The sequence below is a fragment of the Stegostoma tigrinum genome, chromosome 1 (assembly GCF_030684315.1).
Source record: "Stegostoma tigrinum isolate sSteTig4 chromosome 1, sSteTig4.hap1, whole genome shotgun sequence".
NCBI classification, from domain to species: Eukaryota; Metazoa; Chordata; class Chondrichthyes; order Orectolobiformes; family Stegostomatidae; genus Stegostoma; species Stegostoma tigrinum.
In genome coordinates this window covers 152,987,111-154,140,543 of record NC_081354.1, presented here as the reverse complement: position 1 = coordinate 154,140,543, position 1,153,433 = coordinate 152,987,111, and the positions used below count along the sequence as shown (strand labels likewise).

General features: G+C 41.9%; 2 protein-coding genes, 1 long non-coding RNA gene and 1 pseudogene across 9 annotated transcripts; 2 read left to right on the top strand and 2 right to left on the bottom strand.

Moving 5' to 3' along the window:
* Positions 1-16,039: 16,039 nt before the first annotated feature.
* LOC125456167 (uncharacterized) lies at positions 16,040-62,672 on the bottom strand. The gene is made up of 4 exons (XR_007248404.2): positions 62,610-62,672; positions 26,438-26,556; positions 22,186-22,253; positions 16,040-16,743 (listed from the first exon to the last, which is right to left on the bottom strand). It is a non-coding gene; the product is annotated as an uncharacterized LOC125456167 (long non-coding RNA).
* Positions 62,673-373,947: 311,275 nt separating this feature from the next.
* On the bottom strand, positions 373,948-415,088 carry txnl1 (thioredoxin-like 1). 2 transcript variants are annotated; one of them, XM_048535599.2, is made up of 8 exons: positions 414,787-415,088; positions 398,693-398,789; positions 390,653-390,823; positions 386,766-386,888; positions 384,591-384,660; positions 378,111-378,283; positions 377,327-377,431; positions 373,948-374,427 (listed from the first exon to the last, which is right to left on the bottom strand). In XM_048535599.2, exons 1-8 carry the CDS (start codon positions 414,879-414,881, stop codon positions 374,398-374,400), a joined length of 864 nt encoding a protein of 287 aa, XP_048391556.1. In that variant the 5' UTR covers positions 414,882-415,088; the 3' UTR covers positions 373,948-374,397. The 2 variants fall into 2 exon arrangements, with proteins under 2 accessions (XP_048391556.1, XP_048391566.1); XM_048535609.2 differs by having other exon boundaries at positions 415,014-415,088.
* Positions 415,089-440,196: 25,108 nt separating this feature from the next.
* On the top strand, positions 440,197-1,067,140 carry LOC125455412 (WD repeat-containing protein 7). 6 transcript variants are annotated; one of them, XM_059649557.1, is made up of 29 exons: positions 440,197-440,306; positions 484,187-484,358; positions 487,835-487,941; positions 491,390-491,468; positions 494,448-494,622; positions 504,583-504,659; positions 505,917-506,036; positions 506,206-506,351; positions 510,699-510,801; positions 532,226-532,363; positions 543,306-543,453; positions 544,464-544,712; positions 548,737-548,957; positions 561,160-561,355; positions 579,867-580,081; positions 594,113-594,873; positions 603,493-603,581; positions 625,541-625,609; positions 627,181-627,299; positions 632,542-632,665; positions 676,589-676,702; positions 793,979-794,203; positions 855,944-856,130; positions 920,435-920,552; positions 926,347-926,496; positions 935,370-935,452; positions 937,826-937,925; positions 1,045,546-1,045,650; positions 1,054,514-1,067,140. In XM_059649557.1, the coding sequence occupies exons 2-29, from the start codon at positions 484,200-484,202 to the stop codon at positions 1,054,715-1,054,717; spliced, it is 4,581 nt and encodes a 1,526-aa protein (XP_059505540.1). In that variant the 5' UTR covers positions 440,197-440,306; positions 484,187-484,199; the 3' UTR covers positions 1,054,718-1,067,140. The 6 variants fall into 6 exon arrangements, with proteins under 6 accessions (XP_059505540.1, XP_048393281.1, XP_048393301.1 ...); XM_048537324.2 differs by lacking the exon at positions 440,197-440,306 and adding an exon at positions 478,341-478,445; XM_048537344.2 differs by lacking the exons at positions 440,197-440,306; positions 532,226-532,363 and adding an exon at positions 478,341-478,445.
* LOC125455422 (small nuclear ribonucleoprotein G-like) lies at positions 818,866-819,077 on the top strand (annotated as a pseudogene).
* Positions 1,067,141-1,153,433: the final 86,293 nt, after the last annotated feature.

Below are 1,153,433 nucleotides of genomic sequence, written 5' to 3'. Positions count from 1 at the left end.
GGTGCAGTGGGGGGAGGGGACGAACTGGGCTGGTTTAGGGATGCAGTAGGGGAAGGGGAGATTTTGAAACTGGTGAAGTCCACATTGATACCATTAGGCTGCAGGGTTCCCAGGCGGAATATGAGTTGCTGTTCCTGCAACCTTCGGGTGGTATCATTGTGGCAGTGCAGGAGGCCCATGATGGACATGTCATCTAGAGAATGGGAGGGGGAGTGGAAATGGTTTGCGACTGGGAGGTGCAGTTGTTTGTTGCGAACTGAGCGGAGGTGTTCTGCAAAGCGGTCTCCAAGCCTCCGCTTGGTTTCCCCTATGTAGAGGAAGCCGCACCGGGTACAGTGGATGCAGTATACCACATTGGCAGATGTGCAGGTGAACCTCTGCTTAATGTGGAATGTCATCTTGGGGCCTGGGATGGGGGTGAGGGAGGAGGTGTGGGGAACAAGTGTAGCATTTCCTGCGGTTGCAGGGGAAGGTGCCGGGTGTGGTGGGGTTGGAGGGCAGTGTGGAGCGAACAAGGGAGTCACGGAGAGAGTGGTCTCTCCGGAAAGCAGACAGGGGAGGGGATGGAAAAATGTCTTGGGTGGTGGGGTCGGATTGTAAATGGCGGAAGTGTCGGAGGATAATGCGTTGTATCCGGAGGTTGGTAGGGTGGTGTGTGAGAACGAGGGGGATCCTCTTGGGGCGGTTGTGGCGGGGGCGGGCTGTGAGGGATGTGTTGCGGGAAATACGGGAGACGCGGTCAAGGGCGTTCTCGATCACTGTGGGGGGAAAGTTGCCTTCCTTAAAGAACTTGGACATCTGGGATGTGCGGGAGTGGAATGTCTTATCGTGGGAGCAGATGCGGCGGAGGCGGAGGAATTGGGAATAGGGGATTGAATTTTTGCAGGTGGGTGGGTGGGAGGAGGTGTATTCTAGGTAGCTGTGGGAGTCGGTGGGCTTGAAATGGACATCAGTTACAAGCCGGTTGCCTGAGATGGAGACTGAGAGGTCCAGGAAGGTGAGGGATGTGCTGGAGATGACCCAGGTGAACTGAAGGTTGGGGTGAAAAGGTGTTGGTGAAGTGGATGAACTGTTCGAGCTCCTCTGGGGAGCAAGAGGCGGCGCCGATACAGCCATCGATGTACCGGAGGAAGAGGTGGGGTTTGGGGCCTGCGTAGGTGCGGAAGAGGGACTGTTCCACGTGCCTGTGTAGGTGCGGAAGAGGGACTGTTCCACGTGCCTGTGTAGGTGCGGAAGAGGGACTGTTCCACGTGCCTGTGTAGGTGCGGAAGAGGGACTGTTCCACGTGGAACAGTCCCTCTTCCGCACCTACACAGGCCCCAAACCCCACCTCTTCCTCCGGTACATCGATGACTGTATCGGCGCCGCCTCTTGCTCCCCAGAGGAGCTCGAACAGTTCATCCACTTCACCAACACCTTCCACCCCAACCTTCAGTTCACCTGGGCCATCTCCAGCACATCCCTCACCTTCCTGGACCTCTCAGTCTCCATCTCAGGCAACCGGCTTGTAACTGATGTCCATTTCAAGCCCACCGACTCCCACAGCTACCTAGAATACACCTCCTCCCACCCACCCTCCTGCAAAAATTCCATCCCCTATTCCCAATTCCTCCGCCTCCGCCGCATCTGCTCCCACGATAAGACATTCCTCTCCCGCACATCCCAGATGTTCAAGTTCTTTAAGGACCGCAACTTTCCCCCCACAGTGATCGAGAACGCCCTTGACCGCGTCTCCCATATTTCCCGCAACACATCCCTCACAGCCCGCCCCCGCCACAACCGCCCCAAGAGGATCCCCCTCGTTCTCACACACCACCCTACCAACCTCCGGATACAACGCATTATCCTCCGACACTTCCGCCATTTACAATCCGACCCCACCACCCAAGACATTTTTCCATCCCCTCCCCTGTCTGCTTTCCGGAGAGACCACTCTCTCCGTGACTCCCTTGTTCGCTCCACACTGCCCTCCAACCCCACCACACCCGGCACCTTCCCCTGCAACCGCAGGAAATGCTACACTTGTCCCCACACCTCCTCCCTCACCCCCATCCCAGGCCCCAAGATGACATTCCACATTAAGCAGAGGTTCACCTGCACATCTGCCAATGTGGTATACTGCATCCACTGTACCCGGTGCGGCTTCCTCTACATTGGGGAAACCAAGCGGAGGCTTGGGGACCGCTTTGCAGAACACCTCCGCTCAGTTCGCAACAAACAACTGCACCTCCCAGTCGCAAACCATTTCCACTCCCCCTCCCATTCTCTAGATGACATGTCCATCATGGGCCTCCTGCACTGCCACAATGATGCCACCCGAAGGTTGCAGGAACAGCAACTCATATTCCGCCTGGGAACCCTGCAGCCTAATGGTATCAATGTGGACTTCACCAGTTTCAAAATCTCCCCTTCCCCTACTGCATCCCTAAACCAGCCCAGTTCATCCCCTCCCCCCACTGCACCACACAACCAGCCCAGCTCTTCCCCCCCACCCACTGCATCCCAAAACCAGTCCAACCTGTCTCTGCCTCCCTAACCGGTTCTTCCTCTCACCCATCCCTTCCTCCCACCCCAAGCCGCACCCCCAGCTACCTACTAACCTCATCCCACCTCCTTGACCTGTCCGTCTTCCCTGGACTGACCTATCCCCTCCCTACCTCCCCACCTACACTCTCTCCACCTATCTTTTTTACTCTCCATCTTCGGTCCGCCTCCCGCTCTCTCCCTATTTATTCCAGTTCCCTCTCCCCATGCCCCCCTCTGATGAAGGGTCTAGGCCTGAAACGTCAGCTTTTGTGCTCCTGAGATGCTGCTTGGCCTGCTGTGTTCATCCAGCCTCACATTTTATTATGCTGAAAATACATAGCAGGTCTAGCAACATTTGAGAATATTGAAATAAACTTAAGATTTCTGGTCAATGACCTGTCATCATAATCGTCAGGGTCAGGGTTGATTTTGCTCCTTGTGCGCACAATTTACATAGAAACATGTGAAAAGTAACTCCTGCAAGATAATTTATTTTAACAGTGACTGCAAACAGTCAGATACTAGCCTTCAGGACAATATTCTTAATCCATCAAAGATGACACTTTCGCAATATATCACTCCATTTATTCTGTTAGGATAGCTGTCGCATAAGAAATATATTTTGATGATGAAGTTTTAGTCTCAAAAACATTTTTGTTATTAAAGCCCTTAAAACAAATTGAATTTAGTGGAACAATTGAACTAATATGGCCCAATTTACATTAGTACTGAAATCAATGCATTTCAATTCTGGAGACCAATTCTTGGAACTGGCACAAAAAAAGCTATGAAAAAGAATTTTCATACCATTTTTATATTGGAAGTTTTATAGTAGTCTTAACTTTCACTGCAGACTTCAGAGATAAGGTTATAGCTCATTGAATAAATGACACAGTAACAATATGGACACAAAATTGGCTGAGGTACAGGAAACAATGAGCAATGGCTAATGGGTATTTTTGATAGTGAAGAACGGGTTGCAGTGGAGCTCCCTCAGGGTCAATTTGCGGTCCTTTCTTTCCCTCAAATATATTCATGATCTAGATGCTGGTTTGCATGGGCCAATTTGCAGGGTTCTGGATGATACATAATTTGAAAACGTTATAAACTGTAAGGACAGCATAGAACATCAAAAATACTTCAACAAGTTGATGGTATTGTTGGAGAGGTGGCAAGGGCAGGTGAGTTCAATGCAGAGAAGTATGAGATGTTACATATTGGAGTTGGGATGACAGATTGCAGTTGTACAGGGCACTAATGAGGTCACTTTTGGAGGACTGTGTACAATTCTGTTTGCCCTCCTATAGGAAGGGTATGATTAAATTGGAGACGGTATAGAAGAGGTTTACAATGATGTCACTGGGACTCATTTAAATTATAAGGAGAGGCTAGATAGGCTGGGACTTCTTTCACTGGAATGTAAGAGGTTGAGAGGTGACCTTATAGAGGTTTATAAAATTATGAGGGACGTAGATAAGGTGACTAGCAAAGGTCTTTTCCATAGGGTCAGGGAATTCAAAACTAAAGAAAATAGTTTTAAGGCGAGAGGGGAAAAATTAAAAGGGATCTAAAGGGCAAAGTTTTCACACAGAGGATAGTGTTTAAATGGAATGAATTGCCCAGAGGAACTAGTGCAGTGACCACATTTAAAAGACATTTGGACAGGTGCATGAATTGGAAAGGTGTGAAGGGATATGGGCCAAATGCAGGCAAATGGGACTAGTTTAGTTTGGGAAACCTGGTCAGCATGAATGAGTTGGACCAAAGGGTCTGTTTCTGTGCTGTATGACTTTATGCTACCCTAAAGGGTATGCAGAGCAGACAGACCTGGCTGTATATGTGCCTATGTCAGTATAAATTGCAGTACAGGTAAAGTAAACAGTTAATAAAGCAGACAGTATCATAGAGGAGTAAGGAGGATAGACCAAAATTACAAAAGACACATGGTTTTCCTCAGCCAGGGTATTGTGTACAGTTCTGGGTGTTACACTTTTGAAAGGATGTGAAGCCAATGGACAGAGTGCAGAACAGATTTAAGAGAATGATTTCAGGGATAAGAATCTCCAGTTCTGGAGATAGATTGAAGAAGTTGGTATTGTATCCTTGGATTGACAAAGGCTAAGGGGAGATTTGGTACAATGTTTCAAAATCATGAGGAGGCTGGATGGAATAGAAAGGGAGAAACTTTTCCACTTGGAAAAGGATTGAGAACAAGAGGATATAGGTATTAAGAAATTTGTAAAGTAAGTGATTTTGAGCTGGGAAAAAATGCAATTTTAAATGATGAGTAATTAGGCAAGATGAAGCCAGATTCATTTTTAAATATTGAAGACTACAAATAGAAGGAATAATCTGGGGGATTGGAAAAAGCAGGAGAATGGCATTGTGTCGTAATATCATTTAAGGCGATGCTAACATGATGGACCAAACAGTCTCCTTCAGCATTGTAACAATTCTGCAATTCTTTGACTAATTGAATGCCCACTCCAGTGCACTTAACTCTGTTTAAAAAATTGTCTAAATTTGGCACAAACACAACAGTTTCCATCTCAGGGGAATTTGCAGAATTACTGAATCAAAAAGGTTGAAAATTGAGACAGATGTCAAGTCTCTGAAGTTGAATTTGATGAGCACAAGATCCTTGATTATCAGGAAGATGTCAGCCTTTGCAACTTGGCTCCAGTTTCGTGATCACTTCAAATTTTGTATCTAAAGATCTAAACTTTGGCAAAGGAAGCCAATGTTAGATTTAGATGTCACTGTACTGCAAGTCTGTATCACATCAAAGGCACTTCATCATTAGCTATTAATTAGAAGGCAGTTGTGAAAATGTTACGCTGAAATTTACCAAGGCTGAGGCAAGTGGGGATGGCGTATTCCTCATATGGTCAATCAAGAAAAATGGGTCAGCTTGACAAATGTAAAATGTAGGAGGGCCCTTCAATGCACTGGGGGCAGCTTTACCAAGGTGAGAGTATCAAGTAATTCCTGCCACTGAGAGCTGTCAGTGAATCTGAATAGAGTCTTAGAGGTATACAGCACAGTAAAAGCCCTTCGGCCCATCAAGCCTCTGCCTGTCAAAAAATAATCATTATTCTAGTGCTATTTTCCAGCACTTGGCCTTATATATTTTGGCATCACAAGTGCACATCTAAATACATCTTTAGTGTTGAATGTTTGTGCCTCTGCCACACTTGCAGGCAGTGAGTTCCAGATTGTCACCATCCTCTTGGCAAAGATATTTTTCCTCCCACCACCACCTCTAAATCTCTTCCCTTTAAATCTGCATCCCTGGTCATTTTCCCTCGAGGGGAAAAGTTTCTACACCCCTCATCATGTATACATCTCAATCAGATGTCACCACATCCCTCCCCACTCTCCTCTGCTCTAAGGAAAACAATTCCAGTCTGTACAATCTCTCTTCGTAACTAATGGGTTTCAAGTAACATCCTGGTAAATTTCCTCCACACCCATTCCAGCGCTATCACCACCCTCCTTTAATACTGCACACAGGACTCTTATGGGACCGATGGATCTTGTCGAGATGACACCCTTGCCTTATAAATTTAGACACAGGAATAATTCATTTTCTCCCATTGCTAATTTAATTAACTCTTATATTCAATACAGTGGCCATTATTAGATCCAGGCAGCTAGCCGTGGAGGGAATTGTTGTACGTGTTGTCTGCCTCTCTTTCATGGTTATGTCTGCACTCAGGTGTCTGTTGAGAGAAAGTATGTTGGCACAATAGAAGTTTTTACAGATTGGTGGATACCACAGCAGCATCATTGTGAGCAATGTTATTTGGTTTTGATGAGTTTCAGCTCTATAAGGTTCCATTTGCCATTAGTCATTTCCTTTACAGTGACCTGTAACTGACTGTGGAATCCATTAATTTTTTTTGTTTTAACAGTAATAAGGAGGACGCAGGGCTCTTGTGGGTGCAGAGTCCCCAGGTGTGGTCGGGAGGGCTTGGTTCAAGTCCCATGTACTCCAGTAGTGTGTACAACACAATACAATATCCTTTCATTGCCACACATGCTCCATTGTATGAATACAGTGAAAAATTTTTACAACATCTGCCTGCTTATGGCAATGTCTTAGGTACACATACCTAGGTATAATTCTTGGATGCAGTACAGGAATAAAAATATTTGCATTACTTACAGAGTTTTAAAATAAGTTGAAAAGAGGAAAATATTAAAGGGTTGACATTACAGTAAGGTAGGGAATTTTAAATAGACATTACAGTGCAGCAGCTCAGCGCAGGGCCTCTGCATGTGGTCTGACTGGCTGCGCCAGACTCCAGTCCAACAGCCATCCCTGTTCCGTTCTCAGCCCCATTCCACTCTATATCAGCACTCAGCTGCTCTCAGGTAAGTGGTAGGATTGCAATATCACATGAGTCTCCATTAAGGACTGGCTGCTATAAGCTGCTTCCCATGTGCTGCTGCGGGGCTTCTTCCCTGCTCTGCTCTGGGCTCACAATCCACATGCTGTTCCCGGGCTCGCCGCTCGCGGTGTTCTGCCTGCAGGCCTCAGTGCACAATGCCATGCACCCCATGCTGGCTCTGCCACAGGACTCAACCCATGCTGGCTCTGCTCTGCCCCCACCAGTGCTCGTTCTGCCATGGGGCTCAGCCCATGCTCACTCTTGTGTGTTCTCAACTCACCATGGGGCAGGTCTGTGCTAGCTCCGGTTTGCCACGGGACAGGACCTGCTCACTCTGTGGCTCCCTTCTTCCACACTTCAGGTGAAAATATCTGGACAGGAGGATTCTTGCATGATTGGTGGACATCTTAAGGAATGGGGTGCACCATCACCTCTCAAAATGATATTTTCATTCAAAATTGAGGTTGTCAACCCCAATCTATTGAACAAATTGGGTGACAGATGTTCACTTGTTTATTTGTCAAGCATTATTTTAACTAATTAAAGTCAACTTGCCTGGTTTAAAGTTTAGCCAAAGCCTAACAGTCAACTGTTAGTCTTCATTAACTGGTGCATTCTCCATGACAATGCCTCAATCATTCCGATATCACTTACCAACCAATCAACACTCTCGTCTCATACAGTATCACTGTTGTATTCCCCTTAAGTTAATGTTCTTGCAAACTATCCTAGAGGACGAAAAGCTTTTACAAAATAGGTCTATGTTTCAGAAATACTCATGTTCTGTACCAGCAAATTATTGTGCTAACTTTATGCGATTCATGTATGAAGACACCCAGATCCCTCTCCCACACACTCCTGTGTTCTTACTCCATTTAAGTAGTGTACTGCTCTGCTCTTTGCATCCATTTAAATGCATCTCTTTTGGCAGCAGCCTTGCGTTTCTTTAACCGTTTGGAATGACAGACTGCATTCCACGCAATGGTTAAGGGCATTTCTGCAGTCAATATTAGGAGGGCTGCAGAAAAATGAAACACTCTGGTTTGAGATGGTTGACATATGCAATATACTGTATCATATTGTACAGGAAAAAAGGTGATGTTAGTGAAACACTGTGAATGTGGAGGAGGAAAAACCTACAGTGAATGGGTGTGCAACAAACATTGAATGCGTGTGCAACAATAGGATGAACTGGGAACGGAAGTAATTAATATATGGTCAGGGAGAAGGAAAATCCTACTGTGCTGGGGATACAGCAATTTAATAATAGCAATTTCTTCAAGAGAGCTTGTAGTTAAATTTCCTACTTAACTCTGAATATCACAAAACAGTGACAGTACCAAACATTGACTCTTTCATAATTTGTATGAAATACTTGCAGCTCTCTGCAAAAAGTTTCAAAGAAGAAAACTCAATTTTAAAACAACCAAAACGTCAAGGCCTGAAATGTCAGCTTTTGTGCTCCTGAGATGCTGCTTGGCCTGCTGTGTTCATCCTGCTCCACACTTTGTTATCTCAAAACAAAGATAAAGCTCTTTTCTATCCTGTTGCTAAAGTTAAAAGAACAATTCCACTGGCAAAAGAGTAGGTAACCAAACACAAACAAATGTAATTCAAGTGGTAGAGGATTCTTGGGAGGGAGAAAAGACTTTTCAATATACAGTAAGTTGCATGAACACTATCTGAAAGGGTAGGGAAGATTCAATAATAACTTTTGAAAGAGAATTGGATATATAGTTCTAGAGTCTGCAACAGGAGTAACAGTGAGATTATCATTATTAACTGTCTGGAAGTAAAACAGGTTGCAACTTCTAACTTCTGTGCGTTCACAGTCAAATAGAGAAATCCTGAAGTTGCTGTCCATCTACCTATGCTTGGGACTGGTCAGGAATGGCTTCCTTTATGTTATGTAATCTAATGACTCTGAAGAATGTGAAGCTGTCACTTTAAGATTGAAAGCACCTAGACAGTAGCCCAAGATTTACTCATTTGGGTTTTATGGGTACAGTCTGCCTTTCATCAACACCTGATGATATTGAAGATGGTCCGATGATTCAGCTTCATTTGTATGTAATTTGCATTCTTGCGCCCTCTACAGGTGTAACCATCTGGAGACACAGGCATACATTCAGAGTGAACACAGTCCGAATCTGGAGTTGGGGCAACGTTTAGTGGTACCTTTTCCTTCTGCATTAAATCTGCAGAGCAGCCACCATTGATAAGCAGGACAGAAATAATTAATTAAGACAGAACAAAGGAGGCTTGTTGACAAAACGAAGACTCAAAGGTCCTGATTTTCCCACTGTTAACACATCAGGTGCTGTGCATGCTGATGGTGCAATTTGCAAAATGGAACCAGCATTTCTACAGGTGCATCCAGTTACGATGTTTTCAAAAAGCCGCCAGGGCTGACCAAATGGCAAGGAGCAGCAAATCTATTGGATTTCTTTTGAGAACGGTGTTGTCGGTCGTTTTGACAAAGGCAAAGGCAAAGGCAATTCAGCTATGCAGATCACAAGGACAGCCGTTTCCAATCAACAGCATGGATGAAAATCAATCCCACTACAATTAAGTGAATTTGGGCGTGAGGATAGAATTCATGCTTGAAAGATTCGAAGGTTTAAGAGGGATATCGGCCGAATGCAGGGAAATGGGACTGGTCATTTTAGGTTATCTAGTTGAGTTGGACTGAAGGTCAGTCTGCGAGCTGTAAAACTCTATGACGCTATGACAGAAGACAAATTAGGGATTAATGTATAAGGGGCACAATATTAAAATTAAAGACAATCCAAAGGAAAGGAAACATGACAGTACATAATAAAAAGGAAAGATTAAATTTAATACAGTCCATTTGGCTGACCTGTTTGGTCTTTAGGTTTTTTGCAGCATTGTCACAATTTGCCATAGACACAATTTAGAACCATCAGCAAATTTCTGTACATAATTTATTGGCATTGTTAGTAAATAAGGGAAGCCTCAAAGTAAATCCCAATGGAAAATCCAAACCACATCTTTCCCATTAAAATGATTTCTTTTTATGTATTTTGTTAGCTTTCTGCATTCCTGACCAGCTTCTGGGAATTTAGATACAGGAATGAGGTACTTGTCCCTTTGAGCCCAGTCCACAATTCAAAGAGTTGAATGATCTTATCTCCTACTTACCCAACTGGATTCCATATCCCTTTGTACTCCTTCCTGACAAAAATCTACCAAGCTGAATTTTGACATTTCTAATTTACCTAGTTTTGGGGGCTATAGTTTCAATCACCCCTGTCTTTGTAAAGAAGGGACATGGAATTTGTGATTTACTGGTTGGTCCAGTACTTATTGTTCATCTGTAGTTGCCTTTAAGTTGATGGTGTTGAGCTGGTCATGAAAGGGTGTGGATGGTGGATGTTAGCAACATGTGCAATGTGATTAGGCATGAAGTTTGAGGATTTTGACAAAGTAACACAGATGGAATGGTAAAATTGTTCAAAGTCAGGATAGTGCGTGGCTTGGAGGGAAACATGCATGGCTCGTGGTGTTCCCTCGCATCTGCTGCCCTTGTTCATCTAGATGGTGGAGGTTGTGAGTTTCAAAGGCATTATCAAAAAGCCTGGATGAGTTACTGCTGTGTATCTTGTATGCTGCTGCAGTGAGTCAATGGTGAAGGGGTGCCTGGATGGAAACAAACAAGACTGCTTCATTCTGGATGATGTCAAGCTTCTTGAGTGTTGTTGGAGTTGCACCCATCCAGGTAAGTGGAGATTATTTTGTCACACTCCTGACTTGTGCTGTGGTGGGCAGTCTCTGGAGAATCAGCAGGTGAGCTATTCACTGCAGTATTCCTTGCCACTGACCTGCTCTTGTAGTCACAACATTCATATAGCTGGTCCAGTTCAGTTCCTCATCAGAAATGTTTTCTTTATTCTGTTATAGCAACATGGCTACTACTGGCAAAGTCAGCATTTATTGCCCATCTGGAATTGTCTTTTAACTGAGTGACTTGTTCGGCCAATTCAGAGAGCAGTTAAGAGTCAGCCACAATACAGTGGGTCTGGAGTCTCATGTGGAACAGACTGGGTCAAGCCAACAGATTTCCTTCCCTTGTGGGTATGAGGTGTTGATAGTATGGAACTGAAAAATGGTAATGCCATTCAATGTTAAGGGATGATGGTTAGATTCTCTTTTGTTGGACTTAGCTTTTGCCCCGCATTTATGCAACAAAGTTGTTACTTGCCACTTATCAACCAAGCCTAGATATTGTGCAGGTTTTGCTGTATATGAACACAGACTGCTTCAGTATCTGAGGAATCACAAATAGTGTAGAAAATTATGTAATTATCGAATAACATCCCCACACCTGACCTTCTGATAGAGGTAAGGTCATTTACATCTCAGCTGAAGATGTTTACCCTGTGGACCTTATCCTGAGTAAATCATGCTGAGATTTCAAAAGCACTGAAACTTTTGATCTCCAACAGCCACAACCTTTCTACCAGGTCTCACTCCAACCAGTGGAGAAATTTCCACGAATAGCCGATAACTCCAGTTTTGCTTGGGCTCCTTGATGCAAGAATCAATCAAAGACAGCCTTGATAAAAGGGCAGTCCCTCTTACATCTGTGGAATTCAGTTCTGTTGCTATCCTGAACCAAGGCTGTAATGGCGCCAGGAGCTGAGTGGCCTGGTTGTAATCCAAACTGAACATCCGTGAGCTGGTTAAACATTTCAAAGTGCCCCTTAAAGCACTGATGATGGCCTCTTCCATTACTTCCCTGATTGACAGTGGGCTGATACGGGATAATTACCTGGGTTTTATTTTGCTTTTTAAGGACAGGATTCACCTGGGCAATTTTCCAGACTGACAGGTAGATGCCAATGTTTTAGCTGTACTTAAAGAGCTCAGTTAAAGATGTGGCTAGTTCTGGATCGCAAATCTTCAAGTACTGTTGCCAAAATGCCATCCAGTTCCACAGCCAGGAACCAGAGTGTTCAATTGTTTCTTCGTACCATGTAATATACAGCCCTGTGGCTGCTGATGGCCCACAGTGCCTCATCGCTGCCCAAGTTTGTGTTGCTCAATGTTCAAAGTGATAGTCTACTCCAATGATGGAGGTTATCCTTATTGTGAATAAAGTTCTGCCTCTTCTCAATGACTGTGAAGCAGTTGTCCCTACCATATTCCATGGACAGATATATTGGTGACTGGTAGATTGTTGAGAACAAAGTCAAAAAGATTTCTTGCTCGTATCGGCTTCCTCACCAACTACAGCTAACCTACGTATTTTAGGATTCTTAGTTCAATCAGTCTTTGTTCTGTCCAGCCACAGTTAGGCATGGACATTAAAATCCCTTTCCAGAGGTGTGCTCTTGCCACCTTCATGCTTCATCCAACTGGTGTTCAATATGTAGGAGTACTGGTCCAGTGGCTTTACCACTACCATGTCAGGATGGTGTGTGATTTAATGAATAGCTTGCAGGAGGCAGTGCTCCCCATGTAATTTGTGTCCTTCTGGGTAGTAGACATGTATGGATGATCCTTTGGAATCTGCTTTGGTGAACTGGTGCAGTACAACGTGTAAATGGTTTCACTGCTGCTACAATTCACTAGCGACAGAAGAAATGAATGGTTAGGGTAGTGTAATGCAGAGGATGGGGTGCCTATCAGGTGTGCTGCTTTGTGCTGGATGGTGTTGAGCTCCTTGTGTTGTGGGAGCTGCATTCATCCATGCACACAAGGAGTATTCCATCACACTCCTAAATGGTGTATTGCAGATGGTGGACAGGCTTTGGAGAATTGAGGTAAGTCATTCACTCCAGAATTCCTAACCTCTTACTACTTCTTACATAATTCATAAATGATTGTTCGTGTTGGTGCAGTGCCATGTTTGTAAACTATACAACCCAGTGACTGGTGGATCACCTGAACAATGTACCTCTTCGGCTGTTTGAACAGGTAGAGTCCTGAGTGTGTTCAACCAGCCCATACTTACAAAAGCTAGAACACGATATGAAATGTTATATATTATTCCACAATTTGACAATACGTCCTGAACAATCCTGAGTGCTCTAAAAATTAAATGAACAACAAATTTAAAATTATTACTTGGCTCACATTATTGCTCATTTATGCCAATTTGAAGCTGCATACATTCACACACAGGGACCTGTCTAGGAAAAGAGAAACATGTCCAACAATTGAATTTTGCAAGAGCAAGCCAGAAGCTAGGAATAATGTGGCAAGTAACTCATCTCCCGACTCCCTAAAGCCTGTCCACCATCTACAAGGCACAAGTCAGGAGTGTGATGGAATACTCCCCAGTTGCCTGGAGGGATGCAGCTCCAACAACCCTCAAACTTGACACCATTCATGACAAAGCAGCCCGCTTGATTGGCGCCACATCCAAAAGCATCCACTTCCAACGCTCAGTAGCAGCAGTTTGTACTTTCCACAGGACACACTGCAGAAATTCACCAAAGATCCTCAGACAGCACCTTCCAAACCCATAACCACCTCCATCTGGAAGGACAAGTGTGATAGATATATGGGAATACCACCATCTTTAAGTTCCCCTCCAAGCCACTCACCATCCTGACTTGGAAGTATATAACCATTCCTTCATTGTTGTTGGGTCAAAATCCTGAAATTCCCTCCCTAATGGCGTTGTGGGTCAACCCACAGCAGGTGGACTGCTGCAATTCAAGAAGGCAGCTCACCAGCATCTTCTCAAGGGCAGCTAGGGACTGACAATAAATGCTGGCCAGCCAGTGACACCCATATCCCACAAATGAATAAATTTTAAAAAGCATGGCAGATATATTTCCCTTGTGCATTTCCAATGATAATAGTCAACCAATCAATTTTTCATGCTATATAAATTGCTAGATCCTTTCAAATTTGCCTTTCTTGTGTCTTTCTTAATGAATGCAATGAATAGAAAACTAGAAAATTTTGCTTTTTTATAAAAGAATACTAAAATACTGTACTACCAAGGGACTACTTTCACCATCCTTCGCATGAAAAAGTGTTTCCTTACTTCTCCTCTGTATGGCCTAATTAATTGTAGGATTATGTTCCTTATTCTGGACTCCCTCACTAGATTTCTTTCTATCTCCTTTGTCAACTAGACTGCCTACATGCATCAGCCTTCCTCAAAATACCAACCTTGTTGATAACCTCTCAGTAAACATAATGAGTTTGACTAATAATATTCCTTTGATAAGGCTCTTGGACTGTTGTACTTACAGACTTTCAGTAACTTCCCAACAATGGAAATCAAGCTAATGTGCTAATAATTTCCTTACGCTGCTTTGCTGTTTTTGAATATTGACACTGCAAAAATACAGAACAGGTTCAGAAGATTATGAATCATTTTTACAACCATGAACTATTTATTTCAGCCTTTGGCTCTAGCTACTCTAGGAACCAGAGGCTTCTGGGAGAATTACTTGTCTAGAACATATGTTTTTGATTGCAACAATTTTCAAAATTTATATTTTTCATTGATAAATTAGTTCTTTAAAGCTCCATTTTAAGGCTTGCTTTTTAAATCAATGGAAACTTTTATATATTTGCTCAAAACAAATCTAAGTGTTACAGATAAATCTTTATGGGAAAATCATTGTTTGTTAAAAAAAAATCAGGATTGATCGAATTAGGATGTGGGGAAATAAATCAAAGTTAACATTAGAGTTTGGGAGAAATGAATAGGAAATACATAGGTTGTTTTAGCATTGCAAAGTATAAAGGAACTACCAGTCAAGGTGAAGGGAGAGGTTGACTTAATTGTTAATTTGTCAAATAATTCAGTCAAAATAACTGGTTCTATTTTATAAATGCACTTCTGTTATGCAAAATAATAATTTAATTTACATTTCTATAATAGTTAATTGAATACAATTTTAAACAATTCAAACAAAGTAATAAATCTCTGCCACTAAATGTTCCTTGAATGGTAGGTGACTGAAATGTTATGAACCTTAGGGAGATGAGCGATTGTATGACATGTTGTTAGCAAATTTAAAAGGCAAAATTAGCCGAGCAATCATGAGAAAATAACGTTAAGCTTCTATTCCCATCTGTCATATGCATTTTGTTAGATGATTAACTGGCACTATTTTGGCCTGCCCTTGGGCCCTCCTGAGAGGCATGCCCCTTGACATGCACCTGCCACTCTCTCCAAAGAAATACTGACAAACAGCTTTGCTTTTCTTGCCTTCAGATAACCTGAAACAATTTATTCAATTCCTGGATTGATATTTATATATTTTTAAAAATTGAAATATGTACTTCAAGGCTGGATATCACCTAAAGCAAGACAGTACCCATTGAAATAAATTACACTTATACATATTTTGCGATCACAAGTTTTTGAAATCAATATTTCATGTTTACTTGTGTTACGGTTATGTGTATATTAGTCTTTTAGTGTTTTTAGGATCCATTTTATTTCAGCTCTCTTTGTGTGATGAGGTCAGAGGATAACGTGCCAAATAAATTCAGTGCTATGTAAGTGGCTGTTGATCTGCAAGTGAAACCTGATGTGACTGCACTCTAATTCTCCACCTCTTCCCCCTGGGGAAATGCCACTCCTCCTCCCATTGCCTTTCTTGCGTGTCCATCTGCCATCACGAGGGAAATGTGACATTTTATTGCCACAGCAATTCCAGAACAGCGAAGAATTTTGGATATTAGCTCCGCACTCCTGATTTGGATCCAAGGCATGCCATTGAACACGCACATGGAATGCATCCTCAAATATCTAAATTTTAAACACAGCTTTGCAAACTTAATAGTTTTATTGAGACACACTATGGATGTGGCTGGCATGAAAATGTATAAACATCACTAAAATTTTGTAGACCATGTTTCCTGGATTTGGAGCTGAAATGAATGGTAATTATTTTTATAATACAATTGAGTTATGTGTACTGCATGATAGAATTGAGAAGCATTATTTTCCCTAGAATTTTTGTACTTTATATCAGTAAAACATGAGACAATAAAAACCACTCCCAAACCAATAAAAATAATCTAATCATAAGCATATCTCTTATCTTTTACACAACAGCAATGCCAGCAAACAAGGACATTACCAATTAATTACATTTTGATTTCCAGAAAAAAAGCCAACTAGTAAAGGTGGGAAGATATGAAAAATAAGCGTTGAAGAAATATTGGACAGGAACAATGGAATTAGAAGTATATATGAAGAATATGTTTTTTTGTGATATTAGACTCAAGCAACTTCTATTACTGTGCAAACTGTACACAGTGTGAATCAAGATCATAGTTTTATGAACTCATTCCACATCAGTGTCACTGCAACATCTTTTATAACAAAAATGTTACAAAAATATTTAGATTTCAAGTTGTATTAATAATTAACTTTAAACAAATTATATTAAGAAATAGGTATTGGCATTTCTTTGAACACATTTATCTATGTACAAAAAATATTCACTAAGAAGTTGCTGGCATTGATGGAACTGTATTTCAACATGTATCAGTGCCTTCAGTGGAGTATTGGAAACAGGAAGGAAGAATACTGAGTAACTATATGTGTAAGCATCTATTACTGATCTCAGTAACTTCAAATGCTTGCTGTATGACAATTTAAAGTCAAAATCAAAGCCATTTAAAAGGTAAATGGCTATGGTCTCTTTCTGCTCCACAAAACTTCAAACCTTCTTTAAGCAATGAAACATTCTCTGATGTTAAGCAGCATGATTTATCAGCGCATTCTCCCAGCAGAATTCCTTACGACAAGTGGTCTCCACTGATGTTATGCAGTCCAATTCTGAAAGCAATTTTTTCTCTTGTTGTTGCCGGTAAGTTACTAATCAGGACGTAAACAAATTAGAAATAAAATTTATTTTAGTTTTTTCTTTCATTTTTGGGTAAAGGAAGAGATAAACATTTGCAGCAATTAGAGCAAAGGGTGTCAATGCTGGTCAATGGAACATCTTCACCATTTCTGCATTCAGTCTTAGCATAATATGCTTGCAGGTTATATGCTGGCATTATAGAAATAAAGGAGGAAAATTTGCATTTTTACAAAACCTATTTATTTTATAGCTATGGTCAACCCAATATGTTGCATTTAATAAACCGCATCCATCTGGATTTTCGGTTTTATCCCTAGCTCTTAAGTGAATTCTTGTCCCCATAAAGTACATAATTTATAAGAACTACATACAGATGCACATAATACAAAGTCATATGACAAGAGGCTAAAATGGTGAGCTGTTGATAAACTGAATGGGTTTGGATTTGAATTAATGGGCACATGCACTTAACCCAAACTCTGAAAAAATTCAGAGATAACAAGGTGTGGAGCTGGATGAACACAGCAGCACAAACAGCATCAGAGGAACAGGAAAGCTTAAAGGAGTTAACCCTCCTCCCTCCAGAAAGACTTCAGTGGATCTCTCTCTCAGCTTTAGTGCTCCTCTGATGCTGCTCAGCCTGCTCTGATCATCCAGCTCTGCACCTTGTTATCTCAGATTCTCCAGCATCTGCAGTTCCTGTTATCTCAGAAGAATATAAATCTGCTGCACCAGGGTATACAGGATGCGAAAATAAGCTGGGAAAGTTAATGATGATATTCAATGCATGACTTTGAATGAGTCCTGTGAACATTCCTTTATGGGTTGAAGACAGCACAAGCAGCTTGTTTTTCTGTAGCTGTTTTTCTGCACTAGCTGTTTGTTACACTGTATGAGAGAGAGAGAGAGAGAGAGAGAGTTTCATTCTGAGAATTGGGCTTTGCTCGGACCGAGATTGCAAACGGTGCCAGGAACAAACCTGAGCTTCCAGATCAGCCATCAGTCGAGGAGTCCCTGATGGGCAGAAAGGCATGAGACATTTTTTCCCTTTCTTTTCCTTTTTTTACTCTTACTTTATCATTATTATTACTTAATAAACTTAATAAACACTGACATTTAAGTAAATTGCTGTTGTCAAATCTTCTCTTAACTATATTTAACCAAATCCAAAAGAACCACATGGATACACCCTATGATTCAAGACACTTTTTAGTGATGAAGCTAGGATTCAGGAAAATATTTAAGAGAAGGACAACCTGATGCTCTGGAGACATTTCGTATTCCAGGATGGAATGCAGACTCTGGATTCAGGCCTATAACTAACTTGGTAACACAATTAAGACCCCCACAAGAATGGGCAATCATTATAACCCAGAAAAAGAGAAAAAGGAGGGTTAGTCATACAGGCTGATGTACACAAGTGCTTGTGGGAAGCAGGCCTCCCCAAAAGCAAGGACAGTGTACTACAAATGGGATGGATATGGTTACCAACTTCGCGGTCTACACGTAGGGATTTGGAAGAGCGCCAGGCCAAAAATAGGCAGCTTGAGATTGCATTGAACGGGATACAACAGCATAACATCATTCTAACAGAGGCAGTTAAGACAGTGCAGGAGAGAGCTGAGAATGCGGAGGAGAAACAGAACTGGATAGTATGCTGCCTGGCAAAAAAGGGAACAAAATGACACAGTTGGAATATCATCCCAGTCAAAGTGTGCACGCTATTAACCTCACAATGGGACCCTGACCATTTTTTAAAAATTCATTTATGGGATGAGGGTGTTGCTGGCTAGACAGCATTTATTGCCCATCCCTAAGAGTCAACCACATTGCTGTGGGTCTGCAGTCACATGTAGGCCAGACCAGATAAGGATGGCAGTTTCCTTCCCAAAAGGACATTAGTGAACCAGGTGGGTTTTTCGCCAGCAATGGATCACAGTCATCATTAGATTCTTAATTCCAGATATTTATTGAATTCAAATTCCACCATCTGCCAGGGTGGGATTTGAACCTGGGTCCCTTTTGTGCTCCTGAGATGCTGCTTGGCCTGCTGTGTTCATCCAGCTCCACACTTTGTTCCCCAGAATGTTTACCAGGTATCTGGATGAGCAGACCAGCGATAATACCACTAGGCCATCACCTCCCCTATGATGGAGACATTCGGTATTTATTTGGTATTAGTTGCAGATGGGGTAGGTTCTAAAGTCTGAATGGATGGACAGGGAAGGGATGTTCCATTTATGGAGCTATCTTCAGAAAGGGTCTCATAACATGATCCCTGGTAACAAATAAGGCAAAGCATGTAGGAAAACAGAATCTATAAAATTCAAGAATAGTGAGCGATTACTCTATGTCTGAATTGCTTTGAGCAGAAATCGGGTGAACCCTTGTCCTCTTGGTTGATGTGGTCATGGGACCAGGGCGCTGCCCACATTATACTGAGTGCCACTGAGTGAGGGAATCTGGGAGCATTGTTCCAGACCGTTTAGCATTTTTTGAAACAGGGCAAACTGGATCGTTGTGGAATGCAGTAGGAAACAAGTATCCTTCTCCAAAGAGTGTGAAAGTGGTTGAAACATGGGAGAGCATACAAGGAGGTGTAAAACATTTGAGAGATTTGGCTTCGTATTCTCCACAGTTTCAAGGTCTAGATCAGGAAGCTTTCACAGCTGGAATGAGGAACCAGCTATTGCGAAGTGGTCTGGGCTGGATGATACGTGCCCTATTATCCCTATTAGGTCCAGCCCAGAGCCAGGCAGCGGGACAGGTATGTTTGTTGTTCGGACAGTTCGAGGATGTGGAGGCTGATAAGCGAAGAGTGAGGCCCATCTGAGCAAATGACAAACAGGGACAAAAGTTGAAGATGGGGTGGGTTCTAAAGTGAAACAAAAAATAACCAGGAGGAAAATGTTTGTAGCATTATTAAAAGCAGGAATAAAGAGGAGGAGGATGGATGGAATACATATGGATGCCATGTACAACGTGTAGAGGATGCACTGTTCTCCAAAGGGTGTAGAATTAAGAGAGACTAAATTAGATGTGGAAGGAGAAACTGACTGTGTCCCCTACATCAATGCTTTACCCGAGCCTGGAGGAGGTCAGGCAGTTGTGGCAAGCCAGTCAACCAATTGATAAGGAGTGGGGCTGGGACTCCAGGGTCTAGGTAAGGGAGTTTGGTGGGACAACCGGAGACCCAAGATCTCATGCCCCTATCACGGTTTATTGGAGGAAAGGCAACGTACAATGAGACATTGCATTATTAGACACTGGAACAGAAGTTGCTACTATACATGGCAATCTACACAGACATGTAGGGCACAGAAGAACTATTAATGGATTTGGTGGGGCAATAACACTGGCGGTTCGAACAAATATGAGAATGGCCTTAGGAAATGGACCCCCAAGAGTTGTCCCGGTATTAATATCCAATATACTAGAAAATATTATTGGCATGGGCTTATTAAGAGACACCACCTTGCAGACCCCACTGGACAAATTTTCCTTTGACATACGAGTTGTGACAGTTGCTATTGGTCAGGCAATGGGAACCCCTTATCATTCCTCTGCCCACAGGGGTGGTTTCGATGAAACAGTATCGTATCCCAGGAGGGCACAAAGAAATTGGGGATATTATATGGGGCCTGTTTGCTGCGAAGATTGCAACACATGCAGTGTCTACATGTGATAGCCCCATGTGGCCTGTAAAGAAGCCTGATGGAAGTTGGAAAATGACAGTGGATTATCACCAACTTAATAAATATGCTCGTCCTCTGTCGGTGGCCGTGCCTGATGCAGTCGCTGTCATAGAAAGTTTGAGACAGTGGGCCAGATGCCCGGTATGCCATTATTGATTGAACAAATGCCTTTTGCTCGATACCGATAGCCCTGGAATCACAAGCTCAGTTTGCTTTTGAGTGGGAAGGTCGTCAATATACCTTCTGTCAGCTACCACAAGAGCACCTACACAGCCCAAACTTATGCCATGGGCTGGTAGCAAGAGACTTAGAAACGTGTCCGTTAACATTCATGTTGCACATTATATTGATGACATCATGATCCATGGACCAAAGGGAACTGCGGTGTTGGGAGCTCTAGTCACACTGGTGCATCACATGCAAGGCAGAGGCTGGGAAGTGAACCCAAAAAGGCCAGCATAATCTGTGTAGGTTTTAGGCATTCAGTGGACAAATGGGGATAGAGTCATCCATGAAAAAGTAAAGAATAAAACACAAGAAATAGCAATTCCAACTAGCAAGTCTGAGGCACAGAAATTTATTGGTCTGTTCAGACATTGGTGTAGACATATACCTCATATGAGCACATTACTAAGACCTTTGTATGCCATTACTTGTAAGAAAGCTCAGTTCAAATGGGACAATGAACAACAGAAAGTATTTATGGCTGCTAAAAAGGCCGTAGCACCAACACTTGCCCTGATCTCTCAGGGATCTGACCTACCCTTTGAATTACAAGTGCCAATAGTACAAGATGTAGCCATGTGGAACTTATGGCAGAGACAAAAGGGGAAAGCCATACATTTGGGCTTGTGGTCCAGACAACTGACTGAGGCAGCTATATGTTACACACCATTTGAGAAGCAACTTATGACCTGCTACTAGGCCCTAGTAGAAACTGAAAGGTAGATGGGTTAAGAACAAAGTTCTCCTTAGATCTGATTTACTAATTCTGACATGGGTGTTGCCTGATGTTGCGAACCACAAGGTCGGTAGAGCTCAACAAAGCTCCAACGTAAAATGGAGATGGTATAGAGCTGATTGAGCCAAGAAGGGAAAGGAAGGGGTTACTAAGCTCCATGAACAAATAGCTGAATACCCAACAGGTCAACAAACTCCAAGTCCTGACTGACCATACTAGCATCACTCAATGGGGCATCCCATTCGAGCAACTGCCTGAAGATACTCGTCACTGTGATCGGTTCATTGATGGCTGAATGGAAGAATGGTGAAAGGTGGTGGTGTGTGGCTGCATTTAATCCCTCCACACAGATGATTATTTACACTGAAGGAGATGGGGGATCAAACCAGTATGCTGAACTAGCAGCTGTATAGTCTTAGCGCTGGTAGAAGAGAGTCAGTGTTTGCACATTTATATTGCCTCATGGGCAGTGGCCAACAGAATGGACTGTATGGATGCCAACCTGGCAGTGACATGACTTTCCATTGCTGGAAAGCCCCTTTGGGGAACAGAACTTTGGAAACAAATATGGATGAGGGCACAGCATGTGAAAATCACTGTGTACCATGTTGATGCTAATATGAAGGATGGTTCAGAATCTGCTGATCACAACAATACCATGGATGGAATAGTAAAAGCCGGAACGGTTGAAAATGCAACTGTAGAGTATTACCCTCGAAAATGGGCTCATGAAAAATCAGGATATTTAGGGTATCACATCACTGTGCAATGGTTAAGAGATCAAGGTTTGCACTTACCTGCTGACCAGGTGAAGGAAGTCATTGGCAGGTGTGAAACGTGTCAAAGGGTAGAACATGTATCACTGCTGAAAAAGCCAATTAAACAACTTATGTGAGGAGATTAGCTTGCTCAAAGCTGGCAGATTGACTATGTTGGCCCATCACCATTACAACAACAATGTCAATATCTTATACTATAGTGGACACTTACTCTGGGCTAATGCTAACGATCCCGACAACCGAAGCAAACCAGAGTAACACTGTTAAGGGCCTAGAACAGTTGATATCCTACTATGGTGAGCCATCAGAAATATGATCAGATAAAGCACGGGCAGCACGGTGGCTCAGTGGTTAGCACTGCAGCCTCACCGTGCCAGGGACCCGGGTTCGATTCCTGCCTCAGGCTGTGTGGATTTTGCACATTCTCCCCGTGTCTGCGTGGGTTTCCTTCAGGTGCTCTGGTTTCCTCCCACAGTCCAAAGATGTGCAGGCTAGGTGGATTGGCCATGCTAAATTTCCCATAGTGTTCAGGGGTGTGAGGGTTATGGGGGATGGGTCTGGATGGGGTGCTTCAAGGGGCGGTGTGGACTTGTTGGGCCGAAGGGCCTGTTTCCATGCTGTAGGGAATCTAATCTGAAGGCTCACACTTTAAAAACCAACAGGTGTAGCAATGGGCTACAGACAATGGGATACGTCGGATATTCCATATTCCCTACTTCCCTCAAGCAGCTGGCCTTGTAGAACAAATGAATGGGCTACTAAAGCACCAAGCTAAATCATTGGCTCCTAATCATATGTTACAGGGGTGGATCAAAGAACTGCCGCAGGCATTGCATAATTTGGAAAGGAGGGACACCCATGAGTAGAATGTTTCAAGGGGTAGCCAGTTACATCCTGCCAATAAACGTACAATGCCCAACAATCTTTGTACCAGGGGCAAAGTATGGGTATACCACCCACAGAACCCACGTAAGGCTGGTGAGATACTTGCCCATGGACAAGGTGATATTGGATATTAATAATGGGACAGGAAGCACCAGATTGTATAGACAGAGGAAAATTAATGGAAAGAGAGTGAGTTTTCAAAACCTGTAAACATAGAACATAGAACATTACAGCACAGTACAGGCCCTTCGGCCGTCGATGTTGTGCCAACCTGTCATACCGATCTCAAGCCCATCTAACCTACACTATTCCATGTACGTCCATATGGTTATCCAGTTAAACTGATATGTTTTCTTCATAGAACTATACGAATTTATTATAGATGGATACTGCTGTGGCATCTGCTGTACCTAATTTCAAGAAAAAGGCCACTGTGGCCATTAATTTGATGGTTCACCCTATTGTTAGATTATTCGTATTGATGATGTTTATTTTCATTGTAGTTTTAATTTTTTGATGTAGGTTATATGCTCTTATTATACGGTCTCACATGGCTGTCGCTGACTTGCGTCTGAATTTGCAATAGCACTGTCAAATATCATTGGGGTGAATTGTATAGGATGAGCAAAAAAAGTTAATGATGATATTTGACAGCTGCATGACCTTGAATGACCTATATGAACATTCCTTTATGGGCTGAAGACAGCACAAGCAGTTTGTTTTTCTGTAGCTGATTTTCTGCAATAGCTATCTGTTACACTGTATGAGAGAGAGAGAGTTTCATCCAGAGAATTGGGCTTTGCCTCAGACTGGGATCGCAAACATTGCCAGGACTGAACCTAAGCTTCCAGACCAGCCATCTATCAAGGGGTCCCTGATGGGCAGAAAGGTGTGAGACTTATCGTTTTACCTCCATTCTTTGCCTTCCTTTTGCCCTTATTATTATCATTGTTAATACATAATAAACATCCTCATTGATGCAAATTGCTGCTATTGCGTCTTCTCATAACCATATTTAACCAAATCCAAAAGAACCACTTGGGTACACCCTGCGATCCAAGAGACATGATAATATTTCCAATTTCAAAGCTGCTATTCTTAGATATTCTCAGAGTGAAATTGCCAAAGGTGTGGCATGACCTTGTGAATCATGGTGCAAACAGCATTTCTTGCTTGTCTTATCATCTATAAGGAACATGCACTTATTCACTCACATGTGACAAAATAATTGACAAGTAGGACCCCAACTCATTCATAGAAGTTGAAAAATTCCAATTCTACCCCACTCCAACCAACATCTATTTGAAATAATTAAATATCACCCAGCAATGCCATTTATCTCATTGTGCTTTGAAAAGTTCCTGGCTGCAAAGTGTTGCCTATTCTATAGGTACTTCCATATGCAATCCTACACACAACCTGAACAACCCTGACAGCGCTGCTTTTGATGATGCACCAATGACGGTCCACACAGATCACACAAAGGACTACAACAACTGATGATTTTTCTGAGTCTGGGGCAAGTGTGGATGCTTATTAGTTTGAATCATAGATCCATTCAGTTTGTCAACAACTCATTATCTTACTTTCTCCCTCTTGTACTATGACTTTGCTTCTGATCCCAGAGCACATGGATTAATAGTTAGGGATCTACACATTCTTCAGAATATGTGCATCCCTATGTAATTCTTGCGTCTCCATAATTTTAAACTTCTAAATAGGAATTTATGGGGAAGGGATTCACTTAAGACCTAGTGATAAAACCTTGTCACCAGATGGTTGTTGTTTACTAAATGCAACATAATGGGTTGACCATAGCTATAAAATAGCTGGGTTTTGTAAAAATGCAAATTTTCCTCCTTTATTTCTATAATCTTGCATATAACCTGCAAGCAATATTAAGCTTGCAGAAAAATGTTGAGCCTGTACTGTGCTGTACTTTTTTATGTTCTATGTTCTATGTTGCATTGACCAGAATTGACATCCTTTGATTTATTTACTACAAATGTTTACCTCACCCTCTTCCCCAAAATGGAGGGAAAATAACTCAGAATTTATTTCTGATTTGTTTACACCCTGATTAGTAGCTTACTGCAGCAACAGAAAAAAGATTTTCAAAACTGGATTGTTTAACATCTGAGAAGATCACTTGCCCGAAGGAATTCTGCTGGAAGAATGCACTGATAAATCAGGCTGTTTAACATCGGAGAAAACTTCATTGTTTAAGTATAATTCAAAGTGGGTCCCATATTCGTTTAAGGCGACTAGAGATGGGACAATAAATGATGTCCTAGGCAGCAACAACCTACATCCCACCAATGAATAAATAAAGTAAATATTTTTCAATGGCTGTTTAAAAACTCAGCACCCCAATCACTACATGTTAATGCCAAAAGCAGTACTCTCCAATCTGTAGCCTTATGATTTGCCTAAGAACTAGGAGCAGGAGTAGACAATTTAACTCCTTCAGCCTGTTCTGCCATTTGACATGATCATGGGTGATCTCCTGTCAGCCTCAACTCCACTTTTCTGCCTGTTTTCCTCAATCCTTCAGCCTATTATAATTAAAAGTCTGTCTATGTGCTCCTTAAATTTACATGCTGTCTCAGCATTCACAGCATGCTAGAGTAGTGAATTCCACAGATTTTCAACCCTTTGAGAGAAATAATTTCTCCCATCTGCGTTAAATCTGCTACCCCTATCCTAAAACTATGACCCAAGATACATTGTATTTCCAGCGCACAGAAGCAGACTTTCAACCCCAGCATTTCAGTATCCAGCACAATATAATCCTGACATCTTAGTTTGCAAACTATTGCAACGTACAATTAAAGATGAAAAGATTATTTTCTGTCTACTGTGGTGAGTATATTTGAAAAATGACACCATATTATAAATTCTTTAGAAGTATGTTTACGTTATTTTCTGTTGGATTTTATACTTTGCCATCCCCCGACTGCTAATCCTTACCCCTTTGTCCCTCCCTGCTACACACGCCGTTTATCACAGTGATCAGATTCGTAACCTGAATCCAAATCTCGTGAGGCAGCCAATAGAAAGTGCTCAGTGCCAGCTTAGGGAGAAAAAAAATGACATTCAGATTATAACCTCTCTGTCTGTTTATTAAAAGCCCAGTCTGCAATAAATGTCATCCATTGACTTCATAATTTATTGTGTACAGAGCTGAGGGCAAGACCACACAATAGCATTTTACAGTTCGTAACAGGCAATTCACCAACGGTCTGCGCCCGACCAAATTATACGGTTCAACCAAAATTTGCATTGGCACGATTGAAAAGAAGCTCATTCACAATAAATCTCCAAAGTCCTGCATATTCAGTTTGGCAGATTGCAGTTTATAATTTGAAGTTTATAATTTACTTACCAGAAAAATAATGCAATTGGTTAGAAACAGATCCTCAAGCACACACATATTTGTTTACAAAGCACATTGCCAATCTGCTCTGCATCTCTTTCTTGGCTCAGTCCATACGGCAACTGATTCTGAAAACGCAGTCAAATGACAGTCACATTATTTGATATAAACAAACTATTTAAATTTCTGCAAAAATGTCACTTTCGATTAAAAAGTGCCCCTCAGTCTTGCTGTAGTACTATTCAGCTTTCACTTGCTCATGATTTCACCTATGAGGCAATGCAGGGAGGTGAGATGTTCTGGTGGAATTAGGATTGTTCCTCAACATAACTCCAGGAGAGTACTGTGTAAATTATTTGTGCTGTTCTGCTAGAAGTTATAAGTGATGGGTTGCATACACGCCCAATTAGTACCAACTATATTACAGTTATACACAAAGCAGGAAGTGCATATTGCCACTCAGTTTATTTCCCATTATTCGTGGCCTGGCAATTCCAGGGACAACAGATTATATAGGTTAATTCTTTCCTTCAAAAACACCTTACATTTTTGTCAGTTTGAGTTATGCTGTGAAAGCCTGTTTGTGAAAATGCTGAATGGTGGAAATTCACCTGGTGGTAAGGCAGATGCGTGCCTGAACTAAGATGTGCTCAAATTCCAGAAATTCCACCAAAGTGAGACTAGGCTGAAAGGCGTTTTTGTTATGACTGAAGAAGTCATTACGGTTCACCCAATTCTATCTCGCTCTATGTAATTTGGGTTTCCGAAGGCAGTTTGTATACCAAGTGTATCATCAGGAGCCCTCTGAAAAATTTAATCTTTGCCTAAACAGATTTTGGGATGTATTTTTGTCTACTAGAGGAATATAGGTAATGAATTAACAATCAACTAAAATTAATTAATTAAAATGCTGTAAAGAGGACATTTGTGAAATTAATTTTTAATTCAAATACTCTGTGGCATTTTCGTTGTTGATTGATATTTTGAGTAATTCTGGATTCAGGAAGACAGGATATTTCTTTTTACAATGGCTAAAGGAATATAATTTAAAAGAAAAGTTTTTTTTATTGACTTATTTATGAATACATTAGATTCCTTCAGTTTTTCACTCTTTCTACCCAGGTCATGCATATGCAGCAGTTGAGATGTTAGGAATTCTCTACCAGGGAATTTTGATTTCACTTGTTTAAAATCAAGCTGTTCAGAGTTACTATTATGTGCCTCTGGAGCAAGTGGGCTCTGAATGGGGGACCTCCTAGCGCAAAGATTGGGACACTACCATCTTGCCATGAGGGCAATTGAGTTCATTTGCATTCTGAAGCATTCATCAGACATTGGTTGCAATGATTTGTAATCATCTTTGTTCAAAATGGACCATTAAATCATCATTTGACATTATTTGAAGTCAAAAGTGATCATTTAGCCATTATTGACATCCAGAGTAGCAATCAACTGACATGATTAGTCTCAATAGACATCAAAAGCACTTAAATAGCATCATTCCTGATCATTTGGCAGCATTTAATTATCTTCAGATTGCTCGTAAGCATTCAACTAACATCAAAAGTGATCAGAGCTTACACATGAGAAAAAGTTCTAAGTTCTAGCAACTACAACACATCAGGTGACATGATTCCTTTTCTAATTCCAGCTAATACAATATGTCTTGGAGGCATTGTGTAGATTTGCTAGCTCTGCACAAATCTCTAGTGGGTTGCAAACATGTCTTACATTTCCCCTGCAACAGTGATTTTAAGAGACTCCTGTCCTTTTTGATGATAAGAGATTTTACTCACTTTTTTACTCATTCCTGAGATGAGGGTATCACTGGCTAGGCCAGCATTGATTGCCCAGAGGGTAGTTAAGAGTCACCGACATTGCTGTGGGCCTGGAGTCAGATGGAGGCTAGGCCAGGTAAGAATGGCAGTTTCCTTCCTTAAAAGACATTAGTGGAAACCAGATGGCTTTTTCCCAACAATTGGCAATGGATTCATGGCCATCATTAGACTCCTAATTCCAGATTTTTATTGGATTATGTGGCAAGATTCAAACTCAAATCCCTAGAACAATACCTGAGTGTCTGGATTAACAATTCAGCAATAATACTGCGAGGCAATCAATGTCTCTTGCTCATGGCTGTTCGGCTCCTCCAACCCCATTGATATTTCTAATCAATTATGTTTCCAGGGAGTAGCCCACTAAAATCCTTGTCAAGCTTCTTTTCACAGTCGCACTGGATGCACAAATTGGGCTCACTGGGCTAAAGTTATACAGTTTTTGGCTGTCACCACTATAAGGGATAGACTCATTCACTCACGGACACATTGACACTCTCACTCACACACATGGTCACATTCACATGCTCCCACAGAGGAAAGAGCTCCATTGACACAGGGGCCCCATGAACATGAGCAGCCAGGACAGTGGGAACAAAATGGGTTAAGATGGGATAACATGGGTTGGGGCCTCACCTATGTCTAGGCAAAGTAGTGAAATGCAGGTAAGAATGAAGTTCAAGAAAGATGAGAAGATGAGTGGGTGGGAATAGGAAAGAGCTAAGATGTAGGCCTATGTGTAGAGGAGGGTGTTGGGGCACTAATGATGACTTTTGAGCTCAGTGATCATTTGGATCTCTAGTGATCTCTTCTGGGCCTTTAGAAAGTATATTTGATGGCCAACGATTGCTTTTGATACCTTATGATTGCTATTTATACTTAATGAACAGATTTAAATCACAGTGAGCTCTTTTGATGTAAATGATCAATTTTATCATGTTTGATGTCAAACAATATCAGTAAGATTAGATTAGATTCCCTACAGTGTGGAAGCAGGCCCTTTGGCCCAACAAGTCCACACCGCCCCTTGAAGCATCCCACCCAGACCCATCCCCCTATAACCCACACAACCCTGAACACTACGGGCAATTTAGCATGGCCAGTCCACCTAGCCTGCACATCTTTGGACTGTGGGAGGAAACCGGAGCACCCAGAGGAAACCCATGCAGACACGGGGAGAATGTGCAAACTCCACACAGACAGTCACCCGAGGCTGGAATTGAACCTGGGTCCCTGGTGCTAACCACTGAGCCACCGTGCCGCCCCACTGATGATTGATGAAAAATTGATTTCAAATTACATCTTTTGACGTAGAATGATCACTGACTACCTTTTAGCACATTCGAATGCAATCTAGCACAAAATTACATCAACATTTTCTGGTAGGTTTGTCCAACATGCAACCCTTTATCATTATATGATTTCCAACCAGCCGCTGTTCCAAGTGCATCTAGCTGCTGTTTACTGACAGGTTTTTCTAGCTTTCTCTGTCCATATCAACATGGTGGAGACCTCTGAAGTACAGTGTATGAGCAGGGCCAACCAATTGCCTCGGATAAGTTTTCAAAATGTGATTGCAACCATGAATCTCATGATGCCTTCTGCCATTTCTACAAAACTCAGTCAAAGATGTTTAGTTTTGAATTTTCAAGACGAGTGGATCTCTGTACCGTTTCTCCACAGGTTAACTGTCCCTGGTCCAGAAGGAAAGGTTTCTACATCATCCTGTCTCTCTGGGAAATGTCACCTGGTAAAGGACTCTCAGGAGGCCTGGATGTTAATTGCAAGGCAGTGTGTAGGAGGAATTCCCTAGGTAAAGGTGGTGTACTGAGCCAATTTCTTAAATGCTACATGATGTGTGATGAATTTACGGTATTCCCACAGGTTGTTATTCAAAGACTTGTAAATGAACCCACTATTTAGAAACAAGAAGAGGCCATTTAGCCCTGTGAGCTTACTCCACTTTTCAATAAAAACATTCCTGGTTTGACTGTGGCCTAAGCTCCACTTTCAAGGCCTGGTAAGTTCTCTCACCAAATGTTACCAAACAGGCCTCATTAGCTACTGAGATAACAAGGTGTAGAGCTGGATGCACCCTGCAGGCCAAGCAGCAACAGAGGAGCAGGAGAGCTGACATCTCAGACCTAGCACCTTCAGTCCCTATTATCTCATTAGCTACCTACCATCTTCCTACAGTGTCATTCTTTTATAACTTTAGTCCCATTTTGCCAGTCGCCATATCTGGAACAACTCACCATGGCCAGGATACCCCAGAAAGAATCGACATCCATGGTTCCTGTACCATCTTTCAAAGTCACTTGCATATCCGGTCAAGCACTGTTGGCCCAGAGTCACCCTGTATGGTGTCCAGCTTTGCACATATGTACCTGGATATCCTGGTGGAAAAGGTGGTGCAGGGGCAGAATGTTCTCTATCCCCAGGACCAGCAGTGGAGACCCCAATACCTGAGCATGCCAATCTGTTCTGAGGCCGCCCCCAGCTCAGCTGTCTGGAGGAATGCACAGCTCTGTAGAAAGAGAGATGATGACCTTCTCCACTCTGTCAGTATAATCATCATCACCTTCTCTCCAATGCCTCACAGTCATTCTACCTCTACTGTTGCATTAATCTCCCACCAAATCTCATGGCCACTCATTCTCACTATTTCCTCCAATATCTTCACTCACTCACTGACACCCACCTCAACCTCCAACACAACTCACCCTGCATGCCCTCTGTGCCATTTACACACTCACTCATGCCACCCTTTCCATCTGCACAGAAAGTAAAAGCTGTGTCCCCTACTTTTACCTCCAATATTTCGATTGAAGTCAATTTTTGAAGTGCAGATTAGCCCTATAAATGGACAGGAGGTATGCTATGAGGGTTCCTAGGGGCACACAGAAATCAGATGTTGATATTTGTGCATGTGCGTGGATGTCACTGATGCCCATGGTATGTGCCCTGAGATGTTGACACCTGGTATCCAATGTGGAGGTATTTTTGCCCAAAGTCAGGTTATGTGCTTCCCTCCATGTCATCTGACAGAGGAACAGTGCTCTGAAAGCTTGTGGTTTCAAATAAACCTGTTGGACTATCACCTGGTGTTGTGTGACTTCTGACTTTATCCATCCCATTCAACACCAGCACCTCCACTTTGAGCTATTTTGGAGCAAAAATCTTCAGGTATCAACTCTGACTGCTATATCAAGACTTCTTGACAGCCATTTCGCTCATGAAGAATGGGATAATAGGAAGCTGCACATTAATGAGATGAGATGTGTAGTAAATAAGGCCGTTAATAAGCATAGGTAGTGGGCCACTAAGCAACCTGTAACTAGCACAATGCCCCAGGAATCAGTACTGGGATATATAATTACAATGTATATTAATGACTTGGATGAGGAAGGTGAACTAAGAATCACCAACTAAGAATTTTGGTTCAACACCAAGAACTTAGTTAAATGATGCAGTGGGTTGTTTCGAGCTAGATTTCTCCTGTGATTCTGCTACATTTCCCATAGAAAATGCCAGCCAAATTCTTACAAAATTCCTCCCCATGTGTTTTATTTTTAATTGACCTTTAATACAAATCAATCCCATGTCAAAAATCTTTCAAACCTAAGTCCACAAAAATTGTTAAACATTAAGCCATTATAACAATCTATGCCCATTTACGAAATCTTCACAGTTATTTTCCCACCCACCACTTGGTCAGCACAAATTTATGAACAGTCAATAGCACCCACCAGGCAAGCCATTAAGATAAATTGTATCATACATTTGATATTATCAACCAGAATTCTAAGTGCATTGCATCCATTGGTTCCCCTTTCTCTAGATTTTTAGATACACCCTAAAATAGCCAAACATTTATTTCCCTTAAATAAAACCATGTTGACTTTACCTGATCACATTTAGATTTTCATAGTATGCTGTTATGGCATCTTTAATAATACATTCAAGCAATTTCTTTATGACAAATGTTATACCAACTGGCCTGCAGTATCTTGCATCTTGTTGTTACCCTTTCTGAACTGCAGAGTTGTATTTACTCTTTTTCCAGTCAAATGGTAACTTTCTAAAATCTAAGGAATTTTGGAAAATTAAAATGAATGCATCTCTGCAGCTACCTCTTTTAAGACCCAAAAATAAAATTAATTAGCCCTTGGGAACTTGTCATCTTTTAGTTTTGATTTTCTCTGTGGTAATTGTAATTGTTTTAAGTTTGCACCTTCCTTTCACCTATTGATGAACACTTATTTCTGGGATGTCATTTGTATGCTGTATTAAAACAGATGCAAAATACCTACCTGATTCATTCATCATTTCTTACTATCCTCTTTTATCTCCCAGGCTCACTTTCTAAAGGATCATCGTTCACTGTATTTGTTCACTTGCTTTTAAATATTTGTAAGAAACTTTTGCTGTTTGTTCTCATATTTCTAGCCAGCTTTCTCTAATTTCTTGCATTTTAGGATAGGTAAGGATGACAGTTTCCCTCCCTAAAGGACATTAGTGAACAGAGATAACAAAGTATGAAGCTGGATGAACACAGCAGGCCAAGCAGCATCTTAGGAGCACAAAAGCTGATGTTTCGGGCCTAAACCCTCTCAGATGAAGGGTCTAGGCCCGAAACGTCAGCTTTTGTGCTCTTAAGATGTCGCTTGGCCTGCTGTGTTCATCCAGCTTCACACTTTGTTATCTTGGATTCTCCGACATCTGCAGTTCCCATCATCATTAGTGAACAGATGAGTCTTTACTAGCAATTGACAATGGATTTATGTTAATTATTAGACTCTAAATTCCAGATGTATATTGAATTCAAATTCTACCATCTGCTGTGATAACAAAGTGTGGAGCCGGATGAACACAGCAGGCCAAGCAGCATCTTAAGAGCACAAAAGCTGACGTTTCGGGTCTGAAGGGTCTAGGCCCAAAATGTCAGCTTTTGTGCTCCTAAGATGCTGCTTGGCCTGCTGTGTTCATCCAGCTCCATACTTTGTTACCTCAGATTCTCCAGCATCTGCAGTTCCCATTATCTCTACAATCTGCTGCCACAGGATTTAAACCCAGGTCCTTAGAACATTACCCAGGTCTTTGGATTAACAGTCCAGTGATAACACCACTAGGCCATTGACCTCCTCACCCCAACGGAGACCACTAAAAGTCTTGTTTATTCAATAAGATCACTTCTCATTCTTCTAAATTCCAGTGAGTATAGACCCAACCTTCTCACCAACCCCTGAAAAGACAGTCTCTCCATAGCCAGTATCAACTTATTAAACCTTCTCTGGACTGCCTCCAATGGCAATATATCTTTCATTATTTAAGAGGACTAGAGCTGCTTGCAGCATTCTAGCTGTTGTTTGACCAGTGCCTTCTATAGTTTTAACAAAACTTCCCTACTTTCATACTCCAATCCATTTGAAATAAAGGCCAATATTCCATTTGCCTTTGCTATTATCCTCTAGGTGTGGACAATAGCATTTTATGCATGAGGACTCCAAAATCTGTCTGCTCTGTAGATTTCTGCAGTCTTTGTCTATTTAAGTAACAATCAACTCAGTGATTCTTTATGTCAAAATACACAGTCTCATAATTTCTCATATTATATTCTGTCAAGTTTTTGCCCACTTGCTTAATGTCCGTATCCCTCTGCGGACTCATCATGTCATCCTCACCACATGCCTTCCCACTTAATTTTGTGCAATCTACAAACTTGGCTATATGTTCACCTTCCTCATCCAAGCCATTAATATATATTGTAATTATATATCCCAGTACTGATTCCTGGGGCATTGTACTAGTTACAGGTTGCTGTACTGAAAAATACCCTCCTTATCCCAACTCTCTGTCTTCTATTAGTTAGCCATTACTCCATCCATGACCTAATACACTACCTTCAACATATGAAGTAGCCTGAGATAACAAGGTGTAGAGCTAGATGAACACAGCAGGCCAAGTAATATCAGAGGATGCTGCTTGTTCTGCTGTGTTCATCCAGCTCTACACCTTGTTATCTCAGATTCTCCAGCATCTGCAGTTCCTACTATCATATCTTTTTGTATCTCATCAAATACCTTTTGAAAATCTAAACACATTTTATGTCCACTGCTTCACCTTATCTCTCCTGGTCATCTCACTCCCTTTTTAAATAAAAATATTACATCCAGGACTTTCACTGAGTCTAGGGATTCCTGGAAGTTTATTACCAGTGCATCCATTATCTGTGTGACCACTTCCTTTAAATCATAGGATACCCCTCAATACATCCGGGGACGGACCAATCTTTAGTTCCATTGGTTTCACTAACATTTTTTCTCTGGAAATTGTGATTGTGCTTATTTCTTTTCTCCCTTTACCTCTTGAATATTTAGTGATATTGGAATATTATTGGTGTCTTCTTTAGTGAAGACTGATATAAAATATTTACTAAGCTTCTGTACCATTTCCTGCTTCAACTATTATTATTAATCCAGCTCATCTTCAAAAGGGCACATATTCACTTTGGTTTCTCTTTTCCTTTTTATCTATTGTATTATATATCTAAAAAGGTTCATTCTGTCCATTCTGATAGTACTTGTAAGTTTACCTTCAAAGTTTGCCTTCTCCCTTTTTATTACTTTCTTTCATGAATTATACACTTATTCTTTTAATTTGGTACCCTTTAACTTCCTTAGGGTGCCATAGATAATGCATCTTTCCTCTGGAGTCTTCTTGCTCACTGGAATGTATCTTTGTTAAGTGTTATGAAATTTACCTTAAATGTCTGTATCTGTATCCCTAACGTTAACTAAGTTTGGATGACACTGTGACTCAGCAATTAGCATTACTACCATACAACACCAGGGGACCCAGATTTGATTCCAGCCTTGGGCAACTGTCTGCATGGAGTTTGCACATTTTCCCCATGTCTATGTGGGTTTCCCCTTGAAACTCCACTTTCATCCCACAATCCAAAGATGTGCAGGCTAGATGAATTGGCCATACTAAATTGTCCATAGTGTCCAGAGATGTGCAGGCTAGATGGTTTAGCCAAGGGAAATACAGGGATAGGGTAGAGGGTAGAATTCTCTTCAGAGGGTCTCTGTGGACTCGATGGCCTGCTTCAACACTGTAGGGATTCTATGGTTCTAGTTTTCCAGTGCACACAGTCAGCTTTGTACCCATCCCCTCAGAATTGCTCTTATTCAAATTTCAAACACTAGTCTTTTTTCTCTTAAACTGAATTTCAACAGGTTACTTAACAACCTACAAATACACTGTCCTGACATCAGTTAACAGATTTGTTTGTGCAAAGTGTGCAACTTTCCACACCCATTGGCACAAATTTTAACAAGCATTTCAAAGATGCCATTAGAAGTTAAAACCAATTGTTGTAAAAGGGTGTGTTATAGGTTAAGTTTGCATAGGAGCTACTGGGAAAAAAAACATGAAACAAATGCAACTGCTGTGGTTGGATCCCATTGTCATGGGGTTGTTGGCCTGAAGTTTGTCTATTTGGAGTTGGGAAATTGGGCAGTCCACTTATTTTGTCAAGAAACAGTTGAAAAGGAAGGTATATTTCAGGGATAGTAGTACCACAAAAAATACAAAAATGTGTTCATAAAACTATGAAAGCAGAAGAATTAATTAAGGTGGAAACCTTACAAGGAACCATTAGGAACATGTATGGCTGTAGCTGAAAATGGTGGAAGGAACTCAAGGCAGTCACTTGACTTCATTTTCAAGCATTCTTGAGGCCTCATGTGTTTATGGCACAAATAACTAACTCATTTCATAATCTGAAAGGATATTAAAACCTGAGTAAGTCAGTTAAATGAGAATCACTTTGATTTGTTCATGTCCTATTTTTGAGCACAAAAAAATGGTATTGAGCCAAAAAAATGAGATCCTTTCAACTTGGTCTAACATATTGAGTAGGAAAAAACTCTAAATATTCAATGCAAGTTAACACTGATGTTGCAAAAAGATGTTAATGCACAGATAAAGAGTTTCTGCTGTTCTGTCTTTGACTGTCATATAGCAGTAGGAAAAATGTGCTCTATTTAACATATGCCTATAATAGGATTGAGACATTTAATTGTTCCATTCTTTTCTTCCACTGGCTCTCATTTAAATAAGATTTATCAGCCTTTGTTTTTATGAGGATTGAAATGAGATTTCATGCTCAAAGAGTCTGAAATTGCTTTTGAATAAATTTCAATGTCACACAAAGCTTTGGTCTGTTAATGAAAGACCCTTTTATTTTTCCAGATTTGTAGGTGTTTTAGAATTTGTTTGGTGTTTCGTGAGCTTCGTAACACCTGGGTCTTAAAAGGAAAATACAACATAGCATAAAGAGGCAATGACTACCGTACTAAGAACTGGACCTCATGATGCTGATGAGAAGGTGTGTGCTGTCTGCTCTGGCCCTGTGGGCCCCTCAGTTTTATTTCCATGAAGTGCCCAACCAATATCCTTTTGAAGTCATTCATCATTTCCACTTCCAACTTCTTCATGGAGAACAGGTTTAACATCATTAATACTCAGTGTATAAAGAAGTTCATCCTCTATCTCCCCACTTTGTCTTTTGCTCCAAGATTTAAATCTGTCCCCCATAGCTCTTTCACCGTCAGCTACTAAAAACAACATTTTATCGTCTGCCTTTTCTGAACTGGTCCTAATCTTGTACATTTCCATCAAATTTCCTCTCAGTCTCCTGTGTTCCAAAGAGGACAATCCAGTCTTTTCCACGAGAACCTTCCAGGTAAAATCCCCACCAAGGAACTTGAGAAAATTATAATCACCAGAGAAATGGAACTGAGCAAACTGTTGGAGCTCTAGGCTCACAAGTTCCTGGGTCCAGATGGAATTCATCTTTGGGTCTTAAAAGATGTCAAGGAAATAGTTGATGTCTTTAGTTTTCCAAAATTCCCTAGATTTGATCCCTTCGGTTGGAAGACAGCAAATGTAGCTCCTTTATTCAAAAAGTGAGGGAGAGAGAAAATAGGGAACGACAGGTCAGTTAGCTTTACATCTGTCATAAGGAAGATATTTGAAGTTCTTATTAAGGCAGTTATAACAAGCCAATTTTGAAAAAAAGTCAAATATATCAAACAGAAATAACGTGGTTTTGTAAAAGAGAAATCATGTTGAACCAATTTATTGGATTTACTTGAAGAAATCATATATAGTGTAGTTTGCTTTCCAAAGGAAATTTGATGAAGTGTCAGAACACAGGTTATTTCAGAAAATAAAAGCTCATAATGTAAGAGGTGGCATAATACCATGAAAAGAAGAATATCTGGCTAACAGGGAGTAGATAGTAGGGCTAAATCAATAGATTTCTATTCCTAAAGGACATTAGTGAAGTATATAGCATTTTCCTGATGATCAACAGTGATTTATGGTCAATATCAGAAACTTAATTCCAGATATTTATTGAATTCAAGCCCTGCTATTTGCCAATCTGGATTTGGACCTTGGTCTCCAGGACATTACTTGAGTTTCTGGAATAATAATCTAGTAGTAATAAATAAAGCCATCTCCTCCCCACTGTTAACTTCTTCACAACTGTTATCCCTTTATCTCCCCTATGACTGCAGCCCTGAACCTGAAGAACAGCTGGCCAGGTTTCTTTGTCCCATCTCCCCAAACCCTTTTCCCTTTAGTTTCTGTGGATGGACCTGATGGACTGACCATGGCCTAACCCTTTGAGCAATTTATTATTATATTATTTGAGTCATTATTGTTGCATGTACCGAGACACAGTGAAAAGTGTTATCTTACGTGCTTTACAGACAGATCATACTATACAAGTTCATCAGGACTTAACCAGAAAGGCCCGAACTAAAAGCACCAAGACCCCTGACTAATGCCTGTCTACCCAACCTCATTAACCCTACTCCTCAGACTGTCTGCTAAGGAACTGCAGGACTGACCATAACTGTAACTCACTCAGTTGCAGAGGCATGTACCCCTGTTTGAGAACACCCCAATCAGACTCTTGACTGTGGCCAACACCCTGGACAGATTTCAAAGGGTACCCTGGACTTACTGGGCCAGAACTCCATGACTAATAGGTGCCTCCATTGACTTCAGTGAGGACTTCTTCCCTAAAACAGTGGATGCAGCTGCTTTCTTGCTGCACAGGCCGCAAGTTGACTGAGAAAGTTGCTGACGCATGTTGTGTTATGAGAATGGCATGGCACACTGCTGTACAGCAAGATGTACACTCCCTTGACTGAGAACTGCAGTCAACATGGCCTGGTTTTGTGACTGTACTAATTGGCACAACAAGGCAAAACAAGGCATGTCCATTTTGATAGGTGCAAAGTTAGCAAGTACTAAAATCAGGCAAGCAGCCCTGAAATGTAGCATGGCCCAGTCCCTGAGTTGGGGGTGCCTGCCTATGAGCACTGTGCCCCTGCTTCAACCATTTCAGCAGAAGTTGCTATAACATCCTGAAATGCAAATCTGTGCTTCCAGAGCCACAAAGATCCTGAGGAGTCAGCAAATGCTGAAAACCAATGTCTGGGAATGAAGGTTACATGCAGCTGGTGCCCATGGATTGTACCCTAAGATTCTGTTTGCTCCTAAGCAACTTGGAGATGCTTTGGAGAAAGCTACCAGCTGAAATCACCAGGTACCTGCTTTGATTTCAATGTTGAGATTTCTCAATACCTAGCTTGTTTAATGCATTTAGTAAGGTAGGAGGCTGAATATTAATGAAGTGAGTCACGGTATCAACAAGACATTTAACAAGTAATAATCCCTTGGTAATTTGCAGCTACTGATGCCTAGCAAAAAACTCGACTCACCGCTGCACAAAAGCATAAGGGATGGAGCAAGATGTTTCCAATTTTAAGATGGGCCTCACAGGAATTCTTGTCTGATTCTGCCATACCTTGCCATAGCCCCAGTCTCTCAGGCCCTTCTAAGATTAAAGATAAACAGATTGAACACATTGAATAATTTTGTTGGATCAGAGAGATCTAGCTGGATTTTGCAAAGTGTATGTCATGCCTAACAAATCTGATAGAGGTTTTTTGAAGTACAGACTAAAGTATTCGATGCAAATGTCTATGGGTGGTATTTATTTGAACTTAAAATTAGAAACATAGAGCATAACCAAAAAGTTTGATTGTAAATTTATATCTAGAATGCCAGGGGATAGAAGTCAAGTTTCAACCCTGGTTAGATCATATCAGTTGAGCAGTTCTGCACTCCATACCTATAGGAGAAAATATAAGTATTGGAGAGAGTGCTGCACAGATTTCTTTTTACCCAAGAGCCACATGGATTCTAAGGGCTCAATTACATAGAGGAATTCCACAATTCCAATTCATAGCAGAAATTCACCAAGGTTCCTTAGAGAGCACCTTCCAAGCCCACGACCATCACAACCTAGAAAAACAAGAGCAGCAGATACATTGGAACACCACTATGTGGATGTTCCTCTCCAAGCCACCTATCATGCTGACTTGGAAATGTATCATCACTCTTTCAGTGTCATTAGGTCAATGTCTTAGAAATCCCTTCCGAATGGCACCTACCTATGGCAAGTGGTCAGCAACAGTTCATGAAGCCAGCTCACCACTAGCTTCTCAAGAGCAATGAGGGATGGACAATAATTGCTGGCCCAACAAGCAATGCCTATAACTCACAAATGAAAAAAAAACTGAGAATTTGTGATCAGACATAATGGGAACTGCAGATGCTGGAGAATCCAAGATAACAAAGTGTGGAGCTAGATGAACACAGCAGGCCAAGCAGCATCTTAGGAAGATGCTGCTTGGCCTGCTGTGTTCATCCAGCTCCACACTTTGTTGTCTTGGGAATTTGTATAGGCAAGGACTGATTTTATTGAAGATTTCAGAGTATTGAGAGGAGCGGATAGTATAAGTAGAGTGAAACGATTTCACAGATTGGAAAGTTCAGGACTTGTCTAAAAATTATAACCAGAACTTTCAGGAATTAAATTTGGATACAGCTTTATTCACAAACAGCACTGGAAGTTTGAAACTCTCTTCTGAAAATGGGACAATGTATGTTAGATCAATAGTAGTGTTTAAACCTGTGATTGGTTGAGTGTTGTTAACCCAAGTCACGTTAAAGAATATGGGGCAGCTTTCGAACAAGATGGTAGCAGAGAAGGAAGACTGTGTGTGGGTTCCTTAGCCCAAGGCTTGTTTGCCCCCATCTGCTTTTTTTTTCTTTTTTTGCTTTTAAATTCTGCTCTTTTCCTTTTTTATTTCAATTTTCCCTTTTTTTTCTTTAAACACTTTTGCGGCAGGTTAGTCAACAGCATTGGCACAGCAGCAAGAAACGAATTGTGGAGCCTCCCAGCAGTCTGAGGCAGCAGTCACCATGGCTTCATTTGGCGTTCAAGGCTTGTCGTGGTGGCAACGCTCCTCCCAGGGATTGGAGGCAGCATTACCGGCAGAAAGAATACTGTTCCTCCCAGAAACCGACATGAGCTGGCTGAGACTTTGGGCCATGACTGGGTCCATTGGCCTGCATCAGCGTTTCCAAAAACCTTACTGGAGATAAGACTTAGAATTTGCAATGTGGACTTTATTACCCTTTGGTTTTCTTTTATTTCTGCCTTTTTTTTGAGATTCTGTAACCAATATGGTGCAGGAACATGGAAACTTTGTACACTTTTCACTGTACTCACGTATTTGTACACTTGCGTCCACATGACAAAAAAATCGAATTCTAAAGACAGATACATTACCTGGAGGAGTTGCTGGGAAAGCTCAGCAGGTCTAGCAGCATCTGTGAAGAGAAAATCAGAATTTCCGTTCTGGGTCCGGTGACCCTTCCTCAGACATTCCCAGTTCTAAGGAAGGACCATCAGACCCAAAGCGTTAACTCTGATTGTTTTCTTCACTGATGCTGCCAGACCTGCTGAGCTTTCCCAGCAACTTCTGTTTTTGTTTCTGATTTACAGCAGTTCTTTTGGTTTTTAGACAGTATCTGGAGTTGGTTGCAAATCGACTATGAGCTGTTTGACTGGTACAATTGTTTTGAGAAGGTTAAACAATTTAATCCTCTACCTGTGTATACTGGAAGTACTCCAAGTGCCAGGAATGGAACATTGATTGAAGTGCTAAGAAAAGCAGGCAAGAATCAACCCCTTGATCCAAGGGTTTAAAGAAGGTATAAACTATGCAAGCTACAATGAAGCGTAATGCAAAAGAGGAACAAATTGCTGCCTAAGGTCAACTTCAACAGTCTGATGAACATATGCACATTGATCCAGGATATTTATTAGCCAAAACAATTCACTGAGTTCCACTGATAACTTTATGGATGATTCGACAGTGTATCAGTTCCTAACCTGTATAAATCAACAATATGCCATCTTTATTGCATTGAGTGGATTAATTGGGTCACCAATACAGACCGCAAAGTTCATAGATGAAGAGGGACAAAAGAATGCTGTCAACTTATAACCTTTAATTGTGCCTTTGAATTAAATATTCCAAAAAATTAACTGGACATCACGTCTTATTAAGCAGGAAAATACAAACTTAATGGAACCAACAGGCCCATAAAAAGCCTAGTAAGGGTGGCACAGTGGCTCAGTGGTTAGCACTGCTGCCTCACAGCACCAGGTGCCTGGGTTCAGTTCTAGCCTGAGGCAACTATCTGTATGGAGTTTGTATATTGTCCCAATGTCTGCATGGGTTTCCCACATTTCAAAGATGTGTGAGTTAGGTAGATTGGCCGTGCTAAGTTGCCTATAGAGTCTAGTGTGGGAAATGCAGAGACAGGATTGGGGATGTGTCTGGGTGAGATGCTCTTCGGAGGCTCAGTGTAGACTTGATGGTCTGAATGGCCTGCTTCTACACTGTAGGGATTCTACAATTCAAATGATTTGTTAGCGTCCCTGTCCATATTCAAGAGTTTTTTTTAGTGTTAGGTCTTTGCCTATGTTTCTAGAAATTCTCCCTCCTGAATGTGCTGATTGATTGAGAGATTATTGCTTCAAATGATCATGATGCTTAAGCCAAAAGAAATTCCCTGGAAAAGTGAATTGAAAAATGACATGCAATTTAGTTCCTTAGGCCCTACTTAATTTCAGATTATAACACATGCTCCCACTCTTCTTTTTTCTATTTGGGCTTTCTGGAAAACAACCAATATTTATTATTGAATTGTGCAGAGGCTAAATGGAAGAATGTAACATTTGGAGTCTATTCTCCACGAGAGGATGTGAATTGTGCATCTTTAATTCAGTTATGCACACTGTTGTATTTATAGTCTGACATAGCCAACGATTTAAGAGGCAGGAAATGACACAATGGAGAACAACTTTTAATTAAAGATTTAAAAATAAAATGAAGGAAAAAATTGATGAAATATTCCTTTCAGGTCACCTGTGAAATTTAATTCACAACATCTATTAATTATTCCCCGTTGCAACCCATTACAGACAGCTATTCCCAGAACAGTCCATTATATTACTAAAAGTGTTCTTTTGTTGAGAGAGTTTCAGGCAGCACAAGTAAAACCATTTGCAGGATCCAAATTCTAGTAGCTGAATGCCTGGGCTTTATTTATTAAGCATGATCTTAATTGCAGCACAAAAGCTTACTGCATTCTGACTCTAAGCATGCTCAGCATTTTAAAACAAAGCAATCATGAACTGCTTGCCAAAGCATCCATTAACATAGTTCTGATTAATTGTCCTCACCAGATTTAGAGAGATAAAATAGCTATTCTATTAATTACAATGATTATTATTTACAGCAAAATGGGTTTCTGCACAAAATTTAAAATAGTGAACAAATTAATAATGTACCATAAAAAAGAGCTATTTTATCTTCACAAACAAGATTTGTGTTCAAAAGTTTTCCAGTTAGTGAAATTATTCATTATCATTGGTGATAAATAGGCATACTCCTCGCTCACATTTTAGATCATATAGAATTTCTACAGCATTATACCCTGTATGGGTCTCCGTAAGTTCACAAAATTCAGTAAGATGTTTAGATAATAGGAGCATTAAAAAATTCCATATTTCGTAATGGATTGCTCATTTATCATAGTCAAATAAAGATAGTTAGCAAGAGAAAACAAAGAGGCATTTTCTGGAAAAATGAAAACTGAACTTTTTGAAGCTAAAGGAAGCATTCTCTTATAACACATCATTTTAACTACTTCAGGGTTGGTATTGTGCAATATATAACACAGGAATGGAGCAGCTGCCCTCAATGATTCAGTGCGTTTATCTAACAAGTAGCTGAACCATGTAAAGAAATATGTGTTTATATCATGCCTTGGTCAGTCCTCAGGATCTCAAGAAACACATTGCAACGAATGGATTGCTTTTGACTTGAAGTAGAGTTACTGTTGTTACATTGGTAAACATGGTAGCAAAATCACACACAGCGGAATATTGAATATTTTAGGTCATCACTGTGGCTCTGTGGTTAGCACTGCTGCCTCACAGCTCCAAGAACCCAGATATGATTCCACCCTCAGGTGACTGTCTGTGTGGAGTTTGCACATTCTCCCCATGTCTGCGTGGGTTTCCTCTGGGTGCTCCATTTTCCTCCCACAGTCCAAAGATCTGCAGGTTATGTGGATTGGCCATGCTAAAACGCCTGTAGTGTTCAGGGATGTGCAAATGAGTTAGGTCATGGAGGAATAGGTCTGGGTGAGATACTTTGAACGTGAGTGTGGACTTGTTGGGCCAAAGGGCCTATTTCCATACCGTAGGGATTCAATATTCCATTCCATTCCATGATTTCACCTTAAACAACAAAAAATGGTATTGTCTGAGGGTGGGGAATCGAGAGGTTATAGAGGATAAAAAAAAGAGGCAAATTCATGTAATGCTTAGCCTGATGGTCAAGTAGTTTGCCTTGGGAAACTGGAAACATTTCAAATGGAATAAATGCTTGCTTTTCAGTGTTTCAAAATTAACCTTTCTGTGGTAAGGCTGTGAAACTAAATAAATCCTATTGGGAAAAGCAGATAATGCAGGTGGAGAGGAACACTTATTGCATCATTGAATTGTAACGGCGTGGAGAGAGGCCATTCAGCCCAATACATGCTTACGTGGTATTTGTAAGAATAATTCAAATCAGGCCACTCTCAGTCTTTTCCCCAAAGTCGTGCAAAATTTTCCTCCAGGTAATGATCCAATTCTGATTGGAACATTAAAATTGCACCTCCATTAATTATATTCTCAGCAAATATGGAGTCATAATGCAAAAAAGCATTTCCTCATGTTACTATTTATTTTTTATACAACCATTCTAAATAAAAGTCTTCTGCTTCTTGATCCTTCCAGCAATTGAAAATTTCTATCTGTCCACTTTGCCTAACTGCTTCACAACTTTGAATATTTTTCCCAAATCTCCTCTCATCTGTCACTGCTCCAAGAGGAACAACCCAATCTGTTTTGGCCTCTGAGATTCCTCAGCATCGGAGCGATTCTGACAAATATTCGCTGTACCATCTCTAATGCTTTCAGATCCTTTCTAAAATGAGGTGTCCAAAAATGGCTCCAATTCTCCAACTGAGGCTAAACCAGTGTTTTATACAAGTTTATCAAACCTTCCCTGCTTTGGCGCTTTATACTCATGTATATAAAACCTGTATGGTAGTTTAAACATAACCTAATATTTTAAAATATGTCATAACCCTATATGCTTATATGTCCCCAGGTCCCTCTACTCCTGCACACACTTGAAAATTGTATCTCATTGTATTTTCACTCTTTTCATTCTTCTGACTGAAATAAAACTCTCTGCATTAAATTTGCCTCCCACTCATCTGCTGATTTGACCAAACTATTTTTGAAGTTTTCCACTAACCTTGTTACAATTCGCAGTGGATTAAGTTTGTGCCATCTATAATGTAATGAGCAAAGATGGAGGAGTCATTGTCACATCAACCAGGTTTCATAATGATCATAATTATGGGTTTAGGATTAAAACAAAACTCATTCAATAAAGATGCATTAATTAATATCCTGCAGAAACACACACACATATGCATGTGTGTCTATATCATTGTAAGAAATACATATCAAGGACAATTTTCTTCACTTTGGACTTGAAGAAAAGTTTTATCAAGTTTGAAGTACGTCCAACAGTAATGAATCCCATACATTTGGGCCAGTGTGTTTTATTGATTTATGCACTAAAGCAGTAAATGCAGTTACAAGAAATTACGGCCATTTAGTTGAGAATGACAGAATCTAATTGAAATAATTTAACAAGTAGAGATTGTACTTGAATAGACTTGAATCAAACCATAATGAAGACATTTTGCAAAACAATAGGCAATCTGCAAATTTCAAAGTCTTAAAGCAAATAAATATTGGCCCAGAGTTTCTGTTCTCTGGATTGTGGAAGGCCCGACATATGATCCAAGATGCACATCTGGACCCCACAAAAATATTCCAACACACCAACTCCATGAGAAGTGTAAATTTTTGGGAGACAACTCAATAATCTGCAGGAACAAAAATAGAAATTGCTTTAAAGCTCAGCAGATCTGGCAGCATTTGTGAAGAGAAATCAGTGTTAATGTTTCAGGTACGCTGGCCATTCTTCAGAACTGTTCTGAAACATTAACTCTGATTTCTCTTCACACATGCTGCTAGTCTTGCGTGCTTTTTCAGCAATTTCTGTTTATGTTTCTGATTTACAGCATCCGCAGTTCTTTCAGGATTCCCTAATCCGCAGACTCCTCTATGAAGGTCTCTGACTCTGAGCTGGAGAAAGAGACTTCAAAGAGTCCAATTTATTTAATAACTGCAAACAGTTAACCAAGGTATGTTAGATGAAAAAAAAATGAGTCTAACTCCTCGGTAAATATGTGACTGATCCCTCCTCCCTTACTTGTTCTTCAAGCCATCCACCAGTATGATCTGAAGCACCCTCCAGCCTGCACATTTGATCTGACACCCAACTACACCTTATATTCACCATCTCCTCTCAGACCTGTCCCAACCTAATTTGCTCTGACTTGACAATCCCCCTACATCCAATCATCCCCTAATCCACCCTTTGACAGCTCCCTAGCCACATGCTACATTATATACTCTACCTCCTCCACTGGCTACAGCACTATCCACTCTATCCCTGCAGCCTTTTGCCACTCTTCCATCTCTTTACCAGATCCAATTGCCACTCTATCAACATATCCACTTACCTCAGCTATCCTTCCCAACATACCACACAACCCATTAACTAATTTTCATACTTGACATTTAAATTTAGCTTACGGAAACAACTGTCATAAAATGGGGCATGGTTTCTGCGCAATGTGAAGATGTATGATTCACGTATAAATATAAAATGTGTTGTTCTTTCAGAATTTGGGTGTTAATCCAGTGCCATATAGGTTTGACCCATTTTTATGAAGGGGATTTAATAATTAACTAACTTTGGAACCATGAATTTTAACTAGTATGTGGCAGAGACCAGGTGACTGTTGACCTCCTGGAATATTAATGGAGATCTGTTTACACTGTGTGGTTTATGGCAAGAGGGAGAAAAAACACAAAGCTGGTAGCTTTGAAGGAAATAAAAAGAGCTTGTTTGTTAAAAACAATAGTTAAAATCTTTAGAATTTCATTCAAAATTAACCGGATTGAAGTTGAATACAGGAACAGTTTATCTTAGAAACCGGAGCATTTTTTTCAGAACAGTTAAGGAAATAAGTTGTGTCACAGTAAAGTTTTCAGTTCATGGAAACTTCCACACCAGGAGCTCGGTTAGCAAAATGTACTGGTTTTTGGAAGTTGAGAAAGTATAAAACCTCAGGGGTGTGAGTCAAAGGAAATTGCTTTGCAAATCATAGGACTGGAACTAAAAAGAAATAGTTAAGTCAACCTATAGATTTGAAAGGTAGGAAAATGTATCTCATTTTGATTAACTGCAAAGTGATGGTTTTAGTGATGGAATAGATAAAATTTTGTTGGGTGTTTCAAATCTTCTAAGTTGTGTTATATGTAGATAGTTTGGCTTATTTTCTTTTAGTTTTCAGTCTTTTTTGCAATAAGCTTCAGTTTCATTGTTAAGACCAAATTGGTAGTCTAAGACTGACATTTAAATTAAGAAAAAGAACAAAATATGTTAAAACATATTTTATCGTGGGACCTGATGGGTCCTGTAGTGACAAGATTTCCTTCATTGTCTCAGAAACAATTTCTATCATACCAATGTAATTGCTATCCCATTGCTATCATGCAATACATAACATTTTCATGAAGGTATGAATCTCTTTTTGTTAGACTACCACATGGTTTCCTCTAATACTCTCGAGCAAACACGTGGTGGAAGCAAATCTATCACTTACATTATGATCTTATACTATGATGACCTGTGGATCTTGTCCTCTTAAAATCTTTGAGATGGAAGAGCAGCAAAAATCACAATGTAAGATCATCTAACTGAGGAGAGATTGTGAAGCAAGTCGGGGTAATTAATGACGTATGTTGTTTGGCAGAAGAAAATTACATACTGGAATAATAATCCATGGACCCAGGCATAGGATCTATGTGCATAGCTTCAAATCCCACCCACAGTTAGTGGAATTTAAATTCAATTAATAAGCACAACCTAATCATGACCATGGCAGCTATCATTGATTGTTGTAGAAGCCCATCTGGTTCCCTAACAAAGAAAATTTGCTATCCTGAGCCTGTCTGCACTCCATGTGATCCCAGTTTCACAGCAAGGTGGTTGATTCTTAAGTTTCTCCTGAAATGACCAAGTAGGTCATTCAGTCCAAGCCCAGTTAAAGATAAGCAGCAAAAGATCTTGCTGGTGACTGCCATATCCTGTGAAAACATAATAAAAATCCATATCTGCAGTATGTTCACAGAGTTGTTGGAGGAGCTTAAGACTGTGACAACATAGCATTACCAAGCAGAGTGCTTTATGTATTAGCTCTATAGTGTGCAGGAGAGTTCTTTGCAAGAAGTGTGACTTGAGCAGGAAATGGAGTTTGAACAGCATTAATCACACTGACGGCGGTGGTGGGGGTGGGTTGGTGGCAGTGGTTGGTGGGATAGGGACTGGGGGGGTGCGAGAGGAATTAAAATTACATTCTGAGCATGATTAAGTATGCCACTTCAATCAAATACTTTCCAATTGCCTCCAGTTGCTTTTGTGAGGTGAAACTACATAAGCACAGCAGGAATCAAATCTACAATTGAAAGCTGGCACAAGATAAAACACAGGGTCAAAGAAATAACAACATTTGGAAATAAAACATAATGGAATGAAGTCCTGGGTTATGAATCATGCTTTAAAGAGTTCACGACATCCAAAACTAAGCTTGCTATTCTTAATGTAATTTATGTGAATTATTGAATAAAGAAAGGATGCGTTCAGCTGCATATCCAGGCCCCATATCATATTCAGTGTCACTTTTAACGATCACCAATTGACAAATCAGTGTGGAAGCTAGCTCCATCAGCTTTCTATCCCAGAAACAATGCATTGAATTTTTGTTCACATAGGACCCTTCCTGCAAATCATTTGACAAAGTGAACTGATTGAACTGTCTTTCTATCGGGATTGGTGATAGACACCCTGATAGCCCAGAAGCGTACTATAATCTGGAAATAACTTAGAATGGGAAAGGTAAGAATCACCTGAGACTGGAGAAATTTATGATTCTGAAGACTGATAAACCTTTCGGTCTCAATGACTGGTTGCTGTGCAGTTTCGCTTGCGTCCTCAGTCGGTACTGAACCACCCACTGCCCACTGGTTGGACTGACAAATGTTGGCCTTAGTGAGAATTTCTAGAGACACATATGGTAGTCCCAACATACCTTTGTCTGCCATTTATTTGACAGGGTGAAAGATTTGATAGTGAATAACCTTTTGCAGAGAAGGCATCTTCAAGTAAATTAGTTCCATCCAGGAAATAAACAGCATGAGTTCTATGAAGATCTTCGAGGAGGCCAATGTGCCACAGGCGTACACTTCACCAAAGAAGCAACTAAGGAGCAATGCCAACCGTAAATGAGCACCTGTAACAGTTTTATACATAGACAGATGTTTTCAGCCGCTCAGGCCATGGCTATACTCAACTCGTATAGAATTAGAGCAATCTTAGGCAGCTATTGAAGATAATGTGCAATGTGGTTTAAGGTACGATCTCGGCATGTGTTCCTCGGGAGATTGAGCAGCAGCGTTCCGTTATGCCACAGTTATCCTGATCATTTTCTGATGTTCTTCCACAAATTACCATATCTTTGAGTTCAGAAACATCTATCAGTATCATTAGGTTACCATTATAGATGCATTTGGAATTTTCATAGCTGCTGTCTAATTTCCATCTTAACTGCAGTGAAATATCAACAGAATCAGCTTATTTTTGCAATTTATGTACATAGGGTATCATAATCATAGTATATATCATTTGCCACTGAACAGTTTCACTAGGCATCAGAATAATAAATCTCCCTGGGTTTCCCAGCCACCCTGGAACTGACTGTATGATTTAAGAAGGGGCATGAGAGGGAAATGCTGTCACTAATCCACCATAACAACTATACTGGGGGAAACTGGCTAGGAAACGATGTACTGAGCAAAGGACAAACAGAAACTGGCTCCCATTGTCCCATTTATTGCCAATTAACATCATAAACATACCTGCTTAGTTAGGCAGTTTCCAGGCTGCCTCCTATTTAATCCTTGTCTCCTCAATCTACCATAGGATGCTCATGCATTCTTAAGAATTTTGACCATTATTGTTGATAACTGCCAGTCTGAGTCCTTCTTGAAACAGCTTTATGTTTCATCTTCCACAACATGATTAACACTATTTTAGGGAAAATAAAATTCTTCTGCATTTCCTTTGGTTGTTTCTAATTAATAAACATAACCTTCTGTATTTTAGTCAAAATTTGTGGCTGTGGACAGGTTATTTCATTTTATCCAAAATTTTCATAATTTAAGCATGTTTGTCACATTCCCATCTCAGTTTTCACATTTTAGGATATTGAAAATGCCCCCGAGAACAACAAAAAAACCTAGAATAAAAATATATTTCAGTTGCAACACTGCAGAAATGGAAGATCTCTGATATGAGATGTTAACTCTGATTTTCTCTCCATTATACTGGCCACTTGTTGTATGTGTCCAGCATTTCCTGTTTGTCTTTTATTTTGTTGAGCTCCAGTCTTTCAGATCTGACTTTGAACTGATGCCATGTCTGTCTTTCAGGTAAATGCGAAAGATTCCAGTGTGCCTTTTGATGAAAAGCTTAGATTTCCTCCGATACCTGGACTACACCCAATACCGCCAAATAGAAAACAGATTAACTAGTCTTTCATTTTGCAGCAAGGCAACAATTGTTGTACCTTTTGAACGACTGAGATTGGCTGTTAGTTTCTCCTCACATGATTAAAAAAAACTTCAAGCATAATTATTTGGCACTGGGAGTGCTTTAGAGCACTCAGCAATTATCAAGGATGTCATAAGAATGCAAGCTCATTCTTTAAACTGTGGAAGTTTTAAGACAAAGAATAAATATGTGCTGCAAAGCACAGAAGTCCAGTCAGCAACTGAACATTGAAGACCTTTCAGTAGAACAGATCTGATTCCAACCATGCTTCTTATTCCAAAAATACCTCTCTGTTGTAATGACCTTGTAAAATTAACCTAAGGAAGAACAAGGACCACCTAGGTCACATTCCTTTCGTTTTTTGGTTAAACACAAAGAATCAGCAACCAGCAAATGCCTGTTATTAATGCTTAATATCAGTCAATAGAAAGAAAACCTTTACTTCAGATCAAAGAGATGAACTTGTGGTTTAGTATTTTCACCAAACAAATGTTTCTCTTTTTCCAGTTTCCCCATTTCTCCTCCTCCTCCTCCTCCTCAATCCAGCACAAAGATGTGTATAAAGGGTAATCAGACAAAACAGAATGATGATTTTAATTCATACCACATGTGTGGCTTGGGAATTGTGGAGGATGTTTTTCATAGCTCTGCAACTGTGGTATATAAAAAAAGCCTTTGTTTAAAAATTTCTATCTTAAACATATGGGACACATGACCATGGGTCATGGTCAACGACAAAATCAGAAAAATATTTCCGTTTGGAAGACTGATCAAAACTCATTTCTGATTGCTGCTGCTGAGTGATCATGGCAGATCTCTTCTTCCTGTGCCAAAGACATTTGAATCATGTGGGCAAAATGAACACAGCAACATTGGAAAGGCATGAAAGCAAGCCACTAATGGAGTCTGCCTGATTTTCCATCCATTCAGTTGATGTCCACGGCTGCCAAAATGACCACCTGTGGCTGGTTGTCTTCCAGAATCTGCAAACTGACAGGATCTGAACATTTTCTTCAGGTCATCCGTTATTCTTCAATCTGGCAGAGGCTGAAGCAAGGGCTGAGGGCACCCATTTCCTGGGCTCTTCTCAAGACACTTGTTCCTACTTAATAAAATACCTGAGTTGTTGCTTCATACTGGATAAAAGAAAATGAGATGGGATGACTGGCAACAACATCAACTTTCTCATTAACATGATTTTTGGTCGCACCTTACCTGTGTATTAAAGGAACATGTATCAGAATTGAGATGGTTTGTTAATAAAAAACATGAAAGGTGCAGTGCCAACGACATTCTTGGGCTGCAAAGGTTCCGGAGTGGGTGAAAAAGTGCTTCACAACCAAAAACAATGAAGTTATACACGCTTGGAAAAAAACAAACAGGCCAGGTCTCTTTTCACTTGAAAGTAGAAAACGGTGACCAAATGGACATCTTCAAATTTGTGAATTAATGTAGTCAGCATGGAGAGAGTATCTCTAGTTTTAAGGAAGAACAAAATTCAATGACAGAAATCTAAAATGGTCACCAAGAAAATATATAGGAAACTGAGATAGGACTGCTTCACATGGAGTGACTGGAATATGGAATTTGCTACCATAGCGAATTGGTGAAATATGGGGACATGTCAGTAAATATAAGGATTTAAATGGAGAATAAGTGTCAGCCATAATTTGTTGGATTGAATGCATTTTGGCAGGAAGAGTAGAGGAGCTAACGATTATTTAAATGGAGGAAGACCACAGGAAGATGTGGTACATTGAGATTTGGGAGTCCTCATGCACAAATTGCAAAAAGCTAGCTACAAGTTCAGAGAGCAATGGTGAAGCCAAATGGACTATTGACCTTTATTTCATGGGGAATCATGTATAAAAATGGGAAGTCTTCCCCAAAACAATGTAAGGCATTAGGCAGACCATATCTAGAATATCATGAACAGTTTTGGTCCCTTCATTTAAGGAATGACATACATTCTGCCCTAGGCATAGCCTGAAGAAAGTTAATTTGCGTTGTCCTTGGTGTAGGGAAGGATTTTCTTATGATAAATAGGTGAGTAGGCTAGGCCTATACTTATTGAAGTTTAGGACAATGAGAGGAGACCTTATTGAAACATATCAGAATTAGAATTACATTTTGCTATATGACTTACTCAAATACAGGGATACATGGATACAGTAAAAAAGTATACAAAGTCACCATTTCTGGTGCCAACTTAGGTACAAGGATGTCTAGGTACAAAATCTTAGGTATAAATTAGAAAAATAAAGGAATAAAGTTAATGGTTCAACATGATAGTCCTTCTAAAGCAGAAAAAGAGAGAAAGAAATAAAAGTAGATGGAGTGGATGAGTCTGCACTGGGCTCCACACCAAGGCCAGGAGACTGTGATGGGCTTCACCTCGGAGCATCTTCGTAATGTGTGAATATGGTAACATTCTACACCTGCCTCTAGTGGAGATGTTGCAAGTCCAGGAGGCAGTACCAGCCATTTGGACTGACAGGTGCTCCCTTCTCTTCCACCTCTTCCTAACTTCATTGGCCACCTGGCTCTTGCTGGTGCCAGGATGATTCTTAATGGCTTGATAGGGTAGATGCAGAGATCTTGTTTCTCTCTGTGTGAGATTAGGACCTGAGGGTGTTATCTTGGTCTAAGTGGTCATCTATTTAAGTCAGAGATAAGGAGGAATCTTTTCTCTTGGCATATTGTGAAAGTGTGGAATTCTTTACTGTAAAGAGCTGTCAATGCTGGGTCATTAGAAATATTAAAGGTTGAGATAGATTGATTTTTAATCAGTAAAGGAAAATCTAAGGTTGCAGTTGAGGATTCTCAGACCAGCCACAAACTCCTTGTATAATGGAGCAGATTTGAGGTGCTGGATGACCTACTTCTGCTCCTATGTGTTAGGGTCTCATGATGTTATGGAATAGCCTCTGTATGTCACAGTAGAGAAACAGTCACGATGAAGAGACCCACTTTATACACAGCTCTGCAATTATAACAATGATGATAAAGCCTGAGTAACAACTGGACGTAGTTGATAGAAAGCTACCACCAATCCTTCTTCTTATTCTAGACAAGGAGTTTTCTGCTAGTTTGTGTTGAATTATAAACCTCAAATAGGTCTCAACAGAAGAGGCTTGTATCTTAAATAACAAGATTGTTTAGCCATTCTTGATAAGTCAAAACATTCAACCAAGGAATCAGTCTGGTGAATGTCTATTGAACTTGCTCCAGTGCCAGTCTATCCATTCGAATAGATGGGAACAAAATATGTAGGTATGGCATTCACAGCATTCTGTACAGTGACAACATAACTGTTGTTTTAAAATTCCAACCCACAAACAATAAAGGCCAAATTCTCCATTGGCCTTCATAATTACTTGCTGCACCTATGTGCTAATTTTTGTGTGTCATGCACAGGAATACCAAAATCCTCTGGTGCTGCAATTTTTTCAAGTTTCTTTCCACGAAAATAATGGTCGGTTTTTTGATTGTTCCTAACAAAGTGCATAACCTCGCACTTTCCTCTACTAAATAACCATTAATAAGGTAAATGAAAAACCAGGCTTCGACCAACAACAAAATCTCTCATTAATTGTAGATCAGGGAGGGAATATACCTGTAAAAATACGTCTGAATGTGAAGATAATAGTTATGAATGTAATGGGCTATGTGAAAGGAATTATTTTGTAAAAGACAAAATGGTTCATAAAATTTTGACAGGTCAACTAAACTGTAAATTACTGCGTACACTATCATGAACAGTCCATGCTGAGAATTCATTGCAGATGGTTGAAGGGTATAGTCTACATAAACTAGTTTTTGGTAGGAATCCTGAAGTTCTATCATGAGTAAGGGATCAACCTTCAGCTTGGGAAGGACCTTCAGTAATTTCAACATTTTCAGATTTCATGAGTGTCCAGCATACAACAGAAGCAAAGTCTCAGAAAAATAGTTAGATTTACAAAGGAAGGCTATCAGTTTCAATGGCGTATGTATTGCATATTGCAAGAGAGAAGGGCTTACAGAATGGAGAAGCCCAGGAAAGGAACGTTTATTGGTAAAATTGGAAAAATAATAATTGTACAGCATAGGAGGAGGGGTGGGTGTACAGGTATGCAAGACATAAAAGTAAATTGACTGATGGTAGGAAAAGTAATGTTGAAAGTTTTCCTGGTTTTAGCAGCAAAAAAACTTTGCAGATCAATTAATAACAATTGTAACTTTAATATAACAGTCTTCAGCCAGAAGTGTCCAGTTAAAGGTAGCACCATGTCTCAGTGGTTCGCACTGCTGCCTCACAGCGCCAGGTGCCTGGGTTCAATTCTAGCCTGACGCAACTATGTGCACGGAGTTTGTATATTCTCCCAATGTCTGCATGGGTTTCATTTGGGTGCTCTGGTTTCCTTCCACAGTCCAAAGATGTGTGAGTTAGATATATTGGCCATGCTAAATTGTCCATTGTGTGTAGGAATGTGTGGGTTCGGAGGATTAGCATGGTAAATTAAGGGTTAAAGGATTAGGGTAGTAGGGTGGGAGGATCTTTGGAAGGGCAGTTTGGACTCAATGGGCCAAATGGCCTGTTTCCACGCTGTAGGGAGCCTGTGATTCATTATATGATCCATGTTGGCATCTTCCAGAGATCTTCCCCAGCATCACACATGCCAGTTTTCAGGAAATTCAATTTAATTCACATGATACCAAGAAACAGTTAACAGGACATAGAACAGCACAGCACAGTACAGGCACTTTGGCCCACAATGTTGTGCTGACCTATTATCCTTCCAAAGGTCAATCTACCTTGCACACCCTACAATATACTATCCTCCATGTGCCAATCCAAGAGTTTTAAGTGACTCTACTACCACTGCTGGCAGTGCATTCCACACACCCACCACTCTCTTTGGAAAGAACCTACCTCTGACATCTCCCCGTTCCTTCCTTCAATCACCTTAAAATTATGCCCCCTCGTAATCATCATTTCCACCCAGGGAAAAAGTCTCTGGCAATCCACTCTATGTTTCTCATCATCTTACGCATCTCTATCAAGTCATCTGTCATACTCCTTCACTCCAATGAAAAAAGCCCTAGATCCCTCAACCTTTCCACATTAGACCCGCCCTGCAGTCCAGGCAACATCCTGGTAAATCTCCTCAGCACTCTCTCTAAAGCTTCCACATCCTTCCTACAATGAGGCAATCAGAATTGAACACAATATTCCAAGTATGGTCTAACCAGAGTTTTATAGAAATATTAGATGTTGCAAAGACTATGGGCCCTGACAACGTTCTGGCAAAAATACTGAAGACTTATGCTCCAGGACTTGCCATTCCCCTCACCAAGCTGTTTCAATGCAGCTACAACACTGGCTTTTACCCGACAATGTAAATAAAAAACTCAGGTATGTTCTGTACACAAAAATCAAGACAAATCCATCCCTGTTAATTACTGCCCCGTGAGACCAAATTTGATTTTCAGTAAAATGACGGAAGGGTTCATCAACAGTGCTATTAAGCAGCACATGTTCAGCAAACACCTGCTCAGTGACTTGCTCATTTTGGGTTCTGCCAAGACAATTTGGCTCTTGTTTGCATTACAGTTTTGTTTCAAAAATGGCCAAAAGGGCTGAGCTGCAGAGGTAATGTGAGAGTGAACACCCTTAACATCAAGGCCATATTTGACTGGATGTGGCAACAAGGAGCCCTAGAAAAACTGGAGTTGATGGGAATCGGTGGAAAACTCTTCACTAAATGGAGTTGTATATAGTTTAAATAAAGATGGTTGTGGTTAATTGGGGTCAGACATCTCAGCCCCTGGATATCTCTGCTGGAGTCCCTTAGGCCCAACCATCTTCAACTGCTTCAGCAACAATGTTCCCTCCATCATAAGGTCAGAAGTTGGAATGTTCATCAATGCTCGCACAATGTTCAGCACCATTCACAACTCCTCAGAAAGACACTTTACAAGGGATGCAGCAAGGACAAGTCAATATCCAGGTATGGGCTGACAAATAAGAAGTAACGTTCCTGCCACACAAGTGCCAGGCTAGGACAATCGTTAGAAAATCTAATCATCACCCTTTGACATTCAATGGATCTGTTCACTATCAACATTCTAGGATTTACCATTGATCTGAAACAGAACTGAACTAGCTGTGTAAATATCATGGGCTTATCAGATGCTAAGAATTATGCAGTATGTAATTGACTTCCTGACTTCTCAAAGCCTGCCCAATATCTCCAAGGCACATGCCAGGGAATGTGATGGAATACTTCCCACTTGCCCAGATGGGTGCAGCTCCAACAACTCTCTAGGATGCTTGACATCTTCCCGGATGAAGCAGTATGCTTGATTGGCACCACATCCACAAACACTCATTCCATTTCCCCACCACTGGCACACAATAGCAGCAGTTATTGTGTTTTATGTTTTGAAACTAAGGAATAGAATTTACAGGAAATTTCAGCTTCCAGCTTTAGCCAACCAGATTACAAGATTTAAAATGCACTGCAGAAATTCAACGAGGATCCTTAAACAGCATTTTCAAAGCCCATTACCACTACTATCTGGAAGGACAAGGGCAGCAGATGTATTGGAATACCACCTGCAAGTACCTTTCCAAACCACTCACTCTCTCTGACTTGGAAATTAATCAATGTGCCTTCAGTTTCTCTGGGTTAAAACCTGGATGGTACTCTGGGTCTGCCTACACCAAATGGACTGCAATGTTTCAAGAAGACAGCTCACCAGCACGTGTTCCAGGTCAATTAAGGACCGTTGACAAATGTTAGCCCAAATAGCTAGCTCGCTTCTATTGAATGAATGATGGAATGAACTCCCATCTGCATTTTAAATAAAATCATTTATGGTGTTTCTAGGAAATGGATTTAGGGATTACATAAAGTTTCTCCAATCGTTTTTGTAACCAAATAACTTGTAAAATGTCTCAGTCTGAATTGTTTAATCAATGTTATTACAGTACTGACCAATTTAAAATAAGTCAGTTCCCATCACAATTAATGTAACAGCAAAGCCCACAATTTTTGGTTTAAATTCACATACAAAGAGCATCATTGGTTTGATTTAACATAAAGAAAACAACTGGTGGTTATAAAACTGATGCATTGCAATAATTAATATCTTAATGCCTGAAAGACAAACAAGTAGCCTCTGCCATGACATCTCACTGGCATCTGCTGTTTTATTTTTTGAAACTAAGGAAAAGAATTCACAGGGAATTTCAGCTTACAGCTTTAGCCAACCACATTAAACTAAATGAGATTTTGTAGCTATTTCTTGAACCTTAAGGTTCCTAAGACTTGTTAATTCCATGCGTAAGGATCACTTGCATTGAAACAACAATGTGTAAAAGTTGACTATTTCAACAGCCAGTTTTAGAAAGTCAGCATGCAATTCAACAGGAAGACTTGAATTAAAGATAGTGTTTTAAAACCAAACCCAAATTGTAAATTTGCAACTTTAAAGAGTCTGAACTGTTAATTAATTGAATGCTCCAGGGGTCATATTTTCTGGCACACTAGCTAAGAAACATCCTGAAAATAATGGCAGCCTACACTGTGTGACCTTTTACCAGGAGTCATTTCCCCTGAATTTTGAGACAGGAAACAACACCTAAGGTAAGTTATTTTTCAATAAATTTATTCTCACTGTCAGCAGAGCCTTAGAAATGCAAATTTGCAGAAATGAAGTCATTTACATTTTAAATGATCCAACATTCTTCCCGAGTAATTTTAAAGTGCCATTTTTAAAATCAGTGTAAAATGATCATTCCATCTGATTTTCAAATGTTATTTTTTACTTTTTTTTCTCACAGAATGAAGGAAAGGCACATTAATGCATTGGTTTAGTTACACTTCAATACAACATTAATCTTTTTGTTCATCAGAAGCCCATATCCTCATGCAGCAAGGGCAGGACAGTATAGGATCATAAGGTAGCTCAGTCATTACCACTGCTGCCCCATAGTGTCAGACGCCCAGGTTCAATTCCAGCCTTGGATGACTCTGTGTAGAGATTGTACATTCTCTGTGTGTCTGTTCGGATTTTTGTTGGGTGCTCTGGTTTCCTCCTGCATCTGAGGATGTGCAGGTTAGGTGGATTGGCCATTAGAAATTTTGGGTTACAGTGACTGGGGGTCAGTATGGACACTTCCATGTCCCATCCCCCGACCCAACACACTAGACCTTGTTACCACATAGCCCGCCATTACATACTACCTGTTATTAGTCACTAATAGCCCCCATGAGCAACTATTCACTCTACCAGCCTGATTGTTATTAACTCCTTGTCTGTCCAACTGCTCTTCTCTCTCTCTAGGCTCTGTGGTTTACTCCCTACCCCATCCCCCTCACCTTTATAACGTGATGTTTTCCCAGCCACCATCATTAGTGTTAGGATTCAACGGTTTACAGCATATATCCATGATTACAGGAAGGAAGTGAACGTATTGTAGGCAGTACTAAAATATGTGGAAAGGCAGATTGTGAAAGGGCTGCTAACAGTGTACAGAGAAATAACGATAGGTTAAGTCAGTGTGCAAAAAGTTTACAAACTGTGTATGAAGTGGGAAAGTGCAAAATTGTTCGTTTTTGGAAGGGAAAGCAAAAGTTCAGAATGTTGTTTAAACAGGTAAAAACTGAAGAATATTGCAGCACAAAGGAACTCAGGGGTACCTCTGCACACAACACCGAAAGTTAGCACTCAGGTACAGCAGCTAATCAGAAAGGCTAATGGAATGTTGGCCTTTATTTCAACCGAGTTGTAGTATAAGAGGAGGGGAATCTTTTTGCAACTTTACAAGGTGCGAGTGAGACTACATCTGGAGTACTGTGTGCAGTTTTGGTCACTTTATTTAAGAAATTATTCATTTTTTCAGCGGCAGTTCAGAAAAGGTACACTCGTATGTGCCCTGGTTTGGAGAGATTGTCTTATAAGCAAAGATTAAACAGATTGGGACTCTACACTCTGGTGTTTAGGAGAATGAGAAGAGATTTCATTGAAAGATATGAGAGTCTTAAAGAGCTTGACAGGGTAAATGTTGAGAGGATGTTCCTGTCATGGGAGAGTCAGTCCAGAGGGTACAGTGTCAGAATAAAGGGATGCCAATTTAAGACAAAGTTGAGGAAGAATTTCTTCTCTCGAAGGATTCTAAGTCATAAAATCAAAGAATTTACAATACAAAAAGAGACTATTTGACTCATCATGTCCATACTGGCTCCCAAAAGTGATATCCAGTTCATCCCATTCTGCAGCCCTGTCTTCGTAGCCCTGTAAATTCATCTGATTCAAATATATATCTCTTTTAAAACTTCGAATGAAATCTGACCTACCAAACACCCTCCCAGGCAGCGCGTTCCAAATCCTAACAGCTTTGGGGACATAGTCCTTGTGAACATTTCAGCTTGAGATAGATGGATACTTGATCAAGAATCAAGGGTTATGAGGAAACAGCTGCAAAGTGGACGTGAGGAATGGCAGAGCAAGCTCAAGGAGGCAAACTGCCTAATTCTGCATCTATTTCTTATGGTCTTATAAAGTGAATAAAAGAAATGGCAGGACTCTACCCCAATCAAGAATAGTGCCTTATATATATATATGTATCTTACACATGAACTAGGAAAAGAAATAAACCATTAGCCCCTTGAGCTGGCTCTGACATTTGATTAAATCTATTTGTGGCATCAACTCCACTTTCATATCAACTTGCATATAGACTCTGGTTCCCTTATTCATCAATAATCTTTTATAGCCTTGTTTATCTATCTAACTCAGGCTCTATCTAAGTTGATAGTCTTTGATAGATTGATAGATTGTAAATCTGTTTTCATGGGAAAAGACTATCAATTTAGATAGATCCTGAGATTTACAATCTGTTTTGTGTGTCTCGACTGCCTACTTTCAATCTTAATTCTCTTTTCTTATCAATATATTGGTTTTCTTCTGCTCAGTTCTGAAATCCTGCCAATTTTAAGTGTACTACCAGTTGCCACCACTAAAGTCTCATTTTGTAATGTAATACTTACTATTAACACCTCTTTGTTAGACAAGATTGGGCCATCTTTCTATGTTATTTTGTGCCTTCAAGACATGTGTGTATTTTCATTGCAATTTGTGTACTACTCTTCAGTTGTGAGCCACTGCTCATGCAATGTCATGTAGCAACTCATCACTTATAACTCTGTAGGTTACTTTGTTTGTGTTTAAGACTGTTTCAGATTTAACGAAATCACCTTCAAGCTCAAAATAAAATTCCATCAGGAAGCTGCTGATCAGGAATTTACATCTCTAGCAATATGGTTTTTGATGGTTGCTGGTGCAGTGGGCTCAGGCTGCTGGGGTGACCAGACTTGGGATTGTGTTGGATGAAGGAGGGCTGGGCTGGATGACGTACACAAGAAGTTGCCAGGTGAATTGTCTGTTAATGTCCAGTTCACAGCCAAAGTCATCAAGAGCAGCATGGTAGCTCAGTGTTAGCACTGCTGCCTCACAGTGCCAGGGACACAGGTTTGAGTCCACCCTTGGGCAACTGTCTATCCAGGGATGTGCAGGCTATGTGGGTCAGCCATGGGAAATGCAGTGTTACAGGAATGGGGTGGGTCTGAGTGGGACACTCTTTGGCAGGACAGTATGGACTCAATGGGCCAAATGGCCTGATTCCACACTTTAGGGATTCTAAGAGACTACATACAGTGGTGATTGTCTCTGAAGCCACTCATGGTATCTAGGCAAAAACATTTTGGGCTTCTATTTGAAACAATCTACATTCAGGCAAAGTTCCTTTTTGACCTTATGCTCATGGAGGTGCAGTCTACAATTTGAGCCACCTCAAGGAATTTCCTCTTTGTGCTTCTGTTTGCTTTGGAGGAGTTTCATGTATGGGCTGCTGGCACAGCGTTCACTTCCTTATCTTGTTAAGGGGTCTCTGTGTGGAATCCACTCCTGATCATCTGGGACCTGGGGAGGTTGTGATTGTACTCAGCAATCCTATTCAAAGTTTAAGTGGGCTCACTATCCCCTGATAATAAAATGTGAGGCTGGATGAACACAGCAGGCCCAGCAGCATCTCAGGAGCACAAAAGCTGACGTTTCGGGCCTAGACCCTTCATCAGACCCTTCATCACTATCCCCTGGGTCACTTGTGACTTTTACTGCCTTAAAAATTTCCTTGATCACATGTTTCTTTTCTGTTCACTCATGGGACATGAGCGTTACTGCTTGCCAGCATTTATTGTCTGTTCCTAACTCAGTTATGGCTTTTTTTTTGTTATTTAAAGCGGCTCTTTCTACATTTTTGGTCACCCTTCAGCGCCGCACTCCTGATCTTTGGGGCAGATGAGACAACGTCCTCCTGGGTCTAGTCTTTGTCCTGGTTGATGTGGCCATTAACAAGTCCAGACAGTAGGCTGTAGAGGGAATTGTTGTTCCTGAATGCCCACCTCTCTTTTCCCTGCCCGTAAGTGTCCTTGGAGAGAGGTCATTTGGTACCCATCAGTATTCTTCAGGTATTTTATGACCAGTGGGTGCGCAGGTGGTCATTGGGTGCATCATTGCACTTTCTGCATTGATCAATCAATTTAATTTTGATATGTTTCATTTGTGTTTTAATTTATGCTACAGAGTTCCTTGGAGGCTGTCAATATTAATTTGGCTTTGATGTCACCAATTGTTCTATTATAAAGAGTAAAAATGAGGCTTCACAGCAGCTTTAAACCTCAAACACAAGTCACCAGTGGTTGATACCCAGAGCCCCCAGTATGACAGGTCAAGCTTCCTTTTGATATGCCCAGGTTCACACTCTTTACTTAACAGCACACTGCACATAGACACAGAAAACAGCCAACACACACAAAAACAAACATTGATCTATAGAACACAACAATTGCTCCTGTGTTGCTTCTGTCAAAAATGCAACATGCAGCAAATGCAATAATGCAGGATATTAACTCAGATCTGGATTAGAGTAAGACTCTAGCCCAAACCAGTGGGTTGAATCATTGTTTGAGGACTTACATTTTCTACTCAGCGAAGGCTCAAGTTGATGTATGGATCAATTCTAACAAAGTTCCACACCAATAGTTGGTTAATATGATTATAAATGTGCAGGAGTAATACCTTGTTTCCTAGTAACCAGTGCAACAGTAATGGAGATCAAGTGACTAACACAATATACAGTGATTATGTAAACTGTAGGGAGCTTTGGAACCAAGCTGCCAAATGCAACGTCAGTCAGTAATAAGTTGCAAATTAATGGAGTCTAAGCCTTTTTATTTCATGGAGATTTTCAGGCAGGCCATAGGGTAGTAAAGGTACATTCAACAATAATTGGATGTTCTCCGAGATGAAGGAATGTGATGAAATTGTTGCTGTAGCAAACAAAGCACCTGTTTATGAAAAACAACTCACTGATGTTGTGAATAACCTATGCAGCAGTCTGGAAGGGACTACAATCAAAGAATTCAAGATCCACCATGGATAGAGATAATGGGAACTGTAGATGCTGGAGAATCCGAGATAACAAAGTGTGGAGCTGGATGAACACAGCAGGCCAAGCAGCATCTCAGGAGCACAAAAGCTGACGTTTCAGGCTAGACCCTCTCTGATGAAGGGTCTAGGCCCCAAACATCAGCTTTTGTGCTTCTAAGATGCTGCTTGGCCTGCTGTGTTCATCAAGATCTACCACGCGTTTACTGCAAAAAACAACCAAGAATTCTAATTAAAGGCATCTGCTCAAATGAAAGGTCTGAGATGTGAATGCTGTTTTCCTTCTGTCCTCAGATGCTGCCTGTCCTGTTGAGTATTTCCAGCTCAGGGTACTTTTAGTTTGATTTCAGGGCTCTGGGTAATTCATGAATCTGATTGTAGTGGTGTTCCACAATAGGGCATTGGTTTCTGAGATGATTCATATTCCAGATGTAAAGTGGATGTCCCTTGTCTCTAGGAAGTTTGATGCTATCTGTTGCCGTTGGCTGTAGCTTCTGTTTGTAGGATTCAATGCAAGTCTGTTCATACCTAAATAAAGTATCAGAGCCTTCTGATGCAGAAAACAGCAGGTCACTGTCTGGGCTTAAGATGTCTGTTTGCAGGGTATGGTTTCCTCTGAGCATGCCTTTTTCCCTTTTGCTCTTTCATCAGCTGCATCTGTTTGCACTTTTGTCCTGATGCTTCTCTCCCTTCTCCTCTGCTCAAAATCAATTCCAAAAGAGTCACCCATCAAGAAGCAACTGCACTGCCAGAAGTTTCATACAATTTCTAGTTGTACATGAGCAATTACGAGCATTTTAAACATTTTTAAGTTCAAAAGTATCCATAGATTACTGCAAGAAAGACATTTCCAAATGAACACATTACCAATTTATTTGGGAGTATCTGAGGATCCCTTTGAATAGCACATAAAATGACCACCTCAAGACCCAGACCACCCATGGTCGATGAAGAGGAATGGTAAACACTCTTAGCCCAACTGGCAATCAGCACCACAATGAAACTACTTGACTCCAATTCAGATTTATTTATACGTTTCAGGCAGGCATTTTGGATTCTAGAGTAGTCTGCTGAAAAATCTGACCAACGATAAAAGCATTGGTACAAAAAAAAATCTTAATTAATGGCCTTTTTTTGTACTGTATTGGAACCCAAGTCAGAAAGAGGGTGAAAATTTCCCACCATAAATCCAAGTCCAGTCTTCTGAGATGGGGCAAAGCTTTGAACAAAGGAATTTTAATAAAGATATTAAGAATTTTCTCTCAAATTGAATGTGTTAGCTCAAGAGCAAACACTAGAACAGAGCTGGAATAGGCCCTTCAGTCCACCAAGACTGTGCTAACATGATGCCTTTCTAAACTAAAATCCTTTTACCTCTATATGGCCTGTATCCCTGAATTCCCTGCCTATTCACATTTCTGTCAATATGTCTCTTAGATGTTGCTATTGCATCTGCTTCTACCACTTCCTCTGGCGGCACATTCCAGGCAGTTGACTTTGAGTTTGAGTTTGATTTATTGTTGTCATATGTCCAAAATATAGAGAAGAGTGTTGTTTTGTATGCAGCACTGGCAGATCGTATCATACAAATTGCATTAGGGTAGCAGACCAGAATGCAGAATACAGTGTTGCAGCTGCAGGGAAGGTGCAGAGAGAGAGAGAGAGAGATCAGAATTAATATTTGAGAGGTCTGTTCAAAAGTCAGATGGCAGCGGGAAAGGAGTGTTCTTAAATATGCTCGTACGTGTATTCAAACTTTTATTTCTTCTGCCCAACAGAAGAGGATGGAATAGAGTATAACTGGGGTGAGAGGGGTCTTTGATGATGTTGGTTGCTCTTCTGAGGCAGCGGAAAGTATAGATGGGAGTCAATAAAAGGTTCCTGATCCAAAACGTCAGCTTTCCTGCTCCTCTGATGCTGCCTAACCTGCTGTGTACCCCAAGCTCCACATTGTGTTATCTCTGACTCCAGCATCGGCAGCTCTGATTATCTCCGTATCTGTACAGGGTTCTTTTGAAGACTCAGATAATCAGTTTTAATTCCTGCCAGATATGTTCCTTAACATGTCCGAATAAAATGAGTAAAAATGGCTCCACCTTATCTGTGATGATGGTATCTATTGATGCACCAGTCTGTCCTTGCTTCCTCAATCCCTACATCAATGGAGCTGAGGTGGAGATATTCAAGAGCATTAAGTTCCTGGAGTGATGATCACCAAGAATCTGTCCTGGTCTACCTACGTTGACACGATGGTCAAGAAAGTACATCAACATCTCTACTTCCTCAGGAGGCTAAGGAAATTTGGCATGTCCAAAAAGACTCTTACCAATTTTTATACATGCACCGTAGAATGCATCCTATCTGGATGCATTACAGCATGGTATGGCAACTGCTCTTCACAAGACCACAAGAAACTGTAGAGTCATGAACATAGCCCAGTCCATCACTCAAACCAGCCTTCCATCCATTGACCCCTTTATACTTTCAAAGTAAACCACATTTTTCTGAAGAAGCGTCCTGACCCAAAACGTCAACTTTCCTGCTCCTCTGATGCTGCCTGGCCTGCTGTGTTCCTCCAGCTCCACACTGTACAGATATGGACCTTTTCTTTTAAAGGCCTTTTATTGTTTAACTTAGGCCAAGCAAATTGAAGTGTGGTAATTTTGGCAGTTAACGCTGAATAAATTGAGGACTTTTGTCTATACTTCCAAAATTGCTCTTATGGGTGGAAACATTAACACAGTGAACTTGTTAAATGCTTGTTAAGCATCAATTAATGAAAATCATGTAAATTAAATGAGGATTACTGGATACACATGTTGCATTAACTTTGCCCCTTTGAAGCTACTGTAAAAGCACTAAAGAGAGCAGGCAGAGTGAAAGGTGAACATGATAGAAGTTAGTTTACAGAAAGAGATAAATGGACGAGTACTGTATCAGTCACCATAGGCACATCAATTCTCCATACGTATAGATGTAAAAACTCTAAAGAGTTTAGATAAATTGCGGGAATCTATATTCTAGTTCAAGGTTACAGGAGGCCATACCTTCCAAACTGGCTATTACCCAGAAATAACCGGCATGAGAGCTATTAAAATTACAAGGAGGAACTCTATCTTAGCAAGCTGTCTCTTGAAGGATCATACTCTAATTCATGTCTATTTTAGAATCAGACCAATAGTTAAAAAAACAAAATTTAGCAGCCATGTTCAGTGAAAGCGAGCGAAATAAGGATATTAACTTTTAAATGATTGGGTTCTTGCAGGCACCATTAGGCATCAGAAACAAACAAACAGGAAGGCAAGTAGTATGTTAGCCTATATTACAAAGGGTTGGGAGTATAAGACTGGTGAATATTTACTGCAAATTGTATAATACCTTGACAGAACTCTGTCTTGAGTATTATATGCAATTTTGATTTCCTTATCCTGAATGGATGACTTTGCCTTAGAGGGATTACAATTGTCCAATTGCATTGGACTCATTGCTGGGGTGAGGGAATATTCCTATGAGGAGGTATTTGAGGGTGGAATAATGCTGCCAGTATTCCTCTCTGATTTACAGTGGTAAAGGGACAATGATTAATGAGACTTACCAAAAAGTTGTTTATTTCCTGACAAAAATCAGGAACAAATTATATTAACTGGTTCAACCTTATTACCAAGATTTTTGGGTGACATATCCATCCTCTGTGAGATCAGAGTGTTGCGAAGTTGTGTACAGTACTTGTGAATTAGAAGGCAGGAATTTAGAATTTGTTTGTAAAAATAATTGCAGGGAAGAGCGTTTAGCCCCTTTAAGAGGTGATGTGCTTTCCTAATCTTTGAGGTTTAGACAAAAATGTGTCTGTAAGCAGCTGAAGAGGCACAAGCGGTTCTGAAATTGAAGCGCTTAGAGATTGAAAATAAATTGAACTTAAATCTGATGGTTTTGACAACCTCGACCAATCCTATTATAAGAAAATTGACTGGTCATCAGGAGTATATAAGAAGAGGGTTTTTGAAAAACGAGTTGAGAGGAAACTGCTATCTGAGGAATAAACATCTAGCTCTCACAGAAATCTCTAATCTCTCTGAGAAAGCACCAAATATCCATAAAAGATACCACAGCACTTCTAGCCAAAAGCCTTCTCAGAAGAATTCACAGAGAAAATATCCTTGCCAGGAGGTTCTGTGGAAGAAAGGCATTTATGACTGGAAGAAATGACGGAGAAGGCAGAACATTCTGGAAAGACACATCATGTATAGACTGTGAGACTCTAAGTTTTAATTTAGTTTTCTTATTAATTGGGTTTATATAGGTGAGGCTTGTGTTTATTGGAACAGCACAACAGTATTTTTTTTTCAGTTAGGGAATACTTAGTACTAAAGAGGGAATTGTTTGATTTGTTAGCAGTTCTGTTATTTTGTTCACAGTTAGGGTTAACTATATAAATTATTAATTGTTTCTTATAAAGTGATTTTATATCAGAGATTTTCTTTTATTTAACCATTCCTTTTTAACAGATTAGGTGAGGTGAGCTTCTCCAAGTGTTTTGGATTTAATTTTTAGAAGGGGATCTCTTCTGCTACCGTAACAGATTGAGGGCTTGTGTTTCAATTTTAATTATCAGATGGGTTCAACCTCCTCTTCCTAACAACTGCTATTCTCTCAATTTTGCCGCCAAGGTTATGTGACATCGTCAGATTGGATGGAGTTTAACACAGTGTTCAATATTAATCCATTTTACAGACATTATCTGATGCAAGAATTCTCCACGGCCTTTTCTTACATTCTAGTTCGCATTTATATATCATGTATAAAATTGAAATAGATTGACTGAGAACTGAAATGTTCCCCTTGAATTTATTGCGCTGCCATCATCCAGCGTCAAAAATCTGTTCTCTAAACAGTATGGCTTCAGATAATAATTCCTCAATGAGCTGAGAGGGTTATATTGTTCATTCTTGTTGTCAACGTTTGCTTCTGTTTGAAAACTCTATTTACTTTAGCAACCTGAATGTTCTTCAATAATAATTGAAATGGGAAACATTTCCAACACTCCAGTATAAGAACATGAGAAATGGCTGGAGCAGGACTTTCAGCCCTTCAATCCTGTCCTGCCATTCTATAACATTGTGGTTGATCTGCCCCAGGCCTTAAAGTCTTTTTCATGTCAACTCCTTATCGCTCTCAATCCCCAAAATTTCAAAAATCTATTTTCTGCCACTTTAAATATTGCTAAAGATCTAGCCTCCACGTGTCTCTGAACTTGAGAATTCCACATATTTACTACTCTCCGAGAGAGGAAATCGCTTTACAATTCAGTTTTAAATAAATTTTCCCTTATGCTGTAACATTTTCCCCTAAATCCAAATTCACCTACTAGTGGAAATATCTTCTCAACATGCACCCTGTCAAGCCCCCTCAGAAATTTGTATATTTCAAAAGAATCCCATTCCTACATGTTTATTAAATCTAATGAATAAAGCCATTATCCCTTCTCAATAAACCAGCATTTCATCCCAGACATTAGACTGGTCAATTTTCCTTTGAACTGCCTTCAATGCCCACACACCATTTCTTCAAGATGGAGATAAAACTGTTTACCATAATCCAGTTGTAGCCTCAACAACACCTTATACAGCTATAGAGCCATACAGGGTGGAAACAGACTCTTCAGCCCAACTAGTCCATGCCAACCATGTTCCCAAACTAAACTGTGGTGGCACAGTGGCTCAGTGGTTAGCACTGCATCCTCACAACATCATGGACCTGGTTTCAATCCCTCCCTTGTCTGTGTGGCATTTGCACATTCTTCCTGTGTTTGCATGTGTTTCCTCTGGGTGCTCTGGTTTCCTCCTGCAGTCCAAAGATGTGTGGGTTAGGTGGATTGGCCATGCTAAATTGCTCACAGTGTTGAGGGGTGTATAGGCTAGCTGGGTTAGCCATAGAGAATGCAGCATTACAGGGATTTGATGGGATGCTCTTTGGGCAGTCAGTGTGGACTTGAATGGTCTATTTCCATACCGAGGAATTCTATTCCAGTCCCACTTACCTGTGTTTGGCCCATATCCCCCCAAACCTTTTCTATTCATGTACTTATGCAAATATATTTTAAATGTTGTAACTGTATCTGCATCTACCACTTCCTCTGTCAGCTCATCCCATGCACAAGCGACGTTCTGTGTAAAAAAGTTGCCCCTCGTGTCCTTTTAAAAACTTCCTTCTTTCACCTTAAAAACATGCCTCCTAGTTTTCAACACTGCCACTCTAAGGAAAAGGCTCTTGCTATTCACCTCATTTATTGCTCTCATGATTTTATAAACCTCTATAATTCACCGCTCAACCTCCAGTGAAAAAAGTCCCAGCCTCTTTTTACAACTCAAACAAACCTCATTCCTGGCAACTTAATAATATCCGTACCAGAACTGCACATGGTACTTCAGAAGAGACCTCACCAAAATCCTGTACAACATCAACATGACATCCCAATTCCTATACTCAAAGGTCTGAGCAATGAAGATAAGTCTGCTAAATGCCTTCTTATCCACCCTGCCCACCTCTAACACAAATTTCAAAGAATTACGTACCTGATCCCCCAGGTTTCTTTGTCCTACATGCTACCCAGACCCCTACCAGTAATTATATAATGCCTTTGTTTGCTTTACCAAAATGCAATACCTTGCATTTATCCAAATTAAATTCTATGTCTCACTCCTCAGCCCATTTATCTCTTTGTAGTTCTAGATAACCTGTCCACTATACCACCAATTTTGGTGTCATCCACAAGCTTAGTAACCATGTCTCCCATATTCTCATTCCTATAAATGACAACCATAGAAACCCTACATTGTGGAAACAGGCCATTCAGCCCAACAAGTCCACACCCTCCGAAAAGCATCCCACCCAGACCCATTCCCCTGATTTTCCATGTCTAACTCACCAAACCTAAATATCCCTAGGCACATGGGGCAATTTAGCAAGGCCAATCCACCCACCGTGTGCATTTTTGGACTGTGGGAGGAAACTGGAGCACCCGGAGAAAACACACACACACACAGGGAGAATGTGCAAACTGCACACAGTCACTTGAGGGTGGAATTGAACATGGTGCTGTGAGCCACCGTGTCAACCCGTAAACTAAAGCGAACCCAGTGGAACACTGCTAGTCACAGGCCTCCAGTCTGAAACACAACACCCCACCAGCACCCTCTGTCTTCTACCTTTGAGCCAATGTAGTATCCAATTAGCAATCTCACTCTGAATCCCATGTGATCTAACATTACGAATTAGTCCACCATGTGGGACCTTTCAAAGGCTTTAATAAAGTCCAAGTAAACAATATCTACAGCACTATCTTCATTAATCTTTTTAGTCACTTCCTCAAAAAACTCAAACAAGTTTGTGAAACCAGATTTCTCTCACACAAAACCATGCCGACAATCCCTAATCAGTCCTTGCCTCTCCAAATGCATGTAAATCCTAACTTTCAGCATCACCTCCAACAACTTATCCAGCACCAATATCAGGTTCATAGGGTTCCAGGATTCTCCTTATAACTTTCTTAAATAAAAACATGACACTAACCACCCTCCAGCGGTTATAGATAATACAAATATTTCCGCTAGGGGCCCCATAGTTTCTTAGCTAAGTTCCTACAACATCCTGGGATACATTTGATCATGTCCCAGAGACTTATCCACCTTTATGTTTGCTAAGACCTTCCTCTTCGGTGACGTGAACTGTTTTCAAAACGTTAATATTTATTTTCCTGAGTTATCTAACCTCCATTTCATTCTCCACTGTAAAAACTGACATGGCATCTTCATTTAGTATTTCTCCCATCTCCAGAGGGTCAATACCTGCACGACCTTGTTGATCTTTAAGGGGCACTATTATCTTTCTAGTTACTCTTTTGTTCTTAATGTATTTTGAGAGTCTCTTTGGATTATCCTTAACCTTATATGCCAAGCTATCCCATATCTCAACTTTGCCCTCCCGAGAATGTCCCTACACACTTTATGCTCTTCAAGAGATTCATTTAATCCTAGTTGTCTGTATCTTATACATGATGCTTTCTTATTCTTGACTAGAACCTCAATATCTTTATTCATCCATTGTTCCCTATTCTTACCAGCCATTATTCCCTCTAACAGGACAATAATGCCTCTGATCTCTCATTCCGATACTTTTGAAATCCTCTCACGTATTGGTCATCCCTTTGCATGACTTCCCTATTTTTAAACATCAATTCATTTGCCTACTTGATTACTTGCTGTACCTACATACGTTTTTGTGTGTTTTGTGCTCGAGAACATCCAAATCCCATGGTTCTGTACATTTTTGGAGTCTCTCTCCAGTGAACTAAAAGTCTGTTTTTCACCCTTCACGCTAAAGTCTGTAATTTTGAAATTTTCTACATTAAACTCCATATACTCACTTTTTTCCCCACTCACTCAACTTATTTGTATCCTCTTTCATTTCCCTAAGTCCTCATCAGCAAATTTGGATACATTACTGCCTTCCCCAGTTTCCAAGTCACAACTGTAGATTTTTAAAAAAAAATTACTAATGAGGCAGGAGTCATTGGTCGGGATAGCAATTTATTATCCATCCATTGTTATTCTTGAAAAGGTGAAGGTTAGATACCTTCTAGAACCCACTTCAGTTCATTTGGTAAATAATTGAGTCCTTGGGACCGATCATTGTGACACTAGTTTTATCTTTCCAACCTGAAAAAGACCCATTAATCCCAACTCTGTATCTTCCGTGTGTCAACCAGTACTCAATCCATGCTAAAATATTATGCCTAATAACACGAGCTCCTAATGTGAGCAATAATCTTTTATGTAGCAGCTTATTGAATGTTTTTGTTCAGAAATCCAAATACACTACATCAACCAGTTCCCCGTTATCTCCCCAACTTGTTAATTCTCAAAGAACTCTGGAAATTTTGTAAAACACAGAATCGCATTGATTCTGTTTTTGTGATTCACTTGTAACTATAATCTGTATAGTTGTAGCTTCCCTTTCTGTTGACAGTATGAATCAACCTCTTTTGCTGGCATAGATTCCTTTTTTTGAGTCTAAGAAGCCCAAACAAAAACTTCTCCAGTTGCTCCTTGACCTGTTGAACAATAGCAGTTTGCTCCCGTACCAGTTGTCCTTTTACAGGCTTCTCTGGCCTTGAACTGTTTACTCCCTCTTGTAACTAGTTGAAGGATGCCAAGGTCAAGACATGCATACAAGCCCAAAAGTGAAAAGTGTTGATTGTAAATTATGTTTTCATTCTCAATTCTGACACTATTTGTATTGACGAGTGACTTCTAACATACCTTTAATCTTGACAGTTATTCCAATTGGAACATACAGTTTCACCTCTGTAGGCTGTAGTTTCTGTTTATTTCAGACATAGGATTGGATCTGATCGGGCAGTGCTACTTACCTATGTATCAAACTTAAAATTCCTGACGTTGAATGACATAAACATTGCCATAATTCTATGGCACTCAGAGGTTTATCTTGGCCTGGCTTAATTTTTTATGAAGAAAGGTTGATGCAGAGGTATGAGTAGTCTATTCAAGGACAATAGAGTAAACAGCCGTTGAGGCCTTGGGTTTTTATTTAAATTGAAACAATAGAAGCAGCCTGACTGGGTGCTTCCCAAAGAACTAGGATTTTTAGTTTTAGCTTTTTGCAGTTGCTGGAATTTTGAAGCTGGATGTGAAAGCTCTTATTCCTTTCTCTGTTACAGTTAAAAGCTGGAGATCTCTTCCTACTACTGGAATTGCATGTGAGACAATCTGTTTTACTAAATTTGCCTTTGCCAAGGATATGTTTATGGGACATTACTATATTGGAACAGTCATAGTTAATTAATATCGATTATTTTGTTAAATATTTCAATAGAGCTACAGTTAAGCATTATTTTCTTTTTATTTTATCTCTCTTTTAAATATAGTGTAAAAACAAATTGTGTTTTGCTTAATGTTAGTAGTTTGACCAATTGAATTGCATCTGGAATGTAAGAAATAAGGAAAAGTTAGGGTTTAGACTATCTTCTGAATATATTTTTTGGGGGTCTGGGGTTTGGTCCATAACAACAGGGTCTGACAAACTCAAGCTATTCAGATCACCAATTTCCCTTAGGAATCAATTATGTATCTTTTTCTAATGTTGGTGGGTCTTAGATTCTATCTTTGCTTCTCTGTGTCATGGCTATGGGTCAGAGCTGAAGTACGATGGAGGGTTTTAGTTCTTAATCCTAAAACCTTTTTTTGAAAGAAAAAGGACTGTTACAGAGATAATAATTGAAGGCGTCAAATAAATTTCAACTAGATTGCGCTGCGTTCTCTTATGAGGGCAAAAATTAAGAACCACTGCTCAGCAGCAAGCCATCCTCCTATAAGTTCTGTACCAAACTACAGACACATTTTGTGTTTATCTCTTTGAAAAATACATAAGAATAGGGATTAAAAAAACAGCTGCACTAGAGTTAACTAGCCGGACTGAATGTTTTTGTCTGCATCATCTAGACTGCAGTACTAGCATGCTGTGAAGGGTACACTCAAAGAGCTGTTAACCATGCTGCAGGTAAAAACCCTTCCTGAGTCTGACTACTGCAAACCAGTTAAAAGGGAAACAAGACGTTAAAACACTTGCTCAACATGAACACTGGAATTCATTAATGGTCAACAGACATCAACACCACAGAACCACAAATGATCTTCAAATATACAGGTCATTAAGCTGGCTGTTGAACTAACACTGTAAATGTTACCAATTACCATCCACTTCTAGCCAACAATTCAGACTGATCTGTATATTTTTTAAACATTTATCTTTTTAGATTCTCTTTTATTTCTAATCTGTCTGTGTGCTAAAGTTTGTGTTTAGTAATTCATAAGCAATCTTTTTTGTGAATTCAAGATAGCCAAGTTAAATTGCTTTTGTTTAAAAACATAAGTTTGTTTGGGTCTCGGAGAAAAGTCTCCACATTTGAACGGATTCTTCTCAAAGTAAACTTGTGGCAACAAATCGAGGGATTGGGTGAATAAAGAGGAGCCAGTTCATCCCTTCTCACCTGGGAGCTTAATATTTTAGAGTAAACTATCTGAAAACATAATGAATTGGAGAAACCTGCACAGGGTCTAGTTGTAACATCTGCAACTACTGTTCTTTCATTCATGGGGCACAAGTATCATTGGCTTGGCCAGCATTTATTGTCTATTCCTAATTACCCAGAGGGCAATTAAGAGTCAACCACATTCTGTGGGACATACAGTCTAGGCTAAACTGGGAAAGAAGACATATTGTCATTTCTAAAAGACATTAGTGAACCAGATGAATTGACAATGGTCGTGCAGTCAAAATTAGGTCACTATTTTACGGAATTTACATTTCACCATTTGCGATTTGGATCCATGTCCCGAAACATTAACCCAGGGCTCTACACTACTACAATAAACACAGAAAACACCAGAGAAACTTGTCAGTTTGGACAGCATCCAGAGTTAATGTTACAAGCTCAGTATATGACTCTTCCTCACAACAAGGGACTTTGGAGCTCACTTGACATCTTACTACTCCTTCATCTTGAGCCTATTCAGATGTTCCCCATCTTGTCATTATCTTTTTTCAATTTAGCACCCAAGCCAGAGCCACCAGGCTCGCAGTACTTTCGCCCTAATTACTATTTAGCATAAACACCAAGCCAGGAGGGTTACATAGAAACATAGAAGATAGGAACAGGTGGAGGCCATTTGGCCCTTTGAGCCTGGTCCATTATTCATCATGATCATGGCTGATTGTCCAACCCGATGGCCTAATCCTGCTTTCTCCCCATAGCCTTTGATCCCATTCACCCCAAGTGCTACATCTAGTCACCTCTTGAATACATTCAGCGATTTAGCAGCAATTATCTCCTGTGGTAACAAATTCCACGGGCTCACTGCTCTTTAGGTGAAAAAAAAGTCTCCTCATTTCCGTCCTAATTGGTCTACCCAAATCCTCAGACTGTGACCCCTGGTGCTGGAAATATCCACCATCAGGATCATCCTCTTTATATCTACCCCGTCCAGTCCTATTAAGATTTTATAAGCCTCTACGGGATCCTCCCTCATTCACCTTAACTCCAGCAAAACCAATCCTAACCTAATCTCTCTCTCCTCATATGTCAGTCCTGCCATCCTTGGAATCAGCCTGGTAAACCCTCACTGCACTTTCTCAAGAACGAGAGCATTCTTCCTTAGAAAAGGAGACTAAAACTGCACACAATATTCTAGGTGTGGCTTCACCTGTATTACAGCAACAATACACCGCTGCTCCTGTACTGAAAACCTCTCACAATGAAGGACAACATACTATTTGCCTTCTTTACTACCTGCTGCACCTGCTTGCTTACCTGCAACAAATGGTGCACGAGACCCATTGCACACTCCCCTCTCCCAATTTACTGCCATTCAGGTAGTAAAAGATGCTGCTTGGCCTGCTGTGTTCATCCAGCTCTATACTTTGTTATCTAGTAATGTGCCTTCTTGTTTTTGCTTCCGAAGTGAGTAACCTCACGTTTATCCAAATTATACTGCATCTGCCATTGATTTGCCCACTCACCCAACTTGCCCAGGTTATGCTGAAGGATCTCTGCAACCTCATAACAGTTCACTCTCCCAACTTGATATCATCTCCCACTTCCCCTCTCCCATTTGTGAAGAAGGCTCTAGGCCCGAAACGTCAGCTTTCCTGGTCCTCTGATGCTGCCTGGCCAGCTGTGTTCATCCAGCTCTACACCTTGTTATCTCAGGTTCTCCAGCATCTGCAGTTCCAACTATCCATGACTCTGTCTGATCCTGCCACTGCTTTCTAAATGCTCTGTTATAAAGTCCTTGATAATGGATTCAAGAATTTTCCCCACTACCGATGTTAGGCTTCCTGGTCTACTTCTCCTTGTGTTCTCTCTACATCCCTTTTTGAATATTAACTACTCTCCAATCTGCAGGGACTGTTCCAGAGTCCATAGAATCCTGGATGATGACCACCAATGCATCTACAATTTCTAGAGACACTTGTTTAAGTCGTCTGGGACGTAGATTATCAGGCCTTGGGGACTTATCCGTCTTCAATCCCATCAATTTTTCCGGCACTATTTCCCTACTAATATAAATCTCCCTCAACTCTTCCCACTCACTAACTCTTGCATTTCTTGTACCTGATTTGTGCCCTCTTTTGTGAAGACAGAACCAAAGTATGTATTCAGTTGCTCAGCCATTTCTTTGTCTTCTGTTATACATTCCCTGTTTTCTGTCTGTAGGGGACCTACATTTGTCTTCATCAATCTTTATCTTTTAAGTTGCCTGTAGAAACTCTTAGTGTCAGTCTTTATGTTCACTGCAATCTTATCTTCGTACTCTATTTTCCCCTTCTTAATCAATCCCTTGGTCCTTCTTTGCTGAGTTCTAAACTGCTCCCAATCCTCCGATGCATTGTTTTTCTTGGCCAATCTGTATGTTTCTTCTCTGGCTCAAATGCCTCAACTGTCAACTGTCCTTAGTCAAGTCAAGGAGACAGCCTTCATCTAAAGGCCTCTTATTTCAAGAGCAACCCCCAATATCAGTCCGCAGGCTTGGGCTTGGTTAGTCAGCCACTGAGGGTGGGGAGGAGGTGGTTGAGAGAGATCAAGGCCTTTTCCTCCTAGTGGGTGAGAAGCTGACTGTCAGAGAGACCATGGCCTGTGTTGGCTCTTTCTGCCCATTTGTGGGCTGATGAAGGGTCTAGGCCTGAAACGTCAGCTTTTGTGCTCCTGAGATGCTGCTTGGCCTGCTGTGTTCATCCAGCTTCACACTTTGTTATCTTATATTTGTGGGCTGATGTAATTTGGAATGAGAGGAAGGGCAGGATTGAGTGAGACGCATTGAGGGTGAAGCATCTTTATTGATAGGTTTGAATAATTGATACATTTTTATATACTAAGTGAGTAATACAGGGATAATTGCAGCAAGATAAAGCTGTGGTAGAAGTCACCTGCAGTCTTACAGATTAATGTAGCAGATTCAAAGAGCCACAGTGGTTTACGCCATTTCCCATTTCTCTTGCTCTTGCATAGCAAAGGCTATTACACTATAAAATAGGTGGCCACATACTGGGCACCAGGGATGATGGCCTAATTGGAGGTGAATAGTAGAATCAGGTTTGCATTGGAAAAGAGGGACAGAGTGTGGAGCTAATTAAATGAGTTCAGGTGAGTAGCACAGGAAAATTCCCGAGGACTCATAGAGAGAAAGCATTTATAACATTCAACAAAATCAACACTTACCAAATAAAAAGTTAAGATATAGTTTTTCATGCCCTTAACCTATCTACAGATCTTGTCCAATCATTGTGGTGTTCATGTGAACAGCATTTGTTTATGCACAGCACCATATATATTCCTTTGTGATCTTAATTTCTGCAATTCTATTAGCTCACAAGTTTAAACTTATTGGTTCAAATCAGTTTTTTAAAATCTGGTATTATTTCTAAAGATCCTAGCTCCTCTAAACTATATTTAGAAAGATATAAAAACAAAATGTCTTACACCCTAAATCTTACAAGCATGGGAAGTGATCCCAGTGAAATGTATAAAATTTTCAAGAGCAGTGTGGAAATTTCCTTTGACTGGAGAGTCTAACTCAATGTCACAGCTTCAGTACAAGAGGACGGCCGTTTGAAATTGAGGTAAGAATGAATTTCTTTGCTCAAAGTGTTGGAACTCCCTACACTTTAAAAATTGATAAAATTTCATTTACTTAGTGAGGGACCTGGTAATAATGCAGCAAGATCAACTGAGATATTATGGATTAGTGCAGCAGAGTCAAAGAGCCATTGGGAACTACTCCATTTCCCATTTCTTTCATTACGTTCGAACATGAGCAAAAGCTAGCTCACTGTAGAGACAACAAGGTGTAAAGCTGGATGAACACAGCAGGCCAAGCAGCATTAGAGGAGCAGGAAAACTGACATTAAGAGTCTACACCCTTCTTCAGAAACAGTTCTGAAGAAGGGTCTAGACCCGAAATGTCAGCCTTCCTGCTCCTCTGATGCTGCCTAGCCTGCTGTGTTCATCCAGCTTTACACCTTGTTGTCTCAGATTCTCCAGCATCAGCAGTTCCGACTATCTCTGTAAATTAGGTTCCTGCGTACCTTTCTGGTCATGTTATACATTAGGACCAGGTTTTTTAGCAGTGTGCAAGACTGGAGAACATGGATTTTATTGTACCCCTAGTTGTAAGTGATGAATTGGAATTTGCCAAGAAGGATTTCTGCCAAGGAGAGGGTTAAGCATGGAAAATTTTTGATACTCTTAACTCAGAACAATAATCGGTATTAGAAGTCATAACACTTGGTGCAGAGAGCCCAGGTGTTGAAGAAATTCCATGGGACAAAAAATTTTAATTAGAAGTTACTCAAGAGTATAGAAAAATACAGTGACTGGGGTCATAAAAGCAATAAATAGGGATAATTGGGAAATTGGGACTTCATTAAAGTTTACAAACCAACAGAGGCAAACACCATTCTACCATGACTCTATTTGCTTACTTAGTCATTATTCAAAATATACTGGCCAATGATGTAAATGATGTAATTAAGATATGCACATTTTGCATAAATTTCATAATGGAAATGTTGCAGCCAGCAAATACCTGGTTGCACTCATAAACAGCAGAAATACAGAGGCTCAGTCTCAGGTGAAAAGCACCAGTGGTGTCTTGTGTGGTTGCCATACAACACATGCACTGGTTCACTGATATTCTTTATGAGGGTGCAGCTTTAATTTAAGAAACATCTGAATGGGTATAAGCCATAACACGGTGTTATTGGAATAATCATTGAAATGTGCATTTCTGCAAATTATTTTTCAGTTTTATTTGATTCTTTGTCTTACATTCCCCTCTAGTAATTTCTCCAACTCTCCTAAAGAGACTGGGATTATTGATTTGCACTGCCCTGATTTAGTCTGAACAATATGAAAATATCTTCAAAGTGAATAGTAACCATGCTGTCCTATTAACATAAACATTACAGTGTCCTCCCTTATAAAAGGTGTCCACACTTAAAAATCCAAAGTGTGTGTGCCTGGTTCAAGAGATCAACAGAAATCAGTGTTCTATTACATATATCTAATTATTCAACATTTTCAATTGGAAATGGCTGGAGCACACTGGAAACTCTGCTAGTTCCAAGTTCAAAGAAAGAAAATTTTTAAAAATTATTTTTGTGGCCCCTGAGAGCAGGAAGACAAGAAAATAATCAGGATCATTAGCATTCTGCACACTCTACTTCCCAGGATCCCAGAAGGACAAGGGCGACAGGTATGTGGGAACACCACCAGCTGCAAGATCCCCACCAAGCCATTCGCCATCCTGATTTGAAAATATGTTGCCGTTCCTTCAGTGTCGATGGGTCAAAATCCTGGAACTCTTTCTATTACAGAACTGAGGGTATCCCTACTCCTCAGAGGGCTGCAGGAGATCAAGAAGTCAGCTCACCATCACCTTTGCTTGGGCAATTAGGGATGTCAATAGATGCTGAAACAGACAGTGAGAACCACATCCTGTGAATAATTTTTTTTAAAAAATCACAGCTACAACTTATTTTCTAGTGGCCTGATTTCCTGTGTCAAACTGTAACTGACCTGACAAATTTAAAGAAGGTAGCAGCTCGGGGCTGCTACACTGCCAGATTGATTTGAAATGGTCTGAGAGAACCACGGAAAATTTTACAGCCCCAGAGGGACTCTTAGATGAAACTCCAGGCAGAAGAGGACCTGCTTGTTGTTTTATTTTCGAGGAGAGCTTCCACTTAGGCTTGCTCTTTGACACTTTATTTTTTACAACATTACCCTCCAACTTCAGGCTCCTGCAGTAGGATTTAGTGGCTACTTGACCTGGGTGTCAATTGATGAGGTGGCTGAGGATTGAGGGGAATGGGTGAAGCATTCTTTGCTCGTAGCTCAAAGTCGATCATAGAATCATAAAATTCCTACAGAGTGGAAGGAAGCAATTGGCCCAACAAGCCCACACCAACCATCCGAAAACCATCCCACTCAGACCCACTCCCTACCCTTTTCTTGTGACCCTGCATTTCCCATGGCTAATCTACCCAATTTACACATCCCTCAACACTATGGGCAATTTAATATAGTCAATCCACCAAACTTGCATATCATTGGACTGTGGGAGGAAACTGGAACACCCAGAGGAATCCCACGCAGACACGGGGAGAATGCGCAAACTCTGCACAGACAGTTTCCTGAGGGTGGAATCAAACCCAGGTCCCTGATGGTGTGAGATAAGTCCTTAACTTCTTTGCCAGTTGGTTCTTAAAGTCTGCTACAGTGGGTAGGGACTACACATCACAGCACAACACAGTCGTTTGGCACAGTTCAGTCATACATCTCCTTCCCCATTGACCTCAGCAGTCAACAGGAGAGAGTTTGGTGATTTACAGCTGTAGCTGGCTATCCTCATATGTATTCTGCTTGTGCCAAAACATGGATGGTTGGTTGGGAGCATTCACTACTGCTCCTATGATAGGAAGCTAGACACTTAGATTATTAGATAATTTACCATCTGCACAGTCTGTGTCTGTTAAAATTGATGGATGAAACATTCCAGTAACTTCACTGCCAAAATTCTCCTGAAGGATTCCCATTGTGTAATCCACAAATTGGCAAGCGGCAATATTGTTTCAGATGTTGTAATATGTTGCAATACTGGGTGACCTGACTGGCCTCCTGGCACAGGCTAAGGTATTTGAGGGCAGCTGGGGTGGGGAACACAATAAGCCAGCCCATGTTGTTTATACTAAGATCAGAGAAGGAGCACTGCTCCTCCCAGCTGGGTTCCTCTTTTACTGGAGCACTGGCTGAAAGAAGGCAGACTGAGTACATGGCATATTGCCTCCAGTACTGTCCTCAGATGGCAATTGGGACTCCACTCACAAATTGCACGCTTTGAAGAGTATATCCCCATTGTCAAACAGTCTCTCTACTCAGAATCAGCTATTGAGAAGTTGGGGGTAGCCTCATTATGAGAATAAATAAGATGGTAGACTTTCCTCACCATTACCTGGACACATTTTCACCAAGCAGGAGGTCTCAAACTCTGCTCTGTACATTTCAGCACGCTCGGAATGCTGAGTTGTGATCTTTCCACATAACAGAAAGAAATTTATTTGGCTTGAGCCATGGCCGTAATGTCAGAAGCAGGCTCTGCTTCCATAAGACCATACAATGTAAGAACAGAAGTAGGTCATTACGCTTATGCTGTCATAGAACCATACAGCACAGAAACAGATCCTTTGACACAACTCACGCATGCCGACAAAGTTTCCCAAACTAAACTAGTCCCATTTGCCTGTGTTTGGCCCATATCCCTCTAAACTTTCCTATTCATGCACCCATCCAATGTCTTTTAAATTCTGTAACTGTACCTGCCTCTAATGCTTCCCCTGGCAACTCATTCCATATATGCATCACCCTCTGTGTGAAAAAGTTGCCTCTCAGGGCTCACCTTAAAATTATGCCCTCTAATTTTTAACTCTTGGGAAAAGACTTTTGTTATTCAGCTAATCTATGCCCCCTCAATATTTAATGAATGCCTATAAGGTGACCCCTCAATCTGCTTCACTCTGGTGAAAATGTTTCAGCCTATCCAGTGTCTCCTTACAACTAAAACCATCCAATCCTGGTAACATCCTTGGAAATCTTCTCTGCTCCCTCTCCAATTTAATAATATCCTTCCTTCATTAGGGCAACAAGAACTGTACACAGTGTTCCAAAAGTGACCACACCAACTTCCTGGATAGTCACAACATAATGTCCCAGCTCCTGTATTCAGTGGTCTAAGCAATGAAGGCAAGTGTGCCAAATGCTTTTTATGACCCTGTCTAACTGTGTCACACCTTTCAAAGAACGACATACATGAACTCCTAGGTCTCTCTACTCAACAACGCTTTCCAGGGCCAGATCCTAAATTATGAAAGTCCTGCTCTTGTTTGCCTTACCAAAATGCATCATTCACATTTATACAGATAAATTAAATTAAACTCCACCTGCCACTCATTGGCCCATTGGTAATCTTAGACATTCCTCTTCACTATCAATTATTGTTCTGGCCCCCTGTAAAAATCATCAGGGCTCTTCGTTCTGCATGCAGGATAAACAGCAGAAAATAACAAGGAATGAGACAAGCAAGGACATCCTTCACATTTGTGTTCTCACCTTGCCAGAGGAGGGCTTAAAAACAAGTTAGCTCACACAATGGTCACAGAATTTCTAATGATGGAATTGTAGTGTCATCCTGGTAAGATGAGTGCAGGTACATGAAAAATATGAAGAATGGCAAAGAAATACGAAAAGATTAATCAGGATAAAGAAATTATGGGAAGCTAGCTGCCAAATTAAAACTTGCTACCAAGAGTTTCTACTGGCATTTAAAGGAAAAAGTGCAAATAAAATGTGTTGATCCTCCAGTAAGTGAGAATAAGAATGGCAGATGAAATAAATAAATATTTTGCTTCTGTCTTAACTGTAGAGGATGCATTAAATTATCCTAGTGAAAGCTGTAAATGAGCAAGTCAAAGGAAGAGAGGAACTTAATGAAATTATAATCATTAATGAAATGGTACTGAGCAGAATGATGGACTCTGGGCTGACAAATCCTCCAGCTCAGATGGTCTTTATCTTAGGCTGCTGAGGTCCTCAAAGAGGTAATAGATATATTGATGTCAATTTTCCAATATTCTGTAACTTCAGGGAAAGGTTCCACCAGACTGGAAGGGAGAGAGGCGGGGAGTAGTTTCATAAAACAGTGTAAAATGGAATTCAGTAGAATATATGCAAGAATATTGAGTTCAGTTCTGGTCACCACACTACCAGAAAGATGTGGTGGCTTTGCAGAGGGTACAGAAAAGACTTACCAGGATGTGGGTCTAGGCCTGAAACGTCAGCTTTTGTGTTCCTGAGATGCTGCTTGGCCTGCTGTGTTCATCCAGCCTCACATTTTATTATCCCTCTCCTTTACCAGGATGTTGCCTGGTATGGAGAGCATTAGCTATAAGGACAGGTTGGAGAAACTTAGGCTGTTCTCACTGGAACGACGGAGGTTGAGGGGCAACCTGATAGAGGTCTACAAGATTATGAAAGGCATGGACAGAGGGGACAGTCAGAATCTTTTTCCCAGGGTGGAGTAGTCAGTTACTAGGGGGCATAGGTTTAAAGTGCGAGGGGCAAGGTTTAATGGTGATGTACGAGGCAAGATTTTTTGCACAGAGGGTGATGGAACTCACTGCTGAGGGAGGTAGTTGAAGTAGATACGATAGTGACTATTAAGGGGCATCTTGACAAATACATGAATAGGATGGGAATAGAAGGATACAGTCCCTCGAAGAATAGGTGGTTCTAGTTGTGACGGGCAGCATGTTGGTGCAGGTTTGGATGGCCGAAGGGCCTGTTCCTGTACTGTGATTTTCTTTGTTCTTTGTTCATTACAGAAAACTCATACAGAAATTCTCCATTTTTCTTTCAGAATTTGAATTATTTGTGTTATGTCAAGTTTAAGGCGATTTCTATTTTTGAGAGCAGTTAAATTTGCACATAAACACAGATCGCTAGAACAAATATTGGAAGCACTAAAAACACTCTTTATAAAGCAAATCTTTCTGGCAGTGTTTGTATACAAACATGATGAAAAATGGAGGACACCATGTTAACAGGCTGGCAAGACAGCTGGCACTTGGTGACCTAGCTCAGTTTCAACGGCAGTTCAACATGTTAGAGACTCAGTTTATCCTTGGATCTGTAGGACAAGGACCAGCCTATTAAGTCACATGAAGATCCATGGTAGAAGCTCACAAACCTGAGTAGATGTCATCCTTAAAGCAAGGGACAGCTGATGATGGCTGCTGCATGTCTCAGGACCGTTTGTTCACTGCTTCCTCCATTGAGAGGTGGCCCTCAATGAAGACTCAGATCCAACAGACTTGTCTGCAAATGCCAAAGATGCGCTAAAAATCTATATATTATCACTTTGTCCAGGAGCTCAAAATTATATAAACATAAGCGACATAAGCAGGAGTTGACCACACAGCTCCTCAAGTCTGCTCCATCATTCAATATAATCATGACTGACCTTCAGCCTCAACTCCACTTTTTTACTCAAGGAGAATAACCCCACTTCCTTCAAGTGTTTCATGTCATTGAAATTCATCCTGCCTGCTATCATTATCAATCCTCTGGGTTAAGTGCTGTTGCCCTCTGTGCCCCTTGAAAAATACAGTACAGATGCTGGTACCCTTAAACCTACTCCCAACCATGAGCACCATTGTGGACCTCTGTGTCAGCGATAAATGGCTTCATTCCCCATTCTCTTTGAGAGCATGTGAACTTTAGAATAGCTGGCACATTCAGCATTTAAGCCTTGACTCATTGCTACCAACTTTAACCAGCCATGGCTGTGAAGACTGCTGAATCCTACGCACCACTTTGTAAGTTGTGCCATACAGTCTTACCTTGGCTAACAGTCTCCCATGTGATATCTTATCAAAAGCTTTGCTGAATTCCAAGTGGACCACATTGAATACATTACCCTCGTCATCACACTTGGTTATTTCTGTAAAAACTTCAGTCAAGCTGGTAAAGCTGCTTTCAATTCTGGTCTCCCTGTTGTGGCAAGATGTGGCTAAGCTTGAAAGGATTCAGTAAAGATCAACAAGGATGTTGCCAGGGTTGGAGGGTTTGAGCAATTGAGCCAGCTGAGGCTGAATATGCTGGGCTTAATTTCCCTGCAGTGTTGGAGGCTGAGGAATGACCTTATAGAAGTTTATATAACCATGAGGGGCATGGATGGCATAAATAGTCAAGTTATCGTCTCAGGGTTGGGGAGCCCAAAACTAGATGGCATAGATTTAGGGTGAGAGGAGCAAGATTTAAGCGAGATCTAAGGTGCATCTTTTTCTTGCAGAGGATGGTGCTTGTATGGAATGAGCTGTCAGAGGAAGTGCTGGAGACTGGTATAATTACAACATTGAGAAGGCATCTAGAAGGGTATATGAATAGGAAGGGTTTAGAGGGATATGGGCCAAATGTTGGCAAATGGGACTAGATTTATTTATGCTATCTGGTCAGAATGGACAAGTTGGACCCAAAGGTCCATTGCAATGCTCTATATCTCTATGACTCCATGATTCTATGGCCAGACATGACCCTCTCTTAACAAAACCATGCTTGATTAATCCCTGTATCTCCAAGTGCAGATGAATTCTGTCCCACGTAATTATTTCCAGTATTTTTCCTGCCACTGTGATTAGACTAACTGGTGAAGGTTGGTGAACACCAATAACCGTTATAAAAACTTTGCCTTTAAACCTTGGTCAGTTGTATTTACATTTTGGTGAATTACTTTATAAGCAAACCAAATTTATCTCCCACTCCATTGTGATTAGAAATCCATCCTTCGTTTCTCCAGTCACTCAGAAAATTCAGATGCAGCGCCCCGTTTGCATTTTTCAGCCCCATCCTCACATCCTATCCCAGGCCAGGCAAATCAAATACCCTGATTGACAATGGATGGTGTTTGTATATTCCTGTTAACATTAGATCCTTTCAACATCAAATATTTGTACACTTCTTCTTTCAGTGGGATTAGCCAAGTAAAGTAGTAATGATTTTTGATGTGGCCATTTTTGTCTCAATATTAATCTTTAATCCACAGGCAATTTTAGTCTGTTACCCAAACTTGTGATTAAACTTGAGGTTCAATAACATTTTTACGTTTACTTTATCCGATTGCAGGATCCAATTATTCAAGCTGTTCTGCACAAATATACAATTCTCCAACTGATCTACTTTCTCCTGAGAACAAACCAATTCTGTTGCACTCCCCTCAAATCAGGGGATTTACATTGTTTTTCTGTATAAGAGAAGGAATGGCCTGAAGAACACTGGCACACTCCTGTGAACTCCCTCCAAAGAATTCACACTCTGCTGCAGACCACCTGCAAATAATGGCTCATTCCCAGGGACCTCCTATAAATTCTGGTTCACTCACAGGGACCTCCTGCAAATACTGGCATATCCCCGGACCTCCTGCAATCATTGACGCAGTTCCAGGGACCACCAATAAATCTTGGCAAATGGGACTCCCCCGACTCCAAGTCCGCTTCACCCAGATTCCATTTCAGAAAGAAACTCTCAGCTATTCAAATAACTGATAGCCAAACAGCAATGAGGTTGACTCTCATCTGTCCTACAAAATAGTCTAGTGAGACACTCAGTTCAAGGAAAGCTAGGGGCAGGCAATAAGTGCTGGCCAGCCAGTGACATCCACGTCCCACAACTGAATAAAGAAAAATAACATGGCACTTTGCAGAAAATGTTTGACGTAAGAATGCAATAGGAGAAATGATGGGTAAGAAATTCACTAAAGATAGAAATCTGATGATCTTGCAGACCCCTGGCATGTCCCTATATTGATCCCACTTTATAAACATCTATTCCAAATTTCTTCTAAATATTGAATTCAAACAAAAAGGTTAATCTGTTCACACATCAGCAACTTGGAAGAAAGCGCAGTGATTTGTCCTAGCCACTGACATTTCATAAAAACAAGTGTACTTTTATGTTTTAGGTCTGATGGAATACTAAAATGATACAAATTACAAATGCAAACTCAATCCGTTCCAAGCCAACTTCCACTTTGAACTAAGGTGGAACAGATGAGGAATATTATAGTGGTGCTGGGAACCTTGTGTTTAATCTGTCTTATATCTTTCTCCCTGGTCAACCTGATTTCCCAGACCTTGGGAAATCTGACAGCTCAGGAGAGGGAGGAGCGATTTGACCAAAGCTTATGGGTTGCAAGTAATTCTTCCCAATTCACTGAGGGGTAGAGCTGTTTCTCTGCAATGAGACCATTCCCCTCCATCCATTTGAGCCACCACCTATTCATAAGTCTCTCTAGATCCACGTGTTGGTGTTTGGACCTCATCAATAGGATTGGTGATGAAAACCTCCTCTGCAAATGCTCTCTTTTCTGTTGTGCAGTGCTCATTATCTGACAGAAGTCAAGCCTGTCAATCAACCTGAATTCCACCTGGAAATTTTGCTGAAGCAAAAAACAGCAAAGGTTTCAACATTCTACAGCAGGCCGGGGCCATCTGAAACACTTCGTTCTTACAGGACCAGCCTCTGGCACTATCAGGGCCAAAGGAACTTAAAACATAGAAAGGAAACATTCAATCTATCATATTGGTTCTGGTCCCCTGTAAGACCAAACCAATTAGTCTGGCAGCATTGCTTTTTTCCCTAGTCTTCCCCCGCTTCAGTACTTAACCAGTTCCCTTTTGAAAATGACTATTGAGTTTGCTTCCAGTAAGCGGTGCATTTCCAGATCACAGCAACATACCACATACAATGAATTCTCCTCATCCCTTCTCTGGCTATTTTGCTAAGATCAATACATTTCCATCTTCTAGTTACTGACCCTTCCAGCAGTGAAAACTCTTAACTTCTCAAGTCTCACCAAATTACTGAATGTCTTTATCTTTGCTACCATTCTAGTAAGCTACCTCTGCGACCTCTTTGAGGCCTTGACATCCTTTGTAAAGCGTTGTACCCAAATTAGAAGATATACTCTTTCCGATATTTTAACCACTTTAATTTAGCTTCTTTTGAGAATAGTAGGGTTTGTGACAGGTTTTGTGGCTGCATAGAGGAGGTGAATGTTGGAAATGTGTCCTTAGTGATTTTAGTCAATAGGAATTATACGCAAACTCAAGCAAGGTCAGCTTTACAGAGCATGTGCCTGATGTGCTGACCAATGATGCAAACCATAGATTACCTGAGCCATTATTAATTAGGGATTGTTTAATATGAACCCCATCACACAACAACTTTGCTACTAAAATCTTAGAAAACTCACTTTCGAGGAAATTTATTAGGAAGGCTGTCTGCTCATTACAATGTGGTCTCAGTATTTAGATCCAACGAGCGAAAATTTAAGTGACACATTTTGTGACTTTTGAAGAATGAATGAACACGGTCAAACAGAAAGCTTGAATTTTACTTTAAGGGCCGAGTTAATTTTGCCTCCACTCCAGTCCCAAAGGAAAGTCATCCAGGGGTTTTGTGCCTAATTTAACAGATTGTTTCAGCTGGGTATGAAGTGCCAGTAAAAGGTATTAGTTCGGTAACACTAAAGAGTCATTCCCAGAGGCAGGACCAAGGTCACACCAGTGCTGCGATTGCCTGGCTTTTCCACTAATATGTGGCATAACTTGATTTTGGTGGAAAGTGGTATCAATTCAATTCTATTAGATTATCTACTTTAGTACTGTGAGCACCAAATATGTCAATTCCTTTTAGATCTTTTCAACTCACTGGCCCTGCTGCATTAGCTAAAAGTATTGCACTGAAGCAACTGTTGGACTTAGGAGACGACCTTGAAAAACTCCTGCAGTGAGGTCCTGAAATAGAGATGATTTACTCAAACAGCCACAACCAACTTTCATTTTATGACACTAACCAATGGAGAGTTCACCAATGGTTTCCAGTGACTCCAGTTTTTCTCTGAAACTTTGATGCCACACTCAGTCAAACACTGTCTTGATGTTACAGGCTGTCACTCGCACATAACCTCTGGATTTCACCTTCCTTTGTCCATGTTTAATCAAGGTTGTAATAATTCAGGAGCTGAATGGCTTTGGTTGAACCCAAACTGAGCATCAGTGTGCATGCTATTTCTTTGCAAATGAAACTTGATGATATTGTTAGTGATGCTGTCTACCAGTTTGTTGAAGTTGAGAGTAAATTAAAAGGTTGATAATTGGCTATGTTGGATTATTTTTTGGGCACTCAACATACCTGAGCAGTTTTCCACATTGTCCAGTAGATGCCTGAGTTTAAATCATAGACGTAGAGTCATACAGCATTGAAACAGGCCTTTCAGCCCACCATATCTATACCAACCAACAAACACCAAACTACACTCATACCCTTTACCTGCTTTTGATTCATAGCCTTCTGTGCCTTGCCATTTTAAATGCTTGTCCAGCAGTTTCTTAAATGTTGCAAAAGTACTTGACTCCACCACCTCTTAGGCAGCATCTCCCATATTTCTACCGCATTCTAGGTGATTTATTTTTCTCAGATTCCCTCTAAACCACCTGCTCCTCACCTTAAATGCCTGCCCTCTGGTCTTAAGCACATTTGCCATTGGGAAAAGATTATTACAATCTGCGCTGTCTATGATGCTCATAATTTTGTATCCATCAATAAGATCTTTCTTCTCCTCACAGCTGACACTTTCCATCGCAGGCAACATCATGGCGAATGTCCTCTGCATCCTCTGTAGTGCAATCACATCCTTTCAACAGTTTAGCAACCTGAACTGCAGTATTCCATCTGTGACTTAACCAATGCTTTATTAAGTTGTAACAGCAACCACTATTCAACATGGTGGAGTACTAATGCATCAGCCATGGGAGGGAAAGTTAGTAATCAGCTGGAGCTTTCCTTATCTTGTTTGACCTGGTGCCATGAGACTTCATGGGGTCTGGAGTCAATGTTGAGACACCCTGGAAAAATTCCTTTCCCTGTGCCATCACCTCTGTTGGGTTTGTCCTGCTGATGGAACATGATGAATCCATGAATTGTGATGGTGGTGTCCGGGACACTATGATGTAAGGTATGAATCCAAAGGTATGTCATGCTGTTGCTTGACTAGACTGTGAGGCAGCCTCCAAATTTTGGCACAAGTACCCAGATGAATACTCCCTACTTGCCCTGGATAAGTGCATCTCCAATAACACTCAAGGAGTTTGACGCCACCCAGCACAAAGCATCCACTTGATGTCACCACATCAACATTCAATCACTCCACCACCAACACTCAGTAGCAGTGTGTACTATGTACATGATACACTGCAGAAATTCACCCAAGATCCTTAGACAGCACCTTCCAAACCCACAACTGCAACAATCTAGAAGGACAATGGCAGCAGATATATGGGTCAGCTACTACCTAGAGGCTCTTCTCCAAGCTGTTCATGACTCTGAATTGGAAATGTGTCGCCATTCCTTCACGTCATTAGGTCAAAATCTTGGAATTCCCTTTCAAAAGGCATTGTGATTCTACCTACAGCATATGGACTACAGCCGATCAAGAAGGCAGCGCTCCACCAACTTCTCAAGGACAAAAGATACATCAGCAATGTCCAGTCTCCATGAATGAATATAAGAAAAAATTTGGTAAAGAGGACTTTGCAGGGTTGACTGGGCTGTGTGTGCCATTCTTGTGTCTGGTGTCTTGGCCAATGCCTGGTGGTCTGGTCAAATTCACTCCTTTTTTGTAGACATCATTGTATTTTGATATAACAGAGCAGTTTGCAAAACCATTTCATAGGACAGTTAAGAGTCAACAACAGGTCTGTGGGGCATGTAGGCTAGCAGATTTCCTTCTGTAAAGTAGATTAGTGAACAAGATGGTTTTTTTTATGATAATTGATAATAATATCATGCTGTCATGAAACTAGGTTTTAATTCCAGGTTTTATTGGATTCAATTTGTAACTACCTATCTTGTAGGATTCAAACCCCTGACCCCAGAACATTTGCCTGAGTCTGTAGTTTACTAGACATTACCACGACACCACTGCCTCTCTCACCAAGTTACAGTGTTTATCCCCTAAAAAGTATATAGTAGCAGAGCATTTAGAAATGCAAAATATGATTAAGAAGAGTCAGCATTGCCTCATGAAGGTGAAATCATGCTTACTAAATCTAATAGAAACTTTGAAGGGGTAACAGGCAGGATAAATAAAGGGGAATCAGAAGACATAATATATTTGGATTTTCAGAAGAGATTTGATGAGGTATTACACATTCGCAACTGCATAAGGTGTGTCCATGGTGCTGGACATAGTATATTAGCACGGAAAGAGGGCTGATTAACCAATAAAAGACAGAGAGTTAGGAAAAGAGAGATACTTTTAGGATGGCAACCAGTAACTAGTGAAGTGCCAAAGGGATCAGCGCTGCGGCCACAAATGTTTACGATATATATTAATGACTTGGATTAGGACATTAGGACAGTGAGTTTGTGGAGGATGCCACAAAATAAACGAAAAGGCATGTGGTGAGGATGAGACAAGACTCTACAGAAGGATATAAACAAATTGTTTACTATGTTTACCCAAGCTGCAATTTATAGGTTATTTGACCTTTCAGAGAAGCTATGCTATTTTTTTTAAAAATGTATGTATTCAAGGGATGTGAGAGTCCCTAACAAAGTTCATCTTTTGCCCATAACCTTTGAGAATGTAATAGTGAGCTATCTTTTTGAATCCACACAGTCTATGAGATGTAGGTCCACCTACAGTGCTGATTCCTAATACAGGTCTCAGGTTAGAATGACAGATACTGTGAGGGAGAATTTCAAGTACAGACTCCCATTCTATCATTGTGTAGCGCAGCCTTCACAGCATTCCCAAGAGAATTTTTCAGCAAGTCTTTGCTGGGACTGAAGTGGTTGACAAAAAATTTAATGAGTGATGATGCTGCTCATTTCCAAAATATCATTGTGTGACAGAGTGTTTAGTTAGCAGGCATACAATATAATTTTTGGCTTAAGACTAATTACTTTTGAAAGCCACATAAAATGGTATACAATATGAAAGGAGAAAGAGATTAATTGATACACAATAATTATTAACTGCACATTTATTTCTCCTGCCATGATTTTCATAATAGCAATGATGTTGATGAACGAAATAAATAGTCAACTTCAACACAACAGAATATGAAGCAAGAAAGAGTTTTCACCAGAGGTTCTGAAAATTAAAAATATAGTAACATAATAAAATTAAAGGCAAAACACTGAAGATGCTGGAACTCTTAAGTAAAAATAGAATACACTGGGTAACTCAAGAGAAGTGCCAGCATCTTTGGAGAGAGAATGAGAGCTATAATTTTGGGTCCAATATAAGTCTTATTTGGAAATGCAGAAGGCTGGGAAAATGATTTTTTTTTGCAGTAGAAAATGGAGGGAGGTGGAAGAGGTAGTAGAGATGGGAAAGGTGGCCCAAAGCTAAAGGCAAGGCAAGGTTAATGCAAACAGAGAAGGCCTATTGATGTTAAGTATGTTTTAATAGCAGAAAATCAGTCAGCTCTGCTGAGACTAAACCCATGGGGTGGTGTGGAGGACAGTGTTCATGGTCTGAAGCTGTTGAATATTGAGTTCTGAAAGCCATAAAATACCGAAGCAAAAACTGAAGACTTTCAGCTATATTCGCCTCATTTCCCATAATCCTGCCCTCATAATCCACAGGGCATGTGGTCATGAACACCTTAATTTCAACCCATTCTCCTTTCCCGTCTTGCCATTCCTCCCATTCTACATTGAAATACCCAAGAGCTGTGACCTTTTCGGCCAGAATGGTGAAAGATAAGAAGGAAGCTAGACTTCAGATGATTAAGCACTGTCATCTGAGCTGACACTCATAGCCTCCCAGCACTGACACTGGCATCTAGGATTGAGGATATTGAATAGGTGATGCACAGGAAAAGATTGATGGGCATGTAGATAGAAATTCCTGACTTATAGCCAAAAAGCCTACAGACTTTCTTGAGGAAGATTGTTGAGTGAATCTCCTCAAACATAGCCAGGCAGCATGTATCAGAGATAATGGGAACTGCAGATGCTGGAGAATTCCAAGATAATAAAATGTGAGGCTGGATGAACACAGCAGGCCAAGCAGCATCTCAGGAGCACAAAAACTGACGTTTCGGGCCTAGACCCTTCATCAGAGAGGGGGATGGGGAGAGGGAACTGGAATAAATAGGGAGAGAGGGGGAGGCGGACCGAAGATGGAGAGTAAAGAAGATAGGTGGAGAGAGTATAGGTGGGGAGGTAGGGAGGGGATAGGTCAGTCCAGGGAAGACGGACAGGTCAAGGAGGTGGGATGAGGTTAGTAGGTAGATGGGGGTGCGGCTTGGGGTGGGAGGAAGGGATGGGTGAGAGGAAGAACCGGTTAGGGAGGCAGAGACAGGTTGGACTGATATTGGGATGCAGTGGGTGGGGGGGAAGAGCTGGGCTGGTTGTGTGGTGCAGTGGGGGGAGGGGATGAACTGGGCTGGTTTAGGGATGCAGTAGGGGAAGGGGAGATTTTGAAACTGGTGAAGAACACATTGATACCATTAGGCTGCAGGGTTCCCAGGCGGAGTATGAGTTGCTGTTCCTGCAACCTTTGGGTGGCATCATTGTGGCACTGCAAGAGGCCCATGATGGACATGTCATCTAGAGAATGGGAGGGGGAGTGGAAATGGTTTGCGACTGGGAGGTGCAGTTGTTTGTTGCGAACTGAGCGGAGGTGTTCTGCAAAGCGGTCTCCAAGCCTCCGCTTGGTTTCCCCAATGTAGAGGAAGCCACACTGGGTACAGTGGACGCAGTATACCACATTGGCAGATGTGCAGGTGAACCTCTGCTTAATGTAGAATGTCATCTTGGGGCCTGGGATAGGGGTGAGGGAGGAGGTGTGGGGGCAAGTGTAGCATTTCCTGCGGTTGCAGGGGAAGGTGCCGGGTGTGGTGGGGTTGGAGGGCAGTGTGGAGCGAACAAGGGAGTCACAGAGAGAGTGGTCTCTCTGGAAAGCAGACAGGGGTGGGGATGGAAAAATGTCTTGGGTGGTGGGGTCGGATTGTAAATGGCGAAAGTGTCGGAGGATGATGCGTTGTATCCGGAGGTTGGTAGGGTGGTGTGTGAGAACGAGGGGGATCCTCTTTGGGCTGTTGTGGCGGGGGCGGGGTGTGAGGGATGTGTTGTGGGAAATACGGGAGACGCGGTCAAGGGCATTCTCGATCACTGTGGGGGGAAGGTTGCGGTCCTTGAAGAACTTGGACATCTGGGATGTGCGGGAGTGGAATGTCTTAGCGTGGGAGCAGATGCGGCGGAGGCGGAGGAATTGGGAATAGGGGATGGAATTTTTGCAGGAGCGTGGGTGGGAGGAGGTGTATTCTAGGTAGCTGTGGGAGTTGGTGGGCTTGAAATGGACATCAGTTACAAGCTGGTTGCCTGAGATGCAGACTGAGAGGCCCATACACCTCCTCCCACCCACCCTCCTGCAAAAATTCCATCCCCTATTCCCAATTCCTCCGCCTCCGCCGCATCTGCTCCCACGCTAAGACATTCCACTCCCGCACATCCCAGATGTCCAAGTTCTTCAAGGACCGCAACTTTCCCCCCACAGTGATCGAGAACGCCCTTGACCGCGTCTCCCGTATTTCCTGCAACACATCCCTCACACCCCGCCCCCGCCACAACCGCCCTAAGAGGACCCCCCTCGTTCTCACACACCACCCTACCAACCTCCGGATACAACGCATCATCCTCCGACACTTTCGCCATTTACAATCCGACCCCACCACCCAAGACATTTATCCGTCCCCACCCCTGTCTGCTTTCCGGAGAGACCACTCTCTCCGTGACTCCCTTGTTCGCTCCACACTGCCCTCCAACCCCACCACACCCGGCACCTTCCCCTGCAACCGCAGGAAATGCTACACTTGCCCCCACACCTCCTCCCTCACCCCTATCCCAGGCCCCAAGATGACATTCCACATTAAGCAGAGGTTCACCTGCACATCTGCCAATGTGGTATACTGCATCCACTGTATCCGCTGTGGCTTCCTCTACATTGGGGAAAACAAGCGGAGGCTTGGAGACCGCTTTGCAGAACCCCTCCGCTCAGTTCGCAACAAACTACTGCACCTCCCAGTCGCAAACCATTTCCACTCCCCCTCCCATTCTCTTGATGACATGTCCATCATGGGCCTCCTGCACTGCCACAATGATGCAACCCGAAGGTTGCAGGAACAGCAACTCATATTCCGCTTGGGAACCCTGCAGCCTAATGGTGTCAATGTGGACTTCACCAGTTTCAAAATCTCCCCTTCCCCTACTGCATCCCTAAACCAACCCAGTTCATCCCCTCCCCCCACTGCACCACACAACCAGCCCAGCTCTTCCCCCCCACCCACTGCATCCCAATACCAGTCCAACCTATCTCTGCCTCCCTAACCGGTTCTTCCTCTCACCCATCCCTTCCTCCCACCCCAAGCCGCACCCCCATCTACCTACTAACCTCATCCCACCTCCTTGACCTGTCCGTCTTCCCTGGACTGACCTATCCCCTCCCTACCTCCCCACCTATACTCTCTCCACCTATCTTCTTTACTCTCCATCTTCGGTCCGCCTCCCCCTCTCTCCCTATTTATTCCAGTTCCCTCTCCCCATCCCCCTCTCTGAAGAAGGGTCTAGGCCCGAAACGTCAGCTTTTGTGCTCCTGAGATGCTGCTTGGCCTGCTGTGTTCATCCAGCCTCACATTTTATTATCCAGGCTGCATGTACATCTTGCTGCCCATTTTTTTCAGCTTGGAAGTGGAGGCTAGCTCCATGACACTATTTGCAAAATCAGTCGTGATGCAATATTTCCAATCTTCCACTGATGCATAGGAAGAAGCCACCCAGCATCTCAGTTCAGCACCAAAACCCTCCTGAGCCCACGGCATCCATACTTGTGGCCATGCAAGCTCAGACTGCTGCTGCCCAGACTACGGATGACTGTGCTCTAATGGGTTTGTGGTCTCTCAGTAATGTCCAGCAATCAGCATTTTAGCAGATGACCAGGATTGTTGGAGCACATAATTAGGGAATGACAGTGGGCCCATTTTTCTTCTCTTTGGAACAGAATTCATGCTTCCACCATTTCCACCCTACCTTGTTATTCCCCATCAGCCAGCCAACCCAGACCACAATGACACACATCAAGATGATATAGTCTACAATCAGGCTTTCATGGTACGAAACTGCCTCAGGCATCCTGTAAGATAATCTTCATTCACTCCACTAAATACCTGCAGCTTTCCACCAACTACGCTGCAGCCATTGGGATAGTACCATAAGAGTGCCATGACAAGTAATAAACATTTAAGACTGGCAGTAGCTGTGTTCTGTGTGTACCATTGTAAGCAGTAATGATTAAGGTTGTTATAGAATCCCTTTTTGTTTTGTTTTCTAGCTCAGGAGTTGAAGATAACCCTTCGATGGAAAGGTGGAGTAATTGTGATGAGGGTGTGCTGCAGGATGAGTGAGTCAACATGGTGGAGACTGACAAAAACAGAAGTTGCTGGAAAAGCTCAGCAGGTCAGGCAGCATCTGTGAAGAAAAAATTAGCCAGGCTACTCCATGTCCCTCAACAATGTCAGCAGACTATTTGGCTATATACCAAGGCACCTCCAGTTCTAAGGAAGGGTCATCGGACCCAAAACATTAACTCTGATGTTTTTCTTCACAGATGCAGCCAGACCTCCTGAGCTATTCAACCAACTTCTGTTTTTGTTCCTGACTTACAACATCCACAGTTCTTTTGGTTTTTATGGTGGAGAGTGAGGTCCCCTGGCATTTGTGTTGGTGACGAGAACAAGCAGTCTGAGGTGGCACAGCAAATAGGCAGCCCAAGTACGCATGAGTGAGAGCTGGTTGCCCCATGTTGAGCTTGGAACGCACTGAAGGTGCAGCCTGGCAAGTCTTATAGATGAGGCCCAGTGCAATATGCTTGAAGGATTATAATGCTGAACTTATTAATTTAATCCTAAGGTTTGGTACTTAGATACCTTGTTCGAATTAGAATTAGGTTTTATTGCCACACGTACTCAAGTACAGGGATACAGGAGTGAAATGTTTACAATCTCACCATTCATTACACTATCTTAGGTACAAAGCCTGCGCTGTCTTGAATCTCTCCCTGCCCACTCACCATAGCTCTTAATTCCTTTACTGTTTAAAACTTTACCTAGCCTTACCTTAAACACATTTAGCGGGGTAGCTTCAATCGCTTCACTGGGCGGGAAAGTCCCCAGATTCATAACCTTTCAGATGAAAAAGTGCCTCCTGACCTTAGTCCTACATCTGAGATAATGGGAACTGCAGATGCTGGAGAATCTGAGATAACAAAGTGTGGATCTGGATGAATACAGCAGGCCAAGCAGCATCTTAGGAGCACAAAAGCTGACGTTTCGGGTCTAGACCCTTTTTCTGATGAAGGGTCTAGACCCGAAACATCTGCTTTTGTGCTCCTAAGATGCTGCTTGACCTGCTGTGTTTATCCAGCTCCACACATAGAACATAGAACATAGAACATTACAGCACAGTACAGGCCCTTCAGCCCTCGATGTTGTGCCGACCTGTCATACCGATCTCAAGCCCATCTAACCTACACTATTCCATGTACGTCCATATGCTTGTCCAATGACGACTTAAATGTACCTAAAGTTGGCGAATCTACTGCCGTTGCAGGCAAAGCGTTCTATTCCCTTACTACTCTCTGAGTAAAGAAACTACCTCTGACATCTGTCCTATATCTTTCACCCCTCAATTTAAAGCTATGCCCCCTCGTGCTCGCTGTCACCATCCTAGGAAAAAGGCTTTCCCTATCCACCCTATCTAACCCTCTGATTATTTTATATGTTTCAATTAAGTCACCTCTCAACCTTCTTCCCTCTAATGAAAACAGCCTCAAGTCCCTCAGCCTTTCCTTGTAAGACCTTCCCTCCATACCAGGCAACATCCTAGTAAATCTCCTCTGCACCCTTTCCAAAGCTTCCACATCCTTCTTATAATGCGGTGACCAGAACTGTACACAATACTCCAAGTCCGGCCACACCAGAGTTTTGTACAGCTTCACCACAACCTCTTGGTTCCGGAACTCGATCCCTCTATTAATAAAAGCTAAAACACTGTATGCCTTCTTAACAGCCCTGTCAACCTGAGTGGAAACTTTCAAGGATCTGTGTACATGGACACCGAGATCTCTCTGCTCATCTACATTACTAAGAATCTTACCATTAGCCCTGTACTTTGCCTTCCGGTTACTCCTACCAAAGTGCATCACCTCACACTTGTCCGCATTAAACTCCATTTGCCACCTCTCGTCCCAGCTCTGCAGCTTATCTATGCCAGTCCTACATCTGTTTCCCTTTATTTTGAGACGATGCCCTCTAGTCCTATTTTCACCTGCTCGCGGAAACAACCTCCCTGCCTCCACCTTATCTATTCCCTTCATAATCTTATATGTTTCTATAAGATCTCCCCTCATTCTTCTGAATTCAAATGAGTATAATCCCAGTCAATTCAGTCTTTTAGCTAAACATTTACTCCCCTGATCCTCACCTCCCAATGCCAATTTGCACGTGGCTCAGGTAGCAATCCAGAGATTATGACCCTTGAAAACTTGTTTTTAAATTTTGATCCTACCTTTTCATAATCCCAAAACCGGTCTTTTTTCCTGGTGCTGCCTGTGTTGTTGGCGCCTACAACAACTGGATCCTCCCCCTCCCTCCCTAGTATCCTCTCAAGCCGGTCAGAGATGTCTCGCACTCTGGCACCAGGCAGACAACATACCATGCGGGATTCTCTGTCCTGCTCACAAAGGTTACTGTCTATCCCCCATTGATGGAATCCCCTACAACTACAATCTGTCTTTTTGCTCCCCCCTCTTGAATGGCCTCCTGGGCCATGGTGCCTTGGTCAGTTGACTCATCCTTCCTGCAGCCCTGTTCCTCATCCATGCAGAGAGCAAGTGCCTCATAGATTAGATTAGATTAGATTCCCTACAGTGTGGAAACAGGCCCTTCGCCCAGCAAGTCCACACCGTCCCTTGAAGCATCCCACCCAGACCCATCCCCCTATAACCCTCACACCCCTGAACACTACGGGCAATTTAGCATGGCCAATCCACCTAGCCTGCACATCTTTGGACTGTGGGAGGAAACCGGAGCACGCGGAGGAAACCCACGCAGACACGGGGAGAATGTGCAAACTCCGCACAGACAGTTACCCGAGGCTGGAATCGAAACTGGGTCCCTGATGCTGTGAGGCTGCAGTGTTAACCACTGAACCGCCGTGCCACCCCAAACCTGCGGGTCAGTGTCAAGAGCTGCAGCTCCTGTATTCCTGTCTGCAGGGTCCCTCTACCTGCCTCACTCGCAGTCACACGCTGTTGTCACCTGCCGATCGAATTACCATTAGTTAATCTACCAGGTGTGACTGCCTCTTGGAACACAGTGTCCAGGTATATCTCTCCCTCCCGGATGTGCCGCAGTGTTTAGTGTTTGGATTCCATCTCATCAACTTTGAGCCGAAACTCCTCAAGCAGCCAACACTTGCTGCAGATATGGTCACTGCCATTCTCAATGGGATCAGCTAGCTCCCACATCATACAGTTAGAACATAGAACATAGAACATAGAACAGTACAGCACAGAACAGGCCCTTCAGCCCACAATGTTGTGCCGACCATTGATCCTCATGGATGCACCCTCAAATTTCTGTGACCATATGCATGTCCAGCAGTCTCTTAAATGACCCCAATGACCTTGCTTCCACAACTGCTGCTGGCAACGCATTCCATGCTCTCACAACTCTCTGCGTAAAGAACCTGCCTCTGACATCCCCTCTATACTTTCCACCAACCAGCTTAAAACTATGACCCCTCGTGCTAGCCATTTCTGCCCTGGGAAATAGTCTCTGGCTATCGACTCTATCTATGCCTCTCATTATCTTGTATACCTCAATTAGGTCCCCTCTCCTCCTCCTTTTCTCCAATGAAAAGAGACCGAGCTCAGTCAACCTCTCTTCATAAGATAAGCCCTCCAGTCCAGGCAGCATCCTGGTAAACCTCCTCTGAACCCTCTCCAAAGCATCCACATCTTTCCTATAATAGGGCGCCCAGAACTGGACGCAGTATTCCAAGTGCGGTCTAACCAAAGTTTTATAGAGCTGCAACAAGATCTCACGACTCTTAAACTCAATCCCCCTGTTAATGAAAGCCAAAACACCATATGCTTTCTTAACAACCCTGTCCACTTGGGTGGCCATTTTAAGGGATCTATGTATCTGCACACCAAGATCCCTCTGTTCCTCCACGCTGCCAAGAATCCTATCCTTAATCCTGTACTCAGCTTTCAAATTCGACCTTCCAAAATGCATCACCTCGCATTTATCCAGGTTGAACTCCATCTGCCACCTCTCAGCCCATCTCTGCATCCTGTCAATGTCCCGCTGCAGCCTACAACAGCCCTCTACACTGTCAACGACACCTCCGACCTTTGTGTCGTCTGCAAACTTGCTGACCCATCCTTCAATTCCCTCGTCCAAGTCATTAATAAAAATTACAAACAGTAGAGGCCCAAGGACAGAGCCCTGTGGAACCCCACTCACCACTGACTTCCAGGCAGAATATTTTCCTTCTACTACCACTCGCTGTCTTCTGTTGGCCAGCCAATTCTGTATCCAAGCAGCTAAGTTCCCCTGTATCCCATTCCTCCTGACCTTCTGAATGAGCCTTCCATGGGGAACCTTATCAAATGCAGCACATCACCTGGTCTGCCATCTCTACTTAGTTAATTATTTAAAATTAATTAGTTTTTTATTTAGTTTCGCAGTATTCACTGCACCAGTAAGTTTCCTCCATTATATACTCAAACAGACTCCGGCTTTGCCTTCCGACCCCACTCCAAGAGGATTTGGCGTCTAGGTGACCAGCCTGAAAGATAACAAAGAGATGAAGGGAAGAAATGCAAATAGCTTACCTGCTCACCACACTTAGTTGTTATTATTAGGTTAGAGGAGGTTGAAGTGTGGGAGACACAACGCATGTAGTGTCTCAGGTATCAGTTAATTCCCAAATTTATTGGGTGGAAGCTTACCTTCCCAGGCTGTCCTCACGCTTTCTCCTGGACTCCCGCCGCTGAAACAACTGAAAGCTTCATGATCATTTCAAGGCTGAGTAAGATGCTGTGTTCATTACACATTAGCATCTTGCTCCAGTGTCTCTTGGAGAACTCCCAAGTTGTTTAAGCAGTAGGAGGTCACTTGTTTGAGATTTCTGCGGCATTGCTTCACAGCCCTCCAAGTGGCAGTAAAGCTTTTGTTGTGCGAGCACTGCCCGCATGCAGTAGTGTTATGGAAAAGTCATGAGACATGTGCATAGGGAGTGGACCTTGTCTCCATTGGCATTGCATGGCAATGTGAGACTATGAGACTGGCCAGCTGGCACTGAAAAATGAAGCACCTTGGTTATGCCTGTATAGTATGAATTCATTAGCAGAATACTTTGTGCACTGTATAACTATTGGAGAAAATAAATGTACATTTATCAACATATTAAATACTCCCACATGACTGGACTTTGTGGTAACCTGCTAGCAGTTTCTCAGAAGTTAACATCAGCCAGACAGTAAACATCTCTGTAGTGACTGGATCAGGGCCAAGGAGATGTTGTGGGCTATGAGACACTTGATTTCGGTTGTTAACCAGTACCAATCCGGGAGCGCTGGCTGACAGATATTAACAGCAGATTCAGAATGTCTCCTCAGTTGAGGGCTGGCTTGTGCTGGCAGTTCAGAACCAATGTCCTGTGCCCATGTAAATAAAAGGTGACTCAGTGTCGGGATATCGGCCCCTACTCTGTTGTAAGCTGCACCAGACAGACATGTCTCCAAGGAAAACTCTTACACCGGAGAATTGCACCCATCTGATAAGGCCTGTTAAAAACATGCAGTAAGCTGCGCACAATCAGAATGGAGGATTTACATCTGAAGTGAGGCATAGCATGAACATAGAACACTACAGCACAGTACAGGCCCTTCAGCCCTCGATGTTTGTGCCGACCTCTCATACCGAGCTCAAGCCCATCTAACTTACACTATTCCATGTACGTCCATATGCTTATCCAATGACGACTTAAATGTACCTAAAGTTGGCGAACCTACTACCGTTGCAGGCAAAGCATTCCATTCCCTTACTACTCTTTAAGTAAAGAAACTACCTCTGACATCTGTCCTATATCTTTCACCCCTCAATTTAAAGCTATTTAAAGCATGAGTGAGGATATAGTTTAGGGACTCTGGAGACAACAAGGGAATTCATGCAGAAGAGAAGAGATGCTTTTTGCTATTTTTTTGGTTTATAGTTTGGAAGGTTTCTTTCAGCACAATGATTTGAATTCCAGGAAAGCCATTGATTCATTGGCAGTGACAGCTGCTAACTTAACTATCTATTACAGGTTACTTTGAGAATGAATGTAAATAAGGGAAATATTTAGGATTACAAACTAAAATATCAATACGGAGTTTTTTTAAAATAACAATTTATGAGCTAAATAACTTAAAGAAAGTTGCTGGCCAAGCAATGTTTTGGACGTGGGTGATGTGAGAACTAATGGAATCCATAAGACCAGAAGTTACAGGAGCAGAATTAGGCCAGTTGGTCGACGGAGTCTGCTCTCTCATCTGATTATGGCTGAAAAATTTTCTCAAATTCATTCTCCTGCCTTCTCACCATAACTGTCGATCCCCTTACTAATCAAGAACTTATCTTAGGCTCTCCCACTAGTGGAAACATCTTCTCCATGTCCGCTCTACCAAGGTCTCTCAGTGTTCTGTCAGTTTCAATGAAATGCCCCCTCTTCCTTCTAAACTCCATCAATTACATTCCCAGGGTCCTTAACGGTTCCTCGTATAACAAGCTTTTCATTCCCAGAATCATTAACATGCAGGTTCAGTTGGCAGTTAGGAAGGCAAAAGCAAAATTAGTATTCATTTAAAGATGGCTGGAATACAAGAGGAGTGATGCACTGCTAAGATTGTATCAGGCTCTGGTCAGTCTGCAGTTGGAATGTAGTGAACAGTTTTGGGCCCAATAGCTAAGGAAGGATATGCTGGCACTGGAGAGGGTCTAGAAGAGGTTTGCAAGAATGATCTGAAGAGCTTTTCAGAAGTGGTGAAGGACTGTAAGTTTGTACTCAATGGAGTTTAGAAATACGAGGGGGAATCTCATTGATACTTACAGAATTCTGAGGGGCCTGCATAGATCAGTCGTGGAAAAGATATTTCCATTCGTTCAAGGGAGTAGGACCCGAGAGTACAGCCTCAGAGTGAAGGGTTGACCTTTAGAACTGAGATGAGGAGGAATTTTTTCAGCCAAAAGGTAATAAATTTGTGGAACTCATTGCCACAGAGTGGTGTGGAGGCCAAGACATTACGTGTTTTTAAGACAGAGATAAATGGATTCTTGATTAGTAAGGGGTTCAAGGGTTATGGGAGGATGCATAAGAATGGGGTTGAGAAACATATTAACCATAGCCAAATAGTGGAGGATACCTGATGGGCCAAATACCCTAATTCTGCTTCTATAATTTTTGGTCTTCTGGCATTGTGGACCATAAACAGTTGTTCACCTGTATTGCAAGCCTTGCTTCTACTTCCCCAGGAGTCTTAGTCACATGGCTCACACAATAATACACCCAACTACTTCTTTAACAACTGACCTGGTCACCGGACCCAAAACATTAGCTCTTAATATTTTTTTCTTTGCAGATGCTGCCAGATCTTCGCAGATGCTTTTCCAGCAACTTCTGTTTTTGTACTTAAGGTCATTGCTGCTCCACAAAACATCTATTGACAATACAAAGTCAACAAAGAAAATGCCTCTGGACTGTGAAAAGTAGCCACCATTCTATATTTGTCCATTCTGTAAGGTAAAAAGAAATCTCTATACATCAAGAGAGTGAAGCAGAAGTTTCATTTCAGGGAAAAAAATCTTCCTCAGAAGACTTTCAATGGAATTTTTAAAGAAAGGAAACATAAATTCTGACCAACCAATCAAACCCATCTTCACAAAGTAATTCCTGACTGCCAACTCCAAGTTTGAAAATTTCAACTCCATTTATGAAAGCAATGACATTGATAAACTGATATTCGTCAGTTGTTTTACATTCAAGTTGTATTAATTGCATTACCTCTTTATCCATTCTATTTCGCTATCTCCTGGTGCTTATGTGTGTGCTGGCATTGCAAGATTTCTCCTGTACCTAAGAGTGTGTGAAATAAACCCTATCTCTGGTTTAACTTTATCACTGTGTTGTTGCATTAATTGCAAAATCAGAGCTGTAAGCAGAGGGAGTGGGGAAATATGCACCTACTGTTTAATAAAAAGGGGTGGGAAATTAAATCACCATCTGTTTATAGACAGGTGGTGAGAATAGATAGAGATTGCAATCTGTCTGTAACAATATTCGAACATCAAATGCTTGTTAATGGAGTGGAAATCTTAATGATTGTGGTATATCTCCCATCAATATGAGGCATCCACTAAACCATGTGTATGCAGTCAATAATTTCTCACACTAAACCTTGTCCCACTATCCGGTCTTTACCTTGCTCTATTTGAAGATGAAATAATGGGTCGCACAGTAAAGAGGAACTTATTGGTTAATGCTAGATAGGCTGGCTGATGTTTTATCTACCACTTGTATTATGGATAGCGATCAGGGGAGGAAAAGAATGTAGTTCACAAGTACAGGTATCTTACACTTCTATGTCCCCACCCTCAGTGAGAACACACTTGATAGAGACACTGTAAAATACAGACCAATGATAAAGAAAGATTCACGCTTATAGATGATCAATAAATTCCTCAAGTTGCTTTGGAGCAAATTAAGTACATTTGAGATACTCTTTGCTGCAACGCAGGAAATGTGGCCAACAGTCAGGGCACAAACTCCCACAAACGGCAATAAGATAATAATCAGATAATCTGCTTTTAGTAATGTTGGTGGAAGGATAACTTAAGACCAGGACACCAGGGCCTTGATGCAGTGATGGATGATCTGGAGGATGTTGTTGTCAGCTCCAGCCTGGAAACATCCTGATACTGTTGGCTACTATGGCTTTAAGGTTACTGGCAGTGGATTGCTCTGTGACTGAAGCACTGCTCGAGGGAAGAGGTGGCAGCATGTGATGACTTCCTCCTTAGTGAAGAGTAGTTTCTTCTTTATTCATTAATGGGATGAGGTTGTCACTGGCTACTTGCCTAATTGCCCAGAGGGCAGTTATGAGTCAACCACATTGCTATGGATCTAGAGTTGCATGTAGGCCAGACCAGGTAAGGATGGCAGCTTCCTTCCCTAAATGACATTCATAAGCCAGGTGAGTTTTTCTGACAATCGACAGTGGGTGCATGCGCACCATTAGATTAATTCCAGACTTTTTAAAACTGAATTCAAATTCCATCATTTTCCATGGTGCGATTTGAACCCAGTTCCCCAGAACATTATCTGAGTCTGTGGATTAGTAGCCCAGCGATAATACCACCAGACCATCTGCTAATCTCAATGTTACTGTACCGAGCTGCATATTTAAGCACTGCTATATTAAATATATGTACAGGAAACCTTAAACATTTCATACTCACCATTTGAGCATAATTATTGTATTGATTACCCATTGTTTAATTTATTATTCTCTTTCTGGCCTTTTCCTGCCAGTCATCATTCTCCTTTCAGGATGTTTAGTTGACATACCTCAGTATATTTGTTATCTACAATTATTTGGATTTTCAGAAGGTCTTCAAGTAATGTTCCAAGAAAGAGATAGCAAACAAAATTAAAGCTCATGGGACCGCCTGCAAGTTCCTTCCAATCTACTCACCATCACTCAACAGGAATTCCCTCCTTAATGGCATTATGGGTCAACCCACTGCAGGTCAACTGCAGTCGCTCACGAAGGTAGCTCACCTCTCAAGGCACCTTCTCAAGGGCAGGTAGGAACAGGCAATAAAGGCTGGCCCAGCCAGTAAAGCCCAAATCTCATAAATGAGTAAAAAAAACTTGAGCTTTACAGATGACACAAAGTTTGGTGGGAGGGTGAGCTGTGAAGAGGATGTAGAGAAGCTTCAGTACAGTTTATACAAGTTAAGTAAGTGGCAAACAAATTGCAGATGCCGTATAATATAGATTTTGGCAGCAAAAAATAGGCAGATTATTATCTGAACGGGGATAGGTTGGGAAAGGGTGAGGTGCAACAAAACCTCTTGGGCATCAGTTGCTGAAAATAGCTGTGTAGTTGCAGCAGGAAGTAAAGAAGATAAACAGTGTGTTGTTCTTCATAGTAAGAGGATTTGAATACAGGAGAAAGGATGCCTTGCTGGAACATTACAGGGCATTAGTAAGGCCACACCTGGAATGTTGCACACACTTTTGGTCTCCTTATCCGAGGAAGGATTTTCTGACTATTGAGGGATTACAACAAAGATTTACCAGCCAGGCTCAGGGATGGCAAGATGATTGTACAAGGAGAGACTGCATTGGTTTAGACTGCATTCACTGGAGATCAGAAAAATGAAATCTATAAAATTTAAGATAACAAAGTGTGGAGCTGGATGAACACGGCAGGCCAAGCAGCATCTTAGGAGTACAAAAGCTGATGTTTCGGGCCCGAAACGTCAGCTTTTGTGCTCCTTAGATGCTGCTTGGCCTGCTGTGTTCATCCAGCTGCACACTTTGTTATCTCGGATTCTCCAGCGTCTGCAGTCCCCATTATCTCTGGGACGAGCTGGGCTGGTTTTGGGATGCAGAGGGGGTAGAGGAGATTTTGAAGCTGGTGAAATCCACATTGGTACCATTGTGCTGCAGGGTTCCCAAGCGGAATATGAGTTGCTGTTCCTGCAACCAATGGGTGGCATCATTATGGCACTGCAGGAGGCCCATGATGGACATGTCGTCTAAGGAATGGGAGGGGGAGTTGAAATGGTTCGCGACTGGGAGTTGCAGTTGTTTATTGCGAACTGAGCATAGGTGTTCTGCAAAGTGGTCCCCAAGCCTCCACTTGGTTTCCCCAACGTAGAGGAGTTTACACCATGTACAGCGGATGCAGTATTCCACATTGGCGGATGTGCAGGTGAACATTTGCTTGATGTGGAAAGTCATCTTGGGGTCTCGGATGGGGGTGAGGGAAGTGGTGTGGGGGCAGGTGTCGCACTTCCTGTGGTTGCAGGGGAAACTGCCAGGTGTGGCGGGGTTGGAGGGGACTGTGGAGCGGACAAGGGAATCTCGGAGAGAGTGGACTCTCCAGGAGGCAGACAAGGGTGGGGTAGGAAAAATGTCTTTGGTGGTGGGGTCGGATTGTAGATGGCGGAAGTGTCGGAGGATGATGCATTGTATCTGGAGGTTGGTAGGGTGGTATGTGAGGACTAGGGGGATTCTCTTGTGGCAGTTATTCTGAGGGCGGGGTGTTCCAGCATCTGCAGCTCCCAATATCTCTATAAAATTTAAACAGGATTAGACAGGTTAGATGTAGAAAGGATGTTCTCGACTGCCAGGGAGTCCAGAAATAGATGTCACAGTCAAAGGATAAGGGGTAGGCCTTTTAGGACAGAAATAAAGAGAATTTTTTTTCACTCAGAGAGTGGTGAGCCTGTGGAAATCTGTGCCACATAAAATTAGGCCGAAGCTTTGAAGACTTTCAAGAAAGATATCGATACAGTTCTTAGTACTAAAGGGTTCAAAGGAAATGGGAGAAAAGGGGAACAGGATGCTGAGTTGGATGTTCAGCCATCCATTCAGCCTCTAGTTCCTAAGTTTGATGTTTTCTATCACTCTATGATTATTTGGAAGACAATTAGCACAATAAGATTGCGTCAGTTTATGCTTCTGAACACTTTCTCTGGGACAGGAGCTAGTTCCTAAGTTTGATGTTTTCTATCACTCTATGATTATTTGGAAGACAATTAGCACAATAAGATTGCGTCAGTTTATGCTTCTGAACACTTTCTCTGGGACAGGAGTTCCATCCTGGTTAGATGGAAGTGTCCTTTCAGAAAGGTAAAGCAAAAGAAGACTGAATGTCTCCAATCAAATTTCTGCTTATTCTGAAATCAGTTCGTAAAACTGCCTATAATGTGAGATTATGTTGGCAACCTCACTCAGAGATGCTATGATGGTAATATATATAGGAATTGGACATTGTCGAATTCAAGTGTTTTTTTCTAATTCACTCGTACAATATGGATATCAAAGGCTGGGCCATTACTTATTGCCCATACCTAGCCGCCCTTCAGAAGGCAATGAGCTGTAGTCAATATGCTGTTAGGCAGTTCCACAATGACTTTAGAGTAAGGAGTTACAGCACTTTGATGCAGTGACATAGAAAGAATGGTAACATACTTCCAAGTCAGGATGGTGAGTTGCTTAGAGGAGAACTTTCACATGTTGGTGTTCCTATGTGTCTTCTGCCCTCATTCATCCAAATGGTAGTGATCATGTGTTTGGCAGGTGCTGTCTAATCTTTGGTGAATTTCTGCAGTGCATCTTGTGAATGGTACACACTCTTGCTACTGAGCATCAATGGTGGAGGGAGTGGACTTTTGTGGATGGTTCCATTCAAATGGCCTGCTTTGTCCTGGATGATGTCAATCTTCTCAAGCATTGTTGGCTGCATGCATCTCCAGCAAGACTTATATGTCTCAGTGTTCAAATGTTTGTATCTGAAAGCAAGTTTTGAGGATAAAAAATGTTTTACACTGCATAAAATCCTTGAAATTCTTGATATTCACACCAACTAGCAACCAAAACAAAAGGCCTTCTGCGGTGTCTTACTAATAATCCCATACTGGGTCAACACATAAAAATAACTCACTCAGTAAGATACAGTGGCAAAAAGCTTAAACACTGTAGTATTGGATTAGAAATGAGTGACTGATGGAAAGAAATGGAGAAAGGTGATGAATTTGGAGGGACACAAGTAAAATGCCAGAAACCAAAAGAATAAGATACAATAAACTCAATGTTTGTTATCTGAAAAACAATCAAGGATGATATGCCTGACCAGCTGTATATTTTGGCTTTTGCGAATACTACTTCAATACTCCTTGAAAGTGAAGTCACTGGTAGATAAGAGGATGAAGAAAGCATTTAGTATGCTTGCCTTTATTGGTCAGTGATTGAGTACAGGAGTTGGGAGGTCATATTGCAGCTGTATGGGGCATTGGTTAGGCCACTTTCGGAATACTGTGCACAATTTTTGGTTGCAGCAGCAGCGCGAGCAGTAGCCTGTTGGGAAGCCGGTGAGTCACTGTTTTTGAATCTTTAAAAAGCTTACCTCGTGAATAGGCGGAGGGGCGCTGAGCAGGAGCCGACACGGGGCTGGTGAGTGAGTGAGGTAATATGTTTGTGAGGTTGCGTTACCCAAAACACTACCCGGGTGGTGTCTCCCACCCATCCTCCTCCTCTAACCAAAAAAAAAGGTTCTGTGTGCCTGATTGGCAAGGTAACAAGTTTATTTTTAATTCTTTATTTTTTAAGTCTTGGGAATTTAGAATAATGGGAACAGAGGTCAGGGCAGTTGAATGTTCCTCCTGCAGTATGTGGGAGATAAGGGTCACCACTAGTGTCCCTGCTGACTACATCTGCGGGAAGTGCACCCAACTCCAGCTCCTTGAAAACCGCGTTAGGGAACTGGAGCTGGAGCTGGATGAACTTCGGATCATTCGGGAGGCAGAGGGGGTTATTGAGAGGAGTTACAGGGAGGTAGTCACTCCTCACGTACAGGAAAAAGGCAGATGGGTTATCGTCAGGGGACGGAAAGGGAACCGGCAGGCAGTGCAGGGATCCCCTGTGGCTATTCCCCTCAACAATAAGTATACCGTTTTGGATACTGTTGGGGGGGTCGACTTACCAGGGGAAAGCAGTGGGGCACAGGTCTCTGGCACAGAGTCTGACCCTGCTGCTCAGAAGGGAAGGGGGAAGAGGAGCAGAGCATTAGTCATTGGGGACTCCATAGTTAGGGGGACAGATAGGAGGTTCTGTGGGGACGAGAAAGACTCACGGTTGGTGCGTTGCCTCCCAGGTGCCAGGGTGCGTGATGTCTCTGATCGTGTTTTTGGGATCCTTAAGGGGGAGGGGAGCAGCCCTAAGTCGTGGTCCACATTGGCACCAACAACATAGGTAGGAAGAGAGATGGGGATTTAAGACAGAAATTCAGGGAGCTAGGATGGAAGCTGAGAGCTAGGACGAACAGAGTTGTTGTCTCTGGTTTGTTGCCCATGCCACGTGCTAGTGCGGCAAGGAATAGGGAGAGAGAGGAGTTGAACACATGGCTACAAGGATGGTGCAGGAGGGAGGGTTTTGGATTCTTGGATAATTGGGGCTCTTTCTGGGGTAGGTGAGACTTCTACAAGCAAGACGGTCTTCAACTGAACCAGAGGGATACCGATATCCTGGGGGGGGAAATTTGCTAAGGCTATTCGGGTGGGTTTAAACTAATTCAGCAGGGGGATGGGCACCAAAATTGTAGTTCGACTATAGAAAAGGTTGAGAGTAGGGTGGTCTGAAATAATGTTTCAGGGAAGCAAGATGGCACCGGCAAGCAAGAAGTTGGTTTGAAGTGTGTCTCCTTCAATGCCAGGACCGTCCGGAATAAGGTGGGTGAACTTGCAGCATGGGTTAGTATCTGGGGCTTCGATGTTGTGGCCATTTCGGAGACATGGATAGAGCAGGGACAGGAATGGTTGTTGCATGTTCCAGGATTTAGATGTTTCAGTGAGAACAGAGAAGATGATAAAAGGAGCGGAGGTGTGGCATTGTTGGTCAAGGACAGTATTACAGTTGCAGAAAGGATGTTTGGGGACTCGTCAACTGAGTTAGTATGGGCTGAGGTTAGAAACAGGAAAGGAGAGGTCACCCTGTTGGGAGTCTTCTATAGGCCTCCAAATAGTTCCAGAGATGTAGAGGAAAGGATAGCAAAGATGATTCTCGATAGGAGTGAGAGAGAGCGGGTAGTTGTCATGGGGGACTTCAACTTTCCAAATATTAACTGGGAACACTATAGTTCGAGTACTATAGATGGGTCAGTTTTTGTCCAGTGTGTGCAGGAGGGCTTCCTGACACAGTATGTAGATAGGCCAACAAGGGGTGAAGCCACATTAGATTTGGTACTGGGTAATGAGCCTGGCCAGGTGTTAGATTTGGAAGTAGGTGAGCACTTTGGTGATAGCGATCACAATTCTGTTATGTTTACTTTAGTGATGGAAAGGGATAGGTGTATACCACTGGGCTGGAATTATAGCTGGGGGAAAGGCAATTACGATGAGATTAGGCAAGATTTAGGGAGCATAGGATGGGGAAGGAAACTGCAGGGGATGGGCACATTAGAAATGTGGAGCTTATTCAAGGAAAAGCTCCTGTGTGTCCTAGATAAGTATGTTCCTGTCAGGCAGGGAGGAAGCTGTAGAGCACGGGAGCCGTGGTTTACGAAGGAGGTGGAATCTCTGGTCAAGAGGAAGAAGAAGGCTTATGTTAGGATGAGATGTGAAGGCTCAGTTAGGGCACTTGAGGGCTATGAGGTAGCCGGGAAAGACCTAAAGAGAGAGCTCAGAAGAGCCAGGAGGAGACATCAGAAGTTGTTGGCAGATAGGATCAGGGTAAACCCTAAGGCTTTCTATAGGTATTTAAGGAATAAAAGAATGACAAAAGTAAGATTAGGCCCAATCAAGGATAGTAGTGGGAAGTTGTGTGTGGAGTCAGGTGAGATAGGGAAAGCGCTAAATGAATATTTTTCAACATTATTCACTCTAGAAAACGACAATGTTGTCGAGGAGAATACTGAGATACCGGCTACTAGACTAGGTGGGATTGAGGTTCACAAGGAAGAGGTATTAGAAATCCTTCAGAGGGTGAAGATCGATAAGTCCCCTGGGCCGTATGGGATTTATCCTCGGATCCTCTGAGAAGCCAGGGAGGAGGTTGCCGAGCCTTTGGCATTGATCTTTAACTCGTCATTGTCTACAGGAATAGTGCCAGATGACTGGAGGATAGCAAATGTGGTTCCCCTGTTCAAGAAGGGGAGGAGAGACAACCCTGGTAATTATAGACCAGTGAGCCTTAGCTCAGTTGTTGGTAAAGTGTTGGAAAAGGTTATAAGGGATAGGATTTATCATCATCGAGAAAAGAATAAATTGATTAGGGATAGTCAGCACGGTTTTGTGAAGGGAAGGTCGTGCCTCACAAACCTTATTGAGTTCTTTGAGAAGGTGACCAAACAGGTAGATGAGAGTAAACCGGTTGACGTGGTATATATGGATTTCAGCAAGGCTTTCGATAAGGTTCCCCAAAATAGGCTATTGTACAAAATGCCTAGGAATGGAATTGTGGGAGATATAGCAGTTTGGATTGGAAATTGGCTTGCTGAAAGAAGACAGAGGGTGGTAGTTGATGGGAAATGTTCATCCTGGAGAGCAGTTACTAGTGGTGTACCACAAGGGTCAGTGTTGGGTCCACTGCTGTTTTTCATTTTAATAAATGACCTGGATGAGGGCGTAGAAGGATGCGTTAGTAAATTTGCAGACGACACTAAGGTCGGTGGAGTTGTGGATAGTGACGAAGGATGCTGTAGGTTGCAGAGAGACATAGATAAGCTGCAGAGCTGGGCTGAGAGGTGGCAAATGGAGTTTAATGCAGACAAGTGTGAGTTGATGCACTTTGGTAGGAGTAACCAGAAGGCAAAGTACAAGGCTAAATGTAAGATTCTTAGCAGTGTAGATGAGCAGAGAGATCTCGGTGTCCATGTACACAGATCCTTGAAAGTTTCCACTCAGGTTGACAGAGCTGTTAAGAAGGCATACAGTGTTTTAGCTTTTATTAATAGAGGGATCGAGTTCCGGAATCAAGAGGTTATGGTGAAGCTGTATAAAACTCTGGTGCGGCCGCACTTGGAGTATTGTGTACAGTTCTGGTCACCGCATTATAAGAAGGATGTGGAAGCTTTGGAAAGGGTGCAGAGGAGATTTACGAGGATGTTGCCTGGTATGGAGGGAAGGTCTTACGAGGAAAGGCTGAGGGACTTGAGGCTGTTTTCATTAGAGAGAAGAAGGTTGAGAGGTGACTTAATTGAAACATATAAAATAATCAGAGGGTTATATAGGGTGGATAGGGAGAGCCGTTTTCCTAGGATGGTGACGGCGAGCACGAGGGGTCATAGCTTTAAATTGAGGGGTGAAAGATATAGGACTGATGTCAGAGGCAGTTTCTTTACTCAGAGACTAATAAGGGAATGGAACGCTTTGCTTGCAACGGTAGTAGATTCGCCAACTTTAGGTACATTTAAGTCGTCATTGGACAAGCATATGGACGTACATGGAATAGTGTAGGTTAGATGGGCTTGAGATCGGTATGACAGGTCGGCACAACATCGAGGGCCGAAGGGCCTGTACTGTGCTGTAATGTTCTATGCAATTCTGGTCTCCTTGCTATTGGAAGGATGTTGAGAAACTTGAAATGGCTCAGTAAAGATTTACAAGGATGTTTTCAGGATTGGAGGATTTGAGCTATAGGGTGAAGCTGAATAGACTGGGGCTATTTTCCCTGGAGTATCGGACGCCGAGGGGTGACCTTGTAGTGGTTTATAAAATCATGAGGGGCACGGATAGGGTAAATAGGCATGGTTTTTTCCCTGGGGTGGGTGAGTACAAAACTAGAGGGCATAGGTTTAAGGTGAGAGGGGAAAGATTTAAAAGGGACCTAAGGGGTAATTTTTCACGCAGATGGTGGTGCGTGTATGGAATGAGCTGCCAGCGGAAGTGGTGGAGGCTGGTACAATGACGACATTTAAAAGCATCTGGATGGGTATATGCATAGGAAGGGTTTAGAGAGATATGGGCCAAATACTGGCAAATGGGATGAGATTTGTTTAGGGCATCTGGTCAGCACGGACGAGTTGGACTGATGGGTCTGTATCCATGTTGCACGTCTCTATGGCTCTATACAGCTGAGCGAGAACACTCTGAAATTCAAACAGAGGTTGTACCTACAATAGGTCCACTCTCCTTATGTTACCATAAACAGATCCTTCTCACTATGCTGAATCTAACAGATAAAAATGATATCAATCCATGTTTATTTTTGGTTTACAGATTGCACAGATATCACAGCCCAGATCTCCCTGGGTAATACAGTTATTAGTAGCAAGTCAGTTTTTTAATTAAAAGGTTTACAATGTACATCATGAGTTCACAGAACGTAAAATCACACTATGGAAAACGGTCTTTCAACTCATTTTGTTGTCTCTGACTCTTCAAATGAATGCTACGAATGTATGTATTAGAAGCAAGAAGAGGCCATTCAGCCCCTGACCCTTTTCCAGTTAATTTCCTGGTGAATGCTTTGAGTGAATGCGCCTCCACCACACAGGCAGAGTGCAATGTTTTTCTCATATCATTTTTTGCTTATCCCTAAAATTACCAGCTCACAATTCCAGTAAAATGCGGTGCAAAGTGAATCGAAGGTGACTGGAAAATGTCCCACTAATGGCATACGACAGCAAGTTTAGGCCTATTACCATCTTGCTTATGCAACCATTTTGTACCACCACTCATGCACACATCGCACTCCTGCAATTGTGCAAATTTTCAAAATCAGGATACTTGCAAAGACATTCTTATTTCCACACTTGAGATCTGAGCAAAAGAAACTATTGAAGCCCAGTTATACAATTGGTGCTGATGCAGTGAAGATGCCACTTGAATTAATGTTTACAAACAACGAGCTTCACTTAACTTAAAGTTAAAATAGAACTGACATCAAACCAAATAGCGTGACGGCCTGAGCTGAATAATTTGAATTTATTTGCAAATGTCCAAGCTTTGGCTAAATTTGGTTGAGCAACTTGAGTGGGGAGGGGATAAAGGTGGAAAGCTCGTTGTGGGCATATGGGGTCGTACAAAACAGGAGAAGGCCATTCAATCCATCAAATCCATATTAGAATGCAGGGTTATAAAATGGAACATGCACTGCTCATAAGGAAAATAAATGTATTGCAGCCAGTAAGAATCATGCTTTGGAAACAGCTTCCTTGGAAATTGTTAAGGCATGGGTAGGTCATTTCCTCATAACACAGGGTTTAATTGTTATCGAAGGCAGGCAGGCACGTATAGTAATCAGGCCAACCCGGACCTTTTTCAATGATGTAGCAGGCTAGAGGGCCAAGTAACACATTCCTGCTCTAATTCATATGTTTGTAAGTTATTACACATACCCTTCTTACCTTTGACTCTGACAAGATTTATTGCTTTACTAGCCAAAAAATGACACCAAAAATTGTGGTGCTTCAAGTAATATCAGTATAACATGAATACATTTAAAATGATCTGAACATTATTGCTCTGTTTGTACTCCTTATTTTGTTTTCATGCAGAGATATTTCCAGTGAGTACTGAAGCCCCTTCTGATGTTGTACTGTGGTAATTAAACATGGCTTTTTAACAAAAAGGTCATCGGCCTAACGAATATTCGAGGCCACAGGAGCAATGCAGAAGGACCTAGCTGGCTCATCTCTGCTTTTCTACTCGCAATATGTCTATTATGCCTTCCAAAATATTAAGCATAGTTGTATCAGGACCACAAAATATTCGTGAGCTGCTATTAGTTGCCACAAGGTGGCGTATGAACAGCTCATTCATGAAAGTTACAGAATGAAATTAGAGAGAGATAGTAAGAACTGCTGATGCTGGAGTCAGAGATAACACAATGTGGAGCTGGAGGAACACAGCAGGCCAGGCAGCATCAGAGGAGCAGGACAGTTGATGTTGTAGATTGGGGACCCTTCTTCAGAAATGGGGCGACTTCGCAGTAGGGTTATAACTCACTCAGATATAGTAAGAACTGCCAATGCTGGAGTTAGAGGTAGCACAGTGTGGAGCTGGAGGAAATTGGTGGGTGTTTTCAGATGCTGCTTGTGTTTCTTGAAAAGCATTGTTTTTAAAGGTCACAGAAGATTTTCATAGTTCTCAGAATGTGCAAAGAAGGGTTGTTGATATGCTATGAAATATATATGAATCATTGTAAATGTTTTTCTTGAATTGCAGTTTTGTATTTTGCATATTTAAAGAAGTTTGATTAAAGCAGGAATCCAATGCTTTCCATAGAGACATTGTAATGGTTTAGAAACCCTTTCTTCTTGGGATTCTCACTCGTTCACATTCTAGTGAGATTAAACTTCCAAATTCAGTGACAATTGTCCAAAGGGAAACAATGTCTGCCCTGCTGGGTATTTAGACAGAAAAATGTGCTGAAAGAAGTGGAAAGTTGATAAAGCAACAGTAGGAAATAAACAAGATAATAAAATGTGAGGCTGGATGAACACAGCAGGCCAAGCAGCATCTCAGGAGCACAAAAGCTGACGTTTCGGGCCTAGACCCTTCATCAGAGAGGGGGATGGGGGGAGGGAACTGGAATAAATAGGGAGAGAGGGGGAGGCGGACCGAAGATGGAGAGTAAAGAAGATAGGTGGAGAGGGTGTAGGTGGGGAGGTAGGGAGGGGATAGGTCAGTCCAGGGAAGACGGACAGGTCAAGGAGGTGGGATGAGGTTAGTAGGTAGCTGGGGGTGCGGCTTGGGGTGGGAGGAAGGGATGGGTGAGAGGAAGAACCGGTTAGGGAGGCAGAGACAGGTTGGACTGGTTTTGGGATGCAGTGGGTGGGGGGGAAGAGCTGGGCTGGTTGTGTGGTGCAGTGGGGGGAGGGGATGAACTGGGCTGGTTTAGGGATGCAGTGGGGGAAGGGGAGATTTTGAAACTGGTGAAGTCCACATTGATACCATATGGCTGCAGGGTTCCCAGGCGGAATATGAGTTGCTGTTCCTGCAACCTTCGGGTGGCATCATTGTGGCAGTGCAGGAGGCCCATGATGGACATGTCATCAAGAGAATGGGAGGGGAAGTGGAAATGGTATGCGACTGGGAGGTGCAGTTGTTTGTTACGAACTGAGCAGAGGTGTTCTGCAAAGCGGTCCCCAAGCCTCCGCTTGGTTTCCCCAATGTAGAGGAAGCCGCACCGGGTACAGTGGATGCAGTATACCACATTGGCAGATGTGCAGGTGAACCTCTGCTTAATGTGGAATGTCATCTTGGGGCCTGGGATGGGGGTGAGGGAGGAGGTGTGGGGACAAGTGTAGCATTTCCTGCGGTTGCAGGGGAAGGTGCCGGGTATGGTGGGGTTGGAGGGCAGTGTGGAGCGAACAAGGGAGTCACGGAGAGAGTGGTCTCTCCGGAAAGCAGATAGGGGAGGGGATGGAAAAATGTCTTGGGTGGTGGGGTCGGATTGTAAATGGCGGGAGTGTCGGAGGATAATGCGTTGTATCCGGAGGTTGGTAGGGTGGTGTGTGAGAACGAGGGGGATCCTCTTGGGGCGGTTGTGGCGGGGGCGGGGTGTGAGGGATGTGTCGCGGGAGATGCGGGAGACGCGGTCAAGGGCGTTCTCAATCACCGTGGGGGGAAAGTTGCGGTCCTTAAAGAACTTGGACATCTGGGATGTGCGGGAGTGGAATGTCTTATCGTGGGAGCAGATGCGGCGGAGGCGGAGGAATTGGGAATAGGGGATGGAATTTTTGCAGGAGGGTGGGTGGGAGGAGGTGTATTCTAGGTAGCTGTGGGAGTCGGTGGGCTTGAAATGGACATCAGTTACAAGCTGGTTGCCTGAGATGGAGACTGAGAGGTATAGGAAATAAACGTCTGGATTCTGGTCTGAGGTCTTCATCAGGTTCTCATAGTGAAGTTTACAAATCCTCGAAGCATGGCATTCCAACCGCAACTCCATCAACAAACGCATTGATTTGGAGCCAATCTACCATCCACTGAAAAAAAGAACAGGAAATGACATCACCAATGCAGGAAATGACATCACCAACCCAAGGAAACCTAAACAGCTAAATAGAAAGCGGGACATAACACCAGCGCTTCATCGGAGGCTCACTGATGTTACCTAGAATGGTGACAAAACATCACCAGCTCAGTGAGCAAACTCACATCCAGAAGTTTACAGTGTAACTTTAACTTTAGTGACCTGGTGAAAAAACTGATGGGAGTAGATTCCTCCTGGATCTGTACTGTGTGACAGCAGCATCACTTTATTGAAAGATTTATTGGAAGAGCTGAGGGCATCCAGCTGCTGACAATACAAATGCTATTCTTCCTCTCACCATCTTGATGAGAAATAAAGCTGTCCCTTACCTGGCTACTGTCTTTTAACCACCATAGTATAAACATTTTGCTGTTCCTCTTTCCAGAGGCAGACATATCAAGGAAACAGCCTCTGAACTGCTCTGAATGGTAAAACAGAGTCGTTCCATGCATCATAAGGTCAAAGGTGGGAATACTGGATCACTATCAACAGTTTGGGATTAACATTGACCAGAACCTAAAGTGGAATAGTTGTGCAAATACTGTGGCTACCAAAGCAAGTGAATTTCTTGGAATTCTACAAGATAACCCACCTCTCGTCTTCCTCACCCCTGTTAACTATCCAAAAGTAGTGATCAGGAGTGTGACAGAATGCTGTTGTCTGTTTGGATGCAACTCCAACAACATTCAAGAAGCTCAGCACCATCAAAATCAAAATAGATTTCAGTGGCTGACAACTTCTCCAGATTGGTGAAAGTTAAGACCTCCTCATCCCAGACTTATCACTCAGAAAACAGTTTAGGGCCTGAAAGATGCTCTAAGAAGTAGTCATTGGTGGATTATGGGTATTGTTGGTTGAGCCGACATTTCTTACCCATCCCTAGTTGCCCTGGAGAGGTTGGTGGTCAGCTTCCTTTTTCAAATGTTCTATTTCTTGGAATACAGGGACACCCATGGTGCTGAAGGTGAACTGAGGCTTTCACTTGGCAACGGTGAAAGAATAGCAATTTAGTTCCAAGTGTGACTTAGAAAGGAATTTTCAGGTGGTGGATTCTTGCCCTTTTAGATGGTAGAAGTTTCAAGCTTGGAACATGCTGTAAAAGGAGGCTTGATGTGTTCTTGCAGTGCACCTTGTAGATGGCACGCTCTGCTGCCACTGTTCATTGGTTTGTTCTGAGTTGTATATCTGTTTTGTCTTAGATGGTGTTCATCTTCTTGAAAGTTGTTGGAGTTGCATCCAAGCAGACATGTCAAGAGCATTCTGTCACACACCTGACCCCTGCTTGCAGCTAAATAACAGACACTAGGGAGACAGAAGGTGCGTTATCCAGCACAGAGTTCTTAGACTATTACTCGCTTTGGTAGCCACAGTATTTATATAACTTTTTCACTTCAGGTTCTGGTCAATGGCAACCCCAAAACTGTTGATAATGATGAAATACCCCCATCTTTGATCTTATGATGTAAAGAAAAGTCAGTAATGAAGCAGCTGAAGATTGGGACTAGGTCCTAGACTCCAGGACAATACACTGAAGAATTTCAGCAGTGATATCCTGGACCTGAAATGATTGGCCTCCAACAATGACAAACATCTTCCTTTCTACTAAATATGACTCCAGCCAGTGGAAAGCTTCCCTCCTGATTTGCATTGATTCTGATGCAATACACCGTCAATCTGCATTGATGTTCCCTTCTGGAATTCAACTCCTTTGTCCATGTTTAGCCAGGCTGTAATGTGGTCGTGGGTTAAATGTCCCACGTAGGATCCAACTGAGTCTCGGAGGAAAGGTTATTCCTTTCCACGTGTCGCTTGATGATCCCTTCCACCAATTTACTGATAATCAAGATATGCTCAGGCAGTAATCGGTAGCACTGGAATTGTGCTGCTTTGTGTGGGTAGGCCATCCCTGGACAATTTCTACTCTGGCATGTAGATACCAGTGTTCACAGCATCTCAACATTACAGAATTATCAAGGTATAGGAAGACGTCATTCAGCTGTTCTCCAAATGAACGCATATAGCCATTGTCCCTCATTTTCCCCATAACTTTTGGATTTATTTAAAGTAACATCCAAAGACCTCTTGAATGCCTTGATTGAACCTACTTCCACCTTACTTCCAGACTCTACATGTTGTATGCAAGAGCTTTCTCTTACATTGCTTTTGCTTCTTTTGTAAATTTCTTCAAAAGTGTGGCCTGTCCTAGAAATGGGAACAGCTCCTCCCTGGATACTCTGCCCAGATCTCTCATGATCTTGAAAACTTACTTGATTTATTTACTTTTTGTTACACGTATTTTGTTTAAAACAGTGAAAAGTGCTGTATTGTGTCGCCACTCTACAACGCCATCTTTAAACACAGAAAAGTAAACCAAAACATCGGGTGCAAAAGGAAAAGTAAAAAACAAGTCTTCAACTTCTGTCAAGTGTCCTCTTCTGTCCAACAAGAAAAACAGTACCAACTTCTCCAAAGTACTTTCATTGATTATCTGTAGCCAGAACTTATTTATTTGTAATAAATAGCAATTCTTGTTAGGTACGGCAACCTAATCCAGGCTTTCTGTTAACCTGGTTCTAAAAGCCAGTTACATTAGGGAATTCTGTCTACTTTGATGAAAAATCTTTATCTTTTGTGGTGACTGTGGGAAAAGTGGGGTTTGTCCAGTGAGGTGTGACAGTAAGGATATGTGATGCAAGCAGTAAGATAGCCAATGATGAAAAACTTCTGACAAGAATTGGAAAAGAATAATGAAATGTGAGAATTGAGACAACCAATGATGCTGACTCATCAGCTAGAAAAGAAAGTCCGTAATTATTCAGTGCCACAAGGCTCAAATTCACTTTATACCACAACAGGGTGCAGTGGCAAGTAAGAGTTTATAAGATCTGATTCTTTGTTGTACAGTGCACAAGAAGGTTTCCTTCTGTGCTGTAACCCTTCGATTATTTCTGCTTCTATTCTTAATGATATTTCATATTTTGTATGATTTTCTGATTAAATTAAAACGCCATGCAACAGAAATAGGACTGTGTTATATCATTGGAATCACAATAACGCATCATGTCAAATTTGTCTGGGTGGAATAAACAGACTTTTAGCTAAATGTTGATCAATCTCAACAAAGTAACCCATGTGCACTCCTACCAGTTTCATCCGGCCTCGGGAAATGTGCTGTACAGGTAAAGGAGAAAAATTGCCACATATCTATCAAATCGCAACAGAACCAATCATAGGGAGAGTATTCGGAGGGATATCAAAACTCTTACATCAAAAGACAAAATTTATCTGCAGATTTCCAAAAGCAGAATCACAGAGAAAACCTGAAAGTACCATCAATGTTTTATTTAAAGGAGTTAGTCAACAGGACATTATATCTGTGGAGACCTACTTCACATTTTCACCATTCCATTGAGGAAAAATAATCTTTGACATGAGTTTGAGGGGGCTGACTAGCCTATTCCTCTTCCTATGAAATGAAAAATGTGACCCCATGAAATAACTCCATAGAAGCTGGCATCCTGTCACCAAGCCACCCCTCATCAACACATGGAAAGTCCTTGACACTGATCCAGCTTCATCACAGCCAGCTCTCAGAACAGAACCTCTGACACTCCTATTTATATCTGTCAGCACGGGTATCTCGATTGGACCAAGATAAGAGCCCTCGTCTTGGAACTCATTTTTATGATGTTCACCTAACTGACCTTGATACAATCACTACACCCTGGATAAACATTTTATTGCCCCAATCCTTCCTGATCTGTTACTTTCTACCTTATTCTACATTAGTATGATATAGTTGATTTCTAAGCTGATGTAGAGGCATTTCTCATACTTTCCTCCAGCAATCCTCAAACTGTTCTTTTCATCACACAACAAAAACTTAAAGGTCAATGCTCATGAAAACAGTCTACTGGGAGAAGGCTGCTATCAATGGGGCTAAGAATGGATCTGGGTCAAATTTATTTCAGTCAAAGATTGGCAGAAAAATAATTACTGAACAATAGGCTTCCTTCAATAAAGAGATAGCTTAGGCAGAGTGAAGGGATATTCCCCTAAAAATGTGATGTAAACTATGAGATTTTTTTTCAAATTATATAACTTTTTGTTTCCGTCAATAGTGTGGAGCTGGAGGAACACAGAAGGTCAGACAGCATCAGAGGAGCAGGAAATTTGATGTTTCTGGGTGGGATCCTTCATCGGGGCTGGCTTCCCACTACAGTCTTTCCAGAGGGAAGAGGACAACTTCTTCAAGAGAGGCATTCTTGGAAGAGGCTTCGCAGTGGAGTTTTCGGTCACTCGAAGATAGCAAGAACTGCAGATGCTGGATTCAGAGTCAATACAGTATGGAGCTGGAGGAACACAGTAGGCCAGGCAGCATCAGAGGAGCAGGAAAGTCACTGTTTCAGATTGGGGCCCTTCATCAGTCCTGATAAGTTTCTGTTTCTAGTTTTTGAGTCAGTAACTTGTGGGTTTCTGTGTGTTTGAAGTTATTAATTAAGTGTAACTATTTCTGTGGCTATGATGAATTCTTTTAAAATGTTTTTTCAGGCCTGGCTTTATGGTGAATTTTGTGCACTAGGAATGGATTTCTTTTGTTCAATCTTAGATTGTTTTGCAACTCAGCAAATTAAATAATGGGACCTTAAGATTTGTTTGGATTAGTGAAATTCACTTCTAGTTTGTGTTTAAAATATCTTTGCACTAGCATTGTAAGTAATTGGGTTATTTTATTTTATCTTCGTTCAGAATCAGGAAGTCACTGAGGTCTACAGCATGGAAGCTGGTCCTTTGGCCCAATTTCTGCATGCCACCCAGTTTTCATAATTTAAGTTAATTCCATTCGCATGTGCTTGGTCCATGTCCCTCCATGCCTATCTCATCCATGTCCCTGTCTAAATGTGTCTTAAATGACGAAATTTTACTCACTTTCACCACTGTCTCTGGCAGCCTGTTCCAGACATTCACCGTGCTCTGTGTGAAAGATTTGCTCCTCTGGACACTTTTATATTGATTGATTTATTGACTTATTGCCATGTGTACCGGTCAATGTCTGCTCATATGCTGCAGGCAAGGATTCCTCGAGGCATGGTATATTGGCAAGATCAAGCAGGTGCTCCCTCCATGATGAATGGGCACCATATAACAATCGCCAAACAGGAGTGTTGCCTCCCAGTTCATGCCATGCTACATGTAACTCCACTATAGTGATCTGTATTTGTAAAATCTCCCTTTCTATTCTGGTTTGATAACTTGCTATTATCTCTCTACCTTAATTAGGATAGGTGGATTGGCTATGTTAAATTACCCACAGTGTTCAGGGATGTATAGATTAGGTGGGTTATAGGGGGATGGATCTGGGTGGGATGCACAGAGGATCAGTGTGGACTTGTTGGGCCGATGGACCTGTTTCCACACTCTCGGGATTTATGATCTATGGATCTAAATAGTTTGCACAGCTTTGGATTACTTGTTACTTTGGTTAGACGCTTTGTGTGCAACTCTGATACCTACCAGGATATCCCAGCCATTTAGTTTGTCTCCAGCACCAGCTTATCTTTAATTTTTTGTAATTACTCCACTGTCTCAATTAATCTGATCATAGGCCATCCCAACACTTGCTATTCAGTTGTTGACACTTTACTCACACTGTCTGATGCTTTTGATCACCCGCGGAGACTTGTTATTCAGCCTGTGGACATTCCACTCACACCATTTGTACAATCTTTTGATGTCTCTGCCTATAAATTCTGTGCCTGCATGCTTCTCTTCACTTCACCTGATCGGAAAGCTTGTGATTTCAAATTAAACTGTCGAACCTGGTGTTGTGTGACTTCTGACCTTGTCCGACCCAGTCCAACACTGGCACCTTCACATCTTTATTATCCCCTGACATAGAATGCAGTTTTATTTTGAGGTAACTAAATTATTGAAAGATTAGAATTTAGGAGATGCAATTCTAATTATTGAAAAGCTTTTTCATTCCTAGTATATTTGTTGGTGTCTTATTTCAAAAGTTCTAGCTATCAGAATAATATTGTCCTTAACATGCTAACTACTAGACACAGCTTTTAAATTGTGACATGTCATTAGTGAGCCCAGGCAATATATATTGATATGGAAGGTCATGTAAATGAACTCAATCCAGCCGTCATTCTGCCTCCAAACATATTCATTTTCCAACAGAAATTACTAGATAGTGATGATGCTTATGAAACCTGATTTTTGTCCTTCTTTGTCCAGCAATGATAACACTAATTTGTTCGATTGCTGCCTTAGCTGAAATGAACTCAGTTCAACTGGAGAATTAAATGTGAAACTTACCTGACTTTAGTGGCTCAGTATCATGCCAGGTAGTGTAATTACCTACGGTATATGGATGTCTGTTCACATCACCCCTTACAATTGTTCTTGAACTTCAGGAATCACAACAACAAAGTGCACATGACAAAGAGTTTCAACAAACACAGATTTACTGGTATATTTGACTCAGAAATTCCCACCACAAAATAAATCCTTCTGTGAATTTTCCAGAATCTTACACAAAACACACAAGATCCCCCTACGTGGTTCGTTGCAATGCATATGAATTCCCACATTTCAAAGCTGTTAGGACCAGACCCCCATAAATGTTCCCCAGTTTGTTCTGGTTCCAGTTAGGATATTTCAAACCGTTAAGATCCTCAGTAAAAAAGTGGTGCTCTGGCTCCCTCTGTCTATTTACCAGTATTCTCTGTTGACCACAGCAAGGTTAATTTTAAAAGGATCCCTTGTCCTGTAGATGTCTTTCTCCAAGACCCAAATGAACTTTCATTTTAAAAGGAAGCAATTTATCAAGGCTTTCTTGAATTAACAAGAGTTTTGAGTTTATTAATTACTAAGTGCCGGATGAAGTAATAAAACAATCCCCATTCTGGTTTGAAGTCAGAGGTAAGTTCAAAAGGATAAAAGTTATTAAACGTTATCTTGACCAGTCACTGAACTGTTTGTGAAGTGTTGAACACTGCAATGATATTATCAGTAGTGTTGACATTGGCCTTTGAACAATTGAATTTCAGATTCTTGCATTGCAATTTCCATTGTCTGATTCCCTTTGGCAATAACTGAATGTTAGCCCCAAAGATTGTCTTAACACCTTCTTTTACCTGCAATGCAGGGGTGGTTAAATAATTATTTTCAATGCTGTGTCCCTAATGGTTCATTTGGCTACACAATAGGATAACAGGCCACTAATGTGTCTAAGCAAATGTTAAAACTTTTAATCCTGTCTCAATATATTCTTGAAAGGGGGGAAAAGCACAAATACACCCCTTTCTCAGACTATTGTTTTCCTTACCTTCGTATTCACAGAACATTATAAGTTCAATTTGTATTACATTTTCTCCCCTTTAAAGTTTCACACCAGGCATGACATTTCAGAGTTTCTCCCCCTGCCCCCCACTCTCTCTCCCTCTCTCTCTCTCTCTACCTCTCTCTCTCTCTCTCTCTCTCTCTCCCTCTCTCTCTCTCAAGGCAGCTGCTGAATTCGTATCTGCAGACATACATTTAGCTGCATGACCATGTCAAAGAAAAACACAAGTTGTAATTTAAAGTATGACGTGCCAAGGAGTGATCCACTGCTATGATCCCTGGTTGTGGCAAAACCCCTCCATGACTGGGATGTAACTTACAATTCTCCCAGTTATGAACTGCATCTAGAAATGACCAGGCCTTTTCTTGCAACTCCAATAATCACTCTTTGGTGGTATTCCCTAAAATCACAAATACTTCACCAGCTGTTGAGTGTTTACAAAGAACAAAGAAACCTACAGCACAGGAACAGGCCCTTCCGCCCTCCAAGCCTGCGCCGATCAAGATCCTCTGTCTAACCTGTCATCTATTTTCTAACGGTCTGTGTCCATTTGCTCTCTGCCCATCCATGTACCTGTCCAAATACATCTTAAAAGACGCTAACGTGTCTGCGTCGACCACCTCCGTTGGCCACATGTTCCAGGCACCCACCACCCTCTGCGTAAAGAACTTTCCTCGCATATCTTCCTTAAACTTTCCCCTGCTCACTTTGAACTCATGACCCCTAGTAATTGAGTCCCCCACTCTGGGGGAAAAAGCTTCTTGCTATCCATCCTGTCTATACCCCTCATGATTTTGTGGACCTCAATCAGGTCCCCCCTCAATCTCTGTCTTTCTAATGAAAATAATCCTAATCTACTCAACCTCTCTTCATAGCTATCACCCTCCATACCAGGCAACATCCTGGTGAACCTCCTCTGCACCCTCTCCAAAGCATCCACATCCTTTTGGTCAGGTGGCGACCAGAACTGTACACAGTACTCCAAATGTGGCCGAACCAAAGTCTTAGACAACGGCAAAATGACCTGCCAACTCTTGTACTCAATACCCCGCCCAATGAAGGAAAGCATGCCATATACCTTTTTGACCACCCTATTGACCTGCGTTGTCACCTTCAGGGAACAATGGACCTGAACACCCAGATCTCTCTGTTCATCAATTTTCCTAGGACTTTTCCATTTACTGTATAGTTTGCCCTTGAATTCAATCTTCCAAACACTCTCTTTTTATCCTTGGTGTTTTGTACAACCTGATCTAGACAGGTTTGGATGGACATAATGGACTGAATTTTCCCCATATTTTGGAAAAGTGCCAATTTCTTAGCATTTCATTGAGCACTGTGAAGGACGTGGACTGAACAAGGCAAGTTTGTATCCCTACTTTCAGAAATCCTGGTGAACAGGGACGTAGAAAAGAAGGTTGCCCTCTTTCTCAAGACTGCCAATGGAGACAATGGCACCAGACATTGCCAGTGTGGTTTGAAGTAACTACCCAGTGCCAATGTTCCAGAGGAAAGTGCAGCTGGAAGCATTCCACCAGGCTATGTGCTACCAGCTTCTCTCTATTTCCTCACATTCATCCTAATTCTGCTACAGGACCCATGTCCTGCTCCCGCTAAAATTTTCCAATCTCATTCTTGCATGTGGCATCTTCCTTTAAGAGCTCTCACTCACACAATCCCCAAAACTATTCATCCTTCCTGATCTCTGCACTTCCTTCTCACAACTTTTCATCTTTGAATAAAAAGCTAGCTCATGTAACCACTGTCAATTATCCTAAAAATCCATTTGGTTCATGCATGTCCTTTGGGGAAAGAAATTTTCTATTTTTATGAAAGGAATGCAACTTCAAAACTGTAGCAATTTGGTTGGTGTCTTCTGAAATCAAAGAGGTTGGCCTGGTTAATATTGTTCACATCTCAGGAGCAAATCATTTTGAAAAACACGCAAAGCAAGTGACTGCAAAGAAAACAGATTAAGGGTGTAGAGATGCACCATTTCTGATGCATGAGATGGGTACCTGGTCCTGTTTGCAATGTGTCCTGGCAGTGACATTACAAAGTAAGGTGTCAGTGAGCTTTGTGCAATACTGAAGTGTATTATAAATTTTTCTGAGAAATGTCATGATGACGTGTTGAGGTTGGTACTTTATGGATACTGACTTCCATGGACAGAGGACACAGGTAGTCACTGCTCATTGGGGTATGTGCTCACATGATGGAAATTGCTGGCAGCAAGCTACAACCTCCAGGTTAATGCTTTGACTTTCAAGTTGGGAATTGGCACCATTTAGTTTCTCATTGGTATTTCAGAAAAAAGCAAGTTGCATAGAAATGAGTCAAGATTAGCAAATAATGAGATGTTAATGCATGCACATTGGGTCCTTGGCTCTTACCACAAGATTTTCATTTCGCCTTTAAAACGTTAAGGGGGAAAATCAGATTTCGATGTCAAGAACTTTATTTCATCCATATCCGTGTTTTTCCCAACCTTCTAACCATAGCCCATGTCACTCACCTGGGAAAATTTCACCAAATGTTGTATCCATAACTGAAAACAATACCGCAGGGTGAGGGATACCTGGCTCTTGTGTATGGATGTGTGAATGCTCCTTCTGTTTCAGTGCATATTATGCTGTCTCTTCCAGGTTTTTAGTAACATTAGGCAATTGCAGTTACACTGCACCATTGTTTGTAATCATGTTAATTCCAGTTTATTTTTAATGAGCCAAAGTTCAGCTGGCTCACACTATTGCAAGATCACAATGAACTCTTTCAAGTCTGCATACCTCACCTCTGTATATTATATTGAGATTTGGTTACTCATAGAGTAAGGTCATAGAATCATACAGTAGGAGCCCTTCAGCTCATCAAGTCTGCACTGACAAAACTACTCTAAATGTATACTAGCCCACTTTCTGGCACTAGGCCCATAGCCTTGAATGTGATGACACTTGCTCATCAAAGTACTTTATAAAGGCTCTGAGGTTTCCTACTTTTATCACCCTCACAGGCAGTGCATTCCAGATTCACACCAATTTCCGAAAACATTTTTTCCTCAAATCTTTATGAAACCTTTTGAGTTTTCACTTGCAAACAATCCCCCCCCCCCAACTCTCAATAAATAACCTGAGATCCCTCTGTTCCTCTGAGCTTCCTAGTGTCCTGCCATTTATTGAATACTCCTTCACACTTATGAGGAAAATCTCTACCTCTGAGTCAAGAGATCTAAGTTCAAGTCCCACCCTATTCCAGTGCAAGCAATAAGATCCCTGAAGGCTTGATTAGAAAATATATGAAATAACCTCTGAACACCATCTGCCCAAATGACTAATTTTTCTATGTTGTCCTTAATCTAAGACTTTGTTGATTGCTGTCAACCATCCATTCAATCTTCATGGCATCCACTAACTGACTTTTCGTAAACCCATGTTCTCATTGATATTGTTCGTGTCTATTATGAAAAATAAGGGATAATAAAGGACCCAACATTGATCCCTGTGGTTCACTGGCATCCAGTCACACAATTGGCCTTTTATGACAATCTCCTTGCACTGAGCCAATTTTGCCATCAAGGACAGGTAAATTTCTATTCACAGATATCAAATCAAACATAGAATTCTATTCACATATTCTATATAATCTACATTAATAAAACAGACCGTTCAGCCCCACATGTTCCACAACATCCCAGTCCCACCCTGCTTCGTCTTAATTTATCAGGTTAGCCCTCTTAATCATTCTCCATAGGGATTGCTTAAATTAAAATTAAACATTTATATGCTATTCATCGTTATTCCATGTGATATCAGCAAAAGGGTCAAAGAGAAGTACAGCACAGGAACAGGCCCTCTGCCCTCCATGCCTGTGCCGATCATCATGCCCTAACTTAGTGAAAAAACAAACCTTCTGCGCATATTTGGTCTGTCCCTGTTCATGTAACCATTCAGATGCCTCTTAAATGTCGCCAACATGCCTGCTTCCACAACACCTTCCAGCAGTACGTTCCAGACTCCTACCACACTCTGCATGAAAAGCTTCCCTCACACACCTCCTTCAAACTTTCCCTGTTTCACCTTGCCCCAGTGCCCACTTATAATTGAAAGTTCAACCCTGGGAAAAAAACGCCTCTGACTATCCATCACATTCAAGCTCTCATAATTTTGTAGACCTCTGTCGGGTTTCCTCTCACCCATTGTTTTTCCAGTGAAAACAATCCTAGTCTTTTTAACCTTTCCCCATGGCCAATGCCCTCATGACCAGGCAACATCCTGGTGAACGTTCCCTGCACCCTCTCCAAAGCTTCCATGTCCTTCTGGTAGTGCGGGTACCAAAACTGCACACAATACTCCAAATGTGGCCTAGAAGGGTTCTATATAGTTGCAACACAGTTTGCCAACTCTTATACTCCATGACCCAGCCAATAAAGGCAAACATGCCATGTGCCTTCTTACTCACCATGTCTACCTGTGTTGCCACTTTTTGGGACTGTGGGCCTGCATGCCCAGATGTGTCTGTACGTTAATGTTCCTAAGGGTTCTACTATTTACAGTATAATTTGATCATCCAAAATGTATCACCTCTCATTTGTCTGGATTAAACTCCATCTGCCATTTCTGTGCCCATTTCTATCTATATCCTGTTGTATCCTTTCACAATCATGAGCATTATCAACATCTCCAGCATTCTTCATGTTGTCTGCAAACATACTAATCGGACCACCCATATTTTCCTGCAGATCATTTATATATGCTACAAACAACAGGAGACCAAGACTGATCCCTGCAAAACACCACTAGTTACTGGTCTCCATTCCAAAAAACGCCCTTCCACCACTACCCTCTGTCTACTATGTCCTCCCTCAACACAGATGTGATGTGATCCAAAATCAGCAATGCAACTCACCCATCCCTTTTGTTTCCCTTTCTGTCCCATCTAAAACAGCGATATCCTAGACTGTCAAGCTGTTCCTCAAATTCCACATTCCATACATTCTCTGGGTAAAGAGGTTTCCCTTGAACTCCTTACTGCATTTAGGATTGACTATCAAGTATACAAGTATAACAGACCTCATAGCCTTTGTTTCATTCTCCCTGCCGTGGGTTTCATCTCAGTGGCATAAAACAATCGCAAAACTATAATTCTGAGGAAGGGTCACCAGACCTGAAACTTTAACTCTGATTTTTTTCTTCACAGATGCTGCCAGACCTGCTGAGCTTTTCCAGCAACTTTGTTTATTATTGGAGCAAGTGTAATATATTCCAGTATAAGGATACAGTCTTCTCCTACCTACTGCAAATATGCCACAGGAGGGTGTTTTGATTATGAATTTTACTTCCATGGAAGCCTGCATTTCAAATGCTGACACTGGCATCACAGATATTGCATTGATACTGTCCAATAGACTGAAATATGAGAATACATAAATCTGAGGCCTCATTCTATGCATTTACTCCTGCCTTCCCGAACAATTAGCCATAATCAAGCACTCATTTTATTTAATATTGCAGATGATTCCTTGCTATAGATATTCTGTGGTTACCGTTAACCAGAAACTCAACTGGACTCACTATATAAATACAATGTATACAAGTGCAGGTCAGCAGCTAGGAATCCTACAGAAAATAACTCATCTCCTAACTCTCTAAAGGCCTGACAACTACCCACAAGGCAGAAGCCTGGAGTGTGATGGAATACTCCCTACTTGGCTGGATGAGTGTAGGTCCAATAACACTGAATAAGCTTGACAGCATCCAGGATTAGGCAACCAGCTTGACTGGCACCACATCCGCAAACATCCACTCCTTCTGCCACTGAAGCTCAGTAGCAGCAGAGTATACTATCTGAATATGCACTGTAGAAGTTCATCATGATTAGATTAGATTAGATTAGATTACTGACAACACCTAATCCATGACCACTTCCTTCTAGAAGGACAAGGGGAGCAGATACCTGAGAACACTAACACCTGTAACGTCCCCTCCAAGCCACTCGCCATCTTGATTTGAAAATGTATTGCCGTTGCTTCATTGTCATTGGGTCAAATTCCTGGAATTCCGTTCTTAACAGCATTGTGGATCTCTCTACAGTACATGGAATGTAGTAGTTCAAGAACACAGCTCACCAACACCTTTTCAAGGACAAATGCAATAACAGCATGATCTATTTTCACAGGAAAATCAACATAATATACATCTCAGGAAATGAACTGTGGTATATTGTACATTGACATAATACAAAAACAAAATGCAGGGTGATCAGCATCTGAAATTGGTTAATATTTCAGTGTAATCCTTCACAAGAAATTACATAGTTAGACAGACATCATTGCTCAAATAAGTTGTGAATCATTCATTAGAATATGCTAAAGGAAAGAAAAAGCAAAATAGAGAGAAGAAGATGGCTTTTTTTTAATCTGCAAATCATATAAATGGTACTGCTTTAGTTGTGTCATTTCAAAAGATATTTCCCAATATATTAATTTCTTTCTTTCAGAAGGCAGTTTACAACAGCGTGTTCTCTTTGTAATTCAGATTCCAATTTTTGTATGTTGTTTTAGTTCTTAGTTTTTATTTCCAAGGGAGAGGAGTGTAACAGTGGAACAAAACAGGAAAGTCAGGGTGAATGGCACTCCTTGTAGTCTTTGCAGCTGTGATGAGGAGATCTGAAATTTGTATTGTCTGTCAAGTGTAAGGACATTTCCGCACAGTTGAAAATGCATTTGGAGTGGAAAGGTAAGGGTCCAGTTGTTGGGATTCATGAAGGAACCAACTGTTGCGTGTTTGCCTCCAAGTGAGTGTTTTACCTGATGGGCAATGCTTATGTTATCTGTCATAACATAAGAAAGTAGGCCTGGATGTTATGGCCATGCAGAACCCAACAGACATTTGTTACAGAGATAATGGGAACTGCAGATGCTGGAGATTCCAAGATAATAAAATGTGAGGCTGGATGAACACAGCAGGCCAAGCAGCATCTCAGGAGCACAAAAGCTGACGTTTCGGGCCTAGACCCTTCATCAGAGAGGGGGATGGGGGGAGGGAACTGGAATAAATAGAGAGAGAGGGGGAGGCGGACCGAAGATGGAGAGTAAAGAAGATAGGTGGAGAGGGTGTAGGTGGGGAGGTAGGGAGGGGATAGGTCAGTCCAGGGAAGACGGACAGGTCAAGGAGGTGGGATGAGGTTAGTAGGTAGATGGGGGTGCGGCTTGGGGTGGGAGGAAGGGATGGGTGAGAGGAAGAACCGGTTAGGGAGGCAGAGACAGGTTGGACTGGTTTTGGGATGCAGTGGGTGGGGGGGAAGAGCTGGGCTGGTTGTGTGGTGCAGTGGGGGGAGGGGATGAACTGGGCTGGTTTAGGGATGCAGTAGGGGAAGGGGAGATTTTGAAACTGGTGAAGTCCACATTGATACCATATGGCTGCAGGGTTCCCAGGCGGAATATGAGTTGCTGTTCCTGCAACCTTCGGGTGGCATCATTGTGGCAGTGCAGGAGGCCCATGATGGACATGTCATCAAGAGAATGGGAGGGGGAGTGGAAATGGTTTGCGACTGGGAGGTGCAGTTGTTTTTTGCGAACTGAGCGGAGGTGTTCTGCAAAGCGGTCCCCAAGCCTCCGCTTGGTTTCCCCAATGTAGAGGAAGCCGCACCGGGTACAGTGGATGCAGTATACCACATTGGCAGATGTGCAGGTGAACCTCTGCTTAATGTGGAATGTCATCTTGGGGCCTGGGATGGGGGTGAGGGAGGAGGTGTGGGGACAAGTGTAGCATTTCCTGCGGTTGCAGGGGAAGGTGCCGGGTGTGGTGGGGTTGGAGGGCAGTGTGGAGCGAACAAGGGAGTCACGGAGAGAGTGGTCTCTCCGGAAAGCAGACAGGGGAGGGGATGGAAAAATGTCTTGGGTGGTGGGGTCGGATTGTAAATGGCGGAAGTGTCGGAGGATAATGCGTTGTATCCGGAGGTTGGTAGGGTGGTGTGTGAGAACGAGGGGGATCCTCTTGGGGCGGTTGTGGCGGGGGCGGGGTGTGAGGGATGTGTCGCGGGAAATGCGGGAGACGCGGTCAAGGGCGTTCTCAATCACCGTGGGGGGAAAGTTGCGGTCCTTAAAGAACTTGGACATCTGGGATGTGCGGGAGTGGAATGTCTTATCGTGGGAGCAGATGCGGCGGAGGCGGAGGAATTGGGAATAGTGGATGGAATTTTTGCAGGAGGGTGGGTGGGAGGAGGTGTATTCTAGGTAGCTGTGGGAGTCGGTGGGCTTGAAATGGACATCAGTTACAAGCTGGTTGCCTGAGATGGAGACTGAGAGGTCCAGGAAGGTGAGGGATGTGCTGGAGATGGCCCAGGTGAACTGAAGGTTGGGGTGGAAGGTGTTGGTGAAGTGGATGAACTGTTCGAGCTCCTCTGGGGAGCAAGAGGCGGCGCCGATACAGTCATCAATGTACCGGAGGAAGAGGTGGGGTTTGGGGCCTGTGTAGGTGCGGAAGAGGGACTGTTCCACGTAACCTACAAAGAGGCAGGCATAGCTGGGGCCCATGCGGGTGCCCATGGCCACCCCCTTAGTCTGTAGGAAGTGAGAGGAGTCAAAAGAGAAGTTGTTGAGTGTGAGGACGAGTTCAGCTAGGCGGATGAGAGTGTCGGTGGAGGGGGCCTGGTCGGGCCTGCGGGACAGGAAGAAGCGGAGGGCCTTGAGGCCATCTCCATGCGGAATGCAGGTGTACAGGGACTGGACGTCCATGGTGAATATGAGGTGTTGGGGGCCAGGGAATTGGGAGTCCTGGAGGAGGTGGAGGGCGTGGGTGGTGTCACGGACATAGGTGGGGAGTTCCTGGACCAAAGGGGAGAAAATGGAGTCCAGATAGGTGGAGATGAGTTCGGTGGGGCAGGAGCAGTCTGAGACGATGGGTCGACCAGGGCAGGCAGGTTTGTGGATTTTGGGAAGGAGATAGAAATGGGCCGTGCGGGGTTGGGGATTTCCACTCCCCCTCCCATTCTCTTGATGACATGTCCATCATGGGCCTCCTGCACTGCCACAATGATGCCACCCGAAGGTTGCAGGAACAGCAACTCATATTCCGCCTGGGAACCCTGCAGCCATATGGTATCAATGTGGACTTCACCAGTTTCAAAATCTCCCCTTCCCCTACTGCATCCCTCAACCAGCCCAGTTCATCCCCTCCCCCCACTGCACCACACAACCAGCCCAGCTCTTCCTCCCCACCCACTGCATCCCAAAACCAGTCCAACCTGTCTCTGCCTCCCTAACCGGTTCTTCCTCTCACCCATCCCTTCCTCCCACCCCAAGCCGCACCCCCAGCTACCTACTAACCTCATCCCACCTCCTTGACCTGTCCGTCTTCCCTGGACTGACCTATCCCCTCCCTACCTCCCCACCTATACTCTCTCCACCTATCTTCTTTACTCTCCATCTTCGGTCCGCCTCCCCCTCTCTCCCTATTTATTCCAGTTCCCTCCCCCCATCCCCCTCTCTGATGAAGGGTCTAGGCCCGAAACGTCAGCTTTTGTGCTCCTGAGATGCTGCTTGGCCTGCTGTGTTCATCCAGCCTCACATTTTATTATCTTAGACATTTGTTACAACTAACTGTTTACACAAACACTGCATTCTTTAAGCACAGAAATAATGGAAACTGCAGATGCTGGAGAATATATACCCGAGGTTGTGAATAGTGTTTTAAACTGAAAAAGTAAGGAAGGTGAAGAGATTACTTTCATTGAGGTTGACATAATTAAGGATTAGTAAATTAGCTCCTGGGATTAGAGCATTGTCCTTTAACTAGAGGTAGAGTGAATTGGGTCTATTCTGCCTGAGTTTTAGAAGTATGAGGGGGAATCACAAAGATTCTGAAGATGCTTGTCATAATAGACACTGACAGATTGTTTCCCTGGCTAAGGGATCTGGAATATAAGAGCATACTCTCACTACTGCGGATTAAGCATTTAGGGCTGAAAGGAGAGGAAATTCTTTCATGGAGATGATTACAAAGCTTTGGAATTCTCTACCCTGGAAACTTTTGAATGCTCTATCATTGAATGTATTCAAAATTCTGATAGATAGATGTTTGGTCCCTCAAGTAAGCTGACGGTATGGAGAGCAGGCAAGGCTGAAAAGCATCACTGATCATATTCAATGTCAGAGCAGGCTTAGTAGGGTGTACAGTCTCCTACTGCTCCTATTTATTTATGCTCTTTTGTTCTAATCTCGCATTTATATACATCAATTTGTATTTGATGAAGAAAAATGTTCCATTTCACATGAGAATTGCAAACAAGATTTGACACTGAGGTATTGGGGCAGATAGGCAAAAGCTATGGAAAAAGGTCTTACTGAAGGAAGTGAGAGTTGTGGAACATCAGAGAAGCTTTGGGAAGGAATTCCAGAGTTTAGAGCTTTAGTACCTCCGTTCTAAAATGTGATTGACTTTGGAAAGGTCATCTTTAATTTACCATATTCAGTTCCAAGAGAAATTTGTAGTAGGCATTCTGCTTGAACTACTACTGTTCACATTTTTACAATGGCAGGCAGGGAATTCCAAGAGTCTGCCTCAGTCAGAAAGAAGGCAAGACAATACATGCATAGCTTAGAATGTGGCATGACTTAGAGTTATACAGCACAGAAACAAACTCTTCGCTCCAACCCATTCCATGCCAAACTAGTCCCACGTGCCTGCATTTGGCCCAAATCTCTCTAAACCTCTCCTATTCATGTACCTGTCCAAATGTATTTTCAATGTTGTAACTGTACCTGCATCTACCAGTTCGTCTGGTAGTTCGTTTGACATAGAAATCACCCTCTGTGTGAAAAACTTGCCCCTCAGATCCCTTTTAAATCTTGCTCCTCTCACCTTAAAATTAGACCCTCTAGTTTTGAACTACCCACCTTTGCTAATCTGCATGTCTCCTGAGGACTGTGCTTAGCGAATAACAACTGAGTGGTCTTGGAGGGTATGTGGGGCTCATAGGCATTCCGAGGGAGCATGTGCTTGTAAGGTAGTTGTCTCAGGTAAGGAATTTAATTGTAGGGATTGGCCAAACACAACACAGAATTATCACATCTTGAAGAAAAATGATCCCAAGCGTTATGGCCGATTGAGGTATTGTGCCATAAATCAAGCCCTGCTGTTCCTAGAGTTGAACCGACTATCAAAGTTTCTTAACTTATGTACGGTACCAAAATCTACCTGATTTTCAGACCATGTTTGATGGAAAGGACAAACCAGGTTTCTGTACTAAACAAGAATTATTTCTTCCAAGTAGTTAGACTACCACTACAAGTAAACAGCCATGAAAAATAAGCTTGTAATGCTACTAACCAAATATCTAGGGCCCTCTTGCAGCAGAATGGTTGTGACCCTACCCCTGGACAGAGAGACTAGGGATTAAGTCCCACTTGCTCCAGAGGTAATAACATTTCTGAACAGGTTGATTTAAAAAAATAACCATTCACACCTTTAAACCTCTTATAAGCTCCCCCTGAAAACATATACATATACACACACAGGGAAAATAATGGCAGAGGTAGAAAAAAGCTGCAAAGTCAGTAAAGTGGTTTTTTTCTTCCCAATTCTGACATTGAGATAATCTTACTTTGACTTATTATTCAGGTGTTTCCATCTGGAAGCTTCCACTGCTTTGAAAGTAATACAAAGCAACTAATTCACTTCAAGAATGTCAGGGGTTTATCCTAATGTGGGGGTGCCAGTATTGGGACTGGGGTGAACAAGGTCAAAAATCGCACAACACCAGGTTATAGTCCAATAGGTTTGTGTGAAAACAGTAGCTTTCATAGCTCTGCTCCTTCCTCAGGTATAGTGTGGTTCAAAAGTCCCAGTTCACAGCAGTGCTACAGGAAAGTTATTTGATTTCCTTCAAGCTTTTGTTTTACTCGAGAGAACAGGCAGCAACTGCAGAGAACTGCACATAATTATATGTCTTTCTCTCTCTCCAAGTCTGTCTTTCTGTAACTTTTTTCCAGTTTCAATCTGCTCACTTGGTTGAGAACGAGTTTTGCTTGCAAACAAGCCTGTGGCTCCTCATCATCCGGACATTGGAGGAGCCCCTAGGCACTGAAGAGTTCATAACAGGTATTGAATTCCTTGCTGTGCCATCCCGGTAAATCCTTACTTTTTGAAAACATTTCTCTTTGCAGTCTTTTGACAAGGCAGCAGCAGCAACAGAGCTGGGGTCTCCTGGGGCATCAGCATCATCGTGGCTGTTCCCAGAGTGGGACTCTTTAAGGCCCGGACCCTGTTGAAGAGAACTTGCACAAGCCCTGGAGATGGGCTTAAGACCCCAGTTTGAAAGAAAATGAACTATATTTAAGTAATTTCTTTCGATTCTTTTTGTAACCTAAAATGGCACCAGATTGTGGTAACAAACACTTTACACCGTATCTTCTTAGATATATGTGATCCTGATTTGAGGCTTGGAGTTTGTTGGAGAATTCTCCAAAAGTATAACTCATTGAGTTACTCGTCACAGGATCTTTGATATTAAATAACATTTTCTTCACTAATTTCTCTGAATTGCAGTTCTGTTCCTCTCCCTATATTCATCCCAGTATTCCACAGTCCTGTGCAGTTGATCTAATCCAGGGCTCCCCAAGATGACCACCTAGTTGACATGCACAATGTTTGGAGCCCTCAGCTATTGTGCCCAATTTTCCCATGAAAAATGCATAACTGCAGTTAAAATCAATAAAACTGTGGAAAAAGAACTCATTATGATAGCACTTGACTGCCTCTTTGTACTCTAAATTCTAGTCCAGAGTGCATGTTAAATGTATTTTTCTTTAAGGGAACAGAACATTGACATTTTACAATCTATTTAATTGAGGGAAAATGATTGAAAAACTGACTGTAATTTTTCAGTCATCCCTAATTGCAAAACCTATTGAACCAGTGATGAAAAAAAAATCCTGGTTGAGTGCATCTGTTGAAGAGGTTCTTGACGTTATTGTTTGAACTACAGCAGTTGAAAATGGCATCAGCTGCTATGCATTGCTGAATAAATGTTGTCCATATTATTGTGGGGTTTTTTTCTCTAAACAGTTAACTAAGTTTCAATTAGAAAAGTATGTTGGATTTTTAACTTGTTCACAGGCTTTGTCTTTGTTATTCAAATTATCAACATTTTTAGAAACCTTTCTCTGATTAGTATCTTTTTCAATTTGAATAAGTAATGCATTCTATCACAAATTTCCTCTTGCTCTTCTTATTTAAAAGGCTTTGACTTCCTGATGCTTCAAAGTTCCACTGGTGCCACGCACTGAATTGGTTGTTAATCGTGGATGAGGCTTAAAGGTGATTGTCAATGGAATATTTATCTTGGATGGAATTACATCTGAATTCAGTCCTGATATCTGCTCAGAGATAACAAGTTGTAGAGCTGGACGAACACAGCAGGCCAAGCAGCATCAGAGGAGCAGAAAAGCTGACATTTCGGGTCTGGACCCTTCTTCAGAAAATGCTGGAGAATCCGCAGATTCTCCAGTATCAGCAGTTCCTGCTATCTCTGATACCTACTCAGATGTGTTTACTGCAAAAGGTCATTGGGAACAACCAGGAGCAGGAGCTCTGTTTGACTTCTTCCCTCTTCCCACTGGTGAGTGGGTAGGTTGAAGCAACTGCTAACGTCAGCTGCAATAATCCTTAATGTCAGCACCTTTCTGAGACTACCAATTTCAGTATTGACCACAAATTAAAGACAGCTTATAAAAGTAGCAAGAGCTCTTGATTCTATGTACCAAGTGCCTCTGAAATTCCAAGGTTTCACTGTGGAGAAATTCTGCCAAAACCTCCCTGAGCTTCTCTCCTCAACTTGCAAATGATTGTACAGCAAGGTTTTCTGTACAGTTCTGTTCTTACTTTGAATAAGGATAAATGCAACATTATCAATAGGAGTAACAACAAAAACACAGTGGTTTCATACCATGACTCCCCATTCTCAGGTCTTCTTGCCGCTGCTGATCTTCCTCCTCTTCGATACTTATGCAGAACATGGCCATGTCCGATTAGAAAGGCCACTCCAATCTCCAACTTCTGCTGAATATGACATCAGGTACAGGTACTCTAGCAGCAATAAAGCTTTGGTGACGCAGTGTGCAGCTCTCAGAAAGACAAAGATGCAGAAACAATTATTAAGCTGCAGAAATCTCAGCCATGCCAATATCAGGTGGTTTTTGAAACAAACTCAGTTGGTCTGGCAGCATCTATGGAGAAAGAAATTGAGATAACATTTCAAGTCTGGTACGACTCTTTCTCAGTACTGAGGTAGTTTTTACTCTGGTTGCAGCTAAATTTTGGGACACAAGTCTATTTGTATTAACTTGCATAAATGCATATGACATTTTGAGCTGATATTTTCTCTGGTGGAGTGGGAGTTCTACAAAGAGGCAGAAATTTTCAGAAAATGTGGCACAAATAATTTGTGAAATTCATACTTAGTGATACTTCTGCATAAAATCAAGGTATAAAAATTGTATGTGAATGTCAACGGAAACTCTGTAAACTTGAGGCAATTAAAAACACTGTTGTTTGCATCCTAACTTATTCTGAGTTCCAATCACCTGTCACCCTTTTCCTCCTTCACTTTGACTCCTGTCCAAGAAACACACCGATTTTAAAAAGCTGACTCATATCAAATCCTGCATCCAGTTTGTCTAGTTCTATTAGAGTTTCATAAATTTCTGATCGGAGATAATGGGAACTGCAGATGCTGGAAAATCCAAGATGACAAAGTGTGGGGCTGGATGAACACAGCAGGCCAAACAGCATCTTAGGAGCACAAAAGCTGATGTTTCGGGCTGAGACCCTTTATCAGAAAAGCTTTTCTGATGAAGGGTCTAGGCCCAAAACGTCAGTTTTTGTGCTCCTGAGATGCTGCTTGGCCTGCTGTGTTCATCCAGCCCCACACTTTGTTATCTTTCATAAATTTCTGTCAGATCCCATCATATTCTTCTATACTCTGGTGAATACAGGCCCAGTCAAACCAATCTTTCCTTGTACAACAGTCCTGCCAACAGTGAACCTATGGCAAGGGAGTTTGTTAAAATTGCACACAATACTCCAGGTGAGGTCCCAACTGCAGTAAGACATTCCTACTTCTGAACTCAGATTCCCTTGCAATGGAAGCTAACATACTATTTGACTTTATCATAGAATCCCCACAGTGAGGAAACAAGCCCTTCGACCCAACAAGTCCACACCTAAGCTCAGAGCATCCCACCCAGACCCACCCCCCATAACCACAATTCCCTAAACACTACGGGCAATTTAGCATGGCCAATTCACCTAACCTGCACATTGTCGGACTGTGAGAGGAAAGCGGAGTACCCGAAGGAAACCCACGCAGACACAGGGAGAATGTGCAAACTCCACACAGTCGCCTGAGTCTGGAATTGAACCCAGGTCCCTGGTGCTGTGAGGCAGCAGTGCTAACCACCAGGCCGCCCCCAAATTGCTTGCCAATTGCTTGCTTGTTTTCATTGACTGGAGTACAAGGGCACAACTTGTACGTCCATGTCCCAAAATATTACCACTTAAATAAAACTCTGCCTTTCTATTTTTAACACTGTGGTGCATAATTTTACATTTATTCAGGTAATACCTCATTTTCCACGTATTTGTAGACACTCTCAACTTGTCTAAGTTGCACTAATCCCATTTAGTTTTGCATCATAATTTTTTCAGCAATTGAGTATTTATTTCTACTCGAGTGGTGTTGAATCACCACTAATTAAAGCAGATATTGTTATTTAAACTGTTAACCTTTCAATCTTGATGATATTTTTGTGGGGACAATGGAGATATAAAAGGGTAAATTCCATGATTCTTTCCGATGAGGAGTGGGGATTTGGAGCTATATTGCTGTATTCTGCATCTGATCGTCTCACTCTGTAATTTTATCCTGAGACGGTGATTTCAGGTTGTTTCCTCTACGATAAATTGCAGCATCTGAAGAATGTGTTTAATCTCCATGAACTGGATTTTAAGCTTAACAGTAGGATAAGGGAGGGGAATTAAATGTGCAATCTGTTAACTTCTGCCCTGTCGTTATAGTATATCAATTTATTTTTTATTTATCCGTGGGATGCAAGCAAATTAAGTCCTCAGGCTTTGTGAACTGTAGGTCACACCTGATTCAGTTTGTAAAAGAAATTTGAGGATGTCACTAACATGTGAAGAAGGAGTATCCACTGAAGTTGCCTATTTGTTCATGCATTATCTGTAAAACCAAACCCAATATATCTGCTTTTCAGCAGAGTACAAAAGAAATCCAAAACAGATATACATGGCTGTAATATGTACATGCTGCCAATTCAATAATTATACAAACAGGTTAATAGCAGAGTTTAACAAAATCAACAGTTCGAATATCAAGGTAACACCTTGAAATTCAGACAAAGAGTGATCTGGTGATCACATACCCATTGAGAAAGGTGTTGTGCTCAGGTGTTCTTTTCTTTTGCTGCTGGTTGTCTTCGCTCAGCACCATTGCCGTACATTGGTCTGAGCTGATTTCTGTTCCTTTGCAATGTAATGCTCTGTCATTATATTGTACAGTCTGGGCAGGCTACATATTTTAGAAAACTTTGCCAGTATCCAAGTATCTAGAATATAGATACAATAGAGTCATACAGCTTAGAAATAGCCCCTTTAGTCCTCCATGTCTATGCTAACCAATAAACATCTAACCACGCTAAATCCATTTACCTGCACTAGTCCTTAATCGACTGTGTAACTAGCATTTTAAGTGCTTATCCAGATGCTTCACAAGTGTTGTGAGAGTACCTATCTCCACTGCCTCCTCAGACAGTACATTCCACATTTCAACTACCATCTGGATGAAAAAGATTTTCTTCAGATCCCCTACAAAGCATTTAATCTTCACCTGGAACTTAGGCCTTTTGTTCTTAGACATATCTGTCACATCTGTGAAAAGATTCTCACAACCTACTGTGTCTAAGCCTATCATAAATTTGTGTAACTCTATCAGATCGCAGCCCCCACCCCCAGCGTGCTCTGCTACAAGGAAAACGAACGCAGCCTATCCAGTGTCTCCTCATAACCGATACTTTCCAATTCAGGTTACATCCTTGTAAATCTCATCTATATCCTCCATCTAGCCATAAATAATGTGGTGACCAAAATTGAAGATAACATCCCACCTGTGGCTTACCAATGTTTTATAAATTTGTGAACAAAACTTCCTTATATATTCAACACTTCTTTTGTATTCCGTGCCCAGCTAATGAAGGTAAGCATCCCATATGCCTTCTTCACCACCCTGTCTGCCTGAGTTCAGAGATCTATGTCCCAGCCTCTCACCCCTCACACTAGGCCTTGTTACCACGTAGCCTGCCACTACACACCCCTGTTGTTAGTCACTAACAGTTCCCATTAACAACTATTCACTCTCCCGGCCTGATCGTTAGCAACTCCTTTGTCTGTCCGACTGTCTTTCTCGCTGGGCTCTATCCTATCGTTTACTCCCTACCCCATCCCCCTCCCTATTTTCTGCACATAAACTGATGCTTTCCCAGCCACCATCAGTTCTGAGGAAGGGTCACCGGATCCGAAACATTAACTCTGCTTTCTCCCCCACAGATGCTGCCAGACCTGCTGAGCTTTTCTGGCAACTTTGTTTTTGTTCCTTATTTACAGCATCCACAGTTCCGTTGGTTTTTATTCAGAGATCTGTGGACTTGTACACCAAGGTCCCTTTGTTTCTCAGTACTCCCTTGGTACCTACCATTTATTATGTATATCCTTTCCTTATTAGATCTCCCAAAATGCATCACTTTACACTTTTCAGAATTAAATTCCATCTGTCATTTTTCTGCCCCATTTACCAGCTGATCAATATTAAACTGCAACCTGAGTCCATCTTCCTCACTATCAACAACACTCCCAATTTTCATGTCATCAGCAAACTTACTGATTACACCATGTACATTCACATTCAAGGGACCCAGCAGCAACCCCTGTGGTACACCTCTGGTCGCAGGCTTCCAATAACAAAAACATCCTCTGGGCTGCAACCTCACCCCCGCTGTGGTCAAGAACGCTCTCAACTGTGTCTCCCGCATTTCCCACAACACATCCCTGACACGCCATCCCCACAATAACAACCAAAAGAGGATCCCCCTCATCCTTACATATCACCCACCAACCTCTGGATCCAACGCATTACCCTCCGACGCTTCCTCCATCTGCAATCTGACCCCACCACCAAAGACATTTTTCCATCCCCACCCTTGTCTGCTTTCCGGAGAGACCACTCTCTCAGTGACTCCCTTGTTCGCTCCACACTCCCCTCCAGCCCCAGTACACCTTGCACTTTCCCCTGCAACCGCAGGAAGTGCCACATCTGCCCCTACACCTCCTCCCTCACCCCCATCCCAGGCCCCAAGAAGACTTTCCACATCAAGCAGATGTTCGCCTGCACATCTAATGTGGTATACTGCATCTGTTGTGGCCTCCTCTACATCGCGGAAACCAAGCCGAGGTTTGGGGGCTGCTTTGCCAAATACCTACACTTGTTTTGCAATAAACAACTGCACCTCCCAGTCGCAAAACATTTCAACTCCCCCTCCCTTTCCTCAGACAATATGTCCACCATGGGCCTCCTGCAGTGCCACGATGATGCCACCCGAAAGTTGCAGGAACAGCAACTCATTTTCCACTTGGAAGCCCTGTAGCCCAATGGTATCAATGTGGATTTCACAAACTTCAAAATCTCCCCTCTCCTTACAGCATCCCAGAGCCAGCCCAGCTCGTTCCCACCTCCCTAACCTGTTCTTCCTCTCACCTATCCCCTGCTCCCACCTCAAGCCGCACCCCCATTTCCTACCTACTAAACTCATCCCACCCACTTGACCTGTCTGTCCTCCTTGGACTGACCTATCTTCTCCCTACCTCCCCACCTATATTCTCCTCTACACCTATCTTCTCCTCTATCCATCTTCGATCTGCCACTCCCTCTCTCCCTATTTATTTCAAAACCCCCTAGACGTCCCCCATTTCTGATAAAGGGTCTAGGCCCGAAACATCAGCCTTCCTGCTGTAATGATGCTGCTTGGCCTGCTGTGTTCATGCAGCTCTACACCTTGTTATCTCAGATTCTCCAGCATCTGCAGTTCCTATTATCTCCTCCACCATTGCCTCCTGGTTGAAAGCCAGTTTGAATCCAGTTGCCAAAACGCCTTGAATTCTATGGGCTCTTAAGTTTTGGACCAACCTTCCATACATGGGACCTTGACAAGAATTTACCAAAGTCCCGTTGGATAAAGCTGAGATATATGGACTTCAATGTTTGGAATGCATTGTAAGCCAGTTTAGAGTAAGAAAGATTAGTCTGAATATTTTTAAATGGCAAAAAGCTTGGAGCTGATTGTCAAAAAATAATTTAGAAAGCTAACTAATATAAATAGACTGGAACATAAATAGACTGGAAGCTTTGCTTTGACTAGCTCTGGTTCAGGACACATTGGAGGATTGAATTTAGTACTGGGCCTCTGATGGTATGTTGATAAAGAGAGAGAAATAATTTGTTCCTGTGAGGGAGTCGACAACAAATGTAATACTTAAAAATTTGAATTAAATGGTTCAGGATATCAGGAAATACTTAATCAAAAAAACTAAAGTAGAAATCAGTGTCCTATTGGACCTAGGCCTGAAACATCAGCTTTCCTGCTTCCAAGATGCTGCTTGGCCTGCTGTGTTCATCCAGTTCCACACCTTGTTATCTCCCACTCAAATAAGTTGTTTGTTGGCGAGGCTAATTGAAAAGTTTTACAATGTGCAATTATGTTACTTAGGTCATTGTGGGATTTGAAGCAAGGTGGTTTAAATTAAGTTTGAATATAATTCAGCCATGATCTAACTGAATACAGGTATAAACTCAAAGAGCCGAATGGACTGTTTCTGTTCATGTTCTTATGGTTTATCAATTAATATGGATCAAAGAAGAGTTAGTATATTTATGGTACATGATAAAAGTGAGTGGTGAAATATGCCTGGGAAACTGAATGGTTTGTTCTTTTGATGTGAATACAAACTGCTGAAACTGCTGAGAATCAATGGCAGAAGGCAAAGAATCCCTTTGCAACACATTTTCCAATCTTACTGTTCTGAGGAATGTGAGCACACAGAATCTTGTTGTTGAGTCCTAGTACAGTAAGGTATTAGAGCCGCGATGAAGCCCAAGGGTTTGCCAAACACAATTTCAACAACTTGTGGGCACTTCTACTGCAGGTTCAGACAATGATATCACAATGTATGACTTCTATCACAATGTGTACCCAGTGATATCAGACATCACATTACGTTCTTTTTCACTTCATCATTAAACTGGAAGCAGCAGGCTGCAGTTGAAGTGCTTGAAATGGAGCTACACCATCCCTTTTCCCTGACTTTTTTATTTGTGAGTGAATGTGTTCCACTGGAAGATTTGAATAAATTTACCTTGCAAATGGAGAATCTAGAAAGATAATATTATCAACTGGTTACAACCATCAAAAGGTTTGTCTCAGCGCAGTTAACTTGAATAGGAAATTGTGAAAGACAACACCAACTCAACTGTTTGGAACTGTTATCTTTGTTACATTAGGCAAATGTCTGTTTGCTCATTGGTAATCAGTCCCTGTCAGGCCCGTTACTAGGGTCGATGACAGACTGTCTCACTATCAGGCCATGAGTTTAGTGTTCACTTCTTGACCTATAACCATATTCAGTTCCTGGACTTCATCAGGTGTGCCAATAGGGAAGAAATGTAGGTCATATCTGATCAACCGAGTTAAAAAGAGGACATCACTAACACGTTTGTACACATCCTCCAGTAGAAAATATAGGAGCATTTTATAAGGTTCTACTCGGGAAATTATTGTAAAAAGAAAGTATATGGGATTGCAGATATTGTGACACAGGGTGGTAGAACATAGAGCATCTTAGAACAGCACAGCACAGGCCTGTATGCCCATGAAATTGTGCCACGCTTTTACCCTAAACCTCAGGTCTATCTAACCTCCACCCCTATCTTATACTATCAGCCATATGCCTATCTAATAGCTGCTTAAATGTCCCTATTGTGGCCGACTCCACTACCCGCTCCAGCAATGCATTCCGCACCCCTACCACACTCTGAGTAAAGTACCTACCTCTGACTTCTCCCCAATATCTACCTCCACTCAATTTAAAACTATGCCCCCTCATAATAGCTAGCTCCACCTTAGGAAAAAGTCTCTGTTTGTCCACTCTATCTATACTCTGATCATTTTGTGCACATCTATCAAGTCCCCTCTTCTCCTTCGTCGTTTTAAAGCGAAAAGCCCTACCTCTCTCAACTTTTCCTCGTAAGACCTTTCCTCCATTCCAAGCAACATCCTGACAAATCTCCTCTGCACCTTTTTCTACACTTCTACATCTTTCCTGTAATGAGGTGACCAGAACTGGACACAATACTACAGATGTGGCCGAACCAGGATTTTACATAACTGGAGCATAACTTCACGGCTCTTGAACTCAACCCCTCTATTAATGAAATCTAACACACCATATGCCTTCTTAACAACTCTATCCACCTGGATGACAGCTTTCAGGGAACTGTGGACCTGAACCCCAAGATCCCTCTGCTCCTCCACACTGCCAAGAATCTTTCCTTTAACCTTGTATTCTGACTTCAAGTTTGTCCTTCCAAAATGAATTACTTCACACTTTTCAGGGCTAAGTGCCATCTGTCACTTCTCAGCCCAGCTCTGCATCCTATCAATGTCCTTTTGTAACCTAGAAAGGCATTCCGCACTATCCACAACTCGACCCACCTTTGTATCGTCCGCTATTCCACCCTTCCACTCCTTCATCCAAATCATTCACAAAAATCACAAATAGAAGAAGACCCAGAACAGCCTTGTGGTACATCACACATGTCGGAGGACCATGTTGAATATTTTTCGTCTACTACCACCCTTTGCCTTCTAAGGGTCAGCCAATCCAATCTGCCACATTTCCCCCTATCCCATGCCTCCTTACTTTCTTGCATAAGCCTACCATGGGGAACCTTATCAAATGCCTTACTTAAATCCATGCATATCATATCCACTGCTCTACCTTCACCCACATGTGTGGTCACCTCTTCAAAGAATTCAATAGGGTTTGTGAGGCATGATCTACCCCTCACAAACCCATGCTGTCTATCATGAATCAAACTGTGCCTTTCCAAGTGATCATAAATCCTATCTCTTAGGGCCCTTTCCAATAATTTGCCTACCTCTGAAGTAAGACTAACTGGCCTATAATGTCCGGGGTTATCCATATTCCCTTTTTTGAACAAGGGAATGGTATTTGCCTCTCTCCAATCTTCCAGCACTATACCCGTGGACAGCAAGGACAAAAATATCAATGCCAAGGGGTCTGCGATCTCTCACGTCGCTTCCCATAGAATCCCATCAGGCCGGGGGACTTATCTGTCTTCAAGATTCTCAAAATTCCTAGCACATCTTCCTTACTAACATCCATCCCTTCTAGCCTACCAGCCTGTTTCACACTGTCCTCCTCTACAACTAGTCCCTCTCAGTGGTGAATATCAAAGTAAAGTATTCATTAAGGACCTCTCCCATCTCTTTCGGCTTCGTGCACAAATTCCCTTTACAATCCTTGACTGGCCCTACCCTTTCTCTGGTCATTCTCTTATTCTTCACTTACATGTAAAAAACTTTTTCCTTGATCCTGTCTGCCAAGGTTATCTCATGCCCCTTTATAGCTCTCCTAAGCCCTTTCTTCAGTTTCTGTCCTGGCTAACTTGTATTGAATGATGTCAGGAGTGGGGTATGTACCTATGCCCCTAAAAAGGGACCAGAAGGTAGCTTGGATGTTAGGAGACAGGTGTTGTAACAGAGTATTTTCTCTGATCGATAGCATGTGATTAATGGTGATTCAAGGAGTCTGTACTATGCCCTCAGCTTTTTACTATGTTTTACAGCAACTGCCATAGAGGAATAGTGAGCTGTGTATCCAAGCTTTAACAATGGTATCAAACGACGCATTAATGTAAGTGATGTAGGTGGATGGAGAAAGTTGTAAAGAATCATTTCTATACTGGCTGTATGAAACTGTGTTATATGGAGTTCAACGTGGGTAAGTGAAAAGTGCATCCACTTTGAAGGTAAGAAAGATTGATCAGAATATTTTTATTATAGCGTGAATTTGGGAACTGGTAGGCAGTCAAAAAATAATTTTAAATGCTGAACAAATGCTAATTTAAATTTCAAAGTAATGAATACAAATGGGCTAGAACCTGTGCTACTGTTGTGAAATATTTTCATTTACACTGCATCTGGGTGATTTAGTTCATTTCTGGGACCTTTAACCTCACGAAGGATGTATTAGTCTTGAAGGGCAGTGTAAATTCACCAGAATGGTAGTAGGGGTTTACAGGGTTTAATTTTTTCAGGACATATGAGTAAACCAAGATCAGATTCCTTCGAGTATCATAGCTTAAAGTCAATCTATTTGAAGTATTTAGTATTTAATAACAATATATTAGATTAGAGTCAGACTGTCGAGGATGTTAGGAGCACTTCATAGGCATCAGTATCAGGTTGCCAGAAAGCTGTTTTTTGGCTAGGTTACACAAAAAGCTTTTTGATAGAGCGACAGATTTATGTTACATAGTTTAATGTGGGATATGAAACAATGTGGTTTAGATTAAGTTTGCATAAAGATCGGCTATGATTTAACTTAACATGAGAAAAAGCTCAAGCTCAGTTCCTATGGCTATCAATAAATCTGGATCAAAGACTGGTTAACATATTTGAGACTCATGATTCTAAACGAATGAAGAAATATGCCTGGGGAACAGAATGATCTTCTCTTGATGTTGTAAGCATATTCAACTGTTGAACATCAGTTTCAGGAGGTAAAAAAATACCTTTGTAGCAAATCATATAATTTCTCTGTTCTCTGAGATGTGAGCACCAACAATACTGTTGAACTCGAGTGCAATATGTCATTACAGCCTGAATTATGACAAGGAGCCCTTCAATGGAGAGTTCAGACGCTGATATCACAGTGAGTGTCTCTCCATCACCATGCATATCCCAGTGATATTAGACATAAGCGTAACTAAATGAAATCCAGAGGTTTGCCAAATGCAATTTCATCATTGTGTGATCCTTTTAACACAGGACTCAAACGGTGATGTCAACATGCACGTGACCCCATCACAGTGTGTTTCCTGGTGATATCAGACATCTCCATACATTTGTCAAATGTATAAAGTAGAGGCAGTTGGGCTGCACAATCAGTTGAAGTGATGGAAATGGAACTGCACTATCACTGTTACTACCTAGGTGTGATTGTGATCCACTGGAAAATCTGAATGAATTTGTTCTGTGAAGAGATAGTGAAGAATGATGATATCATCAACCAGTGGATTTGAAGCAAAGATACAGACATTGAAAGGTTTGTCCCAGCATGATTACCTTGTATTGTAAATTGTGAAGCATTACTAACTTTAATATTTGGGAATACTTGGTTGGACTTCTTCTACTTATTGACATGAATTAATCTTCTATCTCATGGCCTTTTGTTATTCATGTCCATGGGAACATGTTGGTGTCTAGGACCAACCTATTTTACTAGATTAGTCAAATATGATCTACTCTTCGCAAAGTATGATGATTGCCCCATTGACTAATCTAGTAATGCAAGTAAAGTTTCCACAGTCTCATTAGAGAGAGATGACTGGTGATGTTTTAACCTGACAGTCACCAAGCCTCACTTGACGGGAAAGATTAAGAAGGAGACCTTCATGGAAACTTGAACTGATATGGGAATCTAACCCACATTGCTGGTATCACTAAATCCCAAACCAGCCATCCAGCTAATTGGACTAATGGATCACCATCAAACCTGGCACAACAGCCATAATATCCAAATCCCAACACAGCAAATGAACTAATGAAACAAAATCTGGAGTGAAAGGAAGTCAATTTAATGGCAACCATGCACTTACTATCTAACTATTGTTCCTCTTGGACCCTCTTGTGATGCAGTGGTATGTCCCTATCCCTGGACAGGGAGGCCAAGTCCCACCTGCTCCAGTGATGCGTAATAACATCTCTGAACCGGTAGATTAGAAAAATAGGTTAATATTTTCATATGAACCAATATATGTGACATGCAGGTAGTTCTCCTATAACACAATAGTTGTATTCTTGTGTGACCCCACTGTATAGAAAATCACATTATAGGGAAATCGCTTTAGAAAATCACTATACCAGTACAGCAGAAAGTTTGCCTTATCCAAACAGCTTCCACTATTCATCAATCGTGTTACAGCCAACTTGCACTAATGAACATATGTTATAGCAGAACTGCCTGTACATTGTTCTCATATATAATAACATAACAAACATGCCTATTTGTACATGAAGAGACATTTTATGACCCTAATTTCAGGAAATTGTAGTGAAAAAATAGTGCATGGAATTGGAGGTTTCCTTATGACATGAGCCCATATTTGAATGGGAAATTAGAAACAGGCTGTTGAGGATATTTTTTTTCTGAGTGATAGAATGTGCAAAGTTGTGTTCATTATTATTCAGTAACTGAGGTGAAGGAAGAGACAGCTGTGTATCCAAGCATTCTGATGGTACCAAGATAAGTGATGCAGTAAAGAGTTACGAAGGTAGATGCAGAAGGTTTGTGTCAGTATGGTTACTTTGCATAATAAGTTGTGAAATACGTGGTTGGGATTGTTATGCTTGTGTCATAAGTTAATTTTCCATCTCATGGCCTGTTGCTGTTCATGTAGCTGCAGAATTATTGCTGTCTATGAATGATACTCATCATTGTGAAGTATAGGTCACAATTGACCAATCTAGCATTTGTCAGTAATATCCTCAACATGTCTATTTGTAAATACAGATGCATTTTACAACCCTACATTCAGGAAATGGAAATATCCTTGTGCCATTGGTTGGTAATTAGATGGGAAATCAAGACAGAGTGTGTTGGGATTGAACATATTCTCTGCCTAAGATGTGGAAAGTGATGTCCCTAGCAATTTGTCTGATGTTTTAGTTTTTCATTTTGTTTTGCAGTAACTGAGGTGAAACATAAAAAATGGGAGTCAGGAACACAAGGTTCAGATGGTGAAATCACAATCTACGGAAGATCAGAGCAGCTTCCTGGGAACATTGATAATGACCTCATTGAATGGTAGAGCAGACTTGATGGGCCAAATAGCCTACCACAGCTCCTACATTTTATGGTATTATGGGCAGACATCATTGGGAACTCAGTCATATTTGTTTAGAAGAATGTAGACCACATCTGGAGTATTGTTCCGAGAAAGGATGTGTTATCCTGTAGGGGGTATAGCATGGATTCACACAAATGATACTGGGGATTAGGAGGTTTAATTAAGAATGTGCTGAGTGGCCATAGCTTGTATTCCTTTGAGCCTAGAAGGTGCCTCACTGATCCCACTGGGGTTTTTGATACTTCACCTAAATAAGTATGTAAACAGATGGAGTTCAGAACAATGGACATATTCCAAAATTAGAGTTAGGCTGTTCAACAGTGATGTTGGGAAATGCTTAGACCATAAGACCATAAAACATAGGAGTGGAAGTAAGGCCATTCAGCCCATCAAGTCCACTTTGCCATTTAAATCCCGGCTGATGAGCATTTCAACTCCACTTCCCTGAACTCTCCCCGTAGCCCTTGATTCCTTGTGAGATCAAGAATTTATTGATCTCTGCCTTGAAGGAAACCACCGTCTCGGCCTCCACTGCACTCCGTGGCAATGAATTCCACAAGCCCATCACTCTCTGGCTGAAGAAATGTCTCCTCATTTCCATTTTAAATTAACCCCCTCTAATTTTAAGGCTGTGCCCACGGGTCCTAGTCTCCCCGCCTAACGGAAATAACTTCCTAGCGTCCACCCTTTCTAAGCCATACATTATCTTCTAAGTTTCTATTAGATCTCCCCTCAACCTTCTAAACTCTAATGAATACAATCCCAGGATCCTTAACCGTTCATCATACGTTAACCCTACCATCCCAGGGATCATCCATGTGAATCTCCGCTGCACACGCTCCAGGGCCAGTATAATGATGAATGAGGAGGTGCATGACCTAAACCTCTTGCTGTGACTGAAGTTTTCCTTTATGATTCCTCAACACTACACACTTCTTGCTATCAATTTAATTCCATTACTTTCTAATGAGAAAACCCCACTCCTCTGCCCATTAACCTGTCCTTTCAACAGGATGCATATCCTTGGATATTTAGTTCTCAGCCCTGGTCCCCATGAATCCAAGTCATTGCACTGAAAGTAAACCAAACAGCAATTCTATTAAGGTATGTCCCTTTAATCAAGGGGTCAAATCGTGCCATCATGGGGAACTGGGGAAAACTGAACTGACAGTCATCACTGTTGAAATGATGGAAATTGGGGGACACTCAATGGGGACCGCTGGAAGAACTCAATGTTTATTTTGTGAAAGGAGCTTGAAGAATGATAACATCTTCAACCAATCGATTCAATGAAAAATTGAGGAGCTTGAAGATATGTTTGTGTCTCTATAGGATTATAAGGTTGTTGATTTGCTCGCTGAGCTGGCTTGTTTTCGTTCTGACATTTCATCACCATGCTAGGTGACATCTTCAGTGAGGCCTCCAATGTTGTTCTACTCTGCCTGGAATTTATACTGTCCGGTCCGTTGTGGTGAGTCATGTCATTTCCGGTTTTGATCTGTATATCAACAACCTCACCCACAAATCTTTGCAAAAATCTGTAGGATTATTTTGTATTCCAATTTATGTAGGACATTACAACAAACTCAGCAATATAGCTTGGAAGAAGATGGAATCATTATATTTGTTGTCAAATGTAAATCTTCCATGTCTTTGCTCGTCAGATGGCTGAAATCTGATTTCTGATGAATAGTCTCACTCTCAGGTCCTTCCTTTAACTCACTGACTGACCATCTAACTGGCTGATCTATTTAGGAGTGAATATGGTCAGCTGGAAGAACCGAAGACATTGGCATTGTGAAGGAATTGTGACCAATTATGACATGATAATGAGCAATAAATGGGACATAAGGCTGCCTACAATGAATGATTTGTCTGAACATGGTTATCTTGTATTATAACCTGTACATTTCATAATGAACATTATGATTAGTACAGTGCTCCCAGTAAGATTGATGCTGAATTGAGTGGAATAATTTAAGTTGTTGCTGCTACATCTACAATTTTATAGCTCCTGAGTAGTCTGAGTCTTGGAATCTAATTACTGATGATTGGACAACTCCACTCACAGTTATTTACTTATTGTCTCCCCACCAGCTATCCACTACTTATCCTTAAAATTGGTGCTCATTCCCTGTTCTGCAGCTGCACAGTAATCCAGGTCTGTTTATTTCAAGAGTGGGAAACAATCAAGAGTGTTATATGAATGTCGCAGGAAGCAGTTTTTTCCCCATCTTTGGTCCAAAATCAAGAAGTGATTGGAATGCTCTAAACATTGGAATGCTCTAAACATTTGTCAGCAAGATCTGGGACATGGAAAAGGCAAATATTCCTGTCACTATACCAAACCCTGTTTTTACAACATAGCCACTCATTCTGACCTACTAGTCTAAAACTTACATCAAGATGATGTCATTTAGCTGGGTAAGGGTTCCATAATGATACAAAGGAAGTCTCAGTCTCACAATAAGCAACACAATGAGGTTCACAATCAATGGAAACTTGTGGCTGGACACCAAAAGTTTTCTCCAGTTCATCACTTTAGGGCTGAATGCAAATGTGAAGAAAGTACAAGCAAAGGAAATGTTGCGAACAAGATGATACTCAGCGTGTTGCTTCTTTAAAAGTTTGTTTAAAACATATGGAGCTGCAAGTCTTCTTTTTGAGATCATTGATTGGTACTAAATGAACTTTTAGTATAGAATGAGTGACTTGAATTGAATGAATGTACTAGATCCACCCGCCTTCAGCTGCTTTGTCAATAACCTACTTTCCACCACAAGGTCAGAAGTGGGAATGTTTGCTTATGATTGCTAACTGTTTAGCACCATTCATGATTCCTTAGACTCTGAAGCAATCCATGTCCAAATGGAGCGAGACCTGGACAACATGGGGTGACAAATGGCAAGTAACATTCTTGCCACCAGTGCCAGGCAATGACTATTTCCAACAAGTGAGAATCTGACCATCTCCACTTGTCATTGAGAATCTCCACCATTGAACAGAAGATGAACTGGCTTGGCCGAGCCCTAGAAATATTGTGAATTTTATGAGCAGGTCAGGGGTTAAGACTCCTGTAGTGAGTAATCCAGCTCCTGTCTCCCCAAAGCCTGTCTACCATCCACAAATTATAAATCACATGCACGATAGAATACCCCCAACTTGCCCACATGAGTGCGGCTCATCCAGCTTGAGAAGCTTGATGCCATCCAAGACAAATCAGCCTGCTTTATTGGTAACCCAGCCACCACATGACTCATTCCCTTATCACCAATGCACAGTGACAGCAGTAGGTAACAGCCACACAATGTGCTGCAACGATTTACCAAGTCTCTATCGGTCAACACCATCCAAACTTCTCACCTGCAGTATCTAGAAGGACAAAAGTACCAGATGGATGAAAAAAGAAATGTAGATTCCAATCCGTGGCATGCATCTTCCTAATTTGGAACATCATTGCTGTTCATTCAATGTTACTGGTTAAATGCAATTATAATATTTACATTGAAAGGCTGTCTTCAGAGGTAGTCATTAACTAAACAGAGGTAACTTCCAAATTCCTGATGTTGTGATAGGATTATGACTGTCAACTTGAAATCACTGCCATCAGAATTTATATTCCAGGTGCACCACATTTTGCAAGCAAAATTATTTAAGCCCGAGAAAGAGAGTAAGATCATCTGAGAAAGTGAGAGAGGGTGCAAGAGTAGCTGAGATAGTGAGGGGGATGATGGCAATTGGGAGAAGGATGAAGTGCAAATGGGAGATGGAGGGGAGAGAGACAAGGAGAGTGTAAGGATGAGGGGAATGAGAGGAAGTTGAGAGGACGAAGGAGAGCAAAACAAAATTGAATGAGTTGTAGGAAATATCGAGTAATGGTCCAGCGATATCTTTCAGACTGGAACGATGAGTTCCCAAGCTCAATATTGGAAGCTTCACTTTTCCTTATATATTTTAGTTATCTAATATTGTTGGGTCAATTTTAAACTTTGCAGATAACACTAAACTTGGAAAAATTGTAAATTGTGAGGAGGGTGGTGTAGAACTCAAGAAGTGCTTGGACAGGGTGGTGGAGTGAACAAGTTGCCAGATGAATTTCAATGTAGAGAAGTGTGGGGTAATGTATTTTGGTATAAAAGACATTCAAAGACAATATTAAACAGGGGTACAATTCTAAACGGGGTGCAGGGACCCGGATGCACAGATCATTTTAGACCAATAAATAAAACTTAGAGTATCATTGGCTTTATTCATAGAAGTATAGAGTACAAGTGCAAGGAGGTATTGAACTTGTATAAGATGCTTGTTAGACCTCACTTTTTTTAAAATCTATATTTCTAAATATATAGTTCTGGAAGCCACATTATAGGAACATTTGAACACATTGGAAAGAGTATTGAAGTGGTTTACAAATAAATGGTTCCAGGAATGAAAACCTCAGTTATGAAGATGTTTGGAAGCGGTTGTAGTGGAAAAAAAGAGATTGAGCAAGAAAAGCAAGGAGGGGAGGAAAGCGCAAAGAAGAAGATAGTAGCTGAAGGCATACAAAGGATTGGGGGTGATGGCCAGAATGACAGGTAGAGCAGGAAGGGGAAGGGAGAGAATTGGAAAGATGATGTGATAATCTGTAATAGCGAGCGAAATGGAGCGGTCACAAGGAAGGATTTGATAGATGAATGCAGACAGGCCACATGACAGAAGATGTACAGACAGGCAGATGGGCAAAGGGTGTGTGAGGAGTGAAGGGAGAGTAGATGGGGAGGACAGTTCAAAAATACGTGATGTACCAGGGAAGAAGTGGCATGAAGGGAAGTATAGGGTAGCATGGTGGTTCAATGGTTAGCACTGCTGCCTCACAGTGCCAGAAACCTGGGTTTGATTCTACCCTTGGGTGACCGTCCATGTGGAGTTTGCACATTACTCCCGTGTCTGCATCGTTTCCTTCCACAGTCCAAAGATATGCTGGTTAGGTGTGTTTACCATGCTAAATTTCCCATAATGTCCAGGGATGTGCAGGTTAGGTGGATTTTCTGTAGAAATGCAGTGTTACAGAGATAGGATAGGAGGTTAGATCTGGGTGGGATAATCTTTGGAAGGCTGGTGTGGACTTGATGGGCTGAATGGCCTGCTTCCACACTGTAGGGGTTCGATAAATTTTTAAAAATCCTTAAGCTCCATTCCTAAAAGAATTCTGAGTACACTTACACTCCAATGACAATGAGGGGGATAGCTCGCCAGTAACCACTCAAGGGCAACTCAAGGCCCAGATAATAATATCCACATTGTATGAACAAATATAAAAAAAAATGGCAGAAGCTGAGAGAGAAGTGGAACTGAGCAAGTGCATAAACAGTTTCGCAATTTATCCACCAGCACTGGGTGGTCAGCTTTCACAATTCAAGAATGAAGAAAGGGAAGTTGAAGAAATTCTTCACATAATTAAAAGTAATGGCTATTAAGGTTGAAATTGTAAAATGTTTCAAAAAAGTTGAATGTTGTCCAAATGTAGAAGTGATGCAACTTTCTGCTTTTAATACTAAGCTGGCACAAATAAATATCAGTAAAATATTCAGTTTTGCTCCCAGAATCTCTATTCAATAATGACAGGTTAAATAGTTTTATTGATATGAGGGGAGACATACAATACGTTGTACTTCAATATGGTGTCTGATATTTCCAGTGTCTGATTTTCTTGTTTTACCACAGGTATATAGTTGTTGACAGGGGAAACCAAAATGAGGTTTTATCAAAGATAATGGGAACTGCAGATGCTGGAGAATTCCAAGATAATAAAATGTGAGGCTGGATGAACACAGCAGGCCAAGCAGCATCTCAGGAGCACAATAGAAGCTTTTGTGCTCCTGAGATGCTGCTTGGCCTGCTGTGTTCATCCAGCCTCACATTTTATTATCTTGAGGTTTTATCAAACCATCCAGACTGCTCATGAGAAAGGAGACAACAAAGGCAAGTGGATTTAATACAAAGAAGAGCAAATCCCAACAAAAAAAAAGTGAATCCGCAACTGAGTGTTGTAATTGAAATTCTCACATCATTCCTGTGTCCCATCCATTTCTTGGCCAGCTGTACATCCTTCAATTTATGGTTTCATAGATGGTTAACAGCCAGTCTCTCCGCAGAGCTTTGGAAATGACTTGGTGCGACAGGAAGTATTTCAGGCAAATTCCATTGTAACTTTTAGAAGAAAGTTGGAGAATTTTTTGATATTGTGAAACTTGTCGTTCAGATTGTCAGAACAGATTGTGACTTCCTTTAGATGTGGGTTGTGTTTGGATAGTTAAGTAGTTGAGATAGTCATTATTGTTGCCAGCATTTATACTGACATCTATATTTATTTATGAGTTTGCATTGATTTCAAGAATAAAACCTGTTCCCGATTCAGGCTGGGCTTATATTTACAGCTAGGTTTATATTTAGGACTAGGTTTATATTTGGAAGCCTAAAAATGTGGACCTAATCCATGCAGTTATCACTGACCAATACGTAGTTTTGCAAGGAGCAAGGAAATCTCAAATCTCAGCTTGCTAGCGGTCACCAAGGTTCCTGTCTGTAGGGAGGGAGCTCTCTGCAGGAAGAAGCTGAGAATTGTCAGTTTTGATTGGGAGAACAGGCTCACCATTTCCCATTCTTCCCTAACTGGTTTGAAATCTTTATACACATGTATTGTCATTAAAGCAGTTTGTTTCTATACAGCCTTCGCGTGCAGAGAAACAAAACAAACACTGGGGTTTGACTTTCCCAACAGTTCCAAAAAGCCCAAGAGCATTTCTTATTAATGGAAGATACTCGTTACATATTTTTAATGCACAAGGTCGATCCAATAGCTAAACAGACCCTTTTTTACCTTGGCCAAAAGACCTTAGATAGTGGTCTTTTCCCACTGCACCTTGGCAGCAGCTGGCCAAGCTTTAGTGTGTCCCTCAGCACGGAGTCCTGGACCTTGGAATGTGCCAGACTGCAACACTCATTTAGGCTCGACTCCTTGCACTGGAAGACCAACAGGTTTTGGGTAGACCAAAGAGCAAAGTCACTTAGTGACGAACCTATAATGATAGCAGGGCTCTAGCTCAGAGCAAAAATCAACAGGGCAGCTTATCCAGTCTTCTCTGTTGCTGGTCTTGCTCCATCCACAGGTTCAATGTACAGTTCACCCACTCTGACTTCTGCCAGTGTTAAATCCTGTCCATATGCTACAGATGTCAGCAGTGACCTGTCATGACATCCTGAGCCTCCAGAGAAATCATTTCTTCAACAGATTTAGCATGGCAGCCTGTCTAGTCTCCCTGGGCAGTAGTAGACACAGATACAGGATTCTGATGCTGTGGCTGAGGTAAAAAAATCCACAATGAAATCCATGACTTAATGTGTTCCCGACCTCCATTTGACCTCACCAATTTGTGTAGCTTGCTTGGATAAAATTCCACAATTAAACAGAGAGTGAACAGAGGAAAAGAATCTGCCTCACTATAACCCTGTCCAGTGGATAATCCACAACACAGGTGTTCACTTGCTGCAGAATATTGATGGTGAAGCTGGCTTCAATTAATGTTTTACTGACACGAGAAACATTCTCCCAAATCACTCCTGGTGTTAACTGTTTTGAAAATAGATCTCCTCTAATTTGGGGAATCCTTCATTTTCTAAACACTGCTCCAACTGGAATCACAACATGCAGAATAGTTCTGAGATAATGGGAACTGCAGATGCTGGAGAATCCGATACAAAGTGTAGAGCTGGATGAACACAACTGGCCAAGCAGCATCTTAGGAGCACAAAAGCTGACGTTTCGGGCTTAGACCCTTCATCAGAAAAGGGGGAGGGGGAGACGTTTCTGAAATAAATAGAGCGAGAGGGAGAGGTGGATTGAAGATGGATAAAGGAGAAGATAGGTGGAGAGGAGACAGACAAGTTAAAGAGGCAAGTAAGAGGAAGAACAGGTTAGGGAGGCGGGGACAAGCTGGGCTGGTTTTGGGATACAGTAGGGGGAGAGGAGATTTTGAAGCTTGTGAAATTTTCCCCCCAGCAGTGGTGAAGAGAGCCCTCGACTGTGTCTCCATTTCCCGCAACACATCCCTCACGCCATGTCCTCACAATAACCGCCCAAAGAGAATCCCCCTCGTTCTCACATACCACCCATCAACCTCTGGATCCAATGCATCATCCTCCAACACTTCCGCCATCTGCAATCCGACCCCACTACCAAAGGCATTTTTCCATCCCCACCCTTGTCTGCTTCCATGGCTCCCTTGACCACTCCACACTCCCATCCAACCCCACCACACCCGGCACTTTCCCCTGCAACCGCAGGAAGCGCTACACCTGCCCCATACGTCCTCCCTTACCCACAATTCCAGGCCCCAAGATGACTTTCTACATCAAGCAGATGTTCACCTGCACATCTGCCAATATGGTATACTGCATCTGCTGGACCGGTTGTGGCCTCCTCTACATCCGGGAAACCAAGCGGAGGCTTGGGGACTGCTTTGCAGAACACCTACTCTCGGTCCGCAATAAACAACTGCACCTCCCAGTCGTGCACCATTTCAACTCCCCCTCCCATTCCTCAGACGACGTGTCCATCCTGGGCCTCCTGCAGTGCCACAATGATGCCACCTGAAGGTTGCAGGAATAACAAATCATATTCCGCTTGGGAACCCTGCAGCCCAATGGTATCAATGTGGATTTCACAAGCTTCAAAATCTCCCCTCCCCCCACTGCATCCTAAAACCAGCCCAGATCATCCCCACTTCCCTAACCTGTTCTTCCTCTCACCTATCCCCTCCTCCCACCTCAAGCCGCACCTCCATTTCCTACCAAATAAACCTCATCCCGCCCTCTTGACCTGTCTATCCTCCCCAGACTGACCTATCTCCTCCCTACCTCCCCACTTACGCTCACGTCTACTGACTCCAACCTCTTGAACTTGTCTGCCTCCTCTCTATCTGTCTTCTCTTCTATCCATCTTCGGTCCATCTACCCCTCTCTCCCTATTTATTTCAGAACCCCCTCCCCCTCCCCCTTTTCTGATGAAGGGTCTAAGCCCGAAATGTCAACTTTTGTGCTCCTAAAATGCTGCTTGGCCTGCTGTGTTCATCCAGCTCCACACTTTGTTATGCAGAATAGTTCTATTAGTCCAAATAGATCAGTAGAGACAGAATCATGGGCAGTGAATTCAAACATTGGAGCTGAATTTCTTGACTCTAGCAGATTCTAGTTTTCTGAAATCACAGCCGTTTTATGTATGTGCGCGCATGTGTGTATGTGTGTGTCTGTATCTGTGTGGGTCTGTGAGAATTAATTGGGAGTCATTTCACATTCCTGAATTTCATAAATTTAATGTGGAATTCCCTGCTGCATTCCCCACATCACAGAAACAGCAGTTTATGCAGCTCTACATCAACCATCTGATGATGACCAAAAGGAGCTGGGACACTAACATCAACAAATCCAGCAGCAGCAGGAGTGAAAGCCAGTAACAGCACCAGCTGTATAATCCTCAGGCCACATGCTGCTCCATGAGGATGAACTGGCTAACAAATTGGTCCCATTGGATCGAGGAATCACCCAAAAACATGGTCTCCGGGCAGAGAGTCAGCATATTCAAGGAATAATGCTTCATGAGGGAGTTCAGGATTTCATGGCAGGTTGTTGTGTGTGTGTGTGTGTGTGTGTCAATTCTGGTTCAGATGAGTCTTGTCAGAATTTCTTGAAGGTCATTTCACCGGCCTTGAATTTCTCTGGCCTTGATGTGCAGCTTCCTGCTGCAGAGAACGTCCCCACAGCTTCTGTCTTTTTTTTTTAAATTTTGCTCACATTTAGATGCCACCATCTGTGTAGCTGTGGTAGGCTAAGACATGGCAATGATTGGAATCACTCACATTGGAAATAACGTGGGTGTGTGATCTCCGGCGTTAGGACATTAAGAAAAATATGGTAATTGATTTTGAGATTGTACTCGAAGGGAATTTCCTGAGATAATGTCTGATGATGAAGAGCCACATTCTGCTTCTTTCAGGCACCATAGTGCTGAAGCTGGGTCCATTTGATGGGTTGGTTCTCCAAACACTTCTCAAAGTGTGATTTCACAGTTCAACAGCTGAATCCCAATTTCCTGGATGTCAGTTAACAGTGTTGAATGTCACGGAACATTATGTGCAGTTTCATGTTGCCAGCCAATTCAATTATTCAGACTCTGATGAAGGGTCTAGGCCCGAAACATCAGCTTTTGTGCTCCTGAGATGCTGCTGGGCCTGCTGTGTTCATCCAGCCTCACATTTCATTATTTTGGATTCTCCAGCATCTGCAGTTCCCATTATCACTCATATTCTTGGTCATAGCCTTTTAGCTGACCTTAGTCGTACTTCCTGTACAAATGTCTTTTCATCCTTACCCTCAATGCTAATTTGTTGATTAAGTGTGTTTTCTTCAGCTCCCTTCTAAATTGATCCGTTCTGAAACCGTGTTCATTCCATATCTAATGCAACATTTTTTCTGTTGTTTGTTTGCGCTCCTGTCCGTGTGGGCAGTTTGTTATGTGTACCTCTCCCTCATTCGGGAATAGGTTTTGCTACCATCATCTCACTTTGTAGGAAAAGCTGTGGGAGTGCTCTACAGCATTTCAGCAACAGTTAAAATTGTGATTGAAACAGGGATCAAGTCGAAAGAGAATTTCCTGAGGAAAATTCAACCAACGAATCCCAATTGCAAGATCCATATTCTGCTCTTTTCAGACCAACTAAAATCCGACGAGCTGCAGTCATGTCCCTGTTACCTAAATGAGGCTGACAACTGCCCTGCAATCCACTCTGACCAGTAGATTACCTGAAAACGAAGTTTGAAGTTGGCGATGAGGTCTTAACTTGTTCTTAACCATGCTGCCTCCTTTATTAATATCCATGTAGTTTTAATTTCTTGCTTTGCCAAATTGACAGCCTCAATTTAAGGTCCATATATCTTTATTCATTGCCGATTCTGAATGTTCTAAAATCCTCAATGAATTAGTGCTCCTCACCTTGCTTGATAGCAATAGCAAATTGACAAATATGCCTAGTCACGAAGTTAGAAATGTGATGAAATGTAATTTTATTGCTGGAAACATCATGGAAACAGGCCCTTTAGCCCAAACTGGCTCATGGTGCCCACTCAGCTAGTTCCAATTGTCCGCATTTGGTCCATATCTCTCTAAACCCTTCCTATTCATGTATCTATCCAAATGTTTTTTTAAATATTGCTATTGTACCTACCTGAACCACATTCTCTGGCAGCCCATTCCATATATGCCCCACTGTCTGTGTGACGAAGTTGCCCCTCAGCTCCTTTTTAAATCTATCCGCTCTCACCTTAAACCTATGTCCTCTAGCTGTCAATTCCCCATCCCTGGAAAAAAGACTATAAGCATTCATCCTATCTATGCCCCTTATGATTTTATTTACCTCATTAAGGTCATTCCTCGTTCTCCTACATTCCAAAGAAAGAAGTCCAAAGTTGGCCAACATTTCCCTATAACTCAAGCCTACCAGTCCTGGCAACATCCTTGTAAATCTTCTTTGCACGCTTTCCAGTTGATCTGCATATTTTCCTACAACATGATAACCAAAACTGTAAACAATACTTCAAGTGTGGTCTCACCAACGACTTACACAAATGTAGCATAGCATCTCAACTCCTATACTCAGTACCTTAACTGTTGAAGATCAACATGCTAAATGTCTTCTTCACTACCCTGTCTACCTGTGACGTCACTTTCAATGAACTATACTTGTGCTCCTAGGTCCTCTGTTCCACAACACTCCTCAGGACCTTACTGTATAAGTCCTACCTTGGTTAGACTTTCCAAAGTGCAACACCTCACACTTATCTGTATTGAATTGCATTTGCCAATGTGCAGCCCACTTCCCCATCTGATCAAGATCCCTCTCTAATTTTTGATAACCTTCCTCTCTACCAACAATGCCTCCTAACTTTGTATCGTCCGCAATCATGCTATCATTACTAATCATGCCTTGTACATTCACATCCAGATCATTTATGTAAATAACAAACAACAAAGATCCCAGGGTCATTCTATCCTCACATGACAACTCCTCAGGACATATCCATGGTGAGCTCTGGAGCACCAAGAGATAGGCATGATTCTGTAACATGATTCTGTCAGAATCTACCTGGACTGGTCTGTGGAATGGCCCTCCCCATTTCGACATAAGTGTCCAGATCTTTATGATGAGGAGCTTCCAGATTCAGGACAGGACTTAAACACTTAATCGTAAGAAACTGGCGAGTGTTGCTGAACAAAGAGACTTAGGGGTGCATGTTCATAGTTCCTAGAAAGTGGAGTCACAGGAAGACAGGGTAATGAAGAAGGCATTTGGAATGCTTGCTTTTATTGGCTAGTGCATTGAGTATAGGAGTTGGGATGTCATGTTATAGCTGTACAGGACGTTGGATAGGCCACTTTTGGAATTCAATTCTGGTCTCCCTTTTATTAAGGATGTTGTTAAACTTGAGATGGTGCAGAAAAGATTTATAAGGATGTTGCTGGGGTTGCAGGGTTTGAGCTATAAGGAGAGACTGTATAGGCTGTGGGGCTATTTTCCCTGAGACATCAGAGGCTGAGGGGTGACCTTATAGAAGTTTCTAAAATCAAGAGTAGCATGCATAGGGTGAATAGCCGAGGTTTTTATTTCCCAGGGTAGGGGAGTCTAAAACTAGAGGGCATAGGTTTAAGGTGAGAGGGGAAAGATTTAAAAGGGACCTAAGGGGAAACTTTTGATATGAAGTAGCTTGTTTGATATTTTAGGGTGATCCAGAGTAGCATCCATTCAGGATATTTAAAAATATCAAATTCCATTCCCCCCCCCGCGGGGTTCCTGTCCCAGCTCACCATCCATTTCAACGGTTCTGGAACTCTCTCCTGGCAGCTCAGTGTACCTCCACCAATGAACTGCAGCTCACTGCAGCCTTCTCAAGGGCAGATAGGAATGGATTATAAATACTGCTTCAGCCAGAGAAGCCCAAATCCCCTGAATGAATATTAAAATAATTAGTGAACCAGTTGTGCTAGTTGCATAACCACCATTAATGATCGGAGGCTTTTTATTTGTTAAATGTCATGTTGTGACTTGAATTCACCTCTCTGGAATTTGAGGACAGTCCTCAGGATTATAAATTCAATAATACAACAAACCCTTGTGTCATTATATTTGAAAATATTGAAATGGAATCACACCTCAATGAATTAAAGGATCTTACAGCTAACACTTTTAAAAGAGAAATATTTGAACAAAATTATTTTCAAGCAATAATGACAGAGAAGTAGGAACTCTGGACAACATCGAGAGCTTTCAAGTCATCAATAAATGTTCGAGAAATAGCTGTGCTAGTACTTATCTGGACATGGATAAATGAAACCCAATGTTAAAATGGTATCTGCAACATTGGAGTGGAAAAGTAATTATCTTGTAATGCATGACTTTAATTGGACTAGACTGATCTTCTGAACTACATGCGTACCAAAGTAAATCAGACTGGAATTCCCAAGAAAGATTTTCTCCAAAGCTAACATTGGTTTTTATAAACTCTTCCTTTCACCTCTTGTTGGGATGCAAGAATTTATGTATTTTGCCACGCAATGTGAACAATTTCACATCTGGAAATAAACATTCATTGAAAATAAATACTGTGCATGGCCCGATTTCTGCAATGTTCATACCAAGAAACAGTGTAAGGGCTGAAATCTCTAATGTAGTAGGTGGGGGCAAGGTGAAGATTGCAGATTCTCATTCGCTCAGCTACTTATCAATGAACCCACTAAAACACATCCTAGTCTATTTAATTTGTTTGGAAACATAAAAACCAGGAGCACAGGAGTACATCACTTGGCCTTTTGAGGTTGCTCCATTGTTCGATATTGATGTTGGCCAACAGTCTATTCCAACCCCTTATTCCTGATTTCTCCCCATAACACTCCCCACAACACTATAGCAACCTATGACTGCTGAAGTAACATAAAATTATTCAAAGCCAGAAATACAAACAAGCACATTAACTGAAATAAATGGCACAGAACGCGGACAAAAAACAAGGTATGTTGGGAATGCCTTAGCCAAGAATATAAAGATACTCAAACAAATTTGCCTCTGGACCAACCTCAGGGCATCTCTCTCCCGCTGAAACTCCTCTCCACCTGTCTTCTCCTTTATCCATCTTCGATCCACCTCCCCCTCTCCCTATTTATTTCAGAACCCTCTCCCCAACCCCCTTTTCTGATGAAGGATCTAGGCCCAAAATGTCATCTTTTGTGCTCCTAAGATGCTGCTTGGCCTGTTGTGTTCATCCAGCTCCACACTTTGTTATCTCAGATTCTCCCGCATCTGCAGTTCCCATTATCTCTGATCACAGTTTTAACCTCACTGCAAAGCCTCTTCCAGGATGTCTAACCTGAAGAAATTACCCTCCTCCCTCCGGACCAACCTCAGGGGATCTCTCTCCCACTGCAACCCCTCTCCACCTATCTTCTCCTCTATTCATCTTCGGTCTGCCTCCCCCTTTCTCCCTATTTATTTCAGAATCCTCTCACCCTCCCCCTTTTCTGATGAAGGGTTTAGGCCCAAAACATCAGCTTTTGTGCTCCTGAGATGCTGCTTGGCCTGCTGTGTTCATCCAGCTGCTCACTTTGTTATCTCGGATTCTCCAGCATCTGCAGTTCCCATTATCTCTGATCACAAACTTTCCTTGAAGCAGGTCCTTGCAGCAAGGGAGTCAATGGCCTAGTGGTATTATCGCTAGACTATTAATCCAGAGATCCAGATAATATACAGGGATCCTAGGTTCAGGGCAGATGGAATTTGAATTCAATAAAATATCTTGAATTAAGGATCTAATGATGTTAATTGTCTATGTTGGGGTAAAACCCATCTGGTTCGCTGACGCCCTTTAGGGAAAGAAACTGCTATCCTTTCCTGGTCAGGCCTACATGTCACTCTAGAACCACAGCAATGTAGTTGACCCCGAATTCCACCTCTGGGCTATTAGAGATGGGTAATAAATGCTGCCTAGCCAGTGATGTCCTCATCCTGTTAATGAATAAAGGAACATTCAAGCCCAGACAATTGAAAATAGAGGTAATAGCGTGAAAGGGCAGTTCAATATTATATTGGACCAGACCAAATCCCCTCAAAGTATATTGAGAAGACAGCCTAGACTCGAACTTTTTCTTAATTTAAAGGAAAGTGCCAGATGTTGCATTCTGGATACAATTCGATTGGTCAAACTACCAGACTTGAAGTAAAACACGCTTTATTCATTCACTATAGTTAAAATACAAGAGAAGAAATAACTGTTGGAATATTCACAGCATACTAGATTATTTAACTATAAATAGTAACTATTCCAATATAGTAACATCTCATTCACACATACTTGGCAAAAGCCAAATTCAATAAAAACTGATTGTCTCACATGCAAGTCTAGCAGCAGGAAGAGAAGCCCTAGCTTTCAGCTGTGACCAAGAAAGGAGAAAGAGTTTCCACATCCAGCTCCGAGGGTCCAGCAGCTACTACTGAAAAACTAAAAATCCTCGTTCTGTGAGTACTTGCCCCACTCAGCCAGGCTGCTGCTATTGTTCCTACATTTTTTTAAAAAACCCAACGCGTCAAAAACTGTTTACTTTGTGAGATTGTAATGACAGATTGACGCCTCTGTCTTAAAACATCGCTTCAAAAAATACCTCGACAAAATACACCTCTTAAAGCCAAAGAATTGTTACAACTTTTCCTGACAAAACAACACAAGATAAATGTGGCAGACGTGTCTCAGTACAGCAAAAGACCAGTTGTATATTCCAGGCCAAACACCAAACATCCAGGTCCCAAATCAGAAACATCAAAGCATTCATTTTTAGCAAGCCATCAGGAGCCATTAACAGCATTTCAAGGTGATAAATCCAATTAACCCAATGCCCCTAATTATTCAAGTCCTTGGTAAATTCTAGAAGGCAGCAAGGAAGGTGTAAACAGGATTCAACCTGGCCCCATTCTCCAGCCTAGAGGCCCATCTGCACATAGCAAAGACTGGAGTAATTCACCGTCCGATGAAAAAGAGAGAAAGAGAGACCGACTGAGAGAGAGAGAGCAAGAGAGAGAGAGAAAACCCACCCATGAAGAGAGAAACAGACCAAAGATTTTGATGAATCGGCAAAAGTTACAAGTATTTGAGAAGTATTTAAGTTTCTCATGAGTTGGATAGTTAGAAATAGAGTTGTTAAAATTGTAAAATTTAATTCTTCCATTGCTGACTTCAAATAAATTCATGTATTGTGGGCTCGTGGTATGTAGAACTTTCCCTGAAACACACAAAGGCTGCTTTGTAACTGAATATGTATGCTGGAGTCTGCAGGGTCCTAGAGACACCCTGACCAGCAACACTTCATCTGGACATCCCAGGGTCTAATCTACTGCATTCGCTGCTCACAAAGTGGTCTTCTCCATTGGAGAAACGAAGCATAGACTGTGTGACAGCTTCGCAGAACATCTACGTCCTACCCACAAAAAAGACCCTGAGCTATCTGTTGCCTGCCACTTTAAAGCACACCCTGTTCCCTGACCAACGTCTCTGTCTCTGGTTTGCTGCAGTGCTCTAGTGAAGTTCAATGCAAGCTGGAAGTACAAGACCTCATTTTCTGCTTGGGGATCCTGCAGCCCTCCAAAGTCAATATCAAGTTCAATAATTTTAGGGCCTCAACTCTCCCATGTCCTAGTCCCCTACCCCGCACACCAGGCCCTGTTACCACATCGTCTGCCATTATACACCACCTGTTGTATGTCCTAACAGACCCCATTTCACTCTCCTAGCCAGATTATTATCAGCTCCTTTGTTTGTCCAACTGTTCTTCTCTCTTTCTCAGCTCTATCCTATCATTTATTCCCTACCCCACCTTCCTGCCTACTTTCTGCATATGAACTGATGTTTTCCCAGCTACCTTCAGTTGTGAGGAAGGGTCACTGGACCCAAAGCATTAACTCTGATTTTTTTTCACAGATGCTTCCAGTCCTGCTGAACTTTTCCAGCAACTTCTGTTTTTGTTCCTGATTTACAACATCCACAGTTCTTTCAGTTTTTAACTAAGTGTATTTAATAGTTAAAAAGAAAATCTCTCTCTTTCTTGAATATATTTCTATGGCTTGGTCCCCACAACATTCTGTGAGAAAGATTGCCATTGTGTTTTGTGTAAAGAAATATTTCTGCATCTCAGTCCTAAATGGCTTACCCCATAGCCTGAGACTGTCTCCCTGCTTCTAGACTCCCAAGGCATAGAGGTTTACCCTTTCTTAGAAAGGGAGACCAAAACTGTGCACAATGCTCCAACAGTTGTCAAAACTCAAATCCTTTTCAAATGAAGGTCAATTGTCTTCCTTAATTGCTTGTTAAATCCTTCAGAAGGGTCAGACCCTTCTGAAGAAGGATCTAGGCCCAAAACGTCAGCCTTCCTGCTCCTCTGGTGCTGTTTGGCTTGCTGTGTTCATCCAGCTCTACACCTTGTCATCTCAGATTCTCCAGCATCTGCAGTTCCTACTATCTTTGAAGATCAATCACTGATTCTTGCAGTTCTGCATGAGTCACTGCTTGCCAACTGGTAAAAGACCCATTTAGCCCCATTCTCAGTCAATCCCCAGTCTCATGGTTTACTTTTGTCCTCTTTGGAGATATCTTATTAAGAATCTTCTGAAAATCCAAATGCACCACATTAACTGGTTCTCTCTTATCTTTTCTACTTGTTACACCCTCAAAACAAAACCCCAGATGGTTTGTTAAGCATGATTTGCCATCATAAACTCATGTTAGCATGTTTTAAAGCTTTCCACATGTTCTGTTATTGAAATAGACTCCAGCATTTTCCACACTATTGATTTTTGTTTAACTGGCACACAATTCTATTTTATTTCTCCATCCCTATTTCAATTACTTTGTAAATACAGGGAAATTGTTCCTGATGCCCTAGCCTAGATTTATTCATCAAGGAACATTTAAAAAAATATATTTCTTACCATTATTACATTCCTGTTTTGGGACTCTGCAGTACACAAATGTGCCTCATCTCCTGTAATAACGCTGACTACACTCCATGGATTGCTCCATTGGTGGTGAAGTATTTTTTAGCTGTATAGTGATTGTGAAATTAACCATATAAATGCAAATCTTCCTTTCTTTACTGGTAGTAGAGTCATAGACTAATCGAGATCTACAGCATGAAAACAGGGCCTTTGGCCCAACTTGCCCATGCCACCCAGTTTTCACAATTTAAACTAGTCCAATTTGGCTGCATTCCGTTCATATGCCTCTATCCCTATCCCATCCATGCACCTAGATGTTTCTTAAATGATGAACTTGTACTTGCTTACCTCCAGCAGCCGGTTCCAGACACTGAATGTCCTCTGCGTAAAAAAAATTGCCCCTCTGGACCCTTTTGCATCTCTCCCCACTCACTTTAAACCAATGCTTTCTAGTTTAAACTCCCCAACCATGGGGAAAAGCTATCCGCTAGCTACCTCATCTATGCCTCTCATGATTGTATAGACCTCTATATGGTCAGCCCTCAGTCTCCTACACTCTGGGGGAAAAAGGTCCCAGCCTATCCCGCTCCTTTTTATATTACAAACCTTCCAGTCCAGGTAGCATCCTAATATATCTTCCTGCACTGTTTCTAGATCCTGAACTCCATGCAGTATTCCAAATTTGACAACATCAATGTCTTGCACTGCTGCAACAAGACATCCCATCTCCTTTACTCAATGTTCTGACTGATGAAGGCTAGCATGCTAAAAGCCTTCTTCACTGGCCTGTCTATCTATGGCTCCATTTTCAAGGAGCCATGAACCTGTACCTCTAGATCTTTTGAGGCTATAACACTCCCCAGGATCCTACCATTGACTGTATAAGTTCCAATCTGGTTTGCCTTCCCAAAATGCAATCTAAATTAAATTCCATCTGCCAATCCTCAGTTCACAGGCTCAGTTGATCAAGATCTCGCTACATTCCCAAATAACCTTCCTCACTGTCTGCTTTGCCACAAATCTTGATGCCATTTGCAAACTTACTAACTATACTTTCTAAATTCTCATCTAAATCATTTATATATATGACATAGTGGGAAGAATAAAGAATTTGCCATCATGACGAGTGAGTGGTATAAGTATCATACACATATAAGGCAGCATCTAGATAATTAATTGAAGGAGGAAACAAAAGGAAGGGTTTGTTGATGGAGTGACATGACAGATGGTGTGTGTAAAACCAAGTAGGACACAGCTCTGGTCAACACTTAATGGGTTGAATGGGCTTTTTGTATGCTTTAAATGCCATGCAGTGCCCATGATGGCTAAATATTAAATGGATTGGGTTGGGAGAACTCAGGGTGATCCTTCCGGTTGTTGTTGGAAGTTCCAGGATTCAGATGCTTGCAAAGAAATAGGGAGAGTGAAAAAAGAGGCGAGGGAGTGGCATTGCTAGTCAGGGCTAGGGTAGCAGCTTCTGAAAGGCAGTTTGAGAATAATATGTCGACAGAGTCAGTTTGGGTTGAGGTCCAGAACAAGAAAGGAGCAGTCACTTAGTTGGGGTGTTTTTTACAGACCCCCTAATAGTTGTAGAGAAGGAGAGGAGCAGATTGGGAGGCAGGTACTGGAAAGCTGCAGAAGTCACAGGGTTGTAGTCATGAGTGACTACAACTTTCTAAATATTGATTGAAAACTTTTTAGTTGTAATAGTTTAGATGGAGTGGGTATTGTCCAGTGCTTTCAGGAAGGATTCCTGACACAGTATGTAGATAGATCAACACTAGGAGAGGCAATGAATCAGGCGAAGTGTTAGACCTGTTGATAGGAGAGTATTTTAGCGGTAGCGATCTTAACTGTTACTTTTACAATAGTCATGGAAAAGGTTAAGTACGTACAGCAGGGTAATGTTTACAATTCGGGGAAGAGTAATTACAATGCTGTTAGGCAAGAACTGGGTAACATAAATTGGGAGCAGATACTGTCAGGGTAGAGCATTGTAGAAGTGTGGAGATTGCTTAAGGAATGTAAGCTGCATGTGCTCGATATGTTTGCCCCTAGCAGGCAGGGAAGGTGCAGTTGAGTGAGGGAGTCTTGGTTCTCAAGAGAGATTGAATGTCTGGTTCAGAAGAAGAAGGATACTTATGTAAGGTTTAGGAAACAAGGGATGGAAAAGGATCTAGAGGGATACAAGTTATCCAGGAAGGAGCTGAAGGAGGAGCTTAGGAGAACTATAAGGGGATATGACAAAACCTTGGCAAATAGGATCAAGGAAAACTTCAAGGCTTTTTACACATGTGTGAGGAATAAGAGAATTACCAGAGAAAGGGTAGGGCGATCAAGAATTGTAAAGGGAATTTGTGCATGGAGCCTAGAGAGATCGGAGAGGTCCATAATGAATACTTTTCTTCGGTATTCACAACAGAGCGGGACCTAGTTGTAGAGAAGGACAGTGTGAAACAAGCTGGTCGGTTAGAGGAAGATGTGCCAGGAATTTTGAGGAACTTGAAGATAAATAAGTTCCCTGGGCCTGATGGGATTTATCCTAGCATTCTAAAGGAAGTGAGGGAAGAGATCGCAGGACCTTTGGCGTCAATCTTTTCTTCCTTGCTATCCATGGGTATAGTGCCAGAAGATTGGAGAGAGGCAAATGTCATTCCTTTGTTCAAAAAAGGGAATAGGGATAACTCCAAAAATTACAGGTCAGTTAGTTTTATATCAGTGGTGGACAAATTATTGGAAAGGGCTCTGAGAGATAGGATTTATGATCACTTGGAAAGGCACAGTTTGATTTGTGATAGCCAGCATGGATTTGTGAGGGGTAGGTCATGTCTCACAAATCTTATTGAATTCTTTGAAGAGGTGACCAAACATGTGGATGAAGGTAGAGCAGTGGATGTGGTATCCATGGGTTTAAGTATGGCGTTTGATAAGGTTCCCATGGTAGGCTCATGCAGAAGGTAAGGAGGCATGGGACGGGGGAAATGTGTCAGAGTGAATTCAGAATTGGCTGATCCTTAGAAGACAAAGGTTGGCAGTGGTTGGAAAATATTCAACATGGTGCTCAGTTACGAGTGGCTTACCACAAGGATCTGTCCTGGGTCCTCTTCTATTTGTGATTTTTGTAAATGATTTGGATGAAGGAGTGGATTAGTAAGTTTGCAGACAATAGGAATGTGGGTCGCATTGTGGACAGTATGGTGGGCTGTTCTAGGTTACAAAGTGACATTGATAGGATGCAGAGCTGGGCTGAGAAGTGGCAGATGGAGTTTAACCCTGACAAGTGTGAGGTGATTCATTTTGGATGGACAAACTTGAAAGCAGAATACAGGGTTAACGGAAAGATTCTTGGCAGTGTGGAGGAGGAGAGGGAACTTGGGGTTCATGTTCACAGTTCCCTAAAAGCTGCCACCCAAGTGGATAGAGTTGTTAAGAAGGCATATGGTGTGTTAGCTTTCATTAATAGAAGGATTGAGTTCAAAAACCATGAAGTTATGCTCCAACTACACAAAAGCCTGGTTCAGCCACATCTGGAGTATTGTGTCCAGTTCTGGTCTCCTCATTACAGGATAGACGTGGAGGTATTGGAAAAGGTGCAGAGGAGATTTACCATGCTGCTGCCTGGAATGGAGGGAAGGTCTTGAGAGGAAAGACAGAGAGCTAGGGCTTTTCTCTTAAGAATGACAAAGAATGAGAGGTGACTTGATAGAGGTGTACAAATTGATCAGAGGTATATATAGAGTGGACAGCCAGAGGCTTTTTCCAAGGTTAGCGGTAGTTATTATGAGGGGGCATAGTTTTAATTGAGTGGAGGTGGGTATAGGGGAGACATCAGAGGTAGGTTCTTTACTCTGAGAGTGGTAGGGCCGTGGAATGCATTGCCAGAGATGGTAGTGGATTTGGTCTCATTAGGGGCATTTAAGCGGCAATTAGATAGGCAAATGCATGATAATATAAGGTAGGGGTGGAGGTTAGATAGACCTTAGGATTAGGGTAAAAGTTCGGCACAACATTGTGGGCCAAAGGGCCTGTACTGTGCTGTGCTGTTCTATGTTATATGTTCTATTCAACTGCCACAGCTGAATGTGAACCCAACAAACTGTAAGTTGAATGGATCAGACACCCCTTTCAGACCAATTACTTCTGCGATCACATTGAGCCCTGTGCTGCAAACTTTCTGTTGTGCCTTGGGGGCAGGGCTGATGTGCAGGCCCCATCTGCGATTGGCAGTTCCAATTTAGGGTGGGCCATGTCCTGACAGGACCCACATGGGATACAGTTCCAGACTGATCTCAAACCAGGAAGTAGAGGGGACAGCAGCCAAGACCGCCATCACCTCCACAGGATTCCGCTCTGAGGTGATATTTCAGTTTCACGTTCTTTCATCAGCAATTGGAAACATTCATGACCTAATGGATTAAGAGTGAGAGGTACGTGAGTAAACAACAAAACGAAGGTCTGTGATAGGATGAATGACAGGACAGAGTGAATGCCAGAAGAGTTAGTTCTGCAGCGTCAAAGGCAATAGCGATTGGATTTATTAAAAAATCAAAAGATTTGTCTTTTAGAGTAGATGGAGGACAGCCAGAAGATATAGAATAGGTACATTTCTAAAAGACAACAAACAAGGCGCAACAGGAAAGGGAAATCTGCAAGAATAAAATTCAGGTGTTGGGAATAATTTATTATCATCACAATCTAAATGGAGCTTTGGCTTTGTTTCATTTCTTTTGCTGGCTTTTGTCAAGCTTCTATCACTCCACATCTCAATATTATCCAGGGAGAGAGAATTAGTTAATAGATAAGAAGCAGAAATTCAGAATAAACTGAGCATTTTAAAGTTGGTTGGCTGCAAGTGGTATGGGACCACACAGTGTCAGACCTCTGCTATTTACAATGTATTTTAATGATATGGTAAAAGATTTCAAGAGCAGTGTGTCCATGTTTGTTGAGAAAAAGGTGGGAATGTGAGCTCTGAGGTCACAAAGTGTTGACGTTACCAGCCCCAAGGTGATCATAGAATTATAGAATTCCTACTGTGCGGAAGAAGGCCTTTCAACCCATTCAGTTCAAAAAGCTTCCCATCTAGACCCATCCCAACTACACTGTCCCTGTAACCCATTATTAACTATGGTTAATCCAGCTAACGTGTATGTCCCTGGACACCATGGGCAATTTAGCATGGCCAAACCACCTGGCCTAAGTGATGGGCTGGAAAGTAGAAAGGCTGGTAATATGACTGAGGAAGGCAATCGTGGAGAGGGAGTCTGAAATCTTACCGACACTGTGGCATATCACCAGCTGTGAGAATTGCAATGGTGCAGGAAGCCAACTGAGCCAGAGAAGTGACTTAGTTGGCTGTGTTTCAGTGGAGGGGAGGTGAAGTAAACCTTGTTAACCCTTCCAGTCAGATTCCATGGGGGACAGGGGGGCATTCTTAATTCATTATCCCTCCATAGCTCATGGATGTTGGCCACCTCTCCCTGTGCTCCCCTTCCCCACTCAACCATTTCCACCCCCACTCCACCTTCTGATGGCAATGGCTGCCCTAGCTATGGCTCGCTGATTCAGTATGTGGCCACCTGTCTGATCACTGGACAGTTGGCTGCCTGACCTCGGTTTCCCCAAAATAAAAAACTCACCTTATCTTCGCTGGAGGCCGTGGTGCTGCACACCCTCCAATTGGGCCTGCTCTCCGATTGAGCCTGCAGCTCTGACAGGCAGGTTAACATCCCTGATTGGATGGTAATGTCAGTGATAGCCTGTTGATTGGCCACCTCTACTAAAATGTGGCCCAAATTCCCACCGTCCTCCAGCTTGGCATCAGATCCTGTTTACATTGCTGTCAGCAGACAGAACATTGTTCATATCTGTACCCCTCTGGAGTTTAATTCAATATTTCACCTTCACTTCCTTGGTCTTTCTGCTCTGGGTATCGAATTCATGGCCTTCCAATTCAACAAACAGTACAGAATTTTTACCATATTAAAATATTTTGAGTCAGTTCAGAGGAGTGTTAGCAAAAACAAAATTGATACTCAACCACACTACACCAAATGACCAAAAGCTTAGTCATAGAGTCACACAACATGGAAATAGACGCTTTGGTCCAACCAACTCAAACATGTTTCCAAACTAAACTAGCCCCATTTGTCTGCATTTGGCCCATATTCCACCAAACCTTTCCTATTCCATTCTTCTAAATATTATAACTATAGTCAAAATGTAGGCTTCAAAGTGTAGAGAGGTAGCAAGACTAGGACAGGGAATTTCACAATTTAGTGCACAGGCGGATGGAAGCACATTAAGCAATGGTGGAATTATGCAAATTTAGAATGTGCAAGAGGCTGGCATTGAAAAAGCACAGTGATCTCAGAGGGTTGGAGGAGCTTATACAGATATAGGGAGGTAACCAGGGCGAAGTTGAAAAACAAAGGTGAAAAAATCCAACAGTGAGGTGGTGATAAACTGCAAAGCAATGTGGATCAAACAGTGCAGTAGTAATGTGAATGAAATTTAGTGTGCGATTGGGTTAAGGTAGCAGAACTTTGGACGAGCTCATTCTTTGGACAGTGGATGATGGATGTCAGCCAGGAGATATTGCTGAAAACAGAATCACTGGGTGAAGGCTTACTTCAGATTTGCAAATAACTCAAGGAAAAAGACATTATTAGCACTGAAGCCACACTAAATCTCACCAGTGCGTGCATTTATCAGGTCCTGGAGAAGGTTTTGATCAAAGAGTAAGCAAGGTATCACAATATATGTAATCTTAATTTTTTAGTGGTCTTTTGAATGTTGCACTCTCAGTACTCAATTAGGCAGCAGAAAATGTTTATCATGAGAATGCTGTAAGGTTTGAAAGGGATTTTTGCACAAAGTGCCAAATACCTAACTAGAGTAGACTTATTAGCAGAATGCACAAACTATCTCCAGTTGGTATATGGGCTGTGCTGGTGACAGTAGCTAATTATGTTTCTTTTAATTATTCATTTTGGGGGATGTGGGCATCGTTGGCTGGGCTGGCATTTATTGTCTGAACCTTGTTGCCCTTGAGAAGGTGGTGATGCTCTGCCGTCTTGAACCACTGCAGTCCATGTGCTGTGGGTTGACCCACAATGTGCCATTAGGGAGGGGTTTCCAGGATTTTGGCTCAGTGACAGTGAAGGAATGGTAATATATTTCTAAGTCAGGTAGTTAATGGTGTCGACGCTAACTTGAGGGTGGTGGTGTTCTCATATATCTGCTGTCCTTGTCCTTCTAGATGGAAGTGGTCATGGGTTTGGAAGGGTTATCTAAGGATCTTTGGTGAACTTCTACAGTGGATCTTGTAACGGTACACTCTGCTGCTACTGAGTGTCGGAGGTGAAGGGAGTGGATGCTTGTGGATGTAGTGCCCATCAAGTGAGCTGCTTTGACCTGGATGATGTAAAGCTTCTTGAGTGTTGTTGGGGCTGCACTCATCCAGGCAAGTGGGGAGTATTCCATCTCATTCCTGACTCGTGTCGTGTAGATGGTGGACAGGCTTTGAGGAGTCAGGAGATGAGTTACCCACTGCAGTATTCCCAGCTTCTAGCCCACTCTAGTAGCCACTGTGTTTACGTAGTGAATCCAGTTGTGTTTTTGATCAATGATAACCTCCAACACGTTGATAGTGGGGTATTCAGTGATAGTAACACCATTGAACTTCAAGGGGCGAAGGTTAGATTTTTTCTTAGTGGTGATGGTCACAGCCTGGCATTTATGTGGCATGAATGTCACTTGTCACTCCACAGCCCAAGCCTGGATATTGTCCAAGTATTATTGCATTTGGATACAGACTGTTTCAATATCCAAAGAGTCGTGAATGTTGCTGAACATTGTGCAATCATTGGCGAACATCCCCACTTCTGGCCTAAGATGGAGGCGAAGTCATTGATGAAGCAGCTGAAGAGAGTTGGGCGAAGATACTACCCTGAGGAACTCCTGCAGAGATGTCGTGGAGCTAAGATGACTGACCTCCAACAACCACGACCACCTTCCTTTGTGTGCGGTATGGCTCTAACCACCGAAGGGTTTTCCCCCTGATACCCATTGATTCCAGGATGCTACATTCAGTTGAATGCAGCATTGACATCAAGGGCTGTCACTCTCACCTCGCCTCTGGAATTCAGCTCTTTTGTCCATGTTTGAACCAAGGCTGTAATGAGGAGAGGAGCTGAGTGGCCCTGGCAGATCCCAAATTGGGTATCACTGAGCAGGTTATTGCTGAGCAGGTGCTGTTTGATAGCACTGTTGATGACACCTTCCATCGCTTTACTGAAATCAAGAGTAGACTGATGGGGCAGTAATTGGTCGGGTTGGATTTGTCCTGCTTCTTAGGTACAGGACATGTTTAGGCAATTTTCCATATTGTTGGGTAGGTGCCTGCATTATAAATACTGGAACAGCTTAACTAGGGGTGCGGCAAGTTCTGGAGCACAAGCCTTCTGTACTATTGCCAGAATGTTGTCAGGGCCCATAGCCTTTGCAGTATCCAGTGACTCCAACCATTTCTTGATATCACGTGGAGTGAATCGAATTGGCTGAAGACTGATATCTGTAATGCTGGGCACCACTGGAGGAGGTCGAGATGGATCACCCACTCAGCACTTCTGGCTGAAGATTGATATGAATGCTTCAGCCTTATCTTTTACACTCATGTGCTGGATGCTTCCATCCTCATCCTGTGAGTTGTTTAATTACCATTCACAACTGGATGTGGCATGACTCATTCTGGGGTAGGTGGGGCCTCTACAAACAGGGTGGCCTACACCTGAACCAGAGGGGTACCAAGATCCTAGGGGGGAATGTTGCTGGTGCTCTTTGGGAGGGTTTAAACTAATTCAGCAGGGGGGTGGGAACCTGAATTGTAGCTCCAGTGTACAGGAGGTTGAGAGTATTGAGGACATGAATAAGGTTTCAAGGTCGCAGGAGTGTACTGGCTGGAATAAGGTGGGTGAACTTGCACCATGGGTTGGTACCAGGGACTTCGATGTTGTGGCCATTTCGGAGACATGGATAGAGCAGGGACGGGAATGGCTGTTGCAGGTTCCGGGGTTTAGATGTTTCAGTAAGATCAGGGCAGGTGGTAAAAGAGATGGAGGTGTGACATTGTTAGCCAAGGACAGTATTATGGTGGTAGAAAGGACGTTTGATGAGGACTCATCCACTGAGGTAATATGGGTTGAGGTTAGAACAGGAAAGGAAACGTCACCCTGTTGGGAGTTTCCTATAAGCCTCTGAAAAGTTCCAGAGATGTAGAGGAAAGCATAGCCAAGATGATTCCGGATAGGAGCGAAAGTAACAGGGTAGTTGTTATGGGGTCTTTAACTTTCCAAATATTGACTGGAAACACTATAGTTTGAGTACTTTAGATGGGTCAATTTTTGTCCAGTGTGTGCAGGAGGGCTTCCTGACACAATATGTAGATAGGCCAACAAGAGGCGAGGCCACATTAGATTTGGTACTGGGTAATGAACCAGGCCAGGTGTTAGATTTGGAGGTAGGTGAGCACTTTGGTGATAGTGACCACAATTTGGTTACATTTACTTCAGCGATGGAAAGGGATAGGTATATACCGCAGGGCAAGAGTTATAGCTGGGGGAAAGACAATTATGAGGCGATTAGGCAAGACTTAGAATGCATAGCATGGGGAAGGAAACTGCAGGGGCTGGGCACAATTGAAGTGTGGAGCTTGTTCAAAGAACAGCTACTGTGTGTCCTTGATAAATATGTACCTGTCAGGCAGGGAGGAAGTGGTCGAGTGAGGAACTGTGGTTTACTAAGGAGGCTTATGTAAAGATGAGGCGTGAAGGCTCAGTGAGGGTGCTTGAGAGTTACAAGTTAGCCAGGAAGGACCTAAAGAGAGAGCTAAGAAGACCCAGGAGGGGACAGGAGATGTCTTTGGCAGGTAGGATCAAGGAAAAACTTAAAGCTTTCTATAGGTATGTCAGGAATTTAAAAATGACTAGAGTAAGATCAGGACCAGTCAAAGACAGTTGTGGGAAGTTGTGCATGGAGTCCGAAGAGATAGGAGAGGCACCAAATGAATATTTTTCGTCAGTGTTCACAAAGGCAAAAAACAGTGTTGTTGAGGGGAATACTGAGATACAGGCTATTAGACTAGATGGGATTGAGGCTCATAAGGAGGAAATGTTAGCAATTCTGGAAAATGTGAAAATAGGTAAGTCCCCTTGGCTGGCTGGGATCTATCCTAGGATTCTCTGGGAAGCCAAGGAGGAGATTGCAGAGCCTTTGGCTTCAATCTTTATGTTGTCATTGTCTACAGGAATAGTGCCAGATGACTGGAGGATAGCAAATGTGGTTCCCCTGTTCAAGAAGGGGAGTAGGGACAACCCTGGTAATTACAGACCAGTGAGCCTTACTTCAGTTGTGGATGAAGTGTTGGAAAGGATTATAAGAGATAGGATTTATAATCATCTAGAAAAGAATAAATTGATTAGGGATAGTCAGCATGGTTTTGTGAAGGGTAGGCCGTGCCTCACAAACCTTATTGAGTTTTTTGAGAAGGTGACCAAATAGGTGGATGAGGGTAAAGCGGTTGGTGTGATGTATATGGATTTCAGTAAAGCATTTGATAAGGTTCCCCACGGTAGGCTATTGCCTAAGATACAGTCATGGGATTGATGGTGATTTAGCGGTTTGGATCAAAAATTGGCAAGCTGTAAGAAGACAGAAGGTTGTGGTTGATGGGAAATGTTCGTCCTGGAGTTCAGTTACCAGTGGTGTACTGCAAGGATCTGTTTTGGGGCCACTGCTGTTTGTCATTATTATAAATAGCCTGGATGAGGGCGTAGAAGGATGGGTTAGTAAATTTGTGGATGACGCTAAAGTCAGTGGAGTTGTGGATAGCGCAGAAGAATGTTGCAGGTTACAGAGGGGCATAGATAAGCTGCAGAACTGGGCTGAGAGGTGGCAAATGGAGTTTAATGCGAAAAAGTGTGAGGCGATTCACTTTGGAAGGAGTAATAGGAATGCAGAGTACTGGGCTACTGTTCTGGTTGCTGCATTATAGGAAGGAGATGGAAGCATTGGAAAGAGTGCAGAGGAGATTTACCAGGATGTTGCCTGGTTTAAAGGGAAGGTCTTATGAGGAAATGCTGAGGGACTTGAGGCTGTTTTTGTTAGAGAAAAGAAGGTTAAGAGGTGACTTAATAGAGACATACCAGATGATCAGAACATTAGATAGGGTGGACAGTGAGAGCCTTTTTCCTCAGATAGTGATGGCTAGCACGAGGGGACATAGCTTTAAATTGAGGGGTGATTGATATAGGACAGATGTCAGAGGTAGGTTCTTTACTCAGAGTAGTAAGGGCATGGGATGCCCTGCCTGCAACAGTAGTAGACTTGCCAACTTGAAGGGCATTTAAATGGTCATTGGATAAACATATGGACGATAACGGAATAGTATAGGTTAGATGGGCTTCAGATTGGTTTTACAGGTCGGCGCAACATCGAGGGCCGAAGGGCCTGTACTATGCTGTAATGTTCTATGTTCTGTGCAAAGCTGAGGTCTGATCTTTCGGTTGTGGCATTGCTTAGCTCTGCCTATCACTTGTTGCTTTCTCTGTTTGGCGTTCAAGTCGTCCTTTTTGGAGGCTTCACCAGGTTAATGCCTCATCTTCAGGTATGCCTGGGGCTGCTCCAGGCATGGCCTTCTGCACTCTCTATTGAACCAGGGTTGATCTCCTGGCCTGATAGTAATGTAGTGGGGGACATGCCAGACCATGAGATTACAGATTATGCTGGAGTACAATTCTGTTGCTGTTGATCACCCACAGCGCGACATGGATCCCCAGTCTTGAGTTGTCAAGTCTATGCAAAGTCTTCCCCATTTAACACAGTGATATTCTTAATGTAAAAGTGGGGCTTTTGTCTCCACAAGGACTATGCGATGGTCACTCTTACCAATACTGTCATGGGCAGATGCAACTGCAGCTGGCAGGTTGGTAAGGATGAAGTCAAGTATGTTTTTCCCACTTGTTGCTTTCCTCACTACCTGCCGCAGATCCAGCCTAGCAGCTTTAGGATCCGACCAACTCGATCAGTAGCACTGCTGCCGAGCCACTCTTGGTGGTGGATACTGAAATCTGCCACCCAGAATATATTTTGTGCCCTTGCCATCCTCAGTGCTTCCTCTAAGTGTGGTTCAGCAAGGAGGAGTGCTGAATCGTCATCTGAGGGAGGGTGGTATGTGGTAATCAACAGGAGGTTTCCATGCCCATGTTTAACCTGAAGTCACGAGACTTAGTGGGATCCAGAGTCAATGTTGAGGACTCCCAGAGCAACAGCCTCTTGACTGTATATCACTGTGCTGTCAGCTCTGCTGGGTCTGTCCCGCCAGTGAGACAGGACATCACCAGATATGGTGATGGTGGTGTCTGAGACATTGTCTGTAAGACATGCTTCTGTGACTATGATTACATCAGGCTGTTGCTTAACACTGTGAGACAGCTCCTTCCAGTTTTGCCACTAGCCCCCAGATATTAGTGAGAATGACTAATTGAATATATCTGCAATGAAATACTAAAGGCAATTAAATATCTTCATGTCTACTTTTTAATATGTACTAGTCTGACTGAATTCCTTTAGAATATTTGCAAAAGACAAGAAAATCTTAGAGAGGCCGCATCCAACTTGTACCATCATGTTTAGGAAACTATCAAAAACAGTAACACAGGGCTGTGTTTCACATTCCTGCGCCAGATTCTTAGTGATAAATGAGGTCAGGGTAAAATGTAATCACAAGACTACAGTTAGGTTCACAGCTCATGTACTGCCTCTAGAATCTACTCTCATAATTTGGTGTGCACACAGAAAGTGAAAAATTATCGAGGCAAAGATGAGAATGTCTAACTGCATTGATGCTGAAGAAGCTCTGGTTAATTTGACCTATCAAGTTAGATAGATTAGCCATGGAAATACAAGCTTATAGGGAAAGTATAGAGGGATGGGTCTTCAGAGGGTTAGTGTGGACTTGATGGGTTGAAATGTTTGCTTTCACACTGTAGAAAATCTAGATTCTATGATTCTTGAATCAGCATGTTTAAATATGTAAGCCAATAACAGGATGTAGATTCATATTTGATGAACCATTTTAACTATTTTCTTGCACTCCCCATGCTAAGGTTATTTTAGAACTGGTATTTTACAATGAAACAAATTAACTAATAACCTGTAATAATACAGCCTTTAGGGAACAGTAATCATAACAAGGCAGAATTTTGTACCCAGAGATAATGGGAACTGCAGATGCTGGAGAATTCCAAGATAATAAAATGTGAGGCTGGATGAACACAGCAGGCCAAGCAGCATCTCAGGAGCACAACAGCTGACGTTTCGGGCCTAGACCCTTCATCAGAGAGGGTCTAGGCCCGAAACGTCAGCTTTTGTGCTCCCGAGATGCTGCTTGGCCTGCTGTGTTCATCCAGCCTCACATTTTATTATCTTAGAATTTTGTACCCACATTTTATTTTAAGACTGATATTACTGCATTGAATCTGAGCAATGCTACATAAAACTTTAGATAATAGATTTTTGAAAATATTATAGATAAGCAATCACAAATGTATAATTCATAATTCATGATTAATTGACAGTACTTAAAGACAGGAAAGATCATGTGAAACAGTGGATAGCAAGGAAACATTAAAGCAATATTTGTTTAAAGGATACAATTTATAATACTGTCGGTATGGCAACTCTGGAGATTGATAGGATTTGGTATGGGACTCCATCCAGTTATGGCAATGAGTTGCACTGTGTCATCCATGCAGCAGGCAATATTTATCATAGGACTCACAGCAAGCAGTCCATTTTAAAGCAAATAAAGTCTATCTGTTCAGAAAACAGAGTGTACTTAAAGAGTCTCCAAGGGTGGCCAAAATACCAGCAATGTTGCTCAATAAAAGAAGAGAAATTTCTCTTATGCAATATATGGCAAGTGATGGATAGTTTCATGTAAACATATGTGATTTACAGCTATCGGCTCCCCAGGTATAATTAACAAAGGAGTACTCAATCATCTCTGGACCCAAATCATGGTCTTACTACAGATAGTCCTCCACTTTCTCTCTGTGGGACTCTGTGGTGACCTCAAAACCCAGCTTCCCAATGAAAAATTAAGATCAAGAAAACAACATTAATTTCCTGAAACTGGACAAAGTGTACTCAAATATCAAACTTCATCTCACACTCTGCCTGCCTCTGCCACCCCAGTGGAAATGTAATGTGGCATTTATACCATTTGCAGCGAATTAATAGTGCCTGGAGGCCCCTATAATTCAATTCTCTGCTAAGTGGCAATTTGCAGATCCACAAAGCTCAGAGTAGCTCCTGCATAGTAATTTTTACAGGAAGGCTTTAAAGTGAAATTTAAAACTGAAGTTCAACAAAAATTCCACTGCTGCAAATTACTTCTGTAATACCACTATGCAAGTCACATCACAAAAAGGGACAGATTTGCAGAAAACTCTCAAAAAAAGTACCTCTGCTGATTTTTTTTTGACTGGTGAATATTGTTATAAGAGCAATGTGAACACACTCCCCTTCCCCCACTGCATCCCTCAACCAGCCCAGTTCATCCCCTCCCCCCACTGCACCACACAACCAGCCCAGCTCTTCCCCCCCACCCACTGCATCCCAAAACCAGTCCAACCTGTCTCTGCCTCCCTAACCGGTTCTTCCTCTCACCCATCCCTTCCTCCCACCCCAAGCCGCACCCCCAGCTACCTACTAACCTCATCCCACCTCCTTGACCTGTCCGTCTTCCCTGGACTGACCTATCCCCTCCCTACCTCCCCACCTACACCCTCTCCACCTATCTTCTTTACTCTCCATCTTCGGTCCGCCTCCCCCTCTCTCCCTATTTATTCCAGTTCCCTCCCCCCATCCCCCTCTCTGATGAAGGGTCTAGGCCCGAAACGTCAGCTTTTGTGCTCCTGAGATGCTGCTTGGCCTGCTGTGTTCATCCAGCCTCACATTTTATTATCTTGGAATCTCCAGCATCTGCAGTTCCCATTATCTCTGAGGCTTTAACTGTGTTCACTAATTAGTGTGGGTTGTTCAAGTTTTCAGACCCACCTGAACCTGCCCAGACTTTATGATAGTATCACACAAGTACATTATTGATTGATGCTTAATTGTAACAGTGCAAGGAGACATTTTGGAGATCCGCACAAAATGCAGGGAATACTGGCAGATTAACCACTGTCTGCACTAAACCAGCATCAGCAGACCCAGGAGTCAGATTCAAAAGAAATCTCTGCTCGAACTCACTCATTCTGAAAGTTGAGATATTATTCAACTTTTAGGCTGTGAGACCAAAGAAAGGGAGTGACCTGGCAGGACCATTAGATTTAGGAGCAGAATTAAGCCATTCAGCCTATCAACTCTATTCCATCATTCAATGATGGCCAATATGTTTCTTAGCCTCATCCTCCTGCCTTCTCCCTGTAACCCTCGATCCCCTTACCAATCGAGAACCCATCTATCTCCATTTTAAATACACTCAATGACTCGGCCTCCATAGCCCTCTGTAGCAATGAGTTCCACGGATTCACCTCCTTCTAGCTGAAGAAATTCCTCCTCATCTCATTTTTAAAGGCATATTCCTTCACTCTGAAGCTGTGCAATCAGGTCCTAGTCTCTGTTGCTAAACAATTTATCCACTTTCACTCTTTTCCAGTCATCTCAGTATCCCAGCTTTCAATGAGATCACCCTCATCTTCTAAATTCCATTGAGCACAGACCCACAGGCCTCAACTGCTCTTCATATTACAAGTTCTTCATTCCCAGAGTCATTCTTGTAAGTCTCCTCAAGACCCCCATCCAATGCTATCATATCTTTCCATGAATACGAGGCCCAAAACTGTCACAATATTCCAAATGCACTCTGATCAGAGCCCTGTACACCTCATGTGTACATCCCTACTCTTGTATTCTAGTCCTCTTGAAATGAATGCCAACATTGCATTTGCCTTCCAAACCATCCACTGAACCTGCATGTTAACCGTAAAAGAATTGAGAACTAGAACTCCCAACTCCCTTTGTACTTCTGAAGCCTTTCCACATTTAGAAAATAGTCTATCCCTCGATTCTTCCTAATAAAATATATAACCTCACACTTTGCCACATTGTATTCCATAAGTCATTTCTTTGCCCTGCTCACCTAGTATGTCCAAATTCTTCTGTAGCCTCCCTCCTTCCACAACACTATCTGTTCCTCCACTTATTTTTGTATCTTCTGCAAACTTAGCAAGAATGACCTCATTTTTTTTTGCCCAAATCATTCACGTATAACGTGAGTAGTTGTGGCCCCAACACTGACCACTGCAGAGCTCCACTGGTCACCAGCTGCCTTCCTGAAAAAAAGATCCTTTATCCCTACTCTCTACCTTCTGCTTGTCAGCCAACCATGTATCCATGCCAGTACCTTTAACCCAACACCATGTTCTGCAACAAAAACAAAGTTGCTGGAAAAGCAACTGAGGAAGGGTCACCGGACCTGAGGAATTAACTGTTTTTTCCTTCACAGATGCTGCCAGGGCTGCTGAACTTTTCCAGCAACTTTGTTTTTGTTCCTGGTATACAGCATCCACAGTTCTTTTGGTTACCATGTGCTGTAATCTGTTTAATAGCCTCCCCTGCAGCACATTGTCAAAGGCCGTCTGGAAATCCATATAGATCATGTCCCTGGTTCTCCTGGCTCACCTTTGTCTAACTTGCTCAGTACCTCTTCAAACAATTCTAACAGATTTGTCAGGCATGACCCCCCCCTTGCTAAAGCCATGTTGATTCTGCTTATTTTACCATGTACTCCCAAATACTCTGCCATCTCATCCATAATAATGGACACTAAATTCTTACCAACAGGCCAAGCAGCATCTCAGGAGCACAAAAGCTGACCTTTCGTGCCTAAAGTCTTCATCACCCTCTGATGAAAGGTCTAGGCCCGAAACGTCAGCTTTTGTGCTCCTGAGGTGCTGCTTGGCCTGCTGTGCTCTTTCAGCTCCACACTTTGTTATCTTGGATTCTCCAGCATCTGCAGTTCCCCTTATCACTGATACAAATTCTTACCAACTCCTGTTTTAGTTGTTCCGACCAGAAAAAACAAAGCAAAGCAACATCATTATGGGACTCCCTGGGTTTGTCAGAAATGGGCAAGTTTATTCTCCACCTTCTCTTCGAAGAGGAAGAAAGAATCTGACTCTGTCAGCTCTTGGCATTTCTAAAGTGTGTGAGTAACTCTAGTAATTCCCACTAGCATTAAAAATCAACACTGCCATTTCAGCTCTTTTAGGATCTCGGTGAGCTTTACAACATACAAAATCTTGATACTTTTGATCTTTTCCTTTGTTTCCATTCACTCTTATAGATCTTAGAAATTCTCATCAATTATTTCTCAAAAATGTATACTTGGCTACCGAGGACTCCTGTTTTGTCACTGTACCAATTCTGCACTGATGTTGTAACGAAGAGACGAGCACAACCTAGAAATGAGCTTTCCAAGATGTTTTCCTATTTTTCCTTTCAAAATCTCAGATTGATGTGATTACAGAGATGTTGAGTGGAAGATGAGGTGACGCTTCAGTTATAAGAGGTGTGGGAGTGACTGTCAATCGGAAGGAGGTTGTGTAAAATAATATAAACCAGTCTTCACTATGTTCTTACTAAATGTGCACATTATCTTTACACGTAAGGAAAATTACATGTTTTACAATTTAAATTAGTCGATGAAAATTTTATCTTGCTCACAAATGACATGTCCAAGCATGCAGTTTGCGACACAGTCTCTCAGAATTTAGCAGTGTGTCTGACAGTGCACATCTAATTCCTAATGCAACATCTTCAAAGCTGTCTCTTCAAAACTTGTTTACTCATCTCCCCTTCCAGCAAAACACAAGCTAAGGGAAAACAAAAATCCCAGTGTGTGCATTGTGGAATCTTGGAACAAATCCCAGAAATTTCCCAGCAGAGCTGCCACTGTCATGGCTACCATTCCAGTCTCAAAGCTTTTAGCCCCAAAACCTCAGCCTGGACCCCCACTGGGGATGATGACACACCCAGTTTGGGAGCTCTTGGCCTCATGAGACCTATTGTATAAGGCAATTGTTTTGACGGGGTTGATGTTACATTGGCTCCACTTATTCTCTTGATATTCATGGAATCCCTACAGTTTGGAAACAGGCCCTTCGGCCCAACAAGTCCGCACTGACCCTCAGAGCATCCCACCCAGACCTATCCACCTAATCTACACTTCTCTGAACACATCGGGTGATTTAGTATGACCAATCCACCTAGCCCGCACATCTTCAGACTGTGGGAGGAAACAGGAGCACCCAGAAAAAACCCATGCAGACACGGGGAGAATGTGCAAACTCCACACAGGCAGTTACCCGAGGCTGGTATCGAACCCAGGTTGCTGGTGCTGTGAGGCAGCAACGTTTACCACTGAGCCATCATGCCACCAAGGAATTCTACTCTAGCTTTTTGGGGGAGAAGATGTATCTGTTCCAGAGGATAGCAAAAACCACAGATGCTGGAGTCAGAGTCAATATAGTGTGGAGTTGAGGAACACAGCAGGTCAGATAGCATCTGAAGCAGGAAAGTTGATGTTTTATGTCCTGATGAAGAGTCCTGACCCAAAACATTGACTTTCCTGCTACTCTGATACTGTGCTCCTCCGGCTCCACACTATATTGATTGTACCTGTCCCAGCTTCTTAATGACCTCGTAATTATGCCCAACTAATTGAATTTTTACTTATTGCTACATTACAATACACCTTCTGTGACCTGTTGTGAGTTTGTCTCCAATAGGATGTTCTACCTGATGTAACAATGCTTATGTTATCTCCCAAATAAAAGAATCTGAATGTAGATATTTTGGTATTGAATAATCTAACAGATATTTATTACAACTATTACATACAGCCATTGCATTTCTCAGACATGTGCCTAGGCTAACATTAAACTATTAGGTTACATGATTCCAACAGTTTGCTATGCTTCAAGTGATCCAAAGTAAAATGGAGTACAAGACCCTTACTCTCATCAAATGTTTGGATACAATTATAATATCATAAGTACATTTCTTAAAGGCACACTGAATGTTAGAGATAATGCAACATTACCTAAGTTCAGTGCCTCTTCTTTTAATACTCTACAGTGGTGTATCCTCTGCCACTGCTCACTAGGTCAGCGCAAAACAAAGCAAAAACAAAGGAGATTTTGAGGAAGCGAACTACCTCAAACGTCCTTATACAGTATCACAAATTATTAGAGGGTGCCAGCAGGGTCCTCTGGGAAATTGTCACAAGACATACCAGTTTATCGATTCTTTTGATTTTACTTGATTAATTGATTGATTGATTTGATTTACTGCCATGTTTACCAAAGTACAGTGAAAAGCTTTGTTTTCAAGTAGTGTTGGCAGATCATAGTAAGGAAGGTCATACAGACCATAGGGTGAAGAAACTTTGGACAGAGTGAGGCATATAGGTTACACTGATAGTAGGAACTGCCGATTCTGGAGAATCTGAGATAACACAGTGTGAAGCTGGATGAACACAGCAGGCCAAGCAGCATCAGAGAAGCAGGAAAGTTTGATGTTTCGGGTCGAGACCCTTCTTCAGAAAAATCTACTCAGTACGTGTGTGAAGCAAGATCAATATTAACAAGATCAACTTTACTTGAAGTTGGAGAGCCTATTCATCACTCTAATAACAGCAGGAAAGAAGCTGTTCTTGAACCTGCTGGTACATGTGTTCAAGCTTCTGTATCCCTTGCCTGATGGAGGTGGATTTTTTTATTGCCACATGTACCAAGATAAGCGAAAAGTACTGTTTTTTTGTGCTATCCAGACAAATGTACCTTACTCAAGTACACCAGGGTAATAGAAAAGAATGCAGATGACAGTGTTACAGCTACAGAGAAGATGCAGAGAAAGATCAACTCAATATGTGAAAGGGTCCGTTCACAGGTCACGGGGAAGAAACTGTTCTTGAATCTGTTGGTGCATGATTTCAAACTTTTGTATCTTCTGCCTGATGGAGCAAGGTTGAAGAGCACACGACTAGAATGGGAGGGATCTTTGATTATGTTAAGTGCTTTCTTGAGGTAGCAGCTAGAATAGATGGAATCAATGGATGGAAGGCTGGTTTTTGTGATGGACTGGGCTGCGTTCACAACTCACTATAATTTCCTGTGGTCTTGGGCAGAGCAGTTGTCAGACCAAGCAAGGGTTCATCCAGATAAGATATTTTATATGGTGCATCTGTAAATAATGTACTCTGATTTCTAACTGGAGACTATTGACATTGCAAATCCTGTTGTAGAAATTAACATTAATAAAATCAAAACTAAACTTTGAGGTGACACTTTTTCATTTACATATACCAGCTAACTCTTTTTAATAAAAATGAGATGTCATTTAACCTTGCAGCAATCCTTGCGAAATTGTGAGAAGGTGAGGAGACACTGCATACATGCAAATTTATTTGCTTGTAGGTTGAAATAATTCCAGATTGCATCAACAAAAAGGTGTTTTTTTTTTACCATGTACAAGTATTAAGATGGAATTTAACTTCTGAAGCACATTGATTTGATCAAATGTGGCATGAAATGCGACAGGATAGTCTTCCATCATTCTCCTTTAACGTTATCTGAGATATATTGTTTCATGAAAGTAACTTTATCCATAAATCTCGGTTGTAGATTTAATACAAATTACAAGATAGGAAGGAAGACATGCCAATGTTTTAGTCTAAGACACTTAGAAGAGATGGGCATGGTTATTTGTTAGTGGGGAATATGAGGATGGAGATCTGTAAGTTTGCAGCAAACTCAGAAGTAATTTCAGCTTGTTCATCAGCATTTTATTAAATGGTATCCAATGTGCATCACTGGATGTGATAAAGATCTGCAGGAATGTTCTCAATGTCAGTTATTCAGTCCAAAGATAGAATTTGGAGGAATTAGTATTTGAAACACAGGGAATTTCAAGGCTGGATTTAGCATGGGGAAAGGCTGCACTGAGTTCCAATGATAACTGACTTGGGGAAGCAGACATCGTTGGATATGATCCAGGCGGTGAGCAGCATGACTGCCCTGCCATGTCACTATTTTCAATGCAAGAAGCACGAGGCCATGAAAAGTACGTGGAGTTATATTTTCACCTACATCATATAGTGGTCAAGATCCCAACTCTTTTCTTAGCCTTTCAAGTCAAATCCACACTGTCGTTCAATACACACACGCACACTTACTTTATAGGGGGAGGTGATGGGCTAGTGATATTATCACTGAACTGTTAATCCAGAGACCTAAATAACATTCTGGGGGTTTGGTTTCAAATCCCACCATGGCAGATGGTGGTATTTGAATTCAATAAATATTTGGAATTAAGAATCTAACAATTGCCACGAATCCATTGTCGACTGTCTGGTTCACTAATGTCCTTTAGGCTAGGAAACTGCCATCCTTACCTGGTCTGGCCTACATGTGACTCCAGACCCACATCAATGTGGGTGATTCTTAACTGCCCTCTGGGCAATTAAGGATGGGTAATAAATGTTGCCTAACCAGCCATGCCCTCATCCCATGAATGAATGAAGAAAAAAAATAGATAAACACATCCTTCTCTTTCTGTACGAAAGGAGAATGGATGCGTAGCTGCAGTATCACAAGACTAATAGTTCAGACTAATAATTCAGTAACTGAGATTTGTGCTAAGGGCAGAGGCTCATAACCCACAGGGGATTTAACTTCAGTTAAAAGTCAGGAATTATAAAGCTAGTCTCAGTAACGGTGACCAGAAACTATCCACCATTGTAAAAACCTCTCTGGCTCACTAATATCCTTTAGAGAAGGAAATTTACCATCCTTACCTGTTCTGGTCTACGTGATTCCAATCCATAGTACTGTGGTTCTCTTATTAACTAACCTCGATTATGGGGCAAGCTTCTCTGTTCTAGGGCAATTAGGAATGGACAGTCACTCTTGTCCTGAAGAACATAAGTCCTTGCTGGCAACACCAAACATCATCCTGAGGGTTACTATTGACCAGAAACTGAACTGGGCTAGCCAAACGTATTTATTCGAAAAGGTAGCTCACCGCCACCGAGGGCAATGAGGGATGGGCAAGAGCTATTGCCCAACCAGCGATGCCTATATCCCATGACTGAATAATTGTGTATAACAGTGGCTACAGTGTCAAATGTGGCATATCTAAACCACTGCGCTGCAATAAATTATCTTAAAATTAATTATGAATAGTTGATTACCTATTTCCTGGTATTTCTGTACCATGAATGCCAAATTTTGCACCACGAGCACAAAGAAACACCTACCCTATGAACATAACTAGCAACCACATCAATTCATGTCTTTCCAAACAATTGACAAGATCACTTCCAACTGAGCAATCAAGAATCGGCAAGACTGGAAAAATCATGCAATGAAATAATTTTACGTGCTTGAACTGAATGCTGAATGCTGAAGTATACAAACTGCCCCTCCATTTCTGAGGGTTGTTGGGAGTAGGTGGGGTGTGGGGGGTGGGTGCAAAACCCTCCTGGGCTCCACATCCCAGAGGTCATCGAGCAAGATTATCTCAGGGGACAGGAGAAGGATCCAGGCAGCTGCTCTGTACATCTACTTGAACAATAGGCCATGCACCACATAGGGACAAGGAAATAGGAGGACATGTAGCTGGTTATACAGAAAAGTACAAGATGTAAAATTGTTCCAGTGGTGAAAGCCAAAATAAACCTTGCATTATAAGGGAACTTGGATTCCATGCAGCCACGTAGGCAGTGGATGTGCATTGTCCTCACTATTTGTCTATCATAGCTGAACAGAGAGGAAACATATACAACACATGATAGTTTAGGGCTACACACAGACATCAGAGACAAACACTCAGTTGATAAAGAGCATGTTGATCACAATGGCTTCTAAACGCTGCATCCTCCTCCTTAGAATGAGACTCAGCTCGGCCTAAACCTTGTATCTCCAGCAAGCCCAATTCTCTCAGCGGTTTATTTTCTGCATAGCAGAGCGAATTATGATCATTGGGGGCATCCCGACTGGGACAAGCTTGAGGACAGCATTTCTTTTGTCCAGGCACCTTAGGTATACCAGCAGCATGCCAACGATTGGCCACATTGTGACGCTGTTGGCCTCGATTGCTTTGGCTTATGAAGGGAATCAGCAGCCAAGGTCAGCAGAGATATCCCTCATCTCATGGCAACCATGTCTTCCATTATGACGTCCCAGCACAAATACAGGCCTAGAAGTGGAATTCACTTCCTACTGGGCACAGATCAAGTTTCTCCACAGTATCAGATGATTCTTAGCTTATTTACATGTGTGTGCTCATTTTTCCAACAGCATGATGTTGAAATCTATGGGGAGGAGTGGGCAGAAAACTTTTGCCTGGACTAGTGATTTTTTTCCATTAATACCTGTTCTTAATCATCTCCACCCAAATCAATTCCTTCCACATCTTGGTCTTGTGATCAAAGTCATTTCTAATTGTTGAACAAATGCCATCCTTGATTAATAATGCATCCCTCCACCTCTATCTAGCTGCCCATTTTTCTTGAATGTCACACTCCCTTCAACAGCCAGGGCACAATCCTTGGCATTCTAAAGACATAATAGCTATCAAATGATGTTTATTTATTTTAACATGCACTATCAATCATTTACTTTGCACATTCGGATACATAGGCTGTAGTTTTGTGTTTTTGCTATCTTTGTAATAATTAGTTTTGATTATTGGTGTATTCCTAAGTATTTTTCCCTCTGCCTGTTTTTGCCATCGCCTAACTCTGATTTCTTGTGCTATTATTTTCCTTTCTTCATTGTCTCACTATTTAGTCCAGAACCCGGTCTACTTCTTTAGTTTTGCAGTCTGCAAGAAAACTGTGTCTGGCATGATTCAGGCAGAGATCATCTCAACTGGAAAGATTGAGGTCTCCTCCTCAATTGACATACCCGCCAAAGTGAGGTCCATCCTGTGTGGCCCCATAAACCAGCTCACTGTCACAAAGTGCTCAAGTGGAGTCATGAAGATATTGCAGATTGCCTGGGAGTGCATCCTGTGCACAATTGTTAAATGTGATGATAAGCCTTTTTTCTCATTCATTCATGGGGTGTAGACTTCACTGCTGCAGCCAGTTTAGTGTAGTGGACACACACAATTCTATTAGAGAGAGAATTCCAGGATTTTAATCCAGCAACACTGTAGGAACAGCGGGTTATTTCTGAGTTGAGATGGTGAGTGGCTTAAAATGGAAATTGCCGACAATGGTGTTCCTGTCACTATCTCCTGCAAACGGTGTTCACACAAAAGGGAGGTATGGTTCCAGAGAAACGATGAATTAGTTAACTTTTGTCCTAGAAATCAATGGAAATTTCTAGAAGCCGTCAATTGGCCCATTCTGTGGGCTGCATTTTTAATCCAGCAAGGATCCTTTTTAAAAAATAAGGTCTTCAGTCCAATTACCAAAATAGCCATTGGTGACAAGGCTAGTGGTATCACCTAACCATGGCATGCCACGAGATGTGGCTGCTGCTGATGTCACAACATTTCATGTGCAGTGACATTGGCATCAGTGCACGCACAGACTGTCCCACCTTTTCTTCACATGAATTAGCAGTTGAAAAGTGGTGGCAAATGGCCCGTGCTGCATCACCTTTCAATGGCAGGGCTCTTAACGAGCATCAGAATGAAACAGAGTGTGCATCATGCTCCCTCGGGAGCCACCTGTGAGAGGTAGCAGCAGCTTATGCACAGAGTATATAAATTGAGAGCATGCAGTAAACATGCTCAATGTGATTCTACAGTTAAAGGCAACCACGTCAACCCCTCAATCCATAAGAAACAGCCAACTGCATGAGGATAATTGAGACAGCACTGAAGGTGAGCAGGCTTCATAAACTTGTGGTGTTTAAACATATAAGGTGGCCTCAGCGCCTGAAGAAGCAACTTCTGGTCTGAATTAAATCTGAATGGGACTTTGGTTCCTATCACTTATGGATGATGTAGACTTTGTGTTTACACAAGTACACTCCTTGTGCCACCTAGAGGCAATGTTTATATAACCTTTTAAACTTCTATAATTTTTCTAAAGGAGCAAGTTAAGCTCTCTCTTCATGCCTTGCAGGTAAGATATTACTTTAAGAACATAGATCACTACAACGCAGTTCAGGCCCTTCGGCCCTCGATGTTGCGCTGACCTGTGAAACCGAACTGAAGCCCATCTAACCTACACTATTCAATAATTATCCATATATTTATCTAATGACCACTTAAATGCCCTTAAAGTTGGCGAGTCTACCACTGCTGCAGGCAGGGCATTCCACGCCCTTACTACTCTCTGAATAAAGAACTTACCTTTGACATCTGTCCTATATCTATCACCCCTCAATTTAAAGCTATGTCCCTTCGTGCTAGCCATCGCCATTCAAGGAAAACGGCTCTCACTGTCCACTCTACCTAATCCTCCGATCATCTTGTATGTCTCTATTAAGTTACCTCTTAGCTCTCTGCTCGCTGACAAACACAGCTTCAAGTCCCTCAGCCCTTCCTCATAAGACCTTCCCTCCATACCAGGCAACATCCTGGTAAATCTCCTCTGCACCCATTCCAATGCTTCCACATCCTTCCCATAATGTGGCAACCAGAACCATACAAAATACTCCAAGTGTGGCCGCACCAGAGTTTTGAACAGCTGCAACATGACCTCATGGCTCTAAAACTCAATCCTCTACCAATAAAACCTAACACACCGTATGCCTTCTTAACAACCCTATCAATCTGGGTGGCAACTTTCAGGGATCTATGCACATGGACACTGAGATCTCTCTGCTCATCGACACTACCACGAATCTTACCATTAGCCTAGTACTCTGTGTTCCTGTTACTCCTTCCAATGTGAATCACCTCACACTTATCCTCATTAAACTCCATTTGCTACCTCTCAACCCAATTCTGCAACTTATCTATGTCTCTCTGCAACCTGCAACATCTTTCCGCTCTATCCACAACTCCACCGACCTTAGTGTCATCCGCAAATTTACTAACCGATCCTTCTACGCCCTCATCCAGGTCATTTATAAAAATGACACAGCAGTAGCTCCAAAACAGATCCTTGCGGTACACCACTAGTAACTGAACTCCAGGATGAACATTTCCTACCAACCACAACCTTCTGTCTTCTTACGGATAGCCAATCTTTGATCCAAACCGCTAAATCACCATCAATCCCATGACTCTGTATTTTATGCAATAGCCTACCGTGGGGAACCTTATCAAAAGCTTTACTGAAATCCATACACATCACATCAACCACTTTACCCTCATCCACCTGTTTGGTCACATTCTCAAAGAACTCAATACAATTTGTGAGGAATGACTTTCCCTTCACAGAACCGTGTTGACCATCACTAATCAAATTATTCCTTTATAGGTGATTATAAATCCTATCTCTGATAATCCTTTTCAACACTTTACCCACAAACGAAGTAAGGCTCACTGGTCTGCCAGGATTTTCCTCCTCCCCTTCTTGCACAAGGGGATAACATTTGTTATCTTCCAGTATTCTGGCACTATTCCTGTAGACAATGATGACATAAAGATCAAAGCCAAAGGCTCTCCAGTCTCCTCCCTAGCTTCCCAGGGAATCCTAGGATAGATCCCGTCCGGCCCAGGGGATTTATCTATTTTCACACCTTTCAGAATTGCTAACACTTCCTCCTTGTGAACTTCAATCCCATCTAGTTTAATAGCCTGCATCTCGGCATTCTCCTTGACAACACTGTCTTTTTCCAGTGTGAATACTGATGAAAAATATTCATATAGCGCCTCTCCTAGCTCTTCAGACTCCATGCACATGAAGTAACTTTTTAAAGAATCATGCTGTAATCTTTTAAACACGTGCGTCATGCCTGAGGCCAATGTTACTGAGAACCAAAAAGTGGTAACTGCAGTTCATCTTTTATGTGGTTTGCCATATAACAATGTAACAATATGCATGTTTGAGCTTTCAAATTCAAAATGACAGTCAAGTCCAGTGCTGTTCTGAAGCCTCCTGAGAAAAAATACCCTGTAGTGACATAGCATAACTTCTGAATTATGTGTGGAAACAGGCCTTTTAGTCTATAGGCCCACACCAACTTTCTGGAGAGCATCCCACCCTGCATTTCCCATCACCAATCCACCTAACCTATACATCTTTGGACTGTGGTGGGAAACCAGACACAGGGAGAACATGCAGACAGTCAGCCAAAGGTGGAATCAAGTTTGGGTCCCTGGCGCTGTGAGGCAGCAGTGCTAACCACTGAGCCACTGTGCCACCCTGATTATAAACTATGATTGTATATAAATTGCTACTGGGATCAAGACAAACATTAAGGAAAACTATTCAGAATCTACTGGTTTTATTTCTGATTTTCAACTCTGAAATACTTCGAATTTTACAGATAATGAATGAAATCTCTCAGAAAGCAAATGAGCTGTTGCAGCACTTAAGTCTGATTTGAAGAAGTTCTTATCACATATCACTAGAAATATTAGAAATGAATATGAACAGTTATCCAAACAAATCTTTCTTGGCCAACTCATTGTTAAGTAAATTTGTGCTGAATTTCAGTTTGATCTCAATTTCCTGATTTGATGGCATACATTAAACTTAACTATGATGGAAAGAAGATTTTTCTTGCCATTCATCATAAAATATCTGTATTAAATCAAATATGTTGCAGATAGTTGAGAGTCTGATAGTGGCATTCTTAAAAGTAATAGGGAGCAACTTGCTTGACACATTAAAGTTTGGTACAAGTAAGTACCTTACCAAGGTATGTCAGAAGGATGTTGAGAGCCAGAAGCTGTTAAATTTAGGCTGTGTTGTGTAATAGATCCAGGTGTCACCAAAGACCAAAACTGCAAACAAGCCAGGTCACTTCCAGTCACTTGTAGCCGCGCTCATGTATCATTCTGACAGCCAGGGTGCTCGTGTAGGCATGGCGTCAGTGCACTGGAAACAAGCAGGGTGGATAACTCATGAATTCAAATGTTTGACTGGCATGCCAGACACAGGGGTTTTTAGACACGTGGAAAATTACAGCAATCGAGCTTAATCTCCTTAGAGCAGTGAAGACAATGGGGTAAAGTTATTGAGGTGTTCAAAATTCTGAACAACTTTCACAGAGAAAAATAGGACATTCTTTTTCCACCAGTTATGTCAGTAACTGGGGGTCTGGAATTCAAGATTGTTAGCAAGAGAGTTAAGAATGAGATGAGGAAAAACTTCTTTACTCAGAGAATTGTTAAGATTTGAAACGCACTGCCTGGGAGAGTGGCAGAGGAGGATTCCATACGAGATTTCAAAAGACAGCTGGATATATACTTGAAAGGGATGAATTTAGAGGGCTGGAGAACAGGAAAAACTGGGTAGCTCTTTTTGAAGCTGGTACAGATATGATGGGTCAAAAGGCCTCCTTTGGAACTATAAAACTCTTTGATTCTATGACTCCTTTTCAATGTTCTGAAAAAGTCACACTAGACACAAAACATTAACTCTGTTTCTGTCTCCACAGATGCTGCCAGATCTGTTGAGCATTCTCTTGTGTACTTGCTTCACATTCCAGCATCAGCAGTATTTTGCCTTTATTCTAACTTAAATTTACCTTGTTCCTTTCTCACGTAACTGTTGCTGTTGGAGTCAATGGTGAGAATGAAGGAGTGCACAAATGAGCACATTGCTCTCCAACTTCTCAAAGCAGAAAATAATGGGGTCATATGCCCAAAACTTGGTTCAACTCATGGGGTGTGCAGTCCGCTCCATAGTCAACACAGCTATGTTATGCATTACCCTTGGCATATCTTCCACATGTTACCCCAACATCTGCAGCATTACAGGCAAGTTTCCTTGGCCCTTGCCAAGGACCTGTTAACAGCTTGGGGCTGTGTTGGGATCTGATCCCTTTCAGTTCTCTGAATGGGAATTCAGGTATGACAGCTTCTCTCAGCCTATGTTGTGTTCAACAGCATATGGCTCTGAATCTAAATGTGTCTACTTCATAACCGGGTTATGTTTAAGATTGGGAGAAAAAAAGCAAAGGCTGTTTTATGACAATATGATAAAACAGTATCATCCCAAAGAAGGGAAACAACAGACAATGAACTGTTTTATTGCATATTGTCCAACTGCAGAACATTGAGCAGATTTCATGAGATAACAAGGTGTGGAGCTGGATGAACACAGCAGGCCCAGCAGCATCTTAGGAGCAGGAAAGCTAACGTTTCGGGCCGAGACCCCTCATCAGAAATGGGGGAGGGGAAGAAGGTTCTGAAATAAATTGGGAGAGGGGGGAGGCAGATTGAAGATGGAAAGAGGAGAAGATAGGTGGAGAGGAGACAGACAAGTTAAAGAGGCGGGGATGGAGCCAGTAAAGGTGAGTGGAGGTGGGGAGATAAGGAGGAGATAGATCAGGGAGGACAGACAGATCAAGGGGGTGGGATGAGGTTGGTAAGTAGGAAATGGGGGTGCGGCTTGCAGTGGGAGGAGGGGATAGGTGAGAGGAAGAACAGGTTAAGGAGGCGGGAACAAGCTGGGCTGGTTTTGGGTTTCGGTAGGGGGAGGGGAGATTTTGAAGCTTGTGAAATCCACATTGATATCATTGGGCTGCAGTGTTCAGTCATAGGTCAGGAATTCCTGGACCACTCCCCACCTACATCCTTGACTCCACCTACGCCCTCCACCTCCTCCAGAACTTCCAATTCCCCGGTCCCCACCACCTCATTTTTACCATGGATGTCCAGTACCTATACACCTGCATTCCCCATGCAGATGGCCTAAAGGCCCTCCGCTTCTTCCTGTCCCGCAGGCCTGACCACTTCCCCTCCACTGACACTCTCATCCGCTTAGCCAAACTCGCCCTCACACTCAACAACTTCTCTTTCAATTCCTCCCACTTCCTACAGACCAAGGGGGTGGCCATGAGCACCACATGGACCCAAGCTATGCCTGCCTCTTTGTAGGTTACGTGGAACAATCCCTGTTCTGTAGCTATACTGACCCTAAACCCCACCTCTTCCTCCATTACATTGATGACTGTATCGGTGCCACTTCATGCTCCCACGAGGAGCTCGAACAGTTCATCCACTTCATCAACGCCTTCCACCCCAGCCTTAAATTCACCTGGACAATCTCTAATGCCACTCTAATGTCACCTTCCTGGACCTCTCGGTCTCCATCTCAGGCAACTACATAGAAACCGATATCCATTTCAAAGCCCACTGACTCCCACAGCTACCTAGAGTATACCTCCTCCCACCCACATTCCTGCCAAAATTCCATCCCTGATTCCCAATTACTTTGCTTCTGCTGCATCTGCTCTCGTACATCTTAGATGTCCTCATTTTTCAAGGACTGCAACATCCCCCCCCCCCCCACAGTGATCGAGAATGCCCTCAACCGTGTCTCCCACATTTCCTGCAACTCATCCCTCACACCCCGCCCTCACAATAACCACCAAAAAAGAATCTCCCTCATCCTCACATACCACCCCACCAACCTCCGGACCCAACGCATCATCCTCTGATACTTCCACCATCTGATGTCCGACCCCACCACCAAAGACATTTTTCCTCCCCACCCTTGTCTGCCTTCCGGAGAGACCACTCTCTCCGTGACTCCCTTGTCTGCTCCACACTCCCCTCTAGCCGCACCACAGCCGGCACTTTCCTCTGCAACGGCAGGAAGTTCTACACCTGCACCCACACCACCTCCCTCACCCCCATCCCAGACCCCAAGAAGACTTTCCACATCAAGCAGAGGTTCACCTGTACGTCTGCTAATGTGGTATACTGCATCTGATTTACCCGTTGCGGCCTCCTCAAAATCGGGGAAACCAAGCGGAGGCTTGGGGACCGGTTTGCAGAACACTTACGCTCGGTTTGCAAAAAGCAGCTGCACCTCCCAATCGCGAACCATTTCAACTCCCCCTCCCATTCCTCAGACGACATGCCCATCCTGGGCCTCCTGCAGTGCCACAATGATGTCACCCGAAGCTTGCAGGAACAGCAACTCATATTCCGCTTGGGAACCCTGCAGCCCAATGGTATCAATGTGGATTTCACAAGCTTCAAAATCTTCCCTCACCCTACCTCATCCCAAACCCAGCCCAGCTCGTCCCCGCCTCCCTAACCTGTTTTTCCTCTCACCTATCACCTCCTTCCACCTCAAGCCGCACCCTAATTTCCTACCTACTAACCTCATCCCGCCCCCTTGACCTGTCAATCCTCCCTGGACTGACTGATATCCTCCCTACCTCCTCACCTACACTCACCTCTACAGGCTCCATCCCCGCCTCTTTGACCGGTCTGTATAGTCTCCACCTATCTTTTCCTCTATCCGTCTTCGATCTACTCCCCCTCTCTCCCTATTTATTTCAGAACCTTCTCGCCATCCCCCTTTTCTGATGAAGGGTCTCGGCCCAAAATGTTAGCTTTCCTGCTCCTAAGGTGCTGCTTGGCCTGCTGTGTTCATCCAGCTCCACCTTTTGTCACTTTGGATTCTCCAGCATCTGCAGTTCCCATTATCTTTGAGCAGATTTCATGAGGTGGCTTGCTGCATTTGAGGGCTTATGCACAGACAAGTTAATATGCACCATCCTAGTTCTGCATAATATGTATATAAGATGCCCTTTCCATAACAGTACATCCCTACTGGCAAGGCCCAGAAAAGCAGGTCCAGGTTCACGAGGTGATTATCTCCATGCTGGAGCAACAGCTGATAGAGTCTAGCAGCGCTGGCTGGAGATCACCAATTTTTGGCCCATGCCAGAGAACTTCACAAGGCTCTGCATCAATTACGGAAGGTTAAAGCCATCCCCAAAAACAACTGCTACCAGGTACCGCAGGTACAAGATTGCATGTCTTTTTGATTGCCAATGCAAAGGAAGTTTTGCTATATGTAATTCCATATGAGTCACACCAGTGTCAACGCATGCCAGTTGGATTTTGAAATACTCCAACTTCCTTTCAAAAGCTGATGAACCAGATAGTGCAAATTTATTTGTTTCATAATATAACTTGATGACTGCCTAATGTACATCAAATCTGGGCAATGCACTTACAGCAACAGGAAGCCCTCTTCCAGAAGGTATAGTAAGCTGACATAATAATCAATGTCACAATGAGTGACTTCACTAAGGCCCAAGTGACCTTAGTACACATAGCACATCAACAATGAGTACTTCCCAAAGCTGCAAAGACAGATCATACCGTAATTTCCTAAAATAAAGACAGGCTATCTTGAGATTCCTAGGAGTGTGTGGATTCACTGCAAGTTCCTCCCAAAATTCAACACATTTGTCATGCCACTCTCAAACCCATTATAGAAAAAAGCAAGGTTAATAGAGAGTCAGAGTGCTAGATTACTCTATTGGAGTTTTTTTCTTTCAACCATACATAACAGAAAAATCAGATGTGGTTGTAGATGCCCTATCCAGAATCTAGAGACACATGATTAGAGCCGAAGAGATATAATTAACAAGACAGAAGAACGAAAGTGTGTGTAACTAAGTTTGTTGTTTTATGTTTATTAGTTTTTTTTGTTAAAATTAAATAGGAATTCATCTAATTTCATTTTCTATGCAGATATGTGTTATAACCCTGTATCACATATGCTGAAGAAGGGCCCAGACTCGACTCATCAGCCTTCCTGCTCCTCTGATGCTGCTGGGCCTGTTGTGTTCATCCAGCTCTACACCTTGTTATCTCAGAATCCAGCATCGGCAGTTCCCATTATCTTCGGGCATAGCTAGAAGTAGCTACCTGGCAAAGCAGCTTCTGGAAAGGTTATACTCAATAATATCGAGGAAGTTTCAAAGGGAGAAAATGGGCTATAAACTGAACTTGTAATGTGAAATAAAAGCAAAAAGGGCTGGAGAAACTTTCATCCCCTGAGTTGTATTTTCTGTGCATCCCTTCAACTCTAACAGCAATCACTACCAAACCTTTCTTCCCCACCAAGCTTCTCCACCCCAGCACTCCACCAATCATTAATTACTAATCCCCTGAGAGGCTCACCCTTGTTCTCCAATGCTCCATCCTTGCACCAAAGTCCATTTCACACCGTTTTGGAGATGCCAGAGCAGAAACTACAATTGATACACCCCTGTGGAAAGTTTCCAGTTCTAAAGACTCATATCAGAATGAAAATGTTAATGCTGCTTCTCTCTCCACAGGTCCTGCCTGGCCTGTTGAGATTGTCTAGCACTTTCTGTTTTCATTTCAGATTTCCAATATCTGCAATATTTTGCATTTACTTAAACTTGTAATGCCCTTGGAGTATCTCAGACAGTGAACATGATGGCTAAAAAAAGAGTGCGGGTAAGAGGCATAGTACATATTTCCCCATTTTAAGAATATGCAGGGAAGTAAGCCTCACCTCTGGCCTCTATATGTTAGTATCTAACTTCCTATTGCATTAACTAGTGTACTATGCAGGTCACAGCTTTGAGAACAGCCATTTAAACACTCATGCACTGTAGGCAGATAAAAGGCAAAGACTCTTTCTCACACCGGGTGCTGCCAAACAGAATCAGAACATAACAATTTCAATCAACCTGCAAAGCCAAGAACGTTGAAACTGGCTGTTCGACTACCAATGTCAGTCATACTAAAGACATCTACTGCAACAGTGTCAACATTCAACTGTCTGCTCTTCACAAACAGTACAAAGAGAGATATGCATTTTTTTTAAAAATCCTTCTAATTTTTATTTCTAAACTGCATGTATGTGTGTTGTTTTATTATTTCTTTTTCGCGTTTAAACTTATTCCTTTTGGGTTTTTCTTTTCAAGCAAACCTTGAACTCCTTTTAAAATGTATGTTTGTTTGGGTCTGGTGAAAAAGGAAGGGAACACTTTAAAGTTAACCTTCTTGCATTCAAGAGGAGAGAGAAAGTGAATAAACAAGAAGGATTAGTTTGCCAGGATCTTAAGTGAAGTATCCCATCTGGTAACAAATTGGGAAAACTTGACCAAATACAGGTCATAACAATAAGACATACATTTTTCTGGAACTGTGCCCATGATTTTTGGTGGACACAACTGTTGCTAATCCCCTATGATCCCCTTTCAGGTCAGTCAAAAAGATCATTTGTTGTTCTGTCTCAAGCACTTCCCCCGTTCCTGAAACAGCCCAAGAAGAGAATGTGCAGGGAGGTACCGCTGAAAGGTAAGGTTAGTCTATGTTTATGCTCTGACGTCTTAAACTGATGTGCTGCAGACTTGGATGACTGGAATGAAGGTGGAGAGGAGTGGGGTGAGTCTCACAGGATATTATCAATTCACAAGGTGGTGGATTGATGGGGAGGGATTTTCCCGAGGCAGATGAAGGAGTGAACAGATACAACAGCTCAAAGTTTGATAAAAGGAGGTGGCCGAGAAAGTTGGAGTCTTGACATGAAGCGTGGATCCTTTATAACCCACCCAGGTTCAATAAACCATTAACTGATGTTGGGATCCTCCAATGGAAAACTGTCCTTGCTATGCCGTTGCATGGCCACCCTTTCTGGCCTTTAAACTGTCAAAGTGATCGTGGGGTGCCAGCTTCTGGCTTGAAAGTAGAAGTCACTATCTTCCAGTTCTGCCATTGGAAATGGCGCACCACTGATTAAACTCCACCAAGGGTGTCACTCTAGAGTGACTCCATCACTGAAGCCTCTGGACAACACCTGAAACTCTGGCAATCCTCTCCCTGGCCCTCTCTTCCACTTTCAGGGCTGTACATTTGGGCGAAGCCTTCCACAGATATTTACAGAAGCTTCTGTTCAGTGAGTCAGGTCCCTGTTAAGTGGGACAGATGAACTATGTGTTGTTCTAGCCCTGATTACACCTGGCACTCCTCTGTGTATGCAGCCAGTCAGCAGTGTGCTTTACACTGGCATGCACACTGAAACCATTTAGATGACTAAACGGCACAAAGTTTACCTGCCACTTGCTTCAATGCAACCTGACATGGGGTAATTGTGCATTCCTCGATTACAAGGCTGAATTTAACTTTACCCCCAGCATTTCTCTGCTGCTACTGCTATTAATTTATAAATAAGTCTACATTCAGTCAATTACTGCAGAGCAGAATGTGTTTGTGTGGTTTCAACTGACTTTTGGTCATAGGTTTCATGTACCAAGGGTAAATCAATGCAGTTAATTGAAGCCAATTAAATACATACTAAAGTATGCAAATAATGTCTGTGAGGACTCAGTGGACTGTTTGTAGCGAGTCTCTGAAAGTGCAACGTACCTCAGTGAATCATTTTTAAGATGCAAAACAGGCAGGTATGGCTTCCATTTGATTTTCCTTTCACACTGCTCATACACTGAAAGTAGTAAGGAACTTAATCCTCATAATTTTTTGCCTTTAGATTGATTCTTAATTTATATATGATCTGAATTTAGCAGACAATTGAAGTTTGGATTGTGAGATTCAGGTATTGTACTATAGGAGGGAATGAGTTGCAAAAATGCTTTTTTACCTAAGTTAATATTCGTTTACTATGTAAGGACAACAGCCATGAGTAATTCAAGCATGTTAAATGCAATTACACATACTTCTTTTGATGTTCCTCTATGTGAAGCATCACTAATTCCCAAACAGATACCTGCAGGGTCCACTATCAAGAACATCTGCTTTGGACAACGATAAATGAACCATATACACTCACTACTGAACAGACACTTAATTAACTGACAGAAATAGGAAGTAGACAGAAATGCAATTATATATCCAATTTGTCAAGTAATTTCCAAGCTGAGTAATGCATCAGACATCTACTCAGTGTTGATTTTGGACTTTTATTGCATTTCAACTGCTTGAAAGTTAATTGAAAAATATTGCAGTGATAGCTTTATTTGGTTTTTAATTAATTTCTTCTCTATTCTCATGCCTCCTTATTTCAGATGTTCTTGCTTGAGAGCAGCTTCGCAACCACTGACACCACTCTCCAAAGGCCTTTCCTTATTTACTAATCCATAGAAGCCATGTATGTAACAATGGTCAGCTCAGCAGAAGCCCAGTGACTAATGATAAGCCACTCAAATTCAGGATGTATCATAATTAATACTGTCCTGCCTTGACCCATCATCCAGGCAAAAATCATTACTCCAGCTGTAGTTTCTCAATCACAGTCAGAAATTGAACCTTATCAATAACCTTGTTGTGTCCTCTTTTACCCTGCCAAAAATCACCACAAGATGCAACCCCCATCCATTCACACACATAACCACAACTATTTCTCACAGCATTGCTAGATCAACTAAAACAGCAGAGCAAGGGAAATTATTTAGCAGTTGATAACTTAACCAACAGATTGTAGAATACTTACACATGTTCTCATATCCACTTGGTTAACTATAATTTTCCTCCTTAGTTGGCATATTTATGGCAACTCTGTCTTTGAACATTTTTATTATTCAATAGATGTCATTTAATTTCGTTTCAAACTAATAACACCCTTGTGACCAATCATGAAAAGACTTTAGATAAATGATCAGTCATTGCACAGAAGGAAGCACGTACCATTTCAAAACAGAGAAAACAAAGCAAAAAATGCATGTGAAGTAGAGCTCTCACATGCTGTCCCAACTCTGTTCCTGATATTCACACCCACTCAAGGTATAATCATTATACTTGCTAGCGCCACTCACATATTGATCACTGATTCCTTCAGGACTGTAAAAAGGTAACAAGTTTGATAAAGAACGAAAGATACCTTCACAATAGCAAAGTGAAATAAATAGGGAGAGAGGGGGAGGCAGACCGAAGATGGATAGAGGAGAAGATAGATGGAGAGGAGAGTATGGATGGGGAGGTAGGGAGTGGATAGGTCAGTCCGGGGAGGACAGGCAGGTCAAGGGGGCAGGATCAGGTTAGTAGGTGGGAAGTAGAGGTGCGGCTTGATTGGGAGGAGGGGCTAGGTGAGAGGAAGAACAAGTTCAGGAGGCGGGGACGAGCTGGGCTGGTTTTGGGATGCGGTGGGGGAAGGAGAGATTTTGAAGTTTGTGAAGTCTACATTGATACCATTGGGCTGCAGGGTTCCCAGGCGGAATATAAGTTGCTGTTCCTGCAACCTTCGGGTGGCATCATTGTGGCACTGCAGGAGGCCCAGGATGGACATGTCGTCGAAGGAATGGGAGGGGGAGTTAAAATGGTTCGCTACTGGTAGGTGCAGTTGTTTATTGCGAACCGAATGTAGGTGTTCTGCAAAGCAGTCCCCAAGCCTCCACTTGGTTTCCTCAATGTAGAGGAAGCCACAACGGGTACAGTGGATACAGTCTGCCACATTGGCAGGTGTGCAGGTGAACATCTGCTTGATGTGGAAAGTCATCTTAGGGCCTGGGATGGAGGTGAGGGCGGAGGTGTGGGGGCAAGTGTAGCACTTCCTGTGGTTGCAGGGGAAGGTGCTGAGTGTGGTGGAGTTGGAGGAGAGTGTGGAGCGGACAAGGCAGTCTCAGAGAGAGTGGTCTCTCCGGAAGGCAGACAAGAGTGGGAATGGAAAAATGTCTTTGGTGGCGGGGTCAGATTGTAGATGGCGGAAGTGTCGGAGGATGATGCATTGTATGTGGAGGTTGGTGAGGTGGTATGTGAGAACTAGGGGAATTCTCTTTTGGCGGTCATTGCAGGGGAGGGATGTAAGGGATGAGTTGCAGAAAATGCGGGAGACACGGTCAAGGGCATTCTCGGCCACTGCTGGGAGCGCTGTTGCGGTCCTTGAAGAACGAGGACATCTGAGATGTTCCTTGAAGAATGAGGACCTATACTTTGCTCTCCACCTATCTTCTCCCCTATCCATCTTCAGTCCGCCTCCCCCTTTCTTCCTATTTATTTCTGAACCTCTCCCCATTCCCCTCTCTGGTGAAGGGCCTAGGCCTGAAACATCAGCTTTTGTGCTCCTGAGATGCTGCTTGGCCTGCTGTGTTCATCCAGCTCCACACTTTGCTATCTCGGATTCTCCAGCATCTGCAGTTCCCATTATCTCTCAACTCCACTACAAGATTCCTTTGAAACACCCCAACACCCTCTCAACATTTTCACATAACTGACACACAATCTTGCTCATAGAAAAGCCACTGCCCTAACTGCCAGCTATTGCAGGCTGGTGTCACGGTGACCATGTTCCTACACCATATGTACAAGGCTGGAACTTTCTGACTAGGTGGTTGTTGCGCTGTTTTCTCAGATTTCAATCCCTGGTTCATACTTATCAATCGGCAGTTTTAATTACTTATAGAATCCATTATATTTTCAACCATACAGTTTATCCTGAATTTATAAAGCCTTAGGCTATGGATTGCATATTCATTTTCAAGTAATTCATTACCAAATTGCAATTTTACTCAGAAGATTTTATTTATTCCACAGTGGAGAGCTAAGTAAGAATCCCCTTGAAATTGAACAATGTGCAGGCAAGCGAGAAATATTTGCATTTCAAGGGTAGAAAGTGCTGCAGCAATGTTTCATAGTAAAAAATACAGATGTCACATCAACATGTGGAAGGTCTGCATTTTAATTTCGCAACAAATTGTTCAAAGTCTTGCAGCAGAAAGTCCTCTTTAATCCCATTAATGTCCTTGGGACCAACGTAGACAATGACTATTGGATCCGTCTCCCCTCTCTCCGAGTTCTTCTTCAGCCCTTAACACTGGCATCTGATAGAACAGCTGCTGGAAAAGCTCTGCAGGTCTGGCAGTATCTGTGAAGGAGAAAACAGAGTTAAAATTTCCGATCCAGTGACCCTTCCTCAGAACTTTTCTTTTGGTTTTTATCTGATAACACAGCCTTTGGTGTTCCCACTGACAGCTGCAGACAATAGGACCTATCCCCTAAGTTATACCATTACCTACTCAACTACATTTCTATTTCCTTTCTTTTCTTTAATCATTCACAGGATGAGGGTGTCGCTGATAGGCAACATTTATTGCCCATCTCTAATTGCCCAGAGGACAGTTAAGAGTCAACCATTTTGCTGTGGGTCAAAGTCACACATAGGCCAGACCGGGTAAGGATGTCAGTTTCCTTCCCTACAGAACATTAGTGAACCAGATGAGTTTTCCTAACAGTCGAGTATGGATTCACGGTCATCATTAGATTCTTAATTCCAGATATTTATTGAACTCAAATTCTATCATTTGCTGTGTCAGGATTTGAACCCAGATCTCCAGAACATTATCTGAATCTTTGGATTAACAGTCCAGTCATAATACCATGAGGCCATCACCTCCCCCTCCTTTCCCCATTCGAATGATCGACTAGTGCTAGACTATTAATCCAGTAATTCAGCTAATGTTCTGCGGACCTGGGTTTGAATGCTGCCATGGCCGTGGTGGAGCTTGAATTCAAGGTATAAAAAATGTCTGGAATTAATAATCAATTGTCAATTGTCGGAAAAGCCCATCTGGTTCGCTAATGTCCGTCAAGGGGGTAAATCTGCCACCCTCACCTGGTCTGGTCTACATGTGAGTCCAGACTCACAGTAATGTGGTTGACTCTCAATTGCCTTCTGAAATGGCCTAGCAAGTCACTCAGTTGTACCAATCACTTCAAAGCCTCAAAGAAATTAAACCATACAGATCACGTGGCATCGACCCAGGCACCAGAAAAGACAACAGCCAAAACAGCCCTACAAAGTCCTTCTCACTAATATCTGGGGGTTAGTGCCAAAATTCGGAGAACTTTCTCACAGAGGAGTCAAGCAATAGCCTGACTTTGTCATACTCACAGAGTCATACCTTGCAGAAAATTTCCCAGAGTCCACCATCACCTTCCCTGGATATGTCCTGTCTCAATGGCAGTGCAGACCCAGCAGAGGTGACAGTAAAGTGGCAAACAGTCAGGCAGGAGTTTGCCCTGGAGGTCCTCATCATTGCCTCTGAACCCCATGAAGTCTCACATAAAGTTAAAAATGGACAAGGAAGACTCCTGCTGACTAACAGGTACTGTCCTTCCTAAGCTAATGAATAAGTACTTATCCATGATGAACAAAACTAAGAGGAAGCACTGAAGATGGCAAGGGTATAAAATCTACTCTGGATGGGGGATTTCAATTTCCACCACCCAAGATGGCTCAGCAGCAGCACTGAGTTTAAGTTATAAAGATAGGATGGACAGGCTGGGCCTTCTCTCACTAGGAGCGTAGCAGGTTGAGGGTTTATAAAATCATGATAGGTACAGATCGGATGAACAGCAAGGGTCTTTTCCCTAAAGTGGAGAGTTCAAAGCAAAGGGGCATATTTTTAAGGTGAGAGAAGAAAATTCTAAAAATGACATGATGGAGCAATAAATGCTGCCTAGCCAGTGACACCCTCATCCCAGGAATGAATAAAGAAAAGAAAGGAAATAGGAATGTAATGACCACTGCATAGCTCTTGTGGAGGCAAAGTCCCACTAACCTCCACCGTGTTGTGTGACACTATCACTGTGTTAAATTGGACAGAGTTCAAACAGCAACTCAATCCTGGGCAGTGAAGGCCATCAACAGCAGCAGAATTGTACTCCAGCGCAATCTGCAAACTCACCACCATCAAGTCGGGAGATCACCCCTAGTTCAATGCAGTGTGTAGGAGAGCATGCCAGGAGCAGCACCAGTCATACCTGAAAATGAAAGGTCAACCAGGTGAAACTAGCAAACAGTGCCACTTACATGGAGCAAATGATAGATAAAGCTAAGCAATCCCACAACCAACAGATTAGATCAAAGCTCTGCAGTCCTGCCAAATCCAGTTGTGAATGGTGGTTGACAGTTAAACAACTCACTGGAGGAGGAGGGTCTACAAATATCCCCAACTCAATGATGGAAGAGCCCAGCACATCAGTGCAAAAGATAAGGCTGAAGTATTTGCAGCAACCTTCAGCCAGAAGTGCTGAGTGGATGAAACAGCTCAGCCTCCACCAGTGGTCCCCAGCATTACAAACACCAGACTTCAGCCAATTCAATTCACTCCACGTGATATCAAGAAACAGTTGTAGGCATTGGATACTGCTAAGGCTACAGGCCCTGACAACATTTCGGTAAAACTACTGAAGACTTGTGCTCCAGTACTCACTGCTCCCTTAGCCTAGCTGTTCCAGTTCATTTACAACACTGACATCTACCTGTTTATGTGGGATAATGCCCAAGTATGTCCTGGACATAAAAAGCTGATCAAATCCAACCTGACCAATTAGCATCCCTTCAGTCTTATTTCGACCATCAGGAATGTGATGGAAGGTATTATCAACAGTGCTATTGAGCAGCACCCGTTCAGCAATAACCTGCTTAGTGATACCTGGTTTGGGTTCCACCAGGCCCACCCAGCTCCTGACCTCATCACAGCCTTGATTCAAACGTGGACAAAAGAGCTGGATTCCAGGGTGTGACAGCCCTTGATATAAAGTTTGCTTTCAACTGAATGTGGTATCAAGGACCCCTACTAAAACTGGAATCAATAGGTATCAGGGGCAAGCTTCCCACTGATTGGAGTCATACCTGACACATACAAAGATGATCGTGGCTATTGAACGTCAGTCATCTCAGCTTCAGGATATCTCTGCAGGAGTTCCTCAGAATAGTATCCTCGGCTCAACAATCTTCAGCTGCTTCATCAATGGCCTTCCCTCCATCATAAGGTCAGAAGTGGGGATGTTCGCTGATGATTGCACAGTGTTCAGCACCATTCATGACTCCTCAGATACTTAAGCAGTCCGTGTCCAAATGCAACAAGATCTGGACAATATCAAGGTTTGGACTGACAAGTAGCAAATGACATTGGCACCACATAAATACCAGGCTGTGACTATCACCAATAAGAGACAATCTAACCACCGCTCCTTGATATTCAATGGAGTTAGAACCACTGAAACCCCAGTCAACATCCTGAGGGTTACCACTGACCAGAAACTCAATTGGACTCACCACATAAATACATTGGTTACAAGAGCAGGGTGGAGGCTAGGAGCACTGAGCCGAGTAACTCACCTCCTGACTCCCCACAGCAAAAGTCAGGGGTATGATGGAATACTCCTCACTTGTCTGGATTTTGTAGCTCCAAGAACACTCAAGAAGTTTGATACCATCCAGGACAAAGCAATCTGCTTGATTGGCACCACATCCATAAGCATTCACCTCTTCCACCACTGACGGTCAGTAACAGCAGTGTGTACTATCCACAAGATGCACTACAGAAATTCACCAAGCACCTTCCAAACCCATGACCACTTTCATCTAGAAGGACAAAGGTAGCAGATACATGGGAACGCTACCACCTTCAAGTTCCCCTCCAAGCCACTCACCATCCTGTCTTGGAAATATATTGTCTTTACTTCACTGTCACTGGGTCAAAATCCTGGAATTCTCCCTAAAGGCATTGTGGGTCAACCCACCGCAGGTGGGCTGCAGCGGTTCAAGAAGGCAGCTCACCACCTTCTCAAGGGCAACTAGAGACGGCCAATAAATGCTGGTCAAGCAGTGACACCCACATCCCACAAATGAGGAAAAATTATCTCCATCTATCAAGCTGCCATTGTCAGTTCACTCAACCTCCCTACAGCCCCCACTAGTCTTGCTCACAAGACATTGTAACTGTTAGACATTTGCATGGGTCAAGGCTCTTGCATTTTCGCCCCATGGGACCTCATACCTGCCTCACTTGCAGACACATCCTCTTGTTCCTGATCACAGATCAAATTTCACTTACCTGGCCCAGGGGTGTAACTGCCTTCTGGGGCAAACTGTTGAAATCACCTCCATCTCCCTGATGTGGTAAAATGTTTGCAGCTCAGGCTCCAGATTCTACACTCAAATGCAAAAATTCCTGTACTTTAATCACTCTGGGCCTTTGATATCCAGCAGCTTCCACATGCTGCAGTAACAACACATCACCCATCCTGCCATCATTATCATAACGATTTAATTTGTAAATTAATTACTCTAGATTATCTGTTCTTTATGTTTCATTGGATTGATCTTGTTACAAAAGAAAATTGCTATTATCACTTTTGTATTTAACTCAAGATTTTTAAGAACAGAGAGAAGAAAAACAATGGAGACCTGAAGATCTCAGTTTTATTCTAAATTCTAGAGATTTTAATCAGTTTTAGTGCCCAATCTGCTGCTTTCCCCGCATTGCATGTTGCTGCTCTTTGTGAAATCACACCACCCATCATCCACATTTTGTACACATCTTTTTATCCTCTCACACTCGCCTCTCATTTTGAAGTGTTTCCTTCTTGTTGTAAACCATCATTAAATCACCTCAGTTCCCCTTTGCGCCAAATACCTATTTGAACCAAATTTTCAGTTCACTCACTCAGCCCTTGTCTCACACAGCTGAAGGATCATTCATAATGACTGTATACCTTACTCACAGTTGTCCCTGAACCAGTTGTTTTTTGACTGGTTTATTGTTGCAATAACTTGATATAACTGGGTTTTTCTTGTCTTGTTCAATCTGCCTTGGATCTGGTTGAATACTTTCTATTCATTCAAGGAAGCTGAGGTTGAGACATGCATGCAGACTCAAAGGTGAAAAGCATTGATTATAAATCTGATGCACACTCTCAGCTCTTAATTTATTTTTGCATTGTAATAGTAGTTTGTAGTGTATATTGAATGTTAAGAACTAGTCTACCTGGACCATGAAGCTTCAACTTTGTAGGATGTAACTTCTGCTTCATTTAGCCATAGTATTTGATCTGATAAGAATATGACATTCACTCTTGTATCAAAGTTAAAATAAATGAGATTTACATTGACATAAACAGATTCTTTCAATCAAAAGTCATCTGGATTACAAATTTCCCCTAGAAATACATTGGAAAGCTCTTCTAATGCTGGTGGATCTATCACATTAATAACTTTGTCTGTACATATGCTTGTATTTATTTTGGTTAGTAACTGTGCCCTAGCTCTGCACATATTCCAGAATTTACCTAAAATCTTACAGTTGGAGCATTTGTTTGTCATACTTGGATACTGTTTGTGCTGTGGGTCTTTTTTTTACATTCTGTAGCATTAATAATAACTCTTAACACCTAATGTTTCACTTGCTCTTTGTGTTAACTTATCTGGTATATCTTTTGTGTGATTGAACTAAATGGATATGTTCTGTTGCTATCCTGAAATAAGAATGTATTTCTCCTCTCAGAATTTGTGGCATGTCTCTTCCTGGTTTCTGCTTCCAGCACAATCTGAATAGCTTTCTGAAAAGACAGATCTTCTTGCTGTTATAGTAAGTCTGACAAACATCAATCAATAATTTCAGCAACAATTCAGTCACATGTGAATTCTGACTTTAATATACCATCATCAATGTATTCCAGTAATCTATGGATCATTAATGCAGTTGTCTAATGCTTCCACTGGAGGCTAAACTCTTCTGTTAATGTTTCTTCAATAAAAATAAATGACAAAAGCTTGTAAAAGTTCTACAAAAGTATTTTTGCCTTTTCTTATGTTTTGTACATTGATAATATCATAGCTGTAGGTCCTGTAGAATACAGTATTGTAGTTATTGGTTCAGCTTTTGATTTAGTATTTCAAGCAATTCTGTATCTTAAGAACCATTTTCTCTAAGGTGTCCATTCCTGCATTATATTTTGCCTGTCTTTGATATTATCTTGAAAATAACATTATTCGCCCTGCCTTTTCTTCCCAATGTGATTATTTACTCTTCTAACTATCTAACTGTGAAGAAAGGTTGGATAGACTGGCTTTGTTTGCATTGGAACACAGGAGACTGAGGAGCAACCTGATAGAAGCTTGCTATAAGGTTGTGAATGGCATGGATAAAGTGGAAAGTATAAGGTTCTTTCCTCCCAGGATGGAGGCATCAATTAATAGCAGACACAGGTTCAGGATGAGAGGGGAAAAGCCTAAAAGAGGTGTACAAGATACATTTTCACACAAAGAGTGGTGAGTGCCTAGAACATGCTGCAAGAGTTGGTGGTAGAAGCAGACTCAATAGCAGCATTCAAGAATCACCTGGATGAATACATGAATTGGAAGGGAATAGATGGATACAGATCCTGTAAGTGAAGACAGTTTTAATAGGGGAGGACAAAATGTGTCAGCTTGCAGGGCTGAAAGCCCTATTCCTGTGCTGTATTGTTCTTTGCTCTTGTAGTTTTTTTAAAATTTTGTGTCAACTTAATACTGCTGTAAACTTTCCTCTATTAAAAACCTCTATCTCAGTAAGTAGAAATAACTTTTTATCTTCCTTGTCATAATTCTTGTTCAAAGTTAAACCATTTAAAGCTTTTAATTCTGTGAAATATCTTTGTTATATATCTATACTATTTCTTAGGAGTTTTCCAGTATGTTTGAAGTTAATATGGATGCTTTTGACCTTCTCATTGGCAAGATAGATAATTGTCTGCCTGTCACACAAATACAAAATACAAAATGCACATCCTTTCCCATGATGTTCCAAGAAAAGCCTTGGGACTGCCTTAATAAAGTCTTCTCGCCAAAATCAAAGGCTAAATTATGATCTCCCACTGCTATCGCAATATCAAAAGTCCAGCAACTTTCTTCTTCAGTTAGACTCTGCCCTCACCTGTGGATTTTTCTTTTTTGCCTTGCATTGCAACCATGGAATAATGGCCTTTGGTCCTTCTATAACCTTTAATTTTCTTCTGGTGATATTGTGGTGTCTGCTTGGTACAGTAATAATGCTCCTTCTGAGCTGTAAGCAAACTATTTTTTACATCTATCCTTCCTGGTTTGTTTTATTACATCATTAATTTGGAATCATTTGTCCAACCGGAATTTTTAACATTACTTATGAAGCTTTATCCCATTCACTTCCTAACCAAATCTCTAATCAGGAATGTTCCGAGATCTTTGCTTCCTGATAGCATCCGTAACTGTTGTCTTTAAACATTTTCTCGCCTGCATTGTTTATTCTGAGTTTCTTATCAGGATTGAAGTAAAAGCTTTAACCTGAAGTGTTGCTTTTCCCTTGTTGGCCTATCCCAGTATGTTTATTCAAATGCCTCCAAAGGTTGTCAGTATAAATAATTATAGTCACAGAGTCACACAGCACAGAAATCACTTTATCTTCTGGGTACAATGGATGGTTTCACCACACTATCTCGTGGTATCAATAAAGATGCCAACTACTGATCACCGTGTTACTTATGGGCAAAGGATGCTGCCAGCTTTCCCATTTCACTGTCTGGAGCTAAGGGCAGAAATCACATGACACCAGGTTATAGTCCTACTGATTTCTGACTTTGTCCACTCCAGCCCAACACCAGCATCTCCATATCATGGATTTAAGGCTATATATAGTTTACAGTTGCAGAGGAAAAACCACTAGCAATCTTTTACAAAGAAAGGTTCTTGTCTTCACATGAGAGTAATTAAGAAAGAGTTACATTAGCTGGTTAGGCATTGATACAAATGCATTATTGGGAGACATGGATGACACATCTTTTCCTTTTGAGATTTTGTGCTCACCCCACTCAATACTGTGCAAGCATCCAAATGAGTGGTACATAATACAATCTCTAAACTTAATACTTTTCACCTCATGGTGCCCAGTGCTCATCTTTCCAGATACACAGAATGTACTTGTTCTATTTATATGTAATGGTGCATGAATCATAGAGTCCTTACAGTGTGGATACAGGCCCCTCAGTCCAACCAATCCTCAAAACATCCCACCCAGACCCATCCCCCTAAGCTAAACATCCTTGAATACTATGGGCAATTTAGTATGGCCAATCCACTGAGCCTGCACATTTTTGGACTGTGGGCAGAAACCCACACAGAGACAGAGAGAATGCACAAATTCCACACAGACAATCACCGAAGGGTGGAAATGACCCCAGATCCTGGGTGCTGTGAGCCAGCAGTGCTAACCACTGAGACACTGGGCTGTCCATAAGACATCCGTAAGGGGTCCCAGATAATGCTGGTAAGGGACAAAAAGTGAAAGCTGTCAGCAGCTGGAACACAATTGATTAAAGTATTCAGACCAATGATCAGAGCAGCTAACCATTACCTGAGGCCAATAACAGCCACATGAAATAGCACAGAGCAACAAGAGAAGTCATAGCTTTACCTAAGGTACAGACATCATGGAAGGTCTTAACCAAGCTGTGTACTTAACAGACTGGTGTTGCCAGTTCGATAGGTAACAGACAGGCACGAGATTCAGTCAAAAACCTACTAAACATTAGATTAAGGTGCTCCTGTTTCCACTTGGCAGCTGCCCCAGTGACATTACGAGACAGCGGCTTGATAGAAAAATTGTCAATCATGACAATGTCACTAGTAGCTTTGATTTATACTTCGGCATTCAGGGTGGCAATCTCAGATCACAAAAATTTCAACATGGTCATGCAGGGCTTTACAGTAAAGTGCCGTTCTTTTTCTAACAAACTCTATTGCATCAAGATGGGAAGACATCAGCAGAACAAGGAGCCAGGGGGAACCAGCCCTGCCATTGTTTCATATGCATTTTGTAGCTAGAAAATGTTCTAGGGCGCCACTGCTAGCCCAGTGCTGAATGCCATGCATGCCATCAGAGCAGTCATTGTTTTATTTTAAGGTAGTTTGCCAAAACAGCGATAGAAGACTTCTAGCAGCAGTGCAAATGTTTAAAGTTGTAGACTCAAGATAATATCTTGACTGCAGATATCATGCTTAATAGCAAAGTAACTAATTTTAAGTTAATTACAGGGATAAGCATATCCATTCTTTCACACTTAATACCATTGTTAAGCCTGAATTTCTCCAACTGACTTCCATCCAAGTTCAGGAGTAATTCTAATGGAAGTGAGAGGGCAGGTGCAAGCTACAATTTATTACAATGTGAGAGAATACCAATATTCTGTACATCATTCTTAATCACAACTGTTCTTTTTTTAGGCAGAGAGATGTTTGTGTGACTTTCAGTCTTCTATATTTTGAAGTTGCAACAAATGTTGAAGGTGACTCATTGCACAATGAATCTGACCTCAGAAGAAACTTCACTCTCAGTTCATAGAAAGGCCTCATAAATCTTTCATTTCTTTTTTCTTGAAAATCTAGAAGAAGTGGTAAAGAAAGGGAGAAGGTGACTAGCCGCATGAGGACATTATAGACCTTCATTTTCTCTTCCAGGAAAGAGTGGGAGAGAAGAGAGATGCAACTGATTTTGATGTTTTGGAGGAAGAGGTCTTGAATATTGTTAGCCTGTCGAGGCAGTATAAATGACAATTTTTAACAACCGCTCTTTTGTCTCTTTTACAGGTAACTGGTGTTTCTTGACGAAGGTGATAAAGAAGTGAATCTGACACTTCACTCCACTGAAAACACCAATGTTATGCAGCCATCATATCCATTGGCAGAAATAAACTTTGTAATGAATAAGCTTGTAACGGTGAGCAAAGAACATCAAGCTGAAATTAATACATTCAAAGGCAAACATGAAATTTTAGAAACAACTACCAAGTTGTAGCTCAGCAGCTATAGGTGAAAAAAATGTCAAGTCAATGAGCCTCAATTTAAAGTGGATCACGTCAATATTGAAGATTCTGTGGTTAATTTTCTGTGGAAGTGTAAGCTGGAGTCTACAAATGAATCTCAAGTTGTTTTCAACATAGAACAAACTCTCATACCATCAGCCGAGAGCAGTTCTTTAGAAAAGCTTAAAGCTTAAAGTCCAAAACTAGAGGGCATAGATTTAAGGTGAGAGGGAAAAGATTTTAAAAGAACCCGAAGAGTAACTTTTTCACGCAGTGGGTCGTGCATGTATGGAACAAGCTGTCAGGGGGGATGGTGGGGGCGGGCACAATTACAACATGTAAAAGGTACCTGGATGGGTGTATGAATAGGAAGGATGTAGAGGGATATGCGACAACTACTGGAAAATGGAAAACCTCTGATGAAGGGTCTAGGCCCGAAACGTCAGCTTTCGTGCTCCTGAGATGCTGCTGGGCCTGCTGTGTTCATCCAGCCTCACATTTCGTTATACTGGAAAATGGGACTAGGTTAGTTTGGAATGCCCAGTCGGCACGGACAAGTTGGACCAAAGGGTCTGTTTTTGTGCTGTGTGACACAGCATCAAATGGAGCATCAAAATATTAAAACTAAGCAAAATTTTGAATAATACAAGTATCCAGGAGAGACTGAAGTGTTAAAAATCATGGCTATTAGCTCTATCAAGCGACAAAGAAAGGTTCGCACATTAAAAATGGTTCAACATTAGAAATTAGCAAACTATAGACAGTGTAAATACTATGCCACATCTAAAGAGATGAAAAGATCATCAGTAGGAAACAATGGCCACAAATGAAGAAGTACTAAGGACTCCCTCGACATGCTTTTGCATGGTGTAAGCAATTAATAAAAGTTCTTCAGATTGCACTAGTATGGTCATGGAATCATACAGTATTGGGTATCTACAGCACAGGAAAAGGCACTTTAGCCCTCATATCTGCACCAATCAAAAACAAACGCCTAACTATTCTCATCCCATTTTCCAGCACCTGGCCCATAGCCACATATGTTTTGGCATTGCAAGTGCACATCTAAGCACTTATTAGGTGTTATGAGGGTTTCAGCCCCTAACACTCTTACAGACGATGAGTTCCAGATTCACACCAACCTTTGAATGAAAAAGGCTGTCCTCCCATTTCCTCCAAACTTTTGTCTCTTATTTAAATTTGTGCCCCCAGTAATTGAACCATCCAACAATAAGAGAAATTTCCTCCTGTCTATTCTTTCTGAGCTTGTCATAATTTTAAACGTCTCAATCATGTCTCTCTCAATCCCCCTACTCTAAGGAAAACAATGCCAAACTGTCCAGTCTTTCTTCAGAATTAAAGATCTCCCTGACAACATCCTCTGCACCCTCTCCAGTATGATTGTATCCTTCCTATAACGTGGCATGTTATAATATCTAGTCCTTGTCTGTCAAGTCTTCCAGAACCTGCTCTTGATACTTATACACCAGGTACTACAAGGAGGATGAATTTGTTTTTACCTGAAAAGCTTTGCCTCTTCAGAAATACATCTGGAAACCCAGAGTCTTACAACTTCCATTTTTCTTCGAAGAAACACAAGAGACCGAGCCAGGCATGTGCTGTGTTCATCCTAAAGGACTGAAATTTGAACACACGAATAATGTTTTGAATTTCTACTATATACTAAAAAACATTCTTTGTTTTAGAATCTGTCAATATGTGGGTGTATGCATGCATGGTTATGAGGTACTATGTGAATAGCCATTATCTTTCCTTCTGATTTAAAACTTTAATCACCAGATTACTTCCAGTGCCATGCACTACTTAGTATAGCAATGGGAAAACAGATCAGATCAATATGTCGCTGAAGAGATGTTGTAGGAGGCAGGGCTTCAGATTGTTAGATCATTGGCAACATTTATGGGGTAGGTTGGACCAGTACAAACTGGACAAAATGCGCCTGAACTGGAATAAGTCCAATATCCTTACTAGGAGGTTTGCTCGTGCTGTTGGGGAGGTTTTAAACTAACTTGGCAGGAGGATGAGGCACAGAGTAGAGATAAAGTCAGGAACAAGGTCCAATCAGATATAGAAGGAATGCTAGATCGGACTAAGAGGTAGAGAAGACATGGAGCGTGACAAGGCACATGGGAGGACTGGAAAGTTCATTGCATCTATCTTAATGCAAGGAGTTTGACCAGTAAGGTGTTGATCAGCACATGGGAATATGATATTGTTGTAATCGCTGAGACATGGTTATAGAAAGGGCAAGATTGGCAGCTCAATTGGCAGCTTCCAAGGTGCAAACATTTAAAATGCAACAGTAGGAGATGTGAAAAAGGTGCAGTCATTGCATTATTTGTAAAGGAAACCATCTCCCCATGAATGAGGGAGGACATTGTAGAAGGGTCTTCAAAGGAGGTCATGTGGATAGAGGTTAGAAAGGTGAAAAGAGGCGATCATTTTTCTGGGATTATACTATAGGCCTTCCAACAGTCACAGGGATATAGAGGAGCAGATATGCAGGCAAATCACTGAGAGGTATGAGAGGACTAGGATTAAAACAGTTGGTGAGTTTAACTTTGCTAAACTTAACTGGGATCACCTTAGTGAGAAAGAATTAGATGGGCTGGAATATTTATAGTGCATCCAGGAGACCTTTTGTGAGTTTGCAAATAGTCTTACTAGAGATGGGGTAGTGTTAGACCTAATCCTAGGGAATGAAGCTGGTCAACTTGGTTGAAGTGTCAATGGGTGATTATCACGGAGATTGTGGCCATAACTCTGTAAGTTTTAAAGTAATTATGGAAACGGATAATGATAGTGCAGATAGCATATGGATAGTGATGGGATAGTGTAGGGGGAGGGGCTTAGATTAGTTCACAGTTCGGCGCAACATTGAGGGCCGAAGGGCCTGTTCTGCGCTGTATTGTTCTATGTTCTATGTTCTAGAAGTGTCTAAATTGGAGAAAGGCCAATTTCAGTATCATTAGACAGAATCTGGCAAACATAGACTGGGAGCAAGGTGTAGAGCTGGATGAACACAGCAGGCCAAGCAGCATCTTAGGAGCAGGAAAGCTGACATTTTGGGCCTAGACCCTTCATCAGAATGAAGGTTCTAGGCCAAAACATCAGCTTTCCTGCTCCTAAGATGCTGCTTGACCTGCTGTGTTCATCCAGCTCTACACCTTGTTATCTCAGATTCTCCAGCATCTGCAGTTCCTATTATCTCTCATAGACTGGGAGCAGCTACTTGCAGGTGAGTCTACATGAGGAAAGTGGGAATCTTTTAGAAATAGCATAGTGAGAATTCAGGGCCAGCATGCTCCTCTAAGAGTGAAGGTATCAAGTCCAGGGAACTCTGGATGTCAAGGGATAATGAGAGTTTGATAAAGAAAAAGAAGGCAGCAGATGTCAAGTACAGTGCATTAAAAATGGGGGAAGTTCTTTGAAAGTAATAGAGTGTAGGTGTTTGGGAGGGACTGCTTATAAAAAAAATCAGGAGAACAAAGAGGGACTGCAAAATATCTTCGGCAGATGGGAATCAAAAAAAAACTCCAAGACTTTGTGTAAGTATGTTTAGAATAATAGGATTACCAGGGAAAGAGTGGGACCAATTAGAGACCAAAGGGCCAATCAGTATGTTGAGCCAGTAGGCATGGTTGAGGCCATTAAGAATTTTTTTTCGTAAAGGAAAATGACACGGTCCAGAGACTTCCATTAGTGAGGTTCTACAGCATGTTATGATCAATAAGAAGGAGATATTAGATGTTTTATTTGGGCATAAGGGTGCATAATTCCCCAGAGCCTGATGAGATGTATCCCAGGTTGCTTTAGAGAGAGGAAGGGGGTATGGATCAGACAGGAGATTGCTGGGGTCCTGGCAGAGATATTTAATACTTTGCTGGCCACAGGTGAAGTGCCAGATGGCTGGAAGATGGCTTATCATAGAATTCCTACAATGTGGAAACAGGTCCTTCGGTCCAACAAGTCCACACCAACCCACACACCATCCCACCCAGACCCATTTCCCTATAAACCCACGTAATCTACACAACCCTGAACACTACGGACAATTTATGTTGGCCAATCCACCTAGCCTGCACATGTTTGGACTATGGGGTGGGGGGGGTGTGGGTGGAACCAGAGCACCCGGAGGAAACCCACACAGACATGGGGACAATGTGCAAACTCCAAGCAGACAGTTGCCCGAGGCTTATGTGGCTCCTTTATTCAAGAAGGGCAGCAGGGTTAGGCCAAGAAACTACAAACTAGTTAGCCTGATGTCAGTGTTAGGGAAATTATTGGAAAAAATTCTGAGGAACAAGATTAATCAATACAGGGAAAGGTGGGGTTTGTACAGGAATAGTCAGCATGGAATTGTTCAAGGGAGATTATGTCTGACTAATTTAATTGAGTGTTTTCTAAAGGTGAATTATTGCATTGGTAAGGGTATTGAAGTTGATGTGGTTTATGGATTCCAGTAAAGCCTTTGGTAAGGTCCCACAGGTTTTTGACCAGCACTGATGCAATAGGCTGAAGGGCCTTTTTCTGTGTTTTACATCTCTATGACTCTGATTCTACAGAAGGCTGGTCCAAAAGGTAAGAACCAAAGGAACCAAGGCAAGTAGACAACAGGGTTCAAAGTTGGCTTGCAAATAGGAGGGGAAGGATGATGGTGGAGGGTTGTTTTTGTAATTGGAACCCCATAACCAGCAGTGTATCATGGGAAGGCTCACTGCTAGACCCTTGTTATTTGTATAGTTATAGTGAAAAGGATGGTCTTAAGCTACCATCTAATATAGATCAGCTGGTAAATTCAGCGGCGCAATGGCAAATGGAATTTAATCTAGATAAGTGTGAGTGCATGTATTTTAGGAAGTTTAATAAGAGAGGGATATACACAATAAATGCTAGGTCTCTTGGAAGTACTAAGGTACAAAGGAATGTTGATATACAAGTCCATAGATCCCTGAACGAACCAGCAAAGGTAGATAGGGTGATGAAGAATGCATACTAAATTCTTGCCTTCATGAGCTGGAGTATACAATATAGGAGCAAAAAAGTCTTGTTATAATTTTAGAAAACATTGGTTAGGCCCCAGATGGAATACTTTGCGTAGTTCTGGTCGATACACTATCAGAAGGACATGATTGCGCTGGAATGGATGCAGAAGAGATTCACCAGGATGTTGCCCGGGATGAAGAGCCTCAGTTGCAGAAAGAAACTGAATAGTGTGGGCTTGTTTTCCCTGGACCAGCGGAGTTTGGGGGGGTGCAGCCTGATAGAGGTATACAAAATAATGACAGGCATAGACCAGAGATTTGAGGTAAAACGTGCCAGTTATCTCTACCCTTCTGCTACAAATATTACACTTTGATTTTCTTTCATACATAGTGGGTGGCTCTCAACTAACCCCAACTAGTCTCATTGTGCTGTCATTTTAGTGGGACAATGAGACTTTTATCCGATTTCATCTACTCTTGGGTAGATGGCCTAGTGGTGCTATTGCTATACTAGTGAATGAGAGATCCTGGGGACATGGTGGAATTCGAATTCAATTAATATCTGGAATTAGAATTTTAATACAGGACAATGAAAACATGGAAAATTCTGACAATTAACAAGAAAATGAATAGGTCAGGTATGTTAGCTATGGGGAACATTGTCAATTGTTGTTAAAATTCATCTGGCTCACTACTGCCCTGGAGGGAATGAAAACTGTAATAAGGGTTACCTGATAATCTAAATAAAATACTGCAGATGCTGGAAATCTGAAATTAAAAAGAGAAAATGCTGGAGAAACTCAGCAGGTCTGACAGTGCCTATGGAAAGAGAACAGAGTAAACATTTCAACTCCAGTGACTTTTCCTTAGAGAAACAAAGTTAACATTACAAATCTTATATGAATCCTGTTTAGAGACTGAAAGTTCCTGACCCCTTTACAGCTTTGATTCACGCATGGGCAAAACAGCTGAATTCCAGAGGTGAGGTGAGAGAGACTGTTCTTGACATCAAGGCATTTGATGAAATGTGGCGTCAAGGAGACCTAGCAAAACCGGAGTCGATGGGAATCAAGGGAATACTCAATGCTGGTCAAAGTCATAGATGATACAAAGGAAGATGGCTGTGGTGTTTGGAGGTCAGTCATCTCAGCCCCAGTACATCTCTGCTGGAGTTCCTCAGGGTAACATCCCAGGCTCAACCATCATCAGTTGCTTCATCAATGACCTTCCTTCCATCTTTGCACAATCCTCAACCATTTTCAGCACCCACCTGTTATACAAGGCAAAAGTCTGGAGTATGATGGGGTACTCCCCACTTACCTTAATGGGTGAAGCTCCAACAATACTCAAGAAGCTTGACACTATCCACAACAAAGCCGCCTACTTGATTGGCATCACATCCAAACATCCACACTTTCACGACCAACGCTCAGTAGGAGCAGTGTGTACTATCTACAAGATACATGGCAAAAAAACTAGCCAGGTTCGGTAGACAGCACTTTCCAACACAAAACTACTGCCATCTAGAAGAATAAAGGGAGCAGATACATGGAAACACCATTACCTGCAAGTTCCTCTCCAAACCACTTGACATCACAAACTGGAAATAGATTATACATCCTTCAGTGTCACTGGGTCAAAATGCTGGAGCTTAATCCCTAATGGTATTGTAAATCATGTTACGCAAAATGAACTGCAGAGGTTCAAGAAGGCAGCTCACCACCACCATCTCAAGAAAAAGAAGATAATAAATGCTGGCCCAACCAGTGATGCCCACATCCAATAAAAGCATTTTACAAAAAACCTTTGTTGGGTAAGTGCCATGTATCCATCATTGTTTGAAGAAATACCTTCTAGTTATCATCCAGAATGCCCTATCTCTGATCTTAAGGTTATTCCCAATTGTTCTACACTGTCCAATATGCACCCAATCAGTTTACTTCAAAGCCTTTAGAAGTCTCAATGATGACACTCCCATAAATTCAATATTCCAGGGAATACAAGCCAAGTTGTTGCCATCTCTGCTCATCACTGAACTCTTGGAGTTCTGCTAAATTCAATTTAGTGAACTAGATTGTACAAAATAAACCTGAAAGAACTGCAGATGCTGGAAATCAGAAACAAAAATAGAAATTGCAGAAAAAGCTCAGCAGGTCTGGCAGCATTTGAAGAGAGAAACCAGAGGTAATGTTTTGAATTCAGTAACCCTACCTCAGAATGCACTGCAGAGCTACTTTGTGCTCCTTCCTCAGCGAACCGATCCTTTCTAAGACGCACTACTCAGAACTATAATCAATGCTCTATATGTTGACTAACTAGGGTGTTGTATGGCTGTAAGTCTCCTCAATATAAAGGCTAACATTTAATTAATCTTTTTAATAATTACCATACCTGACTAACATTTAACCACTGCAAACTCTTTGGATCAACACAGTTCCTTGTTTTTCACTACTTACAGAATATTCAGAACTATCCTTTGTTGATTCAAACCAAATGGCCTTCCATTTACCAGTGTTGCAATACATTTGCCATGGTTTATTAACCAAGAATTCTGTACACAGCTCTAGCTCCAAGTGCCTAACTTTGCCACAGGCTAGAGTTGTTGAAATGCAATGGGTTAAAACTGATAGGAATTCAGTTGTTTCCCCACTGCTGGCTATGCAAATCGTTCAAGATGAATGTCTTCCTCATGGAGTAATTTATCTTCAATGGAACTCAAAATTCAACCAGTTGGCAAATCTAAAGATAAAGCAAAGAGGCAGCATGAAAAATTACAGAGTATAGTCAAATTACTTCTTGGAATGTGCAGAAACATAATCTTCAGCAATGAAAACGGCAACAATTTGGACGAGACATGTCACTGTAGTTGAATGAAAGTGGCTCCAAATTCAGAGTAATAATTTACAACCACTGACAATTAGCAACCAATTTTCTTTCCCTATTGTTTTTGCCACTTTATTGAAATATAGTTTAAATGATAATTGCAGCACTTTGGAAACTCACTTGTGATCTTCGTTCAAAGGTAGGCATAAAGTCAGTAAGTTATGTCACATCGGGTCACATTGTTACTACGTCAAGCCCTACTTGGCCATCCACACAAAAAAGCTTTTCAGAACAAGTCATTGGCTAATGATTAAGAGGTGGGTGGATTATCAACCTTCCTATCCGAGGAGCACAGAGGCAATTAATACCAGTTATTTTAGCTTAAGACCAGTTTACTTTCCAAATAGTCTCAACAGAATCAAAAGCAGATTCAGTGACCATATAAGTGTGGCTCTTGCATTCTCCAAGTGCCTAGATTTTCCTATAGCAAGACAGCACTAAAAATCAAGTTCAAATCAGAAGAATCTACAGTATATGCTACCAAATCTGGTTTCATTAGAATTGTTCATTGATTACAGTATAGAAGGAGGCCCATTGTGCCCAGACCAGATGAGCGTAAGGCTAACTCGGTGATTCCCTTGTTCTTCCCCCTGGCCATGCATTTTTTTCAGTCACCTGGCCATCTTTTAAAGATCAAAATCAAATCTGACCGTAATTTAGAAAAATGAGGGAAGATTGCATGAAGGTGTATAAGATGCTTAAGGGGGTTGACAAAGTAGATGTAAAAAGGATGTTTCCTCATGTGGAGCAATCTAGAATGAGAGATCGTCATTTAGGATAAGTTGCAGCAGATTCCAAATGGAAATGACAAGAAATTAATTCTCCCAAATGATCATGAATGTGAAATCCACCACCCCAGAGTGTGGTGGATGCTGGGGCATTAAGTAAATTTAAGGAGGAGATAGGAAGATTCTAACTTAGTAACAGGTTGAAGAGTTATGGTGAGCAGTCAGGAAAATGTAGTTGAGGCTGACATGAGATCAGCCATGATCGTGTCAAATAGCCGAGCAGGCTTGAGGTGTTGAATTGCCTGCTCCTGCCCCAAGTTCTTATGTTCAAATGTCAGCTGTAACCTAGCTTACAGTGCTCTTGTCTCTAGATCACAAGGCTCTGGGCACTAGTCCCAATCCAGGACTGACTCTCCAGTGCAGCATTGAGACAGTACTGCATTGCTCGAGGTGTTTTGCATGAGATGTCAAACCGAGGCCTGAGGCTAGATACTACCTGCTCCTGCTGGCTGTGTTTTTAGTTGGGCAGCCAACCCATCACCTTCCCACACTCCTGAATTCTCATCCTAAAATACAGAGGGTCAGAGGGAACAGAAAGAGTAGCCGACTAACCACATGTAAATAAATAAGAGATGATCGACCCAATCCAGTTATGCCAAAGGGAGGTGATAGCCTGGTGGTATTATCACTGGACTATTAAGCCAGAGACCCAGATAATGCTCTGGGGATCTGGGTCAGAATTCAATTTTAAAATAATCTGGAATTAAGAGTCTGATGATGGCCATGAATCCATTGCTGATTGTTGCAAAAACCCATCTGGTTCACAAATGTCCTTTAGGGAAGGAAGCTGCCATCCTTTCCTGGTCTGACCTACTTGTGACTCCAGATCCACAGCAATGCAGTTGACCCTCAACTTGCCCCCTGGGCAATTAGGGATGGACAATAAATGCTGGTGTAGCCAGAGCTGAGCTGCCCACAATCTGTGAATGAATGAAAAACACCATAAAGTGATTTACATGGGTAAGAGAGGGATTCCCTTGCTTTTAATGCTTGAAATGGCAGCAAAGGATAATACCTTCTGGGGATTGTCCATTACTGACAGGGGCACCTGCACTGGGAAGATGGCAACCCCATTCTTTGACAAATAGCCAAAACTCCTCTCTCTCTACTCTGCTTGTTGTCCCCACTTCCCTACAATCTGCTCCCCCACTGCCCCAAAGACTCAGCATATTGCAGAATCCATTGGATCTATAGGTATTGGCAGCAATCTCTACAGAACCCAGGTGCTGTTGGGACAGCTGAAGCCGCTAACCGATCAGATTGGCCAGCAGTTCTATGGGCAGTGAAATGGCGAGGGTCCAATTTGATTTAGGATTATGATGGCCCTGAATAGCAATCAACTATTCCTGGTAATTGAAGGGCAAGTAATCAGAGAGCACAATTTGAAAGCGAAAGGAATGAGGTTTAGAGGGGATTTGAGAAAAATCGTTTTCACCCAGAAGGTGGTGGGGGGTCTGAATTGCACTGCCTGGGAATGTAGTTCAGGCAGGAAACTTCACAACCTTTAAAGGAGCTTGGCTGTGCACTTGGAGTGTCATAACATTCAAGACTATGAGCCCAGTGCAGGGAAGTGGGACTAATGTAGGTAGCAGATATAACACAATGTGGAGCTGGAGGAACACACAGGCCAGACAGCATCAGAGGAGCAGGAAAGCTGATGCTTCAAGCCAGGATCCTTCCTGCTCCTCTCTTGCTGTTTGGCCTACTGAGTTCCTCCAGCTCCTTACTGTGTTATTGCTGACTCCAACATCTACAGTTCTTACTATCTCCTAGTGTAGGTAGCGGTATATTTTTTGCAGCGCAGACTTAATGAGTCGAAGCGCCGCTTCTGTACAGTTTGATTCCATGGTACATCAGATGAGCTCAAGCACTGCAGGTGATGGCTGTGAGGCAGGCTTGTTGTTATCACACAAGCTAACCACTGACTTTTCTTCTTGGGTTAGGGCCCATGTGGGGGTGTCAGCCTTCTGCCCATGCCCACCAAAACCAACAACTTGCCACTGAATAATTTTCTTCCTTTCAGCTACTTGTTTAAGTAGATGCAAACTATCCCATAGTAGGTCGAGGAATTATCCTTGATGTCCTGCCCAATGTTTAATTTTCAATGCCTAATAATTAATATTATAAAAACATATATGGTTATGATCATATCACTGTTTCTGAGTGATGGATATGCACAACCTTGCTGTTGTGTGCACTGTACATCAGTGTCTCTACTTCTCTATTGGCCATGAAGTGCTTCCACACATAGAACATAGAACCATACAGAAATTCTCTTCATCCAGAGAATTCTTTGCCACAGGAAAAGGTTGGGGTCAAAACATTGAGTATTGTATGCTGCTCTGGAATCCACATTATAGAAAGATTGTCATTGCAACGTAGAGTGTACAGAGACGATTTACCAGGATGTCGCCTGGGCTGGACGGTTTCAGCTCTGTGAGAGAGACTGGACGGATTGGGATTGTTTTTCTTAGAGCAGAGGAGATTGAGAGGGGACATAATTGAGATGTTTAAAATTATGACAGACTCAGATACGGTAGACAGGAAGAAATTTTTCTCATTGGTGGAAGGATCAATGTTAGGCGGCATAAATTTAAGTAAGAGGCAGAGATTTAAAGGAGGTGGGAGGAAAACCTTTTTTATCCAGAGGTTGCTGGGAATCTGGAACTCACGGCCTGTAAGGGCAATAGAGGCAGAAACCCTCACAGCATTTAAGAAGTATTTAGATGTGCATGTGATGCTAAGGCATACAAGGCTATGGGCCAAGTGCTGGAAAGTGGGATTGAACACTTAGGTTTATTTTTTGATCAGCCTAGATGTAATTGGCCAAAGGGCTTTCTCTGCGCTGTAGATTGAAACTTAGCAGATAGGAACATGAACAAGAATAGGCCAGTCAGTTCCTCTAGCCTGTTCTACCATTGGGGGTTCAGGGTCTTAGATCTTTAAAATGTCATGAACAGCTACAGAAAATAATCAAGAAAGCTAATGGAATACTGGCCTTTACATCCAGAGGGCTGAAGTATAAGAATGCAGAAGTTATGCTGCAGTTATTCAAAACCTAGCTTACAACCCACTTTGAGTAGTGTAAACAGATATGGGTATCACACTGAGGAAGGATGTATTGGCCTTGGAGGGAGTACAGTGTATATTCATAAGAATAATACCTGCATTTCAGTGGTGAAATAATGAGGAGTGATTGTAAAAATTAGGCCTGTTTTCTCTGGAAGGTCTGGAATTTAGAAGAGTTAGGGGATGATCTGATCAAAGTCTTCCAGATATTAACAGGAAAAGGCAGGGTAGATTAAAAAACTACTGTATTCGCTGGTTGGAGATTCTAGAACTAGGGGGGAAAGTCTGAGAATTGGGGACAGACTATTAGGACAGATGTTAGGAAGGACTTCAATACACAAAAGGTGGTAGATGTTTGGAACTCTCTTCCACAAATGGATGCTGGATCAGTTGTTAATTTTAAAGCTGAGATTTTTGTTTGTTAAGCAAAGATATTAAGGTTTTGTGTTAGCATACAGATCAGCCATGATCTCACTGAATGGCAGAACAGGCTAGAGGAACTGAATGGCCTACTTCTGTTCCTGAAATTAGACTGACTCCCAAGGTTGCCTGTCAAGTCTTCTCAGCATCTCATACATCTCAATAAGAACTCCTCATTCTTCTGAGCTTGAAAAGACATAGGTCTGGCTTCTCCCTCACCCCACACCACCAATCTCAGGTATCACTCAAATAAACCTTGTCTGAACTGCTTCTAATGCAATTACAAGTCCAAAACTGTGCACTGTATTCAGCATGTGGTCTCACAAATGGCCAATAGTTATTTTAATCAATCTGTTTGGACTCAAAGCTGAGGCAGTAAGGACATGAACCCAAACATCCCGTCTCAAAGATAGGGATGTAATTGCTGTGCTATAAGAACTCCTTCACCAATGCCCTGTACAATTATTGTAAAGCACCCTTAGCTTTATGTTCCATGCAGCAATAAACAATAATGCAGTTTGTAAAGCATGCTTAGAAAGTCAAGAACAGAGGTAGAGAATTGATAAGCTTCAGGGGGGATGTTCCAGGGAGAATGCCCAATACTCTGTTACAGATAATGCAACAGAGGAAGGGTGATGCAAATTAATCACATGCCCTTCACATTCCAATCAGCTCCATCTTCCCAAAGCTCCACTTGCTTCATGTATCCTGCAGGGGTACTCAGAATGCTTACTGTCAATTTTTTTTGAAGGCTCACCTTAATGATCTCCTTCTGCATAAGCTTTCATCCAGCATCTGCTTTCCTTTCCTTTGACAATGGGATAATCCTTATCCCCTTTGGTGTCCAAACTGGTTGGCTTGAATGTCCTACTTCTGTGTTGCAGTTTCTATTTAACACAATCTAACTTGCTGTTTTTAACTATATTACATTGGTCGTAAAAGGCAAGACTAGAGTTCAAACAAAGGTGAATTGAAAAAGTCCACGGCAACAATTTAATAAAAATATCAACTGAGATGCATGAAAGTGTCATACAGGTTCACTTATTAATGTGTATGCGTGCCTAAAACATCAACTGCTCCACAGAATATTGATTACTAGTTTCATGTATATGTATCAAAGTCGAGCAGCAGGGAACAAAGGAGGTGGAAAGCAAGATAACACAGTACCAGATGGAATATAAGCTGTCAGTTAGCGTAGTGTTTTGCAGTCGTGTGTAGCTAGAACAATGTACTGGTATTTGGAGACATTTGTTTGAGGAGTTCAAGGCCTTTATGTTATCTTGTTGAAACATGCAACAATGAACTCTATCATCCACACCTTGGGTCAGTATTTCTGCCATCCTTCAGTGATAGCCCTAAATAATATCCAGTAATCTTGACTTAGCTGCCAGATCCTGCTTTCTACTCTACCCCACAAGTGCCACTCTCCATTGTACATACAAATTAATTTTAGCTTTCATCTGACGACAGCTTTCAATTCCATTTCATCTTTCCCAACTTTGACCAGCTTGTTGCACCCCTGCGCCATAGAAACCGACAGGTCATTCTAAGATTTTGATGAAAACTTGAGTTATAATTGGAATAACAATGCAAATATAGATATTAATGTGGCTCAGTCATGGCAAACTTGCTTCACAGTCAGTAGAGAATGAATTGGTGTATTCTCCATTGCTTTGAGAGCCAAGTCTAGGCTGGCACTTGAATACATCACTGTGGCAGAGCTATATTGTTGTAAGTGTAGTCTTTCAAATGAGTTGTTACCCTCTCAAAAGGATATAACAGTTTCTCTAGAAATTTTCCAAGGCGGACAGAGTTCTTCTGGTGTCCTGGCCATATGTATTCCTCAACTAACATCATATTCTTTTTTGTCCTACCAGTAACCACTGCTACTGTGAGGACTTGCTGTGCTCAAATTTCCAAGCATATTTCATACATTATAACATGCTGAAACCATGTGCCCAGCAGTCTGAGCATGTTGTCCTTGCTGATGGAGCTGTTGGTCAGCATTCCTGGCTCCTCTAGTAATGTGGCCAGTGTTTCCTTGGCACGTGGGATGTCAATGGGCGTGAATAGCACTGTAACATCAAAGGATACCACAATCTTGTCGTTGTTGATTTTGACATTCTTGAGGTTATTAAGGAATTCCTGGGTTGGGTGGATGGAGTGCAGTGATCTGTCGACCAGGTGTTTCAATCTTTGTTGTAGTTTGTATGTAGGTGTATCTGGCAGGGAGGCAATTGGTTTGAGGGGGATGTTTGGATTCTGTACTTTGAGGAGTCCATAGAAGCAGGGGATGTTCAAGCCTTTTGGTTTCATTTTTATGTAGTTTTTCTTGGTTATTTGTCCTGCATTTTTTAGTCTCTTCAGTGTTTGGGTGATACTATTTCCCAGCTGCAGTGTTGGGTCTATCTCCACCTGCAAGCAATGCCTGTGCTTTTTCAATACGGCCTGGTTTGTTTATAACGATGGTCATGCACCATTATGCTGCTTGGCCTGCTGTGTTCATCCAGCTCCACACTTTGTTATCTCAGATTCTTCAGCATCTGCAGTTCCCATTATCTCTGATCGCCATTTGTCCGCTGATAGGTTTATGATGTTCCTGGGTCTCTTGAGTCCTTTGAATGCTTTTCTCTCTGACGTGCTTAGGATATCCCAATCATTTCCTCCGGGTCAATGCAGGGATTATAGTTTGTTGGGTGGCTTGTCCAGTTTCATCCAAGAGTCCATTGTTTTTTAGTGTGGCTTTCAGAGCGGCCATGAAGTCTGTTCTATTTGCATCTCTGTGCTTATAGTTCAGCCTGTGGATTAGGACTGCTTTCTTGGTTTCTGTGAGTGGACTATTGGATAGCTTTCTTACCCATGAGTCTGGTTTGCTGTTGTCCTTGTCTCTGTGGTCAATTAGTTTGATCAGCTTCTCCTGCAATTTGTCTCTCTTCTTAGTTCTGGTCCTGTGTTGTTTGGTGGTGATGGCCTGCTCTAGGTTTGTAATCCTTTGCTTCATTTTGGAAGAATAATTTTGGACATGAATAATACATCGCCACTAATAATACAGTCAATAAACATATGGAATTAGACTCCATATACAAAATGTTGCAAAAAAGAACCAGAAATTACACAAAACACCTCAACAGACTAAATCAGATAAATACTAAGCAGAGTAGAACAACGTTGCTTTATCGGAGGCCACACTGAGGATATTACCTAGCATGGTGATGAAATGCCTGTATGATAACCAGCCAGCTCAGCAACCAAATCAACAAACTTACCCACAATCCAAGCTTCAAACTTTCGCAAGAACCTGCAACATTTCAGGTGATTATCAGGTGACAATCTAACATGTTCCCAACCCAGCAAAAATAGCAGGCAACATGAATCAGAGGTGTAACCTAGAATCATAAAATACCCTGAGTACAAAAAGAGGCTTTTCGGCGCAACAAGTCTGCCCCAACCCTCCAAAGACCATTTCACCCAGACCAAGCACCCTCCCACCCTAGCCCATCAACTCAACATTTACCATGGCTAATCCACCAAGCCTGCACCTCCCAACACACTGCTGACAATTCAGCATGGTCAAAATCTAACATGCACATTTTTGGACTGTGGGAGGAAACTGCAGCACTCAGTGCGATCCCATGCAGACATGGGAAGCCATGCAAATTTCACGCAGTCACCCAAGGCTGGAATCAAACTGAATCTCTGACGCTGTGAGGCTAACCACTACTGCCCATGTAAGTTAGATGCATGACACCACACATCTCCCAATCCAATCTCCTAATAGGGGATTACTCAGCATCAGGGAATGAAAATTTATCCCCGGTATACAAATTGAGGACAGGCAGCAACTTTGGGTAATGACTTCAGACTAATAACCAGAACCAGCACGGTGGCTCAGTGATTAGCACTGCTGCCTCACAGCACCTGGCCTCTGGGTTCAATTCCAGCCTCAGGTGACTGTCTGTGTGGAGTTTGCACATTCTCCTCATGTCAGTGTGGGTTTCCTCCAGGTGCTTTGGTGTCCTTCCACAGTCCAAAGGTGCGCAAGTGGCTTTGCCAATGTAAATTGCCTAAAGTACCTAGCGATGTGCAGGCTAATGCATGGGAAATGCAGGCTTACAGGATAGGGTAAGGAGTGGGTACGGACTAAATGCTGTTTAGAGGATCAATGTGAACTTAATGGGCTGAATGGCCTGCTTCCACACTGTAGGGATTCCATGAACTTCAGGCTACTGTCAATTGTTGTTAAAAACCCATCTGTTTCACTAAGTATAGTCTGAGATGTGGCTCAAGGCTCACAACAATGGTGTCAGTGACTGTGGGGTTTGATTATATCAGGCAGGAGAGTGTTGCCTCTGATATTGTCTCTCAATCAACATGTTGCATCCTGCGAACAAATAAAAAGAAACAGAGAATACTTGCAAAGTCACTCAGCTCATGCCAATGCAAGCCCTCTGAAGGAGCAAGACACCTAGTACCACCAACCCACTTTCTGCCTGAATATTCAAGTTTTCTACAGTTCCTCAATTGAATCTACCTCCACGTTACTCAGTTCTTGTATTCCAGAATCTAACCACTTGCTGCATGAAGCTATCTTTCCTCATGGCACCATTTCTTCTGTTGCTAATTAGTTTAAATTTCTCCTCTTTTATTCTTGATCATTCCACTAATGGTAATGGTTTTTCCTATCTACTCAGTCCAGGCTCTTCATAATTTTAAATATCTCTGTCAAATTTCCTCTCAGCTTTCTCTTGTCGAAGACAAACAGTGCCAACTTCTCCAATATAACCATATAGCTAAAGTTCCTCATCCTTGAAGCTATTCTTGTGAGCCTGTTCTGCACTTCTCTAATGCCTCTCTAAGGCTTATCTCAAGGCAGAACACAAATGTCAATGCATTCAAGACCCTCATTTAGAAGAAATCAACTTTGAGATAACTCCTGTATGAAGGGACAATTCTTCAAGAGCACCCATCAACAAGCAGAAGTACAGAAAAGAAACTAGAGAAAGGAATGCCAAAAACTCAAGGCCAAGAACCAATTCCACCTCCCAGAAACACTTACCAAATATGTTGTTAGAGATATGGCTCTACAATTGGGGTCAACAGAACCCATGGCCAGTGACACGGAATTTCTTTGGTAGACAATCTTACTCATAAGTGAGTGATTGTTGACAATGAATGCCTTCACATCCTTCCTAAACTGTGACATAAAGCACTGGATGCAATACTCCAATTGATCTCAAGCTAGTGTTGTACACAAGCTTAACATAATTTCCTTGTTTTAGTACTGTATGCCCTTCCTTTTAAAGCCTAGGATGTTGTATGCTTTATTTACTACCTTGGCATTTTGTTCTTCCAATTTCAATTATTTATATTCATCTATACCCAGATCCTTCTGCTTGTGCACCCTCTATTGGAATTGCATATCTTACCTTATATTGTATGAAGAACATTCATTAACCATTTCTCTTTGTTTGCACTAGAATAGTTTTTCAGAGGATAAAGAAAATCATAACAAACCAGCTATAATTAGAAATGAATATACTGATTGAGTTGGAATACTACTTTGAAGTATCAAAGATAAATTGGGTCAGTAAGTCTCATTCGAAGCAACATAAAAAGGGATTAGAGGTCCAGCAACAGCTAAGCCGAGGCAGATGAGGAGGTAAAAATAGACAGTTTCAGTAATTTCACAGACATGAGGTCAAACTCTTATCTTTGCGTTAAACATGACAGTAAAGTCACAATAAGACCTCAGAGATAACAAGGTGTAGAGCTGGATGAACACAGCAGGCCAAGCAGCATCATAAGTACAGGAAAGCTGACGTTTCGGGCCTAGACCCTTCTAGGCCCAAAATGTCAGCTTTCCTGCTCCCCTCTTGCTGCTTGGCCTGCTGTGTTCATCCAGCTCTACACCTTGTTTTCTTGGATTTTCCAGCATCTGCAGTTCCTACCATCTCTGAAACAGTAAGGTCTCAGACAGTTTCTAAGGATGGGGTGGAAACAAAGGGTAAGGAAGAGAGCTTTTGTCAGGAACCGAAGACAATGACTTCAGTTTTTCCAACATCGTGACTTGCTTGCGAAAATGCATTAATCACATGTCCTGCTGTTCCCCAAGTCACCACAAATTTAATTAAACTATAAAAATACCTATTTTATCTGACTGTCTCTTTCAGCTTAAAAGAAAAACACACCAGATTTTGTCATTAACAAGAAAATAACTATTTATTATAACCAAACTGATTTTCTTAACCAATGGTTAAAAAAAACAAATGATTGCTAATTTATGACTACACAACATAAACTTTCCATCTTTTAAATTCACACTCACAAATGTACACATGCATCCACACCCACACACACCCGCACCTACACACAGAGAGGGAAAGAGAGAGATTGGGTGGGGGGGTGGGGGGAGAGAGAGAGAGAGAGACAAGAGAAGTAGATAAAATGCGAATATTAAAGGCAAAGGGAAGAATATATTCAGAAAGCACATTGCTGTATGACCAGTCCAGATGACAAAATGCCTGGGGTAGTCTCACAATCCTTTTGGTTCTTTAATGATACCTCACTGATATTTATCTAAACAGTCTTTGGTTCACTGGGTGATTAGTTGAGTTCAAGGCTGTCCTTCTCCTTTTGGCTTTGGAGTTTTTTTCAGTATTTTGAAATCAGTCTACCTGCTCTGTTGACAGAGAATTGGAGTAAGTAACTTTTCAGAGAAAGGGGACAGAAAGAGATGCTGATACAGCCCATTTCAGAAGGTTTCTCCTTGCTTCTTATGGTATTTGATTCACAGGGTCTTTTTTGTTAAGCTGAAGCCAAACCAAACAGGTGTTTGTTACTATGCTGAGCTCCCCTGAATCCAAACAGATAGTGTGAATTTTTATGGGTACAATTTCCCCAAAAAGTAATGTAGCATGAGTTAGCATGCGTTAGCTTCATGAGTTAGCTTCATTTGTTTTCCAAACTGCAAACAACTTTTTGTACATAGTTAATAGGAGCAGAAGTAGATTCTTTTTCCCCTCAGACCTGCCCCACCCCACTGACCTGATAACACTATAATCCCACATACCCCAATAAATTTTCATTTCTTCTTCATGAAAAAAGATCATGTAGCTCTGCCTTAAAATTTTTCAAAAACTTTGATTCCAATGCCTTTTGATGAAGATAGCTCAAAATTACCAAGTATATAACATTGCATTTTTAAAAAAATGTTTACTGATGTTGGGAGAGCCGGGTTTTGAAAAATGTAAATATAATTAAGACAGCATAGAAGCGATTTATAAGAATGGTTCCGGGAGTGAGGAACTTCTGCTATGAGGACAGGTTGAAGGAGTTAATCCTGTTCTCCATGGGGAGAAGAAGCCTGAGAGGTGACTTGATAGATGTTTGCAAAATTATGAGCGGACTGGACAGAACAGATAGGGAGAAGCTGTTCTTGCTCATAAAAGAGAGAAAAAAAAGGGCATAGATTTTAAGTGATGTGCAAATGAAGCAAGGGTGATGCGTGAAAAATCTTTTTTACTCAACCTGTAGTTAGGTTATGGAATGCACTGCCTGGAAATTGTGGTGGAGGAAGTATTCAAGAGCATGTTGGATGATTAATTGGATAGAAATGGTGTACTAGGAAATGGAGAAAAGGCACAAGATTGATAATAGGTAATGGACCCAGTGCAGACAGGACAAGCCAAATGAGCTCCTTTGGTGCCATTACCATTCTGTGATTAACAATTCTGTTATTGTATCACGTATATGTCACTGGCTGGACAGTTTGTATTGTCCATTCTTCATGGACCTTGTGAAGGAAGTGGCGAGCTGCCTTCTCAAAGCTCTGCACATGTTTGCAAGGGAATTCCAAGATTTTGACCCAGCGACAATGAAGGAAATGCAATATAGTTCCAAGTTAGATGGTGTGTGACTTGTTTGTTATTTCTCTCTCATATGATGAATATTCACACTTTAATTTATTGCAAGTACAATATTTAAAGGCCTTTTAAATGGTTTGTAGCTTCCTAGTATTCAGACTTCCTCACAGTCCAATTTCCTAAATTCCGTGATGACATTATCCTCTTCCAAAATGAAACCCAAAGAGATGTATTCATTCAACACGCTTCCAATACCCTGAAGTTTCACACACAAAGTTGCCCCCTTGGTCCCTAATGGGCCCTACTCTTTCCCTGGTTAACTCTTCCCTTTAATGTATTTATAAAACACAGCATGATGAATCATGTCCTTGTATGAAACTAGCAATTGTGCCACTGCTATTATCTACAATTAAGTGGTCATGTGGGAATTGCCAGGACTGCATGCAGCTGGATTTGTTTATTGTCATCAGGTTCCTTTGGGAAGGGAGCAGAGCTACATTCCGGGCTGGGAAGCAATAGCATTAAGATTGCAGCTGCCTGATAGGGTTTAAAAAACATTATATACCTCTTGTTTAGGCAATTCTAATTCAAATTCTGCATTAAATATATACCCATTCTAAAGCGCTTAAAAAAGCATGTGGAAGGAGAGAGAGAGAGAGTGTGTGGCACAAGTGAGAACGAGAGAAAGAAACAAGTATGTGAGAAGAAAGGAAAAGCTTCTGTTATTCCGTGACATTTACTGTTCCATAATGAGAAATAGAAAATTAGAAATTAGGAATTAGAAAACTGTTATGCTTTTCTCTGAAACACAGTTTTATTGATGAGCTGTGGCAATCAGCAAATTCAATTCGGATTGGTTACAAGTTTACTTATTATTTAATTTACTATATATTAAAAAATTGAACCAAACATTATTTAGAAATTACTTCTATCATAACATTGCCATTGAGTTAGTTGCATTTACACTGATTTTAATATTGTAGGAACATAATAGATGTAGATTGCTTAATAAATATTTGTTAAACCTTTCAAGCAGGACAATTGAATATTAGACTTTGCTTGCACGCAGGCTACTGCACAGACAAGATGCCATAGACCATAGACAGCATTCACATTGCCTGCTTTGCATCACTTCATCTGCATTACCATCCTGCCACTTTTCTTAATAGAAAGGGTTCTTAAACCCATGTACTTTGCAGGTCTTGCCTGGTTTCTCAGCATCCATCATGATTCATTCATCCTGAGTCAATCTGCTGAATTAACTTTGTATCAAGCGCATCAGACATTAATTAGTTGACAACGAGCGATATGGCTCATGGCTCCTGTCAGGAACTCTGGCACAGATGAAAAGCATGGCCACATGAAGAACCATGTTGCCAGAAACAGTATCGTTGATCAGGCGGTCAACTTGGGAATGTCATCACCCACAAGGATTGCAACAATCTAGGCAATTAATAACTCCTCTGCCTTTCATAATAAGTAAGGTAAGCAGCAACTGTGCCCCACATTGAAGAAACAAACATAAAAAAGCCTAGTATAGATATTAAACAAAGGCCAGAGACACTGAAGTTACGTGGAATGCAAATGAAAAGGTAATCATAATAGATAATTCTTCATGTCTATCCTTTTTCCCAAGAAATTACAAACATACAAAGATATGAATTACGGTCTGGAGTAGGTCACCCACCGATCTCAAATCTGCACTGTCATTCAATAAAATTTAGGTTAATCTGAAACTTCACATTGGCCCACTCAAGGACAAAGGAGGGAAGTTACACGAGGAGTCAGAGAAAATGAGTGAGATTCTTAATGAGTACTTTGTGTCGGTATTCACTGAGGAGAGGGACATGACGGATGTTGAGGTTAGGGATAGATGTTTGATTACTCGAGGTCAAGTCAGCACAAGGAGCAGGGGAGTGTTGGGTATTCTAACAGGCATTAGGGTGGACAAGTCCCCAGGTCTGGATGGAATTTGCCCCAGGTTACTGAGGGAAATGAGAGAGGAAATAGCTGGGGCCTTAACTGATATCTTTGTAGCATCCTTGAGCATGGGTGAGGCTCCAGAGGACTGGAGAATTGTTAATGTTGTCCCCTTGTTTAAAAAGATTAGCAAGGATAATTCGGGTAATTGTAGACCAGTGAGCCTGACGTTAGTGGTGGGGAAGCTACTGGAGAAGATACTGAGGGATAGGATCTATTTACATGTGGAAGAAATTCGGCTTATTAGTGGTAGGCAGCATGGTTTTGTGGAGGGAAGGTCATGTCTTACCAACTTGAGAGAATTCTTTGAGAAGTGACAAAATTGATAGATGAGGGAAGGGCTGTGGATGTCATACACATGGACTTCAATAAGGCGTTTGTTAAGGTTTCCCATGATAGGCTGATGGAGAAAGTGAAGTCACATGGGGTCCAGGGTGTACTAGCTAGATGGATAGAGAACTGGCTGGGCAACAGGAGACGAAGAGTTGTAGTGGAAGGGAGTTTCTCAAAATGGAGAACTGTGACCAGTGGTGTTCCACAGGGATCCCTGTTGGGACCACTATTGTTTGTCATATACACAAATGATCTGGTGGAATGTATAGATGGTCTGATTAGCAAGTTTGCAGATGAAACTAAGATTGGTGGAGTAGCAGATAGTGAAGGGGACTGTCGGAGAATGCAGCAGAATATAGATAGATCAGAGAGTTGGGTGGAGAAATGGCAGATGAAGTTCAATCTGGGCAAATGCAAGGTGCTGCATTTTGGGAATCCAATTCAAGAGCAAACTATACAGTGAATGGAAAAGTCCAGGGAAAAATTGATGCACAGAGAGTTCTGGGTGTTCAGGTCCATTGTACCCTGAAGGTGGCAACGCAGGTCGATAGAGTGGTCAAGAAAGCATACAGCATGCTTTCATTCATTGGACGGGGCATTCAGTACAAGATTTGGCAGGTCACATTACAGTTGACCACATTTAGAGTACTGCATACAGTTCTGGTTGCCACATGACTAAAAGGATGTAGATGCTTTGGAGAGGGTGCAGAGGAGATTCACCAGGATGTTGCCTGGTATGGAGGGTGCTAGTTTTGAGGAGAGGTTGAGTAGATTAGAATTATTAACATTAGAATGATGGAAAATGAGGGGGGGCCTGATTGAGGTCTACAAAACCATGAGAGTTACAGGCAGGGTGGATAGCAAGAAGTTTTTTCCCAGAGTGGGGGACACAATTACTAGGGTTCACAATTTCAAGGTAAGAGGGGAGAAGTTTAAGGGAAATATGCTTGGTAAGTTCTTTACACAGAGGGTGGTGGGTGCCTGGAATGTATTGCCAGCAGAAGTGGTAGAGATGGGCACAATAGCATCATTTAAGGTGTATCTGGGCAGATACATGAATGGGCAGGGCAGCAGGATACAGATCCTTGGAAAATAGGTGACAGGTTTAGATAGAGGATCTGGATCAGCACAGGCATGGAGGGCTGAAGGGCCTGTTCCTGCGCTGTAATTTTCTTTGTTCTTTTTTCCTATTTACCCCAACAAGCTTTCACTCCCTTGCTTTTTGAGGATCTATCCAATTCTGCTTCCACAGCCTTTCTGGGAAAAAGAATTCCAAGCACTCATGAAAATCTGTGGGAAAACAATGTTCCTCATGTGGTTAAATGGAGGAAACCTTATTTTAAAACAGTGAGCCCTAGTTCCACAGCAAGGGCCAGAGCGTTAATTCATATCAAGTACATTGGCATCAGAAAAGCCACAAACTACATTTGAGATAATAACAGGTCAATTTAAATCAATGAAGACAAAGCCTGATAGAATAAAATCGAAAAATTATAAGAAGCCATGAGGCTGGAACACTATAACTTAAGCCACATTTTCAAAAGGGAGATTTATTCAAGCCAGAGTCACAAGGTACAAATACACTGCATATACATCAGACAATCCAACACAAAGAGTAAGTCAAACAATGAATACTTAGAAAATAAATTTAAAACCTGGAAAAACAAAGCCTTGCAAACAAAGGTGGCCCCCAGCTACGACATGCAAAGATGCAAAATGGGAGTTAAAGTAGACTATTCAGTCTCTCGAGCTTGCTTGATCAGTTTGACAAAAACTCATAATTCCAACAAAATTCTATCTTTCACATAATGCTGGTAGAATAACTCAAGAGCAATTGTATGCTACAAGTAACACTGAAACACAAAGTGTGTAAGATATTGGAAAGTATGTACATAATTCTCACTTCTGAGCCTGCATGCATGTCGTCTTTAGTGTACTTAACAAGCAGGAGTTCAACTAGTTACCAGGGAACACTCTTTCAGAAATAAACCATTGTCAACTAACCAGTCAAGGGATAACTGATAAAAGGTTTCACTGAGCTTCCTAAACTCATGGTGGAAGCCAAAAAGAGTAAATGATTGATTTATGTTACTTGTGTTGGCATGAGAGAATTACTTCTTCTTTGAATAGAAACAAACTTTACAGGAAGTGTGAAAATATTTTCCATTCCTATCACCATTGACAGAGCTTAAGATGACAAGAAACAGCATGCTTTTCCAGAATATGCAAAGACTGAGAACAAGAATGAGAAGAACAACACTTGTGAACTCATTGATGAATCTGTAACCGAAGATGCCCAGAGAGTAAAACAGTCAACTAAACAAATTAACGCAACAGATTTGACTTTGATGCTGGAAAACGAGCCAATGCAACTTCAAGGGTAATTTTAGATTTGCTTACTTCCAAAGGAGAATTACCAGCAGCACTAACAAAGAAAAGTCTATACAAAAATGCCCAGTGCATACGCATGGGGTGGATGAAGATGTCCTAACTAATCAAGTTGAAGTAAAGAATTTATGCCCGTGTTGAAGTATGTAACAGCAGATTCAGAGGAAGGAATTTGTTTAAGTAAAATGGAGATGAGCTGCATTAATGACTCCAAGGAAATCAGGCCAAAAGCTGCATGACATCAGGGTATAGACCATCTGGTTTATTTGAAATCACAACCTTTTGCAGTGCTGCCCCTTCATCAGGTGAAATTCATGCCCATACCAGTCCAACACCAGCACCTCCACATCATGGTTTCCATGGAAACCAGACATACAGACATAGATTCAAGGCATGGTCAAGAAGAAACTATCTGTTCTGAAAGTTCAAGTTATTGTGTGGGGAAAGGTATTAACTTCAAAGGTGCAATTGTCTTCTGTAATGGCAGATCATGAGATTAAAAGATCCCCAGTTGAGGTTACTGAACAGCTACCTGAGTTAGTAAAGAACAGTTCACCTTGAAAGAAAGCTCAGGAAAGTCGGGCTCCTCCAGTTAAGATAATTGACCAACTATCAGGTTGAATAGGAACAGCATTCTCCAAGAAAGGCATTCAAGACTTTCCAGTTGAAATCTTTCACAGAAAAATCAAGGTCAAGAACAGAATCAATGCCAGTTGTCCCCAAGCTATAAACACTTTCTGGAAAAGTTGTGACACCTCCAGACTACCTGAATTTGTAAAGTCAGAGACTTTATATTGGGGGAAATGAGGTCATAGTAGAGATGAAAGTGGTTAGATACCTGAAGGTATATATGTTACCTATAGGGGTAAAGATTTGGGGGAAATGTTGTATAAGCTCTGAAAGAATTAATTTTGAAGCTACATTAAGTTCAAGCCAGTCTGATGATATCACAAGATCTTTGGGTGGAGAAGATGCTGTCTATTACAAGGTCACAATAGAGACAGATGTCTTCTCCCAGATTCCTTCCAGTCTCTGTAATCATACCTAACTAGTAAATGTAACTCACAACTATTGTGATAATACAGTAAACTATACTTGATTGTGTAAGGCAAGTGTTTTAACTTGTCAAGACAAATTGTGGTTTTTCCTGTATCACTGTTAATAGGCCCTTAGACTCGGTCTAGAAAAAATGATTACCCCAGATAACATTACTTTGATTTAATTTATGATAAGTTTCCATTCCGCTTTAATAAATTTCCATTAACCGTATCATTTTGCTTCACCACAGTAGCCCACCAGGGGCTGTTTAAACTGATTTAAAGTTTGTTTTCAAAACAGTAGAAAGGAGGATTCCCAAAATGACATTTTTAGTTAAATTTATAGCTTTCCTTTGTGATTTGATTTTTGTTACAGAGCCACCCAAGGGCTGCCAATTCTAATTTTGGTTTCATTTGGTTAACCATTTATTTTGAAAACTGTAGAAAGATGGATTGATATCAGTACTCTAATTCAGCCACAAACTGTCAGTGGTTGCTACCACTACATACAACCCCTGCGGTATCGTTAAGACAGGACAGGAGATAATCAAGATGGGCTAGGTATTTTTTATATATAAGAAGCATTTTTTTTCATTGTCGTCATATGTACCAAGATACAGTGAAAAATGTTGTTTTATGCACTACACAAGCAGATCGCACCAAAGTGAATAGTTCAAATTTACAGCATAAAACTGTGAGTCACTACATTAATTCAAGATAGTGGAATTCTTGGGCCACTGAGCTCTTTTAGTTAAACCATATATTGATCTAAATTGTTACCTTGAGGAATGCATAGCCTGTTCCATAAAACCCTCCTATATAACAGTCTGTTTATGGGTCACTTAGGGCTTCAGCCAACCAAAAGAATCAAGATCACTTACATGGAAATTAATTAGAATAGAAATACCGAAGAGCATCACTGTGGAAATACTAAATGCCCAGGAGCATTTGAACAGAGAAGACATCATCCCCAAGGCAAATGCCCAAACATGTTCTTGTGTAATAACCAGGATCGGCAACAAGCTCAGCCAAAGAGTCAGCTGATTTCTCTGGTACAGCTGTCATCTTAATTCAGATCAATTACACAGGTGATAAATTTTGGACAGTTTAAGAAGGAAATGATAGAGGATTTTGTTTTCCTCATACAGAGGATCTCTTGGCGCATTCTTTAATAGAGCACTTTAGAATTTGTCAGAAAACTGCAGCAAAAAAATGGAATATATTGGGCAGAGGTGCCAACCTCTTAAACCTAGGAACTAGATGCGAGTGCCAGATGTAGTGAGTGATTAAATTGCCAATGGGTAGACAGAATTACAAATTGGCAACACTTCAAACCACATGACCACAGGCTTTTCAATGCAAAGGAGAATTTTCACATTTAGTGGAGAAGCAGTCTCTATGCAACATGTTCGCAATCTCAGTTTGTTAATATAAAATCTGGGCTAGCTGCTGCTTTGCCAGCTCATTCACTGGCAGCCACCTTAGGAACACTTAAAAGATTCCTTGCAATTTCATTCAGGAAACAAAACTCCTCCTGTATTGATTAGTTGTTGCTGTATCTTAGGATCCGTAGTCAATTTCAAAAGGATCCTCTTTTCTGGGTGTTGTTTTGACAGCTGCATCTGTTAACAGTTTCTATCCCTAAGCAGTCAAAAAGAACATTCTCAGATTAATGGAATTGGAAAGGCATTTGGCGAAAAACCTTAAGATAGCCCTAAATCTCATTAAGTGATCAAATAACGTCAAACCATGATTGTGGCTATATCAGCTTTGACTTGATAACATTTGATCTCTAGTTTGAGATGATGGTCAAAAAGAGATTGATATTGAACATATCCCTGCCAAGCTGGTGCCATTCTGAATAGGATAAATCAAGGGCGGAGGGTATTTTAATCCAACTAACCACGAACAGAAGAGAATCAGAAATATTGAAAAATAAAGATCATGCAATAAGACAGCAATCTGTTAGACAAGTGCCTCCTGCCATTTATATAGTGGTGGGTAATGCAACAGATCTGTGTCTATAACTCAAAAGGGAGGGCATCTCATTCTAATAGTTAAATAAGTCTGAACTTTGCATTATTTCCCCTTGTCTCGCCCCAGTTGCCAGAAAATACCCTTACATTAATAGAAGCTGTGTTGGAGGGAGATGGGGGCAGGGATAGAGGTATAATGAGATTCATGTAACTGATCACACAAATCTGATTTCAGTGAGAGAGAACACATTAAAATGAGCATGTGAAATTAGAGCTCTAAGATGCTATATCAGAGAGCTTCAGTTGAAAACCTAGAGATGTAAATAATGGGGAGACAATGGTCTAGAGGCTGGACTGTTAATCCAGAGACCAAGATCATGTTCTGGGTTCAAATCCCATGACGGCAGGTGGTGGAATTTGAATTAAGTCAATATCTGGAATTAGGAATCTAAGGACAGCCATGAATCCATTGTTGATTGTCGCAGAAAAAAAACCATAGTTCACTACCATCCTTTAGGGAAGAAAACTGCCACCCTTACCTGGTCTGGCCTACATGTGACTCCAGACCCACAGCACTGTGGTGGACTTTGAAATGCCCCCTGGGCAATTAGGAATGGGCAATAAATGCTGCCTAAAAGCAGCAACACCCTCATCCTATGAATAGATAAAGGGAAATAAAATTCTTTAGACGCCCAACATCTTTCTATGTCATCTGTCTCCTCACATCATCAGCATTCATTATGTAACTTCCACTCTTTCATCCATATAATCTCATGTCTTGCCTGGATGCATCCAACTCCTCATCAAATATATTCCATTCATCAGATGAATATCCCCTGAATTCCACTTGTTTACGGAGCCTTTTTGCAAGGAAAGAGAGATCCACAGAAGGAAGTCAACCCCAGTCCTAAATGAGCAATAAACAAATGTAATTTGCAGTCTGCCTCTCTCAAAGGATTAAAGAGCAAATTCAGCCTCATGTACACCAATGAAATATGAGAGCCTGTTAATAAAGTGTGAAGCTGGATGGACACAGCAGGCCAAGCAGCATCTCAGGAGCACAAAAGCTGACATTTCGGGCCTAGACCTTTCATCAGAGAGGGGGATGGGGTGAGGGTTCTGGAATAAATAGGGAGAGAGGGGGAGGCGGACCGAAGATGGAGAGAAAAGAAGATAGGTGGAGAGGAGAGTATAGTTGGGGAGGTAGGGAGGGGATAGGTCAGTCCAGGGAAGACAGACAGGTCAAGGAGGTGGGATGAGGTTAGTAGGTAGGAGATGGAGGTGCGGCTTGAGGTGGGTGGAAGGGATGGGTGAGAGGAAGAACAGGTTAGGGAGGCAGAGACTGGTTGGACTGGTTTTGGGATGCAGTGGGGGCAGAGGATGAGCTGGGCTGGTTGTGTGATGCAGTGGGGGGAGGGGATGAACAGGGCTGGTTTTGGGATGCGGTGGGGGAAGGGGAGATTTTGAAGCTGGTGAAGTCCACATTGATACCATTGGGCTGCAGGGTTCCCAGGCGGAATATGAGTTGCTGTTCCTGCAACCTTCGGGGGGCATCATTATGGCACTGCAGGAGGCCCATGATGGACATGTCATCTAAAGAATGGGAAGGGGAGTTAAAATGTTTGCGACTGGGAGGTGCAGTTGTTTATTGCGAACTGAGCGGAGGTGTTCTGCAAAGCGGTTCCCAAGCCTCTGCTTGGTTTCCCCAATGTAGAGGAAGCCACACCGGGCACAATGGATACAGTATACCACATTGGCAGATGTGCAGGTGAACCTCTGCTTAATATGGAAAATCATCTTGGGGCCTGGGATGGGGGTGAGGGGGGAGGTGTGGGGGCAAGTGTAGCACTTCCTGCGGTTGCAGGGGAAGGTGCTGGGTGTGGTGGGGTTGGAGGGCAGTGTGGAGCGAACAAGGGAGTCAGGGAGCGAGTGGTCTCTCCAGAAGGCAGACAAGGGTGGGGATGGAAAAATGTCTTGGGTGGTGGGGTCGGATTGTAGATGGCAGAAGTATCGGAGGATGATGCGTCATATCCTGAGGATGGTGGGGTGGTGTGTGAGAATGAGGGGGATCCTCTTGGGGCTGTTGTGGCGGGGGCGGGGTGTGAGGGATGTGTTGCGGGAAATGCGGGAGACGCGGTCAAGGGCGTTCTCGACCACTGTGGGGGGAAAGTTGCGGTCCTTAAAGAACTTGGACATCTGGGATGTGCGGGAGTGGAATACCTCATCCTGGGAGCATATGCGGCGGGGGCAGAGGAATTGGGAATAGGGGATGGAAATTTTGCAGGAGGGTGGGTGGGAGGAGGTGTATTCTAGGTAGCTGTGGGAGTTGGTGGGCTTGAAATGAACATCAGTTACAAGCTGGTTGCCTGAGATGGAGACTGAGAGGTCCAGGAAGGTGAGGGATGAGTTGGAGATGGCCCAGGTGATCTTGAGGTCGGGGTGGAAGGTTTTGGTGAAGTGGATGAACTGTTCGAGCTCCTCTGGGGAGCAAGAGGCGGCGCCGATACAGTCATCAATGTAACGGAGGAAGAGGTGGGTTTGGGGCCTGTGTAGGTGCGGAAGAGGGACTGTCCCACGTAACCTACAAAGAGGCAGGCATAGCTGGGGCCCATGCGGGTGCCCATGGCCACCCCCTTAGTCTGTAGGAAGTGGGAGGAGTCAAAAGAGAAGTTGTTGAGGGTGAGGACGTGTTCAGCTAGGCGGATGAGGGTGTTGGTGGAGGGGGCCTGGTCGGGCCTGCGGGACAGGAAGAAGCGGAGGGCCTTGAGGCCGTCTGCATGCAGAATACAGGTGTATAGGGACTGGACGTCCATGGTGAAAATGAGGTGTTGGGGGCCAGGGAATTGGATGTTCTGGAGGAGGTGGAGGGCGTGGGTGGCGTCACAGACATAGGTAGGGAGTTCCTGGAGCAAAGGGGAGAAAATGGAGTACAGATAGGTGGAGATGAGTTCGGTGGGGCAGGAACAGGCTGAGACAATGGGTCGACCAGGGCAGGCAGGTTTGTGGATTTTGGGAAGGAGATAGAAACGGGCCGTGCGGGGTTGGGGAATAATAAGGTTAGTTGGATCTAGATTTCTGACACATTGTTAGATTTGGGCTGATAAATTACAGGTAATATTTACATCACACACACACAAGGCAAAATATATAAGTGAAAAGAGAGAATCTACCATCCCTCATTGATATGCAATGGCATGAGAATCATTAAATCCCCAAAGTTCAGGATCCTGTGTTTGCCATTGAACAGAAACTGAAACATAGGAACTGATGCCACAGATAGGCTATTCAGCTATATTCCCTTTTTCTCCCCATATCCATGAATGACAAAGGCCTTCTGCTTGCCAACAGCAATGTGATTGGCTCACTGGTAGCTTAACAGCTTCAGGGTATGAATATTTTATCAGAAACCATCAGACTTATGGGAGGAAAAAGAGCTATTTATTCTTAGCAGTAAAAAGAATCTCCCCTTTTCTCGTTGCTGTAAGCTGTGACTTTTAATCAATAAATCTAATACCTACATAAATGTGAGCCAGTCACTGAGTGCCTCTTGCAAACAAGTGGAAGTATCTGGAGCAGGGAAACTGGCAAACTGCATTGTGTTCTGCACAAAGATCATTTCAACAAACAGCGAACACAGATTATTGGCTGTCTTCCCAGTCATTCCCTCCAACCATAACATCCATGTTTTCTTCCCTATCTGTGTCTGTCTCTATGCGCATGAGGAGCAGGTGGGTAGAGTTTTCATTAGTAGAACTACGTATTGGTAGTTAATAATTGTTAAAATTGAGTTAGAATCTATTTACTTATAATAAATAATAAATTTTATAAGTACAGATCCCCGGTCCATGCTTTTTGTCAACAAAGAATTGAAAGATTGGTAAACGGGGGAATTTTCTACACTTATTACAAAATATTAGCTGAGACTAAGAGAATAAATATTTGAGTGAGAGTATGTTTGTTGCCTTCTATTTTAATTGATTATCTCCTTTTGTAATTAAATGATAATAAATCACATTTCAAGTATTATGGAGGGAGCTGTCATGATGACAGATCAGAAACTCAAATTATTTACGGACGTAATGAATTTCTGTGCTTTTTCAAAATAATGACAAAAAACAAGACTGGCTGATAGTGTAACTTATATAAATAGTTTCATTCACTGCTAAAAACATACACTGTGTGAATCACTGGAACATTTATCTTGTCGGGCACCAAAGAAGCTTCAAAATGAAAGATTTAAAAGGACAGAGGTGAATGGCAATCTAATTATCTTCTATCAGCAAAAGAAAGTCAGTAGATATACGTGGAAAAACATGAATGCATTTTACCCTTTCATAAATATACAGTAAATGTATTAAACATCGATTGCAACCTCTGGTCTGTACATGCTTGTGAGCTAATGTACGATTGTGGACTAATGTGCGGTGAAGGGCAATTTTAAGGACAGCTATTCGACACTCCTGTCCTGTAGATAAAAAGAAAAGGCTCTCTCTCTCTCTCGGTCTTATTGCTGAAATTCAGTCAACAAGGTAAGGAAATGGACTAGTGCCATAACAGCTAATCTATAAAGGATCTCAAAATTAACTGTTCAAATAGCAACATCAATGCTATAATATTACTCTATAGAATGGCCACATGTTTCTCTATCTATTCTTCTTCAACAACCCAAGGGAAAATCCAAATAATGTTTCCCTTTTATCTTATTTTGGACTGCTCTGGAAAAGCATGCAGTACTTGACAGAGTTCGTGATCAGTCTTGTGATCATCCGTTGTATGTTTCACCTTATTTTCATTATGAAGGCACAAACTTAACATAATGTTTAACTTTTATCTTGTTTTGGACTCACTTCTTATTTCTAATCTGTGTGTATATGTATTATACCATTACTTCACGTGTTTATTAACTAATAAACTCACTCATTTTTAATTCAAGAAAGTTGGTTAAATTAGCTCCTTTAAAATCATAAGTTCTTTGGGAGAAAGGTGCCCACAAGGGAAAGGATTGTTTTAGTTAACTTTGTTAAAACCAACTGAATGAGCATCCAGGAATGTTATCATTTTGTGTATCTCTTCTGGAACTGTAACGAGTTGGGGAACCTCACTTGGGCACTGACAATAACACAATACTAGTGTTAAGTTTGTGCCTTCATAATGAAAATAAGGTGAAACATACAATGGATGATCACAAGTCTGAGCACATACTCTGTCAAGTACCCAAGTGGAGGCTTGGGGACTGCTTTGCAGAACACCTACGCTCGGTTCGCAATAAACAACTGCACCTCCCATTCGCAAACCATTTCCACTCCCCCTCCCATTCTTTAGATGACATGTCCATCATGGGCCTCCTGCAGTGCCACAATGATGCCCCCCGAAGGTTGCAGGAACAGCAACTCATATTCCGCTTGGGAACCCTGCAGCCCAATGGTATCAATGTGGACTTCACCAGCTTCAAAATCTCCCCTTCCCCCATGGCATCCCAAAACCAGCCCTGTTCGTCCCCTCCCCCTACTGCATCACACAACCAGCCCAGCTCATCCTCTGCCCCCACTGCATCCCAAAACCAGTCCAACCTGTCTCTGTCTCTCCCTAACCTGTTCTTCCTCTCACCCATCCCTTCCTCCCACCTCAAGCCACACCTCCATCTCCTACCTACGAACCTCATCCCACCTCCTTGACCTGTCTGTCTTCCCTGGACTGACCTATCCTCTCCCTACCTCTCCGCTCCACCTATCTTCTTTTCTCTACATCTTCGGTCCGCCTCCCCCTCTCTCCCTATTTATTCCAGAACCCTCGCCCCATCCCCCTCTCTGATGAAGGGTCTAGGCCCGAAACATCAGCTTTTGTGCTCCTGAGACGCTGCTGGGCCTGCTGTGTTCATCCAGCCTCACATTTCATTATCTCTGTCAAGTACTACATGCTTTTCCAGAGCAGTCCAGACAATATAAGCAATGCTGCAGCAATATATTTAATTCTATTTGCAAAAATATCTTCTGTTTATTTTCTTTATTCATTCACAGGACAAGAGCGTTGCTGGCTGGGCAGCATTTATTACCCATCCATAATTGCCCAGAGGGCAGCTCAGCATCAACCACATTGCTGTGGGTCTGGAGTCACATGTAGGCCAGACCAGGCAAGTATGGCAGTTTCCTCGCCTAAAAGACCTTAGTGAACCAGACGGTCTTTTCTAACAATCGACAATGGATTCACCGTCATCAATAGATTCGTAATTCCAGATATTTATTGAATGCAAATTCCACCAGCTGCTGTGGCAGGATTCAAACCAAAGTCCACAGACCGTTATAACAAAGTGTGGAGCTGGATGAACACAGCAGGCCAAGCAGCATCTTAGGGGCACAAAAGCTGACATTTTGGGCATAGACCTTTCATCAGAAAAGGGGGAAGGGGAGACGATTCTGAAATAAATAGGGAGAGAGGGGGAGGCAGACCGAAGGTGGATAGAGGAGAAGATAGGTGGAGAGGAGAGTATAGGTGGGGAGGTGGGGAGGGGATAGGTCAGTCCAGGGAGAACGGACAGGTCAAGGAGGCGGGATGAGGTTAGTAGGTAGGAAATGGAGGTGCGGCTTGAGGTGGGAGGAGGGGTTAGGTGAGAGGAAGAACAGGTTGGGGGATGGGGATGAGCTGTGCTGGTTTTGGGATGCAGTGGGGGGAAGAAGAGATTTTGAAGCTTGTGAAATTCCACATGGTACCATTGGGCTGCAGGGTTCCCAAGCTGAATATGAGTTCATGTTCCTGCAACCATTGGGTGGCATCATTATGGCACAGCAGGAGGCCCATGATGGACACGTCGTCTAAGGAATGGGAGAGGAGTTAAAATGGTTTGCAACTGAGAGATGCAGTTGTTTATTGCGAACCGAGCTTAGGTGTTCTGCAAAGCGGTCCCCAAGCCTCCACTTGGTTTCCCCAATGTAGAGGAAGTCACAATGGGAACAGTGGATGCAGTATACTACATTGGCAGATGTGCAGGTGACAATCTGCTTCATGTGGAAAGTCATCTTGGGGTCTGGGATGGGGGTGAGGGGGGAGGTGTGGGGGCAAGTGTAGCACTTCCTGCGGTTGCAGGGAAAGTTGCCGGTTGTGGTGGGGTTGGAGGGGAGGGTGAAGCAGACAAGGGAGTCCCGAAGAGAGTGGTCTCTCCAGAAAGCAGACAAGGGTGGGAATGGAAAAATGTCTTGGGTGGTGGGGTTGGATTGTAGATGGCGGAAGTGTCGGAGGATGATGCTTTGTATCCAGAGGTTGATGGGGTGGTATGTGTGGACTGGGGTGATTCTCTTTTGGCGGTTATTGTGGGGGCGGGGTGTGAGGGATGTGTTGCGCGAAATGCAGGAGACATGGTCGAGGGCATGCTCGATCACTTCTGGGGGGAAGTTGCAGTCCTTGAAGAACAAGGACATCTGGAATGTGCTGGAGTGGAATGCCTCATCCTGGGAGCAGATGTGGCGGAGGTGAACAATTTGGGAATACGGGCTGGAATTTTTACAGGAAGGTGGCTGGGAGGATGTGTATTCCAGGTACCTGTGGGAGTCAGTGGGCTTGAAATGGACACCGGTTTCTAGGTGGTTGCCTGACGTGGAGACAGAGAGGTCCAGGAAGGTGAGGGATGTGTTGGAGATGGTCCATATGACCTTGAGGTTGGGGTGGAAGGTGTTGGTGAAGTGGATGAACTGTTTGAGCTCCTCTTGGGAGCTAAAGGCAGCGCCGATGCAGTCATCAATGTAATGGAGGAAGAGGTGAGGTTTGGAGCCAGTGTAGGTGCAGAAGAGGGTTTGTTCCATGTAACCTACAAAGAAGCAGGCATAGCTAGGGCCCATGTGGGTACCCATGGCCACCCCCTTTGTCTGTAGGAAGTGGGAGGAATCGTAAGAGACGTTGTTGAGGATGAGGACGAGTCCGGCTAGGTGGATGAGGGTGTTGGTGGAAAGGTCTGGTCGGGTTTGCAGGACAGGAAGAAGTGGATGGCTTTTAGGCCATCTGCATGGGGAATGCAGGTGTATAGGGACTGGAAGTCCATGGTGAAAGTAAGGTGTTGGGGACCGGGGAATTGGAAGTTCTGGAGGAGGTGGAGGGCGTGGGTGGTGTCACGGACGTAGGTAGGGAGTTCCTGGACCAAGGGGACAAAATAGAATCCAGATAAGTGGAGTTGAGTTCAGTGGGGCAGGAGCAGGCGGGAGACAATAGGTCGACTAGGGCAGGCGGGTTTGTGGATTTTGGGAAGGAGATAGAAGTGGGCTGTGCAGGGATGGGGAGCAGTGAGGTTGGAGGTGGTGGGTGGGAGGTCAGCTGAGGTGATGAAGTTGCGAATGGTTTGGGAGATGACGTTTGGTGCTCAGGGGTGGGGTCATGATCCGGGGGCGGAAGGAGGAGGTGTCAGAGAGTTGGCGGCTGGCCTCAGCAATGTGGAGGTCAGTGCGCCATACTACAACTGTGCCTCCCTTGTCTGTGGGTTTGATGGTGAGGTTGGGATTGGAGCAGAGGGAGCAGAGGGCTGCACGTTCTGCGGGGAAGAGGTTGAAGTGGGTGGGAGAGGTGGAGACGGTGAGGCGATTGATGTCTTGACGGCAGTTGAAGATCTATCCCCTCCTCCCACTTCAAGCCGCACCTCCACTTCCTACCTGCTAACCTCATCCTGCCCCCTTGACCTGTCTGTCCTCCCCGGACTGACCTTTCCCCTCCCTACCTCCCCACCTATACTCTCCTCTCCACCTATCTTCTCCTCTAACCATCTTCGGTCCGCCTCCCCCCTCCCCCATCTATTTCAGAACCCTCTCCCCATCCCCCTTTTCTGATGAAGGATCTATGCCTGAAAAGTCAGCTTTTGTGCTCCTATGAAGCTGCTTGGCCTGCTGTGTTCATCCAGCTCCACACTTTGTTATCTCAGATTCTCCAGCATCTGCAGTTCCCATTATATCTGTCCACAGATCATTAACTGGGTCTCTGGATTAACAGTGCAGCGATAACACCACTAGGCCATCACCTTCTGTTATATGCAAATTGCACAACAAGAAGTGAGTTATGCACGACAGTCATGGGTCATGCCGTGGGCCAGAAACCACATTGTCCTGTAGCCACTCTCTGGCTTGTTACAGTGGTCAAACTAATGGTATAGTGGACTGTCACAGAACGAAGACATCATGGCTGCTGCATGGCCTGTACAATTTGCCAATGACAATAGAAGGCAGACAATGGGGGCATGGAATACCTTTCAGTGCTGATGTATGAAGGAGTTGAGATACAGTATTCTCAAAGTGATAAGCATTGACAAAGTATTCCAAACAAAAAACAATCTGTCCACCCATCCTGTAAGTTGCTGGCAGGAGAGAATGAAATGTAATTCGTCATTTTAAAATAGAAAGCAACAGTGACTTTCCTAATGCAGCAGGGGACGGGAAACTGCACGAACCTGCAATTATCTTCAGATGTAGCTTTGGATGAGTCAAACACATTGTCACAGTCACCTTTGCAGGCACTGGGAATGAGAACTTTCTGCAGTTTAAGCATGTGTGAGGTTAAAAAGTGTTGCGTTCCATTTCACACTGATTAATGCAATAGTTTTCTTGCTTCACATGTATTACCTTTATCAGGATAGTTACTTGACAAGTAAGGGATAAAAGTATTGGTTCGTGTATTTTGGCTCTAATCGCCACCTGTAGCTTGTAAATAATGGACTCAATTGAAAAAAAAATTCTGCTTCCTTAATGACAATAAGCAAATAATGGCTTGATAGTAGATAAATGCCACCTTATACTGGTGTACATTTCAAAGACTAAAGATGAACTAAATCTGGCTGATGGATTAACAGATTAAGTTTAAAAGGACAGACAGAACACTGGCTACATACTAACCTTGGTGAAATGCATGGTTGTCTTTGGAAAACTGGAGAATTGATTCAGTGAAGCAAAAGAACAAGGCTATGAAACCCAAATGCAAAAGAAAGTTGGTTTTAGCTGAGCAACAAAAGGAACAATGTATTAGCCAGAAATATCAGGTCAGCTGGGATCCATTTGAAGTGAATTGAAGCAGGTTAGCCAAGAAATTCCTCTGAACAGATCAGAAATTATTGGATGTCTGTCACATTTCTGGCCAAATCTCACAGGTGAAATGGGAATAGGAAAGAAATTCCAAGTTTTTATCATAGGGATTTGAGGATAACTCTGATTCCTTTAAATTGTGGAAAAGCACCAATTAACAAAAGGGGAATGATTGTTAGCAAGATCTTACTTGCGTACAATGATGCTGAAGTCATAACAAATGACAAATTACTAAGTAACTTAAACATGTACAAAAAGTTTTCACAATAGCATGGAGAAGAATTCCACCAAATTCTAGCTGTCATTTAGATTGGAAAATCCAGTAAGAAACCTTATACTACAAAATCATTGATTGGCAAATTGGCCCCAAAAATGTAATTATGCTATTGATATTTTTGACCAAATTTAAATGTCTAAACACCACATAAATACAAGAAGGAAATTTGCATGAACTGGTATCCAATTTACAAATGCTCGTACTTACGAGCACGATCTCAAACAGGGTATAATTTTAAAGACTCAGCATGCAAATGTTTCCTGTGTTTGCAGTTTCTTCATGTTGTTCTGCATTGTGTTCCAAACTGTGTGCAAAACAACTTGCAAAAGGGCTTCAGATTGAACATGTTTGCAACCTGGGGGCTGCCTGTATCCAAATCAAGTTCTTCCCACAGAACATACCTTACTTTTAGAACTGGATGCATTTGGAGTCCGAGGGCCTGCCAACTGAAACAGGACATTTGATGGAAAAATGTCATTTTTGAACTTTTTTTCTGAATGTTATGTTCTCCTATTGTCCTTTCATGCTATGCTTTAGACTGTTTTGTTGGACATTCCTTAGTTTTGATACTTAATAGTTTCTTTTGATCATTGATGAAAAATCATATCTTACTTCTTTGTATGAATCAGAAGTCTTTCCGAGGATGAGAGCACATTGCATAATTGAGAAGCTAAAAACAGTTTGTCAAAACCAAATAAATACAGATGGATTACACCCGTAAAATCTATAGACCCATGTTCTCCATTGGAGATAAAAGGGCAGCAGAAATCTTGAAAATGTCTTTTACTCCCTAAGTCATGTATGAAAGCCTCATGCTACGTTAATTACTTGGCTGAGCTCAGTTAAATCAGGCAGAGAGGAAGTTAATATCTGTCCTTAAGTAAAGAAAACATCGCATGTTTCTTTGTTTAAATGAATTTTTTTACTTATATATATAAGTACACAGGAAGGCAACAAAGTAAATTTAAATCAGTTTTAAAAAATTGAACAAAACCTATTTTCTATTCATGAATCAAGATTTAGCTCCTGCCCAATTTTTGTTTCTACGCAGACAGATGGTTCAGTTCTCTTACAAAATAACCTGAGGCTGTCAACAGTCAGATATATTTCAAGACAATGTCAAAAGTGGGACAAAGAATATCTTGTCCACTGGTCTGTGAAAGATAGCTTTCAGGTTTGAGCAGGTGTACCTTCTCAAAGAGACTGGCAGGTCTTGAGTAGACAATGATTACTGACAATTCATAACAGATAAATTATCATTAGCTGTCTATATGGACAGCTACTCATGCTGAAGCTCTTGCATCAGGATGTAATGCTTAAGTGGGCACAGTGTATTGCAGGCCAGTTTATTTAAAACCTCTCTTACATCTGATATACTTCCCCTGCCCATTCAGACAAATTTCCAATTTCACCTGTGTAATGTCCTTTTATAATCCATGCAGTTGAGGACAAGGATTTGAATCTAAACTTTTCTTCTTGCAAGGTCGTGCCAAATCTATCAGAAACTAGTGGAATGATTGTTATTCCAGTGCTTTCAAATGGGAAGTGAATGAAATTGGTGTGCAAATTTGTGAATGTGTTCAGAATTGTCCTTTGTTTGTGGCAGCTGGCAATAGTTTAGTAATACCTACACAGCAAGAACATCTGGGAAAGCAAAAGTCACATTAGTGCTGTCAGGGAGAGGTAAAACTCCCATCTAAGGTTGTCATTCAGAAATATTGTCAGGTTGTTAGTGAGACAGCTAATAAAATTGCTTCAAGTCTGCGTGTTTATTTATCTACCACACACACCACCAGTACTGAAATTCCCTAACCCTAGTAAATTAATTGCAAGAAAATGTTGGAACTTAATGATAGAAGAAAGAAAGTCTGGAATGGCATAATATAGCCTATCAATTTCCAATCAGTTTGCTACATACTGCTTCTTCACTCCCACAATGTCAACGTCTGTATGTTGGAAATTAAGCAGTAACACTTTTTTGAGTAATAGGTTTGATTGTTTGCAACAAAGTGTTGATAAAATTAATCAGTTCCTACTTCGAAATGTTCACTTCTCAAAGAGCTAATGAATGAGTGTTCACCGAGTCCAGCATGAGAAATGGTGTTTGTTTCTTATCCAGCAGAGGGATCTGCTCAGCAGGTAGCCTGTCTCATATATTATACAACTACATGATGCCAGAAAGTAAGAAATTACAGAGAGACTAATTACTGGTGAAAAAGGTACCAAATGATCCATTTCTCTTAATGTGACTGGCAGCTATGTGGCCATGTATTTAGTCAGTTTTTAAGCTATTCTTCCATGAAGTCGAATCTCTGTAATATATTCCAACTAGTGAATGACTTCAGAATATATTGTGGAATCGTTAAATAATGTCAAGGTCTTTTTATCAACAGTAAGGTAAATTTCAGAGCATGTACTTTTTCCATGATTCAAATGATTGCAGTCTCTGGCAAGTGAGGAGATGAACCCTATATCTGCCTTCACTCTTATCCACAGAAATAAATAATTCAGACGTACATATGGAATTAAGTCAGAAACTGAAATAGTAGATAAAAATTAGAACATAGAACATAGAACATAGAACAGTACAGCACAGAACAGGCCCTTCAGCCCACAATGTTGTGCCGACCATTAAATTAAAGATAAAATTCATTACTTAGAGATTCCTAATTATTTGTGAGCAACGTTCTTTAAGATTGGTGATGAGCATTGTCACTTTGCTGCTAGTTGAACTATTTTGACTCATTTTATTCATGGATTAATTTTATTGTCATGTGTACTGAAATACAGTGAAAAGTTTTGTTTACAGGCAGATCACAGCAAGCAAAGGATGTAGAGAACAAAAAGACTTAGAGGCATTCAGGTTACATCGCAGGTTACATTATTTGAGGCTGGAGTCCATTCAACAGTCTGATAACAGCCGGAAAGAAGCTCTTGCTGAACCTGCTGGTGCTTATGTTCAGGCTTCTGTATCTTCTGCCTGACGGAGGAGGTCGTAGGAGATCATTACTGGGCTATTATGGGTCTTTGATGATGTTGGCCGCCTTTCCACTGCAGTTAGCCGTGTAAATAGAGTCCATAGATGGAAGGTTGAATTCCGTGACGGTCTGGGCTGTTTGTATCTGGATTATTGTATCTCTCGTCATAAAGGAAGAGAACTAAATAATGTTTCTTAGAGGACAGCAGAAGTATTAGATAGTGTACATCCAATAGGTAGAAGTATGGGGAGGCAATGACCTAGTGGTATTATTGTTGGATATTTAATCCAGAAACTCAGATAACATTCTGGGGACTCAGGCTCAAATCCCACCGTGGTGGATGGTGGAATTTCAATTCAATAAAAAGTCTTGAATCAAGGCTCTAATGATGATTGTGAAACCATTGTCAATTGTTGGAAAGACTCATCTGGGTCCCTTTAGGGAAGGAAACTGCCATCCTTACCTTGTCTGGCCAACAAGTGACTCTAGACACACAGCAATGTAGTTGACTCTTAACTGCCCTCTGGACAATTAGTGATGATCCCTAGGCAGAGGTGTCCACATTATTTGAGTGAACTATAAAAAAGTGTTCCCTAGGATGAGGGATTTCAGGACCGGGGGCAGATTTTTAAGGTGAGAGGAGAGAGACTTAGAAAAAACATGGGGGGGTGCAAATCTTTCACACAGATTGTGGTTGACATGTGGTACGAACTTCATGAGGAAGTTATCGATGTAGGTACAGTTGTAATGTTTAAAAAACATTTGGATAAGTACATGAGTAGGAAAGATTTGGAGGCATATGGGCCAACAGCATCAGATGGGACTAGATTAGTTTTGGATTATGTTTAGCATGGATTGGTTGCACCAAAGGGTCTGCCTCCATGCTATATTACTGTCTGGCTCTATGACTATTTGACAAACATCTCATTTGGCAAACCCAGATGAATAAGAGACAGCAAACATAGATTTGTTAAAGATAAACATATGTCTACGAATTTGATTTAATGAAAATCGCAGAAAGAATTGGTGGAGTTAATGCAGTGGATTATACATATGCGTCATTAAAAAGACATTTGATAAAAAAAACTCATAACAGACTTACTCAGAAAATGGTAACACCCTTCTGTCACCTACAATCTGATCCCACAAGCAAAGATATATTTCCCTCCCCACCCCTATCTGCCTTCCGTATGACTGCCCTGTCTGCGATTCCCTCATCTGCTCCACACTCCCCACTAGCCCCACCACACACTGCAACTGCAAGAAGTGCTACACCAGCCCCTACACCTCCCCCCTCACCTCCATTCAAGGCACCAAACAAACCTCCCATATTAGACAGAAGATCACCCGCACATCCATCAATGAGGTCTATTGTATCCCCAGTCCTGAAATCCCTCATCCTAGGAAGCAGACATCTATCATTAGCTCTACCTATACCTTTCATTATTTTATAAACCTCTATAAGGTCACTTCTCAACCTCCTGCTCTGCAGTGAAAAAAGTCCCAGCCTATCCAACCTTTCCTTACAACTCAAACCTTTCATACCCTGCAACATTTGGTAAATCTCTTCCAACGTGGCCTCCTCTACATCGGTGAGAACAAGCGAGCGCTCAGAGACAATGGGAACTGCAGATGCTGGAGAATCCAAGATAACAAAGTGTGGGGCTGGATGAACACAGCAGGCCTGAGATGCTGCTTGGCCTGCTGTGTTCATGCAGTCCCACACTTTGTTATCTTGAATGCTCAGAGACAGCTTTGAAGAGCACCAGCGCTCTGTTTGTGACAAATGACAACACCTTCCAGTTGAGAGCTATTTTAACTCAATCTCCCATTCCCTGCATGACATGTCCATCCTGGGCCTCCTCCAGTGTTACAACGATACCACCCAGAAACTGGAGGAGCAGAACCTCATATCCTGCCTCAGGAGCATACAACCCAATGGTCAAAATGTGGACTTTACCAGTTTCAAAATCTGCCTGGCCTCGGCCTCGTCCCATGATCAACCCTCCCTCTCATCACCGCTTACTTGACCTGACACAACCTCTCCATCTTCTCTCCCACCTATCCACCCCACGCATCTCACGCACCAATCCCCACTACTCCCTACCTGCACTCACCTATCACCATTCCACCTATCTTCCCCAGCCCTACCCCTCTTCTCCCTATTTATTTCTGAACTCCCTTACCCCTCCCCCATTTCTGAAAAAGGGTCGCGATCTGAAACGTCAACTTTCCTACAACTCTGATGCTGCCTGTCCATCCTGAGCCTCCTCCAGCTCCACACTGTGTTATCTCTGACTCTAGCACCCGCAGTTCTTACTAACTCGGAGCACATGCTACCAAATTGGCTAAGAAATAGAACGTAGGGAGTGTGGCATGAATAAACACAACTGTTTCCAATCAGAAAAACACTGTAGGAACTAAAGAATTATATATACACAAGTGACCCCATTTTTTCCTTTCCCAGTGTCAATTTGAACCTGACACTGTCAAGATGATCTTTACATCCAGCAACAGTGATTTCATAAAGTAGATTCAGCAGCCAATCACACTAATGTATTCTCACGGGCAGAGAAAAGAAACTTAAATACACTGTATTTTCACTATGAATAAGCATTTTACAGATACCATATTAAATAATTAGGGTATACATATGGTAATATGTCAGAAACGATCATCATTTAAAACAACAAAGTATTTGGCTTTATCATTTATTATTGTCATGGAGAAATTTGATTATTCACAAATATAAATTCAGCTCTTAAAGAACAAAGAAAATATTTAGCAGCAATTATAAACGTAGTTAAAACCCAGTCACAGCTTATTCAGCACTGGTTTTACAATAGACAAATAGTTAACAACGATAAGTTTTCATCAACTTATTGATTACTGTTTGATTGCTGCCTGAGGGGATTTCAGCAACACATCCTATGGAGAAGCTCAGATGATCTGACAGCACCTTCTGAATTTCTGCATTGAACTGTACATGTGGACTCCAGAGGTTACTGTCAGGTTCAGAGAAGTAATGGCAGTGAATGCTGACAATTTCATCACCATTACAATTGCAAAATCTCAGCCAGAGCATTCGTTCAATGCCTCAATCATGACCTCAGCCTTCAGAAGGTGATTTCTTTTTATTCCCTAATCAGTCGTAAAATTCCTATATATATCCTTTAACTCTTAACGTGTTTATCAAAAGATTATTGGCTCCCTTTTGAAACCTACTTACTATTGCTCATATGCTTGCTTGACATTTCTTATATCTTTTTTTCAATTGTGCTCTCCATGCTCTATGTTTTGGCTAGTTTTCAGTTATATTCTTCACCAAACATTTGACTTAAGCTGATAAAATGTGAGGCTGGATGAACACAGCAGGCCAAGCAGCATCTCAGGAGCACAAAAGCTGACGTTTCGGGCCTAGATCCTTCATCAGAGAGGGGGATGGGGTGAGGGTTCTGGAATAAATAGGGAGAGAGGGGGAGGCGGACCGAAGATGGAGAGAAAAGAAGATAGGTGGAGAGGAGAGTATAGGTGGGGAGGTAGGGAGGGGATAGGTCAGTCCAGGGAAGACAGACAGGTCAAGGAGGTGGGATGAGGTTAGTAGGTAGGAGATGGAGGTGCAGCTTGGGGTGGGAGGAAGGGATGGGTGAGAGGAAGAACAGGTTAGGGAGGCAGAAACAGACTGGACTGGTTTTGAGATGCAGTGGGTGGAGGGAAGAGCTGGACTGGTTGTGTTGTGCAGTGGGAGGAGGGGAAGAACTGGGCTGGTTTTGGGATGCGGTGGGGGAAGGGGAGATTTTGAAGCTTGTGAAGCCCACATTGATACCATTGGGCTGCAGGGTTCCCAAGCGGAATATGAGTTGCTGTTCCTGCAACCTTCGGGTGGCATCATTGTGGCACTGCAGGAGGCCCATGATGGACATGTCATCTAAAGAATGGGAGGGGGTGTGGAAATGATTTGCGACTGGGAGGTGCAGTTGTTTATTGCACACCAAGCGGAGGTGTTCTGCAAAGCAGTCCCCAAGCCTCTGCTTGGTTTCCCCAATGTAGAGAAAGCCACACCGGATACAATGGATACAGTATACCACATTGGCAGATGTGCAGGTGAACCTCTGCTTAATATGGAAAGTCATCTTGGGGCCTGGGATGGGGGTGAGGGAGGAGGTGTGGGGGCAAGTGTAGCATTTCCTGCGGTTGCAGGGGAAGGTGCCGGGTGTGGTGGGGTTGGGGGGCAGTGTGGAGCGAACAAGGGAGTCACGGAGAGAGTGGTCTCTCCGGAAAGCAGACAAGGGTGGAGATGGAAAAATGTCTTGGGTGGTGGGGTCGGATTGTAGATGGCGGAAGTGTCGGAGGCTGATGCGTTGTATCCGGAGGTTGGTGGGGTGTTACGTGAGGACGAGGGGGATCCTCTTTGGGCAGTTGTGGCAGGGGCGGGGTGTTTACCACCCAGAGTGCTCTAGCTGTGAATGCTCCATTTTCCTGCTGCTGGGAAAATGAGAAGCTTGTATGCAAATTATCTCTACCCTGAAAGCTTGCCATTGCTCACGTACACCTATCTTGGTCAATCTTTTCTTTTAGTCAACCTGGACTTGATCATTTCTCAAATCTTATTGAAAATAGCTGCCTTCCAGTTTTTTTCTGATGAAGAGTCCAGGCCCAAAACGTCAGCTTTTGTGCTCCTAAGATGCTGCTTGGCCTGCTGTGTTCATCCAGCTCCACACTTTGTTATCTCTGCCTTCCAGTTGGACTTCTTCACTTTTCATAAGTACTTGAAGTTCAATTACCTTACGATCATTATTATCCAATGGTCTCCTCTTGCTCTATTGAATTTCCTAAAAACTATAACTGTGTAGCTTCTTTCCTCATTTGGATTAGAAACATACTGATTAAAAAAGCTTTCCTGAATAAACTTTAGTGGATCTTTACCCTTCTATGCCATTGACTCAGTTTTTCCCTAATATTTTGTTCAAAAAGCACACAATTTATAGATGCTCAGTCAATGTGGTGTTTTATAAATTGCTACTTTAGAAATAAAACCAGTCTGACTTCAAACCAAAACACAAACAGATTCTAAACAAGGCTTCACACCTAACATACATTGTCTGCCCTAAAATATCAGCTTTTCTTTACAAAGATAGAACCTTTAGTTCACTCAGGACAATGACTTCAAAGGAATTTGGAGATTTACTTATACATATTAATCAATTAAAACCGCTTAACAGAATAAAGATTTAAAAGTATTTGAAGAAGGGTCCTGACACTAAACATTAGCTTTCTTGTACCTCTGATGCCGCCTGGCCTGCTGTGTTCCTCCAGCTCCACACTTTGTTTCTCCAGCAGCATCTTATGATTGTTTAGTTCATCCTCATCAATGGTGTGACCCTTTGATCTTTTATTTATAAATTCTGTGTCTGCTACTACCTCTCTCACTAACATCTGAAGAAGGAGCAAGGCTCTGAAAGCTTATTTCTATAAACAAACCTGTTGGACTGTAACTTGGTGCTGTGTGAATTTTGATCTTACTTTAGAATAGAGGTTATCGTTACATTATTACTGCTATTGTCTACCATTACTCATTTATTTTTGAAATGTATCAGAAAGTTGCCTTCAGTTTGAATCATTACTCTGTCACTACTTGAAGGTCTATAGTAAACACCTAACAATATACAAAATTATTTTCAGTTCCTAAACCACAACAAAATAATTTCAGTCTTTGAACGCCCAAAGTATGGCCAGTTTGTAGACTCAAGTATTATCTTGACCAGAAATGCCATCCCAATCCAGTTGTATTTCTTCGTTCATTCCTGTTGGGTATGGTATAACATGAAACGTTTAAATCCCATTCTTGTCAATCTTTATGCCAGGAATCTCTCAAAGCCATGTTTTTATGTCATAATCCCCATACTCTTTTAATCCTTCCTTTCTTTCCTTCTTTAATTCCCTGAATTCACATATACAATATATTTCAGTTCACTTTCCTGGCAATTTATTCAACAATTGTATTACCTTGTGTGCTGAAATGTTTTGGCTGGTTCCCCCACTAACTGTAAAAGTTCTATGCTTTGTCATGCCTCCTGATATTTGGAATCTACGCCACTGTGTGGAAGTTGTGGCCTAAAGATTAATGTTCTGGAGTAAAACAAAACTTGTGTAATGGTGACCATTGGTAAAAATTGAAACATAGAAGATAAGAGCATGAATACGCCATTCAACTCCTCAGGCCTGTTTATGGCATGATTCGATCGTAGCTGATCATTTAGCTCAATACCCTAATCCCACCCTCCTTCCATATCCGTTGATGCCTTTAGCCACAAGAGTTGTATCTCCTCTTTCTTGAAAAGACAATGTTTTGGCCTCAATCACCTTCTGTAGCAGTGAATCCCTCAGGCTCATCGCTCTCTGGATGAAGCAACCTCAGTCCTAAATGGTTTCTCCCTTAACCTTAAACTATGAGGCCTGGCTTTCCTGCAGCTGAACTGTCTGGTCCTGTCAGATATTGTTAAGTTTCTATGAGGACTCCATTTATTCTTCTGAAGTCCAGTGAATACAATCCTAAGTGACTCAAGCTCTCCTCATTCGTCTGTCCTGCCATTCCATGAATCAATGTCGTAAAACTTCACTGCAAATCTTTTACAGCAAGAACTTCCTTCCTCAGAAAAGGAGATTAAAACAGCAAGCAATGTTGTGAAATAAAGACACCAGGCTCACTAATATCTTTTAGGGAAGGAAATTTGTTGCCCTTAACGGGTCTGGCCCACATGTTAATTCAGCTCCAAAATGCTTTTCTTTATTTTTTGCATTTTGGGTTTTGAATTTCTGAAGTTGAGAGTTGAACTTTGAAATTTGGGCAGAACCTTGTTTAAAAAAATGAAACAACAAACAAACAAACAGAAAGGGGTGGTGATGGCCTAGTGGTATCACCACTAGAATATTTTCCAGTAACTCAGCTAATGTTCTGGTGACCTGGGTTCAAATCCAACCACAGCAGATGGTGGAATATGAATTCAATAAAAATCTCTGGATTTAAGAATTCACTGATGACCATGAAACCATTGTCAATTATCAGAAAATGCCATCTGGCTCACTAATGCACATCAGGGAAAAAAATCTGCTATTTTCATGTGGTCCAGCCTACATGTGACTCCAGACTCACAGCAATGTGATTGACTCTCATTTGCCCTCTGAAATGACCTAGAAAGCCATTCAGTTGTAACAATCACTACAAAGTCTCAAAGAAATGAAATCGGACAGATCACTTGGCATTGACCTAGGCACCGGAAAAAACAACTGCAGAAAGAGCCCTGTCAACCCTGCAAAGTCCTCCTCACTAACATCTGGGAGTTAGTGCCAAAATTAGGAGAGCTGTCTCACAGGCTAGTCAAGCAACAGACGGACATATTCATACTCACAGGATTGTACCTTACAGACAATGTCTCAGACACCACCATCACCATCCCTGGATATGTCCTGTCCCACCGGCAGGACAGACCCAGCAAAGGTGGCAGTACAGTGGTAGGGAGTTGCCCTGAGATTCCTCAACATTGACTGCAGAGTCCATGACGTCTCATGGTTTCAGGTTAAGCATGGGCAAGGAAATATCCATATTAAGCAACACCTAGAGGAAACACTGAGGATGGCAGGGGAACAAAATATACTCCAGTTTGGGTTTTCAGTGTCTGCCACCATGAGTGGCTTGGCAGCAGTACTACTGATCAAGCTGGTGGGGTCCTAAAGGACATAACTGCTACATTGGGTCTGCAATAGGTGGTGAGGGAATCAACAAGAGGCAATAACATACTTGACTTCATCCTCACCAAGCTGCCAGCTGCAGATACATCTGTACATGACAGTATTGGTAAGAGCAACAACCACACAGTCTTTGTGGAGATGAAATTCTAACTTCACTTTGAGAATAGCTTCTATCATGTTATGTGGTACTGTCACTATTCTAAATCAGACAACTTTGAACAGATCTCGCAACTCAAGACTGGACATCCATAAAGTGCTTTGGGCCATCAACAGCAGCAGAATTGAACTCCAAAACAATCTGTAACCTCATGGCCTGGCATATCCCCCATTCAACTATTATAATCAAACCAGTGGATCAACCCTGGCTCAACAGATATAGCAGGAGGGTATGGCAGGAGCAGAAGCAGGCATATCTCAAAATGAGGTGTCAGCCTGGTAAAGCCACCAAACAGGACTACTTGCACACCAAACAGCAAAAGCAGCAAGTGATACACAGAGCAAAGCAATCCCACAACTAATGGATCAGATCTAATCTCTGCAGTCATGCCAAATCCAATCATGAATGGTGGTGGACAATTAAACAACTCACTAGAGGAGGAGGGTCCACAAATATCCCCATCCTCAATGATGGAAGACCCCAGCACATCAGTGCAAAAGATAAAGCTGAAGCTTTTGGAGCAATCTTCAGCCAGAAATGCAAGTGGATGATCCATCTCGGCCTCCTCCAGTGGCCCCCAGCATCACAGATACCAGTCTTCAGTCAATTCGATTCACTCCACGTGATATCAAGAAACAGTTGGAGACAGGGCCCTGACAACACTCCAGCCATAGTACTGAAGACTTGTACTCCAGAACTTACTACTCCCCTCATCAAACTCTTCCAGTACAGTTACAATACTGCCACATACTCGATAATGTGGAAAATTGCCTAAATATGTCCTGGACATAAAAAAGCAGGATAAATCGAAACCTGCCAATTACCACCCCACCAGTATACTCTCGATCATCAATAAAGCGATGGAAGGTGTCATTAATAGTGCTATCAATAATCTGCTCAGTGATGCCTACTGTGGGTTCTGCCAGGGCCACTCACCTGATGACCTCATAACAGCCTTGGTTCAAACATGGTCAAAAAGCTGAATTCCAGAGATGATGTGAGAGTGACAACCGTTGATATCAAGGCTGCATTCAACCAAGTCAAGAAGCCCTAGCAAAATTGGAAACCTTGAGTATCAGGGAGCAAGCTGTTTGGGTCATACCTGGCACGTAGGAAGATCGCCTTGGTGGATGGATGTCAATCATCTTAGCTCCAGGACATCTCTGCAGAAGTTCCTCAGGATAGTACCCTAGGCCCAATCATCTTCAACATCATCATCAATGACCTTCCCTCCATCATAAGGTCAGAAGTGGATGTTTGCAGATCTAACAACATTGGAATTGATGTGCATACACAGTTTAGCAGTTGCTCAGATTCAGACAGATGACTTCCCTTTCTCCTTTCTTCTCCTTTACTGTTTACATCTTCCAAATCCCTCTCTATGTCTTGTTTCTATGCCTTCTTTAATTTCTCCCCTCTTTAGGTAGTCTGCCTTGCCTGAAATCCTTATTCCAATGCTTCAGCTGCAGAATTCCCTGCCTCTCTTATCTTCTTTAAGATGTTCTTTTAAAATATAATTTTGATCAAGTCTCAAGTCACTTTTTCTAATATCTCCTTTGTCAAAATTTAGTTGATCTTATTCTTTATTTACTGCATTAAAGGTGCTATATAAAAGTAAATTGTTGAGTCTCCCATCGAACACACAAAGTAATGCACCTCATGCGAAAAAAAAGAAAATGTTCCAAATTTAAATTAATGCATTTATTAAATTTTAACATAAGACAATGATTCTATAATAGAAATTACATAAGGTCTCCCAATAAAACTTTCTCATCTTGTTCCTGGAAAGAATTAATGTAAATTATTGCTATAGGGGATATATAAGGGTTTAACTGAAAATACCACACCCAGGTTGCTCATAATTCTTTAATAAGATCAAGCTATTTTGACTATTTTCACTTGTTTAGGTTTCTATCCTGAGGATTGAAACATGTTTCCAGGATCTGTAGCTCTCAAATGTTTACAGAACAAATATACTACAGCATCTAAATGCAGCAAAGCTCTGTCTACACTATCTCATTGATCCACCGTGCTCAAATCAAAAGAGAATAACTTACTAAACAAATTTGATATTTTCAATTCCTAAAATCCATTACATTATCAAAACCCTCAAGTTGTACTGAGTTTTGTGTGGCCTCAAACCATACGTACTCAGAATTAGATTCTGATCACCAAAATTAATTTTGCAGAAGAGAATTTCAAGTAAAAATAAAGAAATTGGATCTCTTAATTGGATCCAGATATTACTAGACAGCATTAAAGCAAAAGAATAGTATTCTAACTTCCCATTCCTTAATAATGTTATTTTACAATGCACTCAGGGTTTTGAAAAGAAATAAGGCTCTCCTTGTGAAATTAGCCAATAAGTTTAGAAATGGTATGAATTACAATGGGTTATGCGTCATTTGGAGCAATGCTACAGATAAAGAGAACGCCATCTACATACATGCTGGTTGATGTAATAGAACAACGAAATGTGCCAAATCCAGATTACGACTCTTGTCACACCATTTAATTGAATCAAATATAGAAGAGAGGTCCAAATAAGTCAATATAGATAACTATTCTAAGCAAACCTAATGATTTGTGTCTAACTGTAGGAAGAGGGCTCAATAAATATTAGTAAGGTTTTTTATCTGACATTTTATAAATAGTTCTCATAGCAGGAACACAGTGAAGCTCATACAAACAGCATAGAGTAGACCATGCCAGGCCTTCCAGGGTTGGCAATAATTATACATTATATAAACACAGTGAGTTTTTGGCCTGGATTGAGCTTGCCACCGTGAGCTCATTCAATTTATTTCTGTTTGCCAAAAATTCATGGAAATGCCCTCATCGCATTACTGTCAGGCAAGAATCCCACATTTCATGGATTCAGTTGTACAGTTACTTCTTCATGAAGCAGGAGACGCCCCTTCCACAGGAGAACAACATAGATTGATGGGGGAGGGCATGGCACAATGAGTAAATATTTGTTCCCAAAATGTAGATCATCTGGGTGGGAAGCAACCTGAGAGAATCTGCCAAGGAAAATACATGCAATATTTTTGGATTCTAAACAGACAGAAAAATTCACGCACCACAAAGTGTTCCCTCCCTTCCAGCTACACCACGACTGTAGTCACATGCAAAACACTCAAGGAATTTTTCAGCTCCTGCATAACTTCATGAATTTATTACACTCCAAAGTAAAGAGGAAAAGACCGTCTCCACTTCTTTCTTCAACACTGTCCTCTTATTGGTCACAAGGTTAACTTAAAACAAAGGATGCCTCCCCATGTAGATGCTTTTCTCAATACCAATATATTTACATATGCATATTTTGGTTGAAAAGAAGCCCATTTAACTAGGCTTTCTTGATATAAAGAAAGAGAGTTTATTGGTTATCAAAACATAAGGAAAAATAAGCTAATGTGCACTTGCGCAGACAAACATACACACACGAACATGCACACAATGAGAAGAGAATAAAAAGATAACAGTTAAAAAAGACGTATGGATCAGTCTGTGGTTTGTCCATCTGGAGTAGACAGTGAAGTGTTGCTGCCTTTAATTTGGCTGTTTCCAATAGCAATGATCCTCGCAGTTGAGCAATTGGTTTCAAGATTCTGAATTCTACAGATAAGGTGAAAGGAGTTGTCCAGTTTCCTGTTTGAGCGTGGCTTTTGATTGGTGGCTCACTTCCAGCAATCGGAGAAAGACATTTTTTGACCTTCTCTTTTGTACTGCCAGCTGCAGGTGTGTGTTAGTAGACCTTCTAAGCTGTAACCTGCTGTGTACATTCTAGTCCTGAAGCACTAGAAAACCAGACTATTGTGCACGCATTAGAGGTGTAGTTGTTTTTTAACCCCCTTCTCTTGTGTATTCCTGACTGGGGAAAACAAGGCAAGGCTTTTGCTCAGATCATTAGCACATATTATGTCTACCACCTGTGGATGAAATTTTTGGATGCTAGCTGTAGCTCTTGCCCTCCCTTTCCATTGTGATAATCTTTCTTATGGCTGGTTATAATCAACACAAGATATTTACCTGACAGTAGCTGAACTACATGCTCAGCTATCACTGGCCTGGTCCTTTTTTTAAAAAAATGTTTAATGTCCTTTTCTCTCAAGCTTAAAACAACCTGTGTGACTTAAAAATTCAATATACCTGCAAGTAATTTAAGGCTACAAACTGTTTTCATGCCATGTAATCCATACAAATCACAGGAGGAATTGTTTTTCATACATGGAATGTAAACATCACTGGCTAGGCAGCATTTGTTGCCCATTCCTTATTGCTCAGAGGACAATTAAGAATTAACAACGTTGCTGTGTGTTTGGAATCACATGTAGGCCAGACCTGTAAGGATGGCAGATTTCATTCCCTAAAGAAACATTAGATGGATTTTGACAACAACCGACAGTGGTTGCATGGTTACCATTAGACATAGAATCATAGAATCCTTCAAGTGTGGAAACAGACCATTTGGCCCATCAATTCCACACCAACCCTCTGAAGAGCTTCCCATCCAGTCCCACCTCGTTGCCCCTATAACTTTGCGTTTTGCATGATTAAACCGCCTAGATTGCACGTCCCTGGACATTATGGGCAATTCAACATGACCAATTCACCTAATCTATACATCTTTGGAGTGTGGAAGGAAAACAGAACACCCAGAGGAAATTCACACAGACATGAAGAAAATGTACAAACTCCACATGGACTGTTGCTTGAGGCTGGAATTGAACGCGGTCCCTGATGCTGTGAGCAGCAGTGCTAACTATTGAGCCACCGTGCCGTCCCCAGCTTCTTATTCCAGATTTTTATTGAATTCAAATGCTTGCAGCACATGGATTGCAGCAGCTCAAGAAAGCAGATCACCACCACCTTCTCCAGGGTAATTGGGGATGGGCAATTAATGCTGGCTAGCCAGCGATGCTGACATCCCAAAAATGAATAAAAAAGCTCGCAACCTGTCTGGTGGTTTTCAAATTTGCATCCTCAGAACATTAGCAGTGACATTAACACCATATCACTGCCTCTCTCAAATAGGCATTTCAATGTTGCCCATTCAACTTCTAGCATCATGAACTAATAATCGTCTTGCAGAATAAAGTATCATAACCTAACAAAATAGAGCATACCATGTGATTGGAAATCTTGGTAACATCTCCTTGATGATCAAGGACTTATCTATCTCTGTCATATATATACTCAAAGACCTGGCCTCCACAGCCTTCTGAGGCAGTGAATTCCATAGATTCACCACTCTCTGGCTGAAGACCAGTCATAAAGGGTCTTCCCTTTTCTCTAAGGCTGTGCCCTCAGGTCCTAGTCTCTCCAACCAATGGAAATATCTTCCAAACATCCAATCTGCCCAGGCCATTCTGTATTCTGAAAGTTTCAACTAGCTCCCTCCCCCATGCTTCTAAACTCCATTGAGAATAGACCCAGAGTCCTCAAATATTCCTTATATGTTAAGCTTTTCACTGCTTCAGGGCCAGTACATCTTTCCTGAGATATGGGGCCCAAAACTGCACATAATACTTTGAATGTTTCCTGACTAGAGACTGATAGAACCTCAGAAGTACATCCCTGTTTTTATATTCAAGCCCTCTCAAAATAAATGCCAAAGTTGCATTTGCCTTCCTAACTACTGACTCAACCTACAAATTTACCTTGATAGAACTCTCAAGTCTCTTTCCCCTTCAGACTTCTGAACTTTCTCCCCATTTAGAAAATAGTCCATATTTCTATTCTTCTTACCAAAGTGCATGATCTCACGATTTCCTATGTTGCACTCCATCTGCCACTTCTTTGCCTACTCTCCTATTCTGTCCAAATAAAGATGTAATCGATTTATGCGTTTTCTTTAGTCAAGTGGGATTCATGAACTGTGTTGTTCTCTAGAACCGTGATGTTAACTCTGGTAACATGAACACTGAGATTGAGTTCCAACTGAAAACAAGGATCAGACTTTATTTGAACTAAGACTTCACAGATGTGAGGTTCCTCCAGGTGCTCCGGTTTCCTCCCACAGTCCAAAGATGTGCAGGCCAGATGGATTGGCCATACTAAATTGCTTTATAGTGTACATGGAGCGGCATGGTGGCTCTGTGGTTAGCATTGCAGCCTCACAGCGCCAGGGAGACAGGTTTGATTCCAGCCTCAGGTGACTGTCTGTGTGGAGTTTGTACATTCTCTCCATGGCTGTGTGGGTTTCCTCTGGGTGCTCCGCTTACCTCTCACAGTCTAAGAGGTGCAGGCTAGGTGGATTGGCCATGCTAAGTTGCCCAGGGGTGTATGGGTTATAGGGGGATGGGTCTGGGTGGGATGCGCCAAGGGTCAGTGTGGGCTTTTTGAGCCAAAGGACCTGTTTCCAAACTGTAGGGATTCTCAGATTATAAGGAATATGTAGATTAGATTGGTTATACAGGGATGGGTCTGGGTGGGATGCTCTGAGGTGCAGTGTGGACTTGTTGGGCCAAAGGGCCTGTTTTCACACTGTAAGGATTCTTTGATTCTACGATTAGTATTGTTTAGACTCAAGCAGGTTGACTAACTGATAGAATACAAAGTACAGCGGTAACTATTTAAGATGGGGTCAATACTTTTTATACAAGCATATAACATGGCAAGATAACACACTGACATCATAATTTGATACCCCAGTTCCACAAAACCCTGGTTATACCCAACTTGGATTACCATGAGCAGATCTGGGCACCTCGCCATGGGAAGGATGTATTAGCCTTAGAGGGATTTACAAGAATGATACCTGGCTTCCAGGGGTTACGTCATGTCTTTTACAGCGAATTACCATCAATGGCAATCATGTGGAACCAAACTAAATAATAAGGGCTTCTCATGGATTTGAACTTCCTAAAATTCAGGTTTAAGATCTCCTGAACAGCTAATGTATAAATGTATTCAAAATTTGCTAAATGGTCGTCATCTGAATATTCATGTCATGCTTCCACAGGCAGCTCATATTCCTCCTGCATCACTGAAATTGTGGTTATGCAAGTCATAGAGTCATTGAGTAATACAGCATGGAAACAGGCCCTTCGGCCCAACTCGTCCATGCTGGCCAGGTTTCCTAAACTGAACTAGTCCCATTTACCTGCATTTGGCCCACATCCCAAATGTTGCACTTGTACTCATCTCTATCACCTCTTCTGGAAGCTCATTCCATAAAAGCACCAATCTCTGTGTGGAAAATTTGTCCCTCAAGTCCCTTTTAAATCTTGCTCCTCTCACCTTAAACATACGTCCTCTAGTTTTGGATTCCCCTGCCCTGGGGAGAAGATCTTATCTATGTCCCTCATGATTTCATAAGCCTCTACAAGGTCACCTTTCAGCCTCCTACACTTTAGGGTAAAATGTTCCACTCTATCCAGCCTCTGCATTTAACTGAACCCTTCCAATCCCCTTAACATTCCTGTAAATCATTTTTGCATCCTCTCCAATTTAATAACATCCTCCTTTAGCAAGACAACCAGAATAGTACACCATACTCCAAATGTGGTCTTAAAAATGTCTTGCCCAGCTGCAACCTGATGTCCCAATTCCTGTAGTCAATGTTTGATTGATCAAGGCAAGCATACTAAACGCTTTCTTCACCATCCTGTCAACCTGTGACTCCACTTTCAAGGAACTATGCACTTGGACCCCTAGATTTCTTCGTTTGACAACAGGTCCCAGAGACCCTACTAGAATGTCACTTAGCCACTTATCGCTAAGTAGATGTGGCCAGGCCCTTCAACAGATGATAGGGCCATCATGACTCACTGGTTTAGGAGAAAGCAAGATGTCTCAAAATGGGACCTCTGAATTTATCAGTGGGATTGGCACAAGCACAGACTGGGGTCAAGTGGTCTCACTTTAAGAATGGCCTGAAAAACATTTTTTAATGCTCAAAAATGAACACAATAGATACTAACTTCTACTCTGTGGTCTCTAAATAAGCAGCAAAATTAATCTAACATCATATGAACCCAATCTATATAATTTCATTGGCTGAATTTTACATTACCTTGCAGCTTCACGCCTCCAGAAGCATGACAACATCAGATACAGAGTGAAGGATTGTACAACCTCGTCCCTTTGTGTTTTGATGGACAGTTCCCAGAATGCTTTGTAATGAGGACTTCAGTGATGACTTTATTTTTCTCATTCAAGCTGCCAAGTGGAGTTGTGTTCCTAGGGTTTTGACACCTTGTAAAGTCATTTCACTGCATTCAGAAACATTGAGGCAGATGGTGTGAAGAGATGCAGAGGATGATAGAGGAGCAACTTGCCAGCCTCCAAAGTGTGTTAGGTACCTTGATGTTCCAGGAAAGAGAACAGGAAATTATTTTTACAAGTCGGCTTCAAACTGTACACTGCAGGACACTGCCACCAACAACCACCCTTTATAACTCCAGTGAATACTTCCTAGCCACATAATAACACACTTAAAGGCATTTTGCTCAGAGCATAGCATCCTCTCATGAGATCTCTGCTGCAGGCAGCAAGCCAAAAACAAGTTACCCTGTGCACCAATACCTATTTATTTATAGTTTCATTGCTGTTTTCAATTGGGCAATGACCTGACAGCTGTCATCATTCTCCTCTCTTTGCTTTCCACCTGGCCAATATTTCCAGCTACAAAAGTGCTCCACTGCTTTGCTTTTTAGGATGCTGTTACTAAATGTCATCATTAATTAACCCATTTCATTCAGTCTTCAATAGGTAGAGATTGAATGAGGGAGTTTTAATTTATGAAGTTATATACATTGTTATGTAGTAAAATCCAAACAATATAAATCAGGGGTTGGCCATTCAATGGTTTTAGGACAGCCGGTGTTCACCTTGGTATGCTCCCTGGTGGTGGGCATGGGATATCAGGTACTTCATGCAATTCAGACCTTGGACATCTGAGTGGGCAGGGTCTGGGTTTCCTCAATTCCCACAGCAGCTTCAGGGTAGTGTAGGTGCCAAGACAGGCTGATTGAAAGGTTGAATTGGTTAGCTGGAACGGTGGCCCAGCTCTTCAATGTCATTTTTAATGCATCTTCGAGCTCATCTTTCCACCTCTCCCCGTTTTGCCCTCATTCTACCATATATCATCTGTAACCTGACATACTTCCCATCCCTCATGGCCCCCTGCATCACATAATACTGAACGTCCCCTCAGGCATCCCAATATCTCTTGCATCCCCTCCATATTACCTAGGCACCCATACACTACTCACATCCCTTCCTAGCCTCCTAGTGTGCTTCATAGCTATTCACCCAGTAACCATTACTTACAGTCCTCAGAAGCCACATTATAGTAATAGGAATTCTTTGAGATGGTTATTAGTAGGATACACCTTTAATAATCTAATCAAGCTGTTATAGAAAACCACAATCATACTTTACTTAAAAAGGGGAAATAACAGCCTAATGATATTACTGCTGGACTATTAATCCAGAGGCTCAGATAACATTCTGGGGACCTGGGTTCAAATCCCACTATGGCAGATGGTGGAATTTGAATTCAATAAAATATCTGGAATTAAGAATCCTATGATGACCGTAAATCCATTGTTGATTGTCAGAAAAAATCCATCTGGTTCGTTAATGTCCTTTAGGGAAGGAAACTGCTGTCTTTACCTGGTCTGGCCTACATGTGACTCCAGACCCACAGTGTTGTGGATGGCTTTGAGCTGCCCTCTGGGGAATTAAGAATGGGCAATAAATGCTGCCTCGCCAGTGATGCCCTCATCCCATTAATGAATAAAAGAAAAAGAAAGAGAGAATGTAAATCTACTCAGGTGTCCACTCAGCCATGTAAACAAGTAAACATCTTGAATATTACTGAAAAGTGGTAAAATTGTCAACTTTTTTGCCTTACGTTCATCAAGACAAACTCAAGAATATCAAATTTTAAATGATCACAATAATTTATTTTACAGGAGAAAAGAATGCCAATAGGTTAGCAGGCTGATTCTGATTTGGGAAGGCATTAATACAGAAAAACCAATGGCAACGCAAGATCCCGGATAATTCAAAATTGTGCAAAACTTGAACTCTGCATACGAGTAGATGCCATTTCAGATCACCACAATACAACCCCAATCATTTTATTTTGAATGCATAATTGCTTGTCCCAATGTTCTATTGCCTCTCAACACAGACCCATTTAAAATTTTTAAGCTGTAATTATCAACTTATTTTTGCAGGACAGATGTAATATTCAAAATCACTGCAGCAAAAACACGTCCAACATATCATTCAGGGCCTAATAAATTTTTTTTATGCATTCACAGGATGTCATTGTCACTGGCTGAGTCAGCCTTTATACCCATTTTTAATTGCCCTTGAGAAGGCGGTGGTGAGCTGCTTCCTTGAACTACTGCAGTCTTTGGGTGGTTGGTGTTCCCACAGTGTTGTCAGGAAGGCAGCTCGGTGAAGAATAGCCAAATAGCTCCAAGTCAGGGTGGCATGTAGTTTAGGAGGGAGGGGAGCAATTTACTGCAGATGCTGGAATCTGTGCTGAAAACAACAAATGCTGCAGATCACACTGGGTCAGAGAGCATCCATGGAGAGAGAGCAAGCTAACATTTCAAGTCTAGATGACTCTTCATCAGAGCTGTCTGACCCATAGTGATCTCCAGCATTTGCTGTTTTTAGCAGAAAGGGGAAACTGAAGGTGATGGTATTCTCACACAGCTGCTGCCCTTGTCTTTCCAATTTGTGAGTTGGGAAGATCCTGTCAAAAATTGCTTTGGCAAGTTACTTCATTACATCTTGTGGATGCCCTGCTGCCACCGTGTATTGGTGGTGGAAGGGGTAAATGGTGAAAGTGATAGATGGGGTCTCAGTCAAGCAGGCTGCTTTAGCCTGTATAGCATCAATTTTTTGAGTTTTACTGATTTGTATTCATCCATTAAAGTGAGGGAAATTCCATCAAAATCCTAACTTGTGCTTTGTAGATGTTGGACAAGCAAAGGAGAGTCATAAGGTGCGTAACTTGCTACAGAATTACTAAAGTCTGACCTGTTCTTGCAGTCACAGCATTTATATGGCTGATCCCATTCAATTCTTGGACAATAACAGCTATTGATAGTGGGTGATTCAGAGACAGCAATTCCATTGAATGTCAAGAGGAATTGATTAGATCCTTTCTTGCTTGAGATGCTATTTACCTGGCCCTTGTGTAGCATGAATGCTACCTGCCATTTATCAATCCAATTCATCTTGCTATACAGCCAATATAAGATGCTTCAATATCCGAAGCGCTGCGAGTGATGCTGACCATTACACAATCATCAGCAAACATCCCGACTTCTGACCTTATACTGGAGGCAAGAGCATTGATGAAGCAACTGAAGATGATCGGACCAAGGTGCCTACCCTGAACAACTCCTAAATTGTTTCTCTGATACTGAGATGATAGCCCTCCAATCACCACAACCATCTGACTTTGTACAAATTATGACTTCAATTATGTGAGAGTTTTCTCCTTAATTCCCATTGACTCCAGTTTTGCTGAGGATCATTGATGTCACACTTAATCAAATGCAGCTTTGGTGTCAAGGGCAGTCACTCTTACCTCACCTATGACTTTTATCTCTTTTCTCCATGCTTGTAATAAGGTCAGGAACTGTATGACTCTGACACAAATCAAACTGAATGCAAGGGAGGATTGGGTTGGAAGGAGTGAGGGTGAATCATGGGGGTGTAGGAGTGAGGGGATGAGGAAGTAGAGTGAGGCAAGAGTTTGAAATAATCGGAAAGTTCCATAGTTTATAGATCTGTCACTGTTTGAATCAGTAGCACCAAATAAAAGGTTTTGGGAACAAAGGTGAGCCTTTCACATGCCCACTCTGCACTCAGCCCACCTCCACTTCCACTACTGATGGCAGAACTACTTGGAACACAGTTCAGGCCTGAATCTCCAGTGGTTCACTCTTTCCATCAGTTATGAGGTAGAGGCAGGATCACAAGGTTGGGGTTAGTGTCTTCCTTAAAACTCACCTCCAAAAGGAAATCCATGAGAATCTCTCATTTATATTTTTGCATCTAGCTCCCATATCATAAAAATATCTTTTATAAACAGTTTTAACATGATGGATCAGGGTCAAAAGCTGCATTTGAGCAGCTTTGGGGCTGCCATGAGTCATATAAAGTCCTCCAGCTGCAGGTTTGTGTTCCTTGATACACAGTGAGCAGGGTTGGGTGTGTTAGATGCCAAATTGCCACACTCACCTCCAGAAAAGCTGACTGGATCACACCCCAATCCATTCGTTAACAGCAGACTGGAGAGTGGTGGTGTGTGTCTTAGTGAATCACAGCTCTCAACAGTGACATCCAGGCTGTCCAGAAATTGCTTGCTAATCAGAGACTAGCAGTTCCTGGACACTAAATATGATTAAGCTATTCTTCAGGGGATATAAAGGTGAAAGGTAAGTCTTTCTGTTTTTCTTCTCACAGGGTGGAGTTTGTGAGGACAGAGGTCAGAAGTAAGGGGAGAGCATGGTTTTCAAAGGCAACCTCCTTACCCCAATCTGTACCTCTAGTAGCAAATGGAGGTAGCCCACTGGCCCAATGGGCAGACTGTGCTGCTTACCCAGATGGGAGATAGGCCACTTTTCTTGTCTGTTGGAAGACAAGTAATTGAGAAACTAGCAAGTTGGAGTCCTTAAGTCACTATGAATTGATTTCTTCAGGGCTTTAATTGTTGGCAGGTCAAGAAAGCCCCTTATTACCCAGAACTTAATGAATGATATGGCCAGAAGGAGGCAGGTACCTCTCCAAGACAAATACACACAATCATTTTCCCTTCTCTCTGCCTCCATCAGAACTTCCGGTGAGGGGAAAACTGCACTTCAAGATCTTCCATTGCATATGTGTAAACCACCATCCTTCCTGATTCCTTGATTGTATCTGATCTTCAGGACTGTGCGTTTTGTGAAAAAAGAGAAAATGAAATTGAAGTTACATTTCCTCCACTCAATTCCCCAATACTCTGCCAAATTCCAGCCTCTATGAGCACAACACAAAGTCATATAGTCATAGAGTCATACAGCATGGAAACAGGCCCTTTGGTCTAACTAGTCCATGCCAACCATGTGCCCAAACTAAACTAGTCCCACCTGCCTGAGTTTGGCAAGTTGCTTTGTCAAACCATTTGGTGTAGATATGTCCACAGTGTCATTAGGGACAGTTCCAGGGTGTTGACCCAACAATAATGCAGGACCATGATATAGCTCCAAGTCAGGATGGTATATGATGTAGAAGGGCAATTCCAGGTGGTGTTCCCAAGCACTAGTTGCCCATGTTCATTTAGGTGGTAGAGGGTATAATTTGAGAAGATACTGTTAAAGGAGACTTGGCGAGTTGCTGCCTCTGTCATTGCATCCAAAATGTTTTCTAATGTTCTGTTCTTTAGCACTGTTCTTCATCAGATGAAGGGTCCAGGCCCGAAACGTCAGCTTTTGTGCTCCTGAGATGCTGCTTGGCCTGCTGTGTTCATCCAGCTTCACACTTTATTATTATGCAGTATTATTATGTTTGCTGGAATCACAGACCCATGTTTCAAAGATGTCAAGCTGACATACGTGTCTACTATTGCTGTGAAACTTACAGCACAAAAAGGTTAAAAGATATAACTTGAGCACATAGGTAGCTGAACACATATTTTATCTCACTTTCCAAGGCAACATCAATCTCAAAATTATTGCAACTCACTTCCTGAAAGTGTAACACCTTACTTTAACTTCAGTTTTTCCATTCACACTTTTTGATCACACTGCATTTATTGGTACAATATACAGCAACAAATCAGAGAAATGCATATGGTGAGTGTGCATAACAAAAATAGAAATGCAGCTAGAAAATTGTGAATGAGCAACTAGTGAAGAAAATAATAAATCCAGAATGACTAGTAAAAGGAATACATCAACACAGTTTGAATGCATAATCATATTTTCCTTAAAAACGGGGGGAAGTGTTGGCCTAATGATATGACTGCTGGACTGTTAATCCAGAGACCCAGGTAATATCCTGGGGACCTGGGTTCAAATCCCACTATGGCAGATGGTGGGATTTGAATTCAATAAAGTATCTGGAATTAAGAATCTTATGATGACCATGAATCTGTTGCTGACTGCCTCTTGAAGATGTACATAGTGTTGGGCAATGGATGAGGAACCATGAGTTTCAATCTTGTGTAGAAGATGGGCCTAAGTTGCATCAATTTCCACAATTAATGGAAAAATTTCAGGGTGGAGCCTGTCAGAATCTAGACAAATACAAACTTATGCTAGATACGTTCCTGTCTCCTCAAAAATTTGCTTCTCCGTTCTTGAGATGTGAGTATCACTGGCAAGACTGGAATTTATTGCTCATTACTTGTTGACTGATTGGTGGTTGATTTTATTTTTAAGCATTGAACAAACTGAATGGTTTACTTAGCCACTTACTAGGGCTGTTAGAAGCCAAACACATTGACGTGAGATCGGAATCACATTTAGGCCAGCCTGGGTAAAGTTAATGGGATTTCTTCCTGTTGGAAACAATAATAGGATCAGACAGAGTTAGCACAGGAAATCATCCTTGACAAATCTGTTGGAATTTTTCAAAGAGTTAATAAAGGGGAACCAGTGGATATGGAATATTTGGACTATTAGAAAGCTTTTGATAAGGCCCACATGAGAGATTAACATGTAAAATTAAAGCACAAAGGCATGGGGTTAGCGTATTGATGTGCATAGGGAATAGTTTGGCAGACAGAAAACAAAGGGTGGGAGTAAACAGATCTTTTTCCCAAGGGACAGGCAGTGATCAAAGACAAGTCTCAATGCTTTGGTCCCAACTGTTCATAATATACATTAATGATTTAGAGGAGCGAACTAAATGTAATATCTCCAAGTTTGCATGCGACATGATGCTAGTAGGAGGGTGGACTAAAACAAGGATGCAAGATGCTTCAGTGTGATTTGCACGAGTTAAGTGAATGGGAAAATGCATAGCAGATGAAGTATAAGATGGACAAAAGTAAGGTTACCTTTTCTCTTTGTTCATTTACAGGATGAGGATTTAGTTGGCTAGGCAGCATTTATTGCTCATCCCTAATTGCCCAGGGAACAGTTAAGAGTCAACCACATTGTTGTTCGCAGTTTGAGGCTAAGTGTAAACCATTTAAGACTGAGGAGAAATGTCTTCATCCAGAGACTGGTGAGTCTGCAGAATTCTCGCTACAGAAAGTGGTTGAAGTCAAAACATTGAATATTTTCAAGGATTTATATGTAGGTCTCAGACTAAAGGGATCAAAGGAAGGGAAGTAGGAACAGGGCACTGATTCGGTTGATCAGTCCAAAGATGTGCAGGCTAAGTGGATCGGCCATGCTAAATTGCCCGTAGTGTTCAGAGGTGAGAGGGTTATAGGGGGATGGGTCTGGGTGGGATGCTCCAAGGGGCAGTGTGGACTTGTTGGGCCAAAGGGCCTATTTCAACACTGTAAGGAATCTAATCTAATCTAATCGTTTGAGTGTTGGAGCAGGCTCGAAGGACCAAATAGCCTACTTCTGTTCCTATTTTCTATGTTTCTATGTTTCCTGAAAAGGGAATCATAATTCAAATGGACCGTCCAAATCCAACAATCCAATAGCTTCAATAGTACTATTTCTAAAAGTTTGGTTTATTTCCATGTGAAAACTTAAACTCATTTATTGGAATATATGTCCAAATTACTGAATTACTCATTTAATAACATACCACTACACTAACATATCTTAGCGTGGTGTGGTTGTACCAGAAAGGCTATAGTTTAGTTTTCTAATTTAATTTTCTAATTTGTTTTAACTTTTTTTCACTCATTCACAGGATGAGGGCGTCACTGGCTAGGCAGCATTTAGTGCCAATCCCTAATTGCCCAGAGGGCAATTAAGAGTCAACCACATTACTGTGGGTCTGGAGTCACATGTAGGCCAAAGGGCATTAGTGAGCCAGGTGGGTTTTTCCGATAATTGACAATGGACAATGAGTTCAGATTCATCATTAGGTTCTTAATTCCAGACATTTATTGAATTCAAATTCCACAATCTGCCATAGAGGGATTCGAACCTGGTTCCCCAGAATATTATCTGGGTCTCTGGATTAACAGTCCAGTGATAATACCACTAGGATATTGCTTCCCCATACACTTACAAATTGTACGATACTGTTTAGACTTGTTCTGTATGTCCATCTAGTCTAATTATGAAACTCTCCACCTCTACATGTATATAGAAAATCCACACTGTGGAAACAGGCCATTCAGCCCAACAAATCCACACCAACCCTGCAAAGAGCATCCCACCCAGATCCACCCTCCTAACTTTGTATTTCCTATAGCTAACACACCTAACCTTCAGATTCCTGAACACTATGGGTGGTTTAGCATCATCAATCTACCTGACCTGTACATCTTTGGACTCTGGGAGGAAACCGGAGCACCCAGCAGAAACCCAAGCAGACACGGGGAGAACATGTAAACTCCACATGGTCAGTCACCCAAGGCTGGAAACAAAGCCGGGTCCCTGGTAACCACTGAGCCACCATGCCACCCACATTCTCTACTTGTATAAACAAGATTTCTCAGTTTTTATTTGAAGGCCAAAAAAAGTTAACTTTGTTTACAAGGAATTAGGTCTGGTTGTTGTTGACTTCCACCAACAAGGAACAATTCCTATTCTCAGAGATGCATCAAGTAACTGAGTCTGTCACAACTACATTTCACAAAGTTGGCTGTACAGCACTTTTGGGAGAGCCCGAGGTTGTAAAAGGCACTATATAAATGTAGTAGTCAAATGTTGGGGAAAGCATAATGCACGCAATAGGCTGAATAACAAATTTGAAAGCTACTTAAAAAATATACTTGCAGCCATCAGTCAAACACTATACAGATTCACAAGGAAGTACTGAATGACAGAACAGGCTTAAGAGATTGAATGGTTTGCTCTTGATCCTTTGTTCCTGTGGGTTTATTCAACCTGCAGGCATTTTATTTTCCAGGCATAAACACCTGTTTTCTTCCCCTCACCTTGTCTGTCTTGACCTCTCTCTCATATTCTGCTGCCTCCTCAGCTCTGAACAAACTTTGCTAGTTTTATGGCAACAACAATGGGCTAAAACCTCCATAATTCTGCAACTGTCCATCCTCCAATGACATCCACATCATTCTGATGTAGAGTCACACCTTTTGCTCATAGTCACCCTCAACCCTAACCTTAACCCATTCAATAAGTTCCATTACTGTCATTCACAGATCTCTTCTTACTGTCCCTGACGGAGGAGAGAGCACAGAACAAGATGAAGAAACAGGGAACTGGAGGTGGCGCTCTACCCATGACATAGCTAACAGGTGTGGAGGAGGACTTCCCTAAATAAGTGGAATCTCAACATAACTGCAAAATGAAGATTGGGCATGCTGAACCAACTGGTAACAGAATTAAATATCAGTCACCCATATTGCATACAAGACTCAACTTGACTTGATGTGGAAATCAAGTGAAATATGATCATGTTCATAATGATAACATCAAATATTCTTAATTTATCAGAGCTCATTTAAATCATTTATCACTCACAAAATTTTCACACATTTCTCAGGAATTGAGCCAGGTTTTGGATTATAAACATGTCTCTCAGCAAAGGTCAGTCACTCGGAGGATGTGCTGACATAAGATTCATTCATTCAGATCCTGCACCTGCTCAGTGGGACCTGTAAGACAGATAGTTGGGTTTTCACTTGGTGACTCATACACCAGAAGCGATGTGTCAAGGACGTTGTGGTTGAGAAAGAAACAGCAGAAGAGAGTCCAGCCAGAGACTGCAGAATGCTACAAGCATCTCTACTCACCTTGTGATGTGGACATGCCAGTGTTGGGCTGGGATGGACAAAGTCAGAAGTCACACAACACCAGGTTGTAGTCCCTGGTGTCATGTGACTTCTGACTTTTACCTGAATTTTGTGCAGATGCAACAACACTCAAGAAGTTAGTAACAATCCAAGACAAAGCAGATGACTTAATCGGTATCCCATTCACTTTCTTATGCAATCACTTTTTCCAAATCTGATGTACCATGGCAATAGTGTACAGGATGCACTCTAGCAACTCCCCAAGACTCCTTCAACCATATCTTCCAGGTCGTTAAAATCTATCACCTAAAAAGTCAAAAGTAGTAAGTGCACAAGAGCATCTACGTCTTCTGAGGAAGGGTCACCAGACCTGAAATATTAACTCTGATCTTTTCTTCACAGATGCTGCTAGACCGACTGAGCTTCCAGCAACTTCTGTTTTCGTACCTGTACCAACAGGTTGTCCTCCAATGCACTGGGCATACTGAATTGGAATATCCCGACATTCCTTCACTGTTTCTGGGTCACAATTCTTGAACTCCCTCTTTTACATCACATGAAGGCAGCTCACTGCTGCCTTCGCATTAGGGGCAGGTGACAATTGGTGGCTTTACCTGTGACACTTACATCTCAGAAAATCATTTCCAAAAATGATGGAATATTAGATCCATGCTCTCAATTTTCCTGGTTCTCATTCTCCATCCACACCCATAGCCACATGTTCACTCGTATTAAAATCCTTATAATATTAAGAATTGAATTTACAACTCCAGAATTGTGCATCTTTATTCGAAAATTTGTTGTTTCCCAATGTGTACGTATCGCCAGGTACAACGATGAATTGGTAACCTAAGCATGTTGACTTGAGATAAGGCTGCGGTAGTATCATTCTGGCTATGTACTTTGCAACAACAGTTTTTCATTCTGGATAGCTAATTAAGTATCCAAGTTCAGTCCAATTAATTTACAACCAACCATTACTAAAATAAATTGTACAATAGCCATGTGTTTATGAAGATAATTTTATTGCTAATAAATTAATTTAACAAAAAAGCAACCTAATTAGAAAACCTAGGCGCTCATATTTAACACAACTCAATTTACATTTAAAATAAAACTGTGAGCATTTAATTGTATTTGAATATGCCCAATCATTTGAACATACCACAGGAATTTTAGTCAGGCATTGTGTGTAAAGAGATATTAGACCATTCTTAACTGTATGCATTAACTGTGAAGCTATTAACACTACATATTCCACTTCTCATCCTTCTTTGGTCCAACGAAAAAAGCCTTCACTCCCTCAAACTTTCCTCATATGAACTGCGCTCCAGTCCAGGTAGCATCTTGGTAAATCTCCTTGGCACCTTCTCTAAAGCTTTCACATCTTTCCTGTAATGAAGCGATCAGAACTGAACACAATATCCCAAGTGTGGTCCAAAGTTTTATAGAGCTGCAACATGACCTCACAGCTCTTAAACTCAATTCCCCTGCGAATGAAAGCCAACATACCATATACCTTCTTTACAAACCTATCAACTTGGGTCACAACTTTGAGGGATCTGTGGACGTGGACCCCAGAATCCCTCTATCTCTCCCAAGAACCCTGCCATTAACCCAGTATTCTGCATTCAAATTCAACCTTCCAATTTGAATCACTTCACATTTTTCTGGGTTGAATTCCATCTGCCACTTCTTTGCCTAGCTCTGCATCCTGCCAATGTCCCACTGCAACCTACAACAGCTTTCCATACGGTCCACAACGCTAATAACCTTCGCGTCATCGGCAAACTTACTAACCCACCCTTCCACTTCCTCATCCAAGTCATTGATAAAGATCACAAAGAACAGAGGTCCCAGAACAGATCCCTGAGGCACACCACTAGTCACCGAGTTCCAGGCTGAATATTTTCCATCTACTACCACCCTCTGTATTCTATTGGACAGCCAGTTTTGTACCCAGACAGCCAAATTTCCCTGAATCCTATGCCTCCTTACTTTCTGAATGACCCTACCATGTGGAGTCTTATCGAATGCTTTGCTAAAATCCACACAACATCCACTGCTCTACCTTCATCAATGTTTTTTGTCACATCCTCAAAGAATTCAATAAGACTTGTAAGGCATGAACTGCCCCTCATAAAGCCATGCTGACTATTTCTAATCAAACTGTGCTTTTTCAAATAATCATAAATGCAATCACTCCGAATCCTCTCCAATAATTTTCCCACTGCAGAAGTAAGACTGACCAGTCTGTAATTTTCATGATTATCCCTATTCCCTTTCTTCAACACTGTCCAATCTTCTGGCACAAATCCAGTGGACAGTGAGGATGCAAAGATCAATGCCATAGAGGTAGCAATTTCTTCCCTCGCTTCCCGTAGTAACCTTGGGTATATCCCATCTGGATCAGGGGTCTTATCTTTTCTCATTCTCACATCCTCCTTCCTAACATTAACCTGTTCAAGCAGATCTGCCTGTTTCATGCTGCCATCACAAATGTGAAGGTCCCTCTCACTGGCGAATACTGATGCAAAGTATTCATCAAGGATCTCACCTACCTCCTCTGACTCTGCACACAAGTTTCCTCCACTATCCCTCCACTATATGATTGGCCCTAACCTCACTCTGGCCATCCTCTTGTTCCTCACATAAGTGTAGAAAGCTTTGGGAGTTTTCCTTGATCCCACCCACCAAGGTTTTCTCATACCCCCTTCTAAGCCCATTCTTCAGTTCCTTCCTGGCTACCTTGTAGATCTCTAGAGCCCTGACACATCCTTGCTTCCTCAACCTTAAGTAAGCTCCCTTCTTCCTCTTGACTAGGTGTTCAACGTGTTTTGTCATCCAAGGTTTCTTCAGCTTACCATACTTTCCTTGCCTCAGTGGGACAACTATATCCAATGCCCGTAGCAACCGCTCCCTAAGCTACCTCAACATTTCTGTTGTGCACTTCCCTGAGAACATCTGATCCTAATTAGTGCTTCGTAGTTCTTGCCTAGTAGCATTGTTATTCCCCCTCCCCCAATTAAATACTTTCCCATACTGTCTGCTCCTATCCCTCTCCAGAAATATAGTAAACATCAGGGAGTTGTCATCACTATCACTGAAATGATCTCCCACCAAGAGATATGACTCCTGGCCTAGTTTGTTGCCAAGAGCCAAATCCAATATGGCCTCCCCTCCAGTCAGCCAATTTACATATTGAGTCAGAGGGTGACCAGAAAAGAAATATGGGGGGAGAAGATTAAATATGAGGGTAAGCTAGCCATTAATATAAAAGAGGGTTATAAGAGTTTCTTGAGATATATAAAGGGCAAAAGAGAGGCAAAAGTGACATTGGACCCCACTGGAAAATGATGCTGCACAGATAGTCATGGGGAACAGGGAAATGGCTGAGGAATTAAATAATTACATTGTAGAACATAGAACATAGAACATTACAGCACAGTACAGGCCCTTCGGCCCTTGATGTTGTGTCGACCTGTCATACCGATCTCAAGCCCATCTAACCTACACTATTCCATGTACATCCATATTCTTGTCCAATGACGACTTAAATGTACCTAAAGTTGGCGAATCTACTACCGTTACAGGCAAAGCGTTCCATTCCCTTACTACTCTCTCAGTAAAGAAACTACCTCTGACATCTGTTCTATATCTTTCACCCCTCAATTTAAAGCTATGCCCCCTCGTGCTCGCTGTCACCATCCTAGGAAAAAGGCTCTCCCTATCCACCCTATCTAACCCTCTGATTATTTTACATGTTTCAATTAAGTCACCTCTCAAACTTCTGCTCTCTAATGAAAACAGCCTCAAGTCCCTCAGCCTTTCCTCGTAAGAACTTCCCTCCATACCAGGCAACATCCTAGTAAATCTCCTCTGCACCCTTTCCAAAGCTTCCACATTCTTCTTATAATGCGGTGACCAGAACTGTACACAATACTCCAAGTGTGGCCGCACCAGAGTTTTATACAGCTTCACCATAAGCTCTTGGTTCCAGAACTCGATCCCTCTATTAATAAAAGCTAAAACACCGTATGCCTTCTTAACAGCCCTGTCAACCTGGGTGGCAACTTTCAAGGATCTGTGTACATGGACATCGAGATCTCTCTGCTCATCTACACTGCTAAGAATCTTACTATTAGCCCTGTACTTCGCCTTCTGGTTACTCCTACCAAAGTGCATCACCTCACACTTGTCTGCATCAAACTCCATTTGCCACCTCTCAGCCCAGCTCTGCAGCTTGTCTATGTCTCTCTGCAACCTACAGCATCCTTCGTCACTATCCACAACTCCACCGACCTTAGTGCCGTCTGCAAATTTACTAACCCATCCTTCTACGCCTTCATCCAGGTCATTGATAAAAATGACAAACAGCAGTGGACCCAACACCGACCCTTGCGGTACACCACTAGCAACTGGTCTCCAGGATAAACATTTCCCATCAACAACCACCCTCTGTTTTCTTTCAGCAAGCCAATTTCTGATCCAAACTACTATATCTCCCACAATTCCATTCCTCCGCATTTTGTACAATAGTCTATTGTGGGGAACCTTATCGAACACCTTGCTGAAATCCATATACACCACATCAACCAGTTTACTCTCATCTACCTGTCTGGTCACCTTCTCAAAGAACTCCATAAGGTTTGTGAGGCACGACCTTCCCTTCACAAAACCGTGCTGACTATCCCTAATCAATTTATTCTTTTCTAGATGATTATAAATCCTATCCCTTATAACCTTTTCCAACACTTTACCAACAACTGAGGTAAGGCTCACTGGTCTATAATTACCAGGGTTGTCTCTACTCCCCTTCTTGAACAGGGGAGCCACATTTGCTATCCTCCAGTCATCTGGCACTATTCCTGTAGACAATGACGAGTTAAAGATCAATGCCAAAGGCTCGGCAATCTCCTCCCTGGCTTCCCAGAGGATCCAAGGATAAATCCCATACGGCCCAGGTGACTTATCTATCTTCACCTTCTGAAGGATTTCTAATACCTCTTCCTTATGAACCTCAATCCCACCTAGTCTAGTAGCCTGTATCTCAGTATTCTCCTCGACAACATTGTCGTTTTCTAAAGTGAATACTGTTGAAAAATATTCATTAGCGCTTCCCCTATCTCATCTGACTCCACACACAACTTACCACTACTATCCTTGATTGGGCCTAATCTTACTTTCGTCATTCTTTTATTCCTTAAATACCTATAGAAAGCCTTAGGGTTTACCCTGATCCTATCTATCAACAACTTCTGATGTCTCCTCCTGGCTCTTCTGAGCTCTCTCTTTAGGTCTTTCCTGGCTACCTCGTAGCCCTCAAGCGCCCTAACTGAGCCTTCACATCTCATCCTAACATAAGCCTTCTTCTTCCTCTTGACCAGAGATTCCACCTCCTTCGTAAACCACGGCTCCTGTACTCTACAGCTTCAGTCTTTACAGTGGAAGACACAAGTAATATCCTACAAATTCAAGAGAGTCATGGGGGTGAGCTGAGTGTGGTGGCCATCACCAAGGAGAATGTGCTAGAAAAAACTGAATGGCCTGAAGGTGGATGAATCACCAGGACCAGATGGACTACACCCCAGAATTCTTAAGGAGATAGCTGAAGAGATAGTGGAAGCGTTAGTGGTGATCTTTCAAGAACTGCTAGAGTCAGGGAGGGTCCCAGAGGACTGGAAATTGCTAATATGACACCCCTGATTAAAAAGGGAATAAGGCAAAAGACTGAAAATTAAAGGCTGATTAGCCTAACCTCAGTTGTGGGTCAGATTTTGGAGTCCATCGTAAAGGATGAGATTTCTGATTACTTGTAAGAGTATGGTAAAATAGGCCAAAGTCAGCATGGCTTCATCAAGTGGAGGTCATATCTGACAAATCAGTTAAAATTCTTTGAGGAATTAATGAGCAGGTTAGACCAAGGAAAGCCAAAGGATGTTTCCACCTGGACTTCCAGAAGGCCTTTAACAAGGTGCCATACAGGAGGCTGCTGAGTAAGATAACGGCCCATGGTGTTAAAGGCAAGGTACTTCCATTAATAGAAGATTGGCTGTCTGGCAGAAAGCAGAGAGTGGGGTTAAAAGGGTCCTTCTCAGGATGGCAGCTGGTAACAAGTGGTGCTCTACAAGGATCAGTGTTGGGACCACAACATGTCACTTTATATATTAGTGATCTAGATGAAGGATCTGAGGGCATTCTGGCTAATTTTGCATATGATGCAAAGATAGGTAAAGGGACAGGTAGTATTGAGGAGGAGATGAGGCTGCAGAAGGATTTGGGCAGGTTGGGAGAGTGGGCTAAGAAGTGGCAGATGGAGTACTACGTGGGAAAGTGAGAGGCCATACACTTTAGTAAGAAGAATAGAGGCATGGACTATTCTCTAAATGGGGAGAAAATTCAGAAATCTGAAGTGCAAGGAGATTTGGGAGTTCTACTCCAGGATTCTCTCAAGGTAAACTTGCAGGTGAAGTCAGCAGTTAGGAAGGCAAATGCAATGTTGGCATTTATTTTGAGAGGACTTGAATATAAAAGCAGGGATGTACTTCTGGGGCTAAATAACCCTTTGGTCAGAGCACATTTGGAGTATTGTGTGCAGCTTTGGGCCCCATATACTGGCCTGGAGTGGGTTCAGAGGAGATTCACTAGAATGGTCCCAGGAATGAAAAGCTTAAAATATGAGGAATGTTTGAGGGCTTTGGGGCTATACTCGATGGAGTTTAGAAGGATGAGGCGGGATCTAATTAAAATTAAAGAATACTGAATGGCCTGGATAGCGTGGATGTCGGGAAGATGCTTCCATTGGTAGGAGAGACTAGGACATGAGGGCACATTAGAGTAAGGGGAAGACCTTTTAGAACAAAGATTAGGAGAAACTTCTTCAGCCAGAGAGTGGTGAATCTATGGAATTCACTGCCACAGAAAGCTGCGGAGGCCAGGTCGCTGAGTACAGTTAAGACTGAGGTAGCTGGGTTCTTGATTGTCAAGGGGATCAAGTGGAAGAAAGTGGGAGAATGGAGTTGAGAAACTTACCGGCCATGATTGAATGACAGAGCAGACTTGATGGGCTGAATGGCCTAATTTCTGCTCCTATGTCTTATGGTCTTCTGGTCTAACAGAAATAATTATGTTGCCTGTGCCCCTCAGTGAATATCCCTGAAACTTACCTGATGACTGAGAAGTAGGCAGACACAGAAGCTTGGGCTTGAAATTGCGAAGTTACAGCACATTTACTCATGATACCACAGTGAGGAACTCTCCAATGGCAATCATAAACCACTCAGTGGTAGAAATTAGGGTTCACCAACAATACAGAAGGACAAGCAGCAGAGGATAGTCTTCACTGAAAAACTGAAACAGGCAGAAAGAGCAGGTTGTTAGTCTTATTATTTTGACAAAATTAGACAGCACAAGAGAGGCACTATGACCCATTGAGTCTGCACCAACAAAAATAACTCTGAATGTACACTCATTCCATTTTCCAGGATTTGACCCACAGAGTCGAACATTCAAGAGCTCATCCAAGTACAGCTTAAAGTTTGTGTGACTTCTTACATCAACTATCCTCCCTGGCAGCACATTCCAAACTTCCACCACATTTGTGTGGAAAAGGTTTTCCTCAAATCCCCTCTAAGCCTTTTATTTTCCACCTTGAAGTTATGCCTTCGCGTATTGACCCTTCAATTCAGGGGAACAACTGCTTTCTGTTAACACTGCCCACGCATCTCACAATCTTATACACCTCAATATATTATCCTCTCAGCCTTCTCTACCCTAAATAAACAACCCAGGCTTATCCAGGTAGGATGAGAGGAGCAGGAAAGCTGATGTTTCGGGTCTAGACCCATTCTGAAGAAGGGCCCAGACCCAAAACATTAGCTTTCCTGCTCCTCTGATGTTGCTTGGCCTGCTGTGTTCATCCAGCTCTACACATTTTTGTCTCAGATTCTCCAGCATCGGCAGTTCCTACCATCTCTTATCCAATCTCTCTTCATACTTAAACAGAACCATCTCAGGACATCCTGGTGCAACTCCTTTATACCCCTTCCAGTGCAATCACATACTACCTACAGTATGGAGACCAGAACTGCACAGAGGACCCATGGTGTGACTTAACTAAAGTTTTATATATCCCCCAGCATAACCTCCCTGCTGTTATTATCTATGTCAGAGAGGAACCTGTAGCAAAAGGCAAGTTTCCTGGCAAATAAGTAAGAGAATATTGAGATTCTAACTGAAAAGTTGCTGACGCATGTCCTGTTAATAAAAAGCAGGAAAGGTACAATCTGTTAATTACTCCTGCATCTGCCCACTATCAGTCATCAGCAAATGGAAGACACAGTTTGCAGTGCTGTCAAGCTGTGCCTACACACCAATAACCTCAGTTATACTGGTTGGATTTTGTATGGCCACTCAGTTCACATTAGATCACATTACATCCCTCACCTAAGCTCATAAATATAGCCTGAATTCCAGAAGTGTGGTAAATCCTCGCAACCCCAGGACACCAGCTGCTTTACCCATGATGTTCCTTCAAGTCATAAGGTCAGCAGTGGGATTTGTCTTAAGATAGCCAGAAACTCATCACATTTAGCAGAGGACCAAAACAGCATGTAAAACAACATAATCAAAGCAAAATGAGTAGAGAATCTAACTGATGCAATAATTATCGACATATTTAATAAATTGTACTTTTGATGACCAACAAGAAAAGGCTGGGATCCGAAGACAAGAATCAGCTCACAGATCAGTAAAAAAAATCTACGCGTTCGGCTCGCAATAAACAACTGCACCTCCCAGTCGCGAACCATTTCAACTCCCCCTCCCATTCCTCAGATGACATGTCCATCATGGGCCTCCTGCAGTGCCACAATGATGCCACCCGAAGGTAGCAGGAACAGCAACTCATATTCCGCTTGGGAACCCTGCAGCCCAATGGTATCAATGTGGACTTCACCCGCCTCAAAATCTCCCCTTCCCACACTGCATCCTAAAACCAGCCCAGCTCGTCCCCTCCCCCCACTGCATCCCAAAACCAGCCCAGCTTGTCCCCACCTCCCTAACTTTTTCTTCCTCTCACTCATCCCTTCCTCCCACCTCAAGCCGCACTTCCAATTCCTACCTACTAACCTCATTCCGCCTCCTTGACCTGTCTGTCTTCCCTGGGCTGACCTATCCTCTCCCTACCTCCCCACCTATACTTTCTTCTCCACCTATCTTCTTTTCTCTCCATCTTCGGTCCGCCTCCCCCCTCTCTCCCTATTTATTCCAGAACCCTCTCCCCATCCCCCTCTCTGATGAAGGGTCTAGGCCCGAAGCGTCAGTTTTTGTGCTTCTGAGATGCTGCTTGGCCTGCTGTGTTCATCCAGCTTCACGCTTTGTTATCTTGGATTCTCCAGAATCTGCAGTTCCCATTATTTCATGCCAAGAGAGGGCAGGTTTGGTTTTAGGGAGTTCCCAAGCCAACAGAGCTGGAATGAAATCTTAAGTTGTTTAGTCGCCTTTAATTTTCTTCGTGGAGTTCAGAGGAAAAGAAATTCAGTGAGTAGGTCTATGTTTCAGGAAGAGCCAATGAAACCACAGCTGGTGATTATGCAAAAAATTACGGAAATAAAATATTTCTTATCTTCCCAGTTGAGAAGAATTTTTAGAATAAAAATAGGGGTGATAACTCATGGGGATTTCAATGTTTATAAACGAATTACTGGAGGAAAAATTGAATACTTCCTTTTATTTATAGGACCTTTCCAAATCGTAATTTTTGAGGGATTTTTTTTTCTTTTTGTAATAAACTTACGATTTTTTATTAAAAGACAATTGGCAGCCTCTTGTGAATATGTCTGTATTAATCACCATGGTAAGCAAATTATAAAAACAAAATCTATTGTCTATAAAGCCAGGTATTACTCTCATCCAGGATCATAAACGAATAGCTGAAGATTCAATACATATCACAAGAACCTTTCATTCAAAAATTAAAACAATATTATGGTAGGAAGCAAAATGGTTGGCCAAAAAGCTAGGATTTAAAGTGTTGAATGTGAGGTAGAGAGGTATAAGGGGATCTCAAAAGAAGGATTCAAATTTTTAAATCAGGGTATCATTTAACCAGGAGCCAGTGTCAGTCAGTGAGCACAGTGGTGATCAGGATTTGATACCAATTAGGATGTGAATGGTAAATTTTGAATGATCTCAAGCTTACATAGGGAAGATTGCTGGAAGCCAGATCGAAGTTGGAAATAGTCAAATCTAGACCTAACTAATGGGATGAGGGTTTCAGCAATGAATGAGGCAGGTGTGAAGTTGACTGTTGAAGACAATGTAATTGAGTGTCAGTAATGGCATCGATTTGTGGCAAACAGCTCAATTTGGGTCAAATATGACACAAATATAAAGAATCTTCAGCTCATTGCACATCATGGCGCAGTAGAGAGGGGTGGTAGTGGGGTAAAGCTAATTGTCATCTCAGTACATGTGAAAACAAAGTAGAATCTGCACATTTTATGATGTACATTTTTATTCATCCTCGATTGTTAAAGCCAAACTCTAATGTAAGAACTTTTCTAAAAGTTTGAGTGACCAGTTTGATACTGACACTCCCACTGAGAATGCTGAATGGCAATTTAGTAACATATCTGCAATGAATGGAATTTGATTCACCTTACGAACACACAACAGGAAAGCCCTTGTTAGGTTGGGAGCCCATCTATCAAAGAAACAGGTTTTGGCATGTTTCTTTAATTGCACCATGGCATTGGCTTCATGATTTCATGTTTCTTAGCAATAAAAAAGGGCAAAGGGGATGTTAAATGATCAAAGGAAAAATAATTAAAGGGACGCTGATGTGGGTCAGAAAGGCTGACAGCAGCTAAGTTCAGCTCAAGATAAGTTCAAAGCAAGTGAAGTAACTTCCACGCATTTGGAAACCATTCATAAAACAATGAAAACCCATTTGAAGATGGAATGCTTTGAACATCTACTGCTCACCCGGCCGTGGCTACAGTTCTTTTGGTTTCACTGTTCAAAAGCTTCCCAGACTGTCAGTTTTACTGAAGCTCTTCCCATTGTCCATACACCTCATTGATCTTTGTGACTTACTGTCAACTCAAGAAATCTGTGCATTGTCTGTCAAAATGCTGGGTTGTAGCAGGAGTTAACAGACGATTTGATATAATAGTTACTTACCCTACAGCTGCACAGAAATCCCTTGCTAGTTTTCAAATCTACACAGCTAGAAACCAGAAGTAGGCAGGATGACATTGGGACTTAACTCTACACTCAACTGAACAGTTCCCCCAATTGGTGCACTTAAGACTCTGTTTCATATTTCTAATAAACCTACCCCCAGCTTGTCTTTTACACAATCCAAAGCAAGTTCTCATGTTTCATGTCTAAGAATTTATAGGCATTTACAAAAATTTGTCAAGCACACATTATACCGTTTTAACACAGCACTTCAAAATGTACTTAATTGACTATAAAGCATTTTGAGATGTCAACTGATTGTGAATGGCACCACATAAAGTGCTGGACTTTCTTTTAGTTTTCTTTTACATGCAAACATGTGAAATAGGAGCAGAAGAAAACTATTTGGCCCCTTGAACGTGCTCCATCATTCAATAAGATTATGGTTGAGTTTGGGGCAATATTGACTATAATAGGAAATGAAATGAAATTATGAATCCATGTGACTTCTGCCTTTCCTGAAAACATTCTGACCTAGATAAGATGGGGTCCTCTGACCATACATGCAGGTGTACACACAAATGAATAATTGAGCTTTGTATTGACCATCTATATTTTTGAGACATATTCTTGAGTATTACAATGACACAATGTAAATCTGACGGATGAAATTGAACATATGCAAGGATACAAAAAAAATGCTTGATCATGCTTTATACGCCCCAATTTTTATTCAGTTTTATTGACTTCTGCATATCGACCGCATCACGCAACAGACAGCGTATGATATTCTATTTGTTTTGTATCACTGCTTATGTCCAATTTCACCCTCACAATCTGACCTCATTATGTGTCTGCATTTAATACCACTCTTCTTATTTACATTGAAATCTCAGGTCACTTTACAGAATGGAAATCCACCCTTGTATAACAAAGAATGCTTATATTTTGCGAACCCTTCTTTCGATACTATCAGAGAACCTGCAGGGATACAACGTGGAGATTTGCATGACCTAAACAACAACTGTCAAGATCCACGATAGTCAGCCCTGGTCTGCAGCAACAGTGTAAAATATAAGTCTTTTGTATTATCAAAAGCCTTTGATGGTGAGGGAGGTTCAACTGGTGACAGCTAAGCAAGACAGCATGCTGTGCGCAATGATATTTCAGAAAAAAATATATAATTGGCCACTTTAATGACTGCGTGATCAGATTATTAAACTTCCCTGGATTTACACGAGCTATAAACAACTGCGGAACTCCCTCTCAATCTTTGTGAATGCAGGAATATAAAATCAGAATTGTACATTGTTCAAACCAGTTTCATTGTTTCATCATTTCGGCCTTGTCTGTTTTGACCATCCAAAGCAGAAATACTAAAAACTTGTCAGTGGTAAGTCAGACATTTGGAAAGAATGCATGTAATGTTGGAAAACCTGTGAGCAATTAACTTTGTTCACAGCTTGCAGTGCAGCAACATGATTTTGATCACAAATTACCTTAACCTTTTCACCGCCTGAAAAGTCAGTCCTTTGGTATATATCTGCTTGATGTATGGGTTAGACGTATGCCTTTAATATTCACTGCGGATGATCCACTGATGACCCTATTAGTATGTGTGTGGCCTAACGTGGAACAAAGCCATAATGGTGTTGGAGGGTTTCAGTTTCAAATGCTGGTTTATGCAGAGACAGTGAATCTTATCCAGGATGGCAGAACGGATTACAATTAGTCTCAGAATTTCTGAGGTAGGAAAGAGAGACAAATTAGCATTTCAGTAGCTTCCATAGGAACCAACATCTCTGCCTCAGGCTTGTTGCAATATTCCAGCAAAGGTCAGCGCAAGCTGGAAGAACAACACATCATTTTCCACTTGGGGACCCTGCAGCCCTCTGGACTCAAGATTGAGTTCACTAATTTTAGGGCCTAAACTCTCCTATGTCCTAGGTCCCTACTCCACACACCAGGCCCTGTTATCATATAGCCTGTCTATTGTTAGTCCTACCTATTGTTACACTACCTATTGTTAGTCACTAACAGTCCCTATTAACGGAGATAACAAAGTGTGGAGCTGGATGAACACAGCAGGCCAAGCAACATCTTAGGACCACAAAAGCTGACATTTCGGGGCCCTTTTCTAATGAAGGGTCTAGGCCCGAAATGTCAGCTTTTGTGCTCCTAAGATGCTGCTTGGCCTGCTGTGCTCATTCAGCTCCACACTTCGTTATCTCGGATTTTCTAGCATCTGCAGTTCCCGTTATCTCAGTCCCCATTAACACCCTCCCAGACACATGGTTATCAACTCCTTTATCTGTCCAATGCTCTTTTCTCTCTTTGAGCTCTATTCTTTATCCTATTGTTCACTCCCTGTCTCATACCCCTCCCAATCTTATGCATAAAAACTGATGTTTTTCTAGCTACCAGCAGTTCTAAACAAGGGTCGCCATATTCAAAATGTGTACTCTGATTCTTTTCTTCACAGATGCTGCCAGACCTGCTAAGCTTTTCCAGCAACTTCTGTTTTTGTTCCTGATTTACAGCATCCGCAGTTCTTCTGGTTTTTATTTAGAATTGTTGTCCAAGCGGGTCCTGCTTGGATATTTGGAAGGATTAGATAGGAATTAGGCTGCTGTGAACATGAAAAATTAGACCAAATCCTGAAAGTAAGAGTGATCCTGATATTGCACCCTGGCATCAACAGGTGATCTCTTGAGATTGATAGTTGGACGTCTTACTTCCAAAGCAGGAACGATGGGGATTCATGTATCTCTCAGCTACACAGTAGAAGAGAGCTATATCTTTACTGCCTTATGAATGAGTTAGGCGTCAGTGATATTACAGCATTACTGTCATTAATGAGGAGACACAAAATGGTGAGAACATAAGAGAGCCTTGCTCATTCCATGACATTTATACAATATTTTAAAAGCACTGCGAGTAAAATTTCATGTTTAGGGGTAGAGACTGATGTCATCTCTGAGGTATTAAACACAACACTGGGGGTTGTTTATCTCAAGAGGTAAAATATGACCCCTGATGAGGAAGAAGATTCCAACCCAAACATTTCAACATAATAAGTTGTAAGAGAGTAGTTTGGCCACTGACCCAGTTTGAAATGGCTGGATGTGATGCAGAGTAATGCCAACAGTTGAGTTCAATTCCCACACCAGCTGAGGTTACCATGAAAGGCTCTCCTTTCGAACACAACCGTTTTCTTGAGGCACAATGAGCCTTAGGTTAGATCACCACCAGCCATCTCTCTCTCTCTCTAATGAGTGAGCAGCCTTACAATCTGGTAAGACTGTGGCAACTTTCACATTTATACCATTGCCAGGTGACTAACTGATATTAAAACCAAAAGAACTGTGGATGCTGTAAATCAGGAACAAAAACAAAGTTGCTGGAGAAGCTCAGCAGGTCTGGCAGCATCTGTGAAGGAGAAAATAGTGTTAACGTTCCAGGTCCGGTGACCTTCCTCAGAAATGATGGTGGCTGGGCAAACATCAGTTTATATGCAGAAAATAGGGACTTGGGTGGGGTAGGGAGTAAATGATAGGTTGTAGCCCAAAGAGTGAGAAAGATGGACAGATGAAGGAGTTGCTAATGATCGGGCTAAAAGGGTGAATAGTAGTTAATGGGGACTGTTAATGACTAACAACAAGGGGGTGTGTAATGGCAGGCTATGTGCTAACAAGGCCTGATGTGTGGGGTGGGGGCTTGGGATATGGGAGAGTTTAGGCCCTAAAATTATTGAATTCAATATTGAGTCCAGAGGACTGTAGCTTTCCCAAGCAGAAAATGAGGTGTTGTTCCTCCAGCTTGCTTTGGGCTTCACTGGAAAACTGTAGCAAACCAGAGGCAGAGATGTTGGTCAGGGAGCAGGGTGGTGCATTGAAGTGTCACCCATCTCCCTATTTTCTGCTTACAAACTGACGTTTCCCCAGCCACCATCAGTCCTGAGGAAGGGTCACTGGACCTGAAACGTTAACTCTGTTTTCTTCCTTCACAGATGCTACCAGACCTGCTGAGCTTTTCCAGCAACTTTGTTTTTGTTGTTGTGACTAATTGATATTGTTTGTTATTGTATTATGGGCGAGGGCATTTTATTTTCTGTAATTGTCTTCATTCCTGGATCTGAGAACAGCAAAGGTCAACCTACATTTCAGAATTGAAGTCACAAAGGTTTCACCAAACTAAATGTGACAAGTTTCCTTCCCCTGAAGGATTTTAGTGAACCTACTAGATCTTTACGACTGCATTCCCGTTTTCCTGGTCAGTTTTTGAAATTAAACCACAAATTATTTTAAGATCACAATCACAAGGTAGCACGTTCAATGACATAACAGTTGGGCTACTATACCAACTGTATATTTGGAATCAGATTCTGTCACTCCTGATCTCCTCTGGGTCTGAGAGTGTTATATTGTAAAACAAAAATATCAGTCACACTTACAGTGTCCAACTTCAGCGTGTGGTGATCTCAGAGAATTCTTCATTTGCTGATCACTTGTAGCATTTCCAAATTTATGGATCTTCAACTTTAATTAACTTTATTTTCACAATATTCAGTCAATGCATTGCCGGCTGTTCAGGAAGCAGAGCTTCTCCTCCAAACTGTCAGCAGCAAGATAGATAATTATAAAAAGTATAATGATGAACAAACAACTCTGACAGCCTCAGTAAAATTCTCAGCAGGAAGTTTAATTATGAATTGAATACAATGTTACAGAAAGGTATGCGGTAATAAAAAAAAAGAATAAACAACTGTCGTTATGAACCTCAGTCTTTAGGAATATTATTGCCCTTATCAAGATGAGAAACGACAGTGTTAGGAAATCAATTATGCCTTTTTTCCCCTTTGCAGCAACCAAATGCAACAAAAACATTTTTTCAGCAATTGCCCACGGGTTACGTTTCATATAGGCCTTCCCCGACACAACTCAACAGTAAGTCTTAACCCCCAACCTAAGAAGAGCATCTCCAACTACACGTGTGTGACATTTCCATTTCCCACACCATCTGTCCTTATAGTCTCTCCAAGTGAGATTGGCCAAGTAGTGCTAATTTACGAGCAGATTGTGTTGTGGTCTTGCTGCTACTGGGAGCTGGAAAAGCACTGTCCAAACTCATTTTTCACTTAGGACCCTTAACAACTACTAGAAAGAGGAGTCTTTGATCCCATCTGTTTGATATGGACTAAAAGCCAGGTCCCAGAGGTGAAATGATAGTGTTCTAATAAATGTCACCATCTCATTCAGTAAACTGACAGGATCCAATCCTTATGCTTGTATTTATAATTAGGAATAGAGTTCCATATCAAAATGACAACACACGGTGACCTAAATTGGATGGAACTTTAATGGTTTTAACTGTCAATAAGTGAATTTGGCCCAACTCCAACATCTCACAGTTTTGCTGCAGTTCTCTTTAAAAGACAATGTTTGACAATTATTTTATTCAGAGATTAAAAAGGTGGATATTCAAACAAACTGTGGGCCCATGGAACAATCCCTGCACCTAAATGAGGAGGCCAAGTGGCCTCGCACTTCACTTACATCAGATAAGGAAGCCTGGAAAAATTGATGAAATGGTGAAGATCAGACCACTGCGACTGTCATGTCATCCCTCAGGCAAGCAGGCATCATGTCCATGGGATCTTAGGCCAGGGGACATGTAGAGGCCAGGACAGAATGGAAGATCAGAAACTGTGGATATTAGAGACCAGAAAAATTGAATACCCTGGAATATTGAGGGCTTGGGGAGACTAGAGACTGGAAAAGATTAGAATCCAGAAGATATCAGAAACCCAGGGAAATTGGTAGCCAGGTTGAGAGATCAGAGACCGGAGTGTTTGGAAAACCACAACCTACCAGATTGACTCCAATATAGATGCCATTCTGATTTGAAACTATGATCTCTATTCCTTCACTGTTACCAGGTCCAGATCCTAGAACTCCCTTTGCAAATGCACTGTGAGTGTCCCTACTCCCCAAGGGCTTCAGCAGTACACAAAAACAGTTCACCATTACTTTCACCAGGGGCTTAGGGGTGATTAGATTCCCTACAGTGTTGAAACAGGCCCTTCAGCCCAACAAGTCCACACCACTCCTTGGAGCTTCCCACCCAGACTCATCCCCCTGTAACCCACACACCTCTGAACACTACGGGCAATTTCCCCTTGACTAGGCTAAAGCCTATTGACAATTCAGGCAAACCTCCTGTCTTTGCGCTAGACTTTGACTCTATACTAAGCAGCACAGCAAGACAGCAGTGATATGATAATAACAAAATACTATGGCTGCTGGAAATCTGAAACAAAAACTGAAAATACAGGAGAAACTGAACAGGTCAGGCAGCACCTATGAAGAGAGAAACAGATTTACTATTTTGAGTCTAGCATGACTGTTCTTCATATCCCAAAGTAATCCAGTAACATGAGCCCATATTTCTGTGTGAGGAGGGAGGCTAAAGCAAAAGGTAATGCAAGTCAATTTCAGTACAAAACAGGGATGCTGCAGGCATCCATATAGGGTTAAAATGTCAGCGAGTGAAGCGCCCAGAGATGCAACTTGGTCAAATTCATGAACTGGGTATGTCCCCCGAACACAGTGTCCTTGCTGCAGAATTACAATGATTGCTGCCAATGCAGCCATGAGGTGCAGCATTGAAATACAGAAGCGTCCTGTATCTAGGTTAGAGATATATGATAACAATTCATTGAGGTTGGCAGCTGTCAGCTGCCAGTATCCATGGATGTGAGATGCAGTTGGGTGGTGCCCATGGAGTGAGCCCTGAGATGTGGATGTCTGGTGTTCAACATGAGGTTGTTTGATGTCAGTGGTGAGTTGAACTCATCAAGTACCTGCTCTGGTTTCCACGTAAAGGTTATCTGATGGCTACTTTATTTGGTGCAGTTGGTAACATTGCAACTGAAATACTAATGTGATGAGCTGGCTTTCATCAATGAACTTATACCTCTTCAAATGCCCGTTGATTTTTTTCCCCTTGTTGTAGACTAACCCTGAGGTCTTCCCAGCTAATGGGAAGCCAACCCTCAGGCATCACCATTTCTTTTACTGCATCAAATGCAACTCACTGTCCTTGATGCTCCTCTTTAAATGTAATTTACCAGATCTTCCTTGCCTTCTGGTGGTATCCATTCCACTGCCAATATAGCATACAAATATCTGGGTAGCAAAGGAACCTTTATACTTAATTCATAAAAACATAGAAGATAGGAGCAGGTGGAGGCCATTCAGCCCTTCGAGCCTGCTCCGCCATTCTTCATGATTATGTCTGATCATCCAACTGAATATCCTAAACCTGCTTTCTCTCCATAACCTTTGTTCCCATTTGCCCCAAATGCCATATCTAGTCACCTCTTGAATACATTCTATGTTTTGGCATCTACTATTTCCTGCGGTAACGAATTCCACGGGCTCACCACTCTTTGGGGGAAGAAATGTCTCCTCAACTCCGTCCTAAATGGTCTACCCTCATACTGTGACTCCTGGTTCTGAAAGCACCCACCATCAGAAACATCCACCCTGCATGTACCCTGTCTAGTCAAGTTAGAATTTTATAAGATTCAGTGAGATTCCCCATCATTTGTCCGAACTCTAGCAAAAACAATCCTAACTGAGCCAATCTCTCCTCATACGTCAGTCCTGCCATCCCTGGAATCAGCCCGTTAAACCTTCGCTGCACTCCCACAAGAGCAAGAGCATCCTTCCTCAGAAAAAGAGACCAAAACTGCATATAATATTCTAGGTGTGGTCTCACCAAAGCCCTGTACAACTGCAACAACACAATCCTGCTCCTGTGCCCGAAACTTTTTGCAAAGGAGGCCAACATATCATCTGCCTTCTTCACAGCCTGCTGCACCTGCATGTGTACCTCCAGTAACTGGTGCACAAGGGCACCCAGGTCCCACTGCATACTCCGCTCTCCCAATTTACATCCATTCAGGTAGTAATCTGCCTTAAGATAACTTGGTGTAGAGCTGGATGAACATAACAGGCCAGACAGCATCAGAGGAGCACGAAAGCTGACATTTTGGGTCTAGAAGAAGGGTCCAGACCCAAAATGTCAGCTTTCCTGCTCCTCTGATGCTGCCTGGCCTGCTGTGCTCATCCAGCTCTACATCTTGTTATCTCAGACTCCAGCATCAACAGTTCCTACTATCTCTGAGTAATGTGCCTTGTTGTTTTTGCTTCCAAAGTGAATAACCTCACATTTATCCAAAATATCATCTGCTATTGATTTGCCCACTCACCCAACTTGTCAAGGATCTCTGCATCCTCGTAACAGTTCACTGTCCCACCCAACTTCGTATCATCGGCAAACTTTGAAAATTTACATTTTGTTCCCTCATCTAAATCATTAATATATATCGTGAACAGTTGGGGACCCAGCACTGATTGCTGTGGCGCCCGACTATTTACTGCCTGTCAATTCAAAAATGACCCATTAATACCCACTCTATGTTTCCACTCTGCCAACCAGTTTTCTATCCATCTCAGTAAACTTCCCCAATCCCATGTACTTTATTCTTGAATTATAATCTCTTACGCGGGGCTTTGTCAAATGCATTCTGAATTCATTCAAGGAATGTGGGTATCATTGCCTAGGGCTACTTATTTCCCATTCATAATAGCCCAGAGGGCAGTCAAGAGTCAATCACATTTTTGTGGGTCAGGAGTAGGCCAGACCTGGTACAGACAGCAGGTCGCTACTCCAAAGGATATTAGTGAACCAGAAGGTTTTTCACGCAATCAGCAAAAGAACATAGAACAGTATAACATAGGAATATGCCCTTTGGCCCACCAGTTCTATGCGGACTATGATGCCAGTCGCAAAAATCTTATCCGCCTGCGCATGGTCGATATCCTTCTGTTTCTTGTCTGTTCATGTCTGTTGCAGGCACCTACCACCCTCTTTGGAAAAAACTTTCCTCGCACATCTCCTTTAAACTTTGCTCATCTCAATTTAAACCTATGCCCCCTTTTGACATTTCCACCCTGAAAAAAATAGACACTATCCATACTTCTCAATTTTACATCAGGTCTGTCAGATAACCCCTCAGCATTTGACAATCTATCAAAAACAGTCTGTCCAACCTCTCTTTATAGCTAATTCCAGGGAGGCAATAGCCTAGTGGTATCACCGTTGGTCTGTTAATCCAGAGACCCAGATAATGTTCTGGGGACACAGGCTCAAATCCCGCTACAGCAGATGATGGAATTTGAATTCAATAAAATATCTGGAATTAACAATCTCATGATGACCATGAACACATTATCAATTGTCGTAAAAGCCCATCTGGCTTGCTAACATCCATTAGGGAGGGAAACTATCACCTTGATAACAAAGTGTGGAGCTGGATGAACACAGCAGGCCAAGCAGCATCTTAGGAGCACAAAAGCTGACGTTTCGGGCCTAGATCCCTCATCAAAAAAGCCTGAGATTTGTCCAGAGGGAGGACGGTAACTTCTTCTGGTTAGGCATCCCTGGAAGAGGCTTCGCAGTGATGTTAAAATTGTATCAGAGATAATGGGAACTGCAGATGCTAGAGAATCCGAGATAACAAAGTGTGAAGGTGGATGAACACAGCAGGCCACGCAGCATCTTAGGAGCACAAAAGCTGACGTTCCCAGCCTAGACACTTCATCAGAAAAGGTCCATTCATCCCATTATCTCTGATACAAACTATCAGCCTTACCTGGTCTGGCCTACATGTAACTCCAGACCCACAGCAATGTGGTTGACTCTAAACTGCCCTCTGGGCAATTAGCGAGGGCGATAAATGCTGCTTAGCCAGCAACACCCTCAGCCTGTGAATGAATTTCTAAAAAATACACTCCAATCCGGGTAACCTCTTCTGCACCATCTCCAAAGCCTTCACATCCTTCCTATAGCATGGCAACCAGAATTGTACACAATGCTCCAAATGTGGCCTAACTAAAGTTCCATACAACTGCTACATGACTTGTCAACCTTTACACTCAATGCCCTGGCCAATGGAGGCAGTCTACACCTTCCTAACTGCCTCATCCATTTGTGTTGTTATTTTCAGAGCACTATGGGCTTTCACTACAAGATCCCTCTGTATATCAATGTTCTTGAGGGTCCTGCCATTTACTGTATACTTTGCTTTTGCATTTGACCTCCCAAAATGCATTACCTCAAATTTGTTCAGATTAACTTCCATCTCCCGTTTCTCCTCCGAACATTTCAACTGATCTATATTTCCTGCTGTAGCCTTTGATAACATTGCTCACTATCCACAACTCCACCAATTTTCATGTTAGCTGCAAACTTACTATTCAGACCACCTACATTTTTGTCCAATATTACATATATTACTAACAATGGAGGCCCCAACACTAATCATTATAGAATATCACTGGTCACAGGTTTCCAGTGTGAAAAAGGTACCCCTCCACAACCCTCTGCTTTCTATGGCCAAGGCAATTTTGTATCCAACTTACCAACTCACTTTTGATCCCATGCAATTTTTTTTTGTTCTTACACAGAATGAGAACATCACTGGCTGGACCAGAACTTATTGACCATCCCAAAGGGCAGTTAAGAGACAACCACATTGCTACGAGCCTGGAGTCACATGTAGCCAGTCTGGGTAGAGATGCAGTTTTCTTCCTAAAGGATATTAGTGAATCAGATAGGTTCCTATGACAGTCAACATCGGATTCATGATCATCATTAGACTCTTAATTCCAGATTTTTAAAATTCAGAATCTTTCATCTGCCATGTTGGGGTTCAAGCCCCATTTCCCAGAACGGTACCTGGGTCTTTGGATTATTGGTCGAGCAATAAGACCGTAGGCCATTGCCTCCTCTTTACCAGACTTCCATGAAGGACCTTGTCAAATGCTTTAGTAAAGTCCATGTAAAAAACATCCACTGCCTAACCTTCATTGATCAACTTTGTCACTTTCTCCAAAAACTCCATCAAGCTCGTGAGAAAAGGCTTCCCCCATATAAATCCCTGCTCACTATTCTTAATAGGTCCATTATTCTACTATCATCCATGTCCTTCTCTTTGGTGAATACCGATGTGAAGTACTCATTAAGGATCTCACCGACTTCCTCTGGTTCTACAGATAAATTCGCTCCTTTGTCCTTGTGTAAAACTACCCTTTCCATGATTTCATGGTCACCACTAGACTTTTAATCCCTGATTTTTAATGATTTCAAATTCCACCATGTGCCATGGCGAGATTCAAATGCGGGACCCTGGGGCATTACCACCAGTTCTACAAGTTCTGACATCTTACCATTACTAATTCCCACAGGCAGCCCTGATCAGCCCTGATTCGAACTTCTTTGGTACTGATGTTGTCTCTCCTTGTGATGCTCAGAATTTTGTGTACATCCAACTTTGGCAACACTGTTATTGTTAATCTCCATTTCATACTGACATTGATGGCAGTTGGTGTTATTATCAATATTTTTAATGTTAAAGTAACTGGTCCTTGGTAGAAATGTACATATGTTCCTTCCTGACCAAGGTTAGATTTCCATAAAATCACAAGATGCAGGAACTGATGTAGGCCACTTGGCCTATCAAGTCTGCTATACTACTCAATACAATTATGACTGATCTACTAATCCTCAATTCTACTTTGCTGCAAATAACCATTGATTGACTTACAGACATACATTGTCTCTAAGCCAGCTTTGAATAGAGTAAATGAGTTAATCTCTACAGCCTTCTGCATTAAAGATTCACTACCCTCTGAGAGAAGTAATTCTTCCTTAACTCTGTCTTAAATGAGTCAGGCCATATTGGAGAAGTGACGGCTTTGAGATTTCATCACTAGCCTATTAATCCTGAGACCCACGTAATGTTCTGAGGACCCAGGTTCAAATTCCACCATCATAGATGGTTGAATTTGCATTAAATCTTTTAAAAATTTGGAGTTCCATGATGACTTTCATTTTTTGAGGGGTAAAAAAAATCCCATCCGGCTCATTAATGCCTTTTAAGGAAAAACCCTGGTCTTGCATACATTTGACTCCGCAGCAGTGTGGTTGACTCTTAACTGCCCCACAGGAAAGTAGGGATAGGCAATAAATGATGGCCCAAGCTAGTGACACCCATGTCTTGTGGGTGAATTTTTTAAAGATAGAACAATATCCTGATATTATGCTGCTGGTCTTTGACTCTTCCCACAAGGGGAAACCATCCAGCAAGCACCTTTTCCAAAGCTCAGAAAGGTTGGAAGATTACGGAATGCCTTTCCATTAATGCACACCCATTTTGTTCAGCAGCCTGGGATGCAAGCTTTCTGGATAGAGTGACTCATAAAACCATTGCCAGGCTTTCCAGTGTCTCATTCCTTTCAATTTACTCCTTATCCATCGCTTCTACTATCTCTGCTTCAATAATATTTTGTCAGATTCATCCTCCTTAGTGAACACTGATATAAAGCATTCTTTAAGTAACCTGGTCTTATCCTCTGCTTCTAAGCATGTATTACATCCTTTGAAGTGAATGGCATCCACTCTGCCTTTTACTACCTGTTCATTATTCACATGCCTATTTTCAGTGGTATTCAGAAAAAATGAGCTCGAGTCGAGCATAAATACGTCTTGTTGGAACCAGGAGCTCAGCACTCACACCTGCTCTCAGCTAGATTTAAATGTGGCATACTTCTGGCAGCATCCATGGCAGTGTCAGGGCCCATTCTTGAGCCTTCAAGTATTGAAACAAATACAGAGAACTCTGGAGAAACTCAGCAGGTCTGGCAGGATCTGCGAAGAGAGAAACAGAGTTAAAGTTTCAAGTTCGGTATGACTCTTCTTCAAAATGCCTTAAAGCATCAGTCTTGTTAAAGAAACAGGCAGAGTTGCAGATTGTAGGTCCATAAGAATACTTTTCCAACTGCTATATAAAATAGCAGGTACTTCAGTTAAAGTGTGCCAGAAATTGTGATTCGCATTTTGATGGCCTTTATGTTTAGTTAGATGCTCGTCTCCTGTGACTTAACCCTTGTTACTGTGTCATAGCTAAGTTGATAATAGATCATCAAGATTCAGTCCAGGTGCTCTGCTGCCTTTTTGAAAGGATTTATTAAGATAGTTCCATGGTGCCAAGTATTAGGTGGAAAAATCAGAACACATAATGTGAGTATAAATAATGATATTACTGGAAGTAAAGGTTTCGAGGATTTCTCTTATTTTCCACCCAATGTATCAGATAGAAAATACAATTGAGAATCACGCTGTATACAGACGGTTCAGAAAAGAGGCTAACAAGCAAATAAGAGAAGCAAAGAGAGATTATGAAAAGAGACAGAAATCTAACATAAAAAAGGAACCGTAAAGTTTTCTAAAGATACATGAAAAGTTAAAGGGTATTAATAAGAATAGGAACAATTAAAAGCTTGAAAGAAGAATTACATGTGGAAACAAGAGGCATGGCTGAGGTATTAAACGAATACTTTGCATCTGTTTTTACCAAGAAAGCAGTTGCTACCCTGGATATTATAATAGAGGAAGGTATTCAGTCATGAGAAGGAATCAAAACTAATAAGGCACCAGGACATAATGAAATGTATCCAAGGATATTCAAGGGCGTGAGTATGGGAATTACAGTGGCACTGGCCATAACCTTTGTTTTCTTTAGATTCATGGGTGGTGTTAGCAGATCGCAGAATTGAAAACATTCGCCCTTGTTCAAGAAAAGGTCTAAGAACAAGTCCAATAATTGCAGTCAGTTTTACATCAATTTGCAACACTTCTCAAAGCAATACTTTAGGATAGAAATATTAATGGACACATATGGGTTAGTTAAGGACTACCAGATCGATTTCAGAAAAGAAAATCATGTATAGTTAACTTGCCGGAAGTTTTTGTGGAGATAATAGAGAGGATGGATGAGGGCAAAGCTATTGATGTGGCGCAAATGAACTTCCAAAAGGCACTGAATACAGTGCTACCCAACAGAATTGTGAGCATGGTTAGAATTCATGGAATAAAAGGAACAATAACAACAGTGATGCCAAATTGACTGAGTGATAGGAACGGAGAGAGATGGTTAATTTTTCAGGTTGGAGAAGGTGTGTAGGAGAGGTCCAAGGATCAGTATTAGAACGCATGCTTTTCACAACATATGTCAATGATATTAACCTTGGTGTATTTCAATTTCAAATAGTGTTGCCCCACAGTGCCAGGGACCCAGGCTTGTGGAGTTTGCATGTTCTTCTTGTATCTGTGTGGGTTTCCACCGGGTTTCCTGGTTTTCTCCTACAGTCTAAAGACATGCAGGTTGTGTGGATTAGCCATGCTTAATTACCTCATAGTGTCCAGTGATGTATTGATCAGGTGAATTTGCCACAGTAAACATGGAATTATGGGATAAGGTCGATGGTAGGTTAATGTGAACTTGATGGGCTGAATAGCTTGTTACCTCACTGTAGGGATTTCAAGATTCTTCTAAATTTTGCAGGCAATTTCAAAGTTATAGATAAAACAGTATTTGGAAACATTGCAATCTGTAAAGAGGACAGAGTAGGATTTCAAAAGGATACAAGCAGTAGTAATGGGCATATAGGTGGCAGAGAAATGTGATGTGACACAGTCTGAGAGAAAGAACATGAAGATAAAGTATAAAATATTGGTTGCCACTCTAAAGGTGTGCAGGAATAGAAATACCTGGGTGTTTATGTGTGGGAGTCATTAAAAGCAGCAACGCCAGTGGAGAGTAGTTAATAAGGCAGTATCATGAATTTATTAATATAAGTATACAGTAAAAAATCAAGGAAGTTATGCTGAAGTTATATAAAACACTAGTTAGACACACTAGAGTATTGTGCACATTTCTGGATAACACATTCAGGAACAACATGAACACATTAGTGAAGATACAGAAAAAGTTCACAAGGATGGTTCTAGGAATGAGAAACCTTAGTTATGAGGTTAGATTGCAGAAGTCAGGACCATTTTCCTTGGACAGGAGAAAGACAAGTGGAAATGTGACCATATTTTTCAAAATCATCAGGGCTCTGGAGACAGTAGATATGGAGAAACTGTATAGAATCAACCATGAGTCAGTACAGATTTAAAGCAATATGCAAAGGAAGCAAATGCAATGAGAAAGAAAAACTTTTCCACACAGTGACAGGGCCTGGGATACACAGCCTGAAAGAATGGTGAAGACAGGCTCAATTGAAGCAGCATTGGGTGATTATTTGAATATAAACAATGTGCAGGGTTACAGGAAAAAGACAGATAGATGGCAGTAAGTGATTAGAGATAATGGGAACTGCAGGTGCTGGAGAATCCGAGATAACAAAGTGTGGAGCTGGATGAACACAGCAGGCCAAGCAGCATCTTAGGAGCACAAAAGCTGATGTTTCGGGCCTAGACCCTTCGTCAGAAAAAGCTTTTTGTGACGAAGGGTCTAGGCCTGAAACGTCAGCTTTTGTGCTCCTAAGATGGTGCTTGGCCTGCTGTGTTCATCCAGCTCCACACTGTTTTATCGCAGTAAGAGATAACATTCATTTCAAGAGCAGGCGCAGACATGAGGGGCCATTTGGCCTCCTTCTGCACCTTAACAATTTTGTGATTCTGTCTGGAAGCGTTGTATGGCTGAGGGTTGGTGGAGGCAATGTGAATTTTTACTCTGTGATGAAGAAGCTGTTGTTTGAGGCTCAGACAATGGCCAAGTAAATGACTTCAGCATCTATCAAGGAATGTTAAACACACAGGTATTTGATATCAGGGGCGTCAAAATTTGCACTGCCTCAGCTGTTAGATTTAAACACCAGAAAACAACCTAGGAGGAAATTCAGGTGCAGTATCACTTAAACAACATTGGTCTAAAAAAGGCTTCTTTATAAAAACATAATTATTCATTCTGTTGTTTCAACCAAACTGCCAGAAAATTTCTTCTGCTTCTTTGACAAGCATTGCACATACAAAACAATCTTTGCGCCCCCGCTAAAGGCAGAAGACGTATTCCATTATTTCACTTTCTACCAAGTGTTATACAGTGATGATTTGGATTAAAGCTGCTCAGAATGGAAAAGAATGATTCAGTACACTAAGAGTTAAAACAAAAGGCTGCCTTGGAGAAAATGGATTGTCTCCAACTGTTAATAACAGCCGATGAGAGTATTTTAGCTGTTGTAGACATTCTGCAGCAAAATGTAATAACTATAGGAGCAGAAAGATGGATATATACATTCAAGAAGAAAATCAGACTGCTAAGAAACCACACAGCTGTTTCCATATTAGTTATTTTTTTTCCTCATATGCATAATAGTGAATTCAGGAAATTTCACACAGTGCTAATAATGCACGATTACTTTCCCATGATTGATTAGCTGGAGCAGACCCAACATGGCTTCTGTTTTGTTTTTGCCAATTGCCTCTTGAGGCTGAAGTAATGAGTATGAAAGCGCCAACAAAATGTTACTCCACACAAGTTGTTAGTTGAAGAAATCTATTGATGCCCTTAGATGTTTAATTGCGATTTTTTTTAGAATTCTAATTTTTATTAATTAATAGAAACTATTTCAAGTAGGATTATAGTTTCTTTATTTAAGCAGAATATGAACTGTACTAAAATTATGCACTGATTTAAAAATGCTTTCACCACAATGCTGTTTTACTTTTGCCTGTAGATTAATCTTTGAGATGTGGCTATCACATTTCAGCTATGCACTTTATTAGTCATACAAACTTTTGCATCAAAAAAAGCATTTAAAAAGCGAAAGAAAGCCTATTTACAGTTAGTTCAATTTAATCTTTAAGAGAAGCCTTGGATTTACAAGCACAATGTCAATCTATGGAAGACTGTTTACAACCAATGCCAATTGATGTTAGGATCTACCTAAAAGCTATTTACTGTGAGTAAAATATGTTATTTTAAAGGAACATATCAACTACATTCATGTTTCTGATGAAATTAAGAGATGCATTGTCAATATAAAATAATAGATCCTATAATTTACCAGGACAATGCCAGCGAGGCCTATTCATTTAATTCAAATTAATTGACTGAATTTAACTGTCTTTTAGATCATTGGTTTCAAATAATTCTTTGTTCCATTACTATATCTGACAAAGCAAAATAGCTAACAGTGAGCCCTAAATTCTTCAGTGCTGCAAACCAGACACAATTCTGGCAACACATAGAGACAGGGCACCATATGAGCAAGGCCTCAGGAATGAACTAAGCTCACCCTCTGGCCTCATCAGCTTAATTCAGGGGAATTGCAGTTGCCAATCAATTCAGCTCACCTGTAGAAGTCTAACCAGTTTTAATTGTGCTGAGACCCATATGTGAGTCATGGCGGGAGCTGAGGGAAGCAATCAAGAGTTGGGAGGAAGTAGGTCATGAGCAACCTATCACTGTTTTGTAAAATCAGGAGAAGCACTTATACAGGAGCGGTGAAAAACAGTACCTGTCAAGTGTTGCAGACTTTTCCTTGAGCATCCTCAACAATTCCTTTAAGGACCACTGATTAGGCAAGGCCCAGAAACACCAGTCAGAACTTACACAAACAGGACCCAACTAGTTGAGCTGAATTTTGAAGTCCTAGGTTGAAAAGGGCTTTGAAACCTCACTGGAATATCAAATGAGGCACCTGCGTGTTCCTGGAGGCTGCATGACTGCCTAAAAACAAGCTCCAAGCATGTTAATAGTGGCCTGAATCTCTATGAAGGTCAGATGTGGTCACAGCCTTGTTAAATTATTTACTGTTGTACAACATTACCGAACTTACCTCCCAATCAGTTCTAAAGCATTACTTGTTTTCAGGTTTCTCGTTCTAAGACAAATTTAAGTTCATTAAAATCAAGGTTATATTGCTAAATGATCACTTGTCGGTTTATCATGTCAGCATCTTTAAAACGGTGTGCTTACAGTCTGAGAGTGACACTGTGTTATTAGGAATTACAAATGGAATATTGGATATATTGAAAACTCTATCTCTAACCTGCATTCCTTGCTCACATGGTTTCACACTGACGGTTCAGAACTGTAGCAGGACCTTTTTAATATTTTCAGCCTTGGCCATAGCCTGCACAATGATATCTAATCTTTCATCTTAGTTTCTCTATTTTTAAAAACTTCCAATTTCAAGGCAACATTTTAAACAAATCAACCATCTGTGTTGGAACAGTGATTGGAGATGATTAAAGCACAAAACTATTGTTTTAATCAACTCTCAGCCCTTTAAGGTTTTCATAGAATCCCTACAATGTGGAAACAGGCCCTTTGGCCCAACAAGTCCACACTGAACCTCAGAGCATCCCCCTATTCTGCACATCCCTGATCCCGACAGGCAATTTAGCATGGCCAATCCACCTATCTGCACATCTTTGGACTGTGGGAGGAAACCCACACAGACACAGGGAGAATGTGCAAACTCCACACAGACAGTTGCCCAAGGGTGGAATTGAACCCAGGCTCCTGGTGCTGTGAGGCAGCAGTGCTAAGCACTGAGACACCAAGCCACTGATTGTAGATGTGCTCACTGAGTCAGTGGGTTTGGTTGCAAATGCTTCGTCATCCTGCTCGGTAACATCATCTATGCACCTCTTGTGAAGCGTCTGTGTTCTGCCCCACTTGTTATTTATATGCTTCAGTTTGCTGGGGTGGTTGATATTACTTCCAGTTTTGTTTCTCAGTGATTTATACACAGGGTCTAATTCAATGTGTTTGTTGATGAAATTCAGGTTGGAACACCAGGCCTCCAGGAACTCCCTGGTGTGTCTCTGCTTGGCTGGTGCGATTATCAATGTGTTGTTCCAGTCAAATTTGTGTCCCTCATTATCTGCGTGTGGTGAGACAAGTGAGAATCGGTTGTGTTTCTTGGTGGCTACTTATTATTTGTGTATTCGTATTGTCAGTTTTCTTCCAGTTTGGCCTATGTAGTGTTACTCACAGTTCTTGCATGGTATTTTTTATATTACACCGGCTTTTCTGGTTTTGGGTATGGGATCTTTTACATTCATCAGTAGCTGTAGTAGTGTAGTTGTTTGTTTGTGGGCTGCTCTGATACCGAGGGGTCTTGTGGTCATCTCTGAAATGTCCTTGATGTATGGTCAGTTGACTAGTGTGCCTGGCCATGTTATGTCTTCTTGTAGTCTGTCATGGAGATAATGGCGGATTGTGCTTCTTGGATATCCATTTTTCTTGAAGGCTCCTTATAAGTGTTCCTGTTCTGCTTTGCGTAGTTCCCACTTGCTGCAATGTGTTGTGGCTCATTTAAATAGTGTCCTGATGCAGCTCTGTTTGTATGCTTTCAGGTGGTTGCTAGTGTACTTGAGTAAGTGGTACGTATGTGTGGTCTTTCTGTATACACTTGTCTGGAGTTCTCTGTTGTATTTGCATTCTACCATTATGTCCAGGAATGTAGTCGTTTGTTGTTCTCCTTCCATGAATTTTATCACAGTAAGGATGTTGTTCATGTGTCAGTAGGTTTCTTCTAGTTTTGTGTGTTTAATAATCATAAAAGTGTCACCTACATATTGGACCCAGAGTTTGGGTTGTCAAGTGGGGAGCACCTTCCATTCAAACCTTTGCATTACAGCTTCTGCAATCAGTCCTGATATTGGAGATCCCATTGGTGTTCCATTGGTTTGTTTGTATATGCCGTTGTTGAAGATAAAGTGTGTTGTGAGGCACAGATCTAGTAGTTTCATGGTGGCGTCCTTATTGCTGTTGTTGGTGTCTTGGGGTGCCTGCCATCTTGATTCGCAGTGTGGTAATTGTCTCTTTGGCTAAGTTGATGTTAACGAATGTAGATAGTGTCCTTACATCAAAGGATATCATCATCTCATCCTCTTCAATCAAGATGTCCTTGATGATGTTGGAGAATTCTTGGGATGAGTGGATGGAGTGGTCATTGTTGTCCACGAAGTATTTCAATTTCTGTTGTAGGTCTTTGGCAAGTCTGTATGTTGGTGTACCTGGAAATGAGACAATGGGGCTGAGGGGGACCCCTGCTTTGTGCACCTTGGGGAGTCCGTAGAATCAGGGTGTGTTGGATACCCCTATCAATTCCAGATAGAAAGACTACACATACGGACTAGACACTCAATTACACTAGCAACCACCCCAACGCTCACAAATGGAGCTGCATCAGGTCACTATTTAAACAAGCCACAACACATTGCAGCAACCTGGAACTACAAAAAGCAGAACAGAAACACCTATACGAAATCTTCAAAAGGAATGGATACCCAAAAAGCACAATCCACCTTTACCTCCAAGACAGACCACAACAGGAAGACGCAGCCATGACCAGACACATTAGTCATCCAACCATACATCAAGGACATATCAGGGATGACCACAAAACTACTCAAACCCCTAGGTATCAGAGTAGCCACGAACCAACAACCACCCCATGACAGCTACTGACAAACGTAAAGGATCTTATACTCAAAACCAGAAAAGCCGGTGTAATATACAAAATACCATGCAAGAACTGTGAGTAACACTACATAGGCCATACTGGAAGAAAACTGACAATACGAATACACAAACACCAAGTAGCCACCAAGAAACACAACCAATTCTCACTTGTCTCACCACACACAGATAATGAGGGACACAAATTTGACTGGAACAATACATCGATAATCACACCAGCTAAACAGAGACACGCCAGGGAATTCCTGGATGCCTGGTATTCCAACGGAACTCCATCAACAAACACACTGAAATAGACCCTGTGTACAAGCCACTGAGAAACAGAACCAGAAGTAATACCACCTACCCCAGCAAACAGAAGCATATAAACAACAAGTGGGACAGAACACTGACCCTTCACCAGAGGCGCACTGACAATGTTACCTAGCAGGGTGACGAAACGTTTGCAACCAAACCCACCAGCTCAGCGAGCAAGCCTACAGCCTCATCCACAACCTGAGCTACAAATCTTCTCAAAAATTTCTGCCCTTTATTCCAACACAGAACATTTTATCTCCCAGACAGTAATCACATTCATATTGAATTTCCAACATTGAACATTAAGCAAAATATAATTAACTATCATATTTTTTTCTTAACATTTTGCTTTCTCTTATTTCCTCTTTGTGTTTTCTTAGGACATTGATCCTCTTCAGTCAGTATTTTGCATTTATTCCTGACTCTTCTCACATTGTTCTTGAATCTATGATCTATTTACACTTCTTTATGTCATTTATCTTCTATTCCTTTATGCTCTAACCAAAATAAATACAAGATTCTACAAAACGCTGCTGGAAGCATTCCTTTGTAACAGATTTTATTTTTAAAAAATCTGCTGGAATACTGTCAAAACAAATGAATTTTTTAACATTCTTCAAAAACATTTTTGAACTGTTTAGCAATGAGGAGGGCAACCCATTCATTACCTGATCACCTATTCTCATTTAAATTATATGGGTAATTTACAAAATTGTGTTCTTTGAAGCAGAGCCATGACAGTCAGGAATGCATTTTTGGAATTTGTGTCTTTTGGCTATCAAGAAGAAAAAAAGTTAAAAACCTCAGGGAGCACACATTCAGAGTCTGATATGAATTTCTGGCAACGCTTGCTGTACAGTGGGAGTGTAATCCTAACCACATATTATAGAAAATAATAGCAACGCTACTTGCAATTTGACGCCATTTAATAATTCAAAAGGCAGGTTTTTTTTAGGTTGAGATAAAATCCATTTTTAAACCAATTTGTGCTGTGAATACTAGCAGCCTGTGGAGATGGCACATTTTAGGCACAAGCTTCTCCAATACTGGTTAATTTTGATTTTGCCTAGAAATACAGGCAGGTCTAGTTGTAATGATTTTAATAGGCCACTCAAATCAGGAAAGTGATTGGAGGAAGATATAGGGGAGATGTCAGAGGTAGGTTCTTCACACACAGAGTGGTGGGCATGTGGAATGTGCTGCCGGCAGTGATAGTGGAGTCAGATATTTTAGAGACTTTTAAGTGACTCTTGGATAGGCACATGAAGGATAGTAAAATGTAGGGTATGCAGGATAGTTTGATCTTAACGGGATAATAGGTCAGCACAACATCGTGGGCCGAAGGGCCTGTACAGTGCTGTACTGTTCTATGTTCTAATATACTCCATCAACCTCTGCACCCAGCACAGCATCTTCCACCACTTCCACCACTTGCAATCCGACCCCACCACCAGAGATTTCCTTCCCCACCCCTATCTGCCTTCAGTAGGTACGCTCACTCCGTGATTCCCTCATCCACTCCACACTCCCCACAAAGTCCTCCACACTCAGCACCATTCCCTGCAACCACAGGCGCTGTTACGCCTGACCCTAAACCGACCCTGTCACCTCTGTCCAAGGCCCAAGGCAAATTTCCTATATCCAACAGGGATTCACCTGCACATCCTCCAAACTGGCCTACTATATCCATTGTTCCTGAGAGGGTCTCCTCTACATCAGTGAGACCAAGTGCAGGCTGAGTGACCGATTTGCTGAGTATCTGCGCTCTGTACTCTATGATCAACACCACCTTCCGGTTGCTAACCACTTTAATTCCCCCTCCCACTGCCTGGGTGACATGTCCATTCTGGGCCTCCTCCAGTGTCACAATGATACCACATGCAAACCGGAGGAGCCACACCTCATATTCTCCCTTGGGAGCTTACAGCCCAAAAGCCTCAACATAGAATTCACCCGTTTCAAAATCTCCTCAACCCCCAGCCTCATCCCATATCCAACCCTCCCTCTCATCCCCACATTCTTGACCTGGCACAACCCATCCATCTCCTTTCCCACCTACCGCCACACCCTTCCCACCACTCCCCACCTGCACCCACCTACCACCATCCCACCCACCTTCCCCCAGCCCCACTCCCCTCCCTCTATTGATTTCTGACCTCCCTCCCCCTTCCCCAGTCCTGATGAAGGATATAAATCTAATGGCTGCTGGATGTTTGTTAGCCCAGTTGGCTGGGTGGCTAGTGAGTGATGCCAACAGCAGGGGTTCAATTGCTACAGTGGCTGAGGTTATAATGAAGGATTCTCCTACTCATCCACATCCCGCCCCACTGCCTGAAGCATGGTCACCCTTAAATTAAAACCACCACCAATCATCTCTGTCTAATGAGAGAGCAACCCTATGGACCAGGAGGATGATGTGACTTTATACTTACTGAATGTCAAGATATGGTAAAGTTTACTTTATCTATTCAGAACTGTGGCACCTTGTGCGTTCATTCTTTCAGTAATTCCTGGGGTTTCATGCTTTATCTACTTTAAACAAAGTAAACTTAGTGCTCCCTAATCAGATGGTAACCAAATTAGGCAATCTTATCAGGCTAATACTAAGGTGGCATGTGTTTTGAGGATGTAGCCTTGGATTTTCATGCCTCCATTTGGGACCTATGATGTGGAGGTGCCTATGTCGGACTGGGGTGGACAAGGTCAAAAATCACACAACAACAGGTTTTAGCCCAACAGGTTTATTTGGAATCACAAGATTTTGGCGCATAGCTCCTTCATCAGGTGAAGTGAAAAAGAAGCACACAGAACACAGAATTTATAAGCAAAAGATCAAAGGGTCACACAACTGATGAGGACGTATGAGCAAACCTAAGATTATGTTAAATCTTTAATGGGTCAGATAGTTTACTACTTAATATGCATATGCAAATCCTCAAATTTCTTTCCAGTCACTGCCCTGAGACTTGTCAATGTAAAGAAGAGGTGACATTTTAGGTCATGCAATGCATTTTAGGTGTTAGGTCTTGTTTAAAAACTATTTTTGTTTAGATTTGTAGTCAGATTGGTTTGATTTCTAAAATAAGAATTTATAAAATACCACATTGACTGACTGAAAAAATGTGAGCTTTTTGAAGAGTAGAATGCATCTGCAAATATAAATTCACCCCATAGATTTGTGCGCGTGTGTGTGTGCACGCATGTGTGCGCGCGTGTGTGTGTACACGTGTGCTTGAGAGACAATGTGTTTATGAGAAAAGATCTGTGTGAGACTGTGTGTGTGTGTGCGTGAGAGTTTACAGTGTGGTAGGGTGACCTGTAGTGCGACCTGAACCCAAGATCCCGGTTGAGGCGATCCCCACGGATACCAAACTTGGCTATCAACTTCTGCTAGGCGATTCTGCATTGTTGCGTAACCTGAAGCCCACCTTAGAGGACATTTACCCAAAGACCTGAGGCCGTAAGTCATTGACTGCTAAAGTGCTCCACCTCTGGGAGCGAACATTTCTGCCTGGCGATTGTTGCACAGTGTCTATTCATCCGTTGCCGTAGTCACTGATGGAGATGTGGGTGTCGAGGAGTGAAACTGATTCTAAAGAGTGGTCCATGGTAAGCCTATGATGGGATGAAACTTGTTGATGTCATTATGTAGTTATTTCAGTGATTCTTCACCACAAGTCCAAAGGAAGAAAATGTCGTCAATGTGTCTGGTATATAGCCTTGGTCAGAGGTTCTGTGCTGCAAAGAAGCCATGGTCAAACCTGTACATGAAAATGTTGGCATGCTGAGGAGCAAATCTGGTCCTCATGGCTGTTCCATGTGTTTTGGAAGAAGAATTGGTTATAGAAGGTGAAGGTTGTTCTATTACAGGTGACGCCACCACACTATAAACACACGCGCACGCACACGCACACACACACTCATGCACACATAAATCAATGGGGTGAATTTCTATTTGCAGATACATTCTATTTTGTTCAAAAAACAAACACTTTATAGACATTCAGTCAATGTGGCATTTTATAAATTCCTACTTTAGAAATAAAACCAGTCTGATTCCAAAGGAAAACACAAAGAGATTTTAAACAAGGCCTCACACCTAATCTGCACTGTTTGGCCTAATAATTCACCACTTCTTTACTCTGATAAAACCTTTATCTCTCTCAGGGCAGTGACTTGAAAGAAATTCAGGGATTTCCACATATAAATTAATCAATTAAAACTTTCTAACTGATTAAAGATTTAATAGCATCTTTGGTTTGTTTAATACATTCTCATTAGTTGTGTGATCCTTTGATCTTTAATGTATAAATTCAGTGTTCTGTTTCTCACTTCACTTGATGAAGAGGTTACGCTCCAAAACTTGTGTTTTCAAATAAACCTGTTGGACTATAACCTGGTGTTGTGTGATTTCTGACCTTGTCAATTTGGGACAGAATGGAAGTGGGGTAATTTAAAAATGATAGTTCATATACAATTAAAGCATTCCTGACCTCACTCCCAGCATGTGGAGTTTCTATGGTGCTGAGATAGGGATGTCAATAGCAAACCACACTCAACATTCCCACCCTCTGCCTGCTCCATTGCAGAAGTTAACATTATGAAATCCTTTTTATTGTCATATTGCCTGTTTTGGGAAAAAGGCATGATTTATAACATTTTACAGGAGTCTTGGAGCATTATGTGATTATGAAAACTTAAATGTCAAAAGCCTTAACCATGAGATATACCAGGTGTAGTGCTGAATGAACACAGCAGGCCAAGCAGCATCAGAGGAGCAGGAAGGCTGACATTTCAGGCCTAGGCCCTGCTTCAGAATGTCTAAACCATGAACCCTTATAGCCCCACACATGCTCTATGTGCCCTCATATCCTTTCCATGACCTCCCACAAATGCCAAGCTCGTTCATTCTGTATTTAGTGTGTACAAAGCCAATGAGCCATACAATAACAATGGAAATTTTTTGAAAGGCTTAAGGAAGAAACACACACATTCAAAATTACCCTTGAAAATAACTTGCTGCACTTATAATCTTAAAAGTGTGTCAAGTAGATGCAGTCATTCAAACGATCAATAAACATTACCTCATTTTACACCTCTCAATCTTATCCAATAACCATAATGACATTAAATAAAAATCATATCAGAGAAAGAATACCTAATTATAGCCTCATAAAGATGTTAATGAATGAAATCAATGCTCCTCTTCTGCCTGTGTAAGCCAAGCGAATGCATCTTGAAGCTCAGCCAAACATTCATAATCAGACCTTATTATGACTATCAGATTGAACTCAAAGGATATGATCTTACAGGAAGCTTGACAACATGAACTATGGTGTAAAATCTGGGAGAACTGCTTGAGAACTATGGCAATGGTGTCTCACACTGGGAGAAATTAGCTATATTTTCCAACTAAGTTCATGCATCAAGATAAGATTCTCACCAGACAGTAGCAACAAGGAATATCTCTTGCTAACAGCCTCAGTAACACAGAATCTCCCTTTAATATGCAGCTTCCTATCTTACCAGGCATTGCAGGGAAATTAAACATGAAAGACAGAGTGAGTACTGGTGGCACTAGCACATCCACCCACCTCCAGGCTAGCATCTTTGATGCCCGGCAACAATGTCTCAGAGTACACTCCAGACACAAGCTGCACATACCCTTCACCCACAGCTGTAGGCATCCAAAACCTGCCAGCCTCTCAGAACCCTCATGGTACTAATCCAATCCAGTTGAGAGATATTTCTGCTGTTTAGCCACACTGGCAACTAGCATTTACAATGCTGCTACAAGGATGCTTTGGATGCAGGGACAAGCACAGAGTTTGTACACTGGATGAAGTTGCGTCTCAGGGCTGTTCATTCTGTCATTTAGCACTTCTCACCCTGAGCCTATCTGGATGTTCACAACATTGCTGCCTTACCTTGCCTTGCCTTTTTGAACTTTGCTCCCACCTCCAGCCAGAAATGCCAAGCCCACAGTACTTCCATCTTGGCATCATGACACAAGGCCAGGACATTTGTTGCGGCTCTCAGCAGTCCTCAGCTAAGTCAAGGAAGACGGCCTTCACTGAGGGGATCCCTGCACAGCAAGTGAAAGAAAAACCTCCAAAATCAGCACCGTGACTTGGACAAGTTCAGCCAAGCATTTATGACAACCCAGGGTCAGGATACTCTTCTCATCAGGTATGAAAGAGGCTACCAACCATCCTGGATAATAAAATGTGAGGCTGGATGAACACAGCAGACCCAGCAACATCTCAGGAGCACAAAAGCTGACGTTTCGGGCCTAGACCCTTCATCAGAGAGGGGGATGGGGTGAGGGTTCAGTTCCTTACACCCATCCCTTCCTCCCACCCCAAGCCGCACCTCCATCTCCTACCTACTAACCTCATCCCACCTCCTTGACCTGTCCATCTTCCCTGGACTGACCTATCCCCTCCCTACCTCCCCACCAATACTCTCCTCTCCACCTACCTTCTTTTCTCTCCATCTTCGGTCCGCCTCCCCCCTCTCCCTATTTATTGCAGAACCCTCACCCCATCCCCCTCTCTGATGAAGGGTCTAGGCCCGAAACGTCAGCTTTTGTGCTCCTGAGATGCTGCTGGTCCTGCTGTGTTCATCCAGCCTCACGTTTTATTATCTTGGATTCTCCAGCATCTGCAGTTCCCATTATCACTACCATCCATCCTGGCTCTTTCTGCCCTCTCGTGGGCTGTTGTCTCCTGGAATGAGAGAAAGAAGCGGGGTTAAGTGAGATGAAATTGGGTTGCACAGGTGGAGGAAGGGTGAAAAGAACAAACAAAGAACAAAGAGAAATACAGCATAGGCCTGTTGACCCTCCAAGTCTGCACCAACACATTTTGCCCTTCATAAACTATTCATTAGAGGTTAGAAGGTTGAGGGGAGATATAATAGAAACATACAAGATAATGCATGGCTTAGAAAGGATGGATGCTGGGAGGTTGTTTCTGTTAGGCGGGGAGACTAGGACCCGTGGGCACAGCCTTAGAATTAGAGGGGGTAAATTTAAAATGGAAATGAGGAGACATTTCTTCAGCCAGAGAGTGGTGGGCTTGTGGAATTCGTTGCCACGGAGTGCAGTGGAGACCGGGACATTAAATGTCTTCAAGACAAAGATTGATAATTTCTTGATCTCGCAAGGAATTTAGGGCTACGGGGAGAGTGTGGATAAGTGGAGTTGAAATGCCCATCAGCCATGATTAAATGACAGAGTAGGCTCAATGGGCCGAATGGCCTTACTTCCACTCCTATGTCTTATGGTCTTATGGTCTTATACTAAAACTGTCTTCACTTACAGGATCTGTATCCCTCTACTCCCTTCTTAATCATGTATTCATCCAGGTGTTACTTGAAGGCTAATATCATGTGTGTGTCTGCTTCCACCACCTGCTCAGGCAGTGCATTCCAGGCACTCGCCACCCTTTGTGTGAAAAACATGTCTCGAGCATCTCTTTTAAACTTTCCCCTTGCACCTTGAACCTGTGTCCCCAAGTAACTGACCTTTCCACCCTGAAAAATATCCTCATACCTTCCACGCTATCCATGCCATTCACAATATTATAAACTTTTACTAGGTCGCTCCTCAATGTCCTGTGTTCTAGTGAAAACAAACCCAGTCTATCCAACCTTTTTTCATAGCTAAAATCCCCCATACCAGGCAACATCCTGTTAAGTCTTTTCTGAGGGGAGCATTGAGCTAGTGGTATTATTGCTGGACTACTAATCCAGAGACCCTGATAATGTCAAGATAATAAAATGTGAGGCTGGATGAACACAGCAGGCCAAGCAGCATCTCAGGAGCACAAAAGCTGACGTTTCGGGCCTAGACCCTTCATCAGAGAGGGGGATGGGGAGAGGGAACTGGAATAAATAGGGAGAGAGGGGGAGGCGGACCGAAGATGGAGAGTCAAGAAGATAGGTGGAGAGAGTCTAGGTGGGGAGGTACGGAGGGGATAGGTCAGTCCAGGGAAGACGGACAGGTCAAGGAGGTGGGATGAGGTTAGTAGGTAGATGGGGGTGCGGCTTGAGATGGGAGGAAGGGATGGGTGAGAGGAAGAACCGGTTAGGGAGGCAGAGACAGGTTGGACTGGTTTTGGGATGCAGTGGGTGGGGCGGAAGAGCTGGGCTGGTTGTGTGGTGCAGTGAGGGGAGGGGACGAACTGGGCTGGTTTAGGGATGCAGTAGGGGAAGCGGAGATTTTGAAACTGGTGAAGTCCACATTGATACCATATGGCTGCAGGGTTCCCAGGCGGAATATGAGTTGCTGTTCCTGCAACCTTCGGGTGGCATCATTGTGGCACTGCAGGAGGCCCATGATGGACATGTCATCTAGAGAATGGGAGGGGGAGTGGAAATGGTTTGCGACTGGGAGGTGCAGTTGTTTGTTGCGAACTGAGCGGAGGTGTTCTGCAAAGCGGTCCCCAAGCCTCCGCTTGGTTTCCCCAATGTAGAGGTAGCCGCACCGGGTACAGTGGATGCAGTATACCACATTGGCAGATGTGCAGGTGAACCTCTGCTTAATGTGGAATGTCATCTTGGGGCCTGGGATGGGGGTGAGGGAGGAGGTGTGGGGACAAGTGTAGCATTTCCTGCGGTTGCAGGGGAAGGTGCCGGGTGTGGTGGGGTTGGAGGGCAGTGTGGAGCGAACAAGGGAGTCACGGAGAGAGTGGTCTCTCCGGAAAGCTGACAGGGGAGGGGATGGAAAAATGTCTTGGGTGGTGGGGTCGGATTGTAAATGGCGGAACCCTGCAGCCATATGGTATCAATGTGGACTTCACCAGTTTCATAATCTCCCCTTCCCCTACTGCATCCCTAAACCAGCCCAGTTCGTCCCCTCCCCCCACTGCACCACACAACCAGCCCAGCTCTTCCCCCCCACCCACTGCATCCCAAAACCAGTCCAACCTGTCTCTGCCTCCCTAACCGGCTCTTCCTCTCACCCATCCCTTCCTCCCACCCCAAGCCGCACCCCCAGCTACCTACTAACCTCATCCCACCTCCTTGACCTGTCCGTCTTCCCTGGACTGACCTATCCCCTCCGTACCTCCCCACCTAGACTCTCTCCACCTATCTTCTTGACTCTCCATCTTCGGTCCGCCTCCCCCTCTCTCCCTATTTATTCCAGTTCCCTCTCCCCATCCCCCTCTCTGATGAAGGGTCTAGGCCCGAAACGTCAGCTTTTGTGCTCCTGAGATGCTGCTTGGCCTGCTGTGTTCATCCAGCCTCACATTTTATTATCTTGGAATTCTCCAGCATCTGCAGTTCCCATTATCTCTGACCCTGATAATGTTCTGGGAACAGGGTTCAAATCCTGCCATGGCAGATGGTGGAGTTTGAATTCAATAAAAAATCTGGAATTAAGAATCTAATGATGACCGTGAATCCATTGTCAATTGTCAGAAAATTCCACCTGGTTCAATAATGCCCTTTAGGGAAGGAATCTACAATCTTTACCTGGTCTGGCATACATGTGACACCAGACCCACAGCAATGTGGTTGACTCTGAACTGCCTTCTTGGCAATTAGGGATGGGCAATAAATGCTGCCTAGCCAGTGACACCCTCATCCTGTTATTGAATAATAATAAAAATTGTATGCTCTCCAAAGCATCCACATCCTTCTGGTAGTATGGTGACCAGAACTGTGTGCAATATTCAAGTGTGGCCTAACCAAAGTTCTGCAACGTGACTTGTCTATCCTTATACACAGTGCCCCTTCCAATGAAGGCAAGCATGGATGTGAATTTGCTCGCTGAGTTGGAAGGTTAGTTTTCAGACGTTTCGTCACCATTCTAGGGAACATCATCAGTGAGCCTCCGACAAAGCTTTTTGTTGTTATTTTGTGTGCGTTTGTCTAGTTTTTTCTGCAGGTCTAGTTTTTTCGTTTTCTGTGTTTGCCGTTGTCTGATGTCTATGGCTCGTTGTACTGTGTCTGTCCATTCATGGTCTGTCCCGTTAGTGAGTAAAGTTTTTTGGTGCGAAATTTCCCGGTTGTATTTATGGAGTCTGTTGTGGGCATCAACGATCATTTCTCTAAGCATTCTGCGGCCGTTTTGCTCAGCTATTCTTTTGGCTAGTGGGGTGTTAAGGGGAGGTTTGTATTTGAGATATTTAGGTAGTACCTGTTTCATTAGGCATTCATGCAGGAAGTACAGCTGTTCATGGGTGGCACTCTGTCGGATGACATTGGTTTCCCATCTTTGGGCCAGTTTTAGCGTATTGCGCCCATAGGTGCTAGCGAGTTTTGAGAAGATTTGTAGCTCAGGTTGAAGTTCTGGATGTGAGTTTGCTCACTGAGCTGGAAGGTTAGTTTTCAGACATTTCATCACCATTCTAGGGAATATCATCGGTGAGCCTCCAACGAAGCATGCCATAGGCCTTTTTTACTACCTCATCTACCTCCACTACCACCTTTAGTGGTGTGTGGACCTGTACACCCAAGTCCCTCTGCATATCAATATTCCGAAGGGTTCTGCCATTCACTGTATAATTTCCACCTGTAATTGACCTTTCAAAATGCAACATCTCACATTTGTCCAGATTAAGATCCTTCTGCCATTTTTCTTCCCAGGCCTCCAGCTGATCTATATCCAGTTGAATCCTCTGACAATCCTCTTCATTGTCCATAATTCCACCAACCTTTGTATCATCTACAAACTTACTAATTAGACCAGCTCTGTTTTGCTCCAAATCATTTATGTAGATCACAAACAGCAGAGGTCCCAGCAGTGATCCCTATGGAACACCACTAATCACAACCCTCCATTCCGAAAAGCATCCTTTCACCGTTAACCCTCTGTCTCCTGTGACTAAGCCAGTTCTGCACCTGTATCTATCTTGCCAGCTCACACCTGAAATTATGTGACTTCACTTTTTGTACCAGTCTGCCATGAGGCTTTGTTGTAGTCCATGTAGATAACATCAACCACTTTTCCTCATCAATCATCTTCGTCATCTTCTCAAAAAACTTGATCAGGTTAGTCAGGCATGACCTTCCCCCACACAAAGCCATGCTGTTTATCACTACTAAGTTTGTTTGCTTTCAAATGCTTATAGATCTTGTCCCTGAGAATAATTTCCAATAATTTCCCAACCACTGACATGAGGCTCACTTGCCTATAATTTTCCTGGATTAACCCTGTTACCCTTTTTAAACAATGGGACAACATTAGCTGTTCTCCAGTTCTTTCGGACCTCATCTGTGGCCAAAGAGAATACAAAGATTGGTGAGATGTCCCAAGCAGGTCAGTGCACAGCACAGAGTGCACGCAGAGTTAGTGTGTCAGATATTGACGTGGGTGAGACCAAGAGTTGGAAGATGTTGCGTGTAATAGTCATTGGGAAAGGCATGAGCCTTGGTGAGAGGTAGATGCAGTAATAGAGACAGATTGAATGTGAGGCAGCAGAGAGAACATGGTGTCTCTTACTCTGGCAGAGTGTAGAAGGCCACTGATGTACCTTCTACACTACTGGGGTGTTCTTCCAGACAGATGAGCCTTTACTGACCTGGATGATAATTCTGGCCCAGGCTGAACAGGTCTTGTATTGTGTACTCTACAGCCAGTCCAGGAGAAAGGGGATGGCCCTGCTCTGCATCACTTTTTCCAAAAGTACCTCCAGACACTTGCCCACAAAGTGAGGCACCAATTTTCCCTTCCCTACCATATAGGGGGCAAATTCAGTCACTGCGCAAGGCAGCTCGGGACTAATAATTCTTGCTCGAATGTATTTTGTCCTTTTAAAGATGGCACAGGAATGACAGTCTATGCTGAGTGATTGATTCAGACTAACATCAGAAGAGAATCTCATCATCAGGATTAGATATGCAGTTGTAAAGATGGATTTAAGACAATATGGCAAGAAATCCACCTAGGCTGATGATAATCTGGCTTCTAGTGTAAATGTCAAGGTCGGCATGTGAGATATAACGTTTAGATTCAGGATAAGGCTTTTTATACCGTGGTCTAACAATGTGTTTCAATCACAGTTTCAGAAGAGCACTTTAGATGTAGCAGAGTCACAGTTTCCAGTTTTAAACACTAAGCATTCTGTGGCATTCCTGGTGTGCATTTCAAAATTATTCCCAGTAAAGGGGCAGATTTAAATATAGATCTTGTAAAGTGACAGAAATATTTACTGATCTCAGCCAGGGCAACAGCTGTCCATGACAGATATTTTCTGCATCCTTGACTGGAAAAGAAAACATGCCGGATTTTGATCGGTATCCAATAATTCCCAAGGAATGTATTCACCTCAAACGTCCAAGTGAGTACCAGGAGCAGCTTATTGGCAATGCCACTCATGTGGGAATAGTCTTTCAGTCTTCACTGCCAAAGTTCACAGATCAAGTAAAGCCATTAGAATGATGCATTGGATCAGAATATCAAGGAATTCTAGAATAGAATGAGTGAGCAGCTCATGAAAGTGAAAAAGAAATGTTCCTTAGGAGAAAAAAATCTTCTTGAAATGTAAGAGGAAAAATATCCGAGACCATGTTTTGTGTTTGTCCTAGTCATCAGCAAAGCAGCGTGTATTACCATCTGATCTAACAGCTATTGTAACTACAGAAGACAAGATTTGTCACTGTAGTGATAACTACAATGCCATAACTTACTGTAGAAATTGCTTATCATATTAGTTGTACTAATGCCTTTTGATTCAAGTATTGTCCCTGAGGATTGGAAAACTGAAGGGCACTCTATTATTTAAGAAGGGTCAGTGAGATAAGTTAGCAAATTAGACTAATTTATCTAATGCCAGTTGTGGGGAAGCTACTAATCTATCACTGGGGACAGGGTGACTGAGCATTTGGACAAACATGCACTGATCAGGCATGATTTCGCAAAGTGTTAGACATGTCTAATAAATCCAGTTGAATATTTTGAGGAGGTAACAGCCATAGGAGATAATGAGATCTACTGATGCGACTTATGTGAACTTTTAGAAAGCATGCAAAAACATTCCACACGGGAGACTGCCAAAAATGACAATATGCTGAATTGATGGCAATTGATTGGGTTGGATATGGAATTGGTTTGGAGGCGGGAGACAGAAAGTAGACAAAATGGATTTGTACTAAAATTGGAAGGTTATGACGACAGTTACTAAGCAAAATTCTGCAGATGCCAAAATTGCCAAAAGCTGGTGGAATCATTTAGTTTGAAAACATGAAATCAAAGTTTAATGCTAATCAGGGGCAACATAATCAAAGAATGCTTCACTGAGATAGTAGTGGAAATCTGAAACTTTCTCCCAAAAAGCTGTGAAATTAGGTCAAATGAATTTTTTTTCCAGGCAAAGATATAACAATTATGGAACCAAGGCAGGTAAATAGAATAAAGATGTAGAACAGCCATTATCGAATTGAATGTCAGAACAAACTTAAGGGGCTGAATGACCTTCTCTTAATCATATGTTCCACCCTCAACTGGTGGATTCAGCAGCTGGATATTTATACAGCCTGAATAGAAAGTTATGGATTTCTATTATGCTGTTAAATCTAAAAGTTATGGTTGCATATGGTAAAAGTGATTGGCTTATATGAAAGCTGTCAAAGGCAGTCAATGTGTGTGGGTGTGCGTTGGGATTTGTTCAGCAACATGTTAAGTGGTGGCAACAATGGGGTGCCAAGACACCACAGGGGTGAAAAGAAGAAAATATCACATAAAAATGAATGAAACCTAGCTCCAGAAGTCAACTAACTCAAATGCAATTGCAGATAAGACCAATATCATTACTGGGAAATGTTCTGATATTGGAGACAACAAAAGGAAATTGGCTGACACGTTAAATTTAAAGCAGCAAACTGAATCATCAGTCAGGTGCAAAAAATTGTTGGCATGTTAAGAGGAAAAGCAAAGTGCATTTTTTAAAGTGAAATTTCTGCATTTCAAGTAATTACATTGAACATTTGAAGGAATTTTGAAAGTTAACGTTAAAAATCAGGGAGTTGGGAGTAAATAAGAAAATTTAAGAACACAATTACAGGACAGAAAAAGCCATTTGGGCCATCAAGTCGGTTGTGCCATTCAATAAGATCATGTCTAAACTTCCACCACAACTGCACTGGGCTCTTAATCCAGAAGCACGACCACCGATTGTCATGAAAATCAATGTAGCTTTTAACGTCCTTTAGGGAAGGAAATCTGCTGTCCTCAACTGATCTACTCTACATGTGATTCCATAACCAGAGTCATGCTGATGACTTTTAACTGCACCCTGAAATGGCTCTTGGAAGCCACTCAGCTCAAGTGCAACCACAAACGGATAAAAATGTGTTTTAGCATAGACGCCATGGACAAATACATTTGTAAAACTCCTCATTTTTCTTAATTCCATCTGCACCTAAAACCCTATTAACTGCTGTGTTGAATCTACTAAACAATTCAGCATTCATGGCCCGCAACATAGGCAAAGCTAGGGTAGAGGACCTGTTCAGGGATTATGAAGCACTAGGAAAGAAATTGAAGCACAAGTCCTCAAGGGTCATAATCTCCGGATTACTGCCCAAGCCACATGCCAGTTGGCATAGGGAAAAGAAAGTTAGGGAAGTAAACACATGGCTAAGGGATTGGTGTGGGAAAGAGGGATTCCATTTCATGGGGCATTGGCATCAGTTTTGGAACTGGGGGGATCTGTACCGTTGGGATGGTCTCCACCTGAACTGATCTGGAACCAGTGTTCTAGCGAAAAGGATAAATAGGTGGTCAGTAGGACTTTAAACTAGTGAGTCGGGGGGAAGGGAAAGTGAAAGAGACAGGGAGTATGGAGTTAAATGGAAAGATAAGCAACAGAATAGCATGTGTATGTGTGGATTTAAGCTCGAGGCAGACTAGGAATACAGCAAAAAGGAAGGATAGCTTAAGACATCTTGGGATTTCCAAACTCTCTAATAATGATAAGAAAGCTAGCATTAAGGTACTTTATCTAAATGCTCGTAGTATTCACAACAAAGTAGATGAATTAACAGCACAAATCCTCTTGAATGATTATGATGTGGTCGGCATCGCAGAGACATGGTTGCAGGGAGCTCAGGGCTGGCAGTTAAACATCCAAGGATTCACAACATATTGAAAAGACAGGGAGGTGGGCAGAGGGGGTGGGGTTGCCTTGTTAGTTAAGAATGGAATTAAATCTACGGCACTGAATGACATAGGGTCAGAAGATGTGGAGTCTGTGTGGGTGGAATTGAGGAACCACAAAGGCAAAAAAACTATGATGGGAATTATGTACAGACCTCCGAACAGTGATCAGGATCAGGGGCGCAAGATGCACTTAGAAATAAATAGGGCACGTCAGAAAGGTGATCTTGGGGGACTTCAATATGTAGGTGGATTGGGTGAATAATGTTGTCGGTGGATCCAAAGAAAGAGAATTCATGGAATGTTTGCAGGATGGCTTTTTGGAACAGCTTGTGATGGAGCCCACAAGGGAGCGGGCTATTCTGGACTTAGTGCTATGTAATGAGCCAGACTTTATAAAAGACCTTAAAGTAAGGGAACACTTAGGAGACAGTGATCATAATATGGTAGAGTTCAGTCTGCAGGTTGAAAGAGAGAAGGGAAAATCGGATGTAATGGTGTTACAGTTAAATAAAGGTAATTACAGGGGCATGAGAGAGGAATTGACGAAAATTGACTGGAAGCAGAGCCTAGCGGGGAAGACAGTAGAGCAACAATGGCAGGAGTTTCTGGGTGTAATTGAGGACACAGTACAGAGGATCATCCCAAAGAAAAGAAAGTTTATCCGTCGTGGGATGAGACAGCTATGACTGACAAAGGAAGCCAGGAACCATATCAAAGAAAAAGAGACAGCCTATAAAGTGGCCAAGAGCACTGGGAAATCAAAAGATTGGGAAGGCTACAAAAACAAACAGAGGATAACAAAGAGAGCAATAAGGAAGGAGAGGATCAAATATGAAGGTAGGCCAGCTAGTAATATTAGAAATGATAGTAAAAGCTTCTTTCAATACTAAAAAAACAAATGAGAGGCAAAAGTAGATATTGGGCCGCTCCAAATTGATGCTGGGCGGCTAGTGATGGGAGATAAGGAAATAGCTGAAGAACTTAATAAGTACTTTGTGTCAGTCTTCACAGTGGAAGACATGAGTAGTATGCCAACTATTAGGGAGAGCCAGGGGCAGAGTTGAGTATGGTAGGCATTACAAAAGAGAAAGTGCTAGAAAAGCTAACGGGTCTAAAAATTGATAAATCTCCTGGCCCCGAAGGGCTACATCCTAGAGTTCTGAGGGAGGTGGCTGAGGAAATAGCGGAGGCTTTGGTCGTGATCTTTCAAAAGTCACTGGAGTCAGGGAAAGTCCCAGATGATTGGAAAATTGCTGTTGTAACTCACTTGTTTAAGAAAGTATCAAGGCAAAAGATGGAAAATTATAGGCCGATTAGCCTAACCTCGGTAGTTGGTAAAATTCTAGAATCCATTGTCAAGGATGAGATTTCTAAATTCCTGGAAGTGCAGGGTCAGATTAAAACAAGTCAGCATGGATTTAGTAAGGAGAGGTCATGCCTGGCAAACCTGTTAGAATTCTTTGAAGAGGTAACAAGTATGTTTGACCAGGGAAACCTGGTAGATGTTATCTATCTAGACTTCCAAAAGGCCTTTGATACAGTGCCTCACGGGAGGCTGCCGAGCAAGGTGAGGGCCCATGGTGTTCGAGGTGAGCTACTGGCTTGGATTGAGGATTGGCTGTCTGACAGAAGGCAGAGAGTTGGGATAAAAGGCTCTTTTTCGGAATGGCAACCGGAGATGAGTGGTGTCCCGCAGGGTTCAGTGTTGGGGCCACAGCTGTTCACCTTATATATTAATGATCTGGATGAAGGGACTGGGGGCATTCTGGTGAAGTTTGCGATGATGCGAAGATAGGTGGACTGGCAGGTAGTACTGAGGAGGTGGGGAAGCTGCAGTAAGATTTAGACAGTTTAGGAGAGTGGTCCAGGAAATGGCTGATGAAATTCAATGTGAATAAATGTGAGGTTTTGCACTTTGGAAAAAAGAATACTGGCATGGACTATTTTCTAAACGGTGAGAAAATTCACAAATCAGAAGTGCAAAGGGATCTGGGAGTGTTGGTCCAGGATTCTCTAAAGGCTAACTTACAGGTAGAGTCCGTAATTAAGAAAGCAAATGTAATGTCGTTTCTCTCAAGCGGGTTGGAATATAAAAGCAGCAATGCACTTCTGAGGCTTTGTAAGGCTCTAGTTAGGCCCCATTTAGAATACTGTGTCCAATTTTGGGCCCCACATCTCAGGAAGGACATACTAGCCCTAGAGCGTGTCCAGCGGAGATTCACACGGATGATCCCTGGAATGGTAGGTTTAATGTATGATGAACGGCAATGGATCCTGGGATTGTACTCATTAGAGTTTAGAAGGTTGAGGGGAGATCTAATAGAAACTTACAAGATAATGTACGGTTTAGAAGGGGTGGACGCTCGGAAGTTGTTTCTGTTAGGTGGAGAGACTAGGACCCGTGGGCACAGCCTTAAAATTAGAGGCGGTAAATTTAAAACTGAAATGAGACGACATTTCTTTAGCCAGAGAGCGGTGGGCTTGTGGAATTCATTGCCGCAGAGTGCAGTGGAGGCCGGGACGCTGGATGCCTTCAAGGCAGAGATCAACAAATTCTTGATCTCAAAAGGAATCAAGGGCTACGGGTAGAGTGCAGGGAAGTGGTGTTGAAATGCCCATCAGCCATGATTGAAATGGCGGAGTGGACTTGATGGGCCGAATGGCCTTACTTCCACTCCTATGTCTTATGGTCTTCTCATGTCTTCATTCCAGAAGTCAATCAGGAGAATCTTTGAGCAAATATCTGTCGAGCAAGTAGGTTCTTCCTTAAGTAAGGAGTCCAAAACTGCTTTGTACTCCAAGTGTAGCTTCACCATTTCCCTCTATTAAGATTTCTTTACTCTTATACTCCACACTCAGAGCTAGCATACCGTTTGGTTTCCCATGTCAGATTTCTGCAATTCTTGTACAAAGAGATCCTGTTCCATCTGAAAGCTAACGTTTCTTAATCTTTCAGCATTCAAAAAAAAATCTGCTTTTACTTATTTTTCTTACCAACTAATCATCCATGTGGATGAAACATATAGGTCAACCATCTTCAGCTGCTTCATTAGTAACTTTCCCTCCATCATTAAATCAGAAATGGGCATTTTCATGACTGCACAATGCTCAGCGTCATTCTCACCTTCTCAGATCCTAAAGCAGCCCATGTTTGTATGTGGCAAGATCGGGACAACGTCCTGGCTTGAGCTGATCAATACCAAGTGGCATTCCCACCAGGCAATGAACATCTCCATTGACATTCAGTGGCATTACCATCACTGAATCCCCGACTATCAAGTTCCAGAAAGTTATCATTGATCAGAAACTGATCTGAGCCATGTAAATATTATTGTCAAAAGAGCAAATCAGAGGCTAGGATTCCTGTGAGAGAGTAACTCAGTTTCTATTTCCACAATGCTTGTTGCCTGTCACCAACCATAATGCACATGTTAGGAGTGTGATGGAATACTGTACACTTGCCTGGATAGGTTAAACTCCAATAAGACACAAGAGCTTAATACAATTCAGGACAAAACAGCCCACTTGAGTAGTCCCCGTATCCACCACCTTTAACATTCCCTCCTTTTCACGACTAATGCACAGCGGCAGTAGTGTGTAACATTTGCAGGAGCACTGCAGCTGTTTACCCAAATTCCTTGGACTGCACTTTCCAAACTGGCCTCCTCCACCACCTAGAAAGACAAGAGCAGTAGATGCAAGAGGATAACACTATTTGCAAGTTCCTCTTCTAGAGTCAGAACATCTTGATTGGACTTATATCATCATTCTTTTACTATCCTCAAAGTCCACCTGTAACTGTGCTGTGGATGTTCCCACGCCTCAGGAAGGCATCTTCTCCAGGGCAATTAAGGATGGACAATAAATGCTGATGGAGCCACCTCTGATGAACAAATATAAAATGCAAAAGTCCAGAGATGAAAGGTCACACAGCAGAAATTGTTGGTTCATGCTCAATGAAATGAATTCTGGAGAGAAAGAATTCCAGGGTATAGCAAAAGATGGTTGATGAATTTGTAGCCTTATTAATTCCTCAGAATTTTTTATGTAATATAATAGAATTATAACAAGGGGATTTTATTGACTTGCGAAACAGACAATGTAGACAGGCTCAAAACAGATAATGTAGACAGGTAAGAAAATATCCTAACTAAGGAGCTGACAAAAATGATTCATTGGGAAAGTAGATGGAGTAGCGGCTCCTCCTATGGGTAGTTTCTCATATGGCTCAGTAAATTTATCCATTAAACAGTTGAGCTATACTGGGCATAATACTCGGAGGCTTGACTGCCAGCTGCTGCTGAATTAACTTCTCTTAACCATGGCAACAGAATACATGCTATAATTTACCTTTTTAATCCTAGGTCAGGATGGAGGAGATCAGTCACTGCTTTCCATCCTGATTGAATCCGGTTATTCTGGCTGGAAATGCACAGGTTCAGTTGAAAAACAGATAGCACATGCCTCTCAAATTGTAAGTAAAATACTAATGGAGCAAAAGGAAGTTTTCCTCTACATCCATCTGATACTGTAACCATGATGAAGACGTTGGATTCAGCCACTGCATCATTCTAATAAATGTGTTTCTTCCATATTGTTAACAATATTCAGAGGGAAATCATAGCATCTAAAATGCAAATAGAAAATGCTTGAGGAAATTGCTTGATCTTTACAAAAAGAGAGTCAGGTTGAAATTAAAGTAGCAGCTCTGTTTCTCTCTCCATGGATGCTGCCAGACCTGCTGGGTTTCACCACCATTTACTGCTTGTATTTTAGATGCATTACTCCAGCCCTCTGCATCTATGTCATTATAGCTGAGATACCAGTATTGATCCTCTGCCTGCCAATTTAAAAATGCCCATTTATTCTTATTCTCCACTTTTTGTCTATTAATCAGTCCTACATCTGTACTAATATATTCCCCAAACTCCTTCCCCTTTATCTTTCACAACGCCCTTTTCAATACTACTTTAATCACTTCTTAACATTCAGGAGTGCAACTACTGGTGTGTTTACCAGTTTTTCAAAACCAGGTTTTTGCTCATTTACCTTGCACTTAACATTTGACTCACCAAACTTTGAGATATGCTTCCAAAGCACAAGAATCATGAAATTAGACACTACAGCAACGAGTGTCCCACTCTGCTCTCAGCCTGTCATGTTCTACTATTGGTGGAAAACAGTTATTAGCCTGTGATGTTGTCACAAATAAAGTAGGAGCAAAAGCCTAAGCTGAAGCTCTGCTCTGTGTCTGTTCTTTCCTAGTGCTCGAAGTGAGGGACCTAAGGGAACAGCAGAGAGATAAAGTTCATTGGAGGCAGAAGCAGCTTTTTTTTAAATGACTGTGCTTCAGGAAGCTTGCATTATCACACCAGCTGGTATTAAACAACTGTAAAAAATATTGAGAACTCTCTGTTCTTATTTCAGATCTCCACCACCTACAGTACTTTGCTCTGAGAGTAATGTACCTACGTTCGATGTGAATATTTCATCTGAGACAAGTTAAATGAAATGGATGTTGTAGCAATTGTAAGAAGGTCAGCCAGGTCAGGGGCTGTTATTCTGGTCCAGTCAGGGAACTCTGGCTGACAGATATTAACAGCAGCATCAGAGGTTTTGTTCACTCTGAGAGCTGGCTCTGAGGGAGCTGAATCAGTGTCAAGGTATCTCTCTCCATGGATGCTGCCAGACCTGCTGGGTTTCACCACCATTTACTGCTTGTATTTACAGGAATCACTGTAAATAAAGAGTGATTTGGTGACAGGGTACCTTTTTAGAGTTATTTCAGATAACAAGCAGGCAAGTGATGGTGTAATGGTTTCAGCATTGAACTTGTTATCCAGAAACCAAGCAATAGCCTGAAGATGCAAGTTTGAATACCAGCACAGAATTTGCATTTGATCAACAAATCTAGAATTAAGAGACCATTGATAACCAGGAAATCATTGTCATCTGTTCCAAAAAACAAACAGGTTCATTAATACCTGCAAGTCCTTATTTGGTCTAGCCTACATGTGAACACAGATCCACAGCAATTTGATGGATTCTGAACTGGCCTAACAAGCCAATAGTGGCATCAAAATGTTCAAAAGGGAGTAAAACTGGTCAGACAACCTGACATCAATCTAAGGTAACACAATGTAGAACTGGATGAACACAGCAAGACAAGCAGCATCAGAGGAGCAAGAAAGCTGACATTTTAGGTCGAGACCCTGGAAATGACAATAGCAGATTCAGTCTTGATGACCCTACAATGTCAGATTTGCTAACATCTGGGAGCCAGTGCCGATATTGGGCAAGCTGTCTCGCAGACTAATCAAACAAAGGCCTGACATTGTCCTAGTTATGGAATAATACCCTACAAAGAATGTCGTAGAAATCAGCATCACCATTCCTCTTAGTTTGGAGATTCAAATGGGATCATGGCATCAGGTCGAACATGAGCAAGGAATTCTTCTGTTCATTATCAAGTATTATTTTAACCCATGATTCGGTATTCTTCCATATTGAGCACTACCAACTAGAATGACAAGGGGAGCAGAAATATATCACTGCTCCTTCAGTGTCACTGGATCAAAATCCTTCCATTCCCTCCCTAAAGCCTTGAAGAGGTACCTACAAGAACAGACTGCAGAGGTTCAAATGGCAGCTCATCACCACATTATAATGGGTAACTTGGGATGAGCAATAAATGCTGGCCAAGCCATAAAACTCATATCTCTTGAATGAATAGCAAAAAAGTTATGCAGATCCAGCTGGGTAAGTTGTTCTCTGTTGAACATTGAAGAAATGTTACAGTTGCATTTGAAGTCATGAGGGGTCTGGACAGAGTAGCAAAGGAGAAGTTTTTCCCATTGGCAGAAGAATGATGAAACAGATGAAATACATTTAAAGTGATGAGCAAAAACACAGCAAATGATTGCGATCTGGAATATGGCAGAGGCTGAATAGTTTCCTTTTGCACAGCCTTTTTATTAGTTAATTGTTTTAAGTGTAATTGCGATATGATCAGCAACAGCACAAGCCTCTTTCTGCCACTGAGCACAGAAAATCATTCATAATATTAGTAAGGTACATGGCTAAAATTACATAAACACCACTATACTTTAGGTTAATAATTGCATCTCATTTTGAAGGACAACCAAGATTTTTGGAAAATATCGTGATCATCCACAATGAAAGGCTCCTATTCAACACACAGGTGTCCAATGCCAAATTACTACAGTATTTTTACAACTTTACCTCAACTACTGTTAACTCGGCTTCCTCATTTTGTCTGGCTCAGAAGCTCTTCCAAGTCAGGTCCATTAAGCCAGTTCCATTCAGTCAGGCCTTCAATCCATTCAGTATTCAGTCAGCTGTGTAATTGCAGGCAAACACAAATTATTTCCATCGGGCTCAATCTTGGCCAACACCTTGAATAACAAACTCAGTGTTACCATCCCATATCAGCCCTAAAGTTATTTAGGGGAGCAGCCTGGCCTTGCTGTAGAATTGCTTTCCACAGCCGATTTGGTTGAATGGACCAATTGGCAATTTCTTAGACTGAGTCCATCTGGTCGACACCAGAACTTCTGAAATTGTTGCAAGTATAAAATTATAATTATTTTAAGTCTTTTTAAAAACTAATCATTGACACTAAGACACAAAATTTTAACCTCACTGGTGTGGCATGAGAAATGCCAAGAAAGCTGGTGAAAGGCAAAAATAAAATGAATAAAACAGAATCTCAACACTGGGTGAAAAGTTTTAAATGGTCACTTCAAGGTCTCGCAATTGAGTGGAGACTACCTCAGTTCATCACATCAATGCTATAACTCACCTTACTTATTCACCACTTCCAAATCTCTTCTCCTTCTCTGAGAAACTAGGTAGCCCCCGGTACCCAATGTGTAAGCCAACACAGAAGCTCACCAATTGCTAGGCCCCATCATCAATGGTCACTGCCTCCTCTACTCTTCGTCTATAGGAGCCAGCATTAGCAACCCACCGGTCTCACCAGATCATTATGCCTACTCCCAGATCAACCAAGACACCCCTTCAGGTCTTCAACACTGCCAGATTGTTTTGCACACAGGAAGACACATGCATTTCATACTCTACAGGATGTTTAGTGCATGGGGTCTTCAGTGCTCAGTTTCAGTGTGCCAATGTACGTCTGAGAGAAAGGGAACAGCAGTCAGGAGGAACCGCCCCTGTCGGTCAAGGGGCTCATCAGACTCCTGTCTGAGTGGGGCCACTGTCAATCAAGAGTTTGGTCCTACCAGAATCTGGGATCCATGCTTTTGCAATCTGGGTTTGGTCCCCAGTCAGACTTGCAGACCAACAGCAGAGATTCCGGTTATTACAGTCAGGGTACGGGACTGGGCTGATTTATTTAAGGTTGTCCTACCAAGTCATTTGGGAGTGGGTGATGGTCAGTCCTGGGAGTGTGTTCAGAAATGGTCTGAGCCCTTATGAGGGGCAATCCATAGCTCTCTAGAGACAGCAGACAACGCAAAAAAAAAAATAGAGTTCCAAAGATTCATGACCCTTTGTGAGAAAATATTATTGCCTTATCTCAGTTTGGAAATAATTCCATCAGACTAAACAAAAGCAAAACAAAGAACGCAGATGCTAGAAATTAGAAACAAATCAGAAATTGCTGGTAAAACTCAGAAGGTTTGGCAGCATCTGTGAAGAGAAAGCAGAGTTAACGTTTCAGGCTCAGTGACCCTTCTTTATAATTGCAACTTCTGTTAATAATATAGAAGTAACTAAAAACATTAAAACTAAACACTAGAGATTACCAGAAAGTGGAAATTCTTCATCTTTACTGAGGAATCAGCTCTTCTCCTCTGTCTACAGATTCTTTCTTTCCCTGTGCTAGTTTACAGGTTTATATTTTTCAAAATTATTGGAGTTAAAATAAATAACAACTGCTGCTCACAACCCAATCAACTCACAACTTTTCTCTGATGTCACTGTTATAATTTTGTATCTTTTCCTTGCATCGTTTAAGCTGGCATCCGTTCTTTCGTTCTTGTGTGCATTTAGGAGCTGGTCACTATCACTGAATCCTCCTCTCACCCACTCATTTAGCTGTTGGTGACTGCCTTTGGGTCCACTCTCTCCCACTCTGCATTCAAAATGAGACCTCCTTTGTTGTGAGCAACATGGGCAATTCTGAATAAACAATTCACTTCAAGTCATAGAGTTATACAGCACGGAAGCAGACCCGTCAGTTGAACTCGTCCATGCTGACCAGATATCCTAGATAAATCTAGTCATTTGCCAGCATTTGGCTCATATTCCTTGAAACTCTTCCTATTCATATAGCCATTCAGATGCCTTTTCAATGTTGTAATTGTATCAGTCTCTACCACTTTCTCTGGCAGCTCATTCCATGCGCACACCACTCTCTGCATGAAAATGTTGCCCCTCAGGCCCCTTTTTGATCTTTCCCCTCTCACCTTAAACCTATGCCCTCTAGTTTTGGACTCACTCACCCAGGGGAAAATACCATGTCTATTTACCTTATCCCTGCCCCTCATGATTTTATATACCTCGATAAGGTCACGCCTTAGCCTTCTACGCTCCAGAGAAAATACGTCCAGCCAATGTGGCTTCTCCCTCTGGCTCAAGCCCTCCAAACCTGGCAACATCCCTATAAACCAATTCTGAACCCTTTCAAGTTTCACAATATCCTTCCGACAGCAAGGAGACCAACATTGCATACTGTATTCCAAAATTGGCCTAAACAATGCCCTGTACAGCCACAACATAACCTCCCAACTCTTATACTCTGCACTGACCAATAAAGGCAAGCATACCAAATGCCTTCTTCACTATCTTTCCTTTTCTACAACGTCCCAAAATAAAATAGTGAATCTTCAGCCTCATTACATGTCTCTCTCCATAACCATAGTTTAAATTAAACATCTTCTTTATTTACTTTTGCCTCAAATGTATTTACAACTAGCCTTTTCTGTTAGATTCTGTCTGTTTGAGTTTTTAAATTGCCCTTGTGCAGCCTTAGTTCGACTTTGTGACATTTCCAATACTGCAATGTCAGTATAAATTACTCTGTGGCCCTCGATTTCCCTGCTGCAGCTGTTCCTCATGGTGCCCACTTGCAATGACAGCAACGCTTACTGTGAGCCATAAGTAGTTGTTTTGTTACTTATAGCCTTCTCAGCTTGTCTATTACCATTAATTTCAAGTTCTTCCCTTTATCCAACAGAATTGCTCATGGATCTTCAGTACATATACTTCCTAGCCAAACTTCTAACCAGGAATACACCTACACATCCTTGTTTCCCAATGGAATCTGTAACTGTCAGGTGTGGCTAGCCTGTAAGCTTTTTGTTTAAACCACAATGTTCCTACTGAGTATTTTTTTTTATCAGGTCTGAAGTAAAGGATTTGGCCTGTGTGCTATTTCTTGCAGCAGTTGACTTTCTGTATGAGTAACTCTTATGGTGATAACGCCTTTAAAGCTGTAAAAACACTTGGTCTCTGGAAATTTCTTCTTCTAGGTCCATGGATGTTTTCACAATTGTATCTTGTGGTAAAAAGTAACGATCCCGCCGCTGGTCTTCATAGAGTATTTGTAGTTAAAAAAAATGCTGCCACCATTCCCATTCCTTGGCTGGGACGAAGGGCCGATTTGGCTTATAATGGTGGAGAAACAATCATTAGTGACTCTGAACAAGAATAGGCTCTTATCTTATAGGTTATTGCAGGATAAAAATTAGTATGAGATGCATTAGCTACTTAGACATTGTTACGAATACTTTTGGGAGACATAGATGACGCCTCTGTAATTTTACTGAATGTGTTGATATGTCTGATGCAGTTCAGCTTCTGGTCTGCGATCAACTTCAGTTTGTGACCCTTGGTAGCTGAGTAAGATCTGATCAGAATCATTGACTGATTAAGAAATACATTGATAAACTTTCACAATAACTGCACAGAGAGAAAAATAGGAAGCAGAATGATGGAAATAACTTACTCATTAAGGTTTAGAAAGACTGCTTATATTAAATGTGGATATTCTTAATGTAAACTGTCCAAGAATGATCTTCCTAGTTTAAAAACTATATTTTAGGTGGGTAATTGAGGGAGAAAAGGAAATGTTAATATCATTACATGTAGTTCTGCTATAACACGTGTTTCGTCAAAGCGAATTGATTGTAATACGATTGATGAGTAGTGGATGTTGTTTGGATTACACAAACTTTCTGCTAAAGGGATAGCTCCTTTCTATAGCAATTCCCTCAAATGCTATTTTCTATGATGATTTTCAATAGCACAAGGTCACACAAGAACACGACTATCACGTTATAGGAGAACTACCTGAACAAGCTTTTATGGCTTTATAAGCTTGCGTTTTACTACTTATAGAAGAAATTCAACTTTATGAACTTTAGTTGCTGTACCACATGAAAAACATCCGACTGAATGACAAAACCACCTTGAATGGATAAAATGGCCTACATCTGTTCTTGTGAGGTTAAGATTAGATAAACTGAAGAACAAAATAAAGCAAAAAGCAAAACAAGCTCTTTTTAAAATACCTTTTGTCCAAACAATTATTTATGTAAGTATTGGCGATCTGTACTCTGATACCTAGCTTGGAGTTAACAGAGGCAACCATCAAGGAGAATTTCAGCAGATGATTTTCCTTCTTTATAAAGACACTTTTCACAACAATTGCATTAAGAGAATTTGCTAAATTCAGATGTGCGGAGATGTGGGATCAACTTAATAGGAACTGTTTAGCTTTTTGATACTACAATAAGGAGGGAATTATATTTTTGTTCTGAACAAGAATGGTTTTCACTGATCAAAGCCACATTTTAGATGAGTGATTGAGGGTAATAAAGATTAATTGTGGATACACTGAATAAGCAAATGCTGTGAGGTAGACAAAGCATTCTAAATGAAAACAAGGCTTTCATTACACAAGTTACATATTTTGTTTCAGATTTTCTTTTAATGAGCTAAAATCCCCTGGACTCTATTTTTAAATCCATTGCAGCCATGGAAAAAGACAGCTTTTTGAATCTAGTACCCAAGTGACACAAATGATTAATGGGATAATCTTGGAGATTACAATGGTCCAATGCAGTGAACTGCCATTTTGTAATCTCCGTGGGCTAGTATTTCTTACACACAATACAACAGCTGCTGATCCAATAATACCATTACTCTGTTTGCTGCATCCATCACAGCGTTCATGTGTGTAGTATGTATTAATTCCATAATGATATATTTAGTTGTTTTTTTTTTAACCTATTCCATACTAAGGTTTTTCATTGGCCATTAAAGTCTCCTAAGATTTCATGATTCCTAGGTTACTAAGCGGTTTTTTTTTTAAATTTAACAGCACAGATAATAATCTCCATGTTTTGTCCATAATCAACACATGACTCAGCCTGCAAGTTGAGATAATAAGGTAAAGGGTCAGATAGAAACCCACGTGCTGCAATCAGAATATTAGTTGTAAACATATGTGTAAGAATTCCACTAGCTCTCCATGTACAGCATTTAACTTCCAAGTCAGCTAAATGTGCCCCATTTTAGATTGCATCAGAGCCCTGTGTTTCCAATGCAAACAAACAATATTAAACCCCATACATATTTCATAATCATATTTGAAGGTATTTTCCCAACATCTAAATGGCAGAAGTGACGACAAGAAATTTGAGAAATTATGGCAAGAATGAAAAACTAATTTTCTCAATGTTGAGAGAAGAAAGTCTGAAGTTTCCACTTAGGGTTTCAACAGCTGGTTGAGAAACTTACTATTAAGTGGTGGTGGTCACCTGTGATCAAAGAAGATACAAAGATGTCTGTCAATGCTCCAGCATTGTTCTCTTACCTCTCTCAATATTCTCGGGTAGATCCTATCAGGACCCAGGATTTATCTACCTCAATACTTTTTAAGATGCACAACATCTCTTCCTTTTTAATAGCAACTTAGCTTAGAAACTCAACACTCCCTTCCCTGAGATCATCTTCAACCAACTCCTTCTCTTTGATGAATACCAATCAAAGAATTCGTTTAGGATCTCACCTACGTCTTTCGGCTCCACACATATACTCCCTCCTTAGTCGTTCAGTGGCCAACCCTTTCCCCCGGCTATCCTCCTGCTTTTTATAGATGTATAAACCGCCTTTGGATTCTCCTTAATCCTGTTTGGTAATTACAATGTGCTTCCTTTTTCTTTTTGACCATAGTCATAACATCTCTGAGATAACAAGGTGTAGAGCTGGATGCAAACAGCAGGCCAGGCAGCGTCAGTAGAGCTGGAAAGCTGACGTTTCTGGTCTGGACCCTTCTTCAGAAATGGGTTCAGGCCCGAAATGTCAGCTTTCCTTCTCGTCTGATGCTGCTTGGCCTGCTGAGTTCATCCAGCTCTACGCCTTGTTATCTCATATTGTCCAGCATCAGCAATTCCTACTATCTCTCATAACATCCCTGGCCATCCAAGGTTCACATAATGTTTCATACCTATCCTTCATTCTCACAGGAACGTGCCTCTCCTGAACTCTTATCGACTGCCATTCGAAATACTCCCACATGTCTGATGTTGACTTACCCTCAAACAGCCGCCTCCAATCAAAATTCTCCAGTCCCAAAATTCACCCTAATATTTTTGTAGTTCGTAACCCCCTGGCTTAATATCTTCACCCAAGGACTGAGGTTATCCCTATCCATGAATATCTTAAAACTCACGGTGTTTTGGTCACCATTCCTGAAACGCTCACCCGCTGAAACTTTACTCCCCTGGTAGGGCTGATTTCCCAAAACTGGGTCCAGGATAACCCCTTTCCTGATTAGACTGTTTACATATTGTGTCAAGAATCCCTCCTGAATGGTCCTTACAAATTCTGCTCCATCCAAGCCCTTAGCACAAAGTCTATCCCAGTCAATACAGGGGAAGTTAAAATCGCCCGCCTCAATAACGCTGTTGTTTTTACATCTTTCCAAAATCTGCTTTTTTTTCTCTCATCTATCTCCTGCTGACCGTTGAGAGGTCTCAATACCCCCAGCATTGTGATTTCACCTTTCCTATTCCTGAGTTCTACCCGTACTGCCTCACTGCACAAGTCCTCTGATGTGCCCTCCCTCAGTACAGCTGTGAGGTACTCCTTTACCACTAATGCAACTCCCCCAACCCTTAAACTCCTCATTCTATCACATCTGAAATGTCTAAACCCTGGGACATTCAGCTGCCAGTCCTATCTCTCTTTCAGCCAAGCCTCCGTAATCGCTATAATGTCATAGCTCCAAGTACTAACCAAAGCTCTAAGTTCTTCTTCCTTGCCTGTTATACTTCTCACTTTGAAACATATGCATTTCAGACCACCTCCCCTGCTCTTTTCAGAACCATTTCCCTGCTTGTACTTAGTCATATTTGCCCTGGGTTCTACCTGTCCCTCAATTTCTGCATCTACTTCCTACTCCTCTGGTTACCATGCCACTGCCACTTTAGGTTAAACCCTCCCCAACTACTCTACCAAGCATCCCCCCAAGGATATCAGACCTGGTCCTGCCCAAGTCTAAGCCATCCTACCTCCCCCAGACCTAGTCCCAATGCCTCTCACACCATCTTTTCATCCATGTGTTCATTCTATAAATCCTGCTGTTTCTATTCCGACTAGCTTGTGGCTCTGGTAGTAGTCTTGAAATAGCGACCTTTGTAGTCCTACAGTTCAATTTTCTTCCTAGTTCTCTATATTCTGCTTTTGACTTCATCCCTTTTTTACCTATGTCGTTAGCACCAATGTGTACCACAAACACTGGCTGTTCACCCTCCCCCTCTAGAATGTTCTGCAACCATTCCAAGACATTGAGCACCCTAGCAACAGGAGGCAACCCCATCCTGGTCTCTTGTTTGCAGCCACAGAAATGCCTGTTTATTGTCTATGTCTATGCCTTTCTCTCCCTCCCTCTGCAGCAGAGCCAGCCATGCTGCCATGAATTTGGTTGCTCCTGCGATCCCCTGAGAGGCCAATTCGCTCAATAGTATCCAAAATAGTATATTTGTTTTGCAGAGCAATTAGCAACAGGAGATTCCTGCACTGCCTGCTCAACTCTCCTGCTCTGTCGGATAGTCACCCATTCCCTTCATGCCGGAGGAGTCTGAGTCTGCGGTGTGACCACCTCTCTGTACCTGTTATATATCACACTTTCTGCCTTGCAAATGCTCCACAGTGCCCTCAGATGCCACTCCAACTCCAAAACTCGGGCTTCCAGGAGATGCAGCTGGAGACACTTCTTGCACACATGCAGGCTCCATAGAAAGGAAATATACATGGCTTCCGACATTGAGCAAGAGGAGCAGACTATTGGAGTTCTCCTGCCATGTCTTATCCCTTTAAGTTCATTATTCCTTACAATGATAAATACCTTTAGTTCTAAGCAGTAGCTTCTGATGCTCTCTGCTCTGATAATAATTACTCCAAACTTACCTGTTATTCACCAGTTAGCAACAGTTTAGGCTCACGCCACCTTTAGCTGCTGGCTTTCTACCTTCCTCACACAATGGTCTGTCTCCTCTGAACCTTGCCTCCCTCTCTATTTTGGTTAGACAAGGAAGGAGGGGTGGAAATACTACACCAATGTAATGATGTTTGGGGCTAAGTATTCCTTAACACCAGTTCTCCCACGATACCCTTCAAGCCCACATTGACTGCGAAGTTCACACCCAGAATGCAAATGAGCAATGACTCAGCACCCTTTCCTACATAGTACACACTGCTGCTACTGAGCATTGGTGGTGGAGGGAATGGATGCTTGGTGGATGTACCAATCAAGTGGGTTGTGTTGGCCTGGATGCTGTCAAGCTTCTTGATTGTTATTGAGATTGCACTCATCCAGGCAGGTGGGGAGTATTCCATCACACTCCTGACTTGTGCCTTGTAGATCGTGGGCAGACTCTGGGGAGTCAGCAAATGTGCCACTCGCTGCAGTATTCCTAGCCCCTGACCTGACCTGCTCTTGCTGCCACTCTGTTTATGTGGTTAGTTCATTTGAGTTTCTGATCAAAGATAACACCCAGGATATTAATAGAGGGGAATTCAGTGATGGTGATACCATTGAATGCCATGGCATGGTGGTTAGATTGTCTCTCATTCATCTTGGTCATAGCCTGGCATTTGTGTGTCCATATGTAACTTGCCACTTGTCAGCCCCAGCTTGGATATTGTTCCGATCTTGTTGCATTTGGACATGGACTGCTTCAGTGTCTGAAGCATCAAGAATGTGCTGAACACTGTGCAATCATGGGTGAACATCCCTACTTCTGACCTTATGATAGAGGGAAGGTCATTGATGAAGCAGCTGAAGATGGTTGGGCCCAGGGCACTATCCTGCAGAGATATCCTGGAGCTGAGGTGACTAATCTCCAAAACCATTACCATCTCACTATGTATCAGCTATGACTGTAACCAGGTTCCCATTGATTCCAGTTTTGCTAGGGGTACTTAATGCCACACTTGGTCGAATGCAGCCTTGATGTCACAGGTTGTCACTCTCACCTGGATTCAGCTCTTTTATCCATGTTTGAACCAAGGCTGTAATGACGTCAGGTGCTGAGTGGACCTGGTGGAACCCAAACTGGGTGTCACTGAGCAGGTTATTGCTAAACAGGTGCTACTTGATAGTACTGTTGATGACACCTTCCAGCACTTTACTGATATTTGAGAGGAGACTGATGGGGTGGTAATTGACCAGGTTGGATTTGTCCTGCTTTTTATGTACTGGACATACTCGGGTAATTTTCCACCTTGCTGGGTAGATGCCAGTGTTTAAAATGTACTAGAACAGTTTGGCTAAGGAAGCAGCAAGTTCTGGAGCACAAGTCTTCGGTACTACTATTGGAATGTTGTCAGAGCCCGTAGCCTTTGCAGTCTCCAGTGTCTCTAACCATTTCTTTATATCAAGTGGAGTGAATGAAAATGGCTGAAGCCTGGCATCTGCAATGTTGGGGACCACTGCAGGAGGCCAAGATAAATAATCCACTTGGCACTTCTGGCTGAAGATTGCGGTGAATGCTTCAGCCTTATTTTTTGCACTGATGTGATGGACACTTCCATCATTGAGGATGGCGATACATGTGGAGTCTCACCTTCCAGGGAGTTGTTTAATTGTCCACCACCATTCATGACTGGACGTGGCAGCACTGCAGAGCCTAGATCTGATCCATTGGCGGTGGGATCGCTTAACTCTGTCTATCATTTGCTGCTTTCACTGTTCGGCGTGCAAGTAATCCTGTTTGGTGGCTTCACCAGGTTGTCATCTCATCTTCAGGTATGCCTGGTGTTGCCCTGGCATGCTTTACTGCAATCTCCATTTAACCTGGGTTGATTCCCAGGCTTGATGGTAATGGTTGAGTGGGGGCTATGCTGGGCCATGAGGTTACAGATTTTGCTAGAGTTCAATTCTGCTGCTGTTGATTGTCCCCAGCACTTCATGGATCCCCAGTCTTGAGTTGCTAGATCGGTGCAAAGTCTGGCCATTTAACATGGTGATAGTGCCACACAATGTGCTGGAGGTTATGCTCAATATGAAGATGGGACTTTGTCTCTACAAGGACTGTGCATGGTTGTTCTCACCAACACTAGTCATGGACAAGTGCATCGGTAGCTGGCAGATCGGTAAGGATGAGGTCACACATGTTTTTCCCTCTTGTTGTTTCCCTCTCCACCTGCCACAGACCCAGGCTCCCAGCTATGTCCTTTAAAGTCCCGACCAGCTCAATCAGTAGTACTACTGCCAAGCCATTCTTGGTGGTGAATTTTGAAATCCTCTACCTAGATTATGTTTTATGCCCTAGCCATCCTCAATTCTTTCTCCAAGTATTGCTCAACATGGAGCAGTACTGATTCAGCAGCTGAGGGAGGACAGTATGTGGTAATCAGAAGGTTTCCTTGCCCATGTTTAACCTTAAAGATATCTATTCAACAAAGTTGGAAAAGCAAATAGCCTCTCTTTTGTGTAAAGTGAACATTGATTAAACAAGATAATAGTTAGATCTCTTCTGTCTACTGTCATCAACATCGTAGAAATATCAAAAATTTCACAATGCCTGGAAAAATTATGAACAAATTTTCCTGCTGCATTGTCGATAAAGTGTGACAAGAGCAAATCTTATCCAATATCCTTAAACTATATATGATAATCTTGTTTTGATTTATTAAGAAGAATCATTTTGCTGTTTTGGCTCCAAACTGAACAGCCAGGCACAAGCTTGAGGGGCCTCCTCCATCTCCAACTCTTTATTTGAAGCATCAGTCACTGCTACAGTTGAGATGATGTTAACTCATTTCTGCTTAGGTGTAGTCAAAGAGAGCACTCTAGATTGTTGCTGGCAATATTTTGAAGAGCTGCTGCATACATTGAGGCAAGCAATGGAATTTGGTGACACATCTCTCTCTTAAGCCTAATATACCACTCATTAAGATCATTATTGATATAATCATGGTCTTGACTCCAATTTCCTGCCTGAATCTTATAACCCTTGGCCGTCTTATGCATTGAAATTTATCTAACTCAGCAAAAACAATCAAAGAACATAGAGGGGTGGGAATCAGAAACAATAACAGAGATTGCTGAAAAAACACAGCAGATCTGACAGCATCTGTGGAGAGAAAAGCAGAATTAATCTTTTGGGTTCAGTGATCCTTCCTCAGAACTGATTGTAGCTAGGAAAAGGTTGGTACATATGAAAAGGTGGGGTGGGGGAGGTGGTGTATAGGAATAAATAATAGGTGGAGATGGAACCCAGAAAGAGAGAAACATGGTTGGACAGACAAAGGAATGGGTGAAGGTCAGCCTGGGAGCATCAATAGCTGCTAATGGGGAATGTTAGTGGCTGGAAAAGGTTGTTTATTGGCTGTCCATGTGATGCCAAGGTCTGGTGTGTTGGGCTTAGAGTAAGGACATGTGGTAAGATGCTCAGGCCCTAAAATTGGTGAGTTCAATATTGAGTCCTGAAGGCTACAGGGTCCCTAGATTGAAAATGAGATGCTGTTCTTCCAGTTTGCGCTGTGTTTTGCTGGGGCACTACAAGCCTTGAGAGAGAGGTGTTGGCCAGGGAACATGGTGGTGTGTTGAAATGGCAGGCAAGCTGGCAGGAAGCACAGGGTCAATTTTGTGAACAGAACGTAGCTGTTCTGCAAAATGGTTGCCCAGTCTGCATTTCGTCTTCCCAGTCTGGAAGAGGGCGCATTGAGAGCAGCAATACAGTAAATTAAATTGAATGAACTTCAGGTAAAGTGCTGATTCACCTGGAAGGCGTGTCTAGACCTTGGATACTGAAGAGGTAGGAAGTAAACAGGTAAGTGTTACACCTTCAGCGATTGCAATGGAGTGTGCCGTGGGGATATGGGAAGCTGTTGGAGTCAAGGAGGAATGGGTGATGATGTCCCGGAAACAACAGCCCCTGCAGAAGCCTGACAGTAAAAGGGAGGGGAATATGTGTCTGATTGTGGCATCCTGCTGGAGGTGGCGGAAATGGCAGCTAATGATCCTTTGGATGTCGAGGCTATGGTGTGGCGAGGAATGACAATGGGGACCCTATCGAAGTTATGGGAGGGAAAGGAAGGGTGAGGGCTGATGTGTAGGAGATGGGTCAGACATGGCTGAGGGTCTTGTCAACCATGATGGTGTGAAATCTTTGGTGGAGGAAGAAAGTGGGCATCCACAGAACAAATGCAATGGAGTCAGATAAACTGGGAGAGTGGAATGGTGTCTTTACAGGAAGCAGGATTTGAAGATGTACAATCAAGGTAACAATGGGTTTGTATTGGATATCGGTTGCCAGCCTATCCCCAGAAATGGAAACAGAGATGTCAAGGAAAGAAAGGGAGATGGAACAGAAAATGTCAGAGCAGAGTTGAAATTCAAAGTGAAATTGGCAACCGTTCCAATTCCGGATGGTAAAGGGAACAGAACTGATGATGTCATCAACATACCAGAAAAGGAGTTGACGGGTTGGGCCAGACTGGAATGGAAAAAGGAATGTTCTACATATCCCACAAAGTGTAGCCCAGGGCCTGAACAAAGCGAAACCTGAAGGAAGTGAGAGGATGTAAAAGACAAGCTGTTCAAAGTGAAGATGACTTTAGCCAGACAGAGAAGGGTGGTGGTGGATGGGGACAGTTCAGGCGTTTTTTCCACGAAGCAGCAGACAGCCCTGAGACTACCAGATGGGGAATGGGCATATAAAGTATTCGCACATCTATTGGTGAATATAGCACAGATTCAAATGGACTGAATGGCCTAGTTCTGCTCCTATGGCTTCTATCTTATTTGTCTGCATCCTCCTTACACAACTTGCGTTTTGCATCAGTACTGTTCAGGCTCTTATTTTGAATTTAAACAAGAACATTTATGAGGACAAGGCTGGCAAAGGCAATTTAGGCGAAGGGTTATGTCATTAGAGATGCAGTGGCAAACATTTAAGGGATATTACCAAAACCACAGAATAGAAATATTCCACCAAATAAGGAAAATTCAAAGTGACAGATCCACCATTAGAATCTTCAGAAGTAAAGTCAGGTTAAACAATGGGCAAAAATTTAGCAGCTGGAATATAATGTGGGAAAATGTGAGAAGTTGTGCATTTTTGCAATGGACAAAGTCCACTCCAGCAAGCTATGCCCACATACCTTTGTAATTACTTTTATTTTAAGCTTAGAACAATTGTTTCTGACCCAATCTTCCATCTCAATCTGAAAGCTAGATTCTACCATGTTATGGTCACTGTTGCTGACATCATTTATTAAACCTGTTTCATTACCCATCAGCAAAATCCAAAATAACCTGATCTCTGGTTGGATCCAGAACATATTAACAGTAAACAAATCAAAGGAATAAACAGGAGGGTACTGAGAGGGGTAGAGGAAGTGAGAGACATTGTAGTGCTGGTGCACAACTCCCGGATGGTAGCACAACAAGTAGGTAAGATTGTGAAGATGACATACAGGATTCTTTCCTTCAGTGAACAAGGTATTGAGGACAAGAGTAGGGACGTAAAGCCAGAACTACATAAGGCATTGGTTAGGCCACAGCTGGAGTTTTATGCAGTTTTCTGGTTACAACATTACAGGATGGACATAGAGAGAGATTTACAAGAATGTTGCCAGAACTTGAGAATTGTACCTATGAAGAAAGATTGAACAAGCTCAAGTTGCTTTCCTTGAAACAGAGGATGCTAAGGGGTGACTTAATTGAGGTGTACAAAATTATGAGGGGCTTTGATAAAGTGGAAAGGGAAGACCTATTTCCCCAGTGGAGAAGGCAATTACTAGTGGGCACAGAATTAAGATAATTGGTGAAAGGATTAGACAGGGCAAAAGGAAAAGCTTTCTCACCCAAACGGTAGTGGATATCACTGCCCAGTTTGGTGGTTCAGGTGGAAACTCTCAACTCATTTAAAAGGAATCTAAATCTGCACCTGAAGTGTTCAAACCTGGGTGCTGCTGCTAAGTAAGATGAGAAAGGGTGGCAATTTATTCAACTAGTGCAGACCCAGTGAAGTGAATGGCCCTTTTCTGTGCTGTAACTTTTCTATTGTTCTATTTCAGTGTTAATGATTTTCACTAGATTTTAATTGCTGCTTTGCTATTGTACCCCATTTATAATTTCTGGTATCATACCAAAGAATAAATTCAGACACATATCAATTTCATATTTACAGCATGCATGGATGTTCATTTTATAAGAAGCAAAATAAAGGCAGTAAATGCATCTCAGTGTAGTTCAGTCTTAGTTTGGCAGCATGTGTGCCACTCATGCACACATAAAACTAGAAGCAGCAAGGGATCACACACATCTCAGTAATCTATCCTTGTCCATCTGTTATTTTATGCAATATATGTCATATACTAACCCTTTTATGAAATGTGATGATTTTCCTGAAACATAGTCTATGAATAGATTGTCATATTAACTGCTCTTGAACAGATGGTGATGGTAATTCATAAGAAAATAAATGGATAAACAGTATTTGAGAAAGTAAACCAAAGGTTTATTCTACTGCAGATTCTGACATTTGGATATTCAATGTGGGAGTCTGGATGTTTTTTGTAAAGAGGTATGCAAGCCCATTGCATTCATTATCAGTATAGTGCTCATACAGGACAGCTTTCAATATAAACATTATATTCATTTGCAAATCTTGTTATATTTTCAGACAGATACTTTATTATTTCCAGTTGTTTTTCAGCTTGATTCATAATGCTAAAGAAACTTCAGATAAAGCTTTTATATAACTAGAATATATCAACTCTTGACTAAGAATAAACATAATGCTTTTGTATCAGCATTGCCAATTAAAAGTAAGCTTACTGACATTTTTATATTAAAAAGTTCTAGCCTTTAAGTTGTGCTTACTGTGTGTTGGAAATGATGCGAAAGTAATTTGTACATTTAACTTTTATTGAGATTGCACAGTGTTTTAAGACCATAAGACATAGCAGCAGAAATTAGGCTATTCAGCCCATTCAGTCTGCTCCGCCATTCAGCCATGGCTGATAAGTTTCCCAACCTCATTCTCCTGCTTTCTCCCTTTAACCCGCGATCCCCTTGACAATTAAGAACCTGTCTATCTCTGTCTTAAATATGTTTAATGACCTGGCCTCCACAGCCTTCTGTGGCAGTGAACTCCATAGATTCACCACTCTCTGGCTGACGTTGTTGTTCCTTAACTCTGTTCTAAAAAGGTCTTCCCTTTACTCTAAGTCTGTGCCCTTGGGTTCTAGTCTCTCCTACCAATGGAAACAACTTCCCAGCATCCACTCTGTCCAGGCCTTTCAGTATTCTGTAAGTTTCAATTAGATGCCCCGCCCCCACCCCCGTCCTTCCAAACTCCATTGAGTAAATATCCAGAGTCCTCAAACATTCCTCATATGTTAAGCTTTGTTGGCCTGGGACCATTCTCGTGAACCTCCTCCGAACCTGCTCCAGAGCCAGTACATCCTTCCTGAGATATCGGGCCCAAAACTGCACACAATACTCCAAATATGGCCTGACCAGAGCCTTATAAAGCCTCAGAAGTACATCCCTGTTTTTATATTCAAGTCCTCTAAAAATAAATGCCTAAGTTGCATTTGCCTTCCTAACTACTGACTCAATCTGCAAGTTTACCTTGAGACAATTCTGGACTGGAACTCCCAAGTCACTTTGCACTTCAGACTTCTGAATTTTCTCCCCATTGAGTGTTGTAATCCATCTGCCACTTCTTTGCTCACTCTCCTAACCTGTCCAAATTCTTCTGCAGCCTCCCTGCATCCTTAATACTATCTTGTGGTTTTATGGCCCAAAGAAAGAATTGGCTCATTCAGCCTGATGATCTTTATTGTTCCTAAAATTATCATTGTTTTCCCCCTATTGTCACATTTAGGCCGTTTGCCATCTGTTCACAATGTACGTTGTCACCCTTGACCACCAGTAAAACCAGCTTCCAAAGCAACTGTCAACTCTGTTTTGTACAGAAGACACTAAGGACTAGAAGTTTCTCCAATTACAGGTCAGCCATGATCTTGAGAGCAAAGCAGGCTCAAAAAGGCCGAATGAACTATTCATGCTCATATCTTCTTGTCTTCTGATCATTGCTGCTTCAGCACTTTTGTGTGTTCAAAGAGCGACATCTGCAGGGCAATTCAACAACTACAAATATTGTCTAGTATAAAAATTGAAGTATTCCACCAAATTTCTAATTTTTAATAACATTAAATAAACCCTTTCAACTTAACAGAAATTGTGTTATTTTTGCCAATGCAAAAATTATTATTTTCTTATAACAATTCTTTTCAGAATTATTCTCACCACGCAGCTGCCAAAATCAATGCAAATCAAATCACATCGGTCCATGGTAGTTTGGATAATTTAAAATACATTACTTTGCCCATAGTTATTGAATATACAAAGAAACAAAGACACCTACAGCACAGGAACAGGCCCTTCAGCCCTCCAAGCCTGCGCCGATCAAGATCCTCTGTCTAACCTGTCATCTATTTTCTAACGGTCTGTATCCATTTGCTCCCTGCTCATCCATGTACCTGTCCAAATATATCTTAAAAGACGCTAACGTGTCTGCGTCTACCACCTCCGCTGGCAAAGCGTTCCAGGCACCCACCACCCTCTGTGTAAAGAACTTTCCACGCAGATGTCCCTTAAACTTTCCTCCTCTCACTTTGAACTCATGACCCGTAGTAATTGAGTTCCCCACTCTGGGGGAAAAAGCTTTTTGCTATCCACCCTGTCTATACCCCTCATGATTTTGTAGACCTCAATCAGGTCCCCCCTCAATCTCCATCTTTCTGATGAAAATAATCCTAATCTATTCGACCTCTCTTCATAGCTAGCACCCTCCATACCAGGCAACATCCTGGTGAACCTCCTCTGCACCCTCTCCAAAGCATCCACATACTTTTGGTAATGTGGCGACCAGAACTGTACACAGTACTCCAAATGTGGCCGAACCAAAGTCCTATACAATTGCAACATGACCTGCCAACTCTTGTACTGAATACCCCGCCCAGTGAAGGAAAGCATGCCATATGCCTTCTTGACCACCCTATTGACCTGCGTTGTCACCTTCAGGGAACGATGGACCTGAACAACCAGATCTCGCTGTTCATCAATTTTCCCTAGGACTTTTCCATTTACTGTATAGTTCGTCCTTGAATTTGATCTTCCAAAATGCATCACCTCACATTTGTCGGGATTGAATTTCATCTGCCATTTATCTGCCCAACTCTCCAGTCTATCTATGTTCTGCTGTAATTTCTGACAGTCCCCTTCACTATCAGCTACTCCACCAATCTTAATGTCATCAGCAAACTCGCTGATCAGACCACCTACACCTTCCTCCAGATCATTTACATATATCACAAACAACAGTGGTCCCAGCACAGATCCCTGTGGAACACCACTGGTCACAGTTCTCCAATTTGAGAAACTCCCTTCTACTACTACTCTGTCTCCTGTTGCCCAGCCAGTTTTTTATCCATCTAGCTAGCACACCCTGGACCCCATGTGACTTCACTTTCTCCATCAGCCTGCCATGGGGAACTTTATAGTTCAATTAAATGTTGGGTAAATATATTGCAGGAAGGTACCAAAACAATTGGTACAATGTATATCATTTGCTATTTCAATGAGTGTCAACACCTCACCAAGTAGGGCTCTAACTTGCAGAATCCAAGTAATGTTAGTACTATCATCGAACTGCCTCTATAGCTCATGGATTATATTGTAACATAATTTAAAAACTGCTGGAAATCTAAAAGCTGCCCCACTCCTCAGCTCTATTTCATCATTGCTTATTTCCTCACCCCAACAAGAAACTTTTTCTTTTCCTTTCAGTGTTAAGCAATACAAGCTCCAACAAATTGGAGTTGATGCGCCTCTCTGGATGCTCCATCTTCCTCCTCCATCTTCCCTTCCCTCTGACACTCCCTTCGTCTACTCTCACCTCTCATCGTGTATTCACTACACCATCTGACATTGCACTCTCTGATTCTCGATGATCTGTGCTCAGCAAAATGATATTCCTTTATAAACCCACCTCAGTGAATGTCAGGACAAGACATTGAACTCTTCTTTCGCTGTCTTTGCCTCAAAGCCCATTTCTCTGAGCAGGAGTCCTGTCCCTGCTTCACAAATGCTTCCCCCCATCTCCAAAACTCTACTTCCACTTGGGACCTTCTGTCTGACATTCTTCCTCTGGGGAGGTGATGGCCTAGTGGTATTATCACTGGACTGTTAATCCAGAGACCCAGATAATATTCTGGGGACCCAGGCTTGAATCCCACCACAGCAGATGTTGGAATTTGAATCCACTAAAATAAAATATGGAGCTAAGAGTCTAATGATTACCATGAATCCATTGCCAATGGAAAAACCCATCTGGTTCACTAATGTCCTTTAGGGAAGGAAATTGCCACCCTTGCCTGGTCTGGCCTACACGTGACTCCAGACCCACAGCAATGTGGTTGACTCTTAACTGCCCTCTGGGCAATTAGGGATCGGCAATAAATGCTGCCTGGTCAACGATGCCCCCATTCCGTGAATGAATAAAAAAAGTGCACTTGATCTATTTGTTTAGTATTGTCGACACATCATTGCTGCCTTAATTTCTTAGCTCCTCTTACCCACTCTGTTTTCGTCTGAGCTTGCTGCACACCATTCCCTTCAGTCCAAACCTAGTTTGTTATTAAACTGCCACAAAGCTGTGCTGCTGTCTAGCTGATCAGCCTTTACCTTGTAGTGTCTAAGCATCAGTTCCCAGACACCACCTCTGCTTTCACTCTGGAACATAACAACATCACTGAACATCAAGCTGTTTTTTCCAGGACTGTCACTGACCTTATCGCCTCCAGAGATCTCCCATCAACAACTTGCCACCTCACATTTCCCCATTCCGTACTGTCAACGCTAGCTTTTTCCTAAAATCCACAAACTGGACTACCTTGAAATACCCATTCATTCAGCCCGTTTTTGCCCCACAACTTACTTCTTCCCATCTGAACTCTATATTTTCTCCCCTCATCCTCCCAGTTGCCTGGCACCAGCCACCTTCTTTGCATCATGGAGATGCAATCCCTGTACACCTCTATCTCCCATCCATAGAGTCTGAAGGCAGTCCACATCTTCTTTGAAAGGACATCTTCAGCTGGTTGAGCTTTTTGAACAACTTCCCTCCTAACTCATCCTGCTTTCCCCAAAGCAAAGCTGTGGCCATGCTATTTGCACAGATCCCAGTTATTTGTCGGTCTGTGGAATATTCCTTTTTTCCAGTTTCTGCGTCATTATTACATCTGTTCCATGAATCAATGGGCCCTCAGTCATGTCAAATCCTTTCCCACACTTATGCTTGCACCCCTTCCCCCTTTTACAGGAAAAGACTCCATCCCATTTTCTCAGTTCCTCTGTCTCCGTCACATATGTTCAGATGAGGCCAACTTCGACAAGGGAGCCTATGAAACGTCCACCTTCTTCCTTAACCGAGTATTCCCCAGCACCATTATTGATAGGGCCCTCAACTGGGTCTGACCCATCTCCTGCACTTCCGCCCTCACCCTATCTCTTCCCTCCCACACCAGCGATAGGGTTCCCCATGTCCTTATCTACTATCACACCAGCATCCACATCCAGAAGATCATCAGATGACATTTCCACCACCTTCAACAAGATGATGCCACAGACACATATTTCCCTCCCCTGCCTTGTCGGCTTTCCATAAGGCCTGTTCCCTCTGGGACATCCTGGTCCACTCTTCCTTCATCCCCAACAGATCCCACAGCCCCATGGCATGTTCCCCTGCAACCAGCTAAGGTGTAACACCTGCACATTTACCACCTCCCTCCCCAGCATCCAAGAACCCAAACATACCTTCCAGGTGATGCAGCACTTTACTTGCACTTCCCAGAATCTAGTCTACTGCATTCACTGCTCACAATGTGGTCTCCTTTACATTGGGGACATGAAGAGTAGGCTGGGTGACCACTTCACAGAACATCAATATTCTGCCCACAAAAAAGACCCAGAGCTTTCAGTTGCATGCCACTTTAACACACCACCCTGTTCCCTGGTCAACACCTCTGTCTCAAAACTCAGTGCAAGCTGGAAGGACAACACTTCATTTTCCACTTGGGGCCTGCAGACCCCAGACACAATATTGAGTTCAATAATTTTAGGGCCTGAACATTCCCATGTCCCAGCCCCCTACCCCTCACATCAGGCCTTGTTATCACATTGTCTGCCATTATACATGACCTATTGTTAGTCACAGTTCCCATTAACCACTATTCACCTTCCTAGCCAGATCGTCATCAACTCCTTTGTCTAACTATTCTTTTGGCTGTATCTCCACCTATCATTTACTCCTTACCTCCTCCCCCCATACTATTTTCAGCATATAAACCAATGTTTTCCTAGCTACCATCTGCTCTAAGGGTCACCAGACCCAAAACAGCATCCACAGTTCTTTCAGTTTTCTTTCGCAATTGTTAACTGGCTCTGGCGGTCTTCATGTTGCCATGGCATCTGTCCTCATTGAATGGTGTAAGGTCTCTCCGTATAGTCTCACCAGTAGCATAGACAGAAGGAAATTGAAGCTTTATTTCAAATCTCCTTTCTTGCGAAGTGCAGTCCTTAGCTCTGGGTTGAATCTTACATTTTGTTTGGCCAAATCTGAGTTGCACATGGTTTTTTGAGGGTTTGTCGTCACTACGCCTAGCAACTTCTCTCACTAGCTTATAAAACATGTCTCACTAATTACCGCCAACACCTCAGTGGTGTCCGTCCTGTACATTTTCTGTTCCAGTTTACAATGTGCTGTTCCCAGAACAACTCATCACTCAGCAGATATCCTGGGATTTACGGTCATGCCTTACTTGTGCCATCTCCAAAAACCCATTGTCCACCCAGAAAATGCAGTCAGTCCACAGCTGCTCCCCCCCACAGTTCTTGACACAGTTGCCCTAGCCATGGGGGTCCTGTAGCTCCTGCTGGACAGGGTAATACACAGGCTTCCTCTTCCCCAAAAGACCAGCAGTAGAAGTCACAAGGTCAGACTCTTCAAGCCTGGTTCAAGGTTCCAGCCATGGTAAAGCAGTCTCAGCCCACTGGAGGAATATCCAGCACTGTTGGAAGACAGTCAATGCCCTTTTCCACTCTACCAGGATATGTTCCACTATCTACTCTCTCAGGGAGGTGATGATCTATTAGTTTGTTGATAGGCTATTAATCTGGATCGTCAGGAAACGTTCCGGGGACCCTGGTTTGAATCCTACCATGGCAAATGGTGGAATTGGAATTCAATAAAAATCTTGAATTAATGGCCAGGAATCCATTATTGATTATTGTAAAAGTCCATCTGGTTCACTAATGTCATTTAAGGAAGGATACTGCCATCCTCACCTGGTCTGGCACACATGCAACTCAAGACCACAGCAACATGGTTGACTTTTAATTGCCCTTTGTGCAATTAGAAATGAGCAATAAATGACCACATGCTATGAATGAATTTTTTAAAGATCTCATAATCGCTCTCTTTCTGTGACAAGGGATTACAGTCTAAGCATACAGAGACAACCACTTATGACTGAGACGAAGAGAAATTTCGTTATCAAGAGTGGTGACCCACACGAAGCAGTTAAGACCAAGGGGTCAAAGGGCATGCGCAAGCTGGAAAAGGGAACTGTGTTGGATGATCAACCATGATCATATTGAATGACAGATCAGGCTTGAGGCAAATGGCCTACTGCTACCATTTTCCTATTTCATCATTTCTGCCACTGTATCCACCTCGCACCAAGACTCATGCTCTGCCACTCCCACAACTGCCTATAAAATGTTTCTCATTTGCTCTCAGCCACCCAACTTGACACCAGTAAATTTGCAAGCTCTTTGTTCTGCATACTCACTTGGTCAGGACACCTCCCCACCTGCATCAAAACTAATAGGTATGCCATACACTTACGTCTTTCATATGCCTGCCTCTCCCTTTCTAGGAGGATAGTAGTCGACAATAGGGCAGAAAGAGTCAAGGTAAGAGATGTTTTGCCTATCATTCAGCTCCCCACCCCTTATCTGAATAGAATCGTGATTCTGACTGCTCCACGCAGGACCTGGATTAGCGTCAGAAACTTATTGTACCAGAAACCTTTGAGCGATAGCAATCTCCTGTAGTTTGATTCAGGACTTCATTAATAGTGTAGGTATCTAGCTGAGATGGGAAAGCACTAAAAGGCAATACAAGGCAAGCAGGGTTGTGGTGAGCATTTAGGCAAGCTTGGACTGAATGAAGCTATGAAAGCAAGTGAAGGGTCTAGGCCTGAAACATCAACTTTTGTGCTCCTGAGATGCTGCTTGGCCTGCTGTGTTTATCCGGCCTCACACTTTGTTATCTTGGATTCTACAGCATCTGCAGTTCCCATTTTCACTGCCTTGGATAGAGGTTATGTGTTGCTGGAATTTATAGATGTTGGTGCCTGGTTTCCAGCAAAAAAATTGTTCAGATCAAGTGGCAAGGTGCATGCACCAGGTACTTGCTCTGGTTTCTTTGTCATATTTTTTCAATATTCAACTTGTTTGAGTTTGGTCAGATGACACGCTGAACAGTAATGACATATGTTGAGCTGTAGCAAGACATTAAATAAGACATAATCACCATCAATTGGCAAAGCCAGTGTCTAGCAAGAACCTCACCAGGCTACTTCTGTGAAGTATAAAAGAGTACACTTGACATGGAAATGGATCATGCTAAGATTGTCACCCAATGTTGTCTCACATCTTGCCATTGCCAATGTCGTTCACACCTACCCTCTGTTTTCAGTTGCACCCAGGCAAAGATAGCCCTTCAAAGATGAAGTCCCTCCTTTTTCTCAATGCTGAATTGCAACCATTATCTCAGACCCAGCATTGACATTAACCACTGCCTTTCCATTAACAGATTGTCACACCAACTTTAATAAAACTCAACTTTGTTCAGGAATTCTTGATTCAAGCCTCATTCCGTGTGCCTAATTCATTCAGGCAGGCGATTGCTCTGCAAATCCTACCCCCTTTAACTTTGATCTTAGATGTTTGAGCACATTAATTTTATCAGCAAAATCCTATGTATTATTCTTTGGGCAGAACTTTCCCTCCCCATCTGGTGTGGGCAACAGCAAGAAAGTTGGAAAAATACAGCAAAAATTAAAAATCTCCATTTTCTCAATTTTCTCCTTGGGCTTTAAAATGGCGACTTCAGAATCTAATTATTGAGCGGCAACTCCCTTGTTTCCTCGCATTTGCATCTCATCATTATCCCAACTTACACTCCACTTTTAATTCTCCTCTCCCTCCCCAAGAAACTGGACCATACAAATTTCTGACTTGTAAATTTGAGCTCACCAAATGGTTGTGCCACCCTTCATCCAAGCACATAAATAGTATAAAGTCCCAGCATACTCAATTATCAGTATCTTCCACCACCCGTCATGCATGCTAGTCAACAACAGCAAACCACTATTCTTATAATAATCATTACTGCTCTCAGACCAATTCACACCACTTCAGCCCATTAGGACTCCACTATGGAAGTCAGGAACATACACAACTTGATGCTTCTGCCAAGTCATTTTGTGCTTCCGGTCAAATACACATCTCATTCATCTAAACATTTTATGGCTCTTAGCTTCAGCTCTTAGTATTCATTCACTTCAAAGTTACATAGTGTCTGCCAGCCTCTGTGGCTTGCACTGCTCACTGGCAAAGAGGGAGAGGCAGGAAGCTTGTCACAGTGGCCAACACTAAACAGTCATGGGGATGGACATTTTGCCATGTGGTTCTGTGTTACAAAAATGTCTCAATTACAACATGTGCTGTAAACAAAAAGCCATGACTGAAAACCAAAGGGGAGAAGTCTTTGGGTCAACCTGGATTATGGTGTAAGGGAGTGCCACCAGTCAGTCAAGGGGCTCATTCAATTTCAGTCCAGGGTTTCATCCATAGTCATTCAGAGGCTAGATCCTACCAATGCAACTAGTTGAGGGAGTACAGGTAGCTCAGTCAGGTGCTGTGGAGGCAGTGTCATGTGTGGGCTATGGTAAGTCAGGACTGTCCTTCCAAGTTAGTTTGGGGGTGTTGGGCCCAGTCAATCCTGAGAATTTGCTCAATAATAGTCAGGAAGCCTGTCAGACGAAAATCTTGGGAGTCCCAGGGAAGTGAGAAACTCAAGTCTGGGGACGGGCTTCATTGAACTGGGTTTCCTGAGGAATGATTATGATGAAGGTGAGATATTATAGACCATAGAAGGGCAAGGAACTCCAGAAGAGGGATGCTTTTACATGTCACTAACACTCTGGCCTCTACTTGGAGAAATTATATGGCCAACAAGAGCACAGTAATTCATCAAGCCATGCGATATGGGGTAAACTGGGAACATTAATAGTTATATGGAGGCTGAATGTAAATGGAGGGTGGTGGGGGTTGCTGAAAGGTCAGTGGGGAGAAATACAGAAGGGAATATGAAGCATGGGAGAGGATCAACCTGCATCTCTCTCAGAACTACAAGTCACTCCAAAGAACAAGATGTTGGAACCTTGGCAATTTTGATCCAGAGTTAAGGCATAATAATAATACAAAATGTCTGCCACTGCATACAGAGTGGGAGGGAATAAGTTACTGGGTTTGTTTTTGAGGCTGGAGTAAAATTGTTTGAACTTGAAACCCTGCTGGGGACAACTGCTTGGATTCTGTCATCCAAGGCATAATATTGCATTTCAGGTCATTTATTATAATTGATAGAAAGGCTTAACAGTACTGTTAATAATTTTGTTCTCTTTCTCATGCTCAAAGAGCTAAATGGCCTACTCCTGTTCCTATTTTCTATGTTTTTGTCCATTTCTACCCTACCTAGTTCCCTCAGGATTTAAGCAACAACAGATCATTTTAAAGTTTTCTAAATTCCAAGGAGTGTAGGTTCAACTAGTTCAAGCTTTCTTCTTAAAGAACTAAACAAGTGAGCCTTCTCTGAACTGCTTTAACACCATCACTGTACGTGTCTCTAATGAGGCATTTGGTATGTTTTTTTTTAAATGGAATTGTTAAATGAATTCCCTTTGCTCAATGCTGTACCTGTGAAATTGACTAGGGTTTTGTTGCTACATCTATCATAAAGCTAGCTTTATTTATTCTTACACAGGATAGGAGTGCCACTGACTTGGCAAGCATTCATCGACCATCCTCAACTGTCCTTAAAGCTGGCAGTGGTAAGTACCTATCTTGAGCCACCAATGCCCTATTGTTTAGGAAAATTGAAGAAGTTCCAGAATTTTGATACACTGACACTAAAGGATTGGCAATAAATTTAAAAGTCAGGGTGACCAGAGGCTTGTCGAGAAAACTGCAAGTGGTGGTGTGCCCATGTATCTGCTGCCCTGGTTCTAGCTGGATGTGGTTATGAGTTTGGAAGACAGGAAGGATCTTTGATGAATTTCTGAAGCGCATATTTTCAATGGCACACAGAGTTGTTACTGAGCTTCAGTGGCAAAAAGAATGAATATTTGTGGGTGTGGTGCCAATCCTGTGGACCAGAGAGTGTCAAGCTTCTTCAGTGTTGATGGAGTTGCAAACATCAACATAAGTCAAGCATATTTCACCACATTCTGACTTTGAGGAGTCAGAAGGTGAGTAACTCACTGCAGAATTCCTAGCCTCCGACCTGCTCTTGCAGTCCCAGTTTTTATGGAGTTAGTCGAGCTCAGCTTCTGGCCCAGTGTTAGCCCCAGGATGGTGGTGATGGGGAAATTTAGTGACGGAAATGCCACTGAATGTCAGTGACTGTTCGTTTGATTCCATTTTTTTGCAACGGCGATAGCCTAACACTTGCACGGTATCAGTATTAATTGCCACTTGTTAGCCTAAGCTTGGCTGTCATCCAGGTCTTGCTGCATTTGGATATTACTACTTCAGTATGGACAGGGACACATTCAACAATTACCTTTCTTCCAGTATAAGGTCAGAGACCGACGCTTGCTATGATTTCACAATGTTCCTTATATATTGAGCAACTCAAGTTCACATCTAGCAATACCTGTACATTGTACAGACTAAAGCTGAGAAGTGATAATTATTAACATTCATACTGCACAAATGCCAGGCAATGACCGTCTCCAATAAGAAAAATATCTAACAATCTTCCCCTGATGTTTAGTTGCTTAACCAATTCTGAATCACTCACTATCCACATTCTCCAGGTTAACCTGACAAGAAACTGAACTGGACTAGCCATATAAATAAATACTGTGGTTACAAGAACAAGTCAGAGGTTGGGAATTCTGCAGTGAGTAACTCAATTCCTTTCCACCATTAATAAGGCACAACTCAGGAATGTGCTCAGGAACATACTCCGAACTTGCCTAATGTGTAGGGCTCCAGTAACACGAGTTAGGAAGCATGGACTGGGAGCAGTTGTTCCATGGTAAGGGAACTATAGACATGTGGAGATTGTTTAAGGAACAGTTGTTGGGAGTGATGAGTAAATATGTCCCTCTGAGACAGGCAAGACGGGGTAAGATAAAGGAACCTTGGATGACGAGAGCGGTGGAGCTTCTAGTGAAAAGGAAGAAGGTAGCTTACATAAGGTGGAGGAAGCTAGGGTCAAGTTCAGCTAGAGAGGATTACATGCAGGCAAGGAAGGAGCTCAAAAATGGTCTGAGGAGAGCCAGGAGGGGGCACGAGAAAGGCTTGGCAGAAGGAATCCGGGAAAACACAAAGGCATTTTACACTTACGTGAGGAATAAGAGAATGGTCAAAGAAAGAGTAGGGCCGATCAGGGATAGCATAGGGAACTTGTGTGTGGAGCCTGAGGAGGTAGGGGAAGCCCTAAATGAGTTTTTTGCTTCTGTCTTTACGAAAGAAACGACCTGTGTAGTGAATGAAACCTTTGAAGAGCAGGTGTGCATGCTGGAATGGATAGAGATAGAGGAAGCTGATGTACTGAAAATTTTGTCAAACATTAAGATTGACAAGTCGCCAGGCCCGGATCAGATTTGTCCTCGGCTGCTTTGGGAAGCGAGAAATGCAATTGCTTCGCCACTTGCGAAGATCTTTGCATCCTCGCTCTCCACTGGAGTCGTACCTGAGGACTGGAGAGAGGCAAATGTAATTCCTCTCTTCAAGAAAGGAAATAGGGAAATCCCCGGCAATTATAGACCGGTAAGTCTCACGTCTGTCGTCTGCAAGGTGTTAGAAAGGATTCTGAGGGATAAGATTTATGACCATCTGGAAGAGCATGGCTTGATCAAATACAGTCAACACGGCTTTGTGAGGGGTAGGTCATGCCTTACAAACCTTATCGAGTTTTTTGAGGATGTGACTAGTAAGGTTGATGAGGGTCAAGCTGTGGATGTGGTGTATATGGACTTCAGTAAGGCATTTGATAAGGTTCCCCATGGAAGGCTCATTCAGAAGGTCAGGAGGAATGGGATACAGGGGAACTTAGCTGCTTGGATACAGAATTGGCTGGCCAACAGAAGACAGCGAGTGGTAGTAGAAGGAAAATATTCTGCCTGGAAGTCAGTGGTGAGTGGGGTTCCACAGGGCTCTGTCCTTGGGCCTCTACTGTTTGTAATTTTTATTAATGACTTGGACGAGGGAATTGAAGGATGGGTCAGCAAGTTTGCAGACGACACAAAGGTCGGAGGTGTCGTTGACAGTGTAGAGGGCTGTTGTAGGCTGCAGCGGGACATTGACAGGATGCAGAGATGGGCTGAGAGGTGGCAGATGGAGTTCAACCTGGATAAATGCGAGGTGATGCATTTTGGAAGGTCGAATTTGAAAGCTGAGTACAGGATTAAGGATAGGATTCTTGGCAGCGTGGAGGAACAGAGGGATCTTGGTGTGCAGATACATAGATCCCTTAAAATGGCCACCCAAGTGGACAGGGTTGTTAAGAAAGCATATGGTGTTTTGGCTTTCATTAACAGGGGGATTGAGTTTAAGAGTCGTGAGATCTTGTTGCAGCTCTATAAAACTTTGGTTAGACCGCACTTGGAATACTGCGTCCAGTTCTGGGCGCCCTATTATAGGAAAGATGTGGATGCTTTGGAGAGGGTTCAGAGGAGGTTTACCAGGATGCTGCCTGGACTGGAGGGCTTATCTTATGAAGAGAGGTTGACTGAGCTCGGTCTCTTTTCATTGGAGAAAAGGAGGAGGAGAGGGGACCTAATTGAGGTATACAAGATAATGAGAGGCATAGATAGAGTCGATAGCCAGAGACTATTTCCCAGGGCAGAAATGGCTAGCACGAGGGGTCATAGTTTTAAGCTGGTTGGTGGAAAGTATAGAGGGGATGTCAGAGGCAGGTTCTTTACGCAGAGAGTTGTGAGAGCATGGAATGCGTTGCCAGCAGCAGTTGTGGAAGCAAGGTCATTGGGGTCATTTAAGAGACTGCTGGACATGCATATGGTCACAGAAATTTGAGGGTGCATCCATGAGGATCAATGGTCGGCACAACATTGTGGGCTGAAGGGCCTGTTCTGTGCTGTACTGTTCTATGTTCTATGTTCTATGTTCCAGTAACACTCAAGAAGCTCAATACCCTACAGGACACTGCAGTGGAGTTGATTGGTACTCCAATCACAAACTTAAAACATTCACTCCATCAGACACACAGTGGCAGCAGTGTACACCATCTATAAAATATACTGAAGCAACTCACCAAGGCTTCTATGGAAGCAGTTTTTTTTAAAATCTGCAACCTCTACCACTCAGAAGGCTAAGAGCAGCCGATGTAAGAGAACACAATCATCAATTTTCAAAATCCTGAACAAATAGCAACTACAAAGTATTTCCCAATTATGATAAGGAGGAACTGGGAGGAGGAACATAAACAAAAAGTACTAATTTAAGAGGGTGCACGAACAGAGGTCAAGGGGTCTACATGCACTACCATCTTCAAAAAATGTTGTGCAAGTTGAAAGGACTGTTAGCAAAAGCATGGAAGGTCTTTTGCTTATTAATACAAGCATAAAGAACAAAATAATAATGCCAAACATTCACGAACCTCTGGTTACATCTCAGCTGAAATGTTAAGTTTAAGGTTAGGCACCACACTTTAAAAAGCTGTTAAGACCATTAAGACTCTACTGAAGAGATTTACGTAAATGACACTAGTTATCAGTGCTTTCCAATTATGGAGGGACAGATTAATCTAGTTTAAGCGGAACAGCAGAGAGATTTGGAGAGGTGTTCAAGATTGCAAATGGAACCAATATACAAAGAAAATCTGTTTCCAACAACAGAAGAATCAACGATCAAAAAGCAGAGAGATTTAAGGTTTTATAAAGGCTGAAGTGGCACTTTCAATCAATCATTCAGGGAATGTGGGTGTCACAATCCCTAAATGTTACACAACACCAGGTGATTGTCCAACAGGTTTATTTGGAATCTCAATCTTTCGGAGCACTGCTCCTTCACCTATGACTTCTGACTTTGTCCACCCAGTGCAACACAAGCACCTCCACATCATCTCCAAATGATGGTGGTGAACTGCCTTCTTGGAACACTGCATTTGGTGCTCGACACATCTACAATGCCTAAAAGGATGAAACCCATGATTCTGACCCAACAACAGTGCTTGCAATGGATTTCCAAGTCAAGATGAGGAGTGGCTTGGAGGGGAAGTTGCAGGTGATGGTATCCCAATGCATCTCCTGCCACTGTCATTCTAGATGGTAGTAGTTGAGGTTTTGAAAGCTGCTGTATACGGAGTCTTGGTGAATTTCGATGGAAACCTTTGTTTTGCATGACAATCTAAGAGATCTGAAATGCACCAACAAGCTGGAGGCAACCATAACAGCCAAAAAGAGAAGCAAGTACTCTCAGAGGAAGTATGTTCAGAGCGATGGCGAAAGATTGGCGAAGTAAGTTTCATTGGATAGTTGAGCAAAGAATCAGCACAAGCACAATGAGACAAATTACCACCACCTTTTCTGTATCATGCTGATTTGAATCTACATTACACAGAGTAGTTAATCACATCATAATTTTAAACTAAATGCTTGATTAACCGTCTAGACTCATGCAATTGCTGTTTGAAATAAATACTTGTTTTCATACACTGGACTTAAAGAATTCAGAAATAGCAAACAATTCTTGTAAACTGTTCGGTCCACTTGGCAAGCCATTTGGAACATTACAGTTTCCTAAGATTTCTTGTTAATGCCAGGAAACCAATAGTTTCTTATTGTAGTACATAGCTGGGAGAGAAGGGTCACTGACGCCGACCTCAAGGAAATCGAGCAAAACTGGAGACAGTGGGAATTGACGGAAAAACTCCCTGCCAGTTGGAATCATACCGAGCAAAAAAGAATCTTTCTTGTAACTCTTCATGGTTTGTCATCTCAGCTACAGGGAATCGCCACAGGAGTTCTTCAGGGAAGCATACCAGGCATTCAAGATGTAACAGATTCTTGAATTGTGTCTCAAAATCACACACTGTGCAATGAAGTCTGAAAGTTTGAAGTGCTTGGAAGGGTGATAAAGAGCAGCAGTTTTCAGGTCATTGTAAAAATGTACTGGAATAGAAGTGTTTGTATGAAGCTACAGCTGTCTCCTATTGATCCTTGTTTTTAGTGTTTTACATGCTTGAAAACCGTTGGTCAACATCGGATAGTGAACAGACCTATTGTGTGCCATTTTCCCTGCAGTGACATCTAGAAGTACTTGTTGTGACAATATTGTGAATGGGGACAGTAGGTAATGGGCAACAACCTCTACTCATAACACCACTGGGCCAGAATTGCATAACGACACTACAGGGAGATTTCATGTCCCTGGGCTGTCTCTAAACAGCAGTTTTAATGTACCTAACAAGAGAATAAGGGAGGGATGAGGGACATCATTATGAATCCAGGCATAGAATTATGGATGATTAAAGTGACTAATAAGGCTGGAATTCGTCGTGTTGAGATGGTAACAAACTACTGGCACAAAGCACATCTAAACCAAGATGAAATTGAATATTTTCTTTACTCCACCATCTACTCTTCTTGGTCATATTTATTACAATCTCAAAAATGAAATTCATGCCAACCACCACTGAAAAGTAGCTATGAACCTCAAGATTACTGATGTAATCTCTGAAGATTATCATGTCAAGCTATCACATCCCAGCAAATTCTGATAAAAAAGTAGAAAGGAGTAGAATGTGATACTTAGAAGAATATATAAAAATTATTTGCAATATTTAACACTGATAATGATGATAAGCCTTAGTAAAAAGTGGACCTTGTCTATTTTTAATGTTTGTGCCAAGTCAGTGATGCATTTGGCAGAATTACAAAGCTACATCAACTTAAATAATGACCGTTTCTCACATGTCACACACATCACCAGTGACGTGACCAGATATGTATTTTGAATGAGACAGCATAGCATAAAGACTTGTAACTGTCCAGAGCATAGGTAGATACATCTACGGAGTGCAAAAATGGATGTGAGCACACAGCACCTAGATCAATTTCAGGTCCAGCCCACAACAGGTCTACTGAACAAGGTTAGACAGCTGAAAGTTAAAGGTGCCATGCTTAAGGAAATCTAAGAGCAGAGAAGCTCAGATCAAGGTATAGCACTGTCTCTAGTCTTACCTGCCCGAAAAACAACAACCTGCTTTACAGGTAACCAGCTTCTTCAAAACAGAGGGTCCAAAATCAACTTGCGTCCTTCAGTTATACAGAAACAAAATAGTTGTGGAAATGAAAACTGGGTGACATTGCACAAAGAAATGCTTTCCTGCAGCGGGCTTAAGTAAGACCAAGACACTGAAAATTACACTTTTCATTTTTATTTTGTTTCCCGCGTTCTTGTTCATTTGGTCAGTATTTTTTTTTGCCAGGGAAGGAATTTCTGTAATTACTCAGTGCCTCAGCTCATGACGCTAAACAAAAAAAAATGTAACAGCAGCATGTGGCCAGAATACAAGTGACCACTGAAAGTCATGGAAAGAAAAATGTACATACAAAATGAAGTAAATCATAATTTCATACCACAGAGGTGGCCATTTAGCTCAACTTGCCTGCACTGATCCCTGTAAAAAGTTTTAGTTTCATTCCAGTACCTTTAATCACACACTTGAAAACACTATTTTTGAATATTTATTGATTTAATCGAAAATCATTAAACCTCCACTTTCACTCTTCCCAGTTAAGCTTTAAAAAAAAAAATCAATAATTAAAATTAATTTTCAAAAGTTAACCTTTAACCAATATTAAAAGTTCAATGACCTTACACCTATGCCATTTAAATGAACCCTTGCTTTTTAAGCTTTCAATTCAAATTCTTAATCATTTTGAAAATCTGGAGATTGACTCTACTACTTTGCAGAATTTACATAAAATTTTCAACTAGACCTCTGCATCCTGAGCATGCACATTTTGATTACTGCACAGAATCTTAGTTAGGCCACTTTGGAGAGTACTGTACACAATTCGGTCTCCATTGCAAAAATATAGAAGCAGTAAGAGATTTACAAAATAGTTTAAAGGGAAGCTACTTACTTTGGCGGGAAGGATGAAAAAGAAATATTGCTCCAAAGGGAAGTAGGTGTGGGTGGGATGTTCTTTGGAGGGTCTGTGTGGAGTCGATGGGGCAAATGGCTTGCTTCCACGCTGTAGAGAGTCTATGATCTAGGATTCTACGAATTCCAAGGTACAAAGGAATTCAAGTGTTCAAATGCACGAGTAGCAGAATATTAGTATGCAGATGTAGCATGTAATTAGGACAGCAATGGGATATTATCTTTTACCTCAAGAGAAGTTGTACTGGGCATGGAAAGACTACAAGCAAAGTTCAGAATACAGTTTTCGTCTCCTTATCGGAGGAAAGATATCTGATTATTGAAGGAGCGCAAAAGGTGATTTACCAGACTGATTCCTAGGATGGTGGGACTGACATATGGAGACAGACTGGATCAATTAGATTACATCCACTTGGACATAGAAGGGCATGGGGGTGGATGATCTCATTTGAAATCTACTAATTCTAAAGAGACCAGACAGGGTCGATGCAGAAGGATGTTCTTGATGAGGAGAGATTCCACAACCCGAGGTCACAGCCTAAGGATAAGCGTAGGCCCTTCAGAACAGAGATAAGGAATTTCTTCACCCAGGATGGCGAGCCTACAGAATTCTCTTCCACAGGAACTGTTGAGATCAAAAAGTGAAGACTTTCAAGGAAGATGTAGAATTATTTCTTAGGACTAAAGGATCAAAGGATGAGGAGAAAAGCGGGACCAGGTTACTGACTTGGGCAATCAACAAAGATCACATCGAACAGTGGACAAGGCTCAAAGGGCTGATGGGCTACTCCTGCTCTGAAATACACTGTTGCGACATGAGACTTTGGAACAATCTGCCTCAGAAGGCAAGGTTTCTAAGTTCTTTTCAAAGCAGAAACTGACTATCTTGCCCAACAAGAATGCTGAGATTGAAGGTTATATGGGAATGTGGAATTCTAAAATAAACAGATCAGCCACAATCTTACTGAATGTCGCAGCAGATTTGAGCCTAAATTGTTTTATATACACTCCTGTTTTGCATGCTTCTACCGTTAAAGAATAAAAATATAAGTCTAAAGGGTGACCCAAGACATCTTTGAAGTGATGTAGATGTTTGAAACAAACAGAACGCTGAAGAAACTCAGTAGATCTGGTAGCATCTGTTGGAGAGATGTAGAATTAACTTTATGACTCTTTTTCATAACTTCTGAAGTTTTTGTCAGAGGAACATATTCTCCCTAATTGATCGGTCAACACCCCTCAACTCAGAATACTTCTACTACAAGTCTCCTTTGCTGTAAGGCTTCTCTACTGAAAAACTGCAACACAGGTTCCCAAATCATTACGCATAAGTGAAATCAATCTTCCTTGGTACACCCTGGTAAACAATCTTTGTGCCCTTTCCAAGGTCTGACATTGTCCTTTAAAGTATGATACTCTAGTCTGTAGTTTGTACTTTGAGTTCAACTTTCTTGTTTTTGTACTCTACCCCTGTTTACAAAGGCAAGAATCCCATGTGTTTTCTTAACTATCTTATAAACATTTTTGAAAACTTTAAAGTTTTGCAACATTGTACAATGTATCCCTTTTGCTTGTCTTCCCCCTCAAAAATAATATCATTTAGATAATAATACCTTCCAGTGTTATTTATCTTGGAGGGCATACTTTGAACTCAGCATTAAAAAAAATACACCAGCCATGTGTTTGTCCATGGTGCATTTCTGAGCATCCTAAGGTCATGAAAAGATATTGTACAGAATTAAACAGGCATGGCATTTGATTTCCAATGGAAAGTCACCTCAACCTGATTATCTCTCCACAGTTGCTGATGAATGTTTCCACCACTTTTGCTTTCATTACAGTAGTCCAGTATAATCCATTTGTGGATGTTTACTTTTTTGCAAAAAGGCAATGGATTGCATCATGATATTGCATGTGACATTTTGGATTTCCCTGCTACAACATGACTATTCATCTAGTCATGTATATGGCACTGTACATCCATGATTGCGCACCCATATTAATCAGAGAGAAGTGCATACTGAGCTTGGTGAGGATTTTGAAGTTTCAGTAAGACCCGAAGATAAGAAGTAAAGTATCACTATTGGAAAAGTTCACAACTTACCAAAAGAAAATATCAAAATGCATATGCAACACGCCTGAAGTTAATTTTTGACATAAAAGACAATCCATTGGCAAAAATAGGCAAACGTTATTTTAATTATCCAAGACTATCAGCATTAGAGTTAACAGACAGCAAATGCAGTCATGTTTATATTTCTTCAATTTAGAGGAAAAAGCTTACCATTGGAATCCACAAAGATCTGGAAAGTATCACCATATTTAAATTGACTAGTTTTACAGCAAGGTTAATTGCACAACTTTGACTTTCAGGTGCATCCCAAGGTGACTTCCAGAATGACTAATTTTCATTTTGCAGAAAATAATTAAACCAGTTCATCACAATCAAGAATAATCCACAAAATATTTTAAACCGAACAATGATTTGCTTGGAAGTCTGGAAGCGAGAGACTTTAGGGAGCCGAATCAAGATTCATGGTATTGACGACATTGCAAGAATCCAGAAAATAGTATTGGCCAAGTGTGGTCGAATCAACACACAATCGACACTGCAGTCTTTCCTTCATTCAGTTAGTGGCTTTCTCCTTTCTTTCCAGCAATCTAGGAAAACAAATTTAGAGTACTGATTTTACAAAAAAAATTAATACTTTTAACAATGTACTGGAGTATAAATCTGTCAGGTGGCAAAATCATACCTAGAATTCTGTTAAAATAAAAGGTGGCGTTCCATTTCAAAGGAAATGCAGTATAAAAACCATAAAGTCTCGCTAATACACAAGGTACAGTAGTGTCAGACCACAGTCTGTGGCCTCTTACCTAAGGAAAACTGTAGTGTTGGAGGCAGTCCAGAGAAGGTTCACTAGGTTTATCCCAGGTATGGAAGACTCTCCTCACACGTTTGGCCTGTACTTTGTGGAGTTTAGAAATCAGATGCAACCTTATTGAAACATGCAAGATTCAACGTGGAAAGATCATCCCCCCTTGATGTAGAATCTATGATCAGACGGCACAATCTTATAATAAGGGAGTCAACCTTCTAAGGCAGAGATGAGGAGGAATTTGTTTTATCAGAAGACAGTGAATTTATGGATTGTAAAGAAAACTACAGGGGACCGTACAGACCGGGTCACTAAATTTATTCGAGTCTGAGACAGACAGATATTTAACCTGTAAAGGTTATTGGGAAAAGGTAGGAAAGTAGAGTTGAGGATTATCAGATCAGTCATGAACTCATTGAAACAAACAACAGTTTCAACGAGCTGAGTGACCTGCTTCAGCACCTACATCCTATGGTTTTATGCCTTTGAAGGTGATATAATATTAGCATGGAAAGAGAATTGGTCAACTATTAGAAGAGAGAGTCAGTATAAAGGGGCATTTTCAGGATGGCAAACCATAACTATTATGGATTGGAGCTGGGGCCAGAATTACTTACTTGGATCACGTAACCAAATACATTTGCCGTTGTTTTTAACAGTTGATACAAAAATAGGTAAGGTGGCAACTGGTGAGGATGACAGAGTCTGCAGAAGGATATACACAGGATAAGTGAGGGAGCAAAAACTTGACAATGGAATGTGGAAAATGTGAGGTTATGTTTTCAAAGTTATGTTTGTTTTCAAGATGATGATAGATTCCATTCTCTGGCTAACAGAATCAAAGGGTATGGAGCAAGAGTGGGAACAGGATACTGAATTAGATGATCTATCACAGAAAGCTTGCATATAAATTCAGCTGCTAATAGGGAAGTCAAATGTGCAGTTCACCATTATTTCAATACAAATGCAGTATACAAACAGGGAAAATTTGCTAAAATTATATAAGGCACTAAATTAGACCATACCTGGAATCCTGTGAAAGCTTTTGTCCTCTTAACAGGATGGATTTAACAAGCAGATCTGACCCAAGAATATTCAAGGGAACCAAGACGAGCAGTCAGAGTTTATTGTTTTACCTTTTACATTAGCCAGCCCCAATAAGAAGATTGCCATACAATTACCAAGCATCAGCAATGTCTATATGCAGTAAGACTAGGATGATGTTCCTGCTCAGGATAAGTAACAAATTCCACTCACAACACAAGTGCCAAGCAACGATCAGCTCTAACAAGAGAGATTCTAACCATCGCCCCTTGATATTCAATAGCTCTACTGTGGTTGAAATCCAAACTAACATCCTCCGGGGTTACCAAATGACTAGAAACATAAGTGGACCAGTTAAACAAACATTGTGGCTGCAACAGCAGATCAAAAGCTAGGAATTCTTGACTCCCCAAAGTCTGTCTACCATCTGCAAGTCAGGAATACTCTCACTCTGTCTGGGTAAGTGCAACTCCAACAATATTCAAGAAGCTCAACATGCAACATACATGACAAAGCAGCCTGTGTGATTGGCACTACATTCATTACCATAAATATTCACTCCCTCCACCAATGACGTAATAGTAGCATGTGTGCCATCTACAAGATGCATTGGAGCCTTGGCTAATTGCTGCATCGAAAGCACCTCACCAATCAACGGCTAATATAACCACAAACAAACATCAAGGGCAAGAGATGTCCACATCCAGAGAACAAACAAAAAGTGTACAGGAATTGTATGGGATTCAAGCATCATCAGTGAGGGAGCATGAAAATGTCATTCAACACTTTTAGTCTGCTACATTAATCAGCATGGAATTATATCAACATTCCTTCACTGTTGCTGGGTCAAAATCCTGGAACTTACTCCTTAAAAGCATCTTGGATGTACCTACACTACATGGACTGCAATAGTTCAAAAAGGCTGCTTACCACCACCTTCATATGATTAGATTCCCTACAGTGTGGAAACAGGCCCTTCGGCCCAACAAGTCCACACTGCCCCTTGAAGCACCCCACCCCAACTCATCCCCCTATAACCTACACACCCCTGAACACTACGGGCAATTTAGCATGATCGATCCACCTAGCCTGCACATCTTTGGACTGTGGGAGGAAACCGGAGCACCCGGAGGAAACCCACGCAGACACGGGGAGAATGTGCAAACTCCGCACAGACAGTTGCCCGAGGTTGGAATCGAACCCGGGTCCCTGGTGCTGTGAGGCTGCAGTGCTAACCACTGTGCCACCGTGCTGCCCTGATCTAATAAGAGGTGAGCAAAAGATGCTACTCTAAACAAATTAGAGCCGAAAGAACTATGGATGCTGTAAATCAGAAACAAAAACAGAAATTGCTGGAAAAGGTCAGCAGGTCTGGTTTTTCCAGCGATTTCTGTTTTTGTTGCTGTTCTAAGCAGCTACATTTACATCCTGTGAAAGCCAAAAAATCTTTTCAGTAAAAAAAAAGTCCAAAAGATCTTTTAGGCCCAGCTTTTAATAGCCCTTGGCTTTGAATTGTTGTCTACCATCTTGTACAATCACAAATCATCAGTTTCTGACAGGCGGGAAGTAGAACATCACACATGCATCCCTTTAATCTAGTTACTCAATATATTAAAATTTAAGTATGTACAACTTACCCGTCTAAAATCCAACATGTTTGTTGTTTGCACAGGGGTACCAATAAATGCAAGGTAGTTAATTCTTGTGGTGTCCTCGTCACCCTGATTTGATTTGATAAAAAGCTGAAAAACAAAAAAGGTTAAATTGCAGGAGATTTAATTAGAGCACACAAAATAGTTCACTTTTGCAATGACCGATCAGTTACTGCCAGACCTTGTGAGTCAATCTACAGCATATGGGCTACAGCAGTTCATCACCATCTTCCCAAGGACAGCTGAGGATGAGCAATTAAAAGAACTGCTGGACAGCCAGTGATGCCCACATTCTAGGAGTGAAAAAAAAACCTGGAAATGTCATAAACGATTCCAAGTGCTGGAAATTGGAACTTGTGCAGATTGGCCCATCAAGTCTGCACTGACCTAAGGGACTCTTCTGTGGTTTTCTATGAACCAGACGAGTGAATCGTTTTTCAAACTGCCTCCAACATCAAGATATCCTTTTTTTTTCTTAAAAATACAGGAACCAAAACTGTAAACAGCACTCCAGCTGCTGCTTCACCAACGTCCTGTACGGTTATAGTCAGACTTAATAATGTTTAAACTACAACCATCAAGTAATACAGGGTGAAAATTCCATGTGCATTCTTAATTATGTACAGCATCTGCATGTAACTTTGTGTTTCATACACAGGAACACAAAGATACCTTGTGAATGAGATTTTGCTTGCAACATGAAGTAAAACCTAAGTACCAATACATTAAGTACTTCGAAAAAATTGTGAATTTCAAAAACATCACTCACTGTTACACTATTAACATTCTGAAATTTGACATAGCGTAATGGCACAACTCCATCCTCTTGGAGGTCTTCTGGTGTTAACTCTAGGGTTTGGGTTGGTTCACTTCTTTCAGCATCATCAAAATCAAATGACCGTGGCAAATTGGTGAATACTTTTACAAATTTGGGACCTCGGCCTGTAAATGCAAAAAAAATTAATCTATATAAACCAGTCAACACCAATGAAAACTGGCAGCCTAAACACTGAAACATCTCTACCAAAGATTGGAACGAGCATACTACATTGATTCAAAGCAGGGCACAAGTAATCAACGTGGATACGCAACATGGAAGATGAAAATCATCAATATCCATTTTTCAACCTTCTCCTTTAAAAGTATGCAAGTGTCAGTAAGGTGAAATCCCTACCCCCCAATGCTTTAAAAAATGATTTCTGAACTAGCAAATACTGTACTACACTTGTGTTGAACTGTTGTACAGGTGGTAGTTAAATTATACATTGGACTGTTGTGCTGCCTCAATCACAGGAAAATGTGTTTAAAACAGGGCAATAGTAAAGACTTTATTGTCAGATAAGGGAAATACTTTCAGGTGAGCTTCAACCTCACGCTACTGAAGAACGATTGCACCCAAATTCCTTCAATATATCTTGTTTGAAACTAACTGACAACAAAGAGTGACCTGTGGCGCAGTGGTAACTCCATTGCTATTCCAGTTTTGCAGACCTGAGAACAAAGCTGCCATCTTCCGGTCAATCAGAGACAATGGGAACTGCAGATGCTGGAGAATCCAAGATAACAAAGTGTGAAGCTGGATGAGCACAGCAGGCCAAGCAGCATATTAGGAGCACAAAAAGCTGACGTTTCCGGCCTAGACCCTCCTTCAGAGGGCCCGAACATCAGCTTTTGTGCTCCTGAGATGCTGCTTGGCCTGCTGTGTTCATCCAGCTTCACACTTTGTTATCTTCAGGTCAATAGTGGGTTTGTCTGTGGAGTCAAGGTAGCACAGGGATAAGATCAGGATATATAAATTCATGTGAAATTGAGTTAGATAGATCATTAAAATAAATGCTGCATAGAGGAGACATTCAGTGCACACCACAGAGATAAAATAATCACTGCATACGCTCTAATGATCTATTGAAAGGGAAATGGTATCCACTATTGATCAGCTTTTTAGTCAGGAATACATTCAATGGTCCTTGATGTCTTAAGCTATAATCCCCATCATGCACCATATCACAAACAGATAACTTCATTGTCTCCATTCCGTCTTTGTGAATCTAGGAGAATCCTAGTCTCAATGAATAGTGACTGGTCACAGAAACTTCACCTGAAAGTGAACTGATTCTTTGAAATGAAGAGACAGCTGGTAAAAGCAATCTCCATGATCTTGAACTATGGTGAGGAGCGATTCCCCACAGACAACCCTAATTTGATAGTTTCCCATGTTCAAGGTGATAGTGATTACTCCCTCATGCCAACTTTATGGATCGTTTGCCAAAGAATAGACAGATTCTATTTTAAACAGCATTTTTTTCAATTTTATTGATCAAAAAGTGTGGCCATGCTGTACACCCGAGCTTTGCAGATGGAATACAAAAAAAATAAGATTATCCATTGCTCTGTTCCAGTTCCTAGTTCATCCAGAGTAATTTTGTCGTCAATTAAGTCCAATGCTGGTTGCAAATATTTTGTGGAACTTTCAAAGCAACATCATTCATCATTAGGAAATGCATTTCATTCTTTCTGGTCAAACAAGAACTAGTCATTTGATATTGGCCAAAAATCAGATGCATTTAAAAGAATTAAGGTCAGTCTGATTAATTCAATCCACACGACATCAATAAAAAACCCCAGTAATTGAAGGTGATTGAGTCAGAGCATTTTCCTCAAGAACAGGGATGCCAAGGGGACGCAATGACTGTCCTCAAAAACATCACATCTCGTTTCATTTGGTACTACATTACTTTTTAGCTAACATCACAAAGCTCAATGTTGATGAAGCTCCGAAGTCTCCTCACCATCTAAAGCACTCGAGTAGTTGATTTCTATCTGGATGGTAAGGTCAGTTATGTTGAGACAACAGCAGGAATATTACAAGGACCACTGCAACATACACTTTAGTATGATTTGGAGCAAAATGAAAAAAAATGGGAATTGGCATCTATTACAACGGGTAAAGTAGAAAGCATTACATGAGAAAACCAAGTATAATCTTCCAAATGGCATGTCTGGTTGTAAGTGTTTGAAAACCAATCAACACTGATTCCCACACACATGCTGGGCTCCAACAGGGTTGAGGATGAAATATTCATAAAGCTTTCTCTTCTCAATTGTAGTGACCGGATTATCCGCAAGAATCCTTGACTGATGTGATCCTGCTACTGAGCTGCATTCTGATCCACTGATCTCAATACTTGATAACCTCCATCCACTGAATTACATTTAGACTTTGAGACAGACTTCAGTTTTATACGTTCTAATGTCTCATATCATGCACATTAGACCGTAAGAATAGCTAAGTTTGTGACAATATTCTATTGAATCATGGTTGATTTGATATTCCTCACACCGACTGCCTTTTCCCAGTAATCCTTGATTTCCTCATTGATCAGGAATCTATCTATCTATCTATCTCAGGCTTATATATACACACAAAGACTGTACCCAATACCTCTTTGTGGTAAGGAGTTGAAAAGCTTTTCAGCCCTGAGAAGAAATTCATACTCATTTCAGTCTTAAACTAGTGCTCTCTTTATCCTGAGATTAGGCCCTCTTGTCACAGACTCTCCTGTGGAGGGGAAACATCACCTCACTGTTTACCCTGACAAGCCCTTTAGAAATCCTATTGGCTGGAATTAACTGTAACTAGTTATGAAGTCTTCCCTCACCTTAAGTCAGCAATGCTACATCATACATGGTATTTTCCAAACAAAAAAAAACCAAAACTCTGCCAAAAAGAGAGATTTGTTTGAAGAAACCATGTATTTTATGGGGCCTTATAAGTTGTAACACAGTAAATAATGAACATAGAGGGCAGTCACTTCTTTAACACTGAAATTTCCTTTCTCTCTTAAATGCCGATAACGTGGACTAATAAAATACAGCATTGTAAAATTATGGGGCAAGTTCAGGTAGTACTTTTTCCCTTACCAAGTTCATGGCCAAAATAAGTCAAGGGGCAAGGAAGGCCGGAATTCTGTTTTTGTGTCAAGGCACACTTTCTGTTCAAAATAAAAAATGAAAAGAATTGCGGATGCTGTAAATCAGGAACAAAAACAAAGTTGCTGGAAAAGTTCAGCAGATCTGGCTGCATCTGTGGAGGAGAAAACAGAGTTAACGTTTCGGGTCTGGTGACCCTTCCTCAGACCCTTCCTCTGTGGAAGGATCACCGGACCCGAAACGTTAACTGTTTTCTCCTCCACAGATGCTGTCAGACCTGCTGAGCTTTTCCAGCAAATTTGCTTTTGTTCCATGTTTTATGTTCATTGTTTAGCACAGATACCATTCTACTCTCAACACAACGTGTTCCCAATCTAGGCAATTCAAACATTCAGTTTTTCCCATTACAACAACCTGTACTTTTGCAATAATAATTTAAATAAAATTACATAAACACAGAAAATGAAAAGTAACTGAAGATATAAGTAAAATGCCTAAACATTTAAGTACAAGGCTACGAAAAGATTTGTCTTGACTCATAATGCTTTGAACAAGTTAGAACAGATTACTGAAGTTAAAGTTAATGCTTTCTCTCAGTGCAATATTTCTTATCCAAGAGGAAAAAAGCTCAAAAACAGACACCTTGAATGCACATAGCACAAACAGATATGAATCACACTCAGACATGAACAAAGAAGAGCAGAACATAAGGGGGGGAAAAAAATGGCAGTGCCGATTTAGCTCATTCCTCACACACCACCTCTAACTAAAAACACTGCAGCATGTTGAAAACAAAATTCTTCTTTTTTTTAAAAAGGTGTAAAAGGACAGAGATGGCATTCAGGGCGGTAGTATGCTCCTCCTGTCAGGTGTGGGAAATCAGGGAACGTGACCCTGAAAACTGCATCTGCAGCTCCTCACAGACTGTGTGGTTCAGCTGGAGAAGCAGCTGGGCACACTGTGGTGCATACAGGGACAGAGACAGTGACAGATTCTAGCTTTAGGGAGGTGATCACACCACAGGTCCAGGCAGATAGGTGGGTGGCCACCAGGAGAGGCAGGCAAGTAGCTCAGGAGTCTCCTGTGGCTATTCCCCTTTCAAATCAGATATACCATTTTGAACATTGTTGCGGAGGATAGCCTCTCAGGAGATAGTAATAGCAGTAGCCAGATCTGTGGCACCACAGCTGATTCTGCTGTAGAGCAGAGTGTGGCGAAGTCTAGGCAAGCAATGGCAATAGGTGACTCAATAGCCTGGAGCACAGTCGGGCGCTTGTGGCAGTGAACGAGACACTAGGTGGGTGCGTTGCCTCCCTGATGCCAGAGTCCTTGATGCCTCCGAGCAGGTACAGGACATCCTGAAGCAGGAGGGAAAACAGCCAGAAGTCATTGTCCACACTGGCATAGGTAGGAAGAAGGAAGGGGTCCTGTGAAGACAATTCAAGGAGTTAGGCAGGGAGCAGGACTTCCAGGGTAGTAATCCCAAGTCTTCTGGGGAAGGTAGACCTTAGAGAGGCAAGGGAGAAAATATCTGGGGCATTGGCAAATACCTTCACATTCTCGTTGACCACAGGTGAAGTTCCAGAGGACTGGAAATTAGTGAATTTCTTCCCTTGTTTAAGAAAGGATGCTGGGATAATCCAGGAAACTATAGGCTGGTGAGCTTGACATCTGTGGTAAGGAAGCTCTTGGAGAAGATATTGAGGATCAAGATATATTCGCATTTGGAGGAAAATCGACTAGGTAGTGACAGGCAGCATGGTTATGTCCAGGGAACGTCATGTCTCACCGACAAATGAATTTTTTGAAGAAGTAACAAGGATAATTGATAAGGGAAGAGCTGTGGATGTAATTTATATGGACCTTAATAAGGCATGTGATAAAGTCCCACACGGCAGGTTGGCACAAAAACTAAAATCACAAGGGATTCAGTGTGGTCTGGCTATATGGATAGGAAATTGGCTTGGTCAAGGAAGACAGAGGGTAGTGGTGGAAGGATGTTTTTCAGAATGGAGACCAGTAGCTAGTAGTGTTCCACAGGGGTCAGCCTTAGGTCTTTTGTTGTTTGTAGTATATATAAATGATCTGGAATAAAACATGGATAGTCTGATAAGCACGTTTGCTGATGATACAAAAATTGGTGGAGTTGTTGTTAGTGCCAACGATTATGAAAGTATACAACAGGGTATAGATAGATTGGTAACTTGGGCACAGAAATGGCAGATGGAGTTTAATCCAGACAAAAGCGAGGTGGTGCATCTTGAGGATCAAATTTAGGGGTGAATTATATTGTAAATGGCAGAACTCTCAAGAACACTAACGTGCTGATGGATCTGGGCGTGAGGTCCAGAGTTCCCGGAAAGTGGCCACACAGTTAGCCAAAGTGATTAAGAAGGCATGTGGCATGCTTGCCTTCATCATCTGGGTGTGGAGTACAAGAGTTGGCAAACCATGTTGCAGCTATATAAAACCCTTGTTAGGCTGCATTTGGAGTATTGTGTGCAGTTTTGGTCACCACACCAGCAGAAGGATGTGGAAGCTGTGGAGTACAGAGAAGATTCACCAGGATATTGCCTGGTCTTCAGGACACTGACTATGAGGAAAGGTTAAATAGACTAGGATTGTTTTCACTGGAATAATAGTGGCTGAGAGGAAACCTGATAGAGGTCTATAAAATTATGAGGGGCAGAGAGAGGGTGGATAGTCAGAGGCTTTTTCCCAGGGCTGAAATTTCACTTACAAGGGGGTACAGTTTCAAGGTCAGAGGGGGAAAGTTTAAGGGGGATGTGCGACGGAAGTTTTTCATACAGAGGCTGGTAGCAGCCTGAAGAGGTGGAGCAAGTGGGCACATCGAAGGCATTTACGAGGCACCTAGATGGGTGCATGAATAAGGACGGAATAGAGGGATACAGATCGAAAAATGGACATAAGGTGTAAAGCTGGATGAACACATCGGGCCAAGCAGCATCTTAGAAGTAGGAAAGCTGATGTTTTGGGCCTAGATTTGTGATGAAGGGTCTAGGCCCAAAACATCAGCTTTCCTGTTTGGCCTGCTGTGTTCAGCCAGGTCTACACCTTGTAATCTCGGATTCTCCAGCAGCTGCAGTTCCTACTGTCTCAGACCGAAAAATGGCAGGTTTGTTTTTAAATTAATTAGGACATGATGGCTGACACAAGCCTGGGGGCTGAAGGGCCTGTTCCTGTGCTGTATTTGTTCATTTGTAGTCATATATTAATTACAGCAAAGGGAAATCAAATGGTGGGAAGAATAATGTATAAAAATTAAAACATGTTCCATAATGAGTTTCACATAACTCACCATTGTCAGGGGCTTGAAGTCTCATAGAATAGAGCTTGACTGGCTGGTTAAATGCTATTGTCACAAGAAGCTGTTTAAAAATAAACAAAAAAATTCCTTAAGTATCAAGAATAAAATACTTCAAATTTACAGTAACAGACACTTTCACTTCGTGGCTTTAAGCTCCACTCACACATCCATCCATTTCACTACTTCCTGCCTGGGGACATGGCCCCTTTTTATTCCTGTTGCCCTCAAGTGTTTGACTACTTTATCCTTAAATGCTGTCATGCGAGAGGTCTTTACTGTATCACCATTTGGGAATTTTAATCAAGGCAGATGGGTAATCAGCAAAAGGACAAGACACAGAACATTAATGGATGAAGCGTCTACAAACAAACATTTATTACAGAGAAAATAGACAGGGGTCACTAGTTTAGTTTGAGTTCCATTCAGAAGAATTATTAGTTCAGCAGAACAGTTTCATCTTAGCAGAAATGTTTTTTTTGTGAACTAAAGCTGCAAGAGTTTGCAAAGAAACTTTCAAAGTTTATAAAGCAGCTTAGGGAATCAGAGTGGGAAAGAAATCATTAAAGTGACTCAGTAGATTATGAGAAAAAGTTAGGAAAAAATGATTCTGTTACATAAGGAATTAAGAAAGCAAGAAATGCTCAAACGAACCTCAACCACATACGCCACACTGCTTAAAGTTACACAAGCAACTCTCGTATTTGTTGTGCATGTTGGTTTAACCTCCAGCATGGACAGCACTTCCAAAGTCATTTACTATGCATCGACATACTTATTTCAGATGTCTACTAATTGGTGGACAGAATGTGAAAACTAATCCATTTCCCATTTGACAAAGATACCACACACTGAATGCAAGCCATTGAGTCCACGTTGAAAAAAAATTCCAATTCAAGAAACATCTAAACTGGTTTCTGTCCTACTCAAATTAGAATTTAATTATGAAAAACAAACAGAGGCCAATCCCATATATTTCCCAAAGTAATTTCATTGGAGTCACAATTTTATTTTCTCAATATTAGGTTATATAGAACACAAATTTGCAAACATTTGGAAAAATAACTTGCGTTTTTTTTAAAGAAAGAAGTTTCCATGAACTAGAGATAATGGGAATTGCAGATGCTGGAGAATCCAAGATAACAAAGTGTGAAGCTGGCTGAACACAGCAGGCCAAGCAGCAAAAGCTGATGTTTCGGGCCTAGACCCTTCACAAAAGCTGACGTTTTGGGCCTAGACCCTTCACCATCTTTTCTGATGAAGGGTCTAGGCCCGAAACGTCAGCTTTTGTGCTCCTCAGATGCTGCTTGGCCTGCTGTGTTCAGCCAGGTTCACACTTTGTTAAGAAAGTTTGGAGTTGGATGAACTCAGCAAGCCAAGCTGCATTTTAGGAGCACAAATGCTGATGCTTCGGGCCTAGACCCTTCATCAGAAAAGATGGTGAAGGGTCTAGGCCCGAAACGTCAGCTTTTGTGAAGGGTCTAGGCCCGAAACGTCAGCTTTTGTGAAGGGTCTAGGCCCGAAACGTCAGCTTTTGTGAAGGGTCTAGGCCCGAAACGTCAGCTTTTGTGAAGGGTCTAGGCCCGAAACGTCAGCTTTTGTGAAGGGTCTAGGCCCGAAACGTCAGCTTTTGTGCTCTGAAGATGCTGCTTGGCCTGCTGTTTTCCTGTTCCACACCTTGTTATCCATGAACTAACCAGGTACTAAACACCAACACATTGGCAACCCATTGCTTTCTAAATTCACCAGCCCACTCACTACCTGTGCCAATCAGGCTTACCCAGAGGCCTTCCATGTCCTTTTCTATGGATAAAAGGAACTGATCTCAACTGCATTTTTAAAAAAAACTGCACGACACTGACTGTTCTGACTGCATTGCATTTAATAAACATGAAAAAGAATTGGCACATCTTGCTAACACAACCATTTTAAATGCTTTCAATGTGTTTTATAAAATAAAAAAACACAGTTCAAGGAGCAACAATTTGTACTGTGAACTGATTAGCAAATTATTTTTTAAAATGATACGAGATAGAACATGAGGGATAAAAGTTGTTACAGAAAGTATGTAAAATGTTGCAATTTGAAGCACTGGTAAGCGAACAATCTTGTTAAATCATAATTCAGGTTATATTTTTAGCCTATTCCAAAAGTATTCAAAGCCCTTACCTGTTCATCACAGTCAGATTCCAAATATGTTGTGTCTTTTTGTAGACAATTGTCAAATCCATATTCATCACTTTCATTAAGACATTCACACCCAGCCTTATTTATAAAAGGCATCAAATCCATCTGCAAAACAAAAAAGCAAAGCAAATTGATTTAATTGAGTAGACATTCTTCATTATGAAAGCAAAAACTGCAGAGGCTAGAAATTTGAACTGCAAATGTTGCAATTGTTAAGAAGGTCAGGCAGAATGGACACAGAACAACAGTAAGTGTTTCAGCTGTGATATAGAACATAGAACAATGCAGCGCAAACAGGCCCTTCGGCCCTCGATGTTCCACCGACATGCAGACAGATAGATTAAAAGGGAGGGATCTAGCTTTTTGAACCTACTCAGTTATTCAGTAGATTGTTGCTAATCTGAATATGGCCTTAAATTCACATTCACAGACATCCCCAATAATCTTACATTCCCTTGTCAGGCAAGAATACATTTACCTCTGCATTTTGAAAAAAATCTGTGCCTCCACAGCTCACATGAGAAATTATAAGGTTACACAGAATCCTATTGAGTACTAATGAAAGGACATTGACATTGACCAAAAATATGAACTGTTTCTCTCTCCACGGACGCTGCCAGAACTGAACACTTTGATCAATTTTCAAGTTCTCCATGAAAACCTGTGTACCATTGTACATTAAGTGTAAAGATCTGATGTATCATAACAGTGAACAGAGATTAGGGAGTTTTTTGGGCCAGAGCTTGCCAATGTAATGTAGCCTCCAATTTAATTGAAGGAGGCAGCTGGAACCTGGCAAAAATGCAACAGAAATTTCATTTCATTGTATGTACAGATTAAGATATTTAGTGTATCAGTTTATCATTAATTGTCATTGGCAATCACAGACATGACTTTCCCTACTTGGTACCTTCAAGAGAAACGCCAGAAACAACAGCTACTACTCTACATGGCCTTCATTTATCCGACTAAGCCTTTGGCTTAGTCATTCGGGTGGAGCTATGGAAACCCCTTTCAAAGACCAGCTTGCCAATAAATTTCATCAACATCCTCCATCTCCTCCTCAAAAAGATGTCAATGGCTGTCTCACCAATAGTAAAATATCAGAATCCTTTGAGGTCAAGACAGGTCATCACCTTTTCTCTATCTTCATCGCCATCATTCTTCCTCTTGTCAAGAACAAGCTTCGCAGTACTGTGGACACTGTCTACAGGATAAGGAGAAAGCTGTTCAACCAAAACCAGAAGAAAACAACATTGATCTCGCTTGTGGAACTTCATAATTTGGATAACAATATCACCTTTTCTCTCCCAGAAGAGAATCTTCAAGGCTCACTTAGTACCTTTACAGAAGCATACCAAAGAATTGGTCTCAGCCTCAACCCCTTTACCAAGCTATGCCAGGGCAAGTTCCTATCCATCCTGACACTAAGAGCAATGGACTAATCCTCCCAAACATGGAACATTTACCTCACTTGGGAAGCTACCTCTCATTTAAGGCCGACATCGTAGATGTAACGTGGCATCCAAATATGAATGCTACCCACAGATGTCTAAGGATGAGAGTCTTTGACAACTCTTACATCTGTGCTTGATCCATGTGTACAAGGCAGTCAGCCCCGTGACTCTTCTACATGGCTCTGAAACTTGGAATACGTATTGATGCTACTTCATGGCCCTTGACAATTACCATTACTGCTAATTGAGATAGGTTCTCTGCATCAACTAGGAAAACATATGCTGACATCAGCGTCCATAAAACAACTAACATCAACAGTATCATGTCATGATTATCGAAACCACATGCTTAGGATGCCAGAGTTCTGACTACCAAAGGAAATTTTCTTCAACCAACTCAGGGAGCCACTCAAATAAGAGCAGGACAGAGGAAGTTTTTCAAAGACTCCCTGAAGGCTTCCCTCAAGAAATGATACAATCAAAGCATGGAAGGCCCTCGTTCAGAAGAACTCAACTTGGAGGAAATTCCTGTATGAAGGGACACAATTATAGAACATAGATCAATACAGTGTAGAACAGGCCCTTCGGCCCTCGATGTTGCGCCGACCTGTGAATTAATCTAAGCCCCTCCCCCTACACTATCCCATCATTATCCATATCCAAGGACACCAGTTCAGAAAGTACAGAAAGGGAACAGAAAAAAAGGAATGGTATCAATCAAGGCCAAGGCCACGGCCACTTCCACATCCCACAAACATCTACCAACTATGTGCTCGAGGATCAGACTCACCAGTCACACAAGGACCCACAAGAACTCATGACCAGTGACATGAATTTCCTAGGTGGACACTAATAACTGTATTAAGAACACACCGCTCTTATATTGAAATCCATGATAAATTCCAGATATGACGAGATATATATTCAGTCCCACACTGAGTCTAAAGCATATCTTTACTCTGATGAGGAATCAAAAAGAAAATCTTGTTTCAAACAGTACACTCAAGTTTAGCACACTCATTTTTCTCCATTGGAGATCCCATTGTGCATTCCAAATTCTGTATTATATACAATTTACTTAAACTTTAACCATTACATTCAAGACTTGAGTTCACAAGTCACTTAATATCATAATGGAGCTCCTGCACTACTTTCACGTGTTTTCAAATTGTCACCGTTTCTTTTCTAAACGTGTACTTCCAATGGTGAAAGCTGTCCAGCCACACACAAACCTAAAATAGTCAGCATCAGACTAATGAACTGTAAAAGACCTAACCAATCGTAATCAGTCATGGGTGGGATTTGGAATGGGGTCTATTTGATTTTCCTTCCCAACCCAAAGGCAGTAGCACACAATGAATTACAGTTAGCAATGAATTCTTCAGTAAAGAATATTAAGCCAATTCACTATTGTGTAACTTTAAGCACTTTCCCATGATCTTCTCAAACCAAACTTTGGCTTATTTTGCTGAGCAATAACATTTTGTACTTACCTAATTAGGTCATTGATATTATGTTATAATTTAATCACGAGCTGACAAGGTTTGCATTATTTGTCTAAAAGTGGGATTTCCCAGAATCTTCAAGCTCAATTGTGTTGGTTTGTCCCCCAGAATATTTGTTTTTAATGTGCTGACAAAGGAAGATTTACCTTATGATGTCAGCCAAGATGCATTAACCATGCTCTCAGATCTGTATTAAAAAGGTGATAGTTAAAATTTCAACTCTAATGACTGAACAAATAGATTTACAGAATGATGCAGCATAGGAGGTGGCCATTTTTCCCATCATACATATGAGGCATCATCAGGATTGGTACTTCATTAGTTGTACCTTGACCACAAATTCTTAAGCTCTTTTCTCTAAGTAGCTAGTTTTCTTAATTCAATACTTCAAGGCAAAGTGAGTGATTTAAAAATGATGCATGCATATTTCTCATCCATTCAAACCTCAAACAGCTTAGCGTACCCTTGCCAGCTTGTAAGCCTTTAAATTAGAGCTCGCTTGAATGCATGGAGAATAGAATTTTAGAACCATGCAACCCAAATGTCAAGAAAATGCAAACAAACGCCTCTCTCCTGCTTTTCTGCTACAGCTGCATAAATTTCTGTTCTACTCAGTATTTACATTCTGAAAACTACAGTGGAATCTGTTTCCACCCATTCAAGTATTGCACTCCAGATACTTATTGCTGGATGAGAAAAACTGCCATTTCCTTCTTGAATTTTGGCCAACTTAAGAGAAAGAGGAAGTATTATTGTGAATATGCTAGGTTTTTCTTTGACAGAACAGTATACAAGATATTCAAAAACAGTTCAGAGTAAGATTGGGTAATTTTCATGAGTGATAAGGAAGTAATAACTCACTTAAAAAAATGTGCTTATGGTTTTCACAGAACCTTGTTTTACTTACATATCCTCTGGGAATGTCCAGATCTTCAATTCCAGGATCATTTTCCAGATGCTGTTTGATTTTCTCTTCTAATCCATTGGCATCTGCTCCGTGAAGGTGGTCAATTCTTACTTTATTTCGGAAGAATAAAAATGATGGTGTTGCTGTGATGTTATTGGCTGTTGCTGTTTGCTGAAACAGTAATAAGTTTATTAATAATTTCAAAACTTAAATGAAACAGAACTATTTCTGATTTCTAATTCCCTGGGATTGAAATCAAATTCAGATTATAGGATATATACTAGACAATGCTGAAGGACGGCGGGGCACAGGGGATAATGGAAGCATGAAATTGAGGAAGACGGAAGGAAGCCTTTAATACAGACAAAGTCACACTTAAATTACACATATCCTGGATGATCCTATGCTGAGTTTCAAATCCTGTAACTGGGTAACCTACCCTCAGATACGTGGTAATCTGCATCTGCAACTCACTGGTACGACTGTTGAAATGCCTCAAAGTTTGATTTGTCCACAATTTTCTTCATCAGTTTCAAGATCCACTCTAACCGTTTCCCATTCAGAACTCCATAGCTTGTATACTATTCCATAAAAATTCAAGCACAATCAATGTCATTCTTGAGAGTCACAGGGTCATCACATTAAAAATCTTCATCTATCCTAAAATCTTGCAAATCTTTCTACTTTCTTCTCCAACCTGATGTTTAGCAGATCCTCCCTGTCTAAACACCATCTATTTAAAATCTAAGACAGCTTTCAACAATCAAACCATAAGATCATAAGATATAGGAGCAGAAATTAGGCCATTCAGTACATCAGGTTTACTCTACTAATCAATCATGATTGGTAAGTTTCTCAACTCCATACTCATGCTTTCTCCCTGCGAGCCTCGATCGCCTTGAAAATCAAGAACTTATCTATCTGACTTAAATATACTAAATGACCTGGTCTCCACAGACTTCTGTGGCAACGAATTCCGTAGCTGCATCATTCACTGGCTGAAGACATTTCTCCTCACTTCTATTCTAAAGGGTCTGACCATTACTCGAAGGCCCTTGGGTCCTAGTTTCTCCTGCCAATGGGAACAGCTTCCCAACATCCACCCTGTCCAGGCCATTCAGTATTCTGTAAGTTTCAATTAGATACCCCCTTCTAAATACCATCAACGATAGACACAAAGCCCTCAAATTTTCCTCATAATTAGCTGTTCATTCCTGGGATCATTCTTGTGAACCTCCTCTAGACCAGCTCCAAGGCAAGTACATCCTTGCTGAGGTATGGGGTGTAAAATCACTCATTACTCTAAATGAGGTCTAAATAGAGATTTATAAAACTTCAGAAGTACATCCCTGCTTTTATATTCTAGTTCTCTCGAAATAAATGCCAACACTGGATATGTCTTCCTAACTACTAACTCAACCTGCCAGTTTACCTTAACAGAATCTTGGATTAAGACTCCCAAGTCCCTTTGCACTTCAGATTTCCGAATTTTCTCCCTATTTATAAAATAGCCTATGCTTCCACACTTCCTACCAAAGTGCATGACTTTCCCACATTGCAATGCCGGAGAGGGTAGCGGAGTCGGCCTCATTAAGTAGGGGTGGAGGTTAGATAGAATTTAGGACTAGGGTAAAAGTTCGGCACAACAGAGTGGGCAGAAGGGCCGGTACTGTGCTGTACTGTTCTATGTTTTATGTATCCTACCTGCCACTTCTTTCCCACTTACCTAACTCATCTAAATCCTTCTGCACCCTCCCCACCTCCTTACTACTACTTGTCCTTCCACCATCTGAAAACTTAGCCAGAATGCCCTCAGTTTCTTCATCTAGATCATTCATGTATAAACTGAAAAGTTGTGGTCCCAACACGGATCCTTGTGGAACACCACTTGTCACTGGCTGCCCTCCTGAGAAGGACCCTTTCATCCCTACTCTCTGCTTTCCGCCAGACAGCAAGTCTTCAGTCCATGCTTGCATCTTGCCTCTAACACCATGGGCCTTTATGTTACTCAGAAGCCTCCTATGAGGCTTGTCAAAGGCCTCCAGGAAGTCCAGAAAGACGACATCCATTGGTTCTCCTTGGCCTCACCTGCTAAATTATCGCCACAAAGAATTCTGATAGATTTGTCAGGCATGACCTCCCATTGATGAAACCATGCTGAATTTGCCCTAGTTTATCATACACTTCCAAGTTTTCAGAAATCTCATCCTTCTGTGGGTTACAAAATCTTACCAACGACCAAGGTCAGGCTATGTGGCCTGTAATTTCCTGTCTTATGCCTTACTCTCTTCTTAAATGGGGGGGAGTTATACTAGCAATTTTCCTGTCCTGAGACCCTCCCGGACTCCATTGATTCCTGAAAGATCAATAGTAATGCCTCCACTATTGCTTCAGCCATCTCCTTCAGAACTCAAACAAACTTTTGTGATATAACTCTTGTCCACCACCATGAAAACTATTGCGAAATACTTAAATCAGTTCCTCAGCCATTTCTTTGTTCTCCACTACTACTGTTGTGACATCGGTATCGTATTGTGGATAGTGAGCCAGGACTTTAGAATTTGTTCATAAAATGAGGGGGGGGAAGCAGTTCGTGGTCCCCATGTGTTTTTTTAGGCTTGGAGTTTAAACAAATGTCGGCAGGTAGCAGAGGCACAGAGTTGCTGAAATTGTAACATTGTATCAAAAGGCTATACCATTAGCAGGTAAAGCAGCACTTTTACTAAGACTGTTACAGAGAAAGTAGGAACTGCTGATGCTGGAGTATGAGATAACAAGATGTAGAGCTCGATGAAAGCCGCAGGCCAAGCAGCATCAGAGGAGCAAGAAAGCTGACATTTTGGGTCTGGACCCTTTCAGAAATGGGGGAGGGAAGAGGATTCTGAAATAAATAGGGAGCGAGGGGGAAGTGAATAGAAGATGGATAAAGAAGATAAGTGGAGAGGATACAGACAGGTCAAAGAGGCGGGAGTGGAGCCAGTAAAGGTGAGTGTAGGTACAGAGTTAGGGAGGGGATAGGTTGGTCCAGGGAGGACAGACAGGTCAAGGAGGTGGGATGAGGCTATTAGGTAGGAGATAGGGTGGCGCTTGAGGTGGGAGGAGTGGATAGGTGGGAAGACAGGTTAGGGAGGCAGGGAAGAGCTGGGCTGGTTTTAGGATGCGGTTGGGCGAGAGGAGATTTTGATATTTGTGAAGTCCACATTGATACCATTGGGCTGCAGGGTTCCCAGCGAAATATGAGATGCTGTTCCTGCAACCTTCGGGTGGCATCACAGTGGCACTGCAGGAATCCCAGGATGGACATGTCAACCAAGGAGTGGGATTGGGGGGGGGGGGGGTGAAATGGGTCACGACTGGGAGGTGCAGTTTTACTAAGACAACAGGTTTTGAATTTAGCCAATTAATTTAAACCTGGCCCTGGATACCAAAGCTCAATTAAATTTAAATTTGTTGGTTTTGACAGCCTCAGACCAATCCTGTTATAAAGAAATATATAGGTCATCATGGGTATAAAAGAAGAGGGCACTTAAAAATCAGTGAGAGAGCAAACTACCATCTGTTAAGAGAACTGCTCTCAACAGCTATCAATTGTAAACAAAGAAAATCACTGGCACTCACAGAAATAGCCAACATCTCAGAGAATAAGCACCATCTAAATAAAGGTACTATGGCACTCTTAGCTAATTTTCCTGATACAAGAATTTGGCAGAAGGTGTCGTTCCTAAAAGGCAAAGAATATTCTGGAAGATTTATCCTGGCTGTAATTTTGAGAGATTACGCTTTAAATTTTATAAATTAATTTGGTTTATACAAGTGGGGCTTGTATCTACTGCAGCAGCATACAATTAGAACTTTGTTTTATTCAAGAATAGTTATTTTGGTAATAGTAGTTAAGGGGGAATTGTTCGGTTTGTTAGTAGTTCTGTTAACTTGTTAACTATTAGAGCTAGATAACTACATTTGTTTTTTGACTTAGTAAGTTCATTTTGTTTCACCTGTCCAAAACAGATTGGGAAGTAAAAGGCAGGTTATACCACTTTACAAATTTCCTTTAACAGATTGAGGTGCAGCGAGCTTTTCTGGAGGTTTTGGTTTTAATTATCAAAGGGGTTCAACCACTCCTTTGTAAGACTACTTCTCCAGCAAGATTTCCCAGCAACCCAATGTCCACTTTTGCCTCTCTTTTGCCCTTTGTACGAAAGAAACTCTTGCAATCATCTCTTACATTACTGGCTAGATTACCCTCATATTTAATCTTCTCCCTCATTACTTCTTTTCTCTTTGCCCTCTATTGGTCTTTGTGGGCTTCCCAATCGTCAAGTTTCCTGCTGACCTTCGCCACGTTATATGATTTCTCTTTTGCTTTTATGCCATCCCTACTTCTTGTCAGCCATGGCTATCTTATCTTCCCCTTAATATGCTTCCTTTTCCTAAGAATGAATTTTGCTGTTTCCCCTGAATTATTCCCAGCAACTCTTGCCATTGCTATTCTACTGTCTTTCCTTATGCCTCTGTAGTTGCCAGTAATACCATTCATCTGACTCCACCTTCTCCCTCTCAAATTGTAGAGTAAATTCTATCATATTATGGTCACTGCCTCTTAAGTGTTCCATCACCTTAAGCTCCGTTATCAAGCCTGTCTCATTACACAACACTAAATCCAGAATTGCCTGTTCCCCAGTGGGCTCCAACACAAGCTGCTCCAAAAAGCCTTCCCGTAGACAGTCCACAAATTCCTTTTCTTGCAATCCACTACCAACCTGATTAAAAACCAAAAGAACTGCAGATGCTGCAAATCAGTTCTGAGTAAGGGTCACCGGAGAAACGTTAACTGTTTTTTCCTTCACAGATGCCGCCAGATTTTCCAGCAACTTTGTTTTTCATTTTCCTAGTCCACTTGCATATTGAAACCCCCCCATGATCTCTTCAACACCTTTTCTATCGTTTGGTATATTTTGTGCTGTTTCAATTATGGTTCTGTTACCTTTGCAGTTCCACAACTCTACTCACACAGATTCTACATCATTTGGACCTACTTTTTTTCTTGCTATTGATTTAATTTAGTTTCTTACTAATAAGGCAACCCACCCTCTCTGCCCACCTGCCTGTCTTTTTGATAGAATGTATGTCCTTGGATATTTAGCTCCCAATCCTAATCCTCTTGCAGCCACGTCTCCATGATGCCCACCATATCATACCTGCCAATTTTAATGTGCGTCACAAGCTCATTTTTTATTCTATTTCATATACCACGTGCATTCACATTCTACACATTCAGCCCTGTCTTGACATTCCCTCCTCATTGTCTTCCATTTATCCAGTGTACCTGAAGTTTGATTCCTAACCCCTTCCAAGCATACTGTCCTGTGTTGTGGGCTGGAGACTTTAATAATCTCTCCTGAGTTCTCCCTTCTTTTCATGTTCTTCCATGTGATTGAACCCCACTCCACAGATGTTATCCTGCTACTTTGTTTCGCATTGGCCATAATACTCGTTAAACACAGGTCATTCTATTATTGCTGCCTGACTACTTTTCTCTGGCACCCTCAAAAATAAACTGAATTTATTCGACTGCACTTCTGTTCATATCATGACTTTTTTTTGCTGTTTAAAAATGTCCATCAATTGCCATTAAAAATGAAGTTGCTAGTTTATTGCACCTGCCACAAACTCAACTTCTCAACAAGTCACTATGCTTTAAAGGAGAAGGAAGGTAACAGGGAACTGTTTTATTCAACACATTTTTGCCATTAATAAAGGAATATCAAGTGAGAGCAGAATATGTCCAGCACTTTCCAGCACCGTATGGCCACACAATGCAAAAAAAAATCATTTTTTTGTGAAGAAGGATCTAGGCCCGAAACGACAGCCTTGCTGCTCAGCCTCCTTCGTTCATTCAGCTCTATACCTTATTATCTCAGATTCTCCAACATCCGCAGTTCCTCCTATCTCTAGTAGAGGACTATCGTGATTTTGATAGACTGACCAGTGTTGTTATGACTCCATGATAGAAAGACAGAAAACAACGGAAAGTAGGAAGTCAGGGAGTGATGACATGATATTAAGTTTGAGTTTGAAAAAATTAAGACAACAGAAGATTTGAGATAACAAAGTGTGGAGCTGGATGAACACAGCAGGCCAAGCAGCATCTCAGGAGCACAAAAGCTGACGTTTCGGGCCTAGATCCTTCATCAGAGAGGGGGATGGGAGAGGGAACTGGAATAAATAGGGAGAGAGGGGGAGGCGGACCGAAGATGGAGAGTAAAGAAGATAGGTAGAGAGGAGAGTATAGGTGGGGAGGTAGGGAGGGGATAGGTCAGTCCAGGGAAGATGGACAGGTCAAGGAGGCGGGATGAGGTGGTAGGTAGGAAATGGAGGTGCGGCTTGAGATGGGAGGAAGGGATGGGTGAGAGGAAGAACAGGTTAGGGAAGCAGAGACAGTCTGGGCTGGTTTTGTGATGCGGTGGGGGGCGGGGAAGAACTGGGCTGGTTTTGGGATGCAGTGGGGGAAGGGGAGATTTTGAAGCTTGTGAAGTCCACATTGATACCATTGGGCTGCAGGGTTCCCAAGCGGAATATGAGTTGCTGTTCCTGCAACCTTCGGGTGGCATCATTGTGGCACTGCAGGAGGCCCATGATGGACATGTCGTCTGAGGAATGGGAGTTGAAATGGTTCGTGACTGGGAGGTGCAGGTGTTTGTTGTGAACCGATCAGAGGTGTTCTGCAAAGCGGTCCCCCAAGCCTCCGCTTGGTTTCCCCAATGTAGAGGAGGGCCACAACAGGTGCAATGGATACAATATTACCACATTGGTAGACGTGCAGGTGAACATCTGCTTGATACGGAAGGTCATCTTGGGGCCTGGGATAGGGGTGAGGGAGGTGGTGTGGAGGCAAGTGTAGCACTTCCTGCGGTTGCAGGAGAAGACCCCTCCACACCCGGCACCTTCCCCTGCAACCGCAGGAAGTGCTACACTTGACCCACACCACCTCCCTCTCCCCTATCCCAGGCCCCAAGATGACCTTCCATATCAAGCAGATGTTCACCTGCACATCTACCAATGTGGTAATATTGTATCCATTGCACCCATTGTGGCTTCCTCTACATTGGGGAAACCAAGCGGAGGCTTGGGGACCGCTTTGCAGGACACCTCCGCTCGGTTCGCAATAAACAACTGCACCTCCCAGTCGCGAACCATTTCAACTCCCCCTCCCATTCCTAAGACGACGTGTCCATCATGGGCCTCCTGCAGTGCCACAATGATGCCACCCAAAGGTTGCAGGAACAGCAACTCATATTCCACTTGGGAACCCTGCAGCCCAATGGTATCAATGTGGACTTCACAAGCTTCAAAATCTCCTTCCCCCACTGCATCCCAAAACCAGCCCAGTTCTTCCCCTCCCCCTCCCCCTACTGCATCACAAAACCAGCCCAGCTCGTCCCCTCCTCCCACTGCATCCCAAAACCAGCCCAGCCTGTCTCTGCCTCCCTAACCTGTTCTTCTTCTCACCCATCCCTTCCTCCCACCTCAAGCCACACCTCCATTTCCTACCTACCACCTTATCCCGCCTCCTTGACCTGTCCATCTTCCCTGGACCGACCTATGCTCTCCCTACCTCCTCACCTATACTCTCCTCTCTACCTATCTTCTTTTCTCTCCATCTTCAGTCCGCCTCCCCCTCTCTCCCTATTTATTCCAGTTCCCTCTCCCCATCCCCCTCTCTGAAGGGTCTCGGCCCGAAACGTCAGCTTTTGTGCTCCTGAGATGCTGCTTGGCCTGCTGTGTTCATCCAGCTCCAGATTTTGTTATCTTGGATTATCCAGCATCTGCAGTTCCCATTATCACAGAAGATTTGAGATCTCTGGGGTCTACAGAAAAATAGTGATGATGCCAAAAGGAAGAAAGAAGGGGCTGTATATTGCAGCATGGTAGACATATTAGCTGAAACATTTTCAGGAAAAATAAAAAACATTTGGACGGCTTCAGATAAATCTTGCTTTTAATTCAGTTACCAATCATAGGCATTTTTGACCTACTTACCTGACACTGATGTACATCCACCTCCAAAAAGACAGCATGTGGGTATTTGGAACTCATTGCACTGAAAGCTGGTGCTATTCTCACACATGGTCCACATCTTTAAAAAGAAATCACAAAAGTTTGCTCACCAACCAAACTTACAGATCAGCATATTTTTGATTCCTGATGATGAAAAATAACCAGTGAGAGGGCTATTATTTTAACTTACATTCCTCAACAGCCCTGCTCAAAGGGGTGTATTCAGCAGAATACATTCAATGTCTTGATTCACAATATCTCTTGTCTATTTTAATAAAAGTTTGAGTCATGTTCACCATTGATCTGTTTTTTCTCCAATGGAAGAGAGTCATTCAGTCCTCACTATGCCAAGTTATAAAATAATCCTAGCTGCTTGCAGTTCTCTCTCCAAAGCTACTATAGCACTGATGGTAAAATCTCAAAAGATAGATATTCTTAATAAGAACTCAGTTACATAGTGCTGAAAAGGCCTGTTTCAATTTATTATTCAGTATCCTCGAAAATAACAAAGGCCAACCAGGCACTAGCTTTACTTTAACCACATACTCATAACATAAAAACAGGAAACATGCTGAGGTTTACCTCTGCCAACAGACATCAGTTTATCCTTTAACCACAAATTCCTTAAATTGTTTGGCAAAAATTTTGCAAATGTGTGCATTGATGGCCACCACAAACACCTTTAAGGGTAAAATTAGTAAACCACTGTCAATAAACTAAGCACTCAGGTAAGGGTAAGCCACATTGCTCTGAGCATGGAATCACATATATGCTGGACTGGGTAAGCTGTATGCAGAAAGTCACAAGCAGATATCACCATCAAATGACGAAAAGCTTGGTCTCACAGGAGATGAATGTGTCATATAAGAGAAAAGCAGAGATGTGTTGGGAACAAGTTCCAGAAAGTGAAGGCCCAAGAATCTGAAAGGATTCTTAAAAGGACATACATGAACAAGACAGGTTGTGTTACAAGTTGGTAATTTCATTGCCACTATTATTGAGCTTTGCAGTTCCGATTTCTTCAAGTAATTTGAAGTAAATTGTTCAGCCACTGCAGTGGGAAAGGGACTCATGTTTCTGGATAATTATCTCCAACCTCTGCACCCTATTCTGGGAATCAAAGATAACATCCAGCCTTTTTTCCTGACTACAGAACATTTCTTGAAGCCCCCCTCCCCTCTACCTTTAGCAACAAGGGGAAATCATGATTTCTTGACTGCACAAATCATTTTATCCAATGAGATTCACCAAATAATCATTCACTCCTATTCTCAATTAACAGTTGATCACAGAACTTCCCGTCCAGAATCCCAGTTTAGCCGAGATGTATAATGGGTCCATCCTTTCAAGCGCTTCTGCTCTATCCTCTAAATCTGTTGCCATCACCCTTCACCTCCAAAAACAAACCTTTCAACCTTTGTCCTTGCAAACAATCATTCCCAAATTTATCCTTACCTCTCCAAGATATTTGTGCCTGTCCTAACTCTACCATTTCGTGCATCATCAATCACAATGGGTCCCTATTCGTGTCTGTTCTATCAGGTACCTAAGCCTCCAAGATTCCCTGCACCCCTTTACTTGGCTTTTCTGCACTTAAAACCCAACTTTATGACCAAATGTTTGGTCATTTGGCATTAGATCACATGTCTTGTTACATCACACTTTGTTTTGTAATGCTCCACTGAAGCACCTAGAAAAGTTTCATTCTGTTAAAGACACTACATATAGATAGCTGACATTGATTATCAGTACAGCCAGTGTAACATACCTATCACCAACAAGAACCGGTTACTATCGCTGTTTCATTTAATTTGTAAGTAACTTTTTAAATGCAATCAATTTCTTTCAAGCTGGACATCATGCCATACAACCAAAATGACATTGCCAGTACATGCCACCGTATATATTTCGCATATACATATATCCAGAACCACCAACATTTCTCATTGGTAAAATGCCAGAATCCATTAAAATAGTAGAAATTTTTTGAAAATCTGAATTCAATCAAGCAGATTGGCCTCGTGGCATTACAATTACGAATAACCCAGAGGCACAGGCAATGTTCTGGGATCAAGGTTCAAAACCCAACATGGCAGATGGTGGAATGTCAATTCAATTATAAATCTGGTATTAAGAAGCTGAAGATTGTATGATTGCTGATTGTCAGAAAAACACATGTCATTTACTGGAGGACAAAAGCTGACGTTTCGGGCCTAGACCCTTCTGGGCCGAGGTCCAAAACATCAGCTTTTGTGCTCTTAGGATGCTGCTTGGCCTGCTGCGTTCATCCAGCTCTACACTGTTATCTCGGACTCACCAGCATCCCCAGTTCCCATTATCTCTGATACACTTCATTTATTAATGTCTTTTAGGGAAGGAAATTGCTGTCCTCAACAATGTGGTTGATTCTTAACTGCCCTCTGGAAAACATCGATGGGCAATCAACGGTGATCTAGCCAGCAACATTCACTGTCCGGGACTGAACATTCATCTTTAAAAATCAACTTGGTTTTATGAAAAGGAAATAGTATTTGCAGAATTTATTAGTCAGCTGAGCATATAACAAGCAGGGTGGCTAAAGGGAAACCAGATGAAGTCCCAGGGGTGTTCAATCAGGTGCCAAACAAAACTTTACTCCACAGAAATAAATTGTGCATGACAAAGCGGGAGGAGCACATTAACGTTGATAGAGTCTTTGCTAACAAAACAGAGTTTGGAGTAATCAGCTGTTACCAAGTTTGCAAACTGTAACGAATGGCAACAATTTACATTCTATGTTAACAGTTAAGAACTTATAGAGCTAAACTCAGGTGAGACAAATTTCATTCTAGCCTGATGAAACAAAGATAGGTAAAAAAAAAAGCAAGGTGTGAGCAACATATAAAAGGAGTCTGCGAAGCATGTCCTAGGTTGTGCAAGTGAGCAGTAGTTGGGAATAAAATGGGAAAAAATGTAAGGTTATCCGCTTTGGTAACATGGATAGATAGCAAATTTTAAATGCTGCAAGGGATCTGGGTGTCTTTGTACATGAATCTCAAAACGTAAGCAACAGGTACAGCAGGAAGGTGTATAGAATATTGGCCTTTGCAACAAGGGGCATGGAGTGCAAAAGTAGTGAAGTCCTATTACAAGTGGACAGAGCATGAGCAAAACAACTCCCAAGGTACTGTGCACTTTTTTTATACCTAGTTAAAGAGGAATACATTTGCATTGGAAATTAAACATTAGAGCAGAAGAACAAGTTATTTTATACACCTGTACGGAGTATCTACTTACACACAGGCCCTCTTTGTAGGCAAGAACACATACACATGTGGCACCGTTTTTAATGTAGGAGGGGCTATGGAGCCACCCAATCTCTGCTGCACCCACCACATTGCCCTGAGTTTTAATGGACAGGGGGTTTTAGTTTTTACAAATTGAAATAAGGTGAGCAAATGTCAGAGTTCAAGTGTTCTCAGCACAGATTTCTGCAACAGAATGTCCTAAAGCCAACAAGCCATATTTGATTTAACAAATATAAGAACTACATTTAACAATACTTGAAATTTTACCTAACTGAGATCACAATGAGTTTAAACCCATAACCGAAAAGGAGAAACAATTCAAGAAAGTTGACCCGAATATTAAATCTACCTGCCAAAATCTCAAGAGAAAACAAAAAGAATAAAATCGTGAAATTGCAAATTCCTGGGAAATGGAAGAAAAAGAAAGAAGGACAAATGAGCGCGCAAGGGCTACAGATAGCAAGTATAAAGGAAACTTATGGGCAATATCAAAATTGACAAAATGTTACACTTAAATTAGACAAAAATATTAACTATAAGCAAACTGTTTAATGGTGATACTAAAAACAGGAACGGTAATGGAGGAAGGGTTGGATATTTACTTTTTAAATCAGTAGTTTCAGTAAATCCAAACATTAAATCAGAGTCACTGTGTCATACAGTACAGAAACAGACCCTTTGGACCAACTCATCCAATCCAATCAAATATCTTAGTCCCATTTGTCTGAGCTCGCCCATATCCCTCTAAGCCTTTCCTATACATGGATCCATCTAAATTGCTTGTAAATGTAATTGTACTGTCTTCTACCACTTCTTGACAGCTGATTCCCTATGTACACCACGCTGCATGAAAATGTTGCCCCTCAGGTCCTTTTTCCCCCCTCTCACCTTAAATCTATGCCATCTAATTTTGGGCTCCATTACCCTTGGAAATCTTGTCTATGCCTTTCATGATTTTATAAACCTCCAAAGGTCACCCTTCAGCCTCTGACACTCCAGGAGAAAAAAGTCCAAACCTGTCCAGCATCTCCTTATAACCTATCACCTCCAAGTCCCAGCAACATCCTTGTAAATTTTTTCAGTACCCTTTTTAGGGTAACAACATCCTTCCTATAGCAGGGTGACCAGAATTGTACATGGTATTCTAGAAGTGGCATTATTAATGTCCTGTACAATCGCAACACGTCATTCCAACTCCTACACTCAATGCTCTGAAGACAAGAGTGACAAACACCTCCTTTACCACCCTGTCAATCTGTGACGCCACTTTCAAGGAACTATAAACCTGCAGTCGTATGTCTCTCTTTCTCAGGGCAGCATTGACTGCCACGAGAGATCATAGTTTTAAGGTGTTAGGAGGAAGGTATAGAGGAGACATCAGAGGGAGGTTCTTCACCCAGAGTTGTGAGCGCATGGAATACTTTGCCAGTGGTAGTCATGGAAGCAAAGTCATTAGTGACATTTAAGCGACTGCTGGACATGCACATGGACGGCAGTGAATTGAGGGGAATGCGAGTTAGGTTTTTATTTTTGGATTAGGATTATTCCATGGCACAACATCATGGGCCGAAGGGCCAGTACTGTGCTGTTCTTTTCTACGTTCTAAGTTCTCTGCTCAACAACACTCCCCAAGGCATCACCACAATTAATCATTAATCAGGAACAGTTCCATAAAATTTGCTGATACGAAGTAGACACTGCTGGCTAGTCCGGCAATTACTGCCAACCTCCTTTTTTTATATTCATCCATGTGATGTGGGTGTCACTGGCTGGGCCAATATTTATTACCCATCCCAAATTGACAGCTAACTGCCCTCTGGGCAATCATTGTTATGGGTTTGGAGTCACATGTAGGCCAGACCAGGTAAGGATGGTAGCTTCCTCCCCTAAAGGGCTCCAGTGAGCCAGATGGGTTTTTTCCAACAGATGACAATGGCTTCATAGACTACTAATTCCAGCATCTGCCACGGCAAGATTCAAACACAGGTGCCCAGAACATTATCAAGGTCTCTATATTAAATAATCTGGCAATAATAGCGCCAAGTCATCACATCCCCTAACAGGTCTGGAGAAAGTGTGGTAAAGCTGCCTTCCTGAGTGAATGGAGCAGGTTTGATGGGCTGAAGAGCCTACTTTTGTTGCTAGTTCTTACTTGTTAATAATTTAACCACTGCAGTCTTCACAATGTAGGACACCCAAAGTACTGCTTGGAAAGGAATGCAAGAATTTTTGCGATGTCACTAACAGAAGGAATGGCAGTATTGTTCCAAGTCAGGTTGCATGGAGCTTTGATGGAAATGTGTAAATGATTCTCTTGCATCTGCTATTTTTGTCCTTCTAGCTGGCACAGCAACCTGGTGAATTACTGCAGTGAATCTTGCAAATGCTACACACTACTGCCACTTGGCATCATCGGAGTGGGTTACAAGTCAGATGGGCTGCTTTCTCCTAGATGGTGTATGAAACTTCTTGAGTGTTAACGCAGCATAAAGCATTCTGTGCACAAGAGAGAGTATGTTTATGTCCACAGTATTTATTTGTCTGGTCCAGTTTCGTATCTGCAAATGGTAACCCGAAGGCATGTTAATAGTGGGAGATTCAGCCACCCTAAGACCACTGGATGTCAAGGAGAAATAGTCAAATCTTCATTTGTTTGAGCTAGCAAATGCCTGCCATTTGAGTGTCTCAAATTTTAACTGCACTTAGCACAAGCAAAAGGGACATGGACATCTTCAATTTGTGGTGTCATTAAAAGGTGAACACACTGCTTTGAAACATTCCTACTTCTGTTCTTATGAAAGAGGGAAGGTCAATTGTGAAGCAGTTGAACATGGTTGCAGTTAAGGCTTAACCCTGAGTAACTCCTGCAATATTATTAACTAGCGAGTTTTGAGAAGATTTGTAGCTCAGGTTGAGGTTCTGGGTGTGAGTTTGCTCGCTGAGCTGGAAGGTTCGTTTTCAGACGTTTCGTCACCATTCTAGGTAACATCATCAGTGAGCCTCCGACGAAGCGCTGGTGTTATGTCCCGCTTTCTATTTATCTGGTTAGGTTTCCTTGGGTTGGTGATGTCATTTCCTATGTTGGTGATAAACCTAACCAGATAAATAGAAAGCGGGACATAACACTAGCGCTTCGGAGGCTCACTGATGATGTTACCTAGAATGGTGACGAAACGTCTGAAAACGAACCTTCCAGCTCAGCGAGCAAACTCACACCCATTATTAACTAGATTGGTTTTGTCCTGCTTTTTGTGAAGAGATATTCCCTGGCATTTTCCCACAATGAGCCACTATGTGGCACCCAGAGAACATTGCGTTCCACCTATGTTAGGACCCCACATTTGCCTACACCAGCAGCCATTTGCCACTGTTTCATCTGTTCACTTAATCTTTTTAACAATTCTTTGTAAAGTTTCAGAGGCTCCACTAATGATGTCACCTAGCATGGTGACAAAACGTCTGAATGAGAACAAGTCAGCTCAGCGAGTAAGTCAACAAACTCACCCACGACCTGAGCTACAGATCTTTGCCAAAGCTCTATAACTTCCAATCTCATGCCACTCAGTAAAATTTCCAAAGCAGTTCATCAGACTTGATTTATCATAACTAACTAAATCCATCCACCAGGGGTGATTTGGTAGACAATTTTAGAGGACAGTTAAGAGTCAACCACATTGCTGTATGGATGGAGTCACACACAGGTCAAATCAGGTAAGGATAACTTGGCAGATTTCTTTCCCTAAAGATCAGTAGAATTTTTACCACAAGTGACATTTCCATAACTACTGGCAGTAATTCCACATTTCAGTGAATTCAAATTTCACCATCTGTCACAGTAGAATTCAAAAATCTATCCCCAAGGTACTAGCTTGGAGTTTTGGATAATGAGTGTAGAGTCCTTCTAACTATGCAAATGCTTCTCTTATTTGAGGGTCTAGCAACATCACTAGGTTCACCATTAACCAGAAACTAAACTGAACTGTCCATATACAAACTGTGGTTATAATAGTAGGTTAGACACTTTTCAGCAAACAACTAGTGTCCTGTCTCCACAAAACTTGGCCACCATTTACAACATGCAAGTCAAATGTCTAATGGAATACATTTTATTTGCCTGGATGAGTGCAACTCCAACAACTTCATACCATCCAAGACAAGTCTGCCAACTTGATTGACAATACAGCCAACACCTTGAATGCACAGCGGCAGCAGTATGTGTAATTTACAAGATACACTGTCGTAACTCAAGGTTCCTCGAGAGCATTTTCCAAATTCATGACCTCTAGCATCCAGAAGACAAAGGCAGCAGACACTTGGAGCACCTCCAAGGTCCCCTCCAGGCGACATGTCATCCTGACACGGAGCCACGTCCACTGTCCTGGGATCAAAATCCTGGAAATCCCATTTAACAGCACAGAGTTTCCCCATACTTCAAGCAGTGCAGCAGTTTAAGAAGGCAGCTGATCACCACCCTCGACAGGGCAAATAGGAACGGGTGGGAAATGGTGGCCCAGCCAGTGATGCCCACACCCCAACAATAAATCAAAAAAAAATACAGCAAGAATCTGGACAAGATTCAATTTTGGGCAGATAAGTGGTAAAAAGAATTCCAGCCACACAGGTGACCTATTTCTTGATTAATAACGCTTCCAAAACCCCAAGAAACAATCACTCTAGCATTGATACCCCTTGGCAAGTGAGTACAGGTGGTTCCAGATTTATGAAATTTGACTTATGAACATTTGTACTGGAGAACACAACTCTACACAAGGGCGTATTAATACTTTAAAGATCTGACATGCAAATGTTTACATACAGAACAAACAACGAAGAAAATTACAGCACAGAAACAGGCCCTTCGGCCCTCAAAGCCTGCGCCGAACGAAATCCTCTGTTTAAGCCTATCATCTATTTTCTAAGGGTCTGTATCTCTTTGCTCCCTGCCCATCCATGTACCTGTCCAGATACATCTTAAAAGACACTAACATATCTGCATCTACCACCTCTACTGGCAACGCATTCCAGGCACCCACCACCCACTGCATACAGAACCTTACTCCTCTCATTTTAAACTCATGATCCCTAGGAATTGAGTCCCCCACTCTGGGAAGAAGCTTCTTGCTATCCACCTTGTCTATACCCCTCATGATCTTGTAGACCTTAATCAGGTTCCCCCCTCAGTCTCCGTCTTAGAAAATAATCCTAATCTACTCAATCTTTCTTCATAGTTAGCACCCTCCATACCAGGCAACATCCTGGTGAACCTCCTCTGCACCCTCTCCAAAGCATCCACATGCTTTTGGTAACGTAATGACCAGAACTGTACACAGTACTCTAAATGTGCCCGAATAAAAGTCTTACACAACTGTAACATGACCTGCCAACTCTTGTACTGAATACCCCGTCCGATGAAGGAAAGCATGCCGTATGCCTTCTTGACTACCCTACTGAACTGCGTTGCCACCTTCAGGGAACAATGGACCTGAACACCCAGATCTCTCTGTACATCAATTTTCCCTAGGACTTTTCCATTTACTGCATAGTTTGCTGTTGAAGTAGATCTTCCAAAATGCATCACCTCGCATTTGCCCAGATTGAACTCCGTCTGCCATTTATCTGCCCAACTCTCCAGTCTATCTATATTCTGCTATAATCTCTGACAGTCCACTTCACTATCTGCTACTCTACCAATCTTAGTGTCATCTGCAAACTTGCATCACTGGACTCAAAACAATAACTGATTTCTCTCCACTGATGCTGCAAGACTCACTAAGCTTGTCAAACAATTTGTTTTTATTTCCGATTTCCGGCATCCACAGTTTTTTGTTTTTTGTTCAGGAAATAATCAAATTGACTTTTGACATGCTGGCAATGTATATCCTAAGCTAATGGAATGCTATCCTTTATTACAAAGTCAAGGATGTCTGTTCACTTACACCGGACATTGGCCAGATAACGTCACAAACAGTTTTGGTCTCTGTTTAAGGAAGGGCGTAAAGGTGGTTCAGTTGAGTTTGACTAGATACGTACTTGGAATGAGCAGGTTGTCTTGACAGCAAAGGTTGGACAGACCAGGCTTGTCTTCGCTGGAGTAAGGGTAACATGATTCCAGTATATTAAAAAAATCCTGATAAGCCATGACAAGATATGCAGGCAAAGATGGTTCCTAATGTGGGTCAGTTTTAAAGTAGAAGTTACCCTTTTAGAGCAGAAGGAAGTTATTTTCTCAGGGTACAGTGGAACTTTGGAACTCTACCTCAGAAGTAGTGGAGGTAGGGTCATGGAACTTTTTAACATTGGGGTAGGTAGATTCTTGTGAGGCGGAGAAACTTAGGATTGTTGACAGTGTAGAGGAATGTGGAACTCAGAACACAGAATACATGATCTTACTGAGTGACAGAACAGGCCTGAAGGACCAAATGGTATATTGCTGCTCCTAACTTGTACAATGACACAGTCTAAAATTAGATGCTAGGAAACATTTGTAAAAAGATAAATATTTGGAATGCTTCTGAAAACAAATGTTCAAGCATCAATTGCTAATTTTAAATGAGCTTTAAAGATCTTTTCAAAGGTATCAGAAGGCAAATCAGCTATAGTTTTATCAAATGGCTGACAAGACACAAGGAGCTAAATGGCTCCTTACGTTCCTATGTGCATAAAGGTGGAGGCTGTAAAAGGAAACACCACAGTTTAGGGACTTGGCAGCTGAATGCATAACAGTCAATGGTAGAATGAAGAATACAGATATGTGCAAGAGTTAAGAATTGGAGAACAGCAGAAATTTTGGAGGGTATGGGAGCATAAGCTCCTTAGGAGCAAAGAAAGCAGGAGAGAAGAGTTTTACTATAGTTATGTAAGTTGTCATTTGTGATTTTAATAAGGGCTATTTTTTGGGAAGTGAAACTAAGTAGAGTTCAAAGATAGTACTGCCTGATTGATAAATTTGGGTTTTTCAGGAAAGAACACATTCAGGGTTTGGAGAGGAAAAGTCAAGTGGAAATGGGATGATAGTTTGCAAGGTTAGAGGATTAAAGGATTCCTCACTTGGTGTAGTGAGAGCTGATTTGAAGGAGAGAAATGCATTATCACCATCACCTAATGATGGGATGTCAGGTGACAGCAGTTGATCATGGATTCATAGTATGGTGGGGGACAAAAAGTGCCGTTTAAGCAATCCAATTAGACACACCTTTTTCTTTAATCCAAGAGCTCCTCTTTTTCCCCTCACCATTAAACATGTATCTAGTACTCTTGAATGTTATTCATCTTCTTTGTCACCCTTTCAGGGAGTGCATTCCAGACCACAGTAACTCATTCAATCTCAGGTTCTTTTACCAATCACCATAAATCTGTACCATCTGGCTCTTCTAGGATTGTAAACAGTTCATTCTGAGTAAATATATTCAAGGTCCTTTATGGTTTGAAATACCTCAAATTTCCTTTTATGTTCTGCTTGAAGGAACAAAGCCTCAGTTTCTTGAGTAACTATAAACATTCTGATATCACTCTAGGACCCTCTCACAGGCTTTGACTTCCTCCTAAAGTTATGGCACTCAGAAGTGAACAAAATACTGTCTGCAATTTAATCTACATTGCATGTTGGTTGAACTTACTTGTTTTGGTACTCCATCTCCCTCTACTAATAAATCTAGGAACTTCAAGCTTAAGATAACTTCAATGTCCTGACATCTTCAAAAGTGTGTGCAATTATGCCTGGCGTTTCACTATTTCAAGGGAATGCCGTTACTTTAAAGTTCAATAACTATTTTCCTCACCAATCTTTGACGCCAAGCCATCTCTCATCCAATTTACTGATGAGACATCTTCCCTTTAAGCATCATTACCATCCACTAAACTTTCCCCATGTCCTTATCATAACCATTCTAAATCTGATGATGTTACTATATCCCAATTGTTCCCTCTATTTCCAAGAGGAGGAGCAGGTCGTCTTGTTGAATTTGAAACCGAGTCAGGTTGCAAAGCTGTATGCATTCCAAAAGAATTTCCCATTCATCCAGTGCACAAATTCACTCATTGCAATGATCTTCAGACTACATGGCCTCAGGAGGCTGACTGGAAGGGCATTAGAAGACATGAGCAGAAACAAAATGCTCAGCTACCTGTGGTTAAAGAAAACCAGGGGTTAGTGAATGATGGAACTTCTCACGCCTCTTTTTCCCTTTGCAGCTGCCAGAACAGAGTGGGACTCTCGGAAACACTGATAGGAGTAGACTGCTAATAGGAGTTGCTGCTTTCTTCCCATTAGACATAAAAACTATATCCAAATCCTTGAAAATAAAATGTGAGGCTGGATGAACACAGCAGGCCAAGCAGCATCTCAGGAGCACAAAAGATGACGTTTCGGGCCTAGACCCTTCATCAGAGAGGGGGATGGGGTGAGGGTTCTGGAATAAATAGGGAGAGAGGGGGAGGCGGACCGAAGATGGAGAGTCAAGAAGATAGGTGGAGAGAGTCTAGGTGGGGAGGTACGGAGGGGATAGGTCAGTCCAGGGAAGACGGACAGGTCAAGGAGGTGGGATGAGGTTAGTAGGTAGATGGGGGTGCGGCTTGGGGTGGGAGGAAGGGATGGGTGAGAGGAAGAACCGGTTAGGGAGGCAGAGACAGGTTGGGCTGGTTTTGGGATGCAGGGGGGGGGGGGGGGGGGGGGAGAAAGAGCTGGGCTGGTTGTGTGGTGCAGTGGGGGGAGGGGACGAACTGGGCTGGTTTAGGGATGCAGTAGGGGAAGGGGAGATTTTGAAACTGGTGAAGTCCACATTGATACCATTAGGCTGCAGGGTTCCCAGGCGGAATATGAGTTGCTGTTCCTGCAACCTTCGGGTGGCATCATTGTGGCACTGCAGGAGGCCCATGATGGACATGTCATCTAGAGAATGGGAGGGGGAGTGGAAATGGTTTGCGACTGGGAGGTGCAGTTGTTTGTTGCGAACTAAGCGGAGGTGTTCTGCAAAGCGGTCTCCAAGCCTCCGCTTGGTTTCCCCAATGTAGAGGAAGCCACACAGAGTACAGTGGGTGCAGTATACTACATTGGCAGATGTGCAGGTGAACCTCTGCTTAATGTGGAATGTCATCTTGGGGCCTGGGATAGGGGTGAGGGAGGAGGTGTGGGGGCAAGTGTAGCATTTCCTGCGGTTGCAGGGGAAGGTGCCGGGTGTGGTGGGGTTGGAGGGCAGTGTCCTAGAGGAGACTTCCAATTCCCTGGTCCCCAACACCTCATACTTCAAGGACCGCAACTTTCCCCCCACAGTGATCGAGAACGCCCTTGACCACGTCTCCCGTATTTCCCGCCTCACACCCCGCCCCCGCCACAACCGCCCTAAGAGGATCCCCCTCGTTCTCACACACCACCCTACCAACCTCCGGATACAACGCATCATCCTCCGACACTTTCGCCATTTACAATCCAACCCCACCACCCAAGACATTTTTCCATCCCCACCCCTGTCTGCTTTCCAGAGAGACCACTCTCTCCGTGACTCCCTTGTTCGCTCCACACTGCCCGCCAACCCCACCACACCCGGCACCTTCCCCTGCAACCGCAGGAAATGCTACACTTGCCCCCACACCTCCTCCCTCACCCCTATCCCAGGCCCCAAGATGACATTCCACATTACGCAGAGGTTCACCTGCACATCTGCCAATGTGGTATACTGCATCCACTGTACCCTGTGTGGCTTCCTCTACATTGGGGAAACCAAGCGGAGGCTTGGAGATCGCTTTGCAGAACACCTCCGCTCAGTTTGCAACAAACAACTGCACCTCCCAGTCGCAAACCATTTCCACTCCCCCTCCCATTCTCTAGATGACATGTCCATCATGGGCTTCCTGCAGTGCCACAATGATGCCACCCGAAGGTTGCAGGAACAGCAACTCATATTCCGCCTGGGAACCCTGCAGCCTAATGGTATCAATGTGGACTTCACCAGTTTCAAAATCTCCCCTTCCCCTACTGCATCCCTAAACCAGCCCAGTTCGTCCCCTCCCCCCACTGCACCACACAACCAGCCCAGCTCTTCCCACCCCCACCCACTGCATCCCAAATCCAGACCAACCTGTCTCTGCCTCCCTAACCGGTTCTTTCTCTCACCCATCCCTTCCTCCCACCCCAAGCCGCACCCCCATCTACCTACTAACCTCATCCCACCTCCTTGACCTGTCCGTCTTCCCTGGACTGACCTATCCCCTCCGTACCTCCCCACCTGGACTCTCTCCACCTATCTTCTTGACTCTCCATCTTCGGTCCGCCTCCCCCTCTCTCCCTATTTATTCCAGAACCCTCACCCCATCCCCCTCTCTGATGAAGGGTCTAGGCCCGAAACGTCAGCTTTTGTGCTCCTGAGATACTGCTTGGCCTGCTGTGTTCATCCAGCCTCACATTTTATTATCTTGTAATTCTCCAGCATCTGCAGTTCCCATTATCTCCAAATCCTTGAAAATAGTTTGGGCTCAACCATGTTCTCCAAAGAATTCCAAAGGTTCACCCTACCCCTATATTTTTAAACTACGAGCCATGGTTCTGGATTGCCCAGGCTTTGAGAATATCCTTTCTGCATATCCTATATAGTCCTGTTAAAAACATTGTGAGTTTCTCCAAAAGCTCCTTCCTCATTCTTCTAAATTCCACTGAAGAGACTCCTAATCTATCCAGTCTCCCTTCTTACATCAGTCCTGCCATTCCAAAAATCAGTCTGGTAAACTTTTATTATGCTCCTACCACAGCCAGACCATTCTGCCTCAGATCAAGAACACCAACACTGCACACAATATTCTAGTTGCATTCTTACTGAAGTCCTGTATAATCACAGCAAGTCATCCCTGTTGACCTCACTGAACAGCAACAAGTGTCTTCTTCAGTGCCTGCTACATCTGCATTCTTACTTTCAGTGACTGATGTACAAGGAACCCTGGTCTCAATACACTCCCCTTTTCGCAAACTATCACCAGATAATCATCAGCCTTCCTGTTTTTGCGACCAAAATGGGTAATTTCACACTATATTTCATTTGCCATACATTTTCCACTCAATTCTTCAAAATCACACTGAAGCATTTCTGTGTGCTCCCAGTTTATCTTCCCATTCAGAATTATCATTTGTAAACTAAAGGAAGGATGTTGTTCAGCTTGAAAAGAACTCCAAAAAGATGTGCAAGGGAATTGCCAGAGGTGGAGGGTTTAAGATACAGGGAGAGACTAAATAAACTGGGGCTATTTTCTATTGATTATAAGAGGCTGAGGAGTGACTTTACAGAGGTTTATAAAATCATGAGAGGCATGGACGAGTTGAATAGTCAAGATCTTTTTCCCAGGGTAGGGGAGTCCAAACTAGACGACACAAGTTTAAACTGACAGGGGAAAGATTTAGAAGGGTCATAAGGGGCAACTGTTTCATGCAGAGCATGGTGCGTGTATGAAATGAGCAGCCAGAGGAAGTGGAGGAGGGTGGTATAATTTAAGAGGCATCTTGTTAGGTACATGAAGAGGACGGGTTTAGAGGAATAATAGGCCAAATGTTAGCAAGTGGGGCTCGATTAATTTAGGCTATCCGATCAGCATGGATGAGTGGACCAAAAGGTCTGTTTCCATGCTGTACATCTTCATGAATCTGTAGATGAGATTTAATTCCCTCATCTAAATTCTTTATATTATTAATTGCTGGGATTACTATTCCCCTAAATTTTCTTTACGCCTGTGCAGGCCTCCAAGGTTCACGTGTAGTAGTGAATTCTAGAATCAGAAGTCAGTGTCACAATGAGCATGCATACACTGATCACTGCACGTGGACACATAGCTTAGCGAAATTGCCGCCAAGCACTGACCCCTGCAGTACTCCATTCTTCAATGACTGCCCCCCTTGGAAAAAGACTCATTTATTCCAACTTTCCCAGCTGATCAGTCCTTTATACACTACATCCAATTTCATGCTAATGTGGTTCCTTACTGAAATACAAAGTGATGTGCAGAGTTGTCTATCTCCTTATAAGATAGGTTTCTTCAATTAAATCTCAGTTACAGCAGAAGTACACGCAGATTTCTACAAAGTGCACATCTTCCCCTCTAAATGACTGCCATTTGTTTCCCCACCCCGTCATCAAGGTAAATACCATATTTCCTAGGTGCTGTCAGTTCTGACGGTGGATCATTGGACTCGAAATGTTAACGCTGCTTCCTCTCCACGGATGCTGCTAGATCTGCTGAGTTTCTGTTTTTGTTTCAAATTCCCAGCATCCGTAGTTCATTGTTTTATATATTCATGCCAGTATTTATTGTTCTAGAATACATTCAGTGACGCAATATATCACAGTATTGTGATGCATTAAAGAACACCAATAAATTAATCATTATGTTATTTCTACTGTAATAAGTTTCTTAATCATCGAGATCACAAAGTGTGGAGCTGGATGAACACAGCAGGCCATGCAGCATCTTAGGAGCATATGGATGTGGTCTTCGGAAACCCACTGAAATCTCCATCACGAACACAGTCAATACGCCCTGTCTGCCCGCTCTGTACCTCTTCAGAGAACCAGCAGCACAAAGCTCCCAGTCCAGATCAGACGGGGAGAATGCTCGACCGGGAAACACGCAACTACCAGCTTACGAGCTGCAACGCAGACAGTTAGGCCACAAAGCCTTGGGCCGGCCCTATGTGAGGGACGGAAAATGGAAGCAATCGCACCGCACCTTTCCTCTGCTCTCCTCGCTTGCGGGACCCGGGATACGGGGAGGCGGGGGGGGGGGGGTTGTCGGGGAGTCGCCGCCGTCACTCACCCTTTCATGGTGAACTTCACCACCGTTAACCTGCAGCCGGCGTTGGTTAACTCGGGCTGAAACTCGGCGTCAGCCGCCACCACTTTCACCCTCATTATCAGTGAAGTGCGTTGAATAGGAATTTACCAGGAGCGGCTCCCGGTCAAGTCCAGGCCTCACTCTTACAGTTTTCGAACAGAAGAAAGAAAATAAGAAAAACCAAAATTTTGAATAAAAAAAACACGCACTCTACACCTAACAATCCACCCTCTTGCACAGATACAGGAGATCTCCAGCGACACTACCCACGGTACTTTGGAAACTCCCACCCACCCCGGATTCCGCCGCGCCTATTGGATAACGGTCGCAGAGCCCCGGTTGCGGGATCGCCAGGCCCACTGCGCTGATTGGTGCGGATTGCCGTCCGTCAAGTGACGTCAACAGCGCGGGCCCACACCAGCTCCATGCGTCATCGGGCGGTCTCGAGTCTCTTTGCTAAGTCATGGCGCATCGAATTTAAGGAGCCCTGAGGCCGAGAGGGCCTGGCTTCAATGGTGCTTGAGGTTTTCTCATTCCGTCTCTCTGTCAGGCTGTGGAAAGTATTGCTTGTCCCTGGAAAGGTGTGCAGTAGGCAGGTTCGATTGAAGAGGGATCATTCGGACGGAAACAATGTGCAAGGGCGTGTAGGGAAAGTAGGAGTTGGGCCTTCGGTCATGATGCACTTTTAATGAGCTAGTATGGGTACGAGGGGTGGAATAGCCAGCTTCTGGAACGTAAACACTTGTATGATACTATCTCCGCTTCTTCCCAACCCACAAACATACCAATTATTACTCACAGAGGCCTTTCCAATGCCAACCGCTACCATCTTTAATTGTGTTTAAGATGCGGTTCTCCTGGTCGTAAAACAAAATGAAATGCTGTGCCGGCTGCGTCTTTATGTACATTGCAAGGCTAAAAGGGTCAGTTTTTTTCATCAGTAAGGAGATCAAGGGTCATGGGGAAACTGGTGTAGTCGAGGATCATTAGCTCAGCCATGATCTTATTCAACGGCAGACTAAGCTTGGTAGCTTACTTTTGCTCTGATGTGGAGGTGCTGGTGATGGACTGGGTTGAACAACGTCAAAAATCACACGACACCAGGTTATAGTCCAACAGGTTTATTTGGAAACACAAGAGACTCTGAAAGCTTGTGTCTTCGAATAAACCTGTTGGTCTATAACCTGATGTAGTATGATATTTTTTACCTTATTTTGTGCTCCAATGTATTATGGTCACATTTTTAAACAGACACAAAAGTCAGGCCAGAAATATTCATTGTAGCAAATACTCAAGGTAATGAAAGTCAATGTTTTCAGTACGTGGACCTTGGACGGGACCAGAATATAATACCGATGAATTTTTGATTTTTTTTCTTATTTGGGAAAGATGAGAGAGAATAAGTAACTCTCAAAAATGAATCTACTGGTTATATTGGAGCTCCATTTTTGAGGTATGGTGTACCAGATGAAGTAGACCAATATGTGTGAATTTTACTGGTTCTTCATTCTGTATTGAAAATAGAATGACCAGTGAAGTGTTTGGTGGCAAACAGGAGACGTAAATGTGAGTAGGGCTAACAGGAGACAAAAGGACATATAGAAAAATGAAAAGTGATTTGTTGAATGGCTATCCAGAAATAGATAGAAAGAAGAGTAAGTAATGCTCCACTTTTCTCAGTGAATAAAAAAATGCAGTTCATCAATTTTCCAGGTTATGGGTTGCCACCCCACATAACAACCTGTTCCATCTCTTCATCGTTAGAAACACTCAACTATCCCATTCTCAGCATCTACCATCAGAAAGAATGTGGGAGCTACAATGTATGAAATTGTTGAAGGTTAACATAAGGCCGCAAAATGCTATGATGAAATCTGATTGCAAGGCTTGGATTGTTTGAGACAGATTCTAACTGAAAAGAGAAACTAGGCATAGAAACTCCCTTCTAGCACCTAAGGAAACAAAAACTGAAACAGTGATAAGACTTCTGGGGAGACTGAAAATGGATGTAACATACAAAAGTACACATGCCTCAAAGCTCAGAATTTGATCCACTGGTTATTTGCAGGCAGGCTAAAGAAGGCAGTGGCTAGATCTAGAAGCTGAGAATAAGCAAAATATGACTGGTGTGGTTTCTGTTACTTGAAGCTAACATTGGTAGATCTGCACGATCCAAACTGAGTTGGGGAATTTCTGCAAATATCTGATGGGTCCCGAACTGAAATGTTGACTTTCCTCAGCTGCTGTCTGACCTGCTATGTCCCTCCAGCTCCACATTTTATTGACTCTTGACTTCAAGCATCTGCAGTCCTTGCGATCTCCTTCCTACAAACGTCAGCTGTTTTTGGTGGACTGCATGGAACTCCAGTCGATTGTAAGCTACTGAACTTGAACTGAAATTCTCAGTAAGGGAAACAAAGTTTTGAAAGACTTTATGACTGGGATTGTATAATGGTATAATTGAAATTATATTTTAAGTGGCCGACAACCAAATAATAAAGTCTGTCTTTGTTGTAGCTTTAATGTGTAATTATAGTTTATAGTTACTGCAACTTTCTGTTGAACTAATATTGGCCCCTACTGACCTAATATTGAACAAATGTTGTCTTTGGGTTTTAGAGGATAGATGATAAAGCATATTAAATTTGACTGCTGTACAGCAAAAGAAAATCCACTTTAAACCATGAAATCTTGTAGTAAGCATGGGGATTTCAATTTATTCTGCTTTATTCTTAAGAAAGTTACCTGTCTCAATTGTAATATTGCCCTAGAAAAAATGGATGCAATTGAAATGAAACAAGATGTTCAAAGACAGTAGAGATTAAAAGAAATCATATGACAATTCTGTTTTCCTCAGGGAACGATGAATAAATTTGCTGGACATCCATATACTGTTCCGCACTGAATTACACCATGAAACTCAATTGCCATGTCTCTCTGCAACTCTGAGGCTCAAGGGGCTGAATGGCTTACTTTTGTTCCTATATTTTAAAATAACTTTCATCAGCATCCAGCCTCTTCCCCAGTGCTGCTGTTCTCTGCTGTTCCTGTGATGGGCCTATTGATTCTACTAGTTTTTCAGCTTAAGTTTCATTTTACTTCCTGGTCAGAGATTGAACGCTCGTGTTGAAATACAGTTATCGTCTGCTCCGGATGTTAATGTGATTGTCCATGTGCCATGTTTTGTAATTTGACCTAGAACTAATTCTGCCCCTTGCATCTTGATTCTCCTAGGAAGGTCTTTGGTGCATTCTGGTACAGTAAACTTTAAATTTCTTCAGGATGTCAATGCTCACCACTTAATAAATTTGTCAAAAAATCTGGACAATAGTTTTTAATGTTCCATGCTTCGTCCATTCCTGCATTAACTTTATACCATCAGAGAATTTCTGCACTTTGATCTCCTATCGTTTTCTCTCTTAAAGCCTTGCATTTACATAAGTCTGCTGAAAAGCACTATGCCCAAAACATCTGCGTTCCTGCACCTAAGATGTTGCTTGGCCTGCTGTGTTCATCCAGCTCTACACCTTGTTATCTCAGTTACTCCGGCATCTGCAGTTCCGATTATCTCTGATACAAAGTCAAATGTATACTTTTTGAAATGAAGGATAGTAAAAGTTCAAAAGTTTATTAAGATAAACCAGAGATAATCGGAACTGCAGATGGTGGAGAATCCAAGATAACAAAGTGTGGAGCTGGATGAACACAGCAGGCCAAGCAGCATCGTTGGAACACAAAAGCCGACGTTTCAGGCCTAGACCCTTCATCTGATGAAGGGTCCAGGCACAAAACGTCAGCTTTTGTGCTCCTAAGGTGCTGCTTGGCCTGCTGTGTTCATCCAGCTCCACACTTTGTTATCTAAGATAAACCAGAGTTACAGCAGTAAAGTTTTGGTGTAAAACTGCTAACAATGCCAAGATGGCTAGCTTTGACCACCAAGGAGTCTTATTGATCAGGTGAATTTCAATTGGCAGAAGTTAGTGGTCCACTTAAAAGCCATCGCTAATCCTTTTAGAGTAAAGGGATTTGCAGTCAGACAAGGAGACAGAAATTGTTGGGAATAGTGGCTGAGCATTTTAAAATCAGTTGACACAGAAGACGACAGAAGCTGAAACCGACTTACTTCAGCCTAAATACGGCTGAAAAAAATGGAAATTGAGCTGGACATAAATAGAGTCATAGAGATGTATGGCACCGAAACAAATGTTCTGGTTCAACTCCTCCATGCCAACCAGTTATTCTGAACTAGAGATAATGGGAACTGCAGATGCTGGAGAATTCCAAGATAATAAAATGTGAGGCTGGATGAACACAGCAGGCCAAGCAGCATCTCAGGAGCACAAAAGCTGACGTTTCGGGCCTAGACCCTTCATCAGAGATCTTCTCTGATGAAGGGTCTAGACCTGAAATGTCAGCTTTTGTGCTCCTGAGATGCTGCTTGGCCTGCTGTGTTCATCCAGCCTCACATTTTATTATCCCGTTATTCTGAACTAGTCATTTTCTAGCATTGGGCTCATATCCCTCTAAATGTTTCCTACTCATGTAACCATCCAGATACCTTTTAAATGTTGTAATTGTACCAGCTGGCAGCTCATTCTCCACACGCACCACACTCTGCATGAAAAAGTTGCCCCTTAGGTCCCTTTTAAATTTTCCATTCTCACCTTAAACCTGCGCTCTCTACATTTGGACTCCTCTACCCTGGGGAAAGATCTGGCCTCCACAGCCTTCTGTGGCAATAAATTCCATTGATTCACCACTCTGGTTGAAGAAGTTGCTTCTCATCTTCATTCTAAAGGGTCTTCCCTGTGATCTAAGGCTGTGCTGTCAGGTCCTGGTCTCTCCTGCTAATGGAAATTTCTTCCCAGTGTCCACTTTATCCAGGCCAGTCAATATTCTGTAAATTTCAGTTATATCCCCTTTCATCCTTATAAACTCCATTGAGTGTACACCCAGATTCCTCAAATGTTTCTCATATGTTAAGCCTTTCATTTCTGGGATCATTTTCATTAACCGCCTCCAGGACCAGTATATTCTTCTGGAAGTATGTGTCCAAAAATTGTTCATAACATCGTAGCATCCCTACATTGGGGAAACAGGCCATTCAGCCCAACAAGTCCACACCACCCCTCCAAAGAGTACGCCACTCAGATGCATTCCCCTACCACTGCATTTTCCCCACATATAACCCACCTAAACTAAACATCCCTGGGTAATTTAGCGTAGCCAATCCTTTCCTACCCTGCACATCTTTGGACTGTGGGAGGAAACCCACATGGACACAGGGAGAATGTGCAAACTCCACACAGACAGTCACCCAAGGGTGAAATTGAACCCAGATCCCTGGCATTGTGAGGCAGCAGTGCTAACCACTGTGCCACCCACAATGTTCTGAATGTGGTCTGCCCAAAGCCTTATAAAGCTGCAGAAGAACATGCCTACTTTTATTTTCTAATCCTCTCAAAATAAATGCCAATATTGTATTTGCATTCCTAACCACTGATTTGACCTGACAGTTTACCTTCAGAGAATCCTGGATTAAGACTCCCAAGCCCCTTTGCACTTCAGATTTCTGAATTTTCTCCCCATTTAGAAAATAGTTTATGCCTCTACTCTTCCTACCAAAGTGCATGACCTCATACTTTCCCACTTTGTATTCCATCTGCCACCTCTTTGCTCACTCTCCTAACCTGTGTAAATCCTTTTGAAGCCTCCCCACCTCCTCAATACTACCTGTCCCTCCACCTATATTTGTATCATGTGCAAACTTAGCCAGAATGCCATACGTTTCTTTATCTAGATCATTCATGTAAGAAGTGAAAAGTTGTGGTCCCATTACTGACCGTTGTGGAACATCACCAGTCACAGTCTGATCCTGAGAAGGATTTTTTTTCCCCACTCTCTGCTTTCTGCCAGACAACCAATCTTCTATCTATGCTTGTACTTTGCCTCAAACACCATGGGCTTTTATCTTACTCGGAAACCTCTTGTATGGCACCTTGTCAAAGGCCTTCCAGAAATCCAAGTAGATAACATCCATTGGGTCTCTTTGGTCTAACCTGTTTGTTATCTCCTCAAAGAATTCTAACAGTTTTGTCAGGCATGACCACCCCTTGATGAAACTATGTTGACTTTGCCCTATTTTACCCTGCATTGCCAAGTGTTCAGAAATCTCATTCTTCACAATGGATTCCAAAATCTTACTAACAACCAAGGTCAGGCTTGGTTTCCCATCTTTTGCCTTTCTTCTTTCTTAAACAGGGGGATTACATTAGTGATTTTCCATTCCCCTGAGACCCTCTCTGACTACAGTGATTCCTGAAAAATCACTACTAATGCCTGTACTCTTTCCTCAGTTATCTCCTTCAGAATGCTGGGTTAAATCCATCTGATCCAGGTTGCTTATCCACCTTCAGATCTTTCCATTTTTCTAGCAGCTTCTCCTTGGTGATGCCCTCCATACTCACCTCTGCTCCCCAACACTCTTGAAGTTTGGGTATGTTATTTGTGTCCACCTGGTGTTAGAGGTAAGGTATGAGCATGGATAGACTGACAAAGTATTTGTTCAGTTCTTCTGCCATTTCTTTGTTCCCCATTACTACTTCTCCATCGTCACTTTACAGCAACTCAATGCCCACTTTTGCCCTTTATATGTCTAAAAAATCTCTTGCAATCTTCTTTATACTACTGGCTAGATTACCCTCATTTAATCTTTTCCCTCCTTACTACTTTGCTCATTTAATTTTCTGTCTAATGCCGCTCACCACATTATTTACTTTCTCTTTTACTTTTATGCCGTCCCTGACTTCCCTAAAAGCTAGTTTTGGTCTGTGCCTATTTTTTAAAATTTGTAATCAAGGTTTTTTTTAAAAATCCTCCTGTTCAGGGATTTTATGACATATCTGGAGCAGATGGGATTTGAACCCAGATCTTGTAGCCCAAAGGTAGGAACACTACCACCACATCACAAGAGCCCTTACAATTAAATTCCCTCTGCCACTCCACAGCCCAGCTGATCAAGGTCCCATTGTATTCTGAGATAACCTTCACTGTCAACTACATTACCAATATTGGTGTCATCTGCTAAATACACCTCCAATATTCACATCCAAATAATTTATATAAATGATAAAAAGCTGTAGGCCTGATACCAATCCCTGTGACACACCTCTGGTGACAGGCCTCCAGTCCAAAAACTAACCATCCGTCTCCTAACTTCGAGCCAATTCTGTATCCAAATCTACACTTTGTTATCTTGGATTCTACAGCATCTGCAGTTCTCATTATCTCTGTATCCAAATGGCTGATTCTCTCTATATTCCATGTGATCTAATGTCACCAATCAGTCTACCATGCGGAACCTTGTGGAACGCCTTACTGAAGCCCATGTAGACAACATATAGCCTTTCTCAATCTTCTTCATCACCTCTTCAAAGAGCTCAAGTTAGTGAAACACGATTTCCCACGCATGCAGCCATGTTGATTATCCCTAATCAGTCCCTGCCTTTCTAAATACGTGTAAATCCTGTTTCTCAGAAACCCCTCCAACAACTTACCCACCATTGACATCAGGCTCAGTGGCCTACAGTTTCCTGGATTTTCATTCCATCTTTCTTAAATAATTGCACCACATTAACCAACCTCCAGTCTTCAAGTTCCTCACCCACGGCTATCAATGGTACAAATACTTCTGCAAGGGACCAGCAATGATTATCTTCCCACAAGCTTCTAAGGTACACCTGATTGCTTCCTATTATTAACCAGCTTGAAGGCTCGTTTCTTCACTAAAGTAAATTCAAATAATCATTTGTATTATTGAAAAAGACAAGTTTTATCAAAGCTTTTCATCTTGCAGTAAACAAAACAATTCTCAAAAATATTGGCTCAAGGAGAAAACTGCAATTTATATTGCATGAGATGAGAACACTTGGTTGGTAAGAGGGCTCTAATTGCTGCATTCCCTGTGGCAACACCTCAATGAATCAATCATAGTTGACAGTCTACTGCCCAGTGTTGTTTAAGTTTTAAACTGGGCAGATTGATTCTGAGACCTAATATTTGCCAGCATCGATTTGCAAATTGTCCTCCAGTATGGTAGATGAAAAGCTTTGACAAAATTTATCTTCCTTCAACAGTGAATTCAAATTCAAATCTGACTGTGGAGAAGCACAATGTTGAAATTAGCATCCCAGAAATTCCAATAACCAGATGGTTATTTTTGCAAGTAGTTTGGAGCTATGTGTTGCGAACATGCAGAAATCTGGTTGTAGTTTACCTTTGAAGAATTGCCCAGGAAATTAAATATTCATTGGGACAACTACCTGACATTTGAAAAACTCTGTTTTGTAATGGGAGGCTCCTGTTCAGGAAATTCCAGCCTTGAGCCGACAAAGACCTAAGTGTGTACTCTATTTTTTTCTGTTCAGAGTTGGAATGAGTGTTACTGAACCATTGGGAAAGGTTGGCCCAATGAACCTGGCAATTTGTGGACAAGCATCAGAAACTAACCATGAAAACCGTTGGCTGGTTGTTAAAACTAAACTCATTCACCAACATTCTTTATCAATAGGAATCAGCACTCCTATTTGGTCTGGTCAACAAATAACTCCAATTGAACTAACCAGATGGTCATTTTTGCAAGTTGTTTGGAGCTGTGTGTTGGGAACATGCAGAAATCTGGTTGTAGTCGACTTAACTTCTTACACCCTCAGGATCATGAGTGATGGGAAAAATTGCTTAAATCAGAATCAAAATTTGATGACACATCGGGGTCACCCAAGTCCCAGAAGATCAATTTAAAATTTTTCTTAAATTAACTACTTTATGAACTATAGTCAGCAAACTGAATCCAATTTCCACCAGTTCTTCTGTTCTCCTTCATGTTACAAAGTCAGAAGTCATTCAACACCAGGTTATAGCCCAGAGATATTGGGAACTGCAGTTGCTGGAGAATCCGAGATAACAAACAATGGAGCTGGATGAACAGCAGGCCAAGCAGGAACTTAGGAGTATAAAAGCTGATGTTTCGGGCCAAGACCCTTCATCAGAAAAGAGGGATGGGGAGAGGATTCTGAAATAAATAGTGAGGGGGGGGGGGGTGGACCAAAGATGGATAGAGGAGAAGATGGGTGGACAGGAGAGTATGGGTGGGGAGGTGGGGAGGGGACAGGTCAGTCCAGGGAGGACGGACAGGTCATGGGGCGGGATGAGGATGGTAGGTAGGAAATGGAGGTGTGGCTTGAGGTGGGAGGAGGGGACCAGAGAGACTATACTCTCCGCGACTCCCTTGTTCGTTCCACACTCCCCTCCAACCCCACCACACCTGACACTTTCCCCTGCAAATGCAGGAAGGGCAACACCTGCCCCCACACCACCTCCCTCACCCAGGTCCCAAGATGACTTTCCACATCAAGCAGATGTTCACCTGGTATACTGCATCTGCTGTACCCGGTGTGGCTTCCTCTACATTGGGGAAACCAAGTGGAGGCTGGCGGACTGTTTTGCAGAACACCTATGCTCGGTTCGCAATAAACAACTGCACCTCCCAGTCGCGAACCATTTTAACTCCCCCTCCCATCCCTTAGACGACATATCCACCCTGGGCCTCCTGCAGTCCCATAATGATGCCACCCGTAGGTTGCAGGGACAGCAAGTCATATTCTGCTTGGGAACCCTGTAGCCCAATGGTTTCATTGTGGATTTCACCAACTTCAAAATCTCCCCTCCCCCCACTGCATTCCAAAACCAGCCCAGCTCATCCCCGCCTCCCTAACCTGTTCTTCCTCTCACCTATCCCCTCCTCCCACCTCAAGCCGCACCTCCATTTCCTACCTGCCAACCTCATCCCGCCCCCTTGACCTGTCCGTCCTCCCCGTACTGACCTATCCTCTTCCTACCTCCCCACCCATACTCTCCTCTCCACCTATCTTCTCCTCTATCCATCTTCGGTCTGCCTCCCCCCCCCCAGTAATTTCCATAATAATATGTAATACATAAAGACACTTTTTCTTATTATTTTAACATTATTTTCTGCAGGTAATTAAAGGTAGTTTATTTTATATATAAGGCCTTATTGAAACAACCTTTTTTTAAGGCTTAATATAGGGAACATAGTGAGATATGAAGAGTCTAGGCCCGAAATGTCAGCTTTTGTGCTCCTAAGATGCTGCTTGGCCTGCTGTGTTCATCCAGCCCCACAATTTGTTATCTTATAGTGAGATAGCTAATAGATTTAGAAAATTTATTATCCAGCAGGATTATTCAGATACCTGTCAGGAATCGTAAGAAGACTGTTCAAAAGTCTCCAGTGGTTATTCTTCTACCAAATAGACATTCAGTTTTTGGAACAGTTGAAAGGGATAGTCTCTCCGAGGGCCAGTCAGTTATGTCACTTGGAATGATTCTTACGTTAGACGGCATTTAACAAGATTTAATAGAATTATTGTTATAGACGACTCCTGTCAGGGGCATAGACAGGCAATTCTGTGGCAGTACGTGTAAATTTAGGATGGTTTGTGGCTTTGCTGGTGCTAGGATTTGGAGTGTTTCTAAACATTTCATGCATATTATTAAAAGTGAGATTGAGAAGCCAGAAATTATTGCACGTATTGGTAGGAATTACATTTTTAGGGAAAAGATTGAAGCACGGCAGTGTGAATTCAAGAGGCTAGGTAGAAAATTAAAAAATAAGACCTTAAAAGTAGTAATTTCTGGTTTACTCCCAATGCCAAACTCAAACGAGGGAAGGAACAAAAGGTTTAGGGAGATAAATGAATGTCTGAAGAGCTGGTGTATTGTTCAGGGATTCAAATTTTCAGACAACTAGAATGTCTTTTGGGATAGAAAAGACCTGTTTAAAATGAATGGGTCAAATCTAAACTGAAAAGCGATCAATGTTTTAGCAGGGAGATTTGCTCATTCTATTAAGGGAGACTTTATGCTGGATATGTGAATAGGGAAATTTGGAAGGATATTGGCCAGAAGGAGGCAGGTGGGCCTAGTTTCATTTGGGAACTCACAAAGGGTCACCAGACCCGAAACGTTAACTCTGTTTTTTCCTTCACGGATGCTGCCAGACCTGCTGACTTTTTCCAGCAACTATGTTTTTTTCCTGATTTACAGCATCCACAGTTCTTTCAGTTCTTATTTAGTATTTCACTCACTGCCATACCTCTTCCAGGCATGCCCACCTTGAAGAAGTTCTGTTCCTTTCTCCGATGGGATTTCTGTTCTAATCTTTCTTCTGGCCCACTGACTGCATATAAGCCGATGTTTTCCCAGCCACCATCCGTTCTGAGGAAGGGTCACCAGACCCGAAATGTTAACTCTGTTTCTTCCTTCACAGTTGCTGCTAGACCTGTTGGGCTTGTTCCTGATTTACAGCATCCGCAGCTTTTTCAGTTTTTATTTAGTTTGGGATTATATTCAGCACGAACTGGCTGGACCAAAGGGTCTATTTCCATTTTGTATTACTCTATGACTCTAGAAGAGCACCTACTTACCAATTCAGTATGAGAGTGGTAACTCTGTTAAGGAACCCAACACAAGAATACAACCCGGTGAGCAGTGGTGAGTTTTCTTAAAAGAAAACACAAAAGCAGTGATGCAAAATTGAAAACCACATAAAAGAAGCCTCACAAACTTTGAAGTAATGTAGAAGTTACATTTGCATCAGGATTCCAGGGATAAAATTGTGAGACAATTAATACTAGCTGAACAGAATGCTTGTTTTGTGAGTTTGCGAGATTGGTAACCATGCAGCTGGTGAATCAGTTGAGCTGTAGAAGCTGCAGGATCAACAAGAAAACTTGGCTGCCATTCATGCACAAAAAGCGAGTGTGCACACAAAAAAGCTTGAACTATAGTGAAAATTGCAGGAAAAATTAAAAAAAGATGCACAGCAGCAGAAATTGTTGAATCTCCGCACAGAGTAGCCTTATATTCTTGGTACTATTAACCTCATATGTTGCCATTGTAAATCCCATACACATCATTAGGGACTATTAGGAAGATGATGGTCAAATTCCTGGGCAAGAATTGGGAGGTCACAGATGCACTGGATTTAGCTGTTGCAGGATCAGGAAAGAAGTAATGGAAGTAAAGAAATCCATTGGAAATTAGAGATTGCACAGATTCGACAATTCAGGCATGTTTGGAGAGGACTAGAGAGATCATATTTAGTAGCTTTTTTAGGTATGTGAAAAGAAAAAAAAATGGTTACAACTAAAATTGGGCCCTTGAAGTCAGAAACGGGTGAATTTATTATGGGGAACAAGGAAATGGCAGATGAGTTGAATAGGTACTTTGGATCTGTCTTCACGAGGGAAGACACAAGCAATCTCCCAGATGCAGTAGTGGCTGAAGGACCTCGGGTAATGGACGAACTGAAGGGTATTTATATTAGGCAGGAAATGGTGTTGGATAGACTGTTAGGTCTGAAGGCTGATAAGTCCCCGGGACCTGATGGTCTGCATCACAGAGTACTTAAGGAGGTGGCTCTAGAAATTGTGGACACGTTGGTAATTATTTTCCAAGGTTCTATAGATTCAGGATCAGTTCCTGTGGATTGCAGGGTGGCAAATGTTGTCCCACTTTTCAAGAAAGGAGGGAGAGAGAAAACAGGAAATTACAGACCGGTTAGCCTGACATCAGTGGTGGGAAAGATGCTGGAGTCAATTATAAAAGATGAAATTACGACTCATTTGGATAGCAGTAACAGAATAGGTCAGAGTCAGCATGGATTTACGAAGGGGAAATCGTGCTTGACTAATCTTCTGGAATTTTTTGAGGATGTATCTATGAAGATGGATAAGGGAGAGCCAGTGGATGTAGTGTACCTGGACTTTCATAAAGCCTTTGATAAAGTCCCGCATAGGAGATTGGCGAACAAAATTAGGGCACATGGTATTGGGGGCAAAATACTGAGTTGGATTGAAAATTGGCTGGCTGACAGGAAGCAAAGAGTAGTGACAAACGGGTCACTTTCAGAATGGCAGGCAGTGACCAGGGGGGTACCACAAGGTTCGGTGCTGGGACCGCAGCTGTTTACGATATATATTAATGATATAAACGAAAGCATGAGAAGTAATATTAGCAAATTTGCTGATGACACAAAGTTGGGTGGCAGTGTGAAATGTGAGGAGGATGTTATTAGAATACAGGGTGACTTGGACAGGCTAGGTGAGTGGACGGATGCATGGCAGATGCAGTTTTATGTGGATAAATGTGTGGTTATACACTTTGGTGGCAAGAACAGGAAGGCAGATTACTATCTCAATGGAGTCAAGTTAGTTAAAGGGGAAGCACAATGAGATCTAGGTGTTCTTGTACATAAGCCAATGAAAGCAAGCATGCAGGTACAGCAGGTAGTGAAGAAAGCTAATAGCATGCTGGCCTTCATCACAAGAGCAATTGAGTATAGGAGCAAAGAGGTCCTCCTGCAGCTGTACAGGGCCCTGGTGAAACCGCACCTGGAGTATTGTGTGCAGTTTTGGTCTCCCAATTTGAGAAAGGACATTCTTGCTATTGAGGGAGTGCAGCGTAGGTTCACAAGGTCAATTCCTAGAATGGCTGGACTATCATATGTTGAAAGATTGGAGGGACTGGGCTTGTATACTCTTGAGTTTAGAAGGACGAGAGGGGATCTGATTGAGACGTATAAGATTATTAAGGGATTGGACACTGTGGAGGCAGGAAGCATGTTTCCGCTGATGGGTGAGTCCAGGACCAGAGGACACAGTTTAAAAATAAGGGGTAGGCCATTTAGAACAGAGTTGAGGAAAAACCTCTTCACCCAGAGAGTGGTGGATATTTAGAATGGATATTTAGAATAACCCAGAAGGCAGTGGGGGCCAACTCTCTGGATGCTTTCAAGACAGAGATAGACAGAGCTCTTAAAGATAGTGGAATCAAGGGTTATGGGGATAAGGCAGGAACAGGATACTGATTGTGGATGATCAGCCATGATCATAATGAATGGTGGTGCTGGCTCAAAGGGCCGAATGGCCTACTCCAGCACCTATTGTCTATTGTCTATTGAATGGACAGTTACAGAAAATAGTCCTGAAAATGTGTGTACTACTCGTGATATTGTGGTGTTGGACAAAATCAAAGACGTGACGTATCTTTTTCTAACATCATAGCACAATACATGCCTAACATTTTCAGCAAAGCAGTATCGTTCAGAGAGCTCTTAAGGAAAAACATCCCATATGACAGGAGGACCATCAACACATATTCAAATGACTCAAACATGCAATGTTTGAATCCTACAGAATTTTGACCCATGGAAGAAGATAATTCTTGAAATTGATGCCTCTCAGAAAGGGCTAGTAGTGTGCATCATTCAAGAGGGTAAACCAATTAGAAAAACAAGGCAGAATGAAATATATACATGACAGTTGTTCAGCTGCACAACTGCATCAACCGTTTGTCAGAGTCATACATCTTACACATGAAACCTGATTACTTGCAGACTTTTCTGTGGTTTTCAATTCTGCATCACTGTTTTTGTGTTTTCTTTTCAGAAAACTCACCACTGATCACCATGTTGTATTCTTGTGTTCCTTAACGGAGTAACCACTCTCATACTGAATTGGTAAGTAGTTGCTTCTATGTCTCATGCTCTTATAGAGTGATAGAGTAAAACAAAATGGAAATAGCCTCTTCGGTCCAACCAGTCCATGCCAAACATAATCCCAAAGTAAACTAGGCCCACCTGCCTCCTCCTGGCCAATATCCCTCCAAACCTTTCCAATGTATATAGCCTAGATCCTATGGTTGCATATTGAGATCACTTAAAACTCAACTTTTCTAGCACTTACAAGGTTTCATTTAATAGCTAATACAGCTATACCTAACTTTGCAAAATTCTAGTCTATGAAAATAAAGAGAAGAATTGCAAAAATCACAGAGGTCACGCTCCCCAAGAGTAGCATCAACAATTCATCTGGTGGCAAATATGTTCTACTATCAATGTTTTGATTTTGAAAATAAGCTTGAAAATAATGCAAACTAACTCCCCCAGTTGAGGAGATAATGGGAACTGCAGATGCTGGAGAATCCAAGACAACAAAATGTGAGGCTGGATGAACACAGCAGGCCAAGCAGCATCTCAGGAGCACAAAAGCTGACGTTTCGGGCCTAGACCCTTCATCAGAGAGGGGGATGGGGTGAGGGTTCTGGAATAAATAGGGAGAGAGGGGAAGGCGGACTGAAGATGGAGAGAAAAGAAGATAGGTGGAGAGAGTCTAGGTGGGGAGGTAGGGAGGGGATAGGTCAGTCCAGGGAAGACGGACAGGTCAAGGAGGTGGGATGAGGTTAGTAGGTAGATGGGGGTGCGGCTTGGGGTGGGAGGAAGGGATGGGTGAGAGGAAGAACAGGTTAGGGAGGCGGAGACAGGTTGGACTGGTTTTGGGATGCAGTGGGTGGAGTGGAGGAGCTGGGCTGGTTTAGGGATGCAGTAGGGGAAGGGGAGATTTTGAAACTGGTGAAGTCCACATTGATACCATTAGGTTGCAGGGTTCCCAGGCGGAATATGAGTTGCTGTTGCTGCAACCTTCGGGTGGCATCATTGTGGCACTGCAGGAGGCCCATGATGGACATGTCATCTAAAGAATGGGAGGGGGAGTGGAAATGGTTTGCGACTGGGAGGTGCATCGGCGCCGCCTCTTGCTCCCGAGAGGAGCTCGAACAGTTCATCCACTTCACCAACACCTTCCACCCCAACCTTCAGTTCACCTGGGCCATCTCCAGCACATCCCTCACCTTCCTGGGCCTCTCAGTCTCCATCTCAGGCAACCAGCTTGTAACTGATGTCCATTTCAAGCCCACCGACTCCCACAGCTACCTAGAATACACCTCCTCCCACCCACCCTCCTGCAAAAATTCCATCCCCTATTCCCAATTCCTACGCCTCCGCCGCATCTGCTCCCACGACAAGACATTCCACTCCCGCACATCCCAGATGTCCAAATTCTTCAAGGACCGCAACTTTCCCCCCACAGTGATCGAGAACGCCCTTGACCGCGTCTCCCGTATGTCCCGCAACACGTCTCTCACACCCCGCCCCCGCCACAACCGCCCAAAGAGGATCCCCTCGTTCTCACACACCACCCCACCAACCTCCGGATACAACGCATCATCCTCCGACACTTCGCCATCTACAATCCGACCCCACCACCCAAGACATTTTTCCATCCCCGCCCCTGTCTGCTTTCCGGAGAGACCACTCTCTCCGTGACTCCCTTGTTCGCTCCACACTGCCCTCCAACCCCACCACACCCGGCACCTTCCCCTGCAACCGCAGGAAATGCTACACTTGCCCCCACACCTCCCCCCTCACCCCTATCCCAGGCCCCAAGATGACATTCCACATTAAGCAGAGGTTCACCTGCACATCTGCCAATGTAGTATACTGCATCCACTGTACCCGGTGTGGCTTCCTCTACATTGGGGAAACCAAGCGGAGGCTTGGAGACCGCTTTGCAGAACACCTCCGCTCAGTTCGCAACAAACTACTGCACCTCCCAGTCGCAAACCATTTCCACTCCCCCTCCCATTCTTTAGATGACATGTCCAGCATGGGCCTCCTGCAGTGCCACAATGATGCCACCCGAAGGTTGCAGGAACAGCAACTCATATTCCACCTGGGAACCCTGCAGCCTAATGGTATCAATGTGGACTTCACCAGTTTCAAAATTTCCCCTTCCCCAACTGCATCCCCAAACCAGCCCAGTTCATCCCCTCCCCCCACTGCACCACTCAACCAGCCCAGCTCCTCCACTCCACCCACTGCATCCCAAAACCAGTCCAACCTGTCTCCGCCTCCCTAACCTGTTCTTCCTCTCACCCATCCCTTCCTCCTATCCCAAGCCGCACCCCCATCTACCTACTAACGTCATCCCACCTCCTTGACCTGTCCGTCTTCCCTGGAATCACCTATCCCCTCCCTACCTCCCCACCTATACTCTCCTCTCCACCTATCTTCTTTTCTCTCCATCTTCGGTCCGCCTCCCCCTCTCTCCCTATTTATTCCAGAACCCTCACCCCATCCCCCTCTCTGATGAAGGGTCTAGGCCCGACACGTCAGCTTTTGTGCTCCTGAGATGCTGCTTGGCCTGCTGTGTTCATCCAGCGTCACATTTTGTTCCCCCAGTTGAGGACATGTAAGGGGACAATAATTATCCAAAGTCATGAGTAGCTGTCCAATGACCATTGTCCAAAAGTGTTCAGACAATTCATGGATACAGAGAAAATAACCTGACCCTATAGCAATATGTGCCAGACTTTGAGAGGGATGTACTCAGGATAAGGAGCACTGGGGGAAGCCCACAGAGGCTCGGCTAATTCCATTCTGGAATCACTCTGGGGTCAAGTGTTTTAAGAGTTCAGATTCCATGCTGGAGTAACCATGCTGGAGCTAGGTTAAATCCACACTGGATGGTCCCCAGACAGGGACCAAGAATAGATTAGAATTCCTCAGAGGAAAGTTCTCATTAAGCAGACCATGTAGGTTAACAAAGTGTGAAGCTGGATGAACACAACAGGCCAAGCAGCATCTCAGCAGCACAAAAGCTGACGTTTCGGGCCTAGACCCTTCAGCGGAGAGAACCTACCATGTTGGTAGCTGTCTTCACTGAGCAGTCCTCATCAAGTTTTGGAAGGTGGACCTGAAGGAGAGGAGAAAGATCTAGGGATGTATTCCCTGACAGTGTGGCTAGCGAGCAGGATGCCCACCATTTTAACACAACCAAAACATTCTGCGCCAACTTGTTTACCCTCTGGTATCAGTGAACTATCCAAACTTGTCACAGTTTTATATTTTCTTTATCTAAATAACTAAGATATCATGTGTGAACCACTGCTTTGTAAACTCTATAAATTATTTTAGAATTGTTTACAAATCATTCACTGCTTAACTATGATCACAAGCCCCTAAAAACAACACTAGAGAATAACAATATCGATTAAATTAACTTTGAATGGAAATGTGGGCCAACTCAGGGAACCATACAGTACTCCAATTGCGCACAGAATACGAACAATGATATGCTCAAGTGACAAATGTGAGGATGATCACCATGACAGCAACGAAACTTCCAACAACATGCAACAGATCAATAAAAATATGAATCAATAACGATTAAGAGTGAAGTCTAGATCTCCAAACAGTTAAATTAGTACAAGATCTGAAAAAACCGTCAAACCACCCATGCATTGTACAGTGATAATGGGAACTGCAGATGCTGGAGAATCCAAGATAATAAAATGTGGGGCTGGATGAACACAGCAGGCACAGCAGCATCCCAGGAGCACAAAAGCTGACGTTTCGGGCCTAGACCCTTCATCAGAGAGGGGGATGGGGTGAGGGTTCTGGAATAAATAGGGAGAGAGGGGGAGGCGGACCGAAGATGGAGAGAAAAGAAGATAGGTGGAGAGGAGAGTATAGGTGGGGAGGTAGGGAGGGGATAGGTCAGTCCAGGGAAGACGGACAGGTCAAGGAGGTGGGATGAGGTTAGTAGGTAGGAGATGGAGGTGCAGCTTGGGTTGGGAGGAAGGGATGGGTGGGAGGAAGAATAGGTTAGGGAGGCAGAGACAGGTTGGACTGGTTTTGGGATGCAGTGGGTGGAGGGGAAGAGCTGGGCACGTGTGGTGCAGTGGGCGGTGGGGATGAACTGGGCTGGTTTTGGGATGCGGTGGGGGAAGGGGAGATTTTGAAGCTGGTGAAGTCCACATTGATACCATTGGGATGCAGGGTTCCCAAGCGGAATATGAGTTGCTGTTCCTGCAACCTTCGGGTGGCATCATTGTGGCACTGCAGGAGGCCCATGATGGACATGTCATCTACAGAATGGGAGGGGGAGTGGAAATGGTTTGCAGGTTCTTAAACTGTTTAATTCATAAATGTTACAATTCTTGTTTCTGTGTTAACAGTTTTGCAATCACATGTATGCATATTACTCTTCGTGAAGTAAATTTATTTTGGGGGAAATAAAGCTGATTTAAACTGAAATGAAGTCAAAATATTGCACATGTTGGAGATCAGAAAGAAAAACAAAATGCACTGGATTAACTCAGCATAAATGGAGAGAGAAACACACTTAATATTTCAAGTCTATGAATCTTCTTTGGAACTAGTTAGACAAAGGATGCTACGCTCATGGCAATTTACATAACTGCTCTGTAAATGTCATGTATTCTGTTAAGGAAACCTATTTAAAATTTTAAATTAAATCTCAGTATTGATGCAACTGATAATCCAGTTTAAGAATGGTAATTCTCTGTAAATTAGCATCCTCTGTTATGAGGATATTTGATTTGATTATTTGATTTGATTTATGACTGTCACAGGTACCCAGGTACAGTGGAAAATGTTGTCTTATGCACTTTACAAGAAGATTGTACTATATAAGCACATCAGTGTAACAGAACAGAATGCAGGATACAGCATTACAACTGCCAAGAAGGTGCAGGGAGAGATCAATGTTAACGTTTAAGAGGTTCATTCAAAAGTCTGATATAGAAACTGTTCTTCAATCTGTTCATATGAAATTCAATGTGAGTAAATGTGAGGTTTTGCACTTTGGAAAAAAGAATACTGGCATGGACTATTTTCTAAACGATGAGAAAATTCACAAATCAGAAGTGCAAAGGGATCTGTGAGTGTTGGTCCAGGATTCTCTAAAGGTTAACTTGTGGGTAGAGTCCGTAATTAAGAAAGCGAATGTAATGTTATCGTTTATCTCAAGAGGGTTGGAATATAAAAGCAGCGATGTGCTTCTGAGGCTTTATAAAGCTCTAGTTAGGCCCCATTTAGAATACTGTGCCCAATTTTGGACCCCACACCTCAGGAAGGACATACTAGCCCTGGAGCGTATCCAGCGGAGATTCACACGGATGATCCCTGGAATGGTAGGTTTAACGTATGATGAACGGCAAAGGATCCTGGGATTGTACTGATTAGAGTTTAGAAGGTTGAGGGGAAATCTAATAGGAGCTGACAAGATAATGTATGGTTTAGAAGGGGTGGATGCTCGGAAGTTGTTTCCGTTAGGCGGGGAGACTAGGACCCGTGGGCACAGCCTTAAAATTAGAGGCGGTAAATTTAAAACTGAAATGAGATGACATTTCTTCAGCCAGAGAGTGGTGGGCTTGTGGAATTCATTGCCGCAGAGTGCAGTGGAGGCCAGCACGTTGGATGCCTTCAAGGCAGAGATCGACAAATTCTTGATCTCAGAAGGAATCAAGGGCTACGGGGAGAGTGCAGGGAAGAGGAGTTGAAATGCCCATCAGGCATGATTTAAATGGCGGAGTGGACTTGATGGGCCAAATGGCCTTACTTCCACTCGTATGTCTTATGGTCTTATACGCGTGTTCAAACTTTTATGTCTATGGTAGTGCAACTCTGAACTTTGAGCATGTAAGCATGAGAAAGTTGGAGTTTATTTTATTTTTATATAGACCTGCCCTGTATGTACAATAAATGCAGTTTTCTTTTCAAAAACTCAAGAAAATCTGTCTATCTTCTCTAGTTATACCATGTAAACAAGTAAACACTCGATGCATTGGCAAGCAGATACTTTCTAAAATAAACCTGTTGCGCTTAAACCAGGAGTAGGAGAAGAGGGGAATAACAACACAAATAGAAAATATTTTTCTCCCCAAAATAGAATCATTTCTGATCATCCGAATGCTTGCTCTTAAGAGCATGTGGCCATTTTCTGTTTTCGGAAGCAATTGTCCGGCAACCTCCGAGAATTCAAATGGTTTGCTTTTAAAATGTAAAATAAATGTTATAACTAAAATTGTTTTCAGAAATAAATCAGAAATCATGCACAATTTTTGGATTGAAAAGTGTTGTTAATCTTATCCAACTCGTACAATGACTTCAATTCATTGATTGATGACATTTAATTCAGAGATATTGCATATTTTCATATATATTAGAGACATACATAGATCAACTCTGGTTGTTACTTCTTCTACTCAATTTTTTTCTGTGAACATTACCTATTCTCTTGAAGCAATATATATGTTGTAATTATTCACATAAAGATAGAGTTTTGAAGAATCAAAGTATCAAGTTCCTGATCTAATCTGTAGTTTTGTGACTAAGAGCAGAAATGAGAGCAGATGATTTCCTAGCAGAGAGAAAAAAAAAGAAATAAGTGCTGGCCCAGTCAGCGATGTCCTCATGTCATGAATGAATAAAAATACCTAGTGTCTAGAGGAGTACTGCAGGGATCAGTGCTTGCGTGCTAGTCTATCATGATATGCACAAATGATCTGGATGAGGGAATAAAATGTTGGATGTCCAAGTTTATTGATGACACAAAACTGCATGGGGTTGTGAGGAGAATGGAAGGTGGTTTCAAGGTAACTGAGACAAGTTGAGTGAGTGGCCAAACATGGTAGGTGCAGTCCAAGTGACCAAATATGAAGTTATACACTTCACTGTGAAAAACAGGAAGGAAGAGTATTATCTCAATGGTGATATATTCAGAGGTATGGATGTACAAAAGGATGTCTTACTGCAGTTATACAGGGCCTTTGTGAGTCTAGTGCTAGATTATTGTGTCCAGTTTTGGCCTCCCCGAAGGAAGTGGAAGTTGTGGAGGTTGGGATGATTACAGCATTTAAGATGCATCTGTATGGCTATATGAATAGAAAGGCTTTAGAGGTGTATGGACCAAATGCTGGCAAATGTGATTAGATTTATATAGGATACTTGGTCAGCATGGAGGAGTTGGACCAAAGGATCTCTTTCCATGTTATATATCTCTATGACTAAGTGCAGCATAGGTTCAGCAGCTTGATGCTGAGGATGGCAGCCCTGTCCTATGAGGAGAGATTTGTTTGACTGGACCTATGTTCAATAGACTAGGAGGATAGATTAGAATATACAAATTCTAACAGGGCTGGGGTCAGTCGGTAGGCAAGGGGAATGTTTTCCCTGGGTGAGAAGTGTAGAGCCAGGGCGCACAGTCTCAGGATATGAGGTAGACCATTTAGGACTGAAATGAGCAAAGATTTCTTCACTGAAAGTGAAGTGAACCTGCCTGTGGAATTTTCTACCACAGAACACTGTAGGGGCATTGAATGTATTTTAAAAAAGAAATAGATAATTGTTTCGATTTTAAAGACATCAGGGGACATGGGAAGAAAGTGAGAATATGGTATTAAATAGAGGATCAGCAGAATGACATTGAAAGGTAGAACAGGCTTGAAGGGCTGAATGGCTTATTTCTCCAAGTTTGTATATGAATGGGACTGTGTTGTTTTGGTGGATGATTTACCATTGGAAGGAATAAAATAGTTCCCCTAAGAATTCAAGAGATAACAAAGTGTAGAGCTGGATAAACACAGCAGACCAAGCAGCATCTTAGGAGCAGGAAGGCTTCTTCAGAATTTGGGGAGGGGAAGGAGATTCTGAAATAAATAGGGAGAGAGGGGAAGGCGGATAGAAGATGGATAGAGGAGAGGATAGGTGAAGAGGAGACAGACAGTTCAGAGGCGGGGATGGAGCCAGTAAAGGTGAGTGTAGGTGGGGAGGTAGGGAGGAGATAGGTCAGTCCAGGTAGGATGGACAGGTCGAGAGGGCAGGATGAGGTTAGTAGGTAGCTGATGTTTAGGGCCTAGACCCTTCATCAGAAAAGGAGGAGGGGGAGAGGGCTCTGAAGTAAATTGGGAGAGAGGGCGAGGCGATTGAAGATGGATAGAGGAGAAGATAGGTGGAGAGGAGACAGACAAGTTAGAAGGGCTGGGATGGAGCCAGTAAAGGTGAGTTAGGTGGGGAGGCACCCCCATTTCCTACCTACTAATCTCATCCCGCCCCATTGGGTTGTAGGGTTGTTTTGGGATGCGGTAGGGGGAAGGGAGATTTTGAAGCTTGTGAAACCCTGCAGCCCAATGGTATCAATGTGGATATCACAAGCTTCAAAATCTCCCCTCCCCCTACTGCATCCCAAAACAAACACAGCTCGCCCCTGCCTCCCTACCCTATTCTTCCTCTCACCTATTCCCTCCTCCCACCTCAAGCCACACCCCCATTTCCTACCTACCAACCTCATCACCCCCCCTTGACCTGTCCGTCCTCCCTGGAATGACCTATCTCCTCCCTACCTCCCCACCAACACTCACCTTTACTGGCTCCATCCCCAGCTCTTTGACTTGTCTGTCTCCTCTCCAAATATCTACTCCTCTATCCATCTCCAATCCACCTCCCCCTCTCTCCCTATTTATTTCAGAAGCCTCTCCCCATCCCCCATTTCTGATGACGGGTCTAGGCTCTAGGGTCTAGGTCCTGCTCCTAAGATGCTGCTTGGCCTGCTGTGTTCATCCAGCTCTATGCATTGTTATCCATTTACCAAGTCACCCTTTATTTCTACGTGCATAGTACTTGACACTGGTCTAGCTTTCTCAGGGCCAACTCTCAGAGTGAACAGAACCTCTGACACTCCTGCTTATATCTTCCAGCCAGGAGCCCCAATGGACCAGATTAACAGCCCCAATCATGGAACTCATATTCAATAAAGTCCTCCTGGCTGTCCTTGTTACAATCACTACATGTTGGATTCTTGGACATTGAGTACATTTAAAGAGGAGATAGAAAGATCTTTGATTGGTCACAGGCTGCTGGGTCGGGGAGACCAGGCTGGAAAGTGCAACTGAAGCCAACTTGAGGTCAGCCATGATCATATCAAATGGCTGGGCAGACTTAAGGGGCTGAATTGCTCACTGCTGTTCTGAGTTCTAATGTTGTATTTTTTTTTATCGTCCAGTAATATCACCACAACGCCACTGCTTCAGAGTACACATCTACAAAACCTACAAAGGCCATTTCTTTTCAGCAACAAAGACAAAAGTTGCTGGAAGATCTCAGCAGGTTTGGCAGCATCTGTGAAGAGAAATCAAAGTTCCCACTTCCTACAGACTAAGGGGGTGGCCATGGGCACCTGCATGGGCCCCAGCTATGCCTGCCTCTTTGTAGGTTACGTGGAACAGTCCCTCTTCCGCACCGACACAGGCCCCAAACCACACCTCTTCCTCCGGTACATTGATGACTGTATCGGCGCTGCCACTTGCTCCCCAGAGGAGCTCGAACAGTTCATCCACTTCACCAACACCTTCCACCCCAACCTTCAGAAATAAGCTCTCTGATGAAGGGTCTAGGCCCGAAGCGTCAGGTTTTGTGCTCCTGGGATGCTGCTTGGCCTGCTGTGTTCATCCAGCCTCACGTTTTGTTGTCTTGGAGTGGATTGAGGATTGGCTGACAGGCAGAAGGCAGAGAGTTGGGATGAAGGGGTCTTTTTCAGGATGGCAGCTGGTGACTGGTGGGTTCTGCAGGAGTCAGTGTTGGGACCTCAACTGACATTAACGATCTAGATGAAGGAGTTGCAGGCATTGTTGCTAAGTTTGCAGATGACACAAAGATATGTGAAAGGAGAAGTAGTATTGACGGAGTGGGGAGGCCGCAGAAGGTAAGAGTCATGAGATCTTGTTGCAGCTCTATAAAACTTTGGTTAGACTGCACTTGGAATACTGCGTCCAGTTCTGGTCGCCCTATTATAGGAAAGATGTGGATGCTTTGGAGAGGGTTCAGAGGAGGTTTACCAGGATGCTGCCTGGACTGGAGGGCTTATCTTATGAAGAGAGGTTGACTGGGCTCGGACTTTTTTCATTGGAGAAAAGGAGGAGGAGAGGGGACCTAATTGAGGTATACAAGATAATGAGAGGCATAGATAGAGTTGATAGCCAGAGACTATTTCCCAGGGCAGAAATGGCTAACACGAGGGGTCATAGTTTTATGCTGGTTGGAGGAAAGTATAGAGGGGATGTCAGAGGCGGGTTCTTTACGCAGAGAGTTGTGAGAGCATGGAATGCGTTGCCAGCAGCAGTTGTGGAAGCAAGGTCATTGGGGTCATTTAAGAGACTGCTGGACATGCATATGGTCACAGAAATTTGAGGGTGCATACATGAGGATCAATGGTCGGCTCAACATCGTGGGCTGAAGGGCCTGTTCTGTGCTGTACTGTTCTGTATTAACGTTTCTGATCCGGTGACCCTTCTTCAGAACATTTCTTTTCAAGACTGTTTCAACAATGTTTCATCCTGCAAGTGTGATAAGTGCCCAAAGCGGTTGAGTGGGGGTTAAAAAATGTGAACTGCCACAGTGGGAGGTGGTCATGCCTGATGAAGGGTCTAGGCCCGAAACATCAGCTTTTGTGCTCCTAAGATGCTGCTTGGCCTGCTGTGTTCATCCAGCTTCACATTTTGTTATCTCGGATTCTCCAACATCTGCAGTTCCCATTATCTCTGATGCCTGGTGTAGAGGGAGGTTGCGACAGGTGGCGCTGCCGAGGGAGTCAGACAAGGCGGCGGCGGCTGCAGGACTGGGGCTGGGCGGAGCCGAGTCAGTGCGTAAGTTGCCGGTGAACCAGTGTCGGGGCAGGAACGTGCCGCAGCAATATGGAGTGAAATTAGAAGGAAAATAACCAGGGAAGGTGAGTGAGCGAGTCCGCATAGGCGGCTTGCTGTCAGGTGAATTCTGCATTTCTGTCTGTGATTGTCTTTGACACTATTCTTTAAATAACAGCCAGAAGCATTGTCATTGACAGATTTCATTCAGGCCTTTAAACCTCTTGCCTTGTCTGTAATGGAAGTAATTGCGCCGTTTGGGGTCACAGCTTAGCTATGTCGATTTATTTCTGTAAATATTTTTTGCCGGGACTTGTTCTCTTTCCCCAATCCCTCTAGGAGCCTTTATTTTATTATTTTGTGCTGCCCTGTGGCCTTTATGACTCTTGAGCTCTGGTTATAACCATGGGATTTGGAAGAGGAATGTACCTGATGTCCAGAAGTGTTTATTTGCTCAATATTCAGGCAGCTGATATTGCACTTTTTTTAAAAACCAGAGGCTTGATGACGATGGCGTCTTTATTTCCAGCTGACAGGTGGAAATTTTCCCGAGGCTTTTAAAATTAATCTAAGCCTGATCTGTTTCAGGAAGTTGTCATTTCATGAGTTTTAACTTGGTTTGTGTGGTAACCTCTGATCCTTGCGTCTGTGACTTGGATTCATAATTATTGGCAGTCGCTGATATTGATCTTTGCAAATGATTACTAACATTGTCTTAAATAAGATACCAAATCCATACAATCCTTGATGAGTGAAATGTGAGGCTGGATGAACACAGCAGGCCCAACAGCATCTCAGGAGCACAAAAGCTGACGTTTCAGGCCTAGACCCTTCATCAGTGAGGGGGATGGGGTGAGGGTTCTGGAATAAATAGGGAGAGAGGTCCAGGTGGACCGAAGATGCAGAGAAAAGAAGATAGGTGGAGAGGAGAGTATAGGTGGGGAGGTAGGGAGGGGATAGGTCAGTCCAGGGAAGACGTACAGGTCAAGGAGGTGGGATGAGGTTAGTAGGTAGGAGATGGAGGTGTGGCTTGGGGAGGGTGGAAGGGATGGGTGAGAGGAAGAACAGGTTAGGGAGGCCTCTTCGACACCTACACAGGCCCCAAACCCCACCTCTTCGTCCGTTACATTGATGACTGTATCGGCGCTGCCTCTTGCTCCCCAGAGGAGCTCGAACAGTTCATCCACTTCACCAACACCTTCCACCCCAACCTTCAGTTCACCTGGGCCATCTCCAGCACATCCCTCACATTCCTGGATCTCTCAGTCTCCATCTCAGGCAACCAGCTTGTAACTGATCCACACATCCCTCACACCCCGCCCCCGCCACAACCGCCCCAAGAGGATCCCCCTCGTTCTCACACACCACCCTACCAACCTCCGGATGCAACGCATTATCCTCCGACACTTCCGCCATTTACAATCCGACCCCACCACCCAAGACATTTTTCCATCCCCTCCCCTGTCTGCTTTCCGGAGAGACCACTCTCTCCGTGACTCCCTTGTTCGCTCCACACTGCCCTCCAACCCAACCACACCCGGCACCTTCCCCTGCAACCGCAGGAAATGCTACACTTGTCCCCACACCTCCTCCCTCACCCCCATCCCAGGCCCCAAGATGACATTCCACATTAAGCAGAGGTTCACCTGCACATCTGCCAATGTGGTATACTGCATCCACTGTACCCGGTGCGGCTTCCTCTACATTGGGGAAACCAAGCGGAGGCTTGGGGACCGCTTTGCAGAACACCTCCGCTCAGTTCGCAACAAACAACTGCACCTCCCAGTCGCAAACCATTTCCACTCCCACTCCCATTCTCTTGATGACATGTCCATCATGGGCTTCCTGCACTGCCACAATGATGCCACCCGAAGGTTGCAGGAACAGCAACTCATATTCCGCCTGGGAACCCTGCAGCCATATGGTATCAATGTGGACTTCACCAGTTTCAAAATCTCCCCTTCCCCCACTGCATCCCTAAACCAGCCCAGTTCATCCCCTCCCCCCACTGCACCACACAACCAGCCCAGCTCTTCCCCCCCACCCACTGCATCCCAAAACCAGTCCAACCTGTCTCTGCCTCCCTAACCGGTTCTTCCTCTCACCCATCCCTTCCTCCCACCCCAAGCCGCACCCCCAGCTACCTACTAACCTCATCCCACCTCCTTGACCTGTCCGTCTTCCCTGGACTGACCTATCCCCTCCCTACCTCCCCACCTACACCCTCTCCACCTATCTTCTTTACTCTCCATCTTCGGTCCGCCTCCCCCTCTCTCCCTATTTATTCCAGTTCCCTCCCCCCATCCCCCTCTCTGATGAAGGGTCCAGGCCCGAAACGTCAGCTTTTGTGCTCCTGAGATGCTGCTTGGCCTGCTGTGTTCATCCAGCCTCACATTTTATTATCTTGGAATCTCCAGCATCTGCAGTTCCCATTGTCTCTGTAACTGATTTCCATTTCAAGCCCACCGACTCGCTCAGCTACCTAGAATACACCTCCTCCCACCCACGCTCCTGCAAAAATTCCATCCCCTATTCCCAATTCCTCCGCCTCCGCCGCATCTGCTCCCAGGATAAGGCATTCCACTCCCGCATATCCCAGATGTCCAAATTCTTCAAGGACCGCAACTTTCCCCCCACAGTGGTCGAGAACGCCCTTGACCGCGTCTCTTGCATTTCCCGCAACACATCCCCCACACCCCACCCCCGCCACAACCGCTTAAAGAGGATCCCCCTCGTTCTCACACACCACCCCACAAACCTCCGGATACAACGCATCATCCTCCGACACTTCCGCCATCTACAATCCGACCCCACCACCCAAGACATTTTTCCATCCCCACCCCTGTCTGCTTTCCGGAGAGACCACTCTCTCCATGACTCCCTTGTTCGCTCCACACTGCCCTCCAAGCCCACCACACCCGGCACCTTTGCCTGCAACCGCAGGAAATGCTACGCTTGCCCCCACACCTCCTCCCTCACCCCTATCCCAGGCGCCAAGATGACTTTCCACATTAAGCAGAGGTTCACCTGCACATCTGCCAATGTGGTATACTACATCCACTGTAGCCGGTGTGGCTTTCTCTACATTAGGGAAACCAAGCGGAGGCTTGGGGACCGCTTTGCAGAACACCTCCGCTCAGTTCGCAATAAACAACCGCACCTCCCAGTTGCAAACCATTTCCACTCCCCCTCCCATTCTTTAGATGACACGTCTGTCGTGGGCCTCCTGCAATGCCACAATGAATCCGCCCGAAGGCTGCAGGAACAGCAACTCATATTCCGCCTGGGAACCCTGCAGCCCAATGGTATCAATGTGGACTTCACCAGCTTCAAAATCTCCCCTTCCCCCACCGCATCCCAAAACCAGCCCAGTTCGTCCCCTCCCCCCACTGCACCACACAACCAGCTCAGCTCTTCCCCTCCACCCACTGCATCCCAAAACCAGTCCAACCTGTCTCTGCCTACCTAACCTGTTCTTCCTCTCGCTCATCCCTTCCTCCCACCCCAAGCCGCACCTCCATCTCCTACGTACTAACCTCATCCCACCTCCTTGACCTGCCCGTCTTCCCTGGACTGACCTATCCCCTCCCTACCTCCCCACTTATACTCTCCTCTCCACCTATCTTCTTTTCTGTCCATCTTCGGTCCACCTCCCCCTCTCTCCCTATTTATTCCAGAACTCTCACCCCATCCCCCTCTCTGATAAAGGGTCTAGGCCCGAAACGTCAGCTTTTGTGCTCCTGAGATGCTGCTGGGCCTGCTGTGTTCATCCAGCCTCACATTTCATTATCTTGGATTCTCCAGCATCTGCAGTTCCCATTATCACCAATCCTTGATGAGTTGCAGTTTGTGTCTTGGTGTGGGGATCGGTGGGAGGCCAGGATTCTAAATTTTTGGAAAGCTGATTTGGTTGTGATTTATAACTGTTTTGGATTTGGTTTTGATAACTGATGCACTCTATGATTTTGATTTAATAATTTAGTGTGATGCTTTGAAAATCCCAAATGCATTGTCGGGTGGAATCTCAACACTGGACCACATACCCATTTCAGGGTATGCTCAACTGCCTGTCCTTGTAATTGCAGCTGATTTATAGCACTTAGGTAAAATGGGATTTGGAAGGAAAAGTAAACTTGTTTTTTGTTTTGCTTGAAACCCTGTGACCAGCAGTGTGCCACCGGGATCAGTTCCTGGACCCTTGCTATTATGTGTGTTAACCACTTGGATGTGAATGTCAAAGGTATAATTAGTAAGTTTTTGTCGATGACTGGAAAATTGGTGCTGTTGGTAGAGAGGAGAATGGTCTTAGACTACAGCCTGATGTTGATTAGTTAATAGTAGATGGAATTTAATCTTAACAAATTTGAGGTGTTGCATTTTGGGAGGTCTAATGAAGGAAAGATTTAGGGAGTACTGAGGAACACGAGGACCTTGGTGTACAAATCCAAACATCCCTGAAGGTGTCCGCGTGCGTGGATAGGCTGGTGAAGAAGACATATGGCATGCTTCGTTATCTGGGGCATCGAAAATAGAAGCAGCAAAACCTTATTACAACTTTATAAAACATTGGTTTGGCTACAAATGAGTGTACTACTGTGTGCAGTTCTGAATACCACACTATTGGAAGAATGTGATTGCAGTAAAGAGATGCAGAGGAGATTCATAAGGATGTTTCCTGAGATGGATAGTCTGTTATGAGGTGAAACTGGATAGGCTGCTGTGGGAATGGATTGAGGTATACAAAATTATGAGTAGCATAGACAGTTGATCATGATAATCCCCACAACAGATGTGTCTAAGACCAGAGGACAGAAGTTTAGGGTGAGGAACAAATGGTTCAGAGAAGATCTGAGAATTTATTTTCACGAGAGGGTTGTGGAAGTATGAAACGTGCTGCCTGAGTGGGTGGTGGAGGCAGATGTTCATGTAACATTTAAGGAGCATCTGGACGTGTACTTAAAATGCCAGGGTATAGTAGGCTCTCCACTAAGTGCAGGTAAATGGGATTAGCCTCGTTTGGTATTTGTTGGCCGACATAGACATAAGTGGGTCTGTTCGTATGTTCTATGAATAAAAATGTAGTTTTATGACACTTATTGTTCAATTTTAGAAAAACAAAATAGTAGCAAGATTTCTTAGAGCATTGTCCACTAAGAACATGTATTTCAAGGGTTCTTGTCATTCTTGACAGTTCTTTAGCTTGTTCTACAGATTTTTTTTTCTGCATTCACCCTGGTGTGCTTGCAATTCAGCCCCTGACAACTATTAACATCAACGGATGTTGAGGTTAGGGATAGATGTTTGCTTAGTCTAGGTCAAGTTGACATAAGGAAGGAGGAAGTGTTAGGTATCCTAAGACATTAAGGTGGACGAGTCCCCAGGTCAGGATGGGATCTGTCCCCAGGTCAGGATGGGATCTATCCCAGGTTACGGAGGGAAGCGAGAGAGGAAGTAACAGATATCAGATAACTAACAGATATCTTTGCAGTGTCCTTAGACACGGGTGAGGTCCCGAAGGACTGGAGACTAGCTAATGTTGTCCCCTTGTTTAAAAAGGGCAGGAAGGATAATCCAGGTAATTATCGACCGGTGAGCCTGACGTCAGTGGTAGGGAAGTTACTGGAGAAGATACTGAGGGATAGGATCTATTCCCATTTGGAAGAAAAAGGGCTTATCAGTGATAGGCAACATGGTTTTGTGCAGGGAAGGTCATGTCTTACCAACTTAATAGAATTCTTTGAGGATGTGACAAAGTTGATTGATGAGGGAAAGGCTGTAGATGTCAGATACATGGACTTTAGTAAGGTGTTTGATAAGGTTCCCCATGGCAGGCTGATGGAGAAAGTGAAGTCACATGGGGTCCAGGGTGTGCTAGCTAGATGGATAAAAAAACTGGCTAGGCAACAGGGGACAGGGAGTTTCTCAAACTGAAGACCTGTGACCAGTGGTGTTCCACAGGGATCTGTGCTGGGACCACTGTTGTTTGTGATATTCATAAATGATTTGGAGTAAGGTGTCGGTGGCCTGATCAGCAAGTTTGCAGATGACACTAAGATTGGTGGAGTAGCAGATAGTGAAGGGGACTGTCAGAGATTACAGCAGAATATAGATAGACTGGAGAGTTGGGCAGATGAATGGCAGATGGAGTTCAATTCGAGCAAATGCGAGGTGATGCATTTTGGAAGATCTAATTCAAGGGCGAACTATACAGTAAACGGAAAAGTCCCAGGGAAAATTGATGAACAGAGATATCTGGGTGTTCAGGCCCATTGTTCCCTGAAGTTGGCAACAGAGGTCAGTAGGGTGGTCAAGAAGGCATATGGCATGCTTTCCTTCATTGGACGGGGTATTGAATACAAGAATTGGCAGGTCATGTTGCAGTTGTATAGGACTTTGGTTCGGCCACATTTAGAGTACTGTGTACAGTTCTGGTCGCCACATTACCAAAAGGATGTTGGCGCTTTGGAGAGGGTGCAGAGGAGGTTCACCAGGATGTTGCCTGGTATGGAGGGTGCTAGCTATGAAGAGAGGTTGAGTAGATTAGGATTGTTTTTATTAGAAGACAGAGATTGAGGGGGGACCTGATTGAGGTCTACAAAATCATGAAGGGTACAGACAGGGTGGATAGCAAGAAGCTTTTTCGCAGAGTGGGGGACTCAATTACTAGGGGTCATGAGTTCAAAGTGAGAGGTGGAAAGTTTAAGGGTGGTATGCGTGGACAGTTCTTTACGCAGAGGGCGGTGGGTGCCTGGAACGCATTGCCAGCGAAAGTGGTAGATGCAGACACGTTAGCGTCTTTTAAGGTATATCTGGACAGGTACATTGATGGATGGGGAGCAAATGGACGCAGACCCTTAGAAAATAGATACAGGTTAGACAGAGGATCTTGATCCGCGCAGGCTTGGATGACCGAAGGGCCTGTACCTATACTGTAATTTTCTTTGGTCTTTGTTCTTTGAAACCGATGCACACGTGGGGAGAATGTGCTAACTCCACACAAACAGCTGCCTGAGGCTGGAATCAAATTCAGATCCCTGACACTGAAGCAGCAGTGCTAACCATTGAGCCACTGTACCATCCTGTTACTTTTTTTGAATGTGCTGCTCGTTCCAACTAATTCCCAGTAACTCCTCAGCCTTTGCTGAAGAAGGGTGTAGGCCTAAAATGTCAGCCTTCCCGCTCCTCTGATGCTGCTTGGCCTGCTGTGTTCATCCAGCTCCACATCTTGTTATCTCAGATTCTTCAGCATCTGTAGTTCCTGCTATCTCAGTAACTCCCAGTACCCTATCAATAATACAATTCCCAATGACTTTTTTTTAAAATGTCTTGTTTCTCATTATGTCTGGCTTGGCCAGCATTTATAGCCCGTTCCTAGTTTCCTTTGAGAAAGTGCCATATTAAATCCTGGCAGGAATGGAGCCTGTAGAGGTGAATGTAGGTATGGGAGGTCGGGAGGGGATAGGTCAGCCCGGGGAGGACGGACAAATCGGGGTGGGATGAGGTCAGTAGGTTGGAAATGGAGGTGCGACTTGAGGTAGGAGGGGGCGATAGGTGAAAGGAAGAACAAGTTAGGGAGGCGGGGACGAGCTAGGCAGTGGGGGGAGGTGAGGTTTTGAAGCTTGTGAAATCCAAACTGATACCGTTGGGCTAGCAAAGTGTGAAGCTGGATGAACACAGCAGGTCAAGCAGCATCTTGGCCTGCTGTGTTCATCCAGCTTCACACTTTGTTATCTTGGATTCTCCAGCATCTGCAGTTCCCATTATCTCCTATACATCCCGGATATCTAGGCTGAGTAAGCTAGTCTCAACTAGAGCAGCGGTTGAGATGCTATAATTGACTTGATTTCCTGTGGATTAAGAAAGCAAGGGGAAAACAATGACATTGTTCCTGGTTCAGATTGTTATCCGATGACTTCTTTTGGAATACATGTGCCGTGGATCAACAACTCAAAAATGGATTTGAATTTGACAACGCTGTCATCCATATTAAAACAACTTGTTGCCACTCGCCTGCATTAAATGGTACTGTTCATCACTCTTTGGCTTTGAAAGCACAACCAATATAGAAACCTTGACTCTGACAGCTCAGTAAAATCCATTCTTTTGATTTTGGTTGCTTGTGTATTCACAGTTGCCTCGACCCTAAGCTGTGGAATTCCCACCATAAACCTTTTCCCACTGGCTCCTGCTTGAAGCTTTGAAAGCTACTGCTTACTTTGTTCACTTGTCCTAATATCTTTATCAGCCAGTTTCAATTTTGGCCTAGCAATGTTTCTTAAGTACTTTGAAGCATCTTATGCGAAAGGTGCTTTTATAGATACATGTTTGTAGACTTAGGAGTGATTTAATCAAGAAGTGTAAGTCGAGACCCAAACAAAACTGATGTCTAGGATAGTTTTCCCAGTCTTTGTCCTTTTTCAAACTTGAGTTCACCAGTGTCTGGGTACATAACATTTATAATGAGCTAACAGATCTCCTGTCATGTTAGTCCTGATGTAATAAGTGTCCCTTCCTTTGACGCATAGTTTGGCATGAACTTCCTACTTCCTTTTGATGACTTCTGTAAAAAGCTCAAGATGAGGCCAGAGTGGTGGATTTTAATTGGACTTCAGCAAGGCATTTGACAAGGTTCCCCATGGAGACTGGTTAGCAAGGTTAGATCACATGGAATACAGGGACAACTATCCATTTGGAAAGAGAACTGGTTCGAAGGTAGAAGGCAGAAGGTGGTGGTGGAGGATTGCTTTTCAGACTGGAGGCCTGTGACCAGTGGTTTGGTGACCAAGATTGGTGCTGAATCTGCTACTTTTTGCCATTTATATAAATTATTTGGATGTGAATACAGGAGGTATGGTTAATAAGTTTGCTAATGACAGCACAATTGGAAGTGTAGTGGACAGCAAAGAAGGTTATGTCAGAGTATAATGGGATCTTGATCAGATGGGCCAATGGGCCGAGGACTGGCAGATGGAGTTTAATTTAGGTAAATGTGAAGTGCTGCGTTTTGGAGAAGGAAATCGGGGCAGGACTTATATAGTTAATGATAAAGTACTTGGGAGTGTTGCTGAACCAAGAGACCTTGGAGGGCAGGTTCATAGTTCCTTGAAAGTGGAATCACAAGATAGTGAAGGTGGCATTTGGTATGCTTGCCTTCATTGGTCAGTGATTGAGTACAGGAGTTGGGAGGTCATTTTGAGGCTGTGCAGGACATTGGTTCAGCCATTTTTAGAATACTGTGTGCAGTTCTGATTTTCCTGCTTTTGGAAGGATGTTGTGAAACTTGAAAAGGTTCAGAAAAGATTTGCAAAGATGTTACCAGCCTTGGAGCGTTAGTGTTATAGGGAGAAGCTGAATTGGCCAGGACTGTTTTCCTCTGGAGCGTTGGAGGCTGAGTGGTGACCTTTATAGAGGTTTTTAAAATCATGAAATGCATGGCCAGGGTAAATAGATAAGGTCTTTTCCCCAAAACTAGATGGCATAGATTTAAGGTATGAAGGTAAAAAAGTTTTGGACGACCGAAGGGGCAGCATTTTCCAGGCAGTGTGTGGTATGGAATGAGCTGCTAAAGGAAATGGTGGAGGATGGTACAATTAAAACATTGGAAAGACAGCTGGGTGGGTACATGAAACGGAAGAGTTTAGAGGGATAACAAAGTGTGCAGCTGGATGAACACAGCAGGCCACGCAACATCTTAGGAGCACAAAAGCTGATGTTTTGGGCCTACACCCTTCATCAGAAAAGGGGGAGGGGGAGAGGGTTCTGAAATAAATAGGGAGAGAGGGGGAGGCGGACCAAAGATGGATAGAGGAGAAGATAGGTGGAGAGGAGACAGACAAGTACCGCAGGCCCCCCCCACCAGCAGTGGCCGAGAATGCCCTTGACCACGTCTCCTGCATTTCCCGCAACTCATCGCTCACACCCCATTCCCTCAATAACCGCCAAAAGAGAATCCCCCTTGTCCTCACATACCACCTCATCAACCTCCCAGATCCAACGCATTATCCTCCGAAACTTCCGCCATCGACAATCCGACTCCACCACCAAAGACGTTTTTCCATCCCTACCCTTGTCTACTTTCTGGAGGAACCACTCTCTCTGTGACTCCCTTGTCCACTCCACACTCCCCTCCAACCCTACCACACCCAGCACTTGCCCCTGCAACTGCAGGAAGTGCGACACTTGCCCCCACACTTCCTCCCTCACTTCCTCCCTCACTTCCATCCCAGGCCCCAAGAAGACTTTCCACATTAAGCAGATGTTCACCTGCACATCTGCTAATGTGGTATACTGCATCTGCTGTACCTGGTGTCGCCTCCTCTACATCAGGGAAACCAAGCGGAGGCTTGGGGACCGCTATGCAGAACATCTCTGCTCGGTTTGCAGTAATCAACTGCACCTCCCAGTCATGAACCGTTTTAACCCACCCTCCCATTCCTTAGACGACGTGTCCATCCTGGGCCTCCTGCAATGCCACAACGATGCCACCCGAATGTTGCAGAAACAGCAGATCACATTCTGCTTGGGAACCCTGCAGCCCAATGGTATCAAAGATAATGGGAACTGCAGATGCTGGAGAATCCAAGATAACGAAGTGTGAAGCTGGATGAACACAGCAGGCCGAGATGCTGCTTGACCTGCTGTGTTCATCCAGCTTCACACTTTGCTAGCCCAATGGTATCAGTTTGGATTTCACCAAGCTTCAAAATCTCACCTCCCCCCACTGCCTAGCTCGTCCCCGCCTCCCTAACTTGTTCCTCCTTTCACCTATCGCCCCCTCCTACCTCAAGTCGCACCTCCATTTCCTACCTACTGACCTCATCCCACCCCCTGATTTGTCCGTCCTCCCCGGGCTGACCTATCCCCTCCCTACCCCCCCCCACCTACATTCACCTCTACAGGCTCCATTCCCGCCCCTTCACTTGCCTATTTCCTCTCCACCTAGCTTCTCCTCTATCCATCTTCGATCCGCCTCCCCTTCTCTCCCTATTTATTTCAGAGCTGTCTTCCCCTTTTCCCTTTTCTGATGAATGGTCTAGGCCCGAAACGTCAGCTTTTGTGCTCCTGAGATGCTGCTTGGCCTGCTGTGTTCATCCAGCCTCACATTTTATTACCACAGTCATATCACCTTCCTCAGCACCTGCCTACGGGACCGGATCATCACCATTGGACTACAGTCTACATTCAAGCCTTCCCAATTTTGCCCCAACCGTGACCACCTCTACACCCAGAAAATTCAGACCCTTCAGAAGCGTTTCTCCCTGCGAGTCCTGAAACAGACACTCGCAGCCATGCGCCGGCACCTCCAGGCACTGCAATCCAACCTGCCCCAGCTCAGAGCCTCCCTCTCCCAGACCTGCAACGGACCTCTGCTGTTTTTTATCCTCCGCAGGATCCACAGACTGAACACCCAGTTCTACTCCGCTTTACTAGACACCAAAAATTGTAAGTACAACAAACTCACTGGTCCCTGCCACCCACAAGAGGATTCCTGCACCTCCCAAATCCCGAGCCTGTCCCTGCCCCTCCCCCATCATGCACCCACCGCCATTGAACACGAGGACATGGCCGGTGTCCCCACCGATGACGTCACATCCGCCTCCGCCGGGCACACCACTTGCGGGACCGCGGACGTGACTGCTGCTGCAGTCACCGCCTCCACTTCCAGTTACAACACCACACACACCACCCTCACTGCTGCTGCCGCCGACGGAACCCCGCCCACGGCCGACGCCAACGGAACCCCGCCCACAGCCGACAACCTCATCGCTTTGCCCACAACCTCCACAGCCAGCAACCCCAGAGTAGACAGCCACACTGAGCCCTGCCGAATCTTCACCATCCCCCCTGACCTCCCACTGACTGAGGACGAACGGTCAGTCCTAAGCAAGGGGCTCACCTTTGTCCCCCTCCACCCACACATCAACAAATACCAGTCATGTTTGGACATAGAGCAGGTTTTCCGCAGCCTTCACCTCCACGCTTACTACTTCAACCAGGAACCTAACCCTACCTTCACTGACCCCTTCACCCGCTTCCAACACAAGTCCACCTCCTGGACACCACCCCCAGGCCTCCTACCCTCCCTCAACCTCTTCATCTCCAACTGCTGTCAAGACATTAACGGCCTCAACCTCTCCACCCCTCTCACCCACTCCAACCTCTCCCCTGCATAACGGGCAGCCCTCCGCTCCAACCCCAACCTCACCATCAAACCCGCAGACAAGGGTGGCGCAGTGGTAGTATGGCGCACTGACCTCTACATCGCCGAGGCCAGACGCCAACTCTCCGACACCACCTCCGACCGCCCCCTTGATCATGACCCCATCCCCGAGCACCAAACCATCATCTCCAACACCATTCATGACCTCATCACCTCAGCGGACCTCCCACCCACAGCCTCTAACCTCATTATTCCCCAACCCCGCATGGCCCGTTTCTATTTCCTTCCCAAAATCCACAAACCTGCCTGCCCTGGTCGACCCATCGTCTCAGCCTGTTCCTGCCCCACCCAACTCATCTCCACCTATCTGGACTCCATTTTCTTCCCTTTGGTCCAGGAACTCCCTACCTAGGACCGTGACACCACCCACGCCCTCCACCACCTCCAGAACTTCGAATTCCCTGGCCCCCAACACCTCATTTTCACCATGGACGTCCAGTCCCTATACACCTGTATTCCTCATGCAGATGGCCTCAAGGCCCTCTGCTTCTTCCTGTCCCGCAGGCACGACCAGTCCCCCTCCACCGACACCCTCATCCGCCTAGCTGAGCTCGTCCTCAAGAACTTCTCTTTCGACTCCTCCCACTTCCTACAGACTAAGGGGGTGGCCATGGGCACCCGCATGGGCCCCAGCTATGCCTGCCTCTTTGTAGGTTACGTGGAACAGTCCCTCTTCCGGACCTACACAGGCCCCAAACCCCACCTCTTCCTCCGTTACATTGATGACTGTATCGGTGCCGGCTCTTGCTCCCCAGAGGAGCTCGAACAGTTCATCCACTTCACCAACACCTTCCGCCCCAACCTCAAGCTCACCTGGGCCATCTCCAACACATGCCTCACCTTCCTGGACACCTCAGTCTCCATCTCAGGCAACCAGCTTGTAACTGATGTCCATTTCAAGCCCACCGACTCCCACAGCTACCTAGAATACACCTCCTCCCACCCACCCTCCTGCAAAAATTCCATCTCCTATTCCTAATTCCTCCGCCTCCGCCACATCTGCTTCCAGGATGAGGGATTCCACTCCCGCACATCCCAGATGTCTAAGTTCTTCAAGGGCTGCAACTTTCCCTCCATAGTGGCCGAGAACGCCCTTGACCGCGTCTCCCGTATTTCCTGCAACACATGCCTCACACCCCACCCCCGCCACAACCGCCCAAAGAGAATCCCCCCTCGTTCTCTCACACCACCCCATCAATCTCCGGATACAACGCATCAGCCTCCGATCCTTCCGCCATTTACAATCCGACCCCACCACCCAAGACATTTTTCCATCCTCACCCTTGTCTACTTTCCGGAGAGACCACTCTCTCCGTGGCTAACTCCCTTGTTCGCTCCACACTGCACTCCAATCCCACCACACCCGGCACCTTCCCCTGCAACCGCAGGAAGTGCCGCACTTGCCCCCACACCTCCTCCCTCACCCCTCTCCCAGGCCCCAAGATGACTTTCCATATTAAGCAGAGGTTCACCTGCACATCTGCCAATGTGGTATTCTGTATCCATTGTACCCAGTGTGGCTTCCTCTACATTGGGGAAACCAAGCGGAGGCTTGGGGACCGCTTTGCAGAACACCTCCGATCAGTTCGCAATAAACAACTGCACTTTCCAGTCGTGAACCATTTCAACTCCCCCTCCCATTCTTTAGATGACATGTCCATCATGGGCCTCCTGCAGTGCCACAATGATGCCACCCGAAGGTTGCAGGAACAGCAACTCATATTCCGCTTGGGAACCCTGCAGCCCAATGGTATCAATGTTGACTTCACCAGCTTCAAAATCCCCCCCCCCCCCCCCCAACCCCACTGCATCACACAACCAGCCCAGCTCTTCACCTCCCCCCACTGCGTCCCAAAACCAGCCCAGCCTGACTCTGCCTCCCTAACCTGTTCTTCCTCTCACCCATCCCTTCCTCCTATCCCAAGCCGCACCTCCATTTCCTACCTACTAACCTCATCCCACCTCCTTGACCTGTCCGTCTTCCCTGGACTGACCTATCCCCTCCCTACCTCCCCACCTATACTCTCCTTTCCACCTATCTTCTTTTCTCTCCGTCTTCGGTCCGCCTCCCCCTCTCCCTATTTATTCCAGAACCCTCGCCCCATTCCCCTCTCTGATGAAGGGTCTAGGCCCGAAACGTCAGCTTTTGTGTTCTTGAGATGCTGCTTGGCCTGCTGCGTTCATCCAGCTTCGCACTTTATTATTAAGGGATGGAAAAATGTCTTTGGTGGTGGGGTTGGATTGCAGATGGTGGAAGTATCAGAGGATGATGCATTGTACTTGGAGGTTGGTGGGCTGGTATGTGAGGATGAGGGGGATTCTCTTTTGGTGGTTATTGCGGGTGCGGGTTATGAAGGATGAGTTGCGGGAGACATGGTCGAGGGCTTTCTCGACCACTGACTGCAGGAGGGGGTATGTTGTGGTCCTTGAAAAATGAGGACATCTGGGATGTACAGGAGTGTAATGCCTTTTCCTGGGAGTAGATGCAGCGGCGGCGAAGGAATTGGGACTAGGGGATGGCATTTTTGCAGGAAGGTGGGTGGGAGGAGGTGTATTCTAAATAGCTGTGGGAGTGGGCTTGAAATGGATATCGGTTTCTTGGTGGTTGCCTGAGATGGAGACAGAGGGGTCCAGGAAGGTGAGGGAGGTGTTAGAGATGGTTCACGTGAAGCTGAGGTTGGGGTAGTCTGGCTGATGTATTTGTGCAGTGAGTTTTATTCAGACCATTAAAGTAGAAGCGGAGAATGTCAAAAGTCAAAGTACTGACCACTAATCATTTCATTTCTGTAGATAAAGCAGCTAAGTTTTCTTTTTGAGTATTGAGTGGTACTGAAAATTTGTGGAGGGTCCATTAGGTTTACATTCAGACTTTGAAATTCTTTATGAAACCGCCTGCAAGGATGACAAGTCAGTGAATCAACCTAAGTTTAGGAATTGCACATGTGTTTGCTTACTTGTGCGTGTTTAATATGTTCTTCATTTTTAGGATTTTTTTTACACCTTTTGAGGATGTTGGCCAGCTTTTATTGCACATTCCTAATTGCCATGTTGAAGGTGGTGATGTGTTACCTCCTTGAACTGCAACACCAATGCAGTTAGGTTTTTTGACTCAATGGCAGTGAAGGAATGACATATTTCCAAGTAAGGAGGATGTTCAGTGGCTTGGAGAGGGACTCTGCTGCTTGGTGTGTCAATACTGTTTTTTAACATTACTTTTAATAACTTTAAAAATGACCCTCAAATACAATTTTTCTTTGAACTGTCCAGTGTAAAGTGGTCAAAAATTCTGATAGTTTCAACAATCACTGATGAATTTGTCACAATGCTGTCAAAAATCAGAACTTTTCCAGAGACGTGAAATATTGTGGTGTTCGCTGACTAGTGTGGTAGCCCATTGGCTATATTAACGGATATGTTCAGTTTATAAGTGAATAGGAATCTAGTATCTGTATTGGTCATCCTGAAAATATTCGATGATGTTAAAATTGAATCCCTAGTGTCCTTCAGGGAAGATACCTGCTGTGCTTCTCAGTCTGATCTATGAACATGCTAAGGAAATTATAGAGAGTTGCAAATGCATCCCAGTCCATTATGAAAACCAGCCTTCCTTCCATTGATTCTATCTACACTTCCTGCTGCCTCAAGAAAGCAGCCAACACCATTATAACTGGGGTGGGACGAGTTTTTATTCTGTTTATTTCATAGAATCCGTACAATGAGGAAACAAGTTGTTCCAACTTTGTCCCAACAAGTTCACACCGAACCACACAGCATCCCATCCCACCCCACCCCACCTAAGCTACACAGCTTTGAACACTACAGGCAGTTTAACTTGGCCAATCCACCTAACCTGTACATGTTTGGACTGTAGGAGGAAACTGGAGTACCCAGAGCAAAGCCACGCAGACATGGGGAGAATGTGCAAACTCTACACACAGTTGCCTGAGGGTGGAATCGAACCTGTGTCCATGGCGCTGTGAGGCAGCAGTGCTAACCACTGAGCTACCATGCTGCCCTTGCACTTTCTTCCATCACGCAGAAGATGCAAAAATTTGAAAACATTGCGATAGATTCAAGAAAAGCTATTCCCTGTTGTTAATCAGACATATGGACGGATCTCTCATAGACTCGAGTTGATCTTTCTGTTCCTTCTCTGTAGCTGGAGCACTGTATCCTGATGTACATGTGTAAGTTGTGATTTGTCTGGTTAGCAAGCAAAACAATACTTTTCACTTTTTTTTTCTTTATTCATTCATGGGAATTGGGCATCACTGGTTAGACCTGCATTTATAGCCTATCCCTAATTGCCCAGAGAGCAGTTCAGACCCACAGCAATGTGGTTGACTCTGAAGTCACATGTAGGCCAGACCAGTTAAGGATAGCAGTTTCTTTCCCTAAAGGACATTAGTTAACCAGAGATAATGGGAACTGCAGATGCTGGAGAATCTGAGATAAAGTGTGGAGCTAGATGAACACTGCAGGCCAAGCAGCATCTTGGGGGCATAAAAGCGGACGTTTCAGGCCTAGACTGTTCATCAGAAAGCCAGTTTGTGCTCCTAAGATGCTGCTTGGCCTGCTGTTTTCATCCAGCTCCACACTTTGTTATCTTAGTTAACCAGATGGGTTTTTCCTTACAATCAACAATGGATTGACCGTCATCATTGGATTCTTAATTCTAGGTATTTATTGAATTCAAATTGCACCATCTGCCATGGTGACATTCGTCCCACGTCCCCAGATCGTTGTCTGGGTTGCTGGATTAACAGTCCAGCGATTAAAACCATACGGCCATCACCTCCCCCAGGTCCATTTCACAATATGATACAGTACGTATCAATGCAGTTGATTCTCGATTGCCCTTGAAAGTTTATGGAAGACATTCAATTGTATCAAAAATGGAAGTTGCTGAGAAAGCGCAACAGGTCTGGCAGCATCTGTGAAGAAAAAGTCAGAGTTACTGTTTTCGGTTTGGTGACCTTCCTCAGAAGCTTTCTTTGAATTCCACAAGCTCACCACTTTGGGTGAAGAAATTTCTCTTCCTGTCAAACCTGAATGGTCTACCCTGTATCCTTACACTTTGACCCCTAGTTCTGGACTCCCTAGTTTACTTGGAACATCAATCCGTTATCAACCCTGTCTAGTCCTGTTAGACTTTTATAGGTTTCAATGAGGTCCTCTGTTCATTCTCCTGAACTCCAGTTAATATAATCCTAACTATCACAAGGAACAGTTATTAGGAGTCCTACAGAGGGTGAAGATAGTTAAGTCCCCTGGGCCGGATGGGATTTATCCTAGGATCCTCTGGGAAGCCAGGGAGGAGATTGCCGAGCCTTTGGCATTGATCTTTAACTCGTCATTGTCTACAGGAATAGTGCCAGATGACTGGAGCATAGCAAATGTGGTTCCCCTGTTCAAGAAGGGGAGTAGAGACAACCCTGGTAATTATAGACGAGTGAGCCTCACCTCAGTTGTTGGTAAAGTGTTGGAAAAGGTGAAAAGAGATGGGATTTATAATCGTCTAGTGAAGAATAAATTGATTCGGGATAGTCAGCACGGTGTTGTGAAGGGAAGGCCGTGCCTCACAAACCTTATTGAGTCCTTTGAGAAGGTGACCAAACGGGTAGATGAGAGTAAACTGGTTGATGTGGTGTATATGGACTTCTGCAAGGCTTTTGATAAGGTTCCCCACTGTAGGCTATTATACAAAATACGGAGGAGTGGAATTGTGGGAGATATAGCAATTTGGGTCGGAAATTGGCTTGCTGAAAGAAGACAGGGTGGTAGTTGATGGGAAATGTTCATCCTGGAGACCAGTTACTAGTGGTGTACTGCAAGGGTCGGTGTTGGGTCCACTGCTGTTTGTCATTTTTATAAATGACCTGGATGAGGGCGTGGAAGGATGGGTTAGTAAATTTGCAGACGACGCTAAGGTCGGTGGAGGAGTTGTTAGTGATGAAGGATGCTGTAGGTTGCAGAGAGACATAGATAAGCTGCAGAGCTGTGCTGAGAGGTGGCAAATGGAGTTTAATGCAGACAAGTGTGAGGCGTAACCGGAATGCAAAGTACAGGGCTAATGGTAAGATTCTTAGCAGTGTAGATGAGCAGAGAGATCTCGGTGTCCATGTACACAGATCCTTGAAAGTTGCCACCCAGGTTGACTGCTGTTAAGAAGGCATACAGTGTTTTAGCTTTTATTAATAGAGGGATCGAGTTCCGGAACCAAGAGGTTATGGTGAAGCTGTACAAAACTCTGGTGCGGCCGCACTTGCAGTATTGTGTACAGTTCTGGTCACCGCGTTATAAGAAGGATGTGGAAGCTATGGAAAGGGTACAGAGGAAATTTACTAGAATGTTGCCTGGTATGGAGGGAAGGTCTTACGAGGAAAGGCTGAGGGACTTGAGGCTGTTTTCCTTAGAGAGAGGAAGGTTGAGAGGTGACTTAATTGAAACATAAATAATCAGAGGGTTAGATAGGGTGGATAGGGAGAGCCTTTTTCCTAGGATGGTGACGGCAAGCATGAGGGGGCATAGCTTTAAATTGAAGGGTGAAAGATTTAGGACAGATGTCAGAGGTAGTTTGTTTACTGAGAGAGTAGTAAGAGAATGGAGCGCTTTGCCTGCAACGGTAGTAGATTTGCCAACTTTAGGTACATTTAAGTCGTTATTGGACAAGCATATGGACGTACATGGAATAGTGTAGGTTAGATGGGCTTGAGATCGGTATGACAGGTCGGCACAACATTGAGGGCCGAAGAGCCTGTACTGTGCTGTAATGTTCTATGTTCTATTAACTAACTGATTCAACCTTTCCTCGTTAGGTTAGACTTGCTATTCCAGGAATCAGTCTGGAAAACCTTCTCTGTACTCCCCCTCGAGCAGGAACATCCTCCTCAGACAAGTTGATCAACACTGCACAAAATATTCCAGGTGTGGTCTCACCAAGGGCCTGAATAATTGCAGCAAGGCATTCCTGCTGCTATTACTCAAATCCTCCTTGCATTGAATGCTGACATACCATGTACCTTCCTAACTGCTTGCTGCACTTGCTTATTTACTTTAAGTGATTACTGTATATGGATGCCCAGGTTTTATTGCACACTCCCTTCTCTCAATCTATCACCATTCATAATCTGCCTTTTGTTTTGCTACCAAAGTGGATAATGTCACGTATTCACATTATACTGCATCTGCTGTGCTATTGCCCACTAGCACAGGATAACTAAAAAAGCAATAATAGGATGAAATATGAGAATAAGCTGGTGAGTAATATAAACGAACATTGCAAGAGTTTTTTTGATACGTATAAAAAGCAAGTGAGTGTCAGGAGTTCACAGGCTGCTGGAAAATGAGGCTAGAAAAATAGTAATGGGGAACAAAGGAATGGTGGAGAAACTGTAAAGGTACTTTACATCGGTTCTCATGATTGATGGCACCGGTAGCATACTAGTGAGAGAGTCAGAGGTGAGTGTAGTGGCCATCACTAAAAGATGGTGCTGAGGAAGCTAAAAGGTCACCTAGACCAAAATTCTGAGGAAATAGCTGAGGAGATTGTGGAAGCATTGGTGGTGATCTTTCAAGAATTATTTTAATCAGGGAGGGTCCCTGAGGACGAGAAAATGGCTAATGTGACATGCCTCATTAAGAAGCGAGGGTGTGATTCAGAAGACAGGAAATTATTGGCTGTTTGGTATGACTTTGGTCGTTGTTGAGATTTTAGAATCCATTGTTAAGTGTGTGTGGGATCATGTTCAATAACAGCTGAGATCTGTGAGTGGTGAGAATAACTTTTTATTGAGCATCTCAGTAGCACAGTTTGCAGCAGCGATGGAATCCAGAGTACAGTTTTACAGTATAATAAAATGTGAGGCTGGATGAACACAGCAGGCCAAGCAGCATCTCAGGAGCACAAAAGCTGACGTTTCGGGCCTAGACCCTTCATCAGAGAGGGGGATGGGGGGAGGGAACTGGAATAAATAGGGAGAGAGGGGGAGGCGGACCGAAGATGGAGAGTAAAGAAGATAGGTGGAGAGGGTGTAGGTGGGGAGGTAGGGAGGGGATAGGTCAGTCCAGGGAAGACGGACAGGTCAAGGAGGTGGGATGAGGTTGGTAGGTAGCTGGGGGTGCGGCTTGGGGTGGGAGGAAGGGATGGGTGAGAGGAAGAACCGGTTAGGGAGGCAGAGACAGGTTGGACTGGTTTTGGGATGCAGTGGGTGGGGGGGAAGAGCTGGGCTGGTTGTGTGGTGCAGTGGGGGGAGCTTTTTTTAGACATAGTTTTTACATATATTAAAATTTCAGCATTGGGGTGTCACATATTGTATCTATTGTATGCAAGTTTGTGTGACATCTATCCTGGGGAACCAGGAGATGATTTAAGTACGTGCTAAATGCTGGCTGTTACTCCTGATGGAATTAGAATGTCTGTCTGGTCTGAGCCTGCATAATTGAGGTGTAAGTCCTTTTGTCTCTAAAATGTAGTAATCATTTCAGAGAATCATAGAACCCTTACAGTGTGGAAACAGGCCTTTCGGCCCAACAAGCCAACATTGACACTCAGAGCATCCGAATCAGACCCAAACCCCTTGCCTGAACACTATCGGTGATTTAGCATGGCCAATTCACCCAGCTTGCACATCTTCGGACTGTGGGAGTAAACCCACGCAGGCACAGGGAGAATATGCAAACTCCACACAGACAATTGCTCGAGGGTAGAATCGAACCTGAGTCTCTGGCACTGTGAGGCAGTAGTGCTAACCACTGAGCCACTGTGCTGCCCCAAATGTTTGTAAAAGTATTAGACCTATATGTTCTAAATAAGTGACAAATTAGACTTGTACTAAATAAAAGTATAGAGGATATTTAACTGCCACAGCTGGTTCAAGAGATTTCCTTTACAATTGCTAGTTTTGATAGTTCTTTCCACATTCTTGCATGCAGTTTCACAGTAGTGATGTTTTGATAGTAAGTTTCTTAAAAGAGATAGTGGCCCTATTTAATGTGTATTTAAAAACTATAAATTACTACGTTAGTAGAAAGTAGTAGCCCTAAATAAAGGTTAGAATTGGGTAATATAGTGTTATAGAATTAGGCAGTGTACAAGGAAGTTTCAGAGGTAAAGAGCAGCAGACTGTAGGGCCATGTTAGTGGAGGAAACTGATGTTCTGCAGCCTGTTCATGTCCTGAAAGACTAGCCAAGGGCTAATTTAATATTATAATCTTTCCATAGCTTTGAGTGAGTTATAGAGATACGATGATAGGGATGGCATTGTTCTGAGTAGGTTACAGTATTAACACATTTAGGGGTAGCCTTTGATACAGAAACGTGTCTAAACAGTGCTTGCAGCATGGGGCCAACAAGAATTGAAAGGTGTAAAGAAACAGCAATGGGTTGGAAGGGATGTTTAATTTATCTTATTATAAGTGTAAAATGTACTACAAAAACACAGTTTTATGAATGAATGGAATCGGAAACATAGAATGCTTGTGAGTGAGTTGGTAAAGAGAATCATAATATAGTGTCTCACAGATGAGATTATGGAGTACTTAGAAGTGAATGATAAAATTTGTATCAGAAATAATGGGAACTGCAGATGCTAGAGAATCCAAGATAAGTGTGAAGCTGCATGAACACAGCAGGCCAAGCAGCATCTCAGGAGCACAAAAGTTGACGTTTCGGGCCTAGACCCTTCAACATTTGTTATAATGATAAAATTTGGTTGACTTAGTGCAGTTTTGGCAAAGGGAGGCCATGCCTGACAAATCTGTTTGAATTCTTTGAGACAACAAACTAGTTCAGACAAAAGAAAGCCAGTGGTTGTGATCTGTTTGGATTTCCAGAAGGCCTTTGACAAGGTGCTGCACAGGAGTCTGCTAAATAAGATAAGAGCTGTTGGTGTTAGGGACATGGACCCAGTGTAGATAGTGGATTGACTGACTGGAAAAAGGCAGAGTTGAGATGAAGTGGTCTTTTTCAGGATGGCAGCCTGTGAATAGTGGAGTTCGGTAGGGGTTAGTGTTGAGATCACAGCTATTCATATTATACATTAATGATCTGGATACTAAGGGCATTATTGTTAAGCTTGCAGATGGTGCAGAGATGTGTGGAGGAACAGATAGTGTTGAGGAAGTGGGAGGAGAGTGGGCAAAGGAGTGGCACATAGAATGCAATGTGGGAAAGTATGAGATTATGCATTTTGGTACAAAGAATAAAGGCATAGACTATTTTCTGAACAGGAAAAGACTTTAGAAATCTGGGGTGTAAAGGGACTTGGGAGTCAGAGCTTAGGATTCTCTTGAGGTTAACATGTAGATTCAGTTGGCAGTTAGGAAGGCAATTGCAACATTAGCATTTATTTCAAGAGGGTTAGAATACAAGGGCAGTGATGAACTGCTGAGGCTGTATAAAGCTCTGATTATAGTGTATTTGGAATATTGTGAGGAGTTTTGGGCCCCATATGTAAGGAAGGAAGTACTGGCCTTGAGGGGACCCCTGGGAGATTTGCAAGAATGATCCCAAGGATGTCACATGAGGAGCAATTGAGGTCTTTGGGTCTGTACTCAATGGAGTTTGGAAGGATGGAGGAGCATCTCATTGAAACATACAATCACTTTTGATTCTGTTTCTCAGTGGTTTGTATATCGATTCCAATTTAACATGTTTGATGGAGTTCTGGTTGGAATGCCAGGCTTCCGGGAATTCACTGGCATGTCTCTGTTTGGCTTGTGCTATTATGGAGGTGTTGTCCCAGTCAAATTCATGTCCTTGTTTGTCCGTATGTATTGAGACCAGTGAGAATTGGTCATGTCTCCTGGTGGCTAGTTGGAGTTCATGTTCTCCTTATTGTCACTTTTCTTCAAGTTTGGCCAATGTAATATTTGTCACAGTCCCTGTGTGGTATTTTGTATATTGCATTAGTTTAATTGCTTGTGGGTTTAGAGTTCTTTTATGTTCATCAGTAGCTGTCACAGGGTGGTTGTTAGTTTGTGGGCTGCCTTGATAACTAAGGGTCTGAGTAGTCTTGTGGTCGTCTCTGATATGTCTGTGATATATCCCTGTATGGTAGGGTGCAGGTGTGTCTGGCCGTGTTCTGTCTTGTGGTGGTCTGTCGTGGAGATAATGGTGGATTATGCTTTTTGGGTATCCATTTCTTTTAAAAACTCCGTATCAATGTTTCTGTTCTGCTTTGAGTAGCTCTGCGTTGCTACAATGTGTTGTGGCTAGTTTGAGTAATGCCCTGATGCAGCTCCGTTTTTGGGTGTTGGGTGGTTGCCTGTAGTGTTACTGGATCAAAATTCTAGAATTCCCTTTCTAATGGTTTTGTGAGTCTACCTGTACTAGAATGGACTGTGGTTCAAACAGGCAGCTCACTAATGGTATTGTGAGTCTACCTGTACTAGAATGGACTGTGGTTCAAGCAGGCAGCTCACTACCACTTTGTCAAGGGCAGAGGGCACAGATTTGATGTAATTGTTGAAAGAAACAATGGTGTTCCACAGGGCTCTGTCCTTGGGCCTCTACTATTTGTAATTTTTATTAATGACTTGGATGAGGGGATTGAAGGATGGGTCAGCAAGTTTGCAGATGACACGAAGGTTGGAGGTGTCGTTGACCGTATAGAGGGCTGTTGTAGGCTGCAGCGGGACATTGACAGGATGCAGAGATGGGCTGAGAGGTGGCAGATGGAGTTCAACCTGGATAAATGTGAGGTGATGCATTTTGGAAGGTCGAATTTGAAAGCTGAGTACAGGATTAAGGATAGGATTCTTGGCAGTGTGGAGGAACAGAGGGATCTTGGTGTGCAGATACATAGATCCCTTAAAATGGCCACCCAAGTGGCAGGGTTGTTAAGAAAGCATATGGTGTTTTGGCTTTCATTAACAGGGGGATTGAGTTTAAGAGTCGTGAGATCTTGTTGCAGCTCTGTAAAACTTTTTGGTTAGACTGCACTTGGAATACTGTGTCCAGTTCTGGTCGCCGTATTATAGGAAAGATGTGGATGCTTTGGAGAGGGTTCAGAGGAGGTTTACCAGGATGCTGCCTGGACTGGAGGGCTTGTCTTATGAAGAGAGGTTGACTGAGCTCGGACTCTTTTCATTGGAGAAAAGGAGGAGGAGAGGGGACCTAATTGAGGTATACAAGATAAAGAGAGGCATAGATAGAGTTGATAGCCAGAGACTATTTCCCAGGGCACAAAAGGCTAACACGAGAGGTCATAGTTTTAAGTTGGTTGGAGGAAAGTATAGAGGGGATGTCGGAGGCGGGTTCTTTACACAGAGTTGAGAGAGCATGGAATGCGTTGCCAGCAGCAGTTGTGGAAGCAAGGTCGTTGTGGACATTTAAGAGACTGCTGGACATGCATATGGTCACAGAAATTTGAGGGTGCATACATGAGGATCATTGTTCTGTGCTGTACTGTTCTATGTTAGGAGATCTGGAGAGAGTGGACATGGTGAAGATGTTCCCACTAGTAGGAGCGGCCAGGACCTGAGAGCACAACCTCTGACTGAAGGGATGACCTTTTAGAACTGAGATGAGGAGGAATTTCTTCAGGCAGAAATGGTGAATCTGTGGAACTTGTTGCCATAGAAGGCTATGGAAGCCAAATCATTGAGCGTAGATAAGACACACATAGATTCTTGATTGTTAAAATGATCAAGGGTTACGGAAAGAAAGCAGGAGAATGGCAAAGGAGACTGAGGATAGTGAGATTTGTGTGGAGTGTGCTTGGGCATTTTCAGATCAAGAAAGAAGTGGTGTTGGGTCTCTTCAAGAGCATTAAGGTGGATAAGTCCCCAGGGCCCAATGGTATCTACCCCAGGTTACTGAGAGGGGTAAGAGAAGAGATTGCCGGGGCCTTGATCAAGATCTTTGTACCCTCGTTAGCCACTGGAGAGGTCCCGGAGAACTGGCAGTGCTCTTCTGTTCGAGAAGAGAAATGGGGATAATCGAGGAAACTATAGATGGCTGAGCCTTCCATCAGTGGTTTGGAAACTGTTGGAGAGAATTCTTAGAGACAGGATTTATGCACATTTGGAAAAGCACTGGCTAATTAGGGACTTTCAGCATGGCTTTGTGCAAGGCAGTTCATGTCTTGCTAATTTGACTGAATTATTCAAGGGGGTGACAAAGGTGATCAATGAAGGTAGAGCAGTAGATGTTGTCGAAATGAATTTTAATAAGGCTTTTGACAAGGTCCCTCATGATGTATGAGCTCCACGGTGACTTGGTGGCATGGATTCAGAGTTAGTTTGCCCACAGAAGGCAGAGGGTAGTAGTGGAAGGGTGTTGTTCTGGCTGGAGGTCTGTGGCTAGTGGTGTTCCGCAGGGATCCCTACTGGGACCTTTTGCTGTTTGTGATTGTATGTAAATAACTTGGATGATAATGTGCATGAGTGGGTTAGTACGTTTGCAGATGACACAAAGATTGGAGTTGTGGATAGTGTAGAAGGCTGTCAAAGAATACAGCTGGATATAGATCAATTGCAGATACGGGCAGAGAAATGGTGGATGAAGTTTAATTCGGTAAGTGTGAGATGCTGCACTTTGGGAGATCAAATGTTAAGGAAAAGTATGCAGTTAGTGGCAAAATCTTGAATAGCATTGGTGTATAGAGAGATATTGGGGTTCAAGTTCAACACTCCCTGAAAGTGGCCACTCTAGACAGGATGGTAAAAAAGACATCTGGATGATTGCTTTTATTGGTCAGAATAAAATACAAGAGCCAGGATGTTGTTTTGCATCTTTATAAGACTTTGGTTAGGCCACACTCAGAGTATTGCATTCACTTCTGGTTGCCACATTACAGGAAGGACGTGGCGACTTTGGAGAGGACATAAAAGAAGGTTTACTAGAACGCTGCCTGAATTGGAGGGTTTGAGCTATAAGGAGAAGCTAGAAAAAATTGAGTTTTTACTCTGGAGTGGTAGAGGCTGAGGAGAGACTTGATAGAAGCCTATAAAATTATGAGCTGTCTAGATACAGTTGACAGTCAGAAACTTTTTCCCAGAGTTGAAATGTATAAAACTAGGCATACACTTAGGGTGAGAGGGGGAAGTTCGAAGGAGATGTGAGCGGCAAGTTTTTTTACGCAGTGGCCAGAATCTGGAGTGTGCTGCCAGGGGTGGAAGTGGAGACAAATATGCGAGGGACAGTTAAGGGACTTTTAGATAAGCACAGCAATATGCAAGGAATGGAGAGATATAGACTAAGGACAGGCAGGAGAAATTACTTTAGTTTGGCACCCTGTTCGGCACAACATCATAGCTCAAAGGCCCTGATTCTGAGCTCTGTAGCTGTATGTTCTATGTAATGGGGTTGAGAAACATATCAAACAAGATCAAATGGTGAGTAGACTCACTGGGCCAAATGGTATAATTCTGCTCCTATATCTTCTGGTCTTGTGTTCTCAGCAGGCCAAATGGCTATTTCCCCTGTGATAACATTTCAGTTATCTCATAGAGTCATAGAATCCCTACAGAGAACTGCCGATGGTGGAGTCAGAGACTGCATTGTGTGGTGCTGGAGGAATACAGGGCAGGCAGCATCAGAGGAGCAGGAAAGTTGATGTTTTGGGTTGGGACCCTTCTTCGGAAATGGGGAGGGGGAAGGGAGTTGGGAAATGAATAAAGAGAGGAGGGGTGGGGCTGGGGCTGGGGAAGGTAGGTGGGATGGTGTTGGGTGATTGCAGGTAGGGAGTGGTGAGAATTGGTCAGTGTGAAGGGTGGGGCTGATAGGTGGGAGATATGGACAGATGGTGTCAGGTCAAGGAGGTGGGGTGGAGTGGGATGGTTGGTCGTGGGATGAGGTCTGGGACGGGGAGTTTTTAAAACTGGTGAATTCCATGTTTAGGTCATTGGGCTGTAGGCTCCGAAGGGGGAATATGAGGTGTTGCTCCTCAGGTTTGCGGATGGTGTCATTGTGACACTGGAGGAGGACCAGGATGGACATGTCACCTAGGGAGTGGGAGGGGGGGTTTAAAATGTTTGGCAATCAGAAGGTGTTGTTTGTCGCGCACAGAGTGCAGATATTGTATGAAACTGTCTCCGAGCCTCCGCTTGGTCTCTCCAATGTAGAGGAGGCCACACTGAGAGCAGCGGAGATGGTAGACCAAGTTGACTGATGTGTAGGTGAACCCCTGTCTGATATGAAAGAGTTGTTTTGGGCCTTGAATGGAGCTGTGGGTGTGGGGGTTGCAGATATAGGGTCAGGTGTAGTACTTGCTGCATTTGTAGGGAAAGGTGCTGGTGTGGAGTGGGTGAGGGAATCACGGACAGAGCGGTCCCTATGAAAGAGATGGGGAGGGAAATATCTCTTTCGTTCTGGGGTTGGATTGTAGGTGGCAGAAGTGGTGGAGAATGATATGCCGGATGCATAGGTTGGTGGGGTGATATGCGAGGACAAGACAGATTATGTCTTTTATTTTTGGGGGGCGGGGGCAGAAGTGTGGGAAATGCAAGAGATCTCGTTGAGGACATTTTTGCTTACTAGAGGTGGCAAGTTACGGACCTTGAAATAGGAAGACAAATGGGATATTCGGGAATGGAACAATCCATCTTGGGAGCAGATGCGGTGGAGGCAGAATTAGGGGATCCTGACAGACTAGAAGCAGGCCATTGTCAGTGTTTGAGAGATGATAGGAACTGCTGATGCTGGAGAATCTGAGATATCAGGGTTTACAGGTAGAAGAACACAGCAGGCCAAGTAGCATCAGAGGAGCAGGAAAGCAGATGTTTTGGATCCGGACCCTCCTTCAGAAATGGGGGAGAGAAAGGGGATTCTGAAATAAATAGAGAGAGAGAGAGAGAGAGGGAGGTGGACAGAAGATGGATGATGGAGAAAATAGGTGAAGAGGAGACAAAGAGGTCAAGGAGGTGGGGATGGAGCCAATAAAGGTGAGTGTAGGTGGGACTTTAGTTTGGGGGTGGTCAGTTCAGGGAAGACAGACAGGCCTAGGAGGTGGGGGTCAGTCTTGAGGTGGAAGGAGAAGATCGGTGGGAGAAAGGACAGATAGGTTAGGGAGGCGGGGACAAGCTTCCCCACCCTTTATCTGCCTTCTGGTGGGACCACTCTCTCCATGACTCCCTTGTCCGCTCTACACTCCGCACCATCCCATTCAGGAACAGCATTTCATTTCGCTTGGGAACCCTGCAGCACAATGGTATCAATGTGGACTTCACAAGCTTCAAAATCTCACTCCTCCAACTGCATCACAAAACCAGCCCAGCTCGTCCCCACCTCCCTAACCTGCCTGTGCTTTCTCCCACCAATTCAGTCCTCTCACCTCAAACCCCACCCCACCTCTGACCGACCAACCTCATCCCCGTTCTCAATGTTTATTGCGATAGTTCTTGGTGTGTAAAAATATTATGATTGGAGAATAAATTATGTTAGGCTTGTTATGTATTTCAGTTTTGGGTTGTAAGGATTCCTATCTGTTAGATATTGGATATTTTCATGCATAAACTGGAAAGTTTTGCTGTTTGATCTGTGCAGTTCTATTGTACTCCTGTTGATGGTGATACTGAGCTATCAATTCCAGTTCATGACAGCATCCTCTCTTGGAGATTGCTGATACTGCAGTTTTTAATTAGACCAGTGCAGTGACCAACACTGATAGCAGAATCACAAGGCCTTTGATCCCTCTGACCTAATCCAGGGAAAACCTTCACACGTCATAGTCACAACATCTAACTGGCACTGGAAACATTAAAGAAAACCCATAAGAACTGCAGATGCTGTCATCAGGAACAAAAACAGAAGTTGCTAGAAAAGCTCTGCAGATCTGGCAGCATCTGTGAAGAAAAAATAGGAGTTAACAATTTGGGTCCGATAATCCACCCTTAACAGTGGAGACCTCTGCTTCATCATTGAGTCACAAACAAATGAACTAACTCCATTGAGACGCGCTTCAAAATGTGGTTGTACTAACCAAAACTTCGCTGGTTTAGGCTAATAACGTCAGCATGGAGAGCTAATTCTTCACGTTTTGTGGCGCAACATGCTTACGCTTGCAAATGACAACCTTATGTTATTGAAAATATGTTTGATTATTGATTTTAAACCAGTAGTAGGAGAGGTGACACCTCAGTGGTATCAATGCTGGCCTGTTAATCCTGAGACCCAGGTAATGCGAGGACAAGGATTGTGAAATGAGTAGCTCCGGTAAGGCTGCCGTGGTCAGATGCATCGCACATAATAGGTGTATCTGAGGATGAGTTTGAGGACGAGTTTAAAGTAGGTTACTGATTATTCTTTCCATATGATCAATTTGGCAGTGTTATTCATAACCAGCTAGACCTGTCTGAGTCAATAGACAATAGGTGCAGGAGTAGGCCTTTTGAGCCAGCACCACCATTCATTATGATCATGACTGATCATCCACAATCAGTATCCTGTTCCTGCATTATCCCCATAACCCTTGATTCCACTATCTTTAAGAGCTCTATCCATCTCTTTCTTGAAAAGTCCTACATTCCACTCCTGTAGTTAGGTTGTTCATTGTTCTAGATAACAAAGTGTGAAGCTGGATGAACACAGCAGGCCAAGCAGCATCTCAGGAGCACAAAAGCTGACGTTTCGGGGCTAGACCCTTCATCAGAGAGGGGGATGGGGAGAGGGTTCTGGAATAATTAGGGAGAGAGGGGGAGGCGGACCGAAGGTGGAGAGGAGAGTATAGGTAGGGAGGGGATATGTCAATCCAGGGAAGACGGGCAGGTCAAGGAGGCGGGATGAGGTAGTGGGTAGGAAATGGAGGTGCGGATTGAGGTGGGAGGAAGGGATGGGTGAGAGGAAGAACAGGTTAGGGAAGCGGAGACAGGCTGGGCTGGTTTTGGGATGCAGTGGGGGGAGGGGACGAGCTGGGCTGGTTTTGTGATGCGGTGGGGGGAGGGGAGATTTTGAAGCTTGTGAAGTCAACATTGATACCATTGTGCTGCAGGATTCCCAGGCGGAATATGAGTTGCTGTTCCTGCAACCTTCGGGTGGCATCATTGTGGCGCTGCTAGAGGCCCATGATGGACATGTCGTCTGAGGAATGGGAGGAGGAGTTAAAATGGTTCGCGACTGGGAGGTGCAGTTGTTTATTGCGAACCGAGCGGAGGTGTTCTGCGAAGCGGTCCCCAAGCCTCCCAATGTAGATTTTCCCAATGTAGAGGAACCACACCGGGTACAATAGATACAGTATACCACATCTGCTTAATATGGAAAGTCATCTTGGGGCCTGGGATGGGGGTGAGGGAGGTGGTGTGGGGGCAAGCGTAGCACTTCCTGCGGTTGCAGGAGAAGATGCCGAGTGTGGTTGGGTTGGAGGGGAGTGTGGAGCGGACAAGGGAGTCACGGAGGGAGTGGTCTCTCCGGAAAGCAGACGTGCGGGGATGGAAAAATGTCTTGGGTGGTGGGGTCGGATTGTAGATGGCGGAAGTGTTGGAGGATGATGCGTTGTCTGCAGGTTGGTAGGGTGGTATGTGAGAACAAGGGGGATCCTCTTGGGTCGGTTGTGGCGGGGGTGGGGTGTGAGGGATGTGTTGCAGGAAAGGCGGGCGACGTGGTCCAGGGCGTTCTCGACCACTGCAGGGGGAAAGTTGCGGTCCTTGAAGAACTTGGACATCTGGGATGTGCGGGAGTGGAATGCCTCATCCTGGGAGCAGATGCGGCGGAGGTGGAGGAATTGGGAATAGGGGATGGAATTTTTGCAGGAGGGTGGGTGGGAGGAGGTGTATTCTCGGTCGCTGTGGGAGTCAGTGGGCTTGAAATGGACATCAGTTTCTTGTTGGTTACCTGAGATGGAGACTGAGAGGTCCAGGAAGCTGAGGGATGTGTTGGAGATGGCCCAGGTGAACTTGAGGTTGGGGTGGAAGGTGTTGGTGAAGTGGATGAACTGTTCGAGCTCCTCTGGGAAGCAAGAGGCGGCGCCGATACAGTCATCAATGTAACGGAGGAAGAGGTGGGGTTTGGGACCTGTGTAGGTGCGGAAGAGGGACTGTTCCACGTAACCTACAAAGAGGAGTTCACAAGCTTCAAAATCTCCCCTTCCCCTACGGCATCCCAAAACCAGCCCAGCCTGTCTCCGCTTCCTTAACCTGTTCTTCCTCTCACCCAGGGCGCAGAGGAGATTTACTAGGATGTTGCCTAGTATGGAGGGAAGGTCTTATGAGGAAAGGCTGAGGGACTTGAGGCTGCTTTCATTAGAGAGAAGGTGGTTGAGAGGTGACTTAATTGAAATACGAAAGTAAGATTAGGCCCAATCAAGGATAGTAGTGGTAAGTTGTGTGTGGAGTCAGATGAGATAGGGGAAGCGCTAAATGAATATTTTTCGACTGTACTCGTTCTAGAAAACGACAATGTTGTCGAGGAGAATACTGAGATACAGGCTACTCCACTAGGTGGGATTGAGGTTCACAAGGAAGAGGTATTAGAAATCCTTCAGAAGCTGAAGATAGGTAAGTCTCTTGGGCCGGATGGGATTTATCCTCGGATCCTCTGGGAAGCCAGGGAGGAGATTGCCGAGCCTTTGGCATTGATCTTTACCTCATCATTTTCTACAGGAATAGTGCCAGATGACTGGAGCATAGCAAATGTGGTTCCCCTGTTCAAGAAGCGGAGTAGGGACAACCCTGGTAATTACAGACCAGTGAGCCTTACCTCAGTTATTGGTTAAGTGTTGGAAAAGGTGAAAAGAGATAGGATTTATAATCATCTAGAAAAGAATAAATTGATTAGGGATAGTTAGCACGGTTTTGTGAAGGGAAGGTCGTGCCTCACAAACCTTAGAGTTCTTTGAGAATGTGACCAAACAGGTAGATGAGAGTAAACCGGTTGATGTGGTGTATATGGATTTCAGCAAGGCGTTTGATAAGGTTCCCCACAATAGGCTAGTGTACAAAATGCGGAGGAATGGAATTGTGGGAGATTTAGCAATTTGGATCAGAAATTGGCTTGCTGAAAGAAGACAGAGGGTGGTAGTTGATGGGAAATGTTCATTCTGGAGACCAGTTACGAGTGGTGTACCGCAAGGGCCAGTGTTGGGTCCACTACTGTTTGTCATTTTTATAAATGACCTGGATGAGGGCGTAGAAGGATGGGTTAGTAAATTTGCAGACAGCACTAAGGTCGGTTGAGTTGTGGATAGTGATGAAGGATGCTGTCGGTTGCAGAGAGACATAGATAAGCTGCAGAGCTGGGCTGAGAGGTGGCAAATGGAGTTTAATGCAGACAAGTGTGAGGTGATGCACTTTGGTAGGAGTAACCAGAAGGCAATGTACAGGGCTAATGGTAAGATTCTCAGCAGTGTCGATGAGCAGAGAGATCTCGATGTCCATGTACACAGATCCTTGAAAGTTTCCACCCAGGTTGACAGGGCTGTTAAGAGCGCATACAGTGTTTTAGCCTTTATTAATAGAGGGATCGAGTTCCAGAACCTAGAGGTTATAGTGAAGCTGTACAAAACTCTGGTGCGTCTGCACTTGGAGTATTGTCTACAGTTCTGGTCACCGCATTATAAGAAGGATGTGGAAGCTTTGGAAAGGGTGCAGAGGAGATTTACTAGGATGTTGCCTGGTATGGAGGGAAGTTCTTACGAGGAAAGGCTGAGGGACTTGAGGCTGTTTTCATTAGAGAGAAGAAGGTTGAGAGGTGACTTAATTGAGACATATAAAATAATCAGAGGGTTAGATAGGGTGGATAGGGAGAGCCTTTTTCCTAGGATGGTGACAGCGAGCACGAGGGGGCATAGCTTTAAATTGAGGGGTGAAAGATATAGGACAGATGTCAGAGGTAGTTTCTTTACTCAGAGTAGTAAGGGAATGGTATGCTTTGCCTGCAGCGGTAGTAGATTCGCCAACTTCAGGTACATTTAAGTCGTCATTGGACAAGCATATGGACATACATGGCATGATGTCGGTTAGATGGGCTTGAGATCGGTATGACAGGTCGGCACAACATCGAGGGCTGAATGGCCTGTACCGTGCTGTGTTGTTCTGTATGTTCTATCCCTTCCTCCCACCTCAAGCCGCACCTCCATTTCCTACCTACTACCTCATCCCGCCTCCACGACCTGTCCATCTTCCCTGGACTGAACTATCCCCTCCCCACCTCCCCACCTCTACTCTCCTCTCCACCTATCTTCTTTTCTCTCCATCTTCGGCCGCCTCCCCCTCTCTCCCTGTTTATTCCAGTTCCCTCTCCCCATCCCCCTCTCTGATGAAGGGCCTAGGCCCGAAACGTTAGCTTTTGTGCTCCTGAGATGCTGCTTGGCCTGCTGTGTTCATCCTGCTTCACACTTTTTTATCTTGGATTCTCCAGCATCTGCAGTTCCCATTATCATTGTTCATTGTTCTCTTGGCTTTGTTTCTGTGCAAATTAGCTGATGGTGTTGGGAATGGAGGCCTTTTTCAATTTCATCCTTTGCCCTTTGCATGATTTTATACAGCATGCACAGTGATTTTCTTTGACTGGTGAAATCCTTGTTTCTCTTGAAGCAAAAGAAAATGCTGCTGACATCGGAATTCAGGAGGTTAATTATTGTATGGGATTAATGCAGTGAGATTAAATGGGAATTAGCACTATTGATAGAAGATAATTTGCCAAACCAGGATAAACTATATCACCGATGAAGGAAAGCAAGGAGGAAGTGGTAAGAATGCTGATCATAATTTTCCAATATTCTTTAATTGCTGAGGATGAAAGGATTGCTAATCTTGTATCTTTGTTTAAAAAGGGAGTAAGGGGTAGACTAGATAACTATAGGCCTGCCACCCAAACCATGGTGGTAGAAAAGTTATTAGAAAAAAAATGCTAAAGCAAGAGATTAACCATTTAAGTAGGCACAAATTAATAGAAAACAGTATGAATTTGTTAAGGAACGTTGTGTCTGACTAACATATCTTGGTACCCAGGAGTGATGATGAGGGTAGCACAATTGAGGCTGGCTTATTGGATTTTAACATGGCGTACTGATCAGAAAAGTAACGCCTATGGGATTCAAGGGCAAGTGGCAAATTGGCTCTGGCAGGAAGCAAAATATATTTGTTCGAAGCTTATTTTTGGTGGGTTCCAGAGGGTTTACTCCTATCCTTCTGGAAAGGAAATCTGTTATCGTCATCTTGTCTGGCCTATGTGACTCCAGTCCCACAGCAATGTGATTCTCAACTGACCTCTGAAATGGCCTAAAAAGCCATCAGTTGTATCAATCTCTGCAAAGTCTGAACAAAGAAATGAAACTGGACGGACCACCTGGCATTCAGCAGGTGGACTGCAGTGGTTTGAAAAGGCAGCTCACCACCCCCTTCTCAATAACAACAGGGGGTGGGTAATAAATGCTGGCCAAGCAGTGATGCTTAATCCCATGAGTGAATAAAAAAAATTAATAGGAAAAGTTGGGGTAGATAAAGATAAACTATTCCCACTGGTTGGGGAGTCTAGAACTAGAGGACATCGTCTAAAAGTTACGGCTGGACTATGTAGAAGAGATGTTAGAATGCGCATTGATTCACCAAAGTTGGGAAGGGTTTGGAACACCCTTCCACAAATGGCAGATGATGCTCAGTTAGTTGTAATTTTAAATCTGAGAAAGACTTTTGTCAGGCAAAGGCATTGAGGCATACGGACTGAAGGCAGGTTTGGGGAGTTAAGCCACACATCCGCCGTTATCTCTTTCGTGGGACAGGCTTGGGGGAGTGAATGGCCTATTTCTGTTCCTATGAAAGTTGTTTTACATCATTAGTAGGCTTAGGATACTGAGGACTCGAGGGGTGTAGCTCTAAGTTCTTGTTCCTGCAGCAATGAAATTAAAACTATTTTGTATAATGCTAAACTTGCACTGTATACTCTAATACTTAGTATTCATTATTTATTATATTTCTAAAGCTCAACCAGAACAAATTGTGTACATATAGTTATTAATTGGTGTGCAATCAAAGCTGTTAAAGGCTAGTCAAACAGATACTTGATGTGCTTTGAAAAGACATAATAATGCAGAATGGGTGGAGGAAATATAATTTCAAATGTGCTGTCATGTAATATTCTAGCCAGAATAAGTGAGGGTTAAGTTGAATGTTCCATTAAGCTTGCCCTTGCCTCTAGGTATTTTATGAAAACACTGGGATAAAATAGATTTTCTTCTAAAAATATACAGCGGCTAACATTTCTTATTGCAAATCGATTAGTCTCGCTGTATTCACTTGCTATGACTATATTGAAGTTTGTTTCGGTAAGACATTAAATAATTTTTTAAAACTAAATTTATGAAGGAAGCAGTATTGTTTGTGTAACAAGGAATGCCCCAGGTTAGCTCCAAGCAATTTTTTTTCTCTCCAGACAGTAGTTGAAGATGGAGGAAAATGATTAAAATGAAATAATAAATAATACAGAAATAATCGGAGAAGTGGAGTTGACCACATCCCTCTTTTCTGTAGCTTTCTGCAGTCTTGGTTGATTTAAATATTATTCAGCTCCTCAATCTGAAATGTATAACCTCGTGTTTCTCCATGTTATATTCCATCTGCCAAGTTCTTGCATGATCACGTAACCTGGCCATATCTCTCGCCACTTGCCTTGCAACCTGTTGTTATATCATCCACAAACTTGGTTATCAAAGATACACTTACGTCATCCGGGTGATTAATATATATTGAAAATAATTGTGGCCCTAGCATTGATTGCTGTGGCAAACCACTAGTAACAGTTTGCTTTCCTAAAACTGTCCCCCTAATTCTGCCTTTCATTAGTTAGCCAATTCCCTATCCATGCTGATGTTCTACCTCCAACACCGTGGGCTCTTATCTTATTAAGTAGTCTAATGTGTGATACCATATCAAATACCTTCGGAAAATCCAAATATATTATGTACACTGCTTCTTCTCTATCTATCTTGCCTGCTACTACCTCAAAGAATTGTAGTAAATTTGTCAGGCATGATTTTCCCCCTTCATGAAACCATGCCGACTGCTTGACCATGTTATGTATATTATATATTTTCACGTTGTTTATTGTAGATTCAAACAATTTCCCAATGTCAGACATTAAGCTAACTGGCCTTCAGCTATGACTTTTTTTTTGTTGTCTAGTTATATTGGTAGTTGTTGAATCCTTTGCAACTTTTCTAGAAGTCTAAGGATTCCTGGAAGATTAATACCAGTGCATCCACTATCTCTCCAGTTACTTCCTTTAATATGCTCCAATGCATCCCGTTATGTCCAGGGGAGTTAGTGGTCATTAGCCTCAGTATTTTGATAGCACTTCCACTTGTGATAGTTCTTGTGTATACCTCCTGTGCTTTTCCCTCTTGAATGTCTAATGATATCTCCTGTGAAGACTGATATAAAGTAAGTATTTATTCAACTCCTCTGCCATTTCCTGGTTTCCCATTATTCTTGCCCCCTTAGGCTCTTTGGAGAGCATGTTCACTTTGGCTTCTCGCTTCGTTTTTTTTTATATTGAAAGAAGTTTTGCTGTTTCAAAATAATGTACAAGCCTACCCTCAAAGTTTATTTTCTCCCTTTCTTTGGTTGTATTTTGTTGGATGTTCAAACTTTTCCAATTCTCTGGCTTACTACTAATCTTTGCACACTGCATGTTATGTTCCTTTCAATCTGGTGCTATCCATAACTTCCCTGGTTAACCAGAGTTGGTTATTTCCCTTCCGAGAATCCTTTACCTCACTGGATTATGTCTTTATTGTAAGCCATAGACTATTTTCTTAAGCATCTGTCGATGATTCTAAACTGTTTTTGCTGCTACAATACTTTCTCAGTCTGCTCCTGCCAGCTCTGTCTTCACTCCTTTGTAATTACCCTTAATTAAATTAGCACATTTGTCTCTGACCCAAGTTCCTCTCCCTCAGACTGAATGCTAAATTGTACCATGTGATGGCTACTGTTTTCCGGGGTGGGCGGGGGGGGCGTCTTTTACTCTGACATCATTTATGAAGCCTGCCTCATCGCACATTATCAGTTCCAAAACAGCCTGATCCCTAGTTGAATCCACCACACATTGTTCTTGGAAACTGTCCCGAATTCTTCTTTTTCATAGATTTGTAGAGTCCTACAGTGTGGAAACAGGCCATTTGGCCCAACAAGTCCACACTGCCCTTCCAAAGAGCATCCCACCCAGACCCATTCCCCTAACCCTGTATTTCCCAGTCTAACCCACCTAACGTAAGCATCCCTGGACATTATGGGCAATCTGAATATCCCAATCTACATAAATGTTAAAGCCACCCTTGACTGTGTACTGCCTTTGTTCGATGTCTTTATTATGCCCTACTGTATAGCTACTGTGAGGGAACCTTTTTAAATGCTGTCAGTGTTGTCTTGTCATTTTTATTTCTTAGCTGCATCCCTATGGATTCTATGCCTTTGGACTGAAGATCATTTCTCACTATCATACTTATTTCAATCCATATGAAGTGTTAGCCCACCAACTTTTCCTTCTTGCCTGTCCTTTCAAAAAGTTATGTAAATGCTGAATATTCATTTTTTTAGCAGCATAGATACTATCTCTGCAGCTTAACAAGCTCACCTGCTGTTTCAGATCCTACTGTGCTAGCTATTAACTTCCTAAAGCATTGTTATCCCAATCTTTTGGTGTAAATTGCACTATCCCATTTTAATTCCCAAAACTACAGATGTTATTCCCAGTAACACATGAACCACGAACAAGATATTTGTAATGTTCCACAGTTGAATTTTGTATTGAGTGCCCTTCACAGAAATGATAAGGCAACTTTTGAAAGTGGTACAGTTAAACAGCATATTTCACATTCACAGAAGCGTAATGTCTCATTGAAGATATAAATATTGATTACCTGGTGCAGAGCTGTGCAGATAGATCAGCTCCTGAAATTGTTTAAATTGTTCAGTTAATTAATGTGAGGCTTGGATGTGTTCTTGTCACGCTGAAGCAGTGGATACATCGCTTTACCATGCATTCCTTTGCTTGTAAGAATTTAAGAAAAATATTTGTGAAATCCCGACGTTTTGCTTCTGTCAAAGGGAAATGGACAGTTCCAGAAAGGTAAATCAGTGTTTTTATTTATTTGTCACACCAATGTGAGAAATGTTATATACTGTACCATTAGCATTTTGTTCTTTGTTATATGGTGCAATTCACTGTCAAACTGATTAGGGGTGGCAGAATTCACATTTCAAGGGGCCAGTGGCCAGTGGAGTGGTATGTTACCTTTTGTTTTCTCATGTCTGTAGCAGGATGGTTGGGACACTTATTTAATCATTCATTCTGAAATAATACGACCTTCCGCTTTTTTTTATTAAAAAAACTACGTAGTCTTTTTATAGGCAACAAAAGTTCTATTGATCAAGAAAAACTTTAACCAGTCTAGAAGGTGACAAAACATGATTGTGAGATGCTGTTAATTGGATTTGATAAAGTACTACGCACAATACATAGTAGTAAGATTGAAATCCCTGCGATTAACTGGGCCGAAGCAACATGGATAAAAAAATTAGCTATTGTACAGAAGGCAGAGTACTGATTGCATGGTGGTTAAGCAGACTAGCGAGAAGTGGTGTCTGCCAGGTGCCAATATTCGAGCAATGACATTTTAATGAAATATGCATTGTGGGTATTCCTAGCAAAGCCACAATTTAATTGTCCAAGTATATATTTTGATATGGTGAGCTGGCCTTTGGTACAGTGGTATAATTTCAAAGTTTGTCAATGATACATAGTATGATTATAATAAAAAGTGACGAAGAATGTAGCCGACCATAGTGGCCATAGATAGACTGTTGACTTGAATACTTAGGGCAGATAACATTTAAATGCAGAGAATTGAGGTTTTGGAAGGGAAAAGGGCAGGAGACATCATAAATGATGCAATTTTAAGTGGAACTTTAATGGGGAGATCTGGGCCAAGTTAAAACAACAGGGTGGTGATGTCTGTGTGTTTTGAAATAAATAATGGAGTGCATAACAAAATGTGACTGCTGTAGGAGGATACTTGAAGTTATGCCATTAAAGCTGCTTTGTAGTTGCTCGTCTGTCTTCAGTATTTTTTATGTGTGCATGCTATCTCATCTGGTTCATGTACACAAAAACGTGAAGGTTTCAAGGCAAGTTGATTTTCTTGAAAGCACACTTAGACAGGGTCTTGGACTTTATTAATAAAAACATAGAAAGTTGCAGTAAATCTTAAATTATGCTAAGATATTGTATCCAGTTTTGATCACCGAACCTTTGGAAGGATTACAGGTGTCAAAGTTGTCTGGCAGAAGTTTGTGCATGTGACTGTCAGTTTGTGGAGTGGTGCTGTAGTATTTCTTGGAGGGAATATAAAAGTCAGCAGACTGTGGGCTATGTTTATGCAACCCTCTGATTGTTACAGCTGTCTTTTTGAGCCTACCCTTCTCTACCAGTGAATTATGCCAAAAATAAATGTCTCTTTTACTTTTTAAAATCTACCTGTTTGCTGAATATTTGAAGATCACTTGTGTTTCTGTGTCAAGTTTTGTTTGCTTTCTGGGATGTTTTCTATATTTACATATATATAAATGCAAACTGTTGCTATACAGTCATGTGTATTAGTAATCTCAGTACATCTGGACATAAATATGTGCATGTGAAAATATTTAGCGCACAATGGACTTCAATTTTAGTGTATTATAATGTATCTTTTTCATATTTGATAAATTAATGTGTATTCACATTTAATGTGAATGCTTTTATCTGATACTGATCTCCGATTTGTTATTTAACTGTGCTGACGTGAAATGTTCCATGCCTAAAGCTAGATCATGACTGAGAGTGTGCAGAGCTGATGTGAGTCATGGAAATTCACAGCATCACCTTGAGCATTGATGCTAAGAGCTGTAATTGACTGTTGTAGAGGCAGTGCCTGTTGAGGCTGGCACATTTTATTTGAACATTTGGGAAAAATAGTTATCAGTTTCAAGCTAATACCGTATTAAGAGCCCTAATAAAGTAAAAAGCGTTGTATTCCTTATGCAATTGTATTGAAGCTATAAGTAAGGTTTGATAATTAACTGGAACAATAGTTGTTGGGTTTCATTCTGCTTTGGCTGATGGCAAGCTTCTTACAAGGCAGAAAAGAGTGATCTTTTGGTGTAACCGACAACTCTACAATTGAACCACACTTAGAAATGCACTTGTTACAGAATTCAGTGTGCAGACAACACCTGGTTGATTTCTTTCCCAAAAGGAATCAAACATCTTGTGTATCAAAGATTATTTTTAAAATCAAAATGTTATGTACAATACGTATTGCTATGCAAGGTATTTAGGGAACGAAGTCTCTAAATATTCTTCTGATTCATACAAATAGTTATTTGAAATTGTTGTACCGAATAGATTTCGCATTTTAAGACTCAATAGTTCTTCATTAATTACGTTTTAATAAACCTATAGGAATATTTCAGTTCTGCAGCAGCTGTAACCACTTATGGTTGTTCTTGATCCATTATATTTATCCATTCTTGGAGAGAATTCATCAAAAAAGAGGCTAACTGTTCGGCACAGAAGGATTTGCATTTGTTAAACACTTATTGCGACTGTTGGACGTCTCAAAGCACTTTACTGCTAATAGATTACCTTTTGGAGTGTACTTGTTATGTAATGTAGGAAACACTATAGCTACTATGTGCTAAACAAGTTCTGACAGACTAGAATGTGATAATGATCAGATTTCTTTTTATGATGTTTATTGTAGGCTAAATATTGGCCAGGGCACAAGTGATAGCTTCCCTGCTCTCGTTTGAAGTGTGCCCTTTGGCTCTGTTAGATCCAACTTAGGTTCAACAGGTGCATGGAGCCTCTTTTTAGCACCTTACCTTAAAAATGGATTCTCGTGCAGCACAGAGCTACCTTCTGTGTTAGCTTTGATTTTGTGCTGCATCTCTGAAGTGTGATTTTAAAGTGGTCACTTTTCAAAGGCGAGAATGTACCAATTGTGCCATAGCTGGCACCATGTGTAGATCTGAAAGTCTTGAGCAATGATAATTGAAGCTATCGCACAAATATTCAGTGGCAAGGGGAAAAATAACGTTGGAAGTGGAGTAGGCCATTCGGCTCCTCAAGCCTGTTCCACCATTCAAAGAGATCATGACTGATTTGTGGCCTAATTTCTTATACCTGCCTTTGCCCTATATCCCTTAATACCTTTACTTAACAAAAATTTGTCTAGCTTGGATTTAAAATGAACAACTGATCTGGCATCCACTGCCATTAGTGAAAGAGAGTTCCAAACATTTTTCATTACGCGGTGTGAAGCTGAATGAACACAGCAGGCCAAGCAGCATCAGAGGACCAGGAAAGTTTCGGCCAAGACCCGAAATATCAAACGTTCCTGCTCCTGTGATGCTGCTTGGCTTGCTGTGTTCATCCAGCTTCACACCGCGTTATCTGATTTTCCAGCATCAGCAGTTCCTACTGTCTACAAACATCTGTCACTCCTTTTTGTAAAGAAATGTGTCCCAACGTCTCTGCTAAATGGTCTGGCCCTAATTTTTGGACTATTACCTTTTTCTAGAACTAACGGAAATAATTTTTCTTTTATCTACCCTGTCTTTTCTGTTCATATTTTGAAGTGATTGTCTGTGATTGTTTGAACAGAAAATAGTAGAATTATTCAGCAGATCAGGAAGATCCAGGGAGAAGGAAGCAGAATTAATGTTCAGGTCTATGACTGTGTTTGTCAAAATGAAAAAGATTGTGAAACGTGTTTGAGCAACTACTGACTCTCTTCTCAAAGTCATTTAGGAATAGGTAGTAACGGTTGGCAACAGAAACAGAAATTACTGGAGAAATTCAGTAGACCTGGCAGCATCTGTGGAGAGAAAATCTGGGGGTGATGGTCACTGGACTTGAAGCATCAAGTCTGCTTTCTCTCCATAGATGCGTCAGACCTGAGTTTCTACATCAATTTCTGTTTGTGTTTCAGATTTCCAGCATCTGCAGTTAATTGTTTAATTTTAGTAATTGTTGTGTTAATAATGACACTTGCATTCCATGAACGAATTATAAGAAATATTACGCAACGGGAGGGGTTGGGGGCAGAGGAGATCAACAGGGATGATGCGTGTTTGCTAAGAAGCAACTGAGTAAATGAATAATGGATGATGGGACAAGTAAGAAATCAGTGGTGGATTTGAGGAGTTATCCGTAATCACAGATGCTTTGCCAATTCTTTTTGTTCTAAAAACATGGCCATTGAACTTGATTTTTATTTTGTGAATGCAAATTCCTGAAGCCAAGTGATGGCCTCCTCATTTGCTGAATTTAAAATGATTAATCTTCCATTTATTATGCAGAAGGTATGCTGCTCAGTAATTCGTAACATTGTGTCACTCTGCCTGTGTATAGGGGTTGTTAACTAAGCCTCTAACAGTGAGGGCTGGCTATACAGAGTTTTGGTTGTCCTGAATTGTTTCTCAAGGACTACTCTCTCACCATGGTAGTTCACAGCTTGTCATAGGATAAATAGGCTTAGTCAAAAAAAAGGTCTTTGTGTGACATCCTGTGCTTCCCATTCCTTGATTTAGATTATGTGCTGGTAGCTCGTATTGAATGTGATCAAGCCTAGAAGGCCACAACATACCTAATCAAATGGTGTCTGGCTTCTATTACAGTTCACTGGAATTGTGTGGAGAATGCCATAGTCAGGAAGAAGCTCAGGTTCAGGTTTGCTGGCTGAATGGACATATTCGGCAAAGCGGCCGACCAACTTTATCTATTCTTAATGCAGATGAGATCTTAAGGGCAGATGAGGGTGATGGCAGGTGGGACGGGAGAGCATGTGTGGGTCGGTGTGTGAGGCACAGACATGCACACGCCCTTCTCCACCTCATACATAACATGGGTAATACAATGCATTGAACGCATTCTGACTTGGGTCAAAACTTGCAAATTAGTGGATCACTGGGGATTAAAAATCACCAGCTGTAACATTAGCAAGTGCTGATGTAAGGACATTCGAGTAAGAGAAATCACTTAATTTAGGGTTTGGACGCATGGGAGCAAATTTCAAGAGAAGGAAATGTGTGTTGCAAGAATATGGTAAGGACAAGTTCGGAGTCATATATTTTGTTTTTGGTAGGTGTACCACTGACACCAGATAACAACAAAAACTAGGTAGTGAAATTGAAACCATTCTTGATTTGTGGTTACCTCACGACTACTCATAACCAGAAAGGAACTGGAGAGAAACTGAACATCTCAAAAAGGTGTCCACAGAGAACAATAGAACTTTTAGTTATTCATGTTACGTTTGGAATAAATTTACGTTTTATATTGAATTGAAAAAGTACATGTTTCTTTCAAAGTACTTGGCGACAAGGACCTGCCATACGCATGTTTACAACCATCTACAAGTACTAAAATGGCAGATACTTGGAATAAACCACCACCTGCAAGTTCCTGTCCAAGCCATTCACTCCGAAATATATTGTTATTCATTCATTGTTCCTGGATCAAAGATCCAAAGGTTTCCCTCCACAACAGCATTATTGGTTTGTCAATACAAATGTATTGCAGGCAGGTCACCAACACCTTCTCAAGGGTACCTAGGGATAACCAACAAAGACTGGCCCAGCCAGCGACAGCCGTATCCTGTGAAAGGGTATGTTTTCTTTAAATTCTATGTCTGCATTTGCCAAATGCTGTTATGTTAACGAGTGAAGAAGCAGTTGAGGATGTTGTGATTAAGTTGAATAATTCTGCTGTTATATTTTGATTTTAGTGTTTTTACCTTCCTCTTACATTTTGTTTTTAATTTTAAACAGGCCAAAACCGATAATGGCTGCAAATAGCCTTGTGTTGCCCATAGTACTATGGGGGCCCAAAGCTCCCACACATTGCATTTCAACATTACTGGTTATGGATGATTTGGCAACCATTGTTACAGGATGTCATGATGGACAGATTTGTCTTTGGGATCTAACTTCAAAATTGGAGGTCGGTTCTTAATAGTGCAAAGTTTTGTTTCCTGTTTAGAATGTCATATTACAAAGATGATGTATTTGGCTCACCAAGCCTATGCAGGAATTTATCTTAATATGTAGCATTTAAGTTAAGTAGACCTAATTTAAGCATATGTGGTTTTCTGTGACAATCCTACAAATAGACAACTGAAGTCACTGATTACTATCATGGTGGCCTCATTGCTGGTATTTCCCACTGACAGCCTTTTGTTTCTGCCTTTTCTTTGATCTTCCGCAGCCCTTGTTGCCTTTCTATCATCCTGAATACTTCTCTGCTTTGTCTTTGTGTTTTTCTTTTCCTGTGATGGCTTACTGATGGATGAAAGAATGTACAGTTATTATGTCTGAGGTGATGATGGTTAGGTAAAATATAGTCCATTTTAAATGCTCAAGATTGTATCTTTATTTTGCTGCCAATCATTTCACTTTTAAGCCTGTTTCAATGCTTTTGTACTTCTATCCAGTGATCAGACCAGAGATTCCACCCTCCTAACCTTCTCCTCTCTTAAATCTGTCCATAAATCAACTTTTAAAATGAAAGTATTCCTTCAAAAGTGTTACAGTTAAGAAATAAACTAGCTCCCTGCCTTTCAGTTTGTCTTTGACAGTTGGCCCTCCCTCTTGTCTTGGTATTAAAAATAGAATCACAATCTTGTGTTAAATTATTAGCATTTTCCCTTTCCTAGTCAGCAAATGACAGATGAAATAATTAAATGGTACTAAAAGTCTACTTTTTAAATTGGTGCAGCACGAAGTAGGAAAAGATAATTTCCCTCACCTTCAAGCCCTTGATACTGGCTGCCTGTTTCGGCTGAGAGGTTAATAAGGACAGGTAGGAATGTTGTCATTAGATCAGGCTGGAGAAACCTAGTGGTCTACTCTTACTCCTAATCTGTATGCTTGCTTGTATGTTCTTTTCCCTCTTTTTAATAAGTTTGATAAAGTTCACAAAGTGCAAAATGAAAACAGAACGACATGTAATGACATGGTCTGCACAGCCAACTCGGTTCCACCTACGATGATCCCTGTTATCAGCTTTTCCTTCTTCCAAGCTTACCATTATCCAGCCGCCTTATCCTGAATTGGTTTTCTCTCTCTGGAATCCATATCCACTATTGTGTGTTTCTCACCTCCTGATACACGCGTGCACAAGCGCGCGCACGCACGCACATGTCATCTGTGTTTACCATTGTTGCCTATCTGCTGTCTGTTCTGAAGAAGGATCGTTGGATCCAAAATGTTAACTGTGCTTTCTCTTGGCATATGCTGCCAGACCTGCTGAATTTCTCCAGCTATTTTTGTTTTTGTTTCAGATTTCCAGCATCCATAGATTTTTGTTTTATGTTATTGTAGTAATGAACATAATGTATTGTATTGTTTAATCAGTGTGCAATTCCAACACATTCATCTTTCTAAGATAACAAAGTGTGCAGCTGGATGAACACAGCAGGCCAAGGAGCATCTCAGGAGCACAGAAGCAGACGTGCTGTGTTCATCCAGCTACACACTTGGATTCTCCAGCATCTGCAGTTCCTATTATCTCTGATCACATTCATCTTTCTAACATATATATGGATTCTGAAGAAAAAATCAAAATAAATATTGGTCAAGTTAATTTTGCCAAGGCTTTTTGAAATTTGTTTGAGCTTTTCCAATTGTTTTAAAGTTAATACTATGCAGGAAAAGAGGCAATAATGTAAGCCACCTTATTCAATTAGTACATGTGTCTGAATTTTTAGTGACTGACAAAGAGGTGGTGTCTAGTCTGTTAAAATTCCATCAGTTTTTGAACATTAAATTGGAGATTGAGAAAGAATGGCACACTGTATGCATTGGGCATTTGAGACCCAGGAAAACATTAAAACTAGGCAGTAACTTCAGGCAAATTCAGTTACTCAGCCCAGCACTCAGATCCAAAATATCCTGTCGGAGATGTGACACTCCATCATATCCAAGTCAAAAGCAATGATGTGCTAGGGCGGTCTCACACTGCATTAAAAGTGTTGCATGCGGTTCCACTTGTATTATAATTTGAAATTGAACTTTCCACAGAAAATTAGGGCTTAATTATTTCAGATTGACTACTGTCCCCCACACCTCCCTCTTACCCACGCTGCACTTCCTACGACACCCCCAACCCCAACCACTCGATTCCCATATTTCCTATAAACCTTCCCTCTCTCAAATTAAAGCCATGCCCCCTAATATTTGACATTTCCACATTGCGTGGAAAAATATTCTGACTGTCCATCCTATTCATGCCTCTCATCATTTTATATTTTTTATCAGGTCACCCCTCAGCTTTGATGCTCCAGTAAAAGCAATCAAGTTTGCCCTATTTCTCCTTTATATCTAACAAGTTCCAATCCAGGTGACATCTTTTATACCCACTCCTAGGCCTTCATGCCCTTCCTAGACCATAAAGGACAGACTCAGATTAAGGGCAGCCCATTTACGACTGTGAAAAGAAGGAACTTCTTTGCTGGAAGGGTGTTGAATCTTTGGATTTTTTTCTTCTTGGGGGGGTTGGGGGGAGAGGTAAGGGCTGTGAGGACTTAGCCATTGAGAATGTCACAAATCACACAGCAGGTTATAGTCCAAAAGGCTTATTTGGAATCACAAGCTTTCAGTCCCAAGTCCGAAACAGGCAGCTCCACATCATTGTTGAGAATGTGCAAGATAGAGATTATTGGATATCTAAATATTGAAAACGTCCAAAAGAGATGTGATAGTGCTGAGAAATGTTCTTCAAGTAAAAGACCAACCAGGAACTCATTGATGGAAATGGTTCAAAGAGCTGATGGCCTACTCCTGCTCCAATTTTTTTATGTTCCTATGTTGTTGTTCTCTGTTCTCACCTCTCATCTTTTTCTCTCTCTCACTTGCTTGCACTCACTCTCCCCCACCCCCACCTTGTCTCTTCTCATCTCCGTTTTGCTCCATTCCTGTTCATTTTTGCAGAGACTCAGTTAAAGTGAAACGATTTAACAGACAATCAGGCAAATTTCTTCATTTATTTCAATTTTTAAGAGCTTAAAAATTACCAGGTGTTTCTATCAGTTAACTAAAATAGTTTTGCTAAACATTATTTAAAGTAAAATGCACCAGAAGGGTCATATAAATATTGGAAATTTTGAATGTTATGTGTTTCTTGAAATCTAGTTATGTGGTTCAGATAACATTTGAAGAACAGGCTGGAAGAGTGACTAAGAGATTGTTTGTTTCAGTTCATTATAACAAAACACAAGTAAAAATTCTTAGTTTGGAAAAACAGCTTAAAGTTATTAGAAGTTTAATCTTTACATATTACAAACTTTATCATCAAAAAAAATGACCGTTAATGGAGTTGATAAATACCCAAAACAAGTCTATATCAAAGAAGAACTTATTGGCTGCTGCAGAAACTGTTCACTAAAACAATTTTTTAAAAAATGTTGTATGTATAATTAGATCATTCCTCGGGCCTTGCTGTTTGGCCACACATCATCCATCACTTGCCTTTCTAAAGCTAATGCCAGCAGTGACAAGCAGTACGTCGTCAGTGCATCTGAAAGTGGGTGAGTAAGGTAGAAAAATGGGAACTGTGGTGTTTTTGGTACATTCTGCATAATAACAATTTCCTCAGGAAATCCTGTCTTTGGTCCATTAGTTATTTCAAGTCTTTTTAGTAAATGTATTCAATAAGAATTGACAATGAGTAAAATAATTTAATACTGGAATTCAAAATGACTAGGGAAACTCTGCAAACTGGATGTATTTTGTTAGACGGTTTTCAAGATCCTCCAAGATTTGTATCATGATGGAGAATGATTTGCTTTGAAGGAAAATGTGCAGGTTTTGTGATGGTTTGAAATTTCTAACTGCTGTTAGGTTGAGTACACTTGTGCACTTTTTAAATTATGAGGCTAGTGACATTGTTATTTAATTTTAGAAGGTTCCACAGTGTTCAGTTAAGACAGCTTCAATAATCTGTTGGTATATGACCTTCTATTAAAATAAACACCATGCATAAATTTTAAAACAAAAGACCACTAATACCGTATCATCATAAATGGGAAAGCAATGTTTTTGGCTTTTATAACAAGAGGATAATATGTTAATTGACAAAGCTTGTGTTCTGAAAGGGCTAGGAACAGCACCATCGTGACACCTATAATCACTTTTTAAGTTGTCTTTATTTGTTTTAAACATAGCTGGTTTTCTAATAGCTGAAGAATTTTCTTTTCAGCCCTGGAGAGATTAGAGGTGAATATCAAATAAAAGCTTGGTTGGTGTTCAGGAAATAAATAAGATTTGAAAGTTTAGAATTGTTCCATTCAGAAAAGGGAATCAAAGATAGTGCAATAGAAGTTTTCAAGATTCTGAAGAAAACTGATGAAGCTACTACATTCAAAATGTTCACATTGCGAAGGTTTCAGACCAGAAAATACCAGTTTTAAATAATGATACGTAAGTGGCTTGCTTTGATACAAAATTGGTTTGGTCATAGTCAAAGGGTAATTATGGAGGGGTGCATCTCTGACTCGAGGTCTATGATCACTGGTGTTCCACAAGGCTCAGTGCTGGGACCTCTATTGATTGAAATGTATTACGAAAATTTGGACGAAAGTGTAGGTGGTCTGGTTAGTAAGTTTTAGACAACACAATAGTTGGTGAAGTTGTGGATACTGAAGAAGTTTGTCAAAGGATATAGCAGGATCTAGATCAGTTAGAAAGTTGGGCGGAGAAATGTTTAGTCTAGACAAGTGTGAGGTGATGAATTTTGGGAGGTCAAATGCTAAAAGAAAGCATACAATAAAAGGCAGGGCCCTGAGGAGGATTAGTTATAGAAGGATCTTTGGGTAGAAGTCCATAGTTCCCTGAAAGTGGCAGCACACAAGTGGAAAAGATGGTAACAAAGTTTTAAGGAATACTTTCCTTCAACGGTCGCGGCATTGAGTAGAAAAGTTGAAAAGTCACATTGCAGCTGTATTAAAACTTTAATTAGGTCACATTTAGAGTATTGTGTGGAGTACTGGTTGCCACGCAGTAGGAAGTATGTGGAGGCTTTGCAGAGAGTGCAAAAGAGATTTACCAGGATGTTGCCTGGATTAGAGTGTATTGGCTATAAGGAGAGAATGGACAAACTTGGAATGTTTACATGAGCATTGGTGGCTGAGGGGCAACCTGGCATAAAGATATAAAATTATAAGAGGCATGGATAGAGTGGATAGCTGTAGCCTTTTTTTGCCTGGATGGAAATGTCAAATATTAGTGGGCATAGGTTTAAAGTGAGAAGGGGAAAGTTTGAAGGAAACATGAGGCAAGTTTTTACACAGAGGATGGTAGGAGAAGAGCAACATTTGAGAGCCATTTAGACAAACACATGAACAGGCATGGAATAGAAGGATATGGACTATATGCAGGTAGATAGAATTAGCTTAGAATGGCCTAGCGTCTGTCATTGAGGAAACATGCTAAGGAAGAAATAGTAGGATCTTTAGAAAAGCTAAATACAATCGAATAGAGCTAACATAGCTTTGTGAAAGGGAAACTATTTTTGACAAATTGCGTGTGTTCTTTGAGAGTATAAAATTGACAGTGATAAAAGGGAACTGGGTTATGTAATGCATTTGGATTTCCAGAAGCCATTGGATAGGATGCCTAATTAAAGGATATTGCATTGGATAGGAGCTCTCACTATAGGGAGTATTATCACGGATTGAGGATTGATTAACATCCAGAAGATAATCCGAATTAATGGACCTTTGTCAGATTGGAAAGACAACTGGTGGACTAGAACAAGGATCACTCCTAAGACTTCAATTATTTTCCATGTATGTTAGGGAATTAGATGAGGGGCAGAATGTAATGTCTCCAAGTTTGATAAGATATAGGTGGTTGGGCAAGGAGTGATGAGGACATAAAGAATCTACAAGAGATATAGACAGGTTGAGTGAGTGGGCGGAAACTTGGCCGATGGAGTTTAACATCAGAACGTACGAGCTCATGCACTTTGGGAAGAATCAGTAGCAGTCTATTATTTAAATAGAGAGAGACTCTTAAAAGTGTGCACCACAAAAGGATCTGGTGTTGTACATGAAAAATAAACATTAACGTGTAGATGCAGCAAAACTGAAGAATGGAAATGAAATTTTGGCCTTTTATTGTTATAGGTTTGGAGTTTAAAAATGGGAAAGCCTTTTTACAACTGCACGGGGTGTCATTGAGACCACAGGTAGAGTGCCGGTGTACAGTTTTAGTCCCCATATTTTAAAAATATATTTACAATAGATTTGTTAGGCTGTTTCAGGGGTGAAGGGATTGATTTATCAAGAACCCTGAAACAGATTGCGCCTTTGTTCACTAGAGTTTAGAATGAAACATGGACTTAATGAAACATACAAGATTTTTGATGGCTTAACATGGTAGTTGTTGAGACAATGTTCTCATTAGTGGGAGAGTCTTAAACTGGGGTTACAGAATAATGGGACACCCATTTGAATCAGTTATGGAAAGGAATTTCTTCTCCTGAGAGAAGTGAGGGGATGCTGGTTCACTGAAAATATTTAAAGATGAGCTAGCTAAGTTTTTAAAATGTTGAAATTTGGAGGCCATGCTGCACGAAAGAGGAATTGAGGCTGTAGGCAGATCAATCATGATCTTATGGAAAGGTGGAGCAACTTGAGGGGAGCATTGTCGACTCCAGCTCCTCCTCCTTGCAGGTGAGGAAGAACATTCAGACTAATCCCGCTCATACATATCTTGATAATTTAAACCACAGGCCCTTCCAAATCAATTCAGTTGAAACAATTTGCCTACATAAACAGAATCATCACGTAAATCCTGATCACATCACCTCTATGCCTGCATTTGAATTCAAAGTTTCCATGTTTGATTTTGTCTTGGAAACTAAAATAATTAGCCAAGATTTTTCTCTGTTGATGTATGTTCTACTTTACATAAAACCTTATGATTATATATACAGCATCTATACATTTGCTCATACAAAAATAATTCTTGCAGGGAAATGTGTCTTTGGGATGTGAATGATGGTCGATGCATCGAATTTACTAAACTGGCATGCACTCATACTGGCATTCAGGTGAGTATAGTGATAATGATGGAACCCAATTACTTGCTTTGAAAATGTCTTGAATGTGAAGTAGTTGTCTGCTATTTATGTATGTTTTGTGTTGCAATGAAACATAATTTGCTCCCTCGATGTAAAACTGATTGATTGCATTGCTCTAAATTCAGGTCTTGTGTGATTTGGTGTAAATGGTGTAAACTATTCAGGAGTATTGTCTCACATACAAAAGTTTAACAGCATGGTTATAATTTTAGTGTCATTCATAGTCATACAACCTGAAAGCAGAAACTCTAGTCCAACTCATCCGTGTTGACCAGATATCCCAATCTGACCTAGTCCCAGCATTTGGCCATATTCCTCTCAACTCTTCCAATTCTCTTTCCCACTCAAATGCTTTTTAAACATGATTGTACCAGCCTCCACTACCACCTCTGGCCACTAATTCCATACATGCACCACCACCTGCATGAAAAAGTTACCCCTCAGTTCCTTTTTAAATCTTTCCCCCCTCAACTTAAACCCACGCCCTCTAGTTTTGGACTTGCCCATCCTTGCGGGGAGAAAAGACTTTGGCTATTCGCCCTATCCATGCCTCCCATGATTTTATAAACCTCAACAAGCTCAGCCCTCAGCTTCTAACACTCCAGGTCAAAAATGCCCCAGCCTATACAGCCTCTTTGTATAGCTCAAACCCTCCAGTCCCGGTAACATCCTTGTATATTTTTTCTGCACTTTCTATAGATCATCTTTCCAATAGTGGGGCAACCAGAATTGTATGTAGTATTCTCAAAGTGGCCTCCCCAGTGTCCTATATGGTTGCAACATGACAACCCTGCTCCTATACTCAATGTTCTAGCCAATAAAGGCAAGTGTGCCAAATGCTGCCATCACCACCAAATCTACCTGTGATGTCACTTTCAAGAAAGTATGCACATGCATCCCTCGGTGTCTTTGTTCAGCAACACTCCTCAGGGCCTTGTCATTAATTGTATAAGTCCTGCCCTGGTTCACTTTAGCAAAATGCAGTGCCTCGCATTTTTCTAAATTATCTCTTTCTACGACGTCGCGGCCCATTAGGCCACCAGATCAAGGTCCCAAGGCCCTTGTACTCGAGATCATCATCTTCATTGTCCACTACACCACCTATTTTTTTTTGTCATCTGCAAACTTACTGTCCATACCTATTATATTCCATTCAAATCATTAATATAAGTAACCAAAAACAATGGACCCAGCACTGATCCTTGTGGCACGCTATTGGTCACAGGCCTCCAGTCCAAAAAATAATCCTCTACCACCACCCTTTGTCTCCTACCTTCAAGCCTGTTTTGTATCTAATTGGCTAGATCACCCTGGATCCTGTATGATCTAACCTTACTAACCAGTCTATCATGCAGAACCTTGTCAAATGCTTTGCTTTAGCCCATATAGACAACATTCACCAATCTGCCATCATCATTCTTCATTGTCAGCTCTTCAAAAAAACTCAACCAAGTTAGTGAGACACGATTTCCCATGCACCAAGACATGTTGATTATCCTTACTCAGTCCCTGCCTTTCTAAAGGCATGTAAATCCTGTCTCTCAGAATCCCCTCCAACAAGTTCGCCACCAGTGATGTAACGCTCACTGGTCTGTAGTTTCCTGACTGCTCCTTGCAGCTTTTCTTAAATAATGGCACCACATTAAACGATCTCCAGACATCAGGCGTCTCACCCGTGGCTGTCAGTGATATAAATGTCACAGCTAGAGGCCCGGCAACCTCTTTTCCCAGCTTCTCACAGTACAGGGAAACACCTGATCAGGTCACAGGAATTTAGGAATGTCGAGAATGGTAAATCCAGTAATCTTTGAGAAAATTTGAAGTTATTAATATTAAATAATTTACTGGTCTGCATGGAGCTTTGCACATGGATATAAACAAGTACAAGTGAGACTTGGAATCATGCAGTCATCTTGGTACAGAAGGAGACTATTCAGTCCTTTGTGAGATTGAATGTACATGGATTCATCAGATATTGAGAAGGTTGGCTACATGGGAAATCTGATCTAGATACATTGAAATAGATGATTTTCCTTTCTGGAATATGGACGTTGCCGACAAGACCAGCATTTGTTGCTCATCACAAATTGTCCTTGAGCTGAGTGGCTTGCTGAGCAATTTAAGGGAGGAGTTGACAGCCCATCTAATTGCTGTGGGTCTAAAGTTATTACCAGCAATGTTTTTGTAAAATTGATAGTTTTGTGACAGAGACTTCCTTTACCCTTCCAAACTGCTGCTCGCACTGCTGTCTTGAGGGTCATTCGGCATGTTCAATGAATGCTGGACCAGGCGGTGATGCCCACGTATGAATGAAAACAGTATGTGGCAAGGCTATGAAGGATTTGGACACAAGAATTTTTAAATCCAGGTGGAAGATTTCACGACCCATTGTGTTGCAGAAAAGTGAAACTTTCTTCCTAATAATAACTTTTATGTCCAGACAGTTATATTTTTCAAGACTGATCAATTGATTTTTGTCATAAGTACGAACACATGATGGAACAAACACAGGAAAATTGAGTTGAGGTTGGCCATTTTCAGTTGAATGGGGTTCAGCTTCAAGAATTGACTGGCTTATTTGATACCCACTCTACACGTAGCAACATTGACGTGAAAGGATAAACATTTGATGGAGATGATTCAGTTGTATGCACAGAAATGAGAGGGCACTAAGTGAGGGCAGTTCTGTTGATTGAGGAGAAAAAGAATAAAGAGTTGAAGTGGAGGAAGATGCCTTGATCATCAATGTCAAAGACTGCCGATTATCACAGTCTTGCACAAGGTTAAGGCCATGGTGGTACAGAAATCTGATTAAAGTGACTTTGAACTCAGATTTGGTTGAAAAATAGGCTCTGATTTGGGCGGTAAAATCTTATGGCAGAGGTTTAGAAAAGAGAGCTCAATATGTAGCATTTCATTTTCCCATTCTAATTATGTATTAAAAAATAGTTCTATCAGTTCAGTGTTGGAACTCAACGCGAAGGAAGACTGCTATGCTACGGACATTATCCAGAAATCCTTGTAGTCGATGCCGTTAGCCTGGAAGTCCTTTATTCTTTGGTGTCCAAGATTTCTCCTGACTGGATTAGTTCAGTGAGCGTTATACGTTCACTGAGAACGCAAGGTGAGGAATACATTTTGTTAATATGCTTTGTGTTTTCCTCATATGACTACAAACTGTAATAGAATTATATGCTTTTCAGTCATTTCAAGCAGTAAAAGTCAGTTACTTTAATTGTGTGGCAAATATATTGGACTTCTTGGTAGCCTTCTTCGAAAAGGTGTTGGCCATTAAAACAACTATTGTAAAATGATAGGAGATTTTGTGGAATGAAATTGCAAAGAATACCATCAGGTTTAACAATTTTGGCTTTACTGGCTTTTTTTTAGCATGACTGTGAAGTTAGATTATTTCTTGAGTAGGAAATGCTACATTTTAAAATGTTTCATCAGAAAAAGAGCTAAAGTGATTTGAAACCTTAACTATGAAAGTGAGAAAAGGCTAGCTGAAAAGTTATTTATTTACACGTTTCAATAATTTTCAAATAATTGAGGAAGGACAGCACAAAGAGAAGACAGTTCATTGCAGTAGTGTCTTGGGCCATCCATCTCTTTCCTATAGTGATGGAATTACTTTTTGTCGTCTTCGTGTTCGTCATTGTCATCTTCTTTCCGACTCAAAGTAGTCTACCTACTTGTCTGAGATGAGATGCCATTCTTCCCATTTTCAAGTTGTCCAATGTTGATCTCTCCTCTTCTTCTTGTTCCTCAAATCGTCCCTCCATAATGTCTCTTAAAGTCTGTTTCTTTTTCAAGTGTGACTTTTCCTAACTATGTTCATCAAATTCCTTTGTTCATTCACTCCCCACAGCACTGTATCATTTTTAGTTTTTCAATCCAGCAGTTCCTTTTCATTTTTCTCCAAACCCATGTTTGAAGATGTTTTGCAAATTAGGTGTCCTTTTCCACTAAGGTCACAACTACCCAAAATCAACATTAGAAAATCTAGGTAGATTTTTGAGCTTTTCTAGTTTGCAACATCTGTTCTTACCGAAGATGGTCTCGGGGCTGTTGTGGCAGAGAGGAAGTGACCCTACCTCAAAGCCAAAAGGCCTCAGTTCAACTCTAACCTGCTCCAGCGTGTATCATAACATCTGAAAAGTTTGTCTACAGATCGGTGAAGATATTTAGGCAGGTTAATAGGATACTTAAGGCATATGAGACACTTGTTTTCATCAGATGAGGTGTATTCTGTCAGAGCAGAGAGCTTATGTTAGAACTATATAGATGTTTGGTAAGGCCACAGCTGGAGCACTGTAATACCATAATATTGGAAGTATGTGATTGCACTGAAGTGGGTGCAAGGAAATTCAGAATGTACCTGAGATGGAGCATTTTGGTTTTGAAGAGAGGCTGGATAAACCCAAGTTGTTTTCCTTGGAGTGGAGAAAGTGGAGGGAAGACCCGATTTAGGGTATATTAGATTAAGAGGGTGGATAGAAAATAGCACTGGGGGCAAATCCTGAAATGAAAGGTGGGTGGAGCTTTGGAATGCATTGCCTGGGAGGGTATTTGAAGTGGGAATCCTCAACCTTTTAATAAATGCTTGGATTAACACTTGAAGTGTTATAACATTTGTGTTTCTGGGTCTAGTGCAAGAAAGTGGATCTAAGGTAGGTAAGGCGGTATTTTTGGCAGTGCAGACTTAGTGAACTAAGGACCTTTTCTGTATTGTATGATTCTATGATTCTGGGAAACTTGATTTTTAAAAACCATCTATCAAGAATGACCTTTCCCATTGTGACCTTGTGACCTTGTTTTTGTTTTGTTGCTGCACCTTACATCCACAAATGTTATTCTTCCCAAATATTTCAATTTTTGCCCCATTCTGGTTTGCTGACTTGTACAATAATATGGATATTTCATGTTGATTTTGAGATATACATGACTTTGTTTTTGACAGTATATGAAGACTGCTTTTTATTGTGCACTGAAATGAGAAAAGAATGGTTTTATAAACTAAGGATGGCTGCGGAATTGCTACTGGTTTGAAATAATTGTGGTTATTCTTTGTACACAAAGTAACTAACTTGACACCCATTATAAACATAAATAATTGAGCTGCTTATGAACCAGTAATTGAAATGTAGTTTATAGATTATCTGGAGCTGAAGGGTTGTGTATAGATGGAGCTTTAGTTGACAAAAGAAGCCAATCGGGCTATGGTTGAGTAACCAGTATTGATGACAAAGGCCTTCTGGCTGCCAACAATTTTTGTGATTGGTTGTCAGAAAACTGAACATTGTTGCTGTGAATAAGATATGGAGAAGCCTTCATACCACCAGTTTAGGTACACTCTCTCTGTTCTTTGCAGAAAGCTTGAAGAAAACTAATTCATCATTCCTTCAGCAGTTGCTTTAAGTGTCACTGTTAATTGATATCAGAGACCTATTGTAAGTGAATCAGTCACCGTATGCCTTTTGCAAACCAGTAGAACCATCTGGAGAAGGACAACCTTCAGCACAAAAAAAATCAGAAGAATCGTCTTAGTAACCTTTGAACAGGAACAACTAAACTGCTTTCCACCTGCCCTTAACTCATTGTGTGCGTGTGTGTGGGCCGGGGTGGTTGGTGGTGGTAAGGAGTTAAGAGTTCTAACTGGTAAAAATATATGTTCAGTCTTCTTTAATTGTTTACATTGCAAACTGCAAGCAGGAATAGGCGATTCAGCCCTTCAAGCCCACTCTGCTGTTCAATACAATCATGGTTGATCTAATCTTGGCCTCCACTCTACTTTGCTGTCAGCTCTCCATAGCTTTCAACCAGTTGCTATTTAAAATCTGTCTACTTCCTCCTCAAATTTATTCAGTGTCCAGATAACCACTGCACTCTGAGGTGGTGAATTCCACAGATGCAAGAGTCTTTGAGAGCAATAATTCCTCCTCATCTCTGTTTAAATTCTTCCAACCTCTCACCTCTACCTATGACTTCATTCTGTTTTTCCCCAGAAGGGGAGCCATCCACTCTGCAATCACTTTATTTATCCCTGAAACGTCTGTGCCTCAATTAGGTAACTCATTCTTCTAATATCCTGAAAGTTGCAAGGTCCAAAATATTCAATCTTGCCTCATAAGATGAGCCTTTCATCTCTGAACTAACTCCAGTGCACCTTCTCTGAACTAACTCCAGTGCAATTGCATTTTTCCTCAAGTAAGAGGACCAAGCCTGCCTGTAGTACTTAAGATACAATGTCACCAATGCCTGAGACAATTGCAACAACAATTCCTTACCTTTTTACACTCCTTTCCTCAGCAAAAAATGGCAAAATTTCATTTGCCCTCCTTATTATCAGTTGTACCCGCATATGAGCTTTATGCGAGTCATGCATGAGGATACCTGATCCTTCTGCAATGAAGCATTTTGAACTTTTTCTCCATGTGGATAAGTTGCTTTTTTTATTCTTCTGATCAAAATGGATAAACTTGCACATACAGTCTTTTTGATGTGGATCTCAACACAACCCTCAATACATTGTGGAAAGACAAATCGGGGAGGACTTATACACTTAATGGTAAGGTCCTGGGGAATGTTGCTGAACAAAGAGACTTTGGAGTGCAGGTTCATAATTCCTTGGAAGTGGAATCCCAGGTAGACACAGTAGTGAAGAAGGCTATTGGTATGTTTGCGTTGTCGGTCACTGCATTGTGTATGGGAGTTGGGAGGTCATGTTGAGACTGTTCAGGACATTGGTTAGGCCATTTTTGGAATACTGTGTGCAATTCTGGTCTCCCTGCTATTGGAAAGATGTTGTGAAGCTTCAAGGGATTCAGAAAAGATTTACAAGGATGTTGCCAGGTTTGGAGGGTTTGAGCTGTAGGGAAAAGCTGAATAAGCTGGGGCTATTTTCTCTGGAGCGTCAGAGGCTGATGGGTGACATTGTACAGGTTTATAAAACCATGAGAGGCATGGATAGGGTGAATAGACAAGTCTTCTTCCTGGTGGAATGGAGGTCCAAACTGGAGGGCATATGTTTTTAAGGTGAGAGGGGAAAGATTTAAAAGGGCCCTAAGGGTTAGCTTTTTCATGCAGAGTGTGATGCGTGTATGGAATGAACTGCCAACAGAAGCGGTGAAGGCTGGTACAATTACAACTTATAGAAGACGTCTGGATGGGTATGTGAGTAAGAAGGATTTAGAGGGCTCTGGGCCAAACACTGGCAAATGGGACAAGATTAATTAGAATATCTGTTTGGTATGGACAACGTGGACCGAAGGCTCTATTCCATGCTGTACAGGTCAATGACTCTGCTGCTTATATCTCGCTGTTTTAGTATTTATGGCCAAGTGAAATCCTTGTCAACATTTCTCTCTGTACCTACTTTGATCATTTCAGTTGTTTCATATTTTGCAAATAGTTACAAGAGCATAAGACAGGACCAGAAATTAGGCCTCTCAGCCCATCGAGTCTGCTCCGCCATTCACTCATGTTTCTCAACCCCATTTTCCCATTTTTCTCCCTCTAACCCTTGATCCCCTTGACAATCAAGAACCTGTCTATTTCCATCTTAAATATACTCAATGACCTGGCCTCCACACCATTCCAAGGAAATGAATGCCATCACTTTTCATTGCTTTTTGGTTGAAGAGGATTGTCCTTATCTCCATTCTAAAGGGTCTTCCCTTTACTCTAAGGCTGTACCCTGGGTCCTAGTCTGTCTTGCCAATGGGAATATCTTCCTAACGTTAACCCCATCCAAGCCATTCAATATTCTAAGTTTTTTAGTTAGATTTCCCCTGTCATCCTTCTAAACTCCATCGAGCACAGACCCAGAGTCTTCAAACGTTCCTCATATGTTAAGACTTTCATTCCTGGGATCATTTTCATGAACGTCCTCTGGACCCACTCCAGGGCCAGTGCATCTTTCCTGAGGTATGGGGCCCAAAATCACACTCGATACTCCAAATTTGGTCTGACCAGAGCTTTATAAAAGCATGGATGCACTTTTGAGACTTTATATTCTCGTCCTCTTGAAATAAATCCCAAAATTGTATTTGCCTTCCTAACTACTGACTCAACCTGCAAGTTTACCTTGAGAGAATCCTGGACTAGAATTCCCAAATCTCTTTGCACTTCAGACTTCTGAATTTTCTCCCCATTAAGAAAATAGCCTGTGCCTCTATTCTTCCTACCAAAGTGCATGACCTCACACATTCCCATATTGAATTTCATCTGATACTTCTTTACCCACACTCCTAACCTGTCAAAGTCCTTCTGCAGCCTCCCCACCTCCTCAATTCTACCTGTCCCTCTAACTATCATTAGAGGGACATCTGCAAACTTAGCCAGAATGCCCTCAGTTCCTTTTACCTAGATCATTCATGTATAAAGTGAAAAGTTGTGGTCCCAACACTGATCTTTGTCGAACACCACTTGTCACTGGCTGCCATTCTGAGAAGGACCCTCTTATCCCCACTCTCTGCTTTCTGCTGGAGCGCCAATCTTGTATCCATGCTGGTACCTTGCCTCGAACACCATGGGCCCTTAGCTGACTCAGCAGCCTCCTGTGCCGCATTTTGTCAAAGGCCATCCAACAGATGATGACATCCATTGGTTCTCCTCTGTCTAACCTGCTGGTTACCTCCTGAAACAATTCTAACAGATTTGTCAAGCATGATCTCCCCTTGATGAAACCATGCTGACTTTGCCCTAGTTTACCATGCACTTCCAAGTATTCAAAATCTCATCCTCCACAACCGCCTCTAAAATGTTACCGACAAATGAGATCAAGCTAAGTAGTCTGTAATTTCCTGTCTTTTGCCATCCTCCCTTCTCAAATATGGGTGTTATATTTACGATTTTTATTTTCCAGTCCTCTGGGACCCTCCCTGTCTCCAGTGATTCCTGAAAGATCACTGTTACCCCCACTATTTCTTCAGCTGTCTCCTTCAGAACTCTGGGGTGTAGTCAATCTGGTCCAGGTGATTCATCCACCTTCGGACCTTCCAATTTTTTTTTTCCAGCATTGGTGGTGGCCACTGTACTCCCCTCTGGCCCCCACTGACACTTCTGAATTTTTGGGATATTACTTGTGCCTTGCACTATGAAGACAGATGCAGAATTCTTATTCAATTCCTCAGCCATTTTTGTTGCCCATTACTATTTCTCCAGTGTCATTTTCCAGTAGCCAAATGTCTACTTTTGCCTCTCTTTTTTTCCCTTTTTTATGTATCTGAAGAAACTCTTGCAATCTTCTTTTGTCTTATTGGCCAGCTTACCCTTATTTTTAATCTTCTCCCTCCTTACTTCTTTTCTCGTTGTCCTCTGTTGGTCTTTGTAGACTTTGAAATGCTCTGGTTTCCCACTGCCCTTGGCTGCATTATATGCTTTCTCTTTTGCTTTTACATTGTCCCTAACTTCCTTTGTCAGCCATGGTTGCCTCACCTTCCCTTTAGTATGCTTCCTTTTTTCTATGGATGAATTTTTGCTACATCGTTGCTCTGGGCCCAGTGACCCTTCCTCAGAACTGAAACGTCAACTTTGTTTTCTCCTTCGCAGATGCTGAGCTTTTCCAGCAACTTAGTTTTTGTTCCTAATTTACAGCATCCGCAGTTCTTTTGGTTTTTATTTTGCTGTGTCAATATGCTTTTACCTTTTTTTTTCTTATTTCATCAGGGTTTGTTAATGAAATACTTTCTTTACCATCTTTTGCTGTTGATTTGCATCCTGTATACTGCTTGCTACTAATCTCCTTTGCTTTTGCATACATAAGATCCCAGACTGAAATCTGTTTTGATAGATTGTATTTGTTTTTTTTTGCGTGGTGGTTTTCAATTGCAACATAAGCATATTTTAACAATGAAAGAGGATTATTACACAGAAGAAATAAAGATAAAATTGAATAAGCCGAGCTACGTACATATAATATGTTTGAAACTTTCAAAATACACAATAAAAAAGTCAAATAACCCTTCTGTTTCTAAGCTTTGGGTATCTCCCAATCAAAAGAAAGAACTCAATACCTGACAAGCTAAATGGAAGTCTAATGTACAATTATTTACTTTGTTCGCTTGTAAAATTCTCGTACTGTAAACAAAAACATATCATCATAGAATCCTGACAGTGTGGAAACAGGCCCTTCAACCCAACAAGTCCACACTGACCCTTGGAGCATCCCACCAAGACCAATCGCCCATAACCCACCTAAGTTACACATCCCTGAACACTACAAACAATTTAGCATGGCCAGTCCACCTCGCCTGCACATCTTTGGACAGTGGGAGAAAACCAGAGCACCTGAGGGATAGGATTTATGACCATCTGGAAGAGCATGGCTTGATTAAATACAGTCAACACGGCTTTGTGAGGGGCAGGTCATGCCTGGTAGGATGTGACTAGGAAAGTTGATAGGGGTCGAGCTGTGGATGTGGTGTATATGGACTTCAGCAAGGCATTTGATTAGGTCAGGAGGAATGGGATACAGGGGAACTTAGCTGTCTGGATACAGAATTGGGTGGCCAACAGAAGACAGCAAGTGGTAGTAGAAGGAAAATATTCTGCCTGGAAGTCAGTGGTGAGTGGTGTTCCACAGGGCTCTGTCCTTGGGCCTCTACTGTTTGTAATTTTTATTAATGACTTGGATGAGGGGATTGAGGGATGGGTCAGCAAGTTTGCAGACGACACGAAGATTGGAGGTGTCGTTGACAGTGTAGAGGGCTGTTGTAGGCTGCAGTGGGACATTGACAGGATGCAGAGATGGGCTGAGAGGTGGCAAATGGAGTTCAACCTGGATAAATGCAAGGTGATGCATTTTGGAAGGTTGAATTTGAAAGCTGAGTACAGGATTAAGGATAGGATTCTTGGCAGTGTGGAGGAACAGAGGGATCTTGGTGTGTAGATACATAGATCCCTTAAAATGGCCACCCAAGTGGACAGGGTTGTCAAGAAAGCATATGGTGTTTTGGCTTTCATTAACAGGGGGATTGAGTTTAAGAGTCGTGAGATCTTGTTGCAGCTCTATAAAACTTTGGTTAGACTGCACTTGGAATACTGCGTCCAGTTCTGGTCGCCATATTATAGGAAAGATGTGGATGCTTTGGAGAGGGTTCAGAGGAGGTTTACCAGGATGCTGCCTGGACTGGAGGGCTTGTCTTATGAAGAGAGGTTGACTGAGCTCGGACTCTTTTCATTGGAGAAAAGGAGGAGGAGAGGGGACCTAATTGAGGTATACAAGATAATGAGAGGCATAGATAGAGTTGATAGCCAGAGACTATTTCCCAGGGCAGAAAAGGCTAACACGAGAGGTCATAGTTTTAAGCTGGTTGGAGGAAAGTATAGAGGGGATGTCGGAGGCGGGTTCTTTACACAGAGAGTTGTGAGAGCATGGAATGTGTTGCCAGCAGCAGTTGTGGAAGCAAGGTCATTGTGGACATTTAAGAGACTGCTGAACATGCTTATGGTCACAGAAATTTGAGGGTGCATACATGAGGATCAATGGTCGGCACAGCATTGTGGGCTGAAGGGCCTGTTCTGTGCTCTACTGTTTTATGTTCTATGTTCTGGAGGAAGCCCACACACACATGGGGAGAATGTATGAATTCCACACAGACTGTCGCCCAAGGGTGGAATTGAACCTGGGTCCCTGGCATGGTGAGGCAGCAGTGCTAACTACTGAGCCACTGTCAGACCAGGCAGCATCAGAGGAGCAGGAAAGTTGATGTTACGGGTTGTGACCCTTCTTCTTCTGAAGAAGGATCCTGACCCAAAACTTCAACTTCCCTGCTCCTCTGATGCTGCCTGACCGACTGTGTTTTCTCTGACTCCAGCATTGGCTGTTGTTACCATCTCTGAGCCTTTGCCAGAATGTGTTTTGAGAGGAAACATCATGGCAACAGAAATACTTACAAGTTAATCATAAACTCACTTCAGAAAATAATCTGATGTTTTCAGATTCAAACATCAAACTTAAAAAAATTATTAAAATACATATAAATCTTACACCATTCATCACAAATAAAAAGTTTGTTTTATTCATCTCTGTTAAGTATGAAAAAAAATCACAATTTATGTAAATTTACTATAAAGTGTTTCCAATCACTTTCCATGAAGTTGGGTAAATGGACCTTGAGACGTGTGTAAACTTGTAGTAGGAGTAAGCAGGCATCTCATAAGCAGTTGGGTTTGTAAGGTGCACAAGGACTGCATGTGGGAGTAACTGATGATGCTTAGGATAAGATTATGTCTCGTTTAGGAAAACAAAACGTGTACCATTGCTATAAGTCTGAAGGCATGCATTTTGAAGCCAGATGGGATAGTAACAGCAGGCCTTTGTGATAATCCTATAGTTATGTCATTATCATTGAGACTAGCTTTTTACATTAATTTTCACTTATTAATTGAATTTAAGTTCCGCAGCTTCTGTGGTGGAGTTTAAACTTTCACTTCTCGTTAATCAAAGCAACTAGATTACTAGTCCACTAACAAAACATCATCTATAATTCTGTTTTCTTAATCATCAAAATTGTTCAGGACTGCTCCTGAATTCTGTAAATAGATAGGAGAACTAGAATTACTCTTAGTGAATTGAATCAACCTCTGTATTTCAAATATAATCATTTCTCGCCAACTCTGGAAAATTATATTCTTTCTGTGGAATGAGTCTTATTGGCAATTGATATTCCATTCTCTGTTTATACTGTGCAGTGGAAATAGAGTACTGGTAGAAATAACAAAGTAATTGTGTGTATTTAAAGTATGTAATGTGTTATGATTTTGAGATTTTGTGTTTTTTGAATGATAACATTTTCCATTGTCACGGTCCAATAGATTAGCAACACCAAAATATGACCTTCATAAGGCTGCGAGCTCACCCATTGGATGATTATATTGTTGCTTATGACAGAGTGCCCCTGGAAGTGACACGATGATATGTGGCAACATGAGTTCTCTTCTGTCTTTTTACGACATAACTGGCTTTAGAGACAGCTCAACAGTTGTAATAGGGTATTATGCAAATCATTGCCACATGCATTATATTTCATTGAACTGTTTGTGGCTGAATGATCATTTTTCTTTTTGAAATTTTTAGAGGACACAGTGATAGCAGTTTCAGTGACTGGGATTTTGAAGGTGTGGATTATTACTGCTGAAATCAATCGAATGCAGGTATGATTTTACACATTTGGATAGTAGTTTTCTAAGCGAGCAAATTCTGTAATCGTTAGTTTCATGGACAGATTTCCCATGCATCATGAACTGTAATGTTAATGCAGCCCTCACATTATTCAAAAACCAGTAGGAATCATACTCATTAGACCAGAATGGTGAATTTTTGGATTCTAACCCTTTCCTCCTTATCTAAATATTATTCAGTTTTCAAGTGTGTACACTTTATTTGAGATGTCTTTTGTTCACTGCTTTTATTCTACCTTCTATATCATGTTTTCCCTCTAGTTACCTGCAATGTTACTTCTGATATGACCAAGCAATGCGTAGTTGCATTTTGTGAGAGATTTTGTAGTTCACAGAGGCCTCTTGCCTTGGCTTACATTATGCCCTCAACCTTAAATAAGCACTTGTCACCTTTTAATATGGTCCAGCGTGGACTTTGGACTTCTGTTTTGGTGTTTGCATACATGTAAAATTACAGGCACAGAGTTGCAGATTACTACCACCCTCTGGATGAAGAAGTTTCTCCTTGCATCCTTGCCGTAAATTTATGCTCCCTGGTGATTGATCCCTCCATCAAGGGAAAAGTTCCTTCCTATCCACAGCAACTTATCTAATTATCTGGGATCTCCTTAAAAACCCTTGCAATGCATTCAACTGAGGCAAGGTCAGGACTAGAAAGCTACCACAGGTACTAGGTTGAATTCCTCAGTTAGGTAAGGTTCATACCTAAAGCAGGAAATTGCTGGAAAAACTCAGCAGGTTTGGCAGCCTCTGGGGGGGTAAAAAAAGAAAGGTTAATGTTTCAGGTCCAGTTCTGAAGAAGGGTCACTGGATCAGAAGTGCATACTTTGCTTTCTCTCTGTAGATGGTAAGTAGACTAGCAGAGTTTTTCCAGCAATCTTGATTTATTTATGGTTTCCAGCATCCATGGTTCTTCCTTTTAAGGTTCAGATTTCTTGAGAATATTGGTGTTGTTGCTGTTTTAGGAGTGTCATCCTAAGAGATCATAAATTAGAATTAGACCCTGATAAAAATTATGGGATTACTTTATATGCTTATTATTTCAGCGGTGTTATTAAAGAAAAAAATTGTGCTGATAATAATAGATGTTTGACTGCTGCTCTTGATTTCATTAACTTGGATTGTTGATCATTACACTTCCTTTCTTGTAATTCATTACAATACTCTAAATCTAAGTGAGAACAACATGAAGTGCACCAACATCGTTCTTGTACTTTTTCTACTTTATAGGATACCGAGCCAGTGTTTGAAGAGGAATCCAAACCCATTTACTGCCTGAACTGCCAAAGCATTTCATTTTGCACGTATACACAGCGATGTCTGCTGGTAGTTTGCTCCAAATATTGGCGGGTAAGACATTTTCATGTACCAATTTATGATTTCAATGAAGGAGCAGAAGTTTGAAATCAAATTTTTAAAATGTAAAACTGTAATATTAAAATTTAACAATTCATTCAGATGTTACAGCTTTGCACTTAATTGTCTTATGCTGTTATGTTTCTTTTGCCACTTTTTTCAGGTATTCGATGCTGGAGACTTTTCTCTGTTATGCTCGGTATCCAGTGATAATGACCAGTCTTGGACTGGGGGTGAATTTGTAAATGCTGACAAGGTTGTTGTTTGGACAGAAGATGGGAGTAGCTTCACTTACCAGTTACCACCAAGGTACACTCAAACTTAAAAATGTTGTTTAAATGTTTGTTTTTTTTTGTTATTGTTTTGCGTCACACGCTTCTCACTTCAGGGCAGTGTGTGTGAATACAATTCACGACTGATGTGTACAACTTATTAGGTTGACAGAAAATATTAGCATTCCAATTAATGAAATACGTAAATTGATTTGATAAAGCAGAGACAAAGTGTGTTTCATGACTTTAAATTCAGTTCTATTTTCAAACAATGCGTTAAAGTTTCGGAAGTTAACCAGGAAGGTCCTAAAGAAAGAGCTAAGAAGAGCCAGGAGGGGACATGAGAAATCTTTGGCATGTAGGATCAAGGAAAACCCTAAAGCGTTTTATAGGTATGTCAGGAATAAAAGAATGACTAGCATAAGATTAGGGCCAGTCAAGGACAATCGTGGGATGTTGTGCTTGGAGTCCGAAGAGATAGGAGAGGCGCTGAATGAATATTTTTTTGCCAGTATTCACACAGGAATAAAACAATGTTGTCGAGGAGAACACAGAGATATAGGCTATTGGACTAGACAGGATTGAGATTCCTAAGGAGGAGGTGCTAGCAATTCTGGAAAGTGTGAAATAGATAAGTACCCTGGGCTGGATGGGATTTATCCTAGGATTCTCTGGGAAGCTAGGGACGAGATTGCGAGCCTGTGGCTTTGATATTTGTCATCATTGCCTATTAGAATAGTGCCAGAAGACTGGAGGATAGCAAATGTTGTCCCCTTGTTCAAGAAGGGGAGTAGTGATAACCCTGGTAATTATAGACCAGTGAGCCTTACTTCGAATGTGGGTAAAGTGTTGGGGAGGATTAGAAGAGATAGGAATAATTTGATTAGGGACATTCAACACGGTTTTGTGAAGTGTAGGTCGTGCCTCACAAATCTTATCGAGTTCTTTTGAGAAGGTGACCAAATAGATGAATGAGGGTAAAGCGGTTGATGTGGTGTATATGGATTTTAGTAAAGCGTTTGATAAGGTTCCCATGGTAGGCTATTGCAGAAGATACAGAGGCACGGGATTGTGGGTGATTTAGCGGTTTGGATCAGAAATTGGCTAGCTGTAAGAAAACAGAGGGTGGTGGTTGATGGGAAATGTTCATCCTAGAGTTCAGTTACTAATGGTGTATTGCAAGGATCTGTTTTGGGGCCCCTGCTGTTTGTCACTTCTAAAAATAACCTGGATGAGGACGTAGAAGGATGGGTTAGTAAATTTGGGCATGATGCTAAAGTCGCTGGAGTTGTGGATAGTGCGGATGGATGTTGCAGGTTACTGAGGGACATAGATAAACTGCAGAGCCGGGCTGAGAGGTGGCAAATGGAGATTAATGCGGAAAAGTGAGAGGTGATTCACTTTGGAAGGAGTAACAGGAATACAGAGTACGGGACTAATGGTAAGATTCTTGGTCGTGTAGATGAGCAGAGAGACCTTGGTGTCCATGTACATTGATCCCTGAAAGTTGCCACCCAGGTTGATGGGGTTGTTAAGAAGGCGTATGGTGTGTTAGGTTTTATTGGTAGAAGGATTGAATTTCAGAGCCATGAGATCATGTTGCAGCTGTACAAAACTCTGGTGCGGCCACACTTTGAGTATTGTGTATGGTTCTGGTCGCCACATTTATAGGAAGGATGTGGAAGCATTGGAAAGGGTGTAGAGGAGATTTACTAGGATGTTGCCTGGTATGGAGGGAAGGCCTTACAAGGAAAGGCTGAGGGACTTGAGGCAGTTTTCGTTAGAGAGAAGAAGGTTACGAGGCAACTTAATCGAGACATACCAGATGATCAGAGAATTAGGTAGGGTGGACAGTGAGAGCCTTTTTCTCCGGTGGTGATGGCTAGCACGAGGGGATGTAGCTTTAAATTGAGGGATGATAGATATAGGACAGATGTCAGAGATAGGTTCTTTACTTAGAGTAGTAAGGGTGTGGAATGCCCTGCTGCAACAGTAGTAGACTTGCCAACTTTAAGGGCATTTAAATGGTTATTGGATAAACATAAGGATGATGATGGAATAGTGTAGGTTAGATGGGCTTCAGATTGGTTTCACAGGTCAGCGCAACATCGAGGGCTGAAGGGCCTGTACTGCACTGTTATGTTCGTTGTTCTAATTGCCTGCTTTGATAGGTTCAGTTTTTGTTTTCTTAAAATAAAAATCAAAATGGTCTAAATAAGCAAGTCAGCTGCACCTGTGCAAAGAAAAACTGTTGGAATGTTTCAGATCTGTGGCCTTCGTTTTTATTTCAGGTTTCTAGCATCTAGAAAATTTTGTTTTTATTTTTAGTTATTCCTTTGTGTTTGTGTCTGAGAGGAAAGATGGACACTGATTTTTCGCCTCAAGGAATCTATGATGAAATAGTAAATTCTATGTTTTATGAGATCCCTTTGAAAATCAAATCGTAGTGTTCCTGTACGTGGACCTCCACTTGGCGTGTGTCTTGTGCCATCTCTGCTGATACAGTAAAACTCTGCCAGAATCGAAGTGCACATATGCCAAAACTTGAATTCATTTTCCAGTTTTGTGATACCTTGGGTACCTCCCAGCTAGATCTCCTGCTGGATCAAAGACTTCAATGCTTCTGTTTTGAGCACCACTTCTGATAGCATTGTGGAATCCTATGATTATAGTTCATTACTAACAAAGTCCAGGACCAAGTCTTTGGTTGTCTTCATTTACAGGTGAAATACAGACTGATCCCATGCCACCATGCTTGGCAATGCAGCTGCATACTGCTTCTCCATTCCAGTTCTGCTACATCCTAAATACCTACTTCAGTATGCAGGAGGCACCAATTTGTTTCATTGCATATTCTCAGCATTAAAAATGGTAATAGATTAAAATTGAATATATTATTAGAACACAATAACTGCCGCCTTTGAGCTACCTGTTGGTTCCGTGGTTAGCACTGCTGTCTCACAGAGCCAGGGGCCTGGGTTCAGTTCCACCCTCGGGCAAATGTCTTCCTGTGTGGAGCTAGCACATTCTCTCCGTGTCTGTGTGGGTCTCCTCTCGCAGTCCAACGATGTGCAGGCTAGGTGGACCGGCCATGCGAAATTGCCCGTAGTGTTCAGGAATGTGTAGATTAGATGGGTTATAGGGAGATGGGTCTAGTTGAGATACTCTGTGTCAGTGTGGATATGTTGGGCTGAAGAGCCTGTTTCCACACTCTCTGGATTCTATGAAACCCTTCTAGAATTGTACCAATTCTTCATACCTTAGAAATAATGTGAATTGGTTCAGCTGCTGTAAATCAACCACCCTCATGTTTTGTTTACTCAGTACAACCACAGGAAGCTTTTTTAATGAATTTTGTCTAGTCAGATAATTTTCACTCCATTTTGAAGTGTCAAATTAAGGTATTTTTAGCAGGTGAACATTACTGGAGTGACCTCTGCACGATTTGTTTCTTGAAATAGTTACTTGACATTATTAGCAGGGTTATTTAAACTAGTTATATCATTCTTATTGTAGTTCTTAGTACTGTATGACATGAAACTAAATCTGGATAAAATGTGTAGGAGTGTTACATTTGTTCATGTTAATGCACTTTCTTACATTTCTTGTACGGCCACTTTTGGAATATTGCATTCAGTTCTCGTGTCTCTGCCATTGGAAAGATGTTGCTAAACTTAAAAGGGTGAGAAATATTTACAAGGATGTTTCCAGGGTTGGAGAGTTTGAGCTATAGGGAGAGGCTGAATAGACTGCGGTTCTTTTCCCTGGAGTGTCAGAGGCTGAAGGCTGGCCTTATAGAGGTTTATATAATCATGAGGTGCATGAATAGGCTGAACAGCCAAGATCTTTTTCCTAGGGTAGGGCAGTCCAAAACTAGCGGGCTTAGGTTTAAGGTTAGAAGGGCAAGACATAAAATGGACCTAAAAACCAACCTTTTCATGCAGAGGGTGGTGCATGTATGGAATGAGCTGCCAGAGGAAGAGGTGGAGGCTGGTACAATTAGAATATTTAAAAGACATCAGCATGGGTATATGAACATAGAACATAGAAAAGTACAGCACAGTACAGGCCCTTCGGCCCACGATGTTGTGCCGTGGAATAATCCTAATCCAAAAATAAAATAACCTAACCTAGTAGGAAGGGTTTAGAGGGATATGGACCAAACGCTGGCAAATGGGACTAGATTAATTTAGGACATTTAGTTGGTGTGGGTGAGTTGCAGCAATGGGTCTGTTTTGTGCTGTACAACTGTATAACTATTTTGAAATTCCAGTAAGTATTGCCCTGTTGTTCACTGTGTTATGGTACAGTTTATTGTACAAGCATCTTGCAATATGTTGTGATTTTTATGTGAACTTAAAAAAACTTTGTATTTTCGTAACAGCTGTTTACCAGCCAGTGGATCCTTCCGCAGTAATGTTGGCAAAGCCATTGAGAACTCTATTCCTCCTTTACTGTTTAAGGTGTTGGACTGGAAAGATAAATCCGTAAGCCATTCTTTGTTCAAATATTGGATTTTAGTAAATAGCTTTCGTTGATATATAATTTGTTTTGCTTGATTTTTGGGTATATTTATTAAAGATATTCGTATTAGAAAATGGAAATGTTAATTTCTGGTACTACTTTGAACTTCTGGCTACCCACGCTTCATAGGACCCATTGACATTAAATTTTTGCACTGCTGTCATCACTTTCATTGCTCACTTACAAATCTTCAGCATGAGCTGTGCATCCCATATTGGATTGTGGAAGCAGAAGTCTTCTTGAAATTGACCTGTACCCCTGTGGTCTAAGATTACAGTGAAACTAGGCTTCCAACTTAAAAATTATGCTCAATTTGACTCCAGTCTTGAGTTCAATTGGCTTTTGACCAGCTTTTATTAAATTCTACTCTGATATATTCTGGGATTTGCTTTTGTAAAGTTTTTAGACTTTTGAAACAATTGCAAAATCATATGTAATCATTAAGAGCAGTATCTTTCAATGACTGGTATTTTTGCAGAACAAAACAATTACTGAATGTTAATTCTAAGTTTTGACTTCAGTTATGTTGATCATCCAGGCGCAGGTTTGATTCCATGAAGTTATTCTAGACAAAGTTGCTCACTTTAACTGGCTAGGCTTTTGCAAAGTTTGCTTTCAGGTAATGAGTCACTCCCAGTATTAAAGTTGCCCCTTTTCATTTGTACTTCAGCTCTACATGGAGTTGGCAGGCATACATTCAATTTTCCTTTAGTTTCATGATATATATTAAAAATCTAGGATTACTGAAAAATTATAAAAGGCATAAATTCTTAAGCATGGACTTGATGTGGTCTTGATCATTGCTAGTGTGTGTGCTAATCACCACTTTAGGAATGTCATTGCTATGTATTCTTTGATGTTCAGTGTCTGAATTCGTTTCCGTGGCTGATCTGGAGTATTTGCCTTCTGATAAATATTTTGCCAGACATGACAAAGGCTCATAATACAGAATTTGTTGTGGCCATTGGCGACTGAAGTATGAAGTGCACTTTTTGTAAGGTGAGATGAAGATTTTTTGTGAATTGTGGCGCAGATGTGCAAAGACAACTGGAGCAGACCATATCAATTGCCAAGCCTACCTCACTATTCAGTACGGTGGAGGCTGATGGAGGGCTTCAACTCAACTTTCTTGCCTGCTTCGTATGTCCCTTAATTCCCTGAGAGACTCATGACTCCTCAGAAACTGAAGTAGGTATCCATATTCAGCAAGGGTTGCATTTAGGCTTGGGCTGATAAATGCCATGTAGCATTCACACTGCACAAGAGATGGGTGGTGAGCCTTACTCAACAGGAGAGAGTCTATCCATATCCTCTTCACATTGAATAACATTGCCCCCATTGGTGAGTGTCCCATTATCAGCATGCTGAACTTCATCATTGATTCAACTGAAATGGATCAATTCTACGAAAACAGCAATATGACTGTTCCCACTCCCAGTGGATTTTGGTTCAAGAAAGCAGCTTACCACCACCTTGTCAAGAACCTTACCAAAGAGTCTCAACTTTTGAATGAATAATCCTCTCGTCAATTCAGTCTGAGTGATTGACCCATTATCTTGAGACTGGGTTCTGCATTGTAGATTGTCCAGAAAGTGGAAACAACCTCTCTACGCAACCTAGCCCTTCAGGGTCTTCTATGTTTCAAAGAGATCAGCACTCTGTTTTAAACTCCTGAGAATATAGGTAGTTTATTCAACCTCATGATAAGCCAGCTGTCTTATCCAGGGATTGCATGAAATTGTGATCTAGTATTGCAGAGAGCTGAAAAAAGAATGATTTGCATTTATGTTATGCCTTTTATGTGCTCAGGACACTCCTTAATAGTTTAAGGTAATTTTTGAAGTACAGTCATTGTATCCTGGATAATGTTGGTTTGCAGTGATCAAAATCCTACACATGGCAATAATGTGAATGAATGGTTAAAATTACCTTATTCTGCTATTTAAGGAAATTGTACACTATTTGAGTAAGAAAGTCATTTTATCTAAAATCAAGTTAACTTACAATCTCGTATCAATTCCATTTGCCATTAAGGCTGTAATGAATTACATTTTTCATAAGATGCAGTCCAGGCAGCTTTGCCAAACTGTGATAAGTGGACTTGTATTTTCTTGGACAAAACTCTTTATAAGGACCACGATCAAAACGATTAGAAAATGGCTGCTTAGATGCAAAAGGACAGTTCTGCATTGCTATTCGTAGGCTGTGCCTAGACTGACCTTTCAGGATGATATCTCTTTATATCAGACTTTATCAGTGTTCACTAGCTGGATAAAGTCTGGAGTAAAAATATTGTAAATAGTTGACTGGTGAAATGCAATTTTGTGGTGTTCAATTGGTGATACACTGTGCCCATTTATGAAACAATTACAATGTATCATTTTCTTTGAGAATGATACTACTGCAGTCGTATCAATTAACCAGTAGAGGATGCTGTAGGATAACAGGTACCATATATCTTTTATTTTGGAGATGCATTTTGAATGTTATGATCTTCAATATTGGTTTTTGCATCTGCTGACTGGTGACTCGGATCTGTAAATAATGTGCAGTGAAACAGAGCAAATTATATGGAGCTAGGTTAATCTGATCGGTTACATTATACTGCATTTTGTCTTTGTCCAAAACATGGGGCAAACAGAGGCCCTGGTGGTTTCTGAAGGCCAACATTTTCTAAGATTGTTTTAATCAAGGCAGAGGTATTCAATATGTTTTCCTGTTGGGGAGGCGATGGCCTAGTGGTACTATCACTGGACTATCAAGCCAGAGAGTCAGATAACGTTCTGGGGCCTGGGTTCAAATCTCGCCACGGCACATGGTGGAATTTGAATTCAATAAAATATCTGAAATTGAGAATCTAATGATGACCATGAATCCATTGTCGATTGACAGAAAAACCCATCTGGTTCACTAATGTCCTTTAGAGAAGGAAACTGCCATCCTTACTTGGTCTGGCCTACATGTGACTCCAGACCCACAACAATGTGGTTGACTCCGAACTGCCTTCTGGGCAATAAATACTGCCTGGCCAGCAATGCCCTCATCCCATAAATTAATTTTAAAAAAAAGTTAAATAAAACATTTAACATAACAGCCCCTGCTGAGTCCTTAGATGGACCAGCTACTTGACAGTTTCCTTCTATACAGACAATGTAGTGTGGCTGCATTATTCTAATCCCGTGTATTTCAGAAATTCCACAATGACTCAAGGAAGAGCAGTCTCCCCCCCCCCCCCCCCCCCCCACCAATAAATACCACACACGCACACACGCACACCCCTGCTGTTCGTGTCGGGACTCCGTACCAAACCCGTCTGAGAGTTCCGAAGCATCAACATGATACCGTGTGTCATCCTGTCTTAATGGTGGTTGTTATATATTTAGAGTTTTTTTTTAACCTTGTTTCCAAGATTATGGTTAAATAACTTTTTCAGTCTTGTGTACATGTTAACTTTGTGAAGATATGCTTATATCGTGCAGTTATGGCATTTATTACTTAGCTCCACTTGTAATATGGTATTGTAAACTTCCAATGATGTGCAATTTATTTTCCCAATTGATATTATGCTTCAATAACTTTCAAATATTTCATTAACCTCTCTTGGCACTTAGTTGAAAAAGTAAGAACGTTGAAGCAAGAGGAAGCTATTCAGCTCGTCAAGCCATTTATTCTGACCTTGGCTGACCAAATAATTCAATTTTTTAAACCCACACTATCCCCTGACCTTTTATGCCATTGGTCATCAAAAATCTATGAACTTCTATCTTAAATCTGTTCAAAGACTGGGTTTTCACAGTCCTCTGGGTAGAGAGTTTCAAAGATTCACCATTATTCACTATTTATTTAAATAGTTATACGTTATTTAATAGCTCATTAAAAGCAGTGCAAGAGAAGTAAACACTGATTAAAATTCCTTTTTTGTGTGTTAATGAATAGTGAGAACATTGTGAAAGTACATAGTGATCTATGGTTATGTTAAAACATGCAGATTCAAAGCAGAAATATGCTATTTGGCCCTTTTTAAGTCTACTCCACCATTCAAAAAGATGAAACATAATCTGATTATTGGCTGAACTCCATTTCTGACAACCCTTGACCATCTTTGCCTCCCTTTGTTAGTTAAGGGTCTATCTGCCTCCACTTTAAAAATCAAAATCATTGACTCTACCTCCATTGCTGTCTGCAGGAGCAGTGTACCAAAATTGGTCAGCCATCTAAGAGAAAACATTCTCCTCGTCTCCTTAGAAAGAAGTTGCCATTGTATTTAACCTGTGTAGCTTTTGCCTAAGTCTATTCCACAAGGGAAACATGCTTTCAGTAGCCCTCTCACGATCTTATGTGTCAACATGACCCCTTACTCTTATAAACTCCATTAGATCCAGGCCTATCATGTCCAAACTTTCTTCATAATTTAAGCCTGTCATTCTAAGCATCAGTCGAATGATCCTTCTGTAAACTACTTCTAACATAATTTATATTTCTTTTTAAATAAGGAGAACAAAACTAGACACAGTATTCCAGAGGCTGTCTCAAGAACAACATGTATGACTGTTACAAAACATTCCAGTGTACAGTTCTGGTTGCCACATTACCAAAAGGATGTGGATGCTTTGGAGAGGGTGCAGAGGAGGTTCACCAGGATGTTGCCTGGTCTGGAGGGTGCTAGCTATGAAGAAAGGTAGAGTAGATTAGGATTATTTTCATTAGAAAGACGAAGATTGAGGGGGGACCTGATTGAGGTCTACAAAATCATGAGGGGGTATAGGCAAGGTGGATAGCAAAAAGCTTTTTCCCAGAGTGGGGGACTCAATTACTAGGGGTCATGAGTTCAAAGTGAGAGGAGGAAAGTTTATGGGAGGTATGCGTAGAAAGTTCTTTACGCAGAGGGTGGTGCCTGGAATGCTTTGCTAGCGGAGGTGGTAGACGCAGACACAATAGCGTCTTTTAAGATGTATCTGGACAGGTACGTGGATAGGCAGGGAGCAAAGGGATACAGACCCTTAGAAAATAGATGACAGGTTTAGACAGAGGATCTCGATTGGCGCAGGCTTGGAGGGCTGAAGGACCTGTTCCTGTGCTGTAATTTTGTTTGTTCTTTGTTCTTTTATATTCCATTCCCCTTGTATTTAACGTTTCATCAAGCCATTTGAGTATGAACTTTGCACTGGGCCAATTTGAGAGCTTGGAGAATATCAGGATGCAAAGAGCTCAAAATGCGTTGGTGCAAGAAATTTATTCATTGAGTAATATTAGAGTGATAGAAACATAAAATTTTACAGTAGAGAAGGAGACCACTTGAACCTTCACATATTCACCAGCTCCCTAAAGAGCTATCTAGCTATTCCCATTCTCCAGTCCTATGTCTGTTCTCGTTTAAATTAATTACTTTCAAATATATATCCAGTTCTCTTTTGAGACTTTGTATGGATTCCACGTCACCATTCTCCCAGGCAGTGCATTCCAAATCCTAACAACTCTCGCTTAGTGAAGAAGTTTCTCATCGCCTTACTCAAAGCTGTCACTGTCAATCTTGAAACTGCGACAAAAAAACTGCACATGCTGGAATCCAAGGTCGACGAACAGGAGGTTGGAAGAACACAGCAGGCCAGGCAGCATCTGGAGGAAAGGAGCAGTCAGTGTTTTGGGTATAACCCTTCTTCAGGACTATTGGTCTGTAAACTGTCAGCAGAAATGGAAATGGAAATGGAGAGGTCAAGAAAGAGGAAGGATGTGTCTGAGATATACCAAGTGAAATTGAGGGCAGGATGGAAGTTGTTAGTGAGGTCAGTGAACTGCTCCATTTTAGCCTGGGTGATTCAACGGTGGAAGAGTTGGAGAACAATACCAGTGTGCATATTTAAGAGGGACTGTTCAGCATAACCTATAAAACAGGCAAGTCTAGCTTAGTATCTAGAACATTACAGCATGCTTGTCCAATGATGACTTAAATGTACCTAAAGTTGGCAAATCTACTACTGTTGCAGGCAAAGCGTTCCATTCCCTTACTACTCTCTGAGTAAAGAAACTACCTCTGACATCTGTCCTCTATCTTTCACCCCTCAATTTAAAACTATGCCCCCTCGTGCTCGCCGTCACCATCCTAGGAAAAAGGCTCTCCCTATCCACCCTATCTAACCCTCTGATTATTTTATATGTCTCAATTAAGTCACCTCTCAACCTTCTTCTCTCTAATGAAAACAGCCTCTCTAATGAAAACAAACTCGATCCCTCTATTAATAAAAGCTAAAACACTGTATGCCTTCTTAACAGCCCTGTCAACCTGGGTGGCAACTTTCAAGGAACTGTGTACGTGGACATCGCGATCTCTCTGCTCATCTACACTACCAAGAATCTTACCATTAGCCCTGTAGTTTGCCTTCCGGTTACTCCTACCAAAGTGCATCACCTCACACTTGTCTGCATTAAACTCCATTTGCCACCGCTCAGCCCAGCTCTGCAGCTTATCTATGTCTCGCTGCAACCTACTGCATCCTTTGTCAGTATCCACACTCCACCGACCTTAGTGTCGTCTGCAAATTTACTAACCCATCCTTCTACACCCTCATCCGTATCTCTCCTGCTTTTTAGAAACTCTTCCTGATTCTGTCGCAACTATTATTCCAGCATGTTTCATACACCATTTTTCCCTCATTTTTTCACCAGTATTCTTAGTCATCCAGAATACTCTAGCTTGGATACTCGATTTATTTCACATGGGTATGGACCTAGCTTGCACCTTGTTCATCTCTCTTTTTGAAATTCTCCCATTTCCATTCACTGTTTTATTCATCAAAATGTGTTTACAAACAACCTGCTCTAGTTCAAGAAAAAAAACAGAAGTTGCTGGAAAAGCTCAGCAGGTTTGACCACATCTATGAAGAAAAGTCAGTTAACATTTTTCATTCCGGTAACCTTCCTCAGAACTAATGGTACTGAGGAAAACTTTGGTTTATATGCAGATGGCAGGGAGTAAACGATGTGGGGATACAGCCCAAAGAGAAAAAGCAGTTGGATATACAAAGGAGTTTGAAAGCGGTCTGACCAGGAGGTGAAATTGCTGTTCGTGGGGACGGTTGGTGACTAATAGTAGGGAGCATGTAATGGTATTACACAAGGTCTGATAACAACGCCTGGTATGTGGGATAGGGGACAAGGACATGGAAGAGTTTAGGTCCTAAAATTATTGAACTCAATATTGAGACTGGAGCGCCGCAGGGTCCCCAAGCATAAAATTAGGTGTTGTTCTCCCAGCTTGCACTGAGCTTCACCTGAACACTGCAGCGAGCCTGAGACAGATGTTGGCCAGAGAACAGGGTAGTTTAAGTGGCAGGCAACTGGGGAGGCAATGGCCTTGTGGTATTATCGCTGGACTATTAATCCAGAGACCCACGTAACATTCTGGGGAGCCAGGCGCGAATCCTGCCACGGCAGATGGAGGAATTTGAATCCAAGTTAAAAAAAGTCTGAAATTAAGAGTCTGATTGCCATGAATCCATTGCTGATAGTTGGGAAAAAAAACATCTGGCTCACTAATGCCCTTTAGGGAAGGAAACTGCCAGACCTAACCTGGTCTGGCCTACATGTGACTCCAGACCCACAGCAATGTGGTTGACTGCCCTCTGGGCAATTAGGGATGGGCAGTAAATGCTGCTGAGCCAGTGATGCCCTCAACCTGTGAATGAGTAGAAAACAAAACCTGGAAGCTCATGTAGATGTTCTGCAAAGCCATCACCCAGTCCATGCTTTGTTTCCTCACTGTAGAGGAGATCACATTGTGAGCAGCGAGTACAGTAGCCGAGATTCTGTGAAGTGCAGGTCAAGTGTTGCTTCATTTGGAAGATATGTTTAGAAGATAGAGGGGAGGGAGGAAGTGAATGGGTAGGTGTTACACCTTCGATGGTTGTGGGGGAAGGTGCTGTGGGGTTGTGTGTGGGTGTTAGGAAAGCGGGAAGTTTGAAGCATAGAAACATAGATAGGAGCAGGAGGAGGCCATTTGTCCTTTGAATCTGCTCTGCCATTTTTCATGATCATGACTGATCCTCCAATTCAATAGCCTAATCCTGCTTTCTCCCCATAACCTTTGATCCTGTTCGCCCCAAGTGCTATATTTAGTCTCCTCTTGAATGCATTCAATATTTTGGCATCAACTTCTTCCTGTGACAATGAGTTCCACAAGCTCCCCGCTCTTCAGGTGATGAGATACTTTCTCATCTTCGTTCTAAATCGCATACCCCGAATCCTCGTACTATTATCCCCGTTCTGGAGACACACACCATCAGGAACATGCTCCCTGCATCTAACCTGCCCAGTCCTGTTAGAATTTTATCGGTCTCAATGAGATCCCCCTCCCCAATTGTCTGAACTCTAGCAAAAACAATCCTAACCTGGTCAATCTGTCCTCCTACATCAGACCTGCCATATCCAGAATCAGCCTCACAAGCCTTTATTACAGTCCCTTGAGTGTGAGAGCATCCTTTGTTATAAAAGGAGACCAGAACTGCATACAGTATTCCAGCTGTGGTCTCACCAAGACCCTGTACAACTGCAACAACACATCCCTGTTCCTGTACTCAATCTCTCACAACGATTGACATCTTTACCGCCTGCTGCATGTATGTGTTTACCTTCAGCGACTGGTGCACAAGGAATTCCAGGTCCCGCTGCACACTCCCCTATCCCAATTTACAGCCAATCAGGTAGTAATCTGCTGCCTTGCTTTTGCTTCCAATGTGTCCTGGAGGGAATGATCCTGCGGCAGGCAGATAAGGGCGGAGAGGGGAGGGAAATATGTGTCTGATGGTGGCACTCGCTGGAGGTGGCAAAAGTAGTATCTGATCATCTGGATGTGGATGCTGGTGGGATGCTGCTCTAATTCAACTTTTAGACTCCTAAAATCTACCCTTTTCCTGGCCGGGTCTTAATCATTAACCGATTCTTATCCTTTCCAACTTGATGTTGAGCTTTTTTATGTGATGTTTGCTATTTCCAAAATGCTCTGCCACTCTAATGTTCTCCACCTGGCCTGCCTCATTTTCGCGGATCAGATCCAACACAGCTCTCTCCCTTTAAAGGATGGGAAATGTACTGTTGCAGAAATTTCTCCCCTTCTGTGCCCCATACTCCATGTTTTTGCCAGTATACCTGAGGGTAATTGAAATCATCAACTAGCATAATAAAACGTGAGGCTGGATGAACACAGCAGGCCAAGCAGCATCTCGGGAGCACAAAAGCTGACGTTTCGGGCCTAGACCCTTCTTCAGAGAGGGGGATGGGGTGACGGTTCTGGAATAAATAGGGAGAGAGGGGGAGGCGGACCGAAGATGGAGAGAAAAGAAGATAGGTGGAGAGGTAGGGAGTGGATAGGTCAGTCCAGGGAAGACGGACAGGCCAAGGAGGTGGGATGAGGTTAGTAGGTAGATGGGGGGGTGGCTTGGGGTGGGAGGAAGGAATGAGTGAGAGGAAGAACAGGTTAGGGAGGCAGAGACAGGTTGGACTGGTTTTGGGATGCAGTGGGTGGAGGGGAAGAGCTGGGCTGGTTGTGTGGTGCAGTGGGGGGAGGGGACAAAGTGGTCTGGTTTAGGGATGCGGTGGGAGAAGGGGAGATTTTGAAACTGGTGAAGTCCACATTGATACCATTAGGCTGCAGGGTTCCCAGGCGGAATATGAGTTGCTGTTCCTGCAACCTTTGGGTGGCATCATTGTGGCACTGCAGGAGGCCCATGATGGACATGTCATCTAAAGAATGGGAGGGGGAGTGGAAATGGTTTGCGACTGGGAGGTGCAGTTGTTTGTTGCGGACTGAGCGGAGGTGTTCTGCAAAGCAGTCCCCAAGCCTCCGCTTGGTTTTCCCAATGTAGAGGAAGCCACACCGGGTATAGTGGATGCAGTATACCACATTGGCAGATGTGCAGGTGAACCTGTGCTTAATGTGGAATGTCATCTTGGGGCCTGGGATAGGGGTGAGGGAGGAGGCGTGGGGGCAAGTGTAGCATTTCCTGCGGTTTCAGGGGAAGGTGCCGAGTGTGGTGGGGTTGGAGGGCAGTGTGGAGCGAACAAGGGAGTCACGGAGAGAGTGGTCTCTCCGGAAAGCAGACAGGGGAGGGGATGGAAAAATGTCTTGGGTGGTGGGGTCGGATTGTAGATGGCGGAAGTGTCGGAGGACATCAACTAGCACAATCCTACTTGGAATGCAGATATCCATAAATTGCCTACTCTTCTCTCTTCTCCTTCATCCCACTATTTGGAGATCCTATAATAAATAACCAAAAAGGTCATTGCACTCTTCCTGTTTCTCACGTCCAATGACAAAGATTCTAATTCAGGAACTATATCTCATCCAGGGCAATGATGATGTCTTTACCAAGACTGCTACACCTCCTCCCTTCTTACCCACTCTGTTTCCACTATAATCTTTATAACTTGGAATATTAAGTATCCAGTCCTGATCTGGCTTGAGCCTTGTTTCGGTCAATACTATCTCAAATTCTGAAAGAGCAGCCTCTGCTTCTGGTTCTCCAGTTTTGTTCAGTACACTGAATGTATTTGCATACAATAAAATTTAATCTTGCTCCTTCCCCTTTTCTGCTCACTGGAAGGTGACTATTTCTTTGTTCACTGTCTACGTTCAAGTATTCCCTCACTATTTCTTCCCATTCCCCATCTCTCTTTTCCTGGCTTTAGTACTTGCAAAAAACTAGGCCCATTCGTCAACACATCCTCCTGCCTTACAAGTTTAAATCAACCTCCACTGTACTATTTACTGTCTGAGCAAGGATATTAGTTCCATTTCTACTCCATGAAGCCTGTCTCTTGTGGACAACTTTCTCCTTTCCCAAAAGTGATCCATATGTACCAAAAAAATCTAAATTTCTCCCTTTTCTGCACCATCCTTCAAGCCATGTATTTATTTCCCTTATCTGCTTTTTGCCTAAATGGGGAAGCTAAACCAAATTGGTGAACAGGTATTATTTCTGAGATGACTACCCTAGAGGTCCTACGTTTGAACCAACTCCCTAACTCTTAAAACTGTTCCAGCAAGTCATCCATGCTATTCCTTGCTGTGTCATTGGTTGGACATGAACCAAGACCACTGGTTTTTCACCCAGGGTGAACCATGGAGTTCCAAGGTTTGATTCAAATCTATTTTAGCAAATCCAATGGAGTCAAGTTAAAAACCTTACAATTTCCATTTCTGCAGAAGCATCATTGGACTTGAAATCTTAACTCTTTCTCCACAGCTGTTGCCAAATCTGCTGAGCTTTTTCAGCACCTTTTCCATCATCTGTAGTATTTTACTTTTCTACTGCAATTTCCCTCAGTTGTTAGAGAAGAGGAAACGGGCCCATGTCCCTTTTTCCTTATTGGTAATCACGAGTGATGCATGAGATCGTGATCAGTTCTGGCTGAGATTTCTGCTTAGGTCAAATCATGTGGTGACATTATCGAGGCTCATGTGGCAGCATGCCAGAGAAGAACTGATATTGGCAAGGAATCAATAACTTCAAGGTTGAAGCAGAGGAGAAATGTGAAGGGCAAAATAATCTCTCATTGTTCAAGTTTATTTTAGCAGGCTTAATGTCTGGTGCACTTCTCCCCAGGGCATGTGGCCCTAAACTCAGCACAGTATGAATATTTCTTGTGAGCATTTCATAAGATAACGAATATAGAAGTTCTGGTAAAGGAAGATACCGTTCGGCTCCTGATGCCTCTGCAGTTTAAGACACTGCAATAATTCATTCCCCACAGTTACTTCTGTATTTCTCCTTTTGTAAATACTTATCCCATTCAGTTTTAAGTTATGACCTTACCAGTAGTCAGTTGCGCTGAAGCATCCCATGGTCTCGTATCTCTCTGTCAAGTACTTTTCTTCTCCCCAAATTCTTCCAATGTGATTCCTTTCTCTCAATTTCCTTTGGTCCCCATTTGCCTACAAGTGGAAGTAACCCTTAACTGGTTCAGCACAAGAGGCTATTTGACCCCTCATGACACCATATCTCCCTGCAATTTGCCTAGTCCCACTGTCTCACCATGACCCCTTAGCCTTGCAGTTTTTCTTTTCAGATATTTGTCCAATTTCCTTCTAAATACCTCAATTGAATTTGCTTCCAGCACATTTTCAGGCAGAGCATTGCAGATCTTAAATTCTTGCTATGTCAAAAGAATTTTTTACCTCATTGTAATCTAAGGTCACCCTTTTACTTCTAGCACCTTCCATGAATGCGAACAATTTCTTTCTAACTGTCCAGAACACTTTTATGATTGTATTATATCTTGATATCTTCTCTTCGTCTAGAGTAACATACCCAGCTTTTCCACCCATCCACAGAGAACATAGAACATAGAACAATACAGTGCAGAACAGGCCCTTCGACCCTCGATGTTGCACCAACCTGTGAACTAATCTAAGCCCCTGCCCGACACTATCCCATCATTATCCATATGCTTATCCAAGGACTGGTTTAAATGCCCCTAATGTGGCTGAGTTAACTACATTGGCAGGCAGGGCGTTCCACGTCCTTACCACTCTCTGAGTAAAGAGCCTGCCTCTGACATCTGTCTTAAATCTATCACCCCTCAATTTGTAGCTATGCCCCCTTGTACAAGCTGAAGTCATCAACCTCGGAAAAAGGCTCTCACTGTCCACCCTATGTAATCCTCTGATCATCTTTGTATGTTTATATTAAATCCCCTCTTAGCCTCCTTCTCTCCAATGAGAACAGACCCAAGTCCCTCAGCCTTTCTTCATAAGGCCTGCGCTCCAGACCAGGTAACATCCTGGTAAATCTCCTCTGCACCTTTTCCAATGCTTCCATATCCTTCCTATAATGGGGCGACCAGAACTGCACACGATATTCCAAATGAGGCCGCACTAGCGTTTTGTGCAGTTACAGCATGACATCACGGCTCCGGAACTCAATCCCCCACCAATAAAACCTAAAACACTGTAAGCCGCCTTAACAGCACTATCAACCTGGGTGGCAACTTTCAGGAATCTATGTACATGGACACCAAGATCCCTCTGCACATCTACGCGACCAAGAATCTTTCCATTGACCTGGTATTCTGCCTTCCTATTATTCCTCCCAAAGTGAATCACCTCACATTTATCGCTATTAAATTCCATTTGCCACCTTTCAGCCCAATTCTGCAGTTTATCCAAGTCTTCCTGCAACCTGCAACATTCTTCCACACTGTCCACCATTCCACCGACTTTAGTGTCATCTGCAAACTTACTAACCCATCCACCAATGCCTGTGTCCAAGTCATTTATAAAAATGACAAACAACAGTGGCCCCAAAACAGATCCTTGAGGCACACCACTAGGAACCGGACTCCAGGCTGAATATTTTCCATCAACCACCACTCGTTGCCTTCTTACAGAAAGCCAGTTTCTAATCCAAACTGCTAAATCTCCCTCAATCCCATGCCTCTGTATTTTCTCTAATAGCCTACCATGTGGAACCTTATCAAAGGCTTTACTGAAGTCCATGTACACCACGTCAACTGCCCTACCCTCATCCACATGCTTGGTCACATTCTCAAAAAACTCCATGAGGTTTGTGAGACACGACCTGCCCTTGACGAATCCATGCTGACTATCTCCAATCAAATTGTTGCTTGCCAGATGATTATAAATCCTATCTCTTATAATCCTTTCTAAGATTTTTCCTACAACAGACGTAAGGCTCACAGGTCTATAATTACCTGGGTCATCCCTACTGCCCTTCTTGAATAAGGGCACAACATTAGCAATCCTCCAGTCCTCTGGTACTAAACCTGTAGACAATGAGAACTCAAAAATCAAGGCCAAAGGCTCCGCGAACACCTCCCTAGCTTCCCAGAGAATCCTCGGAAAAATCCCATCTGGCCCAGGGGGGTTTATCTTCCTTCACACGTTCCAGAATTGATAACACCCCCTCCTTACTAACCTTAATCCTTTCATTTCTTGTAGCCCATAACTTGGTCATCTCCTCTACAATATTCTCCTGTTCCTCAGTGAAAACAGATGAGAAATGTTCATTTAGCACCTCTCCAATCTCCACAGGGTCCACACACATCTTCCCACTTCTGTCTTTGACTGGCCCTATTCCTATCCTCGTCATCCTCTTATTCCTCACATACCTATAGAAAGCTTTAGGGTTCTCCTTTATTCTACCTGCCAATGTCTGCTCATGTCCCCTCCTTGCTCTTCTGAACCCCCTCTTTAAATCCTTCCTAGCTAATCTGTAACTCTCCAGCGCCTCATCTGAACCATCTCGTCTCGTCGTCACATAAGCCTCCCTCTTCCGCTCAACAAGAGATACAATTTCTTTAGTAAACCATAGTTCCCTTAACTTATCGCTTCCTCCCTGCCTGACAGCAACATACCTGTCAAAGACACGCAATATCTGTTCCTTAAACCAGCTCTCCATTCTCCATTGTACCCATCCCCTGGATTTTGCTAACCCATTCTATGCCTCCTAAGTCTTGCCTAATCACATTATAATTGCCTGTTCCCCATCTATAACTCTTGCCCTGTGGCATGTTCCTATCCCTTTCCATTGCTAAAGTAAACAACACTGAATTATGGTCACTCTGTCCCAAGTGCTCACCTACCACTAAATCAAACACCTGGCCTGGTTCATTACCGAATACCAGATCCAGTGTGGCCTCCCCTCTTGCCAGCCCTTCGACATACTGAGTCAGGAAACCCTCCTGCACACATTGGACAAAAACTGATCCATAAGACGTACTAGAGTTATAGCATTTCCTGTCAATGTTAGGGAAGTTAAAGTCTCCCATAATGACCACCCTGTTCTTTTCACTCCTGCCCAGAATAGTTTTGCCGATCCTCTCTTCCACATCCCTGGAACTTTGCGGCGGCCTATTTTTAAAAAAAAACTCCCAGCAGTGTTACCTCTCCTCTCTTGTTTCTGACCTCAGCCCATACCACCTCAGTAGACGAGTCCTCATCAAAAGTTCTTTCAGCCACCGTTGTACTGTCCTTGACTAACAAAGCCACACCTCCCCCTCTTTTTTTACCACCTTCCCTGACCTTAATGAAAGATCTAAACCCTGGAACCTGCAACATCCATTCCTGACCCTGCTCTATCCATGTATCCGAAATGGCCACAACATCCAAGTCCCAGGTACCTATCCAAGCTGCAAGCTCACCTGTCTTATTCCGGATATTCCTGGCGTTAAAGTAGACACACTTCAACACAGCTTGCTGTCTGCCAGCGCACTCCTGTGACAGTGAGGTCCTGTCCAAGTCCTCCCGACGCTCATCCTCCTGTGTACTAGATAACTGAAATTTTTTATTCCTGGAACTACTCTTGTGATTTTATTTTGCACTCTGTATTGCTTTTGGATCCTTGCTGACATCTGGTTCTTGAATCCCAATGCAACACTGGATTTGGAATCTAAAGAATGCCTTCTAGAAGTTTTTCATAACTTCTTAATTTTTGTATACTTATGTCGCTAATGGTAATGCTCCCGATCTTGTATGCTTCATTGATTGCTTTCTCAGTCTTCTGTGTCACCCTAAATGACTTGAATGCACATACCATCAAGATCCTCTGCTGTTGTATCCCCTTTGGAATTCATTGTCTCTTTTTCTTTTCACCAAGATGTATCACAAACCTGTAATGTGGCCTTTTACCATACACCTTTGAAAGGCTGTGCAGAGCAACAATGGCATTGCCCTCATCAATCCTCTGTTAGCTGATCAAGTTAGTAAAACACAAATTTGCCCTTAACAAATCTTTGTTCACTTTGCCTAATTAAGGCACACTTACACATGGGACTGTTCATATTGCCCCAATTTTCCTTTTAAAAAGCTTGTTCACCACTGGAACTGAACTGACTAGTGATAACAAAGTGTGAGGCTGGATGAACACAGCAGGCCAAGCAGCATCTTAGGAGCACAAAAGCTGACATTTTGGGCCTAGACCATTCATCACAAAAGGAGGATGGGGAGAGGATTCTGAAATAAATAGGGAGAGAGAGGGAGGCGGACCGAAGATGGAGAGAAAAGAGGATAGGTGGAGAGGAGAGTATGGGTGGGGAGGTAGGGAGGGGATAGGTCAGTCCGGGGAGGGCGGACAGGTCAGGGGAGCAGGATGAGGTTAGTAGGTAGGAAATGAAGGTGAGTCTTGAGGAGGGGATAGGTGAGAGGAAGAACAGGTTAGGGAGGCGGGGACGAGCTGGACTGGTTTTGGGATGCAGTGGTGGGGGAGGGGAGATTTTGAAGCTAGTGAAATCCACATTGATACCATTGGGCTGCAGGGTTCCCGAGCAGAAAATGAGTTGCTGTTCCTGCAACCTACGGGTGGCATGATTATGGCACTGCAGGTGGCCCAGGATGGACATGTCATGTAAGGAATGGGAGGGGGAGTTGAAATGATTCGCAACTGGGAGGTGTAGTTGTTTATTGCAAACAGAGAGTAGGTGTTCTGCAAAGCGATTTCCCCAAGCCTCTGCTTGGTTTCTCCAATGTACAGGGAGCCACACCGGGTACAGCGGATGCAGTATACCACATTGGCGGATGTGCAGGTGAACATCTGCTTGACGTGGAAAGTCATCTTGGGGCCTGGGATGTGGGTGAGGGAGGAGGTGTGGGGTCAAGTGTAGCACTTCCTGCAGTTGCAGGGGAAAGTGTTGGGTGTGGTGGGGTTAGAGATGCTGCTTGGCCTGCTGTGTTCATCCCGCTCCACACTTTGTTATCTCGGATTCTCCAGCATCTGCAGTTCCCATTATCTCTGAACTGACTAGTATTGTGTTGGTGGGCATATCTTTCCATTCTTTTTGAACAAGGATATAATGTATCAAAAGACTGTGGTGATTGCCCTTGCAATTTCCTTACTTAATTCCCTTAATATCCTTGACTGCATCATGCCTGCTCTTGTAATGTAAAAAGTTCTGAGTTTTGTTTTGAAGAGCTGAAAAAGAAGATTGAAGGCTGCGCGATAGATGGTGTCTATATAGATTTTTAGCAAAGCATTTGACGAGCTTCTGCATGGTAGACTGTTTAGGAAGATGAGATCATATGGGATCCAGGGATAACTAGCCAATTTGATGCAAAGTTGGCTTGAAGGTAGGAATCAAACTTGAGGACTGTGACCGTTGTCAGAACATTGAGTTATGGAATTGGAATGTCCTGTTCTGTCTGTATAGGGCATTGGAGAGGCTGGTTTTGGAATACTGTGTCAAATTCTGGTCGCCGTTCTGTAGGAAGATGTTTTTAAACTTGAGAGTGCAGAAAAGATTTACAAGAATGTTGCCGGGTCAGGTGGGTTTGAGCTTTAGGGAGAGCTGAGTGGGCTAGGGCTTTTTTCCCTGAACTGCTGGAGGCTGAGGGGTAACCTTATAGAGATTTATAAAATCATGAGGGACATGGATAGGGTAAATAGCCAAGGGCATTTTCCTGGGGTGGTGTATCCAAAACTAGGGGTTATAGGTGAGAGGGGAAATATTTAAAAGGGACCTGAGGGGTAACTTTTTCACGTAGAGGATGGTGCATGTATAGAACAAGTTGCAAGTGGCTAATGATGGAGGCGAGTACAATTACAACAGTTAAAAGGCAACTGGATGGATATGTGAGTACATAGAGTTTAAAGGGGCATGGGCCAGATGCTGGCAAAAGGGACTAGGTCAGAGTGGGAGTTGGACTGAAGGATCTGTTCCCTACGACTATAATTTGAATTACAGTCAACCTGCCAAAGTCTGAAACGTCATCAATTTTTAGCTCATGCATGGTCTGAACTTCTTCCTCTTTCATGAAGATTTGCATAGCATCTTCTTGATTAAAAACAGATAGAAAACTATTCATTCAGTACCTTCACTATGCCACTTGTTTCTTGCAAGCATAATACTCCTTTTTGGCCTATGTCATTCCTGTTCCTCTCTTGTCACTTGAGAACATAGAATAGTGCGCACAGCACAGGCCCTTCGGCCCGCGATGTTGTGCCAACCTGTTATCCTACTAAGATCAATCTACCCTGCGTACCCTACATTTTACTATCCTCCATGTGCCTATCCAAGACTTACTTTAGACACTTAAGCATCGGACTCCACTACCAATGCTGGCAGTGCATTCCACATGCCCGTTGCTCTCTGTGAAGAACCTACCCCTGACATCTCCGCTATACCTTCCTCCAATCACCTTCAAATTATACCCCCTCATAATAGTCATTTCCACCCTGGGGGAAAAATCTCTAACTATCCACTCTATTTATGCCTCTCGTCATCTTGTAATATCTATTGTTAATATTTTGTTAATATCTATGGCAACCGCTTGGATTCCCTTTTATGTTAGCTACTTGTCGTCCTCTTTGTTTACTTTGGATAATGCCAATAAAAGCAAAATCAGTGGCATAGCTTGGGATGTCCATGTCCCATTCCAGGAACTTTGAAAAGCATGGACGATTGACAATGCAAAATTTAATATGGTTGCAATTCTTGTATATCTGAAGAGAATCACCTGGTTTCTTTCCTTTTTTTTAGTTGACTCAATTTTGAGTAGTCCCTTTGAGACAGTGAACAATGTCGTGACTGATTTCTTTTATAACCTTACTTGCTTCAATTAGATGATTTCAGTCTTCGATTTCTTAACAAGAAACATATACCTAATTTTATCATATAAAAACCAAGTGCTGGAGAAACTCTGGTTTGGAAATGTCTGTGGAGAGTGGAACAGTTAATGAATCGAGTCCAATGACTGTCTTTTAGAACTGAAGAAGAAACGGACCTGAAATGTTAACTCTCTATTTCTCTCTATATTTGAAGCTGTCAAACCTGCTGAGTTTCAACAGCCTACTGTTTTAATTTGATTTCCAGCATCTATTGTATTTTATTTTTATTTGAATGCCTAATTTTCTTAACTTTCTGCCATTGTTTAAATCCTGAGAGCAGAAGTCATTGTCTCTTATACATGTGTTTGTATAACGTAATACCATTCTAGGAGTTGGCAACATCCGATATAGATGGCTTCTGACCAAGGTCTCATACAAGATTTATGCAATCTGTTCAATATCCTATGCCCTACATTCTCTAACTCTGCTAATGTAATTTTGCAGCTTACTAGTCTTGTTACCTTCCAAAGGTTTTTCATGCACTCCTTTTTTGGTGGAGTTGGGAAAGAAAAAAAGAATTAAGTAAAACTGTTGGTTCAAGCCCAATTGCAGGGTGCTGAATGCAAAAGCTCATATCATAGAAATACCATGTGGGTCTCGATTTTGTCAGAGGTGCTCTACTTTGGATCCCTAATTACAAATAGGACCATCAACCTTTCACAGATCAAAAACATTCCATTGCAATTTTGAAGATGATCTGCAGAGCATTTGACTCTCAACTGAGTCCTTTTTAAAGTCGATAATCTAGTCACTTATCTCTTTATTTTTGTCATCTTACAGTATGCAAGCAGATATTTCTTGCATTGAGGCAACTAATAATTGTCTTGGCTCATCGAGAGATTGTGCCAGGTCTTTTACTTCTCTGCCTTATTTTTTAAATTTTTCTTCCGTTCATTATATTTTCCATTCTCTTTTCTTTAACCCTCTTCTGCACATGTAGCATGACATGTTCAATTACTGACCATCTCCAAATGTACTTAACCTGGTCTTATTGGACGCACATAACTTGCAGCCATTATTCTCTATTTACCCGTGGACATCTTCGAATATTCAAAAAGCAAATACCTGTAAATGTCCTAATTTAATATGACAAAAATGGTATAGAAATCATAATTCATCATTGCAAAAAGGTGAGCTGTCAGTTTCTGATTTGTTCATTGCTTATATATTAGTACAGAATAACAACAATTATATTCTTGACATCCTCAGGAAATATGATCCCCAGAGTCAAGGTTTTTGTAAGATATTAAAATATATTGTTCCGGGAAGAACTGTCTTGTTTTCAGGATTTTGATTTCCCAGAATGTGAATTGTAAAGCATATCTTTTTCACTTACTGTGAGTTAAGTATTTGGTTGAAGTTCTTGCTGTAATTTAAGACTGAAGGCTGATTGTGTGATTGCTACCTTTACTGCTTCTAATAAATAAATTGCACGCAGGATTCATTCTCTGAAAAGGAGAATTATTTATCAGAATCTAGGGTGAATCTAGAATGAAACTTCACAATATGCTTATCAAAACACTGACGTTTTCAGACTTTTTTTTGTGGTGTGATTCTGGTGTTGAAAACACTGCAGATGACCATCCCTGCTTTAAATTTTATTTAATTAGCTAATGAACAATTAGAGAGCAGTAACCGAGTTGAATGATTTGGATATCATGATCTGCCAGAACAGAGTTTGAGTGGATTATTTTAGCATGTGAAGTCTAACACTGGGATTGCAGCCGTAAATAAACTGATGTGTATTGTGCAGTGAATCATTCTTTCTTCTTCCTGTTGTGTTGTACCCTTGATAATATGCTGTATATGACATAAAGTAATGATTCCTTATTTTGCCTTGAAGGTATGTTGAATCTAATGTTGGACGTGCAATGTTACTGCTTTTTAAAAAAGTGTATAAGGAAACCTACCCTCCCTATGTAGGCATAATCAAATAATACAAAAGTAAAATGCTAATAGTTAAAGCACAAAATTGCTAATCAATAAAATACCTTTTTTTGACATTAAATGTTTACTGACCAATAGTTTGATTTTTCCCATCAGTATTTTGCATTGGAGATGTTTTAATGGTTAATGAATGGATGCATTAATTATCTGAATGAATTAAGGTACAACGAACATTTGTTAAAGGATATTCCTTTGGAACCTTGTATCAGAGATGATTGGAACTGCAGATGCTGGAGAATCCAAGATAGCAAAGTGTGGAGCTGGATGAACACAGCAGGCCAAGTAGTATCTTAGGAGTCTAGGCCTGAAATGTCAGCTTTTGTGCACCTAAGATGCTGCTTGGCCTGCTATGTTCATCCAGATCCACACTTTGTTATCTTGCCTTTGAAACCTTAATTATTGTTGTCGTGAAAAATTTCTTGTGAAATTGTATATATTGGAATTAATCACGTGTTAATGATTGTGTTAAATTTTTACAAAATAAGTAACTTTACAAATCAAGTATGCAGATTTAATATTAAAAGTTTGCTCTTTTTTAATTCTTGTATTTAATGTAATGTTCAAAATGTTTTCACTGAATCACTTGTATAAAATACTGAAAAAGACTGAAGTTTACCTTATTTTAGAGCACTTTACAATAAGTGACTCATTTGACTTTGTGGGGACTTTAAATTTTATTTTACTATTAATTCATTTACATAATCTTATTTATCTGGATGTTTGTTAACGCCATTATTGTTGTATATGATTTGAACGTTAATTGTTTTAATTTATTCTTTTTCTTTTGCTCTGTTCCTCTTTCTCCACCAATTATTTATCCTTTTGGCAGAGTGTCCATCAACTAGAGTCTAGGTATTTGGGGGAGGCAGTTGTCCACGTTCCTCATGAATGTTACCCTGACCCTATAAAGGCCTGGGAGCTCTACACACCGCAGCTGTTATCATGTGCTCGGCCTTTTGAGGCACCAGTAAGAATAATAAACCATTCTCTCCCTCTGTATTTCTGTGTCTCTGTCCAGCTATGTGCTATTTGCCTAAATCACGAATAGTTAATAATAATGTAGACTGGTGGTTTGCTGCTTATTTCATTGTTTTTACGCAGTGGTATGTAATAAGGTGTTCCAGTATTCCCAAAACTTGAAAGCAAGTTATTTTCAAACGCATATTGCAATGTATGAACAATTCATTTCTGATTTATTTTTCAAGAGGATATAACTAGAATAATGTTTACCCCTAACTGGATAGTCTATAGCCTGTCACATACAATTATGAGATATTGTTGTTGCGAGGTATTTCTCCATTTTAATCTATTACCATGAAACTTGTTAATGATAGACCATGTAGTCTAGCATAGATTATTAGAGAATCAGAAATGAGGGTAAATGGTGAAGCTATGAAGCTATACTGATTTTGCTTTTGAATTTAATGTATTAAGGTGGCCAAAACATTTTTTGTAAACCATCTCAGGGAATTTTCACGGTTGTGGTCAGTTATATTTGGAGAGGAGCAATGAACATGGTTCAGTTTGATTAATAGTGCCTATGTGATTTGTTAATTAAAACCAAGCCTGTTGTGTAAACAGAGAGAAGAGTGACGAAAGTGATTGATTGTAATAATTATTACAAAGACTTTTGTGTAACATTGTTATCAGTAAGTTACCAAATATTCATCTCTTATGCAACCCATCAGATATTCACCGTTCATTGTAGTTTCAGTCCAGTTTATAAATCGGGCACAACATCTACTGTGTAACATTTGGAATTTTGCGTACAACTCCCTTCATTTTATTTAATGATTTGGTATTTTACTGTTGATGAGTTAGTGATTAACATTATTTCCATACATTTGGAGGATACCAAAGCATAGATTATTGAGATTTTTAAAGAATGCATTCTGGGCTCACTATTTCATAAATGTGTATAAAATTTAAGGTGCATTTTCCATTCTTGATCTGAAGAATACTGTTTTTAAGCAACATTTTCCAACTCTTAACAAGAAACAAAATTGATTCCATGGTTTGTTGCTGTACCATGTACTGGTGAAAGTAACCTCAAATTCATATAACACAATTTGGATGCCTTGTCTGCATTGAACCTGAGTGCTTCTTAGACCATTTTTCTGTATTATCCTCAAACAAATCCAATATTCTGCTTTTTATATTCTGTTTTCTCAGAAATTTGCATAATTTTAGGAGTTAACCTGTAATTTTTTGAAATTGTGATTATTTACTATTGATCCTTATGATTATGTATTCTCCCTTTCTAACTTCACTCTTTATGCCCTCCTGCAACCTCGATTTTATTTATAGAACATAGAACATTACAGCACAGTACAGGCCCTTCGGCCCTCAATGTTGTGCCGACCTGTCATACCGATATCGAGCCCATCTAACCCACACTATTCCATGTGCGTCCATACGCTTGTCCAATGACGACTTAAATGTACCTAAAGTTGGCGAAGCTACTACCGTTGCATGTACTATGATTTTACCTACCAGAGGAATTAATTCATGTTTGTCTATGAATTCCTTTTGAAGAAATCAGAAATGAATTTTAAATTGTTGCAATGTAATTCAAAAATTTTATGCAATCTGATTAATGAATTAATTTTTTAAACCAAAGTTCATACCATTTGTGTAATTTGGTAGTGTTGGTGTGTTTTAATGCTGGTATATGCGTGTTATCTTCTAAGACTATACTAACCAGTCATTAGTATATCAAACACTGCTAATTTAAATATTTGGCAAAATATTTGTTTTTCTACCTTCTAGTTTATTTCTCAATGACATGCCAGCAATAAAATGTCTAAACATATTGTCACGAGGAATAAACTTGTTTCCTAAAATTGAGTTCTTTTATTCGGATGTTTAGATTAGATTCCCTATAGTGTGGAAACAGGCCCTTCGGCCCAACAAGTCCACACTGCCCCTTGAAACATCCCACCCAGACCCAGACCCAGACCCATCCGCCTATAACCCACACACCGCTGAACACTATGGGAAATTTAGCATGGCCAATCCACCTAGCCTGCACATCTTTGGACTGTGGGAGGAAACCAGAGCACCCGGAGGAAACCCACGCAGACATGGGGAGAATGTGCAAACTCCACGCAGACAGCTGCCCGAAGCCCTGGTGCTGTGAGGCTGCAGTGCTAACCACTGAGCCACCGTACTCCATACAGTTGACTTGAAACCTCAAAAAACACTAATTCTATATAAATGTAAAGAATCAATTTCCTAGCCAGGTGAGAAGATTTTATGCCATTTTATTTGTACTTGAACTGGGTAACATGCCAAGCCTAAATTCATCTGATCCTTATTGCTTTATAAAGGCGATGGTGAATGCTGTCCTGAACTGCTACTCTGGTGTTGACAGTGCTCCATCAATGGTGTCAAATGATAAAATTCAGGATTTTAATGAGGTATCAGTGAGGGATTGCTACTATATGACCAGGTTTATATAGTTTGAGGAAAGCTCGAAGGTATTGTGTCTACTTTGCTGCTCTTGGTTCTCTCTGGAGGAGACTGCAGGGTAGAATGGCACTGTCCAAGTAATCTACGTACATTGTGCTATAGCCTTTAGATTATTCCTGGTGCATTCGTAGCCTCAGAGTTGGAGGAGGTAGAATCAGCAGCAGGTTACCAATGAAATACATGTTCACCTATAATCGCTTTCGAGCTTTTCAGTGTTGCAAATTCCTGAGCCAATTTGACCCATTTACTTCTGAAGAAGGGTCCATAAGACCATAAGACATAGGAGTGGAAGTAAGGCCATTTGGCCCATCAAGTCCACTCAAGGATAAGTGTTATCTAGGTCTTTTTACACATAGACATGGGCCGTTTCATTACTTGAGAATTTATGAAGGAAGAAGCTATGTAGTTTGGGAAGTTTTATAGCTTGGCAGTAATTAGCGGATAATTGATCTCCACTCCATATGCTATGAAGATGTGCACAGAAATACACACAATGTTTTTGTTTTTGTTTTTGTTTTGTTGGTATATATTTTTGAATAGTTGATAAGTTTGAATTTCTGTTGACTGAAATTTGAACTGAGTTGGTAGAGCTTCAATGTGCATGGATTTTCAGTCATTTCTGTGAGTAGTTATTCTTGCGTGTTGATGATTCTGCCTAATTTGCTTATGTTTGCTTCAGTGCACAGTGATAGCTGTTTTTTCTTAATTCAGATACATGTTTTTATATTCCTGATCCTTAAACATACAGGATTGTGTCAGCTTAATGTGAAGTTGTTATGGATGAAAATTCACTATGTAGATTTCTGAATGTAAATTCAACATGAATACTTCATGTTCAAATCCAAGGTATTATCTGTAGCAGCTGCAATTTGAGGTGCAGTCACTGGCTAAAGGAATAAAATCCCTATGTGTATAGAATAATAGAAATGTGTTTTTAAATAATTCTTGTAATTGTGTGATGGTTTGACAGTTGAGCTATACGTTCAAAATCTATGACTTGAGTATTAAATGTCAAGATATAGTTGAATGCAAATACAATACAATGTGGAAATCTCTCATTGGCTATTTTCTCTTTTAAAGCTTTTTTTCTCCCATTTAAGTGATGATTATCCCAGTTGTTTAGCAAATTAAACTATGCTGAGAGAAATAACATTAAAGATCATTGATAGCTTTCTTTAGTTGACCATGAAGTTCATGGTTGATCTGACCTTCCTAATATAAGTGATAAAACTAGGAGAATAAGCATTTCTGCTGCTTGAAGCAACTTTTGCCAAGAGATCTGCTGTCTTTGTATGCCATGCTTGTCTGTTTTTATTTAATGATTATTAATTGCACAATGCAGAAGATGTAAGGATTTTAATTAAGTTTAGCTAGTTAATCTAGCTAAAGTAGTCCCATAATCAAAGAACCACTGTCTAAATCCAAAACAATTTTGCCCTGTTTTGTGTATGCTTGTTGCTGTATGCCATCTTACATTCTTTGCTTAATCTGCTTGATAGAAGAAAGCAAATAGAAGATTCAAAAAGACACCGGTGCCAGATTGGTTATTCACTGAAGAGCAAGCAGTAAATTAATACAGGGGACTTTAAACTCTTTCTTTTTAATTAAATGCAAACTTATTGATTTAGTGTAAAATTTCTGTTGCTGAAGTATTTATTGTAGTAGGTGCCTGAGAGCTATGCATTGTCGTAAAAAAGCTTAATGCTAAGCAGCTTACAGAAACCAGTCATTGTGGTAGAAATTCTGAACATTCAGTTAGTAGCAGCCCTGGCATTAGCATTCTAAAACTAAATATTGTGTAGAGATTCCTGGTTGCCATAGGAATATATTTAGTACGCAGGAGTTGTTAGAAAAGGTAGTTTAACAATTTTATGTAATTGTATACGTGGATGAAACTCTGCTGATTTTATCTTCTATACAGACAATCTTTCTTTAAGCTAGATTACTACTGTTTATGAACTCTCATCCCTAATTCCATAAGTTGTACTGCAATCCGATCCTCCAATCTCTTATAACTCTACTACGTCTAAGTCTGCCTCTGAAAGTCACTTGCAACTGCAGAGTGTTATGGGCCAGACAAAGCCCCTTCAAAATATGCTAAGAAGATAATCTAGACCCTAACTGGTTCTTAATTTAAAGGTAAGTGTAAGGTGTTGTGTTCCAAATACAATTTGATTGGTCGCACCGTCAACTTTAAGCAAAGCACACTTTATTTTAACTGTAGTGTAAACATTCAAACACATTAATAAAAGAATTGGCTTAACTGGGACTTTATGCAGAAATGCTTAACAAAGTTAGATATATATATCTAATTAACAGTTCTAATACAATAACATCCCAAAAATATACCCTTGGCAAACGCAAATTCAGTAAAATAGATTGTCACTTGTGCAATTCTAGCAGCAAGAAGTGAACCCCACCTTTTAACTGTAACAGAGATGAATAAGAGCTTCTGCAATCAGCTTAAAGACCATGGCAACTGCAGAAAGCTAAAATTAAAATTCCTAGTTCTGTGGGAGCTTGACCCCGCCCATTCAGGCTGCTCCTATTGTTCCAACCCTTTACTAAAAAGAAAAGCCCCAAAGCCTTACAAGATGTTTGTTCTAGTGGCTTTGAGCAGACTGCTTGATACCTATGTCTTAAACTTTCTCCATAGAAAAAAAATGGACAAAATACACTTTGTAAAGTCACAGTATCGTCATGAGAGACGAGGACCAGATTTCTTTTTTAAAAACAGCTCAGAAAGCTGTGGACGTGGAAAGTTTAGAAAATGGCTCAGAGAGAGGACAGGGGAGTTTAGAAAGCAGCGGAGAAAGGTACAAACCCAGAGAGTTTTAAAAGTGGTACAGAACACACTGTGTTTGGTTCAGAAATATAGTCCTGTACTAATGACTGCAGCAAGCCCAGAGGCAGATGCAACTCCTCTACCATGAGGTACTAATTGTACGTATGCGTATTACAGCCAGTTCAGTAAAGACATACTAAGAACTAGACCTGTGAACTCATAAAATGGCATCTTTGTGCAGTTGAGGTTGTGTATTGAAGAGATATGTAGGAGTGCATCTACTGGAAAAGAAACAGAGGAATGCCCAGAGCTGCTAAAACCACAGAAAAGGAACAAAGAAACTGGTCACAACTGAAAGCATTGGGTGGGGCATGATGGCTGCTAATTTTCTTGATTTTACTAGTTACACTAGTAGTGATACATCTACAAGCTTTCACTTCCTTCAACACCGACGCTTAGTATCAGCAGTGTACACTATCTACAAGATGCACTGCAGAAGTTCAACAAAGATCCTCAGACAACACCTTCCAAACCCACAACCACTTCCATCTAGAAGGTTGATGGCAGCAGATATATAGGAACACCTCCACCTCCAAGTTCCCCTCCAAATCACCCACCACCCTGACTTGGAAATATGTTGCCATTCCTTCACTGTCATTGGGTCAAAATCCTGGAATTTCCTACCTAATAGCATCATGGGTCATCCAACCGCAGGACTGCAGTGGTTAAAAATGAAAATAGATGAATCATGTGATGTTCTTAGAGGGACTATTATTTTGGAGGAGTTCAAAATTTCACTTCCTGAAGTTGTGAGGACTCGTGGAAGAGCAGAGTGTTAAGACTGCAAGATTAACAGTGGAAATTAATTTGGTCAATGGACTAAGAAGTGACAGATGGATTTTAATTTGGATAACTGTGAGGTATTGCATTTTGGTAAAACAAGCAGGGTGGGACTTAGACGGTTAAAGTGAGGCCTTGAGTTGTGTTGTTGAATAGAGAGACAAAGGGGTTCAGGTACATGATTTCTTTGAAATTTGCATGAAATGTAAACAGGGTGGTTCAGAAGGCATTTAGCACATTACCTTCATTGCTCAGACCTTTAAGTATAGAAGTTGGGACATTATGTTGAAGTTGTGTAGGACATTGGTTAGGCTTCTTCTGGAGTACTGTGTCTAGTTCTGCTTGGCCTGTTATAGGAAGGATATCATTAAGCTGGAGAGGGCTCAGAAAAGATTTACTGTGATGTTGCTTGGAATGAAGGGTTTGAGTTATAAAGAGAGGCTGGATAGGCTGGGACTCCTCACTGGAAGTTGAGGGGTGACTGTGCAGAGATTTATAAAATCATGAGGGATATAGATAAGGTGAATGGCAAGTGTCTGTTCCATAGAGTTGGGGAGTTCAAGACTGGTGGCATATTTTTAAGGTGAGAGGAGAAAGATTTTAAAGACCTGAGTGGCAACATTTTTGTTAACACTGGTATGTGTGTGGATTGATCTTCCAGAGGAAGTGGTGGATTCAGGTACAGTTAGAACGTTTAAATGACATTTGGATAGGTACATAAACGTTTGAGGGAATATCTGCCAAGAGCAGGCAAATGGGACTAGTTTAATTTGGAAATATGGCCAGCATGGACTGGTAGCACCTAAGGGTCTGTTTCCATGCTGTCTGATGATAACTTGTAAGAGGACGAGTCTTCGAGTTGCAAGGGATGGTTTCCGGTTTCTCCCTATACCATTTGATCCCATTTGGAGAGCATATGTTAAAGTAAAAGGGGAAAGATTTAAGAAGGATGTGAGGGGCAACCTCTTCACGCAGAGAGTGGTATGTTTATCTAGAGTAGGCTGCCGGAGAAAGTGGTTGAGGCGGTACAATAGTAACATTTTAAAAAGCATTTGGACAGTATGTGGATGAGAAGGGTTTAGAAGGATATGGACCAAATGCAGGCAATTGGAACCAACTGAGTGGACGCCATGTCAACATGGACCAGTTTGGGCCAAAGGGCCTGTTTCCACGCTGATCACTCTGACTGGCCCTAAGGTTTATCTAACTATTTTTTCAAACCGTTTAATGTTTTGACCCCAATTCCTTTCTGTGCTAGAGACTTTCACTGGTTCACTGATATCTTGATTGAATAAATTTCTCCTCTTCTCAGTTTAGAAAACTTTTCAGTCAATAAACATAGCTGCTTATGTCAAGTCTTCCTGCAACTAACTCAGTGATACATATATTTTTGTATGTTAGCAAGATTAGTGTAAAGATGTCTCTATAGGTTATGAAGCTAACAGCTTTATTGTATAGTTCACTTGGTTTACTGCTTGAATGTCTTTTCTGGTGAATTTAGCTGTTTGTTGGCCACCATTGTAGTGTTGATTAATTTTCTCACCTACATTCTGTGCAATAGTGATGCAAAGTAAAACTTGTTTCATTTAATAGTATTTCAAAGGGGACAATAGAGGATAACTCTGCTTATTTCCTGTTTAATTGTTACATCACAAATGAAGTCTATTTTCGGTTTGTAGTTAATTGCTTTAACAATTTGTTGCTGCCTTCTATTCTAAGCATTTTGCTTCAAGTTAATTGTTCAGTTTATCTAGTTTGAGATGATCCACAGTTAAAGAAAATGCTCCAGATATTCCAAGTTGTTTTAAAATTTCCTTGCTTAGCTTTGGATGTTTTCTGTGTTGGAGCTTGCTGGGAATGGTGTCCTGTTATGAACCTGTCTGAGAAAACAATGTGTTGTCATGAACAATATTTTTTATGGAAACTACACCTTTTTTACAGCAGTATGTATTTTTAATATTCAGTTGTGTAATGTGGGCATCACTGGCTGACCAGTATTTATTGCCTTTTCCTAGTTGCTCTTGAGAAGGTGGTGGTTAGCTGCTGCCTCAACCTGCTGCAGTCCACCTGCTGTGGGTTGACCTACATTTCCATTAGGGAGGGCATTCCAGGATTTTGACCCAGTGACAGTGGAGGAAGAACAATATATTTCCCAGTCAGGATGATGAGTAGTTTGGAGGGGAACTTAAAGGTAGTGATGTCCCCATGTATCTGCTTTCCTTATCCTAGGAGATGGAAGTGGCTCTGGGTTTGCGAGGTGCTGTCTGAGGATCTTTGGTGAACATGTGCAGTGCATCTTGTAGATAGCAGCAGTGTCTAATACTGCGCATCAGTGGTGGAGGGAATAGATGCTTGTAGATGTAGTGCCAGTCAAGCAGGCTGCTTTGCCATGAATGGTGTCAAGCTTCTTGTGTTGTTGGGGCTGCGCTCATCCAGGCAAGTGGAGAGAATTCCATCACACTCCTGACTTGTGCCTTGTAGACGATGGACAGGCTATGGGGAGTCAGAAGGTGCGTTACTGCTTCAGTATTCCCAGCCCCTGATCCATTCTTGTTGATACTGTGCTTATATGGTGAGTCCAGTTGAGGTTCTGGTCCACGGTAACCCCAAGGATGTTGATAATGGAGGATTCAGTCATGGTAACAATTGAATGTCAAAGGGGTGGTGGTTAGATTGTCTGTTATTGTTGATGGTTATAGCCTGGCATTTGTGTGGCACAAATGTTACTTGCTACTAATCAGCCCAAGTCTGGATATTATTGGTGTAGGTGTGCCGTATTACATGCTTTTAAATGTTCAGCAGTACAACTAGCCACTTTGGTAGATGCAGTGAAAGTTTAATTGGCAGGTGTGATGATCCTATGGATGTATTTGATCCTTTGTTTTAATGAAGAAATGTTAAGACAGAAGTGATGAGCAGCCTGCTTCAGAATTTGTAAAGTAAACAGCTTGCGAGGCCTTGGGTTTTTATTTTCCAAAATGTGGAACAATAGAAGCAGCCTGGTCAAGCTTCAACAGAACCAGGACTTTTAGTTTTAGCTTTTGAGTTACAGTTGTTGGGGTCATGGAGCTGGGTGTTTTGGAGGCTGCTGTCCATTTCTCCTTACTTTTTCTCACTTTGTGCTGCTCTTTGCGCTCTCCACTGCTCTGCATCTGGACTGCAATGCCTTAAAAATCAGTAAACGTTATAGTCTAAGCTGTCTTAATATATTTTTGAGGGGGTTTGGTCCGGCCCATCACCATGGGGTAAATGCGGGCAGCCAGATAAGTGAGGCAGGTAAGGTGCCAGATGGATAGGGTGCCTGAAATGTGTTGGTGGGTATTGCTTGAAGGGAGAACATGCTGGTTCTTCTTAGGCAAGCGAGTCAAAGGTTATCACATTAGCAGGAAATGTGAAATTCAAAATGCAAAGACATCGCCATTAACTTACTAAATGGCAGAGCAGGCTTGAATGGCCAAATGGTTGTCTTCTCCTTATTTTTATATATTCATATAAACATTCATAGCTCACTGGTTTTCTGTTCAAAGCATCTTTGTGTTAATTGGACTTGACGGCCCAGAGTCAGAAATAATGACTTGCCCTTTTATGTTATACATTATGTACTTCTGCCAAAAATGCATTGTTTCATATTGAATTTAACTATGTCAAGTTAGGCATATACCATGCAGTATTTGGACTTTGGTCTGAAAATGCTAACTTATCTCCTGTAACCCAAGGGCCGTACCATTTTCTTTTGGAAAAGTCTCTGTGCACCATATTTCTAGGCATGGTTATTTTTCTGTTAAATTGTAATAGTTAGAAGTTGTACCATGAAGAGTGCAAGTTGCATTTTTTAAGTTAAAAGGCAAATTCCACTGATGTTATTTTATACTAAGAATCAATTTGAAAAGGAAAGTCTGCCTCTGGTGAAAGCCCCATTTGAAATATTCCAAGTAAGCAAAAAGCCTTATTCTGAAACTACATAGATTTTCAGTGCAGGGACAGCTCTTTTCACCCAAACTGTCCATGTTAGTGTTTATTCTCTGTGAAACAAAATCCTAAATGTATACACTCAATGTGTTTTCAAAATGCTTCAACTTACTTTCAATCATCCACCTACCTAAAATTAATTTTTCAGTCTTAAGCATGAAGCACAGAGGCCAGTTGCAGAGTTTCATCACTTTAAGTTTTGTCTTAGTTGTAAATCATTTATTTTTAATTTAATATTTGAGACCACCTGTCCTGCTACTCTGAAAATTGCAAATAATCTCTTGTTTTGTTCATCCTTTCATAATATCAAGTATGTAAATTGTATCACTGCACAGCTTTGATGTGATGTGTTTTCAAACCTTTGTTAATATCTGTATTCTTTAACACCTAACAAAAGGCTGTATTTCCGGAGTTTTTTGAAAGCGAAGTAAATGAAGTTATTATTCCCAAATAAAGATTTAGAAAAATAAATGCTACTTCTCGACGTTTACTTTTTGCTGTAGAAATTTGAGATTAAGAATTAGAATTGGCTCCTGCACGGTTTCTCCAAGTGCTGTAGTGTGCAGTTGCTTAAAATAAAATTATCAGTTTAAATGATAACGACCAACATTTAATTTTAACCAAAACACCCCACATAGAGTTAAAACTAGCTCATTGACTCAATTTTTAGGTCTTTTCAGGTGTACTTCAGGCAGTGTTGTTTGTCTGCTTCTAGCTCTGCATATATTTAATTTTGCTATATCTGGTGTTTAAGCTTTATAGGCAAAAATATATGGGTAGTGCAGACTGCCCACATTTCCATTGTATTAATTAGAACTGGCTTTTTTATTTTGTGATATTGCAGCTTCTCATCTGTCCACCTGTCACACGGTTCTTTTATGGTCGTAGAGAACCCTTCCTTAAATTACTGATTCAGGGAGATTCATCAGGGAGACTCTTAATATGGTGTATTCCTGAAGAGGTAGACTTAAATCAGAGAGGTAGCGTTCAAGGTAAGATGCTTGTACTGATTTTAATTCATATATTTGTGACTTCGTTCTACAGGCTTACTGTTTTCTTGTTACTTATGTGGCTGTACTAAAAATTATTTTATTTCAGGAAATGCAAAAATCGGGTTTAATTATTCAACGCTACCAAATCAGGACAACACTTTAGTTCTATAAAATATCCCAAATTTTGTGTGTTGTGGAAATTAGTGAATCATTTAATGTGTTCCTCTAAATTGTGGGATTTTTCATCTTTGTAGTCACCAGAAAAATAATTTTACTTGAATCATCTAATAGTTTGGCTTTTAGGTAACAGTGTGGTTCACTGGTATATGTTTATGCTTCTATTGTTACTAATCAAGTGTTGATAAGTACTGTGCTTATGTGGGTAAATCCAACCTGTGGCTACGTAATTTTATTTTCTACGCTTGCCTAGCACTATGGCCATGTATTACATCTTTGTTGAGCAAAATGAGTACCTCTATTCAGGAGTAGGATATTACAAAAAGCAAAAGTGTGGACTTGTTTTATCTCAAACTGAGTTGCTGTCAGCTTGTGAGATACTGTAAACCAAATGGTTATTAAGATTTTACAAATAATGAGTCAATGGAGAAGTTACTTATGATGAGCCAAATTGAAATGCTGATTTAAGATACGGACTGCCATATATAGTTTTAGAGCAAAAAAGTCAAAAGTGTCCATGGTATATTATGCCTGACCTGCCAAGTACTTCAAACATGATAAAAAGAAAAATACTGCAGATAATGGAAATCTGTAATAAAGACAAAATTCTGAAATAAGCAGAATCTAGCAACATCTGTGGAGAGAAAAACCGATTTTTCACAGATGGATTTTCATAATTGCAATGTTTTTTTCTCCTCGGGGCACATAGAATATTTTATATGAATATATTGTACCTAAAATGCAGCTATTTAAAACAAGTATCTCCTTCCATCTGGAAGCCAAATTTACTGTTCCTGATGTATTATGTATTGAATTTCAAATTGCCTTCACAGAGTTGAAAGTCACCACTTCTGCATGCTTACAAGATACATTTGATCATCTCGTTCCAAGGCCTGCTGGAATTATAGACCAGCTGAGCACACTTCCTGGCAGTGAAGAGCCTTTGAAGGTGACAGCTAGCGTGTATATTCCCTCTCATGGGCGCCTGGTATGTGGACGCGAAGATGGCAGTATTATTATTGTGCCAGCCACTCAGACTGCTATTGTCCAGCTACTGCAAGGAGAACACATGCTGAGACGAGGTAACATATCCTCTGTACACTAGCTTGAATTTCGTGCTAAAATGCCATCTCGTATCATAGTTTAAACAGACATGATTAGATTTGCTTTTAATGTATATTTTTTCAGAAGTGTCAGAGTTCCTATTTAGTACTAAACATTTAAAAATTGTGTTTAATGTCAAAAACAATAAATTCAGAAAAATTATTTTGGAAAAAGTATTATATCTGCCAAATTGTGGATTGACTTGTTGAATCTGATTTGCCTTTATGCAATTCTGAAATAAACACTCTTCAAAAATTTAAATGTAAGTTAGATTAATAGTGTGTATTTAAATATTTAAATTTGAGAGCTGGGTTATTTTTTGGTAATCGACCTAAGCTATTTTTGAGTGGGTGTCGACATAGTCAATATAAGGAAGCCATAATCTCTCTCAATTTGTACTGTATTGATCAGTGGATAGAACCTATATAACCCTTATTGAGATGTCTGTCACAGAATGATTTTTTTGACCATTTATTCACAGAAGTTACTGGAGGAATAATCTCCATATTTGTTAAGCTGAATGCATTATTGCAAATTCAAACAAAACAGCTAGATGAAAGATTGTTCGTTCACTCAAAAGAGCAGCATTTCTCCTGATAACATGTTGAAAATTGTTCACTGAAGGAAATCAAAATAAAATCTTGCACTTGAAAAACAGTTAGTATGGTACAAGTGGGAGGAGAAAGGATATGTTCAGGCTGCTGATGGGTGGGGGAGTATGTTGTTCATGAACAGGCTTTTTGTAAGATAATCTAAGCTAAATGCTCAGCAGTTCTGCAGTTGCATTTAGAAAGCACCTTGCTGAAATCAAAGCACATAATCCATTTATGTGAAGAGCATGATGTGATTATTGCATTTCATACAGTGATTATTGTAGTGCTGTTTGGAATGTGCATCTCCTATGACTACTGTTCTGTGTATTAATTCAGTTGAAAGAGAGCATTTTTTGCAACTTGTTTTTAGGTACTTGGTCTGAAATCCTTCTCAAAGCTGTCATTGTTCTGCCATTCCTTTCTTCTGCAGTCATGGCAAGCTTAAATCCTCCTTAATTTTGACTTTCCTCTCGGCATTCTTTGATAGGCCTGTTGAATCATGTGTAACTGCTGTGTCCCCATGTTTTTCTACAATCAATTTTGATTAAGTGTGTTGGCTCAGGTCTTAACTTAGCAATTTTTGCAGTTCAACTGTCTTGCATTTCCCTTTGGTGTTTCTGCCCAGAATGCCTATTCATTACCAAGTACAGTTACAGCCATCCCATTAATTTTAAATTGGATAATTGTATTAACTGAGTCTTGGCTAATCTGTGGCAGTGCCTTGCCCCTAACTAAAACTCCACACCTGACTTTTTTTTAACACAGCTCTGCTTAAGTCATTGTGTGGCCCATGTCATCAAATCACAGCATCGTTTAACCCCATTTCCTTTGTGCCACGGTCTTCTTTTGCTTGCCTCCCTTAAAGTTGTCTGCTGCCCAGTTCAAGACTCAAACTGAATTTCTCCCTGAGATGTTGTCCGCAGCCTTTGTAAACAGTGGCCTGTTACTCTTAGCAATTTCAATCTTCACCTTAGCTATCCTCGCTGTCACCTCTCTGAATCCACTTCTTTCTGGCCTATGCTCAACCTCTGTCTCTTCCTCCATGTGATTTAAATTACCCATAATTATGTCTTGATCGGTCCATCTCCCATTACCTCGACTCACTTTGTCGCGTGTTGCAAAGAAGGCCATCTCTGACAGTTTCATTCTAACACTTGCCACCAACTCACTGCTTTCCATTTTCAGCATTTTTTTGTATTCATTTATAGAAAAACCCTTTTATTCGCTTACAATCTTAGAGTTCCCTAACTTTGATCTTCTATTAGCCGTAGTTATTTTTTAGCTGTTGATCTGTTCAGTCACCACCAAAACTACACTTTCAATGCCAAAGGCATTGAACAAACAACAATACAGCACAGGAAACAGACCCTTCGGCTCACCAAATCTGCACCAACACATGACACCTTTCTACACTAAAAACTTCTGTACAGTCGTATTCTTCTGCTCCCTGCCTATTCTTGTCTCTGTCAAGATGCCTCTTAAACATTACTATTGTATCTGCTTCTACCATCTCATCTGGCGGTGCATTCCGGGCACTTATCACTTTGTGTAAAATAAAATTTCCCTCTCACATCTCTGGACTTTCCTCATCTTAGCCCTGTGTCTCCTAGTAATTAACATTTCTACCCTAGGAAAAAGACACTCTATTAATTCAGTCCCTGTGTCTCATAATTTTGTCATCCTCCAAGGGAGGTGATGGCCTAGTGGTATTATTGCTGGATTTTAAGCCAGAGACACCAATTACATTCTGGGGACCTGTATTTGAATCCTGCCATGGCGTATGGTGGAATTTGAATTCACTAAATATCTGGATTAAGAATTTAATTAATGACCATTATCGATTGTCAGAAAAACCCATCTGGTTCACTAATGTTCTTTCGGGAAGAAAACTGTCGTCCTTACACTGTCTGGCCTACGTGTGAATCCAGACCCACAGCAGTGTGGTTGACTCTGAATTGGCCTCTGAGCAATTAGGGATAGGCAATAAATGCAGCCTAGCCAGTGACACCCTCATCCCGTTAATAAACTAAAAGAAATTTCAATGAGGTCACTGCCTCAGCCTCTGATGTTCAAGTGAAAATAAACCAAGTTTGTACAATAGGTCATTTGTCCTTGCAGCTAAATACGCTCCAAACCAGGCAACGTCCTGGCAAACCTTTGCTATACCCTCTCCAAAATCTCCACATTTTTCTGATAGGGTGCAAACTAGAACATATTCCAAATGTGGCCAAACTAAAGTTCTATACAAATGCAACATGACTTTGCCAAATTTTATACTCTCTGCTCCAACTGATGAAGATAAACCTGCCATACACCTTTGTGACCACCTTATCCACTTGTGTATCCATTTTCAGGGAACTGTGGGCTTGTACATCTGGATCACTCTGTATGTTAATGCTCCTAAGGGTTCTGCCATTCACTGTATACTTCCTTCCTGCATTCAACCTCCCAAAATGCATTACCTCATATTCTTCCCGGTTAAACCTCCATCTACCATTTCTTCACCTATCTATGTTGCTGTATCTTTTGGTAATCACTTCCGCAGTTCCCTCAATCTTTGTGTCATCTGCAAATTTACAAGTCAGATTACTACATAATCCGCCAAATCATTTTACACACTCAGTGGTCCCGGCACTGATCTTTGCAGAACACAGGTCACAGATCTCCAGTCAGAAAACCATGCTTCCACCACTCTCTTGTCTTCTATGACCAAGCCAGTTCTGTATCCATCTTTTACAGGCTCACTGCAAATCTCAAGTGACTTTATCTTCTCTGTCAGCCAACCATGAGGAACTTTGCCAAAGGCCTTGCTAGAGTCCATACGTACCATATCCAGCACCGTGCCTCATTAGTCTTTTCTTAGAAATTTCTCATTTCTTAGAAAACGCAATCAAGCTTGTGAGATGTGACTTCCCTTGCACAAAGCCATGCTGCCTATTGCTGCTAAGTCCATGTTTTTACAAATGAGTAATTCCTATCCCTAAGAATCTTCCCTAATAATTGACGGAAGACTCCCTGGTCTGTAATTTCCTGGGTTATCTCTGTTGCCCTTCTTCAGCAAAGGAACAATATTGGCCATTTTCTTGACCTTTGTCGTTTCTCCTATGACTAAAAAGGATACAAAGATTTCATAGAAAACCCCAGCAATTTCTCCCTTGCCTTCCTTAGTCGTCTGGGATAGATCTCATCAGGTTCTGGAGATTTGCCTACCTTAATGCTTTTCAAAACACCCAACATCATTTTTTTTATTTTGACGTGCCCGAAGTTGTTCCATCCTGGTCCTTCCCAATCTCAGACATAAACGCAGTATCATTCATTACAAGATTGTAATTATCACTTCTGGCCCTGCATAAATTTGTGTAGTACATGATTCTGAACATTTTCTGCTCTTTACTTGGTCTTTCATCAGGCTGGCCTCCTCATCGAACTCTTCGTGGACACCGAAGCAAAGTGACGTGCCTGTTGTATCCACATCAAGTCTCAACTCGATATGATCAGCGCTACTTGGTGTCAGGCGGAGTAGATTTTTCTGTAATCATCTGGGATATCAATTCGGGTGAAATGAAACATATCTTCTGTGTCCATGGTGGAGAGATCACCCAACTGGTGGTACCACCTGAAAATTGCAGTGTAAGTTAATTCTGCAGTATTAAAATCTAGTTATTAATATATTCATTCTCAATAATTTGACAAGAGGATTTCCCCATGGTAGCCTCATTCAGAAGGTCAGGAGGAATGGGATACAGGGGAACTTAGCTGCTTGGATACAGAATTGGCTGCCCAACAGAAGACAGCGAGTGGTAGCAGAAGGAAAATATTCTGCCTGGAAGTCAGTGGTGAGTGGGGTTCCACAGGGCTCTGTCCTTGGGCCTCTACTGTTTGTAATTTTTATGAATGACTTGGATGAGGGGATTGAAGGATGGGTCAGCAAGTTTGCAGACGACACAAAGGTCGGAGGTGTCGTTGACAGTACAGAGGGCTGTTGTAGGCTGCAGCGGGACATTGACAGGATGCAGAGATGGGCTGAGAGGTGGCAGATGGAGTTCAACCTGGATAAATGTGAGGTGATGCATTTTGGAAGGTCGAATTTGAAAGCTGAGTACAGGATTAAGGATAGGATTCTTGGCAGTGTGGAGGAACAGAGGGATCTTGGTGTGCAGATACATAGATCCCTTAAAATGGCCACCCAAGTGGACAGGGTTGTTAAGAAAGCATATGGTGTTTTGGCTTTCATTAACAGGGGGATTGAGTTTAAGAGTCGTGAGATCTTGTTGCAACTCTATAAAACTTTGGTTAGACTGCACTTGGAATACTGCGTCCAGTTCTGGTCGCCCTATCATAGGAAAGATGTGGATGCTTTGGAGAGGGTTCAGAGGAGGTTTACCAGGATGCTGCCTGGACTGGAGGGCTTATCTTATGAAGAGAGGTTGACTGAGCTCGGTCTCTTTTCATTGGAGAAAAGGAGGAGGAGAGGGGACCTAATTGAGGTATACAAGATAATGAGAGGCATAGATAGAGTTGATAGCCAGAGACTATTTCCCAGGGCAGAAATGGCTAGCACGAGGGGTCATAGTTTTAAGCTGGTTGGTGGAAAGTATAGAGGGGATGTCAGAGGCGGGTTCTTGACACAGAGAGTTGTGAGAGCATGGAATGCGTTGCCAGCAGCAGTTGTGGAAGCAAGGTCATTGGGGTCATTTAAGAGACTGCTGGACATGCATATGGTCACAGAAATTTGAGGGTGCATGCATGAGGATCAATGGTCGGCACAACATCGTGGGCTGAAGGGCCTGTTCTGTGCTGTACTGTTCTATGTTCTATGTTTTATGTACTTACGATACTGTTCTTTGTTCCAAGATTCGTATTTTCATGTTGTGCCAATTTTCTTACAGCTCAACATATTACATTTTTTAAAAATCTCTTTGAGGGAAGATTCCTTGAAAGGAATTTTTTGTTTTGAGGACAGTCTATCAGGATATTCTTCTGAAATTTTAAATGTTAATTCTTGTTTCTCAATTTTGTATTCAAGTAAATTGTTTTCAACCAGATTAAATGTTTAGATGGGTATCATTTAGATTGTCTCAACTGACTTTCAGAAGATGAATTTTTAGATCTCTCAAACTCTTAGTTTTAAAGTGGTATTTACATCTTTTCTGAACAAACATATCCAAAACAGTTTTCCTTTCTTAGTGAGGTTTCACATTCCTAGACCTGTGGAATAAATCACCAGGAAGGCCATCAAAATGGACACTGTAACTGGGTACAGGATAAACTGGTATATTTTTGGAAAGAGAAGAGAATAAACGTTGAACAGGTCACTTAGTATTTCTAAGAAATATCAAAAGAAATAAAGGTGAATGTGAATGGAAAATATTTTGATTTCCAAGTGGGTTGAAATGCACGTAATGGAATCAGAAGGAAATGATTGTATTTGACCTTGAGAAAGTGGCTTAAATATTCCTGGAAAAAGCTGCTAGTAAGTAACATTAAAATATAAGAGTTTTCGGACAAAACTGTGAAAATGGTAAAAAGATAGCGGGAAGCAGGCGTTATTGTTGGATTTGGAGAGGAAGGGCTAACTGGAATGCATCAAAAGCAGTTCAGGCAGGTTTTTTTTAACTTTTTTCTTACTCTGGAAATGTCAATGTAAAACAAAAACAGAAATTGCTGGAGAACTTTAGCAGGACTAACAGCATCTGTAGGGAGAAAGCAGAGTCAAAGTTTTGGGTCAGGTGACCCCCTCACCACCTACTCCCACCCAATCTTCAATTCTGGCCATGGTGCAGACGCTGTCAAACCTGCTGAGTTTTTCCAGCCATTTGCTTAATTTTTTCCAGATTTCCAGCACCCACAGTTCTAAACTTTTTATTTAAGTGTCAATGTAAAATGGTTACAGATTGTGCTAATCTATGAAAAGTGGTTCAGTGTGAGGCAGTACCCTAGAAATTACAAAATGTGGAAGCCAAAGTATATACTTATACAGATTAATGAATAGTGAATTTAACATTCTCTTTCAGTTATGCATGCTGAATGCTCAACCACCTTACCAGAACAGTGAGTTCAAGTTGGGGATTGATCCTGTCATCTGAACAGATCACACTAATGAATACAAGATAACAAAGTGTGAAGCTAGATGAACACAGCAGGCCAAGCAGCATCTCAGGAGCACAAAAGCCGACATTTCGGGCCTAGACCCTTCTTCGGAGAGGGTTCTGAAATAAATAGGGAGGGGGAGGTGGACCGAAGATGGATAGAGGAGAAGATAGGTGGGGAGGTAGGGAGGTAATGAATACAGTCTCACAAACCATGATACAAATGAAATAGTCCAACTCTGAAGACCTTACAGTAAGCAGACCTTGGACTGCTCTTTAATATTTGAGAATTGCAATTTTAGGACAAATGGGAAAATTACGGGTTCTGAGATTACTGTCGAAAATATAATGGCAAATGAAAGCCTAATTGTAGAACAAGGAATATAGGCTTGAACTAGTGAAGATTAAATTTCAGGCTCCTTTCAAGACGGCGTCCAGAAAGAATGATCATATGACAAAGATTTTAGGTTGAGAACTTGTTACGATCCCAGCTGATGTACAACTGGACAAGGCCAATCCCAGTTTGAAGCCTGGTTTGAGTAATTGTAATTTTAAATTATAGCTAATTAACATGGTGGTTAATTACTGAAGCATTTTCATATAACACTGCAGGTGTTCTTTACAACAGAAGACAATTAATAGTATCAAAAAGAAAACCAAGGTATTACAGTTGAAACAATCTTTATGCAAACATCAAACGACAGTACCAGCCTGTTCCCCATCATCATCCCTTACAACCAATAAGACCAGAGAAAATACATCCTTGTCTCAACTCTAGATTGGTTAATAAAGTTAATATAGTGACTGGATGCACCACCTATCCAATACCATTTGGACTTTGAAAGCTCCAGCCACCATTCATAGGCTGATGAGCCAGATAATGGCAGAAACATAGAAATAAATAAAATGGCATGGCCTATTTGGCTCTTTGAAACTTCTCTGCCATTTAATACAATGATGCCTGATCATCCAACTCCGTACCCTGTTCCCATGTCCTCTGCATGCCCTTTGACCCCTTCAGCTGTAAGAATGATATCTATCGTTTTTAAAAAGTTTGTGTTTTGGCCTCCTCATCTTTCTGTGGCAGAGAATTTCACAGGCACGTCACTCAATGGGTGAAGAAATTTCTCTTCATCTCAGTCCTAAATGACCAACCCCATATCCGTATTTACTGGTTCTTGACGCCTCAGGTCATTAGGAACATCCTTTCTGCATTTACCCTGTGCGGCCCTTTTGGAATTTTATAGATTTCTATGAGATCTCCCTCTTGTTCTTCTGAAATCCAGCAAATAGAACATAGAAAAGTACAGCACAGTACAGGCCCTTCGGCCCACGATGTTGTGCCGTGGAATAATCCTAATTGATTCAACCTTTCTTCATATGTCAGTCCCACCATCCCAAGAATCACTCTGGTAAACCTTTGCATTCACTGTGTAACAACATCCTTCCTCAGCAAAGGAGACTAAAATTGCACAGAAGACCCCTGGTGTGCTCTCAGGAAGACTCTGTACAACTGCAGCAAATCATCCCTGCTCCAGTTCTTGAATCCTGTCTCATTTTCAGCAACTGTGTATTAGGATACCTAGGTCTCGTGAATCCCCTTTTTCAAATCACTTGTCATTCAGATAATAATCTGCAATCCTGTTGGTTTCTGGGTGTCCTATTCATGAATTGCAGATACAGCAATTCATGGGGAAGACCAAGGGGATTCTGGTGTTTGCTGTTGAATGACTAAGGTATACAAGTAGGGAAGTGTTGCTGCATCGGTGACAGGCATTAGTGAGATCGCGCCTGGAATATTGTGTACAATTTTGGTCTTCGCGCTTGATGGATGTAGTTACGTTTTTTAAATTTGATTTATTGTTGTCACATATTGTGATACAGTGAGAAGTCTTGTTTTGTGTGCTTCACTGGCAGATTGTACCATGCAAAGTGTATCAGATAACAGAACAGAGTGGAGAACCCAGTGTTGAGGCATTTTACAGGAGAATCATTTGCTTGATTCCAGAGCTAAGTGTCTGTCTTATGAAGAGAGATTGAGCAGTTTAGGCCTAAGTTTACCACAGTTCAGAAGGTTGAGAGGATGTCTTAAAGATGTATAAGATGTTGAAGGGGATTAACCAAATAAATGTAGTGAGGATGTTTCCTTGTGGGGCAATTTAGAATGAGACGATACGGCTTCAGGATAAGGGGTAGCAGATTTAAAACAGATGAGGAAGAAATACTTCTGTCAAATAGTCATCAGTTTAGGAATTCGCTAGGCCAAAGTCTGGTCAATGTCAGGACATAAATTTAAGGAGGATATCACTGATTTTTAATTGTTAATGGGTTGGAGGGTTATGAAGAGCAGGCAAGAAAGTGGTATTGAGGCTAAGATGAGATGAGATCAGCCGTAATCGTGTTAAATAGTGGAGCAGGCTCAAGGGACTGAATTTCCTCCTCCTGCTCCTAGTGCTGAAGTTTTTAAGTTGTTTCCTGTATGCTAACCATTTCAGTACACTACATGTGCTTTAAGTTTACATGCTAACGTTTTTCCAATAGCATAATTCGTGTTGACACCTGGGAGATGCACTGAAGCAACTGGAATTCCTCCTACAGAAAATACTGTCATCTGATTTAGAACTCAATCTCTCAAAGCACAAGTCTGCTAAGGTCAAAGTGACCTGTATCAAAGATGTAGTTGGTTAAGGATGGCTAAACAAGTAATACAGTTCCTCATTCCCATTGCCAAAACCTGATGATTTTCAATTTGGTTATGTGTACATTCTACTAAAGGTTTGTGCCAAACTTTAGCACCATAAGTGCATGACAAATCAGGATGGTGACTGAAACGAGGGGAACTTGCAAGTGATGGCCTTCTGATGCATTGACTGCCCTAGATGGTGGTGGCTGTGTTCTTAGAAGGTATATCTAAGAAGCCTTGGTGAATTTCTACAGTACATTTTGTCAGGGATATATGCTACGCTAGTGGGCATCAGTAGTTAGCTGAGTTATTATTTATATGTATGGTTCCAATTAAGAAGGTTTCTTTTTTCTAAATGGTGTCACATTCCTCGAGTGTTATTTAGAGCTGCACTCATCCAGCCAAATGGGAATATTCTGTCACATTCTTGACTCGTGCTTTGTAGTTAGTGGACGGCCTGAGGAGCCAGGAAGTCAGTTACTTGTTGGAGGATTCATTGCCTGTAGTTGTCAAATGTATTTCATTATGTATAACTGCTCTATTAATTGAAGAGAAATCAGAGTTAACATTTTGGGTCCGGTGACCCTTCCTCAGAACAGTTCTGAGAAATGTTAACTCTGATTTCTTTTCACAGATGCTGCCAGACCTGCTGAGCTTTTCTAGCAATTTTGGTGTTGGTTTCCGATTTACAGCATCTACGGTTCTTCTGTTTTTTAATGCACTATTAATTGAGTGTAATTGCCTTTTTATATTTCAATGCATTAAATGCACTATGTACATTTTTGCACTTGCTGTAGTCAACTTCCCCTCCCCACGCTGTCTTGCTGAGACTATTTTCCTTGAGTTCTAGAATTTTCCCTGGTTAACTGGCCCATGCACTTTCTATTCTGTTTTTGTAATTCCTCCTTTTAACAATTGTCTTTTTTTTCTTCTGTATCAGTAGCACTCAACATGAACATATAATTTTTATCTCTTTGTCCATTAAGACTCCTTCCTATCCCTTGAGTGCACAGTTAACTTGATGCAATTTCTTGATATTTTTAAGGGCTTTTCATTTTTATGACACTTGAGACCTTGGAACATTTTAAACATATGCCAAAAAAAACATACTTTACACTGGAAATTAAATGTACAGTGTTAGTTTAAAGCTATCATAAACATGATCAAATTTTACTGTTCAACTTTCTGTGCAACATTTATTGAACATTGCCTTTCTAGTGTTTAAAAGCCTTGTTGCTCTAGGAGTCTGAGAAAGATAGAATGTCTTTAAGATTTTATTAATTTTTAAGAAAGATTCTTATGGACACTCATTCCTCCCATCGGAAAGTGCACTTCATATTTCTGCAGCATTGTTTTTTATTTCACTTAGCCAGAATTCACCCTTGTCAGCTCAATTCCTGTGATATTGTTGTCTGTGGCAGTGTTCAAAAGTGGGCATTTTTAGTAGTGTTCAAGATTTTTTTGTTATGCAGACAAATAAGTCACTGCCTGTTGTGCTTTACATATTCCTAGGTTACAGTCTGAATTATGACTTCACAATTTGCTTTCATTATGCTGAGACCTTCTTCCAAAGGATAACTGTACAGAGTGGTTTTAGATCCAACCTTCCATTTAGATTGGCCGATGGGGATTTTGCTTCCCTGAATGTGTATGGTTCTTACTATCAAAAGGTTATAAAAAGACAGCTACCCAATTTTACTTAAAAGTACAAATGCAAGCTTTCAGACACCGGGATCCATGTCACTTGGTTATTTTTAATTGCACCATTACAAGGGTTTTCTTTTGCATGTGATTTTTCTTCCAGTGATGTAACTCCCAATTTTTAAGTGAAAGCAAGGGGCTTTTGACAATCTTTATGCCTAGATCATGCACTTTGTAACTTCAGGTACGTGGAAAAATGTCAGAATGTCCAACTTGGAACAAGTGGGCTACACTAGATTTTTAAAGCGTTTACGGACTATTCCCAAGGAAAATTACAACAAAGTAGTTTTTTATATTTAATAAGGAATTGCACCCAACTATATGAAGTGTATGGAACTTGTTGTAGTCAGTACACTGTGATGTCGCAGTTAAGTCTACTGCAAGTGTATTTTTGACCTGTAGCAGAGTTAGACTCTGTGGATAATTCAAACAAAATACATGGGCAGAAAACAAAAAAGGGCTGCAGACCACAGTGGGTTAAGCAGCATCCATGTAGAGAAACCAAGCTAACGTTTTGGGTGTGGATGACTCTATGTTCGTCGGAGTCATTGCTCCATGGATGCTGTTTGACCCACTGATCTCCAGCATTTTTTGTTTTCAGTTCAGATCCCAACATCTGCAGTAATTTGCAGTTATGAAGGCACCTAAATTATTAATTTTTTTTAAGTGCTTGTGTTTAAGGAAATCTTTGAAATCAACCAATTTCCTCAATAAGTGTGGACTTGGTTTTAAATGGTCACTAAAAGGCAGGTGGGACTTTTTTGTTAGATGCTGTAAGCTATCCTCTGAACCATTTGAACTTATTTGCTAGAAATTGCACACATGAATTTATGGCGGTCAGGAGTCTTGGTTATTTCATCTGTTTGGAGTTCATTTGGGATGTAATCAACTCTTTCTTTTTAAGTGTTTTGGAAAAGCTTCTCAGAATCCAATGAGAGATTTGAAAGGTAATACAATTATTTCTCTGAAGAGCTTCTGGGAGCCTACCTATTGACATCTCCTGAACAAACTGTTTCTGAAATGATTCCAGTGACAACTGTGTCTGGTGACAATTACCTGTATTTATCAACATCACTCTACCTGTGTCAAGATGTCAGACAGCCATCTGGAACATTTCATATCTTGTCCTTTGCTTCTACACAAATTAACAGTTATTTGGCATGAGTTTTTTTTTTGTACAGTTCTCTGCAGAGAAGGTTTCTTCAATTTTTGTATAATTGTCATGTGTCAGTTTAGGTTATTTAGAAGGGTATCATATTTTAAACACAATATGCTTTGCATCTTTTATTAAATAATTATTTTATAATAAATAGTTTTGATATTCGTCAAAAATAATCTGGTTGTAGACTAGTCTTCTGAAATGGACAGATTATTATTTATAATTGGCTATATGGAGAATTGGATAAACACTTTTCGCATGTATGTTGTGACTTGTGGAGTTGTGGCACTTCCATAGAGACAGTCCACTCCTACCCTTCCCTCCTTTGTCACAATAGTTTAGTCTTTAATTTCAAATTGTGTTCTTAATCATTTCCATTATAAATGCATGTATCCATTCATACTAAAAAGCATTTCTGTAAACTCATTGGGCTGTAATGGGGCCATCAGTTTTGTTCCATGATTGCTCTCTTCCTGAACAGGTGGAGAAGCAGAAGTGCATAGGCTATTGGTAAGCAAAAACAGTTATTAGGAGTATGAGAGAGTGCATATTTGAGGTCACAACCAGATTAGCTATGATCTTGTTAAATGGCAGAGCAGTTTTGAAGTGTTGAATAGCCAATCCTACTCCCATTTTATAGAATTCATAGTTTGGAAGAAAACTTGTGGACTAATAATCCAGCGAACGTAAATTCGAATATTGTTACAAGGTGATGGTCTGAGAATTTATATTTAGATTTTAAGGCATCCAACAAATGAAAGAAACTGACTCCTGTCAAATAAACGTGAAATGCTTTATTTTTGTAAAAATAAACAAAATGAATAAATTAGATTCTGTCGCATTTTTCTATTCTCCATCGTAATGTTTCCTAACTCTGTCAGGAAAGGCCCTATGTCAAATGTTTGCTTCGTCAAACATGTCTTTTTTGCACACCTATAATAGCTTTTAAGTCCATTTTTATATTGTTTGCTAGTTTGCATTCGTATTCCACACTCCTGTTCTGTATCAGTTTCTTGATGGTCCTTTGCATTACTTCTAAAATCCTCCCAATCCTCAGATTTACCACTATTCTGACAATGTTGTAGATCTCCTAATCTGATGCAAAACTCAGCATCATTTTTTAACTATGGTTGACTGACTTTTTGGATATTTTATTTGAAGGAGATAAGGAATCATTACATAGTTACAACTAGTATTAAGAACCATTTGTTGCTGCTCTTTTGAAGTGAACAGTTCTCAAATGTCACCCTTTTATGGTTCTAAATTGTTTGTTCTTGTATGAGTGGATTTCCATGAGTAATTCTCAAAGCTTTTATACGTGGGGTTTCTATATTGGAAGCAACATGCCATCCTTGCCACTTGTATCATGGTTGTGGGGAAAAATTTCCAAGTTATTATCATTTGCTGAGTTTAAAATAAATTCTTCCTCAAAAATCTGAAGTCTGTGTTCTCTGGTCCGTATACTGATGGGAATAGCTTTTCTTTAGTCAATTTTATCTATATCTGTCGTAAGCTATTATACTTGAGCTAAGTGTCCCCTTTATATTTTGTTCTAAAGAAAACATTCCCCCCTCCTCCAAAATCCTCCATCCCTGAAACCACTCTGGCACTAAGCCTCTGGTTAATGTTGGCCTGTTTGGTGTTGGTTAGTTAATAAAGCCTGTAATCTTGTTGGATGTTGCAAGATTTGTTTGAATACATTTTCCAATGTGACCTAATTGGCACAATTTGGTGTTGCATCTTCACATTCTAACTCACTGCTTTGCAGTTTGTCTCTCTGCATTTGTCTGCTTACTTATGGCCTCTCCCTGTGACGTCACCCCCCACTTCACTTGCCCTGTCTATGTACCTTATCTCCAAACTGTGGTCTCTTACCCCTGTCTGACTCATTGCCTCACTGTCTCATTGAACCTTCTGCTCCCTGATTCAACTTCTCATCACCTCCGTCTTCTTAAATTGGTGTCTCTGTTCAAAACCTAGGTCTGGCTGGATACCATAGCCATAGGGTTGTGATTGTACAAATAGCCCTGATAGTACAGAAATGTTGGATAAAAAAATGTGGAGCTGGACGAACACAGCAGGCCAAGCAGCATCTGAAGAGCACAAAAGCTGATGTTTCGGGCCTAGACTCTTCTTCAGAGAAGGGGGATCGGGAGAGGGGGGAGGCGGATCAAAGATGGATAGAGGAGAAGATAGGTGGAGAGGAGACAGACAAGTTAAAGGGGCGGGGATGGAGCCTGTAGAGATGAATGTAGGTGGGGAAGGTCGGGAGGGGATAGGTCAGCCTGGGCAGGACGGACAAGCCAAGGGGGCGGGATGATGTTAGTAGGTAGGAAATGGAGGTGTGGCTTGAGATGGGAGGAGGGGATAGGTGAGAGGAAGAACAGGTTAGGGAGGTGGGACTGGTTTTGGGATGCAGTCGGGGGGAGGGGAGATTTTGAAGCTTTTGAAATCCACATTGATACCATTGGGCTGCAGGGTTCCCAAGCGGAATATGGGTTGCTGTTTCTGCAACCTTCGGGTGGCAGCATTGTGGCACTGCAGGGCCCAGGATGGACATGTCGTCTAAGGAATGCGAGGGGGCGTTGAATTGGTTCGCGACTGGGAGGTGCAGTTGTTCATTGCGAACTGAGTGTAGGTGTTCTACAAAGCGGTCCCCAAGCCTCTGCTTGGTTGCCCCAATGTAGAGGAAGCCACAACGGGTACAGCGGATGCAGTATACTACATTGACAGATGTGCAGGTGAACATCTGCTTGATGTGGAAAGCCATCTTGGGACCTGGGATGGAGGTGAGGGAGGAGGTGTGGGGGCAAGTGTAGCACTTACTGTGGTTGCAGGGAAAAGTGCCGGGTGTGTTGTGGTTGGAGGGGAGCATGGAATGGACAAGGGAGTCCCGGAGATAGTGGTCTCTGTGGAAGGGAGACAAGGGTGTGTATGGAAAAATGTCTTCGGTGGTGGAGTACCGAAGTGCTGAGCTGGGGCTGGCGTAGTCCATAGTTTTTAAATGAAAGCTGAAACTGGTCCTCCTGCCTTTTTCTCCTCATCCATAGAGACCGGGTGTAGTTTAATTTGGGAAACTTTGTCGGCATAGACGAGTTGTACCAAAGGCACTGTTTCTGTGCTGTATGATTTTGACTCCACTCAATGAGAGTTCAGGCAAGGAAAATGGCAAGTAAGAGCAATAAAGAACCCATGACCTGTAACAGCCCCAGCTCAGTATTTTTGCATCATCAAGACTTGGATTTCAACAACCCAAGAGCTTCAGTGTTGGATAAGATCTGGATCTTGAATGGGAATGCAGGTTCATGAGAGGTAAATGGTGAGAGGGTGTGTCATGCACTGCAAGAGTCTGCAAGTCGGCGGTTCAGGACCAAGGATAGACCTTATTGGCAGATTGGGAGGAAGTTACTGAAGGCAGAAAATTTGCCTTTTTCAATTCACTTCATTTTAAAAGTTCATTAACTTGCAATACAGGAATTAAGCATTTAAAAATATTTCGATTGACAGTGTAAATAGTTTAATATTTTTTCCCCGTTGAGGAAGTTTGTTTAGAGCATAACTCCAGCTCTACATTCAGTCTTACGGGAACAAGGGTTTCATTTAAAATCACAGTTTTTAAAACACCCCATTATTTCAGAACCCTCTCCCCATCCCCGTCTTTGATGAAGGGTCTCGGCCCGAAACGTCAGCTTTTGTGCTCCTGAGATGCTGCTTGGCCTGCTGTGTTCATCCAGCTACACGCTTTGTTATCTTGGATTCTCCAGCATCTGCAGTTCCCATTATCTCTGCCCACAACCTCTAGGGGCTAGTTGTACATCTTTGTATCTTCTTGAACACCTTACATTGGAATGTGATACAGGGTAAAGAAAGCAGAGTTTTTTTCACAAAATTTAGAGAGTACTGGAAACTGGCAAGAGAGCAGTGGCATATTCTGCACTTCCAATGGTGTGCCAGTTGCTGTTCTAAAATTTTGTTATACTCAATTGAATCTTTTCCTCTCTTTATCCCTTGCATATAAGTTTCATTAGCCTATCAGCAATTTTCATATTGGCGTTACTTGGTAAGTCTAATATAATTAACTTTGTTCTTGCATGAACTATGTAATTCTAAGTGTTTTTTTTAGTGAACATGTCTCCAGTTCAAAATATCTGCCTAATGTTAAAAAATAAGCATTTTCTTTGTTTTTGGCTTTGGTTGTAGTCTCGAGTTCAGTACTGTATCTGCTCGGTTGCCAGTGATCACTCGGTGGGTCTTCTCAGTCTTCGAGACAAGAAGTGCATAATGCTCGCATCAAGGCATTTGTTTCCCATTCAAGTAATCAAATGGAGACCTTCTGATGATTATCTAGTTGTTGGTTGTTCTGATGGATCTGTTTATGTCTGGCAAATGGATACCGGTGAGTACGTCTTTCTCATTTTTAAATAGCTGCTAATGTTGTATACCAACTGTGTCAAAAGCTAGACAGAAGAACAATTGATGAGCGCTTCAAATCCTCAATAATTGGTATTCGTTTGTACTCATTCTTATATGCTGAATGCAAAGCTTTATTTTTCTTCGAATAACAAGTGAAAATTTGACATTTTGGACTTGCACGCAGTTCAGTAAGTTACTTGTTTTAAGTACAGCTCTGTTGTTTACTTTGCCACCTCTGCTTTTTTTTTGCAGAGGCTCAGTCAAAAAAAACTTGGGTTAGGGGAAGTGGGGGAGGAATTTGTATGATATTTTACATTTTCCTTCATTTTCATTTCTATCAGGTCTTTGAAATCCTAACTGCAGGTGTGATTGCAATATCTAATTTTTCAACGTGAAGGAAGTTGATGTTTGGGTTTCAAATGAGAGATCAATATGAATTTTGTTTTTCAACTATATGTAAGTGACTTGGTTTTCTTAGGGTCAAAGACTTAACAGATGGTGAAAAGGGTATTTCCAAGAAATCATATGGCTCCAGATAAATTACTAGAAAAGCTACCCAGAGAGATAATTACCAAATTAGCTAATCTACTGCGTTGAGCTTTCTTGATCTGCAGCAGGGGGCAAGGGATATTCATAGAATCCGTACAGTGTGGAAACAGGCCCTTTGGCTCAACAAGTCCTCAACAACCCTCGGAGCGTCCCACCCAGACCAATCCCTTTGTAACCCACCTAATCTACACATCCCTGAATACCATGGGCAATTTAGCATGGCCAATTCACCTACCCTGCACATCTTTGGACTGTGGGAGGAAACCGGAGCACCTGGAGGAAACTCTTATAGACGTGGGGAGAATGTGCAACCTCCACACAGACAATTGCCGGAGGGTGGAATTGAACCTGGGTTCCTGGCGCTGTGAGGTAGCAGTGCTAACCACTGAGTCACTGTGCCACCGCAGAAGAAAAAGGGAGAGAGTTGGAGAGGCTGGAGGCTGGAACTAAGTTCCGTTGAGAAGAAAAGATTTCATTCCAGTATATGTGCTGTTTCACACCCTTGGGAGTAGTCAGAGTAAGTTTTAAAAGAAAAGCCATGAGATGATTGTTTGGAGTTAAGTGAGAAAATCCAATGCATCAGCCCGTGATGTGTGTGTCCTGGAGAGAAATGATGAGAATCACATCTAATTAATGAAAATTCCTGCAACCTTGTCTATTGAGAAAGAAATTCAAAGCTGGAGCAATAATTCACTCAGTTGACTGTCTGGAATGGCATGAATACTTTGTGCACATATGAGATCCTCTTTCTTGACTGCAGCAAATGTTGATGTTCTTTGGTTAAAACTGTATTGTTGGCTCCTCCTGAATATATTCTGTGACTGAACATCAAGGTAACCTAAATTGCAAAAGATCAAGCTAGACATCAATGTTCACTCTGACTTATCCATTATTGCCACTGGCTGAGACCATAACACCAGAGCCATAGACAATTTTAGGTTCTTGATAAGAAAGCATGTCAAAGTTGGTGATCCGTTATCTTTCCAAACTTAAAATTTGTTGTACAAAAGAAAGCTCTGAAATAGCAACGGGCCTCTGTGAAGCAGTGTAGATGTAGATAAAATTCACTAGATTCCTGGTCTATTTTCAATCCTTTATTTCCGTGTCACACTGCTCATTTTACGATTATCAACCTTCTGAAAATAGTTTGGGAAGGATACTTAGTTAGTCTGTTGAACACGGTGTATAAGTTAAACATAAGTATTTTGTGACCACTTTTTGTTTTAAATTGTAGCTGGAAAGATAAACTTGTTTTCTTTATCTTAATCAGATATGTAGGAGTCAACCTTATTATTGACTCGGTAAAATAAAGGTGATACTGTTGAGGACAAGTACTTTTCATGACCACACATTATCTGGGCCTCAGTAGAGCCACTTTCATCCATTGAAAAGTTGGGGTTTCAAGTCAGGAGCACAGAATGTAGGCTGATCCCTTGTTTTTTCAGCTGTGATGTTTAACCAAGATGCTGTCTCGTCTTAAGTGTTCATAAAAGATCAAAAACCGCTCCTTCAAAGAAGGGCTGGGCAGCTTTCCCCATCATCCCAGACAATATTTATTCCTCAACTAAAATCACTAAAATGGATTATCTGGCTATCAAATTGTAGTTTGACAATCTTTGCTGTGGGTAGATAGACTGAAAAGGCACAGTATTACAACTATTCAAAAATTCTAAAGGTGCTGTGAGACGCTGTAAGGCCATGAAAAATGCTACCTAAATACAACTTATTTTTGCTTTAAATCAGTCGGATTAGAGTCTATTCTGCACATTGAGTATTAACTAAATACAGGTAATTTAGTTTTAATTTTATTACTTGCTGCACCATCCTTTTTGTTTGTTGAAAGTTTCGGTAGGATTTACTAAAATTTGGAGTAATAATTTGACCATTCATTTTAATTTTGATTTTAAGTATGTATTAATCAATTTTTATGATCTCAACTATGGTGGATAAAATATTGTTTTCTGACATTTTGGTCTATTTTGTGACTTCATATACTTCTATGACTACATGCGAGACAATGTTCATCTGTGGCTGGAATTTTGAACCAAAATGTCCCCTCAGGTGGAGTCCAACACATGATATAGTCTACAGGAGTCATGAAAGTACTGTCAATGAGAAATCATCTGGTAAAGTTATGGCCTGGTTAGGAATTTGCACTCCCTTTGAATTAGAGACATTAATAAAAATAAATTCTAATAATGCGCTGAAGTAATGATGTATTTTCTTTACTAAGACAAAATACATTTTCATTCATTAATAATGCTTACTAGGTCATTAATAGGTTTGCAACACAGACAGCTGTTTTTGGCTGAGAATGAAAATTTGAAAGCCTTTGTTAACCTGAAGCTGTCAGAAAATGTTTGGTAACAGTGAGGTTTGTGGTCAATTTCATTCATCCCTTTTTTGCTCTAATTCACTTGGTCTCTCACACCTTTGCCTCTACATAGAATATATTTTCCAGCATTTCAGTTTCTTCATAGCATATGGAGTGGATACGGTCTTACAGTTATGTCACCAGTGGCATCTTCATAATGTGACGCAACCTTTTTATCTCATGAGCTCCTTTTTAACAGTTTATTATTTCATGGAATGTGTACAATGCTGACCAGGCCAGTATTTATTAGCAATCTACTGTCCTAGACCCACATTGCTATGGTTTAGAGTCACTTGTAGACCAAACCAGGTAAAGATCGCAGATTTTCATCCCTAAAAGGCATTAGTGAACCAGATGGGTTTTTCTAACAAGCCACAGTGATTTCATGGTCATCATTAGACTCTTAATCCCAGATTTTTTTAATTGAATTCAGATTCTACCATCTACCATGATTGAGGTTGAACCCGAGTCCTCTGGACATTACTGGGTTTTGGGATTAATAGTCAAGTGATAGCACCACTAGGCCAACGCCTCCCCTTAATTGTGACCTTTTCTCCGTTCAATTAACTGGAGCGCCCTGTTTCAACTCTCTTGTGCTCCGATGCAGGAAGTGCATGTCTAACATTGACTTCTCTTCAGAGCATCTGGAAGTTCATTTGTTGAGTCCCTCCTCCTAATATATATACTGCTCGTAAGTGATGAGATCCATAGGATTGACGTTACCTTGCATCAATATAAACAAAGCACTTGGCTGTAGCTGCTCTTGAACTTCATCTTCACCGTTGTCTTTTTTTAGGCTGTCTGTCAAGCAATGCTACATGGATGAGCCTGATCTTCTTTTCATTCTGTGCTGAAAATGTCTGAATTTGTAAAATGGCTCACATAGAGACTTGCAGTGAATAAAATAAGAATTCACTCAAATCTTATTTTCAATGATCATTGAAGGCACAGAGTCTAATCTTCATTGATAGTTTAAGAATTGCACAGAAATCATGTGGAAGGCCAGCGTATTCTCAGAGAACTTTCTTGGTAGAAGTCAGAGGAATTAGCACCATGGTATGTAACGGAGCGAATCAGAAGACATTGTGTGACAGGATTTTCAAAAAAACCTTTATTAATATTCCACACAATAAATTAATACACAAATTAGGATTCATGAGATTGGGGTAATAGTATGGATTGAGGGTTGATTTATCAAACAGAAAATAAAGAGCAGAAATAAATGGGGCAATGGTGGATTTACAGGCTGAGATCATTAGAAATAAGAAATAGTCTGCTTTGCCACTCAAAACAATTGTGGCTGATCTGACATTGCTCACATCCACTCTCCTGCATTTTCTCTGTAACCCTTGATTCCCTGACTGATCAAGAATCTTAGCCTTAAATATATAAAGGACTGTTCCCCTGTAGCTCTCTGTGGCAGGGAGTGCCCAAGATTTTCAACCATCTGACCAAGGAAATTTTTCCTCCCCTCAGTTTTAAGTTTGTGGCCCTTTGGTTAGACTAGTCCATGAGGGAAAACATACTCTCAGCATTTACCCTGTCAAGCTCCTATATGTTTCAGTGAGATCATGTTTCATTCTTCTAAACTCCAATGAATAGAATCCTAACCTATGTAGCCTTTGCTCAGAAGACAATTTCTCCATACTGGGAATCATCCTGGCGAACCCACTCTGTACTGCCTCCAATGAAATGATGATATCTTTCCTTAAATAAGGGGACCAAAACTGCTTGCGGTACTTCAGACGTATTCTCACCAGCACCTTGTACAGTTGTAGTAGAACTTGCCCTTTCTTATGCTCCAACCTGCTTGAAATAAGGGTCAACATTTCATTAGCCTTCCTGATTACCTGCTGCACCTGTGACCTGGCTTTCTGTGTTTCATGTACAAATACCTCCAAGTCCCTTTGTGTTGCAGCTTTCTACAGTTCTTCCCCACTTAAATAGTAAGCTGTTCTTTTGTTCTCCCCAATGAATAATTTCACATTTTCCCACATTATGCTTCATTTGCCAACATTTTGTGCACTTGCATAACCTATCTCTATCTCTAAACTGCTTGTATCCCTCTTGCAACACATTTTTCCACCTATTTTTGTCAGCTGTAAATTTGGTTACAGTGCATTCGCTTTGCTTCCTCCTCCAAGCCATTTCATATATTAGAAACAGTTGTGGTCCCATCACAGATCCCTGTGGAACCCCATTGGTTTAGGTTGCCAAGTTAAAAAAGCGCCCCTTTTCCCCACTATAACAAAGTGTGAAGCTGGATGAACACAGCAGGCCAAGCAGCATCTCAGGAGCACCTGAGATGCTGCTTGGCTTGCTGTGCTCATCCAGCTTCACACTTTGTTATCTTGGGAACTGCAGCTGCTGGAGAATCCATTTTCCGTTATCCCCACTTAGTGTTTTCAAACTGGTAGGATATTGCAAAGTACTTAGGCCTCAACTATATTAACTATGATCTGGATGATAGTACTACTGAATGCCAGATTTCTGCTTGATAGATCATAAGTTTTTCTTTTTCTTTTTGTTTGCCATGATATGTTCACAAAATGCATTTAACTAAAGAACATAGTTTTTATTTAGATGTTTGTTACACAAAATTCAATGTTGCACTCTACAAGGACAATTGGAATGATTTTATTGCAAACAGAGAGAAAGATTCACACTGTTTTACCCCAGCAACACGCAGAGCTGTCAAACCGCTGAAGAATCATCTTTGTCTCCATACTGAAGCTTTTTGGTCGACTAGCCTGGCTGCATATTTTCTTTCAGCAGATCTCTGTGTTGAATTAATGTCATATTCTTCAGTTAATGTCTCATAGCAAGACCCTTGAATGTGAATTCGTGTCATTTATTACTTAACATGGATTCCCAAACCCATGTCTTCCTCTACGAATCCATCGCAGCCTTCAGGTTTCTGCACACGCACACACCCCTACCTGCCTGGACACTACACGCAGCGCATTTACGATTGTGAACCTCCTTTGTCTGAATGACTGACTCTACCTTTCTCCCTCTGGATTGTGAAACACTACCCAGCAAACAATTTAGTAATTATCTCCCCAGCTAGCTTGATCATTTAGCTGAAATCACATGGCAACTTCTAAATACTAATGTTAACTTACTGTTCAAAATGACTTTCTGACCTTGAAGGGAAAAAAAAATTTGCCCAGAAGTGCAAAACTAAAATCCAATTTCAGTATCAAAGTAGTCAACAATACATAGTGAACTTTCATAACTTGATGACTTGGGGGACCGGGTGTAATGTATCAAAATTTCATAATGCAAAGCTGGAAAAGAAAGTAGTGAAGCAAAGGTAAAGGATATAACAGTTTGTGCTAGGAAGCATAAACTTGGCGGATAGCTTGAAGTGTAATTATGTATGAAATTCTCAACTTAGACAGGAAAAACAAAAGGACAATACTTTCTTGAATGTTAACATGTTTGTACTCAAAGGAAACGTTGCTCTTCTTGAATGTGTGCAAAATTATCCATTGTTACTCATGGCTTTCATTTTTTTGTGCCCTTTTACTATATCTTCCCTTAATCTTGTCCCCTCAAGTCAGAGGACTCTCATCATTCCAGAAATTCATGACAATGCTGCTGTTTTATCTTATCCTTTACCTCCATTATAGTGAAACTAAGCCTGTAATATTTACATCTAATTCCTTGGAAAAATTAATGATTACCCAAGGATTTTGAAATTTGTGTATTTTATCACTTGGACACAGATTATCAGCTTCAAACGCGCCAAAATAAGTGTGGTGTCACACATTGTCTAATTTGAAGCAATGTGGATCATGAGTTATATTCCATGAAGGAATGACATTAGTGAGTTACACAAATACACAAAGTTCATCCTAATAATGTACTTTGCCAAGATATCTTAAAAAGGAAATTTTAGATGTAAGCTCAATAACGTGCAAAATTTAGATTACACTGGACGATAGCACTGAAACCCCCAAAACTGGGTCAATGAAAAATTAGTTGTAGTAATAATACCTATAAATAGCACAATGGTTGTTAAATTAAAATGCCAGGAATTGTGCGGTTATATAACTCTCCATTTCCCATACTTCGTCCACCAGCTGCAAGGCACAATTCAGAAGTGTGACAGAATACTTTCCACTTGCCTCGATGAGTGCAACTATAACACAATTCAGTGGGAATAGGGGGTAATCTGCTGATTGTAGCCATGACCTGGCCCAAATGATGGTTGTGGTTGTTGGAGGCCGCTCATCTCAACTCTGGGTCATTACTGATGGGGATCCTCAGGCTACTGTCCTCGGCCCAATCACCCCTCCGTTATAAAGTCAGCGTGCGAAAGCCAGCACGATTGGTGACTCCCAGATACTGAAATAGTCAATGTCCATATGTGGAAAGACCTGGACAATATCTAGGATTAGTCTGACAAGTGACAAGTAACCTTACCTGACATCTGTGCACGCTGACGACCATCTTGAACAAAAGAATACGTAACTATTGCCCCTTTTACATTCAATGGTAATCCTTCACTAGGAATTTCCTGCAGGCTACCATTGACCAGAAAGTGAACTGGACTAACTATACAAATATATGGGCTACAAAAGCAAGCCACAGGCTCTTAATCCTGTGGCAAGTAACTCACCTCCTGATTCTCCAAAACCTGTCCTTCATCTTTAAGGCCCATGTCAAGAGTGTGGTGAAGTACTCTCCACTTGACTGGATGAGTACAGCTCCAACAGCCCTCGAGGATCTTGACACCATTCAGGACACAGCAGTTCATTTGATTATACACACTGTATCTGCTGACATTAATTGCACGATCAATGCACTGATGCAACAGTGTTTGTTATCTCCAAGATATACTGCAGAAATTTACCAAGGCTTCGTAGTTGCAACCTTCCAAACTTGGGACCACTGCTATGTAGAAGGACAAAGGCAGTAGTTACTTGGGTACACCGCCACAAATTTCACTCCCAACCAGTCAGCAGCCTGAATTGGAAACACATTGCTGTTCTTCCACTGATAGGTGATAATGGGAACTGCAGATGCTGGAGAATCCAAGATAATAAAATGTGAGGCTGGATGAACACAGCAGGCCCAGCAGCAGCTCAGGAGCACAAAAGCTGACGTTTCGGGCCTAGACCCTTCATCAGAGAGGGGGATGGGGGGAGGGAACTGGAATAAATAGGGAGAGAGGGGGAGGCGGACCGAAGATGGAGAGTAAAGAAGATAGGTGGAGAAGGTGTGGGTGGGGAGGTACGGAGGGGATAGGTCAGTCCAGGGAAGACGGACAGGTCAAGGAGGTGGGATGAGGTTAGTAGGTAGATGGGGGTGCGGCTTGGGGTGGGAGGAAGGGATGGGTGAGAGGAAGAACAGGTTAGGGAGGCAGAGACAGGTTGGACTGGTTTTGGGATGCAGTGGGTGGAGGGGAAGAGCTGGGCTGGTTGTGTGGTGCAGTGGGGGGAGGGGACGAACTGGGCTGGTTTTGGGATGCGGTGGGGGAAGGGGAGATTTTGAAGCTGGTGAAGTTGCTGTGGCAAAGTTCTGGAACTAGCTTGCTGCCAGCATTGTGGATATACCTGCCCTGCATAGGAAGTGAATAAGGTTATCTCTGAATACAGGGAGATCTTAATCAACTGAGCCAGTTGGCTGAACAGCAGATGGAGTTTAATTTAGATAAATGAAAAATATCGTATTTTGAGAGATCAAACCAGGGCTGGACTTAAGTAGTCAATGGTAGCGCCCTGGGGAATGTTATAGAACAAGGAGATCTATGGTTACAGATTCATAGCTGCTTGAAAAAAGGAGTTACAGGTAGACAGGTGGCAAAGAAGAATTTCAACACACTTGCTTCCATTGGTCAGAGCATTGAGGAGAGGAAATGGGATGTCTGGTTGCAGCTGTACAAGATGTTGGTGAGGTCACATTTATAGTGCTGCATGCAGTTCTGGTTGCCCTACTGTAGAACGGATATTATTAAATAGAGAAGATTTACTGGGATGCTACCTGGACTAGAAGGTTTGAGTTTTAAGCAGAGGCTGGATAGGCTGGACCTTTATTCCCTGAGGTAGAGGAGACTGAGGGATGACCTTAGAGAGGTTTATAAAATCATGTGAGGCAGAGATATGGTAGATAGCCAACAGCTTTTCCTCGTGATTGAGGATTCTAAAATGAGAAGACGTAGTTTTAAAGTGAGAGGGGAGAGATACAGAGGTGTTCAGCAGGGTACTTTTTATCACATGGAGGGCGGTGAGTGTCTGGAATAGGCTGTTGGAGGTAGTGATGGAAGCATGTATAATTTCATCATTTAAGAACCATTTGGACATGTGCATGGATGGGATGGGTGTGGAGCGATATGGATCAAACAGCAAGTGGGGCAGGATTAATTGCGAAAACTAGGTAACATGGACAAGGTAATAAAATGTGAGGCTGGATGAACACAGCAGGCCAAGCAGCATCTCAGGAGCACAAAAGCTGACGTTTCGGGCCTGGACCCTTCATCAGAGAGGGGGATGGGGGGAGGGAACTGGAATAAATAGGGAGAGAGGGGGAGGCGGACCGAAGATGGAGAGTAAAGAAGATAGGTGGAGAGGGTGTAGGTAGGGAGGGGATAGGTCAGTCCAGGGAAGACGGACAGGTCAAGGAGGTGGGATGAGGTTAGTAGGTAGCTGGGGGTGCGGCTTGGGGTGGGAGGAAGGGATGGGTGAGAGGAAGAACCGGTTAGGGAGGCAGAGACAGGTTGGATATTCCGCCTGGGAACCCTGCAGCCATATGGTATCAATGTGGACTTCACCAGTTTCAAAATCTCCCCTTCCCCCCCTGCATCCCTAAACCAGCCCAGTTCATCCCCTCCCCCCACTGCACCACACAACTAGCCCAGCTCTTCCCCCCCACCCACTGCATCCCAAAACCAGTCCAACCTGTCTCTGCCTCCCTAACCGGTTCTTCCTCTCACCCATCCCTTCCTCCCACCCCAAGCCGCACCCCCAGCTACCTACTAACCTCATCCCACCTCCTTGACCTGTCCGTCTTCCCTGGACTGACCTATCCCCTCCCTACCTCCCCACCTACACCCTCTCCACCTATCTTCTTTACTCTCCATCTTCGGTCCGCCTCCCCCTCTCTCCCTATTTATTCCAGTTCCCTCCCCCCATCCCCCTCTCTGATGAAGGGTCCAGGCCCGAAACGTCAGCTTTTGTGCTCCTGAGATGCTGCTTGGCCTGCTGTGTTCATCCAGCCTCACATTTTATTATCTTGGAATCTCCAGCATCTGCAGTTCCCATTATCTCTAACATGGACAAGGGCCTGTTTCCATACTCTAAACCTCTGTGACATGAACAGCGGCAGTTTAACCTGTAACTTGCCACCACCTTAAGGGCAACTAGGAATGGACAACAAATCCTGGCCATGACAGTGGTGTTCACATCTCATAAAAGAATAAAAGGAAAGCTCAACATGTGAATAGTATAGCATTGACTGGCATATATAGAAAGGCCACCAATACAAACGAGACACTTAATTACACCAGCAAACACCCCAACATCCGTAAACGGAGCTGCATCAGGGCATTGTTCAAAACAAGTCACAACACCCTGCAGCAACTTGGAACTACACAAACTGGAACAGGGGCACTTATACAGAATTTTTTGAAAAGGAATGAATACCCAAAAAACACAATCTGCCATTACCTTTGTGACAGACCACACAAGAAGTCACAACATGGCCAGGCACAGTAGTCACCCTACTGTACATCAGAGACAAATCAGAGATGATCACAAGACTACTCAGACCCCTAGGAGTCAGAGTAGCCCACAAACCAACAACCACCCTGTGACAGCTGCTGACAAATGTAATGGATTCCGTTCCCACAACCAATAAAACCAATGTAATATACCTAATACCATGCAAGGACTGTGAGAAACATTATATAGGCCAAACTGGAAGAAGATTGACAATAAGGATACATGAACACCAACTAGCCACCAAGAGACATGACCAGTTTTTATTGGCCTCCATGCACATGGACAAGAAAGGACATAAATTCAATTGGGACTGCACATCCATAATAGCACAAGCCAAACAGAGACATGCCAGGGAATTTCTGGAGGCTTAGTATTCCAACTGGAACTCCATCAACAAACACATTGAACTGGACCCAATATACAAACTACTCAAAAACAGAATCGGAAGTGAGGCATATAAATAACAAGTGGGACGGAACACCAACACTTCACCAGAGGCGCACTGATGATGTTACTTAGCAGGGTGACGAAATGTCTGCAATCAAACATACCAGCTGAGTGAGCAAGTCTACAACTTCGTCTACAAACTGAGCTACAAATCTTCTCAGAAAAATTCATATTTTATGACACATAAATCTGTTCAGTGTCCAGGAGGGAGTACTTGTCTTGTATCACAGTGTTATCTTGCTTAGTTTTAAGTAGGAAGCGACTCCAATCTTCAACATTGAGGAGAAACATGCCTCTGGAAGGTGATTACTCTATTTATAGAGAAAGCTGGACAGTGATTGACTGGCAACAGCAGGAATGTTAGGAGCCAAAGGATCTGGACCTGACATGATCCTTGATCATTAGACTTAAAGCAGATTGAAGACAGTGGAGAGTTATCAATAACAGCAATGGCACAATCTGAAAGGAATGGAACAATCTACAAAGATGGTGAGTGGTTCTGGTGTTATGATGAAGAGAGCTAGATTATCTTATTTGCTGTGGTAGGTTGCATTTCTAACTGGCATGTTGTTAAAGCAAAGAGACATAACTAAATTACTGAGAAAAACAGCAAGATGTTGTGATTTAGTAAGATTTTGTGTAATTGTAAAATGTGGAATGTTATTCTTTGAAGAGAGTAAACAAATTTGATGTGAATGCCACAACTACTTATTGCGTGGAGTATGAAAGGTGTAATTACACAGACTGATGACATTTAATTTGAAAACAGTACTCTGAAACGTTAAGTAAAACGGAGGTTTGCGAAGCTTGAATTTAGAAACTGTTACATTATCCAGCAGTAGTAAGTGGGACTCGGTTTTCTGCAAAACTCATGAAAACTATTACTTTAAGCTAAAACTGGTAACATTAAATATGTAATAAAACAAAAAATTACAGATGCTGAAAATCTGAGGGGGATAAAAAGACAAATTAATGGACGAGATTTTAGCAAAGACTTGTAGCTTGAGTTGTGGGTGAGGGTGTTGATGTACCTGCTGAGCTGGCTTGTTTTCATTCAGGTATTTTGTCACCATGCTTGGTAACCGCGTCAGCGAGGCCTCTGATGAAGCGATGTTCTTCTACTCCGCTTGGAATTTATACTGTCTGGTCAATTGTGGCCAGTCGTGTAATTTCTGGTTTTGATCTGTATGGGTTTGTGTATGCAGTCCAGTTCTATATGTTTGTTGATTGCATTATGGGTGGAGAACCATATTAATAGGAATTCTTGTGGATGTCTATGTTTGGCTTGGGCTACTATGCTTACGTTGGTCTAGTTAAACTAATTGCCTTCACTGTCTGAGTGTACTGATATTAAGAAAAGTTTGTCGTGTCGTTTTACTGCTAGCTGATGTTCGTGTATTATGATGGTTAGTTTCCTTCCTGTCTGTCAGATACAGTGCTTGCTTGTGCCTGCCGTTGCATGGTATTTTGTAAACTATATTGGTTCTGCATGCTGCAGGAATGGGGTCTCAAAAATCCTTGAGTAATCCTTGGATCTAAACACTGCGGAATAGCAATGGACTACAACCCTAGAACAGGCCATCACCATCAAACAACACAGGGCTAAAACTAAGAAGAGACATGAGCTACGGGAGAAACTTACCAAACTTATCCACCACAAAGACAAAGACAACATCAAACCTGGATAAGAAACCTAGATAACAAAGTGTGGAGTTAGATGAACACAGCAGGCCAAACAGCATCTCAGGAGCACAAAAGCTGATGTTTCGGGCCTAGACCCTTCATCAGAAAAGGGGGAGGGGGAAGAGGGTTCTGAAATAAATAGGGAGAGAGGGGGAGGCGGATCAAAGATGGATAGAGAAGATAGTTGGAGAAGAGACAGACAAGCTAAAGAGGCACGGATGGACCCAGTAGAGGTGAGTGTAGGTGGGGAGGTAGGGAGTGGATAGGTCAGTCGGGGAGGACAGACATGTCAAGGGGGTGGGATGACGTTAGTAGGTAGGAAATGGAGGTCTGGCTTGAGATGGGAAGAGGGGATAAGTGAGAGGAAGAATAGGTTAGGGAGGCGGGGACGGGCTGGGCTGGTTTTGGGATGCAGTGGGGGAAGAGGAGACTTTTGAAGCTTGTGAAATCCACATTGATACCATTGGGCTGTAGGGTTCCCAAGCGGAATATGAGTTGCTGTTCCTGCAACTTTTAGGTGGCATCGTTGTAGCACTGCAGGAGGCCCAGGATGGACATGTCGTCTAAGGAATGGGAGGGGGAGTTGAAATGACTCCCTTGTCTACTCCACACTCCCCTCCAGCCCCACCACACCCGGCACTTTCCCCTGCCACTGAAGGAAGTGCTACGCTTGCCCCCACACCACCTCCCTCACCCACATCCCAGGCCCCAAGAAGACTTTGCACATCAAGCAGATATTCATCTGCACATCTGTCAATGTGGTATACTGCATCCTCTGTAGCCGTTGTGGCCTTCTCAACATTGGGGAAACCAAGCGGAGGCTTGGGGATTACATTGCAGAACACCTATGCTCGGTTCGCAATACACTGTTCTCCTCAGAATTTACAGCTCTTCCAGGTTTCATGTCATTTGCAATCTTCGGAGGTGTTCCCTTTTCACCAAGATCCATATACTTAATACATATGAGGAAAAACAAGGGCCCAAGACTGACTCCTGAGAAATTCTACTATAAACCTTCTTCAAACCTTTTTAAAAAAATCCATTAACCATTGCATTCTGTTTGTTATCCCTCAGCTAGTTTTGTATCCATGTCCCTTTTATACTGTGGCCTGTAACTTTCTTCACAAGCCTCTGTGGCACTGTATCAAATATGTTTGGCAAATACATAAATGCATCAACAGTTTACCTTCATTGAACTTTCGTTACCTGTTCAAAAAAAGTTTCTGGAAGTTAGTTAAATACAATTTCCCCTTTAGGTAACTATGCTGGCTATCCCTTAGCAACCTACCTTTTCCCAAATGCTTATTGACTCTATTCCCACATAATTGTTTCTTGAAGCTTTCTAGTTGCCAAAGTTAAACTGACATCACTAATTGCTGGAATAATTTTCATAACCTTCCTTAAACAAGGTTGTAAAATTTGCAGTTCTTCATTCTTATGGTACCACCTGCAAGTCCAGGGAAGACTAAGATTATGGCCTTGTGATTTCTACTCACATCCTTCAGCATCCTTGGCTGGACCACCTATAGCCCAATATTCAGTTAATACCTCAGCTGAGTCCCCTTCCCCCGTATGTGAATTATCTTTTTAGTGTCTAATTTGACCTATATGGTGGAGCTACTCTTAGTGCAGGTAATGATACAGTTAAATGATGCTTATAGTCAGTGAAAATTAGCCATTAGAGAATTCTAATGGTTGAATCTGGATGAAGCCGAATCATTGAGTATATCAGTGGTAGATAAGAAATGGTAAGTGTCTGATCATAGATTAAAAAGATGGAAATAGGCAGGGTAGAGAAAAGATCTCCTAGATTTGAGAGGTGAACAAATCCTATGATGCTATCTGAAGAAGAGCAAGGAATTCTCCTTTGATCAACATTTATCACTTCAGCCGTACAACAGATTATATGGCTATCCGTTTGATTGTGAAGCCATTGTATGCAGTTTCCTTGCAGCATTTCAAACATCACAACTGTTCCAATGCTTCCAAAGTATCTCATTGGCTGTTTAACATTCTGGGTCACTAAGAAGAAGAGTACATAATATACATGCAAATTCCTTAATTTTTGTGTACAAATTATATAGTTATGTTTTAATGCTCAATATTCTAAACCATTGAGATAGATTTTTAAAAAATGTTGTCACAGATAACAGTCTGGAGCTGGAGCAACACAGCAGGTCAGGCAGTATCAGAGGAGCAGGAAAGCTGATGTTTTGGGTCGGGAGCCTTTTTGAAGCGTCAGCTTTCCTGCACCTCTGATTCTGCCTCTCCTGCTGTGTAACTGCAGCTCTGCACTGTGTTATCTATGAGTCTAGCATCGGCAGTTCTTAGTATCTCTATATGTTGTCATATATTTTTTTAATCAAGGAAAGAACTTTATCTGTTTCAGAAGAAAATCAGTCAACAGTTTTGGAGCATTAGTGACCTTTCAGAATTCCAAATTTCATCTATTCTAATTCAAATATCCAATGTTGTATTATCTAATAGTAAAGTTGATAGGAGATGTGGATATCTAATTGTATCCCAACATATTTGAATATTGGAATCAATGAATCATCTTACTGGGATGTTCTCCAAAGGATTGTTTGTATGCTATAGTACATTTCTAAAAATAAGCTCAGCATTGCATGACTAAAGCATTTCATATGCACTTAGACGTTTCATTTCTGAGTAAGCGTGGAGCATGATTTGGGTTCTGAGAAAAGGTCACTGGATCCGAAACATTAACTCTGATCTTTTCTTCGCGTATGCTGCCCGACCAGCTGAACTTTCTTCTACTCTTCTCTTTACTTGTTTATTGTGTGTTCCCTAGTTTTGTTTGCCCTCCTCAAATGCATAACCTCACACTTCTCTGGATTGAATTTCATTTGCCACTTTCTGTTCACCCAACCAAAGCCATTGAAATCATCCTGCAGTCGACACAATCCTCTTCACTATCAACTACTCAATCCACTTTTGTGTTATTGGCACATTTCCCAATTATCCCATGTGCAAGTATAATTCATTAGTATATTGCCATAAATAACAAAGGACACAACACTGAGACCTGTAGAACATCACTGAAAATTAGGTTGCTTTTGCAAAAATGTCATTGACCATTACCCTATGTTTCCTGTCATTAAGGCACATTCTGCTGTATCCAGTGGACTTTAATTTATTGTTTTGCCATGTGAAACCTTGTGAAATGTTAAAATTGGCCAAGTCCTTGTAGACAACATCCACTGCATGACCTCGAAAGTTTCCTTTGTTACTTCATCAAAAAGTTTAATTACGCTCGTGAGACATGACCTTCCTTGACAAAACCGTGCTGACTATCCTTGATTAATCCTTTCAAATTAGAGTTAATCCTATATCTCAGTGTTGATTCATGTAATTTGCTGACCACTTTGAGGTTAGACTGACTGGCCTCTAATTATTTATCTTATCCCTCACACTCTCTTACTCTGTGCTCATTTCTGTAAAGGCTAATTAGTTATGATCACTATCAGTCTATTTAAACATCATTGGTTTAATGCATTCTTTGAGGAAAGTAATAGGTCAACGTTGTCTAACAGCTGTTCATGTGGGCCTAAAGGTTACTGTGTTGCAATGCACAAGGTAAATTTATATTGAGGCTTTACTTTGTGATCAACCTTCCATACATTTTAAAATAACTGGCCATATTTTATTTTCAATATCTTGGTTTGAAATTTCCTGAGTTAATGGAAACATCTGATTTCTTAAACCTGGTCTGCACTCCCTGTCAGGTTGGAGAGAAATGTGCATGGGATTGACAGGTGAATGAACATAATAATGAGTAAAGAAACATAAGGAGAATAAAGATAACTGGATGATGTATGTATCATTTGAATCCTACCTTGAATAAATTATAATAATGTGATTGTCAGAGCATTGTTGTTTTATAAATTATTGAATTTTATTTTTTAACAGTAAGATAAAGTCCATGATGAAATGTCTAAAATTGACCAGACAGTTTTTTTTTGCAAAAGAGTCTCGATCTGTTCTGGTCCTGAAGGTGAAAAATAAATTTTCCAAAAACTTCAAATCATGTGTCAGGCCGCAAATAAAAGCAGAATATGCTAGAAAGAGAGAAACAGTTAGTGTTTTGAGTCATAAAAATATAAGGAATAGGAGCAGGAGTAGGTAGTTTAGCCTATCAAATCTGTTCCGGTGTTCAACAAGATCAAAGCTGATCTGTCCCGTCATCAGCTCCTTTTTTTCGTCAGAGCACAACTCTTTTTTTCAGCTCAGCAGAGCCAGATTTTGACCAGTTTTGTTATTTATTTTTATATAGCAAAAACCTGTCTACGTCCTTTTTAAACACTTCATCAGTGATCTAATCTCAAATTTTTTTTTACAAACTATAAACCACAAAAAAAGCAAGAAGCACCTCTTCCCCTCTGCACTTAATTTCCACTGTGCTCCAGATTCCAAGAAAAACACACCCGTTCTGGATTGCCCTTTCCTGACTGCTCATGTGAAGCTTACCCAATGTCCTACTCTTTCCCTTCATAATGGGACATTCCAAAGAAGTGTTTTATCGGACTTGAAACACTAACTCTGTTTCTCTCTCTCCATAGACACTGCCAAACCTGCTGAATTTCTCTAGCATGTTCTCTTTTTATTTCAGATTTCCAGCATCCCTACCTTTTTTCATGTCAGATTTTCGTTGTTTAAATTGTGAAAGCTTCTGTAGCAATCATTTATTGTAAAGAAAGTATTTTAGTTATTCATTAATAGACTGAGCCAGAATTTATTGCCTACTCCTAATTGTTGTTAAGGTGGATTTTCCTCTTGAACCACTGCTTGTTAACCCTATTATTGCAATACTTATTAATAACCATTGTCTTATAGGCAGGGCTATTCTAGTTTTGCATTCAATGTCAGTTTGCTTTCCATGAGTGGTGCCCATTTTTTTCAAAAGCTGAACGCCCTCTTAGATTAATGACTGCAAGAACCTAGGAGCTTTTTCAATGCTAGTTTTTTGGAAAGCTCAATGGAGAGTTTTTTAAAATCTACTACCAATTAACACTCTCTATTCCAAGTTTCAGATTTTGTTTAAAATCTCATGAAGTGTGGATGTCTTTGACTCAGTCAGCATTTATTGCCCATCTCTAATTGCCCAGAAGGCAGTTAAAAGTCACCCACATTGTTTTGGGTCTGGAGTCAACATGTAGTCCAAACCAGGTAACAATGACACATTTCTTTCCCTGAAGGAAATGATCAAAAAGTGAGCGAAAAATCTGCTAATTTTCGGAAGACCTATTTCGTAACAAAAGATGAGAATGGGAGGAAAGCTTTGGTGACAGTGGACGTAGTGACATGAGCTTTGTATATTAGCAGCTACAACTATAAAGTCAAGATGTTGGAGCAAACATGGTCTGGTCATTTGAAAAATATAGGGTTTTGCATTTAGAGTGTCTAATAAAGTTTTCAGCAGTTGGACAATGTTTAATGTTCAGGTTTGTTTGTATACTTGAGCAGAAAGCAACATCAGCAATTCTATCATTCTATTTCATAGGTAACACTGAAACACTGAATAACATGCACTGTTTTAATCTAAAGAAAGATGGGAATTTGAAACAGATGATCACATTCCTGGCACCTTTCAGAGATAATATGCAATCTATTTGATCACCATTCTGGATTGACTTTTTAAATAAGTAAAAGCAGTAACTACAAATACAATTACAGATCTTTCTCTTTTTCTACAGGTGCATTGGACCGATGTGTAATGGGAATTACTGCTGTGGAAATATTGAATGCTTGCGATGAAGCTGTTCCAGCTGTAGTAGATACTCTCAGTCACCCTGCTGTAAATTTAAAACAAGCCATGACTCGTCGGAGCCTTACTGCTTTGAAACACATGGCACATCACAAGCTGCAGACACTTGCTACCAATCTTTTGGCCTCTGAAGCTGCGGATAAGGTATATCATTTCCTCTGCAACTTTATTTTACACGAGGTGTTCCAAAATGCTTAATTCTAACTGAAGTTGATTCCGTGTTAATTTTCATGAATTTGCCTGAAACGCCTTGATGGCTAGTGGGGAATGTACTTTTTTAGATGAACACGAAGCCTATATTGCAGGCCATCATCCAGGCTGAAAAAAGAACAGATAAATTAGTAAGTTTTGACATTCAGTTAGTACTCAGATATTTGATCTATAGATTTAAGAATGAAAACCTTAAGGTTGTCGTGAGTTTCACAATTTTGAGATTATGGCAACTGATTAGTTTCAGTGGAGTGCAAGTGTAGTGAGCAGCAAGCTTGTGCATAGTGGCGTATATGAATCCTTGAAGAAACGCGAAGCAATGAAAATATTTGCAAATATTTGCATTTTTAATGTTAGGATTCTTCCAAATATCATTGTCTTTGCATCATTGTAACAGTTTAAATGAGTGCTGAAGCTGTACTGATTTTTATCTCATTTTATTTTTTGCCTTGTGCAGACTGGGGAATATATGAATTGAAATTACAAAGCGAGCAGTGTTATTTATTCTTCAGTGCTGAACAGGAGCTCTAAATGTACATGTTTAAAACAAATCAACAACATTGCAAAACAGATTTATCTACAGTGTTTTGGTGATCTACTTAAGGTTGTTTATTCACCATGGACATTATATGTAGTTACAATTGCTAATCCCACTTTTGTTTTCTGCTGTGAATTTTTAATAGCATGGTTTTATAGTGCAATTAGAGATAATAGCATTAGAAAAGGCAAACATTACGTGAGCTTCCAAACATGAAGATATATGGGCTGTAAAGGCCTGTTGAGGTCTAGAGCAACTGCAATTATGTCTTCTGCAATTATCATAACGAAGAAGCATTAATCATTTAAGGACAAAATTATGTCATTATCATGGAGTTTGTAGAACTCCTGTGCAGAGATTTCAGAAAATCATAAGATCTCTTAAATTAAAGCAGAAATGTGAAGCTCTGTGGAGACAGGTGTTTCTTGCACCTGTAAGAGCCTGTATGTTGCAAATGGTGTTTAGGATACCTTCTGATGGAAACTAAAAGAAACTCATAGATTATGAACAATTAAACTGAGCCTGCGGGATTTCAAAAACTAATGCCGTAAGAATTTGTAAGTGTGAATTATTAGGTTTGATCCCCTGGTTAAGTGGTACGTACTTGTGCTACTCAAATGCAGAGTTTTTTTAATCAATTGCCAGATGTGCAGTTCATTGAAGTTTTTTTTTTGTTCTGCTGGATGCTAACAAAACACATTTTTTTTTTCCCCCCGGTTAACTTCAATTTCAGGTCTCCCAAATCAATTGACATGATTTTGTGATCGCAATGGCAGTCCCCTTTCCATGTTTGATGTCATTATGCAACTGGAAATGATAGTAACTTCAAGATTTGACACAGGCATAGAAGCTGTTACCATTCATTGTGCATTATTCCAGAGGGTGCATAGTTGAAGACCCCATGTAGTGAAATTCCTTAGTAATCAGTGAATGTTTCTACTTCTGCATGTTGGTATTGCTGTAAAGCCCTTGTTCAAGAAGTTCTGAATTGACATTTAATGCATAATTACTACTAGGCTCCCTTACTTATCCTGAAAAGTCATTTTTATTTTGCTGGGAGCATGTTAAAATTTTTGCTAATTATTGTAAAACAGTTTTTTAGAATTTTAAATAGAAGTAGCAATGCAAATACAAAATTGGTGAGGAATAGAAACAGAGTAATGGTGAATTGGTATTTTTCAGGCTAGAGGAAGGTTTTTATCCCAGGTTTACAAACCCAAAGGTTAATTTTAGGGCATATGCTCTCTGAGGAGTGGTCACCGGACTCGAAATGTTAACTTTGATTTTTCTTCACAGATACTGCCATACCTGCTGAGCTTTTTCCAGCAACTTCTGTTTTTGGTACTATTTTAAAGGTTTTGCAGAAGCACAGAGACCCTGAATGCCCACTTAAATCATTAAGGTGGCAAGATAGGTAAAGAGAATATTGAAGAAAGCATACATCATATAGGCTTCATTAATCAGGGCACAGATTTACCAGTAGTGAAATGATGCTGAAGTTATATATTATGCTAGTTGTACCTCAGCAGGAGTATTGTGTACAGTTCTGTGCACCACACTTTAGGAAGGACATGAAGTCATTGGCGAGAGCACAGAAGGGGTTTATGAAATTGGCTCCTGGGATGAGGAACTTCCCTTATAGGAATAGATTAGCGAAGTTGGGAAGGTTTCTCTTGGAGACTAGAAGGTTAGGAGGAGATCTTATGCAAGTTTTCTCATGCATGATGGGTCTGGACCGTGTGTTTAGAGATAATCTGTTTGTACTCATGAGGATTGAGAACCGGGGGTGTAAATTGGAAGTCTTTTATAAAACACTGAATTGTTCTGGCCTGAAATGCACAGCCTGGAAATATGGTGGAGACATTCAGTTGAGGTACGCAAGGATATTTGATGATTTGATAAAGGCAGAAGAATGGCACTAAGTTATAAGATTCAGGAATCCGGTGCAGGCATGATGGTCTAGTTTTGCTCTGTAGCAATTCTGTGATGATGTCATTGCTTCAAACTTCCTAGTTTTCTTTGATTATCATAATGTGAGTAATTGCTTATCTGCTTGGTGCCATCATTGCAATTGCAAACAAGAAAACTCTTTTCTGCTTGGTGACAATTTTAAATGGATGTTGGAAAAGGGGAAAATGACACCATTGACATCATGGGCTTTCTTCAAGTTCAGCCCTGCATGTCTTTGTTTCACTGTTGCTTGCCAAATCAGTTTTTCTTCAAGCTTTTTAGATAAGCCTCAATTACTTTGTTTAGATGCATATCTGAAGTGTTATGTGTATTTGTGATGAAGTTTCTTTGTTACTTGCAAGCTTTGGTTCTGAAGCTTGTGGAACCACATACAGCTTTAAGAGATAATGGGAACTGCAGATGCTGAAGAATCCAAGATAACAAAGTGTGGGGCTGAATGAACACAGCTGGTTTCAGATGAAGGGTCTAGGCCCGAAACGTCAGCTTTTGTGCTCCTAAGATGCTGCTTGGCCTTCTGTGTTCATCCAGCCCCACACTTTGTTATGTACAGCTTTAAGTATGATTTGTATTTTATATTGTGAACATAAGTATTTTTAAATTGCCTTTTGAGATGAGAAAGAAATTGGTTTACAAAATAATGAAACCTTACAAGTGACTTTGTTCAGTGTTTTCAAAAAGAAGTGTCGAAGGGACAGGAAAAATAAAATGCTTGGGCTGTTTTATGGCAAAGGAAGACTGAGAGCAACAGTATTCCCGTTGAGATGGAGAGCCATACAGAAGTTCAGTGAGTGTAAAGGTACTGTCATGATATTTGTCTGCAGGTTTCTTTCCAGAGGGTAAAAGAAACTGCCTTTACCAGCAGCAGGGCAGTTTATTTTTTCCAAAGCATCAGGACAGAAAACCCAAACATTTCTAGAAACTGTGAAAGGGGCATTTAAAGAACTCCTGTTAAGAAATAACGGTGTTAGTAGTCAGTTTTAGTGCTGTGTGACTGTGATCTCATGAAAAGACATTATCGAAAGAAGCTCTCATGCAGATGTTTGCCAGAAAGAAACCAATTATTCCTTGTGCAGTCACTTTAAAGTAGAAACAGGGTGCCCTTTCACTGAGGCTTGAGTCTTTGTTGAGGGTAAAAAAAACTCTTACTGATATTTATAATAAGATTATTTCAAATTACTCTTACACAGTGTAAAATAGTTTCTTTTCCTTTTTTGTATCTAATAAATTTTAATGTTCTTTTGTTAAAATTGTTGGGAACCTCTTATGTTCTATGACTGACTGATTGCCATGATAATCATGCTAAAATAAAACTTATGGTCTGTTAAGTAAGTTTCATTCAGGGACATTACTTGCCTAATGTAACTATCAATAATTTTTATCTGAATATCATATTCAGTAGAGTCAAAAGCGTACATTTTCTAATTCTGCAGCAGTTTCAGCTAGACAGTTGAATATTTTTGTTTGTGTTGAGCCCCCCCTTTAATTATTTTTTCATGAAGGAGGCCAGCATTAATTCCTGTCCCTAATTGCTCCTGAAACTGAGTGCGTTGTTAGGGTTGCTTCAGAGATCAGTTAAGAGCCAGCCACATTATTGTGGGTCTTGAGTCTCATGCAGGTCAGACTAGGTGAGGATGCCAGGTTTTCTGCCTAAAAAATATAGATTATGATTCTTATGACCATTGATGATAGTTTCAATGTCACCATTACTTAGGCTAGTTTTATGTTGCAGATTCATTTAATTGAAAATAAATTCTAGCAGCTCTCAGACCATGAGTCTGAGCCTTTAGATTACTAATCTAGTGACATTACCAATATGATGCCCTTCCCCAAATTAATTTTGTGCTATATAGATTGCAGTACAAATTGTTGTTCCTTAAACAGCAGAAATTTCTGACTTAGAAAAAATAAAATTGCTAAAAGATAAAATTTACTTTTCTGCATGTCTATTGCCTCATTTTCTCACCTTTCAAGTGAGTATTTGCATTTATTTTAATGTTAATAAACATGATTTATTCTGTAACAAAAACAAAGTTGCTGGAAAAGCTCAGCAGATCTTCTGAGGAAGGGTCACTGAACCCGAAACGTTAACTCTGTTTTCTCCTGCACAGATGCTGCCAGACCTGCTGAGCTTTTCCAGCAACTTTGTTTTTGTTCCTGATTTACAGCATCAGCAGTTCTTTTGTTTTTATGATTTATTCTGTATCTGGCTGCACTTTTATTGTGGAATTAATGGATAATAGTCAAGAACACAAGCCAGCATCTCCTGACTGTGCTCTCATTTTTCCCAACCCTGCTTTTTGACCAAGGATATTCAAAACTGTAGCCAACTATAGTGTCCCCAGAGGCACCTTAGCTGAGATTACCATTGGCAGACTAATGATTAACTGTATATACTCTTGCATCTGTTAGACTCAAGACCGCTCATATGATGATTTGAGTTCAAGCAGTTACTTTTCTTGAATACACATGCACACACACATGCGCGCACACACGCGCACGCGCACACGCACACGCACACTCACTCGCTCTCTCTCACACATATACACATATATATATTTTTGGCTAGCTATCATCCTGTCCTGGATAATAACTTGAAAGAAGGTAGATATCCTGAACATTGTAAAGACTAGTCTTTCTTTACATTTCAGTGTTACTTAAAAGAAATGCTTTGTTGATGCACTTCATTTTGCAGTCATGGGGACAATTTGAAAAGTAAAGGGAAAGCTGTGTTTAGACTGTGAATGCTTTTATTTTGCACACTTGGGATTAGCCAATCTTGTCTAAATGTGGAATTTCATCTAATATTGGTTATACTTTTGTAAATTTTACAAGCATTGCTCATTGGATACAGTAAGTAGCATGCTTATTGTAAAGTGCCAACGGGTTATAGAACATAGAACAGTACAGCATAGTACAGGCCCTTCGACCAACAATGATGTGTTGAACTTTTACCCTAAACCTGAGGTCTGTCTAACCCCCCCTCCCCACCTTATACTATCATCCATATGCCTATTGAATAGCCGCTTAAATCCCCTAATGAGGCCAACTCCACTGCCCTCTCCAGCAATGCATTCCGCACCCCTATCACTCTGAGTAAAGAACCTACCTCTGACGTCGCCCCTATATCTACCTTCACTTACTTTGAAACTATGCCACCGTGTAATAGCTGCCTCCAGCCGAGGAAAAGATCTCCACCCTCGGCTGTCCACTCTATCTATACCTCTGATCATTTTGTACACCTCTATCAAGTCACCTCTCATCCTTCATCTTTCTAAAGTGAAAGCTCTAACGCTCTCAACCTTTCCTCAAAGACCTTCCCTCCATTTGGTTTGACAGCATCCTGCTAGTGACAAATATTACTCCTTTTGTTACAGCATAGCAGCAAAATGAAACAGCTAAGTTTGCTTTACTGAAACTTGAGATCCTATACTCTTGCAGGGTAATCTGAGGTAAGACTGGACACTTTTCAAGACTAAAAGTGATGGCCAGAAGCCCATTCATGAGTTGGTGAGTTTCATATCCACAGTCTCTTTTTTCTCTCTCTTTTTCACAGCAGTAGCTGTTTTGACTGCCCTTTCTGAATAGACAATCCAACCGGCATTCAAGTATCACAGTGGAAGCTTCTCTTTTTTTAGCCATCAGCATTTCTTTATCTACCTCCAGGTTTCAATTCTGTACAGGTCCAACATGATCTCCCTACTCTTCTAATCTAGGCCTGGACTGATAAAGGCAAGTGTCCTATATGCTGCCTGACTACTCTATTAATCTGTCCTGCCCCTTTCATGGATTTATGGACAATACCTACGATACTCTGTTCCTTCTGATCTTCCCAGTATCCTGCCATTTGGTGAGCACTCTGTCTTGTTACTTCTTCTGAAAGACATCACCTCAAATTTAAATTCCATCTGCAAGTGTCAATTCATTTATGTCCTCCTATAAATGAAGACTTTCTTCCTCACTGTCAACTACCCAGCCAATCTTGGGTCATCTGCCAAATTACTTATCGTTCCTCTCATGTTCTTGTCCACATTATTTAATGTGTGTATATAAGAAAAAAAATATAGTAACACCAATTCCTACGGTATACCACTGGACACAGGCCTCCAGTCACAGAACAACCTTCTACCATCATCCTCTGTCTCCTAACAATGAGTCAATTTTGGATCCAAATTGTCAAGTTACCCTGGATCCCATATGTGTTTACCTTCTCTATCAGTCTCCCACGTGGGACCTTGTCAAAGGCTCTGTTGAAATCCATATAAACTATATCAGCTACACTACACTCATCTAGTCACCACCTCAATGTACTGGAATTGTGAGGCATGACCTTCCTTTGATAAAAAGCGATGTTGGGTGGTGGGGTAGCTTTGCTTATACAAGATAGAATAAGTACGATAGCCCACAACATTATCTTTGTTTGGATGACGTTGAATCCTTATGGGAGGAGGTTAAGAAATAACAAGGGGAAGAAGACACTGATGAGCTGAGTCTAAAAGCTTCCTAACAGTAGCTTTTCTGTAGGATGGACAATAAATCCGGAGACCAATGAGTGCATGTGAAAAAGGGCAATGTGCTAATCACATGTGACTTCACGCCCTCATGTAGATTGGAAAAATTAAGTTAACAAAGACAACCATGAAGAAGAATTCAATGAGCATATGTGGAATAGTTTCTTGGAACAATACGTTGTGTGTCCAACCAGATCTGAGGCTGTTTTAAAGCACATTTAACAAAACATCTGAGTAGGAGACCACCTGGGGAACTGTGATGCACAGTGGCTCAGCGGTTAGCACTGCTGCCTCACCGCACTGGAGACCCGAGTTCAGTTCTACCCTTCGGCAACTGTCTGTATGGAGTTTGTACGTTCTCCCTTTGTCTGCGTGAGTTTGTGGTGGGTTCTTCAGTTTCTTCCCACAGTCCAAAGATGTACAGGTTAGGTGGATTGGCCCACATTAAATTGACCACAGTGTTCAAGGATGTATAGGTTAGGTGCGTTAGCCATGGGAGATGTATGTTTATAGGGAAGAATAGGGAGATGGGTCTGGGTAGGAAGCTCTTCGGAGGGTCGGTGTGGACTTGTTGGGCGAAGTGGCCTGTTTCCGTTCTGGTGATTATGTGATAACATGATGAAATTTTGCATTTAGTTCAGAGGGTTAGAAAGGGTTAGAAACAAAAGCAGAAATTGTTTGAGATACTCAGCAGGTCTGGAGAGAAAATAAAGATAACGTTTTAGGTCCAGTGACAGTTCAGAACAGTTGGAAGAATCTCTCTTCATACCTGAACCCCTGAAGTCCAGATATCATTGTTATGAACTTACAGTCTGCTCCTTCCGAGGCCAGTATATCCTTCCTAAGGTGTGGTGCCCAGATCTGCGCTCAGTCCTTTGTGGGTCTAATCAGGATTTTGTATAATTGCAACATAACTTCTACTTCCTTGTATTCCAGTCCACTAGATATAAAGACCAGCATTTTGTTAGCTTTCTTGATTATTTTCTGCACCTGTTTGTGACATTTTGAAGATCTGTGCACCCGAGCTCCCAAGACTCCTTGGACATTCACTATTTTTAACTTCATACCATCTGGAAAGTACCTGATTTATCCTTTGTCAGCCCTGAAGGGATAATCTCTTACATGGCTTACATTGACAAAACTATGGCAGATAAAGTTCAATTAACCTTAGCCTGACAATATTCCTTTGTAGATAATAGAATAAAATACATTATCTACCATGCTGGTTAACTTTGTGTCATCAGCAAATTTGGATATATATCTTTCAATGCCATTATCCAACGGGCATCATGGTGGCTCAGTGATTAGCATCACAGCACCAGGGACCTGGGTTCAATTCCAGTGACTGTGAAGTTTACACATTCTCTCCATGTCTGCGTGGGTTTCCACCGGGTTCTTTGGCCTCCTCCCACAGTCCAAAAATATACTTGAAGATTGCCAGGATAACAAAGTGTGAAGCTGGTTGAACACAGCAGGCCAAGCAGCATCTCAGGAGCACAAAAGCTGAAGTTTTGGGCCTAGACCCTTCGTCAGAGGGGGGAATGGGGAGAGGGTTCTGAAATAAATAGGAAAAGAGGAGGAAGCGGACCTATCTACTTTCTCTTTAAACACCTCACTATTGTTCACTTCAACCATTCCCTGTGTAACTGAGTTATTTTTAAGAGTGGAGTACATGTATGGAGGGTTTCTTCTGTTTTCCTGACTGGATTTCTTGATGACTACCTTTTAGGTTTATGATCTCCAGTTATGCTCTACCAAGAGTGGAATCATTTTATCATTATCTAGTCCATTGTCTATGCAAGGTAGTCAAAGTAGATTGTTTTCCAATGGTCCCTCACTTACCTTTTGTAGGGTCAACTTATTGTTGCCATCCATACAGGTTTGTTTTAGATATGTGGGCATGGCTCTTGTGTTTCTGGTGAAGAAATGCTTACACAAGGAGTAGAGTTATAAATTTTACAAGATAATGGACCTCTGGTCTGCTGGTGAACCTGAGAGAGAGAGAGAAAGCACTCTTTCTACTTTACATGTACAGTGCAAGTACAAGAACTTCAAACTAGCTATTGCATTGGAATTGAGTGATGGACAATGAGATGCTGTTTGACGAAGATAATGGTGGAGTGGCGGCTTGCCAGTATTTTAGTTTCCATGCTTAATCATGCATCTGCCCTTGGCTAAAGATGCATTTGTGTATAATCTTTTCATTCTACTCCAATTTGAGAAATCACATGCAGACTGAAATCGCTGTTCTTTGATAAATAATATCCAGTTTGTCAGATTCACAGTCTCCTTTTTGAGTATCTAATGACTTCTAATTTCAATGACCTGTATTTATAGAAAACTTATGAAAATTGACAATATTTTTAAACTGAAATATAATCAACAATACGTTTCTGTAATAACCAGAAAACTCTTGAGTGCTGCTGTCTTGTCTGGGGCAGAAGCAATTTAAAAACAAAAGGCCCAAAGTATGTTTCTTTCTTTTATGCAGCCTTATCTTTGACATGTGTGTAAAGAGATCAATAGGACAAAGACTGTCCAAATCTCATGTCTGAAAATCTAGAGAAGTAGTTTCTGTTGTCCCTGTAACAACTGTCCATAAACTTTCATCCGTTTTCAATAATCTAACATAAGAATATGTGACCTGGTACAGTTAGATGTTAACTCTGTACAAAGACCGAGTGTGCTAATGCATAGTAATTGCAAACTTTTAGATGACTGCCAGATGCCGAATCATCTTGTTTGTGCTGGTGGTGGTTTTGTGTGTTATTGTCGCTGTTTGTGAGAATCCACCCTCAAGCAATGGTTCTACTCCTGTACAGTCATCAAACAGTCAGATGCCCTGGAGTATGTTGGGCCTAATTATCTTGGATATTATATTACTCAAGTATCATAGAGGATTGGATTTCTGATTTGCTAGGCGTAATATCGTGAACCTAATCTGATCCCAAAGAATCCTCTTGCACGCACAAGACAGTCTCAAGTTGGTTTATAGGTGGCACCATATTACAGTATTTACCATTTCATCAGTGTCCAAATAAAACACCTAGTCAACCTGTAGCTCCAGCCAAATTCTCTGCACTTTTTTCATGATCATTGACTCTGTCAATGAATGGTAATTCAGTTCTCTCTTAAATGTATTAATTGACCCTGTATCATTTTTTTTGTTTCTCCTTTCCAAGTAAATATGAACCTGTGTTAAAATACGAGATCCAAAGGTATCATGTGTCAATTTAATATTTTGAAATGCAGATTTAACGTGGGAAATGGAATAGTCAATTTGCTAATAGCAAGATCCCAAAACAGCAGTAACACAAAGATGCGCCAATGCTGATTGAGGAATTAAAATTGGCCAGGACATGTAAATTTAATTTCTTAGGCTGTTGTTTCAACTATTAATGTCAGGCATTAGCAAATAGCACCCAGTTGTCTAATGTGGATCATGATATTTTATACTACAGTCCTTGTGTGTCCATTTTTCCAAATTCACTTGCTTATTTCCCCCTTTCATTATTTTTAAAGGACACAGAGAAGGAATTGTTTATTTGAACAGATCTTCACAATTCAGTCCTCTAAAACCTGACATCCCCCATGATCTTTTCAGTGTATCTCTACTTTTTTGGTGTAAACTGACCCAATTGCACGTAATAGTACACATTGACCTTGTGAGATTGGTTTGTGCAACAGTTCTATTATTTTGAGCAGAATGACTAAATGCTTTCAGGATCTGACTTCCTTCCCTGAATTACATTAGTGAACTAGATGAGTTTTTACATTGATTCACTTATTACTGTTGATAGCTCTTTAATCTTAAACTTGTTTATTTAACTAATTTGATTCATGTTTCTGAAATATCAGTCCAGGCATCTGAGTTACTTGCCTGGTAACGTAACCATGCTACCATAGCCTGTGGTATTAATAAATCTGCACCAGATTGCCTGCCTTAAAAACATCAAGTTTTTTTTTGCACAAATTGCTTGTATTGAAAACAAAGCTAACACACAATGCTGCCGAAATGCACCAGATAATGGGAGGTTTTATAATTGTCAGTATGCATGTGAGTTTTGGGGGAAATAAGGAAAAAAAAAAGCTTTGACTCCTTTAAAAGCGCCAGTTTTGTGTGCAATTTGTGTAAATGACGATGGCTCCCAGATTATAAAGTCTTTGCCAATACATGCAAGCCTTTGGCCTCTGGTTATTAACCTGATAGCAGGGTATGAATAAGTTTTCTCATTTACTCTTATCAAAATCTTTAGTCATTGTGAGGTTCTTCATTAAGCCACTTCTTAAACTTCTCTGTTGCAGTTCTAACTTAAACCAACCGCTTTCAATTGAACTTACTCCTCAACGCACTTTATTACATAGTTTTGTTTGTGTGCAATGTGATGATCAGAAATGTCTGTTACCTAGCTGGGGCCTAACCAATGATTTATAAAGTTCTGGAATGGTCTCTACTTTTATCTTCGATGTTTCCAATTCTAAACTCATGCTTTACTAACTAGCTTAGTAATGTATCATCTCACCTTTCAAAGTTTGTGAATACAGATATGGAGAATTTGCTCTGTCATTTTTGCCATTTATTCTTCCAAATTACTCACTTCATATTTCTCCATATTGAATTCTGTGTGTCATTCTTCAGCCCATTTCACCGTGCTGCCTGTTATCTTGAAATTCACATGTGTCTTTGCTACTGCCAAAGGTTATGAGATTGATCATCTGCATATTTTATAATGCTGCGTGATAATTTCTAACCAATCTGTTCAGAGATACTGCCTATACTGAGTCTAGATTGTTTACAAAAATTAAAAAGAGGAATGAACACTGAACTAATCTTGAGTTAACACCAGTGCAAACCACCTTCCAGTGTAAAAATAAAACATCTATCCACTTCTGGTTGTTGATTCCCATCACTAAGCAAATTTTGCATTCATATTAGCATGCCTAATTCCATCAATTTTCATTTTTATTTTTGTGAAGCAAAAGCATATCTGTGAAAAAGAATACTGGATAAACGCCAGATGGTATAAAGAAATGCAAGTCTCTGGGGAAAGGACCCTGTCACCTTTGCAGCGAGTCAGCATGAACGTGGTGGGCCAAATTACTGCCCTTTGAGCTGTAACCGTTCCATGAACTAGAAAGTTAGAAAAAGCTGACATTGATCCATGCTGGTTGATGACTTGTGTAGCAGTCTGAATTTGGACTTCATTGCACAATTGAAGCCCCAGTGTACTGATGTCTTGTCACTGCCTTAGGTTATTGAAGAGGAAGTGTACAAAGGATCTTTTTCTATAAAATCAAATTAGAAATTATTAATTATGCACCTTACATTTACTGAGCAAGAATTTGGTTTGCGTCTCTTCAGAAACTTTAGAATTTTGGCATGTTTATTCATTGTTTTAAACATTGCCAAAGTTCTGTTTTGAAGTAGATAGATTATTTCTCTTTGAAGGATTACGGATCATTAGGTATGAGAAAGTGATTTTGAAACATTTTAGAAACTAAGGAAAGAGGTGCAAATATAATTATTTATCTTCGAGTTTTTTTGTATTGGAATTATATAATTTCACGATGGAATCACTGAAATCAGAACGTATACAAAGATTTGGTTTGCAGGAACAGGCATGCAGAGCAATTATTTTCCCCTGTATTGCGGATTAAACTGATTTCCCTAACTCTGGGATTTTCAGTCTCTGTTGCTGTTCTTATTTAATATCATTCTCACATTTCCCAATGAATGTTCACTGCTCCAGTATGGACATAATGGCTACAGACCCAAAACTGCTTTGAATTACAGAAGACATTCCAAATTATCCAGAATTGATCAATAATTTATGTTTATGTTAATGCATTTGTACATTATTGTAAAATTCGAAGTATTCCCTGCATAATTCTATTTGTATATTGTTGAAAAAGAAGCAGTTCATTAAAGCTTTTCTTGTAATTAGCGGGACATTACACAAGAATATAAATTTAAGGAGTTGAAGGGAGATGTGATACAGTTTTTTAGTTTTTCAAAATGAAGCATCTGGACTGGATAGGTAGGGAGGAATTGTTCTTACCCATAAAATGAACTAGAGGGCACAGTTTTAAAGTGTTTTACAAAATAAGAAAATGTGAGTTAGAAAAAACTCAGTGGGTAATTTGGGTTTGCAGTGCAATGCCAGAATGTGTGGTAGAGGCAGGCTCAATTGAGGCATTCAAGAGGGCACTAGATAATGATTTTTAAAAAAAGTAATGAGTGGAATCTCCGAGACCCCTAAATGATATGACTAGTAATGAGTCAGTTGGTAAAATATGCTGTGATTGGAAAAATAAATGCCTTGATGTTGACTGCCAAAATGTCCAATTTGCCACTTAAGGTTTTAATGTCAGTGTGGAAATTTCACTGGTTAAGTGGCAAGAGGCCAGGTATATATTATTATTACCTAGTCTAACTTCAAGTATGTGGAATTTAGTATTCACCATGCATGGAGAAAAACTAGTGAGTGCTAGTTTTTGATATGGAATTCTTCATGGGTACCTGGCACTCCCAGCTCACTGCTTGTTTTTCCAGGCCTACACCTGTTCAGACAATAACTGATAACTTTTAGCACAAGATTCAAAAAGCTGAGTTTGTTTTTACCCCTGTTCTGGTGAGGATATACTCTGCACATGATGTTCTCAGGAGCTTAAATTGTTGTGGAAGACCAAATGCGAAATGTACGATGATGTGTTCTGTTGTGCGAGGTGAAATTAATAGAAAGATCATTTTGTTCTGTAATGTCTCTAATTTCCTTTGCATGTGTTTTTCTCAAGCATGTTTGGTCAACCCATTCATTTAATGAGTGGTTTCGAGAGACAGCTTGTTTGAACTATTTAATGCAAAACATTTTCTTTGAAATCTTCAGTTTGTTACTCATGAACTTTTGTGTGCACTAATTTATTTTTGTTTGTTTTTCATTTCTTTAGGGAGCTTTACCAAAGTATTCCCATAATGCCCTAATGGTTCAAGCCATGAAGACCAACCTGACAGATCCTGATATCCATATATTATTCTTTGACGTGGAAGCTCTGATTATCCAGTTGCTAACAGAGGAAGCATCCAGACCCAATCCCACACTTATTTCCCCAGAGAGCCTTCAGAAAGCACCAGGCAGCACAGACAAAAGCAGTTCCTTCCTGACTGGCAAGAGAGCAGCTGTCCTGTTCCAACAAGTGAAGGAAACTATCAAAGAGAATATTAAGGAGCATTTGCTGGATGATGATGAAGATGATGATGATGAGATGAGGAGGCAGAAAAGGGAAGAAAGTGACTCAGAATGCAAGGGCAGCAAATCAAAGCCACTCACACTGTTACAGTATAACCTAACAATGGACACTGCCAAGCTATTCATGTCCTGTCTTCATGCTTGGGGGTTGAATGAAGGCTTAGATGAGATTTGCCTCATCCGTCTTGGCATGTTAAAACCTCATTGTCCTGTATCTTTTGGTTTGCTGTCAAGAGGAGGACATATGTCGCTGATGCTTCCTGGCTTCAAACAGACTACTTGCAAGTCACTAGATGGTGCCGTTGAAACAGGGAAAAAGCGAGTTCTGGGAAACAGCGCATACAATGTGTCCAGGGCTGTCACAACCCAACACCTGCTTTCTCTCATTTCTTTAGCCAATACATTAATGAGTATGACCAATGCCACCTTCATCGGAGAGCACATGAAAAAATTACCACAAAGGTGTGAATCATCTCTGTTCTTGTGCAACTTAAGTAAAATCACTTAAATTCTGAGGAATATCAATTTTTTATGTAAACGTATTGTGAGTTAAAGTTGTTTTAGTCATGATTTGAGAACTTTGGCAGTTGAGTCTGTTTATTTTCAAAATTAATTCTGTGTATAAGAGTAATTTTCTGTAAAAGGTTTAAGGAGCAGGTTACACATTCTGATTATTGTCGCCAACTGTGACTTATCTTCAACCCCCTTTACCTCTGTTTAATCATTTTGTTGTTTCATCATACTGCTTTCCCAGCTCCCATTTGTGACTCTGAAATCTAACGTCTGTCCCACCCTCGCCACTCAGATTGTGTGTTGGTCAGCATTATGTAGAACATAGAACAATACAGCGCGGAAGGCCTTTCGGTCCTCGATGTTGCGCCAACCTGTGAACTAATCTAAGCCCGCCCCCTACACTATCCCATCATCATCCATATGCTTGGCATCCATATGCAATCAATATCTACCTGCCGAGGGCTATGACATGATATATGTTTACAACTTCACCCCTCTATTGTTTTCACAATATCCTCTGCTGTAATATTTTTCTACAGGTTGTCTCCCTAGCATTGCTTTTCAATGGTTCCATGTGCACCTGTGTAATTGTCCACATGGACTCTGTTTTCTTTTTCTTTATTGCCCCGTTTGTCTGTGCAGCCAAATCTGAAGAATGGCGAGCGTTATCTTTTGGTTCGTTCCCTTTTTATTTTCTACCCCTTATTATCTTTAAGTATGTCAGCAACTCCAATATTTACATTAAAACTCGAGTTTTCACTCCCCTTCTTCATTTGGTCTAAAGGTTACCCTCACATTGTCCAACTAATATTATATGCATTGAATTCTGTATAAATTGAAATTAACATCAGCAAAGTAAAGAAGACCATTCCTTTTGGTCTTTGGCCGGTATCTTCAGACTTCTCCCCTTCTACCCAGCTGCTGTGTTGGACTGAATCCAGGGATGTGGCATTTCAATGCATTATTTGTTCTCAGGCTAACTTCCTTCTATCTCTGTGACCCATTATCAATTCTGCCTGCTAGCCTTTCTGAAATACCATTTGATTTCAACCTATTTCTGCACTACTACTTTATTTTACACTTTGTCTGTAAATTACAATTTATTCAGTTACTGCAGAACCTATCCTGCCTTGTGCAGAATCCTTCTTTGAATTCCAGCATCTTCTAAGTGTAAATCTGATAACTACCTGGCTGTCAGTCAAGCTTGTATGGGCTGGAATCCTTCTGTTGTTTGATCTTAACCTAAATGTTACTACCAATATATTAATTCATTATCAATACCTGCTTTCTTTACATTCAATTATCCACCTTCTAAACCATCCCTGCCACTCAAGCCTCTAATGTTGCTAAGTTCTTTTTTCTGTCTGAGTTCATTTATAACCAAGTCTATCTCCCGTGTGTGCGATAGGGACGGACTGATCCAAGCATCCATGATGATAGTGACATTGAGTCTGGTCAAGGAGATTATGCCAGATGTTAGGTGGGTAATGCAGTTACCAAATGGGAAAGTAGAGAATGTTCAGAGTTGTAATGCAACTGGCAAAGATGTAAGAAGATCCTGGAGGCACTCAAGGAAGAGAATCCAAAAGGTTTCCATAAACATATTAATAATAACAAGTAATACGAGAATTAATGGGACAGCTTAAGGAGCAAAAAATGGTATTTATACCGCAATCAGGCCCATTATAAGATGTATTGTAGAGTTCTTACCAGGGTTTATGTTAGGTCCTCTGCAATTCTTTATGTATGTTCTTAATGTAAAATTTGTTATAGAGGGCACAACTTTAAAACTTGTGAATGACAGTCAACTTGGAAGAATTGTGAATAGTAAGGCGGATAGCAATACATTTCATCAGTACGTTGATAGACTATTAGAATGAGAAGACAAATGGCAAATGTTCAGTGTAATGTGGGCAAATGCTTGGCAAATGTGGTTAAATGTGAGGTTATCCACTTTGATAGCAAAAACAGGAAGGCAGGTTTATTATCTGTGTTCACATTGAGAAAGGGGAGTGTGCAATAAGACCTGAGTATCCTCTTACACCAGTTGCTGCCGGTCAGCATGCAGGCGCAGCAAGCGGTAAAGAGGAAAAATGGTTTGCTGCCTCTCTTTGGCCTCCCTATCTGAGGAAGGCTGCTCTCGCTATAGAGGGAATGCAGCAAATGTTTACCAGACTGATTCCTGGGATGGTGGGACTGACCTATTAGGAGAGATTGAATGGGATAGGATTATATTCACGGAAATTTAGAAGAACAGGGGAGGAAATCTCATGGAAACTTGTAAAGTTCTAACAGGGCTAGATAGTAGATGTAGTAAGATTATCCCAATGACTTAGAGAGCCCAGAACTAGGGGTCACAGTCTGAGGGTATGGAATAAACCCACAGAAAGAAATTTCTTCACCCAGAGAGTGGTGAGACTGTGGAATTTGCTACCACAGAAAACTGTCAATGCCACAACATTATATGATTTCAGGAAGGAATTGGATACAGTACTTGGAGTCAAATGAATCAAAAGATATGGGGGAAACGTAGGAACAGTCTGAATTGGATGTTCAACTGTGATCATGACGAATGGCAGAAAGGCCTACTTTCTACACCTATTTCTGTGTTTCTCTGGTGTTCTATGTGTACAAATACCTGAACCGAAGGGTCTAGGCCCGAAACGTCAGCTTTTGTGCTCCTAAGATGCTGCTTGGCCTGCTGTGTTCATCCAGCTCCATACTTTGTTATCTCATTTCCGCTGTTGATCTGAGATAATGGGAACTGCAGATGCTGGAGATTCCAAGATAATAAAATGTGAGGCTGGATGAACACAGGAGGCCAAGCAGCATCTCAGGAGCACAAAAGCTGACGTTTCGGGCCTACACCCTTCATCAGAGCTTTTGTGCTCCTGAGATGCTGCTTGGCCTGCTGTGTTCATCCAGCCTCACATTTTATTATCCGCTGTTGATCTGTATGGGTTTGTATATGGTATCTATTTCCACATGTTTGTTGATTGTATTATGGGTTAAGAACCGTGCCTCTAGGAATTTGCATGCGTGTTGCTGTTTGGCTTGGACTGCTATGGTTATGTTGACCCAGTTAAACTGATGGCCTTCATTGCCTGAGTGTACTGATATTGAGAACAGTTTGTTGTGTTTTTTGCTGCTAGCTGATGTTCATGTATTCTGATGGCAAGTTTCCTTCCTTCTGTCTGATGTAATGTTTGTGGTAGTCATTGAATGGTATTTTGTAAACCACGTTGGTTCTGCATGTTGTTGGAATGGTGTCTTTTAATCCTTGTGATTAGAAGGAAATTTGGTAAAGGTTTGCAAAACTGAGAGGGTTCTAATCAGAATACATAAGAACTGGGGTAGGCCAATTCAGCCCATTAAGAATGACCTCACAGATATATGAAGCTGACATCACCGTATCCCTTAATGTCTTTGGTCTCCAGAAACTATTGATTGCTATCTTGAACCTGCTGAATGATTCAGCTTCCAAAGACCTCAGGTAGAAAATTGCAAAGTTTCCCCACTCTCTGAGCAAAACAGAATTTCTCCTCATCTTAGCTTTAAATGGCCAGCCATTCATCCTGAAATTATCTTCTCTGTGACTCCCTTGTCTGCTCCACACTCCCCACCAGCCCCATCACCCCTGGCTCTTCTCCCTGCAGCCGCAAGAAGTACTACACCTGCCCCTACACCTCTCTTCCCCCCCCCCCCCCCCCCAAATCCCAGGCCCCAAGAAGACCTTTCGCATCAAACAGATGTTCACGTACACATCTGCTAATGTGGTATACTGTATCCGCTGTTCTAAATGTGGCCTCCTGTACATCGGGGAAACCAAGTGGAGGCTTTGAGACTGGTCTGTGGAACACCTGCTCTCGGTTCGCGATAAACGACTGCGCCTCCCAGTTGCGAACTATTTCAACTCCCCGTCCCACTCCTAGGATGACATGTCTATCTTGGGCCTCCTCTAGTGCCACAACGATGCCACCCGAAGGTTGCAGGAATAACGACTCATATTCAGATTGGGAACCGTACAGCCCAATGGTATCAATGTGGACTTCACAGGCTTCAAAATCTCCCCTCCCCCGAATGCATCCCAAAACCAGCCTAGCTTGTAACGCCTCCCTAACCTGTTCTTCCTCTCACCTATCCCCTCCTCCCACCTGAAGCCCCACCCCCATCTCATACCGACTAGCCTCATCCTGCCGCCTCGACCTGTCTGTCCTCCCTAGACTGACCTAGCCCCTTCCTAACTCTCCACCTACAATCATCCTTACTGGCTCCACCCCCACCTCTTTGACCTGTCTGCCTCCTCTCCACCTATCTTCTCCTCCATCTATCTTCTATCTGCCACCCCCCCCCCCCCCACTATTTATTTCAGAATCCCTTTCCCCTACCCCATTTCTGAAGAAGCCTTCCTGCTCCTCTAATGCTGCTTGACCTGCTGTATTCATCTAGCTGTACACCTTGCTGTCTCTTGAAATTATGGTCCCTGTTTCTAGAGTCACCAATTGGGGAAAATGTTCTATTCATACTCGCCCTTCTCTGTCCTGAGTAAATTATGAGTTTGAATGAGCTCCCCTCTCATTCTTCAAAACTCGAGGGAATACAGACCTGGTTTTCTCGCTCTCTCTTTGTAAGATGAATTTAAGAACTAGGATCACAATTAGACAATTTTGTCCTTTGATCCTGCTGTGCCGTTTAATACAGTCATACCTGATCTCACCTTGGTCTCAACTCCACTTTCTTGCCCACTCTCCACAGTCCTTCAATCTATTACTAATTAAAACTCTCTCTCCTCCTTAAATTTATAGAATGTCTCCACATCCACCATGTTCTGGGGTGGTGAATTCCACAGATTCATAACCTCCTTACTTCTGTTTTAAATCTGCTGGTCCTTATCCTGAAACAATGACATCTTGTTCTAGGTTGCCCCGCATGAGGAATATTCTCTCTTGTGTCTACTTTTGTCAATCCCTTTCAGCATCATACACACCTCAGTTAGACTTCATCTCATTCTAAACTCCAGACAAAATAGGCTCAACTGATCAATCTCTGTTCATAAGACAAGCCAGATCTGGAATCAGTCTCATGAACTTCCTCTGAACTGATACCACAGCAACTATGTTCATCCTCAAGTAAAAGGAGCCAATATCCTACGCAGTACTTCAGGTGCCATCTCACAATTCCCTTGACAGGTGCAGCAAAACTTGACTGATTTTACACTGTTCTTTTGACAAGAAATCTAAAATACTATTTGCTTTCCTGGTTACCTGCTGTAGCACATAACAGTTTCTATGGTTCATGCCTGCTGTAGTAAGGTCAGGAAGTACAGGACACCAGCGAAGGCGATTGGTAAAAATAATGTTGACGTTGATAGGATCTGAAATGTTCTGCCTGAGTTTGTGGTGAAAGCAGATTCAATTGAAGTTTTCTGACAGGTGTCGGATAATTATCAAAAGCAACATTTTCAAGGCTAAAGTGAAAATGACTGGGAGTGGGACCTGGTGAATTCTATCTTCCAGAGATCTAGCACCGAGCACGATTGCCTCATTCTCGGCAGTAAATCTTTTGTTCTATGATGTAATAACGTTTATGGAAATGCTCCACACTCTATCATAAGACATTGCACTGAGGTCATGTCTGCTCTCTTTAATTAGAAAAGGAACAGTGGAGTTGTTGTGAAGATTTATCCGAAACCCAACACATAAAACAAGTTAATAAAATGTGAGGCTGGATGAACACAGCAGGCCCAGCAGCATCTCAGGAGCACAAAAGCTGACGTTTCGGGCCTAGACCCTTCATACATTTTATGAAGGGTCTAGGCCCGAAACGTCAGCATTTGTGCTCCTGAGATGCTGCTGGGCCTGCTGTGTTCATCCAGCCTCACATTTTATTATCTTGGATTCTCCAGCATCTGCAGTTCCCATTATCACTCACATAAAACAAGTAATCAGTTATTCAATTCTTATTTGTGAAAGCTTGCTGAGATTTTCACACACAACAAGAGGTGCGTTTTGAGTGAAAGGCATTGGTTGCAAAGTGTTTTGAGGCATCCTGAGGCTATGAAAGGACAGGAGATAGGAATGATAGTAGACCATTTAGGCTGTTGTACTTGCTCTGCCATTCAGTCAAATTGTAGCTGATATTGATCTTCAATTCCACTTTCCAGCCTGCTGCCCAGGTATCTTGATTCTTGGAGACACCAAAAATCAATCTCTCTTAGCTTTAAATATAATTATCAATGGAGAACTCATGTTTCTGTTAGACAGAGAATTCCCAAAATTCAGAACCGTTTGAAGTTTCTCAGTCTTAATGTTCAAACTGTTATCCTAAAACTCTTCCCCTGTATTCTAGCCTCTGTAGGCAGGAAATGACCTCTGCGTGTCTAACCAATCATGGCCCTTTTAAATCTTTAGTGCACTAATGGGATCACCTCTAATTCTGGTAATCTCCAGAGAATAAAGGCCTAATTCACTCAGCCTCTCATTATGGGACAGTTCCCTACAGTTCTCTATAAACTCTACTCTGTATGGCCGTCACTGTGTGAATGCAAGTTTGCTTTTGATTTTTATGGATCCTTCCACCCATTCTGTGAAGAAACTTCACTAGCCATATGTTCCAGCTGAATTTAATGATTGTGCTCGGTCTTATCAGATTAGTTTATTTGCCATTCCATTGATGCCTGGAATTAACTCCAAAGCCATTTACCTTTCTGTTCTCCATACTTTTAATTTTTAAAAAAATGTCATGTGTTTTTCAGTTCAGTTGAAATTTCAGTTGGCTAAATTTCCTCCGGACTTGATTTCCACTTTCCCTCTTGTACAGGACTGTGAAGCTTTTTTACATGAGTGTTATATGAATCTGACCCAAGTATGTTTCCTGAGTAGAGCATTGCTGAACAAGTTTGTGTATTGAGTGAAGTATTCACACTTTATATTTCAGAATTTTAATGGTTACAATATGAGTGATTGTAATCAAACCAAATTGAGGACAAACAAAAGGAAATGGAAGTTTGTAAGGTGTAGCTTGCTGCACATCAACAAGGGACAATGCAGGTCACCGTATATAGGAACATTTTGCCCAAAATGTGGCTTTGTTGTATTCTTCAGGAAATTTCCTGGAATGCCAGATTTGAAATTTTAAACACCTAATGTTTGATTTTGTGGGAGATTGCCAGCTGTGCATGAAGCAACCAGAATTTGCCCACAAATAATTCAGGTTATATTAAGTAATAGCAACAAGAATTGTACAGCTTCAAAGAGAAACTACATTGACTTGGGCATATACTTAAAACTGATGCTGAACCTATTTCAGTGCAACAAAAGAGGTGACATCAAACCATTATCTATTCATTTTTTAGAAGAATGCTTGAACAAACGATTTAAATGAAGCCTGACATTTAACCACCAATTATCACACCTGCTGCATTCTCCATGACAACACCTCTACCATTCAGAGTCCACTTGTAAACTATAACAATTCTTCTCTTATAAAGTATAAATGTTGTTTTGCTTTTACATTGCATTAGTATTCATGTGAGTTGTCCAGATGAGTGCAAGATAAAAAGCTGCATGAAAATGTGACATTTTCAGCAACACTCAGTATTTATAGAATTAAATGTCCATACTGGTTTTAAAATTTTCATAACAAAATAAAAGAAATAGTGCATTTCATATTAAATGTGTTTCTTCATGCTTAATGTTCCAAGAAAGATAATACAGTATATTACACATAGGCCATTATGCACAGCTAATATGGGGCAGTCTTGAAAGCCACAATGGTTATCTTTTCAATTTGGCAGCTGTGTAATTGAGAGAAGTGAAACAGCAAACCCCCTAACGCATTTCAACACAAATTGAATGGAAAAAAATTACGGGGATACTTCAGAAAAAAAATTCGTTTTTGTTGAGAACTAAGTTAAATCTATTGCCTTATCAAAGCTGCAGTTGAAGTATGGGTAAAGTTCAAAACAGCAACAAAGCCAGAAAAAAAGGCTGTGATACTTCTGTTTTCCCAGAATTGTATTGATTTAATTTCAGGAAGACAATATTAAAATATTATCCCAAAAAATGCATTTTTATTTGAATACATCAGAGTTTTCGCTTTTCATCCAAGGCATAAAAGATAGTCTAGTCTTCATGCTGAAACATCAGGTCTATATTATTTATTTCTTTATCGTATTTTTGGGAAATTTATAATAAATGCTAACATTAACTTGTCTTTCTGATATTATTGTGTTCACAGTGAGTATCTTACGGGACATCATGTGAACATGACTGATTCAGTTTTAGGAAATAGTAAATGCCTTTTTTTCATGTAATTTGGAGTATCTGTTTTGATAACTTTTAAATCTGCAGTGCTGCGGAGAATAGTTTTCTCTAATGTGTGTGCTGCTTTTAAATCAAATGGGTTGTAACTATAAAACTCTCGTTATCTAGTGATTTGTTGATGAGCTGAGTAGACACTAAATTTTACAACATTTGACTGATATGGTAGAGCTTCAAATCCTGAACATCAAGAAGGCTTGACCTGTTTCAAAGTCTGTAATTAATATTTGATTGTTATTCCTTGCAGACCACAGAAACCAAGCACCCTGGAGATGACTAAAGGGAAACCTTCCCCTCCAGTGTCTTTCACTGCTGTACAGGGACAGATCAAACAAGGTAACTACAAAGCAAAGCTCTGAGAGGAGCACAGAATTGAAATGACGGAGGGTAGTCTGAATGCACTGTGTGAAATTATTTCTCTTCTGTCTTCCGTTGTTGAAAAATCCCTACCTTAGTGAAAGACTGAAGTTTAGCAGTGTGTTTGTCTATGTATTTATGTTTGAATTTTTTATCTGTCAAAGTACCAGAGAGATTTAAGTTACGTGATTCATATACAATATATAGGAGGTAAATGTGCAATGTGAACCTTGTTTGCTGTAGATTATTTAGTCAGGTTTAATAGCAAATTTGGCTGCTGTTCCATTATTGGTATATACAGTGCTCAGTTTATTTTAGTTCAACTCTGGGACTGATGAATTTCAACAAAGATGATGTCCGTGAAGTTTGTTTTTGACCACTTTGTGAATGTGTGAATTGCCTTTCTTTTGAATCTTAAAGTCTGTCTTTTGACATGGGAAAATGTTAAGAGTCCATTATGAAGGATGTACTAATGAAGTGTTTAGAAATGCATGACATAATCAAATAGAGTTAACATGACTTCATGATTGAGAAATCATGTCTGACAAATGTATTTCAGTTCTCTTAGGAAGTAAGAAGCATGATTTTCAAAAGGCATTCAATAAGATACCGCACATAAAACTATTGAAGATAAAAGCCGAGATAACAAAGTGTGGACCTGGATGAACACAGCAGGCCAAGCAGCATCTTAGGAGCACAAAAGCTGATGTTTTGGGAAGGGTCTAGGCCTGAAACATCAGATTTTGTGCTCCTAGGATGCTGCTCGGCCTGCTGTGTTCATCCAGCTTCACGCTTTGTTATCTCGGATTCTCCAGCATCTGCAGTTCCCATTCTCTCTAAAGATAAAAGCCCATAGTTTTGAGGCAGTATCTTAGCACAAATAGAGGATTGGCTAACTAACAGAAGACCGAGTTGAGGTAAAGGGGTATTTTCAGGATGACAGCATTCCACAAGTTGAGCGCCACAGGCACCAGTGATGGCTTCACAATTATTTACAATCTATAGAAGTAACTTGGCTGAGGAAAGTGAATGTCACATTTACAGATGAAGCAAAAATAGGTGAAAAGGCAAGTACTGAGAGGGACAAAAGAGCCTATAGAGGGATTTATACAGGCTGAGTGAGTGGGTGAAAACTTGGTTAGCGGAATATCATGTAGGAAGATGTGAGGAAGAATAGAAAAGCTGAATATTATTTAAATGTAGAAAGATTACAGAAAGCTGGAACATGCAGGAATTTGGGGATCCTTGTGTATGGAGCATAAAAAGTTAGCACTCGAGTTTAGTTCTGATAGAGAAAGCCAATGTTATGATTACCTTTATTTCAAGGCAAATGGAGTATAAATATTGGGAGATTTTGTTAAAACTGTACAATCCAGTAGCCAGACCATACCTGAAATAGTCTCCGTAGTTTTGATCCCTTATCCAAAGATACATTGGCATTGAAGGCGGTTCACCGAAAGCACACTAGGCTCAATCTGGGTTTGAAGAGATTTTCTTATGAGGACAAGTTGCACTGGTTGGGCTTCTACTCCTTAGATTTTAAAAGAATGAGAGGCAAGCTTACAGAAACATGCAAGATTCTTAGAAGACTTGACAGAATAGGTGAGGGGAGATTGTTTCTCCTCCATGGAGATCTTGTAGGACTAGAGGACATAATTTCAAAATAAGGCATTAGCCATTTAAAGTAGAGGTGAAGAAGATGGTTTTCTTTGAGGAAGTCAATCTTTGCAACTCTTCACTGCAGATGCTGTTGAGGCTGGATCATTAAAATATTCAAGGTTCAGATAGACATATTTCTAATTCGTAAGGGAATCAACAGATCAGGCAGGAAAAGGTGTTGAGGATGATCAGAACAGCCATAATCTCATTAAATGGCAGAGTACATTCAAATACCTAAATGGCCTACTGCTGCTCCTGTGGCTGTTTCATGGTCTCTTGAATATCTTGCATTCAGCATTGACCTTTGATGCTGCAAATAATTAAAATAATATAATGAAAGGAGGAGGAGGAAGGTGGTGCAAATAACACCAATGAACAAAACTGTTATCGGCTGTAGTATACATATAAAATCGTCGACAAGTCATGGAACAACTTGCCATTCATCTTTGTGTTTCAAATCATTCTCAAATGCACCTTTTCCTGACTATAAAAATCGAAAGCTTAAAACCTAGCCATGTTACACAGTCTGCATATAAATTGTTTTTTATTTACTTTGTGTGACTAAAAATTAAGCTATTGAATCTATTGTGTCATCTTTGACAAGGCAAACATTGCAGTTGCTGTGGACTTTATAATGGGAAACATGTCTTCTGTGTTGTATAGAATTATCTGTGTATGCTGTTATCAAACTTAAGTCACCATCAGCTACCTCAACCCCAAACATTGTAACTCTAATTTGCCAGACAAACTGATTTTGCTCTATCCCTGTTTCAGTGCAAGCCTTGTATTCTGTTCAGCTGCTTAGCTCCTGTGCTTATGTTGTATTCCTAACAAAATTGCTTTGTTCTTCCTGATATTTTAAAATTGTTATTAACTCTTGGCATGTGGGTGCCTCTTGAAATCAGCATTTATTGCCCATCCGGTAATTGCCCTGGAGAACGTTGTAGCAGAATGCAGCTCATCACTGCTGTAGCACATGGTGTGTGGGGATGCCATATTGCTAGGAAGGGAGAAGCAGGATATTGACCCAATGACAAGCCAGAATAATGTGCAGTTTGTTGGGGAACTTACTAGTCTTAATGTCTCAACGCATCTCATGTTCTTGCCCATCTACGTAATAAAGGTTATGGTTTGGAAGATGCTTTTGGAGGAATCATAGTGAGTTACTGCAGTATATCCTGTAGATGACACACATTTCTAATACTGTATGTAGTGTTGAAGGTGGTGGATGGAGTGTTAGCCAAGAGAATTGCTTTGTCCCAGATGGTGGAAAGCTTCCAGAACATTCTTGGCGCTGCACTTATCCAGGCAAGTGAAGAATATTCCATCACATCCCTTATTGTGCTTTGCAAATGATGGAGAGGCACTAGGCACCAGTGATGGGTTACTCAGAACAGAAGTCCTAGCTTCTGAACTCTTCTTGTAGCCACAGTATTAATACGGCCAGACCAGTTCAATTTCTCGTCAACAATAATCCCAAAAAGGTGAGTTGCTCAGATTCTCTCTTGTTGGAAATGATTCTTTCCTGGCACTTCTGTAGTGTTCATGTTGCTTGTGACTTCACAGCGTAAGGCTGGAAGTTGTCCTGGTATTTCTACGTACGGACAACAACTGCTTTAGCATCTGAGCTGTCGTGAATACTGGTGAATATTATGTAATTATGAGCAAGCATCCCCACTTCTGACCTTATGATATGGAAAAGGTCATTGAAACATATAAACCTACAAGTAGGCGTAGATTATTGTGCCTTTTGAGCCAGTCCTTCTGCAGTTTCTACTCTCACTTCCTTCAGGATCCTTGAATGCATCTCATCTGATCTTGGTACTTCATCACACTTAAAATACCTCACTATTGCTCGGTTAATCTTTGCATTCAGATACTGAAGATTCTTATTCAGTCTTGATATACTTTAAAAGACACAGCAAGCATTATACAAATATTTAAAATTCCACCGTACCTATCAATGTGTTCATTTATCTTCCTTACTTTTGTACTCTACGCCTCTATTTATTAGTCTCTGCAATCGGAGTACTTTTAACCAATTTCTCAATCTCTCCTGCCACCTTCAATGATTTCTACACGTGGATTCTCAGGTGTCGGTTTGTATAGCCCCTTCATTTATATTTAATAACAAAACCAAAAACGCCTTATCAATTTTAAATCCTCTTAATGACTGATCTGTCCTTACAGTGTAGGCAGCATCTGATTTGTAGGTGAAGACAAATACACAGCGTTCATTTTAACACTCCGTCATGCTTTTTGCCTTGAAGTGTGAATACCTTTTCCTCCTCAACCTACTTTTCTTCAAAGAGAACAGCCCCAATGTATCCAGTATGTCCTTGCTGCAGTGATTTTCTGTCCCTGTAAAAATTATCAGAAATCTTTCCTTCATCTCTTTAACAACTTCACATTCTTCCTGACTTGGACCCAATATTGAAGTTGAGTTTTAAAACAGCACCAGTTTTTTAAATACGTATTGATGACCTAGAGTTGGGTGAACAGGTCATAGATTCAAAATTTGTAAATTTCACTCAACTGTGAGGATAGTAACAAGTATCAGGATGACACATTGGCTTGTGGAAGGGGAGGTCATATAACAAATGAAATTTAATGCAAAGAAGTATGAAATTAGTTTGTTTCAAAATGTCAATGAGGGGCGTATACGAACAGAGACCTGAGCGTCTATGTGCGCAAATCATTGAAGGTGACAGGAGAGACTGAGAAATTGGTTAGAAGGGTATTCATATTGCAGGGCCTAATAAATAGAGGCGTAGAGTACAAAAGTAAAGAAGATAAATGAACACAATGATGGGTACTGTGTAGTTTTAAACATTTGTATAATGCTTGCTGTATCTTTAAAAGTATATCAAGACTGAATAAGAATCTACCATATCTGAATGTAAAAACCAAGCTAGCAAGTGCAAATCAGTCGAATTTCTGTGGTAGGGATATGTTTAGGAACAATTATTCAAGATAAAATTAATAATTACATAGATAAGTGTGGATTGATTTGGAAGAGCCAGCATAGATTTAATGGGAAATTCATGTTGAATTAACTTATGGAATTATTTGAAGAGCTAACAGAGGATAAGGGGAAGGTTATTGGTGTGGTTGCTATTCATGGATTTCTAAAAGACGTTCGATGCAGTGCCACACAACAGAATTGAGAGGAAAGTTATGGATCAAGAAATAAATGGGTCAATAGCAACATGGATGCAAAGCTGGCTGAGGGATGGGAAATGAGAAAGTAATAGTTAATAAGTACCTGTCAAGTTGGAGTAAAGTTTGTGGTGGAGTTCCCCAGGGGTCAGTATTCATTTCCTAATAAATTAATTAATTTGGACAATTTCAACATTTAGTGGGTGATGCAAAGCTTTGTAACCACTGTGAACTGTGAGGAGTGCAGTATAGAACGTCAAAAGATATTGACAAGTTGAGCAGATAGGTGGCAGATCAAGCTCTCAATGCAGAGAAATGTGAGATGATGCACCTGGAAAGAGTACAAAATAAAGGATACTTCTTATGAGAGGGTGCGCAAGAACAGAGAGACCTGGTATATGTGCATAAATCATTAAAAGTGGCAAAGCAGGTAGGGAGAGCTTTTAATAAAACATACGGTATTCTAGACCGTATAAAAGCAGACAGTGTAGATGAGATGTGAGGGAATGATGAACTTATATAAGACCTAATTAGAATTTAGCTGAGCTATTGTGTATAGTACACCTGAGCACCACATTACAGGTAGAATGTGAATGTATGAGAGAGAATTGAAGGGGTTTGTAAGAATAGTTTCAGTGATAAGACACGAGTTATGATGAAAGGTTTGAGAAGTTAGGACTGCTTTCTTTGACAAGGTGAAGGTGAAGAGAAGATTTGATTGAAGTTTTCAAAATCATGAAAGATCTAGATGGAGGAACTATTCCCACTGGCAAAGGGGTCAAGAACAAGAAGACTCACTTTAAAATGTTTTGCGAAAAATGAAAGAAAATGTAAGGTAAGAAAAATCTTTCAGGCAGCAGGTAGTTAAGGTTTGAAATTGTGGTTGAGGCAAGTTCAATTAAGGCATCCAAGAGGGCATTGGAAGATTATTCAAATAGAAAAAATATGCAGGGCTTTGTTGAAAAGGCAGGAGACTTGCACTAAATCAAACTGCTCAAGGAGCCAGTACAGACATAATGGACCGAATGGATTCCTTCTGCACTGTACCAATCTGTATTAAAAATGAGGAGCAATCAAGACAGGGAGAAACTATTCCCTTAGGCAAAGAGGCAAAAGCTGAAGAATGTAGGTTTAGGGACACAATAACCAAAAGTAAAATGAGAAGACATGCCTTTAGCTTCGCAAGTTTACAGGATCTGGAATGCATTGCTCATGTGTGTGATGGAGGCAATTCAGTTTTGTAATCTTAAAGAAAGGATTGGCTAAACCCCTGAAGTTAGGAAAGAACATGCAGGAGTATGGGAATAAGGATAGGAATGGGTTTTGCTGAATTGTTTTGCAGAAAGCTGATGTGGAATTAACGTGTCAATTGCCCTCCTTCTGAGTTGTAACCATTCCATGTTCCAGACTCCTCACCAATTTAGTTTGGTTGATCTCTGGTTAATGAACTGATGCTGTGTTTATATAAATTATACATACAAATGGAATAGCCTGCACTAAACTTAATTGATTAGTGTTCAATCTATAGGGTAGCACAGAAGTCAGAAAGACTGCTAAAAAGAAAGCCAATAGTAAGCATTTAAACTCATATTCTTCACCAAAAATAATTTTGAATGTTAGAGTGTAGAAATAGCCTTCCTGTGTATGCCTAACAGTCTATTTGAATGAAAGGAAGCAAAATAGGAAAGAACAGTGTAACAGGTTGCAATTTAACCAAATAAAACAAGTCATAGTGAATTCAAATGTCAAAAGTATAAAGAAACTTATCCTAAGATTACAAATTGTGTGTGTGTGTGTGTGTATATATGATAAATTTTGTTGGCAAAACATAATAGTTATAACAGATCATGTGCTACAAACATGTGGAAGAGCATTCTTTCAGAGATTAGCTTCCATAACTGTCAAATCAGGCAGTGTGCCAACTTCTATGCCATAGATCATGAAACAATTTTACGGCGATAAATAAATGGAAAAGCTACCTTTTATTAAACACTGTTACCTGTAGGAAAGTTGTACTTCACGTTACAGAGGAGATTCCACCCCCCCCCCCCCCCCCCCCCCCCCCCCCCCCGTACAGTGATACATTTCATTGTGTCTGAAGTAAACTTTTGACTCTTCTGGATCTAGCCTGAAGTAATTATTCACTCTCTCACAGTATATAATAATTTTTTCATGGACTGTGTGCATCACTGACTGAGCCAATATTTATTGTCCATTTCCTAACTGTCCTTGAAGGTGATGGTGAGCTGCCTCCTTGAACAACTGCAGCCCTTCGGTGTAGGTACACCTATGGTGCTATTTGAAAATAATAGAAAAAAAGCTGTTAATATAGTTCATGTCAGGATCATGCATGGAGGGGAGTTCGTGGATGGTGTTGTCTTTGCAGGTGGGACAAGTCCAAAATTTGGAAGTTGCTTTTTGAATATCCTTGGTGAGTTGCGGCAGTGCAAATTGTGGATGTTACCGATGCCCTTGTGCATTGGTGATGAAGGGATTGAATGTTAAATGAAGTAGATGGGGTGCCAGTTTAATAGACAACTGTATCCATGTATAGTCTGAACCTCTTGAGTGTTGTTGGAATTGCACCTTTCCAGGCAAGTGGAGATTATTCCATCACGTCCTGACTTGTGCCTTAGGGATAGTGGATAGGTGTGGAGATGGAAGGTGAGAATTTCAGTTTCTGGCCTGCTGCTGTCATTGCACTTTTTTTCTTTGGATGGTTCATTTCAATTTCTAGCCATGGTAATCCTCAGAATGTTTATTGTCGGAAAGTTAGTGGTGATGATGTCATTGTCAAAGAAAGACCATTAGCTTCTCAGATAATAAAATGTGAGGCTGGATGAACACAGCAGGCCAAGCAGCATCTCAGGAGCACAAAAGCTGACGTTTCGGGCCTAGACCCTTCATCAGAGAGGGGGATGGGGTGAGGGTTCTGGAATAAATAGGGAGAGAGGGGGAGGCGGACCGAAGGTGGAGAGAAAAGAAGATAGGTGGAGAGAGTATAGGTGGGGAGGTAGGGAGGGGATAGGTCAGTCCAGGGAAGACAGACAGGTCAAGGAGGTGGCATGAGGTTAGTAGGTAGATGGGGATGCGGCTTGGGGTGGGAGGAAGGGATGGGTGAGAGGAAGAACAGGTTAGGGAGGCAGAGACAGGTTGGACTGGTTTTGGGATGCAGTGGGTGGAGGGAAAGAGCTGGGCTTGTTGTGTGGTGCAGTGGGGGGAGTGTTCATCCAGCCTCACATTTTATTATCTTGGATTCTCCAGCATCTGCAGTTCCCATTATCTCTGATACCATTAGCTTCTCTTTTGTTTGATGTTTCCTGATTTGTCAGTTCCCCAGAAATCGGTTTCACAGTGAGGAATTTCTCATCACACTGCTCGGCCTTTTATTTGCATCTTGCTCAGGAGTGTATGGAAGTGCTAGAACAGTATTTATGTTGTCAAAGAGGCAACATAAATGTTTGATATCATAACCCCATTTTCTTGAAGAGTTTTAGCAGTTAAATCCAGAGTTTTCATTCAGGGTGAAGTGAAGAAAGGTGATAAATTGGATCATTAAGATGCTAACTACTTGCAGTCTACTGGAGCCTTTCAATATGTGACACTGCTGTTACACTTACGATGTAACAATGGATTATGGCCATACATAATAAATAACATTTTAAAACACAAGATGAACTTTAAAGATTTTGGAACTGTGACAAATCTGGCAATTTTATCTATGCATTACTGTACATAACAAGTCTTTAATACAAGTCTTCAGTATAACCAGACAAAAAAGAGATTGTATATTTTGGACTGCAACTGTCAAGTCAACTTTCCTGCTCCTTCTAGATTGTGTTTTAACTGTATCCAAGCTAATCACGCTGACAAACTTACCTGAATTATGAATAAGGCTACTTTATGACCACGGAGAATTCCACATGAATCCCTTGAAGTTTAAACTGCCTTAGAATAATGGACTGCTGTGAGCTATCCAGTTAAAATAGACGTGGCAATATTAACTAATAGTTTTTAGCTTGATCAGAATTCGAAAACTTGGGAATATCTCAAATGGTACAGTATAAAGAAAACTGTAAGTAGTTCACAGTTACAAGCAAGTGACAGTTAACAGAGAGGTATACAAGAGGAAACTGAATGCATTCATTGACTACACAAGAAATATGGAAACAGTTATACATTTGTCAGACCATAAGGTAAGCTTTCACAAACAGCTGAAGTTACGAATAATGAATTGAAAATACATACTCATTCAAGCATTGCAGGTCAGGAATGAATTAAATAGATGTCTTCAAAATTGTGGAAAGGTTTGAAAGGATCACACTTCTGATACTGAAAATAATTCAAATGTAATGAACATTACATAATAAACTATTTTATTTGACATCTGGCTCGGTGATTCTCAAAGGTATTCCAGTATGATCCTCCCTTTTAAGGTTTAAACGTTGCCATGATCCTTCAGTCAGAAATGGAAGTACAGACAGACTAGATTTCTATTCTTAAGGGATTTGTAAACTCCTATCTTTTCAATAGCTTTTTTGAAGCTGAAATCAGTCTCAAACATTGATTATTTAGGCCATACTGACTCTTTATAAGAAGATAAACAAGGGTGTAAAGGAGCCTCGCGGGTGTTAACACCTGGAACTAGCTGTACTGCTGGAGTCACTGCAAACAGTTTAGAAAACTCTGATTTTAGCTCAGCTTAAAATCAGAAACTCTGTATACCCTTCTAATTCCCAGAACAGTGGATTTCTCTCCTTGTAGGCATCTGCTCCACCCTGTCACTGTTGTAAGAGCTTTCCCTCAACAGTGAGTACAAATCAAAAATGTTCCTTAAAATCATAATGTCTGCCTGAATTGTACAACATTTGTTCAAGATATGGCCATTTAGTTCAGGAGACAGTTGCCAATTTTTCACTTGTCTGATTTCTGATAGACAATTATCAGATGGCCGTCTTGACAAGTTCTTGCTAAAAAATCATAGAACGTAGAACATAGAACATTACAGCACAGTACAGGCCCTTTGGCCCTCGATGTTGTGCCGACCTGTCACACCGATCTGAATCCCATCTAACCTACACTATTCCATTTACGCCCATATGCTTGTCCAATGATGACTTCAATGTACTTAAAGTTGGCAAATCTACTACCATTGCAGGCAAAGCGTTCCATTCCCTTACTACTCTCTGAGTAAAGAAATCACCTCTGACATCTGTCCTATATCTTTCACCCCTCAATTTAAATCTATGCCCCCTCGTGCTCGCCGTCACCATCCTAGGAAAAAGGCTTTCCCTATCCACCCTATCTAACCCTCTGATTATTTATATGTTTCAATTAAGTCACCTGTCCACCTTCTTCTCTCTAACGAAAACAGCCTCAAGTCCCTCAGCCTTTCCTCGTAAAACATTCCCTCCATACCAGGCAACATCCTAGTAAATCTCCTCTGCACCCTTTCCAAAGCTTCCACATCCTCCTTATAATGCAGTGACCAGAACTGTAAGCAATACTCCAAGTGTGGCCGCACCAGAGTTTTGTACAGCTGCAGCATAACCTCCTGGTTCTGGAACTCGATCCCTCTATTAATAGAAGCTAAAACACTGTATGCCTTCTTAACAGCCCTGTCAACCTGGGTGGCAACTTTCAATGATCTGTGTACGTGGACATCGAGATCTCTCTGCTCATCTACACTACCAAGAATCTTACCATTAGTCCAGTACTTTGCCTTCCGGTTACTCCTACCAAAGTGCATCACCTCACACTTGTCCGCATTAAACTCCATTTGCCACCTCTCAGCCCAGCTCTGCAGCTTATCTATGTCTCTCTGCAACCTACAGCATCCTTCGTCACTATCCACAACTCCACCGACCTTAGTGTTGTCTGCAAATTTACTAACCCATCCTTCTACGCCCTCATCCAGGTCATTTATAAAAATGACAAACAGCAGTGGACTCAACACCGACCCTTGCGGTACACTACTAGTAACTGCTCTCCAGGATGAACATTTCCCATCAACTACCACTCTCTGTCTTCTTTCAGCAAGCCAATTTCCGATCCAAACTGCTATATCTCCCACAATTCCATTTCTCCGCATTTTGTACAATAGCCTACTGTGGGGAACCTTATCATAATTCAAATCCAAGTTTTCTGCTACATACTATAGGGTTTTAAAAAAGTTATAACCTGCATTTGTATAGCACATTTTATAACAACAGCAACTCGTTGGCTTCTTAGACTACCTTCCAAGCCTGTGACCTCTGCAATCTCGAAGAAGGACGGTAGCAACTTTATTGAAGCACTACCACCACCTGCAAGTTCCACTCCCAAGACAATAACCTTCTGGATAACAAAGTGTGGAGCTGGATGAACACAGCAGGCCAAGCAGCATCTTAGGAGCACAAAAGCTGATGTTTCAGGCCGAGACCCTTCATCAGAAAGATGCTGCCTGGCCTGCTGTGTTCATCCAGCTCCACGCTCTGTTATCTCGGATCCTCCAGCATCTGCAGTTCCCATTATCTCCAATCACAATAACCTTCTGGACTTGGAACTGTACCACCAAAAATCCACTGTTCATTGGGTTAGGAATCCTGAAACTCCCTTTCTTGACTGTCCTGTGGAGCCCCTACAACACGTGGATTGGAGCAGTGCAAAAAGGCAGTTCACTATCACATTCTTGAGGCTAGTTAAGGTTGGAATTTAATTGCTGGTCTATTCCGCAATGCCCACATCCTATTGTTGACCGAGATGGGAGGAATGCACCATCTTCCTCTAGTTCTAGTATTGGAGGGGTCACAGCATAAATTTATTTGTTTTACCCAGATCTTGATATGGACAATTGTATGCTTTCTTTATGTTAGACTTGTAAACAAAATATTCATCTACCGGATTTCCTAAATTGCACAAAATTATTGATTTATAGCTATGTCAGTTTAACCCTCTAAGTAACACGCATGCACAAGGTAAAGGAAAACAAAAATGAATTTCTGTCTCTGCAGAGATTTAGTTGGAGAAAAGAAAGCAATGATGGTTAGTTAGTCATAGAGTCGTAAAGGAATACAGCATGAAAATATACCCTTTGGTTCAAACACCCCCATGGTGCTCACTCAACTAATTGCCTGCATTTGGTCCAAAATCCTTTAAACCCTTTCCATCTATGTATCGATCTAAATGAAGAAGTTGCCCCTCAAGCCCTTCTTAAATTATTCCCCTCTCACTTTAAACCTTTGCCTTCTAGTTTTCAATTCCCCTACCTTGGGAAAGAGACGATATGCATTCATCCTATCTGTGCCCCTCATAATTTTCTACACCTCAATAAGGTCACCCCTCATTCTCCCACATTCCAAGGAATAAAATCCTAATCTAGCCAACCTGTCTTTATAACTCAGGCCTACTCATCCTGGCAACATCCCTGTAAATCTTGTTTACACATTTTCCAGTTTAACTATGCATTTCCTGTAACAGAGTGACCAAAACTGTACACGATACTCCAAGTCGGCCTCACCATTGGCTTGTGCAACAGTAACATAAGGTCCGAACTCCTATACTCAGTGTCTCGCCTGATGAAGGCCAACATGCTAAAAGCTTTCTTCAGCACCCTGTCTACCTGTGACACTGCTTTCAATAAATTATTTAATTGTCCTCCTACGTCCCTCTGTTCCACAACACTCCACCATTTACCTATAAGCCCTACCTTAGTTTGACTTTCCAAAGTGCAGCACCTCACAGTCATCAGTATTGAATTGCATTTGCCAAACCTCAGCCTGTTTCTCCATCTGATCAAGATCAGTCTTTAATATTGGACAACCTTCTTCGCTATCAACAATACATCCAAATTTTATATCATCTGCAAACTTACCAATCATGCCTTGTACATTCACATCCAGGTCATTTATATAACTAACAAATAACAAAGGTCCCTGCATTGATCCCTGCGGCACACCACTAGTCATGCCTCCAGTCCAAGAAACAACCTTCAATCATCACCCTTTGCTTCCTACCGTTGAGCCAATAGACAATAGACAGTAGGTGCTGGAGTAGGCCATTCGGCCCTTCGTGCCAGGCCACCATTCATTATGATCATGGCTGATCATCCACAATCAGTATCCTGTGCCTGCCTTATCCCCAGAACCCTTGATTCCACTATCTTTAAGAGCTCTGTCTATCTTTTTCTTGAAAGCATCCAGAGAGTTGGCCTCCACTGCCTTCTGGGGCACAGCATTCCATATATCCATCACTGTCTGGGTGAAGAAGTTTTTTTCCTCACCTCTGTTCTAAATGGCCAACCCCTTATTTTTAAACTGTGTCCTCTGGTTCTGGGCTCACCCATCAGTGAAAACATGCTTCCTGCCTCCACAGTGTCCAATCCCTTAATAATCTTATCCGTCTCAATCAGATCCCCTCTCGTCCTTCTAAACTCAAGTGTATACAAGCCCAGTCGCTCCAATCTTTCAACATATGATAGTCCCGCCACTCTGGGAATTGACCTTGTGAACCTACACTGCACTCCCTCAATAGCCAGAATGTGCTTCCTCAAATTTGGAGACCAAAACTGCACACAATACTCCAGGTGCGGTCTCACCAGGGCCCTGTACAGCTGCAGAAGGACCTCTTTGCTCCTATAGTCAATTCCTCTTGTTATGAAGGCCAGCATGCCATTAGCTTTCATCACTGCCTGCTGTACCTGCATGCTTGCCTTCATTGACTGATGTACAAGAACACCTAGATCTTGTTGTACTTCCCCTTTTACCTAACTTGACTCCATTGAGATAGTAATCTGCCTTTCTGTTCTTGCCACCAATGCGTATAACCTCACATTTGTCCACATTAAACTGCATCTGCCATGCATCCGTCCACTCACCTAGCCTGTCCAAGTCACCCTGTATTCTCATAACATCCTCCTCACTTTTCACACTGTCACCCAGCTTTGTGTCATCGGCAAATTTGCTAATATTACTTTTAATGCCTTCATCTATATCATTAATGTATATTGTAAACAGCTGTAGTCCCAGCACTGAACCTTATGGTACCCCATAATTGGAATCGCCTGGTCATCGCCTGCTTTTTCGAAAGGGACCCGATTATCACTACTCTTTGCTTCCTGTCAGCCAGCCAATTTTCAATCCAGCTCAGTATTTTGCCCCCAATACCATGTGCCCTAATTTTGCTCACCAATCTCTTATGTGGGGTTTTGAATGCAATTAGTTAGCTCTTCCTGGATCCTATGCAATCTAACCTTCATGAAGGGTTAGAATAAACCTGTGTTTGTTCCTGAAGGCAAAAATAATAAGGATTAAGATGTAGGTCTGACATGCTGATGCACGAAGATGGGTGTTGCTTAACACATACAGCTTTCACTCAGGACCTTAGCAGACACTCATTCAGGAACTATCAATAACTCTTTCAGAGGCTTTTTATGCGAAACGAGTTGGACCACTCGTACCACACTGAACCTACAATAAGGATATTTTTCCAGGTAAAAAGCAACTGGCTGGGTATATGAATAGCAAGCCTTTAGAGGGATATGGGAAAAATGCTGGCAAATGGGACTAGGTCAGATTAGGATGTCTGGTTGGCGTAGGCAAGTTGGACCGAAGTGTTTGTTTCTGAGCTGTATAATTCTATGCCTCTAAATAGGCGAGCCAAATTGCGGAGTTCCTTTTGTTCAACTAGATTACTCTGAACTGTATTGAAATCAGACAGAGCAACTTAACAGTCACATACCACGCAGGGGCCTTCAGTAAACAAGTAGTCACCGCAATCGTGTAACCTGTGTGTTTGAGTTACAGGATTAACAGAAATGGGTATACATTCTACCCACAGGTAGGGTTCAAGCAATGAGAAATTTCCAAAATGAGCTCAGATATTTTTTGGCCTAGTGAACCATTATAGTGAAGTCAAACCAAATTTGATAACTTTATTGCATCCATTGAACAGACTAATTAGAAAATTGTAGTGTTGTACATTATGATGTGTCCAAAAAATATTAAGTTGTTTTGTGATGCCTGTTCCTATAAAGTGTGTTATGACAATGGTGAGGAGAAACTGAGTGCATTTCCTTGACATGCCATCAGTGCCAGTGAGCAAAATCATGCTTGAAGCATCTAACTTTATCTTTGATTCTTGTAGATACCTATGGTTGTAGTTTCACATTTCAAACTGATTGTAACACACAGGGTAGATGATGGCTTACTGGTGTTATCTCTAAACAATTAATCCAGAGATCTGGACAGTGTTCAGGGGACTTGGGTTTGAATTCCGCCATAACAGATCATGGAATTTGAATTTAATAATAATCTGGAATTAAGACTCTAATGATCACCATGAAACCATTGCCGATTGTCAGGAAGACCCCCATTAATGTCTGTTTAGAGAAGGAAACTGCCATCCTTACCTAGTCAGGCCTACACATGACTCCAGACCCACAGCAATGTGGTTGACTCTTAACTGCTGTCTGGGTGATTAGGGATTGGCCATAGATGCTCGTCCAGCCAACGATGCCCCAATCCCATGAATGAATACAATATTAAAAAAAAATAATGGATGCTTTGAATTCAGGGACTCTAGTATGTACTTTGGCTGAAGCCTGAATGCAGAGGTAGGCTTTGATTTTGTCACTTTTAGTGTGATCTTGGAAGATGATCAGAAGGTCACTGAAGTGCCATTGCAATGTCTAGATTAGAATTTCCATCGAAAATAGAACTCAACACGGTAGATACATTATTTGTTTTACATGCAGATGAATTACCAATCACAGCAGGAGATGTTTATCAGGATGTGCAACTGTATTACATCTGGGTAGTCTTGTCAGTTGGTAAAAATTGTGATATGTATGCAGCCAGAGTTATAATTTTGGAAAAGGACAAATGATATTTATGATCTAGATGATAGCTAGGAAAGAGTTTGAAAGAAAATCTAGCTCTGTTTTCAAAAATCATCAGTTATACTCCCTTCCACGGAGAGGAGTTAAGTTAAACCAGGGTTTAGATATTTCCACGATTCTGGGGAGTAAAGGGGAATATATAACAATGTCACTAGAAATCATACTTCACGGTTAAATAGAGAAACGATGTACAGTAGAGGACTTGAGAATGGACAATATCAAATAAACTTTCAAGAATAGTCACAGCTAATCTAGAATACAACAGGATCAAAATACTGGATCATCTCAGACTCTTCCCTTACTCCACTGTTTCCATTTCTGGGGATAGGCCATCTGCCAGGATCTGGTACAAACCTACCAGCTCCCACAGTTAACTGGACTACACATCCTCATAACCCGCTTGCTGCAGGGACTCCATTCAATTTCTTCATCTCTGCATCTGTTCCCGTGATGCCACTCCTGCTAGGGTTCCTCAGATATGTCAATTCCCTGTCACCATATCCGACCCATTTCCTGCATTTCTGCTGAGCTCTTACCCTCTCTCCCAGAAAATCTGTAATGTTCCCCATGTCCTTACTTTTCATCCCACCACCCTCTGTGTTCAATCATCCTGTGCCTTTTCCACAACACCCAGCATGGTGGCACCACCAAATACATCTATCTCTTCACCAGCAGCATTTGTGCAGGTGCCATTGCTTCTTTGACACTCTGGTTCACTCCTTCATCTCACCAAACACTTCCTCACTCTCACAGGGCAGCTTTCCATGTAATTACTGAAGGTATAAAATATTGATCTCTTCCCTCTTCACTGTCCATGGTTCCAAGTATAGCTTGCACTTGAAATTGCAGTTCACTAGTATTTCTTCCAATTTACTTTACTACATCTGCTGCCCACAATTCAGTCTGCTTTGAACTGGCAATATCATGTGCAGACTGGGTGCTTGCTGTACCAAACAGCTCTACTCTCTAAGAAAAACACTGACCTTCCAGTTGCTTGCCATTTCAATAAAGCATCTTGCTCTCAGGCTACAATTTCTGTCCTGGGCCTTCTGCAGCATTCCAGCAGACAACAATGCAAGCGAGAGGAATTGCACCTCATTTTCTAATTGGACCTGTTTAGACTTTCAGGTGTTTGAGTTCCCAAATTCAGATAATGACCGCTGTTGTCCAATTTGATTGCACCTACCATGGTGTCTTGTTTCTGACTTGTTGGCTTTTCTCTTGGAGTAGACCCATTTTCCTCTTTCCACAGCTTACATTTCCATCGGTTTTAAATATCTATAATCCCTTTACCACCACCAACATGCTCTTTGCCTTTTGTTCTAGGCGTCCTTGCCATCAGTTCCACTTGCTTCTTCCACCTCTCTGTCACAATGCTGGTAGTGGACAGGATCTGGATTGGAAGCTGAGTGACTCTGTGGAATTCTGAGCCACTGACCTGTTCTTCTGGCAGCAGCATTTATGTGGCTAGTCATTCAGCTTCTAGTCAATGTTAGTCCCCAGGATGTTGATGCTCATAAGATTTTATGTTTTTAACAAAGGTAACATGAAAGCAGAGCTCTTTTCAGAAGTATCAGAGCTGCATACTACTCTGAATTGTCTACCCAAATCCAGAATTTGGGACTGATTGGATGGCAGATTAACTGGGCCGTCCAGGGTAGTTTTGTCTAAACTTTGCAGCCTCCATATGGAAGTGAAGTTACGAAAGCAACCAAACTTGTCTCCCAACATGCCAAAGTACTTTGACAAACTGACTATAAAGTTTTACAAGATTATGTTTAACCTGCATTCATGAATTCTTCGTAGCTTTAGAGTAGACAAGGCAAATGAAATGGACTTTCACAAGGCGTTTGCTAAAATCCTGCTTGGGACTCACATAACTAAAGTCAGAGTATTTGGGCTCAGGAGTCAAATGACTGAAAGACAATTCCAAAACACAAAACTGGGTTCCAGGACTGAAAAAAGGTGGGAAGTAAGGCCTTGTACAAGCCAAAGCCCCTGTTGTTCAAAAGATATGAAAATAACGTTCTGGAATGAAAAACGTGGAAATATAGGAAATAGGAGCAGCAACTGGCGATTTGGCCCTTTGAACCAGCACCACCATTGGTTATGGTCATGGCTGAATTTCCACCTCAATAGTTTGTTACCGCTTTTCTCCTATAAACCGTGATCCCTTTAGGTCCAAGTACTATATCTAACTCCTAGAAATCATGCCATGTTTTGGCCTCAACTATCTTTTATGGTAGCGATTTCTATAGGCTGACCCGTCTCTGGGTTAAGAAATTTCTCCTCATCTCAGTCCTAAACAGTTTACTTCATAACCTTAGACTGTGCTCCCTGGTTCTGGATTGTCCTGTTATTGGAAACATCCTTCCTATATTTTACCTGTTAAAATTCTAAAGGTTTCTGTGAGACTCTACCGCCTCATTCTTCTAAAGTCCACATAATATAATCCTAATTGACCCAACCCCTCCTACATCACTCTGGCCATTGCAGAAATGAGACTGGTAAACCTCTGCTGCACTCTCTTCATAGCAAGAATATACTTCCTCAGATAAGAAACCCGAACTGCGCACAGTAATCCAGGTGTGGTCTCACCAAGACCTTGTATAATTGCAGCAAGATTTCCTGTTCTTTATTCAAATTCTCTCACTTGAAAGCCAATATACATTTGCCTACCACCTTCTGTGCCTACATCCTTTTACCATCAGTGACTGAGAAATCCTTGACCCTTAAACCGGAGGGGCAACATACCGCCATGGAGCCTGAATTGCACCTTTCTATTCTCCTTATAATAGAATCCCCTGCAACTGTTACATTCGCCCAGTTTTCACTCTTCCATAAAAACTGATAGAACTGTGGATGCTGTAAATCAGGAGCAAAAACAGACGTTGCTGGAAAAGCTCAACAGGTCTAGCCGCATCTGTGAAGAAAAAAATCAGAGTTAAGGTTTCAGGTCTGATGACCGTTCCTCAACTATTCTGAGGAAGGCCATGGGACCTTAAATGATAACTTTGATTTTTTTTCTTCACAGATGCTGCCAGACCTGCTGAGCTTTACCAGCAACGTTGTTCCTGTTTTCACTCCTCCAGCACAGCCAACCATAGTACTCATAATTTGGCTGTTGCTGCTTTCCCCTGAATGGCCATTTCCCTTGAAAATTTCCAAAGAGGTATATCCATTTTGCAGGGGAATAACCATAAGAGTCTTCAGCACTGCTGTTGCTCTGCCTTGTGGCCATCCATGTCCTTCCTGCCTGTTGAGTCTTAACCTGCAGTGTGACCACTTTTCTGTACCTCCTATCCAAGGCGCACTCCACCTTGCAGATGCTTCACTGTATCTCCAGCTACAGTGCAAGGTCCAAAGCCCAGACCTGTCGGAGCTGCAACTTGAGACACTTCCAGTGCACATGCTGTTCCTGGCATAAATAAATGCATAAAGCATCTTTTCCCTTCTACACCGAATTCCAACTGTGCTCAAATTCCCAGATACATGCCCTTAGCCTAGCTATATTTCAGTCAGGATGTGCTGTCCCCCAGCTGGCCATGCTCAAAGCTTTCTGATCTCTATCATTATCCAGAGAATTCTAGCTTTGTTAAACTTGTCTTTCAACATTATAGAAATGTACTTGAACTTATTCAAACTGTCACTTCTTTAAAAACAAAACATAGTTTTATTAGAATTTGCCTAACAATTCTATGTGATTACATAGAATATATAACAAAGGAACAAGCCATTTGAATCAACCTAGCCATCCTTTCCATCCCTTATGTTTGTGGAGTTTCCTCATAAATGCATCAGTTTTTATTTACTTCAGTCACTCCAGTGCTAGTGAGTTTGACATGCTTATTATACATTGGATAAAGAATTTTTTTCCGAATACCTGATTGGATTTGTTGGTGATAATTTTATGTTGAGTGTTTCTAGATATACTCGTTGCAATCTTTGATTCCAGTTTACCCAGGATGGATCAGTTCTCAAACCACTGAAATTAGATCTTGTGCAAATAAATGTTTTTACTGTGAATTGCTTATTGACATTTTTCACAGCTAACCAAAATTTCATGATATTAAAATCACAGTTTCCTTCATATTTCCCAAGTGACATTAAATCAATTTGACTCAACACAGTTTGGACAACCAGATGTGACAACAAAACAAAAAAACTGCAGGTGCTGGAGATCTGAAATAAAAATAAATATTGCTGGAGAAATTCAGCAGGTCTGGCAACATCTGTGGGGAGAAAACAGTGTTAACATTTCATGTCCAGTAACTCTTCATCAGAACATCGAGTCAGTAGACTTGAAACATTGTCTTTGTCATCGGATGTTGCCAGACCAACTGAGGTTTTGCAGTAATTCCAGATTTGACGATACTTATTTCATGTGACCTGAATTTCAATGATCAAATAAATTATCCTGAACACACTTAAGTTCTGTGTTCTCCTCCCTTGAATTTTTTCTTCTCAGTGTCATGAATCTATCGAATTATTTACCACTGTGGGCTATAGACTGGGTCATTAAGCATACCCGAGGCTGGGATAGATTTTTAATCAGTAAGGGAATCAAAGATCATGAGGAAAAGGCAGAAAAGTGGATCAACAGATCAACCATGATTAATAAGTAAGCAGATTTAATAGGCTGAATGGCCTACTTTTGCTCCTGAATCTTATGATCTTGTGGTCTTTACACCATTACTACATGGGTTTATATTAGGAAAATAAAAATTCCCCAACCATATTGAAGTTCTTATGTCTCTGTTATGTCATTGTAAGCTATGACATTGTTATTATGACTTTGTAGGTTAACTGTATCTTTTTCTTTTAGCAAAAATTCCTGTGGGATAGTAAGGAGGATGTTGCAGTTTTGACTGGTCAGGCTATGCCTTTGTCGTTTTCGGTGCCGTTGTTAATGTTAGATAGCCCTTCCAGTTTTACTATTGCATAATGTTCCTGCAATGATTTGACAAAATTGTGTGGCTTGCAAGGCTATTTCAAAGAGTGATTAAGAGTCTACCACTTGATTATGGTATGGAATCACTTAAAGGCCAGATTATGTAACAGAGGCTGATTTCCTTCACTGATAGTTTCACTGAATGTCATCCCTGATCCTGGCTTTTTGTTTGAATTTTCTAGCTTCAAGTCCCCCTGCTGCAGTGGTGAGGTTTGAGTTTCTAGTTCGGTAGTAATTCAGATTGAAATGTTACCAGTCTTGTAACATGATCGGAGTGTTACCGTTGCCTTAATGCGTATGCATTTGCATGTCAATAATGTCAGTTTATTTTTAGGATAGATACTTAATGGTTGGACAAATCTTTGGTCATGTTATGAGCATGTGCTCTATAATAATTAATCATTTATCCTAAATATAAACTGATATCATTGAAATGTAAGTGCATATGCATTGAACAGGATAAAAATTGCCTCTATATTTGCAGAACCATTTTAAAGAGAGAAGTAATATTTTTAGAGAGCCAGCAAGAAATGAGATGCTTACAGAATATTCCATAGAAAAGTAATTTATGACAAAATTTAGACTCGTTTATATATCTAGAAATGATCAATGAGAGAAACTTTCTAAAAATGCTCCGAGATGGAGTTGAGTATACTTTATCTTAAATGCCCACTGATTGTAGGCTAGAGTCTGCAAATAATAAGTAATAGCTACTACTGAATAAAATTCAAATGATTTTTATTTTGCTGTCAATTTTTGTGCTCAGTGGATTATAGCCGATGCTCAGTAGTTGCGTTTCTTTTTTACTGGTAACTGGTATATTAGGCTAGAGGAATTAATTTTTATTGAAATACTATCTCCCGTAAATTTGAACCAGCTTATGTCAAATGTGTCATTCATTGTTCATACATTGTTACAAATAGTACTACTTGTTAGATTGCTTTTGGAAAAAAAATTGCTGAAGTATTCAGGCATTTTCTATATATGCATGGTTTTACATAACCTGGGATTATTATTAGCTCATGTAATGCTCATTATAACTTTAGAGAGAAGGGTGCATTAATTGAATTTTAATGACATTTCTTTTCTTTTGATTTCTTTTAATGCAAAGGTATTATAGTTATAATAATTCTGGATTCTAATAAATGTAAGGTTTACTAAACTGTGGTTCAATATCCATTACTATCTTTACAGACACATTTTTCCATTCTTACTAATACTATTATTTTTATTTTGTCCTCTAAAAATTACTCTGCTTCTCTTCTCTTTTCTGTCTTCCGTTTCCTCTCCAAGCTGCTGTTGCTGCCCATGAGGCTGACTGCTCTGGCAATGTTTTACATAACTGCCCCTCAGTCAATGAAGGTATTCTGCTCCCTCTCTAATACATCATATCACTTCCATCTTGTTAATTTTAGTAGTATATATGTGGCATTAACTAGTCTTACGTATGTTGAAGTGCATTGTACAGGGGAAGAAATGTTCCTCAAGCTTTGAAATAAGAAACCTGTTAGAATGCACTTTTGTTTTGCTTCCATACGTCTATTTTCATCTTGGAATGAAGAACATCATATATTTATTAAAATATCTAGATGCATAAAAATTGTAAATGGCTGAAATTTTATTCTAACTCAGGAAAATTGTGCTTTGAAAACAGTTTGAACTATGTTTATTTTGACTTCTTGTATAGGGTGAAAAGTATTGGGAACATTTTTGCTGGAACAAATGAAATATACTTAACACAATTGAGAATAATCATAGTCCAAGAATATAAAACAATCTGAACAGCTAACCAAAACAACAGGAAGAGATAACTCTACTGGCTATTCAGATCACCCCGGATGATCATCTTGTTTAATTTTCTCTTGTTGAAAGTTGCTGATCAATGTTTGTCTCAGGGCAGGATGTTTTATGTAGCTTTCAATGCAGTGACAAAATGATCCATTCCATTTACATCATCAAGAAAGACCTTCCCACAGCTTTTCACTGAGGTGAAATTTAATGTTGCCAAATTAATGAATTTTGTATGAAATGTGTACTAAGTCGCTTCTAATAAGTGGCGTAAATCATGAAAAATAGTTGCAAGAAGATCTGAATTGCACCAGTAGAGAATGGATATTTCCCTTGAATATTATTTGGTTATGATTTAAATAAAATTCCCATTTGATTGCTATATTTTGGATTATGCAGGATATTATTTATGGTATTAGAACATCCTCAGATTCCCATTTTTCTGTTTAATGGGCCAAAACAGTTTGCATCACTTTAACACAATAAAATATGAAAGTAATTTTGGAACTAAGAATGACACTAAATCTGTTGATGTGTAAATTATGTTCCTTGTTTCTGCACACTTTCTTGTAAAATCCTTGTTGGATATTTTGTCAAAATGATCAGTTTTATTGTCTTTGTAGTCCACAATGTATTGTTGCCTTTATCATTTTGAGCAATTTTGTATGTTGTCGCAATTTAAACAGACAAAAGTGCCTTTATTGTATTTAATCATTGCAATTTAGAAGAACAAAGTCATTATATAAATGAATTACGTAATTGTAATTTTGAATGTTAGAATCAACTTGGCCATCATCGAAATCTTAGACTTTTTGATTATTCTATGCTTTAAATGTTCTTTGTGGAAGACTGGCAATTCAGTTTTCAAATAGGACATTGTATTTCGCCTGAGAAATCTGCAAATGAAAAAGATTCTGCTGCCTTTTAAATATGTTGTTAAACATGTAATGGTTAAGAAGTATTTTATTGCACCAAGGTCACCAGCAGTATTAGTATTCCTTTGCAGGCTTCTGTAGTAGCACCAGTTGAACTTAATGTTGACACCCTGCTTTGAATGAAATGTGCAAAGATCGTTTGTATTTTCGTGACTGTGCATTCCTCGTCAATGTATCTTCACGCACAATGTGCTTGATGTACTTTTGTAGGCTGGAGTCAGCTAGCAGCTATGCATTGTGTAATGCTTCCTGATCACCTTGGGCAGGACAACTTTAGACCTCCACTTTTGGAGATGTTGGCCCGACGATGGCAAGATCGTTGTTTAGAGGTACAACTTTAAAGAAATAATACTTTAAATTGTATGTGTGCCTAACAGGTTGCTTAACGGAATAACAATAAAGCTAATTCAGTTGAATTCTTTGAACCATTCCCTTTCGATAAAGCTTCTCTTGTTTGGGCAAAATTTTGTTTTTAGTAATAAATGAACAAATAGACAGCTACTACGGTGTAAATGTCATTGAATTATTTATATTCGCATTACTTTGAGTTAATTTTCCTAATATTGGCAAGAGAACAGCATTCTTTTCAACATTATCTGGTTTTCCTCTGATTTAGGGTTCTGAGAGAAAGTAAATTCTACATTTAAAAAGTACTGTTTCATACCTAATAGAATTGGAGTTTATACAGTGTTGATTTGACTGACTCCGCCAAGTATTACATGGGAAACAATGCTTATTGTTATGTTGGTGGTGGAAGCAATTATAATTTACAGAGGATGAATAATGAGAACAGATTAATGTTGATCTGGAGAATATTTTAAGGATTTGAACCTTAAATGCAAAATGAAGTCCACGAAAGAGAGAGCTTCTCCACATGCAATACAATTTTCAGTGTTGTGATAGAGGCTTATCATATAATTTCTTAATCTAAATCAGTCTTTCTTCAAATTGACGTTATTAGCTGTTGTCACCATTTCTTATTCTTCCTACAATATGTGCCTTTTAAAACCCAAGTTGTAACCCATTCCATCATTATGTAATAATTTATTAGTTCAACAAGTTGGTACGGTCCAACACATGAGATTGTAAACGTGCTTGCCGAGCCGGTGTGTTTGATTACAGACGTTTTGTCCCCCTGCTAAGTAATGTAATTAGTGCACCTCCGGTGAAATATTGGTGCTCTGTCCTGCTTGTAATTTATATGCCTCAGTTTGCTGGGGTGGCTGGCATGACTTCCGGTTCTGTTTTTTCAGTGATTTGTATATCAGGTCCAGTTCAATATGTTTGTTCATGGATTTCTGGTTAGAATGCCAAGCCTCCAGGAATTCCCTGGCATGTCTCTGTTTGACTTGAACTGTCATCGAATGTGGGATAACACAGTGCGGAGCTGGAGGAACACCGCAGGCCAGGCAGCTTCAGAGGCACAGGAATATTGATGTTTTGGGTCAGGGCCCTTCTTCAGGAAAGGGGGAGTGGGAAAGGGGCTCAGAAATAAATAGAGAAGGGAGGGGTGGGGGTGGGGCTGGTGCAGCTAGGTGGGATGGTGATAGATGAGTGCAGGTACACACTGGTGGGGATTGGCTAGTGAGGTGGCTGGAACTGATAGGTGAGAGAGAAGATGAACAGGTTTTGTCAGGTAATGGATGAGAGGGAGGGTTGATCATGGGATGAGGCCGAGGATGGGGAGATTTTGAAACTGGTAAAGTCCACCTTGAGGCCATTGGGTTGTAGGTTCCCAAGGCTGAATATGTGGTGCTGCTCCTCCAGTTTCCAGGTGATGTCATTGTGACACTGGAGGAGACCCAGGATGGACATGTCACCCAGGGAGTGGGAGGGGGAGTTGAAATGGTTCGCAACTGGAAGGTGTAGCCATTTGTCGCAAACCAAGAGCAGGTTCTCTACAAGGTGGTCTCCGAGCCTCCGCTTGGTCTCCTCAATCTAGACAGACAAAATCTCCCCAAACCCGGCCTCATCCCTTTGACCAATCTCGCCCCCCCACCCCCCACCCCACCCCACCCTCTCATCCCCACCTCCTTGACCTGACACAACCTGTCCATCTTCTCTCCCACCTATCCACTCCTCACATCCCCACTACTCCCTACCTGCACTCACCTATCACCCTCCCACCTACCTTCCCCAGCCCCACCCTTCCTCTCTATTTATTTCTGAGCTCGCTTCCCCCTTCCCCCATTTCTGAAGAAGGGTCCTGAACCAAAATTGTATTAGAGATAATAGAAACTGCAGATGCTGGAGAATCCGAGATAACAAAGCGTAGAACTGGATGAACATGGCAGGCCAAGCAGCATCTTCGGAGCAGAGAAGCTGATGTTTTGGGCCTAGGTCCTTCATCAGAAGGGTCTTGGCCCAAAACATCAACTTTTCTGCTCCTAAGATGCTGCTTGGCCTGCTGCGTTCATCCAGCTCTACACTTTGTTATCCTGAACCAAAATGTCAGCTTTCCTGCTCCCCTGATGATGCCTGTCCTGCTATGCTCTTCTAGCCCTACACTGTGTTATCTCTGACTCCAGCATCAGCAGTTCTTACTATCTCTATCATGGAATGTATTGTCTCAGTCAAATTCGTATCCTTCTTTGTCGACGTGTGTTGAGACCAGTGAGAATTGGTCGTATCTCTTGGTGGCTGGTTGGTATTAGTGTATCCTTATTGTCAGTTTTCTCCCAGTTTGGTCTATGTAATATTTCTCACAGTCCTTGCATGATATTTTGTATATTACATTAGTTTCATTAGGTGTGGGTATGGGGTCCTTTATGTTCAATTTCTCTCCAAGTATCATTTAACATTCAAATTTAATTGCATTGGTTGTGCTTAGTGTTAAAGTAAAATAAGTGAAATGTTCATATTTTGATTGCGTTGATTTACAGTTTCCCGATTTCATGTTTCCAATATGATGTTGGAATAAGTTTATGTGAAGCTGTAATGGAGAATTTGTGTTGCATGGCTACCAGGTAACAGTTTGCTGGCTGTTACAGCTTTAGTGCTTTTCATAGAAACTAGTAAATGGTTTGTGGTATCTAGGTTTGATAAATGAGTGGGTAGCCTTGGCATCACACCTCTGCCATTGTGGCAGAAATTTTGTTGTCTGTGTTGTTTTGTGAGAGACTTACCAAGAGGAGTTAAATGAAGAGCTACTGGGATTTTGCCATTTTGATAAATAACTTGAACACTGAACCACTGCCTGCTTTTAAGAACATTACCAAAGTTTGCATTATAACATGAAAAACTAAAAATGGATTTCATTGTGTTATTTGAGAATATATAGATTATCCACTCAACTAATTTTAAAAACTTTTTCATTGGTCAGTTAGCTGTTCGATTTGACATATTTACCATTATCCCACCTGCTTAAAATACTTGCATTGGCTCAATTAACAAGAGTTTAGTGATCACTTAGAGAATCAATGAAACCAGTCTCTTGGAAATTTCACATCCCTTCAAAATTTAAAAGAAACAATAATGCACTCAAAGATAGGGTGAATTTGCTGTGTTTGAAAAACAATTTATTTGCATTATTGCCTTTCTTCACTTCTGCCTCAGCTTATCTAGTGCTAAAGTACTCATCCATTAATGTGCAGTCTCTACAGTTGATTGTTTTAAAGTTTTGTTAGCTGGCCTCCCGCTTTGAACCCTCAGTATGCCTGGTAAAACTCTGCCTGTTGTGTATAAGTGAAATTTGACGAATGTTAAGGTATTAACTCTGTGTTTGCTGACCCAGTCAGGCAGTGCATTTATTTACAAATTCTCCTCCATCCTTTCAACTCCCCCTATGGCTTTGCCCCTTCCCAACCCTGTGGCTGCCAGCTTACAACCTATATACATCTCTATATTGCTCCAACTCTGATCTGTTCAGAATCTCTGATTTTCTTTGCTGCATCAATCAAGTGTTTAGCTCTCAAATTCCCTCCCTTAGGCTCTTCATTGAGGACTGAGGCTTAATGGCTGTTATTGCAAAGCCATCCTTGGTCTCAAGGGACTGCCCAAGGAGCAGGCTGATGTTAGTAGGCTAGTACTTCAGAGATCTAGGCTAGCTTACCAGAAGCATGTGTTTAACTTTCATTGCAGCAACAGAGAAATTGAATTCTAATTAATGAATAAATATGCTGTAAAGAACGCCTGTAATAAAGATGACCATGTAACTGCTGGATTACCATAAAATTAGCCAGTTCACAAATGTCCTTCATGGGGGAAAAAACTTGCCGTCTTCACCTAATCAACTACAACTCTGCTTTCAACACCATTATTCCCTCCAGACTAATCTCAAAACTCCGGGACCCAGGTCATGGCTCCACGCTGTGCAACTGAATCTTCAGCTTCCGGACCCACGGACCACAATTAGTGATCACAATTAACTGAAGTTAGACAACTGCACATTCTCCACAATAATCCTCAACACTGGCGCCCCTCAAGGTGTGCACTCACCTCCTATTGTACTCCCTGTACACTCTCAACTGTGCAGCCAAATTTCGTACGAATGCCATTGACAAGTTCGCTGATGACACCTCCATTGTAGGGTGGACGTCAAACAACAATGAGTCTCAGTACAGGAAGGAGATAGACGGCTTGGTGTCGTGGTATAATGATAACAATCTGTCTCTCAATGTCAGCAAAACAGAAGAACTGATCATTGACTTTAGGAAGAAAAGGCAAGGACATGCCCCTGTCTACATCAGTTGAGCTGAGGTAGAGAGAGCCGGCAGTGTCAAGTTCCTAGGAATGATGATAACTAACAATCTGCCCTGGATCACCCATGTAAATGCAACGGTCAAGAAGGCACAATGATGCCTCTCCATCCTCAGGAGGCTTAGGAAATTTGATGTGTCCATAAAGATGCTCATCAACTTTTACAGATGCCCCATAGAAAGTGTTCTATCTCGGTTCACAACGGCTTGGTATAGCAACTGCTCTGTCCAGGGCCATTAGAAACTACAGAAAGTTGAGTGCGCAGCCCAGACCATCATGGAAGCCACCCTTCCATCTGTGGATTCCATTTACACTTCTCGTTGCAGTGGAAAGGTTGCCAACATCTTCAAAGACCCTTTCAACCTCTTCCAGCAGGCAGAAGATGAAGAAGCTTGAACACATGCACCAAAAGGTTCAAGAACATCTTCTCTTAAATTGCTGAATGGGCCTCTTAATTTCAGTCTAATGTTGACCTTGCTTTTGTGCACCTCTTGTGCAGTTATAACCTTGTATGCCTTGCTCTGTCGAAGCACCTTATGATTGGTATGTACTTGTTTGCTATGATCTGCCTGTTCTGCTCACAAAAGAAAACGTTTCACTGTACTTCGTTACATGTGACAACAACAAGTCAAATTAGGTTGGTCTAACATGTACATGACTCCAAACCAAGTAGGTTTGAGGGGCTCTACATCCAGCTTCTCTACCTTTTTCTTGTGTTTTTATCCACTAATTGATTATCTACAATTTATAAATGTTTACAAAACATACACTAAAATCTTGATCAATTCTGTATATTGTTTAAAAAAAATTTAGTTCACCTTTTCTAGATTTTCACACTAAAATGAATATATTTTAACTAACTTTCCTTTAAAGGTGAGGGAAGCTGCTCAAGCTTTACTGTTGGCAGAGCTTCGAAGAATCGAGAAAGAAGGAAGGAAGGAAACAATAGACACGTGGGCGCCCTACTTGCCACAATATGTTGACAACATTATGTCGCGTAAGTATCTTCATGGTCTTCTCAGTCGCATAGTTACGAATATGCAAAGGGTCACATGGAGTGATGATGGCCTATAGGTTACCAGTGATTTTATGAATAATGATATTAGAAACCAATCTGCATTTTTGTTCGCCTTTTATTTTGATTTGAATTTTGGAGCATGTTAATGTGAGACATTTTATAAATGTCACTTGAAAGCACCATTATTATTTCTGTCACATTTAGATGGGCTGGAGTGAGATGAAGCTGTTCCAATAATCTAGTTATATTACTCAGTCAGACAAAATATCATGCCTCACTAGGATAACTCACTGGAAATCAATCTTGAATATTCGTGGAGTCATTACAAAAGTTAAAGATTTAATCAAGTACACAAAATTTCTCAGTATAGCTGTATTTTAAGACCCAAGTTAATAGAAACTGCAGACCAGGTTTCTGTATGTGACATGAGTCACTATTTATTGGAAATAAATAGATTTTGACTACTCATAGACTGCTGTGAACTGTTTAAAAATATAACTCTGCTGACTAAAATTCTAACCCTTTTATAAAATTCCCTTGTACACTTTCTCAGACAGAAAGCAAAAGAAGTTTTTTTTGGGTGGATGGAAAATCTGGGAAGGCCTCCTGTCTATAGGGATCACTGAGATGATCTTTTCAGCCTACCAGGACTTGTAGCTCCTCCTCTCCTTTCACTTTCCTGAAAAAGGCACAGAGTCTTTGGTTTATTGGTCAGCTTATAAAAGCTGGTGCGGGAAGATAAACTAGGTTTCTTTGAGCTTTAAGTATTAGTTGTTAGCAGGCGGAGACTTTTGGCACTGACAACTGGTCACCACACCACAGATCCATCAGCTATTTTTTGGCCAGCTGAGTCTCACTTTATGTACATTGCCTCATGCTAGTCAAAAACATAGAAAATAGCAGAAATTTGCCATTTGGCTCTTCAAGCTGTCATCACCCCACAATCATGATTGTGATTGATTATCTCGATACCCTTTTTCCTGCTTTCTCTCCATATCCTTTGATCCCTTTGGCTCTTTGCACTATGTCAAATTCGTCTTGGAAACATTGACTGTTTTGGGCTCAACCATTTTCTGTGGCAGAGAATTCCACAGCTCACCATTCCAGCTGAAGAAATTTTTCATCTCAGCCCAGGATCCTTAAAATTGTGCTGGCTCTGGAGTCCCTGATCATCAGGATCATCATTCCTGCATTTATCTTGTGTAGTATTGTATTAATTTTGCTGCTTTCTGTGAAATCTCACTTCCTCGTTCTTCAAAACTCTGATAAATGTAGTCCTAACCAGCCAGCTTACGAACTTAAAAACAAGGAACAAGAGTAGGCCACTCAGCCCTTTGAGCCTGCTCTGCAATTCAATAAGATTACGGCTGATCTAATTTTAAACTCAGCTCTATGTTGTTGCATATCCTTGATAAACATGGAATTCACTAGTTTTTAAATCCGCCCCCCCCCCCCCCCGGCCTCATCCCATGTCCGACCTGCCTCCTTGACCTGACACAACCTGTTCATCTTCTCTCCTACCCATCTGCCCCTCCCATCCCACTGGCCAGTTCCTACTGCTTCCTCCCTGCATCACCATACACCCCCCTCCTCTTGTCTATTTATTTCCCAGCTCCCTTCCCCTTCCCCATTTATGAAGAAAGATCAAGTTTCCTGCTCCTGTGCTGCTGTCTGGCCTGCTGTGTTCCTCCAGCTCCATACTGTGTTATCACTGAACAGGGTGTTGCTGAGCTGGTGTTGCTTAACAGCAATGTTGATGATGCCTTCCATCACGGAGAGCACATGAAGTGAATCAAATTGTCTGGAGACTGGTATCTGTAATGCTGGGGACCACTGGAGGAAGATGAGATGGATCATCTACTTAGCACTTCTGGCTGAAGATTGCTGCAAAAGCTTCAGCCATATCTTTTGCATTGATACGCTGGGCTCTTCTATCATTGAGGATGGGGATATTTTGGAGCAGCCTCATCTAGTGAGTTGTTTAATTGTCCACCACCATTCGTGACTGGATGGGGCAAGGCTGTAGACCTAAGATCTGATCCGTTGGTTGTGTGAGCGCTTAACTCTGTCTGTCGCTTGCTGCTTCTGCCGTTTGGCATGCAAGTAGTTGTGTTTGGTAGCTTCATCAGGTTGACATCTCATTTTCAGGTATGCTTGGCACTGCACCTGGCATGCCTTCCTGTGCTCTCCGGTTAGTTAGATTGTTAAGGACACAAGAAAAACTGATATGGTCATCAGAACTCCAAGCAATCTTTAAACAGCTGAAGGCATTCCCAATAAATGAACCAGTGTTGGCCAAACCTTTCAAAATGGCAATTGATTGTAGTAACTTGGGGATGAATGTTATCTTGTTACAGGATGATGAGTCAAGAATAGAGAAGCCAATGGGGTACTTCTGTAAGAAATTAAACTTGTATATCAACTGTAGAAAAGGAGACTTTGAGATTATTACTTTTTTTATTGGCTTTTCAAGGCTTTGAAGTATATGTCTGACACGACAGCAAAGAAATATTAATCTGTACAGACCATAATCCTTTCATTGAAAAGGTTAAAACTTAAAATGAGACTATTCTGATACAATCTATTGTTTCAACCATTTAATGTAAAGATTATTTCTACTGTGGGAAAACATAATGTGTTCATCGGTGGATTGCTTTGAATGCAAGATGATAGAATGTATTAAAGGTCTAAGAAACGCTGAAAAATTGTACAAGGGAACAATCCCTAGGGAAAAGAAGCATGATACAGGGAGGATGAGGCAACCATGGCTGACTCAGGAAGTCGGGGATATCATAAAAGCAAAAGTGAGAGCATTTAATGTGGCGAAGACCAGTGGGAAACCACAGGACTAGGAAGCTTACAAAGACCAACAGAGGGCAACAAAAAAAGGAGTAAGAAGGGAGAAGATTAAAGATAAGGGGAAACTAGCCAATAATGTAAATGAAGACTGGACAATTTTTTTTTAGGTATATAAAGGGCAAAAGAGAGGCCGAGGTGGACATCAGACCTCTGGAAAATGACAGTGAAGAGATAGTAATGGGGAACAAGGAAATGGCTGAGGAACTGAATAATTACTTTGCATCAGGAAGACATGAGTAATCTCCCAAAAATTCAAGAGAGTTAGGGGCAGAGCTGAGTGTGGTGGCCATCACCAAGGAAAAGGTACGAGTAAAACTGATTGGACTGAAGGTGGTTAAATAACCTGGACCAGATGGACTATACCCCAGAGTTCTAAAGGAGATAGTTGAAGAGGTAGTGGAAGTGTTAGTGGTGGTCTTTCAGGAATCACTCGAGTTAGGGAGGGCCCCAGAGTACTGGAAAATCATTAACGTGACATCCCTGTTTTAAAAAAAGGTGTAATTCAAAAGACAGAAAATTACAGGCCGATTAGCCTAATCTCAGTCATGGATAAGATTTTGGAGGCCATTGTAAAGGATGAGATTTCTGAATATTTGGAATCGTATGGTAAAATAGAGCAAAGTCAACATGGTTTCATCAAGGGGAGGTCATGCCTGACAAATCTACTAGAATTCTTTGAGGGAGTAACTATGGGCTTCAGATCGGTATGGTGGGCTTCAGATCGGTATGACAGGTCGGCACAACATCGAGGGCTGAAGGGCCTGTACTGTGCTGTAATGTTCTATGTTCTATATGTTCTATGACCTCTGCTTTAACAATATTTAAAGATTCTAAAGATTACAAAGATTATAAATTCTCTTCATCACCAGACCTGTTATCCCAAGAATCAGCCTGGTAAACCATTGTTATACTTCCTCAAAAGCCAGAAAATCCTTCCTTGGGTAAGGAGACCAAAACTGCCACAGTAATTGAATCCTCTTGCTATGAAGGCCAACATGTCATTTGCTATGTTCACTGTCTGCTTCTGATCAGAGGATGGTATATAAAGACACCAAGTCTCCTTCTTTACTAATCGGTTGCCGTTCGCATTATCAAATGTCCTGGTTTTTTGACCAAAGATATCCGCATTATACTTCAATTGCCATTTGTCCAGTCACGTAACTTGTCAAAATCATACTGAAGCCTCTCTGCAACCTCTTCACAGTTCACCCTCCCATCCAACTTGTATTGTCTGCAAACCAGGAAGTGTAATGTTTATAACCGGCCTCTAAATTACTATTATACATTGTGAATAGCTGGAGTCTAAGCACTTAGATGTGTGGTACCCTACTAATAGCTGCCTGATAATTGGAAAAATACCTGTTTATTCCTACTTTTTATTTCCCATCTGCCGACTAGCTTTCTATTTTATTGACCTGGCCTGTCACATTGAATGAATGTTAGAATGTTAGAGCCCTTACAGTGTGGTAACAGGCCCTTTGGCTCAACAAGTCCACACCGACCCACACAGCATCCCCCCCCGTAACCCACCGAACCTACACATCCCTGAACACTACGGGCAACTTAACATGGCCAGTCCACCTGGCCTGCACATCTTTGGACTGTGGGAGGAAACCGGAGTACCTGGAAGAAACTCGCACAGTCACGAGGAGAATGTGCAAACTCCACACAGTCATCTGAGGCTGACCTAGGTCCCTTAGAATGACTTAAGTACATATTACCCAGGTCATTTTTTTTCCTCCACACATCCTTTAGAGTCATTCCTTTTTATTCTATACGATCTCCTCATGCGTTTTTCGAAAAAAAATCCCCTCTCGCTTTTCCATGTTAACCTTCATATTTGCCCTTTCCACCAATTTATCAATGTCGTTCAGAAGCTCTGCATTGTCCTTCTCTCAGTTCACAATGTTTTCGCATTTTGTACATACCCAAACTTTGAAATTGTTCTCTCTACGCCAGGGTTTAAAACATTAACTTGTATCAGGAGAAATAAGTATCAAATACTAACCCCCAGCGAACTCCGTTAAAAATTTGCACCAGCCTGAAAAATATCCATTAACCGCTCAGCCAATTTATGTCCATGTTGCTACTGTCCCTTTTATTCAATGAACCCTAACTTTGCCGACAAATCTATTGTGTGACACCATGTTAAACACTTTTTCCAAGTCCATTCACAACAGCATTAAGCTCAATAACCTTCTAATACCTATTCAAAGCATTCCCAGCAATTTAGTTAAACACCTTCTTCAAATCTATGATAGCTGCTCTGAATTAACATGTATTTGTCCTTATAACTATTAATTCTATCATGATATATGATTTCAAAAAATTTCCCCATCACTGAATTTAAGCTGACTAGTTTGTGATTTGGCTTATCCTTACTCCTTTTCTGAACAAGGATGTTACATTTTTAATTCTTTAGTCCTCTGACCTCACCCTCACATTTAAGGTAAACTGAAACCTATGACTACAGGCTCTGCAATCTCCATTCACTTTTCCTCCTCATCCTTGGATGCATCACATCTGGACCTGGTTTCTTGGCAACTCTTAAGTACTGCCAACTTATGAAATGCTGCTTTCTCATTGACTCTTCTAGTGACTGAATTTCCTTCTTTGTTACCAGTGCCCAGATAGCATTTGCTTCCTTGGTAAAGACAGATACAAAATAATCATTCAACACACCAGTTGTGCTCCCCAACCCCACCACCTCCCAGTTCCATTTGTAAATGCCCTTTTTGGTCACTGTTTTTCCTCCTGTTATTACCCTTTGCTATTTATGTGCTGATAGAATACTTTGAAGTGTTATTTATATTTTAAATTAGCTGCCAGAGTCTGTTTATAATCCGTCTTTGCTTCTCTTATTTGCCTTTTCACCTCCTTTTTGAACCTTCTGTAATCAGTTTGGTTTCAATTGCACTGTCTGACACCTGTCATAAGTGCACTTAATATTCCGTAGCTTAATTTCTATTTCCTTTCTTATCCAGATCACTCTGAATTCATTTGTTCTAACTTTGCCTTGTAAGCAAATATACCTTGACTGTGCCTGAATCGTCTCTTCTGTGAAGGTCATTTTTGATTGTTCATTCATTGTTCAGCTACAGTTTGTGTGACAAATTTTGGCTCCAGTCTACCCAGCCTAGTTCGGCTCTTGCCCCACTGAAGTTGGCTCTTTCCCAGTTAATTGTTCTTGTTCTGGATTGTTCATTGTTCTTTTTAACCGTAATCCTGAACTTCATGATGCATTAATTGTTGTCCCCTCAATGTTTCACTAAGATTTACTAACACTTGATCAACACTCAAACATCATTTCCAAGAAACAGGTCTAGCAGTTCCTCCTTACGCATTGGACTGGAAACAAATTGCGACAGAAAGTTCTCCTTAGCACTGTTGAGGGATGTCTGTCTCTGTCTACTGTTTACACCACTAGTATTCTAGTTTGCATTTAGTCAATGAAGTACCTGATAAGGACTCCATAATATTTGCACTTCTGTGTAATTTTCTTGTAGGTTTATTCTTCCACATGCTTCTCACTAGTTGGTAGCCTATAGCCGATACTTTTTTTGTTCCTTAGCTCTCACCAAATCAATTCTGTCTTTGAACTGTGCAGGATATTTTGTTTCTGCAGCGCTGTAATGTTCTCCCTAACTAATACAGCCATCCCTTGCTTTGCTTCCTTTCCTGAACACAGTATCCAGGGTTTTTAATATCCATCACTGCTGTTCCTTGAGTTAGATCTCTGTTATGTTCACATGACAATTCCACCTAGCAATCTGTAACCGCGCCCCCCCCCCCCCCCCCCCAATCTTGATTACTATACTCCATGCATTCACACTATAACTATGGTTTAAAATGATTGAGTTTCTCCTTTGTTGCCCATCCGTCTATTAATTCAGTGTTTTTTATTCCACTCCTATCTGTCTGAGTATTTTTTGTACTTGGTATTCCTCCCTGGTATTCCTCCCTGGTATTGTTGGTTAGTTCTTTCATCGCTGCTGATTTGGTACAAACCCTCTCAACAGCACACTAAAATACTTCACCAGGAATTTAGACTCGGCTCTGTTCATTTGTACTCCTTTAGTTTCTACAGGTGCAATCTTCCTCAGAGAGCCAGTTTTGGGATTCAGAGAGCCAGTCCTGGGGTCCAGAAATGTAAAGCACCTACCCCCAACTCCTGTGTCATCCTTTCAGCCACACATTCATCTGTCTTATCCTTCTATTTAGAGTCACGGAGCAGTACAGCATGGAAACAGACCCTTCAGTCAAACTCATCCATGCCAACCAGATAATTCTAAATTAATTTAGTCCTATTTGCCAGCATTTAGCTAATATCCCTCTAAACCCTTCCTATTCATATATTCATCCAGATGCCTTTTAAATGTTATAATTGTACCCACCTCCACCATTTCCTGTAGCAGCTCATTCAATACACGCACCACCATCTGCATGAAAATTTATCCCTCAGGTCCATTTTAACTCTTACCCCTCTCACCTTCAACCTATGACCTCTAGTTTTGGACTCACCCACCCAATGGAAAAGACCATGGCTAGTCACCCTATCCATGCACCTCATGAATTTATACACCTGTATTAGGTCACCCTTAATCACCAAACATCCTTAGACAGCACCTTCCAAACCCACAACCACTTCCCTCTAGTAGGACAAGGGCGTCAGATGTATGGGAGCGCCACCACCTGCAAGTTCCCCTCCAAGCCACTTGCCATCCTGACTTGGAAATATATTTCACCGTTAGTGGGTAAAAATCCTGGAATTCCCTCCCTACTGGCATCGTGGGTCAACTCACAGCAATGGACTGCAGCAGTTCAAGAAGGCAGCTTGCCAGCACTTTCTCGAGGGCAACTAGGGATGGGTATTAAATTGCTGGCCAGCCAGCAATGCCCACATCCCACAAAATGGATAAATAGACGAAGTCCATAAAATCTTTGCAGCTCCAGGGAAAATAGCCCCAGCCTATTCAGCCTCTCCCTGTAGCTCAAAACCTCCAACCCTGTCAATATCCTTGTCAATGTTTTCTGAACTCTTTCAAGTTTCACAACGTTCTTCCATAGCAAGGAGACTAGAACTGAATGCAATATTCCAAAAGTGACCTAACTAATGTCCTGTACAGCCACAGCATGATTTTCCAAATCCTATACTCGATGCACTAACCAACAAAGGCAAGGATACCAAATTCCTTCCTCACTATACTGTCTACCTTGGACTCTATTGTCAAGGAACTATGAACCACTGGAAGGTCTCTTTGTTCAGCACCACTGCCCAGGACCTTAGCATTAAATCTATAAGTCCTGCCCTGATTTGCCTTTCCAAAATGCAGCACCTCACATTTATCTAAATTAAATTCTTTTACCACTCCTCAGCCTGTTGGCCCATCTGAGCAAATTGGAGGTAACTTTCTTTGCTGTCCACTACACCTCCAATTTTGGTGTTGCCTGAAAGCTTACTAACCATACCTCCTATGTTCACATCCAAATCATTTATATAAATGACCAAAAGCAGTAGACCTAGTAACTGATCCTAGTGGCACACTGCTGATCACAGGCCTCCAGTCTGAAAAGCAACTGTCCACCACCATCGTCTGCTTTCTACCTTTCAGCCAGTTCTGTTTTCAAATGGCTAGTTCTTCAATTTCATGTGCTTTAACCTTGCTAACCAGTCTGCCAGAAGGAACCTTGTTGAATGCCTTACTGAAGTCCACATAGATCAAGTCCACCGCTCTGCTTTTGTTAATCCTCTTCATTACTACTTCTAAAATCTCAAGCAAGTTAGTGAGACATGATTTCCACACAAAAGTCATGTTGACTATTCTATAAGGGCCATAATAAATGGGAGCAAAAATTAGGCCATTCTGCCCCACTATTCAATCATGGCTGATTAGTTTCTCAACCGCATTCTCCCACTTTTTCCCCGTAACTGTTAATCCCCTTGACAATCAAGAACCTATCTATCTGTGTGTTAAATATACTGGAGCTGGCCTCCACAGCCTTTTGGCAATGAATTCCATAGATTCACCACTCTCTGGCTGAAGAAGTTTCTCCTCACCTCTGTTCTAAAGGGTCATCCCTTTAGTCTAAGGCTGTACCCTGGACCCTAGTCTCTCCTGCCAATGGGAACATCTTCCCAGCATCCAGTCTGTCCAGGTCATTCAGTATTCTGTAAGTTTCAATTAGAATCCCCCATCATCCTACTAATCTCATAGAGTCTAGACCCAGAGTCCTCAAACGTTCCTCATATGTTAAGCCTTTCATTCCAGGGATCATTCTTGTGAACCTTTTCTGGACCTGCTCCATGGCCAGTATATCCTTCCTGAGGTGTGGTGACCAAAATCACACTCATTACTCTAAATGTGGTCTCACCAGAACTTTATAATGCCTTAGAAATATGTCGCTGCTTTTACATTCCAGTCCCCTCAAAATAAATGCCAAAGTTGCATTTGCCTTCCTAACTGCCGATTCAACCTGTAAGTTAATCTTAAGAGAATCCTGCAGCTGGACTCCTAAGTCACCTTACACTTTGGATTTTTAAGTTTTCTTCTATTCTACTTAACAAGGTGCATGACTGCACATTTTTCCACATTGTATTCCATCTGCCACTTCTTTGTCCACTCTCCCAAGCTGTCCAAATCCTTCTGCAGCCTCCCCACATCCTCATTACTACCTGTCCTTCCACTTATCTTTATATCATCTGCAAACCTAGCCAGAATGCCCTCAGTTCCTTCACCTAGATGATTAATATATCAAGTGAAAAATTATAGTGCTAACACTGACCCTTGTGGAACACCACTTGTTACTAGCGACCAACCTGAGAAGGATCCTTTTATCCCCACACTCTGCTTTCTGCTCGGCAGCCAATCTTCTATCTATGCTAGTATCTTGCCTCGAGCATGTTGGTCCCTTATCTTACTCAGCAGCTTCCTATGTGGCTCCTTGTCAAAGGTCTTCTGGATGACCCAGTAGATAACATCCATTGGCCCTCCTTGGTCTAACCTGCTTGTTAACTCCTGAAAGAATCCTAACAGATTTGTCAGGCATGACCTCCCTTTGATGAAACCATGCTGACTTTGCCCTATTTTACCATGCATTTCCAAGCGTTCAGGAGTCTCAATCTTCACAATGGACTCCAAAATCTTACTGTTGGCTGAGGTCAGGCTAATTTGCCTGTAATTTCCTGTCTTTTGCCTTATTCTCTTAACAGGAGGTTTCCATTTGTGATTTCCCAGTTCTGTGGGATCTTCTGTGACTCCAGTGATTCCTGAAAGATCACTAGTAACACTTCCACTTTGTTTTCAGCTATCTCCTTCAGGCTCTGGGGTGTAATCCACCTCGTCCAAATGAATTATCCACCTTCAAACCTTCCAGTTTTTCTCGCACCTTCTCCTTGGTGATGACGACCACCACACTCATCTCTGCCCCTCCAACTGTCTTGAATTTTTGAGCTACCACTTGTTTCTTCCACCGTGAAGACTGACACACAGTATTTATCCAGTTCCACAATCATTTCATTGTTCACCATTACTACTTCTCCAGCATCAATTTCCAGCTGCCCAATGCCCACTTTTGCCCTTTATGTGTCTAAAGAAACACTCACAATCTTCTTTTATACACCAGTTAGCTTACCCTCCTATTTAACCTTCTCCCTCCTTATTTCTTTTTTTCATTTTCTAATTAGTCCTTCCCTTTATCTGTACTCACTTTCACATGGCGCTGTGAACCATACACAGTACCACAGGATTGGCCCTTGGCTGCCCTTCTCTGAGGATCCATTTCACTCACCAGCACCCAGAAAGAAGAACCAGTTAGTGAGCAAAATCATCTTGGGGGACGTTTGAACACCCGTCTGGTTCCCTTTGACTGTTTGGCCTGCAGATGTATGGGTGAAAAAAGAAAATCAGAAGACTTCCTTCCCCTCCTGACTCAATATATCTGAACTCATCAAACTCCTTCTCCGTTCAACTTAAACAATGATGCTGTATTTGCACACTCTAAAACTAAAGTGTTAACTCTCATTTGTAGGAAAGATCTATTCAAGCTACGTTCCTTGATTAACTAATTAACTCTTCCTCAATGGATAGTTTTTATACTCCTCCTTACTTCTCTGTCCCTGGAAATTTAATGGTAACTTTCAGTTTAAAGTTACTTACAAACACATTTAGATTTTTCGAAAGCGCTTAATCCTCTGTCCCGTTCGCCAAAATCCCAAGCACTCCATTCACGTTGCACTCTGTTGTTCATAGTTGTCTGACAAATCACCTGATAGAAAACCTATCATTCCAGAAGTCTAATTTTTTGATTGTCTTTTTTAATTGTGGCAACGAGTTGAAAAGGCAACGAGTTTCACTAATCTTATTCTGGAGTGAAAATCAGTACAAAAAGACAAAACTTTAAAACAAACGCTAAAATAAAACAAAGAACTACAGGTACTGGACCGTGTTTCGCTCTTCACTGATGCTGCCAGACTTGCTGAGTTTCTCCAGCAAATTTCTATTTTTGTTTGTTGGAAATGAACAGATTTGTCATACTGGATGTTCATTTTAAAGTATAAAAGATGAGTCATACATTTATGCGGATTTTGCTAGATATATTGGTTTTTCCTTCTGGGATACGAGTGTTCAGCCCCTTTCTGATTATGCTTTCAAATTCTGGGCACTTGAATGATGTGGGGGCAGGAGCATTACTGCTGGTAAATGGCTTGCAAATGAGGGTAGTACTTGGGCCTCTGATTTCTCTCCTTGACCCTGACCCATCTCAGCCACTTATCATACCTGTCTCATTTAACCATTCAGTTATTTGCTAACACACAAAAACTGTTTCAATGATCCACCGGGAATGTGGAGTTCCTTCAGAGTAAAACTAAAATGGGAGTGGAGTGGTGAATCTGCTCCTGCAAAGATCTGTATCTTTATATATATTTTGCATGCTCCCTACTGTTATACGCAAGAGAACTATTACTTGTTGACTTTACATGGTTACTGTACATGAGTAAATCATGTGGAATCTTTTATAATATAACCACAGAAACTGCTGAAAAGCCTAAACAGCTCTAACAGCATCTGTGGAGAAAGAATGAGTTAATGTCTTGAGCACAATATGACACAGTTTTAGAGAAACATCATCTTGAACTCAAATCATTAAAACATGCTGTCTCTCCAAGTTGCTGCCAGAACTGCTAAATTTTATTTTTCCCCCCAACTCATTCTGTTTATATTTTATTGGTGGGATTTTGCTTTTATTTGGACATGCCATTATGCTACATTTGGAAGTGCCTTATGAATTTATCTTCCTTATCTGAATTGAAACCTTTTGTTTTCTTTAATATTTCCGTTCTCCGAACAAATCTGCTTAATAGCTGAATTGTATTTTCAGGCAATTATTAGTATTAGCTTTGATTCCTGAGAAATAGGTTTTTGTAATAGAGCATGAAACAATGTTAAACAATAGGATTTACTGTGATTGTAATGCATATGAGTATTTAAACCTTGTTTGAGTGGAAACTATGGAAGTGCTGTGGAATATGAGACTGATGAATCTAGTAATGGTGGTGTGTTAGGATTTCGGTTATTATTTATTTCATCCCTAGAGGGAATTAATCTACTGCCTGTTGTGATTATTTTTGACAGCAGTCAGTCAGTTGGAGAACCAGTTAATCGATTTTGTATAACAAGAAATATTTAGCGTATTAAACATTTTGCTGAGGAAATTGGGTATTTCTAACTGTTCACTTTTCACCTTCATTTATCTTGTATGTAGAAGTTCGAATGTTTTGCATCCTGTGGCAGTGCATCCTAAATCGAAAGCTGTCAGCAGTCCAGAAAGTTGGTTACATTTTAAATAGAAATTCATGGAATTGGTATACAGCATAAAATTACCAGTATGATGCATCTTACGGACATAGAAGCTGCAGTTAAGAAAGAAATTTGCGTTCTCTAAGTACTATACATTAGGCTACGTGACTTGTTTGCCTGAAAATGTCTTGATTCTTGTGTAATTAACTACCTGCGGAAATGTAGTTTTAGTTACTATGTGGGCATACTGCCAATTAATTTTCACAAAGCATAGTCCCACAAATAAATAAGGTGAATAAAGAAACAAAGAAACCTACAGCACAGGAACAGGCCCTTCGGCCCTCCAAGCCTGCACCGATCAAGATCCTCTGTCTAACCTGTCATCTATTTTCTCACGGTCTGTGTCCATTTGCTCCCTGCCCATCCATGTACCTGTCTAAATATATCGTAAAAGGCTAACATGTCTGCGTCTACCACCTCCGCTGGCAAAGCGTTCCAGGTGCCCACCACCTTCTGTGTAAAGAACTTTCCACGCAGATGTCCCTTAAACTTTCCTCCTCTCACTTTGAACTCATGACCCCTAGTAATTGAGTCCCCCACTCTGGGAAAAAGCTTTTTGCTATCCACCCTGTCTATACCCCTCATGATTTTGTAGACCTCAATCAGGTCCCCCCTCAATCTCCGTCTCAATCTCCGTCTTTCTGATGAAAATAATCCTAATCTATTCAACCTCTCTTCATAGCTAGCACCCTCCATACCAGGCAACATCCTGGTGAACCTCCTCTGCACCCTCTCCAAAGCATCCACATCCTTTTGGTAATGTGGCGACCAGAACTGTACACAGTACTCTAAATGTGGCCGAACCAAAGTCCTATACAACTGCAACATGACCTGCCAACTCTTGTACTCAATACCCTGCCCAATGAAGGAAAGCATGCCATATGCCTTCTTGACCACCCTCTTGATCTGCGTTGTCACCTTCAGGGAACAATGGACCTGAACACCCAGATCTCTTTGTTCATCAATTTTCCCTCGGACTTTTCCATTTACTGTATAGTTCGCCCTTGAATTTGATCTTTCAAAATGCATCACCTCGCATTTGCCCAGATTGAACCTGAATGTTCGATGAATCTGTTTTGATTCAGATTGAGGAAGAAATATTGTCCAGCATTCAGGGAGAGCCCCTTTTTCTTGTCTTTTACATCCATTAACATCACTGGATGAGGCAAACAGGGCTTCACACTGATATATTATTTCAAGGACTCCATTACAGTAATACAGTAAAATGGTTAGGTTATGAGTTCAAGCCTTGAAGGAGAGCTCTCACCTACAACTTTGTGACTCATGCTACCAGCTGGGACAGGTATACATGAGCTTGTTTGTTTTTCCCCTCTTGATATTCCCCACCCAACTGATTAGCTGAAAGAGGAATCAGAAGATGTGTTGTATTGACTGCTGTTACGTGGAAAGTTGAATGCGGCGACAAGGAAATGTCGTTTGGCCTATTGAGTTTATTTGAACCAGATGCATGCTTTGCTATGGATTTTCCCCTTCATAATAACCTACTTTTCAGTGGGGCAGAGAAGGAGGAGGAGGGGGAGAGAGGAAAAAATTATTTAAGTCATGTTCAACTACTCCCAATCCTGTTTTTACCAGATAGTAATCTAATTCCTTTTCTCAAATGTTAAATGATCTAGATCCGACACCTCCTTTGTGACTTTGCACTATGTTACAAGATCACACAATAGTTAACATTGATAAACATATTTGGTGTTGGGAAAAGATTCCAATTTTGTTTGCTATCCTCCACCTTGGTTCTTAAATTATATGTATTTTTGCCTCCACAACTCTTTCTGGAAATTTACTCAACGTGATTACCAAAATGTAAAGAATTTTCTTGATTTTAGTGTGAGATGTACAGCTTATGATCTTGAAACCATGTTCCTTAGTTGTACCCTCCCCCCCCCCCCCCCCCCATTGTTTAGTTCAAATTAAAGTAATATTCTGGATTTGCTTTCCCTCATTTTTTTCCCTCATTCATTGCTTGCACACTTCCCATGACACCAAGGATAATGCTGTTTTACTGCCTCTAATCCTAATATGTTTCTCTTGTTTCTCGATGACCAGAATTGGACACAATATTCAAGATATGCTCTGATCAGAGCACTGTGAAATTTCATCATTACTCATTTGGTTTATATTTTATTGTTGTGGTGATTCACATTGTTTTGGTGTTTGCTACACTTAATAAATTTAACTTCGTCTGTGTTGAATCTATTAGAATTCCTGAGAATTACAAAATGGATTTTTTTCTGTTATGTAACATTTTACATTTTTCTGTGCTGTACTACAATTTTTCTCTTTGTCCTACCCACTTAAACACTGTCTAATTTTTCCATTGTCTCTGCCTAATTCCATTACTCCATATACTATGATATCTTTCGCAAATGCCAGCTCGTTGCAGTAGGTTTCTGAATCCATTCTATTTTTGTAAATTCGAAGCAGTAGTACCCTCAGCACCAGTGCCTCAGGCACCCAACTTTGCACTATGAAATGAATCCCCTAAAAACCATGTACTTCCAATACTCAGGCAGCTTCTTGTGCATTACTAAGGTTTACTTTAAATCCCTAAAGCTTTGAGTTTAATTACCATTCTATCATGTGTAACTTGTTCAAAATCTTTTGAAAGTCAATGAACATCACTTCATGGGGCTTATCACAGTTCACTTCATGTTGAAAAGGTTGGTTAGTCACGATCTGAGATAGAGGTGGTTTTACATGATCTTCCATGTCGACTGCTATTAATTAGAGAACATAGAACAGTACAGACCCTCGATGTTGTGCCGACCTGTCATACCAATCTGAAGCCCATCTAACCTACACTATTCCATGTACGTCCATATGCTTGTCCAATGACGACTTAAATGTACTTAAAGTTGGCGAGTCTACTACCGTTGCAGGCAAAGCGCTCCATTCCCTTACTACTCTGAGTAAAGAAACTACCTCTGACATCTGTCCTATATCTTTCACCCCTCAATTTAAAGCTATGTCCCCTCATGTTCGCCGTCACCATCCTAGGAAAAAGGCTCTCCCTATCCACCCTATCTAACCCTCTGATTATTTTATATGTCTCAAATAAGTCACCTCTCAACCTTCTTCTCTCTAATGAAAACAGCCTCAAGTCCCTCAGCCTTTCCTCGTAAGACCTTCCCTCCATACCAGGCAACATCCTAGTAAATCTCCTCTGCACCCTTTCCAAAGTTTCCACATCCTTCTTAAAATGCGGTGACCAGAAGCGTACGCAATACTCCAAGTGCAGCCACACCAGACTTTTGTACAGCTTCACCATAACCTCTTGGTTCTGGAACTCGATCCCTCTATTAATAAAAGCTAAAACACTGTATGCCTTCTTAACAGCCCTGTCAACCTGGGTGGCAACTTTCAATGATCTGTGTACATGGACACTGAGATCCCTCTGCTCGTCTACACTACCAAGAATCTTACCATTAGCCCAGTACTTTGCATTCCGATTACTCCTACCAAAGTTCATCACCTCACACTTGTCCGCATTAAACTCCATTTGCTACCTCTCAGCCCAGTTCTGCAGCTTATCTACGTCTCTGTGTAACCTACGACATCCTTCGTCACTATCCACAACTCCACCGACCTTAGTGTCGTCTGCAAATTCACTAACCCATCCTTCTACGCCCTCATCCAGGTCATTTATAAAAATGACAAACAGCAGTGGACCCAACACCGACCCTTGCGTACACCACTAGTAACTGGTCTCCAGGATGAACATTTCCCATCGACTACTACCCTCTGTCTTCTTTCAGCAAGCCAATTTCCAATCCAAATTGCTATAGCTCCCACAATTCCATTCCTCTGCATTTTGTACAATGGCCTACTGTGGGGAACCTTATCGAGCGCCTTGCAGAAATCCATATACACCACATCAACTGGTTTACTCTCATCTACCTGTTTGGTCACCTTCTCAAAGAACTCAATAAGGTTTGTGAGGCATGACCTACCCTTCACAAAACCACGCTGACTATCCCTAATCAAATTATTCTTTTCCAGATGATTATAAATCCTATCTCTTATAACCTTTTCCAACACTTTACCAACAACTGAAGTACCGAGGTTGTCTCTACTCCCCTTCTTGAACAGGGGAACCTCTTTTGCTATTCTCCAGTCGTCTGGCACTATTCCTGTAGACAATGACGAGTTAAAGATCAATGACAAAGGCTCGGCAATCTCCTCCCTGGCTTCCCAGAGGACCCTAGGATAAATCCCATCTGGCCCAGGGGACTTATCTATCTTCACACTCTGTAGGGTTTCTAACACGTCTTCCTTGTGAACCTCAATCCCACCTAGTCTAGTAGCCTGTATCTCAGTATTCTCCTCGACAACATTGTCATTTTCTAGAGTGAATACTGTTAAAAAATATTCATTTAGTGCATCCACGATCTCCTCTGACTCCACACACAACTTCCCACTACTATACTTGATTGGGCCTAATCTTACTCGTCATTCTTTTATTTCTTAAATACCTATAGAAAGCCTTAGGGTTTACCCTGATCCTATCCGCCAACAACTTCTCATGTCTCCTCCTGGCTCTTCTGAGCTCTCTCTTTAGGTCTTTCCTGGCTACCTTGTAACCCTCAAGCACCCTAACTGAGCCTTCGCATCCCATCCTAACATAAGCCGCCTTCTTCCTCTTGACCAGAGATTCCACTTCCGTCGTAAACCATGGCTCCCGCGCTCTACAGCTTCCTCCCTGCCTGACAGGTACATACAAAGCTAGGACGCACAAGAGCTTTTCGTTGAATAAGCTCCACATTTCTACTGTGCCTCCCCTTCAGTTTCCTTCCCCATCCTATGCTCCCTAAATCTTGCCTAATCTCCTCGTAGTTGCCTTTCCCCCAGCTATAACTCTTGCCCATTGGTATACACCTATCCCTTTCCATCACTAACGTAAACATAACAGAATTGTGATCGCTATCACCAAAGTGCTCACCTACTTCCAAATCTAACACCTGGCTGGGCTCATTACCCAGTTGCAAATCTAATGTGGCTTTGCCCCTTGTTGGCCTGTCTACATACTGTGTCAGGAAGCCCTCCTGCACACACTGGACAAAAACTGACCCATCTATAGTATTTGAACTATAGTGCTCCCAGTCAATATTTGGAAAGTTGAAGTTCCCCCATGTCAACTACCCTGTCTCTCTCACTCCTATCGAGAATCATCTTTGCTATCCTTTCCTCTACATATCTGGAACTATTCGGAGGCCTATAGAAAACTCCCAACAGGGTGACCTCTCCTGTTTCTAACTTCTGCCCATACTACTTCAGTTGATGAGTCCCCAAACATCTTTTCTGCAACTGTAATACTGTCCTTGACCAACAATGCCACATCTCCCCCTCTTTTACCATCTTCTCTGTTCTTACTGAAGCATCTAAATCCCGGAACCTGCAACAATCATTCCTGCCCCTGCTCTATCCATGTCTCCGAAATGGCCACAACATCGAAGTCCCAGGTACTAACCCATGCTGCAAGTTCACCCACCTTATTCCGGACGCTCCTGGCATTGAAGTAGACACACTTCAAACCAACTTCTTGCTTGCCGGTGCCATCTTGCTTCCCTGAAACTTTATTTCGGACCACCCTACTCTCAACCTTTTCTATAGTTGAACTATAGTTTTAGTGCCCATCCCCCTGCTGAATTAGTTTAAGCCCACCCGAATAGCCTTAGTGAATTCCCCCCCCAGGATATTGGTACCCCTCTGGTTCAGTTGAAGACCATCCTGCTTGTAGAGGTCCCACCTACCCCAGAAAAAGCCCCAATTATCCAAGAATCCACAACCCTCCCTCCTGCACCATCCCTCTAGCCACGTGTTCAACTCCTCTCCCTCCCTCTTCCTCGCCTCACTAGCACGTGGCACGGGCAACAAACCAGAGACAAGAACTCTGTTCGTCCTAGCTGTCAGCTTCCATCCTAGCTCCCTGAATTTCTGCCTTAAATCCCCATCTCTCTTCCTACCTATGCCGTTGGTGCCTATGTGGACCACGACTTGGGGCTGCTCCCCCTCCCCCTTAAGGATCCCAAAAACACCGTCAGAGACATCACGCACCCTGGCACCTGGGAGGCAACACACCAACCGTGAGTCTCTCTCGTCCCCACAGAACCTCCTGTCTGTCTCCCTAACTATGGAGTCCCCAATGACTACTGCTCTGCTCCTCTTCCCCCTTCTGAGCAGTAGGGACAGATTCTGTGCCAGAGACCTGTGCCCCACTGCTTTCTCCTGGTAAGTCGTGCCCCCGCAACAGTATCCAAAACGGAATACTTATTGTTAAGGGGAATGGTCACAGTGGATCCCTGCACTGGCTGCCGGTTCCCTTTCCGTCCCTTGACTGTAACCCATCTGCCTTCTTCTTGTACCTGAGGAGTGGCTACCTCCCTGTAACTCCTCTCAATAACCCCCTCTACCTCCCGAATGATCCGAAGTTCATCCAGCTCCAGGTCCAGCTCCAGTTCCCTAACGCGGTTTTCGAGGAGCTGGAGTTGGGTGCACTTCTCGCTGATGTAGTCAGCAGGGACACTAGTGGTGACCCTTACCTCCCACATTCTGCAGGAGGATCATTCAACTGTCCTGACCTCCGTTCCTATTATTCTAAATTCCCAAAGAGACGGTTGAAAAATAAAGAATAAAAAATAAACTAGTTACCTTACCAATCTGGCGCACAGAATTTTTTTTTGGTTAGAGGAGGAGGATGGTTGGGAGACACTATCCTCGTCGTGTTTCGGGTAACGCAACCTCACAAATATATTATCTCAATTATATAATAGTTAAAAGGTGATCCTCATTGATAATTGCCATTATTTCACCTGTGTTGTAAGTAAGGCTCATGGAACTATAATTATTTATGTCACTTTTTTAATATTGGCACTACACTTGAGAAGATTCCAACTTATACCATCTCATAACGATTGTCATTGGCCCCACATATCTCTTTGCCTAATGCCTACCAGCACGCTGAATGCATGTCTCAAGTTGAGCAGTTGGTCGTGAGCAGGGACAGGGTGAGGAGGTTTCACCTATCACAAGCCACTTTTTGGTCAATAAAGATAGGGTACTAACACAAACGTTCACAACATGACTTGTTCTTGAATGCTCAGAAATTTCAAAATTTTAAAATTCTTATCATTCAAATGACAGGAGTCTTTTTGTTTTTCTTTTGAAATGGAATGTTGCCAGTATTGCCAGTCCTAACTTGACTTTGAAGCTGATGGTGAAACTTCTATTTCGGTGCTGCAGTCTTTATGGTGAAAGTACACCCACAATTTTATTGTTTAAATATTTTAAACTTAATCTCTGCTGAGTTCACTTTTATGAAGACTCCTTGTAAACCTCAGAATGCACCTCCAAAAAGATGCCGTTCAAATAAACCATACGAGAAACAATCTGTGAACTTCTCATTTAGGCTACCTTTGTACATGTGATATTTTCCAGTCTGTGTGCAGATTAAAATCATGCAGTCTGTTCCTCTGGGTGAAAATGCTGGGCTGGCATTACCATAATACCATGAGACATAGGAGTGGAAGTAAGGCCATTCGGTCCATCAAGTCCACGCTGCCATTTAAATCATGGCTGATGGGCATTTCAACTCCACGTCCCTGCACTCTCCCCCTAGCCCTCGATTCTTTCTGAGATCAAGAATTTGTCAATCACTGCCTTGAAAGCATCCAACGTCCCGGCCTCCACTGCACTCTGTGGCAATGAGTTCCCCAAGCCCACCACTCTCTGGCTGAAGAAATGTTGTCTCATTTCAGTTTTAAATTTACCCCCTCTAATTTTAAGGCTGTGCCCATGTGTCCTAGTCTCCCCGCCTAATGGAAACAACTTCCTAGCGTCCACCCCTTCTAAGCCATACATTATCTTCTAAGTTTGTTAATGGTGATTAGTACCCCAATGTACACAGCTTCAAATTGTATGATGTGGGAATTCTGTGTTGCTTCATGTGCTTTCATTTACTTGTTCATTGCTGAAGTACATAAGTAGGATGAAGAATAGGCCATTCGGCCCTTCATGCCCTCAGTGTAATCATTGCTGATCTATTAGTTTAAAATTATTTCCTGTACTATCTCAGTCATCTTGATGTTTTTAATCAGTATAAAATCTGACTATCTCAGTCTTGAACATATTCAATAACTTACTTTCCATAGCCCTGCAGGAAAGCATTTCCAAGATTTTCTACTGACTGACTGAAACATTTTCCTCTTCTCAGTGCTGAATTTCTTGGTTCTCCAGCTCCAACCCTGTCAAATAAAGATGATTTCTTCATCTACTCTGTCAAAATCTGTAAAATATTTAAATGAGGTTGGCTTGACGGTAGGCAGCAGAGGGTGATGCTGGAAGGATGCTTATCTGACTGGAGGCCTGTGACCAGTGGTGTGCCTCAGAGCATGGTGCTGGGCCCATTGCTGTTTATTATCTATATCCGTGATTTGGATGAGAATGTATAAGGCATGATCAGAAGGTTTGCAGATGACACTAAAATAGGAGGTACTGGACAGTGAGGAAGGTCATCAGAAATTGCAACAGGATCTTGATCAACTGGAGAAATGGGCTGAGAAATGGCAAATGGAGTTTAATATAGATAAGTGTGAGGTGCTACATTTTGGAAAGTCAAATCCAGGTAGGAGTTTCATGGTGAATGGTAGGGCCTTAAGGAGTGTGGTGGAAGAGAGGGACCTTGGAGTTTAAGTACACAGTTCTCTGAAAGTGGAGTCACAGGTAGACAGGGCAGTGAAGGCTTTTGGCACAGTGGCCTTCATCAACCAGGGTATTGAGTATAGAAGTTATGTTGCAGTTGTACGTGACGTTGGTGAGGTGACGCTTAGAATATTGTGTTCAGTTTTGGTCACCTTGCTCTAGGAGGGATGTTGTTATTAAACTGGAAAGAGCACAGAAGAAATTTGCAAGGATTTTGCCGGGACTTGAGGGACTGAGTTATAGGGAGACGTTGGACAAGTCAGTACTTTTTTCTTTAGAACATAGGAGTTTGAGGGGGGTTCTTGTAGAAGTGTATGAGATTGTGAGAGGCATGCATAGAGTGAATGCATTCAGTGTTTTTCCCCGGGTTGTGGAATTGATGATTAGAGGGCATCAGTTTAAGGTAAGAGAGGAATGAATAATGGGAACCTGAGGGCAATGTTTTTACACAGAGATGGCACACACCTGCAGTGAGCTGCCAGTGGAATTGGTTGAGGTGGGTGCAACATTTAAAAGGCATTTGAACAAATACATGGATAGGAAAGGTTTAGAAGGATATGAGTCAAGTGCAGCGAAATGGGCTTAGCGTGAATGGACATTTTGGTTGGCGTGGACCAAAGGGCCTGCATCTGTACTGTAAGACTGTGATTCTCTATAAGACTAGTTCTTCTAAACTTCAGAGAATAGAATCCTGTCACTTTTTTTTTCAGAGAACATTTCCTCCATCCCGGGAATTACTTTTCGGAATATTCATTGTGCTTCCTCTCTGTCAATTATACCATTGCTTCAGTAAAGAAACAAAAACTTCATGCAATACATCAACTGTAATCTCACCATTACTGTATTTAATTGCAGTATGAGAGATAATATGAACTGCAGATGTTGGAGAATCCGAGATAATTAGGTGTGGAGCTGGATGAACACAGCAGGCCAAGCAGCATCTTAAGAGCAGGAAAGCTGACGTTTCGGGCCTAGACCCTTCATCAGAAATGGGGGAGGGGAAGAGGGTTCTGAAATAAATAGGGAGAGAGGGGGAGGTGGATTGAAGATGGATAGAGGAGAAGATAGGTGGAGAGGAGACAGACAAGTCAAAGAGGCGGGGATGGAGCCAGTAAAGGTAAGTGTAGGTGGGGAGGTTGGGAGGAGATAGGTGAGTCCAGGGAGGATGGACAGGTCAAGGGGGTGGGATGAGGTTAATGGGTAGGAAATGAGGCTGCGGCTTGGTGGTCCAGGAACTCCCTACCTACGTCCATGACATCGCCCACGCCCTCCACCACCTCCAGGACTTCTAATTCCCTGGTCCCCAACACCTCATTTTTACCATGGACGTCCAGTCCCTATACACCTGTATTCCCCCTGCAGATGGCCGAAAGGCCCTCCGCTTCTTCCTGCCTCGCAGGCCTGACCAGTCCTCCTCCACTGACATCCTTATCCGCTTAGCCAAATGAGTCCTCACACTCAACAACTTCTCTTTCAATTCCTCCCGCTTCCTACAGACAAAGCAGGTGGCCACGGGCACCCGCGTGAGCCCAAGCTATGCCTCCCTCTTTATGGGTTCTGTGGAACAATCCCTCTTTCGCACCTACACTGGCCCCAAACCCCACCTCTTCCTCCGTTACATTGATGACTGTATCGGTGCCACCTCGTGGAGCTCGAACAGTTCATCCACTTCACCAACACCTTCCACCCCAACCTTAAGTTCACCTGGACTATCTCTAACAACTCCCTCACCTTCTTGGACCTCTCTGTCTCCATCTCGGGCAACCACCTAGAAACTGATGTCCATTTCAAGCCTACCGACCGACTCCCACAGCTATCTGGAATAGAGCTCCTCCCACCCACCTTCCTGCAAAAATTCCATCCGCTATTCCCAATTCCTTCGCCTCCACCGCATCTGCTCCCAGAATGGGGCATTCCGCTCCTGCACATCTCAGATATCCTCATTTTTCAAGGACGGCACCCCCCACCCCGCAGTGGTCGAGAATACCCTCGACTGTGTCTCCCACATTTCCCACAACTCACCCCTCACGCCCCCTCCCCACAATAACAACCAAAAGAGAATTCCCCCTTGTCCTCATGTACCACCCCACCAACCTCTGGATCCAGCGCATCATCCTCCGACACTTCCGCCATCTGCAATCCGACCCCACCACCAAAGACATTTTTTCCCTCCCCACTCTTGTCTGCCTTCCAGAGGGACCACTCTCTCCAATGACTCCCTTGTCTGCTCCACACTCCCCTCCAACCCGACCACCCCCAGCACTTTTCCCTGCAACCACAGGAAATGCTACACCTGCCCCTACACATCCTCCCTCACCCCCACCCCAGGCCCCAAGAATACTTTTCACATCAAGCAGTGGTTCACTTGCGCAGCTGCTAACGTGGAATACTGCATCCGTTGTTCCCGTTGTGGCCTCCTGTACATTGGGGAAACCAAGCGGAGGCTTGGGGACTGCTTTGCAGAACACCTATGCTTGGTTTGCAATAAATAGCTGCACTTCCCAGTTGCGAAACATATCAACTCTCCCCTCACATTCCTTAGAAAACATATCTAACCTGGGCCTCCTGCAGTGCTACAACGATGCCACCCGAAGGTTGCAGGAACAGCAACTCATATTCCGCTTGGGAACCCTGCAACCTAATGATATCAATGTGGATTTCACAAGCTTCAAAATCTCCCCTCCCCCCCCACTGCATCCCACAACCAGCCTAGCTCGTCCCTGCCTCCGTAACCTGTTCTTCCTCTCACCTATCCCCTCTTCCCACCTCAAGCCACTCCCCATTTCCTCCCTACTAACTTCATCCCACCTCCTTGACTTGTCCATCCTCCCCGGACTGACCTATCTCCCCCCTACCTCCCCACCTACTCTTACCTGTACGGGCTCCATCCCCGCCTCTTTGACCTGTCTGTCTCTTCTCCACCTATCTTCTCCTCTATCCATTTTCAATCTATCTCCCCCCTCTCTCCCTATTTATTTCAGAACCCCCTTCCCCCCCCCCCCCCCCCCCCCCCCCATTTCTGATGCAGTGTCTAGGCCCGAAATGTCAGCTTTCCTGCGCCCAAGATGCTGCTTGGTCTGCTGTGTTCATCCAGCTCTGCACCTTGTTATCTTTAATTCTAGTATGACATCTTTGGTCTGAGACACTAATCCTGTTGCAATAAGTTGCCACAATGTTCAGTACCATTCTCAACTCATTGAGAGTTTGCTCTGATTCATTCATTAAAAGAGAGTTTAGCCTTGCTTAAAGCCTGCTACCACTAGTGTTTGGTGCACAGCCAGCCCTTTATTATGGTATCTTCACTTGGTTTATACCCCAATTCAAAGAAAGTGGCAGAAACAAAAGGCTTGAGCTGAGGTCCTAAGGCTGTTATTGGTGAATAATTCAAGAGCATTGATCTCATGTGCACTCAGTCGAGCTAGTGTCATCTCACCAAGTGCAAATCCTGGAATTAGTGCAGACCTTGAGCTGCAATTTAATGCAGGATGAAAAGCATAGTGAGAGGTGTTTCATAGTGGCTGTGTCGGACCTGGAGAGCCATACAGATCGTAGTTATCAGGAGGAACCCATAGTAGTGGTGGTCACTTCTGCGGTGGTAACAGTCATTTGCTTCATAGAAGGGAGTCTTGCCAAGTAGCTCTGACTGCTCATAAACTGCAGTAACAAAATTCTTGTATTTTCCATGCCCTACTTCCTATCCTCAAACTTCTAATTGATCCTGACAACCACGGAATGATCACAGCCATCTTGGTTTTATGGGAGGAAATTTTGGCCAAAATAGAGGTAGCAAATTTCTGGGCTTGGGGTTGTTTATTCTTTAACGGTTGAGGGCGTTGCTGACTAGGCAGCATTTATTGCCAGTGCAGAGTCAACCAATTGCTGTGGGCTTGGAGTCATATGTAGGCCAAACCGGGTAAGGATGGCAGTTTCCTTCCCTGAAGGACATAAGTGAACCAAATGAGTTTTTTCAACAATTGATAATAGATTCATGGTCGTCACTAGACTCTTAGTTCCAGATTTCTTCTTTTTTGTGAATTCAGATTCCTCCATTTGCTGAGGCGGGATTTGAACGCGGGTCTTCAGAACATTATCTGGGTCTCTGGATTAACAGTCCAGCAATAATACCACTAGGCTATTGCCTTCCCCTTGAGGGGGTTAGGCCACACATCAGCTTACTGTACTCACCCTTTTTTTTTGCTGGAATATCTCTACACCATATTGAAACTTGAAAATTTCATTTGGGATGTCTGGGCAGAAAAGACCTCTCATGTATTAGTGTTGACCTTCCTCTATACCTCTGTAGCTATAATTATATACAGCATTCTGTTCTATTACTCTATTGTACTTTTTTGGATAGGAATTGTCTCCTTGCTCCATCGACCTTTTTCACCCGTCTACAGTACTCTACCTCCACCTGGACCCTTCCCTATGGCTTCTTACCTGCACTATATCTCTTCATTGAGAATCGTTGACCTGACATCATCTGCTTTAATTTCTTTGCTCCACTCGTGCATTCTAACATGTCTGCCTCTGAACTTGCAGCACTGTGTTCTCTCTGATCTAACTTTGTTATTAAACCTGCCAACAAGACCAATGCTGTTGTTGTCTTGCATGCTGACTACTTTGAAACACTTTCTCCTATCTCCTCCTGAATCCCACACTTAACATCAAACTCATGTTTCCAACACAGTTACTGGCCTAATCTCAAGAAACCCCGTTTGTAGTTTCCCAGCTCATAGACCCCAAACCCCCAAAGCCCACTTGTACGTTATCCCGAAAATCCATGAATGGGATACCCTTAACAGACGCATCATTTCAGCCTTTTCTTGGCCCAGTGAACTTCCTAATTCTTAGCTTGATGCTCTCTTTCTGTACTTGTCTAGTCTCTTCCCACTTACATTCTGTTTTTTCAGATGCTGTATGATACCATGAATGTGAACACTAACTGGCTACAAAAAGACATGAACAATACTCACTCATCTCAATCCACATGGACAAGGAAAACCACGACATCGACTGGGGCAACACCAAGATCCTGGGACAGGCTAGGCAGAGACAGGCACGGGAATTCCTGGAGGCATGGCACTCCACAAAGCATGCTATTAATAAACACATTGAACTCAACTCCATATACATTCCACTATGAAGGAAAACTGGAAGTGAGGCAATCCGTCTCAACGGACCCCAGAGTTTAAAAACCAGGCGGGAAAACACACCGATGCTTCAGCGGAGGCTGCACTAAGGATGTTACCAAGCGTGGTAACGAAACATCTGCAAAACAAGAAACCAGTTCAGTGAGCCAAACAACCTCAACACCCACAACCCAAACTACAAATCTGCTCTGTGACAGTTCCACAATTTCCAGTTTCCTGGCTATAGCCCCTGCCTTGCTGCAATGGACATACATGTCCCTCGACGCATCCTTGCTCCATTAAGTTGGCCTAAAGGGCACCAATTTCTTCCTTTGAGAAAAGGCTGAACAGTTATCATTTACCAAAATCCTCCTTTGCCGGATTCAACCCGTTCTCACTTTAAACTGTTTCTTTAGCTTAAGCTGCTTTCTCCAAGTCAAAGGTACAGATATGGGTACCTGCATGGGTTACAGTTATACCTGTCTCTGTGGGGTATAAAAAGTATTCCTTCTAACAGTCCAGCTCAGGTTCTCTCCCAAAACTCTTTCTCTGGTACAATGATGTCATTAATGCTGCATCCTGCTGTTGTCTGGCATTGGAAAAATTCATCAATTTGCTTCCAATTTCCATCCTTCTCTCACCTTCATTTTGTCTGTCTTTGGACTTTTCCTTTCCCTTTCTTGGCATCACCATTTCCATTTCTGAAATAGGCTGTCCACCAAAATCTCTTACGAACCTATCGATCCCCACATTTCTCTTGACTATACTTTCTCACCTGTTTCTCTGTCTTCTTTTCAGTGCTGCCAGATTCCGTAGGGATGCTTCTGATATGTTCTTGATTTTCCTCAACCGAGGATTCTACTGGACACAGTAGTTGGTAGGGCCCTCAGCTGTGTCTGACCCATTTCACTCACTCCTGCCTTCACGCCTTCCCTTTTCTCCAAGAACAATGATAGAACTCACTTTGACCTTGCTTTCCATGGTACCATTCTCCACATTCAGAGGATCATCTTATGTCACCAAACACATGCCCCATCCCTCACTCATATTTTCAGCATTCCTCAGGGGTAATTCTCTCCTTCACACCCTAGTCCACTCCTCTATCAGTCCTTACCCCATGCTATCACAGAAAGTGTGACACTTGCCTTTTTACCTCTTCCCTCCATGCTATCAAATAGCCCAAGCATGCTTTGAACCATTCTGCCTCTTTTATTGTGTTCAAGGATAGCTGATGAAAGGTCTGGGCCCGAAACATTGACTGTCCCAAATCTCTGATGCTGCCTGACTTGTCCTCCAGCTCCACACAGTAGTGACTCATTTATTGGAATCGCTGTTCACAGTGTGGTTTCCCCCACATTGGCGAGACCAAACACAGACTGAACGTTTGCGGAGCATGTCCGCTGTAGGAACAGTCTTTCGGTTGTTCACTATTTGAATAACCCCTGTGCTGTTGTGTTAACATTTTCACCTCAGGTTTTTCAACAAAACCTAAAGCAAGCTGGAGGAACAACACCTCGTTTTCCAAATAAGCACATTGCAGTCTTCAAAAATCAGCATTTGATTTCAGCAATTTCAGAGTACGAACGCTGTCCTTCATTTTGATTACATCACTTACCCACTCCCAGTGTCTTGTTGACATGGGTTTGCTGATAGCAATGCCAACTTATTTGCAGCAATTCACATCTACCTATTTTGTATCTAGATTCCTCCTTTGCTCCCATTGGCAGTCCTTTTGTTTTTTGCTCTGGAAGCCCTCACTATCTGTTCAATTCACACCTCATCCCACTGTGTCAACAGCACAAGTACCATCATTTTCAGCACCTTTTGGTTCTGGAGAAGAAACATTGCACTTGAATTGCAAACTTTGTTTCTTTCTCCTCTAATGCCACCAAATCTGAATATTTCAACCATTTTCTATTTTTATTTCTAGCATCCACAGGGCTTTGCTTTTAAAGATTGAAAATATGAAGCACAGCCATAGTTAACAAAATGAGATTGACACTTTATATTTCTATTAATAACTAAAACATTAAATAAGAATACCTCATATCTTTAAATAACTAAATTTGATGAGATATATGTGGTTAGCAACATCTTTATTTTAATTTTCTTTGATGCCAAGAAATAGAAGTTGCATTAGAAATGTTTTTGTGCTTTTTCTTAGTATTTTCATAAACTACATGAACAGTTGATATGTTTTTTTGTGCATATTTTGCTTTGTTTCCACGTAACAATTGATCTTTTTCACTTAAAAATAAAGCTTTGTGAAGGGTGTTTGGGAGACAAAAGGGTTAACGAAATGAAGTGCCTCATTCAGAAGCTGAGAGGTATAGCTCATTAGTTGTGATTCCTATTGTTTTTGTTTTTACATTGCCACTGGCATTAATCCTGTTGTTTACCCAATACGTCAAAGTGATGAATAGGTTTTTAACATCCCAGTCATAGAAATCAGTGGGCTGCAAATAACATTCTGAACTAAGCTCAGAAAAATGTGTCGGATTTTCCTTTATGCCAGCAAATGTCCACAATTTGCCTTACTATTTAATGAAAAGGGATCATGTTCTGCTGATGCATCAATGAAGCAGCAGCAGAATTCTATGTTACTCCATTTAACTCATTTTCTTTACATTTTTTTTATTTCGGTCAGTCCAGTCCTTTTTTTTTAATGTGCTCCTTTCTGGTGTTCGACATCAACCATTGTCTAAACTATCTAATCCCCCTGTTAGTCTGTTGTCCTGAAATTTCGTATTAAGAAATGCAGTGCTGGACAGTTAACTGAGATGAGAGGATGAATCCTGCTGACATTTTCATTCAGGTTTTCCCTTGAGGGAGAGACTTAGCCAGGTCACTAGGGGCAGAGGGAGAGAAGTCAAAGCTCTGCACCCTTAACCAACCTGCGAATAAACTTTGAGGTATAGCATTACTGTGTGCTAGCACTGAATCAGGAAAATGCTTCAAAATCTCGCTTTGTTTTGCCATTCTGCTAATTGGAGAACAGTTGATCAGTCTCACCTCATGACCTTGACTGCAGTAGCTATTGTATATCTAGACATTGAATTCATTCTTGATAATCTGACCAAATGGAGGGGGTGGGGAATGGTTGTAACAGCTCAAAAAGCTGTTACATTATAGTAGAATGTTATAAAACAATGTGTGACACTGAGCCACATCAAGAGGCATTAGATCAGAAAACCAAAACTTTGGGGTAGGTGGTAAGTTTGAAGAAGTTCAAAAGAGGAAACCTAATAGTTTTGTAATAAAAACAAAGTTGCTGAAAAACTGGCTCTGAAGAAGGTCACCAGACCCGAAACATTAACTCTGCATTTTCTTTCACAGATGCTGCCAAACCTGCTGGGCTTTTCTAGCAACTTTGTTTTTGTCCCTAATTTACAGCATCCACAGTTCTTTTGGCTTTTATTGTGTTGTAATAGCCCGGTTTAAAGGTAACAAATGCATGAATGATGATTTTGGGAGTGTACAGGGGATTTGGGAATTATATGGGCCATTCAGTCCATCAACAGGGCTGGAATTGTACCCGGATCCCTGGTGCTGTGAGGCAGCCAAGCTAACCACTGAGCCACATTGCCATCCTTCTTTAGGAAAGGACTTTGCTACTGTTACTTGATTTTAACCGATATCTGATTCCAGACCCAAAGAAGTTACTACCTGTGAACTGGCCTAACACGACACTCAGTTCAAGGGCAATTAGAGATGGGCAGAAAATTCTGGCATTGCTATTGATGCCCACATTTCAACAAAGATTGAAGAGAGGGGCCCAGATAAATTCTTGGAAGATAGTAGAGTTGCAGGTGCAGGGAAAAAAAAATGCTTGTGATTCTCTGGTTAGGATGAGATAGATATGAAATTAAGTCAGGGCTTTAATGTAATTTATTTAGCTAGCAATACTGAGTTGAATCTTGTTGCTTGATAAAACCTAAGCTGAGATCTACTTCAAAGCTTAACAACACTGATTCAACTGGGGAACTCAGTTAAGCTGCATTTTGATGGAGTTGTTTTAGCTCATGAGAAAATGGATTGTATTGAACAGATCCTGTCAGAGTGTAATCGATTGGGTTACCAAGAAGGAATTTTTTGGGAGAACTGTGTTCTGGAAGTTTCAATCAGATCTGTCATCCTTCTAAATTCTCTCGAATACAGATCCAGATCCTCAACTGTTTCTCAAGTGACAATCCCTTCATCTCTAGGATCATTTGTGTATACCTCCTCTGGACTCACTCTGAGGCCAGCACACCCTTCCTAGGGTGTGAGGTCCAAAACTACTCTCAATATCCCAAAAACATCTGACTTATGCCTAGCATCAAATAGCCTCAAATAATGTAACCTGCAAAGTAACGATCTGTATATCCTTTGTTTGCTGTGATCTGCTGTACCACATATATTTCAATATATGTGACAATGAAATAAAATCAAAATAAAATCAATCAGGAAAATTGCCAGAAATTCAGCCGAGACCGGAAAGACCCAATTCTGGAATTACACATGCTGGAGGCAGGACGTCAATTAGACATACCCATGAGCCGCTTTCACCCATTACTGAATCTGCTGGTATTTAGTGGTGGCTCAAGGATTAAAGGCAAGTTACAAGATTCTCACCTGTGCTGTTTGAAGGCCGTACAGAAAACTCTTGTTTGCTAGCATCTCACCATGATTGTCTGGTCTGTGTCCACCTTGGCCACTTTGCTGCCGAAGCCGATGTACACAACTTGGTCATTTCTGGACCTGTCTTTCTCAGTGCTTCACTGAACAGTCTCATGTCTTTAACCCTTAAAACTCCACTCTATATCCAGTTTTAAACCACTATCTCCAGTTGGAAACCCTTGCCCATCCCTCAGTAACTTCCTATTTCTCATTCACTTGTGGGACATCGGCATTGCAGGCTGACCCATATTTATTGCCCACCTCTTGTTGCCCTTGAGAAAATGGGGTGAGCTACTTTTTCTTGAACCACTACATTCCACATGCTGAAGGTTGACCCATAGTGCCCCATGGGAAGGGAATTCCAGGATTTTGACCCAGCGACCGTGAAGGAACGGTGATTTATTTCCAAGTCAGGATGGTGAGTGGCTTCAAGGAGAACTTGCACGTGGTGGTGTTCCCATGTATCTGCTGCTCTTTTCCTTTTGGTTGGAAGTGGTCATGAGTTCAGAGGGCACTGTCTGAGTATCTTCATGAATTTCTGCAATGCATTTTGCATTTAGAACATGATACTGCTGCTACTGAACATTGGTGGTGGAGGGAGTGGATGCCAATCAAGAGGGCTGCTTTGTTCTGAATGGTGTCGAGCTTTTTATGTAGCGTTGTTGAGGCTACACTGGTCCAGGCAGTTGGGGGAATGTTCCACCACTCCTGACTTTTGCCTTGTAGATGATGGATAGGCTTTGAGGAACCAGGAGATGGATTACTCGCCACAGTATTCCCAGCCTCTGCCCAGCTCTTGTAGCCACTGTGTTTATGTTTTGAGTAGAGTTGACTTTCTGATCAATGATAATCCACAAGGCTGTTAATAGTTGGGGGCTTCTGATGGTAATACCATGGTGTTAGATCGCCTCTTATTCATGATAGTCATAGCCCGGCATTTGTGTGGCATGAATGTTACTTGCTGCTTGTCAGCCCAAGTCTGGATATTGTCCAGATTTTGTTGCATGTGACCAGGATTGCTTCAGAATCTGAGGAGTCACGAATGGTGCTGAACATTGTGCAATCATCAGTGAACATCCCCACTTCTGACCTTATGATGGAGGGAAGGTAGTTGATGAAGCAGCTGAGGATGATTGGGCCAAGAACACTAACCTAAGGAAGTCCTGCAGAGATGTCCTGAAGCTGATATGGTTGATCTTCACCGACCACAACCATCTTCCTATGTGTCAGGTAGGACTCTAACTGTCTCCATCCGTTTCTTGATATCACGTAGAGTGAGTCAAATTAGCTGAAGCCTGGCATCTGTAACGTTGGGGACTACTGGAGGAGGCCGATATAGACCATCCATTTGGCCCTTCTGCCTGAAGATTGCTGTGATGTGCTGAGCTCTTCCATCATTGAGGATGGAGATATTTGTGAAGCCTCCTCCTTCATTGTGTTGTTTAATTGTCCTCCACCTCTCTCAACTAGATGTGATAGGACTGCAGAGCATAGATCTGATCCGATGGTTGTAGGATCACTTGGATCTGTCAATCACTTCTTATAGTGTCTAGCATGCAAGTTATCCTGTTTGGTAGTTTCTCCACGGTGACAGCACATTTTTAGGGATGACTGATGCTGCTCCTGCCATGTCCTCCTGCAACCTCCATTGAATTGTGGTTGATCCCTGGCTTAGTGCTAATGGTTGAGTGGGGGATATGCTGGGCCATGTGGTTACAGATTGTGCTGGAGTACAGTTTTGCTGCTGTTAATCCCCCACCGCACCTTATGGATGCCCAAAATTGAGTTGCTAAATCTGTTTGAAGTCTGTCCAATTTAGAACGGTGGTAGTGCCACACAGCACAATCGAGGTTTTTCTTTGAGTGAAGGCAGGACTTTGTCTCCACAAGGACTGTATGGTGGTCTCTCTTACCAGTACAGTCATGAGCAGATGCCGCTGCATCTGGGAAGGATGAGGTCAAGTATGTTCTTCCCGCTTGTTGCTTCTCTCACCAGCAGACCCACTGTGGCAGGAATGTCCTTTTGGTCCCGACCAACTGGATCAGTAGAGCTGCTGCTGACCGCTCTTAGTGGTGGACATTGAAATCCCCCACCCAGAGCACGTTTTGTGCCCTTGCTATCCTCAGTGCCTCCTTGAAGTATTGTTCAGCATGCTGGAGGTACTGATTTCATCAGCTAAGAGAGGATGGTACTTGGGAATCAGCAGGAGGTTTCTTTGCCCATGGTTAACCTGAATCCATGAGATTTCATGGGGCCTGGGGTCAATGTTGAGGACTCACAGAGCAACACCCTCCCGACTGTATACCACTCTGCTGCCACCTCTGCTGGGACTGTCCCAGATGTCAGTGAGGAGGACCTTGCAGGGTTGATAGGGCTGTTTCTACCATTGTCATTTCTGGTACAGAGGTTGATGCCAGGTGATCAGTCCGGTTTCATTTCTTTGAGACTTTGTAGCAATTGGTGCAGCTGAGTGGTTGCTAGGCCATTTCAGAGGGCAACTGAGAGTCAACCATATTGCTGTGGGTCTGGAGTCACATGTAGTCCAGACTAGGTGAGGGTGGCAGGTTTCATTCCCTGAAGGACATTGGTAAATCGAAAGAGCTTTTGCAAAAATCACCACTGATTTTGTCAGCATCGGTAGATTCTTAATTCCGGATCAGTTTTTTTAAAATTCAAATTCAAATTCCACGTCTGTGGTAGAATTCAAACCCGGCTTTCCAGAACATTAGCTGAGTTTCTGGATATATAATCTTCTCATAATACCACTAGGCCATTGGCTACCCCCACATTCAGCACACTGAGTATGCACCCACCCTCTGAAAAACATCTCACCCAGACTCTGCATTTCCCACGGCCCATCTGCCTAGCCTGCACATTCCTGGACACTATAGGTAGTCAATTCAGCATGGCCAACCTACCTAGCCTGCACATCTTTGGATTGTGGGAGGGAACTGGAGCACCTGGAGGAAACCCATGCAGACATGGTAGAATGTGCAAACTCCACACAAACAGTTGCCTGAGCCTCGGTCCCTGGTGCTGTGAGGCAGCTGTGCTAACCACTGAGCCACCTTGATGATGGACAGGCTTTGGAGAGTGAGGAGGTCAGTTACCTATCGCAGTACTCCGGGCCTCTAACCTGTATTTATAGCCACTTTGTTTAGGTGACAAGATTTAGTTTCTAGCCAATGGTAACCCCAAGGGTAGATAATGGGGAACTCATTGTGAGTCATACCATCTGTCAGCCCAAGTCTGGGTATTGTCCAGATCGTGTTGCATTTAAACATGGAATGCTTCGGTATCTGAGGAGTCATGACTGGCACTGAACTTTGTGGAACCATCAGTGAACATCACCATTTCTGATATTGTGATGGAGGGAAGCCATTGATGAAGCAGCTGAATACGGTCAAACCTACAGCACTATCCTGGGAACTCCTGCAGAGATATCCTGGAGCTGTGATGACTGGCCTCCAGCAATCACAACCATCTTTCAATATGCCAGGTATGACTCCGACCACTGCAAGCCTGATCCGATGGTTATAGGATCACTTAGCCTACTTGTTCTCACTTGTTACTTAGACTGTTTGGCATGCAATTAACCCTGTTTGATAGGCACACCAGGTGGACACCTCATTTTTAAGTTTGCATGCTCCTGACGTGCTCTCCTGCAGTCACCATTGAACCATGGTTGATCCCCATTCTTAATGGTAATGGTTGATGAGGTGATATGCCAGGCCATGAGGTTGCAGATTGTGTTGGAATACGATTCTGCTGCTGTTGATAGCCCACAGTACCTCATGCCCAGCCTTGAGTTGCTAGATCTGTTTGAAGTCTGTCCCATTTAGCACGATAGTAGTACCACCCAACACGATGGAGGTTATTCTCAATGTGAAGGAATGATGTCATCTCCACAAGGACTGTGGGATGGTCATTCTTAACGCTCCTATCATGGACAGATGCATCCACAGCCTGCAGATTGGTAAGGATGAGGTCATGTACATGTTTCCCCGGTTATTGGTTCCCTTACCATCTACCACAGACACAGTCTGGTAGCTGTGTCCTGACATTTTATAAGATGCTGCGCAGGAGGCTGTTAAATAAGGTAAGAGCCCATGGCATTAGAGGCGAAGTACTAGAATGGATAGAGGATGAACTGACTGGCAGAAGGCAGAGAGTAGGAATAAAGGGGTCTTTTTCAGGATAGCAACTGGTGACTAATGGAGTTCTGTAGGGGTCAGTGTTAGGACCACAGCTTTTCATATTATACATTAAAGATCTGGATGAAGAAACTAGGGGCATTGTTGCAAAGTTTTCACATGACACAAAGATAAGTGGAGAGACAAGTAGTGTTGAGGAAGCAAGGAGTCTGCAGATAGAATTGGACAGGGTAGGTGAGTGGGCAAACAAGTGGGAGATGGAATACAATGAGGGAAAGTGTAAGATTTGGTAGGAAGAATAGAGGCATAGATTATTTTCTAAACAGGGAAATGCTTCTGAAATCTGGAGTACAAAGGGACTGGGAGTCCTTGTTCAGGTTTCTTTAAGGTTAACATGCAGGTTCAGTTGGCAGTTAGGAAGATAAATGCAGTGTTCGCAATCATTTCGAGTGAGTTGGAATGCAAGAGCAGAGATGCATTGTTGAGGCTGTATATGGCTGTGGTCAGACTGCATTTGGAATATTGTGAGCTGTTCTGGATGTGAGTTTGCTGGCTGAGCTGGAAGGTTCGTTTTCAGACGTTTCGTCACCATTCTAGGTAACATCATCAGTGAGCCTCCGACGAAGCGCTGGTGTTATGTCCTGCTTTCTATTTATCTGGTGAGGTTTCCTTGGGTTGGTGATGTCATTTCCTGCCTTACCAACACAGGAAATGACATCACCAACCCAAGGAAACCTAACCAGATAAATAGAAAGCGGGACATAACACCAGCGCTTCGTCGGAGGCTCACTGATGATGTTACCTAGAATGGTGACGAAACGTCTGAAAACGAACCTTCCAGCTCAGCGAGCAAACTCACATCCAAAACTCAACCTGAGCTACAAATCTTCTCAAAACTCGCTATTGTGAGCTGTGTTGGACCTTGTATCTAAGCAATGATGTGCTGGCATTGGAGGGGACACGTTCACAAGAATGATCCTTGGGAGGGAGAGTGGTTGAGGACTGTCTGCATGTGTACCTGATAGAGTTAGAAGGATGAATGAGTGAGGTTGGGGGTACGATCTGATATAACTTGCAGAATACTGAGAGGTCTAGATAGACTGGATGTGGAGAAGATGTTTCCGCAATAGCAAAGACTGCGACTCGAGGGCACAGCCTCTGAGGGAAGGGGTAACCCTTTAGAACTGAAATGAAGAGGAATTTCTTCAGCCAGAGGTTGGTGAATCTGTGGAACCCTTTGCCACAGACCCTATAAAGAACAGGTCATTGAGTGCATTTAAGACAGAGCGAGATGTATTTTTGATTTGTAAGAGGATCAGAGGTGATTAGAAGATGGCAAGAGAATGGGATTGAGAGCTTGTCTGCCATTATGGAATGGTGGAGCAGATAGGGTGGGCTGAATGGTTCAAAACTGCTTCTGTATGTTATAGACTGATGGTCTTATGGACTTGGCAAGCCAGGAGATTAATTCCTTGTCAAAGAATTTCTAGTCTCTGACCTGCTGATGTCACCACAGCATTAGTATAGCTGATCAGTGGTGTTGATGGTATTGGATAGTAATCGTAGAATCGTTGAACCCTGACACTGTGGAAGCAGGCCATTTAGCCCAGTGAGTCCACACCAACCCTTCAAAGAACATCCTGCCCAGATCCACCCCTGTCCTATCCCTGTAACCCTGCATTTCCCATGGCTAATCCACTTAGCCTGCACAACCCTGGACACCATTGGCAATTTAGCATGGTCAATCCACCTAACCTGTATATCTTTGAACTGTGAGAGGAAACTGGAGTACCTTGACAAAACCTGCACAGCCATGAGGAGAATTGTGCAAATTCTACACAGTGACCCGAGAGTGGAATCAGACCCTGGCAATGTGAGGCAGCATTGTTAACCACTGAACCACCATGCTGCCCTATGGCAATGGTAACAGTAATGGACATTGAGGAGAGGAAGTTGGCATCCTCATGGTTGGAGATGGCTATTGCCTGGTATTTGTGTGATGCCGTCATGTCTTGTCACTTCAGAATCAATCGTTGACCTTATTTTGGATGAACTGTCATTGATAAAACAACTGTTTGTAGTTTACCTTCACCAATTCACCGACATGCAGTAATTATCCAAAGTGGAGATTAATGGGCGCAACCAAATATGATTATATTTCTTTATATTTCCGTGACTAACCAATCTAGCACCCTCAGACACTGCTCAACATTACCTTCTAAGGGCGCTTAGGAATAGCTAATAAATGCTAGACTTAGCATCAGTGCTCAGATCCCATGAAACTGAATGACCCTATCCTATGGTGTAAGCTTACAGAAGTGCCACTTTATACATTTGACACTGTCAATTCTAACTTTAGGAAATGCTTTAAGAATTTTTTAATTCCAGCAATGTTCATAAAGCAGTGTTCAAAAACAATAAATATAATGGTTCACAACTATTCTTGTCAATTTGATGACTTTGGAAACAGGTTTTGTTTTGCTTGGTGTTGTATCAGTTTGATATCCTGGTTGAAGTGAGCATTGCCCATCTTGTTTGGAGCAATTTGCAGTGTTTTACAGGCTTTCAGCAGTGGTAAATATTTCCTCTCGTAAACAGTACCCTTTTCTTCATTCAGCATCGATGCCTCTCCTATCAGCCACTCTATCAAGCCTAATGTTACCACATGGAAACAATGTATTTTAGTAAGAACAAATTCTACCTAGGCTCAGAGAGAGCATTTTTGTTTGGATGATATTAGTTTTTTTCTACTATTTTATTGCCCTATGTATAGTTAATCAGTAGTATTGATGCAAAGAAGCAAACATAAAATCTATTTCTGAATATGAGTAGAAAAGATTCTCAGCATAATGAAATAGAAAATAACATTCCCTGTATCATTACTTCAGGGCTATGTCTGTCCTTGATTTTTGCATCACGTCCCAGGTTTCCATAGAAAAGCGTGAGTATAATAGTGTCATGGAGTGCCAAACTGATCAATACAAAGTCAGCTGCTGTGTTTTCCTTGGGAATCTGTTTCTTTAGAGCTGTTGAAATTTTTTAAATCAATATTGATTGAAGAGAATTGGTGTTTGAGAGAATGCTTGGACTGGCGGAAAATGCCAGCTACTTTGTGATATTTACAGAGAACAGAGCTGTTCCTAAAGGCTTTAGAGATTTAAAAGGGTTGCCAGATGCATTTGAAAACAGCCTTAAAGCATGTCAGAAATGCATTGATTAATGTTTTACGGTTTTTCTTTTTCTAATTCAATAGTTATTTTATTTTGTATTCTTTTAAACTTACTTCAAATTCTTTGATAGAATGTCAGAAATAGGTCTAAATGTTGGAATTTTCGAAATACAAAAGATCTGACTAGGATTGTGTAATCCAGGGTTGTATTTGTCATCTGATGGAAATGATTGACATTTATATCCAGTATTGAAGCAAAGTTAATGTATTGATTGTTTTGAGAAATGATTTTTGTTTTCTTTTCAACTAAAAATTGACCTTCAGGTTTTTGTAGCTCTGGAAAATCTTGGACTTTTCACAGTAGAAGGAATTATTTATTTCAGCCTTGTCAACTTCAGTAAAGAATATGAATTTTGCATTATTTTCTAATTATGACTACCATTTCCCATGAAGAGAAAACAAACCCTGTTTAATGGTTCAAGAACTATAGCTGGGTTGTCAACTAAGCATGAATGCTTGGGTATCTGATGCACCCCTTTCTATAAAACAAAAAATAATAGTTCCTGCTGACATTAAATTGGCACATGACAAATTCCTCTGAACTTTGAATGCAGTCTTGCATATCATTGAAGGTTTGTACTGCTTTTGATTTAGCTTTTAGTCCTGTATCAAACACTTCATTTAAAAAAAACCGTAATAATTGCAAATAAGATATTGCTTAATTTTTTTAGGCTGCTTTAAATTTGTTTCAGAAACTACAATGTGTAACTGAAGACAGCTGTAAGTAAGTCTGTCAGTGCTCAAACTTGGCATTAATGATCTCTGGAGTACAGGATATGAGAAAACTGTTGAGAGTAAAATAATTGATATTCCAAGATGCCGAATTCAGCAAGTGCATTAACCAAATATCACCTGAAATTCTCCCATTGGAATGGAATTCCTGAGTCTTTAATAGCATTAACACTGGCTTTTCATGTAGGCATTCTGTCAGTTACTTTAGAATGAATGGCATTTTTCTGAATTCTGAAATTGTTATATGGTGCAAGAGGATGAAGAGCCCCAAGTCTTGTGATAGGATGAAAAACAAAATTTTCCCTGATTTCACAGTTTATGGGAGGGATGGGCCCTTTTGTTGACTTCTGAACATTTTGGATAATTTTGATGCGTGTTACAGGAGGCGTAACATAACATGGAAGAATGAAGGGTCTAGGCCCGAAACGTCAGCTTTCCTGTTCTTAAGATACTGCTTGGCTTGCTGTGTTCATGCAGCTCCACACCTTGTTATCTTGGATTCTCCAGCATCTGCAGTTCCTATTATCTCTGGAAGAATAAAGATAGTTTTGCATCTGTGGTGTCGAAGCTTTTGAGTACTGGAACCGTTGATATTTTTGATTGGTTATAGACTAATTGATAGATTGATTGCTTGACAACTCAGTTTGCATTATTGCATATGTCTTCTAGGATGCTGAACTTCTTGGGAATTTTGAAATAATTCATCTAGTCATACTTGTGTTCTTAACCTATACAAGCACCTTTTATTTTGTTTTCATTATTTTTATCAGTTAATGTCTTAAATAATGGCTGCAACTATCCACATACTACAAATTCAGAGCACATGTGACACAACTATTCTCTCTTGTACTAAAAGCAATATATGCCAAATTATTATTGAGCAATAAAAACTATCTTTAATTTTTTTGTAGAGATGCTGTAACCTTATTTTATGCTGTTATATCATGATCCATCTCATACGTCATTAAAAACCTGTAGACAGAGCGAACCACATATCTTAGAGTTAAGAGGTATAAGTCAGCCATGTACTGTTCTCATGATTACTCAAATGCACGCCACATAGTCATCTGCTGTATTCACAAATGAGCTCTGAAAGTGAAACTGTTCCACGTGGTATGTATGATCAGCCAATCTGAATGACAGTGCATGGATTCCCATCAGGTTCCACCTTCAAGGCCTTGACTACAGTGAGCTCTCAATCTGTGCATGCTCCTGAGCACTGATTTGTCTGTGTTGGTGTGCTCCTGTGCATGCAGACAGCCAGACAGGCACTGTCTAAAGTGGCTGCGGAGCCTGCCATTGATCGATTGAAATGGTGTGAAGTGAATTAATGTGAGGCAGGCAGTCTGTCTATCAAAGTACACCAAGAATCTGGGGTAGAACTGATGTACAGTAGAAAGCTCAATATACCGGAGGATTGAACTACATATATATTGGAGACACTTTATACCAAATTTCTGTATTCTCATATGAGTTGAAGGATTCCAAGAATATTAAGTAAACATTTCATTGTCAAGACCTACATGCTGAAGGATCTGGTATCCACTACTAAATTAATGTTATCAGTCAGCAGTTTGTAAAACACGCTTTGTAAGTAATCTACTGACATTACGTTATACTCAGAGTTGATCTTGACAAAAGCTGTCAAGATCCAGGACTCAGTTACAGGAAATGAATTGAGAAAGCATGAGAAAATCCAAATTCTACTGTGGCACCAATATATAAATGATTTTTAGGCTATAATATCTGATTGGTTACCTGAATAAATTCAAGTACGGAATGTGATACGATTCCAGTTTCAGAAGTTAGTGTAATGAAGTAAGACGCTGTTAAAGCATTAGTGTTAAATTGGACATGACCTTTCTTCAAAGAAGAGCATGTTGTTTAAAATATAGCCTCCATTTTAAATATAAAGCTTGTGTATAAATTATAAAAATGGCACTTAAACTGTTGTTGATTAAACGTTGAGGGAAGTAAAAGCATTCCCAGCTGATTTTTTTTAATGTAAAGTTTATAACGAGGTTCCAAGATGGGGAATCTTGAGGGGCTCCTGTAAGCCCAAAGCTAAGTAAATGTTAAGGGTTATTGGTAAAGAGCAGTTGTTGCAAAAGAGCCGGAGATCAGGTAAAAGTTGTGTTATAAGTTTTCTTCAAATTATATGTACTGGTGGAAGGATTTAAGGATAGGAAACAGCTTAATCTTTCGGAAGGAAGAAGGATAAAGGCTTGGCGCCAAAGGACAAGTCACTTTTTATGCAGTACCTTTAATGTGGAATAAAATTGCAGGGTGTTTCACAGATACCTTATAAAGAAGGACGAGACATTAGAAGGGACATGTTAAGAGGTTCTCCTTAAAGGACAAGACGCTAATCGATTATTTTATGAAAAGATTTGCAAAACATAAGTATTAGATGCCTGTTTATAGACACCATTCGTGGACCAGAACTGGCCAGAATCAATGGCTCCACTCACAACAAGGGTCAGTTAGTGGGGATTTTCAAGCTGGAAAGATTTCAAGAGGCCATTTAAGTGCTTGACTACCAATTTTAAATTCAAAGCATTGTGTGACTGCAAACCATTGTAGGTTAGCAAGGAGAGCAATGAAGAGAGACTGGGAATCATAGCTAAAAAGATGCAGTCAGACAAGTTTTGCATGATTTGAAATTCACACTTGGTGAAAGTTGGGCGATGACAAAGCAGCAATGTATATTTGATTGTTGTGATGACATTTAATACATAAAAGTATTGCAGCCAGTGGGTTGTGATAGGTGTGGAGGAGAGTGATGGTACAGAATTGATTTGGTGTTTTTGTCAACAACAGAAGTTGCTGGAAAAGCTCAACAGGTCTGACAGCATCTGTGAGGAAAATATCAGTTAAAGTTTTGGATCTGGTGACCCGTCTTCAGAACCCTTCCTCATCTACAGCATTTGCAACTCTTTTAGTTTTTATTTGGTGTTTTTGTCGCCTGCTCGGGGAATAGAATTCATAATCTGGGGGATCTAGTTTGTCTTGGGACCAAAACGAATGGATTGGACCTTCTGGGACCTGAACCTGTGACGCTTGTGTCTGCCAACACCTGGGGAAGATCCTGATGCATAAACATAAATTGTAATTTTCTAGAAAGTTTAAACTTCAGGTAGTCTAATTTGACCCGCCTGGGACTAACTACTAATGTCTCTCATGCTGATCTCAGTGTGGAGACTTAGAATTAGGCCCACAGCACGAAGAAGAGCCCTTAGTATATGGAGTCTGTGCCAGTCAAAAATAAACACCTAATTATCTAACCCATTTGCAACTTGGGTTAGATTCTCTAATTAGTTGGATACTTACCGGAGAATTATTACTCTCGTTGCTCCTTTTATGTAATTCATTGGTTGAAAGCCAAACCCAATCAGCCACTCACCTGTCTCAACCGTCCACACCTCTAATCCCAAAACCCACCCCAGCAAACGTGCGAGCCGACAACTTATCCCATTCCTCGCTGTTCCACCTGCATAATCCCTCCCTTCTCAACTGACGACTGACACCCCATAACATAACTCTTGCAACTGATCCAACCAACTAACTACTCCCATCATCCCAAGCAGACACCCACCAGGTCCCTATCTTTCATTCACTCATCTGCCTACCAGCCTGCCAGCTCACTCACTCATTCACTTGACCACCCATTTGACAACCCACTTGTTGATGCGCTCACCTCACCCATTTACTCTGTCACTCACCTAGACCCATTGACTCACCCACCCACATGTCCACTTACACGCTGGCGATTCATCCATAGACCCATGCTCTCACCTACCCACCTCCAATGTACTCATCTGCCAGTGCAGCCATACACTGGCACACTCCCTCACCCTCACTCTCACTCATCCATTCCAGTTGAAATACCACTTCCAATTTCATAAACTTCAAAGCTCAATCTCTCTGATGCTCTCTTTAATAACTTCACAGCTTCAATCTATTGTTCAACAATATGGATGCAATTCCAACTCCAAATCTTCTGGACCTATTTAATCTATATCCTTTACTGGCCACTCATCTCCTGACTGCATTACTGCATCCCTCTAATCATTGAAAATTTAAAATCGCTCTATAGTTTTACTTCATCCCATCTCTGTGCCAACTGCACTTCAAAATCTCACAACTACTTCACAGTTTGCCTCATTTTGGATACAAGTTCAGCCATCAGAGTTGAACTGTATCTCAGCAGTTTGGAGTTTTCTTCCTAAGCCTTTCCTCTGATTTTCACCAGCCTCTGAGATTTTGGCTAAATTGTCTAATGCTCTCCCACTTGCTATTTTTATATACTGCTTTTCTTAAAAAAAAAATTAATGTTTTGTTACAAGCAAGTTATACTTTGAACATAAGAGTATTACAAGTAACTGGTATAACCTAGCTTTTCATTCACTGCCTTAAAAAGTATATATGACGATTGTATTGGCTAGTGAATTGTATGTGGCATTGTGGGTTTAAAGGTCAAAGAGTAACTTAATTTAAATTTCATTAAAGAAAAGATAACTGGAAAGCTGTGATTCTAAGTATTTTGATGCATTTCTTTTCAGCTGGTGTGACACCAGAAACCATGCAAACTATTAGTGCAAGTCCTGATTTACAAGGGACAGATGCCAAAGTTCAGGAAGAAGAATCTGATTTAGCTGATGATGACATTACTACAGGTAAGTGGTTCCATTTCCAAATTTTGAAGAGCTATTTTATTGAAGAATATTTTGTCATTTTTACTTTGAAGAAAATTTAAATGTAATAAGTTAAACGTCTGAAAGCATCCACGTCTTGTGACCATGCAAAACTTCTGTTCCAATTGTATGACATCAACCAGGCCTTGCCAAATTAAAATCACATGATAGCAATTTTTATTTGCAAACAGAAATTGCCATTTAATAGTTTCCAGCCACTTTGATTAAGCTTGTTCTAACCTTCATACCTTTGATAAAGGTTAATTCTGTAATGCAATGTTAATTGCAATGATTTTGCTGTGTTCAGAATGTTGTGACCTTTGAATTTATGTGCACAGTAGCATTTATGGACTTTTGCTATCGAGATGAATGGAAACGATTACCTAGATGGATGTTGCTTTGCATAATAGTGTTACATTCCTTGGCAAATACTGTGGGAATTGCCTGATTTCATGGTGGCAAATCTTGGTAAATTAGGATGTATGGCAGCTTTGGATTTTGACTTGTGTACCTTGGGATTTTTTTGACATTGCCATTTGACCCTTAATTGCTTATGTGCTGGTAATCATATAGATTCTAGTTTCCTCCAGAATTTTGATCACAGAGCAAGGTAATTGAACAGCAACTATGATACCAAAAGATTATAGCATATGCAAAGATGATGAACTGGAATTTTTGCATGCAATTCTTGTTTCTTAAATGCATTATTCATTCTCAGATTATATATAATGAATTGAATAGATTTCTTTCTGCATTCTTTTAAAACTGTAAATATGTTTAAATACAAAGCAGTTATAAACACAATCCTATAATAGTATCACATTAAGATGTTCAGCTATTATATTTTTTGTTTTCTAGTTTTTAATAAATTCATATTTTCAACTTATTATTTGACTGCTTTTATTATCTTTCTATATGTGACTTTAAGAGGAGTTGTTTCAGTACCATTATAGCATTGTATTTGGTTACATTGCTAACTAATTCTTATTTGGTAATCACCATTGTATTTAGTGACGTCTAATTGAATGTCAGGTGTAGAAAACTTGCACTGTAGCACTCAAAAAAATTCAATATGTTTATTAGTTGAGCTGTTTGCATACCAGGCTATTGAGCATTCTTTGTTCAGTGATAAATATTTCAAAAAAACTGAGTTAATTTGTTCATTATCGCAGAAATCACTAAATATCTACTATTAAATAATTTTTATGACCAGTGCAGTGGCAGACCTCTTCTTCTAACAGTACTTCGGAATTTTTAGTGCCCTTCTGTAGATGGGTATCCGTGTAACATTTCATCAGATAACAGCAGCTCTGGCAGTAACATGTTCCCTCAGTGCTGCACTGATAAACTAGTGCAAATTGTATGCTCAAATTTCTGAAGCATAACTCAATCTGTGCAACTAACTCGAGGGTTATTATTTTACCAATGCTGGCACCCATATTTGTGTGTATCGTTGTGCTGAACTGCTTGAATAGTAAATTTGTTGTCGTAAACCCTTTTCCTTTTCATTCTTTATTGATGTGTTTTGTTAATCTGTCTTCCATGTTTGATTTCTTAGTTCACATAGTTATAGCTTAGAGACTGCAGGAGATTTCATAATAAATAACAAAAATGGATAGATTATCCAACCATTTTTTGGGTTGTAAATATCACAGGACAAATAATGGTGAAGAATGCCTTCCAAAATGTGCCTCAATAAATTCCCTTTTGCCCTAAACATGGTATCATTTTGTTTCCTAAATGAGTAAGACGTTCCTAGAATATCTATGTCCTACTTGGTACAGTAACATGAGCATTTTTAAATTGCTGTTTTAAATTCACAGACTATAACATCTGAAGCAAGTAAATTCCTCGTCTGCCCCACACCCGCTGTGTTACCCTACTCAACACTGATAATGGATTATTTTTGATCGGACCTCCACCTAAAGTCATAGCTATTGCTTGAAACATTTAGAATTGTCACCTTAGAAATAGTCTCTCGTGAGATGTGCAATAACATTTTAGCAAAATTATAAAATGTCTTTACTATAGTATCAGAAGGATGCTTTCAAGCTTTTGTGTGTTGTATTGAGGCTTATTTAGTATCTTTCTAGCATTTCAGCTGAGCAAAAAGAGCTCTTTTTATATATAGTATGAATTTTTAAAAAGCGGAGGCTTTCAATGTTGTACAAAAATCTGAAAATATTCAGAAATCTTTCCAACATATTATTACAAATTATTGGCTTTACTTTTGACTACAAGAATGGCTAGAGATTCTTGGTTATGATACCCACACTTAGTATTATTTGGAAAGAAGGTGTACTGTTTAAATTTTGGATTTTTCTAAGTGTCTCTTCAGTTTTGGGGCCCTAACCATGTTTGTGTAGTGGATATAGGTAAAACGATTGTCGTATAACTTTGAACACATAATTCAAAAGCATATTTAAGATTTTGGATTGCTTTAAATGCATGTGAAGTTTTAATTTCTGTGAATCCGTTGACTATTAAGTGTGCACGCTTAGTTAAGATAATTTATGGGCCCTTGTAAGAGCTTTTAAGTTTATTAGAGATTTTTAAATGTTGAATTAGTTTTGTGTATTTTAATGATTTTAAATAATATGTATCTATGCATATATATGCATAGTTAAGCACACAAGGATGACTGCCGTTGATAAAAGCCATATACTATATAATGCTCGTAAGGTTGGTGTTGTGGTATACTCTTAAGACCTCCATGACATGCACAAGTCTGTAGTTTTAAATAAATATCTCTAAATTTGCTGATAGAACCCGTGCAGTTGTTTCCATGCAGGTGTCAATTCTTAATTAGCTCAGTCAAGGAGGATGAGTTGCTCTCATGTCACTGGTCTGTATTGTATTTTATGGACATTTTGAGCATAGATACAAGAGATGGGTGAACTGTTTACATTGTACAGTTTATGACATTGGAACACCGATAATCTGCAGTTCTTGTTTTATTAACCACTATCTAACTGCAGAATGGGCAACTGAAAAATCTGTTCTGAAGAAGACTTAAAATGTCAACTCTGGTTTTTTCTCCACAGATACTGCCAAATGTGTTGAGTTTTTACAGAACTTCTTGTTTTTATTACAGAAAAATGTCCATTGAATCTATTACGTGACAACCTATCACATTTAAATTATTCTTTATTGTTCCGGAGAAAATGTCAGTGTATTCTGTATTGAAGCATATGACCAATTGAGTTGTTCCAGAGGTGCAGATATCTTCGTTCTCTCATGACAAGTGACAATGCCGTTGGTACAACAAGGGCTGTCTCCAAAATGTTTTTTTGCCAAATGGCAATCCTGTAGTTAAAGCATTGCTTTAAGATGTCAAATTTATAGCAGTTTTAATTGACTTGACTTGCTTATTTCAATATTAATAATTACTTAGTTATTTTGGACTTGAATTTCATGTAATTTGTCTTGTCCTCCTCAACAGAGAGAACTATCATGTTGACAGATGTGGGGCAGCTAGATGTGAATGTGCGAGAGAAAAAAGTTGAACGATTTGCAGACTCTCTGTAAGATTAGACAGTATATGGAATGGCTCCTGTGGATTATAAATGGCAATATGCACCAACTGGGTCAAGAAGCCTGTTTCTGTGATGTTTATATTTAGCTGTTCGTTTTCATTGTTACTATGATACTTTAAAGCAATAAGCAAAGTCTTGATCCACTTTATTTTTGTGCAGTCATTTAGTGTTGAGAATCTACTAAGTGGCTAATCGTCAGTAATTTCAACTTGTTTGGAAACAGAATGAAGCGCATTGTGTTATCTGTCTATGTTTCAACTGGTGCTTATTGATCTGGTATAACAGAGGGCACCAGTGGTTGATGTGGATTTCTGCAATCCATTCTGTAGATTAAGAGAATGTCAGGACTCGTTTGTTGTTCAAATTTATTTCATTAAAATGCCATGTAAAAGCATTCGGACAGCAAGAAAGAAAAATTTCCTTTGTAAGATCTGGTACAGTCTGCCTTAACTTGTATAACTGCTTTATCACGAGATGAGGAGGCTGTCATTGTTTGCACTTGCTGTATCTGCTTAAATATTTTATGCTCATATCTACTTCTGCACTGGGATTTAGAAAACTATTAACCTATGGTGACATTTTTAGCTTGTATGTATTGAATCTGTTGAAATATAAATTTTGCAGACAATCTGTATGTGGGGGTGTGGCTATGAATATTAAATACTATAACAGATTATATAAAGGTCATCCATTGACTTTCTTTGAATAGGCAAATCAGTTGATTTTGTTTTGATGCATTATTTAAATTCCTAAACATACAAATATGTGACTTAGTTGAATGTTTTATTTGAGACAGTTATAGCCATTTTTTTTAGGACTGCGCATTTAAACAGAGAAACAGTCTCAGCATTCTTGGAACTGAATGTAATTGCTCAGTCTTGGTTGCTGCAATCTGCAACTTTAGAACCTTTTAAATGCCTGGGAACCTTAAAAATAACACTATTTTAGCATTCAGCTATTCTTTATAAATTCATAAAAACACATTATTATTAATTTTCTGTGCAGCAAAATAGTTGTAGCATCTTATGTCATGAACAAAAACAAAGTTGCTGGAAAAGCTCAGTAGGTCTGGCAGCATCTGTGGAGGAGAAAACAGAGTTAATATTTCGGGTCCGGTGACCCTTCCTCAGAACCATCTTATGTCATAACTTGGCTACTTTGTATCTATTTTTATGCAGTCAAAATAGCATTTGAATAAAAACTCAGGTAGTTTACTTTCTCTGAGGATGGCTGAGTTCCAGTAGACATTAGAAATAATTAATAATGTCATAGACAATAATTTGAAGTATCTTGTGCTCTCTCTTCTGCTCTCCCCGGCCCCTCCCGCCGCCACCACCACCACCATCGCCACCACCAAAAGAAAGCAGTGTGAACTTGAGCTGGCATTTTAGTTGATGTTCAACAGCATCAAAAGCTATTTCAATGATTTAGTTGCTCCCTTGTTAAATGCTGTATCGTGCATGAGTAGCCAAGAAATAAAACACGGTCAAATTGAAATATTTTGTTTTAACCACTTCACCATCTTGCATCTGGGTTTCATCTGAGCCTGACTTGTAATGACATGATAGTCTGGCACCATTTACCTTGATCCTGCATGTCTTCAGTTTTGGATGCCCCTCATCTGTTATTTTCTCCGATAGGGCGAATCTATTGTTTGTATTGTTTCCTGTTGTTGTTCCAAATGGAAGTGCTAATTATGCATTCATCTGAATATTCAATGATCACTTCTTGATTACAAGTTATCAAGGTGATGATGGTATCAGAACAGGACTGTAACGAAGACTTTATCGCTACAGAACAGTACGGTGAGGTTACAGGCAGCATGACGTGAACCCAAGACCACGGCTCAGGCCATCTTCATGGCTGTGGACCGCGGCTGTCAGTTCTGCTCAGCGATTCTACTTTGTTGTGTACTTTGAAGGCCAACTTGGAGGAAACTTGCCTGAAGATCGGACACTGAATGTGATCGCTGAAGTGCTCCCCTACTGGGGGTGGGACCACTCCTGTGTGACAATTGTTGCTGTGTACTGTTGTGTCCATTCAGTTGTTGTTGGAGCATCTGCATAGTCTCACCAATATACCATGTCTAGTTGAATGTTTGCCTGCAGCGCATGAAGTAGTAAACTTTGGCCGAGTCATATAAGTATTTGCTGTGCGCAAGGTGGATGGTGTTCCTACATGTGATGGTAGTATCCATGTCAATGATCTGGCAGGTCTTGCAGAGGTTGCCATGGTAGTATTGTCTGGTGTTGTGGTCGATGTTGTCCTGAAGGCCGGGTACTTTGCTGCAAATGATGGTCTGCTTGAGTTTTGGCAGTTTTGTGGAGGCATAAGTGTGTAAGTTTCTGTGCTTGTACTTTACTCACAGTGTCTGACACTTGATCACCTGCAGAGACTTGTTATTCAGCCTGTCGACACTCCACTGTCACCATTTGCATGATCTTTTGATCTCCCTGCTTATAAATTCTACGCCTGTGTACTTCATTTCACCTGATGAAGGAGCAGTACTCTGAAAGCTTGTGATTTCAAATTAACCTGTTGGATCAAAACCTGATGTTGTGACTTCTGACCTTGTCCGAGCCAGCTGTGCTGGTTCCTTGGCTTCCTCCGTTGGCCAGCTGGGTAGAGCGTGGCCCTTGTTTTGACTCACTCCATCCACCACGACATCCAAGTCTCAATCTAAATCAGGTTGCCAGCTTTTTGTTAAATTATTTTTTTCATGGGATGCAGGCATTGTACATGACAGTGTACTAGTTCATTCCTTCTTGCCCTTGAACCAAGTGGCTTGTTAGATTATTTTAGATGGTAGTTAAGAATCAACTGCATACCAGCCAAAACATGGATTCTAATGAAACCCAAACCAGGTACAAATGGAAAATTTCCTTCCCTAGAGGAAATTAGTGAAACAAATGGGTATTTACAGCAATAGCTAATGGTTACATGGTTACCATTGCCGATTTTTATTGAAATGAAATTTCACCATCTGCTTTTTGGGAATTGGACCCCAGAACAGTCCCCGTTGTCTGAGACTCTACCTTACTAGTTTCGTGACATTAGCACTCTGCATTGCCATCCTTTCTGGGACACATCAGCTTCCTGAGAGGACAGTGTGAGGTAGTTTTTGGCTTACGGCATCTGAAGTGGTATATGCTGGGCTTTAAATATGTCACCAGTGACTTGTGCAGAGGAAGGCCCCAACAGTAGTAGGAACTTACCCACTACTGCCCAATTTGAGCATTGGAATGATTCCAAAGAGGCATAACTGATGAGAGAAGCAGAGGGTAGTAGGTTGGCACCATGAGAAGTGCCATTGTGAGCCATGACAGGAAACTTAGCATAAATCTCATCAAAAATAACACACCTTAGAAATGGGAAAATCCAGCCAAGGGTTTTTCATGCAACACATGACATGAAGGCTTTGGAAGGCAAAGGTGCGGGTACTGATTGGCCGTAGGGACTTGTACTGGTTGCAAGTTGCAATAGTTCAGCAATGAAAATTGTAATTTTGATTTCATTAAATTACTTCGTGTTGAGACAGCAGGTACACCTCAGAGAGTATGGAGTGGGTTGGTTGAAATGTTGCCTGGTTTCTCTTAAGTAGTAAGGACCAAAGTAAAAATATGCAAATTCTACTTGCTTCAAGTTCAGGGATGACAGCTGGACTGTTAATCCAGAGACACAGATAATGTTCTGGAGACCTGAGTTCGAATCCTGCCATGGCAGATGGTGGAATTTGTACTGGATAAAATATCTGGCATTAAGAATCTAATGATGACCATGAATTTGTTGTCAATTGTTGGAAAAACCCACCTGGTTCACTAGGAAACTGCCATCCTTACCTGGTCTGGCCTACATGTGACTCCAGACCTACAGCAATGTGGCTGAATCTGAACTGCCCTCTGGGCAATTAGGGATGGACGATAAATCCTGCCTAGTCAGTGACGCCCTCATCCCATGACTGAATAAAGAAAACAAAAAGCACATTGACTTCACTGAAAACAGTGGTGATCCCATGTAATGTCGTACAGTTACTTCTACTGTTAGCACTTAGATTGTTCACAACCCATCAATTACTATCTTGCTCAGGGCATAGGATAAGGTGTTTCCTCAGGCTAACCAACTTTGACATTTAGATTTAAATGATTTCCCCCCCAATTCTTATATTATACTTTAGTCATATTTTAAAACTACTTCTTTGATTAAGGAATTTTTAACTAGTCTATTTAATATTGTAGGTAGTTTCAAAGAAGCAACATTTACTACAAAATAGATTTAGCTGTGGCCTTTGCAGTTGTTTAAGGAGTTCATCTTGCATGTCTAAAGAAAGGTCTCGACCAGAAACGTCAGCCTTCCTGCTCCTCTGATGCTGCTTGGCCTGATGTGTTCGCCCAGCTCTGCACCTTGTTGTCACAGATTCTCCAGCATCTGCAGTTCCTGCTATCTCAGGAGTTTATCTTGGCTGGTTCACGGGCTGAAACCTGCACTTGGCAATATTCATTTACTGACACAATCATCCTTCCACTAATGAGGCTGGAATTTATTACTTCTCTGTTCTTAGGCATGCTGTTATCAAAACTGTCTCGAATGATTGGTCATAAGGCTATTTTGCTAACCTTGGATTTGAATTGTTCAAACGTACCATTGTGTTTCACTTAAATGTTAGAGCAGGCTGTCCCATTTTATATTAACCCTTGTCAACCATTTTGAGTCTTTCAAACATGGGCCGCTTTAGTCTGAAGCAGGTACGGATCACTTTGTATGGACAGGTACAAGTCACGCATACGTTCCCAATGATTACATGTTGATCGCTGCAAAGTTAATATGGTTATAAAATCTAATTCCTGTCCTGTTTCATGACTGGAAGATAGTATTGAGAAGGTCGGGCAGGCAGCTTGGACTTATACCTTTATCTGAAAGATTGAAGGAAATTTTGGCTCTTGTGACGCCGAATCGATTTAGCAGTTATGCTAATTGGTATGAAGAATAAGCCAACCACATTTCAAAGTCTAATCAATAAGGTAATTTTGGGGCTATCCAATTGTGTGGTGTCCATAGACAATCTGGTGATTTTTACTCTCACAAGAAAGGAACATTTGGAGCATCTAGCAGAATTATTCGATTGACTTCAGAAGGCAGGCTTGCTGATAAACCTGGCTAAGAGTGAGTTTGCAAAAAATCAAATCATGTTCCTTGTGTGTGGACAGATGGTCCCACCAAATGTGAAAATAAAGGTTATTGGGGATTTTCCCATACCATCAACAGAAATGGAAGTACTGCGACTCCTGGGACTGAGTGGTGTTTATTGAAAATTCCCGTCAAATTTTAGCAACAAACTTGCTCCATTGGAATGACTTGGTGATGAAGTGCAAAACATTTCAGTGGATGGAAGAATGTCAGAAGGCTGAAAGCTCTGTTAACCACTGCCCCAGTGTGAGCCACACCTAATTTTGCAAAGCCATTCAAGGGGGCTGTCGATGCCTAACTCTTGCAAGAAGAAGACGAGAAAATAGAAAGATGTGTTGGCCATTTTTCCAGAAAATTGAAAGTTCATCACAAATATTCCACAGTTTAGAAGGAGGAGACCTTGAGTTTGTTGTTGGCATTGCAACATCTCAACATTTATATGGTCAATAATGTAGCTGAGACACTTGTATACACTGACCATAACTCCTTAATGTTTTTGGAAAAGCTTAAACATAAAAATACCAGCCTGTTTAGATGGAATTTATTGTTATAGCCATTTAATTTGAAATCTATACATGTGGCAGGATGAGAAAACGTAATTGCCGATGCATTGTCATGACTATGATGCAAGAAAACAATGACGTTTGGTGGTGGAAGAAATGGACTGTAGTATTGAATGTCTGCATGTATTGTAGTAATAGCATAAGACTAAAGGGTTTTAAACAAGATGGAAGGAGAGGTCAATGCCATTGTTTGACAAGAGCAAGCTGGAAATGCTACTAGAGGTAAAAGTCCTCACAATTATGAAGCTTTAATAACTTCCAGCAAATTATAAGATAAATTGGTAAGGGACGCAAAACCACCAGAATTGGATAAGAATTCTGTGTATACTCTGAACTTCCAGGCAAGGGGCAGCCAGCCTTATCACGTAAGTAGACAATGTAGCAACTCCCTGCAGTCTTTTTAAATGAATTCAGGAAAAAGAAAAGTGCATTATGCTCTCTATGATAGCATCATTTTTTTAATTGATATTTATAGCTGGGGTTTGCTGGGAGGATGGTGGTAACATGAATGATGTGATAAGATCCCAAATTACTAGAAATAGACTGAGAACCTCAGATTGGAGGCAGCAATCTAGATGGCGGCAGAGTGGGCTGCTCCGGTTGGAGCTCTTCAGCTCATCTCTTTTCCCTCCTTTCTCTCTTATCTACTTCCCACCCCAACACCACCAAAGTGTGGAGTTGTGGAGCGAGTGGGCTGAGACCTATGGAGGACCGGAATGAGCAGCGTAGCCTTGTGCCTGGAGCCCTGCGGGCGTGCTCTGTGAGCCCCAGAACGTGGTGAGCAATGAGTCCTGGAGCAGTACATTGGCTGCGAGTGCAGGGAAGAAGCCCTGAAGCAGTCTCCAGAGCAGCACACAGGCAGCGAGCCCTGGACAGACACTGGTGTGAGGAGACAGGTATCCTTACCTTAGAACACTGTAATGTTTAATGTATCGCTTAATGTTTTCCTATTTTTAACTTATTTTCAACTGCTTAAATAAGCAACTACTTTTATTCCTGTGCTGTATCCAAGAATTGTACTTAGACCTAAGTTATCCCCCATAAGAAGGCAGACATTATAAATATTTTCAATTGTACTCCTACAAAGGGGCACACATGACAACAAAAGAAGGTTGTATTGTAATAAACAAGAAGGTGATTCATTTCATCCAGTTCCTCTTGTTTATTTTCAGACTTTGATCAGATGGACTGAATTTAAGGAAAACAAGATTTAAGAAAATGTAAACTAAATTGGGTAATTCCCTCATAAATACTGCAACTGAATAGGCATTTCACTGTGGTACGTAGCATTCTCTTTTACCATGTTTGAATAATGTGATGGTTTGCTAATCAATACCCAGTTAATTGGAGGGGCAAGGGTTCTTCATGGCCAACTTCAATTCTAGTTCACATTGTGGGTCACCTTGAAGCCGTTTAGTTTGCTACAATAGAAGGATTTACAACAAATGAAGATTTATCAAAGTAACAAAAATTCCCAAACTGAAGAAAATCGTCTCAATGGACTTCATTTGAATCATGTTAACATTCTGGCAAAGTGTAAAGCTAGGGTTGTTGATTAGTGGGAGGGAGGGCTTGCTTAAAGTTTAAAAGAACTGAAAAAGGAACATGAGCGCAAAGTTACATAGTAGTGAAAAGGCGAATGATAAAGTGTGTTTGCAGTGATGGTGATGGTGGTGGTGGGATAAATATTAGCCAGGCTACCAGGGAAAACTTGCCTACTTTTTAAATTGTGTCATGGGAACTTTTGCATCCACCTGGGGAGAGGGTGGGGTCAGATGCACCTAGGTTTAATATATGGCCCAAAGGACTGCAACTCTGATAGTGTACCACTTCCACAGTGCTTCCAGCCAAGCTGTTTTGCTGAAGACCCTCGAGTAATCTTTGAATTCATAGCCTTCAGACTTGGAGCCACATTGCTACCAAGGGAGCTATTGCTGATATCTGAGCTGCAGCTAATGATCACCATTATTTGTGAATAAAGTGGATATTTAAGATACTAGTTGGGCTACTGATCAAATATACTGCATTTCCTTGCTGGGACTAAGCCAGTTGTGGATTTTTAAGTTGCGTACATGGAGGCAAATGTAGAGCGTACCATCAATTGCCTGTGTGTGTGTGTGTGTGTGTGTGTGTGTGTGTGTGTGTGTGTATGTTGAGCCACAAAACTCAGACTACTCATCTTGATCTGCTTTAGTAACCATCCATGTGTTGGACTGGATCAGCTGAGCCTCTTGGTAATGATGACCCCAAGAATGATGGTAATGAATCAGTTGTCGATTAGATTAATCCGTGAAGGTTTATTCACCTCTGAGGCAATCACAAAACATATACTGCAGTTTGTTTAAATGCCCTTGGAAGAGAAATCAGTGTTCCAGCTGTTTTCTGAGAGGCCAGATTTTGTTGCAATCCAGCTTTTGGCTAAGTGCTCCTCCGATGTTCCTTTAGAACCTCACAACCGCAGACTCCACAGTTCAAACGTTGGCTTCTCTGTGATTCTTGTTCTGTGGTATGAAACATCAGAAAACAGCCTTAGCCAACTATAATAATTTAAAACTGCAACGCAAACTCAAACAGCAACAGGGTTAACTACCTTTCACTGAGAGGATTACTGTAGATTTGCAGTGACTGACCTCCAGGGAGTTAAAAGCTCCATAAGACCCCTAACTAACACTGTCTCTTAAGTTGTTTTCCGAACACCAAGAAATCTCGGTTCTGAAGGAGTGCTGACTCACGTTATTTTTGTTTCTCTCCCTACAATTGTTGCTGTTCCTGCAGCATTCTGTGTTGTATTAAACGGTTCTTCCTTTTGGCTATGCACTAATTGAGTTGACAGCAATGAATTCAAGACAAAGAATTTCCCCGAGTTACAGAGTAATACAGCACATGCAGCCTCTGCCAGGTAAGATGTGATGACCTAGTGGTATTATCACTGGACTGTTAATCCAGAGTCCCCGACAATGTTCTGGGAACCCGGGTTCGAATCCTGCCATGGCAGATGGTGGAATTTGAATTCAGTAAATATCTGGAATTAACAGTATAACAATGACTGTGAATCCATTGTCAATCGTCAGAAAAAACCATCTGATTTGCTAATGTCCTTTAGTGAAGGAAACTGCTATCCTTACCTGGTCTGACCTATATGTGACTCCAGACCCACAGCAATGTGGTTGACTCTTAACTGCCCTCTGGGGAATTAGGAATGGGTAATAAATGCTGCTGTGCCAGTGATGCCCTTATCCCGTGAATGAATAAAGAATAAAAAGGAATACAGGTTAACTAGCTTTAATCCCAAAGTATTCCTTCATTCTAGGAAGCCCTATGAGTAATCTGTCCTTGACTGGAATAATTAAAGGTGTTGTGTATCCAGTTTTTCAACTGAGTCAGGCCACCTGCTCTATCTTATCTGTCAAACTGTTAAACATTCTAAATTGACATGACACCACTGTTTTAAGCATAAGAAACTCCTTGTTTTAATTGCGTTCACCTCCAGGTTACCTATCTGTTTCCCAAATTGGTGTGCATTCGCCACAGTTAAGATTTTAATTCTTAAAACTGGAATTTATATTTAAAAACAGATGAACCATGAACGAGATATTCACAAGAGCACTGACAGCTTCATTATCCGGAGAATTATAAATGCAACAGAACATGGTTCAATGATCACAGACCCTTTGTCCTTATGGAAGCAATGTGGAACGTTATTGGTGAAGCAGTTAGTTGGGCTTAGAATGCTGCCTGAAAAGCTCCAGTGATGAATTGGGACTGAGAGTATTTGCCTCAAACAACTTCAACCCTCTTTGCTTGTGGTATGTATGACTTCAGCCAGAGAAGGGTCTTCCTACCAATTGTTTTTACTTGTGATCATTGGTGATACACCTTGGCTTGATGTCAAATTGGTCTATCCTTTAAACCTATTGAGTCTGTTGTGCCATTCAATGAGATCATGGCTGATCTGTGGTCAAGAACTCCACAAGATTAACTACCCTCACAGAGAAAAGATTTCCCCTCATTTCTGCCTTTGCTGTGCAACACTTATTCTGAGATTATGCCCTCTGGCCCTCAACTCTCCCACAAGGGAAAACAATCTCTCTGTATTTCCCATGTCAGGCTCCACTAAGAATCTCATACTTTTAGATGGAAGTGGTCATGTGTTTGGAAGGCAATGTCTAAGCAGCTTGTAGATAGTACACACTGCTGTTACTGATTGTTGGCGGAGTGAGTGGATGCTTATGGATGTGCAAGTCAGATGGGTTGCTTTGCCTCGGACGGTGTCAAGTTTCTTGAGTGTTGTTGGAGATTTACCCAATGAGTCATGTGGGGAATATTCCATTGCATGCCTGACGTGCACCTTTCGAATTGTGGGCAGGCTTTGCCGAGTCAAGAGGTGAGAAACTTGCCATGGTATTCCTAGCCTCTGTGGCCTACTCTTGTGGCCACCGTATTTATGTGGTGAGTCCAGTTGAGTTTCTGGTCAATGGTAGTGGAGGATTCATTGATGGTAACACTATTGAATGTCAAAGTTAAGATTGTCCGTTATTGGAGATGGCCGTTGCCTGACATTTTCATGGCGTAAATTTTACTATCACTAGTCGGCCCAAGCCTGGATATTGTCCAGGAACTTGTTGAATTTGAACCTGGACTGCATATGTATCTGAGGAGTTGTGAATGTTGCTGAACGTTGTGCCATCATTGGCAAACAATCCCACTTCTAATCTTATGATGGAAGAAAGGTCATTGAAGCAGCTGAAGATGATTGGGCTGAGGACAGTACCCTGAGATGACTGACCTTTAACAACCATGACCATTTTCAGTTGCGTCAGGTATGACTAACCAGCAGACAATTTATCCCCAATATTCATTGATTCTAGTTCTGCAATGGCTCTTTGTCACAGACAGTCAAATGTGGCCTTGATGTCAAGGGCTGTCACTCTCACCTCACTTCTCGAATTTAGCTCTTTTATCCATGTTTGAACCAAGGCTGTGACGAGACCAGGAGCTGAGTGACTCTGGTGGAACCCAAACTGGGCGTCTCTGAGCATCTGGTCTTCGATAGCATTATTGATGACGCCTTTCCATCAATTTACTGATCGAGAATTGGCTGATGGAGCGGTATGTGACAATTGGCCCGAAATAACTCTATTTCATGGATGAACAGAGGAGTTCTCCATCTATATCCCAACCAATAAATGCCAAAAAAAAATTTCTCTGGCTGTTATCACATTACAGGTTGTAGGAGCTTGTGATGTCCAGATTTGGAGCGGTGTTTCCGACTTTATAACAATGATTGCACTTTGAAATTACTCTATTGGTGTGAAGTGCTCTGCAACACCCAGCTGTCATGAAGAGCACTGCATAAATACAAGTTTTCTTGATTTAAACGATTGGTTTTACTTCACAGTGTTACACACTGTATAGTGCGTGTGTGTATCAATCGCCTTGAAAATTAGCAGTGTAGTGTACACTGGTTTAAAAATATTCTCCTCTCTATCAAAACTGATGAATCTGGCATCTAAAATTGTGGCTGCTTGACGCGACTACAGTGTGCGCATGCATTAATTGTTGTATTTCCTGTCCCAACCTTCAACTCTACATTTCAGCTTTTTGTCCGTGTTCGCAATGCAAAAATTTGATTAGTGATATGGTATAGTCCAGTAATCAAGGCTGGCTGTGACCATCCTTTTACAACTTTAATTGAGATGGACATTTGTAAGGACAAAGGCCATGTTAATAAATTGGAAGAAAGCCATTCTTGAGGCACAGAGACTGGAACTTGGCCAATATTGTTGTCCATTTTATTTGTCAATAAGTGATTATAGAATAGCAATGGTGACTCATTTTAAACAAGAGTGCAGGCAAAATATATTCCATTCAGTGAAAGAATTGCCTGAGTGAGATCATATAATTGGTAAGTGATTTTTAATAGTCATAAGTGTAAGCTATTCTGTTTTAGTCAAAAAAAAAATTCTGAGATCACATTGTTTGGAAGACACTTTGGGTCTGCTTTTCTCTTTTTACTATTTGTAATCTGGAGTGCTGTTGTGCACAACTAAGTCACCTGCCTACTTAATAAATGGTGATCAGTTCCAGCTAGATAGGTCATTGCCTGTTACCAAGGGAACTCATACTCATTGAGATAGGTAGGGAGATTAATCAGTGATTTTCCCCACGGACTTTGTACGGGTTTCACATGTTCCATGCCTTGACATCACATATGGACATCAAAATATTTCTGAAATGTTATGAGGGTTTCTACTATATCACCATTACAGACAATGAGTTCTTCTCACCACCCTCGGTGTGGATAAAGAAATCCTCACACCCCCTTGTAAACTTTGTTATCACCAACCCAGGTCATTGATTTCCCCACCTCTCTCCCCCCCCCCCCCCCCCCCCCCCCCCCACGACGAAGGTGAGACATTTTTTCCCATCTATGACCCTCATAATTTTATGCATCTCAGTCATGCCACCCCCCGCCTCAGTCTTCCATGCTCCAAGAAAACAATCTCACTCTATCCAATCCTACAAAGTGGATTACATAACTGCACATAACTCTAGTTATGGCCTAACCAAAACTTTTACACAATTGCAGCAAACCTCTATGCCATGGCTAATAAAGTTGAGTATCCCATCTGCCTCCTGAACCATGTGTTAACTACATTTTTTCCACTTCTGAGGAAGAGCAAAACAAGGGGCTTTCAATATACATGATAATCACCAAGAAATCAATTAAGAAATTCCAAAGACACTTATTTACCTGAGTGTGCTGAGAGCGTGGAACTTATTACAGGAGAGAAAGATTGAGGCAGTTACTTTATATGCATTTCAGAGAAGACCAGATAAACACAAGAAAGAATGAAATAGCATGTTAGCCAAGGAACAACTGGATGAGGCTTGAGTAGAAAGTAACCTGAGCGGCACAGTGGCTCAGTGATTAGCACTGCTGCCTCACAGCACCATGGACCTGGGTTCGATTCCACCGTTGGGCGACTGTCTGTGTGGAGTTTGCACATTCTTCCCGTGTCTGTGTGGGTTTCCTCCGGGTGCTCCAGTTTCCTCACACAGTCCAGTGATGTGCAGGCTAGAGGAATTGGCCATGCTAAGTTGTCTGTAGTGTTCAGGGATGTGTAGGTTAGGTGTGTTACAGAGAGATGGGTCTTGGTGGGATACACTGAGGGTCACTGTGGACTGGTTGTGCCGAATGGCCTATTTCCACACTGTAGGGATTCTGTGATCTAAAATTTGCCATGGAGGAGTCTGTTTCTGTGGTGAATTGTATGCAAGACTATAAAGTTAAAATTCGGTTCTTGAAAATATGTGCTTAAGATCCTATGTAAAATGTGAAAATGTATAATGATTTCAAAATCGACATTGTGTGCCCATACACACAGCATTGTTTCGCTATGAAGTATGGAATTTGGAGAAAGGAATTAATTTTCTTTCTATTTGTGTGAAAGCAAACATAAACTTTTTGAGAACTGGATACAATTATGGACTAATATGATCAGGCCAAAGGTAGCAGTTCCAGTGTCAATTCTTGTTCATGGTCATTCAGAGAGATTGCATCTTATTTCAAGAAGAAAAGCACACAAAAATCAAGCTGTGTTGCAAATAACCTATCACTCCCACATAATAAAATGTGAGGCTGGATGAACACAGCAAGCCAAGCAGCATCTCAGGAGCACAAAAGCTGACGTTTCGGGCCTAGACCCTTCATCAGAGAGGGGGATGGGGAGAGGGAACTGGAATAAATAGGGAGAGAGGGGGGAGGCGGACCCAAGATGGAGAGAAAAGAAGTTAGGTGCAGAGAGTATAGGTGGGGAGGTACGGAGGGGATAGGTCAGTCCAGGGAAGACGGACAGGTCAAGGAGGTGGGATGAGGTTAGTAGGTAGATGGGGGTGCGGCTTGGGGTGGGAGGAAGGGATGAGTGAGAGGAACAACAGGTTACGGAGGCAGAGACAGGTTGGACTGGTTTTGGGATGCAGTGGGTGGGGGGGAAGAGCTGGGCTGGTTGTGTGGTGCAGTGGGGGGAGGGGACGAACTAGGCTGGTTTAGGGATGCAGTAGGGGACGGGGAGATTTTGAAACTGGTGAAGTCCACATTGATACCATTAGGCTGCAGGGTTCCCAGGCGGAAAATGAGTTGCTGTTCCTGCAACCTTCGGGTGGCATCATTGTGGCACTGCAGGAGGCCCATGATGGACTGGACCACACAACCAGCCCAGCTCCCCCCCCCCCCCCCCCCACCCACCCACTGCATCCCAAAACCAGTCCAACCTGTCTCTGCCTCCCTAACCGGTTCTTCCTCTCACCCATCCCTTCCTCCCACCCCCAGCCGCACCCCCATCTACCGACTAACCTCATCCCACCTCCTTGACCTGTCCGTCTTCCCTGGACTGACCTATCCCCTCCCTACCTCCCCACCTATACTCTCTGCACCTAACTTCTTTTCTCTCCATCTTCGGTCCGCCACCCCCTCTAGAGAATGGGAGGGGGAGTGGAAATGGTTTGCGACTGGGAGGTGCAGTTGTTTGTTGCGAACTGAGCGGAGGTGTTCTGCAAAGCGGTCTCCAAGCCTCCGCTTGGTTTCCCCAATGTAGAGGAAGCCACACTGGGTACAGTGGATGCAGTATACCACATTGGCAGATGTGCAGGTGAACCTCTGCTTAATGTGGAATGTCATCTTGGGGCCTGGGATAGGGGTGAGGGAGGAGGTGTGGGGGCAAGTGCAGCATTTCCTGCGGTTGCAGGGGAAGGTGCCGGGTGTGGTGGGGTTGGAGGGCAGTGTGGAGTGAACAAGGGAGTCACGGAGAGAGTGGTCTCTCCAGAAAGCAGACAGGGGTGGGGATGGAAAAATGTCTTGGGTGGTGGAGTCGGATTGTAAATGGCGGAAGTGTCGGAGGATGATGCGTTGTATCCGGAGGTTGGTGGGGTGGTGTGTGAGAATGAGGGGGATCCTCTTTGGGCGGTTGTGGCGGGGGCGGGGTGTGAGGGATGTGTTGCGGGAAATACGGGAGACGCGGTCAAGGGCGTTCTCGATCACTGTTGGGGGAAAGTTGCGGTCCTTGAAGAACTTGGACATCTGGGATGTGCGGGAGTGGAATGTCTTATCGTGGGAGCAGATGCGGCGGAGGCGGAGGCATTGGGAATAGGGGATGGAATTTTTGCAGGAGGGTGGGTGGGAGGAGGTGTATTCTAGGTAGCTGTGGGAGTCGGTGGGCTTGACATGGACATCAGTTACAAGCTGGTTGCCTGAGATGGAGACTGAGAGGTCCAGGAAGGTGAGGGATGTGCTGGAGATGACCCAGGTGAACTGAAGGTTGGGGTGGAAGGTGTTGGTGAAGTGGATGAACTCGTCGAGCTCCTCTGGGGAGCAAGAGGCGGCGCTGATACAGTCATCAATGTACCAGAGGAAGAGGTGGGGTTTGGGGCCTGTGTAGGTGCGGAAGAGGGACTGTTCCACGTAACCTACAAAGAGGCAGGCATAGCTGGGGCCCATGCGGGTGCCCATGGCCACCCCCTTAGTCTGTAGAAAGTGGGAGGAGTCAAAAGAGAAGTTGTTGAGGGTAAGGACAAGTTCAGCTAGGCGGATGAGGGTGTCGGTGGAGGGGGACTGGTCGGGCCTGCGGGACAGGAAGAAGCGGAGGGCCTTGAGGCCATCTGCATGCGGAATGCAGGTGTATAGGGACTGGACGTCCATGGTGAAGATGAGGTGTTGGGGGCCAGGGAATTGGAAGTCCTGGAGGAGGTGGAGGGCGTGGGTGGTGTCACGGACGTAGGTGGGGAGTTCCTGGACCAAAGGGGAGAAAATGGAGTCCAGATAGGTGGAGATGAGTTCGGTGGGGCAGGAGCAGGCTGAGATGATGGGTCGACCAGGGCAGGCAGGTTTGTGGATTTTGGGAAGGAGATAGAAACGGGCCGTGCGGGGCTGGGGAACAATGAGGTTGGAGGCTGTGGGTGGGAGGTCCCCTGAGGTGATGAGGTCATGAATGGTGTTGGAGATGATGGTTTGGTGCTCGGGTGTGGGGTCATGATCGAGGGGGCGGTAGGAGGTGGTGTCGGAGAGTTGACGTCTGGCCTCGGCGATGTAGAGGTCAGTGCGCCATACTACCACTGCGCCACCCTTGTCTGCGGGTTTGATGGTGAGGTTGGGGTTGGAGCGGAGGGAGCGGAGGGCTGCCCGTTCTGCGGGGGAGAGGTTGGAGTGGGTGAGAGGGGTGGAGAGGTTGAGGCGGTTAATGTCTCGACGGCAGTTGGAGATGAAGAGGTCCAGGGAGGGTAGGAGGCCTGGGGGTGGTGTCCAGGAGGAGGACTTGTGTTGGAAGCGGGTGAAGGGGTCAGTGGAGGGAGGGTTAGGTTCCCGGTTGAAGAAGTAGGCATGGAGGCGAAGACGGCGGAAAAACTGCTCTGTGTCCAACCGTGACTGGTATTCGTTGATGTGTAGTTGTAGGGAGACAAAGGTGAGCCCCTTACCAAGGACTGACCGTTCGTCCTCAGTCAGTGGAAGGTCTGGGGGGGATGATGAAGATGCGGCAGGGTTCAGTATGGCTGTCTCCTCTGGGGTTGCTGGCTGTGGAGGTTGTGGGCGGAGCAATGAGGTCGTCGGCCGTGGGCGGGGTTCCGCCGGCGTCGGCTGTGGGCGGGGTGCCGTTAGCGGGGTTCCGTCGGCGTCGGCTGTGGGCAGGGTTCCGTCGGCGTCGGCCGTGGGCGGGGTTCCGTCGGCAGTTGGAGCATCGGGGTGGGCGGCAGCAGCTGCGGTGAGGGTGGTGTGTGAGGTGTTGTACCTGGAAGTGGAGGTGGTGACTGCAGCAGTGGTTCCGGAAGTTCTGTGGCCGGCGGAGGCGGATGTGACGTCATCGATGGGGTCTCCGGCCGTGTCCTCATGGTCAATGGCGGCGGGTGCATGGTGGGGGAGGGGCAGGGACAGACTCGGGATTTGGGAGGCGCAGGAATCCTCTTGTGGGTGGCAGGGGCCAGTGAGTTGGTTGTACTTACGATTTTTGGTGTCCAGTAAAGCTGAGTGAAACTGGGTATTCAGTCTGTGGATCCTGCGGAGGATAAAAAACAGCAGGGGTCCTTTGCAGGTCTGGGAGAAGGGAGGCTCTGAGCTGGGGCAGGCTGGATTGCAGTGTGTGGAGGTGCCGGCGCATGGCTGCAAGTGTCTGTTTCAGGACTCGCAGGGAGAAATGCTTCTGAAGGGTCTGAATATTCTGGGTGTAGAGGTGGTCACGGTTGAGGCCAAATTGGGAAGGCTGAAATGTAGACTGTAGTCCCTTGGGGATGATCTGGTTCCGTAGGCAGGTGCTGAGGAAGGTGATGTATCACTCCCACATCACTTTTTGGTACTCTGGAGTTCAATTGTGCCACGTGTTCTGAAAGATCCTTTTTGTCAACAAAAGTGCTTTAAACTTTTGCATAACATCTGTTATGTATATCTCAGATGGAGACAAAAAAGTCAAAAAAAAATTATAACTCAACAGGAGAATATTGAAATAATCTGTCAAATTTTATTTTTATTTTTTGAATTGAGCAACCCACCACCAGAAGAATGTATCATGTGTATCCTCCGGGGACATTGAAGAGGACATATCAATGCAAGTTCTTTCCATCCGCAATGTTGATATTCACATTTTTGTATCCTGTGCAACAATTAAAGCTTGCACGTGGCACTTTTATATTATAAGGCATGAATCAATACATTTACACTGAAATATGATTAAACATGATGACGTATCTTTTAAAGTACTTTTATATTCTAAGCTAATCATGTTGTTCCAGATTCAGGGAATTTGGTGATAGTGAGAATGTTCATTTAAAAGAACAGTGAACCAAGTAGGTGATGGCTGGCAATGGACTTGTAGCAATTCTCCCATGCTTCCCAATATCAGACATACTGGGCAGACAGTATTTCTGTGCTTGCTGAGTTATCAGTAATGCTGTCTATAAATGTGATGCATAAAATCAAAGATACAGTCGAAGGGATTCTGTAATGTATTTTTATTGTTGCATTGATTGGTTTTGGCACCAAGAATATCTTGTAACTCTAACAGATGTTTATTTTAATGATGGTTAGCATACACTGCCTTAAAAGGTGGTGAAAGGCAGGTTGAATAATAACTTTTGAAAGGGAATTGGATAAATACTTAATTGTCCAGATTTTGCAAGGCTACTGTAAGATGACAGGGATGTGCATGATAACCTGAGTGATGGCCTGTGCTGTGATATCTTTAGCTGCAATGGGGAGTTTAATCAAATACGTGGATGTCTCACAATGGTATTGTATCTAAAGTACCCTACACTTTTGTACATTACATTTGGAAAATCACACTAATATAAGCTAAACATTGTATGCTTGCAGGTTATTTCTCTTGATTGTGTACTGTCCTTATGCCTAAAGGAAGACATCCTTAAATAATATGGTGTAGAGCTGGATGAACACAGCAGGCCAAGCAGCATCAGAGGAGCAGGAAAGCTGACGTTCGGTCCTGGACCCTTCTTCAGATGGAAGTTTTCTGAAGAAGGGTCGAGGCCCGAAACACCAACCTTTCTGCTCCTCAAATGCTGCTTGGCCTGCTTTGTTCATCCAGCTCTACACCTTGTAAACTCAGCTTGTTCAGCATCTGCAGTTCCTACTATCTCTTAAATAATATGTATTTGGCAAAGTTCTTTTTTGTTCTTTTCCCTTTCCGTTCCTGTACCAGCTACAACAGAAATTAAAGTTGCCATTATGCCACTGGAACTTGGAATTTGCATTATCTTTTTCAATTCAACTTGGTTTACACTGTTATCAATTCAGGAGGACCTTTTGGAACTTTGCATACTTTTTATCCTGATCCGTACATAATTTCAATATTCTGTCGATGATTCCTTGGGACGTTTCAATAGCCGAGTGATATTCCATTAATATACCTTGTGCTCTTAATTTAAGAGGAACGTAGAAGACCCAAAATAAATGTGTATCATTTTTTGTCAATATTACGTACAAAAATATGATAAGTATTTGTGATGTAAACCCTTTGAAGCCTTTTGTTTATGCATTTTGTATGAAGGTATTTCCCTGGTAAGAGGTGATATTGATTTTATTTGATCAGAAGAAGAAGCAAGAAATAGATTTAAGAATTGGGTGGAGGCTCTGAACATTTTGTTTGTCGAGTGAGGAACTAGGAAAGTGTTATCAATCATATCTTTGAATTGTTAGCAAAAACTTATTTCAAGGGAATTCATCAGCCTCCAGATACAAGAAGTATAGTTCCTTCCTAATTTCATTTCATACAATCAGCCTTCTTTGATCTTGTACCATCTAATTGTATACTCAGAGTCCTGTTCAAAGTGACAGCATATATGTTAATAGCATTTGAAGACTAGTTTTGAAATTTCTACTCCTAACTTGAAGCATAATTGGGGTGATGTTAATGTCACTAGATTGAGGACATGTGTCCAATTTCCACCATGGCAGCTGGTGGAATTTCAATTAAGTTAATAAACCGGGAATTGAGATCTAGCTTCAGTAATGGTAGCCATGGACCTATTATTGTCATTTTCACTAATATCTCCTAAGAAAGAAATCTGCCAGGATAAATATTTAATTAAACCACATCTGGCTTACATGTGACTCCAGACCCAGTGCAGTTTGGTAGACTGTAAACAGCTCTTTGAAATGAGTTGAAGGGCAATTTTGGATCAGCAACAAGTGCTGCCAAAGCCTACATCACACAAAGGAAGAAATTTAAAAAGTCTTCACATTTTTATTAGGGTGGAATTAAATTTTGAACTGTGTTGCATTCGTGTATTATGGCTGATCCAGTTATCTGGTCTTTTGTGGAATGGAATTGACTACTCAATTGTGCTTCCTTCTTCCAGCTAGTTTCAAGGAAAATGTAACAGTATCTTTTTGGATGTCGTGCTCTATCATTTTGTTTATTCTAGTTAAAATCCGCTGCCTCACTGTTTGGTTACATTGCTTTTGATGGATATTGTTCAAAAATACATTAATATTTTCTCTGATAAGAGATAATGGGAACTGCAGATGCTGGAGATTCCAAGATAATAAAATGTGAGGCTGGATGAACACAGCAGGCCAAGCAGCATCTCAGGAGCACAAAAGCTGACGTTTCGGGCCTAGACCCTTCATCAGAGAGGGGGATGGGGGGAGGGAACTGGAATAAATAGGGAGAGAGGGGGAGGCGGACCGAAGATGGAGAGTAAAGAAGATAGGTGGAGAGAGTGTAGGTGGGGAGGTAGGGAGGGGATAGGTCAGTCCAGGGAAGACGGACAGGTCAAGGAGGTGGGATGAGGTTAGTAGGTAGGGGGGGGTGCGGCTTGGGGTGGGAGGAAGGGATGGGTGAGAGGAAGAACCGGTTAGGGAGGCAGAGACAGGTTGGACTGGTTTTGGGATGCAGTGGGTGGGGGGGAAGAGCTGGGCTTGTTGTGTGGTGCAGTGGGGGGAGGGGACGAACTGGGCTGGTTGAGGGATGCAGTAGGGGAAGGGGAGATTTTGAAACTGGTGAAGTCCACATTGATACCATATGGCTGCAGGGTTCCCAGGCGGAATAGAACATAGAACATAGAACATAGAACATAGAACATAGAACATAGAACATAGAACAGTACAGCACAGAACAGGCCCTTCAGCCCACAATGTTGTGCCGACCATTGATCCTCATGTATGCACCCTCAAATTTCTGTGACCATATGCATGTCCAGCAGTCTCTTAAATGACCCCAATGACCTTGCTTCCACAACTGCTGCTGGCAACGCATTCCATGCTCTCACAACTCTCTGCGTAAAGAACCTGCCTCTGACATCCCCTCTATACTTTCCACCAACCAGCTTAAAACTATGACCCCTCGTGCTAGCCATTTCTGCCCTGGGAAATAGTCTCTGGCTATCAACTCTATCTATGCCTCTCATTATCTTGTATACCTCAATTAGGTCCCCTCTCCTCCTCCTTTTCTCCAATGAAAAGAGACCGAGTTCAGTCAACCTCTCTTCATAAGATAAGCCCTCCAGTCCAGGCAGCATCCTGGTAAACCTCCTCTGAACCCTCTCCAAAGCATCCACATCTTTCCTATAATAGGGCGCCCAGAACTGGACGCAGTATTCCAAGTGCGGTCTAACCAAAGTTTTATAGAGCTGCAACAAGATCTCACGACTCTTAAACTCAATCCCCCTGTTAATGAAAGCCAAAACACCACATGCTTTCTTAACAACCCTGTCCACTTGGGTGGCCATTTTAAGGGATCTATGTATCTGCACACCAAGATCCCTCTGTTCCTCCACGCTGCCAAGAATCCTATCCTTAATCCTGCACTCAGCTTTCAAATTCGACCTTCCAAAATGCATCACCTCGCATTTATCCAGGTTGAACTCCATCTGCCACCTCTCAGCCCATCTCTGCATCCTGTCAATGTCCCGCTGCAGCCTACAACAGCCCTCTACACTGTCAACGACACCTCCGACCTTTGTGTCGTCTGCAAACTTGCTGACCCATCCTTCAATTCCCTCGTCCAAGTCATTAATAAAAATTACAAACAGTAGAGGCCCAAGGACAGAGCCCTGTGGAACCCCACTCACCACTGACTTCCAGGCAGAATATTTTCCTTCTACTACCACTCGCTGTCTTCTGTTGGCCAGCCAATTCTGTATCCAAGCAGCTAAGTTCCCCTGTATCCCATTCCTCCTGACCTTCTGAATGAGCCTTCCATGGGGAACCTTATCAAATGCCTTACTGAAGTCCATATACACCACATCCACAGCTCGACCCTCATCAACTTTTCTAGTCACATCCTCAAAAAACTCGATAAGGTTTGTAAGGCATGACCTACCCCTCACAAAGCCGTGTTGACTGTATTTGATCAAGCCATGCTCTTCCAGATGGTCATAAATCTTATCCCTCAGAATCCTTTCTAACACCTTGCAGACGACAGACGTGAGACTTACCGGTCTATAATTGCCGGGGATTTCCCTATTTCCTTTCTTGAAGAGAGGAATTACATTTGCCTCTCTCCAGTCCTCAGATACGACTCCAGTGGAGAGCGAGGATGCAAAGACCTTCGCAAGTGGCGAAGCAATTGCATTTCTCGCTTCCCAAAGCAGCCGAGGACAAATCTGATCCGGGCCTGGCGACTTGTCAATCTTAATGTTTGACAAAATTTTCAGTACATCAGCTTCGTCTATCTCTATCCATTCCAGCATGCACACCTGCTCTTCAAAGGTTTCATTCACTACAAAGTTGGTTTCTTTCGTAAAGACAGAAGCAAAAAACTCATTTAGGGCTTCCCCTACCTCCTCAGGCTCCACACACAAGTTCCCTATGCTATCCCTGATCGGCCCTACTCTTTCTTTGACCATTCTCTTATTCCTCACATAAGTGTAAAATGCCTTTGTGTTTTCCCGGATTCCTTCTGCCAAGCCTTTCTCGTGCCCCCTCCTGGCTCTCCTCAGACCATTTTTGAGCTCCTTCCTTGCCTGCATGTAATCCTCTCTAGCTGAACTTGACCCTAGCTTCCTCCACCTTATGTAAGCTACCTTCTTCCTTTTCACTAGAAGCTCCACCGCTCTCGTCATCCAAGGTTCCTTAATCTTACCCCTTCTTGCCTGTCTCAGAGGGACATATTTACTCATCACTCCCAACAACTGTTCCTTAAACCATCTCCACATGTCTATAGTTCCCTTACCATGGAACAACTGCTCCCAGTCCATGCTTCCTAACTCATGTCTAATCGCATCATAGTTTCCTCTTCCCCAATTAAATATCCTCCCATTCTGCCTAATCCTCTCCTTCTCCATAGCTATGTAGAATGTGAGGCAGTTATGGTCACTATCACCAAAATGCTCTCCCACCACAAGATCTGATACCTGCCCCGGCTCGTTTCCGAGCACCAAGTCTAGAATGGCCTCTCCCCTCGTCGGCCTGTCAACGTACTGCGTTAGGAAACCCTCCTGAACACACCTTACAAAAACAGCTCCATTCAAATCTTCTGCTCGAAGGAGGTTCCAATCAATATTAGGAAAGTTAAAGTCACCCATTACAACAACCCTACTGCGTGCACACTTTTCCAAAATCTGTAGACCTATGCTTACTTCAATCTCCCTGCTGCTATTGGGGGGCCTGTAGTAAACCCCTAACGAGGTGACTACTCCCTTGCTGTTCCTAATTTCCACCCATACTGACTCAGTAGGCAGATCTTCCTCGACAATGGAAGCTTCTGTAGCTGTGATACCCTCTCTGATTAGTAGTGCTACACCCCCTCCTCTTTTTTCCCCCCTCCCTATTCTTTTTAAATGTTCTAAACCCTGGAAGATCCAGCAACCATTCCTGCCCCTGAGAAACCCATGTCTCTGTTATGGCCACAACATCATAGCACCAGGTACTGATCCATGCTCTAAGTTCATCACTTTTATTCCTAATACTCCTTGCATTAAAGCAAACACACTTTAACCGATCCCTTGGAATATGAGTTGCTGTTCCTGCAACCTTCGGGTGGCATCATTGTGGCAGTGCAGGAGGCCCATGATGGACATGTCATCAAGAGAATGGGAGGGGGAGTGGAAATGGTTTGCCACTGGGAGGTGCAGTTGTTTTTTGCGAACTGCATCCACTGTACCCGGTGCGGCTTCCTCTACATTGGGGAAACCAAGCGGAGGCTTGGGGACCGCTTTGCAGAACACCTCCGCTCAGTTCGCAACAAACAACTGCACCTCCCAGTCGCAAACCATTTCCACTCCCCCTCCCATTCTCTTGATGACATGTCCATCATGGGCCTCCTGCACTGCCACAATGATGCCACCCGAAGGTTGCAGGAACAGCAACTCATATTCCGCCTGGGAACCCTGCAGCCATATGGTATCAATGTGGACTTCACCAGTTTCAAAATCTCCCCTTCCCCTACTGCATCCCTCAACCAGCCCAGTTTGTCCCCTCCCCCCACTGCACCACACAACCAGCCCAGCTCTTCCCCCCCACCCACTGCATCCCAAAACCAGTCCAACCTGTCTCTGCCTCCCTAACCGGTTCTTCCTCTCACCCATCCCTTCCTCCCACCCCTAGCCGCACCCCCCACTACCTACTAACCTCATCCCACCTCCTTGACCTGTCCGTCTTCCCTGGACTGACCTATCCCCTCCCTACCTCCCCACCTACACCCTCTCCACCTATCTTCTTTACTCTCCATCTTTGGTCCGCCTCCCCCTCTCTCCCTATTTATTCCAGTTCCCTCCCCCCATCCCCCTCTCTGATGAAGGGTCTAGGCCCGAAACGTCAGCTTTTGTGCTCCTGAGATGCTGCTTGGCCTGCTGTGTTCATCCAGCCTCACATTTTATTATCTTAATATTTTCTCTCTTAGTTTGCACGATTGAAGGCTTTTACATTGTCTGTGTCCTGTATAATTTACTATGGGGCTTCCGATGGTAAACATAAATGTGTTTCCCTTGTGCTTGCCCCTAGAGGGAAGTTGGTAACAACCAGATAGTAGCTGTTGTTTCGAATTCCATGCCCCCAGGATAAATGTCTTTCCACAAAAGTGCTGCTGAAATCAGGATGTCAATGAATTGAAATTGATCAAGCCTTTCTTCCTGTACTCTATGCTGGCTGTAGGCATTTGTGACACTGGGTTAACCATTGAGTTTGGATTTGACTAGAAATTAGTTTGTGTAATGTTATTTTAAAAATTAACCCAATGCTGTCAGTGTAAAGCTGCATCTTCGGAACACAGAAGCTGATGCTTCGGGCCTAGGCCCTTCATCAGAAAAGGGGGATGGAGAGAGGATTCTGAAATAAATAGGGAGAGGGGGAAGGCAGACTGAAGATGGATAGAGGAGAGGATAGGCAGGGAGGTAGGGAGGGGATAGGTCAGTCCAGGGAGGTCGGACAGGTCAAGGGGGCGGGATGAGGTTGGTAGGTAGGAAATGGAGGTGCGGCTTGAGGTGGGAGGAGGGGATAGGTGAGAGGAAGAATAGGTTAGGGAGGCGGGGATGAGCTGGACTGGTTTTGGGATGCAGTGGGAAGAGGGGAGATTTTGAAGCTTGTGAAATCCACATTGATACCATTGGGCTGCAGGGTTCCCAAGCAGAATATGAGTTGCTGTTCCTGCAACCTACGGGTGGCATCATTATGGCACTGCAGGAGGCCCATGATGGACATGTCGTCTAAGGAATGGGAGGGGGAGTTGAAATGGTTCGTGACTGGGAGGTGCAGTTGTTTACTGCGAACCGAGTGTTCTGCAAAGCGGTCCCCAAGCCTCTGCTTGGTTTCCCCGATGTAGAGGGAGCCACACCGGGTACAGTGGATGCAGTATACCACATTGGCAGATGTACAGGTGAACATCTGCTTGATGTGGAAAGTCATCTTGGGGCCTGGGATAGGGGTGAGGGAGGTGGTGTGGGAGCAGGTGTAGCACTTCCTGCGGTTGCAGGGGAAAGTGCCGGGTGTGGTGAGGTTGGAGGGGAGTGTGGAGTGGACGAGGGAGTCCGGGAGTGAGTGGTCTCTCTGGAAGGCAGACAAGGGTGAGGTTGGAAAAATGTCTTTGGTGGTGGGGTCGGATTGTGGATGGCGCAAGTGTCAGAGGATGCTGCATAGCATCCGGAGGTTGGTGGGGTGGTATGTGAGGACTGGGGGGGAATTCTCTTTTGGCGGTTATTGCGACGGCGGGGTGTGAGGGATGAGGTGCGGGAAATGCGGGAGACAAGGTCGACGGCGTTCTTGACCACTGCGGGGGGGATGTTGCAGCCCTTGAAGAACAAGGACATCTGAGATGAGCGGGAGTGGAATGCCTCATCCTGGGAGCAGATGCGGCGGAGGCAAAGGAATTGGGAATAGGGGATGGGATTTTTGCAGGAAGGTGGGTGGGAGGAGGTGTATTCCAGGTAGCTGTGGGAGTCGGTGGGCTAGAATCCCCCTAGTCCTCTCTCACCACCCCACCAACCTCCTGATACTACGCATCATCCTCCGACACTTCTGCCATCTACAATCCAACCCCACCACTAAAGACATTTTTCCAACCCCACCCTTATCTGCCTTCCAGAGAGACCATTCTCCCTGTGACTCCCTTGTCTGCTCCACACTCCCCCTCCAACCCCACCACTCCCGGCACCTTCCCCTGCAACCACAGTAAGTGCTACACTTGCCCCCACACCTCCCCCCTCACCTCCATCCCAGGCCCCAAGATGACTTTCCACATCAAGCAGATATTTACCTGCGCATCCACCAATGTCGTATACTGCATCCACTGTACACGGTGTGGCTGCCTCTACATTGGGGAAACCAAGCGGAGGCTGGGTTTGCAGAACACCTACTCTCGGTTCGCAATAAACAACTGCACCTCCCAGTCACAAACCATTTCAACTCCCCCTCCCATTCCTTAGACGACATGTCCATCCTGAGCCTCCTGCAGTGCCACAATGATGCCACCCGAAGGTTGCAGGATCAGCAACTCATATTCCACTTGCGAACCCTGCAGCCCAATGGTATCAATGTGGATTTCACAAGCTTCAAAATCTCCCCTCCCCCCACTGCAAACCAAAACCAGCCCAGCTCGACCCCGACTGCCTAACCTGTTCTTCCTCTCACCTGTCCCCTCCTCCCACCTCAAGCCGCACCTCTGTTTCCTACCTACTAACGTCATCCGGCCCCCTTGACCTGTCCGTCCTCCCCGGACTGACCTATCCCCTCCCTACCTCCCCACCCATATCTCCTCTCCACCTATCTTCTCCTCTACCCATCTTCAGTCCGCCTCCCCTCTCTCCCTAGTTATTTCAGAATCCTCTCCCCATCCCCCTCTCTGATGAAGGGTCTAGCCCGAAACATCAGTTTTTGTGCTCCTGAGATGCTGCTTGGCCTGCTGTGTTCATCTAGCTCCACACTTTGTTATCTTGAATTCTCCAGCACCTGCAGTTCCCATTATCGCTGTCAGTGTAAAATCTGTTTTAGAAAGAAAAGACTTGCATGGTCATGCAGGAAATAGCTGTTGAGATTTTATAGCAATTGCTGTATAGTGTAAATTTATTGAAGCTGTTAAAGGCAAAATGCTTATGAATTATAAATATATTTTGGAGATCTAAGTTTGTTCCATAGCCTTCAGGTTGACTTTCCAGACAATGTCCACATATAGACTTGCAAACGTCTGTCTATTGGTAGGACATACTCTTGGGTTGCAGCAATATAATCTTGCTTTCATCACCCATAATACACATTGATAGAAAGCTAATGAATGCCCACTGCAACTTCTTAAGAGTTTTACAATGTGAGTTGAATGAATGAGCATCAAAGAATCATTTTTTTTAACATGTGGTCTCACTTTGAATATTATTTAGTGCGGCGGAGCATAATGTAAGATACATTCAGAAAAATGTTCGTAACAAATTTAGGTCTGTGGTTGGAGGTGAAAATGATCTGGAAATGGGGTTGACATCTACACGATCAAGAATTAACTAATTTAAGGCTGAATGCAATGAACTTTTTTTGACTAATTGTACCAGTTAAATAACAGAACAAGAACGAACAATTTTACATGAACATTTACTTAGTGTGTATATGAATGTTTTGATTAGACCTTGGTGGTCAAGTTTGGATTTTGATGGTGACCAATGGTATATATCAAGCTGATCTCTTCTTCCAACTCTAAGTGATTTACCTTTTGCTTAACTGTCATCATTCATAGGGCACCATTTGCTCGTAAGGCATTTATTCTTATCTTTTTGTTCCGTGCCTTGCCCTGAAGACTGGCACTTGCTTATTCAGAAATTTATAAACTGTCCTGAAATGTGCTACTTACTCATTCTGGTTTGAATCATAAGGTTAAACCTTAAATTGAAACTTCAAACCACATTTAACAGTCAAGGCTGATACAGAATAAAAGTCTGTGGCACGACTGAAAACAGTTGAGGACTCTGGAGGACCAGCAACTATTGTAAGTGGTGGATAATAAAGTGTGAGGCTGGATGAACACAGCAGGCCCAGCAGCATCTCAGGAGCACAAAAGCTGACGTTTCGGGCCGAGACCCTTCTTCATCTCTGATGAAGGGTCTAGGCCCGAAACGTCAGCTTTTGTGCTCCTGAGATGCTGCTGGGCCTACTGTGTTCATCCAGCCTCACATTTTATTATCTTGGATTCTCCAGCATCTGCAGTTCCCATTATCACTGTAAGTGGTGGAATCTGGTTTCCCTCATCTGAAATATATTCACAATCAGATGTAAAAGAGTTGATTAAGGAAATTATGTGACATCCGTTTGAAATATGATAAATGCAAGAAGCCTATACAAGTTGCTGATAAGCCACTATTTCATTTGGAACAAATGTTGAAGTGTCAAAAAGCTGACATAATACTTAAAAAAAAAATCTAATGACTCAAAATAGCGAACACAGACTTAGTGAAACAACATAAAAGCAGTGGGTGTTAATTTTCATAATTTGTTTTTTCTAAGTGTGTTTTATCAGAAGTTGCATTCCCAATAAAATCAACTTTTGTTTAATATTTAAAATGCCCACAGTATTTACAGTATTTATCCTTTTATTGGCTTGCAAGACTGGATTGAAGTAGGTGTTGAAATATATGATCCTCGGTATTCCCTGCATTCAATCACTTTTAGTATGAAGGATAAAATAGAGTACTGTACATGGAAGAGCAATTTGTAGCACTTGAAGCTGAAGGGGAATATGAACACAGGGTAGAGATTTTTATATCTTTGTGAACCTGAATTTATGTACAACTCCCTTCCTGAGTTCGAATTTTTGGCATTTTACATTTTCTGATATTTTGGAATCTATTTTAGTTCTAACTTGCAAGTCAAAGATTTGTATGTTACATATAATTTAAAATGAGAAATGGAACCAATAGGGCATGTGTGGCTTTAAAATGTCCTTTTTTTTATTGGCAATGTAACCTCAGTTGCATCAAGTTAACTTAACTGAAACCTCTTCCGAGACACACTGATCCCAAGTGGCAGTATAGTGTTCATTTATGAGACAAAACTGGGTCACAATTATGTCTATCAGCCATGATCGAATGGCAAAACAGACTTGAATGGCCTCATTCTACTCTTGTATCTTATGGTCTTAGCTGAAACCTGGGTCCTCTGACAGTCCAGTAGCACATGTGATGATTTCTACTGGAGTATGTGTAAAATGGCTCATATTTTCCAATACCAGACAGTTGGTATCCTGGCATAGATGGAGACTGTGCATGGGGACATTAAGAAATCCCTGTCATAGCAGACTCCCAAGGAATTGCTCAGAAGATTCCACATGGTAATTCTTGACACCTGGAGCTCTCCAAACGTCTCCATTTAGGTTGGAGAGTTTTGATGTAATATCTGATTAAAATTCTGGTCTTTAAAGGGTGTACTCTCTGGATTACTCCCAGTATCACATGTTAGTGAGTATAGGCAGAATATGTAACTGAAGAGTTGGAGCAGGAAGGAGGGCGATAGATTCCTGGATTGTTAGGTTTGTTTTCGGGGAAGGTGAATTCAAACAAACCCTGCAGGTTGTGAGATTTAATTAAAGCAAGCGCAATATGGAAACTTGATCACCCTATCCAACTACCCTGTTGCATTCATGGAACTATGGACAGGCACACAATGGTTCCTCTTATTTATTTTTACTTTCCAGGGTCCTAATGTTAATCATATACTCTTTGCTTTTTGAAGTCTTCTTAAAGTAATGGCAGTGGAGCACATTCTGGTGTTAATCTGTAGATGTGGCCAGGAGGTACCTTGTGAGTTGTTATACATCAAGCAGTTAGCCTTGAAAAAGCAACAGCTTGCACCCTTCTTGATTTCCTTCCATTAACTTTCTCCCTTTGGCTTTTCTTTTGCCATTCCTTTTCTCGTTCCAATACTTCCTTCTTCAAAGACCGGTATCGTCTGCCCTTTTCCAACTCCATCCCTTTGCTCGTTAGAGGGTGGCCAAGATGCTGATTGATGGTTCGGGCAAAGATTTGCATCAGTGCAGTCTCCACTACCAGACAGGTGTTTTGGCATCCGTTCAAGGGGGGGAGCGAAAAGGCAAGTGGTAGTTGTAGGGGAGTAGTTAGTATCCTCTGTAAGCAGGATCGAGAGCCCCACGTGGTTTGTTGCCTGCCCGGTGCCAGGGTAAGGGATATCTCTAACTGGCTTGAAAGGATATTGGAGAGGGAGGGGAGGATCCAGTTGTTGTGGTTCTTGTCAGAACAAACAACATAGGCATGACGAGGGATTCTCAGGAGCTAGGAATGAAATTAAAGAGCAGGTCCTCAAGGGTAATAATCTCTGGATTACTGCCCAAGCCACGTACAAACTGGCATAGGGATGCAAGAATAAGGATTGTAAACATGGCTCAAGGAGTGGTGCGGGAAAGAGGGATTCCTTTTCATGGGGCAATGGCATCAGTATTGGAACAGGAGGGATCTGTACCACTGGGACAGTCTCCAACTGAACCAAAATAGGACCAGTGTTCCAGTAAAAAGGGTAAATAGGCTGCTCAACTGGACTTTAAATCAAAGTAAGGTGGAAGGGTAAATGTTCCCCACTGGGGAACAATGTAACAGACTATCATCTGTAGGATAGATTCCACTATGTGGAAAAATATGAAAAAATGACAGGAAAGGAGAACTCAGGAGAGGTTATTTAAGGTCTCCAGCACAGACAAATATAGGACAGTATTTGGAAAGGGAGATAACAAGGTGTGGAGCTGGATGAACACAACAGGCCAAGCAGCATTAGAGGAGCAGGAAGGCTGATGTTTTGGGCCTAGACCCTTCTTCAGAAATGGGGGAGGAGAAGGGGGTTCTGAAATAAATAGGAAGAGAGGGTGAGGAGGATAGAAGATGGACAGAGGAGAAGATAGGTGTAGAGGAGACAGACAGGGCAAAGAGGCGGGGATGGAGTCATTAAAGGTGAGTGTAGGTGGCGAGTTAGGGAGGAGATGGGTCAGTCCAGGGAGGACGGACAGGTCAAAGGGGTGGGATGTGGTTAGTAGGTAGGAGATGGGAGTTGGGCTTGAGATGGGAGGAGGGGATAGGTGGGAGGAAAGACAAGTTAGGGAGGTGGGGACGAGCTGGGCTAGTTTTGGGTTGCGGTCGGGGGAGAGGAAATTTTGACATTTGTGAAGTCCACATTGATACCATTGAGTTACACGGTTCCCAAGTGGAGAATGAGTTGCTGTTCCTTCCATCTTTGGGTGGCATCATTGTGGCACTGCAGGAAGCCCAGCATGGACATGTGGTCCGAGGAACAGGAGGGGGAGTTGAAATGGTTCACGACTGGGAGTTGCAGTTGTTTAGTGCGAACCAAGCGTAGGCATTCCGCAAAGTGGTCCTCAAGCCTCCGCTTGGTTTCCCTGATGTAGAAGAGGCCACAACGGGTACAGCAGATGCCCACATTAGCAGATGTGCAGGTGAACATCTGCTTGATGTGGAAAGTCTTCTTGGGGTCCGGGATGAGGGTAGGGGGAGGTGTAGGGGCAAGTGTAGCATTTCCTGCGGTTACAGGGAAAAGTGTCGGGTGTGGTGGAGCTTCAGGGGAGTGTGGAGTGGACAAGGGAGTCACGGGGAGAGTGGTCCCTCTGGAAAGCAGATAAGGGTGGGGAGGGAAAAATGTCTATAGTGGTGTGGTCGGATTGTAGTTGGTGGAAGTGTCAGAGGATGATGCATTGGATCCGAAGGTTGGTGGGGTAGTATGTGAGGACGAGGGGGATTTTCTTTTGGTTCTTATTGCGGGGAAGGGGTGTGAGGGATGAGTTGCGGGAAATGCGGGAGACACGGTCGAGGGCGTTCTCGACCACTGAGGGGGGAATCTTACGGTCCGTGAAAAACGAGGACATCTGAGGTGTACAGGAGTGGAATGCCTCATCCTGGGAACAGATGCAGCGGAGGTGAAGGAATTGGGAATAGGAGATGGCATTTTTGCAGAAAAGTAGGTGGGAGGAGGTGTATTCTAGGTAGCTGTGGGAGTCAGTGGGCTTGAAATGGATATTGGTTTCAAGGTGGTTGCCAGAGATGGATCCAGAGAGGTCCAGGAAGGAGAGAGCGATATTAGAGATGGTCCAGGTGAACTTAAGGTTGGCGTGGATGGTGTTGGTGAAGTGGTTGAACTGTTCGAGCTCCTGTTGGGAGCACCAGGCGGTGCCATGTTTGGAAAGGGTTAGGAATCAAACTTCAAGCACATTGGATAAATGACAGACAATGAAAAGAGGGACGGTAAAAGCAGGACTGAAGATGTTATATCTGAATGCATGCAGTGTAAGGGATCAGGTACTTGTGGCGTAGACCGAAATTGACAGATATGATGTGGTGGGCATCATGGAAATATGGCTATAAGGAGATCAGGATTTGAACCTGAATATGCAAGGATGTACATCTTAACGAAAAGGTAGGCAGGTGGGCAGAGGGAGTGGGGTTGCCTTTTTAGGAAGAAACAAAATTAAATTAATAGTAAGAAACAAAGTGGGATTAAATGGTGTAGAATCTGTGTGGGTGGAGTTGAGGAACCACAGAGATAAAAATAGGTCATAGTTGGAATTATATACAGACCTCCAAATAGGAGCTGGGGCGCAAGATATATCAGGAGATAGAAAAAGTGTGTAAGAAAGGCAAAGTTACGGTGATCATAGGGGATTTCAGTATGCAGGTGGACTGGAAAAATCAGCTTGGTAGTGGATTATAAGAAAAGGAATTTGTGGAATGTCTACGAGCATCAGCTTATGGTGGAGCCCATGAGGAGCAGGCACTACTAGATTTAGTTAACACAGTGTGGAGCTGGGGGAAATACAGCAGTCCAAGCAGCATCAGAGGAACTGAAATGCTGGCGTTTCTGGTCAGGACCCTTCTTCAGAAATGGGGAGGAGTGGGAGACTCTGAAATAATTAGAGGGAGGAGGGGTGGGGCGGGGGAAGGTGGGATGGTGATAGGTGAGTGCTGGTAGGCAGTGGTGGGGGTTGGTCAGTGAGATGGGAGGAGCTGATAGGTTGGAGAGAAAACGGACAGGTCGAGGAGGTGGAGCAAAAGAGAAAGCATGTAATGTGTCAAAGGGCATTGGGAGACCAGAGGATTAGGACTCTGACAAAGACCAACAGAGGGCAACAAAAAAAGAAATAAGCACAGAGAAGTTTAAATATGAGGGTAATCTAGCCAGTAATATAAAGGAAGACTGGAAGAGTTTCTTTAGGTATATAAAGGGCAAAAGAGAGGCAAAAGTTGAACTGCTGGAAAACGATGTTGGAGAGCTGGTAGCGGGGAACAAGGAAATGGCTGAGGAACTGAATAATTAGTTTGTCTCAGTCTTCACAGTGGAAGACATGAGTAATATGTGAAAAATTTGAGAGTCGGGGGCAGAGCTGAGTGTAGTAGCCATCACCAAGGAGAAATGCTAGAGAAACTGAGTTCTGAAGGTGGCTAAATCCCCTGGATAAGATGGACTACACCCCAGAGTTCCAAAGGAGATAGCTGAAGAAATAGTGGAGGCAGTAGTGGTGATCTTGCAGGAATCCCTGGAATCATTGAAGGTTCCAGAGGACTGGAAAATTGCTAACATGACAACTGTGCTTAAAAAAGGAATAAGGCAAAAGACTGAAAGTTACAGGTTGATTAGTTTAACGTCAGTCTTGGGTAAGATTTGAAGTCCATTGTGAAAGATAAGATTTCTGAATACTTGGAAGTGCATGGTAAAATAGGGCGAAGTCAGTACAGCTTCTTCAAGGGGAGGTCATGCCTGACCAATCTGTCAGAATTCTTTAAGGAAGTCATGAACAGGTTATACCAAGGAGAGCCAATAGATGTTATCTACCTTGACATCCAGAAGGCCTTTGCCAAGGTGCCACAGAGAAGGCTGCTGAATAAGATAAAGGCCCATGGTATTGGAGGCAAGGTACTAGTATGAATAGAAGATTGGCTTTCCGGCGGAAAAAAAAACAGAAAGTGGGGTTAAAGGGGTCTTTCTCGGGATGGCAGCCAGTGATAAGTAGTATTCTACAAGGGTCAGTGTTGGGACCAAAACTTTTCACTTCATACATGAATGATCTGAATGAAGGAACTGAGGGCATTCTGGCTAGGTTTGCAGACGATACAAAGATAAGTAGAGACAGGTCGTCTTGAGGAGGTGGGGAGGCTATAAAAGGATTTGGACAGGTTCAGAGTTTGGGCAAAGAAGTGACGGATGGAGTACAATGTGGGAAGTGTGAGGTCATGCACTTTGGTAAGAAGAATAGAAGCATGGACTATTTTCTAAATGGGGAGAAAATTCAGAAGTCTGAAGTGCAAAGAGACATGGGAGTTGTAGTCCAGGATTCTCTCAAGGAAAACTTGCTGGTTGAGTCGGTAGTTAGGAAGGCAAATGCAGCTTTGGCAATTATTTTGAGAGGACAAGAATATAAAAAGCAGAGATGTACTTCTGAGGCTTCATAGGGCTCTAGTCAGACAACATTTGGAGTATTGTGCACTGTTTTGGGCCCCATTTCTCTGGAAAAATGTACTGGCGCTGAAGCTGATTCAGAGACCGTTCATGAGAACGGTCCCAAAGCTGAACATATGAGGAACTTTTGAGGACTTTATGTCTATAGTTGATGGTGTTTAGAAGGATGAGGGGGGATCTAATTGAAATTTACAGAATACTGAATGGCCTGGACAGAGTGGATGTTGGGAAGATGTTTCCATTGGTAGGAGAGACTGGGACCTAAGGGCACAGCCTTAGAGTAAAGGGAAGACCTTTTAGAACAGAGATAAGGAGAAACTTCTTCAGCCAGAGAGTGGTGAATCTATGAAATGCACTGCCACAAAAGGCTGTAGAGTCTACGTCATTGAGTAAATGTAAGATGGAGATAGGTAGGTACTTGATTGTCAAGAAGGTCAAGGGTTACAGGGAGAAAGTAGACGAATGAGGTTGAGGAGCTTATCAGCCCTGATTGATGAAGCAGATTTGATGGAGAGTAAGGTCAAATTTCTGCTCTTAGATTTTATGGTCTTATGGTCTTCCTTGCACACTCACACACTATTCAACCTTGTTCTCTCTCTACTCCACTCTCCTGTTTCCACCAACCCGAGTTCAATATGCTCAGATTCCCCAGCACAAATATATACACCTAACAGTCATTCTGTTTACCACTTCAGCAGCAAAAGCTTGAGTTTATATAGCATCGGTGACAAAGAAAAGAACCTCTCTAAGTATTTCAGGAGAATTATCAAGTAAAATTTGACACTGAACCACGTAAGGAGATAGGGCTGATGATGAAAAACATGTAAGAAATATGCTAATGGATGACAGAGCGTCAAAGAATATTAGGATGGAAATTTCTGAACTTTTATCATTGACAACTGAAGGTATCGCTACAAATGAAGGAGTGATTTAAGTTGGAAATAAGCAAGAGAACAGGTTAGAGGGACCCAGCTATCTCTGGAGTGATTGGGGCCTGAATGGGATTAGACTCTGAAGGTATTTGAAAGCAGGCATGATAATTTTAAAATTACGCCATTGCCAATCTGGAAGGTAATATAGGTTAACATGCATAGGGGTCCTGTGGCACAGGTAGTGTCTCTACCTCTGACCTGGAAGGATCTGGTTCAAATCTCACCTGCCCTGAAGATAACATGTCTCAACAATGTGATTAAAACAACTAGATCAGCAAGCATAGTGATGATGGGTGTTTGGGATTTGTGAGAAAGATATGAGTAACAGCATAGGTATCATATATCACCACCCACAAGCATCCTGTACTGCAGTCTTTCTCCTGTTAGTATGCCTCCTCCCTCTGCTCCTCTTCACCCTCCCCTCTTCCTTCCACTATCCTCACTGACTCCCCTCTGTCCTCTACTTTGCCTCCCTTCCCTTCTTGCAGTGCTTCTCTTTATTTTCCTCTATCACCACCCCTCCAACTTTGCATCAGCTCTTCATCTTTCCCATACTCTGCTCTTTTGCACCCATCCAAATCACTATCCCTTCCCATCATCTCAATTCCCTCTTCTGTCTTTCTTGACTTCCCTCCTGCATGACATCCTTTTCATTCCTCAGTTGCTGCCTCTCTCCTCTATCGACATCTCTCCCTCTATCTTGTCCCCTCCCACCCTCCATTGCCTCTGCACCTCTCCTCCAACTCCCCTCTGTGCTTCCCCTCCCTTGCTGTCTTGATTCCCCCTGAGCTCCTTCATTTCCTGGTCCCCTCTGGTCTACCTTCACTCCTCTCAGCTTAGTAGTTACATAAATAGATTTGTTTTGTAACTATTTTCAAATCTGCACGGTTTTGCTTTACATTATTTTATTTTATATTGTTGGTTGTGAAAGACGCATGTTGAAGAGACTTAAGTATTCTTAGAAGGTGCAATGTTTGTGTCATATTCAATGCATGTGAAAGAGTCATTACAATTGGAAGAAAAACCTCCCAGGATCTACTTTGTGTATAAATGCTACAGTCTGTTCAGTTCATTTGTCAGCCTTGAAAAATGCAGGGATAGGATTGTGGTTTAATGTTTCTGACTACTGTAGCGTCTGAGACATGGTGCTGATGGTTTCTAAGAAGTAATTAATTTCAAATTAAAAGGCCCTTTGATCATGTGGGACAGATTCGCATGAGGCCGCTGAAGAAATGCATGTCGACAGGTCTGAAGCAAGCTCTTGGGTTTGTCTAAGCTCTTTAAATGGAACTCAGCAGGAACTTTGTCAGTGCCTGACTTATTTGGCACAATCATTGTATTCAGCAGTAGGTCCTTGATCTGGTTATTCAGACTGACAGATGGCCTCATCTGTTACTCACTTATAGACCTTGCAAGATATAGAGGGATGGCTCATTTAAGGCGAGCGGAAGAAGGCTATGCATGGCTGCACCTGTCGCATAGTCTTCAGGAGAAAGCAATTGCAATAATTTTTCAGATTAATGTGAGTAGTGGCATTGGCTGTTTAAACATGATTAAAGATTTGCATCTGTTTTAATTTCGTGCACTTTTGTTTGATAAATACTGAAGATAAAAATTGGAAGTCGTATTTTGCTCAAGTATTTGATATTTAGCTCAAAGAACAGGTTCGTTTGAAAATACTGGTAAGATTATTTACATATATGCCACTTGAGAGTCTCAACCTTTTATTGTGTAAAAGTTTACGAAAGGAAAAGGGAGCCTTAAATAAAATTTCAAGCAAGATATAAACTATTGGAAATCGAGTCTTTTAAATGTGTCATCACATCAGATCTTTGCGGTAAAATGCACAGTCAAGTTATTTATTTGCGGCCTCTTCGTTTTTGTTGTACCTTCTAAAATTTTGCATGTTTTCATTAGCAAAACTAAGATTTCCACTTTGTATATCATTGTTATGGTGTAGAGATTCTAGGAACTTGTTGAGTTACATATGTATTACATATGCCACACCATAATTTGATGACATTTTTGCACTGTTCTGCAGATACCTTTGCCAGAAGAGCTGAACAGCTAATTATCGTAGTTTTGCCCAATTAGATCATGTTTGCTAAATCAGCACTAGTGTGATCACCAAGTTGGCCATTGTACAATGATACTGGAGGTCTCAGAACTTCATAATTTGAACAAAGTTCCAGCTACATAAAATTACCTAGGTTTAAAATGTCTCAAACGTGGGCATAATAAATGTTTAATATTTTTTCCACATCAAAGATTTTACTGATACACTTAAAAATTACAGAGGAGAAAAATATATTGCACTTCAATCATAGGATGCTCCAAAACATTTAGAGTCAGTGAATTGCAGTCACTTCTGTCATGTTGGAATCACTGGATATTGGAATTCAGATTGAAATTTTAAAATTTGCTGATGATATCAAACTTGAAGCAGCAGCAAACAGTGAGAACAGTAACAACTTGAACTGAACATAAATTAGCAGAATAGTAGACAATGGCAGATGGAATTTAATGTGGAGAAGTGTTAAGTGATATATTTTAGCACATCGGAAAGAGAAAGACAGTACAGACATAACAGCACAATGTGGAGCACAGATCTTGGAAAGTATCAGGATATATTGAGTTGTTAGAAAAGCCAATGTGATTTTGGCTTCATAAGTACAGCTACTGTGTTGTAAAGCAAAGAAAACTGTGCTGAACTTTTAGAATGCTCTAGTTAGGGGACAGATGATCTAGGAACAAAAGCAAATGTTGGTAAAGTTCAGCAGGCCTGGCAGCATCTGTGAGGAAAAATGAGTTAACAGTTCGGGTCCGGTGACCCTCCGAACTGGACCCAAAATGTTAACTGGTTTTTCTTTGCGGATGCTGCCAGACCTATTGAGCTTTTCCAGCACCTTCTGCTTTTGTTCCTGATTTACAGCATCTACAATTCTTTGTTTTTGACAGATGATCTAGTTCTGATCACCACATTCAAGCCAGGTCTAGGGGCCCTGGGGAGGTTAGAGCAAAGAATTGGCAGAATTGTTCCAAGGATGAGAAATTTTAGCTACGGAACAGGCAGAATTGTTACTCTTGGAGTGAAAGATTGAAGGGAGATGTGATAGTGGTGTAGCAGACTATGATAGGATAAAGGAAGCTAATTAACCACAGTCCACAAAGAACCTTAGGCAGCGTTATTCATTTAGAGTGACATAATGGTTACACAGCTTGAAGGACATTAAGTGTGGAATAAGGTAAGGAAGCATTTAATCATTGTTAAAAGTGCAGTCTGTGAATCATTGAAATCCCACCATTTGGACAACAGTTGCAGCAACAAGACAGCCTGTCGTTAATGAAATTAAACAAGATATTGACACTAGCATGCAGTTGTCTTTTTCTATTTCCTTCCCTAATAATAAGATAGACTAGTACAAAATAAGATTATATTAATCCACATGTAACAAATGATGTCAAGGTTTTTGATATTGTTCAAAGACTGCATCTAGTTTACCAATTCCTTCCTGCTCCTCTGGTGCTGCTTGGCCTGCTGTGTTCATCCAGCTCTACGCCATGTTTTCTTGGATGCTCCAACATCTGCAGTTTCTATCATCTCTGATACCATAATGGCATGGAGTCCATTGATTCTGTACAATCTCCCTATAGAGCAATTCAGTCAGTCCCTTTGCTCAGCTCTGTTCCTTTAGTCCATTGCATTCTGTCTCTATAGTCTGTAGCACTCTATTTCCTTCAAGTGTACATCCAACTAATCATTGTTTCTGCTTCATCCACCCTTGTAGGCAGAAAGTTTCAGGTCATTAGCACAATGAATGAACCTTGGTAACAGGCTGTATATCCAGCTGATTGTAAGCAACAAAAATAATTGCAGTGTAAGCCAACAACTAATCAATTTTCATTTTAAAAAAAAGACCTTCAATTTATTTCACGCCTTTACTTCTATCGAAAGAAGTATCTTGTTTCATTCTATGCCAGGCTTCAGTACTATCGACGCTGGATATGATGCTCCCAATCCACCGCTTTGTTCACTGCTGTACGTTGTAGTATTAATTTTCCACTAAATTGTCACATGAATCAACCACTGGAAAAGTAAGAGTATAACAGACCATCCTGTGCAGTTGTCACCAACAGTGCTGCAGAGAATTATAAGTTAATGTAATTATTTTACTATGATGCTCTATAATGATCCTCCTTGTCGACAGATAACTTAAGCAGAGCTGAAAGCAATGAGTGTAACTATGAGAAAACTGCATGCCCTTGATGCTAACATTTTGATAGCTTCTAATTAGAAGCATTTGTATTTTAGTCTGATGCACATCCCAAATTGCAACTAGTCAAAATTATTGAAAATTGGTTGTTATCCTCTCCCATCCTCCTCCTCTTCACGTTTTTGGAGTCATAAGCTATAGATTCTTAATTTCATCTGCATGATTTGTAACACAAGATTCATAGCACCCAAAGCTAAATTTCATGGTCTTTGATTATACTGGTAGCTTTAATCTTCGGAGGGATATTTTTCCTCCAACTCAAAATTTAAGAAAGACTGTTATCACCCAAAGCTTAACACTTGGAAAATGGACATGATTTTTAAATTAGGAGTTTCAGTTGTTCCTCTGCCATTAAGTGAGGCTAAAGTAATTAGCAAAATTCGGGTGAATTGCTGCTCAGTTCAACAGGTCTAGAAATCCGAACCCTTCTGCTGCTAAAATAGTCAGAGTTTAATGTTCTGAGTTAATAATTGAGCCAAACAGTTGTTATTCAACACCCACACATCACTTGTAATAGTAAGTTGTATCCAGTTGAATTCTTCTTTTCACTTTCTTCCACCTGTGTCAGTTTACCAAAAAATAAAGAACTGAATGTTATCAATTATCAAAGAGTTGTGAATTACTAAATCTCTTCGGTAAGGGATTAATGTAAGAACTCTGTAATATATTTGCATTGATAGCTGTGTAATTTTTTTATATTTCATGGAAGAAATTATAATTGTATATGTGAAAAATGGAACGCGAGAAATAATGTTGTCTTTCTGAATATGACTTCATCTTATTAATTAATTATACATCTACATATTCTGATATCTTCATTATTTATTGTGTATCTGCATGCCTTTTGTCTAAACTTGCTTTCTGATCTTGACTTTGGATATGTACATACTGTATTTAGCCTTGAATCTTTTAATTGAGCATATTTGTTCAATTGATTCTTTCTGTCTCTTTGATTTGATGCTCTTGAACTGTACTTATATGAACACTGTTTTCTAGCCTCTCACTTAGACTTTCAATATGGAGGATATGTGTGCTTGAGTTTAGAAAGAGAGATTCCATTCATAAAAAATGCAACAAGGATTTTAAGATTGGAAGGGGCAGAAAATTACTGTTCCATTCATTCATACCCTGGTTGAGATGGATTCTGATATTCAGTTCTCTTTCAAAATTTTATTTTTCTTTCTCATCATCCTGGATTCTTTTTAAGTAATTGTTAATCCTGGTTGCCAACTAAGTCCTCCTTGCTAACACCTGACCTAGTGCCAAAATTGAGAGCTGCCTCACAGACTAGTCAGGCAAAAGCCTGACATTGTCATACTCTTGAAATCATACCTGATTGACCATGTGGCAGACACCACTTTCGCCATACTGGATATGTCCTGTCTCACCAGCAGGACAGACCCAGCAGAAGCGGCAGCATAGTGGTCTACAGTTGGGAGGGAGTTGCCCTGGGAGCCCTCAGCATTGACTTTGGATCCCATGAAGTCACATGGCTTCAGGAAGAACTTGAGCTTGGGCAAAGATAACTCCATGTTGAGCAACACTTAGAGGAAGCACCAACGATGGCAAAGGCACAAAATGTACAGTGGGGGAGCGGTGTTCAATGTCCACCATGAAGATGGTTCAGCAGCAGTTCTACTGATGGAGCTAGTAAGGCCCTAAAAGACACAGCTGCTAGATTGGGTCTGCAGTAGATGGTGAGGTAACCAATAAGAGGGAAAAACATAGGCGACCTCCTGTTTTCCGATCTGCTAGCTACAGATGCATTTGTCTATGACAGTATTGGTAAGAGTGACCACCACACAGTCCTTGTGAAGACAAAATCCTGCTTTCACATACAGAATAACCTCCATCACCTGGTGTAGCACTATCATCAAGCTAAATGAGACAGACTTCAAACAGATCTAGTAACTCAAGGCATGAGGCACTGTGGGTCATCAACAGCAGCAGAATCGTATTCCACCACAATCTACAACCTCATGGCCCATCGTATCCCCCACTCGATCATTACCAACAAGAAAGGAGATCAACCCTGGTTCAATGGTGACTTCAGGAGGGCATGCCAGGAGCAGCACCATGCAGACTTAATGTGGTGTCAGCATGGTTAAGCTACCAAACAGGACTAATTGCATGCTAAACAGCCTAGGCAGCAATTGATAGAGCTAAACATTCTCTCAACCAATGGATTGGATCTAAGCTCTGCCATTCTGCCACATCAAGTTGTGAATGGTGATGAACAATTTAACAACTCATTGGAGGAGGAGTCTCCACAAATATCCCCATCCACAATGATAGAAGAGCCCAGCAAATCAGTGTAAAAGATAAAGCTGAAGCTTTTGCAGCAGTCTTCAGCCAGAAATGCTGAATGGATGATCCATTTCGGCCTCCTCCAGTGGTCTCCAGCATGACAGTACCAGTCTTCAGCCATAATAAGAGATAACAAATTGTGGAGCTGGATGAACACAGCAGGCCAAACAGCATCTTAGGAGCACAAAAGCTGATGTTTCGGGCCTAGACCCTTCATCAGAAAAGGGGGATGGGGAGAGGATTCTGAAATAAATAGGGAGAGGGGGGGAGGCGGACCGAAGATGGATCCATCTTCGATCCGCCTCCCCCTCTTTCCCTATTTATTTCAGAATCCTTTCCCCATCCCCCTTTTCTGATGAAGGGTCTAGGCCCGAAACGTCAGCTTTTGTGCTCCTAAGATGCTGTTTGGCCTGCTGTGTTCATCCAGCTCCACACTTTTTGTTATCTCAGATTCTTCAGCATCTGCAGTTCCCATTATCTCTCCAGTCTTCAGCCAATTTGATTCACTCCACTGGAAGTCAAGAAATGGCTAAAGACACTTGATTCTGCCAAAGCAATGGTCCCTGACAACATTCTGTTAAGAGAACAGGAGACTTGTGCTCAAGAACTTGCCGCTCCCCTAGCCAAGTTTTTCCACTACAGTTCCACCATTTAGCTTCTGCCTGACAATGTGGGAATTGCCCAAGGCTGCCCTGTACACAAAAAGCAAGACAAATCTGATGAAGGGTCTAGGCCCGAAACGTCAGCTTTTGTGCTCCATGAGATGCTGCCTGGCCTGCTGTGTTCATTCAGCTTCACACTTTGTTATCTCGGATTTTCCAGCATCGGCAGTTCCCATTTTCTCAAAGACAAATCCAACCTGGCCAATTACCACCCCATCGTTCTCCTCTCAATCATCAGTAAAGTGATGGAAGGAGTCATCAACAGTACTACCAAGCAGCACCTGCTCAGTGACACCCAGTTTGTGATCTGCTAGGGCCACTCACCATCGGACGTCGTTACAGCCTTAGTTCAAACAGACAAAAAAAGCTGAATTCCAGAGGTGAGGTGAGAGCGACAGCTCTGGAAATCAAGGCTGCATTCAACCAAGTATGGTATCAAAGAGCTGCAGTAAAACTAGAATTAGTGGGTATCGGGGACAAACTCTTCGGTGGTTAGAGTCATACCTGACACGTAGGAAGATGGTCCTGGTTACTGGAGTTTAGTCATCTCAGTTTCAGGACATCTCTGCAGGAATTCCTCAGGGTAGTGTCATAGGCTGAACCCATCTTCACCTGTTTATCAGTGATCTTTCCTCCATCAGGTCGTCAGAAGTGGGGATGTTTGCCAATGTTCAGTGTCATTCACATTACCTCAGATACTAAACAGTCCATGTCCACATGCGAATACATCTGTACAATATCCATGCTTGGGCTGACAAGTGACAAGTAACATTCCCGCCAGATAAATCCCAGGCTCTGACCATCATAAATTTGAAATAATGAAGCCACTGCACCTTGACATTCAATGGTATTACCATCACTGAATCCCCCACTATCAACAACTGAGAGGTTATCTGTGACCAGAAACTCAACTCCACTCACCACATAAACACCCTGACTACAAGAGCAGGTTAGAGGTTAGAAATGCTGCAGTGAGTAACACACCTCCTGACTCCCAAAACTTGTCCACCATCTGCAAGGCATAAGTCAGGAGCGTAAAGAAATACTCCCCACTTGCCTGGATGAGTGCAGTTTCAACACTACGTAAGAAGCTTGATACTGTCTAGGACAAAGCAGCCTGCTTGACTGACAATACATCCAAAAGTATCCACTCTGTCCACCATACTGCCACTTAGTAGCAGCAGTGTGTACTATCTACAAAATGCACTGCAGAAATTCACCAAGGCGCCTCAGGCAGCACCTTCCAAACACAACCAGTTCCATCGAGAAGGACAGGGCGGCAGATACATGGGAAAACCACCACCTCCATGGTCACCTCCAAGTCACTTATCATCCTGACTTGGAAATATACTGCGATTCCTTCACTATCACTGGGTCAAAATCCTGGAATTCTCTCCCTAATCAAATTGTGGGTCTGCCCACAGCAGGAGGACTGCAGCGGTTCAAGAAGGCAACTCATCACCACCTTCTTAAGGGCAATTAGCGACAGGCAATAAATGCTGGCCAGCCAGTGATGCACACATCCCACAAACGAATGAATAAACAAAATCCCTGCAGTTGTAAGGAAAGTGGGAACAAGGACCTGAAATAAATTCTGATACTCTATCTGAATCTTAGACTGTGCACTGTTGATGAGTTGGGATTTGTAATGAAGAGTTTCATTTTGTTCTAAACTTGGATCTTGAGTATTTTTGCAACTGATGCAAGGAGGCTTCAAGGGGAATTCCACAGGCTGAGTGAGCAGGAGCAGTTTGTAGATTGTGAGATTTCCCTCCATCTTGCGCTAAGCTTCACTGGAGCACTGCAGTCAGCCTGAGACACAGATGTTGTCCAGGGCACACAGTGGTGTGTTGTGATTCTTTTGTATGCTGTTGCTGTGCTAAGTGAGGACTCGGGATACTCTATTGCTGCTGTGGGTAGGAAGTGAAGGGGTGAGGACAGAAGTGCAGGAGATGGATTGGACACAACTGAGGGCCCAGTCAACCGTTGTAGTGGGGAAGCATTGGTAAAGGAAGAAGTTGGGTATTTTGGAGGCCCCCTTGTGAAAACTGGTATCATCAGAATAGAAGTAATGGAGACAGAGAAACAAGGAGACTGAAATGGAGACTTTACAGAGTGAGAGGTGTGAGGATGTCAGTGGGTTTAACGTGGATATTGGTAGTTAGCCTATCCCCAGAAAGGAGAGAGAGATGTCAATGAAGACGAAGGAGAAGTCAGAGAATGCATGGGATTAGGGATAGTGTACTGACATAGATGGAAAACTGCTTGGCAGACAAGAAACAAGTAGTGGGAATAAATAGGTCTTTTTCAATGGCAGCCAGTGACTAGAGGACTAACACAGCAATCAATACTTGGACTCCAGCTATCACAATCTGTATTAATTATTTGGATGAGGGAACTAAATATAATCATTCTATATTTGCAGACTACACAAAGCAGGGTGTAAGGGTAAAGTGTGAGGAGGATGCAGTGGTGCTTGTGTAAATTGGACTAGTGGAGTGAGTAGGCAAATGCACGGTAGATGAAGTAGAATGGAGTTACCTACTTTAGTAGTAAAAACAAAGTAAGCCAGGTTATTTCTGAATGGTGATTGATTGTGAATGGGGAGGTGTCCTGGACACCAGTCACTGAGAATAAGGATGTAGTTTCAGCAGGCACTGAAGAAGGCACCTGATAGCTATAGCTGAAGAAACTAAGCAGGTTTGACAACATCTGTGGAAAGAAAGCAGTGTTAACATTTCAGTCCTGTGCAGGAATCCTTACCGCTCCACCTATACTCTCCTTTCCTCCTATCTTCTTTTCTCTCCATCTTTGGTCCGCCTTCCCCTCTCTCCCTATTTATTCCAAAACCCTCTCCCCACCCCCCTCTCTGATGAAGGGTCTAGGCCCGAAATGTCAGCTTTTGTGCTCCTGAGATGCTGCTTGGCCTGCTGTGTTCATCCAGCTCCACACTTTGTTATAAGGAATACGCTGTTTGGTTGGCGATGTTGTGACGAACATGATGCCAAGCTGAACTGTTCCCTTCTGCTTTCCCGTGGTCCACATCCCTCCATTCCTTGCATATTCATGTGCTTATCTAAAAGCCCCTTAAATACCCCTATCCTATCTACCTGTATCGCTAGTTCTATTCAGAAATCCCACGACACCAGGTTATAGTCCAACAGGTCTATTTGGATGCATAAGCTTTTCGAGCCTCAGTCCTCCTTCAGGTGATAGTGAGAGAGGTATTATCAGAAATAAGTAAGAGATCCAAGGTTCATGCCATTGATGAGGAAGTACTAAACAAACCTAAGATGCTCCTAAATCTTTATTCAGTTAGAAGATTTTAATTGAATAATATGTGCACGTAAATCTCGAGTTCCTTTCAAGCCTCGGTCCTGAGGGGGACACAGGTTTTATTAGTGTAAAAGAAGAGGTGACATTTTAGGTCAGACGAAGCATGTTAGGTGTGAGACCTTGTTTAGAATCGGTCTGTGTTTCAGTTTGGAGTCAGACTGGTTTTATTTCTAAAGTTGGAATTTATAAAACGCCATATTGAACAAAATAAAATGTATCGGCAAATACGTATTCACCCCATAGATTCGTGTGTGTGTGGGGTGGGGGGAGAAGAGAGTGTGAGAGGATGGAGGAGGGGTGTGTGTGTGCGTGTGTGTGTGTGTGTGCGTGCGCAAGTGCGTGAGGGGGAGTGTATAGTGTGGTGGGGTCACCTGCAGTGTGACATAAACCTGAGATCCTGGTTCAGGCCATCCTCATTGGTACCGAACCTGGCTATCAGCCTCTGCGACCCTGCATTGTTGTGTATCCTCAGTCTGTCTTGGAGGGTGTTTACCCAAAGATCTGAGGCCGAATGTCCTTGACGGTTGAAGTGTTCCCTCACTGGGAGGAGACGTTCCTATCTGGCAATTGTTGCAAGGTGTCCATTCATCCGTTGTCATAGTGTCTACATTGTTTCACTGAGGTGTCAATCCCTGATGGAAATGCATGTCCAAGAATGAGATTGATTCTAAACTGTGGTAAGTCTGATTATGGGATGAAACTTGTTGATATCCGTATCTAGTTGTTTCAGTGATTCCTTTCCATGAGTCCAAAGGAAGAAAATGTCGCCAGTGTACCTGGTGTACAGCACTGATCAGAGGTTCTGTGTTGCAAAGAAGTCTTGTTCGAACCTGTGCATGAGGATTTGGGGACTCGTCAACTGAGGCAATATGGATGGAGGTTAGAAACAGGAAAGGAGAGGTCACCCTGTTGGGAGTTTTTTATAGGCTTCCAAATAGTTCCAGATCTGTAGAGGAAAGCATAGCAAAGATGATTCTCGATAGGAGTGAGAGAGACAGGGTAGTTGACATGGAGGAACTTCAACTTTCCAAATATTGACTGGGAACACTATAGTTTGAGTACTATAGATGGGTCAGTTTTTGTCCAGTGTGTGCAGGAGGGCTTCCTGACACCGTATGTAGACAGGCCAACAAGGGGCAAAGCCACATTAGATTTGGTACTGGGTAATGAGCCCGGCCAGGTGTTAGATTTGGAAGTAGGTGAGCACTTTGGTGATAGTGATCACAATTCTGTTATGTTTACTTTAGTGATGGAAAGGGATAGGTGTATACCACTGGGCTGGAATTATAGCTGGGGGAAAGGCAATTGTGATGAGATTAGGCAAGATTTAGGGAGCATAGGATGGGGAAGGAAACTGCAGGGGATGGGCACATTAGAAATATGGAGCTTATTCAAGGAAAAGCTCCTGTGTGTCTTAGATAAGTACGTACCTGTCAGGCAGGGAGGAAGCTGTAGAGCGCGGGAGCCATGGTTTACGAAGGAAGTGGAATCTCTGGTCAAGAGGAAGAAGAAGGCTTATGTTAGGATGAGCTGTGAAGGCTCAGTTAGGGCGCTTGAGGGTTACAAGGTAGCCAGGAAAGACCTAAAAAGAGAGCTCAGAAGAGCCAGGAGGAGACATGAGAAGTTGTTGGCGGATAAGATCAAGGTAAACCCTTAGGCTTTCTATAGGTATTTAAGGAATAAAAGAATGACGAGAGTAAGATTAGGGCTAATCAAGGATAGTAGTGGGAAGTTGTGTGTGGAGTCAGAGGAGATCGTGAATGCACTAATTGAATATTGTTCAACAGTATTCACTCTAGAAAATGACAATGTTGTCAAGGAGAATGCTGAGATACAGGCTACTAGACTAGGTGGGATTGTGGTTCACAAGGAAGAGGTATTAGAAATCGTACAGAGTGTGAAGATAGATAAGTCCCCTGGGATTTACCCTAGGATCCTCTGGGAAGCCAGGGAGGAGATTGTCGAGCCTTTGACATTGATCTTTAACTCGTCATTGTCTACAGGAATAGTGCCAGACGACTGGAGGATAGCAAATGTGATTCCCTTGTTCAAGAAGGTGAGTAGAGACAACCCTGGTAATTATAGACCAGTGAGCCTTACTTCAGTTGTTGTTAAAGTGTTGGAAAAGGTTATAAGTGTTTGGATTTATAATCGTTTAAAAAAGAATAATTTGATTAGGGATAGTCAGCGTGGTTTTGTGAAGGGTAGGTCGTGCCTCACAAACCTTATTGAGTTCTTTGAGAAGGTGACCAAACAGGTAGATGAGAGTAAACCCGCTGATGTGGTGTATATGGATTTCAGCAAGGCGTTCAATAAGGTTCCCCACAGTAGGCTATTGTACAAAATGCGGAGGAATGGAATTGTGGGAAATATAGCAATTTGGATCAGAAATTGGCTTGCTGAAAGAAGACAGAGGGTGGTAGTTGATGGGAAATGTTCATCCTGGAGACCAGTTACTAGTGGTGTACTGCAAGGGTCAGTGTTGGGTCCACTGCTGTTTGTCATTTTTATAAATAACCTGGATGAGGGCGTAGAAGGAGAGGTTAGTGAATTTGCAGACGACACTAAGGTCGGTGGAGTTGTGGATAGTGACGAAGGATGCTGTAGTTTGCAGAGAGATATAGATAAGCTGCAGAGCTGGCTGAGAGGTGGCAAATGGAGTTTAATGCGGACAAGTGTGAGGTGATGAACTTTGGTAGGAATAATCGGAATGCAAAGTACAGGGCTAATGGTAAGATTCTTGGTAGTGTAGACGAGCAGAGGGATCTCAGTGTCCATGTACACAGATCCTTGAAAGTTGCAACCCAGGTTAACAGGGTTGTTAAGAAGGCATACAGTGTTTTAGCTTCTATTAATAGGTGAGGTTATGGTGAAGCTGTACAAAACTCTGGTGCGGCCGCACTTGGAGTATTGTGTACAGTTCTGGTCACCGCATTATAAGAAGGATGTGGAAGCTTTGGAAAGGGTGCAGAGGAGATTTACTAGGATGTTGCCTGGTATGGAGGGAAGGTCTTACAAGGAAAGGCTGAGGGACTTGAGGCTGTTTTCGTTAGAGAGAAGAAGGTTGAGAGGTGACTTAGTTGAGACATATAAAATAATCAGACGGTTAGATCAGGTGGATAGGGAGAACCTTTTTCCTCTGATGGTGATGGCGAGCACGAGGGGGCATAGCTTTAAATTGTGGGGTGAAAGATATAGGACAGATGTCAGAAGTAGTTTCTTTACTCAGAGTAGTAAGGGAATGGAACGCTTTGCCTGCAACGGTAGTATATTCGCCAACTTTAAGGACATTTAAGTCGTCATTGGACAAGCATATGGATGATAATGGAATAGTGTAGGTTAGATGGGCTTGAGATCGATATGACAGGTCTGCACAACATCGAGGGCCGAAGGCCCTGTACTGTGCTGTAATGTTCTATGTTCTATGAAAATGTTGGCATATTGGGCAACGAATTTCATCTCCATGGCTGTTCCATGCTCTGGATGAACTGGTTCTGAAAGGTGAAGACATTGTGGTCAAGGAATAAGTGGATGAGTTGTGGGATGGTGTCTGAAAATTGGCAGTTGGTGGTTGTATTGAGTACTGAGGCTGTTGAGGTGATACCATCATCGTGGTGGATGCTGGTGTCGAATGCCAAGAAGAATGCCATTGTGATGAGGAATGTTGCTCGTTCGACTGGCCTGTACTTGCTGAGTTTGTGTAAGAAATCTGTAGTGTCACAACAGAAGCTGAGGGTTTTCACACAGGGTCCCATTGCCTGATAGTTTGGGATGTCCAGATGTGTTGTCTTTGGAGGGCAGTAGAAGTTTCCAATGTGGGAGCTATGTGGGATGAAATTGCGTAGGGTACTCTAAGGACTGAACCAAAAGTTTTGACTCGTCTGTTCAGTTGACAGGTGTGTTCTTTGGTCGGATCAGCGGGCCATCGTCTGTGGTGTTCCTGGTTGTTCAGCTGTTGGTACACTTCCTTGTTGTACTTCATTCTACTCAGTATGACAGTAGCTCCTCATTTATCTGCTGGTTTGATGACAATATTGTCATTGGTCTTGAGAGCATGGATAGTGTTGCGTTGTGCCTGGGTGACGTTTTGCACTACCTTGTGAGTGCGGCTAATAAATCTGGCATTCACGCATTCTCTGATGGCATGAGCATACCTGCCAAGCCCTGGACAGTGGCCCTCTGGAGGGGTCCAATTCGACTCTTGCTTTGTCACTATGGCGGTTTATAAATTCTTACTTTAGAAATAGAACCAGTCTGACTCCAAACTAAAACACATATTCTAAACAAGGTCTCACACCAATGCACACATGCATTATCAGACCTAAAATGTCACCTTTTTACAGTGATAAAACCTTTAGTTCTCACAAGGCCATGACTTGAAAGGAATTTGGGGATTTACATATGCATATTAATCAATTAAAACCTTCTAACTGATTAAAATTTTAAGGTATCTTAGGTTTGTTTAGTATATCCTCATCAATGGAACCTTTGACCTTTCAAATAATAAGTTCTGATTCTACCTCTCTCACACAGTCAGCTGAAGAAGTGAAGCTCCGAAAGCTAAATTGCCCATAGTGTTCAGGGATGTATAGATTTAGGTAGGTTAAAGGGGGATGGGTTTGGGTGTGATGCTGTAAGATCGGTATGCATTGTTGGGCTGAAGGGTCTGTTTCCACACTGTAGGGACTCTAATTCTAATTCTATAAATTCTAAAAAGCTTGTGTTTTCAAATAAACCTGTTGGGCTATAACCTGGTGTCATGTGATTCCTGACCTTGTCCATCACAGAGCAATACCAGCGCTTCCACATCACCGCTAGCCCTGGCTATGCGTTCCAGACTCTTCCCACTCTGTTTAGAACAAAAATGCCCCTCATGTCTCCTTTGAACTTTGCCCTCTCAAATTAAATGTGCAACTCTTAGCATTAGACATTTAAACTCTTAGGAAAAATGTTTCTGACAGTCAAGCTTATGTATGCATCTCATAATTTTATAGCTTTCTGTTAAGTTTCCTCTCAGCCTCTGCTGCTCCAGAGAAAATTATCAATCCAACCCCACAACCAAAGATATATTTCCCTTCCTACCCCTATCAGCCTTTCATAGGGGCTGCTCTCTCATTCCTCATTCACTACACCCTCCTCATTAGTCCTACCACCCCGGCACCATTCCCTGCAACTGCAGGAAGTGCTACACCTCCCCCCTCACCTGCATTCAAGGCACCAAACAAACCTGCCCCATTAGACAGAGATTCACCTGCAAATTCGCTAATGTGGTCTATTGTACCCATTGCTCCCGATGTGGTCTGCTCTATGTCAGCGAGACCAAGCAAATGCTCGGAGACCGCTTTGTAGAGCACCTGCACTCAGTTTGTGACAAACGACAACACCTTCCAGTCGTGAACCACTTCAACTCCGCCTCCCACTGGTGACATGTCTGTTCTGGAACACCTCCAGTGTCCCAATAACACAACCCAGAAACTGGAGGAGCAATGCCTCATATTTCACCTTGGGAGCCTACAGCCCAACAGCTCAAATGTGGATTTTACCAGTTTCAAAATCTGCCCACCCCCAACCTCACCCCAAGACCAAACCTCCCTGTCATCCCCGATTATAACAAGGCGTGGAGCTCGATGAACATAGCAGGCCAAGCAGCATCATAGGAGCAGGAAGGCTGACATTTCGGGCCTAGACCTTTCATCAGAAACGTCAGCTTTCCTGCTCCTATGATGCTGCTTGGCTTGCTGTGTTCATCTGGCTCTATATCTTGTTACCTCTGATTCTCCAGCATTTGCAGTTCCAACTATCTCCCTCTCATCCCCGGCTCCTTTACCTGACACAACCTGGCCATCTTCTGTCCCACCTATCCACTCCTCCCACCTCACTGACAAATCTCACCACTGCCTATCTGCACTCACGTATCACCTTCCCCAACCCCACCTCTCCTCTCTATTTATTTCTAAGGTTCCTTCCCGCCACCCCATTTCTGATGAAGGGTACCAACCCGAAGTGTCAACTTTCCTGCTTCTCTGATGCTGCCTGGCCTGCTGTGTTCTTCTTAATCCACACTGACCCTATCTGTGATTCCAGCATCTGCAGTTCTTACTATCCCAAGTTTTTCTAGCCTCTCTTTATAATTCTTGCTTTCTAATCCAGGCAGCATCCTGGTATACCTCTTCTGCACCATCTCCAAAGCCTCCACGTCCTTCGTGTAACGTGGCGACCAGAATTGAACACAGTACTCTAAGTGAGGGCTAACCAAAGTCTCATAAATCTGCAACGTGACATCCTGACTCGTGTACTCATTTCGCTGACAATAAAGGCAAGCATGCCATATGCCTTCTTTAATACCTTATCTACTTGATTGGCCACTTTCAGGGAGCTATGGATTTGAGTCCAAAGATCCCTTTGTACATTAATGCTGTTCAGGGTCCTGGCACTAACTTATACTTTTCCTTATTATTTGATTTCGCAGAGTGCTTACTTAAGTTTAACTTACAAAGTTCAGATGTAATTCACTAGGATGTTCCTTATGGAGGGATTGTCTTATGAACAAAGGTTAAACAGTTTGGGACTTTACTCAGATAACAAAGTGTGAAGCTGGATGAACACAGCAGGTCAAGCAGCATTTGTGCTCCTAAGATGCTGCTTGGCCTGCTGTGTTCATCCAGCTTCACACTTTGTTATCTCAGATTCTCCAGCATCTGCAGTTCCCATTATCTCTGGGACTTTACTCAGTGAAGTTTAGAAGAAAGAGCGGTGATTGTATTTTTTTTTTCTGAAGAAGAGTCACAACTTGAATTGTCAAACTTTCCTGCTCCTGTGATGCTACTTGGCCTGTTGTGTTCATCCAGCTTCATACCGTGTTATCTCAGAGTTCCTATGGGCTTGACAGGCCACATGCTGAAAGGATATTTCCCCTCATGGGAGAGTCTAGGAGCAGAGGGCATAGCCTCAGAGTAATTGGGTACCAATTTAGTGCTGAGATGTGGAACTTCTTCTGTGACGGTTGAGAGTCTCAGGAACTCCTTGCCACACAAAACTTTGGGGCAGAGTCCTTGTGTATATTTACAGCTGCAATAGTCACCTTTATCAGTAGAGAAATCAAGGCTTGTGGGAAAATGGCAAGAAAGTGGACATGAGTGTTGGAAGAGCCGTGATCCTATTGAATGGTGTAGCAGACACAAGGGACTGATCGGCATACTCCTGTTCCTATTTTGTATGGCCTTACGGCCTTGGATCCTGACATGTGCTATATGAATGATGTTCCTCTGAGCTGCTCTTGTAATCACAGACGTTATATGGCTGCTATACTGGATCCCTTCTTGCTGTAGACCCCTATGACAAGGGCAGCAAATACATTGGGGCACCATGACCTGCAAGTTCTCCACCAAGTTTCAGTTGGAAATAAATTTTGTACCTTCATTGTTACTGGTTCAAAACCTTGGAACTCATTGATAACAGCATTGTTGGTGTACCTACACCAAATAGACAGCAACCATTCAAGAAGGCAGCTCATCACCACCTTCTCAAGGGTAATAAATGTTGGCCCCACCAACAATACTAACATCCTATGAATAGATAGAAAATAAATACTTTGGACATGTAGAATTAACTTGATGTGCCCTAAATCTGGTATTATGCTACTTCATTGTAGTCATTTTATTTGTGGATACTAAATAAATTAAGCAAAAGTAGTGAAATATTTTGATATGATATTCCTTGTTCTTTGTCATTCAACCTTCACACACAGTCTTGAATGTAATTATTGATCATGCATTTAACGCATTCTGTCAATATGAAGCTGTTATCAGTGAGGCTATTCAAACACTGAGATGCCTCAGAGATAATGGGAACTGCAGATGCTGGAGATTCCAAGATAATAAAATGTGAGGCTGGATGAACACAGCAGGCCAAGCAGCATCTCAGGAGCACAAAAGCTGACGTTTCGGGCCTCTCTGATGAAGGGTCTAGGCCCGAAACGTCAGCTTTTGTGCTCCTGAGATGCTGCTTGGCCTGCTGTGTTCATCCAGCCTCACATTTTATTAACTGAGATGCCTCCTCAGGACATTTGATCACCGCATATTTTAAACTTGTATGACTATTTGGCAAGGCCAGAAGACTTCAATGATAACTGCTTAATGTGGCTGCAATATTAAGCCTTAAAGATCAAACAATTCAAGATTAAATAAACTGAGCTCGCTGTTTGGCGTTTGGAAAAACTTTAATTAGCTTGGAAATTCTGAAGCTGTAAAGTAAAAAGTTTAATCAGGTTTATCCAAACTGCTGTATGTATTAGAAAAGATTTTCTCATCAACCTGTTCAGAGATGTTATTACAAATCTCTAAAGCAAGTGGGACTTGAGACCAAACCTCCTAGTTCAAAGGTAGTGACACTACCACTGCACCACAAGAGTGATCAGAATGGATTTATCTGTAATAAGTTACAAACTCTGTCAAGATGAATAACCTCAAGCAGTCATCATCCATGGTTATGTATGAAAAATGACGCTCAACCATAAAATTATTGTCAGGGGAAACATACCCAAATGCTCATACATTCATGAAGAATTGGAAGAAATTTCAGAAGAGCGTTGAGAGGAAACACTTTACATAGAGCATCCCTTAGACTCAAATTTAAGTGCAAGAGCTCTAAAGAATAAAATCAAAGAATAAAAGCAGAAGTTGCTGGTCAGCAGGTGAAGTATTATTGTTTTTTCCCACAAGAGATAAAGTTCCTGGTTGTGATCTTTCAAAAGTTCTGAAAGATAAATTATTTCCTTGTTTTCACAGGTGCCACCTGTCCTGTTGTGTTTCCCCAGTATTGTCTATTTTTTAATTCAGATGACTAGCATCCAGAGCATTTGTTTTTGTGCAGGAATGTATGGCTCTGTTTTTGAAAAGCCAGGAAGTGGATCGTCATTTTGCAAACAACGTATTTGTGAAATGTAGTGGGGGGATGTTTGTGGCAAAATTTGAATTTATGATCCAAAGGTAGGGTTTCATTAGTATGCTCTAATTATATGCAATGTGGTTGGCTCTCAACTGCCCTCTGAATTGATATAGCAAGTCACTCCAAGGGCAGCTAGGGATGGGCAATAAATGTTGGCCATCCAGAGATGCTCATGCCCCACAGTAAATTTTAAAAATGCACAATGCTTTTGCTTAGTGTTGTAAGTAATCAACTTCTGTGGGTTCCCTTTCTGAAGATATTTGTAGAAGTTGTTGTCATTTTATTGTAAAGATCATGTAACGTGGAAATAGTTGTGGAAGATTTCCTCTGGGTACTGTATATATTGAAATTGTAAATCCCGTCTTTATAAATAGCTTCACAGTTTTGTGTGTACCACACAAAATACATCTATCTCCTCTCTGTTTTCCCCAAACCACCAAAAAAAACCTGACCATCACTATGAGGCCGAATCCAAAAGAGCGTTTCTGTCTGGAGAATCTGAAAAATGATTAGAATCAATTAAAAGGTGTGATGCATCATCAGGTCCAGTTTCTGTGCACCGAGAATTTTCAAAATAGTTCTCAGTACCATCTCAGTGTGAAAAAATATTAACTTTATAATAGGATTTCATAACGGTCCCATTGATGAAAAAGATTCTGATTAAGGCATGCAAAGAATAACATATATCTAGTTTATTTGGTTCTGAGGTGTGGGTATTTATATTGGAGTCAAGGCATGGCAAGCGATGCATGAAGAAACATACTAGCAGTGACATCACCATCAATCAGGACTATTAAAATGTCTCGATATTGATTTCATACCACAGTGGGGGTGGTCATCTCCATGACAAACTTACTACTTGTAAAGGGACATGATTAGACATCTTGTGTCAGTTTAAAATTGTTTGAGCAAAGGCTTTTGTTTAAGCCGTTTCCTTTGGTTTTCATTTATGCCAAGCTATGAATATTTAAATTGCATGCATTAACATTTTGGAACAGTCAAGAATAACTAGCTGTATGCATTCTGTAATTAGCAAATGAAAGGACTTGAGCTGGGTGAGGAAGACTTTCGACAAGTTGAATTCAAAAGGTAAGCTCAGTCCTCAACAATGTTATCGTCGTGGCTAAGAGTCTTGGCTCAGGGAGTGGTGGTGAAAGTAAGAGATTCCTGTAGGGTCATCCTTACTAACTTATCTTTTTACAACAGATAATGTTTGAAATAGATTGTATAATGCCTTTTATCCACGTGGATCAGAATGGATAGAACGTTGGGCATTTGGAATCATCAAAATGTATCATTATGGATTAAGAGCCCAGAAGCAGGAGGAGACTGTTAAATTCATGGATCTTCTTCCGCCACTTAGATTATTACTGACATGTAGCTCAACTACATTTGCTTCATATCCCTTGATACCATACCAAGCAAAAATCTACCAATCTGGGTTCAATCCAATTAATCTGCCACCTCTGGCCTATTCTGGGAGAAATCCAGATTTTTGCTACTGTTTACTAGAAAAGGTACATCTTAATTTTCCATTCAACTGGTTTAGCCCTTGTTATGTTGTAAACCCATCTGATTGCAAAGGATAGTATTTACATTCACATCCTAAGATAAAAACAGAGCCTTTGAGCAGGTGGTCCACATATGATTGTTCAAAGGTGGCCCTCAGACCCAGAGTGAGAGCTGTTAACAAGAGTAATTTTACACCACACTACCTTCTACTCCAAAGTTGCATTATTAACCTGAGTTGATAGTGGCCAGAGGGAGGATTCAGACAAGAACTTAAAAAGGTGAAAATCAGCAGATAAATCCTTTCAGTCACATGTGTGCCTATGTGTCAAACTGGGAGCTGGAGTAGACTACTCAGCCTTTTGGACCCCCTCTGCCATTTGATATGAATAATTTAATAATTCCACAAATCTATCTAACCCTGATAGCCTTTCACCCCCTTTCTAAAAAAAATTAAGACGACTATTTTTGCCTTAATATCGCTTCTGTTTTAATATTATTGCAATCTTTAGCCCATGGTGAACAAGCAGTATTGAAGCTAGTTATGCCTTTTGGTAGTAAGCACTGAATGGTCGAACTTTAAAATTTTAATGATGCACCTGATACCCTTTAAATGTAAAGTACACAAGAAAAGAACGATAACGGTATTTTGACAAATATACCTATATAATATGAAAGCAAAATCTCAAGTATTGCAGATGCTTGAGATCTGAAGTATATTTGAAAACAATGTCAGAAATAGTCCAAGGGAGATAACAAGTTACCATTTTCAGAAGTTAGCCTATTCCCACAAGTTGAAAATGTTTCAGACATTTCCAGTTTCAAGGAATTACAAAGATCGAGAAAGTTTGATTGAAAAGGAAATGTAATAGAGTGAAAAATCTGAAATATTAAGTAAGAAAAGTGTTTACGTTGTAAGGCAAAACTAGGAGGGAATACAGGAAGTAAAAAATCATTCAGAGGAGCTGGAAATGTATCCAACAATCATGTACTGCACCCGTTGCCTTAAAAGTGGGAACAATGATTACAAACTGAAATAATTGAACTCAGTGAGAGTCTGGAACTTTTTGAAGTGCTTAATGGAAAGATGAGTTTCTGTTTCCTGAATGCCATAGAACAGTGGAAACTGACGACAGAGTGGGAGTAGAACAATCAATTAAAACAGCAAGCAACCAGAAGCCTGGGAGTCATGATTATGACTGAAAATAGTTGTTAATTGAAGTAATTCGCAACTCATGTGTGATCTCCCCAATTATGAGCATAAAATACTGCATTGTAAAGAGTACAAATGCATCTGTTGAATTGGAAAGATTGTTTGGACTCTTGCACAGTGCAAAGGTATGAGTTGAAAGAGTTGCAATTGGATCTTCTGTGTTTGTGTATGAAGTCTGTTAGAAGGGTGGGAAATGTTGGGGTCATTGAGGGGTGGTGCCAGATATCGTGAAGAAACACCAATTTGAATTACTGAAGGGGGAATAAGAGGGGGAATAAAGATGTGCGTGGTGATCACATCACTTTGCAGATGCTGGAAAAGGTGAGAAAATGATAAAGGAAGAAGTTGGAAAATGGAATTGACAATTTCAGAATCTTGCCAGTTATAGTGAAGTGGAATCCTTGATTGGAGTAAATTTACAGTCTCGTGGAAACATTGATGTGGAGGGAGGCAGCATCAAAACAGATGAAAACTGGGGAAATAAACCTAGAACTCTAATAGAAGGCGGGATAAAAGGAGTATAGTTAAGATTTTTTTAATGCTAAAGAATACATGCACCACCTTCTTTAGTCAAACGATGTCTTGTCATATAAACAATTGATATATTTATTCTACAGGAGCAAAGAAAAGCTCCTTGAAATTTACAACATACTGTTTTCATTGGGCCATAAATTCCTGTAAACACAACTGATGTAAATGACACTGAGCACTATTTATACATTAACATTATAGCAGTTTTAAACAGGGAACAGGTATATGGTTTACCAGCTATCCAAACATTGCTGTCCAAGTTGTGTCGCACTAATAGCTGATGCATAAAAACTTGTTAGTGTTTGAAAAAAGTATGTATATCTAAAATTAAATAGTGTTCATTACGTAGCAGATGTAAATTGTATACACTACAAAATATTAATTCTTGTTCACTTTGTTCTAAGTTAACCAAAAGTAAAATGACAAACATGGGGTGCCATTCCTCCAGGCTTTGATTGTTGAAGATATTAAAAATGTGTGGTATTTTTGATTTTGCTTTATCATTTTGACTTTCTTGACCCCCCCTCAATATTTTTTTCTTCTTTATTGCACTGCATGTGATTTGACACTAAATTCATCCTCTCTTTCCTTTAGTTGCTGAATTGTTAATTTGACAACCCTTAATCTGATTGATCATGCTGATTTTAGTCAGGGCCTGATTATCTGGTTTTCCTTGCTGCAATACTGTCAGTTTGCACTTCCAGCAACTTACCCATGCAAAATGTTTGAAACATAAATATGCAAGGGCCAATCTAACTAATGCGATGCTGTTAGATGCTCTGCAAAAGCAAATTATGGCCCATTATATTGTTCACAGCAAATATGCTTGAGAAGCATTAAATTATTTAAGACTGTTGTTGGTATAAATGGAAAATGTTAATAATTAAGCAAGATTTTCCATTAGATTTTTTTAAAAATGCATGTCTATGTAAATTTTAGTTGAGTTGTGCCTCCACAGCAATGTTCAATATTAGGAAATATTTTTCCGCAAACATGCAACTTATCCTTGTGTATTATGTGGAATATAAAAGGTCTAAGTTAGTTTGATATCACTAGTATGTAGGGCCACAAAAAATAGAAAGTAAAGTTGGTGAACTGCTGCACAAATAACCAGGCATGACCAGGATGTAATTGTAATCACAGGGACCTGATTGTGGCACAAGATACTTTGGAACCAAGTTGAGGGACTTTAGTCTGGCCCTCAACTTTCCCAAGTGAGAACGCTCTCTGGACGTTGTGCTCTAGAAGACAACCACATCTCTCAGATGAGGTAATTCACATTTGAGGTGATCAACGACAGGAGGGTCTGACTGCAGGTGAGGTAGGTATGGAGTCAAGGAGTTACAGCCTAAGAATAAGGGCTATGTCATTCAGGACTGAGATCAGGAAGAATGCCTTCACTCTAAGAATTGTGAACCTGTGAACTACAGGAAGCAGTTGGAGCCTGTTCATTAGATATATTCAAGAGGGAGCTGAATATGGCCCTTGTGGCTAAAGGGGTCAAGCTTGGGGTATAGGAAGAAGGCAGGAATGGGAAACTGTGATTACATGATCAGCCATGATTGTATTAAACGGTGGTGCAGGCTCGAATGGCTGCTCCTGTATATATTTTCTGTGTTTCACTTAAAAAGCTTCAGCCCCCTGCACTTGCCCAACAGTTACAAACCTCTTGCTAGCTGTGTGAACAAGAGTAGTAACTGCAGCAAGTTTTGGGGAACTGATCACAGGCATGGTGGTACAGGGAGCCATTCAAGTGGATGGACGAAACATGAATGTCGTTGCAGTACAAGATATTCTAATTGTGGGATAGATATTGTCCTCTGCAACCAAGACTATGAGTCCCAAAGGTTGGTGCCAATGCCAGGATTAAGTTCATCTCCTCTGGGCTAGAGAGGAACTTGGAGTGGGAGTGTAGGGATCCAATGGTAGTCATCCACATTCATATTAGTGACATTGCCAGGACTAGAATGATATTCTAAAAGAATTTGAACAGCTAAGATTTAATTTGAAAAACAGAGCCTCCAAGGTAATAATCTCTGAATTGGTAGTATCTTCATGACAAGCAAACAAAATAGAGTAAATAAAGTCAACAAGTTAATTGTGTTGCTCAATAATTAATATGACTGCAATGAGATTCAGTTCATGGGACGCTGATATCAATACTCCGGTAGAAGGGAGGTAAGATGAGCTTCACTTGAACTGGGCTGACATCAGCGTTCCGGTATATCCAATAATTAGGGCTGCATTGAGTTGTGACCCAGAGTCCTCAACTGCTCCTCATATGACAAGCCCATAATTCCTAGGATCATTCTTGTGAATATTCTCTGGATCCTCTCAAATGCCAGCGCATCTTTTCTTAGATACGGGGCTCAAATCAGTTTACGGTTTTCAAAACGCAGTCTGACCGGAGCCTTATACGTCCTCAGCAGTACATCTCTGCTGTTGTATTCTAGCCCTCTTGAAATGATTAATAACATTCCATTTGCTTTCCTAATTGGCAACTGAACCTGCTTGTTAGCCTTAAGAGAATCCTGAACTGTGGCAGCTCAAGTGTTGATGATGAACTGGGTCAGGACTGATCGACTGTCTTTAAGCTTTTTTTTTCATCTTACTCTTAATTTATTCAAAATAGTGCCAGGCCATGGCAACAGTATAAAAACTTTTCACTGTATTTTATTGTTTTTCTCATTGATTTTATTGACACAAGTATTTTACATTCAGGTTAGTTCAGTCTAGTCCCTTTATGCTTCAGATTTCCAAAGCCATTTCCCCATTTAGAAAATAGTCGGCACCTCTGTTCTTCCTACCAAAGTGTGTATTTTCCCCACGTTGTATTCCATCTGCCATTCCCCTAGCCTGCCCAAGGCTTTCTGCAGCCTTCCTGCTTCCTCAATACCACTTGTCCCTCCCACTATCTGTGTGTCAAACTTAGCAACAATGCCCTCAGTTCCTTCATCCAGATTGTTAATGTAAAACGTGAATAGTTGTGGTCCGAATGCTGACCCCAGTGAAAAGACAAAGACCCCTTAATGCTTACTCTGCCTTCTGATAGTCAGCCAATCCTTTATCTATGGCTGTACCTTGCCCCAACACCTTTGGCTGTTATTTTGTTTAGCAGCCTCCTGTGCAGCACATTGTCAAAGACCTCCAAAGGCAAATAGATCACCTCCACCATCTCTCCTTTGTCTAGCTTGCACATTGCCTCCTCAGAGAAGCCAAACAGATTTGTCAGGCATGACCTCCCTTTCACAAAGCTGTACTGGCTACACCGTGTTGTCTCTGGCTCAGCCCTATTTTACCATGCACTTCCAAGTACTCTGCAATCTAATCTTTAATTTTGGACTCTCAAATCTGACCAACAACCGAGGTCAGGCTAACCAGCCTATGTTTCCTGTCTTCTGCCTCCCTCCCTCCCTTCTTGAACAAGGATCTTACATCTGGTCATTTTTCAGCCCTCTGGGACCCTCCCTGACTGCAGTGATTCCTGAGAGATCACCATGAATGCTTATACAATCTCTTCACCTAGCTCCTTCAGAACTCAGTATATCTGATCTGGGTGATATATTTACCTTCAGCCCTTCCAACTTCCCCAACACCACCTTAGTGATAGTGGCTCTTTTGTAGTTCTGATGTACAATTGATTTCTTCCACTGAAAACAGATGCAGAGTATCTATTCAGTTCCTCCGCCATTTCTTTGTTCCCCATTTATAGCCACATTTTCCAGTGATCCATAGTTAATCTTCCTTCTTTCTTACCTCTTAGATACTAAAACAAGCTCTTAGAATCCTCTTTTATGTTACGAGCTAGCTTACTGTCAGATGTCATCCTCTATTCCCTTACTGCTATTTTGGTTACCCTCTACTGGTTTTAAAAATATTCCCAATCCTTTGACTTCCCAGAAATCTTCGCCACACTCTATCCTTTTGGTTTTATTGCTGTCCCTGACTTCCCTTGTCAGCCATCATAACCTCATCCTCCCTTTTGTATGTTTGTTCTTCCTGGGATGAATTTCTGCTGTGCCTTCCAGTTTACCTACAGAAACTCCTGCCATTGCTGCTCCATCATTTTTCTTTAATCCCCTTCCAATCAACTCTGATCAGCTCCTCCCTCAGTTCTTTGTCATTATCTTTACTCAATTGTAATACCATTGACACCATTACATGTGATTCCAGCTTCTTCCTCTCAAACTGCAGAGTCATATTGTGGTCACTGTCTCCTAGGAGTTCCTTCACCTCAGCTCCTTAATCAAGTCTACCTCATTACACATCATCAAATCCAGAATTGCCTGTTCCCTACTGGGTTCTACCACAAGCTGCTCCAAAAAACAATCTCACAGACATTCCACAAATTCCTTTTTCCTGGCATCTCTTACAAACCTGATTGTCACAATCCACCTGCATATTGACCTTCACACTGATTACTGTAATAGTACCTTTCTTCCAAGCATTTTCTATTTCTGCACCACATCCTGACTACTGTTGGAAGGCCTGTACACAACTCCCAGCAGGGCATTTTTCCTCTCTAGTTCCTCAACTCTACTCATTCCAATTTTTATGCCTTCCAACTCTATATCAAAACAAAGGACAAAGAAAATTACAGCATAGGAACAGGCCCTTCGGCCCTCCAAGCCTGCGCCGATCAAGATCCTCTGTCTAACCTGTCATCTATTTTCTAACGGTCTGTGTCCATTTGCTTCCTGCCCATCCATGTACCTGTCCAAATATATCTTAAAAGACGCTAACGTGTCTGCGTCTACCACCTCCGCTGGCAACGCCTTCCAGGCGCCCACCACCCTCTGTGTAAAGAACTTTCTACGCATATCTCCCCTAAACTTTCCTCCTCTCACTTTGAACTCATGACCCCTAGTAATTGAGTCCCCCACTCTGGGAAAAAGCTTTTTGCTATCCACCCTGTCTATACCCCTCATGATTTAGTAGACCTGTATCACTTCTTCCTATCAATTTATTTTCATTATTTTACTAATATGGCAACCCCACACCCTCTGCCCATTTCCCTGTCCTTTTGGTAGGACATATATCCACGGATATTCATTTCCCAGCCCTGATCCCGTTGCAGGCACATCTCTGTAAGACGCCCAACATTTTACCCGTCAATTTCAATCTATGCTACAAGCTCTTTTAACTTGTTTTGTACACTGCATGCAGTTCTGCAGAAGGGCTCTGAAGCAGTGTCACTTGTCCCAAAATGTTAACTCTGATTTCCTTCCTCAGATGCTACCAGACCTGCTGACCTTTTCCAGCCATTTCTGTTTTTGTTTCTGATTTCCAGCATCCTCAGTTTGGCGTTAACTTCCCTCCTCATAATTGTCTACTTATCTGCTGTACCTGAAGTTAGATTCCTGAACTTTCTGTACTCTGTCCTGTTACTTGTTCTGGAAACTTTAATGATCTCTGTGGAGCTCTCCCTACTCCTTTAACTTTTTCCATGATATTCCATGGGAATCCCCTCACCCCACTAGTTAGTTTAAAGCCCTATCCACAGCCCGAGTTAGGCGATTTGTCACGACTTTGGTCACAGGTTGATTAAGTTGAAGCCTGCCCCATGGGAGCAGCTCTTTCCTTCCCGGGTGGTGTGTGATGAGGCAGGTTTAATAAATGATCTCAGAATAAAAAATTACCTAGAAAGCAAATACCGTTGCATTGTATAACTTAGCTTTCAATTTGAGAGGGAGAAACCCAGTTGTTAGAAACAGCTAAATTTAAATAGTGGTGATGACAGAGGAATTAGGACCGAGTTAGCAGGAGTGGACTGAAAAAAAGAGTTTAGTAGCAAAGACTGTTGAGGATCAATGGTAGAAAATAGTTTGTGACCCACAACAAAGGTGTATTCAATGAGAAAGAAGAATTCTAGGAAATGTATACGCCAACTCTGTTTGATAAATTTGGTTCACAGTAACATATAAAGAAGAATCATATAATTTGACAACGATTACTGGAAAACCAGAAGGTGGGGATAATTTTAAAAGCCAATAATAGATGACCAATAAAAAGATAAACTTTGAGGGTAAACTAGCAAGTAATACCAGGAAGGAACAGCAAGAGTATTAAATGGATAAAAACAAAGAGAGAGCTCAAAGTGAACGTTAGTCCCTTCAAGAACGAAGCTGGGGAAATAATGGGGAACAAAGAAATCACAGAGGAATGGATAAATACTTTCCATTAAGCGTCATAGTAGAAAACACTAATAGCATTTGATAAATGGTAAATAATCAAGAGGGCATACAATTTCACTAAGGGCTTGGCACAAAGAAGAGGAGGAATTTCTTGTTTCAGAAGGTTGTGTAAGGAAGGTGGGGAATCAAACGTTGTGGAGAAATGACAGGAAAGTTGACTTGAGGATGTTCAAGTATTTGAGGAATGGATCAGATCCTGGCAGATGCTATGTGTCAAGTTTATCTAGTGTGAGCAGAGGGAACATTTTAAAAACAAATCATTACCGTATCATACAACTTAGATTAATTATGGAAAAGGTCAAAGAGTGATATAGAGTCAAAATACTTAATTGGTAGAACATCAGTTCCAAAGTGTGAAGGTATATAAGTCACCCAGACCAGATAGACGACACCCCAAGGATTCTGAAGAATATAACTGAGGAGATTGTAGAAGCATTGGTTATGATCCTTCATGAATCACTAGAATCAGGGAGGGTCCCAGAGGACTGTGAAATGGCGAATGTTGCATCCCTGTTTAAGAAGGGAGGGAGGCAGAAGACCAGAAACTATAGGTTGGTTTGCCTGTTCTTGATTATTTATAAGATTTTGGAGCCCATTATCAGGGATGAGATTGCAGGGTACTTGGAAAGTGCACATAGTAAAATAGGGCTGAGTCACCGTGGCTTTGACATGGGGTAGTCACGCCTGAGAAATCTGTTGGAATTCTTTTGAGGCAGTAACAAGCAAGTTAGACAAATGAAAGCCAGTGGACATGATCTATTTGGATTTTCAGAAGGTCTTTGATAGGGTTCCACACTGGTAGCACAGGATTTTGATAGAAGTCAATTGTATTTCAGCAACCTAATTGTTCTACCATCACAAATACAAAGAGACATCATCAAAGTCCTGCCATGGATGTGTATATGGATTTTTAAAATGTATTTGATAAAGTGCCACATAGTAGTAAGCTTGCTAGCAGAGTCTAAATACATGAAATAAACAGGATTGTGACCTTGTGATACAAAGTTGTCTGAGTGACAGGAAACAAAGTAGGAGTGAACAGATGTTTCTTGAATGATATACAGTGATGTTCCCAAGGCATTGATACTAGGATCACTGCTCTATTAAGTTCGTTTTGGGATACAGGGAAAAATTTCAAAAGTATGGGCGATGCAGGAGGAAAATGTTATGAAGTAGATAATGTTAGACGTGCAGAGGAAATATGCTGCTGACTCTCGACAGGCTAAATTTAGAGAGATATGAATTAATTTAGTTTGATTGGAAGAATAATGAGGCAATAAAAATTAGAGCTAATTAATGGGAATATGGGAAGAGAGAAAGCTGGGGCTGTGTTTGCACAGAATGCTGATTTTGGCAGGATAGGTTAAAACGTGCTTAGAAGGACATATGAGATCTTGAGCTTTATTAATAGATTGTAAAGTGCATTAACAAGGAGGTTAAAATGATTTTTTTCTGAAATATTGGTGAGTTTGAATTGGAGTATTGTTCCCAATTCTGAACACGTTAGAACATGTTCAACATAAATGTTAGAATGTTGCAAACAATATTGAGAATTTGCAAGAAATATTTCTGAGAATGGAGCCAGGTTTGGGGGATTATATGGAGGAATGGAGAAGCACTGGGATAAGAAAGTTGAGTTGCTTAAAAGCACAGGGGACCTGGATGGTTTGAAACTGTAGCTATTGGACACTAATTTAAGATAATAAAACCAATGCTGGAAAAACTCAGCAATTCTGGCAGAAGAGAGAAACACGGGTAATATTTCAAATCCAATATGATGCTTCTTTAGACCAGTTTTAAGATGACTGACAAAAGAGCCAAAAATAACATGAGGAAAGGTGAGTTTATGCTCTAGAATACATACCTGAAATAATAGTGGAGCGTAGGGTTTTCAAAAGGAAATTGAGTAAAATACCCCAAGCTTACAAAGTTGCATCCTTTCATCCTATTGGATTGAGGATGTTGGATAAACACCATGACAAATCAGAAGCATTGGAAGGAATCAAGAGTGATGGTTATAAGAAACAGTTATTATCAGCATACATGTGGAATTTGTCATAGTATTTTGGGTCGATGTTGCTAACAGCAACAAATTCTTGAGAAACAGGAGAGGGACAAAAGAGTAGAACCATGCACTACTTCAGAGCTAATTTGCAAGAGCCAGTGATCTTAAATGGGTAAATTCTGCTGATCCAAGTTTCCTATATAGACTCGCACAATCAGCAAATGTGTTATATGGCCAGCCAATTTATTTTCTTTGAGGCTGGAATTGTGGCATGATATCCCTGTTTAACTTAGAATAGTGTAACAGGAATCTTTACTTACAGCTGAACAGGGAGTCCAGAACTTAGCCTAAGCATCTCAATTCAATTTCATTGAACTAGAAAAATGTTAACAGACTATGTTACATTTTACACATTATTACGTCGAATATAGAACACAAGAGACTATTCAGGTCAAGAATTTCAGGTCGATGATGGTCAACTTAAACTTCATCCTGTCCTCCTTCAACTAACTCCGTTAATATAACTTTTTAGCCCCTTCTATTTTGTCAAATATTCTTTTAAAACAAACTGCACTGTGTGCTTTTGAAGCACACGGTGGAGTTCCACATTCTCAACACCCTCTAAGAAAATCCTGCTGAACTTCCTGCATGATTCTTTAGTAATAATCTTTGATCGATGATCTCTGGATTTGGTGATCCTGACAAGATCTTTATCTATGCCCATGCTGTCATGAGAGATTAAAAATTTGTAAGAGCAAAGTATGAGTAGTTTATGAACATTCACCAATGCTTTATCTATGCCCATGCTGTCATGAGAGATTAAAAATTTGTAAGAGCAAAGTATGAGTAGTTTATGAACATTCACCAATGCTTGAATTGAAATGACTGCATTAAATTATTTTCCAGCCACTATGTAGACATATGCATGCATAAGATACTATTACTATGTTGTCCATTGTAAGGCATGAGGCAGATTCATTGTTTCATCAAAGATTGTTGACTATTTTGTTTAAATATAGAAAATCAATAACCTGCAGCAAAATTCAAGACGCCACCTAATCAGTTAAATGAAAAGAATAGTTGAAGTTCTGAATGAGCAATCTAATTCTATGCAGCATTAGTTTCATGTTGTGCATTGCTCATGAAATTAAAAAAGAAAGAAAATTGCATCTTTCAGGTACTCAGGACATCCCAGATTTCTTCACAATTAACTTGTGAAGTATTGTCACAGTTATGAAGGCAACCCTGGTTGTCAATATGAACACAAGAATAAGATACATGACCAGCTCATGGTATTTGTGTGTTGAAAAGTATAAAGAGAGCTTGCATGGACTTGCCATCTCCACTCAATAGCATAGTGTGATTTATATATATTTTCATATCATTTATTTTGGATATTTCAACTTTGAGCTAGTGGCATATGGGTTTTTGTGTGCCTGATGGAGTTTAATAGTTAAATTGCAGATGCTTTGGTAGCCACGTTGATGAATAAACTAGTCTGGAGTAGTCTATAGGCCCCCTAGAAGTATCTATATGGTAGGATGTAAAATAAATCAGAAGATTTTTATGCTTAAATCTCCAGAACCAAGTACTGATAGAGGTTAGATTGCTAGATCCAAGTCAAGCTGTTAATTAAGAATGTTCCAGCAGTAATCCATATAAAAACTTACTGTTGTGTGTTGTTTGTCCATGATGTTACGTTCAAATAGAGGCAGTGAAAATTGGCAGCACAATATGGTCGGATAAAAATGCACATTAGTTGTAAGCTGGAAATGTGTCAGTTACCATAATGGTAGAAAATCAAAAAAAGTTGCTTTGTAGTGCATGTCTGAAACAGGTAACATATTGATTTAAGGAGCTAAACACTTGTTTGAAATCTATACTGTAAGTTTGTTGTGTTTTAACTCAGCCATTGTCAGGCTACAGGTGATCCAGCAAGCAGATCACTTAAGTGATGGGGCCTAATAAAGGAAATGTTTTAACTACTTTTTAACTCCAGATCATGCATTAAAAGAAAGTGGGTCACCATCTCTTTCTCATAGTTAATTTTTTAGTTTGTTTTCAAATCACATCCTTTTTCAGTTCACCACCCACCTATCTCCCCACACAGTTAAATAATGGGTGATAAGGTCATCGGACAACTTTCTCAACTCACCAGAAATTAAGGCCCTGAAGGGGCCTCAACCCATCAGCTCCCTGATCACCTTGCTCGATGAGTGAGAATACCAGCTAGATTTCTGACTCAGAAACTAAGCTGATAGTCCAGGTTCAGGGCTTGTATTAAAAAACAAAAACATCATCTGAGGGCACAGATGGCAGACAAGGTGGATGGCATCTGAAAGCCATTCTGTTGTCCTTGCCTTCCTTTGCCCAACACGCCCTCTTCAAGAAGAAAAACCTGTTATCAAAAACAACAAAACTGCAGATGTTGAAAATCTGAAACACAAGCAGAAATTACTGAAGAAACTCAGGAGATTTGGCAACATTTGTGAAGAGAAAGCAGACTCAGTGTTTCGGGTCATTTCTCAAGGATTGCAGGATCTGAAACAATGTCTTTCCTTTCTCTCCACAGATCCTGCCAGACCCGCTGAGTTTCTCTAGCAATTTCTGTTTATGCTTTAAATACCTCACTGCTGGCTTTCCCTGAGGAGGCTTGCTCAATTAGTGGACTTTAGGACCCAGTGAGGCCACCATTCTTGAGTACCTAGGTTCCCAGTGTCAGGAACTATGTTGTGGTGAAATACCTACCCTTGCTTGCTTAGTGACTGATGGTCATCAGCTGAGCTATCTAAAAACTGAGAGAACTGTGGATGCTGTGAATCAAACAAAAAAGGAAAAAATTGCTGGAAAAGCTCAGCAGGCCAGGCAGCATCTGTGAAGATAAGTCAGAGGTGACCGTTTTGGGCCAAGTGATTCTTCTTTAGAACTGATGGTAGCTAGGAAAATGTTGATTTATATGCGGAAGATAGGATGGGAGAGGCGGTAAGGAGTAACTGAGCTATATCACTGGTAAAGGTAGTGTGCTCATCATCACCTCACAAGCTCACGCTCTTATTGAGGAAAAATGTGTAGAAGTTCCACCCTCTGCTTGAGATATCAAGAGCCTCTACCACCCTTTTAGACAGTCAGGTCCATGATTATATAATCCTGTGGTTCAAAAGATTTTTCTTCAAATCCTTTTAAAACCACCTGCTTCTTATCTTTACAATCTCAACCCACCACCACCACCACCACTGCACCACATAGGTGTTCTGTTCAATCTGTCTGCAAATAAGATTCTGAGCTTCCATTTGCCTACCACTTCAACATACCACCATCTTTCATGGCCAGCATTTCTGTTCTGGAACTCCATCAACAAACACATTGATTTGGAGCCTATCTACCATCCTCTGAGAAAAAGAACAGGAAATGGCATCGCTAACCCAAGGAAACCTAACCAGATAAATAGAAAGCGGGACATAACACCAGTGCCTCACCGGAGGCTCACTGATGATGTTACCTAGAATGGTGATGAAACGTCTGAAAACGAACCTTCCAGGCTCAGCGAGCAAACTCACATCCACAGCATTTCTGTCTCAGGCTTACTGCAGTGCTCCAGCACAGTTCCGCACGAGCTGTAAGAACAGCACCTCACTTTCTGCTTGGGTATTCTGTAGCCTTCTGGACTCAATTTTAGGGCTTGAGGCACTTTCTCCCCTGACCTTAACCCAAGTCCCCAACACCACACCATGTTATCACATGGCCTGCTATTACACCACCCATTATTAGCCACTAATTGGCCCCAGTTGTAGCTATGCCTTCTCCCAGGCTGATTTTATCCACTCCATTTTCTGTCCAACTGTTCTGTCTCCATGGGCTCTATCTCTTACTCCTTCTGCATAAAAAAGACTTTTTCCCAAGCTACCATCAGTTCTAACGAAGGATCACTGGACCTGAAACATAAACTTTGATTTCTCGCCACAGATGCTGCCAGATCGCCAGAGTTTTTCCAACAATTTCTGTTTTTATGTATATACTACCAAGTTGTCCATATTTTTAGGAGAGAGAAACATTGGGGAGAGGAAATTTGACTTGAAAGATGAAGAGAAGCAGATTCAACAATAACTTTCAAAAGGAAATTGGGTAAACACTTGAAAATGAGAAATTTGCAAGGCCAAGGACAGCAAGCCGGGGCCTGGGTCTAATTGGATAACACATTCAAAGATCTGGCACAAATGTGTTAAGCCAAAGGTGCTGTGTTCAACTACTGTATTTCAGGGCTGGGCATCAAAACTTCTTAATCTCCCTGTGGGTATATGTAGCAAAAATAAACAGGACAAACAGAGGCTTTTAATGTAATATTTAGACTTCAGAAATATGAGGATCTGGTTGACATATGCAATACATTAATAAGTTAGTTTATATTTGGTAAATAGAAATGAAAGCTGAAAACTCCTTATAGTTTCGTAGAATCACTACAGGTGTGGAAACAGGCTATTTGGCCCAACTGGTCCACATGAACATCTGAAGAGCATCCCAACCAGAACCACCCCCTATGCTTTCCCTGTAACCCTGCATTTCCCATGGCTAACACATCTAACCACACCCCTGAACATTTAGCAAAGCCAATTCACCTAGCCTGCACATCTTTGGACTGTGGGAGGAAACCGGAGCACCTGGTGCAAACCCAAACAGTCACTTGGAGAATCTGCAGACTCCACATAGACAGTCACCAGAGGGTGGAATCGAATCCGGGTCCCTGGCGCTGTGAGCCACCGTGCTGCCCTTCTTAGATTATTTGGAAATTTTGTATTCAATGTTCAGAATTATAGCCTGTCAGTTTCAAGTGCATACACCTTCGAGGAACACAGTTTTTCAAAATGCTTTTCTGTTGATGTTTAATCCTGTTAATTATTATTGGATATTGAAAATGAAGGTGTTGTTGCACAGGATATATTCTCAGATTCAGACACAAGATCTGTAATTATACAATAACAGATTATTTTAAAAACTATTTGTTTTATGATCTTCCTCTGATTTATATGAAAGATTATGAAGGATCAGCACAGAGTGGAACTAACCAACCATTCAGTTGCACTTTTGATAAATAGATTAGCTAAGATTCAATAGACCTATCACAACACATAATGGCTGTTCAGGGCAATTAAACTGTCTTTTTTCATGTCTGTGTGTGTGCGCGCGCCCTTTCACAACCTTCAACTTGATTCTCAGTGATTCAAAATTAACTTAAAAGTGTTGTTTGCTGACAGCTTAAGGCTTAATTGACTGAAAGCCAAATAGACTGAGTTCTATATTCAACAGTAAGGCTATTGATAAGCCATGTGCAAATTGTGTGGGTTAAAAGAACAGCAGTTCCCACTCCTTTTCTAGTATTCAGTGCACATCACACTGTGGCTGTGCAGTCAAAATTGCTTTGTTGAGCCTTTTATCACATGAAGTTAACTCTCTGGAGTCCCCAAGTAGTGATTCTGTACTGAGCTGTTGAGTATTTTAAGCACTGTCCATTTCTGATAATGGATTAACAAATCTAATTGTAGACCATTTGACAAAAATCCTTTCTATTTTGTTACTTGTGCTCTAAGTATTAAGTTGTTTAGTGAAAATCCTTTTCATTTCGTTACATATGCTAAGTAATTTGTAAATTTACAAGGAAGTCTTCAGTTTTGGAAATTGGGTGCTAAATAAAGGTTGCCTTTAACCAAGGAATGCACATCTCCAGGGTTGATATGTTCAAATATTTCATATAGTTGTGTGTAGTTATCATACATAAATATTTCTTAGACATTTGAGTAATTTTCCATTTAATAAACTGAAATTGAGTTACTGTTACTGTGTATTACATCTTTCAAAGGAGAGGAAAGGAAACTGAAAATTTTTGGGAGCATTTGATATGTTACATTATAGCGAAACTGGTTGCAAATTGCATACGTTTTGAAAATGAACTATAAGCTTGTTTGCTGTTTACAATATAACTTTAGAAAATGAAGCAAATTTGCATTATTACCTGTAATTTAAGATTTAGCACTGGCATAATTTATTGTTAGTTTGTTCATATGAAGCATGCAGAATCATTCCTTTAAAAGCTTATCATTATCCAGTGTTTGGCAAGATAATACAAGGGTCAGTATCGTCGCTGTTGCTTGGGATTTCAGCACCAAAATATTCCTAAATATTGTGCCAGTTTCTGTGACTCAGCAAGTTCTATTTCCAATTGCAGTTCGCAAAATATTTTAATATTTGAGTCATGTTTAAATAAAATTATTTCACTTTTACTGAAATAATAAACAGTAATTTTACAGGTTTGAAGTGGAAATACTGGTGTCTGGTAAAAATATTGATCTGAATGCTCTGTGGGAATTTAGCTCCCAGAGAGCAGTAAGGTTTTAAAATATTAACTGCTACCATCTTGTTTGATCTATCCTGTCGTACTAAAGAGGAGACATCAAGTTGTTTAAATTACTTTGTGAACATATCGTAGGTAAAAGTAAGTTTCTTGATTGAGACATAATTTATATTTGAGATCATTATGTAACATTTAAATATTTATATTGATGCTGATTAGCTTGTATTCCTGTTTCTTAAGCTATGACCTAATGAAAAATTATGTCTCTAACCATGCAGAAAATGCACAAATCTACCAAATGCCATTGCTGTAGATACTAAAATGTAATTTGATGAGTTTGTGGATGGTTTCGTCCTCTTGTCATCTATTATGTGTTGTATTATCTCAAGGTATATACCATTCACTTCAAATACAAATGTAAGTTGACACTTTCGAGCCATTTGTATATAATCATTAAGTTCTTCCCTGTTTTATGATTTCACTCATTGTTAAATTTGAAGTTAAATATATCTGAAGTGCTTTTCTGAGTTATTTACTGTAGCAACAATTGCCTATTTAATTGAAGTAATAATGGTTGACCTCTGATCTCCGAGAAAGCTGTCCGCAAAGATGCAGTGTCTTTGTGCACTTCCCTTTTCTCAACAGTATTTAAAATGGGGACCAAGTTTGCCAGAAAACAGGCATTCACATTGAACTGCATTGGAAGGAAACCAGGAACTTATGACAACAAATCCTGTTGCATTCTCAGATAGCAAAAGAGGAAGGATCACCAGACTCACAATGTTAACTCTGATTTTTCTTCACAGATGCTGCCAGACCTGCTGTGCTTTTCCAGCAATGTCTGTTTTTGTTTGAAAAAAAAAACAATTTTGATTGGCTTAAGAAAGAAATTAAAATAATTGGCGTATATAAAAATCATTTTGATGTGGAATTTGTTTTAGCATAATGGAGAAATTTGACATTCCAAAAATATAAAATTAGCTTTCTAGGCCCGGTGAGGGTGTTTTACAGTACTTATAAAATTAATATGCCTTTTAAAAACCCAATTAAAATTCATCAAAAATTAACATTTTCATGCATTTTACAAAACCAACCATGCAAAAGTGGAAGATTTTGTCAGTTTGCTGATTGCTGAGACTTTGTAGTCTGGGAGAACTCCACACACTGGAAGAATGTAGAATCAGTGGAGTCAGCTTCTTAATTTTTGCATTAATGTGCTATGTCAGGACTTACAAAGTTGCAGTCATTTTTGGCAGATTAATGACAGCAAGTGCTGTCAGTTCTGCCATAATTAACACTTAAATCTGAGCCAGTACTTTTTCTGCTGTACCACCAGAGGAAACGGTAAGGAATTTGGGAACAGGAGTAGGCCTTTCAGCCCATCAGGGCACCCTGTTTCAATACAGTTATGGTTGATTGAATACTTAAGTGTTCACCTGTCCCCTTAACGCTAAATGCCACTGGTATCAAAAATTTGTCAATCTCTACCCTAGACATACCCAAGGACTGAACCTGTACAGCCCTTCTGTGGTAGAGAATTCCAAGTGTTCATGACACTCTGAAAGAAAGCTCTTCTGTTGTGACTTATTTGCCCAATCTTAATTCATTTACTTACCTCCAAGAATAATTGTAACTTTTTGTAGTAGACTCAATTCATCATTAAGGATTTAAGTGAAAACTTCCATCTGTGATTTCATTTCAGGATTAATATGCATACACGAATCAATATTTAATATCGCTGATCTGTTCACCTTGTCATCTTCAAAACTTAAAGAATTTTAACAAAGCTCATCATGGATACTATTTCCCATTTGTTTGTTTGCAAAGTCAGTGAATATATTGGCAGGAGAAAATGCATTTGGACATACATTGTTTTTCTTTATTCATATAAATAGTTTGGATGTGAATATAGGAAGTATGGCTAATAAGTTTGCAGATGACACCACAATTGGAGGTGTAGTGGACAGCGAAGAAGTTTGCTTCAGAATACACCAACAACTTGATCAGATGGGCCAATGGGCCGAGGTGTGGCAGATGGAGTTTAATTTAGATAAATGTGAGGTGCTGCATTTGGAAAGGCAAATCAGGGCAAGACTTAGATGCTTAATGTTAAGATCCGGGGGTGTGTTCCTGAACGAAGAGATCTTGAAGTGCAGCTTCATAGTTCTGTGAAAGTAGAGTCATAGGTTGATAAGATAGTAAAGTAGGCATTTTGGATGCTTGCCTTTATTGGTAAGTGCATTGGGTATAGGACTTGGAAGGTCATGTTGTGGCTGTACAGGACATTGGTTTGGCCACTTTTGGAATACTGCAAACACTTCTGGTCTCCCTGTTATTGGTAAGATGTTATGAAACTTGAAAGGGTTCAGAAAAGATTTACAAGGATGTTGCAAGGGTTGGAGGGTTTGAGCACTAGGGAGAGGCTGAATAAACTGGGACTATTTTCCCCGGAGCATCGGAGGATAGGGGGTGGCTGTATGAAGGTTTATAGAATCATGAGCGGTATGGATGTGGTGAATAGCTAAGGCCTTTATCCCAGGGAAGGGGAGCCCAGAACTAGAGAGCATAGATTTAAGGTGAGAGAGGAAAGATTTAAAAGGGAACTGAGGGACAGCTTTTTCAGATAGATGGTGGTGTGTGTATAGAATGAGCTGCCAGAAGAAGTGGTGGAGATGGTTTCAATTACAACATTTAAAAGCTATCTAGGGAGGGCCAAATACCATCAAATGGGACTTAATCAGTTTGGGATATCTGTTCAGCATGGATAAGTTAGACTGAACAGTCTGTTTCCATGCTTATAACTCTATGGCATTATAACTCATAAGTCTTGAATAACCATTTCCTTCGTTTCAAAATGCTTCAATTTCTCCATTCTTGCATTCATCAAATCATTGTTGAGTCTTGAAAATATTAGTCATATGAATTCCTGCTCTCTAAACAGTAATGCGAACTTCATAAAGTTAGTCTGACCTTTGGACATGCACAGCTGACCCAAAGAAAAGACCATGCTGATATCTGGCACTTTTACTCATGGACAAAAGAGCAGCTTTTGTGTGATGTTGCCATGATTTATGTGTACTTTGGACAGCTACCTGAGTTTGTGTTTATCCTCTGTAAAAAATACCTGGTAACATAACATATATGATTTCAAAGAAGAATGTCCTCTCATTTAAAGATCCTGAGATTTTCTTCTTTAATTATCTTTATCTATATGGTTTCACAATATAATTATGCAGTCTGTGTTAATAGGTAATTTGTTAATTATGTAGAAATGTATTGCTGCCTGTGTTAATGAATATCATCCCTGGATTGTTTGCCTTTCTCTTCCTTTACGGTCTCTTCTGCAAAACAAAAATCAGTAAAAAGAGGGAGAGGTAAATAGGCAAACAGGAGGCCAAATGCATATTTGTTATATTCGTGTGCAAACAACGTTTGTAGCATTTTCTGGAATTTGATACATGCATCAAATTCTTACTGGGTTTAAGGTGGTCACCGCTCATGATACTTTTATTTTCTTTCAGCTGTTAAACGCCCCCGTATGCATCCACCAAGTGTTTCTTATTGTATAGAACGGGATCATCATGTCTATGTTATTAGAAAATGGATTCTTCAGCCTAATCCTATTTTCCAGCTCAAAAACTCTCTCCTGTACATAGTTGTCGGAACAGCGCAGACTGGATTTGTGCACTGGGACCATAGAAAATCCCAAACGCAGCAGAATTATTGGGAATTGCCTGAGAAATTCAAAATTGCAATGGGCAAATCCCCTCACCTGGAACCCTCTGAAAGTGTCCATTAAAGTCAGAGGATTCAGAGAGATCTTTTTCAGTTAACAGTTACCTATGAAATGTATGAGGACTAAAAAGCTTGTGTAACTCCTGGATAGCTGTTAAACTAATCCACCAGCTCTCCACTCTCCAACTCTTTTCACACCTCCCCAGCATCTCTGAACTGCCATGTTCCCAGACAAGACCCTGACTCAGTGCGACAACTGCCCCTGCTGCTGGACTGTGCTTCGCTCTTCCATCCCCCATACACCCCCCCAACCCACACACACTTCTTGCCTATCCCTCTTCCACCCCCAAACACAAATCTGCCATTTCAAACTGACCTGACACCCAGGCCTCCAGCCACTGACCCTGTACTAGACTCCTCCCCGATACATCCCTTATGCTACCCCAAGCACTTTGTCACTTACCTGCTGCTATGTCGCTTTACTCACCTGCCAACGTAACCCTTTAAGCAACTGCCACCCTAAACCAATACTTTCTCTACACATTTTCTGTTTGTAGCAGCCATCAGAAGTGTCAGACTATGCTGTTGTACATTTAAATCTCAGAACGCAGCTCACTGAGTGCTACAAAAGTGGGGGGCCTTGTTTGACATCTCCTTTATATCCTGCAGTACATGGAACTGTGTGACTACCAGTATATTCTGCATTTCTGAAGGAGCCAGGATCGGAATTCCTAGCAAGAAATATGGAGCTCAGTCCTAACTGGAAAATTTTGGACCAGAGTAGGAATCCAACTTTGATTAGCCCAGATATCCCAAGGAGGGACAAAGACATTTCAACTGCATGTTGAAGTGGTTTTAAATATGTTGAATTTTTCTGCATGTATCACTCCTTCAAACTCTCACTGTCTTCTAGTTAAAAATAATTCTCGGATTGTTATTACCTCTTGTTATTGATCTTTGAAGGAGAACAAATTCTTCCTATGCACTCTACCTTGGCACTCCAACAATTTGTGTCACAGGAATGTCATGAGTTGATTATTTGCTGAGTAATTGCTTTTAGCTTCAACTAAGTAATTTTATGAAACTTAAGTTTCGAAGCTGGCACAGGGAAGGAGAATTTATAGAAACAGGAGAGGGAGCTGATTTGTGAGTAAGGGCAAAGAATTTCTACTTTTTTATGAATCTCCAGATTTTAACTGCCAGAGGAAGTGGTGGACATGGGTACAATTACACTGTTTAAAAGACATTTGGATAAATGCATGAATTGGAGAAAGGCTTGGATGGATAAGGGCCAGAAGCAGACAGGTGGGACTAGTTTAATTTGGGATTACGGTTAGCATGGACTGGTTGGACTGAAGGCCCTGTTTCCGTGCTGCATGACTCTATGACTGTACAGGTAATGTTAAAATGATTAAAGCTGGAGTAAGTAAAGTAACTTAAAAGTATAGATTAAGGCATGGCAGGGCACTTTGGCAAAGTAGAATGCCCATCCTGTGACGTGGGGAGTTATGGGCACTTCTTGTGATCTAGACAACCCTGTGTGCAGGTTGTGTCACCACCGGTACATGCTTGAGTTCCAGGTTTCAGAGCTCAAGCAGCCACTGGACTCACTAAGCTGCATCAGTATGGCTGACAACTTCATGGATAGCACATTCAGAGAGGTGATCACGCTGAAAGTTAGAGGCAAGCAGGTAGAGAGGAATTTGGTAAATACCTGTCAATCCACGTGAAAGAGACAGGTTGTGTAAAAGTCCCCAGAGGTTTCACTCATGAAACATTTTTGTGTTCTGGATATAGTTGATGATGACAGTTCCTTGATGGAGTGCAGCAAGAGCCAAGATCTGGCACAATGGGTGACCCAATTGCATAGGGTGGGAGAGTCAAGAGCCACAGAACAGCACTTAGAGGGGATCCTTCAGTTAGGAGAACAGACATGTGCTTCTGCAGCTGTTAAGGTGACTTTAGGATGGTTTATCGCCTCCATAGTGTTAGGCAGAGGGATGTCAAAAACGACTACAGGGCATTCTGTTGGGGAAAGGTGACCAGCCAGAGGTCATGCTTCACATTACTACAAATGATATAAATGTATAAACAATTGGGATGTGAGGACAGGAGGTAAGGGTAGTAAGTTGCAGGAGACACCAAAATTGCTATCATTAGATTTAAGATGACAGTGGAAAGTGCTGTTGGTCAAACCAGAGTAAGAATAATCAACTGGTGGAGAAATCTCTTCAGTGAGGCAAGAATGAACTAGACTGGATAGACTGGAACCAGTTATTGGCACTATAAACAACTGAACAATGGGCTATCTTCAACGAGGAGTTGGTTTGGGTTGAGTCGATGTATATTCCCTCCAATGGGACAGATATGACAAAGAATTCAGACCTCCCAGATGAAACAAGAGACAGGAATTAAGTAAAACTAGAGAAAAGTGTGTTTGTGATAAGTGTCTGGTGGTAAATGTAAGTGAGAGCCAATCTGAATACAAATGGTTCAGAACTTGAAGCAAAGAGGGATCATGAAAAACAATCCAGAGCTAAAATGAAGGGAAGTCCCAAAGTCTTCTATAAGCAAATCAATAGTAACAGGACTGATTAGGAACCAAAAAAGAGACTTACACATCGAGGCAAGGGGCATGGCTGAGGTGTTAAATTAATTCTTTTCATATGTCTTCACCTTCAAGGCAGATCTGCTCAGGCCATGATGACAGAGAAGAAAACTCAGTCCCTAGAAGAGTTTTAAATTCAAAAAGGCAAAGGTATTAAAACCTCTGTTTGTACTTCAATACTTGAAAGTCATAAGGCACAGGGACTGGATGAAATGCTTCCAAGGAGTTGCAGGACGTGAGAGTGGAATTGCAGTGGACTGACAATTATTTTTGAATCTTCCGTGAATTCAGGAAGAGAAAAAGAATTGCAAACATAATGCACTTTTGCAAAAAGGGTTGTAAGGATCAATCCAGCAATGATAGACCAGTCAGTTTAACATTTAGACACAATTATTTGGGATAGAATTAAGAGTAACATGGAAAAGCGTGTATTTACTTGGAAGAGCCAGCATCAATTTGTCAAGGAAAATCTTGTTTAACTGACTTGCTGGAGTTTTGTAAGGAAGCAATAGGAAGGGCTGATAAGTGAATGGCTGTTGATGAACCATGCATGGGAAACTGAGAGGAAGATTACTGGGTATTTTTGAGGGTAGAAGATTTGTTATGGAGTTCTCCAAAGGTCAGTATTGTGGTCCTTGCATTTCCTGATTATATACAAATGATCTAGATCTTATGTCCAGGGAACACTTTCGAAGCTAGCATATGACACAGTCTGCTGTCAAAGCAGCATTAGAAAGTTGTTAGAAGTACACTTTTAACAGACATGGTTCACAATCAGTCACAGCATCTGGTAAGGGAGTTGCAGTTAGTTTTGAATTCAGTGACTCAGACCCAATCCGAGCAAAGTGTTCTTTTATTGTTTTTGACCACATTCCTGACTTACTGCAGCTACACCTACCCAGGGACATATGGAATGTTCTGTCACATTGACTTGACCTTAATAGAAGGAGGGATATTAAGGTGCCACAAGGTGATTCACAGGTCAGAAAATTCACAATTTCTGCCTTGCTCATGTATAAATACTGTTTTACTTGACTAAAAATGCCTAGCCTTCTCCTTTAACTCATTTCATATTTTTATCCTGAATACCTTAAATATTGATAATTGTAACAACCCACATCTCCCCTTCTTTATGACAGTTTTATTTCACATCAATAATGAGTTTCCGGCATTTCTATTGGGGGGGCCCAACAATAATTATGCTGTTGAAATTCCGGGAAAGGTAACAGGTGTTTTTGCTTGAGATTGTTACAGCTAGAGTTTTGCGTGCAGTTCTGGAATCCACATTACACAAGGATGTAATTGTACTGGAGAGAGTGCAAAGGAGGTTTTGCCTGAGCTGGAGAGTTTTAGTTACAAGGAGAGATTCAGTAGACTGGGGTTGTTTTCCCTGGAGTGGAGGAGACTGAGAGGGAACTTGACTGAAATGTATAAAATTTATTAGGGGCATGGAAAGGGAGACAGGAAGAAAGTTTTCTTCTTGGTGAAGGGACCAATGACAAGGGACATAGATTTACAATAAGAGACAGACGTTTAGAGGGGTTGTGAGGACAAGCTTTTTCACCCAGAGGGTGGTGAGAATCTGGAACTCACCATCTGTAAGGGTGATTAGAGCAGAAACCGTCGTAACATTTAACAATTTTTTTAGATGTACACTTGCAATATCAAAGCATTCAAGGCCATGCACCAAATGCTGGAAAATAAGGTTAGCATAGTTAGGTGGTTATTTCTTGACTGGCATAGATTCGATGGGTTGAAGAACCTTTTTCTGTGCTATATACCTTTATGACTATGATACTCTGATTGTGAAGAGCACATTTGGAATTGTCACAAATAGTGATTGACTTTTGTGCCCACCTGGATGAAATGGACAGGTAGCAGGTATTATTCGATACAAGTCCTATTGTATGCTGGTGTGGTATACTGTGAATGGGAAGAGATGATATTAGAGCCAGACACAATGAAATTATTTAGAAATGCTTTATTCCTGGCCATGTGTTCTTTTGGTAAGAAAACTGTTAGAGTATGAATAGTGAACGATTTGGTCTCTTTCTTCAGTGGTGATCAAGTTTAATATAGTTCAGCTGACAACATCTCCCTGAGAAGCGTCTGCCTTGCAAAGAATACAGTTACTTTCCAATGATCATAACCATGTAGAGTTTCCCTTGACTCCAGTTAGTTTGCTTGACACCATCTTGAGCTGGTTTTGAACTGGGTGGTGAGCCGGTACCATGTGATAACACAATGGATGACTTCATTTTTTTTTATCTTAACCTGTTTGGATATGTTATGACACAAAACTGGGGCAGCTTCGACTTGAACCTGGATCTTCTAGCCCAGGGACATTACCATTGTGCTACAGGACCCTCAAAGGGGCAATGCAAAGGGGAAATTTATGAAGAATGGCTAAACAAGTTAGGTTAGACCTTTTATTCATTAGAGTTTAGACAAATGAAGAGTGATCTAGTTGAAACATGTATGATTTGAAGGACTTGACAAAGTAGATATCGGGAAGATATTTTCACTAGTGAGGGAATCTCCAAACATAGGGATGTGGTTATAGAATAACGGCACTCATTTAAAACTGAGATGCAGAGAAATTTTTTCTCTGTGGGTGGTGAATGGTGGAATAGTCTTGCCACTGAGTTGTGGAGGCAAGATCACTGAAAGCATTTAAAGAGCATGTGGGTTTTTTTTAAACATCATAGAGTGAAGGCTATGAGGAGCAGACATAGAAGAGGAGTTAATGAGACCAGCATTTATTAGCCATCCCAAATAGAACTTGAAAGGCTTGCTAGGCATTTTCAGGCGACAATCAAGAATTGTTCACTTTGCTATGCGTCTGGAGTCATGTGTAGGTTAGACCAGGTTTTCTGAAGCATAGTAGTGACCCAGAATTGGCATGTTCACAGGTGTTTTGATAAATGGAAAACATAATGTTTTATAATAATAATTGTTTGAAAATCCATCCTAATATTTGATTGTGTTACAAGATGAATGCTGGTATTAATATCTTCAATTAACTTTACTTAATATTTATCTAATTATTATCCACAAGACAAAACATACTGACCATCTGTCGTAAATTATGTAGTCAGTTTTTCATAATTGGGTACAGTTTTGTTGAGTCACGTTTAATGTAAATATGCATTGGTTTTTTTCATGAGGATTATGTGCACTGTGTGTTAGCTTATATTGGCAGCGCTGGGATGGTTAAAGTTTTGGTTTTGCTTAATTCCCTCTTCATATTCAAGATTCAGGAATGAAATATCATGTTAGGACTCAATTTTACATATAATTAGGTCTGATTGCACCACTTTCTTCAGAAATATGTGATAGGACTGAATCATTTACAGTGGTGCTTAATTAAATTAACATTCTTGGATGCTTTTTGTATCAACCAACATCATTTTAAGTGAACTTGACCCTTAGCAGTATGATTAGGCTTTACTGATCTGTGTATTTTATGAGCTTGAATTTCTAGCATCTCATCACATTTTTCTTAAAACTGGAAAACTGCAAACATAAGTTGAATGAATAACGGTTCCTTAACTTACTGGTTTTATTGTTTAGAAGAAAATAATTTTCTCAATTTATTTTAGTAAATTTCAACATAGCTAACAGTTCCATGTCTCACAGTCCTCCAGGATTTCTGTGAGATCTTGAAGAGAGATTTTGTGCACCAGATTTCCTTGGGATGTTATCTTTCCATCTTCATTTTGAGATTCTGCATGAAGACAGCACATTGTCGATCCCCTCTGAGTCAGAATCAACTTCATTTATGCTTTGTACAAATGCATTAAATAGCAACAGTCCACTCTAGCTGAAATATATTCTTTAATTTCATTTTTGCACTTTATCTGTTCCTTGCACTTGTGCCAGCTATTTTCCTTTCTCAGACATTCAGATATTCCATTTGTTCATTGTGTATTTATTCAGGTGAAGGGGACCATTGATAACTAAGTGCATTAAAAGCTTTTCATTTTTGCAAAAACAAATCCTTAGAATGGGATATTATCTTATTAACCATATTGTTTGTTTGACTTGACCAATGAATGTGAATTTCAAAACAAATTGTGCTATTTGGTCTCTTTCTTTGTTGTGTAAAATGTTTGGCTCTAAAACAGGTTCTTCTGTATCCATTATAATAAAGCGTGAAGCTGGAATAACACAGGAGGCCAAGCTGCATCTCAGGAGCACAAAAGCTGACATTTCGGGCCTAGACCCTCCTTCAGAGAGGGGGATGGGGAGACGGTTCTGGAATAAATAGGGAGAGAGGGGGAGGCGGAACAAAGATGGAGAGAAAAGAAGGTAGGTGGAGAGGAGAGTATAGGTGGGGAGGTAGGGAGGGGATAGGTCAGTCCAGGGAAGACGGACAGGTCAAGGAGGTGGGATGAGGTTAGTATGTAGGAAATGGAGGTGCGGCTTGGGGTGGGAGGAGGGGATGGGTGAGAGGAAGAACAGGTTAGGGAGGCAGAGACAGGCTGGGCTGGTTTTGGGATGCAGTGGTGGAAGGGGACGAACTGGGCTAGTTTTGGAATGCAGTGGGGGAAGGGGAGATTTTGAAGCTGGTGAAGTCCACATTGATACCATTGGGCTGCAGGGTTCCCAAGCAGAATTTAGAACATAGAACATAGAACATAGAACAGTACAGCACAGAACAGGCCCTTCAGCCCACAATGTTGTGCCGACCATTGATCCTCATGTATGCACCCTCAAATTTCTGTGACCATATGCATGTCCAGCAGTCTCTTAAATGACCCCAATGACCTTGCTTCCACAACTGCTGCTGGCAACGCATTCCATGCTCTCACAACTCTCTGCGTAAAGAACCTGCCTCTGACATCGCCTCTATACTTTCCACCAACCAGCTTAAAACTATGACCCCTCGTGCTAGCCATTTCTGCCCTGGGAAATAGTCTCTGGCTATCAACTCTATCCATGCCTCTCATTATCTTGTATACCTCAATTAGGTCACCTCTCCTCCTCCTTTTCTCCAATGAAAAGAGACCGAGCTCTGTCAACCTGTCTTCATAAGATAAGCCCTCCAGTCCAGGCAGCATCCTGGTAAACCTCCTCTGAACCCTCTCCAAAGCATCCACATCTTTCCTATAATAGGGCGCCCAGAACTGGACGCAGTATTCCAAGTGCGGTCTAACCAAAGTTTTATAGATCTGCAACAAGATCTCACGACTCTTAAACTCAATCCCCCTGTTAATGAAAGCCAAAACACCATATGCTTTCTTAACAACCCTGTCCACTTGGGTGGCCATTTTAAGGGATCTATGTATCTGCACACCAAGATCCCTCTGTTCCTCCACACTGCCAAGAATCCTATCCTTAATCCTGTACTCAGCTTTCAAATTCGACCTTCCAAAATGCATCACCTCACATTTATCCAGGTTGAACTCCATCTGCCACCTTTCAGCCCATCTCTGCATCCTGTCAATGTCCCGCTGCAGCCTACAACAGCCCTCTACACTGTCAACGACACCTCCGACCTTTGTGTCGTCTGCAAACTTGCTGACCCATCCTTCAATTCCCTCGTCCAAGTCATTAATAAAAATTACAAACAGTAGAGGCCCAAGGACAGAGCTCTGTGGAACCCCACTCACCACTGACTTCCAGGCAGAATATTTTCCTTCTACTACCACTCGCTGTCTTCTGTTGGCCAGCCAATTCTGTATCCAAGCAGCTAAGTTCCCCTGTATCCCATTCCTCCTGACCTTCTGAATGAGCCTTCCATGGGGAACCTTATCAAATGCCTTACTGAAGTCCATATACACCACATCCACAGCTCGACCCTCATCAACCTTTCTAGTCACATCCTCAAAAAACTCGATAAGGTTTGTAAGGCATGACCTACCCCTCACAAAGCCGTGTTGACTGTATTTGATCAAGCCATGCTCTTCCAGATGGTCATAAATCTTATCCCTCAGAATCCTTTCTAACACCTTGCAGACGACAGACGTGAGACTTACCGGTCTATAATTGCCGGGGATTTCCCTATTTCCTTTCTTGAAGAGAGGAATTACATTTGCCTCTCTCCAGTCCTCAGGTACGACTCCAGTGGAGAGCGAGGATGCAAAGATCTTCGCAAGTGGCAAAGCAATTGCATTTCTCGCTTCCCAAAGCAGCCGAGGACAAATCGGATCCGGGCCTGGCGACTTGTCAATCTTAATGTTTGACAAAATTTTCAGCACATCAGCTTCGTCTATCTCTATCCATTCCAGCATGCACACCTGCTCTTCAAAGGTTTCATTCACTACAAAGTTTGTTTCTTTCGTAAAGACAGAAGCAAAAAACTCATTTAGGGCTTCCCCTACCTCCTCAGGCTCCACACACAAGTTCCCTATGCTATCCCTGATCGGCCCTACTCTTTCTTTGACCATTCTCTTATTCCTCACGTAAGTGTAAAATGCCTTTGTGTTTTCCCGGATTCCTTCTGCCAAGCCTTTCTCGTGCCCCCTCCTGGCTCTCCTCAGACCATTTTTGAGCTCCTTCCTTGCCTGCATGTAATCCTCTCTAGCTGAACTTGACCCTAGCTTCCTCCACCTTATGTAAGCTACCTTCTTCCTTTTCACTAGAAGCTCCACGGCTCTCGTCATCCAAGGTTCCTTAATCTTACCCCTTCTTGCCTGTCTCAGAGGGACATATTTACTCATCACTCCCAACAACTGTTCCTTAAACCATCTCCACATGTCTATAGTTCCCTTACCATGGAACAACTGCTCCCAGTCCATGCTTCCTAACTCATGTCTAATCGCATCATAGTTTCCTCTTCCCCAATTAAATATCCTCCCATTCTGCCTAATCCTCTCCTTCTCCATAGCTATGTAAAATGTGAGGCAGTTATGGTCACTATCACCAAAATGCTCCCCCACCACAAGATCTGATACCTGCCCCGGCTCGTTTCCGAGCACCAAGTCTAGAATGGCCTCTCCCCTCGTCGGCCTGTCAACGTACTGCGTTCGGAAACCCTCCTGAACACACCTTACAAAAACAGCTCCATTCAAATCTTCTGCTCGAAGGAGGTTCCAATCAATATTAGGAAAGTTAAAGTCACCCATTACAACAACCCTACTGCGTCCACACTTTTCCAAAATCTGCCGACCTATGCTTTCTTCAATCTCCCTGCTGCTATTGGGGGGCCTGTAGTAAACCCCTAACGAGGTGACTACTCCCTTGCTGTTCCTAATTTCCACCCATACTGACTCAGTAGGCAGATCTTCCTCGACAAAGGAAGCTTCTGTAGCTGTGATACCCTCTCTGATTAGTAGTGCTACACCCCCTCCTCTTTTTCCCCCCTCCCTATTCTTTTTAAATGTTCTAAACCCTGGAACATCCAGCAACCATTCCTGCCCATGAGAAACCCATGTCTCTGTTATGGCCACAACATCATAGCACCAGGTACTGATCCATGCTCTAAGTTCATCACTTTTATTCCTGATACTCCTTGCATTAAAGCAAACACACTTTAACCGATCCCTTGGTTCCTTCCCAGGAAAATCCTTCCCACTAGCTGGTCTACCTCTTGCTACTGCCTCACCTGCATCAACGCTCACCTCTGGTATACAGCTCAGGTTCCCACCCCCCTGCCATACTAGTTTAAACCCCCTCGAACTACTCGAGCAAACCTTCCACCCAGGACATTGGTCCCCTTCCAGTTCAGATGCAACCCGTCCTTCTTGTACAGGTCCCACCTTCCCCAGAAGGCATCCCAATTATCAACATATCTGAAGCCCTCCCTCCTACACCAGCTGCGTAGCCATGTGTTCAGCTGCGCCCGCTCCCTGTTCCTCACCTCGCTATCTCGTGGCACCGGTAGTAAACCAGATAACACTACTCTGTTCGTCCTGCTCTGCAGCTTCCATCCTAACTCCCTGAAATCACTTTTTATATCCTCAAACCTATTTCTGGCTATATCATTTGTGCCAATATGTAACACGATTTCTGGCTGTTCGCCCTCCCCTTTCAGAACTTTATACACCCGATCGGAGACGTCCCGGACCCTGGCACCAGGGAGGCAACATACCTTCCGGGAATCCCGATCTTGCCCACAAAATCTCCTGTCGATTCCCCTAACTATCGAGTCCCCTACCACGAGTACTTTTCTATTCTGCCCCCTTCCCTTCTTTGCCACGGTGTCAGGCTCAGTGCCAGAGAACTGACTACTATGGCTTTCCTCTGGTCGGTCATCCCCCCCAGCAGTATCCAAAACGGTATACTTATTGCTGAGGGGAATGCCCACAGGGGATCTCTGCACTGTCTGTCTGTTCCCTTTCCTCCCCCTAACTGTAACCCATCTATCGTTGTCCTGAGCCTTAGGAGTGACCAACTCCCGATAACTCCTCTCAATTACCCCCTCTGCCTCCCGAATGATCCGTAGTTCATCCAGCTCCAGCTCCATTTCCCTAACACGGTTTTCAAGGAGCTGTAGCTGTCTGTTTGAGTTGCTGTTCCTGCAACCTTCGGGTGGCATCCTTGTGGCACTGCAGGAGGCCCATGACGGACAGTTCGTCGAAAGAATGGGAGGTGGAGTTGAAATGGTTCACGACTGGGAGGTGCAGTTGTTTATTACGAACCCAGTGAAGGTGTTCTGCAAAGCGGTCTCCAAGCCTCCGCTTGGTTTCCCTGATGTAGAGGAATCCATACCGGGAACAATGGATACAGTAAATCACATTGGCAGATGTGCAGGTGAACCTCTGCTTAATGTGGAAAGTCATCTTGGGGCCTGGGATGGGGTTGAGGGAGGAGGTGTGGGGGCAAGTGTAGCACTTCCTGCGGTTGCAGGGGAAGGTGCCGGGTGTGGTGGGGTTGGAGGGGAGTGTGGAGTGAACAAGGGAGTCATGGAGAGAGTGGTCTCTCCGGAAGGCAGACAAGGGTGGGGATGGAAAACTGTCTTTTGTGGTGGGGTTGGATTGTAGATGGCGCAAGTGTCGGAGGATGACCTCATCACCTCAGGGGACCTCCCACCCACAGCCTCCAACCTCATTACTCCCCAACCCCGCACGGCCCGTTTCAGTCTCCTTCCCAAAATCCACAAACCTGACTGCCCTAGTCAACCCATTGTCTCGGCCTGTTCCTGCCCCACCGAACTCATCTCCACCTGTCTGGACTCCATTTTCTCCCCTTTGGTCCAGGAACTCCCTACCTACGTCCGTGACACCACCCACGCCCTCCACCTCCACCAGGACTCCCAATTCCCTGGCCCCCAACACCTCATTTTCGCCACGGACGTCCAGTCCCTATACACCTCTATTCCTCATGCAGATGGCCTCAAGGCCCGTCCGCTTCTTCCTGTCCCACAGGCCCGACCAGTCCCCCTCCACCGACACCCTCATCCGCCTAGCCAAACTCGCCCTCACCCTCAACAACTTCTCCTTCAATTCCTCCCACTTCCTACAGACAAAGGGGGTCACCATGGGCACCAGCATGGGACCCAGCTCTGCCTGCCTCTTTGTAGGTTACATGGAGCAGTCCCTCTTCCGCACCTACATAGGCCCCAAACCCCACCTCTTCCTCCGTTACATTGATGACTGTATCGGCGCCGCCTCTTGCTCCCCAGAGGAGCTCGAACAGATCATCCACTTCACCAACACCTTCCACCCCAACCTCAAGTTCACCCAGACTATCTCTAACACATCCCTTACCTTTCTGGACCTCGCAGTCTCCATCTCAGGTAACCAGCTAGAAACTGATGTCCATTTCAAGCCCACCGACTCCCACAGCTACCTCGAATACACCTCCTATCACCCACCCTCCTGCAAAAATTCCATCCCCTATTCCCAATTCCTCCGCCTCCGCCGCATCTGCTCCCAGGATGAGGCATTCCACTCCCGCACATTCCAGATGTCCACGTTCTTCAAGGACCGCAACCTTCTCCCCGCAGTGGTCGAGAACACCCTTGACCGCGTCTCCCGCATTTCCCGCAACACATCCCTCACACCCGCCCCCGCCACAACCGCCCCTCGTTCTCACACACCACCCCACCAACCTCCGGATACGACGCATCATCCCCTGACACTTCCGCCATCTACAATCCGACCCCACCACCCAAGACATTTTTCCATCCCCACCCTTGTCTGCCTTCCAAAGAGACCACTCTCTCCGTGATTCCCTTGTTCGCTCCACACTCCCCTCTTACCCCGCCACACCCGGCACCTTCCCCTGCAACCGCAGGAAGTGCGACACCTGCCCCCACACCTCCTCCCTCGCCCTCATCCCAGGCCCCAAGATGACTTTCCACATTAAGCAGAGGTTCACCTGCACATCTGCCAATGTGGTATACTGTATCCATTGTACCCGGTGTGGACACGTCATCTAAAGAATGGGAGGGGGAGTGGAAATGGTTTGCGACTGGGAGGTGCAGTTGTTTATTGCGAACCGAGCGGAGGTGTTCTGCAAAGCGGTCCATCATGGGCCTCCTGCAGTGCTACAATGATGCCACCCGAATGTTGCAGGAACAGCAACTCATATTCCGCTTGGGAACCCTGCAGCCCAATGGTATCAATGTGGACTTCACCAGCTTCAAAATGTCCCCTTCCCCCACTGCATCCCAAAACCAGCCCAGTTTGTCCCTTCCCCCCACTGCACCACACAACCAGCCCAGCTCTTCCCCTCCACCCACTGCATCCCAAAACCAGTCCAACCTGTCTCTGCCTCCCTAACCTGTTCTTCCTCTCACCCATCCCTTCCTCTCACCCCAAGCCGCACCTCCATCTCCTACCTACTAACCTCATCCCACCTCCTTGACCTGTCTGTCTTCCCTGGACTGACCTATCCCCTCCCTACCTCCCCACCTATACTCTACTCTCCACCTATCTTCTTTATTCTCCATCTTCGGTCCGCCTCCCCCTCTCTCCCTATTTATTCCAGGTCCCTCTCCCCATCCCCCTCTCTGAAGAAGGGTCTAGGCCCGAAATGTCAGCTTTTGTGCTCCTGAGATGCTGCTGGGCCTGCTGTGTTCATCCAGCCTCACATTTTATTATCTTGGATTCTCCAGCATCTGCAGTTCCCATTATCACAGAAGTACTGGAAAGGTTGGCTGTAGACAGAGCTGATTAGTCACCAAACTCAATGAGATCTATCTGAAAGTATGATGGAACCAAGGGTGGAACTTGCCTATGTACTGATTGTGACCTCTCGACCATCCCAAGATAGAGGGCAGTTGTCGGAGGATTCGGGAATCATCAGCATTATGTTTGCGTTCAAAATGGACACAAGGATAAACTGGGGAGCCATAGGCAGATTGCTTTAACTTCAGAGCTGGGAAAACTTTTAGACACAATAATCCTGAATGAAATTAATAGCTTCTTGGACACGTGATTTAATTGAGGAAAGGCAGCATGCATTTGCTAAAGACCAATAAACTTAACTGATCCATTTGATGAGGGAGCAGAGGTTGTTACTGAGGTTAATGAAGCTGATGTGTTGCAATTGGACATCCAAAAGGCATATAATGAGGTGCCACATGAAAGATTCAAGTTAAAGTCAATGGAATTAAAGGGAAAGTGCGAGGATGAATACAAAACAAAAACAGAAAATGCTGGAAATACTCAGCAGGACCACCAGCACCTAAGGTGAGAGGAACAGCGACAAATATTTTATGTTAGCCGGAGTCAGTCGCTGATGAAAAGAAACATGGCTGTGCAAATGGATTTTGATAGTTACCTCATCAAATGTGAAAATGGGAAAAAAAGAAATAATGAAATTAAACAAGATAAAAGAGACAAATGGAAATGCTGCCAGAGAGAAGAGCAGAACAACTTCAAGTTGGCGATTTACCTCTCTGTGACAGTGAATTAAACAGCAATCCAAAAGTAACATACTGTATGTACTGGAAATCTGAAAATAAGACAAAATGTTGGAAATACTTGGCAGGTCTGGCAGCCTTTGTAGAGGCTCCCTGATGGTACTATTTTATCGAAATTTATAAAATCCATGAGGCTCAAACTACTGGTAAACTAAGTTCACTGTGCAAGCCAGAACTTGGGTTGCGAGTTAACTAATGCCAAGAGGTAATAATCCCAAAGGCAAACAATGGATTTACTTAGAAGATTCCTTTAAATAGCCATTGGCCAGTTTGACAATCAGTCATTCAACATGAAGAACCATGTACTTTTCTGACCAGTTCACAATGCTGAAATTGTACTAGGTCTTCGATTTAATCATTTTGAAACCACCATCACCCGAAAGAGCTCCAATCATTCTTCCCTCTCTTGTTTCCTTTTCTCGTCTGCAAAGATCATTTTTGCTAGTTAATTATTAAGCAAACATATAAATGTAAGCCCATAAAATTCGCGTGATCGTTACAGGAGTTCTCTTTCAAATGACATTATGAGCAATAAAATTCAACTGCAGATATGTGCCAACCACCTGGGTGCAGAATGGTTTGTCACTAAAATCTAATTTCTACTATTTGGATGCACTCTATTTTCATTTTATGGGATCCCTCAGAATTGATGATGACTTGCTTCTGCTCTGCTTCATTGGTAGCTTCAGCAGCAGCTGCTGCTTGTCTCACAATAGCTTTATCAAGGTAGAAATCAGATCATAGATATTTGTGCGTTTATTATCTTATTTAACTTTAAGTAATTAACCCTCTCAGATGCTGTTGTACCAGTGGTGAGTATTGGCATGCTCCTCCCTTTACTATGGTGGAACGATCTATAAAAGGACAGCTTGTGTCAGTCAGGAACCTTGTCGTTTTTAGCATCCATGCAAATGTCATGTGTCAGGCTTATTCACCGTCAATTCCTTTATCCAGGTTGTTGTATGAGAGATTGGTAAAGGATGTGCACACCTTGAGGTATACTTTGTCTTCAATTGTTTGTGCAGTGACAGGTATAAGCGAGAATCCTCCCTCTCTGATTTCACAAATCTAACTTATTTCTTGGTCTCACATTTTGTTTATGAACCTATCCTGAAAGAAATCCTGATGTTGTACACATAGGTATTTTAACTCATGAAAAACAGCTGTCTGACATGGAATTTGTCAGTATTTTGAAGAAAGTGAAGACACTTCAAAGGATCCTTCTGGTGACCCTGTAGTATTGTGTCTGATCTAAAGTTATTTATTGAATCAAAATGCCCAGGCAGCAAGGTGAATCAACAGCTAAGACAGATGTAGCATCTTTAATCCAGTTACTAGCTGCTATATATCAAGTTGAGCCATGCAGTCATTTCTTCCACTTAAAGGCATCTACTACTATATCATGACAACCAAATGTGAGGCTGGATGAACACAGCAGGCCAAGCAGCATCTCAGGAGCACAAAAGCTGACGTTTCGGGCCTAGACCCTTCATCAGAGAGGGGGATGGGTGAGGGTTCTGGAATAAATAGGGAGAGAGGGGGAGGTGGACCGAAGATGGAGAGAAAAGAAGATAGGTGGAGAGAGTATAGGTGGGGAGGTAGGGAGGGGATAGGTCAGTCCAGGGAAGACGGACAGGTCAAGGAGGTGGGATGAGGTTAGTAGGTAGATGGGGGTGCGGCTTGGGGTGGAAGGAAGGGATGGGTGAGAGGAAGAACAGGTTAGGGAGGCGGAGACAGATTGGACTGGTTTTGGGGTGCAGTGGGTGGAGGGGAAGAGCTGGGCTGGTTGTGTGGTGCAGTGGGGGGAGGGGACGAACTGGGCTAGTTTAGGGATGCAGTTGGGGAAGGGGAGATTTTGAAACTGGTGAAGTCCACATTGATACCATATGGCTGCAGGGTTCCCAGGCGGAATATGAGTTGCAGTTCCTGCAACCTTCAGGTGGCATCATTGTGGCACTGCAGGAGGCCCATGATGGACATGTCATCTAAAGAATGGGAGGGGGAGTGGAAATGGTTCGCGACTGGGAGGTGCAGTAGTTTGTTGCGAACTGAGCGGAGGTGTTCTGCAAAGCGGTCTCCAAGCCTCCGCTTGGTTTCCCCAATGTAGAGGAAGCCACACCGGGTACAGTGGATGCAGTATACCACATTGGCAGATGTGCAGGTGAACCTCTGCTTAATGTGGAATGTCATCTTGGGGCCTGGGATAGGGTTGAGGGAGGAGGTGTGGGGGCAAGTGTAGCATTTCCTGCGGTTGCAGGGGAATGTGCCGGGTGTGGTGGGGTTGGAGGGCAGTGTGGAGCGAACAAGGGAGTCACGGAGAGAGTGATTTCCACTCCCCCTCCCATTCTTTAGATGACATGTCCATCATGGGCCTCCTGCCTCCTTGACCTGTCTGTCTTCCCTGGACTGACCTATCCCCTCCCTACCTCCTCACCTATACTCTCCTCTCCACCTATCTTCTTTACTCTCCATCTTCGGTCCGCCTCCCCCTCTCTCCCTATTTATTCCAGTTCCCTCTCCCCATCCCCCTCTCTGATGAAGGGTCTAGGCCTGAAACATCAGCTTTTGTGCTCCTGAGATGCTGCTTGGCCTGCTGTGTTCATCCAGCCTCACATTTTGTTATCTTGGATTCTCCAACATCTGCAGTTCCCATTATCTCCTCTACTACTGTATCATATTGTTTAAGATGATGTCTGACATAGTGTCAGGTATGAGGAAGGCGATGGTGGTGGTGGTGTTGTTGCTGTTGCTGCTGGACTAAGAATTCAGAGAGCACACTGTTGTGAGTCTCAGAATGGAAGGATAGAATGTATGAATACATGGCTGGAGAGATACTGCAGAAGGGAAGGCTTCAGATTGCTGTAATATTGGGATAACTTCTGTAGAGAGGTGAGACTTGTTTGATAGGTTACATCTAAACAAGAAAGGGAACAGGGAGGTTTGCTAATGTTGTTGGAGTGAATTTGAACTCGATTGGCAGATGGATCCTAAGAAGTCGTTAAGAGGGGAGAGAAGCTGAAATGGAATTAGATGTTGGAACAGGCAAGGTGGAGGGGGGACTGTTGGAGATGTTAACTGGGGTTGGCGGCATTTAACGTAAGAGGTAGAAGGCTAAGAGGAGAGTTCAATAGAGGCTTGTAAGACTATGGAACTCCCTGCATCAAAGGGAATTGCATCCAAAACACTCAAAGTTGAAGTAGTATTTAAATATTCACTTGTATTGCAAATGGAGTTTAATGCGAAAAAATATGAAGTGATTCCCTTTGGGAGGAGTAACAGGAATACAGAGTACTCGACTAATGGTAAGATTCTTGGTAGTGTGGATGAGCAGAGAGATCTCGGTGTCCACGTGCATAGATCCCTGAAGGTTGTCACCCAGGTTGATAGGGCTGTTAAGAAGGCGTACGGTGTGTTAAGCTTTATTGGTAGAGGGATTGAGTTTCAGAGGCATGAGATCTTGGTGCAGCTGTACGAAACTCTGGTGCGGCCAGACTTGGAGTATTGAGTACAGTTCAGGTCGCCACATTATGGGGAGGATGTTGAAGCATTGGAAAGGGTGCAGAGGAGATTTACCAGGATGTTGCCTCGTATGGAGGGAAGGTCTTATGAGGAAAGAACTGTTGACAAGTAGCAAGTAAATTTATACCACACAAGTGCCAGGCAATGACCAGTCGAGATCTGTACCTTACAATACCTTATTTTTTCAGATTGTTCATTTTCTCTGTTGTAAACCACTTTTGTTCCCAGACATGGAATACTGGTAGATAAGCAACAAGAACAAAAAGATCATGTGGCTGACAGCCTGCCTTCTAATTTCACTCCTTCCTGCACCTTCGGTTTACTAACTGAGTGACAAGTGTAGATTTTCTTCTAAGTAACAGCAATGTCAAATGAAATTGTGGTATTAAATGCTGTTTCAGAAAGCCCAAGTATAGTGTGAAATGAAATTCAGCATTGGAATGGTTAGTTCAGGTTGTTAATTTTCTTGCTGTGATGGGGTGATCAACTGTCTTGTCAAGAAAATAGATCTTTATGTCACCTGTACCATGATTAAATGGAACGTTATTGCTCACAGAATGAAATCACAGTTGCAACAATAATCTGTTCAAAGTCAGTTCACCTTTTCTTTTAAGTGTAATGTTACTTCCTATTCATTTGAATTTCTTTTTAATTGAAATAATAGGTTAGAAGACTTGAGCCAATTTAAATTTATGAAAGCACCATCTATGTTGGATAGTAATTTGCTGATTTAAATGTTCTTTAATTAAATATTGAAGTAAATAGTAGACTAACTAGAATTTTAATTGCCAGTGACCTCATTTTTAATAACTGTAGTGAATCAACTATGTTATAGTTTTAAATATACTGAGTTTATACCTATGTATTATGCATGCATATTCGGGGCAGCTTGATGGTTAGCCTTGCTGCCTCACAGCACAAGGGTCCCATGTTTAAATCCATTTTCAGGCGACTGTGCAGACTCCACACAGACATGGAATCCTTACAGTGTGGAAGCAGGCCATTTGCCCCATCAAGTTTACCCCGACACTGCAGAGAGCAACCCACCCAGACCCAACCCCCTTTCCTGTCTTGTAACTCTGCATTTCCCATGGCTAATCCACCTATTCTGAGAAGTCTCCATACAGATATTCTCCCTGTGTCTATGTGGGTCTCTCTGAGTCTTCTGGTTTCCTGCAATGGTCCAAAGATGTGCATGTTATGTGGTTTTGCTTTGCGAAATTATGCATTTTGTCCAGGGATATGCTGGCTATGATTCGTCATGGGAAATGCAAGGTTACGGGGATGGGGTGGGGTTGGGGGTTGTGCGTCGTGGTCCGATTGAAACTTAGGGAATTCTGAGAGCTTGAATAGAGGGATGTGGTGAAGATGTTTCCACTAATATGTAAGATTGTGACCCAAGGGAACAGCCTAAGAGTGAAGGGACAACTCTTTAAAACTGAGATGAGGAGGAGTTTCTTAAATGGTAGGGTGGATAATCTGTAGAACTCATTGCTGCAGAAGGCTATGGGGCCAGGTCACTGTGTATTTAAATCAGACAGAGTCCTTACATTATAATGGGTTATGGAAAGAAGGCGGAAGAATGGAGTTGAGAAAGATATCAACCATGACGAATGGCAGAACAGACTTGATAGGCCAAATGGTGTAATTCTGCTCCTGTGTCTTATGGTCATATTGCTTATGATTTTGTCCTTTTGACAATGAGGTCACTCAATGCCCTGAAGAGTTGGTGCTCGATTTGGTGGAGAAGACATTTGGTGCTTGTTAACTTGGAAATACAATGGATTTTTAAGAAATCAGGAAGCAAGGACATTTTTTGTCATCTCTTCTAAACAAAAGGGATTGTTTACAGTTTTAATTTTTCTAAATTCTTCAAAGAAATATATGGATCAGCACAAAATTAAATGTTCTTAAATCTATTATGACATATTACTGTTTTTTTTCCTCTATCATGAAGGTGAAATATGTAGACTATTTTATGTAATGGCAATATTGTTTTGACTCTAAATAAATCACTAGTTATCGTAATATAAATAGCATAAACTTAAATAAAAATTTGAGTGCATTTTGAGTTTTTCACAGATCAATTTATCAGTTAAAACCAAAAAGGTGAATTTTTCATCTTTCGTTGATCTTCTTTCAAAAATTCATGTTCTTTCCAAAGATAAATTTTATGGTTAGTTGAAATATCCACCGTACGATCCTTTTCAAAAACAGAACATATTGGAGAAACTCAGTAGGTCTGTTAGCATCTGCAGAGTGTTTGAAAGAAATGTATTGAAATAGAAGTATTAACTTTTTTCATCTTTACATAAACGCAGCTAGAACTGTTAGGTTTCTTCAGCACTTCCTATTTTTGTTTCAGGACCCCAGCATCACAGAACTTTGCTTGTAAATCAGTTATTATATATTTACAGGCAATGCAGTCTTCAGTTAGGTTAAAACACATTTTTAACACTTATTGGATTTTGTTTAATGGTGTAGGAGATGCAGGCTTTCCTGTCTGGGCTAGCAGTTATCACTTATGGCTAATTGCCCTTTGGAAGGTAGTATTGAACTTCCCTCATGAAGCGCTACAGTCCATTTGGTGAGAAGTACACCCATAGTGTTGTTAGGGATGAATTTCTAAGGTTTTGATCTAGCGATATATTTCCAAATCAGGATGGTGAGTGGCTTGGAGAGGAACTTGCAGTGAGTGGTGTTCCCTTGTATCTACTGTCCTCGTTCTTCTAAATTGAAGTGATCATGAGTTTGGAAGGTGCTGTCTCAGCAGACTTGATGAATTTCTTCAGTGCACCTTGTAAGTAGCACACATGCTGCTACTGAGTGTGAGTGGTGGAGAGGCTGAAAATTTCTAGCTATGGTGCCAATCTAGCAGCTTAGCCCTGGATGGTGTCAGGCTTCTAAAGTGTTGTTGGAGCTGCACTTAACCAGGCAAGAGGGGAATATTACAACACATTTCTGACAGATGGTAGACAAGCCTTGGGTGAAACAGGAGGTAAGTTACCCATGGCAGGATTTCTAGCCTATGACCTATTCGTTAGTCATAGTATTTAAATAGCCAGTCCAGTTATAACCACTGCTATATCCCCAGTATGTGGACAGCAGGGGATCCAGTGATGGTATGTCCATTGAATATTAAGAGGTGATAGTTAGACCCTGTTATGTTGCAAATAGCCATTGCCAGGCAGTTATGCTGTGCGACTGTTACTTGCCACTTGTCAGTCTAAGCCTGGAAATTGTCCAGATCTTTCTGCCTTTGAACATGGACCGCTGTTAGCTATCTGTTAACTATGAATAGCGCTTAATATTGTGCAATTATTAGTGAATATTCCCAATTCTAACCTTGTGATAGAGGGAAAGTCATTGATGAGATAATGAAGATCGTTGGGCCTGGGACACTAGCCAAGCTCCTGCATGATGCCCTGCTGCTGGTTGAGTGACTGACAGGTAATTCAGGCTTTTCGTTGGCAGAGAAAGAGGGGCGGTAATGGGGCAGGAGGAGAGATGGCAGGGGGAGGCATGAGTGGTTTAGCTTTGACAGTTAGGAGGGATTTTGGGACCTGGAGATGGGATAATGCAGAGACAGTGTCAGTTTGGTTTGGGGTCATCAGGTGAAGATGGAGTTTGGGACTATTGGGTTGTGGGTGTGAGCTGATATTACAAATGCTCCCAATGTGTATCTTTAGCCTTCACTGCTCGAAGAAATCTTTGGCCATTGAAATTTCATTAACACTTTTTCATGTAACCATTTGTACTCCTCTGCCTTATTTCTAATCAACCTATTCAGAGATGTTATTATACGCTTGTGGAGCAGGTGGGACTTGAACCTGAGCCTCCTGGTCCAGGGACAGGGACATTACCACTGCAATACAAGACGGCCCTCTATACTCCTCTAATTCTGGCCCTAATACAGTTTCAGCTGCTGAGAAAACGTTTTTATGAAGCTTTTTGTCTTGCACCGATCAAGAATTCACAAAAATATCAATTAAAGACCTATTATGATGAACAAGAGATTGATGAATTGAAAGTCAACGTTAATGGATGCATTCTGTATGGCACACTTCTACCAACCAGAGTCCACTTACTATCCAATCAGAAGTCTCCTCTTGTGCATTCTAAATATTGGTTTATCCCTTGAATTGATATTCTTGCAAATTATCTTGGAGCACAAGGTGATGAACCACGATACACTGCATTTTTTAAAGCAATGTGCTCCACCATTTTAGTTATATATTCATTTGCCTAGACCCTAAGCTGTGCAATTCTCCTGTGCAATTCCCTGCCTCTCAGTATTGCTTATACTGCTTTAAGTATTCCTCTTTGACCAAGCTTTTGTTTATCTAGCTTAATAGCTCCTCTGTGGCTCATACTTTTTAAAATAAAGTATCTGTGAGGCAATATTTCAATATTGGTTTTCAGTATATAATTTTCTAAAACTATCGTAGTATGCTGTTTTCTTCATCTGAGTTAAACTCTGTATAGTGATATGTATTTTGCACTTTTGTTGATAAATGTCATGTGATTTGTCCAGTGCATTGACCCTTAATCCTCGATCTGATTGATCTGTGAATGAAGGACAAAACTGTTTTTTGTCTTGATATGATCAGGTGCTATTCTTGTTTTATGACAGAATTTTGCAAAAAGAAATCAAGTTTTCAAATGCATCTTATATTTTTGTAAGGAAGCTCTTCCCTGATCTTCTAGCTTGAATTATTGGGATTTCCTGATTTACTTCTGCAATATATTCTTAATTATATCTTAAAATATGTAGTTTTTAAAATTGTCTTTTTAGCTAACATCCGTATCTCAATAGCTATGTTGCCTGAACAAACAAAATGTGCAAACTGGAAACAATGTGTTCATAGCCTATGGAATTTTTTTCAGAAAGTAGAAAGTATAAAATAATTGCAGTGGAGTTATTCGTACATTTCTTGTGGATCAGTTCTGACTGCAATGAGCACACGTGGCTTTGCTTTTTCCTCTAGAGTGTGGTGGCCATTTGCTGGGGCTGAGAGCGCTGAGGTCAGGGCCTTGCCTATTGATCGGTATTCTTCCCTCTCCACTATAGCATTTGCTTCATTGGTTCTTTTCAGGCCTGCTCCAGTACATTAGAATAGAAATCCATAACCAGACTGTGCTCATCCAAGCAGGGGAAGAAACTAAATTAAATGCTATAAAACAATCTTGGCTTGGAGTTTGCACCAATTCATCTTGATCTGAGATGTCATGCTGGCTCACTGTTCAAGCACCTGGGCTAAAGGCTGCAGCAGAACAAAATATAAGGACCTTGGCTCATTCATTTGTCAGCAAAGGAGCATAGGATCACCTAGGCACTGCTTCTGCAGAGATCAGCTGACAGAACAATCAGAGTGAGGCTGGCTGAGCTCAGTCATTCTCTAAGTTGTAGCCTTTTGTATATATTTTTGGCCCAAATGGCTGTGTCCACATTTGTTTTAACAAGAAATAATGGGTCATTGAACATTGCTCGTTCTATACAACAAGGTCATAGGAAGATCAATATCTCAAACAAAAATGAGGTCAGTTATGTCAGGTGAATTTTTTTAATCTTTTGCAATTTTAAATTGAAATTTAACGCTGTTCCAGTTTAATTCAAAAAATTTTGCACATTCACAAATCATAAGCTTCAGCTTTATGTAGTGACATTTTACATACATTAACCTGTATAAGTTCTGTGGCAATAATCAATTATTTCTTGTTGTGTACGTGGTAGTATATATTTTCTGTTCTATTTAGTTTACACACCTCCCATCTGTAATGCATTCTTTAGTTCAAGACAATTGTTCCCAATTTACCAATGCTTGTACCAACCAACACAATCCCATACAAAGGTGCTTTGGTATTAATTTTAGAGATCCAACATGAAACATTTCCTCATACTTAAAAATAGATCTTTTACATTGGCCTGTATGTGTTCCAATTTGTGTACAAGTAGAAATACAAACAAACTCAAGAATGGAATCTGCTCGCAACCCAGGAACTGTCTATATTCTATAAAGCATTAACTATTTACCTATTTTAGAGCAGTTCTTTAAACATGCCTTGCCCCTGTTCTTGAAACAATGTAGACGTTTAAAAATTCATTTCTGTACTTAAAGCACTCTAGCCACTAGAACAAAATATTCATTTTACTATACCGTATGAGTTCTTAGATTTAAATTATTAACCTTGAACTATCATTTTACACACTAGAAGCAGTTGAATGTTTAGCTAATGTTATGATTAGTCCCCAGGTGAGTTTGACCAATTTGTTACTGTTCTGGATGGCACTGCATATCCCATAACTCAAGAGAAATGATGGCCGAGTGATACTATCACTAGACTATTAATCCAGAATCTTGGCGAATGTTCTGGGGACCTGGGTTCACATTCCACTATGGCCCAGGTGAAATTTGTATTCAGTTTTAAAATTCTGGAATTAAGAATCTACTGACAACCATGAAACCATTGTTGATTGTTAGGAAAACCCATATGGCTCACAAATGTCCTTTAAGGAAGGAAATCTGCCATCCTCACCTGGTCTGGCCTGTATGTGATTCCAGACCTACAGCAATGTGGTTGACTCCCAACTACCCTCTGAAATGAAAATAGAAGTTGCTGGAAAAGCTCAGCAGGTCTGGCAGCATTAGTGAAGAGAGATCAGAGGTAATGTTTTGGATCTGATGACCCTCCCTCAGAAATGGCCTAGCAAGTCACTTACTTAAAGGGCACCAAGGGACAGGCAATAAATGCTGACCAACCAGCAATGCCCACGTCCCACAAGTGAGCAATAAGAAAATAAGTTGTCAAGCTCCTGTGTGAAGAAGGATGAACTGGCACGCCACCTTCATTCATCCACCCCCCAGTTGGACACAATACAGTTAACTTTCAAAGGACCCCTTATTTTTAAAGGATACCTTTTTGCTAGCCCCAAGGAATTAGATTTTAAAAAGAGCCCATTTAACTTGTCTTTCTTGAGTTAACAAAAGAGTGAGTTTGTTATTGAGTGACTGTGATAAGAAATAATATTGCAACGCACACAGACATAGATTGGGAAAGCGAAGTGAGCCCAGAACAGAGTTTTTGAAAAAAATATAGACAATCTGCCTCTGAGTTATTTGTGTGAAGTAGATAGTAGAACATTGTGGTTGTTACAGTTCATGTTACTGGTAACATTGATATTTGGTTTGAGCATTTTGAGATTCTTAGTTGTACATGTTGATTGAAATTCTTTTCTCCTGGTTCCATTTGACATTGGCTGGCTGGCAGCACTCATTGTGAGAGAATGTTGTGATGCCTTTATTTGGGCACAATACAGGACAACTAAATAGTTGTTCTCAAGATTTTGACCTTTAGAGCGCACGAGTCCGCATACAAGGTGATTAGGCCTCTAACTTGCACCAGCAAGGTTGAAGCTTGCTTTTATAACTTGTTTTGTCTTGTATGTCTCTGGAAGCATGAAATGTAAAAATGTCTGAAGGATATAGATTCGTCCTTGAGGAGGGGGTTAGGTAGTCATAGAGTCAGCCAGCAGTCCTAACTCATCCATGCCGCCAAGTTTCCTGGACTGAACTAGTCCCATTTGCCAGCCTTTGGCCAATAACCCTCCAAGCCTTTCCTATCCATGTACTTGTCCAAACATCTTTTAAATTTTGTAATTGTACCCACCTTTACCACTTCCTCTGGCAGCTCGTTCCATATGTGCACTACCTTCTATGGGAAGAAGTTGCCCCTTAGGCCCCCATTCACCTTAAATCTATGGCCTCTAGTTTTGGACTCCCCTATCCTATGGAAGACACCTTGCTCTTCATTTTGTCAGTGCAATCATGATTTTATAAACTTTTATAAGGCCACACTTCAGCCACCTACACTCCATGGGAAAAGAAGTCCCAGCCTGTGCAGCCTCTCCTTATAACTCAAACCTTCTAATCTCAATAACATCTTTTTAGGTCAATTTTGCACCCTTTCTAGTTTAATAACATCCTTCATGGAAGCACGGCACTCCACGAAGCATGCTATTAACAAACGCATTGAACTCGACTCCATATACATTTCACTATGGAGGAAACCCAGAAGTGAGGCAATCCATTGCGACGGCCCCCAGAGTTTAAAAACCAGGTGGGAAAACACACCGATGCTTCATCAGAGGCAGCATTGAGGTTGTTACCAAGCACGGTAACGAAACATCTGCAAAACAACAAACCAACTTGGTGAGCCAACCAATCTCAACACCCACAACCCGAGCTGCAGACCTACTCCAAAAACTTAGACATCCTTCCTAGAGCCGGGCAACCAGAATTGTATGCAGTACTCCAAATGTGGTCTTACCCACTCTTGTACAGCCGTAACATGACATCCCAACTCTTGTACGCAGTGTTCTGACTGATGGAAAACATGCTAAATGCCTTCTTCACCACCCTGTCTACTTATGACGCCACTTTGAACCTCTCATTATCTCCTCTTTTTTAGTTTTTCTGTCAGAAGTATTCCTGACTCTGTATGGTTACTGCATTCTAGAATTCCTCTCCATCTATCCACTGAATATACATTCAGAGTGACCTCTTCACTGTATTGTTTTCTAAAAATATATGTTGCAGTGAAAAGTTCAGTATGTCCATTGGTGAACCGGGATTATGATCACGACTCTATGAAAAGAAAAGCTAAATACTGAAAGGTGAGGTGTTCATTATCATATTATGAACTAAATACTTTGTTGTGTTTGCTACACTTTTCAAGAAATTTCTTTGGATAATAGATTCTGGATTTGGAATTCCTGTTTATAATTCCCACCTTAACATTTTTGATCTTTCAAATCAATTTAAATTAAACAGCAGATATGGCACAAGTCTCAATTTCCAGCACAGTTCAGAAGAATGGTCAATGGTGTCAAGACCTTAATTCTGTTTTGCATCTCCAGATGCTGCCAGACCTACTGAGTTTGTCCAGCAATTTTTGTTTTTGTTTCAGATCTTCAGCATCTACAGTTCTTCATTTTATCTTGAGGAACTTGACCTTCTCTATTTTTGTAACTTTATACAAACTTACAATGTTTTAAGCATACCTCATTCCTCTAAGTTAGACTTCTTTTGTACTCGCTATATCCTCTGTGCTGCTATTGCCAGTTGTGCCTTCAGTTATCTAGGTCCTCCCGCTCTGGAATCTCGCCTCTTAATCTACTGTACTTAACAAAGCTTCAGTAGTACATTGTGATGTTTCTTTGGCTTATTGGCAATTCTTATTGATTACATTCCTCTGAATTTCCTTGGGGTATGTAAACATTAAAGATGTTGGGTAAACGCAAGCTGTTATTGACAATTAAGTTGCAAAATTCTGTGCTGTTTGCAAAGATCAGCTTGTATAGTCCGGTCTATTTGTGCATAAATGTGTGGAATCAGTCAGCAGTCTAAATGAAAAATATCATTCTGCTGTCAGATTTATTGTTATACTTTACATTTTATTTTCCTTTAACCATTCCACCCACTGTTAAACTTCTCCCCTCCTTTCCGGAAAAAATTGGAGTATAATTTAGTGAATCGTTGCTGCTTGCTGCCTTGTATTTCATCTGCAAATACCTGTGGACTGGCCAGCATGGGATCATAAAATTCCACTCCGTTGTGTGCCCAGGCAGACGACTACAGATTATTTGACTCACTGTGCCTTCACAGATAAAAACACAGGCCTGTTTTCTCAAGATGCATACCTTTCAGTTAGGAATGCCAGGCAGAAATCAGAAACGGAAGCCTTGGTTGATTTTCCCATGCTTTTAAATATAGCCAGTGAATCTTGCTGTAACATAGCTACTGCTCCCGAGCTAAGTTCAGCTAACTGAATGAACTAACAGCCTGAATTTCAAAACTGGCCAGTGTTGTGCATTTTCCCTTCACTCAGCGATGAGTGACATGTTGACATGCACAACTTCAACAATATCACAAACTGACAATGTCTTGACTGTATGTACTTAATGCACAGTGAGAAGCTGAGCTGTGTGCACAGGAAAGTCCAGCTTTGAGGAATTACCTGGGCTATGAGTGAAATTTTCTCAATTAAGCCATTCTCGTCAGGATAAAAGTGAGGGCATGCAGTGTGTTAGGGAGGGAAAATTGCCAGCATTTGCCGTCCTGGTTGAACATTAGTGAGCCATTCTACAATATATGATTTGATGATGCTTGAGTACTTTACTCCATTATAAATTATCTCCACACACCCTGCACCCCCACCTTCTCCAATTTGTTAAGAAGAAATGTGAATTCTGATTTCTCTCCACAGATGCTGCCAGACCTGCTGGGTCTTTTCAGCAGTTTTTATTTTCTACTCCAACTTGTGTCATTTGATGTCAAAGTTCATGTTTGAATAAAGGACATATGAAAAAATAGACTGATAATAAAACCAGACCCAATGCAAGATTTATGCTAGAGAGAACAAAGTTGATTGCAAAAGATTTAAGTAGACAATCAGCAGCTTTTGTTTTAGTGCTTGCAGTGACTCAAGGGGAAGATACTCAGATATTCTTACAGATTTTTTATACTCTTTTTATCTTAGTTTGGAGAGACTGAAGAATTTGAAGTCACTGTCTTTCAGGCAGAGACCGTTCGGTTTAAATTTGAGGTGTTCAATATCAATAAGAGGTTGAATAGTGTAAATAAGACACTGTAAATAATAGAGCAGTCAGTGAATGAACTAACTGAAGAACACGGACTTCAGGTGATTGGGAGATAACCTGCACATCTTTGGTTTGTGGGAGAAAGCCAGAGTACCCAGAGGAAACTTTGGAAGAATATGGGGAATGTAGAACGAATCTGAAATGAGAGATTAAGAGGGCTCAGAGAGGACATGAGATATTGCTAGCAAACATGGTTAAGGAAAATCCCAAAGCCTTTTATTCATACATAAAGAACAAGAGGATAACTAGAGAAAGGATTGGCCCACTTAGGGATAAAGTTATGCGCTGAGTCAGAGAAAATGGGTGACATTCTTAACAAGTACTTTGCATCAGTATTCACCAAGGAGAGGGACATGACAGATGTTGAGGTTAGGGATAGATGTTTGCTTACTCTAGGTCAAGTTGACATAAGGAAGGAGGAAGTGTTGAGTATCCTAAAAGACATTAAGGTGGACAAGTTGCCAGGTCCGGATAGGATCTATCCCAGGCTGTTGAGGGAAGCGAGAGAGGAAATAGCCGGGGCCTTAACAAATATCTTTGCAGGACCCTCAGACATGGGTGAGGTCCCGGAGGACTGCAGACTTGCTAATGTTGTCCCCTTGTTTAAGAAGGGTAGCAGGGATAATCCAGGTAATTATCGACCGGTGAGCCTGAGTTCAGTGGTTGGGAAGCTACTGGAAAAGATACTGAGGGATAGGATCTATTCCCATTTGGAAGAAAATGGGCTTATCAGTGATAGGCAACATGGTTTTGTGCAGGGAAGGTCATGTCTTACCAACTTAATAGAATTCTTTGAGGACGTGACAAAGTTGATTGATGAGGGAAAGGCTGGAGATGTCAGATACATGGACTTCAGTAAGGCGTTTGATAAGGTTCCCCATGGCAGGCTGATGGAGAAAGTGAAGTCACATGGGGCCCAGGGTGTGCTAGCTAGATGGATTAAAAAAACTGGCTAGGCAACAGGAGACAGGGAGTTTCTCAAACTGGAGACCTGTGACCAGTGGTGTTCCACAGGGATCTGTGCTGGGACCACTGTTGTTTGTGATATTCATAAATGATTTGGAGGAAGGTGTAGGTGGCCTGATCAGCAAGTTTGCAGATGACACTAAGATTGGTGGAGTAGCAGATAGTGAAGGGGACTGTCAGAGATTACAGCAGAATATAGATAGACTGGAGAGTTGGGCAGATGAATGGCAGATGGAGTTCAATCCGAGCAAATGCGAGGTGATGCATTTTGGAAGATTTAATTCAAGGGCGATCTATACAGTAAATGGAAAAGTCCTAGGGAAAATTGATGAACAGAGAGATCTGGGCATTCAGGCCCATTGTTCCCTGAAGGTGGCAACAGAGGTCAATAGGGTGGTCAAGAAGGCATATGGCATGCTTTCCTTCATTGGACGGGGTATTGAATACAAGAGTTGGCAGGTCATGCTGCAGTTGTATAGGACTTTGGTGCGGCCATATTTAGAGTACTGTGTACAGTTCTGGTCGCCACATTACCAAAAGGATGTGGACGCTTTGGAGAGGGTGCAGAGGAGGTTCACCAGGATGTTGCCTGGTATGGAGGGTGCTAGCTATGAAGAGAAGTTGAGTAGATTAGGATTGTTTTTATTAGAAGACGGAGATTGAGGGGGGACCTGATTGAGGTCTACAAAATCATGAGGGGTATAGACAGGGTGGATAGCAAGAAGCTTTTTAGCAGAGTGGGGGACTCAATTACTAGGGGTCATGAGTTCAAAGTGAGAGGTGGAAAGTTTAAGGGTGGTATGCATGGACAGTTCTTTACGCAGAGGGCGGTGGGTGCCTGGAACGCATTGCCAGCGAAAGTGGTAGATGCAGACACGTTAGCGTCTTTTAAGGTATATCTGGACAGGTACATTGATGGGTGGGGAGCAAATGGACGCAGACCCTTAGAAAATAGATACAGGTTAGACAGAGGATCTTGATCCACGCAGGCTTGGATGACCGAAGGGCCTGTACCTATACTGTAATTTTCTTTGGTCTTTGGTCTTTGTTCTTTGAAACCGATGCAGACGTGGGGAGAATGTGCTAACTCCACACAAACAGCTGCCTGAGGCTGGAATCAAATTCAGATCCCTGACACTGAAGCAGCAGTGCTAACCATTGAGACACTGTACCATCCTGTTACTTTTTTTGAATGTGCTGCTCGTTCCAACTAACTCCCAGTAACTCCTCAGCCTTTGCTGAAGAAGGGTGTAGGCCTAAAATGTCAGCCTTCCCGCTCCTCTGATGCTGCTTGGCCTGCTGTGTTCATCCAGCTCCACATCTTGTTATCTCAGATTCTTCAGCATCTGCAGTTCCTGCTATCTCAGTAACTCCCATTATCCTATCAATAATACAATTCCCATTGACTTTTTTTTAAATGTCTTGTTTCTCATTATGTCTGGCTTGGCCAGCATTTATAGCCCGTTCCTAGTTTCCTTTGAGAAAGTGCCATATTAAATCCTGGAATTCCCTCCCTAACAGCGTTGTGGATATAGCAATGCCACGTGTACTGTAGCAGTTCACGCATGTAACTTACCACCACCTTTCAAAGGAGAAGACTTGCTCTCAAATGCGACGTTTGTGCTACTATCGTAAAGGTATTGTCAACGTGACTTGGTATTCTTCTGTCCCTTCACTGTCCTGAGTGCTCATTATTTGTCGATATACTTTGGTGAAAACATTGACGGAGAGTTATGGGCCTCATGCTTTGATATATGCCTAAAAATGGCTCTTAGCACTATTAACAGAGAGCACTTAACACATTCATATTACATGCATTTTTCCATTATTTTAATGTAAGCTTAATGCTTTTGCTAAACTAGCAAAGTGTCAAATGTAAGTGTTGAGTATTCACTTAGTAATTTCACTGCAGTGACTTCAAAACTATTAGCTTTAAAATGGCCTGCATTAGGGACTTAATGGTTTTAGGAAATCCACATGAAGAAACCTATTCCTTGAAATGTATGTTCAATTTACCCTCAATCTTTAGGTACTCAAAAACTGCTGTGATGATGAATTTGTTGATGCAAGGCATGAATTAGAAATGAGGCGTGGATGGTTAAATGTACACCTGTATTCAGTTTGCACCTTGAGTTTTTTTTTAATGACAGGTGTGTTATATAAATGTAATTTGTCTATTTCACAAGTGTAAAATAGAACTTTTGAGATTTAGATTGAATCCTATCCTCCTTGTCAAAAAAAGTCAAATCTTACATTATTGACACAATTTAAATGGGGAGTCACCTATACACTTCAGCTGTGTTAGCATACCTCTTAAATTAGAATATAAATGTGCTGATACTGGCATTATTTGACCTGCTTCTGATCCATCCCTCTTCTGGAAATCTCTGCCATTTACATTATTTAAAAATTCTCACAGGAGTGTGGGCATCATTAGCAACAAATATTACCCATCTGTAATTTCCCTCAAATGGTAGCTTGCAAGGCCAGATCAGATAAGAATGAAAGATTTCCTTTGTTAAAGGATTAATGAACCAGATTTCTTTTAGAATAATCAATGGTCATTTCATGGTTGTCATGACTGAGACTAAATTTATTTTGCATGTTGATTGATTGAGTTTAAACTGCCTCACCACTCGTGCTGAAATTTGAACCTATACTTGAGGACATTTTCCTTGCTCTCTGAATTACTGGCCCAGGGACATTACCACTACTCCCCTCATTCCCTTATTTGGGAAGAAATTAGGAGAACCATGAAATGAATGAATGAATGCTGAAGGCTCTCTGCTGAGTAGTGAGATTCCTGAATCTACAGGTGAATTAACGGACCTATGTTGAGATACTAGGTCCACTTATAAATCAGTTGCAAAGAATTGTATCAGAGATAATGGGAACTGCAGATGCTGGAGATTCCAAGATAATAAAATGTGAGGCTGGATGAACACAGCAGGCCAAGCAGCATCTCAGGAGCACAAATGAAGGGTCTAGGCCCGAAACGTCAGCTTTTGTGCTCCTGAGATGCTGCTTGGCCTGCTGTGTTCATCCAGCCTCACATTTTATTATCTTGCAAAGAATTGTGACTTACCTATGTTTCATTCCTTTTGTAGTGGTGTTTTGACACAGAGTTCAGTCCTAGGCCTCAACTGTTTACAATTAATACTAATGACTTGGATAAAGAAACAAAATGTAAATAAAATTGTTATTAATATAAAGATGGGTAAGAAAGCAAGTTGTTAAGAAAATAGAGCCTACAAGTTAAGTAAATAGGCAAAAATTGGACGGTAAGAATTTTTCCATTTTGGCAGAAATGATTTTTTTTTAAAGGAGCTATTATCTAAATGGAAAGAGACAGCAGAATACCACAATGCAAATGATCTGGGTGCATTGATGCAGGAGTCCAAAATACTAGTGTGCACATACAAAAAGTGATTCAGAAGAAACATGGAATTTTGGTTCGTTTGTTGTGAGAAGGAAAGGTTGGGAAGTACAGCTACACCTGTACAGGCTTTTTGTTAGTTGCCATCTCGAGTACTGTTGATAGTTTTGATGTCCTTATTGAATAAAGCCGACAAGAGGGGAGGTCACACTGGATCTGGTACTTGGTAATGAACTAGGCCAGGTGTTTGATTTAGTGGTAGGTGAGCACTTTGGAGAGAGTGACCATAATTTGGTTATGTTTAATGGAAAGGGATAGGAACATGCCACAGGGCAAGAATTAGAGATGGGGGAAGGGCGATTATAATGTGATTAGGCAAGACTTAGGAGGCGCAGAATAGTTTAGCAAAATGCAGGGGATGGGGACAATCGAAATGTGGAGCTGGTTTAAGGAACAGATATTGCGTGTCCTTGATAGGTATGTCCCTGTCAGGCAGGGAGGAAGCAATAAGGTAAGGGAACCATGGTTTACTAAAGAAATTGTAACCCTTGTTAAGCGGAAGAGGGAGGCTTATGTGATGATGAGACAAGATGGTTCAGATGAGGCGATGGAGAGTTACAGATTAGCTAGGAAGGATTTAAAGAGAGAGTTCAGAAGAGCAAGGAGGGGACATGAGCTGACATTGGCAGGTAGAATAAAGGAGAACCCTAAAGCTTTCTATAGGTATGTGAGGAATAAGAGGATAACTAGGGTAGGAATAGGGCCAGTCAAAGACAGAAGTGGGAAGTCGTGTGTGGACCCTGTGGAGATTGGAGAGGTGCTAAATGAATATTTCTCATCTGTTTTCACTGAGGAACAGGAGAATATTGTAGAGGAGATGACTGAGTTACGGGCTACTAGAATTGAAAGGATTAAGGTCAGTAAGGAGGAGGTGTTATCAATTCTAGAAGGTGTGAAGGTAGATAAACCCCCCTGGGCCAGATGGGATTTTTCCGAGGATTCTCTGGGAAGCTAGGGAGAAGGTGGCGGAGCCTTTGGCCTTGATCTTTGAGTCCTCATTGTCTACAGGTTGAGTACTAGAGGCCTGGAGGATTGCAAATGTTGTGCCCTTGTTCAAGAAGGGCAGTAGGGATGACCCAGGTAATTATAGACCTGTGAGCCTTACGTCTGTTGTAGGAAAAATTTTAGAAAGGATTATAAGAGATAGGATTTATAATCATCTCGCAAGCAACAATTTGATTGGAGATAGTCAGCATGGATTCGTCAAGAGCAGGTCATGTCTCACAAACCTCATGGAGTTTTTTGAGAAGGTGACCAAGCATGTGGATGAGGGTAGGGCAGTTGACGTGGTGTACATGGACTTCAGTAAAGCCTTTGATAAGTTTCCACATGGTCGGCTATTGGAGAAAATACAGAGGCACGGGATTGAGAGAGATTTAGCAGTTTGGATTAGAAACTGGCTTTCTGTAAGAAGGCAACAAGTCGTGGTTGATGGAAAATATTCAGCCTGAAGTCCGGTCACTAGTGGTGTGCCTCAAGGATCTGTTTTAGGACCACTTCTGTTTGTCATTTACAAATGATTTGGATGCAAGCATTGGTAGATGGGTTAGTAAGTTTGCGGATGACACTAAAGTCGATAGAGTGGTGGACAGTGGGAAGAATGTTGCAGGTTGCAGGGAGACTTGGATAAACTGCAGAATTGGGCTGAAAGGTGGCAAATGGAGTTTAATACGGATAAATGTATGTGAGGTGATTCACTTTGGGAGGAATAATGGGAAGGCAGAATACCAGGTCAATGGAAGGATCCTTGGTCGTGTAGACGTGCAGAGGGATCTTGGTGTCCATGTACATAGATCCCTGAAAGTTGCCACCCAGGTTGATAGTGCTGTTAAGGCGGCTTACAGTGTTTTAGGTTTTATTGGTAGGAGGATTGAGTTCCGGAGCCGTGATGTCATGCTGTAACTGTACAAAACACTAGTGCGGCCTCATTTGGAATATTGCGTGCAGTTCTGGTCGCCCCATTATAGGAAGGATATGGAAGCATTGGAAAAGGTGCAGAGGAGATTTACCAGGATGTTGCCTGGTCTGGAGCGCAGGCCTTATGAAGAAAGGCTGAGGGACTTGGGTCTGTTCTCATTGGAGAGAAGGATGCTAAGAGGGGATTTAATACAAACATACAAGATGATCAGAGGATTACATAGGGTGGACAGTGAGAGACTTTTTCCGAGGATGATGACTTCAGCTTGTACAAGGGGCCATAGCTACAAATTGAGGTGTGATAGATTTAAGACAGATGTCAGAGGCAGGTTCTTTACTCAGAGAGTGGTAAGGGAGTGGAACGCCCTGCCTGCCAATGTAGTTAACTCAGCCACATTAGGGGCATTTAAACAGTCCTTGGATAAGCATGTGGATAATGATGGGATAGTGTAGGGGTAGGGCTTAGATTAGTTCACAGGTCGGCGCAACATCAAGGGCCAAAGGGCCTGTTCTGCGCTGTATTGTTCTCTGTTCTATGTTCTATGATCAGAAATTGGCAAACTGTAAGAAGATAGAGGGTGGTGGTTGATGGGAAATGTTCATCCTGGAGTTCAGTTACTAGTGGTGTACCGCAAGGATCTGTTTTGGGTCCACTGCGGTTTGTTACTTTTACAAATGACCTGGATGAGGGCATAGAAGGATGGATTAGTAAATTTGCGGATGACACTGAAGTGGGTGGAGTTGTAGATGGTGTGGAAGGATGTTGTAGGTTACAGAGGGACATAGATAAGCTGCAGATCTGGGTTGAGAGATGGCAAACGGAGTTTAATGCGGGAAAGTGGGAGGTGATTCACTTTGGAAGAAGTGACAGGAATACAGAGTACTGGGCTAATGGTAAGATTCTTGGTCGTGTGAATGAGCAGAGAGATCTTGGTGTCCATGTGCATAGATCCCTGAAAGTTGTCACCGAGATTGATCGGATTGTTAAGAAGGTGTGCGGTGTGTTAGGTTTTATTGGTAGAGGGATTGGGTTTTGGAGCCGGGAGGTCATGTTGCAACTGTACAAAACTCTGGTGTGGCCACACTTGGTGTATTGCATACAGTTCTGGTCACTGCATTTTAGGAAGGATGTGGAAGCATTGGAAAGGGTGCAGAGGAGATTTACCAGAATGTTGCCTGGTATGGAGGGAAAGTTGTATGAGGAAAGGCTGAGGGACTTGAGGCTGTTTTTGTTAGAGAGAAGAAGGTTAAGAGACAACTTAATGGAGACATACCAGATGATCAGAACATTAGATAGGGTGGACAGGGAGAGCTTTTTTCCTCAGATGGTGATGGCTAGCATGAGGAGACATAGCTTTAAATTGAGGGGTGATAGATATAGGACAGATGTCAGAGGTAGTTTCTTTACTCAGAGAGTAGTCAGGGCGTGGAATGCCCTGCCTGCAACAGTAGTAGACTTGCCAACTTTAAGGGCATTTAAATGGTCATTGGATAAACATATGGATGATAATGGAATAGTGTAGGTTAGATGGGCTTCAGATTGGTTTCACAGGTCAGCGCAACATCGAGGGCCGAAGGGCCTGTACTGCGCTGTAATGCTCTATGTTGTATGTTCTATGAGTTTCTCCAGCAATTTCTGTTTTTGCTGGAGATCCTGAAGGGATTTGACAGGTTGAATGGTAAAAGGATGTTTGACATTGTGGGTGAATTTAAGTGGGGTGGGGGGCTTGGTTTAAAAATTAAGGATGTCCCATTTAAAGTTGAGATGATTTCTGTTATACAAGAGTGGTTAGCTTTTAGAATTTCCTCCTCAAAAGAGCAGTAAAGATTGAGTCATTCATATCTTCAAGTCGTGTTGAGGAGGGTAATGAGGAGGCAGCAGGGCAAATGGAGTTCAGGCCACAATCACTTCAACCGATTGTTGACTGTCTGTGTGGAGTTTGCACATTCTTCCTGCGTCTGACTGAGTTTTCTCTGCATGCTCCGGTTTCCTCCCACAGTCTAAAGATATGTAAGTTAGGCAAACAGGCCGTGCTAAATTGCCCAGAGTTTCCAGGGATGTGTAAGCTGGGTGGAGTTTCCACACAGGAATAGGATCGGGGAGATGGGTCTAGGTGGGATGCTCTTAGGAGGGCTGGTGTGGACTTGATGGGCAGAATAGCCTGCTTCCACACTGTAGCGATTCTATGATTGTAAGATTTCTTAGATGGTGGAGCCAGTGTGAGGGTCTGGATGGCCTACTCCTAATTCATATGCTGTTGTGGAAGTAGTAAGTGCTGGTCACTGTCAAATGCAGTATAGAAACTCAAATGGTATTGATGGAGATGACCCTTAACTTCATCATCTGTTTTGATAATTGTACTCTTTCAGATAAATCTTCTCTTTCTGTGACCAGGAATCAATGTTTAAAAATAACTTCTTAAAAATATCTTTCAAAACAATAAAATGAATAAATGTCAATAGTCAGTTTTTTTTGGTCAAGCTTTGCAGAAGTCCTGATGCCTGTCCATCTCCTGAAACATTTGGCGTCTGAAAATGTGTCAGATCAGAAATAACCCCAAGATAGGAAGAGCATCTGAGAAAGGAGCTTCTCATTTATTTGAATTCCTATACATTTTACTCTGGGATAATATGAGCAATACTGTACGTACATTAACATACTTACCATTGACTTTGGTTTCTATTTTAGGCTGCTTGCCAGGTTTTCTTGCCCAGACAAAGAAATCATCGTCATCATACGAGGAGCGCCGCAAGCAGGCTACAGCTATTGTCCTTCTTGGTGTCATTGGAGCAGAATTTGGTGCTGAGATTGAACCTCCAAAGCTGCCCACTCGCACTCGGAACACCAATCAGGTGCCAGAGGGCTTTGGACTGACCAGTGGAGGGAGCAACTATTCCCTGGCTAGACACACTTGTAAGTAGGCAGGTTTTCCAAGATCCTTTTCAACTTGGAGTTGCACATTTAAAATAGTTTGTTTTACATTAAATTGGAAATCTGTTTCAGTAATTAATTTTGAAGTTTTACAGATTATGTTGCTATATTCTTTTCATTTTGACGCATAAGTATTTCTAGTTCTTATCAAAGCCAAATTTTATAAATTTTGGGCATCCACAATGAGTTTTTTTAGCAATTGGCTTCACCTTTAATATGTAACAACATCTCAGAAGAAGGAGCCTGCATTTTACATAGAAATATAGAAAATGGGTGCAGAAGTAGGCCTTTCAGCCCTCCAAGCTTGCACCACCATTGAAAACAATCATGGCTGATCATATAATCTCATTGTCCCATTCCCACTCTCTTCCCCATACCCCTTGATCCCCTTATCCCCAAAGGCCATGTCCAGCTCCCTCTAGAATATATCTAATGAACTGGCCCCAACACTTCATGTGGGAGAGAATCCCACAGGTTTCACAACTCTGAGTGAAGAAATTCTTCCTTGTCTCAGTCCTGAATGGTTTACCACTTATTCTTAGACTATGACCTGTAGCTCTGGGCTTCCCCAATGTCAGGTACATTTTCCACTCCTTGCCTGTCTGGTTCCAAAAGAATTTTATATGTTTCTATGAGATCCCCCCCACCCCGATCCAGTCTTTCCTTGTATGTCAGTCCTGCCATCCCGGGAACCAGTCTGGTGAATCTTTGCTGGACTCTGTGAATGGGAACAAAGTTCTTCCTCAGACAAGGAGACCAAAACTGCACATAATACTCAAGGTGTGGCTTCACCAAGACCCTGTATAACTGCAGCCAGATAGCTTTACTCCGATACTCAAATCTCTCTCTCTGAAGGTCAGCGTGTCATTAGATTTCCTCACTGCCTGCTGCACCTGCATGCTAACCTTCAGCAACTGCTCCACTAAGGCGCCCAGATCTCATTGCACCTCACCTTTTCTTAAACTACCACCATTCAGATAATAATCTGTCTTTGTGTTTTGATGACCAAAGTGAATAACCTCACATCTATCCATATTATGTTGGGTTTGCCAAATATTGGGCATTCAGCCTGTTGATCCAAGTCACCCTGCAGCCTCTTAGTATCCTCTTCACAGCGCACACCCCCACCCAGCTTAGTGTCATCTGCAAATTTGGAGATATGGCATTCTACTCCTTTGTCCAAATCGTTAATGTATATTGTGAACAGGTGAGTGACAGCTTTAATGATAAATTGTTATATCTCATGAAATGGACCATTTTGTTTCACACATTTATTCCAATGATTTGTAATTGCTTTCTAATCAGATAAAGGTGGCAGAAATTTTGTGCAAGGGTTCCCACCAATATCATATCAATTGTGAAATCAATAATAGTTAGCTTGATTTTGATGTGAGAGAACTATAACAGCTCATCAGTGCCAACATCCTATGGACAAATGCAGAAAGAAAGCTCTTGTATGAGGGTACTGTTGGACAAGATGTCTCCATGACAACAACCTCTGTAATATTTTTCAGCGGCTAGATGATCTCCAGATCAAAGTGCATTAACTGGAGGTTAGTCTTTGCTGACTGTGACCCTTCATTCTGAGATTTTGACTTCGGTTCGAGACCCTCCCACAATTGGATGCACCGCAGCCTTTCTGCCATTGCCTGTCCAATCCCCTAAGAATTTTATATGCTTCAATAAGCTTGCCCCTCATTCTTCTAAACTCCAATGTGCACAAGCCCAACCTACTGAACCTCTCCTCATAAGACTGACACTCCGTCTCCAAAATCAACCTACAGAATGCTCTTTGGATCACTTTCAATGCCGTTGCATCTTTCCCAAAATTCTTAATGTTTCAGGTGCAGTCTGACTACAATCTTGTATAGTTTTAAGAAGATCTCCCTCTTTTTATACCCCATTTCCTTTGAAATAAAGGCCAACAGGCCATTTGCCTGCCCTATTACCTACTGAAGTTGGATACTGGCTTTTTTTTGATTAATGTACAAAGACCCCAAAACCCGTCTGTGCTGTAGTCTTCCTAATTTAACTAATAATCAGCCCCTCTATTCTTCCTGCCAAAGTGTATAACCTGACATCTCCCTACATTATATTCCATCTGCTGAATTTTTACCCACTGCCTCAACCTGTATGTTTTCCTCTGTAGACTATTTGTGTCATCCTCTGAGCTTGCCTTCCCACCTCTCTTTGTCATCTACAAACATTTACTGTAGCACATTCCCTTTCCTCATCCAATTATTGTAAATAATTGTGGCCCCACCACTCTCATGTTACTATCCTGAAAATGCCTTTTATTTCAACTCCCTGCCTTCCAGTAAATAGCCAATCCTCAATCTATGCTAATTTTATCACATAAACAAGCATGTGGTACACTCTCAAGCCCCCTCTCAAAAATCCAAGTACAGCAAACATTTTATTAACCAGTGTCTATGGAACCCAGGAGTATGCTGATTGATCAAATATTCCTGTTGATCAAGAGATCAACATTATCAATGTAAAAACACACAAGTGATAGAAACATAATGCAGGGGGGTATACACATCACTGTTGTACTTTACTTACAGCATAAACCACTTGAATAATGATATTTAAGGCAAATTTACAAGACCTAGAGGCAGAGAGCCTTCTCACTTGCACCATTAACTGACTACTCAGATCATGGTGGCGATCTCAATGATAATGTATTTCAGCGTTTTTTTTTGTTGGTTTATCAAGGGTGCCGGTTCGTAAGGTGCCGGTTGAAACAAAGTTTGCAGTACATCTATCCACCGGTCCCCTTTATCTATCCTGCTTGTTACCACCTCACAGAATTCTAATAAATTTGTTAGACATGATTTCCTCTTTTTGAGGCCATGGTGACTGTGTCTGATCATATTATGCGTATTTCAAAACACTCTGCTATCGCGTCCTTTATGGGAACTGCCAGGCTCTAATGCAGAGTGCTGCCAGCAGCCTGAGTTCAGTAGGTTCCTGTGAAGGACTCTTCTTCTTAACCTCTCCTCTTGTCTGGGGTACATTGATCCTGAGGTTAAACCACCGTCAGTTGTGTCTCTCGCCCTCACTCTCTCAGAGAGAGCAGCCGAATTGTCCTGTAGGTTTATGGCTTTACCTTATAACATCCTTTGTAGTAGATGCTAACAATTTCCCAATGACAGATGTTAAGCTTACAGGCCGTAGTTAACTTTGTTTTTCTCCTTCCCTTTTTTGAACAAAGGTTACATTGGCAACTTTCTAATCCTTTGGGTCTTTTCCAAAATCTAAGGATTTAAGGATCTAAAGATGCGTGTCTCTGACTTCCTAATCATTTTAGGGATGAGAGGATATTCCTCCTTTTGGGCAGAGTTTACACCCAGGGGATGTTGTTTAAAAATTAATACTGAAATGAAAAGAAACCTTTTTCTCAAGTGTGGATAATCTGTGGAATTCTCTTCCTCAATCTTGAGTCAGCAATCAGAATAGCTAAGTCAACAACCTATCTTTTCCTCCAAGTTGTGACTTAATGTTGGGCATGCTTGGAAATCCTGCTGACCTGTACTGATGTTGGAGCTAATCAGCAGAGTTTTTTATGTATCTCCTTTAAGCATTTTTAAGATTGTAAAACGGGATGGTAATTGCATCATTGATTTCCGATATGACGAGTGAAATATTTTGTTCCATGTCACTTATTAATAGATGTGAAGAGTTTAGCTACTCTTTTTGTTTCCCCGCCAAACTCTCCTTTTTGCATAGAAATATAATTTTAAAAATGAGTAAACCGTTTTTCCCTTCAAGTCTTTACTGCCATTCAATATGTACATGACTGATCATCCAGCTCCATACCCTGTTCCTGCATTCCCTCCATACCCTTTGACTCCTTTAACCTAAGAACTATATCTATCTTCTTTTTAAGACAACAAAGTATGAAGCTGGATGAACACACTGCCCAATGGTATCAATGTGGATTTCACCAGCTTCAAAATCTCCCCTTCCCCCACCGCATCCCAAAACCAGCCCAGTTCGTCCCCTCCCCCCACTGCATCACACAACCAGCCCAACTCTTCCCCTCCACACACTGCATCTCAAAACCAGCCCAGCCTATCTCTGCCTCCCTAACCTGTTCTTCCTCTCACCCATCCCTTCCTCCCACCACAAGCCGCACCCCCATCTACCTACTAACCTCATCCCACCTCCTTGACCTGTCCGTCTTCCCTGGACTGACCTATCCCCTCCCTACCTCCCCACCTATACTCTCCTCTCCACCTATCTTCTTTTCTCTCATCCTCGGTCCACCTCCCCCTCTCTCCCTATTTGTTCCAGAACCCTCACCCCATCCCCCTCTCTGATGAAGGGTCTAGGCCCGAAACGTCAGCTTTTATGCTCCTGAGATGCTGCTTGGCCTGCTGTGTTCATCCAGCTCCACACTTTGTTATCTTGGATTCTCCAGCATCTGCAGTTCCCATTATCTCTATCTTCTTTTGTTAACTTCTAAATAAAATTGACTTCCAAATATGGAGTCAAAACTCCTTCCATAAAAGTTCACATATTTCTGAATTATGTAGCCTACTGCATGTAAATAATGCAGTTCGAGGGTTTTAAAATTATTGAACAAAATCTTAACACTGCACTGAACATCATATTAGAGTTTGAGAGATTGTTTGAAAAAACAAATTGCATAAACAGATCAGCTACTATTTGGAGGTATTTAATGCCCTATTATTTCCTTAGATACTCACATGTACAATATCACAAAGGGAGGATAATATTTTCTCTTGAAATATAAATTCAGATGCCAGTATTTGGACTACTGTACCCGACCAAGTAGTCTCCATATGTGTTATCTGAGGAATAAAATTTACTGGACTTCCTTCAGTAAACCACTCTGCCTCTAGTTTCCCTTCTTCTTTATGACAGTTCTTATGCACAAAGGTTCTGGTCCTTATCCTAATGACTGTTTTGTGGCTCAATGTCAAATTTCTTTCAATAGTATACTCGTAAAATGTCCAGAGACATTGCTAAATTACATATGCATTGGCTCAGATTTTAAAGTAGTAATGATGGCAAAACTGTCAGCCTTCCCTGTAATTACCTCTCTGAAATTGAGAAATCCATACATTGAGTTAACTGCAGAAATCCACACATTGCTCTTAGTGATTTTACTTTCGCTCAAAAGGTAGTCTGTTCAACTCCCCACAGACTGCAATCACTTTTATAGATTGTGACAAAACGGGCCCAGAAACCATAACCACTCTCCCCTACATCAAAGACATTTCCCAAATGACTGCCAGACTACTCCGACCTCTTGGCATCACGGTAGCCCACAAACCCACCAACACACTAAAACAGCAGCTAATGAACTTAAAAGACCCTATACAGACAACAAGCAAAACGAACGTCATCTACAAAATACCTTGCAAGAACTGTGACAAACTACATCGGACAAACAGGCAGAAAGCTAGCCACCAGGATACATGAACATCAACTAGCCACAAAACGACATGACCCACTATCACTTGTATCCTTACATACAGATAAGGAAGGACACCACTTTGATTGGGACAACACATCCATCCTAGGACAATCCAAACATAGAGAGACACGAGAATTCCTAGAAGCATGGCATTCCAACCGGAACTCCATCAACAAACACATTGATTTGGAGCCAATCTACCATCCTCTGAGAAAAAGAACAGGAAATGACATCACCAACCCAAGGAAACCTAACCAGATAAATAGAAAGTGGGACATAACACAAGTGCTTCACCAGAGGCTCACTGATGATGTTACCTAGAATGGTGACGAAACGTCTGGGAACAAACCTTCCAGCTCAGTGAACCAGCTTACATCCGGAACAAAATAAAGGCCCACTCTTTTGTGGACTGAGAAGAGGAGAGCGCGACTGTGTTGGAGGTGGAAGGAAGATGTCGGGTTGGCTGTGCACCCTTGCAACCGGTGGATCTTTATGCTGGCTTCGGCCGAACGCTGGTTCAGGGGAGCAGCCAATCTGCAACGATGGCTGCGGCGAGTGCTTGTGCAGGGGGTCCGGAACACCATCCGCGTTTCCGTGAACAAGGTGGATGAAGGTGCCCCTGTGGACCGCACGTTCTTTGTGAAGAGGGTCCAGTTGGACTGTTGTGGGTTCGCTGCTGCGGACATTTACTGCCTGCAGGATTTCCCCGGAGGAGGTTTTTACGATGTAACCTTCAGGAGTGCCAAGCTTTGTGAGCCCTTCCTGGAGGTTTTCAAGGAGAAAGGAGGTGAGGGCCCCCTCTCTGTATTGACCGCTGTCCCACTGTTTGTGATGCCAGCACAGAGGAGCCGTATGGTGACTGTACACATGTACAACCCGCATGTGCCAGCAGTTGATGTCCTGACCTTCCTTGGAAGGTATGTGAAGGTGAAAGGGGACCTAACCAACATCATGGACCCCTTCGGGATCTGGACAAGTAAGAGGCAGGTAAGGGTGACGCTGAGGACGGGCTCGGACGGGAACATCGTACACCAACCGTCCAGCTTTGCGATCGGCGGGAGCAAGGGCTACCTGACCAATGCAGGGCAACCTAAAGTCTGCCATGCCTGTGGTAGGTCAGGTCACGTGGCGGTCGACTGCAAAGCCACCATCTGCAGGAACTGCAGGGAGGAGGGACACCTTGCAAAGGAATGCCCAAAAGAAAAAAGCTGCAACCTTTGCGGGGAAGCGGGCCACCTCTATAGGGCATGCCCGCAGCGGGGGACCACCTACGCCCGGATCGCTGGCAGGGGCAATGCGGGGCAAGCCCCCCCGGAGGAGAGGAAGGCACCAGGGCCCTGCAAGGACCCCACTAATATGCAGGAGGGCCAGGTCGTGCAGGAGGGCCCAGCCCCGCAGGATGAGCCCGAGGCCAGCAAAGCGCCCCTCCAGGCTCCGCTCCCATCCCCGACAACCCGGAGTTGATGGAGGAGGCAACAGGTGACGCAGGGGAGTGGACGACAGTCCGGAAAGCGAGGAAGAAGGCGCGCCAGCGGGCCCAGGCACCGCAACCGTCAGGCGGGAAGAGGCAGCTACAGGGGGGCTACAAGAGCTCCTCTGACGAGGGAGATTTGGAGGAGGCCCGCCCAAAGCAGAAACTAAAGATCTCAAGGGAGAAGGAAAGCAACACCCTGCTTCCAGGTGATGGGAGGCGTCCTGAGGCTCCCTCCGACACCCAGCCATGCGCCGCTGGGACCCTGGAGGGCCCCCCGGAACTTTCAGGCGGGAAGGAGGAAACAGCGTGTCCCCAGCCTGACCCAGAGCCAGACTTTTCTGCCTCCGTACCCCTGACAGGGGGATGTCACCCGTAAGTCAGCATGGATGGTTTCCTGAGCCCGGAGAGCAGCCAGCAGTTAGCCCTGGCAATGGGCATAAAGGGACAGATGGAGGGGCCGGACCTTGGACTTGGGGAGGGTACTGCGGTCACTGCCCACAATGGGGGTACGAGTTGCGAGCATTAATGTGCGCAGCGTCAAGTCCACCGCTAAATGTGTATCCACGTTGGCCTACTTGACCACCGTCAAGGCAGACCTCCTGTTTCTGCAGGAGTGCGGGGTACCGCACCTCAGCAGGTACGGGAAATGGTCCGGCGCCTGGACCTGTGGGCCTTTGATCTGGTCGGGGGTTAACGACTGTCGCTCCTCGGGCCTGGCTATTCTGCTGTGGGGGCGCAACTTCACCATCTCGCAAGTTCAGGAGGTGGTGGGGGTGCGCCTCCTAGTGGCTGATGTCACCTACAGGAACGCTCCCCTGAGGCTGATCAACGTGTACGCCCCAGCGGTACAGAGTGAGCGGTTGGCCGTCCTGCAGCGGCTTCCACCGCTGCTGGCTACGTTCAGGCCGGTCATCCTAGGCGGAGACTTCAACTGCATCATCGATGCAGATGGAAGATCCAGCGTGGGGACAGCGGGTGGGGGGAGTCAACTGGACGTCACGTCCAGATTCCTGAAGGGTACGGTGAAGGACGCCAAGCTGCTCGACGTCTTCAGCACCCCTGCAGATGGAGCGCAGCGGAGATACACCTGGTCGCGGCCAGACGGGTCTATCCGCTCAAGGATAGACTTCCTGTTTGTGTCACGGGTGTTCTCGGTCAGGTCCACCGGCGTTGAGCCGGTGTTCTTCTCTGACCACTGCCTCCTGTTGGCCGACTGTCACTTACAGGATGACCAGCAGACCGGCAAGGGGACGTGGAAGCTCAACACGACTCTGTTGACCCCAGAGAACGTCGAGGAGCTTCAGAGGAAGTACGCCGGTTGGAGAACCGTGAAACCCCTCTTTGAGTCTCCGGGCGACTGGTGGGAGACGGTGAAGGAGACCGTCAAGAGATTCTTTGTCCTCAAGGGTGTTTGGAAGGCGAGAGAGAGGCAGGAAAAGCTGTCGCGACTCCAGAAAAGGGTGCAGAACCTGCTCCTTCTGCAGTTGATGGGGGTCGATGTCATGGAGGACCTCCGCGAGGTGAGGGGCCAGCAAGCCTCGCTCTTCACCGCGGAGGCCTCCAGGATAATCTTCCAGTCCAGGGTCCGCTCCGTGGAGCAGGACGAGACGTGCTTGCGTTCCTTCTTTCAGAAGGTGCACAAGGAGATCTCTGTGCTTAGCCGTCTGAAGGAGGACGACGGCTCGGTGACGTCGTCTCGGCCCGACATTTTGAAGATCAGCAGATCCTTCTATGCCGGACAGTATGACACAAAGCCCATGGACAGCACGGCCTCTGAGTCGTTCCTTTCGTCTATCACGGAGGTCGTAGACGACGGCACGAAGGAGTGGCTGGACCGGCCGATATCCCTGGACGAGCCGACCAGAGCCCTCAGGTCCTTGGAGAGGAATAAGACTCCTGGGAGCGACGGCTTACCAGTCAAGCTCTGTGGGACCTGGTCGGCTAGGACCTGCTGGAGGTGTACGATAGTGCGCTTCGGGCAGGGGAAATGTGCAAGTCCATGAGGAAGGGCATCATCACCCTCATTTACAAGAGGAAGGGGGAGAGGGAAGAAATTAAGAATCGGCCGTCCCATTTCACTATTGAATGTGGACTACAAAATCCTGGCCAAGGTCATAGCCAACCGGGTCAGGTCTGTCCTGGAGTCGGTGATTCACCCTGACCAAACCTGTGCTGTGCCGGGCAGGAAGATCGCTGAGAGCCTCGCGCTCATCAGGGATACGATCGCCTACGTGCAGGACAGGCGGGTGGACACCTGCCTTGTCAGCCTGGACCAGGAGAAGGCCTTTGACAGGGTCTCTCATGCTTACATGAGGGACGTCCTCTCCAAATTGGGGTTCGGGGAGGGTATCCGCAATTGGATCCGGCTGCTCCACACCAACATCGTCAGCGCATTCTCGATCAACGGGTGGGAGTCGGACAGTTTTCCCGTCAGATCTGGAGTCAGGCAGGGCTGCCTGCTCTCTCCTGCCTTGTTCGTGTGAAGTGTGGAGCCCTTCGCCGCACCCATCAGGAAGGATGTGACTATCCCAGGCAGCGGAGGCCTTCAGGTCAAGACCTCCCTGTACATGGACGATGTCGCCGTCTTCTGCACCGATCGTCGGTCGGTGATTGGGCTGTTGGACATCTGCGGCCAGTTTCAACTGGCCTCGGGTGCCAAAGTCAATAGGGCGAAGCCATTTTCTTCGCGATCTGGGACGACCGCTCCTTCATCCCCTTCACCATCAGGACAGACTACCTGAAGGTGCTGGGTGTTTGGTTCGGTGGAGCTGGAGCATGCACTAAGTCTTGGGAGGAGCGTATCACCAAACTGAAGCAGAAGCTGGGCAGGTGGACGCTCCGGTCCCCCTCCATCGCACGTAAGAACCTGGTTGTCAGGTGCGAGGGGCTTTCGGTACTGTTGTATGTGGCGCAGGCCTGGCCTATTCCCTGGACCTGCGCTGCTGCGGTCACCCGGGCCATCTTCCACTTCATTTGGGGGTCGAGGATGGACCGGGCCCACAGGGACACCATGTACAAAGACCTGGAAAATGGGGGAAAGGGCATACCGAATGCCACCCTCGCCCTGACGGCTACCTTTGTGTGCGGCTGCTTCAAGCTGTGCGTAGATCCTCAGTATGCAAACACCGAGTGTCACTACTTACTGAAGTTCTACCTGTCCCTGGTGTTGCGAAGGATGGGCCTGGCCTTGTTGCCGCGGAACGCTCCGAGTAGTTGGACCATCCCGTACCACCTGTCCTTGGTGGAGAAATTTTTGAATTTTTGACCACAAGGCCGTCAGGCAGTGGTCAGCACGTAGTATCCTCGAGACCCTTCGGGAAAAGGAGAGGGTGGATCCCGTCGTGTGTTTCCCCACGCAGATTGCCAAAGTCGTTTGGCAGAATGCCTCATCGCCAGAACTTTCAAACAAGCACAAGGACATTGCTTGGCTGGCAGTGAGAGGGGCTCTGCCAGTGAGATCCTTTATGCATGCCCGGAATCTCTGCACCACCACACGCTGCCCTCGAGGCGGCTGCGGGGGGGATGAGACTGTCGATCGCCTCCTTCTGGAGTGTGCCTATTCGCAGGAGGTCTGGAGGGGGATGCAGTGGTTCTTGTCGAAGTTCGTCCTGAGCAGCTCCATGACATGGGACTCCGTCCACTATGGGCTGTTTCTCGGGACACACACCGAGACCAACATCAACTGCGCCTGGAGGACTATCATTGCGGTGAAAGACGCTCTTTGGTCTGCCCGCAACTTGCTGGTCTGCCAGCTGAAAGAACTGACCCCGACCGAGTGTTGCAGACTGGCGCAGTCCAAGGTCCAGGACTACGTGCTGAGGGCCGCGCTAACGCTTGGGGCAGCCGCCGCAAGGCGCAGTGGGGAAAGACCACGGTATGAAACCCCTCGCCCAGAATAGAAAAAAGGGCCCTATCTGGTAACTGGGCCCAGCTGGCACCTTCCCCAGCTGGTCAGGGGCCAATGGGGACTGTCCGGGAGATGACTGCTGGGGTATTTTCTTTGCTTTTTTTTTCTTCTTTGTTTTGTTTTTTTCCTTTAGTTGGTGTATTTACCCCCTGGGTAACCCGGAGCAGCTTGCATGACTGGGTAGGTGTATAAATGTGGTTTATTTTTTGTACATCTTACGAATAAAGTATATTTTTTCAAATAAAAAAAAGTGACAAAACATCTGAAAACTAACCTTCCAGCTCAGCGAGCATACTCACATCCATAGATTGTGATACTTCAGTTAGAAATATTTAAATCCATTTATTCCACTTTTTGTATATTTTTAAAATATGGCAGATATTCAATGCATTTCACTTCCTGTTTTCATGTCTGAGAATGCTTGAGTGTATTGGCTGTTTATAATATAATTGAAGAGGGAAGTCATGTGACCGATTGAGCCTACCCTGCATGCACAGAAATATGTAATTGCTACTTTCACTTTAATGTGCAACCACTTTAATGTGACTTGAGGCCAAACTATCGTTAAAATATAGTCTTTTGAGAGCATACAGGTAAAGGTTGGCATTATGATAAAACAGCATGTTTTTATGACATATCAGTGGATGAGGAAGCATGTTAGCTTATTGCTGGAAAATGAACTACCCCTTCAGTCAATTTGTCTGGTTTAAAACCTAAACAAAGACTGGCAGTTAACTGTCAATCACTGACTTGTGCATTCTCCATGGAAACGCCTCTGCCAAAGAGAAATATGTCTACCAATAATCAGTACTCTTCTCTCAATCTCCTCTCATGCAGTATAAATATTGGTTTTCCTCTTATGTCAGTCTTCTCGTAAATTGTCTTGATGAATACAAGAGGAAATACTTAGACAATGAGTACTGTTGAAACGATACAAGTTCTACACCATAAAGCAACAAATTAAGAACCAAAAATACTGCAGATGCTGTAAATCAGGAACAAAAACAAAATTGCTGGAAAAGCTCAGCAGGCCTGGCAACATCTATGGAGGAGAAAACAGGGTTAACGTTTCAGGTCCAGTGACCCTTCCTGAGATGCTGCCAGACCTGCTGAACTTTTCCAGCAGCTTTGTTTTTGATCAAGTGACTAATATTGGATTAGTTACACTTGATTGGACTATTGTTGCTTACTTCAACTGCAGCAGTTGATCTCCAATCCAAATCCCTCAATACCCTAACCTAATAAAACTGAGTAACACAGTCTTCCAAAATTTCAGTGGACAGACAGCTTACCGCATTTTGTTCTAGATTCCCCAAAGACCAAATAGATTCTGATGGTAAAGCAGCTGCTGTAAAGGAATTGCATTGCTGTCCTAGTGAATTCCTGAGTTTTCCTGAACAGTTGAAAAATTCTGTAATGTCATTAAATTCTAAGCAACCATTTTTGAAAGAGATTCATTGTGTCAGTTGAGATCAGCGCAGTCAAATGATCATGTAATTTTGGGTTCTGTGGTCGTGTGTTTTCACCATTTATTTAGTAGTTTCAGTGAAATGTTCTAGCCAAATTCCAAGTGTATTCAGTGGTGGAAAAGCTCTTGAGCAAGGAAGTTAGTGCACTATACCTAAAGCAAAATTATTTTACTGGCCTTTCCATTTGACATCATTCAGAAGGGTTAATAAAAATAGCATCTGGCAGTCTCAGCATTATTTGTAATGCTTTTATGTGTGACAGCTGACTTGGAATCGGAAATCACTCAAGTACATTTAAAACACTACTTATCTGTAGCCGGAAACACAAAGGAACTGTTATCAAGCTGTATGGCAAATTTAGAGTTTTGTGCAATATATTATGCATTGCTGCATTATATTACGCATATTCAAAATTACAAGCCATTCTTCACTTCTCAGTGTTTTTTTATAACATCCATTAGGTTCACATCTAGGTTGAAATAGAATTTTACAGATTTTACTCACAGATAAAGCATCGTATCTTATGCACTTGGTAATATTTAGTTGTTCTTCTGCATTAAAAGGAGTTGCCAAAGCATTATCCTTTAAATGCTGTTCATAGTGAAACAGTGGAAAAGTGATGTATTTTGTTACGATCAAGCATAACCTACTGTACTGCAGTGCATGCAGCATTCTTATTTCATGTGATATGTGCAAATGTGTTTTAATAAATAGCATTATGCAATAAGGCAGCAATAAATTATAAGGTTTTTTTTTTGAAATTCAGTCATGGGATGTGGGTGTTGCTGGGTAGGACAGAATTTATTTTCTTTCCCTAATTGCCCTTGAGAATGTGATACTGAGCTATCTTCCTGAATTGTTGCAGTCCCCGTAGAGTCAATAGACCTGCACCACTAGTAGAGAAGGAGCTGCAGGATTTTTAACCTGCATCCTTGTTTTGGACTCCCCAAACAGCAAAAGCATCCTCTTTGCATCTCGTCTGCCCATCCCTGTTACAAGTTTGTGTTTCAGTCGGATCCCCTCTCATCCTTGTAAACTCTATTGAATACAGGCCCAGTCAAACCAATTTATCCTCTCAGCCCCGCCATTCCCGGTATTAGCTTAGTGACCAGAACTGCATGTAATGGCCAGCTATGGCCTCACCATGGCCCTACACATTTGTAGTAAGACTTGCCTACTTCTGAGCAAGGTCTTCTCTCAATGAAGATCACTGTACCATTTGCTTGCCTAGTCACTCACTGCGTCTGCCTGTCTACTCTAATTGATTGATGCGCAAGGACACCCAGATCATTTTTGTACATTCATCCTTCTGAATATATCACCATTTAAATCATACATTTCTGTTCTGTTTTCCACACCAAAATGTATAATTTCATATTTAACCGCATAGTACACATGTTTGCCCACTCACTCAAGTCACCTTTAAGCCCCTCCTTGCCTCACCCTCATAACTGAATTCCACCCAATTTGGAGTCATCAGCAAGCTGAGAAATGTTGCATTGTTTCCTCGTCCAGGTTATTGATATATATTGTCAATAACTAGGGTCCAAGCATCGATCCTTGGAGTATCATCTAGTCACTGCCTTCCTTGCTGAAAAAGACCCACGTGTTCCCACTTTTTATGTTCTGTCAGTCGCCCAATTTTGGATCCATATTTAAAAATACACCCTGCTCCATGTTCTTTAACTTTAAGTGCTGGCTTTACTCAATCCCGTTATGGCTCATCCAGTTCAATTTATGGTCACTGTTAATCCTCAGGATGCTGAATTCAGCTATGATAATACTATTGAACATCAAGAGGTGATGGTTGGATTCTGTTTTATTGGAGATACCATGGCCTGGGACATATATGGCATGAATGTTGCCAAAAATAAATGAGCTGTACCAAGCTGTATGGAAAACTTTGAATTCTGTAAAATATGCGGTGTGGCACAGTGGCTCAGTGGTTAGCACTGCTGCATTACTGCACCAGGGACCTGCATTCGATTCCACCCTTTGGCAACTGTCTGTGTGGAGTTTGTATGTTTTCCCTGTTTGGGTTCTATCCGGTCGGTTTGGTTTCCTCCCAGAGCCCAGAGATGTACCGGCTAGGTGAATTAGCCATGCTGAATGGCCCATAGTGTCCAGGGTTTTGCAGGCTGGGTGGATTAACTATGGGAAATGCAGGATTACCAGAGATAGGGGTGCGGGAGGGTCTGAGTGGGGCGGTCTTCAGAGGGCCAGTGTGGACTTGATGGGCCAAATGGCCAGCTTCCACACTGTAGGGATCCTAAATTCTGAATATTGTGCATTGCTGCATTATTATGCATTTGTTCTGTTGGGACTCCATTAGCTTGCTTGACTGGATTGGTTTACACACTGGTGCCAACAGCAATTCCCAATGGGTTAAAGTTGCCACGAAGGTCCAGTTTCCTCAGTGTCACCCCTTACCTAAGGAGTGGTGACCTTCATGTTAAACTTACAATGAGTTACTTCCGTCTAATGTGTCAGCAGCCGTTGGTCCTTGGGGACTTCGGCAACTTTCGCTTCTCTTGCTAATTGTCAGCTCTAGCCTGAATGTTGTTGAGGTCTTGCTACATTTAAGCAAGGACTGTTGCAGTATTGAAAGAGCTGTAGGTAGTGCTGATCATTTGTACAATCATCAATGAACATCTTCACTACTACTTTGTGGTAGGAAGGTTGTTGATGAAACAGCTGCAGACAGCACTGTTCTGTGGCACTCTACCAATATGGCCTGGGATTGAGATGATTGAACTCTACATGCCATGACGTGGAGGTCCTGGTGTTGGACCAGGATGGACAAAGACAGAAGTCGTATGACACCAGATTATAATCCAACAGGCTTATTTGAAATCTCAAACTTTCAGAACACTGCTCCTTTGTTAGGTGACTTCAGACTTTGTCTACATACCACAGCTGTCTTCCCCTCCATCAGCTATGATTCTAACCAGTGGAAGGTTTTCCCCTGATTCCCACTGACTCTAATTTTGCCAAGGCTCCTTAAGGCCGCACTCTGTCATATACTACCATGCAGTCAGCCTCTTCTCTCCTCTTGACTTCAACTATTTAATTTAAGTTTGGACCAAACTGTAACCAGATCAGCTCTGTCAGCCTGGCAGATTCCAAACTGAGCTTCAGTGAGCAGATTATTATTGAGTAAGTGCTGCTTGATAGCACTATTCAGGATAGCTTCCATTCCTTTGCTGTTGATTAAGAGTAATCTGATAGAGAAGCAATTGGTCAAGAGGAATTGTCTTGCTTTTTGTGCACTGGACACAGCCAGGCAAATTTCTACATTATCAGATGGAATCCAACCTTGTAACTGCTGGAACAGCTTGACGAGGGCTACAACTAGTTCTCAAGTGCAAGTATTCAATAAGGCCCATATCCTTTGCAATATCCATTGCCTTTTGACAATCCTTGACCTTATGTAGAGTGAATCAAATTGGCTGAAGACTGGTTTTTATCATGCTGGGTACACTTGATGAACTAAAATTGATTGTCCACGCAACATCTCTGGCTGAAGATGAAGATGGATTTAAGTGCTTGGATCTTTCCTTTTGTACTGACATGCTGGACTCCCACATAATTTAGGATTAGAATATGTAAAACCTCTCCTCTGGGGAATTGTTTAATTATCTATGATCATTCATAAATAGATGCGGCAGGACTGAAGAGCTTATGTCAGTTCTGTTGGTTGAAGAATTGTTTAGATTGGTCAATCACTTGCTGCTTATATTCCTTGGCATACAGGTAGTCCTGCGTTAGAGCTTAACCAGGTTGGCATTTTTTTGTATGCCTGGTGCTGCCCTGCTGCGCTCACACGATTGATCACTGGATTGAGGTTTGTGGTAGACTAGGACAAATGCCAGGTCACAAAGTAGTAGATTATGTTGGAATACAGTTCTGATGCTGAAAACTGACGTGTCTCATGGGCACCCAGTTTTGTGGTGCTAGATCTGTTCAGAATATATCCCATTTGGCACAGTCATGCTGAGGATAGTCGGAGGATAGTCACAATATGAAGGCAGGATTTTGTCTCCACGGGAACCATACCGTTCAATGTTTTAGTGAAGATCTGTGTCAAGATTCTGTTTAAACAAGTGATAACATACTGCAACACACTGGAGCTGCACAAAAATGAAAAGCAACACTATACAAAGTCTTTATGGACAACGGGTATCCTAACAGCTTTATCCACCGATGCCTGGGAAATAACATCAAGAAGAGACTGTACGTCCCAACACATAGGCCACCCCACCCTGGCTGAGAGCCGCATTGGAACTGACTACAAGACTCCTATGATCTCTCAGAATAATACAGCACACAAACCAACAGTCACACTTTGCCAGTTACTCTCAAAAGACAAAAGACCCCATACCCATAATGAGCAGGACAAATGTGATACACAAAATACCACGCGAGAAACACTATATAGGACATTTGGGCAGGAAACTCACCACCAAGATACATGAACACCAACTCGCAGTAAAACAGCACAATCAACTCTCCCTCATTTTGATACACTCGGACCTCAAAGGACATCAGTTTAACTAGGACAAAGTAACAGTACTGGGTCAAGCAAAACAAAGACAAGCACAAGAATTCCTGGAGGCCTGGTTTTCAACCACTGTTGCAATAAACAAACGTGTTGAAATACACTCCATTTGCATACCATTATAGTGCAAAACTGGAGACAAGACTACCCATCATGACAGACAGAATCAGAATAGGACAGAACTACAATGCTTCAATGGAGGTTTGCACAAAAACCAGCCAGCTTAGTGAACAAACCAACAACTGGAACCATACAGTGGTCTCTCCTACCGTTGCTATAATGTGCAGATACACCTGTAACAAGTGTGTAAATGAGGATGAATATGTTTTTGTCTCTTGTTGGTTTTCTCACCATCTGCTGTGCAGTTTAGAATTCGACTAGGTTGATTAGTGGTGGCGCTATTCAGACACAATTGGTAATGAAGATATGAACACATTCCATGCCCTTGGTATCCACATTGTGGGTGGTAGTACCAGGATGGGATGGTCTAGGTGATAAGCAGCAGAAAGTTTCCTTGCCCATATTTGATGTAATGCTATTACATTTCATGTAATCTGAATTCATGTTTAAGGTCTCCCAGAGCAATTCCCCAAATTTTTCCCAACTGTCTTATCATTGGAACACTATCCGTGGTTGATGTGTCCTCATTGTTGGAGACAACACACCCAGGAATTATGATTCCGGTGTTCGGGACACAGCCTTTCTCAAAGGATCAAGCATTATAGACAGCGTCAGGCTTTTCCTTGACCAATCTGTGGGACCGGTACCCCAGGCTTAAAATCTCCAGACGTTATTAAAGAGAACTTTGCAAGGTCAGCAGTCTTTTGTATACGGTTGTCAGTTCTGCTGGTTTGTCCAGTTTAATTCCTTTTAATAGATAAAACTGAGTGGCTTGCTCGGCTATTTCAGAGAGCAGTGATGAATCAGTCAACAGATGTGAAACCGGGAAAGCATAGCAGGCCAGACAACTTCCGAGGAGCAGGAAAGCCAGTGTTTTGGGCCAAGACCCTTTGTCAGGATTGCCGAAGGGTTTCAGCCCAAAACATTAACTTTCAGCCTCCTTGGATGCTGTTTGACCTGCTGTACTTTTCCAGCTTCACATCTGTGACTCTGGCTTCCAGCATCTACCGCTCTTACTGTCTCAAAGCAGTGATGAATCAACCATATTGCTGTGGGTCTGGAGTCGCATGTTGGGTGAACCATGTAAGGGCAGTGGCTTTTCCTTTCTTACCGCCAGAGCATTAGCCTGGATTACTTGTCCAGTGAGAATACGCGTATGCTTCTACCTGCATCTCTGGCAAACAAATCAAGTGATGACACTTTTATTAAAATGATATGTGGGAGCTGTCTCATATCAAAAGTATCATTGATCAAATAAATAATGTTATTTCTGTCATTTTCTGCTTGGGACCTCTACGACCTTCTGGAATTAATATGAAGTTCAATAATTTTAGGGACTGAGCACCTTTTCCTGTTGCCCTCCCCCAAAGCCCTCATAGCAAGCCTTGTGATCACATGGCCTCCTACCACAAGCACCCCGTTGTTAGCCACAGAATTAGCAGCTATTTGTTCTCCCAGGCTGACCCTTACCTAGTCCTCTGTCCGCCCAACTGTTTTTCTCTCTCTCTCTGGGCTCCATCTCTACTTGTCATTTACTCTTTGCCCCTTAACCTCCCAACCCTTTCCAAGCTACATTTAATTTTGAAGAAGGGGGGGTGGACCTGAAATGTTAACTCTGATCTCCGCAGATGTTGCCAGATCCGCAGAGTTTTTCAAGCAGTTTTTGATACCATTTCTGATTTCCAACATCCACAGTGGCAATGCAGGAAGCCCAGGATGGACATGTCGTCCGAGGAGTGAGGTGGTCGGGGTTTAGCGGGGGGGAATTGAAATGGTTCGCGACTGGGAGGTGTAGTTGTTTGTTGTGAACGGAGCGTAGGTGTTCCGCAAAGCAATCCCCAAGCCTCTGTTTGGTTTCGCCGATGTAGAGGAGGCCACAATGGGAACAGTGGATACAGTATGTAACATTGACAGACGTGCAGGTGAACATCTATTTGATGTGAAAAGTCTTCCTCGGGCCTGGGATTGGGGTGGGGGGGTGAAGGTATTGGGGCAGGTGTAGCACTTGCTTCAGTTGCAGGGAAAAGTGCCGGGAGGTGGTGAGTCTGGAGGGGAGTGTGGAGAGGACAAGGGAGCCACGAAGAGAGTGGTCCCTATGAAAAGCACATAAGGGTGGGGAGGGAAAAATGTCTTTGGTGATAGGGGCAGATTGCAGATGGCGGAAATGTCGGCTGATGATGTGTTGGATTTTGAGGTTGGTCAGGTGGTAAGTGAGGACCAGGGGGATTCTGTTTTGGTTATTATTGCGAAATGCGGGTGTGAGAGATGAGTTGCGGGAAATGCGGGAGACTCGGTTGAGGGCGTTTTTGATCACTGTGGAGGGGAAGTTGCGGTTTTTGAAAAAAGAGGACATCTGGGATGTTCGGGCGTTGAATGCCTCATTTTGGGAGCAGATGCAGTGGAGGCGAAGGAATTGGGAATAGGGGATGGCATTTTTACAGGAAGGTGGGTGAATTCCAGGTGGTTGTGGGAGTCGGTAGGTTTAAAATGGATATCAGTTTCCAGTTGGATGCCAGAGATGGAGCCAGAGAGAGGTGTCAGAGATGGTCCAGGTAAACTGAAGGTTGGGGTGGAAGGTGTTAGTGAAGTGGATGAACTGTTTGAGCGCCTTGTGAGAACATGAGGCGGCGCCGAAACAGTCATCAATGTAACGGAGGAAGAGATGGGGTAATAGGGCCAGTGAAGCTTGGGAACAGGGATTGTTCCACGTACCCTACAAAGAGGCAGGCATAGCTTGGGCCCATGGCCATCCCCTTTATTCTGTAGGAAGCGGGAGGAATTAAAAGAGAAGTTGTTGAGGGTGAGGACGAGTTCGGATAAGCGGATGAGGGTGTCAGTGGATGGGGTCTGTTCGTGTCTGCGGGACAGGAAGAAGCGGAGGGCCTTGAGGCCATCTGCATGAGGAATACAGGTGTATAGGGACTGGATGTCCAGAGTGAAAATGAGGTGTTGGGGACCGGTGAATTGGAAGTTCTGGAGGAGGTGGAGAGCGTGGGTGGTGTCATGGATGTAGGTAGGGAGTTCCTGGACCAAGGGGGAGAAGATGATGTCCAGATAGGTAGAGATGAGTTCAGTTGGGCAGGAGCAGGCGGAGACAATGGGTCGAACGGGGCAGTCACGTTTGTGGATTTTGGGAAGGAGATACTTGTTTTATTTCAGTGATGTGAGCAAATTTCCTATAAATTAGTGTCTTTTATAGGGACTGAGTGCGGTCACAGTGAACACTGATCACCTGGTTTCAGATTGGAAACCAGTATGCACAGCATTGTTACAAATGAACAGTAGGATTGACCATCTGGAGAACAAAAAGGCGTTTTCTGTTCTGAGCATTTTATACAGAAGTGGATAAATGTGATGGCAGTCATTGAATATTTTGGAAGGCATATCTGAAAGACCCCGATGCTTGCCCAGCAAGATTTTATGCAGCTTTTTTTTTTATTTTCATTCTCCTCCTCAACCAATGGAATGGAATTTCAGCTAAACATTCTTGTAAATTGAAGTGCAATGAACTAACATGGATTGTGAGAAGAAAATGCATTATCAGATTTGACCCAAGATGATAAAATGTGAGGCTGGATGAACACAGCAGGCCAAGCAGCATCTCAGGAGCACAAAAGCTGACGTTTCGGGCCTAGACCCTTCATCAGAAGGGTCTAGGCCCGAAACGTCAGCTTTTGTGCTCCTGAGATTCTGCTTGGCCTGCTGTGTTCATCCAGCCTCACATTTTATTATCTTGGAATTCTCCAGCATTTGCAGTTCCCATTATCTCTGATACTATCAGATTTGACCGAATTGCATTCTAACACTCATTGTGAGGACCTGCTAGTACACAAACACACACACATTTGACTTTTTCCATATTCTCACTTATCTATGCTCTGACCTAGACATATGGCCACAAAGCATCCATTTCCGACCAACTAAAAGGCCTTTTCAGGCTTCTTTATGGAACAATAACAACCAGGTTAATTACAAGCTGGAATTGCAGTGCCTATCTTATTGATAAAGCTCAATAAATGGCTTGCAGTGCTCTGAAACAAACATGGTTTTTTTTCACACAGCAGCAGTTTTCAGGCTAACCAAGGTATATGTACAATCTAACAATCAGGCCTTAAAGAGAAATAGAAAGCAAAATAAGATTTCATTTTTTTTTATTATTTCACTCATGGGATGTAGGCTTTGCTGGCTCGGGCAGCATTTATTGCCTGTTTCTTGCTGCACTTTACAAAGTGGTGGTGAGCTACATTCTTCAATCTCTGCAATTTATTTATTGTGCTTACTCATGATGTTGTTAAGGAGGAATTCCAGGATTTTGCTCCATTGATACTGAAGGTAAGGTGACATATTTTCAAATCAGGATGATGTGTGGCTTGCAGGAGAGCGTGCAAGTGTTCGTGTACCCATGTTTCTGCCACCCTATCCTTCTCGATGGAAGTGGCTGTGGATAAGGAAGTTGCTGTCTGAGGATCTTTGACAAATTTCTACTGTGCATTTTGTAGATAGTACGTACTGCTGCTACTGAGTGTCAGTGGTGGAGTGACTGAATGTTTGTAGATATGGTAGCAGGTTTCTTTGTCTTGAATGTATCAAGTTTCTTGAGTGTTGTTGGAGCAGTTGTCATCCAGCAAATGGGAGTATTTCATCATGCTCCTGAAACGTGTCATATAATTGGTGGACAGGCTTTGGGAGTCAGAAGGTAAATTACTTACTCTGGTATTCCTAATCTCTGACCTACCTTTGTAACCATTGTATTTATGTGGAAATCCTGGCCAGTTCTCAAATTGGGGGCTGGCAGGAGTAGGAATATTCCTCCCGTTTCTATGTTCAAAGAATGTAGATGGTGCTGCCCAGTTTTTGCTCAACCAACTCACAAGTGCCATCGCTACTTCCTCCTTCTGACTGCTTTTGTGTTCCTGCAACTAATTGTTTCCCCATTAGCTGTTGCCACTTCTGATCCACTGCCCATATCCTGAATCTGCTGCTGCTTGCTTCTCGCTTCTCATTAATCATTTAACTGAAGGCCACTGCTAGCATTGCAGTAGCCTCATTTTGATTCCATTTTGCCTTACTTAAATTTAAAATATTAATTTATTCTCTCTCTCTCTCACTCACTCACTCACTCACTCACTCACTCACTCACTCTCATACACACACTCACACTCACACTTACACTCTCTCTCTCTCACTCACTCACTCACTCTCACTCTGTCTCTGACTAGCATTTTTGTGCAATTGTGATTTCATTTCTAGATAAATACTGAGTTCTGTAGAAAGTTTTGGGACCATATAAATTCACTGTCAAATTCAATTCAACCTTGGACTGAGTACATGCATTTGCTCAGTAAGACATTGTCGAAAACCTTTAATTTCTGCAAACCTAATGTACCTTATTTTGAACTATAATTTGCATTTAGCAAACTAAAATCAGAAGTTTATAATTCTGTAGTTCTGTTCTTTGAGCAGGTTCATTTCCAAGCAGTGATTTGAAGAAGCAGCCTAATTAAGAAGTGGCTAAAACTGGATTCTCATTAACTGAGTGAGTCTTTACACGTAGAGTGCATGAATAGCCAACTTCGTATGACTTAGCACTTGAGTGCAATTTATTTGACTTGAGCATCCCAGGGAGTACAGCTTCCAACAAAGTGCTGGACATGGTTGTCGTGAGGATTACAACTTTGAATTATAGAGTTCCAGAATTGAGCATCTCTGGAGTTCAGTGGATAAAGGAGGAAAGGGCTCGGTTGCTTTTGCCTAAGCAGATCAGCTGATTCGTGCGTAATATTGGTGAATAGTTCTAGTTTTTAAATTCAGCATTACATTCTTCAGTTTGGGTTTAGGCCCCTAGACTTTTTAATCCCCCTGTCTTAAAAAAGAAAGATTTGTTAGGTATATAATTAAAACCAATACATAAAAACAAAGTGGAAAATGCAATAAAGTGTTCAGAGTAGGAATTCAAGTGTGAAGTATTGCTGCTCCAGCATGTGAGAGCTGCTAAGTACTAAGGTGACCCACAGCAAACACATCTGTAACAGTGTTTGCAGCTGAGCAACAACTATCTGAGCTGAGGATCTAGAGTCAGAACCTATGGGCATTGCATGGCATTTGGTGGGAGCATGTTATTTGAATACTTTGCTCCAAGAGATCGTTGTATTCCCTTAGATTAAGTAATTTAAGCTCATGGACATGTATGCGTGGAACTGCAGGAGATGGGCAAGATGCTCAATGAATATTTCTCTTCTGTGTTTACCGTGGGGAAGTTAGTGGCAATATCTTGGGGACAGTCCATATCACAGTCCACAGTAGAGGAGGAGGTGTTGGAAGTATTAGATTGTATGAAGGTGGATAAATCTCCTGGCACTGACCAGATGTATCCAAGAACCCTGCAAGAGGGTAGAGAAGAAATTGTGGAGACCCTGGCTGATATATTTGCATCAACTGTGCTGTAGGACTCTATGATTGTATGTATCAGTATGTGATTAAGGACAGAAGGATGTGATTGTAGGTGAGAGAGGTATGGGGATGCAAACATTAGCTCTCGAGTAATCTCTGTCTCTACAATTATCCAATGATGATTTGATTCTTGCAAGCAGTGTAGAGAAGAATGGGAACTGCAGAGAGTATGAGCAAACAGGCCATGACATCTTGGTACAGGGATCTATTCAAGTGGTGGGAGAAAGTTGGAATGCAGCAATGGTAGGCTTAATTAAAACCGGAGTAAAAATGCTCTTCTCTACTCCCATGAGCTTGTGCTTGAGAAAGCTGTGTTGCTTGGCTGGTGCCAGGGTGAAGGACATCTCTTCTGGGCTGGGAAAGGCGGGATCCAGTTCTTGTCATCTATATGGAAGGTAATGGCATTGATTAGACTGGAAAAGATGTTCTACTGAGAGAATTTGAACAGTTAGGAGATAAAGCAGGACCTTTAAGGTAATAGAAACTTGATTTTACAAACCTCTATAAGGCCACCCTTCAATCTCCTGTACTCCAGAGATGAAAAGTCCCAGCCTATCCTGCCTCTCCTTATAAGTCAAACCCTCCAGTACTGGCAATATCTTGGTAAATCTTTTCTACTTTAATATTTCCAGTTTAATAATATCCTTCCTATATCAGGGCAACCAGAACTGGATGCAGTGGCCTCACAAAAGTCCTGCACAACCTCATCATGACGTCGCAACTCCTGTGCTCATATGGTATGAGCAACGAAGGGAAGCATGCTGAATGCTTTCTTACCCTGTCTGCCTGTGATGCAGCTTTCAAAGAGCTATGTACTTGAACCCTTAGATCTCTCTGTTCAACAGTACTACCCAGTGCCCTACCATTAACAGTATTAGTTCCGCCCTTGTTCGTCTTACAAAAATGCAATACCTTGCATTTATCCAAATTAAATTTGATTGGCCCAGTTGATCAAAATCGTTTTGAAATCTTGGATGTACTTCTTCACTGTTGAGGAAGTGGTTGTGCAGCTTAAAAGAAATGTAGGTCAAAGCCGGGGAGATAAAGGTAAAATTCAAAAATGAATTGCTCTTTACTTAAACGTGTATAGTATTTGGAAGAAAGTAAATGAGCGAGCCTTCCAAATTGAGATTGCAGGGCATATGGTGACATTGTTACAATAAAATCAAAGCGAAAGGTTCAGAGAAATAGAAAATGCCAGCCTCTGCATTGACACCATGAACAAAGTGCAAGGGCCCAAGTTCAAGAAATTCATGGACAAGAATTACCATTCAAACTGAATGATGGAAGGCATGTACAAGCAATTCTGCATTGCTTGACCCCTTCACAAATCAGCTGAGATGGCCCCTGGTTGACGCAGAACAATGCCAATGTGGTGATTACTCGAGAGAACAGCGTTAGAATGCTGGAAAGCTTGGAGCAAGTGTAGCGAAGATAGTGTTATCACTGAAAAGGTGACACAAACTTGAGAGTCCACATATAGCTGTTGTGAGCTGGGATTGTATGAACATAAAATGAGCATAGGGCAAAATCAAAATAAACCATTGAGTGAACAAGGTGCGAGAAATAAAAGGGAATGAGGAAATGCCAGAGAAGTTGAATAAATACTTTGCATCAGTAACCATGGTAGAGAACACTAATAACATTTCAAAAGTACTCAGCAATCAAGGGGATAAAGATGAGAAGGAAATAAATGCAATTATCCCAGAGTAAATGCTCTAGGGAAGCTAACGGGCTGACAGCTAATATACCTAAGGATATGATGGTTTGCACCCTATAATTTTAAGGGAAGTAGCTACAGACATAGTAGATGCACTGGTAATAATTTTCCAAGAATCCTTAAAGATTGGAAATTTCTCAGAGGATTGGCAAACTACCGATGTAACATAAAAATAGGAATTTGCAGAATAAGTTGAATAGGTCTGGCAGCATCTGTGGAGACAGAATCAGCATTACTGTTTCTGGTCCAACATGATGATTCTTAAGAATGCCAATGTTTGAACTTCCAAAGAAGAGGTCATATTAGAGTCAGAGCATTAACTCTGTGTTCCTATTTTGTCTCTAAGCCAGTTAACTTAGCATTTATAATTGAAAAAATAGTGGTCTGTTATGAAGATTGTAATAGCATAGCATTTAGAAATATGAGATGATCAAGCAGAGTCAGCATGGCTTCACAAAGGGGACACAATTATTCCAATTCTTTGAGGACGTAGCAAGCAGGGTAGATATCAGGGAACCAGTAGATACGATATATTTCGATAGACACAAAGAGCATAAGCTCCTTGATCAGATAAGAGCCCATGTTGTTGGGGGATTGCTTATTAGCGTGATTTGAGGATTGGCTAACTCATAGAGGACAAAGAGTTGGGATAAGGAAGGAATTTTTGGGATGGCAGCCCATAACTAATGGAGTCAGACCACAATCATTGCTGGGATTGCAATCATTTACAGACTTTCTTAATAACTTGGAAGAGGAAAAGGAATGTACTCTTGCCAAGTTTATGGATGACATAAAACTAGGTCTGAACGTTGATGGCGAAGATGACACAAAGAACCAGCAAAGCGATATAGGTAGGCTGGGTGTAAGCAAATACTTAGCACATGGAATGTAATGTGTGAAAATGTACGGCTGTACACATTGTCATGAAGAGCAGTTGAGTTGAATGTTATTTAAATTGAAAGGTACTACCGAAAGCTGCAGCACAAAGGGATTTGGCATCCATAAATCACAACATGTTAGCAACTAATATTAGCCCTTAGTTTAAATGGAAAGGAGTACACAAAAAGAGAGAACTTGCTAAAATTAGCACTTGTCAGACTACACTTGGAACATTTGTGAACAGTTTTGATCTCTTTATCTAAGGAAAGATAAACTGGTATTAGAGGAAGTCCAGAGCAGGTTCACTTGATTCTATTTGTGGAGGGATTTCCTATGAGAAAGGGTGAGTATGTTGTGCTTGTACTCATTGGATTTTAGAATGTAGAAGGAAATCTTATTGAAACATATAACATTTTGAGGGGGCTTGACAGGATAGATGTTGAAAAGTTTTCTTCCATTGTGGGAGAGTATTGGAGCAGAGAACATATTGTCAGTGTAAGTGGTTGTACGTTTAAGACAGGTGAAGAATTTCTTCTCTTCGAGGCTAGCAAATCTGTGAAACTCTTTACCAACAGACACTGTCAACGCCAGGTCATTAATTGTATTCAAGAGTAAGATCAAGAGACTTTTTATCAGTAAAGGTACCTAAAGTTGGAGAGATAAGGGAGGAAAGTGGAGTGAAAGATTATCAGATCCACCATGATCTCAGTGAATAGGGGAGCAGGCTTGATAAGCCAGTGGCCTATTTCTGCACTTACATCTAATGGTCTAAATTGGTAGATATTCTTAAAAGACAAAGTCTCTCCTGGCACATTCAAGTGCAGCAATGTTTTTAAATTACTCACGGGATGTGGGTGGCACCATGGGCCAGCATTTCTAGCCAATCTCAAGTTGCCCTTTTGAAGGTGGTGGTGACAAGCCTTCTTGAATCACTGCAGTTCATTTGGTGTAGATACACCTATTGTGCTTTAAAGGAGGGACTTCCAGGATTTTGATCAGTGACACTGAAGGGATGGTGATGTATTTTCCAATCAGAATGGTCAGTAACTTGGTGGGGAATTTTCACTGAAAAGTATTAAAGTAGAAGAAAGTGCTGAACAGATCAATGGAAAATGAATTGGAGTGCTATACAAAACAAAAGAAGGCCAAAGTGCAAATATTGCGTGAAAATATTGCAAGGGTATCAAGGTGAATATTATAATTTTTCATAAATTTATCAGACTGTGATTTGCTGGAAAAAAAATCTTGGAGTATCTCCGCAGATAAATGGTATTAGAAATCAAGAGCTTATCCCACATTATGATTGGTGGGTATAGTGAAAGCTTCATGATAGGACAAATCTTTCCGTTGTGTGGGACTATCAAGGATAGTGGTAAGATCAGGCAAAGTGCAGTTGATACACAGATCAGCTATGACCTGATTACAAATTGAATCGGTTTCAAGGGCTTGAGAATAGTCTTCTGTTGTTCCATTATTTGTGATTTTAGTCAACATTTCTGAGCTGATTGGTTGCAACCAAATAATTGGAAATTGCTAGACATCCCTTAACAAGGAAGACTATCATTACCAAATTATGATAGGCTTCCCCCATAGTAACATAAACTTTGTTGTCCTATGCAGTTTTAATTATCAGGAGATATTAGGATAATTTTGTTTCACATTGTAAATTTGATTTTTTAAAAATTAGGTCATATAAGTTCTATACTTACAGCCTAATTTGATACATTCTTCCGTCTCATGTAAACTAATCCTTGTCTGACATAACTGGATGCAAGCATGAAAATCTCCCTGGTTGGAGACTGACTGATACAATCATTTAACGCAGTATTCTTGCAACTTGAGATTCTTTGTTTTGTTTCCGGCTGTCATTGATGGAATGAAATATTGATGTCTGCTCACGAGGCTACGTGAAATGGTTGCTGTAGAAAGAGGATTTGAATAACTTTAAAGGAAGTTTTGTTTCTTTTTTCGTTCTGTCACATCTGATTTGGAATGTTTTACGCAGGAATTATGTGCATTTGTCATTCCTTCAAAGCTTGCCACCTTTTAAAATTTAAAACCTTGGTTTATGATCCTTTTTCCTCTGAAACCTGGCTATGATGAAAGTGAGAAACTGTTCTGTGCCCTGTTTTTTGCCTTGAACCTGAAAAATAGACAACAGCTGTCTTTGACATACGAGGGTATAACTACTTCAATTGGTATTAGCCTCAGCATGTTCCCTCTCATCATCATTGAGAGAGTTACCTTCGGGCAGAAACAAAATTGGGTCAGTTACATACATGCTGAAGCTCCTAAAGCAGAATATACTGAAGAAACATTCTGGAAGAAGATTTCCAGTGGAGAACCCACTATCAGTGGTGAACTAAGAATGTTAAAGATTGGATCAAATATGACAATACATAATTATGCATAGATGGGGCAGCAGGTCAGAGGATTAGACAGACCATTAAAAAAAGCCAAGAATGACTAAAAGATTAGTGAGGTGAGAAAAATTGGAAAAAAAATCAAAGAAATTGGTTTACTCGGCAGACAAATAGGCCAAATAATCTGTTCCTGCCCCTCTGTCTATTGGATGACATTAATATCTAGAAATCCTTTGATCTCTGTCTTGAATGTACCCAGTGATTGATTTTATGTGATTCCTTGGAGGAGGGAATTTCAACAGGTACGGTTGGTTTCAGATTGCATTGGCTGCACTGCTTGTATCATATCCATATTTGGCACAGACTTTTAATTTGATTTTTTGATTTGATTTATTATGCCTCTGTATCTACATGTGCATGTATCTAACTACCGAGAAAAATTTTGTTTTGCATGTGGTACACATCTTTGCAGGGTGCTGGTGCTGGTATTGGGGATTGTCATGGAAAAGCTGCTGTTACTTGTCCTCTCTGATTACAGTCCATGGGTCAGGAAGTCAACAATCCATTTGCAGAGGATGAAACACATCTCAGTCTTGGAATTTGGAGATTAGTCTCGTTTAGAGTATAGTGTTGTGGGCGGAACTAGAGTCAATAAGTAGAATCGACTTAGCTATCGTTATTATCCAGGTGTTCCAGGGATGTGTGCAGGGTTAGGGAAGTGGAGTCTGCTTTGAACCTGTTGCACAGGTAGGCAAATTGCAAGGGATCATGGCTACAATTGATATGAGCCATGACTAATCTCTCAAAGTACCTATGATTATGAAGTGTGGAGCTACTGGGCAGTAGTTATTGAGGCACGTTGCATGTTTTTTCTTGTGGTACCAGGATGATGGTCTTCTTGAAGCAGGTGGAGACTTCAGATTGTAGCAAGAAGAACTTAAAGATGTCAGCGAATACTCCCAGCTGGTCTGGATAGGATCAGAGTGCATGGCTGGGGAATCCATCTGCGCCAGCTGCTTTTTGTGGGTTCACTGTCAGGAAGGCTGATCTGTCATCTGCAGCAGTGACAGAGAAGAAGTAGGTGTATCTGAGGTTGTCAAGGCAGGTGACATTGTTTCACTGACCTTCTGTTTGAACCGAGCATGAAATGCATTGAGTGCATCAGGAAAGGATGTATTTTTGTCCGTTTTTCTGTTCTGCTTCATTTTTTTTTAGTCCATTATGATGTGTAAGTCTTGCCACAGACAGCAACTGTCTGTGTGGTTAGTTTGTGTCTCTAATTTAGTGTGATAATGCCTCTTGGCCTCTTAAATGGCCATACTCAGATCGTGTTTGGATTTCCTGTAAAGGTCAGGATCATCTGACTTGAATGCTGCATACCTGGTTTTCATTGAGCGATAGATTTCCCCGGTCATCCATAGTTTCCAGTTGGGGAACATACAATTGACATCTAATCCTTGCAAGAGTTCTGTCCTAAATAATCAAATTTATCAGTCATCCTGGATCATTAATGATATTGTGAGGGATAGATCTGCTACTGAAGAATGATTTTATCTCCTGAGTTTTAGTGCAGACAAATAACTTCGTACATTCTAAGATGCCAGGTGGATAAAAAGCAGGAAACATTACTGTTCTCTCGTGCTGAAAAGCTGAGTGGTTTTAAAAGACCGTATGTCAACAGGTCCTCAAATTTTGCAATGTTTCAAACAAAGTTGGTCTAATTAACATGACTGAATGCATCTATTATCTTCATCTTCAAATTCCAACTTCTATTTAAACATTAAAACGAATATCAGTATCTTCTATTTCATAATAAAACTGTTCATTCCAAAAAAGTCTGACCGCTTGTGAATCATTAATTTACATAGTTTTAAAGAATGTTAATTTAATTTGCATTGTTTCTTATAGAAGATACTGTTAGAATAACGTATGCTTATTGTGTTTGTAGGTAATAGAAACAAATTGTTAATTTTCTCTAATATTTGACACGTCTACTGTATTGAGATAAACTCGATAAAATTCCAGCTATGACGTAGAAAAGAATACACCCAATAAAAATCAATAGATGAATGAAGCAACCAAATGGCTGACATTGTCTTTTATAATAATTGACGACTTTGAACTTCCTATTGTGTGTGTAATAATTCACTGCTGTAACATGCAAAGCTTTCTTTTGCAGTCTGATTGGCACTAACAAAATCCTATAGAAATGCACATGCTGACCCTGGTTGGCTTGTGACATTAATCTTTGTTGACCTTACAAATGGTTCATGAGCTGTTTAATTATAAAATGATGCCATTCATTGAGCTTCTCATTACTGATGCGCCAAATGACATCTACAATGTGGGTCATGCACCTTTTTATTGAGAAATCGCAGCCATTTAAGATTCAAACACTTAAAGTGCAGCCATGTTTTAGAAAGCTGTTTGGTTAATTTTCTGGCAGCATGGTAATGTAAACTTTCTTTGAACAGGTGATGCCTTATATCATAAGTACAGGAAGCCATGATGCATAGTTACTCCGTGTACTGGCTATATCTTAAAATGATCTTTTGATTTGACTGCCCTATCGTATTTTAGATTACCTAACTGGAAGAGTATTGGAGACTCTGAGATAACAAGGTGCAGGGCTGGATGAACACAGCAGGCCAAGCAGCATCGAAGGAGCAGGAAAGCAGGAAAGACTCGAAATGTCAGCTTTCCTGCTCTTCTGATGCTGCTTGGCCTGCTGTGTTCATCCAGCTCTACATCTTGTTATCTTAGAATATAAACCAGTGTTTTTTTTCGATGCAGCAAGACCTACTTTTTATGAATTGACTTTCAATACTTTGAACAGCACAAAGCTATTAATGCAGTGTGATGAAATGGTAACAAAGCATATTGGATTTTTAGGATTGGGGTATACTATGTGTTATGCGGTATATGTTTCCAGTTCTTGCTCCTTATTCCTTATATTGGTGCCATGGTGAGCTCTACTCACTGTGCTATCTTCAAAGTATGTAACTAACAATTAACTAACTGACTCAATAGTGTTGTATTTTAGTTTGATCTGCCAGAACAGAATTGGAGAGTGTAGATGTAAAGTGAAGCTTTAACTGAGCAGCTATCAAAAGACATTTCAAATTCTGTTCGTTAACCAAATGCTTCTAAAAGATGTACATTTAGCCTTAATTAGTTTTATCCCATAAAAGATTGTATTTATGAGTTGTACGTGAAACTCTATAAATAAATCACTAAATTGTTTCAAAGTTTTCTACAAAATGACTATTAATAGGATGGATATGTTTGAAGGCTGTGCAGTTCAGTTAAAACTATGTTTCATAGTATAATTGCAGCACAGTTTCTGTAATTGTGCAAATTAGATTTAACTGCTACAATGTTCCTCCATTTGCTTTCTAAACCATTGTTGGCACATTGAAAAGCCCTGAAAACTGCCTTAGACTCATTGTTTTCTTTTTCTCTAAGTGATGGGTAACTCATTGCAATAGCTAAGCCTAACGTATAGTATTATTGAGGATAAATATGAAGTTCAGGATCTCTTTGGATGCTATTTAAGGAGACTGGGCACCATGAAATCTGATTATTTGTTTCCACAAAAGTAAATTTTGAACATGAATTTTAAATGCAATGTAAGGGCGCTTCATTGCATAGCTTTAATTATCTTGAATAGGTACGTCTGATCATCCTGCAGTTAGAATACTTAAGAAGAGGAAGCTGTTAAGAAATGTAGAAAGTAAGAACAAGAGCAGATTATTTTGGTCTTTGAGCGTGCTCCGCCATTCAACATGATCATGGCTGATCATCCAACTCAGCATCCCTTTCCTGCATTTGCTCCATACCCTTTAATCCCATTAGTCCTAAGAGCTATTTCTAACTCTTTGCCAAAACACTGAATGTTTTCAATATCAGCTGCTTTCTGCGGCAGAGAATCCCATGGACTCATCTTTCTGGATGAAGACAGTTCTCTTTATCTCAGTCCTAAATGCCCTATCCCATATCATCAGATTTAGATTGGTTCTGGACACCCCAGTCATTGGTAGCATCCTTGTTTTGTTTTCTAGTCCTGTTAGAATTGTATAGGTTTCCATGAAATTCCCCCTTATTCTTCTAAACTTCAGTGAATATAGCCCTAACCAATCAAGTATTTTCTCATACATCAGTTTAACCATCCCAGGAATCACTCTGGTAAACCTTTGTTGCACTCCCTCCAAAACCAGAACATCCTTCCCCAAGTAAGGAGGAACAAAAAACTGCATGCTGAACTCCAGGTGTAGTCTCACCAAGGCTCTGTACAGTTGGAGCAAGATATTGTTTCTCCTGTACTCAAATCCTCTTTTCAAGAAGGCCGTTATACCATTTACCTCCTTCACTATTTGCTGCACCTGTGTGCTTCTAAGAGCACCCAGGTCTCTCTGCACCTCCCCTTTCCCAACCTCTTGCCACTCGGATAATTTGCCGACCTATGTTTGCTACCAAATTGATAACCGACATATTTATTCACGTTATATTTCATCTGCCTTGGATTTTCCCACTCATTCAACTTGTCCAAATTACACTGAACCAGCTGTGCATGTTCCTCACAGTTCATCCTTTCACCCAGCTTTGTATCATCTGCAAAGTTGGGATATTACACATCGTTTGCTCATAAATTTTATATATATAGTGAATAGTCGGTGTCCAAGTACTGATCCCTGCGGTATCCAAATGCTCACTGTCTGCCTTTCGGAAATGACCCATTTATTCCTACTATTTCTTTCCTGTTTGCCAGCTTGTTCTCTACTCATGTCATTAGGCTACTCCAGTCCCATGCACTTTAATTTTACATGCTAATCTCTTATGTGGAACCTTGTCTAATACCTTATAAGAGTCCAAGTAAACTATATTCACTGGATCCCCTGATCAACATTATCAGAAAATTCCAATAAATTTGTCAAGTATGATTCTGTGTCATAAATACATTCTGACTGTCCGACCCTGTCACTCTGTGCTCTGCTGTTAAGACTTCGATAATAAATTCTAGTATTTTCCCTACTAATGCTATCAGGCTGAATGATCTGTAATAAAAATGTGAAAGAACTGCAGGTGCTGGAAATCATAAACAAAAGCATAAACAAAAACAGAAGTTGCTGGAAACTCTCAGCCGATCTGCAAGCAACTGTGAAGAGAAATCAGAGCTCATGTTCCAGGTCCAGAGATCTTTCTTCAGAACTGATAGCAGCTCACAAAAGGTTGGTGTTTACGCAGAAGAGGAAGGGGGATAGGACTAAACAAATAGGTGGAGATAGAACCCAAAGAGAGAAAGAAACGGGCACACAGTCAAAGGAGTGAGGAAAGATCAGCCTGGAAGAGTGAATAGCTGTCAATTCAGCTAGTTGTAGCTGAAATGGGTTGTGTGTGGTAGCAGCCCAAGTGATGACAAGGCGGGGTGTATGGGGTTTGGGATAAGTACATGGGAAAAGGAAGAAAGTTTCCTAAAGCAATATGTAGAGGGCCCAAAAACAACTCATCCACTCACCATCTACTGGATCCTACTTAATGGCCCTAAAATTGGCTCTGCTGCTGTTTAGCACCTTAACATGTGGTCGTTTCCTATCTTTTTCTGTAACCATGATAGGACAGGGCATGTTATGGTCACTGCACCCAAAGCACTCTCCAACTGACACTTCAGTCACTTGCCTGACTTTGTTTTCCAAGAGGAGTTCCAGTGTTGCACCCTCCTGAGTTGGGCCCTCTGCATAAAAACCAAAAGAACTGCATATGCTGTAAATCAGTTGCAACAACAAAGTTGCTGGAAATGCTCAGCCGCTCTGGCAACATCTGTTGAGGATAAAACAGAGTTAACGTTTTGAGCCCGGTGACCCTTCCTCAGGAAAACGTCAGTTTATATGCATAAAAATTGGAAGGGGGATGGGGTAGAAGGTAGAGAATAAAGAGACAGAAGAGCAGTTGGACAGACAGAGAGTTGCAAACGATCAGGATGGGAGGGTGAATGTTGTTAATGGGGACTGTCAGTGACTTATAACAGAGAGTGTGTAATGGCAGGCTATGTGGTAACAAGGTTTGGTGTGTGGGGTAGGCATCTGGGACATGGGAGAGTTTAGGCCCTAAAATTATTGAACTTGATATTGAGTCTGGAGGGCTGCACCTCATTCTCTACTTGGGGACCCTGCAGCAAAGAGTAACACCTCATTTTCCACTTTTGCAGTGACCATTACATGCCTGGTTTTAACATAGTTATGGAATAAGATAGGACAAGTCCACAGGTTATGGTATTAACCTGGAGCAGGACCAAATTTGGGGCCATAGGCAGGATCTAACAGAAGTCAACTGGGTGAGTTGGTTTGAAGGAAAATGAGCAACTGACAAATGGGAACCTTTTAAAATTGTGATATGAAGAGTCCAGGGATAGTATGCCCCTATTAGGGCAAAGGGAAAAGCTGACAGGTTTAGAGATCCCTGGCTAACAAGAGATATTTAGGCTCTGGTCAGGAGAAAGCTGAAAGTGTACATTGGGTTTAAGCTACTGGTCTCAAATGAATCCCTACATGACGATAAAAAGCGTAGGAGCACACACAAGAGGGAAATCGAAAGAACAAAAAGAGGGTATGAGATTGATCTGGCTAATAGCATTAAAGGTAAAAAAGGGGTTTTATCGCTATCATCAAGAATGAAAGGGTAGCTAGGGAGAGAATAGGCCCTCTTAAAGATCAGCATGATGTTTGGAACCACAGGAAATGGAGAGACTTTTAATGAATATTACTGTTCAGTATTTACTGAGGAAAAAATCATGGATACGAAGGTAATAAGGGAAACAATTGGGCATGTTTTGGACCACATACACATTATCAGAGAGGAAATGCTTGCAGCCTTAAAGTGCACTAAGGTGGATAAACCCACTGGGCCAGATGAACTCTATCCTCAGATGTTGTGGGAGGCTAGGGAAGAAATTGCAGGGGCCCTTGCAGAGATTTTTGCTTCAGCTTTAGCCACTGGTGAAGTTCCAGAAGACTGGATGGTGGCTAACGTTATTCTATCTTTTAAGAAAGGTAGCAAAGATAAGCCAGGGAACTACAGGCAATTGAGCCTGACATCAGGGGTAGGCAAGTTATTGGAGAGAATACAGAGGAATCAACCAACATTGAATAGACAAGATCTGACAAGGACCAAAAGTACTGCGGATGCTGTAAATCAGGAACAAAAACAAAGTTCTAAGGAAGGGTCACCAGACCTGAAATGTTAACTCGTTTTTTCTCCTCCACAGATGCCGCCAGACCTTCTGAGCTTTTCCAGCAACTTTGTTTTTGTTCAACGTCTAACAAGGGATAGTCAGCATGGATTTGTGCATGGGAAGTCATGCCTAACAAGTCTTGCAGTTTTTTTGAAGAGGTAATCAAGAGGAAGGGTAGGGCAGTGGATGTTGTCTCTATGAACTCTGATAAGGGGTTTGACAAGGCAAGCTAGTAATGAAAGGTTAGGTTGCACGGGATCCAGGAAGAGCCAGCTAATTAGATTCAAAATTGGCTCAATGGTAAGAAGCAAAGGGTGATGTTTGAAGGTTGTTTCTCAGACTGGAGGTCTGTGACTAGAGGTGAGCCACAGGGCTGGGTGCTGGGACCTTTGTCATTTATATAAATGACTTGGATGTGAATGTGCCAGGCATGATTAGTAAGTTTGTTAATGATACAAAATTAGCAGGTATCAACGATAACAAAGAAGGCTATCAAAAATTATAAGAGGGATCTTGATCAGATGAGGAAGTGGGCTGAGGATTGGCAAATACAGTTCAATACAGGTAATAAAATGTGAGGCTGGATGAACACAGCAGGCTCAGCAGCATCTCAGGAGCACAAAAGCTGACGTTTCGGGCCTAGACCCCTCATCAGAGAGGGGGATGGGGTGAGGGTTCTGGAATAAATGGGGAGAGACGGGGGAGGTGGACTGACGATGGAGAGAAAAGAAGATAGGTGGAGAGGAGAGTATAGGTGGGGAGGTAGGGAGGGGATAGGTCAGTCCGGGGAGGACGGACAGGTCAAGGAGGTGGGATGAGGTTAGTAGGTAGGAGATGGAGGTGCGGCTTGGGGTGGGAGGAAGGGATGGGTGAGAGGAAGAACAGGTTAGGGAGGCAGAGACAGGCTGGACTGGTTTTGGGATGCTGTGTGTGGAGGGGAAGAGCTGGGCTGGTTGTGTGGTGCAGTGGGGGGAGGGGACGAACTGGGCTGGTTTTGGGATGCAGTGGGGGAAGGGGAGATTTTGAAGCTGGTGAAGTCCACCTTGATACCATTGGGCTGCAGAGTTCCCAAGCGGAATATGAGTTGCTGTTCCTGCAACCTTTGGGTGGCATCATTGTGGCACTGCAGGAGGCCCATGATGGACATGTCATCTAAAGAATGGGAGGGGGAGCGGAAATGGTTTGCGACTCGGAGGTGCAGTTGTTTTTTGCAAACCGAGCGGAGGTGTTCTGCAAAGCGGTCCCCAAGCCTCCGCTTGGTTTCCCCAATGTAGAGGAAGCCACACCGGGTACGATGGATGCAGTATACCACATTGGCAGATGTGCAGGTGAACCTCTGCTTAATATGGAAAGTCATCTTGGGGCCTGGGATAGGGTCGAGGGAGGAGGTGTGGGGGCAAGTGTAGCATTTCCTGCGGTTGCAGGGGAAGGTGCCGGGTGTGGTGGGGTTGGAGGGCAGTGTGGAGCGAACAAGGGAGTCACGGAGAGAGTGGTCTTTCCGGAAAGCAGAGAAGGGTGGGGATGGAAAAATGTCTTGGGTGGTGGGGTCGGATTGTATGTGGCAGAAGTGTCGGAGGATGATGCGTTGTAACCAGCCCAGCTCTTCCCCTCCACCCACTGCATCCCAAAACCAATCCAGCCTGTCTCTGCCTCCCTAACCTGTTCTTCCTCTCACCCATCCCTTCCTCCCACCCCAAGCCGCACCTCCATCTCCTACCTACTAACCTCATCCCACCTCCTTGACCTGTCCGTCCTCCCCGGACTGACCTATCCCATCCCTACCTCCCTACCTATACTCTCCTCTCCACCTATCTTCTTTTCTCTCCATCTTCGGTCCGCCTCCCCCTCTCTCCCCATTTATTCCAGAACCCTCACCCCATCCCCCTCTCTGATGAGGGGTCTAGGCCCGAAACGTCAGCTTATGTGCTCCTGAGATGCTGCTGGGCCTGCTGTGTTCATCCAGCCTCACATTTTATTATCTTGGATTCTCCAGCATCTGCAGTTCCCATTATCACTCATCAATACAGGTAAGTGTGAGATGTTGCACTTTGGAAAGTCAAACCAAGGTAGATACGGTAAATGGTCCTCAGGAGTGTTGTGGAACAGAAGACCCTAGAAGTACAAATACATAGTTCATTGAAAGCAGCGTCGCAAGTGGACAGCGTGGTGAAGAAAGCATTTAGCATGATGCTGGCCTTCATCAGACAAGGCATTGAGTATAGGAGTTGGAACATTATGTTACAGTTGAATAAGTCATAGGTGAGGCTGCACTTGCACTATGGTGTGCAACTTTGGTCACCATTTTATAGGAAAGACGCAGTTAAACTGGAAAGTTTGCAAAGAAGATTTACGAGGATGCTAGTAGACCTGAGTTATAGGGAGAGGTTGGCCAGGGTAGGACTTTATTCCTCGGAACGCAGGAGAATAAGGGGTGACCTTATTGAGGTATATAAAATCATGAATGCATATAGTCTTTTTCCCAGGTATGGGGAATTGAAAACCAGAGGGAATAGGTTTAAGGTGAGAGGGGATAGATTTAAGAAGGACCTGAGGGGCAACTTCTTCACGCAGAGAGAGGTGCAAATATGGAGTGGGTTCCCAGAGAAAGTGATTGAAGCAGGTACAATAGCAACATTTTAAAAGCATTTGGATAGCTACGTGGATGGGAAGGGTTTAGAGGGATATGGACCAAATTCAGGCAATTGGAACTAAATAAGTGGGCACCATGATCGGCATGGAGCAGTTTGTGCTGAAGGATCTGTTTCCATGCTGTATTACTCTATGATTCTACTCTATGACTGTAAGATGCTGAAACCCTAAAATTATTGAATTCAATATTAAGCCCAGAAGGCTGCAGAGTTCCCAAGTGGAAAATGTTGCGCTATTCTTCCAGCTTGCAATGAGCTTCACTGGAGCACTGCAGCAAACCACGGACACAGATGTTGGCCAGGGGACATGGTGATGTGTTGAAGTGGCAGGCAACTGGAAGTTCGAGAGCTTTTTGCAGACAGAATCCAGGTGTTGTATAAGGTGGTCACCCAGTCTGCGCTTCATTTCCCCAGTGATGAGGAGACCACATTGTGAGCAGTGAATACAGTAGAAGAGATTGAGGGATGTGCAGACAAAATATTACTTCACCTGGAAGGTGTGATTGGGGGCCTTGGATAGTCAGCAGGGAGAAGTAAATGGGGAGGCGTTACATTTTCTGCGATTGAAGTGGTAAATGCCAGGGGACTGTGGGGGTGTGTTGGCAGTGAGGGAAGAATGGACGAGGATGTTCCAGAGAGAATGGTCCCTGCGTGAGGCAGAAAAGGGAGGGGAGAGAACATAGAATTCTTTGAGGGAATAACACATGGTGTTAATAAAGGAGAACCAATGGTTGTCCTGCACTTGGATTTCTAGAAGGCATTTGATAAGTTGCTGTATTAAAGGTTATTGCAGAGAATAAAAGCTCAGGATATAGGGATGGCATATCAGCAGTGATAGATGATCATCTGGCTGACATGAAGCAGACATTGGGCAGAATTTCTTTCCCCCAGGTTGTTAAGATATAATGAACAGTTTATCACAAGTTTGGTGGTGGGATCTCAAATGTTTACAATTCACAAAATTACTTTTATGATAGGATTGAAGTATGGTTGTCACATTTGCTGATGACACAAAGCAGTGTGAAATGGGCACAAGCTAATTACAAAAATGAAATCAATGGTTGAAATGATTGGGCAAAGGTCTGGCAAATGAGATATAATTTCAAAAGTTTGCAATTGTCTATATTGTAAGGAAGAATGCACAAGAGGCATTTTGTCTCAATAGAGATTACAGAGCTCAGATGCAGAAGAAACTGAGTGTTCTTGTGCATAAACTCAAAAGTTTAGCCTGCAAGTACAGAAAGTAATTAGGAAAGCTAATGATTGTAGAATGTCAAATCAAAGCTAAGTACTATGGATGCTGGAGATTCGTAATTTTTAAAAAAGTGCTTGAAAATCTCATGTCTAGCATGAGAGGGCATAGTTTTAGGCTAAGCGGCAGGAGATTCAGAAGAAATATGGGAAAAAGCTTTTTTAGTCAGCAGCTGGTAGGAATCTGGAATGCAATACCTGCATAGGTAGTGGATGCTAGAAACCTTACAACTTAAAAATATTTGGATGAGAGCTTCAAATATCATCATATTCAAGGATACATGACACATGCAGGAAATTGAGATTAGCACACATAGTTGTAGTAACGTCGGTGTAGACTCAATGGACCAAAGGGCCTTTCCTGCAGTATATGAATCTATGAATATGCAGTATATCAATATATGGCATCATCTGTGGACAAAGAGCTTTTCTGAAAAAGAGTCTTATTTGACTTGAAGCAAAATGTTGCTAGACTTAGTAAGTTTCCGAGACAATATTATTGATTATTGCAAGGAGAATTGAACACACAAGCAGGGATATTACGCTTAAGCACTTTGCTTAGCCATAAGCTGCGCACTGAAAACTCAATTTTGGTTCTGTTCAGGCCATTCAACTCTGACCTCATTGTCTCCTTAGTTCGAAAGTGGATGAATGTACAGAATTCCAGAGAGGTGGTGAGAGTGGCTAGAACTGTTATCTTTGCAGTAAAGTTGGATATGTGGACAACAAAACACACCTAGAAATTGTTGTGAGATGTTAATGTTATTAAAAGATTCTGATCTCCTCAGTCAAAGGAAAAAAACTTGGACTTTTACAATGGACATTTGTTTCTACTATTTAAGATGGGATGGCAATAGTTAAATCACTTTGTGATCATTTATATAATGCCTAATGCGACTTAATGGAGCAGTTATTCAGATTTTGGATCTGTTTTTATTGATAGGGATATCTGTCACAGCAAATATGAATGACAGTTGTGCTCACCGTGCATACTCTTGTTCTACTAAGCAGCTTTCCTTTAGCTGGGTGAAAAATGAGTGGTGATTTGATCTTCTTCAGGAAATAAGAATGTGTCAGAAACTCAGCAAGAAACCACATCAAAAGTAAGGTTTACTGTGGGGAAAATAAAGGGAAAACGGCAGGGAAGCAGGATGGCAGTAAAGGAAATAAGTAAACATTAGCACTAAAATAATTGATTAACATGTTATAAGAGAAGGATGCACATTCAGGCCACAACAAGAGCAGAGTAAAACCCGGGCAATGAAAAGGCAGAGTGAATGGATTGAAAGGGAATTGAATTTATGATGTAGAACATTCACTTTTGCCAGGTTGTTTTCAACAGTGAATTATATGGAGGTTGAGTACCTTGGATATATTGTAAGATAATAAACCAGTCTCCTCCCACAATATATTTTCATTTTTGCTGCCTTTCTATGGCACTACTACATAACATAATTCAAAATAAGGATGTGTTAAAAATATTATTATTTCAAGGGTCTGGTCTATACAAGAATGCTGTTCTCTAATTTTATTCCTTTATTGTCTATTTGACATGAGTCTGAGAACTGAGACCAAATTTAGTTTATTTGTAGTTATTTTAACAGTTTTTTTTCAATGTGTTGGCATCAACTACTTCCTCATCTCCATGCTAAATTGTCGGTTCTGAATGTGCAGACTGTGATCCTTGCTTCTGGACACCCCCACCGTTGGGAACATCCTTCCTTGCATCTGCCCTGTCAAGCCCTGTTACAATTTCATAAGTCTCGAAGAGATCGTCCCCTCTTTCATCAGAACTCCAACAAAAACATTCCTAACCTAGTAAATCGCTCCTCATGCATCAGTTCTGCCATCCCCGGAATCAGCCTGGTTAACCTTCGCTGCACTCCCTTGTGAGCAAGAGTACACTTCCTCAGAAAAGGAGACCAAAATTGCACACACTATTCTACATGTAGCCTCACCAAGGCCCTGTATAACTGCAACAACACAACCCTACGCCTGTACTTGAAACCTCTTGCAATGATGCCGAACATACCATTTGCCCTCTTTACGGCCTGCTGCACCTACATGCTTACCTTCAGTGATTGGTGCACAAGTCCGCTCAAGTCCCACTGAACACCATCTCCTCCTATTTTAACGCCATTCAGGAACAAAAACAGAAGTTGCTGGAAAAGTTCAGCAGGTCTGGCAGCATCAGTGAAGAAATCAGAATTAATGTTTCGGGTCTGGCGAATCTTCCGCAGAACTAAAACCACAGCACCGGACCCGAAGTGTTAATTCTGATTTCTTTTCTCCACAGATGCTGCCAGACCTGCTGAACTTTTCCAGCAATTTTTGTTTTTGCTCCTGATCTACAGCATCCACAGTTATTTCGGTTTTTACCGCCATTCAGATAGTAATCAACCGCCTTCTTTTTGCTTCCAAACTGAATAACCTCATATTTATCCAAATTATACAGCATATGCTATTGATTTTCCCACTCACCCTTCCTGTCCAGATCATGCTGAAGAATCTCTGCATCTTAATCTTGATATCATCTGCAAACTTTGATAAGTTACATTTTGTTCCCTCACTCAAATCATTAATATATATTGTGAATAGCTGGGTCCCAGCGCCAATCCCTGTGGCACCCCATTAGTTACTGCCTGCCAATTTGAAAAGGACCCATTAGTTCCTACTGTTTGTTTCCTCTCTGACAGCAACTTTTCTATCCATCTCAGTACACTTTCCCCCAGTCCCATGCATTTAAATCTTGTACAATAATGTCTTATGCGGTACTTTGTCAAATGCTTTCTGAAAGCCCAAATATGCCACATTGACTGGCTCCCCCTTGTCAACTCTACTATTTACATCTGCATAGAATTCCAACAGATTTGTTAAGCATGATTTCCCTTCATAAATGCATGCAGACTCTCTGATCCTGCCTCTACTTTCCAAATGCTCTATTATAATGTCCTTGATAATGGATTCGAGAATTTTCCCCACTATTGATGCTAGGCTTACCACTCTACAAGTCCCAGTTTTCTCTCTACCTCTCTTTTTGAATATTGGAATGATTATACCTACCCTCCAATCTGCAGGGACTGTTCCAGAGTCTACAGAATCCTACAAGATGACCACCAATGCATCTACCATTTCTAGACCCATTTCCTTAAGCACGCTGGGATATAGATTATCAGCCCCTGAGGTTTTATCCGTCTTCGATCCCATCAATTTTCCCAGCCCCATTTGTCTACTAATATTGATCTCGCTCAGTTCTTCTGTCTGTCTAAGTCTTGCATTCTCCAACATTTCTGCACCTATGCAAATCTTCACCCCAGCCGCCAATCGCTATTGTCACAGCCCTCCATTGGACTAAACACCAGAGAATGCTGGAGAAACTTGGCAGGTCTGGCTGCATCTGTACAGAGAGAAACAGAACTGTTCTGAAGAAGATTCATACTGGACTTGAAATATTAACACTGTTTCTCTCTCCACAGGTGTTGCCACATGCAAATTAGAACTTGCATTTGAAAAGTACCTTTTACATAGTACAAAGCATGCACTTCATATGACAAAAATAGAAATTTCTGGAAATGCTCAGCAGGCCTTCTAAAGGAGGGTGAAGGGGCTTCAAGGTTTAGGAGGGTAGTTGTATCCTTTATGATCCTGACATAAGGCACTGCCAGTGTTGGGCCAAAGGAAATTGAATGTACCCGTGAAGTTGAAGATTGAGAAAAATGGTTTCTCAAAGGATTATATAACTGAAAGAGGATGCAAAGTTAGGAAAAGGTAAAGCCATGGAGAGATTTGAGCAAGGGTCGAAAATTTTTAATTTGAGCTAATGTTGAACTAAGTACCAGTTAATGTCACTGACCTTTATATAATGGATAAAATATGTAAAAAATGGGTGTTTAGAATATGAGCAGTAGAGTTTTGAATGACCTTAAATTATGGATGCTGAAAGAAGGGAAGGATGCGAATAGTTGAGTCTAGAATTAACAACATGGATAAGGATTTCAGTACAGCGTGGCTGACGCAAGAGTGATCTTGGGTGATATTACAGACATTGAAATCAGCAGGAGAACAAAATGTGATGATGTTGCAGTTTCAGCATGTCCTTGAATTGGCATCGGGTGATATGTGTGTTGGAGTTGCGACTTAGCATGGTATTTACAGCTGGCAAAGTAGAAGCACAATGGAAGTTGTATTAATCATACCATCCCATGGACTCCATGCGTGGATTCTACATTCTAAACAATCAGGTATACGTTTTAGGGTTGAGTTGACATTTATAAACTGCTTAAGTTTATAACAGAGTACTTTTGTGGTTTATGCTATCCAACCATTGTTTCGTTTCTTGTACTGCTCTTAACCTTTAACTAATACTCCATGCAAAACCAAACCATATTTCTTAAAAAGATTGCTTGTGGCTTCCTTACCATGAGGTGATTACAGTGTCAATCCATTCAGGGGTTAATTAATGATCCGTGGCAGATCATTCTTATTGAAGTAGAAATTACATTTGTATCATATGTGGCTAAGTGATTCATTCATGCATTCTTTTCACCATCTCAAATCGAAAGAGTGTGTTCCTAAGAAAGATTGTTATTACAAAACGATTGTAACAAACACAAAATATTATTTGCATGACAATAAACCTCAATACAGAACACAGAAGGACCAGTGAGAAAAGGCTTGAAATTCAGTGCATAAAACCTGAAGAGATCAGAAATGCTTTTATTTACAAGAGAAAAAACATCCTTTGTCTTTTAGGCTCTACATGTAGCCATTGTTATTGTAACCTAATTTTGTTTCTGTATCTTTCCAGTTAGTGGAAGAGTTTTGAAGTCCGTGGTTTTATCTATAAGTAAATAATCTTGAAGTGAAAAAGGACATATGTTCCACTTCTTTTGATATAATTCATGGTTGAATGTATTTTCTTATGTACACTCTAGCTAAAAATTCATACTTGGTCTAAACAAATACTAACTGAAAGTTGATAATACACACTATCTTCCAGTAACCAAGCTGTCAACTGTGAATTCAGATTAGTGTAGCTGCGTATGTCCTGTGCCAGATAATGGGCTCAAAGGTTAAGAGCAAAAGATCTCAACAGCTCCAATCAGCAGTGCTTTTCCAGAGCTAATTACCTCTTTACTGCGCTGACTCTAATGTGACATGTTTATTGCCTTAACTAACAATCATTAGCTTAGTTGATGTTTTGTCAATATTAATTCGTTCATTTAAGTCAAGTCAAAGCTTAAACAAAGATGTCTGTTCTCAGAAATGGGCAGCAGAACAAGGACTGTTTCATTTGACCACTTGATATATAAGATGGAGAAAAAGAATTCCAATTCTTTTGCAGTCAGAAATAACCTTTTTTCATCCTGTAAAAAATTAGTGAGATCTGTCCAGATTGAAGCAAGCGTAAATTTCTTCTAAATTCTAGTGTTGAGTTGCAAACCAGCATTTATTTACTATTTATTACTTTTAATCACCAATAAAAGGTTATCGTGACCATTTACCATTATGTAATTGCTTTTCTGTAATATTTTCATTTCTTCATGGGGCATGGGTGTCTCTGACACAATCAGCATTTGTTGCTCATTCCTAATTACTCTTGAGATTGTGGTTTCTAATAACGGCCACTATAAAACACAATTGGAGAGCCACACACTAATGTCGTTTGTTCTGCTTATTTCATGCCTGTACAAAGGAAATCTCATCCAACAGTGTTGCAGTTTTTTTTTAAATATTGTGAAAGCTTGACAATGTAGTTTGTCTTAAGTGCAATTGTGTTCATATTCTTAGCTATTTGATTATTTATGCTAATCAAACTGTGAAATAATTTGGATCTTGGATATTACTTTTGAATCTTTAAATTTGAACAAGTCTAAGATGAAGAGAAATTGCCACAAACAGATCCAGTTTCTTTCCAAATGAAACAATTTCAAAATAAACTCATATTGGTAATATTGGCATTAATGAAAATAACAGGGCTTTGAACTTGCACCGGAAGAGATCTCAGTTTGCTGGAGGTGTCAACTAACATGCTTATCCTTTTGTTTTCCTCCCTGTAGATGAGTAGAGGCCACTGTTTAGCACTGACTGGGTGACACAGAGGGGAAGGAAAATGCATGCTAATCGATTCATTCTGTTTCCCTCTGGTGCAGTGCATTGCTAGTCTCTCCAGCACTGCAGCTAAAATGACAAAATATACTGTTAAGTTTAAACCTCTGGAGAATTTGATATATCTTCAACATTATTAAGCTTTCAGAACTTGATGATTATGACAGAGGAGCATTGCAATTACGAGGGAGGTTGTCAATGCAAATACAGCAAAACTTGTAAATTGGGATACCGAAGGGACTTGCATCAGGTGTTTCTTGTTTTGCTTGTTTTCAAATGGTAAGTGTACATATAATAAACTGGATACCCAAAAATCTTGGAATTCAATGCGGTTCCTGTACATTTTATGATTCCTGTGAGACCAACCCCCAAAAAACAGGAAATTGAGTTTCCACTTGATAACTGAAAGGGCATCTGATGGGATTTCATGTTGTAAGACTGTACCTGTAACATGCAGACTGAATTAACAATTTAATAAACACTGCTTAGAAGTCACCTTCCAAACCCACACCACTTCCATCTGGAAGGCAGCAGATACATGAGAACACTACCATCTGCAAGCCACTCACCACCCTGACTTTGGAAATATATCGCTATTCCTTCACTGTCACTGGGTCAAAATCCTGGAATTTCCTCTGTAAGAGCTTTATGGGTCTATCTACAACACATGGTCTGCAGCGGTTCAAGAAGGCATCTTACCACCACCTCCTGAAAGGCAACTAGGGATAAGCAATAAATGCTAGCCAGTCAGTGATGCCCTCGTCCCACAAATGAATAAAACAAATAGTTTTGCAGGCAACTAAATTTTTAAACTACATAGAAGAACTTCTACCTTTTTGTTTTAACACAGCCAAGAAACTTACTTCACAAGCATACTTACACTGCCCCTTAAGTAGTCATTCAGTTTTCCTGGACCAAGTTTGAAATAATTCTTCACTCCCATGAGTTTACTTCTGCTCTGTTCCTTTCCCAGCCTGGAAATCTTTTAACTCAAAAACTGCCTTTCGAAGTCAGGACGTCCTGGAGTCGAACTCCAGATCGAACCTCTCAAACTTATATCAGATTCTTGGGAAGTAGCTCTTTTCAGTTTGATTTCAAGGAAGCATCCGCACGCCTGCATGGTGAACCATGACAAATTTCCATTTTTAGCTGCTCGTTCCTAAATCCTGGCATACTGTCTGTCTGACTGTTCAGAAATATTTTGCAAACTTATCACTTCTCAAAACCTGTATCCATGCTAATGTAAATCACATGAGGCTTGTTTTGAGGTATGAATGCTGATTTGCTATTTGTTTCGACAGCAACATTCTTGAAAGTAATGAATGATTTAAAGCGTTGCTATTTGCAAATTGACATTCACAACATCTTAGAACATAGAACAGTACAGCACAGAACAGGCCCTCCAGCCCACGATGTTGTGCCGACCATTGATCCTCATGTATGCACCCTCAAATTTCTGTGACCATATGCATGTCCAGCAGTCTCTTAAATGTCCCCAATGACCTTGCTTCCACAACTGCTGCTGGCAACGCATTCCATGCTCTCACAACTCTCTGTGTAAAGAACCCGCCTCTGACATCCCCTCTATACTTTCCTCCAACCAGCTTCAAACTATGATCCCTCGTGATAGCCATTTCTGCCCTGGGAAATAGTCTCTGGCTATCAACTCTATCTATGCCTCTCATTATCTTGTATACCTCAATTAGGTCCCCTCTCCTCCTCCTTTTCTCCAATGAAAAAGTCCGAGCTCAGTCAACCTCTCTTCATAAGATAAGCCCTCCAGTCCAGGCAGCATCCTGGTAAACCTCCTCTGAACCTCTCCAAAGCATCCACATCTTTCCTATAATAGGGCGACCAGAACTGGACGCAGTATTCCAAGTGTGGTCTAACCAAAGTTTTATAGAGCTGCAACAAGATCTCACGACTCTTAAACTCAATCCCCCTGTTAATGAAAGCCAAAACACCATATGCTTTCTTGACAACCCTGTCCACTTGTGTGGCCATTTTAAGGGATCTATGTATCTGCACACCAAGATCCCTCTGTTCCTCCACACTGCCAAGAATCCTATCCTTAATCCTGTACTCAGCTTTCAAATTCGACCTTCCAAAATGCATCACCTCGCATTTATCCAGGTTGAACTCCATCTGCCACCTCTCAGCCCATCTCTGCATCCTGTCAATGTCCCGCTGCAGCCTACAACAGCCCTCTGTACTGTCAACGACACCTCCAACCTTCGTGTCGTCTGCAAACTTGCTGACCCATCCTTCAATCCCCTCATCCAAGTCATTAATAAAAATTACAAACAGTAGATTCCCAAGGACAGAGCCCTGTGGAACATCACTCACCACTGACTTCCAGGCAGAATATTTTCCTTCTACTACCACTCGCTGTCTTCTGTTGGCCAGCCAATTCTGTATCCAGACAGCTAAGTTCCCCTGTATCCCATTCCTCCTGACCTTCTGAATGAGCCTACCATGGGGAACCTTATGAAATGCCTTGCTGAAGTCCACATCCACAGCTCGACCCTCATCAACTTTTCTAGTCACATCCTGAAAGAACTCGATAAGGTTTGTGAGGCATGACCTGCCCCTCACAAAGCCGTGTTGACTGCATTTAATCAAGCCATGCTCTTCCAGATGGTCATAAATCCTATCCCTCAGAAACCTTTCTAACACCTTGCAGACGACAGACGTGAGACTTACTGGTCTGTAATTGCCAGGGATTTCCCTATTTCCTTTCTTGAAGAGAGGAATTACATTTGCCTCTCTCCAGTCCTCAGGTACGACTCCAGTGGAGAGCAAGGATGCAAAGATCTTCGCAAGTGGCGAAGCAATTGCATTTCTCGTTTCTCAAAGCAGCCGAGGACAAATCTGTTCCGGTTTCTTTGGAAACTAGCAATCTAACTGCTATAAGCACAGTTGCTGCTTCCATTTGCTGCAGCTGTGAACACTACATTCAAGCAAAGGAATCCAGACTTCTCTTCCATCTTTTATCAGCCACGTTGCTATGCACAGATCAGAGCAGTTCATATGATTCCCTTAATTTAACTTAAAAAGAAGGCATGGTCCCAAAACACAACAGTCTTATCAAACAACATACTAATAGCATGTTACTACTTCTTACCTCTTTTATCTAGAAATGTGTCTATTCCCAGAGCATTGCCAGTATGGTGTCAATTCAGTCTTATGCTGTGTTCATTGCTTTTCCAAATTCATTGCACCTTAGGCCCTTTCTCATCAAGGGAGGAATGTCCTAAATCTGAGATGTGCTCCATTAACAGTACACACAGAATGAGGTGGCTGCAGTAGGGCTCAAGTGGCTAGAAAGCCCAACCAGAGAGGGGACATAAGTGGTTTGAGGGCTTGACTTGCATGTTATGCTGGTTGCTTGTAACTTTCCTCCTCGATGGCCTCTTCCATGTTGTCCTATGCTACTGTTCTCCTCAGCTGTATTAATTTAGAAACATGTTGAAAGATCCCAGCTTTACCAGTTTAATTTAAGAGGCTTTCCTCTTGGTTTATCCAATTTATTCAGTGCCTCTCTCAGCCCATTTTGCTGTTTCTGATGCGACAGAGAATTATGATTCACATGCTCCTTACCTGTTTGCACTCTTTTTGTTCGCACTGTTATACCCGTTTTACTTCAATTTTCCAATATTTCATTTCCGAGCATTCGTTGCTGACTCCAAACTTTAGAGGTACCAGCCTCAGATGCAGAGAACCGCTCCTACTCCCCCACCCATACATTCCCATTCCAACCGACTCCTAAGACTTCCTTTGACTCACTGGTTCCCAATCTTTTCAGTGACATGCAAGATTTAAAGACACAAACAATTCCACAGCACTCCCACAGTGTTTCAGCCGAATTGATGTTTTGTCTGCAAATTGTGTCTTAACTTGGCATCTTTGAAGCATTTGCCAACTTCTCTCTATATGAGACATTAAGGTAAAGGGCAAGACACATCTACTGTCCATGAAGATCCAAAGGTCAGGTAGCTCTCATTGTACTATCTCTGATCAGTTTTCTTTCTTTTACATCTTTGGATTCTGATATCCCATCAACAACTGAATTTGCAGAGAGAAATCACCTCCTTTGACAACAACTTATCCATTTCATCTTAGATCAGGGAAATAAAATAGATTTAATTTTGCCTATTGGCCACCTGTAGAGCAATATCTCATTTTAATTTGATGCTTAATTTTGACAGGTTTTGGCTTGCAGTTTTGTTTATAGTTTATAAGACACAGGAGCAGATGTAGGTCATTCAGCCTTTCGAATTTGCTGTGCCATTCCAAGAGATGATGGCTGATTAGATAATCCTCAATTCCACTTTGTTGCCTTTTCCCTATAACCCTTGATTCCCTCACTGTTTAAAAAAAAGTTACAGTCTTGAATATATTTAATGACCCAGTCTCTACAGCCCTCTCCTGCAAAGACTTCCATGGATTCACTCCCCTCTGAAAGAAGAAATTCTTCCTCATGTCTCCCTTAAATTTTCCCCCAAAGGGAAAAAAAAATACATTCCACATCTATCCTGTCAAGTCCTCAAAAATCTTGAATATTTCAGGAAACGCACCTCGGATCCTCCTATATTCCAATGTGCACGTGCCCACCCTACTCGACCTGTCCTCAACAGGCAGGCATTCCCTACCATATTACCAACAATATTGTTTAAGGTACAACAATTTGTTTTATGGTGATTTTCATTTACTTTGTACAGAGTTTCATGGCACACTTAGACTGTTCCAGTAGCACAACCATCTCACTGTTGAGACCACCTTTTATCACATTGCAGGGACCCAACCACAGCTCCTCTCAGAGGAACCTCTCCCATCGATCACTCCACACCATTGATTTCAGAGATCCCCAAAGCTGAGACCACAACTCTTCAAGAAGCACTCCTGGTTCTTGACTCTCAACTTTCTTCCCAATTGCATTGTGTATGACAGTGACTCTCCGAAGTAGTGACAATTTTATGTCGAAGGTTGGTGGGAGGATAGAATTTGCCCTGCAGAAGAAAGTTTCAACTCGAGATTGCTGCATAAATAGTTCAGAGGCAGTGTTTTGAAGACCCAAATCCAGTTTCAACAGAATGTCAGAGATAGTAGGAACTGCAAATGCTGGAGAATCTGAGATAACAAGATGTAGAGCTGGATGAACACAGCAGACCAAGCAGCATCAGAGGAGCAGGAAGGCTGACGTTTCAGGCCTAGACCTTTCTTCAGAAATTTCTGAAGGAGGGTCTAGGCCTGAAATGCCAGCCTTCCTGCTCTTCTGGTGCTGCTTGGCCTGCTGTGTTCATCCACCTCTACACCTTGTTATCTCAAGAGAATTTCAGTCATTTTGGTACATTCCCTGATATTTGTGGAATGTGTATTTCTTATCCAACATCTATATTAGCAGAGATATACTTTTATTCCTGAGATAGAGCCATGCAAGCACTCGCTCCCAGGGATAGAGGAGCTTTTCTGCTCCTATGAATTTACATATTGAAGTCTCCATTAAAAGCCATTTTGTTTTCACCTGTTATCACCTCACAAGTATCTGTTTATCTGATATTTTCAGCCTTCAGATTAGATGACTATGCATAGTTCGTAATTTGTGAGAAGTTTGTATTTCTTCTAACTTATTTGGGCCCGTCAATAAGAGCAGATATTTTGCAGGTGTCTCTTTGTACAGGATTACTTTACATTTGACGAAATCTTACTAAATGTTCTCTGCAGCAGATATCCAAAACAAGAAGATGTTTGTGATTTTCTCAGTTTTATTTGAGTAAATTGTGTAAAAGTCTTGGGAAATTATTTTCATTGTTGCTTTCTCAGCCACTTTTTTAGATTGTAGAATTAAAGATGAAACTTGTATCAAATGGTCTTAGTGGTGCATTGCGTTAAGATGCTGTTTTTTTTCACTTTCCATTTTAAATGACATTTTGTTAGTACTTTGTTGATTTTGGCATTGTGGAAGCATTTTTTTTCTTATTAGCCCAGCAAAATACAGCTACCAGTTGGAATTCTACTGCCACCAGTGAAAACGGACCATGAGATGTACAAGGCAAGAAGAGTAAATTTACAGGCTTGGAAGAATTTATAACATTCTTAATTGCAGCCACTTGCAATTGCATCCTACATTTAAAATGGGTGGAACATCCCCAAGCACTTCACAGTTATGCCAACTATATTGCAATAGGGTTGAGAACAGATTAGACTGGAAAAGGAAAGCAGATTTTGTGCCCTAAGGGATATTATTGAAACAGTTGGAGTTTTCCTGCTTCTGGGTCACTTTTATTGATGCCACATTTTCATTTCCAAAAGTTTTAAGATAAGTGCAAATTCTGAAACGTCTTGCTGTGATTTGAACTCATTTGTGATTTTAGTCCACATCCATGGACGACAACTCCGGTAAAATAACCATTTTGTTAATATACTCGAAGGAAGAGTTCGGACAAAATTGTGTTTGTTATCTTTGCTTTATCTCTACATCATGATCTTGTGCTTTTTACGTTTCTGTACTTTCGATAAAGCTAATCACGTACAACACCTCAAATTAGATTACCTAGTAGTAAAATAAAATTATAGATGTTCTGCTTGGCTTTCTTCTGTGGCACTGTATAACTTCAGAATTTTGACTGGGCTTCTATACAAACTTTGTTATGTTTCCTGTGTTCGCCCAGGTGAGAGATGAATTTGCTATGTGGGTAATTACTGTCAGCAGCTGCAAAAGATTACGTACAGTTAACAGTCCAGAAACAAGTCATTTACCTCAATTGGTCCATGTCAGTGTTTATGTTTTGCACACACTTATACGTTTAATTCTATCAGCACATCTTTCCCTCTATCACTGCATGTTCACCACAATAGCCTTGATATATGCTGACTAAAGGAATTCGATTACTTCTTGGTAAATTTGCAGTGATTAAATCTTAATTATTAATCCATCAATGAACATATTTCTGTGTTGAGAAATGTACATGATTGCAGAGTGCTTGGCAGTCACTATTCATCAGAATCTCTGCTGTAAGCAAGGAAGAATGGAAAGCCATGGTTTCAAGAATTGTTTCAAACTGTGCTTGACTCTCAAAATTTATTATCTGAATTTGTGTGACAGTTTTCTGTGCCCTGTTTCTTATGTTTTGCAACTAGTAACTACATTGGAATGGGCAAAGTTAAGTTTCTTTTATTATTTGGGCTGTTTTTGAAATGTCTTTTGAATTATCTTTTGAATTCATTTCAGTATATATTATTGTATGCAAAGTTTAATTTCTAGTTATTCACAAATAACCAAAAAATCTTTGTTTTGGACTGAGGACAAAAAATGGGAAATGATACTTCTTTAAACCAAGGAAACTGTGTGAGAAACTTTAAAAACAAGTTACTGGAACATATAATAAAATGTGAGACTGGATGAACACAGCAGGCCAAGCAGCATCTCAGGAGCACAAAAGCTGACGTTTCGGGCCTAGACCCTTCATCAGAGAGGGGGATGGGGAGAGGGTTCTGGAATAAATAGGGAGAGAGGGGGAGGCGGACCGAAGATGGAGAGTAAAGAAGATAGGTGGAGAGAGTGTAGGTGGGGAGGTAGGGAGGGGATAGGTCAGTCCAGGGAAGACGGACAGGTCAAGGAGGTGGGATGAGGTTAGTAGGTAGCTGGGGGTGTGACTTGGGGTGGGAGGAAGGGATGGGTGAGAGGAAGAACCGGTTAGGGAGGCAGAGACAGGTTGGACTGGTTTTGGGATGCAGTGGGTGGGGGGGAAGAGCTGGGCTGGTTGTGTGGTGCAGTGGGGGGAGGGGACGAACTGGGCTGGTTTAGGGATGCAGTAGGGGAAGGGGAGATTTTGAAACTGGTGAAGTCCACATTGATACCATATGGCTGCAGGGTTCCCAGGCGGAATATGAGTTGCTGTTCCTGCAACCTTCGGGTGGCATCATTGTGGCACTGCAGGAGGCCCATGATGGACATGTCATCTAGAGAATGGGAGGGGGAGTGGAAATGGTTTGCGACTGGGAGGTGCAGTTGTTTGTTGCGAACTGAGCAGAGGTGTTCTGCAAAGCGGTCTCCAAGCCTCCGCTTGGTTTCCCCATTGTAGAGGAAGCCACACCGGGTACAGTGGATGCAGTATACCACATTGGCAGATGTGCAGGTGAACCTCTGCTTAATGTGGAATGTCATCTTGGGGCCTGGGATGGGGGTGAGGGAGGAGGTGTGGGGACAAATGTAGCATTTCCTGCGGTTGCAGGGGAAGGTGCCGGGTGTGGTGGGGTTGGAGGGCAGTGTGGAGCGAACAAGGGAGTCACGGAGAGAGTGGTCTCTCCGGAAAGCTGACAGGGGAGGGGATGGAAAAATGTCTTGGGTGGTGGGGTCGGATTGTAAATGGCGGAAGTGTCGGAGGATAATGCGTTGTATCCGGAGGTTGGTAGGGTGGTGTGTGAGAACGAGGGGGATCCTCTTGGGGCGGTTGTGGCGGGGGCGGGGTGTGAGGGATGTGTTGCGGGAAATACGGGAGACGCGGTCAAGGGCGTTCTCGATCACTGTGGGGGGAAAGTTGCGGTCCTTAAAGAACTTGGACATCTGGGATGTGCGGGAGTGGAATGTCTTATCGTGGGAGCAGATGCGGCGGAGGCGGAGGAATTGGGAATAGGGGATGGAATTTTTGCAGGAGGGTGGGTGGGAGGAGGTGTATTCTAGGTAGCTGTGGGAGTCGGTGGACTTGAAATGGACATCAGTTACAAGCTGGTTGCCTGAGATGGAGACTGAGAGGTCTAGGAAGGTGAGGGATGTGCTGGAGATGGCCCAGGTGAACTGAAGGTTGGGGTGGAAGGTGTTGGTGAAGTGGATGAAGTGTTCGAGCTCCTCTGGGGAGCAAGAGGCGGCGCCGATACAGTCATCAATGTACCGGAGGAAGAGGTGGGGTTTGGGGCCTGTGTAGGTACGGAAGAGGGACTGTTCCACGTAACCTACAAAGAGGCAGGCATAGCTGGGGCCCATGCGGGTGCCCATGGCCACCCCCTTACTGGAACATATAATGAGTTGTATCTACAACTGTTGGCTTATTCCAACAGTGAGGTAACATTCCAGACTGAATGGCACCACCACATGTTGTCAGGGCAGTTCTGTTTGATAACAGTCCTTTGATTGGTCTTTCAATTGGGACCAGTTGTTATGGGTTCAGTAAGGGTAACATCTACCTGATTGGTTCCTATGCATGTAGCTACAGTCTGAGATGCGGACAATGCAGCAGAAACATTTATTGGCGCGAAGAGAAAAGACCTATCTCTCCCTGTCTCTCTTCTGTATAGAGAAGTAGAACAGAATCCCTAGTAGGTAGCTACTCTCCTTCACCTTTCTCTCAGTTGTTCTGCCTACAAGTTCTCTAAGGAAATGAAAAGAAGGAAAACATGATTACCTTTAAAGACATGGAAAGGCAAATCCTGAATTGGTGAATGAAATACTAAAAATTGGTATATCCACAACTTCAAGTCATTAGCAAAGAATCGGAATTAGTCAAAAGAAAACAACTCATCAATGACTGTGATCCAGACTGCTTATAGGAATCTGCATCTCTGACTTGTCCTGACTCTGTGCGTGTGTGTCTATGTAAATGAGTTTTGAGTGTTTTTTTGTCCACTGTGTGATATGGGCATCGCTGGCTAGGCCAGAATTTATAGCCTGTCCCTTGTTCCACTTGAAAAAGTGGTGGTGAGCTGCAAGGTTAAGAATTTAAATTATTAAGTTATAGATTGAACTTGTTTATTTTTGCCATTGGTTAAAAGAAAAAGCTTACTTACAGTTGTTAATTTCTTGAAAATGAAAAAAAAACCTGCTGAGGATATTCTTTTACAAACTCTAAGAATGCTGGAGAATTTCAACAGGCCTGGCGGCGTCTGTAGATTGAATTCGAGATACCAGACTCGAACTCTTTCTCTCTCTACGGATGCTGCCAGACCTGCTGAGATTCACCAACGTACTCTGTTTGTTTCAGGTTTCCAGCATCTGCAGTATTTTGCTTTTATTATAGTGCACATTCTTTTCGCCCAAATTAAACAGTTATGCAAAGTTGACTAAGACAGCAATTTAACCAATTTTTGTGACAACTCTGAACTAGTGGGACTTAATTTTCAGCACTTTTCTCCCAATGAATCGTGGTAAAATGCAAGGTAATATTTAGAGTTTTTTTTTTAATTTTGCGTACTAAATCCATTTGATGCCCATTTTATTAGTTTTTATTTTAAAAATAGTGCAGTTATTTAAAAGATACAGGCACTGGGGAAATTCACAGTGAATCTGAAATACTTAGCATTCGCTGATCTCGGTTATTTCTCCAACATTAGTGACAGTGTCCATTCACTTCCATCAGAAAATTTCTGGTCACACTTAACACAATCTAAAGCATTATTTAACAGAGAAACGATATTATTTAAGAGTAATATTTTGATTCAATGATTTTGCATTTCAAAGGAAATCCATGCAAACTTTTTACACACCTGGATGAAGAAGGGATAAACTATTACTTACCATTGAAACAAACAGCTGATGATGTGAAGAAAAGAATTAAATGTTTAGGCAGAATTCTTAAGTAACCAATTATGTGGCATGTTTTCTACATTATTACATTGCCACGGCAGAAAAGAAATATTTTGACATTTGATTTTGACCCAACGTTGCCGCACATAAATCAGTCGCTAGATATTTTTGTAAGCTACATTTCTAGCTATACAACTGCTTTTTGTAAACTGAATTCTCAAGTGATCAAATAAGGTCTCACTGAAGAAGCTTGACCGTTAGGTTTGAAATTATGGTGCATTTTTCCTGACGATAACTTTGCAATGTTAATATTTAAACACATTTACTTTGTAAAATAAATCTAGATAACCCTGTGTTTCTGGCTTCCATTCTAATATTGAAACCTGAGCTACTAATGCCAATCTATATTTTCAATGCCGCACCGTCTTCTTACTTTGTTTTTGGTTTTTATTTAATTAGCCTGTTTGTCTAGTTCAAGATGAATATCTGGTGCTGCACAAATGTTCTTTCTCTGTAGGAAAAGCAAATTGCTTTGTCTGGTTGCTTCCTATCAAAACTGACATTCCTGGATTTTGTATTTGTGCTTTGGATGCCAATGGCATAAGAAAGATATTAACTTGTTTTTTTAAAAGTGGCACTGTTATACAAGATATTATTGAAAAATCAATTTTAAAAATTAAGCCATTACGTTTTCATCTCTTTATCTGGCAAAAATCGTGGTTAGTTGTGGTCCTTTCCTCACTTATTAATATGTGACCAGATAATTATCCAGCACAGATTGATGCTGTGAGCATAGGCTATAATTCACCCTATCCTTATCTGTAAGCAATAGCCAAAAGGTTTCCGATAAATGCCAGCATAAGCTGCTGTGATGCTCTCTTGAGACCCTTACCCTCAATGCACTTTGCTGACCACTGCCGAAAGCTACCTACACTCACAAGGGTCCATAGCTTATAACCCAAAGGTACTCTTCCTTTCTATATGGATGTCTGATAATGAGTGAATAGTACCCTGTACCTGGTTTTACTGATAGCAAACAGTACTTGGAGCTAATTACTTTATGTTGTGCTCTGAAATCTTTCCAGTTTGTTTTGACATAAGAAGTCATGCTCAAATGCCATAAGCCTGATTTTTTTCTGTCATTTGAGCTACAAACTTCCTCAGGCTTGATGTCTTGCTAAAGTTAATATTTTATGTTAACTTTATTTAAACATATGAATTAAGATAATTATTTGACGTCTTTCCACAAATACTCTACCTTTGTAAAATTTATGCAATAAATTTATACAAGCTGTAAATACAGATGATGATGTGGAGTAGTGCACAAATTAATTTTGTCAAAATGCATAGTTTTCCATCTCCTACAAGATGTATACATTAACAAAAAGGACTAAAATTATCTAACCTTTATCATCCTAATTTCCTTTGTTTTGTCAAAGGTTGCTTCTTAAATATTTTAGCGAAACTTATTTACATCATCAGGTAGAGTCCAAAAGTATTTATCTGAAATTTTTCTCAAAGTTATTACCAATAAATTGCACTTTCTCAGATGTTTTATATATGAAAATACAGAAGACAGTTATTAAAGAATTTTAAAAATTACAAATAAGCAAAAATGGCAGATAAGACCATCTGGATGTTGATCCTGTGCTATATAGTTGAGTTACAAAATAAGTGCCGTATCCCCAGTGCTACCATTCTCCAGCATCCAGGGCATCTGTGAAAAGTGAAAGCAACAGAGCAAAAATGTGGACAAGTTCAAAGGGAAAATAAATTGTGGCAAATTCCTTTTTGATCACCAAAAAGGCAATAGAAAATAAGCTCAAAGAGGCTTATGACAATAGCTCACCTTCCTGCTTAACCAATGATATTAACTCTGGAAATCGTTCCCTTCTTTTTTGAGTAGTTTCCATACCTGTGTTTCTTCTTTTCAAAAAGAGCTATCATTTTTTACATAACCTATCCACACAGGCATAGTCTGTCTTTTCAATATTTAAAGTGCCACAATCACATTTCCCCAAAGTGAGATTAAAGTGATTCAGCTCTCTAAGCTTATCATGATAACTGGGGACTTTTAAATATTAATGGATTTTCACTGAATAGTTTTTGGAGCTTGTATATTTGCTACCATCTGACAGGTCTAAAAATGAACAAGGCTTAACCAGCATCTTGTATGAAGACAAGAGAGTGCTTTATTGTTTTATATTGGGTGATGCCAGCAGTACAATCCATTTCTTAATTAGTCTGCACACTACTGTTTAGCATGAATCACAAACCTTCAGTTCCTGATGCACTATAGCTTTTAAGTAGTTTCATCCAGTTTGCTCAGAGCACTACATGCTGTATGCATTCTTCGTGTTAACGCTTCTATGTGTAGAATATTATACCTATTATATTAATTGCCGTATGCCAAGTACAAGTCCACTACCCCAACAATTTTAGATATGTTATAAAAACAGAAAGTGCTGGAGCAACTCAGAGGTTCTGGCACCATCTTTAGAGGGAAAAAGAGTTAGTATTTTGAGTCCAGTGACCTTTGTTAGAAGTGGGCCAGTTTCTGTGTTCTCTCCACAGATGCTGTCGGACTTGCTGATATTCTCCAGCACTTCCTGTTTTGTTTCACACTACCAGCATCCACAGTTCTTCACTTATATTTCTTTTAGATCTGATGTTTGGTATGTTTCTCATGTCAGGTTCATTTTCGGTGACCCTCACGGACTTGATGCAATAACAAGACACTGACCTGTTTAGAAAAACACAAATCCTTTTACCAAGCAAGTACAAGCTGCAGAGAATCTCTGTACTTAACCCGCACAGAGTGCAGAGTCTCGCAAGTAATTCTCCCCAAGCAGCAGACAGTCCCCGCTTTTTATACGTTACTAAGTACATAATACATAAAACAATTTCACATCTCACAATGACATGATACATGAAACAATTATTACAACAAACAAAGACAGGATACCAAACAATTATTACATCAAGAACATAAAAGACCAGGATATAGTATCGATTGTTCGTGAAGTGGCTGCTAATGGCAGGAGGCGATTTCAAGTTGTTATCAGGACAGATTGTGATTTCAAGTTGCCGGTGTGTCTGGCTAGAACAAAGTCAGTGCCCTGGCCCCTTTGTCAGCGACAGAAGTTACATGCTTCAGAAATCTCACACCTTTACAAATGTTCCTCACTTAACCTTACTTGAGACAGTTTAATTCTAATTTTATTCAATCAGGAAGCTTAAGACAGTGTCTGCATACCGATGTGTGGGAAGATAAAGAGTTACAAAGTCTTACACTGAATTTCTAACTGGGCAGGAAGCTTTAGGGCAGTGCCTGCATACCTATGTGTAGGCAGAAAAAAGACATTAATTTATAGAAGTATAGAAATCAATGGGATGTTATCCCAATAACATCTCACTCATACCAGATCCAGTGTACCAATTCATCCAGCCTCACATTTTATTATCTTGGAGTCTCCAGCATGTGCAGTTCCCATTATCTCTGATACAGCTTTTGTGCTCCTGAGATGCTGCTTGGCCTGCTGTGTTCATCCAGCCTCCCATTTTATTATCTTGGAGTCTCCAGCATCTGCAGTTCCCATTATCTCTCTCTCTCTACCAATTACTGTACTGGTTACCATCAACTTCACCTTGGTTCAGAGGATTAATGTAGATCATTAACATCACTGACAGTGGTAGGGAATACAGCAATTATTTACCATTAATCTGACAATCAGTGCTGAGTTTGGCTTCTTCTAGAACTACTCATCTTTAGATCACATTGTTGCCTTGGTCTCAATGCAAGTAACATTGATGGGCTCCAGAAATGCCCCTTACATCTAGGCAATATATGTAACAAATTGTGCCATCATCGAACCTCAGTAAAACCCTATTCAAAGAATGAGCAAGATTGGTTGTCACATTTCCACAACTGAAAGCCAAGGATCACACTTTTAGTAGGAGCAAAAAAAGACTCGTGTCTAATTTTCCTGTTTCCTGCGCATTGGTGATGCTCAACTCTCTAGCTTTTCAATCGGTTTTCTTCTGTTCTAAATCCATGGATCACAGACGAAATAAAACTGCTATGAGAAAAGGGATGACAAGCAGAAGTGATCATGGGAACTGCAGATGCTGGAGAATCCAAGATAATTAAATGTGAGGCTGGATGAACACAGCAGGCCCAGCGGCATCTCAGGAGCACAAAAGCTGATGTTTCGGGCCTAGACCCTTCATCAGAGACCCTTCGTCAGGTCTCTGATGAAGGGTCTAGGCCCAAAACGTCAGCTTTTGTGCTCCTGAGATGCTGTTGACAAGCAGAAGGTTAGGTTTTTAGATGATACAAAGATAGGTAGGGGGCAGGTAGCATTGAGGAGGAGGGGGAGGCTGCAGAAGGGTTTGGACAGGTTGGGAGAGTGGGCAAATAATAGTAGATGGAGTACTATGTGGGAAAGTGTAAAATTATGCACTTTGGTAGGAAGAATGCATTGCATGGTCTATTTGGTAAATGGGGAGAAAATTCAGAAGTCTGCAGTGCAAAAAGACTTGGGAGTTCTAGTCCAGGATATTCTCAAGGTAAACTTGCAGGTTGAGTCAGTAGTTAGAAAGGCAAATGCAACTTTGGCATTTATTTTGAGAGGACTTGGATATAAAAGCAGGGATGTACTTCTGGGGCTCCATAATGCCCTGGTGAGGCCAAATTTGGAGTATTGTGCACAGTTTTAGGCCCCATTTCTCAGAACAGGTGTATTGGCCTTGGAGCGTGTTCAGAGGAGGTTCACAAGAATGGCCCCAGAAATGAAAATGTTAACACATCAGGAACATTTGAGGACTCCAGGTCTATGCTTGATGGAGTTTAGAAGGATGACGAGGATTTAGTTGAAACTTACAGAATACTGAATGGCCTGGACAGAGTGGATGTTGGGGAAGATGTTTCCATTGGTAGGAGAGACTAGGACCCGAGGACACAGTCTTAGAGTAAGGGGAAGACCTTTTATACCACAGATAAGGAGAAACTTTTTCAGCTGGAGAGAGGTGAATTTATGGAATTCACTGCTGTAGAAGACTGTGGAGGCCTGGTCATTGAGTATATTTAAGACGGCGATGGATAGATTCTTGATTGTCAAGGGGATCAAGAGTTATGGGAAGAAAATGGGAGAATGAGGTTTAGAAACTTATCAGCCATGATTGAATGGTGGAGCAGACATGATGGGCTGATGGCTTAATTTCTGCTATGTCTTTTGGTCTTGTGGACTCAAGGGCATATCATACCTAATAGATGTTTATATTTTTGCAACAAATGCTTGAGTGGCATAACTATCTCTAATAAAAGAAAGAAAAGATCAATACATTGCATGCACACAAATTTCTTGCCCATTTTGGCTGTATAGTGCTGAGTCAATTTGTCAGATATCTGTAACAGTCCACTTGGAAGAATTCTGGCTTTACAGCATTTTGCCCATTTGTACATTGCCAATTTTTGGAATATATCTATATCTGTAAATCATTAATACTAAGTATTTTACAACTTTTAGCAGTAATAATTTTCCACTTTTGTTTTATTTTTCACCTATTTTCATTGCCAGGCAAGGCTCTGACATTCCTCCTGCTGCAGCCTTCTAGCCCTAAGCTTCCAGCACATAGTACCATCCGCAGAACTGCCATTGATTTGATTGGGCGTGGTTTTACTGTGTGGGAACCCTACATGGACGTGTCGGCTGTGCTGATGGGACTTCTGGAACTCTGTGCTGATGCTGAGAAACTCCTTTCAAAGTAAGTAGATAATTGAAAGAACATGAACCTGAACCAGTTTGAAAAGGATGAACTGATTGCAAAGATTTTATTCTATAATTGCTAAATCTAATTCCCCTGATATCCTGTACCACCCAGGGGGTCAGATGATTCCAATTGCAAGCTGAAAGAGGGGCAGTAAATTATTTAGGTGTCTTTTCTTTTATTGGTTACGAAGTATTAACAAGAACAAATAACTACATTTCTATAGTGCTTCTATTACAAAGCATGGGCCAAATCACTTTGCAGAGACATAATTGGATACAGGTTGACACTAAAGAAAATATAGAAAAGATTGAAATCTTGTGTAAACAGTCTTTTTTAACAGTGAAATGCACATACAAATATTTGTTGTTATAACATTCTCTGTATCTATGACCCCAGGTCCTTCCCTTCTTCCACTTTATTAAGCAACAGCAAAACCAGACACTATTCAGTGCACTTCCTTCTCTATTTATCCTCAGATATACCAATTCACATTTTTATCCTATGAATGGTGTATGCCACTAATGTACACACTTTTTAATATTTGACTTCCAGTGATCTTTTTATAATTTTTGTTATATGCCATAATTTGTGCTCTTACCTGAGATATATCACTGCCAATATCTCTCCAAATGACACAAAGTTGCATAAGACATAACAAGGTGTACAGCTAGATGAACACAGCAGGCCAAGCATCATCAGAGGAGCAGGAATGTTGATGTTTCGGGCCTAGACTCCTCTTCATTTGACATATTTGTTTCCTGACATTTAACTTCCAATCTTTCTATAGAGCTACGCTCATTCAATACCATGGACCTGACTCTCTCTGTTGAAGCTGCTGGCTTTTGAATGAGTTAACATCTTGCACTGAGTATCTTAATTTTAATAAAATGCCTCTTAAGTTGATCTTTCTTTGACATCATCTAACACGCAATTTATTCTTTAATTTTAGTTTCCTTTTGAGAGAAAGAAAGATCTTAAGATATTAGCTGTAACATCCTAGTTTAATGGTAAAATACACTGAAGTTAATTTGTCGGATTCACAATGTCAAATTCAGCCATTCCTCAATATAACTTGATGTCAACAGCATTAAAGTTTGAGATATTTTGAGCAGGAAAGTCGTAGTATTATGTTAGCATTTTTGAACTTCAGTTTTTAACATTGAAGATAATTAAGCTGATGTATGTATTTTTAAAGAAGTAATGTCAGAGTGTCATGTTGCAAATATATCAGTTAAACCATTTATGAAAAAGTATATTTTTTTTACAAATCATTACAATTACATAGTTTTAGCATCTCATTTTAAATTGACATTTTAATGTGGAATCATGAGTAATTCAGTACTGTGACTCACTATAAATAGGCTTGACCTGATGTAATTAGTGAATGATTATTTTTAGACATTGAATCTCAGATTATAAAGCAAAAACACATATGGTGATGAATGGAACCATTATTTTGACAACAGTATTTTTAAAGGGAATTATGTATTTTTATCGCTTGGAAAGCACATGCCGTGGTGTCTACCCAGGAGAATCTTCATAAACTTGCCTTTTTATCAGGAGAGTAATGTTGTGAATTTGTAAAATCTCAATATGATATTATCATACTACTGCAGAAATTGAAGTGCAAGTGCTATTCACTAGTAATCATTATCTAGTCAGGAACCTGAGGGAGGATGTGAGCTTTGAATTGCTGAGTGATTTCATCACTCAATGTGGATATACTACATAAATGATTCTGACTTGCTGTGACCCCTTCTAATATAGTTACGCTGAAAGTGTAATCTTTCAATGTTTATTAGAAAGGGGCTAATGCAAGGCAGCACATTGCGCTTACCACAGCCAGAGTTAGAGATGAGATGTGGTTGCTGGTGGGAAATTAGATTTTATCAGTAAATTTCTTTTCCTGTCTGCCCAGCAGCAAGCTGATGTCAGAAATTAATATTCCTACTTTTGTCAAAGGATAATAATTAGCCTACTGAGTTCATGATTCAAAATGAGGTATTTTAAAATAATTCTATCTCTTAATGCATTTTTTAAAAAATGTGAAGCATGTCATTTCATGCTCTGCAATAATCACCTAGTTTTGAATACATTTTTTTCTCGAAGACTGTAACTGTTGCTAAGATGTAGCAAGATGTATGCAAGATTAATGTTGCCAGCAACAAATGCTCCTAGATATTAACATTATTGAAAAGAAATAAAGAAAGAGTTGCATTTATGTAATATCTTTCATGATCACAGCCCAAAGCATTTTACAGACAATGAAGTATTTTTGAAGTGTAGTCACTGTTTTAAAGGGGGGAAAAAGCAGCAGTTATGCAGCATTGATGACTGTTGTAGCATCCATGTGTTGATGATCATGTAATCTGACTTTGCCATGTTGATTGAGGGATAAATAGGCACGGATAGGGTAAATAAGCTAGGTCCTTTCCCTGGGGAGAGGTCAAAATCTAGAGGGCGTAGGTATAAGATGAGAGAAGAAAGACTTAAAAGGGATTTAACGGGCAACTTTCTCACACAGAGGGTGATCCGTGTATGGAATGAGCTGTCAGAGGAAGTGTTGGAGGCTGCTACAATTACAACATTTAAAAGGCATCTGGATTGGTACATGGATTCGAAGGGTATAGAGGGATTCGGGCTTAAATGCTGGCAACTGGGACTAGATTTGTCTAGTGTGGAGCTGGAGGAACACAAGAGGCCAGTTAGCATCAGAGGAGTAGGAAAGCTACATTTCAGCTCGGGACCCTTCTTCAGAAAAACATTTCATGCCGAAGGGGCTGAAACATCAGCTTCCCTGCTCCTCTGATGCTGCCTGGCCTGCTGTGTCCCTCCAGCTCCACACTGTGTTATCTCAGACTCCAGCATCGGTGATTCTTACTATCTTTCTAGATTTATCTAGGATATCTGCTTGGCATGGATGAGTTGGACAAAAGGGTCTGTTTCCATGCTGTACATCTGTATGATTCCATGGCCAACGTCCCTACTCTACTCTGAAGTCATATCCTGGATTCTTTTACCCCCACCAAAGAGGGAAGAAAGCGCCTCAATTCACATCTCATCCAAGAAATGGCACATCTGTTAGTGCATTCACTGTGTTGGCACGTCAGCCTTGTATTTCGTGCTAAAAATTATTTAATTTAGAAACACCGTAATTTCGGCTGTATTTTTATTTATCATCCAACCGTACTGCTGAAATAACAGAATATGTTGTTCTTGGCTTGTTTTAAGCCAATGTTCAGAGGCTAGACAGTTCAGGCCCATGTAGTTCCCATTCATGTGATTATTTTTCCACGTACATGGGTGAAGTTAAAGTGCAAGGTTAATGTTAGTGTGGCAAAATGTCAGTGTCTTCCTCTTCTGCAAACTTTATGGTTCTATGATGAGTAAGACCCAAGAGATCAAAGCGAGTTGCAGCAAGATGTCACTTCATTTTGAAATCAGATTGCATCTTAATTTGTATTGGACATGTTCACTATTAATGTAAAAGGAAAGTTATCAATAAATTTGTAACATCGCTGCCAAACACAGGCTTTGCTCAAAAAGGATTTATTACAGGAGAGAAATATTTTTGCCCACTGACTTTTCTTTGCAACATAAAAATAGGAAATTGTAACTTTTATCTAATGATTTAATATGCCAAGCAATTATAATTCAGCCTGACTCTTTTTTTCTTAAAAAAAGAATAAAAATATTTATAATGACAAAATATTCTACTGAAAATCCAGCTATGAAACTATATTAATGATTTGGCTGAAGGGACCAAGTGTATGATATTTCAGTTTGCTGATGACACAAAGATAAGTAATAAAACAAATTGTGAAGAGAACAAAAAGAGTCTGCAATGGAATTTAGATATATTAAGCGGGTTGGAAAAATTTGGCAGTTGGAATATTGTCATAAAAAATAGTAAATGTACAAAGCACTCAAATTTACATGAGACTGCAGAAATCCGTGTCACGGTGGATTTTCCTCATCCTAAATTCTCAAATTTCCATCTATAACACAGAACATATGAAATAGGGAAATGTATAAAGTTGGAGCAGGAGAAAGCCACTGGGCTTTTTGAGCCTGCACTGCCATTCAGTATGACCATAGCTAATCATCCAACTCAATACCCTGTATGTGCTTTTGATCCCTTTTGCGCTAACAACTGTACCTAACACCTTGAAAACATTCAATGTTTTAGCCTCAGCTGCGTTCTATTGCAGAGAACTCCACAGGCTAACCACTGTGGGTAAAGAAACCTCTTCTCATCTCAACCCTAAACAGCCTACACCATACCCTAAGATTGTGTCCCCTGGTTTTGGATTCTCCGGTCATCCAGAGCATCCTTCCTGCATCTTGCCTGACTAGTTTTGTAAGAATGTTATAGGTTTTTGCAGGATTCCCCCCTCATTTTCATAAATTCATAAAGTCCTACCTGATCCACACTCTCCTCATATGTCAATCTTCCCATTCCAGGAATCAATCTGGTAAACCTTTGTTGCACTTCCTGCATTGTCAGAATATCTTTCCTCAGATAAGGAGACAAAAATGGCGCACAATTCTAGGTATGTTCGCATCAATGCCCTATGCGTTTGCAGCCAGAGATCCCTGAAGCAAATCTTACAAAATTGATCTGATTTATATAAAACAAAGTACTTCACTGGCTGGAAGAAGCTCAGTAGCATGCAGAATTGAAAAAAGTATATCGTTTGTAATTTTGACATAAATACCATGGAATAACTTATAACTTAAAAATCTAAAGTATCTCACAGGCTGGATTTTGCAATCACGTAAAAGTAGGACATGCTGCATTGCATCAGCAATACAATGTAATCACACAGGGCTCCAAAATTTGGGAAGGCATGGAAATTGGTAACCAATCTGTCATTCTGACTGGTGCCTGCTGCACTTTCTGGACACTATAAAACTGTGTGAGGATTGTAGTATAAGGATGCAAGAAAATTGCTGTCACTAGGGCAATGGATAAATGCAGTGGTAAATTCTGCTGAAGAAAGTGGTAACATTCATCTGCTTTTTTATAAACTCTGTTGGTTTGCCTTTTAGAGACACTGTTTTTAAAAAAGAGGAATACTTAGAGAACAGGCCACCTTTAACTTTGTAGACGTGACAGACTTCTCATTTAAGTAAAACCAATTTAGGCTGAGCTGTCATGCTGCAGACTCCCAGTTGGTGCAGGACAACAGCGTGGGGCTGGATGAACACAGCAGGCCAAGTAGCATCTTAGGAGCACAAACGCTGATGTTTTGGGCCTAGACCCTTCATTGGAAAAGGGGGATGGAGAGAGGGGGAGGCGGACTGAAGATGGAGAGAGGATAATACTTGGTAGGGAACCCGGGTTAAGAGCTTCCACCGCCAGAGGATGCTTCAAGGTGCCTCCGCCCAGCATCTTGCTGCCCTCCAGCGGGAGAAGCTCCACCAAACGGACCCCCACCCCAGGGAACTCCACTACAAACCTTCCTCCAGCCTGAAAAATATCCATTGACCATTACTTTCTGTTTCCTTTATTTCAACCAATTTTGTGTCCATGTTGCTATTGACCGTATCATTCCTTGACCTATAACATTCCTCACAGGTCTGTTGTATGGCACTGCATTAACACTTTCTGAAAGTCCATGTTCACCATATCAACAGCATTACTGTCATCAAGCCTTTCTGTTACCACTACAAAAGACTCCAAGTTACTTAAACTTGACTTCCACTTTAGAAATCCATGCTGACTTTTCCTAATCAACCCATCTTTTTTTCACATAACTACCAAATCAGTCGCAAATAATTGTTTCTAGAAGCTTTACACCACTGAATGGAGGAGCAGATTTGATGGACCAAATATCCTGCCTCCGTTTCAATATCTTATGGTAACAGCATTCTAAATAACAATCCACAACATTCTGTGAAAGGGGTTATTGGATGTCAATAGATCTTTGAAAGAAATACAGGCTACAAATGCAGATCTGGATCTTCTTCAATAACTAATAAATTCTTCCTTGGACCAAACCATATCTTGTTGAACTTGGATTATTTTGATTATTTTTTGATATATCGTTTACAGGCCAACAGGCCAATAACTGGGTGGAGGTGGGGATTTAAAAATTATTACACATGTAAGAAACTGTGCAGTACGAATACAAAATGTAGACGCATGTCTGCAAGCTAATGATATATCATCTTGTCAAAGGCAGCCATAGATTTTGATAGATATCGGCCATGGCTTACTAGACTTCCTAGGTTTTTGAGTATCCAAGGCTTGGAAATTATTTTTCATTTGCATTTTTTAGTTTGAGATACTTTTGATTTCGTCACAAGAAATTAATAATAACACAAATGTGTTAATCTAATCTACTTGATCCATATATGCACAAGCACTTACGACAATTTTTAGACATGGAGTGTAGCCACAGTACCACCCTTTTGGGAAAGTACCCTAAGTGAAAGAGCAATATTGTAAACAAATTCTGCTTTATTTTTCTTGCTAGTGTTGTTTAAGGCATGAAATAGTTATTGCCTGGGGCATTTCTTCTTTTAATCTAACTGGACTGCAGTCAAGAAAATTCCTTTTAATAATTAACGTAAACTGTGAATATAGATGGCAAAAAAGAGTTTGTAAGGTATGACTGCAACATGATCTAAACTGATAGGCTTATCTTGAAAATTACCTTTTTGTTGCGTATATATTTTATCATCATGTTTTTCTGTCAATTAAGTTCAGATTGTGAGCCCAAATTTTGCTTGTAATTCCCATACTTGACATAATCCTCAGCTCAGGGTGATGATTTTGCTTTGATATGTTTATAAATCAAAGCAAATGAATATTTGATTCCAGAAAGCCACCTCCGTCTTAAATTTTAAGAACCAAATGTTGCATTAATGTTGCAAATTTCTGCTTTGCCTGAAACTTTCCTTTGTAATTTAGTTTGCTGCCCTGTTCATCTGAAATGATTATTCATCAGAATATTTGATTTATTATGTGTATTATCAAAATTTGCATCAACCTTTCGTAATAGAATAATAGAATTAAATGAGTTGAGGGAAAAGATAGATTTTTTTAAAAAATTAAAAGTATAAGGAAGGAATACCTAAACATTTTGCCCAATTTTGTAACTCACCAGACCTGGTTGCAGGAATTTTTTTTTCTCTCCAACAATCTCCTGCCTCCATTTCTAACACTCAAATAGCTGCATTTTGACTTGTCAAGATAACCTGCTGTACAATATTTCAGTAGTAGTTGGTTGAGCTGCTGTAGTGTGGAAGGTCATGCTATAATTGTATGATACATTTTTCAGTCAATATTATTGGGTGAGAGAGATTATTGGACCACATATCAAAGTGAAGCTTTAAAAAAGAGGCTTCACAAATGGGTAATCAATTATTGGCATGCTAAGCAATAGATGATGGAACTATTTGATTTTGCCCGCATTCTAACTGCCTTTTAATTATATGCAAACTGTGAGCAAAGAAATTTTAACTGACAGAAAAAACAAAAAAAAATCAGGTGTTTTTTTATACCTGTTGGTGATGCTTGCTCTGTAAAATTGTCTTGTCTGTAAACCCCGTGTCTTTAAGGATGAATGTTGCAATTCTGTTTTGAAATATTGAAATGATTACTGTAAATTCCAATGAGCTTATCAGTGTCAAAGTCATAATTATGACATTAATGTAGTATAGCTACATAGAAGCCTAATATTTCCAGGTTTCCTCATTGCAAAAAGCACTGTAAACATTCAACTTTTGCATTAGATTTAGAATGAAATATAGTTGACATAGCTGTCTGTAATTAATCTTACAAACCAGCAAGGGTCTATCTGCTAATATGAATGTAATCAGATAGCATGGATATGAGTTCTATCAATTGTATACTGATGTGAATAAATATCCACTTTTACTGATGTCCTCACACTTTGAGACAAGATTGGGCATCCAGTAATATCTAATATCCATTTAGTTGTTCACACAATGATTTCTTGTTCTTTTGTATGTATGATGGAAATGCGCATTGCTACACTACAGTTTAGTCCCTGTTTCATGAAGAGGAGGTATATTTAAGTATTGCAGTCTGTTTAGCAGATCCTTACCGTGCGTCTGTACCGGTTCAAAATTTTCAAATTCATTGCTCACTCGATTTGCAATTTGCTTGAGTGGTGGAGCTCAGCATTGGATATTGTGACTTTAATTTCAAGTTCTACATTAAGGGACTAGAATATAGACTTTTTGTACTGAAAAATTCCAGATTTTATGCAACCTTGATGGAAATATGATAGATCATCTGCAACGTACCGGAAGCGCATCGTTTTTAGCCCATGTACAGTGCAACAACATGAATTTGTATTGTTCTGTAAACCACAGTCAATCTCATGTCAGCTGATAATCTGTTTTACTCATCCTACTTTGTACTTGACAGGAGTTGACAATGAAAAGCTGTGACAATCTGCTGGGCAGTTTATTGCTGTAAATTTGATTATAATATAAATTGTTTCATACTACTTCTAGTTTTTGCAGGCTGGTAACAAGAGTTGCATTGTGTAATATGAACTCTTAAGTATAATTATGTAGGTGAAGTATCCACATACATGTAAACAAACAAATCAGATGAGATTAAAGGCCACTGGAGGCTCCTTCATCTTGCTGTTTTTTCATGTTGCACCTTCATTACTCCATTTTAGCTATTCTCACACTGTCATGTTATTTCTGACATTATGTCTCCTTTTATCTCTTGTTGATATCACTTGAGCACTTTAATCCACTTCTGCACTCCCCCGAATATTTTGCAGATCATATTATTTCATCTTTTTTGTATTCCTGTATCTCTTTCACGGTCTTTTTCTGGAAGTCTGTTTAGCCATAATATCTTTAAGACTTTATACACGCTGACTGATTTCTGTCTCTTTGCGTCAAAGACCAAGTATTCCTAATTTTTTTCCTCTACTTATTTTCAGAATAAGAATGCATTTACACTGCAACTGCAATGTTATTCTCAAGTACTTAAGTTCACCAAAAAGTTGCAGTAAAAGGATAAACCTGGAGCTTAAGTCTGAAACCTGAGTGAATTGGAATAATACCGTGCAAAATCATAACTTCTGTTTTTATGACATAAATTTAGCATTGATGTCAATAAATGCCAAAACTAAACTTGTAGATCAGATGTAACCTAAGATGTTGGCTTCACACTTTTAAGTTAATTCATAAAACTCTATCAACATTGTCAATGCTCAGTAAATCATATTGGATGTAATTTGTCTTTTTTTTATGATTTTTAGCACTGTGAAACAGATTGGCATGGCAACAAGTGTCAAATGATCAAGTTCATTCAAAATTGAGCTTTAGATTCTGCACAAAGTGAATTAGCATAGGACAGTAAAGCTCTGAGAGCCCAGTGCAATAAAGGGCTATCTGCTGTATTTGATCAATGAAGAGCTGTAAACTGTGCATGTTGTTTGAGTTACCACATTACATCATTGTTCCACTTGTGCTTTAATTTTATAATTCATACTTGAAATATTTAAGATAACTGAAATGGTTCCAGAGCTTGTGTTGCACGTACACAGTCTTCTATAAATGTTATATTGCAAAAAACTGCTGTGAGTTTCCACAGTTGGTATATTTTAAAAAGACCACTTAATCCAACAAAAGGCGGAATTTTTTAACCCTTAAAGCATGAGTCAAAGCCTATGATAGAATTAGTGAGCTCACATTATGCTACTAAGTAAAGTTGCTGATTGTCTTTTATTGTACGGTTTGTTGCCATGCCCTGGTTTTGGGTCGTTACAAACTAATCAAGGAGAAGGCAAAGTCAGAAGTTGTCTTCAAGCTTAGACTGCAAAATAACATTACTTGTTATACATTAATACTAAATACTGTTGTACATGGTAACTATAGATAAATGAGACTCTGACTTATGATTGCAATAGGTCAGGTCTAATCAATTTTCTTTGTGTATTTGTGTTCATATGCCCTTGGCCAGTCTGCCTGAGAGAGCATTGCACTGTCGTCTAGTCTGGTCTTGTATTCTTTTGGAGTTCTTTAGTTCCATCCACTCTGTGATATTAATACTCAGTAATGTACAATTCCATGATATCATTGGAAGATTGCTCTGGGTCTCAATGGCCTTACATAACAGATTCAAAAATTACAAAGTGCATCCCCATCCCCTCCCGCAAAGAAGAAAGCCATATGTGTTGTTTTACCGTAAAAGAGATGGTGTAAGTTATGAAAGCTGTAATTTGTCCTTTTTTTCCTGATTTTTCTGACCAATCAGAACATGTTTTTCTTAAAATAATGCAGTTTACTGTAGCATATTTCACGGATTGTTTCACTCATTTCAATATTTGCTGTTGTCACAAATCTCAATTTAAATTAATGTACAATCAAACCACTGATATGGCAGTATCTACCCGCAGGCAATCTTTGAAATCAACCCTTCCAAAATTTGAGAGTTCCAAATAAAGTGGATGTCTGTCTCGTGGCTACTTGCCATGATGGAAAGCCCTCTACACGTTTTGCTACTTTGGGAATGGAGCTACAGGTGACTCTTCATTTTCTGAGTCAACAAAGATAATGCCATTGCTTTATATGGAAGCTAGAATCTGCAAGACAAGTTATCTCAATTCTGAGAGTTCCAGGCTACAATACAGTTTATCCCATATCTATAACCTAGCAATCTGCTTTCACTTAGCTCACTGGTCATTAGTGGGATTCCTGTTCTATTGTGTGTGTCTTTTCAATTTCTGCTGTCATGTTAGAATCTCTCTCACTGCAGATTTTATGTAGGATGTATAAAAATTCCAGCTCAAGGCCAGTTGAAAGTACTGAGGAAGAACAGAACAAAGCATAGCTGAAACGAAGACAGAAGTTGCTGGGGAAAGCTCAGCAGGTCTGGCAGCATCAGTGAAGAGGAATCAAAGTTAACATTTTGAGACTGGTGACCCTTCCTCAGCACCCTTCCTCAGATTTCTTTTCCAGCAAACCCTGTTTTTGTTTTTGACTCACAGCATCTGCAGTTCTTTTCGGTTTTTATGAAGCATGGCTGAATCCTGGCCTAATTTGTGTCCCTTCAGTACATTCCTGTATTATGTATCATGGAGTAATGCAAGAGGGTGAGAATGACTTCTCATTGCACATCTCCTTTTGTTCAGTGAAGTGAGAGTTAAAAAGGCAATTTGAAATCTATACTGTTTGGTCAGAATTTTGCCCCTAGATGGCACTTTAGTGACTGCATTGAAAGATGCATCTAAAAGTTGAATGATCAAATCCTGATTGTCTTTTCATTCTCTACTCTGTCTCTCATTCTCTCTTTTCCTTTTTCCTTGCCCCCATACTTGTTCTAATGACTCTAATGTACATTTGTGGAGCAGACTTACCCATAGTCTGAATATCTGTACGGTTTTTTCAATAGGGGAATCAAATGTAAGTGCTGAGGAGGAGGAGGCGACAAAAGCTTGATATTTCCGTATAGGATTAATTGATTTGAATGAAAGTCTTCGTTTTTCACAGCAATTAGCAAAACATAATAAAGTTACTCATCCAGAACATTTGAAAGATTTAAAACTTCAATTGTTAAATTCCAAGGAACATAATTTTATTTTATTTACAGAAAAAAATTATACCTTCAATTGTTATGAGTACCTGAAACCTGATACCAGTAACAATGTCAAATTTCTTTTTATGGAGTGGTAGCAATTGTGAGAATGTCAGGACTGAAATAATTTTGTGACCATTTATAAATTATAAATATTTCTAGTAACAGCACTTCTAAAATTAATCAGCATTATAGTGACTCTGAAGTTTAAGTTGTTAGGAAATGTACGCATTGAAATTGATTGTGTTGTGATTACAGCCTCAAATGACTAAATCATTGACGCTTTTTGAACCCAGTAGTGCTGAGAACATCAATAGGAAACCTTTAATACTGTAGGTGACCTCTGAGGAAAGTAGAAGACAATCTGTTCAAAAACGTTGAGAGAGATAATAGGAACTGCAGATGCTGGAGAATCCGAGATAACAAGGTGTAGAGCTGGATGAACACAGGCCAAGCAGCATCTTGGGAGCAGAAAAGCTGACATTTTGGGCCCTGATGAAGGGTCTAGGTCCGAAACGTCAGCTTTCCTGCTCCAAAAATGTTGAATTGTGTTTGTATGCGTCCAGCTATACAAGTCTATGGTACAACCATTGTGGCTTGAACCATTTTGTTTCCAGTCAAGCGCAGAATGTATTCGTACTTAGAAAATTAGCACTAACAGCCTCTAAATTTAATGATGTAAGAATGTAAAGTAGCTGGAGCTAGAGGACCAGTAGGATACTCGCAAATCTGCATCAAGGCTGCTTATTAACCATAAGGGTCCTAAACATTGGTTTTCACAACTGGGACGCACAGACAATGACAGAGGACATTGCCTCGAGGTCAGAGTTGGCCATTGCAATGATCAGAGGTAACAGATGCCAAAGCCAAAAAGAATGTACAGTGGTACCTTGGTAATGACTTCATATGTGGCACTTGTGGCATAAATTTTCTGCCTGTCAAACATTGGTCTCTTCACCCATCAGGAATAAAGGAGCCATTTGCAGTTTTGCTGTCCACAATGGATTTGAGTTGTTTCTTGTCCATCATCTTAAACAGGTTGACGGATAACAATGAAGAACGTAAAATTAACCTCATAGTAATTTAACTGAACAAGATGAAAATGCTGCAGATGCTAGCAATTTGAATTGTAGAGAGAAAATTCTGGAAATACGCAGCAGATCTCATGGCATCTGGGAGAGAGAAACAGACTTAATGTTCCAGGCCTATAACCTTTAAACTGAGTATGTTGGCCTAAAAATCCACTGATTCTATGCCTGTTTCGTAAAGGGAAAATTGGCTGTCTGTTGATCCAGTATAATGAATTGAGATCTGTCCTGTCTGCCAAGCTGGTAAAGAAGAGATCAGATCTCATACCTGATTCAGATTTTGCTCGGGAGTGGCAGATGGAGTATAATTTAGATAAGCATAAGGTGTTGCATTTTGGAAAGACAAATGAGGGAAGTACTTAGATAACACAGTGTGAAGCTGGAGGAACACAGCAGCCCAGACAGCATCAGAGGAGTAGGAAAGTTGACGTTTCGGGTCAGCACCCTTCTTCAGAAGTTCTTAGACACTTAATGTTAGGTCCCTAGGATGTGTTGCTGAACAAAGAGACCTAGGGGTCCAGATACAAACTGGAATCACAGTAGACTGGCCAGCAAAGGAAGGTATTTTGCACACTTGCCCTCGGTGGTCAGTGCATGGAGTTTATGAGTTGGGATGTCTCATGTAAATTGTCGTGATCTCAGCTGATGGTAAAAGCTAACATGTCAAGTCCGAGAGTGAAATCTGGCCTGAGAAACTATAACTGTCATTTTCACAATTTAGTTAACATGTTGGTCAGTCACTGAGCATATTTACACAAAACTACCAATGTACTTCTAGTCATAGAGTCATAGTCGTAGAGTTGTACAGCATGGAAACAGATCTTTCGGTCTAACTCGTCCATGCTGACCAGATATCCTAAACAGATGAAGCACATTTGCCAGCATTTGGCCCATATCCCTCTAACTCCTTACTGTTCATGTTCACATCCAGATGCCTTTTAAATACTGTAATTGTACCTCCCTCTACCACTGCCATTGATAGTTCATTCCACACATGCACGCCTCTCTGCACGTAAAGGTTGCCTCCCTGCTCCCCCCCGGCCCAGGTCCATTGTAAATATTTCTCCTCTCACCTTAGACCTATGCCCTCTAGTTTTAGACTCCTCTATCCTGGGAAAAAGACCTTGGCCTGTCACCCTACACATGTCCCTCATGATTTTATAAACCTCTATAATACCACTGCTCAGCCTCTGACGCTCCAGGCAGAAAAGCCCAGCCTGTTCAGACTCTTCCTATAGTTCAAACCCTCCAATTCCAGCACCATTCTTGTAAATCTTTTCTGAACCCTTTCAAGTTTAATAATATCTTTCCTATAACGGAGGCCGTCTAAAAGTGCTATGTGACATCCCAACTCCTTAACTCCATTCTCTGATCAATGAAGGCAAGCATGCCAAGTGCCTTTTTCACCACCCTGTTGACCTGTGACTCTTGTTTGCTTCTGCACCCTTAGGTCTCTTTGTTCAGCAACACTCCCCAGGGACCTACCATTAAGTGTCTAAGTCCTGCCCTGTTTGCCTTATCAAAATCAACACCTTACATTTATCTAAATTAAACTCCAATTTGCCATTCCTTGGCCCAATGACCCATCTTATCAAGATCCCATTGTACTCTGAGATAACCTACATCACCTGCTGTCCACTATGCCTCCAATTCTGGTATCACCTGTAAACTTACTAACCATATATAATGGGAACTGCAGATGCTGGAGAATCCAAGATAATAAAATGTGAGGCGGGATGAACACAGCAGGCCAAGCAGCATCTCAGGAGCACAAAAGCTGACGTTTCAGGCCTAGACCCTTCATCAGAGAGGGGGATGGGGTGAGGGTTCTGGAATAAATAGGGAGAGAGGAGGAGGCGGACCGAAGATGGAGAGAAAAGAAGATAGGTGGAGAGAGTTTAGGTGGGGAGGTAGGGAGGGGATAGGTCAGTCCAGGGAAGACGGACAGGTCAAGGAGGTGGGATGAGGTGAGTAGGTAGATGGGGGTGCGGCTTGGGGTGGGAGGAAGGGATGGGTAAGAGGAAGAACAGGTTAGGGAGGCAGAGACAGGCTGGACTGGTTTTGGGATGCAGTGGGTGGAGGGGAAGAGCTGGGCTGGTTGTGTGGTGCAGTGGGGGGAGAGGACGAACTGGCTGTTTTAGGAATGCGGTGGGGGAAGGGGAGATTTTGAAGCTGGTGAAGTCCACATTGATACCATTGGGCTGCAGGGTTCCCAAGCGGAATATGAGTTGCTGTTCCTGCAACCTTCGGGTGGCATCATTGTGGCACTGCAGGAGGCCCCTGATGGACATGTCATCTAAAGAATGGGAGGGGGAGTGGAAATGGTTGGCGACTGGGAGGTGCAGTTGTTTGTTGCAAACTGAGCGGAGGTGTTCTGCAAAGCGGCCCCCAAGCCTCCGCTTGATTTCCCCAATGTAGTGAGAGCCACACCGGGTACAGTGGATGCAGTATACCACATTGGCAGATGTGCAGGTGAACCTCTGCTTAATGTGGAATGTCATCTCGGGACCTGGGATAGGGGTGAGGGAGGAGGTGTGGGGGCAAGTGTAGCATTTCCTGCGGTTGCAGGGGAAGGTGCCGGGTGTGGTGGGGTTGGAGGGCAGTGTGGAGCGAACAAGGGAGTCACGGAGAGAGTGGTCTCTCCGGAAAGCAGACAGGGGTGGGCATGGAAAAATGTCTTGTCTGCTTTCCGGAGAGACCACTCTCTCCGTGACTCCCTTGTTGGCTCCACACTGCCCTCCAACCCCACCACACCCGGCACCTTCCCCTGCAACCGCAGGAAATGCTACACTTGCCCCCACACCTCCTCCCTCACCCCTATCCCAGGTCCCGAGATGACATTCCACATTAAGCAGAGGTTCACCTGCACATCTGCCAATGTGGTATACTGCATCCACTGTACCCGGTGTGGCTTCCTCTACATTGGGGAAACCAAGCGGAGGCTTGGGGACCGCTTTGCAGAACACCTCCGCTCAGTTCGCAACAAACAACTGCACCTCCCAGTCGCAAACCATTTCCACTCCCCCTCCCATTCTCTAGATGATATGTCCATTATGGGCCTCCTGCAGTGCCACAATGATGCCACCCGAAGGTTGCAGGAACAGCAACTCATATTCCGCCTGGGAACCCTGCAGCCATATGGTATCAATGTGGACTTCAACAGTTTCAAAACCTCCCCTTCCCCTACTGCATCCCTAAACCAGCCCAGTTCGTCCCCTCCCCCCACTGCACCACACAACCAGCCCAGCTCTTCCCCCACCCACCCACTGCATCCCAAAACCAGTCCAACCTGTCTCTGCCTCCCTAACCTGTTCTTCCTCTCACCCATCCCTTCCTCCCACCCCAAGCCGCACCCCCATCTACCTACTAACCTCATCCCACCTCCTTGACCTGTCCGTCTTCCCTGGACTGACCTATCCCCTCCCTACCTCCCCACCTACACCCTCTCCACCTATCTTCTTTACTCTCCATCTTCGGTCCGCCTCCCCCTCTCTCCCTATTTATTCCAGTTCCCTCTCCCCATCCCCCTCTCTGATGAAGGGTCTAGGCCTGAAACGTCAGCTTTTGTGCTCCTGAGATGCTGCTTGGCCTGCTGTGTTCATCTAGCCTCACATTTTATTAACTTACTAACCATGTTTCTTTTATTCTCATCCAAATCATTTATGTAAATGACAAATAGTCGTGCACCCAGCACTGATCATTGGGCACACCAGTGGACATAAGCCTCTAGTCTGAGAAATGACCTCTACCACCACCTTGTGTCTCCTATCTTGTAGCCAATTATGTACCCTCTAATAAAAGAATATAAGTTTATCACACAAGTGAAAAAGTATAAGCTTTTTGTACGTCGTTTTTGAACAATCTTTACAGAAACAACAAAAGGATTCATCCTTTTTTCTTCCCAGCAATATCCCTTACTGGCACTCAACCCCAGCAATGTATCACTTGTATTTTTCTTTTAAAATGAGTTACTAAACTGACAATTTTAAAAATATTTGTTTTGGCAACTTCCTGCACATTTAGCAGATGTGCTGATCTCTGTCCTCTCCTCAAGACACTCAGGTGAGCTAACTCACTTACATTTCTTTGACCAAATCAAATCAGCAGATTGTCTGTCCAAACATATGAACCCACTGTTCAAAATGAATTTCTGATCTTTTGTTTTTAAAAAGACAAATGTTCATTTTACCTCCACTTTAAAGTCCAAGCTCTCAAATAATGGTAATGAATTATTTTCCTCTATAACAACAATTGCAAATTTCATGCCTCTTTGGGTTCCCTTTTAGAAAAGTTAGTTAACTTAAAAGCAGCCAGCACTGGACAATGTGCTCCCCATGTACCCTAACCTCAAAGAAATCAATTGGAATTTCCACTGGAAATCGAATATGAATGTGATGTCTGGAGTTTCAAATTTGTTCCTTCTTGGCTGATACCTCCAAACTTAATCCATCTCCCAATCACTTGCTCTATCTACTGGTTAACTCTGCTTTAGAAGGTACCTGCAGCTCACCAGTCTCAAGTAAATGTGGCCTAATGTCAAGTCGCCTTGCTTCCCTTACCACCTGCCTCCCAGACATCATCCCTTGTCCTATCAATACATGTCAGGTAATTTTTTTTTTAAAATCACAAAACTTAGCAGTTTTGATTTTCTGGCTATTCTTTTAAATTCAGTCAACGTATGTATGAGTCTCTCAAAAAAGACTGTAGTTCAGGTTTCTGTAGCAAACTCAGGCATCAAGATGTTAGGCACAGGATGTGGGTATTGTATGCGGGAACTTGAGTACTACCTCAGGGTTTTTTTGTTCATTCATGTGACATGGGTGTTGCTGGCTGGAGCAGCATTTATTGCCCATCACTAGTTGTCCTTGATAAGGTGATGGTAAGCTGCCGCCTTGAACTGCTGCAGTCCATTTACAATCCGTAGATCCAAAGTGCCATAAGGGGTAGAGTTCCAGGATCTTGACCCAGTGACACTGAAGGAATGGTGATAATATTTCCATGTCAAGATGATGCGTGGCTTAGAGGGAAATTTGAAGGTGGTGGTGGTGTTCTGAAGTATCTGCTGCTCTTGTCCTTCAGGTTACGAATCGTCACGGATTTGAAAGATGCTGTCAAAGGAGACATGGTGGATTTCTGAATGCATCTTGCATATAATGTACACAGTGCTGCTACTGAGCAGCAGTGGTGGGAAGGAGTGGATAATTGTGGATGTGGTACCAATCAAAGCATCCAGGTGCTTTGCCCTGGATGGTGTCAAGCTTCTTGAGTGCTGTTGGAGCTACATCCTAGTAAGTGAAGAGTATTCCATCACGCTCCTGATTTCTGTCTTGTAGATGATAGGTAGGATTTGAGGATTCAGGAGATGATTGACTCACTGATGGATTCCAAGCCTTTGACTTGCTCTTGTAGCCATAATATTTATATGGTTCATTCCATTCAGTTTTGGCACATATGTGGCTGAATGTTACTTGGCACATCAGCCCAAACCTGAAAATTGTTCAGATCTTGTTGCATTTCAACACGGACTGCTTAAGCATCTGACAAGTCATGAATGATGCTCAACATTGTGCAAGCATCCCTATTCCTGATCTTACAATGGAAGGTCGATCACTGATGAAGCAGCTGAAGATGGTTGGACTAAGGACACAACTCTGATGAACTCCTGCAGAGATCTCTTGGAGCTGAGATGACTGACCATTTTCTTTTATGCATCTAGAGGTATCTTCCCCTTGATTCAAATTGCCCTCAGTTTTGCCAGGGCTTCTTGGTGTCGTACTCAGCCAAATGTGGCCGCCTTGTCAAGTGCAGTCACTCTCACTGTTGATGATATCTTTCATCACTTAACTGATGCTGGAGTGTAGTCTAATGTGTTGATAATTGATAGATTGGATTGGTCCTGCTTTTTGCACAGAGGACATATCTGGACAGTTTTCCACATTATCAATGTTTTAGCTGTACTGGAATTGCCTGGTTGGGATGTGGCAAGTTTTGGAGCACAAGTCTTCAGCACTGTTGCAGAATGTTATTGGGGATCTTAGTCTCTGTAGCATTCAGTACCTCCAGCTATTACTTGCTGTCACATAGAATGAAATGAGTTGGCTGAGTACTGGTATCTGTGATGCAGGGGACCACTGGAGGTGGCGTGGATGAATTATCCAGTAAACATTTTTGTGTATTATACAAAAGTTACTTTTTTTTATAAAGAATGATTGAGATTAGTGGGATTTATACTTTTATTGTGTGCTTAAATATCTCAGCTTGTATTGCAAATTTGGTTTATTCTATTTTATCTTTTTTTGTTAATAAACTTCTGTTTTATTATTAAATCAAAATGTGAAAAATTATGTACTCACGTTTCAGTGAGTGGTTTGTTGAAACCAAAGCAAAACGAATAAGAGCAATCCAGCCAGATTTCAGTCTAGGATCTGACATGGTTGCTAATAACGTCAGCTGGAATCCTAACATAGTCTAGATCTTGAAACATTATTCATGCCATCAGCATTGGATTGTTTCAGTATTTTTGGAAAGAGTATACAATGATGGATGTCTATTTTCTGTCATCTTATTACAGTGGTGCTTCCTTCTCAACTATACAAAGCTTGCATGAAATTATCATGCTGAAAGCAATTGGCAACATGCAGCAAAGTAAATCAGTGGTCAGAATTTGGAGCAGTTAGGAGGGCTTCTCAGTTACCATAATAGCTTATTAAGGATTTTTAAAATTCAGTTTCCTTAACCTGTTATCCTTCCTGGAGTCATTTCAATTCATTTTCCTAAAGTTCTTTACCTATCTATTTTTAAATGCAAATAGGCATGTGATTTTGTCCTTGATATCAGAGACTATTTACTGCTTTTGAAAATGTTATGATTGAAAATACCACTATAGCCATTACTATGGATGAATTGCATTTTTAGATTTAATATAATTTCTGATTTACGTTAGCTTAGGTGTGGTATTTATTTTATTAGTTTTACTTTAGTACTCAGTTGAAAGTATTTCAGTTTCTGATTCATTTTACTCATTGAAATTTCAAAAATGTATTCAAAATTAAAGTTCCATTCTACCTATGGCCAAATAGAGCAATAAAATAAGCTCCAATTCTCTGTCTACAGAATCAATACTTTACACATGTGAAAATCAACAGTAACATGAGTGAAATGATATTTAGTTACCTCCTGCTGCATATTGTTGGAAGACAAAAATCCCTGCTCCAGATGATGGAAAGAGAGATAGTTCAGAGACACAGTTCTATGAACTGGACTGAGTGTCTCACCAGTGGGCAGTACCATGTGCAGAGTTTTGGTTCACTACAATTGCCAATTCCCCTGCATTTCAATGGACAAATTTCTAAAATGCAAACTAACAATAGTCATTTCATTTTCTGTATCTTCTTCAGCAAGTCTCTTTTGTAGTGAAATATCTGACCCGATATGTGTTTAAATGTAATTTCAGATGTAAATCGATTTGCTGAAAAACAGTTTGTTTCATTTTCCTTCTGATTTAGTGTGGAATAGTTTTTCAATTACACACCTAGAATTTTTTTCTCTGGTAAAGCGATTATAAAAATGCATTTTTATTTTGTCTTTGATATTGGATAGAGATATTAATTAATAAAGTCTTCAGTACAGTTTTATCAGGAAATGAATCTCACATCTTATTATTTTGCTTGTAGTTCTTTGTGCAGATTTTAAAAAAAAAAGTAAGTACCCATCTTTTACTTGCGTGGTGGATGTGATTAATCCAATTATATCTGTTTCTGTTGGGAGTTATACCTTTCCGAATGGCAGCAAGATCATTATACACATTAACGGTGAGAAGTTCTTCATCCAGTTTTGTGTGAGTTTTTCTCTCCTCTTGCCTAATGTGAATACTCCACTAATTAAATGACTTGAATTAGACTCTGTGTTCCCTTATTTGGAGCAGAATAAATTATTTTTAAGCATGACACAGATGTTTTGGCTTTTTGGCAAGTAATACCAAATAAGCTTTTGGAGAATGCTTCCTTTATTACAGATTTGGGAAAACAGTTCAGCATATTATTGTGGCACTTCGAGTAAAAGAACAAAAGTTTGTTTAAAACAGGTCCACAGCTGGCTTTTATGTGTCCCCACTGGACTTTTCTTTGGTGAGGTTGAGTAAGTAAAATAGTTCTCAGGTGTCTAACCGACAATCTCCCCACCCAGCCCTGAGCTGACCCTCATAGTATGCTCAGTGTTACATCACTAAAAATGTTTACCAATGTGTGGCAGTGTTCCTGTACCTGGGCCAGAGGGTCTGGATTCAAATCCAACCTGCTCTAGAAGTGTGTCATAACATGTCCAAACAGTTTGATTTTAAAAAGTAATGAAATAAATAATAACATATTGACCATGAATAATATACTGCTAACTCCAAAAAAAAGGTTGGTGTGGGCAGGCAAGTGAAAGCGGGGAGGATGTCCTTTATGGCTTTGATGCGAGATGGTGGGTACATCATGGTGGCTTCCCAACATGCAAGCAGAGACCTATCACATAAGATGTTGTAAAACCCCTTTCACACCAACTGCCCCCTGATATCCAGTCCCCCACCTCTTCTGCTTCTCTCTGGACTTCAGGATCCAATCCCTCCCCAAAATGCCAGGACTTACTTTTCTGGGACTGCAGAACTGCCACCCAGTCAGATTGACTGGCTGCTCCCAGAGTGGAACTTCCTCCCACTGCGCGCACAGGCTTCTCCATCCCATGTGCTTTGTGTACCTTGCCTTTTATGTATTATATGTGGGGCTGACATGTTCTAGTTGTGTCAACTTCCAGACTACCTTGCTTGCCAGATGTGGGGGTAAAAAATCTGCCCCCAGATAAAATGCAGCTCATTTCTGCACTGACTGGGTGATATATAAATTCTAAACAGTCACTGATAAAACAAGATGCCGAAGTTGCAAACACTGCTATGATGCAATAGTTGTTTTTTCTTACACAGCTGAAATTACAAAAGAAAACCTTCCATTCCATCTCAACTTGTTGGTGTTTTGCCTTCCTGTACCAAGCGTTGCATTTTGTTGGTCCAGTGCTGACAGTCATCGGGAGAGAATAATTGAGTCATTGCCCAGCCTACTTAGCTGTTCCTTTGGCAGAATAAACATATAGGATGCCAGAAATTAATAAAATAGCATTAATATATTAATGTTTCTCCATTTGTTGCATTGTAAGATGTTCTCCAAGGTTACTCGTACTGCATTCAAAGTCCAACATTTATTTTCAAATGTTTCAAGTAGAGTTTTTGTTTTTAAGCTGTGAGCATCAAAATGATCAAATAAGGTCGAGTTTTTCATGCAAATCTTGGAAATCTTATGAAATATTAACTGTTGATTTGTACATAATAGTGTCATATGACAATTATATAAACCTTAAAAAGAATAAAAATATCAAGGAATATTAATGAAACCAAACTCATGAAATCGTAAGCATCTTATGATCTGCCCATTAAAGTTTAAAAGGAAGCCATCCAGAATACGAGTGTTTTTAATTTGAAAGCATATGATTTGGCTCTCTTGTTTTTCTGATGATATTGGACTATTGCTTATACAAGGGGAACAAAAAAGTAGCATGTGATGTTCAAATTGCAGGCGAAACCTAACCCCTTTCCTGCATCTATCTCGAGAGTACTGAGAGATGTGTTTTTCCAGGGAACTGAATTCCAAGTTGTTCAGGGTAAGTGGAGGTAAGCTGCAGCTAGACTGGGTCCGCCGTCAATTCCAAAAAAACTCCAGTTGCGGTTGTTTTGTAATCAACAGTTCATGCTGACCACTTTATACCCCACAACACCTTCACGAACAGTTTGTCCCCTCCCCCCACTGCATCACACAACCAGCCCAGCTCTTCCCCTCCCCCTACTGCATCCCAAAACCAGCCCAGCCTGTCTCTGCCTCCCTAACCTGTTCTTCCTCTCACCCATCCCTTCCTCCCACCAAGCCGCACCTCCATCTCCTACCTACTAACCTCATCCCACCTCCTTGACCTGTCCGTCTTCCCTGGACTGACCTATCCCCTCCCTACCTCCCCACCTATACTCTCCACTCCACCTATCTTCTTTTCTCTCCATCTTCGGTCCGCCTCCCCCTCTGTCCCTATTTATTCCAGAACCCTCACCCCATCGCCCTCTCTGATGAAGGGCCTAGGCCCGAAACGTCAGCTCTTGTGCTCCTGAGATGCTGCTTGGCCTGCTGTGTTCATCCAGCTTCACACTTGATTATTAGGTTGCTTGATAAGTTGTTACTACTTCCAATTGCAGACTTGTCATAGCTTCCTTCAATTAACATAAGTAAGACCAATTAGATGTAGCACCAGAAGGAGGTCATTCACCCTTTGAGCCTTCTGTACCATTCAATGTGGTAATGGCTGATCTGATAATCCTCAATTTTACTCCTTTTTTTTCCTGTAACCCTTGCCTTCCCGACTGATTTAAACGTGCCATTCTCAGTCTTGAATATTCTGAACAACCCAGCCTCTCAACTGTCTGCAGTAAAGAATTCCACAGATTCACTACTGTTTGAAAGAAATTCCTTCTGAGCTCTGTCTTAAATAGGTATCTCTTCATTCTGAGATTATGCCGTCTAGTCCTAGACACTGTCGCAAAGGAAAACAGCTTTTCTACGTCTACCCAGTCTACCCATCTAAGAAATTTGTATGTTTCAATAAGGCCACCTCATTCTTCCAAACTCTGATTAGTACAGGCTCAAGCTGTTCCCTCATAACAAAATCCCTCAATAACCAGGATCAGCTTAGAGAACCTTCACTCGACAGCCTTCAAAGCCAGTAATTATCTGAAAAAAATCAATGTGCAGGGTGAAGATAGGACAATGGTTTATTCACCAAGCTGGTACAGATACAGTGGGCCAAATGGCTGCCTCCTATACTGTGACAATTCTGAGATTCTGTTGAGCCCATTTTACATTCATTAGAAGTGGGGAAGAAAATTAAAGGTAAGATTTTGAGGTGCATTTTAATATATAAATTGTAAGACCCAAGTCAATTAGATCGACAGACTGATTTTGAGAGAGTCAGTCCAAAGGTTTACTTGTCCTGATTAGTTGCAGACCTATTCCAAATACAATTTATTTTTCACAATTTTTACCAAAATGATCAGGTTAATCATAACAAGGACAAAAGTAAATAATACTTAATAGAACCAGTGGTGTTTCAGTCGATCCTCTTCAGGATACCAATTCACAACACTAGTTGACTGGCACAGGTCTGTTGTTCTGTTGATAGTTCTTCTGACATCCATTCCTGTACATAGAACCACTAAGAACTTCCATTTATTAACCCTTGATAGATATCACCCCCACTGCATGATCAGAGACTTCATGAACTCATATTGATTTGGTAGTGCATGAACACCTCATTGTGGTCAATCTTGGATTGTCTAGGTAGTGTCTGTCCAATATCAGTTTGGTTTCTTTAGAAGTGTTGGTCATCTTGGTGCCATCATTTATTTTTATCTCTGGATTCATCCTTTAATATGCCAATCACTTTATAACACTATCCCTTATGTTTCAGGTTTCCCCTCTTAGCTTACCTACTCCTTATATCTTTACCTAGATATGATGGCATGAAGTCCATTTATGCATCTGCTTACATTATATCGTGTCAACCCTTGTGATTAACTGTCATCCGAAAAATCCCAATTATGCATCCAAAAATAGTAAAACAACAACAAGACAACAGAATCTAATTCCAATGTAAATACACACGCACATAATATAGTATATATGCACCCATAGCTCTGTTACATATTTTAAATTACAATAATAAAAAATTAAAATATAAAGAAATAAATTTAAAGCTGAAACCAAGCTCAGTCTATTTTGTACAACCAAGCTAACTGTCACTGTAGGGTTAAAGATTCATGATGCAGCGGATGAATGGAGGTAGACTGTGAGCAATGTTATTAATATGATTAAGCTCGTGTCATAGAGCATAGAACAGTACAGCACTGTAGAGGCCTTTTGGCCCACAATGTTGTGCCAACCTATTATCCTACTTTAAGATCAAACTAACCTGCATACCCTTCATTTTACTATAGTCCATGTGCCTATCCTAGAGATGCTTAAATGGCGCTAGTAAGTGTGAAGTGATTCATTTTGGAAGGTTGAATTTGAATGCAGAACACAGGGTTAATGGCAGGATTCTTGGCAGTGTGGAGTAACAGAGGGATCTTGGGGTTCACGTTTATAGGTTCCGCAAGATTGCTACCCAAGTTCATAGGGTTGTAAAGAAGGCATATGGTCTATTGGCTTTCATTGGCAGGGGAATTGAGTTTAAGAGCTGTGAGGTTATGCTGTAGCTCTATAAGAGTCTGGTTAGACCATACTGGGAATATAGTGTTCAGTTCTGGCTGCCTCATTATAGAAAGGATGTGGAAGCTTTAGAGAGGGTGCAGAGGAGACTTACCAGAATGCTGCCTAGACTGAAGGGTAGGTCTTATGAGGAAAGGTTGTGGGAGCTGGGCTTTTTTCATTGGAGAAAAAAAGGATGAGAGGTGACTTGATAGAGGTGTATTAGATGATGAGAGGCATAGATAGAGTGGATAGCCAGAGACTTTTTCACAGGGCAGAAATGACTATTACGAGAGGGCATAATTTTAAGCTGATTGGAGGAAGGTGTAGGGGAGATGTCAAAGATAGGTTCTCTACGCAGATTGGTGGGTACGTGGAATGCGCTGCCAGTGGTGCTCAGTGATATTTTCTACTGTACTTAATTTGTACGAATTAAAGTTTCCAAACCCTGAAAATACACACATGACATTCTAGAAAAGTAGTAGAAATTGACCTGTGTTCCAAACGAACTTACTGGGGGCAGTGGTACAGTGATAACATCACTAGGCTGTTAATCCAGATACTGGCTAATGCTTTATAGACATGGGTTCAAACCCCACCATGGCAGATGGCGACATTTGGATTCGGTAAAAAATCTAAAATTAAAATCCAGTCTATTGATAATCATTGTAAAATATCATGAGGTTCACTTATGCTGTCCTTACCTGGTGTGGCCTGCATTTAATGTCCAGACCCATGGCACTGTGTTTGACCCTTAACTGCCTTTTTGAATGACTTAGCAAGCCACTCAGTTAAATTGTAAGTTTACAAACCTGTAGGAGCCATTTACTAAGTGTAAAATGAGGCACTGTACTTTCAATTATTCCCTCTAGTGGGAACATTAATTTTGCCATAAAAAATGGTCCTTACAGTGACCGCTAGCCTTGAGATAGTAAGAACTGCAATTGCTGGAGTCAGAGCTAATACATTATAGAGCTCGAGGAACACAGCAGGCCAGGCAGCATCAGAGGAGCGGGAAAGTTGACGTTTCGGATCCGAAACATCAACTTCCAAGCTCTAGTCCTACCCTTTTAGAATGAGACTAATTCATTTTAACATGTCAAGTGCAACAATAGGCTGACTTTTACCAAAAATTTGAGAAGTCACAGAGTGGGTTTCTGTCCATGATCACAAAGGCATTTTCTTACTCAATTTTAACTGTTACCATCAATGTGTAGCACCAGACCTCTGTTACACTGCTTTCATACTATTTTGTACACAACAGTGGCGGAACTACTTGCCATTGCCAGAATCTTCTGTGATTCCCTTTTCCCAAACCATTTTAACTCCAGCAGTGCACCAGATCAATCACTGCCTGGCAAGAAGTTTTCTTCACAATTGCGGTATCAAAAGAATTGCATGAGTGACAGAAGACAAAAGCATATTAGCACCCTGATGTGCTGACAGAGACCTTGTCGACATTGTAGTAGACAGGAGGGCAGTTCCTTTCCTCAGCACCACGAGAGGAGGCCACTGCACCAGACCCTGCCAGCCTGGTCTGACATTGCCACCCGGGTCAGTGTGAAGCCACAGTTCAGGAGATTGCCCAACAGTGCAGGAAGAACGTTAATCTCCAGTTATATTGTACTTGTATTTGCATGAGACAAAGGATGGAGCAGGAGAAATGATCAGGCAATTTGTAATAATTTACATCTTACCACAGGTTTGTTTCTTGGCACATGTTGCGCACATAGCAGCCTCCAGTTCTTCTGACCAATTGATCTAATTTTTCATATTGACAACTTTATCTACAAGTGGGACATTGACACATGGATTGAAGCACAAATTGCTAACCTCAAGAGCTGCCATTTGGAATATTTTGAAGTACCAATATCATCATTAATTTTTAAGCACTGCATTAGTAGTTTATTTAACAAAATGAAATGAAATGTGGTTTGCTAAGAGAAAAAATGCTGCAGAGACATACTTGTGGGTCATTAGTTCTGGCCCAGAATATTCTAGACAAATAACAGATGATGAAAGTGCCTTTATATGTTTTGAAAATAGCAACAGAGTGATTACAACAGAGAAGGAGGCTTTGTAATCCTTCACTTCACTCCCATTCCCCATTCTGTCTCCATAACCCCAAAAGATTATTCCTATGACTTGCCATCCAATTTCCTTTTGAAATTGTTCATCATTTTTGCTTCTACTACCCAGATAGGCCATATGTCACAGGGTATTGGTGCTTGCTGTATTAAAAAAAAGTTCATCTACTCATTCCCTCACATCTCTTGCAGAAAATGCCTTGAAACTGTGTTCCCTCATCCTTGTGCTATTAGCTAAAGGGAGCAGCTATGTTTGTAAACCTCATCTAATGTGTTGTAATCTTATGCACATCTGTCAAATATCCCCTTTACTCTACTCTATGGAGAACAAATTCACCTTCTCCAGCCTAATCTCTCTTGTCTCTAGAACCATTCTGGCAAATCCCCACTACACCGTTTCAAGGGCACTCACAACCTTCCTATATTATGGTGTCAGGAGTGCATACAATGTTCTACTTGTAGCCCAGCCAAAGCTTTGTAATGTTTGGACTTGTAGACGTAAGAGGTTTGAAAACAATTAATTTTCACTAAAAGGTGTTCTTGATAATATAGGATAACAAAGTGTGAAGCTGGATGAACTCAGCAGGCCAAGCAGCACCTCAGGAGCACAAAAGCTGACGTTTCGGGCCTAGACCCTTCATCAGGTTCTTGATAATATTTTTAGTTAAGTGTGAAAGATGAATAATGGTGAGAGAGGATAGTAGTGGTGCAGTTTTCACATTGATAATGATCAGACATTTTGGAAACACTGAGTACTTGCTTTCTGGACTATGTCACAAGTAAATTTTAGTAAGTGTAGTTTGAATTACAATTGCAGAGTGCTAAGGCAAATTGTTCATTTTAGACATGTCACCATGGAAAGCGAGCAATACCTGGCTCAGAACTTCATAGAATGGCCCTGCTGTGATAACAAGCGCAGACTTTGTAACTAAAATAGTTGATATAAAAGACTTTCCTTACATGACAGGGATGGAAAAAAAAAGTACTTGTCAGCTTGAAGGGAAATCAAAGTATAAACTTGGTAGTACATTCACTGGTATGTCTGTAAGCTTTAAAAATAATTCCCCTGGTTAATTATAAATATGTACACTTCACCTATTTGTTTGGAGCACCTCTTAAAAAATAAGATAATTCTGTTTAGTTTTCACCACTGATCATGCTGTATACTGCCAAATAATCAGTGTTTCATGGAAGAGTAGAAAATTGGAACTTGAGTAGGCCACTCAGCCCTTCAAGACTAATCCACCATTCACTATGATCATGGCTGAATCATCTAACTTAGTACCTTGCTCCCACTTTCACCCCGTTGTCTTTGATCCCTTTAGCCCTAAGAACTGTATCCATTGCTTTGTTGAGATCATACAATGTTTTAGCTTTGACTGCTTGCTGTGGTAGCAATTTAGGTGACCTTTCAGAAAAGAATTCCAGCAAAAAAACAGTGGGGCATGGTGACCAACTAGTTGACTGGTTTTAAACTTAGCTCAGTAGATATGGATTGAATTCGGCACATGAAGTCTTAAGTTGGAAACCTCTATCCAATGCATCTTTTCCTTACTAGGAATGTAGACAGGTAACAGAGCAATTCTGTTACTAACTCATTTTAGAAATGATTAGTTGTCATCATTGACTTGCACACCCCCATTAAATAATTTGTATTTCTTATTCTGAACTCCATCTCATAGGAACATCCTTTCTGCATCTTCCCACTCTAGAAATATTTCATAGGATTCTGAGATTCTCCGCCTTCATTCTTCTGAACTCTAGTCAATATAATTCTCACTAATACAACTTTTCCTTATAGTCAGCCAGGCCAGCCATTCCCGGGAATTAGTTTGGTAAGCCTTTGCTCTGCTCCCTCTCTAGCAAGAGCATCCTTCCTCAGGTAGGGAGACCAAAACTGCACTGAAAATTCTGGGTGTGGTCTCACCTATGCCCTGTATGATTGCAACAAGACATCCCCGCTCCTGTACTCGAATCCTTTTGCTATGAGGCCAACATATTATTCATCTCCTTTCCCATTGATGTAATTATTTCCCCACCTAATTTTACTGTGAAAAGTAGTTTTAATTTGTATTTCAAGTGCACATTTCTTTAAATTAATAATAAATATATAAACTATCTGCAGTTATTGTAATGGGGTCAGCCATCTGTACCTCAACAGAATATAGGTTTCCTGATTGGGACTGTCAATCTGATCCAATCAGGGAGCCCTGGCTGACAGATAAAAAGAGGAGCATCAGAAGTTTTGACACTTTGGGTGCTGAGTCTGACAAGGCTGTGCCAGATTCAAGGATTTTCCATGTGTAAATATAGGGTGACTGGTGTGGGATACTTGCTTCTATGGAGTTATTTCACTATCAAGTTATGATCCGTGCTGAGAAACATCAGCATGAAATGAAGCACTGGCTGTGCCCAGTCTCTGTTGACCTGGGATCTTCCACATGTTTATTTCCACTTTGTTGAAATAAACATTCTCTTTTATGCTGCCATATTCCTTCCCGGAACTTGAATATTACGAACCTTTTACCTCCATCAATCTTCTTTACCTTCCACCATCAGATTTTAAACCCCAAGAATGGTATTATTCAGTTATTACTTTGTAGACTTTTCCTTAAATCAATCTGTTCAGGAATTAATGATGCACCTTTGCTCAGGTCTCCTGAACCAGGGGTGCAGACACTATCACTGCACCACAAGATGCCTTATTAAATTTTAATCCACTCTACTATTTCAGCTTTTTTTGTGTTACAGTACGTGAATGCGAGTCCTTCATTTAGATTGCTCATTTTTTTTAAGCGGCGAAAGAAGAGCAAAGTTCACCGTGCATCAAACTTTTCAATAGATGTGCCAAAGCAGAATATTGTAATGCTGGGAATGTTAAACAAAAACAGAACTTTCTGGTAATATTGTGCACAGATTGTGCAACATTGATGATATGCCATCAACCTAAAATGTTAACTACTGATCTCTTCTTAGATGCTGCCTGACCTACTGAGTATTTTCAGGCTCTGACGTTATTGGATATAACTAATAGAAACTTCCAGGCCTGTTAGGACACATTCAGCTGGACAGAATCTTTTATGACTCATTGTGATTGTGCCGACTGTCTACCAAATTACGCCCTGAAGCGCTCTATTTTCCTGCGGTCCGTTATGTCCTTACTTTTTTATCTTAAAGGTGCATTTGTCTCTATTACAATTACTTCTGAAAAATGTTCCACGCTCTCATAATACTCTGATTAATGGAACTTCTGATTGGTCTCCTCACACCTTCTCAATAATTTGCAATTGATGTACCATTGTTGCTCACTCCCTAACTAAAGTAAATAATTTCCAATTCACCCATTTCAATTCCTGTGTAGTATTAGAAAATTTTATGAAATGTCCTAAACTGCAAGAAATAGTGACAGTATCTTGTGTCTCCTGATAGTCATAGCCTTACATTTATCTGTTCGACTCTTCCTTTTAAAATGCCAGGTTGATCTATATAATTTAATGTTTTCTCTATGGCATCAATGCACAAAGGAACAAAATGTCCTCCTCTCAGTGCGCAGTTTTACTTTAAGCTTCTCCCACTGTCATGCTTCACTAGTAGACTGCTGCTAGTTGGTTGGAGACAAAACATCAAAGGGATTTTTAAAAAAGGGAAAACATACTGCAGGCTATCCTAATTGCTAAGAGTCTAGGAGCTATTTTAGAAAGAGGGAGAGGAGACAGTGCCTTCATATGGCCTCATGGGTAAGTGATGTTCTGTGCAATCTTCGCTCCACTGGGCACTATGTTACATGAGGTGGCATTATTGCTCCGTCCTATTATCCCTGTGCTCCATGCTCCACAAGATACCACTCGATAATCTTAGGATTCACTTAAACAGAAAGTGCCTTTGGAGCGCAAGTCAGAAAATTAGCAGATTGTAATGAAGTAATTTCATATCAGTGTGTAGCTTCCAGTGCAGGCTTTGGATTCAGTGTTCACAGTTAACCAAACCACAAATTAAAAATCAAATCCTTCAGAAAATGGTAATAGCAACATCAAAACATTTGTAGAACTTTGTCCAAATTCTATTTAGATTAGATTTTATTAGGCGTTTTTTGTGTTTCTCTTTGTTTTCCGATAATCTTTATTAGTGAATGAAGGGAGCAGAAAAACTTGCTTGTTAGTCTTTCGTTTTCTTGGAATTTACTTATTTAATTTCTGATCTGAGCACAATACAGCCCTTCCAGGGTTAAAAGGCTCAGGTGTTAATCCCCAGGTGTTTTCATGCTTGAATACTGATTTCTGCCTTTGGTCCTCTTGTCTAGTAATCCAGTGTAAGTAATTCACTTTGGCAAGACATTAGCAGTTCATGCTGTCAATAGTGAAGAGGAGCCAAGGATCTAGAATGATTGCTTTGTGGCTAAATTGATTTTTTTGTGCAATAGGCAATGTCTAATTTTTCATTCAACTTGTAATAGATATTTTATGTTTTTATATGTTAATATGTTGCCAATACATTTACTAAAATGCTTGTACGGAAAGCTTGTCAGGGATTAACGTGCAGTCCCTTTATATTTATTTTGTATGTCAGCAATGTTAACAGCCATTCTGTTTGACAGAACCAATGCAGCAATCCTCCTGTAAACCTGGTACTTGCAGCACTGATTGGCTATACTCAAATTTTGTATTATGTTCAGTTGCTTTCCATGCATTATTTGACCATTCCTAACTATAGCAAAGATTAAGACAGGATTCCAGTGCATCAACTGTTAGGACAATTACAATATGATCACTGATGTAAAACCTGTATCTTACAAGGGTAATTGATCACTAAGAGTAGAAACAGAAGTGTTCAGAGTGTGCCGTGGGTTAATCAATACCAATACAAATTACAGGGTAGAATTTCCACTTAGCTCCACTGGTTATGTAGGTGCGTCGGTAGAGGATCAAAAATTGGGCAACTAGATCTGAGGCATTTTTCAAACCTGATCTTTTCTGTAAAGGATTTTCAGTCCAAATGCACTTTGTGAACCATACTAGTCACACACAGTTTGTGCCAGAACATCTTTAAATGATGTCAAAAGTAATGAAAAAGAGTACTTGCCATTTTGCAGCCTTTGTGCCAGAATTGTATTTCTACCTTGTTAACTCCATGTTATTATCCAAGTGGATGCTATAGTATTCTTTCAGATTGTGGTTTCTCAAAGATTCCCTACCATTCACATTAAACTGACTATGTTATAGTTACCAAGTTAATCCTTCTCTCAATTTTGAACTAGTGTGTTACATTTGCAGTTGCTCAGTTGTTTGATACTGCGAATATATGTTAGAAGGATTGGGAAATCGTGGCCTCTGCAATTTCTACTCTTACTTTCCTCAAAAATCTTGCAAGTACTTCTCTGTTCTGGGTAATTTACCTGCATTTATTACTGCCAGCCTTCCAAACTCCTGTATCCATTGTTCTGTCACTCAGCATACTGACAAACTCTTGTTTACCACAACTTTAATGACATCAGTCTTTTTAGTAAGCACCAAAGCAATTATGCTATGAATCTTTTATGTCTTTTAGAATTGTCAGAGGGGTTTGAGATTCCACCTAAATGATGCACCTCTGATAAAAAATGCAGCTAGTCCTCAATTTGGCTTGGACTTCGTGTTGAAATCTTAGGAATGCAATTTTGTAACTCAGAGCCAAAACCTCTATCGTTGAACTATGAGGCAATAAATGATTAATGATGAGGCCTTTTTGGATGTTGTACAAATTATAGGGTCATAATTTGCTGCAGCAGGACATCTAACAGCGTCTACAATTAGTTACACTTGCCCTTCAGTGTTTTGTTTTTTCCATTTTTCTATGCAGCAGGTTCAGTGCAGCACATGAAATACGGAGATAATGGGAACTGCAGATGCTGGAGAATCCAAGATAACAAAGTGTGAGGCTGGATGAACACAGCAGGCCAAGCAGCATCTCAGGAGCACAAAAGCTGACATTTCGGGCCTAGACCCTTCTTCAACGCTCTCTGATGAAGGGTCTAGGCCCGAAATGTCAGCCTTTGTGCTCCTGAGATGCTGCTTGGCCTGCTGTGTTCATCCAGCTTCACACTTCGTTAACATGAAATATGGAACCTGGTTGAATGAAGCAAGTAACTGTTTATGTCCTTCACCAATCAGGCTGAAGGCTTGTGAAGTTAATAACCTCCGGACTGAGAAGGTAGCAAAACAATTTGGTGAATACCATGTCAAATCAGGTAAAACATGAGAAATAAAGAGAAGGGAAGGAAGTTGGATCAAGATAGAGAAAAAGACATTCAGAAGAGCATAAATTTTTAAAAGAACTACTTTTTAAAAAAAAGTCAACAAGTATTAAAACCTGGAGGAATGATACTCCACTTACACTATTGTTAATTTTCAGTGCCAGAGAAATTATTTGGCAGCAATTAATGTTAATGAAATTATAAAAAGAAACAGAAGTGTTCAGAGTGTGCCGTGGGTTAATCAATACCAATACAAATTACAGGGTAGAATTTCCACTTAGCTCCACTGGTTATGTAGGTGTGTCAGTACCAGGTGAACTAAAATGGAGAAGCATAACTTTCAATGACAAGTTTAGTTTATGTCTGCTGTGCAAATACAGCAACTTCTTGTCATTGAATATATTTTACTGGCGAGGGAGCGAGAGAGATGGTGTCTTCACAAACTTAATGGCAGAGGGTACAAATCAGACAAAATGTTTTGTGTATCTATCTTTTACCACTTATCTGCCTGAAGTTTTACACTGTTTGTATGATGAACCTAACATTTGAGATGGAACGCTGGCCCATTATATTTTATAGTTGTTGCAGCACAGAATGAAAAACCAGGAAAAGCCAAGCACCAGAACCAGATTGTCGTTGTTTGCAGTGAGAAGTATATTTATAGGTACTAACACAACCTCCAAGTTACCGTGCATGGGCTTCCACCATTACTTGGTGTGTTTTTTTTAAACCTCAACAAGTTCATTTCGTTACACCACATGTAGTGCGGAATAACAGATTAGACTTACTCAGAACAATCTTTGGACATAGAATCTGTTGGAAGCAAAAAACTTTGTATGTTCTGTGTCACTGCTTTCCCAGTTATGTAGCTTTGTGGAGAGTCGGTGTTTAGATTTGATTGTTAGTACCATGAAACAGGTTGTGAAAATGAACATTTTTACTTCAGGATTACCTTTTAAAATTGAGATAACAGATTTCTAGTGGCAAGGTGGATTTATTCAGTGAGTAGTTGAGCTAGCTTGAGCAAGAAGTGCTGAATTTGAACTCTGGTTTATAGAAAGTTAAGCAATATTGGGCCTGTCACTATTAAAAATACTGTAACTATTCAGTGTCTGCTCCTTATAATTAGTAAGAATTCATGCTGAAAGTCATTCTCGAGGTGTCAAGTGGACACAAAATTGGGCTTGAGTAGGTGAATAACCTGTAAATTCTATGCGCCTAGTCTCAAAATAAATAATATGCATTTTGACTCAGTACTGTAGAAGCAAAATACCATTAGAATTATATCTCACCATTGTTAAATTTGAAAGAGAATAACAAAACAAAAGCAGTATTTAATGCTAATGCACAGATATTGAAAGGATGAAACGACAGATAAATGGAGGTGACCAATGCAGCAGCACAGTGTAATATAAACTGCAGTAATACTGTAAATTTAACTTTTAAAAACTAATTACTTGAATCAATGAATCTTAATGCATGCTATGAATGTTCTGATCAATCTTAAATTTATTTTGACATTTTGCCTTATCTTTCCCTCCCTCTTTCTCTGTAAATTGAAAATATTTTTTGCTATGCCTCAATGCTTGTGTGACACTGGACTTCCTCAATTTTTGTGCATCTTAAAATATTCACTGATGCAATAATTCAGCTTGTTTTTGTTTATCATCTATAGATATCCTAATTTGCCAACCAATTAAAAACGATTTTTTTAAAAAAAGCTATTACAGTATTTTAACTCCTTAGAAATGTAGTTCGAAGTTCCAGACAATGTTCACTTTTTGGACAAAGGAAAATTAAGTGATTAATACTTGATAATTATTAAGATATTGCAGTTTTAATCCTTGTCTGCTCCTTTTACTTCGTCAGTTTAATTTAATGGTTCCAGGTGAACGTTTCCAATACCCATAAAAATTGTATACATTGTACCACCACATGATCTATCTGAAGCCTAATTTATAGTCTGAATGGATGTCTGACTGAAGTGAAATCAACTATGACTTGTGTTAATTGAGCCAACTAACAAAAATATTTTTTTAAGGAAGAGTTAGGTTTTAAAACTGGCCATTTTTCATGGACAATGGCACAAATTATGACGGTAATTTTGATTTTTGTTTTATATTTCTACACTACAATTCTCTACACTACAAAGAGGAGGCACGGTGGCTCAGTGGTTAGCACTGCTGTCTCACAGCACCAGGAACCTGGGTTCAATTCCACCCTCAGGTGACTGTCTATGTGGAGTTTGGACATTCTCCCTGTGTCTGCATGGGTTTCCTCTGGGTGCTCCTGTTTCCTCCCACATTCCAAAGATGTGCAGATTAGGTGGATTGGCCATGTTAAATTGCCAGTAGTTTTCAGGGATGTGTAGATTAGGTGGGTTATAGGAGGATGGGTCTGGGTGGGATGCTCTGAGGGTCGGTGTGGACCTGTTGGGCCGAAGGGCCTGTTTCCACGTTGTAGGGATTCTGTGATTCTATGAAGTAAATTTTCACCCCTAAGCTTTTCTCTTCCTGAATTCATAAACATTCTCTGTTTTATGTTAAGGAGAAATACAACCAAATGTAATATTTCAAATGAACTTCAATTCACAGTTCATTAAAATATTTATATTGTATGCATTTCACTACAAGGCAGAGTCATATTGAATGTTAATCAACTGAACTGACACTGAAAACCACACCTGAAAGCAAAGGTATAGTATTATGTGACATCTAGACAAGGAATATTGCAGGAAGAGTCCCTGGTTCGCAGTCTCAACCTTGAATACATACTCTAACATGTGAAAACTGCCCCGGTTCAGATCAGGAGCCATGTGAACCTGAGCTGCCACACAATTAGTCATTAAACTAGGCAAGGATTTTTATGACTTTAAAGAATCTTTTGTATTTGATTTTGCAGTGATAATTGCTCTAAAGCAACATTTTTGTTTAAAACTGCCTAAGCAATAGGTAGTATTGCAAGCCAGAAGTATGAAGTGCAAGATGAATTACTATTTTAAATAAACCAATTTCACAGAATTCAAAGATTTGCCTCATTTTCACAAACTTATTTGTGGGACAGGAATGCATTTATGCTGTAGTTTAACTGTAAACTTTTACTGTTAGCAATTAAACAAATTTATTGCGAGATAATTTATTGCAGCAAGTGTCATGAAAATCTTGGACATGTTTAGCATGACCATTGTTTTGACTTGTGAACAGCTCATTGTACTGTCACGGAGATAAAGCTATGTACAGGTCAGGTTGGTGGAACTCATCAAAATTGATTGCATCTCATGAGGTGCTGCAGTGTAAAATAGTTTTCATTCAACAATGAAAAATACATTTGTGTATGAAATAGTGCAAAGGAGAATAATTGCTTATAATCTGAAAGTCAGGATAGTAATACCAACCTAAGAATGAATGCTTAAAAATACCAATAGACCCTATGATAGTCATAGAAAAATGTGACTTATGTTCTGCTCATTGTTACTGTGCAGGCTCTTGCCTGTGATATTGGAATTTTGAATTTCTTATCGAAAATTATGTCTGCCACAAAGGTGTACAAATATGTATTTGTGCAACACTTCATGAAGGTATGTTCGTTACAAAATAAATACATTCAAGTGTAAACAGCAAGAATTGGTTATTTTTGTCACTGCAACTCCAGATTTAAGATACACCATTCAACTCATTCGAGAGCCACCAGCTTCTTGTGGACAACTATGGATGGGCAATAAAGGCTGGCCGAGTCAGCAATGTCCACGTTCCATAGGTGAATAAAAGATATTATTAAGACAAGAGACAGCAGCCAATTTCCAGTACTGTATAATGAGATGTACCTTTAACCCCTTGCATGGTACGTTGAATAATCGTAATGGATTATTTATTCTTTGGTCATTTCATGCTTGAAAATACTGCGCTGTGTATTACAAAAATTTAAGGCTTATTGCATTGATCCATTTAAGTGGATTTCAGGTAAACAGTTGAGGGAGAATGGAATAGAGAGTAACGTTGTTAGGACTGAATAAAGAGGAGCCTCTTGTGGAATATAAACACTGGTACAGGTCAGTTTAAACTGAATAACTGGTCTCTCTGCTGTTTAATCTTTGTAATTCTATGTTTAAAAGCAGTTATTGAAATATATGTAGTCCTTCCTTCATTTTATATAATACATAGTCACTCCTTTTGTCTTTAATGACATCCATTAAGTTCTATAAATCATTTGATTAAAACACTTGAATCACCTTTGGAAAGGATGTTCCAGTTACTGAATTATGTGTTTGTCAAATTTCAGTGTAACATGTAATAATTCAGAATGAATATAAACATGGATTTTGTGGTCTGCAGCCAAGTGTTGGCACTTCCACTGGCCTTGATAAAAATGGCACATAATGATCTTGTGACTTCTGTGGTGTGGATTTCACCTTTCCCAGCATCAGTTTTGATTCTGGCACTAACTATATCTGATCTCCAGCATCAAGAATATTAATGTTATCAGACAAGATAATCAGTTAATCACACTGCAACATTCTCTTAGTGGCAGATGTGGAAGTAGAATACATTGATTATCCTTCACTTACTTATCATTTCACAGGGTAAAGATTGGGATATATAAATTGGAATGAGGTACAGCGAAAATATAAACAATTGTTAGAAAGATTGTCTGGTTGTATTGAAACTTATTTATTTTATCATAAATTAAAAAGTTGGGAAAATGGTGTTAGTGCCATTTAACTTGTAACCCAAAGGCGCAGGCTAATGCACTGGTAAACAAAAACCAAACGAACTGTGGATGCTGTAAATCAGGAACAAAAACAGAAGTTGCTGGCAGGTCTAGCAGCATCCGTGAAGGAAAAATATCAGTTAACATTTCTGGTCTAATGACCCTTCCTCAGAGCAGGGAATCACCAACAGCAACAGCAGGAGTAGTCCATTTACCTACTCGAGTCTGCTTTTCCATTCAATAAGATCACGGCTTATCTGACTGTGGTCTTAACTCTTACTTTTCGCCTGTTCTCATATCCTTTTACTCTTTTGTGGAATCTGTCTAACTCGGCCTGGAATGTAATCAATAACGAGCCTAAAGATTAACAACCATTGAGAGAAAAAAGCCATTCTCATCTTTATATTGTAATAAAATGTGAGGCTGGATGAACACAGCAGGTCAAGCAGCATCTCAGGAGCACAAAAGCTGACGTTTCGGGCCTAGACCCTTCATCAGAGCTCTGATGAAGGGTCTAGGCCCGAAACGTCAGCTTTTGTGCTCCTGAGCTCTGATGAAGGGTCTAGGCCCGAAACGTCAGCTTTTGTGCTCCTGAGCTCTGATGAAGGGTCTAGGCCCGAAACGTCAGCTTTTGTGCTCCTGAGCTCTGATGAAGGGTCTAGGCCCGAAACGTCAGCTTTTGTGCTCCTGAGATGCTGCTTGGCCTGCTGTGTTCATCCAGCCTCACATTTTATTATCTTGGAATCTCCAGCATCTGCAGTCCCCATTATCTCTCATCTTTATATTGGTTTGGATATAGGGACTAAATGTAATATTTCCAAATTTGCAGATTGTATAAAGCTAGATAGGGGAATGTGTGTTGTGAGGAAGATGTAAAATGTTTCCAGGAGGAATTGGAGAGGGTTAATGATTGGGGAAGAACACGACAAATATTTCTTTAAAAGTGTGAGGTTATAGCTATAGATGTGCAGAGTGTCCAGAGCGTCTTTGCCAACAAGTCACTGAATACTAGCATGAAGGTGCAGCAAGCTGTAAGGAAAGTTCATGGATAGTTGGCCTTTATTGCAAGAGGATTTGTGTACAGAAGCAGTGAAATTTTGCTTCAATTAAAAATGAGCTTGGCTTAACTGTACACTGAGAATTAAGGGGAGTTTTCATCTTCTTTCGTCTCAAAAAAGATATTATTAGCCTACAAGGAATGGCAAGAAGCTTCAACAGTCTTGTTGCTGCTTTGGGGAGACTATCCTATGAAGACTAGTTGGGCATGCAGGTCTGCATTCTGTAAAGTTCCAAAGAATGAGAAGTAATCTCATTGAAACCTCCAAAATACTGATGGAGATGCGTAGGATGGATGCAGATAAAATATTTTCCCTGATTGGTGAGTCGAAACGGTGACCACAATTTAAAATAAGGCAATTCCATTTAGAATTGAGAAGAAGAAAAATATTTTTATTCAGAGGGTTGTGAATCTTTGGAATTCTCTACCCCAGAGAGCTGTGAGAGTTAGTCTTTATGTAGTGAAAGTTGATAAAGTTTTCATCATCAATAGTATAAAGCGTTACATGGATTGGGTAAAAAGCATGGAAGTATTCAATCAGCTATGATCATATTAAACAACAGAGCAAGCTCAATGGATTGAATTTCCTGCTCCAGTTCCTTTGTTGAATGGGACACCTCTTAAGTTAAAACTAACTCCCCTAGAGCTAGTAGGAACTGCAGATGCTGGAGTCTAAGATAACAAGGTGTAGAGCTGGATGAACACAGCAGGCCAAGCAGCAACAGAGGAGCAGGAAGGCTGATGTTTCAGGCCTAGACCCTTCTTCAGGTTCAAACCATCTGTCTACGTTTTCAAAATGTTTATGTCTTCTTCACAACTTGCTTTCCTACCTATGTTTGTACCATCAGTAATTCTGGCTCAATTTAGTCCATTCTTTCATCCACTTCATGAATATAGACTGTAAATAGTTCAGTCCATCAGTCTGCTGGGGCTATTGTGGTTCTCATTACAGTTTGTAACCTGAGAATGATCGATTAATGCTACGTCTTTTTGATGTTAGTTAGCCAACCCTCTGTTATGCTAATATATCAGCCCCAACACCATGAGATCTTTTGTAATGCACTAACTTTTTCTGTGAACTTTCTTTGAATGACTTTCAAAAGTCCAACAATACTACTTTTACAGTTTCCACTTTGCACAATCTGCAAGTTTATCCTCAAAGAACTCTGACAAATTTGTCAATCACAATTTCCTTTACGCAATGTTATTTCTGCTTCTTTGCACTATAATTTTATCAGTAATTTGCTTCAATCTTATTAGTAATGGATACTAGCAGTTTTCTCAATAAAAGGTGTTAGGCTGACTGCCCTAGAGGTCCTTCTTTCTTCCTCCCTCCTTTCTTATTAGAGGTGTTAGATTTGTGATTTTCTAATCCATTGGGATCTTTCCAGAATTTAGAGAATTTCGGAGAAATTATAACCAATGCATCTGCTATCTCCAGTATTCTTTTTAAGACCATCAAATCCAGCGGGTCAGCCTTTGGTCTCATTAACTTTGCTTTCCAGGTGGATATTTTCACAGCTTTGTTAAAAACTGAATGGATAAATAAAATATATCTATTGCCAAATTGATTCCAAGGTATTTTTTCTAAACTTTACCATGTCAATCTTCCATTTGCCTTCCATTCTCCTTGTACCAAACAACCTTCTAAATTTGAAACATCCTCCTGTTCATATCTTCCATGTTTCTCTAGAACCTTGCCTTGCCTTTTGTTGCATAATACAGAGCATTGCCTGGTAGTTTATCTTACCAACTTTGCTGCATTGGAAATTGTTTTTCAGTTCGATGTTTTGAAGAAACAACAGTGTCATTTTGAACAGCAAGTTATAAATATACATTCGCGTGCTAAAGATTATAAGGTTTGCTGTGTGTGCAAAATTTCAGTTAACAAATATATCCCCAAACAGCCTCCAGGGTTCCAATGCAATTTTCAATGTGATAAATTGTATAATAAGCGAGAAAGTGTTTACTTATTACTCCATAACTAGATTTAGATTGAAAATGGTGCATTACATCCTTGAAGCTTACAGTACAGGAGAGGGAGCAGAGGAAAGACATTGGAATAGCAGATGTATTATGAAGCGTGCGTTTTGCCCTGTTGGTGCCCTGCTGTGCTGCCCCCTTTGTGCTTGATTTACCATGTACACAATAAAATGCACACAGCTGCCTTGCTTCTGTCTACGATGTTAAGCATGCTTCACAAGAGAGCTTTTATGTTGAGCTCGTGGCTTTTTTTATTTCAATTCACATTTATTGACTAGAAAAACAGCAGGCTATGTTCATCAGTTTATGTGCATTGACTGAAACGAATTTCAGCACCCCGGCCTGCCAGCATTAGGGATAATCCCCCAAGAATCTGCTGCATTAAGCATGCTGTGTGGAACTGCCAGTGCATGTGGCTAATCAGAGTTTTAGCAGTATCCTTTAAGTGGATGAGGGGGCACTTTCATCTCTGTGAGAGAAAAAATATCTAAAATAGTGGAAGACTGCATTTTTGTTCAAGTTGCCCCTTACGTACATTATATTTGCCGTATATCTAAACATCCAAACTAATGGGCCAAATGGTGTCCTTCTGTGCTGATTACAACTCTTGAATAGTATTCCTCAAGTGAATTGGTTGAAACAGTTGAGAAAAAACTTATCTTGCTTCTCTGCTTAATTTCATTTAATAAAGCCCAGTTATAATGTTTTTGCTGCTGTTCTTTTATGAAGTAATATGAAGCAAATCTTAGGTAACATATATGTTAGAGGACCTCCCTTCATGTTATTTGTAGTCGATGGTTTTATAGGAACAGGGAAGTTGTGTCAAGTATTCATATGAAGGGTATGATTGGCCTCAACGTATTTAGATTATTGGTGGAGGAAGGAAATATCAACCAGTACGTCTGTTCCTATCCCAGCCAACAGACCCTGCTGATGAATGAACTCTGTAATGCATCGTGAGCGCATCTCATTGAAAAACTCTTCCATACCCAAACTATTTAAAACCTGACCTCCTTTGCTGATTGTATTTAGGAATATTTCCTGAATAATTTTGAAATCTTTTTACTGTTTTGTACGTTGCTCTGAGTCAATTACTATATGCTAGTTTGTGATGATTAAGAGAGTATTGTGATCCATCAGTTTGAAAGATTCTTAAACTACCCCCTTGTTTGAGACCACCTGGCTAAAAAGAATTCTGTATCATTTTCAAATGCAGTTTCATTTTTTTGAATGGTGCTGGAAATAATAGTGTTGCTGTGTAATGAGCAATATGAATGACATTAATGATCACTAAGCAAACTGACCGAAAATTTTACTACAGCCTTAGAGATGACGTAGGAAGGAAAACAGACTAGAGAATTGTGTCTGGTTCTGGGCGTCGCACTTTGGGAAAGACTTCACAACATTGGAAAAAGTCCAGGGAAGATCCCTGTGAATGGTTCCAGGATTGAGGAGCCTCAGTTGTATACTGAGTTTGGAGAAATTGAGATTGTTATCCCTTGAAAAGGTTGCGAGTAGATTTGATGGAGGTATTCAAAACCATGACTCATCTGGTCAGAATAGATGCAGAGACACTGTTCCCTTTGGACAGTTCAAAAACCAGAGAGCACAGATTTAGTGCGAAAGAAGCAATGGTGGCGTGAGGAAAAATTTATCATAAGTCAAATGGGTAGTATTTCGAATGCACTGGCTGACAGTTTGATTCAAGCCAAGTTATAGAGTCATAGAGTCCTACAGCACAGAGACAGGCCCTTTGGCCCACACTGGCCCATGCCGACCAAAATGTCCACCCACACTAACCCCATTTCCCTGCACCTGGCCCATATCCTTCTAAACCTTTCCTATCTATGTATTTGTCCAAATGCCTTTTAAATGTTGTTAATGTATCCACCTCAACCACTTCCGCTGGCAGCTCATTCCATATGCGTACCAGCCTCTCTGTAAAAAAAAATTCGCCCTCAGGTTCCCATGTATTCTTTCCCCTCTTACCTTAAACTGATGCTCTCTAGTCCTCAATTCCCCAGCCCTGGGAGAAAGGCGGAGTGCATTCACGCTATCCATGCCTCTCATGATCTTGTACAATTGATGCTTTCAACATAGGACTGGATCATTATCTGAGAAGGAGGGGTTTGCAGAGCTGCTGTGCTTCTGTGGAAAACTAACACAAACGTAACAGGTTGAACTGCCTCAGAGCTCTATGATTTTATTCTGTGGTTCTATTTTCTTTTTGAGTAATTTGTTCCTTTGGTAGATAACAGTTGTAATTATGAACAAGCAATTGGTGCTAAACTTACGTCACATGAACAGATTAAATGATCAGATTGAAGAGCAGTGAAGCAAGGATGCAGTGGGATTTTTTTAATCATTTAACAGGATGAGGATGTTGACGGCTTGGCAGCATTTATTGTCCATCCCTAGTTGTCCAGAAGGCAGTTAAGAGCCAGCCACATTCCTGTGGGTCTGCAGTCACACATAGGTCAGACCAGGTGTAAGGATGGCAGTTTCCCTCCCTAAAGGACACTAGTGAACCACATGGGTTTTTCCAACAATCAGCAATGGATTAATGGTCATCATTAGACTCTTAATTTCCAGATTATTACTGGATTCAGATTTCACCATCTGCCATGGCGGGATTCAAACCTGACCCCCCAGAATGTTATCCTACAATCTGGCTTAACAGTCTAGTGATAATACCATTAAGCCCTTGCCCACCCTAGTGGTAATGTCACTGGACTTGACATCTGGGCTAATGCTCTAGGGATTTGGGTTCACATTATAGAATAGTACAGCACACAGGAACAGACCCTTTGGTCCACTATGTCTCTGCCAACCGTGCTGCCATTCTAAGCTAATTCTATTTGCCTGCGAATGGCCAATGTTTCTGTCTAAGTGCCTCTTACACGTTGCTACTGTAATCTCACGATGGCAGCTGGTAGAATTAAATTTCATATTAATAAAACACTTGCACTGAAAGCTAATTTAAGTAGTAGCAATCATGAAGCCAATGTCAGCTATTGTAAAAACGCGTCAGGTTCTTTAATGTGGTTAAAGGTTGGAAATCAGTTACCCGTATCAGTCCTGATCTGCTTGTGAATCCAGGCCTACAAAATGTTGTTGATTCTTAACTTTACTGTAAGATGGCTGAGCAAGTTACTCAGTTCAAGGGCAGCAAATACTGGATTTGCCAGTCACATCCCATGAAAGAATAAAGGAATTTCATGGAACAGAGACAAGTACTGTAGGATAATAGAGTTTGAGGCCTCCTGCCACTTTCCAACAGTGACTTTTTTTTATTGCTACCCAGTTTCCACTGCAATACCTGAGAGTGGCTCTTTCCTGCATGATCACTGCAAACATCCGGCATCTTATCCTATTAGAGTGACAGAGATGTACAGCTCGGAAACGTACCGTTTGGTCCAACTTGTCCATGCGACCAGATATCTTAAATTAATCTTAAATTAATCTAGTCCAAGTTACCAGCATTTGGCCCATATCCTCTAAATTCTTCTTATTCATTACCCATCCAGATGCCTTTTAAAAGTTGTCATTGTACTGGCCTGCACCAGTTCCTCTGGCAACTCATTCCATACACGCGCCACCTTCTGTGTGAAAAAGATGCCCCTTTGGTCTCTTTTAAATCTTTCTCCTCACACTTTAAACCTGTCCCCTCTAGTTTTGGACTCCACTACCCTGGGGAAAAGTTTTTGACTATTCACACTACCCATGCCCCAGCATATTCAGCCCCTCCCTATAGCTCAAACCCTTCAACCCTGGTAACATCCTTGTCAATCTTTTCTGAGCCCTTTCAAATTTCACCACATCCCACCAGAATTGAATACAGTATTCCAAAAGTGGCCTCACCAACGTCCCATACAGCCGCAACATGACCTCCCAACTGCTGTACTCAATGCACTGATGAGCAATACCAAACACCACCTCCACTCACAAAAACAGAAGTTGCAGGAAGAGCTCAGCAGGTCTGGCAACATCTGTGAAGAGAAATCAGAATTAACATTTTGGGTCCAATAAACTTTCCTCAGAACTGATAGAAGCTAGGAAAATGTCAGTTTACATGCAGAGGATAGGGTGAGGCGACGAGTAAGAAGTTAATGCTAAATGAGGAGAGAGACCATAGAGAGAGAGGAACAGCTGGACAAAAGAGCAGATAATAATCTGGTTGGTAGAATGAATAGCTGCTTGTGGAGACTCTTAGTAGCTAACAGTAGGTAGTGTGTAATGGCAGACTATATGATGGCTATCCTGTCTACCTACAACTCTATTTCAAGAAACTATGAGCCTGCTTACCAAGGTCTGTTTGTTCAGCAACACTCCCCAGGACCTTACAGTTAAGTGTTTACAAGTCCTGCCCTGATTTGCCTTTCTAAGATGCAGCACCTCACATTTATCTAAATGAAACTCTGCCACTCCTCAGCCCATCTGCCCATCTGATCAGGGTCCCGTTAAACTCTGAGGTAACCTTCTTGACTGTCGATTACGCCTCCAATTTTAGTGTCACCTGCAAACTTCCTCCTAATCTTGACACCATCTAGCAGTAGCCCTGTAGTGATGACAGATGGATAGGCATTGCCTGTATTTCTTCCAATTTAACTTACAATGATATACCTACATGTCCTTTCTTATTCTTTCATTCCCCTGCTACTTCATGCTCTCTTGCCACTTTGTTTGAATTGTTGCTGCAGCACCATTTCAATTTACTTTTTGGCCACAATGGTCTCCCTGTTGGTAACTGAAAACCTCACCTGCGAGTCGATGACTGTAACTCAGAAAAATGGATGAAGGCTACAGCAGAATCAAAGAGATCATGAAAGTCTCACTCCACTGCAGCTCTGCTTCTCTCAAATAAATCTAGACCAATAAATTATGCAGGTGGTTAGAAATAGAACATAGAACATTACAGTGCAGTACAGGCCCTTCAGCCCTCAATGTTGCACCAACCTGTGAAACCATAACGTTACGCTTAATTTGTATTTGTTATCTTCAGAAGATGGAAGGAGTTTGAATCTCATCTAGTAAAATGTAAACATTAATGATTTCCAACCTGCCAAGGTTGATAAATCTCAATTGTCCATTCTATCATTCTCGGTTTTTGGTCTTGTTTTTTAAGTAGCTCTTTAAATGCAGTTGATTTGTCCAAGCAACATACATGTAAATTCAGTATTTCTACAAAATTGCCTGCTATGCTGTGGGACCATTTTTTTCTGATGATAGACTCATGTTGACTCATAAGGAGAAACGTTGGGGAAAAGCTCAGATAGAAATTAAAATAACGAAAAATTATACCAGTGAGAAAAATGGTATGAAACACAAATTCACTTAATGTTAAGGAAAACAAAAACCTTTGTTGAAACTCAGATAATGAAGGGCAATTTGAAAAATAGCATGAAAGGATCCTGAGAGCAGAACTCAACACCATGTGGAATTGGAGGAACACAGCAGATCAGGCAGCGTCAGAGCATAGGAAAGTTAACGTTTCTAGTTGGGACCTTTCATCAGGACTGGAGAGGGGAAAGAGAGCTCAGAGAGAGTGTGGCTGGGCAAAGACAGGTGGGGTGGTGACAGGTGAATCCAGGTAGGACATTGTGGAGATTGGTCAATGGGAAGGGTGGAGTGGACAGGTGAGTAGGAAGATGGACAGGTTGTGTCAGGTCAAAGAGGGGGAGGAATGAGAGGGAGGGCAGGACATGAATTGAGATTGGAGGTGGGGAGATTTCGAAGCTAGTATATTCTGTGTAAGCTCCTGAAGTGGAATATGAGATGTGGTTCCTCCAGTGCACATGTGGTGGCATTGTGACACTGAAGGAGGCCCAGGATGGACATGGCACCAAGGGAGTGGGAAGGGCAGTTAAAACGACTATCAACCAGAAAGTGACGTTGATTGGAGAGTACAGACAGCAGATGCTTTGTGAATCTGTCATCGAGTTTGCGTTTGGTCTTTCCGATGTAGAGGAGACCACCTCAGGAGCAACGGATGCCGTACAGCAGGTCAGAAGACATAAAAGTGAATCCCTGTCGGATACAGAATGATTGTTTGGGACCTTGGACTGAGGTGAGGGGTTGGGGGTATGACAGCAGGTATGGCACTTCCTGTGGTTGCAGGGAAAGTTGCCGGTGTGGTGGAGTTGGCAGGGAATATGAAGCAGACGAAGCAGTTGTGGAGGGAGCGGTTCCAACAGAAAGCAGATAGGTGTAGGGAGGATGATATCTCTTTGGTGGTGGAGTCTGATTGCAGGTGGCGAAAGTGGCAGAGAATGATACTTTGGATTCGGAATTTGGTGGGGCGGTATGTGAAGACCGGGGGGATTCTATCCTTGTTGTTTTTGGGAGGGGGTTTGAAGGCAGAAGTGCAGGAAATTCAGAAGATGTGGTTGAGGGCATTATGAATCACGGGAGAGGGCAAGTTACAGCCATTGAAGTAGGAGGACATCTGTGATGTCTGGGAGTGGAACGCTTCATCCCAGAAGCAGACGTGGAAGAGGCAAAGTAATTAGGAGTATGGAATAGCATTTTTGCAAGAGGGTGGGTAAGAGGAGGCGTTGTGAAAGTAGCCATGGGAGTCAGTGGCTTTGAAACTGACGTCGGTGCAGAGTCAGCTGCCAGAAATGAAAACGAGAGGTCTCAAAGATTGTCCAGGTGAAGTTGAGGTCAGGGTGAAAGGTGTTGGTGAAGTGGATGAACTGCTTAAGCTCCTCATGGGAGCATGAGGCAGCACAGATACGGTCATCGATGTAGTGGAGGAAAAGCTGAGGGATGGTGCCAGTGTAACTGCAGAAGAGGGACTGTCCAATGAAGAGGCAGGCTTAGCTCGGAGCCGTGCGGATGCCCATAGCCACGCATCTAGTTTGTAGGAAGTGGAAGGATTTAAAGAAAAAGTTGTTGAGGGGAGGACAAGTTCTGTCATGTGGATGTATGTCGATGGAGAGGGACTGGTTGGACCTGCGGGAGAGGAGGAAATGAAGGGCTTTTAGCCCCATTCATAGGACATACAGGTGCAGCGAGACTGAACATCCTTGGTGAAGATGAGTTGTTGAGTGCAGCCGATGTGGTCTCACTTATATTGGAGAGACCAAGCACAGTCTCCGTGACCGATTCGCAGAGCATCTGCACTCTGTACGCTCTAATCAACATCACTTTCCAGTTGCTAGCTACTTCAACTCCCTTTCCCATTCCTTTGGCAGTATGTCCATCCTGTGCCTTCTCCAATATCAGAATAAGACCACACAATAATTGGAGATACAACATCTTATATTCTGCATTGGGAGTTTACAGCCCAACCACCTCAACGTAGAATTCACATGCTTCAAAACCGCCCCACCCCGGCCTCATCCCATGTTAAGCCCTCCCTCTACCCCTGTCCTTCCTTGAGCTGACACAATCTGTCCAACCTCCTTCTCAAAAACATGTCCAGCCCTTCCCATTGACAATACTTCACAATCCCCTACCTGCGTACACTTATCACTACCCCACCTGCCTTCGCCCTGCCCAGCCTCCTCTCTCTATTTATTTCTGTGCTCCCTTCCCTCTCCCCAGTCCTGATGAAGCATCCTGACCTGACGCATTGACGTTCCTGTTCTTCTGATGCTGCCTGACTTGCTGTGTTCTTCCAGCTCCACGCTATATTGACACTGACATCCAGCACCTGCAGGTCTTGCTATCTCCTTAGAGCAGAACTGTTTGATGCAGATGTTCAGAGTTATAAACTCTATGCACTCGTGGGAAATGGATGTTGCTGGCAAAACCAACATTTCTTGCTTATTCCTAATTGCATTTGAGAAAGAAGAGTTGGGCCTGTTTTATGAACCTCTGCATGGTGAAGGAGTATGGAGGTTGAAAGTTTTGTGTTCAAGTCCCACTCCAGAGATTTGAACCAGGAAACAATCTAGGCTAAAGCTTCAATGTGGTATTGAGGGAGTGTTGTACTTTGAGGTATCGAGGTATCATTTTTCAGATGAGTTGTTAAACTGAGGCTCTGCCTGCCCTTTCATGATAGTTATCCACAGTCCCATAACCAATGTCTAGCCCTCAGTCAGTGTCAGAAGTGGCAGCCAATCTGTTTTTCTCACATTGCTGCTTCAGAGAACAAGAACAGGAACAGGCCCTTTAGCCCTCCAAGCCTGTGCTGACACATATTGCCCTTCCATTTTAAAACTGTCTTAATTTACAGGATCCATATCCTTCTATTCCCTTCCTATTCATTTATTCGCCCGGGTGTTTCTTGAATGCTTGAATGTGTCTGCTTCCGCCACACCTCTGGGAGTGCATTCTGGGCATTCTTTGTGTGAAAAACTTGTCTTGCACATTTCTTTTAGCTTACCTCCTTTTCACCTTGAGCCTGTGTCCATAGCAATTGACCCCTCCACCCGAGGAAAAAGCCTAATTTCCCAAAACTAGGTCCAATATAGCCCTTTCTTTGGTTCAGTTGATTACATACTGTATTAAGAAACCTTCCTGAATTAACCTTATAAATTCTGCTCCATCCAAGACCCTAGGACAAAGTGAGTCCCAGTCAATATAGGGGAAGGTAAAATCACCCAACGCAACATCCCTGCTATTTTTACATCTTTCCAAATTTGTCTGCATTTTCCTCCTCCTATCTCACGCTCACTGTTGGGACGCCTGTAGTATACCCCCAGTGCTGTGATTACTCCTTTCCTATTCCGGAGTTCTACCTGTGTTGCCTCACTGCACAAGTCTTCTGATGTATCCTCCCTCAGTACATCTGTGAGATACTCCTTAGCCGCTAATGCAACTCTCCCAACCCTTTTACTTGCCTTTCTATCATATCTGAAACATCTAAATCCTCGGACATTCAGCTGCTAGCCCTGCCACTCTTTCAGCCAAGTCCCCATAGTCACAATAATATCATAGTTCCCAGTACTAACCAATGCTCTGGGTTCATCTACCTTGCCTATTATACTTACTGCATTGAACTACATGTATTTCAGATCATCTCCCTTGCTCTTGTTTACAGCATTTCCATGCCTGTTCTCAGCCATGACTGTCCTACTTACCACTTCTCCATTTAGGTAGATATCTAAGATAACAAAGTGTGCAGCTGGATGAACACAGCAGGCCAAGCAGCATCTTTTGTGTTCCTAAGATGCTGCTTGGCCTTTTATGTTCATCCAGCTCCACACTTTGTTATCTTGGATTCTCCAGCACCTGCAGTTCCCATTATCTCTATGTAGATATCTAGTTGGGTTTCTAGTCAGCAGTGCTCCAAGAATGTTGGGAGATGGGGTATTCAGCAGTGGTATATTTTTATTCTCTTATGAGTCATGAGTGTTGCTGGCTGGGCCAACATTTGTCACCCATCCCTAATTGCCCTTGAGAAGATGATGGTGGGTTGCCTTTTTGAAATACTGCAGTCCATATGTTGTTCAATGTCATGGAAATGGTGAGACTCACTCCTTCTATTGGTCAATTTAATTAGATGAACATTTCTAAGTTAGAATTTTGTTTCCGTTCATTCTTTACAAAAGAGTTGTTTATATGTATTTTTCAGATGAAATGTTACATCATTATGTTGATGAGGTTGAAACCCAATCTAAAATTAGCTAGAAAATAGCACGAATGACAAATGATACTCCAAGTAGTTTTGTAGATTGTTATTTATCCATTTATTTCACAGGAACTTGAAATCGGAACCATCACTATTTAAGTGTCTAGGTGCATCTGCCAAGAAATAAGGGAAATCAGAACAATACATTGGTTGGCAATCTGAAATAATACAGAAAATGCAGGAGCAGGTCCTGCAGAATCTCTAGAAAGTGCAGACAATTTGATATTTGAAGATTGTGGTCCCATTATTAAGAAATATGTTTGTCCCTAACCTAGCAAGAAGTATCAAAAATAAAATTAAACTTGATGTAACATTCTCAATAATACAGTGCCAGGGAATCTATACCAAGGATCTAGACACATGATTAGAACTGGATGTTTTTAAAATCATTCATGGGATGTGGACATCACGAGCAAAACAAGCATTTATTTCCCAGGAGAAGCACCACCTTGAATAAACTGTGAAACCCACAAAGCCATTTCAGAGGACAGTTAAGGGTCAACCAGATTACTGTGAATTTAGCAGATATAAGCCAGACAAGGTAAGGATGTAATTGAATCCAATGGATGTCTACAACAAATTGAGATAAATGCTGATTTCCAAATGAAGCTGAAAAACGTAAGTTAGATGAGTAAACAAGGTGTAAAGCTGGATGATCACGGCATGCCAAGCAGCATCAGAGGAGCAGGAAAGCTGGCATTTCGGGTGTGGACCCTTCTTCAGAAGTGGCCTGCTTGTCCTGCTGTGTTCATCCAGCTCTACACTTTGTTATCTCAGGTTCTCCAGCATTGGCAGTTCCTACTATCTCTGAATCAGTTAGATGAGTAATATCTTTTGGTATTAATTATCAACAAAGGTAATATTTTACAAGCAGATTTCCCATTGAGATATTGAAGACTGAAGTGTTGATATTAACCTGTAGTACTCAGCTATGTAGTACAGTCAACCTACTTAGGATACCTGTATTATAACAGGAAAATAGTGAATGAGAATCAAATGAAATTTTCCATGCCTTTTGTTTGACATAGAATCATAAAATGTTACAGCACAGAAGCAGGCCACTTGGCCTGCACTGTTGAGATTCTCCATATGAGCCAATTAGTCTAATCTCACTTCATCCGTCCCTTCAACCTTTAAATGATTTTTTTTCCTCAAGCGACTATCTAATTACTTTGTAAATTATTTATGACCTCTACTATCATAATCCAACCACGCTCTGTGTGAAGAATTTTTATGTGCCTTCATCTCTTTCTTTAATTGTAAGAAATTTGTGAAATCTGGCAAGATAAACATGTTAGTTCTCCGAGCAGTGTGATATGACTTACTGTATGATCTCGCATCCCAAGATTACATTGATGTTTTTCCCTTTTCAATAGAATTTTCATTCTGAATTATTTTATTATTATTTATTCACGTCAGTAGATTACATGTATATGTGTCGATGCACATACATGCACACAGAAACTCTGTGTTTAAAGTTCCCCATTTAGTGTTTTTTTGCCAGTGAGCTATTAGCACCAAAAATCTTGTTCAATGGTGTGTGATTCATAATAATATCATTTGTGCTGGAGCAGCGCAGTACCTGACCAGCTTCAGTGCAACTGATTCCCCTCCAACCTGCGACCTCTTCAGGTGCTGCAACAGCAGGGACGCACCAGACCCCATATAATTTTCTGAAGAGATATTTAAATTTGTGCACATGTATAGACATGTTTACATCTGTGCATGTGCAGATGCAGTTTTATCTGTGCTTATGTGTAAGTGTATTTTTGGAGTTGGAGGAGCACAGCAGGCCAGGCAGCATCAGAGAAGCAGGTAAAGTTGGCATTTCAAGTTGGGACCCTGCTTCATTATTTCTGAAGAAGGGTCCCTATCTGAAACATCAACTTTCCTGCACCTCTGATGCTGCATGGCCTGCTGTGTTCCTCCAGATCCACACTGTGTTGTCTCTGACTCCAGCAACTGCAGTTTTTGCTATCTCTGTGTAAGTGTATTAATGTCTGAGTGTGTAGGTGCATTTATTTCTGTGCGTGATCCCTGGAATGGAGGGATTGTCTTATGAGCAAAGACCAAGCAGGTCTACTTAATGACATTTAGAAGATTGAGAAGTGATCTCCTTGAAATATATCGGATTTTAAGGAGTTGACAGGGTAAATGCTGAGAGGATGTTTTCCCTCACTGGAGAGTCTAGGACCGAGGGCATAGCCTTTGAACAAGGGGGCATTGTTTTAAGACTGAACTGAGGAGGAATTCCTTCTCTTGGAGGGTTCTTGGAACTTAGTGCCTCAAAGAGCTATGAGGTCTGAGACTTTGTGTATATTTAAGGCTGAGATCGATAGATTCTTGTTCAGTTAGGCAATCAAGGTTTACAAGAAAAGGTCAGGGAAGTCGATGTGAGAAATGTGGGATCAGCCATGAATGGTGAAGTAGGCTGGAGGGGTCCAACAGCCTACTCCCATTCCTATCTCTTATGGTTTTACAGTCTTTGTGCCTGAGTATATAGGTATGTAGATGCATCTGCGTCTGTGTGTGCATGCAGATATATCTGCGTGCAGTCATGTATGCATCAGAGCATGTTTGCATCTATATTACACACAACATATAATTAAAGGAACATGCTTGGAGTCTGCCTTTTAAATTGATTTTAAAAGATTTTATGTTAATAAATCTGATCCAGCATTCAACATGTAGGTTAATGTTGAGACAATGTCACAGGCTTAAGTGATTTAAATACGAGGAAAAAAAATGCATCTATATGTTGTGTCACCGCCCTAGAAGAGACCAAAGTGCTTTACAGCCAATGAAGCACTTTCAAACATAATTACATTAATGGCGAAAACCTACATGCAATAATGTCCCACAAACTATTTAAATTTTCAAATTGTTCTTCCTAGAGTCAGCACAGGATTTTCTCATCCACTCCTGGTAGAAATCGGACTTATGCTGAACATTGCATCCGAAGGACGATATCTCTGACATGCTTTTAACACTGCACTGGAGAGTCAGCCAAGATGTTGTGCTCAAATCCCTGGAGTTGGACTTGAACCCTCTAGTGAGAGTGCTGCTACCAGCTGAGCCGAGGCTGTTGCCATGTCATTTAGACAGAAACGCAAGAGTGGCATATTGAAATATACTTGGAGTTATGCTGGAATATTTTTAATTTCACTTTCTCAGTTTCAATATCCTCATTAGAATAGTTTAACAAACTATTGCTTCCAGAACAGGGCTGCAGTTGCCATTGTCTGAATCTAGCAGCTAGTACTGATCCAATCATGTCCAGCTTGCCCCTAGAAAATGACATCGAATCCAGTTGGCCCAGCTACAGGAGGGACTAATCCCTACCCACATACTATCAGTACTGGCTTTGTCAATAAAGCCTTGGAAAACCAAACATAGCCAACCTTACAGAAAAAAATACTTTACTGAAAACAGACTGAATGCATGCAGATGGTAATAATTGAACACAGGTAACAGATTGTGAACAGACTTGTCACTGTGATCTTTTTGGCATTGAGATTATTTCAGATTTAGTGATGCAAAAGCTCTAATTCTGATCATTTTAGAAAGGTCTAGTAATATTTTGCCCCATTGATAATTAAAAGCAGATGATGATAAATTGTGGTCACTTCTTTTCAAATTTGTTTACATTTCTCTTTGCAATAGACATTAAGAAACATTCAGGTAAATTGTTAGAAAGAGCAGAATCAATGCAATGTTCATGAAAGCAGAGTGTAAGAAACAAGGAAACAGATTAAAATGAATAATTTCAAAAGCAGTAAAATTTAGGATTACTTCCAGTCCTTTGTGCTAGTGAGTATAGGATTTTCAGGGATAACAGGAACTGCCAATGCTGGAGAATCTGAGACAACAAGGTGTAAAGCTAGATGAATACACCAGGCCAAGCAGCATCATAGGAGCAGGAAAGCTGATGTTTCGAGTTAACGGTCTAGACCCAAAATATCAGCTTTCCTGCTCCTCTGATGCTTGGCCTGCTGTGTTCATCCAGCTGTACACCTTATTGTCTCATAGGATTTGAAGGGCTGAGTGATGTGGCTACAGAACTATTGAAGGAGGGAGGATATCAGGCTTCTCCGGCATTGAGACTGGTTCTGAGGCAGGTGGGACCTGTACAAAGAGGACAGCTTCTATCTTCGCGGAATGAATTATTTTGCAGCCACATTTGCTGTCAGGGAAGGTTTAAGCTAAATTATCTGGGGCTGGGAAACTTAAGAGGAAGGTCAAACTGGAGGGAAGCGAAACTGGATAACAGGAGTTCAAAAACAATGAACAAAATTAGAAGAGAGATAAAGCGAAGGCAAGTATCAGACAGGATCAGAATAGCAAATAATGTTAAAAATTTCAAATTCAAGTCTAACTAAATGTACATAGCACTGTCCAAAAGCTTAATACTTTGAAGCACAAATTGAGAAGGTAATGCATATATTGAACAGGCTGCCAGAGGAAGTGGTAGAGGAATGTACAATTACAACATTTAAAAGGCATTTGTACAGGTACACAAGTAGGAAGCCTTTGGAGGGATGGGCAAGTGCAGGCAAATGGGACTAGTTCAGTTTAGGAAATCCTGTTGGCATGGACGAGTTAGGCCGAAGGATTTGTTGCCATGCTGCATGACTCTGAGTCTTATGTTGCCAAATTCAGATGGTTATGGACTTGCAACCCAAGATCCCTCTGTATATCAATGCTCCTAAGGGTCCTGCCTTCTACTGTATACCTTACTCTTGCATTTAAGGGGGAGGCAATGGCCTCGTGATATTATCACTGGACTATTAATCCCCAACCCAGTTAATGTTCTGAGGACCCAGATTCAAATCCCACCATAACAGATGGTGGAATTTGAATTCAATAAAATATGTCTGCAATTAAGAGTTTAATGATGGCCATGAATCCATTGTCAATGGTCGGAAAAACCCATCTGGTTCACTAAAGTCCTTTAGGGAAGGAAATTGTCATCCTTACCTGCTCTGGCCTACATGTAACTCCAGGCCCACAGCAATGTGGTTGACTGATAGCTGCCTTCTGGGCAATTAGGGATAGGTAATAAATGATGCCTACTCAGCAATGCCCTCAGCTTGTGAGCGAATAAAGGAAAAAAAATTAAACTTTATTGATCGGTACATTGAGTGTAGGAGTTGCAAGGTCATTTTGTGGCTGTACAGGACATTGGTTACGACACTTTTGGAAGACTGCATGCAATTCTGGTCTCCCTGCTATAGGAAGGACATTGTGAAACTTGAAAGGGTTCAGAAAAAATTTGCAAGGATGTTGCCAACGTTGGAGGATTTGAGCTGTATGAAGAGGCTGCATAGACTGGGGCTATTTTTCCTGGTGCATCGGAGGCTGAGGGGTGACCTTATAGAGGTTTATAAAATCATGAGGGGTATGGTAGGGTGAAAAAGCCAAGGTTTTTTTCCCACAATAGCCAAGTTCAAAACGAGAGGGCATAGATTTAAGGTGAGGGGGATAAATTTAACAGGGACCTGAGGGGCAATTAATTTTTTCACGTAGATGATGGTATGTGTATGGAATAAGCTGCCAGAGGAAGTGGTGGAGGCTGGTACAATGGCAACATTTAAAAGGCATCTGGATGTGTATATGAATAGGAAGGGTTTAGAGGGATATGAGCCAAATGCTGGCAAATGGGTCTGAATTAAGTTAGGATATGTGGTTGGCGTGGACAAACCGAAGGGTTTGTTTCCATGCTGTGCAGGTCTATGACTCTAACTCCCAAAATGCATCACCTTACATCTGTCCAGATTAAACTCTATCTGCCATTTCTCTGCCCAACTTTCCAGCTAATCTCTACTTTGCTGTATGGTTTGCTATCCTTTCTCGCTATCCACAACTCAATCAATTTTCATGTCATCTTCAAACTTACTATTTAGACCATCGATATTTCATCCAACTCATTTTTATATGTATATTACTAATAACAAAGGCCCCAGCACTGATCCTTGCGGAGCATCATTGGTCATAGACCTCTCGTCAGAAAATACACTTGCACAACTATCCTTCGTCTTTAATGGGCAAGCCAATTTTGTATCCAATTTGCCAACTCACCATGGATTCCATGTGATTTTATCTTCTGGACCAGCCTAACATGAGGGACCTTGTCAAATGCTTTAGTAAACTTTCATAGACAATGTCCACTGCTTTAGCCTCATCAATTATTTTGTCACTTCCTCAAAAAACTCAATCAAATGTGTAAGACAAGACTTCCCCTGTATAAAGTCAAGCTAACTATTCTTAATAAGTCCATTCCTTTCCAAATGCAAGTAAATCCTGTTCCTAAGAATCTTATCCAGTAATTTCCTGACAACTGACATTAGGCACACTGGCCTATAAATTTCTGGATTAACCCCTGTATTCCTTCTTGAACAAGGGAACTACAGAGGCTATCCTCCAGTCTTCTGGAACCTTGTCTGTGACTAAATGGAATACTGCCTCTGTCAAGGCCTGAGCCTCCCTTGCTTCCCTCAATTTTCATGCGGTGGATCCAATGAGGCTGTGGGGAGCTATCTACCTTAATGACACACAGCACCATCGCCTTTTTAATAGCGACATGTCTTGGAGTATCAGCAAGCCCCTACCTAATCTTACCACCATCCATTGTCTTTGTCCTTGGTGAATACCAATGCAAAGTATTCATTGAGGATCACACCCTCTTCCAATGGCTGCACGCAGATTCCCTTCTTTGTCCTTGAGTGGACATATCCTTTCCCTTGTTTCTGTCTTGCTCCTAATATATGTGTAAAATGCCTTGGCATTCTCCTTCATCCTACTGCTAAAGATGTTTTATGGACCTTTCTAGCCTTCCTAATTTATTTTTTTTAAGATTGTTTTTTGTTTCCTTGATACTCTTCAAGGGCCTAATTGGGTTTTTGCTTCCTAAACCTTACATATGCTTCCTTTCCCGTTTCAACTAAACTTACAACATCTCTTGTCATCCATGGTTTCCAAATCTTGTCATCCTTAATGGTCCTGAACACTGATCAACGGGCTATTAAAAAGACTCCCATATGTCAGATGTGGATTTATCTTTAAACGGCTGTCCCTGATCCTGTGAAAATTGGCAATTTCATCTGAAGAACAGTCTTACCCTTTTCCATAACTGCCTTAAAATTTGTGGAATTATAATTATTGTTCCTAAACTGCTGTCTCATTGACACTTCAATCTCCAGGCCAAGCTCATACTCCAATATAAGTCTAATATGGCCCTTTCCCTCATTGGACTATCTACATATTGTTTCAAGAATTTACATGGGTTTCCTCCAGGTGCTCCAGTTTCCCCACTCGGTCCAAAAAGGAGCATGTTAAGTGGATTGGTGATGCTTAATTTCCCATCGTATCCAGGAATATGCAGGCTAGGTGGATTAGCCTTGGGAAATGCAGGATTACAGGGATAAGGAAAGGAGGTGTGACTGAATGGAATGCTTTTCGCAAGGTTGGTGTGAATTCAATGAGCCAAATGGCCTGCTTTCATTCCATAGGACTTCTGTGATTCTATGAATCCTTCCTGTAGTGCACCTGACAAATTCTGGCATAACTAAGCCCTTGGCACAAAGGAAGTCCCAGTGGATATTGGGGAAATTTAAATCAAGCACGACCTGTTTTTTTTCCCATGATCTGCTTACATATCTGTTCCTCTAATTTCAGTGGCTATTGGGGTCCTGTAGTATAACTCCATCATTGCGATTGCACTTGTTTTTGATTCTTGAATTCTACCCACATTGCCTTGGTGGATGACCACTCCAAGATGTTCTCTCTTAGTCCAGCTATGATATTCTCCTTAATCCGTAATGCAAACTCCTGTTCTCTTTTTCCATCCCTCCATGTCACAACTGAACATCTAAACCCGGGGACGTTGAGCTGCCAGTCCTGCCAAGTTTCTGCATCGCTACCGCATTGTCATCCAATATACTAATCCAGGCTGTGTGCTATCTGTTATTCTCCTTGCAAGGAAGGTGCCCTTCCAGTTTAAGTGCAACCTGCCCTGAAAGAGATCTCAATGATCCAGATATCTGAATCCCTCCCTCCTACACAGCTTTTTAGCCATGCATTCGACTGTATCATTTTCAGTGGATACTCCAACTCTTGTGTTGCTAAAAAAAATACACTTTTAGTGATACTTTTTTGTCTCGTATACATCAGCAAAATTTGCAACAAGCACCAATGTAAAGAGAAAATGCTGTATGAAAAGAGAGTGCTGATTGGATAGAACACAAACTCTCATTGCCAGCAGCATTGCCATCATAATGCATCAATGAGAAAATGACTGACTGTTAACTGCCACCTATGTATAAATTTAATACAGATAGGTTGGCTCTGATTAGTTGATGCATTTTACTGAGAAAATTTCCAGAGAAGGGGCTGTACATCAAAGAAGCATAATATGTACTTATGTTCTTTCCAAATACAAAGAACAGGGCACTGAAGATTAATATTTGTAGCTTCCAGTGTGTAACAGTGTGCCACACAGCGAGCTGTCAAAAAGCTTTGACAAAATGTGCCTTTTTTTTAAAACAATGCTCGTGTTCCGTGCTACCAAATGGCTATTTGATCCTAACTTTGTAACATTTCTTCATATATCTCTGTTCTCTTTCCAAACATAACCTTTGTATCTCATTTGCCTCTCTTTTGCCTCACTCTTTCATTATAGTATGAAATTCTAGACTGCACAGAGTGCCAACTCTGATCTTATTAAGTTTTTATATTGATATACCATTACTTTTTGGCTTACATTATTGTGTATTACTTCCTATAATACTTGCGTGCTCCATTAGCTTTGTTTAATGGCCTTTTAAGATCCTGTTTTAAAATTCTTATGAACCTAGGTTCCCAAATCCCAACACTATTCAGCATCATTCAGAATGTAGTGATCGCTTATTTTCTTAACCAGATATGCCGTGCCACTCTTCCTGAACTTGGCATCCATCTGCAACTTCCTAAAATTTTGTTAAAGCCCTGCTTACAACTAGTTGTTTTGAGTTTCCTACTGTACATGTATTCCTCCTGTGATCTTTTATGTCTTAAATTACATTTTTATTCATTATCAACCTTGATCAGTCGTCTTTCTGATTGTTTTTTTTTCCTCACCCTCATCTCTCTATTTTTAACTTGACATCTGTTACTAAGGATTATGTAGAGATGCCAATGTAGGACTGGGGTGGACAAAGTTAGAAATCATACGGCACCAGGTTATAGTCCATTGGGTTTTCAAATAGACCTGTTGGACTATAACCTGATGTCGTGTGATCTATTACTAATGCATGCTTAACTGAATTACTCATCTCTTTCTTCCCATCATCTGCCATTCTCACCCATCTCACCTCCCCATGCTGAGTTCTTTGATGCAATTGCAATTGCTGTTGCTATATGAAGGATGTTGTGAAACTTGAAAGGATTCAGAAAAGATTTACAAGGATGCCGCCAGGTTTGGCGGATTTGAGCTGTCAGGAGAGCCTGAAAAGGCTGGTGCTATCTTCGTGGTGTTGAAGGCCACAGGGTGACCTGATGGACATTTATAAAATCATGATGGGCATGGGCAGGATGAATAGCCAAAGTCTTTTCCCCATGCCAGGGTTTAAGGGTAAAGGTTTAAGGCGGGAGGGGAAAGATTTAAAAGGGACCTAAGGGGTAACTTTTTCACACAGACAGTGGTGCATGTATGGAATGAACTGCTAGAGAGATGATGGAGGCCGGTACAGTTACAACATTTAAAAGGCATCTGGGTGGGTATACGAACAGGAAGGTTTTAGAGGGATGTGGGCCAAATGCCGGCAAATGGGACTAGATTAATTTAGGATATTTGTCGGCATGGACAAGTTAGATTGAAGAGTCTGTTTCCATGCTGTACATTTCTATGTCTGTATACACCACTTCACATTTGTTGGTGATAACTTACTCGAGGCATTCCTGCTCTGGTTCGTCACTCTCAGTTCCTTTGATCTACACTAAGTCATCATTCACTCCTTTACAACAGCCAGCACCTGATCAGTCAGTGTGTAAACACTCAAGACTGGATTTTCTTCCTCAAAACAGTGGGAATGGGAAAATTTCCAGTTTTGTCTGCAAGTCTCAGGAGAAGTTGCTTGCAAAGACAGAATCTTAAATGGGTGGCCAAGTGTAGGTAGTCAATGGCATGTTGACACTTGTTTAGAAGACGCAGCTCAGTTCTTAGAGTCGTCTTCTTGATTACAATGAATTAAATAAACATAAAGGTAAGGAGCTCAAGCCCTCACCCTTCAAACTCCTTTAGTCCCTAAACCCCATCCATTAAAACAAACTTGCTCATTGAAGGAAGCGTCCTATCATTCATGTTTGGTGTTGTGGCTCGGTTAATCTGTTTTTGTCGCTAACTCACAAAGTTCCACATTTAGGGCCCAGTCTAAGACTTGTGCATTTTTAAAAAATGACTTTTTTATAACATTGTGAAAAGTTATGAATGAATGTCTGATGTGTTCTAGCATCTTTTTTTTCAACTCAGTGAAAATTTGGGCTGCAATGCTTCCTCCTAAAATACTTGTGCCCCTCTAAATCCATTTGTCCCCAGTTTTGCCTCATGTCAGGGAATCTTGGCCTCAAGTAGTTTCAAAGGCTTTCAGTCTGGTTCACTCGTGTGTACATCTACACCCAGAATCCATCACAGTTTTTTTTTCACAGTTACTAAAGTATTAGTTAAAAACAGGAGTAACATAAAATTGGAAAAATAAGCTTTCAAGTGCTGGAAATGTATAGCAGACAAATCATCGTCTGAAAAATTGATTTTTGCAAGCTAGTACCTGTCCAATCATTGATCAATCATTACTGCGCCGCATGAGTGTTGTTGGTTTGATTCATTTGTTTATTTGGACTTGTTTGAAGATTTTGTAAGGCTTTATAAAGGAAAACTATATTTTATGCCTAAAAGACCTTTTCTATTTAAAAGACTTTTTTTGTCTGCGTAGAAAGAAAAGCTATGCGTTTAAAATGACACTTTTTTTTCTTGAACAGATGAACACTAATAGGAAGCATGCTTTAGTGTTTCGCCTGTTACCAAGTTCAAAGAAGAACCCTGCTGTGCAGTATTTTATGCTTTTTTGCATTCACAAAAAAGAGGATTGTGGGAGGTGGCAAGAGGCTTTGAAAATGTTTGTAGCATATGCCACCACAGTTGTGACATTTAGCTTTCTAAAGACATCCTGCATGCCTTGTACACTATTTATTATTAGGACAAATTGTAGCAGGTCAGTCTTGACTGACTGTTCCGACTAAACGCATGAAACCTGATTCTTGGATTTATGACGCCCGCTTTCTTATTTCTTATCCTGCATTTTATTCTTGGAATAGTATGAACATGCTTAAAACATGAACAATACGCATATAATCCTAAATGTGGCCAATTCAGAAATATGGTGCAAGACAAAAGGCTCCAAGAAGTTTTAACACTGCGATACGTGTGCAGCCAATATAATTTAAATTACTTATATGATGTGCATTCTTTCTCAATTATTGTTTTTAGTTAAAGTTACTTAATTAAATAGAACAGGGAGGGAATGAATTGGTCTTTTCAAACTCACCAAAACACATCCCTTTTCAAGTAGATTTTGCCTTGTGGGCATAATTATTGTTAGGATGTAATTCCTAATTGCTTATTATCTCTGAACGTAAAAGTGATTGAAAATTTTATCAAGAAATGATTAGAGTGTTGTGATACATCTTTAAAGAAATTTGAAAAAAATACTGAATGAGTAAAATATGATCCGTGATGATGATTTTGGATGGCTGTGCAAACCCACACAGGCATTTTCCCCGTGACTGTGTTGGTTTCCACGTGTGCTTTGGATTCCCCCACAGGTCAAAGATGTGAAGGTTAGGTGGATTGGCCATGGGAAATGTAGGATTACAGGGATAGGGAAGGGAGCTGGATCTGGATGGGATACTCTTCAGAGGTTTGGTGTGGATTCGATGGCCTGAATGGCCCGCTTCCACACTGTAGGGATTCTATGATTCTATGAACTACTTGCAAAGTAGAATTGCACAGAGTATGAGTTATTAATCATTATTATTTTAAACTTATTTTTAGAAATTTGCACTGTGTGGTATTGTGCTAGCAAATTATTTACAAAAATAAATTCTTTTTGTATTGTGTTAATTTAATTAGGTAAAGTTTTAGAGCCATGCTATATATCTTGATGAAACTAATAGGCTAGAACTGAAAACCTTCGTGCTTTGCATTTTTAAATTGTTTCCTTTGTGTGGTGCCATGATTGAATAGTTTATGTTGGTTCTACTATAGAACAGAATTGGTTATCATCTCCTCATGTGGAGCTATCTAGAAAGAGAAGTGATAGTTTTAGGATAAATGGTAGCTGTTGTAACATAGATGAGGGGAAATTACTTCTCTCAAAGGGTCATGAATCTATGAACGTTATTACTCGAGTATGGTCGACACTGAGTAGAGGTAAGTAAATTTAAGGAGGGGCGGGACATATTTTCAATGAGTAATACCTTGAAGGGTTATGGAGAGCAGGTAAGAAAGTGAGGTTGAGGCCAAGATGAGATCAGCCATTTTTGTATTGAATGGCAGAACAGGCTAGGGGTGCTGAATTGCCTACTCCCGCTCCTACCTGTTATGCTCTTCTGTAAGAGCTTTTAATTGCTCTCTGTATTTGAATTATTGTCAGCTTGAATAACTCTTTTTAATGTCAAAATAATACTACCATGCTAAAAATTTGCATAATTCCCCCCAACCTTCATTTAACAATGTAAGTCAGTTTTTCCAACTTACAACAAATTAATGTATTCTTGCAGCCATTTCACTTCAAACTAAAATAAAATAAATTATGAGTTTGAAATAGCAGAAAATACTGATCGTAAATAGCAGGTTTAGGATGTTTAATATTTTTAGGTGCTAGCTTTAAAATAGAGCCATAGAATTATATGGGACATACGCAGAACCTGCATTCCAACTTGTCTGTGCCGACCAGACACCCGATCTGCCCTAGTCCCATTTGCCACCATTTAGCCCATATCCCTGTAAACCCTTCCTATTCAAATACTCATCCAGATGCCTTTTAAATGTTGTAATTGTACCTACATTCACCACCTCTTCTGGCAGCTTGTTCCATACACGCACCACCCTCTGCATGAAAATGTTACTCCTCAGGACCCTTTTATATCTTTCCCTCAGATATTAGGGCATTTGATTTGACCTGACTGTATTGTTACACTTGAGAATAATTCTGCTAGTTAAACAAGAGTTGCAACTTCTGTTAATCTTGGTATCTAACATTCAATTTTGAGGAATTTATTCAAAATTAATCACATAGCTATTAAATGATATGACTAGAGAAAAAAGTTATTCCTAAAGAGTTGAGAAGAAAGTGTTGTAAGAAAAAAATGTTTTAATATTCTGGTTGTCAGAGTTCAACATGATGTTCTTCAATCAAGTGGTTTAATTTGTTAATATACCCCTTTCAGATGTTAAGATTCACTTTGTAGTTGATGTTGAATCCCCAAAATTTTCATCGCACTGCTTTGGAGCAGTCCATTATTTTAAAACCATTTGACTGATTTAGTTGACCTTGAAATGGCATTATAAACTGATAATCTTTTCACCCTGTTTCTCAATGCATTCTGTCTCTCTCTCTTCTTCCCCTTTGATCCTGTTTAGCATAACAATGGGACTGCCACTCAGCCCAGCAGCTGACTCCGCCCGCTCAGCACGTCATGCTCTTTCACTCATTGCCACAGCCAGACCACCAGCTTTCATAACTACTATTGCTCGTGAGGTGAGTCATTGTGCTAAGCCCAGCAAATTACAGTTGTTAACCAGTAATTATATACCCCATTTTTCAGTTGCAATCCTGTCAAACCCCCTTGGAAAATGTGTTGCTCAGAGATTTTTCTTTAAATCCTGCATTTTTTCTGCAAAAGCAGTTTGACGACCTATTTATCTTAGAATCATATATTGGTGTTTAGACCCTTTTATTCTTTTAGCTTCCCAAATAGAATTAGAAAATAATCATCCTGATAGAAGTATTGTTGGGGATAATGGGAACTGCAGATGCTGGAGAATGCAAGATAACAAAGTGTGGAGCTGGATGAACACAGCAAGCCAAACAGCATCTCAGGAGCACAAAAGCTGACGTTTCAGGCCTAGACCCTTCATCAGAGAGCCTCTCTGATGAAGGGCCTAGGCCCGAAACGTCAGCTTTTGTGCTCCTGAGATGCTGCTTGGCCTGCTGTGTTCATCCAGCTTCACGCTTTGTTATCATGTTTCTCCTTTGTTTTCCTTATTTCAATGTATAACCACTGATGCAAAGACAGCACAACAATACTTGTTAACAAAGTGTGGAGCTGGATGAACACAGCAGGCCAAGCAACATCTCAGAAGCACAAAAGCTGACGTTTCGGGCCTAGGCCCTTCATCAGAGAGGGGGATGGGGAGAGGGTTCTGGAATAAATAGGGAGAGAGGGGGAGGCGGACCGAAGATGGAGAGAAAAGAAGATAGGTGGAGAGGACTGAGATGCTGCTTGGCCTGCTGTGTTCATCCAGCTCCACACTTTGTTATCTTGGATTCTCCAGCATCTGCAGTTCCCATTATTAAAGGAGGAACATGAAATTGGATTCCAATTTGTTCCTGGCAGTTCCTTGCACAAATGTTGCACGTGGTAAAGGTGGCAAAGAAAACTGTGGAAATAAAATATGATTACGTGAAATAAGCTCTGAACATTTCCTTTTGAATTAGAAGTGATTCTCACATTTTGAAAATATAACTTTAAACTTGTTTCAAATGCAAACATTTGCTTCTAACCATTGATCAGTTTGGGTTCCATCTGTAATCAAAATATTTAGTTTGATTGTCTACTTTTGCCAGGAGATAAGTTTAACAAAGTGTGTTGTGATCCAGGATGCACAACAGTTGGGCTATGAGAAGGCTGCCATCATCTATCCATGTATCTATCTTTATACAATATATGTATATTACTGCAATATTGACTTTGGGCTTCAACGAAATCTTATTTTCTGAGTTTACCAGATATTAATCAATTATTTTTAATTGAAAGTTTAATTTCATCTCAAATGTACTATTTCCTGGAAACCCGTCTTAATGTTGTCTTAAATCACTGATATTAACTTGATTGTTTAAAACTTCATCCCTGTTTTGAATCAAAGTCCACTAATGTGATTGTGATGCATTTTCATTCTTCCTCAATATCTCTACAGCCAATGAGTGTCCATGCCCATCCTCTTCTTAAGCCTTTCCTTCATAGTTCATCTCTGTGGGATTGCCCTCCCTTGACTCATTCGTCCCTAAATCCATCCATTTCCCCGACTGTCTTTAAACCTGTTTAAATATGACCAATATTAGGGGACTGATCAAACCTTCACCAAAAAAAGAGTCAAGGATGATTTAACCAGAACATCATGAGAACAATGCTTAAAATGTGTTCAATACAGTGAAGTTTCCATTTAGCAATCATGGAAATTTGATGTGGTAATTAGTTTTATTCTATATTTACCATTTACGATATGCATTACTCATTAACTCTCAGATAACAACCTCTGCTCCCCTTTGAATTCAAAACATAGTTTTGTCCTGAGGATTCAGAACATAGGAAGTTGTATTCAGTATTGATAATACAAAGCCAGAAGGTGGCAATCCCATTATGTCCTAAAAGATGGGTCTCAGCCAAAAATCATTAACATGAGACATTGTAAAATGTTTACAGCACAGAAGGAAGTCCATCACCCTTCTGTGATAAAACTGCCTTCCTACAAGAGCAACTCAGCTAGTCCATTCCTCTGTCCCTCCCCATAGCCCACAAATCATCTTTTCCAATGATAGTTATCCAGTTCTCTTTAGAAAGTCATGACTGAATTTGCCTCCACCACACTCAAGCAATGTATTCCAGATCCTAAGCACTCTGCGTAAAACAGAAGCCTCTCCTTGTGTTATCTTTGGTTCTTTGGGCCAGTTGTTTTACATCCGTGGCCTGTGGTTCTCGACCTTTCTGCCAATAGGGACAGTTTCTTTGTATTTATTCCTTTTATCTTACCAACTACTTGGCGGGCCATAAAAAAGCACGCAGCACTGTCATAGCACCTCTGTTGTTTCTTAGCTCCGAACAAACTGATTCTGTCCTTGACTCATGTAGGAAATCATTCTTTATCCAGTACAGTAATATTACCCTTAATCAATACTGCCACCCTCTTCCATTCTTTCCTTCATGTCTTTCCTGAATATCTTCTCTCTAGGATTATTTACTATACAGTCATTCCCTTTCTTTCAGACATCTTTGGTATTGCAAAATCATCATATTCCCACATGCCTACAGTCCAAGAACCTTATTCACCACATTCTGTGCATTCACACAAATGCACAAAAAGCCACTTTAGGCCTTATTGCATTTTCTCTTATTCATCTCATTCTTAATATTCCAAACTGTAGTGCTCCCTATCTCTTGCAATTCTTTACACACCTTTTTTCCTCTTTAATGTTACCTCCTGGCTTCCATGTCACTTCTATGTTGGTTTAAACTCCTCCTCTGTAACTCTAGCAAATCATCTTACAAAGATAATTGTCCCAGCTCTGCCTAGGTCTGAGATAATAAAGTGTGAAGCTGGATGAACACAGCAGGCCAGGCAGCATCTCAGGAGCACAATGTGCTCCTGAGATGCGTTTGGCCTGCTGTGTTCATCCAGCTTCACACTTTATTATCTTGGATTCTCCAGCATCTGCAGTTCCCATTATTTCTGCCTAGGTCTGGCCTGTATAGATCTGCCATCTCCCCCAGACCCAATCTCAGTGTCCAGGAGAGTATTGTTTTGAGTGAACACAATTGATGAACAATGAATAATCCCAACAGTGGTCTTTAACAATTTTGACTAAACCTTAATGATTAATTTATTTTTAACATTAGCAGAATATAGGCTAAGGAGTGTATTGTGGCTTTTATACAGCACACTGACGGAGTGTCTGAATTGCATTTTAACACTGCTCAGCTATTCAACAGGATAGCTCACTACAATTTTAATTAGCTAAGCCGCCCTGTTTAGGGTTCCTAATTTGGGATGAATACTGCCTTCTGGGATATTTTGGAATGACCACCTTCTGATTTAGTGAAAATTTGATTATCGTGATCACTTCAATACCTGTCCAAATCAATCACAGTAACTAGTTTCTACTATATCCCAGCATTCTATTAGCTTGTCTAATTGATTCACCATTTTCCCTAGGCATTGGAAGTGATGATTCTATTGCTATTCCAAGGTCCCTTCCAAAATCTCTTTCTGTTAATTCACATATATTTTTCAAGCAATCTATTAGTTCATATTTTGATACTGCAATATCATAGTTGCATTCCAGAATATTATTCATTGACTAATAATCCAGATGGGTTTAAATCCCACCATGGCAGCTGGTGATTAAAGTTCTGTCGATTAAATAACTAAAATAGAATTAAAATTCGCTATCAGTGATGGTGACCATAAATTTATTGGATTGCTGTTAAATTCTCATTTCATGCATAAATGCTCATCAGGGAAGAGAATTTGCTTTCCCTCTCTATTTTAGGCTTGTATATTACTCCAAACCTGCTGCAATATTGTTGATTCTGAATTCTTCCTTGAAGTGGCCTAACAAGCTGCTCAGTATCAAACTACCCAGCAGCAGTTCAAGAAGATGGCTCACTGCCACCTTTTCAAGGGAACTTCATTGTGGATGATAAAACTGTAAGGCCTCAGCAGCAATGTTCTATTCTCAGGAAAGAACTTGCAAAAAGTTAAACTTTACTTACTAGTTGTCAGCCTCAGTGCAAAACCATTTATGCACTGCTCCCCCCATTTTAACAATATCAACGTGCTAACAGGTTTGACATCAAATCGTTAATTTGGATCGGACACAACCTGATTTGTAATCGATAAGGTGCAAGTGACAGTGAAATAAATGACCAATTAAATAATTCTGGTGTTATTGACTGATGGATAAACATTAATCAAGACGATGGGCAAATTCTCCTGTTCTGTTCATGTCATGTTACACTTTATTTTAAAGACAATACCTTGAGCAGTACGGCATTTCCTCAGAACTACATAGGTAGGTCAGCTGAAGTTATGTGACCTAAACCCATGAACCCAAACTCACTCTCATTCAGACGTGCTTGATAAATATTGGATTTACTTAATGCCCACTACTGCATATCCTTCTTGTGGTATATGGTTTCATTTTGGCTAGAGACTCCAAACAAAGAATTTGACTTTGCATATTATCTTTCATCATGAAACATATAGAGGCACGTTACAGATGCTTTATCAAAGAAAATTTGTCACTGTTTGATTAGGACTTGTTAGGACAAGTACTTGAACTTCAAAGTTTTAAGGACTGTGTTAAAAATAGTTGAGGAGAACAATCAAAGAAGATTCAGAAGTGCAGTCCAGAGCTATGGATGAGGCAGCTGAAGACATGGCTGTTTGTGATTATTGATTCTTGTCAGCATCTGTTTGTTAACTGAGCCATTTTTTTTGTGTCTTGAGATTTTGTGATTAAATCAGCTTCCATACACAGCTAAAAGACCTTTCTCTTCTGTTCTGAATTTTATTTTGCTGGCTAAGCTTAATAAATTTACATCATCTGGTTAGCTTGTCAAATCCTTGTATTGTAACTTATTTTAACTGCATCAATTTTTTTGTGTGATTTTCTTTAAGAAAGTCGTGGGATTTCACCAGAAGTCAGAGCCATTTTTAAAAAATTAACTTTGTATTGAAGTTAGAAGTTCGTTATTTATTTCTATCTTCCTAATTTTGTCCTTGACCTTATCTCTTCCTTCTGCAGTTGAAACCTGAAAGTCATTACTTCATTACACATAGACTTCCCTATTCTCTTACCTTACGGCAACCTCACACATTCTTCCTTCCGTAGTGTTGAATTGATGCAAAATTTTGTGTCCCACATGTCCTCATTACTGTATCCAAATTATCCATCACCGTTCTATTTGTTCACCTTGGTTGGCTGTCAGTTAAACAGCATCTCAACTGCAAAATTCCCCACATCCCTTGTTTTCGAATCTCTGCATGACCTTGTCCTCCTTCCTGTCTCTAATCTTCAGCTTGACAACCCTCCAAAATGTCTACACTTCTTGAATTCCAGCCTACTGTGTATCCCTAATTTTGGTTAGCTTTCTTATATTAGCCGACCAATCCCTGAGCTTTGAAATTCACTTCCTAAACCACACTGACTTTCGGTCTCACTTTTTTCCTTTCGGACAATCCTTTAAACCCGCTGTTTGTCTAAGGTTTGGTCACCTGTTTTACTTATTTCCTCTTGGTTCTTGGTGGCATATTACCTTTAAAGACACAGAAATAGATGTTTTAAGATCTTTAAAATTATGTTTAGATTGCTATTTAAATACCATGTTGTTAAGAAAATCTATGGCACTACTTATTTAGGGAAGACATAATTAACACCAGGATATTGTGAAATGTATAATCTTTGGTATTTAATTCTCATAAAGTAGATCATTTGGATTTTTAAAAATTTTGATTCTAATGTGTGGATCACTTCTGACACGATCCCTTTGTAGGTCCACAGACACACAGCTTTAGCAGCCAATACACAGTCTCAACCAAATGTGCATACTAGCATCTTGGCTCGCGCAAAGAGTGAAATTCTGCGGGTGATTGAGATACTGATAGAAAAAATGCCGACAGATGTGGTTGACCTTCTTGTTGAGGTAAGCAGGTTTCATTTGGATGTTTAATGGAACTATTTTCGAGGCTGATACAATAACTGAGCTGAGTGCAGTGGACATCACTAAAGAGAATGTGCTGGGTAAACTGAAAGGTCTGAAGGTGAATAAATCATCCAGACTAGATGGACTACCCTCCCCAGAGTTCGAAAGGGGATAGCTGAGAAAATTGTAAAGGCACTTGTGGTCTTTCAAGAATCACTGTAGCCAGGGAGGACACCAAGGACTGGAAAATGGCTAATATAACACCCCTGTTTAAGCAAGAAGGAGATAGAAGATAGGAAACTATATGACAGTTAGCCTGACATCAATCATTGGGAAAGATTTTAGAGTCCATTAATGAAGACGAGATTGTGGAATGCTTGGAAATGCATGGTAAAATAAGGTTGAGTAAGTATGGTTTTGTCAAGGGGACATCATGTTTATCAAATCTGTTCGAATTCTTTGAAAAGGTTAGACAAAGGGAGCCAGTGGACATAATCTATTTGGATTTCCAGAAAACTTTGACAAGGTGCCTCACAGGAGTCCGCTGAGTAAGATAAAAGCCCATGGCAGGGGCAAGGTACTGGCATAAAAAGAAGATTGGCTGACAGGCGAAAGGCAGAGTGTAGGGATAAAGGGGTCTTATTCCGAGGTCGGTGTCGGAACACCACTATTCACGTTAAATTTAATCATCTGGACGATGGAACGGAGGATATTATAGCTAAGTTTGAAGATCACACAGATAATTGGAGGTGCAGGTCATGTTGAGAAAGAGGGGAGACCGCAGAAAGATGTGGGCGGGCTTAGAAGAGTGGGCAAAGAAGTGACAGATGGAACACAGTGTCGGAAATTGAGGTTATGCTCTTTGGACGTAGGAATAGAGGCAAAGACTATTCTTTTAAAAGGGAAAGGCTTTAGAAAATCTGAAGCACAAGACTTGGGAGCCCTAGTTCAGCATTTTCTTAAGGTTAACATGCAGGTTCAGTTGGCAGTTATAAAAGCAAGTGCAGCATTAGCATTCATTTCAAGAGGGTTAGAATACAAGAACAGAAATGTACTGCTGAGGCTATATAAGGTTCTAGTCAGATTGCATTTGCCATATTGGCCAGTTTTGAGCTTTATATCTAAGGAAGGATCTGCTAGCCTTAGAGGGGACCAGAAGAGGAATAATGATCCCGGGGATGAAGGGTTTGTCATATGAGGAGCGGTTGAGATCTGTACTTGGAGTTTAGAAGGATAAGGGGTAATCTCGTAGAAACTTACAGAATATTGAGAGACCTGGATAGAATGGACATGGAGAGGATGTTTCCACTAATAGGAGAGACTAGGACGAGGGCACAGCCTCAGGGTGAATTAAGATGAAGAGCATTCTCTTCAGCTAGAGGGTAGTTAACCTGTAGAACTTGTTGCCGCAGGGTGCTGTGGAGGTTGAGTCATTGAATGTATTTAAGGCAGAGGTAGATTGGTTCTTGATTCATAAGAAGATCAAGATTTGCAGGAAGAAGGCTGGAAAACGAGTCTGAGAAATGCATCCACCATGTTCAAGTGGCGAAGCAAACCCAGTGGGCCAGTTACCCTAATTGTGCTCCTATATTTTGCAGTCTTATGGTCTTCACTTTTCAAGTGAATCAAATTGTATTGAGTTCAAAGCTATTGATTTTCATAGTTTTGGAGACCAAAGAAAATTGTGTGATGCTCTGCAAGGGTGAGATCAATCTCTTAAAAGCAAAAACCTCATGGAATTAATGGACTTCTCATATTCCCAAAATTCTAATGTTTTATCTTTGATATTTTTCTTTTTATGCGTGTCTTTATTTGCTTTTAATTTAATCTCTTTGCATATTGCAGTTTCTACTGCCAATTTTAGAAATTGTAACTATTGGAATAGATAAACGGATGTGGGGTCTTTGGATTTCATGACTGTTTTTGATCATAAGTTTGTGACCAACGTTAAAGCATTTGACATACAGGGAAGTAAACTGGCATGCGTCAAGAATTAGTTGACATACAGAAAACAGAATGGGAACAGATAGGTCTTTTTCCAAGTGGCAGGCAATAACTAATGGGGTACCACCAGGATTAGTGCTTTGGCCCTAACTGTTCACAATATGCATAAATGACCTGGCTGAGGGAACCACTGGCAACATTTCCAAGTTTGCTGAAGACTGAAAACTGAGTGGGATTGTGAGTTGAGAGGAAGATGCAAGGAGGAAAATCATGGTGATTTGGACAAGTTAAATGAATGGGCAAACACATGGCAGATGCATTATAAAGTGGCTAAATGGGAAGTTATACACTGCCTTTCAGTTTTTCATATTGTAGTTTATAACTTGCAATTTAATATGTTATAATGCATATGCCAGGTGTTTTCCTACTCATTTAACTTGTCCAAATCACCTTGAAGCCTCCTTGCTTCCTGTTTTGCATACTAAAGATTATTATTTAAATGACCGCATATTGAGAAGCGTGGAAGTGCAAAAGGATCTGAGTGTCCTTGTATTTTAGTCAATGAAAGTAGCCAGGCAGGTATAGCAAGCAAGTAGGAAGGCAAATGGTATATTGATCTTCATTACAAGATGATTTGAGTTCAGAAGTAGCGATGTCTTACTGCAGATATGCAGGAATGAAAACAGAAATTTCTGGAAAAGCTCAGCAGGTCTGGCAGCATCTGTGGAGAGAAATCAGAGTTAATAGTTTAGGTCGAGTGATCCTTCCGCAGAATGCAGATATGCAGGGCCTTGGTGAAACCACACCCAGAATGTTTCATGTAGTTTGGCTCCTCCCATCTAAGAAAGGATATACTTGCCGTGGTGGGTGCACAGTGGAGATTCACTAAGTTGATACCAGGGTTGACAGAACTGCACCATCAGAAGAGATTAGTTCGACTAGGCCTGTGTACGCAGGAGATTAGAAGAATGAGAGGGAATCTAATTGAAACATACAAAATTTTTAACAGTTCTTGACAGCCTAAATGCAAGGAGGCTGTTTTCTCTCATTTGGGAGTCTAGAACAAGGGGCACAGTCTGAACATTCAGGGTGAACCATTTAGGACTGAGATGAGGGAAAATGCATTCACTCAAAGGGTGGTTAACCTGTGGAATTCTCTACAAGAAAAGGCTGTGGAAGTCAAGTTACTGTATATATTCAAGGAGCAGGTAGATAAATTTCTAGATTTTAAAAGCTTTGAGATAGAGGATCAAACATGATCAGATGGGATAGCAGTGCTGGCTTGAAGTGTTGAATGGCCAACATCTCCTTTCTCTCTCTGTTTCTACGTTTCTATGTTTCCGTTACATCAGGCAATAGGCCAACAGTCTCAGATTTCTCAGCAACATCTGTCTGATTAGCAATCTAAGATGTTTTTTGAGCTTCAGTTGAAGTGCAAGCCTCTCTCTATCATAGGAGTTATTCTTTTATCAGAAAAGAGAATATTCTCCCTCAATGTTGTCAGTTTGGTAAGGTTTCCTCATTTATGCTGTGTTTAGTTCTGATGTCAATTACACAGTTACCCTGTTCAAAGATGGAACCTGTGGAAGATGAACTGTGATGCCTGCAGTAGACAGATACAAATTCTACCCTTCCTGGAAACAATGCAACCAGATTGTTCAACTTCTTAAACTGGTAGCCACCAATATGCGTCCATGGTGTGTCAGAAAACCTTTGTCCCTGGCTGGATGTCAAACAGTGAACAGCTCATTGATGAATGCAGGAAGAATGAAGACCCTAATGTGATGACAACTCTTCACAAATCACTTGGTGAGAAATGCCTCGTGGTGAGCAAAGAACATCGGCTTCACACATTCGGCTGGAACATGTAGAAACTCCTATGCTGCATGGAATCAACTGAGCAACACTAGAGTGAACACTGATGCTGTCAATTTGCATCCTTACTAAGCTCAACGATACAGGTCAACACGGAAGATGAGTGGATAGCAAAAACAGTCCTTGTGGCACAATGTCAGAACAGACAGACTTCTTAACTCATTGCACATAAAAATAGTGCCAGTGGATGTGAAGAATGCCCTCCATGAAATTTACACTGCCACAAACACTCTGGAGACAAAATTCCCAGAAGAAGCCTTATTCATTATGGCCAGCACATTCATCTAAGCCAAACTCAAAAAGGCGCTGCCAGAGTACCACCAACACATCTCCTGCCCTGCTGCAGGATCGAACATCCTGGACCACTGTAACGCCACCATCAAAGATGCCTCCCGCTCTATTCCCTGTCCACACTTCAGAAAAATCAGATCACAATGCTGTGTTGTTCCTCCCTGTTCACAAACTAGCTGAAATGGGAGGGTACCTCACTGAAAGAAATACAATGCTGGTCCGAGGCAGCGGAAGAGCATCTCCGGGACTGCTTGGTATCAGTGGACTGGACTGTATTCTAGTACTCAGCGGAAAACCTGGATGAGCACCCCACCATTGTCACAGACTTCATTAGCAAATGTGATGAAAAATTCAATCTGGGTGTTCCCCAACCAGAATCCTTAGATGAACCAGGAAACCCACTCCCTGCTGAAGACTAGGTGTGCAGCATTCAAGTTGAACGACCCAGACGTATACAGAAAATCCAGATATGAACTCCGCAAAGCCATCAGAGATGCCAAGAGGCAGTACCACACCAAGTTAGAGGCCCACATCAACCTTACAGACTCCCACCGCCTGTAGCAAGGCCTAGACAACATTACGGGATATAAAATGAAGCAGAGCAGATAGCGGACACATCCCTTTCTGATGCGCTCAATGTTTTCTATGCTCGGATAAGCAGAATGCCAGCTGCCTGCCCTGACAGCCCTGGATGCACCTGTGACCACTGTCACCACTTCAGCTGTCAGATTTGTCTTCCTTGGAGTCAACCCAAGGAAAGCAATGGGCCCTGACAGAGTCCCTGGTCATGCACTAGATTCTGTGCAGACCAACTGACAGAGGTATTCACGGACATCTTCAATCTCTTTCCCCCCCCCCCCCCCACCTACAAGCTGAAGTCCCCACCTGCTTTAAGAAGACCATCATCATCAGCCTAGTACCAAAGAAAGCACATGCAATGTACCTTAATGACTATCATCCAGTGGATGTGACCTCCATAATCATGAAGTGTTTTGAGAGTCTGGTCATGGCCCACATCAACTCTAATCTCCCAGTCTGCCTCAAACCCCTACAATTTGCCTACTGGCGTAACAGGTCCTCAGTGGACACCATTTCCCTAGCCCTGCACTCATCCCTGGAATAACTGGACCACAAACACACTTATGTCAGAGTCCTGCTTGTCAACTACAGCTTCGTCTTCAACACCATTATCTCCTCCACACTGATCTCAAAACTCCGAGACCCATATCTCAGCTCCACCCTCTGCAACTGGATCCTCAGCTTCCTGACCCATAGACCGTAATCAGTGAAGGTAGACAACTGTGCCTCCTCCATGAAAAGACTCAACACTGGACCCCCCCCCCCCCAAGGATGCATTCTCACTCCATTACTATACTCCCTGTACACCCACTATTGTGTTGCCAAATTTCAAACAAATGCCATCCACAAGTTCGATGACACACCGCCATGGTAAGACAGATGAGTCAGAATACAGGAAGGAGATGGACGGCTTTGTGACAGAGTGCAATGACAATAACCCCTCTCTCAATGTCAGCAAAACTAAAGAACTAATCATTGACTTCACAAAGAAAGGAGGAGAACATGCCCCCATATACTTCAACAGAATGGAAGATGAGATGATTAAGAGCGTCAAGTTCCTAGGAGTGACAATAACGTGTCTTGGACTTCCCATGTCCATGCAGCGATCAAGAAGGCACAATAATGCCTTGTGTTCCTCAGGCAGGTCAAGAAATTTGGCACATCCGTAACGGCCCTCTCCAACTTTTACAGATGCATTTTAGAAAATATACTGTTGGGTGCAAAACAGTCTGGTGCGCCAACTGCTCTGCCCAGGTCCATAAGAGTCCACAGAAGGTTGGGTGCACAGCTCAGACCATCAAAGAAGCCAAACCCTCGCCCCATCCATGGACTCCATTCGCGTGTCTCATTGCTGCAGAAAGGCTGTCAACATCATCAAAGACCATAAGACATAGGAGTGGAAGTAAGGCCGTTCGGTCTATCGAGCCCATTCTGCCATTTAAATCATGGCTGATGGGCATTTCAACTCCACTTTCCTGCACTCTCTCCGTAGCCCTTGATTCCTTGTGAGATCAAGAATTCATCGATCTCTGCCTTGAAGGCATCCAACGTCCCAGCCTCCACCGCACTCCGTGGCAACGAATTCCACAAGCCCACCACACTCTGGCTGAAGAAATGCTCCTCATTTCCATTTTAAATTTACCCCCTCTAATTCTAAGGCTATGCCCACGGGTCCTAGTCTCCCCTCCTAACAGAAACAACTTCCCAACGTCTACCCTTTCTAAGCCATACATTATCTTGTAAGTTTCTATTGGATCTCCCCTCAACCTTCTAAACTCTAATGAGTACAATCCCAGGATCCTTAGACGTTCATCATACGTTAAACCTACCGTTCAAGGGATCATCCATGTGAATCTCCGCTGGACATGTTCCAGCACCAGTATGTCCTTCCTGAGGTGTGCGGCCCCAAATTGGACACAGTATTCTAAATGGGGCCTAACTAGAGCTTTCTAAAGTCTCAGAAGCACATCATTGCTTTTATATTCCAACCCTCTTGAGATAAACGACAACATTACATTCGCTTTCTTAATCACAGACTCTACCTGCAAGTTAACTTTCAGAGAATCCTGGACCAACACTCCCAGATCCCTTTGTACTTCTGCTTTACGAATTTTCTCCCCGTTTAGAAAATAGCCCATGCCTGTATTCTTTTTTCCAAAATGCAAAACCTCGCGTTTGCTCACGTTGAATTTCATCAGCCATTTCCTGGACCACTCTCCTAAACTGTCTAAATCTTTCGCAGCCTCCCCACCTCCTCAGTACTACCTGCCTGTCCACCCATCTTCGTACTGTCGACAAACTTTGCCAGAATGCCCCTAGACCCATCCCACCCCGGTAATGCTCTCCTACAACCACTTCTATCAGGCAGAAGACACAGAGGTTTGAGCAAACACATCAGCAGGTTCAAGAACAGCTTATTTCCCGCCATTAATAGACTGATGAATAGACCCTCTAACTTCAAAAAATGCTGATCTTGTTAATGTTGATCTTGTTTAGTGCACATCCTTTGCAGTGTTACCTGTATGCCTTAGTCTGTCCAAATTTTCTTTCATCCTCTGCTCTGTCTGTCCTTGCTTACAATGATCTGCCTGTACTGCTCGCAAACAAAGCTTTTCACTACATGACAGTAAATAAATCAAATCAAATGTACCATGATTGGCAAAGCAGTAGGAGTTGATGAGATTTGCCTAGATTTCCGACAAATATTTGGATCACAGCAAAGGAAATGACTAACAAAGCTGTTTGCTAACATTCACAGCATAGACTCCATCCTAAACATTTAGCACCAATCCAAGATAGTGGCCATTGCTAGCCAGGGAAGCCATTCATAAATCACACAGCTCAAACCACCTAATGCTCTCTGCTTACCCAGTCTATGCCCTCCTCATTGTTCCAAACAAAATGCACTATCTCTCACTTTATTGAAATTCATTGGTTTCTCATATGTTCCTTCTACAAGTTTACTCATGCAAAGGCTTGGAAACAGTTCCATTAAACAGAAAGTTTGGAGGAAACATTATTTTATAACTAATCATTTTCCAACTAGTGGATATCTGTGATATTGGTCATGATCATCTGGGATAGGGAGAAGTGTTTGATCATCAGTTACCCAAAATAGGTTCTGACCTTAATAATTGCATATTTCCCAGTAATTTAGTTAGCACATGTACAGTGTGTGGGTGTTTGCATCCTGGTTAATGAAATCTGGCATATGAAGGCCTCATTTATTGAAAAGGCCTGAGCTTGGTTTTGTAGTTAGAAATATAGTTATCAGTTTGTACAGTCTCACCATATGTGGCATGACTTACATTTCAGTCCACATTAGTATTTCTATCCTGCAGGTTGACTTGTGGATAATATTGTCAAGTAGCAGCATATGCAAATCAAAAAGGGGAGCCTGATGTGTTCCCAGTCTGTACTTAGCTAATATGCCATCCACAGCAAAAACCACGGGCATTAGCCCCGTGTTTTCAGTGAAGAAGGCACTTTGATACCATACTTAAGCATGAAATATTTAAATATAAAGTAATGCTGGCAACAAACATCATGAAACATTCACACAAGTTTTGATCAAGGTTTGAGAATTTGGGAATGGCCAAGTTGCCTAATGGTCAGGAAGCAGCTGAAGCTGATTAAATTCTATTCTTCCAGATCAATCTGTCTTTCCATTCCCAAGACTTTCAGTTGTTGTATCACCTCTTCAATATTCCTTGATCTCAGTTAAAGATCTGTACCATCTAATTAAAATAAAATTTGTCTTCTTCGATTGCTAAAAGCCTATTAAGGACCAGCCGTATTTTTTGCAAATCAAGATTCTGTATGATTTCCGATATACTTCAAATTGATGAATACTTGTTCCTTCAGTGGACTCTGGGAATGGCCCCGGTGTAGTACGTCCTATAATTTGTGTAATATAGCAACTACATGTATTAGTAATTGAGAAATTAAATATTGAATCTTGGGACAAATGCTGTGTTGAGGATAATGTGGAGTTCTGAATTGTTATTCTGGTTGAACCATGCAAGCACAATCTATCACATTCTTGATTTGAGCCAATAAATAGTGAACAGGCAAAGAAAATAAATACTTAAAGAGCAGTGGACTCTTGGAAAAAACAAATAATAATATATTTGGAGCACTCATTTTCGTTATTGAAATGCTGGTGTCCTTATTTACAATTTCAGGTTATGGACATCATCATGTATTGCCTGGAAGGATCCTTGGTCAAGAAAAAGGGCCTTCAGGAATGTTTCCCTTCAGTTTGTCGGTGAGTAAACACGAGTTGCTCTTGCACTGCAAATTTATTTTTCACGTGATGCTGAACATCTGAGTTAAAGTTTGGCCTGATATCAAAACCAGTGTGATGCGAGCCCTTTCCAACTTGGGTTCAACATCTGAGCTTAGGTTGTTTCTGCAATACAATTATTCCATTAGCACTTGTTGCTTATAAAGGCGGGTTTTAAATTATGCTTTTCAGGAATAGAGACAGACAATCAGATGAAGTCAAATGATGCTGTTTATCAAGTAATAAAAATTTCCACTCCCAAAAAAATTTCTATTATGTCTAGTACAAGCTAAAAGTAACTGTGCAGCATAGATAACAATTATTGCTGGAATGAAGGTGGTTTATGTAGAGCAATCATTGATTCATAGAATTCCAGCTGTGCAGATAGCGGCCAATTCGCGTATCTGGTTTGCACAAACCATCAGAGTGACTTATGCCCCACCTTACTGCCGTAACCCCTCATTTAGCATGGCTATTCCACCTCAGCTGCACAATTTTGATTTGTGGGAGAAAATGGAGCACCCAGAAGAAGCCCAAGCAGACAGGGGGAGAATTTGCAAACTTCAGTTATCCAAGGCTGGAATTGATCCTGGGTACCTAGTGCTGTGAGGCAGCAGTGCTAATCAATGTGCCATCCAAAAAGACGCATACATTGGGAGTAGAGTCCTGTAATGGCCGCCGTATGGTTGTGATAATTTTACATAGAAATAAAGAAGACAGGAACAGGAGTAGGCCATTTGACCCCTTGAGTCTGCTATTCCATTCAAAACAATTATGGCTCATCGTCAAGCTCGATACCTGAATCCCACCTTTACCCACATCCATTGATCTTTTTGGCTATAAGAGCTATATCTGCCACTTTCTCCATCTCCTGGGGTTCAATAGAAAGATTTTAAAGAGGCCCTGCCCTCACTCTAGTTACCCCCTTACTCTTAATGTGTTTGTAGAATCTATTATTTGTTAATGCTATCTCATATCCCCTCTTTGCCTTCCTGATTTCTTTCTTAAGAATGTCCCTACACTGTCTATATTGATTAAGAAATTCAATTGAACTAAGTTGCCCATATCTAAAAAAAATTTTCTTTAATTCTTGACTAGAACCTCTATCTTAATTCATCAATTGTTCCTTAATCTTACCAGCCTTACTTTTCACTGTAATAGGAACATAATGCCTGTGAACTCTGATCCTTCTTAAAATGGTTTACATTGATGCTACACATAGAAAACTGTCTTGAGTCTAGGTATTTGCATACAATGCTATTTTGCATTATGTTGACACAAGTAAAATGATACGTTCTCTTTAAATGATAAGAGAACCTAATTAAAATGTAGCTTTTTCAGGTCAATGGCTTGCAAAGTTGCAGTTCCTAGCAAATTGTGCTGATAGGTTGGGAAGTAGACGTGTTAAATGTGATGGTCCTTTTACGTTATTGTAAAAAAATGTAACTTTAATCTATACCACACATATTTTGTCACACGGTTTAATAATTTCCTATCAGTTATGGCTTAAAAGAAAGAATTTCTCTTTTAAACTCAATTGCGTTTATATTTCAAGTCTGTACGCATAACACATTCAATTGCTAAAATATCTTCTGAAATGGAACGGTGGCAGCAATGTATTGTATAAGGTTGTGGTTCTGAAGTGGTTAATGTTCACATTACAATGGTTCCATCATTCTACTGATGTCACGCACTGATGTGGGTGGAGATAAACAGTTGTGCCTTCGCTTTCAAAAGCAGCAGATGTATTTGTACCAGCTCCCGAAGCTCCTTGCAATGAGCACAACTACATTTGGTCAGGCGTAAATGCTATCATGCAATAAATCTTCCTGTTATCTGGAAAAAGTACCTTGTCTGTAGATACTCTAAAGTGATGTATCTGCTATCACTAATCACCTAGATTTTTCCGAGTCAAAGCAAAGACAAAGAAAGACTGGTGACAGTGAGCTACCTAAAACTATTCTTAGCCAGTATCACATTCTGATGGAGGTGGCAAATAGTGCAAAGTACCAGTGTGGTCCATGAACAAAACAGCACTTAGTATTATCTGAAAACTAAATTAACCCTATTTATGAGATGTTGTCAGCTTTTGAGGAGGTGATTGGCAGAATTAATATCTGTCACAGGTCACCTGACACCATTGTCTCCACTTTGTTTCTTAGCAAAAAAATGTTAAAGACACAGAACACCCAACATGTTGTCCTAAAATTATCCTTGTGTATTAGAAGTAACGTTACATTTTTGATTTTCAGCACAAGGGTGAGTGATCACAAAGCACATTGTTGCTGTTGCTGGTTCACCGCTATGACATGCCAGTAGATTTCAGTCCTTTTGAAATTCTCTTGTGGATTTCAGGTTCTACATGGTAAGCTACTGTGAGAGGAGTAACAGAATAGCAGTTGGGGCTCGACATGGCTCAATGGCTTTATACGACATTCGCACAGGAAAATGCCAGGTAAATAAATCATTGTGACTTCCTCTCCATAAACTCTGAAAGTGCTTGAAGAGATAGACTTGTATTGCAGCCTTTGACTTTCCATGGTGGGGTAATATTATGGATAAGGTAAGCCAATCATCACTGCACCTCCAATGAAGCGCAATTGTGTTTTCCCGCCTGTTATTTGAACTCTGGTGTCCATCAGGATGGATTACCTCACTTCCGGTTTTCCTTCGCAATGGACTGTATCTGAGAAAGAGCTCTATGTGTTTATTGATGGCTTTCTTAGTGAAGTACTAGGCTTCTAGGAATTCCCGTGCTCGTCTCTGCTTTGCTTGTCCCAGGATCCTGGTGTTGTCCCAATTGAATTGGTGGTTCTCCTTCTCCGTGTGGATAGAGACAAGTGAGTATTAGTCATGTCTTTTTGTTGCCAGTTGACATTCATGTACCCTTGTGGTTAATTTCCTTCCTGTTTGTCCAATGTATTGTCTGTTACAGACTCTGCAGGGAATCTTGTATATGACATTGTCCTGTCCATATTGGGTATTGGATCTTTGGTTCGGGTGAGCATTTGGCAAAAGGTTGATGTGGGTTTGTGTTCTACTATGATGCCCAGTGGTCGTAGGTGTCTTGTGGTCAGTTCAGACATGTTCCTGATGTAGGGTAGCGTGACGAGTGTGTCGGGCCGTGGAGTATTATCCTGATGTCTTTTGAGTAATAGGAATCTTCTGACCCAGTTTTTCGGGTATCCATTGTCTTTGAAGACCTGGAAGAGGTACTCTACTTCTTCTTGGTTGACCTCTGTGCTGCTCCAGCGTGTTGTTGCCCATTTAAATAATGTTCTCATGCAACTTCGCTTGTGTTTGTATTAGAGTGATTGCTGTCAAAATTCTGTAATCGGTCAGTGTGTATGGCTTTTCTGTGTACCTTTGTGTGGAATTCCCCATTAGTCTTGAGTTCCACCATGACATCCGGGAATGGGAGCTGTTTGTTCTTCTCCTCTTCTCTGGTGAATCTGATTCCGGTGAGGCTGTTGTTTATTAGTTCATGTGTCTCTAGTTTGGTCCGTTTAATAAGGATGACGGTGTCGTCCGCGTAGCGTATCCATAGTTTTGGTTGGATTAGCAGAAGGGCCGTACTTTTAAATTTCTGCATCACCACTTCAGCTATTAGCCCAGAGATAGATGATCCCATGAGTATCCAGTTGATCTGTTCATATGTTTTACCGTTAAAGGTGAAGTGGATGATGAGGCATAGGTCCAGAACCAGCTCAGCGAGCCAACCAACCACGATATCCACAACCCGAGCTACAAATCTACTCTAAAACCTTTAAGCTTTGTTTAAATTTTAAACCAGGCAGGTTGTCAAGGCATTGCCCAAAATAAATGAGAGAATGGCTAACACTTATTTTGTTAAGTTGAAATAAATGTAATGTGCGTAAATGTTCTTTCTGTCCGTAAACAAAGGGCCTTGTCCATTAACATATTTAGCTTCTAATCAGGCTTCTTACCTTAGCTGGACAAACAATAGATTTATACATTCATATATTCGGTGACAAACTGTGCTGACGATATTTTGACAAACAAGGGATTGCTGAGGTTCCAGCAACTCATGACTAGGTAGTAATGCTTTTGATATGGAAACACTTACCTGGTTCACTAATGCCTCTTAGCAAAGGAAATCTGCTATCGTTAACTGACCTGAGGTATGTGTGACCCCAGGCCCATAGTAATGTGTTTGACTCTTAACTATCATCTGGGCAATTAGGGATAGGCAAAAAATGCTGGTCCAGCTAGCAACGCCCACATCCCGTGAATGAATAAATAAATTAAACGGAATTTTATTTTGACCAGGCTGAGTTTAACAGCCTTATGATCCTTATGGATCCTGATGAGAGCACTGATTGTTTTTTTGTGAATGACATGCCAACTTGCAGACGACTATGGCCCCTTGAAAGAAGGGCTAATCTGCGACCAAATTGTTGTGGGAATACTTGATGCAGCACAGTCTGTCTTTTTACAGTCCAGTGAAGGCCTCAGACCATCAAAATAATTGCAGCCTTCTTGGTAGTGGATGTTTGAAAAACAGAACAAGCAGCTAATTAAAAGAGAACAAGATGATCTGATCCATTTATGGAGTTGGAACAGTTTATTAACTAGGGCTTCAATGTGCCAGCTAATAAACAATCCTGGGCTGAAGAGGGCACTGTCATCAGCAATAACTGTTAAGATGTATACTCGCCATCGTTAAAGACTGCCATCTCTGTCAAGGCAGAGAAAATATAGACTGTATAAGATAGAAGAGAATTATGAGGCAACATGGGGTAAAAAGCCACAAGAAGAGGCAAAAACACACTGTTGGGTCTGTTCTAAAAGCTTCTCAGCAGTGAGCAAAAGTTAGAAGATCAAATATGTGATCAAATTTCAGAGAAGTGTAAAAATAATAAGACAGTAATAGTATAATATTTTAACTACTCAAATTCCTAAATTGCATCCCGCAGAACCTTTTTTAGATAGTAGTCCAACAAGTTGGGGCGGCGGTGGGGGCAACAGTCCTGGACCTAGTGTTTGAACTCAAGCAACTGCAAGTGATTATCACTAGGAGACCATTTGGGGTGGCACGGTGGCTCTGTGATTAGAACTGCTGCCACACAGCCAGAGACCCGGGTTCGATTCCACCCTCAGATGGCTGTCTGTGTGAAGTTTGCATGTTCTCCTCTGTGTGGGTTTCCTTTAGGTGCTTCAGATTCCTCCCATAGTCCAAAGGTGTCCAGGCTAGGTGGATTAGCCATGGTAAATGTGGGGTGTTCCACGCTGGTTGCCACAGGGAGATCTTCCCGACTGTTTGCTACCCTTCTGGATCAGGTAGATACCAGATAGCAAACCACTAACCATAACAACCAACCAGGTTAGGAGACTGGACTGGACCTAACAATGCCCTTTCCACGGAAAGCCTGCATTGCAGTTTGCGGAGAGATTGGAGGACTGCTCTCCACATAAGTGATACTGTCCAATGAAGCAACTGGGCCATGTAGAAAGCTAAAGAAAATCAAGAATAACACCATGGATTATGAGCTTGCCTATGAAGCAATGGCAGCTGAAGGACTGGTAGGAGCTGCATCGAATTCCCGGCAGTGACTTTAATAAAGAGGTCCTGGGGTGCTACAGCCCAGGCAGAGAAAGGCACAAACAGATGATAATCGTGTTTGAATGCAAAGTAGACTCAAGGACTTGCTTTCAGACAACACTGTGAAGGTTATTGAAGCCTTAAAAAACCTGTCAAATGCAAAAGCCAACCAAGAGCACCATGTGGTTGAAAGAACAAAAACAGAGTTGCTGGAAAAGCTCAGTAGGTCTGGCAGCATATGTGGAGGAGAAAACAGAGCTAACGTTTCGGGTCCAGTGACTGAGGAAGGATCACCGGACCCGAAACGTTAACTCTGTTTTCTCCTCCATAGATGCTGCCAGACCTGCTGAGCTTTTCCAGCAAGTTTGTTTTTGTTCCTGATTTACAACATCTGCAGTTCTTTTGGTTTTTATGTGTTGAAAGACGCTGTACAACTGAATGACTGCACTAGGGCATGAACCCAGGTGTAATCAGAGATGAGACTGACAATGCAAATGAGTATTTCAGCAGAGCCCTTTGCAGCATGCAAAAGAATACAAGGAAAGAAGGCTGGGTTCAGAGGAGGATATCACAAGATGTGCTAGGGAGACTGAGCCTCAGACCTGCACAAGCCACTTACTCCCTAAAAAGGTTGAGACACACACAAGCATACAGAGAACCTGCCAGTCCACCAGAGTCCACAACTGGAGAACCACCACAAGACATACAGCATCCTGCACCCAGTCTGAACTGGAGCAGTTCATCAACTTTGCTAACAATTTCCATCCCATCCTTGAATTCACTTGGTCTATCTCAGGCATCTCCATCCACTTGATCTCTCTGTTTCCATTTACAGACCAACATTTACTCTAAACCCAAAGACCACCATTCCCAGCTCCACAGCTCTTGACCACTAACCCTCCACAAACGCAATAAAGGTAGCATTCCCCCTTGTCCTCGCTTTCCACCCCACCAGCCTCTACATCCAACATATCGTCCTCAAATACTTCTACCGACTCCAGGCAGAACATCTTCCAATCCCCACCCCTCTCTGCCTTCTGCAGGACTATTCCCTTCACCACTTCATCGTTCACGCCACGATCCCCAACAACCACTGCAACCGCGCAACCCCCGCCCCCTGGTACCTTCCCCTAAAACCATAGGCCCACACACCACCTCCCTCACCTCCATTCATGGCCCTAAAGAGCCCTTCCAAGTGAGACAGAGCTTCATCTGCATCTCCTGCAACCTAGTCTTTTGCATCTGGTGCTCCTGATGTGGTCTTCTCTGCGTCGGTGAGACCAAACATAGACAACGTGACCATTTCACTGAGCATCTCCACCTGGCCCATAACGGCCAACCTAACCTCCTGCTCACCATCCATTTCAACTCCCCGTCCCACTCCACTTCCGACATGTCTTTCCTCAGTCTCCTCCAGTGTTACAGTGACTCAGAGCACACATTTGAAGAACAACACCTTATCTTCCGCCTGGGCACACCACAGCCCAGAGGACTCAGCATTGAGTTCTCCAATTTCATGTAACCTTCCACCCACCCCCCCAGCTCCGTTTCCAGCTCTACTTCATCCCTTCCATTCCACCTTCTGACCCTCCCTTCCAGCCACCAACTGGATTCATCCCTACAACCAACCAGGTCATGCCTACTACCAGTGCCCACCTATCATCTCCATTCTGTGACCACCCCTCCCCCCACTTTCTCTGCAGCTCCCCCAAACCCACATTCAGTCCTGAAGAAGGGTAATAGCTGAAACGTTGACTTCTCCTTCCTCCAGATACTGCCTGACTTGCTGTGTTCTTCCAGATTCCTGTTTGTCTACTGTAGAGCCCTTTGACACTGACTACCTTTCAGCCAGTGAAGAGACGGGCTCTGTTAATGTAGATTTACTGAATTACTTAAGATATTAATTGTCAAAAATTTTCCACATTACTTTACATTATAGTCATCTAAAATGTTGCTTCCATATTTCAACTTCCTCTTTGACTTTCAGAAAATTATTCATATTTCTGTGGTTTATTTCAATGATTGTATCATTTTAAGTTGTGTTGTGGTCAAAAGAATCTAGATTAACTATTGATTTCCTCGTTGTCTCCTTGAACTGTGACCTGTGGCCAGCTTGTGGTGGATATAAAAATGGGCTAAACGTGTATCTGCCGTCCTCATCTCTGACTTTTCTTTCATCACTCTACCAGTTAAGACTCATTGCTGTAACTGAATTATTTCCATATTGCAGTCTAATCAGTCATTTAAAATAAATATCACACTTTTGGGTATGAAGTTTAAGTATAACAAATATTGAACATAGGTTAAAATCTAAACCACAATAATGGAATGAAAAATCTTCTCTGAGAAGAGGTATTAAGTACCATGCCATGACGCACAAGCCATTCAAATTCAACACTAATCAGCAATTTCACTCTCGAGATCAGACTGTTGTTGTGGGAAATAGAGAAATGTCATTCAAGTGTGCCTGCATTTGGTCTTATGAGATCAGAGCTGTGTATGGGTATCATTACTTTGCATCTAACTTTGTTATATCTACCTTGGGTGTATTTCTGTTCATACTGACTACCACCTCAACTAAAAAGAATTTCATTTCAAAACCCTCGCGACGGAATTGTTTCTTGGAAAGGACTTTTTCAGAAAACTTGCTCATGAAATATAATGCAACTCTGTAAAGATGCGAAATTGAAATGTTTTCACTGTTATGAACCAAAACAGAAGGTCAGAATATATAATGTGTCCCTCTGTGTAAAACTGCACATCTCTTCATACCTGTTCGTTGCTTTCTCCAGCAACAGACAGGATACACTGTGAACTGGTATATGTACTGTATTTCATGTTTATTTATTGATTGATTGAAGTACAAATTTGTTCAGTAATCATTTTGTTACATAGACATCCACAGAACATTTGACGTTAATATATTTTTAGAAGGGTTGTAATTCCTGTCTTTAGACTGAGAAAGTCTTACTGTTAGAATTGGTCTTTTACGCTTCTGAGCAAAGCCACAATTGCTTTTACACTGCAGTTTTATCCTCAGTGTTTTATTACACTTAAATTTGTTTCAGTCATGACAAGAATAGCCTGTATTGAGTTAAGCTTCTTTACTCACATTGCTCGCTAGTTAGGAGATGGTACTTTGCACGTGTTTATTTCAATATCTGGTGAATGTAACCAGTTTCGTGCAATTTCACATGTTTTTTGGAATAGAGCAAATTGGTCAACTCTGACCTCCTTAAGACCATTGTTCTTTCTGACTTACTACTGCTGTGCATGAATCAGACTCTGTACTTGGCAGGAATCCCATTAATATTTTTGGAGGAACCAAATTTCTGATTACACAAAATAAGTTGTATTTCAATGCTTCATCCTTGGAAACAGCAGGATAGGCGAACTATATGATTGAAGAAAATAAAGGAGAATGTACTAGAAATGATAGGATGGTAAGTGCGAGAAGTGAGTGAAGCAGCTGAGAAGTGCCCACATGTGCTGAAGTAAAGGTAGTTGGTGTACTTGCTGGTGTAGTAGGTATGACAGTAAACAGGTTGCAGCAGTATTTGAATGTGGACCATTTGAAAGGTGTCATTGAGTTATAGAAGGCTGAGTTGCTAAGGATTATTTTGTGAAGGGAAGTAGTGGTAGTACAGTGCTGGTGCAAGCCAGGGGAAATATAGAAAATTTCTCAATGAAGAGTTGAGTGGCGGTTAAAGAAAGTGTGTATCTCTGATTATGGGATACAGGAGGTGGTGGGTCTGTAGGAAAGTATTTCCCAGTTGATTGCATGGCAATGCCTGTCTGAAAGGGGCTGGAATATGTTTGTGAAGAGCAGAGAATGCAAGATGTTTTTGATAAAGAGATGGTCTGCTTGATAGTTTGCTTAAAATAAAACATGATATCATCTCTTTTTCTGTGCATTTTAGATTTAAAAAAGGAACAACTTCTGTGAAATATGCTGAAATGCACCTTTATTAATGGGAAATGTTAAAATTTAAACATGGCATTGGAGTTTTTTGTCTCAAAAGACTAGGTGGGATAAATATCTCACTGGGTCATAAAAGTTATAGGGCAGAAGGAGGCCATGTAATTAGAGTCATAGAGATGTTTAGCATGGAAATAGACCATTCTGTCCAACTCATCCATGCTGACCAGATATCCTTGGTAAACCTAATCCCATTTGCCAGCATTTGGCCCATGTCCTTCTAAATTTTTCCTATTCATATACCCATCCAGATGCCTTTTAAATGTTTTATTTGTACCAGCCTCCACCACTTCCTCTAGCAGCTCATTCCATACACACACCACCCTCTGTGTGAAAAAGTTTTTCTTTAGGTCTCTTTTAAATCTTCCCCCTCTGACCTCAACCTATGCCCCGTGGTTTTTTGATTTCCCCCACCCATGGGAAAGACCTTGTCTGGTTACCCTATTCTAGCACCTCATGATTTTATAAATCTCGATAAGGTCACTCCTCAGCCTCTCCCTATAGCTTAAAAACTCCAAACCTGTCAACATCCTTGTAAATTCTTTCTGAAAACTTTCAAGTTTCACAATACCCTTCCTCTAGCAGTGAGACCGAAATTGTGCACAATATTACAAAAGTGGCCTAACCAGTGTCCTGTACAACCACAATACAACCTCCCAACTCCTGTACTCAGTGCACTGTCTAATAAAAGCAAGCATACCAATTGCCCTTTTCTCTGTCCTATCTACCTCCGACTCCACTTTCAAGGAACTATGACCCTGCACTCTGTGTTCAGCAACGCTCCCCAGAACCATACCATTAAGTGTACAAGTTCTGCCTTGATTTGCCTTTCCAAAATGCAGCACCTCATGTTTATCTAAATTAAACCCCATCTGCCACTCCTGGGCCCATTGGCCCATCTGCTCAAGATCCCGTCATTGTACTCTGAGGTAACCTTCTTCACTGTCCACTACACCTCCAATTTTGGTGCCATCTGCAAACTTACTAACCATATCTCCTATGTTCACATCCAAATGATTTATGTAAATGACAAAAAGCGGTGGACCTCATCAGGTCTGTGGTACCATTTCCTTTCATGGCTTCAACTTTTCTTTTTGCCAGCACTTCTAAATGAAGTACTTATCTTTAGAAATATGGTTTTATTTTATGCACAGTACAATGGGACCTTAAAGAACAACGTGTTCTTCAGATTTTCTGGTAACGTTCCATCTGTGTTCTCTAATTTTCCATTGAAGTCAGACAGTGGAAGATTCGAAGAACTTAAAACTATATTTAAAAATGGGCACAGATTCATAGAATCCCTATGATGTGGAAACAGGCTATTTGGCCCATCAAGTCTACACTGCCTCTCCAAAGAGCATCCCACCCAGACCATTCCCCTACATCTGCATTTCCCATGTCTAACCCTCCTACCCTAAACATCCCTGGGCACTATGGCCAATTTAGCCTGGCCAATCCACCAACAGTGCACATCTTTGGACTGTGGGAGGAAACCCACGCAGGCACAGGGAGAATGTGCAAACACCACAAAGACAGTGGACCGAGGCTGGAATTGAAACCAGGTCCCTGGCATTGTGAGGCAGCAGTGTTAACCACTGAGCCACCGTGCCACCCTCCCCACCCATGCCCAGCACAAGTATGGTTGTAGGAAACAGTGTGGTTTCTTTAAGAATTACTGTACAGTTAATACTCAAAATGCACTACCTACAGTATCAGACTGAGTTGTTGAGTTGTCTCAGTGAAGTTCAGGCATGTTGGTGGACACAGTCATTGCTGCCTGCAGCCATATTGTTTAGTTTGTTGAGTGTACAGTGACAAACATGCTTGTGAACCACGCTACTTTCGGATTTGTTGAGACACCAAAGTATCTTGCTTCATAATTTTCAAATTTCTTTCAGAATATATTGTCCGCTGCAACTGTTGTCAGTTTGGTAATATAATTATGTCTGTTCACTACCCATTGCTTCATGGACCTTTCCATGGATTGTGCAGAACAGCGTAATAAACATATTCAAATCTCACTTCATTTTTCTAAAACTGCTTGTTTTGCCACAAAGCTGCATCTGAAATTCGATTGTAAGGGGAATAGATAGGCGGTTCTGTGTTCGAAAACGAGACTCCCGAATGGCATGTTGCCTCCTAGGTGCATGGGTCAGCGACGTCTCAGATCAACTGCAGGACATTCTGAAGGCCGGGGGGTTGGTGAGCAGCCAGTTGTCATGGTGCATACAGGCACCAATGGGTTTAAAAAAAAACAGGGTGAGGTCCTACAAGCTGAATTTAGGAAGTTAAGAGCCAAATTAAAAAGTAGGACCTCAGAGGTAGTAATCTCAGGATTACTACCAGTGCCACATGCTAGTCAGAGTAGAAATGAAAGAATAGGCAGGATAAATGAGTGGCTTGAGAGATGGTGCAGGAGGGAGGGATTCAGATTTTTGGGACTTGGGACCAGTTCGGAGGAAGGTGGGACGATTACAAATCCGACAGTCTACACCTGGGCAGGACTGGAACCAATGTCCATGGGCTGCTTTTGTTAACGCTGTTGCCAGAGTTTAAACTAATGTGGCAGAGGGGTGGGAACCAAATTAGGAGGTTAGTGTACAATAAAGGGGTAGTAACTAATGCCTGTAAGGAGCTAGATAATGAAGTCAGTGTGACTCGGGAAGAGTAGGCAGAGAGCAGATGATGAAGGCAAAGGACCAGGTGGTCTAAGGTGCATTTGTTTTAATGTGAGAAGTGTTGTAGGTAAGGCAGATGAACTTAGGGCTTGGATTAATACCTGGGAATATGATGTTATTGATATTACTGAGACTTGGTTGAGGCAAGGGCAAGATTAGCAACTAAATTCCCCAGGATATCGATGCTTCAGGTCGGATAGAGAGGGAGGTAAAAGGGATGGAGGAGTTGCATTACTCGTCAAAGAGGATATCACAGTTGTGCTGAAGGAGGGCACTATGGAGGACTTGAGCAGTGAGGCAATATGGGCAGAGTTCAGAAATAGGAAGGGTGCGATAACACTGTTGGGGCAATACTACAGGCCTCCCAATAGCAAGTGTGATCGAGGTACAGATATGTGAAAGATGTAGGAGCAACAGCGTGGTGGTGATGGAAGATTTCAATTTTCTCAACATTGACTAGGATTCACTTAGTGTTAGGGGTTTAGATGGAGCAGAATTTATAAGGAGTGTCCAGGAGGGTTTTCTAGATCAGTATTCAAATAGTCCAACTCAGGCTGGTGTTGGGGAATAAGCCCGGTCAGGTGGTTGAAGTTTCAGTAGGGGATTACTTTGGGAATAGTTATCACAATTCCGTAAGTATTAGAATACTGATGGATAAAGACGAGAGTGGTTCTAAAGGAAGAGTGCTGAACTGGGGGAAGGCCAGCTATAGCAAAGTTCGGCAGGAGCTGGGGAATGTGGATTGGGAGCAGCTGTTTGAGGGTAAATGGACATTTGATATGTGGGAGGCTTTTAAAGAGAGGTTGATTAACAAGCAAGACAGACATGTCCCTGTGAAAATGAGAGATAGAACGGGCAAGATTATGAAACCATGGATGACAGGTGAAATTGTGACACTAGCAAAGAGGAAAAAGGAAACATGCATAAGGCCTAGGCGACTGAAAACCGACAAAATTTTGGAAGAATTTAGGGAAAGTAGGACCAATCTGAAATGAGGAATTAAGAGAACTAAAAGGGGTCATGAAATATCTTGAGCAAACAGAGTTAAGGAAAATCCCAAAGCCTTTTATTCGTACATAAGGATCAAGAAGGTAACTAGAGAAAGTGTTGGCCCACTTAAGGACAAAGGAGGAAGTTATTTGAGGAGTCAGAGAAAATGAGTGAGATTCTTAATGAGTACTTTACATCTGTATTCACTGAGGAGAGGGACATGACAGATGAGGTTTAGAGATAGATGTTTGATTACTCTAGGTCAAGTCAGCGTAAGGAGGGGGACGAGTGTTGGGTATTCTAAAAGGAATTAGGGTGAACAAGTGCCCAGGTTGGGATTGGACCTATTCCCAGGCTACTGAAGGAAGCGAGAGAGGAAATAACTGGGGCCTTAACAGATATCTTTGCAGCATCCTGGATCATGGATGAGATCCTGGGGGACTGGAGAATTGCTAATATTGTTCCCTTGTTTAAGAAGGGTAGCAAGGATAATTCAGGTAATTATAGACTGGTGAGCTTGATGTCAGTGGTGGTGAAGTTGCTGGAGAAGATATTGAGGGATAGAATCTATTTACATTTGGAAGAAAATGGACTTATTAGTGATAGGCAGCATGGTTTTGTGCAGGGAAGGTCATGTCTTACCAACTTGACAGAAGTCTTTGAGGAAGTGACAAAGTTTCTCGATGAGGGAAGGGCTGTGTATGTCACATACATAGACTTTAGTAAGGCGTTTGATAAGGTTCCCCATGGAAGGCTGATGGAGAAAGTCAAGTCGCTTGGGGTTCAGAGTGTACGAGCTAGATGGATAGAGAACTGGCTGGGCAACAGGAGATGAAGAGTTGTAGTGGAAGGGAGTTTCTCAAAATGGAGAACTGTGACCAATGGTGTTCCACAAGGATCCCTGTTGGGACCACTGTTGTTTGTCATATACACAAATGATCTGGTGGTATGTATAGATGGTCTGATTAGCAAATTTGAAGATGAAACTAAGATTGGTGGAGTATCAGATAGTGAAGGGGACTGTCGGAGAATGCAGCAGAATATCGATAGATTGGAGAGTTGGGCGGAGAAATGACCGATGGAGTTCAATCCAGGCAAATGCAAGATTATGCATTTTGGAAAATCCAATGCAAGAGCAAAATATGTGATAAATGGAAAACCCCTGGGGCAAACTGATGCACAGAGAGATCTGGGTGTTCAGGTCCATTGTACCCTGAAGGTGGCAATGCAGATCGATAGAGTGGTCAAGAAGGCATACGGCATGATTTCATTTGTCGGACGGGGTATTGAGTACAAGGGTTGTTAGGTCATGTTACAGTTGTATAGTCGAAGGGACGAACAGCTTACTCCTGCTCCTGGTTCTTACGTTCTATAGGACTTTGGTTCGGCCAAATTTGGAATACTGCATACAGTTCTGGTCGCCACATTACCAAAAGTGTCTGGATGCTTTGGAGAGGGTGCAGGGGAGGTTCACGGGGATGTTGCCTGGTATGGAAAGCGCTAGCTATGAAGAGAGATTGAGTAGGTTAGGATTATTTACATTAGAAAGACAGATTGAAGCGGGGGGGGACCTGATTGAGGTTTACAAAATCACGAGAGGTATATACAGGGTGGGTAGCAAGAAGCTTTTTCCCAGAATGGGGGACTCAGTTACCAGGGGCCATGATTTCAAGGTAAAAGGGGAAAAGCTTAGGGGAGATATGCATGGAAAGTTCTTTACGCAGCGGGTGGTGGGTGTCTGGAACGCGTTGCCAGCAGAGGTGGTAGAAGCAGGCACGATAGCATCATTTAAGATGTATGTAAACGGATACATGAATGGGCAGGGAGCAGAGCGATGCAGATTCTTGGAAAATAGGCGGCAGGTTTAGATAGAGGATCTGGATTGGCGCAGCCTTGGAGGGCTGAAGGGCCTGTTCCTGTGCTGTAATTTTCTTTGTTCTTAGCTTTTATCTAAGTCATGTTCTACAGTATTACACAAATATCAATTCTTTTTACCTCTACATTTATTGACTGAATCATAACTTTATGCGATTACTACAGTATACTTTATCCCAGAGGTATCATGGAGAACTGCAGAGTATTAGCGGCCTTATTCTCCAGCTAAAGAAGCTTTGCCGGTTGAAGTGTATTGTTAAAAACTTGAGGCACATTATGCTGAAGTAACCATGTCGTGTTTGTTGAGCTGACTCAGTCACAATGGAGTCCTCACAAAAAACATCCCAGAAGATGATGCAGTTCAAATCAATGGAAAATTGACTTTTCTCATAACATATTTCCTGTCTTCATGTAAGCCACGAGTGTGATTTTTGTCTTTTGAAATGAAGCCTGCATTCCTAACCCTTTGCTGAGTATGGCTTTCAGTGGTCCACATCAAATAATTAGCCCTAAATTCCTATGAATCATTTGTGGAAAATACATGTGTTACCCACTGCAAAGTTAAGTAGTTAAAAAATAATGGTCAAAGGGCACTGTATACAGGCTAACACTATTGCAATAATGCATTTTAATTACAAAGACAGCAGATCTGGAAGAAGGAATAATAAATTTATTTAATGCATTTATTTAGAAGAGTTATATTGTGTCCCTGACCTTCTCAGACTAACATATCCATTGAAGTACTTTTGAAGAAGACTCAGTATTGTTGAAATGGCAGGCAGCTGGAAACTCTGGGTCATTTTTTACGAACAAAATGAAGATGTTCTGGTCACTCAGTCTTGTGTTTTGCCTCCCCAGTGTGGAGGAGACCATATCGTAAGCAACAAATACAGCAGACTATATTGAATGATAAATTGTTACTTTGCCTGGAAGGTGTGTCTGTGACATTGGATAGGGAGCAGGTAAATGGGCAAGAATTGTACCTCCTGTACCTTGGGGGTGTGGGGAAGTACTGACAACAGAAAGGCAATGGACCAAGTTATCCCTGATTGGAGTTGCTGCAGAGGGGAGGGGAATATGTGTCTGGTGATGACATCCTGCTGACAGTGAAGGAAATGACGGTTTATGATTTATGGTGGTGTGGAAAGTCACAATAAGTGGGACCAGTTGATCTTTTTGCCAGTTGAGGAAAAAGTTTCTGAGCTCTTTCATTCAGTGGAAGGTGGAGTTTTGCCTTTTCTACATTTGTTTTTGGACAGTCAGCAGCCAATAGCTTGATTATTCACCTAAATAAAAGTACTGACATAAAACAGAGACTAATTTGGAACTCTTCATCAAAAATTTAACACAGTAATTGGGTGAAGGAGCAGTACATCTAGCTGAAATATCAACCTGCCTTTTCCTGCTCTGGAAGTCAGTTATCATTCATCCCTGATTGGAGTTGCCCCAAAATTTTCTTACAGTTTCCACGTTCAGTATAAGAAGTTCTGCATTTAATGCTTCTAATGGTTGGTTATTAATGATAGTTAGGCCAGGTAAGCTAAGTTGATGAAACATGCATACAGTTTTTCTGTCCACATTTACAGATCCTTCATCTAAGCACATCTCATTGATCCTCCTCTTCCTTCCACTGAATGCCAGCCCCAGTGGCAGGTCGGTGGAAGGAAAGGAGATTAAGACCTTTCTTTGCTGAAGACCGTTGAGAAGTACAAGTGAATCAAATTTTTTAGTCTCAATTTATTGTCAGCAATAGCACAGCAACCTCAGATTGACACCTATTTCAGTTGGATGCTAATTTTAAGTATAGGAACTGTTTGTTGTTTGAGAACGGAAGAGGTGGGCTTCATGGGATTTGCACTGCCTGACTGTTTTGATCCATTGTTAACATAGAACAATACAGGCCCTTCAGCCCATGATGTTAAGCCAACCTATTATCCTACTAAGAGCATACCCTGCATTTTACTATCCTCCATGTTCCTATCCAAGAGTTGCTTAAAAGTCTCTAAAGTATCTGACTCCACTACCAATGCTGGCAGTGCATTCCACACGCCCACCACTCTGTGTGAAGAACCCACCTCTGACATCTACCCTATACCTTCCTCCAATCACCTTAAAATTATGCCCCCTCTTGATAGTCATTTCCACCCTGGGAAAAAGTCTCTGACTGTCCACTCTATCTATACCTCTCATCATCTTGTAAACCTCTATCAAGTCACCTCTCATCCTTCTCGCTCCAACGGTAAAAGCCCGAGCTCCCTCAACCTTTCCTCATAAGCCCTACCCTCCAGTCCAGGCGGCATCCTGGTAAATCTCCTCTGCACCCTTTCACATCTTTCCTATAACGAGGTAACCAGAACTGAACACAATATTCCAAGTATGATCTAACCAGGGTTTTATAAAGCTGCAGCATAACCTCGTGGCTGTTAAACTCAATCCCCCTGCCAATGAGAGCCAACACACCATATGCCTTCTTTACAACCCTTTCAACTTGGGTAGCAACTTTGAGGAATCTGTGGATGTGGACCTGAAGACCCTTCTATTCCTCCCTTCCTCCACACTGCTGAGAATCCTACCATTAACCCTGCATTCTCATTCAGTTTTGACCTTCCAAAACGAATCACTTTACACTTTCCTGGGTTGACCTCCATCTACCACTTCTTTGCCCAGCTCTGCATCCTGTCAATGTCCCATTGCAACTTACAACAGCCCTCCACACTGTCCACAACTCCAACAACCTTCGTGTCATTGGCAAACTTACTAACCCACCCTTCCACTTCCTCATCCAAGTCATTTATGAAGATCACAATGAACAGAGGTGCCAGAACAGATCCCTATGGAACATGACTGGTCACCAAGCTCTAGGCTGAATACTTTCTCTCTACTACTGCCTTCTGTCTTCTGTTGAACAGCCAGTTTGAATCCAGATAGCCAAATTTCCCTGAATCCCATGCCTTCTTACTTTCTGGAGTATTGTTGTGTACAAAGCAAGAACTGCACCTATATTCATTGGAGTTCAAAAGACTGAGAGATAATCTTAATGAAACATGTAAGAGGAGGCATGCTGAAGCTATGTTTCCCTTTTGGGTGATATCTGAAGTAGTGGACACTTTTTAAATATAAGGCATCTTCTATTTAAGAGGAAAATGAGGTAGAATTTCTTCTCAGGCAAATTTTAATCTTTGGAATTCAACACAACACTTAATGAGTAGGGTAGACTGGGTCACTGAATTTTTCAGGGCAAATTTTTGTTCTTCAAGGGATTCAGCGATTCTGAGGGGAATAGACATGTGAGTAGAGTACAAGTACAGTGCAATTAGCCATGATCTTATGAAATGAAGGAAGAAGCTCGAGAGGTCAAATAGTGGATACGTGCTACTGTTTCAAACATTTTTTTGGTTCCCTTCCTATTATTTTGACATCCAAGTAGAACCTGAAAATAAAACGAAGAAATGGAGAGAAACAAACTTCATGTTTCAGGTCAATAATTCCTGGTTTTCTTGAAAGGCAACAGAATGTCCACTGGGTGTAATAACACTAGTGCAACCGCAAATGTTGTTCTCTTCAGAGAGGACTGTAAATTTTATGCACAATGGAGCAACTGACACTTTTGGGACTTGCACTTCACCTCAGGAATTCCAGTGACCTGACAAATTGGCGAATTGCTATGAAAGTGAGACTTCATGCCCTTTGAATATGAAATCTATAGCCATTCAAACAACAGTTTGATTCTGTACAACAGCAAGCATACGTCATACATACTGATGCTTGAGTTTCATCGAAGTATTACACAGAAGTAGAAGCTGAGATATCAACTACCAGCACCTGCACATGACTGGATCTGTAAGTGCTACAGTGAATTTGAGCAAGAACAGCTCATTCAATCCCTCGAACCAGCTTTGTGATTCAACAAGATTGTTTTGATGTGATTGCAACCCCGAAAGTACATTCCTTCCTATCTCTAATGACCACTCATTCCCTTGCCTAACAAGTACCTGTCATGGATTTGGGTGCCACTACGATGCTCAATACTAAGTTAGAATGAGAATCTGCCATCTCCTTGACAAGTGTGGGAACCTGGCTGGCAGTGTGCTAAGCATGTTCTCTCTCTGTCAAAGCCCTCACTGCTATCTCCATTTGTGTGCTCACCTGTATATGGCGAACTGAGGATTGGCTAACTAATAAGAGAGGGAGTTAGGGTAAAAGGGAATTATGAGGAGAGGATGAGTAGGTTGGGCTTGTCCTCATTGGAGTTTAGAAGAATGAGCAGCAACTTATTGAGCATTCGATTCTTGGAGGGGAGGACAGTATAAATATGGAAAACTTATTTTTACCCTTGTGAGAGCCTAGGACCAGAGGGCATGATCTCAAAGTAAGAGGTTGCCCATTGAGGAGGACTTCTTTTCACTCAGAACGTAGTTAATCTGTGGTGTTCTTCATTACAGAAGACTGTAAAGGCTGGGATAGTGATGTATTCAAGGCTGAGATAGACATTTTTAATCAATAAGAGAATCAAGGGTTTTAGGGAACTTTCCAGAAAGTGGACTTTAAGGTTATCAGATCAGCTGTGATCTCACTGAATGACTGAGTAGAATTAATGAGATAAATGGCTACTTTTTCTGTATGGGATAAAAAAACTGTGGAGCTGGATGAACACAGCAGGCCAAGCAGCATCTTAGGAGCAGAAAAGCTGACATTTCGGGGCTAGATGCTTTCTGATGACTTTACCTCGGATTCTCCAGCATCTGCAGTTCCCATTATCTCTGATACTTCTTCTGTATGTCCTCCTTTGCAACTGTTTCATTAAACAATCCAACATGTTGTCAGAAAGCATGAGAGTCCTTTCTCTTTTCTGTTGCTCCATTGGGGTATTTTCTCAGCTTATAACTGCAACTGCTGTGTAGGAGACAAAGTCACTTTTAAGACTGCTTCAACTGCTAGTTTTGAAAGACCAGCTAAAAAATGTCTTAACCATCCAGGCTGCTGAACATACAGTCAGCTTCAAGCATGATTGGCAATGGACTGTTTGAAATTGTCCAAGTGAGAAAGCAGCCTGAAATTATAGTGTCCCAGCAGAGACCAGGTTATGATGATGTTATTGTAGCTGAAAAACCAAAATAATTAAAACTTTTTCATATTTTCTTCGGTACAGGATTTTTGAAGAAAACAATTTGAATTTTAAATTCCCTAATCAAGATTAGTGTGTTAATAAGGAAGCTACTTTTCATGAATACTGTTTAGTTTTGAATAAGCTGTTTGTTGGGGCATGAACTATGAACAAGAGGGATACCATTTCACAGAGCTATTTACTTTCATTTAAGGTGATTTTCGTGAAAAGATTGCGTGATTAAAATGGACTACAGTTTTGTTGTTGTAAAGCTGTCTACTTGGTGATGAGCAACAATAGTGAGGAATAAACTCCCCCTGTGATCCTTGCTGAAGGAAGCTGGCAACTTTTGCAAAATTAAGTAGGCGACGTTTGTCAATCTAATGGAGGCCTTCAACAACAACAGTATATCCTGATAGGCTCTCGCCATTTGGGCAATTTTTTTTTATAGTTTAAGGTGCCAAGATTTAATTGTGGACCATCGTTTCTAATTGTACTATCTTAAGAGAAGTATCACCCAGTTTGAAGCTACTATATTACTGTGTATAAATATGTTAATGTTGTGTGTGAAGTACTATAAGACTCAGGCAAGATTTTGTATTTAAATCACACCTTTAATGTAAAATATCCCAAGATGCTTCATGAGAGCATTAACTGACAAAATTAGACACTGAGCTCCACAAGGCAATATCAGTTTGGATGGGCCAAATGCTTGATCAAAGACTTACATTTAAGAAACATCTTAAAGAAAAGAGGAGGAGGGTTGGAGACATTTAGTAAAGAAATCCTAGAACTTGGGGCTGAAGCAGCTGACGATTCAGCTACCAATGATGGAGCAATTAAAGTTGTGCATGTCCAGAAGGAGTACAGTTATCTCAAAACTGTCATGAGCATGGAGGAGGTTGCAGAGATAGAGAGAGCCAAGGCCATAGAGAGATTTTAAAACCTCAAATCAAGAAGTTTCTTGTCTGAGGGCCAATGTAAGTCAATGAACACAGAAATGATAGGGCTTGGTGTAAATTAAGGTATGGTCAGCAGGATTGTAGATAACCTCAAATATACAGAGAATAGAATGTAAGCGACCAACCAGGAATACATGGCCACAATTATGAAAACTGGTAGGTTTAAGTTACATTAACTGAAGCATGGGCAAACATGGGCAATGTTATACAAGTTAATGTTGGTAGTTTTGTGAAAACATCTGTTTGAAGGTTCATCTAAGGTACAAAAGTGGCAATGAAGTTTCAACCACTCTGATTTATTTTCTGATAATTACCAGCAAGAGGGATCAAGTCAGAATCTTGAGTGTAGACTTTGGAGCAGAAGTTACAAAAATGCCTTTGATCTTTCTAATATTTGGTTGGATGAAATTTCTGCTCATGTGGACCTGATGTCAGATAATTAGTCTGCCAATTTGACAGCAGTGAAGGAATCCAAAGAGATGCTGATGTAATAGAGCTGAATGTTGTCGGCGTAAAGGTGAAAACTAAACACTGTACCATGAGATGATGCTGTCAAGGGACAGTAATGTGTATGAGAAAGAGGATAGATCCTTTTGTGAAACCAGAGGTAATAGAACAGGAGCAGGAAGATACATTATTGAAAGTGATTACATAGATAGGATTAAATATATCAGAAAGAAAGCAAGCATATTCAGTCCCACCCAGCTCGGTGACGGTGCAGAGGTGCAAATTCAACTCAAAGTAACAGAAGAAAGGTAGCAGAGAGCAACATCACATTTGTCACTTTGACTGGGGATTGCATATGGAATATTTATCTGTGCAAGTGAATGCAGCTAGATGATTATATTTCCATTAATATGTAATATTATGTTGCAGCATATTGTCCCTATTTGAAGCAAATCAGGCAAGTGTGTTGTCTGTGATTTGACACATTAAATCTGTTACTCATAATCATGAATGAAATATAACATGACTCTCCAATAAGAATAGTAGTAAAAGTTGCTAGATCTTCTCTTCTGTAGTGAACTGATTCTGTTTTGATAGTTGGTAGTTGCCACGGATACCTGTGAGAAATTGCACTGTCCTCATAATGCTCAGTAATGACATCTGACATGAGGATTGAAGGTTGTCTTTCACAATGCATTACTGACATAAATTATTGATGGTGTATGAGCTCTCCTGAGGCTGGGAAGAAAACATTATCATTTTCCTGCACTTGCCTCATTCCATAAAATATACAAACTTACTGGATCTATACTGATGAGTCAGTTTCTTCCATTTTTTTGGCGCTGAGGAGAATTCAAAACAGTGATTTTGTAGAACTTGGTGACATTATAATTTAAAGTTGAAGTATGGTTGGTATCATACTTATTACTCAGAGAGCATTCCGAGGTAATTGTATTTTGGGTACTAGATTGTAGTGTATGTGGCATATATATCTAATATATTTGTTCAATGATTTGTTCATGTGCATTTGGCAAACAGCTCCACATAAGATTTTAAGACAAAAATAAATTGTGCTATTATAACAGAGCTTTTCTGAACAATATTTCTCCTGATTGCTTCCAGTACACATTGCTGACCATCAGACTACATTGTTGTCAGTAATTGGAATGGCTATCAACCGTGGTCATGTATGAGGTCTAGATGGCCAAACATCTCTGTTCCCCTTCTTAAATTAATATCTGTTAATGTTTGAATGAATTTGTTACTAAAGAAAAATCTTAATATTCTCAAAGGCATTCCTACACATTTTTACTCATTCTATCTGATATATTTTAACCATTGAATATTAAAGTAACATTTCCATCTTGAAAGCAGTTTTCAAAACAACCTTATTCAAGGACCACTTGCGAATGGAATTAGATGTTTCACCAAGTGTATCAGAGAAGCATGTTCTTATTGTACATGATCACAGAAACTAATAGTTATTTACTTGAAGGTAAGCACAAGAGTGCTGTTCAGTGAATCTTTTCACTTGTGCTCTACCAGGCTGGGTGGAAGCTAAAATATTTGTTATATGCCAAGGAATTGCCAAAGGTTCATTGCATAATTGTCTTGTGAAGGTTTGATTGATCGTATCAAATGCAGTGATGACTGACTATGTCAGAAGTCCGAAGATACCATGTTATACTTATAGCAGGTTTATTTGAAACCACAAGCTTTTGGAGTGCTGCTCCTTTGACATTACCACTACATCATGATCTCCCTGGTTAACATTGCAGCAGCCACACCACAGGTGAGGAATCAATGTTAAGTACTTCAACAGTTCAGGGTGCCTTCACCTTCCTGGCATTGCCAGGCAGAAGAACAGTTCTTGGACTCCATCTGAGCACCAGGATGGCTGCAGGTGGAAATTGGTGCTGAACTTTGTAAAATCACCATCCCATCAGCCTACTCTAAATCATCAGTAAAGTGATGGAGGGTGTCATTAACAGTGCTATCAAGCAGCACCTGCTCAGCAATAACCTGCTCAGCGACACCCAATTTGTGTTCCACCAGGGCTGCACCGCTCTTGATCTCATTACAACCTTGGTTCAAACATCGACAAAAAAACTGAACTCCAGAGGTGAGGTAAGACTGACAGCCCTTGATATCAAGGCTGCATTCAACTGAATTTAGCATCCAGGAGCCCTAGCAAAACTGGATTCAATGGGTATCGGGGGCAAACTCTCCTGTGGTTGGAGTCATGCCTGACACATTGGAAGATGATAGTGGTTGTTGGAGGCCAATTATCTCAGCTGCAGGACATCTCTGCGGGAATTCCTCAGAGTAGTGTCCTCAGCCCAACCATCTTCAGCTGCTTCATCAATGACCTTCGCTCCACCATAAGGTCAGAAGTGGGGATGTTCGCTGATGATTGCACAATGTTCAGCACCATTCATGACTCCACAGATACTGAAGCAGTCCGTGTTTAAATGTAACAAGATCCGGACAATATCCAGGCTTGGACATAGAAGTGGCAAGTCACGTTTGCGCCACACAAATGCCAGGCTCTGACCATCATCAATAAGAGACAATCTAACCACTGCCCCTTGACATTCAATGGTGTTACCATCACTGAATCCCCCACTCTCAGCATTCTAGGTGTTATCATTGACCAAAGACTCAACTGGACTCACCACATAAGCACAGTGGCTACAGGAGCAAGCCAGAAGCTAAGGTGAGTAACTCACCACCTGACTCCTCAATGTCTGTCCACTGTCTACAAAGCACAAGTCAGTAGTGTGATGGATTATTCCCCACTTGCCTGGATGAATGTAGCCTCACAACACTCAAGAAACTTGACACTATCCAAGACAAAGCAGCCAATTTGATTGGCACTACATCCACAAGCATCCACTCTTTCCACCACCAAGGTTTGGTAGCAGCAGTTTGTACTATCTACAAGATACACAGCAAAAATTCACCAAAGATCCTCAGACAGCCCTTCCAAACCCACAACTGCTTCCATCCAGAAGGACAAGGGCATCAGATATATGGGAACAATACCACCTCCAATATCATTGCTGAGTCAAAATGCTGAATTCCCTCCTGAATGGCATTGTGGATGGACCTACAGCAGAAGGACTGCAGTGGCCCAAGAAGGCAGCTGACCACTGCCTTCTCAAGGGCAACTAGGGATGGGTAAGAAATGCTGGCCAGCCAGTGACGCCCACATCCCACAAATGAATAGAAAAAAAAAAATCATGGAATTCGTGTTGAGCTGCAGCAGCCTGTACTGGAAGAGCAGATTGCCAGGCAACAGGTCAATGTAGAGGGAATACAGGCAATATGAAAAATGTTCCAGTATCCTGAGTATAGGGCCTACAGGCAGAAGCAAAGTTTACGTATATTACTGTGAACACATCCAATATCCACTCAGAAACAGAAGGAGAAATGAAGAAATTGAAAGAAAAAAAAGTAAAAAAAATTCAAAATTAAAAGCATGAACAGAAATTACTGGAGAAATTCAGCCCGCCAGGCAGCATCTTTGGAGAGATATCAAGAATTAATTATTCAAATCCAGGTTATGCTTCTTCTGAGCATTCAAAAGTTATGCTTAAAATTTTACATTTCTAAAATCTCGAACAACAATTAAAGCATGAAGGAATGAGCAAACACATCGATAATAGTTAGCATCAAGGGAGACTGAGTACCACTTTCTGCATTATTAAAAGGCTACTTAGACTGAAATGGACAGATTTTAACTGTCTGCGGTAAGTTTGATTCATAACTACCAGCAGAAAAAAATGAATTTTATGATAATTAATGCAGTCAATGGTGAGGCAGCCAATGTGATGGTGTTTTTAAGAAGCTAATGTCAGAGTGATGTAAATCAGTTGGGAACTTTTAGACATTTGAGTTTGACCACATATCTACTATCTCCTGAAACTGTTTTATTATTTGCACATAAGTAACTGCAAACACCAATGGTCTCATTGTTGTTTTGACAGTACATGATGGCTTATTGGTTAGATCAATTAGAATACTATTTACCTCTATAATGGACAGGTGGTTAAAACCATGAGGAATGAAGGGTATGAATTGCCCAAGATGTTATTAAAAAGTGGCATCTATACTTATGGGTGAGATTTGTAATATTAGAATTGTTGTAGCAGAAAAGACTAAATTGTTAAAGTTACACAAAGTTTTAATAGACTGGTAAGAAAGTCAACGATGAAGGAGAAGCAGTTTAAAATTGTGACCACGTGTCGGCAAGATGATTACGAGCATGTCTTGACCAGTGGGTTCTTGGGACATGAAATATTTTGTTACTGTAAATAATTGAGACAGATATTGTTACAGTTTTTAAATAGAAAATTGGATAAGTAATTAGAGGGAGATCAAATAGGAGAAGATGATAGTGAGATCACTCATAGATTGCTCTAGCATAAGTTGGATAGGCACATGGGGAGGAAGTTGAAGATTCCTGCAAGGTTTATTGTTTTAGATACTGTTGGGAGTGATGGAATCTTGGGAGTGCAACAGCAGCAGCCAGAACACTGGTACCATGATTGGATCTGCTGTGCAGCAGGAAGGGTCAAAGTGGAAGGGAGTGGTTGTGATAGGGGACTCTATAGCCGGGGACACACACAGGCATTTCTTTAGCCATGAGCAAGACTCCAGGATGATGTGTTGCCTGCTTGGTGGAAATATCAAGGATGTCTATGAGCAGGCACAGGGCATTCTGAAAGGGGACAATGAGCAGCCAGAGCTCATGGTTCATATTGGCACTAACTACATTGGCAGGAAGAGAAATGAGGTTCTGCAAAGGAAATTAATCGAGTTAGATAGAAAGTTGAAAAGCGGGACCACTAGTGTTTTAAGAGATAATGGGAACTGCAGATGCTGGAGAATCCGAGATAACAAATTGTGGAGCTGGATGAAAGCCTTTTTTTCTGATGAAGGGTCTAGGTCCGAAACGTCAGCTTTTGTGCTCCTAAAATGCTGCTTGGCCTGCTGTGTGGATCCAGCTCCACATTTTGCTACCACTAGTGTTTTAATCTCGGGATTATTCCCTGTGCCATGAGGCCAGAAATAAGAAGATAATACAGTTGAATGTGTACTGAAGAACTTGTGTAGGAGGGATTGCTCTGACTAATCATACAATGGTAAATATACCTATAAAAGCAAGGTTTAGTGGGCATTATCAAATCGAAAGGAAGTTGAGAGAGGTGAGGTGTTTGATAAAAGTACCAGACAGAAGGAAAACGTATGGAGTGTGCCATGTGACTATGTTCAAACAGTGAGGTTGTAGCCCTTCTCACTGAGCCAGTGTGTTTGATTGCAAGCAAATGTTATTGATTGGTGAGCGAGTCTAAAACCTGATCCACAACCTGAGCTACAAATCTTCTCAAAAATTTTATGCTCAAACGGTATTATGATTGGGAAGGAAAACAAAAGGATAATGTGGTAGTTGTTCCAACTTCGAGTGAAGAACAAAATCCAGATAAATTTGATTTTGATATCCTCAAACTAAATTGGACAATGAGGAAGTTCTCAAAAATTGGAATAAATTATTGAGTTACCTTCCAGATGAACATTGAAATTACCTGAAAGAGTTATTACAATCATATGGAGAAATATTTGGGAATAAGCTGGGAGGACTAATATGATTACGCGTGATGGAGATATAGGAACTGCCGTTCCAATGAATAAAGATCTTTACAGACTTGATAAAAACCAAAAGAACTGCGGATGCAGATTTGGAAACAAAAACAGAAATTGATGGAAAAGTTCACAAGTCTGGCAACATCAGTCGAGAGAAATCAGAGTTAACGTTTCGGGTAAAGTGACCTTTCCTCAATTCTGGCAGACACCTTGATCTGCGAGAGCAAATGAAATTTTGGCTTTTGTGACAGCAGATAGATTTTACTGGTTTAAAGTCATGCCATTTGGTATGAAATATGCCAGCCACATTTCAAAGACTAACCATTAAAGTCTTTTCAGGATTACCTAATTGCGTGGTGTGCATAGAAGATCTAATGATTCTTAAGCACACATGGAAAGAACGTTTGGAGCATTAATTGGAATTGTTTGATCGACTTCAGAAGGCGGGCTTGGTGCTAAACATTTTTTTTAAATCTGAAATTCATTCCAAATATTAACAGTATGGTTTCTCTACTGACTAACTTGTTGAAGAAGTGCATAAAATTTCAGTGGGTGGACGAATATCGGAGGCATTTGACAACCTGAAAGCTGTTAACCACTGTCCTAGTGTTAGACATATCTAATTGCACAAAGCCATTCATGGTGGCCATTGATGTGAATGACATGGGTGTTGGCGCTGGCGCTGTACTCTTGCAAGGAGATAAAAAGAAGATAGAAAAACCTATTGGGTATTTTTCCAGAAAGTTGAAAATTGATCAACAGAAATATTCCGCAATTTAGAAAGAGACATTGAGTTTCACCTTGGCATTGCAACATTAATGTTGCTAGTAATGTGTCTGCGACAATTGTATACATGAATCATAATCCCTTAATGTTTTTGGAAAAATTTAAGTATAAAAATACCAGACTGTTTAGATGGAGTTTATTCTAACATTCATTTAATTTGCAAGTTATTGATGTGGCAGTACAAGGGAACGTAGTAGCCGACACATTGTCATGACTTTGATGAAGGAAGACGAAGGTTTTCGGTGACAAAAGAATTGGACTGGAATAGACTGTAGTTTTGAATGTTTGTATGCTTAGAGTCAATCTAACATATTTGTTTTGTAAGGATGAGGATGGTAAGATGTGGGCACCTGGATGACAAGAAATATTGAAAGTTTAGTCAAAAAGCCAAAAACAACAATGTGTAAGATTTAAGAAACTGAAATCAGACAAGGTTCTTGAATATAAAGGAAGCAGAAAAGACTTTAAACAAGGAATTAGGAGGGTCAAATGAACCATGAAATGTTCTTAGCATGTAAGATCAAGAGAATCCCAAGGCATTGTATGTTTTCATTCGGACTAATTCAGCAAAGTGTTGGTCCAGTCAAGAACAAAAGAGACAATTCCTGCATGGAGCGAGAGTGAGAGGGAGTAGGTGAGGTCCTTAAGGAGTACTAATAAGTAGTCTGATTAGTAAGTTTACAGATGATGCAAAAATTGGTGGAGTCGTGAATCGTGAGGAAGGTTGTCAAAGGATACAGCAGGTTATAATTAAGCTGGAAACATAGAACATTACAGCACAGTACAGGCCCTTCGGTCCTCGATGTTTGTGCCGACCTGTCATACCGATCTCAAGCCCATCTAACCTACACTATTCCATGTACGTCCATATGCTTATCCAATGATGACTTAAACGTACCTAAAGTTGGCGAATCTACTAGCGTTGCAAGCAAAGCGTTCCATTCCCTTACTACTCTCTGAGTAAAGAAACTACCTCTGACATCTGTCCTATATCTTTCACCCCTCAATTTAAAGCTATGCCCCCTCATGCTCGCCGTCACCATCCTAGGAAAAAGGCTCTCCCTATCCACCCTATCTAACCCTCTGATTATTTTATATGTTTCAATTAAGTCAGCTCTCAACCTTCTTCTCACTAATGAAAACAGCCTCAAGTCCCTCAGCCTTTCCTCGTAAGACCTTCCCTCCATATCAGGCAACATCCTAGTAAATCTCCTCTGCACCCTTTCCAAAGCTTCCACATCCTTCTTATAATGCAGTGACCAGAACTGTACGCAATACTCCAAGTGCAGCCGCACCAGAGTTTTGTACAGCTTCAGCATAACCTCTTGGTTCCGGAACTCGATCCCTATTTTAATAAAAGCCATAACACTGTATGCCTTCTTAACAGTCCTGTCAACCTGGGTTACAACTTTCAATGATCTGTGTACATGGACACTGAGATCTCTCTGCTCATCTACACTACTAAGAATCTTACCATTAGCCCAGTACTTTGCCTTCCGGTTACTCCTACCAAAGTGCATCACCTCACACTTGTCTGCATTAAACTCCATTTGCCACCTCTCGCCCAGCTCTGCAGCTTATCTATGTCTCTCTGCAACCTACAGCATCCTTCGTCACTATCCACAACTCCACCGACCTTGATGTCATCTGCAAATTTACTAACCCATCCTTCTACGCCCTCATCCAGGTCATTTATAAAAATGACAAACAGCAGTGAACCCAACACCGACCCTTGTGGTACACCACTAGTAACTGGTCTCCAGGATGAACATTTCCGATCAACTACCACCCTCTGTCTTCTTTCAGCAAGCCAATTTCCGATCCAAACTGCTATATCTCCCACAATTCCATTTCTCCGCATTTTGTACAATAGCCTACTGTGGGGAACCTTATCGAACGCCTTGCTGAAATCCATATACACCACATCAACAGGTTTACTCTCATCTAACTGTTTGAAAGTTGGGCAGAGAAATGCCAGATCGCGTTGGCAAGGCATATTGCAGCCGTATAAAACTTTAGTTAGGCTACATTTGGACAAGTTTGAAGTGATATATTTTGGGAAGTTAAGTGCAAGAGGAAAGTACACAGTAAATGGCAGGACCCTCAAAAACATTAATATACAGAGGAATCTTGGCGATGTAAGTCCATAGCTCCTTGAAAAAGACAATACAAGTGAATACAGTAATAAAGAAGGCATACTGCAAGCTTGCCTTCATTGGTCTGGACATTTAGTATAAAAGTTAGCAAGTGATCTTGTGTCTGTAAGAACATTGGTTAGGCCACATTTGTAGTATTGCAGTTCTGGTTGCCGCATTATCTGAAGCTTACAGAGGATTTAATGCAAAAAGCTGTAGACCAGGATGTTGGTCTGAATTGGAGTCATAGAATCATAGAATCCCTACAGTGTGGAAACATACCTTTGGCCCAGCAATCCACACCGAACCTCGGAGCATCCCACCTAATCTACACATCCCTGAACACTACGGGCAATTTAGCATGGGCAATCCACCTAGCCGCACATCTTTGAACTGTGGGAGGAAACCGGAGCGCCTGGAGGAAATCCACGCATATGTGGGAAGAATGTGCAAACTCCACACAGACAGTTGCCTGAGGCTGGAATCAAACTCTGGTCCCTGGCACTGTGAGGCAGCAGTGCTAACCACTGTGCCACCGTGCTGCCTGAGTGTATTATATATAAGGAGAAGTTGGACAATGGATAGTTTTCACGAGAGCATCAGAGACTGCAGGTCGACCTGTATGTAAAATTATGAAAGTATATAAAATTATATGAAGCATGGATATGGTGGAATTTCAGATTCTTTCTCAAATCCCAACAAGCATATGTTTAAAGTGAGAGGAGGAAAGTTTAATGTTTTAATTTTACTTAAAGGAGCAAGTATTTTACACAGAGGGCAGTAGGTACCTGGAGCACGCTGCCAGAAGTTGTGGTCAAAGCAGGTATGATAGCAACATTTAAGAGGCATATAAAAAAGTAAACATGAACAGGCAGGGAATAGAAGGCTACTGACCATGTGTACCATCCTGGTGAACCTCCTGTCTAGTGCAAACCTCATCTTTCCTGCGGTGTAACCAGAACACACTCTTCCAGTTGTAACAATTTTGTGTTATTGAAAGACAGTAATATAGTTCCAAGTCAGGATGGTTGGTGGCTTGGATGGATATTGCAGAAAGTCCTATTTCCTTGCATCTGCTACTTTTGTCTTTCCAAGTGGTTGAAGGGGGTCGCTGGCTGGGCTAGCATGTATTGCCCATCTCTATTTGCTGCCATTTCATAAAAATCTCCAAAACTCTGATTTCTATATACATGAAAAGGAGCAAACACACAAGACTACTCAACCATTCGGTGATATAATGACTGATCCTCGACCTCAACTACAAATTCTGCATGCAGTACATATCTCCTCTTTTTCCTAGAGATCACAAATCTATCTGCCCTGCCGTTTCATGCATTCAAAAACTAAGCACCCACATCCCTTCAGGTGGAGACTTCGAAAACTTCACAAGTCTCTTGAGTGAAGAAATTCCTCTTAAGTGAATAAGCATCTCATCAATGTGTGCCCCCAAGTTCTACCTTCTCCAGACAGCCTCCCAGCATCCATACTACCACATCCTCTCAAAATGTTCTAGATTTCAATGAGGGGGCTACCTCCAGATAGTATAGGCCAAATTTGTTTAATCTTTAATCCAAAAACAATCTTATCATCCTAGGAATTGCTCTCTTGAATGTTAACTGCAAGTACATTATTCCTTGAGTAAGAAGATAAAATTCCAGTACAAATATAGTAAAGCTTCTTTATTCTTCTGCTCCAAACCCCTTGCCAAAAAAATCCCCATGTCTTCCTAATTTCTTGCCGTATGTGTCTGCCACTTTTCTGGTGTTTTCTTCTTAACACCCATACCTCTGAGTGGCATGTCATTTTGCATCTCCTAATGGCATGGGTGTTTTGAGCGCATTACCAATGTAGCTAAATTACCTGTGCCTCTAAAGCAACAGAATTTATTTGAGCAAAGGGTAGTAACTTCACATTCTTAAGTACTCCGTCTGGAGTCAGCTAACTGCAGAATAATATGGCACCAGCTGAGAATGCACCTTATTCTGGTTGTGGTATTTTGTTAAGCACCAGCCAGTTCTAGAGCAGCTACTAGATCCAATCACAGCTTGTAGTAACCCGGGGAAAGGAGATTTTAAAGGGTGAATCTGCTCAAAGACAAGAAAATAATAGTTTAAAAATGATATTTTTCAGTTTTGTATTTTGCAACCGCTTTTTGTTATTTAAACGTAATATCTTTATATTGTTAATGGAATTATTCCAAGCAAATTACTTTGCCCAAATAAAAAGCAGGTTATCTTAGAGTTCATTAATGAAACATGATCAATCAAAATTATGCCTTTTTTGTATGGGTTACTAACCTATATTTTTAACATAAATGTGGACTAATACAGTTAATTCTAAAATTCCATCACAACACTGATCTTTCTGTTCAAACATCCATTGTCATCTATTCATTGACTCCAACTATACTTCTTGCTGCACGGGAAAGGAACTAACATAATTAAAGACCTCTTCCACACCAGTCATACTCTCTTCCACCCTCTTCCATTGGGAAGAAGATATAAACGTTTGAATACATATATGAATAGATTCAAGAACAGCTTCCTCCCCGCTGGTATCAGATGTTTGAAGGAACCTCTCAAATGTTAATTCTGATCTCTCTCTCCCTCTGCACCTTCGCTGCAGCTGTCAGTATTTTGATCTGCTACCCTGATGCACTTTGTATGGTACAATCTGCCTGTATTGCACACAAAACAACACTTTTCACTGACTGTTAGTGACAACAATAAATCAATCAATCAATCAAAGTAAGCAGTGTGATATTATTGATCTCCTAGTGAGTACTGTCAATATATCTTTAAAATGACTTTCAATATTTTCCCTCAGTTATGGCCTGCAGAAATGCTTGTAGCAGTATGAGAAAAAGAATTGAATGAGGCAGTCTTCAAAACAATAATCATTTCTAGGCATCTATCACCAGCCCTCTGCTTTATTATTGCAGTGTATGATACCAGTTATCTTGAGAATGGTCTCAAAGATTTCCTAGCTTTCCTATTGCATTGTTGATTACATTCATAAATTGGCTACAAGACAGAAGGAGGCCATTTGACCTATTGTGTCCATGCTGGCTGCTTTCAACTCTGCTGACCTCTCTTTACAGCAGGAGTTTATACACTTCACTCGTGAAAGCCACATGCCTTCACAAGACTCTTGGGCTGTGCATTCCGAATGCACACTGCATTTTTTAAAAAAACTGAGTTCATCCTCATGCCACTGCTGTCTCTTTGACCAGTCACCTTAAATTGGTATCCTCTGGTCCTCCACCCTTTAGCAGTTGGGACAGTTTCTCTGTATCTGCTCTGTCTGGACTTCTCACACAGGATCAGAAAGAAGGTAAATGATCTAGTGATGCATATTAAAATTGACAGATATGATGTGGTGGGCATCACAGACACATGGTTGCAAGGGAATCAGGATTGGTAGCTGAATATCCAAGGATGTATATCTTATCAAAAAGATAGGTAAGTGGGCACAGAGAATGGGGTTGCCTTATTTGTAAGAAATGAAATTGGATCAATATTAAGAAACAAAGTAAGGTTAGATGGTGTAGAATCTGTGTGAGTACAGTTGAGGAACCACAGATGTTTAAAAAATCCATAGCTAGAATTATGTACAGGACTATAGACAGTCGTCAGGAGCTGGGGTGCGAGATACATCAGGAGATAGAAAAGGTGTGTAAGAAAGGCAAAGTTAAGGTGATCATGGGGGATTTCAATATGCAGGTAGACTGGGAAAATCAGGTTGGTAGTAGATTGCAAGAAAAGGACTTTGTGGGAATGGTTACGAGATGGCTTTTTGGAACAGCCTGTTGTGCAGCCGACAAGGCAATACTGGATTTAGCGATAGTAGGAACTGCCACTGCTGGAGAATCTGAGATAACAAGGTGTAGAGCTGGATGAACACAGCAGGGTCAAGCAGCATCAGAGGAGCAGGAAAGCTGATGTTTCACGACTGAACAGTGATGTGCGATGAAGGAGACTTGATAAGGGAGCTTAAGGTGAAGGAACCCTTCGGAAGCAGTGAACATAACATGATAGAATGTACTTTGCAATTTGGGAGGGAGAAGATAGAATCAGAGGTAATGGTATTACAGGCAACTACAGAGGCATGAGGGAGGAGCTGTGTGGAATTGACTGGGGGAGGAACTTTGCAGGAAAGACAGTAGAACTGCAGGAGTTTCTAGGAATAATCTAGGAGACACAGCAAAACGTCATCCCTAGAAAAAGAAGCATGGTGCAGGGACAATGGGGCAACAATGGCTGACCAGGGAAGTCAGGGACAGCATAAAAGCAAAAGAGAAAGCATACAATGAGGCGAAAGGCAGAGGATTGGGAAGCTTGCAAAGACCAATAGAGGACAACAAAATAAAGAAAATAAGGAGGGAGAAGATTAAATATGAGGGTAAGCTAGCCAGTAATATAAAGGAGGAGGTTAAGAGTTTCTTTAGATATGTAAATTGAAAAAAGGAGGCAAAAGTGGTCACTAGACCACTGGAAAGTGACAGTGGAGAGATAGTAATGGGCAACAAGGAAATGGCTGAGGAACTGAATAATTACTTTGTATCAGTCTTCACAGTGGAAGGCACGTGTAATATCCAAAAAATTCAAGAGAGTCAGAGGGCAGAGCTGAGTCTGGTGGCCATCACCAAGGAGAAGGTTCTAGAAAACCTGAATGGTTTGAAGGTGGATAAATCACCAGAACCAGATGGATACACCCCAGAGTCCTGAAGGAGATAGCTGAAGAGATATAGGAGGCATTCATGGTCATCTTTCAGGAACCACTAGAGTCAAGAAGGGTCCCAGAGGACTGGAAAATTGTTAATGTGGCACCCCTGTTTAAAAAGGGAGTAAGGCAAAAGATGGAAATTTAATGGCTGATTAGCCTAACCTTGGTTATGAATAAAATTTTGGAGTCCACTGTGAAGGTTGAGATTTCTGAATATTTGGAAGTACATGGTAAAATAGGACAAAGTCAGCATGGTTTCATCAAGGGGAGGTCATGCCAGACAAATTTGTTAGAAATCTTTAACGAGCAGGTTAGACCAAGGAGAGCCAATAGATGCTTTCTACCTGGATTTCAAAAAGGCCTTTGACACGGTGCTGCACAGGAGACTGCTGAGTGACTTAAGGACCCATAGTGTTAGAGGCAAGGTACTGTCATGGATAGAAGATTGGCTGTCTGGCAGAAAGCAGAGAGTGTCATTAAAATATGATAGAATGTACTTTGCAATTTGAGAGGGAGAAGATAGAATCAGAGGTAAGGGTATTACAGGCAACTACAGAGGCATGAGGGAGGAGCTATATGGAATTGACTGGGAGAGGAGCCTAGCAATTTCAAAGGGAAGGGTCTAGGCCCGAAACGTCAGCTTTTGTGCTCCTGAGATGCTGCTTGGCCTGCTGTGTTCATCCAGCCTCACATTTTATTATCTTGGAATTCTCCAGCATCTGCAGTTCCCATTATCTCTGCTCTGTTTAAAACTTTGGCCTACATGTGACTCCAGAAACATAGCACTGTGGTTCACTCTTAGCTGCCTCAGAATTGGCCTAACAAGCCACTCTGTTTTATCAGTTAGTAGTGCGGAATTTCGCAGTGTTGTTGCCATTGAGTGTCAAAGGGAATTTTCCCTTGTTGGAGAAAGTCAATGGATGCACATTTTGGCGTGGCTGTTACTTCCCACTTATCTGCCAACATCTGTATGCAGATCACATCTTATTTCATGTTGATACTCATAGTTTCACTATCTGAGGTGTTAAAAATTATGCTGAACATGGTGCAAACATCAGCTTTATGATAGAGCAAAGCCACTGATGAAACAATTAGACCAATAGACATAAGAGCAGAATTAGGCCATTCTGTCCATCAAATCTGTTCTGTCATTCCGTCATGATTGATATGTTTCTCAACCTCATTCTCCTGCCTTCTGCCATACCCTTGATACCCTCTGACCAGTCAAGAGCCTGTCTATCTCTGTCTTAAATTCACCCAAAAACTTGACCACCCCATCCCCTTGTGGCAATATGTTCCACACGTTAACAGTCTCTGCCTGTAGAAAGTCCTCCTCATCTCAATTTAAAAGGGTCATCCCTTCACTCTGAGGCCATGCCCTCGAATCCTACTCTCTCCTACTGGTGGAAACATCTTCTCCACATTCAGTCTATCATGGCCTCTCATTATTCTGGAAGTTTCAGTCAGAACCCCCCCTCAATCTTCTAAACTCCATCGCATTTGGAGAGTTCTCAACCGCTCCTCATATGACAAATCATTGGATCATTCTTGTGAACCTCCTCTGGATTCCCTCCATCACCAACACATCTTTTCTTAGATATGGGGCCCAAAGTGCTCACAATGTGCCAAATGTGGTTTAACCAGACCCTTCTACAGCCGCATCAGTACATCTCTGTTCTTGTATTCCAACCCTATTGAAATGAATGCTAGCATTGCATTTGTCTTCCTAACTGCCAACAACTTACATGTTAACCTTAAGAGAATCCTGAACTAGGACTCCCAAGTCCCTTTGTTCTTCAAATTTCTGAAGCCTTTTCCTGAGAAAATAGTGCAAGTCTCTAACTTTCCTACCAAAGTGCTCAGCCTCACACTTTCCCACATTGCATTTCGTTTGCCCCTTCTTTGCCCACTCCCCTAGCCTTTTGAAGTCCTTCTATAGCCTCCCGGCTTCATCAATACTACCTGTCCCTTCACCGATCTTTGTGCCATTTAAAAGTAGCAACAATAGCTTTAGTTTGGTTAGGCCTCAGACGCTACACTGAAGAACTCTTGAAATAATACTCTAGTGCTGAGATGATTTACTTTCAAAAACTACAGCCATCTTTTATGCTAGATATGACTTCAAACAGCAAAGAGTTTAACTCCTGGTTCCCATTTCTTTCGGTTTTGCAAGGACTTCTTGATGTCACATTCAGTCAACTGCTGCCTTGATGTCAAAGCCAGTCTGCTCTTTAGTTCAGATTTTTTTTGCATAAATTACTGGAGTTAGTAGGACAGGTTGTCAAAATGAATTAATATAGTTTATGGGATCTGGATCATATAGTCACGTTGAACCTTAAAGAGACACTGGTTCAACCTCACTTTCAGAAGTATGTCCAAATCTGATGGCCACACTTCAAGCGAAATGTGGAAGTATGAGAAGGAGAGAGCAGAAAATAAATCACAAGACTGGTTCCAAAAATGAGTGACTTAAGTTGCGCAGTTAGATTGAAAGAGCAATGCCACTTCTTAAAGAAATCAGAGGAAATTTGATAGGGTGCCCAAAGGTGTGAAGTGAGCTGTACAGTGGACAGATTCAAATTGTTCCCATTGGTAGAAGGGTGAAAAGCCAGAGGACAATAATTTAAGGTAAATGGCAAAAGAATCAAAAGAAAATGAGCAAAGATCTATTATTCAGTGAATGATTTAGAACATAGAACAATACAGCGCAGAACAGGCCCTTTGGCCCTCGATGTTGCGCCAACCTGTGAATTAATCCAAGCCCATCCCCTTACACTATCCCATCATTATCCATCTGCCTATCCAAGGACTGTTTAAATGCTCCTAATGTGGCTGAGTTAACTACATTGACAAGCAGGGCATTCCACGCCCTTACCACTCTGAGTAAAGAACCTGCCTCTTACATCTGTCTTAAATCTATCACCCCTCAATTTGCAGCTATGCCCCCTCGTACACGCCAATGTCATCGTCATAGGAAAAAGACTCTCACTGTCCACCCTATCTAATCTTCTGATTATCTTGTACATCTCTATTAAATCCCCTCTTAGCCTTCTTCTCTCCAATGAGTACAGACCCAAGTCCCTCAGCCTTTCTTCATAAGACCTTTGCTCCAGACCAGGCAATATCCTGGTAAATCTCCTCTGCACATTTTCCAATGCTTCCACCTCCTTGCTGTAATGGTGCGACCAGAACTGTATGCAATATTCCAATTGAGGCCACACTAGCGTTTTGTACAGTTGCAGCATGATATTACTGCCCCGGAACTCAATCCCTCTACTAATAAAACCTAACACACCGTATGCCTTCTTAACAGCACAATCAACCTGGGTGGCAACTTTCAGGGATCTACGTACATGGACACCAAGATCCCTCTGCACATCCACACTACCAAGAATCTTTCCATTGACCCGGTATTCTGTCTTCCTATTATTTTTCCCAAAGTGAATCACCTCACATTTATCCGCATTGAACTCCATTTGCCACCTTTCAGCCCAATCTAGTCTCCCTGCAACATGCAACATTCTTCCACACTGCCCACCACTCCACTGACTTTAGTGTTATCTACAAACCTTCTAAACCATCCACCTATGCCTGCATCCAAGTCATTTATCAAAATGACAAACAGTAGTGGCCCCAAAACAGATCCTTGAGGCACACCACTAGGAACCGGACTCCAGGCTGAATATTTTCCATCAACTACCACTCATTGCCTTCTTATAGAAAGCCAGTTTCTTATCCAAACTGCTAAATCTCCCTCAATCCCGCCTCCGCCTTTCTTCCAGTAGCCTACCATATGAAACCTTATCGAAGGCTTTACTGAAGTCCATGTACACCACGTCAACTGCCCTACCCTCATCCACATGCTTGGTCACCTCAAAAAACTCAGTGAGGTTTGTGAGACATGACCTGCCCTTGACAAATCCATGTTGACTATCTCCAATCAAATTGTTGCTTGCTAGATGATTATAAATCCTATCACTTATAATCCTTTCCAAAACTTTTTCTACAACAGGCGTGAGGCTCACTGATCTATAATTAACTGGATCATCTCTACTGCCCTTCTTGAACAAGGGCACAACATTTGCAATCCTCCAATCCTCTGGTACTAAACCTGTAGACAATGAGGACTCAAAGATCAAGGCCAAAGGCTCCGCCACCTCCTCCCTAGCTTCCCAGAGAATCCTCGGAAAAATCCCATCTGGCCCAGGGGATTTATCTACCTTCACACGTTCTGGAATTGATAACACCTCCTCCTTACTAACCTCAATCCTTTCAATTCTAATAGTCTATAACTCAGTCTTCTCCTCTACAATATTCTCCTTTTCTTTTTTTCCTTTTTCCTTTTCCTTGTCCTTTTCTTTTTCCTGAGTGAAAACAGATGAGAAATTTGGGTATGGAATGCATTAAGAGTATGGTAGATGTATGTTTAGTTGTGGTTTGGATTTTAGATAATTATCTGATAGGGCAACACAATGGCTCAGTGGGTGGTTAGCATTGCTGCCTCACAGAACCAGGGATCCAGATTCGATTTCATCCTTGGTTGACTGTTTGTACATTTTCTCCGTGGGTTCCCTCCAGGTGCTCTGGTTTCCACCCATAGTCCAAAGATATGCAGGCTCAGTGGATTAGCCATGTTAAATTGTCCGGCGTGGCCGGGGATGTTTAGATTAGGTGGGTTAGACATGGGAAATGCCAGGGTAAGGGAATGGGTCCAAGTGGAATGCTCTTCAGAGGGGAGGTATGGACTTGTTGGATTGAATGGCCTGTTTCTCCACTGTAAGGACTCTATGAAGCTGAAAGTACTTGTTGGATTCTGGTAATAACATAGCTTGCGATGATCTGAAAAGTCTTTTGGAGATTCGGCCTGAACTGAGTATGTTGATTGCCTGCCTCCTATGCTTGAAAGCAGTTTGATTCCACATTGCACCAAGTCTTCTAATTCACCTTGTTGAACGCTATCACTCTGTGCACTGACTCCTAATCAAGCAACATCTTGAATTTAAATACTCATCCTGTTTCCAATGGTCTTGTCCCTGCCGTCTCTATAATCTTAGGCTTCTGAACCTTTCCACACTTCTCTAATTCCGATCTCTTTTTTCATCTGTCCATCATCGTGAGATGTTCCTTCAGATGCCAAGATCTTTTAAATTTTGACTCAGTGATACTGAAGGATTCAGTTCAGAATCTTGCAATTGCCTTCCTAACATCATTGTAGGTCTACCTACACCAAATGAGCTGAAGAGATTCAAGAAGACAGCTCACCAGCACCTTGTGTGGGGCAAAGTGAGATAGGGACTAAATGCTCGCCCAGCCAGCAACGTCCACATGTCAGGAATTCATTGAATTATGTGCTGTGTTTATACATTGCGGTGAAACATACTGACGGCTAGCCTGCTGTCCATTTGAAAGCTGAAGATGCAGAAATCAGTTTGCTATAATGTCTGTTTCACGACTTATAAATATGTTTTGTTGTACTAAATAAACAAACTCAGAATGATGAGAGCAGGATTATTGGACAAATATCAATAAGACAACAATAACTTGTGTTTATGTAATGAATTTAATATTAGTAAATTTCCTGAGGAACTTTGCAGAAGCGTTATAAAAATGTATGAAATTGATTTACCCAAAGAGATATGAAACCAAGTAACCCAAAGCTCAAAGGGCTAAGATTTACGTATCGTCTTGAATTAAGGATGCAAGTTGAAAGTTGGACAGGTGTGTCGTGGCAGTTTCAGATTTTAAGCCATTTGCAATTAATGACATGACCGGCAACAGTGGATTGATTAAGATTGGTGATGTGAAAGAGGTCATGGAACCAATAATGTTGAACTCTCTTTTAACACATACAATGGTTATTATTCTTGTGCATCTGTGTCTCCACTGCTGAATTGTTTCCAGCATCAACTAGAGTTGCCCTGGTCCTACAATCGGCGCAACATCGAGGGCCGAAGGGTCTGTTCTGCGCTGTATTGTTCTATGTTCTATGTTTTAATCTGTTCTTCCCACCCTAAGTCCCTGTACTTCTGTGTTTATCTCTGTTCCTTTAAGAGATTCCTTAAAAAATACTAAGCATTTAGTCACCTTTCTCAATACATCCTTAAATGATACAGTGCCAGATTTTGTTTCATAATGCTTCTGTAATTACGTTTTAACATTTTACTAAATGGGAGAGAATGCAAATTGTATTGACAACAAAGTTGTGTCAAGTGATTATCCTGTGTCTCTCTGACTAACAAAAGGTTCTTTGCTCATCACATTTATGAGAAATGCTTAATGCCAGCAGGAAACATTTTAAAAATAAATCCATACAAATTATTGTGATCTCTTCGAAAAATATTTTCTTCATGTGTCTAATAGATGATTGGGTGGAAAATTAATTAAGTGTTTTCACTAAATTAAAGAAGACAGTAACCTTTCTTTAAGAAGTCATGTAAATTGACAGGTGATCAGTTTTAATATTTTAATTTGAAAAGAGAAGCTAAATTAGTTGTTCCTGTTCAAATTAGACCAACCAATAATCATTTAATATGTTTTATTTTTTAAGTTTGAAGACAATTTCAAAATTGTCATTACTACTTGAGTTGAGAGGAATATTTGAAAATTTCATGGAAAAGGATAATATAATTGAATGCCGGCTGCAATATTCTGCCTGATAGGATTGCACAATATTGTAAACATAAATATCAATAACCCGAAATGTTTTGAGAAGTTATTTTAATCATTAGAATTAGAAATCACATTGAAATGTTCATTCTAGTGCCTGCAGAACAAATTCAAAAAGGTTTTTTTTGGGTTCCTTCAGTACTATTGATGGTAGATTGTGGGAAGTGGAGCTGGGGCAGCCTTGTTCCCATTGCTGTATTGATTTGCCCTTCAGCTGTTTGCACATTGAAGAGAACCAAGGGCCCTGTTGTTGATTATCTACACAATGTCTCTGTGTGCGTTATTGACCTGGTTGCAGCTACTGCCCCGTGGCTCTTGGTTTTCCACGCCGTTTCCATGGTGATGGTAATAAAACATTGTATCTTCTGCATCCTGTCTCGGCTGCCACCTGATTTTTTTTCTCCCTGGCATAGCCTGAAAATTTCCAGAGAGCACTAACTGGAAATTATTATTGTTTTTGAAGGAGGGGGGGAGGACAATATACTGCAATGTGCTGACTTCTGTAAACTGAGATAGAAATTGTGTAAAACAATTAATATTTTAAAACAACATTTTCGGGGACTAAATTAATACCAGTATTTGAAATGATCATTTTCCATTCCTATGTAATCCTAAAATGTATTTGGATGTAAGTCAATATATTTATTTTTGACTATAGCTTTAGCTGGTTAACAATAAATTGTTACTGCTGCTTTTAATAAAGGGAAACACATGCAGTTTTGGCAACAAAACTCATAGAAATTTGTAATTATAAGTATTTAAAGTTGAGAAAAATGGCATTGTCAAAAGGATTTTTGCTCCAATGTCAGTCATGAAACAAAAGGTAATATGTAGCAGATTTTTCTGAAGAAGTAACAGGGATACCACATCACCCAGTATTATTTATGTGGAAATGAGAAAGTAACATCTGGCAACTGCCTATACACAATTTAATGCAGAAATCCAGAGTTGTTTCTGGATTGAGATAGTGGTCCAAAAACAAGTAATAAATAATATTAAGTACTTGTTCAATACGTTTTTGCCTTTTTAGAAATTAACTAAATTCATCACAAAATTACAATTTATCCATTCCAGTATCAGCATAATTTTACCAAAAATGTCTTAATAAAAACTATCCGCTTTTTAAGTAGTGCAAGGTAAATATTCTAGTTTTTACAAGTGTGGAGTCTCGAATTTTTTCAGATTTTGATTACCATTTACAAAGATGTACCTTCTGCTTTACCTTTTTCTTTCTGTCTCTTTATTTTTCTCTCTCTGAATTCATATTCCTTTCCCTCTCTCTGCTCCTAATTCATTTCGTTCTTGGTACTACTTGCCTGCTCAACCAGTTTAGGATTTCCAGACCCATGAGTGGAACTGTTTTAGATGCAAGGAGTTTATCACTGCAATTTGTAGCTTTCAAATACCTTCTTCAAAGGAAGGCCAGTTGTGACTGCAGTTTTCATTCAAATTTGCATGCTCATGCACGGACAGATAACAGCAAAGTGTAATTATTCAATTTGTGTCTTTTCATTTATTTTTTCATTTCTCCTCATCATCATCCCAAATTCGTCATCGAAATATCAGTCCAGTTTCAACCTACATCATTGAAATGATCCTGGTCAGTGAATAATCACATTTTCTGTAATAGTGGTGCTGTTTATCTTCTTCGACCTTCAGACCCAACATTCATTCCATCCTTCCTCGCTACATTTCTATTGTCATCAACTTCAACAGAATTATCTTAGTTTATCTTCTTCCTTGAATCTGTGCTTATTGTTCTACTTTCACTCGTATGCATTCTTTTCTGTCAAAGAATTCATCCCAAGTTATCAGAACAGTTTCCACATGTATGCCAACAACTCACAAACTTACTTCCATATATCTTACAATCCCACAAGCACCTCCATCGACACTTATGAAACACTGCAGTTAATGAAAATCTGAAAACAAAGCTGAAAATCATGGAGAAACTCAACAGGACTGGCATTTGTGAAGGGAGAAACTAAGTCATATTTCTAGTTCAATATGAGTCGTCTTCAGTTCAAAAAGACTTGTATCAGATGTGAAACATTAACTCTGTTTCATATTCCACACATGCTTCCAGACCTCCAGCATGTTTTGTTTTTATCATCTATGCTTGTCTGTCAATAACATATAGCTGAGCTAGAATTTCCTCCAATAATATCAGGAATAACATCAACTTCCAAGATCCTTATCTTACCCAGCTGAAACTGACAGTCTTCCCCATGCTCCTGTTTCCTCAATGCTTCACCTTTGCAAAAGTTTGATCATTGTCCTTTTAATTTTTAAATACGTGTATGCCTGCATATCTAAATTTTGCCTGCACCTCGTCCAGCAATTCAGTTGGTCCTTTAAGTGAAATACTAAACCGATCAGGTGGTACTTTTCGAACAAATACAAGAAAATTCTCCAGTTGTTCTGAAATCTAATGTTATCTTGGAGCTGTACAGAACTTTAGTTAGGCCACAGCTGGGACACTGTGTGCAGTTCAGGACACTGCACTGCAAGAAGGATGTGATTACACTGGAGGGGTGCAGAGGAAATTCGCCAGGATGTTGCTTGAGATTTTAGCTATGAACAGAGACTGGATAAGCACAGGCTGTTTTCATCCAGAGGGTGGTGAGGACCTGGAGTGCATTGATTGGATGGGTGCTTGAGGCAGGTAACATCACAACCTTCAAAAAGTACTTGGCTGAGCATTTGAAATGTCATAATATTCAAGACTATGAACCTAGTGCTGGCAAGTTGGGCTACTTTTATGTGTACTTTTGATGGTACAGATTTGATAGGCCAAAGGGCCTCTTCTAGAACATAGAACAATACAGCACATAACAGGCCCTTCGGCCCTCGATGTTGCGTCGACCTGTGAACTAATCTAAGCCCCTCCCGCTACACCATTCTACAGTCTGATTCTATCATAAATCATTTAAGTTGGCTGCTATGTATTTTACATTACAAAAGTGGCTCCACTTCACAACAAGTGTTCAATTGCCTGTAAATTTTGTTTTCCGTCCTGCAGGACAATATGTAAATGCAGATTATTTAGTTCCTTTACAGGATCATAGAATCCCAACACTGTGGAGAGAGGCCATTAGGCCCATCAACTCTGCACCAACTTTCCAAACAGCGTGCCACTCAGACACTGCCCTCCCATCCCCAAGACCAATCCATCTATCTTGCACATGTCTGGACACTACAGTCAATTCAGCATGGCCAGCCCACCTAATCTGCACATCTTATGCTCCTTTATCCATTGACCTTACTTTTTGTACACATAATTTCATTGCCTTGTCCCTCCCTGCCTCTGCAAGTTTATCCGTCACTGTGTACTTGTCAATGTACTTTGGACTGTTGCTTACGGCCTCTTATGCATTATTTTACTTATTTTATCACTTAATCCTGTCTTTACAACCACCTACCTAAACCCTTCTGTACCATGATTACTAATCATCTTATTTCAACTTTCAGTTGTTCTTAATTGTCTTTGCAATTTGCTAAAAACTCCACCTCTCTAAAAGGAGTAAATGAATATAAGTTGCTGTTGAAGGTAATAATTTGTACTCCAGTATAGCAACATGTATTTTGGGCCTTCTGGTATGTTTCAACATTATCTGCAAGTTTAGAAGACAATGTAAATTTCTTCAAGTTATTCAACAGTGTGAAGAATCATAGCTGTGCCTGAATCTTGTCCTAGAAAACAAGGATATTTTGAGTAAAAATTATTGGAGAGTGAGTTGTAGCCCTGACTACATGTCAGAAATCCTTGGCATCAGGTTTGACACCGAAGGGTAAATTTTGTACAAGTTGGACTTCATGAAGGGCTCAATTTGAAAGGAGGCAAAGAAAGCAATGGGCTAACCAAAGGGTATGACAAAAGCAGGTGTGGGTTCCACTGAGATAACAAGGTGTAAAGCTGGATGAACACAGCAAGCCAAGCAGCATCAGAAGAACAGGAAGGCTGACGTTTTAGGCCCAGATCCTTCTTCCTGACATTGTCACGGTTGGAGCCAAATTGGGAAGGCCTGAATGTGGACTGTAGTCCATTGGGGATGATCTGGTTCCGTAGGCAGGGACAAAGAAAGGTGATGTGGCTGTAGTACCGGGTTTGCTTCAGAACGTGGTCAAACAGTTTCAAGGCTGAAGAAATTACGAGAGAGTTGCAGTGGGAGTGAGATCCACTGAGGTTTTTCCAGAGGGAGGAGGGTAACTACTTCAGGGTAGGCGTCCTGAGAAGAGGCTTTGCAGTGGGGTTAAAATTGTTTCAGAGATAGTAAGAACTGCACATGCTGGAGAATGAGATAACAAGATGTAGAGCTGGACGAGCACAGCAAGCCAACAGGAAGGCTGATGTTTTGGGCCCAGACACTTCTTCCACTAATCTGGGGGCAGGGTGGAACAATATTACAGAATTGGAGGTTGCATATGAATTTTTCTGCCTGACGCAGAGATCAAGGAGGAGAACGGAATTTTATCAAGTGCCAAAGGATCAATCTCAGTGACTTTTTTTGTTCCAAGACTTGATGGCAAATTGTTTGGCCATCTCAGAACTGAAATAATATTGGCACAGAATGACAGCCAAGTTTACATATCTAGCAAATTATTATATCAAGTTCTTTTAAACCTATTAATGTAAATATCACTGCTATAATAAATAATATATAAATTAATTTGAAATACAACAAAGCCAAATAAATAAATCAGTAAATTGCAACTTCCTCTATTACTGCTGAACACTAAGTTCTACATTTTAGGTTGCATCCGAGTTAGTGCCCAATACCTTGAGGGAAAATAATGATCAAAGATGTTGTAAAATTTGTAATAATTTTGAGCAGTTCCATTTTATTCACTGTTTAATGGAAAATATGTTACTTCTGGGCATGTTGGTTACAATTTTTTTCTTAAAACAACAGTAGTTTTCTAAATTGTTAAGTAATATTGAATCAGAATGGAACTCATTCCAGAGGGGAGAGATCTCAAAAATATTATTCTAGATTTTCAAGGGGATTAAACCATAATAATATTCTGAAAACAGGAAGTACAGGCTCACCCTTGAGAAAAGAAAATAGCGTAGACATTTTAGACTTAAATAGAATTTTACTGCAGAGAAACAGGCCACTCAGGTTACCATGACTGTGGATGTTTAGAACATAGAACACTACAGCGCAGTACAGGCCCTCTGGCCCTCTGTTACGCAGTTCTGTAAAACCAAACTGAAGCCTATCTAACCTACACTATTCCATTATTATCCATATGTTTATCCAAAGACCATTTAAATGCCCTTAAACTTGGTGAGTCTACTTCTGTTGCAGGCAGGGCATTCCACGCCCTTACTACTCTCTGAGTAAAGAACCTACCTCTGACGTCTGTCCTTTATCTATCACCCCTCAATTTAAAGCTACGTCCCCTCATGCTAGCCATCTCCATCCGAGGAAAAAGGCTCTCACTGTCCACCCTATATAATCGTCTGATCATCTTGTATGTCTCTATTAAGTCACCTCTTAACCTTCTTCTCTCTAACAAAAACAGCCTCAAATCCCTCAGCATTTCCTCATAAGACCTTCCCTCCGTACCAGGCAACATCCTAGTAAATCTCCTCTGGACCCTTTCCAGTGCTTCCACACCCTTCCTATAATGTGGCGACCAGAACTGTACGCAATACTCCAAGTGTGGCGGAACTAGAGTTTTGTACATCTGCAACATGGATCCAAAACTCAATCCCTCTACCAATAAAACCTAACACACTGTACGCCTTCTTAACAACCCTATTAACCTGGGTGGCAACTTTCAGGGATCTATGTACATGGACACCAAGATCTCTCTGCTCATCCACACTACCAAGAATCTGACTATTAGCCCAGTACTCTGTATTCCTGTTACTCCTTCCAAAGTGAATCACCTCACACTTTCCCGCATTAAACTCTACTTGCCACCTCTCAGCCCAGCTCTGCAGCTTATCTATGTCCCTCTATAACCTGCAACATCCTTCCGCGCTATCCGTAACCCCACCAATTTTAGTGTCATCTGCAAATTTACGAACGCATCCTTCTATGCCCTCATCCAGGCCATTTATAAAAATGACAAACAGCAGTGGCCCCAAAACAGATCCTTGCGGTACACCACTAGTAACTGAACTCCAGGATGAACACTTCCCATCAACCAACACCCTCTGTCTTCTTACAGCTAGCCAATTTTTGATCCAAACCGTGAAATCACCCTCAATCCCATGCCTCTATATTTTATGCAATAGTCTATCGTGGGGAACCTTCTCAAACGCTTTACTGAAATCCCTATACATCACATCAACCACTTTACCCTCATCCACCTGTTTGGTCACCTTCTCAAAGAACTCAGTAAGGTTTGTGAGGCACAACCTATTCTTCACAAAGCCATGTTGACTATCCCTAATCAAATTATTACTTCCTAGACGATTATAAATCCTATCTCTTATAATCTTTTCCAACACTTTACCCACAGCCGAAGTAAGGCTCATTGGTCTGTAATTACAAGGATTGTCCCTCCTCCTCTTTTTGAACAAGGGGACAACATTTGCTTTCCTCGGTTTATGTTGTACAAAAGCATCCCACCTTAAATCATTTCTCCCTTCCAACATACTGCAATTACACAGCTTCCATTTAAGCACGTCTGTTATTTTTCTGAGCTGCTACTTATGGTACCAAGTTCTATGTTTCTAAACACGCCATGTGTAATAATATTTCTCCCAAATTTTTTTTTGTATTTATGACCATCTTATATATATGGCCCCTAGTTTTGGATTTCCCTACTAGTGGAAGCTTTTTTTTTAAACAATCGTCTGTTAGACCCTTCATGAATTTGAATTTCATCCGTTTATGTGGAAGATGAGTAATGGATAAAATGAAGTTCCCAGAAAGGCGCTGGAGTTACAGTTGGAGAAGCTTTTTCATTGACTGAGAAATTGAGATACATTTGTTTTTTGGAGAATGGCCAGAAAAAAATTGCTGATTTTGTGTTTTCGAACATTAAGTTAGAACGCGGTTAGGGGCAACTGAGTCTTGCAATCAGAAAGAGGGGGAAAAAAAGGCTGAGAATTTTCTGAAGAAGGGTCTAGGCCTGAAATGTCAGCCTTCCTGCTCCTCTGCTGCTGCTTGGCCTGCTGTGTTCATCTAGCTCTCCACCTTGTTATCTGGGAAAAACAAATGTGTTTTTAATTTATTCTTCAGCTAGATTTTGCCGATGTGTGTCAGTGTTCATGAATTTCTGAGTTGCATGTGGAGTTTGTTGTGAATTATGAAAGAAAGCAATATAATCTTTGAGTACAGTCCAGAGAATCGGTTCGGTGATGAGAGATCCTGTTGGAAGAGGTGTGAAAGAAAATGACCCAGTTTTATCAATGATGTGAGCGGAGACTCAATCAATGAGGCAGGGAGGAAGAAAATATCATTTGAGGGGAGAAAATGAATCCAATTTGTGTGGCTGAACTTGGAATAAATTTCTAGTTGAAGAAGTAGAGATTCAGTTCAGAGCTGAAAAGTAAGACTCTGGTTGGAAGAATGGACAATGGATGTAAATCTAGTTTAAATAAAGGAACAGATGTTTTGAAGCTTGGGAAGTGAAGTAATTTTCTTGAAGCTTACGTAGTTTTCAGACTGCCACTTTTTCCAGGAATATTTGTATCCATAGCCCAGCCATTTTAAATATTAATGTTTGTTCAACCAAAAGTGTATGACTAAAGTTCTGTTTGAACAAAAGTAATATTACAGTAGTAAAGCTACTCAAATGTAATAAATGTCTTTATTGTAGCTATGTTAGCTGTAAACTTTAAAAAAAAATGAAAGAGGAAGTTCTTTTTAAAAAAATGTCATTTAGTTCTGCTTACCCTGTCAGCACCTTGTGTTTATACTTTTAAAGTTTTATTCGTATGTTTACAACCAACAGTCAGAATTAAACCAGAAGAATGTAAGCAACTTATTATTTTCATTTATCTGGGTCCAAAGATAGTTTTGCATTCATAAACCTAGAATATAAAGGTTACCATGGTCACATGTTAGGTGCAGCCAGATCATTCTCTGTAAAGTTATTATGGAGAGAGATTTATTAATGAATAAACTGATAGCTGGCTTCCAAACCTGAAGCTAAGTGTGTAAACCTTTCCGTGGCACTGCAAGTTAATAAATGCTGATGCTATTAAAGTAGTGCTGATAAGACCAATTTCTATTCCTGATGTCATTTCTAAGTATAATGGTCATTTTATAGAGGTATTGTCTATTTATCATGCCCCACAGCATATTTCCATAGGTGAAATTTAATATCTTTGATGTTTTTCTTTAATCCAAGTTGAAATCAGTTTATTTTTTCACTTCTGCAAAAACACGGTTCAAAAGCCTTGAAAAACAGACACCAGTAAGAAAATCATTCAGTGTTCAGATTGGTACCATTGTTTAATCAAAAAATACCCTAGCAGTTGCTGGATCCTCATGTTCTTTACTTAAGGAAAGAACCTTGATCCCACAGAAATGAGGAAGAGCCTAAACCAAGCCATCTGCTTCAACTTTGATCAGGGTCTGTGAACTGCGCTTTGCCAGGTGCAAATTACAAGGCTTGTCCCGTATGAAGTCAAAGACACTAATTGAAGTGTTTCATCATCTGAAGCCAAGGATGCAACCAGTTGTCTTATCCTTTGTGTGAGATGAAGTGGATTTTGTTAAATTTATGAATGTATGTCCTCCCCTGCCTGTCAGGCTGTGCGTAAAATAAATGACTGTGGTTAAAGCTACAGCAATTATTAATCTGTGCAATTCCACATGGATGTTTTTTTTCCCTCCTTTGTTTCCAGATGGTTATATTTTTATCTCAAAATCATGGTTAGTAGCAGTGCAAAGGTTATAGCCCAGCTTAATCTTGGCAATATTTGCTGTTTTCATTTTCTGTCCTGTGTAAAGTTTCCAAAAACCACTTCTGGTGAAATTGTGGCTGAAATCAGTGTAAAATAATCAATACCTGTAAGTGATTACAATGCACTTGCCTTATCAAGGTGATGTCACAAAGTGCACGAACAAAGCTTTTACTCTGTATAACAGAAATGTGATCATATAACATCAAACTTGCAAGTCCCATATTCTTTTATATGATACAGTAATATTGCGGAATCACTAATTGTTATGTAATCACTCAGAATGATTGTCTCAACCTTCTGCCAATTGCTAGTGAATAACATAAACAGCATATGCACTGAAATTTGTTCCCATGGTTGCATTTTTTGTCCATGAAGCAGTGCAAAAGCTGTAGTTATTTTTAATTCTCAATGGTATAGTTATGGAGATCCACCCATTTTCACCAGTAGCCTAGTTTAGTCTGAAGGTAGATAGCTTGCTCCAAGCTCCTCTTTCTTCCAGAGGTTCAAGAATTCTTCTGGACTGGAAAGAATCGATATTGGCCAATAATCATATCACTTTATACCAAACTAAGGTTGCATTTTGCGGTGAAAACAACAAATGATGGTGATCACAGGTCAGGCAGCATCCATGGAGAGAGAGCAAGCTTACCTTTTCAACCTAGATGACTCTTCATCAGAGCTGAAGTGAAGTGTGGAGGGGACAGCATTTATGCTATAGTTTTGTGGGGTGTGTGGGTGTAAGGCACTGCTGGAATCAAGATGTTGATAGTTCAGATTGAGAGATCAGAATGTGAGAATGGCAGAACAATGGTGTCTCTCCTACCAGACTTGAAAGGACAGACAGCCTCACTGTGATGGGGGGAGGAGAAAGAGAACATGCTAACAGAATATAACAAGCTAAGTAGAAAGGGAAGAAATGGGAGTTTGTTCGCAAATTGAAAGTGTTGAACTCAATATTAAGGTCCTGAAAATTTTAAAGTGCCTCGTCTCAAGATGAAATGTTCCTCCAGTTTGCACTGTGATTTACTGGAACACACAGCATACTGAGTACAAACAAGTGGACGTGTGAGCAGAATGCTGTGACTGGCTACAGGAAGGTCAGGGTAATGCTTGCGCACAGACCAGAGGTGTTCCACAAAATGGCCCCCTGGCCTGCGTTTGGTTTCTCCAATGTAGAGTAGGCCACATTAGATACAGCAAATACAGTACACAAGATTGGAGGAGGTACAGGTGAAATGCGTTACCTGGAAAGACTGTTTAGGCCCTTGGTTGATGAGCAGGGAGGAGGTGAAAGGGCAGGTGTTCCACCTTCTGCCATTTCATGGCAAAGTGCATGGAGCGGGGTGGTGCTGGTAGTCACGGAATGGACTAGGGTGTCCCGGAGGGACCAATTCCTCTGAAATGCAAACGGGAGAGTGAGGGGAAGATGTATTTGGTGGTGGCATTCAACTGGAGTTGCCTGAAATGGCAGAGGATGATCCTTTGAATGCGGAGGCTGTTTGGTTGAAAAGTGAGGACAAGGAGAACCTGATCACGCTGTCATGAGTGGTGGGAAGAGGCGAGGATGGAAGCACGGGTGATAGGTCGGATGTGGTTGAGGACCCTATTGACAACAGAGAGTGGTAAACACAGCCATGGAAAAAGCAAGCCATGTCAGCAGTACTGTTTTGGAAGGTGGCATCATCCGTACAGATGTGCTGTAGGCTAAGGAACTGGGAGAATGGGATGGAGTTCTTGCAAGACGTGGGGTGTGACAAGCTGTAGTGAAGGTAACCGTGGGAGTCAGTGGCTTTGTAATGGAAGGTAGTGGACAGTTTATTCCCTGAAATTGAGATGAAGAGGTCGAGGAAAGGAAGGGAATTGTTAGAATTGGATGATGTGAAACCTACAGAGGGGTGGAAACTAAAGGCAAATTAAATAAATTTTTCAAGGTTCAGGCGGGATCCTGAGCAGTAGTTGATGTACTGAGAAAGTGGAGAGGGGCCAATGTAGGACTGGAACAAGGATCATTCCACATATCCCATAAAGAGGCAGGCATAACTGAGACCCATGCAGGTGCCCATAGCCACTCCTTTGTCTTGGTAGAAGTGAAACGACTTGTAGAAGTGAAATGAATTAAAGAGAAGGTGTTCAGTGAGAGAACAAGTTCAGCCAAGCGGAGGAGAGTGGCGGTGGATGGAGATTGTTCAGGCCTTTGGTTGAGGAAGAAGTTGAGAGCTCTCTGACCTATCTGGTGGGAAATGGAGGTTTCCAGAGATTAGATATTGGAGGCAGATAGGCCCAAGAACTGGAAGTTGTCAATATGGTGGAGGGCACCAGAGGAATCGCAGATGTAGCTAGGCAGGGTGAGGTCAAGTGGAGAAAAGTTGGAGTCAAGGTAGGAGGAATTGAGCTCAGCGGGGCAGAAATAGGTTGATGCGATGGGCTGACCAGAGCAGTCTAGTTTGTGGAATTTGGGAAGGAGGTAGAAGTGGGCTGTTTGGGCTTGGGAGACTACCAGGTTGGAGGCAGTAGGGCAAAGATTACTGGGGGTAATGAGATCGGTGGCAATCCTGGCAACAGTGGCTTGATGTTCAGATTTGGGATCATGGCCCAGGGGACAGGAGGAGAGCTGGCGTTGAGCCGCTGTAAGGTAATGATCGGTGCACCAGATTTACAATACCACCACCTATGATGGCTAGTTTGATAACAAAGTTAGGGTTAGACCTAAACGAGCAAAGTGCAGCAGTTGAACAGGTTACCGTAGCTGAGAGGAGCAGAGAAATTGAGACGGCCAATATCATGTTGGCAGTTTTCATGAAGAGGCCAGGGAAGTGGTACAAGTGGAGGGTAAATACTGGAGGTGGGTGAAAAGATCAGTGGAACGAGGGGCGTTGAATCCTGCCCGAAGAAGTGAGCATGGAGACCAAGGCAGTGGTAAAACAGTTCAACATCTTGACAAGCCTGAAATTCATTAAAGAGGGGCAGTAAGGGTATGAAGACGAGTCCTTTGCCAAGGACAGCATGTTTAGTGTCAGAGAGGAGAAGGTCAGGCAGTATGGTGAATACACGACAAAGGCTGGGGTTGGGGTGAGTGGCCTCAGGGTGACAGAAAGTGATGGCATCTGCGGGCTGGAAAGGGGTGGGTGCTAAGGGACAGCCCACAGTACGGATGTTGAAGTCCATAAGTTGCAGGAGCTTGCGCATCTTGATGTCTGAAAGAAAGAGAAAAAGTCTTTTGTTGAGACAATGGATGAGACAACCAGATGAAGTGAAACTGGGGACTGGTACAGCTTTGAGAAAGGGTGAATCGATGTACCAGCAGAGTGGAGTTGAGCGTGCACGTATACTGGTGCCTGGCATTGATTGTGGATTATTGGCTCTGGCAGAAACAGCAGTCCAAGGAGTGTTATATGTCGTGGAGGTACGTGTAATCCTGGGTGGATTCAAAACACAAAGGGTGAAACTTGAGTTGAAATCCATGTGGGGCAATCACTGAGGAAGGAAACAAGGTTGTGGCAGCGAGTTCTCCGGACTCTGTCGATTTTATTTAATGTACTGAAAACAGAAAATGGTGGAACCACTGAGTAGGTCTCGTAGCATCTTGAAGAGAAGCAGAGTTCATGGGAGCAATCTTGCACTGTTCTAGAGATGGATTTGTAGGCAGAGTCTGTAGAATTCCTCGGTGAGCCTTTGTACTATCCTCATGCAAACCCCAGTCTCTAAAATTTTATGGTGAGGTATTTGAGACCAAAGTTAACAACATGTCCTTGTTTAATCAAGACACTTAAGTAACCAATGAAAGATCTCTTTTGAGGTCTGTTGGAGGAGTCCTGCGAAGGGAAAAGCTGAGAAAGTTGCCCTGCCGTAGGCACAAGCAAGAGTAATGATTTGTGGATTGGGGGCGGGGCAGCATTGCCTACATCAATGACCTTCTCTCAATGCTGAACTACCTTGTCCACTCCAAAACCTCTGTTATCTGTCGATGGTCCTCCTCTCCCTGTCCTGAGACCACCACATGTCATGCTGGGAATCTCTGCCATTCAGAAAATCCTACCGTACGTTTTCAGTCTATCAAAACTTGACAACAGAGATTAAATAGCAAAAGGATTTAATCGTGAGCACCCAAAGAGAGTTATAATGGAAAGAAAACAAAAAGTGGTGTAAATGACTGTATCTTGTAAAACTGCCACCTGAAGCAAAGACAACAAAGCAAAAGAGAAAAAGAAACAAAACTAGCAAAAAAAATCAAAACCAAAATAAGTCAAAAATATGTAGAGTTGTTGAACTGTGGAGTTCAAAGAGGCACAGTCAGTAATCAGGAAGGCTACTGGAATGTTGGCCCTTATTTCAAGGGGTTTGAAGAATAAGAGGAGGGAAGTCTTCCTGCAACTGTACAAGGTGCAGGTGAGACCGCAGCTGGAGTACTGTGAAGAGTTTTGATCGCCCTATTTAAGGAAAGATATCATTTTGTTAGAGGCAGTTCAGAGAAGGCACATTAGGATGATCTCCAGTATGGAGGATTGCTTTATGAGCAAAAGGTAAACAGATTACGAGGAAAGGCTGAGGGACTTGAGGCTGTTTTTATTAGAGAGAAGAAGGTTGAGAGGTGACTTAATTGAAACATATAAAATAATCAGAGGGTTAGATAGGGTGGATAGGGAGAGCCTTTTTCCTAGGATGGTGACGGCGAGCACGAGGGAGCATAGCTTTAAATTGAGGGGTGAAAGATATAGGACAGATGTCAGAGGTAGTTTCTTTACTCAGAGAGTAGTAAGGGAATGGAATGCTTTGCTTGCAACGGTAGTAGATTCGCCAACTTTAGGTACGTTTAAGTCGTCATTGGATAAGCATATGGACATACATGGAATAGTGTAGGTTAGATGGGCTTGAGATCGGTATGACAGGTCGGCACAACATCGAGGGCCGAAGGGCCTGTACTGTGCTGTAATGTTCTATGTTCTATGTAGATTGGGTCTTTACTCATTGGAGGTTAGAAGATTGAGGGGTGACCTCATTCAAACATGTATTATTTTAAGGGGACCTGACAGGGGTAAATTCTGAGGATGTTTCCCCTCATGGGAAAATCTAGGAGCAGAGAGCACAGTCTCAGAATAAAAGAGGTGCCAGTTTAAGACTGAGATGAGCTCTTCTCTCAGAGGGTTGATAGTGTTTGGAACATTTTGCCACAGATGGCTGGGGGTGCAGAGTTCTTCCGCATTTTTAGGGCTGAGATAGATGGATTTTTGATCAGTAGGAGGAATCCATGGTTACAGGAGGATAAAGGCAGGAAAGTGGACATGCAGATGTCGAATCAGCCATGACCGTATTGAGTGGTGGAACAGGCTCAAGGACCTGAACAACCCTATCTAATGGTCGTCTTATGAAGTTCTTCTGAAGTTCTTATAGCCTGTCTGACCTCGATGTTAAGACTGTGACCCCTGGTTCGTACTTCAATTCATTCATTCATGGGAATGAATCTTGCCTTTCCCTAATTACAAAGAGAGCAGTTTGTTTTTAAGAGTCAACCACATTACTGTGAGTCTGGAGTCACATGTAGGCCAGACCAGGTGAGGAGTGCACCTTCCTACCCCAAAGGACATTAACGAATCAATTTGGCAAATCGGCAACAGATTCACGGCCGTCATTAGATTATTAATGCCGGCTTTGTTTTTATTGAATTCAGATTTCTGCCATGGCAGGATTCAAACCCAGGTTCCCAAGATATTGCCTGGATCACGGGATTAATAGTCCAATATAATACCACTCGGCCGTCACTCGACTCCCAACCCATTGAAAACATCCTCCCTGCACCGAGTCTGGCTAGCCCTGTTCAAATTTTATACACTTCCTTCAGATCCCTCTCATTCTTCACCACGCTTATCCCCAAGATGGTAGGACTGACCGACGAAAATAGATTTGGAGGTGTCTTGAGTGTGAAATCTAAAATGTACTCCTTCATAATCCAGCAAGGTTGTGTGATAACCCTCAAACTGCCTGCATTCTACCTGTGGTTATTCATTTCAGCAAAGATCAACTACCTTCTGGTGTCAGAATTAAGTACTTTCTAGAACTCTTTAACCTCAGTTCCTTCTGTGCCAAATGTAAACTGACTACCATAGATATGCACTATCTATGGTTTGTTAGTGTCTGCAGCTCACTCTGTACCAGTTCAAGCCACACTTGACATCCTCAATTCTGCATTTGTGAAACTTAGTCTGTCCTTGAATGTTGCAAAATGAAACACATGTCAACCCTCATCTGGTCAGCCAAATATTGCACCATTACATTGAAGTCCAAGCTCTGAAATTCCCAACAACTTGGCAGTCACCTCACTGAAAAAGCTACTATTACAAGGAGTTCCAACACAGTTGCTACTGCTGTTCTCCAAATTACAAGTGTTTGATATCAAAGATCAAAACAAGTCAACAACTGTTCTCGTGTACAGCGCATTTGTTGTCAACATATTCCTATTGTGTAATGAAATGTGAACGATGGATCAATGGTACATAATGTGTCAGAGAAATCCCATTAGCAGTGCCTTCCCACATCCCCTTGATTCAACAAGAGGACCAGTAATCATATGCTGGTGTTCTGAAAACCAGCTGCACAAGGGTTCAAGGAAAACACCTGCAAGTTCAAGGAAAACACCTGCAAAATCGACAAATTGATCAAATCAAGTTGACAGACTGGACACTGTATCCTAGCCATAAAATGTCTCCTCAGCCAGATTTGTTTCCTCAATACTCAAATAGCAAAGCTTCCAAGGGAAGACAAACAAAGTGCTTCAAAGACATCCTTAAAACACATCAGCATTTAAGGAAAATATTCTGCCTGGAAGTCAGTGGTGAGTGGGGTTCCACAGGGCTCTGTCCTTGGGCCTCTACTGTTTGTAATTTTTATTAATGACTTGGACGAGGGAATTGAAGGATGGGTCAGCAAGTTTGCAGATGACACAAAGGTCGGAGGTGTCGTTGACAGTGTAGAGGGCTGTTGTAGGCTGCAGCGGGACATTGACAGGATGCAGAGATGGGCTGAGAGGTGGCAGATGGAGTTCAACCTGGATAAATGCGAGGTGATGCATTTTGGAAGGTCGAATTTGAAAGCTGAGTACAGGATTAAGGATAGGATTCTTGGCAGCGTGGAGGAACAGAGGGATCTTGGTGTGCAGATACATAGATCCCTTAAAATGGCCACACAAGTGGACAGGGTTGTTAAGAAAGCATATGGTGTTTTGGCTTTCATTAACAGGGGGATTGAGTTTAAGAGTCGTGAGATCTTGTTGCAGCTCTATAAAACTTTGGTTAGACCGCACTTGGAATACTGCGTCCAGTTCTGGGCGCCCTATTATAGGAAAGATGTGGATGCTTTGGAGAGGGTTCAGAGGAGGTTTACCAGGATGCTGCCTGGACTGGAGGGCTTATCTTATGAAGAGAGGTTGACTGAGCTCGGTCTCTTTTCATTGGAGAAAAGGAGGAGGAGAGGGGACCTAATTGAGGTATACAAGATAATGAGAGGCATAGATAGAGTCGATAGCCAGAGACTATTTCCCAGGGCAGAAATGGCTAGCACGAGGGGTCATAGTTTTAAGCTGGTTGGTGGAAAGTATAGAGGGGATGTCAGAGGCAGGTTCTTTACGCAGAGAGTTGTGAGAGCATGGAATGCGTTGCCAGCAGCAGTTGTGGAAGCAAGGTCATTGGGGTCATTTAAGAGACTGCTGGACATGCATATGGTCACAGAAATTTGAGGGTGCATCCATGAGGATCAATGGTCGGCACAACATTGTGGGCTGAAGGGCCTGTTCTGTGCTGTACTGTTCTATGTTCTATGTTCTATGTTCTATTTACACTGGTGACTGGGAAAAACTTGCTGCAAATCATTCAAAATGGCAATAACTTTTCTCTCACTCTTTCAGTCATCTTAAGGTATCTTAATGATGAGGTGAAATAGTGGCATGGAAGAAACAATGAGAAAACAAATTTTGCACTCTGAATCAACAACTTGTGAGATGTCCTGACTCATGCCTAAAACCCTGCAGGTTCAGAATTGACCTTTTCGTAAAGACTAAAGACAAATAGCAGTACTGGGCAGAAGAATGGTAAGTAATATTGATGCCACACAAATGCCAGGCAGTGACAACCTTCAGTAAGAGACAATCCAACCACCTTCCCTTGATATTCTTTATTTTATTCTGTCGTTAGATGTGGGTGTTGTTGGGTAGCCAGTATTTGTTATTATCCCTAGTTGCCCTTGAGAAGGTGGTGGTGAAGTGCCTTTTTGAACGTTTTACCCACAACACCCTTAAGGAGGGAATTCCAGCATTTTGAATCAGCGACAATGAAGGATGACAATATATTTCCAAATCAGGATAGTGAGTGGCTTTGAGGGAAACTCGGCAGGTGGTGGTGTTCTTATATAGCTGTTGCCCTCGTTTTTCTGGACAGAAGTGGTTGTGGGTTTGGAAGGGCCACCTGAGGATCATTGGTGAATTTCTGTCGTGCATCTTGTAGATAGTGCACATTGCTGCTACTGAGGGCCAGTGGTGGAGGGAGTGAATGCTTATGGATGTAGTGCCAATCAAGTGGGCTGCTTTGTCCTGGATGGTGTCAAGCTTCTTAAGGGTTTTTGGGCCTGCGCACATCTTAAGCAAATGCGGAGTATTCCATCACACTCCTGATTTGTGCGTTGTAGATGGCGGACAGACTTTGAAGAGTCAGGGGCTGAGTTACTCACCGCAGTATTCTTAGCCTCTGACCAGCTGTTGTAGCCACTGTGTATATGTGGTGAGTTGAGATAAGTTTCTGATCAACAGCAACCCCCAGGATGTTGATAATGGGATATTCAGTGATAGTAGTACTGTTGAATGCCAAGGGACAGTGGTTAGATTGTGTCTTATTGGTGATGGTCATAGCCTGGCATTTGTGGCACAAATGTTCCTTGTCACTTGTCAGCCCAAGCCTGGATGTTGTCCAGATCTTGTTGCATGTGAACATGGACTGCTTCAGTATCTGAGGAGTCACAAATGGTGCTGAACATTGTGCAACCATCAGCAAACGTCCCCACTTCTGACCTTACGATGGAAGGAAGATTATTGATGAAGCAATTGAAGATGGTTGGGCTGAGGACACTACCCTGAGGAACTCCTGTAGAGAGGTCCTGGAGCTAAGGTGATTGACCTCCAATAGCCACAACCGTTTTCATACGTGTCAGGTATGACTCCAGCCACTGGAGGGTTTTTCCTCTGATATCCATTCATTGCAGTTTTGCTGGCGCTCTTTGATACCACACCTGGTCAAACGCAGCTTTGATTTCAAGTACTGTCACTCTCACCTCCCCTCTAGAATTCAGTTTCTTTCACCCGTGGTTGAACCAAGGGTGTAATGAGGTCAGGAGCTGAGTGGCCCTGGTAGAACCCAAACTGGGTGTCACTGAAATGGCAGGACTGCAGAGCTTAGATCTGATCCATTGGTTGTGGGAATGCTTAGCTCTGTCTATCACTTGCTTATGCTGTTTGGTATGCAAGTCGTCCTGTTTGTGGCTTCACCAGGTGGGTACCTCATCTTCAGATATGCCTGGTACTGCTGCTGGCATGCCGTTCTGTGCTCTCTGTTGAACCAGGGTTGATCCCCTTGCTTGATGGTAATGATTGAGTGGGGGATATGCCAGGCTATGACATTACAGATTGTGCTGGAGTATAGTTCTGCTGCTGTTGACAGCCCATAGCATCTCATGAATGAGTTGCTAGAACTGTTTGAAGTCTGTCCTATTTAGCGCAGTGATAGTGCCACACTACAGCTTGATCAGTCGTACTTGCCTATCCTGCACTCTAATCAACTGGTCCTTAGAAGGCTTCCAAATGTCAGAAGTTGATTAACTCTCAAACCACTGACCCACATCCATATTCTCCAATTCTTGCCTAATTCAGTTAGTGTTGCCATTCCCCCAATTTAACACCTTCATCCGATGTCCAATCTTTATCCAAAAGTTTCCAAAAATTTAGAGTTATGGTCACTGTTCTCAAAATGCTACCCCATGAAACTTTGATCATCTGGCTGGGCTCATTTCCCAATACCAGGTCCAGTACAGCTGCTTCCCTCATTGGTCTATCCACATGCTGTTTTAAAAAAACACCCTCTTGAACACACCTAACAAATTGCACCCCATCCAAATCCCCAGCACTAAGAGAGTCCTAGTCAATATCGAGGAAGTTAAAATCATCCAACACAACAACCCTGATATGTTCACATTCCAGGATCTAACTACATTATCTCTTCCTCTGTCTCCTGGCAACTGGGAGTTAGAATAAGAATAGGATAGAATCCCGACAGTGTGGAAACAAGCCCTTTGGCCCAACAAGTCCACACCGAATTCTGAGCATGCCACCTAGACCCATCCCCCTCTAACCCACCTAATCTACACCTCCCTGAACACTATGGACAACGTAGCATGGCCAATCCATTTACCCTGCACATCTTTGGACTGTGGGAGGAAACCGGGTCACCCGGAGAAAACCCATGCAGACATGGGGAGAATGTGCATATGTAGTACAATCCCAGCATTGTGACTGCACTCATCCTATTCCTGAGCTCTACCCAGAATGCCTCACAGCAAGATCCATCCAGGTGTCCTCCCTCAACACAACTGTGTTATACTCCCTGAACAGTAATGCAACTCGTCCACCGTTTTTGCTTCCTCCTCTGTCTCATCTAAGTAATCAATATCCCGAAACTTTAAGCTTTCAATCCTGTTTGTCTTTCAACCATATCTGTGTGATTTTGTGAATTTTCTTTTGCTGTTGGTCACTTACACATTGTCTAAAACTATTAGAAAAGAAGAAAAAAACTGCTGAACCTTCAGGCAGAATGACCAGTTCTGAGGAAACGAAAAGAAAGACACTCTGACCGCAGAATTGAAATTGAGTAGTGATGACTGTAAGAGTGGGTGGGTGGGGCGTTCTGTTGACCGTAACCACTTCTGGTAGTTGATGCCTGTGGTGCACTTGCTCACAAGGAGAACAGAGGCTCAGGCACCCATAGGCTGACCTACAAATAAGAGACAATAGACACACATTAGCGAGCATAGAATAAACAGTCATCGTAAGGGACAGTCTTGAGGAACAAAATAGGTAATTGCCCATATGAAAGGCAAACCTGTAATCAGGTTGTGCTGGTCAGTACCACACACCTGCTAGCTGCTTAAATCAGTGGCCCAGGAACACCAGCAGGCAAGATCGAGGAGAAGGGAATCTAAACTTAAGTGAGAAAATAATATAATCTTTGGTCACTCTGTGACATGTTCATTAATTTTAAAACCTATCTGGCATTTTTGCTTTAGATATCAGGATAATGCACTTTCGAGGATCCCAATTAAGAATTACAGTCCTGATAACATTTCCTGAAACATCAGCCTTCCTGCTCCTGCTGCTTGGCCTGCTGTGTTCATCCAGCTCTGTGCCTTGTTATTTCAGATTCTCCAGCATTGGCAGTTCCTACTAACTCTGTAACGTTTCCCTTAGGACACTTTTTCCAGTTTGGCTTAATCCTTATGCAAGAGGTAGGAGAGATGAATTTCTGAATTTAAAAAAAATGCCAAAATAACTATGGATGCCGGAAATCAAAAACAGAAACAGAAGTTGCTGGAAAATCTCAGCAGGCGTGGCAGCATTTCTTCACAGATGATGCAGAAATTGCAGTCAAAATGCATGTACTGATCGTCTACATAACCATGCTGTTCCTTTGCCATATCAGTCCTGTGCATACCCCTCTCCCCTCAGCACCACTCCTGTATGTTTCTGAATTAGACAAGGAGTTGCTAAGTACACAGTGTTTCCATGAATGCGTCAGAAATGCCTTGGGAGAGCAAAGCCTGGGACCATATGGGTACATCAGGACACAATAACTGAGGTAATGCAAAACAAACAATTGTGGACGGTGAAGATCTAAACCATACAAAAATAAAAGTTACTGGAGAAGCTCAGCAGGTCCGGAAGCATGTGCAGAGAGCAAACAGAGTAAATGTTTCAACTCCAGTGATCCTCCTTTAGAACTGAAATAGCTGGGGCCCAGAACTCTTGTCTTTGGGGGTTGGTGGGTGAACTATACTTGGTTTGAGGACAGCAGCTGAGCAAGGAGCAGCACTGGGTCCTGTGAATTCTGACCCGGCTTCTGAAGGAGAGTGAGAGTGTTTGGAATGCCTTTTTGAACTATAGTGGCAGATCTTAGTGCTGACTGCTGAGGAGACTTTTCAGGCAGTATTAGTCTAAGTGATCTCCTTAAAACCCACTTGTCATTTTGATGATTACAACCGATACAGTAAATAATCATGAAATGTCAAAATATTTAAATACATCATTATTAGTATAAATATCCCCAGTACTCCCTAAAAGTAAAATGTTTGTTTTCAGTACTCATCCTTGCATTTCAGTTGGTCATTTTGGCCCTACTTCCACTGGAGAAAAATTGTATACAAACCCTCAAACCTGCTCCAACTTTCAGCAAGACCATTGATGAACACTGTGTCCACTTTCCTACCCTGTCCCAGTATTGCTTGTTTCCCTATATATAATTCTTTAATCTTGTCTTGAATATACTTGATTGAGCATCCAAAGCTCTCTGGAACAGAGATCTGAGAGCATCTTAATTGTCATACATGCAACTTTCTGGACCTGTGAAAATCTACTCAGAGCGATTGAAGCATCTACACTGATTGATGTGAACAAGTGGCAAAGTGCAAATATAATCCTACCTAACATGTCATACATTATCTGTGAGATGCACTCGTGGCAGCAGATTGGGCATTTTTCTACATGTTACAAGAACATCACTCTGAGAAGCCAGAGGCAAAAAAAATTCAGGGCTGTTACCACCTCTATAAGTATACCCTTAGTCGGAGCAGGGGTAGTTGTTGGTAAGAGATAGGCGTTCATTCCTTCAAGGCATTTCTCTATGCTCCTTTTTGTCCTGTAGGGCAAAAGGTGATTGAGAAGATGGGTATGATTTTTATTTGTGATGTTGTGTTACTGAAGCTGGTCCTAATGTTCCTTAATAGTTTCTCTCAGCAAGCCCTAGGTATTTGAAGTCATTCCTTCCTATCACTCCTCCTGCACTTTAACGTTGTTTAACGTTAAGTTCTAGAAAGCCTAGAAACCTGTGCATTCTGAATTAAAGGCAAAATGTACATTTAATGTCTTTGTCAATTCTTTATTCTCCATTATTATTTTCCTTTCTCTACCTCCATTTACTTTTGCTCATCACTTCTTACTTACATTTGAAAATTTTTCTACTTTTTTAACATGATGTGAAAGTCTTCAGCAAGGCCAATATTTATTACTCACTTCCAGTTGCTGCTGGGAAGTTAATGATGATGTGCCTTCTTAAACCATGGCAGTCCGGTTACTACTGATAAACCTACAGCGCTTTTAGGAAGGAAGCCTATTTTGATGTTTTTGTTTGTTAACTCCTGTTCTATTTGATCCCACATTACTTTTCTGATCATCCGTTACTAAGTTCAAATCCTGAGGCTTTCTACTCGTTTTCACAGCCGTATAAGCCTATTCTTTTAATCTAATACTAATCTTAACCCTTGTATTTAGCCACAGCTGTATTACATTCCCTTTGGAGTTTTATTCTTCACAAACTTGTATTTCTTGAGAATTGTGAACTATTCAGTTCAACTTTTGCAAATCCTTCTCTGTGAGCATAACGATTATTTTTCTTTTCTGTCCTACCATAGCAAATATATATCTCATACCACTGTAATTGCTTACATTTAAGACACTAACATAAGTACATCAGTTTCAGTCTTAATGTGCAGCATTCTACATATTATGATCACTCAGTAGCCCCCGGAGAATTCTTTATTGTAAGATTATTAATTAATCCTGTCTTACTGCGCAATGCTAGATCTAAAATATCCTGTTTCATCTTTGGTTGCTCAATGTCCTTGTTTTCTAGAAGCTGTCATAAATGCATTCCAGCAAATTGTCCTCCACAGTACTTTTACCAATTTGGTTTACTCATTTTAACTGAAGGTTAAGTCTGTAAGCATTACTGAATTATTTCTCTTCCAATTTCCTGATGCATTCTCTGTTCAACTGTATGATTACTATGTGGGACTACTAACAATTCCTACCTTTTTTCCCCTGTCTTTTGCTAATTCCTAGCTCCAGCCATATTAATTCTACATCCTGATATTTTTGGGTTACTTTCTCTCAACTGCTTTACCTTCACCTTTATTAGAGATTCCACCTCTTTCGTGTCATTTTGCATGTCCTCTAAAAATCAAGATGCCAGAATACTCAGTTACCAATTTTAATTTATCTACAAACATGATTTACAGCTACCAGAACAAACCCATTTATCTCTATGTGGGATGTTACTTCATTCGTCTTGTTATGAATGCTTTACAAGTTCTAATAAAGTAATTTCTAATTTTATCATCTTTGTTTATTTCCTAGATGTGGTATAAATACTAACATTCCATTACCATTGTTAATTATCACTTTCTGATAGATTATGCTTGATTTTACCCAAATTACAGTTTAGCACAACAGACTTTACTGTTTAGACTTAAAACTTCACCCTTGCCAAACCTTCCCTTCCCCTACTACATTAAGGCTTTGTCTACCATCCTAGCTATTTGAATTGTCAGGCCTCTAGTCTCAACATAAACAATGCCCCAGCACTGTGCCTTCCACACCATCGTTTCAACCGTGCATTTAGCCCTTAATCTGTTTGTTTCAACGCTGATTTGTAGCATAATCAGCTAAAGTAGCAGACCAGAGGTTATTACCTTTGAGTAATTATTACGGTAACTCCTCATACACCCTCAGTAGAAACTCATTTCCAGTTCTGTCTGTATTGTTGGTTCCTATGTGGATCGCAGCAATGGAATCTTCCCCTCTCTTCTCTCAGGAAAATATCTTTAAGTGGAAAAATTAAATGGCTGTTTATTTTTGGAAGACTTAGATAGTGGTAAGGCACTGTAAAGGTTAAATTCTGGCTGGAGCAAAACTGTCAAGGTTTCATTAAACGTCCAAGCCACAATATGTTGACCACAATTTGATAATGATTATTGATCATTTCTGTCTTTCAGTCACTGTATGGCAATGTAGCCAGTTCTGATAAAGATAGGGCTGCAGACATTTGCCGACTGGCTAAAATAAGACTCCATCTTGATAATGGACTGAGATGAGATACTGTTACGTGATAAAGATAATTGATGGCTTGCAGTGAATTGGAAAGTGGTTGCCACAATACCTGCTGTAAAGCCAGGATTCAGCTACATCTATTGAGCTGTTTGCTGATCTAGGGAAGCAACAGCCAAATACAGCTAAGAACATTTACTGAGTAACTGCAGTCCAAATATAATTATTGATAACGTGAATTCTTAAACAACTGCAAGTAATCTGGTTTGACATGGCTAAATAGCTTCCCACATTGATTAGCCATTTTGTTAATTGTGTTGGTTACAAGGTTCTGTTATTTATTTCACAGGGTTGTTCATTTCTGTTTCATTTTCTGTACTTAAACCAACATGAATAGCGCTCTTGTAGTATATTTAACACTACAAGGTTGTAAATTTGTGAATTCCCATTGTGAGATAAATCTGGGTTTGGAAAATGTTTAGAGAGAGATTGTGATGTAAAATAGAATGGTTTTAGCATTTAGGAAAATGAAATTGTTCTAAGATTTTTATATTCTCTAATTTCGTAGATTTACATTATGGTATCTGTTTTTGAATTCATATTTGAAGCCCAAAAGCATAAATTAGAACATTTTTTCAGAGATTTTCAAAGAAAGATTTAAACATGTCATTGCAGAATCAGACTTTTTTTGTTCCTTAACTACTCACCTTACTATTAATCATTGTAGTTTTTATTTCAACTTTGTTAAAATTGTTCTTAGTCCTCTATTATTTGTTAGTGGAACAAAATCGTAAGTACCACCTTTTTAGTATAAATAGTATAGCACTTAGCCAGAAAGAAACATGGATTCAATGGGAAAATATCTGACAAGGTTATAGTGCTCAAAATTTACTCACGATATTTTGTCTATTTCCCAACCTTCAGCTTGCTCAATCAAAAGATCCCCAGTAATAATTATTTTGAAATATCAAAAATGTTTTATGAAGGTAACCAGTGATTTACTATGAAATGTTTAATTTATGTGATTCATAAAGCCTTGTGACTTTAAGAATTTTGTTGAAATGTAAAAACATTTCTGAGGATCCAAATTGTATTGCCAATAAATAATTAGCTTAAATAAGTAGCTGTGATATTTGAAAGAAATCTGTATTGACATTAACTCTGTGGTGATTCAGCTGCAGTGGTCATAAGGGATACTGTATTTTAACATTAACCCTGTAAGAACTATAATGTGTTAGCAGTTTGACCAATCAAAGCAATAAAATACTTTTGACACAAATTGATCATCGGTGAAGGGTTCAAACACTACGTGACATAAATTAGGTAGAAAGTTAAGGGCTGGAAGGAAACTGAGATTTAAACAATGAAGTTAAGATGGATTTGCAGGCTTCATGCTCTCTCCCTTTTTGTAAAATTGTTGTATTCTTATTTGATCTGGTTAACGTGTACATTTTATGCTATTCATAGTTTTTGAAAAAGTATTGAGAACTGTACCAATGACTTTCAGAAAAATCTCTATATAGATTTAATGATTTCAAATTTAATTGACCAGTAATTTATGCTTAATGAACTTGATTTTCTTGGCACCCGTGAGCTTGCTTTGTCGTTCAATCAGATTGTGGTATGAAGAACACTTTTCTATCTCCCCTTACGAGAACTGCTATCTGTATCCTCCAAATATGAGAGTTTAATGTGACTGAGGCTAGCCACCTTCTGGTCTAATGAGAAGAAACTTGCATGTTAAAAATGTTATTTGTTGCAGCTTTGCAATTGTTTGGAGATTATCAGAATAAGCTGTACATTACAACAGAGACTTTGAAGGCATAGCCTTAGGGCTGTTTCCCAATGGACCCAACTTCAATCTTGTACTAAATCCCTCATAACATTACTTAAGTTTTAGATGCTTAGTGTATTCAATTAAGTATTAACCTTGAGACCTTTCCATGCTCTCATTAAAGATCTCTTCTGCTAAAACTTTTTTTCTGGTAACTTATTACGATGTATTTGTTTAATCACCACAACCCCATCTTCCTCCATGACTTTATTTAGATGATCTATGTTATGATCCCAGCAGGTGTTACTGTTGGATAAGTCTGATCCCAGAATGAGATCTGGCTTGACATTTTTTTTATTGAACATGGTGATCTTTCATGGAGACAAATATGCAAGGCTGCAGATTTGGTTTTAACAATAAAACATGAGTTCATTAGAGGGGACTTGAGAAAAACCTTTTCACTCAGAGGGTTGTAGAGGTCTGGAATGCACTGTGTGAGAGGGTAATTGATATAGGTAACCTCACAAACTTTAAATACTACTCAGTTAAGCACTTGAAGTGTCATAGTTTTCAAGGCTAGTGTTGGAAAGTGGGAAGAGTATAGGTTTGTGTTTTTTGCCTGTGTTAGACTGTATGGACTGAAGGACATCTTCTGTACTGTATGATTTTAAAGCATAGGGCAATACAAAATCCCATCAAAATTTCCAATGCCTTCATTTTACAGTTATTCAAAATCAAGAGAAATTTCCTTCCCTATCAAATTTGTATGTTTGATATAACTGCCACTTCTTACTACTGATTCTATAAATTGTGAAGCCTTTTCCTTAAATATTCACACATCTGAGAGCTTAGACTTTCTCAGTCTTTTAATGATCTGCAGGCTTCTGATTAAACATTCCTGCTCTGTAAGTTTCATTAATTAGACTCTTTGAAGTAACTTATTTCCTTAACATGTCTGAATAATTTCCTTTTCCTAGGGGAGATATTTCAATATTTCTGCTCCTCCCTATGTCCAAATTATTTTTATAAATGATAAATTAGCCCCTGCACAGAGCCTTAGGAAATTACTATCCTTACCCTCACCAGTCTAAAGATACACATCTTGTCGTATTGTTTACTCATTGTTTCCATCACTCTATCCATGAATACATCCCTCTTAATAACACAATTGAATTTGCTTAACAAATCAACAACATGACATCAGATTAAAAGATTTGATAATCTATGTGTGCAAAATCTACCACATCATCTTCATCTATAAAATTTCTTCAAAATTTTCACTGAATAATACATTGAACATAGTCTTTTGCACAAGTCCATATAGGTTATAGTCTGATTGCCGCGTTCCTTTCTCAGATTGCAAGAACACTGGGATTTGTTAAGAGCAAAGAACAAAGAAGATTACAGCACAGGAACAGGCCCTTTAGCCGTCCAACCCTGCGCCAATCCAGATCCTCTATCTAAACCAGTCGCCTATTTTCCAAGGACCTCTATCCCTCTGCTCCCTGCCCATTTATGTATCTGTCTAGATACATCTTAAATGACGCTATCGTGCCCGCCACTACCACCTCCGCTGGCAACGCGTCCCAGGCACCCTCTGCGTAAAGAACTTTCCACACTTATCTCCCTTAAACTTTTCCCCTCTCACCTTGAAATCATGACCCCCTAGTAACTGAGTCCTCCACTCTGTGGGAAGAAGCTTCTTGCTATCCACCCTGTCTGAACCTCTCATGATTTTGTAGACCTCAATCAGGTTCCCCCTCAACCACCATCTTTCTAATGTAAATAATCCTAATCTACTCAAACCCTCTTCATAGCTAGCGCCCTCCATACCAGGCAACATCCTGGTGAACCTCCTCTGCACCCTCTCAAGCATCCACATCCTTTTGGTAATGTGGTGACCAGAATTGTACACAGTATTCCAAGTGCGGTTGAACCAAAGTCCTATACTACTATAACATGACCTGCCAACTCTTGTACTCAGTACCCCATCTGATGAATGAAAGCATGCTATGTGCCTTCTTGATCACTCTATCAACCTGTGTTGCCACGTTCAGGGTATAATGGACCGCAGCACCCAGATCTCTCTGTGCATCAGTTTTCCCCAGGTTTTTCCATTTCCCATAGTTTTCCATAGTTCGTGTTGCAGTTAGATTGCACAATGTCAATTAAATGTGAATACAAGAAATTTAATCAGCCGTGTCTTTCATAACAATAGGAAATTTGTCTGGAACAGTAGCATAAGATGAGCGGTGCCCAATTGACTGCCTGTCATAGGCAGTATGTGATACAGCAGCTACATATCAACTTTACTTCATTACCCAAGATCATTCTCTACCTTCTTGTTTCTCTTTGTGGTTTCAAAAGAAAAATATATTTTTCTAATTTCTGTCACAACTTGTTACACGCTTGTTACTTGTTCATTACCTTTAAATCCAAAATTTAATTCCCTAAAGCCTTCGGCTTAACATGCACAGAGCAGTAAGAATAACCAGAAAATCTGGAAATGTCTTCATTTATTTATAGTTAGTTCCTGCTCACTGAATACTCTGCTGTGAAATTAAGTTAACTTTGAATGTAGGGGCTGTGCCAATTTATTATTCTGCTAATTAAATATTCAAATACATTAAACTATCATCAGAATGGTATGACTTCCTGATTAAATGCTGCTTCATAGTCACATCCAACTGCAGGCCTCTGTCTCACTGCCCAAATCCCTTCTCGTTTCGGATTCTGCATTTCAACTAATGTGTGCATTTAGCAGAGGTGTGCTTGAAAAGCAAATTGTTGATTTGTTCTTGAAATCTTACTACATCTGCGAACCAACTGAGATGCAAAGGATCGAGTGAACCCTGCGCATAGTGCAGATAAAGGCTTTGGCCTAATACCAATTTTCGTTTATTGTGGCACATTAATAAATGGAACTAGAACAGTAGATAATTTGCATTTGAATAGGTACAGTGCGTATCTGCAAATGCAGAAGCACAATGAGCTCTGGATATTAGTATAATTGTCAGCATCTTTCAAGCTTCATTCCTTCATAAGCATAGTCCTTTAACACAAGGATGTTGTCAGATATGTCCTCGTCTTTTAAAAAAACAATCAACGGAGTTGGGGAAACAAATGAATGACAAAATGAGTGTGTTGAACAAAGATGTTGATTTTGTTGCATACAAATGGCTCTTATTCAAAGTCAAAAGACCCCACCTCTCCTCTAAACAGCAGAAGAGAGAAATAACCACACTATGACTTTATTTCAATTCCTGTGGTAATCCATACTTAGCCATAATTCACATGCAAACGTTGGAATGCATTGGCAGGCAGACAGAACATATTATATCACTTTACCTACAATTTATTTGAATTGTATTCACCCTTTATTACACTACTATGAAAGTGAACATTTGTAGAGGGAAAGCAATAGTAACAAAGATTGTTCAAGCAGAGATTGGGTGAAGTGTATGTGGTTAGATGTGAATTTTCAATGCAGTTTCACAAATATAGCTATTTCACTCAAATAGTCTCAGTCAAGATGACTGTTAAACTATGACCAATTATTGTAAAACCCATGTGGTTCAGTAATGGCCTTTCATGAACAGAAATGTGTCATCCATGTGACTCCAGGCTATCAGCTATGTAGTTGACTCTTAACTGCTAATTATGGATGGGCAATAAATGCTCACCTTGCTAATGAAACCCACAGCCTTTGAAACAATAACTTGTCAGCAACCTCATGAACAGAGTCTGAGCTATTGGTTCAGTCAGTACACATGATGCCAAGACAAAGCATATAAAAATGATTTTGCTCAATAATGGTCAATGGTTTGATATGCATTGTGCAAATTCATGGAAGGGCCTACACCTGTTACTTTTAATCCTGAAGGGTCCCAATATACCCCGTAATCCTAGAAGGAAAAGAAGTGACATTAAACTTGAAAAATATATGATACGGCTGTCTCATGTTGCTACTTTGCATTGAAAAAGAAGTGGTATTCTATACTGACAAGATGGTGCTGTCAAGGCAGAACTATGTTATCTTTACCACACAAATGAGAAATGTGCTATTTGATGTTCAGCACCAGTTATATGGGCTGTACGTTCCAATGACTAGCAGTCCTAAAAAAATAACATCCTGTGACTGGCTGCAGAGACAAGATGCCATCCATGCTCTTCCATCTCATCCCATACTTGCAGAACTTAGAGTGTAATGTCTAATGTTAGATGTGATCTGTTATAGGACAATATTTACAGAATAATTCTGACTATGCTAAGAATTAGACTAAAGCTGACTTAAGAATATCAGACAGATTAGCAATGTGATTCATTTGGGTGCTCAAATCGATTCACACAGGTGGCTGGACTTTTGTGAGCAAAAGAATGTGTTCAGACCGTGAACTTTTTCATTGAGGAAAGGTCAGCCTGCTGTGTCACTGTCACAGCACCCTAACCAATGCGAATCTAGTCACTTAGTTTGACTTTTAATTGACTTTATTAAATATTTAGTGCTCCTGCTACATCTTCATGCCAACCAATCAGCATCCTCTTCTCATTATTAAAAATTGTAGTTCCTTTGCTAAAGTTGTTTTTTTTTCTGTTTCAATTATTGCAAATCAAAAAGCTTTGTCTTTATGCCTCTATTTAGCATTGTTTGGTAGCTGCATGTAGAATAATCAGAGAAACATTTTTGAATACCTGCAGTATACATTTGGTTTGATTTACTATTGTTGGTTGTGCTGAGGTACAGTGAAAAGTGTTGTCTTGCGTGCTTTACAGGCAGATCGTACAGGGTAACAGAACGAAGCGCACCTTGCAGTGGTATAGCTGCCAAGAAGGTGCAGAGAGAGAGAGAGAGATCAATATTAACATGACAGTGGCCCATTTTAAAAGTGTGATAACAGCAAGGAAAAAGCTGTTATTGAATCTGTTTTTATATTTTGTACTTCTGCCTGACAGAAGAGGGTGGCAGGGATCTTTGATTATATTGGTTGCTTTCCCGATGCAGCAGAAAGTATAGATGAAGTCATGGTTGGGAGCCTGGTTTGGGCAGTGGACTTGACTGTGTTCATAACTTTGTGGTTTCTTTCGGTCTTGAGAAGAGCAGTGCCATACCACGTTGTAATGCATCAGATAAGATGGTGTATCAACAAAAATTTGTAAGAGTCCTTATGAACTTGTTGAATTTCTTTAGCCTCCTGAGTTTCATTTGCTGAGTTTCGTAGGAAGGAATACATCATGAAAGCGTCTGAACAGCTGATCTGGTGCTGTATGTGTTGCCTTCTTAATGCAATGCATATCCTCAGCTGCTGCCAAGCTGAAAGTTGATGAATTGTGGTGCCACATGCAGTTTCAATTTTTTTCTGCCCTTCAGTGTTCAACCTTGTCCCATTTTTCTTGATTCTGTTCTCTCAACTTCTAGTCCACACCTTAGGTCGCACGTTGTGTTTTGAGCATCCTTTTCTTCAAATGTTTTTAGACTGTTTCTAAAGTTCATACAAAAAGATTTTTTTTTAAAAAGGCATAAATAAGGGCTTCAAATCTAAAGCGGCAAATATGTAGTCGATGTGACTTTTTCTGTCTCATCCCAACGACCACCCCCCCCCCCCCCCCACCATGACCTCCAACAAAAAATTCAATTATAGCAGAAAGGAAGTGAACAACACCCGTCACTAGATGAACAGCATTTTAAATTATTGTAGGCTGTGAAACTGGAGCCGAACATCGTCGATAGATGAAACCAATCAATTTGAAATTTCTCTAATCGCCCATGTAATTCTGAGGTGAACTATGCTAAGTGTATCACATCTTGAAGTGATAAAAACCAGAGGGAGGTATGTGATGGGAAATCTTTATGCTACCAGTCTTGAAATACAAAGACAAAGACCCATCTTTTAGCATATGTTTTTTCTTCTGCACCTTGATTATATTTTGCTTGTTCTCTATTTTCATGGTCCTAATATGCTGTCATTATCTTTTTTAATTGGATAGTAATGATGGCTATGTCACAACTGCATGCATTTTTCTTTATCACACAGGATTTAATTCATTCACGTTATCTAAACCTGTTTATGTTTAGGTTTTCACTGTAATGTTTATTTTGTGAAAATAAAATTGAATAAAATCGGCATTTTGCACAAAAAAATTCTGCATTGAAGATCCTTTTTAATAATAACTATGCCAGTAAATCTTTGGTATGTTAATCCTTTCAGACATTCTTGTTAGTCAGGTTGCACTAATTTATTAAAAATCCTTGATTCAACTCAAGTTATGAATTAAGTTAGAGGTAGCCAGCTTGGAGAGCAAAGATGCAGTTTAAAGGATAAGACTGGAGCAAATGTATTGTAGTCATCAAACTGTGTATAGTAATGTTTATATATAATGGTTCAATGTCTCAAATGACATTGTTGAAACCATTTTCCAGCATGCCTGGATTTGCCTTTTTCCTCCCACAGTTTTATTTTTAATCTTGCGTTCTTTTTGTTCTGCTTCCATTGATTTGTCCGACTTCTAGTTAATTCCTTATTTAGGCACTCTATCTATTCTCCACCAAATGATATCAATGTACAAAACTCTCAAAATGAGCGGTGGGGCTGCAATTACATACCCGGTTTTGGATGCTCCACCTCTGTTTTTCCCACCAGAAGTGTCAAATCTTTCAGCTGAGTCACCTTTTCACCAGACCTTTGCTAAAATGAAAGAAAAAGTAGTTGTTTAAAAAAAACTATCATGTTTATAAACATGGTGCAGGTTCGAATGTTAGCTTACAAAACGAAGCCTCTGATATGATTGTTACTGCAATACATGATGCACTTCTGCATCTTCTAGAAGCAGTTGCACAGTATATTTGTCCTTGTGCATGTATGAAGTATGCACGTTTTATACAAGAGAAGTCTAATTTTGCTACTAATAACAACAAAATATATGAAAACAATGTAATACAGAAAAATATTTATGCTTCACTTTATGAAGGTGAATGTTTCTTTGGCTACTAGGTATTTTTGGTACTTTTGCTAAATCGACCAAGTTTTTATTCTGATGAAAGGTCACTGGATTCAAAACATTAATTCGGTTTATCTTTCTACAGATGCTGTCAGACCTGCTGAGTCCCTCCAGTACTTTGTTTTTGTTTAAGAACTTTTGTTAATAAACTGTTACAGACTGCTCAAATATGCTCCAAATGGTATTGTTAATAGCTGTTTAATATGCGCTCATAGCACAGTTCTTCAAATTGTCAGTTTCCAATAAGACAAAAAAGTGGAGGAAACTGCAGAAAGCTGCAACACAAAGGGACTTGGAGTTACTTGTGCATGAAACACCAAAAGCAAGCACACAGATGCAGCATGTAATCAGGAAGGCTAATGGAATATTACCACTTACTTCAGAGGAGTTGTACTGTAAGGGTAGGGAAATCTTACTGTATCTGTAAAAGATGCTGGACCATATCTAGAGAACTGTAAGCAGTTTTGATCCCCATATTTAAGGAAAAACATTAGTTCAATGGAGGTAGTTCAGAAAAAGTTCACTAAGATGTCTTCTAGTATGAAGGGATTATTTCGTGAGCGAAGGCTAATCAGATCAGAACTCATTGGAATTTCAAAGAACAAGAAGTGATCCCATTGAACCATATAGAGAGTAAATGCTGAGAGAATTGTTCCCCTCATGGGAGAGTCTAGGTCAGTGGGCATTGTCTCAAAATAAAAAGGCGCCAGTTTAAGGCAGACATAAAGAGGAATTTCACCCCTGAGAGTTGATTGTCTCGAAACTCGTTGCCCTGGATAGTCCTTACATATATTTAAGGCTGAGATACATTTTTAATCAATAGGAGAATCGATGATTAAGGGGAAAAATGCAGGAAAGTGGATGTGAGGAATGTTGAATCATCCACGATTTTATTGAATGCTGGAGCAGGCTTGAGGGGATAAACGGCCTGCTACTGTTCCTATTTCTTGTGGTCTTATTGTCTAATCCACAAACATCCAATCCCTCCGTGACCAACATTCAATAGCAGCAGTGTCTGCCATGTACAAAATGCACCGCAGAAATTCACCAATTCACTCCTTAGGCAGAACACTCCAAAACCATAACCATTTCCTTCCAGGCTAAGGATAGCAAATACATTGGCACACCTGCAAGTACCCCTCCAAGCCACTCACCTTCAAGATTTGGAACTATATCAACGTTTCTTCAGCGTCACTGACTCAACTCTTGAGCTCTCACCGTGAGGGCAACTGGATGAGGTGATAAATGCTAGCCACCAGCAATGTCAACCTTTCATGAATGAATAAATCAAAAAGCAAGAAATCATTCCCAGTTGGTAGAATAATCAAAGGAGCAATGACTTTCATTAAAAGACTTCAAGGACAAAGATAAAACAGTAATGGAATTTGACAACATTTCACCTGGTCCTTCCACAGTACCAAGATGATTGAAATCATTCTTCTAAACTTCAATGAGTTGAGTCCTAACCTGTTTAGCTCTTGCTCATAAGACAATCCCTGCATACCATGGAACATTCCGGTGAACCTTCTCTGAACTGCCTGCAATGAAATAATACCTTAAATAAGAGGACCAAAACTACTTACCGTACTCTTGGTGTGGTCTCACCAGCACCTTGTACAGTTGCAATAAGACATCCCTGCTCCTACACTCCAATGCCTGTGAAATAAGGGCCATTATCCCATGAGCCTTCTTCATTACCTGCTACACCTCTGTGCTAGCTTTCTACGTTTCATGCACACATACCTTGCAAGTCCCTTTGTGTTGCAGCTTTCTGCCAGTTTTCTCCATTTTAATAATCTTCTGCTTTTTTTTGTTCTCCGTTCTAAATGAGCACCTTCACATTTTCCCACATTATAATCTAGTTGCCAACTTGTGGCCCACTTAATTATCAATATCTCCCTGAAAACTGTTTGTTACCCCTCTTGTAATTTGTTTTCCACCTATTTTTGTGCCGTCTGCGAAGTTGGCTGCAGTACATTTGCTTCCATCTTTCAAACTGTTATATATTGTAAACAACTGTGGTCTCAGTACTGATCACTGTAGAACGTCTCTAGTTACCAAGTAATAATACTAATCAAGTGGATAGCTTTGTCTTGTGTAGTGTCAAGCGTTTTGAATATTCTTGGAGAATATCCAGGCAAATGGGCAGTATTCCGTTACACTCCCGACTTGTGGAAGGTGGACAGCCTTTGGCATGTTAGGAGGTGAGTTAACTTGCTGTAGGATTACTAGCTGCTTTAGCGTGAAGATGGCAAATGAACAATAATGCTTCATCTTGATGGTTTAGAAATAAATGACTGTTGTACTTTCAAAACAGCCTTCAGCTCTTCAACTCTTCAGCTCTTGTCCAAAGCATGCTTTTCAAGGGAAAGCTATCCTTGAGTTTACTGTGCGTTGTTATATAATAATGTTTGAAATTCTACTTATTGGTATATTTTGGTGACAGCTCAGACTCTTATCTGTTTAAGCTGTGAACAGAAATTCATTTTTCCATTCTGCATGTAATTTATACATTTTTTGGTTTTTGTTTTGATGACTCAGAGTCATCACTCATTATTATTGCTTCACCTTGTAGTTTGTGATGTCCATCTTCTGCTGGTCACACTGTAGGCTGATCTCTGTATCTTGGAACATCCAGAATGTCTCTGCTAGAAGCACGGAAGATCATTTTTGTGGCTGCAAGTTGTTTTCACAGCCAATGGCCAGCTTGTGTTGCTCAGATATTGGATGTGGGACATAGTATCAATTCCTTTAACTTGTCTTCATCCTGCATTGACCTATTACATAGCAGCTAAAGAAAAGTAACTGCAGATCTGTTGAGACCGTGCAGAGGAGCAACATTAGCAAAGCTGCTGTTGTAGAGAATCTGCATAGACATGATGGCCTGATTAACATCCTGTGTTTCTAGTAGTGTAATACACAGGCTTCACACATTGGTTGTTAATGTGTTTCTTATTCGTTTGTTTGCAATGCCCCCACAAAATTTATTTTATACTACAGTGTTAGTCCATCTGGACCAAACTGAAACACGATGCCACAAACTGTTAAAAGCCTGTTAGGAACATGCACTTTCCCCTAGCTGCGTAGCTTCTGGAAGTAGAAGACATGCAGTGACATTATAATTGATATGCATGCAGCAAGTAAACGCGGGCAGGCAGTAAGATCAACTGAGAGTCCAATAAATTTGAAAGCAGACCCTTCTACTTTCCACCAAATGTGCATTGCAACAGGAAACATAGCTGCACTATCAGAGTTACTGCAAAATGTTCTAAAACAGTGTTTTAATGGGAGATGACCACTTTCATGTAGATTTGGAAAAGCAGAATGCTCAATTTTTAAGGAGCATGTTTCAAGAATTGACTTGGGACAGTTTTCGACAAGAATTTGTTCTGTACGTTCATTAATGAGTGACAAACAAGAATTAATTAGCAATCTAATGCCAAGAGAACATCTTGAAGATTGTTAAATGACTGAATTCCATGTTTGCAGGAAGGAGAGGGGGTGGTTGGAGAGTGAAATCCTTTGAGCACCCTCACATTAATGGTCCTGTGCAGGTTTACAACAATTCTCTTGAGGGAAATACTGCCTGCCCAGGCATGTCAGTTTCCTTATTGACTACTCGAGGAAGCCTATATAGTTAGCATCCCACAGCACTTTCTGCATCCAGGAAATCAACTTATTCTCTATAGCACCACTTGAAGTGACCCTTCACAAATTAACATCTCCCCCATAAATTTGAAAGGAAGAAGGTATAATCCAAAGGCAAGATTTACTGTTAATTATGGCACACTTCAAAAGGACAGGAAACAATTTGATCACAGCATTGGATTCCACACTGGACCTTAATTCTTGATGGAAGGCAATAGTCATAGATCATGGATCATAGAATCCCTACAGTGTGGAAACAGGCCATTCGGCCCAACAAGTCCACACCAACTCTTAGAGCATCCCACGTAGACCCATCCCCCTATAACCAAACTAATCTCTGAACACATCCCTGAACACTACAGGGCAATTTAGCATGGCAGTCCAACTAGCCTGCACATCTTTGGACTGTGGGAGGAAACCAGAGCTCCCAGAGGAAACTGACACAGACACAGGGAGAATGTGCAAGCTCCATACAGACACTCGTCTGTGGTGGAATCGAACCTGGGTCCCTGATGCTGTAAGGCAGCAGTGCTAACCAGTGTTGCCCCTTAAAAAAAAAAGTCACTGGATTAGTAATCCAAACCCCCAGGTTAATGTTGTGGGGGGCATAGTTTCTAATCCCACTACGGTATATGGTGAAATTTGATTTAATTAAAATCTAATCCAATGGCAATCATGTACACCCAATGAATTGTACAAATTCATCAGGTTCATTTAAGGACCTTTAGGGAAGGAAATGTGCTGCCCTTACCCGATCTGGTCTACGTTTGATTTCAGACCCATTGAAATGTGGTTGACTCTTAACTATCCTCTGGGTAATAAGGGGTGGGCAATAAATGCTGGCCTAGCCAATGATGCCAGCATCCCATGAATGAAGTTTAAAAGCATTATATTGAGCTGATGGATGCATGTACAGTCAAACAGCCAGAAGTAATAAATGGGATGTTTGGTCTGATTCAAATTTAGTGTTTGTCTCAAAAAGATGAAGTCTGCACCTTAGTACTTATTTCACCTTTGTCAACAAATGTGCTGTGCATCATAAGGCTGAGACAACAACCAAGGTAAAAGGAAAAGCCACTAATAGGAAAGATATTTTTAAAAAACAGCAAAGCATGAATAGAGAACAAGCTTTCTTCTAATGACCATTGCAAATATGGGTCAATTTTATAATTTTACATTCAGCCAATAAGCCAGATAATTGTATTGCAAGTCATGGAGTAAATTGTTATGATGTCTCCTTCATGTTCGTAGATTGGACATTGATTCTGTTAGATGGGGAGCCATTCATTTCTTCAGTTCTAAAGCCTGTTCTGGATTATCAGGCTCATTGAAAGTTTGTAATTTTCCACTTGTGCATCAAATATTTGTATCTGCTATTATTTGTGCATGTGTAGCTTAATGTGGCCCACCAGTTTTTCAGGAGATCAATATCAGATTTTCTGCAATGATTCGTTCATGAGGTGTTTTGCAGCGTTTCAGATCTTTAGAACTGAAGTAGTATTGTTGAAAGTTAGACATTAAAAGGTATTGAGAGACACTGTTGAGGTGTTGAGATCAGTTAGCCACCTCTGAATGTTATGGCCAGAAAGAGACAGCTGGAGGCCTGATGAATGTCACCTCTGATCCAACATCATCTTCAAAAATAACAGGGCATGAGGCTTTAAGATAGAACTGCCTCGCATTAGTTCTGGTAGTCATGTGATCTTACATCCTGAATGAAGCGTTATTCCATCACACCACCTCTCTCCCACAAGTTTCTGACACTATTCAGCATATTATTTATATTATCCTACATCTCCTGACTCACCACATCTTCTTTTCCCCTTCTCCCCCGTCCCCACCAAACAAAAAATAGAATGTCTCTGACTTCAACTCTATTTCACAAACGTAAATAATCCAAAAACATTTTCACCAGTCTACCCATTCTTATTCTCAGCCCTCTCTCTGGACGTAGACCATTCAAAGTTGACATGATTTCTCTTGAACTCTGGAGAGTAGTACGTGACCCCATCAGATGATTCTCATTAAGTATTCAGACTGTCTTCCAGGTGTCCTGAATAACTGGTCCATTATTCAGGTCTCATTGTAGGATTTAGTGTCCTCCTGATTCTTCCCACTATTCCATTTTCAATTTCCACAAGATAAGATTGCAGGTGCAGTGTTTTCTTCAAGAACTTGACATTGAAAACTTAGATCACAGATGCCTACTGCCTGTAGTCTGAAGTCCTTATAGATTACATACTCTAAGGCATGCTATTAGATGTTTGGCTGACTTTGTTTTAATTTTCACATTCAATTTCATAGGGCCTTGGGTAGGGAGGACATCTGTATAAACATAGGTGGGATGCACAATTAACATACACAATAGGACATTTTTAGTCATAAAACTTTTTAATCCAGCTAATATATTCAAAATGACAAGAGTAGTTGATATGTTAGTACGCTGTTTTAAAATGGGTATTTACATACTAAATAAAACTAAAATAATTAATTAACAGAATTGCGGTTAAAAATTTCCTGCACAGTCCTTTTAATTTCAGAAAGGTACATCAGAAACTTCTAATATTCAACTCAATGCCGACAAAATTTGAGGAGTATATCCTCTGTCTAGATTGTGTTAGAAATGATTCTTAACTTAAATGGAACTTACAAAAGGGGAATGAAACACTAAAATAGGGCAAGGGGGGCTTCTTAAATTAGCTGATTTTTTTTATTTATTAAGGTTTACTTAATAGAAAGTATCACTTAGGTGAAGTGAAATATATGGTCAAAGCTGGTTTTTTTTCTAATGGCTGTGATTGTATATAGAAGATATTATCTCCAATCCTTGCAATGTACTGATGTCTAACTGATATATGGACACGGTTTATTTCATGCTCGCCTTTTCATTAGAAACAACAATAATTTTATAAGTGTCTGGTTATCTAAAATGTTGTTTACTTGCCAGTAGACTCTATCACTCTAACAGCCATTCTGGAAATCTCCTCCTCAGTAGATGAAATAAAGCCATGAGATATAATGTGCAGTGATAGGGCTACTTCAGATCAGTAATTGGAGATGCAGAGGGCAGTGGAAGTGGCTGAGCATCTCTATTTATAGAATATAATAAGCTAAGGTCTCCAGTGTTGTGGGCTGAGCAGTAGAATCTGACAGATACTTGGACACCACTTCAATAAGATTAGAAGAATGTAAAAGGATGTTAATAATTAGTGAATAAAAGTTCACCTGCAGTTTTATTAATCAGCTTCTCACACCTTGCCTTCTTTGCAAGTTTGTTCACTTATTTGACAGAAACCTTTGAAAAAAGACTTTGACTTCAGCCTGTTTGCCTTGTTCCACTCAGTACATTTTGCCTGGTAACCAGATAATTGGCCCATCTCATCTCATTCACAGTTAATTTTTAAAGGTTGCTGTAACAGAGAGTGTATTGGCATCTGTGAATTTATTGATCACCTGTTGTCAAGTCTGCTGCTTAAGCCTTGCTTATGTAGGAATAGGGCATCACTTTGCAAGAGGCAAGATAATGTGGTTTGTTTCCAGGCCACTGAGCAATTGGTTTGTATGCTAAAAGGTGACTCAAATGGTTAGTACAGTGTTAAGTCTGCTATTCACCTATTCAGGCTAAGAAGGCTCTAATCTATGCTGATTTAGCTGAATTCACAAAGCGTTAAAAACTCATGTCACATATGAGCCATTGCATCCTGCTTTCAAAATCTTCCTCAAAGTTCAATTGTGTTTTCAGCTTCTCATCCTGACTGCTCTATTCTCCTGGCTCTTTTACCATGCTCCATGCCTATGAGATCACTTTCCTCCCTGTTCTACAATATCTATAGGTATGTTCTTCCAATCAATGGGTGCTATGTGAATAGACTGTTTTTTCTGTCTCCTCCACATTCTTCCTCACATGGCCTTTCCAGAAAACTGTGTTTAAAAAGAGAAATTTGGGATGAGGCAAGCATTTGCTACCATCATTTTAAGATCTGTGCATGAAAATCAGCCACATGAAGACCATGCTAGAAACCTAGAACCCTGAGGAGAAATCACCCTTGATCAAGGAACAGCTTCTGCCATTGATAATAGTTACACTCAGTCAAACACTATCTTGGTGTTAAAGGGAAGTCACTCTCGCCTCATCTCTTGAGCTCAGTTCTTTTCCCCACATTTGGCCCAAGGCTGAAATGAAATCTGGAGCTGAGCAGTCCTGGCTAAAGCCAATCTGAAAGTTGATGAACAGGTTGTTGCTGAGCAAATGCCATTCAATAGCCCTATAAATGGCGCCTTCTGTCACTTTGCTGATATTGGATGGATTGGATTTATCTTTTTTGTGAACTGGATATATTTGGAAAATTTTCTGTACTGACAGATAGTTGCCAGTGTTATAGTTGTATTGGAACAGCTTGGCTAAGGGTGCGGGCAGCCTCCAGTACCTTCAGCAATTTCTTTGTATCATATGGAATAAGTGAAATTTGCTGAGGCATGCTTCTGTAATGCTGAGAAATTTGGAGGGGGTCGAGATTGATGATCCACTCAGCACTTTGAGTTGCACAGGATTGCAAATGCATCACTATTGCATTTTGCTGTGATATGCTGGGCTACCTCATTTTTGTGGGTGGGGATGGTGATGGAAATGCCTCCTCCCATTTGATTGTTCATCAATGTTCACAAGTGGATGTTTGACAATAATAGAGTTTTGATCTGGTTCATGACACTCAATATATTCTTCAATCACATAATTTAAGACAGAATTGACTTTTTAAAAAGTAAGAAAAGGTCAAAGAGTGTCAGAAACATCAGACAGACAGTGATGGTGGCATTGGAATTGTAGTGGAAAGTGTGAAAGAGGAACTCATTCATCTTGTAGGCTTTTGCTGTGAACATTTTAAGATGCTAACTTTTCAAGGTGCCACTATTTAAATGTCCAAAGCGCAGTTTCCAAGTTTCCAACGGCAGGAGTATAAATAGTATTTTACGCATTTAAGGCACCATAGACCAAAAAAAAACTCAATGAAATTTTTCAAAATATAGATCAGAAAAGATAAAGGTAGAACCTTGTTGGAAAAAAAAATCTAAGAATGCCGTCGCTTGAGTAGCATTTTGCTAATAGAGAGATATGGGTTGTTGCGTAAATGAATTGTAACAAAATATCAGCTATATTATTTATCTGTGTGGTCCGACAACAAGTTAGTGACATAAGATACTTCACTAAGTGAGACAAACTTATAAGTATTATTGCTCCATACATGTTTTTCCGAGAGGATGTCTTAGAACAACAGTAATGCAGGATTGCTTCCTTTTCTTCTCTTTCTGTATCGTCATTGAGAAGTTGTGATTCAAAGTGTGGTATAACTTGATGAACGAGTTGTGCCTGGAGATTAGAAGGTTGCGAATGTTACCCGCCTAATTAAGAAAGAAGAAAATGGGGAAACACAGACCTGTCAACTTGGCATCAGTAATAAAGAATATCCTTCAATTAACACGGAAAATGCTGCAGAAACTCAGTAGGTCTGACAGCATCAGTGGCTAAAGAAACAGAGTTAACGTTTCCAGCCAAAGCCATGCTGGATTTGAAATATTAAATCTGTTTCTCTCTCCACAGATACTGCTAGACATACTGAGGCCCTCCAGCATTTTCTGTACTTGTTTCAGATTTACAGCATCTGCAGTATTTTGCTTTTATTCAGAAGAATATTCTAAAATCTGTTGTAAGGAATGGAGGAAGCTGTGGGTCTACTCTCCGATTTAGGCCATACCAGGTAAAGATGGCAGTTTCCTTCCCTGAAGAATATTAGCGAGCCAGATTAGTTTTTCCTGACAATTGATTCATGCTTATTTACGTCGTAGAATCCCTACAGTGTGGAAACAGGCCCTTTGGCCCAACAAGCCCACACCAATCTTTAGAGCATCCCACCCACCTGCCTATAACCTACCTAACCTACGCATCCCTGAACACTACAGGCAATTTAGCATGGCCAATCCACCCAACCTGCACATTTTTGGACTGTGGGAGGGAACTGGAGCACCCGAAGGAAACCCATGCAGACATGAGGAGAATGTACAAACTCCACACAGACAGTCGCCTGAGGGTGGAATCGAACCCAGGTCCCCCAGCGTTGTGAGGCAGCAGTGCTAACCACTGAGCCGCCATGCCACCGTTATTGTTAGACTGTTAATTCAATTTTTTTTATCAAACTCAAATTCCACCATCTGTCTTGGCAAGATGCAAACTCAGTTTGCCAGAATATTAGCTGTGTCTCTGGATTAACAATTCACTGATAATACCACAAGACCATTACCTTCCTGTAATAGTGTTTCCATATATCTGTACCCTTGCACTTCTAGGTGGCAGAGGCCTTGTTGTTAAGACCTAGTGTTGAAGGAGGCTTTCAAGTTGCTAAAGAGCACTTGTAAAAGGATCACTGCAGACATAGTGACCTATTGGTTGATAAAGTAGATGTTTTGGACGGGAGATGAAATGTCAGTTAAATCAGCTGTTTCATCCTGAGGGATGTCGAGCTTCTTGAGCCTTATTGGAACTGTAATCATCCAAGCAGATGGAGAATATTTTTTCACACTCCTGACTTATAGGTGATGGACAGACTTTGGAGAGTTCTCACAGAATTCCAAGTCTCTGACCTGCTTGTGTCATGATAGCATTTATATCTTATGTCATTTATTAGTGATTTATTATTAATGTTCAATAATTACATTTGTTCCTAAGTTAAAATACTGTGACTTTTAGATATCGAAGACATAGTCTAGGCAGGGTCTCCAACAAGGTACTGAAGGAATATTGCACTGATGGAAATGTCACCTTTTGGATAAAATGCAAAACTGAGGCTCCCAGTTTGTCTGTGCAAAAGCTGGGGACTTGTCTAAATGTCATGCAAAACATATCTGAGCCTTCACCACCAAATCTAATCTACTGAACTAGTTGTTTGCTGTTTGAGAGATTTTATGGTACAATGCATAATGTCCACATTAGAGGACAGATGATCTTGGAGACTGGACTGATGATGCAGAAAAATAACACAAATCTCACCAAGGCTGCAAGGGAACTTAAGTAAACCTGGAACAAAAATCCATAATGAAAATTGTGAAGTTATGGGATTGCCATTAAAAGTTCATATTGTTCACTATGTCGTTTTGGGAAGGAAACCTGCTATCTTTACCCGACATGACTATTGGATTGCAGGCTTTCAATAATATGTTAGAAGAATGAGGGGGAGATCTCACAGAAATATATACAATTCTAATCAGTTATACAGGGTAGATGATGGAAAGATGTTTATGATAACCAATGAGTTCAGGACTAATGTCACAGCCTAAGGATAAGAGGTAGGTCTTTTAAGTTAGAGATGAGGAGGAATTTCTTCACCTGGGGAGTGGTGAGCCTATGGAAATCTCTACCACAGGATACAGTTGAGGCCAAAACATTGAAGTCTTTCAAGAAAGATGTAAATATAGTTCTTTAGGCAAAAGAAAGCAAAGGATATGGGAGAAAATGGGAAAACGGTACCAAGTTGAATGATCAGCCATGATTATATTGAATGGCAGAGCAGACTTGAAGGCCAAATGATCTGTTCTTGCTGTTATATTCTAAAAATGCTGTACCTTAACTGCCCTCTGAAATATTCTACTAGGCCACTTTATTGCATTCAAGAAGGCATTTCGCATTTTGTGATTCAATACAATAGGAAGACATGCAAACTGTGTTGCCATTTGTTCTAACACGACAATTGGCTGTGTATCTGAGAAAAGACGCATTTTGTTGAAATTTTTGTCTCTCATTCATCAGGAGAATGCACAAGAATACCAATTGAGGGGAAAACAGACATTTATACTATTTGAGAGGAAATGATGTAATTTCCACAGAAACTCCTCTACCAATCAGAAACAACTTAAAAACCAATCAGCACTCTTGTCTCATAAGTATTGGTTTCCTCCTTGGATTATGTTCTTGTGAATTGTCCCGATGCATGCAAGGCGATTAGATTCAACAAAATGTGTCTTTTTGTTTGCAGTCCCTAAGTTCTGCACTACCAAATGACTTTAAAAGTAATTAAGTTAGAAATGTTTTGCCGCTGTAATGCAATCTACAGGACTTGTATATATAATTTTTAATGCTAGATGTTGTAAGGTTGGTTTTCTGGGGTGGAGCTAGTAACTGGTAGGTTTTTCTGAGCACCTGGAGTTAATAATTATCCAACAGGAATTTTTTCAATCATGGTGATTTCTTTTGAAATAAATTTTCAATTTTGGAAATTGAATGAATGTGGTGCATTCATGGCCTCTAGTTTAGATTGTTTGTAATGCAGAATATTGGACTATGTGGCCTCAACATAGACCTCTGGGAGGTCTCTGTTGGAGACCTCTGGAATTTAATATTTATTTACGCTTGGGGGAGGTGCCCTTGCCTGAGAGAAACTTTTCGTTTCACTTTTAACTTAGGGTAATATGCTAATCCTGGGAAGATCTTAGAAGAATATAAAGCAATGTTCCTGATAAGAGAAGGATACGGCAAGGTAGGTCCTTGACGAGTTAGTGTTGGTTCCAGACCAGATCAAATCCAGAAGTGGTTATTTAAGTTATGTGCAGTGAAGCTCAAGTGTAGCTACTGGAAGAAGCTATCCCAGCTTCTGATTTCAAGTGACTTAAACCAACTGAGGTGGTACAGGAATACTGGTGTGAGTCATGTATGAGTGGAATTTTGGGAACTGTGCAAAGGGTGTTGTAGGTACTGTACAAAAACTGTTTTGTTTCTTTTCATTCAATAAAGGTATACTTTGGAATTAATTGGGATTATATTTCTACTGGGTCTGTAAAATCCTTGATTTTGTATTATAATTTGATGGCCTGCATTATTCTATGTTATCCACATTCCTTTTCTAATATTTTATTATGGAAGCAAAACCTGCAGCACGATGTGCTTATGGTTCAGAAAGTGGTCACTTTGTTAAAACCAAAACAAAAAACAATCTTTGCTAGATTCCTGACAGGGATCTGATTTGTCCAGTAATAACTTCTGCTGGGATCATAACAAAACAGCGTAAGCAAGTAGAAATTTCCTTATAAATTCAAGACATTTCCTTTTCTGCAGCTCAGCTGCAATTGTTTAAGTTTTCATTTTGTTAACTTTTAATTTGTGTTAACCCTGTGTTGTTGCTTATGTCAATGGTGGAGTAATTGAAGGGACATGCTAGGGAATATGTGAATTACCCAAACTACCCATACTCAATATTAGGTCTGACAATCCAAAGTTCACCTTTGGGAATAAAGTCAAAGTCAAATTGGATTGTTTCATATGATAGGAGCCCAAGGCTAGATATCCAGAAGAAACACTGAAGTATTTAGCTTTGGCATCTAAATTACATCTTAAGTCAAAATCTAATAGAGCTTCTTTGAAATCTGCTGCTACATTATAGTTTTTATTCTTTCCTCTTATTCTTTATCCTGTTGCCTTTCCATTTCTTCTCTCTTTCACCTGTTCCCTTCTAACTGGACACCTTAAGTGTTATTTGCAATGACGGACATCTCTTTTTTAAAAGTCAACTTTCTCACTTGATCTCTTTCAAATTTAAAAGGTGAAGCCATCCTTGTTTTAACCAATTTCACTGCACTTGTGCTGAGCAGTTCACAGCTGTCACAAACAGGAATTGGAAATTGAGCTTTCAACACAAGGCTCAAGGTACGAAACACTATTTTGCCTCTATCCACTTCCTTTTAGATCGTATAAGCTACCTGAAAAGAGGCTATGTTGGTCTATTATTCCTTTTGACCCCAAAAATCCATCTTGCCAAGTATCATGATTGTTAACTGAAAATACAGGAGCGCTCGGACCTTGCTGGCTTGTGACATTGCCAAAGGTTTTGGAGTCACAATGTTTAATTCGAATGTTGTTAGCATAGCATTGCTTCTGAGGTGCCTATCATTAACATAAAGCTGAAAAGTTCAGTGTCTTTGTAAGAAAAGTATATTAACTTGGGAAACCAGTGATCACTCACAGCCTGGAATTCCAGATATGACCCCAACCACCTGTGGAAATCTGATTGAATTAATAGGATTTATGACCAACACCTACAGAATCAGAATGTCATTTTTTCCAATTCCCCCTTTTGTTCTGGACAATTCCAACATCTGAACTTTCCAGATCTAGCAGCAGAACTAGAAATTAGTCAGGTGTAACCTGCTGCTGATTTTGCCTTCCAATGCAAGCGTATAGTTCCACATTTACAGAATATCAGATGAGAAACTGAAGTGTCCAGATGTTTCGTATTGGAAAGGGTGGACAGCAGGTGATGAGCTAGATAATAAAATGTGAGGCTGGATGAACACAGCAGGCCAAGCAGCATCTCAGGAGCACAAAAGCTGACGTTTCGGGCCTAGACCCTTCATCAGAGAGGGGGATGGGTGAGGGTTCTGGAATAAATAGGGAGAGAGGGGGAGGTGGACCGAAGATGGAGAGAAAAGAAGATAGGTGGAGAGAGTATAGGTGGGGAGGTAGGGAGGGGATAGGTCAGTCCAGGGAAGACGGACAGGTCAAGGAGGTGGGATGAGGTTAGTAGGTAGATGGGGGTGCGGCTTGGGGTGAAAGGAAGGGATGGGTGAGAGGAAGAACAGGTTAGGGAGGCAGAGACAGATTGGACTGGTTTTGGGGTGCAGTGGGTGGAGGGGAAGAGCTGGGCTGGTTGTGTGGTGCAGTGGGGGGAGGGGACGAACTGGGCTAGTTTAGGGATGCAGTTGGGGAAGGGGAGATTTTGAAACTGGTGAAGTCCACATTGATTCCATTAGGCTGCAGGGTTCCCAGGCGGAACCCTGCAGCCTAATGGTATCAATGTGATCTTCACCAGTTTCAAAATCCCCCCTTCCCCTACTGCATCCCTAAACCAGCCCAGTTTGTCCCCTCCCCCCACTGCCCCACACAACCAGCCCAGCTCTTCCCCCCACCCACTGCATCCCAATACCAGTCCAACCTGTCTCTGCCTCCCTAACCGGTTCTTCCTCTCACCCATCCCTTCCTCCCACCCCAAGCCGCACCCCCATCTACCTACTAACCTCATCCCACCTCCTTGACCTGTCCGTCTTCCCTGGACTGACCTATCCCCTCCCTACCTCCCCACCTATACTCTCTCCACCTATCTTCTTTACTCTCCATCTTCGGTCCGCCTCCCCCTCTCTCCCTATTTATTCTAGTTCCCTCTCCCCATCCCCCTCTCTGATGAAGGGTCCAGGCCCGAAACGTCAGCTTTTGTGCTCCTGAGATGCTGCTTGGCCTGCTGTGTTCATCCAGCCTCACATTTTATGACACTGAGATATTTATTTTCTTAGCATACATAAGAAATTTGTTAATAATTCAAAAAACAAGATAAAGATAGCAAGATAAACCTATGGCCAGAGAATCAACATCAATTTTGACATCAATTTTGACATCAGTTTGCCATATTCTGTTTTACTTTATTCATATTTTAAACAGTAGATGCATTCAACACCAATAAAAGTACAATGAGTCTTACTTGTTTAACAATAATTAAAATTGTTAAGGTCTCAATATTTTGGAGCATGGCTGCACAGCTGTTCAATAGGCTAAACAGTAAAGGCTTTTCCTGATGCAAGATTCATCTATAGGGCTGGTCTATACTTAATTAGCTGTCTCTGGATCTCTGAGATAAGGAGATGGAAAATAGGAAAATCTCTTCTTGCAGTTGCCATTTCATGACAGTTGGATTGCAGCATCTGACTCAATGTGATTTACCCAACAATGGAGTAAAATGCACTCAAAGACTGTTCACATGGGTAAAATACTGAGTACTGTGCTAGAAATATTAAACAGAATCAGACCTCAGGACATTGAGGGAGGAAAGGGAACAAAAATTCTCTTTGAATATTTGTTAAATAAAATGTAGCCCTTTTGTAGTCTAAGTACTGTATATAAATGCATGCCATTTATCCAAAGAATTTTAAATGAAGACAACTTGCTGCAGGTCATTGCAATTTTTCCATAGGTTCTGTGTGCAATGTGCTTTACAATCCTAGAGGGAACCACTGTAGCATTATTTCAGAGGAAGGGCAAATCCCAAAGCTTTGTAATGATCTGCAGCATCCTTCATGATCAATCCATCCAGAAAGGTCAGGCAGAGTCTACATAATATACCTCTTCCTCTCCAGGCTCAGCGCTGAAACTTGCCGCTGCATTTTTGTTCGTTATTTGTATATCAGTAGGGTCTCAAAGTTCATTACGTTTTCAGACATACCGTGTCAGGATGATCAGTAATCTTTGTAAAAGGAACTACTCTAGTTTCTTTGGAAAGTTATTGTCTTGTGCTTGTAGATTTTGAAACTTGTTTTTCTTTTCAATTCATTTGGATAAACACAACATTTTAAGCCCTGCAATTAAAAGTGCACTAATGCTGGTTGTTATTTAGTCAATGCTGAAGTTTGGGCTCTGCACGCACTGAACAAAAAAATAGGGATTAGACTTAAGAGTATAGGATCTTCTATTTTAAGTTTATACAGATAAATGTAATTTAGCAATAACTGAGCAAAAGTTAAAAACAATAGATGAAGTATTATCAGTTAGGGATCGACAGTAAATGCGAACCAAGCCAGCAGTGCCCCAAACCCATGAATAAATAAAAAGAAATTGAGTGATATCAGCTCTTCCTTGTTTCATCAAAAGTTTGTGTTTTCATGTGAAGTAGTTTTAAATCTGCTACAAGCGTGTGATGTGACCTCATTAAAATTTATTGTCAGTGCCTGTTATTCACACATGATGTCATAATGACAGAATGTTTGAACAGGCTCTTTTACTTTTCCACCTGAAAGACAGTGTGAGGGCAATCACCCTTGTGTACGAAATACTCTTCCTCCAAATCATTCATAATATTTAAGAACACAGCTGTGACCAATGAATAGACCATTGTAATCCTGACCTTGCCTTAATGCGGAGAGAGATGAGGTCCTGAAAGTGTTATCTTCAGACACTCAAGAGGCTCTGAATTACAAACGCAGCAACTGTGAAAACTACAAAGAATCAGGAGAGAAAACCTGGGAACAGTTTCCAGGCCACAGGAGATTCTACACCTTAATATATCCCTTTTTTGAAACTATCAACCTAAGTCACATAAGGGCCATAAATCACATCAATACCAGGACCTCCACCATTATTTTATAATCTGTGGCTGTCATGTGAAAATTGGTGTAAATCCAGGAAATTTGCTATCACCATTTACTGCAATGTTGATTGGAACTATGATGAATTTTTCTCTGTTTCAATGAAGGCTTCAGGAGGGTGCTGCAAATGTCTTGGGGAGTTATGGTGCAATATGAATAATGGCAAAACTTTCTAGTGCTACTATTTCCTGTAACGTCTATGTTAGAACAAAGTCACAGACCAAACGTGGAAAGGCAGAGTGGTTTTCATGGAAGATGTTAATTTTGTTTAAATTGAGACAAGTAGTCTAGCACATTATCAGAAATGTGATGAATTTTTTTGACTCTGATTAGGATAGTGTTCTGCAATAATATGCGCTAGATGCAACAAAACAGATGTTATATTAGATAGTATAGTAGACAATGAGCCTGACTGAATAAAGAACATAATGATACACAAGCATTTTTCTAATAGTGATCATAATGTGATGAAGTTCAACATAGTCGCCCAGGCCACCACCTCTGCAGAGCATTCAACTATCCAAGATGAGCACCGGTACACCACTAAAGTCCCAACCTCCTGATTATGTAGGAATTGTCCAGGAGGTCCTCACTTCCACATTATCCCCTTCCCAACTTAGCTCACTCACCCCTTCCTCACTTAACTCATCCACCTCCCTATTCATGTACTCATTCACTAACAGTCAGAAGATTTGGGGCATTTTAATGATCAGAATACAGCAGCTGCAAAAAAGAGGGTGCGGCTCTTGGGTGAAGATTCTATTCACTAACGTCTTCAAAATGTCCTATGCTGAATGAGCTTTTGCATGTTCCTCCTTTGGATGTTTAGTCAGAAAGATAGGAATAAGATAAGTGAGTAATTTTTGTCTGATGAATATTGGAAACTGGGGTTCCAAAGCTGATTGGAAAATTTGGGCCCTGTGTTCGAAAGAGAGCAACACAGATAGCTGCTCACATTCTAAATTTTGGCAGAGCTGATTTCAATGGAATGAGACAGATATTGTCACATTAAATTAAGCAAATCAAAAAAAAATAGAGTACCGATTTATATTCCCATAGATTATGTCAAAAACTATAGCCATGGACACCTAAAGAGGTAATGCAAAGCTAAAAGAAAAATGTGCAAAAATGCAAACAAGAGCACAGAACTTGATCATTTGAAAAACTACAAGGCCATGGGTCTTAGTAGCTAGAGGGCTAGATTATAAGGGAGAACAGACATTCAAAATCACTAATTATAAAACAGTGGTACAGATTTTGGACTCTGTTCTGCTAATGGAAAATGATGCTAGACTAAATGTAAATTTTAAATCTGAGGCTAACTGTTGTTAGCGAGAGAAAAGAGCCTCGGATAGCTCTGTGGAATGATGATGACTGACTGTTGATCTAAATTACAGCACAGGAAAACTTATTTTAAAAAAAGAGAAAAAAAACCCACCTGCACCAAATTCTCAAGTTAGCACTTGTTTCTTGGCATAGCTGGGCAGCAACCTCTCTACTCTCAGCTCCCATGGTGCTACAAAGAGGCACTTATGCAATACACATCACTAAAACTCAATTTGTGTTTGAGCGGTGTTACTTCGCTCCTGACCTCTTTACAGCCTTGATCTAAGCACGGAGAAAAGAGTTGAACTGAAAAGGTGATGTGAGAATGACTGCCTTCAATGTCAAGACAGCATTTAACCAAATGTAGTAGTTTCAAGAAACCCTAACAACATTGAAGTCAATAGGACCTTGGGGAGCTCTCCCCCAGTTAGAGTTGATCTAAGCACAGAGTAAAGTGAAGATGATCATAAAAATTGTGGCTAATCCTCTCAGCTGCAAGTTATACTGCATTCTTCAGGTTAGTGTCCTGGCCTAACCGTGTTCAATTGCTTTATCAATGACTTTTGTTCCTTCATAAACCCAGATGTGAAGATATTTACAGTTAATATTGGCACTACATAGGTCCCAGGCAATGACAATGTTGGGCAAGAGAGAATCAAACCATCCTCCCGACATTCAATAGCATTGCCATCACTGAATTCTCAACCATCAGCATTCTAGGAGAGGGAATTCATTGACCAGAAACTTAACTAGATTATTCATATAAGTATATGGCTTTAAGAGCAGGTCAGAAGGTTTTAATTTTGTAGCAAGTAATTCACCTCCAGATTGCTCACAAATACAGAAAAACTATCTACAATGTATAAGGGATTTGAAGAAATTTCCTCCACTTGCCTGAATAAATGCTGCTCCAGCAACCCTCAAGAAATACGGCACCATCCAGAATAAAGCAGTCTGATAAAGGGTCTAGGCCCAAAACGTTAGCTTTCCTGCTCCTATGATGCTGCTTGGCCTGCTGTGTTCATTCCAGCTCTACACCTTGTTATCACTTGATTGCTATCCCATCCACCAATTTAAAACATCTCTCCCTCGATCACTGGTGTGTAGTGCAGCTACATATTGTATTCAAAGTGCCATGGAACGCCTTATCAAGGCTCTTTTGACAACACCGAGCAAACTCATGATCTCTGCCACTTAGAAGCTTAGGGACGTAAGGCACATGGAAACAGCAGGATAAGCGCACTATCACGTCATGCCAACTTGAGACTATATCACGGTTCCTTCCCTGTGAAACGGTCAAAGTCCTGAACCTTGTCCTTCACAGCCACTGTGAATATACTTACAACAGATAGACTGTAATGGCTCAAGATGGTTGCTAAAGAATACCTTCTGAAGAATATTAAGGATGGACAACGAATATTGACATTGCCAGCGACATTCAAGTCACTTGAATTTTATTTTAATTGTTCACTAACCTAAGGAAAGACACGTTGTCACTGAATCTTCTCTGGACTGTCTCCAATCAGTTTATCCTGGGAATGGAGGGATTTTCTTATGAGGGGAGGTTGCGCGTGTTGGTCTTGTGCTCATTGGGGTTTAGAAGATTGAGAGGAGACTGTATTGAAATGTAGAAGATTATGGATAGGTGATGGCCTAGTAGTATTATTGCTTGACTGTTAAACCAGAAACTCATGTAATTTTCTGGGAACCTGGGTTTCAATCCCACTGTGGCAGATGGTGGAATTTGAATCCGATAATTATCTGGAATTAAGGATCTAATGATGACCATGAAACCATTGCCGATTGTCAAGAAAATCCCATCTGGTACACTAACGACTTCAGGGAAGGAAATCTGCCATCCTTACCTGGTCTGGCCTACATGTGACTCCAGACCCATTGCACTGTGGTTGACTCTTAACTGCCCTCTAGGCAATTAGCGATACCTAATAAATGCTGGTTCAGCCAGCGATGCCCATGAATGAATATAAAATAAACTTTCTAGGGCTTGATAGGTTAAAGGCAGAGACATTATTTCCCCTTGTGCTAGAGTATAGGATTGGAGGGCTTAATCTCAGAGTAAGGGGCTGCCCATTTCAGACAGGTAAGGAAAAATTTCCACAGAGGGCTGTTGACGCTGGGCTTTTAAGTGTATTCTAGACTAAGGTAGACAGATATTTAGTCAGTAAAGGAATCAAGGGTTTGTGGGGAACAGGCAGGAAATAGAGTTTATCAGATGAGCTGTGATCTCATTGAGTAGTAGAGTGAACCTGATGAACCGGATGGCCTCCATCTGCACCTAGATCTTGTGATTTAAATGTTATCCTTCCTTAAAATTGATGTGATGGAAATATTGCCTTTTATTTGGCAGACCAAATGTAGTTACAAACCTTGTAGGACCCATATCTTGTTCCACTGTCAGAGGAATTGTGAATGGAAATGTCTTGATTTGTCAGTGAACAATCCTATTCCTGAATTACTTAGAAACCGATTGAAAGTAAATCCTTGAAAAGACTTGTTCATGTGAGGGTTGTTAGAATGTAGAACACACTGCATCAGAAACATAGACACAAAATCAATTGAAGTATTTAAAAGGGAGATATATACTGGGTAAGTAAGGTTATTACGAGGTATGGAGAAAAGGCAGGGAATTGAGCTTACGAAAAAATAGAGCTGCCGTTGCTAACAAAATTACACAACTTGTTCAATGGTGCATTAATTTTCCCATTAGCAGTGGTAATTGTTGGTTAGATATGAAGAAACATATTGCGATCTAGGGATGTCCCAAGCTGCTTTGCCACCAAGTATTGTTTCTGTTGCGTTTCATAGGATATCAGGGGATTCAGGTGACTGCTGATGCCGATTTGTACCCAGAAAAAAGACACCAAAATTGATTTTTGTGCAAGTTACCAATTGAAGATTTATTTCCTCTCCTTACATTTTTCTCTGCATGATGTTAACTTGTTCCTAAGGTAAACCCTGTAAACATGGCCTGAGTAAAGTTTTATACAGCTGCAAATGACTTTCCAACTTGTATGCTCAATGCTTCGAACAATGAAGGCAAGCGTGCCATACTCCTTTTTTAGTACCTTATCCATCTGTGTTACAACTTTCAGGGAGCAACAGGCTTGCATCCCAAGATCGTTCTATATACCAGTGCTCCGAAGGGTCCTGTCTATTTTCTTCTTGTATTTGACCTCCCAAAATGCATGATCTCACACTTTTCCACCCACCTTTCCAACTGATCTATATTTGGCTGTATTCTTTAGCTATCTTGCCCACAATCCAGAACTCCTCCAAGTTTCAAGTTACCTGCAGACTTACAAATCAGTCCACCTAAATTTTCATCCAAAGCATTTATACATATTAGAACAAACAACCGGGATCCCAGCACTGCTCCTTGCAGAACACCACTGGTCACAGACTTCCAGTTAGAAAAACATCCCTCCTCAACTACCCTCTGTCTTCTATGACCAAGTCAATTTCATATTCAATTTACCAACTCACCATAGCTCCCACGTGACTTAACCATCTAGACTAGGCTACCATAAGGACTTGCAGAAGCATAGTAAAAGCCATGTAGACAATATTCACTAACCTACCCTTATCGATAATTTTGTTACTTCCTCAAAAACCTCAATCGAATTTTATGAGACAAGACCTCCTGCAAACAAAGCCAGTCTAACAATCCCAAACAAGTCCATTCCTTTCCAAATGTGAGTAAATCATGCTGCTAAGAATCTTCTCCATTAATTTCCCTACCACTAATGAAAGGCTAACCGGTCTTGGTGGATTATTCATATTACCTTTCTTAAACAAAGGTACAAGACTTCACCTGTTGCTAAAGAGGATACAACAATCAAGCCAAGACCTCCAACAACCTCCTCCCTTGCCTTTCTCAGTATCCCACCAGGCACTGGGGACTTATCTACCTTCATAATCTTAGAGTCATAGAGATATACAGTAAAGAAACAGACCCTTTGATCCAACTCGTCGATGCCGACCCAATATCCTAAATAAACTTAGTCCCATTTGCCGGCACTTGGCCCATGTCCCAGTAAAACTTTCCCATATACCCATCCAGATGCCTCTTGAATGTTGTAATTGGACCAGCCTCCTCCACTTCTTCTGGCAGCCCATTCCACGCACGCACCACCCTCTCTGCGAAAGAGTTGCCTCTTAGGTTCCATCTAAATCTTTCCCATCATACGCTAAATGTTTTTCAAGACACCCAACACCGCTACCTTCATGATATCAACATGCCGTAGAATATCGACATTCCCCTCCCTAATCTTATCATAATTCATGTCCTTGTCCTTGGTGCCCACCGATGTGTGCACACATTGCTAAAAGGAAATATATTACTTAATTTTGATGCTTCAGTGTTCCTTCACATGCAATAACATTTTGGGATCCAGATATGTAAGTTGCATTTTTACATGTGTTCTTTAAGGAGAACACTATTAGTAAGATATTACCCAGTAAACCAAAGTAGCAAATGTATTGTCTTCAATGCTAAATTTACAATATTACTTAATATTGTGAATAATCACCATTTGTAAAATAGTGCCTGTAATATTGCATTGCTCTGTCAATTACAAATTCTAGTCTTATACAGGTTAGATCATCTGCAAACTGTCAATTTAAAATGTGATCAATTCTGCAGTTAATGCAAGTGCAATTACTGGACATTAATAATGTGGAAATTAAAACTACATAAAAGGGGAAATTGTCTCAGCATTAGATACTGTGTGTTATGCCATGTCATGATTGTGAAGTAACTGTTTAGCCTACTAATAGGCAGCTGTCAAAAGTAATGGGCCACTGTACCATTACAGTAGCTCTCCCTGAATTATGTTGTTTTGGAATCAGCAACTTTTCTGCAATTAAGCAAATCATTCAATTAAATCAAACTGATTTAGCCAATAAAGGGCACTCACTGTGGAACAATATGACCCAATTTATTTACAACCATTTCAGAGATAGCAGGAACTGCCGATGCTGGAGAATCTGAGATAACAAGGTGTAGAGTTGGATGAACACAGCAGGCCGAGCAGGAATGCTGACGCCCGGGCCTAGACCCTTCTTCAGAAAATGAATTTCTGAAAAAGGGTCTGGGCCCACGGCGTCGGCCTTCCTGCTACTCTGATGCTGCTTGGCCTGCTGTGGCCATCCAGCCCTACACCTTGTTATCTCTTATTTACAACCGTGCCTGACACAACATACAGCCATCAGTCATAAATGAGTTAACTCCTTTCCATCACTTTTTCCAACTATCATATGGTAAAAATCCTTTCTAAATTTCCACTGTACGCACTTAATGCCCTAAAACTGCTGCATATTTATTGTGGTGGAATTGATTAAGAAATACCACTAATTTGCACAGAGTGGTTTACAATGCCTGCAAATAACAGTGCCCCAGAAAGCATTATGTTTAACCCTGTTCCACTTGACTCCATAAATATTTGGATATATTTGTAGTGAGAACAAGGTAAGGATGAAGAAAAAGCTGCATACAAACATAATAATTAGAAGAAGTAGGCCATTCTGCCCCTTAAGCCTGCTCTGCCAGTCAATGAAATCAAATTGTGGCCTCCTCTCAACATATTTGCCTACCTCCATTAACCTCCTTTGACTCCTTTATTAATCAAAGAGCTATCTTTACTGCCTTAAAATTATTGTCAAATAACTTAATTAACTTAACTTGAATGATTTCTCATTTTTCTAAACTCTGATGAATACTGGCTCAGCCTGTCCAACCTTATGTCAAGATAACCCCATATTACTTCAGGTTCATGGTAAGTAAGTAGGATGTTTCAGCATTGTTACAGTCAAGGTTGGAAAGATGTACCACTTTCTTTCTAGTCCCAATTCTGGACTGGTCAGAACAAATTTTGTATGGATAAGCACATGGTTTGAGACAGTGTTATAAACAAGTTAGGCATATTTCTTTACTCAACAAAGATTAATGGGTTTATTACAAATTAAACTTATTCAAACAAAAATGCAAATATTATTAGCAATGAAATTTGGACTGTGCAATAAAAGGTATCACTTCTATTCTAACATCCTGACCTGAACATGAGGCAAATATGGGTAACAGACAAATCATGTTTGAATATCCCACAGAACATATGAAACAGAAAATGCAATCAAGCTAGAGGCCACGCATTTCTGAGTTGATGCCCATAAATTTTAGTGACACTGTGGTCCACCAAGTTTAATTAAAACTTTACTAGAAATTACACTGCTTGACTTTTGACCTGACATTGAAACTACATCAAAAGCCACTCCATCATGGATTGTTGACATTCTGGTGATTCACCTTTCAGCCCTGTCACTATTCTCGCATGGATTCTTGGAAATTGCACTCCAACACTTAGTAAAAGGCACAGCTACAGCTTTTCCTAAAGAGCAAGCTTCACCATGAGAGTACTGTGCTTGGATTTGTTTCCTGACTACTAATCTGACTCTGTTGCACAAAGCAAATACTGTTTTGAGAGTTTATTTTACTCTCTCTCACAGCTACCTTAAACTATTAGTGGTATGTGGTTCCTTCTGACCACCGCTATAGCTCTTGAATTTTTCCAAAGTCTTAGTTGTACTTAGTACTTAGTTGTCAACAAACTCCTGGAGCTTCTTCCTGAGTTCTAAGACCACAGAGTTATTCAACTGTGAATGACTTCTCACTGAGTCCCCAACTCTACAGAACCTGTGTATTCCCGTTGCCTTTTCAACAATACAACTTAGCAGTTCTTTGCTGCGTGAAGTTTGCTTGTGTCTTTTCGTCTCTTCAATTAACCATAACCTGGGATCTCCTCTTCAATGATTTCTGAACCGGTTTGGGTGCTCAGTTGAAAACCTTGCAACAATTCCCTCCTTTTTATCCAAAAACATAAATTGAAACTAACTAATATTTTGGAACAGTGAAATATAGCAACAGCACTGAGCCCTCAATGTATCTTCCTTTTGGAATTCTCTGCCCTCTGAACATATATACTTAATTGTCCAACTTCACAATAGTAAGCACCAAAAAGGGGATTCATCACATATGCATTGTGTTCACCTGGTTGTTGAACTCATATTGACTTCTTTACTATATTACTGCACTAAGGATATGATAGTATAGTGGTTATACAATTGAGCTGGTAATCCAAAAGCCTGGTCTAAGTAGAGCGGCTAAATTGCAGGCCAGTTTGGTTTTTTGTGCTTTGATTTTTATTTTGACTTACCTTGCTGCAGGTTTAAATTTGCCTCAGTAATCCTTTGTGTACAAAGGTATCTGACTTTTTCAGAAATAATTGATAATTGAGATAGAAAGAGAATTGATCCATTGAAACAGCCTGTTAGCTTTCTCGGCCCACCGTCTTCAAAATTGCGGTTGGCATCATGCAAGTGTTAGAATAGTGGAATACTAGTTCACACTACCACATTCACAGCTTGACAGATTATTAATTCTTGGCCTTATTGGCTCCTGTTAGATTGGAACGATCAATGTACAAACTTAGACAGGTATCAATAAGAGAAACAATTGTTTGGCAAGTAAGCAGAATTCCTTCTGATCTATTTTACCTTGAGGTAGGAAATAATGGGGGAGAATATGCTATTTCATGTGCGTGTCACAATATTAAGTGCATGATACAGGTCAGTGTTTATGCAGACTTCTTTGGGCCCATTAAACAGTAATCCTATAGTTCTGTGTAACAAAAATAGGTGATATCGATAAGTGGAAGAGAAATGAAATAACTTACTGAGTTATTTAAAATAAATATTCCCTGTTAGTACAGCTACAAAACTGCAATCAATTCAATTTTATTTTCCCATCTAAAAGAACTTGAAGCTTCTATTGGATGTTGATATCTTCCAAATTGTAAAGGGATTTTTTTCCCCATTTGTGTAATGTTGACATCATTGCAAAATTCAACATATATTGCCCATTCTTCATCCCCCAATTCATCATAATGAGGTTGTGGTGACACCTACTCTTGTGACCTCTGTGATCTGTGTGGTTAAAAAAATACTCTATGTTACTAGATGGGATTTCTAGGATTTTAACCCAGTGAATATTTAAAGGCAGGATCATATGTAATGTGGAAGGGAAACCTGCTGTCCTTTTACTTCTAGGTGGTAGAAGTCACGGGTTTGGGAGTTGCTGTCAGAGAAGCTTAGTCAAGTTGCTTCAGTGCATTTCATACACACTGCAGCCTCAGTACATTGGTCATGGAGTTAATGAGTATTTAACATTGTGTATTTGATGCCAGTCAAATAGAATGATTTGTCTTGTGTCATCAAACTAATTCAATGTTGTTGGAACTACTTTCATCAAGGCATATGAAGAGTATTCCTTCGCATTCCTGACTCATACTTTTTAAATGATGCATGGACTCTGGAGAGTCTCCAGATGTTCCTCAGTGGTGCCTGGTTTATGATGTAGCTTTTTTTGAAAATGTCTTTAAAGTCATTTTCACATGTGCATGAGGTAATTGTCACACTACATCCAGATCCAAGGTCACCGACACATGTTGTGCCCTCCACAGTGATCTACTTACTTTGCCTTCATAGGTCCAACCCAACTGTCCAGAATGTAGAAAATCTTGCCTATATTCTAGCTCCTTTTCAAGACATATAATGTAGTGTCCAAAAAACCCACTCTCTCCCATGTGTCATTATTCATAATTCTCAGGTCAGATTCTTTTTCTACATTACTACCACCACCTGGTCTAGTGATTCTGTACATCCTATTGAAGAGATCTCTGAGGAGAAAACCAGTGGAAAAATGGTAATGCTTGGAAAAGAATGTACTGATCATACTCTCTTCCATTTTGAAATAAACAAGTCGAGTCAGATCAGCATGGCCCATTTGCCAGTTTTACTAATTTTTCCTTCTGGGATGCACACAGACCTTAAGCCAGGGGGTCGATTGAATTTAGTCCCAAGGCACTTTAATGATGATTTTTAAAAGTGCCACTTAGAGTGTAGCCACGGGTGGGAACTGTTGGCAGGTTTCACTACATTTGACTGGCCATCTCTGTCGACTTGAATTTTTTACCCGGGCGTCTGGTTCAGAAAGAGCGGTTGCTTTGTCTTCTGACCTGTCATGAATGCAGGAAGCAAAAACAGTCTGCTTTGAGGGAATCTCAGCAGGGAAACTCCTAACAAATGAGAGGCAGATATTGACAGACAGTCTGCAGTTTTGGTGATGAATGTATTTCATACACTGCTGCTCAAGGTCACTTCATGCTCAAAGCATTTACCAATCATCAAAACATCCTAGGTTTTTTTGATGCTGTACTACATTGTGAAGCTCAACAATCATTTAAGTGACTCTTCATCCTACTAGAAGTCTTTTCTTCTTTATAGGAAATAAGTTAATGTGACAGTGTTTCTTCTCAGAATGTTTCTCACATCATCAACTAAAAAAAATGTGTAATTTTGCACGTAATTTGGTCTATTTTCATTCTTTCTCTTCTGAGAATACAATACTTATGTTATCAGCAACCTTCTGGTACCACGTTGAAATGTCCTTTCCAAGATGGCATTGTTTATCAGAAAACCACAGGACATGGAAAGCAAGCTTTTCAGCACAATTTTGTTTTCCCCATGTCAATATGCAAACACAAATTAGGAGCAACGTATGCAACTTAAAATATTCAAAAATTCCACTTCTACTTTCATTGCCTTTTGGAGAAGACTTCTAAATAATCACAACCCTCTGAGAAAAACATTTCTCTTCCACTCTGTCTTAAATGAGTGATTGTTTATCGTTAAACAATGAACCCATAATTCTGGGTTTGCCCTCAAGAGGAAACATATTCGCCACATCTGTCGTGTCAGTATTCCTCCCGGTCTTAAGTTTCAATCAAATCCCCTGTTACTCTCCTGAACTCCAGCAGATACAAACCTGTCATGTCCACTCTTTCCTCGTAACGTGCTCATTCCAGGTATTCTGTAGTCTGATGCACTGACATCTACATTGCTGAGGCTGAGTGCCAGCTCTCAAATACCCCTTCCTATTTTCCCCTGCTCCATGACCTCACCATGACACCACGATCAGACCATTGTATCAACTACGGTAACTGACCTCATTTTATCTGGTGACCTCCACCTCCCACTTCCTCCCCCCACTAACTGCCTCCAAGCTGATAGCTCCGCCAGCCCTACACAAGCTTGCTTCTACCTTCTTCAAAAAATCCACAAACAGGACTATCTGGGCAGACCCATTGTTTCAGCTTACTCCTGCCCCACAGAACTCAATTGTTCCTATCTTCTCTCACCAGCCAAGTCCCTGCCCATGTACATCCGTGAGTCCTCTGATGCTTTATGCCGTTTCAAAAATTCCAGTTTTCAGGCTCCCGCCACCGCCTCTTTACCATGGACATACAATCCATTTATACGTCCATCCCCTACCAGGATGATGTTAGGGCTGTCCGCTTCTTCCTGAAACAAAGGCCTGAAGCATCCCCACCCACCACTATCCTCCTCCGCTTGGCCGAGCTCATCCTCACCCTCGACAACTTTTCTTTTAATTCCCCTCGTTTTCTTCAGGTCAAAGGAGAGGCCATGGTTACCAGCATGGGCCCCCGTTATGCCTGCCTCTTCATAGGGTACATCGAACATTCCTCATTCCAGTTCTATTCTGGCCCCCACCCACAATTCTTTCATCGGTGCTGCTTCCGTCTCTCATCTGAAGTTGGGAAAGTTCATCAAGTTTACTTCCAGTTTCCACCCTGCCCTTACTTTCACTTGGTCTATCGCTGACTTCTCCCTTCCCTTCCTCAACATTTCTGTTTCCATTTCTGGGGATACACTGGCCACTAATATCCACTACAAACCCACTGACTCTCACAGCTACCTGGACTGTACCTCCACGCACCCTGCTTGCGGCAAAGATCCATCCCATTCTCTCAGTTCCTCCATCTCCATCGCATATGCTGAAATGAGGCCGGCTTCAAAAAGGCAGCTTCCGAAATGTCCACCTTCTTCCTTAACCGAGGATTCCCCAGCACCATTGTTGACAGGGCCCTCAACTGAGTCCGACCCATCCCTCGCACTTCCACCCTTGCCCCCTGTTTTCCCACCCACAACAGCGATATGGTTTCCCTTGTCCTTACCTACCATCCCACCAGCGTCTACATCCAGAAGATCATTAGATGCCATTTCCACCACCTCCAGTGAGATGCTACCAACCAGACTTGTATTCCCCTCTCCTCATTTGTCCGCCTTCCACAGGGACTGTTTCTTCCAGGACACCTTGGTCCATTCTTCCTACACCCCCAACAGCCACCACAGTCCCACAGCACCTTCTCCTGCAGATGTAACACCTGCCCATTTACCTCCACCCTCATCACTATCCAAGGGCCCACACTTTCCTGGTGAGGCAACACTTCACCTATACTTCCCATAATCTAGTCTATTGCATTTGCTGCTCACAATGTGGTCTCCTCTACATTGGGGAAACAAAGCGTAGAATGGGTGACTGTCTTGCAGAACATCTACGTTCTGCTACAAAAAAGTCTCTGAGCCTCCAGTTGCCTGCCACTTTTACACACCACTCTGTTCCCTGGCCAACGTCTTTGCCACTGACATAACAAGAACTGCAGATGCTGGAGTAACTGAGATAACAAGGTGTAGAGCTGGATGAACACAGCAGGCCAAGCAGCATCTTAGGAGCAGGAAAGCTGATGTTTTGGGCCTAAACCCTTCATCAGAAAAAAAACATGTGGGAGTGGGATTAATTTGTGTTCATATAGAGACCCAGGGGTCTCTATGAACACAAATTAATCCCACTCCCACATGATTTTTTTCTGATGAAGGGTTTAGGCCCAAAACATCAGCTTTCCTGCTCCTAAGATGCTGCTTGGCCTGCTGTGTTCATCCAGCTCTACACCTTGTTCTTTTTGTCTCTGGCTTGCTGCAGTACTCCAGCAAAGCTTAGTACAAACTCAGTTGCCGCTTGGTGACCCTGCAGTCCTCCAGACTCAATACTGAGTTCAATAATTTTTATGGCATAAACTCTCCCATGTCCTAGGCCCCTACCCCACATACCTGGCCTTGTTATCAGACAGCCTGCCATTACACACTACCTATTGTTAGTTTCTAATAGTCCCCATTAACAACTGTTCACCCTCCTAGCCAGATCGTTATCAACTTCTTTGCCTATCCAACTGCTCTTCTCTCTTTCTGGGCTCTATCCTTTATTCCATTGTTTACTCCCTACCCCACCCTCCTCCCTATTTTCTGCATATAAACTGAAGCTTTCCTAGATACCTTAAGTTCGGAGGAACGGTCACCGGACCAGAAATGTTAACTCTAACTTTTTCTTCACAGATGCTGTCAGACCTGCTAAGCTTTACCAGCAACTTTCTTCAAAACATGTATTCGTCTGGTAAACTTTCACTGAATAGTCTCCAATGCATTGATATCTTTAAAAAGGGGGATCTGTACTGTACACAGAGCTTCAAAAATGGTCTGCTCAGTGCTCTGCATAACTGAAGCATAACCTCCTTTCTCTTTCCTGTGCGATTTAACAACAATGCTGTATTAGTCTTTATGATTACTTGCTGTACATGCAGAATAACCTTTTGTGATTCATGCATGTGTCCACCCATATCCCTCTGTGCCTCCAAGCTCTGCATGCTTTTCAGCAGTCATTAAGTTGATTTGAACTCTAGCTGATATGATTTTCCTGCCCTGATGTCAGCTAACTTCTTCATAGATAGGTGCAACCTGGGACCCTCACAGTGCTGCCACAGGTACAGCAAACAAAACTATACTTCAAATATTAATTTAAATAACATTTTACTCATTGTTTTACCCTGAATACTTTTAAAGCATAGTAAGCAACTGGAATAAGAGAAAACTACTAGTTTGGACTCAAAAGGCAAGAATTTGTATTTGTAGTTAAATGACAGTATTAAGAAAACAGGAATTCAAAACCTTCAAAAAGCATACAAACTGCTGATCCAAAAAACCTGTTTCTTAAAAGTTGTAAAATTAATGACTATTAGAATGCCACTTTAGTAAAATATATAAATAGTTGATTTGAGTCATAGAGTTATACAGCACAGAAACAAAACCATCAGTCCAATTTGTCCATGCCGACCAGATATCCTAAACTGATCTAGTCCCATTTGCTAGCATTTTGCCCATATCTCTCTAAACCCTTCCTATTCATACACCCATTCAGAAGCCTTTTAAATGTTATAATTGGACCTGCCTTCACCACTTCCTCTGGCAGCTCATTCCATTGCACACTATCCTCTGCTTGAAAAGTTCCCCCTCAGGTTCCGTTTAAATCTTTCTCCTCTCACCTTAAACCTATGCAGTCTAGTGTTGGACTCCCCTACCCTGGGAAAAAAGACTATATCCATGCCACTCATGATTTTTTTAAACCTCTATAAGATCACCCCTGCACCTCCAGGTTTCATGGAAAATGGATCCCCCCATTCAACCTCTCCCAACAGCCCAAACCCTCCAACCCCGCAAACATCCTTGTAAATCTTTTCTGCATCCTCTCAAGTTAACTCCATCTTTCCTGTAGCAGAGGGACCAGAATTGAATGCAGCTTTCTAAAAGTGGCCCAAGTAATGTCATGTACAGTCACAACATGACATCCCAGATAATGAAATGTGAGGCTGGATGAACACAGCAGGCCCAGCAGCATCTCAGGAGCACAAAAGCTGATGTTTCGGGCCTAGACCCTTCATCTGATGAAGGGTCTAGGCCCGAAACATCAGCTTTTGTGCTCCTGAGATGCTGCTGGGCCTGCTGTGTTCATCCAGCCTCACATTTCATTATCTTGGATTCTCCAGCATCTGCAGTTCCCATTATCACTCACACAACATGACATCCCAACCCCTTTACTCAATCCAGTGACTAATAAAGCCAAGTGCCTCCTTCACTACCCTGTCTACCTGTGACTCCATCTTCAAGGAACTATGAGCCTGCACTCCAAGGTCTTTTCTTTCAGGAACACTCTCCACGACCTTATCATTAGGTGTACAAGTCTTGCCCTGATTTGCTTTACAGAAATGCAACACCTCACATTTATCTAGTTTAAACTCCATCTGCCACTCCTCAGCCCATTGGAGCATCTGATCAAGGTCCCATTGTACCCTGAGTTAACATTCTTCACAGTCCACTAGCCCATCAATTTGAGGATCATCTGCAAATTTACTAACCATGCCTCCTATAATCACATCCAAATCAGTTATATAGATGATGAAAGGCAGTGGACCCAGCACCAATCCTGGTGCACACCACTGGTCACAGGCCTCCAGTCTGAGAAAGAATCCTCCATCACCACCCTGTGTCTCCTACTTTCAAGCTAATTTTGTATCCAACTGGCTAACTCCCCCTGGATTCCATGTGATCTAACCTTGCTTACCAAAAGTATCTACCCTGAGGAACTCCTACAGAGACATCCTGGAGTTGAGATGACTTATTTATAACAAGCATAACTATCTTCCATGGTGCTATGTATGACTCCATCTACTGGACAGTTTACCCCCAGTTCCCATTGACTCTGGTTTTGTTAGGGCTCACAAAATGAGATCTTGATGTCAAGGACTGTCACTCTCACCTAACCTCTGGAGATCAGCTCATTTTCCTATGTTTATGTCAAGGCGGAAATGAAATCCAGTGCTTAACAGTCACGGCGAAACCCAAGAAAAAGTCAGTGTACATTTAATTGCTAAGCTTTTTGACAGCACTATTGGTGATTTTTTCCATCACTTTGCTGACCATTGCAAGTGGACTGATGGGGCAGTAACTGGCTGGGTTGATTTTGCTGCCTTTTTTGTGATGGACATATGTGGGCAATTTTTCTCATTGTTGAGCATATATCAGTGTTGCAGCTATGCTGGAACAGCTTGGCTAGGAGTGTTGCTGCATGTTGTCAGAGCCTTGACCATAGCCAGTATCTTTAGCCATTTCTTGCTATCATGTAGAGTGAATCAAATTGATTTTAGACTGGCACATGTGATTCTGTGGAGCTCTGGAGAAGGCTGAGATAGATCATCTAATCAGAACTTCTAGATTAAGATGTGCAAATGCTTCATCATCATGTTTTGCATTGATGCGTTGCAGTCGCCTGTTGTTGAGGATAAGGATATTTGTAGAATACCCTCCTTCAATGAGTTATTTAATTGTACAACACCATTCACAACTGGATCTGGCCTCCAGTAGAACCAAGCCACTGACTGATCATGGCCAACTCCCTCGAGAGGAATTGAACGACTCACTTGACCTACTGTAGTGCTAACCCCTAACTGACCATAGCACCCCTTCAACCCAGTAAGGTAATGCTTTTTATGTAGCATTTGCACAAGATGCAAATGAGATGTTGATGGAGCACGGTGCTGCACAGTGATATTTCCATTCCTTTGATTGTTCAAGTGCTTTAGACCTTAACAAGCTGCCTGTCTCTAACCACAGCAATAAAAATAATGCAAGCCATGGAGACTGGTATGCCATAACTGAGTTCTGAAGACCCTCTGAAATAAGAAAGCAAAGCACTTAAGATGCATCCTGTGCAAATGCATGAGATGTACGTGTCTGTGTGTGACCCTGTGGAGAACATGACCTAGTAGCTTTCACATCATAGAAGGCTGAAATGGTGTGTGTGTGTGTGTGTGTCTGTCTGTGTGTGTGTTTGTTTTCAAAAGGATGCAGTGATGTGGTGAGATTGATGGTTTGTCAATGTTGCCTTGTTTCGACAAGGGTTAAAGAGAAAACTAGCTATGGACCCAGTGGGGACATTAGAAGCAGTTAGATGATAGGTCTCACAAGTTGCAGCGATCAGATACCCATTCTGATTTCCATGCAGGGACAGGAAAATTGCAAGTGGTGTATTAAAAAAGCAAGTTGGGGCTTTAATGAGATGTAAATGCTCTGAAGAAAGACACCACACAATGGTGAGCTTCTGAAGTTAGCATTTAAGGCTGGAGCAGAAAATCACAAAATGCTTTCTTGATGTCAAGATTCTAAGTCTTTCATTTACTCCATGTGTCCTCAGATTTCTCCCAAATGAATGATAACTTCAGACAGTCCAGAAGGGGTCCTTTGGTCCATCATATCCACACTCTCAAAACTACTCTAAATCTACACATACCACTTTCCAGCATTTGACCCACAGCCCTGAATGTCATGTCACTTCAAGTGCTCATTCAAGTACATTTTAAAGATTTTGAGATTGCACTGCATTCCAGACCTCCTCCACACTTTGGGTAAGACAGTTTTTCCTCAAATCCCCTCTAAACCTTCTGCCTTTCAACTTAAAATTATACCCCCTTTGTATCGACCCTTTTTTTGACAAAGAGGAACAGTTGCTAAAGGCAGTCTCGGTCTACATTGGCCACTTCCCCTGAATGATTTTAAAAAGAGACTCGTGGGATGGGTCAAAATTTCCTGTTTTGAGACAGAAAGTGTAATTAAGTCTGATGGAAGTGAATGGTCGAACAGCGTAAGGTGTGGTGAGATGGCCCAACTGAGTAGGAAACAGGGTAAGAACGGCCAATGGTTTGGCAGGATGAGGTAAGTGGGAGCTGCTGAGTGGACATGATGCACACAAGAGTGAGAGTTATAGCCGGTGTGCCTTGAGAGATATGTGCAGTTGAAGGTTTGGAGTGATAAACGGCACTGTGAGTTTGAGGTAGCAGGTAGGGATAGTGACGCTTATCCAGTCAACCTCCACAGTTTGCGGGGTAGTTCCTGGCTCAGGGCATCGGAACACATTTCCTTCTCTCTGACCACACAATTCCCAAGAAAGGCTTCCGGAGCCCCATTGCCTAATTAATGAGGTGAAGAATGGAAGAATACATGAGAACAGACACCCTGAACATTGGCAGACCAGACATCCTGCATCTCACTTAACAAAACACCTCAATTGAAAATAGGAAAATTCCATCAAGGGTGTTGAATCTTACTTTGTTTAGATTTTGTAAGCTAAGGGAAACCAGTTCAATTGAGAATACTAATGTTAAAAATGAACCATTAAGTGTATATTCCTATTTGTTTTAACTTATCCAGGTGTATGTAATGTACCTTATTCAATCCTTCACTTAGCCTCAAACAATACCAAAATTTTAGCTGTGGCAGTATTTATAAGCTGTCCCAAATTGATTCATGCCCCATCCAACTACTGGTGTGTAATATTGTCAATAGTGGAAAAAAATGATCAAAATCATATTCCCTTTCTAACTTTTCTGATCAGTTATCCATAAAACCAGCAAGGAATGCAAGATTTTTTTTTAGATCAGTGGGGATCTACAAATTGTACTGTTCAGGTTTTAACTTAGATTGAATTTGTCACAATTAGCACTGTCTTGCAATCCTCACAAAGGCTTAGATTACAAGAAACAAAAATATTTTACTGCATCAGGTTTCTCTTTCCAATATGTTTGAATCTCGGTGGACTGACTGACATTATTGCAGGTCTTGATTATGCAGTAATTGAGTTGAAATGCATTAAATCTTGATCTTTCAAAAGAGGCTAATTTTTACATAAATCTATAGACAATTGTCAATGTAGCACTTTGTTTAGCTTGATATATGAACATTAGAGCATTAAAGGTCCCTGTCTCAGATTTCTTTGTTTGTGTTCCATTCTCTAGACTATTCATGGCCACAGTGGACCCATAACTGCAGTGTCCTTTGCTCCTGATGGAAGGTATCTAGCCACATATTCCAATGCTGACAGCCACATTTCCTTCTGGCAGGTATGACCATGCTTCTATACTTTTTCCTTTGGTTGTGTATGCTTCACATGAAAGGCCAAATTCCTTGAATTTTTAATGAGGTGGCATCATTTTGCACGAATCCTTGGAAGTTAGACTCCAGCTGACATTTAAAGAGAACTGGAGCCAGAACTGTCGGTTTTGGAGATAGATTAGAACTATCTGAGGAACTAGGTCAACAAGAAGATGCTTTAAGTGAGAGAAAAAAGATGAAATTACCCAAAATGAGCCACAAAACAAAGTTAATCAATAGCAGTAGATATTTTTAAGACAGAGAAATTGATTACAAGAGTAAGAGGTTCACATTTAAACAAGGTAGGTATTAGGGCCTCATAATCAACTTGGAATTAGCTATTGAAATTGTTTTACTTTCTCCAGTATCCTGTTCAGAGTAGGGAATTGGGCCATGCATAAAGAGAACAGTAAGAGTAGTTAGAAGACTAAGAATGCAGTCTTAGAAAAGGTATTGCATAGCCCACAATGCAAGACCAAACTACCAGATGGTTGAGCTAAGAGATCAAAGACTAAAACTGGATGTGTCCACAATTTATTCAATGTAATTTTTTTTCTGAAGGTTACCTAGGTACCCTGCCATGTACCTCTATGTTTACAGCACATTTAACCTAATAAGTAACTAAATGTTGTAAATTTGGAGTTTTATATTCATTTTGAAATCCTTTGAAATTCAATCTTACCTTTACAAAGTCCCCTGGGAAGAACTAGCATTCAGAAGCACAAACAGACTTCAGAAACTGCAGGCAGAGGCTTACTCATGGCCACCTGTGCTGTTTGATTGTGATAATGCTGTTCTGATTGTGCTAATTCGTTATTTCATTCTTTCTAGAAATGAGTATAGTTATTGGCTATTTGCCCAGTTATACCCCTCTAGTAGTGTTCAACTGCATTAATTTCAAAAACACAAATTGCTGGGGAAACTCTGGCAGCATCAGTGGACAGAAAGCAGAGTTAACGTTTTGGATCCATTGATCCTTCTACAGAACACCGATTGTTCTATTTTGTTAGAACTATATTGACTTGACTAGTTTTTGTTTCCAGTAAAACTCAGGCAGAACTGAAAGAATAAATGCAAGCTCTTGTCTCAGCTATTGTGCAGATTGTTTCACAATAAAAAATTGATTTTTATCTCACCATTTTTGGGAGGTTTTATTAGGAACTTCAATAGGTTTTATGAAAATGAAGATAATTTGGCAAGTACAGCTACTAAAATTTAAGGATATGGTGTCTCCTTGGAATTAATAGAATACACAAAGAAGGAAATTGAACAAAACTCATGGTTCATCGCTCACCACATACATCCACCACAGTCTTGGGTGTTCCAGACTCTAAACACACAATGTATTAAATGGTTATTCCTCTTGTCACTTGTTTGTTTGCCATTCACCAGAAAGCGATCTCCTCTAGTTGCCAACCTTTCCACCATCAACAATAGTTTCATCCTATTGACTCTGCACAGATTCCTCACAATTTTGAATGCTTTTTTCAAATCTCCTCTGAATCTTCTGTTCCAAAAAGAAAACAGGCTTCTTCTCCAGTCTATCCATATAGCTGTCCCTCATCCTGGAACCAATTTCATAGTCCTTTCAGTGCTTTCACATCCTTCCTAAAATGTAGTACCAGGATTGGGCACTAATTGCTGATTAGGTAATGATACAGTACTCCAGTTAAGGCTGAGCCAGTGTTCCATATATATTACCAGAACATCCTGTAAAAAGTATTTTTAACATAAACTTATTAAAAAGTTTAGCATAAACATTTACAGTGGTAATGTATAAGGAAATATGATCCAAGCTATGGAAGGTGAGACTAGGAATTGTGGGTTGGTTTCTGTGTGACAGGTTAAATGGCTGCCAAGAAAGCTGACAAGAACCTATTGATTTTCACCTTGAACCTTAGCTAGCTCATCATGGAACATGGAAGACAATCATGGGATAGGCAGGTCTTCCACTTCACTTTGTAAAACACTCATTAACTGCTGTTGGAACCCTGAAATTCCAACTTTTAACTCTTTGTGCGCTGGTTTCCTGAGCTTTCTTGAATTTTCCAGCCAAGATGAGGTGAGAGAATATCACTCCATTGTATTTGAGGCCAGACAAGGCAATTAATAAATAAATAGACCTGTCATGTGTTTTGAAGGTGATTACCAGTATCTTACTGGTCATTTCTGCCACTTAGGAGTTTGCTGCCTCTGTTGTGCACTTCCCCATTGTCAACTTAGACAGCACCAGTGCAGCTGTTTATGGAGTTTCATGTCAGACCAGCTCTTAGAATGCAGTGCTCCCGAAACAGGATATACAGGCGGAGGGTATGACTGAGTACCCATCTCTAAGGAGGATCAGATATCACTGATATTTACAGCACCCAGAAGAAAAGGGACCAGGTGGCACACATTGTCCATGTTGGTTAAGGCCAAATCAACCTTTAGTTATTTTGTTTCCAGAGAGTTGCTTGTGATATTTGTCAAGTCCCACAAGCTGCTCCCACTTGTCAGAATGGGTCTCCTTTATGCATTTCACTGCTGATGAAGTCAGTCAGAGAGGATTTGCTCCTCTGGCTGAGGTTCCCACATGCCCAGTGAATCACAGACTGCCTACATGTGGCATTCAGGACACCCTCAGGTCAACCATAGTATTTATCAGTCAATAGGTTAACAGTCCCTTAATGTTCAACGACTGAAAGATAATCTTGCAATCCTGTGTATTTGCATGATATGCTCACCCTGTGCCAGTCTCTCAGAAATGGTTACACCTCAAAGGATAGAGTAATTGGGTGGTTGCACAGTATGGAAATAGACCCTTCGGTCCAACTCATCCATGCCAACCATATTCCCAAACTAAACTAGTTCCAAATGTCTGCATTTGGTCCATATCCCTCCAGACTTTTACAATCACGTACATATCCAAATGTGTTTCAAAGGTTCTAACCGTACTTGCATCCGTCACTTCCTTTCACACACTAACTATTCTGTATATAAATGTTGCTGCCCATGTCCTTTTTACAAATTTCTCTTCTCTCCTTAAAAATATGCCCCCTAGTTTTGAACTCACCCACCTTCAGGAAAAGGCCTTTGCCATTCACCTTATCCATTCCCCTCATTTTATTAACATCAAAGAGGTCACCCCTCAACTTCCTACATTCCCGAGGGGGAAAAAAGTCCCAGCTTACTTTCATAACTCAAACCTTCCATTCCCAGCAGCATCCTAATAAATCTTTTCTGAACCCACCCATGTTCATTAATGTCATTCCTATAATGTAATTTACTATCCTGTACTATAACATAATATAACTTTCAATAGCAATTTCAGTGGGTGGTTCCTTGGAGACAATGGTTACTCTCTAAAGATTTAACGGATGAGTACAGATACGGATAGTACAGATGCCCAGGAAACATACAACAGAAGCTATATAAGCATGTCAGTTGTAATTGAGAATGCAGACAGGATGTTCAGGATGCAATTCAGGTGCCTGGAAAGACCTGGAACTGCTATTCGGTATTCAGCAACAAAGATTTATGTGAGATAGTGGTGCGGCAACTGGCACAAGGTTGTGAAACAACAGGGGCTGAACATGCTGAGGCAGTTCAAACTGTGCGTGAATTATTCCTCTCAGTTCTGGCTGTCTGAGCAGTGGGAGATTATCCATTTTCTTACAGCTGTCTGTAGTAGAGATAGATATGAGCGAATCTTCAGTAATGTTAAAAACAAAACTTCCTAGAAGTGATTTAATATGAATGTGATGGAGAAAAGAAACCTGAGGTGGTATTTTTGCATATGCTAGTATATCATGGCAGAGGGCACAGATTCTGCTCTGTGAAGATGAATTTTGTTTTGATATTAGGAAATACTTCTTTACAAAATAAAATCAATCCATGGCTGGATTAGTTTGTCAGAAAGCATTCTTAAAATTACAACACTGGATCCATCTAAGAAATGACTAGATCCCACAAGTAATAGTTAGCATTCTAGTAGGTTTGGGTAAAGTAGTTATTGATCTCTACCTGTCTTGTGAACTATAGCTTGCCCGGGTAAATTCACCATATAATGTCAATGAGTCATACAAACCACAAAGACCCTGTGATAGATCCACGGTCTGTGCTGAATAGGCAATTTCAATTGGCCTCGGTACTCCTGGCTGATAAATTGAGCTCAGCCTTGATGCCCCCGCTCAGATGAATAATGGTAACCTCTCCGAGATTTAGAAGATCAAGTGAGTTAATTTCTGATACATTCAAATCTCGGAGAAAGCTTCTTTAATAAATCGTTAGCAAAATTAAAATTTGTATTTTTAAATAAAGATTCAGTTCCAAACTTTTCAGTTTTCAACCTTATTGGGATCTCAACTTAGAATTTACACCTTTATCAGCTCCTCCTCAGTCGATCAGAGGATTGCTTGTCATCACCCATTCCCTGTTCATCAACTAGTTGTCTAGACCAACAAATCCACCTCTGACTTTAAATTCCTACAGATAGGAAGCTGAGAAATGTTCTTGGCTTTACAATGCAGACATTTTAAACAAAAAAAACCGTAAAATCTAAATGTATTTTCTTTGAATTATAATATATACAAAGAAAACGATGAGTCACAATTTGAACTGAGAAGATTAATGGTTAGTATAATTTGTCTTTTGGCATGACAGGCCACATTCAGTTTCCTGACCTTCACAAATTATTGTCTGTATTAATTTTTGGATGTGTTTATGAAGTGCAGTATTACTGTACTTTCAGGCAAAGTACGCCATGTACATTTAAATGTTACTTCATATTCCATTCTGTACGGTTACTTATATAAAAAGGTGAGTAGCATTGGTCACCTCCCAAGGATATTTAGTCAGCATAAATTAAAATGATTCTGATGGTTTTTATCTGTAAAAAAAGGACAAAATTTACCTCAAAGCTATAATATTGTTAAAACTCCCCCTTTTTTTAGAAAAAAGGAACCATCATTGTGCAAAGATGGCTTCATTTCATTTAGTCTTACACTAGTACAGTTCAGTGCATATCCATTACATTGACCCTAAGCATGCAAACATTCACTACTGCAGCCCATTTCAATCTGTCACTTCCACCGCTGAACATCTTTATCTTCAACTTCCTTCATCAAAGTCATAACATGCTGTTGGTAATTATCTTGCCATGTGTATAATTTTCAAATTAAATGGTTGTAACAATAAAGTAAATCTAAATAGTCTGGTATTTTTATGAGATAGTAGGAACTGCAGATGCTGGAGAATTTGAGATAACGTTGTGTAGAGCTGGATGAACACAGCAGGCCAGGCAGCATAATAGGAGCAGGAAAGCTGATGTTTCGGGCCCAGACCCTTCTTCAGAAATTTTTTTCCAAAAACATTTAGGGGTTACGATCAATATAAATAATTGTCTCAGACATTATCTTTTAAGTTAGTCGAGCTTTGAAATATAAGTTGCTTGTCCTACCTTCTCAATACAGTTTCCGAAATATGGAATAGGATGTGAATCAGATTTTGTAACTGCATTGACTTTGCAGTAATTAATAATTAGGCATTGGGTGCCATCTGGTTTTGGTACCATCACTATGGGTGAGCTCCATTTACTGCAACTCACTTCGATTATAACATCTTTAAGTATGCTTTCAGTCTCTTTTTGAACCTGTGTCAGTTGTCCATCATGGGCCTCCTGCAGTGCCGCAATGATGCCACCTGAAGGTTGCAGGAACAGCAACTCATATTCCGCTTGGGAACCCTGCAGCCGAATGGTGTCAATGTGGATTTCACCAGCTTCAAAATCTCCCCTTCCCCCACCGCATCCCAAAACCAGCCCAGTTCGTCCCCTCCCCCCACTGCACCACACAACCAGCCCAGCTCTTCCCCTCCACCCACTGCATCCCAAAACCAGTCCAACCTGTCTCTGCCTCCCTAACCTGTTCTTCCTCTCATCCATCCCTTCCTCCCACCCCAAGCCGCACCTCCATCTCCTACCTACTAACCTCATCCCACCTCCTTGACCTGTCTGTCTTCCCTGGACTGACCTATCCCCTCCCTACCTCCCCACCTATACTCTCCTCTCCACCTATCTTCTTTTCTCTCCATCTTCGGTCCGCCTCCCCCTCTCTCCCTATTTATTCCAGAACCCTCACCCCATCCCCCTCTCTGATGAAGGGTCTAGGCCTGAAACGTCAGCTTTTGTGCTCCTGAGATGCTGCTTGGCCTGCTGTGTTCATCCAGCCTCACATTTCATTATCTCAGTTTTAGAGGGTTGCATCTATAAGTGTGTTGTTTAATTGGAACAGCATTTCCTACACCTAATCGTGCATAATCATGGTAGTCCTTTGCAGCTTATTTCTGCATATCTTTCCATATAATTGTAGTAGCTCTTTCAGGTCATTTTGATTTTCATGTAGAAGGTGATTCATTAATTTATCCTAAGTTTTGAGAACATCTCCATTTTACAATGTAATTTGGGATTAAAAATCAAAATTACCTGGATTTGGCTCTTTGTTCTGAGTTGTAACAAGAACGACATTCTCCTTTGGCTTTCTTTCCCTCACAAAATACCTCTTGTGCATATTCATTTGACACACTGAGTTTTCCTTCTATCTGGAATTCTTATCAAATAATGGACCTCACTCAATTCCCTTTAAGCTTAAGGAAAGGCCCACTAAAACTTTCTTTCAAAGTTTCACCTACCACTAGTAGTAATACTAACACTTTATCCTCCTCTAGCAAAACTACGAATTTTTGATTTCATGCCTGCTTTCTGTTTCATCATATGATGTGGTGCTTTAAAATTCTGTCAAGCCAACTCACCCTCCCTATTTAATCTTTTCCTTAAATTTGACACATTGTGCAAATATGTGGGCTCTGAACTATGACATTAATTTCAGTAATCCTCTTACCTCAGGTCCGAAAGTAATTTCAAATAGGCTGAATTTAGTTGGTTCATTCGGTGCGTTCCTAAATGTAAAAATTACAAATGGAATTCTTTTATCCCAATCTTTTGGATATTATTTTTTCTTTTCTTCGAGATGAGGGCATGGCTGGCTAGACAGCATTTGTTGCCCATCCCTAATTGCCCAGAGAGCTATTACGAGTCAACCAGATTGCTATGGGTCTGGAGTCACATGTAGGCCAGACCAGGCAGCTTCCTTCCCTAAAGGACATTAGTGAACCAGATGGGTCTTTCCAACAATTGACAATGGATTCACAGTCATCATTAGATTCTTAATTCCAGATATTTATTGAATTCAAATTACACCATCCACCACAGCAGGATTCGAACCTGAGTCCCAGAATGTTACCTAGGTCTCTGGATTAACAGTCCAGCAATAATAACACTAAGCCATCACCTCCCCCGACTGTATGACTGTAAGCCCTCAACATGGCCTTTAAAATTTGATGCCACCGTTCTAATGCCCATTGCATGTCTAGGTAGTACACAGTTGATTTAAATTGTTTTATTCCTAAGCTATCCATAACTTGCTTGAATAGTTTTGATTTAAAATTTGACCCTTGATCTGGTTGTATTTCTGTAGGTACTGTGTATCTAGTTTAAAAAAAGTGATTCTCATACATTCCTTCTCGCTATGATATTGCACAATGGAGTGGCTTCCAGAAATCGAGTAGACGCCACAATTATAGAGTCATAGAGTTGTACAGCAGGGAACAGACCCTTCCATCCAACTCATCCATGCCATTCAAATATCCTAATTAATCTAGTCCCATTTGCCAGCATTTGGCTCATATCCCTCTAAACCCTTCCTATTCATGTACCCATCCAGATGCCTTTTTAAAGTGGTTAATATACCAGGCTCCACCACTTCCTGTGGCAGTTTGTTTCAGCTACGCACCACCCTCTGTGAAAACGTTGCCCCCAGGTCCCTTCTAAATCTTCTCCCACTTACCTTAAACCTGGGATCTCCTTTACCACTTCAGTAAACCCCAAGGACTTACCTTGTTTTACCATACATTTTCCCAGTGCTTTCCTTAAACCACCAACATGGTCCTCCTTTATTACAGTGAAAACACCTGAAGTGTTTTTACTTGTCTTTCTTCCTCATTGGTTTCTGGTTTAACTTGTGGCTGACTATCTATACTACCTTCAATGATATCTCCTTTTTCTTTACTATCTGAGGATTTCGCTTGATACCTCTGTCTCAACCTCTCTTCATAAAAAAAAAGGACAAAATACACCTCTTAAAGACATAGTACCAACACACAAGTCAAGATAGTGTGTCCTTGAAGGGGAACCTGCAGGCGGTATTGTTACCATTTTCTACTAGATCCTAGAGGTCATGGGCTGGAAAGAACTGTTACCAGGTGCTTGGCTTCTCTGAATGATCTCTACACATGTGGCAGCTGTGAGTATACAAGGGGAGGTGACAGCCTCACGGTATTATCACTGGACTGTTAATCCAGAAACCCAGCTGATGATCAAATTCTGCCATGGCAGACAGTGGAAATTGAATTCAATAAAAATCTGCAATTGAGAGTGAAATGATGACCGTGTATTTATTGTTGATTGTCAGAAAAACCTAGTTCATTTATGTCCTTTAGGGAAGAAAACTGTCATGCTTATCTGGGCTTACCTACATGTGACTCTAAAACCAAGTGGTTGACTTAGTGCCCTCTGATCAATTAGTGATAGGCAATAAATGCTAGCCTAACTGGTGAATGCCCCCCTCCTATGAATGAATTTAAAAAATCACTAGGATGAATTATTGGTCATTATCAGAGACAAAAACTGAACCATCGTAGAAGTTTGCTGTAGAAATAAATGCCTTTGTCTTCCTCTACTCAGTATTCTGCGTAGTTTCCTTTGATTATTTTTGTACTCATTCCTATTCTACCTTACAGATGAACACCTCACTACTGGGCAGTATTGGTATGCTGAACTCTGCGCCCCAGCTCCGATGTATGAAAACGTACCAGGTGCCCCCTGTTCATCCTGCTTCTCCTGGTTCACAGAATGCATTGAAACTAGCACGTCTGATCTGGACCTCCAACCGCAATGTCATCCTTATGGCACATGATGGGAAGGAGCACCGATTTATGGTTTGAAGACACCACCTGAATTACATGAAACGTACTAAAGAAATAAAATTGTGTGTGCTGTTTGCAAAGCTGGTTAATGTTTACATTAAGATATTATTGTGTAGATTTTTTCATAAAAGTTTATCATAATTTGCAATGTCAACGTTCTGTGGGTTTTTGAAAACAAATGAAATAGCTGCCCAACAGTCATAACCGATTGCTTATTCTTTGTACTCACCATTGTTAGCTTCAACTCAGTTTTGTTGTGGTTACAAAGCATTTCTCCTGTCTTGCTATTGATTGAAGTCAAAAAATTGTAATTGCTTGTATGATGCACGTCCCATGCCCTGCACCAAAAACTGGGCTCTTCTGCAGCTGTCCTAAGAAAACAGTGTAAGATAGGAAGGACAAAAGTCATGTTTTGTCACCAACAGCAGTTGGACTGAAGAGGACAGTTTCTAAGAGTCATCAAAATGGTGCAGTGGCTTTCATTTCAAGGGTTTAAACTAAAATAACACAGGGCTAATGGAATAAGAGACCCAATATGAAATGAGTTGGTAAAACGTCAACCCAGCCTCTAGTAATAATGGAAGACGGCATGATGCTGCCCTAACTAGCACTCAAAAAGATCTAATAAAGGCTACTCGGGTAGTGGCAAAGGACTTACAGATGCTGTACAATTCATTTTTCTGAAATTGGAGAAAAAACAGGAAGCAGTAGTCTGCATTTAATAATATTATACCCAATATAAACTGTAGGAGTTTTTGTTAAAGATATTGGGCAACCAATGGAATACTGGTGAATAGTGGATGAGACAATTTGACCTGATCTCATGTCTTTTTCTCAAACAAGTCTCTCCTTTTTCAATTATCTAGTACCTCAATTAAGGAACTTAGTTCATTGATTTTAAAGTTCCTAATTTTTGTCTCAACACTGCCAGACCCTGACAACACTTTAATGAATTTCCCATCCAGTTCACAAGTTTTTATCATCCTGCTGGCAGTGAAAGTTTTCAGGTTTTATTTTTGTATGGTAACATGAGTAACCAGCATAAGGTACAGGATGCAGAAGTAAATCTCTTCTGCCATTGAATTTGAGGCAATTTCCAGTCGTTTGGTGTGTGTATCATATGAAATGTAAAACCCCCAACAGATGCTCTGTTCAATGAACAGTTGAATCCTCTTCAGTTCTACAAAGATCATTATGACCATTTTAACATCAGTTACAGGCAGAAAACATTTACAGTAGCTTTCAAAAACTAAAAACTGGGAACACTTTAGCTTGCTTTCTTGCATTTTTATTTTACATTAAATTAAATTCAGTATGGTGAAACTTTACAGCTGCACACAATTCCCGTCGTATATGCCTAACTCTTGCATATGAGGAACCGATATAAAGGGTAGATTATGCCTTAATGAATTTATTGGTTTGGACAAGTTTGCATGTCACTGATACATTGAATACTTATTGTTGGAAATCCTATTGGATGCCTTGGAAAGGTGTTGCAGAGATCTTTTGTGCAATGCATTTTGTGTGAAGAAGTCATAGCATTCCAGCTTCTTGAAATATTTAGCCTGTTTACCAGTTCAAAAAGAAATCATTAGTAGATTCGTACTCTTGCTAGCAGCACAGTTAATCACCCTTACATATTTTTAAAATCCTGTTAAGGCAAGTATGTCAACAGGATTTTTCCCCCAGTTAAATCTATCTATATTACTGAATCACCTGCACAGGTGCAACAAAATCCTGATTAATGAATATCTGAACATAAGCAATCGGCACATTTAGCTGTTTGGAAGGGGTTCATGCAAGGCTGCTATTGTGTCCTAGTATATAACAGTGACTTTTCTTATATCTGACCTACTTCAAATATACAGTGCTGAGAAGAATGCTTCCGAATGCTGTATTTGCTAATAAAGTATCTAAAATACTTCCAAATTTAGTTCAAATATATAGTTTGTTAAATTTAGGAAAAATTACCGCTAAAGCCAGAATGATAAAAATGCAAAACCTTGTCCTTTGCAGAGGTCATGTGATATTGAAGATGCCTGTGATTTGAACTAGATGTCATAAAGACTACGGTTTGGGCAAAACTGTCACTTGTCTATTCACTTAACAGGAATTTATGACTGAAAGGATTATTAAATAACTGAATACATTGAGTGGATGCATAACTCTTCTGTGCTAATAAAAGCCTTTTATTTGTCACAAATTCATTCGAGGGCAAAAGGCTAAGTTAATTTTTTAATGAAGGAGAAAATTACCTTTATTAGTTCCAGGCAAAATGTTCAGTATTTCTTCCAAGTAACTACCCCCTCTTAAGTTTCTTCTGACAGATGGTTCTTTTTCGTAGCGATTTAATATTTATACTTCATGGCTTTAAATGTGTGTTGAGAAGCTTTTGTCATATTGGGCGTTGTGGGTTTCACTGTTCTACTCATGTACAAAATTAATTTGCAAGTATCTTTGATTACCAGATCCAAAATCGCACCATTTTACAGACCAAAAGGAAGGTTATTCTTTCCTGTCTGCCTTTTATCATATCAATGGTATTTGTTACTTTTTTAAAGAAATTATCTAATTCATTTTTTTAAAATTACAGTGACAACTGCTCCCACCATAATTGCTCAGAACAGCCTATATCCTAAAGATCTTTTGAAAATAAAAAAAATTCTGTCAATCTTCCATTTTTTTTGGTGGCTCTCTTTAATTTATAATTAGTTTATTAGTTCAGTGGTCAGTTGAAATTTTTTTAATTCAACATCTCAAAATCCTTCATAATTTGAAAGGAGCCTCATTTCATTGTTATGATTAAAGTCTCACATCATCTCCTTAATGATTTGCCTTACCCTATGCCTCTGCACCCTAAACAGGATATAATATTCAGAAAGGTAATTTGAAAATTATTAGTGTCGTTTTTAACTTTATGTCTCTTGTTATAAAATTAAACACCCTGTATGCACTTTAGAACCTTTATCAACATATACTCCCACCAATGTGTTTCACAAGTTAACAAAATACAAATGGAAAAGACATGCATTTAAATGAGGTGAGATTTATGGCTCAGGCTGAAGTGGTCAATAGTGTTTACCTGCTTGTTTTGAATCTATTATTTTTGGTTTGAAATCATCTCTATTTTGAGTTAACAGCTTGTTTCTTTCCAAACTTATACTAAGTTTTCAAATATACAGGTACACCAAAAAGCCTTTTATTTACTGCAGGATTATTCACCATCCATTACAAAGTTCTTTAATTCAAATCCTAATAGGAATAACAATAAGCTATCAAGGCCATTTCCTGTTTTGGTGATACTTATTTTTAGGTGTTTGATAGAAAATGGGAATGGTTGTCATATTATTCTAAGTTGAGTAACAATGCAAAATCTCTTTTTCCATCATATCACACCCAGACAGCATGTAAAGTGTTAAATATGTTTATCTTAGTTTAAACAGAAAGTGCTGGAGAAACTCAATAGGTCTGGTAGCATCTGTTCTGAGAGAAACAGAGTTAACAAATAACATTTAATATCCAATAGAGTCCAATAACATTTCTTCAGAGCAGTTCCATTGGTTGACTTTTATGTCCCTGGATTAAGAAGCAGGAATCGGCTACATTTCCCATTTGATTGTTATCTGTAGGCCTTTGCTGAATCAGGTGAAGATATATAATTTGTCTTGGCTAAAATGCCACTATGTAAATAGCTGCTGATGTTAACTCTCCAAGCCATCTTGTACAGAATGACTTCTAAAACAAGGATTACTAATGCCGTGAGAGCAGAACGCAGTAAGATCAGATATCTTCAAGAAAGGAGAATAGAAGAGAGGAGTACAGCAGCACAAGATGGAAAAATATCCCTGAAAGAAAAACAAACAACTTTTGAAGCTCCACACAAGCGGGAGGAATAACACCTCGTTTTCTGCTTGGGGACCCTGCAGCCTTCAATATCGAGTTCAATAATTTTAGGGCCTGAACTCTCCCATGACTAGCCCCCAAGCCCACACACCAAGCCTTGTTATCACGTAGTCTGCCAATATACACAGCCCGTTGTTAGCCGCTAACAGTCCCCATTTACATCCTCCCAGCCAAATCAGTATCCACTCCTTTGTCTATCCAACTCTTCTTCTCTCTCTTTGCGCTCTACCCTCACCTACCATTTATTCCTTAACCCCTCTCCTCACCCTATCTTCTGCATATAAACCAACAGTTTCTAGTAACGATCTGCAGAAGGGTAACCAGACCTGAAACACTAGCTCTTGATTTCTTTTCATAGCTACTGTCAGACATGCTGAGCTTTTCCAGCAATTTCTATTTGAACTTCAGGCTACCACATGTTCAAGTTCCATGGATAAATTGATAGATGTAAACTATTGAGTGCATACTATTTCAGAGTAATCAGGACAATCGTTTTTTTTTTAAGAATATTATATGTTCTTACTTGCTTTGTGTTTTTCAGATACTACAATTTTCTCTGAATGTTGGCAAGCTGCTGCTAAAATAAATGTTCTTAAAATTACAAATGACAAACAACAACTCATTCACATTGCACCTTGAAAGTAATAAAGCTATGGTGCTTGACAGGCTTCACAGATTTTTTTTGAGAAAGTGATGAAGATGATGGATGAGGGTAGGGCAGTGGATGTTATCTACATGGATTTCAGTAAGGCCTTTGAGAAGGTTCCTCATGGCAGGCTGATGCAGAAGGTAAAGCTACACAAGGTCAGAAGTGAGCTTGCAAGATAGATTAAAAAAAACTGTCTCGGTCATAGAAGACAGAGGGTGGCAGTGGAAGAATACATTTCTGAATGGAGGGCTATAAATAGTGGCGTTCCTCAGGAATCAGTGTTGGGACCTTTGCTGTTTGTAATATACATATAAATGATTTGGAGAAGACTGTAACTGGTCTGATTAGTAAGTTTGCCGATGACACAAAGGTTGGTGAAATTGCGGATAGCGATGAGGAGCATTAAAGCATACAGCTGGTTATAGATCAGTTGGTTACTTGGGCAGAGAGATGGCAGATGGAGTTTAATCCAGAAGATGTGAGGTCATGCATTTTGGAAGTTTAATCTAGATGGAAAATATACAATAAATGGCAGAACCCTAAAGAGTACTGATAGACATAGGGATCTGGGTGTACAGGTACACAGGTCTCTGAAAGTGGCAATGCAGATGTAGAAGGTAGTCAACAAGTCAGCCGGGACATTGAGTTTTAAAATTGGCAAGTAATGTTGCAGCTTTATAGAACCTTATTTAGGCCGCATTTGGAATATTGTGTTCAATTCCGGTTGCCACATTACCAGAAGGATATGGTGGCTTTGGAGACTGTATAGAAAGGATTTACCAGGATGTTGCCTGGTATGGAGGGCATTTGCTATGAGGAAAGGTTGGAGAAACTTAGGCTGTTCTGACTGGAACAATGGAGTTTGAGGGGCAACCTGATAGAGGTCTACAAAATTGTGAAGGGCATGGACAAAATGGACAGTCAGAAGCTTTTTCCTAAGTGGAAGATCAGGGGCCATGAGTTCAAGGTGCGAGGGCCAAGGTTTAAAGGTGCTATATGAGGCTGGTTTTTTACACAAAGGGTGGTGGGTGCCTGAGGGAGGCAGTGAAAGCAGATACTATAGTGACGTTTAATGGGCGTCTCGACAAATACATGACTAGGATAGGAATAGAGGGATACGGTCCCTGGAAGGGTAGGGATTTTTGTTGTGATGGGCAGCATGTTGGTGCAGGCTTGGAGGGCCTGTTCCTGTGCTGTAATTTTCTTTGCAGGCACATTAGAAGACAGAGGATGACACCAAGCCCCTTATGCAGATGTCAGTTTAGATGGCCACATTTAGAGTAAAGAGCTGGATTTTAAACAGTGTCTTAAGGAAGGTAAGAGGCAGAAAGGTGTAAGAAGGAAATTTCAGAGCACCGGGTCTAGGCCACTGGAAAGTACTGTCACCAGTGTAGAAGCAAATAAAATTGGGGCCAGAATTGGATGCACACAGATATTTCAGAGAGTTATAGACTTGAGAGGGGTGAGGCCTGGCCCCAGACGCATTGTCAAAATCAGGATGAGAATTTTAAAATCAAGGCAACAATAAGTAGATGTTAGTCGACAAACAGAATTACATGCTTCACAAGACTTTGTGCAAGTTAATACATGAGCTGCAGAGTATTGGATGATCTCAAGTTCTCAGAAAATAAAATGTGGGAGACCAGCCAAGACTGAATTGAAATAGTGCATTCTAGTGTCGAGGTAACAAAGGAGTTTCAGCAGTCAGTGAGCTGACACAATGTTGAAACCTGGTGATGTTACAGAAGTGGTTATTTTGAGATTGAGTACAATATCAAGATTATGACCAGGCTGTTACAGTCCAAGTTTGTGACCAGGAAAAGGGGGACAGTCTATAACTAGGGAGTGGAACAGGAATCAAAACAATGCCATCTGTCTTTACAATATTTAATGTGCAATAAATTTCTTCCATTTGATTCTGGATGTTATCTCATAAATCTATTGCTTATTCAAGAATGGAGCCAGGTCGACAACAGTGGAAAGGTGTTGGAGGATGAATGTGTGATCAACTGGCAAAGGCTCCAGAGTGGTCAAGTAGAATGGGGGGAGGAGGGAGGTAGTTGAATAGTTGGGGCAATGGAATTGATTAACAGAGTACCTTTGGCATAGATGTGTGCAACTAATGACCTGTCTTCCTTAGCAAAAGGTATATGCAGCATTTTGTAGTTACGTTGGTGCTGAGATAAGTTCATGCATTTATGCAATGCTGAAAAGGCCCTTCAGTCCCTCAAGTCTGCACCAACATAACTGCCTTTAAAGGTAAACAAATCCCAGTTTCCTGCACTTGTCCCATATGCTTGAATATTATGATATTTGAAGTATTCATCCAAATATTTTTTAAAGATTGTAAAGTTTGCAGCCTCCACTACCTTCCCAGACAGTGTATTCCAGATTCCCACCACCCACTAAATTAAAAAGTCTTTTTTCCAAATCCCCTCTGAATCTCTTGCCCCTTACCCTAAAACTATGGCTCCTCGTGATTGACCCCTCAACAAAGCTGAACAGTTGTTCCCGATTCACCCTGTTTATATTCTGCATGAACTTATAAACCTCAATTATATTCTCCCTCAATCTTCTTTGCTGGAAGGAAAAAGAACTCCAAGCCTATCTAGTCTTTCCTTTATAGCTCAATTTCTCCATCTCAGGTGACATCATGGTGAACTTCCTCTGTACCCCCTCTCATGCTAACACATCCTTCTTGTAAGGAGGTGACCAGAACTGCACACAGTACTCCAGCTGTGGCCTGACCAACACACTGTATAACTTCAACATTCCCTCTTTTCTCTTGTACTCTATGCCATGACTGATGAAAGCAGATGTCCCATATGTCTTCTTAAGTATTCTATTCACATGCTTTGCTGACTTCAAAGATCTGTGAATAATTACCCCAACATCCCTCGAATCCTCTAAGCGACCCAGTGTCGTGCCATTCATTAAATACTCCCTCATGTTGTTTCTTCTTTCAAAGAGCTTCACCTCACATTTATCAGGGTTAAATATCATCCACCACTGGTCTGTCCATCTGACCCACCCATCTATTTCTTCCTGTAACACAATTCACAATTAACCACTCTACCGATCTTCGTGTCATCTGCAAATATGCTTAACATACCCCCACATTTTCATCTACATCATTCATATGTAACAAACAGAAAGGTTTCCAGTACTGATTCTTGTGGTACAATGCTGGACATTGGCCTCCAGTCACTCAAACAGCCTTCTACCACTACCCTATGTGACCTATTTCTAAGCCAGATTCTGATCCATCTTGCCAAGTTTCCCTCAATTCCATGTGCTTTAACCTTCTCAGTCTCCCATCTGGGATCTTATCAAAAGTTTTGTGAAAATCCATATAAACTACATCAACTGAACTTCCCTCTTTCACATACTTGATCACATTTTCAAAAAATTCTAACGGATTTGTTAGGCATGACCTCTCTCTGTCAAAGCCATGCTGACTATCTCTAATTAATCCTTCCTTTTCCAAGTGGGAATTAACTCAGTCCTTCCAAATTTTCTCCAATTGTTTCCCTACCACTGACAGGAGACTCACTGGTCTGTAATTTCCTTGGTCATCTCTACTGCCCCTCTTAAAAAGTGTAACGACATTACCCGACCTCCAGTCCTCTGGCTCTTTGCCTGTGGTTAAAGAGGAATTAAAAATTTGTGTCACAGCCCCTGCAGTTTTCTGTGTCACCTTCCACAGCAGCCTAGGATGCAATTCATCTGGGCCAGGTAATTTCTGTTTTTAAGCCCAATACAGCCTCCAATACCTCACCATGTCAAACTGCAAATTCCTCACAGTCCCTTTTCCTGAATTCCATATCTATGTTCTCCTTTTCCAGAGTGAAAACCAAACAGAAGTATTCATTCAACACCCTTCCATTATCCTGCAACAGGTTACCCTCTTTCTCTCTAATAGGCCCTACTTTTTCCCTGGTTAACACTTCCCTGAAATGACTGGACTGCAGATGACAAATTGAAACTATGACAGTCCTTTTAACAGTTGATATCTTTTGACAAATGTGGCAGTACTATCCAGACATCTAATTGTCAATAGTTCTTATTGGTAAGCAACACTTGTCTTTGCTGATGAAACTACAGCATTATACCTGTACATACTGAGCATAGGGAGCACTAAATTTTTCTGACTGTTGTCAACCTGTGTCATGGTCTCTAGACTTAGTAAATTATGGTTGTAGTAAATGAGATACACCCTATGGGAAAGCTTGTATTCTCCATGTTAGAAATTATACATGTATGAATTGTATGCATTGTTTGCAGACTCTAGACCATGTTGCTTCCTTCGTGCATGTGAAATACCCTATTGACTTAAAAATAAGTCCGTCAAGTAGGAAAAACATTGAAACCAAAACTGGTACAAATTTATTCTGAGTGTCTTTTTAACCCTAGGTTGTGCAATGTGGTCTACATACGAAGATATTACTTTGCTCTTGAACTAATTTTTTTTTAACCAAAAAACTTGCATTTTTCAACTAACATATCTAATTGAGTCAATTCCAGAAAAAATGATGAGGCAAATCTACTCATATATTGCCTTTTTATGATATTAATACTTGTATTCAGCCAGGTTTTCTTTATGTTTACATTAATGATATTTTAGAAATTTAAAAAATGGCAACTTGAGCCATTAGTTTCATAATGGTCCAGAAATAATGAGGCTAGTTCAAAAGGAGGAGACAACACAGTGTGGAGCTGGAGGAACACAGGCCAGGCAGCATGCCAGAGTCTCCGACTCCAGTATCTGCAGTTCTTGCTATCGCTAAGTAGCTTAAAAGTTGACTGTTTAATAGAGGTAAAGACCACAAAAGGGGACATTGCTTAAAAAGAGTCAAAAATTAATTTTAACTTGCTGTTTAAAAATGTGTTTGTGAGAAGACCTGAAATTCTGTTCTAAAGTTTTTGAGTTTGTTTGTAAACTGATAATTTTAAATTGTGGAAACATTGTGCATTTGGTGTTGCTTTGATATCAGAATAATCGCATTATAGAATGTTCTGTTATCCTCAGCAAAATTGCTGAGGTACAGGGACTGTCTTGGACAATTTGTAGTGAATGAATGTTTCTGTAGTAATTTATATCTGTGTGCAACTGTAGTTCTGTAATTTGCGATCTGGGATCAGTGGATCTGTTTCTTTGTCTCCATTCATCCAGGTGTTAATCAAGTGAGCCATATCCACATACAAAGTTAATTGATGCCCAAACCTGAAAGATCCCAATTAATCTTAATTCAAACTAAGACGAGAAAATTTGATTCTCCTAAAACAAAAGTAGTTGTTTGTGTTTCAAACTGGTGGCTTCTTCAGCTTTTGCTGCTATTCAGTCAATCAGTATCTCCTGATGATGCGGAAATGATGTTTCATCAATTCAGCAGTTAAAATTTAGGGTAATCTGAACTGGATTGACTTCCCCTACCCCACAGTATATTCTGTCATCCATTATTCACCCTTTTCCTGTAAATTTGTGAAGAATCTCCTTCAGTATTGATATGCAGCTTCTCCCACATTACCATTGTGGGTAATCTGATCAGTGTTACTGAACTTGCTTTTATTTGAAAATGTCTTGAGTGGAAAATAATAGGTAGCTTTTCCAAACAATTGAGGCTAGTGCTGTTTTTTTTCTTCAGAGTTATAGCCTGGCTAGTAATGTGCACCATTTCCTTTTAACTGTCCAAAGCTCCAGAATAGTAGGGATTTTTAAATAAAAAGTTTTTATATTCACGGAGGATTCACGTTTTTGATTATAATTATCTCTTAAAATTAACATGATTACAGCAGTCAGTCTGTTTTAGATTTCACAAAAATAAGAGAAAACTCTGTTATCTATTGTGCTCCCCTCAAAGTGCTTTCCTCTTCTTTCTATTCCTTTCCTTTGTCCTTTTTTTAAAACTAATATACAAACCACCTTTTGAAAGCTATCTTGCATTCTACTCCCAAAACTATTGTGCATAGAGTATCCATGTTCTAACAACCCTCTATATTACTGAAAAAAAATTCCCAACTTCTCCCTTCACACTCTTGTGAGGACCTTAAATGTATTCTCTGTATATTGTGACATAAAAATTATGAGGGAAATAAAGAAAGTTATTCAGAATCTGCAGCTAGCAAGTTACACATCCAACAACAGTGACATAACTGGGTTATACGCAGCTAAAAGCTTAGCTTCTCCAAAATATTGATGGTAAGTCAGAATCTATAAACCACATCCAAATTGAATCTAGAAATTGTGTTGGAAAGTTGGTAACAGCAAAGGGAGTAATAGAAGGTTAGACCAGGCTATGTTAGACATACTTACAAAAAGTGGTTAGGTTGCAAAGTTGAAGATGTGGCCAATGAGTTTAACTCCAGGAAATAAGACAGCAAAATTGTTTACTCAAGCATGTGAAAAGGTGCATTCTCACTACTTTGATCATATTTTAATTGGAACTTATTCTTCTCCCACCCATCAATATTGAATTCTGTCCTTGAGACAAGATTGACACAAATTGAATTTTGAGATAACACTCTTTATTTAACCTCTGAGGTAAACATGAAGAAAAGGTTGATTTTTACATTCTCTTGCTTTTCACGCTTGCACACAGAGATACAAATTCTCCCTTTATCTTTGATGTGCACATGCTGCAAAATGTATATGTTGCATTCATATTTATCAAGCATTGTATTTAGATTGGTCATTTGTGGATATGATATAGTATTAACTGTCAGTGACTTTTCTCCTTATCTGGTAGTAAAACCAAGTCACCAATACTTGCAAAACCTATTTAATTCCATTGTCTAATTAAATAACTGTAAATGCTGTTTGTACTGTAAATTTATTTTCTTTGCAGTTTTTCTGAATGTGTCACATTTGGTTTTCATAGTTCGATATCCAAATGTTTAATTAAAAGCAGAATTTCTAGTTCAAGTTACCGATTTTTCTAACATATCAACTGGAATGATTCAGAGAACATTGTTTTGAAATTGAAACTTATGATGGAGGTAGTTAAAGAATAGAACATTTGCCTTTTTTTTAAGAAAGTGCTAAATGATTTTTACTGATAGGGTAATTCCTGTTAACCAACATTTCCAGCTCCCTCAGGCAGCCGAGTGTGTGAATATAGTGTCCACTATGATACTGAGCCATGTAGACTATTTTTCTTTATTCATTCACAGGGTGAGGGCATCGCTGGCTAGGCAGCATTTATTGCCCAACCCTAATTGCCCAGAGAACAGTTCAGAGTCAACCACATCTGAAGTCACACATAGGCCAGACCAGGTAAGGATGACAGTTTCCTTCCCTAATGGACATTACTGAACCAGATGGGTTTTTCTGACAGTTGGCAATGGATTCATGGTCATCATTAGACTCTAAGTCCAGATATTTATTGAATTCAAATTCCACTGTCTGCCCCGGTAGGATTCAAACCTGGGTCCTCAGAACATTATCTAGGTCTGCAGGGTTAACAGTCCAGTGATAATACCACTTGGCCATCACCTCAGAAGATTCCCAGTTAACCTTCAGTTAACGCATGTCCCCCTGGGTGAAGTATGAGCACCAGCAGTAAAGAAAGTACTTGTGTTGAAATGCCCACACATTTCATGATCACAGGACAATCACAGTGGATCACAGCCAATATAGTTATTTATTAGAATTAAAGTAAAATACAGTAGATGCTGGAAATATGAAACAAACACTGAATGATGGAGAAACTCAGCAATAAATTAAACACAGAAGAGACCCATCGTCAGAACTGAAGATAGGTGGGAAAGGGTGGTATTTATGAAGATGATACGGTTTGGGGATGGTGGCAATGAATCGAGTGCATGAAGTCAGAACCCAGACAGAGTTAAAGACCTGAGTTAAAGACCTGAGTTAAAGACCTGAGTTAAAGACCTGAGTTAAAGACCTGAGTTAAAGACCTGAGTTAAAGACCTGATGATAAGCTGAGAGAAATAAATACTAGGTAGGCTGTTAATGATAAGTGTGAATAGTTGAAGGCAGGTTGGCTGTGCAGGGAGAAACCAATGCACTGCAGAACCTAGGGGTCTCGAGGGAGGGTAACTGACGTAGAAGTGGGTGATCATGGTCTTAAATGATTAAGCATAGCACTGAATGCTGAAGGCAGCACATACTGGTCTGACTCATTGTGTATACTCAAGTGTATATCCAGTATGTTCATTTCCAAGTGCTACTTTTCTTTTAAACTATCTTTCCTCCCCAGGCAGAAAGATCCAAACCCCTGCAGAATGACTGAATTGATTCACTGCATGGAAAGCTTGGCATCTAGAGGGTGGGAGCCAGTCACCAAAGGCCAGTTTAGTCGGGGAAGTGGATGATCTCGAAGGAAGGAAATCGTGGTTAATCAGGGGAGAGAGGTTTAGTGGTCATTCCATTCAAGGAAAAGGGAAGACCAGTTAGTGTGTTGTTAATCCCAGAGTCTCATAGGTGAACAGTGTATTTAATACTGAGAATTATGTCCTGAGGAAGTATGATCTGGGAGTAGTAAACCACAGGGTCTATAGGGCCAACCACACAGGCGCCTTGGGCAGGAAACTGGATCTAGGAAGTTATTGTAAAGTCATTGAGCTCCTGAATCCAACAACCTTCATCTCAATGGAATTGTCAGCTTCCCTGATGCTCAGAAAAACCCAGCTGACTTTGTTTGTCTTCTAATTTTACTCAGTGGTGTCCTTCCTTTTAGTAGTTTTACTTCCCTTGAATCAGAGATTGTTCTTGGGTTTCCAATGTTCTGCCAATTCAGTTTAAACATTTCCCCCAACAACACTAGCAAATCTCCTTCCAAGGACTTTAGCACTAGTCTGATGGCTCCTCTCCTACACTAGTTCAGTTTGTATGTTCAGTTGCTCAGGTCTCCTGTTTCTATGCTCACTAGCACATGGGAGTAATACTGAGGTTCCTGCTATGGGACTCCTACTTTTCACTCTCTTGAGCTCCCTGAAATCTGCTTTCATGACTTCATCCCTTTTCATTCCTAAGTCATTTGTACCATTTTGGACCACAACCTTTGGCCTTCGGTCTCCCCAAGAACAGTATCCTGTCGCCATTCTGTGACATCTGACCTTAGCATGAGAGATGTAATGTGCTATCCTGGAGCCACACTTACAGCTGCTGAAACGCCTGTCTCTTCCCCTGAATAAGGTATTCCCTGATGCCCTTCCACTCTGTTCCCCCAACCCCATTTACAGCTGGGCCACCCATGATGCCATTGACTTTGGTCTGACTGTATTTCTCTAAGGCCCCGCCACCTGTCACCAGCTATGTTCCCTGTAACTCTACCCACTGTTGCATGGACCGCTGAGGTCGGTGTACGGCTTTAGCACACCGACAGTATCCAAAATAGAAAACCTATTTAGTTTTCCCTTCCTCTGGCTGTGAACCATTGAATCCCTACAGTATAGAAAAAGGCCTCGTTGAGTCCAAAGACCATCCCATCCAGACTCAGTCCACTACACTATCCCTGTAATCCTGCATTTCCTTTGGCTAATCCACCTAGCCTGGACATTATGGACCATTTAGCATGGTCAGTCCACCTAACTTGCCCATCTTTGGACTGTTGGAGGAAATCCACACAGAAATGGGGAGAACATGCAAACTCCACACAGTCACCTGAGGGTAGAATCAAACCCATATCCCTGGTGCTATGAGGCAGCAGTGCTAACCACTGTGCCACCACGAACTGACGGCACAGCAGCATTGATGGAGGTTCCACGGTGCTGGATACTGGCAAATTTTTGTTCCAGCAGCGGCAGCATGCCAAGCGCGGTTGCAGCAGTGTCATCGCAACTCAAGGCATCGGGGCAGAGGAGTCCGGATCCACGCGTATGGCTGAGCTAAAAGTGAGAGCTGTTCCAAAGACCACCTAACTTTATTGTGATTAGACCATAAGGTGAACTTTATTGTTTTATTTTCTGCCTTTATATTCTGTGTCTAGATTAATTTTCTGTGTTTTAAGCTGGTGACGGTAAGTGGTGACACTAAGCAACACTTGTCAGTGTATTTGTTATAAATATATGCGACAATAAAAAAAATCAAATCAATGGTGCCATTGACTTCAGTCTGATTAAATACATTTGGACTTATCCAGATGTTGGCGTTTATGCACTGTTCCCACAGGACAATTAGAAGAGGCTGGTGACCACTGGGCATTGGGAATGGGGTAGTGGGAGACTCGGAGAGGATGGATCTAAGGACAAGTAAAGAGTGTGACCTGGTAGTAAAGAGACTATATTGAGAGTGGGATCATATGTGGAAGGGAACATCAGCCGTGCCGGCTATGTATCATGGTCTTTGTGGCTGCTGTGCCATAATGCTGCTGGTGGGGGACAATACTGGATTACCAATGCTTGTCCAAGTGCACAGCGGCCTCTCAAAGATGGTGCAGGGGATGCCTGTTCCTCAGCTGAGTGCCAAGTTGGTCTGGAAATGGCATTGGTAAGTTGGGGATAGAATTGGACACAAATGGACCTCACAGGGATGAGGTAAGTATTTAATGAAGTGGATTTAGTAAGAGACAGCTGGAAATCTCACTGGGCCTTGTGGTGAGAATTCCTCCAAGATAATTGTGACAACACTCACATTTAGCCCAAAAAACATATCTTTCAGCCCAATAATTCACCACGGTGATAGACTACTGCACACAGAACTTATTCTGAAAGTTTACTGGGAGTTTTAAACCTTGATCCACACTTCACAACCAAAAGCCATTATACCAGCACTGAGCAACTTACAGAACTGTACCTTGGCCCTGTGATGAGGAACAAGAGGAGCAACACCAGCTTCTTTTGCAGCAGCTGCCTTCTCCCTATTCTCCACATGACAGAATGGACATGTGGCTTGCAGGAGGTAAAGCTCCAAACAATGCATACAGAGGACCAGTTTCCTAGGCATAACTGACACCAGTTCTTTAGGACACCGGAGCCTCACATTTTTATAACAGACACCACTTATTGAAGAACAGAACAGGCTCTTATCCCGTGCATCCCATTCCTGCTTCTAATTTTTATCTGTAAAGATCTTCAGTAGCCTCCAGAAAGAAGACCACCTTTCAGTTGGACCAGGGGACCTGCCCCTATTTCCTATGTTTTTATATGGAATGTAACTTTGAAAAGAATTCTGGGAGTTGGGTTAGTAAGGGAATCTTAAATCTCTTTCTAAAAATCTACTTTTGTTTGTATTTCACATTTAAATGAAATTTACAAAGTTCCAATGTTCATCCTGGCTTAAGCATGGATGGACATCCTCATCAAAGTGGCCACTGTCCTAAATTTACCTTCTGTCTCTCCAGAATTAGAGTCCCCTGCTCCTCTTTTCCCAATGGTCACTTGCATCTTGTCATTTTCCCATGGGGAACGTCACATAAAGACAAGTATCTCTCTGGGGAACCTTCTTATGTTTGCCACTTAGGTGCACCTCACCAGTATCACTACTGGTGAGGCCAGTCCAAATGTGCGGGCACTCAGCTTTCCTTCTCCAACTGGATCCTGCCACATCCAGGGAGTCATTGATTGAACATGTTACAATCAAAAACGGTACTCCTCAATTCAAATAGATTCCACACCACTAACATTCAGTAAGCATGTAACCCCCACAAGATTTTTATATTTGTCACAAGATATCCAAGAAGTTGCCCCAATGCGTTCATTCTACACTCGTAAAATGCTCCACATATTTTCACCCAGGAAACAGATGAGGTCATACATTGAATGTTTTCAAGAACAAGGTAGATATCACTGTTAGGGCTAAAGGCAACAGGATAGTGAGTTGCACATAATCATGTTGATTATCATAATCAGCCATAATCATGTTGAATAATGGAGGAGGTCTGAGGGGCTCCTATTCCTGCCCCTATTTCCTATGTTTTTATAAGGAATGTAACTGAAAAGAATTCTGGGAGTTGGGTTAGTAAGGGAATCTTAAATCTCTTTCTAAAAATCTACTTTCGTTTGTATTTCACTTTTAAATGAAATTTACAAAGTTCCAATGTTCATCCAGGATTAAGCATGGATGGACAGCATCTGAAATTTGTAATTGAAGAAATCAAGTCAAAGGGTTTTCTGTACTGGGGCCGATCTAACTCAGAGCATTTATACATATATATTTTTCTAATGTTCTCATTTGTAGGAATAGATTCTAATTCTACCACAAGGGAATATGCCGGCTGTTTGGGGAGTATCTGGTAAGAAGTCCAGGAACCCAAAAAAAGGTGGAAGATCAAAAAGCAATCCCCTATTTCCCATTGGTGGAGGGTTCACTGAACAAAGAGGAATAGATTTAAAGTAAGGAGCAGGAGGTTTAAAGGGATTGTTAGGAAAAATCCTTTCACTCCGGATGGTAGGAATATACACTTACGATATCAAGATTTACAAGGCTATGGACCAACTGCTAGAAAATGGTATTAGAACAGACAGGTGGTTAGTTTTGACCAGCAAAGACATGATGGACTGAAGGGCCTTTTAATATCTTGTAACCTGCTATGACTCTAAGAATAGAGAAACAATTGTGTGGCTCCAGCGACTGGTGTAATAGAAGTGGGTGCCAGATCTTCAGACACCATTACTGGAGAAAGTGGAAATTGTATCACTGGAATGGTTACACCTGAACTGTGCTGAGACCAATGTTTTAGCAGTCACATAACTAGAGAAGATGATAGGGCTTTAAACTGAACAATGGGAGCAAGGGATCAAATTTGAACAGACATGGTAATTCAAAGAATAGAGACAAGGCAAGTGAAAATGGTATAAATAAGGAAAGTTATAAGCAGAGTTTGACAGTAAGGTTTAGAGGTTACAAAGTTAATAAAAGGACAAAACTGAAGGCTCTGTTTCTGAATGGCCAAATCATTTGAAATAAAATAGATGAACTGGGTGCAAATAGAAATAAATAGGGACAATCTGATAGCCAATACCAAGACATGGCTGCAGGATCATGTAGATTGGGTCCTCAATATTTGGAGAGATGATCTAAATTCAGGTCACCAAGATGGTGTAAAGAAATGAGAAATTATAAATAGAAGAAGTCACTTGTGGGAGCAATGTACAGGCCCCCTAACCATAATCAGAAAGAGTATAAAGGAAGCAATGATGGAAGTCATGGAGAATTTTACTCTATCTATAGACCAGAAAAATAAGAGGGAAAAACACAGCTGAGGTGAGTTCATAGAATGCTTTCCGGATGGTTTCTCGGAACTGTATGTTCTGCAGCCACCCAGAGAACAGGATATACTAGACTTGGTACTGTACAATGAAAGTGCAATTAATTACTGAACTCATAGTGAAGATGCCCCTAGGTAACAATAATCACAATATGATTGAATTTTGTGATCAGTTCAAGGGAGAGAAGAGTGGGTCCAAGATTAGTACCACAAGCTCAAATAGAAGCAATTATGAGGAAATAGAAGCAGATCTGACGAAAGTGAACTGGGAAATTAAGTTAAAGAATAAGTCAATAGAGATGCAATGGCAGATACTTGGAGTGATGTTTCAGGATACACAGAAAATGGTATATTTCAACAAGAAAGAAAACTTCCTAGGTAAGGATCCATTTCTAATGGTTAATGAAGAAGGTTAAGGATGGTATTAAACTTAAAGAAAAAGAACATAACTATGCAAATCAGGTGATAATGGGAACTGCAGATGCTGGAGAATTCCAAGATAATGAAATGTGAGGCTGGATGAACACAGCAGGCCAAGCAGCATCTCAGGAGCACAAAAGCTGACGTTTCGGGCCTAGACCCTTCATCAGAGAGGGGGATGGGGTGAGGGTTCTGGAATAAATAGAGAGAGAGGGGGAGGCGGACCGAAGATGGAGTGAAAAGAAGATAGGTGGAGAGAGTATAGGTGGGGAGGTAGGGAGGGGATAGGTCAGTCCAGGGAAGAAAGACAGGTCAAGGAGGTGGGATGAGGTTAGTAGGTAGACGGGGGTGCGGCTTGGTGTGGGAGGAAGGGATGGGTGAGAGGAAGAACAGGTTAGGGAGGCAGAGACAGGTTGGACTGGTTTTGGGATGCAGTGGGTGGGGGGAAGAGCTGGGCTGGTTGTGTGGTGCAGTGGGGGGAGGGGACGAACTGGGCTGGTTTAGGGATGCACTTGGGGAAGGGGAGATTTTGAAACTGGTGAAGTCCACATTGATACCATTAGGCTGCAGGGTTCCCAGGAGGAATATGAGTTGCTGTTCCTGCAACCTTCGGGTGGCATCATTGTGGCACTGCAGGAGGCCCATGATGGACATGTCATCTAGACAATGGGAGGGGGAGTGGAAATGGTTTGCGACTGGGAGGTGCAGTTGTTTGTTGCGAACTGAGCTCCCACGATAAGACATTCCACTCCCGCACATCCCAGATGTCCAAGTTCTTCAAGGACCGCAACTTTTCCCCCACAGTGATCGAGAACGCCCTTGACCACGTCTCCCGTATTTCCCGCAACACATCCCTCACACCCCGCCCCCGCCACAACCGCCCAAAGAGGATCCCCCTCGTTCTCACACACCACCCTACCAACCTCCGGATACAACGAAACATCCTCCGACACTTCCGCCATTTACAATCCGACCCCACCACCCAAGACATTTTTCCATCCCCACCCCTGTCTGCTTTTCGGAGAGACCACTCTCTCCGTGACTCCCTTGTTCGCTCCACACTGCCCTCCAACCCCACCACACCTGGCACCTTCCCCTGCAACCGCAGGAAATGCTACACTTGTCCCCACACCTCCTCCCTCACCCCCATCCCAGGCCCCAAGATGACATTCCACATTAAGCAGATGTTCACCTGCACATCTGCCAATGTGGTATACTGCATCCACTGTACCCGGTGTGGCTTCCTCTACATTGGGGAAACCAAGCGGAGGCTTGGAGACCGCTTTGCAGAACACCTCCGCTCAGTTCGCAACAAACAACTGCACCTCCCAGTCGCAAACCATTTCCACTCCCCCTCCCATTCTCTAGATGACATGTCCATCATGGGCCTCCTGCACTGCCACAATGATGCCACCCGAAGGTTGCAGGAACAGCAACTCATATTCCGCCTGGGAACCCTGCAGCCTAATGGTATCAATGTGGACTTCACCAGTTTCAAAATCTCCCCTTCCCCAACTGCATCCCAAAACCAGCCCAGTTCGTCCCCTCCCCCCACTGCACCACACAACCAGCCCAGCTCTTGCCCCCCACCCACTGCATCCCAAAACCAGTCCAACCTGTCTCTGCCTCCCTAACCAGTTCTTCCTCTCACCCATCCCTTCCTCCCACCCCAAGCCGCACCCCCATCTACCTACTAACCTCATCCCACCTCCTTGACCTGTCCGTCTTCCCTGGACTGACCTATCCCCTCCCTACCTCCCCACCTATACTCTCTCCACCTATCTTCTTTACTCTCCATCTTCGGTCCGCCTCCCCCTCTCTCCCTGTTTATTCCAGTTCCCTCTCCCCATCCCCCTCTCTGATGAAGGGTCTAGGCCCGAAACGTCAACTTTTGTGCTCCTGAGATGCTGCTTGGCCTGCTGTGTTCATCCAGCGTCACATTTTATTATCTATGCAAATCAGGTAGCAGGTCAGAACTTTGGACAGAATATTAAAAAAAAACAAAGATTGATTAATTGAAAAGAAAAAAATAGTATGACAAAAGGCTAGCTAGAAATATAAAACGTAGTAAGAGAGTCGTAGATAGTTTAAAAAGCAAAAGAGATAACAAGTGAGCACTGGTCCTACAGAAAATGTGTCTGGGGAGTTAATTATGGAAAATAAGGCGATCGCAGTTAAATTAACAGGTGTTTTGTACAGTCTCAACTATAAAGGATCTAATACCATCCCATAGCTGTAAATCAGGAAATGGAAAGGAGGGAGGAATTTAAGAAAAATACAAATAGCAGAGAAGTGGCATTGAGTGGCATAAGTCATCCATTCCTGATGAACTTTACCCTGGGATCTGGTATAGCAGGTAATATATTAACATGAAGAGAAGATGAGCCAAGACCATAAGACATAGGTACAGAAGTAGGCTCATCCAGTCTGCTCCACCATTCAATGAGTCCATGGTTGATCTGATCATCTTTAATTCCACGTAACTTTTGATTCCCTTACTGATTAAAAAAACCGTTTGCCTCAGCCTCGAATATACTTAATGACCCTACTTTGACAGCCCTATGTGACAAGGTATTCTACAGATTCACTATCCTCTGAGAGATGAAAATCCTCCTCATCTCTATCTGAATTGAGCAACCACTTATTTTTGATAATATACCCTCTTGACATAGGTTTCCCCACAAGGGGAAACAACCTTTTCACATCTACCCTACCAAGTCCCCTAAGAATCTTGTATGTTTCAATAAGGTTGCCTGTCATTCTTCTAAACTCCAATGGGTACAGTTCTAACCCACTCAACCTGTCCTCATAAGACAGTCCTTCCATATCTGGGATCACCCTACTGAACATTCTCTAGAGATAATGGGAACTGCAGATGCTGGAGAATCCGAGATAACAAAGTGTGGAGCTGGATGAACACAGCAGGCCAAGCAGCATCTTAGGAGCACAAAAGCTGACGTTTCGGGCCGAGACCCTTCATCAGAAAAGAGGGATGGGGAGAGGATTCTGAAATAAATAGGGAGAGAGGAGGAGGCAGACTGAAGATAGAGGAGAAGATAGGTGCAGAGGAGAGTATGGGTGGGGAGGTAGGGAGGGGATAGGCTAGTCTGGGGACAGGTCGAGGGGGTGTGATGAGTTTAGTAGGAAGAAAATGGAGGTCCAGCTTGAGGTGGGAGGAGGACATAGGTGAGAGGAAGAACAGGTTAGGCAGACGGGGACGAGTTGGGCTGGTTTTGGGATGCAGTGGGGGAGGAGAGATTTTGAAGCTGGTGAAATCCACATTGATACCATTGGGCTGCAGGGTTCCCAAGTAGAATATGAGTTGCTGTTCCTGCAATCTACGGGTGGCATCGTTATGACACTGCAGGGGGCCCAGAATGGACATGTCGTCTGAGGAATGGGAGGCGGAGTTGAAATGGTTTGCGACTGGGAGGTGCAGTTGTTTACTGCGAACTGGCATAGATGTTCTGCAAAGCGGTCTCCAAGCCTCTGCTTGGTTTCCCCAATGTACAGGAAGCCACACCGTGTACAGCGGATATACAGGTGAATATCTGCTTGATGTGAAAAGTCATCTTGGGGCCTGGGATGGGGGTGAGGGAGGAGATTTGGGGGCAGGTGTAGCACTTCCTGCGGTTGCAGGGGAAAGTGCCAGGTGTGGTGGCGTTGGAGGGGAGTGTGGAGCGGACAAGGGAGTTGTGGAGAGAGTGGTCTCTCCGGAAGGCAGACAAGGGTAGGGTGGGAAAAATGTCTTTGGTGGTGGGGTCGGATTGTAGATGGCGGCAGTGTCGGAGGATGATGCGTTGTATCCGGAGGTTGGTGCGGTGGTATGTGAGGAATAGGAGGATTCTCTTTGGCTGGGTATTGCGAGGGCGGGGTGTCAGGGATGAGGTGCGGGAAATGCGGGAGACATGGTCGAGGGCATTCTCAACCACTGCGGGGAGGGGAGGTTGCGGCCCTTGAAGAATGAGGACATCTGGGATGTGCGGGAGTGAAATGCCTCATCCTGGGAGAAGATGTGGCGGAGGCGAAGGTTTGGGAATAGGGGATGGAATTTCTGCAGGAAGGTGGGTGGGAGGAGGTGTATTCCAGGTAGCTGTGGAAGTCAGTGGGCTTGAAATGGACATCAGTTTGTAGGTGGTTGCCTGAGATGGAGACAGAAAGGTCCAGAAAAGTAAGGGATGTGTTGGAGATGGTCCAGATGAACTTGAGGTTGGGGTGGAAGGTGTTGGTGAAATGGATGAACTGTTCAAGCTCCTCTTGGGTGCATGAGGCGGCACCTATACAGTCATCAATGTAACGGAGGAAGAGGTGGGGTTTGGGGCCAGTGTAGATGCGAAAGACCCCTAATGTCATGTACATCTTTCCAGCTATTCCAGCTGTGGTCTAAACAGTTCTTGTACAGTTTTAAGAAGATCTTGCCTGTTTTTATACTCCATTTGTTAATGTTTGGAACTCTCTTCCTGCAAAGGTGGTAAAAGAGGAGTCCTTGAATATTTTTAATGCTGAGCTGGATAGATTCTTGTGAAACACAGGAGTTAAAGGTTATCAAGAATAGACGGGAGCATAGTTTTGATGTTACCTTCTGATCAGCCAAAACTTATTGAATGTTGGATCAATCTCGGGCCTGAATGGCCTACTCGAGTTCTTAATTGATGTGTTCATGTGTTTCATCATGTATTATGGCAACTTCCATGAGGGACAGGAGAGGCTGCTAGACTGCATGCATGAAACTGAATTCCAGCTTGAGTTAGCACTATGAAGTGGAGCTGTAAATGGGAACAAAGTCACAATTTAGAAAAATAACCATACCTTACAATTGAATTGTTAAGCTTACAGTATACACACCTTAATGAAGACATTTGCATAAAATAAGAAGGGATTATGCTAAAGTAGTAGTAATTTACTTATGAGGATGCCAGGCAACCACAGAATAGCAATCAGCAAACCATTGAAACCTAAATTAATTCATATGAACACTACTCTTTTTTGCAGTAATTTAATGCAGCAAATTTACTGACCTTTTTAAATGAAGTGTTGTGATTCAGTATGCTTTGACCTTCTTCCCTCCCCTTTCTCAGCCTGTGAAACAGATTATTTGCCTAGTTTGGCATATATATCCTTCAAAATAAAGCATTCTTTCATGTAAATGATCAAATCCAACACAAATAAAATGAACAGCTTCCTATTTTTAAATCTTTCTTAACTGAAACATCCTCTCGCCTGGATTCCAGGTCAAGTGGTTTAATACTTCTCCCTCCCCCACCTTCCACCTTCTCACTGATGGTTAATTCCCACACTTTGATTTTTGGTCTCTAACCCCAATGTCCAGTGTAGATTAAATGCCTGGGAAAGAAGCTGGGGGATGGGGAGGAGAGGATGTGAAGGGATAATATGGTCTTCTGGAAAAATGAGCAGATGTGACCTATCTGTGCTTCATTCTGCAGTTCATCATGTCACTGTGAGTTCGCACATAGGCTGCATAGAGCATGTGCAAGGCTGTGACCTCGGGTGACTTTGTCCACCTGCAGTGACAGCTCGAATTTTTTACTGCACCATGCCACAATTAGCTGCTGTCCTTTCAGCACTACCCCAGCTTTACATTTTCACTTCTTCAATAAAACATTTCCATCATCTACCTTGCTCCTAAGCTCAATTGTATGGATCTTGTCCTGAAATTCAGGTTGTAAGCAAAATATTTTGGGTAGCTGAAATCCAGTGGACAACGTATATTTTTAAAAGTGAAAGCTTATATCTTCGGCATTCTGTGAGAACAACAAAATCCAGTTAAATATTTGTACCATAATAATATCCACAAAAAATGTTTTCAAAAATAAAGAAAAATCTTGGAAAATTATCTGTTGATATATAAAACAAGGCTGCATTTGCTGTCTCTGAATGATGTGCTGTTTATAGCTCCCTACAATGTTAGAATTGATCAGTTAGCTCTGTAAAAAAAATACATATTTTAGCTCAATTAGTCAGTTTACACTGTGTAAATACACGCTCACCCACAATCAAACGTCATTCATTTACTAAGATAATAGTCAGTAAATGGGTTTCTAGCCACTGTTATTGGTCACTCGCAGTACTCGTGCTGATAAGAAAATAAAGCCAGCCCATATGGTCTGAACTTTCACCTTTCACCCCTTCAGTTCACAGACATGGCTAGTGTAGAAAATCAATACTGCAGAGCCAGGAGGGAAATATTTTTAGGTTCTAACTGGAAAATGCATTTTGACAAGGCCAGGCTAATCCAAACAACAAAGGAAGTGGGGGGTGGGGGGGGGGAGAAAGGAGTCTCATTCTTAAAGCTTGACACTTCAAGGTTTTATCATGGTAAGGAGGGAGAAAGAGTCAATAAGTACAGATACTGAAGGTCAACTGTACAACAAAAGAATGTCAAAAATTCAGCAACTGCTCCAGGAAGCAATTTTTTGAATGTGATTGTTCGCAAGCATCTTAAATACAATTTCTCTGGGCTTCCTTAATAAATTCTTATCCTAACATAATTTTTGATATTTTCTTGAACTGTGTCTCTCTCTGTGATTCCACAATAATTACCACTTGCTATTAACTAGAAATTCTCTTTTTCCTGTAATCTACTGATCTACAGATAATTATCTATTTGCTGGAAATGGCATGCTGGCTTAATCACAGTTTTCAACTACAATATCAATGTATTTGAACAGGACAGACTAGCCACATTGTAGACTAAATCAACCAAATGCTTTGTTACAATTCAGTGAAACAATAAAGTACAAAATCATTTATCAAATGCAGTCAAAATATAATATGGACTATAATGGACAAAGTATAAAATATCTTTATTAAGCTCTCAGAGAAAATGCTATGTTAAAATAATAATACCGGGAATGGAAGATTCTGCCTGCCTCTGCTATTTTGGCCCCTTTTGGTCTCTGTGTCAATTGGTCTTGAATATGATGCCTGTAATGCTAGCCTCATGTTATGAATCTTCCTCCAACTTGTCAAATCTTGCCACATAAGAAAATTAATGACTGAATTGGCAAATATTGCACTTGTAATTTGGATTGTCTGAAAAATCTATCCTGGAAAATATTGAATGTTTCCCTTCCCCTCAAGAGAAAGTAATGATTCATTGGAACATGAGATTGCATTTGGGATGTTTCCAGATGGATTCCTGGGCAAACGGACAAACGTATTACAATTCAAAAAATAAAAGCTACTTTGTATGCTATGCAGTGAAACACAGCAATCTCGGGAAGCTCAGAAGGAGTTTTATTTTTGTTTGCCTTGCCTCATCTTATTTAAATATTATCAAATAGCAACAAAGACTACAGGATAGATTTCTCTTGTTTCATCTCTACTGGTCCGACCTCACTTATTGCCTCAGTGGGAGGGGGATAAGTGGCTTAGTTGCAGTGCACTGAACTTGTCCAGCTACAGACGCACTGGAATATCCAGCCCTGGAAATTACCTGTGCCAGGACCTCATTAGGTAAGATCCACTGGCTGTTGGGGTGCCAGTTTGACAGCACAGAAACTGAAGGTACAGAGATCAGTAACCTGAAGTTCTGGATGATTTGTGAACTTGATGATTAAAAGAAAAATTAAAAGCATGATTCCCTAGTTTCACCCTGCTCCCCAGGATCCACACAGACCTATCAATTAACAAGGCCAGACATGTATTTAGAGCACCTAGCCAGTGATGGCCAAGTAAAGTGAGACCAGAGAATGTCACTTCCTTAAGTTAGACAACTAATTCCCCAGTCCTTCGTAGATAACAAAGTGTGGAGCTGGATGAACACAGCAGGCCAAGCAGCATCTTAGGAGCACAAAAGCTGACGTTTCGGGCCTAGACCCTTCATCAGAAAAAGCCCGAAACGTCAGCTTTTGTTGTCTCAGGTTCTCCAGCATCTGCAATTCCCTTTATGTCTCCCCAGTCCTTCATCCACCTTTCAGCGAATCCCCAGAAACTTGTGGGTAAATGAAGCAGAAGAGCCATGAGGAAAGGGGGCTCTATTCATTTTTTTCAGCCTTATGAGTGGGGGATTGAATGTTCCTAAGGGTTACACTTCAAGAAGGTAAGTCTTTCAATCAAATCCAAGTCAAGCTTTAGGAATAATCTGCAGGTGAGAGAGCATCTATGGAGAATGAATCACCAAATGTGGTGGCTGCATCAAATTTGACCAGTTCTGATGAAAAGTCATCAACTCAAAACCGTCAAAACCAAAAGCTGGGCTGAGCTTTGTTACAAGCATTGGGAATCAGATATCAGGAATATATCTGGGTGCAGATGGAACATAATCTCATAACATTGCTGCCAGCTGGATCGGGCAGCAATGAGTGATAAATAGGTCACCTTTTTTGTCATGGTCCGAGTAGAAACGTCAAGTGGGATCTGTAGGTGGGATGTCAGGACTGCGTCATCCACCATCGGGAAGGTCAATTTTCCCCACCCCCTCTCCTGTTGCCAATATTCTAAAGAATGAAAAACCATTTTCATCTTCCAATGACTGTGTCCCTGCTAATCATAGAATTACAGGTTCACTCTCCCACTAAAATTTTGTTTGTTTTCCACTCTATTCGGGAATTATGGGGACATTTCAAGACATTCAAAACTCACCCATTGCATTAAGATAGGGCTGTGTATATTTTTCCTTGTTCAAGACCAGGACATCTGGACAATGGGTCAGGCAGCAAGATGGAACTAGGAGCAATGGCCAAATTCAAAGATGAAAGAGGGATGAAGCACTGAGCTCTAGGGTGGGAAGATGTGAAGGGTTCTGGGCAGGAGGTACAAAAGGAATCAGGTTCTGGCTGTCAACTGAGACCACAGTTGAGCCTGAGATGCAGTTCCACAACAGACCAGTTGTCTGTCTGGTCGTCTTCTTCTTCGGCGGTCCCTCAAGATTGAGGATGAAGAGTTTTGGATCCTGAGATGACTAAATAGGATCACATTACCTTCAACAGGTAAGGCAGATAGTGATAGCTGAAGCTGGAGCGGGGGATGCTTGGCTTTCGATCGCTCCTTCAGCCAATGTGTACTTGACCACCACCTTAAACTTAAAGGATGTGTTGAAGATGATTGGCTGGTTTGAATGGAAGGAATGAGCGAGAAAGTGACACATGAGATCAAGGCAAGGGAGGTTGCCACATGTTTCGGACTCCTAACCTTCTGTTTTCTGCCCAGTGTTCAAAACAGTGCATCCATTATAAATCATTAGTTGTGAAGTCCATTGGATCGTCTTGGGGATGTGATAGGCATATATAAATAAAATAGCTGTTCTCACTTCAGGTTCTGCAGAATATGGTTTTCTGTGATTAATTCAGAATCCTAAGTCAACACAACTCTGCTGCTCTGTATATGGGAAATAAAAGGCCCAAATGTTGATACTACCTGCCATCTCAGCTCCAGTACATCTCTGCAGGACATCCTCAGAGTAGTTTTCTAGGCTCAGCCATCTTCAGTTGCTTCATCAATGTCCTTCCATCCATCATTAGGTCAGCAGTAAGGATTTTCATTGATGATTGCACAATGTTCAGCACCATTCATGACTCCTCAACACTGAAGTAATTTATGTCCAAAATGAGGAAGACCTGTATACATCCACGTTTGTGCTAACAAGAAACTTGTAACATGCATATCGCGTAAGTGCCAAGTGATGATCACTGCCACCAAGACAGAATCAATCTATTACCACCCCCACCTTGATTTTGAATGGCATTACCATCAATTTCCAGAGGCTTATCATTGATCAAAAGGAAGCTAGAATAACCATATAAGTCCTGTGACTACAGAGCAAGTCAGAGGCTAGCAATTCTCCAGCAAATAAGTCACTTCCTGACTCCTGAGAGCCTGTCCAAAATGATCACCATCTCCACTTGCCTGGATAAGTGCAGCTCCAATAACACAAGAACCTTGATACCATTCCAGGACAAAGTAGTCTATTTGTACCACATCCACTAATGTTCACCTCCTGCACCATAAATGCTCAGTAACAGCAGAAATTTACCAAGGCTGCTTCGACAGCACCTTCCAAACCCACACCACTAAAATCTAGAAGAAAATGGCAGCAGACATGAACACATCATCATCTGCAAATTCCTGTGTAAACTATTCACACCATCCAGATTTAGAAATATCTCACCATTCCTGCTGGCTTAAAATCCTGGGAACTCCTCCCTAAGAGCATTGTGGGTTTGCTTACAGGACATGGACTGCAGCAGTTCAAAAAGGCAGCTCACTACCGCCTTCTCAGAGGCAACTTCAATTTTAATAGAATTAATAACAACTCCAAATGCATATATTTGTCCTACATTTCTTAACATCTTTGATTCAAAAGCATCGACAAATTTCAGACTTATAATCAATTATTGATTTAGCATCAATTTCTGTTTTTGAAACAGAGTTCTGAATTTCGAACATTCTCCCCGTGTGAGTTCTTTCTAACATCACTTCTGAAAGGTCTGGTTCAGTTACCTGAATTATACCACCTTGTCCTACATGCTCCAAACAGCAAAGATAGCTTTTCTCTATATTTCCAATCCATTTCCTCTGATGTTTAAAATATTTATCAAATCAACATCTAAATTTCGAAGGAACAGAACTAAAATCTCTCATGGTTATTACACTCTTGGAGTCCAAATATCATCTACTGAAGTGAATCTACGCTGAATGTCCTCAAGGCCTTGGTCCCTAGAACTGCTTATTTTCTTCATGTTTTGAATCCTCCCAGGAAGACAGATATCTCTGGGATGTTCAACATTCCACAGACAGCTGGTCTCGCCATATCCATCGTATATGTTCAGATGAGGCCAACTTTGACAAGGGAGCCTACAACATGTCCACCGTCTTCCTCAACTGAGGATCTTCTAGCACCATTGTTGACAGGACCTGCAATGAAGTCTGACCCATCTCCAGCACTTCCACCCTCACCTCCTCTTCATTCCCGCAACAGCAATAGGGTTGCCCTTGCCCTTACCATCCCACCTGCATCCACATCCAGAAAATCATCAGACACCATTTCCGTCACCTCCAGCAAGATGCCATTACCAGACACATATTAGCCTCCCCTCCCCTGTCTGCCTTCCACAGGGACCGTTCCCTTTGGGACATTCTGGTCCTTCACCTCTAACAATTCCCCACAGCCCACAGCACCTTCCCATGCAAACAGCAAAGGTGTAACACCTGCCCATTTACCTCCTCCCTCCCCAGTATCCAAGGGCACAAACATACCTTCCAGGTGATGCAGCACTTCACCTGCACTTCCCAGAATCTTGTCTACTGCATTTGCTGCTCACAATGTGGTCTCCTCTACATGGGGAAAACAAAGAGCAGACTGGGTGACCACTTTGCAGAAGATCTACATTCTAATTGCAAAAAAAGACCCTGAGCTTCCAATTGCCTGCCACTCTAACGCATCAACCATCCCCGGTCAACATCTCTGTCTCTGGCTTGCTGCAGTGTTCCAGTGAAGCTCAAAGCAAGCTGGAAAAACACCTCTTCCTCCGGTACATTGATGACTGTATCGGCACCGCCTCTTGCTCCCCAGAGGAGCTCGAACAGTTCATCCACTTCACCAACACCTTCCACCCCAACCTTCAGTTCACCTGGGCCATCTCCAGCACATCCCTCACCTTCCTGGACCTCTCAGTCTCCATCTCAGGCAACCAGCTTGTAACTGATGTCCATTTCAAGCCCACCGACTCCCACAGCTACCTAGAATACACCTCCTCCCACCCACCCTCCTGCAAAAATTCCATCCCCTATTCCCAATTCCTCCACCTCCGCCGCATCTGCTCCCACGACAAGACATTCCACTCCCGCACATCCCAGAAGTCCAAATTCTTCAAGGACCGCACCTTTCCCCCCACAGTGATCGAGAACGCACTCGACCGTGTCTCCCGTATTTCCCACAACACGTCTCTCACACCCCGCCCCCGCCACAACCGCCCAAAGAGGATCCCCCTCGTTCTCACACACCACCCCACCAACCTCCGGATACAACGCATCATCCTCCGACACTTCCGCCATCTACAATCCGACCCCACCACCCAAGACATTTTTCCATCCCCACCCCTGTCTGCTTTCTGGAGAGACCACTCTCTCCGTGACTCCCTTGTTCGCTCCACACTGCCCTCCAACCCCACCACATCCGACACCTTCCCCTGCAACCGCAGGAAATGCTACACTTGCCCCCACACCTCCCCCCTCACCCCTATCCCAGGCCCCAAGATGACATTCCACATTAAGCAGAGGTTCACCTGCACATCTGCCAATGTGGTATACTGCATCCACAGTACCCGGTGTGGCTTCCTCTACATTGGGGAAACCAAACGGAGGCTTGGAGACCGCTTTGCAGAACACTTCCGCTCAGTTCGCAACAAACTACTGCACCTCCCAGTCGCAAACCATTTCCACTCCCCCTCCCATTCTGTAGATGACATGTCCATCATGGGCCTCCTGCACTGCCACAATGATGCCACCCGAAGGTTGCAGGAACAGCAACTCATATTCCGCCTGGGAACCCTGCAGCCTAATGGTATCAATGTGGACTTCACCAGTTTCAAAATCTCCCCTTCCCCAACTGCATCCCTAAACCAGCCCAGCTCCTCCACTCCACCCACTGCATCCCAAAACCAGTCCAACCTGTCTCCGCCTCCCTAACCTGTTCTTCCTCTCACCCATCCCTTCCTCCCACCCCAAGCCGCACCCCCATCTACCTACTAACCTCATCCCACCTCCTTGACCTGTCTGTCTTCCCTGGACTGACCTATCCCCTCCCCAACTCCCCACCTATACTCTCTCCACCTATCTTCTTTACTCTCCATCTTCGGTCCGCCTCCCCCTCTCTCCCTATTTATTCCAGAACCCTCACCCCATCCCCCTCTCTGATGAAGGGTCTAGACCCGAAACGTCAGCTTTTGTGCTCCTGAGATGCTGCTTCGCCTGCTGTGTTCATCCAGCCTCACATTTTGTTGTCCTGGAAAAACACTTTTCATTTAGGACGCTGCAGTCCTCCAGACTCAATATTGAATTCAATAATTTTAGGGCCTAAACTCTCCCATGTCCTAGGCCTCTACCCGACACACCAGGCCGTATTATCGCATAGCCTGCCACTACACACCCACTGTTGTTAGTCACTAACAGTCCCCATTAACAACTATTCACCCTCCCAGCCTGATCGTTATTAACTCCTTTGTCTATACAACTGCTCTTAGAACATATAGAACATAGAACAGTACAGCACAGAACAGGCCCTTCAGCCCACAATGTTGTGCCGACCATTGATCCTCATGGATGCACCCTCAAATTTCTGTGACCATATGCATGTCCAGCAGTCTCTTAAATGACCCCAATGACCTTGCTTCCACAACTGCTGCTGGCAACGCATTCCATGCTCTCACAACTCTCTGCGTAAAGAACCTGCCTCTGACATCCCCTCTATACTTTCCACCAACCAGCTTAAAACTATGACCCCTCGTGCTAGCCATTTCTGCCCTGGGAAATAGTCTCTGGCTATCGACTCTATCTATGCCTCTCATTATCTTGTATACCTCAATTAGGTCCCCTCTCCTCCTCCTTTTCTCCAATGAAAAGAGACCGAGCTCAGTCAACCTCTCTTCATAAGATAAGCCCTCCAGTCCAGGCAGCATCCTGGTAAACCTCCTCTGAACCCTCTCCAAAGCATCCACATCTTTCCTATAATAGGGCGCCCAGAACTCTTCTCTCTCTTTAGGCTCTATCCTAGCGTTTACTCCCTACTCCACCCATCTCCCTATTTTCTGCAAATAAACCAACCATTTCCCAGCTACCATCAGTTCTGAGGAAGGGTCACCGGACCCGAAATGTTAACTCTAATATTTTCTTCACAGATCCTGCCAGACCTGCTGAGCTTTTCATGTAAATTCTGCTTTTGTTCCTGATTTACCACAACTGCAGTTCTTTTGGTTTTTGTTTATTGTGTTGTTTAACCAGGGTTTTGTATGGCTACACTATAACCTCAACTACTTGTACTCCAACTCTCTCTATATAAAGGCCTGGATTTCCTAAGCCTTTTTCGATTAATTTCACTACCCTTTCATGACATTTTAATGATTATGTACACAGACTTCCAACTTCTATTTTTAGCTTTCCACCATTTAGAAAGTATTCTGTTCTGTCCTTTTTAGGTTCAAGTTGGATGATCTCCAATTTTCTGACACTGAAAATCTGTTTGCCACAATTTTGTCCATTCATTTTATTATCCTTATAGATGTACACTTCCATCCTAGCTGCTTACTTTGCCACCAACCTTTATGTTACCAACAAACTTGGATATAGAAACATAGAAGATAGGAGCAGGAAGAGGCCATTCAGCCCATCAAGCCTGCTCTGTTATTCTTCACGATCATGGCTGAACATCCAACTCAATAGCCTAATCCTGCTTTCTCCCCATAACCTTTGATCCCATTCACTCCATAGTGCTATATCTAGTCACCTCTTGAATACATACAATGGTTTGGCATCATCTACTTCCTGTGGTAATGAATTCCACAGGCTCAACACTCTTTGGATGAAGAAATATCTCTTCATGTCCGTCAGAAATCATCCACCCCAAATCCTATGACTTAATATTTTGTAATCCAGTCATTCACAAATATGGTAAGTAGCTGAGGGCCCAAAACAGGCCACCAGTAGTCTCATATTGTCAATTAGAGTGGCAGCCTGTTATTTGTGCACTCTGTCTCCGTCTGTTCAGCAAATTCCTAATCAGGTCAACAATTTTCTATCATTTCCATGAGTTTCAACTCGAGCTCACAAACCCTTGTGGAATAATTTATCAAATGCCCTCTCCAGCTTCATATGCATAACATTCCAATGCATTCCCTGTTCATTGAGTCACCTTTTCAAACATTTATCAAGTATGAAATACACTTTACAAATTAATGCTAGCTTTCTGCCTTTGCCCCTCAGAAATTAAAATGTCATCTTTTTAGCCATTTCTGGCCCTGTATCACTTTGCCACAGGGTTTCCCTGATGGGAAACTAGCTGATGTTTCCCGCTCAGACCAGGTAAACAAATTAGTAAAGATTGCAATTGAATCTCAATGATATAATTTGGACTCAACATGCATATGTTAAAAGGACCCCAATGGCTTTACTCAGTGGTCCTTGCTGCCTGATCAGGTAAAAATTGTAATCTGTCAGCTCTCAGTGGGTTTTGTAAATAACTCAGCCAATTTAAACTGGTTTCCTCCCAGTGGAAATGGTTAAAAGTTGACCCTAATGTATCTGTACATGAATATGTGAAAGAGCCTATGATCCATCTACATTAGTTAATGACACTAGTTGTTTAGGTTTGCCCTTTGACCCAGGACTTGGAATTACATTTCAGCAATGAGTGGAAGAACAATACAAAATTATCAAGGAAAATTAAAGTTAGGTTACAAGAGGAAAGACAATAAACAGACTTTGAGCAGTTTTGATAAACAAGCAAAAATATTTATTCCAACTCATCTAACTGCATTCTCCTTGTACCATTAGTAAAAGTCAGGCAGCAAGTTGCTTCTTCAATGTCTGAAATATATGAGAAAAAAGGAAGGGAAGAACATAATGCATCCTTACAAATCAGTGAAGTATTTGAGAAAAATATGTCACCGTGAATTTAAATTATTGCCTTTGTTTTAAATATTTCACTTGGCATCAATAGAAAAATAAGGTTCCAGGATTCAGGACTTTATATAAACTGCTAAAATACTGATTCCAATACCTGTGACTAATATGACAGAAACGTGTAAGCCAACACCAGGATTCATATGAATATCACTCTACATTTATGTAGTATTTATAAAATCCACAATATTTTATTAGGTTTTAGACAATCAATTATCTTCAATAAAGAGTCAATGCATTAAAACAGTGACAAGATACAACCGTCTTTGTTTATGTTTTTTGTTCTGCTTTAAGCAAAATGTTGTAACTAAATAGGTTTATAATCCATGATCTTTCATCATTACGAAATTGTAGTTTCATTCCAAATGACTCTTAATTTTTCTTTGTTTTGTACACAGCTCCTAATAAACATAAATGCATGTGAATAGTGACTGAAGAGCTATAATTAGGAAACAAGATAAAATACAGTGACCACACATTTTGCCTGGGGTGGGGGATTCAGCCAAGGGGTCAAGGACTTTGATAACTCAAAACGTAGCCATGAATGATGAGACACTGCGTGGTGGATGTTATATTCTTGTACTTATTAACACATAATTACCACTCGCATACAGGATTGGTAAGCAGTGTCGGAACAAGAGTTGCAAAATTTATGCAGTTAAGAATCCTGAGACTACATTTTGTTTGGCAATCCTTATGGAGCTCACAATGGTCTAACATTTCAGAGACATTTATTCATACCTCGCATGTCGTTAGAATGTTAGGTGTTGTCATGATGATCTTCTACATCTTTATCATCTGGGTGTGTTTCTGTTGTGTGTACTGTTGGAGGTTTTTTATTCACTCATTGAAATTGAGCATTGCTGGCTGGCTATTTTTTATTGCCCATCCCTAGCTGCCCTTGAAAATGTTAATTGGAATATTTTACAGTTCCTGAGTTGGCTTCTGTTGCTCCTCAATGTTGCTCTATTTGGTATTGTGTCTTTCTGGGATCTAAGCTCACTGCACATTTTAAATATTTCTGCTGGTAACCATGTTTCCTGTATAAGAGATAGGACTCAGATATTCACACGTTTGGATCTAAATGCAATTGGCTTGCTATTTTTCATGATGCATGCTGTTCGTCCTTTCTGAGATGCAGTGACGCCCAATTGATTTTCAGGAAATAATAACTTCTGAAGACTCCTTTGTCAAGAGAACTGTCCAATATATGAGAACTTAGGTCCCATGAATTTGGGATTAAACTCTTTTAATTTTGTGTGGGCATCTCTTCAGAGAAAGATTTAGATATCATAGGTCCAAATGTATCCTTAGTGTGCTATCTTTCTTTAGCAAGCGTGTAGTAGAACTGACTCAGAAATAGTGGGAACTACCGATGCTGGAGTCTGAGATAACAAGGTGAGGAGCTGGATGAACACAGCAGGCTAGGCAGCATCAGAGGAGCAGGAAAGCTAACGTTTCGGTTCTGAAATTTCTGAAGAAGTGTCCAGACCTGAAACGTCAGCTTTCATGTTCGTCTGATGCTGCTTGGCCTGCTGTGTTCATCCAGCTCCACACCTTGTTATGTAATAGAACTACATCTGTCTGTGCCGATATAGGTGATCTTATAATATCATTACATTCTGCATTATCCAGCTCACTGCTAAACTTCTCTTAATGTGAACCTTGCTCCTTCTTGGAGGGTTAATTGATAAATTTCATCACTTGTGAGGTGCAGCATAGCATAACTTTTGAAGTGTTCTATGGTGTTGATCTGCCTATATCTATCTGTTGTAAGACCTGGGCCAAGTCAATGTGAGTATTCTCTGCCTCTTCTGTGGTAATTGGTATCTTAGTGATGACTTGATAGGTCACAATGTTGACTTTCACATCTTCTGGTTATTTGGCATAAGATTCTGAAGTTCATTTTAATTGTAGGACTCACATCAACTGCAGTTATAGAGTTGAGAGAGAACCAATTTTAAAAAAGCATGGATTAGATACAAGGCTTATCCCAGGAAAAGATTGTTTTTCACCACTTTTATAGAAATTATAAGTTTATCATAACAAGTGCACAAGAAATGATACGTAATAAAAGCAATAGTTTTCACTTGATCCTAGGATACCAGTTTATCACATTGGTTTACTGGTCATAGGTCACCAGTTCTGTTTTGTTGACCAAAGTTCTCCTTCCATCTTCAATCTTCCTCTTATGCTCCAAATTAATAAGAATTTAGTAATCCTCTGTACATGATCAGAGATATCCTAAACTCTAATTAGCCACTGAGTGCATGAATAGTTCAGGATCAATTTTAGATTGGTTCAGCAGTGTCTGCCAACTCCTGATGGATTTCTTTAATATGATGCGTGATAGTGACATCACCTATTATCTTACCCTGACTCATTCTTTGATATGCCAATTACTTTGTCTTTTTGTGAACAGTTGTCCCTTTTAGCTTGCGAACACTACAGATCTCCATAGAACTCCATAGATAAAGGAACACCAATGAATAATTTATGTGCCTGTCTAGAGTATGCAGTGGACACTCCCTAATGATTTTATATTATTCCAAATGCTCCAACTAACACAGTGTGGAGCTGGAGGAACACAGCAGGCCAGGCAACATCAGAGGAGCAGGAAAGCTAATGTTTCAGGTTGGAACCCTTCTTCAAAACGGGAAGAGTAAGGGAGCTGGTAAATAAATAGATGGGGGTGGGTGAGGCTGGGGAAGGTTAGAGGGATGGCGATAGGTGGATGTAGGTAGGGAGTGGTGGGGATTGGTCAGTGGGAAGAGTAGGGCAGATAGGTGGGTGAGAAGGTGGACAGGTTGTGTCAGGTGAAGGAGACAGGAATGAGAGGGAGGGTTGGACATGGGATGAGGCCGGGGGTGGGGAGAATGTAAAACTGGTGAATTCATGTTTTGGCCATTGGTCTGTAGGCTGCCGAAGTGGAAACTCCCCAGCCCAGCCTCATCCCATGACCAACCCTCCCTCGCGTCCCCACCTCCTTGACTTGACACAAACTGTCCATCTTCTCTCCTGCCTATCCACTCCTCCCACCCCACTGACCAATCCCCACCACTCCCTACTTGCACTCACCTGTCACTAACCCCATACACCTTCCTCAGCCCCACTTCTCCTCTATTTATTTCAGAGCTGCCTCCCCGACAACCCAACCCCTGGCATTTCTGAAGAAGAGTCCTGACCCTAAACGTCAACTTGCCTGCTCCTCTGATGCTGCCTGACCTGCTGTGTTCCTCCAGCTCCATACTGTATTGTCTCTGACTCCAGCATTTGCAGTTCTTCCCAGCCCCAACTAATACACCTTGTTGTGGTGGTTTAACAGCCTTCTTGAGTTTGGATTCAACAATTACAGACTTTATTTTACAAATATATGCTGGGATTCACTCTTGGTAAAAATGTACCCCATCTTTCTCCAAAACATGGTCAGCATGACAATTTATACCCTAATTTTCACATTGCATTGCAATGTTTTCACAGTTCATTTGTCATTAACTTTCTTAGCACTTATATCACATATCCTTAACAATGAACAGGGCTATACTGCAAATGCCACATTTATATTCTCACTAGTCCTGGGGCGCTTAATATCTCTGTAAGCAGAACAATGTCTCCTATTTATTTCCTTATTACTGCGAGACTGTTGATTCAAACAATGAAAGTCCTTCAGTTTTACAAACATATATTTTTAGCCAGGCTCCAATAGAATTGGCTAAATATTCTATCAATCACATTGTATTGGTAGACAATTCTTAGGGATAGGATTTATGAGTCTAATTAATGACAGGCAACATGGCTTTGTGTGGGGATGGTTATGTCTTACTAACCTGATTGAATTTTTCGAGGAGGTGATGAAGGTGATCGATAAGTTTGAGCAGTGGATGTTGTTTACATGGATTTTAGTGAGGTTTTCAATAAGACCCCTCATCGTAAGCTCACCCAGAAGCTTAAAATGCACGGAATCCATGGTGACTTGGCCACTTGGATTCAGAATTGGCTTGCCCATGGAAGGCAGAGGGTAATTTTTCAGTTTGGATGTCCACGACCAGTGATATTCCACAGAATTCCCTTCTGGGACCTCTGCTGTTTATGATATATCTAAGTGTATTGGATGCAAATGTAGATGGATGAGGTAGTAAGTTTGCATATGACGTAATGGTCGGTGGTGTTGTGGATAGTGTCGAAGGTTGTCAAAGGATACAGTGGGATATAGGTCAGATGCAGATATGTCACAGAAATGGCACAGCGAGACATTAATGACTAATTGTGAGGTGCTGCACTTTGGAAGGTCAAATGTTAAGAAGAAGTATATAGTTAATAGTAGCAACCTGAACATCACTGGTGTACAGAGGGATCTTGAGTTTCAAGTCTATAGCTCCCTGAAATGGCCACGCAAATAAATAGGGTGATAAAGAAGGCATATGGTATGCTTGCCTTAATTGGTCAGGAAAATAAGTACAAGAGTCAGGATGTCATGTTACAGCTTTATAAAACTTTGGTTAGGCTACACTTAGAGTACTGTGTTCAATTCTGGTTGCCACATTACAGGAAGGATGTGAAGGCTTTGGAGAGGATGCAGAAGAAGTTTACCAGGATACTGCCTGGATTACAGGGTATGAGCTATAAGGAGAGGCTATAAAAACCTGGATTGTTTTCTCTGGAGCCACAAAGCCTGAAGGGACGCTTGATGAGAATCTATAAAATTGTGAGATGCAAAGTTAACGGTCAGAATCTTTTTCCCAGAGTTTAATTGTGTAATAAGAACCAAAAGAACTGTGGATGCTGTAAATTTCAAGAACAAAAACAAAGTCGCTGGAAAAGCTCAGCAGATCAGGCAGAATCTGTGGAGGAGAAAACAGAGTTCTGAGGAAGGGTCACCAGACCCGAAACGTTAACTCTGTTTTCTCCTCCACAGATGCTGCTAGACCTGCTGAGCTTTTCCAGCGACTTTGTTTTTGTTCCTTTAATTGTGTAATAACAGGGGGCATGCATTTCAGGTGAGGGGGGGAGTTCAAAGGAGTTGTGAGGGACAAGTTTTTTACATGGAGACTGGTTGGAGTCTGGACTGCACTGCCAAGGGTAATGGTGAAGGCAGATACAATAGGGCCATTTAAGGGACTTTTACATAAGCACATGAATATGCAAGGAATGGAGGGATACGGACCAGGGGCAGGCAGAAAGGATTAGTTTAAGTTGGCGTCATGTTTGCACAACATCATGGGCTGAAGGGCCCATTCCTATGCTGTACATATCTATGTTTCATGATATCATGACCTTTTTCTCTAAGGTATCATTTTAGAAAGTTTTAGTGGGCATTGCAGCAATAACAAATTCCATTTGCCACTCAGGCAACTCAAAAAATCATTGTCATTGTCCTCATCATGGCACCTACAAATGAACTGATCAATTCATTCTTGTGCCTATTACCTTCAAAGTATCAACTGTGGATAGTGCATTTTAAAAGTTACTCTTCCATGTAGTTAATGCTCCAATACTCCCCCTAGTTTAGCAGGATCTTGCTTATGCTTCTCAGGCAGGCCTGAAATGTTGATTCTATGCAACTCCTCGTTTCCAATAGCTATCTTTATTTTTACCACATGCCCAGTTCTGCAGTTGCTGGATCTAAAAAAAATCATAACTTCATCCTTTGTTTATAAAGCCTAAATTCAGATTGGACATCTGTGGCTTTCCAGTTCCTCCCGATTTTCCCTGTCTTCTGCAAATGTTATTAGCACTAGGGGATTCGCAAACCCAAGATTGTATCATGTCGAGATTTAGTGTGCAATTGCTGATCTTGTTTTGCTTCTTTAAGCTATTTTCCCTCTGCTGTTTTTGGCTGTAGCTCAAGTACTTTTGATTTGCTTTATCTGCATTGGCATAGCATCCAATGTTGCATTGATGCCCCTTCAGCTGTTTCGCCCCAACTCAGCACTGCCAACATATCGCAGAACTGGCTAGCTTACAAATGAAGGGCTCACTGTTTAGCCAATGCCATTTTTGTATTGATTTGTTCTCCTGGTAACCTGATGTGATGCAATTTCTGCTTCAAATTTTCTCTGAGGCTATTTCCAGTGAGTTTTGAGTTCTCGATGATGCCTTCATTTTTCCGGAAAAATCACCGGCAATCACCATGCTATATTATTGCTTGTGTTCCTCATCACAGAATTACTGCTCTTAGACAGGATTAGAAAGCAGCATAGAGGAGGTTCAGTTTATTTTAAAATATATAACAGGTTTACTGAACAGCCAAAGTGATAACTTACAGTTACACAGCTATTTGACCAATCCTCAGTCTATAGCATGTGACAGTTTCGGCTCCTCATCCCTGCTGGTCATGTGATGCCATCTTGGTTCTTACCTCATAGCCACCAGGATACATGAACATCAACTAGCCACAAAACGACATGACCCACTATCACTCGTATCCTTACATACAGATAAGGAAGGACACCACTTTGATTGGGACAACACATCCATCCCAGGACAAGCCAAACAGAGACACGCACGAGAATTCCTAGAGGCATGGCATTCCAACCGGAACTCCATCAACAAACACATTGATTTGGAGCCAATCTACCATCCCCTAAGAAAAAGAACAGGAAATGACATAATCAATGCAGGAAATGACATCGCCAACCCAAGGAAACCTAACCAGATAAATAGAAAGCAGGCCATAACACCAGCGCTTTGTCGGAGGCTTACTGTTGATGTTACCTAGAATGGTGACGAAACATCTGGGAACAAACCTTACAGCTCAGTGAACCAGCTTACATCTCGAACACAATAAAGACCCACTCTCTTGTGGACCGAGAGGACGAGAGTGCTGTCTTGGAGGTGAAAGGAGGACGTCGGGTTGGCTGTGCACCCTTGCGACCAGTGGATCTTAATGCTGGCTTCGGCCTAACGCTGGTTCAGGGGAGCAGCCAACCTGCAACGATGGCTGCGGCAAGTGCTCGTGCCCCAGGTCAGGGGGTCCGGAACACCATCCGTGTTTCCGTAAAGAAGGTGGATGAAGTTGCACCTGTGGACCGCACCTTCTTCGTGAAGAGGGTCCTGTTGGACTGTTGTGGGTTCGCTGCTGCGGACATTTACTGCCTGCAGGACTTCCCCGGAGGAGGTTTTTACGATGTGACCTTCCGGAGTGCCAAGCTTTGCGAGCGCTTCCTGGAGGTTTTCAAGGAGAAAGGAGGTGAGGGCCCCCTCTCTGTATTGACCGCTGTCCCACTGTTTGTGATGCCAGCGCAGAGGAGCCGTATGGTGACTGTACATATGTACAACCCGCATGTGCCAGCAGTTGATGTCCTGACCTTCCTCGGAAGGTATGTGAAGGTGGAAGGGGACCTAACTGACATCGTGGACCCCTTTGGCATCTGGACGAGTAAGAGGCAGGTCAAGGTGACGCTGAGGATGGGCGCGGACGGAAATGTCGCACACCCACCGTCCAGCTTCGCGATCGGCGGGAGCAGGGGATACATGACCTATGCAGGGCAACCTAAAGTCTTCCATGCCTGTGGTAGGTCAGGTCACGTGGCGGCCGACTGCAAAGCCACCATCTGCAGGGAGGAGGGACACCTTGCAAAGGATTGCCCACGAGAGAGAAGCTGCAACCTTTGCGGGGAAGCGGGCCACTTCTATAGGGCATGCCCGCAGCGGGGTGCCACCTACGCCCAGGTCGCCGGCAGGGGAAATGCGGGGCCAGCCCCCCTGGAGGTGAGGAAGGCACCAGGGCCCAGCAAGGACCCCACTAATGTGCAGGAGGGCCAGGCCGTGCAGGATGGGCCCGAGGCCAGCAAAGCACCCCTGCAGGCTCCGATCCCCCCCGACAACCTGGAGCCAATGGAGGCGGCGACAGGCGACCCAGGGGAGTGGACAACAGTCTGGAAAGCGAGGAGGAAGGTGCGTCGACGGGCCCAGGAACCGCAACCATCAGGCGGGAAGAGGCAGCTACAGGGGGGCTATAAGAGTTCCTCTGACGAGGAGAATTCGGAGAGGGCCCACCCGAAGCAGAAGTTAAAGGTCTCGAGGGGGAAGGAAAGCAGCACCACGCTTCCAGGTGATGGGAGGCGTCCTGAGGCTCACTCCGACACCCAGTCAAGTGCCGCTGGAGCTCTGGAGGGCCCCCCGGAACTTCCAGGCGGGAAGGAGGAAACAGCGCATCCCCAGCCTGACCCGGAGCCGGTCCCTCCTGCCTCCGCACCCCTGACGGGGGGATGCCACCCGGAAGGCAGCACGGACGGTTTCCTGAGCCCGGAGAGCGTCCAGCAGTTATCCCGGGCAATGGGCATGAAGGGACAGATGGAGGGACTGGACCTTGGACTTGGGGAGGGTACTGCGGTCACTGCCCACAATGGGGGTACGAGTTGCGAGCATTAATGTGCGCAGCGTCAAGTCAACTGCGAGATGTGTGTCCACGTTGGCCTACCTGCCCACCATCAAGGCGGACCTCCTGTTTCTGCAGGAGTGCGGGATACCGCACCTCGGCAGGTACGGGAAATGGTCCGGCGCCTGGACCTGTGGGCCTTCGATCTGGTCGGGGGGTAACTACTGTCGCTCCTCGGGCCTGGCTATTCTGCTGCGGGGGCGCGACTTCACCATCTCTCAAGTTCAGGAGGTGGTGGGGGAGCGCCTCCTAGTGGCTGACATCGCCTACAGGAATGCTCGCCTGAGGCTGATCAACGTGTACGCCCCAGCGGTACGGAGTGAGCAGTTGGCCGTCCTGCAGCGGCTTTCACCCCTGCTGGCCACGTCCAGGCCGGTCATCCGAGGCGGAGACTTCAACTGCATCATTGCAGACGGAAGATCCGGCGTGGGGACAGCGGGTGGGGTGATTCAACTGGACGTCACGTCCAGATTCCTGATGGGCACGGTGAAGGACGCCAAGCTGCTCGACGTCTTCAGCACCCCTGCAGACGGAGCGCAGCAGAGGTACACCTGGTCGCGGCCAGACGGGTCTATCCGCTCAAGGATAGACTTCCAGTTTGTGTCACGGACGTTCTCGGTCAGGTCCACCGGTGTCGAGCCGGTGTTCTTCTCTGACCACTGCCTCCTGTTGGCCGACTGTCACTTACAGGACGACCAGCCGGCCGGCAAGGGGACTTGGAAGCTCAACACGACTCTGTTGACCCCAGAGAACGTCGAGGAGCTTAAGAGGGAGTACGCCGGTTGGAGAACCGTGAAACCCCTCTTTGAGTCTCCAGGTGACTGGTGGGAGACGGTGAAGGAGAACATCAAGAGGTTCTTTGTCCTCAAGGGTGTTCAGAAGGCAAGAGAGAGGCGGGGAAAGCTGTCGCGACTCCAGAAAAGGGTGCAGAACCTGCTCCTTCTGCAGTTGATGGGGGTCGATGTCACGGAGGACCTCCGCGAGGTGAGGGGCCAGCAAGCCTCGCTCTTCACCACGGAGGCCTCCAGGATAATCTTCCGGTCCATGGTCCGCTCCGTGGAGCAGGACGAGACGTGCTCGCGTTTCTTCTTTCAGAAGGTGCACAAAGAGAGCTCTGTGCTTAGCCGGCTGAAGGAGGACGACGGCTCGGTGACGTCGTCTCGGCCCGACGTTTTGAGGATCAGCAGATCCTTCTATGCCGGACTGTACGACACGAAGCCCACGGTCAGCACGGCCTCCGAGTCGTTCCTGTCGTCTATCACGGAGATCTTAGACGACGGCACGAGGGAGTGGCTGGACTGGCCGATATCCCTGGATGAGCTGGCCAGAGCCCTCAAGTCCTTGCAGAGGAATAGGACTCCCGAAAGCGATGGCTTACCGGTCGAGCTGTATTCCGCTCTGTGGGGCCTGGTCGGCCAGGACCTGCTGGAGGTGTACGATAGTGCGCTTCGGGCAGGGGAAATGTGCAAGTCCATGAGGAAGGGCATCATCACCCTCATTTACAAGAGGAAGGGGGAGAGGGAAGAAATTAAGAATTGGCGTCCCATTTCACTTTTGAACGTGGGCTACAAAATCCTGGCCAAGGTCATTGCCAACCGGGTCAGGTCTGTCCTGGAGTCAGTGATTCACCCTGACCAAACCTGTGCTGTGCTGGGCAGAAAGATCGCTGAGAGCCTCGCGCTCATCAGGGATACGATCGCCTACGTGCAGGACAGGCGGGTGGACACCTGCCTCGTCAGCCTGGACCAGGAGAAGGCCTTTGACAGGGTCTCTCATGCTTACATGAGGGATGTCCTCTCCAAATTGGGGTTCGGGGAGGGCATCCGCAATTGGATCCGGCTGCTCTAAGCTAACATCGTTAGCGCAGTCTCAATCAACGGGTGGGAATCAGACAGTTTTCCTGTTAGATCTGGAGTCAGGCAGGGCTGCCCGCTCTCTCCTGCCTTGTTCGTGTGCTGTGTGGAGCCCTTCGCCGCCTCCGTCAGGAAGGACGTGGGCCTGAAGGGCGTGACTATCCCAGGCAGCGGAGGCCTTCAGGTCAAGACCTCCCTGTACATGGACGATGTCGCCGTCTTCTGCACCGATCGTCGGTCGGTGAGTAGGCTGTTGGACATCTGCGGCCAGTTTGAACTGGCCTCGGGTGCCAAAGTCAATAGGGGTAAGAGCGAGGTCATGTTCTTCGGGAACTGGGACGACCGCTCCTTCATCCCCTTCACCGTCAGGACAGACTACATGAAGGTGCTGGGTGTTTGGTTTGGTGGAGCTGGGGCATGCACTAAGACTTGGGAGGAGCATATTGCCAAATTGAAGCAGAAGCTGGGCAGGTGGACGCTCCGGTCCCTCTCCATCGCGGTAAGAACCTGGTTGTCAGGTGCGAGGGGCTTTCGGTACTGTTGTATGTGGCGCAGGCCTGGCCTATTACCTGGACCTGCGCCGCTGCGGTCACCCGGGCCATCTTCCACTTCATTTGGGGGTCGAGGATGGACCGGGTCCGCAGAGACACCATGTACAAAGACCTGGAAAATGGGGGAAAGGGCGTACCGAACGCCACCCTCGCCCTGACGGCTACCTTTGTGTGTGGCTGCATCAAGCTGTGCGTAGATCCTCAGTATGGAAACACCAAGTGTCACTACTTACTGAGTTTCTACCTGTCCCCGGTGTTGCGAAGGATGGGCCTGGCCTCGTTGCCGCGGAACGCTCCGAGTAGTTGGACCATTCCGTACCACCTGTCCTTTGTGGAGAAATTTTTGAAAGGAAACACCTTTGACCACAAGGCCGTCAGGCAGCGGTCAGCACATTAGTATCCTCGAGACCCTTCGGGAAAAGGAGAGGGTGGATCCCGTCGTGTGGTTCCCCACGCAGACTGCCAAAGTCGTTTGGCAGAATGCCTCATCGCCAGAACTTTCAAACAAGCACAAGGACATTGCTTGGCTGGCAGTGAGAGGGGCTCTGCCAGTGAGATCCTTTATGCATGCCCGGAATCTCTGCACCACTGCACGCTGCCCTCGAGGTGGCTGCGGGGGGGACGAGACTGTTGATCACCTCCTTCTGGAGTGTGCCTATGCGCAGGAGGTCTGGAGGGGGATGCAGTGGTATTTGTCGAGGTTCGTCCCGAGCAGCTCCGTGACGCAGGACTCCGTGCTCTACGGGCTGTTTCCCGGGACGCACACCGAGACCAAAATCAACTGCGCCTGGAGGACCATCAATGCGGTGAAAGACGCTCTTTGGTCTTCCCGCAACTTGCTGGTCTGCCAGCTGAAAGAACTGACCCCGACCGAGTGTTGCAGACTGGCGCACTCCAAGGTCCAGGGCTACGTGCTGAGGGACGCGCTAAAGCTTGGGGCAGCCGCCGCCAAGGCGCGGTGGGGAAAGACCACCGTATGAGCCCCCTCGTCCAGAAAAGGGAAAGAATCCTATCTGGTAACTGGGCCCAGCTGGCGCCTTCCCAAACTGGTCAGGGGGCCAACTTGGACTGTGCGGGGTGACGACTGCCGGGGCATTTTCTTTGCTTTGTTTTTTTTTTCTCTGTTTTGTTTTTTTCCTTTAGTTGGTGTACGTACCCCCGGGTAACCCGGAGTGGCTTGCATGACTGGGTAGGTGTATAAATGTTTTATTTTTTTGTACATTCTATGAATAAAGTATATTTTTTCAAATAAAAAAAAAGGTGGTGAAACATCTGGGAACAAACCTTCAAGCTCAGTGAACCAGCTTACATCTGAAACAAAATAAAGACCCACTCTTTTAAGGACTGAGAGGAGGAGAGCGCTGTCTTGGAGGTGAAAGGAAGACGTCGGGTTGGCTGTGCACCCTTGTGACCAGTGGATCTTAATGCTCTCTTCGGCCTAACGCTGGTTCAGGGGAGCAGCCAACCTGCAATGATGGCTGCGGCAAGTGCTCGTGCCCCAGGTCAGGGGGTCCAGAACACCATCCGTGTTTCTGTAAAGAAGGTGGATGAGGGTGCACCTGTGGACCGCACCTTCTTCGTGAAGAGGGTCCTGTTGGACTGTTGTGGGTTCGCTGCTGCGGACATTTACTGCCTGCAGGATTTCCCCGGAGGAGGTTTTTACGATGTGACCTTCCGGAGTGCCAAGCTTTGCGAGTGCTTCCTGGAGGTTTAAGGAGAAAGGAGGTGAGGGCCCCCTCTCTGTATTGACCGCTGTCCCACTGTTCGTGATGCCAGCGCAGAGGAGCCGTATGGTGACTGTACACATGTACAACCCGCATGTGCCAGCAGTTGATGTCCTGACCTTCCTTGGAAGGTACGTGAAGGTGGAAGGGGACCTAACTGACATCATGGACCCCTTTGGCATCTGGACCAGTAAGAGGCAGGTCAAGGTGACGCTGAGGATGGGCGCGGATGGGAACGTCATACACCCACCGTCCAGCTTCGCGATCGGCGGGAGCAAGGGCTACCTGACCTATGCAGGGCAACCTAAAGTCTGCCATGCCTGTGGTAGGTCAGGTCACGTGGCGGCCGACTGCAAAGCCACCATCTGCAGGGCGGAGGGACACCTTGCAAAGGATTGCCCACAAGAGAAAAGCTGCAACCTTTGCGAGGAAGCGGGCCACCTCTATAGGGCATGCCCGTAGCGGGGGACCACCTATGCCCAGGTCGCCAGCAGGGGCAATGCGGGGCCAGCCCCCCCGGAGGGGAGGAAAGCACCAGGGCCCAGCAAGGACCCCACTAATGTGCAGGAGGGCCAGGCCGTGCAGGAGGACCCAGCCCTGCAGGATGGGCCCCGAGGCCAGCAAAGCACCCCTGCAGGCTCCGTCCCCCCCCCCGACAATCTGGAGTCGATGGAGGCGGCAACAGGCGACCCAGGGGAGTGGACGACGGTCCGGAAAGCGAGGAGGAAGGTGCGTTGACGGGCCGAGGAACCGCAACCATCAGGCGGGAAGAGGCAGCTACAGGGGGGCTATAAGAGCTCCTCTGACGAGGGGGATTTGGAGAGGGCCCACCCGAAGCAGACGTTAAAGATCTCGAGGGAGAAGGAAAGCAGCACCACGCTTCCAGGTGATGGGAGGCGTCCTGAGGCTCCCTCCGACACCCAGTCAAGTGCCGCTGGGGCACTGGAGGGCCCCCCGGAACTTCCAGGCGGGAAGGTGGAGACAGCGCGTCCCCAGCCTGACCCAGAGCCGGACCCTCCTGCCTCCGCACCCACGATGGGGGGATGCCACCCGGAAGGCAGCACAGACGGTTTCCTGAGCCCGGAGAGCGTCCAGCAGTTAGCCCGGGCAATGGGCATGAAGGGACAGATGGAGGGACTGGACCTTGGACTTGGGGAGGGTACTGCGGTCACTGCCCACAATGGGGGTACGAGTTGCGAGCATTAATGTGCGCAGTGTCAAGTCCACAGCACGATGTGTATCCACGTTGGCCTACCTGACCACCGTCAAGGCAGACCTCCTGTTTCTGCAGGAGTGCGGGATACCGCACCTCAGCAGGTACGGGAAATGATCCGGCGCCTGGACCTGTGGGCCTTCGATCTGGTCGGGGGGTAACTACTGTCGCTCCTCGGGCCTGGCTATTCTGCTGCGGGGGCGCAACTTCTCCATCTCTCAAGTTCAGGAGGTGATGGGGGTGCACCTCCTAGTGGCTGACGTCACCTATAGAAACACTCCCCTGAGGCTGATCAACGTGTACGCCCCAGCGGTACGGAGTGAGCGGTTGGCCATCCTGCAGCGGCTTCCACCCCTGCTGGCTACGTCCAGGCCGGTCATCCTAGGCGGAGACTTCAACTGCATCATTGATGCAGATGGAAGATCCGGCGTGGGGACAGCGGGTGGGGGGAGTCAACTGGACGTCACGTCCAGATTCCTGATGGGCACGATGAAGGACGCCAAGCTGCTCGACGTCTTCAGCACCCCTGCAGACGGAGCGCAGCGGAGGTACACCTGGTCGCGGCCAGATGGGTCTATTCGCTCAAGGACAGACTTCCTGTTTGTGTCACGGGCGCTCTTGGTCAGGTCCACCGGTGTCGAGCCGGTGTTCTTCTCTGACCATTGCCTCCTGCTGGCTGACTGTCACTTACAGGATGACCAGCCGGCCGGCAAGGGGACGTGGAAGCTCAACACGACTCTGTTGACCCCAGAGAACGTCGAGGAGCTTAAGAGGGAGTATGCCGGTTGGAGAACCGTGAAACCCCTCTTTGAGTCTCCGGGCGACTGGTGGGAGACGGTGAATGAGAACATCGAGGTTCTTTTGTCCTCAAGGGTGTTCGGAAGGCGAGAGAGAGGTGGGGAAAGCTGTCGCGACTCCAGAAAAGGGTGCAGTACCTGCTCCTTCTGCAGTTGATGGGGGTCGACGTCACGGAGGACCTCCACGAGGTGAGGGGCCAGCAAGCCTCGCTCTTCACCGCGGAGGCCTCCAGGATAATCTTCCGGTCCAGGGTCCGCTCCGTGGAGCAGGATGAGACGTGCTTGCGTTCCTTCTTTCAGAAGGTGCACAAAGAGAGGTCTGTGCTTAGCCGCCTGAAGGAGGACGACGGCTCGGTGATGTCGTCTCGGCCCGACATTTTGAGGATCAGCAGATCCTTCTATGCCGGACTGTACGACACGAAGCCCACGGACAGCACGGCCTCCGAGTCGTTCCTGTCGTCTATCACGGAGGTCTTAGACGACAGCACGACGGAGTGGCTGGACCGGCCGATATCCCTGGACGAGCTGACCAGACCCCTCAAGTGCTTGGAGAGGAATAGGACTCCCGGGAGCGACGGCTTACCGGTCGAGCTGTAATCCGCTCTGTGGGACCTGGTCGGCCAGGACCTGCTGGAGGTGTACGATAGTGCGCTTCGGGCAGGGGAAATGTGCAAGCCCATGAGGAAGGGCATCATCACTCTCATTTACAAGAGGAAGGGGGAGAGGGAAGAAATTAAGAATTGGCATCCCATTTCACTGTTGAACGTGGACTACAAAATCCTGGCCAAGGTCATAGCCAACTGGGTCAGGTCTGTCCTGGAGTCGGTGATTCACGCTGACCAAACCTGTGCTGTGCCGGGCAGGAAGATCGCTGAGAGCCTCGCGCTCATCAGGGATACGATCGCCTACGTGCAGGACAGGCGGGTGGACACATGCCTTTTCAGCCTGGACCAGGAGAAGGCCTTTGACAGGGTCTCTCATGCTTACATGAGGGACGTCCTCTCCAAATTGGGGTTCGGGGAGGGCATCCGCAATTGGATCCGGCTGCTCTACACCAACATCGTTAGCGCAGTCTCAATCAACGGGTGGGAATCAGACAGTTTTCCCGTCCGATCTGGAGTCAGGCAGGGCTGCCCGCTCTCTCCTGCCTTGTTCGTGTGCTGTGTGGAGCCCTTCGCCGCATCCATCAGGAAGGACGTGAGCCTGAAGGGCGTGACTATCCCAGGCAGCGGAGGCCTTCAGGTCAAGACCTCCCTGTACATGGATGATGTCGCCGTCTTCTGCACCGATCGTCGGTCGGTGAATAGACTATTGGACATCTGCGGCCAATTTGAACTGGCCTCGGGTGCCAAAGTCAATAGGGCTAAGAGCGAGGTCATGTTCTTCGGGAACTGGGACAACCGCTCCTTCATCCCCTTCACCGTCAAGACAGACTACCTGAAGGTGCTGGGTGTTTGGTTTGGTGGAGCTGGGGCGTGCACTAAGACTTGGGAGGTGCGTATCACCAAATTGAAGCAGAAGCTGGGCAGGTGGACGCTCTGGTCCCTCTCCATCGCGGTTAAGAACCTGGTTGTCAGGTGCGAGGGGCTTTCGGTACTGTTGTATGTGGTGCAGGCCTGGCCTATTACCTGGACCTGCGCCGCTGCAGTCACCCGGGCCATCTTCCACTTCATTTGGGGGTCGAGGATGGACCGGTTCCGCAGGGACACCATGTACAAAGACCTGGAAAATGGGGGAAAAGGCATACCAAACGCCACCCTCGCCCTGATGGCTACCTTTGTGTGCGGCTGCATCAAGCTGTGCGTAGATCCTCAGTACGCAAACACCAAGTGTCACTACTTACTGAGGTTCTACCTGTCCCCGGTGTTTCAAAGGATGGGCCATGCCTCGTTGCCGCGGAACGCTCCGAGTAGTTGGACCGTTCCGTACCACCTGTCCTTTGTGAAGAAATTTTTGAAGGGAAACACCTTTGACCACAAGGCCGTCAGGCAGTGGTCAGCACGTCGTATCCTTGTGACCCTTCGGGAAAAGGAGAGGGTGGATCCCGTCGTGTGGTTCCCCACGCAGACTGCCAAAGTCGTTTGGCAGAATGCCTCATCACCAGAACTTTCAAACAAGCACAAGGACATTGCTGGGCTGGCGGTGAGAGGGGCTCTGCCAGTGAGATCCTTTATGCATGCCCGGAATCTCTGCGCCACCGCACACTGCCCTCGAGGTGGCTGCGAGGGGGACGAGACTGTCGATCACCTCCTTCTGGAGTGTGCCTATGCGCAGGAGGTCTAGAGGGGGATGCAGTGGTATTTGTCGAGGTTTGTCCCGAGCAGCTCCGTGACGCGGGACTCTGTGCTCTACGGGCTGTTTCCCGGGACGCACACCGAGACCAACATCATCTGCGCCTGGAGGACCATCAATGCAGTGAAAGACGCTCTTTGGTCTGCCCGCAACTTGCTGGTCTGCCAGCTGAAAGAACTGACCCCAACCAAATGTTGCAGACTGGCGCACTCCAAGGTCCAGGACTACGTGCTGAGGGACGCGCTAAAGCTTGGGGCAGCCGCCGCCAAGGCGCGGTGGGGAAAGACCACGGCGTGAAACCCCTCGTCCAGAATAGAAAAAAGGGCCCTATCTGGTAACTGGGCCCAGCTGGCGCCTTCCCCCAACTGGGGACTGTGCGGGGTGACGACTGCCGGGGTATTTTCTTTGCTTTTTTTTTCTCTTTGTTTTGTTTTTTTTCCTTTAGTTGCTGTACGTACCCCCTGGGTAACCCAGAGTGGCTTGCATGACTGGGTAGGTGTATAAATATGTTTTTTTTTTGTACATCTTATGAATAAAGTATATTTTTTTCAAAAGAAACAAGGTGACAAAACGTCTGAAAACTAACCTTCCAGCTCAGCGAGCAAACTCACATCCAGAACCTCATTATCGTACTCAGCTGTTAAAGCAGGAACACAGAAGAAATGTTGAAACGCCCAGAGCTCAAGGAATTCAGAGTTCTTGCAGTACCGTTGAGTCGGGGGAACTTACAGTAGTATTGTGTCAGCTGCAGCTTAGCTTGGAGCATGTTTGTTCTTATATTACAAATTTCTGGGTTTTAATCCCAGGCTCGAACTTGACCAGAAAGGTTAACGTTGAACTCCAGTGCACTACTGAGGGAGTACAGCAATTTTGGAGATGCCAACTTTCAGTTGAGTAAAACCGAGTTAAACCAAGCAGTCATTTGCCAGAGATAGCAGGAACTGCAGGTGCTGGAGAATCTGGGAATAACAAGATGTAGAGCTGGATGAACACAGCAGGCCAAGCAGCATCAGAGGAGCCAGAGGGCTGATGTTTTGGGCCTAGACCCTTGGATGTAAATGTGCCACATTTTGAAGAGCAGCTGGCTTGTAGGTTCTGTAGATGACAAATGAAGATTACTTACTTTAAGGAATGTACTCCCTAACACAGAGTGCAACTGGTGCTTAATAATTTCATATTGTTCAGAATATTTTCTTAAATGAATTGACGTCAGCACAGGAAATTGTAATTCATTAGAGATAACCGCACTAGACCGAGTTAGAAATTATAAATGATTGGTGTCATTTCCAAGTAGTGAAGAATTTGATTGATCATAACTATTTCAGAATTGTGCCAACAGCTGCCTCATAATTACTTTGAGCGCGACACCCATGCTGTGTAGGCATTCAAAGATCATGGGCTGAAAATTTGGTCTGCACCATTTTTTGGTCACATGGATTCCAATTCTAAATCTCTCCACGCCTGGTGACAATAAGGTAGGAGGTGATCTGACCGCATGACAAGGCTGTTTAACAGAGCATTTTTTTTTCTTTATTCATTCACAAGATGAAAGCATCACTGGCTAGGCAGCATTTATTGCCAATCTCTAATTTCCCAGAGGGCAGTTCAGAGTCAACCACATTGCTCTGGGTCTGGAGTCATGTGTAGGCCAGATCTGGTAAGGATGGCCGTTTCCCTCTCTAAATGGCATTAATGTTACAAATAGCAGTGGGATTATTGTCATCATTACATTCTTAATCCCAGAAATTTATTGAATTCAAATTCCACCATCTGCCATGGTGGGATTCGAACCTGGGTCCCCAGAACATTATCTAGGTCGCTAGATAAGGTAGCGTGCGTTCCAACGAGCCTCTGGATCACAAACAGCAGTTCCTACCTGTTAAAATTGTGCTGCGTCTAGTAGCTGCTGACTGCCACTGGTGCAATGATTAGGAACAAAGGAAATGCAGCAGCAGAACAGGGAGAAGGCATCCCATCACATGATGCAGCCTTAAGCATTGACAGTTGACAGGAGGACAGGGTCCATTGTTCTCTGGGTGGGTCAGTGGGTTTGGGAGCAGCGGTTGGCAGAGGACGTCAAGGAATTGCTTTTTGATGGAAGTGGCAGCAAGTAATAAGTGAAATCAATGGAAGCAAATTGCTCTGGAGGACATTGCTGAGAAAGTTTCAGTTGGGGTGGCACAGTGGTTAGCACTGTTGCCCCAAAGCACCAGGCATCCAGGTTCAATGCCACCCTCGGGCAACTGTCTGTATGGAGCTTGCACATTCTCCCTGTGCCAGTGTGGGTTTCCTCGGGTGCTCCAGTTTTTTTCCCCACAGACCAAAATGTGCAGGGTAGGTGGATTGGCCACGCTAAATTGCTCATAGCATTCAGGGATGTGTAGATGAGGTAGGTCATAGGCAGATGGGTCAGAGTGGGATGCTCTGAGGGTCAGAGTCGACTTGTTGGGCTGAAGGGCCTGCTTCCACAGTGTAGAGATTCTGTGATTCTATGACCTCAAGTGGTCATGAGTGCACCCTAAAAGTCATCTCCAAACCTCTACATCATCTACCTCTCAGGCTGCTCAATGTACTATATTTACATGGAAACATATTTCACTGGGTTCACCACTAACTCATATCTTTCATCTCCCACAAATACAATGCCAGAGTCAGTACAGAAGATGCGGGATGATACCTTGGCCCCCAGAGAAGGATCAACATGCCGAGAATGAAGTAAGAAAGTCCATCATGAGCATGAAAACTGTTATGTCCCAGGCTTTAGGTTGAAAACCACTTTCATTGAAAGAATGGCGAGCATCATGGAGCCATATGCAGCTGGTAACAGAGTGCAGGTTTTTCACATCCATGCTCTGGTCACTATGGCTGTCACTTTGCATGATAGCAGCCAAAGAATTGCCTTAATTGCTGAATACTACAATTACAGAGTCGGATGGTTTTCCGCACTTGGCTAACAGGGAGGCATAGATAGGCTCTGAGAGGGAACATGGAGTAAGGAACAATGGCAATAGGGTCTCTTCTCAAGGATCCCCCACTTCACAATGCTTGCCATCACCCCCCCAGGGCTGCACATGCTGCCAAATCCCCAGTCACTGAATCTGACTCTGCACAGATGTGGGTAGGGCAGACTTTGGCACGGCCCTCACAGTCTCCACACCAGGAGGACATTTGCAACAAGCATTGAATGTATCAGAGCAAGGACACAAGCAACCTGCTGAGGACACAGAAGCTTCACCACACAGAAAAGATTGTTCAAGATTTTCTTACTTGTGAGGAAGGAATTATTTGGATGTTTATTTTATTGTGATTGTTACATTGTGCCCTATATGAAGAAAATAATAAATCTTTGTGTATAACTTTCCTTTCTTAAATTTAGTTGTGGATGTATGCATCGCTGACTGGACAGCGCTTATTGCCTGCCCTGAGTTGCCTGTGAGAAGATGGTGGTGAGCTGCCTTCTTGAACTGCTACAGTCCACATCCTGTAGGTTGACCTACAATGCCCTTAGGGAAGGAATTCAAGAAATTTGACTCAGCAACAATAGAAGAATGGCGTAATGTTTCCAAGTGACAATGATTAATGGTTTGGAGGGGATCTTGCAGGTTCTTTTTAGAATTGGCCCCTGTCCTTCCAGATGGCAGTGGTCATGGGTTTGAAAGGTGTTGCATGAGGATCTTTGGTGAATTTCTGCGGTGCATCTTGTAGATCATACTGCTACTACTGTGGGTCAGTGGTGGATATTTGTTGATGTGGTGCCAATCAAGTGGGTTGCTTTGTCCTGGATGTTATTGAGCTTCCTGAGTGTTGAGGGAGCTGCACTCATCCAGGCAAGTGGAGAGTATTCCATCACACTCCTAACTTGTGCTTTGTAGATGGTGGACAGGCTTCGGGGAGCCAGGAGGCGAGTTACACTGCAGTATTCCTAGCCTCTGACCTGCTCTTGTAAGCTATTGTGTATAAGTGGAGAGTCCAGCTGAGTTTTTGGTCAATGGTAAGCTTTAGGATGCTGATAGTGGGGGATTCTGTGATGGTAACACCATTGAAAATCAAGTGGTGGTGGTTAGATTGTCTCTAATGGAAATGGTCATATTGGTGACACAAATGTTACTTGCCAGTTGTCATCCCAAACCTGGATATTGTCCAGATCTTGTTGTATTTGGAAACAGATTGCTTCAGTATCTGGGGAGTTGCTACTGTATATTGCGCAATCATCAGTGAACATGCCCACTCATGCCCTTATGTTGAATGGAGGATCATTTTTGAAGCAGCTGATGATAGTTGGGCTTACCAGACTTATTTTAAATGCCAATATGCAAGTTATGGATTTTCCTTTATTTTAGCTACTTGTGCTATTTCTTCATTTCTTTTCTCTCAGTTATCCCTGAGTTTTCTAATATCAGCCCTTCTGAAAGGAAGAAGGCACAGAGCATGTCCCTGTAACTGTATAAACAAAATATCTGTAACTAAAAAAAATTGTTGGTCCAAAGATAAATCTGTATGACTTGGTAGGTATTACAGGGTCATGGTTAAATAGTGTCAAATATGGACACCTGAATACTTAATGATGTTCGGCATATCAGAATAACAGAAAGCCAGGAAAAGTTTCCTGGGCAACTTTTTACCGAGGATTCTGGATTAAGTCGTTGGTAAAGTGTTGGAAAAAGTTATAAGGGATAGGATTTATAATCATCTAGAAAAGAATAAATTGATTAGGAATAGTCAGCATGGTTTTGTGAAGGGAAGGTCGTGCCTCACGAACCTTATTGAGTTCTTTGAGAAGGTGACCAAACAGGTAGATGAGAGTAAACCAGTTGATGTGGTGTATATAGATTTCAGCAAGGCATTCGATAAGGTTCCCCACAATAGGCTATTGTACAAAATGCGGAGAAATGGAATTGTGGGAGATATAACAATTTGGATCGGAAATTGGCTTGCTGAAAGAAGACAGAGGATGGTAGTTGATGGGAAATGTTCATCCTGGAGACCAGTTACTAGTGGTGTACTGCAAGGGTCGGTGTTGGGTCCACTGCTGTTTGTCATTTTTATAAATGACCTGGATGAGGGCATAGAAGGATGGGTTAGTAAATTTGCAGCCGACACTAAGGTCGGTGGAGTTGTGGATAGTGACGAAGGATGCTGTAGTTTGCAGAGAGACATAGATAAGCTGCAGAACTGGGCTGAGAAGTGGCAAATGGAGTTTAATGCAGACAAGTGTAAGGTGATGCACTTTGGTAGGAGTAACCGGAAGGCAAAGTACTGGGCTAATGGTAAGATTCTTAGTTATGTAGATGAGCAGAGAGATCTTGGTGTCCATGTACACAGATCCTTGAAAGTTGCCACCCAGGTTGACAGGGCTGTTAAGAAGACATACAGTGTTTTAGCTTTTATTAATAGAGGGATCGAGTTCCGGAACCATGAGGTTATGCTGCAGCTGTACAAAACTCTGGTGTGGCCGCACTTGGGAGTATTGCGTACAGTTCTGGTCACTACATTATAAGAAGGATGTGAAAGCTTTGGAAAGGGTGAAGAGGAGATTTACTAGGATGTTGCCTGGTATGGAGGGAAGGTCATACGAGGAAAGGCTGAGGGACTTGAGGCTGTTTTCATTAGAGAGAAGAAGGTTGAGAGGTGACTTAATTGAAGCATATAAAATAATCAGAGGGTTAGATACGGTGGATAGGGAGAGCCTTTTTCCTAGGATGGTGACGGCGAGCATGAGGGGGCATAGCTTTAAATTGAGGAGTGAAAGATATAGGACAGATGTCAGAGGTAGTTTCTTTACTCAGAGAGTAGTAAGGGAATGTAACGCTTTGCCTGCAACGGTAGTAGATTTGCCAACGTTAGGTACATTTAAGTCGTCATTAGACAAGCATATGGACGTACATGGAATAGTGCAGGTTAGATGGGCTTCAGATCGGTATGATAGGTCGCCACATCAATGAGTGCCGAAGGTCCTGTACTGTGCTGTAATGTTCTATGTTCTATGTTCAATCTATGTTAATACCACTAGGCCACCATCTCCCCCATATGCAATGTGATAGGATTAATCAATTACCTCATGGTAAAAGATCTTGTCATCATAAAGGACAGTAATCATAACATCTCAGAATGTCTCAGAGATAATGGGAACTGCAGATGCTGGAGAATCCGAGATAACAAAGTGTGGAGCTGGATGAACACAGCAGGCCAAGGAGCATCTTAGGAGCACAAAAGCTTACGTTTTGGGCCTAGACCCTTCATCAGAAAAGGGGGATGGGGAGACGGTTCTGAAATAAATAGGGAGAGAGGAGGAGGCAGATCAAAGGTGGATACAAGAGAGTTGCAGTGGGAGAAAGATCCACTGAGGTTTGTCCGGAGGGAGGAGGGTAACTTCTTCAGGTTACGCATCCCTGGAAGACGCTTCGCAGTGAGATTAAAAATGTATCAGAGACAATGGGAACTGCAGATTCTAGAGAATCCGTGATAACAAAGTGTGGAGTTGGATGAACACAGTAGGCCAAAGCAGCAGCTTAGGAGCACAAAAGCTGATGTTTTGGGCCTAGACCCTTATATAAAGATGAGGGTTTGTGGTGTAGGCGTTAACATATTACCATGGATAACAGATTGGTTAGCTAATAGGAAGTGGAGAGTAGGGATAAATCGATACTTCTTGGATAGACAAGCTGTCACTAGTTGAGTGCCCCAGGACTCAGTATTTGGTCTTAAAATAATTAGGATCTATATCAATAATCTGGATGAAGGGACTAAAATGTGACACTGTGATAGGCAAGAAATTTATCAAGAGGAGGCAGAGAGTCTGTAAAGAGGTACAGACAGGTAAGATGAGTGGGGAAAATCTTGAAAAATAGAGAACAGCATAGGTAAGTGCGGAATTATCCACTTTGGCAGGAGGTAGAAAAGCGGTATATTGATTAAATAGAGATTGCAGAATACAGTGGTGCAAAGGTATCTTGGCATACTGATATACAAATTATATAAAGTTATTATGCAGGTACAATAAGTAATTGTGCTAGTGTCCTAACTATTTGTTTCACTTGCTCCTCCTCCCCACTAATAACAGTATAAAACCCACCATATTCTAGTCCCTTTCAGTTGTGAAGAAAAGTCATATCAGACTCAAAATGTTGACTCTGTTTCTTATTCCACAGATGCTGCCAGATCTGTTGCGCTTCGGTTGAGCTTCTCCAGCATTTTCTGTCTTACATCCAGAATTTTGGATTCCAGAAATTCAGTATTTTTCATTTATATGTTTAGTCAGTATTGATTTTGGTTTGTTTACTACAATAAAAGTCTTAAAACTTGAAATCTTGTGTGATTCCTTTAAGTTGATCTCTGCCAATTCAAAGTTTTCTTTTAAGTTATATTTCTCTATGGTGACTGTAATGCATCAGTGTAACACGAGAAACCTTCAGGCTTTGTTCCTCTATATTCAGCCAATCAACTGCTTAGATTTAGCTCACACTGGACTCCAAACATCTGCTTTAGGCACAATGCAGAGGCACAGCTAGCTCTAAGTCGTGTAGGGGAACTTTACATTATTTAACAATGAGCACTTTTAAGCCCCTTGCTGATGTGTTCAGCTGATTAGGCATGAAAACTTCATCTTGTCTGCATTATATCTGATTGATGTGTATTACGTATACATCACAATCCATATACCCATTTCCAGAGCAATCCAAGATACCCACCATATGATTTCTACTGCACTTCTTGTAAAGTTATGTTGCTGGAAAGGGACCATGCTGAGAAAAATGTGTTTTGGGTACACAACTTTATTCTTAATAAGTACACATTAGAAATCTGACAGAATCTTGAATACATTTCCTCAGGCATTAAAAGTACATTTTAGTTTCAGAAGAAACACTATAATCCAAGAATATTTTAAGAGCCACTTGGAAAATAACTATTTTAGGACATCAAAATAAGGTCAGTGTCCCATGAAACATTATAAGCACAATACATTGATGCATTTTGGAAGGTCGAATTTGAAAGCTGAGTACAGGATTAAGGATAGGATTCTTGGCAGCGTGGAGGAACAGAGGGATCTTGGTGTGCAGATACATAGATCCCTTAAAATGGCCACCCAAGTGGACAGGGTTGTTAAGAAAGCATATGGTGTTTTGGCTTTCATTAACAGGGGGATTGAGTTTAAGAGTCGTGAGATCTTGTTGCAGCTCTATAAAACTTTGGTTAGACCGCACTTGGAATACTGCGTCCAGTTCTGGGCGCCCTATTATAGGAAAGATGTGGATGCTTTGGAGAGGGTTCAGAGGAGGTTTACCAGGATGCTGCCTGGACTGGAGGGCTTATCTTATGAAGAGAGGTTGACTGAGCTCGGTCTCTTTTCATTGGAGAAAAGGAGGAGGAGAGGGGACCTAATTGAGGTATACAAGATAATGAGAGGCATAGATAGAGTCGATAGCCAGAGACTATTTCCCAGGGCAGAAATGGCTAGCACGAGGGGTCATAGTTTTAAGCTGGTTGGTGGAAAGTATAGAGGGGATGTCAGAGGCAGGTTCTTTACGCAGAGAGTTGTGAGAGCATGGAATGCGTTGCCAGCAGCAGTTGTGGAAGCAAGGTCATTGGGGTCATTTAAGAGACTGCTGGACATGCATATGGTCACAGAAATTTGAGGGTGCATCCATGAGGATCAATGGTCGGCACAACATTGTGGGCTGAAGGGCCTGTTCTGTGCTGTACTGTTCTATGTTCTATGTTCTATGTTCTACATCATTTCATTCAACTGACTCCTGCATTGCACAGCTGTTTCTGAGGATTTCTCTTTCCCCTATGATGCCAAATATTTCAAAAATACTTTAAATAGGACCCCTTCAACAACTCTTAACCCTTTGTAAAAGTCACATTCTGATACTTAAATGCTATTCACATGGGACATTTTCCCTAACACCTCTTATCAAAATCCTAATGATGACCTCAAACCTCATTCTCTTTGTTAAGTTTTATTAGTCCTCTGAGATTCCCGCTTTGGCTCTTCCTAAGCTCTGAATCTGTTGCCATCTAAGCACATCTTCCTCTTTATATCTCCATCTGTTAAAGTTAAGTCACACCATACAATGTTTTTCTTTACCACACATAACAAATGTGAGACTTCTTAATTCTGTATCTTTTTCATCCCTCTGGCAATTAATTTCTAAAGTTTTAAAGCTTATCATCACCTCAAATAAGTACTGACCAATTTACTTCATTCACCCTTCTACTCTTTTCAAACTTAGCGCTTGCTGCACTACATGTTTTGACCTATTAGTCAGGAGTACACAGTGGAAAAGAAAGCATACTTCACAACTCAGTTTTGAATTGGAGTCCACCAATATAAATAGATCCAGTCATGATGATAAGCTTTTTAAAACAAGTGCAGTGTACTTTGGGGACATGTGTATATGTTATAAGCCACCAGCAAGTTGTAAATGCAAGTTGCAGACTATGGTCCGAGTGTCATTTTCTTTTAGCATGGGCCGTAGCTTGATCCCACACACCTTAATTTTGAAGTGGTTCCTGCTTTTTGGCCCAGGTATAATTGTTTTCACAAATGTTTAACAGAGTAAGTATCAGCAGCTGCGAAAAATAGAGTAGTTATTCGGGTTTGCACATTCAGTCACACAATCAAATGCTTTTAGGTCAGATAAGGGCCAGAGATCAGGTGCAATTCATACCTCCCTTTACATTGTCCGGACAATTGCATCTTTAGCACAGTGTGCTGCTGTACCGCCATGTCACTTTCACCCTCTAGGTTTCAAAGAGTCAGGGTGCCAAATTCATGACAACTTTCTGCACTTCTGTGTTGTGCAATCACCCAGTGTCACAAAGCAGTTGACTTTTGACCTTCTCTGCGGAGCTTGTATTTAAATCTGGACTCCGGAGTTGAAAGAACATTGCTTCCGAATGATGTTCCAGCACATTGTGTCGCCCAGCTCTTTGAATGTGTTCACTGCTGTTGCAACATGAAAAGAAACTAGTGTATGGATTTCATTTCTTTTCTCTTGGAAACAGCAGTGAACTACTGACCCATGTAGACCTTCAGAAGAAACACTGTCACTTTTAAAGGATACAGAGCAACTTCTTCTTACTGATCTCGTAATGCACCAGAAGGCTGACAAAGCCACTTTTACGGTCACAGTCAGTGTCCAGTAAGAGAGGCCAGCTGTAGATTGCATCTTAAGGTGATAGTCACCTCTGACCTTTACGCAGTCCTGGCGTTCACTGCCCATCCATCATTTGGTCACTTGACAGCAACCTCTTTAACCATTTTACAGTCAGCGAACATTATGTATTGATTTCATTGATTGTTGTGTACATCTGCTAGGGACTCTAGGAGCCTATCTCTGTTCCCCAGCATCCTTGACATGGATTTTCTTTTTTTTTAACTTGTTATCAGGGCTCTAGCTTGTCAAGAAATGGGAGCAAAGCCCAGGGAAGACCTGGAAACGACCCAGCAGATGGTACAGTAGGCAGCTGAAAACTACTCTGTTTCTCTCTGTCATTCTGAGGATTTTTTTTTAAAGTAGAAGATAGCCCTCTATGATTACTTATTGTGAAAACAATTTTCTTCAATGCTTCCAAGCTGCTTCTTGTCAAATCATTTTCTGAGGAGGAAATTTCAAAATCAACCATGGAAAATGCAATAGTTTACCTCTTGTCCAGTGAAAAAGCCGTCTCTAATAATGCACAGAGCCCCCTTCACTACCTCACCCAAATGGTTGTTCTTCATATGCAGCAGTGGACAGTGAGTAATGACAGACTATTTGGCTATGGCGACATCATGGCTGAGGATAATTTTGTGTTCTGAATTTTATTCACATCTAGACGTAGCTAGAAAATGATCACTTATGGAAATCTATCTGAAATGATTGTAAAATCATTAGTTATACCCTGCTCAAATTAACTCTTTTAAAATAGATATGAAACTAAATCAAGCATCTTCCTGACTTTCATCTTAATTTTATAAAGCTTTTCAATCATGTCATTCTAGATTGGAAGTATTAACTCTTTCCACACTAATTGCTCTTTCTGTTTTGTTTAACATTTCACCTTATAAGCTTTCTCATATTTAATGCCTTTCACTGGTGCTTCACAGGCAACCCTGACTAAGAAGGCTGCAAAACAACTAGTTCTTAAATTGCTCCAACATCATTATTAAAGATTCTGGTAATACCTAGGCTATATGTTTGCCATCTTTTATTTGTACTTGCAGTCCTCATGGAGAAACAACTCTAAATTAAGAATATATCTGGCATTAGTCCTGTGTCTCCCAACACTGTGGGAAATCAGCAGGAAACATAAAGAGGCTGATTTAGCTGGAGGAAGTTGGCATTAACAGGATGGCAAGCAGCTAAAAGGTGGGTTGGTAGCTTCAAAGGCCAGCCCACAGAGCAGTTGAAACAGCTGCCTAAAACAGATCCCTTTACTGCCTGAATGTAGGCCTCAATGGTATTAGTTAGAATTCCAATTGCAGTTGGAAGATAAATATGAGAAGAACTTGAAATGTGAATAGTCTTTATTTGATTTGATTTGATTTGGTTTATTGTTGTCTATGTATTAAGTACAGTGAAAAGTTTTGTTTTGCATGCAGTACAGCAGATCATAACATACAAAGACACGAAGATCATAGGGTGATTGAACAGAGTGGGGAATACAAAGTTACAACTGCAAAGAAGGTGCACACAAAGCAAGATCAACATAAGATTTGACAATTCACAAGTCCATTCAGCAGTCTAATACCAGTGGGGAAGAAGCTGTTCTTGAATCTATTGATACCTGTGCTTTAGTTTTTGCATCTTCCACCTGACAGAAGAAATTGGAAGAGATTATAACTGGGGTGGAAGGGGTATTTGATGATGTTGTCTGCATTTTCGCAGAAATGAGAAGTGTGGATGGAGTCAATGGATGGAAGATTGGCTTCTGTGATGGACTGAGCTATATTCACAACTCTCTGTAGTTACTTAGAGTGCTGGACAGACCAGTTGCTGGACCAAACTGTGATGCATCCAGATAGAGATAATGGGAACTGCAGATGCTGGAGAATTCCAAGATAGTAAAATGTGAGGCTGAATGAACACAGCAGGCCAAGCAGCATCTCAGGAGCACAAAAGCTGACGTTTCGGGCCTAGACCCTTCATCAGAGAGGGGGATGGGGAGAGGGAACTGGAATAAATAGGGAGAGAGGGGGAGACGGACCGAAGATGGAGAGTAAAGAAGATAGGTGGAGAGAGTATAGGTGGGGAGGTAGGGAGGGGATAGGTCAGTCCAGGGAAGACGGACAAGTCAAGGAGGTGGGATGAGGTTAGTAGGTGGATGGGGGTGCGGCTTGGGGTGGGAGGAAGGGATGGGTGAGAGGAAGAACCGGTTAGGGAGGCAGAGACAGGTTGGACTGGTTTTGGGATGCAGTGGGTGGGGGGGAAGAGCTGGGCTGGTTGTGTGGTGCAGTGGGGGGAGGGGACGAACTGGGCTGGTTTAGGGATGCAGTAGGTATCAATGTGGACTTCACCAGTTTCAAAATCTCCCCTTCCCCTACTGCATCCCTAAACCAGCCCAGTTCGTCCCCTCCCCTCACCGCACCACACAACCAGCCCAGCTCTTCCCCCCCACCCACTGCATCCCAAAACCAGTCCAACCTGTCTCTGCCTCCCTAACCGGTTCTTCCTCTCACCCATCCCTTCCTCCCACCCCAAGCCGCACCCCCATCTACCTACTAACCTCATCCCACCTCGTTGACCTGTCCGTCTTCCCTGGACTGACCTATCCCCTCCCTACCTCCCCACCTATACTCTCTCCACCTATCTTCTTTTCTCTCCATCTTCGGTCCGCCTCCCCCTCTCTCCCTATTTATTCCAGTTCCCACTCCCCATCCCCCTCTCTGATGAAGGGTCTAGGCCCGAAACGTCAGCTTTTGTGCTCCTGAGATGCTGCTTGGCCTGCTGTGTTCATCCAGCCTCACATTTTACTATCATGCATCCAGATAGAATGCTTTCTATGGGGAGGGTCTTTATGGACATACCAAATTTCCTTAGTGTCCTGAGGAAGAAAAGGCTTTGTTGTGCTTTCATGATCATTGCATCGATGACACATCTTGTCCACATGTGTCAAAAAATGGCCAGGACAGGAAGACAAATTTCATCTGATTTTTCATAAATACAGACGGCTGTCATCTACCTAGCCTCACCTCACATCAGCACATGTCCCATGCACAGCCCTTTTCCACCTCTCTCTGAGTGTCTACCCGTAGTGATCTGCTGACTGCTTAATCAGCTGACCTTCCTGTGGCTGCAGGATGACAAAGTGCATAAGACTCTTGTGTGGTGGCATCTGCCAATTCATAAAAAGCTAGGCCACAGAATTGTGACTGCCTCTTGGTTGGAGTTACCTCACAACATTTGGTTGGGTGGGGAAAACATGGGAAAACCCATAGGGTGCAATTTTCACTTGGATTAGCATTGTCAGGTTTACAAGGGAGTAAAACTGTGTTAGTATCATTAACATTTCCAATAACCCCAGTGCATTCCAGCAGTTGGTTGATTGAAAAGCAAACATGAACCTAAAATATTTGTCCGTGGGTTAATACGCAATTGCGCACAAAATGCCAGTAAAATACCTTCTCTCCACAGTTTTGTGCAACTCTGTCATCAATCTCATGTAGTCTTTGCAGACTTAGTTTGATAAGCCTCATGTTTTGCTGACCTTCTCTCATTAATTTTATGCAGTCACTCTTGTTAATCTAACACAAGTTTCACACAACCTTTCTTCATCACTTTATGCTTTCTCCTCACTCTTGCTGTCCTCAAGTAAAATGCTCTTTCTCCCCATACATACCTTTTTCAAACTTAAGCAGCCATCCCTCTGCAACATTTCTTGAAGACTGTCCTATCATAAGGTGAGAGGACAGACAAACAAACTTCATAATTCTTAACTAAAAATAGAAATTATCGAAAAACTTTCTCCTTCTTGATTTCAGAGCAGTTGGAATGACTCCCAGAGAAGTACTTGATGGTGAGTCAACTTACTCCGACATTGAGGAGCTGGATTGGTTGATTTTGAGAAGGGAGATTGAAACTAAACAAACATTAATTGGAGAGATTGAGTTCTAAACCACACAGCAATTTAAACATCATGGACATCACTGAATATCTGAATAATTCTGTCAACTTTGCACTTGTAGCAGAGTTCTTTTAATAAAGGACAACAGCAAAGAAATTCAACAGTTCTCAGCTCAATATGGCCTTTCATTCCTGTGAATGCTATAAATCTGACATAGACACAGAAAATTCTGGAAATTCTTAGCAAGTATCTGGGCAGAGAGAAGAGCAGAGTTAAAATTTCACAGTTGGGAAAAGCTAGGGCTGCACATTCAAATGTTTTGAGTAAAGCAAGGGTGGGACAAGGTCAGAAGAAAGGTTTGTAATAGGTTCAAAGTCAGGAGGGATGGAATAACAGGAAAGGTACTCCTCTAGAGCCAAAGGGAATAGAGATGAGGCAAGCATAGAAATAAATTATGTGACTAGAGCAGTTATGCTGTTGATTGAAAGAAATTGACATTAGCAAAGCAATCTTCCCTTCCCTCCTCCTGTACTAACTTCTTGGCCTCAATGAAGGACAGACTTTTTTTTCTTTATTCATTCATGGGATGAGGGCTGGGCAGCATTTATTGCTCATCCCTAAGTACCCAGAGGACAGTTCAGAGTCAACCACATTGCTGTGGGTTGGGAGTCACATGTAGGCCAGACCAGGTAAAGATGGCAGCTTTCTTCCTTAAAGGATGTTGGTCGTCTGTAGGTGAGTTGTGTCAAAGTGTTCGGTCAGAACCCACAGGTGACCTGACTATGAGTGAACTATAAGGAATGAGCAGCACACTACAGATGAACGTACTTTGTTAGTTAGTGTATTTGTACAGAAGAAAACTAAGCTTAATTATAACATACTGTGATCAATAGCCAATTTTCAGCCCCTATTGTGAAAGACATAAATCCTGAGACACAGTTTAAATGTGATGGTTTATAATGGCAATAAACTGTGGTAAGGTTACTGTCTGAGTAGATCTCATAAACTTTCCTGTACATTTTAATTAACAATTTTCTTAAGTGGAGAAACTGTCCTAGATTTAGTTACTCTTTGCATCATTTCAGGGAAGATCTATAACTGGGAGATTTTCATATGAAATCACTCATCAATGGTGTCTCCTTTCAAAAAAATGATACCCTCCTCAGTTATTTGCCATTACCCATGCCCCAGCCCCAGGGTTCTCTATATGAATTAATCCCAATCCAAGCAGGTTGACTGTACCACTTAATGTTAGACATCAACTAGTCAACGGAAGTGGTACCCACAGAGTTTGCATTGCCTTCTGATATTGCTGAATTGAGAGCTTTCCCTTTAGTATATTCAAGGCTGAGATACATTTTTAATCAGTCAGGGAATCGAAGGTTGTGGGAAAAGGCAGCAAAGTGATGTGAGAGTTATCAGATCAGCCATGATCCCATTGACTGGTAGAGATGACGCAATAGGCTGAATGGCCTACTCCTGTTTCTATGTCTTGTTTTATCTTGTTACACAGCCCTTTCAGTCAACTCAGTTACTATGCCCTACCATTCCATGTTGTCATGCATTTGAGCCCTAGTGTATTCTATCAATTTGAATTGTGTTTACAGTCATTTTTCTTGCCTAATTCAATCCTTCTGTCCTTCATATATGTAGTTAAACCACACAGATAACATATTTAAACAATGTGGACATTACACAATATCTGAGTGATTCTGTCAGGTTTGCATTTGCAGCAGAGTTCTGCAAATAAACGACAAGGGCAAAGAAATTCAACAGCTTCCAGCTCAATATAGTCAATATAATCCCAAAGTGCACCCTGAGGTATCATTCTGTTATCTGAATGAAATTAGTTTGGGCTAGCTTCATTTGCACTGGGCCAATGAAGATATCTAACAGCTGGGTAACCCTCAGGTAGTTCCGTGGGTTTGGTGGGGGAGTGATGTCACACTTAGGTGCTTGATAGGGGTAAAGGAATGTAAGAGAAGTGGCCAGACACAGAATACTGCAGAAAACTAAACTGTACTACAGTTTCCCAGTATGTTTTTGAGTTGGCTGTCAAGTTCCTTTTATGGATTGCTGGTTAGGCTACTGAAGGTGCAAAAAATATTGAATAGGTATGTGGCACTTCTTCAGTGAAAATGAACACAACATTGTCCATTTAAAAAAAGGATTTTTCCCTTCAATGTTTTTTGTGACGTTCTCTCACTTATGCAACAATGTTGATTGGAGTCCTACAACCAGTGAAATTGCTGAGTTCATCTGAAGTCACATTTAAAGACTCCATGCTGGTACAGTGCCTTCATTTGACTATTTGGAACCCAATGGTTCCAATGTGGTAAACGTGCTCTGAATGACAGATTGGGTGGGAGGTAACTTGTAAATTCACCCATTATTTTAGAAATAAAGACTGGGCCATATCGACTCTGAATAGATACAGATATAACTCATGGACGTGAGTATCAAAGGTATGTGGCACTTCTTCAGTGAAAATGAACACAACATTGTCCATTTAAAAAAAGGATTTAATTGTGCTGCAAAAGATCAGGGAAGTTCATTTCATTAATTCTTGGGCTGAAGCATTCTCAACAAACTTTGGCCAGAAGTGTTGAGTGCATGATCTACGTTGGCGTCTTCCAGTAGTCCCCAGCATCACAGGTACCAGTCTTCAGCCAACTCAATTCACTCCATGTGAAATCAAAAATGGTTGGAGGCACAAGATATTACAAAGGATACGGGCCTTGACAAAATTCTGGTGATAGTACTGAAGACTTCTGTTCCAGAACTTGCTGCTCCCCCAGCCAATCTGATCCAATATAGTTACAGCATTGGCATCTACACTACAATGTGAGAATTTGCCCAGATATGTCCTGTACTCAAAAAGCAGGACAAATCCAATTCAGCCAATTGTCGCCCAGCAGTCTTAGAACATAGAACATAGAACATAGAACAGTACAGCACAGAACAGGCCCTTCAGCCCACAATGTTGTGCTGACCATTGATCCTCATGTATGCACCCTCAAATTTCTGTGACCATATGCATGTCCAGCAGTCTCTTAAATGACCCCAATGACCTTGCTTCCACAACTGCTGCTGGCAACGCATTCCATGCTCTCACAACTCTCTGCGTAAAGAACCTGCCTCTGACATCCCCTCTATACTTTCCACCAACCAGCTTAAAACTATGACCCCTCGTGCTAGCCATTTCTGCCCTGGGAAATAGTCTCTGGCTATCAACTCTATCTATGCCTCTCATTATCTTGTATACCTCAATTAGGTCCCCTCTCCTCCTCCTTTTCTCCAATGAAAAGAGACCGAGCTCAGTCAACCTCTCTTCATAAGATAAGCCCTCCAGTCCAGGCAGCATCCTGGTAAACCTCCTCTGAACCCTCTCCAAAGCATCCACATCTTTCCTATAATAGGGCGCCCAGAACTGGACGCAGTATTCCAAGTGCGGTCTAACCAAAGTTTTATAGAGCTGCAACAAGATCTCACAACTCTTAAACTCAATCCCCCTGTTAATGAAAGCCAAAACACCATATGCTTTCTTAACAACCCTGTCCACTTGGGTGGCCATTTTAAGGGATCTATGTATCTGCACACCAAGATCCCTCTGTTCCTCCACGCTGCCAAGAATCCTATCCTTAATCCTGTACTCAGCTTTCAAATTCGACCTTCCAAAATGCATCACCTCGCATTTATCCAGGTTGAACTCCATCTGCCACCTCTCAGCCCATCTCTGCATCCTGTCAATGTCCCGCTGCAGCCTACAACAGCCCTCTACACTGTCAACGACACCTCCGACCTTTGTGTCGTCTGCAAACTTGCTGACCCATCCTTCAATTCCCTCGTCCAAGTCATTAATAAAAATTACAAACAGTAGAGGCCCAAGGACAGAGCCCTGTGGAACTCCACTCACCACTGACTTCCAGGCAGAATATTTTCCTTCTACTACCACTCGCTGTCTTCTGTTGGCCAGCCAATTCTGTATCCAAGCAGCTAAGTTCCCCTGTATCCCATTCCTCCTGACCTTCTGAATGAGCCTACCATGGGGAACCTTATCAAATGCCTTACTGAAGTCCATATACACCACATCCACAGCTCGACCCTCATCAACCTTTCTAGTCACATCCTCAAAAAACTCGATAAGGTTTGTAAGGCATGACCTACCCCTCACAAAGCCGTGTTGACTGTATTTGATCAAGCCATGCTCTTCCAGATGGTCATAAATCTTATCCCTCAGAATCCTTTCTAACACCTTGCAGACGACAGACGTGAGACTTACCGGTCGATAATTGCCGGGGATTTCCCTATTTCCTTTCTTGAAGAGAGGAATTACATTTGCCTCTCTCCAGTCCTCAGGTACAACTCCAGTGGAGAGCGAGGATGCAAAGATCTTCGCAAGTGGCGAAGCAATTGCATTTCTCGCTTCCCAAAGCAGCCGAGGACAAATCTGATCCGGGCCTGGCGACTTGTCAATCTTAATGTTTGACAAAATTTTCAGCACATCAGCTTCCTCTATCTCTATCCATTCCAGCATGCACACCTGCTCTTCAAAGGTTTCATTCACTACAAAGTTGGTTTCTTTCGTAAAGACAGAAGCAAAAAACTCATTTAGGGCTTCCCCTACCTCCTCAGGCTCCACACACAAGTTCCCTATGCTATCCCTGATCGGCCCTACTCTTTCTTTGACCATTCTCTTATTCCTCACGTAAGTGTAAAATGCCTTTGTGTTTTCCCGGATTCCTTCTGCCAAGCCTTTCTCGTGCCCCCTCCTGGCTCTCCTCAGACCATTTTTGAGCTCCTTCCTTGCCTGCATGTAATCCTCTCTAGCTGAACTTGACCCTAGCTTCCTCCACCTTATGTAAGCTACCTTCTTCCTTTTCACTAGAAGCTCCACCGCTCTCGTCATCCAAGGTTCCTTAATCTTACCCCTTCTTGCCTGTCTCAGAGGGACATATTTACTCATCACTCCCAACAACTGTTCCTTAAACCGTCTCCACATGTCTATAGTTCCCTTACCATGGAACAACTGCTCCCAGTCCATGCTTCCTAACTCATGTCTAATCGCATCATAGTTTCCTCTTCCCCAATTAAATATCCTCCCATTCTGCCTAATCCTCTCCTTCTCCATAGCTATGTAGAATGTGAGGCAGTTATGGTCACTATCACCAAAATGCTCTCCCACCACAAGATCTGATACCTGCCCCGGCTCGTTTCCGAGCACCAAGTCTAGAATGGCCTCTCCCCTCGTCGGCCTGTCAACGTACTGCGTTAGGAAACCCTCCTGAACATACCTTACAAAAACAGCTCCATTCAAATCTTCTGCTCGAAGGAGGTTCCAATCAATATTGGGAAAGTTAAAGTCACCCATTACAACAACCCTACTGCGTGCACACTTCTCCAAAATCTGTCGACCTATGCTTTCTTCAATCTCCCTGCTGCTATTGGGGGGCCTGTAGTAAACCCCTAACGAGGTGACTACTCCCTTGCTGTTCCTAATTTCCACCCATACTGACTCAGTAGGCAGATCTTCCTCGACAATGGAAGCTTCTGTAGCTGTGATACCCTCTCTGATTAGTAGTGCTACACCCCCTCCTCTTTTTCCCCCCCTCCCTATTCTTTTTAAATGTTCTAAACCCTGGAACATCCAGCAACCATTCCTGCCCATGAGAAACCCTTGTCTCTGTTATGGCCACAACATCATAGCACCAGGTACTGATCCATGCTCTAAGTTCATCACTTTTATTCCTGATACTCCTTGCATTAAAGCAAACACACTTTAACCGATCCCTTGGTTCCTTCCCAGGAAAATCCTTCCCACTAGCTGGTCTACCTCTTGCTACTGCCTCACCTGCATCAACGCTCACCTCTGGTATACAGCTCAGGTTCCCACCCCCCTGCCATACTAGTTTAAACCCTCTCGAACTACTCGAGCAAACCTTCCACCCAGGACATTGGTCCCCTTCCAGTTCAGATGCAACCCGTCCTTCTTGTACAGGTCCCACCTTCCCCAGAAGGCATCCCAATTATCAACATATCTGAAGCCCTCCCTCCTACACCAGCTGCGTAGCCACGTGTTCAGCTGCGCCCGCTCCCTGTTCCTCACCTCGCTATCTCGTGGCACCGGTAGTAAACCAGAGAACACTACTCTGTTCGTCCTGCTCTGCAGCTTCCATCCTAACTCCCTGAAATCACTTTTTATATCCTCAAACCTATTTCTGGCTATATCATTTGTGCCAATATGTAACACGATTTCTGGCTGTTCGCCCTCCCCTTTTAGAACTTTATACACCCGATCGGAGACGTCCCGGACCCTGGCACCAGGGAGGCAACATACCTTCCGGGAATCCCGATCTTGCCCACAAAATCTCCTGTCGATTCCCCTAACTATCGAGTCCCCTACCACGAGTACTTTTCTATTCTGCCCCCTTCCCTTCTTCGCCACAGTGTCAGGCACAGTGCCAGAGAACTGACTACTATGGCTTTCCTCTGGTAGGTCATCCCCCCCAGCAGTATCCAAAACGGTATACTTATTGCTGAGGGGAATGCCCACAGGGGATCTCTGCACTGTCTGTCTGTCTCCTTTCCTCCCCCTAACTGTAACCCATCTCTCCTCGTCCTGAGCCTTAGGAGTGACCAACTCCCGATAACTCCTCTCAATTACCCCCTCTGCCTCCCGAATGATCCGTAGTTCATCCAGCTCCAGCTCCATTTCCCTAACACGGTTTTCAAGGAGCTGTAGCTGGGTGCACTTCCCGCAGATGTAGCCAGCGGAGACGTGTGCCACATCTCCCAACTGCCACATTCTGCAGGAGGAGCAAGCAACTGCCCTAGCATCCATACCCCACTTATCTGAACACCCACTCAATACTAAAGTAGAAAGCTTACGTCAAATAATAATAACAAATTAATAACAAACTTATATTCAATAGAGAAAGTTTAGAATGAACCTTACCTTATTAACTAGGTTAGAGGAGGAGGGCGGGTGGGAGACACTACAGTTGTAGAGTCTCGGGTTTAGCCGCCTTGCTGATATATATGGTCACTGCTTTCCTTCCCGGCTGCCCCTCTGGTCCTCGTCACTTCCTCCGGTGCTCCCGCTCCTTCTCTGAAAGAGGAAAAAAAACACCGCTGCCCGCTACCGGTAAGTAATTTTAAAATAAACTGCTTTACCTTAGCTGCAGTCTTCCGGGTCCGTCTTGCCTCTGCTGCTGCTCGCACTCAAAATGGCCGTTGGCGTCGAAGGGTGAGTATTTATACTCACTGCTTTCCTTCCCGGCTGCCCCTCTGGTCCTCGTCACTTCCTCCGGTGCTCCCGCTCCTTCTCTGAAAGAGGAAAAAAAACACCGCTGCCCGCTACCGGTAAGTAATTTTAAAAATAAACTGCTTTACCTTAGCTGCAGTCTTCCGGGTCCGTCTTGCCTCCGCTGCTGCTCGCACTCAAAAAAAAAAAAAAAAAAAAAAAAATCCGCACTCAAAAAAAAAGTAAAGTGATGGAAGGTGTTATCAACAGTGCTATCAAGCAGCACCAGCTCAGCAATAATCTGCTCAGTGATATCCAGTTTAGGTTCCACCAGGGACACTCAGTTCCTGACCTCATTACTGCCTTGGTTCAAACATTGACAAAAGAGCTGAATTCCAGAGGTGAGGTGAGAGTGACAGCCCTTGATGTCAAGGCTGCGTTCAACTGAGTGTGGCTTCAAGGACCCCTACCAAAACTGGAATCAGAGGGTATCGGGGGAACCTGTCCAGTGGTTCAAGTCATACCTGGCACAAAGGAAGATGGTTGTGGTCTTTGCAGGTCAGTTACATTAACCTCAGGATATCTCTACATGAATTCCTTGGGGTAGTGTTCTAGGCTCAACTATCTTCAGCTGCTTCATCAATGACCTTCCCTCCATCACAAGGTCAGAAATGAGGATGTTTGCTAATGATTGCATAATGTTCAGCACCATTTGTGGCTCCACAAATACTAAAGCAGTCAATGTTCAAATGGAACAAGATCTGGACAATATTCAGGCTTGGTCTGACAAGTGCAACTAACATTTGTGCCAAACAAATGCCAGGCAATGACTAGCTCCAATAAAGACAATCTAACCACTGCCCTATGACATTCAATGGTGTTACCATCACTGATATCCCCACTGTCCCCATCCTGGGATTTACCATTGAACAGAAACCCAACTGGACTCACTAGATAACCACAGTGGCTATAAAATACTGCAGCAAGTAACTCACTTCCTGACTTTTGTTCGCTCCACACTGCCCTCCAACCCCACCATACCCGGCACCTTCCCCTGCCACCGCAGGAAATGCTACACTTGTCCCCACACCTCCTCCCTCACCCCCATCCCAGGCCCCAAGATGACATTCCACATTAAGCAGAGGTTCACCTGCACATCTGCCAATGTGGTATACTGCATCCACTGTACCCGGTGCGGCTTCCTCTACATTGGGGAAACCAAGCGAAGGCTTGGGGACCGCTTTGCAGAACACCTCCGCTCAGTTCGCAACAAACAACTGCACCTCCCAGTCGCAAACCATTTCCACTCCCCCTCCCATTCTCTTGATGACATGTCCATCATGGGCCTCCTGCACTGCCACAATGATGCCACCCGAAGGTTGCAGGAACAGCAACTTATATTCCGCCTGGGAACCCTGCAGCCATATGGTATCAATGTGGACTTCACCAGTTTCAAAATCTCCCCTTCCCCCACTGCATCCCTAAACCAGCCCAGTTCATCCCCTCCCCCCACTGCACCACACAACCAGCCCAGCTCTTCCCCCCCACCCACTGCATCCCAAAACCAGTCCAACCTGTCTCTGCCTCCCTAACCGGTTCTTCCTCTCACCCATCCCTTCCTCCCACCCCAAGCCGCACCCCCAGCTACCTACTAACCTCATCCCACCTCCTTGACCTGTCCGTCTTCCCTGGACTGACCTATCCCCTCCCTACCTCCCCACCTACACCCTCTCCACCTATCTTCTTTACTCTCCATCTTCGGTCCGCCTCCCCCTCTCTCCCTATTTATTCCAGTTCCCTCCCCCCATCCCCCTCTCTGATGAAGGGTCTAGGCCCGAAACGTCAGCTTTTGTGCTCCTGAGATGCTGCTTGGCCTGCTGTGTTCATCCAGCCCCACATTTTATTATCTTGGAATCTCCAGCATCTGCAGTTCCCATTATCTCCTGACTCCCCACAGCTTGTCAACAACTTACAAGGCACAACTCACAAGTGTGATGGAATACTGCCCATTAGCCTGGATTGGTGTAGCTCCAACAACATTCAAGAATCTTGACAACATCCAGGACAAAACATCCCACTTGATTGGCACAAAATCCACAACATCCACTCTCCCCACTACTGACTCTCAGTAGTAGCAGTGTATACTCCAAGATGCATTGCAGAGGTTCACTAACGCTCTTTAGACAGCACTTTCCAAATCCATGACCACTTCCATCTAGAAGGATAACAGCATCAGATACATAGAACACCACCACTCCAAGTAGGCTTTCAAGCCACTCATCATCCTGACTTGGAAATATATCATCGTTCCTTCACTGTCGCTGGGTCAGAATCCTGGAATTTCCTCCTTATTGGCATTGTGGGTCAACCTACTGCACAGAAACTGCAGCTGTTCCAGAAGACAGCTCACCACCACCTTCTCAACAGTGACTAGGGATGGGCAAGAAATGGTGGCCAGCCAGCAATGCGCACATCCCATGAGTCAATAAATCAAAAGGCTTAATTTATGAAGAAAGTTTGAATGGGCTAGGTCTTTGTCCATTGGAACTTATAACAATGACCTTATGAAAGCACAAGACATCCTGAGGAGACTGATAGGCTGACTCTGAGCTGAGGGATACCATTTAGGAATATGATGTATTGCTGCTAAGAGAGAGGAGGTGGGTTTTTTTCTCTCAACAGTGTTGTTAGTCTATGAAATTTTTCTCCCCAGGAAACAGTAGAGTCTAAGTCATTACATTTCTTAGCTTTTAGCAAGGGAATCAAGGTTAATGGAGGGTGACCAGAAACATGGACTTGACAACACAATCAGATCAGTCATGATCTTATTGAATGATGAAGCAAGCTCAAAGGGTCAAAGAAGTTACTTCTAAGTTTTGGTTTCCTATGGACATCTATGACATAGTTCTTGGCGTTTGACAAGTTTTTGACACCCAGGATCTATGTTTGTGAGTCCCATCCATTTTTGTGTTTGCAAGAATATTCGTTCAGAACCATTTTTATTTCCTTCTTGATTCATCCCACGACTCTGACATTGATTGATCTTGACTGATCTGTTTCAATGTTAAATTGCCAAAACATATCTTTATATCGTAACGTTGCCCTTCCCTATTTTAACATTTTCAGTATTGGTCTGTTTTTATGCTCTATTGCATGATTACTGTAAATCTAATTGAATTATATTCATTACCACTAAAATGCTCTTTGATATTCCTTCCACCTACTTCAATTCATTTCCTAAAGCTAGGTCTTGAACTGTCTCTTGCTGAACTTGCTAAATTGCTAAAACAGAATACACATTTAAAAATTCTGCACCCATTGCACATTTTTAGGCTAATGTCAATATTAGAGTCAGTGGAAATATATACACACAGATACCAGGAACAAGATTAGGCATTAAGGCCCTTCAAACCTGCTCTGCCATTCAATATGATCATGGCTGATCCTCTATCAACGTCATATTCCCTGCTTTCTCCTCCTACCCCTTGATGCCTTTAATATCTAAAAAAATTTGAACTGTTTCTCTAAAATGTTCAGTGGCTTGATTCCCACTGCCTTCTGCAGTAGAGAATTCTATAAGTTCCCTACTCTTTGACTGAAGAGATCTTTCCTCATCTCAGCCCTAAATGGCCTATGAAATCCCTTTTAACTTTCCTATTGTTTCTACACTTTTCAGCAACGTGACCAACATGCTAACCTGTTTATCCTTTACGAATGTTTCTGGATCTATAGCAATCTCCCAGCAAAGTGATTGACATTTTTTTTCTCATCAGTTCAACAAATACAGCCTCATACGATGCTCCTTCTAGCATATCATCCTTACCTACAACTATGATGAAGATCACTCTGTCCGCCACCGTCCCCCCAACGATCCAGTCTAAAGATTCTGTATCCAACAATTTAAGCTGCCTTTTCTGTTCATCTTCAGCACACTTTGGTAATAGCTGTATCAACTTTCAAGTGCCAGTCTATGCTCTTGGCTAATCTGCCTTATTCACAAGATTCATTGCATTGAAGTTCATGTGAGCAATCACTTTATAGGACATAGAACATAGAACAGTACAGCACAGAACAGGCCCTTCAGCCCACGATGTTGTGCTGACCATTGATCCTCATGTATGCACCCTCAAATTTCTGTGAACATATGCATGTCCAGCAGTCTCTTAAATGTCTCCAATGACCTTGCTTCCACAACTGCTGCTGGCAACGCATTCCATGCTCTTGCAACTCTCTGTGTAAAGAACCCGCCTCTGACATCCCCTCTATACTTTCTTCCAACCAGCTTAAAACTATGACCCCTCGTGTTAGCCTTTTCTGCCCTGGGAAATAGCCTCTGGCTATCAACTCTATCTATGCCTCTCATTATCTTGTATACCTCAATTAGGTCCCCTCTCCTCCTCCTTTTCTCCAATGAAAAGAGTCCGAGCTCTGTCAACCTCTCTTCATAAGATAAGTCCTCCTGTCCAGGCAGCATCCTGGTAACCTCCTCTGAACCCTCTCCAAAGCATCCACATCTTTCCTATAATAGGGCGACCAGAGCTGGATGCAGTATTCCAAGTGCGGCCTAACCAAAGTTTTATACAGCTGCAACAAGATCTCACGACTCTTAAACTCAATCCCCCTGTTAATGAAAGCCAAAACACCATATGCTTTCTTAACAACCCTGTCCACTTGGGTGGCCATTTTAAGGGATCTATGTATCTGCACACCAAGATCCCTCTGTTCCTCCACACTGCCAAGAATCCTATCCTTAATCCTGTACTCAGCTTTCAAATTCGACCTTCCAAAATGCATCACCTCGCATTTATCCAGGTTGAACTCCATCTGCCACCTCTCAGCCCATCTCTGCATCCTGTCAATGTCCCACTGCAGCCTACAACAGCCCTCTATACTGTCAACGACACCTCCAACCTTCGTGTCATCTGCAAACCTGCTGACCCATCCTTCAATTCCCTCGTCCAAGTGATTAATAAAAATTACAAACAGTAGAGGCCCAAGGACAGAGCCCGATGGAACACCACTCACCACTGACTTCCAGGCAGAATATTTTCCTTCCTTGACCATCTTCTCATCTTTGTTTCCACACTTGTTAACTAATCTTCTGACTTTTATATTCAGTTTTGCTTGTGTTCTTTCTAAATCAGCATTCAGGCTCACATCCCCTTTCAAGCCTGTTTAACATCCCCCCGAAAACCACTGACAAAACGTTTTCACTAACATACTAGTCCCATTCTTGCTACTCATTCAGGTTACATAGATCCCATCTCCCCAACAAAACCACTGTCCATACCTCTGGAACCTAAACCCACTCCAACTGCATCATCTCTCCGGTGACATATTCAGATTTCTATCTGCCTTTGTCTTAATGAGATAGATAGATAGATTTATTTGCCTCAGGTATTAAATATAGGATTACACAAGTACAGCAAAAAGTGCACAAAGTCACCATTCACGGGTGCCCACTTGGTTATAAAATCCATAATTAAAAGACTTAACAGGGCCAAAAGGCAAACAAGAAAATAAAGTCCAGATCTCAGAATCCCAAGTCCCATCTCCACAATGGTGCATGCATTGCTCCAATCACTAGGACACCCAAGAGACCACCACTACCGCCAAGCGAAAGGGCCGCTCTCACCACCAGCAGCTGCTGTCTTAACTGACAGAATATGTCACCAGAAATACAGTCATAGAGTCGTACAGCACAGAAACAGACCCTTCAGCCCAACTTGTTCATACTGAGCAGGTTTCCTAAACTGAGCCAGTCCCATTTGCCTGCATTTGGCCCATATCCCTCTAAACCTTTTCTGTCTATGTACATATCCAAATGTCTCTTAAATGTTGTAATTGTACTCGTTTCCGCTACTATTTCCTCTGGCAACTCATCCCATACACACACAACCTGGCATGTCAAAATGTTGCACCTCTGGTCTGTTTTGAATTTTTTCCCTCTCATCTTAAATGTACACCCTCTAATTTTGGACTCACCTACCCTGGGGAAAAGACCTTGACTATTATCTATTACCTCATCTATGCCCCCCATTTTGTAAACTGCTGATAAGATCACCTCTTCGCCTTGTATGTTCGAGAGAAATATGTCCCAACTTATCAAGCCTCTCCTTACAACTCAAACCCTCCAGTTTCAGTAACATGCTTGTAAATCTTTTTTGCACTCTTTCATAGTCCATAGAGTTCATAGAATCCCTACAGTGTGGAGACAGACCCTTCGGCCCAGCAAGTCCACACCAACCCGCAGACTGCTTGACATTTTTCTTAGAATCTTTAACAGTTGTTAAAAAGTAGTCTTTCACTCCATCAACCTGCCAGTTTCATAATATACTTCCTACAGCAGGGCAACTAAAACTGTACGCAGCACTCTAAACGTAGCCTTATCATTGTCTTGTACAGCTGCAATATGACATCCAAACTCCTGTACTCAATACTCTGATGAATGAAGGCCAGAGGCCTTCTTCGTCACCCTGTCTACCCATGATGCTTTTTTCAAGGAACTATGTACCTGCATCTCTAGGTCTTTCTTTTCAACAACATTACCCAGGGTCCTATCATTAACTGTGTAGGACCTGCCCTGGTTTGTCTTACCAAAGTGCAATGCCTCACATTTGTCTAAATTAAATTACATCTACCAGTTCTTGGTCCACTGGCCCAGTTGATCAAGATCCCATTGTACTCTTAGATAACATACTTCACTGTCTACTATGCCAGCAACATTGGTGTCACCTGCAAACTTATTAACCATGCTTCCTCTCCCCTCACCCATATCATATATATAAATTATGAACAACAGTGGACACAGCACTGATCCTTGTGGCACACAACTGGTCACTGACCTATAGTCTGAACAACACTCTTCTACCACTACCTTCTGTCTCCTACCATCAAGACAATTTTGTATCCAATTGGCTAGCTCTCCCTGGATTCCATGTGATGTAGCCTTACAAACCAGTCTACCATGTGGTCACAAGGTGTGGAGCTAGATGAACACAGCAGGCCAAGCAGCATCTTGGGAGCACAAAAGCTGGCGTTTCGAGCCTAGACCCTTCATCAGAAAGGTCTTGCTGAATTCCATGATTACCATGGTTTGAGTTGTAAGGAGAGGCTGGAGAGGTTGGGACATATTTCTCTGCTCTGGCTTCAACAATTTTCTTTGTCACATCTTCAAAAAAATCATTCAAGTTTGTGAGACCTGATTTCTTATGCACAAAGCCATGCTGACTATCCCTAATCAGTCCTTTCCTTTCCAAATGTAAGTAGATCCTCTCTCTCAGAATCCCTTCCGACAACCTACCCACTACTGATGAAAGGCTCATTGGTCTGTAGTTCCTTGGCTTTACTTTGTGGCCTTTCTTAAATAATGGCATAACATTAGCCACCCTCCAGTATTCTGGCACTCACCAATGGCTGTTGATGAAATAAATATCTCTGCAAGGGGCCCCACAATTTCTTCCCAAGTTTCCCATAATGTCCTAGGATATAATTGATTATGTCCCTGGGATCCATCTTCCATGAAGCGTTTTAGGACCTCTAGGACCTCCTCTTCTGTAATGTGGACTCTTTTCAAGACATCACTATTTTATTCCTTGAGTTCCCTAGCTTCCACGTCTTTCTTCACAGTTAATTTGGCAATTACCGCCTTTGAAGTTCAACCTTTTAATTCCTTTCCTAGCATTTGATAAGGTTCCCCATGGTAGGCTCATTCAGAAGTTCAGGAAGAAAGGGATACAGGGGAACTTAGCTGTCTGGATACAGAATTGGCTGGCCAACAGAAGACAGCGAGTGATAGTAGAAGGAAAATATTCTGCCTGGAAGTCAGTGGTGAGTGGTGTTCCACAGGGCTCTGTCCTTGGGCCTCTACTGTTTGTAATTTTTATTAATGACTTGGATGAAGGGATTGAAGGATGGGTCAGTAAGTTTGCAGATGACACGAAGGTTGGAGGTGTCGTTGACAGTATAGAGGGCTGTTGTAGGCTGCAGCGGAACATTGACAGGATGCAGAGATGGGCTGAGAGGTGGCAGATGGAGTTCAACCTGGATAAATGCAAGGTGATGCATTTTGGAAGGTCGAATTTGAAAGCTGAGTACAGGATTAAGGATAGGATTCTTGGCAGTGTGGGGGAACAGAGGGATCTTGGTGTGCAGATACATAGATCCCTTAAAATGGCCACCCAAGTGGACAGGGTTGTTAAGAAAGCATATGGTGTTTTGGCTTTCATTAACAGGGGGATTGAGTTTAAGAGTCATGAGATCTTGTTGTAGCTGTATAAAACTTTGGTTAGACCGCACTTGGAATACTGCGTCCAGTTCTGGTCGCCCTATTATAGGAAAGATGTGGATGCTTTGGAGAGGGTTCAGAGGAGGTTTACCAGGATGCTGCCTGGACAGGAGGGCTTATCTTATGAAGAGAGGTTGACAGAGCTCGGACTCTTTTCATTGGAGAAAAGGAGGAGGAGAGGGGACCTAATTGAGGTATACAAGATAATGAGAAGCATAGATAGAGTTGATAGCCAGAGACTATTTCCCAGGGCAGAAAAGGCTAACACGAGGGTTCATAGTTTTAAGCTGGTTGGAAGAAAGTATAGAGGGGATGTCAGAGGCGGGTTCTTTACACAGAGAGTTGCGAGAGCATGGAATGCGTTGCCAGCAGCAGTTGTGGAAGCAAGGTCATTGGAGACATTTAAGAGACTGCTGGACATGCATATGTTCACAGAAATTTGAGGGTGCATACATGAGGATCAATGGTCGGCACAACATCGTGGGCTGAAGGGCCTGTTCTGTGCTGTACTGTTCTATGTTCTATGTTCCCTGAAATCTGTCAGCGGAACATTATTCCACTTTCTATCTCTATCATTGGAACCAATAGGCACTAAGATCATTGGCTCTTCAACCTAGCATCACAGAATATTCTGCAGCTAGTCAGTGACATCCTTGACTTTAACACCATGGGTAAACATACCATTGTAAAATCTTGTCCATAGCTGCAGAAATACATATCCATTTGCCTAATTATTGACCCTATAATGTTGTGCTTTCCTGAACTTTCTGCTCTCCTGCTGCATGGTTGAATCATGCATGGTACAATACATTGCATCTGGTTTTATTCTGCAGACAAACCATTTCCCTCTCCAATATTCAGAAGTTAAGACCAGCTGGAGTATGAGGTGTCCAATCTGATTTTGCTTGACTGTCTAGCAGCAATGCAATTCATCTCTATTCATACACACATAAGCTAAGAGGTGAGCACACTTTAAAACAGGCCAACTATATAGTTTTCAGCCTCGCAGGTATTTCACTATAATGCTAATTGTTGCTCAAGTCCAAGGTGTACATTGCAAAGAACTGAAGAGTCCTTTCATGCATCTATTTATCAGGCTAACTTTTCAGAAATAAACATTTAAAAATATTAATCGGTTGCAATCATCTCTTTTTGAGGATGAGTACACAGTCAAAGTGTCAAGGTAAATAAGATTATAAAGATTTGCTCTACCTTGCACTGAGTTATATTTGCCTTATTTGAACATTTAGATTTGTTGCCTGCCTTCTGTATCGGGGATTCGCTGTATCCTGTCAGCTTGCCGGTAGATTACTTTAAGCAGGTGATGACAGTTCAGCCAATCCTCTCATTATGTATCTGCAGCAAGATAATCAATGACAGTGGCTGATGGCTTTATGTGTTCATTTGTAAATGTACAAATTCTTACCTTGTAGTTGACAAGTAATCTCCTGAGGACTGAAAGTCAATCATAGATTTCAGAATACAGGCCCTGTTTTATGATTTAAAACAAAATTGATGTTGTATTTTCTCTTATTTTGTTTTAACACCAATCCAACACAAAGCATTACATAGAAAGTGAATGGGGGATGGGACTACAGTCAATGTTGCTCTCTCACTAACTGCTAGAAGGTGTTTGTGACAGACACCAGGGTGACTTATCATGAGATACTCTTTTTGTCCTTTCTCTGTGGAAATGTGTTGGTGAGGAAACAGCCATGTTTCCCGCAGCACACTGAAATGTTATCCTATGGCATAGTGAATTTCCTGTACATGAGTCTTTGTCAAACAGCATATAATACTTCTTAATTGCGGACTGCTTATCATAGAATCCCTAACGTATGGACACAGGCCATTTGGTCCAACAAGTCCATGTCGACCCGCCGAAGAGCATCCACTCAGGCCCATCCCCCTATCTTTTCCCTATAATGCTGCATTTCCCATGGCTAACACACCTAATCTACACATCCCAGAACACTATGGGCAATTTAGGATGACCAATCCACCTCGCCTGCACATCTTTAGACTGCGGGATGAAACTGGAGCTTCTGTTAAATAGAACAGGAGAGGATTATCCATGCATTCATAACACTGATTGTTACAACATAGAATTACATCTAACTGAAGTCTGAAAGTGTGGCAGAGATAATGGGAACTGCAGATGCTGGAGAATTCCAAGATAATAAAATGTGAGGCTAGATGAACACAGCAGGCCAAGCAGCATCTCAGGAGCACAAAAGCTGACGTTTCGGGCCTAGACCCTTCATCAGAGAGGGGGATGGGGAGAGGGAACTGGAATAAATAGGGAGAGAGGGGGAGGCGGACCGAAGATGGAGAGTAAAGAAGATAGGTGGAGAGAGTATAGGTGGGGAGGTAGGGAGGGGATAGGTCAGTCCAGGGAAGACGGACAGGTCAAGGAGGTGGGATGAGGTTAGTAAGCAGATGAGGGTGCGGCTTGGGGTGGGAGGAAGGGATGGGTGAGAGGAAGAACAGGTTAGGGAGGCAGAGACAGGTTGGACTGGTTTTGGGATGCAGTGGGTGGGGGGGAAGAGCTGGGCTGGTTGTGTGGTGCAGTGGGGGGAGGGGACGAACTGGGCTGGTTTAGGGATGCAGTAGGGGAAGGGGAGATTTTGAAACTGGTGAAGTCCACATTGATACCATATGGCTGCAGGGTTCCCAGGCGGAATATGATTTGGTGTTCCTGCAACCTTCGGGTGGCATCATTGTGGCACTGCAGGAGGCCCATGATGGACATGTCATCTAGACAATGGGAGGGGAGTGGAAATGGTTTGCGACTGGGAGGTGCAGTTGTTTGTTGCGAACTGAGCGGAGGTGTTCTGCAAAGTGGTCCCCAAGCCTCTGCTTGGTTTCCCCAATGTAGAGGAAGCCACACCGGGTACAGTGGATGCAGTATACCACATTGGCAGATGTGCAGGTGAACCTCTGCGTAATGTGGAATGTCATCTTGGGGCCTGGGATACGGGTGAGGGAGGAGGTGTGGGGACAAGTGTAGCATTTCCTGCGGTTGCAGGGGAAGGTGCCGGGTGTGGTGGGGTTGGAGGGCAGTGTGTAGCGAACAAGGGAGTCATGGAGAGAGTGGTCTCTCCGGAAAGCAGACAGGGGTGGGGATGGAAAAATGTCTTGGGTGGTGGGGTCGGATTGTAAATGGCGGAAGTGTCAGAGGATGATGCGTTGTATCCGGAGGTTGGTAGGGTGGTGTGTGAGAACGAGGGGGATCCTCTTAGGGCGGGTGTGGCGGGGGCGGAGTGTGAGGGATGTGTTGCGGGAAATACGGGAGACGCGGTCAAGGGCGTTCTCGATCACTGTGGGGGGAAAGTTGTAGTCCTTAAAGACCTTGGACATCTGGGATGTGCGGAAGTGGAATGTCTTATCGTGGGAGCAGATGCGGCGGAGGCGGAGGAATTGGGAATAGGGGATGGAATTTTTGCAGGAGGGTGGGTGGAGGTGTATTCTAGGTAGCTGTGGGAGTCGGTGGGCTTGAAATGGACATCAGTTACAAGCTGGTTGCCTGAGATGGAGACTGAGAGGTCTAGGAAGGTGAGGGATGTGCTGGAGATGGCCCAGGTGAACTGAAGGTTGGGGTGGAAGGTGTTGGTGAAGTGGATGAACTGTTCGAGCTCCTCTGGGGAGCAAGAGGCGGCGCCAATGCAGTCATCAATGTACCGGAGGAAGAGGTGGGGTTTGGGGCCTGTGTAGGTGCGGAAGAGGGACTGTTCCACGTAACCTACAAAGAGGCAGGCATAGCTGGGGCCCATGCGGGTGCCCATGGCCACCCCCTTAGTCTGTAGGAAGTGGGAGGAGTCAAAAGAGAAGTTGTTGAGTGTGAGGACGAGTTCAGCTAGGCGGATGAGATTGTCGGTGGAGGAGGACTGGTCGGGCCTATGGGACAGGAAGAAGCGGAGGGCCTTGAAGCCATCTCCATGCGGAATGCAGGTGTACAGGGACTGGACCTCCATGGTGAATATGAGGTGTTGGGGGCCAGGGAATTGGAAGTCCTGGAGGAGGTGGAGGGCGTGGGTGGTGTCACGGACATAGGTGGGGAGTTCCTGGACCAAAGGGGAGTAAATGGAGTCCAGATAGGTGGAGATGGGTTCGGTGGGGCAGGAGCAGGCTGAGACGATGGGTCGACCAGGGCAGACAGGTTTGTGGATTTTGGGAAGGAGATAGAAACGGGCCGTGCGGGGTTGGGGAACAATGAGGTTGGAGGCTGTGGGTGGGAGGTCCCCTGAGGTGATGAGGTCATGAATGGTGTTGGAGATGATGGTTTGGTGCTCGGGTGTGGGGTCATGATCGAGGAGGCGGTAGGAGGTGGTGTCGGAGAGTTGGCGTCTGGCCTCGGCGATGTAGAGGTCAGTGCGCCATACTACCATTGCGCCACCCTTGTCTGCGGGTTTGATGGTGAGATTGGGGTTGGAGTGGAGGGAGCGGAGGTGAAAGTCTGAAAGTGTGGCACATGGCTTTAAATGAGTTTAACATGACCCAGAAATACAAGTGAGTTTTAAGATCCGTTATGACCAAAGTTTTGGAATTATTTATTCGAGATAAGATCACAGAGCACTGTGTTAGAAATAAAACCGTAAAAGGTATTCAATATGAGCTCATCTGGGGGTCTCAATTACTAGGGGTCATGAGTTAAAAGTGAGAGGAGGAAAGTTTAAGGGAGATATGCGTGGAAAGTTCTTTACACTGAGGGTGGTGGGTGCCTGGAACACGTTGCCTGTGGAGGTGGTAGACACAGACATGATAGTGCCTTTTAAGATGTATCTGGACAGGTACATGGATGGGCAGGGAGCAAAGGGATACAGACCCTTAGAAAATAGATGACAGGTTTAGACAGAGGATCTTGATCGGCGCAGCCTTGGAGGGCCAAAGGGCCTGTTCCTGTGCTGTAATTTTCTTTGTTGTTTGTTGTTTGTTCTTTGTTCAAGCGAAGTTGATGTTTGGCTCATTGGGGTTGGACACTGGAAATCAAGCCATGCCATCCCTCAAGTCAACACCAGAGTTATAGATTCTTAAAAATACTTAAAGTGCCTAATTTACTTGATTTTCAAACTCAGATTGACAGAAAGCACAGACCAGCTTTCTGTGCTGAACATAAATCACAACTTTTTACAAGTAACTAGTCACTAGTTACAGTTAAACTGTTGTAAACCATCAGCATATAACACCGCTATTTAAGACTTTAATCTCTTCACAAACTTTCCCTTATACACACAAACACACACACACAGACACACAGAGTGGTCTATGTTCCCATGTACTGTTGTTGAGATGATTCTTATGACTCTTTTGCTTGCTAGTGTTTTTCTTCAATCATCAATTTCTTCAATTATCTGTCTCCGAATGCATCCATTAGTTAGTGGGAGACATAAAGTGGCTGATTTTCTGATAAAAACATCCCTGACTTATACTCAAAAACCACTGCTTACAGCAACTATTTGCAGGAAAGATAAATTGGTTTTCATCAGGTTCACTGTCAGTTTTGACTACAGAGAACAGAAAGACCACTCCTGATCTCGGGAAGAACTGAACACTTAGCACACTCTCTATGTTTTTCCTAACCCAGGCTTTGTATTCAGTTATCAAATATACATTTGTTGGCAGACAAAAAAAAATCTCTAGCATTGAAGATTAGTTACTAATCTATTGACCAATCAATTCTTGTTGCCAATAAAAGTTGCATCCCCTAATCTCCAAATAATCTGCAATTCCAGTTTCAATTACTGCTTGGTCAAACAGTTGTTTACATGATACCTGGCATGGGTACCAGGTTGGAGATAGCAAGAACTGCAGATGTTGGCGTCAAAGTCAATGCAGTGTGGAGCTGGAGGAACACAGCAAGTCAGGCAGCATCAGATGAGCAGGAAAGTCGACAGTTCAGGCCTGGACCCTTCATCAGGACCACTGCCGAACTGATGTGTTCCTCGAGCTCCACACAAGGGTCTGATGGGTACCAGTTTACCTGCTTTCAAAATCGCAGCCACTCTTACAAACACATTTTTAAAAAACATTTCTTTTTCATTTCAACCCAGAGGTATTTAAAAACATAAAATAAAAATACATGGTTTTTACATTAACTTAACAGTTCTCTAAGACTTTGACAAAGAACTTTTTGTTTCATTTGTTCAATGGATGGTGGTGTTGCTAACTGAGTCAGCACTCATTGTGCATTACTAATTGTCTTTTGAGACATTGTGTCGGCACAAATCATCAAAGTTTCATCTGTTCTAATCCCATTTTCCAGTGCTTGCCCTGTAGCCTTGTATCTAATGGTAAATACTGGCATAGCCAATGGCACCCACATCCCATGAACAAAGTAAAGAAATATACTTAGTAATTTGACAGACAAGTGACAAACAAAATTCAGTTTACTGAAAAGAAAACAACAAAAATCAAGTACAGACTCAAAATTAGATATTATGGGAAAAACTCAGCAAACCTGGCAGCATCTGTGGAGAAAAGTAAAGTTAATATTTCAGGTCCAGTGACTCTTCTTCAAAACTGGAATCAAAGCATTAACTCCTCTTTCTCTCCTCAGATGCTGCCAGACCTGCTGAGTTTTTAACAGCAATTTCTGATTTTGTTTCTGATTTCCAGCATCCACAGTTTGTTGTGTTTTTTTAATCAAGAGCAGACTATTACACAAATGAAATAAAACAATTCGGCAAAATCTGGGGTCTTAATTGGCAATAAATGGAAACTATTGTAATAAGATTTGTTGGTGGTGAAGCACAGTAAAACAGATCCATTTTGAGTCAAAATAGAGAAGTAATCTAGCCAGTTTGTTAATGTTTAATGTAACCACACTTAGAATATTATGCATTATAATGCACTTGCAATTGGTCTTTGTAATTTAAAAGATATTGCAGCTATTTTGAGGATGTAATAGATGCCAAGCAGAATAATTGAGGGGATGGAGAGCTTAAATCATGAGGAGCAAAATAAAAATTGAAAATGCTCTGACTTTTGAAAGAGAAGTGTGAAAGATGATGTGATTACTATTCATGGGATGTAAAAGGGGCTAGATCAAGTTGAACAGGACCAGCTGTTTAATATCATCCAAAGGAGTAGAATGAGAAAGACATTTCATATATTTGAAGTGGATTAGTTTCAAAACCTGTCAGTAGAAATGTTCCTACAAATAAAGAATTTCAGTCTGAGCATGACATCACTGAATCCTCTGGTGAAGTTTTATGTGGCACAACCTCTTAATTGGCCAACATCATGTTCGCTTAACAAGTAAGTACAGCTACTGACCAGTGAAGCCGGAGGTCCAATATGAGGGGTCCATAATCTTCTGGAAGACGTGTGTTGCTGCAGAAGAGAGAGAGAGACCTGTGGCACACTTCAAAGTGCAAATGCTTATGAAGGCCTTTCTTTTCAGAAGTGAGAAACATAACCAAATATTGAATTAGATCTCAGAACAGAGGGTCGAGCACCTCCAGAAGACTCTGTTCCTAGACTCTTGTGTTCATTGCAGGTCCCCGGTGCCAGTAGCTTGTTCATCTCCTGGTGACTCTTTACAACATTGTCAGGTTTCTGAGCCAGTGCTGAGCCTGTGTGATGCCAGGATGGTATCAAAACTGGACCTTTTCTGTGGAGTGGGCTGCTGATTCTAGTTGCAGCTTTGCCATGGAAAAGTTGCCAAGTGGTACACTGAGGCAGTGTACACTGAAGCTAACCCACCTCTTCACCTGGCATCCTCTGCACTGTTTCTTGATCCCCTACCCCCTGCAATGCCAGAGCTAAGATCCGGGGCTCTTTCTCCCAGTTCAGTTTTATGGAAATTGTTCAAAACCGGCACTCCTGACCGAGATGCAAAAATTCACACTCCTGTTTCTGGCCTACTGTAAACTGATTGATAGAGATTTGTTGCCATCATTAGTTAACAACTGCATTGCTGTTCCCTGTTAGTACAAGGGAGATAAATTAGATGGAACTCTTCAGTCATCTAATTATTCACGTCATTCAATGGTATGGGGCAGTGTCAAATGACGCATTCTCAATCAAGTTGCTAATTGCAGTTGGTTGCCCAGAGGGATGAAAGTTGGGATCCCGATTCTCCACTAAAGCCTTGACACCATCAATCCATCATGAGATTGCATAGGCAAAAGCTTGGGATGAGTAAACCTGCCTATCTTCTCGGAGGAGTCATCTTTGATGCAAAGACTAAAAGTGAGGGAAAATAGTAAAGAAATGAACATAAATATTACTTTAAAACTCAAACCAATCAGCTCAAAAATATGCAATCGTGTGAAACATTTCAATAAACTACATCATAAACTTCTTTCATTTCGAAGCAAAATTAATGTAATGATCAAAATGTGTAAATTGCTTTGATGGTTTATTGTATGAAAGCTAAACTAATCTGACTTAATGAAGAGATAAACTGCCAGTTTCAAAACTGACACTTCTGCAGCCCATGTTATGCATTGTTTTGTTCTTACAATAGGAGTAGATCTATGATAGTGGGGGATGAAAGTAAGGTCAGCGGTCAGAGCATTGAAAGTCAAAGGTTAGTGTCACAACGGAGAGGGGTCAGTTGACAAGTATCCTTTGTTCATGAAGCTGAAGCTTTTTGATTAATTAATTTGAGGTTCAACAAAGTGTCATATAGATAGAAACAGCTCTAATAAATGTTGTTCTTTCAAAACATAAAAATCAGTTTGTCCTCTCAAAACCTCACGATATTTACTTAGGAGTACAGCAACAAATTATTGACTAAATTAGTCCAATCTTACGAATGGGGAGAAGAATTGCTCAGAATTCATATATTTGTACTAATTGTCTTAGTAACTAGTGTATTTGGATTACCACACATCCAAATTCAGATTTCGAGCTGGAGCTTCCAAATTTGAAATCCTGAAATGCGATGCCATCAGCAAATTTCTGCTCCAGCGTTTTAAAAGGGAAATGGTAAACCAGTCTTCAAGCTGCATATCTCTGCACTGGGCGAATATGCTGGCCGTGATTCCAAGGTAGGTATTTTCTGGAAAAATAGACAGAAAAGATTGAAATTATGTAGAGAGGGTTGATCAATGTCTGAGTAAATTGAGAGATTATCATTGAAAAATGGAATTACACCACTCAGCACAGGATGGGCGAATGATTTATGCCACCGCCTTTAAAATTGTATATGCCATTTTATATTTTCTCTCTTTGTTCTTCCACACAAAATGGATCACTTCACACTTGTCTGCACTGAATGCCATACATCATATATCTATATGTTCCACAGTGTATGTCATTTTAAAATCAATTATACTATTACCTCACAGTTCAAAATTCTGCAACATTTTGTTTCAAATAAAAATCTTGAAAGCATGTCTTATAGACCCAAATGATCATTCATATCAGTGGTCATAATACTGACCATGAGGAACCCCATTATATGCCTTCTTCCTGTTTGAAAGGAAACATTCACCACGACTGTCCTAAGTGATTCTGACACTTTCTGGACAGTTTCAAGTTACTCTGGGTTTTCTGGAAGCTTTGTCATGCCAAGGCCAAGCTTGTTTTCTTGCTGAATCATATCAAACCGACCTCATTAATTATTTAGCCCATGCCTACGGCATCTGTCATCTGATTTCTGTCCCATTTTATCACATGCCGTTTCTGGAACAACTTGCAATTCTGTTGATCTCTGAAAATTCATTGACATCCCTGTGCCTGTACCATCTTTTAAACACCGATGTGTAACCAGGCAAATGCTGTCAGTCCGGAGCTGCCTAGCACGGTTACTGACATTTGCCCCAGACCTGGTAGACAGGCCACTTTGCAGGTAGAGTCCTGGATGTCCTGCTGTATGGGGCAGTGCACAGGCAGGACTTCTTCTTCTGCCAAAGGCCAGCTGTGGAGGGCACCACAATAGGCCATGCCTGATCCGAAGTTGGTGTCTGTGTCAAACTAGTCTCCGCAATCTGGAGGAATGCACAGCACTTTATGAAGGAGGTCAATGATCTTCTCCACACTATGGTAAGTGCCTCCATTTCATCTCATTCTATCATTGATACTGCATGCACCTTCCACCAAGGCTCATGCTTTACCACTCTTATTACTGTCTTCTACAACTTCCCCAATAATTCCTACCCACCTCAACCACTGACACAACTAATCTTGCATTTTCTTTTTGTAGCTTGTTCACTCATTTGAACATAAAAATAACAGAAGAACCAGGAGCAGGAGTAGGCCATCTGGCCCCTCGAGCCTGACCCACCATTTAATAAGATCATGGCTGATCTTTTTTGAGACTCAGCTCCACTTAGCCACCCACTCACCATTAACCCTTAATTCCCTTACTGTTCAAAAGTTTATCTCACCTTGCCTTAAACACATTCAGCGAGGTAGCTTCAACCGCTTCACTGGGCAGGGATTTCCACAGATTCACAACCCTTTGGGTGAAGAAGTTCCTCCTGACTCCGTCCTACATCTGATTCCCTTTATTTTGAGGCAATGCCCTCTAGTCCTAGTTTCACCTGCTCGAGGAAACAACCTCCCTGCCCCCAACGTATTTATTCCCTTCATAATCTTATTTGTTTCTATAAGATCTCCCCTCATTCTTCTGAATTCCAATGAATATAATCCCAGTCTACTCAGTCTCTCCTCATAATCCAGCCCTCTCAACCCTCGAATCAACCGAGTGAATCTCCTCTGCACACCCTCCAGTGCTAGTATATCTCTTCTCAAGAGACCAAAACTGCACACAGTACTCCAGGTGTGGCCTCACCAGGACCCTATACAGCTGCAGCATATCCTCCCTGTTTTTAAACTCCATCCCTCTAGCAATGGCAGACAAAATTCCATTTGCCTTTTTAATCACCTTCTGCACCTGCAATCCCACCTTCAGCAATTCATGCACAAGGACATCCAAGTCCCTCTGCACAGCAGTATGCTGCAATTTTTTACCATTTAAAACATAGTCCATTTTGCTGCTATTCCTAACAAAATGGATGACCTCACACTTATCAACATTGTACTCCATCTGCCAGACCTTTGCCCACTCACTTAGACTATCTATATCCCTCTGCAGACTTTCAGTGTCTTCTGCACACTTTGCTCTACCACTCACCTTAGTGTCATCTGCAAATTTTGACACAACACTCTCATTCCCCAACTCCAAATCATCTATGTAAATTGTAACAATTGAGATCCTAACACTGAGGCGCACCATTAGCCACTGACCTCCAACCAGAAAAACACCCATTTACTCCTACATTTGGAATGATACTTGACCAGCGTCAACAGTAGTAGCTATGGTATCCGCTTTCATCTTCCATAATATCAGACTCTCTCATTCCAGGAGGTAAACAACCCATAATCGGACAAAAAGACTCATAACTGGTGGTGTATTGCTCATCATCCAGCCCCTCACCCCTTAAAAGGAGGAGACCCTGACTCTGACTTCCCCAAGGAGGCAAGGGGAAGTGATGGCCTAGTGGTATTATCACTGGGCTGTTAATTCAGAGACCCAGATAATGTTCTGGGGACCCGGGTTCAAGTCCTGCCATGGCAGATGGTGGAATTTGAATTCAGTAAATAGCAATAAAAGTTCAATAAATAATGATGACCTTGAATGTATTGTTGGAAAACCCCATCTGGTTCACTAATGCCCTTTAGGGAAGGAGACTGCCATCCTTACCTGGCCTGGCCTACATGTGACTCCAGACCCACAGCAATGTGGTTGGCTCTTAACTGCCCTGTGGGCAATTAGGGATGGGATGGGCAATAAATGCTGCCTAGCCAATGTCACCTTCGTCCTGTGAAAGAATAAACAAAAGGGGGCTCTGGCCTGTTATCAGAGGCTGTCTTGACTTACTGCACTGGGAATCCCTGAGTGAAGGATAACTCCATTGACTCGACTCAGACTTGCTGACAACCATGATGATCTTACTTCCTTTGTATCTGCCTTAAATTGGCAGTGGTAATATAGTGTCTGTGACTGAGGAAGCAAAGCACAACTAGGTAAGGTGAGGCACTGCATGATAGGGATGCTGTGAACATCTAGGTAGGGTCAGAGCGAGTGAGCTATTTGACAGTAAGTGAAGAGCCTGGAGATTCAGCCTAGTTCAGTCCATGAGCTGAGTGCATTTCCCCGAGCATAGCTCTCTGTGGCAGTATTATAATGATGGCTACCAGTGCAGCCTGTGATACAGCATTAAAGTGCAAATCACCCTGTTCATGGATTAGAGATCTGCCATGATTGTTCCGAGAGGCTAGCATTTATCAACGTCAATACCCATGGACGTAAGGTAAGGGTGGCCAACTACCAAAGTATGCCCTGAGCCTTTGGTGCCTTGATTACAATATGGAGGTTCTTCAAAGCAAATGGGTGAACTGAATTCTTGTCAAATTACCCCAATGAATATGCTTATTTGGTGACTTTGTTAGGATACAATACTGTGAATATTAATCCGGTAAGTTGTGGCATTAACTAGACACTCATGAGCATTAGTGCCCATTAATCAGCATCTCACCACAAAACTTGCCATGTTCCTTGAGAAAAGCGAAAAGGGTAGTTCAAGTTTCTCCCTATGTCAAGCTGTGCACCCAATTCTATCACATCTCACCATAGCCCACAAAACCCTTGTGTTGGCTGTCACTGATCCAACTTTATATCCCTGTTACCACTGCCTCTTTTATTCCATGACCTGTAACTTTGCTGACAAACCTGCTTCGTAGCTCTTTATCAAACATTTTTGGAAAATCCAATATATACCACATCAATTGCATAGCCCCCATCAATCCCCTCTGTAACCTCATCAACAGCCTCAATTAAGTTATTTTGCTATTGTAAGTTTGCTGTCTCTCCTTATCAAATCGCTACTGGTTGTCTTCAATTAATTCACATTTGTCCAAGTGACCAAATTTTTTCCAAATTATCTTACTTAAGGGCTTCTTCACCAATGAGGTGAATTAGCTGGCCTTTAGTCACTGCTAATCTAGTGCAAAATTATTCTTACACTTTTTTTTCGCAAAGATTATTACTCTTGTAATTCTCTAGCCCTCTGACTCATACTCCAATTCATAACAAAGGCAATTTGGAAGATTATGTCTGGTTTCTCCACAATTTCCATCTTTCTCTTAGAATCCTTGAATACATCTAATTGGGACTAGCTGGCTTATCAACTTTAATTATAGCCATGTACTAATGCCTAATTTGTTTTAATTTTTAGCCAAGCCAGTATCTCAGCTATCACCTGTTTCACTATTACTTTGGTAGAATTTTCTTATTTGGTGAAGACAGCAACAAAGACCTCATTTAATAAATCCCCCATGCTCTCCATGGGTAAATCCCTTTTTTATTTTGCTATTTATATGCCTATAGAAGACTTTGGATTCCCTTTTCTGTTGAGGCCAATATCTTCTTATATGCTTTGTTCAGGTTGGCAGTAATCACAACTTCATCCAAGCTAACATTCAGTGCATTTCCAGAAATTGTATTTTAATTTCACACACACACACACACACACACACGCACACACACACACAAGCAGACATGCACACACATAGGCAGACACACACACACACTTGACACACACACACACATATTCTTAAACTTACTCTCAGATAGAGTTCAATAGATTAGAATTTTCCTTGGCTGACAGAATTATGATTTTAACATTTCCTCTGAACTGCTTTTCTGAACCAATATCTATCTCACAGATTTTTTTTGTCTTACTATACTAGAGCAATGGCCTATTATTTTGGTCCAAAATCCATTCATGAAATTTCTTCATGTATAATGAGAGTGCTGTTTCAAGATTAGCAGTACAAATTCATGATTGCAGGACCCACCGCAAAGCAAATTACTGCATGTGTGCTATTCCCTGTAATACACTTAAAATACACTCCAACATGCAGATAGCAACAATTAAAATCATGTTCCATGCCCTTACTGCTGCCTGAGTTGTGTGATTCAATCATGTGGTCCTGCCTCAAACACTAATGTGCACAACGAAAATGGATCATTGTAAAATATATGTTCTAAATGTATTAGAAATGAATGCGCACTCAGGAAGTATGAATGAAAATTTGATTTGAAATGGTGCATTTTTGTCAGTGATTCTGATATAATCTCAGCTGCTTGGAGACAGTTCGTGAGATCAAAGCAGCCTGCTGTGGCATACAAAGATGGAAAAGAAAAGTACAGATGGGATCAGTCCCCAATTGACTTTGGTGCAGTGCTGTTTGTGTCATGCTCTGACAAGCTTCTTCTTAAATAAAGAAACGGGACAAAGGAAGTAGCAGTGAGTGATTTATTTAGCTTATACAGAAATAAAAAAATGTATAGAGGTTGCAAAAAAAATTGTCAAAACATGATTATGCTCAAATAATAAAATAAATACCATCAGCCTACATTCAAATATCTACTTAAAACACAACAGTCATTGAATCATTTGAACACAAAGGAGGAATCTCCAGCAAATTTTCCTGCTCCTTTTGAAATATACAAATACTTAAATGTCTAATGAGAACAGCTTTTCACTTGGGTGTGCTGCCTCCAATAATTCACTAGTACACACCTGACTGTGCAGTTGTTTTAAAATTCTTTCTTAGGGATGGGTCACAAATGCGGGCTTTGTGAACGATGTCCACATCACATAATTGCCTTTGAGAGCATTTTAGAGTCAACTACATTGCTTCAGGCCTGGATAGAAAAATCAGCTAGGGCAGACCAGGTAAGAATGACATATTGCCTTTACAAACGGACTTTTGCAACAATTGATGATCGTTGTCATAGGCACCCCTACTAAGACTGGCTTTCAACTTTGGATTAATCAATTGACATTAAATTTCACCAACTCCTGTGCTGGGATTTGAACCCATATTCTGGAAAACGTTAGCCTTGGCTGGATTCTGGAATAGCCATCCAGTGTTTACAATACCTCCACACTTATGTAAGGAAAATTACCACTTGCAAAAATAATGTGTGCCTCTTCCTAATTAGTCCAAGCTTCTATTAGTCTAGTCTTCCAAATTAATTAACAAGGGGTTAAAAATAAGAATTCTTTTGCTAAAAGGATAAGATGATACAACATTCCAAGCTTCATCAACTGCCTGCTTAATGATTAAAGAGGTCAGTACCACAGAAAAGTAGAAGTGAGGTTAGTCAAATCTATACAAGCTGAAATGATTCTGCATGGTTCTTAGTGAACAGATTTTGCTGTTGTCTGATCTATTTCCACCTTTGCTGCAGCTCTGTTCTTTCTTAGAGGGTGTGAAGTTTAAAAGCTGTGCTAACAGGCATGTTTCATGCTCGTGGGAGTAAGGTGATGCCATGGAAACAAAGGTTAGTGCAGGTTTTGGGTAATTCCACCCCCTGGGAAGTGACAAGCGTGCTTTTAGTGCATGGCCTCAGAAAGATGCTGCGTAAGAAATCAACTCAGCCTTTCCCAAAGGAGAAAGGATGTCTAAAGAGAAGAGCAGGAGACTGCTAGTCCTGTCCCAGAAGCAACTATAGATAATTTCGGCCACAGTTACTGTGAATGGTTTCGTTTGTACTGCACTGGCTTTTTAACGAAAGCAATCAAAATGCCCCCTTATCAATTGGCTCTTACTTAACACATACCCCTAAAACTCTGTTTGGCTCAATTACTAAATGCTCAACTCTGTATACAGTAGTAATGGTAACATTAAAATTGGCCTAATGAAGGGAAAACAAACTCAGGTTCCAGCTGTTGACTGTAAATCAGTGAAGCCAAGTCGTAAGTGTATGTGTGGTATCAGAATTAGCCATTATTTCTTTAGATTATGCATTCATTATCTTGGCTTTGATATAAAGATTGAACTAAGTGCTGGAGGGGGAATTAGTGACTATTTCAGTAACATGGCTCCTGTAATTCAGTGGTAGTGTTCCTACCTAGTGCTGGAAGACTCAGGTTCAAGTCCCACTTTCTCCAGTGTTGAACATAGAAAAGTACAGCACAGTACTTCAGCCCACGTTGTTGTGCCGTGGAATATTCCTAATTCAAAAATAAATTAACCTAACCTACATTCCCCTCAATTCACTGCTGTCCATGTGCATGTCCTGCAGTCGCTTAAATGTCACTAATGACTCCACTTCCACAAATACCACTGGAAAAGTATTCCATGCGCTCACAACTCTCTGAGTGAAGAACCTCCCTCTGACGTCTCCTCTATACCTTCCTCCTAACACCTTAAAACTATGACCCCTTGTGGCAGTCAATGCTGCCCTGGGGAAAAGTCTCTGGCTATCGACTCTACCAATGCCTCTCATTACCTTGTACACCTCAATCAGGTCACCTCTCTTCCTCTTTCTCTCCAGAGAGAAAAGTCTGAGCTCAGTCAACCTCTCCTTGTAAGACAAGCCCTCCAGTCCAAGCAGCATCCTGGTAAACCTCCTTTGCACCCTCTCCAAAGCCTCCACATCTTTCCTATAATAGGGCAGCAATGACATTTCTGACAAAGGTAGTAGGAACTGCAGATGCTGGAGAATCTGAGATACCACGGTGCAGAGCTGGATGAACACAACAGGTCAAGCAGCATCAGAGGAGCAGGAAAGCTGACGTTTCAGGCCTAGACACTTCTTCAGAAATGGGGCGGGGGAAGGGCATTCTGAAATAAATAGGGAGAGACAGGGAGGCAGATAGAAGATGGATAAAGGAGAAGAGGAGACGAGACAGATTTATCAAAGAGGCGGGGATAGAGCTTCTTTGACCTGTCTGTTTCCTCTCTACCTATCTTCTCCTTTATCCATCTCCCCCTCTCTCCCTATTTATTTCAGGATGCCCTTCCTCCGCCCCATTTCTGAAGAAGTGTCTAGGCCTGAAACGTCAGCTTTCCTGCTCCTCTGATGCTGCTTGACTTGTTGTGTTCATCCAGCTCTGCACCTTGTTATCTCACATTTCTGACAAAGTTGTTTGGGGGAAATGTCACGAATCAGTACCTTCAGGGAGGGAAGGAATAAAATAGTAATGGGAGATTAATAAAACTTCCTCTTACAACTTGGTATTATTGAGTGAAGTTCTTCAAATCTTCTTTCAAAGTTAATGGAGTGAAACAGGAAATTTTGGATTGGCCACATGTGGTACATAGCTCCAAATTTTCATTCCATTGAAGTCAAGTATAAATTAAAAATGAAACATATAATGGAAAGAGCATCACCAAGTACAATCACCCAGTGTCACTATTATTCACCAAGATTTGTTTTTCATTAGAATTCACTTTAGTTGAAGCAAAACAAAAATTTGGCTATTTTAATTTCTTCTCTCTCTGTTCTTCCATAACAATTTTTAGAAATTGCCCAGAATCTTAACACATCACCCTGGAATAGTGAAAAAAAGTTGACATGAATGATGTTGAATTCATCATATAATGGATGATGAAACAAGGAATGTGAGTGTATATTTTCAACTTACTGTCTGCACCTAAGGTTGGTGTTACTGATCAATCACACAGCAACATGGTTGACTCTTTGCTGGCCTGGTCAGTGACACTCCCATCCTGAGAATGAATAAAACAAAATTATTTGGAGGGTTCTTATGATCTGCCCAATCATAATTATTCTAACTGATGTTTTTGAATTGATGTGCTAATCTTTTGCTGTTAAATCTCTTCCGCATCAAGCCTAACAGCTAAAAGGTTCCTTGAGACCAATATCATAAACATCTGCCTGACTATAACCTAGTTGTAAAATTAACAATAATAAATGACTGTCTAATCTAAGTACCTGTCTCTTATTCCCCCAATCCCACAACTCAATATAAAGCTGTTTGGGATTACTGAGAGGTTTCTCCATCTCACCATCCTTAATAATGAGGTCCTTAAGAACATACAGAGTCAAAAATAATTTTAGTTAGCATTGCTGGAGACAGATTGGAAGGCTATGTTATCTGGGAAGTCGGATTAGTCAGGCTGCAGGAGTGGGGATGAGGGAGGGACCCAGTGATGTGAGGGATACTATAGTGTGGCTCTCAGGATGGCACAGAGGTGACACCTCAACTTTCTCACCACAAGGATTTCCAGAAGCAAGGGTCACAGACTAAGGATATGGGATAAACCATTAAGGAAAATTTCTTCATTTAGAGTGCAGTAAGCCTATGGAATTCTTTGCCACAGAAAGCAATTGAAGTCAAACATTAAATATTTTCAGGAAGGAGTTAGATATAGATTTTTTAGGGCTAAAGGGATCAAAGGATATGGGGAATAGGATACTCAGTTGGATGATCAATCTTGGCCATATTAAAATGGCAGAGCAGATTTGAAGATCTCAATGGCACAATGCTCCTAAGGTTCTATGTTTACTAGTCTGTACAGGCAAAGCTTCACTTGTTATGGTTCTTTTTCTCTGCTGTGCAAATCCAAATGGCAGTGGAATAAAACCTTAAGCAGCCGTTAACTGACTATTTAGGGATTTCAATTGGCCAGGGACAGCAGCCCTACCCAATGTGCATTCTTTCTATGTTATAGTGGTTATCACATCACTTTACATGCAAAAGGGCCTTGGTTTGAAACAAGGCATGAACATTTATGTGAATTACTGATCACACAGTAGAAAATTAATTTTTGATTTACACTTTCTATTCAATAT

Excerpts from the sequence above, each read along its gene's own strand:
- txnl1 (XM_048535599.2), bottom strand. The coding sequence starts at position 414,881 with ATGAGGGTGAAAGTGGTGGCGGCTGACGCCGAGTTTCAGCCCGAGTTA. Across the intron at positions 378,284-384,590 it reads ACTTCAAGCCCCTGACAATG|GCCGAGGTCCCAAATTTGTA; the intron begins GTGAGTTATGTG and ends TTGCATTTACAG. Across the intron at positions 377,432-378,110 it reads AGAATGTTAATAGTGTAACA|CTTTTTATCAAATCAAATCA; the intron begins GTGAGTGATGTT and ends TTTGTTTTTCAG.
- LOC125455412 (XM_048537324.2), top strand. The coding sequence starts at position 478,354 with ATGCATTCCTTTGCTTGTAAGAATTTAAGAAAAATATTTGTGAAATCC. Across the intron at positions 532,364-543,305 it reads CTCGGCCTTTTGAGGCACCA|CTTCTCATCTGTCCACCTGT; the intron begins GTAAGAATAATA and ends GTGATATTGCAG. Across the intron at positions 856,131-920,434 it reads GCTGAGAAACTCCTTTCAAA|CATAACAATGGGACTGCCAC; the intron begins GTAAGTAGATAA and ends GATCCTGTTTAG.